This window comes from Sarcophilus harrisii, chromosome 2 (genome assembly GCF_902635505.1).
Source record: "Sarcophilus harrisii chromosome 2, mSarHar1.11, whole genome shotgun sequence".
Taxonomy (NCBI): Eukaryota; Metazoa; Chordata; class Mammalia; order Dasyuromorphia; family Dasyuridae; genus Sarcophilus; species Sarcophilus harrisii.
Window position 1 is genome coordinate 485,583,711 of NC_045427.1, and position 1,153,433 is coordinate 486,737,143.

At 38.0% G+C, this 1,153,433-nt stretch overlaps 10 protein-coding genes, 1 non-coding gene and 1 pseudogene across 38 annotated transcripts in view; 7 read left to right on the forward strand and 5 right to left on the reverse strand.

Annotated features, from left to right (window-relative positions):
• The window catches only part of ADAMTSL2 (ADAMTS like 2), an 89,861-nt gene extending 88,538 nt beyond the window's left edge, over positions 1–1,323 (forward strand). For all 6 annotated transcript variants that reach the window (XM_031949427.1, XM_023494331.2, XM_023494334.2 and 3 more), the window contains one exon: positions 352–1,323. In XM_031949427.1, coding sequence (XP_031805287.1) covers positions 352–470 — 119 coding nt within the window. In that variant the 3' untranslated portion in view covers positions 471–1,323. The remainder of the gene's footprint in view (positions 1–351) is intronic.
• Positions 1,324–5,933: 4,610 nt separating this feature from the next.
• On the forward strand, positions 5,934–150,329 carry DBH (dopamine beta-hydroxylase). Its single transcript, XM_003757471.3, has 13 exons — positions 5,934–6,183; positions 115,584–115,980; positions 122,415–122,561; positions 126,806–127,063; positions 128,673–128,849; positions 130,532–130,634; positions 137,178–137,344; positions 141,050–141,193; positions 143,015–143,053; positions 143,902–143,961; positions 144,561–144,688; positions 145,879–146,038; positions 149,585–150,329. The coding sequence occupies exons 2-13, from the start codon at positions 115,597–115,599 to the stop codon at positions 149,714–149,716; spliced, it is 1,899 nt and encodes a 632-aa protein (XP_003757519.1). The 5' UTR covers positions 5,934–6,183; positions 115,584–115,596; the 3' UTR covers positions 149,717–150,329.
• On the reverse strand, positions 7,008–66,554 carry FAM163B (family with sequence similarity 163 member B). The gene is made up of 3 exons (XM_003757456.4): positions 65,585–66,554; positions 9,050–9,165; positions 7,008–8,586 (listed from the first exon to the last, which is right to left on the reverse strand). The coding sequence occupies exons 2-3, from the start codon at positions 9,140–9,142 to the stop codon at positions 8,194–8,196; spliced, it is 486 nt and encodes a 161-aa protein (XP_003757504.1). The 5' UTR covers positions 9,143–9,165; positions 65,585–66,554; the 3' UTR covers positions 7,008–8,193.
• Positions 150,330–164,456: 14,127 nt separating the features above from the next.
• Positions 164,457–304,103, reverse strand: SARDH (sarcosine dehydrogenase). Of its 4 annotated transcripts, none has more exons than XM_031949431.1 (21): positions 303,992–304,103; positions 294,767–295,135; positions 285,732–285,910; positions 284,528–284,707; positions 282,912–283,035; positions 279,540–279,640; positions 271,990–272,094; positions 271,225–271,354; positions 267,210–267,296; positions 266,499–266,589; positions 251,222–251,363; positions 245,233–245,316; positions 241,135–241,248; positions 237,275–237,413; positions 234,891–235,004; positions 225,455–225,602; positions 215,717–215,810; positions 183,032–183,194; positions 181,549–181,717; positions 176,068–176,203; positions 164,457–165,870 (listed from the first exon to the last, which is right to left on the reverse strand). In XM_031949431.1, the coding sequence occupies exons 2-21, from the start codon at positions 295,080–295,082 to the stop codon at positions 165,745–165,747; spliced, it is 2,742 nt and encodes a 913-aa protein (XP_031805291.1). In that variant the 5' UTR covers positions 295,083–295,135; positions 303,992–304,103; the 3' UTR covers positions 164,457–165,744. The 4 variants fall into 4 exon arrangements, with proteins under 4 accessions (XP_031805291.1, XP_031805289.1, XP_031805290.1 ...); XM_031949429.1 differs by lacking the exon at positions 303,992–304,103 and adding an exon at positions 302,058–302,193; XM_031949430.1 differs by lacking the exon at positions 303,992–304,103 and adding an exon at positions 298,280–298,314.
• A 4,969-nt stretch (positions 304,104–309,072) lies between these two features.
• VAV2 (vav guanine nucleotide exchange factor 2) lies at positions 309,073–742,148 on the reverse strand. 8 transcript variants are annotated; one of them, XM_031949433.1, is made up of 31 exons: positions 741,926–742,148; positions 653,575–653,691; positions 496,321–496,379; positions 438,446–438,514; positions 396,689–396,791; positions 394,131–394,145; positions 391,278–391,376; positions 384,793–384,861; positions 381,919–382,019; positions 352,391–352,490; positions 351,967–352,062; positions 351,501–351,569; positions 346,508–346,594; positions 345,613–345,698; positions 342,780–342,912; positions 341,589–341,603; positions 340,641–340,750; positions 339,579–339,680; positions 338,072–338,160; positions 329,873–329,914; positions 329,256–329,272; positions 327,490–327,511; positions 324,084–324,211; positions 323,545–323,619; positions 321,505–321,557; positions 320,448–320,564; positions 319,287–319,374; positions 317,971–318,094; positions 316,211–316,297; positions 314,861–315,015; positions 309,073–311,956 (listed from the first exon to the last, which is right to left on the reverse strand). In XM_031949433.1, exons 1-31 carry the CDS (start codon positions 742,127–742,129, stop codon positions 311,909–311,911), a joined length of 2,679 nt encoding a protein of 892 aa, XP_031805293.1. In that variant the 5' UTR covers positions 742,130–742,148; the 3' UTR covers positions 309,073–311,908. The 8 variants fall into 8 exon arrangements, with proteins under 8 accessions (XP_031805293.1, XP_031805295.1, XP_031805294.1 ...); XM_031949435.1 differs by lacking the exon at positions 394,131–394,145; XM_031949434.1 differs by lacking the exon at positions 341,589–341,603.
• Positions 742,149–817,072: 74,924 nt separating this feature from the next.
• On the forward strand, positions 817,073–821,634 carry BRD3OS (BRD3 opposite strand). Its single transcript, XM_031949454.1, has 2 exons — positions 817,073–817,609; positions 820,151–821,634. Exon 2 carries the CDS (start codon positions 820,370–820,372, stop codon positions 820,622–820,624), a length of 255 nt encoding a protein of 84 aa, XP_031805314.1. The 5' UTR covers positions 817,073–817,609; positions 820,151–820,369; the 3' UTR covers positions 820,625–821,634.
• Positions 821,635–824,765: 3,131 nt separating this feature from the next.
• Positions 824,766–912,040, reverse strand: BRD3 (bromodomain containing 3). 8 transcript variants are annotated; one of them, XM_031949443.1, is made up of 14 exons: positions 911,908–912,040; positions 894,100–894,252; positions 873,962–874,084; positions 857,738–858,052; positions 856,437–856,574; positions 855,710–855,857; positions 853,962–854,176; positions 848,632–849,003; positions 842,296–842,424; positions 839,481–839,672; positions 836,184–836,425; positions 831,217–831,509; positions 829,504–829,632; positions 824,766–828,441 (listed from the first exon to the last, which is right to left on the reverse strand). In XM_031949443.1, exons 4-14 carry the CDS (start codon positions 857,936–857,938, stop codon positions 828,326–828,328), a joined length of 2,175 nt encoding a protein of 724 aa, XP_031805303.1. In that variant the 5' UTR covers positions 857,939–858,052; positions 873,962–874,084; positions 894,100–894,252; positions 911,908–912,040; the 3' UTR covers positions 824,766–828,325. The 8 variants fall into 8 exon arrangements, with proteins under 8 accessions (XP_031805303.1, XP_012409460.1, XP_031805301.1 ...); XM_012554006.3 differs by lacking the exons at positions 894,100–894,252; positions 911,908–912,040 and adding an exon at positions 879,635–879,721; XM_031949441.1 differs by lacking the exons at positions 894,100–894,252; positions 911,908–912,040 and adding an exon at positions 878,674–878,779.
• On the forward strand, positions 876,332–879,695 carry LOC116421011 (annotated as a pseudogene).
• Positions 879,741–969,860, forward strand: WDR5 (WD repeat domain 5). 6 transcript variants are annotated; one of them, XM_031949448.1, is made up of 17 exons: positions 879,741–879,863; positions 898,264–898,401; positions 900,427–900,567; positions 915,888–915,946; positions 922,317–922,501; positions 922,958–923,066; positions 924,887–924,960; positions 925,431–925,520; positions 926,387–926,476; positions 926,686–926,769; positions 930,449–930,504; positions 932,391–932,437; positions 937,246–937,321; positions 938,359–938,392; positions 939,806–939,880; positions 940,388–940,475; positions 969,734–969,860. In XM_031949448.1, the coding sequence occupies exons 5-17, from the start codon at positions 922,421–922,423 to the stop codon at positions 969,841–969,843; spliced, it is 1,014 nt and encodes a 337-aa protein (XP_031805308.1). In that variant the 5' UTR covers positions 879,741–879,863; positions 898,264–898,401; positions 900,427–900,567; positions 915,888–915,946; positions 922,317–922,420; the 3' UTR covers positions 969,844–969,860. The 6 variants fall into 6 exon arrangements, with proteins under 6 accessions (XP_031805308.1, XP_031805312.1, XP_031805313.1 ...); XM_031949452.1 differs by lacking the exon at positions 969,734–969,860 and adding an exon at positions 941,821–942,762; XM_031949453.1 differs by lacking the exon at positions 969,734–969,860 and adding an exon at positions 941,593–941,802.
• Positions 954,935–955,062, reverse strand: LOC111718559. Its single transcript, XR_002769085.1, has one exon. It is a non-coding gene; the product is annotated as a U6atac minor spliceosomal RNA (small nuclear RNA).
• A 68-nt stretch (positions 969,861–969,928) lies between the features above and the next one.
• Positions 969,929–976,972, forward strand: LOC105751170 (CD59B glycoprotein-like). The gene is made up of 3 exons (XM_012554010.3): positions 969,929–970,019; positions 974,793–974,933; positions 976,360–976,972. Exons 1-3 carry the CDS (start codon positions 969,944–969,946, stop codon positions 976,554–976,556), a joined length of 414 nt encoding a protein of 137 aa, XP_012409464.1. The 5' UTR covers positions 969,929–969,943; the 3' UTR covers positions 976,557–976,972.
• A 136,001-nt stretch (positions 976,973–1,112,973) lies between these two features.
• RXRA (retinoid X receptor alpha) overlaps positions 1,112,974–1,153,433 on the forward strand; it is a 426,208-nt gene continuing 385,748 nt past the window's right edge. The window contains exon 1 of the mRNA XM_031954924.1: positions 1,112,974–1,113,076. Within this exon, the coding sequence (XP_031810784.1) occupies positions 1,112,998–1,113,076 (79 nt within the window). The 5' untranslated portion in view covers positions 1,112,974–1,112,997. The remainder of the gene's footprint in view (positions 1,113,077–1,153,433) is intronic.

The window sequence follows — 1,153,433 nt, forward strand, 5'->3', positions numbered from 1 at the left end:
GTTGATGGATAGGGAGAGGAAAAGAAAGGCACTAAATGGGAATATCCCTATTTCATGGATGGAGAAAGTAGGGCTCAGAAGAGGCCTAAGTGCCTGTGACTGACCTAGGGACCACTCATCTCAGAAGGGAAGTCAAGGAAATGGGCGGCCTATTCCCTGCCTGTCTGTGGCTTTCCTCCTAGGGATCAGTGCTTTATAAACAAGCTCACAAAGAGTTGGAGAGGGATCAAGGGAGGTCAGCTAATCCTGGGAAGGTGAGATGAGGGCTAGCCTAGGCATTGCCCTGGGATTCCCCTGGCTTTCTCTCTGGCGTCATTCACCATTTTACCTGCTTTTTCCCCCTTTCTGTAGATGACAGCTGCCAGGATCAGCCAGGGACCAACTGTGCTCTGGCCATCAAGGTCAACCTTTGTAGCCACTGGTACTACAGCAAAGCCTGCTGTCGTTCTTGTAGACCCACCCACTCCTAGGCTCCGTGGAGGAGAGACCTCCCCTTTCGCCCTGGCCAGGACTGCCACACTGAGAGAGTGAAGGACCGGGGGAGTCCCATGGAAGGGGAACTCCCCACCCCTTCTTTTAATCGAAGTTCTTCCCAGTAGCTGGGAGCACAAGCCTGTGAAAAATGGACATTGGCCCTCTGCTTGTAGAGAAGGGACTTTGACCACGCTCTACCGAACCTCCTCTCCCTCTCCTGTCCCGTGGGAGAGATCCACTGGTCACCTGCATTGGGTTTGGAGGTTGGGAACCCATCCACGACTCCTCACTACTGTATGTTGGTAGTGCCGGATAGATGGAAGGATGTACATAGAATCTTGTATATTTGTTTCTGTTTTAGATCAAAACCTTTGTGGGGGTTTCTCCTCCAACCCAGGCCTGCTTGGTCTCCTGCCTCCATGCCCAGCTTCTTGCTCGCTCTTACAAAGTTCCAAAGGGAGGGGAGAATGTTTGGGGAGAATGTTTGGCAACCAAAACATATTGGAAGGTGGATCCTGTTGGTTTTACGAGTTGCCTTGGAGTGAAATCTCTTGTCCCCAGGTTCTTTGGGGCCTTAGGGGGAAGGGCACTACAGGAGAAGAGAACAGAAGACTGCAAAAGTAGGTGTATACTTTTCAGAGAATTTTATCTCATAACCAAATGTCAGTTTCATAGTCCTTATAAAAGATCATCAATGCTGACAGAAGTGTATATAATGAAACGTACCTGCACTTTATATCACAAAAGACGCATTTGTTTCTTAATATATTTGTTTACAAACAGTGGATTTTATCCCTATAATCATTAATCAGTATTCATCTGTGTATGTCAATAAAGTTGTCATATTTATGACTGGCGTCTGGTTTCATTCACTTGAGATGCTTTGGGTGGGATGAGGGAGCCTGGGAGGAGGTTGGGAAAGAGGTAAGCTAGGTGGCTCAGTGGATAGAGTGCAGGCTGGCTGTGTGACTTTGGGCAAGTCAGCTAGTGCTCTTTGCCTCGGTTCTCTCATCTGTAAAACAGGAACCATAATAGCATGTACCTCCCAGGATTTTTGTGACGATCAAATGAGATAATACTTGTGAAGGGCTTGCACAGTGTCTGGCACATGGCAAGTGCCAGATAAATGTTAGCGATTAGTAAGAAGCACAGGGAGCTTTGAGGGAGAGCTCTGGACTTTTGCCTTCATTGGAGCAGCAGTGACACACAAACCTCATGGTGAAAAGGCCAGAAAAGTCTGTCCCTGGCCAAAGCCTGTGACATTGTGAATATACCCATCAGTCTGCTTTGTACCAGCCAAATTAAAAAAAAACCCACAAAGCATTATGAAATGTCAGAGCTGTGAGGGATCTTCGAATCTAAAATGTTAGAGCTTAGAACATGGAATGTCAGGGAGAGGGGATCTCTGAACAGGAAGAGCCTCAGAAAATTCAACATCAGAGCTGGAAGAGGTCTTAAGACATGCCCTGTCAGAACATTTATGTCAGAGCTGGAAGAGACTTACAGACTGTATGCCCCACCCTGCATCGTACAGATGTGAAAGCTGAGGCTGAGGGATTGTTGTTGTTCAGTCATTTTTAGTCATGTCTGACTCTCTATGACCCAATTTTGGGGTTTTCTTGGCAATGCTACTGGACTGGTCTCCCATTTTCTTCTCTGGTTCTCATCTTTATAGAGGACGGAAACTGAGGTAAATAGGATAAGCGACTCGTTTTGAGTCCCATAGCTAGTTTCTGAGGCTGGACTTGAATTCATGAAGATGATTCCAAGCCCCGGCGCTCTATCCCCTGCATCACTCAGCCAGCTGGACTCCATCAATCAATAAGCAATAGAGGCAGCTGGATCATGCAGCGGATAGAGGATCGGGCCTAGACTCAAGAAGACCTCCGTGCAAATCCAGCTTCAGACATTGACAACTGTGTGAACCTGGGCAAGTCACTTAATCTCACTCTCTGCCTTAACCCGCTGAAGAAGGCAATGGCAAAGCATTCTAGTCTTTTTGCCAAGAAAACCCCATACAAGGTCACAAAGAGCCAGATGCAACTGAACACCACAGCCAGGAGCTGGGCTAAGAATCAGGTCTCTAGATTCCCGATTCTGTGCTTCATTCACCATTCTGCCTCTCTGGTTGTTGCTCAAAGCTAGATTGGCATATGGTGAACTGAGGAGGGAAAACCTGAGCAGTCAGAGCGGTAGGGAGAGCTGGCTCTGTGGCTTCTGGTGACTAAAATGTCAATATGAGCATTTACACTTCAGAAATGGGGACCAAGAGCTTGATTTGTTTTGTTGATTGTCTAGACTTGTTAATAATGCAGATTAAATTTAAAAGTCTCTCCCCACCCACCCCAAGATCACAGTTGGTTAAACATTTACCAGCAGCCCCCTGGATTGCTCTATAAATATTGCTTGAGCTCAGCAGCAGTGTAATAGAAAGCTCGAGGAAAACAGTCATCTCTAGGTGGAGTTTAATAGTCATACTGATTACTGGCATTTATCTAGATTTTAAGATTGCAAACAGCAGCGAGGTGGCACAGTGGATAGAGTGCCACGTCTGCAGTCATCATCCCGAGTTCAAATCTGTCCTCAGATACTTCCTAGCTGTGTGACCCTGAGCAAGTCCCTTAACCTTGTTTGCCTCTGTTTCCTCATCTGTAAAATGATCTGGAGAAGGAAATGGCAAACCGCTCCAGTGTGTTTAACAAGAGAACCCAAATGGGGTCACAAAGAGTTAGACATGATTGAAGAACCAGATCAAGGTTTGCAAAGTATTTACATCCAAGCACCTGAGCTTCACAACACCATTGAGCCAAAGGGGACCAGCAATTTCCCTATTAGTCAGCTGTTCTCTGGAGGGTAGAGTGAGGGAATAAAGAGTTATATAAAATATACTATGGGCCAGGCTGAGCACTTTTTACAAATATTATCTCCTGTGATCCTCCTAACAATCCTGGGAGGTAGATGCTCCTTTATCCCCATTTTGCAGCAGAGGAAACTGAAGCAAACAGAAGTTATATGAGTTGCTTGGTGTCGTGTGTCTGGACTTAGGTCTTCATGATACCAAGCTCATCACTCCATCTATTAAGCCATCAGCTGCCTGTATTGGGAATGGGATGGGAAAATGAAGAGGAGATGGTAAGGAGGGGAGAGAGAGAGAGAGAGAGAGAGAGAGAGACAGAGACAGACAGAGACAGAGAGAGAAACAGAGACAGAGAAGCGAGAGAGACAGAGAGAGAGATAGAATCAGACACAGAGAGAGACATACAGAGAAGTAGAGACAGAGAGACACAGAAACATACAGAGACAGAGACACAGAGACAGAGAGACATAGAGAGAAAGCGACATAGAGAGACACAGAGAGAGAGAGAGGGAAAGAGAGACACAGACAGATGGACAGAAAAAGAGACAAAGACAGAGACAGTGACAGAAAAAGAGAGACACACAGAGAGAGACAGAGGGACAGAGAGAGACAGACAAAGAGAGAAGACAGACACAGAGATAGACATACACAGAGAGAGGGAGAGACAGAGAGAGAAAGAGACACAGAGACATATACACAGAGAGACACACAGAGAAAGACAAAATAGGAGGGAGGGAGAGGGCGGGGGGGGAAAGGTGAAAGAGGGAAAGGGAGATAAAGAATGAGGGAAAAGGAAGGAGGGAGAGAGGGAGAGGGAGAAGAGGGGAAGGAGGGATGGGGGAGGAGGAGGAGAAAGATGACAGTTCTTCTGTAAGCTTGACAAGAAGTACACCCCAGTAAAATCTTAGTGGCTTAGGCCCCCGTTCTCCTCTTTTTGGAAGGCAGTGATCCTCCTAGCAGCCATGACAAAATCTTAGAGAAATCCACCTTAGCTGAAAATTCTTTAATCCCTTCGGGGGGGGGGGGGATGGGGAGAATTCCCTGCCTGACCTCTGACTGAATCCATAGGAACTTCACCCTTTGTGGGGCTGCTTGGGTCTCACAGCTGTCCATCACCTGGTTGTGGCTTCCCAGGACTAGGGGCTGGAGCTGGGGTGACTGGACATTCAGCAAGTGTTTCTGGCTTCCAGGGAGGCTGGGCCTTTCCCAAACCAGGAGTGGGGGCAGGTGGTAGGGCTGGGTGTAGAACTGTTCCAGACTTACTTTCCTGGGACCACCAAATTTCTGCCCATGATGTACAGATGAGGAGAGGAGAGCTTTCTCCAAGTCACGCAGCATGTCACTGGTGACACACCCCGACACTCCTACTGAGCACATGGCTCTTTGTACCAATTTGCTTCATGGACTTAGGCTGGGAGAGATTTCAAAGGTCATTTCGTCCAACTCCCTTGTTTTAGACATGGGATCTATGGAGATTAAGGGACTTGTTCAAAGTCTTATAGATACTAAATTGCAAGGGTGGGATTTGAATCCAAAGTAGGAAGGTATTGACTTACTTTATGAGCACTGGGTAAAAAATGACAAATCCACAGGGCTACTCTGAGGATCACAGAGCTGGAAGAGACTTTAGAGGCCTTAGAGATGAGGAAACAGATCCAGAAAGCTCAAAAGACTTGCCTAGGATCAGAGGCCATGTGGCTGAGTAGATGTCCCCCTCATTTAGTTCCCCTGAGCTTTTTGCTTTGACTCATGCATTCGTGTAGTCAGGACCAGTTTTCAGCAAACAGGGGTCAGACAAATCTGTCTTTGGGGTCTTCCTTTCTCCATCTCTCACCCCGTGTTTCATTTTTATTCTTGTTTAGCTAATCAGAGAGACTTGTCAATAATTAAGGTGTCATCTAATAATGAAGAATGTTCTTTCCAGGAGTATTTGCATTTAAAGGGGGATTCTTTAAGACCCAAAGGAATAAAGGCAATAGGTCTGTCTTTAATTTAGTATCATCCTAGATTATTCTGTGGGCACCGTTCTACCTGTGAAGTCTGCTCTGCTTCTACTTATCCCCTCATTGCACTGTTCTAAGGCTCATTCTGGGGCGGGGGTGGAATCCCTCCTGTTTTCAGATGAGCTTCATGGCAGTCACTTCCTTCCCCAGAGTCAGATGACTATAATAGTTGTAATTCTTAGCCTTTCATTTTCAAAACCATACCATACACCAATTATATGTCTGGGTTATGGCCTTGACCTCACTCACCAGAGACTTTTTTTTTTTTTTGCTAAAGCCAGTCTTCTGTACAATGTCATTGCTGGCTGGCGGGATCTCTGTTCCCTAAACCACTATAAAGAGTGGTCTGGAAATGGGGCCAGATGAAAAAGCCTCTTCTCCATAGTAATGTCAAAGGTAAAGTTTATTTCTTTTTTTTTTCCAGCAGGGCCTGGGAGTCAGTACCATTCAGCAGTCCACCTCTGCCAAGGTAATCTGCCTTTCTCTTATTTCATTTCAAAGTTATATATGTATATATATTTTATAGTTATGTATAGATCGGAAAAGGAAACAGGAAAATAGAAAGACAGCACAGGAAATTCCCCCCACTCCCTCCCCCCCCCCCAAGTCAAATGCAACAGAACCAACCTCAGATAAGAATTTGTACAAAGAGTTTGGTTCAAGCTTCTGTTATAACATCAGACCATTGAGAATACCAAGCCTGGAAAAGATACTCACACCAAAGCTTCACTGACTATTTGCCCCACTCAAGGATGAATTAACTGGGCAAATCTAATATGCTACAGACCAAGGCAGGAGGAGGAGGAGAAGAAAGAAAATCAAGAATACCCAAAGTGGTGAATCTTTCAGGTACTTTGAAACTTCTTCTGTGGAATTAAAAACTTTCTGGGAATGAGAGGAAATTATCTTGTCATGGTGCACACAATATTTATAAACCAACCACAACTTTTAAAATGATAGTTTGCCCTTTGCCAAGAGCATGTCTTCTATGTAGAAGTTTTAATCGAGAGTTCAGTGAGGAGTACCTTCTTCTCTGCTTGTGAGTAGACTGGTCATAAGGGGACTATCCATCCATATCCCATATCCTATGCAGTGTAGTCTTGGAGGAGAAATCCCCAGAGATAGAACTGAGGGTGTCCAGAGAGAAGCTCAGGAACATGGATTTTTCCAGGTAGCCTCATTTTCTGTACACTTTAAAAAATATATATAGTTCAACAATCTGCCACCAAAAAGTAAGTATCGCCTTTTACTAAACAGAAAATGATCAGAGACCCACACAAATGGCTGCCTTCATTGGGGGCTAAGTGATTTGTCCATCAGAATTAGGGGTTTCTCTAATCAGTTAAAACAGATTTATTTCTTCTCCTGGACCTCGTGGATATGTACCAGTGATGGTGGGTTGTGTGTTCAGGTTAAAATACTTGGGAGGAAATTGTAATTGGTGGAGGGGAGGTCTGTTGAAACAATTGGGTGGATCCTGCTGTTTATGCCTGCAGATCAATGTTCAACGTGGGTGGGAGACAGGAGAAGAGGCAAACTGGTTTCTGGCTTCTAGGACAAAGACTTAAACTCCAAGGACTGTTCTAGCAGAGAAGTTCCTATGTCAACCAGCAAGAGCTCATCTCGCTTTGCCCAAGGAGGCTTAGGCATGTGTGTGTGTGTGTGTGTGTGTGTGTGTGTGTGTGTGGTGCACCTGCATGCCTAACTAAGGAAGTCTCCAGGCAAATTTGGGTCACTTTTTTCCCTCAGCACTCTCTAGTTTTTTGTGTGTTGGTCTATGCTGAGGGCAGGACAAGAGCCATACTCCATTATTACACACATTAGGTGATATATTAATATCTTTATCTTCATCCTCTCCTTCCTCATGCATCCTGCTCCCTTTCTATCAATAGGGTCACCCAAAGTCAGAAGCCACTTTGGATTTAGAGGGATCTAGGGTCTGCAGAAGTGGAGATCCTGATAAGAGGAATACCTTCATGTCCGGTGGAGACTGGAGGAGGCTGTGTGATTCTCCCTGCCAACATCAGGCAGCCATTTGATATGTGAGACAAGATACCGGCCGTGGTGACCCTCAGAACAGTTCTGGGAATCAGAGATAGACTGGTACCAAAATTTCTTCCCTACAATGGCAGCAATGGCTTAAATACCTCAATTCCTGGGTTCCTCCTTCCCCCACTCCTACGCTCTATATCCACTTTCCCTCTCTGATTATCATCCCTTAGCCGGAATTTAGCCAATTTTGCTTCTGAGGCTCTTCCTTAAACAATGACCTTCCTGATTGTCCCATATCATGGGGACCTTTCCCTCTTATCTTCCTACAGCTTGTACTCCTCATTGGGTATTAAACTTAGACTAAACCGCCTGCTACTATTAAATATGTTGTTGTATGCCCTGCTTCCCCAACTAGACTTTCACCTCTTTGAGGGCAGGGGATGTGTTTTCTACTGTTTTGTGCCCCTTATAGTGCCTAATGCAGAGCTGGGCACACAGTGGGGGCTCAGGAAACAATCTGCCGATTGACAGAATGACTTGCTCTGTTGCTGATCATTGGACTACCAAAATACATTCATCATCTTATAAGCTCTCTCAGTCAGATCCGCTGGTGGGTTACTCAGGGGTGAAACTAATGTTCAGAGTCTGGAGGAAGGACCGAAAGCTCCCAAATCAAAGAATGATGAAGCTGCAAGGACCTTAAAGACCATCTAGTCAAAATCCCATTTTTACAGGTAGGGAAACTGAGACCGCGCCATGCCTGTGGTCACACAGTGAGTCAGTGGCAAAGCTACGCCTAGAAGCCGGGTCTCAATCCCCAGTCCAGTGTTCCTCTCCCATCACCAGATCTGGGGGTCAGGACAGGGCTCAGACATCTGTGCTGATGCTCCGGCTTCGGGAGAAGGCTTCCCGCATGGCAGAGAGGCGATTGGGGTTGAGGGCCTGAAGACCACCAAAGGTTACCGGCAGCTCTATGTCTTCCTGACTGATGTTCTTATAGTTGATGCGCTCACCCCCATTTCTAACTTCCTCTGGTTCCTGAAGGAAGAAGGTTGGCGGTTCGTAGTGGGAGCAGCTAGGGCAGATGGTACGGCACTGGGGGGATTTCTGATTGAAAGATGAGGAAGAAGATGGGTAGAGTGAGGGTCCATTAGTCAGCACAATGTTTCGGTTGGAGTGGAGTGGTGGGACGTGGGAGTGGACAGCAAAGTCGGGCTCTTCCTCATCCTCTTCTGACTCATCTTTCTTGCAACAGTAGTACTGGATGCAGAAGAAGAAATAACACTTAGTGTTTTTAACATTGCAAAGATACTTTCACATTCATCATCATACCTGACTCTTATAACATCCTAGGGAGCTAGGCAGGTGTTTTATTTTTATTTATTGTATCTTTTATTTTTATTATATTAAAAATAAAATAGGACTTCTATTTTTTATTTTTATTGTATTTAAAATAGGACTTCTATGTTAAAGTCCAATGTCTTCCTTCTTTTATTACTAACTTTATAGAGGGAGAAACTCTCAGGATGAGACAATGGCAGAGCCAGGCATCAGGCTGGAACTGCCTGTCCTGTGTGTCTCTGATGTCTGACTTTCCCTTTCCCAGCTTCCTTTTCAGACCTCAATAGGTGATCCTTCTCTAGAAGCTAGGAGTAAACTAAGCTGGAGAACATAGCTTCAGCCAATCCAACCCAATTCGATAAAGCACATATCATTACTGTACCTGAAGCCTACAGTAACATAGGACTGCGATGATGCAGAGCAAAATAACTGTTGCTAATATTCCACCTGTGATGACCACAGTCCCGGCTGTCATTCGCCCGCTTCTCCATTAACTGCCTGAAAGACACAAGCAAGCTTTGAAAAATGTGCAGAAAGAAGATGCTGAGTTAAGGAAGCCCGGGGTAATGGGAGCCGACAAGCCAGAAGGGAAATGCCCAGAGCTCACTCAGGACTTACGGAGCCCTAAACAGCCAGGCTTCCAGGAAGGCAGTCAGTGAAGGGGAAAAGGGCTAACTTTGTAGGGCCAGAGGATGGAGAGTTGAAAAAGGCCCAAAGGTTCCATTCCCTCATTTTTCAGAAGAGGAAATTAAGGTGAAGTCCTATGACAAAGGTAAAGAGCTGATTGGAACCCAAATTGGAACCCTAATTGGAGGCTGCTTAAAAAAAAGACTTGAAGTTCTCATAGTCTGAGTCATTAAAAAGTAAAGTGGATCCCACCCCTTTCCTGTTTGGCCATACCTTCTCTCCTCAGGCTCTTCTTAACAAGGAAGGAAATAAGCATTTATTAAGCCCCTACTTTGTGGCAGATTTTGTGTTAGCTGTGTTACAAATATCATCTCATTTAATTCTTGCAACAAACCTGGAAGTAGGGCCTATTATTATCCCTATTTTACAGTTGAGGAAACTGAGGCATAAAGCGCTTAACTGATTTGCTCAGGGAAACTCTGAGGCTAGATTTGAATTCAGTTTCCTCCAAGTCTTAGGCATTCTTCTTTTAAGAGTGCTCTTATTCATTTTAACCTGGAAAAATTTGGGGGGAACTGGGGAAAAGGATTGGAAGCCTTCAGGGATTCAGTTTTTACATATCTCTGATTAATCAATATCTTGATACATTTAGAGGAGGGTGGTGGTGAACTAATGGTTGATTGGGGGCCAAAGGCTTATTTTATTAAAGTGTTTGTATGCTTATTTTTTAAAGGGGAGTGGTGATGGATGTTTGGATCCAGGAAAATTACTTGGTGCATTCATTTCCAAATCTGGGAAACTGGGATAATAAATCAGTGTGTTTCCCTACCTAACAGGGAATGATGAAGACAAGTGAGGGAATTCATGTGAAAGGCTATTCAGAATCAAGCTACTAAGGCAGTATACTGTTATCTGTGGTAGAAAATGGGTAAAAATGAGGAATCTAGTTAATCTCACCTATGATTCATATAGTTCTTTACCCTCTTAAAAGCATTTCCATATCCATTATCTTATTCAATCTTAACTACAACTTGGTGAGGGAGGCAGGACAGGGATTATTAATTGCACTTTAAATAGATTCAAAGAAATTAGATTACTTTGTTTCAAATCATTCAACTAGTAAATGACAGAATTGAGACCAGAATTTGAGTATCATAATAGAACCCTCTCTCTAACTCCTAAACACTCCTATTTGCAGCCTTTTTCCTGGCTGTCATCTTTTTCTCTATCATACCTCCTTCCCTTAATTTATAAACTCTTTGAAGGCTGGGACTGGTGTTGAAATCAACTGGATTTGAAAGGAGCCCTGAATTCTAGTCCTGGATCCCACATCTATCACTTTTTTTGTAAGCCTTGGCTTCCTGGTCTCTAAAACAGCTATAATACATTTATGTACTATTAACCTGAAGAGGTTGTAGGGAAAGCTCTTTTTGTAAACCTTAAAAAATGATATAGAAATGTGAAGTTATTAGCACTGATGTTTTTTATTTCTAGATTCCCAGAAGCCAGCACCAGATTTAACACCTTGTAAGTGCCTAATAAATATTCCTGAATTCCTTGCTGAATATGAGCGTCCAGGCTTCAGGACTTTGCCAGCCAGCAGGAAATGGCAGTCCCTGACAGAGAAATCTTAAATAGCCCCAAATATCTTTAGACAGTTCTTTTTGTAGTAATAAGGAACTGGGAAAAATAGATTTCCCCTTTGTTTTGTGAAGGGCTAAAGAATGTGATATATAAATGTGACGGAGTATTATTGTGCTGTGAGAAATGGTGAATATGAGGAAATCAGAGAATCATGGGAAGATATATATAAGTTGATGAGACTGACCTGGGCACCCTTAGGAGAAAAGCGTATACAATGACTACAAGGTAAATGGAAAGCATGAAGACAGTAAAGAAAAAAAAAAAACTCATTGCTTTTAAATTATTATAACTATGCTTGACTCCAGTGAAGCAATATATGAATATATCTCCCTTCCTTCTTTGTTGAGGTAGGGACCCAGAGTATGGGACACTGTATCCATCCATCCATCTATCTATCTATCCTCTATCTGTTTATCTATCCATCTATCTACCTACCTACCCACTTACCTAGCTCTGTATCTGACTTGGTTTACATATTGGTTAGTTTTTCTAAACTATTTCTACCTCCCTCTTCCTTTTCATTCTTTGTTACAGTTCCTATAATATAAGAGATAATGCTCTGAGAAGGGGAAGGGAAGGAATATATTAAGAAACAAAGGTGATATAAAAATAAAAGAGATCAATAAAATTTTTTATAAAAACCAAGCTTCCAGATTGGTTCTCCTAAACCAGTAGCTCTCCTCTACCTACTGAGGCCTTTAGAGTTAGAATCTAACACCCCCCCCTCCCCCAGCCACTGAATTCTCTTTGATGGGTCAATGTGTCTGATGTAGAAAATGATCTTCTCAAATCCTATCCTCTGCTCTGGTATCAGATCAGGATGTCAATTCTGGAGGCCCCACAGGTCACAAATACAGTTTCCCTCCATCTACATAACTTCTCTGGATTTTTACCAAGGAATTTGTACTATACCAAGTAATTACTTGAGTCATTTCAGTTGATACTTACAACAACCCTCAATGAGGGGACTGGACTAGATTAGAAATTCTTTTTTTTTAAAAAATTATTTATTTAATATTTTACCCAGTTACATTTAAAACAATTTTTTACATTTATTTTTTTTAAACTTTTGAATTCCAGCTTCTCTCCCTTATCCCCACCCCAGCCACCATTAAAAAAGCATGTCAAGTTCCATAAAAGTCATGTTGTGAAAAAAAAATATAGATCAGAGATTCTTTACCAGTCATATGTAAACTTTTTTTTAAAAGTCTGATAATAATACTTCAATATATTTGGTTTCCTTTGTAATCCTATGTATTTAAAAATATTACTCTAAGAAGGGATCCATAGATTTCATCAGACAGTGAAAGGACTCCATGGCACAAAAAGGGTTAAGAACTTCTGATCATCAGGATTCCTTCTAGGGGGATTCCTGGGAACCTTGTTTTGGAAATAAGTCCACTAGCCTGGGGTGGTAAAGGAGTTTCTAGATGACTATGGACTCTCACTTTAATCATTCACTATTAGAACTAGTATTCTCTTATTTTATAGATGAGGAAACTGAAGCTTACAGAGGTTGTAACTTGTCCAAGTTTATAGTCAGAAATGGAGTCAGGATTTGAACTCTAGATCCTTTAACTCAACATAATATTCTTTCCATGATTCTATAGAGATAAGGAATAGAGTCCCTGGGCAATTACTGCAGAAGTAATTTGCTGAAGGTCACACAGCTATTTAATGTCATAATTGGGAACAGAACTCAGCTTTCCTGATGCCCAGGTTTGGGAATAAACGAATTTTTTGCTGCCCTTCCTGGAGGATATGCCCTTGGCAAGGGAAAGGGGGGCGTTTTCAAAAGTCCTTTGGGACAATTAGGGTTTTGCAGTTCCGAGCCCCAACCTGGGGCTGAGGAAGGGCCTAGCAAGTGGGGCACACACACACACACACACACACACACACACACACACACACTCATACCAGCTCTTGCAAAGCCCAACAGACAGTCTTGGCCTGGCCGGATGCCAGTCGGGTTTGAGCCAGCTGGCCCTGCCTGGGCCCTGCTGACTACAAGAGTAAGACAAGCACAGAATCCAAGTACATGGTGTGTAGGGAGGGAGGACTGAAGGCTGGCAGGACAGGTGGAGGTGGGGGTCTCGATGGCTGAGACGGGGGTCCCTCCAGAGTCTTGTGTCCTGGAAAATTTCACATTCCTTCCAATGTCCAGTTTGGTGAGCAGAAACAAACGGGGCAGTGGATCTCAGAGAGGGAGGAAGAGTTTTTAAGTTGCATGCTTCCACGGCCCTCCCTCCCTCTTGGTAAATGTGGAGACACAGCTCTGAGCAAAGCCAGCTGTGTTTTGGTTTAGCATTTCCCAGACTCACCAGGTAAAGCAAGTGCCACAAGAATCCCTTATACTCATACATAGCCTTGTGCTTTCCAAAGTGCTTTTCCATCCATTGTCTGCTCTGATCCTCACACCAACCTTGTGAGGAAATCAGGGCTCAGATTATCACCCCCATTTTATAGCTGAAGAAACTGAGGAGTTAGAGAGATTGTTCAGTTAGTCACAAGAGTGAAAGGCAGAGTAGAACTGGAATGCAAAACCCTTTGATTTCCAAGTTCAATGTCTTTGTATAAAAGCAAGATCTTTACTTTGGGAATTCATAGGAAATTATAGATTATCATAGCTGGAAGGATTTTAGGGTTCATCTTATCTAACTTTGTCATTTTAGAGGCAGCAAGGTGGTGCAGTAGAGACAGCACTGGGGTTGGAGTCAGGAAGATCTAAATTCAAATCCAGCCTTATACATTTATTAGCTGTGTGATCCTGGGCAAGCCACTTAGACTCAACTTGCCTCAGTTTCCTCAACTGTAAAATGGGAATAATAATAGGACCTATCTCCCCAGGGTTATTGTGAAGATTAAATGTGTCTAGTGCTTAGCACAGTGTCTGATATAAATTAGATACTATATAAATGCTGTTATATTATTATAGGGAGGAGAATCTGGACTCTAGAGAAGTAAAAGTCTGGGTCAACACCTTGTAGCCAGAACCTGGATTAGAATATAAGCTTCTTGAGGACAGGGAATGTCTTTTTGCTTCCATTTTTATTCCCAGCACTTAGCACAGTGCCTGCCATATACAGTAAGCATTTAATAAATGCATGCTGACTTGATTTGAAGTAGAGCTTTAAAAGTGCAAATGATATAGCACATTAAACCCAGCCATGAGGCAGCCAGTGGCACAGAGGTTGGAGAACTGGACTTGGAGGCCTAAAATCAGAGACTATTTAGCTCTGTGACTTTGTGCAAGTTATTTAACACCTCTTGGCCTCAGTTTCCCCCTCTGTAAAATGAAGTTAATAATATCACTGACCTTTGAAGAGCTGCTGTTGAGGATCAAATTAAATAAAACAGATAAAGCACTCCACAAACCTCAAAGTGTTATATATAGATTTTATTGTTATTCAGTTGTTTCAATTATTCTTAACTCTTTGGTTTGTTACTATTATTTTTGTGAGACAATTTAGGGTTAAGTGACTTGCCCAGGATCATGCAGCTAGGAAGTTTTAAATGTCTGAGGCTGGATTTGAACTCAAGTCCTCTTGCCTTCAGGGCCAGTAGTCTATGTACTGGACCATCTAGCTGACCCTTGCCTAATTCTTTGTGATCTCATTTGTAGTTTTTTGGGAACCAGTTTACTGGAGTGGTTTGCCATTACCTTTTCCAACTTATTTTACAGACGAGGAAACTGAGGCGAATAGAGTTAAATGACTTGTCCAGGCCAATAAGAACAGATTGGAACTTGGGGAGAGGAGTCTGTATGACCCCAGGCTCAGAACTCTATCCATTGTATCATGTAGCTGCCATATTATTAATTATAAAGTTTCAGATCAAGACAAAACAAACAAACAAACAAACAACAATACAACAATAAACAACACAAACCCATTTATTGGGAAGGTTCTATTTTCTATCTTATGCAGAACAGAAGTAGAAAATACCATTTCTTAAGCACAATAGCTTAAATCTAGCTTAGGAAATAATAGTTTCATGTAACAGTATGGAAAAAAGAACTAAATTAAATGCAAGGATGATTTAGAGAAACACTAAATGATATATGGTTTTTAGATAAAGAAGTATTTGGTTTATCAGCCTCTAAAACAAGGCATCTTTAGAGAAATTTCCAGTAGTAATAACTTCACCCTTATTTTTGACCCAACAAATATTTATTGAATTCCTGCTCTAAGCAAGACTATGTGCTAGGTTGGATGATTTAAGGAATAACACCATCCCTGACCTCAAGAAGTTTGTAATCTAGTGGAGGCTGGATTAAGGCATATAATATGTCAAAAATAGCACACACAGGTAGTGTGCTAAGTACTACGAATACAAAGTAAGGTGAAATCAGTCACTCCCCTCAAGGAGCTCACATTCAAATAGGAGGAATACAATCTATAAACATTATACATGCAGGATAAAATGGACAGCATATGAGAGGGACGGCTCTGGCACTCAGGAGGAATAGGAAAGTCTTCTGGAAGAAGATGGGATTTTAGCTGAGATGGGAAGGATTAGATGGTAAACTCCTCTTGTATCTCTGTATCTCCACTGCTTAGCACAAAGCCTACTACATAGTTATTGTTGTTCTTCAATTGTTTTCAGTCATGTTCAACACTTCATGACTCTCTTTGGGTTTTCTTGTCAAAGATACTGGAGTCATTTGACATTTCCTTTTTCAGTTCATTTTACAGATGAGGAAACTGAGACAGACAGAATTAAATGACCTAGGATTCTCGCCTTCTTCATTGCTGCCTCCTGGCTACTTTGCTTCTACTAGGCACTTAATAAAAGTTTAGTGGTTGATTGATTGAAGGAAGCCTGGAGACGGTGATAGGGAAGGGAGAGAATCTTATGTATGGAGGAAACCATTGAAAATACAAGGAGTCAAGAGATGGAGTGTCCAGGAAGTCAGTGTCATTCTACTGTAGAGTAAATGGAAGAAAGGAAGGTGTAGGGAGCTTGGAAAAGTAAGAGGGAATCAAGTTATGAATGGCTTTGAATGCCAAATAGAGGATAGTATATGCTAACCTAGAGATAATAGGGAGCCATGGGAGTTGATTGAGTGAGGGGTGGTGGTAGTGGTGACCTGGTCGAACTTTGACTTTAGGAAGCTCACTTTGGTGCCAGAGTGAAGTATGACCCTGGGTTGGGGAGAGACTTGAGGCAAGGGGACACATCAGCAGGCTATTGCAAGAGTCCAGATGGAAGGAGCTGAGGGTCTGCACTAAGGTGGAGATAAGGGAACATATTTGAGGAATCTTATTAAGGTAAAATCAACAGAATTTGATAACTGATTAGATATGAGGAATGAGAAAGTCAAGGATGACAGCTAGTTTGTGAACCTGAGTGCCTGGAAATGTCATGGTTCACTCAATCCATAACAGCCTCTCACTAGACTCATAATGGGAAGACAGTGAAGATTTTCAAACAAGGCTGGGTCATGAGGAAATGTATGTTTTTGGAAGACTGAATCTGGCAGTGGGCTACGGGATGGACTGGGAGGGGGAGTAACTGGAAAGAAACAAAGATGATTGTGCCTTAATTACACATCTGTCCAAAAGAGAGTTTATTGCAGATGTTCTTTGCCACATCATCTTTTTCCTTTTTGGTTCATTTAAAACTATCTGTTTGGGGTAGGGGTGGAGGTAGGATTTCCGTAAGCAGTCCTTTTGGGAAATGTTGGTATCAGTTTTGGAAATGCAAGGGCCTCTGCCTACAAAATGAAGAGTTTGAACTACGCTCTAATATCCCATCTAGGTTTGTGTCCATGTCCTAAGGATGTTTCCAGCTCTGACATTCTATGTTCTGACCTAATACAATGCTCTGATGCTAAGACCCCGTGGTTATTGTTAAGTGTTAAGGAGTCAAATGATTGTCATGATCACTGCTAAGGCCAACTGGAGGCTTATGAGCCATTCCCAGAACAGGCTGGCTTCTTTTCTGTCTCTCCTGCTACCTTCCCAAATAGCTTTTGGAAGTTCATCTGAGCCCACTGTCATCTGAGCCTTTATACCCATGAGAACAGAATTGGAGGGGTCCTGATCTCTGCTGCCGCTGCCCGACTGCACAGCTTGGAAGGAGAGAGCAACCTGGTGCCGTGATGGGGAACTCTGTCCAGCCCTCTGTACTTGGCCCACAGGAGGCTCCCAGCCCGATCCCAATGGCTGTCAGCAGCTATCTCCATGACACCTGTTTTTGTGCCAGCTGGAGCACGCTGTCAGGGATCCGATCCCAGGCTTTATAGATATGCTGAGGAGCAGAAATGCCTCAGAGGAATGCCAGGGCCAGAGAGGCCGAGTCTCCAGTCCATGCACACACAATGGCAGCTCAGTCCCTTGTGGGAGGTCAGCCTCCTTCCTCCTTCCACACTTTTGCTCGTTCTCCTATCCAAACCCCAATCATCTTTATTATCTACTGCAACACGGGGTGTATGTTCTATCATGTTGCTTCTCCCCTAGAACGGGGCGCTAGATCTGCTTCTTTCACTAAGTCACTGAGTGACTACAGGCAAGCTACTTCTTTTTTGAGCCTGTTTAATTCCTCATCTAAAAGAGAGATTTGGAATAGACAATCTCTGTAGTTCCCTCTAGCAAAGGATGTGCCAGAGCTAGCTCTGACCAGTTTTTGAGGGTTAACCTTTCAACATGTTTACATCTCTTAACTCTCATCACAAATCATGGCTCAATTTATTGTTTTGTTGATTGTCTAGACTTATTAAAGTGACAGAGAAAATGTTAACAATGCTGATTAAACATATGTGTGTTGTGTGTACATTTTTCCCTCCAGAGAGTCATATACCTGCCTCTAGGTCTAATAAAAACACATTTATTGAGTGCTTTAAGGTTTGCAAAGCACTCTCCTCATGTAATCCTATCAGGCAGGTAGTTCTAGTGTTATTATCTCTATTTTTTTCAGAGAAGTAAACCGAGGCATGAGAGGTTAAGTAACTTGCTCACTACCTGCCCAAAGCAGGATTTGAGTTTCATTCTCCAACCTTCAACTCCAATGTTCTATTCATCACATGACTATGATTTAAATTTCTGTTTAAGTCAAGCCATTTTTACTTACTCCAATAAGCAATTTCTAGATGAGAAGTGAAGACCTTTCACTTTAACTGCAAAGGCTAACTACAACAATAATTAGTAAGACGCTATGATAATGAGAACAACATTAACAATGCTTGCCATTTTAAGCACTTTAAGGTTTGTAAAATTATGTACAGACATGCACCTGCACATCTGATCTCTTCAACAAGCCAGTGTATTGTTAAAATCCTTCAGGGTTCCCTGTTGTCTCTCAGGTAGAACTCAGACCCTTCTGCCTGATGTTCAAGGTCCTATAGAATATGATTCCTATTTCTCAAGTTTTTTCCATGTGGTTCTCCTCTGTTACTTGCCCTCCAAAAATCTCACATTTCATTTCATTTTCCTGCTCCCTGTCCCTGAAATGTCTACAATGTTTCTATTCATCTACTGAATTGTTACCAGTTCTTTGAAGCCCATGTCAAATATTTTCAAGGAAGCCTTCCCTGATTCCCCAGAGATTTCACTTATTATCTTGTTTCCAACGTACTTATCATGTGATACTGTGTATTGTAGTTACCTGTATTTGTGTCTTAATCCCTACAAGACTTTGTAAATTTCATGAGTATAAATTCCTATCTTTTTACTTAGCTGTTTTTAATTGAAGTCTTTTGTTCTTTATGTCACCAAAATTTTCCGTTTCCCTCCCTCCTTTCCCAGAAAGCCATCCTCTATAAAAACATAATATTCTTAAGAGCAAAAAGAAAAAAGATTAAGAAATCACTGAAAAAGTGAAAACATGGGCAATGTGCCGCATATTGTAAGCCTCCCATCTTTTTAAAGAGGCAGAATGGGCTTGCTTCTTAATTTAATTATTAATCTCTCTTGGTGTTAGCACAGAGCTACATTAGATGCCTATTAAATATTTGTTGAATGGATAAATGAAGGAATATGGTGAAAAATTTCAGTATTCTTATAGAGAGTTAGATGTCAGGAAACTTGGTAAAAAATAGTAGGCCAGTTTGGAGAAACAAAGACGATCTTAACTCTTATAGAAAGGCTACCCTGGTTCCTGTTTGGAGTAAAGGAACAATCTGTCAGTTTTGAAAATTCTTTCTCTTCTGTGATGGTTTATTGAATTATCAGAACCACTAGCCAAGACAATTTGGCAAACATCTCACTGAAGTGTTAATCTGTCCCTCTGGATCATAAACTGTTTAAAAGCTTTATAAACTTCTCCCCACTTTTGCAAGAACAGAATGGGAGATGGGAATTGCACCCCCTTAATCCTGATCCTGGTTTCCCAACTAGTGTGTAGGACCCTTTCTTATATCCTCTCATGACTGCTCTTAGAAACCAGGAGAATGGAACACTTTGACAAACTCTTGTTAAGAGTCTCCTACTTTACTACAAGCCAGGGGGAATCCCTCCCAGAAGGGGATACAAGTAGCTTTGTTCTCTGAGGAGCTATATTTTCCATGAAGCTCTTCCTTACTGACCCAATCACACTTCTACAATCATCTTTCCATTCCATTTTCTGAATCCCTAGATCTAACAAAGTCTTGAATTGGAAGAGGCTTCAAAGGTAATTTTGTGCCTTGGTTTAGAGGTGGAAGGGACCCTTATTGTTTTTTCATAATTTCAGTCATGTCTGATTCTTTAGGATCCCAGTTGAGATTTTCATGGCAAAGTATAGGAGTGGTTCACCATCATCTTCTCCAGCTCCTTAAACAGAGGAGGAAACTGAGAGAGTGAAGGGATTTTCCCAAGGTCACATAATAAGTGTCTGAGGCTGGAGTTGAACTCATAAGATTCCAAGCCCGGTGCTCTATCCACTGCATCACCCAACTGTCCTTGGAAGATCATTTAGTCTAATTCCCTTATTTTATATATAAGCCAACTCAGGCCCATTGAAATTAGATGAGTTACTCAAGGTAACAAGGTAAGTGACAAGATCCACAAGGTAATTCAGGTCCTCTGATACCAAATGCCATGGTCTTTATCCTATACCATTCCATATCTCAAACTCCATCACATCCTTGAATAAGAACCCACTGGACTATAAATGGGACAAGTGGTCAGCCAGTATTTGTTTGTAAGGGGACCACTAACTTCTGAGTCAGTCTATTCCATTTAAATGTAGAAAATAGAAATATCACAGACCTCAAAGTTGTTTGATGTAAGCTAAATGTGAAAAGAAATCATTAATTCTACTTGAAGATATCTTAGTGATACAAATCTTCTGAGCACCTACTCCCCTATCTGACACTTTTGATTTCGATATTTCCCCTTATATTAACTTTAAATCTTCTTCCTTGCAAAATCTACTTATTGCTAGGAATTGGGTAAAGAGGTGGTGCAGTACCTAGAGTACTGAATCTATAATCAGGAAGACTTCAATTCATATTTGGATTCACATACTTACCAATTGTGTGATCCTGAGAAAATCCCTTAAATTCTATTTTGCTTCAGTTTCCTCAATTGTAAAATGGAAATATTAATAGCACCAACTTCACAGAGTTGTTTTGAGAATCAAATGAGATCATATTTGTAAAATGCCTGGCACAAAGTAGGGATTTGATAAATGTTTATTGGTTGACTTCTAGGGGAATATAAAGACCCCCCCAAACTCCAAATCCAAAACAAGATGTCTATCTTTTTATTGGGGGATATAACATGTAAAGATAATAGTAAATACAAGGAAATTTTACAAGGGAGTGGGCACTAATAACTAGGGAGATGGGGAAAGGCTGAAGATGAAAGACAGAGGCTGAACTGAACCCTAAAGGAAGCTAAGGGGGAGGTGCATTCCATTCAGGACAGGGCAGCCTATTCAATGAGACAGAGAGTTAAGGAAATGGTAAAGAGGCCAATTTGGGATATAGAGTTATCTCTTTTATTGTACTGTGCTATGGAAATGCTTCTTATTTCATAAATTAAGAATAAAATTTAAAAGAGCTATGTCTTAGGAAAACTATTTAGTAGACAGATTAGAAAGAGGAGGCTAGAAGGAGAGGAAATAATATTGCCATAATTTAACCAAGAGGTGATAAGGGCCTTAGGATATTAAGAATGGAAAGAGAATGGAAAAGAATGGAAAGCTATGAGTTTTTTTTTTTTCTTTAATGGATAAAACCTGGGTATCAATTAGGGTCTAGGGAGGAGGAAGGAAATAGAGGGGAGAGGCCAGGATGATTCTACAATTTCTGAACCTGGGTAACTGGAAGGACAGTGGCATTTTCAACAGAAATAGGGAAGTTTAGAAGATTTAGGAGGAAGCTGTTCTGGACATATTGAGTTTGAGATGTCTGTGAGATATCCAGGTGAAAAATTCATGCAGGCAGTTGTAGATCTGGGACTGCAACATGATTAAGATTTTATGTGCAGATTTAGGGACAATGTAGGTCCAGATAATTTAATCCAAAAGGAGTTCAATGAAATGGAGAAAAGGGCTTGGGGCAGAGTCTTGGGCCAAGAGAGGGAGACTGATTCAGCAGAGGTGGTCACCTAAAATGTGCTCTTTCATCTTCAAAAAACTCTCAACCTCATCCCATCATCTCTGCCAGCTGTATTATTTTATACCCTTTTCCTTTTTTGACTAATCTCCGCAGTCTCCAATCAATGCTTCCAGTTCCCTCCCTTTCATTTCTTATCGCTGCAATCTGGCTTCTGATGTCATCATCCAACCAAAACTTCTCTCTCCAAAATTTCCACCATTTCACTGATTGCCAACTCTAATGGTCTTTTCTCAATCCTCGTTTTTTTTTTTTTTTTTTTTTTGGATACTGTTAATTATCCTCTTCTCTTTGATAATTGCCTTTTTTCTGAGTTTGTGAAGATACTTTGTCTCTCTCCTGGTTCCCATCCCACCTGTTTGACTGTTGGGGTTTTATTTGACTGTTCCTTCTCAATCTCTTTTGCTATATCTTCATCCACATCATGTCTGTTAACAGTGGGCCACACTTACATTTTACAGATGAGGAAGTAAGCCCAGAAGTTAAGTAATTTGTCTGACAGCACCTAGCTATTAAGTGGCATAGCTGGGGTTTGAGCTTGATTTCTTACTCCAGATCCAATACTTTCTGCTGGATTGAATCATAGACTCCTTGTATTGTTCTCCAGGTGTTTGAGAAATAAACATGAGATCATAGAACAAAATCTGAAAGGAAATTCTTAGCTTTCTAGATATACTATAAGTCCTTTAAAAATAGTCTTTTCCTTTACAGCATGTGTGTCCCCCAGACCCATAGCCCCAATCCCTGCCTTGCAATTAGCATTCATATTACCACAACCCCATGAACTAAATTTTAAGGACATTTTTTCATAGAATGTCAGAGCTGAAAGGAATCTTGAAAACCACTTAGAGCAGAGGTGGTTAACGTGGAGTTTGCTGATCACCAAATATTCATGGAGAAATTTCAAGGGGATTTGTGAACTTGGGAGAGAAAAAAAATTACATATTTATTTTCATTGATCTTTTGTTTCATTTGTAATCATATATGATTAATTTTATGCAGTTAAAAATATTCTGAGAAGGGTCCATAGGCTTTGCCAGACTGTTAAAGAGGATCATATCATATGAAAAAAGTTTAGGGATCCCCCTCTCACTTTACAAATAGGGAAACTGAGCCCAGATGAGGGGGAAGTGTTACCTGCCCAAAGTCACAATACTAGTATTAAGTTGGAGAGCAGGGATTTTTCCTCTTCTCCAAGTTGTCTCATATGTAGAAACAATGGAGACTTCAGGCTTTTCCTGACAAAAACATTTGTCTTGTTAAAAAGTTCTTTCTACCTAGAAGCTTTAAAGTCTCCAGTGAGTACAAAAGTATATAGCATATGAAGGAGGCCCATAAGCTGAACAGTTCCTGTCTAGACCTCCTTTACATTTGTTCCTAATTTCATGCTCCACAGACCCCTGGATTCTTTATATTTAGCAATAAATATATGGGGAAGTGTTTTGCAGTGCTGCTGTGGTCTCTGAGAAATTATCCAGAACCTTGTTATAGGGAGAGGAGGACCCAGATGCAGAGAGAAGATACTATTCATAATGGGGATTTATTATCTTGATAACAATATGTGAATCCTCATTTTTATTCTTTAATTCTTTAAAAGATATCCACTTTTTTTGGGGGGAGGGGAGCAAGGGATCCTGAAACTACTCCATTAGAGGTAAGTTCCTTGCTTTCTTTGTATCCCCAGCATTTTAGAATCCAGCCTAACACATAGTAGGAGCTTAAGGAATGCATAGTGACTGACTACTTTAATTGAAACAGCATGGTAAAGAGGAAAAAGTGTTTTGTGTGGAATCAGAGGTTCTGTGTTTGAATCCAACAACTATTTGAGTGACGGATAAATTACTTAAATTTTTCCTTATGTGTAAAGCTGAGGGAGTGTTTTCATGCTCCATTATTGATGATCCTATATTATGCTTCCTGAGCTAGTATTCTAGGATATGAGGAAAATAGGCCATTTTTCTTTCTCAATTCCTCTGACTCATCCCTCCCACTTCTAATTTTTTTCTGATGAGAGTCTTTATTTTTAAGCTCTGGTCAAGCTTTTCACCATAGCTCAGTGACCCTTGTTGGAAATGCTTAAGGGTCATCAAAACGACTCCCTGTTCTCTGCTCTCCCATACTTACAAGAAGCCAAGGTGATAAATACCTCAGCACACAATCAGCTCACAGGATTGTGCTAATGGGAGGGACACCAAATTGATCTCTGTAGTTTGTCCTTGTTTTTGAAGAGGACCAAAAGCATCATGGGGTAATATTTTGACGTGTGCTTAAATTGGATCTAAGTGAGGCACTGTTACACTAAGTTGTTAACTTCATTCTCTCTGCTAGAGCTATCAAGGTCCAGTGACAACCAAAAAGTCAAGCCACTTGGTGATGGCCTGGGATGCAGTGGATGACTTTGGAATCTCCAGTGGCTGACCAAGCTCTGAGTGCTCCACAGTGCCTATTTCATCCCCTTTCATGACTATTGGAACAAGGTGCTCTCATTATTCCATCCTTCCAGAGAAAGTATTCACATTCTTGGAGTAGATACCTCCTTAATTCACCAAGGGATTTGAGATCTGCCAGCTACTCCCCACCCCCTTGGTTTAGCCCATCTACCAAGATGGTTTGGGGTGTGGCTGCAATGCAGGCTATTTTGGAGTCACAGGTGACAGCCCTGAAAAGGGTTCTAGACCTCTCTGATCAACCCACACATCCTTAGATGATGTTTAAGGTCTTTTAAGATCTGACATTCTATATTCTAATATCCTATACACCAAGTTCACATGTAGATTTCATATTCTAGGATTCTAATGAAGAATTCTAATAAATTTTAAATTCTAGAATTCTAGAATCTAAAGAAGATTCTAATGAAGAAACAGAGAGCTATATTTCCACCTGCCTCCAATACTGTAGCTTCTGTTAAGGTGGCTGCAACAAGTTGTTATTCAAGGTGTAGAGATTCTTGCTTACAAATTCTAGAAAACAAACATATTTGTCAGATTTGGCTTGCTCAAATCCAGGTGGGGAAAAAGGAAGCTGGGACTTCTAATTAGGTCTGTCAGTATAAACCTGAAGTATAAACCATGACTGATACCACTCAATCCTGAGCCAAGTTGGGAGTCATTATATCTTGCAATGAAAAGCATAGAAGCAGCCTAGACCCAGAAAAAAGGAGACAGGAGCCGAAGAGAATCTCAAGCTAGACTCAGAACTTGGAGGTTTAAAATCATGACATATCAGGTCTGAATTGAACCTGTGAACAAACCATTAGAGAAGGAAACAATCTCAAAACTTAAAATATGAGAACAAGTGACATAGAGATATGGGGAAAACACCACCAGATTTGGAGGCAGACAGTGTGGATTGTAATTCCAGTGCTACTGACAACTACATGTTCAGCCTAGGGTGATCCACTTAACTTTGGGGCTCTTGGTTTCTTCCTCTGTAAAATAAGAAAGTTGGATTAATTGTTCTCCAAGGTCCCTTCCAAGTCCAAATACTTAGAATAGTGTGTCTCAAAGTGTTGTCCCCAGACCCATAGAATTGCCCAAAATTCTTCTTAGGAGGAGGGACTGAGAGGTCAAAATAATTTTCATAATAATATGAAGATATTATTTGCCTATTAAAATTCTATTCCCTTTTCCAACTACATAACTGATAGGTCAAATTGTTTTCATATATTTAAACCAAAACAATTTATCATAACATATTACAGAAGCAGATATGAGAATGTAGCTGTCTTCTATTGTCAGACATTAAAGAAATCTGCAAAAATATCTGACATACTGATATTTTAATAAAAATTTTTTTTCTAAGTATAATGATTTTTCATAAAATGTTATTTATGTTAGCTATAATAGGTCTGTTATTTTTAAATGAATAAATATTTTAAAATTTTATTAATTTTAATTTTTAATGTGGTAAATATTTACAGATATAGTCTACTTAAACAAAACCATTTTGAGCTCTTCATAATTTCTAAGAGAGTAAGGGGACACCGAGACTAAAAAGTTTGGGAACTACTGTGTTGGAACATATAATGTTTGAGTGAAAGATATTTCTTTGATGCCCAAACCCTTACTTTTATAGAGAAAAAATCTTACAGCTTGACCATTTAGTTCACTTCCATCCCTGCCAGACAACTCATTCTTTCAGATTGGTGCTTTTTCCACAATTTTCAACAGCATGCCCTGTTATTTACCATGAATTCTTTGTGGATGAACTGTCACTAGAACTAGTTTCAGCTGTGGTCAGAGCTAGGCTTAGTGAAGCTGAGAAGGCTTAAGGCCTCCCCTTCCTGGCTGTCTCTGCCTCCCTCTAACGGTTCAGAAGGTGCTCTCCCATGGTCTGTACTTTATTTGCTGCTTTTCTGGAGAAACGGTTGAAGGCTGATGTTTCTAGTTATTTGTAACAGTCATCCTAAAACCACTTATCAATAAACACCCCAAACCACTCATTTAATAGCTCCAGGGAGGCTTAGGAATGAGGAAGTCCCTGAATATTAATGGATGTTAATTACAGTGACCTAATTTTAATGCCGGAAGGGGAGGCTCTAATTTCATAATGGCAAAAAGCTCAGAATGAAAGCCAAAATGGTCAAGAATGGGGCACCACCCCTGCCTCACTCACTGAGCTAATTATAGGGGTCTCAAAATGCCTGACTTCCTTTAAAACTTGACACAAGGACCACCTCCTACGGGAAACCTTTTCTGGTTTCCTTAATTGCTAATTTTCAATGGTATCAGGTCTAAATTTATCATCATCATATAAATGTAAGTATATATGTATTTGTTTTTTATATGCATATATACATGTATGTTTTCACATATATATAAACATACATATGCATACACACATATATACAGACACATTCTGTATCCTCCTCTCCATGAGTGAGGATTTATTTTTAATTCATCTCTGTCTACTTGTCATGACACTTAATATAATGCCTTGAGTTATCTCTGACTCCACAGGAATATTCCCAACACGCTCAATCCCTCTTAATTATTTCCTACTTATTCCTTATATAGCATGTTTGTATATATTTGTTTGCTTGTCTCTCCCCCTAGATTGTAAAGTTCTTGAGGGTGGGTCTTTTGCCTTTTTTGTATTCTTAGCGCTTAACACAGTGCCTAGTACATAATAGTTATTTAATAAATGTTAATTGAATTGAACTGAATCAAGTGGACTTTACTTAGTGAAAGTATCAGGTAGGCTCTGAATTCAAAGCCTGCCTCTGACATATACATGTTGAATGAATTCAAGGATGATTCTCAATGTCTTGGGCAAATTTCTAAGATCATAAATTACAATTTTTATGTCTAATCTGCATCGGGGAAGGAAGGGAGTTACATCAGTGACATCAGACATCTGGATAATGAACAAAAATGACCAATATAATTTTTTCTACTTATCCCTTTTCAGCCCTGCTGGGATCATTTTCCCTGCCTGGAAAGCCCACTCTCCTCATCTTTATTCCTTTCTTCTGTCTTTTAAAATTTATTTATTTATTTTTAATACACATTGCTTTATGAGTCATATTGGGAGAGAAAAACTATGAAAGAGAAAAAAAAACAGAAGAAAGAAGTGAACATAGCATGTGTTGATTAATATTCAATCTCCATAGTTCCTTTTCTGGGTACAGATGGCATTTTCTATGCAAAAATCTTCTATGCAAAGTCTACTGGGATTTCCCTGGATCATTGAACAACTTAGAAGAACCAAATATTTCATAGTTAATCATTGCAGATTCTTGCTATTATTGTGACCAATGCATTCCTGGTTCTGCTCTGCATCATTTCATATAGATCTTTCCAGGCTTTTCTAAAACAAGTTTTTTCATCATTTTTTTATAGAATAATAATATTCAATTACCTCTATATACCACAACTTGTTCAGTCATTCTCCAACTGACAAACATCTACACATTTTCCAATTCTTGCTACCATAAAAAGAGCTGCTATAAACATTTTTGCATATATGAGTGTTTTTCCCTCCTTTATGATTTCCTTGGGATATAGACTCAGTGGACATAGTTCCAAATTGCTCTCCAGAATGGTTAGATCATTCCACAACTCCACCAACAATGCATCAGTGCATCAGTGGTTCCATATCCCCTGAAACATTTATCATTTCTTCCTATCATCTTAGCCAGTCTGAGAGTTGTGAGGTGATACCTTAGAATTGTTTTAATTTGTATTTCTCTAATCAATAGTGATTTAGAACATTTTTCATATGACTATAGATAGCTTTAATTTTGTTATCTGAAAATTGATCATATCCTTTGACCATTTATCAGTTGGGGAATGACTTGAATTCTTATAAATTTGATATAGCTCCTTATATATTTTAGAAATGAGATCTTTATCAGAAACACTAGCTATGAATTTTTCCCCCAGCTTTGTACTTCCTTTTTAATCTTGCTTCTGTTGGTTTTGTTTGTGCAAAACTTTTAAAATTTAATGTAATCAAAATTGTCCATTTTGCCTTTCATAATGTTTTCCAGTTCTTCTTTGGTCATAAATTCCTCCCTTCTCTCAAGATTTGATAGGTAAATTATTCCTGGCTCTCCTAATCTGCTTATGATATCATCCTTTCTGCCCAAATTATGTACACATTTTGATCTTCTTTTAGTATGGGATGTGAGATCTTTTTTTTTTAATCTTATTTTGGTATGCGGTCTATGCTGAATATCTGACATATTATTTTTCACTTTTTCCAGCAATTTTTGTCAAATAGGGAGTTCTTATCCCAGGAGATGGAGTTTGGGAGCTTATCAAATATTAGATTACTTACTATACATCTTGGTTATTGTGTCATATGTATCTAATCTATTCCACTATCTATCATTTCATTTTTTAGCCTATCAAATGGTTTTGATGCTGTATAATATAGTTTTTGATCTAGTACTTCTAGGCCACCATCCTTTGTTGCTGTTTTTCCATTAATTCCCTTGATATTCTTGACCTTTTGTTCTTCCAGATGAATTTTGTTATTATTTTTTCTAGTTCTATAAAATAATTTTTTTGACAGTTTGATTTGTTTGGCACTGAACAAATAGGCCCAGTTAGGCAGAGTTGTCATTTTCATTATATTGCTTGACCTACTCATGAGCAATTGATATTTTTCCAGTTGTTTAGATCTGACTTTATTTGTGTTAGAAGTCTTTTGTAATTGTGTTCATATAGTTCCTGGATTTGTCTTACCAAATAGATACCCAAATATTTTATTTGGTTTGCAGTTATTTTAAATGTAATTTCTCTTTCTATATCTTGCTGCTGGAGTTTTCCAGTAATATCTAGAAATGCTGATGATTTTGTGCATTTATTTTATATCCTGCAACTTTGCTAAAACAGTTAATTGTTTCGAGTAAATTTCTGAATGATTTTCCAGAATTATCTAAGTATATCATCATATCAGTTCCTATTCTAATTCCTTTAATTCCTTTTTCTTTTTTTAATTGCTAGAGCCAACATTTCTAGTACATTTCTACTAGCTGAATAATAGTGGTATTGATAATGGGCATCCTTGTTTCACCCCTGATCTTATTGGGAATGCAATCAGCTTTTCTCCATTACAAATAATGCTTGCTGTTGGTTTTAGATAGATACTGCTTATTATTTTCAGGAAAGCTCCCTTTATCCTTATGGTGTCTATCAGGAATGGGTGCCATATTTTGTCACAAGCTTTTTCTGCATCTATTGAGATTATCATATTATTTTTATTGGTTTTGTTATTGATATGGTCAATTATGATAATAGTTTGCCTGATGTTTGAACCAGCCTGGCATTCCTAGTATAAATCCCACTTGGTCATAGTTTATTATCCTGCTGATAACATGCTGTAATCCCTTTGCTAATATTTTATTTAAAATTTTTGCATCAATATACATTAGGGAGATAGGTCTGTAATTTTCTTTCTCTGTTTTGGCTCTTCCTGGTTGAGTTTGCAGTACCATATTTATGTCATACAAGGAATTTTGCAGAACTCCTTCTTTACCAATTTTTCCATAGTTTTCTGGAGTTCCACAATTTACATAGTATTGCAATTAATTTTCTTTAAATGTTTGGTAGAATTCACATGTAAATCCATCTGGCTCTGCAGATTTTTTCCTTAGGGAGTTGATTAATAGCTTGTTCTATTTCTTTTTCTAAAATGGGACTATTTCAATAACTATAGCAATCTAGTGTTTGACAAACTCAAAGACCCCAACTTTTGGGATAAGAATGCACTATTTGACAAAAACTTCTGGGAAAATTGGAAATTAGTATGGCAGAAACTAGGCATTGACCCACACTTAATAGCGTACACCAAGATAAGATAAAAATGATTTCATAATCTAGGGATAAAAAATGAGATTATAAATGAATTAGAAGAACATAGGATAGTTTATCTCTCAGACCTGTGGAGGAGGAAGGAATTTGTGACCAAAGAAGAACTAGAGATAATTATTGATCACAAAATAGAAAATTTTGATTATATCAAGTTAAAAAGATTTTGTACAAACAAAACTAATGCAGACAAGATTAGAAGGGAAACAATAAACTGGGAAAACATCTTTACAGTTATAGGTTCTGATAAAGGCCTCATTTCCAAAATATATAGAGAACTGACTCAAATTTATAAGAAATCAAGCCATTCTCCAATTGATAAATGGTCAAAGAATATGAATAGACAATTTTCAGATGATGAAATTGAAACTATTTCTACCCATTTGAAAAGGTGCTCCAAATCATTATTGATCAGAGAAATGCAAAGTAAGACAACTCTGAGATACCTCTACACACCTCTCAGATTGACTAAGATGACAGGAAAAGATAATGATGAATGTTGGAGGGGATGTAGGAAAACTGAGATGCATTGTTGGTGGAGTTATGAATGGATCCAACCATTCTGGAAAGCAATTTGGAACTATGCTCAAAAATTTGTCAAACTGTGCATATTCTTTGATCCAGTAGTGTTACTACTGGGCTTATATCCCAAAGAGATACTAAAGAAGGGAAAGGTACCTGTATGTGCAAAAATATTTGTGGCAAGTCTTTTTGTAATGGCTAGAAGCTGGAAATTGAATGGATGCCCATCAATTGGAGAATGGCTGAGTAAATTGTGTTATATGAATGTTATGGAATATTATTGTTTTGTAAGAAATGACCAGCAGAATGAATACAGAGAGGCTTGGAGAGACTTACATGAACTGATGCTAAGTAAAATGAGCAGAACCAGATTATTATACACTTGAACAACAATACTATATAAGGATCAATTCTGATGGAACTGGCCCTCTTCAACAATGAGAGGATCCAATCAGTTCCAAATGCTCAGTAATGAACAGAACCAGCAACACCCAGTGAAAGAAAACTAGAAAATGAGTGTGGATCACAACATAGCATTTACACCCTTTCTGTTATTGTTTGCTTGCATTTTTGTTTTTCTTCTCAGGTTATTTTTACCTTCTTTCTAAATCTGTTTTTTCTTGTGTAGCAAGACAACTGTATAAATATGTATACATATATTGTATTTAACATACATTTTAACATATTTAGCATGTATGGGACTACCTGCCATCTAGGGGAGGAGGGAGGGGGAAAGGGGAAAAGTTAGAAGAGAAGTTTTTGCAAGGGTCAATGTTGAAAAATTACCCATGTATATATGTTTTATCGATAAAAAGCTAAAATAAAAAATAAAATAAAATGGGACTATTTAAGTAATTTTCTCTTCTGTTAATCTGGGCAATTTATATTCTTGTAAATATTCACCCATTTCAGTTAGACTGTCAGATTTGCTGCCATATAGTTGGGCAAAATAGCTCCTAATTATTGCTTTAATTTCTTTTTCCTTGGTGGCAAGTTCATTTTTGATATGTGATTTGGTTTTTTCTTTCCTTTTTCTCTTAATAGCTATATGAATAAAATAGAGAAAGAAGAGATCAATGAATTGGACATACAATTTAAAAAACTAGAAAAAGAACAAGTAAAAAAAAATTAAATACCAAATTAGAAATTGTGAAATTCAAAGGAAAGATTAATAAAATTGAAACTAAGAAAACTAATGAACTAATTAATAAAACTAAGAACTGGTTTTATGAAAAAACCAACAAAATAGATAAACCTTTGGTTAATTTGATTAGAAAAAGGAACACCATAATTTCTACAAGAGAATGACAATAATGAGATAACATACCCAAACCTATAAAATGAAGCCAAAGCAGTTCTCTTGTATGAAATTATGGATTGTTTCTGTAATTTGTTGTTTGACCCATTCATTCTTTAGAATTAGATTATTTAATCAAATCCCCCACTAGTATAGTTTTGCCATCTATTTCTTCTTGTAACTAGCTTAATATCTTCTCTAGGAATTTGTATTCTCTATCACTTGGTGCATATACATTTAATATCTTTACTACTTCATTGTTCATGGTACCCCTTATCAAGATGTAGTTCCTTCCTTATCTCTTTTAATTAGATCTATTTTACTATTTAATTTAATTAATTAATAATTAATAAAAAATTAATAATTTACTATTTAGATCTATTTTAGACATCTTGTTGAAGCTTCACATCTTTGAAGTTTTTCTCTATCAGTTGTCCAGGCTCTCCATTATCTCTGTCCCTAAACTCCCTATGGGTGGAGAGGTTGAAAGAAAATGGAGATAAGGAGATCAATTAAGTTGAGCTAAGGCAGCTAGCATGAAAATGGAAAAGAAAAAGCAGAAAACTCCAAAAGAAGATAGTGTAGTCTAATGGCTAGGGCATTGCATTGGAAGTTAGGAAAATCTGCATTCTAATCCAACCTCAGATACTTATTAGCTATGTGACTCATGCTAAGTCACTTAGTTTCCTTATTTGTGAAACGAGGTAACTGGATGTCAAAGTCCTCTTTCAGCTTCAAATTTATGACTAGAATATTATGGCTAATTGAATTTTGTGAATCAACATTTCCTTTAAAGTATGTGAGATAAAATACCTTTTTGCGTAATTTATATTTGTCCACATGTGTAGAAGGGACTCAAAAGAGATTTCCCAAGTTTGAAGAAGGGATAAATAGTAATGGTATCTGTGCAAAAAACACATAGGTTTAAATATAGAAAGAAATATTGTTGAGTCATGACTGACTTTTTGTGACTCCATTTTTGGTTTTCTTAGCAAAGATGGAGTGTTTTACCTTTTCCTTTTCTAGTTCTTTACAGATGAGGAACTGAGGCAAATAGGATTAAGTGACTTGCCCAGGTTCACACACAGTAATATCAGATTTAAACTCATGAAGATAAGTTTTCCTGATTTTAAGCCCAGGGCTCTATTCAATGAGCCACCTAGCGGCCCAACATATGTAATACAATCTTCTTTTAGGGTAAGGGTGTATATGGGGGAGCCACACCACAATGTGCTCTCCTACTACAGAGACTGTTCTCAGTTGTGAGTGTGTTTGTTTTTGTGCTTGGTGATTTGCACCTGTGAATAAAATGCTGTTGCTCCTTCCTAAACCTGATAATATTCCCAGTATTCTGTTACCATAAGACGATCCACTCCCTTCCCCCTACCTTTGACATTCTCGGGCCAGGTTGTATAGGTAGATGCTAAACAGGAAGAGTGGAGAGTACTGTCAGTACTTCCTACCATCCTGAATTTTCACTTGCTAAATGTTTACTGTTCTTGCCTGGGTGGCTCCTCTGGGAGCCATCTGGGTCTCAGTTGGGCAATGTCAGTAAGTGATTCCCCAGCGTCCTGATTTTTTATAATTAAAGCCTTTCCCCAGGACTATATGCATCTGTCATTCTGTTTATATTTTAATCACAGTGTTTTCCCTAAAGCCTTCTTCTGGGTTAGGCATTTTTGTTGTTCATTATTTTGGGGCCCGGTCTTCCCTGTGAAAGTTTGGGGGTGGGGCTAAGGAAGTGTCCAGTAGAGAGGGGAAGGCTAGAGCAACCCTTGTTTGGGCAGGGACCAGTCCAAAGAAGCTTTGCCTAGAAAAGGAGAAAAGGGAATAGAATGGGGGGGAGGGAAGCAGAGAAAATAGGAATGGAAAGAGGGAAAAAAACAAACTCAACCAGATGCCACCAAAAAGGTTTTCTCATTGTTGCTATTCACAAAGATAATAGATTCAGCTCACCATGGGGGTGGGACTGTGATTCACAGGCTGGTTATTTTGATTTGAATTGCTTATTCAAGGAAAATTCTGAGTTTAATGCTTCCACTAGTTAGTTGGAACGATGCTCACCACCTTATTTTTGAGATCTGTCCAAATCCTCGCCTGAACTAACTGAATTAGCTGACCGTTCTCTCAGGCTAGGGCAATCACAAGAATCGAAGGTCTTCTATAACAGAAAGACAAAGAAAGAGAAGAAGAGGAGGAAGGGGAGGGATAGAGGGGAGAGAAGAAAAAAAGATGAGGAAAGAGAGGAAAGAGAATATAATGAATGCAGGAAGAAGGGGAAAGAATAGGTAAAAGGAGGAAATAGAAGAAAAAAGGGCATAAAGAAAAGGAGACAGAAGAGGGAGAAAAGAAATAAATATATCTGGGGCCATAAGGAAAATTAAAGAGAAAAAAAGCAGGAAAATGGAAATTAATTTAGTTCAATTTAATTAAATATTTATTGATCGAACTCCATTACATTTCCCATAGGGATAGAGCTAGTTATGCATAGGCACAGTGAGGCTCCAAAATCCCTTACTCCTGGTAAATTTGAAATTCCAAGACCAAATACCTAGTACTACAGGGGAGAAAGGAAGAGAACAAGCAATTCTGTACCACCTATGTGTTAAGTACTTTTTTTTACAAGTATTACCTTATGTGAAGGAAGTGCTATTATTATCTCCATGTGGCAGTTGAGGAAACAGATTAAATTACTTGCCCAGAATCACTTAATTAGCAAGTATGTGAGGCTGAATTTGAACTGAGAGTTTCATGACCAGGTCCAGTGCTTTAACCACTGTGCCACCAGACTTAGATTTAGAAAGCTCTGGATTCACGGTTTGCTCTGATACTTAAACCACTGTCAGCTCAAGATCCATTCTTCCTGGTGAGATTGGAGGGCAGGGTTCATTTTACCATTTGCAATAGATAGCTAAAAATAGCTAACATTTATAGAATATCTTAGGGCTTGCAAAGTGCTTTACAAATATTATTTTATGATAGGAAAAGATAGTGATAAATGTTGGAGGGAGATTGGGAAAACTGGCATACTAATACATTGTTGGTAGAGTGGATCCAACCAGTCTGGAGAATAATTTGGAACTATGCCTAAAGGGCTTTATAACTACATACTCTTTGATCCAACCATATCTCTACTGAGTCTGTGTCCCAAAGAGATAATTTAAAAAGGGAAAGAACCCACATGTGCAAAAATGTTTGTAGCAGCTATTTTTGTAATGGCAAGGAACTGGAAATTGAGTGGATGCCCATCAGTTGGAGAATGGCTGAATAAATTGTGGTATATGAATGTTATAGAATATTATTGTTCTGTAAGAAACGACCAACAGGATGATTTCAAAGAGGCCTGGAAAGACTCACATGAACTGATGCTGAGTGAAGTGATTAGAGGCAAGAAAACATTGTACACAGTGTCAACAAAATTATGTAATGATCAACTCTGATGGATTTGGCTCTCTTTAACAATGAAGTGATTCAAACTAATTCCAATGGACTTGTGATGGAGAATGGCAGCTCCATCCAGAAAGAGGACTGTGGGGATTGAATATGGATCATAGCATTGTATTTTCATCTTTTTTGTTGCTTGCTTCTCTCTTTTCTTTCTTTTTTTTTTTTGATCTGAATTTTCTTGTCCTGCATGATAATTTTGAAAATATGTAGAGAAGAATTGTATATGTTTAACATATATTGGATTGTTTGCTGTCTAGTCAGAGGAAGGGAAGGAGAAAAACTTGGAACACAGGGTTTTGCAAGGGTGAATTTTGAAAACTATCTTTGCATGTATTTTGAAAATTAAACGCTATTATTAAAAATAATTTTAAAACTGCAAATATTATTTTATTTGATCCTTACAAAAACCTAGGAAAATAGGTATTATTATCTCCATTTTACTATAAAGCTCTACTCACTATAGGATGTAGTTGTCTAGAATATAGAGTATTGTTATCTACAACACTCACAGACCAGAGAAACTAGATAGGTCTAATGACCTTTCAAATTCATGTAAGATACCTGAAGGAATGAATGAACTTCAGAGAAGCTAATATAAATTCTTGCCACTTTTTCTTCTAGTCAGATTAGGCCCAACATTTAAAAAAAAAAAGATAATATATGTATGTATACATATCTATTTATAGCTAAAGAAAGACCCCAGCTTCTTAAACTGTGGTTCATGACCCCATATTGGGTCTTGTAACTAACTATGGTGGCCGTGAAATTATGATTAATTATCAATAAATGTTTAATTTATATACCTATGTACTCGGGGTCATATAAAAATTTCTCAGGGGAAAAGGGGTCGAAAGTAGAACCATGCAACTCCTTTTCTTTTTTCCCATTTCTCCTTGCTTTGGCAGATAGGCCACTGGAAAGAATACTGGATCTGGGCTCAGTGGCCTCAGGTTAAAATCTCACCTCTGATGAATCAACTGGGTAACCTTAAGCAAGTCAAAATTTCCCTGGGCCTCAGTTCTGTCACCAATAAAATGAGAGGATTGATGAAATACTTATCTCCAGAGTTATGATCTTATCATCACAGTTCTGGAGAAATTCAGAACCTAACAGGTCTAGGAAACCTCTTCATATGTTAATCTCAAATGTCAAGTCAAATTTCTTCTATTCCCTGAAGATTTTCCATGACTATTCTAAGCTAAATTGATCTATGCTTTCTGTGAATGTATTTAATGTCCATATCAGTGCTCTGGTACTGTTCTTGTTCACTGTTTCATAACAATGAACTTTGACCAAAAGGATTAAAGTTGAACTGTGTTCCATAATCATCTTGTCTACCCCAAGTGAATGTAAACTCCAAGAGAGAAGAGGCTGTAACCTTTGTTGGCTTTGGATCCATTATTGTAATGGTAACTATCTTAAAAGTTGTAGATACAAGAACAAAAATAAAACTACCCCTCTCCTCCAGAGTGTGTTAGACACATAATGGGCAATCAATAGACACTCACTGATCCACTGGTTACGTTGGTCTTCCTGGAGGAAGAAACTGAGTTTTCCCTGACAGGCCTTGGGTGTCTTTCACCAATGATACAGATTCCAGGCTTGCTGGCAGTTTTCTGAAGTAATTGAAAAGTTAATGAAATTTGTAAATTCAAGGAGAGAATAATATTCTGCCTCTATCAGACTGATAATGTTTCTCTTTCCCTTTTTTCTTTTTAATCTGGGATCTCACTCTGACTGAGCTACTGAATTTCCAGCATGATTCCCTATGCTGTCTTCAAAGGGAGACACTGCATTATGGAGAGTTTGGACAGGCATATTTTAGGAGAGACCACACATTTCTTGACATTGAGGAAGCTATGACACTTAATAGGACTTAGTGGCTTTTAGGAGGGAATCCCCTTTCCCCTGAACAAAATGCATATATATCTATATACATTGTTGTTGTTATTTGTCCTTTGTTCTCAAAGAGCACCATAATAACATCAGGGAGGTGATGCATTGACATGTGAGTGGATTGGATTTAAATGAGGGAAAGCTGTGCAAGGTCACCTGCCTCACTTTCCCCTCCAGATCCATTTGGGTTCAGTGGCCAGATATAGATCAAGACGACTAAAGATGGCTCTGGATGAAATGGGAGACTTTGGCCTTTTTAAGCTATACACATACACATGCTATACATATACATATATACATACATACAAAGATACAAGGTTATTTAATGATGCCAGATCCTGATGGGACAGTTTAATGACCTAGGGTTCATTATCAGGTGTGGGATTCCGGGATAAAGTGATTCAACTGCTGTGAGGTTCCACAAAAATGAAGAGGTAGAACTTTTCCAGAACCTGAGTGAGACCAGATTTTCCCTCATACTAGATGATTAGATAACCCAAGACATCTGGAAACTAATTCAAGCTTATTCAGACAGTCACTATTGTCTCTGTACCTTTAAGGATGTTGATTAGGTAGTGACAATCAGCCAGAGTTTCTAAGGATTTCAATTATCTAGAGAAGGGAATACTGTGTGGCTGTGTGAGCTTGTTAACCTATTATGACTTTTTTTGGGGAGATGGGGGGAACAGCCCTTTCCTCAATCTACTGCAGGGAATGAACAGTGGAAAAGGTTGTAGGTTTCCAAAATCCCATCTCTGTTTCCTAAAATTAGATGCCAATCTGTTCTTGGAGAGTACAGCACCCACTCAGTAGGCTGCTCAGTGGGCATTTCTTGATTCTGAATGAGGACAATAAATTAGCTCTCTTAGTCATGGAAGTGATGGTAGGATCATAAACATTACAGTATACCCAAGGTCCAGCAAAAACGAAAATGCTGGCACTGTCCATGGGACTTTAACGATCTCTCTTCCACTCAAGGGAATCAAACAAGATAAATTAAATCCCTCAATAAAGGCAACAGCTTGAATTATGAGGCACAATATAAGTACTGAAGCATCGGAAACACTATGTAATTAACAGTATAATCACCCAGAAAACAAGTTTGTTCATTAGCACGAAATCCTCACAGGAGGGAGTTGGTCAAATGAATTAGTTAATGACAGTATAGAGCTTTGAGAACAGGAAGCATAGAATATCAGGGACCAATGCCCCCATTATATTTCACTTGCCTATAAGATCTTCTGTTATGCTAATCGATTCTTTTGCTGCTCCCTCCTTCCTTTTCTCCCTCTCTTCCTCCTTTGCTTCAATCTCTCCCTCTCTTTCTTTCTTTCCTATTTCCTTCCCTCCTTTCCATCTCTACTTCTTTTCTTCCTTCCTTCTTCATTTTTCTTCTCCTACTTTCCTTCCTACCTTCCTCCCTTCTTTCTTTCCTTGACAACATATAAATAAGTATAATGTGGTATGTAGATGTGCTGGAAGAATTCAATGTCAGGAAAAGATCAGCATGGGAGAGAGTTAATAAGATGGGACTTCTGCTGGACCTTGATGGGCAGGCAGCACTGGGGTCAACCAAGAGGCAAGGGAAGAATGAAAAGGCCTTGTTATTTGCCAGCATGTCTCTGATACCATCATGAATCCAGCCTTTCTATCAGTGTCCCTTCCTCTTGCTTCTCAGATCTAATTATTTACCAAAGAAAGTCCTGTTGATTCCATCTCTGCAACATCTCTCAAATCTGCTCCCTCCAACCTCTTCTTATTTTTATTCCCACAGCTACTACCTGAAACAGGCTCTTAGTGCCACCTGCCTGATGATTGTAACCTTCCTGCCCTCACTCTACACTCTCCTTCAACACAACCTTCCCCCTGCAAGGAGAATGATCTTTCTTAAACAAAGATCTGGTCATGTCATTCTCTTGTTCAAAAAAATATCCAGTAGTTTTCTAAAATCTACTGGAGAAAGTCAATGACACACTCAGTGGTGATTCCTGGCTTTAAGACTTTTTAAAGCAAAGATTCCTTTTAACTAAAAGTTCAATTTCCTTTCATCTGTCCTTTATAGCCATTTATAACATGCTGGAACTCTCTTGTTCTTCTTCCTATTCTCCAGGTGTCAACTTGAATGTATACTTGTTGTTTGACCAGATAGAATATAAGTTCTATGAGGGCAGTGAATGTAAAATATTTTTGTCATTGTATTTCCTAGAGTATAACATGATGTTTGGGATACGGCAGGCACTTAATAAATGCTTGTTGATTGACTGAATCTCTTTTGAACATGTCCTATACAATCTTGACTCCTTATTATTGTTTATGCTATTCCCTACATCTTGAATGTTCTCTCTCTTCCTTAACTACTGAATTCCTACCCATTTTCTATAGACCACCTCAAATGCATTTCTACTAGGAAGCTTTTCTTGATCCATCCCTGAATGGTAATGGCTTTCTCCTCAAACCTTACATAACATTTTGTTTGCATCTCTCTAGTAACTTATTGTATAATGTTAGATTATTAGAAATATCTAAATATGACATTTATTTTGTCAATTGACAGTAAATTCCATTAGGTAAAAAATTTTCCCCAGTACCTAGAAGAGTGTTTTGTTCAGTAAATGTTGTTATTTGATGAATGTTGTTACTTTAAGGAATAAAAAGAGGCATATCTAGCAAAAAGAATTTTGTATCAAAAGAACTTAAGACTACAGTTTGCCATTGAGCATACTGGGAGTGTTGTATCAAGAATCACTTGCCCAATCATCAAATGAAATCATTAGCAATATACTTACTAATAAAATAATTAAGACGTCTTTTCCCCCAGCACATTCCCTTTTACCTACCCCAGTTCAGCACATTCTAGAACTCTTCCCACATTCCTTGAGTTCTGCTCCATTTGTCCCATTGCTAAATGGTGCTTCCCCAAGGACTTATGGGCATGTGTCTGTTGAGTCATTTGGAGCCATGTTCAGAGGAAGTAATGAAAGAGAATTCACAGAATTTCCAAGTAGAGGCAAACCTCAGAAGCCATATAATTCTCTCTACCTGAATAAAAACCAATCTCTAAAATGTCCCTTTTAAAGGACTCACTCAGTATGAATACCTCCTATAATGGGGAAACCATTACTTTCTAAGGAAGCTTGTCCCACCTTTGGATAATTCTAATTGTTAATGAGTTATCATAATTAGGCCAAAATCTGATTTCTCAGCTTTCATCCACAGATTCTAGTTTTATTTTCTGGACTCACAGAACAATTTTTTTATCACACTTTGATTTGGTTACCCTAAAACACTCTTATTCCTTGACACTTATAATTCTTTCCTTTCTTTTCCCTAGACTTAACGGCAAAATCTCCTGCTCCCTTATCTTCTTGTTTACTTTCATTTCACACAAACACACACCAGCTTGTCGATATCCTTCTCAAAATGTGCCACACTACCTCCATATAATACTCCAAATGTGGGTGTGAGTATAGGAGAGCTCTTACTGGACATTGTGCTCTCTTGATGAAGCCTAAGACTATTTTTCTGATTCTCATCTCACACACAGTCATGCTTTCAGTCCAAAAACTACTCTATGTTTTTTACACAAACTGCTATTTAGTCACATCTACTCTATCTTGTACTTGAGAAGCTGATTTTTTTTAATCCAAGTGCAGGGTTTTATACTTCTCCTTATTAAATTCCAGTTTATTAGAGTCATCCCAATGTCCTACTCTGCCAACATTTTTTAGATGCTGACTCTATACTTCCAGATAGTATCTGGTCAGGATACTATCCAATTCTTTATTAAGTCATTGATTAAAAGTGTTAACTAGCATAGGGACAAGCACAAATCCCTGGGGGACTCCATCCAAGATGACTTTGAACAACTCATTATAACTAGCCATTCAAGTAGATACTCCAAATCTACCCTATAAATATACTACCATGTAGCACACATTTTTCCACCATCCACAAGTTTGTTATGTGAGATTTTCAAGTACTTGGTTAAGATCCCAGTATGCTATTTCTATATACTATTTCTGTGATCAACCCCTGTCAAAAAAGAAATAAATGTAGTCTGGCATGGCCAGGTCTTGTTGAAGCCATGCTAGTTCTTAGTGATCCCTTGCCTCCATTTCTAGATATTAACAAACCATCCCCTTAATTATCCATTCTATAGTATTGCCAGGAATTAAAGTCAAGTTCACTAGCCTGTAATTTTTAGACTTTACTTCCAATGAAAGTTTTGGATGTTTTTGCAGTAAAGTAAGTAAAAAGATTTACTGGTGCTTTACAAGTCTCAATCAATCAATCTCAACAATTGATTTAGTTTCAATAAATCAATAAATGCTAGATTTTAAATCAAATTATTGGAAAAGATTTGGAGAATGACAATGAACAGTTATTGTTTTGGGATTGGCTGAAAAAACTTAAGTCATTCCCTAACAGTCATTTCTAAAAGAACACACTTTTCAGACTGGGAAGAAATGTGCTGTTCCAATGAACCTCTAAGGTAGAAGAACTACTTTGGCCTCAGCTTAGGTCTCTTTCTCTGCTATAATTTGAAAAAAAAGCCAGGCTTGGAGTCAGGAAAAATCTGGATTTGAATCCTGGCTATTATACTTACTAGCTAAGTTATCATGGGCAAGTCATTTAACTTAGCCTCAATTTCTTATCTATAAAAAGGAGAAAATGATAAATACAGCACTTACCTCACAGGGCTGTTATGAAGGTCAAATGAGATAATATATGTAAAATGCTCTGTAAATCTTAAAAAAAAAAATCAATGAGTGCCATAACTATTTTTAGATAGCTAGGTCGTACAATGAAGAGAGGGCTGGACTTTGAATCTGGAAGTTGTCTTTTTTCAGTCATAGCTGGTTCTCCATGACCTCCATTCCTGGTTTTCTTGGCAAAGATACATGTTTTACCATTTTATTCTCCAGTTCATTTTACAGATGAGGAAACTGAGGCAAGCAAAGTTAAGTGACTTGCCCAGATCATACAGATAGTGAGTGTATGAGTTCAGATTTGAATTCAGGTTTTCCTGACTTACTATCCATTGCACCAATAGAGACAGACATTTAATCTCTTTCAACCTCAGTTTCCATTTCTGAAAAATGGAGAAAATAATAACTATAGCACCTATCTCACAGGATTAAATGTGATAACATGAAAAGGGCTTTGCAAATTTTAAATTTATCTTAAGTCTCCCAGTATTATATAAAAGTGATGGTGATGATAAAGATGTAGATGAAGATGATGACATCCTGAAGTATAGGACTAGTCTTGAAAGTAGAAAGTATGAGTCCGAGTCTTGATCTTGATATTTGGAGATGGGCTTACTTTGGACAAGCTACAACCTCTTTGAATTTTGGATTCTTCATTTGTAAAATAAGAAAAATAAGAGATTACTTCCTACCTCACAGGGTTAATAAACAAGAAAACACTGTAAATTTTGAAATACTATAAAAAGGGAGTTATTATTATAACTAAACCTGCTATTCCCTTGTCACAAGCTCTTTTCTTCTGCCAAAGAAGCATTACCATTATATTTGAAATATCCATGGCTCATTCCCACAAGCCTCTGTAGAACCACTTAGAGAAGGGAAGAAAAGACAAGGGTCAGGACACTTCTCCAGACCCTTGGAGAACGAAGGAGACTCTAATTCAGTCAGTCCTAAGGGACTTGGAATGTTCTCAGGGGGGAAAAAAGTTGAATTCCCAAACCCACAAAAGCTTGAAGCTATTTATTTAAATTGCCCTGTTTCATCATAATAACACATTACTTCTCTTCTCAACTTTCTTTATTCCTGTGTTTCTTAGGTTTAATATTTTCAGGCAAGGCATAAAACTGCTCACACACTCACTCTGTGTCTTAAATGGTTATTGAACAGGCAGCTACTATGACTCTCATTGTGCAAAGCCCTTGGATGAACTGACCAATCAGCAAGTAAATACATTAATAAGCACTGTGCTAGGTGCTGGGGATATAAATCCCCAAATTTAACTATCCCTGCCCACAGGGAGGTTACATTCTATCAGGGGAAACTACTTGTACATAAAAGAATATACAAATTACAAACAAAGTAATTATGGAGTAATTTTTTAGAGGAGGAGGTAGACAATGGGAGACAGATGGGATAGGGAAGGCTACACATAGGTAGACCAGGTTTTTAAGGAAACAATATTCTAACTGGAATCCACTGGAGATGGAAATGGCAAACCACTATTTTTGCCAAGAAAACACACAGACTGAAATGCTAAAAGATATAATGTTGGAAGATGAGCCTCTCAGGTCAGAAGATGAATGGGAACAAGATCAAAGATTCCAAAGGACAAAGAAGTGCATTCCAGGCACAGGGGATAGTTTGTCCAAAGTGCTGAGGAGGAAGGCAGAAGTCATGTGTGAGGAACAGCAAGGTTAATGTCACTATATCAAAATTCCATGAATGGAACAAATGTGTGATAAATTTGTGTAGAGCTGGGTCACAGAGGGATTTAAATGACAAACTAGAAAAGTTTGTATTGGATTCTAGAGGCACTAGAAAGTCAGTGGAGTTTACTAAATAGGGAAGTGATGTGTTTCATCACTTTAAGTTAATTTTAAGTCAAGTGTGTCCCTTTGGTAGCTGTGTAAAGGAGGTGTTGGGGGGTCAATAGACTGATGAAAACATTATTCCAAAGATCCAGGTATGAAGTGATGAAAGCTTGAATGAGAGTAAAGGCCGTATGAGTGGAAATAAAGGGATAGATGTTGGAAATGCTGAGGGAGTAAAATAAAAAAGACATTGCAACTGATCAAATGATGTGGTATGAGGGAGACCCAAATCCAGGATGGTCCCTAGCATGTAAAAAATGGGGTACTAGAAGGATGATAGTACTCTGGACAAAAATTTGGAATGTAATGAAAGAATGTTCTCTTCCCTCAGAGAACCTATAATCTGGGATAGAGAGACCTTTAACATGTTTGAGACAGCTAAAGAGCATTAGAAAGCAAAGCACTGTATTATATGATACAGATTTAAAGTCCTATGGGAGATCAGAGGCAGAGATCTTGGGTTAAAACGTCAGAAAAAAATTCCCTGCAGGAAGATGGGCCTCAAAGGATGAGTAGATTTTAAATGGGTGTGCTCCTTGCAAAGCTTTTAAGTTAAAATATTTGTTGAATTGTTAAAATTGTACTTTGTAGATTTCCTGTAAGTTCTCTTATTTTGAGGCTATTTAATTAGTGAATAAAATGAGCTACAACTCCACTGGTGCCCTTGAACATAGTTGTACCATTGCACAAGGCTATGGCTAGAAGGTACCTCCTGTCACATCTGATGGCTCAGTTGAAATGCATACTTCCTCCCTCTTTGGCTTTTGCTCATCTGTTCTGCTGACCCAGCGGCCCAGTCAATGACATCTGTGAATTCATCAGAGACAGAGATAGACAAGTGCTGGGACTTAGAGAGGAAGCTGTAGCCTCTTGAGCATTTACAAGGAAATAACAATAATAATATCTTAAAAACTACATGGGAAAACATAACTGAGATTGCGGGAATATGAACCAATTTTCAAAACTGGAAAGTAGAGCTGGTTAACTCTGAATTCTTCATCTTGACTCTAAAATGAATCAAGATTCAATCTTACTGTCTATCTTTTCCTCCTATTATACCCCTGAATAGCTCTCTAATCAAACTGAATCATGCTCTGTGCCCTGAAACATTCCTTATGTTTTCTTGCCTCTGTAGTTCTGTCATTGTCTTTGCTGGTAAATTCTGCACCTTTCTCTCTCCCTTCATCCATTCTCTACCTATCGAAATCCTACTCTTTCCTTCAAAGCCCAAATCTTTCCTAATCATGCTACATAAAATTGTATTCTTTCTCTGAACTCTTATTGTGTGGAGTATTTATGTGATATTTATTCCATGCTTCCTATCATTGCAGGTATTTATGCTATGTCTAATCCCCACTTAAATATTGTAAACTCTTGAAAGGGGAAATGATTTTGTGTAAATCTGTATTTCTCACATTGCTCTTGCACATAGTAGGTGCTCAATAAAGACCTGTTGAATAATGAATAAATCTGCCACAGAGGAAATTCCTATGGGTTTCTGCCTTACAACAGTGTTTAACCCATGACAACAATAAATAGCCAGGGTCTAAGTGGCATGACTCAAGAACACTACAGATGAAATGATAGACAGTAAAGATCCCCTAAGGGACAGCTGGGTGATGCAGTAAATAGAGTGCCAGCCTTGGAGCCAGGAGGACTCATCTTCCTGAGTTCAAATCTACCTTCAGACACTTATTAGTTAATCCTGGCCAAGTCACTTCACCCTGTTTGCCTCAGTTTCCTCCTCTGTAAAATGAGCTGGAGAAGAAAATGGCAAACCACTCTAATATCTTTGCCAAGAAAACTCCAAATGGGCTCATGGAGAGTTGGACCAGATTGAACAACAAGATGTCTGAACTAGGAGGCAGGAAACCTAAGTTTTATTCCTTGTCCACTGGCAGCCAGGGGATACAGTAGATAGAGCACTAGACTTGGAACCAGGAAGACTTATCTTCCTTAGTTTAAATCTAGCCTCATTCACTCCGTAGCTCTGTGATCCTGGGCAAGTCATTTTGTCCTGTTTGCCTCAATTTCCTCATCTGTAAAATATCCGGAGAAGGAAATGGCAAACTACGCCAGTATTCTTGCAACGAAAACCCTAAAATGGAGTCACATATAGTTGGAAACAACTCAATAACAAGAAAAAAATTGGTTCAGTTTTGGCTCTTGAATTAAACTTGACAGACTTGGGAAGGAAGCAAAAGTCAAACAAAGGACTTTGCTCTTTCAAAGGTAAGCCTGAAGTTCATTTAGAATGTATATGTAATACTATCCCTACCCCTCCTAAATAAAAGGCACATGAAATGAGTGATGAGGGATTATCATGTATGCAATTTGTATCTTGAAGACTTAATATTATTGTGTGTGAGAGAAATTCCAGCGACTTCTTTTTAACAATCAAAAAACCCAAAACAAAACCAAAACCAAAACCAAAAACCGAATCTCCAACCTACTTTGTAAGACTGCAGGGAGTTTCCATAGCTACAGCTTTATATTGCACTTATGAGCACACAGATCAGCTTTCACTGATGCAAATGGATCTGAGTTCCTTATTTATTCCACTCTTGAAGCACATCTGGCTGCTTATCACATGGCATAAGAGAAGGAGGGGCTTGTCTCAGGGCAAGGCTACCCCATGATTCCTTTCCTCACTTTCCTTGAGCATTTAAGTGCTCAGTCCAGCACTTCACCATTTTCAAAACATTTTCATGATCACTGGACCCTCAAAGTAAACACTGGGGTTTAGGGAAGGCAAAATGTATGACCATTTTTCAGAGAAAAAAGGCTGAGACAGTTAGAGATGGAGAAATGTGTCCAGGACCACAGTGAATTCCCAGCAGAACTGGACTAGAATCTTGGTTTCCTACTCCTTGTCTAAAATTCTTTTCTGTCATTCTTGCCTCCTACTTGTTCAGGAATTGACCTATTTATGGTGGTTGTAGCAAGTAAGACCATAATTGTCTTCATCTTGGAGAAATGGAGAATCCAGCAAGCAGGAGTACTTCAGTATTTTAAACAGTGAGGAAGCTGGCCAAATGATTCAGAATATTTTAGTCTCCTCTTTAGGACTTTTTCTGTTCTTCCTTACCAGCACTATTTCCCTTTTCCTGAAACCTGCTGTTCAGCCCAGTTTGTTTGAACAGTCTAAGAGCAGCATAGAATTTAGAACTGGAAGGGTCAGTAAGATAACCTAGTTCAATATCCTCCTTTTACCAAGTGGGATAGTGACTTCTATCTGTGATGTAAAAAAAGAGGTAAAGATATCATCATCCTGTCTTCTTGTGATTCAGTGCATTTGATCCACAAGGTTTCCCACATCCAAAATTATTTGGTGAAATCTCTCTCTTCCCTAAGGCCCAACTCATGTGTTACCTCTTCTATGAATCTTTCTTGGAAAGGAAATGGACCCTATCATTGAGGAGTTTATGGTCTAATAGGAAAATTAATGCCCTAAAAACTGCTGATGTACAATAGACTTATTTTCATAGTCAATTAGAAGCAGTGGCTATGGTGTCCAGTAACAAATATTTGTTCTTATAGAGCTACGGTACTTTGTTTCACTCTCCTTTGTTCTTTCTTAATCTCTTTTAGCAATGCTGACTTCCACAAATATGGTAGACAGTAGATAATTTTTGCCATTTGAATAATGCTATGGTTGAAAAGAGATAATCCAAGGGTAAAAAGGCTGAAAAAGCAATGCTATGTATGTTCTTAGTGATTCTTAAAATCATCAAAGCTAGAAAGCATAATAGAACATAGAATATTCAAATGCTAGACTTGAAAGGGATATTAGAACATGGAATGTAAATATCAGAGCTAGAAGAACCCTTATAGAGACCAGCTAATCTAACCCCTTCATTTTACAAATAAAGGAACTGAATTTTTCAATACTCCCCATAAAAGAAGCATGGATTAATCACCCTAATGTAGTAAAATGGATCTTCAGGAGAGGAAGAGAAAATCAGACATATTTTGGTTGTTTCAGGGAACTGCTCTTTCTTTAGATGGTTATAAACATAAAAATAAATTTGATGTCTTAAGACTAAGGCTGGGAATTTAAGACTAACAATGGGAATGACAAGTGCCCATAGCCATAGGCATGTGTCTCTGATCACAAGTATTTGTCTGTCATTCTTTTGAAGGTATCTTCTTTTTCACCCCAAAGCTCTCTTGATTGATAAATAACCAAAGTATAAGAGCCCCAAAGGAAATAAATGTGGCCTCATTCCAATATTCATTCCATTGAACTCAATAGAGGTTCATTAATTGCATATTCTGTGAAAAGTATTGTGTTAGATACAGTGGAGATATGTTTTGGATAAGAAACTATTCCCTCCTTCGTGGAGTTCACAATTTATAGGGCTCACAATCTAATGTGACCATATTGAAGTAAGTTGAATTTGGGCTTTTGATTATTTTTCTAATTATGGATCTGGGTTGAATATATCTCTCCACACTTTCTCATTCAGCTCCTCCAGTGACCAATTGCACTCATTCACTCGTTCACTTGTAGAATCATACACAGATATGAAGCTGGAAGAGACAGACCCTAAAGATCATCTAGTTCAACCTTGCTCACTTGACAGAAGGGGAAAATTGAGACTGAGAAAGATTAAATAGTTTGCCCAAGGTTGCACAGATAGTAAATGGTAAATCCTTGATTCAAACTCAAGTCCTTTGACTTGAAAAACAATCATCCAATGTACCCAGTGTGCAATGCAATTTGCAGCATGTATTTATGAGAAACTGACCAGGATTAGGAAGGCAAGTCAGCAGCTAGGAGATTGATTTTCAATTTATCAAGATAAGTTATCCCAAATAAAGACTGCCACCCCCAACTGGGGGTGATAGGGAACTATCTCATGAGCACCATTAGTCAACCAATATTGGCATCATGTCAGCACAGATTAATGGGGGTCTACCTACTATCTCCTATCAAAGACATATTTCTTAAAATGTAGACTCAGTGACCAACTTTTCCAAGTGGGCTAATATCTTCACAGTTCATTGTGCCTCCTGGAATGCTTGGCATCTCTGTGCTGTATTAACAAATTATTTCATCAGGAAAATCTCAGCTAAAATAGTGAAATTTATAGATTTTCCAGGCACAAGTGGGTGGGAAGGAGAGAAGAGCTTATTTTGATGCTCAGTCTGCAACAGAAGAGTTGCTAAAACTTATTTTCATTTTATCACTACAACAAGAACTACACAAAAACCTGTGTATGAAGAAGGAGTAAGAAGATCTTGGTCAGAATTGAGGAAACTAAAGGATCAGGTCTTTGTCTACCTTTGAAGATACCTCCTTATTGAAAGTGTGGGTTACCCCATTAACAACAAGCTGAGATCACTGATGAAATTTCCTTGATGATCCCAGGCTCTTTAGTCTGAGTTATTGACCTATTAATACATTGATGAGATCGATTAATTGAGTTTGGACCAAGGCTAGTATAGATCTGAGTCATCTCATATTGATCAGATTTATTAAAAAAAACTTATTTGAGAAGAAGATCTATCAAGAACATAGTTTAGAAAGAAATCAGAGAATGGATTTTGATCTCTGAGAGAAAGCCACTTGCTACTATGATAGCAATTGCAAAAGGCAAGAAAGTATCCAAGAGAACTGCTGACTCAGACTTCTGTATAGAAGAGAAGTCCTACCAGGCTCATGGTGAAAAGAGAAAGATTTGTTCTACATGGTTCCTGGACTCACTCTTTTCAAGAGAAAGAAGTGTGTACACACCTCTCAGATTGGCTAAGATGGCAGGAAAAGATAATGATTAATGTTGGAGGGGATGTGGGGAAACTGGGACACACTGATACATAGTTGGTGGAATTGTGAATACATCCAACCATTATGGAGAGCAGTTTGGAATTATGCTCAAAGAGTTATCAAACTGTTCCTATTCTTTGATCCAGCAGTATTACTACTGGGCTTATATACCAAAGAGATCTTAAAGAAGGGAAAAGGACCCACATGTGCAAAAATGTTTGTGGTAGTCTTTTTTTGCAGCGACTAGAAACTGGAAATTGAATGGATGCCCATCAATTGGAGAATGGCTGAATAAATAGTGGTATGTGAATGTTATGAAATATTATTATTCTGTAAGAAATGACCAGCAGGATGATTTGAGAAGCCTGGAGAAACTTAAATGAATTGATGCTAAGTGAAATGAGCAGAACCAGGAGATCATTATGCACGGCAACAACAAAATTATATGATGATCAATTCTGATGGATGTGGCTCTTTTCAACAATTAGATGATTCAAACTAGTTTAACTGTTCAGTAATGAAGAGAATCAGCTACACCCAGAAAGAGAACTATGGGAAATGAGTGTGGACTACAACATAGTATTTCCACTCTTTCTGTTATTGTTTGCTTGCATTTTTGGTTTCCTTCTCAGGTTTTTTTCTTTCTTTCTAGATCCGATTTTTCTTGTGCAGCAAGATAACTGTATAAATATGTCTACATATATTGTATTTAACATATACTTTAACATATTTAACATGTATTGGACTACCTGCCATCTAGGGGAGGGGGGTGGGGGGAATGAGGGGAAAAGTTGGAACAGAAGGTTTTGCAAAGGTCAATGTTGAAAATTTACCTATGCATATGTTTTGTAAATAAAAAGCTATAATAATAATAAAAATAAAAAATAAAAAAGATAACAAAGTGTCATTCATGTTCTGGAACTAAGTCTTCTAGAGAGAAGAGGAACAACCAGAATTGGAGAAGCAAACTTATATGGACTGTGCTGGATCTGTGAATTGATCTAGGAACTCAAGTATAAACTTTTTATTTAGGGTTGTTTTAATCTTTGGGCAGGACTATAATAAGCCTGGAGAACTAAATGGTTTCTTAAGAGAAGGCAAGCATTAGAAGATGGGTTGGGTTTTTTTTTTTTAATAGCTCTATGTACCTTATCCTTCCATTTGAATCTCAACTACAGGATGGTGTTAAGAGTTCAATAGGCAGGAGATCATTATATACTTCAGCAATGATGCTGTATGAGGATGTATTCTGATGGAAGTGGATTTTTTCGACAAAGAGAAGATCTAACTTAGTTTCAATTGATCAAGGATGGACAGAAGCAGCTACACCCAAAGAAAGAACACTGAGAAATAAATGTAAACTGTTTGCATTTTTGTTTTTCTTCCAGAGTTATTTATACCTTCTGAATCCAATTCTCCCTGTGCAACAAGAGAACTGTTCGGTTCTGCACACATATATTGTAGCTAGGATATACTGTAACCTATTTAACATGTATAGAACTGCTTGCCATCTGGGGGATGAAGGGGAAAAATAGGAATAGAAGTGAGTGCAAGGAATAATGTTGTAAAAAATTACCCTGGCATGGGTTCTGTCAATAAAAAGCTATTAAAAAAAAAGAGTTCAATAGGAAGGTGGGATTACCAGAAAGGGAGGAAGTCTTCCTGTCTTGACTGTTTGTGGGGTTTCTTGCATTCTATTGATACTTAAGGGTGCTTGTTTGGGAACTGAGTCCCCTTTTAGCCTGCATCTGAGGTGATCAAGAAATAAAATATATTCTTATATTTTCAGAGTAGATGCTGGATGGTGACAAAATGAGGCTCTCAGAGGAAAAGCTGGGTAGAGACATGAACCAAAGAATGATATGTAAGAAGCATCTCTCAAAATTCAACTCAGTCCATGTAAACCTAGACCTAATAATGTGGTCCACAGGTTTCAACGGGGCATCATCAGAGTACATCTTCTCAAAGAGTTAGGTTCAAGATTTGGCTGTTTCTGTGACATCAAAGCCATAATGTTTGGAACCTATTGATTCTGTCAATTGTTAAAGATAAATTCTATAACTGGGCACCTTTGCCAACAGAGCAAAAAGAAAGATCTGCAACACATTGCAAGGAGAATGCCAGCAAGTTGTCTAGAAAAAGGCAATCATAATATTAAATAAATCTAAAAACCCTCATATTAGGAATGGTTAAAAGTATAGAGGACATTTTTCTGGGAGAAGGGGAAATATCAATAGAATATGAAAATGTTTGGTAAACTATGTATTATTTAAGTGAATCTACCAAAGATCTTAGAATCTTAGAACCTACGGGGATTTTTAAGCCTTAGAGGTCATATAGTTCAACTTTTCACCCAATACAGGATAATGAAATTGAATCTCCTTTGTTCTAGAAATGAGCACCTAGACAAGGTACTTACAAATATAATCTAGATTCTGATTCTGCTCATTTTTCATTTGAGAAAGAATAAAGTGATACCAAAGGCTCCTGATCTTTTATTTCTTCCAAAGAAAATCCCCAGTCCTTAGCTGAATACAAATAAGGACCAGTTACAACAATATTACACTCAATGACAAAATCTATAGTTCTCATTCACAGTGATTAGACCTGGCATGTTGTATTGAGGTTTGGAACTTTCATGGGTGAACAGTAGAGGTCTTGTTTGGCCTGGTGTTCCAGAGACCCTTTCCTTTATCCTAGGTAGGTTTTTATTGTGGGTGACTGACTCAGCGGTTCTATTATAAACTTCTGTGTGCAACTTTTCTGCCTGAAGCAGTCTTTTGTGGCGGAGGTTGAAGCAAAGTTCTTGCCTGGAGCAATTTTTATTTTATCAATTTTCCCTTAAAAAAAAAAAAAAAAAGTGAGCTCAGCCATTTTTAAATGTGCGTGGGTGTGTTGTTAAAAGGGTCCATCCAGCAGATGAAATGATTAAAAAAAGGAAGAAGAAGTAACAGTCATTGAATATTCAGAGGCGCTTTCCTCAAGAATGGCGGCATTAACCCCTGAGACCTGGCTAAATTAGAATCTAGCAATGGAATTACAATCTGATTATTTAAATTCCTCTTCACTGCTGGTCTTAGAGCTGTGCCATGCAGCACTGCCAAAGAACAATACACAATTCTACTGTAATAGTTCACATAATAGCTCACATTTCTATAGCACTCTGAGGTTTACAAAAGGCTTTCTTTACTGTCTTGCAAATTAAGCATTGCAACGATGATCTACCTAATTTTTCAGATGAAGAAATTTAGGCTCTGAGAATTGAAGTGACTTAATTATGGCCACCTAGACAGTAAAGGTCAGCTAGGCTTTGGACATAATCTCTTTAGAAGTGGAGAATGATGCCTTTCCCAGGGGTATAAGACATGGTACAAGGGTTTATAAAAGCATGAAATGCACGTTCACAAGCACTGTTTATTCTAGCAGTACCTATATCCAATAAATATCCTTCATCCCAAAACCAGATCTTACCATATATATATATATACACACATCAATTGTCCACTAAAGTACTTTATGGCACAACCATAACACACATTCCCAAACCATAGTCCTTTCTCCTTATTCTATTATGTGGATGAAATGCCTTAAACCTTTTGGAGGAAGGATGCTGTGGTAACACAAGCAATAATTCATTTCTGGGAAAAAGTAACAACAGATAATTCAAAGGGACACATTATTGCACTTGCATATTAACTGAATTGAAAACCTGTTCAGCAATTAGTGGATAAATTTATGAGTGGGGAGTTCCATGAGGATAAAATTAAAGCTGACTATTTTTAATTTTGTAAATGGTGTCTCACCGAGACACCATGCTTTTTGCATAATGAATGTTTTTTTTTTTAAACTAAACAAATTTTAAACACAGGTAAATAACAGAAGCTTTCAAAACTGTATTCTACATAAAACTGTTATTTTTCTTACAAAATATTGTATTTTTCTTTTCCTTCAAAGACTCCTTTCCACTTCAAATTGAGTCTCTTATATTTTCTTGTATTTTAAATTTTGCAAATGTTGTATAATCAAGACAAAAGCTTTTTACATGAGGATTTTTTTTAACTAGGCTAACTCTAAGAACAGGTAAATAGGAGAAGCTTTTACATCTATACAATTTTAGAACACCCTATATTATAATCATGAAGCTATTGTTTTTTTCCTTGCAGAATACTAGTTAATTCCCACTTCTTCTCCCCTACTCTGAGTCCTCCTCTGCAGTCCAAATACAAGCACAGTGCAGATACCACCCTTAAACCAAGATAAATTTTTGACTTGAAATATATGAAGGCAAGAACCCAAAGAGGAAATAAACATAGGTATTCATTCAAAATCTGATATTTTTTTTGAGAAGCATCAGTTTGCCTTTTCTTGGTTCTCCTAGTGTAGAAGTCTATAGGAAAAAGTTGCCTGACTGCTTTGTATAAAGAGAGTAGAATGTATGAAGTGAATATCTGCTTTGAACTTGAGGGAGGAGGGAAATATATGTTTATTCTGTCTTTTAAAAAGCTCCTTAACGTCACTTTAAAACCTCTTGTTGTAGTTGGTGAAATTGAATTCGTAAACTTTTAACTTCAAATACCATGCAAAGAAAATTGGAAAACATGTTGTAAATATGACATTTCAAACAACTGTTAGGTGAGGCCCTTGACAAATGTTAAAAAACTACTAATAACACTTTCCAAGGGTTGTTACTTGTATTCGCTGTCTCTTACTGGTATTTAGTTAAACATTCTCCCTTGATACTCTCCCTTTCCCCTCTTACCCCCAACTGCCAATTTTACTATAATGTCATGTTTGGCAAAATAATAAGATAGACACTAGGGGTGTGTATTGACTTTAGCTGTGTTCTTGATGCTAGTGAGATAAGGGAGATGCCTAAGTATGTTAATAATTGTATCCCTCAATAGGTGCTTTTTAACATCTGTAACTCCTCCATATCAAAATTTCCTAGTTCTTAGGAAGAAAAAAAAAATCGCCCTGCATATCCTGAGTATAGCTCTTGTGAAGTCATTATAGCAATACATGAGAAATATTTTATGATACAGAAGTTAAAAAAAATCTGCCTTAAAGAAGAACATATACTAGATGTCTATTCACATCAATATGCAAATATGGCTATCTGAACATTTATCAATTTCCTAAATAGCCTTTCCTCTCATCTCCCAGGGGCAGCTAGATGTCACAAAGGATCAATTGCCAAGAGTCAGGAACACTCATTTCCCTAAGTCCAAACCCAGGCTTCAACATTTACTACCTATATCACTTTTGATAAGTCACTCAAACCTGTTTACCTCAATTTCCTCATCTGTGAAATGAGCTGGAGAAGGAAATAGCAAATTACTGAAGTATCTTTGCTTAAAAAAAAATCCAAAGGGGTTCATGACTGAAAAACGACTCAATGACAACCCATTTCCAAATTTGGGTCTGTCTTCTCAGTCCTAAGATTTAAACAAATGAAAGAATTCACTATCTAAATTCTCATCATGTAACAATGCAGATGAAATGATGGAGGCAATAGCCCTTTGGCCAAGTTTGGTGCATTCTGGTTATCAGATAGCTACTGACCACCTCCCAAATACAACAGTCACAGTTTTGCTTCCACATCTTTGTCTTTGCTCATATTCATGTCATGTCTCTTCCTTGGTCTGGTATCCTGTCCTTCACCTACTAAAAACCCAAGGCTGCTCTCCTTCAAAGTCTAGCTTCTGTTCCCTTCCATAAAGACCTTCCTAGCCATCTCAGGACATAGGACTTCTACACTCATATAATACTGTTTCTATGACTACATATTTTGTGAAATCCCTCATGATTCTATTCATATACTCATATACTCCTTTCCCTAAGTAAATTATAAGCATTTCAAGGGTAAGAACCATGTCCTATGTTTCTTTATATCCTTCCTATGTCTATTATACTTGCTGAGCACATAACAAGTATCTGATAATTGGCTCTTAAATGAATGAATGCATTTACAAGGTTTTAGGATAAGGAAGTTTCACTCAGAGATATGGCTCTCCCTTTCCCTACTGAATCATTTGTTTAGCATTTGAAATATACCTGATACAATCTTTTTTTAAGTTGGAGATTTTTAAAAAATCATATTAATCTGAGTTGAATTCCATAGTATTCATTTTCACAAAAATTGCTTCTAGGAGGAATTCTTTTGATCATTCCCAGCTTTTCTCAAAGATTATTTTTGGGCAGGGGTGGGGGTAGAGGGTGGGAGAGATTGTGTATATCTTGGTAGGACTTCCTTTTCTACCTTTGATAGCTCTTTCAATATTCTGGTATCTGGTAATCTCAGGCTTATGCAAAAGCATGCATATGGTGGAGGAAAAAATTAATCTGAGCTTAAACACAGAGCAAAGGCAAGGAAAGCAAGCTCTGAACCACATTATTACTTCTGGGACATTTGCTACTATCCTTAAAGGTAATATGAACCACAGGGCACTAGGTCTAGAGTAAGAAAGAGATGAGTTCAAATCCAGCCTCAGATACTAACTAGCTGTGTGATCCTGGGCAAGTCACTTAACCCTCTTTGCCTTAGTTCCTCATCTGCCAAAAATTAACTGGAGAAAGAAATGACAAACTATTCCAATATCTTTGTCGAGAAAACCCCTAGCAGGGTCACAAAGAGTCAGATATGGCTGAAACAACTGAATGACAACAATAAATGGCACCTCTCTTCCAGAGTTACTGTGAGGATCAAATGAGATAATAATCATAAAGCTCTTAGCATAGTGTCTGGCACATAGTAGGCATTATGCCCTTGATATTATAGTTATTCTTCTTGAATGCCTTTAGTTCTTTGAAAAGCAGTGATTTTCACATCCCCTATTCCTAGCACCAACAACATCCAACCAACCAATGTGCATTAAGCATCTACTATATACTAGCCTAGTCTCAGCCACAGAATGCCAGTCTAACTGGAAATCTGGTGTTTGCATTGAAAAGTTAAATAAAAATACGAGGCAAAGTCTGTTTGATTTAACAATACTAAAGAAATGTTTGGGACAACTCCTGATTTGGTGTCAAAGCATGATACTGGAGAAAGAACACTGGACTGAGAGGAATGATCCTTGGTCTGAATTCTGGTTTTATTACTAGGTAGCTGTGTAACCTGCAACAAGCCACTTCCCTTCTCTATGCTTCAGTTTCCTCATCTGTACTATGACTCCATATTAACTCTGATATTCCACAATTCCACTAAAGGTGCGGTTATTATGTGCTATGAGAGGGTGCTACATAAATAAAAGTTATTATAAAATAGATAAGGGAATCATGTGGCAAAAACAAGAGATAAGGTAAACAGCTTATATAATTAGTTCCTAAAAGGTGAGACCTAGAGGAAGCATGTTTGGAGCCCTTTTTGTAGAGCATTTATGAGAAGATATAGGCAAAAGCCACACAGGATGTAGCTACAAACTGCACCACTGGGGGCAATACCTTCAGGGATAAGGGATCACAAACCTTCAGAAGTATTTTGGGGGGGGAGGGTCCAGCTCTGTAATTTCATTGGTGAAGACAACTCCAGGGGACATTCCCTCTACTACTGAAGATTAGCACTTGCTCTATAATTTAAAAGTCTAAGAGATTTGCCTGGGGTATTTTTATAGGATTTATTTAAAACATTTTAAAATGAATACATATTTGTTTTAGGCATATATAGATAAAGTTTAGCTCATAAAGTATGTATATATAATGTGTATGTGTATGTGTGTGTATATATATATATATATACACACATATATATACATATAATTTTCAGGGTACCTAATTGGGCATAGGACTGGTCTTTTGGGTTCAGGTTTGTACTCTATCATATGATATATGAAAAATTCAAGAGGCATAATTTTAGGTAATTAATTACTTTATTAATTATAGCTAGCACTTAATTAATAAAAGGCTCATTTGGTCTTCTCTCATACACCAAAGTCCTTGCCTGGGGTACTGAAAGATTGTCAGTCAGTCAGTCAAGTGTCTGAGAAGCATTTATTAAGAGATTTGTTCAGGATCACAAAGCCATACGAATCAAAGGAAGGAACAGTATCTAAGTCTTCCTAATTTTGAATCAGGCTCTCTTTTTACTAAGCCATATTGTACCTCTTAAAGGATCATTGCCATCATCATGACACCATCCTATCAAAATCTCATGAACAATTAAAACTGTAAAATTTTTAAAAAGTGGAATGGGTAACCATTGACAAGCAGTGAGTCCCCCAGCAGTGGAGGTCTCCTGAGATTGAATAACCAGTTGATGAGGATGTTATAGAGGAATTTCTTTCTCAATTACAATCTCTGATGAACTGTTCAGGTTTCACATTCTATAAGGATTCAAGTAACAATCTTAGGTAGGAAAGTCCCATGTTTCAGGCCTAGACTAAATGCTATGGAATTGATAACCAGAGAAGAATTCATGATTCCTGCTAGTTAGAAAGCCAAGAAGTATACCCACTAAAAGGTGAATAGAGTAGAATATACAAGTTGTGCAGATAATTAGGGAAAAAAGTATTTTACTTGTTCTATTAGTTAATTACTAACATGTGTTTATTATTTTTAAGTTGGTCCAAGAAAGATGTTAGAAAAATTCAAGAGAACATGCCTATAAGTAAGATCAAAAAAGAGAAGTTTAAGATGTCTGAAGAAGTCTCCAATCTACAAAGTTAAGACATCTAACACCTTGGGCTTGAACAAAATGTCCTTGAGAGCCCGCTAATATCCTTCAATTTCCCCCTATCTTTGTTCCCTTCCTATCTTTCCAGTCTTCTTAAACCTTACTCGCTAACATGTGCTCTTCTATTCAATAGCACTAGCCTCCTGGCTGTTCCAGGAACAAAACACTCCATCTCTCAGCTCTGGGCATTGTCCCTGGCTGTCTCCCTTGCATCAGAAGCAGGAATCCAACCCAAGTCTTCCTGACTTTGAAATCAGTTCTCTCTGGAATGCCCTTTCTCCTCCCCTACTGATTTCTCTGGCTTTCTTTTAGTGGCAGTTAAAATCCCACCTTCTACAGTTTTTTTCTAATTCTCTTAATTCCAGTGTTTCTCTTTTCTAATTATTTTCTATTTAACTTGGATATAGTTTGTTTTATGTGTATTTGTTTGCATATTGTTTTCCCTATTAGATTGTAAGCCTGGGAGGCAGATACTGTTTTTTCCTCTTTTTGTATCTATCTTCACTGCTTAGCACAGTGTCTGGCACATAGAACTAAAGGCACGTTTATTGAATTAAATCCTTCTAACCAGCAGAATACTACTGAAGAGGTAACACGTCTTCAGAATTTCTATTTCCTATTCAGCTGGTGAAGCAAAATAACTTTACCCATCCCTTATTAGATTCCTGCAGATTGTTGTTATTGCTGCTCACTCATTTCAGTCATGCCCAACTCTTCATTATTCCTTTTGGGTTTTCTTAGCAAAGATACCAGAGTGAGTTGCCATTTTCTTCTCCAGCTCATTTTACTGCTGAGGAAACTTGGGCAAACACCATTAAAAGAGTTGCCCAGAATCACACAGAGAGTGAGTGTCTAAGGGCAGACTGACTCCAGGGGTAGCACTCTCTCTCTCTCTCTCTATGATGCCATCCAGATTCCCCTAGCTGTAGTGGTTTGGGCCTTCCTGTTTAGGAAGCATCTCTGATTCTAATAATGATAAAACCAGATACTTGTAAGTAACATTGTTGGTTTTGGGGAATACACCAAGGACAAGTTAATTGGCTGGGAATCCTGTATTGTCACAGTGAAAATGTAACAAGATTTGGTCTCTTTGATAACAACCCTGGAGCAAGGGACAAGTCACTTCTTATTGTACTAGGGGATTTATGTTGAATTAGGAAATGGATGGAGTACCTTTTCTGAGAGATATTCCAGCATTCTAATTTAGGAGAAGGCACTGAAAGGTCAAATCTGGTGTGAACTTCACTGGGGAGATGAAACAGAAACAATCCTCAGGACTGTCTGAGAGGCAAGTAAGCTGCCTACCAAGAAGTCCTGTGAGCTCAGTCTCCTCTGAGATTTGCTCTGTTCTGGGACCATAGGGCCAACTTTCCACCAGAAGAGGGAGAAAGCCCTTTGATTATCAAGGATGTCCTAATGGAAGAGATGACACTTCATCTAGATCTTGAAGGATGTGCAGTATTTCAATAATGGAAAATAGAAAGTATTTAGAAGGAAAATAGGAGTAAAGATGTAGAGGGAGGAAAGTACTAAGTATGTCTGAGAGAGTGAATAGTCTAATGTGGTTGGAGATAAGTTTTTTTTTAAATAAAGGAATGTTGATTGTGGATGAAGATCAGGACCAGGCTGATGAATTGTTAGACCTGGAAAGGATCCTAGAGATTATCTAATCAAAGCCTTCTTAAATGTGAAGTCTGGGAATTTTTTTTTTTTAAAGAAAATGGTATTTCAATGCTATTAGTTTTCTTTGTAATCCAATGTGATTTGTTTTGTACATTTAAAAACATTATTCTGAGAAGGGGTCCATTGTTTGTAGTTGGAACTTTGTTCTCTAAGAGGAGCAATGATATCAGGAATGTGTTGTGAGTGCACTGGCATCAGCCTCACGTTTTCCTCCAGTTATTTGAGTCTAATGGCTATGAGTGTCACCACACAGCCAGAGGAGTCCATGACACAAAAAAGGTGAAGAGCCCCCTAGTCTGGTCCAATTTCTTCATTTTATTTCATTCATTCATTCTTTTTTTGGCTGCATAAACTAAGATCCAGTGAGGGTAAGTGTAAAATGATGAGTATTACACTTGGGACTCAAAACTGGATAAAAATTCAGTATGCCCTTTTTTTTGAAACCTCATGCTTTTTAAAAATAACAAATCCTTCTTCTGCTTTATTGAATATTTTTGATGACAAATTAATGCCAAAAGATCAGGGAAAGTCATTTGAGTTAAGTCTTATTCTTTCTAAGACACTTAGGTCACTCTTATGAAGGAAACAGAAAAATGAGAGAAGGAAATGAAGGAAAATGATAAGGGATGGAAAAAATGGTAACTCAAAGTTGGCTGATGCTCTCTAGTTTAAAAAGTTCTTTCATAATATTATGGAATATTATTGCTCTGTAAGAAATGACCAGCAGGATGATTTCAGAAAGGCCTGGAGAGACTTACATGAACTGATGCTGAGTGAAATGAGCAGGACCAAGAGATCATTATATACCTCAACAACGATACTGTATGATGATCAATTCTGATGGATGTGGCCATCCTCAGCAATGAGATGAACCAAATAAGCTCCAATAGAGCAGTAATGAATTGAACCAGCTTCACCCAGAGAAAGAACTCTGGGAGATGACTATGAACCACTACATAGAATTCCCAATCCCTCTGGTTTTGTCCACCTGCATTTTTAATTTCCTTCGCAGGCTAATTGCCCACTGTTTCAAAGTCCAATTCTTTTTGTACAGCAAAAGAACTGTTTGGACATGTATACATATATTGTATTTGACTTATATTTTAACATATTTAACATGTATTTTTTTACATTTAACATATTTAACATGCCATCGGGGGAGGGGGTGGGGAGAAGGAGGGGAAAAGTTGGAACAAAAAGTTTTGCAACTGTCAATGCTGAAAAATTACCCATGCATATATCTTGTAAATTAAAAGCTATATAATAATAAAAAAAAGTTCTTTCATGGAAAAGCTCAGATGAACGAGATCATACATTTTATCTTATTGGCAATTATACTGTGGAATCTCTATAAGCTAATCAGGAATGAATGTCATGAAAGCATTTTATTGAGAAAACTGTTATAAAAGATTTTTTTGTTTTGTTTTTGTGGTGAACCTGCTAAATTAAAGGTGCTTGAGCATGTTCAAAGCAGGACTGCTTTACCAGGTATTCCACACAATAGGAGGCAGTACTATGGCATGGCTATGCCAGATTTTCAATTATTCTAAAATTTTCCAATAATTCCTAAATTTTCATTAATTCCTAAAGCCCAAAAAAGTTTGCAAACTACGATAGCTATATGGATGTATTCAGGAACCTCCCCATCAATCAATTAAATGCCACTACATTGAGAGAGAAATGTCACATCCGCTGACATTGTCCTAAGATTTGTCCTAAGTCCCACTAGAACAAACTCTATAGAATTATTATCTTGGAAGAAAAATAGAGGAAAAGAGATAAATTAGCTCCTACAGCAAACAAGCTATGATATCTGTCTTCTGTTTCTCCCCACCAAGGTCTTGTTTCACATAACTAGAGGAATCAGAATCTTCAGTTCAATTCAATCCAACAAGCAGTCATGGAATGCCTACTATGTGGAAGGCACTATGACTGGTTGAAATACAGAAGCAGAAAGGATTCCTACTCCAACGAGCTTAAAGTCTAATAGGAGAGACAATATGTTGCAAATAAATATGATACAAGGCAGAATGTGATCAGTAAAAAGAGATCCCAACAAAGTACTTGAAAAAATTGGGAGCCCTCAAGATATTTGTGACATTCTAAGGGTAGCTTAAACATAGTTCAACTTCAACTCTCTGCAATTGTCCTTCCTCTTACATGATCCTACTTTGTGGGATACATACTGTGTGATTTGATCCATACTTTGACTGCTTTTGCACAAACACTGGGAAAATACCCAATTATTGAAGGGTTAAGAAAGCTGTAAAACTAACTGCAAATTTCCTCCCAGACTAAACCAAACTGACCAACCTCACATCCATTTCATCCTGCCCAATTGGCACCCAAGCAATGTTCAATAGAAAGTTTTATGGCAGAAGATATCTTCTCCTTCAAATATAGGGAACATTCTGTCCTCCTAGACCAGTCAGAAAAACTGTTTGTGATATGCGTTCAGTCACTAAGTGTGTGATTTAGAACAAATTTATATGTAGTGAGAGGCAATGTGTAGATACAGAACAGGTCTCAAAATCAGAAAGTCCTACTTCTGGTTCATTTGGCTGTCTGATCCTTATGTAAGTCAATTAACTTTTCAGGGTTGTCTAAGACATTCATTTGGGAAAAAAAGGTGTCAGTCTATATGGATAGAGTTAGTTTCCTCAGTCAGAAAGGTTTCTTTTCTGATTTCTTATATCAAAGAAATCACAGGTCCAGTCCCTATCCCTATGCAGTACTTCATGATTTTCAAAATACCTCTTTTTTTTGGGCCTCATCTTTTTCATCTAAAAAACTGAAAGGAATGGACTTAATGACTTTTAGGGTCTTCTAGTTCCACATTCTTTATTCTAATGCCCCTTGAAGTTCTGATACTCTATATTAGATCAAAGATCCCATCTAGCCCTGATATCACAAGTTCTGTGACCTCTTCTCTCTGGCCTGTTTTTGGCAGTAAAATATAAGAGTTAAGGCTATAGGACTTGGGGATTGCTGCTGTTCAAATCAGTCTCCCCAACCACATGGGAGATAGGTCTCCTAGAATAGACAATGATGATTTTAATGTCAACAAGTCCAACACAAAGAAATAAGCCAAATGCCTTGGTTTTTCATATTTTTCAGAACTGTTGCCTTCTTTCTGTATATAACCAATCCCCCCATCCCAGTTCCTCTACCTCAAATCTCCCTTTCCTTTGCTGGTACAAGGAACAGATTTTTTGGAAATAGCCAAATCTTTGTAAACTGCATTCCTAGACAGGGAAATAACAGGAGATGAAGGCATAGTTGCTGTTCCCATTTCCCCCCTGCTCCCAGAGTTTTAAAGTCAGATGTAATTTACTGAGATGTAATAAATCACTCTCAGTAATTCTGCTCCCCCTTTTACCCTCCTGAGCACAGTAATTATCGCTCACTGCGCTCTCCAATGCCATTGTTCTACTGTTGAAGCCCAGCATGCCTAAGCCCAGAGCTCTAATTATAGGAGCTGATCCCGTTGCCTTCACAATCAGTAGCACCAGAAAACAAGCTGGTGGCATTTTTCTAAGGGTTTTGAAGGCCTCACTGGGGGGTCTGAGGCTGAGCTGTCTGAGGCTAGTTGTCTTAGTACTATGGTTCTAGGATATGGGAAAGAGGCCCACAGACAGTCACTGAAAGAGGGTGATAAATGGGGGGGGGGGAGAAAGTAGTTTGCCAACTGGTATGAAAATAGCCCTGATGCCCATAAATAGATCTGCCCCCAACCTTTGTTCACTCCTTAACCCTTCCCTACAACAAAGGAATAAGACTACCCTCTCTGTCCAATTCCGTGATTCTATTTTTCCTTAAAAGCTGCCCTTGATAGCATATTCTGGTATGTTCATTGAAGGTGAGGGGCATCCTTTAGGAAAGGTCCTGCTGGAAAGCTGTAGTTGATTCCCAGCCCTCCAAGTACCATTTTTCCTTCTTGACTCCTAGGTATACTCCTCTAGACCCAGCACAATGAATGCCTCCCCTTCAGAAGTCAAGGAATAAACCCTAGTTGATTTGAAGAAACTACTATTGTCAATACAATATCAAACACCTGGCTCAAAGAGAGGTCCTTAACCTTATTCTGTGGACTCCTCGGGTAGTATGGAGAAGCTTATCAACATCTTTTTAGAATAATGTTTTTAAACACAAAAATTAAACTTAAAGAGTTACAAAGAAAACCAATTACATTGGGATGGGAGGGAATGGGGTGATTGGTTAGCTCTACATTATATTAAAATGTAATAAATTCCAAGTTCACATACTTTTTCAAGAAATCCAACTCCCAAGATCTGTGGACCCCAATTAATGATCCCTTACTTAAGAGGCTGGGTTCTCTTGGGCTTGGTTAATGCAGGAGGAAGAGCTCATCCTAAAAGTCACCCACTTTCCAGCTCTATAGGTACCCATCACTCAGCAGACCCAAGAAAATAGCTTTTTTTTTTTTTTTTTTTTTTTTTCAAATATTGGTTTTCCAATCTCATTCTCAGTTCAGGTTGGAAAGCACTTGAATCCACCTTTAAAGGCATTTTCCTGTCAGCTAATTAATTTTTCTGCCACAGCATCTGCTTGGTCAGTAAAATAGCTTTTGGTAAGAGACTGAATCTACATCCCCAATCACAATTCAATTGGGTAGGTGAGCACAGTTTCTTTAAGGTGCTTGGGCCCAATTATAAAATGGTTAAAAAGTGCCATACTCTGGTCATAAGGGAGGAATATTTGCCCACCTCTGAAGGTGTATCCTCCACCATCATTCTGCAGTTTTCATGCACTCCACCTCAAATGCTTTAAGGATCTTATTTTTAATTATAAAAAGCAAGAAAGTGGAAAATAGTCAACTCCTTTCTCTGCAGCCAAAACTTTTCTCCAGCTTGAATCCCTCCCACTGCTTGGAGCTTCTTCATCTGCCCCTAGGATACTGGGGACTGGGATAGTGTGATTGGGATAGTTCGCCCCTAGAGAAAGATGCCCAATAGACCCAATAGGAATCTGATGTTATTGGTGCTACTTTTCTTTGGGAAGGGAAGAGAAGGAAGAGGGCACTTCCAATGAAGCTTCAGGTAAAATAGTTGACATGACCTTTGGAAATGCCTCCTTCTCTCCTTGAAATTGGATCTAATGACCTTGTATACTTAATTATCTTGTCTAATGTCAGCAGCATAGAGATCTGATCCCGTTGTGGAAGTATACAAAGATCACCTTTAAGAGATGTGTTTTCTCTGTAAGGGAAGGGAGGGGGCTCCTGGGGAAATTGGAGGGATAATCAAGACCTATAAACTCTCTTCTGGTTTCTGCCAGTTTGAGGGTCAGTTCTTCCCAGATAGGAAAAAATGCAAAATGCTTTTTCATGGCCTTGATGCTTCCCAAGGAGGGTTGGACCACAAAACTGAGATATCAGGAAAAGCTCCTGGCTCTAAATAAAGAGCAGTCTTCCACTGTCACTACCTTGGGAAACTTTTCCTGCCTCCCAATCAGTCTGCAGTTTGGGGGAATGTGGGGTATGAGGTGGTGTGGCCCGCATGCAAACCCTTTCACCCTCAAGTGCCTCCTCTCCTCCCGTCCCCTCCCCTCTCCTCCCTGGGGCTGCCAGCCTCTGCAGCGTCTGCTCTAGATCTCCTAGCGCGCGCCGGCCAGGGCTGCGAGGTCACCTCGGACTGTCTGTCACCTCGGCCTCAGGCCCAGGTGGGCCGGGGATCGGGCGCAGCCAGGACCCTACTGCAGACTGGCTAGCAAAGGGGGAATGCAGGACATGCTAAGCGTGGAGGGGGGCTCAAGCCCAAAAGAGCTTCCCGGGCGTTCCAATCTCCTACGTCCGCCAGCCCCATCTCCTCCGGCCCCAGGGCATGCACTCTTTCCGGCTCCAAGTCCGCTGGCCCAGGCACACGGGCCCCTCAAAATCCCAGCCCATGCGCCCTAAGCGCCTACCTTTCACCATGGGAACGGCCGCTGCCCTCAGGGGAGGACCCGGGTTTTCCACGTCCCCGGCGAGCAGCGCCTCGGCGCGTCCGAGGCGGCTGCACGTGATGGGCCCGGCTGGTCTGGGGCCGCTTCGCGCCGTCCCGCCGGTCGCTAGGAGCGGCTGCTCCCGCCAAGACCAGTCTGATTGCAGCTAAGGGGCATTGCGGGGGCAGGAAGGGTTAGTTGGGGCGCCTTCTCCAAGAAAGCGGGCTGCATCCAAAGACAGTCAACCCCTAGTCCTACGTCTCACTCCCCGCCGCCCCAGGGACCCACAAGCCACTGCCGACGCAGCTTCTCGGATTCTCTCCCGCCTCCTGCCCCCTCCTTTGCAGCTCCCTGCAGCGACCGCTGCTTCTGCTCTTTCCAAGGCTTGCCAGGTTCCAGGCGAGCGAACGAGCGGCACGCGCGCGGCGCGAGCCCAGTCCTAGTCCCGGGCGAGGAGCGCGCGCAGCAGCCGCAGCCGCCTCCTCCAGCTGAGAGTTTGTGGGGAGGGGCGCGTGCCCAGTATTGGGAGAAGGGGGGTAGAGGGGGAAGAGAGGCGCGCGCGGGTGCTCGGAACCTGGGCGCGCTCCCTAAGGGAACAATCCGCCGCTTGGGGAAGTTGCTCTATACCCAGGGGCTTTTTGTGCCGCAGGTGTTGCTGGCTTGTGAAGAATCGGGACTGAAGGATGTGGTAAAGCGGCCAGACTAGAAGCCACCTCGGCCTAAGATACCTGCCGGGCAGATGAGTCCAGAGGATCCTTGAGTTTTGCTCTGCTGCCCCTGCCTGTACAAATCTTCCTGTGTGCGTGTGGATCCACTTTCTAGTGGCTCCAGGCTCTGTCCATGAAGCTTGTAGCTACATTGCTCTGTCCCCCAGACCCAGGTTGCCATTTGCTCTGCAGGGCTCTCTCCCTTAAGACCACAAAACCCATCCCAGCCCTGCGACTAACCCTGCGTCAGCTCTAAAGACTAGGGGGGTGGGGGTGGCGGCTGGTTAGAATCTTGGTCTGTCTCCTCCAAGTGTTAATTTTCTGAGCACTCACTGTTCCAGAGCACTGGCCCTTCACGTTGCTTTGCAACCGGAGGAACCGTAGCTTTGGGATGACTAGCCCAGAGAAGAATCTGGGTTGTCATGTGGAAGAAGAATTTTTCTTTTTTTCTGAGATAGTCTAGAGGACATAACTAAGAACACTGGGTAGAAGTTTTAGGGAAGCAGATTTTTGGCTCCCTATACCGAAAAACTTTGTAGCAATTAAATGTGCAACAGTAGAATTGTGTTGCTTGGATAGAGAGGGCCTATGCTATCCCTGGACTTGTTTAAGCAAATGTTAATGATTCTATAGAGGAATATTTGTGCTTTAAATAGGAGCTAGATCATACGGTTTTCTAAAATCTCTTCCAGTTCTGAGATTCCAAATCACTATAATGTAGAAACCAGGGCCGTTAGAATCAATCCTCCCATTCAATATATGGGGAAATTGATTGTCAGAAAGGGGAAGTAATTTGCCCAATATACAGCAGAAATATAGTTAAAATATACAGCAGAAAAAGTTAAAAATTAAGCTTGCCTCTCTTCTCCATTCAAATATTTAACCAAGTACTTCACTTTTGTGAACTCATGACAGGCACCTTAAAATGTTTGGAAAAGGAAGAAATTATTTTAAAGAGTAAGCATGCTTTCATCAATTACAGGCTAAATCAGAAAAAGCTTGTTTTTCTTCTTCCTTTCTTCCTTCCCTATACTTTCATTACTTTCATTCCCTCCCTCTCTCCTCTTCTTCCCTTTTTCTTTCTTTCACTTGCATTCTTTTTCTTTCACTTGCACTTTTCTTTCTTTCTTTCTTTCTTTCTTTCTTTCTTTCTTTCTTTCTTTCTTTCTTTCTTTCTTTCTTTCTTTCTTCCTTTCTTTCTTCCTTTCTTCCTTCCTTCCTTCCTTCCTTCCTTCCTTCCTTCCTTCCTTCCTTCCTTCCTTCCTTCCTTCCTTCCTTCCTTCCTTCCTTCTGTCTTTCCTTCCTTCCTAGACTGGCAAGTCTTAAGAATTTTTTCAAAGTTAACCCAGCTTTTTAGCAAAATATTTAAAAAGTATATATGTTCAAGAAGCAAAGATATGCCCTAAACAGTAATACATTTAGATAAATTAGAGAGCTAGTTAATTGGACTCAGAGAGTAATCAAAGTGTTTCAGTGTCAAATTGGCGTGTGTTCTCCAATGAAGTGCCTCAAAGAATCTGTTTTTGGAACTGTGGTATTTACATTTTTTTATCAATGCTTTGTGGAGGACATGTGCAGCAGCAGACTGAAAGCTGGCCTCTTAAGGAAGAAAAACTGGGTTCAAGTCTTGCCTCTGACAAGACCTTTGACATAGCAGACAAGGATCTGCTATGACCCTGGGCAATCACTTGATCTCACAGTTGTAGGAAACTAATAAAAAGAGCTGATCTGCATTGAATTGGAGAGCTTTCTCAATCAAAAAAATAAAACATTTTTATGTTATGTTTATCAACTTTGTGGATGACACCCAAAGTGGGTGGGTAAAGCTAAAACACTGAATGTCAGAGTCAGGATTTTTAAAAAATCTCAACTAGAACAGATGAAAACATTGGACTGAGTCTAATAAGATGAAATTTAGTAGGAATAAAATGAACAGGTTTATTTTATTTTAAAATTTTTTTATTTTTAAAATATATACATGGATAATTTTCAGCATTCATCCCTACAAAACCCTGTGTTCCAATTTTTATCCGTCCCTTCCCTCTACCGTTCCTCCAGATGGCAAGTGATTGAATATATATTAAACATGTGTGATTCTTCTATACATATTTCCACAAATATCATGCTGCACAAGAAAAATCAGATCAAAAAGGATAAAAATGAGAAAGAAAACAAAATGCAAGCAAACAAAAAAAAGAGTAAAAATTATATGTTGTGGTCCATATTCAGTTCCCATTGTCCTCTCTCTGGGTGTGGATGGCTCTCCTCTTCACAGGGACATTGGAACTGGCCTGAATCATCTCATTGCTGATGAGAGCCATTTCCATCAAAATTGATCATCATATAATTTTGCTATTGCCATGTATAATGAGCTCTTGGTTCTGCTCATTTTACTTCGCATCAGTTCATGTAATTCTCTCCAGGCCTTTCTGAAATCATCCTGCTGATCATTTTTTATAGAACAATAATATTACATAACATTCATACTTATTCAGCTATTCTCCAACTGATGGGCATCCACTGAGTTTCCAGTTTCTTGCCACTACCAAAAGGGCTGCCATAAACATTTCTGCACCTCTGGGTCTCTTTCCCTCCCTTATGGATACAAGCCTAGTAGAAACATTACTGGATCAAAGGATATGCACAATTTGATAGTACTTTGGACATAATGGTTAGAAATTATTTAAGTGTAATTTTTGCCATCATATCACTAGTGATTAGATGATCCTGTAAAATGATTTATATTTAATGACATAAATTAGATGATCTCTCTTATAAGAGTTCTGATCTTGGAGTCAGAAAAACCTGAATTCAGACCAAAAATACTTAATTGTCCAAAGGGATGTTGAGAGGTCATTTGACCTCTTTCAGTCTCAGTTTCCACATCTGTAAAATGGGGATAATAATAGCATCTGCCTAATAGGATTCTTATGAGACTCAAATGAAATAATATGTAAAATGTTTTAAAGTACTCTATAAAACTGTTAGAGTTGCTTGTATCACTATTACTATGATAAACAATTGTGATGTATTACTATTATTGTTTCAAAAGGGGCAGGCTTTTTTTTTAAGCTCAAAGGCTTTAGAATGTTTTTATTTTTAATTGGCTAGTCTGGAAAAAAGGATAGTGAAACAGGGTTATCATGAGGCTCAAATAAGATTATGAAGAAATGTCCTCTATGCTCTTGGAAAGGCAGTATATCCCAATGGATAGTGTGCTAGACTTCTGGAGCCAGAAAGACCTGAATTCAGAACCCCACTTCTAATAATTATTAGCTGAATAACTATGAGAAAATTGCTTAATTTCTCTGAGAAGTTTTATTTTCCTTATCTGCAAACGATCACATCCATATATGTGATATGATTATAGAGAGTGAGTGAGATGATTCACTGATAAAAGATTATACTGATAGTTTGTACTTAGAATCATAAATTATTAGAGAGAAGGAACATTAGATCCAAAAGGACTCTTAGAACATGGGCTAGAAGGGACCTTAAAACCTTGCATGTTAGAACATAGAATCTTATAATGTAAGATAAAACTATCTTGTTTTAGTCAAAATCTCCTTGAACTAATATTTACCTGTAGGAGCTGAATTATGGGATTGTTGTAAGGAATGATATGTTGTTGATGTTATCATTTTTTCAGTTATGTCCAACTCTTCATGACTATATTTAGGATTTTCTTGGTAGAAATATTGGAGTTGTTTGCTAATTTTTTCTCTAGCTCCTTTTACATCTGAGGAAACTGAGGCAAACAGGGTTTAATAACTTGCCCAGGTCACACAGCTAGGAAGTGTCTAAGGCCAGATTTGAACTCAGAAAGATGAGTCTTCCTTACTCTAGCTCAGAATTCTATCCACTGTATCACCTAGGTGAACCCAAGGAATGGTATCAATCATTGTCAAATCCTTTCTACTGCGTGTCAGTTGTTTTATTTTTATTTTTTTTTTGAGGTTTACAAATTTTCCTAGGCAGGTGCTGTATTCCTGAGAATCTGTATACATCTGCAGGCCTGATGGTAGTTTGGGTGCTTGGTCTATTAAATCACTAGTTTCTCTTGTGTACATTGATAAATAATGAGTATGCAGCTAGATGGTACAGTGGATAGAGTACCACTCCTGATGTCAGGAGGACTTGAGTTCAACTCTGGCTTCAGACACTTAATACTTCCTATCTTTGTGACTTTGTGACTTGTCACTTAACTCCAGTTGTCTCTCTCACACACACAAAATAACAATGAATATTTTCTGTGATTTGCTTCCATATCTAACAAGCCTGAATTTTGATCTCCAATTTAAGCTAGCACCATTAAACATCTACAATGAAGAAAGTATTGTGCTAGATACCAGAGATACAAATACAGAATAAAACACTTACTCACAAGAGTAGGGAACTTGGGAGGAAGAGTGGAATTCTATTGGGGAAAGAATCATGGTCTAAAAAATAAGTATATATGTAATCATTTAAAGAGGGAGAGAGCATCTTTAACTAGGAAGATGGACTAAAGCTTCTTTGAAGAGGTAACATGCAGAGCAAGTTTTGGAGAACATCCCAAAAGGAATCTCTAACTCCACTTGTCCAAAACAAAACTGATCATTTTCTCCCTTCCCAAATCCATCCATTTTTTTGTGACTTATTTTTCATTGAAGTCACCATCATCCTTCTAGTCACTCAGGTTCATAACCTAGGGTCATCCTCAACTCTTCACAATACTCTTCCCCCACATCCAGTTGTTTTGACCATGTTAAATTGATTCTACTTCCATAAAATCTTTCAGTATATATTGCATCCACCTTTACCCTTTTCTCTCCAGTCATTATCACTATTCTAATTTAGACTCATCACCTCTCACCTGAACTACTGTAATAGCTCCCTAACTGATCTTTCTGACTATATCTTCTACTTTCTCCAATCCATCTTTCACATAGCTGCCAAGTTAGTATTATATCACTCCCTTGTTCAAGAAGATTCAGTGGCTACCCAGTACTTCTAGGATAATAGAAAATCTTGTGTTTGGAATTTAAGGCTCTTGACAATTTAGCTTCAGATTATTTTTCCAGTCTTATTGTAAATTACTCCCCAACATATATTCTGTGTATCAGTCAAACTGGTCTACTTGTTGATCCTTAAAGATGAGATTTCTCCTCCCATTTTTGTACCTTTGTATAGGCTGTTACCCATTACTAGAATGTTCTCACCTCCTTTAACAGTAACAATACCTAGCTTTTAAAAAATAGTGTTTTAAAGTTTGCAAAGCATTTTTCCAAGTATTATCTCATGTGATTCTTACAACAACCTTGAGAGGTAGATGCTGCTATTACCCCCCTTTTTATAGGTGAAGAAACTGAAGTTAAGAGAGGTTAAATGATTTGCTTAGGTTTACACAGCTAGTAAATGTCTGAGGCAGGATTTGAATCCAAAGCTTCCTAATTCCATCTTCTATATTACCTAAGTACTTCTAGAAGTCCTTCCTTTCCTCAAGGAATAATTCAGGACTACCCAAAGCCTTTTCTGAGAAGCCAAGTTGTACGTGTCTCTCCCCCAAAACACTCTATTTATTTTGTATGTATGTTCTATATATTTGTTATTTATATTTCTATATAGAATTCTCTTCTACCCCTCTATTCCATGTATGCATCTTAATGACTGGGATTGTTCTGTTTTTTCCCTCATATCATTTAACCTATCACAGAATTTCTTAAACTTTTTCCACTCATGACCCCTTTTCACCAGAGAAGTTTTTATACAAATCTGAGCCAAGGTGTTTCTGGCAGTATTTATGTATGCATAGTGTAAGTTGTGTACACAGTTGTGTACAGTTCAGAACTAAGGCTAGCTACCATGAAGTCAAGTGATGCAACATGATCAGGTGCTTCCAGAAACAGCTTAGATTCATTACATGTTTGATTTTGAATTCATTTTTGGTTATTGTATTCAGGAACCTTTTACTGTTGCCAAATTTTTCATGATGCCCACATTCAGTTATCCACCCCATTTGGGTTTGCGACCCACAGTGTAAGAAGCTTTGGTCTAGCAAATAGTTGATTCCTCCTCCCCCATATCCCCAACCAATACTTGTTGTATTAGATAAGCTAGGAATGCTAGGAAATGGAGACAAGGGAATTCCAAGCTGTGTAGACAATGGATTCAAGAAGGTAGAGATTAGAAACCATAAATCCAGTTAGGAAACCACTGTAATAGTCTAGGAAAGAAGTGAAGTAGGATGGAGCTGTGAAAATAAATAGAACTGGATAGATAAGAGAGATGTTATAAAAGATGTTATGAGACATAAGTTAGTACCCCCTTTTTAATAAAAGCTCTCAGTGAGAAATTAATGAAATTGTTTAGAATAATAATCTCCCTTCCCATTCTCAGCTTTCTTTTTATTTATTGTCTTCCCCTATTGAAATGTGCAAGCTCTTTGAAGGCAGGGACTATCTTCTTGTATTTGGATTCTCAATACTTAGTCTATAGTAAGGACTTAATAAATGCTTGCTTACTTGGCATCAGCCATTTCTGAACTGGACCAGATCTTAGCCACTGAATGATACCAATTTATTTCACTTGGGAGTGTACCTCACATAAAGTAAACATAATATGTGAAAAACCTATATTGGTACAAATATATGTATAGGGAAGGGACCATTATTCTTCATATTATAAAACATTAACTTTTTCATTCCTTTAAATAGCAAGTGAACTTAATACATGTGAAAGAGGATTTGCTTTATAAATAACTCTCTCAGGATAGGCTTAAGGCTAGACCATGCTGGGGAAGTAGACCTGCATCTATGTAGCCAGTCTGTTCCTTCCTCTATAATACACTTCAGTTGCATGGCAACTTCATGGGATGACAGCCACTTTGTCCCCACTGCCAACATCTTTCCATAGCACGAATCTTCACTGGACATGTCCCAAAATCAAACAGATGGCCAAGCTGGTTGAAAAAATCCCAAATAACATTGAAACATGTGAGACAATAAAGTGATGATATTTTTTCAGGGCAAATGGAATCTCTAAGGTGTTACCTCATCTATTATTATCTAGATGTTAAACTGATGAAAATTTCATTTACAAAAATATTAATTCAGATAACAACCTAAATCTTAGCTTCCTAGCTATATATTTCTCCTTAAGGTTAGAGAATCTTTTTTTACTTTCTCTTAGCAATGTAGTATCTAGCATAATACACAGTAGGTACACAAGAAATGTTTACTAACTTGCTGAAGAAAAATAAAACTGATGTTTTGTTGGGGAGCCATTAATTTCTCATACATATGTCTTTAGATATCTAAGTGTGATATGACTGTAGAGAGTGAACAAGATGATTCTGGAAAAGATTGTGCTAATAGTTTGTATTTAGAATCATAGATTATTGGACCCATGGAATGTTGGAACTAAAAAGATCCTAGAACATAGCATTCAGAATTGGAAGAAATCTTAAAAGCTAGAATATAGAATTGTTTGTTAGAGCCCTGCCTAATTTTAGTCAAAATCTCCTCATTTGAGAAATGTAAAAACTGTTAGCCATAGAATGTCATTGGTAGAAGACACCTCAGAACAGAGTGTGGTGTAATATAAACATAGATGGTAAGAGTTGGAAGGGACCTTAGTACATAGAATGACTATGGGATATCAGTGCTGAAAGCACCTTAGAACAGTGACTAGTAGATAGGGTCTGTCCTATCTAAATCATTATTACAGAGTCAATGTCAAAAGATCTTCATGAAGACCCCATATGGTAGATATCTAAATACAGATCATCCCTTTTCTCTTAAATATGGCTTATGTAAATCCCAAGTATTGTCTATAATTGCTATTATTTTTCAGTGTAAGCCTTTATGGTTTGTTTTCCTTTCAATCTTATTTTAGGGTTTTGATCTCATCTTAAAGGGACCAGCCTATAGTCAGACAAATAATTTCAATTACAGGTTTCTATTCTAAGCCCTATGAGGATAAGATCATGTCATTTCATGTTTGTATCTCTAATATTTAACATGGAACTTTGCACATAGTGTTTACTAAATGTTTGCAGAATTAAAACTTAGATCACAGATTGTTAAAAACTACAGGGAAGGGAGAGATAAGTATATATCATCTACTATGTTCCAGGCACTGTACTAAGTGCTTATATATCACCCATTATATCCAGGTGCTGTATTAAATGCTTTACAAATATTATCTCACTCGATCCTCAAAACATCCCTGAAAGGTAGGTGCTGTTATTATTCCCATTTTACAATGAGGAAACTAAAACACAAAGAGATTAAATGATTTGCCTCTTGGGAGGGACTTTAAATAACATTTAGCCTAACTATTCTAATCTTGACTCTGATCATGCAGGATAGCAAGGGGAATAAAATACTCTCGAAGGGGGGAAAAAGTGTTTTGACTTATAAGAAGAAATGATCTCTTTGGGGTCACCTCTTCCTGAGAAGATTTTTGATGTTAGATAATTAAGGTTAGTGATTTCTTCCATGCCTCAGTGACTTTATAGACAAAGGGACTAACTAAGACTTCATTCTAGTTCAGTTCAGTATATTTGGAGAAAGAATCAATCTAACTAGGTTAAAGAAAATGACATCTGGTTGATATCTCACTGTTGGTGGTACAGCACAGATTTAGACTAACTGAGCTCTAGTTCATGAATAGCCTATTTTTTTGGAGTTACTATTTTTCTTGTTACAGACAACACGAGAAAAATGAGAGAGAAACACAGAAAGACAGACAGACAGAGAGACAAAGACAACGAGATAAAGACAGAGACAGACACACACACAGAAAGAGACCGAGAGACTGATAGAGAGAAAGGCAGAGGGATACAGAGAGAGTCAAAGACAGAGATAGAGATAGAAAGAAACAGAGACAGAGATAGAAAGACAAACAGAGAGAAAAAAGAGAGGAAGGAAGGGTTGCACATGTGAACAACAGTGAGCAAGCAAACAGCCTGTGAGCATGTGTTGAGTATCCATGTGGCAGGCAGTGTGTTTCCATACCCTCTGTTAAACAGACAGCCTTGTCTGTTTGAAAAGAAATTATTGGTAGTTTATAATTATTTCGACATTTTTAAACATTATGACAAACACATGTGATATGTTCATTCTTTTTAAGATGTAGCTGATGATAGATATGGAAACTCTTCTGTATCATATCCTAATCAATGAAAGGTCTTTCAGGACTTTTAGGGATCATCTTAACAAATCCTGCTAGTAGAAAGAGAAAAAGAAAAAAAATTAGAAGTAAAATAGAGACATTCTGAGAGATTTATTGTTTCAGGATCTTTTTTCCATCCAGGAATTTCATCCTTCAAACAAATATTAGTAGAAAGTTACTTTCATTTTTTGGCCCCTTCCTCCTTTTTTTTTTCTTTTTGAAACCGGTCTAAGCTAGAAATGTAAAAGTCACTTGTGGCTGATGACTGATTGGGAAACTCATATAAAAATGAGCTAGTACTATTGCTGAGGTCATAGATTTGAGTATATTTGTCTGCAAAATGGATTAAAAATAATAATAGATAATGTTTAAATGACCATCCTGCTGTTGAGAAATGTTAAGGAGTCTCCTATACTTGTCTTTTTGAGTTGTAATATTTTCCAGAAACACTGGACTTGGAATATGCTAGAGGCCCTGAATGTGTTAAAGATGAAGTCCTCCTAAGCTGATATAATTTGTTATTAGCACTACAACCTGAACTCTCTGTGTGTCCTATAGAGCCAAGACAGGAACCAATTAGTCTAGAGTAGAATGAGAAACTGTTTATGCAACTGGGACCCTTGTACATAACCAGACCTCGCTAACTTCATGATCTAGGAGTTTCCAAGGGAAAAGAAGTCTACTTCTGCCATCATCTAGCCCCTCCCCTTTGGGAAGATTTTTTCCTTTTCCCTCCTTTACTGTACCTTTCCCCACCTTTACTGTATCTTTCTCCTTCAACATGCCACTCCCTTTTAGAAGAATTCTGTTTTTCTACTCTTCACTTTGTTGTATGTTACAAATATGCAAACTTCTGTATGGATTGTGAACTAATTTTTCTGGCTTTGGTTTCCATATGCATGCTCATTTCTCTTGTAATAAATCTAGTTGCAATGCAATGTCTCATGGACCTGTGATTTTGTTTTGATTAATACTGGTCACAGCCTTTAAAGAACTTTCAATTTAAATGGGAGAACCTAAGGTATGTACAAATAAGTAAATATAAAAAATGTATAACTAAACTTTGACAAAGTGATTTCAAGAGAGAGAAAATGCTATTAAGTTGGAGAGCTTGTTCTGTTAATCTGAACTATTTATATTTTTGTATTTGTTTTCCATTTCATTTAAATTGCCAATTTTATTTACATATAACCTAAAATAGAAGTTCTCTTCTCAAGATCATAGAAATCTAGGTTCTTTATTGGGAAGAAGTAGAATGCAAGATCCGAAGAGAGAGGGGAAGATTTTGGAATATCTGCTTTACATAATGGGATAGAAAGTTATTCAGATAAAAAAATAAAAGAATTGATATGTATTAATGAGAACTGAGTTGAAATAGATCCTATAATAATGAACTTAATCTGAGAATTGTGTGACTTTCTTTGGAATCATCATCTTTCACCTCAAACCCTTTATTCTTCCCAACTTTCCTATTATTATGGGAAGCATAATCTTCCTCTCTATTACTTAGATTCTCAGTGTCATCTTTTGATGCCTTACTCACTACATATATTAAGTTTGTTAAACTTTGTCATTTCCAAATGCAGAACTAAGAGAATACTGTACACAGTAATAGCAGTATTGTACAAGGATCTAGAGTGAATAACTTATCTATTCTTCTCAATACAATGATCAAAGACAATTTGAAAGGAATTAACATGAACAGTACTGTACACCTCCAGAGAAAGAACTGGTGGAGCCTGCATACCAATTGGAAATGCTTTCTTCTATTTTCCTTGTCTTTTTTGGTCTGCATTTTCTTTCATATTATGACATATGCAAATATATTTTGAATATGTATTCAAATTACTTGCCTTTTCAGTGGAGGAATGGTAAAGAGGGAGGGAGAAAATTTGGAATTCAAAATTTGAAAAAAAAAACATTAGAATTGTTTTTGCATGTAATTAGGGGAAAATAAAATATTAAATTAAATAAAATATTAAATAAAGTTCTGGAAAAAATTTTGGTTATGTCTACCTTTGAAACTTTTCTTGATTTTACCTTATTTTCTTTATTCATATAGACATCATCCTAACATAGGCCTTCATCATCTTTTGCCTCAATTATTGCAATGGTCTTTTAATTGGACCCCCTATTTCAGCTCACCCCCCATTCCAATTCATTCACCACTGAGCTGCTAAACTGAGTTTCCTAAAGTGCAGGTCTGTCTATCAAAAAACTCAACTGGTTCCTCTTTATCTCCAGGATCAAGTGTAAAAATCCTCAGTTTGATATTTAAAGTCCTTCATAGCTTGGACCCTTCCTACCTTTCCAGTCTTTTTTTATATTTTATTTCTTTGTTTTCACACTTAAAAAAAAAAAAAAAACTGGCTCACTTGCTGCTATTCAGGCAACATTCAGTCTCCTGACTGTACTTTGCACTATCTGTCATCCTTGTTTGGAATTCTGTTCCACTTTATTTCTGCCTCCTAACTTCTCTGACTTGCTTCAAGACAAATTATGACTTTGCAAGAGGCCTTTCCTGCATTACTAGTGCCTTTTCTTTGATGTTGACTCATTTAAATTTGGTAGAATTCTATTCTAGGCTCTCTTCTCCCATTATATTTTCAGTGATCTCATCAACTCCATGGGTTAAGTTATCATCTTCATGCAGATGACTCAAAACTGTACATCTAGTTCTTATATTTATCTATATGCCCTGCACTGCCATGTGACCAACTGTCTCTTGGACATCTCCAATTAAATAATTTAATTCAAGGGTTGCATCTTTTCTTCAGGTCATTGTAGAATTCTCCATGCTCTTTATATTTATTGAAAGGGATGTTCTCTCAGTCATTTGATGTTCCTACTAGTACTTCCTTGAGAACTTCGATGGTAACCTGCTGATAGGGATTTTCAGTTTGAGTTGTCAGTCTCTTTCTAATATTGTTAGTACTCTGATTGCTCGCCTATTTTAATTTCCTTTGTTTTACTGACCTCTTATCATGTCTTCCTCCTTCTTCAGCTGAAACTTTCTCTTTTGGTTCTTGTCTGTCACCTACATGCATATTATCTAACTCCATTAGAATGTAAGCTTCTTGAGGATTGGGGCTGTTTTTGGTTTTACTCTGCATTCCTAGCATTTAGCAGTGTCTGACAAATAGCAATGATAAGAGTAGCTAGCATTTATATAGCACTTTAAGATTTGCAAAGTACTTTATATATATATTATCTCATTTGATCTTCACAATAATCTTGGGAGATGGATGCTATGATTATTAATTAGTATTATTACTGAAGCTAAAGGTTAAGTGACTTGTCTGGGATCATCTAATTACATAGATAAGTAAAGTAGGATTTGAAATCACTTCTGTCCAGTGGGTCACTTATATGGCTACTCAGAACTAATAAATGCTTGTTGATTCTATTTCCTTCTTTTTATTCCTAACAGTTTCTTTTCTTCTTTCAGCTCAAGCCCTTCTTCACTTTTTCTCAAAGAAGCTGAAAGTAGAATAATATTTCTCAGATTAAAAAAAATGCTGGACCATAGAGAGATCAAAATAATCATCTTTCTATTAGCTCAGAATTATCAGAAAAAATACCAATTGTTATGAATTTTAATAAATGTACACAATAAAGTACATATGTAAACACCCTATCACTTTATCATATTAAGAAAAAAAGCTAAAGGCTTTGGGCCTTTTCACAGAACAAGAGGACAGTTTATAGCATGACCTGGAAATCCAAATACAAGCAGAGACATGTCCTCCTCCAGGGAGAAAAACAAGAAAGAACTTTTGTTTAGAGTCTCCATTTCCTCCTTGGTAAGAAATTCTGAACTATTTCATGGTTTTTCTTTCCTTTCTGTGAAATGATCATTCTGGATATGAATAAGTGGGGACAGGAAAGGTGGAGAGGCTATTCTCTTGGAGCCAAAGTATACAGGAGAGAAATGGGTTTTAGGATCTTATCTTTGAATCTGGAAGGGATTTTGAAGATTATCTAGTCCAACTTCAGCATTTTATAAAGGAGAATACTGAGATCTGAAGAGGTAACTTGGGTCTTCTAAGAGAAAAGTAAAAAATTCAAACCCTGAATTATGGCCAGGGAGCTATGATTAGGCAGAGGGAACCTCATAATGCTACTCAAATTTTACCATCAGTGACCACATGCCATAAGGTCATCTATCCTTGGGATACAAGAAAAAAAGTTAAAAATGAAGGAAAGATTTCAGGCAAGGACAAGAGATGGCTCTTTATTTCTTAACTTTTTTTTCTCTCATTGCCATGACCCTGAGTAAGCATGGAGACAACCTAAAAGCTCTAAGATTTTAGGGATGGGGTGGTAGAAGGAAACTTTTTCAGCTCCACGTTAAGTAATCAAGGCAGTGAAGAGATCTCTTGGCAAGGCTTAGGATGAGGCAGAGATAGGGTTGGGACTAGAGAAGACTTTGTTCCTAGTCTGTGATCAAGTTGCTTGCTTTTCAGTCAAGTTTCTCAATTCTCAATTTGGTTAAATCAGGTTTATGTCCCACTCTCTCAAGTCTAAAAATGAATAGAGGAGCCCTTAATTTCAGACTAGTTAACTATTTCCTGCCCTTCCCCATCATACCTTTCCGTTTATGTCAAAGCACTGATGTTAGGTGTCAAAAATAGTTTTGGGTATAGATATCATAAGTGTCTGTGTGAGTGGAGAACAATAATTCTTCCATTTGTCTTGAGGTGACTTCAAATGGCTCTTCAATCCTACTCCTATCTTAAAGCTGCAAGGTTTGGAGAAGGGGTAAAATACTAGTGGCTTTAGGTTCCCAAAATTGCTTTTTCTTGGAGAAGAAGGTTCCCAGCTCAGGAACTAAAGCCTGGTTAATAAATTGTCTACCCTAGGATTTTGTCCATGGTGCTGAAATGACTAGTTGGATCCTTCTCTATCTTTAAAGTGGAGAGGGTATAGAGCATTTATTTTTGCTGTGGTTGTTCTTTACCTTTACATTGTTATAGTTTTTGTGTATATTATTTTCCTGGTTTTACTCCAAACTGAATCATTTACAATCTTCTCATAATTTTCTTTATTCTTCATATTCATTATTTCTCATGGCACAGTAATTTTCATTATGTTTATATACCACAGTTTATTTATCACTTTCCCGATAGATGGGCGTTCATTTTGTTTCCAGTTCTTTTGTTCAAACCTTTACATAGAAATTCCTAGCTCAGGGGATGTCACAATTATTTTATAGCAAGCAAGTTGTATGATCAACTTCCTCTTTCTGGAGTCAGGAGGGTGCTTGGTTAGCACTGTTTCCCAGCACAGAGAGGATGTGGAACCCAGAGCTGCAAGCTCTTTGTGAAGAGTTTATAAGTAATGAAATTAATTCTATAGTAAGCAAGGTATGGGTTCAACTCTTGAGGAATTTCTCTATTATAGGAAGCAAACAATAATCTATTTAGCTTTGCCTTCTTATATTAAAGGAGTTATAAGACCTAGAGCCTTAAAATCCCAAACCCAGAGCTAGTGCCTTAGGAATTCTATTCTAAAAATTGGAGCTTGTGGATTAAAATCCATATTGTATCCTTGTCTGATTATATCATCTTCCTCCCACCCATTCATCCCATCCTAATCAATAAATTTTAGTGGTTATACATAACTTCTAGAATTAGGTTTTTTTTTTAAACCAAAACCTTTTTCAGCTTCAGGATAAGTAATCAAGGCAGTGAAGAGATCTCTTGGCAAGGTTTAGGATGAAGCAGGGATAGGGTTGGGACTAGAGAAGACTTTTTTCCTAGTCTGTGATCAAGTTGCTCTCTTTTCAGTCAAGTTTCTCAATTCTCAAATTGGTTAAATCAGGTTTATATCCCACTCTCTCTAGTTTAGAATGAACATATGCAAGGATAATTTTTCAACATTGATCCTTGCAAAACCCTTGTTCCAAATTTTCTCCCCCTTCCTCCCATTCCTTTCCCTAGATAGCAAATAATCTAATTTATGTTAAACATGTTAAAATATATGTTAAATCCAATATATGCATACACCTTGATGCAATTATCTTACTATATGATTCAACCACACTGACTTACTTACTACTTCCCTCTCTAATGCTCTAATGCTTCACCTCCCATCTCAATTCCTTCGTATTAGTTGTTCCCTATTCCTGAAATGCTCTCTCTCATCACCTCCTTGTTTTATAGTGCCTGGTTCCCTCAAGACTCAGGTAGAATATTAAGTTTTGTAGGAAACTTTTCCTAGTTTCCCAAATTGATAGCGTCTTCCTCCATAAGCTTACCTTCCATTTATTTTGTATGTAATTATTTATACAGATATATTCTTTACTATTAGAATGTATGATCCTTGAGGGCAAGGACTTTTTTTTGGTGTTTCCCAGTATTTAAAACTGTGCCTGAGACACAGTAAGCACTTAATATGTGCTTATTGATTGAAAATGATATGAAAGGAGCAAGTTCTTTTCTGTTATGTGTATGAAGAGGCTATGTGATCCTCTCTCAGATATGGCCCGGGGATTGGTTTGCTGCCCCAAGATTTTTTCACTATATTGTTTTAAATTCTTGAGCAACTGGAAAGGGTACAATTGCTGAATATATAAGAGATTGGCTGTATAGGTTTAGGAAATGGAAGTTTCTGCCAAGGAGATAAAGGAGTAGAAAAGATAGTTGGATATTTTTTCCCTCTCTGCTATATAGTTATTTTTGTCTTAGAATAAGAAGGAAAAAACCCATCAAGCTAACTGACCCCTTTTCATTTCTTCCCAATTCTAACTTTTTTTTCTCATTCTTCTCTCTTTCCTAGTAGAGAAGAATGTCTAACCAATGATCACCCAACTCACCTTTTACTTCCCAATCCAATTTAACACATATTCAACATACTCTACAAATGCTGACTTTTCAGGAATTTGAACTTTTAGGAATACAGCCAGTAAACATAGGGCAGCAGTCAAACCAATATGCTACCATCCTTCTTTGCGACCTTACCCATCTCTGGACACCATTGCTTCTCTCTCCATATAGAACAAAGAGGAAAACCTGCCTCTGTTTTAGAAAGGGTCTGCTGCCTGGGGGGAGAGGAGGCACAAAGTTCTGTTATGTAGAGTCCTATCTTCCCTATAAAGAATTAATTTTCATAGCTTCCATAAAGCAGATACACCCAAGAGCTTTGAATCCACAGATCTGCCCTGGCACAGTACTAGGTTCTGGGGAAAAGAAATAAATTCCACCTTCTAAGAATCTATGTAACAGGAAATGGCACATGTGCAGGAAGCAGCTGATTCTGTTCTCCCACAGACAGGCTGAGGCACCAGCTTCCAGGATAGTAATGATGACATGCAAAGTAAGAGATACAGCTAGAGAAACCAGGGCTAACAGTTCAGATGATATCTTCATGCTCTGAATTCTGATCAGAAGTAGAGACAAGAGAAAGAGTAGGGTACAAAAGTAATAATATGCTAATATTTTAATTGATCTACAATCTTTATCAATGTTACTACTCATTTCAATAATGGAAATAGATCCTGATCATTTATTACCACATGGGACTGCCCCAGGAACTCAGAAAACTCTTCATTTATTTGCTGTGAGACTTGAGATTCTTTTACCTCCCTAGGCCTCAGTTTTCTCATCTGTAAAACGGGGATAATGATACTTGTGCTTTCTTCTTCACAGGATTGTCATGAGTAAAATGCTTTGTCCATTTTAGAGTGGTGTAGAAATGAAAATTATTATTCGTTCAGTTGTTTTCAGCCATGTATAACCCTTTATGAATCCATTTGGGGTCTTCTTGGCAAAGATACTGGAAGTTTGCCATTCCTTTTTCCAGCTTATTTTATAGTTGAGGAAATTGAGTCAAACACAATTAAGTGATTTGCCCAGAGTCACAAAGTTAGTAAGTATTTGAGGTCAGATTTAAATTCAGGAAGATGAGTCTTTCTGACTTCAGGCTCTACAGTATCCACTATACCAAGCTATCCCAAGCTACTATTACCATCATTATTATGGAGCATCTAGTGAAAGGAAGAAGGGGACACAATTGTACAGCTGTTCTTTATTTGGCGAAAGTGAAGAGAAGAAAAGCTGTAACCCTGATACTCAAATTCATTCCATCAGGTCAAATGCACTCATCATATTTTGCCTCCTTGTGATCATAATTAGACTTTAAAAGCCTCCCCTTTTCCGTCCCCCACTCCCAATTCCCTTTGATAGAAGGGTTACAGGCGACTGATCAGGTGCTGTTGTCATTTAGACAGGGAAAGGAATGCAGTAGCTCTAAATTCTGTCCCTGCCATCAACAGTAGGTTCTCAGTTACTCGATCTAGAGGCCTGCTAGTGTCTGCAGACCAGGAGCCCTGTACGCTCCTGGCCAGGCAAAGAGAGAGCTGGGGAGTGGAGAAGCTTGAGCTTGTGCTGCTTTTAATCCTTTACTCTGCTGGAATGGCCTAGAAGAAGGCAACAGCTTCATCTTCTAAGTTCTACACAGAGAGCTAGCTATACTATTCTCATTTAGTGAGAAGTTGTCTTGTTCTTGAAACCTATGGAGCAAGAATAAGAAGGTGGGGAAAGTAACAAGCAAATTTAATAAGTAAAATACCTACCATGTATCAGGCACTATGATAAGCTTTTTAAAAATATTACTTCATTTTATTTTCACAACTCTGAAGTGCTATTTTTATCCCCATTTTACAGGTGAGGAAACTGAGGCATAGAGGTTAAGTGATTTGCCCAGGATCAATCAGCTAGTAAATATCTGAGGTGAGATTTGAATTCGGGTTCTCCTGACTCTAGGGACAGCTCTTTATTCACTGATACACAAATTCATTCCATCAGGTAATGCACTCACCACATTTTGCTTCCTTGTGACTATTCACTATATTAGTTAATTGCAAGAACCTTCTGTTCTCTCATCTAACAGCCTCTCTTTCAGAAATTTCTTTTCATATTAAATCAGATCCTCATGTGATTTCTCAATCTCAAGTCTTTTTCACCTTATTTGGTTTTCAGACAGACTTTCTTCCCCTGACTCTCAATAATCCTCCCCCATCTCCAAGTTGTCATTCCCTTCTTTGTCCTCAAATTCACCTGGATAAAAATGAGCTTTTTAAAAATTATTATTAAAGCTTTTTATTTTCAAAACATCTGCATAGATAATTTTCAACATTCACCCTTGCAGAATCTTGTGTTCCAATTTTTTTTCCTTCCTTCACCTCATCCTCTCTTCTAGACAGAACATTTGTTAACATGTGCAATTCTTCTATGCATATTTTCACAATTATCATTCTGCACAAGAAAAGTCAGATCAAAAAGGAAAAAATGAGAAAGAAAAAAGTGAGCAAACAACAACAAAAAAGTGAAAATCCTATGTTGTGATTCACCCTCCATCCCCACAATTTTCTCTCTGGATACAGATGACTCCATCACAAGTTTATGGAAACTGTCCTGAATCATCTCATTGTTGAAAAGAGCCACATCCATTAGAGTTGATCATCATATAATCTTGTTGTTGCTGTACAATATTCTCTTAGTTCTACTTACTTCACTTGGTGACAGTTCATGTAAGTCTCTCGAAAGTTTTATGAAATCACTCTGTTGATCATTTCTTATAGAACAATAATATTCCATAACATTCACATACCATTATTAAGCCATTCCTCAAATGATGGGCATCCACTCAGTTTTCAGTTTCTTGCCACTACAAAAAGGGCTGCCACAAACCAAAAAATGGGTTTTTCTTGAGAATAAATATCACCTACACCTTGAATACCCACATTACCTTTCACCCTACTCCTCTTCCATCCTCTTTGGGCAGTCTCCAATGGTAAGGGTCCTCATCTAGATGGGAATTTACCAGTAGTGGAAAATGAACAGCAGCCCTTGCTATTCCATTCTCTTGTCCCAGAATGTATTAAACTATTTTCATTCTTGGTGCACCTAGGTGGTGCAGTGGATAGAAACTATGGCCTGGAGTCAAGACACACCTGACTTCAAATCTAGTCTCAAATACTTCCTAGCTATGTGACCCTGGGCAATTCATTTAACCCTGTTTGCCTCAATTTCTTTCCTGGATAAGGAAATGGCAAACTACTCTAGCATCTCTGCCAAGAAAATCAGAAATAGGGTCATAGAGTTTGACATGACTGAAATGATTGAACAACAACAATTTCCATCCTTAGACAGGAAGTATAACATAGTGGATAAAGTCTTGGACCTAAAATCATGAAGATTCAGTGTCCAAATCAGACCTCTTACACTTAAAAGCTGTGCGACTGTGGGCAAAACAATTTAAATCTCTTAGTTTCTTGCACTACAAAATGGAGAGGAAAATGCCTATAGTCCTGACCCCATCAGGTAGTTGTGAAGCTCTCATGAGGTAATGTGTGTCAAGTGCTTCAAAACTCTTGAATCATAATATAAATGTAATTTATTATTTGTCTCATTTCCTTCTCCTTTTACCTATGCTTGTCTTTGTCTCCATCTCTGTATCCTTGCCCATCTCTATCCTCATCCTTCTTCTTGGCTTTGTTCTTGCAGCACATGGAAAGGTAAGGAATTAGGGAAGCATATGATGTATTCAGGAGTCAGAGAGTAATCCAGTTTGATTGTAGCATAATGTGCATGAAAGTGAGTATTGTGAGAAATCTAGAGTAACTGTACATAGTGGAGGGTCTTGAGTGCCAGGAAAAAAAAACACCTTGAACTTCACTTCATCGGCATTAGAGAGTCATGGAACAATTGTGAGCAAGGAGTGATATGACCGGATCATCACAGAGGCTTCTTCAGAAAGAAAAGGCTCAGCCAGTGTGATGTTGGGTGAAGTAGCCACTGGCCTAATTATCAGGTGGGGGTACAGTTGTGCTGAAAAACATGTTTAAAGTTATTGATCCTGGCTTCTAGAAGGAGCCTCATGTTTTGACAAACTGAATCACTTAGCAACATTTATTTTTAGAGATTATATTGGTTCTTTGCCAATGTTGGAAAAGGGGGTGGGAGTTGGTCTGTTTTATTCTCCAAGACATGGGAAAACTGACAGGACACTCAGGTTCTAGTTCTCGTTCTGAAACTTCTTTGGGACTTGGGCAGCTCACTTGCCTTGGATAAACCTTAGTTTTTGTATGAGAAAATGAATATGTCAAATTGGATGGTTCCTAAGGTTTTTCCAGCTGATATTCTGTTCTAATATGGTGTTCATTTCAGGCAGCTGGGTGGCACAGGGGGAGAGTGCTAAACCTGTAGTCAAGAAGACCTGAATTAAAATCCAACCTAAGACCCTCACTGGCTGTGTGACCCTGGTCAAGTCACTTAATCCCATTTGCCTCAGTTTCTTAATTTGTAAAATGAGCTGGAGAGGAAATGGCAAATCTTTCCAGTGTTTCTCCTCAGAAAACCCCAAATGGGGTCATGAAGAATCTGATATGACTGAAACGACTGAATTAACAACAGAAAAAAGCCCATTTTGTGTTAGAAAGCCAGTGTGGCTAGGTAAATGGTTTTGATGTCAGTGATTTTAGAGGAAGTTTGCCGTAGTAAATAGAAAACTGAACCTAGACTCACATCCTACCTGTGACATTTACTAGTTGTGTGATCCTGGAAAAATCATTTGATCCCTGTTAGCCTCAGGGCTATTCTCTAATATTGTTTTATTTTTTCTGATTATATATGTATGTTAACTTTTAAAATACACATTTCTTTATGAATCCATGTGGGGAGAGAAAAGTCAGAACAAAAGTAAAAAACCACAACAAAGAAAAAAAGCAGGAAAAAAAGTGAACATAACATGTGTTGATTTACATTCAATCTCCATACTTCTTTTTCTGGATGCAGATGGTGTTTTCTATCCAAAGTTTATTGGGATTGTTTGGGTTCAGTGGATCTCTGAACCACTGAGAAGAACCAAGTCTTTCACAGGAGCCTCAGTTTTGTCTGAAGCAGACAGATTAAGTACCTTGCTCAGGGTCACTCTTTGCTTTCTTTCCTCCCTTCCTTCTTTCTCTTCCTCCTCTCCTCCCTCCCTTCCCTCCTTTCTTTCCTTCCTTCCTTCTTTCTCCCCTCCCTCCCTCCCTCCCTTCCTTCCTTCCTTCTTTCCTTCCTTCCTTCCTTCCTTCCTTCTTTCCTTTCTTTCTTCCTTCCTTCCTTCCTTCCTTCCTTCCTTCCTTCCTTCCTTCCTTCCTTCCTTCCTTCCTTCCTTCCTTCCTTCCTTTCTCCCTTTCTTTCTCCCTCTCTTCCTTCATTCCCTCCCTCCCTCAATCTCCTTTTCTTTTCCATCCATTATCCCAAGTTTCCCCGTCATGCTACAGTTTCTCACATGTGAAGGCCTGGTCTCCTTGGGTGAAACTACTCCTAGAGTAGACCCATACTAGTACATTCTAACAGAAGTGGAAGGTCCATAAGTGTGGCACTATGCATATATTTTCATACATTTTTGACATATTGATCAGTTTTGTGATTTTTTTCTTTTTTTTTTTAAAGTATTTGTTTTATGGGATGGCTTTCTGAAATGGGAAGAGATAGTGGGGAAAATTTTGATGTTAAAAATACATAAATAAAAATTTATTTTAAAAAACCCTAGGATTTTGTTGATAAGGTTCTGTCTACTACCAAAGCTTGGAAAGATCTAGATCTTTCTGGCTCTAGAGCAGAATTCTTTCTCCTTTGCCATCACTTCACTTTCTTCCCAAGCTCCTAATTCATCCTGGCAGTGAGGAAAGACCTCTTCAATTCTGAGGTATTCAATTAAATGTCAGTGAAAATGCAGCTCGTTCTCCTCCTTCAGCCTCAGATAGCTTTTCTCCAGCCTTGTGGATTCTGAAATTACAAGAGCCATTGTAGGAGGGTGGAAACTCAGGAGTTCAGCTGAGATCTTACCCCTGCTGAGGCATTGAAGCTCTTCTGGAGACAAAGGAAGGCCACTCTAAGGCATCTTGGAGGCTCAAAAATGAAAAAGATAAATGTAGAACTGCCACTTCCTATATCACTCGGATCAATGCCTAGAAATAGCTCTGTCCCTTGGCATTTAGATCAGTGCCAATGAAAAGAATGCTGGTGTTTCCCCCAAAGAGATAAAGAGACCTTATTCATAGGCAGACATGCATCTTTATTCTTCCATGGGAAGGAAAATATTACTGTGAAGCTTGAGCTGACTCTTAAAATTCTGTCCCCATGCACATCCCCTCCTACCCCTATTCAATGTATGGGTATCCTACAAGGATCAATTCTCCACTATCTGCAAGTGGTTTATCTGTTTTGTTTGTTAACTAGCTCTCTTTCCTATTAGCCCCACATAGTTCCCAGAACTGAGTGAAGTTGGAGCTAGCTACAGAATGGATCAATGTATATATGTGTATGTGTATGTACATGTGCTTGTGTGTGATGTGCATGCTTAAACACTCAATTGCTCTTGTGTGTCTGTGCTTTTGTTTTCTTGTTTGAGTGTGTATGTAAGAGTGAAAAGGAGAAACACACAGAGAAAGGCAGACACAAAGAGAGACAGAGAGACAAAGACATAGAGACAGAGAGAGAGATACAGAGAGACAGGGATAGAGAGACACAGAGAGACAGAGACAGAGAGACACACAGAGAGACAGAGAAACAGAGACAGAGAGAGGGGATAGGAAAAGTGGAGCAAGAGGAAAAGAGAGTTCTATTGTATTTGATGATTTTTAAAAGCTAAGCATGACTGACTTTTGGATTACATTTTGGTTTTCAGAAAACTATGATTTCTGCTCTGGATTTATTAGTTTGGAAAGTTGAGAGCTGCCATATCTATCTATCTATCTATCTATCTGTCTGTCTGTCTATCTGTCCATCTATCTATCTATTTACATAGATATATGTATATATACATATACATAGATAGATAGAAATAGATATATTTACAGTTAAATATCCCTTGTTGAGTTATTGCACATTGATCCCAATTTTTCTTTCTACACAGAGGAGGCTTGGCTGGTCTTTCTGAAGGAAAATTAAAAATAAATCATTAACCTCATGAAATTTAGGGTTATTACTGTCACCATAATCAAGGAATCAGGAACAGTGAAGCTATGTAATAGGCAAGAAGACTATTTTACTCATTAAGACATTTCAATCATCTCTGACTCTTTGTAACAAATGAGATTTCTTGGCAAAGATACTTCTTCAGGATTTTTTTTACAGATGGGGAAACTGAGAAAAATGGGGTTAAGTGACTTGCTCAGGGTCACAAAATTAGTAAGTGTCTGAGGCCAAATTTGAACTCTGGAAGATGTTTTCCTGACTCTAGGCTAGGCTCTCTATTGTGCCACCTAACCACCCACATGCAGACATACCAGCTGACAGTTGGTCCACTGAAGGCACCAGCCTTCCCCACCATTCTGGAAAGTTGACTAAAATGAACAGGTTCCAACAGAGATAGTGGGGAGGGTCTTCTTGGGTGGTAACTTATGTTACTGCTTAAATCAGTGGTTGTCCTTGAAAGAAAGAAGTCAAGGGTCCAGTGAAATTTCTCTGTGGCAGAGTAGTATTGCTGTGGAAGTGTGAGTGTCTTCCCCTTCATGCTTACTAATGTCTGAAGAAATCTTGTGTTGTAGATCATGCTTATAGTTACTTGCAATATTGATACAGAGAACAAGAAAAGGTTTGGTGATCACAAATGTTACAAGGTCATTTGTGTCATTGGATGTGCTTGGGTTAAAGACCATAGAATCCTAGCAGCTCCTAATTACTGGGCTGGTCAGACACAGACTGGACGGACAACTGTGATAATGTGCCAGGCTTGGAGTCAAGAAGACTCATCTTCCTGAGTTTAAATCCAACTTCATACACTTATTAACTGGGTGATCTTGGTCAAGTCATTTAATTCTGTGTGTCTCAATTTCCTCATCTGCAAAATGAGAGGGAGAAGGAAACAGCAAACAGTATCTTTGCCAAGAAAATCCCTTATCAGGTAATGAAGAATCAGATGTGACTAAAACAATTCAGTGAAAGCAACATGGACCAGATGTAAGTGAAGAATTCTGCTAGAAAAACATAGACTGAGGAAAGGACTCCGTTCAGAATCAGAAACCATGGATTCTACTCAAAACTCAATCACTAACTTTCTGTATAATACTTCCCTTCTCTGAGCTTCTATTTGCTTTATATGTAAAATGAAGGAACTAGTAAGGTCATTTATAATGCTAATGTTCTATGGTTAGCACAGAACCTGACACATAGTAGACATTTAATAAATGCTTATTGACTGGATGACCTACTCTTGCTCAGAAGAGCTCCCAGGAAAGTTTCTTTCCATCCTTCCTCAAAGCAGGATCTTTGTTCAGAATATTGATCTCATTGCAGCAAACTGCTCTGAACAATGGAGATGTTACAGAACAATAATACAGTGTAACAGCATCTATCCCTTTGCAGTCTTGACTTCTTCACCATAACTCTATCCTCTTCACCAAGATTATACCTTAACAAAGGTTTGTTTAGAATACTATTGTAACAATGGGGGAATTTGTTTTGTTTTCCTATATAGGTTTGTTACAAGAGTATTATTTTTCTTTTTTTTAAACAATATAAGAAATAGAAGGGAAAGAAAGAAAGTTTTGTTAAATAATAATATAAAATTCTCTGCTTGGTGTTCAAAGCCTTTCATAGCTTGCCTCTCCCCTATCTTTCCAATCTTACACTTTATATCCTCCCACATACTCTGTGATCTAGTAACATTAGCTTCCTTGTTGTTCCTTCAACAAGACACTCTATTTCCCAATGCAGGTCATTTATTCCTTCATGGCTGTAATGCTCTCCTTTCTCATCTCTGCCCCCTGGTTTCCTTGACTTTCTTAAAGTCCCAGCTAAAATCAAGCCTTCTCTGGGAAGACTTTTTTGATCCCCCTTACTCCTACTGACTTTCCTCTGTTGGCAATTTCTAATTTTTCCTATATCTAGCTTTTTTGTACATAGTTGTTTACTTGTAGCCTTTCACATTAAGGGATTGTCTTTTATTTTTATTTGTATCCACAGTGCTTAGCTTGATGCCTGACATATAGTAGACACCTAAGAAACGTTGATTGACTGGTGAGAAGGCTAATAGAATTTTAAAGGAAAAAAAAGAAATTATTTTACTAGGGAAAAAATGAATGCTATTATAAGAACTAGAAATGATGGCTTCCATTATAATCTGGGGTTTAAGCTAGGTGAACTTTAATGTTCAAATAACCAAATTAACTATAAAAGACATATAAAAAAGATGTTATCTGCATCCAGAAAAAGAACTGCTAAATAGAAGCATATATAGAATAATTTTCCCTTTTTATCTATTTGTGTCTAATAGTAGCCATATCTAGGATGGGGGAGCAAAGGGAAAAAAATAGAAATTTGCATGATAACTTTATTATATATTTAAAAGGAATAATAAGTTGTACATAGTAGTTTATAGTTTCCAGTACAATCATCTTTTAAAATTATATTATGCTATGGAAATGCTTGTTTTATTCCATAAATTTAAAAAATTAAATAAAAAGCCAAAAAACTTTCCAAAATTCTAACAGCCTATCCTCTACTATACCAACGCACATGAACATTTTATGATTTTATAGCAGAATCATCCAACAAATATTGAAGAATACTAGGTATTCTAAGAGGCAAAAGTGAGAAAGGAGTTCATTTCAGGCATGAGGGACAACAACCTGTACAGTCTCAAAGGTGGGAGATAGGTGATTATGTGTGAAGGATGGCAAATAGGTTGGTTTGACTATGGTGTATGTGAAGAAACATTAAATAAATCTAAAAAGGTGAATTGGTGCCAGAGCTAAACAGAGGAGTTTGTATTCTATAATATTGATGATCCATTGAAGGTCTTTGAGAAGGAAAGGGACCTGTGCTTTAGGAATATTAATTTGTGAGCTGGATGAAGTATAGTTAGGAAAGGCTTGGAAGCAGGGGGAGAACTACTTCATTATTCCAGGTAAAATGATCAAGGTCTGAATTAGGGTTGTGTCTATGTGAATGGAAAGAAGGAAATAGATATGGGAGATGTGGGGAAAGGATCAACAAGGCCCAGCAACTGACTGGAAATGGAATGGAGTAGAGTAGGGGAAGGAGGGAAATTGAAGAGGCCAGGATGACTCTTAGATTTTGAACCTGGACGACTAGAAGGATAGTCAGAAATAGGAAAATGAACTAAAGGGATGCTTTATATAACTAGGCAAAATAATAGACTCATTCAGAGGAACAATAAAGCTTAACTATCCTAGGAGGAAAAAGGGGGTGGGGTGGGGTATTGAGGAAGAATAGCACTTCCAGAACTCAAATTATATTAAAAGGAGTAATTAAAAACTATTTTCTATGGTAAAAATAATAAGAAAACAGATCAATGGAACAGACTACACAAAAAGAATCAAAAGTAATTAAATTCAATAGCCTACATAAACCCCAACAAGAACTTAGGAGAGAATTCTCTATGTTAGAAGAATTGCTTGGAAAACTGGAATACAGCTTTGTAGGAATTATGTTTAGATCAACTTCGCATGGTAAATCTTAATATGCATAAGATTGAAGTGTGACCTGAATATTAAAAGTTATACTACAAATAAATTAAAAGGAAAACAGATCAAATACTTTCACAGTTATAGTGAGGGGGCAAATTCGTAAATAAACAAGGGACAGAGGCAGTTACAAAAGATAAAATAGATAATTCTGGTAGCATGAAATTGAAATCTCTTGTGCAAATGAAATTAATGCAACTAGGATAGAAGGGAAGTAGTTAGAGGAAAAAGAAACAAACTTTGGATCAAACATCTCTGAGAAATGTCAGATATCCAATATGTGTAGGAAGCATACCAAAAATATATGTGGTCAAATGAGATGAACAAATAATTTTCAAAAGAAGAGTTTCAAGCTATTAGAAAACTTGTAAAATATTACTCCAAATCAGTAATAGTAAGAGAAATGCAAAATAAAAAACTCTGAGATTTTGTCTATATTCAGAAATGTGGCAAATCTGACAAAAGTGAACAATGGTCAAAGTTGGAAGGACTGTGGACAGATATATTAATAATCTATTCAGTGCATGATTAGTTATGTACTTGTGAATTGTTCCAACTATTTTGTAAAGAAATCTGAAATTATGTGAAGGAAATAATTAAAATATCTATTCTCTTTGATCCAGAGAATCTAATGCTAGGTCTATCATTAACCAAGAAGATCAACTAAAAAAAAATGTCCATATATATAAACATTACAGTAACTCTCTGTAATAGTTAAGAAATGGAAAATAGATGCCAATCTATTAGAAAAAGTCTAAATAAATTGTATATCTAAATGTAATGAAATATTATTGTACCACTAAAAACTTAGAATGTAATGAATATAGAGAAGCAATAGGAAGGTGTTTATGAAATGATATAGAGAAGTAAAATCAAGAAAACAATGTACAGAATAACTACAACAATATGAATGGAAATAACAATAACAAAACAATTTAAACTGAATATTGTGACAGATAACTAAGCTTGGTGTCAAAGAAAAGAAAATAGAATGTACCTATCTCTCTTCTTAGCGGGGGGGGGGGTGCTATGAGTATGAAAAATTACAGATAATGTCAAATATCTTCAATGTGTTGATTAGTTTTGCTAAATTTAAAAAAAAATATCATTTTATTCCTTATTCTAAGAGTTGGCTTTTTGGGTGGGGAAAAGAGGAAAGTAGAAGCTGTGGAATAATATAAAACAAAAAGAAATCAATTAAAATTTATTTTCTGAAAACAGAAAGTTGTGAAGGAGGTAGGTTTGGAGAATGATGATGTGTTCAGTTTGGGATGTATAAAGTTTAAGATGCCTATAGAAAATCCATGTGGACATAGATGCTATATTGGTGATATAGGACCAGAGCTTAGAAGAAATAAGGGCTAGATATATATGTCTGGTAATCATATATATGACTTCCAAATTAAATCTTTGGGAGTAGATGAGGTCTGTAAGAGAGAGTATTGAGAGAAAAGAGAAGAAAGTTCAGGAAGGAATGAGCTTCTGCATCTTTTGTATTTCATTCTGTATTGTTGGCTTTAATGTTGTCAGTGTCTTTCAGCAAGTCACTTCTCTTGTATGGGCCTCAGTTTTTATCTATGTAAAAAAAAAAGGAAGGGCTATTGAATTAGCAAATCTTGAAGATTTTGTCTAGGAATTTAAGACAATGTAATCACAACAATGTAGTAATTGGAGAAGGCCAGTAGTCCACCCATAGGTAATATTTATTTATTTATTTATTTTTTGCTGAGGCAATTGGGGTTAAGTGACTTGTCTAGGGTCACACAGCCAGGAAGTGTTAAGTGTCTGAGATCAAATTTGAACTCAGATCCTCTTGACTTCAGGGCTTGTGCTCTATCCACTGAGGCATCTAGCTGCCCCCATAGGTAATATTTTAACCAGTGCATGTAGCTGCTTACTAGATGCTTCTTGATTGATTGGAGACAATGCTCCCATTCTTATATAACCTATTAATGATTCCAATAATAATTATTTCTGGCAAGAAGGGAGGGTGAGGTAATATAATAAAAATTACAATTCTACTAAATTAACCTACTTATTTAGTGCCATATCAATAAACTGTCAAGAAATTACTTTATAGAGCTAGAAAAAAGTAAGAACAAAGTTCATCTGGAAGAACTAAAGGTCAAGCATTTCAAGGGAATTAATGAAAAAATGTGAATTAAGGTGGCCTAGCTATAAGCAGCGGTCATCAAAACCATTTGGTATTGGCTAAGAAATAGAGTAGTTGATCAGTGAAATAGGTTAAGTTCCCAAGACACAATAGTCAATGACTATAGTAATCTAGTGCTTGGATAAAACCAAAGACCGCAGCTTCTGGGATAAGAACTCACTATTTTACAAAAATTTCTGGGAAAATTGGAAATTAGTATGGCAGAAACTAGGCACTGACCAACACTTAATATTCTATACCAAGATAAGGTCGAAATGGCTTCATCATTTGGACATAAAGAAGGATACTATAAGCAAATCAGGAGAACAAGGGAGAGTTTACCTCAGATCTGTGGGGAAGGAAGGAATTTATGGCCAAAGAAAAACTAGAGTACATTATGAAATGCAAAATGGATAATTTTGATTATATTAAGTTAAAAAATTTTTGTACAAACAAAACTAATGCAGGCAAGATTAGAAGGGAAGCAGAAAACTGAAAAAAAAATTTTACATACAAGAGTTCTAATAAAGACCTCATTTCTAAAATATATAGAGAATTGACTCAAATTTATAAGAATATAAGCCATTCTTCAATTGATAGTCAAAGTATACAAACAGATAATTTTCAGATGAAATTAAAATCATTTCTGTTCATATGAAAACATGCTTTCAATCACTATTTATCAGAGAAATTCAAATTAAGACAACTCTGAGGTATCACTACATACCTCTCATATTGGCTAACATAACAGGAACAGATAGTGATAAATGTTGGAAGGGATGTGGGAAAACTGGGACATAATAATACATTGTTGGTGGAATCGTGAACTTACCAATTATTCTGGAAAGCCATTTGTAACTATTCCCAAAGGACAATAAAACTGTGCATACTCTTTGATCCTGCAGTGTCCTCTACTAGAATGGTATCTCAGAGATCATAAAAAAAAAAGGAAAAGGATTTACATATAATAAAATACTATAACAAAATACATATAAAATGCTTATAGCAGCCCTTTTGTAGTGGCAAGGAATTGGAAACTGAGTGAATGTTCATCAGTTAGAGAATGACTGAATAAGTGGTGATATATTACTATTATGGAATATTATTATAATGTTAATTTTCTATTAATTAATATCTATTAATTATTATAGCATATATATTTCTATAAGAAACAATCAGTAGGATGATTTTAGAAAGAGACTTGCATGAACTGATGCTAAATGAATTGAGTAGAACCAAGAGAACATTGTACACAGTGACAAAATTATGTGATGATCAATTTTGATGGACATGGCTCTTTTCAATAATGAGATGATTTGGGTCAATTCCAAAAGACTTGGGATGGAGAGAGCCATCTGCATCCTGAGAAATGACTATGGGGGTCACAACAACATAGTATTTTCACCTGTTTTGTTGTTGTTTGCCTGCCTTTTTTTCTCATTTTTTTTCCTTTTTAATCTGATTTTTTTCTTATGCAGCATGATAATTGTGGACATATAAACAGAAAAACTGCATATGTTTAACATATATTGGATTACCTGCTATCTAGGGGAAGAGGTGGGAGAAAAAAAATTGGAACATAAGTTTTTGCAAGGGAGAATATTGAAAACTATCTTTGCATATATTTTGAAAATAAAAAGCTATTATTTTAAAAAAAGAGAGGGTGGCATTGAGTGTAGATAAGTACACTGTCCCCCAGATTTTGAATACCTAAATGACTATCTCCTTTCCAGGCAGGAGACCAACTGTACTCAGCCTATAATGAATGGAAATGTTTTCTGGTTCATTTTATGGTCAATTAGAGAGATCCCTCAAATCTGTTTTTGGGATAAAATCCATGCTTTATGAAGATCTGCCAGTTTGAAATCATTCCTAATATGTGAAGGGCCTTGGGAAATGAGGGATTTCAGTCATTTTGTCTACCAACCAATAGCAAAACTCCCCATATGGAACAAACACTTTCTTACAGGTAGGAAGGTTTAAACCCTGTTGATGCACTAAATTAAGTATTGGAGCAGGCAGTACCCCTTCCAGCTACAATCAGATGTATCCCACACATAAAAGCAAATCCAATAATCCTCAAAGCTCCCCATCTGCTTCCTTAAAGATGAGGCCTTGGAAATGAGCAGATCTTGGCGCCTGAGGGCCTCTGACATTTATCCAGTCAGTTCAGTGCAAGGTGGTGGCCTGTGCTTTGCACATCCTGATCCAATTTGGTCCACTGCTGATTGAGTTATGTAGAGACTAAGTCAGATAAGGCATCACAAAAAGGTGAATTAAAGCTGTAAAAGAGACATGGGCAGCACGTACAAAAAGGGAAGGGGGACTGAATCTGGTGGGGAATGAAGCAAAGGGACTAATGGGAAAGTCTTTCTGGTACATGTGAGGTCAGAACTCAGATGCCAGGACCTAAATGATGATGGGATGTTTTGAAAGTGCAGTCTCTCTGTTGAAAGAAAAACAGTAATCTTCAATAAGTTATAAGATGTACTCCAATACTGACCCTGGAAGGGTCAAAGAACAATTCCTAGTAGAGCATGATAGTGGATACCCTTGTATTGAAATATGTTTTAAAAAAGCAAGTATTCCATTCCAGATCATTCCTGTTCATTTTAATATGCATTTTATCAATGCTTTTTGTTTTTGTTTCAAGGATGAATATTTCTAGTTTGGTGGGGGGTAGGTCCATCTTTGACAATTTTTAGGATGTGGATGAAATATAAAAGTTTTTTAAATTTGTATTTTACTTTTAATTAGTTAGAGAGTTTTCATATGATCATTGGTGGCTAGCCATTCTTTTGAAACTTCTTTTTATCCTTTGACCCTTTATAGAGTTTAGGTATTAGACTTCTGTAACATGAAATTTTTTTCCCCACTAGATTTTTTTTCTATCTTCATTGATCTTGTTCATGCAAAAGACTTGAAAATTTTATGTATTTGACATTGTTTATTTTGTTTTTATGATTGTATCAATGTGTTGTTTGATTAAGATTTCTCCCCCTAAGCATAGTTGTGAAAGGTAGCTCTTTCCATTATTCTCTATTTTTTGTTATGATGTGACCACTGGCATTCAGGTCATATATTCATTTGGAGCTTATTATGGTATACATTGTAAGATACTGATTCAACCTAGTTGAATAAAGACTTCTTCAATCCTTCCATCCACCTATCCATCCACCAACAAACATTTATTAAGTACTATCTATTCCCAGAATTGTTATATTGTATTTGGGAATACAAAGAAAAAAAACCTAGAAACAGCACTTAGTCTCTTTTAAAAATAATTTAATATTTTATTTTACCCAATTACATGTAAAACAATTTTTATATCGGTTTTTAAACTTTGAGTTCCAGATTCTTTCCTTCCTCCCCTCCCATTCAGAAGGCACATGTAAAGTTAGGCAAAATCTTTCCATAAGTCATGTTGCCAAAAAACCCATAAATCTCACTCACAAAAAATCCTCAAAAAATATACTTCAAGCTGCATTCAAACACAATCAGTTCTTTTTCTGGAAATGGATAATAATTTTTCATCACAAGTCCTTCAGAATAGACCTGGAACATTTTATTGAACAGCCCCTACTCCTAAAGAGCTGTAACATTGTGTGTATATATAGCTATATGCAAAATATATAACAATTATTTGAAGAGAAAAATACTAATGGCTGGGGATCATGTAAAAAGTGATGATTGAGCTAGATCTTAAAAGAAACTAGAAATTCTGAGAGATGTAGATGAATAAGAAATGTATTCTAGGCTTGTGAGACAATTAGCACAAAGGTACTGAAGGAGGGTGATGGAAAGCTGTATATGAAAAACAGATGTTATTCATGGGAAGTTCTCATAGGGAGAGAGGTATATTGAGACTAGAAAGGTAGTTTGGGGCCAGGTTGGGAAGGATTTTAGATGCCAGATAGAATATTTTATTTTTGATTCTAGAGGTAACGAAGAACCACTAGAGTTTATTAAGTAGGGAAACAATATGGTTAGATTTATGCTTCAGTAATATCACTTTCAGAGTTGTGTGCAGATTAGATTTGAGTGGGGAGAAAACTGAAGCAGGAATCTGCTTAGAAAGCTCTTATAATAAATAGTCTGGGGGAAAGATGATAAAGATTTGATCTATGGAAGTGGTTGTATGAGAGGAGAGGATGGAACGGATATGAAAGATGTTGCAGAGGTAGAAATGACTATGTTGGTAACTGTGAATCAAATCAACTCACCTATATTTTGAGTGAGTCAAGGATAACATCAATATTGTTGATTTCTTTCTCTAGTAATTTAAATTTTTTGATTTTATCAAACTTGACATGCTTAAAAAAATAAAAACTACTGTTTTAAAAGAAGGAAGGGCAGAAAAGAAGGCCTAGCTTCGAGCATTAGGAGATATCCATAGGTAGGGGTCAATTCTGGATAATAATCCAGAAAAGGAGATTAAAAAGTGGTCAGATAGGCAGGAGAAGAATCCAAAAAGAAACATGACATAAAAACCAAGGGAGGTGAGATTATAGAGAAGAAAGGGGGTTTTCACTTACCTTCCAGCTTTACTTTTGATTCTTCAGAGTTCCAGTGGGTACCAATAGCCTTCTTATTCTGGGAAATCCCTCTATCCTTGTGGTCCCTTTCTCTGACTTGTTAGTTACTCCTGGAATCTCCACTTTAAATAAATACTCAAGCCAACTATGTTCATTCTTTCACTACTCTTGTGGCTCCCCCTCTGAGTTTTCTGAATTTCTTTCTCCCTCATGCCCCAATATGGGTACTTTATTCTACAGTGACTAGAATAATAGAGAAGAAAATGGAGAGGATAACATAGAAGGCTGTTGTCCTAAGACTTTGTTCACAAATATTGTGACATCCATGACCATAACATCCTTCTCTAGCTACCACTCTCTTATTTGAATTGTCTTCTCCTATTTTGTAAACAGAGATTGCCTTGCTTTTTGTATTTATATCCCTAGTGCTTAGGATAGTGTCTGGCATATAGGAAATGTTTAATAAGTACTTTTTCATTAGTTCCTCCATTTATCCATTTATAAAGTGGCTGAAATAACATAACAGATGATTTTTTTTCTTAGGAAAGTAGGAAACAAATTCTTCTGTTAGGAGAGAATGGGGAGGGGATGGTGTAGGAAGTTTGATAGTGAAAATGTTAAGAACAAACTCGGAGGGGAATGGGAATAATTCTCTATCATGTAGGATTGCCTTACAAAAGTAAGGGCCAGTTGAATTTAATTAACAAATTCATAATGAAGCCAATCTTTCTTGAGTGTAGTTCAGTACTTCATAAGTAGGAGAAAAGGAATACCACAGGAGTAACCCTGTTATTCTGCTAAATATTTAACAACTAGCTCTCTGATGCTGTAGGTGGCAGAATTGTATGAATGACACACTTTTATATTTTATCTGAATTATTAACATTTCCCCCTGCCACTTTCTTAAGTCTAGATGATAAATAAAACAGTCAATCAAGTCTGGTTTGTAGCTTTTGCTCATTTCTGAGATGTAAATGCTGAGACTGAAAATTTAAAAGAGAGTCAGTGCTAGCTGACGTTAGCATGCATTGGAAGTAACCTGATGTTAGGGTTTAGAAAGGCATGATCAAAGAGAATAAGAGCCCATGGCAATTAAAGGTTAGCAGAGTGTTTTATAAACATTATTTCCTTTGAGCCTTTGCCATTTAGAGGTAATTATTATCATCTCCTTTTTCATATTAGGAAATAGTGTGAGAGACTGAGCCCTTGCCTGTAGTCACAAAGCTAGTAGATGTTGGAAGAGGGTCAGAGCCCATGTCCTCCTGAATCTGAGATCAGCTTCTCCTCACTATACCTTTGCTGAGGAGATGACAGTTTCTACTTGACTTGACATCTCCATCTCAATGTCCAATAAGCATCTAAAATTCAATATATCTAAAACAGAATTCATTATCTCTCACTCAACACAATACAATCCACAAGGAAAACCCCAACCAAAGTTCTTCCAAACTTTCTTGTTTCTATTAAAGGTACAACCATCCATCTAATAACTCAGGTTTTCAATCACTCTTGAATTGCCACTTTCTCTCATTTTCTTCACATCCTTTCCACAGTCAATTGTGCTGATTCTAGCCCCTCAACATCTTTTGCATCTGTTCTCTTCTCCCTTCCCACATAGTGCCTTATAAACCCTCATCACCTCTTATCTGGTTTATTGTAACAGCTTCCTAATTATTTCTAAACAATCCTAAGTATTCCTAATACTTCCATTCTCACTTCTTTAATTCATGTCCTTAAAACTGACAAAAAAAACTTCCTTCCTTATGAACAACTCTAACATGGCACTCCCCAGTTCAAGAATATTCAGTGGCTCCCTATTTTTTCTAGGAAAAAAGTAAAAATCTCTTTGAGCCTGCTTTTCCAGACTTATTTTATATTACTTTCTTTTACCCTTTTCCTTTTAATAAAAATTTGAGAACTGACTAGGATTCTGGGATTTGTTGTACATAGCAGCAAGCATTCATCTCAACCCTCAGGCTGAGTTAGGACAACTGTCATATTTGAGCCAGAAGGCCAACTTGAGTCACACTCAGGAATCCTTAAAGGGACACACAATTTGTGAGAGATCAGATTGAGATAATGGAACAGGAACTACAAGAACTGAGAAGTAGCAGCAATTATGAAAAGCTTTTCCCAGAACCACCCTGGATTTAATGAGATGAGACATAAAGAATCAGAGATACAGGGACCACCAGGAGGAAAAGAGAAGCTGAAGACTGAGGCAGAGAAGTGAAAGACTGAGATTGCCAGCAAGCCCTTAAAAAAATCTGACAATACAGGGCTGGAATTGAAATTATTGGTTATCATTACGCATACAAGGACTGATGGATGCACTCTATAAAGTTCTGCTCCTTATCTGCCTTCCCTCCTAGTGGTCCACTTGCTTTTTTTTTTTTTTTAACCTAAACATTTCTTGTATCTTCATATTGATTTTGTCCGTAGAGATCAAAGTTTATCTAAAGACAGACAAAAATTTTAATTGATAAAGAAAGCTAAGTCACTATCAAAGTGTTAGGAATTTTCCTAATGTGGCCTCCATGAATTAAAATTTTCCATTTAATATAAACTCCATATAGTAAAAACAGAGATGATGGACCAAATAAATATCTACCAAATAATTTTGTTGCCTTTAGGATAGAAAGAAAATGTATTGTTGGCAGCTAGGTGGCCTAATGGATAAAGTACTGGGCTTGTAATCAAAATTTATCTTCCTGAATTCAAATCTAGCCTCAGATACTTGCTAGTTGTATGACCCTGAGCAAGGTTCTTCACCCCATTTACTTCATTCTCCACATTTGTAAAATGATCTGAAGAAGGAAATGGTAAACCACTCTAGTATATTTACTAAAAACAATAACAACAACAACAACAAAAACCAAATAGGGTCATGAAAAGTTGGACATGACTAAATAACAAAATTTCCTTCTCAGGTGATCACAAAGCATAGCTTTTTAGTCTAAGATAGGAAGTTTTTTGAGCAGCAGAAAACTTGTCTTGTAACCCCTTCCAATAATACTTTAACCTTCTCTAATCATTTCTCCTCTTAAAGAAATGCTTCTTTGCAGCTTCTCATTGCTCTTGCTTTTGCCTTTTGGGCCCAAATAGAATAAAGCTAATCTCTCTTCCACATGACAGCTCTTCCAATAGTTGAACACCAATATCCTTTGAGTTTTCTCTTCCCAATAAAGATTCCCAGTTCTTTCCATTGATCTTCATGTGACTGGGACTCATGGCTCTTCACCAACCTGGTTGCTTTCCTCTGCACTATCTGTAGCTTGTTAATGTCCTCCTTAGACTGTAGTGCTCAGAACTGAAACTAAGACTCCAGATTTTGTCTGATCAGGGCAGAGAACAGAGAGATAAACATCTTTTCTTGAATACTTTGTCTCTTTTAATGTAGTCAATGATTGCATTAGCTTTTGGGGCTGTCACGTCATCCCAGTGACTCATGTTAAGCCTGAAGTGAAATAAAATCTCAAAATGTTCTTTGCAGACAAATTGTCAAACCATACCTCTCCTATTCTGTACTTGTGAGGCAAATTTTTAGAGTTCATTTTTACGTTTATTTTTATAGAATTTCATCTTATTAGATATTGTCCAGGGTAGGCTCTAGCCTGCCAAGATACTAGAGTCTGCCTCTATCATTCAGTGCATTCATTAGCGCTCTGCAAATTTGAAATGTATGTCATCTATGCCTTTATCCAAATCACTGATGGAACTGTGAATCAGATAAGACCAAACAAAGAACCATGAGATGCATCACCTGAAACCTCCTGCCAAACTATCATTGAGCCATTCACAACTACTCTTTGAGCTAGATCCTTCAATCAGTTCTGAATCCAACTGGGTGCATTATCATCTAATCTTCATGTAACTGTCTTTCATATGAGAATAGTATGAGATAATTTATCAAATATGGTAAAAATTTTCCAAGATCTATATAAATTTGATTTGTAGCATTTCACCTATCCACTAATTTAATAACCCTATCAAAAGACTAAAATAAAGTTAGTTCTGCATGAATTGTCTCTGATGAACTCATATTGGCTCTGTGTGATCATTACCTTCTTTGTTAGGTATTCACTGACCATATCTATAATGATCTAGGATTTTCTCTGGAATTCTGTATAATAGATTTGAAATCAGGAAAACTTGGATTCAAATTCTTCTTCAGACATTTATTAACTGTGTGATCATGGTAAATGACTTAAACTCTTTGGGACTTGGTTTCCTCATTTGTCAAATGAAGGGACTGGATTTGGGAGCTTCAAAAGTCTCTGCTAGCTCCAAATTATGCTATAGCCTCACTACCTGTAGCTCAAAACCTGATGTTCCTATTGGGAAAGTTTCCATAAGGAAAGTTTGGTAAGGTAGAAAGAATATCAGAAAAAAGATTAGGAGACATGGGTTCTTCTACACTGGATTTTGACCAAGTCATGCTGTCTAATCTCTGTATTTCTGTGCCTTCCTTCTACCTTCCCTTGCCTTCCTTTGCCTTTCCTTCCCTTGCCTTCCCTTCTCTTGCCTTCTTTCTCTAATGTTATAATATTCAGGCTCCAGTGAAGCTCTCATGTTCCGTAATTTTAACTTGTAGAGTTTTCTTCTTCTTGTCCCAATTCTAAGAACCTGTAACAATCTGCTTCTGTGGACCACAACCCAGTCATTTCTTAACTAGCTCATACTAACTCTGGACTGATGATAACTCAGCAGAGAAAGACATAGATAAAAAGAAAATAATATAGAGCAGTCTGGATATTAAAGTTCTTTTCCTTTTTTCCCTGACTCTGAATTTTTTTTCTTCCTTCAAAATTTGTTGCCTTTTTTATGAAACTGCTTAGGAGAGCAGAGACACCATGCAGGAAGCAGAGAATATCAATTGGACATGGGTTGAAAGCTTCCTTGCTAGATATTGGACCTTATATGGAGGCATCTCTCAGGAAGCCTGTTCTGCATATCAATGTGGCCTCCAGATGTCCCCAAAACTTGTCTAATCCATCTCCGTGTGGATCTCCCTGTTCTTGACTGAAACATTAACTTTACTAAGAAAATGATTCCTCGAGGAGTCTGATTTGGGCCTCAGTTATGTAAAAATGAGATGTCCTCCCCAAGAACTAAAAAGAAAACAAGTTCAGAAGCAGTGATGATAGAGAGACGTTGCAAACTAGATCACTGAATTAAAGTGCATTTTACAGTGAGATCATGGAATAAAAATAGAATTCAGAGCAAAAGATTTCTAACCTGTGGAATTCACACTTGTAGGAAGGCAGGGTATTTATTGATTTTCTATAGATAGAAAGCAACGATTTCCATACCTAACTGGAGGGTTGCAATATACTCTCCACTTCTGAGCTTCTGAACTGAGATATGAGTTCTGAGTTATGGTTTCTTCAAATGAGTGGCATGTAAGATCATACTTGGATCCTATAAATAAAACGCTCAAATTTTTCCTTTGAAGAAGTAAAAATACTACACTGAATGATGTTGGGTCAGTTCTTTTTTCCTTTCTAGGCTTCAGTCTCTATCCTTGTAAAACAATGAAGCTGGACTGTACATTCTTAAGGTCTTATTATTATGATACAATTGCCAATGGTAACATAGAGGAATGAAGGAAACAAATGAAAACAGTATTAAATATGCCTAGAGAGGCAAGATGTGATGAACTACTGATATAGAATGAACCATCTATTTTCAGACATGACCTTTCTGTCCAGCACTTAACATGGTACCTAGTACACAGTAGACACTTAACAAATGCTTGTTGATTGGTATATTGGTTTATTTTGTCTGACTTCATTTATTTTTGTGAAGTACCCAACTAGTGAACAGTCTATTGGACTTGAAGTCAGAAAGAGTTCAAACCCCATGTCAGACGTTTGACCAATGATTCTGGTTATCACTTTATTTTTCTGAGCCTCAGGTTCCTTATCAATAAAATGGACTCAATAGTCTTTAAATCTTTAATCCCAGCTCACTGTATGATTTTATGGATATTTGTTATAAGGGAGAGCTCTGCTGCATGGTGAATATGAAATGGAGTATCTTTGGGAAATGAAAATAATGATTTTTTAAAACATCAATTAAACATTCAAAAATACGAAACCAAAGGGACAGATAATTCAAAACACACAATAAAAATAAGCTCTGCTTTCCCTTTTAAAAAAACCATCTATTTGGCTTTATATTGTACAATTTTGTTTCTAGTTTAATGTTTTTAAAAAATCAAATCTTCCTTCTAATTATGTTTTATTCAGCCTGAGCTCAAAATTAGCTTGTATTCCCTAAGCACATACAAACTGTCAGCAGGTGTTGGTGACAGGGGATTAATAATTTCATAAAAACAACAACAGCCCCTTCCCACAATTTCATCATCATCATCATCATCAGCCAGAGACTATTGTGTTAAGGATTGCCAGATACATTGAATTAAATAGAACAAGGCAGTTATATTTTGCAATGGATAGAGCATGGACCCTGGAGTCAATGTTTTCTAGCTATGTGACTCTGGGCAAGTCACCTAATCCCAAATGCCTCAGAAAAAAGGATGGAATATACAACATGTGGAATATTGTCCAAAGCTGGAGACCTCCTTAAGGAAGAAGGATGTTGATAATACATAATGAAGGTGACCAGGAAGGTGAGGAGACCCAAAACATTGTTTATATGGGGAGTATTGAAATACTGGGTTTGTTTAGTCAATGAAGACTTGGGGTAGGGGTACGGGTACCTGGGTCACCTTCTTAAAATATCTGGGGGAATGGCATGTAGAAAAAGAGACTTATTTTGCTTAATCCAAGGGGGCAGAAGTATGTAGGCAGAAGTTATCAGGGGTAGATTTTGGTTGAATAAAAGGAAAACTTTCCTATTGATTAGCTATATCTAAAAATGGAATGGGATGTTTTAGGGAAATTCATTCCTTTCCATTGCTAGAGGTCCTTAGTAGAGGCAGGGCAATCTGTCTGGCATGCTTTAAGTAGGGGCTGAAAAAAGATGAACTCTGCCATTCTTTTCAACTCTACTATGATTTTAGAACTTCCTTTTAGCCTTCTAGAGCTATTTCCTCCTGCAGACTTCCTAACATTTTCTGAATTAGAGAGTGACCTTTTTACTATACCTCATCATGGTTTGGAAGAAACACAAGTCCTCAAAGTATATGCCAGTGGAACTCAAACTCTGGGAGGTCCTAGAAAATTAAGGAAGCTGTGTACAAACGTGGACCCAACAATAATTTTTGACTTTGGGCCACCCTAGAAACAATTCATGGAAAAATGACCAGAAGATTGGTCAGCAGATGATGGATTTAAATTAATTTATTTGTTCGTTTGTTCATTCATTTTTTTTTTTATTTAAAGCAATAGAAACTCAAGAAATGCTCCACTAAGTCATGGAGGAAATGTAGTCTATACTTGCAGAGAGAAAATACATACTAGAATCAATAAATCTAAATCTGTTAGAACTGGAAAAGATTTGAGAGGTCATTTAGTTCCACCTTCTACTCGTCTTTGCCCAACCCTGTCACTGATTCCCATTTTATAAATGAGAAAACTGAGACCCAGAGAATAAATGAAAGGCTGGGAGTGAAAAAAATTAATTTTTATAAGTGTTCAAGAAACTTTGTCCTATTTCTGGCTACTGTTTGCAAATAGGTATGGATAAGAACTCATCCCAAACAAGTTCCCAAGTGGATAACATATGAAGATAAATGAGAATTCACTACAGTTGGTACTTAGAACAGGACACAGATTTAATTCCATAAAACATTTATTAAATGTCCACTATATATAAGATATTGTTCTAGATGCTAGGGATAGAAGGACAAAATAATATTTATTCATTCAATAGTTATTTATTAAATACCTACTGTGTGCTACTGTATGCAAGACATTGTTTTTAGATGCTGTAGATACAAGGATAAAATGACATAAATTTAATAGACATCACTATTTATTATATGTGATACATTGTGGTAGGCCCTCGGGGATAGAAAGACAAAAACTTAAAAAATCAAATTTTAACCCAGACAGTTCTGGCCTTTAGGGAACTTACGTCCTACTGAGGGTCAGAGGGTATATGTTATATATATAGATAATTATAAATCAAAGTTGAAAATAATGGGGATAAAAGGGAAAAATCTGGATAAGAGTGCTCTGGAAAAATCTGAGAAGGGAGAGGCGACTTTCAGCTAGAGAGATTGGTTAAAGTGGACCAGATAGTAGCATCTGAACTGACTTTTGTCAAAGAGAAGGATTTTGCAAGACAAAAATGAAAAAGGAAAACATTTCAGTGATGGGGAATGTCCTGAGTCCAGGGCAGGAAGGAGGAGATAGTATGTTTAGTCCAAGGAACTGCTGTAATATCCTAATCCACAATACACCAGAGCTTAACTCAGCACTTAGTTGCTTTCACCCTTGGGATGGTTTTGCAACTTTCCAATAAGTAAGTATTGTAGACATAGTCTGGTTTTTGCACTCAGATGGTTATGGGATCAAAATTAAATATGTAAAGAGACTGAAATCAAAGAAGGGATTAAAAAGAGAGAGAGAAACTAGAAAAGCAAAAGGGCTTTGAGATAGCCTATTAAAATATTAAAATTGATTTTAAATGAGGTCTCCCCTTCCCCCCACCAAAGTCTCTTGGTTAGTTGAATTGAAAACAGTGTTTGCTTTTAGATATTGCAGCTGCCAGACAGGCCTAGCTCTGCAGCCTTTGAAAGTAATATTCACTGAAATATGGACTGAAGTAGGAGAACTGGGCTTTGAGGGTAGGAGAAGGGGAGCTGGGGGATTTGGGGGCTGCTGGTTTTCCACGGCCGTGCTTCTACGTCAGAAAAATGGATATGACTTTGAGCTTGAAAGGTCAGGGGGAGGTTGGTATCAAGAACACAGCTTGGTGAGAATGGTACTTTGGCGTGTACTGATGGGTGCTTTGGAAAGACCAGGGGTCGGAATTGGAACCAGCAAGGTCAGTAACAGCTACTTAATACTATTATTTAGACCCAGAGGTTCAGACTTTGCTCCTTTAAAAAACATAGATATCAAAATCCAGCAAGGAAGTCTGATTAGCTCACTTTTCTGAACTCCTTTATCTTTGGGGCCACTAGGGTGTTCTCCTCCCCTCCTCCACTCTATACATTTTAGGATTGGATGTATTCCATTTTAAAAATGCATTCCTTAGATCATTTGTTCAATAAATATTTATTAAGCACCTGGTTTCAAATCCTGGGCAAACTTTATCCTTTTCTTGGCTGCTGGTTGCAAATAGGTCTGGATGAGAATGAGTCTCAATCAATCAAGTGGGTGACGTATATGAAGAAACTGAGTCCTACATTTGGTAAACCTCTCTCAGTCTCAGTATCTCCCTTTGTAAAATGAGAATATTGGACTAGCTAGCCTCTAAGCTCTCTTTCAGATTTAAATCTATAATCCTATGAACTTTTACATGCAATGCACAGACTTAGGCACTGGGAATGTTATCAAATTGAACAAACCACTTTTTCCATCCCAGTCCCAAATCTGGGTTGGGGGGAGGGTGCTTCCTTCTATTAATTTTTCTATAGAACTTGGAAATCAGCTGAATCATTCTTCTCAACCTCCAGCCTCTATCTGCCTAATGCTTGCAGAGAGGGAAGGCTGTGATCCTTTGCCCAGCAGGAAACTGAAAGAAAGGCAAGCAGGGATGGGGTATCTGTGGAAGCTGATTATGGCTGGAGTGGGATGAGGGATTTACTGCCTTCTCTCCTAGCTCCTCACTTCTCTTTTTGCTGAAGAGTCAGACAAAGAAACTGAAGGGCTTAACCGAAGGCTCACAATTGCTGCTGCTAGGCAATAATGTGTCTCTTGTTTTCTAGTTGGAGTGAAGTGGGAAGGTTTCAGACCTGATTGGGTAACTAACAAGTGCTTGTGTGTTGTGGTACAAAGCAAATATTATGATTATGATTGTGATTGTTAACCACGAGTAACCATGCTACCATTTTCTCTGTTGGGGGAATAATTTAACAGTGTATATAGTTCCCAACGCAGCAGGCAGGCAGTATTCCATATATATATATATATTAAAGAACACTGGATAAAAGGAAATAAAATATTGAACAAAAGGCAGCAGCTTTCTCTTATGTATAGTATAGTCTTATTTAGAATTTTTCCCCTTCACTTAGTACCTGTTCCAGTCAAATTGGCCTGCTAGTACTTAATATTCCATTGCTTTTGCACAGGCAGGCCCATCTCTCCCTCACTACATCTGGTACTAGTATAGTCCTTCCTCATTTCTTCTTCCCTAGCTTCCTTTAAAACATCAATTGGGTACCATGTTCCTCATTCTTTTCCTCTTTATTAGCATGGTCTTTCCCTCTTTAAAAAAAAATATTTTATTTTTCCTCAGTTACATGTAAAAATAATTTTAAATATTCATTAAATTTTTTTGTCCTGTATTTTTAAAAGTACTGATGTCTTTTGTTTTACATCTGAAGTCTTTTCAACATATAATCCTCTCTTTCCTCCTGAAATACTCTTGCATTTACTTGTCTATGGATAAATTCTCCCCTATCAGTGAAATGTAATCTCGGTGAGATCACAGGCTCTTTTTATTTGTCTTTGTATCCCCAGCACCTAGAACAGTGTCCAGAACATAGGAAATACTTATTAAATGTTTATTGACTTGAATTGGAATGAATTGAGTCCCATCGGTGTATGCTGGAACGCAGCTCATGAGCCAACAGTTAACTTTTCAATGTGAGCCTTTACAATTCAGAAATTGCAAATCTTACAAATTAGGGTTTAATTTATTGTTTTGTTGATTTTTAGACTTAAGAAAGTCATGGAGAAAATGCAGATTAAATTCATAAGTGTATTGTACCTTTTTTTTCCCCCCGGAGAGTTGGTTGATTAAATATTTACTTGCCCAGTACTGGCAAGGCACAGACCAACCAATCAATCAATTACCTATTTTACATAGATATATACCCAGAGTCATGTAAAAATTTTTTGGGTGAAAAGGGGTCACAAGTAAAAAGCTTAAGAAGCACTGTTCTACTGCATGATTACCACATGCAATGTACTGGGGGAACAGGATGATGAAGTCCCTATATTCAAAGAGATTCAAAGATGATAACCAGATAAATAAATGGATTTGGGGCATGGAAAGTACAAATAAGAAAGTACAAAGAAGTTCTGGGATATGGTCATTAACCTACCCCAAAGGCCTATTTAGTTTTAGGGAAAAGTTCAGTTGGGGAAATTTGCCTCTGTTCTCACAAAGGATTCAGTGACTCACTAACACAGTAGGGAGAGAACTGCAAAATTAGATGTTGTCTAATTTTGAGACTAGTAATTTTGTCACAACATAAAGTAATTTTAAAAAGAGGATTTTCTATCCAGAAATGACTTTTAATGTTAAAAAAAAACTCACAAAAGACATTAATAAAACCTATTTTTAAACAAGAAAGAGTATGTTGACAAAAAGGAAAATCAGAAAAGACCTCACATAGGAGGTGACACCAAAACTTTCCTTTGAAGGAAGTTAAGGGACCTAGGAGGCAGTAGTGAAGAGAGAACGAATTCTGGATATGGGGGACCCATTTGCGTTAAAAGACACTAGATAACTTTTGTAGCTCTCTCCCATCCTTCTCCCTTCTACAACCATGAGCTATGGAATCCAGAATAAAAACAGAGGCAAATCATAGAACTAAAATGGGAAGGGACCCTAGAAGCCATTTAGAAACTGAAGCCCTGGAAATTTAGGCGATTTATTTGTTCAGGGTTTTGTAAGTAGTAAATATCAGACATGATATTTGAACCCTGTTTTTCAGACTCCAGCATCTGTACTCTTTCCATTATACCACAGATTCTCCTACATGTTCTTTTGCCTAAAGTTGAAAAGGTCTTTGGGCCCTCAGAAATGCCTAAGTTTCTCCAAGCTTCATGATCACACAGAAGATACATTTGTTTTATTTTCTTAGAAGTAAACATCAAGACAAAACCAGTTCCCAGCACCATTTGCTCAAAGCCAATTCTCTTCCTTAGGGGCTTGTCAAGTCAATCTATGACTGTGCACCAGTCCGTGAAATTAACATTTTTTTTTTTTTATTTCTTTAAAGACAAACTTCATGAGTCTAGACTAGCTTTGCTTTCTGTAATCGCTGACTTTGATGTCATCTCAGGAGAGGTGACAGGGAAGCAGATTTGCAGAAGGCATGAATCTTCATGCCAGAGATCAGTTCTTAAATGACCATGACTCAGCTTTCTCATAGTCAGAGTTTCTTAACTATTTTTTGGATCCCTTTGACAGTCTCATGAAACCCAGTATCTTTAAGTACATAAAACAAAATATAACAGAAATCAATTATATTGAAAAACAATGATCAAAATATTAAAAAAAATAAAACAAGTTCATGAATCCCAAGTTAAGAATTCTTGTGAACCAAAGAATGAGGAGATGAGATCCAATGAAAAATTAATCTATAAGTACTTGCTCAGTCATGTCCAACTCTTTGTAATCCCATCTGGGGTTTTCTTGGAAAAGATTCTGGAAGGGTTTGCCATTTTCTTCTCCAGTTCATTTTAGAGATGAGAAAACTGAGGCAAATGGACTTGAGCAACTTGTTCAGGGTCATGTAGCTAGGAAGGGTCTAAAGACAGATTTGAATTCAAGAAAATAAGTCTTATTGATCCTAGCACTCTACTGAACTATCATCTACCTGCTCCCCTATAAATGCTCATTGTGTTCAATTATCCTTCCTTACAAGTCCATATTTTCCCACCTTTGTATTGCTGCTCCCACTATTCCCTAGTTTACAATGCTGTCCTTGCCAGTTTTTAGTGCCTTGACCAAGCCTGCTCCATCATTGTATACCTTCTCCCCTATGTATAATTATCTTTACTACCTTAACTCAAACAACACTTTAAATTTTTTTAATTTAATCATATTTTATTCTTCCAATTATATGTAAAAATAGTTTTCAACAATTATTTTTGTAAAATTTTGAGTTCCAAATTTTTTCTCCCTCCCTAAGTTACCTCCCTCCTTCCCAAGAGAGTGAGCAATCTAATATACATGATGCATAATCATTAAATAATAATTTAGTTCTATTGCTTCTTCGTGTACTTTTTATTAGATATGTATTACAGCTATCCCTGGTTAAGTCTCATGCTTTCTCAGGCTGTGAACTTCCTACAAGCAGGGACTATGTCTTCCTTGGGGCCTAACACAGTATACTCTGTACACAGTAGGTGTTTAACAAATAGTGATTCTATTGTTGGTATCTGTGGTCTTGGTGTCTCGTTGGGTATTGAGGAGTTAAAGTATCATCAACCTAACTGGAAGTGGTCCTAAAGATGACTTGGCTCAGTCTACATTTTGCATGTGAACCTTGCCCTTGAGATGTTTATATTTGAAGTGAGGAGACAAGACTAATCCATACAACAATGGCTTAAAGTGCAAATCAGTGTAAACTTATCAGTGTGATGTGATCACATGAATTCAAAGCATCTTAGGAGGAGCAAAACACTCCAGATTCAGCAATATTTTCATTTCACAGGCATGCATTAATTAATAGCATTAGCGAGTATGTTGAAGTTTACAAGGTTCTCTCTTTATCAGCTAATCATCATATTCTTGGGAGGCAGGTGTTATCATTAATTCTCATTTTGCAGATGAGAAAACTGAGGCTTGCTCAGGAGTCACAAAGCTGAGCATGTATGGCAGGCTTTGAACTCAAGTCTTCCTGATTAAATGTTTAGTCCTCTACCACTATTTCCCCACTAGGTCCCTCAATAAATACTTGTCTGGTTTAGAACACTATTTTCAATGATAGAAATACAAAAATAGAATATAAAACAGTTTCTGTCTTCAAGGAACTTACATTTTATTGAGAGAAACAACATATGAACTGGTGAATTGATACAAAATCCACATTGGGCAAATAGAGTGGTTGGGGGGTGGGAAGCACTAGTAACAGGAAATATAAGGGAAGGTTTCTTTTTTTAAAAAAAAAATCTTTGTTTAATTCTAAATTTAACAAACACCAAAGCTCCAACACTTCCATATAAAACCTAGACTAAAAAAAGCAGATTATATGTGAGACCCTGAGTCTATATTACACATAGATGCTTTTTTTCCCCAAAAAGATTATGGAATATATTCAAAATATTACTTTGCAAAGCTGTCTTACTTGTCTGTATTTCCTTTTGAACTTCTCTTGTTTTGGGCATTTAAAAAAATACTTCAAAGACTCTTTTCTTTGTCACTAGCTCTTCTCTCCTAGCTCTTAAACAATAATGACAAAAAACACAATTGTTTTTTTACCAAATACACATACTCAGGTAGAACAAATTCCCACATTGAATCATGTTCAAAAGTGTCTCATTCTACACTGAGAGGTCCATCACCTGTTGATGGGGAAGTAGATAGGGGGCTTCCTTATCAGTCTGCTGGAGTCATGGTGAACTACTGCTTCAAGCAAAGAAAGGGCCCTTGGAATCTGACCAGATCACTAAGAGAAAATATAAAGAACAAATCCTATAGTAAAGATACTCAACATGTCTCCTAAGGATTCTAACAAGCAGAGGATGAGAGAGGATTCTAGGTGGGAAGGGACAGGAGGGAGCAGGTCAATGCTGTTAGGATTTCAGAAAGGATAGAGATTTGGAAGGATTTGGAAGGTGTAAACAAAGAACACTCTCTGAAGGAAGCAGGACTCTATCTAGTTATATTTGGGGCAGGCAGAGGAAACAATTATTGACATTTCAGAGGTAAGGTGTATATGTATTGACATGATACAATGACATAGACCGACTAGATTATCCCATTAATAAATTGTAGGAACCACCAATTTCTGACATCAGTTACTCAGGTAGGTGCATAAATTTAGAGCTGGAAAAAGTGTTAAAGGCCAGATGTAGCCCTTGACATTTTTTTCTTTGTTGCTTATAGCATCCCTACAGTTTGGTGCTACTATTATCCCCATTTTAAAGGTGAGGAAACAGAAAAATTATATAACTAGTGTCTGGGGCAAGATTTAAACCCAAGCCTTCCCTCTTTTGAGTCCAATCCTTTGTCTACCACATCATGCTGCCTCCCATCTAATTTAACCCCTAGTTTTACAAGTGAGGAAACTGAGGCCCAAAGAAGTAATTTTTCCTAAGATCCCAAGTAATAAGTAGAAGAGCTTTGGATTTAAAACTCATCTTTTGATTCCATTTTCAATATGCTTTCCACTGTACTATAATTGTCTTAACAAGGTATACAGTTGTACTCAAAAGATCAGATCTCAGAAAGCCCTACCTCAAGAAACTAGGAATAAATAGTCAGACCGCTACTAAGACTGGCTAACCCAGAATAGGGGGACCAGACAGAACGTGCACTGATGAGTACCTAATAAGGTACTTTAAAATTCATGTGTCCACATCTGGGATATAATAGAACCTTAAAGAAAATAAGAAAGGTAATAATCAGAAATAGTTATCAGTCAACTATGAACCAATGAGCATGGCCCTACCTGAGTCTTTACTAGGTCCTGAGTTATGGAGATACTAGCTTAAAGATCAAAGTAGGGAGTGAAGAAGAATGGATTGGAGACAGAGAAGACATATGCAGGGAAATGAACAGAGAGACAGAGACAGAGAGATAGAAATGGACAAAGATTATCCAAAATCAGGATGTCAGGGGTAAAGTCAAATATAACTCATAACTTGTAGACATCAAAAGAAGCCAAGGTTGAGGGTAAGGAAGCACTTTACTGGTCTAGCCATTCAAGGATATTTAAGAGAGAATGAAATCAATTCAGTCTAGTTTAATTCCCTCTGATGATGTCCATGCGCCATTATAGTCAATTAAAGAGGGGTAGAGAATGAAAAGAGTTTAGCCTGGGGCAGGGTAATGGGGGGAGGTCACCACGACAATTAAATTTCCCAGCAGGGAAATGTAATTACAAGACCTGTCTCCCCTTTCCCCTTCACAGGACTAAGGCATAAATGACCACTGAGAGTCAGAGTTTGTGCACCAGAAGCATGCAAGCCCCCAGCAGCCACCACAGAAGAGCGTGGTGTCCCAGCTTCAAACTGCGAGAGGTGGCATCCATGTACTGCACCATGGTAGCCATCTTCTTCATCATCCTGGTAGCAGCTTTGCAGGGTACAGCTCCCTCAGAAAACCATTTCCCTTACAAGGTCCCCCTGGACCCTGAGGGCATCCTGGAGTTGTCCTGGAACATCAGCTATACAGAGGAGGTGATTTGCTTCCAACTTCTAATCAAGGAGCTAAAATATGGGGTGATTTTTGGGATGTCTGACCGGGGTGAATTTGACAATGCTGATCTAGTTGTGCTCTGGAGTGATGGAAAAAATTCCTATTTTGGGGTAAGTCTTATCTTTCTATATTTTTCCCCTTTCAGATGTCCAATGATCCATACCTTCCTCCTTTAATTCTCCCCTTCATTGTAATATAATTGCATTAAAGGTAATAAAGTGATTTGCTCACAACTTTTCTTTTAGCTTTCTCAAGTGAGTCTGGTAAGAGAGTTTATCTTCTTTTTGCTTTGATGGTAGCTATTTTTATAAACTGGTTCCTCATCAGAATGGTGATGGAGAATCAAATGAGAAGCACAAACCTAACAACATATTCCTGTTAATTCCTGTTAACAACGTAATCCTGTATGGGCAAGACATACATATTTTATCTACTACATACACCCAAATAGGTGGTGTAGGAATTATGATTCTCATATTCAAGGTGAGGAAACTAAGTCTCTAGGGGTCAAAGTGATTTGTTCCACTGGTGATCCAACAGTTGTATAGGAGAATGAGCAGGAGATATTTAGCTTGGAAAATAGGTAATGTGGGTTTGAGGTTCAACTATGAAAATTGTCTTCAACTATGTCAAGGGCTACTGTGTAGAAAGGATTAGACTTGTCTGCTTGGCCCCAGAGAGCAAAAATAAGTGAAAGCTGCAAAGGCAGTTTCATTTAGATTGAAAGAAAAGCTTTTTAAGCAACAGAGCGGTCCAAAAGTGAAATGAACTGCCTTGGAAGGTAATGGTTCTCCTTTGCTAAAGGTCTTCAAGTGTAGGTTGAATGACCTCTTGTCTGATATGTTGGTGTGGGATTCCTTTGTCAGGTATGAGTTATAGGAGAGAACCAGATTTTCCTTCTGTTGCTGAAATTCTTTCAATACACACAACATAAAGCATCCCAAACTCAACAAATGTATACATACAGACACACAATTAACAATGCAATCTAAACCCAATACAGATAAATGGTTTGTAATACCCCAGATGAGCATATGTACACCCAATATATAGCATATCCCAACCCCAATACACACACAAATACAAACAGTTTCGGCACATCTAACCCATATGTGTGTGTATACACACACATACATACATTTACATATGTGTATTTTGTGTACATATATGCACACACATGCACATGTATATTTTTGTATATATATACATATACATACACACACACATATATATATATATTAAAAATACAAACAGAGTCAGAAAGACAAATCCAAATCCTACTTCAGAAAGTAGCTGTAGGATCCTTACCCATTCTCAGCCTCAGTTTCCTCACCTGTAGCACCAACCTCACTGATTTGTTATGAAAATCAAATGATAAAACATATGTAAAGTACTTTATTAATCTTCAAGTCCCATGTAGGAGCTCTCTATTATCATTGTTGCTGTTCCGTCAGATATAATTCTTCATGATCCTGTGGATCAAATGTCCATGGGGTTTTCTTAGCAAAGATACTAGAGTATTTTGTCATTTCCTTTAGTTTTATGGAGGCAAAGGTTAAATGATTTGCCCAGAGTAAATGTTGGGGGTTGTATTTGAACACTGGTCTTTCTGACTCCAGGACGAGTGTTCTATCTACGGTACCATGTAGATGACCAGCTATCACACACACACACACACACACACACACACATACACACACATACAGAGCACATTCCAAACTCAGCAGAGTGTATATTGTGCAGAGTGTGTCTTGAGATATACAATGTGTGCATTAAGATATACAATGTATGCATTAAGATATACAATGTATGCATTGAGATATACAATGTATGCATTGAGATATACAATGTGTGCATTGAGATATACATCTCAAAGACAAATGAGGCCTTTTAAAGATCACGGTACTCTTGCCACTTATTTACCAATGAAGGGCATGGTCAGTCCTAGATAGGAATATTTGAAAGTCCTCAACTTAAGCCAAAGAGCAGAGAAATGTTCTCTTCCAGGAGAGCCATCCCATCAACAAGTCTGACCAGAGTCCCAGGAAGCTTCCACAAATCACCTGCCCTATTTAGTCAGTCTTTGTGGCTTCATTTAAATGTTTCTTGCCACCTACCAGGCAAATGAATAAGCAAAAGCAGTGGCTTTCAATAGTTCTATAGTCATCTCTTTCCATGAAAACAGACACCAAGGGAATTTTAAAAACAAACCAAAGACGACTTTCATCTCTTTCCATGAAAACAGACACCAAGGGAATTTTAAAAACAAACCAAAGACGACTTTCCTTAGCAGTGAGCTGAGGATAATCATGGCATTGGCCACTTTTCCAATGACTCCTTGGAAGGGTAGGTTTGAAACCATGGATCAGAACAGGATAGGGCACGGCGGGGCTGGGAAGCTGTGGAAAGGGGCCACATGGCTGGTGCTGGTGGAAGCTGATCTCCCCCTCCCAAAGCAGCAGGAATCCTGACTGCTCCTCAGCCTGATGCTCTTTCAAATGGCTCTGTGGGGATGTGACAGAAATATGACAAGATTACTGTTTCCTTCCTGGCAGCTTTCCCTCTCTGCTTGTCTCTTTTTGCTACTGTAAAAAGAGCCAAATCCACTTAACCTTTCTACACACTCCAAGATTAATTTGCACAACAATTTCCTATTAAAACAAATGTCAGGCCTTTTATTTTCTCCTTTAACAATAAATTCAGCAGAGGCATTCTAGAGTTTTTAAACTGAAACCTTTAAAGATTTTTTCCCTTTATTTAAAGTTAATCCTTTTATATCTCAGCAACATGTCCTTGTGAAATTTTGAAGAAAAAAATTTTGTTTCCCTCTTTAAAAACAATAAAATATATTTTGATTCCTAGATTGTGATTTAAAAGCAAAACTGAACACCTGTGCCTGAGATATTCCTAGTGAGATTCCTCTGAATGTGAAGGACTGATTTCTGACATGGGATCTTTATGCTACACTTTCCCTGAACTCTGGGGCAGATGATAGCAATTGCCAACACACTAATATGGGCCTCGACTCAATATTCATACTCAAACTAAGGATGCAAGGAAAGTGATCCCTGGCATTACTCTAAAGTGATATTAGAAATCATTGGGAAAAAAATGAAATTGCTACCAAGCACATCACTTAGGCATGAATTAAGAGCAGAAACATTATTTTAACTTCAAAAGTGAATAAACCAGGAAGCTCCTGAGGAAAGCTTCCTGATATAGGTCTTTAGAATTCTCTTCCTATAACCATAACTAGACCTCAGTAGGAAGAGGAATCTCTCCTATTTGCCCGATACTTTATATATAAGCCATCTCTTCCCCATCTTCTCTCATTCTAACTTCTGCACTATCCTATATTCCATTTCTCCTCTGGCCTTCTCTCATCTCTGGTGTTCATCCCCTTGTGTTGAAGTCCCACCTCCGATACTGTAAGCTGAAGTGTCTATCTTCCTTCAAGGCCTGAAAAGCTGAATTGCCATTTTCACTATGGAGACTTTCCTTCTGAATTCCTCCTGCCCTTGCCTTCCTACCCTAGACAGTGATGGTTTGCCCCTCCATTCTCAAATTTCTCATTGTTCTTTGCCTAGATTTTTCTCTTTCCCCACCACCCCACATCACTCCAAATAGATTGTGAGCGTCTCAGAAGCTTTGTGTCATTCCTAGTCTTGTATTTCTACATAGGGGCATCTAGATGGAACAGGGGATAGAGCATTGAATCTGGAGTCAGGGATATTTGAGTTTAAAATTTGACCTTAGACACTTAATCATCATTAGATGAGTTTGCCTCAGTTTCCTCATCTGTTAAAAAAAAAAGCTAAAGAAGAAAATGGCAAACTACTCCATTATCTTTGCCAAGGAAACCCCAAATAAGGTCATGAAGAATCAGACACGACTGAGTAACAACAACAATTTCCTGCACGCTTCTTTGCACATGGTAATCTGAACCTGGAAGGACCCTCAAAGGACACCAAGTCAGAAGCCCCATTCTGGGGATTTCTTTTGTATCTGGGTTCAACTAGATGATACCCGAGATCCCTTCCCACTCTCACATTCTGTTCATCTCCAGTCCTGCTACATTTAGCCCAGTCATTTTGTTTTAGAGATAAGGAAGATTAAGTGTTGAGGTTGCACAGGTAGGATGTGGGCTTCGAACCCAGGTCCCCTGACTTCAGAGCCGTCAGACCATCCTTGCAATGGTCAATATATTTGCATTGAGATGAAACACAGCTGGCAAAGAAAGCCTCTTTACTGATAAAGTGCCAAACATCATAACTGAAGTTAGGAGATAGTTTCAGGCCAGGAGAGGTTTCAGGGCTTCCTCAACAGGCAACCCTCTAATAATAATATGAATGAGGACTTGCAATTTCACTGTTATAGAGAATTCCCAAAGGCGGAAGCACTTTCTCTGATTGCAGGTCAGCTGCATCTCTGCATCTTATAATCATAAGAAAGCTATACCAAAGGCTTCAATGGTGCTGCCCTCCCCAGTGTAGCTTGAGTCAGATTAAGATATAACTGGAAAATATTGAACAAAATAAATAGGAATATAATGAGACATAGATAATAGTAATATACAGTTTTTAAATACATGCAGTCTTTAGGAGTTCTTATTTACTGTTTAGTCACCTCCATTTCTATTTGAATTTGATACCCCTGGCCTAGAGCACTAAGAGATCATATGACTTGACTAGGGTCACACAGCCAGTGTAATTCACAGGAAGGACTTGAATCTAGGTCTTTCTGCCTCCAAGTACAGTTTTTTATCTACTGTGTCAAGTCTTTCAATAATAATAACATATAATATATTAAATACAATATAATAGCCATATATAATATAATAATAATACATGTGTGTTATATGTACAAATCATAATAATAGTAATAACATCACATAATATACATTTATTTTATTGTCATACAGTTGTCTTTAGTCTGGTTTCCTTATGACTCCATTTGAGGTTTTCTTGGCAATGATACTGGAGTAATTTTCCATTTCCTTTTCCAGCTTATTTTGCAGATGGGGAAAGTGAGATAAATAGAGTTAAGTGACTTGCCCGGGGTCACAGTGTCTGGGGCTGGATTTGCACTCAGGAAACTGAATCTTTTTGACTCCAGGCCTGTAGCTTTATCTACTGTATCACCAAGCTGCCACAAAATGTCTATATCACATGGTATAGTAGATGGAGAACTGGCCTTGAGATAGGAAAACCCAAGTTCAAGTTCTGCCTGTGTAACCCTGGACAAGTCATATGATTTTTCAGTACTCTGGGTCAATGGCATTGTTATAAATAAATATGTATGTGTGTATGTAAATACATATATATATACACATTTAAAGGATTAACTTTAAATAAAGGAGGGTAAAGAATCTTTAGAGATTTTAACTGAAAAAATCTAGAATGCCTTTGCTAAATTTTTTTTTAGAGGAGGGGAAAAAAACCAATGTTCTGGATCTGATATGTTTTAATAAGAAATTTTTGTGTAAATTAATGATATAGTATATACAAACTTATACATATGTCTATGTGTATAAATATAGAAACATATCTATATACACACATATGTATATACATGTGTGTGTATGTTTGTGTATTCCTCCAAATGTTTGTGTAGTTTTAGGCTTTAATAAGCTTACAACTGCACTAAGAGCTTTGGTATACCTTGTAACCTTTGTGAAGAGCTTTACATGCATCATCTCTTTTGAGATCCATCACAATAATCCTTTGAGGTAGACATTACAATCCCATTTTATAAATGAGAAAAGCCCGATACTCAGCATAGTTCATTGACTATTAAGTACTAGAGCTGAGAAGGAAATTGAGGGGTTTTTGGCTTCACACCCCATCTTATGTCCGCTACAACATACTGCTCCAGTGAGGATGCTGCAGTGAGAAAAGTGTGAAACTGGAATCAGGACACTTGGGTGCGAGGTGCTGTGTCTGTCATAAATTCCCTTCATGAGATCTTAAACAGATAAATAATTACTTCTCTTTGCGTCTCAGTTTCTTCATCTGTAAAACAGAAGAATTGAATCTGATGACATTTAAGGTGTTAACAAACAGACACTTCCTGCTGTGATCCCAGGCAAGTCACTTTATCCTATTTTGTCTCAGTTTCCTCATCTGTAAAATGAACTAGAGAAGGAAATGGCAAATTGCTCTAGTATCCCTGACAAGAAAGCTCTAAATGAGGTTACTCTGAGTTGGACATAGCTAAAAGCCTGAACAATAACAACAAAAAGACTCATTTAAACATTAACATGCTCTGATTCTATAGTTGTGAAATCTGCTAGAATAATAATAACAAAAGTCCTTGAAAGTTTGCATTTTCACAAACACTGTCTCATTTGATCCTTAAAATAGCCCTAGGTGCTGCTATTATCCACATTTTCTTGGCTCAGGAAATGGAGATAGATGAGAGATTTGCTCAGGCTCACACAACAAGCCAATGTCTGAGACTGGTCCAGCACTCTAATCACTGTATCACTTAGCTGCCTCTGATTTTCAAGGTGGTCCCTGCTTTCTGACTATGTTTCTTTTGGCAGGATGCATGGACTGATGCAAAGGGGCAGATCCATCTTGATTCCCAACAGGATTACCAGCTTTTGAAAGCTCAGAAGACTTTTGGAGGACTCTTGCTTCTTTTTAAGAGGCCCATCAGCACCCATGACCCTAAAGATTATCTCATTGAGGTGAGCTAAAAGGAAAGATGTGGCTGGGGATGAAAATCTGAGGCTCAGACTGTAGTCTTACCCCTCCCTCTGAAGGATGATTAGGCCTGAATGCCTGTTGAAGGTATTGCTGCCAGTGGAATTTTCATTAGCCTTCTTCTTGGGTAGGTGAGAAGCGAACTGAAGATTTGAAAAAACCTCCTGGTCAACCCCAAGAGGTGGCCCAGGTAAAGTTCATCAATATGTAGGATTTAATAGGATTGGAAAGCATCTTCTTTAAAAAAAAAAACAAAAAAAAAAAACAAGCAACTCTTAACATTGACTCATAACATTGGTCATTGTGGTCTTGTACAGAAGTAGTTTAAATAGAGGTCTTTAAAACCATATCCGTATAATCCCAACTGCTTCCAGAGCAGTTCTAGTGCCTTTGTTTGGCCTTCAGGTCCTTCCCCAATCAGCTGTATTTCATTCTCCTATCCTTCATACAGTTTGTTCTCCAGTCAAACTGGTCTACACTCTGTTCTCCTGAACACTACACCTCCAAGCAGGCTGGGCCTGAAATGCTTTCCTTCCTCCTTTATAACTGTTGAATACCCATCCTTTAAAGCTCAATTCCAATAATGCCTCCTTCACAAAGCCTTTCCTCATTTCCCAGGTTGATAATGACCTTCTCCTGAACCTCACATAATACTTTATACTTTCCTCCTACACTTATCAGGTAATATTGGCTATTTGATCATCTGAATTCTGTCTTAGCTCCATACCAGACTATAAGTTTCACAAGGTCAGGGGTCTTATCTAAATTTTATATTCCACCCAGTTCAGTCTAGTTCCTTGCACACAGTGTGGGTCTAACAAATGTTCATTGAATGAATGCATGAGATCACCAAAGGAGGCTGTCTTCTCTGTCTCTATCCTTCCTCTCTAAATACTCTCAGCTATAGGGGAGGTAGAGGTTGTACTTTCTTTTCATAGAATATTAGGATAATAGATTTAGAGCTGGAAGTTCTCTTCAGAGGTCATCCCATACAACCTCCTCATTTTGCAGGTGGGGAAACTGAGGCCCTGAAAGGTGAAGTGACTTGACCAAAAAGATCCAATAAATGTCAGGGACAGAATTTGAACTCAGGACCTTTGGCTTCAAATCTAATGTGTTTTTTTCCCATTATACTGTAATTTAACTCAACATTATTGAGTTCCCTTCCTGATATACATACTAGAAAATAATCTTTCCTTTTTCCGTTCTTTTTCCTTTCCTTTTTCTCTCCTGTCCTCTCCTGTCTTTTTATTTCCTCTCCTCTCCTGTCTTGTCCTGTCCAGTCTTGTCCTCTCTTCTTCAGTCCTGTTCTGTCCTGTCCTCTCTTGTCCTTTCCTGTTCTCTCCTCTCTCTCTTCTCCTTTCCTTTTATTTCTTCTCTTCTCTCTTTGCTTTTCTCCTCCTCTCTTCTCTCCTTTCTTTTCTTCTCTTCTCCTTTTCTTTCTTTTCTTCGCCTCTCCTTGAAATCACATGGTATCTCTTTAAGCTCTCTTCTATCCTATCCCATTCTAACTTGTGTATTATTACATTCTATACTGTAATGTAATGGATAGAGTTTTATAGACTTGGAATCAGGAATTCAATTCAATTCATTTCAAGAAGCCCTTATTAAGAGCCTGTAATATGTCAAAGCTAGAGACATAAAGACAAAAACAAAGTTTTACCTGCCTTTAAGGATTCTATTGTGGAGAACAATATAAACACAGATAGTAAAATGCAATGTATACAAGAAGTAAATACAAAGGAATGAGGGGGGAGAGGAAGAGCTAGATTCAAGTTCTACCCCTGACATTTATTGGCTATGTGACATCTATGTGACTCAAGCAACTTCCTAGGACTTAGCCTCTAACTGACAAGCTGCATTCTATATTGCTGAAAGACAATGATAAATTAATTAATAAATCTTTAGTAAGCATCTACTGTGTGCCAGACAGTGTGTGATGTGCTAGTGATATGAGGACAAAGAATGAACAATCTTCCAGTGCTCAGAAAAAAAATCTGTACATCACAGGTATTGAGTAGGTAGTTGTTGAGTAAATGAATGAACGAGCATCTACTATGTAGTCCTCTATTACAGGGACACAGAGAGGAATAAGACATGGTCTCTGAATATAGTAGAGGGATAAGAAACATAACCCAAATGATTGGGATATGAAGCAGTATATAATAAGTATATAGGAGAAATGGGAATAAAATGCCATGGAAACTCAAAGGAAGGATATATCATTTCCAGTGAGTGAAGGATCATGAAGAGGAGCATGGAAACTTGATGAAAAAAGGAAACTTGAACCACTGTTTGAAAGGTAGGCAATATGTGAACAGGGAGAGACTGCCTGGGTGGGGAGGTAGGGCATTCTCATTACAGGAAATAGTGTTAGCTAAACTACTTGTAATCTTTGTGACCCCATTTGGGCTTTTCTTGGCAGAGATGTTGGAGGGTTTTTCAATTCATTTGAGGAAATTGAGGCAAACAGGGTTAAATGACTTGCCTGGGGTCACACAGCTAGTAAGTATTGGAGGCCAGATTTGAATTCAGAAAGATGAGTCTTCCTGACTCCAGGCGCAGTGCTCTATCTACTGCACCACCTAGCTTCCCAAAGCTTAGTCATGGTGACAGACAAAAGGTAGCATCAGTTCAAGGAACTGTAAGTAATTCATTTTTCTTGGAAACTATGGTACTTGAAAGGGAATAATGGCAGATAAAGTAGGCATATACAGAGAATTTACTAAAATAAATTGATGTAATTTCTAAGCAAGGCCTTAAGTATAATAGCTCTGCTTTTGAAATACTCAGCAAAATGATAAAAATTGATCTTCAATTCATACTCTAGCTGAGGGATCAATGTCTGTCTCTCTTCACCTTTCCATTTTTGCTGCTCTCCTTCCCCCCCCCCCCCTTCCCATCAGCTCAGACAATTGCTCAAAGGCTGCAAAAGCAAGAAATTGAAGATTTAAATTAAGTCCATAGCTCGTCAGGCTTTGTTCTTGAGGAAGTTACAATATAATGGAGAAAGACAATACACACAAGAATACACACCATTGAAAGAGACCTCAGAATTAATTTAATTTAACTTTCTCATCTTAGAAATGAGGAAGATTTAATGACTTGCCCAAGATCATCCTAGCAGTGAGCATCAAAGGTGCAATTTGAACTCAGACCTTCTGAATCCAGAGCCAATTCTCTTTCCAATGTGCTTTCAGCTTAATTAAATATTTACTGCATTTTTATTACATGCTGTAATTCCCAAACACAAGAGCAAATAAAAAGACCCAGTCACTGCCCCTTAGAGATGACCAGCCAATAACCCACTCTATTACCTATTCCCATGGTTCTTTGACTCCTATAATATAAAATGAAAAGGGTCTGATTAAGTGATCTGTAAGGTCTCATTTCATTCAATGAGATAAAATAGTTGAGAAGATAAGATTTACTCAGACAAAACAATTGGAGGCCAGGACAAAGACAGACTATACTATATATTTGGCATAGACAGTAAGTGTTAGAGGAAGCAATTGTACCCAGGCCTTGCTCATGCCAGATCTCTTCAGATCAAAGATACGGAGATACAAAGAAGGCAAAAAAACTGGCATCTACTTCTTTAGAAAGCCAGAAACCATGAATGTTTCAAGTAGGTCATGTTCAGGGTTGTGAGATAGTTGTGGGGTAGAAGAGGATAGTGAACATGATCCAGTCAGACAGATAGAAAAGCCAACAAAGGGTCAGATGGCTCCATCAGTCAACACTTATTAAGTGCCTACTATGTACCAGGTTCTGTGTTAAGTGAAAGGGAATAGAAATACAAAACAGAAAGTCTTTGTTCTCAAGGAACTTACAATATAGTAGGGAAAGACAATACACACATTACATGCCTGCTGTGTACCAGGTCTGTGTTAAGTGAAAGGAAGGAAATATAAATACAAAAAAGAAAGTCTTTATTCTCAAGGAGCTTACAATATAACAGGGAAAGATAATATACACAAGAAATTGAAAAAGGAGTGGAGTTGGGGAAAGAAGAAAAAAGGGGAAATGGACACGATGGAGACTTTTGGAGGAGTGCAATAGGATGAAAAAATGAAGGCTGGCTGGCTGGAGGTTCTAGGAGAAGCTCTCTGTTCTCCTCAAATCGGAGGGAAGGATTTCAAAGGCAAGGTTTGAATGAGGTATGAGAGGTAAGGCTGAAAATGATGAGTGTATCTGTGACACTTGGCCTTCTGTGTTTCTGTGGCAGGATGACACCGTACACTTGGTGTATGGGTTTCTTGATGAGCCATTCCCCTCGCTGGAAGCCATCAACACATCTGCCATTCAGAAGGGGCTTCAACGAGTACAGCTTCTGAAGCCTAACATCTCTAAACCTACATTGCCTCCTGATCTGGAAGATATGGAAATAACAGCCCCAGATATCATTATTCCCAACCAAGAAACAACATACTGGTGCTACATAAAGGAGCTCCCGGATCACTTTTCTCGGCATCATATTGTCATGGTAAGGAAGGGAAGCAGGACAGATCACTATCCATTGGTCTCCAGGATAAATATCTTTGATCTTTATCCTGGATCCATGCATCCCCACCACCAGACCCAATCCATGATCTACTAAAGGAAGAAAGACAAATTATCTTGTCTCCCTAGACCTCATCTATAAAATGGAAAGAATAACTTATCCTTTGTTTTCTTATTTCTCTTGCTGCATGTCAAGAGAATATGGTTATAGGCATTCAAAGTCCATCCACAAAAGAAAAACAGTTACTTTAAAGAAAAAACAACAAAGAACAGCTTAAAATGGATTGGTTTTTGAATGGTATAGTCAGTCAATAAGCATTTATTAAATACCTACTATGTGCCAGGCACATTCAAAGATATGGGGGTACAAAGAAGGCAAAAGACAGATCCTTCTCTCAAGGAGCTCTCAGTCTAATGGAGGAGACAACATGCAAATAATTTAATTCAAACAAGTTATGCACAGGATAAATTATACAGAATATATGCAAATAACTTTATACAAACAAACCATTACAGGATAAATATACAGATTAATCAAGATGAGGGAAGGTATTAGAATCAAAAGAAATTAGGAAAGACTTCTCTTAGAAGATGGGATTCTAGCCATGGGGTGTGATAACCTAAAGTTGAATAATAAACAAGATAAAATTTCCAGGGCAGTCCATCCTGGGACTTGATCCTTAAGGCTAAAGGATGTTCTGGTCAGGCTGGATGACATAGTTATGATCATCCCCTGAGTAGAATATTCCCTACCTACCCTCTCACCCTACAATATCATTTTGTCTCATATCCATATTCTAACCATACAAGAGAGCTAGAGTTTACCTTTGCCATGGAAGATCTCTTGAACTCTAGGGATAGAGGGTCAACCAGGCTAGTCCCAGAAAAAAAAAGAATTCAGCTGTCCAGCTTTAATACCCCTTTTTTGAAGCTTTTTATAATCCTGAAGCAAGGAGAGTTGTTTAAAGTCCATTTTCTGATCATAGGGATCATTTCATCTTCTTTACCTGTGTCTCACTTTTTGTCTTGAACCCAAGCTGACCTGACCTCAAAAGGCTCAACTCCTTCAGTCCAACCACTGGTGTATTATGGGTACCTGATCCACATTAATCCATCTATTCTCTTGTAGAATCACAGAGCTAGTAGTGACTTTAGAGATGGTTTAGTCTATTACTTTCATTCTACTTATAAGAATTTCTGCTCAGGGGAGGCAAGGGCCAAAGTGCAATGACTTGTTCAAAGTCCTTTGGGGAATCAGTGGCAGAGCACAGACTAGAACCCAAGCTGGTGTTCTCTCAGCTTGTTGCTGTTGGACTTTTCCTCTCAAAAAGGATCAATGACCTCTTGACTTGAGCAGGAATTGAAGTGAGGCAGAATTGCACAAAGTTATTACCCTTATGTCACAGTGTTTCTCTTAATGATTTTTTCCAGGTGAGAGTCAGGGTTTTCACTTGTCTGAGAGATCTTTAGTTTCTGAGGAAAGCAAAATCTTTGAGGAAAAAAAAGGGGTTCAGGTCAAGGGTGGAGGGAGGTCAGAAATAGTGAGGTTACTCTGTGACTCATCATGTCTGTTCTTTGAGTGATCTCTGCAGTATGAGCCCATCATTACCAAGGGCAATGAAGCCCTGGTCCACCACATGGAAGTCTTCCAGTGTGCTGCGGAAATTGAGAAGGTTCCACACTTCAATGGGACCTGTGATTCAAAGATGAAACCTGAAAAGCTGAACCACTGCAGACATGTTTTGGCTGCCTGGGCCTTAGGAGCCAAGGTGTGTAAAGAGATTAGTTAAAATAATGACTCATTCTCATTTCACTCTAAACTTTTTCCTCCACCCCTTGCCCCGCTTTTCTCACCAATAATTATAACAACAATAATATGGCAATTTACATTTATATGTAAAAGTAACTTTTTATATAATTTATATATAAACACTTCAAGGTTTGCAAAACTCTGCACATATATTACCTGATTTAGTCTTTATAGTGTTGTTGTAAGGGATTGTTATTATTTTTGTTGTTGCTGCTATTGTTATTGTTATACCCACAAATGAATTTATTCCCATGAATGAATAAATGAAAGTCTTCCTTAGGCATTTGCCATATGCAAAGCACCAGGTAAAATGCTTAGTAAGCTTAATTTTTTTTAAAACTCCTTTATTTATTTTGCAGATGAACAATCTAAGACACAGGTACCTGTGTACCCTTTTAGTTTTCCTCAGGTACCTAGGGTACTTAGGGTACCTGAGGAAAACTAAAAGGAACTTTGGAAGTCATTTAGTTCAACACCCTCATTTTATTGGGGAGAAAATAAAATCCAGAGATCTTAAATAATTTCCTAAGAGAACATAGGTAGTAAATGAAAGTCATGAGATTCAAATGCAAATCTCCTGACTTCAAATCCCATAACTCATTCATGACCACTCAGTTACTAAGAGGCAGACGCAAAATTTGAACTTGGGTCTTTTTTGTAACTTCAAATAAGGGAAAAGGTAGGTCCTACAAGCAAGGGAGAGGGTAGGTCCAAAATGGTAGAGGGAGAACAAGTGATAATGGGTGATTTCAATCAACTAGTCAACAAGCATTTTACTCTTTCTGGGAGCACTATGCTAGGTTCTGGGAATAATAAAATACAAAGAATGAAACAGTTTCTGCACTTAAAGAGACTACATTTTAGGGGGAGGGGAGAAGAGAATGAAAATTAGAAGTTTGAAAGTATCAGAAGGTTCTCTTGTGCTTAGAAATCCATTTCACTCATTTGAGAGCCTCTACTTTCACCATTCCCCTTTGGTTCATGGAATCCTTTGGTCTTATAAATGCAGTTTTTCTTGCTTCCTTTTTTGTTTACTGTTTCATATGTATTAGTCTTGTCTACTCAACATGTGACAGGGACCCTATTTTGTGTGTTTATATCCCACTTTAGGACCTAGTATAGTGCTAAGCATGTAGTTGGTACTTGTTAATTAAATGACTGAGAAAATCAAATAGGCTCTGGGGTACCTAAGGATAGAGACTATGCCTTCTGCATCTGTTTATTCTCTATAATCCTGTGGATCATAGTACCTTACTTGGGTAAGGCCCAGTCACACATCTGAGACTAAATGGAAGAAGTTAGTTGTTACTAACAACTAACTGCTTTGCAATTTAACTGAAGGCTAAATTGCCCTCCATGGAGATGTGGGAGAGTAGACTTGGGGAAGGAAGACTCATTATGGTTTCTGTGTTCCTGAGTCTAAGTTTCTGTCTATGCATGGGATGGGTAACAGTACTGTTATTCAATGTGGCTAGAAATTACCTTATTTTCAGATGACTCCTTCAATTCTCACCTCCTCCTGTACTTTTGGACTCTGTAGACTGCAGAAGATAAAAAGAGGTTCTTTGTAATTACATGTGAGTCAATTTTGTTATCATTTGCTGTTGTATTCATCCTCCCTTTGTTCTCTCAATCTTACAGCCATTTTATTACCCAGAGGAAGCTGGTCTTCCTTTTGGAGGTCCAGGATCTTCAAAATATCTTCGCCTAGAGGTTCACTATCACAACCCTCTTGAGTTAAAAGGTCAGTGTTTGAATCTATGCTATTTATAGAATTTGTGCCTTTCTAGGACCCAGTTTCCTTGTTCTCAAATGTCATCCTTTAACCTTCTCTAAGTTAAGTAGGTTGAAACAGTACATTTTCTCCCTCACTTTCTCTTGTAGATGGATGATGGGGTTGGGTGCAGAACTGGCCATTTCAACTTAACTCAATCTCAGGACTTTTTCCCATAAAAAACTGTCAGCCCCCAACATTTCTCCCCCTTTTTCACTTTATGGTGTCAGTCAGAACTCTATCTTTAGGTTGTTATTTGTAAAGAAGTTCAAAAATGCTCAAAAAGGCACCAAACATCTGTGATACAACAGGATTACAATATAAACTGTCAACACTAGAAGGCTAGTTTTGAAGTGGGATGTTAGTCCTAACAGAACAGTGGACTTCAGTAGCACCAACTGTGTTTTTCCTAAAAACGCCCACTTGCTAGCTCAAGTGTACCCATATATAGTTGGTGGAGAAATGTGGTGCTTTCAAAGATGATGTAATAATAGGGCCAGACAACGGTCACAGGCAACAGCAGAATATATGCAATCCCTGCTAAGTATCTTGCTCTAACCATGGGAAACAATAGCTCCAAAAATGGCATCCATGGCTTTGGAAAAAAGAGTTAACAAGTTCTTTCTATTCCCCAAATGCCTATGTATACTGCCTCTTCTCTCCTCATCCATTGACCCAAAGTTCCCTGGACCTTTAATCCAAAACCCTGATTTTACAGAAGTGGAAACTCAGCTCCAATCTCTCTTGCACAGAGATCATGTTACTCTCTTGCTCAAAGACCTTCAATGACTTCCTATTGCTGACAGGATAAAATTCAAATTGTCAAGATGACATTTTAGTTCCTCTACAATCTGACTTATTTGTTTTATCTGCTACTTTGAATTACTAAGTTATTTCTTGATGCTTCCCTGTTTGGATTTATTTGTTGTTTTTCAATCATGTTTAATTTTTTATGTCCCCATTGGGATATAACCCCCATTGTGGTTTTCTTGGCAAAGAAACTAGAGTCACTTGCCACACTAGGGGCAGATGATGGGAATGAGGAAACTAAGGCAAATAGGGTTAAGTGACTTGATCAGGGTCACATAACTAATAAATATCTGAGGCCAGATATAAATTCAGGAGAATTGTCTTTCTGACTCCAGGACTGGGACTGTATCCACTGCACCATCTCATTGCTTCTAGTTAAACCAAAGTTGATTGTTCCCCAAACATGCTCCATGCTTTCTCACTTCCTCATCTTTACTCGTAATATCTCTTCTGCTTAGAATGCTTTCTCTCTGCCTCTGGACCTGATGAAATTTTACCTGTTACTTCAAGGACTGGCTTAAATGACAATTTCTCCACAAAACCTAAATTTATCTTCCATGCCTCCCTCTATAACCCATAAGGATCTCCCTTTTCATCACACTTCTTTTCTCTCTTATGACATCCATCACAATCTGTCTTGCTTTGTCATTTTATTTGTGTACCTGTCATTCCTCTACTGAACTCTAAGCTCCTTCAAGGATATATAGTAGCTGATCTAATTTTTTTCTGTATCCCTCTCCAATTTTTGTCCTTCATTTGAATTAAACAAATTCTCATTAAATACTTATTATGTGGGTAGGCACTGTGCTTAGCTTTGAGAATAAAAGATTTCTTTTTTTAAAAAAAAGTCTCTGCTTTCAAAGAGACCGCAATTTAATAAAAGGACATGGCAAATACACATATGAAGAGGATACAAAGAAGAATATGAATGTGCAAAGATGCAAAAAGGTGACTTTACTAAAAAAAAAAAAAAAACCTCCCTAAGGAGTTTGCTTGATACCATCAAATAACCCTAACCCTTAGGCTCTTTCCTAGAGGTATCTGTACTGTAATAGTGGATGATGGTAAACCAAAAGCCTTCACATCCAAAGCAATCAGTTGCAAATAGTGGGAATTTTATGCAGTTAAGCAGTAGAAGAGATAACAAAATTGGGAAAGGACCTTTGACTAGAGGCCATCAGGTCTACAATGTGCATAAAATGTCAGAGCTAGAAGGGGAACTGGAACAAAAAGCTAGAAAGGGTCAAGGGAGGCAAATGACTTATCTAATTCACACAGGAATTAAATGGCATAACTATGATTTAAGGAATAGTTTTATGCTGATTCAGTGTTTCTCCAACTTTCTATCCACACCCCAGGTCTCTCATTGTTTGCATTGTCTTTCTCAGGTTGGGCACCTTGTTTGGTAAGGAGGTATGACATGGACAGTTAGTTACAGGGACTTCATACCCCCTCCTATTCAAGCCATTATCTAAGATACACAATTCTAAGTAATGGAGGAGATACCTAAAGGAAATGGTCCCTAACCACCCAGAGCCCAAGAGAAGGAGGAAAATCAGATTATTAATCACTGATGCAAGGTTGGATAAATTCAATGAACCTCTATATCCTTTTCTATCTGTATTTCCTTGACATTAACTATGAGCCAACTTGGCTAATAAAATGATACTGTGCATCTTGCTCAATTAAAATCAAAAGGGAAAAAAAATTCCCAGCTCTTTGGGAAGAAGCAGGGAAGCCTGCTTCTTCATGCTATCTGGGTGTATTTATGGATTCATCCCCACGTATAGGGAAGATCATGTCATTTCGCGAATCTCAAAATGTGCTACTTTGCTATAAATATCGAGATCTAGCAATTATTTCATTATTTAATTCTCTTTTGAATTTTAACCAATTACATCTTTTTTATTATTATCCATCTGATGTAATCAGCATGGAGATACGGGAGATGATTGAATTTAGGCTTTTTTTTTTTTTATTAAGGGGTTTGATAAAGGGAGGGAGGAAAGTGTGAGTTTCTTTTTCTTTCTGAGATACACCTAAAGTTTGCCCTAGGAATATCTTGGTGTGGGGTGGAGGATGGGGAAGGGTGATTTGGTGGAGAGTACCAAATGAGGACACACCTCCTCCATCATAACTAATGCTTTCCCATTTTAGCAAGCCAGTAGCAAGCTGGCCAAATGAGCCAGCTATCAACCTTGATCCGTAAAGGGGATAATCTACAAGGCAGGGCTCAGTCAGAAACCCCGAGTTCTGGTCTTTGATTTGCTTTCAGCCAGCTATTAAACCTTTGAATTCAGTTTACTCCCTTGTAAAATGAGCAGATTGGATGATAAAATCTCTATAGTCCCCTTTACCTTTAAAATGTTCTGCTTTTACTTTATTTGCTGGTGGGAAGATGACTTAGGGACAGGTTATCAGCAGCAACTGTACACATGCCTTCATCACCATCAGCTACCACCTTTCCAATCCCCAACTTTCCTTTTATTTTAATGCAGATTAATTTTTTAAAAATTAATGGCAGCTTTTGACTTAGCATTCCTTTCATTTCTGAACATAGCCCCTCTGTTCCTCAAAGAATCATCCTTGTAACAAAGAATGAAAAAGAAAGAGAATAAAAAAGCGGTCCAAGTAAAACTAAGCAATGTATCAATTGCAATTGATGTATATGAAATGTTCTACACCATCATCCCCTACCTCTGCAAAGAACGAAAGTGATGCATTTTCTCATCTCTCATCTGGGTCCTGGTTTGGCAAAAAAAGGTAGTCTGTATCCATGATTATTACTGTCATGCAGTGCTATGGAAAGAACTCTGAGCTTGGAGTAAGAAAAGACTTGAGTTTGAAGGGACCTGATTCTGACACTCATTAATTGTATAATCTTGGCCTAGTCACTTAGCCTCATTGAATCTTAAGTTCCACATCTGTGAAAAGGAGATGATCATACCTCTAAGTCTTGTTTTATAGAGTTGTTTCAATGTTTGAAAAGAAATAAAATATTCAAATAGCTTGGAATTCTTAAGGTCCTCTAAAATATTATACACATGTTAATTAATATTATCTTTCAGGTGCCCAGCTCAAATCTCATATACTCTATGCATTTGCCTCAAGGAAGATCCAAAATCATCATTTTATTTTAGCCAAAAAAAGATCAAATTTTCTCTATATACCATATTCAGCTGTCCTTGTTCCAGACCAAGAAATATTGTGAGATTAATGAATTTTGTTTTTGGAAAGTTCATGTCCCATGATGGGACCTTTTTTTTTTCCCAGGGAGAGAAGGAGGGAATAAGCATTTGTTAAGCACCTACTATAATCAAGGTAAATGTCTCATCAGAGTTCCAAGCACACTATGTGACCAAATTGTCCCTGTGGCAGGACTGGAACTAGGAATTTTTGCTCCTAGGTATGAAATAGGAAAAGCACCTTTAATTGAGTAGGGGTTGGAGGTGAGGAAATAGAAACACCAGGACAGTGGTGAATGGCAGCCTGAGGAACTGGGAGAGGGAGGGGCATAGTCTAGTAAACCATCTGATCATCTGTTAGTTTCCTAATTTGACTAATTATTTTGTTTATGGGTTGCCAGAACTGTGAGAAATATTCTTGGAAGAATCTCCTAAATTGATGAGATCACAGATCCATTTGAGAACTTGGATTTTCTTGCTAACTAGGTATCAGATGGGCATCCTGGGGTCACTCCAAGAATTCTGAGACTGATAAGGAAGATTTGACATCCTTCTCTATCCATCCTTCTCTCTCCTCTACTACTAACAGCCTGGTCTCTGGACACATATTTTCTTCTCTCAAGCTGATAGCTAATGAAGTTTTGCTCCAGATAGGAGATCCAGGACCCTCAACAAACCTTGGCAATAGGAGCTTACTGAAATGTCCCTGATCCTCCAGGATGGACATGCTCCTGCACAGCCTCAAACAGTTAATGTGAATGGCGAAGGAGCAAGTTGTTACTGGGTTGTTGGTGGTAGAGGAAGGAAGGGGAATGAATCTACAGGACCCTCTCTGATTGCATGGTGAACCCCCTGGTTCTTATTTCCTTCTGTTCTTTAGGGAGGCTCAGTCACAGAGGGAAAGGACTGAGATCCTCCTGGCCTGGGGGTGGTGAGAGTCTACAGTAATAATGCACCCTCATGGACAGCTACATATCCCTTCTTCCCAGGGACCTGTCTCCTATGCATAGGTTTAAATATTTGAAGACCAGATGCTGTTCTTGGTTCAGTGACTTTTCCCTGGCCAGGGAACATATGTGGGGGTAGACCCATAAAGAAAGAATACCTGGTTCTGACTCTCCCAGTCCTGGCTCGAAGTCAAGTGAACTACCCTTGCCAAAGGACTTCCCCCTTGTTGAGGATGTTGGCATAGTGTTTGGAAATGACATTGCAGCTTTAATCTCTTGTCCTTCCTGTGATCAGGTATGGACCCCTAGCCACTCAGTACTCAATAAGAACTGGCTTCTCAATTTTATACTTTTTAAAAACCAGTGTCTTGGAGAAAAGCACAGCTGCTCACAATACTCCAAACCAGGTCTGCTCAGTAGAACTCTGGCTCAGTGCCTCTTTAAATCTTTTATTTCTGGTTCTCTGATAAATGCACCCATTTCAGCATAACCTCTGCCCGGCTCATTCCATTCTTGATAATACTTTTATATTTCCACAGAGCCCTTTGGGAGATCATGCCTTAAATCCCCTTGAACTATCATTTAAAGTTCTTCACAACCTAACCCCAAACTACCTTTCCAGCTTTATCTCTTGAATCCTCTTCTTCAGCCAAGTTGGATTTTTCATGATCCTTTAATCACACTTTACATATTCTGGCTTTTGTTCTCTCTATTTCTCATTTCTTAGTATCCCCCATAAAACTTAGAATGCCTTTTCTCATTCCTACAAACATTACAATCCTACCCAGTTGTCATGGCTTTAAAGCCTCTATAAAACCCATCCTGACTGCTGGGATCTCAGAGCACTGACTATTTGTACTACTTGCTTAGCCCTTGGCCCTAGCCCTTTGAGATCCTTTCCACTCTAAAATCTCTATGATCCTAATATCTACAGATCCTTGACAATAAGACTGCTGCTCGCAGCCATTTGCTTCTGATTGTTATAGCTAGGGAACATAAGAGGATTTAGAAGTAATAAAATGTGTCTACAAAAGAAAAAAGAAAAATTCACTCAAATAAAAAAAAAAAAAATGAGCTATTTCCTTGACATGAAGAGCTGGGGAGTTTATTCATTTATTCATTCATTCCTTTCTTCCTCCTTCCCTTCTTCTCCTTCCCTGCCTTTCTTTCTTTCTTCCTTTCTTTCCCTTACTTCATTTCCTTTCTCTTTCTTTCTTTCCTTCCTTCCTTTCCTTCCTTCCTTTCCTTCCTTCCTTTCCTTTCCTTCTTTCCTTCCTTTCCTTTCCTTCTTTCCTTCCTTCCTTCCTTCCTTCCTTCCTTCCTTCCTTCCTTCTTTCTTTCTTTCTTTCTTTCTTTCTTTCTTTCTTTCTTTCTTTCTTTCTTTCTTTCTTTCTTTCTTTCTTTTCTTTCTTTCTTTCTTTCTTTCCTCCTTTCTTCTTTTTCTTCCTTCCTTCCTTTCTTTTTCTCTTTCTTTCTTTGTTTATTATGTCTTTATACCTTTTTTATACCTATTATACCTTTCCTGAGTAGTGGTTGCTCCTGCTAAAAAGTAAAGTTCCTCCCTGTCTTAGGTGTCCATGACTCCTCAGGCCTCCGCTTGTATTATACATCTATGCTAAGGCCATTTGATGCTGGCATCATGGAGCTGGGCCTTGTGTACACTCCTGTGATGGCTATCCCACCCAAAGAGACTGACTTCATCTTGACTGGCTATTGCACTGATAAATGCACCAAATTGGTGAGTATTTCTGGATTCTTGACTTTTGACCCTGGCTCCCAACAGGTTGGTCTGGGCATGGGTAAAGTATGATTTAAAAAATAACTAAGCTTGGGTTTGAGTCTGGTAAGATTTCTATGCTGAGTTGGTAACATTTACTTAACACTACTAAGTGGGAGACAGAATGTAGTCAGTTCATCTAGAGTATAGAGTATATAATGGGGAATAATGTATAATGAGCTTAAATAAATCAGGTTGGAGCTAGAATATGAAGGGTTCTAAATGCCAAATGAAGGAGTTTGCATTTTATTCATTAGGCAGTAGGAAGCCACTGAAGCTTGTTAAATTGGGGAGTAATATCATCAAACATTAAGGAGACCAATTTGGCTTCTGTGTGTTGTTAGATTGCAGAGGGCAGAAGCTGGATTCAGAGAGTATAATTAGAAGATTATTGCAATAGTTCAGACAAGAGGTGATGGAGGCCTGAACTAGGGACTTGTTGTGATATGAGTGGAGCAAAATAGAAAAGGGATGAGATAGATGTTAAAGACATAAAGTAGACAAAGTTTAGCAATCGATTGAATATGGGGCAGGAATGAATAAAAACAAATAGTTGAGAATGACTCAAAGGTTGAAAATCTAGAGGATTAGAAGATGGTGGTGCACTCAACATAAATAGGAAAGTTAGAAGGAAAAATGGGTTTAGGGAGAAAAACAACAAATTTGATTGTGAACAGGTTGAGTTTGAGATATCTACAGAACATCCAGATGGAGATGTCTAAAAGGTAATTAGGGTACGATATAGGCATAAAGCTCAGGAGAGAAAGGAGAAATGTATGTATAAGTCTAAGAATCATCTGCCTAAGAGCTGATAAGGTCAAAGAGAAAGGGAGGAGAGAAAGACAGAGATAGAGACACACAGAGAGATAGAGAGACAGAGCTACAGAAACAGAGACAGAGAGACACAGAGAAAGAACTACAGAGACAAGAGAGAGAAAGAGACACACACACACGGAGACAGATATAGAGAGACAGAAACAGAGAGAGAAGAAGAGAGGATCCAGGGTGGAGGCCTATGTTTTAGTCACACACACACACACACACACACACAGAGAGAGAGAGAGAGAGAGAGAGAGAGAGAGAGAGAGAGAGAGAGACTGAGAGATAGTGGTGTCATGAAAACTCAGGGAGGACAGAGTATCCAGAAGGACTTGATTAGCATTGTTAAAATCTACAGAAGATCAACGAGGCATTTCAGAAAACCCATTTAGGGGCAAAAGAACAAACTGAATAAGTAGAAGGCAGGAACTGTTTAGAGTAGGGATACATCATTTTAAAAAATCTTTATACCCTTTGCCTTTTATTAGACCTTACCATAGCCTTTTTTTTTCAATATGAAAGGAAATAAATTCTATTGTTTAATATAATGTAGGGTTTAATATTGTTACCAAATATTCTCCACACCTCCTTGAGAAACGTCTAGCATCCCCAAGTTGGAAATCCCTAATTTAGGGAAAATGACCTGGGAGTTATAGTTCTTCCTCTTCCTTGGGATAATAGACGAAATAACATTATTAAGCATTTATATAGTGCTTTAGGAATTGCAGAGTGCTTTCCTCGTAACAACCCTGAGAGGTATATAGTATAGGTATTTTTGTCTCTAGTTTGCAGATGAGAGCAGTAAGGAACAAAGAAGGGGATTAGCCCAAGATCAAACACAGTTCTTCTGACTTCAGAACTCTGCTTTTCACATTCAATCACCATTACCTGGGGAAGCCTGGCTTTCTAGAGAAGCAGGCTGGTGAATCCAATTTAGGTATCCTCAGGATGATGAAGACCTAAAGGCTTATTACCTGCATTTCCCAGCAAAATATAACAGTTGATACAAATTCACATGTGCTGTACTGAATCTCTTTATTCCTCCCTAACCAATCCTCTTCCTTGAAAGATTATTCCAGGGACAAACAAACATTTATTTTGCTTTTTTAAGTCCTTGATGGAAAGAATCTATAGCTACTGACACTACTAGAAAGTCTTTCCTCAGATCCAACCTAGATCTTCCCTGTGCATATTAACCTCCTTTCCTCTTGTCTTGCCTTTCGTGGACAAGGTAATTACTAACCTTCCCCTTTTCACATTTGAAGCTGGCTATAAATCCATGCAGTGGGGTTGCTAACTGAGACTATTTCATTAACAAAGTCATTTGGACTTTTAGGAACAAACTTTCTTCTGATGGAACAAAGAGTTATAAGGAATTCAGATCTAAAGTGAATGTAGCAGTCCCTGATTGTGGTCTCCCAAGGTTTCTCTTCTCTACCTGGTAGGTAGGCAAGTCAGTGGAAAGTTGCCATATGTAAAAGAGAAGGGTTTTAGAACAAAGGTGTCAAACATGCAACCCTCAGGCAGCATTGCTACCTGCAACACTTCCTATGTGGTTGAATCAGATTAAAGTATCACTGGGAAATATGTGGTTTTCTAAGTCATTATTGGCCCATAGGGATCCTTATGTACTTAGAATTTAGTAGTCACTGTTTCTTTTTGAGTTTGACAACACTATTTTAGAGTACTCCGATCAAAGTCTCCTTCAATAAGTCAGATCCTATTGACTGAGACCAGTATGATATTGTTGAAGTCATAGAATTACAGATTACAGCTGGAAGAGATTTTATTAACATAAAACACAATGTCAATCAGAAGGGATTTTGAAACATACAATACACAGTTTGTCAGTGCTGGAAAGGACCATGGATATAGAAAAAAGAATGTAAAAGCTGGAAGGTCCCTTAGAAACCATGGAGTCCTACACTGTCATTTTAAAGGTGGAGAAATTGAGGCACAGATTGTTCAAAGTCACACAGCAGGTTGGCATGAGAGGCAGGACTAGAATTCAAGTATTCTATTCTTCATCTAATTTTTTCCCCTGTAAAGGTAAGTTTCAGTTATATGGAACATTCACTTGTGAGGCACAGTTCCTCCCCGGGGATGCTGGATAAATGGGATATGATCATATTCTCCCAGAACAAGTCTCTTGCTGATTTCTATAGAGTACCCCATTATTATCATCAATGGTCTCTGTGTGAGCTGTGTGACAGAAGGACTTTTAGGTTAGCTGCCAGAGGTACTATTGAAATAACCCCCTCCCCTCCCACAACTGAATCATCCAGTCTGGGATAGAAAGAGAAAACAAATTCTATTTCCTGGATGTTTTGGAAAATGCTGTAGCCATTGGGGAGCCAATTCTCTTTGCTCCTCATCTGCCGGATCTACTGCCTTGAAATGCCTTTCACCATCCGCCTGTATGAAACTGCTGCCATCATTCTCATGCCAAATTCTCAAAATAGATGTGAGCTGTCTTTTAGCAGCATAGTAACAACGAGGATTGAATTTACTCTTATTTCCTATTCGAATGGGGAGTTCTTGTTAACAACGGTAATGGTATAGCCTGTATGTTCTTTGGGTCCTCCACACAGTCTGGTCACTCCCATTTAAAAGCCCACTAAGTACTATGAAAATTGTGCTAACAAAATTTGCTTGATCTAAATGTTCCCGGTAAAACAAAAAAGAAGAAAGCCCACCATTCTGAAACCAAGATCAGCAGTACCCCACTTAGCTAGATGCCAGAGTTCTGGAAATCTTCTAGAACACAATTTTGAACCAATAACAACTTATTAAAAAGTGCATTTCCTCAGCTGAACCCTTTTCTCTTTCAACTATGATTTTTTGCAGGCTCTGCCACAGTCAGGGATCCACATCTTTGCTTCCCAACTCCATACTCACCTCACGGGGAGGAAGGTGATCACGGTGCTAGCGCGAGAAGGGAGAGTGACAGAGATCGTGAATAGGGATAATCACTACAGTCCCCATTTCCAGGTATGAATGCTTGGTCCTAACTGCCCTTCTCAGGGTCGGCAAAGTCATAAAAAAAGAACAGGCTATCGTTGATTGCTTTCTCTATTTTCTAACAAGGCACCCATAACTGGTACTCTGCCATTTTAGGCTTCCCCTATCCTTGATGGAATATTTTCCTATGTTTACACCTACTATTCGGGATTTTGTTTTGCTCATCATCCTTCTTTCCTACTTTAGAGACCTTTCTGTTCTATAGTGCATCATAAATACCCAATATATCAAATAGATAAACTGACTAAATCATTTAGAAAACATTTGTTAAATGCTTGCCAAAGATAAGGAACTCTACTGGGTACTGGTGATCCAAACACAAAATCCAAAGTGGTCCCTGACTTCAAAGGTCTTACATCCTATTAGGTGTGGTAATAGCAAGTTCCAATAGATTTCTAGAAGTGATGTCCCAGTCCTTTCCACCTAAATCCAAGAAATGCTGAGAATACAGCTCGTGTTAGGCTGGTGAGGTACAAGGTAGGAATGGAGAGTAGACGTAGGAAAAGGAGAGAAGTACTTATCAAAATTTACTTTCTATTTTGGGTCTTAGTTTTTTCTATAGATCTCCTTCCTTAGAATAGTTTAAAGACTATATTTGTTGCCATTCCTTCCTGATGTAGGAACATTGCCAGGTTTCTGGAACTCAGCTCTTAAGTCTTGAGTCAGTTACTCAATCAGTCCAATAAGTATTTATTAAACATCTATCATTATGAACCATACTCTGTGCTAAGCATTGGGAATGCAAAGAAAGGCAAAACATAGTTTCTGCTCTCCAGGAGCTAACAATCTAATGGGGGAAACACAGTAAAAACAACTATGTACAAACAAGATAAAGAAAGGATAAATTGGGAACAATTGGAAAGAGGGAAAGTACTTTTAGAGGAATTTAAAAAATAAAACAAGACCAAGGAGAAAAGGAGACATTAGGTCGTGTTGTATGTGTCCATCTCACCTATCCTTCCTCTGATCCCCAAATGTCCCCAGAATGAAATTTGAGAGCCTTTATAATCTGACTCAAGGTTTTCTTTCTTTTTGAAAAACAGTATGCTTTATTTTAAAATTTATCTTAAAAATATTTGACTTCCAAATTTTTTCCCTCCAGTCCCTCCCCACCTTGTTTGAAGGCAAACAGTATGATATCAATTATACAGGTGAGGTGATACAAAGCATATTTCCATATTTGTCATCTTGCTAAAAAACCAACAATAACAACTATGATTTGATCTTCACTAGAGTTTATCAGTTCTCTTTCTGGAGATTGATAGCATTTTTCATCTCAAGGCTTTTGGAATTATCTTAGATCATTGTATTGGTTAGAAGAGCAAATTCTTTCATAGTCGATCATTGTTACAATATTGCTGTAACTGTGTACAATGTTCTTCTGGTTCTGCTCAATTCACTTTGCATAAATTCATGTAAGTCTTTCTAGGTTTTTCAAAAACTATCCCCCAAGTCATATCTTATAGCACAATATCCATCACAATTCCATCACAATTATATATCGTAACTTGTTCATCCATTTCCCAATTGATGAGTATCCCCCCCAATTTTCAATTTTTATGCCCCCACAAAAAGAACTGCTATATTTTTGTAAATAAAGGTTCTTTTTTTTTCTTTGATCTTTTTGAAATACAGACTTAATAGTGATATTTTCTGGGTCAAAAGATAGTACAGTTTTACAATCCTTTGGGCATAGTTCCAAATTGTTATCCAAAATGGTGACCCAAGGCTTTCTTGATCAGCTTCTTTCATCATTTCCTCTTCCTTTTTCTTCTTTTTCTTTTCTTCCAGGAGATCCGAAAGTTAAAGAAAATTGTGACTGTTCTCCCAGTGAGTATCAAGTGAGAAAGCTAGCAAATTGCAGTGTTGCCTAGCTAAGTCAAATAAGACCTTGCTTTCCCTACAATATCATTTTGCCTCATACCCATATCCTAACCATGCAGGTGGGCATGATGGATAAATCTCTCTATGGAAGGAGATGAGGAGAAGTGACAGAGAGTAACTGGAGTTGAAAGTCTCATCAGATACCTTAGAGTACTGCAGTTTAACCCATATCCTATTTCCAGATTTTCTGAGTTACATTTGTTAATGAGTGAGGTACTGTAGCTTGTTTCTAGAAATCTTTCACTTCCTACCCCATATATCAACAGGTAGTATATACAATAATAGAATCATCGATTTTTATAGCTATAAAGGACTTTAGAAAATATAATTTTAGATTATAGAATATTGGAGCTGAAAGGAACCTCAGCAAATAAAATGTTAAATCAAAGACAGAGTATTCCAGTTGGTCATGATTCTAGAACGAAAGAATGTGAGATCATCAGACATAGAGGATTAGAATTGAAAGCGGCTGTAGAGCATAGAATGTCACAGCTGGAAAAGCACCTTAAATATTGCACATTAAAATGTGGTTTTGTCCTCTATAGAATGCAAGAGTTGGACTCTGAAGCTCCCTTCAGCTAGTTTGAGACCCAGGTTGGGGGAACAACTTGTCCAAAGTTATACAAGTCAGTGGTAGAACTGTGTGATGTAGATCTCCTGACTCAGCCCAGGGCGCTGCTCACCTCACCATTTGTTGGGGGGTGCTGAGAGAACTGTGTGTTCATCACATCCTGCCCTTATACCTTAGCCCCAGGATATTGTTAATGAGAGTGACTGTTTGCTTGGTTACACAGGGTGATGTGCTCATTACTTCTTGTACATACAACACAGAAGACAGAAAACTGGCGACTGTGGTGAGTCAACGTGGATTGGATCTCTCTTCTCTCCCTTTCTCTGTCTCTTTCTTTCTCTCTTCATCTCTCTATCTCTGTCTCTGTCTCTGTACCTGTCTCGCTCTCCCTCTCTGTGTGTGTCTGCCTATTTGCCTTTCTCTGTCTTTATCTCTCTTCCCAACTCTGGACACTTCTCCACATTCAATAAAATGCTTGTTGACAAAATCTTGATTGCTTCATATGTCTGAACATAGTCCCCCCAACTCATGTATGAGTTTTTTGAGGGAAGATTTCTTTCTCTTCCTAATCATGTTGTCCTCCAAAATGTCGGCAAAAGACAGGGAGTCTTGTTGTCCTGAAGTCCTTGAAGCTAGTCTGGGCCACAAAACCACCCACCCTCAGGACCACCAGTGACCTTTGTCACCATTTCACCCAATACCTTCCTGTAAATGAGATTTCTAACTTGAAAAAGTTGAAAGAAAACATCTGCTCTGTGTCACAGAATTGTTTTTGAAGACCAAATGAATAACATTTGTGAAACTTTTGAAAATCTAAGATTACCACGTATACATATGGGGTTTTAATTATTAGTCTTTTTTTTTTTTTTTTTAACCTTCTAGGGTGGGTTTAGCATCACAGAAGAAATGTGTGTGAATTACATACACTACTACCCACAGACACAGTTGGAATTATGTAAGAGTGCTGTGGACCCTGGCTACTTACAAAAATATTTTCACCTTATTAACAGGTAAGTCTTCCTCTTCTACCCCTTGCCCCAATGAGAATATTCATAATTGAATTTATCTGAATTTTACTCTAATATGATAGCTAGCAACTCTTCATTGTCTTCAGCGGTGGAGGTGGAAATATTTCAACAAGCATGAATATTCACTGCCTGCTCATTTTACAGAAGCAGAAAATTGAGAAAGGCAGGGCAAGTGACTGGCTGAGAGAGAAAGCACAGTAGATTGTCCTAACTCTTATCCCCACCCACAACCCAAATCTTTACTCAAGGGGGGAATTTGTGGTGGTGGTGGTGGCAGGGGGTGAGGCACATGTATCTCCCCTCTGGGATATCATCTCTTAAATTAACACTACATAAGTGAACTTACAATTCTTTTCAGATTCCAAATGGTCATTTAAAGGAGCATTCAGCTAAGGACTTTAGCATAGAGAGGAGCTGGGTGGATCAGATAGAAACATTTATGTCTCAAGAAATTTGTGGATTTACTATTCTAATTAGAACTTATCTTGCACTGTCACATGCATCATCTTGTTTGATCCTCCTAATACCCCTATAAGGAAATCAGGACACATATTCCCACCTCCACCTCTCCCCACCCCAGATGAGGGAAATAGGCTCAGAAAAGTTTTGTAACTTGCTTCAAATCATGCAACTAGTTAAGTAGCAGCATCAGGACTAAAAATCAGTTCTTCTGACTTACTCTGGTGTTCCTCCCAAAATACCATTTGCTCTAAGAATTAAAAAAATTTTAATTTATTAAGCATCTGTCATTATAGATGAGCCACTTCATGAAAAAGAATTCCGTGTTGTTATTCAATTATTTCAGCATGTCTGATTCTTTATCTTGGAGTGGTTTGTCATTTATTTCTCCAGTTCATTTTTATTGCTTAAATTTTAAGTGACTTGCTCAGGGTCATATAGTAAATGACTAAGACTGGATTTGAACTCAGGTCTTCCTGATTCCAAGCCTAGTGTAGGATCTAGCTGTCCCAGGATTCCAGTGTAGCTATTTCTAAGTCATTCCTGACTTTGATCAAAGACATGGCAAAGCCCTACCACCACTCTCAAAGACCCTGGTCTGTGAGACAGGGTTAGGTAGCTATTTCCCTTTCTCCCTGTAATGAGAAGGAATCCAAATGTTGTAATATGTTCTTCCATTTGACAATGATTTCTCCCCTCCTCTATTCCTTCAGCTTCAACAATGAAGATAATGGTAACTACTCCAACTCCTCTGTCAAAGAGCAATTTGCTTCCGTCTCTTGGAACTCATTCAGCCGTGATGTGCTCAAGTCTCTGTATGACTTTGCCCCAATCTCCATGCACTGCAACAAATCCTCAGCAATCCGGTTTCCTGTAAGTCTCAGGAAGGGTGGGATTCAAATGAACAAGGTAGGGAAACTTCAGAAAAGTCTATCCTTTAGCTTAGTCCCTTATCTAGAAGCAAGAAAGGTTATTGATCTGTCTGATCTTCTGGGAAATTATACTCAAAAGAAACAAATTCTTAAAAGGAAGGATCTGGGAGAAGATGAAAGAGTAGGTTGAAAAGCCTATGAATTCTCATTTTTCCAATACTAGGGAATAGCAATTGTTGTAGCCAGGTTTTGGTCAGGAATCATACACAATTTGAGGAGCATAGTATGTTAGGGACAATAGCCATAGTGAGACTACAAAATGTAAGTAGGGTAAATGAATACGCTGTTAACTGGTAAACAAGTGTTCCCTCTTAGTCTCTCTTCCACAAAGCTAAGAACTCCTTAAAGATTTGTCTTGGGAACATAGGATGGGTCTCTTAGGTCACAATTGATATTCACTAATCAATGTATGTCTTGTCCTGGTATTTCATAGATAATCCAATGTTACCTTATGAATACTTAAATGTCCACTTTTATAAAAAGCACTTGAGGTAGGGTTGTAAGAGTAGATGAAGAAACAGTCTGAGTCAAGAAGACCTGAGTTGGAAGCTCGCTTTTGTGATACCCTGGCTAGGAGACCTTTACCAAATCATTTACCTTCTCAGTGTTGTTGGGCAACTTACTGGAATTATAGAGGTGAGGCTGTTCTTTATTAATAGAGGGAATTATTTTATTGGAAGTTCCTTATGCCAGTAAAGATACAGGTCTGGTCTAAAATTACAGACTCAAGTGGAGGGAATACTAGAGCTGACCAAGTCCAACTCTTTCATTTGACAAACTGAGGCCCAAGGAAACCCCCAAACAAGATTCCCTTTGCCTAGGTTGTCCTCCCATATGTGGGATTTACTCTCTTTCCCCCCCTGCTTCTAAGAATCCACTACTTACTTAGGAAACTGGCTTGAATGTCACCTTCCCAGTGAAGTTCATCCTAGTCTTCTCTGGTTGCTAGTGCCCCTCAGTCAGAAATTATTCTGTATGTCTTTTGCATTGATTTATCTGTGTCTGTATCTTTTGTTTTCCTAGTAGAACGTAAGACCCTTGAAAGCAAGGACTATTTTGTCTTTGTCCTCATAACCCTAGAGTACTAGAGTACAATGACTGGAACACAGTAACCGCTTACTTAATACTTGTTGAATTGGGCAGATAATTTAATCCAAGGTCACACAGGAAGGGAATGGCCTGGGGAAATCTAGAACCTTCTTCTGTGAAGATCAAACTTAAACTAGTATAATGTAGTTCAGTTTTTCCAGCATTTAGTTGATGGCCCTTAATTCATTTCATCTTGTAGAGTTCTAAGGATCTGGTGATTCTGAGCCATTAAACAATGGCTTTCTCAAGATAAAAACATGAATTAGAAGTACAGGGGCTATAATTTGGTGGTATTCATGAAGGGAAAGAAGTTCTGATCCCATATTATTTGGTAAATCTAAGCCACAAAATTTCGATCCTTAAAGGGCTGTGTGGAAACTATTTCACTCCTCTTGAATCATGGTGCATCCTCCAGCTACAATTCATGCAAACAATCATTTATCAGATGCCTCCTCCATTTTGTACCTATCCAGTGCTGGTCACCAAGGAGTGCTCAGCAAAAGTATGACTTGAGTGTCCTGTCCTAAGTTCGCATCGATAACCCAGATAAAACAATAAGAAAGTTGTACCCAGATGGATTTAATTAAGTACAAAAGAATGTTCTGTAGAAGAATGGAAGTGAGCTTAACACTATCCTTAGGGAAGAAGATGCTACAACCTCCTCTGTTCACATTTTCCCATTTCTCACAACCCACAACTCAAAATCATCACCAATTCCTAAGAAACTCATATGGTATGGGCTGAGCTCCTAAACACTTCCCTCAGAGACTAAAAATAAGAATGAGGAGTGGGGGGAGGGGGGAAGGAGGAGGGAGAAAGAAGGAAAAACTTCTGAAAGTGTATGCTTTGCTTCTCTCCCCACCCCCACATCCTACCTCCCCAACCATTGGAGACCAAATGAGATTTAGAGACATTTAATGTGTTCACCAGCCAAATCCCAATCCAGCCTGTCAAGAAAACAGAGCTTAGTTCTTATTAGTCACATAGATTTTTATAGCCTGGTGATTCTAAAGCCTGCTACTTTCCCTGAAGCATTCTGTGAGCTCAGCTATTTAATGCTAAATCCAAAGTTTCCAGCTTGGAGGGATTGCTTTTGTGCTGGACAGCCTCAGGTGACCTGTGCTGATGTCAGATGTTGGGGAGGATGAGGAACTTAATGTCAGGATGGGGGAGGCTGCTAAAAAAGGGACATGTTTACTGTGGGTGAGCTTGTTCCAAACATTGTGGCTGATTTTGTGTTTTGTAGTACACTTCAAGACAGGAGTCCAGGCTCAGTCATTTAGGGGCTGTTTCAGCTGGGACATCTCCTTCATTTGTCCTGCCATAAAAGATATGATCAATTTGGTTCAATTCAACACATATGTTTAAAGTTCATAAGCGAGAAGGAGGTTCATGCTACAAAGACTATGAGCTTGTTTGAAGAGAGCCTAGGGAAGTTTGCAAAAATTAATCAATAGAATGAGAAAATATCAAAGTTGGAAGTGGTAGGGTTCTAGTGGCAGTCAGAGAGTTGTGGAAATCCTCTTTTGAACAGAGGCACCAGTCTTTCATAAAAGAATTCACGAACCCAAAGAGATTTAAGTGGCAAAAATTGGAGTTTATTGTTGGATGAGAAGCCAGCTTTGCTAGAAAAACTGACTTCTTCAGTGGCAAAGTCCTATTAGGGAAATGGAGGCTGGCACTGAGAAGAGAATGACTTCACAATGGGCAGGGTCCTGGAAGCTTGCCAAAGAGGCAAAGAATGCTACTTTGGACATTCTGCAAAGAAATGAGTCTAGAAATATCCTTTATGGAAAATCTGAGGCTCTGGTTTCAGGTTGAAAAGAAAGCCAAAGTCCCCAGGCCTAGATCTGCAATTGAATGGAAATCATTTTTTGAAGGCTTCTGAAATTTGGAATTTCCTAAAAAGGATCTGCATCAATGCAATGATTTGCCTTAGAAAAGGCCCAGCCAGGAGGATATGCTCTCATAGACTCTGGAGTATGGGAGGGGTCAGGAATCAAAGGAAACAGAATTTCAGGGTGTTAATTTTACAGATCACAAGGGAACACAGTTTCATACCCCTGTCAGAAGAGACCTTTGAACACAAAATGGCAGAAATAGAAGGGGTCATAGAGTACAGAAATTTAGACATGGAAGAGACCTTAGAAATCACCTAATTTAATACACCTGTTTTGCAGAGAAGAAAAGGGAGACCCATAAAGATGAAGTGAATTAATGATAGAGCTCTTTGGTCCCTATTCTTTTCACTATATACTCTTTCTCAACATTACTCTCAAGATTTGTAGAGGAATTCCTTAAGACCATCCCAGTAAATTAACTGGATTAAATGAACTAGTGAGAGAATGTTTTATCAATTTATTTCCATGAGTTTCAATTTTTTCTTCTTTCTCTTCAGGGTGAATGGGAAAGGCAGCCTTTACCAAAGATCAAGATGGGATTAAAAGAGGTTACTCCACAATGCCAGACCATTCCAGGACTGTCACCTGCTTCCCCTGCCCTGGTCAACATTGATGGGAAAAAAGGCTAGAGGAGAATCCTTCTCCTCTTGGCCCAATTCTCAACAGAACTTCTTATCTCTGAGCCAGAGAAAATGCAGACCCTGCCCTCTTTGGTCACCCTTGCCCCACCCTTGCTGTATGGCCTCATGTTGATTTGATGACTAGTTTCTTCCCCTAGCTTAGGACGGTACTGAGAACCTACCAGAGACATATTCCATCTAGTAAGTTGCTCCTTAAGCTTTGGAAGACAGCTGCCTTATGCATGTAAAATGAGCCCTTTGGGAAGCCTTCCTTATGGAATTACTTCCAAGCAATGTTGAATGTATAAAGAGCATCTATAAGCCAGTACTCCATGGTTCTCTGCTTTCTAGACCTTCTCTTGGTGAGACATATCACCACCCAAGTCCTTTGTATTTTTACCCTGATCCCCACATATGCAAGACTCTATGTCTTAGCTTCCTTGGGTTTATTCATCAGAGTGTCCCAGTGGGTGAGTTCCAATACTAACTTATCTTTTAAGAAACCAACCTTCCCTATCCTCCCACTGACTGTGATCTGCGCTGGTTCTCATTAGGACTTGTCCTAATGTCAAGAGATGGATACAAGCACTACTTAAATATTTTCTCTGTGAATGGCTGATTTATGGTAGTAGGTTTTTTCTTTCCCAACAAAGGCAGGACAAGGCATTTAACCAGTTAGAGATTTTCCGTGCCAAATTGCTCTGATGCAAAGATAAATCCACAAGAACTCCAACACTACCACCCACCAGAAACCCAAATGAAAAGACCCAAGATCAAAACTAAAAACAAACTGTTAGGGGAAAATGATGAATGTTGGCTTCTTTCCCTCCTTCCACATTCTAGAGTCAGCTTCCAAATAGTGAGAAAAGAAGGCTTTGATTAAAAAGGAGGTTATTGGTCCCCTATGTGGTAATAATCGTACGTATAACATCAGGGAGAGCCTTCCCCCTTCTCCACTGGGAGGCTAACCAATCTTCAGATACTGAAGCGACTATTGCAAATTGAGAAGGAAAAACAAAAACAAACAAAACACTGATATTCCAGTGAATATCAAGCGTCCTTATCTCATGAACTGCTAGCCTCCTTTCACCCCCAATTAAGCTAATAGGAATAGAAATAAATCAGTGATTTTACTGCAGTAGGGAGCCCCTAGAAGAGGAAACTCAATTTACCAATGCAAGTAAATACCTTCTCTGAAACATATATGTCCCTAGAAAGCTGCCTGTGGCATTGGGATGTAAGCGAGCTGCCCCGAGTCACAAAGAAGACTTCAGAGACAGGATCTGAATTCGGGTGTTGCTCATAATTCTCTATCTATGCTGTTTCTTGAATGTAATTACTAACTAGTCCCTAAATTCCATTAGGAAGAGGGAGTCACATTCAGGCAATGATTCCCCAGATCTCTGGAAGCAAAGATGTCCAACATGGACATGGAGCCCTGAAAACACAGAGATGAAAGCAGTCCATCCGTGGTGGGCTTGTGTGGACAGTTCCTCACAGGAGCAGGAACTGTCCCAGAGATTCATAACATCTCCCTGCCTGCCTCCCTGCACTGAGCATGGATTAATCTCACTCAATTAAGTTCAACACTTACTGAGCAGATGATGGGCTCAGTTCAAGGGGCTGTCCTTGTTTTCTCTGGATTCCCCCCATTTTCACCAGACAAACCTTCATTTATTTGGTGATACCAGCCCTGGCAGGGCTGAGGCTGTGTGCTGGGAGTGAGATTTTGGCGTGGGCTGGGGCTCCTTGAGAGACAGACTCTGGCATCTTTGCTCAGCCTTCCTTTGCACTCAGCACACAGGACTTCCAAGGGAGCCGAACGTCCGGCTCTGTCAGGCCAGGGCCAGAAAGTCCTGTCCCTGCAGAGGGAGTGAATCCATGATGGATGGCGCCTCAACAAACCCTCTCAAGCCTGCCAGACTTCTCTGCCTTGGTGCCACACTTCATTACGGACTGTAATGAACGGGTGGGAGACAATCTGCGCTGCCGCTTTATAAATCAGGGCTTCGCACAGCTCGTAGATCACGGGAATCATTGCTGGAAAATGCCAAGCCCGGCGCGGAGACAGAAGGCAGGCTTAGCTCTTAGATCATCTTTACGGCAGTGGGATGACACACGGATCTGCAGTGTGCAGAGGGGGAGCAGGCAGAGTCCAGCCACTGACCAGGCGAAAGCAGAGTCCCTTGGAAGCCAAGCCCTGGGAGTCTTTCTTAATGCCTTAATACCCATTTGATCCCTCAGTCCCCCATCCACCCTTACCATAAGGGTCCCCTAATCATGAGCCAACCAGTTGTTGAGTCTCAAAGAGAAAAATTCTATTTAGTCAGGCAGGAAAATCAACGTCTGAAAATACTCTCCAGAAAGATTCCAACATGAGCAAATGAAGGTTTGCTTATTGCATGTTTCTCAAGGAGGCTGGGAAGGGGAAGAGCACTGACTTCAGGGAGAGTTAGACTAAGTTAGACTCTGAGACTTCTTCCAACCTGGAGTTTCTATAAAAATTCACCAGCAAGAATTCAATTCATATACATTGCTAAGATTGCCCCAGGACTAGTCCCTGGACTTAGAGAGCACACTTTTACATCCCTGTCTAATCTTCTCCAAAACACATTATTGATCTCTGACCTCAAACTCCCTTCCCCTCAAAAGTCAGACCTCTGCTGAGCCAGCTTCAAAACCAATATCCTGGATAAACTCCTAATAACTCTTCAGACCTTCTTTCCCATGTTCTTCCCCAATATGCCTATTTAAGACCCCCAAGAAATCATTCCCTAGGCTCCCCGTAAAGCATGGCAAATATGGATCTGGCCAAGATTGATAGCACTAGCAAGTGCCCAAGTGTTCCTGGCTTGTGTCGTGTATAGAGCTGAAATAGTTAGAAGAAATATCATTCTCCCCCAGATTCAGGGAGTTTGAAACCCATCATTGCTCAGAGTCCTGTCAATTCCCAGGAGTCACAAAGAGCTACTTTTGCCTCATTTAGAATTCACCTGAGGTACCCTGTACATCAGGTCTATTTTCTGCCTTACCTTTCAGGTATAAAAACCTCTGTTGAGGTTTTAAATATCCCTGTTGGTATATTATTTGTCTTTTATCCTTTCAAAATTAACTTTATCCTGGATGAGAAGCCTATGCTAAATCAAAGTTGTGTCATCTTTAACTTATCATTTTTAACACGCCACATAACAGTCACTGCCTGTGAAATAGGCTGCCATCTTGGTTTAACAAATATTTTAACATGTTTAAAAAATAGAAAAAAAATGTTAGAAACGTTAAAGCTCAGAATGAGCCAAGGTTGTCAGAGAAAGATGAGGACAGAGGACGAGCAAAGGAAGTTTAGGTCCTTTGCCCATGGATTCCAATTCCCATATAAACCAACTCTTTGTGCATTGCTCTTGCTATAGTGTGATAGAGAGATCCAGGGGTCAGGAGGAGGTAGATTCTAATCCCAGCCGTCACTAACTTCCCCTGCTCAACATTTCCCTTTTGCTTGTCCCACTTCAGAGGGAAGGAAAATTAAGCATTAAGGGTTGATGCTGCAGATGGTACTGAGTCGGGATGAGTCTGCATGAAGAAGGCAGTCACTTCTCAGCACTTTACGCTATAAGCTGCTGATTCCTCTTTGAAAGCAGAGATGACATTATCTTAGCAGGCACACGGCTAATCTTTGGCTCTGGACTTAAACTGTACAGACAAAGGCATACACATCAATCAGTCTTCCTATTTATAACAGCAGAGGAGAAGTCTTGTTGCTAAACAGAGGGTAGACCTGAGATGTAAATGATGAAAAGGGCAAATTCGCCTGGAGTCATAGATTTCAGAGGTGAATAAGGTCTTAGCAATTGAGTCCAACCCCCCTATTTTACAGAGGAGGTAACAGAGCCGTAAGAAGATAAGGATTTGTCCAGCACTCACAGAGTTCCTCTTGCCTCACTGCTAAGTGCCTGAGATCAGATTCAAATTGACTTCAAGTCTTCCTGACTCTGTGTCTAGGATCCTAGCCACTGGACTATACTGTCTCTCCAGTAATCAGACAAACACTGGTAGGGAGTGAGAAGAAAGGAGGAAACGTAGAAACAGAGGGCAGAGAAATCTCATTCCTTTGTGCCCTCTCTAAACACCTTGATCAGAGCTGTTCCCCTAGACATCCCCTACATCAGGCACCTCCAAGTACTGTCTTAGAGGTTCAACTTTTTGCTGCTCCATTAGACTTATGGAATAATCATTTTAGAGTTGGATTTGACCGTGGTGGTGGTGGTTGTTGAATTATTCCAATCATTTTTGACTATTTGTGACACTATTTGAGATTTCTTGGCCAAGATACTAGAGTTTGCCTTTTCCTTCTTCAGCTCCTCTTAGATGAGGAAACTGAGGCAAACGGTTGAGCGACTTGCCCAGAGTCATACAGCTAATAAATGTCTGAGGCTGGGTTTGAACTCAGGAAGATGACACACTATCCACTGAGACACCTAGCTGTCCCTAAATGTCCCACATTTAGGGGGGACATAAGCTGTCCCACAACACTTTTAGGATCTGAGGGAAAATTCCAGACCAGACTTCCTGAATTCAAAGTCACGATTCTAATCTATGATTCCAAAAGAAGAATCACAGAATTTAGACTGGCTAACATTTAGTCCAATCTCTTCTTTATCCAGCTGAGGAAATTTTCATTGAAAGTGACTTGCCTAAGTGATACATATAGAACTGGTTTTCAGGGCTTCTCAAACTTTTCCCATTTACAACCCCTTTTCACTAGAGACATTTTTACGTGACTCTGGGTAGATAGGCATATAAAATAGGTATACAAATCAAACATTGAATGATAATAAATCATAATTTCTTCATCACCCATTCAGTTATAAGACCCCATAAGGGGTTATGAACCATAGTTTAAGAAACTGGGTTCTACCACCACATTCACAGCTGTTGCCATCACACTAATACTACTCAAAGGGGAAGTTATAGAGACATGGGGACTTTTGTTCTGAGGGAGGCTATGGACTTTTGTTACAAGCTTAATTGCATCAGAGACTTGCCTGGGGGGGGGGGGGTCTCTTCTAAATCTAAGATTCAATCACTAGTCATTTAGATAATCTAATTTCTGAAGCTCTGGTTTTGATTCTCATTCTCTGTCTTACTTTCCTTTAAATTACATTATTCTACTTTAGTTTGGGGTATATCAATGAATCAATCAGAAAACATTTAAGTGCTTACTATGTGCCAGCGACTTTGCTAAGCAGTGAGGACATAAAAAAGAGGCAAAAGACAAGTTTCAGGGAACTTTCTTACAAGTAAGGATGGGAAGATGCAAACAAAGGTGTATAACTAAGCTATATGGAGGCTAAAATAGGAAATAATTGACAGGGAGAAGGCACTAGAATTAAGAGGAGTGAGGGCAACCTTCCTATAGAAAGTATCCAGGGAGGTCAGTAGTTGGAATCGAAGAGGGAAGGTATTTCAGACATGAAGGACATCAGAAAAAAAATGCTCACAGCCAAGAGATGGAAGATTTGTGGAACAGAGGTCACTGTCACTAGATCAAAGACTATGCTGGGGATGAAAATATAAGAAGATGGGAAAGGTGTGAGGGGACTAGTTTATGAAGGGTTTTAAATGCCAAACACAGCATTTTTGGAGACATAAGAAAGCCAGTGGAGTTTATTGAGTAAGGGGAAATGGTGACATGATTGAAACTGCACTTTAGGAAAATCACTTTAATGACTAAATGGAGGATGAATTGGAATGGGAGAAACTTGAGACTTGAGGAGAGATTTTAGAGGCCCATCAGCAGCCTATTATAATAATCTAGGTGTTAGGTGATGAGAGGCTGTATCAGGGGGTGCAGGAGAGAAGAAGATGTATTGAAGAGATTTTACAAAGGTGAAACTGATAGACTTTGGCAACAGATTAGATATAGGAATAAGGGAGTATGAGAGAGAGTGAGAAATTCAGCTTGAATTGTGAGTCTATATTGTAAGAAGTTATTTTATGACTCTTAAAATGAAGGTGTTTAAAATTTCTTTCTCTCTTTTCCTTCATCTTTGAAACAAATAATCTTGAAAGGCACCAGCTTCTGTCAAAGAAGGAGTTACTTAGGTCTAAACAGTTGCTAGGAAATCTATTCCAGGCAATTACCACTGGAGGAAAGGAGCCCCTAACTTTATTGCAGAAAGAACTAGGTTTTCAAAATGCGTGAAGAGAGGCAATTATCATCATAAACACTAGGCATCCCGAATTTAAATCTGCTAGTTGGTCTGGGGGAGGGGGAGAGGAGGTGCTTCAATTCATTCAAAGAAGAAAACGACTAGGGAGTCAGTATTTTAAAGGATTAGTATGATGATGAATGGAAGATCGTTTTAAAACCTTAATTTTGGGGGGAAATTTAAAAACAAAGCTGAATAAAGAAGACTTGGCCATAAAACACCGAGTGACTTCCAGTGGCAGCTAAGCAGTGTGATAGGAGCAACTCCTGAGAGGACAATTAGGCCAGAAGCAGAAATCAGCAGGGCCTGCAGGGAATCAGGCCGAGTCCAAAAAAATTAGGCATTGAGCCAAGTGAGACTTTCACTGGTCCATTAATAAAACTAACCCAGAACTGATGCTATCTCTTTCTCAGCTGCTGTATAAACACCTGTCATCTGGACCTCCCCTGGGAGCAGGTGGCTGCCACATGATTTGGGGAACCTGGGATTTTGATGTAGAAAGGATTTTAGAATTCACCTTCATTTTCCCAATGAGAAACTGAAATATCTTGCCCAAAGTCATGAAGTTAGTAAGTAACTATAGTGATTCAAGCATGGGTTAGGAGGTAGTTTGTTACTCTGCAAAGATCACAGATTTTAGAGGCAGAGGAGATGGATTCAAATCCTGAGTCTGATGACTACTATCTGTGTGATCTTTTATAAAGTGGGGATTGGATTAGATAGCCTCTGAGCTCACTTCTAGCTCTAAATCTATGATCCCAGTAATCCAGCCCTTTCAAAGACCATGTTCTATCTACTATATGACATTTGAATTGGGAACGGGAAAGCACCTTAAAATTCATCCAACTCCTGATCTTATATATGAGGAACCTGGAGCCCTAAGAAGTGATGTGATTTGTTTAAAGTCACACAGCCAGTAAATGGCAAAACTAAGAATTAAACAAGGGTGAGTCCTTGTAGGATGTCTTTTTTACTCTACCGCACTATCCCTGACCAACCTCCTCCAAATATTCACCCAGTGACTCATTCTGCCATAGCCTGGTCATTTTAAAATGTTTAGTCACTCTGTGTTAAGGGAGTATCTTCAAGAACTCACTATTAAAATATAAACCTGTTTGCGGAGAAAGGCAACATACTAATATACCCATATATTAGAGTGGCAGGGACTTTAGAAATGCCCTCCTTGCATTACAGAGCAAGTCTTGGAACCAGCAAGTGACTTGCCTGAAGTTTTACATCACTGGGAAGGATGGGAATAAGAAGCCTTCTCTAAGTCTTGGGGCATATCAGTCCAATTTTCTCATTGTTACATTCTACTCAGAGCCTTCTTTTTGCCAAGTGTTTCTTTCTCTCTGCTCTTACAAGCTACTTCAAAGGCATCCGACTTGAAGGGAAAGAACTAGAATCTCAGTGTTTGAGAGAGTGGATGCTGGATCAATGGGCTTTATATCTGGCCTCTCTGTTGATTATCGAATAGCCTGGCACTTCTTCATTCTGGCTGGGCTCTTATTCATCTATCAAGGGAAGACCACAGTGATGCCATTTGTTTAATTAGATCCATGGCAGCTGGGATATTACAAATTCCTCGGCCTAGAAATGTCAGGCAACTGCAGTCAACATTATTTATAACAAACAGGAGGTACAGAAGGCTGAGGTGGGGTTTAGTTGGAGGCTGTCACGATTAAGAAGGGGAGAAGCTTTTGGATGAGGTGGGTGGTGTCTTCCAGAAGAGGGGCAGCTCCTTCCCCCATCACATATGCCTCCCCCCAGGCTTCAGTCTAGCTTCTAGGAGGCTCTGTGTTTGGAGATGGCAGCTGTGATTTCCTCTGCCCAATGCACTGGAGTAGATTAGGAGACACCTGTTGAATTGGCTTGGCTCAAATTAATTTGGTGAAGAGGCATCCTAAAGTGTTCTGTGGGAATCCATGGAAGAACTAAAAAGGGATGTCTTTGGTCCAGCATTTAATAAAGCTCCAGGGCAGTACTCCCATCAGACACTTGAGCACATCAAAGGAGAATAAACTTAAGGAAATTGTTGTCTGATTAAACTAGAAACAAATTGAACTGATTGATTACCAGCTCCCTAGAGGCATCTAGGTAGTATGGGTGATAGAACACTGGGTCTGGAGCAGAAAGACCTGAGTTCCAATTTAAACCCAAACACTTCTTAGCTATGTGATCTTAGGCCAATCATATGGCTTCTCTCAGCCTTGGCTTCCTCAACTGTAAAATAAGGGTAATATTAGCATCTACTCCCAAGATTGTTGTGAAAATTAAATGAGGTAATATTTGTAAAGCCCTTAGCCCAAAGCACTTGATGAATATATATTTCCTTCTTGTTTTTACTGAGCAGTGAACCCAAGAAAATAACCAAAAATTTCTACCAAAGGGAGCTGGTAAGCACTGAATCCCAGGACATTTCTTTTCCTGGAAATAAAAAATGGATGGAACTGGATCTATTGTTGACAGAGAGAACAACACATCAACTCAAGGTCCTTCATTATCCTGGTTACTTTCCTTTGTATTGTTGTTGCTGTTCAGTCGCTCAGCCATCTCCAACTCATTGTGATTCCATGGATCATAGCATGCTGTCCATGGGGTATTCTTGGCAAAAACACTAGATGGGTTTGCCATTTTGTTCTCTATTAGATTAAGGCAGACAGAAATTAGTGACTTTGCTTAGGTCACACAGTTAATAAGCGTTTGAGGTTGGATTTGAACTCAGGTCTTCTGGGTTCCGGGCCCAATTCTCTTCCAGCTGCCTCTCTTCTTTGGATACTCCCAACCTATCACGATCCTTTAAAAGAGATTAGTGAGATTAAGTGAGATTAAATCTCATTTTCTGAAAGAAGTATTTTCTGGGCTCTCCTGTACCACACTGTTCATGTCTCACTTTGGGATTACCTTCCATTCATTCTGTATATACCTAGTTTGGACATAGTTATTTGCATGTCCTTTCTTCCATTAGAATGTGAGTTTTTTGAAGACAGGAACTTTGCTTTTGCCTTTCTCTGTATTCCCAGTCCTTAGCACAGAGCCTAACACATAGTCAGTTCTTAATAAATGTTGATTGATTTCTTAGTTATTTCTCTCAGTTTTGTGTCATCTACAAATGTGATGATTAAAATATTAAGCAGCAGGGATAAAGCACAGTCCTTTGGACTATTCCACTGGAATTTGACATTTGAGCCATTAACAACTACTCTTTGAATCTAGCCATACAATCCTGTCTGTTTTCATTTTTAACCCACATTTCTCCATTTCCATATAAGAATAGTATGAACACAATGGAATATTACTATGCTACAAGAAACAGTGAATATGAATATGAAAAACATGGGAAACCGTGAACTGATGCAAAGTGAAGTAATCAGAACCAAGAAAACAATATACACAACAATGGCTACAATATAAATGGAAAGAACGACTTCTACAAAACATTGCAAAAATACAAAGAACAAACAAAGAATAGAAGTGGGATGTCCTTGGGTATTGTATACAGTTTCAATTTGGGGGGTGTATTGTTGGGTTTTATTACTTGTTTTTTCCCCTATTCTTTTTTTCTTTGAAATAAATTCTTTGTTATATGGAATGATTTCCTGGGAAGGGCAAAGGGAAAGATACTGAGAAAAATTTAGGTGATGTAAAAATAGAATATATTAACGAAAAATTATTTTAGAAAAGAATAGCATGATATTTTATCAAAAGCTTTGCTAAAATTTGGGTAAACTATATTCATATTTTCAACTTCTACTTTTTTATAATTCTGTCAAAAATGAAAAGAGCTTAGTCTGACATGATTGGTTCTTTTTTTTTTTTTTTTTTTTTTTACCAGTAGATGTTAAATATATTAAAATATAACTTAGATACACAATAAGTATACATGACCAAAACATTATTTTGCTGTACAAAAAGAATCAGACTCTGAATTATTGTACAATTAGCTTGTGAAGGAAATCAAAAATGCAGGTGTGCATAAATATAGGGATTGGGAATTCAATGTAATGGTTTTTAGTCATCTCCCAGAGTTCTTTTTCTGGGTGTAGCTAGTTCAGTTCATTACTGCTCCATTAGAAATGATTTGGTTGATCTCGTTGCTGAGGATGGCCTGATCCATCAGAACTGGTCATCATCTAGTATTGTTGTTGAAGTATATAATGATCTCCTGGTCCTGCTCATTTCACTCAGCATCAGTTCGTGTAAGTCTCTCCAGGCCTTTCTGAAATCATCCTGTTGGTCATTTCTTACAGAACAGTAATATTCCATAATTTTCATATACCACAATTTATTCAGCCATTCTCCAACTGATGGACATCCATTCAGTTTCCAGTTTCTAGCCACTACAAAAAGGGCTGCCACAAACATTCGTGCACATACAGGTCCCTTTCCCTTCTTTATAATCTCTTTGGGATATAATCCCAGTAGTAACACTGCTGGATCAAAGGGTATGCACAGTTTGATAACTTTTTGAGCATAGTTCCAAACTACTCTCCAAAATGGTTGGATTCGTTCACAACTCCACCAACAATGCATCAATGTCCCAGTTTTCCCGCATCCCCTCCAACAATCATCATTATTTTTTCCTGTCATCTTAGCCAATCTGACAGGTGTGTAGTGGTATCTTAGAGTTGTCTTAATTTGCATTTCTCTGATTAATAATGACTTGGAGCATCTTTTCATATGACTAGAAATAGTTTCAATTTCTTCATCTGAGAATTGTCTGTTCATATCCTTTGCATTTTTCAATTGGAGAATGGCTTGATTTTTTATAAATTAGAGTTAATTCTCTATATATTTTGGAAATGAGGCCTTTATCAGAACCTTTGACTGTAAAAATATTTTCCCAGTTTATTGCTTCCCTTCTAATCTTGTCTGCATTAGTTTTGTTTGTACAAAAACTTTTCAGTTTGGATCGAAATTTTCTATTTTGTGATCAGTAATGATCTCTAGTTCTGCTTTGGTCATAAAGACCTTCCCCTTCCACAGGTCTGAGAGGTAAACTATCCTATGTTCCTGACATGATTGGTTCTTCATGAAATCATGTTGACTCTTTATAATCACTGCTTCCTTATCTAAAAATTTATGAACCATCTTTTTAATGATTCATCCTGGAATCCTCTCCCTTCCTCCCCCACCCTCTGTACTTCCTCCCCCTCTCCCCCCAGGGCTGAAGTAAGATTGACTGGCATCTAGTTTACCTACTGTAGTCACTTCCCTTTTTTGAAAAGTAAGACATCATTTTCCTTTCTCTGATCTCGTGGTACCAGTCTAGTTTTTTCTGATCTTTTCAAATGTCATTGGCAGATACTCATTTATCACATGTTTCATTTCTTTCAATCTTTAAGGACTTTGTCGGTTCCCTTGGGCCAGAGGGCTTGAATTTATCTAGGGAAACTACATAAACTCTCATTCTCTACCTCCATGTCTCAGATAATATTCTCATTTATTAGTCATTTTTGTTTGATCCTCTCTGACACAAGGATCATTCTCCTTTACAGAAAAGATAGAAAAAGACTTTGGATCCAAAATCTTTGTTTTATCTCTTTGGTCAGTTATCTTTATCTCATTTACTCCAAGTAGAAGTTTTATCTCTTCTCTATTCTTCCTTCCCCTCCCCCTCCTTCCATCCAAATAAAAGACCATCAAAAAATTCCCCACCCTTTTTGTTGTTCTTAACATCCTTCAGCAATTTCAGTGTATTATTATGTATTTTTTGTTGAGGCAATTGGGGTTAAGTGACTTGCCCAGGGTCACACAGCTAGGAAGTATTAAGCTGAGGTCAAATTTGAACTCAGGTCCTACTGACTTCAGGGCTGCTGCTCTAACTATTACATCAACTAGCTGCCCCAAATTCAGCTTATTTTAAACTTCAGCATTTTAGGAAAGAATGGGGCAGCTAGGTGGCTCAGTGGAAAGAGCACATGGTCTGGAGTCAGAAGACTCATCTTTTTGAATTCACTGCCCAGCTGGGTGACTCTGGGCAAGTCACTTAACTTTTCCTCAATTTTCTCATCTGTAAAATGACTTAGAGAGCAAAATGGCAATTCATTCCAGTGTCTTTGCCAAGAAAACCCCACCTTGTTCACAGAGTCAAATTTAACTGAAAAGCAACTGAAAAAAGAAACTTTAGTAGACAAATATTGCTACCTCAGCAGTCTTAAGGCTTCTTTGAGAAATTGGCCCTTTGTTCCCGGAGGCCCATGACATCAGGGAGGGGATGCCATGACATGCAAGTGAATTGGATTTAAGTGAGGAAGGGCTGTGCCAGGTCACCTGCCTCACTTTTTCCTCCAGAGCCCTCTGGTTCAATCGTCCAGATATCGATCAGACAACTGGAGATGGTCTTTTAAAGCTTTAAGATCTCGGTTTGATTGAAATAATTGCCCATTCAGTGATGAAGGCTGGGCAAGAAAGAAATGATACAAGGAAAATCAGGGCAGTCAATTGCAAAAAATTCCCTTTTGTGACCCTGACCAATCTCCCCATGTTGTGAGATCACTCAAAGCCTACTAAGCCAGAGCAGCTCCAAGGAAACCACAGATAGCACTTTTTACCTAAAATCTGTTGAATCCCCTCAAAGTAAAGGCCCCTCAATGTCCTGCCCGTGCCCGTGCCTGCCTGTGTTCCTCATCTCTATCCCGGGCATCACAATAACATCTGCTTAGTAGGGTTGTTATCAGGATTAAATAGCTATTTGTAAGCATTTAGCACAATGCCTGGGGTGTAGTTAAGGTTAAAGTTATTGTCCTTTGTTCTTAAAGAGAATCAAAATGACATCATTGATAGAGTCAAATTACAGTGCGTCAGACTATGGCTTATCAGACAATAGGAGCTTGGAATGCTCCGCCTCAGGTCCGGCCCAAGTAGTTCATAGGAACATTGGGGGTGAGTTTTCTAACTTGGTGCATTGAATTTATTCTGATTTACCTCAATTCTGTTTTGTTCAATCGCAGGGCACCTTCTCTGATGAGGGCACGCCTTGCTGGGCGGCCCTGGGCCGTGTCTCCCATGTTGTGTAATCGGTTCTAAAATTATTAAGAGAGACCTTGAGAGTGTCCTCCTTGTATTGCTTTTTCGGGCCATCAAGTAGTCCTTCGCACACAGTAAGACCTAGATAAAGGCTTATTTTCTCCTTTTCTCTCCTTTTGTGTAAAACTCCTTGAGAAAGTAATCTACAATAGATCTACTTTCTCTCCTCTCACTTATTTCTTAACTCCTTACAATTCCATTTTTGGCTTCTTCATTTTTCTTTCTCCATCAAACTTCTCTGTCCAAAGTTACCAATAATCTCTTAATTCCCAAACTGAATAACCTTTCCACAAGGCTTATTCTTCCTGACCATTCAGCACATTTTAATAAAATTAATCACCCTCTTGTTCTTGATGCTCTCTTAACTGTAGGTTTTTCAAGCACTACTCTTTCCTAATTTTCTTCCTACTTGTCATATCCCTCCTTCTGTCCTGACTCCTCTCTTCTCCTACTAAAATACTTCACTTGGTGATCTTATCAGCATACATGCATTTAATTATCACCTCTGTGCTGATGATTCTCAAATCTATTTTGTCCTAATCTCTCTACTGACCTCCAATCTTGCATCTCTCACTGTCTTTCAGACATATCAAATTGGATGTTCAGTAGACATCTTAAACTCAACAAATCCCAAACAGAATTGATTATCTTTCCCTTAAATTCTGTCCTTCTAACTTCCTTGACAGTAGTCAAGGACAACACTATCCTTCCAATCCCTCAGGCTCAAAATCTAGGTGTCATCCTTGTCTCCTCATTATTTCTCACATCTCCCCATCATTTCCAATATGTTGTCAAGATATGTCATTTCACCTTTGCAAAATCTCTTGAAAATGCCCCCTTCCCTTTTTTTTTAATCCTATCACCCTCATCACCTCATCCTTAGACATACTCCAATAGCCTAATGGTGAGTCTGCCTCCTTCCCCTCTCTACTCCAGTCTCCTTAACCTCCATGATGATTTTTCTAAAGTTCAGGTCTAACTATGTCACCCCCAGGTGACATGTCACTTCCTAATCAACAAACTTCATTGACTCCCTATTGCCTCCAATATGGAATAAAAAGTCTTCTGTTTGGCATTCAAATTTTCTCATAACTAACATCTCTCTACCCTTAGCCCCACACCACTTTCCAGTTTTTTAATACCTCATTCTCTGCCATGTACCTTTCAATCTAGTGACACCGGTCTCCTTGCTATTCCATGAACAAGATGCTCTATCTCTCAATCTCAGGCATTTTCATTGGCTTTCCCCACATCTGATGCTCCTCCTCAGCTCTGCCTCCTGCCTTCCCTGGCTTCCTTGAAGTCTCAATTAAAATCTGCCTTTCCCAACCCCTCCTAATTCCAGTGCCTTCTTTCTCCTAATTATTTCCTATTAAGCCTGCATAGAACTTGTTTGTTCAGATGTGTTTGCTTATCTCCTGTATTAACTACACACTCCTTTTGGGCAGGGACTGTCTTTTGCTTCTTTTTGTTTCCCTAATGTTTAGCACAGTACCTGACACATAAAAGGTACTTAATAAATGTTTATTGATTGACTCAAACTGTAGCTTTAATGCACTATGTGAATCAAGAAAAAGCAGAAATATCCAAGAAATCAAACCTCACATCATTTCTTTGTGTGTATTTGATAGAACCAATTCATCATATATTCATGAATGATAACCAGTTTCCTGTGTCTCTGGCATTGAAGTCTGTCCCCCAGAGAAGAGATAATCACCTAATTGAAGACAGGTTTATTTCTAACTATGTGAATTATTCCAATTCTATCTCTATACCTTACCAAAAAATGACTAACTGAAATGAATTAAATGAAAAGGTTAAAGAATGAAATACATAGATATTATTGTCACATCTTGACAAATATTTATTGAGCATGTATTATGTTATCTGTACTGAGCTACCTTCTGAGAGTGACTGATACAAAAATACAGTCTGAGCTTTCCCTCAAGATCTTCAGATCAAATTTGCAGACAAGACATGGACATAAAAAGAATTTTGTTGAAATGATAAAAAAAAAATATATAAAATATAAAGGAAAGTGCCATTAAGTGAAAACCTTCTAGAAGGCTGGCAATGAATAGATCTTATGATAAATGAAAATCTTTTGTAGATGCACAGCCCTATAACTGAAAGCTTGTCTTCTGGGATTATTCAATTGTCAAACAGAATCATGCTTAGAAGAGCTGTGGGCTTTCTATGAGCCTGGCCTTTGGACTTAGGAACAAAATCTTGCTTTAATCTCCCCTAGGTTTCCCCTGGTAGCATGGGTCAGCGGTCCTTGAACCCTGACTTTGTCACAGATTAATGTCAATTCAATTTTTGAAAGTATTTACTAAATGTCTTCCATGGGATCTACACTGTCTTAAGTTTCTTTGGAAGATTCAAGGCATAATCCATTCACTAAAGAAAGTTACAGTCTGATTGGTAGAACAAACTTTTTGAATGGGGATCAATTGGAAAGCATCATCTGTTTTGATACATTTTTGGTGATTTTTGATATTTGAGGAAGTAGCACTTCTAATCATCCCAATTCTGAGTCTAAAAGTTTTCTCCAAAACAGCAACAGAAAACAGTTTCTTCAATAGACTGGGCTTATTCAGGTTGTTAAGCAGAGAAAAGCAGGCAGACTCAGAGGCAATTCCCGGGCTCAGTTAAGAAGAGGCACAGAATGTGTGGAAGCTAGCTGTTGAGGAAGCGTGGTCATTGGCTGGCTGGAAATGATTAAGTAGACTTGTTCCCATCATCCTTTTTTCAGGCCAGTACTTCCACTTCCCAGCCAGCCAACATCAGAGACTTCTGGACTCAATATATGCCCTTTACTCTCTTGTTATCTGGATCAAATGGAGACTTCACATGAGCTTGAGCAGGGTAGATGACTCCCATCCTCTCAAGGGCATAATCACCGCTCTTCACAAACTCCAGGGACACCTGCCAAGGAGAAAAGGAAGAAGGTATATATAGGACATACGTCTTCCCCATTTCTAAACCTAAATAGTAATAAAAATTCATAACTCCATGATGTTTTAAGGTTTATAAAGAACTTTCTTTATAACAACTCTGTGAGTTAGATTAACAAAGTATGATTGCCCCCATTTTATAGTTGAAGGAATAGAGATTCAGAGGTTAAAGGTCTTGTCCAAAGTCCCACAACTGGGAGGAACCTTAGAACACATCTAGTCCAACCTCCTCACAATTTGAAGGTAGAGGAAACTGAAGATGATTTTGGATCATAGGATTTAAGGCCAGGAGACATTAGGGGTTTGCTAGTCCAACCTCCACATTTTACTAATGAGAACTGATGGGATTTGCCCAAAATGACCCAAAGAGTAAGCAACAAGACAAAACATTCAAACCCTGCTCCCTTGAACCTAAATATAATTGTCGTTTCCCCTCAGGCCTTTTAAGCCATGTGTAAGAAGGTAAGTCCAAAAATTTCTCCATCATTCTATTATTCTGCTCCTGGGGAAAACTTGAGTTTTATATCATTAAAGCCAACTCCCTTCGCTTCTTTGGGATCTAGAAGTACTAAGACTATACAAAGGTCAAACAAGCAATCCGTTTCCCTTTTCTCCTTTCCTACTCCCCAATAAATCCGGGCTCCTGAGAAAACAGCAGGAAGAATTGTTTTAAAAGGATGGTTTCAAGTGAACATAGGCAGGCTCTTCAGTTTCTCTGAGAGCAGCTGTGGCTGCAGACAAGCTGAGAACCCAAAGTCAAATTGAGTTCACATCCTAGAGGGGTGGAACAATTGCAGCCAGAGCTAACTCAAATCACTTCCCAGACACCCTGGCCTTTTGCTCTTTCCTTACTAACCAAACTCTACCTGGCTCTGTTATGGGAGAGTTGGAGAACCCAACCTGTCCCAGAAATAGTCACTTCCTATAGAGAAGTAAAAAATGTCATGTCCAGCCCAGTATGACTGATGAGATCTGACAGCTGGGCTGGCTACATTTGCTGTATCAGCGAGCCGAACTGTTTGGGCCGATTAGAAATGTGTGTTCTCTCTGTACAGCAATTAAACCCAGGGCTAGACCTACTGGAAGAACGTCTTTACCTCTGCAACATAAAGAAACGGCTATGATTTCTGGCAGCTCTAGAATTGGTTGGAAAAACAGATCTTCCCATAATACAAACTTTATAAGTAAGTGGGGCCGGGATGCCGTGAATTCATGGAGGGTTGTGTGATGTGTAAAGATAGATACACAGAGATACTGGGCATGCAGTCCCAAACCAACAAACTGTAATTGACTTCTGGGGATCCTAACTGTGGAGGGTTTTGTGCTAGAAAGGGGGCTGTCCTTTTAACAGGATTTGGCATTTCATTGAATATCTGGTAATCTCTGGTCCTGGGGAAGTACATCACCTGACAAAGACTCTGCTTTGGTTTCTGGCCCAAGTGAACTCATGATTGACCTTTTAAAAAATATATGTGTTTTATTAATGAATTTTGCCTTTACAGCATGGGGATCTTTAGGAAGAAAATCATCTCCATCCTCTAGATCAGTGGTTCTCAAACTTTTGTTTTTAGTATCTTTATCCTATTAAAAATTATTGAGGATTTCTCCAAAGTGTTTTTGTTTATCTGGGTTATATTTATAGACATTTACCATATTGGAAATAAAAACTATTTTTGAATTTGTAGACCCTCTAAAAGGGTTTCAGAGATCCTCCAGGATTCTCTAGACCATACTTTGAGAACCATTGCCTAGATAAACTAACCCTTATGACAAAGATCAATAAAAACAAAAACATCTGATACATTGACCACATCTCATGAGATTTATCACCCTCTGTCATTATAGTTCCCAACCACTCAGCTATGAAGGGGCAAATTAGTAATTCATCTTCAAGATTGACTAAAAACTTGACATCACTTCATTAGAATCTTTTTAATTCAGTTGAATTTTTTTTTTTGTGCTTTTGGTTTTACCCATAAGGGAAGAAGGTGACATGGTAGATAGACCACAAGACCAAAGAATGATAAGACTGAAGGACTATTCCTGAAAGCTCTGACCTCAGCCCACTTTTCTTCTCTCTTTTTATATTTTTCCCAATTTGCAATCTCATTTACTTCCATCATTCCTTCTACTACCTTTATACTGATGACTTCTTCCTGAGTTCCAGACTCATCTTCACTTCCCTTATAGAATGTCTTTCCATATGTTTCCCAGCCTCTTCCCTCTTAACCATACATACTCCTCTTTTTTTCATTTCACTATATCTGTCTGTGGTATCAGTTTGCCAGGTCTCCCAAGTTCATCATCTGATATCCCAACTCTGATCTTTCTCATCTCTCATACAGAACTGACCACCATGTTCTGTGGATTATGTCTCTGTCTTGGTATATATCCTTTCTTCCCTTCTTCTCTCCCTTGGCCACCATCCTAAGATGGACCTTCATGACCTCCTTGGCTATCATCCTACCCTTTGGATAGACTTTTCAGCCTTTTGGCTCTTCTTACTTCAAACCATTCTTCACATGCTACAGAATCTACCTTCTTTACATAAATCTGATCATAGTGCTTCTCTGCTTAAAACCTTTAAATGACTCCTAGTGCTTACCAAATAAACCAAATAAATGCCTTAGCTTGTCATTCAAGGTTCTCTACCATCTGAAGTCAGCTCACTTTCGGGATTTTATTACATATCACAGCCCTGCACATACCACAACAAAACTGAACTACTCACCAGTTCTTGCATGCATACATACATATACACACACATATATGTACATATATGTATGTGTAATGTATGTATTTGTATATATATAGAGATAGATTTCCTGATCTATTTCTATTCCTTTGTCATGCTGTTCCCTTTCTATTGAGTTGAATTGAATAATTGACTCTATTGAATTCTTACCTACTCATCCCCTTCAAATAAATATTTAAACCTGCTCCATAAATATATTCCTGATCCCTTAGTTATGATCCTTCTTCTCTTTGTATCCCTTAAATACAATCATTTTGTTATATACTTATTTTTAGATATAATATGCCAGTTCTAGATGATAAGCTCCATGAAAGCAGGGAAAATGTTTTATCTAAATTTAACATCTCACCCAATGCACTCCTCAAGCATTGTAGGCACTTGAGAAACATTGGGTGGATTAAAACTAATGTGAACACAGAATACTATGTTGGAACAACAGAACCCTGTTTTAAACCCTTCATTTGGTAGATAAAGTAACTGAGGGGAGAGATGAGAAACTGCTTGCTAAAGGTAACACCATTAGTCTGTGACAGGGTTGAATCCATGTCTAATGCCTTTTATGACACACCACACTGTCTGCTATGGCCCTGAAGAGGAGATCCACACTGATTAAATACGGGATCCTTCTCCTGTTTCTACATCCCCTTAAATCCTCCAAATAGGGACATACTACTCAGAACTCACAGATCTCCTGGTTCCGAAAGTCTTTCCAAGCTGTTGAAATAAATTTCTCCAAACATGATTTTCTTCTAACATTGACTTTATTATCTATGGGAAGAGCAGGCATTTGATTGCATGGAAAGAATTGTGGGGGCAACAACAAGTTATCAAGCTAATCCCCACCAAAAAAAAAAACAAAACCCAAATCAAAACCCAAAAAATTTCCTTCTTTGTGTTTGAAATTCCCCACTTAACGATTTATTCTAGTAGGTAAGGTGGCATAGGGGATAGAAAACTGGGTTTTTGTTTTTGTTTCTTAGTCATGCAAAACCAATTTCTGCATTAGCCGTGTCCATTAAAAAAAAAAAAAAAAAAGCTCAGCAATTTTTACATTTGCCTAAACATATCAGGCATGGCATAAAAGGATAAACAGTTGCAACTAAGACCTTTAAAAAAAGATTTATAAACTGGTATCCAAAGGAAAATGAAAAAGGCCAACAATAAGAGTTGATTTTAAAATTCAGGAAGACCTGACTTCAAGTCTATAAGATCCCAGATGAGTCCCAAGCTCCCACTATTTCCAGATATCACTCTCGTGAGTTTAAATCATAATTCAGTTGCTATCAGTATTGGTAGAGAGAGGTTCAAGTTCCCCTAACCCATGAAATCACAGATCTGGATAAGGAAAAAATTAGTCCTTTGGGCTAATATTATGTAACAACAATTTGCATTGACAAAGCACTTTAAAATTTACAAAGCATTTTTCTGACAACAATAACCCTGTGAAATAGGTAGGGATCATTCCAATTTAATAGATTAGGAAACAGGCTCAGGTAAAGTAATTTATCCAGAGTCCTGTAGCTAGTAAATGTTAGAGCTGAATATATTCCTGATGTTCCTCTTTTTCCAAAACCATTTTGTTGTTTTCTCTCCTTGGGGTCCGCTTATAAAGATAAATCTCCCTAGAAGGGATAGTATGATTAGTTCATTAAAACCTCAGTGCGAATTAATCTGATTATTTTTCTAGTACACCTGAGAGCACCAGGGGCATATGGGTGGAAACAAAACTAAGAGGCAAATTAGAGAAAAAAGAGGCAAGGAATTTAAGACAAAATGCCTTTAACTTTACACAGCGCTCAGGGGGCAGATTCTATGCCCCCTACCAAATCCTGGGGGTGGGAGTTGGGAACTTCCATATGGGTTCTGTCTGAAAAATCTGGATTGCTGGCCATTCCCAGTCTCCTCACCCCCTCATCCTCACTCCCTTTCTCTCATTTCTTCCCTTATGCCGACTTCAATTAGCATGTAAATCAGGTTGGGAGTTATCACACCCAACTGAGAGATTAATGTCTCCCATTAATGTCTGCTTAATGAACACTGCCTTTCCTGCAGGAGACATTCTGGGTCTGGGGCTGAGAAGCCAATGGAAAGGGAGGATTGGTAAAGGGAGAGTTTAAGAGGAAGGCCACCCACGCGATTGCTTCTCTTCACTATCAATTTGCATAGTTTTCAATTTGGCCTTAAGCAGCTTTGGATGGAAGGCGAATGACAGAGAAAGAAATCTCACATCCTTTTTCTGAAGGACTTGTGGGTTAGCAGCCATTCGAGCTGTTATCCACACTTTGGCGAGAAAGCCCAGGAAGACAGGAATGGATATGTTTCTGGATGAGCTGGATGGTCCTCCTTGCCTTTGTTCTCACCGTCTTTCCCTTCCTCTCCCTTCTCTGAGTTCTCATCCTTCAAAGCCTGGTTCAAGGCCCTTCAAGTCTTCCCTGATTATTCCAGCTCTCTTTTCTTTTCTTTTTTTTTTTATTATAATAACTTTTTATTGACAGAACCCATGCCAGGGTAATTTTTTACAACATTATCCCTTGCTCTCACTTCTGTTCCGATTTTTCCCCTCTCCCTCCACCCCCTCCCCCAAATGGCAAGCAGTCCTATATATGTTAAATATGTGGCAGTATATCCTAGATACAATATATGTGTGCAGAACCAAATAGTTCTCTTGTTGCACAGGGAGAATTGGATTCAGAAGGTAGAGATAACCCATGAAGAAAAACAAAAATGCAAACAGTTTACATTCATCCAGCTCTCTTTTCTAAGCTCCAACAGCACTTAGATTCTACACAGTACAATTTAAGTTTTAGTTATATACTGTAATCCGTGGTTGGATTTAGAGTTGGGATAGACTACTTAAGCATGATTAAGTGTGACCTTAAGCAAGTTCCAATATCTTTGGGTCACAGCCTCTTCTGTAAAATGTGAATGGTGAACTAGATCAAGAGTGCCAGATTCAAATAGAAACAGATATCTGTGGGCTGCATAAAGACCTAGAAAATCACAAAGATTATCTATGTTGTATTTTATTTGTATTTATTTTGGTAAACACTTCCCAATTCTATTTAAATCTGGCAACATTCAAGTTTGTTGCTTCTGGACTGGTTGACTTCTAAGGACCTTTAGAGCTCTTTATCTGTGGTAAAGAATATGGTAGTCCAAATTATTTTACAGATGAGGAAACTGAGACTCAAAGAAGTGAATGACTTGCCCAAGGTCACATGGATAGTAAGTCACAGAGCTGAGATTTAAACTCTAACTCCAAACCTTGTGTTCTTCCCATAAAACCTTGTCCCAGGCCTTGGGGGAAATCCATTCATTGATCTTTGAAATTTCTGTCCAGGAACTCAGTTGTTTTGACTGGGTGGCAGTCACCATGTCATTTCAGAGGGGCACCTAGATGAACTTGGTGGACAGATTACTGGACTTGGAATCAGGGAGACTCATCTTCCCAAGTTTAAATCTAGTCTTAGACACTTACTAGCTGTGTGACCCTGGATACTTCCCTTAATCCTGTTTGCCTCAATTTCCTTACCTGTAAAATGAGCTGGAAAAAGAAATGGCAAACTCTTCAGTAATTCTGCCAAGAAAATTCCCCAAGTGAGGTCATGAAGAGTTGAACATGACTGAAAATGGCTGAACAATATATCATCTCATGCACCCCAAACCTCAGCCTGTACTTCAGCCACCCATCTAAGTCACCTTGTCATCATCCTGCCTACTCCCTGCAACTCTTTTGATTTTAGAAAAGTCATGTCAGTTGGCCATCCAATGCATAAACCCATTTTCTGTATTACTATTGTCAAGAGCATCATCATCCTGCCAATCCTTAGGCTAGCAAGGACTCTTCTTTTAAACTCCCTCCACAAATGCAACTTGTTGGTCAGTCCTGTCATTTTACCTTCACAGCATCTCTCTTGTACATCTTCTCTCCAGACTCATAACCACTACCCTAGTGTGGGCTCTCATCATAGAATGCTTAGACAAGCAAAGCCTAACTTTGGGTCTCGGGCCCCTTTTAGATTGTTAAAAAGTATTGGAGATTCCAAATAGCTTTTTCTTATAAGAAATTAAAACAGGATTTAATTTATACTTTAACATATTTAACATGTATTAGTCAACCTGCCATCTGGGGGAGGGGGTAGGGGTAAGGAGGGGAAAAGTTGGAACAAAAGGTTTTGCAATTGTCAATGCTGAAAAATTACCCATGCATGTATCTTGTAAATAAAAAGCTATAATAATGTCTCAACTACAAAAAAAAGAAAGAAATTAAAACAGGCAAAATTTAAAAACATTGATTCACTAAATTAATGATAATTTTAAACTCATTGAAAGTAATTATAACATTTTAATAAAAATAACTATATTTTTTTAAAATAGAAAAATGTGACAAGAGTAGCATTGTTTTATATATTTTATAAATCTCTTTAATCTTAGCATGACAGAAGACTTTTGAACTTTCGTATTTGCTTTTGCATTTAATTTATTGAATACGTTTTGGTTGAAGTATATAAAGAAAATCTGGCCTCATGTAGAGAAGGATATTTTAATAGGCAGGGAATGTCTCAGTATTATTAGAAAAAACAACTTTGACCTGTAGACCCTGAAAAACTCCAGAACTCCCAGGAATTGGGGAACTTTGAGAATCACTGTTTTAGATTATTGCAGTAACTTTCTCAATAGGCTTCCCTGTCTCTATTCTATCTTCCCTTCAAACCAGCCTCCTCTGAGCAGCCAAATCAATTCTCCTGAAGCACACATTGGCCACGGCACTGTTGTTCCCTCCCTCTCTCTCTTAATCAGCTCCATTGGCTCCCTATTACTCCCACTATCTAAGGCTCTGCTTAGAATGTAAAGGCCTTCCTGTGTCTTCATTCTTCTTTATTTTGCTCTACTCCATGTATATACCTTTACTTCAGCAACACTGGCCTTTGTACACCTCCCAAGTCCCTGCCCTTTCACTGGCAACTTGTGCTCAGTGTTCTCCCTCTTTGTCTCTGCCCATTGTTTTCCCTGGCTTACTTCCAATCTCAACTCAAAATCTCCCTTCTGCATAAGGCCTTTTCTAGTTCCTCTCAAGCCTCCCTACTCTCACCAGCTAATGCCTTTCCTCTGAGATTATTCCTCACCTATTCTCTATAAAACGGTAGAAAAGTTGTTTTTTCATGCTGTCTCCCCATTACAATGTGAGTTCTTTGAGGAGAGGGCTTGTCTTTCTTTGCCTTTGTATCCCCAGCAGTTAATTCAGTTCCTGGAACATAGTAGGCACATAATAAATGCTTGCGGACTGAATGATTGATATTTCGGTGATAATAGACTTCTTTCCCTGGCCACCAATCCCTTTTATGTGTTTTTCCCTATTGTAATTAAACTACTTGAGGTATTATTGTATCCCTTATTCCTAAAACAGTGTCTAGCTCCCAGTAATATTTAATATATTCTTTTTTATCCATTCATTCACATTATAATTTGGCTTGAAACAACTATGAACATAGCTTAGTCACTAAATGAGACTGCAAATTGTAAACCTCTGAGTTTTATGGCTCATAGGTTTAGAACCGGAAGGAACCTTAGGAAATCATCTAATTCAACCTTCATATTTTAAAGGGTTTCCTCTTCTCTTATTTTTTCAGTTGTGTTTGACTCTTCATGACCCCATTTGGGGTTTTCGTAATAGAGATACTCAAGTGGTTCACCATTTCCTTCTGCAGCTCATTTTACAGAGGAGGAAACTGAGGCAAACAGGGTTAAGTGACTTGCCTAGGGTCCCACAACTAGTGAGTATCTGAGGTCAGATCTGAACTCAGGAAGATGAATCTCTGTCCACTCTGTCTCCTGTGCCATCTGTACCTGCCCATGCCTTGCGTGGGTATAAATGGAGCTTTCCCCAGGGTGCTGACATCTAAAAGGGCACACTTGGAACAGAAATTGTAGAGCTGGAAGAGACTTCAGAAAGTCATCTGTTCCAACTTTCTCCTTTTTAAGGACTTTCCCCTTCTCTTTTTCTAGAACTGTAACTAGCAAGAAGATGAATAGGGCTTTTCCCAGGGTGCTGACATCTAGTCGGACATATTTTCTCTCAGGTGAGGCTTGCTTTTCCCCAGCAGTTACTGCCTACCCTATAAGTCACCTTGCAGGGAATAGAGTTCATTCGCCCAGCTGTTGCCTCCAGTCCTCCAGCACACTACTCCTGCCCCCTGGCCCTCTTCATTCCCTAGTGCTCAAAGGAGCAAGAACCAGGACTCTCCCGGAAACTGTTTCCTCCGGACACAATTGCACCTGTCCCTGCCGGCCTTTCCTGCCCATGCTCTCAGCCAGACCCAAAGCGGAACTAACTGCACTGTCCTAATTCTTCTCGCTTGGTTGACTGGGCCGTAGTGTGTCTGGTTGCTCTCCCTGACAACACTCAGCACAGAGCTGGACACACAGTCACACATTTAATGAATATGTGTTGATTAAATAATTAATTCCCACAAAGTTTTTTCCTTTGGCTTTCAGACTTCTATCCCACCAAACAGAGCAGAAGGCTTGAAATCATGCCTTAAACTCTAGATTTAAGGAAAGGAATATGGAGTATCTTAAATAAATGTTCTATGAGCAGAGCACAGCACAGTGCAATTTCACTTAGCTTTATATTTTTTAGAAGCTTTATTTCTTCATCTGTAAAATGGGAATAATAATAATTGAAGAACTTCCCTCAGAAGGTAAGGACTAAGGAAAGCTCATTTTTAGAACAGAAGGTAAGAACAGTGGTTGAGATTTGCAGGAACAGAGTTTGGGTCACTGGTTGCCCTGGTCTTATCCTCTGAGTAAAAAGAATGGGGATGGCATTTCCAAATCTCCCTCTTTCTGGGTTAGTAAAGAATAGTTGTTATCCTCTGGCTCTGTCCTCAATTCTGACTAACAAATGCCGTGCTTCAAAATCAGAGTCTCTTAAAAGAAAAATACAAAAAAACAACAGCCAACTCAGCCTGGAGATACAGTTTATATGAGTCATTCACGTCCCTGCACCAGCTTTCCATCTTGATCTATCTGTCTCTCCTCTTCTCTCCCTTCCTCCCTCCAGAGGTCTCTGCTCAAGGCTTTATCCATCATCACGCCCTGTCAGAAATGTCTCTCCCTCCCAGCTTTTCCATAGCTGGAGCCCAGGCCCTCCAGGGAGCTGGTGGTATGGAATAGAGTGCCAAGGACTGAGTGGGTATGGGAGGACGTCCAGCTCTTTTCTTCTGTGCCTTCCCTGGAGGTCTCACAGACCTCTCTGGCTTAGAAGAAGGCTTGGAGGAAAAACAACTCGTCCTTTTGTTATACTTCTCAGACAGAATGCTGTTTTTAACACGATTCCATTTGTCTCTTTAGAAAAGAATTTGGATTCTCAGTTTCCTAAGCTGAGCCATCCGCCCCTTCATCAGTACTCACCGGACCTCCCTCTGGGTTCTGGATGTACCCATAGGCGATGGTTTTGTTGATAGTGAAGCCAAAGTCTGCCCTTCGAATATGGCCAACTACTTTTTCATTTCTCCAGATGGCTTCCAGGCCAAACATGGGCACCTTTCTGTTAAAAACAAAACAAAACAAAACAAAAAACCCAACAACTATATATATATATATATATATATATATATATATATATCACACATTCAACAAAAATGTATTAGACAGTATGTACAATGGACTGAGGTAGATTAAAAAAAGTAAATAAGACCCGTTCTCTTCCTTCAGGGACTCTAATTCTAAAGAACTTAGTGAAGTAGGGGGGATAAATGAGACACACAACCATAACCCAGGCAGAGCACGTGGCAAAGAACCGTAAGTTCAGAAAAGGACAAGAATGGCTAATCAGGGGATTTCTGGAATCAGGGTCAAGGAGGAGGTGGCCTTCGAGCTGGGTCTTGAGGGATGACTGGGGTTTCAACAGATAGAGATGAAGAGGAGAGAAAGCACATTGGAAGCATGGGATGTCATCAATCAAGCAATAAACAAGCATGCATTAAGTGCCAATAGAGTGGCAAGAACTGTGCTAGGCGATAGAGAGACAAAGAAAAAAGCAAAATAGTTCCTGTCCTCCAGGAACTTCCATTCTTTGGGGGAGACAATGTGTACCTAAATAAATGTGGTGAAATGTACACCAAAGGAATACAAAGCCAATTTTTCAGGGAGACATTGGCCCCTGGGAAGGTCAAAACAGGCTTTGCATGGAAAGTATTGCTTAGGGAGAGTTTTGAAGACAAAAAGGAATTTTAAGGGGAATAAGTGAGCTGGGAGTCCATTCCAGGCATGGCAGATGGCCAAGGCAAAGGTGTGGAGAAGAAGTTTGATGTGTGAGGAACACCAAGAAGGCTGTTTGGACTGTACCAGAGAGCAAGGGAATCCAGTAATATATGCTGTGCATATGTATGTATAAAAATGGACTTTTTCATAAAAATAAAAATTTCTGTCTATATGTATCTATCTGAACATATACATATATGGGTATATTTATACACATAGAGTATAAATATAAATCTGTCATTTTATACTTGTGTGTGTGTGTGTGTGTGTGTGTGTGTGTGTAGATTCAAAAATAATTTGGAGCCGGGTCATCAAGGGTTTTAAAAATTAAACAAAGTGGGGCAGCAAAGGTGGTGCAGTGATAGAGCTCCAGTCCTGAAGTCAGGAGGACCCGATTTTAAATCTGCCCTCAGACACTTAACACTTCCTGGCTGTGTGACTCTGGGCAAGTCACTTAACCCCAATTGTCTCAGTAAAAAAAATAAAATAAAATAAACAAAGGAACTTTCATTTAATCTTCAAGGCAGTAGGAAATCTTCAGAGTTTATCCAGTAGAGGTGTGACATGGTCTGCCTTGCATTATAAGCAAATCACAGAGGTACATAGACTCAGACATTTAAATGATTCAGGGGGATTATTGGGTAGAATATATTGTCAGAGCTTTGGTTAAATAAAGGGGAAAAGATTGAAATAGGTAGCAATAGGTAGCAAAATAGGTAATAAAAAATTAGAGAGGTAGGAAAGGAGCAGTTTGTAGAGGGCCTTTTGGCAATAGGGAGCCACTGAAGTTTTTTGAGCAGTGAAGGAACATATTCAGAGAATTAATCTTATAGAATCAGTAAAATGAATTAGAGGTGGGAAATAATAGAGGTAGAAAGAAGGGTCAGGAAATTCTTGTCTTGAATAGGGACATTCTACAAAGGAAAAGCTTGAGCATTCTGGGATGTGAAAGTATAGATGGAAAGCTGGGTTCCAAAAGTAAATTCACATTACTCTACTTGAACATCCAAACTTCAGAGAAGAGAACAATGGAATGAGGCTGTAATTCTGATAATGGAGGGGAAACAAAAACAAAGCAACTACAAGTCAGAAAAACTGCATTCTCTAGCTTATTATTTCCAAATTCGGAAACCTGGGCACTCATCTATAATTTCTAAGTTCCTTTCTCTGTTTATAGTATCTTGAGAGCCATCCCCTGGATACAGTGAATTTAGCTAGTGGCCAGTGGCCTTGTCTGGCTCTAGCCCTTGTAAACCACTAATGACAACACAACCTTGAGGGCTTCATACCACCTGGGTCTGGCTTTTTCCATTTTAAGATTAGAGACAAGAGGCCCTGGTCTCACTAACTCACAAATAGATAAAGAACATGGAAAGGTATTTAAACTTTTGGAGAAAATGAAGGCTTTCTTTTCTCTTTGGTAGCCCCGGAAAGTGAAGTGAAAACAAGGGGTACTTGTCTCATCTTTTTAAAATTAAGCACCTCGGAAAAATACCCATGGGGCAGAAAGCTGCTTTTCTCTATTGTTTCAAAGTGGATTTCTGGATGTTGAGGAGGCAGATCCAAGGGCGTTCTCAAGGTCAGCATGGCATTTGTTTAAGAAGTTGTCCCTGCTTATTGGAGGACTCTGGCATCTCAATTCCAACCCTTAAGCAAAAGCTGTGTGAGAAGGAGAAGGAAGAAGGAGGAGGAGAAAGAAGAGGAGGAGGAGGAGGAAGAAGAGGAAGAGGAGAAGGAAGAAAAGGAGGAAGAAAGAAGGAAGAGGAGGAGGAAGAGGAAGAGAAGGAGGAGGAGGAGGAAAGAAGGAAGAGGAGGAAGAATCAAGCTGACATACAAACAGGAGACAAACCATGCATTTCTTTCTTTCTTTCTCCCTTTCCTCCACTCCCACCCTAATTCATCACACTTGACACATCTTTTGAAGGGCTTCATAAAATATAGCCAGGAATCTGGCCACATATAACAAAGCTCTCTCTGACTGTCAGTGATACCAGGCGCACATCAGTGAAGCCCCATAATTGCAGTAATGGTGTTTTGCCTTTCTGCCTTTTATTAGTATTAAAAGTCTTAGAAGGATCATCAGCTGGATTATTTATACTATTTGTAAAAATGTTAATACTGTTAATAGTCTTTTATCTAACTTTTTATACTTTTCCCCTCAAATAGCCATGGAAATCTTTTTCCTAAAGCACAGCTCAGACTATTTCTTTCTCTAGTCATAAACCTTCATTGATTTCTCCATTAACTAGGGGATAAAATACCAAATTCTTAATCTTTGGCAGTCCTCTGCATTTTAGGGCCTTCCACAATTTGACTCCCAAATTCTGCTTGCTTCTTTCTTTCTTTCTTTTCTTCTTTCCTTTTTTCATTCTTTTTTCTTCTCTTCCTCCCTCTTTCTCTCTCTTTCCCTCCCTTCCTCCCTTCTTCCTTCCTTCCATTCTTTGCTTATATTTTCTTTTCCCCAATTAATAAAAATTTAACATTTGTCTTTTAAATTTTTGAGTTCCCAATCCTCTCCCTTCTTCCCTTCTTACTCTCTCCTCTTGGAAATGGACTAGCCTTACAGAATCACAAAATATAAGATCCATAAAGGACCTTGGAAATTAGTCAGTCTAACCTGCTGATGACAGGCCATACTTCTATCACATTATTTGGACAAAGGGATATCCAGCCCCTGCCTGAAGACTTCCAAAGAGGAAGCAATTGCTAACTCCTGAACTAGGCAATTCCATTTTTGATGGTTCAGATTGTTAGATTTTTTTTTTCTTAAATCTGACTGAAATTTGCATTCTGTGAAAATAAAAAGCCCATCGCTTTTAGTTCTGTTCTCTGGGACCAAGACAAGTAAGAATAGCTAATAATAATTAGTATTGATATGGCCCTTTAAGGTTTGTGATGCATTGTGTATATCATCCTTGTATTTGATCCTTTCGATCTTCCTGAGAAGTAGATGCTATTTTTAGATTCATTTTGAAGATGAACAAATGGAGGCTGAAAGGTTAGATGACTTGTCCAGTTGTTAAGGATCTCAGACAAGGGAACTTGGGCCTTCCTGACTCCAAGTCACTGCACCATCTAGCTATCTTAACAAATCCCCATTCTTTCATGTTAACATCCCTTCTAGTGCTTAAAGGCAGCTGTCATATCTTTTCTAAATATTCTCTCCTCCCAGGTAAACAATCCCAGTTCTTTAAATGATTCCCCAGTGGCATATTCTCCAAAGCTTTCCTTATCCTTTTTTTTTTCTTCTGGGTTTATTTTCTTCTGGGTACAAAACAGCTTGTTTCTGTCCTTATTAAAATGTGTGGCCCCAAATTGAACACAATATCCCAGATGTTGCATTGCCAGAATTGAGCACAATAGTGCTTTTGCCTTCCTTATGCTGAGAGACAGAATACAGAAAACTTAAGTTTAAATCTTGCTTCAGACTCTCTTTAGATTAATCAATCTAGTTATGATTAGATAATTTCAAATCATTTCAACTTTTATGGGTCTTAGTTTCCTCAGGTATAAAATGAAGGAGCTAGACTGAAAGATCCTGATCCTGAAGTTTCTCTTCTAGTTCCAATGATCCTATACCTCACAAAGCGCAGGCTTTCATTTGGGGGCTGCAGTGTGAGACTATTGATTCTTGTTAGAATCCACTGGCCCCCTGCCCATCCATCTTGCTCATAGGAGCTGCTGTCTCACCATCAATAGCTCTCTGAGGGACCAGACAGAAAGAAGGCTATATGAATTAAGGAACATCTAAAGTCAAGGAGAAACACTTTCCCCTTCTTCTTATTCTTGGCTGTGACCTTTGCTTGGAGAAGAGTGATAGTTATGTAAGGGGTAAATGGAGCATCTTTGTTTTCCAAATGAAGACAGTCTGGAAATTATTCTAGTTTTGAAAACATTGATTAAAATTATTCTCATCCATCGCCACCCACAAAGGTGGAGAGAAAAACAAACAGAATCAAAATATATTTTATTCTCTTGGTAAAAATCATTATTTGCCCAGTGTAGGTTGTCATTACACGGCAAATAAATTCAATTCAACACATAATTATAAAATATTTTGGGTGTGTGAAATTCAGAATTTTGGTAAAACACAACTCTACCTTTCCACACACAGTGGTTTCATATATTTACTATGCAAATAACTGTAATATAAAATAGTATATTATAGGTATATTAAAAATGGAAAACAAAGTTCTTTGTTTTGTTCAAGAATTAGAAGGCAATAGCCCATTGGCTGTATTCACGGAAGATTTCATAAAGGAATGGCATTTGATTTAGGTTGTAAAGCAATGATTTCAACAGATCTAGAGAAAGTTAATTCACATACAAAACCCCCCAGCTGGAGCAAAGGTGTGGAAGTAGAAAAGTGCTGCAGGCTGTGAGTAGTTCTGTTTGGCTGTATAGGGATTTCTGTAAAGGGAAATTGCCTGAAAAAACTAGAATGCAACATGAAATGTAGAAAAGTAAGAAGGTACCAAATTGAAGAGGATCTAAAATGCTCCCATTATTGCTTTAAAAAAGTCTTATCCCAGCTGCAGAGTTGATTGGGTGAAGGTTTAGGCAAGGAATGTTTTGCACCCAGCCAGAGTTGTGAGCAGTATGGTGGGAAGGAGCCTCAGAAGGACTTACTTGTCAATGGTAAAACAGACAAGGCGTCTGAAGAGACCAGAAGCCTTCTGTTTTTCTAGGACTTCTCGTCCCAGAAAGGGAATACTGGACTTCAGTTTGCAGGTGAAAGCCAGCCCTGCTTCCAGAGGTGTATCATCCGAGCGAAGGTCCGCGTGCCAGTGTCGGTAGCCTGCAGGGGATGCCCAGTGTTATCACAGAGTCAAGGATGGCAGGACTTAACCAGAACAAAGACAGCCAGTTACTTCCTGCAGGGTGTTGTTTCAAGCCATCAAGCCATAAGCAGACATTCATTAAGTGTCTGTGCTAAGTTCTGGGGGCGCAAAAAGATGCAAAAAACAGTTTCTGGCCTCAAAGAACTTACAATCAATTGGGAAGACCTCATGCAAACAAATATATACAAAGCAAGTTATATGTTGAATAAATAGGAACTAACTAAAAGAGGGAAGGCACTGGAATTAAGAGAGCTTAGGGAAGACTTTCCAGAGAAGACAACATTTTGGATGGGATTTAAAGGAAGTGCAGAAATTCAGCAGCAAGAGTGGAAGAGGGTGACTGTTCCAGGTATGGGGGACACACGGAGAAAAGGCTAGAACCCAAGAAATGGAGTGAAGCATCTCAAGTCCAGGATGACTACATCAGGATACATGTTAGGGAGGTTTTTTTCCACCCACAAAGACAAGCACTCATATGGAGGTCAGAAGAAGTGACACAAGAACATTATCAAGGTCTCGCTGAAGAACTTTAGAATTGATTGTGACACATGGAACACACTGGCACAGGATCTCACTTCTTGATTCAACAATGAGATGATTCAGACCAATCTTGTGATGAAGAGAGCCATCTACACCCAGAAAAGGACTATGGGGACTGAGTGTGGACCACAACATAGCACTCTCACTCTTTCTGTTACTGTTTGCTTGCATTTTTGTTTTCCTTCTCAGGTTTTTTTTCTTTCTAGATCCGATTTTTCTTGTGCAGCAAGATAACTACACAAATAGGTATACATATATTGGATTTAACATCTATTTTAACATATTTAATATATATTGGACTACCTGCCATCTAAGGGAGGGAGTGGGGGGAAGGAGAGTAAAATTTGGTACAGATGGTGTTGCAAGAGTCAATGTTGGAAGATTGCCCATGCATATGTTTTATAAATAAAAAGATGTAATAAAATAAAATAAAAATTAGCTAGTGATACCTTTGAAAGGCAGAGGCAATCTGAAATTAGGGAAAATGAAATTTAGGATCTGAAAGTTCTCTTGAGAAGGAAAGGTAATATGGTCATGGCAAATACTACGCATTGATTTGTGTCAAGGCACAGTATAGAATAGGGAGCAAGCCAAGAAATCCAAAAAGATGTCCTGACCAATAAGAAATAAGAAATCTAGGTGAAGACAGATTTGTTAGATCACAGTAATGCGTTGGAGGAGATCCAGACTGAGGGAGGGTTCTGGGGCGTGGTGGGTCAACAAGAACCTACCTTTCTCGATGCTCAGGGAGTCTATTGCCCGGTAGCCCGCATTGACAATGCCATGCTTGGCACCTGCTTTCATCACAGCTTTGTAAACAGGTACACAGGATGCCTTGGGGATGTGCAGCTCCCATCCCATCTCCCCAACAAAAGACAGTCTCATGGCTCGAACCTGTGGAGAGAACAAGAGGCCAGTTCTCAACCTTGTTTTCAGTTCTACTCCTTTTATAATCCTCTCCAAATACCTGTTTGTAATAGATTCACGGGGCAGCCAGGGGGAACAAAGGAGGACCAGGCCTGGGGTCAGGAAGACTTCAGACACTTCCTAGCTGTGTGACCCCAAGTCACTTAACCCTGTTTGCCTCAGTCTCATCTGTAAAATGAGCTGGAAAAGTGGCAAACCATTCCAGTAACTTTGTCCAGAAAACTTCAAATGGAGTCATGAAGAGGTGGACACAAGTGAAAATGACTCAACAGCAACAAATAGAATCACAGAATGTCTGAGCAGAAAGGGCTCCGAATGTCACATCTAACCTCTCATTGTATACCTGAGAAAACTCGACAATGGAGCTGACTTAGTTGAGCTCATATTGGGAGTTAGTGAAGGAATCTGGCATCAGAAGTCAGGCATCCTAATTCCCAGTTCTAAGTACTTTTTCCTTCTTTGCCCAATAGATTGTTGAGGACATGGAAGTTAAGTTCAAGGCACTTCTACCACTCCCCCCTGTGATAATATGTCTTCTGTTCTCAGTATTAAAAAATTACTCCAAAATCTATAGTCATATGAAAATTCTCTACATCACTATCAATTAGAGAAATGCAAATGAAAACAACTCTGAAGTACCTCTCCAGCTAAGATGACAGGAAAAGATAATGATAAATGTTGAAGGGGATGTGGGAAAACTGGGACACTAACACACTGCTGGTGGAATTGTGAAATGATCCAACAATTCTGGAGAGCAATTTGGAATTGTGCCCAAAGGGCTGTAAAACTCTATAAATCCCTTGATCTAGCAGCATCACCACTGGGTCTATATCACCAAGAAATAATAAAAAAGGGAAAGGGACCTACATATGCAAAAAAAGTTTGTTAGCCCTTTTGTGGTGGGAAGAAATTGGAAAAAAAGCAGATGTCCATCAAGTGAGGAATGACTGAATAAGTTACAGTATATGAGTGTGATGGCATATTATTGTTTTATTAAAAAATGAACAGGCTGATTTTAGAAAGGCCTGGAAAGATTTTCCTGAACCAGTGATGACTGAAGCAAGTAGAACCAGGAAAACATTGTACACAGCAACAGCAGGACAGTGTGACAATCAACTACGATAGACTTGGTTCTTCTTAGTGATTCAGTGATCCAAGACGATTCCAGTGAACTTTGGATGGAAAACACCATTCTCATCCAGAAAGAGAAAACTATGGAGACTGAATGTAGATCAACACATACTATTTTCACTTTTTTTCCTCATGGTTTTTTCCCTTTTGTTCTGATTTTTCTCTCCCAACATGATACATATGGAAATATGTTTAAAAAAATGAACATACATGTATTTAAAATGTTTTTACATTTAAGTGGGGAAAAAGTTGCTCCCTGGAATGGATCAAATATTTTCACCTTAAGGTACAAATGAGCAATAAAGAATCCTTTCTTACCTCTTCTAGGGGAATTTGTGTTTTTTAAAAGGTTTTTTTAAAATTTTAATAGCTTTTTATTTACAAGTTATATGCATGGTTGATTTTACAACATTGACAACTGCCAAACCTTTTGTTCCAATTTTTCCCCTCCTTCCCCCCACCCCCTCCTCTAGATGGCAGGATGACCAGTAGATGTTAAATATGTTAAAGTATAAATTAAATACAATATAAGTATACATGTCCAAACCGTTATTTTGCTGTACAAAAAGAATCAGACTCTGAAATATTGTACAATTAGCCTGTGAAGGAAATCAAAAATACAGGTGCCAAAAATATAGGGATTGGGAATTCAATGTAATGGTTCATAGTCATCTCCCAGAGTTCTTTCGCTGGGTGTAGCTGGCTCAGTTCATTACTGCTCTATTGGAACTGATTTGATTCATGTCATCGCCGAAAATGGTCAGATCCTTCAGAATTGATCATCATATAGTATGTTATTGAAGTATATAATGATCTCCTGGTTCTACTCATTTCACTCAGCATCAGTTTGTGTAAGTCTCTCCAGGCTTCCCTGAAATCATCCTGTTGGTCATTTCTTACCGAACAATAATATTCCATAATATTCATATACCACAATTTACCCAACCATTCTCCAATTGATGGGCATCCATTCATTTCCCAGTTTCTGGCCACTACAAAGAGGGCTGCCACAAACATTCTTGCACATACAGGTCCCTTTCCCTTCTTTATAATCTCTTTGGGATATAAGCCCAGTAGTAACACTGCTGGGTCAAAGGGTATGCACAGTTTGATAACTTTTTGAGCATAGTTCCAAATCGTTCTCCAGAATGGCTGGATGTAGGGAATTTGTATTTCAAATAAGGTCAAAATCACAAATCAAAGGAATGATTCTCCAAGGGTAGAATTTCATATACTGACAAGTGTGGTATGAGCAGGTGGACAGGAAATATATTTGGCAGAAAGAAAGCCTTCTCTATGTCCTTAAAATGAGATAACATATGTAGAACACTTTGAAAAGTTAATACCATAAGATCATAAAACTTAGCTAATATGGGGGTGTGGGTCTGTAGTGGGAGTGGCAGACTTAACTAAATTCCCTTTTCAAGAATGGTAAGGATAGAACCTTGAGGACAGGCCCTTGAGGGCCATGCCTACGATAGAAGTCAATTTTCATTTTAGGTGTAGTTAATAAAAGACTAATTTTACTAACTAAAAAAGAAACTTATTGAGAACCTACATGTTAGATGCTCTAGGTAGGGTTCTAGGTAGGAAGATTATTTTAATATTATATTATTTTTCTAATTTCAAGCAAAGGTGGTTTTCAACATTAATTTTTATGAGATTTTGAATTCCAAATTTTTTCCTTCCCTCCCTTACTTTCCCCTCCCCAAGACAGTAATCAAGCCAATATAGGTTATAGATGTATAGTCAGTTTTTAACATATTTCCATATTTGTCATGATGGGAAAGAAAAATCAGAACAAAACATAAAAACCATAAAAAACAATGAAAAACCATGAAAAAAGGTGAAAATAATGTTTTGATTCATATTCAGTCTCCATAGCTCTTTTCCTGGCTGCGGATGGCATTTTCTATTCCAAGTCTACTGGAATTACTTTCTGTCATAGTTGATCATCACACAATCTTGCTGTTACTGGGTACAACGTTTTCCTGGTTCTGTTCACTTCGCTCAGCATCAATTAATGTAAGTCTTTTCAGGCTTTTCTAAGATCAGTCTATTATTTTTTATAGAACAAAGTATTCCATTTTATTCATATACCATAACTTATTCAGTCATTCCCCAATTTATGGGGGATTCCAATTCCTTGCTACTACAAAAAGAGCTGCTATAAACATTTTTTATACTCATGGGTCTTTTTTCCTCCTTTATGATCCCTTTGGGATACAGACCCAGCAGGGATTAAAGCAGCTGGATTAAAAGGTATGCACAGTTTTATAGTCCTTTGGGTGTAGTTCCAAATTTCTCTCCAGAATGGTTGGCTCAGTTCACGACTTCATATTGGTATATTTTTGATCAGTATGGAGAGGATTGAGTAGATAATACAAACTTAAAAACAACCATTTCCCTCATGGGACTTGCAATCCAGATGCCAGGATCAACCAGACAACAGATAATTCAATAAATGTCTCCATCTCTTCACCATCATCATAAGTCATTGTTTCCCCTTTTGGCTTGAAGATATGGGAGCTGAGACCTCCCTGGTGGGTACAGCCCGTAAGAATGGGAATGACTAATGGTTAAGTCTCTATCTAGTAGATTTCAGAGTAGGGGTATCTCAGAATCTGTAAATGTAGAAGGATTTCAGTTTTTGTTAGGGGGAGTGTTCTGGGGCAGAACTAAACAACATTAATACATAGGTCCTTGGGGAGGTGACTTCCTGGACTCAGCACATGTTTAGACTGGGATAACCTAAAAACTGAGCTGTCAGTTGGTGCTTCAGAGCCCTCAGGAGGATCCACAAGCTAACAGTGTTCAGGCAGCTAAAGGGCAAGAGGACTTGTACCTTGTGATCTCTGCTGTTCGTAGCTGGAATGATAAATGAATAGCAATGAGTAGGATCTCCTAGACTACCAGGGACGTTAATTCCATTGTAAACCTGACACTCTAATCGAATGGTACCTGAGGAATTGGAGTCTAAAAGCTTTTGAAACAGCACAAATTTACTCTGTGCTTGCATTTGCTGAAGTCTTTTGAACCTAAAAATTGAAACAGAAACTGTACTTTTGACATTTCCCTGCATGCATTGAGCAGGCTTTGGTGGTACATAAGGATTGCCTTGTCAACTGGATTCTAATTTTAAACAGCCTATGAGGGAGAGTCAGGCTGCCAAGCCAATCTCATTTCCTAGCAGAAAAAATAAAAATTAAAAACAAAACAAAACCATATATTAAAGGGTCCAATAGTTCTTAATTCACATTCAGTTGGACTCTTCCCACAGTGTTAACTAGAGAGGTTGTTAAACTTTGGTCTGTATTTGGAAGAGAAAATCAGGCTATTTGTTATTGCTCCCCATTATAATATAAAAAGAGACCAAGATAGTATGTACATTACTCAAATCCCATTTGCAGACTGGGTGATCAAGACAAGCTGATTGACATTAGTGAACCTGGTGAAATGAAGTGGGGAGCTACAATGCCCAGGTGGCTGTCAGGAGGAGAAACCATGCAGGATTTTCTCAAATTCCAAGAGCAGAGGAAACTAAAGAAATAACAGATGTGAAAAGTGCTTTGCAAAGTGTAAAAGATGTAAGCTAACGTAAGGTATTCTTGTAAGATGAAGCCAAGGTGCAAGTGATTGAAGCTGAGAATGTCATATTCACACCTTCATTGAACAGGGGATTAAAATACTAGAATGTAACAACACCTTTATGAAGAATGGAGAATCTGGAAGCACTGAGAAGAGAAAGCTAAGAGAACAGATTGAATAAGGAGACAGATCAAATAATGTGTGAGAAAAGACAGAAACATACAGTTGTGCCTTCATTTTGTTATAAAAGGAATAGAGAGGGCAATGGGGACATGGAGACCTTGTACCTGCTATCTGTGTGACACAGAGCAGCTCCCACTTTCTGGGTTTTTCCTCCATGTGTGCTACTAGAACTCATCCCTTTCCAGACCCACATGTGATCATATGGGAGATGATCTGATCTCCCAGAAGAAAAGTGCCATAGGTCAAATCCACAAACACTGTCTAAACCCATGATGTCCTATATATTCCCAAGGAGATAAGGTATGAAAAAATTCCAATTGGTCTAATTGAATTTGCTCTCAACATCGATCCAAGTAATTATCACCATAGAGTCTTTATTAGTTCCTGATGATTAACACCTGGAAACTGCTTACATCTGGTTTTTTTTAGTGACCTCTTTCTTACTCCAGAAGAGGGACTTGTGCCTGAACATGGCATTTCTAAATAGGATAAAACTGAGGGAAGGAAAGTTTAAAAAATCAAGGTCTAGAGGATTTCTTTGACTGGAATTGCTGATAGTCATGAGTCAGAATGAAAATGAAAGATGAGAAGGTTGATATAAAGGTGTCTAGAGCCAGGGGATAGGGTCAGATTCTATTTAGAGTGTTGTGTTCAGTCCTGGGTGCCATGTTTTTTCAAGTTGATCTAACTTAAACATATATTAGGTACATGGGTCAGTACATACAAAGACAAAAAAGGCCAGACCCTGTATTCAGAGTTTACATTCTCCTGGGGTACATTAGAAAGCACTGGAAGATGGCAACATGGTCCAGGAGAAAAAAAAGTGTCAAATGTGGAGTCAGAAGTTTGAATGTTGCTTCTTTCACTAAAGTAACCTATATGACCTCTTATCTCTTGAAGTCTCAGTCTCTTCATTTACAAAATGAAATAGCTAAATTAGATGGCCTATATAGAATTAAATCTATGATTCTATTGATCTTATGTTTCCATATTTCAAGAGAAAAGAGTTAATAATTGTGAGGTGATAAAAGTCTTATGTGGGAATTGGTTGTTTGAAGGTTTCTCTGACACATTTTCATGATTTCAAATCAGGACTCAGATACTTACTTGCTTCAGTTCCCTCATCTATAAAATCATGTGGAGAAGGAAATGGCAAACCACTTCGTATCTTTGCAAAAAAAAAATGCCCCCCAAACAAAACATCAAAAACCCAAATGAGGTCACAAAGAGTTGGACATGACTAAAATGACTGAACGACAACCACAATCTATGAGACAAAGGTAAGGAAGGTAAATTCTGGTCATGGAGGACAATTCATTCTAATGCACCAAGGCAGGAGAATAGAATGTCATGGAAAGCAGCCAACAGAGCAGTCTGAGTAGGAGAGAGAATGCATGAATGAAATTAATACAGAAGGCTAGGAAAGATCATCAGGAATATTGATAAGTATGGTCAGAGGAGGACAGCCAGGATGCTAAAGGAGCTTGAAATCAGTCCAACCAAGGAACCATTGAAGAACTGAGGACTGTTGAACCTGGAGGAAAGATGACTTACATGGAAAAATAATTACTGCCTTTAAATATTTGAAGGGTTATACAGAAAGGAGAGTAGGCTTACTAAATATAAGTAGACTTAAAGAGTTTGATCGAAACTAGACTAGAAACAAAGGGTAGAATCTGGGAAAGATCGATTTTTTGACTCAAGACAAAACCAAAACAAGCCTCAAAAAATCCCTTCCTTACATATAGAGCTGTTAAATTAAAGGGATTATCTTGTAAGGTATTTGAGTTCCTTACAGAAATAACAAATTTCACCTAAGTATAGTGATTTAAGGTTTACCAAGTGTATCCTTCATAACAACCCTGAGAGATGGGTAGCACAAACCACACCCCCATTTTATAGATGAGAAAACCAAGGTTCAGAAAGGCAACTTGTTCTAAGTGACCTATCTGGGAAGCTACAAAGCTGAGATCTGAAGGTAAGTTCTGATTCCAAAATTAATAATCTTGCCCCTAAGACATCATGTCTCCCAATGGGGATTTGATGAAAAAAATGCTTATATTGGGTAGGCTTTTAGATTAGATAACATCTAAAGTCCTTTTCAATGTAAGGAATCTCTGATTCCAAGACTACATTACTGAAGTAAGCCCACAATGACTGTGGAGAAGAATGCTTGGCAAGGCAGGTTATTCATAGCACTAACAACTCCGTATTTACAATTAGCCCCACAATGACTCTTCTCAGTAACACTGGGAGGATGACAGCATCTCCCTTTGTTTTGAGGAAAGTAGTTGCCGCTGTTGCAGAGGCTAATGCTTCTTTTTGTAAGAGTGATTAAATGTGAACAGCTTGACAGCAAATGGAAGTATTTCTGCTGGAATACCTAGGAGGATCTTAAGTTTAGAAGGCTTTTCCATCTAGATCGAGTTTCTAGGGTTAGAACTTTTATTAAGCAAGTTGGACAAATTTCCTTGGTGTCTCCTCCTAGTTCTTCTGATGCCCAACTACTAATAAAATCATAACTAGGTAGAGATGAACAGAGCTTTGCCCCAGAGGACCAAAATTTAGGGTTCCATTCCTTCAGCAGTATAGAGTTAACTGAGCTTGACATCTAAAAGGAAACAACCAGCTGGGACACTTTCTTCCCTGGCAACCATGCCCCAGGTGATTCCTTCTCTGGCCCATTCCTGACCTACATCTCCTCTCCATATGCCCTGTGCATGTAAAGTTGATTTGAGGAGATGTTTTATGTTGCTTTCCTTAGGAAGTGAATATGCCATCAGAATATTAGCTGTGGCTCTGATTGCTATGAACAACTTTCAGGCATTTAGGCCACTGACAAGGCAAAAGATGAGCATCCTGTTTGGGGAGAGCTGTACCTAGCGTGAGGCAACAGGGTTTTGGCCCCAGGATGCTGGCAAGATGCATTTCTTCCCTAACTGGCTGTTGGGGTGAGAGGCTCCTTCCCAGATGGAAGGAAAATTTTCCTAGGCTTTGCTTTACAGAGCTCTCAACAGCTACTGTGTTTCCCCAGTAGTTGTTAATCTTTATTATGTCATAAACTCAGGGGTATGCTAATAAATATTTAAGGACTTGCTCTGAAAAAACAACATACCTGATGCATTAAAAATATATACACAACACACTTTTAAGATTAATCGATATTATTAACAATTTATCACATTCTTAAGTTTGGACAATCAACAAAATTTATAGCATTTCCTGGATTTCAGAGGTGTCACTCTTTAAGAATTTAACAATCAGCTCTCCTGAGATAGGAGGTATCAGAAGTCAAATGATCTATAACAAAATCTCAGTTCTGCCATTTACTGCTGCCTTTGTGATCTTTAGCAAATCATGTAATCATAAAGATAAATCTTCTTTTCTTTACATATTTAGAAAGCAAGACTAAGAGCGGAGGATTGGACTAAAAGCTCACCCTGAAAATTTAATAATTGGCTCTCTCAAAGCAGTAGGAGCCAGTTCTAACACATCCCTGCATAGACCCCTTTTCAATATGATGAAGCCTATTGGATGCCTTTTCAAAATAATATTTTTTTAAAAAATAGAATGAAATGCTAAATTTCAATTGGAGGCCAGTGAAAATAAAGATGAATTTTTTTTCCCATCCAAGTTCACTCATCATTTGAAATCTATCTGCAAACCTTTTGGGAATCCATAGGTTGAGAACCCTTGCCCTAAATTGTCACCAGGATCCAATTACTATGGCATCCTCTCTCGGGGCTGCCTTCTCCCTTTGTGCCCCCCAGAATGTAACAGACTCTGATAAGATCGCATCACCACCATCACTCCTCCCCCAGCTGAATTTTATTCTGGATAAAATGAATCTTAGTTAAAAGCTCTTCTGAGATCATCTGACACGATTTGTTTCTCCACTTGAGCTGGGAAGGAATTACTGCATGTGGGTCCAGAAAAAGATGAGCCTTCCATCAAGAGCAATAACATGAAAGCAGGTGAGATGTTTAAATGCAATCCAGCAACCAAATGGGGGAGGAATGTCTTTGTGGTTCTCCAAGCATCTAAAACACCTGCTACTTTGAACTGAAAATGCCTTAGAGCTGTGCATCCTGTTATCAGCAGCCAAATTTAGCTACAAAATTAAATGGTTGGAGCAGAGACCTTTTGTGATACAAACTGTGCTCTGAGCTGCTAAGGTGTCAAGTGTATCCGCCATTGGGTGCTTCCAGCTTGGCTTCCAACACTCTGTCCCCAGCCTCATGAAGGTTTAATGAGAGAGTATCTATGAAAGTTCCTTGAAAATGGTAAATGGTGGGACAGATGTTAGGTGTTATTTATGATGATGATGATAATGCTGTTTCTATTCTGAATTCAATTCAATTCAATTCAACAAAAATGGTCTAAGGGAAAGAGCACTAGTCTGGAAGGCAGACAACCTGTAATTAAATCTCAGTTCTACCACTGTGATCTTTGCAAGTCATTTAACCTTTTTTATGAATCTCTTTTCCTTTACATCTAGATGATGTAGGGTTGAGGGAGAAAGGAACATTGTGCTAGATAATCCCTAAGATTCTTTCCAACTCTGATACTCTGTGATTCTAGGGAATTTAGAGTTTCTACTATATTCAGGGCATGAAGGAAGAATTTGAAAAATATTCACGTCATGTTCTTGTCAGCACAGAATTTACTATGTAGCAGAGAACATGAAATGTGTAAAAATAACTACAATGTAATTCAGAGTATATTAAACGATATTGGAAAGTTTACTGTTCTATCTCATACTAATATTTTGCTTCAGTTAGGATTTTGGTAATCTAATGAAGCTCATTCAGGTTTTAAAATTTCATCTTATTTCTATAGATGTTAGAGGTCAAAGGAACCTTAGAAAACAGGATTGTTCTGAAGGGAACCTCGGTGGTCATGTTGGTTCAACCTCCTCATTTTACAGATAAAGAAACTGAGGCAGTAGCTCACATGAGTTGTGTTAGTGTGCGCAGTTAGTATGCACACTGAAATCAACTTAAGTCACATTTGGCACTCAAGACCTTTTAGTATATGAGTCAGAAGGAGCCCAGAGAGGAATCACACTGGTAGTACCCATGTCACTGACCTTTCCAAACCTTCCCATAGCACCTCAGCTCATGGTTTAAGATACATTTAGAACATTGTACTAGAGACTCTGGGGCCAGCCCTTACAAATATGACTGGCTTTTAAATACCTAAGGTTTTTAAGAGCCACAGAGTGAGAATGGTATTCTCTGGGGCTGAATTAAAAACCTGAGCATCAAAGAGAGGGAAGTAAGAGCAGTAAAGGAAGACTTGTCTTTGATTCAATTTCAGTAAATTCCCATATTTCAAATATCTAAAGACTCCAAAATACTTCAGACATTACACCCCCTCCTTTTCCCCAAACTGACATTATCTAAATGCTTATTTTTTGACTCACCAAGATACTGATAACCTTTAGATCTATGCTACCAAAAATATTCTATTTAACATGATGAAAGCCTTATTCTAGGGCTCTTTAAAAAATAATTTTAATATTTTTCTCTAGTTACATGTAGAACAATTTTAACATTTTTTCTTTTCAAATTCTGAGTTCCAAATTTCCTCTCTCTCTCCCCACCCTCAATTCCCATTGAGAAAGCAAGCAATAAGGGGCAGCTAGATGGTGCAGTAAATAAAGAATCATCCCTCCAATCAGAAGGACCTGAGTTTAAATGTGACCACAAACATTTAACACTTTCTAGATGGGTGACCTTGGCCACGTCAACCCCAATTTCCTCTCCCCCCCAAAAAAAGGAGAAAAAAAAGAAGGCAAGCAATTTAAAGTAGGTTATACTTGCATAGTCATGCAAAACATATTTTCATGTAAATTATGCCATGAAAGAAAACACAGACAAATCTCTCACCTCTCTTCCCCCCCCCCAAAAAAAAAAAGTAAAGAAAAAGTATCTTCAATCTGCATTCATGCTCCACCAATTCTTTCTCTGGAGTCACTTTCATCATAAGTCCTTCAGAACTGTATTGGATCATTGTATTGCTGAGAATAGCTAAGTTGTTGACAGTAGATCATTATATAATATTACTGTTCCTATGTACAATGTACTCCTGGTTCTGCTCATTTCACTTTGCAGAAGTTCATATAACTCTTCCCAGGTTTTTCTGAAATCATCCTGTTTGAAATTTCTCATATCACACTAGTATTCCATCACAATCATATATAACAACTTGTTTGACAATTCCACAATTAACGGACATTTCTAGAGCTCTTTTCTATTTTTGTGGGTACTGTTGCATCAATGAGACTGTGATCCTTCCCTTAAAGGCTTCAGAAGAATTGTAACTCATATACCAGAAAGACCTCAATGTCTTTTTTTTATTTAATAGCCTTTTATTTACAGGTTATATGTATGGGTAACTTTACAGCATTAACAATTGCCAAACCTCTTGTTCCAATTTTTCACCTCTTACCCCCAACCCCCTCCCCTAGATGGCAGGATGACCAGTAGATGTTAAATATATTAAAATATAAATTAGATACACAATAAGTATACATGACCAAACCATTATTTTGCTGTACAAAAAGAATCAGACTCTGAAATATTGTACAATTAGCTTATGAAGGAAATCAAAAATGCAGGTGGGCATAAATATAGGGATTGGGAATTCAATGTAATGGTTTTTAGTCATCACCCAGAGTTCTTTCTCTGGGCGTAGCTGGTTCAGTTCATTACTGCTCCATTGGAAATGATTTGGTTGATCTTATTGCTGAGGATGGCCAGGTCCATCAGAACTGGTCATCATATAGTATTGTTGTTGAAGTATATAATGATCTCCTGAAGACCTCAATGTCTTATCACACTTGGATATATTTGTCCTTTTGTACACAACTGGTGTTGGAAATTAGTTACATCATTATCAATCCACTGTGCAATAAGGCCATTGTAGGATGACAAAGTTCTTCTAAACAAAACACCAAAGAGGAGATTCAATTCACCTTTTTCCTGGTTCCTTTAAGAGGTATGACTACAACCCTCTAGAATCGTGATTCTTAATCTGGGGTCTGTGAGCCTGATTGAAAGTTTTTTTTTAATAACTGTATTTCAATATCATTGATTTCCTTTGTAAATATTTTGAGTATCTAAAAACATTTTTTCTGAGTTGGGGCCCATTGGGTTGTAACCAGATTGCCAAAGGAGTTCCATGACACTAAAAAGGTGAATATTTCTAACTGTAAAACAAATGTCTTTAATTGTAAATGTCAATTTACATATTATGCTGGATGGGCAAATGCCAAAAAATAATTTAAGCCATTGTTGTTATTGCTTTGGTCTGCCCAATGGATGAATTCATCTCACAATATCTCTGAAAAAGATCATTCAGAATCTTATTTAACACTTCCAATGACAGAGAAGTCATTACCTTACAGTTCTTGGAAAGCAGCTCAAAGACAACTGATAAATACACATTGTATGAACTTGTCTGCCCTTCACACTTTCACACAGAAGACCATGAATGGTGTGTAATTGTTTATATAACATGTGCAAGATGGGGGAAAGTTCTTCTCTCCAAACTAATCAAATCATAACTGCTAGGATAACCCCTTTCCTGTGGCTAGGGCGTCACACACCTACGGGAAAAGAAATTAAATTTCCTTTAACCTTAAATTAATTTTCAGAAGAAAAACACTTTATCAGCCAGACTTGTCATGAGTTTTCCTCCTGGTGATGGCAGGCGCTTGCATGCTGCTCTCCAAAGGAGGCCTCTACTGTTTGGAGGAGCTAAGAAAACTGTATTTACTGAAGTAATTGCCAGAGATTCATATCTTGATCCTTCGTACTGGAAAAGGGGGTTCTGGGGAAGAAGCAGCCAATACAGGAGGCATGTTGCAAGAGCATTTAATGAGCCAAATGTCCTCCTTTTGGCATAGACACAAATATTTTGCCGGAGAGGACAGCTGGCTGCTCGGCTGCCTCTAGGGGAGGCTAAACTTCGCCCCATCCCCTTCCTCTTGGAATTCGAGGATTATGTGAGTCTATGACTAATCCAAATACCTTAGGGAGGAATTTTTAAAAATAATACCACATAGTCAGAAAAATTTCCTGACAAGAAGCGTTACAGAATCTCAGTTGCAAAGAAACTCAGAGGTCATATGGCTTAATCCATATTTGACCAAGAATTTACTTTTTGACACCCTCCTTTAATAAATGGACATCTCATGCTCCATTTGAAGACCTCCAATGAGCATATCACTACTTCTCAGAGCAATCCATTTAATTTTGGACATCTCTGATGGCTAGGAAACTTCTCCCGACCATCCAGTTTAGAATGGTCTCCTGAATTTCTATTTACTACCCATAATCCTGCCTTCTAGGACCATGCAGAACAATCTAATCCCTCTGCCTTAGAACAACTATTCAAATACTTGATGACATAAGTCTGTCCCCCTAAATCTTCTCTTCTCCAGGCTAATCATCTCCAGTTCCTACAATTTAGGTTAGGGTTTCTAATCCCCTCACCATCTTGGTAGCCTTCCACCTTCCTTTGGACATATTTCAGTTCTCTAAATATCCTTTCAAAATTATCACTTAGAACTAAATATAATATCCCTGATAAGGCCTTATTAGTGCAGAGGGTGCTCAACCACCTTACTCTAGACACTATTTGTTATTTGAGGAGGCAACCACCGCACACAGATTGCTAGACATATGGGTGTCTCTTTGTTCTTTGAGCATACTACAAGACTTATGTAATGATGGCCTCTTCACAGGAATATGTTGGAACCAGCTCATGTGGGCCATGAAAGCCAATTGTTAAATAAGCAGTGTGAACATTTATACCTTGGAAATAGTCAAATGCTATAAAAACAACACTTGAATTATTGTTTTGTTGATTGTCTAGACTTTAAAAAGAGCTGGATAAAATGTTAACAACACAGATTAAGCATAAAAGTGTGTTGTGCATACAGTTTTAAAAAGAAAGTCAGTTGTTAAACATTTACAAGTATGTCCCTACCTCTTCACCTATTGAGTAAGAAAGTCTTTCTCATTTCTAATGCTCTCTTTTTGAGCCACAAACTTTTCAGGATATATGATGAGAGTATACACATATACATTTGTAAATGTCTATTTGTATACATGCATTTATTTACTTCACTACTGCCATGTATACATCTCACTATGTCATGGAAATTCTCCATATCATCATGGCTTCTCCAGTGCCATCAGAGGACAAGCTCTACAAAGTTGCAAAGATTTTGGGGGTATGAGTTTGGAAATGAACTGCACAGCTCTTATCTGAACACCAGCCCAGCTCAGTTCAAAGAAGTCCATTACCATGTTGAGTGGCGCATTTTTAACCATAACAACTGTCCAGAATTGTCTACCAACTCAAGGTAGAGTCATGATCTGCATAGGTGGAGAGGAGATTCATGCTGACCAAATTGCAAATGCTTGACACGAAGTCAATATACAAAACACACACATATCTATCTATCTTGCACATCTGGTTGGTAAAAATCCAATTGATCTCCTGCAAATTCTTGGCACAATGCTCCCACTTCTGCACTGAGTTTCTTGTGTTGAGGGATGTACTGTCAACACATTTTTTAGACAGCACAGAATTTTATCTGCGAGCCACTGGTCTAGTTAATTATCTTGGGATTCAGGGTGTCTGGTTTGGAGAAGGTCAACAAAGAATTATAATATTTTAAAGTTAAACAGGATTTCAGAAATCATCCATTTTGACCCCCTTATTGTACAATGTATAGAAAGATTGGGTAACTCATCTAGAGTCACTTAACTAGTAACATATATATATATATATATATATATATATATATATATAAAACATTTTGTAAGCCTAGAGTTATCTATCTGTCTTTCTGTCTGTCTGTCTGCCAGCTAGAGTAGCAGTGCAATTGCATAGCCATGGGGATACCCTGATCTTCTTTTAATTAATTGATTGATTTTTTAATTTCCTATTTTTATTTTCCCCTAGTTACATTTAGAACAGTTTTTTTTAACTTGTTTTTTAAAACTTTGAGTTCTAAATTCTCTTCCTTATCCTCATCCCCAGGCTTGATTAAGAAAGTACATGTGAAGTTAAGCAAAATATTTCCATATAAGTCGTGTTGTGAAAGAAAACATAGATCTCTGCCCCTGAAAAAACCCCAACAAAACGAAAACCCATACTCTGATCTTCTGACATCTTTCATTATACTCCATCGCCTCCTCAGAAGGCTCAAAAGAGAGGTGGCAACCCTTCCCCAGAAGCAGTGAACATGGAAATAGGAAGCCAACTGCCAAAGTTAGAAGGTTCCTCTGGAAACCATCTGGCCCATTTCTCTGCCTTTATAATAATAAAGGAAGGAGATGGTATCTTATTTTGACAATGAGTAATCCTGAGAATTCTATTCTAAGCCGAGTATGGAAACAGAAGGTTTCTGGACTGGATGTAGTTATACCATTTTTCTTTTTCCATTAATTCAACAAATACTTATTGACCACCTACTATGGGCTATGCTTAGCATATATAGCACTATATGGTGCTATGCTTAGAGAAACAGGGAATCAACTAAGAATTTATCACTGGAATACCAGCATCTAGAACTCAGAATCATGATTGCACCTACCTAATATGTTTCTTTTTAAGGAGGGCATAGTCTGGGCTTCAGCTGGAATCACAGAAGAGCACTAGAAGGGGCTTAGAAGAAAGAGACCCCAGAATTTGGAGGCTGGAAGGAAACAAAAGGCATCTTGTACAGTCCCTTATTTAATAGATGGGGAAGCAGAACCTCGAGCATTCCACAAAATTGGCAGCATACATTAAGCTTCCTAAAGCTCATCTCTAATCATGTTTCTCCTTTCCTGAAAATTCTTCAGTGGCTCCTCATTCTCTAATGAATAAAATCCAAACTTCTCCTAGCCTTTTTGTTATTGGTGAATCATTTTTCAGTTGTGTGCAACTCTTCATGACTTCATTAGAGTATATCTTGGTAAAGATATTGGAGTAATTTACCACTCTAGCTCATTTTACAGATGAGGAAACCGAGGCAAACAGAATTAAGTGGCTTGCCCAGAGTCACACAGCTAGTAAATGTCTGAGGCTGGATTGGAATTTAGGAAGACGAGTCTTCCTGACTCCAGTTCTAGCAATCTATGCACTCCCCATTTTCCTAGTCTATCCTGCTTCAAAACAAACTAAAGCCACTCACTGTTTTCTAAAGATAGATTGTGATTTCTCACATCAATTCAAGAGAACAAGCATTTATGAAGTGCTAATATAAGTAAGGCACTTTGTCAGGATTCAGAGATGCAAAGACAAAAGGTTCTTCCTTCAAGGACCTTACAATCTACTAGAGAACTGTGCCTTTTTCCTGGGTCAAAATCCCACATTCTTCAAGATGTGGATCAAAAACCATCTCCTACCCAAACACTCCAGATAGATCAAAGGATTGTTTTACTGGAAAGGGCTCCTATTCCAAGGTTATCTTGCTTTCCAGATGAGGAAACCGAGACCCACAAAGGGAAAGTGACTTGGCAAAAGTCACAAAAATAATGACTATCAAATTAAAATGTATATCCTCTGACTCCAAATTCTTACTACTCTATGCTGAGTGAAACACACACACAAATACACACACCACTACCACTACCACTTCTTTCTGAGATCATAGATTTAAAACTGAAAGGACTACTAGAGGTCCTCTAGTCCTAACTACTTCATTTACTTTTTATCTGTAATTTCCTATCCTCAAAACTCTCTATCTTTAAAACCGTTACAAAATTTCATTTTTACTTCTTTTGTGACATTTGTCCCATCCTGCCTTCTTTATTCATTTTAAAGCAGCACAGTATAGTAAAAGAAGGTTAGCTTTGGTGTCAGAGAATCTGGGTCCTGCCTGTTACTTAACTTTTGGGGCCCTCGGTTTCCTCATCTGAAGGGGTTGGATTAAATGGCCTCTAATTTAGAGACAGAAGTCTTTGGGCTCTAGATCTATATATTATGAATTGTAATAATCGAATTTGTTCAATCTAATCTAGTAGATTGAAAGCTCTTTGAGGAAAGAGGCTGTGTCCTATCCTTGTTTGTTGAGGCTCCATGGAACCGGTCAGGAGGCTTCTCACAAAATAATTGATCTGTGACAACCCCTGAGTGTTTAATAAACAAACTTTTAAAAAGTACTCATGGACTTAAGTTTTCATTTTATTCATCCTGCTGCTTGCTAAAGCAACAGAGAGGAAGAGGAGACAAGAAAATAGTCCATCTCTCAGCTTTTCAGCTCTCCCTGGACAGTAGCCATCCAGCTGGGCTTAGGTGGTTGAGCAATGCCCAGATAACAGGGAGGGTCTGCCTGGGGAGAAGATGGGCAGATAGAACAGGAATACGCATCCAATGGGCTCCCCTCCAGGACTCTGTACTCACCAAGAATGTGAGAGCGTCAGTGACAGCTGGAGGATTGGCCACTTAGCTCTTAATTACATTAAACACACGTCTTCTGAAAGCTTTTTGGCTTTTTAATCAGATGGCAAAGGCATCTGTCTTGCTCACAGGCTGCTTTCAGACTATAACTTTCTCGTCAGACAGGTTTAATTATCAACTCTTGCTGGCAGTTGGAGAGAGGTCCCTCATTCTCCTCCTTGCCAGCTCTATCAGAGAGTGTCCATGACAGAATGAGGGCTAGGTAAATTTTAATAAGAGGAGGCAGGAGATGAAGAAAGGAGAGACAGAGACTATGCCAGCCTGTCTGGGAAACCCGGCATGTTAAACATACACACCCAGCATATTTTTAAGACATATAATCTGAGTCTTTGACACTGGGACTGTTTCCATTTTATAATCTAGGTAACTGAAAAGTGAATTCAACTTGCTATTTGTAAACCTAATCTGTCTGTCTCTGGTGTTTTGTTTTTTTTTCCTAAGAGCATCCTTTCTGCCTAGGATGTTCACATAAACGATCAGCATTGTTTTCCACCACACTCCATTATTATAATCTTATATTATATGGTTATATTCCAGAGCCACTGTTCATTTCCCTTTCCTCTCCCTTTCCAAAAAAATCATTGAAGTCTTTTATTTTTACATTATGGGCATTTCATCAATTGTCCCTTGGGTTTTAACTCTTCTTCATGAGAAGTCAACAAGCTTTTTAAAGCTGTCTCCTTTGGGACCAAATAAAAAACAATTATACATTTGATGACAGACATATAATAGTTTCCCACCTTTTGGTCATGAAGCAGAGGTAATGCTGTTCTGGAATCCTCATTGTTTTTCTGTTTTGTTTTGTTTTGACCCCGTTATTCAGAGTTCTGCTCCCAAGGCACATTTTTTTAAAAGCACTTTTAGGTCTGGGAGAAACACTTCCAACTTAGAATAAAATGTTAGAACTCAAGTGAAAACCCAAACTGACTTCACATTACGCAAGAGAAACATCCAGGTGTTTTATTAAGATATCATCTTATGATGCATTTTACTATATACTTTTTACATATAAAAGTATTTTTACTTTTATATTTTACATATACTTTTTTATCGTATAAAACTTTTTTTTACTATATGAAAACTATACTATAAATTTTACTATATAAAACACTTTCTTATAAGTGATTTCTCTCTTGTAATGTAGGTAGAGCAGAGGTTATTGTTCTTTATTTGACAGATAAGAAAATGGGGTCAAATGATTCACTCAGTGATCCATACTTTTTTCTTGCATGCCTATGTGAAAGTCACTGAGGCCAAAAATGAAACAGCTCCTTCTCTCAAGCAGTTTATATTCTAGGAGTGTGTGTATTGGGAAGGGGTGGAATATAACAAACCTAGAGAAGAGTTTATACTCTCAGAGCTGTCACGGGACAATGTAAAAAGTGTTCGATTTGATTATCCAAAGATTGGGGTTTAAATTTTGATTATGTTATTTACTCCTTTTATGACCTCAAGCAAGTCATCTCAAGTTTCCTCATCTGAAAATAGGAAGCTACACTAGAAGGCTTCTGACTTTCCTCCTACTTCTAAATCTACTGGATTAACAGTTTAGGAGAATCAAGGAAGTCATTCATAGAAAGGGAGCAGGGAGAGCACTGCTCAGTAGTGAGAAAGGCTGCTTAGGGAGGTGTTAGATTTCCAATAACTAAATCTTCAGTCAGGGGCTAGATTATCAGGAATATTGTATAATAGGGATTCTTGATGAGGAACAGATTGACCTTGAAGGTTGCTTCCAACAAAATCTGTGATCCCAAAGATAAACAATCTGAAAGGCAAAGATAATGAGCGAGTCCATTCCAGATTTGGAGGTGTGTGGGGGGAGAGAGGGATGTACTGTGCCAGTACACAGAGGTGGGAAATGGTTAGTCAATTTGAGGAATAACTAACAGTCTAGTTTGGTTTGAATATAAAAGGCAGAGAAAAGAGTAAGCTGAAATAAAGTTAGAAAAGTAGATACACACGAACTGATGCAGCATGAAGTGAACAGGGCCAAGAACAAATATACATAATGATAATGATGTAAATAAAAAGAAAGATAGCTACAGAACAATTACCAATAAATGTTGAAGGAACAGCATGGTTCCAAAGAAACAAGAGAAGAAGCAGCGGGAAGCCCTCAGGTGTGGAACATTGCAGCTATTTCCAGACTTTTTTGATAAGTTGATCAATTTTACTTATTTTTAAACTCCGCTTTCTCTTTTCTTTAAAAATATTCTTGTTATATGAAATGACTCTTTAGGAAGGGGAAGGGGAAGGGACATTGGGAAAAATTTCGGGGATATACAAACAAAAGATATCAGTAAAAATTTCTAGGAAGAAGGAAGGAAGGAAGGAAGGAAGGAAGGAAGGAAGGAAGGAAGGAAGGAAGGAAGGAAGAAAGGAAGAAAGAAAGGAAGGAAGAAAGGAAGGAAGGAAGGAAGGAAGGAAGGAAGGAAGGAAGGAAGGAAGGAAGGAAGGAAGGAAGGAAGGAAGGAAGGAAAGAAAGAAAGAAAGAAAGAAAGAAAGAAAGAAAGAAAGAAAGAAAGAAAGAAAGAAAGGAAGGAAGAAAGAAAGAATGAGAAAAAGGAAGGAAGGAAGGTAGGAAGGAAAGAAGGATGGATGGGGTGATGGGAGGGAGGGAGAGAAGGAGGAAGGAAGGATGGATGGAAGGAAGGGAGGGAGGGAGGGAGGAAAGGAAAGAAGGAAAAGAAAAGGTAGAAATATATTATAGAGGGTCAGGCTTAAGGGAACAGTATTTTATCTATGCACATACACTGTCTCTCTCTCTGTTTCTATTTCTCTCTCTTGCTCCTTGAGAACTGGGGCTTTACATTTTTTATATTTATATATACATGAACATGCACAGACTTACAGACATATATATATATATATATATATATATATATATATTCAAAAAATCTCAGACTACATAGCAGCAGTATCTAGATCTAGAGATAGATCTAGATACTTATAAACACAAGCATATATATGTATATCTTTGTACATCCAGCACCTAGTACAGAATACAGCTTTAAAATAGACTTAAAGAAAACATATCACTTAGAGTCAGAGAGAGCTAAGTTCAAATCTGAAGTTAGACACACTAGCATTCATCCCCAAGCAAGTCACTTAAGTGCTGTCTGCCTTAGTTTCTTCATCTGTAAAATGAGGTTAAGAATAGCACTTACCTCCTAGAGTTGAATCTCTATCAACTGAGATAACATTTGTGAAGTGCTTTATAAATATCAAAGTGAAATACAAATGTGAATTATCATCAGTTCTTTTGAAGACCCAATTTACCTCTATTAATACTTATGGTTGTTATTACATATTATTATATTATATTATGATACTTATGGTTATGTTATCTCATATTATATTATTTATTATAGTACTTATGGTTATGTTATTACATGGTTGGTACTTATATTATGGCTCATATATTCTCCATATATTATAATACTTATGGTTACATCATTACATATGGTATTATTTATGGCTCATATATTCTTCTACACTAAACTTTTAGGTTTTTAAAAGTTTTTTCATATGGTAAAGTTTTATTATCTCTATTTTAAAGATAAAGAAACTGACTTATCAAAACTCACAGTGAGTGAGTCTAAAAGCTAGAAATCAGATGCGAGTCCTTGGATTCCCAAATTCCATACCACCATGCTTTTTGCTCTCTCAATAACTTCTTGAGATTTTCCATCGGCCTCCTTACCAGCTACAGAGATGCTTGTCTTTCTTCATCCTCCCTCTCCTGCCATGGCTTCCTTCTCTTTAGATAGGATAGAGCTAAAATTATGGGTAACATAGTCTAAAGTGACAAGCTCCCTCCTGTAGTCTGCCAGAAATCCCCAATAATTTGCCAAACACTATTTGACCAAAGACTTACACACTCGTTGTCCAGAGGCTAGAAGACCACTGAGTTCTCTCTGCATGGAGAAAAGCAATAGTGGCAGTAGAGATCTACCGTCAACAGAAAAACCAAATCCCATGCACCTGCTGCCTGCTACCTTTTTCTAATTACCCTGGAAAAGATCTCCCATTAGCTATTTAATATCACCACACTAATGAAAAATTCTAAATCAAGGAGGAAATTCACTCACATCTGTTGCACACTTTGAAAATTTTTTCTTTTGTCTGTCTCCCAAATCACTGTTCATTCATCATGAATGTTACAGTATTTACATTCACTGCCTCGGGTTCATCAAATTATGCCCTTCTCTCCACCTAAGTAAACCATCATTCTAGAGACATGTGCAAATGCAGGGAATGAAAGAAGCAAAACAGCAACTCACAACCCTCCAAGTAATGGCTTGAGAGAATGTCTAGACTAGCAAGGGTTCTGTCAGTGAATTCACTTTAAAAAATACGTTTTAATATAATTGATTTCCTTAGGGATTTTATTTTATTCATTTAAAATGAAATAACATATTGAGCCTTTGCAAATTTCAAAGCATAACAAATGCTTGTCATTATTATTATTCAAAAATCATTCTGAGAAGGAACCCATAGGCTTTACCAGATTGCCAAAGGGATCTATGACACACAAAAAAGTTAAAAAGGATAGAGTGAGGGACAAATAGAGACAGAGACCCATGCCTTTATACATAAAAACCTTTGCTTGTAAGAAACGAATGCCAGATTTGGGGGGGGGGGGAATCAATTCTTAGACCTGCTACTGCACAACATGGGGCAAGTCACTCAATTAACTACCAAAGATAGCCGATTTTTGAATGTCATCATTAATTTCTAATTAAAATCTCAAAGAATAGTTTCCAAGTCAAGGTACTTGGAAAAACTTCAGTGGTTCTCTTTTGCTTATAGGATAAAATAAAAACTCTTTGGTATGATTTTTTAATTTCTAGCCAAACTAGATTGCTCTCTGCTTCTGCCCTGCCCTTTCCTGCCTGATTGTACCTGATACAATCCCTCTTCATTTCTTCTTATTGTAGCCCAAGAGTATTGTCTTCTCTATGTAGTTTTCTCTTACTCTGCGTGGGCAAAAAATAACAACCTCATCCTCCTCCATTTTTAAAGACCTCTTTACCTCAATCTCACCTTTGTACCTTCTACTTGATACCCTGCACATTAGAGAACCTGGGGCAACCTGTCACTATACCATACCACCAGACAGGGCAATTGTGAACCAGGACACTGTAAAACAGATGGGAGCAGTTTAAGTTTGTATCCAAATCGACCAGAATCCAGATCGACCAGAAATTTAACTATTGGCCCTTTGATCAAGGAGTATATAAGTACTGTCCCATGGATTGAATAAAGAGCTTCTGAACTCCATACTAGGAAACTACTTGATGGCTACTTTTACCTGAACCCCCAGGGTCTGCATGAATGACAGAACTGGAAGGGGAGTTATACTTGGAACATCTTTTGTTTTATTTTGTTTATTTGTTTATTTATCATATCACCCTTTTGAATTATAAGCTTCTGAAGGGAAGGAACTGAATCATTTTTATACTTCTCTCTTTTGGGCTTAGCATAGTAGCTTGCACATAATGACGCACTTTGTGAAATCTGGTCCATTAACTCCAAATATCGGATGCCAGGCTTCGGCTAGTGCCTTCTCTGGTTTTACTGTCAAATACATGAATGACTCGGCATATTCCCTCTGTAAGCTTCCTGCTTCCCTTCATCCAAGACAGTAGATTTCCATTTGTTCTACTACAGGAAGATCAAGACTTTATTGATCACAGACTTTAGGGAGAGTGGGTAGGGAAAAAAAGATGATAATGATGATAATAATAGAGGCAGAACCTGTGATTATTATTATTTGGCATAGGGAATTTCCAGGCAAGAAAACTCCCCCTACAAACACAGGTCAGAACCTTTTCTGTCATTTCTAGTTTTAGATAACTGAGATGTTAAATGACTCATCCAGGTCCCAAAGCCTGTATAGCCAAGTTTTGCTGATTCCAAGTCTAGCTCTCTCTCTGTTACACCACACTACCATTCATGAAGTAAATAGTATTAGGGGGTTTGAGAACTGACTCTCATGTTGAACTTTACAATTCCGAGGGCAGGAGCTACAAGATCTAGGATGCCAGTCAGTTTTCAACCCTGCCCTGCTCTCCCCTCTAATTACACTATAATAATAGTAATTTGCAAAGTACCTTACATACATTATTTCAATTGATTTTTATGACAACCCTATGAATTATTATCCCCAAGATGAAGTGGTTCACAGAACCAGTGTCTGAGGCAGAAATCAAACGTAGGACTACCTAAGTCCAAGGCTAACACTCTATGTATTGCACCATCGAAATGCCAGCTAGCGTTGCCCTTTATTTTACAAAAAAAGAAGTTGAGATTCAGTTGAGAGTAATTGACTTACCCAGGGTTTTACAATCAATATGTGTCAAAGGTAGTACTTGAATGTCGGCCTTCCTGGCTTTGAGGATAGCTCTATGCACCACTTCTCAGAATATATTAATAATGGTAATATTATTAAATTCATATTGTGCTCTATGAATTGCAGAATGATTTATTGTATTATGTATAATTATAATATTATATTATTATATGTCAACATATAATTGTGAGATCATTGGTCCAGAATTCAGGAAAGTGGGATCTTGTTCAATTTTCCTGCTACAATGAGCTAGCATTCATATAACATTTTAATATTTTCAAAATGCTTTACGTATGTTAGCTACTAACCCTGTATATCCTTGGCACGAATCCTACCCTCCCTACCTTCATCTATAATGAGGGAATTGGATGGGATCCTTCTCTTTCCAGCTCTAACTTTGCAAGAATCGATGACTGACATTTGGAGCTCTCTCTGTGGTATTCTCCACAAGAAAGGCAAATAGGTACTGGCTGGGAGTCCCTAAAGCCAGAGTGGGCTGTGTCTCAGTGGCTCCACACAGGCTCAGTCGGCTCCACAAATTGAGCCTTCAAAGCACAGCATGTTCCCCTCCTGGACCTCACCAGCCTCCCCGCAATCTGCTGCCAGACAGACGGGCCTGTGATTGTCAAGCTCACTTGGTGATCAAAAACACCACCTGCTTTTTCCCAACCCAAACAAGTCCATCTTCAAGAGAACATGACAGTCTGTATTTAACACTTAATCGCTCTCATACCAGAAAGACCGTCCGTGTCAAGGTGGTGAGTTATCGCCAGTGGCCTGGTTTTAATCTGCCTAGTTCCGCTGTAGAGGCAAGGGAAGAACAACCGCTCTCTCTCTGCCTTCCAGAGGCAGATCTCTGTTATTTTATGTTTGCCAGGCTTGCTTGAGCACAGTAGGGTAATTCAATTTGATAGTTGAGGAAACCGAGGCTCAGGGAAGTCTTAAGATTTTAGCATCATAGATTTAGAGACTCAAATCAAATCAAACCCAGACAGAAGTGATGGGGAGGATAGAGTCCTGGGTTCAGAGTTAGGAAGCTCTGAGTTCAAATCTGCCCTCAGACACTTAATACCGTGAGATCCAGGACAAGTCATTTGATGACTGTCTGCTTCAACTTTGTCAACTGTAAAATGGGGATACCAGTAGCACCTGCCTCCCAGAGTTGTGAAGAGCAAATGAGGTTATATTTGTAAAGTGCTCAGCATAGTGCCTCACACACAGCAGGTGCTTACTTAATGTCCTTATTTTACAGATAAGGAAACCAAGGCCCAGCATGTCAAAATAATTCACTTGGATCATACAGAAAATCAGAGCCAGAATCAGAACTCTAGTCTCCTAATTCCCAGTCCCAGAGGTCTTTGGTAAAAATCCTTTTGCCAAATAAATAATTCTTGTTGTTTTTTAATTTTGAAATCTTGGTTTTAGGGTACCAGGTTTCTTTAAAAGGGATCACTTCTCCACATACTGCATATGTTCAATTATAAACCCCCTGATGCAAATTGATTAGGTAACTGTAAAAAAAGCTATTGAATTAAAAGCAAAAGCTTGTCCACTGAAGAGAAATCTTTTTGTGATGAGAGCAAGATGCACGTGTGCTCGCAGAGTCTGCCGCTTTCAGACAGGCAGCTTGCTAACGAGACAGATTCATCTTGGTCCCACTCCCAAGGTCCCACTCAGCCTTGAGAACTGGCCGGGGTCCCCAGCTCCCACTGTGGCCTCACTGCAGGTGAAGAGGCTGGGCCACAGACCTAGGCCACGCACACAGTTCTGTCTGCCAGGCCCAGGGAGTCAGCCAGCAGGCGTTGATGGTGTGGGCTGAAATGAGGGGGCAGAAAGAGTTCTTAGGAGGGTGGGGAGGCAGCTGTATCAGGGGCGTCTGGGAGCAACACAGGCAGCTGCCATCTATGAAAGCAAAACTACTCTTTATGGGATTTTTTTGTTGTTGGGGAGAGAGGATAAGTAGTTAAGGAGCACTCCTGACTCCCTTCACAAATGACCCTGTATGTCTATCTGTCCAGTTCTCTGTCTTGGGCTTTGTCTCTCTGTACTTGTCTGTGTCTCTCTGCATCTGTCTCTACATGTCTCTTTTTGTGTTTCTTTGTGTTTGGAATAAAATCAAGTGAGACAGAGGGAAAACACACACACACACACACACACACACACACACACACACACACACATACACACACACACACAGAGTCATGGAAGTCCTTCCAAAAGGTTTAGGAAAACAGGAACATCCACCATCCCAGACAGAGCTGAGTCTGTCCCTTACCTGGGGGCCAGAAAGTTGACCTGCCCCCAATAGAAGGCTGGAATGTATCTTTGGTCCAGGGAAGGGGTTGTAGTTTTAGGGTGATCACCCCCAGGGAAAATGCTGAGTTTATCTGCTCTCTGAGGTGCCCTTGAATGCACCAAGGAGGCAGGAAATAAGTAAGACTCAGACAACAACACCCTCTAGCCCCCAAACCCTGCCTCCAGGGAACAAAGGGGAGAGTGGAATTCTGGAGGAATTCTTGGACTCAAAGGAAAAGAAAGCAGCTATTCTCTCTCTGCTTCTCTCCACATTGTTTATTTGTTACACTGATACAGTCCCCTTCCTCCAAAAACCTCAGGGCCTAAACTTTAGGCCAAGTCTTCCCACACTGGGCTCTGGGCTCTGGGCTCCAAACCAACGTTCCCCGATTTGTAACACACCTGAGAACACACCGGGGAGCATCAGAGGCTGTTCACCTTGCCTTCTGCTGCTCATCCCGTTAGCCATTTATACCTACACACCCCCTACCTCCAAATATATAACTTATTTTTAACTATAAATGCATATTGAAATCATAATTAATAATTTTGCCTCCAGGGCAAGAGGCAGAAAACATACCTTCAAATTGTATTTGTAATTAGGGGGAAAGGGGAAGAGACCCAGGGATGAGGGGTAAAGATAAAGCCAGCCAGAGCTGGACAAGGGAGGAGTTCATGGGGTATATTTCCAAGTATGTTTGTGTGTGTGTGCAAGAGTGGGAGCTAGAGTGAATGATGGGGGTGTATGGAAGTATACCCACTGGGAATTTTATATTTGAACTAATTATACTTGTTATCTAAGTGCTGAAGAACTCTAATACACTATCAATACATTATCAGTTCCGGCCCTCTGGGTTTTAGCCCTGGTTGTCCTGCCCTAGTTACTGTTCTGACATGTACATTATCTAATAATGCTTCATTGTGGTGTAACTGGAGAAAATTAGTCCTCAAGGGCTTGGCCAGCTGAGCATGGCCATAGGTCTGGAAGTTCAAGCCAAGCTGGAAAATCTGTGAGGATAGATACCTAGGGACAGATTGTAGGTCTGCTATCAAAGGGCCAGGCAGCTAAATATGGAGAGACTCGTGATCAGAAGAATAACAGAAAGAAAAGGAATGAAACTTTTAGTCATAGCAATCCACAAAGATTGTCTGATAAGGGAGAGAGGGGTTGTGGTCTACTTCAGTGGGAGAAAGTCCACACTGATGCAATAATAGATACTTGGCCAGTTCCAATGGTCTTGTGATGGAGAGAACCTGTGGGGACTGTGTGGATCACAACATAGTATTCTCACTCTTTTTATTGTTGTATGTTTACATTTTGTTTTTTTCTCATTTTTTCCCTTTTTTATCTGATTTTTTTTGTGCAGCATGATAATTGTGGAAATATATATATATATATATATATATATATATATATATATATATATATAGAAGAATTGCACATGTTTAACATATTGATTACTTGCCATCTGGAGAGGGTGGGGAAAAGGGAGGGATAAACATTTGGAACACAAAATTTTGCAAGAGTGAATGTTGAAAATTATCTGTGCATGTGTTTTGCAAATAAAAAGCTTTAATTAAAAAAAACTTTTAAAAATAAATTTTAATTTAAAAAATAAATAATAGATGCTTAAAGATTAAAGCATACATGTGTAATGGAGGTAAGCCAACAACCTTTCCTGCTCCATCTTCCCCACCCCCTAATCTGCTCTAGAGGACACCTCAACAGCTGGTCCTGGTTCTGAGCTGAGCTCCCTGGGCCTCTTCTTGGGACATATGCTCAGTGCTGAAGGACTTGGAAATGGCTAAACATTTTCTTGGTGCCCAGGACAGCAGAGGGAGAGGGAGCACCAGAGCATTGTCCACCAAGCCACCTTTAAAAAGTGCTTCTGTCCTCCCCAGTGTTCTTTCTTCTGCCCGTCCCTAACTCTGGTTAGGCTTCCTGCGTGACTTTTCTAGGGGTTGGGGCTGGAGACAATCCCCTCACCCATGTATATATGCAGATAAAGTAATGAATGTTTTTATTTTCCTATGACCTTAGTTGAGCCATTTTGTACACATGTGAGCTAGGTAAAACAAGTATTACAATTCTCTTTAAGTAGATGAAAAAACTGAAACAGAAATGTGAAATGATTGGCTATAAGTCACACAGCGTTTTGGGGGTAAATCCAGGACTAGAACCCAATTCCCGATTCTCAAGCCTAGAATGCAACGTAAATAATTCTGCTGGGCGTTTTGGCCACTGTGAGATAGCCACCAAGAGTCTGAGTTTGTTCTAGCTTCTACAGACATCTTCTTCCTTGACAAGGAGAGAGACTCCTTTACCCAGAGGACAGTGTGTTCTTTGAATCTTTTCCCGAAAAATGAGAGAAGCAGCAGGAATACAGGCCACACACAGCAGCATAGTTCCTGATGGCTTTAGTTGACCCTCTGGTCAAGAGACCATTCAAAGAGAGTCTAACTTTGCTCTTGCCTGAGGAGAAGCACATTATTTCATACTGGTTCAGCATGCTCATGCTCTCATCCTCAAAGAAACAACTCTTTGAGCTTCTCAGACTATTCTCACACCGTTCTTTATAATCCCCAGGCTCTTTTCTGTACATACGCTTTCATTTGGTGATCCACTGACCTCTCTATGCAGAGGTTCCCAGATCCAGATAGTCCTCAGCTCTACAGAGTCAGTCCCATGTCACCAACTGTCCACTGGCTCAGACTGGGCTCCCTGATTGGTCCAAAAGAGAATTCATGATCTTTCCTTCAAAGCCTCCTTTCTTCAGGACTTTCTGATTCCTGTCAAAAGGGTACGAGCATCTTCCCGGGGAACTCAGGCTCACATCCTCGATTCCTCACTCTCACTCTTGCCAAACATTGTCGTTTTTACTTTCACACTATCTTCTACATGTATCTTCTTTTCTTTTCTCCAGTTACACAGCTACCACTCTTGTTCAGGTCTTACCTCTCCCCCACATTATCAGCAGAGCTTTTTCAATGTCTCTAGCCTTTCAACCTTCCAATGTGACCTCTACTTGGCTGCAAGAAGTTGTTCTAAAGTATGGATCCTCCCACGTACCTCTCCTCAAACAATTTCAATGGCTTCCCAATGTCCAAGATCAAATATGAAGTCCTTTCTTTGGAATTGAAAGTCCCTTTTCGCCTCATTACTTCCTATCTTTCCAGCCTTATACTTTCTTTTCCCTCATGCATTCTATTGTACCTTCATTGCTACTTACAAGGCCAATATTTTGGTTAAATTACTTGGACTCTTCACTTAGGTTTTAGTATATAGTTTTCAAATAAGCCTGTGTCACACACAGCACTTGCAGTTCCTCAAAATTGGTACTCCCACCTCTGTTCCTTTGTACTGATCCAAACGCAGCTTTTCTCTTCTCACCTCCATGACTTAGCATCCCTGGCTTTCTTCACAACTTTTGTCAAATCCCATTTTCTGTAGGAGATCTTTCCTGAGGCAATTGGTTGCTAGTTCCTTCTTTTCTGAGATGCCTTCCATCTGTCTACTCTGTATAGATCTTACATGTTAGTTATTTATATATTGTCTCCTTCATTAGAATGGGAGCTCTTTGAAGGTAGGAGTTGTTTTTCCTTTCTTTATATCACCAGCACTTAAGACAATGCCTGGCCCAGAGTTAGTGCTTATTACCTTGACTTGGATAAATATGTTATCTCCCTTATTAGGCATGTAGGTGGTATATGAGAAAGCTTTGAGGACCTGGGTTCAAATCCTTGCTCTGACCCTTGACTGGAACCTTGGGCAGTATAATTAGCCTCTTAGAACCTCAGCCATTTCATCTCTAAAATAGGGTAGTATCCATCTGACAGGGGTGTCACAGCCATTTCATCTCTAAAATAGGGTAGTATCCATCTGACAGGGGTGTCAATAAGAAAATATTTCATAAAATTTAAATTTCTATTTCTTAATTTCTATTATAATCTACTTGAGGTAACTACTATCTTATCTATTTCTGTCTCTCCTTTAGTGCTTAGCATATTACTCTACATACAAATGCATAATATATGTTTGTATAAGGAATGGGATGGAAAGGGAAAGTGCTCTGAAAGTAAATATAAGAAAAACCTGGAATGGAAACAGGACTGTGATATTAGCTTTGTAATTATGGACCAATAAATTAAGCTTGTCTGAATGTCAGTTTCCTTATCTATAAAATGCACATTATAATAATAATAATAATAACACTTAGGGTACCTACTTCACAGATTTGTTGCAAGAATCAAAGAAATAATTTATATTTAGTACTTTGCAAACCTTACACTACTATATAAATGTCAACTATTATTTTTATTCAGGGATTATTATTTTTAAGAAAAAAAAGAAAACTCTTATTGGGATTTTCATTATAAACCCATGAAGTATGCATGCCAGGAATTAATAGTCCCATTGTGTGGATAAGAACACAGAGGCTGAGAGAGTGGATGAAACTTATGGATGACTCAAAAGGAATGAAAAGTGCCCAAATCAAAGCAAGAATCTAGCTTTCTGGATACCAAGCCTGGTACATGAAAGCTCATCCCTGTAATCTGGATAGTGCATAGCCTCAGGCATCCTGTCCTGGTACCATCTGTGTATCCCTGGAGGAAAAGGAGTGGGGAGCAGACTGGGAGTCACTGGCTCTGCTAGGATCCTAATGGGGATCCCCAAAGGAGTGAATTTACATTCTCTTATTCTTTCTCACTCCATTTCCTTGAAGGGAAAAGCTGGGGGGGAAATCTCCACAAAAATTGAGCTGTTTCCCCAAAGGGCAGAGAGACCAGCTTGAGAGAAAACCATTACCCACCTGCCTACAGGCCTGTTATTAGGCCCAGCACAGACAAAGTCAGTCTGACCCAGGAGGGAATTTCCAGCCCTTTTTAAAATAGAAAAGTCATTTGGAGTAAAACGTGATGTGGTTTCTGGTGTGAGGTCACATCCAACTTTAGAAATTTCCTACTCTTTCCCACTTCTAGAGTGTTTTCTCTCTTGAAAAAAGTATTTGCAGCCACTAATCTCCTTGATCCTTGCAACACTTCTATGGGATAGTTAGGCAGTCAATCAGCAAGCATTTATTAAGTGCTTACTATGTTCCAGGCATTGTGCCAAATGCTAGGAATACAAAGAAAGGCAAAACCAAACAAATCCCAAACAAACAAAAGCCCAGTTCCTGCTCTCAGCAAGATCATGTTCTAATATGCAAACTGTATACATATATGACATATACAGATAATCTCATAAGGGAAAGCATTAGCATTGTAGGGGACCAGAAAAAGCAGCTGGGAAGGGGAGATTTTAGCCACATCTTAAAGAAAGTCAGGAAAATCAGACTATTTGAGATTTGAGCAGGTACAACCTCAATAGGTTAAGTACTAATGTTATCTGAATACAGACTAAAGCATACTATTTCTTACATTTTTATTTCTTCCTTCTTTCTTTTTCTTCCTTCTTTCCTTCATTTCTTTTTTTCTCCATTTCTCCCTTCCTTTCTTTATTTTGCTTGAGTCTTCTTGTACAAAATGACTAATAATGAAAATATTTTACATGATTGTATAAGTATAACCTATATCAGATTGCTTACTATTTCAGAGAGGGGAAATAGGAAGAAGGAATAAAATTGGGAACTTAAAACTTAAAAACAAAACAAAATTATTTGAATATGTAATTGGTGAAAAATAAAATATTATTAAATAAAAAAAGAAATTAAGTACTTTGTCCAAGATCAGTCACTAAGAGGGTATCACAGGATCATAGATGTAAAACTGAAAGGGACTTAGAGGCCATCTCCTCATTTCACAGATGACAGAAGACTAAGACCCAGAGAGGTATAATACTTTTCTAAAGGTTATATAGCTAGCTAATGATAGACACAGAATTTGAACTAAGATCTTCTGATTCAAAATGCAATTCCTTTCCACTTTACCACAACCTGGTGTCTCCTGACTCATTTACTTATTAGTAATGCCCTTTCCTCCAAAAGCCTCCTTTCTTCGGGACTTTTTGATTCCTGTCAAAAGGGCAGCCCAGCCTGAACTTTAGGGTGAAATCTCCCTTCCTACAGGGTTGATGGTAATAAGGAGATTCCTGACATTTCCTCTTCCCCCTCCATTCTCTCTCAATCACTAAGGGCTCCCAAGCTTCCAGGATAGAGGGTCAGAGATAGGGGCGTTTTCCAGACAAAATTGCAATGTTTGCCCTATTTTCTCCATTCTGTGCCATCATGTCAGGTCTTAGCCACATAGTTTGTTGCTGCCGTGACAACTGGCAAAGTACCTCTCACTGCCCACTGAAACCAACCTTTATCCATCTCATCGCATGGGACCAGGCTCTTAATGTTTTCTATAGAAAGTCAGAGAAAGTAATGCACCAGATAAGCAAAAAATACCTATTGAATGCCAGCTATGTACATGATGTGTGCAAGGGGTAAAGCATATAGCAAAAGAAGGATGGAGAACATTTCATACATACCAAGTGTCCAGCAGCTTTTACCAGTTTGTGAGTGGAAAAGGGAAAGGCTTCATTGCTCAAATCTGTCTCAAGTACCTCCTGAAGGACTGCCCGACTGTAAAGAAGAAAATTCCAGTTTTAGTGTGTGAAGTAATAATGTTAGGATTGGAAGGGTCCTTAGGATACAGGATATTAGAATCTAATGGGATTTTGGCATATAAATCAGTCAATCAATAAATATTTAACAAAGACCTACTATGTGTCAGGCATTGTACTAAGTGCTGCACTAATATAAAGTATTAGAGCTAAACAGGACCATCTGATATGGAAGGGACCTTACAATTTAGAATGTTAAACCTAGAAAAATATTAAAGATCAAATTAGTTTAACTTTTTTTGTCTTATAGAAGAGATAACTAAGGCCAAAGGTCAAATTAGCAAATTAAGGTAAGAACCAGGACTAGAACCCAAACTTAGTTTTCCTGATTTCTAGCCCAATTTTTCTTCCACTAAGCCAACAGTAGTCCTCAAATTTCATGTTCTTGAGTTTCTAGAACTGATTTATTCTTACTGCCACCTAAATATTTGTTCCTCTTCAAAGACTTTCATCTGATTACAAATTTTTATAGCAAAGAATTGTATAATTCATCTGGATCTGGATCCAGCTCCTTGGAGTTTTCAAATCCATGTATTACCTCACAGAGAACAGATTTTGAGATGGAAGGGACTTTAAATGCTAGCTAGCCTAATTTCCCTCATTTTTTGAAGGATAAAACTGAAATTCAGGGAGTTTAAATGACTTGCCAAGGTTAGGCAGGTAGTAAGTGACAGATTCAGAAGTTAAAGATTTAAACTCTTTCCCAAACATCCACATCTCTGTGATTCCCATCCTATCCTCAAGATCCTTTAGCTTTGCCAGTGACTGAATTGTACCTTCTTCCTGTCATTAATCAGCATTCCTTATCCAACTTCACATGAGTCTTCCTAAGAGAATTAAACTCTTATTATTCTGGGCTCTCTGATTTATATTCATTTTTTGTGGTTGTTGTTGTCCAATCATTTCAGTTGTGTCCAACTGTTTTGTGACCGCATTTGGAGTTTACTTGGCAAAGATATGGTTTGCCACAGATGTGGAACTAAGTAAGATAAACAGAGTTAAGCAACTGCCTAAGTTCACACAGATAGTAAGTATCTGAGGCTGAATTTGAACTCAGGAAGATGAGTCTTTCTGACTCCAGTCCTAGTAACTCTATCCACTGCACCACCTAGTTATCCATTCAATTTCCTAGGGCTTCTCTTCTATTGTCCAATTCAACCACAGAGATTGTAAAAAGTAAAGACAAGAACGTCCTAGTGGGGCAAAAGTCATTGGCTGCAAAACTCCAACTATCTAAACCCTTCCTTTTGTGAACAGATATTCATTTATTTGTTTATAAATATTTACAGATATGTATATGTATATGTACGTATGTATTTATTCTATGCTCAGATATTCTGAAAAAGAAGTCAGTTATGTGAAAACAAGCTGACTAATAGGGACTTGGTCCAAAAACTAACTCTTAAAGGAGGCTGCTACAATTTTGTCCCATCCCCATTTCCACGGCTATATAATAAAAATCTATAAAATGATAATCCTGAGGTCCTGCATTAGCAAAGGCAGCCCAATTGTATTCTCCAGACTAGACTGCCTCAGAGTAGGAAAATGAATGAAGGCACTTCAAAGACTAGAGTTAAAATGATTTTTTTGAGTTAACTTCAGTTGGTCAGAAAATGAAATGAAATAGAATATTGGAGCCATTTTGGCTGATCAATATTTGGATTTCACTTAGAATAAGCATCAGGGTCAGACTTAAACCATAAATGACAGGAACTCACTGGATTTACCACTAATTTAGAGCATGGTCCCTGGAAAAACAACCTGCTGGAAGTTATGCCCTACTCATAGTAGACACTTTTTATTTGACCAGAGTGGTAGTAGTGGTGGTGGTGGCAGTGGTGATGGTTGTATTGGTGGTGGTGATGATGATGATGAAGATGATGATAATGATGATGATGATGATAACATCTAGCTGGCTTCAAACTTCTGACTATGAATCAACCTGGCCAAGGCTACCATCATTTTTAGAAACTGTATATTTGTTAACTTGCCTTATGTCTCCACTCACCGTCCCTGACTTCCTAGATCAAACGCTTCCCTAAACACTAAACACTTCCATATATGTTGTCTTCCTCCATTAACATGAAAATTCTTTCTAATAAGTTTTTTCCTTTTTCTTTTTTGTATTTTTGTCCCTATTCTATAGCAAAGCATCTAATTCACCTTTTCATCCATTCATTAGAATACTCATTCACTCAATAACAAGGATAATAATAATTGACATTAATATAATCATTTAAAATTTGCAAAACTCTTTCCATATATAGAGTATCAACTTAAAACTGCACTAAAACTCTTGGGGGACCCCCACATTATCTAATTCAAACCTTAACATTACCCTGTGGGATAGATATTAAAGTATGATTATCCCCTTTTTGCATATGAGGAAGTGAAGATTCCTAGAAGTGACATGACTTCTTCATAATTTTGTAGTTGGTAAGTATCAGAGAAAGGATTCAGATATTGGCCTTCCCAGAAGGGGAAGACAAATGAGTAGAATTTGGGAAGAAGAAAATTTGGGCTTGATGTCAGGATAAACTTGCTACCAATGAGAACTACCCAAAAAGAATATGGGCTGCCTTGAGATGTAGAGTACTTACTCAGTGGAGCTCTTCAAGCAGAGGCTTGAATAATTCTCAGAGAATTGTAGTAGGCATTACTTTCAGGTATGAGATGACGGAGATAATTGCTGGGATATCTTCTATTTCTGAGAGGAAGATCTTTAGAATCATAACATCCATGATTCTGTTTGTGTGGTACATTGGGAAGAATCCTGGATTGGAGTTTGAAAATCCCTGTTCCAATCCTAGTTCTTCTATTTATTTCCTGCATAACTAAGGGCAGGTTATTAAACGTATCTGGGACTTTCCTCAACTATAACACAAAGAAGTTGCACTAAATGGTCTCTGAGTTCCCTTCTATCTCTTTAGCTGTGTCAAGAATTCCTATGTTCAAATCCTACCTGAGATGCTTCCTATGTGACTCTTGGACACTTTAACCTCCCTTTGCTCCAGTTTCCTCAACTATAAAATGAGGATGATAATAATATAATTTACCTCATGGGATGTTTTGTGGATCAGATGAGATATTTCATATAATGAAATGGCACACAGTAAGTGCTTAATAAATGCTTGTTCCCTTCCCTTTCCTCTTATGAGTCCTGATGCTATTCCAATATTCTAGCTACCAAGCTATGCTTCCTCTTTCTAGACTCTCTTTCAGAGTGATTGGAAACACCTCACAACCATTCAACTAGAGGTGTGCTGGAAGGCAAGAGGACAAAAACTGGCTGTTTATTATGAGGCTTTAGAGTGACTGGGCCTTCCTTTGTAGTTTGACTTTATAATGGGAGGCTGATGCTGTTGAAGCTAGCTTTCTAGACCATCCCTGAGCATGAGCTTCATGACTGGGGTGTGGCTGCGGAATAGCAGCCACTATGAAAATCTAGTTCCAGCAACACTGGAAACTGATAAAGGGTTGCTCTCCTGGGTGCTGAGATAGCTGACTGCCCTCCCAGGTCTGCTGCTGCTCAAGCCTTATATAACAATGTACTCCAAGGTAGGCTTTGAGATACACATAGTGCACAGTTCCACATACATGTCACACATGTGCAAGCACATACATGTGAAAGGGATATATTTAGCTCTGTACTAAACTTAGGGCAGGAACTAAGACTGCCAAGAGGCCAAAGGAGTTTGATCCTTGATGTAGAAGAAGTTAATGTAACTAATGGATCTCCCTACTGATCCTTCCCTGGCAAAGAAATGAGGGAGTTGGAGCAAGGTGGGAGGCAGACTGGCAAAGACTCTGAAGTAAAAGGAAAGGGTGGCCTCTTACTTCTTTCCTTTTCTCCTATGAGTCACCCACTCTTGCCTTTAGCAAGGGTCGGAAAGCTGCTGCCTAATGTCAAGTGTTTAAAAAGGAGATTTACTTTAGTGGGGACAGCTATTCAAAAGATTAGTAATTAACATTTTCTAGGGGCCATTTTAGGAGCTGATACCAGCAGTCATATCCTAACAATGAGACAGCTTCATGTGAAACATTCTCACTAGGGAAATAGAAATGTGACCAATTAGATCTAGAAGAAATCAGGAAGACCATCTGGAACACCCTAATTTATAGAGGGGGAAATGGAGGTTCAGAATAAAGGAAGCGAGGAGGTAGCTAGGTGTTTCAGTGGGTAGAGTGCCAGCCCTGGAGTCAGGAAGACCCAAATTTGGCTTCAAACACTTACTAGCCACTTTATTTACTCTCAGTTGTGAAAGAAGGAAAAAAGAAAGGAGGAGGGAGGGAAAAAGGGAGGGAAAGAGGGAGGGAGGGAAGGAGGAAAGAAGGAAGGAAGAAAGGAAGGAAAGAAGGAAGGAAGGAAGGAAGGAAGGAAGGAAGGAAGGAAGGAAGGAAGGAAGGAAGGAAGGAAGGAAGGAAGGAAGGGAAGGGAAAGAAAGAGAAAGAAAGGAAGAGAAAGGAAGGGGAAGGAAGGAAGAGGAAGGGAGAGAAAGGAAGGAAAGGAGAGAAAGGAAGAAAGAAAGAAAGGAAAGAAGGAAAGGAAGGGAGGAAAGAAAGAAGGAAGGAAGGAAGGAAGAAAAAAAGAAAGAAAGAAAGAAAGAAAAAAAGAGAGAAATGATTTGCTGGGGTCATCAGGACTAAGACCCAGCTCTCTGAATTACTAATGAAGAGGTATAATCTCTTAAGGAAATTAGAAAAATATCCCTGTGACAGTGGCAAGAGAGACAGAATATGATTCAAATTTAGATTCAATTGAAACCTACAAATTTACTAGATATTTCCTATTTGTATAACCCTGTGCTAGATACCACTGGAGGGCTGTGAATATCTGTTAAAAAAAATAATAAGACAATTCCTTGTTCTCAGAAAGTTTATAATTTTAGAGTGTTTTTTTTCTCTCTGTCCCTCCCCCACCTCCATTTGTATGTGTGTGTTTTTGTAACATTGAAATTGCCCCAAAACCTTATTAGAATTGAGAGAAAAGAAGAATCAACAGAGCACCTTAAATTGTTCATCCCTAAGGAATCTCCCATCATTCTGATGGGAGTATTTCATGAGAAGGAAGTAGCTGGGAGAGAAAAGCCTGTCATGAAAATTGGGGAATTAAAAGACGAAAATGCTAAGAGCTGAAGGTCAATCAATCATCCAGCACTTAGTGAGTGCCTACTGTTTATAGTATCTATTCTAAGTACATAGATGGATGCAAAGAGCCACTGACTACTTATGTGACTGTGAATAGTCATTTTACTTCTTTTGATCTCAGTTTGTTCACATGTAAAGTGAAAGGGTTGAACTAGATGATCTCTAAAGTCCTTTCCATTTTATGAACCTTTGGGAAATTTCTAACTTAACTGGTTTGGTATAAAGGAGAAACTCTAGAGAAGGTTATTTTTTTTGGGGGGGGGAACTAAAATCGAGTGGATTTATAACAGAAAAAGTTAAGGAATCATTACTGAAAAAGAACTTTTCTTCTTTTTTCTAGCTTATAAAGTATGCCTGGTTGCCTCCAATCTGCCTCCTGCCTGAAGCTGGTTATAAACGAAGTCCAGCATATCCCATACATAAGGCATTGACTGCAACTTGGTTAGTCTAATGCTTCCTACATGTTCACCTTTCTCTCCCCTTCCTACCCCAATTCAAAGCAGAGCAACAGAGCCCTGCAGTTTCCTCCTCCTGCCACCCCAATTCTACTCTTACCTCCCTGGTGCTAAAAATAACACTCTTAGGATGAGCTGACACTCCTTGTCAAAAAACTCCATTTGAATGCTGCCTCAAGTCCCAGGAAGCTGGCAGATTCTTCCCTGTAGGGCTGAGCAAATTACAGATGCTCTCTCTGCTGTAAATCCCAGAGCCATAGAATTGCAGAATCTGAGATTGATAAGCAACTTCTGAAGTCATTGAGTCCAATCCCCTGCATGGTACGGGAAACCCTTCTAAAATATTCTTTGTTCATTCAGATTTCAAAGATCTCTAAAAATCACTCACTCCTGAAGCAGTCCACAGAATTCTTAGACAACTCTCATTATTAGGAGAGTTCTTCTTATAATTTGCAACAATCTACTTTCTTCTGCTTCCTCCTAGAGCTCTAGGTCATATTAAGCCTATCCCCACAGTACCTGTTTACAGACTTGGTGTAGGATACCCACATACAAGCAAGATTGCAAAGATACTTTCTGTGAACCTCTTCCACCAAATCTCAAAACATAGGAATCATGTACCAGAGAGAGTGGTTATAGCTGATTCCATAAAATAAAAAGGTAAAATAAAGACACCATGAATTAGCAATAGAGAATTTTAATACTTAATGCCTATCTCCCACCAGTCTTCATTACAACTGCCTTGATACAAACCCAGTTGTAACTTGGAGTTTCTGCATTATAGCATCTCTTGTGGCTTAAGTTACCTCTTTCCTAACCCTCCCTCCCACCCTTTCTCTCCCATCCCCCCAATTCCCAGCTCTGGAAGTCATAACAAACACTAATTCTTTGTATGTCTATGTAAAGGAAAGGAAGAGAGAGGAGGGAAGATTGGGTGGATTGAAAATTTGCCAGTAGAAGCATCTCTACTCAGAGCCACAGGCTGCAGAAAAAAAAGCACTGGGTCTGAAAAAAGGGGAACTGAAAAAAAATTAAATCTGGCCCTCTATCCTCTAGGAATTTGCTCAGATCAAGGACCCAGGTTGGCTAATCCCAATAAATTCTAAATGTAAAGAGACTTGGGTTATGAACTGTCCAGCCTGAGAGGGTCAGTATACCAATGAGGAAGGAGAAGAACCAAAGAATGGATATCAGGGATGGAGAATACAAGAAAAAAAGCTGAAACATTAAAGATATCAAGAGAAAAGGCTTAAAGAAAAGTCCAGCCTACCAAGGTAGATACAGCAACACAGAGAATCCTAAAAACAAGGAAGAATGAGTAAAACCTGAAAAAGAAACCAAAATACTTCAATAAGATATAATATGGGAAAGGGAACCAATAATTTCTTATGAAAGGCAGAATCCAGGGATTGGCCAAAGATTATGAAACAACAATTATGAAACTTTTTTAAAGTTCAAAAGAAAAATAAAATTCACAGAATAAGGAAATAAGAATGAATTTAAGGTCAGCAACTAAGAGCTTTCAATGAAGAATTTAAAAACAACTAGCCAAAAAAGAAAAAGAAAGTTCGTGGTGATAAATATTTTCAAACAAAACAAGCTGTGAGAGAAAACAACACATATGTACCTCAAAAATACTAAAGTAGAGGAAAGTTTGACAAAAGCAAAATAAAACATTAAAAAAAAACCATGAATTCTATGCAAGTCAAAGCAACTGACATTCTAGGGAGAGCACAAACATAACTTAAGAAAGACTATGACAGATCAAAAAGCTTCAATTTCACAGTGCAGGAAATAATATAAAACAACAACAGACAACCTTTCCAGAAAATAAAACACTGATTGAGAAGAATCCATCAACTGACCCAGAAGCTTCCCCCACTGCACTTCAAAGATTTAAGAGGGCCTTTGTACCTTGCCATATTCAACTAGCCAACCCCCAATAAGGTCAGAAAGTCTTTATACCCTCAATGGGAGTTCTTCAAATAGTGTTTGGTGGAAAATCATTTCTTAGCTTGGCACAAATTTGGAGGCAAGAGAAAAAAAATTACCTCCTTAGACTATTTCTTAGCCTCTTTCTACCTAAGGATCTCCCAGATCTTTTAAATATCCTTTAAATACTCTTAAAATATTTACTCTATGTGCTATTCATGTTGACAGTTAACTATACATACTCCTCGTGGGACTACTTTGTTCTTTTATCCTATTATTTAACTATTCTTTTTTTTTTTTAATCATTCTTTCTTAAACTTTTTTATGTGTTTTTTCTCTTCCCCTCTCCCTTCCAGGGGCAGTATGATACAGTGGAAATAAGCATTGGACCAGACTCTCAAGACTAGGTTCAAATCTCACGTTGGTCACTTAATACTTGTGACTCAGTAAGACTTTTAACTTCTCTGGAACTCAGTTTCCTTCTCTGTAAAATAAGGGGGGGTTAAAGCTAAGTGAACGCTAAAGTTTCTTCTAACATTAAATCAATGATCCTAGAAACCTATGAACCAGATTATAAATTCCCTGAGGGTCAAACAACATTTTATATTTCTCTGTCTAATCTTATAATCACATATATATGTATCTATATATGTATGTGCATACATATATACTTATATGTATGTTCATATACACCCAAAAACATATAAATATATAAGTATATAAATGTGCATATATGTGTAAGTGTGTTTGGTGGTGGTGGGATTTCATCAGTATATGAAGATACCTTCTAAGAAAATTGCCCAAACCATTATAGATATAGAATTTCCTGGAGGCAGTAAGATGGGCAGCTAAGTTGCACAGTCAATCAGGAAGCCCCAAGTTCAAATCCAACCTCAGATACTAGTTGTGTGACCCTGGGCAAGTCATTTAATCCTGTTTGTCTCAGTTCCTTCATCTGTAAAATGAACTGGAAAAAGAAATGGCAAATCACTCCAATATCTTTGCCAAGAAAACTCCTAATGGGTCACAAAGTATTAGACATGACTGAAAAATGATTGTGACTTGCTATTTTGAGTCATATGGACAAAATATATTAGAGATAAGATTTGAACATTGGTCATTTTGACTTCCAGTACTATCTATTGTGGTCTTTCCTATAGAAGCATTTAAATAACCATTTTTGCTGGAATAGTAAACTTTTTGGCATTTAAGACAGGAAAACTATCAAAGAAAGGAGCATGACTCTTAAAAACCCAGCTTGACTAAGATGACAGGACAATCACCTTTCTCTCTTTCATCTCCTCAAGCAATCCCAGTTTAAACAACCAGAATCTGAATACTGCAGCAGCATTCATCCTCTGTCTAGGTGAAAAGCCTGTAGGGTAGATTTTATGGAGCAGATTCATTAGTTACAAAGCCCAGAACAGAAGAGGAACAGGAAAAGATTAGACTTTGGGATGGAGCAGAATGATTTTCTCTGAAAGTAGGATTTTGGTGCATTAAAATCTACGTGTATCCCAAATGTAGAAAGGGGATGAAGGGTGAGTGGATAGCTAAAGGCTCTAAGTGAGTTCTGTCCCAGTGCATGGAGATGAAGTGGGCGTAAATATTTGATGCTTTCAGTAGAAGCAGAAAAAAAAAAATAGTAGCTAAACAAGGTTGCTGGGGCAGGGGGGCTCTAGAGAGCATTCAGGGACCTTCCACCCTCTTCACCTTTTGGCACAATTAAAAAAACTCCTTTCTAACTGAGGGAAACCTTTTGTCTTCTTTATTTCTTACTTTGCTGCTCATCTTCCTGCCACCTCAAGTCAGTTTCCATCAATCTTCCCTCTCCTTTCTGCCATGACTTCAGTTAGTTACAGGGAAAAAATACCTTTGCGTCTACCTCTTTTTCTCTTTCCTTCCTGCATCCAAAGATTCCTGTAATGGCCCTTTAGCTTTTTAAGGGGAAGAAGAATAACAAAAAATAGAGGGATGAGTTTCTGAAAAGCATGAGGTATATGATTATTTCTGATTGTCAGGGTTAAAAGCCCCACATGTGGCTTGAATATCTAGGGATAAATCTTACCTTTTCGGTCCCTGGATGCTAATCATCCCCATGTCCTCTGAAGAGTCAATGAGTTGGCAATTGAACTTCTTGTCCTGAAGCACAGTAGTGATGTGGGACCAGTTGTACTGGGCTGCTGCTCCCCCCACAGCTAGGTAATAGCCATCCCCTGGGAGAGAGAGCAGTTTGAGCTTAGGAAGTAAGACAGCAATGGTAAAAGCAGAAATAACACGAAAGCCATCCTTGGAATCACCATTAACTCTTCCCCGTCTGTTGCTGCTCTGCTGTCCCCAGCCAATCTTCTATAACTAATAAGTTGCGAAGTCAGATCAATTCTGCCTACAAAAGTATTCTCATGTCATTCACTCTCTTTTTTACACTGCCACCATTCTAATTTACTCCTTCTTCACCTATTACAGTAGACTAAAATTAGCCTTTCCTCCAATTTTTCTGAGTCCATCCTTTACCCAAGTACTAAAGTAATCTTCCTAAGGCATGATGTTATCCCCCTGCTCAAAAACCTTTAATGGCTCCCTAGTATCTCTAGGATTAAATATAAAGCTCTAGGTCTAATATTTCAGGCTTTCCACAATCTGACTCCAATTTACTTTTTAAAGCTTATTTCATCCTTCATAAATCCTGCAATCCAGTCAAATCTGACTATTAACTGTTTCTGAAATTCAACATACTATCTATCCTGTCATCAAAATATATTCACACATATCTAAAATGTTCTTCTTCCTCTCTTCTGACTCTGCTGAATTCACCCTAACATCCTCTTCTTTCTCAGATTACCCTGATTTGACTCTTAATGCTCTAGTTTAGTGGTGTCAGACTCAAATAAAAATAGATCTCTGCCCGTGACATTTTGACCTAGCAAACCCCAAATTAACAGTATCGATATTGTATTGAATTATTATTATTATTATTATCATTATTATTTTAATCTGGTTCTTGTGCTTGCAGTCTCTGGGCATTCCCCTCTCTCTACCACCTAAGACTTACCTAGGTTGTAGAGAAGATATCAATCTGCATTGTTAAAGGGATTTCCTAAACTGAATGAACCAATGAAATTAAAGAAATGATATGTTCAGTTCTTAATCATTCAATAAAATCAAAGTTCCAACTCCTCTCCCTATCTCCAGATAACCCAAAGTTCGTTCTAGCTCTAAGTCTGTGATGCTGTCATGGGGCCTCTAGGATTATAATGCGTGGAATCTTAGAATAATAGAATTAGAAGGGACTTTATGGAATAAATATATTACGACTCCCTCATTTTAAATACCACCCGATCAATTCAGAATAGGGCTACAGCAAGGACCCAGACAGATTGATCTGGTGGGCTTTTTGCTGTATCCCACTTCCCTGCCAAGGTGAAGACTGTCAGTATCCAGCGACCAGAAGGGGTTACAGCAGGAATTCACTTTTAATTTCCTGTCTTTGCTAGAACCTGCCACCAGCCTCACTGTTTATTTAGGTGTGGGTGTATATTAGCAGAGGTCACTCAGCTTTACCTTCTGCACTAAATGTGCTTGTCCAGCATAGATGGCGAGGGCTCCCTGGAGATGCTAAGGAAACAAGACGATAGCCTCGGGCTGAGAACATGTTCTATTTAGTGAAGAAATAGCTTCATTAAAGCTAGTGCCCTCTCCTTCCCTGAACCCAACTGTAAAGAATCCTCTCTGCCTTCTCAGGGAAGCATAACAAAGATGTGGACATGAACGGCACCTCTGGGCATACAGTCAGATCAGACCTTGCCCACATTTGTACCCAATCTTATGGTTTGAAAATATTTCCCAAGGATGCTGGTTTGGGACGGGGGGAGGTAAGCATTTACTAACCTGTCCTCTTAGCCACAGGCCATCATAGTATCCCATGATGTCTTAGTTAGAAGGGATCTTAGACCCTAAAATATGAGAGCTGGATGGCATATCAGAACATAGAAAAGATGGAGAATAAAAAGGGAGCAAGCATTTATTAAGTATCCACTACATGCCAGGCACTATGCTGAGTGTTTTACAAATATCTCATTTGATCTTCACAAAATCCTTGAGGTAGATACTATTAGATCTATTTTACAGGTAAGAAAACCGAGGCAGAGAGACATTAAAATGACTTGCCTGGGATCACATAGCTAGGAAGTATCTGAAGCCAGATTTGAACCCCAGATCCAGCACTCTGTGCCACTGAGTTGCCTAAACATATAGCATAGAAAACCAGAACTGGAAAGGCCTTTAGAACACATCACCATTCAAGCTGGGCTTTTAGAACATTTAGAACTTTAGGAGTAGGCTGTAGAGATCTCAAAATTCCAAGGTACTTTTCCTTGGTCATCTCATTCAACCGGTACAAGAACCTGCTCTGCAGCATCCTGACAGGTGGCTCTCCTCCAACCTTGGCCTGAACATTGCCAGGGTCCATCTGAGTGCTAGTGCTAATGGCCATCCATTCACTTCCTTTGGTCCTTTTCAGTCCCTCAGTCCTGTTCTGCTAACACAAACAGAGAGAGAGGTAGATCATATCATTAAGGGAATCAGGATTTCTGGGGTCCAGTCTGAGATTCTTGACTTGTCAGGGAATCTCATTCCTTTCAATGCTTCTCATTTTCCTCCTCCTTTCGGCTTCCTCTATGAAGGGGAAAAATAGAAAGCATATTTAGCTTTGGGAAGCAGCATGGCATAGATGGAATAGAAGCCTTAGAATCAAGAAATGGGTTTGGAGCCTACTCAGGCAAGTAACACTTCACTTTCCTGGCCTCAGTTTCCTTATCTGTAAGATGAGGATGATAAAATCTGTAGAGCCAAGGTCATCAAGAATTAAATCAGTTACCATTTAAAAAAAACTGCTTTGCAAACCTTGAAATGCTATAGTTTATAAATGTTAACCATTAGTTTTTTGTTTTTTTTTAAGGAGAAACAATCAGATTTGCCTAGGAATATTTATCTGGTTAAAGTAGCTCTCAGGGCAGCTTGGTTCTATTGCTTCATCAGTCACCACAAAGAGCCCAGGAAGGCATGGAGGTTGGAGGTGGGGGGAGGGCTGCTGATTAATCCTGCCTTAGCGCTCCTTCCCCCGCCTTCTCCACAGCTCCTAAACTGCATTTGAACAATATGTCATCATGATAATAGGTGCAACCACCTACTGTAATTGAAAAATAGATGTGCTTTTACTATACTATATTCTATCGCCGAGCCAGGAAAGCGTCCCCAAGAGCGGCTCACTCGCCCCTATGCTATCTTTTTAATTAGCTCAGAGGGCGGCTTCTGAGCTGGGGAGCTGAGAGCGAGGGAATGGGTGCTGAGCACATTAACAAAGAAGGACAGGCAGCCTTATCTGGGACCTTCAGTTACCTCATCCACCCTCCTCTCTACCCGCATTTTCACAAAAATCCTCAAGGCCAACAGCAAGAAAATATCACACTTTCTTCGCTTCTGCTGCTACTGGGCTCAAGGGCCCTCTCAACTTTGCTAATAGAATCAGGGTCAAGTTAATAGAGTGTAAATGTGAACAACGGCATGAAATAACCTATGCGAACATGCTTTAGGAATTGTAAAGGGCTAGACAAATATAAGGTGTCGTTACCATCATAACAATTAATTTCTTCCACTAAAGCCCTATCTAATGCATCTTGATGGTGTGGAAGAGATCCTGGGGGTCTCAAAAGGTCAGCAACACGTCTAATAGGTCAAGCTATTAGAAAGCTTTCAGGTATGAGGTGGGCCCAGAATGTACATCTGTCATCCCAAGACCATTCTGGTAGTTATTTGGGTCATCAGGTAATGATTTCTTCCTTCCTTTCTTTCTTTTTTTGAAGTAGAAATTCATGAAACTATCTATTAAGCTATAATATTACTCGCCTGCATTTATTTATATAATACTTGAAAGTTTGCAAAGGAAATGCTGTAAGGGAAGAGCTATTATGATTCCTGTTCAATAGGTGAAAAAACTGAGATTGACTAAGTTGAGTGGATTGTCTAAGGTAATTCAACTAATGAGTTCCAAAGACAGGATTTGAAGAGGGGCCTTCTTCACTACAAATCTAGTGTTCTATTAGTTATATATTACATGACTGCTTCAAAACATAAAAGAGTTACAGTGAGTGTGATTGGAAGGAATGAGTTCCCTGATGAAATTATTGATCTTTTCAACCTAAAATAGTATTGTGGCCTTTTGTTGAAATGGTCTTTTCCCTTTTTAAAAAAAACATAGATGGTTTGTTTTCCATCCCCCGTTTCCCTACTCCTATTTAAATATTGATCATCCTTCAAGATTCAGATCAAGGAGTATCTCCTCCATGAACTTGACCCCTATATTTTTCCCTTCTTAGAATTTTCAAAGGATGTACCATTTACAAATGATTAATTACATTGTACTTAATAGTTGCTGGATTCTCTTCTGTGTGTGCACATGTGTCTGCATGAGTATATGCATCTAGTTGTCCCCATTCAGATTGTAAGCTTCCCAAGGACAGGCACAATATCTTATTTAGTCCCATAGTACCTAGCACAGAGCCTTGAACAAAGCAGGTACTCAATAAATGTTACTAACTGAAGGATATCATGGCATCTCTAAAAGTTGTTAGAGGAAGGAAATTAATTTTCACCAAGCCCTAGAACTTAGCTCTGACCCAGCTCTGGCCCTTAAAGGGGATAGTTTTAGGGAAAACCAAAGGCCATCTTTACAAAAGAGAGCTTAAGTATATAGAAGTCATCATGTCCAAGAAGAGATTAGGCTGAAAAATGTAACTATTCTTACAAAAGGTTTCAGAAAAATAGTACAAGAGAAATAAATCCACATTGGGTAATAATGGGATTGCTGAGCAATTTGGAATTCATAATTCATTTAAATTAGATTTAGATCTAGAAGATAACTCAGATCTAGGCCAATAGTCCAACTTCCTCATTTTAGAAATGAGGAAACTGAAAACCAGAAAAATTAAGTTGGCCAAGGTCATACAGGGAGAAAGGGAAGAGTTAGAATTTGAATCCAGGTCTCTGACTCCAATGCTTGTTTCTAGTACAATATGCTTCACCTTAATCTTTGAGGTTTCATCAAGAATAAAAACTCTGGCCTCCACCAAATCATTCCTTAAATCCTCCTGTCAAAGACAACATCCTGACCTGAAGGGGATGGGAAGGTGGGTCTCTGGAGCTTGGCCCAGAAAATCTTCTTTCTATATTGAACCAAGGACAGAAAAAGCTTGGGAAGCTTTGAGAGACAGACATTCTAACAATAATTAGAAGAACTCACGTTACTAGGCTCAGATCCCAAAGAAGCTAGTGATAAAGTCTCCAAACACATCAAAATATTTATATAGCACTTTTTTGTGATAGTCAATAATTGGAAACAAAATAGATGCCTATTGATTGGGCAATGGCTAAACAAATTATCATACTATTTGAGGCAGCTAGTTGATGTAATAGGGAGAGCAGTAGGCCTAGAATCAAAAAGACCAGAGTTCCAATCTGGCTTTAGCGGCTTGTCAGCTGTGTAATCAAAGCAAAGATCTTTGTCTGCTTCAGATTCCTCAAATATAAAATAGAGATAGGAAAAGCACCTACTTCATCAGGTTATTGTGAGAATCAAATGGGACAATATCTATAAAGTACTTAATATAGTGCCTGACACATAATAGATGCTTAAATAAAAATATTTGGTTTTTTTCCTTCCTTTCCACTGAATATAATGGATTACTGTTCTATGTGTAAAAAATGACAGATCTGACAAATAGAAAGAAGTATTGAGAGATCTACCTGAACTCATGAAATAAGCAGTATAAAGAGCCAAAAATCCAATATACATGAAGATTACAACAATGCTAAATGAAAGAATAACCACTAAAAAAAATAAGAAGTGAATGATGCAAAATTTTAAATAATAGGCATAACATATAAGAAAAAGAGGTCCACAAGTGTTAGATTATACACATTTGTGTATAACTCTTTTGATATATTGATGAGTTTTGCTTTTTTCCCTCCTTTTCCTCTTTGGTCTTTAAAAATACTTGTTATGTGGCAGGCATCTCTGGGAACAGAGAAGATTTGGGTGATATAAAAACTCAAAAGACTTCAATAAAAATTTCATATAAAAAGAGAACTGATGTTCTACATGGTATTTGTAGTTGACAAAGGCTTTTCTTCTAATAATCCCATAATGTAGGCAGTCTAAATTTGTTTTCTCTCATTTTTCAGAGATACCGAGGACAATGTAACTTGACCAAAGTAAAATAGCAAGTGAAGTGAATGGTAGAATTAGAATTCAGAACTGGGTCTTTGGATTCTTTGCCCAGTGTTTTCTCTACTATAACCATTTAATGAGGCCTTCTGCCTGAGAGATCCCAGAGACGGAAGATGAAAGATGAAATCAAATGATTTCAAATAATGATTAAGCATCTTAAAAATCTCACAAGTTAAATGCACCTCAAAGGTTAAGTTGCCCAATTGGCTAGCCCAACCTTCATATGAAAGGACACATCTCTAACCAGTGGCAACTCTTTGAAAACTTTCAGCTCACTATGCCTTGTGACTGCTCCAATTCTTGGGAAATTTCTCCTTATATTGAGCCAAAATCTGACTTTCTACAACATCTGCCCACTGGTGCTTCTATTCCTTCTGGCCAGTCAACATAATTCCCTTTCCAACAACAACAACAACAACAACAAAAAAGCATTTAGACTCCTTCATTTAGAAGGCCCTTCAAATCTTTGAAGGTTGGATTTTGACCTCCATTAAGTTTTCTTTTCTCCAGGCTCAACATTAGTTTAAACAAATTCTGAAATAATATAATTTCTAGTTCTAGCCACTTTGTTGTCTTTCTATTGACATGACCCCTTTTGATAATATTCTTTCTAAAATACTATATCCAAGACTACATACAATGTTGCAGAGGACTCTAATTTAGAGGTCCTTCCCAGCTTCTTGACTCCCTAGGAAAGAATAGTATCCTTTGGATGCTAGAGCAAAATTTTTTAAAAGATTGAACCCAGTTCTTGGAGTGAGGAACACAAAGCTCCTTAGGTGCTATCTAAAATCTTGCCATCATCCCTGCAATCACTGAAACTTGTATTCCACTGGGAAAAGAAGTCTCAATGACAAGAATGAAACAGCACTACACTGCTAAGCACCTATAAGCTCATACTAGCAGGGTCAGAAAACAGAAATATGTGCAAACTTCCTCACCACATAACAGTTTAATTTTATTCTGAGGTGACAAGCTTCAGCACAAAACACTGAAAATCAATTAGCACATTTCCTCATCACCTAGTCTAGTAATTATGCTCTTTCCTCCTTGGAAGCAAATAGACACTAAGAAAGCCACTTTTCAGCTCAAGCCTCAGTTTCTTTTTCTGTAGAATGAAAGGGATGATGACCTGAATGACCTCTATGCTTCCTTCTAGCCTTGGCATTCCATGACTCTATAAGCCTAGTCAGTCGCACTGCTAACTCCCAATGTAGAAGGAGATAAGCCTAGGGGTTTCCCCAAACCCAAGCACTGAGACCATCTTTTTTGTATTTCAATGGTAGAGAAGCAATTTCTCTTGATTGCTTACTTCTACCACCCTCAAACCTCTAATCATTAATCTATACTGTGCCATACAACCTTGAGAACCAAGAGATATGAAAAGATTTTCCTCCTGATTCTGCCGCAAAATTAGAGTGTAACCCTGAGCAAGTGACCTTCCCTGTCTCCTCACTATCTGTGAGATGAAGACTTTGGACTAGGCAACTGCTGGCACCCTTACCTTTAGGATTTTTCTAAGATCCCGTATTGTTCTGACCTTCCATGTTTTAAAGCAGGGACAACCATATTTATATCATGGACTTCTTTGGCTGTAGGTGAAGCCTATGAATCTTGTCCACCTCTGACTCTCTATATTTCAAGGTCACTTTTTGCTCTGATATATTATGTTCTAGCATTCTGGCATCTAAGGTCTCTTCCAGTTCTGTTGTTTTATATTACAAAGTCAATTTTTGCTTTGATACTCTATGTTCTAACATTCTATTATCTAGGGTCTCTTCTTGCTCAAACTTTCTGTGATCCAAGGTCACTTTTTGCTTTGGGGCATTTTATGTTTCTTCCAGTTCTGAAATTTTATGTTTCAGGGTCACTTTTTGTTTTGATAATCTATGTTCTAACATCCAATGTACTAGGATCCCCTCCGGTTCTGACATTTTACATTCTAAGGCAACTTCTTGCTTTGACATTATACATTCTAACATTCCATTCCAAGGTCACTTCATGCTCTGACATTCTTTATTGTAAGGTTCTTTTCAGCTTGAACATTCTTTTAAACTATTCAATATCTCTTTGAATTGAATGTATTCTATCTCTTCAGATGGACTGCAGACTGCTCCTAGAAAGACTATTTCTTACTCTTTTTGTCCAGGATTCAGTACCAATATCCCCCTGGAGAGGGGAGAGGTAATGTGCTCTGTCTATACTGTGTGAAAGACATTTCATAATGGCAGTATGACCTATGTTAGTTAAAAGGGGAAAATCTACTGGTAAAGAACAGAATTGGGTCTAGAATCTTGCAGATTTCAGACCAGCAGGAGATCTGGATACCTGCCTACACAAGGGAGTAAACTCATACTATCTTCTGGAGGCTGTGAGTCCTCATGTGTTCATCACAGTCTAAGTGAGAGTAGTACAATTAGTGCAACTTCCTTCTTCAAACATACCATCACTCGCTAATGTTGGCCTTCCTGTTAAAAAGGCAAAAATCCTGTCCATTTAGACTATTTTCCAGGAGGCCATGGGGGTGGTTTAATTCTGAATCATCCTCCAGTTCCCTTGAAAGGCCAATTATTTATATAACAGCATCCAGGATGGAGGCTGCCATTTGGAGGCCAGGGAGCAAAGTGAATAAAATTTGTTGACCCCTGCAGTTGGGAATGAAGGGAATGGGAGAGAAGTAGCGGGGTGAGCTGGGGATAAAGATGAATAGAGCCCACAGAATCATAGATTTAAAGCATAGAGAGCATAAAAAGTGAGACCCAGAGAAGAGGTTAATTTGTCCAATTAGTGTGGCAGACCTGGGATGGAAGATTGTGAATTCATTAACATTGTATTCTGCCAGCTAAACCAATCAACCACAGGCTCTCAACAGGCTTCTTTTATAAAAATGAGCCCACAGTCAAGACCTCCTGTAAGCCAAAGGCACATACATAGTTATAATCACTAAGTACTCATTGCCCCTGTTGGGGAATCTGATCAAACCCTACTTTTACCCCACAATAAGGCCTTCAATTATGTCACACCTGGTCACCCACCCACAGGTTAAACTGTATAATCACAGAGGGAAGAATTAGGCAAAGCCAGCTCTGTGGGTGACTCCAGTTTAGACCTTATTGTCTCCAATTTAAAAACTCGGGTTTTGAAATTAAACATTTGGGGCTGCTTTGTGACTTCATTTCAGGATACATCACTGATGCAATGTAATTTGGGAATATCTTACCTTCAAATGCAGGAGTGAGTGGAAAGGCCTCTGGGTCCCGAGCTAGGCGACTTACTGTCAGGTCACTCTCAGCGCCTCCCCGATGATTCAGCATGCACGTGTACACCGTGGAGCCTGGGAAAGGAAAGAAATAGTGTTTGGGGGGATAACTGTATGTGAGACTGGCCCAGAGAGAGTTGGCGGTTAGGCCAAGAGTCTCATATCATGTTCATGAGCTAGAATTGAAGAGGATGGAGATTAATAGGGATGAGCGTAACAAAGAAGACATCCCTTTGGAGAGATAAGGATCCAGAAAAAGCCAATGGAGAGAAAGGAATAGGCTCTGTGCCACCAGATTCCTGTGATGGGTACACAGTAAATAATGCTAGTGCTTTCATCTGATGTGGCCCATATAAGGGCCACATACCCAATAATCCTTCCAGAGGAAGCTAGGACCCTTTTTCTTTCCCAAGCATCTTGCTCAATTTCCATTTTTTGAAAGTGTTCTGCATTCACTTAGGGACTAGTTCCTTCTTTCACTTTCTTTAATGCTGATATCAAGCTAGCTTCACATTTCATAGAAGTTATTTTTCCATCTACATTGAGTTTAGAACTAGCACAAGAGATTTAGGGTAGACATAGTGAATAAATTTCCAATACTGAGAAAATGTTGAATGTTAGGAAGATTACCTGAGAGACATCAAGGAATATCTTACTTTGGGGGACAGATTCTGAGTTAGATGGACCAGCTTAGAGATGCATCTAATATGAGAGCTAAAGGTAACTTGCTACTTGTATGATTTTGTGGGGGAAGGGACAGGCAAGGTTGGTACATGGCTTCTTACCTTTCTTTACTTTCTTAATTCTTAATTACTTAATTCTTTACTTTCTCATATTTAAAATGAGGGAATGGGAATCTTAAGGTCTTCTAGTTCTGCTTCCATAATGCCATACCTGGATAATCTTTTGAGGTCTCTTGTAGCTTTAAATCTATGACCATAGTGATTATATTATCCAAACTCATCACTAAAGGGATAAGAAAATTGAGGGGGGGGTGTGTGAAGGGATGAGCTGAGGAGAGGGTGGAACTGATGTTCTCAAGAGCATAGTGTGTTAGGGACACAAAATTTCCTCTACAAGGTCCTTCCCTTTGTAATCTAGTCCTAGACCACTTTCTCTTTGTTTCTTCTGTCTCAATTTTATCTCTCCTGCTAGTTGAAAACAGGATTAAAACTACAAACAAAGCCCACCTTCTTTCTACTTTATTCAACCTGAAAACTTAATCCACATTTGAATACAATAAATAGGAAAAATGTTCTTTAAGTAAACTGAACAGGAAAAAAGTATTGATAAATATTGGGGAGGCATGTGGGAAAACTGGGACACTGATGCATTGTTGGTGGAGTTGTGAAATTATCCAACCATTCTAAAGAGCAATCTGGAACTATGCTCAAAGGGTTATAAAATTGTGCACACAGAATGGGTCTGTATCCTAAGAAAATCATAAAGGAGGACAAAGGGCCCACATGTGCAAAAATATTTGCAGTAGCTTTTTTGTGGTAACAAAGAATTGGAAAATGAGTAGGGGGCCATCACTTGGGGAATGGCTGAATAAGCTTTGGTATATGAAGGTAATTCAATATCTATAAAAAATAATGAATAAGGTGATTTTAGAAAGCCCCAAAAAGATTTATATGAACTGATGTTGAGTGAAACAAGCAGAACCAGGAATATATTGTACACAATAACAATAAGGATATGCAATTATCAACTGTGAAAAACTTGGTTTTTCAGTGATTCAGTGATCCAAAATAAATCCCAATAGATTTTGGACAGAAAATGCCATCTTCATCCAGAAAAAGAACTATGGAGATTGAATGTAAATCAATACATTCTTTGTTCACTTCTTCTTTCTGTTTTTTTTTTCTTTCCCATGGTTTCTCCCTTTTGTTCTGATTTTTCTCTCCCAATATGACTCATAAAGCAATGTATAATAAAATTAAGTAATTTTTAAAAAAGAAATTAGACATTACATTCAATGCTTTGTCTCCTCTATAAGCTCTTACTAAGGTTGGATAATCATTGACCATAATCACTTAAGGTCTGTATTCATGCATCTGGCCTCTCTAGGACAGGATCTATAGGCATGGAGCTTCTTAAAGCTTTTCTGAAACTGCTAAAAGTCCCCTTTGCAAAAAAAAAAAAAAATTAGCTCAAAGTCCTAGAACTGAAATATTTGGTGCTACTGAGACTTGGAAGCAGGTAGAAGTCCGGGGATCTAAGAAGAGAATTTATTCTAATAGCTAAAAAAGGGTCACCTAATTAGCTTGGTTATCCTTGGTTCCCATGAAAAAAATAATCATGGGGGCGGTATGAATGGTCCAGTTATCTTCCTCCTTCCCTACCTGGGTCTTTGTGGACATCAGCTGAGAAAAGCCAATCTGCAGCCTTCCTGGCTTCAGGACCCACCAGATAGAATTTCCCAAAATAGGACATGTCAAACACAGCCACCGCATCTCTGCAGGATAAACATTCCTTCTGAATCTAAAAAGAACACAGGGGGAGGAGAGAATGCTTAATTCCTCTTCTTTAACAGAAACACTTGCAAGGGAAAAATGAAAAGAGTCTTGAAAAGGAGCAGAAACAAAAGAGAATTAATAATAACTCACATTTCTATAGCACTTGAAGGTTTAAAGCCTTTTCCTGATGATAGCGTTGTCAAGTGCATAGTGGAAGTAATCTTACGCCCATTTTACAGAAAGAAATAGATTTACAGAAGCTGAAGATGTTGTGATCTAGACTTCAAATAAGCTTACACTAGGTTGTCACTACATCTCTTCTCATCACGTTATGCTTTCGATTAGTTACCCTGCTGTTGAGGAACATACAATGCATCTCTACAGCTGATAGCATCCATCTGAACTCCTCTGCTTGATACTCATAACCTGGGCCCACTTGACCAGTCACTACTCCCAAACATGCACCACTGCCCCCATCCATGGCCAACAAATCTTCTCTGTGCCATAGACACGTCAGGCTTATTCTCCATTTCTCATCTTGTGGCCAAACTAGAATGTCTTCCCCCCAACTCCGTTCCCAACAAAATTTTGCCCACCTTTCAGAGGCATCCTCAGGATGCTTTCCTTAACAAAATCTCCTAATAAAATCACAAGATCTTTCCCTTTGAAATCTAGTTCCAGACTACAAGTTCTTGTTTCTTCTGCATGAATCTTACCTCTCCTACTAGTTGAAGACACCCTGAGAGAAGAAATCATTCCCTCTTTTGCTTTTATATCCTTCATGACACTTAGCATAGGACTGGGTACAAGTAGGTGCTTTAAAAATACTGTGTGAATTTTATCTGTATATATTTTGACTCAGTTTTTTTTTAAATTTTCAGTTCTAAATTCTCTCCCTCTCTTCACCCTTTACCTGCCCATCAAGATAGCAAGAAAAACAGAAGCCCAGCATATATTTTCTACACATGTTGTCAGCATCTCCTCTCATTGGAATATGATCTCCCCAAGTAGCTAGATGGCACAATGGATAGAGCACCAGCAGAAGTCACTAGAACCTGAGTTCAAATGTAACCTCAGACACTTAATACTCATTAGCTGTGTGACACTGGGCAAGTCACTTAATCACAAGTGCCTCAGATGGGGAAGAGAGAAAGTGATCTCCTTGAGGGCAGTATATTTTTTGTGCTTAGCATAATGTCTTGCACATAGAAAGTGCCGAATAAATGTTTTATTGACTGATTGAAGGGTGTTAAAGCTTTATTCTTTGGTCTTAAACTCTTTTGATTTGAGATATAGAATCTTACCACCAAAAAAAAACTGTTCATTAAGGCTGATGTTTTCACTTGTGCTTCTCAGCCCCAGCATGATGGATTCTGGTAAATTTCTAGAGCATGAGCAATAGCATTTTTCACACTAAGAAATTTTTCAGACCCCTTAATGGAGATTGGATGAATCAAAGCAAACTTGCATTGGCACTAAACTCCAATCTCAGCAGGGACCAGTGTCTCTACCATGTTTGATCAGCCTGTGCTCTGTTATTCTTGGAAGAGAATCAGTTATCTCCAGTCAATGGCTCATGGCTCCCTCTACCCACAGTCACAAAGATTGTCCCAAGAAAGTAATCCAAAGAATCATACAGCTATGAAAGGTTAGAGCTTAAAAGCTACTTAGAATGTAAGATGTTGGAGCAGGTAGGTGGTGCGGCCCTGGACTCAGGAGGAACTGAGACCTTACTGTGTGATCCTGGACAAGTCATTTAACCCCGATTGCCTCAAAAAAAAAAAAGCATGTAAGATGTTAAATTGAAAGCGACTTTGGAATTTCCTATCTCCAGAGATGGTGAACCCAAGGTCTAAGACCCAGACAGAGGAGATGACTTAGCCACATTGTCATACAGCTAGTTTGTGGCAGAGATGCACTGACCTTCAAAGCTCTGACACAGCTTGGTGACCTCACCTTTCTGTGGTCTCAGTCATACTGCTTGATGCTGTTAGCACTAATTCCCTTCCCACCCTTCTGCTCCCAGATGAACCCTTCCCATCCTATGATTTCCTCTAGCCCTCTCTTCAATGGTGGAATATAAATGCCTACCATATCCAGCTAATTCCTTACCCCTCAAAAAAGAAATCTTAGATCAGCAGAATGATTTCAGAAAGGCCTGGAGAGACTTACATGAACTGATGCTAAGTGAAGTGAATAGAACCAAGAGAACATTGTGCACAGCAACAAGACCATATGATGATCAACTGTGAGGGACATGGCTCTTTTCAACAATGAGATGATTCAGGCCAGTTCAAATGGTCTTGTGAGAGAGAGAGGCATCTGTACCCAGAGAGAGGACTGGGTTCTGAGTATGGATCACAACATAGTATTTTCACTTTTTTGTTGTTGTTTGCATTGTTTTCTTTCTCATTTTTTTTTCCTTTTTGATCTAATTTTTCTTGGGCAGCATGATAATTGTGGAAATGTGTATAGAAGAATTGCATATGTTTAACATATTCAATTGCTTGCCATCTAAAGAAAGGGGTAAGGGAAAGAGTAGGAGAAAAAAAATTTGAAACACAAGATTTTGCAAGGGTGAATGTTGAAAACTATTTATGTATATGTTTTGAAAATAAAAGGCTTTATAAAAAGGAATAAAAAAGAAATCTTATTACAAAAATAAGAGCTTAGGAGAATGTTGGGACTAAATTAGTCTTTTGTTGTTATTATTGTTATTCAGTCATTTCAGTTGTGTCCAACTCTTCATGACCCCATTTGGCATTTTCTTGGTTAAGATACCTAAATAGTTTGTCATTTTCTTCTGCAGCTCTTTTTACAGATGAGGAAACTGAGGCAAGCAGGATTAAGGGAACAGTGAGTAGTGTCTAAGGTTAGATTTGAACTCAGAATGATGAGTGATTCCATTCCCAGCACATTATCTACTGTACCACCTAGCTGCCTAGGTGTCTTAGACATGTCCAAGACACCTGCTAGAGCAGGATTCTCCCTTCTACCCTGAATTTAACCAGAGATACCCATAAGAATGATAGGGAGTTAAGAATAATTCCATTCCTCTTTCAAAAAGTATGTCTTGGGTTCATCCTGGTGATATTAACAACCATTGCCTATGAACTAGAGAAAATAAAAGTGGAATATTTCTTCTTAAAAGGGAAAAAGAACTATGCAACTGTAATATTCTTCTCTAGAATGTAATATTCTCTTTTGGGGGTTTTTTGGGGGTCTCCTTCATTTCAGTTCAGTGTAATCACCCCAATTGCAGCCAGGGGTTAAAGTCCAAATCCTTTATTGTATCTTTCCAGGTCTTGTCTCCTTTCCTGGAGCCTGGTTAGCTTTCTTAGAGACCTATCTCTCTCCTTGGTTCCAAGAGCTTGAGCTCTGGCTTCTGAATCTCCTTGACTGAATCCTGGTTGAGGCTCCTCACTTATACATGCTCTCTTAAAGGTATGAATCTTGTAGAACTATAGTAAGTACTAAGTACATTTGTGAAGTAGAGAACTGTTAAATACCATGCTAAATAATCATTGCCTCTATCAATTCCACTGACTTCGCATCTTGTTTCAAGTTCTGGCCCATAACATACAAACACTACTGGGGACTTGGGGGAATACTTGTGTGAATGTGATTGCTAGCAGGAACCAAGTCTTGAGTGTTTGTTGCACCAGACATGCCAACTGGTCAACAAATATTTCTTGACAAAGGACTGAGAAAGCCCAGGTTCTGCCTGGACCAACTTTTTTACTTACAATTTCATGGTGAGGAGGAAAATCGAAGGTATATTCATCGCCAAGCAGTCTGTTATACTGGTAGTCCTTGTGGGGCTGGTGCTCATATGCACCGTAATAGTCGTAAGAAAGGATCTGAAAAGAGAAATGAAGTGAGGATCTGGACAAACAGTAAAGGTAGAGCCTGGTGAATGGGATGACCAGAGGGAGTCTTTATTTCTCTCGCCACCCATACACCCAGACAATCCTTGGCCTTCTTGAAATCTCTCTGTCTGTACTCTGCTCAGGCTTTGACATCTCCATCTCATTTCAGATTGTTAACAAAGCTCTTTGTCTCTTGTTGGTGCTTCCCTAATTCCCCCTGCTCATTTTACCAGTCCTGTTTGAGCAAAGCTAATTCTCACACTCGAGAAGCTGCCAAACTTTTCAGCAGTCTCACCCCCAATTTCAGCTGCAGTGCCACAGGTGCAAGCTGAAGAATAAGCTGCAGCTCAATGAAGGCTCTGCTGCTTCTACAAAATATCCCCCCAAACTCCAGGGGTTCAGCACAAATACCTCTGCTGACTGACATGGGGCTTTACATAGGGTTCCTTCTCTTTGAATGAATAGCCAGCCTCGATTACTCTGCTGGCAGCATGCAATTGCACACTAGGCAGAAAGAATGGGGTTTGGGGCAATGGTCAGCAAGCAAGAGAAGTATTGTGGAGATCAATGACCTTCTGTAACAACACTGTATCACAAAGGCATGGGCCCTCAAGGAGGCATGTGTTGGCAAAATCCCTCTCATGGCACAGCTAAGGATGTTCTAGAAGGGGAGCCTGCTATAATGCAAAGAATAGGGACCTGGGAGCTGCATCTGTACTTTTCCCCCCAACTCTGCCCCCAGCTGACTTAGACCTCTCAGAGTCTAGATTTTCTCCACTGCACAATGAGGTTGAAATAGATGTTCTCTCAGATTTCTTACTCTAAAAATTCCATTTTTCAACTGGGCTCTTTTAAAAAATGTGATGATTCAAGGCAATTTTAATAGGCTTGTAATGTAAAGGATCATTCACATCCAGAGAGAGAACTATGGAGACTGAAGGTACATCAAAGCATAGTATTTTCAACTTTTTTAAAAAATTGTTGTTATTGTTTGTTTGCTTAGGGTTTTTTTTTTTGTCATTTTTCTTTTGATCTGATTTTTTTGCAGAGCTTGTCAAATGTGGAAATATGTTTAGAAGAATTGTATGTTTAAATTATATATATATATATTATATCTAATTGCTTACTGTCTAGGAGATGAGGATGGGGAAGAGAGAAGGAGAAAAATTTATAACACAAAGTTTTGCAAAGGTGAATGTTGAAAAACATCTTTGCATATATTTGGAAAGATAAAATACTATTAAAGATTAAAATTAAAATTAAAAATTAAAAAAGATTAAAATTTTTCAAATTCTGCATTATTCAAAGGCTTATGATAGTGATCCTAGGCTCTCAGGAGTTAGATCTCAGGATGCTCCTCTCTCTCCTGTAAAAACAGGGCATGATATACCACAATGAGCAGTAAGTAGACTTGGAGTCAGAATACCCGTATCTGATCTGCCATTTGCTAGTTATTTGATTTTTGGTAAGCCACTTCATTTCTCTATCTTCATCTATAAAAGGAAAGGTTTTTGCCCTGGTGTCAGTAAGCTTGTTTTTAAAACATAGGTAGATAACTATTTCAATATAACTGGCTTACTATGCAATCCTATTGAGAGAAATTATTATTAATAAGCAATGATTTAGAGAGATCCAGAGTTCTCCCTTTTTCTATAATCCTCATTTCAAAATTCAGTCTCTCTTACTGATAATGAGATTGAATGAACTCTCCTTAAAATCCACCCAATCTTACAAGGAATTTAATCTAGGGTGGGGATGCCCATTTGTATTCTGCTCAGGTTTAGGTGAGGATAATTTTTTTGATTAGATTGTCCAAAGCTGAGGAGTGGTCTGGGGGATGGGGAGAGCCAGTGTCTTTGTCCAAAATAGGTATGATGTCATTCTCTCAGCCCCTTATTGGAGTGAGCCCACTTCTTATTGTAATATTCATTTTCTCATTAATTATTAACCAATCATAATTGATTGTCATCCTCAGGAAGATCCACTTTTCCAAGAGCATATAAATTGTGAGTCTCACCTCCCATGAGGAGTCTTTGACATTTGAGAATGCCACTGATATTTCTTATTAATAAAATGATAAATTATCCAGAAATTATTCTCTTGAACTTTTTAAACATCCTTCTATACATTTTATTTTATTTTATTTCATATATTTTATTTTGTACACTTTAAAACATAATCCTAAGAAAGGGTTCATAGGCTATCAGACTGCCAAAAGGGTCTCTGCCACACAAAAAAGGGAAAAAAAACCACAAGCATTTATTAAGTATCTACTATGTGCTGGGTACTGTGCTACGTGCTTTACAAACATGACCTCATCTGATCCTCACAACAATCCTGTGAGATAGGTGTCATCATTACCCCCAATTCATGGTTAAGAGAAATGAAGAGATGAAGAATAGTGATCTATTTGTTCAGGATCACCTAACTGGTAAATTTCTGAGGCTACACATGAACTTAATTCTTACTAACCCCAAACCCAGCACTTAATCTTAACAAAGGGTTAAGAATTCCTAGCTGGTATGCTTTTTTAAGGCCCTTAAGAGTTTCATGATTAATTATTAACAAACTAACAATTAACAACACACTTAAAAGTATAAATAAAGACCTGTATCAGTGCTGTTGTTCAATCATTTCAATTACGGCCAATTCTTTGTGACTCTATTTGGTGTTTTCTTGGCAAAGATACTGAAATGGTTCACCATTTCCTTCCATTTTACAGATGATGAAATGGAGGCAAATAGGTTAAAGTAACTTACCCAGAGCTACATGGCTAGTAATTGTATGTGGCTGGATTTGAACTCAGGTCCTCCTGACTCTAGACCTGGCACTCTATCCACTGTGCCAGTGTTGGGAAGCACCAAAAGAGATTAACAGCCCATTTATGATTTACCTGGCCCTTAACACAATGCATGGCACAAAGAAGGCACTTAATAAATGTTTATTGCTTGACTGAAACTCTGAGACCCAAAGTTCAGCTAGAATTCAGGGGTCCTCAAACTTTTTAAATAGGGGGCCAGTTCACTGTCCCTCAGACTGTTGGAGGGCCAGACTATAGTAAAAACAAAAACTTTGTTTTATGGGCCTTTAAATAAAGAAACTTCATAGCCCTGGGTGAGGGGGATAATCGTCCTCAGCTGCCGCATCTGGCCCTTGGGGCCGTAGTTTGAGGACCCTTGACTGCTAAATGGTAAGTGATTTCTTCAGAACCACACAATATCAGAGGTAACTATGGTTTTCCTTATTCCAAGTCCAGCACTCTACCCATTATGCCATGTTACCTTAGCTTTTAATTAGGCTAAATTAAAATTTCATTTTGGATATTATATTCTGACAGTACCCTTTCAATTCCTGGAGAATGATAGTTTTCAAAACACTTTCTACAATGTTGACTCAATTCAGTATAATAGCACTTGTGTGAGATAAGGTAGAGGGAAAGTAGAATCATTTTAAAAGTCATAGGAGGGGCAGCTTGGTGGCCCAGTGGATAGAGCACCGGCCCTGAAGTCAGGAGGACCTGAGTTCAAATTTGGCCTTAAACACTTAATATGTCCTAGTTGTGACACTGGGCAAGTCACTTAACCCCAATTACCCCGGCCAAAAAAAAAAAAAAATTGACACATTGAATGACCTTCACCAAAAAACTTGATTGCCTCATCAAAAAAAAAAAAAAAATTCACAGGACCATAAATTTAAAATCAGAAGGGCTCTTACAAATCATCTGATCTTAATTCCTCTGTTTTAAAGATAAGGAATTCAAATGATTTGTTCAAGATCATACAGATAGTAAGTGGCAAAGTTGAGCTTTGAATCTCATAGATGTGATAAGGTTTGCAAATGAGACATATAATGGGGGAGGGAGAAAGAAAGGCTCTTATCACACTGCACTGAGATAGTGGGGATCCCTGCAGTCAGCAGGTTGTGGACCATCTTTGTTAGTCTGCATTAATTGCCAGACTCCATAGATATACTTACTGGAGCTGGTCCCTGTGGATTAAACCATCCAGGTCTTTCCCAGCCGTGTCTTTCCTGGAATACACACCCCTGCTGGAGGAGTTCCTGAATGGAAAGATGAAAAGGAACATGGAATAAAGCATCTTTCACCTCTGAACATTTATAGTTAATCAGGTATGGGTTCACAAAATGTCAGCATTAGAAAAGGACCTGGAGGCCATATAAGCTCTATCTTATCTCATTGCTTTACAGTTAAGGAAGCAAGACACAGAGAAATAAAATGATTGGATCAGTTTACAATTCCACCAACAATGAACAGTGTCCTGATTTAAAAAGGAAAAAAAGAAATCTACATGATAACTTTAAAAAATTTAAATAAAAAAAAAAATAGAAGAAATGAAATTTCTGACCAGGGTCACACAGTAAGCTTGGGACAAGTGCTAAGAATAGAACCTAGGATTCTTGACTTCCAGTTTAATGTTTTTTCTGACTGGAGCTGCTGAAGACAAACTTGAACTTGTTCTGCTGTATTCTGAAGAACCTCTAGAATAGATGGTAAGAGTGGGGGTTTATATTATATTGGGAAATATGTCAGGTAAGTGGATTTTAAATGGATTTTATTCCATCAATACTTCAGGACAGTCCTCTGGAATGAACTGATATTTCTGGGTTCTCTTGGGGAGCACTGCCCATGCTTTCATGTTCCTATATGGGTCTATTGCTAATGACAGTCTAAATCTTGGGAACGTGTGTGTTCAGAGTAGTTTTGTAGGGGAAATTTTAGTTTCCTTAAGGGATAAAACTTCATCATTGTACAACACCAAAGACTCTTCCCACACTTTGAGATTTATGTTCGGAAATCGATCCACATGTTCACAATCACTGAAAAGGACCTTAGAAAAAAGAATATCAAGGCCTTGGAATTTAGAATGTCAGTTGGAAGAAATAAAACAAAACCATCAGAACTAGAAGGGGTCTTAAAACACATAATGTTAGAAGTAGAAGGGGCCTTAAAACATAAGAATATCAGAGCTAGCAAAGGCCTTAGAACACAGAATGTCAGAACTGGAAGGACCTTAGAACAGAGAATTTCAGACCTTACAACATAGAATGTCAGAGCTAGGAAGGGCCTTGGAACACAGAACATCAGAACTATGTTCTATGTTAGAACATAGAATGTTACAGCCAAAAGGGACCTTAAAGATGATCTAATGGAGGAACAGATTTAAGGTAAACCATGGACTTGGATGGTAGGAAAATTGCATCTTTATTTTTGTTAACTTCTAACTGAAATTTAGTATTTCTTTTAAAATGGAATATTTAAAATATATTATTTAAATAATAGATCCATGTAAAAAAAAAAAAAAAGTTAAGAAACCCTGATCTAGTTCAACTCTCTTATTTTACAGATGAAAAAACCAAAGTCAAACACATAGAGAGAAACGGATTTAAGATTCAAACCCAGAATTCCAAATGTTCTACTTTACTATGATTGAACTTTTGAGAACAAGAGAAAGGGCTGTGGAGTCCATAAAATGGGGGTGAGTAATGACGTGAGGGGGTAAAAGGATGGTTGTATATAAAAAAACAAAAATCACCTTGCAAGAATCCTAATCCATAATGCTTATTCAAATAAGAAGTGTAAGTTAAAGGGATATAATGATACAGATCACAAACCTAGGGGTCAGAGACCTTATTTTGCATTTTGACTGATTCTTATAATTTGTATCATCTTGGGCAAATCATTTCACCTCTTATGGCCTCAGTTTCCCCACCTGGAACATGAAGGAGTTGAACCTAAGGTCCAGAGTCACAGAAAGTCTGTGCCCATTATGAACTATGAGTCTCTACTTGCAGACCTCCAGTGAAAGCAGACTTATTACTTCTTAAGGCAGTTCACTCTGCTTTTGAATGGCTCTAATTTTTAGGAGGGCAGCTAAGTGGCTCTCATCTTGCAGTCAGGAAGATCTAAGTTCGAATTCAGCCTCAGACACTTACTAGTTGTGCAAACCTGGGCAAGTTATTTAATCCTATTGGTCTCTATTTCTTCTTCTATAAAAAGATCTGGAGAAGGAATGGCAAAAACCAATATCTTTGCCAAGGAAACTCCAACTGGGGTCATAAAGAGTTAGAAGTGATAAAAAAAATTGACTAAATAACAAAACAACAATTTTTAGGAAGTATTTCCTCACACTGAACCTGCATCAACCTCCCTATACTTAGTTCTGTTTTCTAAGACTAAGAACAACAAATTCCTCTTCCATTTGATAGTCTGAGTTTGCCAGAGAGAAAGCTCCAGTAGCTGACATTGTCATCTCTCCATCATTACTACACCCATGCCCCTGAGCCAGATTTTAGCTCATTTCCCATATTCCTCCTCATTTTTCTCTTTCAACCTAGGTAGTCTGTAATACACTAATAGGGCATGGTTTTATTTATTCTTCCATCGATCCTCACCTAGGGCCCTCTGCCATACTGTCCTATTCTGGTTCCTGGATTTCTGCACAGGAGTCTAACTTTCTAATGTATGATGCTACTCCATTCCTCCTATGATCTGTTCTATTCTTTTTAAATAAGTTATTTTCATACAGAATCATATTCTGGTCATGGATTTCATCCTACTGAGTTTCAGAGATGTCTATGAAGTTAAACTTATTTCCTTGCATTGGGACCTTTATATTCATTTTTTTTACTGTACTTTGGGTTTTTACATATTAATGTATGTACATCTATAGTTATGTCTATATAGACAGATCTATCTATATCTATATTCAGAGAGAAAGAGAGAGAGGGAGAGAAAGAGAGAGAAACTGACACATAGAGAAGAAACAAAGAGATAGAGACAAAGAGAGAGATGGATATAGAGACAGAGAGAAAAAGAGACATACAGATAGAGGCAGAAACAGAGAGAGACAGAGACAGAGAAGAGATAAAGAGAGAGCAAGGATTAGATTTTATTATTTCCTCTCTTCTTGGAAATTGTCACTGTGAATTTTGTTCCTCTTTGATATTCATCTTCATCTACCCTTAATATCTCCTCTTCTCTGAGATGCCTGATACAATAGATAGATGCTGGCAGTCCTCCCCACCCCCAGCTCCAGTTCTTAATGTTATGAAATCCACGCTGCTCTGAATTAATAATTCTCCAAGGTGGGAGGGAGAATCCAGCCCTTTCCATGTCACATTTAAGTAAAATAGTGACATTTATTGTGGAACATGCTCGAAACAATTCATTGCTATTTCTAGCCCAGAGAACAGGTTCTATTCCTCTAAATCTCAAAAGCAAGCTGTCACTCTCCTAATGAAGCTGCTTTCATTAGGCATCCCAAGAGGTAACAATCCCTAGTGATTTTGGACGACAGAGGTATAGACTGGTACAGGTGACAGGCCCACTCAGGCAGGTCTGTGCTCCTTGTATGTGGAGTAGGTGAGATCTGGTTAATTTCCAGAAATGATCTGTTCTGAGCAGACTTGACACCTCCACAGTCAAAACCTTGATGTTAAACTGGAAAATTCTTGTAATTCCTCCTGTTGTCTTTTTTGGGAATCTTAACCTGGGGGTACATTCATTCATTTTTCATTTAACAAACATTTATTTATTAAGTTTCTACTTTCCCACAGCAACATTTCTTGTGCTGAGAGAGATGCAAAGTTTAGCTAATATATTAGGTAGTCTCGGGCCTTGGGGACTCACAGCTAACAACAAGATAAGAAACAAAGGCTGCTCATTACAACACACACTATTAGGAGATTTTAGAAGCTCAGATTCATAGCAGGAGGGAACCTAAAGACCATCTAGTTTACTTCCCTTCTCCAAATGAGACCAAAGTCTAGAGAGCTGAATGATTTGTACATTGTCACACAGGTAGTGTCAGGGGTGGGATTTGAAATCAGATGTTAGATCTAGAGTCAGCATTCCTTCCCCTGTATTAAGCTGATATCCTAAGCACATGAGGGAATTCAAAGAGAAGACTATTGTCCAATGAATAGGGATTCAAAAGTGACAATGAAGAAGAAAAATATTCCAGACTTGTATATGGAGCCATAAGAGCATGTTTGGGGGATTATTAGTAGATTCTAACTACAGCAAGTTTTGTCAAAGGGAGTTTTGAGAGCTAAGGCTAAAAAAGGAGGATGATTCAAATTGTACAGAACATTAATAATTAGGAAAAATTTACCCAGTAGGCAATAGGGAGCCAGTGAAAATATGTGAGCAGAACAGTGACATAGCTAGATAGATAAATGTGTTATAGATATATGGTGATGACAAAGTTAAACAATTTTTGTGCCCTAAATAAACACTAATGGTGATTAGAAATTACATCCTCTGGAAAATGCCATCTGCATGCAGAGAGAGAACTATGGAGACTGAAGGTGGATTGAAACATAGTATTTTTCAACTTGTGTTTGTTTTCTTTCTTGTTTTTTTTCCCCCTTGGAGTCTGATGCTTAACAAAATAACTGTTTGGACATGTATGCTTATGTTGTATTTAACTTATACTTTAATATATTTAACATGTAGTGGTCAACCTGCCATCTGGGGAAAGGGGTGGGGGGAAGTAGGGGAAAAGTTGGAACAAAAGGTTTTGCAATTGTCGATGCTGAAAAATTACTCATGCATATATCTTGCAAATAAATAAATAAAATAAAAAGCTATAATAATAATAAAAAAAAGAAAAAAATATGCTTAAAAGAATTGCTCATATTTAACCTAAATCAGATTTCTTGCTGTCTAGAGGAAGGCAGGAAAGGAGAAAGACTTGGAACACAAAGTCTTACAAAAATGAATGTTGAAAACTATCTTGACATATATTTGGAAAAATAAAATACTATTTAAAAAAATAAAAAAGCCCCAAAGAGATACTAAAAAAGGGAAAGGGACCTGTATGTGCCAAAATGTTTGTGGCAGCCCTGTTTGTAGTGGCCAGAAGCTAGAAAATGAATGGATGCCCATCAATTGGAGAATGGTTGAGTAAACTGTGGTATATGAATGTTATGGAATATTATTGTTCTGTAAGAAATGACCAGCAGGACGAATACAGAGAGGCTTGAAGAGACTTACATGAACTGATTGATGCGAAGTGAAATGAGCAGAACCAGGAAATCATTATATACCTCAACAGCGATACTGTATGAGGATGTATTCTGATGGAAGTGGATTTCTTCAACAAAGACAAGATCTAACTTAGTTTCAATTGATCAAGGATGGACAGAAGCAGCTACACCCAAAGAAAGAACACTAGGAAATGAATGTAAACTGCTTGCATTTTTGTTCTTCTTCCCAGGTTATTTATACCTTCTAAATCCAATTCTCCCTGAGCAACAAGAAAACTGTTCGGTTCTGCACACATATATTATATCCAAGATCTACTGCAATCTATTTAACATGTATAGGACTGCTTGCCATCTTTGGGGAGAGGGGGGAGGGAAGGAGGGGAAAAATCGGAACAGAAGTGAGTGCAAGGGATAATGTTGTAAAAAATTACCCTGGCATGGGTTCTGTCAATAAAAAGTTATTTAATTAAAAAAATAAAATAAAATAAAAAAATAAAAAAGGAAATCGCATACCCAAAAGATAAAGGAGTAAAAATCAATGATTTAGCATGAGAAGAGATCTCAGAAACCACCTAGTTCTCCCCTATAGTTTTACAAATAAGGAAACTAAGGCCTAGAAAGGACAAATGGTTTTCCCAAGATCACAAAAGAATTGACAGATAGGATTTGAATTCTGACTCTTAATCTAATTGTTTTTCCACTGTTCCTCTCTATTCAATACTCAGAAGATTCTAGTCAGTCACAAAATCATAGTTATAACATGTTAGAGCTAGAAGGGGCTTTAGTTCGACCTTATCATGTTTTGGATGAGAAAAAAAAAAAAAAAGAAAGCCCCTCTGAAGCCCAAGCAAATAAAGGACTTGTCCAAGCTTACAAAATCTAATCTTCGATTAGAACCCTGGTGTATTGATCCCAAACCTACAGTCTCATGCTACACTATATGGCAGCCCCATACCTCATGCAGAGGGTCTCTCCTCATATTTCGGCCAGCCAGTGGCTCATCGTGGGGGAAGACGACGGAATAATTCTTGGCATATGATTCATGACTCCGCTCCCGGATCCAAAGGCGGTTGTCAGTGAGTGAGTGGTGAAAGCGCCTGAGTCATGGGAAGAAGAGGTGATTGTTAGCTCCTAAGTGGATGGTGAATGCTCCTGCAAAGACTGGGCAAAACTAGAAGCTTCATTGGGGGCTAATAATATTCTAATCCCTGGGGGAAAATGGGAAGGAATAATAAGTTATATTTATATAACATTTTTGAGTACCCAAAGTGCTTTTCTCATTATCCTGAGAGAATTGTTTTTATAGATGAGGAAACTCAAATTCAAGTTATGTCCAAGGGTCACTCTGCTAATAAATGGTGGAACTGAATCCAGGTTTTCTGACCCTACCTAGTTCTCTTTCCATTATGCCATATCAGCTCTCTAGGAGAAAGGAAAAAAAAATAGCAGGAAATAGTAGTATCCAGCTATTTTCTCATCATTTATCACTCTTAAGAGGCCAGATTTAAAAGAATAGATATGAAACCCTTTGCAGAGGTGGAAGGTCCACACGTGTTGCACAAAGCATAAAGTTCCATACTTTTTTGATGTATTGCTTATCTATGCTAGGTTTTTTTTAACTTATCTTTTTCTTTGTTTTTGAGTTTGAAATATATTACTTATTATATAGGATAGCTTGAGGCAGGGAAGATACCAGGTGAAACTATGATGTAAAAAACAAGAAAAAAAAAAGCAAAAAAAAATTTTTTAAATGTTAAGAAAGCCAGAGAACCTGGGATGATGGCATAGGTATAAGGGATGGTAGGCTGGCCTTAAAAGTCAGGAAGTTTTTGTTGTTCAGTGATTTTGCTTATGTCCAATTCTTTGTGACCCCATTTGGAGTTTTCTTGGCAAACATACTGGAGTGGTTTGCCATTTCCTTCTCTGGCCCATTTTACTGATGAGGAAACTCAGACAAACAGAATAAAGTGACTTGCCCAGGGTCACAAAGTTAATGTCTGAGGCCAGATTCAAGCTCAGAAAGATCCTGACTTCAGGCCTGGCACTCTATGCATTGTACCACCTAGTTGCCCAAAGTTAGGAACAAGTCCTATATCTTCTATATATTAGACCATGAATCAGTTACTTACTTTAGATGAACTTGTGATCTGCCTTGGGGGAAGGAAGTTTCCACACCACCACAAGAAAATCACAAGGCAGTCCAAAAATAAAACAAAACAAAGCTAACATCAAAACAAAAACAAAAACACCCCTCTCTCAACAGATAAAATAAAAAAATAAAAAACTATACCCTCCAAAATAGGAAGACATCATGAAAAAGGGTATAGAAAAAGGAACATTATTATTAGACAAATTAATTGACTAACCTAAGATCACTCAAGTAGGAAGTGGAAGCTCAGGAAATTTTAAAAAAGCAAAAATAGCAACAAAAACAACAACAACAAAAACCCCAAACAGCTTTCTCAATTCCCTGAGCAGGATTTGGATTCTAGGAACACAGTACAATACTTCCTTAAAACAGGCTTCCAGATCTACTTGTTATCTTCCAAACTTCTTCCCATTATCTCCCATGGCCTCATTTGAGCCTGGTCTTCCTCCTCCACAAACCTAGCATCTTAATTCCCAGTCTATCTCTCAGCAGAGATCAGAAGTTTCCCTCAGACTCAGCATCTCCTCCCTCACCACTTCCTCCTGGCCTTGAACACACTGACAGAATCTGGGAGGTGGCTTTGATGTAGAATGGCTAATTGGAACAGACACAAATGTTAATGAAAGGATCTCTCAGAAAACCCTTTGCAAGGAAAAAATGTTCATTTTTGAAGCCTAAGAGAGACTAGTGAGGGGGAAAGTAGGGAAGGAGAAAATGATCTATGCTTTCAACCAAAGAATTGCAGCCTTCTGGGACTGCAAAAAGTGAATAAGGGAGATACATGGACCTTTATTTCTTTCTTAGAAGTAGAAGCAGTTGCTATAGTATGGAATGTTAGGACACCTTGGAACAATGTAGAGAATTCTCTATTTGGAATCGGTGAACCTGGATTCAAATCTTGTCTATACCTCTAATCTAGCTGGGTGCCTTTTTTCTATTCATCTTTAACCTGTCTGCTTTTATTTATTGATTTAGTTGTTTATTTGTTTGTTTATTCATTTATTATCTTTTATTTGTTTATTTTTACATACATTACTTTATGAATCATGTTGGGAGAGAAAAATCAGAGCAAAAGGGAAAAACCATAGGGAAGATAAAAAACCAGGAAAAAAAAGTGAACGTAGCATATATTGATTTATATTAAGTCTCCTTAGTTCTTTTTCTGGAAACAGATGGCATTTTCTGTCCAAAGTCTATTGGGACTGCTTTGAATTGAAGAACCAAGTCCTTCATAGTTGATCATCACACAATCTTGCTGTTATTGTGTACAATGTATTCCTGATTCTGCTTGTTTCTCTCAGCATCAGTTCATGTAAATTTTTCCTCGCCTTTCTAAAATCAGCTTGTTCATCATTTTTTATAGGACAATAATATTCCATTACCTTAACAAACCACAACTTATTCAGCCATTACCCAAATGAGAGCCATCTACTCATTTTGCAATTCTTTGTTACCACAAGAAAAGCTGCTACAAACAATTTTTGCACCTGTGGGTCCTTTGCCCTCCTTTATGATTTCCTTGGGATATAGACCCAGTGGCACTTCTGTATCAAAGGGTATGCACAGTTTTATAGCTCTTTGGGCATAGTTCCAGATTGCTCTCCAGAATGGTTGGATCAGTTCACTTCTCCACCAACAATGCATTAGTGTAGCTGGGTATCTTTTTAAGCACATCACTTAATCTCTCTGGGTTTCAGTTTCCTCATCTGTAAAATTTGGAAGGAGTTGTACTGGCCAATCTATTAGGTACCTTCCTTTGTCTAAATCCAAGACACTATGAAAATTTCAAACAAGGAGTTGGAGAACTGAAGATAAAGACTTGGAATATTAACTCAAATATTAACATGAAATGTCAGATTAAAGAATATAGAACATCTGAGCTGAAAGAGAAGTTGGGAGCAATCTTCTCTTGTTGTTCTCTCATTTCAGTTGTGTCCAACTTTTCATGACCCCATTTGGGGTTTTCTTGGCAAAGACACTGGAATGATTTGCCATTTCCTTCTCCAGCTCATTTTATAGATGGAGAAACTGAGACCAATAAGATCATGTAGCTTGCTTAAGGTCACACAACCAAGTAAGTGTCTGAGGTAGGAATTGAACTCAGGTTTTTCTGATTCTCTCCACTGCACCCTCTAGTTGTACTAGTTTCTCTAATCCTCCCATTTTACTAAAATAAAACTAAGGCAAGGAACTGGAAATGGAGTAGATGCTCATCAGTTAAGGAATGGCTAAATAAATTATGGTATATGAATGTTACGGAATATTATTTTATAAGAAACAATCAACAGGATGATATCAGAGAGGTCTGGAGAGACTTATATGAACTGATGCTAAGTGAAATGAGAAGAACCAAGAGAAATTAGTACACAGTAACAAGATTATGTGATGATCAACTGTGATGGACCTGGCTCTTCTCAACAATGCGGTGATTCAAAGCAATTCCAACAGACTTGTGATGGAAAGAGCCATCCGTATCCAGACAGAGAACTATGGAGACTGAATGTGGTTCAAAACATGGCATTTTCATTTTGTTGTTGTTGTTTGTTTTTTTACCTTTTGATCAAATTTTTCTTGTATAACATGACAAATATGGAAATATGTTTAGAGGAATTACACATCCTTAACCTATGTTGGTTGTCTTAGGGAGGAGAGAGAGAATGAAAAAAAATTAGAACACAAGGTTTTGCAAAGGTGAATGTTGAAAATTCTTTGCATTTATTGGAAAAATAAAATACTATTTAAAAAAAAAAAAGAAAGAAAACTAAAATCCAAAGAGGGCAACTACTTTGTTGAAAGCTGGACAGCAATTCAGAATTCAAGTTTCATGCTTCCCACTTGATGGTTTTTCCCATTATCTAAGCCTCCTGCAGAGAATCATTAAGTGTCTTGAGGGTCACCTATGGGCTCAGATCTTTGTGAGGTATGAAGGGGATAATACATTCAAGCGCAAGCTGAAGGAGTTTCTAATTTACCTGAGCAGCAAGGAAGAAATTGGAAAATGAGACTTGAACAGGCAGAGCTGTCTATTTCTATGTCAGACATCACTGAGAAGACAATCCTTGGTCATGTGAAAGTTTTGTTTGGGATTTCCTGGATGTTAGACTTTGTAATGTAAGGCATTGAGTTTTCAAAGGGACCCTAGAGGCCATTCAACCAAACTTCTGAAGAAGAGTCTTTTCTACAAATATCTCTCACAAGTGGTCATTGAGCTTTTACTTTGAGCTTTTTATTGTCAGGACATTAGAAAGGACACACAGAGCACAGAAAGTCCTGGGGATGCAGGCGCTTACTAGCTGTGTGACCCTGGGCATTTACCTTTTTGGCCTTCATTTCCTCATCTGAAAATGAGCGGCATTGGACATGATGACTTCTGTGATTCAATCTAATTCCAACCCTCTGATCTCTTGATGGAGAATTCATTTCCTTCTGCAATAACTCACTCTATTTTGAATTTTTTAGGGAGCTTTTTTTCCTACTGGGATAAAATCTGCTTCCCTGAAATTTCTACCTATTGTTCCAAATACTGCCCTCTGGGACTAACAGAATAAATATATTCATTCTTCTATATCGTGACATTCAAACAGTTGAAGATAACTATCATTAGTTAATCCCTGAGGTCCCTGACAGTTTGAAATACCAGGATCCCATGTTTCCTTTTGCTATATCCTCAGTTCTTTCTTTTATGGGATAAGGAGCTTTCTGTCTCCCTCACAGTAATGATGAACAGAATATGGATGACTTTTGGGGTGCACCAGGAATCCCCAAGGCGCCTTTCTCATCTGACTGAGAAATGGTTCCCTAGATAATCATAGATGGTGAGCTCTTGAGGTCCCTTTCAGGTTCCATAATTCTTAAAACCACTATGGGTACAGAATATGGTCTGTTTAGAGTGTTTCATTCTGCACAGAGAGCAATAAAAAATTATTATTATTCCAAAGTAACAATCTATAATCTCAGGAAAAGGTTGCAAAATTCCAGCTCCTTATGCTTGCCTGCAGGGCTTGGGTTAGCATCGCCTGGGTAACCGATGGTTTCCATGGCTCTCAGGCTCAGATGCTGTTTTCTTGCAATCATATGGAGGCATCATTGCTACCAGGAGATTTTGAGGGGCTTCAGCTGTGACTGACTCTAATTGGTGACTAATCCCACGTTATTACACAGGAAGCTAACAGGGCCCTGGGTAGTGCCATCATCCTTATTGTGGCCAGTTAAGTGTTACCATAAGGCTGTTCGGTCCCCTCCTGTGGCCCTCCAGTCTTTACTGGGAGTGGGAACAGTTCCCGAGGGCTCATTTAGAACAGGACTGGTACCTGCCAAGCTGTTCATATCATCTAACAGCTTGCCTGTCTGGTTTTCTCAATAGGCCAATCTGCCTGGAGCCAGATGTGCATGTTGTTGCTAGGGCTAAAATCAAATCACTCGGTACAAGCCATGTGAGGGAAAGGCTCTCAGTAAGCCTTCTGCTGTAATGCTCTTTCATAGGACATCTCTGAACCGAGCAAAGTCAACTTTTCACTGTCATCTGAACTGGACTTTTGATCGAGTTGGACTCCCTAAATTCAATCCCAGAAGGGCCATTTCTTTAATATACATGTGACCTTGACCTCCCAGGACCTTGTCAAATAACCTCTAAGAGACAGATTTATTCCAGATCAAAATCCTGTCTTCTTCTCTGGGCTTGCTTCCTTCTATATTTACCTTGTTTCAAGGTCTAGCTCAAATCTACCTCTTCCATGAAATCTTCTGTGGTCTCCTAACCCGCAATGATCTCTTTTTCCTTTGACTTTCAAATCAAAAGGCTCCATCCAAAGTGGAGAGTCTCCTTAGTGATGACCTCAAGAGAGTATGTATTTAACTAATGGAAAGATGCATATATCAATCATTCCTAATCTTTCCCCCCCAACTCTCCTCCAGTCTGTCTTTGCCTCCTGCTATGTAAATTCCAAATGTAATCCTTCTGAACCTGAGTGTTAGGCCCTCAAAGGCAGTCATAACCTAAGCATTAGGGGGTACCCACAGTAACACATGGAGGAAAATTCCCCATTGCCCCTGTCTCCTAGATCAGGGCTTCTTAAACTTTTTCCATTTTTCGTCTGAGAATTTTTATATCATCCCAATTATATAGATGCATAAATAAGCATACAAATAAAACATTTACTGAAAATAAATTATACTTTTGTGACACCCCCCACATTCAGTTACAAGACCCCATGTGGGGTCACAAACCACAGTTTAAGAAGTTGGGTCCTAGATCACCTTGTGGCTGCAGTAGGGGCCCCTAGGAGGGTGGGCGCCACTGAATAAAAGTCCTATGTTTCCCTTTGCTCATTTCTGATAATACAGACTGAATCCTACAGGATGAGCAACTATGGATTTGTTTGATATGCACTGAAAATCTCATTATATTATCTTCCAGAAATCTATCCTTTCTCTAAATTTCCCTGTTATTTTATAGATTAACAACTGCAGCACCATCTTCAATCCCTCATACCCTTCACCCCTAAACAAATGCACTCAGTTGCTTGATCTTGTCATTTTTGCCACCACAAAATCTCTGAATCCATTCGCTTCTCCCTGCTCACACAGCTACCACCTTAGTTCAGGCCCTCAGTCGCAGCAGCGGCCTTCTAATTCACCTCTCTGCCTTCCACGCACTCATTCTCTGCATTCATCCTTCACACAACTGATACAATGATCTTCTGTTCCTATCATCCTCCCTGCCCCAGACAACAACAAACTCCAGTGGCTCCCTATAACCTCCAGGATTAAGTGGTATTTCATCTTTTATCTCATCCTTTTAAAATGTCTCTTTTTGTATCTATTAGTATGAAATATAAATGTATTTGGACATGTACATAATTTATAAGTAAATATATATGTGAGAAGTACATGCTCAAAATTCTTTTTACTCATAGAGATATGTAATCAAAAAAGTTCAGACAATACTGTCCCAAAACTAAGTCTGAACCACCCACTGACAAATATTATTTCACATGTGTGTCCTCACAAACAGGATTATAAACCCAGTCTGGGTAGGAGCTATGCCTTTGACTCCTACAGAAAGCCGAGCACAAAAGCTTTCTGCGCTTAGGAAATGACTTCTGAATAATTAAATCAAGTATTTTAGTAGTCAGGAAATTTCATGTCTTTCTGGTAGAGTGAAGAGTAAATGGATTCTCTGAATTTTAGTTCAAAGGACAGAAAAGGGGAAGGTAGGGTTAGATCCCAGTTTGAGTTTGAAAAATATCTGGGGCTTTTAGTGAATACCAACCTCTAAATGAAATAATAGCATGATCTAAGAGAGGTAATAATATTTATACAATGCTTACTATGATGTGCTAGGTTGTATGCTAAGTACTTTACAATTATCTCATTTCATCTTCACAATACCCCTGAGAGAGACATTGTTTTTTTATCCCCATTTTACAGATGAGGAAACTGAGACAAATAGAAGCAAATTGACTTATCCCACAGGTCTTCATGATTCTAGACTGAATTCTCTAGCCACCATGCCCCATCTAGCTGCCCATGTAAGCAACATCACATAGGGACAGAATGCAGAGATTACCTGGCTTTGAATCCTGTTTACTGGCCGTGTGACTCCAAGAAAGTTACTTAACTTTTCTTGGTCTCAGTTTCCTTACCTGTAAAATGGGGACACAGGACTTGATGACCTTTTAGCTCTAAATCTTTAATGCTAGTAATCTGGTCATTTTAAAAAAGCTAACACATTTTTATGCTGCATCAAGATAGGAAGCGTCCAGAACAAAGGATGTGATCGTTCCAATGTGGTATCTCTAGTCAGATCATTTGAGCCACATATTTAAGGACAGCAATCGAGAAGCTGGAATATTTCCAGAGAAGGGCAACTGAACCAGTGAGAGAACAAGACATCATGTCACACATATTTAACATGTATAGGACTGCTTGCCATCTGGGGGAGGGGGTGGAGGGAGGGAGGGGAAAAGTCCGAACAGAAATGAGTACAAGGGATAATGTTGTAAAAAAAATTACCCAGGCATGGGTTTTGTCAATAAAAAGTTATAATTATGAAAAAATACATTACAAAAAAAAGACATCATGTCACAGAAAGAGTCATTGATGGGACTGGAGATGTTACATTTTGAGAAAAGAAGATGAGTAGATTCCATTAGTTGAGAGAATTGCTATTTAAAATATATATATATATATATATATATATATATATATAAACAAAACTGGTATTTGAATGTAATGTGCTATATGTAATAATGCACAAAAAGTACACAGATAAGCATGGAATTACATGTAATGATGCAAAGTAAATTAAGAAAACAATAGGAAAAAAGAGAAAAGAAGACTTAAAGAAGAAAGTCCAGATGCTACTAACAAAGAAATCAACACAGGAGTCCTGGGGTAGCAATGTCCCCCAGACCACCAGTCCTTCTTGCAACCCAACCCTTATAGCAGTAATCATCCAAGAAGGCTCCCTGCCAACCAGTTGCTCTTCTCACAGGGAAGGCAAGCCAGCCTAGCTGAAGCAGCAGGGCATCCTGAGAGAGACATAGGAAGTAGTGTATGCCAAGCAAGTCAAACTACCAGCTCCTGACCATCACATCCCTTCAGACCCTGACGAAAACAGCCCAGAACTCTGAACACAAGAGCCCTGGGGATAGCACTGCTCCCAGCCAGGTGTTCTCTGTCATCATCCCGGGAAGCCATCCCCACTGGGAGGCAGTTCCTGCAGCCAATATAGCCATAGCTACCGAGGACCCCGAAAGTAAAATTCTTGCCACTGAAGTTTCTGTGAAATGTTCAAGAATAAAAAACTGATGTGATGTTTATCAATGGAAATGACATTACAGAAACAGCATTAATATCTACTTTGCTGTTGCATCCCAAGGACTATGAGACCTTTCCATCTGACTTGTAGGTGTTGTTATTGTTGCTCATTAGAATGCTTAAACATTGGGACTGTTTTGCTCTTCTATTTGTATGCTTATGCTTTGCACATAATAAACACTTAATAAATGCTTTATTTATTCAGTCAATCATTCATTCAGATGTCTTGAGGTAGTTCAAAAATGAACAAGGTCCCTCAGGTCAAATTTTCAAATACAGAGCACCTGCTGGATTCTCAGCTTTATCTTCTTGGCTGGGAAGTAATAAGTCACAGAATCTCAGAATCCTAACAGCATAAAATATCCCTGACAAATGACTATCTAACCTCCCTTTGAAGCCCTTCAGTAGCAGGAAACTCACCAGCTCACAAAGCAGACTATTCTGCTTCGGAATATTTTTAATTATTGAGAATATTTTCCATACAAATGGAGAAAAAAACCTGTCTATAATCTCTAGTATTGCTCTAAGATTTGTCATCCTCTAGGCCCAAGCAAATTAAGTCTAGTACCTCTTCTTAGCCATTTATAGATAACTCTTAAACCTCTTCTCAATGCTAAATGTTCCCTGTTGAATTTTTTTTCAACTAATATGTCATGGTCCCCCATCTTCTTAATCATCCTAGTACTGGCTGCTCGGTCTTGTCAATAAGTGTCCTAAAATGGGAAGCCTAGAAATGAACACTAACCAGAAACTACATGAGGAGAAAGGAGAAGGCATGGTTCCTGCCCTCAGGGAACTTGCAGAATAACTTGGGGAGTACAGAAGTCACACTTATGTAATAGCTAGAACAACAAAATGTGCAAAAAAGAGGGAGAATTCTGAGCATACTTGGCAAGTTTTGTATTTACTTATTGAGTACCTAATTCTCCCACAGACTGAGACAGAAATAAAGAAGCAAAGAATTCTAAATTGGTTAGCCAGGCTTTCATCCCTGATACACAGAGCCCCTGGAAGGAATGTGTCTATTCAGCACAAAAAGCTGAGGGAAGCAACTCTAGCCACTGTGGGCTCAGCCACCTCCCTTATCAGCCTCCCCCACAGGAAAGCCACAACCCTCATGATCTCCATAAGCTAAGTCAGCCTGTGTCCTAGTGGGCTAAAGGGAATGGGGGGAGGGGGAGTGAAGAAGGATGGCAGAGGAAGAAGGAGGATAGATCTCCTAATGTCCCATAAGGGGCTGGATTGTTGCTATTTTTAGTTTTCATAAAAAAAGTGGGTGAGGCAGCACGATATAGTTGATAGAGAGCTCAGGGTCAAGTCTTGCTTCTAATATGTAATGACTGGGTGACCCAAGACAAGGAATTTACTCTTTCAGAGTTCTAGGCAGACCTCTCAGACCATAAGCAGCAGAAGGTGTATTGTCCTGTACTAGTAGAGGGAATTCTTTCCATATACAAATGAAATCTTAAGTCCTATATTTTAAAAATAATATGAATTTCCTTCATCCTGATTTTTCTTTGCTCATGATAGATGAGGAGGAGAAAAGAGGAAAGATTAGAGAGGAAGGGAACATGTCCAAACAAGCATTTATTGAGTGCTTACTGTATACCAATGTCGACTCAAGGTACCAGAGGATCTGATATTTCCTTAATGAAAACAGGTTGTTTTTCCCCAAAAGCATGCCCACTGTTTCAGCTGATTATCACAAAAGCTCTTGTAAGGCAGGCAAGTGTTCATCAATCATAGGACCTAGAGCTGGAAAGGACCCAATAGATCATGGGGTCCAAATCCCTTATCTTACAGATGCACAACCACAGAACCACAGAGAAATGATGCAACTGATCCAGAGTCAGACACTGGTAGGAAGGAGCAGAACTGAACTTTGATCCCATTTTTTTCCAAAGCCACAAATGTAGTCCTCTTTCTAAGGTCCCACAATGCTTTTGTATCATAATGCTGATTTTATAGAGGAGAAAACTGAGGGTCATGGAGAGGAAAGGACTTTGCTTGGCTCCCGGCCTTATTACTTGGAAAAGCTGACACTAAAACTCCATCTCCTGATGCTCATCCTGATGGCCAATACTCCACTCAGTAGACCAAAGGGTCAGCCTAAAGTGTGGGTATAGGTCACTGAATCTTCTCCAGGGTACTTGGGAAGGTACACAGAGGACCTCAGTTACTGAGGGAGAGAAGAATGAGGACTTTTATCACAGAACCCTAAGAAATCAGTCAGGAAGCAACAGATTCTAGGGCTAAAGAGGAGAGGGTGACAGACACTTATTTCTAAAAGCAAGGAAGCTTCTCCCCTCTTACTGATGAGTTTTGAGAGTTGGTATTAGTCTTAGTAGAGATTAGGTCTTAGTATTAGTCAGAGATCTATTGGTAAATGTTTAACAACAGGCTGCTTGCCCTCCCCAAAAAAGTATATGCAATATATTTTTAAGTTTAATCAGCATTATTACATATTCTCTAATACTTTCTTAAGTCTAGAAATCACCAAACAATAAATCAACTCTTGATTTATAATATTTATGATTTCCAATGTGAAAATGTTCATATTGAAAATTGAACAATCTTTCTGGAGCCAGTATGACTGGCTCTAGCACACTACTCCCCCTATCCCACAAGAACCTTTTTCTCATTTTTAACAACTACAAAGAAAAATAGCCCTTCCTGTCATTTGACTAATTGCTTTAGCATTTCATTTTCCAGGATTTTTATAAGGACTTTCTATTTCCCAGCCAGTCCACTGCATTCTAGGCCCATTTTCTCTTGGGCTGCTCTCCCCTGACCAGATTTCCCCCTCAGGGTTACTAAAACTAGAAGGAAAGCTAGGAAATATGGAATAGTAGCTTTTAAAAGGCTTGATTTCCAGTCAGAGGAATTGGATTTGAATGGTGTATCTTTTGTTTATTCCCTATGTGACCTAGGCAAGTTAGCTAACTTTTACTGTCCTTATTCCTCATCTGTAAAATCAGGGTAGGCTAAACTAAATGGCCTCTATGATCCCTTCCGATTCAAATTCTCCCCTTCTGAATAAAGACATCCAATGTCACTCACTGCAACAGATAGCTTTGCTTGAGAGCTGGCTACTAACTGGCTGAATGACCTTGTCCCTCTCTAATAGATCTAGCCAAGAAACTAGCAACTAGATGACTCTGACCTCTGAACTACAATTGCAGAGATGGTGAGATCTGTTTTTTGAGAGAGGCACTCTCTATTTGCTAAGAAAAAAACATTCTGTGAAAAGAGCTGCATTTTCCTTTAAAAAGAAAAAAAATTTTTTTAAAGACAATAAGCACCAGGAGATAAAAGATATAATTAGCTGATGAAAGCTCCCAAGCGCAGGCAGCTGGTATTAATGTTTGCAGGGCTTCCCATGTATGGGATGAAAGGTGCTACAGACATAAGTATAATCAGCTTGGGCTTAGTGGGATAAGCGTAGAGGTTGTGAGCAGATTGTGAGAAGGGAGACCGAGGCAGAAGTCAAGCTGAGAAACAAAGGCAGCTAGATTAGTGTGTAAACTGCTGAACATAACTGTGCCCTGGTGCTTTGGAGGCCACTGAGGTCACAGGATTGTATGAAAGGCTGTCTGAGGTCTGGGTCCTAATCCATATTGTTGCCAGCTCTCCTGAGATTCAATAATATCAGACCAGGACACCCAATTTCGAGCAGTAGCAGCTGCTTCCCCCGCAGCTACAAGACAGGTTTAAATATTTTATTCTCCTAAAATGTTGGCATGTAAATATTTCAGTGTGGGGAAGAAAGGGAGCTGTTTGAGGATAGAGAACTCCTGATGTGGGGGTGTTCTGGAAGAGGCTGGGTGGAGCTGCTGGGCCCAATATTGGTCCTGGCACTGAGGATGTATGTTTTGGAGGGGGTGTAGGGTGGGAGTTTAGGGTGACCCAGCCAGGCCGTGTCTAGTCACAGTTTTACCACTGTCTGACCTGGGGCGAGCCATGCTCTTCCCCACCCCCACCAGGGCCTCTGCACTGATTTCCTCATCTGGTAAATGACAAGTTACATTAAATAATCTCTAAAGTCTTCTTCCCAGCTCCAGATTCTATGTACCTCACAGATTTGTTGAGAGAAAAGAGATTTGTAAACCTTAAAGCATCACAGAAATGGAATTCACATTGTTACTATGCCCTAAGTTCAGGAATTCTATGTTCTGTGTTTCAAGGACTATTCCAGCCCTGAGAGGCTGTATTCTTTATTCTAAGAGCTTTTACAGCTCTGGCATTGCATGTTCCAATGGCCAATATAGCACCGATATTCCCTGTTTTATGTTTCGAGGGCTATTCCACCCCCGAGATGCTGTATTCTTTGTTCTAAGGGATTTTACAGCTCTGGCATTGCATGTTCCAATGGCAATATAGCTCTGATATTCTCTGTTCTGTGTTTTAAGTTCTCTTCTAAATCTGATGATCTAAGTTGGATGTTCCAAGAATATCTGTGATATTCTGTATTCTGTGGTCTAAAAAAATCCTTCTCACTCTTCCTGACATTCTATGCTTTAGGTTCGACAGCTTGGTGGCTCAAATAAATAGAGCAGTAGACCTGGGTTCAGGAAAACTCATTCAGATTCAGCATCTATCATTAAGTGGATGTATGACCCTGGGCACATGTCTCCCAGAAGTATTGTGAGGATAAATGAGGTAGTATTTACAAGGTACTCTGGAAACGTAAAGAGCTATATACAAATGCTGCTTTTTGTTCTTCTTCTTCTGATAATGATGATGATAATAATGATGATGAATTCTCATAGTTCTAATGTTCTATGTTCTGAGGGTCATTTCAGCTTCTTCAATTTAAATTTTTGTATTCTAAGAATCTTCCCACCTCTGACATTCTATGACCTACCTCAGCAGGCTAGGATGACCCTGCAGTATCTTAACTATATAACTGTTTCTTGTATTCCCAAAAAACTGGTTTCTCCTTAACAGTTCAGAAAGGCGCTGTCCTCAGATAGCCCTCTGCTGGCAAATAGCTGTTTGTGCCATCGATTGCCCTTACTCTGTGATTCCGCGGGGATGGAGTGGGGTGGAGGGGAGCAGAAAGGCACCATGTTTGCCATACTTTTATCTGTCTATATCAGCTAAGGAGAGATGAGGAGCAAAACTCTCTTCCAAAGCTAATATATATTATACAGATAATCACATCAGCAATAGAAAGGTTGAAGGGTAGGAGGTAGTAGAGTGGGGACTGGCTGCTTGAGAGATGCTGCTTCAATTGGAACAGTCATCTCTGCTATCAATTTAGAGGATTAGGCAGAGTTCTGATTGAACACCATGAGCCAATCTAATTACCCTGGCCTGGCCGTCACTTCAATACCTCTTGTCCAACAGAGGCTGTTTGCAATAATGAAGGCAATGAGATAAACCAAATGCGTAAATTCATTAAAACTATTAAGTATAATTGATTTAGTTTTTTTTTTTTTCAGAGAGGCAAGACGGCCAGCTAGCATATCATCCAGAATTCAGCACCCATGTCCCCAGGTCTCAGACACCTGGGTTCTGACAGGCTTCCAATATGCTCACCAACCTTGTTAGCACCCTGAAGTAGTAAGTGGGGAATACAAATCCCCATCAGGGCCTAATTAAAATCCATTATCCAAAGAAAATACTTCTTTCCCTCTTTAACTAGAGGGGAAAAAAGGAAGAGTAATATTGATCTGCAAAAAAAAATTTTCCCTACACTCCTTCACCATTATATCTTTTCTTGATCTAGCACATTAGTTGAAAAAAACATATTTTTTGAAACTTATGATTCATATTGTCTTGTTTCCTGATAGTTATGTGTGTGTTAATTCTCAAAATGTGTCTGCATCTTTGGCTTGCTTTCTGACTCCTTGAAGACCAAGCCTTTCTGTCCTTCCCGATGCCTAAGACAGAATCATACAATGCAAAAGGAGTAGAATGAGACTAAGCTGGTTTCTGGTTTTAGAACTGGGGTTTCTGCAGTAAATATTCCCAGACATCTTATTTTACCTCTCAACCTCATTTTCCTTATCTGAAAAGAATTCTATCTGCTCTGTCAGTGTGTTAGATAATGATTATCATCATCATTGCTATCATTATCATTATCATCACATCATCATTGAGGTCATGGTCCCCAGCTGAGCACTAGGTACATAGTAAATGTTTGTTAAAGTGAATTGGTTAAATTCTGGTGGAATACAATTCAAACTCCCTGTAGAATGGCCCACAATATGTAGAACAAAAATGTATAAGGCAGAAAGGAGGAAAGGAAGATACTTGCCTGATATCATAACCATACATATCTTTTTCTGGGCGACCATGGATGATCCAGTGAGCCAGCTCCTTTCCACAGCCACCTCCCAGCATCATTCCTGAACAAAGGGAAAAACACTGTGCTTAAATTGTCTCTCTCATTTTTCCCAATATCCTTCACTCCGTCCCAACTACTTCATTTCTAGGATATCCTTCTTGACTTTCCCTGCTCATATCTCCAGGTAAGTTTATAGTGTCCTGCTCCCAAGTTATGAAGCTTCCCAATCTCAAATCCTATCTTCTCTGGGGCACCTTCCTTGATCAGGTTTGCCTTGCACAAGGATACAGAAAAGGGGATGAGCTAAGGGAAATGAGGGAGATCAGTGAGGTAGATCTATGCATCTACATTTCTAGGATCATAGATTTAGAGTTGTAAAGGACCTGGATTTATCCTATTGTATAACTTACTCCACTTCCTTACTTTACAGATGAGGAAATGGAGGCAGGGAGAGATTAAGGAACATACCCACCTAGCTAGCTGCCTCAGAAGGCTTTTGAGCTTGGTAGGACCTACGATAGTCTATGAATTCTTTGAAAGAATTAGCCATCAAAAAGGATTTTGGTAACTTGGAAAGAGAAGATGAAAAATGGGGACAATTATATCTGCTTCCCAGAGTTGTTTGAAGGGGAGCACTGCTATTATTTATGTATTATTATGACAAGGATCTAATGCCCTTACCTGCACTGTTGAAGCCACAGCCAAGAAAGAATCCCCGAAGCTCAGGTGCCTCCCCCATCAGGGGCTTGTGATCAGCTGTAAAGGATTCTGTAAGAGAGGAAAAAAGTAAGTCTTCCCTAAGGTAAACCAATATAAGCCCAGAAGAAGTGGCAGCACTATAACCCAACAGAATTAAAATCCCTGGATTCCTCATCCTAATCTGCTTTCTAGCTGAGGATATTGAAGTTACTTTTCCAAGGAGGAACCTTGATTCTATAGAATAAGATTAGATTAAAAGATCCCCAAGGTCCTATTTCACACTGATATTCATGGGATCATTGAGGCTCACACTTGGAAGGGACTTCAGAGATCCAACCTCCACCTAGAAAAAGAAATTTCTAATACAACATCCTTTTTACAACAATCCCCATTTACAACATTGCAACAATAGCTTGATGAGTCATCTTTCAACCTCTCCTTGGAGATCTACTTTCAGGGGAATGTGCCTGTCCCCCCAAGGCAGCCCATCCCATTTCTTTGTTGTAGGGGTTCAGTATTTTATGATTACTTGGGGTTTTCTTGGTAAAGATACTGGAATGCTTTGCCATTTCTTTCTTCAGCTCATTTTACAGATTAGGAAACTGAGGCAAACAGAGTTAATTGACTTTCCAAGGGTCACACAACTAGTAAGTGTCTAAGGCCAGAATAGAATTGATGAAAATGAAACTCCAGGTCCAGCACTCTGTGTGCTATGGTACCACTTCAATGCCTTTTCCCATTTCTCTGAGCAGCTCTAATTGTTAGGAAGTTTGTCCTTATGTCAAGCCTAAATTTTCTCTTCAAAATCTCTCTTCAAAATTTCCTCTTTAGAATTTCTATCTATTGCTCCTGGTTCTGTCTGCCCTTTATGACCAAGCAGAACAATAATAATAACAATAATAATGAAATTAGCATTTATACTTTGTTTTGCTTTACAAGTATTCTCATTTGATCTTCACAACAGCCCTTTAGTATTATTATCCCCATTTTATAGATGAGGACTTTGAAGTTAAGTAACTCCTGTAGGATCACACACATTACACACAATCTTTGATCCAGTGATACAGGCCTCTTGGCCATTCCATGAACAAAACCCTCCTTCTCTCAGCTCTGTTGTTGTTTTTTTTTTTTTTCCCTGAATGTTTCCCATGCCTGGAATACTCATTCTCCTCCATTCTGATTACTGATCTCCCTGGCTTCCTTTAAGTCCCAATTACATTTTTATCTTCTACAGGAAGCCTTTCCTAATCCCTCTTAATTCCAGTACTTTTTTCTCTTTTAATTATTTCTTATTTGTTTTGCACATAACTTGCTTTGTATAAATTTGCTTGTATGTTGTCTCCTCATTAGACTGTAAACTCTGACGGAAGAGGCATCTTTTTGCTTCTCTTTATTTCCACGGTGTTTTAGCACAGTGTTAAGTAAATGAGTGAAAGCTAGGATTTGAACTCAGATCTTCCTGATTTGGGAGTATAGCCCTCTATTTCACTTTGATGCCAAACCCATCATAGCAGCCCTTCAAATATTTTATAACAACTAACATTTCCCTTTAAGCCTTCTTTTCAGGCCCAGTTCTCTTATTTGATTCTCAAATAGCCAGAACTTGAGTTCTTTCACCACCCAAATTTCCTCCCTTTCAGTGTTCACCAATTCATCTTCCTACATGTCTTCTTAGATTGTGATCTGCACAATTGAAAAGAGGTGGCCTGAGCAGGGCAGGGCAAGCACCCTCCTTATTTCTGGAGGCCATACCTTTCTTAATTCAGCCTCAGATTGTATTAGCATTTTTTGGCTGCCATATTAAACCACTGACTCATAATAAACTTGCTGTCCACTAAAAACCACAAGTCTTTTTTCAGACAGACTGCCCCTTCAAATTCCGTGCTCTGTATTTCACTGTTTTCTGTTCCTTGTTTTCTTCCAGCTCTTGAGTTCTAGAGCTGAATGCTTTATGTTCATTGGTTCCTGCCAGATGTGTTCTATAATCCTAGACTCATGACTAAAATATTTGTGCCTCCCATGAATGTATTCCTCTGAAGGAATCCAGCTTCCCTATTATCTCCTGGGGGGCCAAAGGATACTTGGCAATGTTTGTCTTTCCTGGCATGGGAAGACGATTATTTCCAAAAAGGGGCCACAAAATGCAGTTAAAAAATCAGAAAAAGAAATTTCCTTTCCCCCTTCCTCATATGCTGCTCCTCACCCTCATAACAACAGGATTCTAAGATGCAAGGTGAAACTCCCACCTAATTAAAATTATGTTTTAAGTTATGGGTTATTCATTCCATCTAAAGTATTATTTTAAACACTTTTTTTTTTCACCCCCAATCCCACACAAGCTTGGGAAGGTTACAGGGCTAAATTAGTCATTTTTTTCCCCGACATACCACAAATTCAAGCTGGTATTTCACGTGTGTGTTTCTCTTAATCTGTCTGCTGGGGAAGTGTGTCCTGAATTTCAGATAAATACTGCTTTATTAGCCTAATGGATTAAAGCTGAAAAATAGCCTGGAGCTTTGGTATCTATTTATTCTCCAGTCTTATAGCCAGGGCTGCCAATCTAGTCTGTCCAGTCCCTGGCAAAGGAAGGGGAATTGGGAAAATATACTCCATTCTGAAGCAAGAGATCTGGGGGGGGGGGGGGAGTCCTAGCCTTGACCCTGGCACTACTAAGCTGGCAAATCTCTAGGACATTTCTCTATGAGCCTTTGTTTACCCTTTTATCAAATGGGGAAAATAACACCTTCCCTCAGAGTTACTGGCATTCACAAATGAAATCATAGAAGTGGGAAGGGAAGGAAAGACTAAGGTGTTGGAAGAAGACCCAACATATCCAATAAAAACTCTTTCAGCTTACAGAATGCTGCATGTGAAAGATATGGAAGGCTTCTGAAAAGGGGGAGAGAAGAACCACAGGCAGAGCTGATTAGGTGATATGATGGAAAGGGTTCAAGAAACCCTGGGTTCAAATCCAGCCTCAGACCCTTACTAACTGTGTGACTCTAAGCAAATCACTTTACCTCTGCTTGCCTCAGTTTTCCTGTCTGAAAAAACAGAGATTGAAAAGAATACGTTTCCCAGGATTGTTGTGAGGATCCAGTTGCTTATTATAATGTAGCAAAACACATTATTAAAAGTTTGGGATTTCGAGTGGGTCAGTCTCAACTTTTACCACTATCTATGTGAACTCAGGTAAGACATTTGTTTCCATGAGTCTCAGTTTCCTCATGTAAAATGCAGGGGTGCAGACTAAATGATCATGCAATTCCTTTGCTATAAATTCCATGTTGTAGATCCAGCTACCCTCTGTTTGAATAATTGCTATCCTAGTTAACATAGAGCTGGGTCAAAGTTATCACTCACTTTGGAGAAATCATTGCACTTAACCTCAGTTTCTCCCCTTGTAAAATGGAAGTAGCCCCCATGCTCTCCCCTACCTCAGAGACATGATCCACCTGAATGCTGAGGGGTGGAGATATGGAGGGAGGGGCAAGGGAGGAGAGAAAGAGGTGCTATATATATAAATTTAAGGTGGGAGTATTTTAGGAGCTGAGCTCATTCTGTTTACATCCCACGTCTGTTTCCAGCTCCTTTGGTTCCCGAGAGGCCAAAGAAAGGAGGTGAATCAGGGCGCAGGAACACTTGGGGAAAAAATACCTTCTTTTAGAACTGTTCTTGCTGCTCTCTTAGGTTTTTGTTGCTAACTCCACATGGGTGCAGACCCCAAACAGAAGCAGCTTCTGTCACTGCCAGGAGAAGAATAATCTTAATCCTCTCACATGTATATTCAGTTTTATTTAAAAAAAAAAAATTAGCCCTATTATTTCATTTCACTTTGATAATGATCCTGGGTCTTAGGCAAGGGAGGGATTATTATTAATTATTATTATCATTCACTTTATAGATGAGGAAACTGAGGCATAGAGTAGCCACAAGATTTGACCAAGGTCACTCAGGACCCTATTTTCTTCCAACCTTAAAAGATACCTCCACTTACCAGGGCCACATACAGTAGATTTAATCCCTGTTTTCTCCAGTATTGGGACTCGGTTAATGGCACCTTCAATGTGCTGGGTAAACACATCCCAGTCCAGGTCAAAAAGTCCAAAGGCAAATTTATCAGATACCTGCAGAAACAAAATGGGTCTTAGAAAAAATACATTTCAATCACTGGAAAGGGGAGAGTTGAGGCTAAAGGACAAGTCACTATCACAATTAATTAACCAAAAGCTGTCTTTGAAAGGAGGAATCCCTGGTTTCAAGTCCCACTTCTGATACTTATCAGCTGTGTAATCACACGAGTCACTTAACCTAGTTGATCTAGGTAACACTCTAATAAATTGCAGAGAAGGTACCTGGCTGCATCAGTAGAAGGAATTTCCTCACCTGAGACCAAAGAGATCACAAATCCAGTCCCCATTCTACTAATTAGGTTTAGGTAATGGGTTTGAGCATCTCATTCAGCCTTTTCTATTCCCTATACAGAAATTATGATCCTTAATTCTGACCACCTTACAAGGGGTTTTTTCTTACTTTTCTTACAAAAGGAATTAATTAGTCAAGAAAATGTGTAGGGCTCACTTTAATCAGCCCCCAAACTGGAGAGCCAGTTTCAAATCTGCAGTTTGCTGGTATTGTATTAGGAGTTTAAAGCAAATTGATAATTAAGCCTCAGTAATTCTCAATCTTTCCAAGAAGGGGATCAGGATAGTTTCTTTCTCTTTTTCCTCAGGCCTTTGTCACCAGGGTACCTACCACTCACCTCTTCCCAGAAGATTGGGTTGGACTCGTAACCTCCTACAGAGAGAGCATCCCCTTGGAGACGGAGATAGACAGAAGCATCATGATCCCGAACATTGGGCATGTTCTACAAAAACAAAAAAGAAAAAAAGACATGGGAAGAGGCTTATTAGTCTGGAAGGAAAGAGGGAAAAGGGGAAAGAAATGATTTATACAGATGTATTCTCTCATTCTCTCTCTCTCTCTCTCTCTCTCTCTCTCTCTCTCTCTCTCTCTCTCTCTCTCTCCCCCTCTCTCTCCCTCTCTCTCCCTCTCTCTTTTCCTTTACCTCCCTTTTTCCCTGTCTCTCTGTCTGTCTGTCTCTCTTTGTCCCTGCCTCTCTCAGCCATTCAATACATCTCTAAGTTTCTTCATAGCATTGAGATCTTTATCGATCCTGATCTCAATTCTGTCCCTTTATACTGGCTGCTCTTCCCTTCTCTTAAAATAAGTCATTGGCTACCCAATCAAGCAATTTCAAGTATAGGCTTTAGTCCTTGAAAAGGACTTTATAGTCCTTGAAAACTGGAGTGGAAACTTGATCAAGATCAAGAAGTGATCTGTAAATTATCAAGTATGTTGAGAAAGGAGGCATTGAAATGACTGGAGCAAACTTGTTGTTTTATTAAGATCCTGAGGGAAGAATTGCCTGGGTGGGAAAGAGAAATTTGAGTTAGCTTTGACCTCCTTCTTCCCCCCAATCTTATGAGCTATATCAGTCCAGAAGATTCTGGGCTTCACATCTTCCCCTTAAGTGTCTCAGCATTGTCTACTTGCCTTTCAATTGGCAGGAGTGTGTACACTGGGATAGAGAGACAAGGAGCCCAATAAAGAAAGCCCTGCCTAATGGGAATCTTATTAATGGGGGGAAAGGGCTTCTTTCTATGAAGAGTGGAAATTACCCCGGGGATTTTTCTTCCCCCCCCCCAAGCAGTTCTTCCTCAAGGATTTTACTGAATCACCAAGTTTGCCCAATCACTGAAATGATTCTCTGCTCCACTTGTTTCATAATTGCAGCGTGACCAAGTTTCCTAGGCCCAAACATAACATCTGGACTATGTCATTCCAGTTCCAAGATTTTTCCTATTTGGTCTAAAACCTGTAACTGAGATTGATTCAGTAGTCACTTAATCATTTACTTTGAGTGGAAGTGCTTTGAGTGGAAGTGGGGTGATTTGATTGAGGAGTTCAATTAACCCCTACACTGGCATATATATTTTATCCATGTCTATATGTGTTATATGTTGTTTCCCTGACAGAATCCTCTGAGGGAAAGGAATTGTTTTATTTTTGTCTTTGTATCCCCAGAAACTGCTACAGTATCTTAAGTATATAGTAAGTGCTTAATACATATTTTTTGGTTCATCGATTACTTGATTGGTTCCCTTATTAATATTCTATCCCTCTGAAAATTACTTTGTATATATTTAAAATATGCTTCTGTACATGTTGTATTCCCTTCCCCTGGCCAAGTGAGTTTTTGAGGGCAGGGACTTTTATTTTTATACTTTTGTGCCCTGTACCTAACACAACCAATCATACATAATTGGTAGTTAATAAATGTTTATCTAATTAAACTCACCCAACCAGAACTTGGCTCTATTACCACGAGGACTACATCATTGAGCCTTCCTGCTTCCATCAACCCAACCCCCAGTTTGTCATCCAAAACAAATGAAGCTGTTTTCTCATAGACATTAATAATTTTCTGCTGTCTCAATCAGCCATCAAGTTCAGTGTCAGCTACAGGCAAGGCACTGTGCCAACACTGCTTCTGGGTCTCTCTAGTATCTCCCCACTCTGGGAGGTTTTTCCTTGTCATGAGTCTCCTCATTTTCTCCATTTTTAACACCTAACCCAAAGCATGGAATGATATACCCCTTCCTCTCTTGCCCATCCAAACGCTACTCATTCTTCAAATCCCACCTCCTCCATAAAGCCTTTGCAGTCTCTAACTATCTGACCGTGGATAATTTCATCTCTTCATACCCATTGCCTTGAATCATATACACAGGGCAGGTAAGCCAGCCCAGGTGAAGCAGCAAGGCAGCCAGAGAGAGAAATAGAAGGCAGTGTGCTCCAGGCAAGTCGAACCACTAGCACTATCCTTTGACCACCATCTCCCTTCAGACCCTGATGGAATCAGCCTAGGACACCATACCCAAGAGCTTGAGAGTTGCAATGGCTATAATAAAGTGCCCTCAGTGATCATCCTGGGAAGCAGCCCCTGTAAAGATGTAGCCTGGTGACTGCTCCTGTAGGTATTAAAGTCACATTTATAGAAGACTCAGAAAGAAAAGTTCTTGCCCCCAAAATCCTTGGCATTGTCACAGAAATGATTTTGTCAGTGGAAATGACATGAAAGAAGACGCTTCAATATCTGTTTTGCTGCTGCACCTAAGGATTCTAGGATTTTTCCAACTGACTTTCAGCTGAAGTCTTCTATATATGTTGCCTCCTTTAGAATGTGAACTCCTTGAGAAGGGAGATTGTTTTACTTTTCTATTTGTATGTCCTGTCCTTAGCACAGTGCTTTGCATATAGTGGGCTCATTAATTCATTTTTATGCATACATGTCCACAGCTCCCAATTAAACAGTGAGTTCCTTGAGGGCAGAAACACTATTTTATTTTTCTTTTTATTGCCAGTACCTGGAATCATAAAATGTTAAAGCTGAAAGGAACTTCAGTGATCATATATTTCCCCTTCCTCTATACTGTGTGTGTGTAAGCTCCCTGAGGGTAAGTGACAAAGAATAACTCTTCCTGTCTTGCCACCCACCAGTGTTTAGTATAATATTAGGCCTAATAGCACATGCTAAAAAATAATAACACCCTCCTACTGATCTCCTAGCAAAGGGAGCCCCTAGGACATGGACAGATTCAAAGGCTAGCCCTTGATCCCAAAGAAATGTTACCAATTGCAGCGTGCTTTGTCTAGCTTGCTCAGGAGGAATATCTATATTCCAAAGCCATTTGCTGGAACATTTGAAAAAAATTCCTCACTGCCTTTGCTCTCTAGAGCCTCCGGATCATTGTTGCTACTCAACCCTAACCCAGTATTCTAGACAAGGTTTTCGATTGTTTAGATCTACCATGGATGATCTTTTACTTTTCAAAAATAAATGAGAAATTGGATGACTGATAGAGCTGATTAGCCCTTGTATTCCTTGTATCTTTCTTGTGTGTTTCATCAATGGTTTGTTTCCAAAAAGACCCATAGAGTTAACTTTAGGAAGTGGGTGGGCTGGATTTCTTGAGATGTAGAATTGGCCTTTAAACCTCAACACTATTCGGCCCACCCAGATGGAGAAAAAGTGAGAGATAAACAAGAGGTGGCTGGCTGAATGCTAATTGCCTTTCTCACCAGCCCTATTGCCCCCAGGTTCTCCTGGATTCTGGGAGGTCCGAATGGAGAGCAGACAGGATGTGTGATGGGTTGTACCTACCACCTGCCAGGGCAACCTGCCAATAAACAGTCCCAGATGAGGCCTAGAGGGCTTTTCCCATTAGACAGCCTGGAATGGGTGGTTGGGCAATTACATCCCTGAATAGTCATAAGCAAGCACCATATACTATAATAAAATAGTTGGGTTTCTGTTTGTTTTGGTGAATGGAACCTCAGGAAAGTCCTTGGCTACTTTCCACTACTGTGGTCATACTAATACTAAAGGGTCAATTGAGGATGGGAACTCAATAGCAACTCCCAATAATAATTCCTACATATATAGTGCTTTAAGGTTTACAAAGCACTTTACAAATAGTATGGCATTTGATTCTCACAACAACCCTGGGAGATAAGTGCTATTACTATCCCCAGTTTTATAAAGGAGAAAATAGGAATTAAGTGACTTATTCAGAGTCACACAGCTAATAACAACCTTCTAAGACTGGATTTGAACTCAGGTTTTTTTGATTTCTAGTGCAGTCTCCAGTCTAGCTGCTTCTTAATTATTCCCCTAGCTCCAAGCTAAGTCCTGGGGCTGTGGCCTTAGAGAAAGGATACCAGGAAATTCCAGCCCAGGAGTTTCAATTTTAGCCCTAAACATACCCTAAATCCCCATGTTATTTATATATTGTCTTCCCCCAATTAGAATGTAAGCACCACCTGTAAAGGTCAGGTGGTTTTTGCTTTTTCTTTCTATCTCCAGTACTTATTGTAGTTCCCAACATGTAATAAGTATGTATTGGTAAATAAATAAAATTTTAAAATAAGTGTATGATAAATGCTTGTTGACTGACTGTTCCTGGGTTATTCCCTTACAGCTTCAACAATTGTTATGCATCTGCAGATGTTCTGTTGAATAAATTGGGAATTTGCAGAATCCTACAAAAAAGGAGAGGGAAGAGGATAGACCCGGGGTAGAACTGGACCCACCTGTAACATCTTCTGGAACAAGAAATAGATCACAAAATTTGTTAGAAGGGATCATAGAAATCATCTAGTCCAAGCACTACCTCTACCAGAATCCCTTCTATAATATCTTGGAGAAGAGGTCATCCAGCCTCTGCTCCAACACCTCAAAATGATGACAACACAACCAGGAAGATCTTTTCCCTGCTCTGATATAAAGAAGTTTTTGTTCTCCCACCTCTTGAAGTTTCCACCAATAGCTCCATAAAGTGATATAATTGATCTAGATGGTCTTTCAGCCAGTCAAGAAACATTTAAGTGTCTACTATTATAATAAGCATTGGGGATACAAAAAGAGGCAAAAGATAGTCCCTGTCTTAAAAGAGCTAAAGATAGTCCCTGTCTTAAAAGAGCTATGTCCTTTGAGGTAGACGGGCCTCTTCTTTCAACACTAATCATCCTAATACTATCCTCCTTGAACTAAGAACAAATCTGACTTCTCTCACATGACAGCAATCCAAATACTTGCTAATTAATACTCTTCCCCCACCCTCAACCTTAATTAATGCTATTCTTGAGGCTAAATGTCCTTGATTTCTTCAACTGAGTTTTACCTTTATATAGTAGGCACTTAATAATGCTTGTTTCCTTCCTCCCTCTTTTCCTTCTTTCCTTTCTTTCCATCCTTCTTTCCCTCCTTCCTTTCTTTCTTCCTTCCCCTTTCTTCCTTCCTTCCCCTTTCCTTCTTCTCTCTTCTTTCTTCCTTCCCTCCCTCCTTCCCATCCTTCTTTCTTTCCTTCCTTTCTTCCTTTCCCTTCCTTTCCTCCTTTCCTTCCTTCTCCTTTATTCCTTCCTTTCCATCTTTTCTTTCCTTCCTTCTTCCTTTCCTCTCTTCCTTCCTTCTTCCCTCCCTCCTTCCTTTCTTTTCATTCATCCTTCCTTCCTTTCTTTCTTCTTTCCTTTCCCTTCCTTTTCTCCTCTCTTTCCTTCCCCTTTCTTCCTTCCTTTCCTTTCTTCCTTCCTTTTCTCCTTTCTTTCCTTCTTCTTTCCTTCTTTCCTTCTTTCTTTCCTCTCTTCCTTCCTCCTTTCCTCTCTCTCTTTCTCCCTCCTTTCTTTTCATTCTTATTTCCTTCTTTTCTTTCTACTTCCCTTCCCCTTCCTTTTCTCCTCTTCTTCCTTCCTCTTTCTTCCTTTCTTTCCTTTCTTCCTTCCTTCTCCTTCCTTTTCTCCTTTTCTTCCTTCTTCCTTCCTTCTTTTCTTTCCATCTTTCCTCTCTTCTTCTCCTTCCCCCCCCCCTTCCTTTCTTCTTTCATATGAGCTGGCCTATAGTATTCTCAGCAACCTTGTCACCTTTTCTAGACATGCTCCAAGTTGTAAACATTCTTCCTAAAATGTGGCATCCAGAACTGGACACAGTTCTCCACACCTAGTCTGACCTATTCAGAGAACAGCAAAACTTTCTCACTTAAATTAGAATGTCTGGTCAGCTTATCCTTACACCTCCTTGGATAGGAAAACTGGCCTAGCCTTAATTACTGGCTTAATCTCTTCTACATAATTTATTCCTTTACTCCTTTTGGCCAAGAAAAGATTAAGCAGGTCCTACAATAATAATTATTCACAGGTCAAAGAAGCTCTGTTTCAGACTCAAGGGCAAACTCAACAATGTAGTAGTGTAAGAGAGAAGCTAGAAATCCTCTTTCTACATTTGGAATTCCAGCAGTCCCTTTATTGTACCCCAGAACCCCATGATAAAAAAACCCCACAGAGCCTCAGAGTTGAAAGGAACCTCAAAGATTACTTGTATGACCTGTACCTGTAACATGAATATGTTTCATGTTACAGCACTCCTAACCAATGACCACCCCATCACTAGAGTCACCACTGTTTAACAAGACAGTCCAATTTATTTCTGAATAGAGCAGCATTGAGACCGAATGATACCAATTCTAAGTGTCAAACAACAAATATAGGTCATCCATTTCCTAAAGCTAACTCTCTGGGACTTACAGGAAATAAATTGTTAATAGATAACACAAAAAAAGATACAAGGAAAACTGTCCTTGTATTGACTTGATAACTGCGCTCCTTTTAACGTCCTTCCACCAAGTTCTAGCTGTCTCCTCATGATATGTCTTAAAGTTACATCCTTGCCTGTTGAAGTATGTCTTGCAGAAGCCAGTCCAAGTGTGGCCTAAGAGAGACCTCTAGTGGCTAACTGGAAGAAGAGAACGTGCTCCCCAGCATGCTCCCTCAAGTTGAATTCAGAACAAAATGCCAAATTCAGCAGTTGCTAGGTGTCTGGAAGACCCAGGAACAGACATCAGAGGATGATTTAAGATAATGGGATCCCTAAAATGATTTCAGAAACATAGGCAATTTGCTTCTACTAGGCTGGGCTTACCTTTCAATTATTTATTCCCTCTGTGAATGAATGGAAATAAAGCCATGCTTGGTCCCCAAAATTGTAAGCACTCTTCTCTGTTCCCCCTAATATTTTTTTAAATATCATGATTTCTCTTGTCTTGTTTACTTCCTTAGTCTTCACTGCCCATCAGGAAAAAGTAAACACTTTGTGGATAGAGAAAGTTTCATTTTTCTCAGAAAAATGAAGCACAGAAATGAGCACAGGGCCCTTATACATAGTAGAGACTTAATAAATATCACTTGGCTTAGATTCATTTTCTGGCTTATATCTTTTGTAGAAAAAAGTGGTCTTGGAGGGTGGGGAGCAAATCTTGAAACTCAAGTTGGCTTGTCATAGTGTCCTAGTCCATGTCAGTTTAGCTTTCATTAGCTCCACAAATAAGTCAGATATCAGAATTTCCTCCATGAATAAAATGCTCATTTCCAAAAAAGAGATGATGCATTTTCCAAAGGTAAATAGAAAAAGACATTTCAGATCATCTTCTTTTTGTTATGATGTGTATCTCTAACTTCATTTGTATGGTACTTTGAGATTTTCAAAGCACTTTGAATGTATTACCAGATTAAATCCTCACAACCCGGAAAAGTAGGTGCTAATATTATTCCCATTTTACAGATGAAGAAGCTGAGGTGGAGAGTGGTTGTCACTTCGACTGGTCATACAACTAGTAAGTCTCTGAAAGGGATCTGAATGTGCATGTTCATGACTTTAGCTCTATGTGCTATGTCAAACTACAATGTTTCCCCACTTACCTGGATTCCTTCAATGCGCTCAGTGACCACATAGGCATGATGCATGGCCACCAGTGGCACCTTCACTCTGGCCATCTTCCCCAAGGTACTGGCCCACACACCTGGGAGTAGAACACAGACCCATTAGAAACCACTGAGAACCCGGCTTCAGGCAGAGAGCAGGAGATCAGAGAACCATAGAATTCGATCTAGAAGGAACTCAATATCCTCTAATCCTTGATCATTAGAAAGGGTCATCCATTTATTATCTATCTTTATGACCTTAAACACACCTTGCTTCAGCTTCCTCTATTATCAAATAAGAGGTCTCTGAGGGTGCTAAAATCTATAAAATAATCTCTCATTTTATAAATGAGGAAGTTGAGGTTCAACTCAGAAGAGTAACTTTTAGAGTAACTCAAAAGATTTGTTTGAACTTAATTGATGCAGAGGGAATTATACAGAATCAAGAAGCCAATCTACATAATGGCCACAATAATATAATAGAAAATAATCCTAAAAGACTTGAGAACTCAGATCAACACATTGACCAATCTTAACTTCAGAAATCTAATTGATGAAGTGTACCTCCCTCCTCTCCAAGGAGAAGCTTCTGTGGCTAAGCTTCTTTTTTTTTTCTTCAATTTTCCAAATACAGGTAAAGATAATTTTCAATATTCATTTTTGTTTGTGTTCCAATTTTTTTTTCTCCTTCCTTTCCTTACTTCTCCCCTCCCCAAGACAGTAAGCAAAGTGATATAGTATATAATCCTTTTAAACACATTTCTATATTTGTCATGTTGTACAAGAAAAATCAGATCAAAATGGGTTAAAAAAAAAACATAAAAAGAAAAAGTAAACAAAAAAGTAAAAATAGTATACTTCAATTCATATTTGGTCTTCATAGTTCTCTCTCTGGATACAGATGATATTTTCCATCCCAAGTTTATTGGAATTGTCTTAGATTGCTGTATTGCTAGAAGAGCTAAGTCTATCATAGTTGATCATCACATAATCTTTTGTTAACTGTGTTCAATATTCTCTTGATTCTGCTCACTTCACTCAGCATCAGTTCATTTAAATCTTTCCAGGCTTTTTTTTTTCTGAAATCATCCGCTCATCATTTCTTATAGAACAATAATATTCCATTACATTCATAGACCATAACTTTTCCAGCTATTGCTCAATTGATGGGTATCCACCTAATTTATAATTCCTTGTCACTACAAAAAGAGCTGCTACAAACATTTTTGCAAATTTTACAAAAATGCAAATTTTCCCTCTTTTATTTTATTTTATTTAATAGCCTTTTATTTACAGGTTATATGTATGGGTAACTTTACAGCATTAACAATTGCCAAACCTCTTGTTCCAATTTTTCACCTCTTACCCCCCACCCCCTCCCCCAGATGGCAGGATGACCAGTAGATGTTAAATATATTAAAATATAAATTAGATACACAATAAGTATACATGATCAAATCGTTATTTTGCTGTACAAAAAGAATCAGACTCTGAAATATTGTACAATTAGCTTGTGAAGGAAATCCAAAATGCAGGTGGGCATAAATATAGGGATTGTTTCCCTCTTTTATGATCTCTTTAGGATACAGACCCAGTAGTGACACTGCTGGATCAAAAAGTATGCAGTTTTATTGCCCTTTGGGCATAATTCCAAACTGCTCTCCAGAATGGTTGGATCATTTCACAGTTTCACCAACAATGTATTAGAGTCCCACTTTTCCCACATCCCCTCCAACATTTATCTTATCATCTTGTCTTCTTAGCCTATCTAAGAGGTATGAAGTAGTACTTCAAAACTGTCTTAATTTTACAGCAGAACTTCTTAAACTGTGGATCTTGATCCCACATAGGGTTATGTAACTAAGTGTGTGGGGGTTACAAAATGATTTATGCAACTCTAAGATACCACTACACACCTGTCAGATTGGCTAAGATGACAGGAAAAATAATGATGATTGTTGGAGGGGATGCGGGAAAACTGGGACATTGATGCATTGTTGGTGGAGTTGTGAACGAATCCAACCATTTTGGAGAGTAGTTTGGAACTATGCTCAAAAAGTTATCAAACTGTGCATACCCTTTGATCCAGCAGTGTTACTACTGGGATTATATCCCAAAGGGATTATAAAGAAGGGAAAGGGACCTGTATGTGCACGAATGTTTGTGGCAGCCCTTTTCGTAGTGGCTAAAAACTGGAAACTGAATGGATGTCCATCAGTTAGAGAATGGCTGAAAAAATTGTGGTATATGAATATTATGGAATATTACTGTTCTGTAAGAAATGACCAACAGGATAATTTCAGAAAGGCCTGGAGAGACTTACACGAACTGATGCTGAGTGAAATGAGCAGGACCAAGAGATCATTATATACTTCAACAACAATACTATATGATGACCAGTTCTGATGGACCAGGCCATCCTCAGCAACGAGATCAACCAAATCAGTTCCAATGGAGCAGTAATGAACTGAACTAGTTATGCCCAGAAAAAGAACTCTGGGAGATGACTAAAAACCATTACATTGAATTCCCAATCCCTATATTTATGCCCACCTGCATTTTTGATTTCCTTCACAAGCTAATTGTACAATATTTCAGAGTCTGATTCTTTTTGTACAGCAAAATAACGTTTTGGTCAGGTATACTTATTATGTATCTAATTTATATTTTAATATATTTAACATCTACTGGTCATCCTGCCATCTAGGGGAGGGGGTGGTGGGGGGGTAAGAGGTGAAAAATTGGAACAAGAGGTTTGGCAATTGTTAATGCTATAAAGTTACCCATGTATATATCCTGTAAATAAAAGGCTATTAAATAAAAAAAATGATTTATGATTTTTATCAGTAAATGTTTGATTTCTATACCTATTTTATATACCTTTACACCTGGCATAGCATAAAAATTTCTTCAAGTGGAAATGGTTTAAGAATCCCTGAACTATGGAAGCTATATGAGGACTATGCTATCGGATGTGATAAATGCATCTCTTTGTTTTACTTAATTGTATTTCTTTACTAAATAAGAAAAGGGTGGTGTGGTATGGGAAATGATAGCAGTAGGTTTGGTTTTTTTTTAAGAACTGATAATTTTTTTAAAAGATGAAATTCAGATGATTTCTCTAAGGTCTCACAAGTAATAAACTGTAAATGGGCTCCTGAATTTAAAGCAATTACTCTTTCATTTGTACTAGATTCAGACATGTAGGTAAAAGGATTTAAAGAAAAGATCTGGGGGCTGCCTAAAGACCAAGCATTATGGAATAGAGAGAGGAGGACTTCTCTTTTCTCTCTGCCTCCTCACTCTACTCCAAGAAGAGATCCCACAGAAAGGCTAGTACAAGCTGTGTGGATGTCTAGGCCTTCTTACCTGCACAGTTGACCACACAGGGAGTCTGGATGGAGCCATAGTCAGTATCTACTGCTGACACCCGCCGTACACCAAAGTCATCTGTTCGCACCTGAATGCCAGTCACTGGGCAGTTCTCAATGACCTAGTGTTCAAGTTCAAGTTCAAGGTTTTTTTTTTAAGTGACTGAAACAAGACAAATTTCCATTCCTAGGTTCAGAATACTTGGGTCAATAGCAGTTTGCAGGTATATTGTACTTTATATAATCTCTATGGCCCTTACCTGTTTTGTATAAATAACAGATTTTATGGATGAAATTTTTTTAATGTATATATTCAGGAAAATATGTAAAAATGAACCTTCCATTTCATAAAGAGAAAAATCCATATTTTATTTTATTTATTATGTAAATATCTAGATGTTCATTTACAGAGCTTGCTTAAAGAGAAATTCATTTATCTGGGGGCAGGAGGTAGATCTTGGCTCTATGTGAGATGGTCAAAAGAATGTCAAACCTGCAACTCAACTCCTTACTTCTAACAATAATTAATAACAAAAATAAGAATAAAAATGTTATCTTTTTAAAAATAGCATTTTAAACTTTTTAAAGCAATTTATAAACAAAATCTTCTTGGATCTACAGAACAACCTGGAAGTAGGTGCTATTATCATCACATTTTATAGATAGAATAAGTGACTTGCCATAGCTAGTAAGTTTCTGAGGATTTGAACTTAGGTCTTCCTGACTCCTTGTTGTTGGTCCTTTGTTTTCAAAGAGGAGTTATAACGTCAAGAAGGTGATATCTTGACTTGCAAATAAATTGGTTTTAAGTGAGACAGAGCTAAGCAAAGTCATCAGTCCACCCTTTCCCCCAGAGTCATCTGTCCAGTGTCAGGCCATAGGTCAGGATGACTGGCCTGGGATGCAATGGGCGATCTTGGCCTTTTTAAGCTCAGGTTTTTCCAGGTTTCAGTTTGTTAGAAGTAACACCCATTCAGAAGTTCACCCAACTTCCCTACTTATTCTATTATTGTGTTTTTAGTTGTTGTTATTGGTTTTTGTCTGTTTGAGGTTTCTTTGCAAGGCAATGGAAGTGATTTCTGCAGGATCATAAAATTAGTAAGTGTCAAGTGTCTGAGCCCAAATTTGAATTCGGATCCTCTCTCTCCACTGCACTACACCAACTAGCTATCCTCATTGTTGTGGATTTTTTTTTTAAACTGGAACAAAATTTTATGCAGTTTTCATTTATAATTTCTTGAATATAGTTCTGAAAAAAAAAACAGTCTTCAATAAAGCCCATTGGGATTCAAAGGGAACTCCTTGAGTATGTCTTCAAACCCAAACCATTCTGGCTCCTGACTTCCAAGCCAACACTCTAACCATGGTGCTATCCAGCTGCCTCTGAAGTCAACAAGGTCCTATTGCCAATGCTACCACTCCCTCTGATTGTCTCAGAAGGAAAACATAATCGCCCATTTTATTGAGAAAGGAAATGAGGCACAGAGAAATCAAATGACTGCCCAAAATCATAAAATAAAGTACAAATGCAACCCAGCTCTCTTGCCTCAGAATATAGTGCCCTTTTCTGAGTGGTGAGGAGTGTCTAAGGTCCTGCATGAGTGTCTTCCATACCTGGGCTCCCCGGGCAGTGGCTGCTCTAGTGAGAGTGGTACAAGTGCCTGCAGGGTCCATAGTGCCATCATGGGGGACATAGAGAGTGCCATAGAGGTCATCCACATTCATCAGAGGGTATAGTTTCTTGGTCTCTTCTGGAGTCAAGACATGGGACTCTATCCCATAGGCTTTGCCAAGCTAGGGGTAAGAAAGACAAATCAGACCACTGGTCCCTTTTCTGAGTCCAAACAATGAATTCTAATCTAGCCATACAGCTCTTACCACCCAATGATGTGCCCAATTTATACACTGATTCTTCCCTATGTGCATGCTTATTTTGAAACATGGAAAGCACTCCCACCTTTGTCACATACCTCCAAATAGTACTTTCCTTTAAGAACTGGCCTAAATCTCATTCTCTTCAGAACTCTCCCTAATTGCTCCCACCCACAATAGTCTCTTCATTCTCTGACTACCTTACAGTGTATATCTAATGCTTTATTACATTTGGTCTTATAGGGTTCTTTAATTCTGTGTGTGTGTGTATGTGTATGTGTGTGTGTGTGTGTGTGTGTGTGTTTTCAAAAAGAGCGAGAAGAAGGGTAAGGAGGGAAGGGAGGAGGAGGGGAGAGAGGAGGAGGAAAAAGAAGAGGATAAAAAGGAGAGAGAGAAGGGAGAAAGAGGGAAAAGGAGGGGGGAAGAGAGACAGAGACAGACAAATAGAGACACACAGAGAAAGAGAGGCAGAGGGAGAGAGAAAGGGGGAGGGAGGAGGAGAAGGGAGAAAGAGAAAAAGACAGGGGGGAAGAGAGACAAAGACAAAGAGAGAGAAACAGAGACACACTAGAGAGAGATACAGAGGAAGAGAGAGGAGAGAAGAGAGTAGATGAAGGGAGAAAGAGGGAAAGAGAGAGAGGAGAGAAAGACAGAGACATGGGGAGAGAGGGACAGAAAAAAAGAGTGAAGAATAGAGAGGGAGGGAAGGAGAGAGAAAAAAAGGAAAAAGATAAAAAGAGAATGAATGAGAGATAAAGAGAAATTAGGGAGAGAGTAAGGAGAAAGGGAAGGAGGGAAGGAAAGAGAAAGAGGGAAAGAGAGGGGGGAAAGGGAAGGGAGAAGGGAGAAGAGAAGAGATGAGAAGAGGGAAAGGGAATGAAGTTGATAAATGTGAAGAACAGCAAGCCTGCACCCCTAACTCAGCCCTGCCCCCAACCATGCCTACCGACATGAGGCGTTTGTATTCATCCAGTCGTTGGCGGTTGGAGGCAATGAAGAGCCCCCCGTTTTGGATCCAGCCAGTGTGCAGTCCTGTCTCCTCCTGCAGGTCATGGCTTACCACCTGACGAGTATGAGCCAGGAGCTCCACTTCCACATCACTGGGTCGAAGCTGCCACAGCAGACCTGGAGAGGAAGAGATACAATAAGTATAGGCTAAGACTCAGGTCCTTATTAGCTCCTACTGAAGGATATAGTCTATGGTGACTCTACAACTCATATACTCCACATAACTTGAAGCTCAAGTTATGATAATCTGGTTTTTTTTCCAGTTGCTGGATTAAGGGACAAAGTGCAAATACCCTGATTTTTAGTCCCATAGGGCAATTCTTTTCACCTTTCTCAGTCTCAGTTATCCCCATCTATAAAATGGAAATCTCAAACAAATCCTGTATAGTGAACATAGTTTAAATATTTGCTGAAAGGGGAAAAAAAAGTTCTCTCTGAGAGCAACTACAAAGCGTTTTGAGCCCTTCGGAGATAGGCTTTAGTGCTCCTTGCTTTCTCAGAGAAAGTTGAGAATAACATCAGCCAAGAAACCAAGAATCACTCGTGTCAAGAATGTGTGACCTTAGAGAAAAAATTTCCCATCTCAAGGCCTTAGTTTCCTTATCTTTAAAAATGAAACAGTTGGCAAGGAAGGCCGAGTGGGCTGAGGACACAAGGCCTTGGGATCCCAGCTATAACTTCAACCAGTAGATTCTCAGGCTATGTCCTCCACATGGTCCTGCCTATAATGGCCCTGAATTCATGGGGTTATGAGCAAAAGAGAAAGGGAAAGAGTCTGAAGAAGCGGGCTATTGACCTTTCCAGAAAAAGGTTGAAAAACAAGAAACTTAAGACAGAAAGACTGGGTATAATCCAAACTCCCATGTAATTATACCAACTCTGACATTTAAAAAAACTGAAGGAAAAATGTGTAAATTTTTTGAAAAACCATGATTCATTAAACAAATAATAAAATATGCAAGAAAATTAGCCCCCAAATCCCAATGAAATAGGATTCTGAGGACTCCTCAGAGATCATGAAATAAGAGCAAGAAACTCCAGAATGCTTCAAAAGTGAAATAAAACTTTTAAAAGAAAATATTAGGATAGAAATTAGGGCAGAAATGTGAACACTCAAAGCAGAAATAATGATGAGAGCAGAATAGATATCTTAGATACAGAACAGGAGATTCTCTCCAAAGAAGCAAAAAGTCAGGGATTTTTTTTTCTTTTCTTTTTTTTTTCTTTCTTTTCAACCTGATTTGTGATCATATCAATTTAGGGACATCTGGGTAAAAAACTTCACCAATGCAGACTTCCTTTTGCAATTTATTGTCTCAGAAAGGTAGTTGGGGTGCTTGAGAAGTTAAATGATTTATGTGCAGTCAGTTATGTGTGTCAGTAGTGGAACTGGAACCCATCTCTTCTTGAGTCTGAAGACAGCTGAAGAGAGCTTTCTGCCCACTACACCATACTCTTTCTTTGTGGTAGATTTGGGATTAAAAATAGAAAATTTGGCGGAAGAAAGACAAAATATTAGCAATTTTGAAAGAACACATGAATTTTGTGCTAGCCAAAGTGATTGATCCTAAAGACAGGATGTGTAGAGATATAAATTAAATTGCAATCCCAAATAACGTATCCTGCAAAAGATAAGCCTAATCATTAAGGCAAAAAGATGGACCTTGAACAAGGCAGAGCTATTTAGGCCAGTATGGCTCCAACCCCACCTCCCAACCAAAAAACAAAGGTAAGTGCTGCATTTGGGCTGCAAACATTCCAAATAAGAAAAACAGAGGGAGGGAAAAGGATCCACATGTGCAAAAATGTTTGTAGCTGCTCTTTTTGTGGTAGCAAAGAATTGGAATATTAGTCGATTCCCATTAATTGGGTAATGGCTAAACAAGTTGTGGTATATGAAGATAATGGAATATTATTGTTTTATAAAACTTATGACCATGATGACTTTAGATGGGCCTGGAAAGATTCAATGAACTGATGCTGAGTGAAACAAACAGAACCAGGAATACATTGTACACAGTAACTGCAAGATTGTAGGCTGATTAATTATGAAAGACTTTGTTCTTCTCAGTGGTCCAGTGATTTAAGACAATCCCAACAAACTTTAGGTAGAAAATACAATCTGCATTCAGAAAAAGAACTATGGAGACCGACTGTAAATAGATACTTGCTGTATTTGCCTTTTTTTTTTTTCTGTTTTTTTCCCTCTCATGGTTTTTCCTTTTAGTTCTGATTTTTCTCTCCCAACATGATTTATAAAGAAATGTGTTTTTTTACAAAGTAATCTGCATGTATAACCAGAAAAAAAGCAATTGATTTAAAAAAAAGAGAGAGAAACAGAGGAAAGGCAGATTAGATAAATCCTATAGTTGAGAAAACACTAAATAATTTAACCAGTACTCTAATATTGGTATTAACAAATAAAGACATTAAATTTAGAGTAGTTAACCCAGTTAGCATAGTTTCCTGACTTCTTCCAACTTTGTTTAGCAGCTTATGAATAACAATGAAAGAGGCAGATTGTGGGAGTAATCCAAAGTTGGATATGTCATTACATCTACAGGATCAAGGGGCATAGGATTTGGGTTTAGAGGATACTGTAGAGTTGTTTCACCAAATTTCATCAAAACACCAAAACTCAACTCAAATAGGAAAGGGAGGAGAGTGCGAAACAGTACAAGAATGATGGCTTCAAAAAGAACTGAGGGATAGAGGGAATGGAAGTCAAGATAAGGATGAAGAAGGTTTATAAGGTATGAAATAAAAGATGTGATCAGATAAAGGAATCAATTAGGAAGAAAGATAATATTTGTATTGCTGCTGTGAGGGCCAAGTTGTGATTAAATAACTTGTAGTGGACACTAGTCAAGATAGAGTAGGGAAAGAGAAGACTTTTCCTAGAAAAGGCCCTCTGGGGCAAAAGATACAAAAGGTCTTGTCTTCAGTTTGTTGCTTTACACTTGATGTGGCCCTAAGGTAGGTGGGTCTCTGTTATCCTCCAAACAAAAGATATAGATACATTTATTTTCTCTCCTTAAGCCTCCCACAACATTTGCTCTTTCTTTACTCTCAGATGAGGAACTGTCCTTTTATTTCAATGAAAAACTTGAAAATATTTGCTAAAGGGTACCCTTTCTACTCTCCTCTCCTTCTCTTCTCACTTTATTCAGTGAAAGCATCTGAAATACCCTACTATCTTCTTCATTCTTACATAAAGAGGAAGCTAGCCCTTCTTTATGTCAAAGTAAACCTCTTCACATATAACTTTGATTCCATTTCCTACTAATTTTTCTTTCAAGTCATTCCCACTACCTTACTCTTCCTCCTCTTCCTTCTCCTCCTCTTTATCTTTTTCTTCTCTTCCTCTTCTCCTCCTCCTGTCCTCCTCCTCTTCTTTCTCTATCTTTTCCAATCTCTCCCTATCTATTAGTTCTTTCTTTTGTTTACTCCACATTCTCAAGTCTCACACATTTTTAAGGGGGAAAAAAGTCTCTCACTCAATCCCATCCTGATATCATCTTATTTTACCTCCTTTCCATGGCCAAACTCTTTGAAATTTGTCTGTGTCAGAGCTTCTACTTCTTTTGTCAATTTTTTCTAAGCTTCTGGTATTTCCTATCTTATCATTCAGCTGAAACTACCCTCTTCAATGTTACCAAAATGATCTCTTAACTGCCAAACCTCATGGATTTGTCTCAGACCTCATCCTTTTTGATCTCTGCAGCATTTGATACTGTGGATCACTTTTTCCTCCTGGATACTCTCTTTTCTCCACTTTATCTTGACCCTAATCTCTCCTGGTTTTTGTCTAATTCATCCATGTAGATATACATTAACTGGGTGTACTTTAAAGCTCTGTCTTGGACTTTCTTCTCTTTTCTTCTCTTTCACTTGATGATCTCATCAGTTCCCCTGGGTTCAGTTATCATCTCTCTGCAGATGACCCCTAGACCTGCTCAATTAATTCTAAACTCCCTATCCCTTCAGACATCACCAACTGCCTTTTAGTTATCACAAACTGATTTCTCCCATAAGCACCTCAAACTTAATATATCCCAAACTGAATTCATTATCTTTCCCTTTTGTCTATTAATTTCCTATTCTATTTTCCTATTCCTATTCCCTTGCCTATTACTACCATCCTCTCAGTTATCTATATTCAAAATCTCAGGGCTGTTCTTGACCCCTCTCACTAATCACACATGTCCAGTCTGTTGCAAAACTTTGTCATTTCTACCTTCATAACATCATTTTTATATGTTCTCTTTATGTCACTGACACAACTACAACTCTTTTTCAGGCCCTCATTACTCTCACTTGGACCATTGCAATAATTTATTAATTGTTCTACTTCAACTTCTTAACCAATCCCCACCCCCCAAAAAAAGCAAACAAAAAACCCAGAAGACTTCATAAAATTAAAAAAGATAAATAAAATTACTTGAAGTTAAAAAGCTTTTGCATGAACAAAATCAGTAGGAGACAAAAAGGGGGGGGTTGAAATAGTTGTTTAAGTAAAAAATCTTTGCAAAATATTTCTGATTAAAGTTTGACATCCATGATATTTAGAAAATTAACACAAATATATAATGCTTGAGCATTCCTCAATAGACAAGTAGTTAAAGTATATGAACAAAGTCCTCAGCAGTATTACAAACTATTAACAACTAAATGAATTACTACTATAATCCACCACAAAAAAAAATGCACATTAAAATGACCATGAAAATTAGCATACCCATGGTATATGAATGTTATGGAATATTATTGTTCTGTAAGAAATGATCAGCAGGATGAATACAGAGAGGCTTGGAGAGACTTACATGAACTGATGCTAAGTGAAATGAGCAGAACCAAGAGATCATTATATACGTCAACAACGATACTGTATGAAGATGTATTCTGATGGAAGTGGATTTCTTTGACAAAGAGACCTAATTCAATTTCAATTGATCAATGATGGACAGAAGCAGCTACACCCAAAGGAAAAAAAAACACTAGGAAATGAATGCAAACTGCTTGCATTTTTGTTTTTCTTCCCGGGTTATTTTTACCTTCTGAATCCAATTCTCCCTGTGCAACAAGAAAACTGTTTGGTTATGCACACATATATTGTATCTAGGATACACTGCGACATATTTAACATGTATAGGACTTCTTGCCATCTAGGGGAGGGGATGGAGAGTGGGAGGGAAAAATCGGAACAGAAGTGAGTGCAAGGGATAATGTTGTAAAAAAAAAATTACCCTGGCATGGGTTCTGTCAATAAAAAGTTATTATAATAAATAAATAAATAAAAGAAAATTAGCATACCCAGAAAATTGGTACAAGTGACAAAAGATAGTGGTAGTGAATGTTGGAAGGGAAGTGGAAAAATAAATATGCCAATATAATGTTGGTAGGGTTATGAATTGAAATAACCATTCTGGGAAATAATTTAGAATTATGTGAAAAATGCAACTAGAATTTCCTTATCTTTTGATTCAGAGATCCTACTGCTAGGCATATGCCCCAAGGAGGTTAAAGATAGAAAGATTCTATGTATACCAAAATAGTCTTAGCAGCACAGTTTATGATTGCAAAAAAAAAAAAAAAAAAAAAAGAAACAAAAGTAAGTATCCACTAATCAGAAAATACCTAAACAAAATATGCCACATGAACTTATTGGAATATTATTGTACTATGAGATTTGATGAATATGAGGATTTCAAAGAAACACAAGGAGACAGATATATGGACCTGAGCAGTCAACGATCATTGGGTAAGTGATTACTATGTGCCAGACACTGTGCTAAGCCCTAGGGATACAAAGAAAGGCAAAAGACAAACTTGTTTTCAACATATTGGGCAAAACAATATGAAAACAATTATGTACAAATAAGATATATACAGAAAATAAATTGGAGAGAGTCAACAGAGAGAAGGCACTAGTTAAAGGGGATTAGGAAAAGCTTCTTTTAATGGAGGTTTGAAGGAAGCCAGGGAAACCAGTGAGCAGAGATGAAAAAGGAAAGATTTATAGGCAGGGAGATAGCTGATGAAAATATTGTCAAGATTATGTGCAAGGACCAGGAAGGCCAGGATAACTGGATAACAGATTATGTGGGGAAAGTAAGAAGTAATAATAAAGCAAACATTAATATGTTCCAGTCAGTATGTTCAGCATGTCACAATTATTATCTCATTTGATCCTCACAATAACTATGGGGGGTAGGTGATATTGTTATTCCTATTTTACAAATTAGGAAATTGAGGCAGAGATTAAATGATGTGCTCAGAATCACAAATCTACTAAGTATCTAAGATCAGATTTTAACTCTGGCTTTCCTGACTCCTAGACTGGGACTTTTTCCACTGTCCACTCTGTGGAAAGGTAGAAAAGGACCAAGTTGTGAAGGGCTTTAAAAGCCAGAGGATTTCACATTTGATTCTGGAAGTAATAGGGAGCCACTAGACTTAATTGATTTGGAGGGAAGTGATGTGACATGACCAGACATGCATTTTAAAGAAAATCACTTTGGCAGGTAAGTAGAAGTTGGATTGAAGTGGGGAGAAAGCTTTTGAGGCAAGGAAACCAACCTGCATGTTATTATAGTAGTCCAGGCATGAAGTAGAGAGGGTCTGTACCAGCATGTAGGCCACATCAGAAGTGAGAAGAGGGTGCATAGGTAAAATGCTCCCAAAGTAGAATTGACAAGACTTGGGAACTTGGCTGGGGAGGAGGTGTGAGAGAAAGTGAGCAGTTGATGACTTCTAAATGTCAAGCCTTGGGTGACTGAAAGGATGGTGATGCCCTTGATAAGAATAGGGAAGTCTAGAAAAGGGAGGGTTTGGGAGGAAAGGCTAATGAGTTTAGTTTTGGATGCGCTTGAGTTTAATTTGTCTATGGGACAGCCAATAGGCATCTGGAGAAGGGAGATTGGAGACCATCTAAGAAGTTAGGTCTAGACAAGTGGATCTGAGAATGATTAGCCTAGAAATGAAAATTGAATACATGGGAACTGATAAAATCACCAAGAGAAATAGTAAGGAATAATATGATATGACATATCATTAATATAATATAATGCTTTATGTAACATGATTAAATAAAACATATAGTAATAATAGGAAGAAGAGAGAAGAGAAGAGGAAAGAAGAGGAGAGAAAAAAAAGGAGAGGTCAGAGCTTAGAGGAGCACCCATGATTAGTGAGGATTTTCAAGATGGAATAATAGGATTAGGAAGATTAATCTATCAAACTATGGATTTAGGAGTACTATAACTAGGGAGGAAAGCTAGAAAGATGTTGAAATTGTATAGACTAGAGACTATGGAACTGAAAGAAAGGGTACATCAGAAAAATGTTACAAAAAAGATTCAACAAAATAGACATCGGCATAAATTCATCAGTAAATGTTGGCTGACTGAGGCTTACACAGGTTCTCAGAAGTAATCTGGTCCAACCTCCTACTTCTTTCTATAGCATCCTTGAAAGGAGAGGTATGGAAAAGAGAAAGGGAAGGAAAAAATATGGGATAGATGTGGGATACTTATCTAGTATCTGCTTGGATAGACTTGGATAGACTTCCCTATTTAACTTTTTTTGGACCTCAATTTTTCTTCCTGTAAAATAAGAATGACTTTCCTTCTCTAATTTACTCTAATGACACAACTGATGTGAATTTTTTTGAGGAAGGGGTGAGTAAAAGGGTTACATGTAAATCCAGGATGGGGTATTTTAGGAGCTCACTTTCTATTTTGGATAGCACTTAGAAAGTTCTTCTTAATATTGAGCTAGGATAATGATCCCTGAAATTTCCTACTGCTGAAGTAATCTAGCCTTATTTAGATCTTAGTCATATATGTCAAACAACCCTTCATTTCCATACCTAGGGCATTCCCAAAGTGTCATAAAAAGGAAAAAAAAACTTATCTATCCAAAGATATATATAACCACTTTATTTATATCAACAGACTAAAAACTATATATCCAGAAAATGGAGAATGGCTGACTAAATTATGACGTAATCATATAACAGAATATTTATTGTGCTATGAAAATGATGGCAGCTGGATGGCACCATGGATGGTGTGCAAGGCCTGGAGTCAGGAAGACTTGTCTTCCACAATTCAAATCCAGCCTCACATTTACTAGCTGTGTGCCCCTAGGCAAGCTATATAACCCTATTTGCCTCAGTTTCTCATCTGTAAAATGAGCTGGAGAAAGAAATGACAAAGCACTTCATTATCTCTGCCAAGAAAACCCCAAATAGGGTCACAAAGAGTCAGAAGTAACTGAAGACTCAACTGCAAATGAAAATAAGAAGCATATATTTTATTGTAAAATATGAAGCCTGTAAGAAAATATAGAAAGTGTAAAGAACTTTAAAGATCTTCCCTCTCAAATTTATATCCATGATCTTATGATCAATGAAGTCACCCCCTTCCTCAAAAAAAATATTCATATCAGTTGTGTCATTAGATTAAATTAGAAAAGGAAAAGTATTCTCATCTTACAAAAAGAGAAATTGAAGTTCAAAAAATTTTAAGTAGGGTAAGTCTATCCAAGCAGATACTAGATAAATATCCCACATCCCACATCTATCCCATATTTTTTCCTTCCCTTTCTCTTTTCTCCACCTCTCCTTTCAAGGATGCTATAGAAAAAAGTAGGAGGTTTGACCAGATTACATCTGAGAACCTGTGTAAGCCTCAACCAGTCACTCATCTGCAATCCTCAAACCTTCTCCAGGACAAATATCCCCAGTTCCTTCTACTGATCCCTGCATAACATGAATCCAGGCCTTACATAACCTGGCAACTCTTTAGCTTGTGAATGCTGTCCCTAAAATTTGATATGCAAGATATTACAATATGGTCCTGGTCACACTAGCTAGAATATTTTGTATTCTAATCAGCACTAAGATATCCCTCGGGGAGAAAATTCTCCCTGTGCCCAGCATTTCTTTGCTAAACCCCAAATTATACTTACCTGCAGTGTGCCAGGTGGTTCCTGAAGTGAGCTTATCTCTTTCCAACAGCACTATGTTGGTCAGGCCCAGCTTGGCCAGATGGTACAGCGTCTGACAGCCCAGGCTGCCCCCTCCCACGACCACCACATCAGCTGAGTTGGGCAGAGGCCGAGTGGGTCCTGAGCCCACAGAATCCTTTTCCTCCTTCAAAGTCCGCTGGTAAGGCACATTCTTTTCAGTTGTAGGACCTTTGGGAGTACTCAGGGGCCGGAGTTGAGGTCTCCATGGGAGAGGGTGGAAAGCTGCTGCCCTCAGTGCTTGCCTCAGAGAAGCCATGGGAAACTGAAAATCTAAAATCTAATTGAAGGGAGTAGGAATCCTCTTCAAACCTGGTAGACAGAGGCAGAAAGAGAGACTCAGACTCACTGTATATATAGGAACAAGGACTGGTTAACTACTACCATGCTTCAGACTAAGGAAAAATTAGATCAGATCTTAATAGGACTTTTATTTAAAATTTTTTGGCTTTTTCCCATAATCAAGTGATCAACAAACATTTATTGAGAACTTACCATATATCAGGCACTATGCTAAACACTGGGAATATAAAGAAATTGGAGAAGGGGGAACTAACTTAAGGAAGACACACACTTACATACAAACAAGAGAAATACAAGATCTACCTGGGATGCCCTCCTTCCTCCCAACTGGGAGGAATTTCAGTTCCACCTTGCCCTCCTGGAGCCTTCCTGACTGTTCAAACCAGTGCAGTGCTGGTAAATATTTAACAACTGATCGACTCTTATGAAAGGAAAACAAACACATACCCACCACATATTTTAAGCTTATGTGCATTATTAACATTTTCTCCATCACTTTCTTGTTAGCTAGGTAGATATCTAGTGGATAGAGTGTAGAGCCTGGAATCAAGAAGACTCATCTTCCAGAGTTCAAATCTAGTCTCAGACACTTTACTAGCTGTGTGACCTCGGGCAAGTAACTTAACTCTGTTTGCTTCTGTTTCCTCATTTGTAAAATGAGGTGGAGAAGGAAATGACAAACCACTATAGTATCTTTGCCAAGAAAACCCAAAAATGAATTATGAAGAGTTGAACCTAATTAAAATGACAATAGCAACAACCATCACTTTCTTAAATCAGGACAATTAACAAAGGAATAAATCAAGCCCCAATTTGTAATGTTTTATGATTTCTAAAGGGTAAATACAATCATGAAAAATTTAATAGTTGCAGAGCTGGTTTGTCCTCCAGCACACCCTGATCCAAACCCATGGGGGTCATCAGATCATAGGACCTAGAGCTAGAAGGCAACTCCTCTAATCTCTAAAAGCATGTTTAAAAACCTCCTTTTTAGTTCAACTAAAAATAATTAAAATTTCTTTAACCTAAAATTCTTTCTAGACTTTTCCCTTTAGGAGAGTTTGTGGAATGGCGAGAAAAAAAGGCAAAGGTCCCAAGGGTAGGAATGAAGAGTGGCAAACAATTTTGAACAAAGAGAATCTCTAATTGAGATAAGATTGTTATTTTCCCCACTCCCTAAAGGGACTGGACATTTAGCTGAGGGCTGTCATTCAACAAGAATTCTGGCTCTTCTTTTTTTCTTTCCAGAAGGAATATTAATCAAAGGGAGAAGGTTCTTTGAAGTACATCAGGTATCTTGGGAGCAGCTGGGGGTAAGGAAAACATTTAAGGGTAGTGGTCAGAGAGAAAGGAGTCCTTTTAGAAGGATAGTTTTCCAGAGTCTTTCTAAAAGATTAGTAGTTATTAGTCTTAGAAAGACTAGAAAGTTTCAAAGCAATCCCAATAGACCTTGGACAGAAAATGCCATCTGGATCTAGGAAAAGAACTAAGGAGACTGAATACAAATCAACACTTGCTGTTAAAAAAAAAAAAAGAGTAGAAAGTTAATACAAAATCATTTTATCATTTTTTGACATTTTCCTTATTCAAGATTCCTATTAAAGGTATCACAATTTGTCTTGTAAGAGAGGTTGGAGAGAAGGTTTGATTTTGGGGTAAGGGAGGACTATCAGTTTGGACATTTTTTCCTCTAAAATATATTTGCTTGGATTTAGAATAAATAGTGTAAGTAGAAAAATAGCAATAAAAATATTTCTGGAAGACCTGCACCTAAAGTGCAGCATACAGTATTAACATGTCTTTTCTTCAATAAGTCTAAATCCCTCATTTTACACATTTACACAAAAAAGGGAGAGTAATTTGAAAGGCTGTGTGACTTAGTGTTCCAGAGAGGAAGATCTTGCCTCTAATTCTTACTAGTTTTGTGACCATGACCTTTCATTTCTTGAAGATTCCTGTTCTATAAAATGAGGGGATTGAACTGGATCATCAATAAGGTCCTCTCTCTCAACTCTTAATCTATGATCTTGTGACATACCCATGGTCACATAGGTAAATTAGCAAGTGTTAGTGGGAAATGGCTGAATAAATTGTAGTTTATGAATGTGATGGAATATTGCTATTCTATAAGAAAGGACAAGCAGCTAAATTACTATTGATCAGAGAAATGCAAATTAAGACAACTCTGAGATACCACTACACACCTCTAAAAGTGGCTAAGATGACGGCAAAGGATAATGATGAATATTGGAGGGGATGTGGGAAAACTGGGACATTATTAATATATTGTTGGTGGAATTGTGAATAGATCCAACCATTCTGGAGAGCAATTTGGAACTATGCCCAAAGAGTTATCAAACTGTGCATACCCTTTGACCCAACAGTGTTTCTACTGGGCTTATCCCGAAGAGATCTTAAAGGAGGGAAAAGGACCCACATGTGCAATAATGTTTGTGGCAGCCCTTTTTGTAGTGGCAAGAACCCAGAAATTGAGTGGATGCCCATCATGGAGAATGGCTGAGCAAGTTATGACATATGACTGTTATAGAATATTATTGTTCTGTAAGAAATGATCAGCAGGATGATTTCAGAGAGGCCTAGAGAGATTTACATGAACTGATGCTAAGTGAAATAAGCAGAACCAGGAGATCATTATACATAGCAAAAAAATTAGATGATGATCAATTCTGATGGACATGGCTCTCTTCAACAATGAGATGATTCAGACCAGTTCCAATGGTCTTGTGATAAAGAGAGCCATCTAAACCCAGAGAGAGGACTATGGGAACTAAGTGTGGTTCACAACATAGCATTTTCATTCTTTTTGTTGTTGTTGTTGTTGTTGTTATTGTTTGCTTGCATTTTATTTTCTTTCTCATTTTTTTCCTGTTTGATTTGATTTTTCTTGTGCAGCAAGATAATTGTATAAACATATATACATATGTTGGATTTAACATATTTCTACCATGTTTAACATATACTAGATTACTTGTCATCTAGGGGAGGACGTAGGGAAAGAAAATTGGAACATAAGGTTTTGCAAGGGTTAACGTTGAAAAATTATCTATGCATATGTTTTGAAAATAAAATGCTTTAATTAAAAATAAAGAAATGATGAACAGGATGATTTCAGAAAAGTTTGGAAAGACTTACATGAACTGATGCTGGATGAAGTAAGCAGAACCAGGAAAACATTGTTCACCACAGCAAGATTATGTGATGAACTTGCTAGATGGCAAAGTGGATAGAGCACCAACCCTCAAATCAGGAGGTCCTGAGTTCAAATCTTTTTTTAAACACAGCATTAAAAAACTAAAAAACACTAAAAAAAAAAAAAAAAAAGAAAGAAAAAAAGATTGTGTGATGATCAATTATGATATACTTAGCTCTTCTCAGCAATTCAGTGATTCAAGACAATTCTAATACACCTTGGATGGAAAATGTCATCCACTTCCAGAGAAAGAATATAGACTGAATGTAGATCGAAGAACATACTATTTTCACCATTTTTTCTTTTGTTGTTATGGGCCAGAACTCTGAACTTGAAACAAAGAATGCTTACAAGGTACTAAGTGGAACTGATAGAGACAATGGTTATCTGGTTTAGCATGGTTCAGTATGATCGATTTAATCTTACAACAAATAATGGTTTCCTAGTGATATAATGATTGGTGTATACTCAGTGTGGAGCATATAAGCTAGGAGCCTTAATTAAGATTGACATTTGGAGAGAAGGCAAAGAAAGGACTGGTGGAAGGAGCTCAAGCTCTCGGAACCAAGGAGAGAGATAGGCCTCTAAGAGAGGCCTCTAACTGGGCCCCAGGAAAGGAGACAAGACTTTGAAAGAGATATTAAAGGATTTGGACTTTAATTCCTGGCTACTCATGTGGTGATTATTGAACTGACATGAAGGCTGCTCCTAGAGACCCCAAGGAAACCAAACCAAAGAGAACATTACATTTTGTTTTGTTTTTTCATTTCTTGTATTTTCCCCTTTTTCCTGATTTTTCTTTTCCACCATAATTCATATGGAAATATGTTAAAAAATAAATTTACACATGTAACCTACATCAGATTGATAGCTAGCATCAGGAGAGGGAAAGTCAAGGAAGGAGGGAGAAAACAAAATTTGGAACCTAAAAATCTTACAAAAATGAAAATTGAAAACCATCTTTACATGTAATTTAAAAAATAACATACTACTAATATAATTTTTTTCAAAAGAGAGAAAGTAGAAGCCTGGATTTGAATCCTAGGCAACTTGACTTCTGGTCAACAAAGCCAGATAAAAAAGAATATGGAACCAGGATAAAAAGATGACAGGTGCAGCCTTTTCTAAATCCAAAAGACAGGAGATGGTAGAAGAGAAGGAAGGGAAGAAAGGAAATATATAATGTTAACACTTTTTATTCTGAAAGCTGAATTTTCTCTCCTTTTTCTTCCTATTAAAAAGAGAGAAGGAGGAAATAGATCCAGAGTATTCACTTGTTTCCTGAGGATGAGAAAGTTCTCCCAGAAGAAAAGAGGGAACTACTTTTTGTCTTTATAAGGTGTCCCAGGACAGTGTGTTTGTGTTACTTGAGATGCTTCTAGCCCAAGGAAATCAAAATATTTTTATTTTCCTTCTCTTTTTTCCATTCCTTTACCCGGTTTTATTAAAGAATACTAAAGCATTTTTAAAGTATATTAGGACTTCTATCCCTTCTGTTACGTATTTTAGTCCTTATTTTTTGGTTATTTCAGCCACATCTGACTTCATAAACTCATTTGGAGTTTTCTTGGCAAAGATACTGTACTGGTTTGCCATTTCCTTTTCTAGCTCATTTTATAGATGAGGAAACTGAGGCAAATAGGGTTAAGTGACTTGCCAAGGGTCATGCAGCTAATAATAATCCAGGTGAATCTGGATTTGACCTCAAGAAGTTAATTCTTCCTGATTCCAAGCCCAGTGCTCTATTGTGATTCACTGCTGAAGTAGGAAAAAAATAAGGTAGGGGAAAGAGTAGGAAAAATAATTCAAATTCATTATAGGCCCATAAAATGCAAATGAGAAAATTGAAAAATTGAAAAATTTGTCTGTAATATTTGTCAGATTCCCTCAATTTAGCTCTGAAGGGCAAAATAGACCAAGCTGATTCTCTGCAATCCACTTATAATTTTTAGAGAGGTTTGGGAAATAGGAAAGTGGCTACAAAATGCTACATCTTTACCTGTAGTTTCCCAGGGTGCTTTCTTTCTGTAACTCTCCTAGGACACTTAATCATGTTACCTTGTAACAGTATGGTTAGAGATTGTAGCTTTACTTTCCAACAGAGTAAATCAACTTCTTTATGAAATTATGGCCTTCCTGAGAAAAGCAACTGATTGCTTTTATTCATTCTCCCTATCTAATACAAAGCAATTGGAATGCAGGCAGAATGCAGTAGAAAAGATTATGAAATTTGGAGAGATGAGGACCTAGGTTCAAATCCTGGCCAAATTTCATGCTTTTGTTTCTTTACTTGGAAAATGAGAGGGAAGGGGTTGAACTTTCTGAAAATCCTTGTATCTTTAAATGCTATGATTCCTGACTGAATTCTGTAAGTTTATTGATTACAAAATTGTACCCTCTAAGTTCTACTAAGGGAAAAATACATTTGGATAGGGAGAGGAAGGCTGGAATAAAGAATTTAGTTCACTTGTCGAAACCCTTCTCTACTTTTTATATCTCAGTTTTCAGTATTGTGATGATAGTGATGGGGACAGCAAAAATGTTTCTTGCCCACTGAAGAGTCTCCACCCATGATGCAGAATTAGGTCACCATCTGTCTATGTCGCCTGCTCTAAAGCCTGGCTCATCGGTTCCTATAGATCAATTCTTGCCAAGGAGGCAGCTAAGACTTCTAAGCGAACTCAAGGCAGCATGACAGAGTGGGAAGATTACTGGTTCTGGCATTCAAAGACTTGGGTTCCTATTCTATCCCTTGATCTCCCTGGCTTCAGTTTCTCCATTTGTTAAAAAAAAAAAAAAAAAAAAAAAGGGTAGTGGTGGACCAGAGGAATTCTGAGGTCTCTTCTAGCTTGGATCTAGGCTGCCTCCCAGACATCTCTTCATCTTGTTGTGGGACTCAATCCCTGAGAAGCCTTCAACATTTAAAGGAATTTAATGGAAAAATTTAATTTAATGGAAAGTGGAATTTCAAACACCAGGATTTTCACACCAGGAGCTCTTTAGAGCACTGGTAGCTTAGCAATACCTTTGCCTGTAGCAGCTTACATGAGAACTGGACATATGCTTCCCCACTACTTGGTCTGCCTTGAGCTACCCCACTCCCAACAAGGCTGTCACAAATCCTAGGGCCAAGTCAATGGCCTTCTCTGTGACAATAGAGGTTTGGCCCTAAAAGCTCTCTGCAAGCCTTGGAGATTACTTACTCTGAGACAGCTTGTTTCATCATTAACTCAGCTTTTTCTCTCACACACACATACCTAGCTTCTTTTGCCTGGACTTTGTTAAGTCAGAACCTAAAGGTTTTTTCCCCTCCTTCCTGGAGTGTTAAATCTTAACCCCTTGACAATACTGAAGGAGGGAAACCTGGGAAAGAGGGAAGAAACAGGGGACTTAAATTCCTTCCTCAGACTAGGATTAGACATAGATTTGCTAAAAACTTCAGAGCTAGGGGGAGCGGTTTGGCTCATGGCATATAAACACTGTATCCCTTCTTCCCCAAGCAGTGCCCCTCACCTTTGGCAGACCCTGGATGGTGTCCCTGTCCCTATAGACATAGTGGGAAGGGGAGGAGCAGAGCCCTATAGCCTGAGTACTTTCTGTCCTCAGCCATGTGGTTTTCTGCCTCCCCAGCCCAGACCGATGTCTCCCTTGTCCCCTCCCCTCCACCCCCACCCCTGCAACAATCAATGTTTTTCAAAGATTCTCCTGCTGGCCACCCACCTGAGGACAGGGTTCCCAATCCCAAAGCAGAGAGTTACGTGTCAGAGAGCCTGCTTCCTCTCACTCCATGCTTCCTGCTGGCTGTGTTGCTGCTGCTGCCATTGCTGCTGCTGCTGCTGCTGCCTCTCCCATGAGACCTGGCTCTGCTCCCAGGCTGGTTCTGATGCCAGGGAGCTAGCTCACTTTGAGAGCAACAAAAGGCTGCCCTGCTGGCTAGCTACACGATTTCCTGGAGTGTGGGTGAAGGCCTGAGGCCTAGCTTGCTTACTCTCACAGGAAGCCCTGGAAAGATAGGCCCTCACTCCCAGCAGCAATTGCAAGAATTTAGAGTAGAGTAGACACATTATTAACTGCCTCAAATACCTCATTCTGATTGTGATAGTGTGGGGAAAACACTGGGGAGGAGGGCAGAAACACCCCAGGTGCCTCTGGGCACTTGGAGGAGATTAAATTGATAGCCACCCCTTTTCCCTTCTTTTCTTGAGTTTTTAACTTCTTCAAGGTGTGCTTATTTATTTACATTCAGTCTCAGAGCTGGAAGGAAATTTCTGAGGTTAGGATAATTTCTCTCCCAGGGCCGGAATTGTCTCTATCGTATACATGATGAATGGATCCAGACTCTGTTTGAGCACTTCCATGATAAGGAGCTTATTACCCAAAGAAACTATGTTTCCCTACTTTTTCAGCTCATAATACAAATATAAATTTATGGGGAAACAATATTTTTCAGTTGTCTTTCCTCTTGTCCCACAATACTCTCTACTGCATATAGAACCTTAGTCCTTGAGACTACATCAGTTATATACAATCCCAGACTCTCGAGTTCTCATGTCCCCACTTATCCAAAAGGTAATTTGTATTGATATAATTGGAATAAGGGGAAGGAATGGGGTATAGGGACCTTTAAAAAACAAAATTTTTCCTCAGTAGTACATAAGGTCATCACCTGAATGGGAGAACCTAAAAAGAGGGCATGGACTGGAAAGAAGTAAAAAGATTATAAGCAAAGTTTCTGAGTGAAGATGAAAATTGGTTAAAATGTAATTGGGGGATGGCTTAAAAATAAATTACACTTACTTTTATTGAGTCATATCAGTCCTTTTCAGGAACCCATTTTAGTCTTCCCTAGATCATTTGACAGATGAAGAAACTGAGGCAAACAGAGTTAAGTGACTTGTTCAGAATCACACAGCTAGTGTCAGATTTGACCTGAGGAAGATGGATCTGCTTGACTGGGTTTAACACACTATTCACTGGGCCATCTGGGTGCAGATGGAAAAATAAAAATAAGGCCCAAAATGATTTGTTCAGGGGGTGATAAGAATAAATTGCAAAGTCCAGACTCAAATCCATTTTCTGGCTCCAACCCTATGTCCCCTCCCCCTTTGTATTCTTGAAACTTAACATGGACTCTTACATATAGCTTCTACTTAATGTTTATTACTTTAATAAAGGCAGTTGGACTCGAGGAGTCTAGCTGGACAAGAACCTGTCTGCCTGATATTAGAATTGTATTCAGCTTGGTCCTTTATGGGGTTAATCTCTATGGGTGTAGGGGATGTGGCAACAAGGCTTAATCTTTTGTGAGGCCAGACCCCTACTATTTCACAAACCAAACAGATAATCAATTTTTTGTTGTATCCTTTCTTTGGACTTTGGACCGTTGGAGGATGAAGTCTGAGTCATTGGCTCTTTGATTCTGAAGTTTTCATATCAGTCTGCATCAATGGTGGAATGTAATATTTCTAATTCTTGCAACCTTGCTCTGTTCTCATCATCCCCAGTTCTGTCTGGGAGAGCATCCATTTCTCCTGCTCTTTGCCCTCTCTTTGGACTTGCACTGACAAACCAGATACATTCGCCCTTGGCTCCAAGCCCTGTGGACACCCACCCACCCCTCACCCACACACATACTGCCACATAGAATGTCTTACCAGGACAGATCTAGGGGCCTGTTCCAACTGAATATGAAGATTCTGAAGATTCCCTCAGCATTCTCTTTCTTGCTCATAGATGGTCCATTCTGAAGGTACAGAAATTCTGCCAATTGACCTCTCACCTGCCAAGTTTCTACAAGCTGGGGGAGTTGTTGGCCTCTCGGGCCCTGACTGGATCAGATTCCTAGGGGAGGAGTGGCTAGGGCAGGGGAGAGAAGAGATCCTGCAGTGAACAAGTCGTCAGCACTAACATTGTCAAAACACAGGGCTTTTCCCTGTGGCCTCCACAAGGACTTCTCTGGGTAAGCCTAGCTGAAGTTCAGACAACTCAACTATAAAGTAGGTTTGATCATACCTGCCCATTTCACAGGGTGGTTGTGAGGATAACATGGGATAAGAGGCAAAAAGGAGCCCTAGAGACCCATGGAAAATGACTCAGTTTAGATAATCAGGGATTTCCCCTCTCAGTCCTGTTATATTCCATACAAACATTATGTAGAAGTGTTATTGCTATGGCTATACCATTGGTTCCCTCCATTAATGTCTTCTTCCAATGCCTCATTTTGGGAAACAAGGTTCCCCTGGTATCCCAGAGCCCTGTTTCAATGGTGTATGCTCTAGTTAGCCCTGCTGAGCTAGAACAGTTTATAAGTTTAATTAATGAACTATTCTAAGTGCAAGGATGGCCATCGCCATGGGTTTGGTCACCCTTTTTGGTCCCAGAAATTCATGAAATGGACAGAATGTCCAGCTGGTACTCAGTCATCTTCCTCTTGAAAAGTGATAATGGAGAAATGGCACCAGAAGGGGAAAGAGCAATGACAAGATGAAAAGCTGTGCACAAAAGGCTGTGCAGATTTCCTTAGATTAAGTCACAGCTCCCCCAAATAACCAAAGTTAGAACTAGAAGGCAAGAGAAGCAAGTACATTAGGGCCAATTAGAGGCCAGGGCTACTGTGGGGGTTTAGTAGGGTTATCCAGAAGTATACTATGAGAGAAAAGGACCCAAACTCCTTGACTCAGAGGGAGAATGGCCTGCACCTGAAATGACCTTGAACCTGGCTTTGGATCCTCAGATCTGTCACTTAACAGCTGTGGGACCAGTCATTTATCTTTTCCGGTTCTTAGTTCTCATCTTGAAATCGAAAGGGACAAGTTGGATGATCTCTAAGATCTCTAAGATCTCTTCCTAATCTAACAGCCTAGGAATCTTTTAGTTTATAAAACTAAGAGTTCCTATAAATCCAATTAAACTTTGAAATGAAATTATAATTTAATCATAGCAACATTTATATATATTTGAAAAATAGTACATATATGTGCAATCATACTCTTCTATCCCTAGAAGGCATATTTACTTCCCCCCAAGCATCTGTAGAGCTTTGTAGAGTTTTTGCAAGAATAACACAATCCTACATGGTATCCCAAATGCAATGGTGTAAGGGACAGAGCATTGGATTGGGAATTTGAAGCTACCCTGGGTTTGAATCCTAGATCCATTGGTAACCAGCTATGGGACTTTGAACAAGACATTTCCTCTTTATGAATTTCAATTTCTTCATCTGTACATTGTATTATCTCTAGAGAGAAATCCAAACTAGGTATGAGATTCTTGTACTGACCATGCTGTTAACTTATGTATGACTTTGGGGAAAAAGGTTATTTCATTTCTCTAGACATTACAATTAATAAGTATTTATTAAGCACCTTTTATGTGCTAAGCTTTAGGCTGTTAGAGATAAAAACATAGTAAATAATCCCTACTGGGAACAGAAGAACTGGGAAAAAAAGATCAGTATTCATGGGAGAGTCAGCCTTACTTTTGGAAAGAAAAACAAGAGAAATGGGCCTGTTGGATTTTTTCCAGAAGAACCTGAAAGTCAGTGATATAGCATTGATATAATTTTATTTTTATTTTTAAAGATATGGCTGTCTACCTCCACAAACAAATTTGTAAATATGTAATGGAAAATAGGCACACAAGACTTCAAATGACCTTTTAAAGTTCTGAAAAATATATTTGGGGCTTTAGAAAATACCTTAGATCCACTGCAGTAACAGTTATATGGTAAATATTTAGGAACCAGCTCTCTGGGGGGAAAATGTACCTATAACTTTTAAACTTAATCTGTATTATTTTTCCCCATCACTTTCTTAAGCCCAGTCTATACAATCAAAAAAATAAACAACAACAACAACAACAACCAACAAACAAACAAAAAACAAGAAATCAAGTCCTGATGTGTAGTTTCCCAATTTTAAATGTGTTAATGATCACACTAAAAACTTAATAATTGGTTGGGAGCACAAGAGAGTCCCAGCATACCTTCTCATTAGAATGTACATTAGAATGAAAGTGCCTACTGAATAGAAATTGTGTGTGTGTGTGTGTTTGTATCTCTAGCACTTAGTAGATGATCTAGAATAAAAAAGGTGCTTATCCAAATAAATGAAATGACTTTTTCCAAGATCATGACCATAAGTATTAGAACCTTGCCCCCAATCTCTACTCCTCTCATAGCATGAATGAGGGGAGAGACAGGGAGGGAGAAAAATTTAGAACACAAAGTTTTGCAAGGGTGTATGTTGAAAACTATCTTTGCATGTATTTTGAAAATAAAAAGCTATTATTAAAAATTAAAAAGAATAAAATAAAGAATAAAAAAAAACAGGCAGAAAGTATAAGATCTTATATTCCAACCCAGGTTTTTTGGTTTAAGTATTGCTTTACTAACCAAGCTCTAGGGCTGAAAGAAGGATAAGAGTCTGAACTCTAATCATTCTACAGACAGAATAGTAGCTAGTTCAGAGAATTGGGATGTTGAGCTTTTACCCTTTTGAAATTTCTTGCCTGGGTATTTACACACAGTACACGAGACACATTCTATTGGCTATAGGTGTGCAACAGGTCTATTTTTTTTTCTTCTGGAAAACTAATACTGGTCTGATTAGGGAATGGAGTGGATCACTGATACTTTAACATAATTACCATAGGCAACATGTTAATGGCTAGTTTTCAAAGAATTAAAAAACATTGAAATTTGCCTTCACTGAAAGCCATGTTGACCACCAGCTCCCAGAGATCTCCATGCTTCCTGTAGAAGGACTTGGTGGAGAGTTTCTGGATCAATCTGGTGGATTCATTTATTTGTCCACCTCAATGGAGAAATGACCATTTTTGGACCACCCTACTTAACACTTGAAGGCAGTTACTTTGAGACAGGATGGATTTCCATAGAACATCACAAAGTAATGTTATTCTGGTTCAGTCATTTCAGTCTTGTCCCACTTTTTGATCCCTTTTGAGATTTTCTTGGCAAAGATACTGGAATGGTCTGTCCTTTCCTTCTTTAGCTTATTTCACAAATGAGTAAACTGGACAGAGCTAAGTGACAGCTAGTACCTGAGGCTGGATTTGAACTCATAAATATGAATCTTCCTGGCTCCAGTCCCACTGCTCTATTGTATCACTAATCAGTGTGATAAAAGAGAAAAGAGTAGTGTATTTAAAGGGTCTTAGTTTGAATATCAGTCTTGCTAATTGTACCAAATTAGGGATATGGAGATGTCAACTTTAGATAAGATAAAGCCCTCCTCATGGAATTTATAATCTAACAAGAACAGAATTAATACTCTTCATTGGTACTCACAATGATGATTTGTAATGAGAATAACATTTGGCATAAGCAACTCTATTTTGTGACTTTGACATAATTGACTATTTTACAACTGGAGTCCTCAAATACTCATAAGCACCTGTTGTTTTGATGTATTTACGTACCTAAATAAATTGTTTTGCTATTTAGTGATAAACACATTTTGTTTAATTGTAGCCATATGGATAATCTGATAAACACTTGTTAATGAAGATAGACCACCACTAATAAGGAATGCTTAGAAACAACTTTCCATTGGTAGTTTCCTTTCATCATAAGCTTTCTGAATTATGAAAGATGGACACTTGTTAATTTCATGATGAACTATCAATCAGAATTAAAGGGTAATCTGTTAATTCCTTAGCTAGAGACTTAAAAAACAAAACCCACTGGAAACTGCATTCAACAGCCTGATCCTGGGTGGTCGGTGGTCATTTGAACAGACTTGACTTTAGCATTGACTCGACTCAATACAATTCAGAATGATGAAGGAGGCTCAACAGACCACGACCTCAAGGAAAGAGGAGACATATGGCTTCTGGCAGGGAATCGAGGAACCTTGTCTTATATACTGATGCTATGAGACCCTCACTTGGAAGCCCTAGGAATCAGGTTGTAGGTTTATTCCTGGAGTGGTTGAAATTTGGATTATTTGTATTAAATAAAGAGTGATTACTTCCCTTGATGAATAAAAGTTTGTTTTGGTTTTCCATCAGCATATATAACATCCAGTGGATTACACAGAATGAATGTGTTATGAGCATGCTAATGTTCAGAAGAGATTCAGGATTGGTGGCTGGTCCTTGAGTGGGCAAGAAACTAGGCACACATGACAGGGTTAAAGATGCTGTGCCCTTTCAAAGCAATCCCAATAGACCTTGGACAGAAAGTGCCATCTGCATCCAGAAAAAGAACTAAGGAAACTCAATGGAAATAAACACATAGTATGTTCACTTTTTGGTTTTTTTATGTCTCCCATGGTTTTTCCCTTTTAGTCTGATTTTTCTCTCCCGGCATGATTCATAAAGCAATGTGTGTTAAAAACAAACAAACAAAAAAAAGACATTGTGCCCCCACCATGATCTGGGAAATTTGTGAAAAAATTTTCTCCTCCTTTTGTACAAAGAAATTGGAATTGTTTTCTTTTTCTTATGAGCCATTCATAATACCTTTTTGTAAAATTTAACTTGATATTACACATTATATATTGTGCATTTTTGAGTTTCTAAACTTTTTCTATGTCATCTGCTGGCCTTTATGTGTTATCTTGAGCTTCCACAAAACTCCACCAAAATTCCCATTTAATTTCTTTTGCCTCATTCACAAGGTCAAAATTCTCTGATGAGGAAAGTCTGGATGTGGAAGGGATAACTGTAATTGTTCAATACTTGACTCATTTGAAGGAACAAGACAAAGCAACTCTGCAGAAAAGAATGTATGTTTATTTGCAGTAAAAATCATGATTTGAAAAAAATCTATTGGCAAAATTACATTTCTGTTTGGTTGCAGGCGTTAATGGGGTGTGCTATGACTGAGAAATCCCCCACCTGCATGCAAAGGGCTTCTCAGTCACAGCGACTTTCCTAACCCAGGATTATAAACTACCCCTAGAGGACTTCCCAATTGCCAGCTATGAACTATTCCACAGTTCCCCCTTGCCCCCTAATTCTCCCTCCCTGATTAGTGCAATGCAAAGAAACAAAAAATCCCAAGGCATTTACATTATTATTTCCTATTTCTGAACATCCTCACTTACAACTTTGACTTGTTTCATGATCAACTAAAATATATATACATTTTCTTGCCAGCATAAAAACTTTTTTCCTTATTCACAGATATATATCATGGCATTTGGAGAAATAATTACAAACTTTTTTCTTTAAAAACAAACAAAAACAGAACGAGTTTCTTACAACAGTAAACACAAAAGAAGATCCTTTCTTACCTTTTTCCCTTCTCCCCCAAGCCCTTCCCTCCCAGGAATGACCAATTCCATTCAGCCAAATTCCTGACTGGGAGTTGTCAATCCCGGCAAAGTGCACTCAAAAGGCTCAGGGAATGGGGAAAGGAAAGTCTTGACTCTGGGATGCTCATTTTGAGGGCTAGAAGCCTACTTGACACATTCATTTTTAAAAATGTTTTTCTAAATATCTCACAATTCACAGGTCTTGGATTTCCATCATCTTCTTGATAATCTCCCTTTTCCCCTCACCTCCTGAATATAAGGAATGTGTGATTGGTCCAGAAATAGTCACAGTTAGTGGAGAAATGAACCAACCAGACTAATTGCCAGTCAGTTAGCACCAAACAGCAGCAAGAGCTAAAAACCAAGTAGTTTCCTTCCCAAACCCCACCTATCTTCTCTGGGTTTTTTCCTCCTAGGAGGAATATTAGCTTTTAGATCACTTCCCTTCACCACCTTTTCCTCCCCCCCTCAACCTCCCTCCTTCCCCAGTCACTAAGGGGTCACACCTTGGGACCACCGTGGGATGATTTTCTGCCAGCAGGTTTGGCACACACACAAAACAATTTAGCAAAGTAATCCTTCCCAATCTCAGACAAGGTCAAGAAGAAGAAACGGACAGAGGCAAGATCATGGTGCTTCCTGCTCAGACAGATCTGCCCCTGTCCCTAAGCATTGTAGTTGTGATACCATGGAAAGAACCTGGATTCTAATCCCAGTTCTGCTCCTTATTATCTGTGTGACTTTTGGCAAATTGATTCTTGTAGGCCTCAATTTCCTTAAATTAAAAATGATGATCTGGACTAAATTGATCTCTAAGGTCCCTTTCCCGCTCTAAATATCTGACTTTAGTGTACTTTAGGGCAAATGATTGACCAGGACTTCAGGAACAGAGATGGGAGCGGGAGGGAGACAAGAAGCATTAAAAGTTGTGATGGGGGTAGCCACTTACAAGAGCACTTACTTGACATGAGCTAAAAACAGACCTCAATTTGGAAGACTGAGAGAAGCTCCAGAAGAAAAGAACTTTGTTGAGATGAGAAGGGACAGCCAAGTGCTGTGATATGAAAAATGGAGCAGACTCAGAAATCACTTTGAATTATACTGAAAATACCCAGGATTTCTATCTTTGAGGAGGTCCCCAGAAGGCCACATGGGGGATCCCATGTCCAAGACGTCCATGAGACGCATAGTCCCTAACAAGAAAACCACCCTTTTCTCCCTGATCCCATTTAGGGACTCAGTTTCTATTTGCCAGTTTGTAGGAAATAGTATGTAAAGACATTCTAGGTACTTCAGCAGAACAGGGCAGGAGGGGAAGGGAATGTGTTGGGTTTTGTTTTTTTTTTTGTTTGTTTGTTTTTTGAAGGGGGAAACAATATTTGATGAAAATACCATTGAGAGAAGTTTCAGCATCTTGAAGCTCCTGTCATTTCCCCAATTTCCTGGAGGGAAAGGGGGCTTCCTGTGACAGTTGAGTTTTCCATTCCCTTTCCCACCCTCCCTAGCCCAGAGGAAATCCAAGGCAGACCATTTTGAAAATCGGGACTACATGGTCTCTCAGGTTTCTCCAGTTTTAAATCTATGATCCAATGATAAATTACACAGACAACACTTTGGACTGGTCGCCTTCCTTCTATGCACAGTGGCCCCTAGGCCAGCCCCTTCCCTCAGCAGCTGCAGCCCAGGACTTGGTTGATGATCTTGATGGAGGCATTGGCCCCAAAGACACATGCACTGAGCCCTTCATCCTGAAGCACTAGTTGTCAGAGCCAGCAGCAAATGAGGACACCAGGGAGAAGCTAAGGAGAGGAGCTGATGGGAATCTTCAGCCAGTCCTCATTTCAGGTAATTTCCCTCAATGCCCTTCGACCCAAACACCATCACCAAAAAAGCAGCGGGTCTTCTTCCTTGATCCTAGGTGACCCTCCAGAACAGCAAGCCTGATAATGGCCAATAATCAACTTCCAACAGTCTCGTCTCTGGGCTCAGTAAGGTTCTGTGTTTTACCTCTCTGGGATGGTGGGTAATACTGTAGCAATGTAATCTGAGATACACTGTTAAATTTTATATACAAGTCCTGTACCCTGGGATGGGTCACCAAGGGCAGATGACTGATTTGCAAATGGTTTGCATTTAGTATCTTGTCCCCCTCCCCCCAACCCTTCCCACTCCTTCAGGCTGTTTAATACTGGAAGCTTGGAGGACATTTCCTTCTGAATTAACTAGAGGGTTGCATCCACTATAGAGAGACTCTTCTGGGAGAATCCATGGGCTCAGCCTGAAATCCAACCGTCACTGCACACCCTCTTCTTCCACATAAGTTGATGGGAACCAGCCGATCTGCAAAAGATATTGTCACCATGGCATGAGAGAGTAGTAAAGAATCCAAGGTACACTATCAAAAGACTGATAACTTTTTATTCTCCACAGGAGTCTTTAAATCTCAGAAAGGATCTCATATGGAAAAGGGAAACTCATGCTATGTAGCTCCAAAGGATGGAACTAGGCTCAATGGGTAGTGGAAATTAGAGATTCAGATTTCAGCTCATTAAAAGGAAGTATTTTCTAGCAGAAGTGGCTACAATGCAAAGTAGTGAACTTCTTGACACCAGAGGTATTAAAAAAGTCACCTACATTGGGGCTAGAAAGAACCTCAGTGGTCAGCTAGTCCAACCTCTCCCCATTTTACAGATTAAAATAACTGGAGGAGTCAGCTAGTTGGTGTAGTAGATAGAGCTGAAGTCAGGAGGACCTGAGTTCAAATCTGGTCCCAGACCCTTAACACGTCCTGGCTGTGTGACCCTGGGCAAGTCATTTAACCCCAAATGCCTCAGGGAAAAAAAAACAAAAACCAAATAAACAAACAACAAAAAACCCAAAGCTCAGCAAGTGCAAGGTATGTCAGAAGTCATCTGATATAAGCCATATCTCAAGAGGAATAACATTCCCTATACAACATTCCTAATGAGGGAATTCAGTCTACATTTGGGTACTTCCAAATGAGGAAGTCCATTCTGGGTTTTTTTGTTTTGTTTTGTTTTGTTTGTTGATAGCTCTAATTGTTAAGGGATTTTTCCTTACATGGAGTCCAAGTCTGCTGCTAGCTAATCATGCCCATAATCTTCGTATAGATCTTCAAGTGCTGGAAGACTAGTAGTTACTCTTGAGCTATCTCTGTTCTAAGTGAGAGCATGTTCCAGAAGCTTATCCTGTGCCTTAGCCACAAATATTCACAGTCCTTACTCTATGGATGCTTCAAAGGCCAGGCAAAGGATCCTGATGCTAGGGCCATTTTGTGTATGGCCATCCAATTACAGATAATTTAATAATGTGAGGCTGCTTTCTTTAAAGGCACCAAGATAAGATTCTCCTTCATATCAACTGCCAATGCACCCCAAAGGTTTCTCTTCTCCAGGGCCCCAGCTCCTTCAGCCAACCCTCAAGGGAAGCACCTGACAGTAGCTCACCAGATAGGGGAATTGGAACTCAAGGTCCAGAACTTTGGGTCCTAGCTCTGCCACTAATTTAGCTGGACAACACAGGACAAGGTGCTCAGGCTTATGGCATCCTAGGTTTAGAGCTAGAGAAGATCTTGGAGGTCATCAAGTCCAATGGAATTCCAGAGAATGTATTGAGTTGCCCAGGGTCCAAGAAACAGACCCTGGATTTGAAATCAGATCCTTTAGCTGCAGACCCAGCACTCCTGCTTTTATCTCCTAGGCTTCTATGACTTCCTTGAGCCTCATTTATACAATGGGATAATGCTTATCCTACCTGATGCATCAAAGAATTTTGGGGATTAAATGAGATTACATCAAGCTCTATGAAAAGCATAAAAAACTTGGGACAGCTAGGCAATGTAATGGAGAGAGTGCTGGCCCTAGAGTCAGGAGAACCCGAGTTCAAATTCAGCTTCAGATATTTACTGACTTTGTGACTCTGAGCAAATCACTTAACCCTGATTGTTTTTAAAAAGAGAGAGAAAGAAGAAAAATATAAAGAAATGCACAAGTAGTATAAGTAAAGAGATAGGTATGATCACAATCATAGCAAATTTTTATAGAGTACTTTAAGGAACTTTCCAAAAACTATCTCATTTGATCTTCAAAACAACCCTGAGAGGTTGGTGCTATTATTAGCTGCATTTTACAGAAAATGAAACTGAGGCAAAGAGAATTTAAGAAACTTGCCCTTAGCTTGTAAGTCTCTAAACCTGGACTTGAATTCAGGTCTTGACTTCAAGTCAATATTCTATCCATTATCCTGCCCTCACCTTTCTTTTCCACTCATCTCCAAATGGTAACTGATGCTAGGATATGCTTTCAGGCCAGGTCTGTTTATGCAGGGAAATCCATGACTTTACTCTATATAAAGTCTCTTACACATAATGAGCACTTAGAAAGGGAAGGAAGGAGGGAAGGAAGGGAAGGAAGGGAAGGAAGGGAAGGAAGGGAAGGAAGGGAAGGAAGGAAAGGAAGGAAGGAAAGGAAGGGAAGGAAGGAAGGGAAGGAAGGAAGGGAAGGAAGGGAAGGAAGGGAAGGAAGGAAAGGAAGGAAGGAAAGGAAGGAAAGGAAGGAAGGAAAGGAAGGAAAGGAAGGAAGGAAAGGAAGGGAAGGAAGGAAGGGAGGGAGGAAGGGAAGGAAGGAAGGGAAGGAAGGGAAGGAAGGGAAGGGAGGGAAGGGAAGGAAGGGAAGGGAAGGGAAGGGAAGGAAGGAAGGAAGGAAGGGAGGAAGGAAGGAAGGGGAAGGGAGGAAGGGAGGAAGGGAGGAAGAAAGGAAGGAAGGAAGGGAGGGAGGGAGGGAGGGAGGGAAGGAGGGAAGGAAGGAAGGAAGGAGAGAAGGAAGGAGAGAAGGAAGGAGAGAAGGAAGGAGAGAAGGAAGGAGAAAAGGAAGGAGAGAAGGAAGGAGGGGAGGAAGGGAGGGCTTATTAAGTGCCTTTTATATGCCAAACACTGTGCTAAGCATTCTACAAATATCATCTCATTTGATTCTCAAAACAACTCTGCAAGGTAGGTGTTATTATGATCCCCATCTTACAGTTAAGAAAACTGAGGCAGGCAAAAATTAAGTGATCTGCCCAGGGTCACATAGTTAAGAAGCATCTGAAGACAGATTAAACTTGGATTTTCCTAACTCTAGGCCCAGGGCTTTATCCTTGCACCACCTGACTGCCTCTTAGGACGCAGAATCATCTCATTCAATAAACTTCCAAGCTCTGCCCGGTGAACCTGAAAGATGGCCTTACCCTTCCATTGGTCTCTCCCTTCCACCAGCCCTGGTCGCCACCAATCCTGCTGTAGATCTTCACCACGTCTCCTTCTCGAAGTGAGAGCTCCCGCATGTCCCTGGCTGCAAAGTTGTACCTGGCCACAGCCGTGCCAATGACACGGGGAGTAAACACTGGACAGAGGAAGGATAGGAACACGTTAGGCAGTCAGCCTGTCTGAGGTTAGCCTCCACCCTGAGCAAGAGTGGTAGGATATCCAAGCTTTCTCTTTCTCTCTCCCCCCTCCCCACCCCTTTGCTCTCTGGGCAAGGATGCCATGAGCTGGGGCTATCAGCCCCTCTTAGTCAGCTTACTCTTCTGATGCCAGAATTTACAACCAAAATGGGCTATGGCAAGGGAAACCCACCTGGTACTAGCTCTTCCCTCAGACCCAAGTAGCATGACGTGAAGCAAAATGGACTAATTCCATGTAAAAGCAATGGCAAGGAATAGAGCGTGACATATTTTAGGGGAAAGACAAACAGTTTTTGGTTATTTCACTCTAGTCTCAGATAGATCAAGGGTGGATGTTAAGGACGGTTGTGAGCTCTGGTGACAGAGGCATCTCAGGACCAGCAAAGCTCCCCAAACCTTAACTTTCCTTGCTGGCTATGCTTTGGGCCCCTCCCCTCAACCTCATTCCTTCAGATGTATTAAAAGGGTTCTGGTATAGTGCCATAGAAAAAACTCAGGGCAAGAAATCAGGATAGTTGGATTCTAATTTCTGCTCTGAACATAAACTGTCCATGCCATGGCACATCACCTTGGACTTCAGGTTCAGGCCTTAGAAGGCCTTTAAAGTTCTTTCTGTTTCAGGCTTTCTAAAATGGTACAACTCATGCTATTCCTTTTCTCCTTTCTGGATGACCCCTTGGTTCTTTTCTCAACTACTCGAGTCAAAATTTGCCAGGGAGGATGACCGTGTCATTGACATAGCTGGGGGAAAATGATCATCTAAGCGATGGTGACAACAAATAGATGGGTGTGGAGTGAGGTTGGTGATGATGGTAGTTGTGATTAGGCTGGTCACAGGCCAAGCTTGAAACCCATCCTGAAATCTAATCCATCAATGGCCACATCTTTCTCTCAACCCTCCCAACCATGTGCTACATTTTCACACTCCCATCCCCTCTGATCATCTACACGCTAGAATGGAAAATATCTCTTGCCCTGGACAAGGGAGGACTCCCAGCATGATATTTTTGGGGCTTTGGTGGCTTTCAAGCTCAGGCCAATGGCCCGATAACCCACTGGCAGGCACTCTGCTGGCCAGCAGTGACTGATTGATGGAGGTGAAGATTTTCTCCCACACACCCTAGGCAGCTATACCTGACCAGAAGGGTGTGGAGGAGCTCTGAGAGGCAAAGCCGAGGCCCTGAGGACTGAGAAAAGAAAAGTTGTAGGAAGCACAGGAAGCTGCAAAAAGGTTAAGAGAACACATAAAAAGGGAGGAAGAAGGAAAATCAATACCAAAAAATATATAATTTTAAAATTAAAGTTATCAAGGCAAAAGAAATGATTCAAAGGTTTCCCAGGGATCCCTTGTGGAACAGGAACAGCTACCTGGAATGGCCAGTCTAAAGTGTGGCAATTCTTTAAGACAAACTCTTCTGGCCCCTCATCCAAATTGCTGCAAGTACAGATATTATCTTATAGATATTATCTCTATCTTTATACCTGGGGGAAGGCTTTATAAAATCTTAAAGCACTAGAGAAGTGTGAACTATTATTTTTATAACACTAAAGGTGCTATGATATAGTAAAGAGAGCTCCAGACTTCAAAATCAGATCTAAAATTTGAATCACAGAACTGACATTTGGTAAATTTGTGCGACTTTTGGTTGAATCACTTAACTGAGGCTCAGTTTTCTTATATACAAAATGGGGATAGTAAAACTTGGGCAACCTACCTCATAGGAATGTTACAAAGAAGTAACTTTTTAAACCTTAAAATGCTACAAATTCTAAGTTACCATTATTATTTACTCCATCCATACTCCTAGACCTACTGTAGCCATGTATTTAGGCATAGAGATGTTATTCCTTTGAATTCTGATTCTAAATTCTTGGGCTTGGTAACCTTAGCTGGAAGTAATCTTTAAAGCCAACGAACCCAACCTTTTCATTTTACAAATGAAGAAGTTGAGGCAATGAAAAGTTATGTGATTATCCCAAGGGGTGCAGCTAGTATCTAAAGGTAGATTTGAACCTTTCTGCCCTTTGCTTTGGTATCTCCTTAATGAACCTCTCAAGATGCTAACTCCTTCTTTTTGCCTGTCTCATGTCCTTCTTCCCCTCCTTTCTAGAATCCTTTATGTACTGTCTTCCTTACTGTCTTTAGAATATTCTTTCCTTAAAAGTGGGGACTCCATATTGTTTTGTTTTGTTTGAGGCTAAATGAGATAAGTGCTTGCCCAGGGTCACAAAGCTAACAAGTGTCAAGTGTTTGAGACTAGATTTGAACTCAGGTCTCCACCACCTAGCTGCTTGTAGAATTATTTTACCTTGCATTTGTCTTCTCAGCTCTTAATACTGTGCTTATCACAGAGTAAGCACTTAATATTTTATCTGTCTTTCTCTCTGGAACAACATTTCATAATTCAGTTATTATGAACTCTGTTGCTTTAGCTGGGGGCTCAGCTCACTTGTACATGCTTGTTGATCTCACTAAAGGAGAATTATGTAAAAGAATGAGCACCTGGCGCACAGTATACCTTGAATCAGCCATATCCAGGGGTTCTGACCACATCAAAAAGGGAACCAACACTGGGTACTAAAGCGTACGTCTTTAGGGAAAAGCTTAGCTAAGTCACAGTTAAAACTCAAGACAGATCATTATGACCTCCCATTGCTCTCCTGGTAATAATGTTCCTTGTTCTCCTTTCTTTTGTGGTCAGTGCATGGGAAATCCTAATTCTATGAGAGGCAATATATGCCCTGAAACTTTAAAGGGGAAATTCCTGCTATGGGTTTTAGGGTAAATAGCTATGGGGCCCAAAGGGATGGTGATCAGGAGCACTCAGAGAAGCAGAGGGAAATGCTCTTCTCAGCATATTGTGGGGGGCGAGGGATACTCAGCATACTCTTACCTGGTGAGCGGGTAGAAGCCCTTGAGGCTGAGCGTTCTCGAGATTTGTAAGGGTACTTGAGGGTGGTGTCCAGTTGTTTAAAACTCTCCTTGAGTGAGTGGCATTGGTAATATTCTACCAACTCCTGCCAAAAATAAACATCGTGTCAATGCTTATTGCCAGAATGGGTCCTTTCTTCTAAGCATATTCCAAGACACGCTCCTAGAGGAAGCCCTCCCTGAATACTGTGGGCTGCACTGATTATTCCTTTCTCTGAGTTCCCTTTGCACATAGAGTCTGTATCACAGCTCTGAACACACACCTGATAATCTGGGGATAAGCAGGCTGCAAGGTAGGGAGAAATAGCTTTGTATATTCCTTAGGGCTCTCTTCTTGCTCCCTCCACCCCAACTTATCTAGCATAGGACTGTACCCATAGCAAGTGCTTAATAGAAATCATTTCATGGAAGGCCCATGATGTTCTGGGGGTGCCTTTAAGGGCATTTTGACCATGGATCTCAACCACTGAGTAAACAGTCTCCATGTTAGATCAGTGGCAGAGTCATATGCGGCAGAAACACGTCCATCCATCCTCCACTTCAGGAGTAAATCTAATAAGATTTTTAAAGGAAGATCATTGCCAGAATTTTCTGACTTCCTAAGAAAGGTCCCAGAGTCTGCTTGGAGATTCGAGATTTTTTTGAGCCTCAAGACACATTCTGAAAATTGAGTATGGCGTAACACAACCTTGTGAGGAGATCCTGGGGATGGGGGAGAACACACATGTCAAGAACACATAGTAAGAAAATATTCTACATCTGTAGGGCCATGAAATGATTTATAGGATTTTCTAAGTAGAATTAGACATTGCTTCTCTCTCTTTTTTAAACAAACAAACAAAAAAAAGGGAACTTTTTCATCGAGAAATAAAAGTTTAATATTATTTTAACCTTTTTGTTTGCTTTTTCTTTCTTAAGGTTTTAACCTTTTGCTCTGATTTTTTTTCACAATATGACTAATACAGAAATGTTTAAAATGATTGTATATACATAATCTATATCAGATTGTTTGCTGTCATGGGAAGAGGAGAGAAAAAGAAGAGAGAAAAAATTTGGAACTCAAAATGTTACAAAAATGAATGCTGAAAACTACTTTCCATATATTTGGGGAAAAAAACATTAAGAAAAAAAAGAGTTAAACAAAAACAAATATTACATAGCTATTTAGCTGATCTGAGACAAAATGGAGCAGAGAAAGCTTATTATTATTCATGTTATTGTTTCTCTATGAATCCTTAAATGAGCCCAGGTAGGTAAAAGTTGCAGAGATTCACATACCAATAGACTTTCAAACTTCTTTGCTTCTGTGATATGAATCCAGTTGTCTTTCTCCACCACCTTAATGTGTTTCACTTCATCATTGAACCTTAGGAACAATGACAAAATTACTATTTCTGACCAAAGCGAAGCATTACTTCAAAATTGCTACAACTGCTTCTCCATTCCACTGGTTTGCTAGGATCAACTCCAAATGTCCTTTCTGTCTTCATCAGCAAATCAAAGAGCAGCCTTTTCCCATTAGCTACATGACTAGTAGATAAGTGGAGTCAGTTACTCACAGTGTCTGGCTCTGTTTCTCATCCCAGGCTAGCTGGGTTGGTGGATTGATGCTTTATCTAAGATGAAGTATATAAACGCTTCCTGGGCAAGGCAGAGGATTGCTAAAGTTGTTAAGGTCTCTACTGCTGCCTGTGATTCACATCGGCTTGCCCATCTTTTCCTGCCCAGTTGGACTTCTTGGTCTGGGATAACTTGTCTGAACCTTGGACCTCTCACTTCATATGGCACTTCAGAATTTCAGTTTTGCTTCCCATGATACTTCTAATCTCTTATCTCCTGCCTGCACTGGCCCCAGTGTCCCTGAGAGCCTTCCATCTAGTTTATTTGCCTCGTTTCTGAAAAGCTGCTCTGATCTGCCCTATCGCCACTGCCCATACTCAGAGTGCAGGCTGTTCAGATAGTCAGTACTGTCTGACTACAGGGATCAAGGGCCCATTCCTTCACTTGGGCTCTCTCCTTTACTCCTGGCCTTGCTTTGAATATCCTGGTCCTGGTTACATGTCCTGTATGCTCTCTCATATCCTTCACAGCTTTGATGCTGACACTGTGCTCTCTTTTCAAGCCTCTGAACATCTTTACAAAGCACAGAGAAAAGTGATCCTGGATGAAAGGCCTTTTCTTCCTCATTTTTTTTTTTGGAGGGTGGTGATGGGGAGGTACAGGGAGGAAAACAACAAATTCTGCTTTGTTAGTGGACATTGCAGCTATTAAATGCCTTGCCACAGATATTGACTTTACAATTGGTAAGTTAAATACTGAGTTTTTCATCAGGCCATCATATGAATTGTTCAAACTTTAATTTGGGGAGAGGTCTCATTGCTGCTGACAACTAAACAAACAATTGTTTTTTTTTGTTTTGGTTTTTGGTCCGGCACATACTTTATGCTTATTGCAAATCGCTCCGCCTCCGCAGGTCTTTCTCGGATCAAGTATGTCCCACTTGCATGGGATTTTAACAAGTTGTCAGTCTGTTGTCGTTCCATATTGCCTGCAAACCTGAAGATGAACAGATTCTTTAGGTAATAAAACATTAAAAAAAATTAATATGCAGCAAAACCCTTACAAGAGACCTGATTTTTATTTGGGAAGGGAAAGGAGTTGGAGTTCCAGTGTGGAAATTCCCTCCACCTATTCAGGACAGCAATTCCTGTATAACTTTAATTTTTAGATTGTTTGAGCAGTTCCAATTGTTCAGTAAAGAAGAGAATCAGCTCCACCCAGAGAGAGAACTATGGGAAATGATGTGGATCAGAACATAGCATTTCCATTCTTTCTGTTATTGTTTGCTTGCATTTTTGTTTTCCTTCTCAGGTTTTTTCCTTTCTTTCTAGATCTGATTTTCCTTTTGCAGCAAAATAACTGTATAAATGTTTATACATATATTGTATTTAACATATACTTTAACATATTTAACATGTACTGGACTACCTGCTATCTAGGGGGGGAATGGGAGAGAAGGAGAGGAAAAGTTGAAAAAGAGGGTTTTGTAAGGGTCAATGTTGAAAAATTACCCATGCATATGTTTTGTAAATAAAAAGCTATAATAATAATAAAAAATTTTAGATTGTTTTAACTGTTGAATGAACTACCCATGGTCACATAGCTATAATAGATTAAAGGCATGAATTAAATCCAAATTGATCTTCCTGACTCTAAGACCATCTATAACACACTCTCTCTTTCTTGGTGGATGTGATGCTAAGATAAAGGTGAGTGAATCATCACATCAAAATGCCAAAGAGATCATTTACAACAGTCCTCTCATTCGACAGAATAGAAGGGACTGGTTAGAGGTCACATGGTAATGGGTTGCAGAATTAAGTTTAAATCCAAGTATCCTGACATTTGTTACCTTGCTGTCCTGCTCCAACATCCACCCAAGAATTAAGAAATCTAGTAAAAAAAATAAATAATCTCATTTTAACATTTGACTCACCAAGGATATGTGGTATAGTCTATTTCTCTGGATAGGGGCCTACTGCTTGGAGGCTGTAGAAAGAGAATATGATTGATTATTAAGGCACGAAGAGTCTGGAATTACAAGAGCTGGAAGGGGCCTAGTCTACCCAGTTAAACTTTCCCATTTTACAGTTGAAGCTACTGAGGCCTAGAAAAGTGAAGTGCACAAAACAGCAGAGCTAGGATTTTTGATCCTGGGTTCTTGGTTCCAGACTTCATGTGCCTTCCATTTCACAATGGGAAAGACTGCTCTCTTCTCCCAACATTTTTTCCAGGGCTATTTTTTTTTTCAGTGCCAGAAATTTCTAAGTTTTTGTCCACAAAAGAATAATATTCGTTTTCTAAGACCCAAGCCTGATTTATTTATATGCTACATGGAGAGAGAGTGTGTGTAAATCATGATTTTACCTTCTAATCCACAGACCCCAGGTTTTTGTATTTCTTAATCATTCTAATCATGTCATCCTCTTTGTGACCCCATTTGGGGTTTTCTTCGCAAAAATACTGGAGTGGTTTGCCTTTTCCTTTTCCAGATCATTTGACAGATGAGGAAACCAAGACAAACAGGGTTAAGTGACTTGCCCAGGGTCACACAGCTAGGAAGTGTCTGAGGTTGAATTTGAACTTGGGTCTTTTTGACTCCAGTTCTAGTGCTTTATCCACCTAACTTCATCCAGGCTACATTTAGGTAATGACCTCATGCTGTCCCCTTGCTCTCCAGTGTTCCAAACCACAGCCTGCTCTTTCCCCAGCAAGACACGTGCCTTGTTCTGTGCTAGGTCAGAACTGAGTTAATCTCATCCGCCAACCTGTTCTACGATTCCTTCAAGCAGGGACCTCCAACCCATGCCTGAAAAAGAACAACTTTCCATGTGACTGGTGATCTCCACAGGCCAGAGGATGAGAGCACCAGAGACCTGGAGCTGGAAGGGAATGGTCCAAGACCCTCATTCTACAGGTAAAGATGCCCAGGCCTGGTGGGGTGAAGTTAGCTGCTCATGGTCACCCAGGTATTAATCATCAGAAGCAGGATTTCAACTCAGGCCCTTTAAGTCTGAGATTAGGACACCGGCCATCTCCTCACTGATTCAATAAAACGTAACCACACCAAATGCTGAATTTAGTATTTGATAATGGGGGGGCAGCCAAAGTTTCATTAATCTATGACTCCTGACTTCCTGAAGCTCACATTCTACTAGGGTGATAAATAGAAACAATACAGCTAACACTGTGCCAAATTCTATGCTAAGTGACTCAGAGAGGTACAAGACTGAGAGGGATGTCAGGGCTGGGAGCAGATGGCTGCTCACCAGGAGAAACAGAGAATAGCTTGAAGATGAAAGGTGCTTTAGAAAAGCTTTGGATTTTTTTTTTTTTTTTTTTTGAAGCAATCGGGTTGAGTGACTTGTCCAGGGTCACACAGCTAGTAAATGTCTGAGGCTGCATTTGACTCAGGTCCTCCTGATTTCAGGGCTGTGCTGTTTGCACTGCATCAGCTGCTGTCCCTAGTTCAGTTTCTGAAAAGTTATGTTTGAATTCAATAGCTGAAGAGGGAAAGGTGGGCATGGGAGACAGAGGTGAACAGTGTGAGCAGAGGCACCAAGGTGGGATGGGGGCAAAGAACTATTCAATTTGGCTGAAACATAATGCGGGGAAGGAGGTGATGTGAGATAAGGCTAAAAAGCCTTAAAGCAGCCTGGGGATGGTCTTGAATGCTTGGGGATGGAGTTTCAACTTTAACCATTAAATAGTGGGGAGCCTTGCAGATTTTTCAAGTGGAGGAGTATCACAATAAATACAGCAGGAACCTTATTCTGGCTGTGGTATGCAGGACAAATGGGGGTGGGTAAGGGGAGGTTGTGCAACTCAAGTTTCTCTATGGAGCCAGGAGCTCTTCTCCAACGACTTTCTGCAAAGCTATGATGCTAACAATGACCTCTGTGCTCCAAACCCCTTGCACCTGACTTCCCAGGTCCGCTGGAGACCTGAAGATGGCAACATTTAGGAAAGTGCTTACCCGTCCATCCACAGGGCAAGGCTTCACAGATGAACTAGGGAAATACCCCGACTTCTTGGTCTGTATTAACCTTCCCTGGAAAGAGCAAGAGGCATTTTAGGGTTCTGTCTAGAAATTTGCAAGTCTAGGCAAAGTTCCCTTTGGGGTGGGGAGAAGGCAGAGGGGGTTTCCATCCTGATCCTTAGCTATTCCTAAAACTCTAGCACTAAGTTCCGCAAGACTGACATGTACTTATATGTTGCTATTCAATCTAATTTGACTCTATGTGAACCCATGGATGTCCATGGATTACTGGAAACTGGAGTGGTCTGCCATTTCCTTTTCTACTGTGCTTCCATTTTACAGATGAGGAACTGAAGCAAGTAGGAGTTAAATCACAGGGTCACACAGCTTGTGTCTGAGGCTGGATTTGAACTTGGGAAGATGAGTCTTCTGACTTTAGATCCTGCCTTCTATCTACTGTGCTGCCTAGCTGTCCTAATGGAGATATGGGTCAATTAACTTGAAACTTTCCCCAAGCTTCTCAAAACACCACTTACTTCCCACCACTGAGACTCAGGGTCGCCTCTCAGCAGTTCGATCACATCGCCCGTTTGGAATGTCAGCACCGGCTTCCCAGGAGGAGCTGGAATACCATGGTAATTCTGCACTGCCACCATTTTAGGACCTGGGTCAGAAAGGGAAAGGAAGCAGTTCATTCTTTGCAATTCAGATTCAGGGAATCGTCCCATTCTCTGTGACCCAACTTGTCAAAGAACTCCAAAGGAGATATGCAGCGCACCTAGACTCACACTTTCAAAATGTTTTCATAGACGGCAAAGTACCCCCGATTAACTACCATGCCCCAGGTAGGCTCCATAAAAAACAATCATTGGATTTACTGGGGCCCTGCCCTACTGATGATGAGACTTCACATGCATCAGTTTTTCAGTCTGCAAAATGGAGGTAAGAATACTTGCTAAATCCCCTTCTTGACAAACCACCAGGTGCATACTCCTCTCCAACTCTTTCTCCAATCAAATCAGTCCTGGGAAGTAAGTGTTAAATCAATGACCCTGTGTCTACACTCTGTGGAACTTCCCAAACCAAAACACCTTTCCCTTATGAGTAATCTTCTGTCATTAGAATGTAGGTTCCTTGAGGGGAGGGCCCATTTTGCTTTTTGAATTTGTATTGCCAGCACCGAGCACAGTGTCTGGCATATAAGTGTTTAATAAATGCTTTTTCATTCATTCATTCATTCATTCATTCATTCTTCATTCTCATAAGAAGAATGTTGGTTAATCCTGATAAGATACCGTCTTTTTTTTTTTTTAATTAACTATCCTAAGTAACTTTGTTTAATTCAAGCCAACAATTTAATTATGCTCAAAAGCTCCATTAACAACAACAACTTCTTTCTGCAGGGTACTTTATGGAGAGGATTTCATAGATATCATCTTATTAAAGCTTTGCAAGTCTTCCATTTTACATATTGGAAGACTGAAGTATCCAGGGAAAGGAAGTAATCTGGCCAAAAGTATATTAAAAAGTCTGTTTTCTCTATTCATAGTCCTACAATCTAAGTTCTGTGAAGGCAGAGACATTATCTTAGTTAAATCCACATCTCTCTCAGGGTACAATATGATGCTCTATGCATAGCAGGTATTTGTTTTATAAGTGTATGGGTGGGACAGCTGGGGGGTGCAATGGATAGAGCACCAGTCCTGAAGTCAGGAGGATCTGAGTTCAAATCTGACCTCAGACACTTAACACCTCCTGGCTGTGTGACCCTGGGCAAGTCACTTAACCCCAATTACTTTAGCCAAAAAAAATTTTTTTTGAGTTTCATTATGCCCAAAGAATTATAAAACTGTGCATATCCTTTGATCCAGCAATGCCACTAGTAGATCTGTATCCCAAAGAGATCAAAGAGGGAAAAGGATCCACTTGTGCAAAAATATTTGTAGCCGCCCTTTTTGTAGTGTCAAGGAATTGAAAATTGAGTGGATGTTCACCAACTGGGGAATGGTTGTGGCATATGAATGTGATGGAATACTATTTTTCTATAAGAAATGGTGAGCAGGCTGATTTCAGAAAAGCCTAGAAAGACTTAAATGAACTGATGCTGAATGAAATGAGCAGAACCAAGACCACATCGCACACAATAAAAGCAAGATTGTGTGCTAATCAACTATGACAGACTTAGCTCTCTCCAGCAATTTAGTGATCCAAGACAATTCCAATAGATTTGGGATAGAAAATGCCATCAACATCCAGAAAGAGAACTATGGAGAAGCATTTGTTTGTTTCTTTCTCATAGTCCTTTCCTTTTGTTCTGATTTTTCTTTTACAAAATGACAAATGTGGAAATGTGTTTAAAATGATGATACATATATAAACCTATATTAGATTGTTTCTGTCTTGGAGAGAAGGGAAGGAAGAAAAGGAGAAAGAAAAAAAATTTGGAACTCAAAATCTTACAAAAATGAATATTAAGAGTCTTGAGAAGGCTGTCTATTAATAAAAAAGGAAAAAAATCTTTGAGTTCAAATTTTTCTTTCTCCTTCCTCTCTTTCTTTCCTAAAAAAGTAAGCAATTTGATATAGGTTATAAATGTACAATCATGCAAAACATATTTCCGTACTGATCTACATTTAAATAGAACATATTTATAAAATAAAGCATGTATATGTGTGTGTATAAAAATAAATAGCATTTATTATCTTCTAGCCATTGTGCTAAATGCCTTAAAATTATTAACTCATTTCATCCTCACAACAACACTACAGGTTTTATCTTTTCTGGCTTTTACAGATAAGGAAACCAAGGAAAACAGGGTTAAATGACTAGTCCAGGGTCACACAACTAGTAAATATCTGTGTCTAAATCTGAACTCAGATCTTCCTGACTTCAGGCCTAATACTCTATCCACTAAGCTATCTAACTGTCCTTATCATATTCATTATTCCCATTCATTCACTCTGCAGTTCATTCAGACTGACCATCTTGATGGCACTCCATCCACTCTCTCCATGCCTTTGCCTGGGTTGTGGTCCATGCCTAGAACGTTCTCCCTTCTTCTTTCCATCTCTCACACTCTCTTATGTCCTTTAAAACTATTCTTAAGAAGATGATGTGATGATCAATTATGATAGGCTTAGCTCTTCTCAGCAATAGTGATCCAAGACAATTTCAATAGACTTGCAAGAGAAAATGCCATTCACATCCAGAGGGAGAACTATGGACACTGAATGCTGATTGAAGCATACTATTTTCACTATTTTTGTTTGCTTTTTCCTTCTCATATTTTTTCCCTTTTGTTTTGGTTTTTCTTTCACAACATAACAAATAATGGAAATATGTTTAATAAAATAAGAAAATCCCAAAAAACTATGCTTTAGTGCCACCTTTACATGACGCCTTTATCATCCCTTACCTTCTTCCTGGTACCCTGCTAAAAATCCTGTATTTATTTTTTGTATATATGTGAGTATACCCACATACATATATTTATACACACATATCTAAAAGACACATCTACATTGTCTCAACCAATAGAACGTAAGCTTCTTGAAGGCTGAGAGACCCTTTGTACTTTTGTCTTTGAATCCCCAGCACCCAGGACAGTACCAGGCACACAGTAGGCCCTTGATGAATGCTTATGGATTAATTGAGTCAATATTTCTGAGTAACAATGACCAGGAAAGAATATGACCACAAGGGAGGAAAAAGAAGAAAAACTGAGATCCTCCCCTTTCCCAAAATGACAAAATTTCAAACAAGCCCCTGTCTTTTCGACCCACCCTTCTCCTGGGGGAATTATCGTGGCATTTCAATAGAAGGAGGAGGGATTCAAGGTTCTCGCCAATGTCAATGTCTTTTTCCCACGACAGAACTATTCATTAACCCTCCCAAATGGAACCTTAAATAATGAGTGTTTTGTATTATACCAGACATACTTACCAGCTCCTGTATTTAGTGCGTCCTGTAAAGGAAAGAAAAACAACAGACTGCAATTAGAGAAGATGCTTTTCATTGACTCTGGCTTAAAATATTAGATTTATTTTTCTTAAGCCACCCTTTACTGCTAGTGCATGACAAGCTCCCATTCTAGAAGCCAAAACAATGGACAAAGAGGGGATATTGCAGATGGGATTTTTAATGTCTCTTATGTCAAGAGTGTTTCATTTTAGGCATTCATTTTCTTTTACCCTATACCCCCTCCCCACTTTTCCTCCTTCCCCCCATGACCTCCCCCCAGCTTCTTCATGCAGCCCAGTAGTTACTATAAAGTATTCCTATGATGCTAAGTGCATGTCTTATCTCTTCAATACAATGATAATCTCTTTGGGATCAAAACCTACTAAAGTAGTGCCCTGCACATAGTAGACACTTAATAAAAATTTGCACAATTGATTTTGATCTTATTGATCTTTTATGTCCTCCACAATATATTGCTGGGCACACAGATAATTTTTAAGAGCTGAGGCAGTTAGGTGACACGGTGGATAGAGTGCTAGGCCTGAAGTCAAGAAGATTCATCTTCCTAAGTTCAAATTTAGCCATAGACACTTAGTAGCTGTGTGATCCTGGGCAAGTTACTTAACCCTGTTTGCCTCAGTTTCCTCATATGTAAAATAAGCTGGAAAAGGAAATAGCAAACTACTCCACTGTCTTTGCCAATCCCAAATGAGTCATAAAAAGTCAGACATAACAGAAATGACTAAACAACAACTTCAAGAAGATTTAGATCTGGAAGGGATTTTGGAGACCATTATGCTCTTTTACTTTATAGATAAGAAAATGAAGCACAGAGAAATAACTTGCCCAAGATCACATAGCTAATACATGTCTGAAGGAGGATTTTAACTGAGACCGTCCCAATTCTTTCCACTGCATGAGTCTTGAAGTACTCTGTCCTTCTTACTGTATTATAACCATACTCTCTCCACCAGGGCAGTCGTGTCAAATTCAAAAAGAAATGATTCACCAAAAATTGGATAGAAAGATCCCTATGGTCACACACAGAAAGTCATAAATTAACATTTATTTATATTCTGTGTTATTTCTTTTGACAGATATTTCTCAATTCCATTTTAATCTAATTTCAAGCTAGAATGGGGTGAGGGGCGCTTCTGTTTGATAATACTGCTCTACCCCACAATGATGGCCTGATTTGTTGACAGAGACAAGCTATCTTCTGGGCAGATGGGAGAAATGCAGGGAGGAGGAAAGGATCCACGGATCAATAAGCATTTATTAAGTGCTCTTGAAGTGCCAGGTATGAGATACAAATTGCTTGAATGTTTTCTGGTGTCTTCAAACGATGATAGAAAAAGCACAGGAGAGCAACAGGTTGGCTCCTCTCTGAAAGGGACATTCCAAGTCCAGTAAGTAAAAACCACACACTTTGAGAGAGAGGGAAGGAGACTTGTCTATCTAAGCTGTATGTGAAAGGAATCTCCATTACAACATATCCAATCTTCTACCTCTGGCTTGGAGACTTCCAAGGACTCCCTGACAAAGAATAGTGGGTCTGTCACCCTGATGTAATTCTAATGCTCTTAGAGAAGAAAAGATACAGAGGAACCTTCTCCCTACCATCACCCTCAGTGGATGGCTCGTGGCTCAGGGAAGCAATGGGAATTTGGATAATTGCCAGCAGGCATGGATCAGATTTTGTAAGAAACAGAGGTGAGAGGGAAGAGAATGGGTTTGGATGTTCTTACCGGGTCTACAGGAGAACCTGAAAAAAAAAAAAGAAAACCAAGCAGAGTTAGAGGCCAGACTGCCCATAATGAGTGAGACCGTGGATCAAGCTGTTCATTCTCTTATTTATTCAATGCATCTCCCTGGGCCTGTTTTAGGTTTGCGAGTGAGGCAAGACATCATGAAGGTTAGTCACCAGTATGGATTACAGCAAGGACGGGAATGGAGTCAGGGGGTTTCCCCGCTCTGTTCCCACCATGTGTTCCTGCCATTCCTCTGAATACTCTCTATCAGCTTTGGAGAGTTCATTTTTAAGCTTTGGTTTTGAGGAGGGGGAGAGATGGGAATCTGAGCAGAGCTTTGGGACTGAGCCCTACAAACAGATTTGCTTATGTCAGTGGGATCACATGCTGCAGGAGAGAGGCAGGCTTCAGCTTGTCAGATAGCAAGGACATATTCCAGCCCCCACCCCATGCTCTCAAGGATTTCCCTCATTTTCCCCTGCCCCCCAAGAGCAGCCTGCTGAGTCCCAAGGATCTGACCAGCTGGGCAGCCCACCCTTCTGTGGAGCAGGGCAATGGTTACGGTAAAAAGCACATGGGAGACTCTGGCAATTCAAAAGCATTCTAACACTCACAGTTGCAGATATATTTAGGTAGACATATGTATCCAATGGGCCCTAAAGAACACAGATGGACATACTAAGCTGGGGTCCGACAAAGACCGAAGCCAGGAAATACAGACACATAAAGAAAGAAATCATTGCATACACTCACATAGGGCTGCCTGAGGTCAGCCTTAGACTCCCTCCAGCCCAGGATTCTGTCTCCGTAATGGAACCCTAGGAAGGGTTAAGAGGAGGACCAGGTTCTCTACATAGTGCTAGCCTATCCTAGTACAATTTCTGACTCATCCTGAGGAGAACTAAATTCAAATTCTGGCCTCTTACTCACACCTGTTTGTCAATGGGCAATATCTTTTACCTTTCTGAGCCTCAATTTTCTCACCCATAAAATGGGGATAACAAATATTGATCCTAAGAATAACCTACAAGGAACCAAAGAAAAGATAGAGAATAATAATTATAATCTCTTCTATTATCATGTATGCTTTCTTGAAATAGAAATTTATTCTAACATATTTGAATCCTCTCTCCCTGATATTCTGCTGGACACATGACAATGTTTTATTTTGTTTCTTATTTTCCTTTTCTTTTTTTTTTTTTCTATTTTGTATTTATTTCTAAATAAATAAACAAATATTGGTCTTACCTACTTCATCAGCACTATATAAAGGGAAGTTATTACTTTCTTTAATTTGACTTAATAATTTTTTACACACAACAAAAGTAAATGGAAAGAACAATAGCAACAAAACAATGATTATTGTAACTGATTGTTGTAAACTTGACCCCAAAGAGGAAATAATGAAAAAACTCTTCCCCAACTTCTTTACAGAGATAGGGGACTATGCAGATGGTATATTATATATAGGTCAGACCTTTTCAATATGCTGTCCACTTTTGCTGAGATGTTTTGCTATAAGGGGATGACTGTCTGAGAGAGGGAAGGAGAAAACTATATTGGAAAAAAGAAATCATAAAAAAAAAACAAATTTTTGAACAATAATTTGTGTTTTAGCTTATACTCTCCCACAATAACTTCTATAAGTTTATTTTCTATTGTGAGAAGTTTTATGGGAAGGGAATTCTCAAAATTATATCATATAATACTCTAAAGTATGCATGGTTTTAGTACCTGGAATTTGGTTAACAAACCCACATTCCACTTTCTTCATGTCCTCTATGAGTTTAAAGGCTTCTATCTTGTTCCTTCTCAGCCTTTTGTCTCTCCATATTTCAGTTTTCTAATCTTCCTGATCATACTCTTCCACCTCCACACCTTTGCTCATGCTGTTCCCTCCACTTGGAAATCTTCCCCATTTCTGCATCCCACCAATTCCTATCCACATTTGAAGGACAAGTTCCAGCTTTTCTGTGTAATCTTTACTGATTCCTCTGGTTCTCAGTTTCTCTCCCCAGCCTTTCTTTTCTCTACTCTTACAAATATGAAGAACAGAATTAATTACTTCTTATACTCCATGCTAAATTCCCTGACTGTGAATGCTTTAGAGAGCAAGGTCTATGTTCTCAGTTTTTCTGTATCCCTCAGTGCGCCTCACAAGCAGACCCAGGAAGAGCGCAATACAGTTGTGTTGGTTGATTGAGTTTTAACTCAATCAATTTAACAACTGCCCAAACTCGCATTTCTAACTTCGAAGGCTTATGAGGAGCTTTACTCACTTAACCTTGTTAAGTACTTCAAATGTTATGACCCTAATTTTAAAGCTAGTTGGCCCAGGAGATGAGAGCACAGTCCTTGGAGTCAGGAGGACCTGAGTCCAAATCTATGCCTCAGAAGCTAGCTTCTGAGCAAGTTATTGAACTCTGCCTCCAAAAAAGCAAATAAAAATGACAATGAGGAAAATGAAGCTCAGAAAAATGGAGTCACTGGCGCATGGTTTCATATTTCATAAATGTCGGAGCCTGAATTTGAACTTGGCACTGGTTCTATTTGTGGGGATCTTCCTACTACATGACATCATATCTTCAGTCCTCAGATCATATCACCGAATGCGTGTGGGCTCAATCAAACTGAGACTGGGAGAGACCTCACATTAAAAAGACCAAAGTCCCCCACTGCCTCTGCGGCCATCTCCAGCCATTCTGATCTATGTCTGGTCACCGGACCCAGAGGGCTCTGGAGGGGACAGTGAGACCAGTGAGCTTGCCTAGCCTCCCTCACTGAAATCCAATTCACCTGCATGTTGCAGCATCACCTCCCTGATGTCAGGGAACTCTTCGAGAACAGAGGACACACAACGGCTGCCTCTGGCCAGGGGTGCCAGAAATGCTTACAAGAGCAGAGACTGTTTCATATGTCTTCATATCTCCAGTTCCTAAGACAGGGTCTGGCACACAGTAGGCACTTAATAAATGATCATTGATGGACTGATTTAGGTCCTACCTCCAGGCACTTATTACCTGAGGGATTCGGGTACTTAGCCCTCTTTCAGCATCAATTTCCTCATCAGTAATCTGGGAATACTAACGGGCTCCTGTGAGCATCCAGTGAGGCAGCTTTGGAATCTAAAGCATTATGTGAATGCCAGCTTTTACCATCATTGTCACCCTTTCTTGCCCTTCCCTGACTCTGGCCCGTCCTGTGTCAGAATCCAAGGCCAGTATTTACCTAGAGAATCTAGCTGTGGCTCAGTAACCACATCATGCAGATGTCATCAACTATCTCTAAGAATTAATGGCAGGCTGCCCTGGCAGGAGACATATCGGTCAGCCAGTCACAAAGTATTTACTAAGCACTTACTATGAGACCAGCACCGGGCTAAGCTCTGGGTATATGAAGAAAGGTAAAAGGCAGTCTCAAACTGGAGGAGTTTGACCCATGTGCACCATTATGAAAAGATACAGACTAGAAAAACTGAGGGTGGTCTCTGCTGCTAAGGAGACTGGGAAACCATTCTTGTGGAAAGTGGGGCTTTAATTGAACCTTGAAGGACGCTGGCAAAGTCAGGAATTACAGGTGATGTGGGAGAGCATCCCAGATGTGGGGACAAGCTGTGAAAATGCTCAGAGATGGAGGATCACGGGCAAGGGACAGCAAGAAGATATATGGACATAAGGGGCTTGCTGTGTTTGCCCTACAGTGGGGCCAAGCAAGACTGGCATGAGCAGGGATGTGGTAGAAGTGGATTGGTAAACTTTCACCAAGCATACTCGCACTCTGAAAATCAGAAAATGCTACAAAGTTATTGGCTTGTTATTTTGTTGATTGTCTTGATCTAAGAAACATATGGGGAAAATGTTAAGTATGTAAATTAATCTTAGAAGTTGCCATACTTTTCAGAAAGCTGGTTGTAAACATTTACTGATCCTACCTCAAGGCCATAACCCTGACTCTGGTGATACCGGCTAACCTAGCTAAAGCCCTAAATATAGAACATATTACCATATCACCTATTCTAGTTCAAAATATTTATGGAAGCCACTTGGTCCTCTAGCAATAGAACTTCCTGGTCCCTGTGTATACATCAGGTGCTTAATAAATGCTTATTCTTTCCATCCCCCATAACCCTTCTTTCATTTCTTCTGCATCCCTTTATGCTGTTCTCAGTTATCTGTCAAGGAATACATCATTCAGTGGTGAATTAATAACAGGTGTTGCCATTTCCAAGCTAGGGCTATTTTAACAGGATAATATCAATTGCTCCAAACTAGAGTGTGCTATATAACAAAACAGGGCACCTGTGATCTCATTAATAGGGGTATTCCCACCATGTGTGCGCACTGCGACCCACCCATACCTTCCTCACTACTGAATGAGGATTCTCCCTTCCCATGTCTTTCTGTCCATCTTCTACAGCATATTCTGGAACTATGAACTGCTGTTATTAATTACTGTCTTTAGCACAATGCAGTGTTATTATCTCTATTGTACATGTGGAAAGATTCCAAAGATTTAGGATTAAATCCTGGCCACTCATTAACTTTGTGACCTTAGGAAAGTCACATAATCTGCGTACTCTTTTAATTAAAAAAAATAAAATAAATTAATATATAAAATAACATATATATGTAATATATAAAATATAAAATAAATTAAATTTAAAAAAATTTTAGAGTAATGTTTACTCTTTTAATTAAAAAAAAAAAAAAGGAAGGGATAAAGGGAATGTTGAATTAGTTCTTGTCTTAGCTTTCTTCCAGCTCTAAATTTTAGGAAAAAATTATTCGGCCTCAAAAGAATGAATCTTTAATGTGAAATTTCAGGCACCACCAGGTAGCAAAGAGAGCAAGAAATGCTTTTTCCTAGTTTATCTTACATAATGTCTGCTCTACATTAAGGCTTCTGTCTCAGCTACCTTGTGACTAGAAATACCTTTTTACCCTCTTCCAGGTCACCCATCTATCTCCTGAAGGGAAATAGAGCACAGAATGATGAATCCCCACAATCCCCTAGAACCGGGACAGTCCAACTTTGCATTATCTTTTATTTTTTACCTCTATGCCCCTCTTAACTTTCCCTACCAAAGACCAGGCTTGGATTACTCTCACCATTCAATCTCCACTCCAATTCACACAATTCTGAGCAAAAGCGGGAGAAAGCTGATGGAGACTACTAAAAATTTATGTTACATAATCCTAATTGGTTCCTCAGTGCACTAAAACAGTCCGTTTATACTCCCTTAATTGATTCACTAACTCACTTAGCACAGCAGCTTTTCATTCCTCCTCAAATCTCCCTAACCATCCCCTGCTCCTCAGTTAAGAATGTTGCTTAATATTTCACTAAAAAAATAGAGGTTGTGAACCTGCCTTCTGCCATAATCTCCTCCTTCACTCTGTCTTACATAAAGAGGTGGCCCTATTCCTTACAAAGACAAATATAATCTCATTCCATCTTCTCCAAAAAATTGTTCCTTCTTCACTAATCTCCACTGGCTTCTCATCTACTGGCCACTTCCCTGTTTCTACAAACATGTTCATATCTCCCCTATTCTTTTTTTAAAAAAAATCATCATCTGACCTCTCCATTTCTCACAAGCTAGCAAAGTCCAATAAACTTTGGATGGAAAATGCCATCCTGCATCTGGAGAGAGAAGAATAGAGACCGTGTATTGAAGCATATTCTTTTCACTTTTTTTTTCCTTTCTCATAGTTTTCTCCTTTTGTTCTGATTTTTCTTTCCCAACATGACTCATATGGAAATATGGGGGGAGGGGGAGGGAGAATGTGTGTGTGTGTATATATATATATATATTTTTTTTTAAATTTTTCTTTTTTTTTTTTTTTTTGGCTGAGGCAATTGGGGTTAAATGACTTGCCCAGGAAGTGTTACATGTCTTAGGTCGGATTGCAATTCAGATCTTCCTAACTTCAGGGCTGGTGCTCTTTCTATTGCAATACCTAGCTGCCCAATATAACCTAAAAATTTTAATAAAAAAAACCTTCAAATATTCAAAATGGAACTCTTTATCTTTTCCATCAAACCCTCCCTTCTTCCAAATTTTTCTATTAATACTGAGGGCACTACCACCTTACCAATCACTCAAGCTCCTAATCCACATGTCATTTTTAAATCTTCATTCTTTCCCCAAATCCAATCAGTTGCCAACTTTTGCTGATTTTACCTTGGAACTCCTCTGGCATATGCCCATTTCTTAAATACAGCAACCATGCTATTACATACCCTCATCATCTTATCCCTGGACTACTACAATAACTTTCTGGTTGGTCCCTGTCTCAAGTCTCTCCCTACTTCAGGTTGTGTTATACTCAGCCAGTGCTACACTCAGCTATTAAAGTGAATTTCCTAAAGCAAAGGTTTGACCATGTCATATACTCCCTCTACCTCAACATCTACAGTGGCTCCCTATTACCTCCAGAATCATATATACAATTCTTTGTTTGGCTTTTAAAACCTTTGTAACCTGGCTCTTTCCTACCTTACCAATCTTCTTATACTTCACTTTCATCCACATACTCTACAAGTCAATGACTCTGTCTTCTTTACTTTTCCTTTAACAAGACATCCTATCTCCTGGTTCCATGCATTCCATGGCTATCCCCTACACTTATGAATTCTCTTCTGACTTACCTTTGCTTCTTGGCTTTTGGAAAGTCTCAGCTAAAATCCTGCCTTCTGCAAGAAGTTCTCACTTAATGCCAGTACTTTCTGTCCAAGATTATTTCTGATGCATCTTGTATGTATTATACTTGTACATAGTCTCCCCCACTTGACTATGAGCTATTTGAGACTAGGGGCTGGATCTGCCTTTCTTTGCATAACTAACATAGTATGTAGCATAAAGGAGGCACTTTAACAAATGCTTGTTGACTGATTTTGCATAGGCTGTTCTCTGTGCTTGGTATATAATTCCCTTCCACATTCAATTGTTAAAATCTCTGTCTCTCTTCAAGATCACCTTCTTTCTTTTTTTAAAAATTTATTTACTTAATTATTTTCCCCCAGTTATATTTAAACACTTTTTTTACATTTGCTTTAAAATTTTTGAGTTCTAGTTTCTCTCCCGTATCCCCACCCACAATTAAAAAACCACATGTGAAATTAGGTAAAACATTTCCATAAAAGTCAAGTTGTGAAAGAAAACATAGATCTCCCACCCTAATGAAAATAAAATCCCTCAAGAACAATAAAAGTAAAAATAAAGAGAGAGATAGAGTAACAGCAATCTATATTCAGACTTGATCAGTTTCTTCTCTGGATAGAGAGAGGATTTTTCACCATAAGTCCTTCAGAGTAGTTGTGCATGATTGTACTACTGAGAATAAGGAAGTCATTTACAGCTGGTCATCCCAGAATATTGCTATTATTTTGTATATAGTATATTTCCCTCTGTTAATGGAGACTTTCCAGGTTTTTTTTTTTTTTCCTTAGAGCATCCTGCTCATCATTTTCCAGAGAACAATAATATTCCATCAGATAAACTTGCTCCAAATTTTTTTTTACAATTACTATTGCTAATTGTATCTCCCCTCATTTATTCTCTTTCTCCTATTACCCTGCCCCTCCTCAAAAGTATTCTGTGGCTGAACACTCCCTCCCCACAAATGCCCTCTCTTTTATCACTCTCCCCCCTTAAGGGCACCTCCTATAGGCAGCCTTTCCTAATCTTTGGAGTTATTTGTCTCTCCCTCCTAATGATCGTGTATCTGTTCACATTGTGTATCCGTCCAATAGCATGCAGGGGCTGGGGGGACGGTTGTTGTTGCCTTCATGAATGTTCATTAGATTAGGGCTGGGGCAGGGGGAAGAAGGAATCCTTAGACAAGCCGCAGCAGCTTCTAAATCACAGGTGGGCTGCACTCTGCCTAAGTAGATGGAGGCCCAGTGGCGGGTGAAAGTCAGAGCTCTGAAGTACTAAGACACTAGGGTCCCAGACTACAGCTGTGAGGGAACCCTCTCTGATCATTAATGTGGTAATTGAATGTGGCCAGCAGGGGCCGCTACAAAACAAGGCTAAAAGCTTGCCTTCCTTCAAGGTACATCCAAGTAACCTGGGTCTCTCTCCTAAAACACAGGCTGTTCCTAAACGTGGCGGCCTGCTCTCCTCTTCGTCCTGGGGAACAGGCCGGGAAGGAGCTGATGACTAAACTTGGGGTTTCTGGGGGTGGGTAAGACTGCAGAGCCGTCTGAGAGGGGGGCTTTGGCCTGAAGTAACTGACTTTTAAGTTCTGCACCAGGGGCATCTGAAGGCTGGAGGCACTCAACAAATATGAATAATATGAATAAAGATGGGAAGATCAGTCCAAAGTAACAGAGAGGGAATAAAAGCAAACCCTGGACAACATAGACATTGACCACAACAATGTAAATTACAACAATGATAACAAAAGAAATCTTTTAAAATCTGAAAACAAAACATATAGAATATAAGGAATATAAGAGGTCTGAAGGAGCCAACGAAGCAGAGTGGCTTCATAATTATTTCAAGGTGATAAACTTGAAAAATACATAAATTGGGAAGGGAGGAAGGGAGGAAGGGAGGGAAAAAGGAAGGGAGGGAAAAAGGAAGGGAGGGAGGAAGGGAAGAAGGAAGGGAGAAAGGAAGGGAAGAAGGGAGGGAGGGAGGGAGGGAGGGGAAAAGGGAAAAAAGAGAAGGAAGGAGAGGGAAAGAGAAAAGAGAGAAGAGGAGAAGGGAAAAAGAGGAAAAGGAAGGGAGAAGAGAGCACAGACAAGAGCACAAGTGGGAGCTCACAGGATAAGACAAAGGGAGTGGGGAATCCCAGATTACTTACTTATTTTGCAGGGTGGAATAACTTCTAAGCATTCCTTATGTGCTCCAACCCCACATTTAGTGCAAAGGTAGCCTTGATAGAAAGTCCCTCTGAATAAGCAAATGGGGGGAAAAAAAAGGGAAAAATGAGATTTTGCCTTTGCCTCTGAATTTTGCTTAGAAACCTTCAAAGGTCCCCCCTTGCCTATAGGGATTAAGCCTAAACTCCTCAGTTTGGCATTCTATAAGACTCTCTACAACTTGACCACAATCTAATTCTTCAATGATTATCTTCCATTGCTTCCTTAACTAGTTGAGCAAGTCAGGTTCTCTGACCCTCAGTTTCCTCAATCTGTTAAATAAGGGGAGGTTGAGCAAGTTGGCCTCTAAGTTCCCTTCCTGCACGCTCTAAACCAATGATCCTAAAAAACAAATAAATAAAAATAAACAAAAACCCCTTATACTATCCATAAAGGATCCCTCCATAAACCTTGACTCTAGCCAAGCAGGACTACTTACTGGCCCCAACTCCACCCTCTCCACTCCCAGATGCCATTTCCATCCCCACCCTTGTATCCTGGCTTCTATGTAAATACAGCCCTTCTTCTTTCTCTCTGCCTAATTCCTACCCAGAGCCCAGCTTTGGATCCTTGAGGTCAGAGCTGGCAGAATTATGAGCACACAGTGGATTCTCAATAAATCTCTCTCAAATGAATGGATGCATTTATTTTTAAACTAGCCCTATAGCAGTCCAGACAGCATTTTAGCTCAAGGATACACCCTCAGGGTGGAGAATTTAAAATTTGGCAACACTGCCATAAAGAAATGTTTCCTCCCCCTAGAGGGGACTACCACCAAAAAATTAAAAAAGAAATCTACAGAAAGTGAACAAGGAACAATTTTGCATGAAAATGACTAAGTATGGCTTCTCCTCCACTTTGCAGTTTTCCACTGGATTTGGATGACAGAAAAGAAGCACTGGATTTAGATTCAGTTTAGATTGTTGTTCAGTCAAATCCAACTCTTCATAACCCGACTTGAGGTTTTCTTGGTGGAGATATTGGAGTGATTTACCATTTCTTTCTCCAACTCATGTTATGGATGAGGACACTGAGGCAAAGTTAAGTGACATTCATAGAGTCAAACAGCTAATGAATGTCTGAAGTCAGATCTGATCGCATGAAGATGAGCCTTCCTGATTTTAAGCCCAGTGCTCTTTCTACTATACCTCCTAGATTCAGGAGACCTGAGTTCAAATCCTAACTCTATTATTTATCTTTTTTGGCAAATCTCTTAACCTATCTGGATAGAAAATTCTTCATTTGTAAAAAGGAAGGAGTTAGGCTAAATGAGCTCTAGGCTCCCTTCTAGCTCTAAATCTGAGTTTTCATTCCTTCCAATGTCCTGGCGAGTTATTGGCTCCCCTCAGATGACCCAGAGCAAAAAGGCTATAGCAATAAGGAGGCTCTGCTCCTTCAAGCACATGGTGCACTGTGGCAGGGATGTGGCAAATGTGGGGCTCCTCTCACCTTAAGAACATCTTGCATGCTTTGCAGTTGGTTGTTTTGTCGAATGTGTACATCTGGAAGTTGTGATGGTTTGCATTGGCCTTCTCTGGTTTAATATTTGACCTGAAAAAAAAGGGAGAGAACAGAGGCCACACTGAGTGGTTCATTGCCCCCACCTTCCAGTTTGGGGTCATTTCTGCCTTTGGGGCCTTCTGGGCTCCTGGTCTTTGAGACCCAGAGAATGAACCAATCATAGACTTAGAACTGAAAAACATCCTAAAGACTATCCTACTACTATCCCTTTACTTTTTTTAATTAGATAAAACCACTGAGACTCTAAGGAGTTATGTTGCTTATCCAAGGTCACACAGGTAGAAAGTAGTAGAGTCCAGATCCAGAGATGCTCCTCTGACTCCAAATCCCCCATACTTTCCCTGCACCCCATAGCCTCCAACTGGGACAAGACATGTTTCTAGGCAGTGAAAAAGCTTGAGGCTGGTTGTAAGATGACTGGGGTTCTTATCCCAGATCGACTACTGACTTTATGTGTGGCTTTGGGCTAGTTACTCCTGCCATTTGGGTCTTACTTTCTCCATTTGAAAAATTGAAAAAATTTTTCCACTGAAAAAAGGTGGACTAGTTCTACCTTTAAGATCCTGAAAGTTCAACAGCCATGACAGCATTTCCCCTCCTTGTTTATCAAATATGCAAAGACTTGCTGAAGTTACAGAAAAAGGGATTTTGGCTAGACAATAATGGTTGCCAAAATAAATATCTTTGTTTGAAATCCACTCCTCAAACCTGTGGTAGACAGAAATACTGGGAGAATGTCTCATCCCATATGGAGTTTATTTTAGAAGCATCTCACTTCTCAGAGATAGTCTCTCCAGGTCCCTTACACAGACATTTTGCTATCAAAATAATTTAAAGCCACTTTCAGAGTTCTGTCTCCACCTATTCTCCCATGGCTCTGTACGTTCTCCACCCTAGATAGCACTCTACTTGTTGAAATAGGAGGGACATTTCTGACAAGAACACTGGCTGAACCCCTGGTTAGGGACAGCTGATCCTCATAATGCTCACATTGCCATTTCAAATTGCTCCATCCATTTTCTTTTCATGTCTTCGGTCTTGCAGAAAAACTGGAAGCCCTGCTTTCCTTGTAGGTGAATTAAGTAGAATCCATAAGACCACTGCAATGAGAAACATAAAATGGTATCTCCATTGAGTTGGGGATGAGGGATAGGTCTTTTTTTCCCCTTATGTTCCTTTCTCTAACATATCCTCGTATGTTTTGGTAGCTTGGAAGCTTTGGTAGTCTCTGCCTTCCCCCTAGCCATCCCCCCAGCCCTCACTGTGGAGGAAATTCCTTGGTACCACTAAGAGCTTCAACTCAAAAGACTATCAGATACAGGTTGGTTTTAGAACCCTCTCACTCATCCTCACTGGGCTGAACCTTCAGGCAAGAATAAGCTGTGATCAAAAAGAAAAGGACACCTGATTTTTTTTTTTCATCCCACCTACTTTCACTTCCTAGATGTGGAACCCAAAATATTCTCTGAGGTTAGAAAAAAAAAAGCAATAAAAAAGATTGCTTGAGGTCAGTACTACCCCACTACAAGTAGGGGAATTTAAGATCTAGCTCTGCTCCTATCCATTCACATACCACTCCCCCAAACCTCAGGCTCAGCAAGAAATACAGCCTGAACCCCCTGCTTTTTCCCAGAATGCCTGTGGAAAAGAGGATTTTTAAGCATAACCCAATGGGGAAGTCTCTGTCTCTCTGTCTGTTTGTGTGTCTGTCTGTCTGTCTCACACACACACTCACACACACACACAGACACAGACACACACACACACACACACACACACAGACACACACACACACACACACATACACACTCCTCCTCTCTGCCCCCACTATAAAGTCATGATATTCTAATGCTGGCATCATACAAACATCCAAAGAACACTAACCAGGATCCCTGACAGTCAGGGGTAGGGGGAAGGGGTGTAGGGTTGGTTGCTTACCATTTTCCCATGTGACTAGAAAGCATTAAGAGGAGGAAAAGTGGGGGGAAGAAGGTTATTACGAGGTAAAGCCCAGATTCCCCTTATTTTCTGCAAAGCCCCAGGTTATTGCGCGTTATTTTTGTGTTTAAGGGCGGTGGCTCTGTAGAGATGGGATGGAGGATCTGGGAGAAGCCAGAGCCAGGGCCTGCCCCCTGGGGCATATATGGCACAGACAGCATAAAGGGTTCGCCAAAGGTTTTTTCCAATTCTAAAATTAAAAAGCCAGTTATGTACCTGCTCTAGCACTTAAGTTAGAGATAGCAGGGCAGAGAAGAAAGATCTCTGGACCTAGAATCTTAAGAAATCTGACTTCAGCTTCAGTACTTAGTAGCCAGGTAAACTCTCTAGGCCTGTTTCCTCATCTGTAAGGAGGGGATAATGATAAAGGGGGTAGCTCCCATAAAGAACCAATGTAAAAAGTACTCTGAACACCTGGAAGGGGTATGAAAATATCAATGACTGTTACCGCTCAGTAAGCAGTAGTACCATGCCAAGGGTGTGGAGACAGTAACTAAAGGAAAGCAAGAAAAAAAGGAAACAGAATGTGCATGTTCTCTTTCCATTAGGGAAAAAAGGAGAAGGAAAAAGCTGAATGGTTTTCCCCCCTCCTTCTGCATCCCCATCTCAGCCTCATTCCATCCCACAGTCAGTAACAAATTTTACAAAACAAAAAAAGAGAAAGGGCTGATTTCAGCTCTGTCCTACTGAGTGCCTAAAGCACACTCAACGAAAATTCCCTCTGTCCTGCTATCTTCTCTCAAAGTAGTCCTTTCTGTTTCTTCATGAATGGATTGGGTAAAAGTGAGCTACTGATTCTAATCACTTACTAGACCGTTCAGGAGAATTAGAAAACATTCCAAAAGTCCTTGACTTAAGGTGCCCCAAGAAGACTGAGACTCAGAACATCTGGGGTCTAATCTCAATTCTGCTACTAATGGTCTATGGAGATCTTCCTCTCCTTGGACCCTAGTTTTTCTATTTGCAAAATGACAAGTTTGGGTTTGATGTCCTTTAAGCAACTTCTGAGCTTCAAAATACTGAAGTTTATGAGACTAGGGCCTGGCTTGCTGAATGGTCCTGAGGGGGAAGAAGGGAGGGTCCAAAAGACAAAATAAAGGATGCCGGTGTGGATAAAGGGCACTTGCCTACCTTCTTGATGTCTTTATTGTTCATTGGATCATCTGTCATTTTGTGAAAGAGCAACTCGATGATCTCCTTCAGCTCGTAATTGTAGCCTTTCCTTTTACAGACAATCACCACTTTATCAAATAAAAATAAATACCTGCCTCAATAAGATTTAAAAAAGAAAAAATCTGTGAGGTTTCCATTCCAAAGATTCAATTCAATTCATAACATTAAGTGTCCACTATTAACCAAGCAAGTATCACTTAACTACTAAGTGCTTATTATAGGCCAGGTACTGGAGATACAAAGACAAAAAGTGAAACAGCTTCTGTCTTCAATGAGCTTACATTTCTTTGAGGAGAAAACATGTGTACATATAAGTATATAGGTGCACATGTAGATAGACAAAATAAATACCAGATAATTGGAGGGGGATAAAGATTGCATTTGTAACTGGGGAGGGCAAAAAGACTTCATACAGAAAGTGATATGGACTAAGATTTGAAGAAAACTAGCCATCCTAGGAGGTAGAGGTGATGAGAGAGTGTGTTCCAAGCAGAAGGGACAGCCAATGCAAGGTCTAGATGAAAGATGGAGTGTCACATGTGAAAAGCAGCAAAGAGACCAGTGTACCTGGACCACAGAGTCCAGGATGGAAACTAATTTATAATAAAACTGAAAAGGGAGTTCAGGGTCAAGTTGTAGAGAACTTGAAATGCCAAACAGAAGAATTTCTATTTGATCCTGGAGGTAAAAAGAAGGCTCTGGAGTTTATTGAGTAGGAAAGTAATAGAATGAGACCTGCAATTTAAGAAAAGTTTATGTGGAAATGGATGGAGAAGGGCAGGAGTCAGGGAGATCAGAGAGGAAGCAATAGCCTAGATAAAAACTGATATGTAGGGCTCTGTGTTAAGGGCAAGAGATATAGTCCTTATGCTCTAGGAACTTAAAATTTAGTAGGGAGATGTCATGTTTACAGAGAAGTGAATACAAGGTGGTTTGAGGAACAAGAGAGAACTAACAACCAGAGTAACATCCATGGGGATGGAAAGTGGGGAGAAGTCCTGGAAGGTTTCTTGGAGACTTCTCAGCCATAATGGAAGTTAAGATTTCTTAAGAAGCAGAGATGAGAAAAAAATTTTTTTTAAAAAGAAGCAAAGATGAAAAAAAAGATTCTTTTAGGCATGGAAGACAGCTGATATGCAAGGACAGAAGAGAGAATTCCAAGTTTATGGAACAAGGCAAGCCAGTTTGTCTGGAACATTTGAAATTAATGGTGTGAAGCAAATGTAAAAATAAAGACTAGAATCTATTTAAAAGAGAGAAGAAAATGTCAAAATGTTTACAAAAGCTCTTTTTGTAGTAACCAAAAACTAGGAGGCACAACCATCAACTGGGGAATGGATGAACAAGTAACAGAATGTGAAGGTAATGAAACATTATTGTGTTGCAGGAAGGATGAAGAGATAGGTTCAGAGAAATCTAAAAAGACTTGTATGAACTGATACAGAGTGAAGTGAGAAGAACCAGGAGAACAATTTACCCAGTAAAACAACATTGAAAAGACAAATAGTTCGAAAGACTTAAGAACTCTGATCAATGCAATGATTTTGATGAAATATCCTATTCATTTTCTGACAGAAATGATGGACCCAGGTACAGGTTGAAACACACATATTTTTGTACGTGACCAATGTAGAAATTTGAAAAAAGTGGAAATGCCTTAAAAAAACAATAATAACAACATTGTATAAGAGAGAAAAAAATACTTGAGAAATCTGGCTAATGCAATGACCAATTGATTCTTAAGGACCAATGAGGAAGCATGTTACTCACTTCTTTATTAAAAGATCAGAAGATGTACTCAAGATGCAGAATAAAACATACATTTTTGTACTTAGTCAATGTGGGAATTCATTTGGTTTGACTATGCTTTTCTGTTATGAGGATTTTGTTTTTCTTTTCTTTTTTTCCCCCAATAGAAGGCAGGAGAGGGGAGGAATAAATTGGAAAAAGAATTAATAATAGGATCTATCTGAAGATAACCCGAACAACATTTAAAGGTTTATAAACTGGGAGTTCCAGCAGCCCTGATTCAGATAAACAACTAAGTCACTTCCTATCACTACCAATCATTTAACTTTTAGCACAGACTACACTGTAAGCTCATTTCATATGTAAGATAGTAGAAAGACTATTAGTTTTGGAGTCAGCAAAAGCATGAGTTCAAATCCTATGTCCAGCATTTATCATCTGTGGGGTCCTGTGTGACAACTTATGTAAAGCACTTTTCTAACCTTCAAGTACTATATATCCTGCCTGTTGTTACCATTGTCTCCCCCAAAGCAGCTTAAGTTCTTCCCTGAGAGGAGAACTATAAGACTTACACATCTTACTAATCTTAAAGTCCTCTACAAAGAATAGTAGGGGTATAGACAATATGTGTTGATTGGATGACTGATTGAACTTGAACAACAGAAGCTCTTTTTTGGGATTAGAGAGCTTTTTTCCTTTATTTTATTTTCTTTTCCTTTATTTTCACACTACAAGAGCTTGAAAGGCAGACTAATTTGGGGGCAAATGGCTTAAATTCTCAGATTCACTTTTGTAAAGTGGAGACAATAGTATTTATACTCTTTATTCACAGTGATACATGTGTGAATAAAATTATTCATTTGACAACTGTTTATTAGATGCCTATGTGCTACACACTGTGTTAGGTGCTACCTAGCGGAATTAAGAGATATAAGCCTTTAATGGAGATTATAACATAACAGTGCCTGGCTCTCAGGGATCTTATTAGCTCCCTCCAGCCCCTGCCCCTTATGCCTGTTCCTTGTCCCATTGGTAAACTCACCTATCTTGTTTGGTATGGTTTACAATGGATCGGACTTTTAATTCTCCATCAATCTTTGGCCTCCCAAATTCTTCCAGTTTAACTTGCTGAGAAAGAAGAGAACATAACATGAAGCATTATTGTGGTACTTACTCATCATTTCTGTTTCTTAGAATCCCATCTCAGAAACAATGAGAGCTTGAGAATTTTCTAAGTAGAAAAGGTTCCTGGGGGAAATTAGCCGATAGAGAAGATTCTACGAAGGGATATTTGAGCCAAAATCAGTAGACCCTTTCTCTTAGCTTTTGAGGATGTGGCTCCTATTCCCCAATGTTTCACGTAGCTCTAAAAGCTCATCCAAACTTGGAGAGATCCTAGGCAGGCAGAACTGTGGGTGGGGCTTGAATAACCCACGTGGGCTTACAACCCTAAGACACAGCACAGAGCAGATTACCCATCAGCCTACGGTGTGGCAGTGTGCCTCCATAATGTGAAATATTTCCACCTCTGCCTGAGTCTTCTACCAACGTGTGTTTGCTAAAGGCACTTGTCAGCACTGAGCAAAACAACAAACAGCACTGTATATCATTTGACAGCTCACTGCTGTGGGGAACACTGGATGTATACGCAGTATAAAATTGCTGTGCTTCCAATGTAGCAAAACAAAATCAAATCAAAAACAGATACTGTGCGTCAGATGGATTTGGGATGGGAAGCAGGCTGAAAGGAAAAGGAGGTGGGGGACATGAGAACTCTCCTGGCATCAAACCTTCCACAGATTGTCTTCTTCAGTCCAAAAGAAAAACATCCTCTCTGATCTGAAGCCGCCATTTACATTTTCACTGAAGTCATAACTGTCCCTGTGCTTTGGTTCCAAGGAAGCTTTGTGGGCGACTGAAAAGTCATCCAGACTTACCAAATTTTCTATAGAACTCTGAAATTCACTGATTTTCTTTAAGGTTTCTTTGTCCCGTTTGACTTCATTTATGTACATCGCCAAGTCCTTCAAAATGGCAAATAAGGGTGTTAGAATGCTCTGGGTACATTGGGAAAAAACAACACTAAATCAAACTTTTGACAATCTGTCATAATAATGATGTCTTTCAGCTCTGCAAAGCATGTTCATCTACATTGTGTGGATAACCACAGCAACCCTGTGAAGCAGGTAGAACAGGGATCATCATCCCCAAATTATTATGGAAGAAACTGAAGAAGAGAAGTGAAACAATTTGTCTAAGTTCACCTTGCCAGTTCACAGCATCACAGATTCAAAGGAAGATGGGACCATGGAGGTCATTTAGTCTAGTATCCAATTCAAACAGAAATAGAGCCCTGAATCTTTGTGGACCGGACCACATATTAACTTAGAAACCACAAATTAACAATGTTGTATTATGTTTTAAAATTTATTTTGTTAAGTATTTCCAATGATTTTGAAATCTGGTTTAGCAGATTTATCACCTCTTAATCCAACCTGCTTTTTGTTGTCTTCCTCTTTTTCCACATCATTATCATCACCACCACCACCACCTTACCCAGCTCTGTGATTTCTGAAGTGGAGGGAACTTCTAGTTAGAAACTCTCTTTACAAGCAGAGATTTATACCTTTTCTACCAACATATAATCCTAAGAGTGTTATTTAGAAAAAATAATAACAGCTACCATTAACATATTTGCATATAGAGCAAAATCTTTTTATAGGTCAAGATTATGTGATCCTTAAACAATCCTTTGGAGTAGATGCTATTATTATCTTCCCCATTTTGCAAGTGAGGGAATGGAGGCCAAAAGCAATTAAGTTATTTGCCCAGGGTCACACGCTTAGGAAGCGTTTGATGTAATACTTAAACCCAAGTCTTCTTAACTCTAAGAGGTTAAGAAGTAATTTACTGAAGGTTACATAGGCAGCAAGGGGCAGATTCAAGATCTGAATTCTCATCTTTTGACTCCAAACCTAGCATCCTTTCCCTGAACCTGTTTCCTTGCATCTTGTTACTATATACGCTAGAACTGGAATACAAAGTCCCCTGACCTCTTCCCACTGTACCAACTCTCAGAAAACTTTAAATTAATTCAATTTAACAGACTTATTAACTCTCTGCTTTATGCGTGCAAAGCAAAATGGGGGAGGGGGAAGACCTTTTGCTTATAAAACAGAATATTGTACAGTTAACACTGTAACGGGTCTAAAAGGGTTTGTGTGTGTGCCGAGGGAAGTAGAGGGAAGCATTTATAAGTAGGCCTTTTGCACGAACTTTTCTAACCCTGGGCAAGACATGAGTCTTGGGGCAGCCAGATGGCACAGTGCACTGGAGACCCAAGTTGCAATCGGACCTAAGACGTGTAACACTCCCCAGCTGTGTGAGCCTGGGCAAGTCACTTCACCCCAAATGCCTCCCAGAAATCACAATCATCATCCTAAAATAATGAATCTTAATGGGCTTGAATTTTCCCAAGTCACACCCCTGGCACTTGCTAACTTGACAACCTGCAGATCTTATCAAAATATCTAATAAACTGTGATTTCCATGAGAGCAGAATCTGTGCTGCTTCTCTATGTGGGTTCTCAGCACAAGCAGCTAGGAACCAGATAGGGAACTCAACAAGCTTCTGAGTTAAACCACAACTGAAAGCACGGTACGGATGCAGAGCTTCTGCTGACACTAGGGGGCATTGTGTCCAACCAATAATCTAAACTACATTTCTTTCCTGGAAAGTTTGCCGAGAGGACCCAAAGGATTTTCCTTCAGCTACAGACAAGCTGGGCACACAACCAATTCCATCTAATTTCAGTCTCTGGAGAAGACAGCAAGCGCTTGAGTGTAAAATCCGCAAGGCAACGCTGCTCATCCTGGTAGGCGATTGTCAGAACTCCCAGAAAAGTAACCAAAAGGAAAAATCGCCCAGCAAGTATCCTGAGGGTGGGAGCCAGCTAATCCCGTCCCTTACGGCTCCAGGGGGCTGCCCGGCCTGGCCAGGTTTCTGAGCAGAACTTCCAGTGTGCCAAGGTGGCTTATTAAACCTCACAGGAAAAATTACATAAAACAGCTCCGAATTTTGGTGCAGCAGAAAGAATGCTAACTCCGGAATCACAGGACCTGGATTCAAATCCCTGCTCTAACTCTTACTGCCTCCATTACTTAACCTTTCTGGGCCTTTCCCCTCATTTATAAAATGAAGTAGTTGGACTTTATACCCTCTAAGATACCTCTCTATTCTAAACATGTGATCCTACAGATCGTATTTTCTCCTGGTTTTCATTTTAAAGTCAGAGAAGATGCTCTAATGATGGCCTGAAGTTCAGCAAGGAAAGAGACTTCTAGAAACTAGGTTATTTACAAAGTATGGGAGAGTCTAATTTGCAGTTCAAATAAGGAAGCTATGGAAATATTGGATAAATCAACAAAGTGAAAAGAGATGCTAAAAAAAGCTGGTGCTATCTTAGATTGAAAAACCAAGAAATCATTAGACTAATTAATAGAAGTCTCACGTTCAGATTGGGACAGCCAGATGTCACAGTGGATAGAGCACTAGCTCTGTAGTCAGGAAGACCTGAGTTCTCAGACACTTACTAGCTGTGTGATCCTGAATAAGCCACTTAACCCCAATTGTCTCAATTTCCTCATCTATAAAATGAGTTGGAGAAGGAAATGACAAACCATCCCAGTGTCTCTGCCCAGGAAACCTCAAATGGGGTCATGGAGAGTTGGGTAGATTTAATAACAATCTAAACTGAATCTAAATCTAGTGTTCCTTCTGCTCTACCATCCAAATTGCCCAATGGAAGGAAAGCTTTACAAAGTGGAGTTGGACTCCTACTTAAAGTCATCTTCATGTCAAATTTTTCCTTGTTCATTTTCTGTAGGTTTAAAAAAGTTTTTGTTTTTGTTTTTGGTGGGGACTAGAAGAAGGAAACATTTCTTTAAAGCAGTGATGCCAAATTTTAAATTCTTTTCCACAGAAGCTTCCTGCACAAGTCGGGCTGCACTAGATGACTTATATTGTCATCATCTCTTCCTTTGCCATGACTACGTGAGACTGCCTCACAGGGCAAACAAGGATAAAGGAACAAAAGTCAGAAGGAAGCAGCTTGTCACTCAAAATAAGGAAGAGAGAGGCCATCAACTCCATAAAGTGACTTCTGGTACACTGGAGAGTGATGAATTTGGAACTGTGGGAAATAACTAAGTGTTGTAGTGGAGATAACATTGGCTGTGGGGCCAAGGACATGGGTTCAAATCCTCCCTCTTACCTGTACTAGCTATGAGGCCTTGACCAAATTCTAGTTTACAATTTCCTCATGTGTAAAATGGATTATAATAACATCTGGCATTTATATAGATAGACTTTAAGGCTTTCAAAGAACTTTATATAATCTCACTTGATAATTCTTATTATAAGTTACATAAAACACCCATATATGGTCCAGATCTATTATTTTACCTATTACTGATGAGGAAGCATTTTCCCCTGATTCAGATTAGTGACTTATCAGTAATGTTCTGTCTTAAAGTTGCCTACAAATGGGGGTAGGGATTCTATCCCAAGAGATGGGTCATGTGGCCAAGATGCTTCAGATGACAGATTTAGACCTGAGCCTGGGTTAACCTGAATCAAGGCCCATTCTCTGTCCGCTAGGCCACACTACCTCTCCTGTATCATAGAAAGTGCTCACCCATTCACATCAGAGAGAACCAGACACTGGACTTCTGATTTCCTGGGATATAGGGAATTCCTTTACTAATGCAAGTCCATACTTTCTGAGCAACTTCGAGATTTAGAGGTTTATCTAGAGCAATGACAAGTTAAGTGATTTGTCCAGGATTACACAGCCAGAGTATGAATGTGTGTGTGTGTGTGTGTGTGTGTGTAATAGAGACAGACAGACAGTCAGAGACAGATGGAGAAAGAGACAGAGAGACAGACAGAAAGACAGAGAGACAGAGAGAGAAGATGGAAACTAGACTCAGATTTTCACAGCTCTAAAGTCACTTTTCCACCCACTACTTCATGTTGCCTGAACACACACATACACACACACACACACACACTCACTCTCACACACACTCACTCTCTCTCTCTCTTTCTCTCTCTCACACACACACACACACCCCTCTATCAGATTAGTTCCACGAATACAGGAATTACAGTACCTTATCACCCCCACATCCCCAGCTCAGCACATTACTGCAGGTATTTAATAAATAAATGATGATAGCGGTGGATGTTTTCATGTAGGGGCAGGGGTATATCTGTATGCTATGTGTTTATGTGTCTGTCAGGGGGAGAGTGAAGTAAGTTAGAGGATTTCTCCTGCAGGTGGACTCTCTTTCCACCCCCTGCTTCTCATGAGGCACTTAGCTTGTTACACTACATTGAGCTCCAGATAATATGAGACCCTAGGCTTTCGAGAGCCACTTTGCAGTAAGAGGGAGCTGACTTCACCACAAGGTCACTATAATGCACTATACTACAGGTCCTGCTTTCTCTGTGAGAAGGTCTTACAAGACCTGTTTGTCTTGCTGATTAACTGCAACCCCTGGTTGGAATCTCTCACAGTTTCATCTGATTCATAATTCCACCAAGTAGAGAGAGAATGGTTCTAAAGCAGAAGTAAGGGGCCAGTTGATAGATTTTAGAGAGTCCCTTGGACATGGATGGGAAAAAAATTTCACCTCTATTTTCACAAACCTTTGCTTTCCTTTTTAAATTGCCCAGGAAAGCATTTAAACAATTATTATGAGAAGGAATTCATAGGCTGTATAAAACTTCAAAAAGTTGTAAGCCCACCACCAAAACAAACAACAAAAGGTTAAGAAGCTCTGTTCTAAAAGTAGTACTACTGTGTTGGTGTTCCTTATGATTTCTCAATAGAGAGTTGGCTCCCCCATCCCAATAAACCCAGCTACCTGCATGGCCTCCAGTGCTTCTTTGAGCTGCTGTCTTTCTGGACGATCCGCAGAGTGACTGAGGAGTTCCTGAAAGGGTTAAGGGAACATTAATAATTCCCAGTTTCACACACCGCTGTCCATATCACAATTCTGGTATGATGCACTTCATGGCTCTAGTGACAGGACTTCCCACCCACCTAGAAGTATATTTCAGTTTGACAGATTAGCTCTAGCAGGAAAATCAGAAGCATTTGAGTATAAACCAGAACTTTATGCATATTTCCCAGATCTTGTGGCAAGCTGATCCAGAGCAAAACCCTTAAAGAAGCAATATGTTCCATGCTGAACTAACAAATGCATGATTGCTTTGTCATAAATCACTCGCACTGTGTGACGGCATGTCACCACAGACCATGAAGTCTCCATTCTCAGAATCCTTTGGGGCCCAGTCTCAATAGAAGGTCTGTGGTTGATGGGGACTTACCTTCAGGAGAAGGTGATATTTCAGAACCCGTTGCATTGGCACTACTAGCAGATCTTGCAGTTTAAACTTCCCATCTTGGACTTTCAAAGTACATTCCTAAGAGTGATCACAGAGGAACAAATCCGAATTAAATTTTGTTCAGAGAAACATTATCCCATGTCCCTCTAGTCCTCTGTAGACCCAGTGTAAAAATAACAAATCTTGGATTCAAGTCCAAATGTCTTGTATACTTTTCATACTTAGATCTCTCCATTAAAGGATGAACCTACTGATTAACTCTTAAATCACAGAATCTTCAAGCAGGGCTGGACTTTAGAATGTAAGAGCTTCATCACAGAATGTCAGAAAGACATTTAATGACCCATTTTACAGTTAGCAAAATTGAATAAAAAGTACCTCCCCCTATTACCCTCAATTGTATTACCTCTACTTTTTGTCTAAAATCTTCTCTATTGGCAATAAGATGGTTTAGAGTGTTCTGGGCATACTCCATGTGGCTGCAGTATTCCCCATAAATCAGTAGCCTAAAAGGAGCAAAACACCAAAATCAGTACCACACAGACACACACATTCACACATACAAGAAATTCACAAATTAGATAAGAAATCTCCACCTTCCAGTTTCCTTACCTTAGGCCTAACACAACCTTTCTCAGAAACTATAAGAGGATCCTGCCACCCTGGACTCAAATACTCCTACCCTAGAGAAAATGGGAGAGTCTAATCCCACTCCTCAATTCTGTTCACACAAAATTCCCCAGTGATTCCTGTAAGCTATATATCTTCACCTATACACCTATATACCTTCACCTATATACTCATATTTATAACAATATGTAATGACTATATAGCAAAATTCTTTGTTTCTAGATGTGAATGGACAAGAAAACAAGTGCTCTTTTGTAGGGATTAAAATAGTTCCAATGAGTCCTATATCACTGCATCTCCTATTCTGGATTAGTGGCTTTTGGATAGTAGACTATTCTGTAATTAAAATGTAGCTTATTCCTATTTTTTATCCAGCTTTGTTTTAATTAAACTTTTTTTTAAAAAATTGTGTTAATTTAGTATTGTACCTATTAGAGAACAATATGTGCAACTGGAAAAGAAAAGACTCATGTCAAGTCCCATCTTTGGTTGGAAGCCTTTTCTAGCCTCACTATATCCCCACATAACATATAGGGACTTTGAAATTGCCTTCCACTTACAGTGGATATGCATCTTGTACATATATAGTTGTTTACATGTTGTTTCCCTCATTATAACATGAAAATCTTAAGAGCAGGAACTATGTTTTTGTCTTTTTTTTTTTGTATCCTCAGCAATTAGTGTCTAGGACAATTAAATTTATGTTTATGTACGTGGGCATTTATGTGTATAATATGTACATATTTACAATATAATGATTGAACAATATTATTTATAGTTCTTTTTAAAAAATATTCTTAAGACTTTCCTTTATAAGAATAATTGGGTCAGGTCAGAGAAAACCTTCAATATTTATCCCTCCTGGGCTGAATAGGAATATAGATGCCTTGACGCTTTCTGGCCCAGGTTTCTGAGGATCTATCCAATCTTAAGAATAATTTGATCTGACTCTTAGGAATTTTGTGCTGAACAAGTCTTCTTTCCTAAATATCCTGATCATTGAGCCTCTTCCAAACCCACTCCCATTCATCCATATTCATTTCTTTAAGACCAGTGTCCCAAAGATTATAGCATGGAACTTTTAAAAATATATAACTTTTCTTGAAAATATATAACTTTTCTTGGTTCAGGTATGAAAGAATAAGACACATGAATCCCTGTGTCAGGAAAAACTAAGTCTAGGGGATATAAGATCATTTGGCTTAGGTATTTTCATTGGCCTAATGTTTGCTGTCTCTCAGGCCCACCTTCCTAGGAAAGTGTTTAATCAGCTGAACTATGTGACCCATTCTGGAATAAATCAGCAGCTGTTGTGGATTTCATAATGCCTTTCAGGGCTGGATGACCTGGGATCACCTTTTACTTTGTTCTTCTCCCCAATCTCTGAACCTCCTCCCAAGGCCAGATTTCTCTACTCAGCTTTTAGAGCCTTCCACAAAATGGCTTGATTCTACTTAACCAATTTCTTCTTTCCCTTTTTCCCACCTGGAACCCCCACTCTTCTTCCTTCTAAACAGGTTAACCAAAAAGATAAACAGACAATGGATCCAATTTAAAAGGATGAATTTCAATAGGAATAATCATAATTTCCTGAATTTGATTTCTAGATGCTCATATAACTTCAACCTCTATAAGTACAGACTCAGTTAGGAATGGAGACCTAGTTCATGTAAAGAAAAAGTAAAAGACCTGGGGCCTTTGGAAATTTTGAGATTGATATCAACTAATAAAATAACATGGTAAAACCATAAAAATCAACACTAATCAAACTGCATTAAGGCTTCTATAGTGGCCAGAATGAGGGGGGATGACATTCTCACCATCCTCTGTCCTGGTCAGATTCTCTCTAAAACATGTTATTTAGTTTGGGGCCATATATTTTAGGCAGGACATCAAAGAAATTGAAAACATACAAAGGATAGTGCTAAGGATGGGTGACAGTTCTGGGATCTTGTCCTATATTAGTCACTTGAAGGAATTGTGAATGCTTAATCTGAAGAGAAGAATGTAGAGAGAACTTGTAGGTTGTATGCAAACTCCAAAAAGTATGGAGGTTTTTAATTTCTTTTTGGAAGTCAGATCTAGGAGCAATTGAAAGAAGTACAAAAAAAAAAAAAAAAAAAGGTAAAGGTTTGATGGGAAAGAAAACTTCCTACTGATGGGAGCTGTCCAGCAGCCGACAAAGCTCTGCTTTAGGTGGTGGCAAGTTCCCAGTCACTGGAGGTCTTCTACCAGAGGTCAAGGGACTCCTTGTCAAAGACGCTACATGGGGATTTGCAACATAAATTCAGGTTGTACTCTTCTTCTTCGATCACAGGATACAAGTTAGGGAAGCTCTAAGCATCAGATTAGGAAACACAAAAGAATTTGCCTTTGAAGGGTCCAGCTCCTCATGTATCATATATCTGTGCATCATGGTATGATCCAACACACTGGAATCAGAAGTACTTCTGAGGTTCCTTCCAATCTGAGATGCTGGGACTCCCACCATCTTTGCTCATTATCTTTCTTCTTGTTGTGTGGAATGTTTTCTCTTTATTCACTCCCATCTCTCTCTCTTGTAGAAAACCTTCCTAAAAATTCCAGCTCCCTGGACTTTTTCCTTCCTCTGAACTTTTTCAGTAACTAGAGTCTAGACCACACAATCAGCATTTGAGTCTACATTGTCTCTTTTTATTCTTTTGGCTGTTCATATTTTTCCCTAACTAGACTGTGAGCTCTTTATGAGTAGGGAAACCTTCCTTTTCTTCTCTTCCCTTCTAATGCACCTTGCACACAGGGGCTTAATAAGTGCATAAGTACTGAATGTTTCCCACTCCAGTACTACAACTATTCTACAGAACTGTAGTCCTAAAATGTGCTTTCAAAAGTGTATCTTCTTCCTTCTCCCTTTTTGGTCAAGAGATCCAGATCAGGGAAACTGTGAACATCAGATTGCGAAGTACAGATGAATTTACATTGCAAGTATCCTTTGAAGGCTCCAAGCCCTTAGCACCATGTATTTGTACATCATAGCATGATCCAAGGCCCTAGAGTCAGGAGGCATTTGATAAAATGGTTAGACTCCATGGACAAAGGCCTGGAGGCTTTCCATCTATGTCTGTGTCCTGAGAAAGTTAGGAGCAAAGCCTGGGAACCCAAATAGGATGATCTCACCATTCTTTCTCCATTTCTAATTGTGACTGTGTGGCTTACACTAAAATTGGCTTATAAAACATACTCTAAAGGCTGCAGCTGGTATGACTTTTTGTTGAGGCCTATATTTGAGGGGGGAGGGAGGACTGGGTCTGAGTAAGTGCTTAAGGGCGTAAAAAGTTCAATCTGAGGGTTGAATGAGCTCCAAATCCCTGTGTTGTATCAAAGCTGAAAACTTGCTTCCTAAACCCAAAGGCAGACAACCCCAAAACAGGAACATCAATAGATCTGGAAAACCTTTGGGATCAAAAGACTTCCATTTGAAAGGGAACTTCTGTGCCAAAATGTTTGTGGCAGCCCTGTTTGTAGTGGCTAGAAGCTGGAAAATGAATGGATGCCCATCAGTTGGAGAATGGTTGGGTAAATTGTGATATATGAATGTTATGGAATATTATTGTTCTGTAAGAAATGACCAGCAGGATGAATAGAGAGAGGATTGGAGAGACTTAAATAAACTGATGCTGAGCGAAATGAACAGAACCAGGAGATCATTATATATGTCAACAACGATACTGTATGAAGATGTATTCTGATGGAAGTGGATTTCTTTGACAAAGAGACCTAATTCAGTTTCAATTGATCAATGATGGACAGAAGCAGCTACAGCCAAAAAAGAACACTGGGAAATGAATGCAAACTGTTTGCATTTTTGTTTTTCTTCCCGAGTTATTTTTACCTTCTGAATCCAATTGTCCCTGTGCAACAAGAAAACTGTTTGGTTCTGCACACATATATTGTATCTAGGATATACTGCGACATATTCCACATATATAAGACTGCTTGCCATCTAGGGGAAGGGGTGGAGGGAGAGAGGGGAAAAAATCGGAACAGAAGTGAGTGCAAAGGATAATGTTGTAAAAAATTATCCTGGCATGGATTCTGTCAATAAAAAACAAAACAAAACAAAAAAAACCCTTTTATTATAGTTGAGGAAACATATCTAAAATGATCGACTTTCCCAGGGTCACACTTGTCATAGGATCATAGATTTAAAGCTGAAAGAGACTTTAAAAAGTCAAACTAATCCAGCTTCCTCACCTTACAACTTTCATCTGGTTTTCCAAGTGCCTGGTACATGGAAGTTGCCCGTTAATTAAGGTCATACAGATAAAGAACACATTCAGTGTGGTTAAGTGATTTCCCCAATGTTATCAGGTAATATTAGAAGTAGGATTTGAACCCAGGATCTGGGGAGTACAAAGTCAGTGCCCTTTCCACGGTACCAAGTTGCCTCTTCCTAGGAGTTAGAAATAGTAGGGCCAAGCTTCAAAACTGGCTCTCTGATTTCAAATCCGGTATTCATTCCCCCACTTACTATTTCATCCTTTCACACACACAGTCTGAGGTTGCTTCAGAATACAGTCCCAGCTCTCTCTAAATGCACAGCATACACTGTGCATGCACCGAAGAAGCTGCTCCTTCTGCCCAGCTCTTCTCACTTGCTGTCACATCTGGCTAGGCTTGATTTTGAAGAAGCCACTGTGTGGCAGGAGAATGCAAAAAGTCAACAGGAAAAGACTCGGCAAGAAAAAAATCCTGTCTTGTCTAAAACTATTCAGTGAAACATAAACTGCCTCACAATACGGTGGCAATGTCAGCGTCACTGCTCAAATCTGCTTTTCCCAGCTGTGCAGAAAGCTCTGCCCAGGAGCTGCTTAGGACAGGAATCTGACTCTTGGCTTTAGCTCAGGCAAATATGCTATTAAACTGGGAATTTTGGTGCAAGGGTTGATTAAAAATGTAAGTATATAGATATATATTCAAAATTCTTCAAATTGGTTAGAAGGATTTTTCAGAGCATAAGTAAAAGTTTTAGTGGTTTCCCATGTGGCTAATTGGGAGGGGATTTGTGCAGAAAGGATGGTAAAGGGGATTTAAACATCTACCAGTCCAGGAAAAGTCCTTTACTCCAGATTCCCCATCCTCTGCCACTGGCACTCCAAACAATATTCAGTTTGCACTCTCTCCAGTGCCCAGACAGCTGTTTCTGGGCAGACCAAAACTTTGTGTAATAAGGTATTAAATGTCATTAAGTTGCTCATTCTTGTCCTTCTGTTACTAAGGAAATCTGGAACCCTTCAAGGCAAGAGTGGAGAGCAAGGAGATTTGCAGAATTCTCCCAAGTCTTAGGAAAGCTGCCATAATACATATTAATCCTTAGGGTTTCCTTCCCCATCTCTCTTCAGGTACAATAACTCCCTAACCTGCCAGCTTCCCCAGTTAATAAGGCGCTGTCAGTCCTGTTGAGATGGGGAATTCCTAAAATACAACATATGAAATCTCCAACCTCTATCCTAAGGAAAGCCAGATTTTGCAGAAAAGCAATGAAAGAAACCACTAACAGAAGGACTTTTCAAATCATTTTCATATCTATGATCTCATTTTGTACCTACTGTATTGAGTTAGGCAGACTCCCACTACTCTAACGTTATAATCCTACCTAGTAAAAGGTAAATCCTTCACAATGACAAAGCACAACATATCCAGGACTTATCATCCACTCTAGAGATTCTTCTCTATAGACTTTTCCTTAATACTCCAGGGATATGGTGCTGTCTGACTTCTGCTCCATAGTCAGCCCACCTCTTTTTCTATTTATTTACAGTTGAGTAGAAGAAGGCTGGAGCACTCAAGCTCCCAACCTGCATTTTAGTTATTCTCAAGTTGATCAGGCATATCACTAAACTGAAGTTTAAAAAAAAAAGGCGAAGATGGCTTATCCAAATATCAAAGAACAACACAAGGATTAATCAGGAGATCAATGCCATGAAGGTCTAAAAGGTCATGTTTTTGTTGGCCTGGTTGGTGATGACCTCAGGTGTTTCTCAGTTAACCTGGGTTGGCCCCAGTCATGTTCTACTTTACTCTCCAATTATGTTCTCATCAGCCATTGGTGCTGACATGGGGTACTTACTGTTTTTCTATCCCACTTCCCCACTTTCCAGTTTGAAACCATAATTAAATTAATACTATCATTACTATTGGAAAGAGGTATCTAAGTGGCAATCTACTCCCCTCTGTATTCACCATCTGCATAACTTACTAAACTAAAATACCCTTTGGTGGTCACAACTCCCCAATATATGCTGTTTCCCCGACCAGAATGGAAGGGAGCTTCTTCAGGGCAGGTGACCATTTTTTATTTTTATGTCTTTATCTCTAGAACTGAGTAAAGTGCTTGGCACAAAGGAAGAGCTTATAAGTAGTTTTTTCACTCATTCAACAGTAAAATAATATATTAATAGTCAGCATTTGCAGACTGTTTTACAAATATTATCTCACTTTGTTTTGACAACAACCTTGGTGGGTAGGTACTATTCTTACATCCATTTTACAGATGAAGAAACTGAGGCTGACAGAGATTGCATAAGTTATTCAGAGTCATAGCATTAACCGAGGTAGAATTTCAACTTGGGTCTTCCCGACTTCAGGTCCAGCTCTCAAGCCACTGTGCTACCAAGATACTTTGAAAACAAATAATGGCATAAAAAAAAAAAAAAAAGACTCCTTTCCACAAAAGTAAAGACTCTTCCAACTAATGAGGAAAATGAAGCTCAGAGAAGAGATTTTTATATTCACTGAGCAGGTAGTGGCACATTTGGACAATGCAAGTCTTCTGATTCCCAGATCACATCTTCTATTACTCTGCAATGCCAAAGTCTGCATTATAACCACAATGTTTCTCTTTCTTTATCCCCAATTATATTGATGAAATAATTCTTTTTTAACAGTTGAGAGGATTTAAATATTCCAAGTCTTTCTTTATCTCTTCAGGAAAAATTTGTTTACTTCCTCTCTGGATTACTTGATAAATAGACACTTAAACTCCGGAAAGGCTCAGAAGATGCACAATTCAGCCCTTGAAGCTGGATCCTTCTCTCAGTGAGATAGGTTCTGCTATTCACTAAGCAGAGCAATCACAGCTGGTATTCTATGCCCCTTGACTACATCAGCTCTTGAGTGAGTGTCTGAAACTTGGAAAAGTTAGCCCTCGGACAATAAGATCTTCATTTTATCCAGCCACCAAGAAAGAGAAAGTGGGCTCAGAAGGCTCTACCATAGGTCAAGCACAAATGGTCTAGGTGAACATTTGGGGTGGACGCAGCTCTAAATTTGCACATTTCAGATTTCTTTGGAGCAACCATAATTCTGCTTTACTCACAGAGCACAGTGCTTTATTTGATGTGGGGATGCCATGCTGGGCAGTCCTGTGCTAATCGTCTCCCATGTCCTACAACTGATACCAAATTCTTTCAGAGAGACCTTGAAAATATCTTTGTATCAATTATTCTGAACTCCATGTGAGCACTTCCCTTGTGTCTCCTCTCTATAAAGAGGAGTAATATTTTAGGTGAACATACATTTGGCATTTGAACAATGTGGCCAGACCATCAGGAGTTGTGTTTTCTACCGTGGAGTTTAAATGCTTGGCAGTTCAGCTTAATAAAGGACCTCAACGTCCAGGTGATCTTCAAAATCTTCCTAAGACAATCCAAATGTTTTCTCGGTTTTAATTGCCAGCCCAAATTAGCATAAGAATAGAGCTCTGCTCTGTTGCATCTAAGTCACAGAGACTGCATGGAGTACCTAACCATCTGCAAACAAAAAATTGTGCACCAGCTCTCCTTCCACTTTAGTCTTGGCTTGTAACTTTTTAAAGTTAAATAATTTACTATCAGTGTGGCAGCTGACGTTGATACTGTTTTCATCTATCTTGAAGGTCCTGACAACATGCTGAAAACATACTAAGAAGTGTGGAAGCAAGCACATAGACTTGCTTTGTGCTTTCCCCAACACCTGCATAGCATGAATTCACATCATCCCCTTGTCATGTGGGTCACTTCTCTCTAGCACTAGTCTAAATGCTCCAAGAAGCAACTGTTCTCTTGAATAATGATACCTGGGTACCAAGCAATCCTTTGGGGTTTTTTGACCCTTCACAATGACAAAGCACAACATATCCAGTTGACCCAACTCCATCCTACTGCTATTGTTTATTTACTCTCCTAAATTACCTGATAGAAGACCCTCTAAAATTCTGGAAGGGCCAGCTCAAACAGAATTCAGTCAATTAAATTGTCTAATTCTCTTCCCAGCGAAGCGGGTGCTGCCATCTGCTCAGCACAGCAATCACAATATGTGCTCTTTAAACTCACAGCACATCGCATCTATATGAATTCCCAGTGAAGTACAGTCTGAAATGTATGACTCTGTGACCAGGATCTAAAGTAACCATAAAGCATAAAAGTATCACCTTTTTCCTTCCCCTGGCATTGGTGGGCATTTGGAATGCTCACTAAGTTATTAAGTGGAATAAGAACTTTCCAATCCACCTTTAGAAAAATACCCCTCTCTTTTGGACTCTGCAATGTGGCTGAGGTTCTGTCCAGGGATGCCTGATGAACTACGAAGGATAAATTCCCTTAGGTCAGTGCTCCTATAGTATCTGTTGGACAATTTTCCACTTCTCTCTCAATATGATGATCCCTGACCTTTCCTTTTGGTTAGGTCAGGCTTTGGCAGAAAGTTCTACAGATTGGGCAAGGAACCATTCACCCATAAGGAACAGCTGCCTCAGGCTTGAAGAATCTCTCCATTGTTATTCAGTTTGGGAATATTTTGCAACTCTATGAATTTCACACTCTTTCTAGGGGAGGCTGTAAATTATAGCATATTACAACAGGAATGGATTTTTAAATTCAGAGTGTTAGAAGTGGCCTTAAGATGTAGAATATGAGAACTGGAAAGGACCTCAGAACACAGACTGTTAAAAGCCTAAAAGGACCTTAGACAGTCTAGTATAGGGATTAATCTGGGACCCACAGATTTGTGGATAGATTTCAAAGGGTCTGTGAACTTGCATGGGAAAAAAAATTGTATCTATGCTTCAATATAATTGGTTTTCTTTGTAATCCTGTATTTTTAATTTTTTGCCTCTAAAAATATTTTGAGAAGGCAACCATAGGCTTTATCAGATTGCCACAGGATTTAAGACACACAAAAAATTCCTAATCTATCTCTCTTATTTTATTCATCCTGTAAGGGATATAGCTAGGAATAGACAAAGAAGGAATAACAATGATAACATTATCAGCTAACATTTATATAGCACTTACTATGGATCAGGCATTCCTAAGTGTTTTATAATTATTTGATTCTTATACCAATTGTGGGTGGGAGGTAGGTCCCATTATTATCCCCATTTACAGATGAGGAAAATGAGGCAGACCAAGGTTAAGTGACTTGTTCAGGTTCATTCAGCTAGTAACAGAAGAGGCCAAATTTGAATTCAGGTCTTCCTGCCTCCAGGTTCAGTTCTCTATCCACTACACCACCTGACTGAACAACAATCTTCAGTATGGATATACAAATGGGTGCATAGGTTGGCCTTTCAATATTGAGTTTATATAGATGAAACACTCTTAGAGAACCAGAAATGACCATGAATGACATCATAAAGGTGAAATCACAACACTCTGTGCAAATCTGTTAATATGAATTTCCCCAAATTAAAGATAACTTCTTGGCTACACCACTATAAGATCATTAGTACCTTGCCATGTCATCACTTATAATTAGATCCTTAGAGTACCAGGATATTCATTGTGGGTATAAGAAATTAAGAAAAAAAACAGGCTCAATCTCTTCCATAAGATAGCCTATCATTCTGAAGAGAATGATTGCATCCATCCCGAGTTGGACCACTGCCCCAGAATCAGAAGTTAGGGAAGAGAACATGAATTCTAGAAGTTGACATATGAGAAATGACATATGGGCATATAAAAAGATTGATCTGGGAGGACCTTGGAGATCATCCAGTCATAAGATCCCAGATCTAAAATTGAAAGGAACTTTAGATATCATCTAATCTAAACCTCTCACTTTAAAAGATGAGGAAACTTAAGTCTAGAGAGAAAAATCACACAGGAAATAAGTAATAGACCTAAGATTTGAATCCAGGTTCTTCAACTTCAAAACCAATTCTTTTCAGTACCTCAGAGTGACAATAAGAAGCAGTACTGGGCAGCAGTTACTAAATACAAAACAAGTGAGGCAAAATGCACGCACCCTAGAAATTCAAAGGAAGAAGAGATCACCATGGCCTGGACGAAAAAAAAAAAGGATGTCAGTGGAGAGGTAAAATTTTTGACTTTGTCCTTGGAGGATGACTGGGATTTGGAGAGATGAAAAGGCATGGGGAAGAATTAGCAGTGGAAGAAAACAGAACACAAGGTGAATCGCTCTCTCTTAGTTCCAACTAAGAACAGTATGAGATTGAAGAAATCGGGTAGGAAAGAGACAGACAGAATCAATCTAAGTTAACATTGTCTAATGCTTTATTGTCAGCTGACACTAGAATTCAAATTTTTGTTTGATTTAGGGACAGATATACTAAGTTGTGTCCAGATTTCCAGGGTGACAGAGGCCTGGGATTACCTAGGATGCAAAGGGAAATTCATTAAATGTAGATTTTTCTAAGTTGGAATGAGTTGATTTCTGAGTTAGCTAGCTAGCTAATAGTTTCACCTTAATGAATTAGGTGAACATACAATTGGCATTTGAACAATGTGGCCAGGCCATCAGGAGTTGTATTTTCTACCGAAGAGTTTAAATGCTTGGCAGTTCAGCTTAATAAAGGACCTCAACATCCAGATGATCTTCAAAATCTTCCTAAGACAATCCAAATGTTTTCTTGGTTTTAATTGCCAGTCCAAATTAGCATAAGAATAGAGCTCTGCTCTGTTGCATCTAAGTCACAGAGACTGCATGGAGTACCTAACCATCTGCCCTCCCCATTTAACCCTCACTAGCCCTTCTAGTGACTAGGAATGGGGCCAATGGGACAAAATTTCCCCATTCTTCCAAGGTCACAAGATAAATCCCTTCCTGACCCCATGAAAAGTCAGTCATTTATGTCAGGAAGTAGCCAGTGCCTCAGTTACAGAGAGAGGTCCCCCTTGAGGGAGATAATCTTACAAAGAACATTCCTAGAAAATCCTATGTTTAAGAGCAGTCATCTGAGTAAGATATAACAGTGAATGTTCTCCTCAATGTGGCTTAAAACAGCTGGATGAACTGCAAGCCTATCACGCAATTTCTTCATGGCTTGGCCAAAGCCAGATTCAGCATCTGGGGCTTTGCTATCCATCCTTTTGTTGGACAGGTTTCAGGATGACTTAGTTGCCTCTAGATTGGAGGTTTCTTCAAAACAATTGTTGGTAATGTGAGTTCCAGGTGTGGAGTGACAGATACTTCCCCTTATAAAATCAATTGAAACTACTAATTGCCACATGAAAAATATGCTCTAAATTACCAATGGTAAGAAAAGTGAATTAAAACAAAGATGAGGCTTTACCTCATTCTATGCAAAGATAAGAAAACTCTACTATGGGGGAGGCTGTGGGAAGATGAGCACACTGATTCACCATTGATGGAACTTTAAAATGATCCTATACATCAGTGATCCAAGTGTTCTGATTTCAATTTTGAATACGCAAGAAAAGTGACTGAATTCTATTTATAGTTTGATACAAAAATCCCACAGTTGGAATAGAAAGTTAAAGGGGTGGGGAGTGCAACAGATACTAGGGAGAGAAGGGGGGAGTGATCGAGAGAGAAAATGAGAACAAGAACAGCATCACTCATATGTAAAGAACAAAATTAGTGCCCATCAAATAGGAAAAAGACTAAAAAATGAAGGTGTATGAATTTAATGCATTCCTGTTCCTACCTTTTCAACTCTTTGGCACAAAATTGCCTAAGTGGTTTTCCTAACATATAGGGTGACCATGTCACCTCACCCTCGTTCAATAAGCTCCAGTGGCCCTCTATTAGCTTCCTGAATTAAATATAAAAACTTTACCTCAGGAGGCATAGAAGAAAAATGAGGCCAGTCCCCTGGAGCTCTTTCCTTTTCCCCTCATATCCCTCTGAGATCATCCATCACTACTTCTTCTAGTATTTAAAGAAGGAACCCCTGCCTTTCTCAAGGCCAACCTCTCTATACTGATCTTTGGTTATTTCTCTTTTCCAACTTCTTCAACGATTGATTCCACCATCATCTCCACTGTCTCTCTCATCTTCAATCTCTTATCTACCATTTCCTTCCCTCATCATCCCATACATCATTTTGCATGTATTTGAAGCATTCTGTTACAGTCCTGCTGACCTAGTTGTCCACCGTTCCTTCCTTCTGGTAACTGGGAGTTAAGTGACTTGCCCAGAGTCACATAGCTATTAAATTTCTGAGGACAAATTTAAACTCACTGTCCCAATATGAAAAACATGGGGGTTGAATTGGATGACCTCTACAACTCTTTTTAGCTTTAAATCATCCTATAATCATGACTTTCTTCAAGACTGAGCACAAATGCCACTTGCTACAAGAGATATTTCCCACTTTCCACTTTCTTGTTTCGAATTACTTTCCATTCTACTATTTCTGTGTCTTGTATCATCCTTTTAAACATAAATGCTTTCTCCCCCCATGAAATGTAAGCTCCTTAAGAGCAAGAACTGTTTTTGCTTTTTTATTTGCATCAGAAGAGTTTATCCCAGTGCCTGCACCTAAATGCTGCTGACTGACATAATTAAATATTTATGTACAATAAGAAATTCTAAATATGAGGAATTCAGAGAAACATGGGAATATAGAACAAAAAGCAACAATTTGCACAATGTCAACAACAAAGGAAATTAAAAGATTACTAAAGGAGGTTGATCTCTAAATAAAAGAAAGATTCCAATAGAAATGTTGGAAAAGAGATTTTTTAAAAAGCATTCTCCCTCCCTCATAACAGAGAAGTAGAAGTTTTATCAGTACATAACTGTATTATCATATACTATCATACTATCAGTCAAGCTTTCAATATTAGATTTTCTGCTTAACTTCATTTCTTTGTCACAAAAAAAGGTTTCAGAAGGAGGAAGGGCTATAGGATATGCCTGGGATATAAAATACAATTTAAAAAAAGCAGTCTGAATAATCTAAGTTAAAAACATGCAGTGCTGCACTAATCTACAAAGAGCATGCAAATTCCCTATTTTTTAGGATCAACAATTCAATTTAATAAGTTTTCATTAAGCACCTACTATGTACAAGTTATACATAAAACTTAATATCACACCTCCACCACATTTTTACAGTAAAGACCACTGTGAATATAGCATGCCTACTTGGAGACTATTCTTTCAGCTGTTTACAACAAACTGACTTTGGGAAGATGGGCTATTTATAGAGACTGTAAGAAGCCATTTTTTTTCACTTAAATCTCATTCCATAGTATCATCCTGTGGTAACAATGAGAAGAATTATATTAGCAGACACTTAACTAGCTGTATGATTCTGAGCCAGTCACTTAACCCTGTTTGCCTCAGTTTCCTCATCTGTAAATATACTAGAGAATGAAATGGCAAATCACTCCAATATCGTTGCCAAAAAAAAAAAAAAACAACAACAACAAAAAACCAAAACTAAATATTCTTAGGAAGAGTCAGATGTGACTGAAAACAACAGAACTATATCTCAAGCTGCCAAAGAGCTACTTTGTGAAAGACTCTGTTAAACTTGCCTTGCTTAGATTATAAACTGTGAAAGGAAAAGAGTATATCTGCCAAATTTGATCAAACAAGCATTTATTAAGTATTTACAGTGAGACAGCCACTATAAGCAGCAATAGGGGTACAAAGGCAATGAAAATAATCCCTGCCCTCAAGGAGTTTACAGCTAAAGAAGTAGTGAAGGAACACTAGCTTGGGATTCTGGGGCATCTACATAAGATGAACTTACACTGGGGAAGTAGCAGTGATGTAGCAGAAAGAACACTGGATTTGGGATCTGGTGTCCTGAAGGTGAATTTGACCTCTGCTAGCTCACTGCTTGCATTAACTCAGACCTTCCTAACAGGTTTGTAATGAGGAGCTAAAGAGGTAGCACACCTAAGGCACCTGTAAAATTTAAACTGGTACCTAGATGTTGCTGTTGCTCGTTTCAGTGAACAAGTCTGGAGGTTTGTTGTAAAACAACTCTTATGTGACATAAATCAATACTTCTTAAGGTTGAGGGGGTTCACAATAGCTTCAGCTCCGAGTCCCCTCCAAAAAAGGAAAAAAGATTTTCCAACTTAATCATTCAGGAGCTTTCCTAATCTCTCATCCCCTCTCTCTTTGTTTTTGTTATCAGAAGACATTTAAATGCCCATAAATGCAGAGCACTTAGGATGTAAAGTGCAGAGCACTGTCTCTTGCTCTCAAGGAGGCAGTTAAGTGGCACAGTAGACAGAGCATCAGGCCTGAAGTCAGGAAAACTCATCTTCCTGAATTCAAATCCAGCCTCAGACACTCAGTACCTGTGTGATTCTTGACCAGTTACTTCACCATGTTTGCCTCAGTTTTCTCATCTGTAAAATGAGCTACAGAAGGAAATGGCAAACAACTCCAGTATCTTTGCCAAGAAAATCCCAAATGGGTTGTGAAGCATTAATCAAACATGCCTTAAAAATGACTGAAAAACAACAGGAGAAAGCACTCAGGATACAAAGGCATTTGAAATTGGCCCCTGCTCTCAGGGAGCTCATGCTCTAGTAGAAGGAGGTTATACTGCTATACAAACACATATATAGATATGTGTATGTGTGTGTGTGTATTTACACGTGTTTCTATTTCTTAGTTTCTTAAGTTTTTGGTTTTTTGGGTTGTTTTGCTGAGCAATTGGGGTTAAATGACTTGCCCAGGGTAACACAGCTAGAAAGTATTAAGTGTCTGAGACTGGATTTGAACTCAGGTCCTCCTGACTTCAGGGCTGGTGCTCTATCTCTTGTGTCATCTAGGTGCCCCTTTCTTAAGATTTTTTATAAGCCATGTCAATTCCTGGGAATCTTTGGTCAAATCCCAGATATGCCTGAGATAGTTATCTGAGTAATTGTGATAGATGCATATGCTTTTGGTACCTGGATTGTTAATTAAAGATATAGTCTAAATAAAAAAAATAAATAAAAACTATGAAAAGAAAAAAAAAAGATATAGTCTAAGAATTAATGCTAAGGCTTTTCTACTTTTCTTTCTTCACTTTTTATCTTTCAAGTCACAACTAACAATCAATCAATCAAAATCAATCAATCCATCAAGTCCTTCCGTCTCCCTCACTAAGGATGTTTGCTCTTCTTACAAATAGAAAACTCTTTAAAGAATACTTAGGATGTGTATGTATGTAGAGGGGTGGTATTGGAAGGAGATAGGTAATCTGTTCCTGTCTGTCCTGCAGAAGGAAATCAACTCAACCGAAATGAGCTCCTTCAAGACTCAGTTCAAGTGTCATGTCCTGTAACACTACTTTATTGATTTTCCAATTGTTAATGACACTCTCTAACCCAGTTACTTCATATTTGTCCCATATTTACTTATCTGTGAAATGTTTCCCTGCCCTACCTCAGCCACTTCCACAGGGACAATGGTGGGTATCTGGATCTTCCCCTCCCTTTCCCCAACTTGCCAGTGGGAGGCAGGAAGATAAATAAGCAACACCTTTTACCACTGGAAATGCTAGAGACTAATCATTTATCCAACCAATGTTTGATGCCCACTATCCAGCTCCTATAGGGGCAGGATATCTACAATTAGCTGGCTCCTGACCTTAAATCCAGATTTAGATATATAGACATAGATATGTCCAGATTTAGATATCCATAGATAGAGATATCACAGAGCTGCCTTTCAGCTTAACTCTTAAATTCACTATCGCCTTGGAAGAAGGGCCATCTGTCCTGCCATTACTGTACCAAGTCCTCTGGCTTTGCTATCTGCATTGCTCTTTTCCTTGACTGACCTTTCTATCCACTATGAACTAAACATAAACATGAACTTCTTTATAGGTTGTATTCTTCAATTAGAACTCAAGCTCTTCAAAAGCAGAAAAGCTCATTTTCTCTTTGTAGTCCTATCTCTTAACACAGTATTTGGCACACTGTAAGCACTTAAATGTTTTTCCATTCCATTCTGTGCTGTATCATTCTCTAGCCAGAATTTATTACCTGTGGCCTATGAACTTGTTCAAATATTGTGACAACTGTACTTCAATATAATTGGTTTCCTTTGCTATCTTATGTACTTTATTTTCTGCATTTAAAAACATTTTTTTTTCTTGAGAAGGGGTCCACAGACATCACTAGACTACTAATAGCTTCCAGGACACAAAAAGGATAAGAAGTTATGCCCTTGAAGTAGATAAGCTTGAGGCCCTTGCTTGGCATTTAGCAGACATTTAATAAATTCTTGCTGACTCAATGAATGTAATTCAACAAACATTTAGGTACTTAACTCCGATAGGTTAGGCCAGACTGTTGGATAAATCACAGTCACTTGGCTCTTTTGGATCCCAGTTTCTTAAACTCTTAAATGTTGGGGCTAGAACACTCTACGTAAAAATCAGATTGGATTGATGTGTTGTTATTTTAGTTGAACTGCTCCTCTCTGCCTTCTCCTTTTCATTTTTAAGCTTTATTCTTTTGATGGATGGAAGGGAGATTACACTGGGAAACCAAGTAAGGAAAATACAAAAGCTATCACTTTTTTATGTTTCACAAGGTGTTTGGCAGTTGACTCTGATACTACTTCTAGGATCCCTCTTAGCGCTAAGGTTCTTTGATCTAGTTCAGCCCTTACAAGATAAGTTATAGACATAGACTGGGTGGGTCATGATGAAAGTAAGGGTTAACCAAAAGTTTGCCTGTGTGTGCCACTGTTGTCCTTGAGATGGAAGAAGAAAGGGAGTGATGTCCCCAGGCCACTGAGTTGATTGCCTGTAACAAACTTATGGGAGCACCTAGACAAGAGTAAGAGGCAGAGGAGGATGGGTGATGTGCATTGTGGAGTCATATCCCCTGTTCACAGATTCCAGAGCCAAGTATATTAAATGTATGAGATGAGTAATAATGCTGTGTTAAGGAACACGAGCCCAACAAATTCAGGCTTGGCTTTCTAGACTAGAGCTTTGCTATGAAGTGGTCCTAATAAAGTGCTGGGGAAGTCAGGAAAACCTGAGTTCAAATTTGACTAAGATACCTCACAATTCTGTCTGCCTCAATTTTCTCAGCTCTAAAAGGGGATGATAATAAAACCTACCTTGTCTTAAGGCTCTAATGAGATATTTGTAAAACACTTAGCACAGTGTCTGACACATTGTAGTTGCTTAACAAAGGTCTGTATCTTTCTTTCTTTCGTCCATAGGGTCCATCAGATGGTATCCTTTCATTCCAAATACTATTCTGTAACAACCATCTTTAGCCTAGGAGCCAAATCAATCCCTCTGCTGACAAGGCACTTGCAAAACCTAGTAAATCCCTGTGCAGACATTCTAAGATAGAAACCAGGCACATAGCTTTCCAGGCAGAGTCTGGGATGTAACTGGAGGAAATCCAGAATTGGGGGAGGAGGGTGAGAGGTGAGCTCTAACTAAGGTATTTCGACTTTTTGGAAGCCATTCATCTTGAGCTTCTGTTTGATGTTTCTGGGCGTATCACATGGGGAAAAAAATCATCAAATTATGTTAGTCACCTCTGACTTCTCATCCTTAACATTCCTTGCACAATGACAGCGACTCCCAGAGTTTGCTTGCAAATGTGTTCTAAATGAGAGTTTGAAGAAATATTACTGTGGAGGATCTCAATAATTGTCACCGCCAAGGGAAGTCACTCACACAGGGTAATAAAAATGTCTTACCCTAGTTGAATGGAAAACTCCAAAGTGCTGTAGACTGTGGGGAGGTAATTTTAGACTTCATTCTACCTTGAGTAAAATCCACAGCACCATGAAAGTCTATCTCAATTCTCATTAGTCCCTTTGCTTGGAGCTCTGAAAGCTTATAGTAAATGGTGGGGGGACCCTGGCCTGAGACTGATCCCGGAGATGGGACTAACCCACTTTATTGACTAGTGATGAAGTTACAGGTTCTTTCAGGATGGACTTACTGGGAAGAATATGATCTGACATTACAAGCAGGATAAGTAATATGGGTCTGTGGACTAAGACAAATTGTAAAGTGCTTTCTGTCTTTAAAGCCAAATCCAGAAACACAGATTAGGGCCAGATTCTTAAGAGTCCACTGAAAGAAAGATTCTGACCACAGGAATGATGTCTTCTGAGAGCCCTCTGGTAGGGGTTTAGAAGGATGATTTAGAGGATGGAAGATTGAAGGTAAGCAGGTTGGTAAGTAGGCTCTTTGGACAGTCCAAGGAGAGATGCTAGGGATTTGAGCCAGAGCAGGAGTGGTGGGAATAGAAAAGAGGTAGAACTCTGTAGAGGCAGAACACACAGGATGTTGAGGTATATTAATGACTAGGGAACAGGGAGAAGAGGGAAAAGATGATGATTTCATTTGAATTTGAGAAGCAGGAATTATGTTCAATAAATAAGCAGGTAAAACAATAAGACTGGTCTTTGAAAAGAGTTTAGGACCAGAGATCAGTTAATCAACAGGCATTTATTAAGTATCTATTGTATGACAGGCATTGAGTTATAAAATATGAAAAGCAGTCTCTATTCTCAAGGAGCTCAGATCCTAATAGAGAAGAAAACATATTTTAAAAGGTATATATGCAAGATATATATATGGCATAAATAGAAACTAATTTCTTCCTTTCTTTTTTTTGGCTGAGGCAATTGGGGTAAAGTGACTTGCCCAGGATCACATAGCTAGGAAGTATTAAGTGTCTGAGGCCAGATTTGAACTCAGATCCCCCCAACTCCAGGAATGGTACTCTATCCACTGTGCCAAGTAGCTGCCCCAGAAAGTAATCTCAAAGGAGTGGATAGCTGGGTGGTACAGTACATAGAGTGCTGGGTCTGGAGTCAAAAAGACCTCAGTTCAAATATGGCCTCAGACACTAGTTATGTGACTCTAGGCAAGTCACTTTAACCTGATTTGCCTCAGTTTCCCTATCATTCATCTCATTTTACAAAAGGAGATGAAGAAAGAAATGGCAGATCACTTCATATCTTTGGCAAAAAAAAAAACCCCAAACGGGATTACAGAGAAGCATATACAATTTAATAGGATTACAGAGAGGCTTATACTCAATTTAATGACTCAACAACAAAAAGCTTAGAGGAAAAGTAGAAAAGCTTGGAGGGTGGGGGGAAGAAAGGCTCCTGCAGAAGGTATTTGAGCTGAGTCTTAAAGGAAGTTAGGGGACAGAAGTGAAGAAGAAATGCATTCTAAGCATGGCAAGGGTATGTGGAGGAACAGTCAGTGAAAAGGCATGGAGTCAAGGCATGGAATGTCATGCATTTGAAATAGTGCAAAAAAGACCCAAACTTCACACAGAGTGTGAGGAGGAGAGTAAAGTGTAAAGAAGACTGGAAAGGTATGAAGGAGTCAAATTATGAAGGTCTTATGTGATCTTGGAGAAAACAGGAAGCCATTGTAGTTAACAAAGGGATAGTGGTCATGGTGGTAGTAACATAGTTAGATTGGTGCTCCAGGAAAATCATTAAGGAAGCTGAGTGAAGGATGTATTGGAGTAAAGAGAGACTTGAGAATTGCCGAGATCAAATAAGGTTAAAGCAATTGAACCCACATGAGATGATGAGGGCCTGTCCCAGAGTAGCAGCTGTGTGAGTGGAGACGAGACATGTAAGAAAGATATGTGAGGTAGCAGGAATTGATTAGGGAATAATCTACAGAGAGATGAACATAATATGGCGGAAAGAGGACTGCATTCCAAAGTGGAGAACCTGGGTTTAAATTCCCAATTTTGTATTTAACACCTGTGCAACCTTAAACAAAGCACCTAATCTCTCTGAGCCTACGGGTCTTAATCTTTAAAATTAGGTGATTGCATTCATTCATAGTCTTAGAACTATTCAAGGGCCTTAGAACTGTTAAGGGACTCAAACACAGAATGGATAAATGGCTTGTCCAGGGTCACAAAGGCAGCATGTGATTGAATTTGAACTCGGGCTCTCCTGACTCCAACAATACTCCTATATATTACATGAGTCCTATTTTCAATGTTTTCTGAGGTCTCTTCTAGATTTAAATCCCTCAAACAAGCTGAGAATGTAAAAAGAAGAACATAAATGAAAAGGCTCTTAACACACTATTATTTGTCTTCATTTTTTTATACTTGGAATAAAATTTGTCAGGCTAGGCTCCCAGTGCTCTACTTTCCAAAGACATCTTTGTAAGTTTTTAACTCCCACCTGCTAAGTGCAAAGACAACAGGGGACCCAGAGCCAGGTTTGAGCTTTCCTCCCAAAGAAGGCACCCTGGGGCCTTCCATTAGAAGTTGCTATCTAAGCCCTACCCTCAGGCATGTCTAGCTGGGATTCAAACTTGTCCTCTGATCTTTAAGAAAATGAGAATGGAGCGAGAGCAGGTCTCTTTTTTGGATTAGGTCCCCAAACAGGACCAAAACACAGAGCTTTCAAGATAAAAGATCCTTCTTCTTCAAGCCTCAGCCCCACTATCCCAGTCTTCAAATCAATGTTAATCACCTTCTAATTGCTTCTTATCGTCTAGTTTCAAATTCCAAAATGTGAAGTCACTATTCACCTGCCTCAGAATCCTTATCAGTGAAAACTCATAAAAGCCACAGATGGTAAAAACGTCCCTTTAATCTTACTCTGACAGGCTTTACACATGAAAGCTCCCTGCAAATCTTCACTTTAATAATGTGCAAAGGGTTCAACTTACTCTCCTGCTTCTTCCCATAGGGCAGCTAAAAATCTACAGATAATTATGGGAAACTGGGTTCCTTTGTATTCCTTCTATTTTAGAAGGGGCCAAAAAAAAAAAAAACCCTCAAAAATCCAAGCCATCTCTTGACCCTCCCACATACTTCCTTTTTCCTCGTTTCATTTATTTGTTTGTTTATTTTTATTAAAACTTTTTATTTTCAAAACATATACGAATAATTTTTCAACACTTTCAACCTTGTGTTCCAAAATTTCCCCCTTCCCCCCCTCGCTATCCCTAGATGGCAAGTAATCCAATATATGTTAAACATGGTAAAAATATATGTTAAATCAACAACAAAAAAAGTGAAAATACTAGGTTGTGATCTACATTCAGTTCCCACAGTCCTATCTCTGGGTGTAGATGGCTCTCTTAATGACAAGATGATTGGAACTGGACTCAATCATCTCAATGTTGGAGAGAGTCATGTCCATCAGAATTGATCTTCATATAATCTTGTTGATGCCATGTATAATGATCTCCTAGTTCTGCTCATTTCACTCAGCATTAGTTCATATAAGTCTCTCCAGGTCTCTCTAAAATCATTCTCTTGATCATTTCTTATAGAACGATAATATTCCATAACATTCATATACCATAACTCATTCAGCCATTCTCCAACTGATGGGCATCCACTCAGTTTCCAGTTTCTTGACATTACACAAAGGGCTGCCACAAACATTTTTGCACATGTGGGTCCCTTTGCTTCCTTTATGATCTCTTTGGGGTAAAAGCCCAGTAGAAACACTGCTGGATCAAAGGGTTTGCACAGTTTGACAGCCCTTTGGGCATAGTTCCAAATTGCTCTCCAGAATGATTGGATCAGTTCACACCTTCACTAACAATTTGTTAGTGTCCCAGTTTCCCTACATACCTTCCAATAGTTCTCATCATCTTTTCCTGCCTTTTAGCCAATCTGAGAGGTGTGTAGTGGTACCTCAGAATTGTCATAATTTGCATTTCTCTGATCAGTAGTGATTTGGAGCACCTTTTCATATGGCTAGAAATGGTTTCAATTTCTTCATCTGAAAATTGTCTGTTCATATCCTTAGACCCTCATTTATCAATTCCTTCCACGTACTTCTTTCAAAATTTAGTGAGCCAATGGCTTCCATGCCCCAAGTGAATGGAGTGATTGAGACTAGTGGTGTTAAGAACAATAATAATAACTAACATTTCTATATCCTTTTATGGCTTGCAAAACTCTTTCCCTATATAAACTCACTCAAGCCTCACAAGAATCCAGTGAGGCAAGTGCTAGTGTTATTCTCATTGAATACACATTCAATTCAATTCAAGAAAACCAAAGGGATAAAGAATTTCACTCTCTTCAAGTTTTTCTATAGGGCTCTATATGCTCTGTAGCAGAAGATAAATAAGCTCTTTGAGGTCAAGGGAGTGTGATTTCTCATTTTTGTATCTCTGTCACCTAACACAGAGACTTGAATATAATAGTCAACATTCGTTGAATTGGGGAAAAAAAAAAAAAAAAAAAAAGATCTGCATAGTTAACATTAAAATTGTAAGGAACAGCCAGGTGGCCCAGGGGATACAGTACCAATCCTGGAGACCAGAGCACCTGAGTTCAAATGTGACTATCAGCTGTGTGACTCTGGATAAGTCATTTAACCCCAATTACCTGAAAAAAAAAAAAAGCAAACCAAGTTCAGGACTTATCTTTGCACTGTCAATCTTAGGCCTAACAGAATTATGTATGCCTGGACTCTAGGGGACCAAAAGAGATAAATGGACATCAGGCCATAATAGGTCTGGTCTCTTCATCCCCATTTTCCCATTCACCCTAAGTCTCTCCCAGAAAATTCTGCTAAAAAAATTCTACTTGCACAGTCACAGTGGACTCAGAGTAGGAAATTATTTGATCTCTAAGCTTTTGATTCTATGACTGTTTAATTTACTTAAAGGATTTAGGGGAAGAGGAAAGGAAGGGAGTTGGGAAATTACAGGTCTTTGTCTTTGAAAGGTAGGAGAAAGTACCCCTATAGACCATTAGAACTATAGGGGTTTATTATATCCCAAAGAGATACTTAAGAAGGGAAAGGGACCTGTATGTGCCAAAATGTTTGTGGCAGCCCTCTTTGTAGTAGCTAGAAACTGGAAACTGAATGGATGCCCATCAATTGGAGAATGGTTGGTTAAATTGTGGTATATGAATGTTATGGAATATTATTGTTCTGTAAGAAATGACCAGCAGGATGAATACAGAGAGGATTGGAGAGACTTACAGGAACTGATGCTAAGTGAAATGAGCAGAACCAGGAGATCATTATATGCCTCAACAACAATACTGTATGAGGATGTATTCTGATGGGAGTGGAATTCTTAGACAAAGAGAACTTTTAATTCAGTTCCAATTGATCAATGATGGACAGAATCAGCTACACCCAGAGAAGGAACACTGGGAAATAAATGTGGATTATTTGCATTTTTGTTTTTCTTCCCAGGTTATTTTTATCTTCTGAATCCAATTCTTCCTGTGCAACAAGAGAACTGTTCGGTTCTGCACACATATTTTGTATTGTAGAATACACTGTGACATATTTAACATATATAGGATTGCTTGTCATCTGGGGGAGAGGGTGGAGGGAGGGAGGGGAAAAGTCGGAACAGAAGTGAGTGCAAGGGATAATGTTGTAAAAAAAAATTACCCATTATTCTGTCAATAAAAAGTTAAAATAATAAAATAACCCATACAAATAAACTTATCCTTTTTCAGTACATTGGAAAAAAAAAAAAGATTAAATTGTCAAGCAACTACAGATCTGAACCAGTAGACTAAGTTTTCTACATGAATGAAATCACAGGTCTGGATAAAAATGACAACAATCTTGAACTACCTCCTTCATGGGGCTGTTAGGAGTAACCACAAATATCTCACAGGACTATGTCCCAGGCCTTTTTTGCTTTTCTCTCTATACTTCTTCATTTAGTAGTCATCAGCTTCCATAGATTCAATTGTTATCTCTATGTTGAGGATTTTCAGATTTATTTATCTAGCTCAAACCTCTCAACTGCCCTTCAGACTCACATCTCCAAACTGCCTATTAGACATTTGAACTGGATATCCTATAGACATCAGCATGTCTTTCCCCCAAACACTCCTTTCTCAATTTCCCTTTTACTGGTCCACTTTGAAGGCATCAACATTCTCCTAATCAATCTACATGGCATCCTTGACTTTCTATTCTTTCTTACTTCTCCCATCTAATATGTTGCCAAGGCCTATTGATGTTACCTTCAAAACACTTCTTAATATATCCCCTTCTCTTCTCTTACAGAGTTGCCAGCCTGGTGCAGGCCCTCATCACCCCAGGCCTGGATTGTTGCAATAACTTGCTGGTTTGTCTCCTTGCCCCAAGCTCCTCTCTACTTTAGTTATTCTGAAGAAACAAAATGATCTTCCTAAAATGTATATTTGACCATATGATCTCACTATTAAGTAAGCTCCAATAGCTTCCTCCTACCACAAGATCATATATAAAATCATCTGGCATTCAAAGTTCTTCATAAATTGTCTCCCCCCTCCCTTTCCGATTTACTTTTATTTTAAACTAACCTCCCACCCACCCCTTTCAACACTAAGTGTAGGGCAACAAAACACCACCAAATGCTGAGCCTTACATCAAGGTGCCACTCTGGTGCCATCAGACCCCAAAAGTTTCTCCATAGTTTCTTAGAGAACACCTATCTGTTTCTCTTACAGAGAGTGAATAAAACCACTACCCACTCTGTAGTCAGAAATGAAAGGCAGCAGGGGACCTTATACCAGAATCCTTCTCAATCACCCAACTTCTTTTCAGAAGCTGGAGAGTATTCATGAGCATCAAAAGGAGGACAAACCAGGATGATGAAGGACTTAGTTCACGACCATATGAAGATCAATGGAAGAAACTGGAGATCTTTGAAATGGAGAAAAAATACTTTTTTTGGGGGGGAGGGGGGGATGGCGGTGGCAATTGGAGTTAAGTGACTTGCCCAAACTTGCCCAAAATTTGTCTGAGGACAAATTTGAACTCAGTTCCCTCTGCCTACAAGGTCAGGGCTCTACCTACTGCCCCTGAGAAAAAGATGACTTGAGGAAGTGGATGGACAGGAAAGCTGCCTTCAAGTATTAGGAAGATTTCCATATAGAAGCATCAGATTAATTCTGCTTGACCCCAAAGGGCAAAGCTAGAAGAAATGGGCCAACTGGTTCAATGTAAAAAGAAGCATCCACATTTGAATCCCCCTAAAGTCAGATAGGTTCCTCCCAGAGACAGTGGACTTCCGCTCCCCAGAGGCTTTTAATCAAATACTAGATGACTTCATATCAGGGATGCTATAGAAGCAATTTCTGATAAGATGCTTATTGAACTAGGTGACCAGTGATGGCTCTTTAAAGTCTGGGATGTGAACAATTCAATTCAATAAATAAATGTTAAATACTAACTCCATATTGGCTATACTGCTAGCACAAAAAATATAAACAAAAAGTAAAAAGTCTCTGAGTGGGAATCAACAGACTTCTTTCATCATCTCAACTTTCACTACTTAACTTCTGGACTTCCTTCACCTATAAAATGAGGTTTATACCATAGGCCACTTGTTAGGAAAGTCAGAAAATAATAACTTGAATTTATAGATCAAATCAATTTAAGAAGTTTTTTTTATCAACTGCCTACTGTGTGAAAGGCACAGAGCTGGGTGCTGAGGGCACAGGGAAAGAAAACAGTTTTTGCCTTAAGGAGATTCCATTTTGCTGAAAAGGGTAAACTGTACAAAGATAATAGAAGATAATTTGAAAAGGGACACTAACACCTGGAGGGGAGATGGCAAAGAGGGAATCAGGAAAGCTTGTGTATTGAAAGTAACATCTGACCTAAACTTTGAAGGCAGCTTGATACTGCAATGCATAGCGGCATTGGGCCTAGAGTCAGGAAAAGTCAAGTTCAAATTTATTCTCAGACACTGACTACCTGCATGACATTGGTCTGCTTCACTTTTCTCAAACTGTACAATGAAAATAATATTAGCACCTACTTCCCAGGCTTGCTGAGAGGATAAAATGAGATACTATTTGTAAAGTACTTAGCAAAGTGGCACATAGTAGTGCGTAATAAATGCTTGTTCTCTTTTTGTTCCCTAGAAGAAAGGTAGACTTGAGGTAAGTGTGAGATTTGGAGGGTTGGAGGTGGGATAGAAGGAGAGCTTCAAGTGCCAGGTAAAGGAGTTTTAATTTTATCCTAAAGAAAGTAGAAAGCCACCCAATTCTTCTGAGAAGCCCCTCAAATAAACTTTTTGAAAGCTCAGTAAGACAGGTCCCCAGTCAGTCAAAGCAGAAGGCTCTTTTTTCCCTCTCATATCTATCCATCAGGCCAGTGACAAGCAGTATTAGGCAGCCAAGACCATGAGAGTCTAATAAACCAGACAGCAGGTTAAGTGGGGCTGAGATCTCTGTGCACTGGGAAATTAGAGGCTCACTCACAAAGGTCATCAGTTAGCAGAGGCATAGAGCCAGACCTGTTACACTGCAGTCATCATAATGAAATGCAGAAAGAAGCACGGTCCCCAGCACTTCCACCCATCACCAACCCTCCCCACACCCCCAGATTTGTGGAGCAGAACTGCACATCCAGCCTAATAAAGATTCCAAGAAATGTCTTCCTATCCTGAGAGCCGAGACTCTGCCACCTGGGTGAGGATTTGTAGCTGTCAATCAGGCATGTCTAGGACACAGCTGTGGGGTTGATTAATTCAGCTGTGAATCTGGCTGATTTCTAAGCAAGTGGAAGAACTTATTTGTGGATTTGTATGAAAAGTGGGTCAGAGAACTGACCTAAAATTGACTGCCCCGACGCTCCACATGCCAGGCCTGCCACCCCAGCTCTGTGTCCCAAAAACCAGGATAAAATTGCATTTGAGGATGGCTGCCTAAGGGCATTGGGAGGTGGGGCAGGGGCAACAAGGTACACAGTTGATTTATTCCTTACAAGATAGGAATATGGGAAAACAGGTTTTAGCTGCTTGACCTTCAAATCCCACCCTCTCTCCCCTCAAAGAACCACTAACTTTTCCTTCTTTCACAACAAAACAACAAAGCCTATAGCTTCTTCTTTAGTATGCAAAGTGAATAGGAAAAATGGGGGACAAAGAGAAGATGGAGAGAATTCCTTAGGAGATTAAAAAGGCACTCCTCAGAAGCATGGAGTGTATATGTGCACTCCTATACATATAGGAGGTCCAGATTGTCTCAGTCATCCACAAAAGAGGTTTTTGCCTTTTAAGACAGTTCCAGGACAAAAGAGGTCAAGACAGATGGTTCCAGAGACTCCCCCCCCTCCACTTCCACCACTTCCATCTGCCTTAACTGACCTATCAAGAGGAACACTTAAAAATACTTTCTCTGCAGGAACATAAACTCCAGAAGTCAAACCACAGTGATCACTTTGTAATGATCCTTCAAGACACAGATCACATTGTACCTTGCCCTTGAAATCTTTGATAAGAGCATGTAAAAGGGGCCTGGAGAGAAAAAATGAGCACTGGCTCTAGGGTTGGAGGACCTGGATTCAAATCTTGTCTTTGATATTTACTATCTGGTGTGACCTTAAAAAGGCAGCAGACAATAGCAGACATAGGATTGGCCTTGGAGTCAGAAGGACCTGGATTCCACCACAGGTTGTACTAGTTGTAGGACTCTGGACACACTTAACCTCTCTAGGATTCAGTCTTCTCATCTGCAAAATGGGGGACAAGAAAGGACTTGGGAAGTTGAACTCACTGGCCTCTTAGGACCTTTCCGACTTTGAATTTAAAATCCTTTGATCTTGTGCAAGTTAATTAGCCTCCTTGGGCTTCAATTTTTTTCATTTGTAAAATGAGGGAGTTGGGCTAAATGACCTCTGAGATTCCTCTCATCTCTAGTTCTAATTCTACTTAAAAGTACTTTGAAAATTGTAAAGTACTTCCTAATTTCTGCTTGTCCTGGCTGCTATGACCTGTTGATTGTGACTTACCTTTTTTGAAGGCTTTTGATCTTCCCTAATCATTAAGAGCTACAAACTCTCTGCCCTCCAATACAATCTGGATTTTAGACTCAGGAACTGGCCTTACTATAGAGTCCTTAACCCTATTGCTCAAAGACCCAGCAAAACAAAGCAGGAAGAGCAAACAACTTGGTTTCTATAACTATTGTAATACAGAGTTATTTATTGAGAAGGGAGGAGCATAAGGGAGAAAAATAAGTAAATAAATGTCCCATAAGAGGTCAACCTGTCTTTTACATTTTTTCATAAATTAGTTTTGCTCTCTTCTCATCATAAATATTTACTTTCTAAAAAGGAGCATCATGCATAATGGAATATCTAACCTAATGGTCGGTTATTAATGCAGAAAATATTTCTGGAGTTATTGACTGCTGAATAATATTTCTATGTCTAGACACCAGTTTAATTCCCCCTGGCATCATTCCACAACTGAAGCTTTAACCTCTGATTGGTTTACGAATATTAAAGGATTTTTATTCATATCTGACTATTTCAACTTTTCTCAGGCTTCCTGGGTATTCATACTGGGCAGCTGCAAAGAAGAAAGGGAAAGATTTGAGAGCTCTTGAGCCCTGGAGTCAGGAAGCTGTATAATATAGCAGAAAACAAGCCTGAGAAGCAAATTATTGGTGTTCAAAGTACTGACTTTCCTGTATAAATAACTGTGTGATCTTGGTCAGGTCACTTCCTCCAAACTGTTAAAATGAGGAAATTGGATTAGAGGACCTCTAAGGTCCCTTCTTGCCCTAACATTCTAAGCAATGGAAATCCTCTTTGTCCTGGTCATTCCTTGAATAATTCAGACAGAGACCATGATTTAACTCTTTTATGGGAGAAAGTGAAGGTAATAAGTATTTATATAGCACCTATTATATGCTGGATAATGGACTAAGTGCTTTACAAATATCTGATGGACATTTGCTGAACACAATCTGCTCCTCAAGAAAACTTTCTTAATCAGGAAATGCCTAGATAACTAATGGGTTGCAGAGCAGTTGCCAATTTATCTATTCAGAATTTCTATATGAAATTAAATTTATTCAAAGTTACCAAGGCCCCTTATCTTGAGAAAGGAAAGGAGAAGCCAAAAATGAATGTCCTAATTGCAATCACATATATCCACGTATCACTTTATAATTTTCAAAATGCTTTCATATACATAATCTTATTTGATATAATAATAAGGCAGGAAAAACAATATTCCCATTTAATGGATGAAAAAACTGAGGTCCAGTGAATCATTGTGACAGAAGACAGATGAGAGCAAAGAATAACTTTCAATATTTCAAAAAGTTGAAAATATTATGAGGACAGAAAAATACCAAAGCAACTCACCTTTCTTTGAATTCTAGAAAGACTTTGGCCAGGCTGCTTCCACCAGCCATCATCGATACATCAATGGCCCTTAGGAAGCTGTTATGCACTTTAATTAAGTCCTGGAATGAAGGAACAGGCAGCACATTACCATACAGATACCATGAGGGAAGGGTTCACAATTCTTATAAACAATCTTCTGGTCCTTTTTTGTTCCTATTAAATGTTGTAACATAAGAGACTCCAGTGAGATGTATCCCTGAATCACCATAAATACTTGTGTGTAATTAAGTTAGAAGGTTATACAATGATAAATGTACATAGGAGTTTTGAGCATATTAAAGTCCCTTTACTAAACCTAATGGGAGCCATCCCAATAGCATACATTAGCCTGTCATAACACACTACTGTGTGAGCCCTGAGCAGCCCTGGGCACAGAAAATGAACGAGGATGGAATAGTACAAGCTGTTGTTGGCCAGTCTCTTGGGTCACTTCTTCCCTAAGCCATCACTGAAACAAAGAAAAACTCTGAAAGCTAATTCAAGTTCTGTTCTCCACTAGGAATTTTTTAAACCTCATCATGGGGAAGGCCGTGTTGGGATAGAAGTGGAAGATCAGGAGAGATTTGCTTTAGAAAGATTATCTCACTTTACAAAATGGATATATTAATCAACTTGGTTGTCAAATTGAATCTGATATCTTGTCTCAGAGCTTGACATCTATCTGTCCTTGATAAACTTTCTCCAAGAAGCCTTCCCGCACACCTCTTGTACACTTGCCCCCATCAAAAAGTACAATTCAATTGAACAAGCATTTTTAAAATGCCTATTCTGTGTAATGCACTAAGTTAGGCACTGGGGATATAAAGACACAAGGTCTCATCCTTCATCAAATTCCTCATAGGACTCTTGGGATTTTTCCTTTGTATTCATCTTACTTTCCTTGTATCATAGTCACTTGTAATGTTGTTTCTCACCCCACCACTTATAAAGCAAACTCTTTGAGAATAGGAACCGAGTCGAATTTTCCTTTCTATCCCCCAGCATTTAGCATTGTGCCTTGCCCATGGGATCTGGATAAAACCTATGATATCATCCAGGAATTCCAGGATAAGGAAACTTTCTACCAATGCAAGCTGGCACTTTCTCTGTAATTTATAATCTCAGAGAGTTGCTTAAAGTTATTCAAGGCTCTGAGAGGTTAAATAACTGGGGCAGAGGGGAGACTTAAATCCAGGTCTTATTGACTCCTAGACCAGTTCTCTATCATGCTGTAATTAGTTAACGAGTGTTAACCACTGTGTGCCAGGCTCTGTGTTGTGCTATGTGCTGAGGATATCCAAAAAAGGGCAAAAGATAGTTCCTATCTTCTGAAGAGATAAGAGCTCACAGTCTAATGGGGAGACAGTAATTATGCAAATATTTATGTACAACCAAGATACAGATAGAATAAACTGGAAATAATCAACAAGGAGGTTGGAAAAGGTATTTTTCTGCAGGTAGGACTTTACTTGAGACTTAAAGGAAGTCAGGAGGTTCAAAAACAAAGGAAAACAGCTAGTGAAAACATTCGTAGTTAAATCCAACAAATTATTGGCTTGAGTCTAAAGGAGTTCGCAGATAGAATGTCATGTTCAAGGAATGACAGCGCAGGATTCAAAAGCATGAACAGTGGAGGGAACACTAGACTGGAAGTGTATTGCTTACTATGTTTCAATGAAGACCAGAGCAGTAGACTGATGCAAGGGTCCTGTGTAAGTATAAGCTCAACTGCAGACAGTTGTTTATAAAGCCCACCCCTGTTTCCTATAAGAGTCCCCTTACCTGTTTTGGTCATCTGTTCCCTGGCAGAACTCAAGGCAGGCACAATTTCCCACTCCTTAATGAGTGGTCAAGTGGTCAAGATGGAGAGCAAGAGCTGAAGACCCTGGTGACCAGGCTCTCCCTTGGTGTTTCCTGGGTTTGGGCTTCGCTCTTCCCTGTCTCCATGGTAGCTCTCTATGCTTTTTTCTCATTTTTAAAGATTGAGATCTCCTCCTAGGGCACAGGGGAGATTGTCCCAAGCTTCTTCACAGGGTGACAGTGATTTCTCACCGGCTGCTCTAGGGCCGCTGCTGCGGCAGGCTACCCCATTGCACTGGGTGTGTCTGGTCAAATGCTGCCTCTTCCACTGGGGTTTGAGGAGTCACTATTTGCTTTCTGTAATTTCCCTGGAGATCTCACAGCTAGTCTGTGATCCACTGACCTTCTGAATCAGGATGACATAGCCAACACTGCTGTATTTTGGCTAAGAGCCTCCTGCTAGACTACCGGCCCTGGGCCACATCTGCACTGAGCTATGATTTCCCTCTGAGACAGACCTTGTCTGAAGTCATTCCAAGGTATCCCATGCTGGAAAATAGTTATCCTCCAAATAATTATGGGTGCTGTCACTCCAAAATCCATTCAGAGACTTGATCTAGGGTTGATTCTGAGAGAAACCAGGAAGAGCTCAGGCAAAGTTCTGCCTACTCTCCATCACCTTGGCTACAATCCTCCTCCCCATACTACTTTTCCTAAAGCAAAACCTGTGATCTCTTCTAGTGTCAGGAGCTAATTTTTTATAACTTAAAAGTTGCTGCTTTTCACCATCTCTTTGTACTTCCTCAAATAAGTCCTGAGAAAGATAGGAAGGATTAGGTCTACTTGGCAGACCTGGGCTGACTATGTTGTTTAGAGAGACAGAAGCAACAAAATTATCTTTGGGACTATAGTACCAAGTATATGACCTTGACATCACTGTGCCAGGAGCACTGGGCACCAGTAATGCTCCAGTTCAGCTTCATATGGTGAGGGCCAATGGGTCAATAGCGTCAAAGACTCAGAAAGAAAGTACATCCCTTCTGAGGATCTTACCTCCAAGTTGATAAAGATGGCCGTCATGTCCAGAGGGCTCAGCACCAGCTTCAGAGGATTCATGTAGTTCTGAAAGAGAGAAGACCGCAGGGCAAAGGGAAGTGAATGCCAACTCAAAGGAGGCTGTTTCCTTTACCTCTCCTTCTATCAGGAGGAAGGAGAATAAGGAGAATTAGAGCTCAAGGTCAGTTTGAATGTGAGATTCAATTTAATTCAGTTCAATGAACTTTTATTTAGTTCAGTGAACAATGTTAAAGGTCCTTGGTCAAATACCCCTCTACTGTTAAATTCCTTGAAAGCAGGGATTGTGTTTTTCTGCAACACATGCCATCAATCTCCAAATAAACAAGTACTTATGAAGTACCTACTCTGTGCCAAGTACTGTGGATACAAACACAAAGAATGGGAAAAGCCCAAATAACTTTGCTCCACACATAAGTATGGGAATATAATACTATAAGATACCAATGCTTTTTAAAAATTATATATATATATATATATATATATATAACTATATATCACGTATGTAATATCTTAGAAAAACCTGAAGAGTTACACAAAATAATTAAGAGTGAAATGAGCAAAACCAAGAGAATGTGGTATAAAGTAACAGCAATATTGTTTTAAGAACAAGTTTGAGTTTTGACTATTATAAATACCTAAATTAACTACAAAGCATATGTGAAGGAAGACACTAACTGCATCCAGAGAAAGAAATGATAGAAATATATATATATATATATATATAGAACAATTTTTACATATGTGTATCTGCAATACATACAAACACACACATATTTGTGTCTAATAGTAGCCATCTCTAGGGGAGGGTAAAAAAGCAAATAAGATTTATGTGATAACTTTATTATACATTTTGGAAGGAATAGCAATTTGTAAATAATAGATCTGCAATTTCATGTGCAATCATATTTTTATTATACTAAGTTATGGAAATGCTTGTTTTATTCAATAAATTTAAAAAATTTGCCTATTTAATTTTTAAAGTATGTGATAGGAACAAAGTACAAATCCAAAGTGCTCTAAGGCAATCTGAAAAAGAAGAGCTGTTTTTTAGGTTATGAGAGAAGATAATACTTGAACTAAAGCTCCACAGACAACTTTCTAAAGGCCAAGATGACAAAATTGGATATTCTAGGAATACCTCTCCCTCCTCTGGCTTCCTGTGGCACTTCCTATTTATTTCTTTGGGGAGTATGGAATTTAGGGCTAGAAAGAACTTTGGAGATCATCTAATAAATGCTCTTTTCTGATCTGTAGTTTCCTATTTCTAACTGTCTCTAACACTTTGAATTGGATATTCCATAGAAATTTTAAACTCAATATGTCCAAACTGAACCCATTACTTCCCTCCCCATCCCACCCCCAAATTTCCTTTCTTCTTAATGTCCTTATATACTGAAGACACTACTATCTTCTCAATCATCCAAGATCACAATACTAATATTGCCCTCCAATCCTCATTTTCTCCTAAACCCTGTATCTAATATATCTTGTATCTCTAGCATTTAGCACAGTATCTAGCACACAGTAGGTATTTAATAAATACCTGCTGAGTTGACATTGTCCTATTTGAACCCTCAGCATCTCTGAGACCTATGATGGGAGTAAAGGTTGACACTCATAAATTATCAATTTACTAAGGGTTTCATTATTATCTCATATTATCTTCACAGCAGACCTGGAAGGTAGATAGCCATAAGGAAATGCATTGTCTGGATCTCTCTCTTTACCTTATATTATATGTAATAAGAGGCAGAATAGTATAGTGGATGGAGAATTGACCTGGGAATTCAAGAATAGGCTTCAGTTCCAGCCTCTAGTTGTGTGATCCTATGGAACTAACAACCTCTCAGTATTGTGGGCCTTTTGATATTATAAACAGATGTCCAATGGCTACATAATCATGTAGAAAATCACAAATTAACATCATGTATGTCTTGTTGAATTTTTATTATTTTGTTAAACATTTCCCAATTATATTTTAATCTGATTCAGGCTACATTAAAGAGTTTTGTGGGCCTTTGCAGCACCCCCCTGCCCAGGATCAGCTCCAGACAATTCTTTAAGATTATGAATGGCAAAAAAGGGATTCATTTGCATTGATGAAAAGCAACTAAGAGGAATTCCTTCTATCAATGAAATCACAAATCTAGTACTTAACACTATTTGAATAATAATAATGATTATATATAAAGAGAGAAAGAGAAAGAGAGAGAGAGAGAGAGAGAGAGAGAGAAAGCACTTTTAGTTTTACAAAGCATGTTATAAATATCTCATTTGATATTCACAACTCAGTGAGGAAAGTATAATTACTATACCCATTACAGATGAAGAAACTGAGGTAAGCAGAGGTTAAGTGACTTCTACAGAGTTATGAAGCTATTAAGTGTCTGAGATTGGATTTGAAAACTCTCTTTGGTCTTTCTGATTCCAGTCTAGAGTTTTAACCACTGCACCATCTAGCTTTTGTACCCCGGCCCCCATTGAAAAATCAGTACCTATTCTAATAGACTTGGGATGGAAAGTGCCATCTGCATCTAGAGATAGAACTATGGAGATTGAATGTGGATCTTTTTCATCTTTGTTTTGTTGGTGTTTGTTTCCTTGTTTTGTTTTGTTTTTTTTTCCTTCTAGTGGTTTATTCCCTTTTAATCTGATTTTTCTTGTGCAGCATGATGAATATGTTTAGAAGGACTGCACATATTTAACCTATATTGGATTGCTTGGGGAGGGGGCAGGAGTGGAGAAGAGAGAAATTTGCCACATGAGGTTTTGCAGAGATAAATGTTGAAATGTATCTTTGCATGTATTTGGAAAAATAAAATACTACCGAAAAATAAAAGAAACATCAGTGCCTAAAAGATTGACTCTACTTTCTTTTTAAAAAAATTTTAATATATTTATTTTCATGTTTTTGTAAAATTAGTGAACATATGCATGGATAATTTTTCAACATTAACCCTTGTAAAACCTTGAACATATATTTCTTGAAATATTCTTGGAAAGAGAGAGAACCAAATATACACATAGAGTAACATTTCCTAGGTAAATGTAACTGAAAAAATCATTTGAATTTTGTACCATGTAGTATAATCTTTAAAAAAAAATTCAATAGTATTTTATTTTTCCAATCACATGTAAAGATAATTTTCAACATTTATTCCTGTAAAATTTTGAATTCCATTTTTTTCTCCCTTCCACCCTTATCTTCCCCCTCCTCACAAGAGCAAGCAATCTGATATAGGATATATATGTACAATTATTTTAAACATATTTCTATATTAATCATGCTGTGAAAAAAAAATCAGAACAAAAGGTAAAAGCCACAAGAAAGAAAAAGCAAATTGCATTCAATCTCCATAGTTCTCTCTCTTGATGCAGATAGCATTTTCCATTCCAAGTCTATTAAAATTATCTTGAATCATTGTATCGTTGAGAAGAGTTAATTAAGTCTATAATAGTGGATCATCATATAATCTTGTTGTTACTATGTACATATTCTTTTGGTTCTGCTCAATTCACTGAGCAGTGATTTTTCTTTGTATCTCCATCATTTACCTGTGCTTTGCATACAGTAGGAGCTTAATAAGCAGCACATAGAAGAATCACTGTTCTCATTTAACAAACAAGAAAAGTGAGGCTCAGAGAGTGAAAGTAATTAATTCAAGCTGGCTGGTAATGTGAAAGTCAGAACCAAATCCCAAGTTCCCAACTTCAAATGTAGTCTTCTATCCCACTCTTTTTTTTTTTTTTCTTCTTTTCTAGCTCAAAAGGTTTTCTTGCCTCCATGTCATTTTTCTCCTGATTTATCTTTTTTTTTTTTAATGAAGCAATTGGGGTTAAGTGACTTGCCCAGGATCACGAAGCTAGGATGCATAAGTGTCTGAGACTAGATTTGAACTCAGGTTCTCCTGACTTCAGGACTGGTGTTCCTTTTTTTTTTTTTTTTTTTTTTTTAAACAATATCAGTTTGTAAGCTACAGTACTGACTATGGCACTTCTCTGCTCTAAGGGGAAAAAAATCCAAACTCTCTGGATTCAATGTGACATTTAACATTGTAAATAAATGAGAGCCTGCCAGTACGTGAATGGAGAAGTATTGTTGGGGATCAGTTCCTAGCCAGAACCAGCCCAAGACTGAACCAAGGCAAAGTCTAAAAACTTCTCATAATCTATCCTAAAGCAGTTGTTATATTCCTGCTCTGATCTAAACCTCAGGTTATATAATTGACTTCCAAAAATAAACAGAGATCAGGCAATGAAGTATCCTAAATCAAATAGACCAAGCATGGATGTTTTCTTCTCTCCCCCCCCCCCCCCCCCCAGATGAGCAAGGTAAATGTTTAGAAAAGGAAGCATCAAGTGACCAATCAATGGAGTCACTGTGGGATTTGAATGTGGGGGCAGAACTGCAGGAAAGCAAAGATGGGGAGGGAGGCAGGGAAATAGTGCCTGAATGACATCACTGGCTGCTGAAAGAAAGGCTTCCCTTTACAAGCCAGGACAATCAGCATTCATTGACCCCAATTTCCAAGCCAGGAATGCAGGCAGTGAAATATTACTTTAATCCAATTAGTTTCCATGACAAACTTGCCTACTCTACCACATTAAAAAAAATCCCCACAAACCCAAAAACTATCCAGTAACTAGAAGGTAGTCTTGATAGAGGGGCAAGGAAGATGCCACCTGGTTTTCTAGTGTGTGTGTGTGTGTGTGTGTGTGTGTGTGTGTGTGTTTTAACACATGGCTCTTTAGATGCAGCAAATTCATATGCCTTCTCGGAATAGAGGATGCTCATTTATTCTGACAAGACTTCCAATATCTTCTCTGCCTAGAATCCAGCTTAAGTCCCATCTCGTCCAGTATGCCCTCCTCTGCTGTGATCTTCTCTGGCATATAAAATCAATTTGATCCATGCCATCTGGTACTCAACCATACCACAATAGTATAGGCTGCTGTTTAATGTATATAAAGCTTACTTCCCTAACCAAGTTGTAAGGCCCTTGGATCCAGAGTCTACATCTTCTCTTTTGGGAATGACACAGGGATAGTCATTTCAGTAACAAATCAACTGACAAGCATTTATTAATGCCTACTCTTTGCCTGACATTGTGCTAAGTGACCTGCTGGGATACAAAGACAAAAAAAAGAAATAATCCCTACCCTCAAGGAGTTTACATACTATCTGAGAAAAAAGAAACAAAGATGTATATAATTAATTAGATACAAAGTATATGTTAAGTAGTGTTGGGGGAAGGAGGGCATATACATAAGTAAGTGGATAATAAAGGATATATACAATAGGGGCCCTCAGGAATAAACACATACACAAATAAGTAGATATAAATGAGCTACAAAGTATATCTTAGAAAGCATTTGCTGATAAAACTACCAAGATTTTCTGGAAATACACCTTTTAATCAGAGGAACTGCTTAGCCCTTTAGGGTAGCAGTCCAGGTTTTATACATCCAGGGATATTGGGTGTTGGGGGAATTGGATTTAATTCTCAATTGTGGCACTGTAGGATTATGGCTCTGAGAACCTGACTGCTAAAATGGAAACAGTGGTGGAGGATCAGGAGAGATGGGTTTGAATCATCTCTGAAATAGTTTTTAACTGTTTAATCCTGGACAAGTGTCTCAGTTTCCTCATCTATTAAATGGGAATGAGGATGTTTGCACTTCTTTTATAGTGTGAGAAGAAAAGATCTTCAGAAATCTCAAACTCAATATGTCCAAAACAGAACTCATCTTACGCTCACTCTCAACCCATCACGCCACTGAACTTTCCCATCTGACATTTTTCCAAGACCTCAGGTTCATAACTTTAGTAGTATCTTTAATCAGATATCTCCCTCCCCCCACGTAAATCTTCTTTCTATCCCCAAATATCTCAAATCCAACACCTCCCCACTCAAGCACCTCCTCACTTCAGTCCCTTTTCGTTCTTCACCTCCACTACTACAACTGCTTCTTAGTTGTTCTCTCTGCCTCTCTATTCCAATACATCTCCATACAATTGCCAATGTAATTCCCTTTGTCCCAGGTACAGATCAGACTATATCACTGCTTATCTCTGTAAACTCCAGTGATTCCCTGCTGATCCAATAATAAAATATAAACTTGTTTGGCTTTAACTCTATATAACATGGTCCTTGCTAACTTTAAATATTCTTTGTTATAATACCATGAGTATTACCTTATTTTTTATAGATGGCAAGATTTAGACTCAGTCAGATTAAAGTCATTTGTCCAAAGTAACACACAGTTACTGTTGGAAATGGGACTTGACCATTGACTTTCAGAACAACACTCTGCTTCGAACCCTATACTCCATCTCATTCTAACAAGGATATCAACTTGCCTAAATTTGAAATATAGGGTTACAGCCTCTGGGGAACCTTTTGGTTTCTTCTAACATCTCAATGGCCCTTTAAAAACATGGCCAGAAAAATGATTCTCACCTTTTCAATGTCTTCAAGAGTCCTGTAGTATTTGGCTTCTGTTTCCTGAATTTCTAGCAAGCAGCAATTTCTTTTGTCATCTTCTGTCATTCCCATTTTCTAGAAAGAAAACATGCATTTAGTCAGTGAGACTTTCAATCCCTCCTGGCTCACAGGCTGGGTCTCCCACACCTATTTCACTGGAGCAGTCTGGACTAAGGCCATGTCCTTTTAAATTAACACTGATAGAACAAGTGGAATAGTGACACACTCACATTCATTTAGAGGATAGACTGATTCTGTTGTGTTTTTTTTTCTTCCCAATTTCCATTCATGCCAACTGCCAGGATTCAGAAATCAAATTATCTCTACTTATTATTTTTAGCCCTTGGAAACTATTCAACTCTATTATACCTAGTGCAATAATAATGATGATGATGTTAGCTGACATTTATATAGCTCTTTGAGTCTTGCAAAAATCCTTTACATACATGATCACATCTGAGTTGTAATCTGCTGGGTGCTGTTAATTACACAGACTGTTAGTTCTTTGAGAGCTGGGACAGAGCCTCTTAATTGAGAGACAATTCACAGACCATGGCTTATGTACCATGGAGTCATAGAACTTAACACTGGAAGGGACTTGTAGATCATTTAATACAACAAACTAATTTTACCAAGTAGGGATTCAGAAATATTAAGTGATTTATTTTTAGCCATGGTTATAAAAGGAGCAAGACCCAGGATTTGGACACAGGTCCTGACTCCAATCTAAGATTCTTCTACTATACCATACCATCAGCTAACTTCTGGCTATAGGATAAGAACAAGGCTTTTTTCTGAAGAGCTTCTAGCTACCTTAAAAGAGAGCTTAACAATCAAATTCATTGGTGAAATGTTGACTATACTTTGAACATTTTTCTTTTTACCGCATTTTTATTTAGCATCACCCTACTCCATCAGCTTTCTCTTTAAAGGGAGGGAAGGAGGAAAGAAACAGTTCAGCAAAAGTAATCTACACATCAACTGAGTCTAACAGCATTCCACACCTGTTAATTCTTCAACTCCTTAAAGCAGGGGAGAGGTGCATATTTCTCATCTTTTCCAATCTAGGCATTAGTCAATATATGGAATGCTTAATTTGGTATGAAAGAGATACTAATAATGGGATCTTTTAGACCAGCAATATCAAGCATGCAGATTGCAAGTGAACCAGACTAAAAAAGTAATTTTAAAAACAATAAAACTTAGGTAATAGTAATATGTTGGCTTATGAAGTCAATATGTGACTCAATTTAGAGGCCCTTGTTGCTATCTGAATTTGACAACAGAATTCCAACGGTTTTCTAGAGTATTTTCCTCCTAAAAACTTTGTAAGGTAGGCAGTGTAAGTATCCTTAGCACCATTTTAAAGAAAAGTAAGTTGAGGCTCTAAAAAACTAAGGGATTTACCTATGATCTCTAAGCTAGTAAATATACAACGTGAAATTTGAATCCAGATGTCCGAACTCTAAATCCACTATACCAAATAGTGCCAGGCCAAATGGCACAATAAATTTGATAGATGTTCTGAGAGGAGCTGGAAGTCCTAAAGGGCTGAAGTTTAAGCCCAAGTAAGGAAAGGATTTCCAAGTCACACTCTACTTCCTAGAAAGTGGCCTGGCCATGGATTTTTATGTTAGATGGAATCAGAGCAGAGTATCCAATCATACTTTCCTTGGGATCTTTAGAATAGCTTCATATTCAAATGATACAACACAGAGAAAAGCATTCAGAAGCCAATGAAGCCCAAATTCTCTGCCTGCCTCTATGGTCCAAAATAAATTTTGAAACATCTATTACCCCATTCTCCAGCATTGGCCCACTCAGTAAAGAAAGTTAGGTAAATCCCTGCCACAAATCTTTTCTTTCCAAGACTAAGAAGGCCTTGTGTCAAAGAGGCCTTCATGAGGAAAGAGACTTAGGACTAAAATTTCTTCTGTCAAATTCAAAATTGTCAGCAGGGAGATCTTTGTATTTTATGTGTGCTTCTTATCCTTGAGGAAAATGCTTCAGCCGTATCCCCCACTTCTGCCATCTATGAGCCATCACTGGGCTTCGAAAAGAGACAAGAGCTTCCATAACATTATCAACACAGGGTAGCTCTTGCAGATGCCAATACATGAAAGAGATGGGGTGAAGGCAGGAAATCACCGTAGACTCTGCTATCTTCTCATTTTAATTATTCTTGTTAAAAAGATGCTATATCATTAACTAGGTGCTACTTAGTCCTACACTGCTAAAGGCCCACAAATGGTATTAACTTTGGAGCAAAACTTCAGTTGTCCTAGACTCAATCATGGCCTTGAAAGCCAAACAGAACCCAGAGGCAATCCTCATATTGGGAAGTTCCTGATGCTGAAAAAGTGGAATCCACAAGGCAAGCATTTCCTGGTTTTAGTCTGTAGTATGACTTTTTCTGAGGTCTCAGAGGTTATGTAGTAAATTCAATGTAATAATTTCTTCTATTGCATACTTGAGGTGGGCCAAGAATTTGCCAGAAATCCACTGGTGCTGAAATTATAATATTAATGCTCTCTTAAGTCACAAGAGGGGCATTTATCCTTGTCAGAATGGCAGGAATGAAGCACTGATAGCAGAATTTGAGTGGATTGATGGTAGACTTGGCACAAGTGTGTTGTGCAGGTAACATACTCATCCTGGCAACTCTGAGCTATCACTTGCCACTGGCTGGCTGAATTCACTTCAATTCAAAAAAACTTTTGTAATGATGTGTTTGTGGATGGCCTGTATTTGTCCATGTTTGCTTTTACGCCTCATTCCAAAAAGATGTAAAGATATGGGAAGATATCTCTTCTGGAATCTGTCACTTACCTGCATATATCTAATCTGAAAGCATGAAGGGAGAAGAAGCACAAACAGTTAGCTAGGCCCACAATCTGGCACTTCAAAATGGGTCTGGGAGAGAGCCAAGCTCCAGTTCTAACAGTCCATCAATGACATAAGAAAGCCCATTCCATCAGCCATACATGCACACACATCATGGCTCCAATTCTGGAACCGAGTGTGGCCACAGAAGACTTCCTCATACCCTGACTTCAAAGAAAAGGGATGATTTGTTATTCCCTAAGCTTTTACCTTGGGCTGGAGATCTCCTGATTGTACTAGTCTTCACAAGCCTCACAATTCAACGAACACTTGCAGGACACTGGGAATGTGAAGACAATAATTACATTCCTTACCCTCAAGAAGTTTACCTTTCTACTTGAAGAGTAAGAGGAGGACAGAATAGATTTCCATTGCTTTCCATTGAGAGCATTGGGCTAATTCCAGGCATAACAGGGTAAACAAAACCACCTGCTTTATCACCGAGAGGATGTAGGCATGAAGCGCTATTTCCATCCTATCAGGGATCAACAGGGCCACTCTGTAAACATTTCAGTCCTCTGGCTGGGAGATTAAGGGCTGCACAAAGCACTACTTGTAATATATACATCTCTTCCCTAGAACACAGATAAGCAATCTTCCCTTATTCTCCCTGGCAGGCTTTGAAAATAAATCTTAGGACTTTTCATGCGCATTTCAGGATCAAATAAACACCCTAAATGGGGACATCATCAGGAGCAAGGGAAAAAAGGACATATCCTCTCTAAGGGAGAATAGCTAAGGAGATAGCAATATGGATTCTGAGACATTTCAGCAGGCAGAGATTTTCATTCAATATTGAATTCCTTAATTTTCTATGATTTCGATTTTTATTATCATTACATTTTACCCGCAAAAATGTTTTTTTTTTTTTAAAGGCGTTAAAAGGAGTTAATTGACTTGTCCAAGGTCCCAGAGTCACAGAGCTAGTAATCATCTAAGGTTTGATTTGAACTCAGCCTCCTGATCTAGGACCAGTGCTCTCAAGACATGTCTTAGACATACAGCCTGGTGTCAAAAAGGCCTTCATGAGGAAAAATACCGAGAGTTAGGACTAAAATTTCTTCTGTCAAATTCAAAATTATCAGCAGAGAGATTTTTGCATTTCATGTATGAACATTCTATGGTTGGGAGAAGGAAAACACTGAATCAATCCATATAGTGATTAATTTGGATTATCTATTCAAACAGGCTTGGGTTGAGAACCATTCTCTGTCATGAGGGTAGACCAGAGTTGGGAGTCACACTAATGTGGGCAAACTGAACTCTTCTAAAAATATAGAAAAAAAAAGAAACATACCCCTCTCCTTGCCTTGGAAATGGCCTTCCTGACTTTGACAGGGAAATTCAGTCTTAGGAATCCTCCCCAGACCCATTCCTGGGTCAAGGGAGGCGGGTGAACATGTACCATCTGTAAGTATTCTACAGAGAGGAGCTGTGGGTCTTAACCATACTTGTTCTTTATATTCTCTTCCTGCTCTTGGCTTCTGTATTGCATATGTGGGAAGAGGAGAAACCCACAAAATAGAAAATTAGAACCACCTTTCTCTTAAGAGCAGGTTTGTTTGGTGTGGGAAGTAAACACTGGTCTCTGAAAGGCATTGATTCACGTTTGCCTCTAATGTGGCACCAGTTATACCAATAGACACTCCCTCAGAATGAGAAATGTCTCTTTGAAAGGCACTTTTGGGGTTGTTTTCCCGGCTCTGTTGTCTTTTTTTCTACCACCAGCAGCTGGTTAGTGCAACACTAAGTTTAAAAAAAACACTTAAATTTGGTGTCTGGGTAATATCCAATTTTGTTCAGTGGCAGCACAGGGTTTCACAAAAACAAATCCACATAGAAAGGACTTGTTGATGGTTTAGTAAAGAAGCAAAGGCTTTGGATCACAGAGGCGTAATAAGCTCTAACAGCATGTTTCAACCTCACCACTACATGTACCATCCTTAAACAGGGAAGGCTGATGGCCTTAGGGAAGAAGAGTTACACTTGATAAAAAAAAAAAAAAAAAGATATATATATATATATATATATATATATATATATATATATACACATGCAGTGGGAAGCTGGCTTCAGACAGATTATTAGTCAAGTCTCTTGGAAGTAAATATTCTTGCCACATAAAAGATGCACAGCTGGCTAATTGAGCCAATATCAGCCTCATCGTTCTGTGTACAAAAGGATGAAATGATACCCGCTGTGTGCAATGGGGACTGAGCAACTATTTGTAATGCTGTTTTTTGCATTGAGAACTTAGAACTTTGCAAATCCTTCAGAGAATTCCATAGCAACACATTAAAAAAAATCTTACAAATGGTACTAGTGGCTCTAATCTAGTTTCTTTCTGCCTTTTAACAAAGGCCCAAACAATCAGAAGAGATGCGTCAGCAGATTTTGAGGGTTGCTGCTTCTAAATATAAGGAAAGGAGGATGAGGGATGGGGGTGGGGACATACACACACACACACACACACACACACACACACACACACACAATCACATTACCATAGGCTGTTGGACTTCCACTTTAATAATATCCTCATAGATATCATCACCTTCATCTTCACATGGGACACAATCATAGATATCCTCACCCAGATCATGTTCGCTGAAACAAGATGAATACAATATTAGAAGTGAACAGACATGCTCCTATAACCTTGTAAATGAACAAGGCAAACCAAGTCAATAAATAGCAAGGAATTGGTAGCTCTAAATTAGTTTTAGGATCATGTCCAACAAATGAACAGCAATGAGGTTGCATCTGCATGGGCAGTGTGAAGTAGTGAGGGCAGGCAATAAGCCAAGATCTGTCGGCAGCTTACCATGAGTGCCTTAGTGCCAGGAGACACAGAATATGAAAATTGGAAGGGACCTCAGAACACAGAATGCCAGAACGCAGAGTTTAGAATGTGAGAATTGGGACGGGGAAAACAGAATATTAAGCTATAGAATAACACAATGATAAGAGCTAGAAGGGACGTCATATTTCATTTAATCAAATTCTCTTTTTATAGAAAAGAAAACATATAGGAAAAAGAGGTGACCATTCTGACTTAAAAATTGCCAAGTAGCCATTATCAATGGAGTGGTCAAAATTAGAGTAATGCTAGTCTAGCCCCTCTAAGCATTAAGGAAAAGGCAAAGGAGAAAAAGCATTTATTAACTGACTACTATGTTACAAATACTTTATATCATATGTATGTATGTGTGCATATATCTATATGGGCACATATAATATATGTATATAAATAATATATATTTATCACAAATACATATTGTGTGTGTGTATATCACAAATACATATGCTATATACATATATGGTATATATATATACATATATGTGTGTATACATGTGTATATGTGCACTTTACAAATATTATCTCATATGATCCTTACAAAAACCCTGGGAAGTAGATGTTATTATCCTCCCTTTTCTAGTTGAGTAAACTAAAGCAAGCTAAAGTGAAAGGCCTTGTTCAAGATCACACTGCCAGTTACATATCTGGGAGTCATACTGAATTTAAGATTTCTTAATTGGGGCCCAGCGCTCCAGCTATTGTGCCATTTAGCCTCCATTAAATACCCTGCTTTGAGTGCTCTGATGTGCCTTTCATGCTAGCATCCCAATGTATCTTACATTCAGTTATTTCAATATAGTCCTTAATAGCTGTCTCTAAAAGTAAAGACAAAGAATCCCCGCTCTCCAATTTCACAATTAGAGGAATCAGAGTGCTAAAGAGTACCCCCATCCCAAAGCCAAAAGTTAGGTACCACAGAGATCAAGTTTGGAGTTTCCAAGATCCTACTGCTCCTTGAAATTACTGCCCTTTATCTCCATTTGCAAGAAATAAAATTTTAAAGAAACACAACTATTACCTTCAATACCTGCCTTTCTCAGACATATCTATAACATTATGTAACCTAGTCTTTCTTCTGCCTTTACAAATCCCTGCAGACATTTTCAGTTAGAACATAAAAGGGAAATCTGTTGGTATGTCATTTCTAATATGAATATAAATATATATATATATATATATATATATATATATATATATATATATATATTCCTGGGGAACCTGCCTGGGAAGAGGCCCTGAGAGTTTCAAATGTAGGTTATCTAATTTCAATATTTAAAGTACAAAATGATTTTTTATCAATTGATGCCCAGGGATGGATCCCCAGGGTTTGGATAATAGATCTTATAAACAACCAATCCAAAAGGTATGTGTGGGGAGAGGGGAGTGTATGCATGCATGCACATGCATATGTTTGTATGGGAGGTGGGAGGCAGAGATACAGAAAGCCGTGACAAAAAGGGAAATGGGAATAAATGATTAAAGAACTATTTTTAAAAAAAAACCCTCTAAGATACCACCTCAATTTATCAATCTACCAAACTGGCTAATATGAAAGAAAAAGCATTTGATAAATGCTGGGGGGAAGGGGGAGAGATGGGAAGTTAGTACAACAGTGCACTATTGGTGAAACTATGAACTGGTCAAACAATTCCGGAGAACATTTTGGAATTACATACAAAAGGTTGTAAAACTGTATATACACTTTGACCCAGTAAGACCACTATTAGAGATCAAAGAAAAGGTGAAAGGACCTACTTGTACAAAAATATTTATAGCAGCTTATTTTGTGCTAGCAAAGAATTGGAAATTGAGAGGATATCTAGCAATTCAGGAATGGATGAACAAATTGTGGCATATAATTATGATGAAATACTATTTTGTTTAAGAAATAATGACCAGGATGCTTTCAGAAAAACCTGGAAAGACTTACACAAACCAATGCAAAGTGAAATGAACAGAGCCAGATGACCATTGTACATAGTAACAACAATATTGTAAAGATGATTAACTGTGAAAAACTAATCAAACTATGACACAAGACAGTTCCAAAGGACCCAGATGAAAAATGAAAAAAAGATTTAGAGAGAAAACTGATGAACTGAGTTCCCACTGAAGCATACTTTGAAAAACTTTTCTTGTCTTTTTGATGAGTATGTTTTCTTTTGTAACATGACTAATATGGAAATATGTTTTATATATCTTCACATTTATAATCAGTATTAAATTACTTGTTCTCCCAGTGGGTAGGGAAGGGCAGGAAAGAAGAAGAAAATGTAAAACCCAAAATTTTTAAAAATGAATGTTAAAAATATTTTACATGTAATTGGGAAGTATTTAACGAAATAAATAAACATTTTTAAAAATTAAAAAAGGATTATCAATAAGAATTTTGTCATCAAATAACTGATATCATAAAACAAAAATCTACCATCAACCAATCAAAAAAAAAAAAAAATCAGTGAATGGAGACTGAATGTGGATCAAAGCCAGCATTTTCACCTTTGTTTGTTTGCTTTTTCTTTCTTGTGTTTTTTTCCCTTTTGGCCTAATTTTTCTTGCACAACATAACAAACATGGAAATATGTTTAAAAGGACTGCACAGGTTTAACCTATATCAGATTGCTTGCTGTCTTAGAGAGGAGGGAAAGAGAAAAATTTGGAACACAAAGTCTTACAAAAAAAGACTGCCGAGAAAAAAATCAGTGAAATTTCCTTTTAATCTGTGTGAGATCATTTCAATATTATACAGTCAGAAGGAGGAAAGAAAAAGGTCATAGAACAAGATTTTCCATTCCATCTAACTATTGGACAAACCATCTATCCAAAAGGCAAGCAATCTCGTTTGTTTTATAAGTTGACAAAATTGATTTCTATTCAAGATTCCCTCACAGTTCTGATACAGGAATTTACCAAACCTATCCAGAACAGACATGCAATCCACATCCTGAGGTTGGCCTAAACCAGATTAAAATGTAGTTCCTATTGGATTCTAATCTGTTGATGTATTAATTCTTTTTAAAAAGAGAAATACATAAACATATATGGTGTTCTAAGTCCATATGAAGCCCACAAGGACCCTTATGTATGGGTTAGTAACCCTTGCTTCTGTTTGTGCCAGACACTACTGACCCAGAGTGTGTGCTCCACTATCCCTAAGCTACAAATCAGAGGACTGTTCTCTAAGGTGTGCATGACGGGCGCACAGGAGCACAAAACCCTTTTGAATCCAAGCTAAGAAGGCCTTATAAAGGTTAGCTGGCTTTTGGAGTCCCTGTCCTCCTTAGTCTTTCCCCTCAAGTCAAAAAGTATTAGTAGACTTTTATGCTGCCCAAGCACAAAGCTCCATTTCTTGCTGCGAAGGGAAGCCCAGCACATTTGTGCCAGCTCTTTTCTTTGTGCCAGGGTTTCCTTTCAACCCAGCAGGCGATAGGATCTCACATCCTGTGTTCAAAGGTCGGCTCCGCCAAAGCTCACTTCCAGAAGTCATTGAAATGCTGCAGAACGTTCCCTGGGACAGCCGGGGCCAGAGGAAACATTCAGGTGGATGGGGGTGGGAAGGAGGCGTGTGCGGAAATGAAAATATAGGATGGCTGCCAGCGGCACACAAAACCCTGGTGGAACTGTAATCCAATAAACTTGAATCAAAAATAAACAAGTCCCAGAAGCCCTAATCTATTGCATCAACTATAGTTTGGGGCTGTGCTTTCCCTCCTTCAGTTTGCAAGGGCAGAAGGAGAAAGCTCTTTTAAGGAGTCATGCCATAGTGTGAAAAGCAGCATGACTTACTAGAGAGTTAGTCTTGGTGTAAAGACCAGAGCAGCTGCCTCTGATATACACTGGCTGACATTTAACTTCTCAGCATCCCAAGAAACTCTTTTAAGACTATGTGTTGCACATATAATCTAGATCAGATGACTTGCTATCTTGGAAAGGAGAAGAGAAAAGAGAGAGAGAAAATTTTGTGAATCCCAAATCTTTCAAAAATTTAATGTTGAAAATTGTCTTTATATGTAATTGGAAAAAATAAAAAAAACAAATAATTTTTTAAAAGATTATGTTGCATAGCAACTGAATGTAAACCAACACATGCTATATTAACATTTTTTTCCCTCTCATGGCTTTTCCCTTTTGTTATGATTTTTCTCTGCCAACAGGATTCATAAAGGAAAGTATATATAAGGGCAGCTAGGTGATTAAGTGGATAGAGCACCAGCCCTGAAGTCAGGAGGACCCGAGAGTTCAAATCTGACCTCAAACACCTAACACTTCCTAGCTGTGTGACCCTGGGCAAGTCACTTAACCCCAACTGCCTCAGGGGAAAGAAAGAAAGAAAGGGAAGGAGGGAGGGAAAGAGAAATAAATGTATATTTAAAAAATTAATGTACATGTACAACCAGGAGGAAAAAAAAACAATAAAAAGGGAGGGAAAACCAGCAAAGTAAGTACTGGTCTGTATCAATGGGGGGATTTTCTCCCTGGTATTGTCATTTGATGTATATGGAAAGACCACAAAACTAGAAAGCAGGAAACTTAGATTCCAGTCTCAAAAATTGGCAGGAATGTTTTTGAGAAGATTTTTCTGTATTAATCAATTTTTAAAAGCCCATTTCATTCACCAAGTCTCTGGTGATCAGTGAAAAAGTCAATAAACAGGGTAACTTAAGATTTCCCCACCTTGGGAAAACTTAAATCTACATACTACCAGGCAAACAGGACTTGGGGATAAATAGCAGGGGCACCAGTCATCTCTTCAAATTTCTATCAATCTTGGATGATCCCACACTGGTAGGTCAACAAGGCAGCTCATAAAGAAAGATCATTGTCAAGTATACCAAATAGAGGGAAGTTTTCAGAGAAACTAAAATTAGTCGATGTAAAAGGCAAATCAAGTCTTTCACTTTTACTTCCTCCAAAGTGAAGATCACCTTTGAGAGAATCAATTGGCAAGGGCAGGGCAACGAGAGGGGGGAAGGCCCAAGGGATTATAAGGGTTTTTTTTTTTTTTCTTAGAATGTTAAAACCAGCAAGAGCCCTTGGAGAGACAGATTGTTATTGCAAAAAGTGACCTTAGAACATAGTATGGTGAAATTAGAAGGAAGTTTTAGAGAGAAGAGTTTTAGAGACCACTTCATTTTACATAAAGGGAAACTGAGGCTCAGAGAGGAGTTACTTATCCTCTACTTCCTTTACTGGATTGGTGTAAGAAAAAAATTAAAGAACCTGTGACTATCCTGTGTAAATTTTAAGAAGCTATACAAATTTAAGGCATAACTGAAGGATCACTCTCTCTACTGTTCCTCAAAGGTCTTGGAAATCATCATACTAGAACCAATGTGAGTATAGACCAATGACTATGACACATCAGTGAAGAAGGATTTGGTGTTATTCCACTATTCCCTGCTCCTTGCCATCTCTGTTACTTTTTACTGAGATTGCTATGTGTACATCCAACTTACTCAAAACACACGGGGCTGGGGCAGCTAGTTGGTATAGTGATAGAGCACCAGCCCTGAAGTCAGAGGAACCTGAGTTCAAATCTGATCTCAGACACTAACACTTTCTGACTGTGTGATCCCGGGCAAGTCACTTAACCCCAATTGCCTCAGCTAAAAAAACAAAACAAAATATCCAGGGCTATCTGACATGTTTATACCTACTTTTATTTTGTTGATTCACATAGAGATCTGCAGGCACAAACAGCCAAGAATTTTGCGTTCTTCATGCTTAGAAATTAAGATATGGGGTCGCTCTTCTCTGTTCCACCAACTGTTTTTGATTTATAGTCTAGGGTGGTAAAAGGTTTAGAAGGTAGGGCTAAGTGGCACAGTGGATAGCATGCTGGGTCTGAAGGTGAGAAGATTTAAGTTCAAGTGGAGCCTCAGATACTTATTAGCTTTGTAACTTTGAGTTAGTCACTTACCCTGCTTGCCTCAGTTTCCTCATCTGTAAAATGAGGTGGAGGAGGACATGACAAACCACTCTAATTTCTTTGTCAAGAAAACCCCGAAAAGAAGTCACAATTCCTTATTTATATATATTTATATAGCACTACTCATTTGCCAGGTACTATGCTAAGTATTTTACAAATATGATCCTCACAACAAACCTGCAAAGTAGATGCTATTATTATCTCCATTTTATAGTTGAAGAAACTGAGGCAAACATTAAATGACTTGCCCAGAGTCACATACCTGGTAAGAATCTAAAGACATATCTGATCTCACATCTTCTTGATTCCAGATCTAGCTAGATTCTATGCACTATAATCAGTTTTAGCATTTACTGTAGTCTGGTAAAGTCAAGGGATGAAGTGGAAAAAACAAACAAATTAAAAAACAAACAAACAAACAAACAGATGCCCATGGATTGGTCCTTGAATTTAGAGGAATCCCATCTCTGTTCCCAGATATATTCTCCTGGTGGCTGCACCAGAGTTCATGAAATAATCTGCATCTCTCCTCTGAATTTCAGAGGCAAAACTGAATGTGGAGTCCAAAGATCTAAGTTCTAATATAGGTTCTACCACTGGCTGCTTTTTGAGTATTTAAGCTCTCTAGGTCTCAAGTTCTTCACCTATAAGACAAGGGGTCTGGACTAGAAAGATTTTGAACTTCTATCTAGCTCTAGGATCCCTTACATAAAGTACCACAATAAAAATCAAGAAATTTTTAAAAGTTTTAAAAAGAAATTTTAAAAGTTAGTGTTTATACTCAACTTATTTGTGCAGTGGTTTTCATGTTCCTTTTACAAATGAGGAAACTGTGGTCCAAGATAAGCCATGTGGTTTGCTCACGGAATTATATAGCATAGGAAGGGGTCAGAACAGGATTTAGAAACCAGAGTCTGGCTTCTGATTTCTGGTCTAGAGTGCTTCCCACAATACTAAATGGCTGGCCTCTTATACAGGTTAACTCACTGATAAAAAAAAATGCCCAGCTACTTCTCAGAAGAACTAGGTGGTTTGTTAAGCCTCTCTATCACTCATTAGAACAGATTGATTAGCTAGTTATCACTTGGAGGAATCCTTCCTGATGGAAGGGATAGATAAATATGAATTAGAGAAGTACCAGGGAAGTTATAGATCATCCTATTCTGTATTTTGCCACTGAACCCAGATGGCTCTGGAGAAGAAAATGAGGCAGCTAACTTTGCACAGCCCTCCTTCACTTAAATTCACTTCACTTCCACGTCATGGCATCACCTCCCTGATGTCATGGTCATCTTTGAGAACGAAGAACAAACCACAACAAGAAGAAATCCAGGACCACCTATTCACTCCCTCTGCAATAGCTCAAGAGAGTCCCTATCCTAGAAGAAGGGAAAGAGATGGTCCATGGGAACTATTTCCTCATCACTCTCTAAAAACACTTTAAATCATCTCCAGGGAATGTGGAGGGGGGCTGCCGGCCGAAATATTCTTCTACCTTTTTAATCATCCATCCTTTCCTTTTTTCCAATGCATTTCCTTGATGGAAGGGTTGGGTCTATGGGACTGGCTACTACTTTCATCTTCCCACTATCCTCACCTTGCTTGCATTTGTATGTAATAAGAGCAGCAAGTAGCCTCCTTCACCATTCCCTGTCCTCAATCTCAATACTGTGACTTTGGAAACCCCGTTTGTTAATAAAGACAGAATTCAACCAAAAAAAAAAAAATTAGCAGCTCTTTCTCTGTCAAAAGCCAAGGACCAGCGATGTCCTGAACTAGAAGTAAGCTGACCTATTAATTGAATTAAACATGGCCAGAAACAAAGCAAATTCTTGGTTAACCAGTATTCTACAGAGAGGAAGCTATTAACCAACACTTTTCCATCTGTACATTCTCAGCCCAACTTGTAGTTGAAAAAAGCAAATGGGGGAGAAATTTCCCTTCTGAGTCATAAAAGCAGTTTCTAGGGAATGTCCAGAGTTCATTTTATGCTTGGCCCATTCATCTGCCCATACCCATGACTTCTTCAGTCTCAGACAGTGATAGCTCATGTTCCCAATGATGATGATGTCTGGCAAGATTAGAAAAAGCCTTTTGAGTCAGCACAGCAAGGTCTGATCATGTTTAGTCTAGCTTTGGGTCTAAGTGGTATTTTACTACATTCTAATTCTTTCATAGTTGGTCATCCTCAAAGGGTGTGCCTTTGTTTCTGTGGGTGTGTTGAGTCTCATTTAAAAGAATATTTGATTCTCCATCTCATTCTTCAGTCACAGCAGGCTTATACACACAGTAGGTGCTTGATAAATATTTTCTAAATGAGTTCTTTTTTCCAGCATGATCCCACATATGGGAGTTAATTAAGATTTTTCAACCAAGTCTCATGGAAAAATATCAGTTCCTCAGTTTAGCTTTTTTTTTTTTTTTTTTTTTTAAATAGCCTTTTATTTACAGGATATATACATGGTAACTTTACAGCATTAACAATTGCCAAACCTCTTTTTCCAATTTTTCACCTCTTACCCCCACCCCTCCCTAGATGGCAGGATGACCAGTAGATGTTAAATATATTAAAATATAAATTAGATACACAATAAGTATACATGACCAAAACGTTATTTTGCTGTACAAAAAGAATCAGACTCTGAAATATTGTACAATTAGCTTGTGAAGGAAATCAAAAATGCAGGTGTGCATAAATATAGGGATTGGGAATTCAATGTAATGGTTTTTAGTCATCTCCCAGAGTTCTTTTTCTGGGCATAGCTAGTTCAGTTCATTACTGCTCCATTAGAAATGATTTGGTTGATCTCGTTGCTGAGGATGGCCTGGTCCATCAGAACTGGTCATCATATAGTATTGTTGTTGAAGTATATAATGATCTCCTGGTCCTGCTCATTTCACTCAGCATCAGTTCGTGTAAGTCTCTCCAGGCCTTTCTGAAATTATTCTCTTGGTCATTTCTTACAGAACAGTAATATTCCATAATATTCATATACCACAATTTATTCAGCCATTCTCCAACTGATGGACATCCATTCAGTTTCCAGTTTTTAGCCACTACGAAAAGGGCTGCCACAAACATTCGTGCACAAACAGGTCCCTTTCCCTTCTTTATAATCTCTTTGGGATATAATCCCAGTAGTAACACTGCTGGATCAAAGGGTATGCACAGTTTGATAACTTTTTGAGCATAGCTCCAAACTACTCTCCAAAATGGTTGGATTCGTTCACAACTCCACCAACAATGCATCAATGTCCCAGTTTTCCGCATCCCTCCAACAATCATCATTATTTTTCCTGTCATCTTAGCCAATCTGACAGGTGTGTAGTGGTATCTTAGAGTTGTCTTAATTTGCATTTCTCTGATTAATAATGACTTGGAGCATCTTTTCATATGACTAGAAATAGTTTCAATTTCTTCATCTGAGAATTGTCTGTTCATATCCTTTGACCATTTTTCAATTGGAGAATGGCTTGATTTTTTATAAATTAGAGTTAATTCTCTATATATTTTGGAAATGAGGCCTTTATCAGAACCTTTGACTGTAAAAATTTTTTCCTAGTTTATTGCTTCCCTTCTAATCTTGTCTGCATTAGTTTTGTTTGTACAAAAACTTTTCAGTTTGGTATAATCGAAATTTTCTATTTTGTGATCAGTAATGATCTCTAGTTCTCTTTTGGTCATAAAGACCTTCCCCTTCCACAGGTCTGAGAGGTAAACTATCCTGTGTTCCTCTAATTTATTAATAATTTCATTCTTTATGCCTAGGTCATGAACCCATTTTGACCTTATCTTGGTGTACGGCATTAAGTATGGATCAATGCCTAGTTTCTGCCATATTAGTTTCAATTTTCTCAGCAATTTTTATCAAACAGTAAGTTCTTATCCCAAAAGCTGGGATCTTTGGGTTTGTCAAAGACTAGGTTGCTATATTTGTTGACTGTTTTATCCCTTGAACCTAATCTATTCCACTGATCAACTAATCTATTCCTTAGCCAATACAAATAGTTTTGGTAACTGCTGCTCTATAATATAATTTTAGATCTGGTACAGCTAAGCCACCTTCATTTGATTTTTTTTTTCATTAATTCCCTTGAAATTTTGACCTTTTGTTTTTCCATATGAACTTTGTTGTTATTTTTCTAGGTCATTAAAATAGTTTTTTGGGAGTCTGATTGGTATAGCACTAAATAAATAGATTAGTTTAGGTAATATTGTCATCTTTATTATATTTGCTCTCCTATCCAAGAGCATTTAATATTTTTCAATTGGTTAGATCAGACTTAATTTGTGTGAAAAGTGGTCTGTAATTTTGCTCATAAAGTTTCTGATTTTCCCTTGGCAGATAGATTCCTAAATATTTTATATTATCAGTAGTTACTTTAAATGGAATTTCTCTTTGTAACTCTGACTGTTGGATTTTGTTAGTGATATATAAGAATGCTGATGACTTATGTGGGTTTCTCAGTTTAGCTTTTAAAAACCTTCACAACCTGGCCCCAATATATCTTTCCAGCCTCGCTTTTACATTCTTCAATCCAGCCAAAAGTTTTTAGGCGACTTGAAAGATATTCTTCTAGGGAGGATACCATCCTGCATACCATCCAGCACTAAAGGGATGTAGTATGAGGGCCAGCAGTTCTGAACCATGCAACCTCTGAAATAATTGCAGCCCTTGCATCTGCCTCAGAAGGCCTTGGCTGCCAGCATCTCTGATAAAAGTCTTATTTCTAAAATATTTAGAGAACCGAATCAAATTTATAAGAATATAAGCCATTCCCCAATGATAAGTGGTCAAAGGATATGAACAGGCAGTTTTCAGATAAAGAAATTTTTCTTTTTTTAATTTAAAATTTTTTTCTTTTTCTTCCCCCCTCCTTTTTTTTATTAAAGCTTTTTATTTATAAAACATATGCATGGATAATTTTTCAACATTGACCCTTGCAAAACCTTCTGTTCCAAATTTTCCCCTCCCCCCCACCCCTTCCCCTAGATGGCAGGTTGACCAATACATTAAATATGTTAAAATACATGTTAGATCCAATATACGTATACATATTTATACAGTTGTCTTGCTGCACAAGAAAAATCAGATGAAGAAGGAAGAAAAAAACTGCAAAAGAAAACAAAATTCAAGCAAACAACAACACAGAGAATGAGAATGCTATGTTGTAGTCCACACTCAGTTCCTATTGTTCTCTCTCTGGGTGTAGATGGCTCTTTTCATCACTTGCTCAGTGATGTACCACTCAGTGGAACTGGTTTGAATCATCTCATTGTTGAAGATAGTCATGTCCATCAAAATTGATCATTGTATAGTCTTTTTGTTACCATGTATAAGGGTCTCCTGACTCTGCTCATTTCACTTAGCATCAATTCATGTAGGTCTCTCCAGCTCTCTCTGAAATCATCCTGCTGGTCGTTTCTTACAGAACAATAATATTCTTTAACATTCATATACCATAATTTATTCAGCCATTCTCCAATTGATGGGCATCCACTCAATTTCCAGTTCCTTGCTACTACAAACATTTTTGCACATGTGGGTCCCTTTCCCTCCTTTAAGATCTCTTTGGGATATAAGCCCAGTAGAAACACTGCTGGATGAAAGGGTATGCACAATTTGATAACTTTTTGAGCATAGTTCCAAACTGCTCTCCAGAATGGTTGGATCCGTTCACAGTTCTACCAACAATGTATCAGATAAAGAATTAAAGCTATCTATATTTTTGTGCAAAAAAATGCTCTAAATCATTACTGATTAGAGAAATGTAAGTGAAAATAATTTAGATACCATACATCATACCCATCGGACTGGTGAATATGATAGAAAAAGAAAATATTAAATGTTTGAGAAGATGTGGGGAAATGAGAACATTAATGCATTATTAATGGATTTGTAAACTGATCCAACCATTCAAGAGAACAATTTGGAACTATGGCCAAGGGACTATAAAATTGGGCAATCCCCTTTAATCCACCAATATCACTACTAGGTCTATAATAGAACTCACAAGTACAAAAGAACCCACATTTTGGAAATTGAAGGGATGCCTATCAATTGGTGAAAGGTTGAAAAAGTTGTGGTACATCAATGTCTTGGAATACTACTGTTCTATTAAAAAATGATGAGCAGCTTTTCAACGATGTGGTGGTCCAAGGTAATAGACTTAAGATGGAAAATGCTATCCACATTTAGAGAGAGAACTATTCAGACTGAATATGGATCCAAGCATAATGGGGAGGGTTTGTTTGTTTTTTGTTTTTGTGTGTTTGCTTGTTTTTTTGTTACTATGTTTTTTCCCTTTTTATCTGATTTTTCTTGCACAACATGATAAATATGGAAATGTGTTTAAAAGAATTGCACATATTTAACTTAGATTGCTTATGTCTTGGAGAGGGGATAGATAAGGGAGAAAGGAAAAAATCGAAAATAGAGTTTTGCAAAAATGAATGTTGAAAATTATCTTTACATGTATTTGGAAAGATAAATACTATTAGAAAAAATAAAAGTAAAATAACATAAGAAAAGAAATGATGAGCAGGTGGATTTTGGAAAAACCTGAAAAAACTTACATGAACTGATACTAAATGAAGTGAGAAAACATTGTACACAGTAATAACAAGATTATATGATGACCAACTATAATAGGCTTAGCTCTTCTCAGCAATACTATGATCCAAGACTGCTCCAAAACACTCAAAATGGAAAATCCTCATCCAGGGAAAGAACTTTGGAATTTTAATGCAGATTAAAGAATACTGTTTTCACTTTGTTGTTGTTGTTTTTTGTTTTTTCTTTCTCATGACATCCTTTTTGTTCTGATTCTTCTTTCACAACATGACTAATGTGGAAATATGTTTAACATGATCATTAATCGTTAACCTATGTATAACTGATATCAGACTGTTTGCTGTCTTGTGGGAGAGATGGAAAAGCAGAAGAAAAATTTGGAGCTCTAAATCTTCCAAAGATGAATGAGTATCTTTACATGTAATTAGAAGAAATAAAATAATATTAAGTGAAAAAAAAATACATAGAAAAGAAAGCCTTGGCTGCAATTGTTATGGAGTGTGTGTGTGTGTGGGTGTGTGGTGGGGGGAGTATGTCCATTTTTGCTATAGTAAGATAGTAACACAGAGACCCTAACCATTTTCTTTTACTTGTTTGCAAAAAAGAAACTGCAATTTCCCTTTTAAGGCCTCACTCCCACCCCCTACCTCCTTACCCCTCACCTTATATACACCTAGAACATGGTAGAAAAGGGCACTCAGGCTTTCTGTTTTCTTGCCTCAGGCCAATGTGTGCGTTTTAAGGCTGACAGTAAAACATCACTCCTGACAGGCTGGAATGTGCTATTTTGGCCACCGGCCTTTTGATGCTGGTGGAGGGATATAAAGCAATCATTAAGTTGTTACTAGGAAACCAAACCTGACATCCTTGCTCTGGGTCATCCCTGAAAGGTGTTTAGTCTGGCATGCTGGGATGAGAGAGAAAGGAAAGGGCAAGAGATGCAGTGAGAATGATAGCAAGATGAGGGGGGTGGGGTCGGGGATATAGTTAAACAAAAAGAACTCAATAAATATTTATCAAGAACCTACTATGTGCAAAGTATCATGCTAAGTCCTGAAGATACAAAGATAAAGTGATACATTAAAAAAAAAAAAAAAAAAAAAAAAAAAAAAAAACAGGAATTCTCAGGAGACTTAGAATTCAATTGGGGGAGATAAAAACCTAACGGATTATGATATAGGGGGCAGTAAGATAAGTGCTATAAGAAATATGAATAGAAAAAGCATTTTCACTTGGGTGTAGAAGGAAGAGAATAAGGCTTCATGAAGAAGATGGTTGGACAAGAAAGTCTCAAAGGACCCTTTACCCTTTAGTTTTATGATCTGTGATTCTCTATATTTCTTGTTAGGTGGCACAATCTGGAGTTACCAGTATCATTACCAAGAAAATCCCAAATGGGGTCAGAAAGAATTTGACACAATTGAAACGACTGACTGACAACAACAAAATATCTTCTGCCCCCATACTCTACCCTAGGGAACCAAATAAGTCTATCTAACTCCCCTAAAATCTAGGATAAATAAAAAATTCATAGGCCAGGCACCAAAAGTATCATGAGGTTGTTTAAATGTTGTTTCTTCTTTTTCTTTCTTTTTTAAAAATTAAACTTTGATTTAATTTAAGTGACTTTTCAGTGTCTGGTATGACTACCACAGTTATTTAACATGAATTCTAAATGGTAACTCCTGATTGTAAGAATGGACAGGGTTTAAAAAAACAAAAAACAAAAAAAGATCTTAAGATCTGGACCCAAATTTTTCAGCCAGCTCAGCCAAGGAAATAGCCTGAATTCTAGAATGAGTCATAAAAACTTCTAAGTTTATTTGTTTATTTGTGCAACACCTCTGGAGAGAGGAATAAGGATAACATCAGAGACTGAGATTTTAATACTACTTCTCCCCATTCCTTACTATGTGGTCTGGAAAGGTAAACCAAATATCTTTTTCATGACTGTTTTCCTGGTAAAAGAAATGGATTATAGGGTTTATAAGGAGAAGTGATCTTAGAAGGTAAGCAGTTCAACCCCCTCATTTCACAGATTGAAATAAATCCACCAGTAGGATTAAATAGAGTAAGAAGTAGAGTTGGGATTCAAATTCAGGTCTTCTGACTCCAAATTTAGTGCATATTACAAATTAAAAAAAAAATCTAGTCTAGTTTACAAAGCTGTTATAAAAATGAGGAAATGTCTGTGAAGATAGCATAAAAAACAAGGGAATGTGATTACTAGGGTGATTTGGGAAACTGATTTGCTCAGATGTGACTATGGAGCTTTGGTGACAACATGATGGCTAGAACTATAGAGTTCCTGCTGATTTCTGAAAAAATGAAAATAAGACTGATGCATACATGACCTTTAAAAACCAGGTTCCCCTTTGAAGTCCCTGAACTAAATTGGACCACAGAGATTCATTGTAACTGCCTCTGTACTTAAAGTATCCAGGTTTAACTAGGTATTAAAAATAAAAATTCATGTAAATTCTACACTGTATCTGCTAGCCTGCATACATTTGAATATTTAGCCCCATGCAGAATGGTAATGGTGCTCCCATTGGCCCTCTAGGGAGGGGATGGACCTGCAAAGGAAGCCATGGGATGAGGATCTGTTTGTCAATTAGTCATTGACCTGGAGAAATGCTGGGGGTTGGGTGATGGACCAGAAGGTTTTAAGGTCAGGTCCTTAGATCGTGGAGTGGGACAGTGGTGATAAAGAATCCTTGTCTAGTCTAGTGTTAAAGTAAAAAAAGCAGGAACAAAGTACCCACTAAGGACAAAGCAAGGGAAGTCCCAGTACATCTGTTCAAATACAAACCAAGGCAGGGTCATTAATCCTGCCTGCCTAAACTAGCCCAGTCAAGTATCTATAAATACCTACAGAAGGGGATTGAAGTGCTGATGAGTCAAAATTCAAAATACTGGAACTCCTTCCAGGGTAGAGTGGGAGAGGACTAGAGACTACCTATCTAGCCACTTTCAGGCTAAAAAAATGCATAAAAATAAGAAGATAGATGGTATATAGGAAATGAAGCCAGAAAAATCCAAGTTCAAATCTTGTCTCAGATACTTATTATATGACCCTGGACAAGTCATTTAATCTCAGTTAAGTCAAAAAGTTTAATTAAAAAGAAGTATTAAAATACAGCAGGTAGGTCTCAAGATACCAGAAACATACACCAAAGGCTATTAAGAGAACAGAATCATATACTGAAGTAAGATGTAAATTCTCTGTCTATTGGTATATGTAATCAATCTGTTTGCTGTTTAGTCTCCAAGGAACCCCTGTCAAGGATTTGTGGGATAGCAGAGAACAAATAGAAAGCCATGAGTTAGTATTGAAGGAGTTTATACTGTAAAGAAGGAAAAGAGGACACACAGAGACTAATATAAACTAATCAGAATTTTTAGACATCAGTATAGGGAGCCTGTGGAATGGATGGCAGTAATTGCAACATATATTTCCTTAGTAATTTATGGCTAATTTAATGATTTTCTAAAAGAACAAAACAAAATAAATAGTATTTGTGTCTCCATTTTAAAAATCAGCTCCTATGGATTCACTTATTTCTACCATTCAAACCATTCTTTCTACTGATCTTCAATCTCCCATTTCCAACTGTTTTCTAGACATCTTGAAGTGAATGTCTAGCTCTTAAACTCAATATGTTCTAAACAAAATCAGATAACTGATTGAATGGTGAGCTCATCAATTACCTCGAATTTAATTACCCTTTCTAAACTAATGATTCTCAGAGCTACCTAAACTAACCCAAACTCTCTGCTGCCTCCAATATCTCAATCTCCAAATGCCTTTTAGATATGGATGTTCTGTAGGCATCTTAAACTCGGTGTATCTGGAACAGAAGTCATTATTTTTCCCCTAAATTCTTCCCCTCCTCCTATTACTACTACTATACTTATAGAAGGCAAATCCATCCTCTCAGTCTTTCAAGCTCACAATATAGGAATCTTTCCGGATTTTATATTTCACCCTTCATATCTAATCTGTTCCCAAGGCCTGTAAATTTCACCTATGCAACATCTCTTGAGTATGCCCCCTTGTCTCTTTAGATGCTGTCCCCTCCCTATTTAATAAACTCTAGTGGCTTCCTATTGCCTCCAGGAATTAATATAAAAAACTCTATTTGGTGTTCAAAGTCCTTCCTAATCAAGCCTCCTTCTACCTTTGCAGTCTTATTATACCTTACTTCCCACTACCTACTCTTTGATCCAGCAACATTGACTTCTAAGCTGTTCCAGGAACAAAATACTCCATCTCTCAACTCCAAGCATTATTTTTGACTTCCCCGTGACTGAAATATTCTCTCTCCTCTGCTGTGCCTACTGACCTCCCCTTTAAGTCCTAATTAGAATTCCATGTTTTGCTGTGTCTTTTCCAATCCTCCTTAATTCTGCTAATTGTTTTCTATTCATCCTATATATAACTTGTTGTTGTTTTTTTTTTAATTTTTTTTTTATTTGTTTCATTCATTAGATTACAAGATCCCTGAGGACAGGAACTAAGTTTTGCCTCCATTTGTATCCCCATTGCTTAGCTCAATGCCTGGTATTTACTAGGTGCTTAATAAATGTTTGTTGTTTGAATGAATGATTAGAGAGGGGAAAATGTTCTCAAGCCCACAACACAAGTGATAGAACCAAGATTCAATCATGTATCTCTTGGCTCCAAATCTACTGCTCATTCAACCATACTTCCAGGCAGAGGATAAACAAATCAGGGAGGGCTTCCCAGAGGGGATTCTTTTCAAAAAGTGGGCTTTAGAGAAGGAGAGGAAAGGGCATGATTTGGCAGAGAGAATGAGAAAGGATCTTCCACACAGGAAAAGCAACATGATAAGAGCAAGCAAAATGAATAAGGACAATGAGTCATATGGGCATAGTTGCTGAGCTAAGTAGAATGAGAAGGAAGGTAGTTAGATGAGGGAAAAGGACTAATTGAAGAATTTGGATCAGAAGATTGATCTGGGGGCTTTTATAGGTTTCAGAGCAATGGAGTAACATGATAAAAATAACAACTGTATCAGAAAAATGAGCTATGTGATTTTGGGCAAATCATTTTCCCTTTTTGGACCTCTAAACTTCCCCATCTGCAAAGTGAAGGGATTGGACTAGTTGATCTCTCAGGCCCCTTCCAGTTCCAACTTTTTATGAATCTGTGCTACACCAAAGCAGAAGTGAAATCTCTAAGCACTTCATTCATGACCCAATTCTTTCAAAACACACCCTCTAGTCCCTGCCCCACCCAGCTCTGGGACCTGGGGAATGAAAGGAGTCTAAATGCAATACTTATTTTCTTGGCATACAATAATAGCCCTCATAAGAAAATGTCTCCTTTTATTCCAGGCTGCCCTCCATTCCTTAATTCCTTCTGCATCAGACCATGCTGGCCTGGTACAAAGAGTCAACAAGATTCTTTCTGCCTTCTCTATGGGAGAGCATGAAGAAAGACTCAACCTAAGAACAACTTCCTGGTGGGCAGGAGGACACATTATATAGAGTGAAGGATAATTTCTTTCCCTTTTCTTGGGTAACAGATTAGTTTTCCTGAGATACTCCTGCCTTAAAAGCTTGGGGGAATGGAATGATAAGAACCCTGGGCTTGGATATTGAAGACCTAACTACCAGTTTTAGTACTAGCACTTATTAGCTGTGTGACCCTGGAAAAGTTACACAGGGTTCCAGGGCCCCAGTTTTCATTTCAGAGGCATCATGGGGTACAAGATGAGGCACTAATTTGGAGTCAGGAAGACTTGACTTTAGACTGCACTTCAGACACTGAGTAGCTGTGGGATCCTAAGCAAGGCATTTAACTTTTTTGTGCCTCAACGGTAAAATGAAGAGGTTGTACTCAAGGCTTTTAAGGTTCCTTCTGACTATAAAAGATGCTCCTCTGATCAGTAAAAGAGAGTTAAAGAAAGACCAATCACACACAGATACTATATAGAAATCACTTTGCTGATCAACTGGGATGGACTTGGCTCTTTTCAATAATGAGGTGATTCAAGGCAATTACAATAGACTTATAATGGAAAGAGGGAACTATGGAGACTGTATCATCACAGCATAGTATTTTCACCTTTTTTGGGTTGCTATTGTTTGTTTTTTTCCTTTTGATCTGATTTTTCTTGCACAGCATGATGAATACAGAAATTTGTTTAGAGGAATTGAACATATTTAGCCTATATCAGATTGCTTGCTGTCTAGAGGAGGGGGGAGAAAAAGTGAGAGGGAGAAAAAATTTGGAACCCAAGGTTTTGCAAATGTGCATGTATTTGGAAAAATAGTATTTAAAAAATAAATACCAGATTTGCAAAAAAAAAAAAAAAAAGAAGGAAGAAAGGAGAGAAGAAAACGGGAGAGGAAGAGGGAAAAGGAGGAGAGGGAAAGGGAGAGGTAGAGAAGAGGAAAAATAAATCACTTTATAAGAGACATTATGGAAAGGTACTTATTTTTATTCATTTATTTTATCATTAAAAGTCCTATCCTCTTCCCCAACTCTGCCATTCTCTCTTTTTTAAATTTTCACCCAGTATTACTACTTCAAAAAGGTTGTCAATTCTATTACTAACCACTCTAGATTTGGATGTAGGACATCCATCAGTCAGAGTACAGAAGGCTGCAGCTTTTCCCAGGACCCATCTATTGAATGAGTAATCTCTCCCAGGCTGGGCTGCTATAAGTACTTGTTTGACAGATAAATTGGAGAAGCTGAAGACTGTAGACATTGCAATCTGTTTTCAGCAGATTTGGGGGAACAAGTGTTTTGATTCAACAACTCAACAACAATTTATTAAGTCTTTATCACATACAAAACTATGTACATTTAATGTTCTCCTTCCTCTCCTGAAAACAAGTATTGGAGGGAGTTAGAAGATCTAGGCTCTTCTACTTATTAGCTATATGATCTGGGGTAAAAATGTTCACCATTCTAAGTTTCAGTTTTTCTAGATGTAAAAAAGGAGGAATTAGACTAGATGGCATGTAAAGATGAGTTTTAGCTCTGATATTGGGACTTTCACTCCTCAATCCTTTGCAATCTGACTCAGGCACTCAATCACTCAAAACTGAAATTATTTTCTCAAAAGTTATCAAAAATATCTTAATTGTCTAATCTGAAAGTGTTTTCTGTCTTTATCCTTGTCTATCACTTCTTCTCTTATGTGTCCTTTTCGCAGACTAAAAAATGTAATTATTGGTTCAGGTTTAAGCAAGCTCCTTTTTGTATCCATCTCTTCTATTTTTCCTTCCAGTGAACTCTGATCTAATACTTGTGTTTATCATTTATTTTTTCAGGCAGCCAGACATCATAGAATGTTGGACTGGGAAGCAAGAAAATCTGAAGACAAGAAATTGAACCCAGGCTCAACTACTTAGTACATATATGACCCTTGTAATATAAGCTCTCAACCTCAGATTCCTCAGATTTAAAACAGGAATAGTACTCACACCTACCTCATGGGGTTGTAAAGATCAAATAAGATAATATACGTAAAAACACTTTTCAAAACTTTAAAGTACCATGTAAATATTAGCTGAAAGCTTTGAGGGCAGGAACCAAATCTTATTGTCTACAGCAAAGGGCCTTGAACACAGTAGGTGTCTGACAAATATTTGTAGAATTGTTAAAATGACTTGCCCTAGGAAGGTAGAAAAAGGAAATGAATCACAGCTATCTTTATATCTCTTTTGACTATTGGCCAATATTTAAGTTGTGTCCAAAAGTGAAGTTTTTCTTTTTTCTTTTGGATTTTAACTGCAATATTTCAGAATAGAAAAGTGACTTAGAATAAGAAAAGTAATTGTAAAATAGAGATGATAATAGCAACTACCTTGCAGTATTGTTGTGAAGATCAACTGAAATGAGATATTTGTAAAAGCACTTAGCATAATTCCTACTATGTAGTAGGTGCTTAATAAATGTTTATTGGTTTCCTTTTCTCCAATCTTCTCCCTCATCATTACTTACCTGCATAACTTTAGGATCAGAACCACTTTTAGGTAATTAAAAATATCTCTGCTTACCAGGATCCTATACCCCCACTAACTGCATTTTTAGACCCAAGAACTGATTTTCTTCATACACATACTTCTTGAAATCTTCAGTTTCCTCTACAATCACTTCCTCAAAAAAAAAAAAAAACAAAAAAAAAACAAAAAACAAAAAACAAAAAACTTCCCTGGTGGATTCCCCATATCTACAAGAGATCTCTTCAACCTCAAATCTCTCATGCTATCCTTTTATATCCTCTTTTGTGCTATATGTTTGTGTAACTATCTCATGTCCCACCTCTAAAATATGCATAATTTTTCAGTATTTCAGACTACTCCAAAGACTATAAAATTACAGAGAAAGCATTGATCTTCATTGGTAAGAACTTCCACACTATTTCTTCTGCTCCCAACAAACAAGAACAAAAAAGTCTCAGGTCTTTATTAGATTATAAGCTTTTCCAAGGCAATGCCTAATTCTCCCTCTTCCCAGTATGTTGGCTTTCAGTACCAAGGACAGAACCCTGTGTACAGTAGGCACTTAAAGAATGCTTGTTGAACGGAATTTAAGGATCCTCTTCCCTTCAAATTTTATTAAAAGCTACCTTGGTAAAGAAAGCATAGTTTTCACCTCTTTTCAACAAATCTCATCATCTTCATGCTAACATTTATAAAGCAGTAATTACTAACAACAGTCAACATAGAGAAGAAAACTAACCTGACTATAGGGAGAAATGGAATATTATCCAATACTTCTAAAGGCTGCTCCTTCCTTACTGAAAGTTCAGTTCTACTTTCCAAACATTTATAAGGGCAGAGCCTACACTCCTCAGTGGAAGAGATGAAAGTTAGGGTAAAATAAGTCTTCTGTTTTTTTAATTCTATATTGCCCCATTTGGATTTTCATCTATTTTTAAGGAAGCCCAAAGAGGAAGTTGCCAATTAGTCTACTTTGGTTCAGTCCTGCCACCAAAACACACGATGGCCTAGAAAGATCCCTTTTTTTCCCCCAAGGTCCTTAAGGAAAGCTTCTTGAAAAGAAGGGTATGTCCTGAAAATATTTTCTCTCATCTATCCTCGAACAGTAGAAAAGTCTCTGTTATCTATATATTTGCTGATCATAAATTCCTATACCCAGGAACAATGACCTCTGCTGCACCAAGCAAGGCATTGCTTCTGACCAGGTGTACATTTCACTAATGATTTACTTCATTTCAAGTCTCCTTCAAACAATGGGTAAAAGCTCTTTGGAGAAAACTTCTATTTCTCAAGGGTAAAAGTAGTTAACTCAGACAGTGAATCTGGAGTCAGAGGTCTTGTGTTTAAATCCTAGCTCTTTTTACTAATACTGCCTATATGATCATGACAGCATCAGTTCTCTCTTCTGTGCTCCAGTTTTTTTCTTTAAAAGATGAGAGGGTTGGATTATTTTAGAGAGTCACTTAGAAGACCACTGAGATTTCTTCTAACTCTGAAATTTTGTGATTCTATGGAGTTGTTCCTAGGAGGAACTGCCACTAGATGATGAAGTTGGTAGAATATATAGCCTGGCCCTATTTCCTGGGCAGCTGCAGTCATTAGAGAATTCACTGCTGTGGATTCAGAAACACTGGATTTAAATCCAACTTCTGTAACTTACAACCTGTGTAATCTTTGGTAAATCACTTAACCCCCTTAACTTTAGGCTCTTCATCTGTAAAAAGAGGCAGTTGGATATGCTAGTCTCCGAGGTTCTTCTCACTCAAGGCTGTTGATCCTATGATCTTCTTGGATTTTTCTGGGAGCTGCCGAGATATCTTCATCAATGATTAAAAAAAACTAAAAGATAAAGGACCCCTCAGGTCAGGGTATTATCTGCCTACACAAAGAGCTGAGGAAGAGGTGGCATTGGTTCAGTATAATGTTCTCAGTTAGAAATTGCAGAGTAAAGTGAAATGACTCTTGTTTCACAGCTCCAAGCTTGAACTGCTGCAAAACTCACTGGACCCCGCCATCTGTCCACCCTCCAGAATGACTTCTCTCTACTCATTGCCTTTAGTCTGCCATCTGCTTAATGAACAGAACCACTGAGGGTGGGGACTGTGAATCCATCAACTTAATAGCTTTTTGGAAGGGGATTCTGACTTTTTCTTCTCATTCATTCTTTGGTTGATTGTTTTTATTTTTATTTTCAAATTATTACTTGCAGTGGTTGTTAGGTAGCTGTTGTTTCCTATATACCCTTTTGTTTTGGGGGAAAAAAAATCAATCTATTTAGATACAAATGGCACATCTACAAGCCCAGCCCAAAACAAGCTTCAGGCATGGGAAGTCTCCACATATGCAAATCTAAATCTCCTTGCATGAAATTGAACTTTCATATAAGCGAGCTTGAGCATATGTGTGTATGTGAATACAATTTCAAAGCAAACTTTCTTGGTGTTTAGTTAAGGCTGAGGGAGTGCTGGGTGGGTGACAGGAGGGAGTGTGTTTCAAGCTGGAGTTTGGGTTACCTGCTCTTCTCAGTGATCTTGATCATGTATGAGTAAGAGTCATATCTAAAATGATCAATACCCCTAACTTAGACCAAGGTGAAACAGAAAAACAAGACTTGATGCCCTGCCCAATCATGGCTGAGGTCAAGAAAACCTTTATTTTTACAGAATTTTCCAGTAAAAAGGGACCTTACTGGCTGCTTAATTCAATCCTTCTCATGCCAGATATAAAGACAGAAAACAAAACCTTCCCTCTTTTCAAAGGAAAGGAAATAAATCTAGTGACAGACAAGTAAAACAAATCATCTGAGTAGGTAGATTGCTTTCTTAACTAAGGCGGGAAAAGATGATAAAGGACTTGGTTGGTAGTAAAAGCTGAAAAAAACCCTTTGATTTGGAGTACTGGAGAGTTCCTGGATTTGAATCCCAAATCTTTCTCTTATTACCTGTGAAACATAGGACAAGTCATTTGGGCCTCAGTTTCCTTATCTGTAAAATGAGAGGGTTGGACTAAATGGTCTAAATAGAAATTCCCTCCAGCTCTAAATCTATGTTTCTATGATTCATATTTAAAAAGAAGTCACTTCTATGACCCACTATCTCCCAAGGCTATCTGTTCCACTTTTGGAAAGTTTTAATCACTACAGTCATTCACCCTGCATCAAATCTAACTAGACTTCCTCTCCCAGGGTGCCAGGGGCAGCTGGAGCCCCTTTGCCTATCTTTTTCTACTTACATTTGTATTCTCAATGCCAGCATGGAGCAAATATGACCAAGTGCTGTTGGACTGACTGACTGACATTCTTAGGTCTGTCCTCTAAGGATACACAAGTCTCATCTCAACTTCCCATAACAAATACTTGGGAGAAAGATTTTACATTCCTTAGTCTTCTCTAGTCCATCAAAAGAGCTTTAATTAATAGTCTTAATTCCTTCTATCAGTCCCTATTTGGCCCAAACTGATATGGCATAAAGGACAATGGCTCTGGCATGAGAGGACCAATGCTCAAATCCTTCCCTGAGTGACCCTGGGCAAGCCATTTGACTTGGATCCTAGATTTCTTCACTTATAAAATTAATTGATTGAACTTTGTTGTTCAGTCATTTTTCATCTGTGTCTGATTCTTCAAGACTCCATTGGGATTTTCTTGGCAAAGATAACGGAATAGTTTGCCATTTCCTTCTCCAGTTCAATTTTGAGACAGAGTTAAATGACCCGCCAACATCACAGAACTGCATGAAGCTGGTTTTGAATTCAGATCTTTCACCAGACTCCAGGGCTTCTATCCACTGTGCTCCCTACCTACAGTTGGACTAGATCTGAAATATCAAACTCAAATAGAAACAGGATCCTTAGGGATTACAGGTTGAGTTAGAAAACCATAAATTCACATTATCTATATTGTATAGCATTTTTGTGTATTAAACATTTACCAATTACATTTTAATTTGGTGAAAGCCCTACGCTATTTAGGTCTGAGGCCTCTTCCCTCTCTAGATTCCATGATCCCTTCACTAGGGTCTCTGGATCCTATTCAGCTGATGCTGAATTAAATCAGTGCTGTTCCTAAAATGTGACACTAAGAATGCAATGAATTCATGCTCCTGTGAGAAGGAATCAAAAAACAAAATTATCTAAAAGTCTTCCCAGACTAATTGGGGGCTGCTGTAAACACAGGCAATGTTGTAAGCCAGCATGTGTGTTTCTCTTTTTAATACTCTAATAGCTGCTACCCTGACACTCATCTAGAACGTCACAAAGTCATTTTACGATGCAATAAACTATAAAGTTATACATTTATTTATAAATTAGCTTCCCCAACAGTATCACGGTTACATGTGTTTAAGCCAAGAAATCACTTCAATTCCAAGTACGATAAGTAAAATTAAAGCAGCCAAATGCTGAGCCATGAAATATGGGCTTTTAGAACTATGTCCTTAGAACATAAAATGTCTGTGCCAAAAGGGGCCTTAGAGATTGTCCAAATCAACCCCCTTCTGTTACAAATGGAAGCAAGGACTCAAAGGAGGAAAGCTGGCTGCCTGTGACCGTACGAATCATAAAAATGAAAGCTCAATAAATGCAAACAAACGCTGTAGGTTGTTATTAAGAGGGGTGTATACAGGGCTGGGGAGACCGGAGGGCTGGTCACATGATTTTCTCAGCTTGGTACTCCTTGAACTACCAAACTCCAACACAGATAGTGAAAGAGGCGCTTGAGGGAATCAGAGAGGGTGAGGACGTGGACATGGGCAAACAGCTAGTGTGTATCAGAGGGAAAAACTAAACCTAATGTTTCCTGACTCCCTGTTCTCCCAGATTCCAAGTCTGGCCCATTTTGCCACACTTCATCTTTATTAAAAGAGTGGAGCCTCATCTTCTCAAATAGACCTTGTGAAGCACTAAGGGAAAAAATTGCCTAGCTCCAAGCCTGACAATCATTCCCTATGCAATAAATGTCAGTGGTTCCCTATTCCTACCAGAATCTACTATTTTGTCTTCTGTATATCATTTAAATCTCTTTGAAACCAGGGCCTATTTCTACCTTTATAGTCTTCTTACACATCACTATTCCCCACATTCTCTACCATCCAGACACACTGGTCTAGTTGCTGTCATTGCTCACATACAAGTCCCCATTTCCTATCTTTGTGATGTTGTGTTAGCTGTCACCCACATGTAGAAAATATCCTCCATTTCTTTCAGTATGTCTACAAATACTAATTAAGCACTTATCATGTGCCAAGCACTGTGCAAAGTAAGCTCTGACAAAGCAAAAAAACAATCTCTGTCCTCAGGGAGGACAGTTGTTCCCTGGAGAACAACAGTGAAGAACCAGACCCATGGAAGGCATGTGCCGAGTAAGCCACAGGTAATCTGGAAGGGGAAAGAGGCATTAGCAGTTGGGGGAAACTAGAACATCAAATTTGAACCTTGAAGAAAAACAGAGAAAGGAACAAGTGAAGGTGAGAAGGAAAGCATTCCAGAGAATTCCTAGAATCCTGGCTTCCTTCAAAATTTAAGTCAAGTGCTACCTTCTACATGGAGTTCTCTTCTCTTTAGCTGCTAGTGTTCTATATCCCAAAATGTCATTGTATTAATTTTGTACATATTCTATATATATATATTGACTACTGCATAATACTGTAGACAGAGCATTGGACCTGGAGTCACAAGACCCGAGTTTAAATTCAATCTCATACATCTTACTAGCTCTCTTAGTCTCAGTTTCCCCATCTGTAAAATGGGAATAAAATAGCACTCACCTCCTAGGATTGTTGTAAAGATGGAAAAATAGCTACATACATACTGGCTTATTGCATAAATATGCATATGTGCATGCACATATAATCCCTGGAAGGCTACACTGGTTTCCCTTTTATCTTTGCATCTCCAGTCTTTAGCATATTGGCCAGTATGCTGGTGTACTGGCACAGTCGGCACTTAATAAATGCTTGTTGATTGACTGATATGTACAGAACAGCCCCAAAGGCACAATAAATTAGAGGAATCCTCCCCAATTCTGTATTATGATGAAGACATATCCGTCAAAGAAGGAAGAGAGAACAAAAATGTTTTAAAAAGAGGGAGAAAAAAAATCTAATATTGTTCAATAAATATAAGCAGCATTCACCTCCACTAAGAAATTGGGGTCAGATAAGTGGCAATAACAAGCTCTCACTCACTAAACCCATAAAACTGCCCTCTCTGACAATCCCTTCTTCATGCACTTGAGTATTCATGATTTTGGAGAATAACCAATCCCCAGTTGCTGGGTGGGAGAAACAAGACATATGGAAAATCTGATAAGCTGTATTTTTATTTTGTAACAGACAAGTGAACAGCTGAGGGGTTCTAGAGAAAATGACACTCAGTTATAATTGATATATTATGATTTTTTTCCAAGTCAGATTTTTAATTTGCTCAGCAAACCTGCAAGTTTTAACAATATAATAAAGAAGTTTGATCCAATATCCATCCATGCACCCTCGAAGGAGGAATGAAGATGAAGGAGAGAGGGCTAGTAGCCTATGGGAGAACATGGGGCAGGTTATATCCTATCTGGCAGGACTTAAGGTTCATCTTCAACTCTTCATTCTCTCCTCTCTCCTATGTCCCATCAGTTACCAAGTTTTGGTGATTCTTCCTGTCCTTAGATACCACCCCGATGCATCCTCTCAAGTCTGATTATCCCAACATCCTAATGGTCACTCTCTCTGCTTCAAGTCTCTCCCCACTCCAGGTTTACCCTCCACTCAGCTGTTCATGTCATCCTCCTAAAGTACAGATCTGACCATGTCAACCCCCTTCCTCAATAAATTCTAATGGCTTCTTGTTACTGCTAGAATCAAATACAAAACCTGTGTACAGCTTGGATCCTTCCCAACTTTCCAGTCTTACACTTTACTCTTCTCCACTTAATTCCGAATTACATGACTAGCCTCCTTGCACATCCTCATACAAGACATTCCACTTTCCATCTTAGCATTTTCATTGCCTGCCCCTCATGCCAGAAATTCTCTCACTCTTTACTTCAAAACTTTTCTCCAAGTCTCAACTTATATTTACCTTTGGCAAAGGAATCTTTCCTTTAAAATTGTCTCCAGTTCATCCTGGGTGTCTTATTTGTACAGAGTTTTTTCATGGAGACTTTCTACTTAGATTGTGAGCTCCTTGAGGCCCAGGACTGATCCTCCTATCTATAGTACTCAAGAAAGAAGCACTTCATAAATTGTTACTTTGGCAGGAACCACTTGGGAAAAGTGGGAATTTGGAGATGATTATCTCAGTCAGTTAGAATACCATAATAAGGAAGAATGTCAGGTCAGGAGGGCCCTTGAAAACTATCTCATCTAACCCCCTCATTTTATAGAGGATCTCGGGTTTGCTTCTGTGTCTCCCTTTTCCCCCACATCCACAGATGGCCTGTGTTTTTCACACCAAACCAGTTCCCAAATCCACCCCTTTGGGCATCAAACAGACAAGAGAGATTACATGGGGGTTAATGTGAGACAAACTTGGCACGGTGACAATGAACTGAATTCGGGTTCGGGATTTAAAGGGTGCCTCAAACAGTTGTTCTCTGTGTAACAACCTTCCTTAAATTTTCTGTGCCTCAACTCTATCATCCAAAGCATGTGCCCTTACATCAGTGGTTCAGTCATGTTACAGAATCCTAGGACTTAAGAGTCTCAATTCCATTAGTTTTCATTCCTCTTCACTAGAAGGCGACTAAGTGGTGTAGTGGATAGAGTGCTAAGCCTGGAGCCAGGAAGACTTGAGTATTGTCCTAAGGGAACAGTAACTGAGGATCAGGACTATGTTACCAAACACTAGCTGGGTGACCCTGGGCAAGAGTCACTTAACCCTGTTTGCCTCAGTTTCCTTCACTACAAAATAAGCTGAAAAAGGAAATGCAAAACTATTCTAGTATCTTTGCCAAGAAAATCTGAAATGAAGTCAAGAAGAGTCAAACGACTGAAAAATGACTGAACAACAAATATCAAATTCTTTTCATAGATCTCAGTTTCCCCATTTTTAAGACAGGGGGATAACTAGATGGTGTCTACGGTCTTTTTAGCTATAAATCACAATCCTAAATAAAATTTTCATGTCAATGCATTCTAAAATAGGTCACATTTGCACCTCAATTTCCTTGACAAAGCATTTTTAAATGGCAAATGCTTTTGTTTTCATTTTTTAAAGTAAGATGTTTTTATTCCTTGATCCCATATTATTCAATGACCTCAAATAAATGCTTAGAGCTTTCAAGAAATTAGTTTTATAGGATTTAGACTTGGAAGGGACTTTAGAAATCATCTGGCACACTCTTCCTTTGAGGGATGAGGGGAAAGGCAAAACAAGGTCAAACTTCTTGCCCACGGTCACACAGAGAACAAGCAGCAGAATCGGAATCCCAACTGCAGATCCTCTGACTCCAGGCCAACAAGCATTCATTAAGATCTTAACTTGTGCAAGGTGAGAAAGAGCCAACAAGCATTTATTAAGAACCTAACACATACAAGGTGAAAAGCAACAGAGAGCTGGAGTTAGTCAAGAAGGTTTTTGCCCAAGCCTGCTTCTGATTCATAATGGCTGTGTAATCTTAACCTCACTATTAAGTAGTGAAGTGAATAAAACCATTGGGCCTGGATTTCAGGAAGACCACCGCGGACATTTACCATTTGTGTGAACCTGGACAAGTCATTTAACCCCTCTCTGCCTCAGTTTCCTCAATTGTGAAATGAGGTTCCTAATAGTACTTACCTCCCCAGAGTTTTTGTTAAATGAAATATTATTTGTTATTTGGCACAAAATCAATCAAACCATCCTTTCCTGTCTGCAGTTCTTTTGAATAGTTCTGACCTGCACTGGTAAAATAATTTCCTCACTTAGAGCTCCCTGTACTGATGACATCACAAATCTAGTCAAAAAATATCACATCAGTGCAGTAGAAAACCAGTTCTCTTCATTTCAACTAAATTCATATATTTCCATGTTGAAGCAGCTCAACCAAAGGCAACTGTCCATCTGTTTTTGCTTGTCTTGTTATTGTTGTTTTAATTTTTAAAAGAAGATCTTGAGAGAGATCCTGAATTATTTGGAAACTGAAGACAGAAATTTCTGGGCATTGGTTTCAGTTCACTTTGGTGTAGGGGCAATGGCATGGTCTTGGGAAATCAAGAGCTGGGCCACAGTCCTGAAAAAGGTTTGTGATGCAGACTTACAGTCCCTTGGGCTTTTGCCTCCTGGGCTTCCTGAGTGACTGAGAAGGCTGGAAGAATCTTTCTGTCCTCAGAGCAGGGATCCAGGACAGTCATGGCTGCTGAACCCTAACTATCAATGCAAGATCCTGGCAAAGCTGAATCACTCTCTTCCCATGAATGCTCCTCTTGTGCAGCTGCTGGGGATTTAGAAAAGGACTGAGAACAAGGCCCTCTCATGCTGGCTTGCCCAGTGCCAGCTTCTAACATCTGCCTACAGTGCAAGGCATTGTTCCTTGCAGGAGAAGAAAGGACTTTCTTTTCTCAATGCCCAGACCACCATAACGCGCCTAATCGTGGTTATTTTTAGGAATCTTCACAGGCTACCAAGCCTCTTCTGACACACACTGCACCAAGTTCTAATTCCTAGTCTAATGTAAGATTCCTTACATGTTTCTCACACACGTCTGAGATTATGTGTGTATATGAATACACATGTTTATGTAGGTATGTATATGTATACTGTCTTCTCCAGTCCTGCAGCTGCTTCGCCTGTCTCCCTGGCTAGATTATAAAGGTAGAAGTAGTGAGTTCCACCTTGTGGCCAGCACAACACTGAGCATAAACAGAAAGTGCCTAATAATTTTTAGGGGAGTTAATTAATGTATTTCTTGCTGAGCAATGACTATGGGACCATCTCTAACCTTGTAGGCATTATGAGATCCTCTCTGTACAGCATGGAGCTGTTTGCACTATGTTTTGAGGAATAACAATGATGATTTACTGACAGACTCCAAAGTCAGGAATCCTGAGCCTAAGGCATTATTACATCAAAAGTGCAAAAGGCATTTTTTATTTTCTCAGATATTTTATTCAAAATTCTTCAAAAGCATATTATAAAACACATTTGTGTAAGCATATAATAGGTATTTAATGCTTGTTGAATGTGTTAATGAGGTTTTTGGCCTTACAAGATATTAATAAAAATTGCACAATAGTCAACAAAAAGATTTTGTTTTTACCTGCAAAAGAATATTTGCAGATAAAAAATTTTTTTCTGCAAAAAAAAAAAAAAGAACTTTAGATTTTACTTTCAAAAGAATATTTGCAGATAAAAATGTTTTTTCTGCTAAAGAATGTTTGTAGATGAAAATATTTTGTCTTCAGTCTCTCTCTTCTCTCAATGTCTTTCACACAACTACCAAAATAATCTTCCTAAAGTACACCTTTGATCATGTTACTTTGCAGCTCAAGAAGTTCTAATAGCTCCCCAGTGCCCACTAAATAAAAATAATAACAACAATTATAATAACTGACATCTATAAAGGGCCTTAAGGTTTGCGAACTGCTTTAAGCTTCACAGTACTGGTGAGGTTGCAAACTTATTAATCTGACATTTAATGCCCTCTACAATGTGATCCTAATATATCTTTTGACTCTCCTTTGATGGGTACCATATTGCAAACTGGAATACTAGCTATTCCTTGGTCAAATGCTTCTACTCCCACCGTACCCACATGTTCACTCAGGGTACCAGCCCTCCAAATCTCTGTTGAGATCCTCCTCATCCTTAGATACAACCTTATCTGGAGCTCCCCTAGACCTTCCCAAATGAAAGTGATTTCTCCTTATTCTCATACCTTACAGCACTTTGTATGAAACACTCTAGATATGATTCCCTTCCCCCCTTCAAAGTAGAAATCTGCCTTCTTTTAGTGTTTTCTCATCAAGGCATGAGGCAATGGCATGAAGTGAGATAAAGGTTTGAACTTGGAGTTAAGGAGACCTGGACTGAAATCCTACTTCAGACACTGACTAGTCGTGTGATCCTGAACAAATTACTTAACCATTGTCTTATCTGATTAAATTACCTTCAAGGTCTCATTCAATTCTGAGTCTATGCTCTTGTGTTTTCTAAGGTTCCTTCCATTTCTAAGTCCATAATGTGAGTTATCATGTGTCACAGTAGGTGAATATGTGCTAAACTCCCCATTGCAATATAAACTTTCTGAGGACAGCAGCTGTTGTTTCCACCTTCACATCTCCAAATATAAAGAGAACCATCATTTTAGAGAACTCTTGACCATCTCACCTTCCTGTATCCATGCAGAAGAAAGGAGAGGCAATTATCATAAAGCTATCTGTAACTTGTGTCTAATGAAAAGAATAAAGAAATTATACAAGGGGTTTGGGTGCATTCTGGGAAGATGGTGGAATAAGTCAGAAATTGCCCGATTCTCCAGATTTCTTCCATAAACAGATAGAACATGAAAAAAAAATGCAGAGCAGCAAAAATAAAGAAATATAGCAGTTGTCCTCCGAGAGGATCTCAGGAAAGGCAGGACTTCAGGCCTGAGGTTTGGCCTGAGAGGACCCCTTCAGGCTGCCTCCACTGAATCAGCACTGTTGGCCCTGGATGAGTCCCCTTAGGAAGCAGACTAGGCCTAAAGAAATTACACCTCATGAACTTTAGCCTCATGGCTGGCTCCATCCCTTTTTCACTCTCCCCCAAATGTGAGACTTAATGATACCTATTCCCTTGCCAGTGACTCAATGTTCCAGAAGAGTTGACACTCCCTGTTTCTGGCCTAGAGTAGCAGGGAGCTACTGGTCCAAATACCTTGATGAGAAAACACTAAAAAGAAGGCAGATTTCTACTTTGAAAGGGGGGAGGGGAATCAAATCTAGAGGCCCCATTTCTCCCTTTGGTTCATCTGACTTCTTTACTGGTTCTTGTTTGTCAGTGTCAGGGTACTAGCGTCATGCTTACAACATGAGTCAGGATGAAGACCATCAGGTTTAACCCTCTTCTCGTACAAAGAAACTAGGCCCAGAGAGTTGAATTATTTTCCCAAGATCACACAAACATTCAGCACCAGAAGTGATATTGAAGCCAGATCCTATGATTTTGAGGTTATTATTCTTTCCATCTTTCCCCCCCATTCCTTCAGAATGGTGCTCACAACGGCTTTGGACCAAGGACCTTAGTCCCTCTAGCACCTAAAACCTGAATGGCAGAGAAGGGTAAGCTTGGAGGAAACATGGGACTTCCTCAGTGATGTGAAGGACAAACAAGTCACTCCTCTCCCTTCCCCTGAGGAATTGGGTTCCAACCAAGTTCCAAAACAAAGGATGGTCTGATCATCTCTTTCCTGAATGTTTCCTCTCTACGGCAAAGCCTCTCTACTTGAAATAATGTTTTAATTGACAATATCTTATCAAGAGCACTTACAGAACAGGTAAGATCCCAGAGTATAAAGGGAAAAAGGGAGCTTTTATCCTAGAGGGTGGGGAGAGCCAGCCATTTCCAATAAGCCAGGGAGCAGACATTTCAAAATGAAGCTATAGTTTGTTTCATTTTGGAATATACAATCAATCCACTAGAACATCTTTAATATTAATTTCACCAACCAGGGAAGCTGCAAAGTTTCTCAAAGCTTTTTCCTGAGGGCTCTAAAAATAGTTATAGTTTACATAGCCTATATATAGCATTTCAAAGTTTAATTACAAAACATTTTGCTATTCAATTAGGGTTAGTAACCTCAATATCCCAGCCCTTCCTTTCTTCAGGCTTTTTTGTTTGTTTGTTTGTTTAGATTAACTCAAGGGAAATCCGGGGAGATTAGAATTGCTGAGTTCTTTGGTGGTTGCAGATCCTGATAAATGAACTCTAGGTTCTTTGTGGGAAATAGAGAAAAATAGAAAAAAGAAAGTCAGCCCTGGGCTGAACTGCTTTTATAGCTGAGTAAATGAGTACAAACACACTTAGCCAACTCCAAACCAAGAATGTTTACCATTTATTTATATACCATTTCATTTTTCCTTTCTATGGTTTTAGGTTCATATCGCCTGAACCTATTGCTTTGGCTTGTTCTGTGAATAATTGTCAAATCAAGACTGTAATAACTGGTAGGAAGGGTGTGACCACTTGTGACAAATGACTAACGTCCTCATTAGTGTGATTCCCGAGACCAAAATTTCCTCCTCTATATCTATGGAATTTTCTTTCCCTATTAGAATATTAGCTCTGTGAAGGCAGGGACTGCCTCATTTTTGTATTTCAATCCCCACCCATATCATAGGTGCTTAAATCCATTTTCATTTATCCATGGGCTATGGGATTAAAAAGTTTTGAAACAATTTCCAGGGAGAATTTAGGTTCTAGACTCTGAAGGACAGGAATCTACAACCTCAGATAGAGTTTGGGGACTTTTTCCAAACAAGATACACACATACTCCTAATCTATACAAACTACTGCTGACCCTCAAATGACTCGAGTAAGAAGCCTCTAGGTCTTCTTGCATGTGCTCTGGCAGACAAAAATTATTTTAGTGCACACTCTTTGCAAGCATGGGGCCACATATCATAGTCTCCTCCCCCAGGCTGTGAGAATATCAAAGAAACCACAATTCCTAACAAACAGCCTCAGAAAAGAGCAAAGAGGAAAGCAGCCTATCAGTATGTCCAATTTCATATGCCAAGTAAAGACTGAGCAAGTCTGGGCTTGGTGGGAAGATATACTCCTTGAGTGTGTGTACCTTTGGGACACCTGAAGCCACACATGCAGAAAGTAAAATCCATGATAAAGGACAAAGAAACCAGAGGGGAAGACTGTAAGCAACAAGCTAGCCCTGATTAACTCTCAAACTCCAGCTCCACCAAATACCAGATTTGTAGTAAGGAAGGATTTGATTTTTTTTTTTTTTTTTTTTGCCACTTCTCCATTAAAGATGAAAGCACCTTGCATCCTGAAATTTGCCCATTTTTGCACGCTAATTCATATAAGATCTTAAATCTTGTACAGCTTCCTTTCCAATGGAAGTGAAAACAGGACCAAGATTCATAAATCTATTCAGCATCCTTTCCTGCCTAGAATCCTTGCCCTTTTTATAGTGACAAGAACTGGAAATTGAGTGGATGCCCATCAGTTGGGGAATGGCTAAATAAGTTATGGTATATAAATGTAATGGAAATTATTTTTCTATAAGAAATAATGAGGAGGCAGCTAGAGGTGCAGTGGAGAGAGCACCAGCCCTGAAGTCAGGAGGACCTGAGTTCAAATTTGACCTCAGACACTTAACACTTTCTAGCTGTGTGACCCTGGGCAAGTTACTTAAGGGAGGAAAGAAGGGAAGGAGAGAAGGAAGTAAAGGAGAAAGGGAAGGAAGTAAAGGAGAAAGGGGAGGAAGGAAGGGAGGGAGGGAGGAAGGAAGAGCAGGCTGGTTTCAGAAATATCTGGGAAGACTTACATAAACTGATTGATGCTCAGCAAAGTGAGTAGAACCAAAAGAACACTTTACATAGTAATAATAAGATTATATGATGATCAGATGTAATGGACTTGGCTCTGTAGAGCAATGAAGTGATTCAAGGCAATTCCAATAGACTTGTGATGGAAAGTGCCATCTGCATCCAGAAAACTATGGAGACCCAGTGTGGATCAAAGCACACTATTTTCACCTTTTCTTGGTGGTAATGCTGTTTGGTTGGGGTTTTTTATTTCTCTCATGTTTTTTCTTCCCCTTTTGATTTGATTTTTCTTGCACAGCATGACAAATATGGAGATATGTTTAGAAGAATTACACAAATCTAACCTATTATGGATTGCTTACTATCTCAGGAAGAGGGAAAAGGTGAAGGGAGGGAGAAAATTTTGAAACACAAGGTTTGGCAAAGGTGAATGTTGAAAACTATCTTTGCATGTATTTAGAAAAATAAAAAAGTTATAAAAAATAAAATAAAATATTAACAAGATCAAAAAAAAAAAAAAAAAGATTACATGTATATAAGAAGACATTATCCTTCACAGTCAAATACTGAGTGCCCCATACCAGTCCTTAACCTGATAATATTCTCTTTTGCTTTTGAATTTATATACTATTCAGATGTTACAAAGTGGGCCCCTTTTGACATCATACCCGTGACTTCAACTGGTTTGCTAGGAAAAAAAAAGAGGTGGCTCTACTTAAGGAGGGAGTATTTGACTATCATCAAAGTATCTGTAGGGTGCCTAAGGATCCATCTGAGTAAGAGATGTTTTTTAAATGGAAGATAATGACGGTTCAGGCCCATCATCTGAGCCTAAGCACAATGGACAGAGACAGCATGCTTTGTTGGAAGTAACAGTCGCCAATAGTTTGCCTGGCTTGAGACCAAAGTCATTAGTCCATTGTTAGTGCAGGATCTGTAAATTTACAACTAGCCCAAATGCCCTCTTGGCAAAAACCACTTTGGATAAGAAGGAGTGATTAAGAAAGTAATTTTTACAAAAACTGTTATGATATTGAATTATTAAATTGAGGTTCACAGAGACAGGTTGATATGCAATGTTTCCTCCCAGAAAAGGGGAAAAAATGAAAATCTATTCAATTTCAGCCGCTGGGCCCAAACCACAAGTTTGTGATCCTAATTCATTTATCTGCCCTATAATTTATGATTTACTTTTGCAGTAACTGCAGTCATAAGGAACTCATTGAATTAAGGAGCTTTACTATTTATGTTGTGGAATAATATTATTTAACTGCTCAAAAGCCACACATCTCCCAGAATAGTTTTTCCATATGAAATGGATTTACATTTTATGTTTTTGTTCAGGATCATTTACCCACTTGAGTGTACACACATTCTCTCTCTCTCTCTCTCTCTCTCACACACACACACACACACATACACACACACACACACACACACACACACACACACACACATTCTTTCTCTCTCTCTCTCTCTCTCTCTCTCTCTCTCTCTCTCTCTCTTTCTCTCTCAACATTGTCACAACAAACCAAGATGGATTTGAAGTACACAGACCCAGACACAGCCTGTGGGGTTTGCTCAAATCACACAACATGAGCAGTATTCCTCGTGGTTAATAATTTATTATTTTAAGACATCAGAGTCAAGAGTCTGGTACATCCCTGGGCTCAGACATCACTAAGGAGAGTTTCACTATCAACCTAGACATTTATACCACATTCAGATCACTAAGACCTTGCTCCTTCTGTAGAGATGGAAAAAAGGGAAGTATAGAAAATAAAGAAAGGGATGGCTCTCTCGTCTTGGATCAGCCTCAGTTTTATTCATTCAACAGGCATTTATTGAGCACCTACTTAAACACTGGAGTTGCAAAGAATAAAATAGCAGTGGTCCTGCCTTCAAAGATGAAATGTCAAGTAATTTTTTGGAGAGAGAAGGTATTGGTAACTGAGGAGGGGATCCAGATAGACTTCCAGTAGCGAACTGTTTGAATTATTAGGGAACTTGGGATTATACAAAATGGGCATTAGAAGAGATTGCACTCCAGACAGAGAACATAAACTGTGTAAAAACAGAGATGATATGGGATATCATTTATGAAGAAAAGGAAGGAGCCCAATTTGACTGCAATGTAGAAATGTATGAGGGAGGGATATGTGTCATAAGACTAGAAAAATAGCTTTTAGCCAAATTGTGTTAAGTTTTTATTTTCAAAGAGCTAGAGGAAGAGGAAAGGAGAATAGGAATAAGAAGAGGAAGGAAAGAAGAACCAGGATATTGGCCTTGAGTAACACCCTTACATAGAGGGTAAGACAAAAGATAAGGAATCACAAATAAAAGACTGAGAAGCAACATCCAAAAGAAGGAGGAGAGCCAGAAAAGTGCAGTGACATAAAACACAGACAGAAGAGATGAGCTAGGAGATGATAGTTATTAATAGTGTCAAATGGTTCAAAAAAGGAGAGAAGAATGAGGAATGAGACATGACTTTTGAATTATCACCCTATCTTTGGAAAGAACAATTTCATTTGAATGATAAGATTAGAAGCCAAATCTCAAGAGACTGAAAAAGAAATGAAAAGGTAGGAAGGCAGAAGCAATAAATATTAACAAGTTTTTGGGAGAAGTCTGCTTATGAAAGGGAGGACCAGATGGTCTCTCAGGTTTCTTCCTATCCCTGATATTCCTTACTGCAAAGTCTCTTCCTAATTTTGATAATCTATGTTTATATTAAAAACAAAGGATTCAATACCAGAAAAGGAGCTTAGAGATCATTTATTCCTATTGTCCATTCTCTTATAGACCTGTGAACAGTCCTGGCCCAAGATGGTACAGATTATTTACTAATTAATAGAGTCAGAATTTGAACCTAGGTTTTATTTCAAATCTTGAGCTCCTTCTATGACAATTTAGTGGGCTCTTATTGTAAGACCCCTTTTGGGTTCTGAAAGTCTATGATTCTATCTCTATCAAGCTAGAACAGAAGCTGTCAGTAACCTTTCTAAGGTAATACAAAAAACCCCTTGGTTCTAGTCTTTGTTTAAATATTGTCTCAATTTCTTCCTCTGTAAAATGGGCTGGGGGAAGGAAATGGAAAACCAAGAAAACTTCAGATGGGGTCACCAAGAATTGGACATGACTGAAATGACTGAATAACAAGAACAATTCCTACAGGATTTAAGACAAGTCACTTTATCTAGTCCAAAGCTTCTTAAACGACATGTCATATGGAGGTTGTGAAAAATTTGGCAAAAGTAAAAAGCATTAAACATTCTACCAAGATTTTAAATTCTTTACATAAATATTTTTTTAAAACCCAATCCATCTCATTAGTATGCAAATTTTCTTTCATCTTTAATAAATAGCAAAATTACATGTATATCAAAGAATTGTTTTAAAATAAATTTCTTCATGATTTATTTTCAATAAATGTTTAATTTCTTTGCCTATTTTATATACCTATATCCCCAAGGGTATATAAAAATTTCTTAGGCAAAAAGGGGTCATGTGTGGAAAAAGTTTAAGAAGCCTTGGTGTAGGTGTTAGTCTAATGATCTGTACAATGAAGGATTTGGACTCTGATATTTTGGGGTCTAGAGTTCAAGAAACCATTAAAAGAAACCTATATACATACATAAAACACAAATTTATTCCCAACTAGGAACTCTCAGGCAGAATGAGAAAACATAAAACCTGGGATTGTGAGCAATTAGTTCTGCCTAGTAGGGGAAGAGAAGATGCAGTTCAGAGAGCATACAAAGAGTTTAAGTGTGGGTTAGAGCCACCAAACTTGGTGAGTCCTTCTAGGGCCATGAGGGATAAGAAGAGAGACCAAGGTCCTTGACATCACATGTATAATTATTCATCATGGGGAATAGGAAAAAGGCATTTATACTTGATCTTCATGGGTGGAGAACTGACTCCACATTTAGATATTGATATGTCCAAGGGAGACGGACCAAAAGGCTAAGTAAGCAAATATCCTAAATGGCAACAGGAAAAAAATTCTTTTCCTTTCTCATTTTGGACAAAGTCTCCAAGATCCATGGCTTGAATTCTTCCCATTAAGGGCTTGAAATTCTTCAAAAGCTAGAGATCTCAAAAAGAAGTCAATGGAATATATTGGGTATTGGCCAAGAAGTTCTACCCAATATCCAGTCCAAAGTTATGGATGATCAATGCCACTTTCCTGGCAATAAATCACATATTTACTGGAGTCCCTGATGGGAGATGTTACAAGCTAGAACTCACAAAGGCCACCAGCATAATTGATAAGCATAAACCAGGTTCTGATAACGTTCTCAAAGCTTCTGTAACAATGACGCTGCCTGAATTTCCCATTATTGACTGAGAAGGTAAGGAGGCTGATCCAAAGCTTCCTGGGTTTGTAGTCACTGTTCAGTATGAGTAAGGAGGCATCCAACCAATGGTCAGGTTAAGATCCCAGCAGCTGGCTACTGAGAAGAGCCCAGCAATAAATCTTTAAAACCAGGTGTGAAGAATAAGATACAATCACTCTTTCCCCAGGACTCCATAGCCTCTTTTATGATGCATTACAGTCTCTTCTAGTCTCTCCCCAGTGCTTTCTGTCTAAGCATTTTTTACCAAATATTCTCAGACCTTACAGGATCATAGTTACTCAGACCTTACAGGATCATAGTTATAGAGATGAAAGAAACTTTCAAGACCAATGAGTGCAATCTCCTCATTTTTACAGATGAGGAAATGGATGCTCAGACTGAGGAAGTGACTTTACCAAGGTCACAAAGAGTAAAAGGCCAAGTCAAAATGTAAATTCAGATCTTCCTGATTTCAAGCTCTTTATTTTACCCAATGTAACAAACTGCCTCTTGCACAGTGTTAGGCATGAAAAAAAGATCTCTTGAGGAATCAGTGGATGCATAAACCAGAACAGGCTTTGCCATTAACCTTCATATCCTACCCAAAGCAGCGTCAATACAGGTAAGAGAATAGGCAAACTCCCAAGTCAGAGAGCAGTCATCTCCACCTGAGGCAGAGGACAAGGACCAAAGTTGGGAAGAAAATATATAAGCCAAAAATCAAGGTGAGGCTAGGACCAGGGTTTTTGTGGAGCAACAAAATCCAAGAGATTGAGACTTAAAATATAATTGCCAGATTACACATTCGGGCCAGCGAATTTATTTGGGATCAGAAAGCAAACTTCAAGACAGGGAGGCGAGCTGGCCATTGTCCATCTTACTCCTATCACCACGGTTTCAGAGCCTCTGTGGCAGCTCCTTGGGTGCAGCTAACACAATCAAGGTGAGGGAGAACTGCATCCCATTCTGATGCTTAGATCATGGGAAGCATAAATCAATTTTGCTATGAAAATTATCTTGCATCACTAGGCCTGAGCTTTTGCTTTCAGGAAAAGGGAATGATTTTCATCATCTCTGTCTCATAGAATTTATGTAACAAAAGCATTTTGCAATTGTAAAGAAGAGAATAAATATAAATAATCACTATCAAGTAAAAACACAGAGCCAAAAATTCTAAGACCTGAAAAAGAACTCAAGGACCTTTCAAATTAATTCTTCCCATTTTACAGAAGGGGAAACTGAGGCTCAGAGACATGTACTCTATGATCCTTGAAAGGCATCATGATACAATGGAAAGAAGACTTTAGACTAAGCAGAGCTCTAATTTTTTTTAAACCATTGTGACTTTGGGCAGCTCACTTCACATTTCAGAACCTCGATTTCCTCAATGGTAAGATGGTGGGGAAGGGATTGAACTAGATGACCTTTGAGGTCCTTTCGAGTTCTAAATCTCCAACCATCAATTCATAATGGAAGGCAATGAAAGCCAGGGATTTTATCTTATTCATCTATGTATTTCCCCAGAAAAGCTTGATGTGACCTGTCACAGTAACTTTGTATACAAGAGAGCAGCTATCATGGAAGTAAAAGAAGTCATAAGATGGAATGGATCTGGATGATACTACTGATATGTTCTTGCAGGCTATGAGATATCAGAAAACTCCTGACTTTGCTTAAACCTGTATTAATATTCCAGAACTCTCTGAAGCAGAATAAGTTCTATAAGAAGTTCCAGACTTCTGACCTACAAGAAGCTCAATCCCCATCTGCACCATCACTTCTAGCTATTGCATAGCCTGCAAAGGTGAGGGACTTGGGCCAATTCCTATTTCAATTACTAAAGAGGTTCTATGTAACCTGTGGTATTTAGAGGGGAATTTAATGTTAAGAAAGTTATCCCTAAGGCCTTGGCTCCCAATTACCCTCCACTGAAAAACCCATAAATTGAGATCTATTAGAATTTATATCTCCCAAGGGCTCTTCAATGGAAAATCGGGGGCGATTACAATAGTACAAAAATCTCCACAACTTCTGCATTGAGTCTGACAGCAATATTTCAATGTGATGAGGAGGACACAAAAAAGTGAAACTTTGCTCCTCCTCTTCCAGTTACTTACTCAGCCAACTCCTCCAAACTCCGATATACATCATCATCATTCTCTGTGGTCTCTTCTGAGGGGAAGGGCCTGCATGAGAAAAGATAAGCCCATGGTTAGCAGTGTCTCTGTGCTGGTACTGGTGCTTACAAATTAAATTGCCCTTTGGAAGAAGGCTTTTTAAAAAAGACCTTGAGTTTCCTCTTTCAGGAAAAAAATATTTTTGTCATTTCTATCTCATAGGGTTTATGTAAAGAAGGCATTTTTTAACTATAAAGAATTGAATAAACATAGTTACTATTGAGTAGAAGCAGAATCATAAAATATTTTAAAAGAACTCGGGGATCTTTTAAGTCACTTCTTTCCATTTTACAAATAGGGAAATGGAGTCTCAGAGACATTTGTTCTCAAATAGAAGCCAGCCTACTGAGCCAAATTAGGATAGTTTCAAATTCATTTTTTATACCACCCTTCTCCCCAATTCCCCCAACCTGAGGAAAAGGGGTCAGGTCTGTACTATGCACTAGCAAATGAAGAAGCAACTTTTTTTTTTTTTTTTGGTCATACTCCTTTTTTTTTTTTCTTTATTAAAGCTTTTTATTTTTCAAAATATATACATGGACTAAAAAAGCTAGAAAAAGAACAAATTAAAAACTCCCAATCAAATACCAAACTTGAAATTCTAAAAATAAAAGGGAAGATTAATAAAATTGAAAGTAAAAAAAAATTATTGAATTAATAAATAAAACTAAGAGTTGGTTTTATGAAAAAACAACAAAACAGATAAATCTATTAGTTAACTTGATTAGAAAAAAGGAAATAAGAAAATCTCAAAAATGAAAAGGGAGAACTTTCCACCAATGAAGAGAAAATTAGAACAATAATTAGGAGTTATTTTGCCCAACTTTATGCCAATAAATTGTTAACCTAAGTGAAATGGAGGAATACCAAGAAAAATATAGATTGCCCAGATTAACAGAAGAGGAAATAAATTACTTAAATAGTCCCATTTTAGAAAAAGAAATAGAACAAGCTATTAATCGGTTCCCTAAGAAAAAATCTCCAGGGCCAGATGGATTTACATGTGAATTCTATCAAACATTTAAAGAACAATTAACTCAATACTATATAAACTATTTGAAAAAATAGGGAAAGACTCCTACCAAATTCCTTTTATGACACAGACATGGTACTGATACCTAAACCAGGTAGGATGAAAACAGAGAAAGAAAATTATAGACCAATTTCCCTAATGAATATTAATGCAAAAATCTTAAATAAAATATTAACAAAGAGATTACAGAAAGTCATCCCCAGGATAATACATCATGACCAAGTAGGATTTATACCAGGAATGCAGGGCTGGTTCAATATTAGGAAAACTATTAGCATAAATGACTATATCAATAATCAAACTAACAAAAACCATATGATTATCTCAGTAGATGCAGAAAAAGCATTTGATAAAATCCAAAATATATGCATGGATAATTCTTCAACATTAACCCTTGCAAAACATTGTGTTCTAATTTTTCCCCCCTCCCCTAGATGGCAAGTAGTCCAATATATATTAAACATGGGAAGAAGCAACTTCTAAAAACACATGTTCCAGACTCCCAAATGTTTTCAGACTTAGAAGTCTACAGGCATCCATATTCAAAATGGCAGCCAAAGACTTAGGTTGCTTATGTGCCCTAAGGAATCTGGACCAGGAAGGACAAAAGACATGACTACTTCTCAAATCTCTAGAATTACTGACTTCTCTTACCCTATCTATGGAAAGGGCTGAGGGTGGGGATGGTGGTAAGGTAGTAACAGTATCATATCCTCTCTAGTGCGTATCTTCAGCGACCACTAGAGCTGCTCATCTCAGTTAGTTGCTTTGTAAAAAGGGGGGTGATTATTCATCTCTGTCTCAAAGGGTTTATGTACAAAAGCATTTTGCAAATGTAAAGAAGAAAATGAATGTAAATAGTTATTATCAAGTAAAAACACAGAGGCATAAAATGTTAGAGCTGAAAAGGAACTCAGGAACCTTTCCAATTGATTCTTCCCATTTTACAGATAGGGAAACTGAGACTTTTGCTCTATGATCCTTGAAAGGCATCATGGCGCATTACAATTTTGTCCAATGCACAAAGGACATGGGACTGAGAAGAATGGGTGTCTCATGAAAGGATGCTTTCCTGAGATATCATACAGAGGAGTGGAGGAGCAAAAAGGGCTGGGGGTGGACGTGGAGGTAAGGCAGGGGTAGTACCATAGTCTCTATAGTTCTGCATCTTCAACTACCATTAGAACTGTTTATCTCAGTCTGTTGAAGAAGTAGGGCTAAACGATGATAGGGTAGAATGTGCTGTAACAGAAAGACTGCCCAGGATGAACGCCTCCAAACTATATGCTGCCCATGCCTATGTGAGCATTGGCAAAGCCAACTGCTTTGTCCACAAACCTAAAGTGATACCATGTGGTATTTATTGCCTATTGTTGTATGCTACAACTCCATGTACTTGGTCTCTTCCACTAGGCTACAAGTTCCCACGTGGCAATGACTAATGTCTGATGAATCTTTGTTTTATTGATCTTACCCTAGCACATGGTCTTATATATAGTAGCTGATGAGTGAAAGTTTGTTCAAAGAATGAGTCAATGAATTCATAGCAATTCTGAGTCTGAAGGTTTTTACTTGAATGGAGACGGTTTAAGTACAGATCCCAAGAAAGAAGAGTAGCTTGTGGCACAAGATCCCGGCTTTTACAAATTTCCATTTGATGAAAAGAATGTTTTGCACCCTTATTGATTTCAGAAATATAAAGTAGTGAGTGATAATTTTGTTAATTAATTGAACATCACAAGTTTTCAGCAAATACAGAATCTTTGTATAGGAAAAGATGAAGAAAGCATCTCTGCTTTCAGCATCAAGTCAATCAATCAGATAATAGATTCTCAGAGACAACAATGAACCAGGAATATAACAGCATGTTTACCAAACCAATATAGTAATGATCTTTTCAAAAATTCTTTGCTTCTTTTTGTTGTTTGCTTGCATTTTATTTTGCTTCTCTTTTCTTCTTGTGCAACATAATTATGTAAATATGTATACATATATTGGATTTAACATATTTCTACCATGTTTAACATTTATTGGACTACTTGTCATCTAGGGGATGGGATGAGGGAAGGGGGGAGGGCAAATTGGAACATAGGGTTTTGCAAGAGCTAATGTTGAAGAACTGTCCATGCATATATTTTGAAAAATAAAAAATTTTTATTAAACAAAAAAAAGAATTCTTTGAAGAAACTTTTATGGAACTTTTTAAACAAAAAGATGTGTCATATCCTTTCTGAGAGGACAAGGTACAAGTTACAGGATTCCTATTGTACAAGTCCATAGGGAAGGACCCTAACTAACCAGCTTAATATTCCACACTAGTAAATATCAAAGAGTCAGAGGACCTCAGTACCGTCTGTATACAGATAAAAGAACAGTAGAGTGAGAAAGAACTCACAGCACAGAATATCAGAGAAAGAACATAGGTCTTCTAGACTAATCTGCTCATTTCACAAATAGAAGACTGAGGTCCTAAAAGAAGCACTGTTGTCTAAGGTCACCAAAGGGCAAAGCAGAAGGAACTGGGTTTTTGTCTTTGTTCTGCTATTTTTTCCTTTGCACACTAACATATGTGACCTTCAATAAAGCCCGGCTAAAATCATGCTCAACATAGATTGAAAGGCTGGGGACTGGCTGCTCAGAAAAAGCTGCTCGAGGATGAGAAACCAGGGGGGAGAAAAAGAGAAAGCCCACATCAAACATTGGAATAAAGAGCGGTACTTTCCTGGATGAATCAAAAGCAATAAGCCTAAGATCAAATAATACCTAGAAGAGATGAAAAAATGTTCCTTTAATTAAACCAAATATTTCCTAGCAGCCCCAGGGGAGCAATACTGATGTAAGAAGCCTTTGGCTGCTCAGTTGCCCAGAAGAGGAGATACAACAGTCATGAAGGTTTGCACTTTACTCCAGATGTCAGTTGGGATTTCTCATAGTCTCACTGGACTGACATTTCCCAGTGGCTGAAAAGAAATCCAAGGGAGGCAACTTGGCCTTAGCCTGCATCCTCCAGCCCTATAGGAGCTGCCCCTGACCCGAGTGACCCAGAAGTCACAAGGATTCCATGGACAGAGCCTTCCAGACCCTTTTTCTGACCTGGATACTACTAAAAATCCTTCCAGTTTCTAGGTCAGGTGTCTCTCCATTCATCCCATTCCCAAATAAACACATGCTCCTTCCCTCCAGGAATCTTTTTATTTATTTATTTATTTTAATTTTTTTTATTAAGGTTTTTTATTTTCAAAACACATGCATGGATAATCCTCAACATTCACCCCTGCACAACTCTGTGTTCCAAATTTCTTCCCTCCCTTCCCCCCATCCCCTACCCTACATGGTCAATAATCCCATATATGTTGTGTGCAATTCCTCCATATATATTTCCACAATTATCATGCTGCACAAGAACTATCAGATCAAAAAGAGAAAAAAATGAGAAAGAAAACAAAATACAAGCAAACAACAACAAAAAAGTGAAAATACTATGTTGTGGTCCACATTGAAGAGGTCCACAGTCCTCTCTCTGGGAGCAGATGGCTCTCTTCGTCACAAGATTATTTAAATTGATCTGAATCATCTCATTGTTGAAAAGAGCCACATCCATCAGAACCGATAATCATATAAGCTTGTTGTTGCCATGTACAATGATCTCCTGGTTCTGCTCATTTCACTTAGCATCAGTTCATGTAAGTCTCTCGAAGTATCTCTGAAATCATCCTGCTGATTGTTTCTTATAGAACAATAATATTTCATAACATTCATATACCATAACTTATTCAGCCCTTCTCCAAATGATGGGCATCCATTCCTTTTCCGGTTTCTTGCCCCTACAAAAAGAGCTGCCACAAACATTTTTGCACATGTGGGTTCCTTTCCCTCCTTTATGATTTCTTTGGGATAAAAGCCCAGTAGAAACATTGCTGGATGAAAGAGTATTATGCACAGTTTGAAGCCCTTTGGGCATGGAATTTTTTTTTTTAATGTAATTAATTTTATTTTTACTTTTCAATTAATTAGTATTTTTTTTTCTTTCCCATTTCTTTCCCTTTACTTCAAATCTGGTCTCAGACACTTATTAGCTGGATGACTCTGGGCAAGTCACTTAATCCTATTGGCCCAATTTCCTTATCTGTAAAATGAGCTAGAGAAAGAAACAGCAAATCACTAGTATCTCTGCCAAGAAAACTCCAAATGGGATCACAGAGTGACATAACTCAATAACATCATCATCATCATCATCACCAACAACAACAACAACAACATGTAGCAGGCAACATATTTCAGAATTAAAGGGACCAAAAAGCTTATCTAATATCATCTTCACATTACATATGAGCAAACAGGATCCCCAAAAGGAAGCGATATGCCCAAAATCACACAAATAAGGAGCATGATGGCCAAGTTCTGAATTGAATTCTCTAACAACAAATGAGTGAATGAAAAAAGACAATATTTATTAAGAGATTACTATGTGCCCATTACTGTGTTAAGTGCTAGGATATATTTTAAAAAGAAATAGTGCCCGTTTTCAAGGAGCTTATATTCAAATAGAGGAAGATAACACGTAAGAAAATGGCGATAAATTAGGGGTATTTTGTTCTCGGAAGGCAGAAAGGTATAAGATAGAGAGGGATAACAGGCACATTCTGAGATAGACTGGGATCTACATCCAGCCAACAGATATAGTGAACCAATATGCACATTATCTTCGTTATCACTCAATGGTCGAGTCCAAGGGCTATCTCTGAAAAGATGAGAGAATTCACAGGTAGATGGAGGTCATGTTGCAGAATACTGGTCCAGGAAGTCAAGTGCTCTTTTACTATATCCCATCCCTGGGAATGATCCTCTAAGCATTCTTCCAGCTGTACTAATTGAATAATATATTCATTTATGACCCTAAAATGAAACACTATAGTAACATAAGAAAAATTTAAATCAGCCAATCTTTTCTAAAAGCCTTTTTATTGAAAAGTGTATCTTTTCCTTTGATTTTTCAGTTCCTTAACTTACATACACGTTTGCTGACTAATTCAACTTTGCTGCCCCAACAAACATAAATTAAGACTACTAAAGTCAAAAGAACTATATTGTCTTCCATAAAAATCTTTAGTACTTCTACTCTAATATTCATATTTGAAACAACAAATCCCAGAGAGGAAGAAGGGGGAAAGGAATCATAATCCAACCCAATTTGTACTGCAGCTACAATCACCATTAAATTCTGTTGTAAGCAGGGAAAGTAAGGAGAAGTGCTATTTTTTCCCCTTAGAGTTGAAAACTCTCATTTCCCCAAAAACTGAGGGAAAGAGGAAAGTCAGAGAAGCAACTGTCCATGAACAGTATGTGTCCTTCTGGAGGAACAATGACAAACAAAACATGGACGGGTGATAGAGGAAACATTCCCTGGGAGGAATTACAAAAATCCATCTTGAGAAAGCATATGGAGACGATCAAAAGCCACTCCTTTGTTATGTCTTCTCCTACTGAGAGACTTTACAACATATTGTCTCTGATTTAATAGGAGGGGAAAAAAAGAAAACATTCACACATAGAATATTTGGACAGGCTTGCTACATCACATCCATGTCATAATTAAAGTCACAACAGGATTGCTTTGAAGGACCCAATTTGGTCTATCACTAACAAAGAGATTTAGAATCCTGTTGTCCTTGCTCCAAAGTTTATGCTGCCCTTTCTAAGCGTCTTCATTCTCTCCATTTTCTTTGGCTCCCTGCCCTTTTGTCTTTAAAAGCACAAACACACCTTGTCTTTTGGTTAGGGCCCAATGGCTTTCCTCCCTTTTCCTAACAAACTTCACCAAATAATTAATCTGTCTAATGATTCTGACAAGGGAGCCCCCAAATTCTTTCTTATTCTCTCGGACTTTGGGAGGAAATTTTGGGAAACTCCTTTAGAAAAGCTCTCCCCTGAGAGAGCCACCCCAGGGAATCAAGATAAAGTAATTCTGTTAGCTGGGTGGGACTAATTGAGCCCAGGACCACTCCTACTTAGTCCCAACTGGAGATGGAGATTTCTATCCAACTCTATTGAGTTGGAGATTAGTCCATAGACACTCATTCAGTTCCAAGATTTTCTATTCTGATTCCAGCTCAAGCTGCTCCCACCCCCCACCCCCCATCAAGAGCTGCCCATAAAACAAGCTTCCTTCAGCTCAATTCCTTGAAGAGGACCTAATCATGCCAAGGAACCTCTCTCTCCCCTTGGCATAGCTTCAACTCTCTGCCAGCTGAAAAGATATTCTCTTTTCAGCGTTACTCTTTCTCTTTCTCTCTCTCTCTCCTCTCTCTCTCTCTCTGTCTCTGTCTCTCTGTCTCTCTCTGTCCTATTTCCCTAACAGGACCTTATTCACCTGTCAGGATTTCTGTGCTAGAAACTTCCTCTTTCTCTGCTAGATCTTTACTTCTCTGTCGAGACCCCGCCACTAAGAAAGTTAGCCTGCAAAAGCTGACGTCTCAGTTCTAATAATAAACTTCTTTTCTCAGTTTAACTTTTTGGGTTCGTAAATTCATTTATGAAGGACCTGCGCCAACCAGAAGGGGATTTCCACTACTCCCTGCCCTGCAATGAACCTCATCATTTTTGGCTTCCTGACCAGGAATCAAGGGGAGTGGAACCATCAATTCCATTAACTACTCACCCACTGTCTTCATCCACTCAGTCATTCAATAAACTTTTCTTTAAAACCTACCTATGTGCCTATACAGTTCTAGGCCCTGGGGAGAGAAAATATAAGGCACAGAGGTTTTTCTTATCCCACTTAACACATAATATAGTACATCTGCAACAAAAGAATAATAATAATATCATCCTGAATTTATGCAAACTCCCTCTCTAAGCAGATGCTTAGCAACTTGATGCTTTATTGATTTAAAGAAGTATTCCAAGTATTAGCTGACAGAGTTAACACCCTTTGGAAAGGGAATATTATTTGAAGGAAAGTATTGTTGCCAACTAAACACACAGTAAATTATCATGGGAATTAAATACTTGGAAATGTTGTCATCTCATTTGAATAGCTGAATTCTAAGAGAATTTGGTATTTTCCTACCATTCTATCAGGACCCTTTCTTGGGCCATGTCTCTAGGAAACCAACCTTTTCACTTGAGCTCTATCAATCAATCAATAAGCCTTTATCTTACTCAGTACTTCCTTTCCCAGAGCAAAGGACAGCACAGGACATATAAAGAAAAACTGAAAATGCTCTCTGTCCTTGAGGGCCTTAGGGATTCTAATGCAGGAGGACAAAAGGTACTTAAATAGGAGATGCTTACAGAATAAAAACAGGGAAACCTTAGGCTGCCTTTGCAGCAAAAGGAGAATTAAAATGATTCTCCCACTACCCATGTCTACTCCCAAAGGAAAAAAAAAAAACTGTCTTTCTCACTCAAAATCCCTTCTTGGAAACTGAAATGAAAAATTTCATCCTGACCTTTTCATTAAATCCTACCTCCATGTTAAGAGCTTTCCTCTTTACATTAGCATCAGACTTTTCCATTGCCCTCTGAAATACACGCATTTATTTTTCCGGCACCCTGAGGAACTAACAAATTTGGGCATACTGGCAATACCACATAAGGGCTGGATAATTTCCCACCAGAAAGTCTGCAACTTTCTATCAAGACAGCACCCTACTCAACTCAAGAAATCTCTCACACCCAAGAATTAAGGCCCCCAAATGAAAACAACTTGAAACAAAGAACAATTGGATTAAGAATTTATTCAAATGATCTTCAAATATTCTCTCAGATCCAATAAAAACCTCTTGAAGATAAGAGTTTGTTGTCATTTTTATTTTTGTATATTCAATACCTTGGACACTGCTTTGCACATAACAGTTATTTGATAAATGCTTGTAGAAAGTAGATGATGAAAATGACAGAAAAGGAAAATAACTTGCTTGGGGAAAACAAGTAGGTTAATGTACTATTGGTGGAACTGTGAACTAATCCTGGCATTCTGGAAAGCCATTTGAAAACGGACTTTAAAAGCTATTAAACTGTGGATAACCTATGATCCAATGACGCCTCTACTAGGTCCATATCCCAAAGAGACCAAAGAATGAGGAAAAGGATTCATATGTCCTTTACTGATAGCAGTTCTTTTCCTGATAGCAAAGACCTGGAAACTGAGGGAATCCCATCAACAGGAGAATGACTAAACAAGTTATGTTATATAAATGTGATAGAATATTATTATGCTGTTAAAAATAATGAAAGAGATCGTTTCAGAGAAAAACAGGAATTCCATGCAAAATTAAATGAGCAGGAAAACAATTTATCTAATAAGAACAGTATCATAAAAACAAAAAGTTTTAGGAATACAATAAGGTGCCATTACTATTAACGACTCATGATGAATCTACATCTCCAGATAGAAAGTTGACCTACTCAAGAATACAGACTGAAGCATTTGGGAGGTAGGGAGGAGACATGTTTATGTGCTAATTATTTATAAAGATTTTTGTTTTTCTTGTTTTCTCACTGGAAAGTTGAGGGTATGGCGATTATGAGATAATTTGGAACTAAAAAGAAAATTTAATTTTTCTTCTTTTCCTATCTCCTCTCGTCTTCTCTCCTTTCCTTTTCTGAGTTTAAGAAGGGGAAAAAAAATAGACACTCATCATGGACTGCAATGATAATTAAGGAATGCCTAAACAAATTTGTGGCAACTAGGTAGCTCAATGGATAGAATATTGGATCTGGAGTCAGAAAGATTGAGTTACTGTCTATGTGCCCCTGGACAAGTCACTTAAGCATGTTTGCCTCAGTTTCCTCACCTGTAAAATGAGCTGGAAAAGGAATGACGAATCACTCAAGTATATTTGTGAAAAAAGCCCCAAAGGAGGTCACAATCTAAACGACTGAAAAATAACAAAAAACGAGTTGTGGTACATGAATACGTTCTAAGAAACAGTGAATATGATGAATACAGAAAAACTTAGGGAGACTTTATTAGAACTGATTAATTAACAAGCATTTATTAAGCTCTTACCATGTGCCAGGCATTGTGTTGAAGATAAAAAGGCAAATGAATTTGTTCCCCTTTCTCAAAGAAGCTTACCTTCTAAGGGGGAGATGGAGAATGAAGCAAGCAGAACCAAAAGAACAATACACAAAATGCAATAAAGAAAACAAAAACAAAGAAACTGAACACAATGAAATTATAATGTGTAAGCTGGACCCTAAAAAAGAGAAATGAGAATGTACCAATGGGTGTGGAATATCACACATAATATCAGACTTGTGTGGTCATTAATTTTGCTGAGCTTTTTTTATTTTTCCATTTTTTTATTCATTGTTCTATGGGATGATTGTGGTAGAGGAAGGGGTGGAGAAGGATATGCAGGGAAATGGAAAACAAGAAAAAAAACAAGATATCAATATAAATTTAAATAAATGTTTTGGTTATTTTAAAGACAATAAATATTGAAGAATATCACAAGCATAATGGAATACGAATACATTGTAAGAAATGATGAATATGAATACTATAGAGAATCTGGGGATAGATTTGCTACAAAGGAAAAAAAATCAGCATCAGAAAAATAATATACACAATTACAACAGTGTAAATGAAAAAATAACAAATGAACCTAAATAGTATTATCTACTTATAAGAGCCAAATTTAGTCCCAAAGATGAAAAAAAATGCACCTTCATTCCTTCAAGAGACAAGGGACTAATTGTATAAAACATTGCATACACAAACTCAGTCCTTTTTTTTTTTTCCCCCTCCCTTTCTTTTTTAATTCTCTATTACAAGGGATGGCTCTCTAGGTAGGGGAAGTGGGATATATTTGGAAAGGAGAGTAGTATGAAAACAAAAGATATCAATTTTTAAGATTAAAAAACGCTCGATGAAATGTCTTGAATTCTAACTGCAAAATTTAAGGGCTGGCAGATATTATTTTTTTAAAGACAAATAGAAGGGGCTTCTGAGTTGACAAGAGATATGAAATGGGATTTCATTTTAAGGACAAGAACTAAAATAGCAAACAAGAATTTATTATGGAGCTCAAAATTCAGGGAGGCCCTCTCTAGAGGGACAGTGCTATCATGGTCCTCTGGAGAAGGGGTAGTGGAAGAAAACAGAGTCAGATACATTTGTTGCAGGGCTTTAGTGCAGATCCCATGACCTCAAACATTAAAATAAAAAGAAGGAGCAATTCAATAGAAAATACGATCCACCAGCGGGCCCTAAATTAATATTTCACAAGGCAGCCACTAATATGGGGGGGAAAAAACATTTGGGTTACGCAGTGCTATGTGATTTGATTAATCTCCTGACTGGCTCTTTATATGCACTTCAATACCAACTCCTTAGGTATAGAGCTCAATTCAATAATACGTGCCTGGCTGTGGACACTTCTGCATTATTAAATATAAGCCAGACGCTTAATCATTTTAGGATACCTGCAGAGAAGACAGATTATTCAAAAGGAGCTTGGAAATCCTGCTTGGCACCAGCTTTTATGACCCGTTTCTCTTAGCAAAGAGCTAGGATCTTGACTTTAGAAAAAGGAGACAGATCTGTAACTGTCCCTTGATTTGGATGGCATCTGAGGTCTCATTTTAACTCTGCAGAATATTCTGCTATTGAGTTTTCAGTATCTTCTCTCAGAATGTGTTTTTTCCCAGAGACAAAGGGGAAACACCACCAGAGAAAAGGGATTCCCATTCCCTCACCCCAGCTTAAAGAAAGAATGTACTAAGAATGTTATTGATTTGCATAGCTCTTTCAGGTCCATTTCTATCTTTGGTGGTAGCATAAATTAATATTTTCATTATTAAAACATGGGGCAATAGGAAGGTGGTTTTTCTGCTGATAGAAAAACTGAACTTTCACATGAAAAAATGCTCTAAATCACTATTGACCAGGGAAAAGCAAATCAAAACAACTCTGAGATACCACCACACACCTGTCAGATTGGCTAACATGATGGAAAAGATAATGGTGAATGTTGGAGGGGATGTGGGAAAAATGGGACACTGATGCATTGTTGTTGGAGCTGTGAACTATTCTGGAGAGCAATTTGGAACTATGCCCAAAGGGCTATCAAAATGTGCTTACCCTTTGACCCAGCAGTGCTATTACTGGATTTATAATCCAAAGAGATCTTAAAGGAGGGAAAGGGACCCACATGTTTAAGAATGTTTGTGGCAGCCATTTTTGTAGTGGCAAAGAACTGGAAACTGAGTGGATGCCCATCATGGAGAATGGCTGAATAAGTTGTGGTATATAATGTTATGGAATATGGTTGTTTTATAAGAAACAATCAAACAGGATGATTTCAGAGAGGCCTAGAGAGACCTACATGAACTGTTGTTGAGTGAAATGAGCAAAACCAGGAGATCATTATACATGGCAACAACAAAATTATACGATGATTAATTCTGAGGAACATGGCTCTTTTCAACAGTGAGATGATTCAGACCAGTTCCAATGATTGTGTGATGAAGAGAGAAGACTGTGGAAACTGATTATAGATCACAGCATAGCATTTTCACTTTTTGTTGTTGTTTGTTGGCATATTATTTTTTCTCTTTTTTTCCTTTTTTGATTTTTCTTGTGCAGGAAGATAATTGTATAAATATGTATGTGTATATTGGATTTAACATATATTTTTACCATATTTAACATACATTGGATTATCAGTCATCTAGGAGAAGGGGTGGGAGGAAGGGAGGGAAAATTGGAACACAAGGTTTTGCAAGGGTTAATGTCAAAAAATTATCCATGCATATATTTTGAAAATAAAAAGCTTTCATTTTTTAAAAAAGAAAGAAGTGAAGAGAGCCATCTACACCCAGAGAGAGAACTGTGAAAACAGTGTGGAATATAACATAGCATTCTCACTCTCTCTGTTGTTATTTGCTCGCATTTTGTTTTCTTTCTCAGTTTTTCTTTTCCTTCCTTCTTGATCTGATTTTTCTTGTGCAGCAAGATAACTGCATAAATATGTTTACATATATTGGATTTAACATATATTTCAATATATTTAACATGTATTAGACTACCTGCCAGGTAGGGGATGGAGTGCGTGGAAGGTGGGGAAAATTTCGAAACAAAAGGTTATGCAAGGATCAATGTTGAAAAAATTACCTATGCATATGCTTTGTAAGTAAATTTTTTAGAAAGACAGGACAGGACAGGAAAGGACAGGACAGGAAAGGACAGGAAAGGACAGGACAGGACAGGACAGGACAGGACAGGACAGGACAGGACAGGAAAGGACAAGAAAGGACAGGAAAGGACAGGAAAGGACAGGAAAGGAAAGGAAAGGAAAGGAAAGGAAAGGAAAGGAAAGGAAAGGAAAGGAAAGGAAAGGAAAGGAAAGGAAAGGAAAGGAAAGGAAAGGACAGGACAGGACAGGACAGGACAGGAAAGGAAAGGAAAAAAGAAAGACTAGACTTTGCAAAGTTGAATAGAACATGGCATGTGATAGCTCCTCCTGCTAGGACCACAGTTTGCTTCTGCCAACATTAAACATAATATTTCCCAAGATCCATCCCTCTATAACACATCTGAGTACTTGTTGGAATGTTCCACAAATCCTAGAGTTGGAGGGACCCCAGAAAATATTTAATTCAATACACACAAGTAGGAATCCCCTGTAATTCCTCCAATAAATGAACACACAACTTTGATGGAGGAACTTCTAATGATAGGCTCCCAAAGAACTCACAATTTGGGGGCACTCCTTTTTACTCTTTTATAATTGTGTGTTGTAAGAAGTTTTCCTAGAATCCAGATTGATATAGTGGATAGAACTGCTTTTAAGTCAGAGAACTTGAATTTAAACCTCTCTGATTCTCATTATTTCTGTGACTTTGGTCACCTAACTTCCCTGGAGCCATTCTTCATTTGTAAAGAGAAAATTAGACTACCTGAGCTCTAAAGACTCTTCCAACCTTATGTGTATGATCTTATGATTATATAAAGTCTAAAAGGGCATCTTAAACTTCTACCCATTTTTCTTCATTATGCATTTTTGAGCTAAGCCAAACCAACTCTAATCCCTTTTCACTATATACCGAGCTATCAATCCTTTCCAGACTTTTCTGAAATCATCCTGCTGATCATTTCTTATAGAACAATAATATTCCATTACATTCATATATCATAACTTATTCTGCCATTTCGCAATTGAAGGGCATCCACTCAATTTCCACTTTCTTGCCACTACAAATAGAGCTGCTACAAACATTTTCCTACATATAGGTCCTTTTCCCTTTTTTTTGATCTCCTTGGAATACAGACCCAGTAGTGAGACTGCTGGATCAAAGGGTAGATTTGCAACTTTTTCAAGTTAAATAATTTGCCATCAGTGCAATAACAAGGTAAAAGAAGACTACAAAAGTAGAAGGAGGCCAGGTGATGAAGAATTTTGAATGCCAAACAGAGGATTTTATATTTGATCCTGGAATTAATAGGGGACCACTAGAAATTATTGAATCAAAGGAGGTAACATGGTCAGAACTGCGAGCAAAGAGTAGACTAGAAGAGATCTGAGACAGGAAGACTAACCAAAAGGCTATTCCTGCAAAAGTCTAGACTTCAGGTAATAATAGTCTGCATCAGGTAAGGGCAATGCCAGAGGAGAAAAGAGGATATATATGAGACACATTATGAAGGTAGAATTGACAGGCCTTGACAACTAATTGGATATGGTGAGTGAGAAAGAGTGAGGAATCCAGGGTGACACATACATTTCCAGCCTGGGTGATTTAGAGCGAAGCTCCTTAAAATGTGTTTCATAACTGGATGTGGGGGCTGTGAAATTATGATTTACTATCAGTAAATGTTTGATTTGTATGCCTATTTTACATACCTGTATAGTCAGGGTCGTGTAAAAATTTTTCAGGTGAAAGGGAGTCAGGAATGGAAAATGTTTAAGACGCCCTGATTTAGGGGATGGTAAGTACCCTTGTCAATAATAGTAAAATTAAGTAGAAAATTAATTCAATTTTGTACATCTTAAGATGTAATGTGGGACACTTAGTTCAAGATGTGTAATAGGCAGTTAGAGAAACAAAACTGGAGGTCAGATGAGAAGACAGATGAAAAGATCTGAGAATCATCAGCACAGAAATGATAGTTGAATCCGTGGGAGCTGATGAGATTATCAATTGAAATAATAGAGATGGAGAAGATGAGAGTGTCTAGAACAGATTTTAGGGGACACCCACAGATATCAATGATGATCTGGATAAAGATCTGGTAAAGCAGACTTAAGAAGGAGCATTAAGAAGATAGAATCAGGAGGGAACAGTATCATCAAAATCACCCCCACACTGTTGTCTGTCTGTTGCACTTGTTCAATAAATCCCAAGTTTTTTCTTCCTTTCTTTTTTCTCTCTTTCCCCTCCCCTTCTTCTCTCTTTCTCCCTCTCTCCCCCCATAATTTCCCAAAATAAAACAGTATTTAAGCCAAATCATAAAGTATTTATTAAATATCTACTATACGCCAGGCACTGTCCTAAGCTGAATAGAAAGAGAGATCAGAACAGAAGAAACCAGGTATGTCTTTATGAAGTACATACCAGATAGGATACCACTATCCAATAGAAATTCCCGTAAGGCCACCCTCAGACTCCCAGAAGAACAGATAAATCTGAAGCAAAGCAAGGAAACTCCAAAGCTTCAGTGTAAGAACAGAAAAATTTTACCTGATGGCCAGAGCAAACACCTAAGGGGAAACCAGATCCTAAATCTAGAGGCAGATGTGTTTTGACAATCTAAAAAGTGCTGGACCCAGAATCAGGATAAATCAGAACTAATCATGTGATCCTGATTATGTCATTTGAATCCTGCCTGCCTCCGTTTTTTCATCTGGAAAAGAGGAATAATAACAAGATCTGTATCCTGGGATTGTTGCAAGGATAAAACGAAATAGTATTTATGTTTACAAGTATAGATATGCTGTATATGCTAGCTTTGATGCTGAGGATTAATGAAGTGGAAAAGAATTCTGAAGCCATTTAATTCAGCTCCCTCAGGGGAAACTGAAGCTCAAAGAAATTAAATGACTTTCCCAAGTGCACACAGAATTTGAACCCAAGAACTCTATGTCCAGATTCGGGCTCTTTGCATTTTGTAATAAATATAAAATCTGTTTACATAAACTCCAAAGGTATATTTATAGTTTCCAAATATAAAAGATCAAAGTAATTATATGTGGATAATCTTTTGTCAAAAATAATTGCTCTTGAAATATCCAAATGAAAGGGGGAAATGGATTCTGAATTTCCCATGTAATTGCTTTGATTTTTTATTCCACTTGTCACATGTAGACCTGGCCTAAAAAACCACTGAGGTCGCTCTTCATCACAGCTGGGAATTAAGCAGCCCACCCCCACCCAGAAGATTTCTTCAAGGAATGAGGTGAGGTCATATATGATCTCAAATGAGATAATGTATGTAAGTCTGCAAACTTTAAAATATTAGATTAGCATCATCCATTAGTCACAGAATCATACAGATGGAAAGGATGTCAGTAGCTATCCAAGTACAACCCATCAATGAACTAGAATCATCTTCCTCTGTGACAAGTGGTCACTCAGTCTTTACTTAAAACCAACCCTTAAATATTCCCAGGTAACCATTAACATTCAAGAAAAGATTTCATTATTTGCAAGTTTTTCCTGTTGCATCTAGTTCTTCCAGGGGCCAAGTACAGAATATTTAATTTAATCTTACAGATGACTCTTCGAAGAGAGCTGTTATTTTATCACTATTGTCACCCCCCCCCCCCATTTCCACAAGTTGCTGTAGCGCAAAATCTTCATCTGACCAAGTCTTTATCTGACCTCCTTGAGGATAAATACTTTCATATTTGTCTCTGAATTCCCAGAGCTCCACACCAGGCCTGGCACATGTCCCACAGAGTTTGCTACAAAAAGGGACTAACTGTTGCACCCCTCTCCTCTCCCCTCCTCCCCACTCCAGCTCCTAGATACCTGGATGAAGCTGCCTGAAGTTACCCTCTGTCACTCAGCCCCAGCAATCCTTATATAGCTATGAATACTATGGGTGTTTCTTTCTCATCCCCACAGAATGTTCAGTTATCACAGGACTATGATCAACCAAATGTTTCTTTCTCCTCATGAGTATGGGCAGAATCCCTTATCCTTTTGAATTGGTTAACCTCTTCTCTAAGGAAAAAAAAAATCCCTTTTCTATGCTGCCTTTTCCCATTTTCTTATCCATATCCCCCTCAATCATGCATTCTTCTATCTTTCCATTCCAAGATGCCTCCTGGAATGCTTGATCTATTGTTAAGCTTTCCTCCGTCCTTATCTCATTTCCTTTCCATCTTATGGTACTAATGGAGACCTATCTCCTTTGGGAAGACACTGCTTCAATGGACATCATCATCAGTATTTTACTGTACTTCAGTACTGTTGAAAATATAAGTATCATATAACAAATTCCTACACAGTGACCAAGTTAGAAGTTTAAATCCTTCAAAATTATTCATTTTTTATAATACTGATATTATAGTATAAAATTATTCTTCTGGTTCTGTTCACTTCACTATCTTTCTAGGTCTCTCTGAAACTGTCTTTTCAATTCTTATAATACAACAACTTTCCATTCCATTCACATACCATGATATATTCAGCTATTCCCCAATTGATGATCACTACCCTTTGTTTCAAATCCTTTGTCATCAAAATACTTCAATAAATACTTCCATATATATAGAACCATTTCCTTTTTCTGTGACTTCTTCAGGGATAGCAGTATTGCTAAATTAAAAGCCATGTACTATTTAATAACATTTAGGTTATAGTTCCAAATTGCTTTACAATATGGTTGAACAAAATCACCCACAATGCATCAACAAACCTATTTTCCTCTAACAATATTTGTCACTTTCCTCCCTCCTCTTTTTTTTAAATTTTTGGTCAGCTTTACTAAGCTGATGTGACTAGAATCTCAGAGTTATTTTAATTTACATTTTTGTAACGAACAGTGGGATTTGGAGCATTTTTTTTCATATGACCATAGACAGAATGGGTTTCTTCCCTTGAGAATTATGTGTTCACATTCTTACATCATTTAGCAAGTAGGGAAAGGTTCTTATTTTTATAAATTTGAATGACTTATTGATGGAAATGAAACCTTAACAAAGAAATTTGCTGCTAATAAAAATGTACACATTTTTTCTCTCTTTATGTGTTTCTATGAGTTCAATTATCATCTCTTCAACTGCTAGTATTCTTCCTTCCAAATTACCTTTTACTGAACTATCTATATGTATGCATATACATTTATATTTATATAATTTATATTTTTTTAAACATGCTCATAAACACATTTACTTATGTAATTGTGATTTCACTATTTCTACTGAGGATACTATCATCCTTCCAGTCAACCGGGTTCACAATCTGAGTAACATGTGAGTTCTTTTGCTTTCATCCCCCATATCTAATCAGGAGTCAAATCTTTCTTCACAATACCATTCTCTTCTCTTTACTCACATAGTTGACTTCAGGTCATTGTCACCTTTTATCTAGACTACTGCAATAGCCTCCTAATTGGTCTCCTTGCTTCCAATTTGTTCTTTCTCCATCTAATCCTCCACATTGTTACTATTTCAATATGCCCAAGACAGAAGTCTGGCCAGGCTATTCAAATGCTCAACAGTGTCTAATGGCTCCCCACTGCTTCTATGATAAAATACAAATTTCTCAGTCTGACATTTAAAACCATATATAATCTGGTTGCCTCATATCTTTCAATATATACTTCATTATTATTTCCTTTTATGTACTTTCTATTCGGTTCATACTGATCTACTAGCTCTCACCTCCATGCTCCACTAGCATGTTTCTCATGCCAGTGATATTCTTTCTCTACCTTCCAATCTTTCTTCAAGGCTCAGTCCCAGTACCATCTCTTTTGTGAATCCTTTTTTAAATCTCCCTTTGTGCTCTCTCCTCTCTCAAATTACCTCATATTTACTTAACTGTGCATGTATTATTATATATGTCCAGTAGAAGCTAAGTTTCCTAGAGATAAAAATTGAATTATATTTGTCTTTATATACCCAGAACTTAGCACAATTTAAATGTTCTTTTAAAAAATTCTTTTTTAAAAACTGTCTTCTGATATTCTTTTGTCTTTATGTTACCTACATTTTCCAATGCATACTTCTGTACTACCCCTCCTAGAGAGCCATTCATTATAAAAAGAATAAAAAAGAGGAAGGAAAAAAAATAGTTCAGAAAAACTAACATTGAAAAAGCCTGACATTATATGTAGTATTCCATACCCATGTCCCCCATCTCTGTAAAGCAGTGAGAAGAAATTCTTATACAGAAGTGTATTCTGAATAAATGTTAGTTGGGTTCAATTGAATTGGAAGGCTTTTGGTGATAAACATCTCCTAATTTATTGAAGCTGGTAATCAGATGATTGGACATAAAGCCTGGACATCATCATACCTAAGTCTTTCCGGCTTTCTAAGACCTGTCAGACTTTGGACTTTATTGGAATAGATTCTGAGAACACATTCCCTCATCTATGTGGAATCTAGACACCAGAACTCTAGAGCACCTCCGCTTACCCCCCCATCCTTCTCCTTGGAGTAAGGAAAGCCTCAATCACCAGTGACATGTGAAGCACCAACAAGGCTAGTATTGCCCTGGGTGCTAAGGGGGCTGTCAAGTCTGCAGAAAGGGGTTCAAAATCTACCAGGAATTGTGGTATATGTGCTACGAGAGATTAGGGATAATAAAAGACAGAGTGACAACTAAGGTTCTTAATTATACACTAAGTGTACGATAAGACAGAAATCATATCAAAGCAAGGAGACCTCAGTTCCCACACTTCCCTCTTATTTTACAATAGAGGAAACTATGGGGAAGTAGCAAAACCTAAATTAGAAAGAACTCTCAGTCCAGGGTCCTCTGGACCGCACCACATTGCCTGCATAATCAGTATTTCCTTATCCTCGTTCTCTCAGCCAACTCAGTGGTATGTACCATGAGAATTCAGCACATCCCCATTTCTCAGGAGCCAGGGAGCTGGTCTGCCAGGGAAAATAAAGCCAAACTTTAAAGACAAATCAAAAGCTTCAGCCTGAAGGACTCAGCAGAATCCACTTAATTATTTAAAGCATCACCTGGGGTCCCCGTCTCCTAATTGGCTGGGAGGCATTGGCACATTAGAGTACCCAGCTAAACAGATCCAACTGTCAAAACAAGATGGAAGGACTGTATTTCTTTTCTCAATATAGCAGCACACCCATCCTAGATGGGAAGGTTCATCAGGCAATAAAAGGAAGCAAAGTAGGAACTAGGGAGGGGCAATCAGGGCTATGTTCCAGGGTGCTGATGGCACATGCAGGCCTTCAAGCAATATAGATATTATACAGACTTAGCATCTAGTTAACAAGAGAAATTAGTTAAAACAGAAAGCTAGCAGATGGTAAAACAAGATGAGCTTCTCTACCTTCCTTCCCTGGTCTGGTAACCAATATTCTAGGATTTATATCTACACACACCTGCCCCTCTCCTGCCTAGTGTAGTCTATGATCTTTGCCCTAAGCACAAAAATTCCTCATTATAACCATGATTACAGTCCAACTTCCAGACAGTGTCCAAATGCCTCCAATCCTCCAATAAACCCCACAATGTATGAGCATAACACTTCAACTGTGCAACTCCAGCTTAATCATTGGATGCTGTTATCAATGATAACAAAAACAAGGCATTTTCACCATTCTGGCTTCTTTAAGAATAAAAAGGAAGAGATGCATCTTGGAACAATTCCTTTACACAGAGTGTTGTCCACAACTTCCTCTATCTTTTTGGTCGTTCCCATTAGAATCTGAAACTTGAAAGGCAAGGTCTGTCAATGAGTCGATCAACAGGCATTTATTAAACACTTACTATATTCTGGGCTTTGTGCTACACAGAGGAGAGGCAAAGACAATAGTGAATCAGTTTCCCATTTGTCCTTGAGTCGCTGCAGGAGTTAGCTCAATGAGTGAGCACTTCATTCATTCAGATAGATGGATCCCTTTAAGTAAGAGGAGGATGCTGGTATGGCATCAGTGAAAACTCAATGAATTTTTCACTTTCCAATATATTTCTGGCAATGGAGACTCTGACAGCAACCAGTGGCAGCTGTGGAAGCAGTTTGGGGTTCTTTTTTCTATAAAGAGAAAGTTCTTCTCCTGGCAGAATTTTTTCTTTTTTATATCTTGGCATCCAATTGCCAGGAGACATAAATGAGGCTGCTGAGGCCATGCCCATACTTAAGTGTTTCATGTGTATCCAAAGAGTCATTCAAATAGGAAAGGAAATCCTGGGATATTCTTGCTATGGAACACTTCTCTTTAGACTCGAAACACAGCTGTGTTCCAGCCCCCAGAGACTGGGTATTAAAAACAGTGCTACTACATAAACATTCAGGACCTCTTTCCATGGAGGTGCTTACAATTTCTAACTCTCTTAACAGGAACTACACATCCATAAGGAATTCCATTTTTATGAAAGCTTCTGCATTTAGAGAACACAGAAAGGTGCAAGCTAGAAGAAAGCTGGGGGCTGAGAACATTAGAATCAAGAATATCAGCTTTCCAAGGATCCTTAAAAAACATATAAATAACTCTTGTTTAATCTATCTATGGAACTAAGGCCTGGAAAGGAGAAAAGACCTCCACCAAGTCACACAGCATGCTAGGGAGTTAAAATCAAGGCCCACTGTCTCCTAATTCGATAATTCTTCTATATCATATAGTTTTCTAAAATTATTGGCCTTTATCAGTTGGAAGAGAGCTTCAAGTGCAGGACTATCAAACTCAACAAGAAACAGAGGCTCTTAGTCCATTCATAAAGAACCCTGCCAGTGGCACAGTGACTTAGTTTTAAAATATAATATATCTGTTTTATTGCATTTTTATTTATTTTGTAACATTTCCCAATTACATTTTAATTTCATTCAGGCGCCATGTAGCTGCTGCTGTAGCTACATGACTGACATCTTTGATTTTACATTTTCTTGTTAAAGAAACTGAGACCCCAAAAGGTGTTAAGTGACTTGCCCATGATCACACAGGGTAATTAATTGACCAATGTCTTTTGCTATTGTTGTGTAGTTGCGTCAGTCACGTCTGACTTTGTGATCTGATTTGGGGTTTTTCTGGCAAAGATACTGGATGATTTGCCATTTCCTTCTCCAGCTCATTTTACAGATGAGGAAAATGAGGGAAACAGGATTAAGTGATTTGCCCAGAATCATATAGCTAGAGTATGTTGAAGGCTAGATTTGAATTCAGAAAGATAATTCTTCCTGATTCCAGACCCAGAATTCTATCTACTACCACACCTAGCTTCCCATAGATATCTTTACTTAAAACTATTCTTGGTAATCAGTATATATTTTATGTTTAAATGACTATGAATCATCACGAGGTAAAGGAGAAATGTGGCCATAAACCTTCACCCACTCCCAAATCATCTCTGCATAGGCAACACACAATTCTGAAACTCCCATTAGAGCTGTTCTTGGGTCACAGCACTGAGTTTCCAAAAGGCCAATATATTACCTGATAGGGGTGATCACAGGGGAAATGGTTAGTTTATCAAGAGAAGGGAGGATCATGACAGAAAAGGACATGGAACAGGTTGGTTTTGTAAAGGGCTATATCTAAAGTCAGCGACACTCTTAGCCAAAGTAGGACTGAGTGGGTTATTGTTTGTCCTGTTTCTTTTCAAAAAGGACCAATGACATCCCAGGGTTCTATCCATTATAGCACTAGCTGCTCTTCAAAAAGATGCACTTAATGCACAGTAGTCTGAGGGAACTACTTTTCTGGGCTGACTTTTCTCATCTGCAAAAGGAGAAGAGGAAGGTGTTCAACTAGGACATGGGATCATTAAGCCTTAGGATCAAAGACTAGAGTTGACAGGAACCTCAAAGGCCATTTAGTCAATGACTTCATTTTACAGATGAGGCACCTAAGGGCAAGAGGCGCTATCAGTGTTGCTCAAATCCCATGGGTAGTTAGCATCAGCCTTAGGAGCTGAACCCACCATCTTTAAGTTAACTTGATGAGGAGGAGCTAAGTGGTACAATCTACTGGCTCCAGAGTCAAAAAGATCTGAGGTCAAATTTAGCCTTAGACTAATTAGCTACAGACCCAGACAAGTCACCTAACCCTGTGTGCCTGTTAAAAACAAAAAGAATTAAGCCAATGAAGAACAACAAAAATAACAAAACTAAGAAAAAATAACTAACTTCACTTGATGGTCTTTGAGGTCAGGTTTTTTTGATTCTTTGAGTCAACTGAGTCACGGCCACTCCCCACAGTTAAACAGCGTCCTAATCTCCACTTTGCTCATCTGTTCCTGTTTCAGTTAGTTTTATGAAGAATTCTGCATGATTCACCCCAGAAGAGTCAATAGTCAAGAGTCTGGGTTCAAGCCCTGACTCTGCTGTTAACTTCCTATGTCACAGATCGCCCATCTGCAAAAAGCAGCGCTGGGACTACGGAACAGACCACTGGCACTTTTCCAGCTGCCACTCTCCGTCCAAAGTTCCCATGTCTCCCACTTTAAGCTTACACAACAAAAACGAGGTTGAGTGTCTCCTGAGAGCCACTGGCTTCTTGCTCCAGCCTTCAAGTGAGGTTACTGGCAACACCAGAAAAGACCAGTCTCAGAAGGTCACACCAGGCTTCTTCCTCTGACTTGGAAGGGGGTTCAACACACAGCTGCAGGGCTGTTTTAAATATAGCCTGAAATGCTTATACCCCAGAATATTAAAACAGCTATAAAAAATGAAACTTCTTGTCCCAATTTTATAACTGTTTTACTCATGAAACAGCCCCAAAAGGTGCTGTTAACAGCTTACTTCAAGATTTCCAATGCTAAGTTAAGTCAGCATCCAGGCCTTATTCTCAAAGCAGCTCCCCTGCCATTCTCTCACCTGTAAGGACTCTCTATAGGCCGACAGTGATCAATTAGTGTCTAGGCAGAGTGAAGTCTGCTCTGTGTATTTTTAGGCACTCTGACAAAAGAGAATAGCAGCTTGTATAATTTTATGTTTTAGCACATTACCGTGGGTTAGGAGGAAAAAAATGTTTATTTGACATCTAGCAATGTTTAACTCAAGATGCTGGCACAGGTTCCATGTTCCAGCACTTCTTTAGGAGTACCGGAAGAAAGAGACCATATGGTAAACCTAAATTTAATGTAAAAAAAAAAAAAATCTTGTTAAAAATCTAAAACTTGGAGACTTAAGCTGGATCTTATTTCAAGGATGACAAGTCTGGAAGCCATTCCAGGAAACCAGTATGTTGTGGAGGGAAGAGATTAGGATTCAAAAGCTTGCATGTGTTTTTTTTTCCTGTTAGTCCCAGGTCTGTCACTAACAAAGATATGTGTCTCTGGGTAAGTCACTATCTGTGCCCCAGTTACCTTATCTGTAAAATGGGAATAATTAAAACAACTTGTCCTATCTATCTGACAGTGTGTGAGAATAAAATGAGACATAGCAATGAAGGTGAGAAGTCTTTGAGAAGTTTGATAATCATTCATTAGAGAACTGAATCAAAGACCATATCAGTTCTGGTTCCAAGCAAGTAATTTCTCTTTAATAATCTGGACCTTCTGGCAGTTAAACAAGAAAAGACAATGGAATGTTGTGCTAATCTGGTATCATTGACAGCATAGATGCTATCTTACTATCATAAAGCTAATTCCACTAAAAGAAGCCTGATATAGAAAAGTAACCTGAGTCATGGTCAAGGATGCTACAAGTTAGAAGGGACAGTGGGGCACTGTTAGAACATGCAACAAGGGAGACATAATGGGCATCATCTAAAGCCAGCCAATCAACAAGCATTTATTAGATGTCTACAGCAGGCCAACTGGGGAGTAAAATATAAGAAGACCAAAAAGATCCTGAAGAGTCAAAGACAATGACAAAACAGTCCCTGTTTTTGAGAAGCTTATATTCAATTAAAGCAAGAAACATAACTAGATATAGACAACATACTCACAAAATAAACTCAAGGAAATCTTGAAAGAGAATAGTAACAGCTGGAGGCATCAGAAAATAAATTATATAGACGATGCTTAAGTGGGGGCAAGCTAGTCAGTCTAACTGAAGCAGCAAAACACCCTAAGGCACACATAGATGTTGACTTGGCCAGGCAAGTCTGGTTAACATCAATACCAATACCACTTTGTCCACCATCTTGCTTGAGACCCAAAGGGAAATATTTTAAAATCCCAAACTCAAGATCCACAGTTGAGATCCACAGTTCTTCCCAAACTGAGTACAGTCAACTCCCACTGCCATTATTCAAGTAAGCAACTCCAGGAGAGAACAGGTCTGCCATTCTCACTACCTGCAAAATACGGGGGGAAAGCAAGCTAGCCTAGCTGAACTAGCAAGGTCACTAACTCAAGGTACCTTGAGAGAGAGAAATAGGAAGTAGTTCATACAGGCAGGTCAAGTAGTAATCAACTATCACTCTTTCTTAAGACTCTAATGGAAATAACTCAAGACCCTACACCCAAGTCCTACTCCAGAAATAGGACTACCTGCAGACCATTATCCTGCTTCTTACCTGGACCCCTGAGCTATTGAGGAGAGAAGTTACTGTGAAGAAGTACTCAATAAATACTTTTTCATTCATTCATTCACTGAAAGAAATAAAGATTCTAAGAAATATAAATGAGAAGTATGTACATTACAAGCATAGGGAGACACACCATGCAAAAGGGTATCCTGGGTATTAGGAACAGTAATTAGGCCAGTCTGGCCAGATTAAAAATACATGACCATATAGGAGGCCAGCTAATCCTACTCTTCATTTTACAGAAAAGGAATAAAGTATAGAGTGGTAAAATCCAAAGAAAATGGAATGGGAATAGATTTGGTTTCCAGTCTAGAATTAAGTAAATAAACATCAGTTATGCACTTACCAAGTGCCTGCCCCTCTACTAAGTGCTGAGGAATGCAAAGAAAATGCAAAAAATAGTTCCTGCTCTCAAGAAGCTCACTAGGAAAGAGAACATGCAAACAACTGTGTACAAATAAGATATATAAAGGATAAATTGAAAATAATCTTAGAATAAAAGAATTATATCAATAAAGAGGAATCAAAAGAGACTTCTGATAAAATTGAGACTCAAAGGAAGACAAGAGATAGAAATGATGAGAAACAGAATTCTGGATTTGGAAAATAACCAATGAAAATGCCCAGATGGAGTGTTTTGTACAAGGTACAGCAAGGAGGTCATACTGAAACATAGAATACAAGTTGGGGAGGAAAGTGTAAGAATATCAAAAAGGTAGAAGGTTTCATATTATAATGAGCTTTAAAAAATTAAAAAATGCATATTTTTAAAAATTAGATTCTGACATTAATAGGAAACTACTGGAGTTTGCTGAATCAGGAGTGACATTGTCAGACTTGAGCTTTAGAAAGATCAGTTCAACAGACGAATGGAGGATGGATTGGAGTGAGGAGTAATTTTAGTTGGGTAAACCAACAAATAATTCCAGCTTTAAGGTTATACAATATCTGCACCATTAACTTCTGTATTGTTTCCCTCTCTGAGCTCCATTTGAGAGAAGACTGACTGCCTTACTTACCTCAAAAAAGAGGATCAAGAAATGGTAATAAAGTATGTACAAGCATTACTGCAACAATAGAAATCACTATCCATCCCTTCTTTGAGGAATTATCAATTGGGCATGTATGTGCCTGAGAAAACTGCATGTAAAGGGGGAAAAATACTTTGTTCTCCTAGGCTAAAGAAAACACCCACCTTAGAAGGGTGGAGTCATTGAAAATGAAAGGGATTGATGGCTTTCCTGACAAGGGAGCAGGATTATGACATTCTGTGTGGTAGTGCTAGTTCTTCTTTGGAAGGCTGACTTTGGGGTGGGGCAGATTTTAGCTCAGACTACAAGTCCAAAGCAGTGCCAGATTACTCACCTCCTAATTGTTAAGGCTAAAGTACACCACGAAAAACTCATGGGGCTATAAGGATTTTGATTTTAATCAAAAACATTTATGCATCCCTCCCAAAGAGAGAATGTGGGCTAAATACAACATTCCATTGAAAATCAGCCCTGCTTCCAGGATGGCCAGCAGGAAACCTTGAAGCAAAGAAATATTTGGAGGGGTGGTAGTGGGAGATGAAATCCACCCAGAAGATAGCAAAAAAAAAAAAAAAAAAAAAAAAAGTTCCAGGGACCTAATTAGCCAAAATAATTCACTTAAAACCCAAAACAGCTGCTTTATGGGGAGCAACAGGCATCATTATATAATTAAAGTAGCTAATGTCCTGGGAAGGAAAATGACACCTGTATTTCCTCATAAGCAATACTGCAGGAGGAAGATGAAATTCATTAATGCTAAACTAAGAGTTACTCAGAAAGCAGCTACTCTGCCAAAAGTTATAAGCTGCAGAATATCAAGGGTTTTTTTTTTTTGCCCTGGGTTTTGCCCTGGGCTCTCTTATCTTCTTGGTCTACATTCTTTCTTGGTAACCTCACCAATGAACACTTGTGAGTTCAATTACCAAAATTATACAAAGACTCTCGACTCTAATCCAACTTTTCTCTCCTGAGCTATAATTCAGTATCACCAACTGACTTATGGACACATGACCTTTCTTTCAAAGCACAAATGCATTCCTCTTCTGAATTTCCCTATTTATATTAAGGATTATTTTCCCCAATCATTCAGTAATTCCTAATATTTCCTCTCTCACCCCTTATTCAATATGTCTGAGTAGGTTATAGAATCAAAAGCTGAACTTCCTTCTCCCTAATAAAGTCAGGAGATATAAGGGAAAGGTGGACTACACTGCCACAAAATGCTAAGTGCTAAGCTTCTGATCCATAACAAGAAATGGATCCCTGTACATAATAGGAACTCAACAAATAATCTGGGGCAGACGCAAAAGAAGGGAGTTTCTAGAGAGCCCAGAAAGGTACTGGATTTTAGTGAGTCGTGAGCCATTGACAATATTGGCACTGGAGGCTCTTGATTTTAAACTTCTTCCACCAGCCAAAATAAAAATAATAAAAAGAACTACTCAGCTTTAGAATACTTTACGAATTTAAAAGTGCTTTTCCTCTTAGTAATCCTGAAATATAGGGAGCAAGCATTATCCTCATTTTACAACAGGGAAAACCAAGGCTCAGTCAGATAAAGGAACTTGCCCAGAATCACACAACTAGTAAGCAAAGGAGCACAGAAATGTTAACACACCTTTCTCAACTACAGATTTAGAATTCTTTTCATTGTAGATTCTTAAAAATGTAACTGCTACTATGCAAGAATGGAAACCAATTATGCCTGAGACAGCAGAAGTAGGATCAAGATAGAAGTTGAGTTGTTCAAAACTGGAAATGGGCTGCTTTGAGATGTAGTAGATTTCTGCTCACTGAGGGGGAAAGGGGCCTTCAAACAAAGGCTGGATGACCATGTGCCTCATATATCATAGATGGCATTCTTATCCAAGTGTGAGTTGGAACTACATAGTCCCCCAAGGTCTCCTCCAGTTCTGAGATTTGTGATACTAACTGAACAAAAGTTTGCTGAGCACTTGCTGCATGCAAGGTTCTATGCGCTAAGTGAACAGGACAAGAAAGATGGAGAACACTCCAGGCTTGAAAGTAAGTAACTTATAGTCTATCAGGTTTACTGGGTAAAAATTTGTGTATTGGTATGGAGACACAGTGAGAAAATTAAACAAATGACTGTGGGATGCTCTGAAACTTTGAGGCAGTAATATTAAGTGTTGGACATACAAAGAAAAAGTAAAAACTGTCACTGACCTAAAGGAACTTACAGACTAATGGAGGAGACACCAAGTATAGAAATAGGTACCTTCAAAATGCATATTCAGCAAATATAAGACAACCTTAGAAAAGAAGGTACTAGCAAAGAACTGGAAACTGAATGGATGTCCATCAGTTATAGAATGACTGAATAAGTTATGGTATATGAATGTTATGGAATATTATTGTTCTATAAGAAATGGCCAGCAGGAGGATTCAGAGGGGCCTGTAGAGACTTAAATGAACTGATACTAAGTGAAGTGCCTAGAACCAAGAGAACATTGTACACAGCTACAAGATTATATGATGATCAATTCTGATGGATGTGATTCTTTTCAATACTGAGATGATGCAGGTCAGTTCCAACAGTCTTGTGATGGAGAGAGCCATCTACACCCAGAGAGAGGACTGTGGGGACTGAATATGGATCACAACATAGTATTTTCACTTTTTTTGTTGTTGTTTGCTTGCATTTTGCTTTCTTCCTCAATTTTTTTCCTTTTTGATCCAATAGTTTTTTTGGTGCAACAAGATAATGGTGGAAATATGTATAGAAGTATTGTACATGTTTAACATATATTGAATTATTAGCAATTTAGATGAGGGGATAGAGAGAAGAGAGGGAGAAAAAAATTAGGAACACAAGATTTTGCAAGGGTAAATGTTGAAAACTATATGTATGTGTTTTGAAAATTAAAAAAAACTTTATAAAAATAATTTTAAAAGAAAATAAAAAGCTTTAAAAAACTTTCAAAAAAACACTTTTTAAAAAATAAAGCCAAATCTAAATAATTAGAAAATTATTAATTGTTCATAGGCAGGCTGACCTAATAAATGAGAATTATACTTTTAAAAAAGAAGAAAAGAAGGCACTAAAAGCTGAAAGGACTAAGAACAGTACATGCAGAAGATGCCGTTTAGTTTGAGGCTTGAAGAAGGAGCCATTCAATAAACCCAAAGATTCCAACTTCTGGAATAAGAATTCACTATTTTAAAAATGCTAGGAAAACTAGAAAACAGTATGGCAGAAAATTAAGCATTGATCAACATTTCACAATGGTCAAAGGAGATGAACAGTTTTTAGATGAAGAAATTAAAGTCATCCATAGTCATATTTTTTAAAAATGCTCTAAATAACTACTGATCATAGAAATGCAAATTAAACAGCTCTGAGATACTACCTTACATCTATCAGATTAACTAATAGGACAGAAAAGAAAATGATAAATGTAGGAAAGGATATAAAAAAGTTGGAACACTTATGCATTGTTGGTGGAGTTGAATGGATCCAAGCATTATGTAGAGCAATTTGGAATTATGCCCAAGGGCTATAAAACTGTGCATACCATTTGATTTAGGAACACTACTACAAGATTTCTATCCCAAAGAGACCATAAAAAAATGGAAAAGGATTCACATGTACAAAAATGTTTAAGGCAGTTCTCATTGTGGTAGCAAACAACTAGAAATTGCCCACCAATTGAGATACGACTAAACAAAGTTTGGTATAAGAATATAATAGAATATTTCTATTATATAAGAAATGATGAGCAGGTGGATTTTAGAAAAATCTGAAAAGACTTGTATGAACTGATGCTGAGTGAAGTGAGAAGAACCAGGAGAACACTGTACCCAATAACAGCAACATTGTTCAGATGATCAACTTTGATGATCAAAACAATTCCCAAAGAATTATGATGGAAAATACTACTATACCCATCCAGAGAAAGAACTATGAAGTATGAATGCAGGTCAAAAAATGATTTTTGTTGGTGGTGGTGATGGGTTTTTCTAATGTTTTTTTCCCTTTTGTTCCGATTCTTCTTTCACAACATGACTAATAAGGAAATGTTTAATATAATTGTACAAGTATAACCTATGTCAGATTGATTGTCATCTTGGGGAGGAAGAAGGGAAGAAAGGGAGGAAAAAAAATTGGAACTCAAAATATTACAAAAATAAATGGTAAAAATAAAATTTAAAAAAATAAAAGGAGCCACAAACAAACAAATAAAAGAAAGGATATTGGATAAGAGCATGTATTAAATTGATAACTATGTGACTCCATTAAGAAGTGGAGTGAAGAAAAAGTCTTCTTGATGTGGAGAACAGTCAGTGCAAAGGCAAAGAGACGAGAATGGAGTATCCTGTGTGAGGGCCAGCAAACAGGCCTAGATGGGTGAATTCTTTAATATGCAGAAGGCAATAATGTATAAGGAAGAGGTCAAATTGTGAATAGTTTTGATTTCCAAATCAAGGGATTATATCTTGTACTTAAGATATAAGTACAAGATTAAAACTTGGTGGGAACTGGACAAGTCATCAGATGTTCTCTCAAAAGAAGGAATGCATTTGCAATGTAATTTGTAATGAGAAATGGAGCCCTAGAATGATTTCTTATTTTGTCATTGTTATATATCTTTGTGAACTCTCAATATTAGGCAATGAAAAGGAATGACAATGTCAGTCAACTGCAAAGATATAAATGCATTAATTAGTAAGTCTATGGATGGAGGTCAGCATTTGGACAGCTCAAGACTTGACATGTCTTGGTAAGATTGTTTTGCCAGGTCCCTCATACGAAATCTAACCATATGGACTAGGATAAAGAGAAGTGTGCCCTAGTGGCGAGTATGAATTACTGAATTATTTTACATAAAAGTCATTTTTAACCCTTTGTACAAACAAAACTAATGCAAACAAGATTAGAAGGGAAGCAACAAACTTGGAAAATATTTTCACAGTTAAAGGTTCTGATAAAGGCCTCATTTCCAAAATATATAGAGAATTGACTCTAATTTATAAGAAATTAAGCCATTCTCCAATTGATAAATGGTCAAAGGATATGAACAGACAATTTTCAGATGATGAAATTGAAACTATTTCCACTCATATGAAAGAATGTTCCAAATCATTATTGATCAGAGAAATGCAAACAACTCTGAGATACCATTACATACCTGTCAGATTGGCTAAGATGACAGGAAAAAATAATGATGAATGTTGGAGGGGATGCAGGAAAACCGGGACACTGATGCATTGTTGGTGGAGTTATGAATGAATCCAACCATTCTCGAGAGCAGTCTGGAACTATGCCCAAAAAGTTATCAACCCTTTGATCCAGCAGTGCTACTACTGGGCTTATACCCCAAAGAGATACTAAAGAAGGGAAAGGGACCCGTATGTGCCAAAATGTTTGTGGCAGCCCTGTTTGTAGTGGCTAAAAACTGGAAAATGGATGGATGCCCATCAATTGGAGAATGGTTGGGTAAATCGTGGTATATGAATGTTATGGAACATTATTGTTCTGTAAGAAATGACCAGCAGGACGAATACTGAGAGGATTGGCAAGAGCGAAATGAGCAGAACCAGGAAATCATTATATATTGTATATCATTATACAGGTTCTACACATATATATTGTATCTAGGATACACTGTGACATATTTAGCATGTATAAAGACTGCTTGCCATCTTGGGGAGGGGGTGAAGGAAGGGAGGGGAAAAGTCGGAACAGAAGTGAGTGCAAGGGATAATGTTGTAAAGAAATTTTTTTCAAAATAAAAATAAATAAATAAATAAATAAGACATTTTTTATCACAATAAAAGGGAGTTTCTAGAAATAAATCAGTCAAAAAGAATTTATCAGGCATTTTGCTGAAAAGCTGAATTTATAAAGAAAAGTAAAAACAAGTCACTGCTCTCATGGATCTCACATTTAACAACATACAAATAATTTTGTATCAACAAGTTATATCCTCTCTAAATGGAATGTAAGAGGGCAGAGATTGGAAAATAAGAAGACTGGGAAAGGCTTCCTATAGAAAACTGATTTAAACTGAATTTGAAGGAAGTCAGGGAAGCCATTTGGAGTAAGCAGGAAGACAGGCAATATTCCAGGTATGATTCAATCAGGGAATCAGGAAATAGAGGGTTTGTATTCAAGGAACCAGCCAGGGGCCAGTATAGTTAAATTACAAAATGTATAGAAGCAAATAATATGTAATAAGACTGAAAAGAGACAGGCTGTGAAAATCTTCAAGTATTGAAGTCAAGTATTGACTTTATATGACATACTGTAGGTAATAGGGAGCAATAGGAGTTTATTAAATGAGGAAAGGGGAAAGAGACATGGATATGTGCATTTTAGGAAAAATCACTGGGAGCTGGAATAAAAGATGAATCAGAATGGAGACAGATTTCATGCAGGGAGTCCAATCAAAAGACTATGGGAGTCATTCAGACAGGAGGTGATAGATCAGAGCCTGTACTAAGCTGATGACTTTGAATGGATAAAGGAAGATAGATATTAAAGATTTTGTGGAGGTAAAAACAAGCAAGATTTGACAACTGCTTTTCTACAGAATAAGTGACAGTGAGGAATGCAAGAGGAAACTACATTCATGAAAGTTTGGGTGTCATTGTTCAAGAGTAATAGAAAAGAGTAATAGCAAAGTTGAGAAGAGTGCAGATTCTGGAGAAAAAAATGAGTTCTTTTTGGATGTGATGAATTTAAGATCTCTATGGAACACCCATTTCAAGATGTCTAAAAGACAACGGTGATACAGAACTGGAGCTTAGAAGAGAGAGACAAAAACTGGATATATAAATACAAGAATCATCTGCAGAGAGTTGGTTGAACCCACAGGAGCTAAGGAGATAATATAAAGAGAATAATATCATTATAAATGCTACATAACAATATGTAATATTATATAATAATAGAAAGAAAACAAATATAATGAGATAATGGAATAATATAAAGAGAAAAGAGTATGGATGAAGACAGAGCCTTAAGGGTCACCTATGCTATTCAGATAAAGATCCAGAAAAGGGGATTAAGAAGAAGTCAGAACCGTAGAAGCAGAACCAGAAAGACAATGTTATGGAAACCTAAAGAGAATAGAATAATCATGAAAAGAGGGTGCTCAATAGTGTAAAAGATTGCACAGAGGTCAAGAAGAATGAGATTGAGGAAGACCCACTATATTTGGCAATTAAAGGAAAATTAGTTACTTTAGAAAGAAGTTTCAGTTCAATTAAGTTGGAAATTGGAGTTTAGAGGAGAGAGCAGAGGAAGTGAAGATACCTAGTATAGATGGGATTATCAAGGAGTTTAGCTAAAAATTGAAGATATAAAGACTGATAAGTCTTTATGGATCAAGTAAGGGTTTTTTAAGGATAGGAGAGGTAAATAGTAGGCTAAAAGCAAAAAAAAAAAAAAAAAATAGGAAGAGATTGGCATTTAAAAAGAGAATGGGGAAGATCTGAGGGGAAATTTTGGATGGGATAGGTCTCAGGGAGAGACAGAGACACAGACAAAGAGAGGAGAGAGGTGTATGACCATAATTTTTTTTCAGGGAAATACAAGTGAGATACTCAGCTGAGAGATTGGGAGAAAGTTGCCACAAGAGACTTAAGGATGAAAATGTTCAGAATAGCCACTGTAGTGAATAGAATAGTGTCTCCATAGGGAGATATAAAAATGATTGTCTTGCTGTAGTAAGAACCCAATTGAGATTATATAACATAAATTCATAGTGAAAACATTTGTTTTATGATTTTCTCTATCTCCAAATAGCAGCAAAGGAGACAAATGGTCGAAGTAATCCAGGGTTGGGGTTTGGCAAGGTACAGTCTTCTGCTGAACAAAGGGAAAGAATATTTAAGGATAGAGGTTAATATAAAGTTTACCTGGTTCACACCAAGAAGAAAAGATAGGGAAGAGAGAAAAATACAATCAGTGTAGGGATGATGACCTAATAAAGAACTAAGAGATAGAGAGATTAGAGATCATGGTGAAGACAAAAAACAGGATTGGGGTCATAGGGCATATATGAAGATGGAATGTTAAAAGGCTATAATAGAATTAAGAAATTCTATAGTTTACGAATATGAATTAAAACTCCCTTGGGTGATAATTATAACAAGGGTATAACCATCTCTATATGTAGCTAAGGTAGAAAAAAGAAGTAGTTCATCAATATTGAGTAGATTGAGGGAAGTGAGATATTAGGATATTTGAGGGAGCATGGCTATGTATTTTGAATTGTGAGGGTAGGAATTGTGGCACAGATAAAGACTGTGATCCAGGAATTTAATTGAAAGAAAAAAAGAGAATGCTCTGGGGAAAGGGGAAAGGGTAGAGGGAATCTAGCTAATAGCTACCAAGATCATGACTGGATGATAAACTAGGATAATATTTATATTAAAGAAGAAATTGCTCAGTGATGGTGGTAGAGAGGAGCCCAGAAATGGCAATGGGGAAAAAAGTTATTTTAGTTATTTTATCTACTATACCCAGTGAGTCAAAGAAAAATATGAAAATGCAACCAGAACTAGAAAAGGATAGCCAGGAGTGCAATGTGCTCAGGAGTGAGGCTAGAATAATCTAAGGCCAAAAGATGGAAATAATAAGAAGGAAAAGACTAAAGATGAAAGAACAAGTTTATTCAGAGAATACAATGGTAATTTAGTTCTAGAAAGTCAGAGCTAACATTTCTAAAGGTCCTGTTTTAATGAATAAGGTAAGAATAGTTAATCAGTCAAAAGCAGAACCCTCAGTTTACAATTTAATCATAGTTTGCAGGTCAATAAATATTTTTGTATGAAGTTTATTCTCTTAAATAAGAAAAGGCTTATAAATTATGTTTTTGGTTTTTTTTTTTTTTTTTTACACCCCAAATAAAATGGGATAAGCTTTAAGCCAGGTCTTCCCATAAAAATCATAGGACTCAGGATAACCTCCTCATTTTACAAATGCTTTAGGAAATCTAGATGGCACACAATAGGCAGGGCCTGGAGTCAAAATCTGAGTTCAAATACAGTCTCGGATACTTACTAAATTGTGTGAACATAGGGAAATCCCAAAACCCTGTTTGTCTCCATTTCCTCATCTGTAAAATTAGTTGGAGAAGGAAATGGAAAACCACTATTGTATCTTTGTCAAGAAAACCCCAATATGGGATCATATGACTGGGATCAATATTTAGGACAGAAATGATTCAACAACAGAGAGAACTAGGGCTTTACCCAAAGTCATTTTCAGAGAAGGATTTAAATCCAGTTCCTCTGGCTTCAAATTATTTTCTTTTCTCTGTATTATACTCCTTTCTTGATTATATTAAAAGTCAAATGCTTACAGATATAGAATTAATGAGATTTCATTGGATGGTCAGAAAATCTCAAACAGTTCAGTTAGATTGCAAAGAGCAGGGCTGATCATTCCTTACAAGGTCACAAATTGCTGGGGGTTGGGAGGGAAAGAAAATGTGAATGATCACTTTAAAAAACCTACTCTTATGCGAATAAATAGATGATGTTTTCATTTATTTATGAACAAGAAGTCTCCAGTTTCAATTCTGGGTGTATATTTAATGATCTCAACATAGTCACTACATATCTATAAATCCCACTGAAAACATGTCAATGCTGTAGGGGTTTTTCCCCCTTCTATCTCTGAAAACAAGTCTATAATATCATACAGCTACCCAAATAAAATTTTAAGAATGACATTGACCAAAGACACACTTCTGTTTTTCTCCTGGCTGATATAACTTTCTTAAATCCCAAGGAGGAAAAGGCTTCAAATCTATAATGCCCCCCCCCCCAAAAAAAAAAAAAAAGTTTCCCTGCACAGTGTGGATGATTTGGAACCTCCAAACCCCAACTATATTAGCTAGCTTTGAGTTCATTTGACCAACACTATCAACATTATCTAGGTATATGGTACAGAAAAAAGCATAAACTCCTAGTTCTGACACTCGCAGCCTTCACTGACCTGCCTTTAGCTTAGTAGTGATTGCTTGGATTCAAGAAGCTAATAGGTTCAAATTTTACCTCAGAAACTTACTAGTGTGTGTGACCCCACAGAACTCACTTAAGCTCCCTCAGCCTCAATTTCATCATTTGTAAAATGGGCATAATAAAACCACCTTCCTTATAGGGCTGTCATGAGGCTCAGGTGGGAGAAGGTACTTTGTAATGAACTTTGCAAACCTTAAAGTGTTATATAATGCCAGCCGACATAAAAACAATAATTCATTTACTGTCCAACCAAACTGTTCCTCTTTATAACCTCTTTTCATTCCACTACCTACCATCTTGACATCTTTGTTTATGACATCCACCTTGCTCATTCATTCCTAAAGCCCTTTAATCTCTCTTTTGTCCTATTCATTTTTATTTTTTTATTTTTTGGTAACACAAAGACTTGGTCACAGTATTCAAAGCAAGGGAAAAAAATGAGAGCTGGATTAGATGAACTCTAAGACTTTTTCAAGCTTTAATATTCTATGTTCTAAATTTATTCCAACTCTATTTTCTATGATTTCTTCAACCTTTAACATTTCTGTTTTAAAATTCCCACCAGGATAAAATTCTACCACTCCCCCCTTTAAATCAAGGACCATTCAGTATTCCTGAAGACGATTGATGGTTACAACCCTGAGAGAGATCCCTCCCCTCCCTTTCTTGTGTCCTGGAGCCAGTTTATTTCTCTTCTCCTTGGTTGAACTTTCTGGAGGTGTTCTCACTCATAAATTCCAGGCCATTAGATCAGTTGACTAGAAAGCTGGCTAGAGCAGTCCTTTACATTGGGGAGCTAGTACGTGAAAATCTCTCTGTGTGTTTTATGGGCCTTTGAGGCTAAGCAGTAGGGAGCTTTCTTCAAGTTAATTTTAGTAACATTAAGTCTTTATAAGTGTCATGGGGGTCTCTCCGTCCTAGTAGTGGTGCCATTACACACTGGATGATAGCTTGGAACCAGTCAGGCAACATATATTACTAAAAAGCTTATGAAACAGAAGAGGAAGAACCTAAAGCCCTCAAGGGGGAAGTTAGAACCCCGTGGTAGCATGCCGATGTCAACTTGCTGGGGTCACAAGAGAAATGGTACAATTCTTCCATTCTGCAAGAAGTTGCTGAGGCACTTATCTATGACTGTCAGCCTTCCCTAAGGGACACATGGCCTGCTTTGCTAACATCTGAGAGGCAGCATGGCACAATCGGAAAAGCCCTGGATTTGAAGTCAAAGGATTTAGATTCAAAACTCAGTCCTGCCATTTACTAACTATATGATCTCTGACATCAATTAACTTCTTTAAACCTCAGTTTCCTCATCTGTAAAAAGAAGGGATACCACTAAGGTTCATTCCAATACAAATCTCTAATGTCACCTCATAATTATTCTGCAACGTAAGTGAAGAATTAGGGAACATAGATTTAGCCACTCAGAGAAAAATAGTACTGATAATAGCAGTTTTAATTTTGTTTTTAACTTCCGATTCATTTTAAAGAGACCCTTTGCCACCTTTTTCCTCTGATCTTATTTCTTTATCTTCCCAACCCTTTCTCCTAACACTGGATTTTAAATATTGGGATTAGAATAGGCCTTAGACAATATCTACTCTGAATCCCTTCATCTTAAAGCTGGTGGAACAAGTCCAAATGGAAGAATTTAAGGTCTTGTTCAAAGTAACACAACACATTTCAGAGAATGGACTAGAAACAAGGCTGGGTTTTTCTTTGTTTGTTTTGTCTCCAATCCTAGGTTTCATTTTGCTATTTTAGGTATTTGGAATTAGTTGTTGACTTTGCATTAACAAAAAGGAAACCAAGACTCAGAGATATCATGTGAAGTTCACAAGAGGAGGAATACAACCCAAATCTTTGTACTCCAAAGCTAATGATCTTATCTACAGAAGTGGCAGTCTCTCTAATAAGTATTTGTTATGTTTTGTTTTGTTTTTAATAGAATGTGATGTTTTAGTGATTTTTTTGTCTAAAGTTTAATGATTCCAAGGTCATTGCTCAGAGTCAATTTTTAGGGGTACAGACATTAGAGCACCTTAATAATGATATGGTTCAAGTCTTTCATTTGGAAGATGAGGAAAATAAAGACCAGAATTCATTGTATTACCCAAAGATTTACAATGCAAAGTGAGAAGAGCACTGGTCTTGAACTTAGAAAATTTATTTGTATTTATTTTTGCTTACTACCTGGATCAAGGCATCTTAAACTTTTTCTACTTGCAACTCCTTTTTGCCCAAGAAATTTTTATGTAACCCCAGGTACATCAGTATACAAAACATGTATTCATACCAAACATTTATTTATGTATTTATTTATTTATTTTGCTGAGGCAATTGGGGTTAAGTAACTTGCCCAAGGTCATACAGCTAGGAAGTATTAAGTGTCTGAGACCAGATTTGAACTCAGGTCCTCCTGACTTCAGGGCTGGTGCTCTAAACACTGTGCCACCTAATACTAAACATTTATTGATAATAATTCATAATATCATGACTCCCATATTCAGTTACAAGATCCCATATTGGGTCATGGACCAGTTTAAGAAGCTGAAACCCAGATACTTTGAGGAAGTCCCTCTCTATGTGGCAACTATGTATGAATGCATATATATATATATATATATATACACATATATATGTATATATATGCGCATTCATACACACATAGACACACATACACACATTCACAGTCATCTAGTATCAAGATTTAAACCAGATTTTTTGAATTTTGACCCAGTTCTCTTTAATCCAGACTTGGTCACAGCCAGTGAGGGAGGTAATATTTCCATCAATTATAAACAAAACAAAACAGGAAATAATCATTTTCTTGACATTCTTGACAATTTCTGGCAAGGAGGTACAAGGGTGGAAGTCCTGGCAGATCCCAACTGAAAATCAGTCCCACCCTAATGAACCCAATGAAATGAAATTGGAGCAGCTACATTAAACCAAAGACAGCCAGCACTCAGTAGGAGAGAGAATCCTGAACAAAGCAGTCAGGAAACCTGGGTCATGGTTCTGACAATTACTGGTTGTATAAACTTGAGCAAATTGCCTCCCCTCCCTGAGGTTCCATTTATTTCTCTATAAAATGGGGATCACAATCCATATTTTGTGTACCTCTGCAGATTAGAGTAAGGTACAAATTCGATTATCACTGGGAGAATGTTTGATCAACTATAGAGAAATGTAAAACTATAAAGTAAAAGGGGAGAGTTGCCTTCTAAATTTTCAACTCTCTCACAAATTTGGAGACTGCCTACAAACATCCCAGAAATTTGAATTATTTCAATGTTTGCTAAGGATTGAACAGTTTTCTTATGCTATCAACTGCCTACACAGAGATTAGGATCCCAAACCACAGCCAACTGAGCTTTCCACAAGCTTTCTTGATCTCTCAGGATAACCTCCCTGTAAAAGTAGGAAGCGGTACAATATTGGTAACTAACATGAATTACCTGTGGGACCTTGGGAATTTCACTAAACTGAAAAATGAGGGAGACTAAACTAGATGATGTCCAAGGTCAAATGCCTATTCAACTTTCAATTCCATAATCCTATGATGTCTTCTTGTCTGACACCTGGTAAGAGTTGTTCGACTTTTTGGTTGTCAGTACTCTGCCCTACTTCCATCATTATTTGCTATTTTTTGTATCGCAAAATAGCCCTTCCAAGCTAGCCAAATGCTTTCCTCCATCAAAAAGACTTCCTAATTAATTCGTGTTGCATATATCAGTTGATATCAATATGGTGACATGCTCAGGAGAGCAGAACCTGATCAAAAAATCAATGAGCTGGACAACATAAGCTGTGGTGATGAAGGAAATGACCAGAGATTGACAAGCAATCATGAGCTGATGTCAGCAGCTCACTTTCTCTGTTTCCCAGCTTCCATCCCTCAGGAATAGGAAAAAGTTATGTGGATATCTACACTCTCCTCCCTTTTCATTCAGTTATTTACTTATTCAAACATTCCTAAGTGCCTATTTTATATGAGGTCCTATGCTAGACAATCAAAGTTATACAAAATCAATTAACAAGCTTCTATTAAGTACATAATTATATGCCAAGTCCCCATGTTAGGCTCTGCTGATACAAACAGAAAAAGGAGATAATCCTTGCCTTTGAAGAGCTATATTCAACTTAGTGGACAGAGGTAGGTGAAGTGGGAAGGGGATAGATAGCATTTATGTGTGTGTGTGTGTGTATATACAATCATGTATGTATGCAATACACTTACATATAAAATATCATACACAAAATACAATGTAATTTTAGGAGTGGGGAAAGGATCTAGATCTGAGGGATCAGTCCTATAGGCTCTAAGAAAAACAGGAATTCTGGGACGGATCTGGAAAGAAAGAATATAATCTAGGCATGGTGGAGAATCTGTGCAAAGACAAGAAATTGGAGATAAAGTGTCATGTGTGAAAAAGAAGGCAAGAGTGACTGGACCATATATTTTGTGAAGGAGAATAATGTATAAGACTGGAAAGGCAGACTGCAGCCAGGTTGTAAAGGACTTTAAATGCCAAACACAGCAATTTATATTTGGTCCTCAAAGTAATAAGAAGTCACTAGAGTTTATTGAGCAGGGGAATGACAGCATCAGATGCTTTAGGAATATCAATTTGGCAGGTGAATGAAAGATAAAATGGGAAAGGGAGAAAGGCAAAGAGAACAAATAAAAAGTCATTGCAATGATCCAAGTGAAAGGTGGTGGAAATCTGCACCTGGGTGGTAAGGAAAGAGCAGAATGGATAGAATGACAAAATTTGGCCATAGTTTGGATATATGGGGTGAGGTGAGTCAGAATGATTCCAAGGGTGCAAACCTAGTTGATTTAATGTATTTAAGGTATTTGCTATGACCTCAGTTCAAATGAGGGAGGGATTTTGAAGGAAAGATAAGGAATTCTGTATTGATCTGTCAAGTTCGAGAAGCATGTAGAATACCCAGTTTGAAATGTCCAGTAGGCATCCATACAAGAAAGGCAGTTGCCAACATGAAATTGGAGCTGAATAAGATACTATAAATGAGTGATGTATATAATTCTTGGTAGTGAGACATTTATAGCCACTGTTTTAGAAGTAGGATAGCATTCTCCTATGGAAAGAATAGGGTGCTCTTCTAACCTTCTCACTAGCATACTGTCTCTAGTATCATGTTCACTCTGGTTTTTGGTTTTTACTATCTACTGATTCCTTCCCTACTACATAGAAACATACCCAGGTCTCTTCAGTCCTTAAATCCTTAAAGTCTTCACAACATGATCTTTCCACAGTCTTTTTATATATCATTTATTACCCCTCCATGTATTCTAAATTTTAGGGAAACTTGCCTACTCACTGCTTTTCAAAAACAAGCTCCATTTCCCAACTCTATGCTTTGCACTGGCTGTGCCTCATGTTTGGAATGCCATTTCTACTTCCTGGAATAGCTGATTTTTGCCAAGATTCAGAACAAATGCCAAATTTCGCATGAGACTTTTTCTGGTCCTCTCAATTAATAGTGCCTTCCTCTCAAAGGTTTGCTTTTATTTGATTTTTATAATCCATACATACCTATATAAGTATATGGAGTTTCCCCTAATAGAATAGGTTCCTGAGGACAGGGAAGATTTCACTTTGTATTTTTTGTCTCCAGTGTCCAGCACAAAGCAGGTACAGAATAAATGCATAGCAAATGGAAAAAGTCCTAGTTTGGTTGGAATCCCGAGCTCAACTGCCAACCAGGGGTATAACCATAGGAAAGTCATTTTACTTCTGCTGTTTCTCGATTTCCTCATCACTAATATGATAGTGATTGGAAAAATTCAAGTAAATGAATGATGTCAGACCTATTTGCAACTCTATGTCCTTTTAGTTCCAAAAAGACTAGCCATGTGGATAACTCACTTTGTTCTGTCAGAGGCCATCAAGATGAAAACTGTGAAAAAAAATAGCCGATTTAACTTTCAAGGTTTCAGGAAAGAAGGATTCCAACTCACCAGAAATTATCTTTTTTTCTTATTTTGAATTTAAGGGACACAAAAAAACCTAGGAGGGAGTGGGAAGAATTATTATATGCCTTTTAAAAATATATAATGAATTCAATGTTTTATTTTGAAAACTGCTTATCTATGTTTCCTTCTGAACTTTGTTCTATTCCTTTTTTCTTCCAGGACCATTACTAGTTGTCCTGATCTATATCTTACCACTAGCTCCAGATGGCTCTGGAGGGGAAAATAAGGCAGATGACCTTGCTCAGCCTCCCCTCACTTAAATCCAATTCACTTGCATGTCATGGCATCACCTCACTGATATTATGGTTCTCTTCAAAAATGAAGGAGTGGGAAGCTAGTTGGTGCAGTGGATAGAGCATCAGCCCTGAAATCAGGAGGACCCGAGGTCAAATCTGGCCTCGGATACTTAACATTTTCTAGCTGTGTGACCCTGGGCAAGTCACTTAACCCCAACTGTCTCAGAAAAAAAAAAGAATGAAAGACAAATAACAATCTCCTTTTGTGCATTTGAAAAATGCTTCAATGACCATCTTTTCTTTCTGGCAACACTGTAATTAGCACCCTTCTCCACCTCCCACAATCAGTGTTCAAAAGTTAAAAAAGAAAAGCACAACCTTTTCAACAAATATGGTCAAGTAAAATAAATCCATACATTTGTTATGTCCAAAAATGAATGTTTCATTCTGCACCTTGAATCTATTGTCCCTCTGCTATGCTTCATCATCAGTCATGGTTAGTCATTATTTTGGTCACTGCCTTGATGAGAATTCTTAAATCTTTCAAAATTTTACAATCTATTATTATTATATAAATTGTTCTAGTTCTGGCTCATATCACTCTGAATCAGTTCATACAAATCTTCCCGGATTTTTCACTTTACTTTTTCTCATTTCTTATAGTAACTAATACTCTATTAAATTCATATGCCACAATTTGTTCAGCCATTCTCCAACTGGTGGGAAAACCCTTAGTGTTTAGGACTTTGCTACATCAAAAAGAGATGTCATATTTTGATACTTAAGGGATTTTTTTCCCCGTGTCTTTCTCTGATCTATTTGCAGAGATAAGAGTTATGCATAAGCGACTTCGGGGGGCACATTCTGCTTTTCAAAATAGCTAAATTACAACTCTAACTAAAGTACACTAGTGTGCCTGTCTTCCCACAGCCCCTCCAACTATTGCTATTTCCATTTTTGATATATTTATCAATCTAACAGATGTGAGGAATAACTTTATAGTTGTTTTAATTTCCTTTTCTCGAATTATTAGTGAACTTTTTTTTCATATATCTGTTGATAGCCTAGATTTGTCTATTCATATCAATTGATTGTTTATCTAATTAAAAGAGTTGGACCACAGGAATAAAAGGAGGGAAGCATAGCCTTTATTTGACATTTCATGGAGGAAAAAATTCTTTAAACATTAAGTAGCTATGTGCAAAACACTATGCTAGGCACAAGGGGAGGGTGAACAAAGAAAAATCAATCCCTAGACTATGTATGAGTGTAAGCAGTAAGGGCAGGCTTTGGCAGAATAATTCTCAGTACAAAAACTCAGGCATACTATTCATACCATCTCCAGTCCTCCAAAAATATCCATCCCTTCTCTAGAAGGTCTCAAAGCAGAATTAGTCCCTTCATCATCACAGCTTGGAATGCCCAGCTAAGATATTCTTGATCAATGGCCTCTCTCCCCTGGGGCTATCCTGCTAACCACTACCTTGGCATGAAAGAATGGATGAAAAATTCACTAATTAGAAATTCTGCAAATGAAGGGCAGCATGTGGACAGTTCTATGCCAGCCTGTCTCTACACAAAGCTTCTTTGTTCTGCATATGGGTGGAATTAATATGCTAGAGAAGTTGATAGAATGACATATATTGTGCTTTATGCATGTGGCTTAAAATTCTATCCTTTCAAATGTGCTAACTGCTATGTAAATACAAAATAAGATGCCTACAACACAACATTGGGGAGAAAGAAGGCTGACCAAGCCAGGAAGACTTGAATTCAAGCTTTGAGGTGTGTATAACAACAGAAAGAATGCAGATTTTTGAGTCATACAGAGTTTTGGCTCAAATTCTATTTCTGATCCACAACCTGTGGGATATTAGACAAATCACTTAATTCCTTTGGACCTCAGTTTCCTTTTTTGTAAAACAAAGGAATCGATGGCCTCTGAGATTCTTTGCCAGCTCTAGATCTATGAGCTTATGATCTATTTATGATCTAATATAAACATAGGAGCAGAGTGACACAGGCAAATAATCTTTTTCCCTAGGCCTCAGGTAACCTTCTTTCACTATAATTTATTGATGAGTTGCCAAGCTGCCAGTTTACTCAATGGGCAAGAGTTGTTCACACAAGAGATTCTCCATAATGATAAAATCTTTCTCTTCCTCCTACTCTTTCTCTCTCCTCTTTCTTCCCTCCCTTTATTCACATACATTCTCTCTCTTCTTCCCTTCCTTTTTCCCTCTCCCTCTCTCTCTCCTTTCCTTCCTCCTTCCCTTCTTCTCTCCCTCCCTCTCCCTCTCTCTACTCTCTCTCCTCTTTCCTCTTCTCTCTTCCTCTCATACACACCCATACCCACACATACACTGTTAGATAATAGATGCTAGTACATGAAAGGCAACATGTAAAAAGAACATTGGACTTGGAGGAGTCAAGAAAGGTCAGAGTTCAAAACTCCTTCCTCCAAATTTCACTATGTAATTATAGGCAAGCCACTTAATCTTTGAACCTCAATTACTTCTCTTATAAAAGGAGAATACCAATTATCTACCTTACAGTATCATTATATCATTAAACCTTTATAATGCACTTAGCTACCTTTAAAGTTCTCCATTAGAACATACAATCCTTGAAGCAGGGACTGGTTGACCTGGGGGGGGGGGGGGAGGAGGAGAATGGGAGTAAGGAATCTTTCTTTGAACCCCAGCACTGACTCATAGTGGGTTTTTAACCAATGCTTGCTGACTGCTACAATGCCCGCCATTCTGCTTTTAAAATAAATCCAGGCTAAAACAAAGTTAAAGTACAATCTAAGGGGTTGTGGGCTAAATTCCAAATAATTACAGCTTATATTTATGCAGAACTTTACGTTTATAATGTCACCAGCATTTGGAATACTAAATAGAATGCTGGACTTGGACTTAAAAAAACGGAATTCAAATCCTGCCTCAGATATTTGCTAGCCAGAGACTCTGGACAAGTCATTTAATCTTTCTGCCTCAGTTTCTTCATCAATAAAGAGAGCGAATTCAATAGCTTTTAAGCTTTCTTCTAGTTCTTAATCCAGCCCAAAAGATACATAGAACAAAAATTATCTCCATTTTACAAATAAGGAAACAGGGAGTTCCAAGAAGTTAGAATTTTTGCCCTCAGTTCCACAACAATGACAGCAGAACCAGACCTCAAAGCTAAGCCTTCTCATTCTACCACACAACACCTGCCTCTTGGTTACATTCAGCCTTTTTTATGCCCAAAGACTGAGGCTCAGAGAGGTACAGCTGAGGAGCAGCATGGCCCAGTGAGTAGAAGGCTGGCCTCAGATTCAGTAAAACTTAGATTCAAGTCCCAAGCTTCCAGTTCCAATGCTGCATCTCCACTGGAGATCTAACTCATCAATCTACTGCTGGTACAAAGGAATCAACTGACATGGTCCTTCCAGAATTAGGGGTGATACTAATTTGATTCTGGTTCCCAGCACAAGTGATCCAACGGATTGGGAGTGAAGAGAAGGAAACAAGGGGAGGGACATGAAACCAGAGGTAGGGCAGATGGCAAGGGTGGATAACTTGATAGGTTATAAAGCATGCAGTCTCGTCACGCTGGTTAGATACAGGCAAGTGTATGAGTAAGCATTTACTCACAAATCAGTACAATTCAGCCTCGGAGTGACGCTACCAAGATTGAGTGGTTTAAGCACCCCAGTGTCCCCATTTCCAAATATCAGGTGACCCAGTTAAGTCAGTGGGAGGGCTGGTGGCAAAAATATAGCCAAGGATGGATCAATGAGATATGGCGCAAGATCCTCCAAACCTCTTTTTCCCCCACTTACAAAACAGAGAAAATACTTGCTACTTTGTCTAACTCGCTGCAATGTTGTAATGATCAAATGAGAGTATGGTCACAAAAAGCTTTTATCCACATTAAATGCTATATAACTATAAATTATGGTTACTAATTGTCACTAGGAGCAGCAACAATCTGAGCTCAAGGTCAGTGTGCCATCACATCCCAATTGAAAGTGACTAGCAAAGCCTCCCATGGCATCAGGAAGACATGTTGGTAGAGTGTGAAGGGTCAGAACCACAGACCAATTTTTGTGTTCCAAAAGGAAGTCAGGACAGAGTATCCCAGCATTCACAGGTGACCTCTCATGACCCCACCCAGCTAGGATTTTAATTTGCTCCAATTATTCCTCTCCTATTGCCAATATAAATCATGCCAATTCCATTATCATAATGAAAGAGAAAAAAAAAAGTTAGCCCCCTGGTGCTACTCCTCCATCAAGCCTTCCCCCAAAACAAAAACAAAACACACACAAAAAGACAAGGGAAGGAAACTTCACGTCACCTGGTAGGGAGAATGAAATAATGTTCCTTTTATGATGGGCTCCTTAGCATCTTAATATTGCCATTGTTCATCTGAATCTGCTTTCTCTGCTGGACACTTCAATTATCTGAAATTAACTAATGTACTTAGAAGATAATATTGTATGTTATTATGTAGCTATGTCAAATTACTTCCCTACTAAACTGTGAGCTCTATTAGGGACCATCATGTCTAAATTTGGTATGCAAGTTCTCCCTTTGCCCAACTGCCTCTCTAGGATAGTGTTCTATACATAGCAAGTAATTAGACTGCTTATAATAATAGTTAGCATTTATATAATCCTTTAAAGTTAGTACTTTATAAATACGCTCATTTTATCCTCACAATCACTCTGAAAGGTAAATTCTATTATTACATTTTACTGATGTGGAAACTAAGGCAGACACTTAAGTTAAATGACTTTCCTACGGTTGCAAAGCTATTAAGTGTCTGAGGATGACTTAGAACCTGGGTCTTTCTGGCTACTGATCCAAGGCTTTCTCTATGAAGCCACCTAGCAGCTTCAGTTGAATGAATATGTAATGAATGAAAAGTAAAGTTGCCACTGTCCAGCATACCTGGAGATAAGCCTAGCTCAGTTATTAATGTTATTAATGTCATTAAAAGGACATGGGTCAATTGAAAATACTAAGAATAAAAATGCATTTATTTTTAGCTTCTTCCCCATATCCTTTTGAATACGCATTTGAATATGGGTGTGCCTGATATTCTGGGAATTAACTTCATTTCTGACTCACTAGAATCTGGGAAGCAATTCAGTTTTCCTATCCTGACCCCTGCTCAGCTACTTCCTTATTTCTACTCTAGTCTGGGAAGAGAGAACCTGCCTTGCAGACCTATCTGATCTAAGAGGAGCTATCCACTTAAATCTTCCAGACAACAGCAGCATTGTAAGGACTCTTGGGACATCAAATATCAACATTAGAACAGCCTTTTAGAACACAGGCTTGTTCTTTGGATTGAAGATAGGTTCAGTCTAGAGGAATCCTGGTACACAATATCAAAGAGGAAAAGCAGAGATCATTCAGTATAAATTTTACAAATAGAGAAACTGAGGTACAGAAAAATCAATTCATTTACCCAATGGCACAGAGCAAGGTAATATAGAGCCAACATTAAAACTTGGTGGTTTTTTAAAATAACATTTTAATTTGTTGCTCCAATTGTAAGTTAAAACAGTTTTTAACATTTTAGAATCAGCTTTTTGACTCCCAAATAACATTAATAGGGGATATAGCTGAGGAGGAGAAAGAGCTTTGCATGTTGAACCAGAATATTACAATGGTTCAGTGATTTATTTTCTGTGTGACCTTAGGCAAATTCCTTAGTTTTTCTGAACTTCAGTCTTCCCAATTGGAAAATGAGATTAATTCTACTTAAATCATTTACTTCTTAGGATTATTGCTGGGATCCATTGAGATAATATCTGCAAAGTTTTTAATCTAAACCTGAAGTCTTTTTGCTGTTTTCAAGGGTTCTCTCCTGTTTTTTTTTTTTTTCTTTAAGTCTTCACCCTCTATTAAGCACAAGTTCCCTGAGAAATTAGATATTCTGCTCGTTTGTATAGAGAGATAGAATAATATGTATTCCCAAAGAGGCCTATACTAAAAAGAGAGGCTCATCTACATAGCAAAACATTTAGAAAAGTACTTTTGGTGGTCACTACATGCCAGGTCCTGGCACCTATTATTCCATTTGATTCTCACAACTCTGGAAAGGTAGTGCTATTATTATTAACTTCATTTTACAGATGAGGAAACTAAGGCAAACAAAGGTTAAGTAATTTGACCGAAGTCCAAGGTCACATTTGAACTCAGGTCTCCATAATTTCAGGCCCCGGGTCTACAGACTGCACTATATAGTTTCCTCCTAATGAAATTCTGTGAAGTTATAATAAGCCAGTTAGGCCCCAAAGAAAAGATAAGAAAGGACAATAACCCCTTACCTTTTGGAAAGGAGGATCAATTGATTGGAAACACTGCATACTAAATCAGAATTTTTTGTTATGTTCATTGGTCTTATTAAACTTTTTTCTTTCTTTAAAAAAAATTTCTTTGATATATAAGAGACAGGTGGGAGTTGGGGAGGGAAAGTGATATGTGAAAATGAGGAAGAATGGTATAATGGACAGTGCACTGAACTTGGAGTCAGAAGACCTCAACTTGAATCAGGATCCAACACTTAGTAGCTTTTTTTTGGTGGATGGGAAAGTAATTTGTTCTGAATCTGAATTTCCCCTGTTGTAAGATAGAAATAATCTTTATAGCATTGTTATAATCAGAGTGCTCTGAAAATGTTAGTAAATATGAGGTAGCTTTTGTTATTTGTAATCCCTAAAGCATCTGATATAAGACCAGGCACATATTAGCAATGATAAATACTTTTTAAACTGACATTTTTTTGGGAAAAAAAAAAAAGACCTATCATTTGGACTTTTCCATTTTACTCTCCTTTATTCTCATGACATTTTCATCTATAGCTCTTATTTGAAAAATTCCAAGTAGTATTCACCTCAAATTGTTTTTTTGCCCATATCTTAGCTGAAAGGTAAAGAAAAAGCTTCCTGTCTTATTCCTTACCACTAATACACATTCCTCCTTCCCCTCCCACAACTACTCCTCTTGCTCCCTTACCTTCATAGGATGAGAGCTAAGAGGCACAGTGAGAGATTCATCACTGGAAATATGAAGAAATTAAAGCCCAAATGGTCAAAAATGACTCAGTATATGAGGTACTGAAAACATCACCCTCAACTTTAAAGCATTTGAGTAGGAATATCGAATTTCTATTTTATCCTTCCGTTGTAGGAAAGCTTTGGCATGCATAGCACCTGAAAACTTGCAAAAATGAATGCTGCTTCTGGTAAGGCATCCTCAAGCTCATGAGATGGCCACTGGAAATAACTAAATGATATTTAATAAGTTCTTTGGGTGTGTGGAGCACTATGCTAGGAGATACAAAGTCACTCTTCCTGCCCCTTAAGAAGCTTAAAATCTAGTAGGTAGATAAAGCACAAAATACAAGCAATAAACTTAAGAATAGCTGTTTCATTCTTTGTCTTTGAATTCCTAGTCTTTTTGTTCTGTTTTTTTCAAAGAGGACCAGTGACGTAATGGGGTGAAGTCTGACTTCTCCATGAATTGGATTTCAAATGGGATAGAGTTGTACAAAACATTAGTCTCATTAGCTCTTTCAGAATCTTAAAAGTCCAGTGGCAGGATAAAAGTCAAGATGACTGGTAATGACCTAGGGTGCAGTAAAGTACAAAACAATGCCATAGAAGGATTCCTAGGAGGAAGGTTGTTTACTGACTGCTGATTCAAGCGGGGAAGGTGTCTTGGAAGAAATGACATTCTATGCACACGTTTAACCTACGTTAGATTACTTGCTGTCTAAGTGGGGGGGGGGGGGGGGGGGGGGGGAAGAAAGGGAGGGAGAAAGATTTGGAACATGAGGTTTTGTAAGGATGGATGCTGAAAATTATCTTTGCATGTATTTTTAAAATAAAGAGCTATTATTAAAAAAAAGAAGTGATATTCAAGTTGGCATTTAAAGGAGAAGATAGTTTAATAATAAGGATAATGCAAGGATACAAGGGCAGAGCAGAAGAACACAAGGCACATATCTGAAAGATGGAGGAACCCAGTTTATTTAGAGCAAAGCATTAGGAATAAGGAAATAAGACTGAAAAAGTGGTTGCAGATGGAATCTAACACCAGACAAAAGATGATAAAATCCCTGTCTCTTTTCTTCTAATTGTGTCAGGTGTTGTTCATTCATTTCTGATGTGACTGATTCTTCATGATCTCATTTCAGGTTTGGGGAAACTGAGGCAAAGTTAAGTGATTTGGCAGCTAATTGAGTAGACACTGAGGCTGGATTTGAATGCAGATGTATAAATTCCTCAAGGGACACTTATCATGTTCAGCACTAATCTACATGCTCCTAAAAATCCTACATAAGATGTCTACAGAATATTTTAAGTCGCCTTCCTCTTTTGTTATTTATATTACTGGGTATCAATGGAACATTTCAACTGCCAACTGATTATCAAATGAGATAATATTTGCAAAATGCTATATAGTGCCCTCCTTTTGTTCCCCCCTCACACATCCCATCAGTATTTTCCCTGCTTTTACTACCTAATTGACCCACCTTCTTTTCTTATCTCTCTCTCTAATGATATTGAATGGGACTGACTGGATGAAGTTTTCTCAGTTTGAGACTAGACCTATGTCCCATGATCCCTATTCCCAGAACTGGGAGATCAGGCCTTGGACTCTGGGTCCAAGAAGGACTCTGGGAAACCACATGATCCCTAAAAGATCAGATCAGAAGTGCCAGGAAGTGACGTGACCTGTGGAAAGAAGACAATATTGGTGACCATTGGTCAAGGATGGTTACATCCTTTTAGTCTATCCAATGAAAAGGCTTGGGTCTTTTCCTATTTAGCCAGGTGTTCCACTTCCTGCTGATCAGGTTCCACCAGCACATGGCAGGAGTTGGGATGCCTCCCAGGTGTATCTGGGCCTCTCCCAGAGGGGACTAAATAAATGCTTTCTCTTTGTACCTGGAAATGTCTCTGATTAGTTAATTTGGGAAAGGGGGTCTAGCACCTGTTCCACACAATATCCTTTATCTGGCCTCCCTTCTGCAAATCTTAGTTGTAAGGTGCTATTGCCTACACCCACCCACCATCTGCCTCTCTCTATTGCCCGTGGAATTCTCCAAGCACTATGGGTGCTATGCCATAATTCACATCCACATCCCATCATGTGGAATACCTAGATATATAAAAAGAAGACTTCCTTGGAGCTATAACAAAGAGGCAATTCAAGTTACCTTCTCTATAGAATTTAAGATCCTTCAAGGTAGAAATTTTAATTTTATTTTTGCATTTCCAGAATCCAGTATAGTGCCTCGCCATTAAGAGATGTTTAATAAGTGCTTGTTGTTTGATTCCCAAAGCTGAACTGACCTAAAAGTATCCTGGCCAACCTGACAGATTTTAGTGTGCTCTCCCCTTGTCCTTCAAAAGGACTTTTAGCACTTTAAATAGGCGCGATTGACTTAGGGAGAAGAGTCACTTCCCAGGGTCCAGAAAACAGACTATGGTCAGAGACAAGCCTTGTGCTAGCAATATAGGCATGTGTCTATTAGAAAAAAATGTATAGACCACACTTGCCTTCCTTCACAACAGAAAATCCAGTGCTGAAATCTTAACCCTACAACACCTCCCCTCCTCCCAAGGAATGTACCAGATGTAGCTGGAGACAAGTGCAAGGCAAATTTGAGCCCCAGGACAGGCAAAACAATCCATTATCTGAGCTCTTTTCTTCATCCCTTTTGGAAAATTGTTCTTGGAAATAACCCTGTCACTTCTGCATAACTGTTTTGATAGATAACTGAATTACCCTGCGAAAGGGGCCAAAGTTGACATGTCTAGAAAGAAGCTACCAGACAATTCAGGAATCCTGCAGGCAGAAATAAAGCATGAACATCATTTGCTCTTTCATTCTTATTTCTGAGTGGGATATGCCCACAAACCAATGCCCTCCTCCTTGATTCACACCTAAGCTTTTATACTTGGACACTTAACTTGGGTTCCGGAATTATGAACCCCGAAGGGCCTGGCTAGTTCCTGAAATAAAAAGCTAATACTTGGCCACCTTGGACATGGGTATTTCTAGTTTGTAAAAGACCACAGAACTCAAAAGAGGGTTTTTCCCAAACAAAGGTCTATCCATATGTAGAGGAGGTAAGCCAGACTCTAAAGCCTTTCCTTCCAACCCCACTGGACCCCAGGCAGTATTTTTAGATTAAGCTGCCAATTCATCAGCCATTGGGATGCATAATGAGGCTCTTATGGTAAATCATCTCATTATGCAAAGTGCAGGGGTTGTTAAAATGATCATTTTTAAAGTGGGGCGGGGGAGGGAGGGGCAGTGCATCAGAAGTAGAGTTGGGGTCTCTGGAGGTTTCCAAGCTGTAAGTCAGAAAAGCAGGCTGGGGAGTCAGAGGCTCAGTTCGGATGCCAGCCATGCCTCTTGCTGCCCTGAGCAAGTGACACCTTTTCCTGATACACATAGTCCAGAAGTTAGACTGTGGGGGTAGGGCTTTAAAGTATCTCCCAGTCCTAAATCTAATGGTCTTATGAAAAGGAAGATGGCAAAGATTCCAAGATTTCCGGCTCAGTTTGAAAGAGGGGCCAAGCTAAAAATGTCTCCTAATTAATACCATTAGGATCTGGTCTCAGACAAAGAGTTTAGTTAGTGGTTTTTGAATATATTCTTGACAGACACCAGATTGTTTAAATTACCTAGAAAAATTCTCACACTCTGTTGTGGAAGTATGAGAAGATTATCCAACCCTACTTAAGTGAGGCTGAGGACTGGCTTGTATATACTACTTGTCTCTGTGCTTCATGAAGGTTACCACACAGATGCTAAAGAGGACCCTCAAGGCAGTGAGACTGAGCATTGGCCCCATAACAATTGACAAGTCATGTAAGCTCATCTGTAAAATAATAATAATAATGATGATAATAATAATAGCAGCTGCCTCACAGGATCATGGTGAGATTCAAATGAAAGATAAGGACCTGGGCAAAACGAAAGCACAGTGCTGTTTGCCCGGGTCCATGTGATGCAAATATTCTCCCAGAGGAGAGCTGCTCAGAGTTTCCCTCCCACCGCCCCAAAAGTTCAAGGGCAATACTATTTGCATCACATGGTTAGGGTGCTATGGGCAGTAGTTGTATTGTGAACTAGCTGTAAGATCATGAGACAAGTCACCTATGCAGCAAAGGCTAGAAAACAGAGTTTGATTTATTATTTTGTTGATTGTCTAGACTTAAGAAAGTGTTAATAATGCATTTTAGACTTTAAAGTATGTGTATATTTCTTTTAAGGAAAGCCAAGTTGTTAAACATTTACCAGCAAACCCCTATAATGCTTTATATAAACATTGCTTTAGCTCAAGAGGGTGGTAAAAGGCTCAGAGAATGAAGTCATCACTGGACTAGAGGCCTGGAGATTACAGGTTAACAACAACACTAATATTCACAATTCCATTTGAGCTTCACATCACTGTTTACGCTACATACTCAAGCCCAGGTACACATATACACATTATATATTATTCTATTCTCACAAGAATTCTACGATGAAGACAGGGTAACTATTTTGCAAAGAAGAGCACTGAGTCCCAAACAAATCCCAAGACAATAATGAACAGTGACAAAGCCAAGTCTACAACCCATGTCACAGAACCTCAGCTTTGGACTGGTCATCTGTCCTTTACTTGTAAGCCTGCATTTACTGGGAACACCCATCAATACCTCTGGAGGCATTCTATTTTGGAATAATTCTAATTATTAGCAACTTTTCTCTTCAATGGAGCCTAAATTAGCCTCTCTGGGATTTCTACTCAGTCCTCTTAGTTTTCTCATCTGGGACCAAGAAAACCAATCTAATCCAAATGACAGTCTATCAAATACTCAAAGAAAGCAATTCTTGCCTTCCCTAAATCTTCTCTTCTTCAATCTACATACTTTTTCAACATATCCTTATGTGACACAATCCCCAGGTTCCTCATGAACCTAGTTGTCTTCCTTTGAACACTTTCCATCTTGTCAGTGTTCTGCCAAAACAATCACAATAAAGAATAACTGGAAATTATATAACACTTCAGTGTTTAAAAAACACTTCATATATACTGTCTCATTAGAGGCTCAATATAATTCAAAGAGATGTCTAACTCATTTTATGTGGTTCAGTTACTTCTGTCATTTCAGACTCTTCTTGACCCCATTTGGGGTTTTCTTGGCAAAGATACGTATCGTTCCGCATTATAGCTCATTTGACAGATAAGGAAACTGAGACAAACGGGGTTAAAGGACTTGCTCAGGGTTACACAGCTAGTAAGGGTCTGAGGTCCTATATCCGCTTAGATCTTCCTATTTCCTGGGCCAGTATTCTATTCACTTTGCCACCTAGCTGCCCCATGCCCATTTTGTAAATAAAGAAACCAAGACACAGGAAGCCATGTGCCATACTCACACAGCTCTTAATGACGGATTTGCAACCAAGTCTTCCTAATTCCACATTCATCTTTCTGTGAACCTAACACTCTCCAAAATAAATCAACATCTGAGAAGTGAGATGTTAGAGAGTACTATCCTCTTCCTGAATCAGTCACTACACCTTTCTTAAAATAGCTCAAGATTGTATTAGCTTTCTTGGCTTCCATGTCCCATTCCCATGACTATTTCACATTTGAACCTTAGTTCTTTTTGAGACTAATATCTAATCATAACCTTCTAAAGTTACATATTTTAACCCAAGACTTTATATTTATTCCTATTGTAGTTCCTGTTACATTTCATTTTATTAGATTCTTTCCATTTTTCTCTGCTCAGACCCTTTTAGCTCCTAGCTCAGCCATCCAATATCACAGCTATCAACTGAATTCTTGTACAATCTACAAATTTTATCAATACTACCTATATCTTTATCCAAGTCGTTGATTTAAAATGCTGAACTAGTTCACTGGGGCACTTTACTGATATTTCTCTATAGTGACTATAGAGACTATAGAGAACTATGACTACTCTTTGAGTCTGTGCCGTTCAACCAGGGCAGAACCTATCTAACTGGACTGTTGTCTGAGTCATTTCTCTCTGTTCCTCTACAAGAGCAAGTGAGCCTTTCTCAAATGCTCTCTACCAAGTCCTAGCCAAACTATAGCTCATACAGCATCTCCAGATGAAACACTCTAGCAGTCCTGTCAAAAAAACAAAAAAAGAAAAAAAAAGCAATTACACTAGTCTGACATAACCTGTTCTTGATGAGGACATAGCAGTGAGTTGTGAGCCTTTCTTTCTTTTTTAGGTGTTCATTAATCACAACTTTAATTACATGTTCTAGAATTTTTCCACAAATCAAAGTCAAACTCACTTACAAAAGGACTTATAAAGTCCTTACTTCTAATTTTAAAGCCAACTTACTATGTATACTATACACGTGCATATGTAGAATCTAGTAAGTCTTTCAATGCATGACATGAATAGAAGCACAGTTTAGTAACTCTCTCAACACACCCTGCACAGATACAGTCCAAACTAGTTCTTTTTTATACTGTCTGGCTCAAAGGCTCCTTTTGAGCTTTGTTTAAAAGCATTTGCATCATTCTGAGCAGTGGACACAAAACCACTTTCCTGTTCTGTATTCCAAGTAAGCACTGAAGTCTGCCACTCAGGACACTCTCCTCCTTGATCAGCATCTGATGCAAATACCTCATTACCCACGCACATTTTGGTTCTATTCTTGTTTAATTTCACAATTAGCTCATTCGGTTTCCAAAATGGATCTGTGTCAGTGTGTCTCTCAATCTCCAAGTTCCCAGAAGGCAAATTCTGGACTATATCCAATAGTATGCTGGTAAATGTTTAACAATTGGCTAACCGGGAAGGGGAGAAAGAAGATGAGGAAGTTTAAGCTGCATTTCTCCTATTTTCTTCATTCCTTTCTGACAATCAGTTAAGAAAAAAAAAAAAAAGTCCTGACCTATAGTGTTTGCCCATTTCTGAGGTACAAATGCTCTTACTAAAACTTTCTCACAGTCCAGAGTTGGCTCTAACATACCCCTGACTACATCCTTCTGAAAATTCAGATGCTTCTCTCCCTCTTTTCTCCCCCCCTTTTTTCCTTACCTTTTCCTTCCTTCCTACCCTTTCTCTTTCATACACACACACACACAAGATATATATGTATATGAATATAAAATAAACATAAATGTATGTGTAAACACACACACACACACACACACACACACACACAAATCTTTAATTTAGAATAGAAAGGGATCAAGGAATTTTACAGGCCATACAACCCAACTATCTCATTTTTACAGATGAGGAAACCAAGACTCAGAGAGATTACATGACTTGGCCAGCACCACACAACCACTAAATATTAAATGTGAGGTTGGAACCCAGGTCTTCTTGGCTCCAACTCCAGCATTTTGTTCACAATATTAAACTGTTTCTGTTCCAACCTACCCTTTGGAGCCCCAGTTAGAAGGCCATTAAAATTTAATATAATCAAATTCCAATAGCTACAAATATGAAGGCTACTTGATTCACACCAAAACCTTCCTGATCCTTCCACTGCATTTCTGTAGGCAATGATCTGTGAAAGGATTAATCTGCTGATCTTATTACCTAAATCGAAAGAGATTTTGCAGTCATGAGAAACATGCTTGCAAGATTTCCCTGGTGTGAATTGAAAGTTATTGGTCATTTTCCCCCCCTCTTCCCCACTCTTTGAACTGAAGTCAAAAGGCAATTCTAAGATACATTGAAAATGTATGATAAAAGAATAGGTTGTAAGATGTTTGCTTAAAATTCCAATGTTTATGACAAGTTGGGCTAGTAATAGACAGTGATAAACACACACATATACACATCTTTATCAATTATTAAGCAAAGCAAAAACTTACCTAATTCCTTTGTTCTGTGCAATACTGTGCAGAGAGAGTCTAGACACTGCAGAGATGACCTGAGGGGAAGGCAAAGGAAATGCTTTTGTAATTTTCCGAGAAATAGAAAAATAATAATAAAATGTTTTAGGGATATACAAAACTGCAGATTTTATCTGGATTTTTTTTTTTTTTAATATAAGAAACGCAACATTGACCAAACTAGCAAATTAATTTACATGTCTGATCTTCAGGTTAAGACATAAGCTTTGACATTTCAAACCAATACCTTGTAGAGAACCACAAATAGTGGGGGAACTCCAGAAAAAATTTCAATTATATAGAAGATAGCATGTCAAGACAGTGATCCGATACACCAGGGTCATTACATTCATATTATCATACCATTCAAGAGACATTGATCCAATTACAAAAGGGACTTTCTAAAACAAGAGAGGCTGACAACCAGACTATTCCCCTATCCCTTACCTTTGCTCAACCCCAGTCACTACTAATTAGATATAAGTATTATTTTCCTCCCCAATATTCTAAGTACCCCCTCACATTTCTTTAAGAGTATTAGAGGAGGAGAAGATACCAAAAATCATGGGGAGAATGAATCATAGGGAGAATAAGTGATTTACCTACAGCCTCACATATACTTGTTTGCCTTCTACAGTTAAATAACATATGCTATTGTGTTTGTAACCTGGAGTTAGGTAGTATATTGGATGAGATCAAATATACATTCATGGCTTTAAAACCAAATGGTTTTTAGTGGATAAATGAACAAAGGATAGGAGTAAATTGTTTCCCCCAGATTGCAAACTTTAAATGATCACTTGAAAGATAGCTCAAAATCATTAACAATAAAACATTCTAAAAGGTTTTTTTTCCATACCCAGAAAACTAGAAAAGATGACAAAAAATGGAAATAATTTATGTTAGAGGGGCTTCAATAAAATAGGCACACTATTACATTTTTGGTATATATGGTTAAATTGGTCCAACCATTCTGAAAATAATTTGAAATTATGTAAAAAAAAAAAGTGAGCCTACCTCTGATGTATACTGCAAAAAAGTCAAAGACAGAACAAAAGATCCACTGTATTAAACTATCAAATGAGATATTTGTAAAAAATGCTTAGCAAAAATGTCTGGATTTGAGAGGCACTATGTAAATGCTTATTTTCTTTCTCCCTCAAATGAGATAATGTACAGAAAGCACTTTGTAAATTTTGAAGTACTATATAAATGTCAGTTATAAAAGGGATCACTAGGTGGTACAATGGACAGGGTGCCGAGACTGGAGTCAGAAAGACCAAAATTCAAATCTTGCCTCAGATATTTATTAGATGTGTGACCCTGGCAAGTTACTTCATCCTGTTTGCCTCAATTTCCTTACCTGTAAAATGGGGATAATAATAACACCAACCTATCAGCATTGTTATGAGGATCAAATGAGATAATATGTACTTATCATAGTGCCTGGTACATAATATAAAATGCTGTATATAAAATGTTAGTTATTACTAATTGTATTAATATTCACAGCATCTCTTTTTGAAGTAGCAAAGTATGGAAACAAAGTCACGGCCCATTGACTAGACAATGGCTAAACAAATGGGATATGAATATAAAGTTAGATTTCTGTGTCATGAAAACTAGAATTCAAAGAAACATGGGAAGACATAAACAGATAGATAGAAGCAGAATCAGAAAAAAAAAATACACATTGACTATGAAATAAAAACCGAAAGAGCTTAAAAAAAAAAAAGGGAAGGGGGAGAGAAAATGAAATTGAATATTGTATTATTAATACTGATCACACTTGGCTTCCTTTGTGATAGATGTGAAAGAATATGAATGTTGAGAGACATGATTATTAAATAAGGAAGATCCAGGATTTTTTTCCTTCTTCCTTTGAAGATTAGGTCAAAGTACAGTAGATGATGAGATGAAATTTTGGAGTTATTGCTCCACTAGAGAGCCTTACAAAAATTTTAATCTAAGGTGAATTCTGGCCTACTTCCACTTAGCCAAATCTGAATAGAGGTGGATTTCCTTTTGTCTAGATTGGGGTTCCTTGAACTTTTTCCACTCATGACTCAAGAAATTTTTACATGATCCTGGGTATATAGGTATATAAAATAAATATGCAAATTAAACATTTCCTGATAATAAATTATAATTTATGATCCCCACATTCAGTTACACAAGCTTAAAAAAGCTTTGGTCTAGGATAAGTCTGGATAAAAGATGAGTTTCTATGTCCAAACTGAATGATCAGTCAAGTTCTCTAATCTCTCATTATAATAAGCTCACCTCTTCTTATAAATAACCAATCAGAATTGTTTGACATTCTCAGGAACATCCCCTCCTCCAAGGGCATATAAATGCTGAGTGAGTTCCATGAAGGAGTTTTGATATTCAAGAATGCCACTGAACTTTTTTTTATTAATTATTTTGAACATGATTAATAAAATGATTAATTACCCAGAAAACTACACTTTTATATATATCATAATGTACATTATATACATATATATGTATATATATATATATAGAGAGAGAGAGAGAGAGAGAGAGAGAGAGAGAGAGAGAGAGAGAGAGAGAGAAAGTGTGTGTGTGCCCAGCTCATCAGGCTAAATATCAAGCATCAAATATCAAGAAGAAACAGAAGAAAACAACCCTTTTATAAAAGAATTTTGACTAGATCACTAAAATCTCTCCCCCAATTCTATATCTTAAGGTTCTCTCATAACTGCTAGAAGAAGAAGATTAAATCTAATCCCTACCATGAATGGTAAGAAAGATATAGCCTAGAGTTAATTTATTTCCAAGGTGCCATAACATATTCACTAAAAGAATATCAGAGCAGAAGAAGAACTTAAAGCACAGACACAAAAGGGTGGTGACTTGGGAAGTGTGTGTGTGTGTGTGTGGGGGGGGGGGGGAGAGAGTGTATATTTCTTTGAATCAGTCTTACAACAGGATTCTATTGTTGGAATCTTCCCTATTTCCTTAGAGATGAGCCAATAATTTTTACCATGGAGATGGCCTAACCTTAGCTCCTAATACTTAATGTACTTCTGAGCAATTAAGTATAGCATTTATTTATAACTGTTCTTGGCTTTGACTATCTCTGCATATTTCATAGATATTTTGGACAATGGAACACTCTACTAATACCCCCTGAATCTAGTTTCATGTCAGTCTTAAAGATGTCATATGGGAGGCACAAAGATTGAGCTCTTAAAAAAAAAAAAAAAAAAAGGCACCATTTTCTGCCTTCTCTTCTGCCCAGAAGGAAAATTCTCCATCAATCCATTGGGATGCTCAGCTGTCATGGCTTGCTCTAACATATAAGCCTGATCCTAGAGCACCTATCTGCTGGGCTAAGTTTCCACTTGGCTATGTGAACTGTCACTTACAGTTTATAAAGAGATCAGTGGTGAATATGTGTTATTAAGCAAAGACTGCTGCTTAAATGGAGTTAAATTTGCCAAACTGGAAGAAAAACCATCCTCTGACCTCAGGCAGCCAAGGCCAGAGGCTTGCCAGCTGCTTCTGCTCAGTGTCATCCTGATTTTGAGATGTGACAAGCAAAGAAATATGTGTTCCCCAAGGGTGACCCCATCCTCATCTGCCTCATTCTGCTAACTCATATCATTGGGCTGAGAGAAAAGGTCCCCAAAGAGAAGCAGAGATCTCCATACAGCACCCACAATTTATCCCAGTTCCAGAAAAGAGAGCCCAAGTGTGTGAAACACTGTCCAAAAAGATTAACACTTGTAAAGGAAATAAAATTTTGCAGTCAAAGGCTATCATATCAGCTCAATTCAAGCCACTGGAATGAAAAACTCATGACACTCCATCCCAAGTACAGCCCGAGGACTCATCTGTTGCTCTGCTAAATAAGGACTGAGATTCTCCTCAGTGCTACTAGAAAGATAAAATTCAGACATGTAAAACCTTCCCTTGTTTAACACATTCCCTCAGATAAAGAAATGCACACTATGGAAGAAAAAACTCAATCCTTTGGATTCAAAAATTCTAAGGAGGGAAGAAGAGAAAATATGAAGAAGGAAAAAAAAGAGAGGGAAAGGGGAGGAGAAGGGGAGGAGAAAGGGAGGGGGAGGAGAAGGGAAAGGGGAGGGGGAGGAGAAGGGAAAGGGGAGGGAGAGGAGGAGGGGGAGGGGAAGGAATCTATTAGGTGCCTACTATGTGCCAAGAACTATGCCAAATACTTTACAAATATTATCTCATTTGACCTTCACAATACTTTTATGAGGTAGCTGCTTTTCTTATCATTTCAGAGATGAGGAAAATACAAACAGATGTGATGTGACTTGCCTTGGATCATACAACTAGGATAGGGGATTTGAACTCAAATCTTTCTAGCTCTAAGCACAAAGCTCCATCTACCATACCACCTAGATGAGGAGGGATTAAAAAGAAAAAAGGACACTCTTCAACTGATGTGATTACAATGACTACAACAACTCCCCTGTACATATTTAGCATTTGATAAAATGTTTATGAACTGACAAATGCTTAAGAATTTGTGAATCATTTTACATGTTACTTTATCTGGTCCCTACAAAAGTAATGATGAGGATTAGATGTCCTTATTGTCCCCATCATACAAATTAGGAAATTGAGGCTGGAAAAGTCATAAAGCTAGTGCCTGAAACAAAATTTAAACTCACATCTTTCCTATTCTAATTCCAGTGTTCTATCCACTATGAGTCCTGACTGCCTGGGCTCAGAGGCAAGACAAGATTTAGATCCAATAAACAGAAAAATAAAGAGCAACAGGCAATAAAGTGTCAAGAAGAGTGATCACAAACACTTAAAATTCAACAAATATTAAGTGCCCACCATTTAATGCCAAGCACAATCCAAAGTGTAAGGGATGCCAAGTGCCTGTTTTCATGTAGTTATAAATTATAGTCTACTGGAAATATCACACACACACACACACACACACACACACACACTGATGTTTCTTGAAAATAACACTCATTTTCTGTTTTGGTGCCTTTCCGATGACTGCCCCAGCCCTATGTCCATCCCATGCCTGGAATGCTCTCCCCCTTCACCTCCACCTTTTAGTTTCCCTGTCATCCTCTAAAACTTAGCCCATATCCTACCTTCAACAAGGTGCCTCTCATTCTCCTTAATCCTGACAATGGTTAGCACCTTCTCCTCCTTCCATCTACTCTGCATCTTATCTGTACCTATTTATTTATATGTTGTCTTCTCAATTCAGATGTAAAATCACTGAAGCAAGGGACTATATATATATATATATATATATATACACACACACACACACACACACACACACATATATACACATAAACATACATACATATACATATATACTGGGGGGAAGGGCATAGATTTCTCCTCAGCACTTAGTGCCTGGCATAGAGTAAACACTTAATAAATGCCTATTGATTGATCGATTAAACTATTATACAACAGTTCACAATAGATATCTTAAAAAGGAAGTGAGAGGGAGGGCCATTACCAAACAGAAGAATTAAGGAAATTTTCATGTAGCAATTTGAGTTGTTAGCTAAAGGATGACTAGATAAATTAACAGGTAAAGGCGAGAATTAAACATGCTGGGCACAGAGAATAAGAATGGGAACAAAGGCACAAAGATATGAAAGTTCATCATGTATTTGGCAGAGCTAGCAGACAAACTCTTTGGGGAAAAGAATGTATGGAGGTTATATATGTGAGATAAAGCTATGAACATATAGAGAGGACTTTGAGTGCCAGGAAAAAGAGTAAACATCTCATTTAGGAGGCAGTACAAGATTTTTTATTAGAGTAATGACATGACTAGATCTGTGTGTCAAAAATTTACAATCGCAGTGCTATGATGGACATATTGGAGGGCAGAGAGGATAGATGGAAGATCTGTTAGAAGAATATGATAAAGGACCAGGTGGGTAATAATGTTACTTTGCAGTAAATACAGAATTGAGGAAATGAATGTGGGAGAAGTGGGAGAAATGATTAGATAGGACAAATGCTGGAGAAGGAAAAGGCTTCAGGGTTACAAACAGATAAATATGGATGTTAACAAGAGATAGGGTGAAATCAGAAAGAAGGACAAGTTTAGGGAGAAAATTATAAGCTCAATGTTGAAAATGTCAAATTTGAAGAGGTAATGGGTCAGGCTAAGTGGTATAGAACAGGGATGTCAAATTCAAATAGAAACAGATCCTTGCAGGCAGCATATTCGCTTAGAAAACTACAAATTAACATTATCTATGTTATACTATATTTTTATTTATTTTATAAAACATTTCCCAACTGCACTGCGTTGACACCTCTGGTGTAGGAGATAGAGCAGGAGATCTAAAACTAAGAAGTGTGTTCCAATCTAGCCTTAGGCACTTACCAGGTGAGTGATCTTATAATAAGTGGTTCAATCTTGGTCTGCCTAGGTTTTTATAGGACAGAGATAATAGTAGCCCCTAGCTCCCAGAGTAGTGGTCAAAAGAAAATGTGGCTTACTGCAAACCACTGTTATCTTTATTATCCAGTAACCTAAGGACAAAGTGGGTTGAAGTGACTGAAGGCTTCCCAGAAGAGGTGGAGATTCAGATATGTCCAGAAGTAAGGGTAGGATTTAGGTTTAAAAAGAGAGACATTTCAAGAAAGAAGAGCATGGGCAAGGACAGGAGTCCAAGTTCAGTCTCCCACTAAATCACTTCACAGATTAGACAGATTTGCAAATAATTTTCTTATCAAGTACCTCATTACTATATCTTATATCTTCTTATTTATAGGAAGAGTTTCTCCAAAACCCTCTCCAGGATGGACAAGATATTTTTGATTTCTAAAACTAGATTTGGATTCAGATTGTTGTTCAGTCATTTTCCCCCCAGTTGCATCAAATTTTCATGACCCCATTTGAGGTTTTTTTTGGCAATGATACTAGAGTGATTTGTCATTTCTCTCTCCAGCTCATTTTACTAATGAGGAAATTGAGGTAAACGGGAATAAGGACAGATCTGAAGTTAAGATGACTCTTCCTGACTCCAAACCCAGCATTTTGTCCATTGTACCACCTATAAATATCTTTACCCGAAGCTGTTCTTGCTAGTCAATATGTAATTTATGGTAAAGTAGAAATGTTGCCATAAGCCTCCATCAACCTCCAAATCATCTCCTACTCTATCCACCATGTCACCTAACTGCCCTTGGATTCAGAAGACTAAATCTCATCTCTGTGACCTCATCTATAAAATGAGGATCTTTAAAGTCCCTTTAAACTCCAATTCTGTGATCCTATGATGCCACACTCATCCAAATACTTCCACCTTGCTGACTAGTGGGGAGAAGATTCAGCATAACTCCTCAAAGCAGAATTTGTTATACTTGGCAAGTTCTGTACTGTACAAAGGCAGCAAAATCATGGCAAGTACATAAAGGTCCTTGTTGAGACCATCCGCAGCCACTGGCTTGTGTTGCTAGGCTGCTTTCTCTCAGTCAGAAAGATGGAGACACTTGACTGCCCTATTTATTGCCCCTTCCCCAACTTGACTTGAATTGTCTCTGACAGAAACAGGATACTGCCAGAAAATTATTCATTGGTCAAGCCCAACCTGAACCGACAAGAAGGGAAAGGGAGAAATTGAAGCATAAAATTTTCCATCCTGGTACACATTGTCAAAAGCCTGTGCATTCATGGCTTCTGCTAAGACTTTAGGATTCCTAGGATGACAAGTTTTCTGAGGGCTGTCACAAGGAAGAAGAATTATACTTGTTATGCTTTGCCCCAGAGGGAGGAACAAGAAGCAATAGGTGGAAATAAAACGGAGGCAGGTTTGGGGTCAATATGAAGAATTTTCTAGAAATTAAAATTGCCCAAGGTCAAATGGACTGCCTCTTAGAAGAAAATGTTCCCCTTCCATTGGAAGTTGGGTAGCTACTTATTACTAGTATCAGGTACAGATACAGCTAGATGACATGTGAGGTCCTTCCAAATCTTAGAGTCTATGAATCCCTGTGGTTGCTCCTTAGAGTGTCCGAAACCTCCCTCCTTTTTTTAGAAGCCCCAAACCTCCAACCATAGGGTTATGTGAGGTCTGAGGAAAGAATGATCCAAATATTAAAACCATGGGTATATCTCACTGAAGCAAACCCAACACACAATGAGTCAACTGGAACAGGAAAAGTGCATGATGATTATGAATTTTATGAAGGGTTCACCTTAGGATTCCTTTAATAAGCAAGTTCCTCTAAATTAATATTTATCATTTGATTTATACAAATTTGACATCCTAAATTGGCAGCATACCACTCAAGACATATCTTATATAGGGAGAAAAGAATTATTCATAGAAATGTTTTGTTCCTGAAAATAATAATCTTGTGAAGGAAGAACTCTGAAAGAAATTAGGGATGCTCAAAGGCAGAGGTGAGAAGGGGAGCCTTTTCAGGACAAGGAGGACAGCCTGTACTAAGGCAATGAGGTAAGAGATAGAATGTTGTGTGTAGAGAAAGCCAGTCTCGGATAAGCAGCATATTGAATGAAAGAGTGAATCTGGTAAAGTAATACAAACCAAATGGTAAGGGACTTTAAAGGCCAATCAAAAACATTTGTATTTTATCCTAGAGGCAATAGGGATCCTCTGAAGCTTCTAGAGCTGGGGAATAATGTGATCCAATCTGTACTTGGAAAATACCATTTTGGCAGCTGCATGGAGGTTGGATTAGACAAAAGGTGACTAAGACAGCTCTCACAGGTTATAAAGAACCATAATATTATTTCATGGTTTTATAACCCAATGGCAACCCAAATCAGGGATATTGAGAACAAAGTCTACAGACCTTGAGAAACTTACAGAATTCATTGTAGTACAGACATTTATAAGATAATATCTCTTCCCTGCTTCTGGCTACAATATTTAGCTTGTGCCCGCTAATAAAAACCAAACTTCATTAATGTCTCATCAAAAACGATGTTCTTTTCCCCACTAATTCTAGTTAGTATTCTTTGTTTAAAATCTCAGCAAGTAAGAAGGTTGAAGGGGGTTAGGAGGGAGGATGATGAACTGTTTAGCCCACTTCAATGGTTCACATATGGGGAGAAAAAGAAACAGCCTCATAGATTAAGTTCCAGTTTTTTCAACTTGTGGATTCTGTAGACATCATTCCTAGGAAACTAATCCAATCCATCTCTTGTGTGATCCTATCACATACAACACTATGATGGCCAGGGTCTCCTACCTAGGAGACCTAGCTTTCAGTGTGGAGAAATATTTGAATAGTAATGAATCAGAAATGACTCCTAAGCACCTCTTGGCATATTGTTACCAAAACTGAACCTTTCCATATTCATCAATTAGGGAAAATAATGTTTCATGGAAGTAATTATGTGACTCAAAGAGAATAAATGCATGTGGAATTCCTTTAAAATGCTTAATTGCTCCACAAATATAAGGATATTTTATGACATTTGAAGAATCTCAACAAGTTGGCTAGAATATAACATTAAAAAGGTCAAGATCAGAGGTTGAATCCTCATTCAGGCCAGTAACTTTGACTCTGTCACTGCCCTTAAGATATTAATGGAGAATTAAACACAAAGAAGGGAGTGGTGGCAAGAAAAGGGACCTATGCTTTGAGAAGTCAAAGAAATGATTATTAGAGCAGTCCTTTAAGACTCTTTTTCCAGAAGCTGGAGTATAGATTTGAGGCATCCAGGAAAGATGGTCAAGATGAAAATGGCACCAGGGAGTGATGAGCAAAGTGCCTTAGCTTCTCCTAGGCATATTCTATGGGAATTTGGTTTGGAGAAAAAAGGAACAGTAGATGGAAGGATTGAAAAATGGTTGGGACATGTGGGCAGACTGCAAAGACTCCTATCAGCTGAGGGGACCCTCTTTTTTTCCCCCTCAATTCAATTCAATTAAATAAGAATCTATAAAGTATCTACTACATTCTGAGAACTGGGTGGAGATTATTAGCATTCTTCCAAGACTCTCTAGCATCAATCAGTATTTGGCACAAAGAGCTAAATTTTGATCAGTAAGACTAACAAATTCTCTGCCTGGTTTCATTATTTGAATTTGCACTGCATATTTCCATTGGATTGGAACCAATTATCATATTTTACATAATTACAACTTTGAATAGTGAGTGAAAATTCAAATATATAAGACCACCTCAGGAGATTCATTATTCATACTAATCTGGACTTAGTTGCAGTGAATATTTAAGATTAAAAAAAAAAACAAACCAAATAGTTAACCACCATCTATATAATACCTTAAGATCTACAAAGTACTTTACATATATTATTTGATCTTCAAAACACATCCAAGAAGGTAGGTGCTATTGTTGACATCATTTTACAAATGAGGAAATTGAGTCAGAGATTGCTGACATTCCCAGGTAAAATGCTGGTAAATATTAGATGTTGGATTTGAACTCAGGTTGAAAATCCAAATTCAGACAATTACTAATTGTGTGAACCCAGGTAAGTCACTTAACTGTGACTCAGTTTCCTCATCTCTCAAGTGATCTGGAGAAGATTTGACACAAAAAATCCTAAACAGGGTCACAAAGAGTCACAACTGAAACAAATGAACAACTTTCTGACTATGTGCAGTAGTCTCTCCACTGCTGTTGTTCCTAACAAAATTCAAGTCTCTCTTCTCAAGGAGCTTATATCCTTCAACACCATATAAGATGATTATTGCTATCTTATGAAACAATAATTTTGATGTAGTGTCAGAAGCAGCTAGCTACAGTGATTAGCATTCTTGAGTTCAAATCTGATCTCAGATATTTCTTAATCATTTACCCTCTCAATCTCAGTTTCCTCATCTGTAAAATAGAAATAATAACACCTTCCTCCCCAGTGTTATTGCTAACCTTAAAGCACTATACATATGGTAGTGATAATGATGATTTACTCTGTTTATAATGCTCCTTTAATATTTTCATGAATCCATGCTCTCATCAACATCAGTACTCCTTCCAGGACAGATCAAACCATTCATCCACTCTTTATTCTCAGCAATTTCCTTCAATACATCCTCTATGGGGAAACCTAAACAATGTATCAAACAAAGGCTTAACTCTTGATCTTTGAACAGTCCATGGATAACAAAGCTATCAAGATAGGCACTTCTAGTTCAAAACTACATATTTTCTTGATAATAACTTGGATGGATAATGCTTATGAATAATGGGTAATCTGGGCCCAGAGATAAAAATAAGAAGAGAATAAATTGTAATGTATTCAAGAAAATGCCCAACTCCTTTTGCTGATCCCAAAAATATATTCTCTTAATATCAATATTCTCCCAGTGAATTAATGAAAAAAATGCAAATGAAGGTGGCCTAGCTATACCAGACCTAAAACTATATTATAAAGTAGTAGTCATCAAAACCATTTGGTATTAGCTAAGAAACAGAGTAGTCCATCAGTGGAACAGGGTAGGTTCATAGGACAAAATAGTAAATGACTGTAGTAATCTAGTGTTTGACAAACCCAAAGACCTCAGCTTTTGGGATAAGAAATGACTATTTGATAAAAACTGCTGGGGAAAATTGGAAATTAGTATGGCAGAACCTAGGCATTTACCCACACCTAACACCCTATACCAATATAAGGTCGAAATGGATTCATGATTTAGACATGAAGAATGATATTATAAGCAAATTAGAAGAACAAAGGATAGTTTACCTCTCAGATCTGTGGAAAAGGAAGGAATTTATGACCAAAGAAGAACTGGAGTACATTATTGAACACAAAATAGATAATTTTGATTATATTAAGTTAAAAAGATTCTATATATACAAAACCAATGCAGACAAGATTAGAAGAGAAGCAATAAACTGGGGGGAAATTTTTACATTCAAGGGTTCTGATAAAGGCCTCATTTCAAATTTATAAGAATTCAAGTCATTCTCCAATGGAGAAATGGTCAAAGGAAAGAAACAAACAATGTTTAGATGAAGAAATTGAAACTATTTGTTCATATGAAAAGGTGTTCCAAATCATTATTGATCAGAGACATGCAAATTAAAACAATTCTAAAGTACTACTACACACCTTTCAGATTAAGATGACAGGAAAAGAGAATGATGAATGTTGGAGGGGATATGGGAAAACTGAGACACTAATACATTGTTGGTGGAGTTGTGACCTGATCCAACCATTCTGGAAAGCAATTTGAACTATGCCCGAAAGGGCATAGCCAAACACCATTAAACTGTCCATACCCTTTTTGATCCAGTAATATTTGTCCTGGGCTTATATCCCAAAGAGATCATAAAGGAGGGAATGGGACCTATATGTGCAAAAATGCTTGTGGCAGCCCTTTCTGTAGTGGCAAAAAACTGGAAACTGAGTAGATGCCCATCAATTGGAAAAGTGACTGAATAAGTCATGGTATATGAATGTTATGGAATATTATTGCTCTATAAGAAACGATCAGCAGAATGATATCAGAGAGAACTGAAGAGACTTATGTGAACTGATGCTGAGTGAAATGAGCAGAACCAGGAGATCATTGTACATGGCAACAACAAAATTATAAATGATCAATTCTGATGGGCGTGACTCTTTTCAACAATGAGTTGATTCAGGTCAGTTCCAATGAGCTTGTGTTAAAGAGATACATCTACACCCAGAGAGAGAACTGTGGGAACTGAGTATTGATCACAACATAGCATTTTCACTCTCTTAATTGTTGTTTACTTGCATTTTGTTTTCTTTCTCATTTTTTTTCCTTTTTGATATGATTTTTCTTGTGCAGCAAGATAATTGTATAAATATATATACATATATTGGATTTAACACTTTTTTTTTTAGCATGTTTAACATATATTGGATATTTTGCCATCTAGGGGAGGGAGTAGGGGGAAAGAGAAGAAAATTTGAAACACATGGTTTTGCAAGAGTCATTGTTAAAAAATTATCCATGTATATATTTTGACAATAAAAGGCTTTAATAAATAAATAAATGAAATTGGTGTACAATGAAAAAGAAAAAGAAAAAAATATTTTCCCAGTGATGCTATGGTACTACAAACTTGTTCCCATCAGACAAAGCCAGGAGCAGCAGTACCTATAAGATGAAATGACAAAAATCTCAAAGATACTCTATAGAATTCATTCTCTATATTTTTATTTTCTGAAGGAAGAGAGCAAGCGGAGAAATGACCAAATTAGCATGACAAAGACCGATCATCCAGCAATAGTGTTTGCTACCTCTTTTCTAGTTCAGTGCCAGTGCAATGTTCCTGGCTATTTCTCTTTCCAAAGACTTTGACAAATAGCAAGGGGGAAAAAATATGATTTCTGGTTATGTCATACTTCAATGAGTAGAAACATTCAAGCCCAAGAAAATGAGAGAGAAAACTTAGTTGAAAAAACAAGCTGATACTTGTTTGGCTACAAAAAACTTTGGGATGTGAATTAAGATAGCAACATTGTATGAAGAAAAAGAGCAATGGATTTGAAGTCAGAGAACTTAATTCAAATCCCCTTCCTGCTATTTACTATCTGTTATCCAGTCTCTTTCAGCTCTAAATCTTTGATCCAAAGACCACATATTGATGGAAACAATAAATCCTATCCCCAGGATCTCAGACTATAGATTCAAATCACAGGATAAAGGGATAAAAATCAAAGGAATTAAGCAGAAAAAAAGGTTGGTGGTAGAATAAAAGGAGTGCTGAGCCTGGACTTGGGGAAGATCAGAGTTCAAAAGTGGCCTCAGACACAATTATCTCAATCTTCTTATCTGTAAAATGAAGAGGAAATGACAAACTAGTCTACTTATCTTTGCCTAGAAAATCCCAAATAGAGTCACAAAGAGCAAGACTAAAATGATGGAACATATGCATATTGATGAAAGACAGGCTGATAGAGTTAGCTAGCACAGTAGAGATAATGTAAACAACAACATCTAAGATGTCACAATAGGTAAATACCACTTATGACACTTAAAATCCCAGTGAGTAGATTAGTCAATCAATAAGCATTTAGTAAGAGTTTATTATGTTACCAAGTGCTGTATAGAACCTAGAGCTTACACAGAAATATAAAAACATAGTCCACTCCTTCAAATAGACCATATTCTAGTGGAGGAAATAATCTGTACATTATTATGTACAGATAATCTGTACAAATATTATGTACATACAAGAAGGTAATCTCAGAGAAAAGGGACTAGCTTGGAGCTCTTGTTTATTCTGTCATATCCAATATTTCACGGGTCCATTTGGGATTTTCTTGACAAAAATACTGGAGTAGTTTTCCATTTCCTTCTCCAGGTCATTTTACAGATGAGGAAAAGTAGGTGAATAGAGTTTAAGTGACATACCCAGTATCACACAGCTATTAAGTGTCTAAGGGTAGATTTAAACTCATAAAGATGAGTCTGACTATGGGTCTAGTTCTCTGTCTACTGCATTCCTAGTTGCCTAACATCTGGAGACATCAGAAAGACATCTCATAACCCCTTCTCCTTTTATTCTATGATCTGAATTCTGAGGATTAGAATTTATGGTTTCTATCAATATGTGATCTTCGGATCAAAGATTTAGAGCTGAAAGTAACTGGGTAATGGGTAGTAAATAGCAGAGTGGGAATTTGAACCAGAGTTCTCTGATTTCAAATCCATTGTTCTTTTTCTTTATACACTGTTGCTATCCTAGTTCAAGTCCCAAAATTTTTTGTAGCCAAACTAGTATCAGTTTGTTTTTTCAATTAAGTCTTCTCTCTTTCTTGGGTTTGACTTTCTACTCAGTGAAGTGTGACATAACCAGAAGTCATATTTTTTTCCCTTGATATTTGCCCTCTTATAGAAGGTAGTAGTCTTGAAGAAAGTCAAGGAAGCTCATCACAAATAAGGAAGGAGAGCATTCACATGGGAATCAATCACTGTCCAAAGATGAAATGTTGTGAGCCCAAGATCAGCACTTAGGCCATTTGTAGTTATATACTTTCAATAGGGTATGTTGTGAAGAGTAAAGTGCAAAAAGACAAAAAATACAAAGGGTCCAGATTGTGGCTGGCTTTAAATGCTCAAGAGAGACCTTTTACATTTGATTCAAGGAGTCACTACATGGAAGATTGACTGGAATGGGGAACGATTTGAGATGGACTTTTTAAAACCTATCTCAGTAGTCCAAATGAGACTGAATTGGGGCTGAGTCTTTTACACATGCAAAGAAAGGGACTTTCATAAGAAAAGTGAAGGCAAAAATAAAAGACTTGACAAAAACTTGAATATGTGAGATAAATGTGAGTAAGAAGGTGAAAATGGCAATAAGATTGTGAATCTGAGTGACCGATGGGAAAAAGCTGGTACCCTGAATGTAACAGGAAAATTGGGAAGAAGAATGATTAGAGAAGGGGAAAGATAACAACAGAAAGGCAGCTAACAGGTACAGTAGATAGAGTGCTAAGCTTAGAATCAGGAAGACTCATCTTCCTAAGTTCAAATCTGCCTCAGATGTTTACTAGCTGTTTGATCCTAGGCAAATCACTTAACTCTGTTTTTCTCAGTTTCTTCAACTATAAAATGAACTGAAGTAGGAAATGGTAAACCACCATAGTATCTTTGACAAGAAAACCCCAAATAGGGTCACAGAAAGTCAGACAAGGCTTTAACACAAGAACAATAATGACAAGTTTCCAAATCAATAGGGGACATATCCAAAGTTATTGAATAATACCTTAATAAAGATCTAGCAAAGAAGAATGTGAAAAAACAGTTAGACAATAGAGGAGATCCAGGAGATAGAATTATGACAAAAAAAACTAGAGGAAAAAATAGCCATATTCAGGAGAAAAGGGCTTCACTAACCTCTCAGTGCATCTATTCCTTTTCAATAAATAGGGATTAATATTGCTTGTCATGCCAAGCCTGAGGAGTGTTTTGAGACTCAAATAAGATCATAACTGTAAAGTGCTTGGCAAATTTTAATATCACATATCAATTATACTAAAAAAAATTCCTAGATAGAACATTTTGATTTATCCACAATTAACTAATTTAGAGGAAAAAACTTCATTAGAATTAAAATTTTCTTACAGAATCCCTCCCAATATTGTACAACAGCCCAGTGTTCCAAAGAACACAATTTTGAGAAATTTTGTTTTGCTTGGGTCTTGATATCCATTGGCCTTTCTGGGTAATGGTTTCCTCATCTGTAAAATGAAAGCATTGCACTAGATGATTTCTAAATGCTTATATGTTAACTCTGTGATGGGGACATTCTTAAATATATGAGGGGAAAAAAAACAAGCCAAGTTTCTCTTAAATGAAACAATTAAAAGTACCTAATATTCTACAATATTTATCATTATCATTATCCCAGAAACATTTTTGGAGCATCACTCCACTGAAAATAAAAAAGCCAGATCCAGACAGATAAAAATAATAAAAACATAGATCATTTCACCTCTGAAGACAGAATTCTGTTATTATTGGATTATATCAAGGAATGTTTGTTTTTAAAGTCTTTCATCCTAGGACTTTAGAAACCCATTCAATCCAATAAACATTTATTAAGATACAAATAACAAAAGACAAAATAGAAAAATAGGCCTTGCCCTCAAGAAGTTTATGTTCTACTAGAGGCAAGGCAGGAAGAGAGGACCCAAAGTTCATAAAGTATCAGTGCGCTAACAGGGAAACAGCATCGTTGTTTTGTCTATAACTCAAATTGCTCAAGTGATTTGGGGCCTCTAGTTTCCTGGAATGAAAAACATCACTGAATATATTTTTACTGTCACCTACTATATACATGTATATGAAATACAAAGTTGAGTAAAACATGAATTCTCTCTAACCTTACAAGTTGTTATTATTTGTTTTCATTCTCAAGAGAACCATGACATCAGAGGGATGATATGTGAGATGCAAGTGAGTAGGATTTAAATAAGGGAGAGCTGAAAGGTTATCTACCTCACTCTCTCTTCCAGAGTCATCAGGTACAAATGACCAGAAATGGATCAGGACAACTGGAGATGGCCTTGGATGCAGGCCTTTCAGAGAACCCCAGGATTCATCCTTCTCCAGACAGCACATTTATATGCCCCTGGCTCCTTATGCTGAACCTTCAATCTAGCCCTAGAACTCATATTTTGAAAGCAGTCTCCATCCTATGGCCTCTCCTGATTGGACAGATCCTTTCAGAATCTCCATTTGAAGAGGATCCCCCCCCCACACACACACACACATACTATATAGGATGCCCAGCAATATTTAGAATTTCCTCTACTTTTGTCACCCCACCTACCCGACGTTTTTAGCCCCCTCCTAAAAGCAATCTTCCCCCATTAGAACATAAATTCCTTGAAGGAAGGGATTATCTGTCTTTCTAATTATATTTATATTTCAGCATTTAGTAAAGTGGCTTGCCACATGGTAATCATTTAATAAATGCTTTACTGACCAACTGGGGATGAAAGACAGAAACACAAAAATGCAAAGGAAGGAAAGAAAGAAAAAAGAGAGGGAAAAGGACAGGGAAATGTGAGAAATGATGAGGAAAGGAGAAGAAAAAAAAAAGAGGAGAAAAGAGAGAAATGATTTTCTAATGGACTCATTCAAATAATTGGATCTCAGTCCTATAGATTATAACAAAGGAATACTTTTAAGAGAGAGAAGTGAAGAATTCTCCATTACATTCAGCCAGACCCCAGAATCAGCTGACCTATTCTATTTGGTATATTTGGGGATCTTAGATATTTGCCAGATCCATTGAGTGTAGTGACATCTTCCCAAATTCACTCAACCCTGATTTAGAGGACTAACCAACAATGTCCACTGTAAACATAATCCCACTATCCTCAAGTACTTGATTCATGGCAGGCTCCTTTGCTTTGATCCTACTACCTAATTACATTTATCTCATGTTCTGTATTTTTACAGGAGGGATATGTGTGTGTGTGCGTGCATGCATGCACATGTATTTCCTAACAAGGAGTAATATGGTATGGTAGAAATATTGGACTTGTAATCCTCAGTCTGACCCAACTATGTGACCAATGGCACTCTTCAGAGCTTCAAATCAATGCCTCTTTAGATAAGGTTTTCTGAGTAGAAAAGTACTTTGTAAACCTTAAAACGGTACCTAATATGTTGTATACTCCCATGGTTATATCCTATATCCAAATTCCTTAAGCACAAATTCTGCAAGACTGAAACACAGGATTTTTCGACTTGCAATCCTTCATAGGAGACATTACTTTAATTTTGGGAACAAAAACTTCCTCCATCAACAAAACCATATGGAAATAAAGAGAAATGAAACATTGCATTTTGGTGACTATGTTATTTAAAAGGTTAAAGTGTCCCCCACTTCATCAAGTTGGCCTAGATTCTATCATCTTAAAAGAAGACTACTCCATGCCCAAGAAATCACAAGCAATGACTTAAAAACTTGCTGGAACTTTGAACTATACTCAAAAAATCACAATTGTTTTACAGTCTTGGCTGTTGCAATTCCATTTAGAATCAATCAGGGAGAGGCAGACTGAACTCTCTCCCCCAGAATACTGCAGGATCACTAATCACAGTGATGGGAATGAAGCTGGTCTAGGAGAAAGCAAAGGAAAGGATTTTGAAATTCATTTGAATATGCTACTTGGGATACTTATTTAAGTGGGCAAGCCAAACTGCATATTCAGAAGCAAATCTTTAGAAAGCCCTTCCCTATCCTTTTCACAGTGGGCAGTTAGCCCTTGTATGGCCACATACACACACAAACACACAGAATCAGATGAGTGAAAACTTCATGTCTCCACTTGGGAATAAAAGGCAGTAGCCACTAGAGGGATGAAATGCAAGGTCACGTTCAAACTTCACAGAGAATTAAAGAACCCCACAGAAATACAGTTTCCTCTTAGCAATTGCATTGTGCTTGTGATACTGAGATTTGCATTAAACTAGAAGGGGAATGAGAGAGATGGGAGGGAGATGACTGAAGAATCAAGAAAGAATGGCCATCCAAAGACCTAAGACAACCAATCACTGAAAGAGGAAATGGCACACAACTAGAGCTTAATGATTGATAGCTATTTAATAGGGGCATGAATTAATAGGTGGTTCTATTTCCTTCTGGGAAAGGTTCTATTTTGGGACAAATAATTTCAGAAGAATTGTTTTTATGAGAGATGAGTTGACCATACCACCAAAATCTATCATCTTGTTATGATCTAGCCTTTTCTGGTTCTGTATTTTTTTTTTTTGTATTTGCATTATGTTCATATGTTATTTGCTTCCTACTATAGAATATAAATCTTGACTCTCTCATCTTTGTACACCTTTAAAAAAAAATAGCAAAGTGCCTAGCACATAGTGAGCACTTAATAAATGCTTCTTGATTGACTGACTGATCTAGAATTAATAAAATAGCCTCCATTAGCTTCTGAAGGAGCTCCTGAAGGATATACAATGCCAATATTTTCCATAGAAGATATTGGGATTCAGAGAGGTTAATCTACTTGGCTCAGGGCCACATAGCTAGTAAGACTCATGAGCAGTCTTCTGATTCTTTAAGACTGTATTATTCTATTTTTATTTTGCTAGCAGACTTGAAGAATAAACTTGTCATTGATGTAGTATTAAATTCAACCAACAACTTTTATCTAAACTATTCCTTATGAACCTAGATTAATTTGCTCCCCCACCCTATCCCATCCCAAATGGATAGACATTTATTAATACAGGGAAGCAACCCCTCTCATAAATTTTCCTCCACATTTTCTAGTGGGGGCACAAATAGAGACAGCAGGTAAAGGCAGACAATAGGCAAATTTCTCATGTACATTGTATACAGACAATCTAGCATTCTCAGCTAGGAACAATAGAATACAAAGACTCCCATGAAACCCACCTACCCAGAGTTAATACTCAAGGCAGGGTGGCCACAAAGATTAGAGATCAAAAGTCCATGCTTGCTCCTAGATTCTGCTTATTCTTTCATACAGCAAATTGCACAGAGTGATGGGGAAAGGGAGAGATTAATTTCTCCCCTGAGAACCAGATGTCTCCTGAACATAGACAGCAAATAATGGTGATATGGAGGGGATGAAGAATGGGAAGTTGTCTTCTCCCCCCCCCCCCCAATTCATATTCCCATCTCACTGTAATTATTTTTGGATGAGGGTTTGTGTGCTGAAGACAGATGTCCTTTCTTGCCAAAGGATCATATTTGGCACTGCAATAATGCTTCTCATCCAATCTTCTTGGAATAGAAAGTAGAGGGTTAAGACCCATACTTCCACAAGATACAAACTCCCTCCTCCTCATCCCTTATATCTGGGATTAAACTGACCAGACTCCATCCCCACCTGTCCAATTTGAGTAATAGAGGTTCTTCTGGGAGTATGAAGGATAGAAAGATAAAATAAGACATGCATGTTCCTCATTGAGTTATGAGAGAAGGGAGCCAATGGGTTGTAAGATAAAAAGGGAATAGAGGTAATGGATATGAATGTCAAGTCACACAACTTTTCTCACACAAAATGAAAAGATTGGACAGCAACACTCAGATCCTATTGATGAAGCTATGAATTGGTCCAATTATTCCATATAACTAGCAAAGTCATTCAACAGTTGAATAACTGATGTGACTACCAGATACACATCACAAGGAAGTCAAAGACAGATAGAAAGCATGTGTACAAAAAATACTTAGTGCAGGTACTTTAAGCAGTAAAAAGTGGAAGCAAAGTGGGATCTGCTAATTAGAGAATAGTTGAACAAATTGTTGTATATAAATGTAATGGAATATCATTGTACAATAAAAAGTGATGAATATGAAAAATTTAAAGAAACATAGGAAAAACTGATATAAAACAAGTTAAGCAGAATCTAGAAAATAATTCCATAAGAGACAAACTCCCTCCTCCTCATCCCCTATACCTGGGATTAAACCCCTCCACAAATAACTTTCATTGAAAGAAATAAAAATTTTGATCAATGCCAGACCATCCCTAAGGTCCCTTCTTTGTTCTTTATTCTAACACATAAACCCTTCCAGTTCTGAAATTCTAGAAAGTCACACATTAAATTGGGTTCCAAGTGGGAACTAAAACCCATTCCCTCCGTTGCCACATTCTCAACTAAGTTGTGAAAAAAAGGCATTTTTTCCCATCATTTTAGGCATTCTAAGATCTATTAAGCAAATATTGACCTCCCAGGTTGCTTTAGATTAATTGGCCCTAATTTTGATTAAAGATCTCTATGGTTCTGCAATGGAACCACAAATAGAGACTTGAAAAGTCAAAATTATGGTCAAAATTGAGTGGGTATAGAGAGAGCAGCCCCATAGTCAAGAAGATCTGGGTCTAAGTATTCCCATTTACTTATCATAAACAATTTACTTAACCTTTCTTTCACCATCTGCAAGCAAATCTTTAAAATCTCTAAGATGTAGAGCATATGCCAATTCCTCCCTGAGAATTCCCAAAACAAATCTGAAACTCCAGTTCAGTATGATATTCAGGATGCTGCTTAGAGTAGATGAGTTCATCATTAGAGAGGATAGGTCTCATCTAATTCTGATATTCTCTAATCTTAACTACTCATTATGGATTCTCAACATCACTAGACAGAATTAGTCATTTGTACTTGTGAATAATTCTTCATTCTACTGAATTAATTCTAAAAGTTAGAAGCTGTTATTAATTGCTATGTAGAGAAGAAGCACAGCACAGGAGTTCAAGAACCAGTCTTGAAGGTAAAATGATCTGGGTTCAAATCCTACCTCTGATACATAATACTATAGGCAAGAAATGTAACTCTAAGATAATGTGCTAATCTGCCTCACTGTTGAGAGTTTCCACAATGGAATTTTCCTCACATGACTGAAAACATTTCCAGACCACTCTTCATTCTCCATCTCCTCTGACCCAGCTCTCCCACCCAAAAATGTTCTCTGGCAAAAAGAATGATACCTTACAGATTTATTATCCATCAATCTGTATAGGTGATGGGTACCAAAATCTATTCACTGTGACTTCCTGAAATGGAAATCCGGATCAGGCAGCCATAGAACTACATTGTTCTTCAGCTCACTCATTCCAATTTGAAGAAAGATGCCATTTCATTGGAGAGAATGTGGGAAAATTGGAACACTAATGCATTGTTTGTGGAATTGTGAAATGACTTAACCATGCTGGAGATCAATTTGGAACTATTCCCCAAAATTGTGCATACTATTTGATCCAGCAATAGCATTAGTAGGTCTGTATCCCAAAAAGATCATTTAAAAAAGGAGAAGGGCCCATATGTACAAAAATGTTTATACCAGCTCTTTTTGTGGTAGCAAAGAGTTGGAAATTGAGGGAATGCCCATCAGTTGATGAATGACTGAACAAACTGTAATACATGAATATAATGGAATGGCATTGTTCTATAAGAAATGATGAGTGGGGTGATTTTGGAGAGATTTATGTTGAGGGAAGTGAGCAGAACCAGGAGAACATTGTCCACAATAACAGCAATATTGTGCAATGATCAATTTTGATAGACTTAATTTTCAGCCAGACAATGATCTAAGACAACTTCAAAAGACTTATGATGGAAGATGCTATTCACATCCAGAGTATGAATGCAGATTGAAGCACACTGTTTTCACTTTTTTTTCTCTCTTCTTTTTTGTGATCTTTTCTTTTTTTTTCTGATTTTTCTTTCATAACATGACTAATGTGGAAACATTTAATATGATTGTACATATATAACTTATATCAGATTGCTTGCCTTCTTGGTGAGGGGAGGAATGAGAGAGGGAAGGAGGAAAAAAACCTCAAAATCTTACAAGAGTGAAATTATCTTTACATGTAATTGGGGAAAAACTAAATACTATTAAGTGGAGGGAACAAAAAAGAAAAGGTACAGTTTCAAGATGGATGCAAATGTATTTCTTTCTTAAGGCCTCCCCTTGATGCTTAAAATCCAATGACCTCCTTTTCCTATCATTGCTTATATTACATTACTAAGTGCTTATTGATTATGCCCTTCTTATTACATATTGCCTGAAGTTGTTCCCTAATCATTATGTGTGTTAATCTTAACTCCTTGGACTTTAAAGATCTTGAAGGAAAAGATCGTTTCTTATTACAACTGTTCCCCTTAATGTCTAGTATAGGATTAAGCTATTACTCAGTAATAATTGCTCAGTAATTGCTTAATTAATCTCATATGGTCAATAATCAATAGTTCAATGAATATTTAGTATGTACTTGGCTTTATCCTAAGTTGGGAAGAGAAAGAGTGGAGAAAGGGAAGGAAAATAATATAAAATGCAGTTCCTGTCCTCAAGAAGCATACATTTTAGTAGGCATCAAATAGATACATGCAGAAATCAATGTGGGATGTGCCAAAAATCTTTGTTCAGTTCTAAGCTTTTAAGTAAAAAGTTAAAAAAAAAAAAAAAAAGATACTATGTGGCATGAAGACATTTGGGGCACCCTGTATAATACAAAGTAAATGATGTATTAAAAAAACTACATGAGAGTACTTTGATAGTTCAGAGAAAGAAGAAATCAATTCCATTCTTAGAAAATGGGAAAAGGGCTGCATGGAAAAGGAGAGGGAGGCATTTAATATCTATCTTGAAGAATGGGTAAAATTTTAACCTAAATAGGTGTGTGTGTGTGTGTGTGTGTGTGTGTGCGTGGTGGATGGGTAGTGATGGTAAAATTCCAAATAATAAAAGAGGATGTGTTCCTGAAATGGAGAATTTGGCAAAGACTTTGAATGCATGCAAAAAAGACAGAAAGCCAGGTTGAGGATGGTCTCGAACACCAAAATAAGGAATATGACATTTATTCAACAGAGAACAGGAAGAAAGTGAAAATTTAAAATGGACAAGACTGAAAAAAAAAATGACTATAAGCAATCAGCCCCTCCCATTCTTCTCTAGAGGGAATTAAGCCAGTCTACATTACAATTCTATATTGGAGTTGATTCTCGATTGATGAATGAGTACAAATTTACCCAACCTTTGATATCTAGTACCAACCCTGTATATCTAATGGGTCAGTTCAAGTTTTATTTCTATTCCAGCTATCTAGCCATGGCCTACTGCCCCAGGAAAACCACCACCCAGATAGCTTCTATTGCTCATTTTAGGAACAATAAATAAATATTACAGCCGATTCTGGAAGCGCAAGACAATGAACTGCCCTTCAGTTTATCAGACCAAAATTCCCATTCCTGTGAACCACTCACCCATCCCTCATATGCTACTCTTTGTGATTCCCCTACCTCCCATTTGGGGTTTTCTTGGTAGAGATGTTAGAGTGGTTTGCCATTTCCTCTAGCTCATTTTACAGATGAAAAACTGAGCTAAACAGAGCTAAGTGACTTATCACACAGCTAGTAAGTAGCTAAGGCCAGATTTAAACTCATGAAAATGAATCTTCCTGATTCCAAGCCTATCCATCACCCCATTCACTATGCCATGTACCCCCATCCAAATGTAAGTTAGTTGAAGATTTATATTCTAACTTTTTTTACTTGTACCTCCATACACACATACCCCTCAGTGTCTATTATATACTGGTGTTTTTTCATTAACTTTGTTCAAGTTGACTGTTTATGATAACAAGAGTTGGCATTTACAGAGAGCTTCTAAATTTTACAAAGTTCTTTACATAATAATATATTGGGAACAGTAATATAAGTAATAGTAAAATAAGTCTTATTATTACTAATAATAGCATATAGAACTTAAAAATGTTTGCAAAGTGCTTTGCAAATCTTAATTTGATTCTTATAATAACAAAGATAGGTATTATGGGCTTTTAATTATTAGTCCATTTTACAGATTTGGAAATTAGCTTCAGAGAAAGTAAGTGACTTGTCTGTGTTAAGCTTGACCTCAGATCTCTTCAGGCTCCAACAATCGTGATCTTTTCACTATTTTATAGTGACACTGAAAATTTTAAGATTTTAAGTGGTCCGTCATATCCCTTCCATTTCTGCCTTTCTATTGCTATTGCTAATAGCAATTTTTACTCACATTTGTATAGCACCTTACAGTTTACACAACATTTAACATACACTGTGTCATTTGAGCCTCCCAGCAAAGTTCTGTGAGATAGGTACCATAATAACATCATTTTAGAGATGAGGAAACTTCAAATGAAGATAGCACTTACTTCCCAGGTTGGTGGTGAGGATAAAATGAGATAATATCTATGAAAAGCTTTGTATACTTTAAAACACTATATAAGTATAATTTTTTTATTATAAAGTGCTCTGTAAATCTAAATGCTATTTAAGCACTAATCATTATCATTATATGCATTATATAAATGTCCTTAAAGTAGTATAAAATGTTAATTATTATTTCTATTATTAACGAACTTATCAATGAATATCCACAAGGGATTTATACAGGCCAAAGAGAAAAACCAAAAATAATTCCAAAACATACAAACAAATCAAAAAGACCGTGGCACAGACTGCAGAAAGAGGAAGAAAACATAAAAGGAGGGAAGTAAAAAAATTACTTCAGAGTAGGATTCTTGGAAGAAGTAAATATTGAAATCTCAAAATCAGTTTCAGGGACTACTGGCCTTCCTCCTGGGAAAAGGGAAAAGGATTCCAATAAAAAGTATTGTACCTTGGGGCAATATTCACCCCAAAAAAGGGATGAATATCTCACAAGCAGCAGGATGTTTCTTTTGTCTCTAACCAACTCCGTGCTGGTAACACAGCTCCCAGCTCTGCAGGCCTTCTTTAGAGATCCAGAAGTCCCACCCACTAGTGCAGTTGCCAATGTCCAATTACACTAGCAAAGAGCTGGACGAAACTTTATAGAACAAGAGGGAGGAATTCTGGAACTAAACACAGGGGAGGCCCTACTTTATTTCATTACCACTCAGAATACAAAATTTAAAAAAAAAATTGCCTCGGTCTTAAGACTCTGCAATCTTATTCATTTGTCCTCCTAAGCTTCTCACAAGGCAAGGGATGAGTCAGTAAAAACAATGGGCTCCCTAAAGCAATAATTTACAATAACTGCTTCTCTTATAAATTGTACCACATTCTGCCTTAGCCCACAGCCAGTGGAGGCTCCATAAGACAAGGCCAGTAATTCCTCATCCCTTCAGCTCTCCCCGGAATTTTTTTTTTCAGCTTTATGAAAATATCAGCCAGTTTTCTTAACATCTCTTAACCATCTCAGCATAGTGCCCACTTGCCATTTGATTGTCCTTATTAGACTGAAGGCTGAACAAAGGCAAGGACCATGTCACATCCCAGCATCTTAATACAAGTTGTATACAGAGAAAATACGAGAAGCTGGAAATAAAGGAGATGGGCACAACACTGTAGAAGCCAAATGAATGAGTGAATTGAAGAACGAATGCAGGAGAATTTTAATGCATCATTCATCACAACAGGCAGTGCTGAGGGAAAACATTAGTAGAGAGTGAATGGGGGAAAGTAGGGGTGGTAGGGGAATTAATACAATATGATTTCTCCAAGGCTAAAAAAAAGGGTCATTTGGAAATCCTGTTCAGGGGTTCTTTACTCAGTTTTGTATCACAGAATTCTAGGGAGGGTATGGATTCTTTCTTAGAATAATCTTTTTAAATTAATAAAATAAAATGCATAGTGTTAAAAAGGAAACTAATTACACTGAAATATAGTTATAAATTTTTTTTAATTAAACAGACATTCAGGTTAGGGACCAAAACTATAAATAACACCAAATCCCAAGGGCAAGAAAAGGACATGGCAGAAACTTTGCTGTCTAAAGCTAGACACTCAGATGGCACACTGTAGGAGTGGTGATGGTGATGATTATAATGATGATATTTCATCATGATGATGTATTTCAAAGTTTGCAAAATACACATATTATTTTACTGGATGGTCATGATACCCAGTGAGGTACTTGCTATTATTACCCCCATTTTACTGATAAGTAAACTAATAACAAGAGAGATCCAGTCACTTATTTACCCAGGGTCACACAATTAGTAAATATCTGAGGCAAAATTTTAACTCAGGTCTTCCTGACTTCAAGTCCAGTATTCTAACCACTATATTATTATTCTATGATTGAAAATGATAGGATACAGGGATACATAAGTGAAGAACCCCAAAATATATTGGGGTTTCAGGACTGTTCCTGTCAAAATGACTAGGTTCAAGGTCTTATAATCAAGCAAGCAATCAATCAATCAAAAAAACATTTATTAAGCACCAGCTAGGTATGAGATACAGTGTTAGGAGTAAAGGTAGGATGATATTACGTTAAGTCAAAGTGAAAGCAAGGAGTTTGGAACTTACATCTAAGAGCTATATAAAAATGTATACATATATAAAGATAATTAGAAAAGACAAACATCTAATAAGTTTAAGCCACATATTAAGTAATAATAGTGGTTAGAAGCCCCGAGTTAAGGTTTACCTCAGATATTTACTACTTGTGTGACTGAGAAAGTAAACAATTTAATCCAAGCTTACTAGAAGGGAAGTAGGTATAGAGGATAAGGGAATCAAGAAAACCTGAATTCAAATCCTACCTCTGACATTTACTAGTGAATAACCCTGGAGAATTACTTACTACATCTTAGCCTTAGTTTTCCCATTTGTAAAATAGGGATAACAATATAATAATAATAATAAATATAATAAAATAAGTACTTTGTAAGCCACAAGCCACTATGTAAATGCTGTATTTGTAAATATAAATTAATATAGCTATTTTTTTCAAATAGCTGATATCAAATTCCTTTCTGATAGCATGCATTGATTAAAGTAGAAAAGAAGGAGTGAAGAAGTGCCTGGAAACACAGAGAGAAGAGACAGAATCGAGGTACCAAAGACTAACTGCTGAGTATACAAATTTACCTGCACTGTTACACCTTGGGAAAATTGACTCCTTCCCAAAGGAGGCAGAGGACCTGAAGGAAACAATACTTCTCTCCAGCAATTAATCAAAAAAAGGGCAACCCTCCATCCTAATGAGTAGGAGGCCACCTGGCATATCCTAATGATTCCCACCTCAAGCAGGTGGCCTGGGCCCCAGCATTGCTGATTCTGGCCAGTTTGTAACAGAGAATATGCACCTGGAAGAGAGCGAGCCCTATTTCCAAAAGCACACAAACTTCAGATCTTTGGGGGCTGTTAGGGAGACCAACCACCCCATCTGGTCCACACCCTTTGTTTTACTGATGGGGAAACAGAAGTACTTCACCCATGGTACTTGCAATGTCAGAGCCATAATTAAAATCCAGCTCCTTTTAATTTGATTCAATAAACATTTATTAAAAACCTAATATATGTGCAAAGCATCAGGACCTCAAAATTAAAAAATAAAAAAATCTTTGTCCCAAGTAGCTGGAAAAGTATATTTTATTGGGGAGATGCATGCACACAGAAAAATCAAGGTGATGTAATTTGAGCAGGAAAGAGCACTAATCACAGGGAGACCAGAGCTAAGCCTTGGCTAATCTGGGTCTGAAGAGGCTACAATGACTACCATGGCCAACTCTCCTTCTTCACCCCAGCAGCCTTCTTCTCAGTCCAGCAATGCCTCCATCCTCATCCTTTCTCTCACTGTGATCTTTTCCTTGAATCTCCATTTGAAAAAGAACCCAAGACATACTCATTCTCTCTTCAAATGCAGATCAGCTCAAAATTCCTAGGACTATTTTGCCTCTCTCCTGTCTCACTAGCTTTTTAGTTCCCTTTTATGTATTGTTTTCCCCTCCCAGAATGAAAGTTTTTTAGCAGAAGAAACTATCTTTCTTTTGGTTTGAATTTGTATTTACAACTGTGTTGGCACATAGTAAGTGCTTAATAAATGTCCTATCTAGATATGTAAACATCTATCTGCTTAGGAAGAGAAATATTCAAAAACCCTGAGCTTAGCTAAGCAGGAGTGTACTCCAGATAAGAGTGAACAGCTGGTACAAATGAATTGATGCAAGAGATGTAATTCTGAGTTTGGGAAACAGCTGGTAGTCCAGTATGGCTGGAATGCATTGTGTGAGGGAGGGAGTAATGAAGGATGATTATTTTTATTTTCCAGCAGGGGTGTGACATAGTTGTTGTTCATCAGACATTTTCAGTTATGAACGACTCTTCACGACTCCATTTAGGATTTCTTGGCAAAAAACTGGAGAAGGTGGCCATTTCCTTCTCCAGGTCATTTGACATATAAAGAAACTGAGGCAAAAGGTGTTAAATAATTTGCCCAGGATTACACAGCTATAAAGTGTGTGAGACAGATTTGAACTTAGAAAGATGAGTCTTCCTGACTTCAGGTCCAATGCTTTATCCACTGTGCATCCTAGCTGCCCTCATGGTTAGACTAGACCTAAGAAAGTTTATTATTCTCACAGGTATGGGGAGGATTAATTACAGATGGGAGAGACTGGAGAACTAGGAGGCAAGAAGTGGTTAGGGTCTCCCTTGGTGAGGGCATGAATTTGGGTGGCCGCCAAGAGAGTGAGAGAGGTAAAATATGTTGTAAAAGTAGCATGTATAGAACTTGGCAGATCTCCTGATTCACAGGCCAGTGCTTCTGTTACCCTCCACTTAAAGTAAATCTCCAAGACCTCCACTCTCACCCCCAGACAAATCCTGGGAAAGAAGCTGTTTGGCTCAGAAACAGAGCAAAGCTTTCTTGGAGGCAAGACACTGTACCAGATGTCAGAGATCCCCCTAATCCCAGACTCTATATCCTAGTTGCACTAAAGACTTCACTAGCTTCTGGGTTGGGGGCAGAGCAGGGAGCAGAGCCCTTAAAAACAAAGGAGAGGGATAGAAGGGAAGCTCTTTGTAGATCTGCCATTTTCATTAAAAGAAATAAGAAAGGCCCCGATTTAACAAGGAGCAAAATAGTGAAATGGTTTTTAGAAGTTCTGTAAATTCACCCGCCATTGAAAAAAAAAGCCTCATATTTTGCTCTGTTCAATTCCATCCTCAAACACTGGTGGGAATTGGATCCATCCCTTGTTACACTTAAAACATGATCTCCATCCATGGACAGGCTGAAGTTCACAGATGAAAACTAGCAGCCAATATTTAAACATTCATAAAGTCAAAGACAGAGATGAAAAAACTTAGAGGGAATTTATTCTATACATTCATTGACAAACCAGGAAACTGAGGATTTCTTAGGGTCACATGGAATTTTCCTGGACAAGACTGGAAATCCTCTGGCTTTAAGCCTGGGAACGCTTTCTAGTATATCACAATAGGCCTCCTTGGACTATTAGCTGGATGTCTTAGTTCACATTTATATATTGCTTTAAAATATTTGCAGAAAACAAGAAAACTGTTCGGTTCTGCACACATATATTGTATCCAAGACCTACTGTAATCTATTTAACATGTATAGGACTGCTTGCCAAATGGGGGAGAGGGTGGAGGGAGGGAGAGGAAAAATCGGAACAGAAGTGAGTGCAAGGGATAATGTTGTTTTTTTTTTTCTTTTTTTTAAAATTTTTATTTATTTGTTTATTTATTTTTATTTAATAGCCTTTTATTTACAGGATATATACATGGGTAACTTTACAGCATTAACAACTGCCAAACCTCTTGTTCCAATTTTTCACCTCTTACTCCCCCCCCACCCCCTCCCCTAGATGGCAGGATGACCAGTAGATGTTAAATATATTAAAATATAAATTAGATACACAATAAGTATACCTGACCAAAACGTTATTTTGCTGTAGAAAAAGAATCAGACTCTGAAATATTGTACAATTAGCTTGTGAAGGAAATCAAAAATGCAGGTGTGCATAAATATAGGGATTGGGAATTCAATGTAATGGTTTTTAGTCATCTCCCAGAGTTCTTTTTCTGGGCATAGCTAGTTCAGTTCATTACTGCTCCATTAGAAATGATTTGGTTGATCTCGTTGCTGAGGATGGCCTGATCCATCAGAACTGGTCATCATATAGTATTGTTGTTGAAGTATATAATGATCTCCTGGTCCTGCTCATTTCACTCAGCATCAGTTCATGTAAGTCTCTCCAGGCCTTTCTGAAATTATCCTGTTGGTCATTTCTTACAGAACAGTAATATTCCATAATTTTCATATACCACAATTTATTCAGCCATTCTCCAACTGATGGACATCCATTCAGTTTCCAGTTTTTAGCCACTACAAAAAGGGCTGCCACAAACATTCGTGCACATACAGGTAAGGGATAATGTTGTAAAAAATTACCCCGGCATGGGTTCTGTCAATAAAAAGTTATTTAAAAAAAATAAATAAAATAAAATAAAATTATATTATTAATAATAATAATAAATAAAATAAAATATTTGCAGAAGCATTACTGTTCTTTGTCCTTTGCTCTCAAAGAGGACCATGACTCAGGGAGGTGATAAAGAAACATTATACGTGTTTGTGCATACATTCATATAAGCAAATATAGATAATTTCATTTGATCCTCACAATGATTTGATCCTCACCTTCATTTTATAGATGAGGAAGCTGAGGATCAGAAAAGATCACATAATTATTAATAAGTGTCAGAGCTGGGATATAAACTTTCATCCCAAATACACCTTTCCATCATTAGGTGTTTCTGCTTTTCAATATTTATTCCCTGGGCCTCCATTTCCTCATGTGCCAAATGGAATATTACTACTACTGACAATAACTTTTCTTTATATAGTGTTTACTATGTGCTAGGCATTATGCTAAATATAGTAATAACAATAATGATTATTATTATAATAGCTAACATTTATATGGCACTTACCACATGCCAGATACTATGCTAACAATCATCACATATGATCCTAACAACAATCTTGGGACATAGATATTTTTATCAACATTTGTCAAATGAGAAAACTGAGTTAAACAGAGGTTAAGTGACTTGCTTGAAGTCACAGTTACAAGTGTCTGAAGTCAAATTTGTCTTTTTAAATTGTACTTTTTCCCCAATTACATAAAAAAAAAACAAGACAGCATTCATTTTTTAAAATTTTGAGTTCCAAATTCTCTACATTTCCCATTTCCTCCCTCCTTCTCAGAAGGCAAGCAATGTGATATAAGTATACATGTGCATTAATCATGTTGTGAAAGAAAACACATAAAGAGAGAGAGAGGAAAGGAGGGAGAGAGGGAGGAAGAGGGAAAAAAGTATGCTTTGATTTGCATTCAAACTCAAATCAGTTCTTTCTCTGGAGATGGGTAGCATTTTTCATTATAAGTCTTTCAGAATTGTCTTAGATCATTGTATTGCTGAGAATAGCTAAGTTATTCACAATTGATCATCACACAACATTGCTGTTACTGCATATGCTGTTCTCCTGGTTTTATTCTTTTCACTTTGCATCACTTCATGTGTTCCCATGTTTTTCTGAAATTCTCCTGCTCATCATTTCTAATAGCACAATAGTATTCCATTACATTCATATACAACTTGTCACTCCCCAATTGATGGGCATCCCCTCAATTTCTACTAAAAAATATTTTTGTACATATAGATCCTTCCCCCGCCCCTTTATAAAATCTCTTTGGGATACAGACCTAGTACTGGTATTATCAAATTTGAACTCAGATTTCCTGGACTACAGACCCAGCCATCTAGCTGCCTTCTAATCCTAACAACTCATTAATAAAGAGCATTTTTTGATGAACAGGATGCTCTCGGGGGAAAAAAAAAAAAAAGGAAATTCCTCCATGAACAAAGTGAAATATGCTGTATACAAAGTATATAGCAATGTATACAAAGTATATACAAATGTACTGTATACAAAGTAATAGCAATATTCTGGGATGACCAGCTGTAAGTGACTTTACAATTCTCAGTAGTACAATCATCTACACCTACTCTGAAGGACGTAAGATAAAAAATCCTATCTATACCCAAAAAAGAAACTGATAGAGTTTGAATATAGATTGAAGCATTCTCTATTATTTTCTCTTTCTGTTTTTAACTTAAATTTTCTTGAGAGTTTTTATTTTCTTTAGGGTGGGAGATCTGTTTTCTTTCACAACTTGACTTTAATGGAAATGTTTTGCTTAAATTCACATGTATTTCCTTAATTGTGAGTGGAGAAAAGAGAGGGAACCTAGAACTCAATAATCTTAAAAGCAAATGTTAAAAAAAATTGTTGTGAATGTAACTGGGGAAAAATATTAAATAAATCTATAAATAAATAGTGTTTTCAAATGTCCCTCTCTCAGGTGGGCATCATTACCTCTATTGTGGAGAATATATGCCATATGAGGTAGGGTAGTTTTTCCTCAGAATAGTGAGATCATTCTCAAAAGTTGACAGCCTCAAAGGACTAAGGCTTAGAGTTCCTGAAATAGCTTCCTAGAGGTCTACTTACAAAAGACAGTGCAGGAGGAGGCTGACTTGCCTGGCATGTGCTGTAAATGAATGCAGTATTCTTCCTTTGCTATGGCCAAGTAAACCTCCTTTTGATAATTTTCCAATTCTGAGTCTGAAGCACCAGCCAAGCCTAAAACAGGACTGGCCTACACCTCCCTTTTTTATGGATGACAGAATTGAGATTCAAAGTGCTCTAATGACTTATATCACAAGGTGTATGGACATATACAAAATGTGATAATAGATGTCTCTTTAGAGATAGATGATCTTTTTGTCTTGCCCAGTGCCTGGGTAAGTGCACTGTGCTATAAAATCTATTCACCAGGTAATCCTACACAGACTCATGTGAGCCCCCCATCCATGGATGCAGGTTGTTTGCCTTCATCTCCTGTACCATTCTCATTCATGTCCTTCCATGAATCCCCTATAAAGATGCCACAAAGTACTGAAGGGATTTTCTTCTTTTAGACTTTCACAGCTGCCAGGGTAATTTTGGGGCTGTCCACCATCTATTATCCCTTGCTCTGCTTAATAAACATCTGTTAAATTGAATTGAAAGAGCTTTGAAGATCCAGTTAGACACTATATAAATTTAAGTGGAATTGCTGTTAGCCTGATAATCAGTTGAGCTATTTTTTTTTTTAACTTCCTTCTGAAAACCAACATCATCATCCTTTAAAAACGCAACTTTGGCCAGAGGTAACCCAGACTGGGCTGTTCCTTCCACCTGCCCCCGTGTAGCTCTTCATAGCAATTTCCTCCTAGAGATGATAATTAGCTTGTTCTGCAACTAAAAACATAAAGAAATGGTGCCAAAATACCTCCAGAAACAAGGGATTTACAAACTTTTCTATTACTTAGAGGTAATTTATTGGATGGTCTGACAAATCAGTTAAATAAATCTTGTTCTCAGAAATGCTGCCAATATGCAGCACCTGAAGAACTCCTAGCTGCCGCAGGTACCAGCTCCACCAGCTATACATTTGCCTAGTACTTACATGATGCCTCCATTCCTAAACAAGAACTCTTTGTGTTATTTGTGTACAGATCCCACTCAACAATAATTAAGAGTTTATGGTATATTCGTGGTATGAGAGAATCCAGTCTATCCACAGATAGTTTTTCCTTCTACTGCTCTTGTCTTCTAGTCAGAAAGATGGGAAAGGAAAGGAATAAGCATTTATAGAGCACCTACTATATGCTAGTCACTGTTAAGAATTTTACAAATGTTGGGGATGGCTAGGTGATGCGGTGGATAGAGCACCAGCCCTGAAGTCAGGAGGATCCGAGTTCAGATCTGGTCTCAGACACTTAACACTTCCTAGCAATGTGACCTTGGGCAAATCACTTAACCCCAATTGCTTCAGGGGGAAAAAAGAATTTTACAAATATTAAGTCATTTCAGACACTCAATACCCCACCACCATCCCCAATTTACTGATTAGCTTGAGACCCTCAACCAGGTTTAGCCCATCTGCTAAGGCAGTTTTACTAGGAGTATGGCCATTGTGTGTGCTGCAATATCTTGAAGTCACAGGTGAGAGGTAGGTAAAGAGGTACACCAAAGGTGGATGAGCAGCCCTGAAAAGGACTTGGCAAGTCCTCACACCAGAGGCTTGTCCCTCCTTGAACACTCCATACACCTAAGTTTACATAGAGACTATTTCAAAGTGACATTGTGTAGAATAAGAAATAAAAAATTTAAAAAATAAACCCATTTTCATTATCCCAGTATATATAGCAAACAAGAATTAGAATTAAATTAGAATTTAAAATCTCACAGAATAAAGAATCTTAGAGGACTTGCTTTCATAAATAGATTGAATAATTTTATTATCATTGTTGGATCCTATTTTTCCTTCCTATTGATGAAGTACTTTCATTTATTTATTTCTACTTTAAAGTGCCTCTAACTTCTGGGTGGATCCTAAATGGACAGCAACTGTCAATGATGTTTTCCCTGTATCACTTGCCTTAGGGAAGTGCCCAGCACAACAGTAAGTGTTTAATAAATGCTTTTATATAAACAAAGGTAAAGGGCTTCTGAACCATACCAAATTCCAAATTATACTAGGCTAAATTGATGGGAATTCTCATATAAAATAAATAAATAAAAGTTTAGTGTAAATCAGTAAAGCAAATCTAATCCATCTGTGTACTAGTAGCTTCCTAACTAGTTAATAGAAAGGAACAATTTCCCCTTTGGCCCATTTGTTCTCCCTTTCATTCTCCTGGCCATGGTGGAAGAGACAAAAGCAAACAGGGGTCCACATATGGCGATGCTGACTCTCCTTCTCCGCCCACAATTAACAATCTGTGATGAATGGAGCAGCCGCCCAAGCCTTAGCAACTTTGTGCACAGTTTTGACATACTTGTGATAGTTTTGGCAAAGACACTAAGATGAATGCAAGAATGAGATGAATGGCTCTGATTTCCAATTTACAGATATAATGAAAACATTTCAAAGTACAGAGAGCTTTTTGTAATTATTATCTTGGGGGATGAAACAATAGCTTAGCACAACAAAAAATACCTGAAAGTCTTAGTGGACCTGACCAGGGCAACACAGAAACTCATCTGTTTGTTGAATAGGTTTGATTTGGTTTTAAAGATCCAACAAAATTAAGAATTTTGAAAAAACATTAGTTATAACAATGTCCTAAAAATAGTCTTGGCTCTAAGCAATTTCAATATTAGGGAATTTACCTCAGACAATAATATAACAGTCTAAAATGCTACAGTGGAAAGAAGGGCAGCTTTGGAATCCAGTGTGATGTGGGTTTATATGAAACTGCTGATATTGACTGTGTGGGTCACTTAAATGAAGTCCCTCACAGTTGAGTCACTTAACCTCTTAACCTCAGCTTTCTCATTTGCAAGATTGGGTGAATACCTATATTATCTTCCTCCCAGGGTTATACTGAAGATCAGATGAAATAATGAGGATAAAAGAGTTGGCAAAGTCTAAAATATTATACAAATGCTTATTATTATTGCTAATCCATGCACACAACCTTCAAAAAAGAAGCTACCCCTTTAGGGACACAGTTTAACCTTGGAAAGGGCAATCAATCTAAGGCCCCACTGCCTCTGTAATAATTCTCAAAATACAACAAAACTGTGAGATAAAGCCCAAGATCAGCAATATCAGAAGTAAAGATTACAAAATACTTATAAGAAATATATAAAAATGTGGATTTTTTTGGAGCTGGAAAAAGCCCAGATCGCGTAAGGCAAACCCTTTTAAAAAGGAAAAAGAAGTCCAGAGAAATTAGAGAGCCCTGGAATTTGGAGTCAGAAGACCCACGTTCAAATTCTGTATCTGCTATTTACTATTTACATGGTTTAGGGCAAAGGACTTTCCTTCTCTGAGGTCTCAGTTTCCCTGCCTCTAAAAATGAAAGGTTTGGCTTACAAGAGCTAAATCAGTGGTCCTCAAAGTGTAGTCCAAAGAATTGTTGGGGTCTCTGAAATCCTTTCAGAGGGTCTACAAATTCAAAATTATTTTTTATTTCTAATGTAGTAAATAGCTATAAATATAACCCATGTGAACAAAAGCTCTTTGAACAGATCCTTGATAGTTTTTTTTAACAACAAGAAGATACTGAGAATAAAAGTTTGAGAACCACTGGGCTAAATTATCTTGAATTTCCAAACCCTACATTACGAATGTATAAAAAATTTATATAAAATTTAGTGACATTAAAAATGAAAACCTGGGATTTGATTTACCATCTAATAAATTTATCTAACTACCTGTGAGGAATATTTAGCGAAAACACTTTAGTAAAACTAAACAATTCATATCATTTATATTCATACCTAAATATGCAGGGGCATAACATATTCACTTGTTGACTGGGGGAGAAGAGTAGTGGTAAGAGAAGGAGAAAATTTTGGAATACAAGGTTTTGCAGGGATGAATGTTAAAAGCTATTTTGGCATGTATTTTAAAAATGGAGAACTATTATTAAAACTTTTAAAAATACAATTAAAAATGAAAATCTGAAAAAAAAAAAAAAAAAAAAAAAAAACAGGTTCATAGCCAAATAGCTCAATTTAGCTAGATAGTTTAACACCATCATTATTAGGTATGTCCACTTACTATGCGCTCCATTTTAAAAATCAGTTCCCAAGGATTCACTTACCATCTCTATACCAGTGATTCTCAAATCATTCTCTCTACTGACTACCAAACTCCCATCTCCAGCTGTCTTTTAGACATCTTGAACTGGACAATAGACATCTTAAATTCAACATGTTCAAATTAGAAACTAGATTGTAAGCCCCTTGGAGGCAAGGATTGTCATTTGGCTCTTTTTATATCCCCATGGTTTAGCACAGTGCCAGGCAGGGATTTAATTACCATCTCTATATTAACAATTCACAAACCTACCTATCCTGCGTTAATCTCTCTGCTGACCTTTAATCTCACATTTCTAACTGCCTTGCGGAAATCTCAAATTGGATATCTAGTAGACATGTTAAACTAAACATGCATAAAACCTTATTTTTCATTATTTTATTTATTCATTATTGTTCTCTCTCTTCTTAATATACCTTTTACCATTGAGGGCAAACACCATCCTGCTAATCCCTCACTTTTAAAAATTAGGAGTCACCCTGTATTCCTCACTATCTCCCACCTCCCATATTCAATCTGTAGCCAAGGCTGAAGGGTCTGCCTGCCTCAAGTCTTCTCTCACTCCAATCTATCCTCCATTCCACCACCAAAATGATTTCCCTAAATCTCAGATCCCACAATGGCATCTTCCAGTCAATAAACTCCAGTGGCTCCCTATCACCTCCAGGAACAAATAAAAAGCCTTCTGACCTTCAGAGTCCTTCATAACTTAGCTCCCTCTTACCCTTCCAGCCTTATTGCAATTTGTTTCCCACCGATACTTTCTATATAGTGACAATGGCCTCCCAGAAATTCCAGGAATAAGAATCTCCAACCATCCTCTCTGGCTGTCCTCCTTGCTTGAAATGTTCTCCTTTCTCATCCCCACCTACTGCCTTCCCTGTCTTCCTTTTAAGTCCCAATTAAAATCCCACCATTCTACAGGAAACTTTTCTAAATGCTTCTTGATTCTATCTAGTATCTTCCCTCAGTCAATGGTTTCCTATTTTTCCTGAATAAAGTTTTGTTCCTCCAATTAAAGAGGAATAGTGGCCAAGAACTGGTATTTTGCCAAAAATAAACAGACACACCTTCTAGTGCTATGGTACTAGTGATTTAATTTAATTTAAGAAAGGTAGGGGAAGGAGAGAAGAGGATTGTAGAAGGGTGTCTAATGGGAGTAAAGCATGACTGAAGCCTGTTTAGGTATAGCAGCCCACAAAAAACTCTCACCAATCAGGATAACACAGCCCAGGGAAAAAAGTTACGTCTTCTAGATGACAGTCTCTGGTAGCAAATGTAGACCACTCTATTAGAGCAGATATAACTTATATTGCATGATGTATGTGGGAAGGCTCATGTAAACCAAATCATATTTTTAAAATACTAAAAGAACTCACTCTAAATAGTGCCTAGAATTAAATGAATAATTTTGATCATTTTAAATTAAAATTTTATTGTATAAGTAGAACCCGTGAAGCCAAGAATAGAGGGAATGAAGAAAACGGGGGGAAAAACTGTCATAGATAATCTCTCAGATAGGCTGTGATTGGGTTAGATTATTTGCTATGGATTGCTATGGTAGAAGAAATGTTGTGTTGGTTAATTTAGAAAAACATGGAAAGAATTGACATCCATCTTCAGAGAAACAAATGACAAGTGGAAATAATCATATGTTTATACATGTATGCTTATAGAGATCTAAATATGGCTACGTACACACACATATATGTATCTCTATATAAATAAATAAATCATATATATAGTATACAACATACACACTTGTAGCCTTCTTTGGAGATAGGGTAGGGGTAGATAGGGAAAGGGGGGAAAAATAAGCATACAGCAGAGAACAAAAGAAAACAAAGTTGGGCAGCTTTGAAAGCTAAATGTATTATTTATTATATAGGCTTTCTTGAAATGGAAATGTATTGTTTTATACTGAAATGACTTTTGAACTCAGGCCTTCTTAATTCCAATCTAGTACTCTTATCACTCTCAAAGCTGCCTAGAAATTCCGCTGCAAATTCTTTTGTAAAGTATAGATTTATCCCCCATATTTATCTTCTAAATGAATTCAGATTTTCATTATGGTGGGTCATATATTCAGATATACATGCATACCAGGCTCTATCTTTGGCTTAAACCCATTAAACTGGCCATCTCACCTTCTGCAAGAAGTCCTTTCTAGGCCTCCCTAATCTTAATAATCTTCCCTCTAAGACTGTTTCTGCTGTCTGCCTCCTTTGTACTTGGTTGTTTGCATACTGTCTCTACCATTAGATTCAGCTCTTTGGGATCAGGAACTAATTTTGTTTTATTTTTACCTTTCATGCAGCACCTGGCACATAGAAGGTACTTAATAAATATTAGTTGTTGGATGATGTAACTATAAGTCCTCGGCCAGGAAAATTCAAAAAGTGGCTTTTTTCTTCCCTTTGTTGCTTACTTTGACACTTCAAAAGATCTGTGATTTTGCTGATGTCTTTCACGAGTCCTTGTGGCCCTATTTTACCAGGCAATCAGCCTTCTGGTGATGTCCCTTTACACACTGAGCTAAGCTAGTCCACAGGCAAGAGATACAGATGCCATATTTTAAAAAATAGAAACTGTGGTCTGATGCCCAGCATCAGCAAACAACACTACTTTTCACACCCAAGCTTAATGACATTTCACAAAAGCCTGCAACTTCAGGACTGGAAGGGCTCTCAGAGAGCTAATCTAACCGCCAGCAAAAGCATAAATCCATCATCAAGCATTTATTAAGTGTCTACAATGTAATGGGTAGCTAGATGGCACAGTGGGTAAATAGAGTACAAGGCTAGAGTCAGGAAGACTCATTTTCACAAGTTCAAATCTAGTCTCAGACACTTATTAGCTTGGGCCAGTCACTTAACCCTGTGTACATCAGTTCCTCATCATCGGAGCAGGAATTGGTAAACTATTTCCTTATCTTTACCAAGAAAACTCCACATAGGGTCACAAAGAGTTGGATCCAACTAAAATAAGTAAACAAGACATTACAGGCACTATGCTAGGCAATGGAGGAGAAAGGGATAAAACTCAAATCATCCTTGCATTCCAGGAATTTACATATCCCAGTGATGGCAAACTTATTACTTTGTGAGGCAGCCCATTTCATTTTTGAACAGTTTTAACTGTGAAAAAATTTTTTCCTTATATAGAGCTGAAATATAACTTATTTTAGTAAAGGCTTGATCACCTCTTTTTCTTACACAGCATGATAAATATGGAAATGTTTAGAAGAATTGTACATATTTAACCTATATCAGATTGCTTTCTGTCTTGGGGAGGAGAAAGGTGGGAAAAGGGAGAAAAAATTGAAACATAAGGTTTTGAAAAGATGAATGCTGAAAATTATCTATTTATTTGGAAAAATAAATTACTATTAAAATTACATTTTTAAAAATTAAAAAAAAGTCTGAATTATTATTAAGGTCTGAACTGAACTAAAATGATAATTTCTGAGAGTCTGTTCTAACTCTGAAGCCATGAAACTCACCTCCCTATAGGTTGGTTGTTGTCCTTCATTCTCAAAAAGAATGCTATCACTATGTTAGTGTCAAGTTTCAATATGTCCAACTATAGTTGATCAGACTAAGCTCAGAATGCTCCACCACAGATTAGGTACAAATAATCCATGTGAACATTTGGAGTAGATTCTCTAAATTTACACATCTCACATTTCTTTTGAACTACTTTGATTCTGCTTTACTCATAGATCACAACGGCACTCTTTCTGATGAGAGCACGCTGTACTGGGGGCATCTTTCTACCCATGGCACAGCACATGAAATCATCTTATGCATAAACAAAATTAGGATTCTCTCAGAACTTTGAGAAGAAAGTACAAAAATGCTTTTTCCCCATAAAGGTGTTCTGAGTGACCACAGAAGATAAAATCTAAAAATAAGGATATTATAAAATGACAGAATTAGAACCAAATGTGAACTTGGAGGTAATCTAGTCTAACTTCCCTTTTTAACAAAATGAGAAAACTGAGGTGACTTGTTCAGGTGACATAGTCAGCAGCAGAACCAGGATTCCCAAGTCAGATTCTGATTCCAAATCCAATACTATTTCTGTAGACCAGAGAAAAATGGCAGGTCCATCAAATCATATTTATGGTTTATGTGATGTATGTGATAAAAGTTTATGTAAGTTATCTAGTGTAACAGCTAAAAACAGCTCAATATGATGAAGAGCTTCATTATCACACATTGTTAGAATGGAATTCAGCCTACGATAGTTCTGCTTTTAGAAAGAATATAAATGAGACTTAGACAAGTTTTCACAGAACAAGCAATAAAGGTTCCTTACCTATAAGGCAATTACAGAATCACAGTCTATTAGAGCCGGAAAGAACTTTAAAGAGCTATCTAATTCAAACCTCTCATTTGTCAGATAGATAAACTGAGGGAGAGAGAAAGAAGCTGATTTGCCCATACCACACCTCTAGAAAGGCTTCTATTTCTTTCTGGTGTGTCTGAATCAAGTTCCTATTCAAACTTGCTAGAATTTTTTATTTCTGATTTCTTTATATGCAAAATTATCATTTCTAACTATCGTAGTCACAAAATTTCAACAGACTATGAAAGACCAACACTGGAAACTTTCCTAATTTAATACAATATCCAGTAATTGGGATGGGTACTTTAAAGGTCTATGTGCAAGCTGAAAGTGAAGAAAAAAATCCAAGTAATCAAATTGGATGAAAGGTAGTAAACTGGCAAAATTCTGTCCACATGGTCAATTACCAAAAAGAAAACAAGATGGTAATGTAATTCCAGTTCTGCCAGTTCTAAAGGACCTTGTGTAATTCAATTATTCTCTGTGGATCTTAGCATCCCCCAGCTACAAAATGAAAGCACTGGAAGCCACTCCCAGATACGATGTAATATGATATCCATATCTTTATATGTGTAAATATATACATAGATCTATCTATCAAAGTCAGCCAGGATTAAGCAACTTGCCCAGGATCACACTGCTACTAAGTGTCAAGCGTCTGAGGTCAGGTTTGAATTCAAGTCCTCCTAACTAGCAAATAAGATATTTTAAGTCCATAGAGCAACCATTAACTTTTGATACTCCTTATGAAAATACCAAGTAATATTCAAGTATTTTCCATAAGACTATTTATACATTTCTTCATGAAACAGGTGCTGAACCTATTCTCTAGATAATACAAGATCCTGTGAGAGGTGCTGAGGAAAAAGCTTCAATGGATTTCAACAATATAAGTATTCACTTTATTATTGCAACTCATTCACACCCCTTTATTCTATGTGACTCTGTCAAGTTCTACAAATCCTCCACAGGACAGAATCGACATGTGAGGGGTCTTCCTCCAATCAGGCAGTTCCATGATGGTAACCCTTAATATCATTTCTCCTGTATCATTCATTCAATGTAACATGTTGTTGTCTACTCATGTCCACTTTTTGTCCTCCCTATTACCTCCTGGGCAAGCCCCAATTCTAATTTTTCGGAGACTGTGATATTCTATGATTTTCACTATAGAGTATCACCATTGGAACACTGATGTTGAAAAGGTGAGCCTTTGTTTTCTATGAAAGGTTGGAGTGGGGATCTTAAAAGACTAGATACATTCCTAAAAAACGACACAATCAGCTCTCTTCCTGCTATTAAATTCTAGGCCCAATTCATCATCTAGTCACATGCCAGTTAAAGATATATGTATTGATGGCTCAGTTCTACTAGATATCACAATATTGATAATAGGCACTCTTCATCTGTTTTTGTGAATAGTGAGAATTAAAACCAAAATCTTTTGAGTAATTTTAGATCTTCTTCAGGAGACTCTACAATGATTGATAAAGTCAACATAATTCATCTGCAATCCCGAACAGCTAAAGACTTTCATCACCCACATCTCTTCCACCTGGACTTTGTGTGGGACACTTTCATGACCATGACCAAAAAAACCTTTAGTGGACATTCATATTTCCCTCTTTTTTCCCTTCCTTGCCATTAATAATCAGAGAGTTGAAAAAAGTTAAATTTCATTTTTCAATGAATCTTATTCATGGCACATGCATTGAAGACACTACATTGGAAGAGAACTTTTAGGGTGGTATTTTGCTCTACCACATCAAGTACTTTTAAAAATAGTACAGTCAGTAAACAATATAATAGAATCTTTTCTTCCTTTTGCCACTGTCAAATGCATGTTCATGAATAAGTAATCTACCACATACAAGTGAATCTTTGATTCACTTCTTATTTCTTTATCAAGTATGATCTAGAAATATAGGTAGATTATTCTCAAAAAGTTTTTTTTAGAGATGGGAAAAGAGGTTCATCAGTTGGTATTTCCTAAATTTTTTTTGTAGCATTTTTTTCCAATAAAAATATTTATTTTTCCCAAGTGTTAAGAACCCATTGTTGTCCTTCAGATATATTGAAAATCTCAATATCATTTAAATTGCCATTGCATTTATTTGGTCTGGTCTCATCTTTGTTCTTGGTGCCTTTTTGCCACATAAAGCCCACTGAAGACTGTGATATTAGAGTCCAAATGTAGTGGCTACTTTCTTATTAATATATTAGTTTTTTTTGTTACCTTCACAGATCTCTTACATTTTCCATGTTTGTTGCCCATCTCCTGGTTTTATCCTTAGATGGTGTCATGCTTTAAGTCTTTTGTAAATTTCTTTCCCTCTCTACTTTTTATTTCTTGCTGTTTCATGGGACTGATACTGTCATAATTTTCTTTTTTTTCTTTTTTGCTGAGACAATTGGGGTTAAGTGACTTGTCCAGGGTCACACAGCTAGGAAGTGTTAAGTGTCTGAGGCCAGATTTGAACTCAGGTCCTCCAGATTTCAGAGTTGGTACTCTATCCACTGCACCACCTAGCTGTCCCTACTGTCATAATTTTCTATCATTCTCTATAAGATTTTACAAACAGTTCACATTCTATATTAGTGCTGCCCTTGGCTATTGCATCTCTGCTTGACAAAGACATCAAATGTTATCTAAGGTGGTTTCTGAGCTCTTTCGTTTTTCTCATTATGGTGTTTGATTTACATTGGCTTAAACTTTCATAAGAAATGGCAGTAGTTCATCATTATGAGCTTCTTTATCCATTTTCCTTTTTTTTTTTTTTTTAGCATTAACAGCTTGTTTAATTAGTTTAATTTGAATCTGCCTTAACTATATGTCATACCTAATTTTTCTTCTATTTTGGCATTGATTTTTACCTTTGTTCTAACAAGTCAATGTTTTGTCTCTACATAGATAGCTGATTCATAGTGACTCACTTTCATATCAGTAGTAAATGAAATCTTCCTGTCCATTACAGCAAAATCAATTTCTTTTCTTTTCTTTTTTTTTTTTTTTTGCAATGAAGTTCACTGTTCCAAAGTCTACAGATTTGCTTTTTGAAGAAAGCTTTTCATTATCTATACACAAGAGGTTTCTGTAGAGTTTAGAAATCTCTATTCTCTGAGAGCCATGTTTTTCCAATGTATACTTTTGCAATCTTCTCTTTAGATCCCAATTTGCATTAAAGTCACCACATATTAAAATGCATGTTTGGAATTTGGAAGGCTTTATTGAGTTCTTCAAAGGGCATCTTTTACAACAGACATTGATACAACATCTGTAATTACATTCACAGTAATGTTGTTTTACAAATGCTTATTCTAAGTATGTCACTAGAAGCTGACCAAGTATCTTATGAAATTATGTTTCGTATTGCTTTTGGCTATTCCATAAAACTAACTCTTTGTGGCCTGTCCAAGGAAAATCTATAAGGCTTTTTCTCATTTTAGCTGTGACTTTCTTTTGTCTTCTAAGTTCATTTATACTGAAAATGTCAAGATTGATATGAATGAGTTGCTCTAGTAGTATGTCTACTAGATAATCGTTTCACACATAGAGTGCCAAAAGATAAGTGAAAAAGATGCAGAAACAAAATAAGACATGGTTCCTGCCTTCAAAAAAGTTATTCTACCAAGAGGACATCATAAGATCATCTAATCAAAGAAATTAAGATTCAGAAGTATAGGATTCATTACCTGGTAAAATGTACTAAATATGGTCTATTAATAACCTGTAGGTGTTTGAAGTCTAATTGGGGAATATAACATGCAAACAACTCTGCACAATTAATCTATCTACAGGATAAATTGAAGATAAACAAAAGAAGGAAAGTGAGATTTGGGAAATTTGACCTGGAACCTAAAGGAAGCCAAGAGAGAAATAAGGAAGGAAAGGGAAAGAAGGGATGGTGATGGAGAGAAAAAGGATCTTCACAAAAGACATTGATCTATTTTTCATTTATGTTAGGAATCTAAAATTAGTACCTTTCATGGCTCTATTATAAAAACAACATCTCTATCTGTATCCTTAAATGGCCCAATATTCTGAATTCAAGGTAAGATTTACCTGTCTTGGCACTAGGGTAGACAATGTACCTTCTTAAGCAAAAAGAGAAATTTGTATATAGAGATCTTTGCCAAAGAAAGCCAACATGAACAAGCATACACACATGCATAAGACCAAAGTCAATTCCCTCATCCCACATCCCAGATATACTCGCAGACATACACACACCTTCAAGTCAACAAGTCCTCTCAGGAAGTTCACATGTTAATATTTATGGTATGTATTAAACTTCAATCTTCCCCCAAGCCAGTAAGAGCATGCTTATCTTTTTATTCTTTTTTTTTTTAAGGTGACAAATACACATTTTTTTTAACACATATTTCCATATGACTCATGTTGGGAGAAATCAGAACAATAGGAAAAAACCATGAGAAAAAAAACTGCAGAAAAAAAAGGTAAAAATAATCTTTATTCTGTTTCTATTTCTCCCTCTGGAAGTAAATGGTATTTTCCATCCAAAGTTTATTGGGATTGCCTTGGATGACTAATTTTTTTTTTTTTTTTGGCTGTATGTCAAACATGTTTCTTTCTTTTTCTTTTTTTTAAATAATTGTAACTGTTTATTGACAGAACCCATGCTAGGGTAATTTTTTACAACATTAGCTCTTGCACTCACTTCTGGTCCGATTTTTCCTTTCCCTCCCTCCACCCCCTCTCCTGGATGGCAAGCAATCCTATACATGTGAAATAGGTTACAGTATATCCTAGATACAATATATATGTGCAGAACTGAACAGTTCCCTTGTTGTCCAGGAAGAATTGGATTCAGAAGGTAAAAATAACCCGGGAAGAAAAACAAAAATGCAAACAGTTTACATTCATTTCCCAGTGTTCCTTCTCTGGGTGTAGCCGCTTCTGTCCATTCTTGATCAATTAAAACTGAGTTAGATCTTCTCTTTGTCGAAGAAATCCATTTCCATCAGAATACATCCTCATACAGTATCGTTGTTGAAGTGTATAATGATCTCCAGGTTCTGCTCATTTCACTTAGCATCAGTTCATGTAAGGCTCTCCAGGCCTCTCTGTATTCATTCTGCTGGTCATTTCTTACAGAACAATAATATTCCATAACATTCATAAACCACAATTTACCCAACCATTCTCCAATTGATGGGCATCCATTCATTTTCCAGCTTCTAGTCACTACAAATAGGGCTGCCACAAACATTTTTGCACATGTGGGTCTCTTTCCCTTCTTTAGTATCTCCTTGGGGTATAAGCCCAATAGTAGCACTGCTGGGTCAAAGGGTATGCACAGTTTGATAACTTTTTAGGCATAATCTTGGATCACTAAATTGCTAAAAACCAATTCTGTCATAGTTGTTCATCACACAATTTTGTTGCTATGTACATTGTTTTCCTGGTTTTGCTTGTTTCATTCAGCATCAGTTCATATAAATCTTCCCAGTCTTTTCTAAAATCAGCCTGTTCATCATTTTTTATGTTACTTTCATATGCCATAATTTATTCAGTCATTCCCCAACTGATGGACATCCACTCATTTTCCAATTCTTTGCCACCACAAAAAGAGCAAGGAAGCTTATCTTTAAATAGGACCCACAGCTTCACCACTAAAAGATTTGTTGGTTTTGTTTTTTTCCCCCAAAATCTATTAAACTAGTACAAGATTCAAAGATAAATCCTCTTCAAGAGCCCTTCCTCTAAGTATGCCATGACAAGCTATGTTAGGTAGGGTGGCAAATCTTAAAAAGCTTCAGATTTCAGTTTCAAAACCCCTAAATTCAAATTCACCCTCCATATGACTGGGCAGGCCTCTAAAGTTCTCTAGGTGTTTATTTGTTAGTCTATAAAATGAAAGGGTTGATAACTTTAAAATCTAATTTTAGCTCAATGAGAATGAATTCCAGGAGCCTCTAGGACTAGTAGCCAAGGATTAGGGTCCTTGCAATCAAAGGACATAGATTTTCCCTTATATTTTCTTATTTTGCACAATCAGCTCCCAGGGACCCTCACATCAAGCGAGATCTTTATCTGACCTAAAACCACATACCAGATAGCTCAGATCAAGTAGATATGATACTCATTCTACTTAATTCACAAAGACAGTATGAGGAAAATACTTTGCAAAATTTGACATGATATAAAAATATAAATATTGATTATCACTATAATAAAAGTCAACCCAGTTTCAACATTTTTCTTTCTGCTCTGAAAAATAAAATATGGTGACTGTCTCAAGTGGTGGGAATGAATTACACTCAACTTCCACCAAGTATCCCTTGTGATACATCTGCAAGACTGTGGGTGAAGTTTCCATGACTATGGAACCAAGAGAAGCTCACTGGCCCACATATAGTTAATTCTATGACCTGGGCCCATTAATACAAAATGCTAAACCAGAGTTCTAAACTCCATGGTGAGAGGGGGAGTCCATGGCACTGTAAGTAATCTCTGGGTAAATTTTAGGGGGTCTGTAAAGTTAAATTGGAGGGAAAAGTTTAATTTTATTTTTACTATTCTCAAACTGAAATTTAGCATTATGCTGATGTTTGTAGGCCTCACCAAACTGCCAAAGAAGTCTATAACCCTCCTCCCCCCAATTAAGAAGCCCTTTTCTAAACCAATGGATCTCAACAGCAGTGGTTTCTGCCTGGAAAAGTGCAAACAAATTGGCATCCTGCTAATGCTCTTCAAAGGATCATATATTTAGAGCTAAAAAAGAAAGTAGAAAAATCTTTTTTTTTTAAATTTCAGAAAAACCTGAAAAGACTTACATAAACTAATGCTGAGTAAAGTGAGGAGAACCAAGAGAATATTGTACACAGTAACAAAAAAGATTATGTGATGAACTTGGCCCTTTTCAACAATGAGGTAATTCAAGGCAATTCCAATAGATTTGGGATGGAAAATGCCATCTGCATCCAGAGAACTATGGAGACTGAATGTGGACAGAAACATGGTATTTTCACCTTTTGTTGTTGTTGTTGCTTGTTTTTTTTTTAATCTCAAGGGTTTTTCTTTTTTTGATTTGATTTTTCTTGCAAAACACAACAAATATGGAAATATGTTTAAAAGAACTGCACACATTTAACCTACATCAGATTGCTTAATGTCTTGGGCAGGGAGGAGGGAGGGAGACGAGAGAGAGAAAAATTTGGAACACAAAGTATTACACAAAATTACAAAAATAAATGCTAAAAAATAAAAAATAACAGTTTGGTCATATATACTTATTGTGTATCTAATTTATATTTTAATATATTTAACATCTACTGGTCATCCTGCCATCTGGGGGAGGGGGTGGGGGGAAGGAGGGGAAAAATTGGAACAAGAGGTTTGGCAATTGTCAAAGCTGTAAAGTTACCCATACATATAACCTGTAAATAAAAGGCTATTAAATTTTTAAAAAAATGCTGAAAACTATCTTTATATGCATGTGGAAAAATTAAATACTATTAAAAAAAAGAAAGAAAGAAAATCATTTAGTCCTGCCCACTTCCTTCATCTAAAGAGAGTGAAGAACATGACTTGTCTGATGTCATACAGTGATTAAGTAATAGGATCAGAATTTCAAACCCAAGTCCTCTAAGTCTTCAAAACTTCTTGCCACTATTCCAATCTTCCCTCTTGTTCTGAGCAGTAAGTCTCTTTTTTCACTTTCCTCTAATCTTGATCCTGCAGTAAGCCCTATTCCAACCCACCAGTAAAAAGGGAAAATAGGAGCAGTTGACCATTAATACCAAAGTAAAAAACAAACAAACAAACAAAAAAAAACATCTGGACAGGAGGATAATGAAGAACAAAAATCCAGCCCCTAGGAAGTACTATGTTCATGCAGCTATCTCAGGCATTGCCAAGAAAAATTAAAAGAAAAAAAGATGTCATGATGATAGAATCAACTTTGCCATGGAGTTGGAATTAAAAGATGTCTATATCCCACTTTTTCTGCACTATTTGGTAGGTGATAACTTTGATACCACACACATATTTACATATATATATATATATATATATATATATATATAAGCACACATAGATCTGTAGCATACAAATTCCTGGAAAGAAACACAATCTAAACATGTACTGATTTATTCCTGGGGAAAAAAAAAATAGAGTATGCTTTAGGAAAAAAAAAAAAAATCCAGGAAGTTCAATTCTTCAAGGGGAAATTCCAGAAATATGAGGAAACTGGAGCAACAGAGTTTTTTAGGTCATGTTTTTAAAATAATGTAAACATTAAAGTCATATTTTGTAAGCTGATGGCAATAGTTTCTTGCAATCACAAGCCTTTATTAAATGCTTAAGCCATTATGCTAAAGCAGAAAAGACACAAAGGTACAAACACTGTCCCTTCCCTCAAACTACATTTTGTCTATTTAAGAATGTCTATAAGGAAACAAATATTGAGGTATGCTTCTTTTACAAGCCTTCACAAATAACAGGGTTTATGTTTCAGAGGCCAGACTAGACAGCCTGAAAGGTTCTTTCCAGGTCTAAAATCTATGATCTAAAGATCTGATATTTAATAGGTCTTTGATTAGATTTTTGATTTCACCTTCAATATTTATGTGAGGTTCTACAATTGAGAAAATGCTTATAAGGCACCAAACCTTTCCAGGACAGCCCTTGATAAACTGAACTGAAATGCAGCACAAATTTAGCTATTCTTCATTTTTTTTAAGGCCCATCCCTCTATCTGAAATGCCCTTCCCTGGTCTTTTCAGGCACCTGAAATCTTTTAAGGTCCAGCTCAAGGTCCATTTCTTTCATGGAGCCTTTCTCACTAAGGCTCTCTCTCTCTTTTGAGACATCCTACTCAAGTACTGACCACTTACTCATGCACTGCTCCATAGAGTTCTGCAGCCTAGGATCACAGATTGAAAACTGGAAGGAACATGCAAGTTTCTCCATTCTCACTTTCTTCATATGATCAATAAGGAAACTGAGGCCCAGGGAGCTTAAACAACTCAAACTTACACAGGGAATAATCATCAGAGGCAATATTTAAATCTCACATCCTCTGACTTAAATATCAATGAAAATTTCACTGGATAAATGATGCATTTTTTCCTATTTAACTTTTTATGTGCACATCTCACACCCCCAATTAGACTGGGAAATCCTTAAGAACATGGGATTCTTTCATATTTCTTCATATTGCTCACCTCCCACAAAAAAACAGCATACTGGAAGGGGTGGGGGACAGTTAGGTGGTGCAGTGGATAGAGCACCAGCCCTGAAGTCAGGAGGGGGACCTGAGTTCAAATGTGACTTCAAACACTCAACACTTCCTGGCTGTGTGACCCTGGACAAAGTCACTTAACCTCAATTGTCTCAGCAAAAAAAGAAAAAAGAAGAAAATAAAAACAGCATACTGCATTGAGCATGTAAACGCACTAAATTCAGCTGAAGCTGAATTTGAACTCAAGATGAGTCTTCTTGACTTTGGGCTGTTCATTTTATCCACTATGCTACCTAGCTGCCCACCATTCATCCATTATGGGCAATCAAGGCTACACCCAGGCCCAGCTCACTCTACTCTGCTTTACCTCACTGCAGAAGGACCTCAGAGGCAATCTTGTTCAGGCTAAATCTCGATCTCATCAGTATCCTAAACAAGAACGCCTCCTGAAACTTACTGTCAAGTGATGTCATGCAATCTGTGCTTGAAGACCTCAATTTTGAGATAGATATATGTTTGGAAAGCAAAATCTCTATTGTCTCATGCTTCCAGGTTGGCATTTCAAATTCTACTGACAGAACATCGGAGTTGGAAATGGCTCAGCTCAGATCCAAAAGTGAGTGCCCTGGACAGCATTCTTACCCACTAGGCACCCAGCCTTTAAGTGAAGATCTCCATTGTTGGATTGCTTCTTTTTCCCTCAGTTTTCTCAACCATGAAATAGGAGGAGAGCCCCTCCCTTACAGGGTTTTTGTGATAATGAAATGAGTTAATATTTAGGACAGTACTTCACACAAAGGCAGTACTCAATCCTTTCCGTCTCCTCCCTCCAATGGAAGATTGGTAAAGTCCGGCTCTTCAGACAACCATCTTTCCATGATGGGCTCCATTTCTCCAGCTAGAGAGGCCACATCTTTCTTTATGCTTTATGCTTATATAAGCATCTTTCTTTAAGAAGTCTGTTGTTACAAGATTGTGTGATATTCAACTGTGATGGACTTGGCTCTTTCAGCAATCAGGTGATTCAAGGCAATTCCAATAGACTTGTGATGCAAAGAACCATCCACATTCAGAGAGAGAACTATGGAGACTAAATGTGTATCAAAATATAGTATTTTCACTTTTTGTTGGTTTTGTTTGTTATCTTGTTTTTTTTTTTCTTTCACCTTTTGATCTAATTTTTCTTGTGCAGTGTGACAAATATAGAATATATATTTAGAAGAATGGCACATCTTTAACCTATATCAAATTGTTCGATGTCTTCCAAACATATATTCCATAGTCGTCATGTTTAATGTGTTAATCCACTCCACTCTGGATGACTGAAGAGGAGAGAAAAAAACATCACTTTTGCAGATACAGGGAATGGGACTGTTTCCCATATAAGAGTCTACCTGGACTATGAATAAGAAATCATCCTGGAAGTTGCTCCAGTAAATGGGAATCAGTCTAAGAAGTTGACATAGCAAGGTAACGGGACACAAACTTACCTCTATGGGAAGTGAGAGCCCTTAGGATAAAGGACTGTGTTCTATAATCATAACAAGCTGATCAGGGAAGTTTTCAGATTGACTAGGGGTTTCCTCCCACCTTGGGCATGTAGAAAACAAGGCTCAACTTGATTCTCATTCTGAGAAAGAAATGACAAATGGGATGTACATACATAACAGAAAAAGCATCAATTACTTGGCTGGGTTCTAGTCAGATAGAAAACAGTTAATTTTTCAAAAACCAAAGAGGAAAGATTCCTAAATTTGAAACTGGAATATATCAACTCATTTCGTGTACTCTAATGCTTAATAGATGGGTAACCCCACCCAAGGTGCCTTAATTTCTCAATGCTTCCATTTCCCCAGTTACATTATGGGAATGATGATATGTGCATTTTCTACTTCAGAGGATTATTGTAAAATAAAGCCTTTTAAAAGTCTTAAACAGAATAGAAAGCTACATTATTAATACTGCTTTATGATTTGGCTTGTGGCCAAAAATGAGGTTCCCCAAAAGCCAGCTCTCTTAGGGAGAGCCTCAGTATGAGCCAGTTTCTCTGGAAATAGCCAGCCATGAGACCTTTTCTTTTCCTCTTCCCCCTTCACATTCACTCTTCCATACTAGATCCTGGAGCTGCAGATTGAAGTTACTTCCCTTTCTTTGGTCCCTTTGTGCCATTTCACATACACACAAGAGCAGACAGATTCTTCGTTAGTTGCTCATTTTGTTAGTCTTTAATGAATCACAAACAGGCATGGTAATTGGTAATTAAGCCTCATGAAAGCTAGATGACTGGCATATGAACAATACATTCAGGGGACAAAGAAAGGGCCCAGTGGAAAAACAGCATCACTTAAAGGAGTCAGCAAAAGGAAGGTTCTTCTGGTTCCATTTCTATCACTAATTCACTGTGTGGTCTTGACCTAATCATTTTCCCCTGTGGGTCCTTTAACTTCTCCACCTTTAGGATAAAGAGAATATATTAGATGGAGTCTTAAGTTCTGTTCCAGCTCCCATAATGCTCTGACTATAAAATATCATGAAGCCTTTAGTCTTTGCCCTGAGCAGGCCAAATGCATAGACAACTAAAGCCAGAGACCATGCCATCATCAGAAAAACATAATCCAACAAGACTGAAAGTCAATCTTCTGCCTTTCCCTGCTCTCCCATTCAGGTACAATGGGCCAGGAGGCCTAATGGAAATGGGCAGCTTGACAATAGTTTGGGTATCTCTCAAAGACATTACCAGCTGTTGGTTGTTCTGCCACTGAACTAGAGACACTTAAAAATTAACGAGTACATATTAAGAGCCACACCAGCTAATGAATTTCATCCCATCCCAACAGAATAAAGGCAAAGGAAGAAAGACAGATTCCTGATTTGCCATATGGAAGAACTCACACGCCCAGCATGATACAGTGGGAAAAGCACCAGCCCTGGAACCCATGTTTAAATCCTGCCTCAGACTCTAACTATCTGCATGATGCTGAACACATCACTTCGCTACCTTGGGTCTCAATATCCTCATCTCTAAAATGAGGGACTTGGGTCTGCATGGTCTCTGAGGTCCTAACCAGCATGAGAGATATGATCTGTGGAGTAAGGGTTAACCAATCAGTCAATACACATTTACTAACCTTCTATTATGGGCCAGGCACTATATTAAGCTTTAAGGATACACCCCCCCAAAAAAAGGGGGGGGGAAGTTGCTTCCTTTAAGAAACTCAGAATCTAATGAGAGAGATAACAAGCTAATAAATAAGGCACATATATAGGAAATATATATATAGGAAAGGAACAGGAAATAATGAACAGAGAGAAGGCATTAGAATTAAGAGGAATTGGGAAAGGCTTTCTCTAGATGCTATGATTTTAGCTGAGACTAAAAGGAAGCTAGGGAAGTCAGGAGGCAAAGATGAAGAAGAAGACCATTGCAGGAATGGGGGACAGTCAGAGAAAATGAAGCTCAAAGATGGAGGGTCTTGCTCAAGGAACAGCCAGGGGGCACACGGAAGTAAAGTGTAAGAAGGCTGGAAAGGCAGGAGGGGACTCCAGGTTTTGAATGCCAAACGGAGCATTTGATCCTGTATTTGATCCTGGAGGTGATAGGAAGCCACAAGAATTAACTGAGTAGGGAGTTGATATGGTCAACTCTATGCTTTAGGGAAATGACTTTGGTGACTGAGTGAGGAATGGACTTGAGGGTCAGAATATGGATAATGAAACAGCCTGATTTGGGAATGAGTGATTCTGCAGTCTGCATTTTCATAGCATCAGAAAATGTAGAGATGAAGAGCCCTTATGTATCCTAGATTCAAACTTCTCAATTTACAATTGAGGAAATTGAGACCCAAAGAAGAGAAATAACTTGTCTTGCCGCATCAGCCTTAAGCAGCAGAGAGCTAGGATCTCAGCCTAGGTCTGCAGGGAAGGCTCATTCCATCACAGTATGTTTTAGGCAGAGGCTAAAGAATGGTTTGTTAGGGTTTCAGACTTGTGTAATTGTAACCACTGCATAGGGTCCACTTGAGACCTCAAAAGGAATGATTTTTAGCTTAACCATGGCCAGTGATTACCTTTGATATTCTCCAAATTAGACTTTGTTTTGGATATAAGGCTTATATAAAAAGTCATACGGGAACTAAGTAAGCCCACCATTTTTTAATTGATGAGTCAATGAGCAAAAACTTCCAGAGACTGCTAAAATTTTTCTGATCCCAAACCATCAGAATATGCCTCCAATCCCCCATTATGACCATCTTCTTGTGATTCACCCTGACACAGGAAATGTTCCCATTTCCACCTCTTACTCCAGGAACTGTACTCAAGGCAATGTTGTTATTGTTTCTAAGAAGGACATGGTAAGCCACTGTCCACTGGCTCTCCTCAGCATCTTTATGACCAAAACACTCTCCCCAGGCCACTGTTTTTCTATAAATGTTGTTTCCTTCTGTTAAACTTTTTCAGGGAAGAAATTGCTTCATTTCCATTTGTATTCACTGCCCTTAGCATTTAATGCTTTTAAAATGCTTTTAATTTATTCACTCTGAGGGAGGGAGGAAAATCATTCGGGGATCATCAAGCAACTAGACAAGAATATCCAAATTTCACCAAGCTGCAAAATTTCATGCATCATATGTACCTGACAGACATGAGTGATAGAACATACTTTGGGGCATTTGTTATTGACCACAAACAGGACAGAGGATTCCTTGGGGAGCATCTCCCGTAAAATTGGATGACTAGGTGAGATGAGCACTGGGGAGAAAGGTTCACATACTTGATAGTGTCCCAGAATAAAACAGTGGGGAGTGAAGGGCTGGTTTTGAGTTTTGGAATAAAGGTGGGACTGGCATAAAATCAGAGGATTTTATCTCAAGGAATCATTGCCAGCATAAACAGGGGTCATTTGTTTTTTGCTCAGGGACAATGTACCAATCCTACGGCATTTCATGATGATATAGACGCCATCCTTAAAGACTATAGCCAAAAAAAAAATAAAAATAAACACATTCCAACAAAAAGCAGCTGCCAGGAAACAATTCACACTCAGACAGATCTACCAGGTACATCTTCCTGAAAGACTGTCCCATTTACCCACAGACCTATACAGTTTTTCTGTTCCATGTTCTAGATCCTGTTTCTATCCAACAAATCATATTCTAAACCTGAGTAATTATGTTCAGATTACTACACAGTGGCACCCATTACTTTTTGTAAAAGTATAAAATTGTAGATTAACATTGACACCTACTCTTTCTTTCCAGCTCTCCCTACCAAGACTCACCCCTTTCTTCCCTTCCAAATCTAAGTTTTTGGTTATCAGCTCTCAACCTCCTCAATGAATTCTCCTGATTTCCTTATATACATGTACATATGCATGCACACATAAACATATGTGTACAACATGGGACTAAAGGAAGTAGATAGTGGAAATAATTAAAACTTGGGTTTTGCAAAACATAATCAGTTATAGGAAAAAGGGTCAAGCGATTTGAGGATGCAGGATAGTGTAGAGTTTAGTTCACTAAAAGATCAAAATGATGATGATGATGATGATGATGGTGATGGTGCTAGCAGCAACTAACATTTTATATAGCACTTACTATGTGCCAGGTATTTTGTGTTTTTTTTTTTAACCCACTTCAGCCACTCTTTATCTTCTATCACCTCTTCCCCCTTCTCTTACCTTTTTCCCTAATGTTTCTGTCCTCCCTTTTTCCTGTCCCTCCTTTTTCTTTCCTCTTTCTCCTCCTACTTCTTTATAGGTTTAGATAAATTTCTACATCCAACTGGATGATTAAATTTTTCCTTCTTAGAAACAAAATTAATAAGATCAAGCTTTAGACAATGCTCATCCCCCTTCCTTCTTTCCCTTAATTGTAATAGATCTTTTGCACCTCTTCATGTAAATTAATTGTCCCATTATACCTCCCCTTTCTTCTTTTTCAAGTATAGACCTTTTTCTACCCCTTAATGTCTTTTTCTTTGATGTCCTCATATCAGAGTCCATTCCCAACCATTTCCTCAATCCATGTGATGATTCCTGTGTCTTTTCCAGTGATAGATACAATTCTCAAGAGTTATGGATATCATTTTTCCATCTAGACATATAAGTAGTTTAACTTTTAAATTTTATATATATATATATATATATATATATATATATATATATATATATATTTCCCCTTGTTTACCTTTCTATGTTTCTCTTGAGTCCTGTGCTTGTAGATTACATTTTCTGTTTAGTTCTGTTTTTTTTCAATAGAAATGACTGAAAGTCTCTTCCTTCATTGAGGCTCCATTGCTTCCCCTGAAAGATGATACTGAATTTCACTGGGTATTTTATTCTTAGTTGCAACCATAGATCCTTTGCCTTCTGGAATATGGCATTCCAGGGCCTCTGAGCCTTTATTGTAGAATTTGTCAGATCCTCGGTAATACTGACTGTTGTTCCTTGATATGTGAATTATTTTTATCTGGTAGCTTAGAGTATTTTTAACTTGAGATTGTAGTTCTGGAGCTTCACAACAATGTTTCTTGGGTTTTCCTTGTGGGATCTCTTCCCGAAGGTGATCAATGGATTCTTTCAACGAGTATTTCGCCCTCTGTTTCTAGAATATCAGGGCAGTTTTCCTTAATGATCTCTTGAAGAATATTATCCAGACTCTTTTTCAGTCATGACCTTCAGGTAGGCCAATAATTTTTAAATTGTCTCTTCTGGATTTATTTCCCACGTTGGCTGGTTTTCCAATGAGGGATTTCACATTTTCTTCCATTTTTTCATTCTTTTTATAATTTGCTTGACTAATTCTTGCAGTCTCACAGTCATTAGCTTCCATTTGCCCTGTTCTAGTTTTTAATGCAGTTAGTTTTTGTATCTCTTTTTCCATTTGGTTAATTCTACTTTTTAACAAGTTGTTTTCTTCAGATATTTTTCCCTTCTTTTTCCAAGCTGTTGTCTCTCTCATGTATACTTCTCATTTCCTTTCTCATTTTTTTCTTCTATCTCTTATTTGCTTTTTAAAGTCTTTTAGGAGCACTTCCAAGAAGCCTCTTTGGGTTCAAGACTAATTCATATCGCTTAGATTTCTTCTGTGCACATTTTGTCTTCATCCAAGTTTGTGTTTTGGTCTGCCCTTCACCATAGTAGCTTTCTATGGTTGTGCCAGGCATTTTGCTAAGCACTTTTATAATGATTATTTTATTTGATTTAATCCTGGATGGATTACAGATAAGGAAACTAAGACAAACAGGTTAAATGACTTGCCCAGTCACATTGCTAGTTAAATGACTAAGACTGGGTTTAAACTTAGGTTTTTTTTTATTATAAACTCAGTGTTCTACCCACTGTGTCAAAGATAGGAAAGAGAATAGTATGAACCATGCAGGAGTGATGGAGAGAATGGGGGTCACAGTAAAGATAAAAAAATAGAGTTAGGGATCCTAAGGCATGAGAAAGATAGAATGATAAAAGATTATGACAAGATAAAGGAATTTGAGAGTTCATTAATGAGAAAGTGGAACCCTTGTTCATGATGACAAAAACAAACATATGACCTTCTGTGGGCAGAACTGAAGTGGAATGGAGGAGTGGAAACTGAGTATATTGAGACTGTGGGCCAGGTATTAACCTCATTGAGGAAGGAAATAGAATGTTTTGTGAGAAGACTGAAAGATAATAGCCACCGGTAATTGGATTGGAGGATGTATTTAGATAACAAGAACCTCAAAGTATGAGAGCTTTACTGGGCGAGAGTGATAAGAGGGGAGGATCTGGAAGTGGCAGTGGAGCGCGAATGAGATAAAGAGTAAACATCACCAAAGTGCTTTACAAACATCTCATTTTATACTCCAAAAAAAAACAGGGTGGCAGGTGTTATAATAACAGCATTTTTATAGATGAGTAAACTGAAGGAAAGAGAAGGTAAATGACTTACCCAGTGTCACATTGTTAAGTAAATATCTGAGGCCAAATTTAAACTCAGTCTTTTGGACTCTTGGAGGAGGGAGAGATAGAGAAAGAAAAGGAGAGAGGGAAAAAAAGAAGAGGAAGAAGAGAGGAACAGGGGGAAGGAGAGAGAAGGGAAAAGGAAACACATAGAGGAAGAGAGAGAGAGGGAGGGAAGGAGAAAAGAAGGAGAGGAGGATAGAAGGAGCTAGGAAGAAGGTCCAGGGAGAGAGATGGAGGGAGGGGAACAGTGACAAAGAGAGAGACAGGGAGTAACAGAGAAGGAGAAATGAAGAAAGGAGAAAGGAAAGAAAGAAAAAGAGAGAGAGAAGTAGTAATAGTAGCCAGTGCTGGAAACAGTAAAAAGAATGAGAAAGAAAGCAGTTGAAAAATAATCAATTAAAAAGTATTTATTGAAAATTTACCACATCATACCAGGCACAGTATTAGAGAAATAAAAAGGCAAAAACAATCCGCGCCCTCAAAAAGGTCAGATTCTAATGGAGGACACAACAAGCTTCAACTATATAACAAACAAGATATAGGCAATACAAAATTTATACAGGATAAATTGGAGGTTATCTCAAAGGGAAGGCACTAAACATTAAGGGGAACCGGAAACTAATTTACTTACTTTCTTTCTCTCTCTCTCTCTCTCTCTCTCTCTCTCTCTCTCTCTCTCTCTCTCTCTCACACACACACACACACACACACACACAGAATTTCTCTGTGTGTATGTGAATGCAAGTGTGTAAACGATCAAAATATCTGCAGATGGCAAGCATGGAGGTCCAGAAGTATTCTTGCTTTTGTTTTGTTTGCTGAATGAATAGAATAATGGAACTCTGAAACTCCATGAACTGGGCCCAGAACTCACCTGGCCAAGGAAGGGGTAGAACTTCCCCAATTCCCCTTGACTTAGTTATCAGATGAGCACTGGCAGCAGCTCCTGGTCTCTGTTCCCAAGAGGAGCTGACCCGACCACTTTTATGAATAAGCCAAAGGATAACAAAGACAGTCCCACCTCCTTGCCCGGATAAGCCTGTCTGTGGAAGAGAAGCAGTGATCTCGCCGAGGGACCTGTTTCCCTCACTCTACTCCCCCTGAGCTCACTCCACTGGAACAGAAACTCTTTCCCAAGGCCAGACTTAGGGTTGGTGGCCAAATCATGGGCCTTGTTGCAGCTGCCTTGCCAATCCAGGCCAAATCTAACTCCAGTCTCATGGGAGGAATAAAGGAGTTTGGCTTGGAAGCTCAAGGCTGAATTTCCTGGAATGTAGTGATGGATGCAGTTCCAATTGCCCCCAAATCCAGAGTATGGGAGGAGTTTGGGATGAGGAATGCTTTATAGATATAAACAACAATTAGTAAAACGCTTATTAAAGTCCCTACAATAGGACAGGCACTCTACTGGGCGTTAATTAGAGGGACCAAGATAAAAAAAAAAATGACACAAGTCTTTGCCCTCAACAAGTTTCCAATCTTCTAAGGGAAAGATAACACAAAGTAGAATGTGAAAAGGGAGAAGATGAGATCCATACAAGGAGTCATGTCCCTGTCTGGGAGCAGAGAGACAAAAGTGGGAGGAGGTGAGACTGAACTGGACTCTGAAGAAATGGATTTTAATATAGTAAAGAAGTGTACTACAGGCCTACATGAATTCATAAAGGCACAAGACAGCAGGACCAAGGAGATCAAGGAGAAGTTAGTAATCCAATTTTGTTGGAATAAAGTGCATGTGACAGGATTCGTGTGGAATAAGACTGGAAAGGTAAGTTGGTGCAAGCAAGTCTGTGAAGAGATATAAATGCCGGGCTAAGAAATCTGTATTTTATCCTAGATACAAGAAGAAACCATTAAGGTTTTTGAGTAGAAGAGTAACAAGATTGTTGGAAAATAATACCAGGAACAACACTGATAAAATATATAATAATTCTACATATTTGTATTGGACTTCTCATTTAGCAAAGATTTTTTCATTTCCATTATCTAATCTGATTCTCATGGCAATCTAATGATTGGCATGGCAGGGTAGGAACTATTATTCCCACTTTGCAGATTAAAAAAAAATAAAGTCAAAGAGATTGAGTAAATTGTTCGAATCATAAATGTCTTGCCTAAGGTTAGCTGCAAAGGAGGACTAGAATGTATGTCTCAATGTCCAGATCTCAACTGCCTCTCCATATGACCTTTTAAACCCTCACAATTGTTGCTTTTCATTGAGACATTGCAATCAATCCTACTCTACAAAATGCTTTCCTGTTCAATTCATCCATCAAGTATACCAGCTTTAACAGACCACTTTTATTCTGAGAAATCTGAAGCAATTTCCCTCTGTGGCTCTCTACCAAAATATCTTATTGTCTACAGCTTACAGAATAAGAGAAGCCTAATAATTCACTCAAGCTCACACAGCAAAAATAGAAGTAGAATTCAAGCCTCCAAACTTCTAGTTTCTCTCATTAAGAACAGCTTCTTCTGCATATTCTCAGAAAAGAGATAATGGGAAATGGCTGATGAGACTACAGACATCACAAAAGCCTGGATGTTTCTTTGTAAATCTGCCCATGGAGGAATTATAAACCTCCTCAGGTTAGGCTTTTAATATTTTAACATGCATTAGAAAGGACACATCTGGCAGCTTGACAATGGTTCTTCACCCTCCCCTCCCTCAGAGGGAGATCCCAGGTTCACAATTTACACCAAGACAATGCCCCTGGGTCTTCTCACTCAGCAAGGCTGGAGTTCCAGAAAACATTCGACATCTCTCTCTCTGAATGGCTCCTTGGTAGGACCAATTCTCTTGTCCGGGTCTTGGTTGCAAAGAATAGGACTCAATAAATGTAGAGCTTCAGGATGGAAAGGGCATATCCCAAGTCTCCCAGCAACCCTAAAACAAGCCATAGAAAGAGTTCCCCAAAAGAGTGAAGTTTCAAAGGTCGCCACTTTCCACTTTGTTTTTCTCTGAGGGTCTCCCACCCATTAGTCGCTTCCAATTTCACATCCTAGTTAATGCCCTCAAGTGTTTCATTGAAAGTTCCAGGGAACTTCCAAGAGAAACACAAAGAGGCCATATTTCCCTGCACTCCCCGCACACCATTGAAGGTCTGAGCTCTGCCTTTCCTTTACATACATACTCCCTTTCAGCTGAGCTCCCAAGCAGAGGCCCCTGGCACACAGAGAACCCCCAAGTTACCTCTTTTTGGCCCTGGGCTCAAGCTTTCTGACAGGACCCTTTGTCAGGGATGAGAATGTTGAGTTTTCCTCTGGAAGCATCGAGGGACTATTTTCCTGGAAAGGGCTCTCTGTAAGCTGATCTCCGGATGGCTTTGTGTTAGGAGGCATAATGAGCCTGTAATTCACACAACTCTGGGACAGTTTTTATAAGCACCAAAACACACAGAGAAATGAATAAAAAACGCCAACCTGCTCAAGGCACAGCCTGCACCATGATGAACATTCATTACTGAATTTTAATTTCATTCCATATTCACCAACCATAGAACACAGACAGCCCATTTCTCAGGATAAAATTTACATTTATATGGTGTCCTGTGCCACATACCCTGGTCCTCTCTAATAAAGCAGGTGACTAGGGTGGCTGAAAGCAACGGACTGATGAAAAAGTTATAGCTGAGATCTCTTATAATAATTAAAAAAGGGTAGGGGGGGAAGAATAGCATTTTTAATGCCCCCTGAGAGAGGCTCACTTTTTTTTTTTCCTTTTCAAAGGCATGCTTTTCTTCCAAAGACACTAAGGAGATGCTACGTACTGTGGATATATAATTCAATCCAAGGGGGATCTCTTTTTCCATTAAGGAGCATAACTCTACAGGAAACTCATTTATTCTACAAACTGGAAATACTGAATAAAGGGTATTTCCTTCCTCGGCTTCCCCCATAGTTGTTAATCATACACTTGCAGACATGATGGGGGCGATTCCTGACCATCCTCCAAGACCCACATGAAGGGTCAACACTTCCTCCTTAATTTCTCCTCTGCCTGTTCCATCAAGTGAGCTAATGTTTGCAAAGCACCCTGCAAATCTCAGAGCTATATAAACTTCAGCTATTATAGTTATAATTGATCTATCATAAAATATTATTATGACCAACAATAACTATTACTCCAACCCACTGAGATCTCCTCCTCTTCCTTCTCCTCCTCTGGGCTCCTACAGTACTTCCTAGCTCAGTGGTCCAGTGCCCACAGTGACAGATTTGTACACAGGAACAACTGGATTCAAATCCAGATACCTACTAGCTATGTGACCCTAGGTATGTGATAACTTCTATTGGCTTCAGTTTTCTCATCTACATAATTAGGATAATAGCAACTACCTCTCAGGTGACTGTGAGGATCAAATGAGATGTGTGTAATGTGCTTGGCAAACTTTAAAGCATCATACAAATGGCTCTGAGCTCATGATCATTGACTATGGCCCTGAGGAGGGAACATGGCATGATAGAAAATGAACAGAATTTTCAGGCAGAAGACCTGAGCTTAAATCATAAATCTGTGCTTAATTACCTATGTGCCTTTAGGCAAGTCACTGAACTTCTCCAGAGATCAGTTCCACATCTGTAACATGAGAAGGTTAAACTAGATTGCTTCTAAATTACTCTGGAGTGCTTTCAGAAAAACCTGGGAAGTCTTCCACGAACTGATGCAAAGTGAAATAAGCAGAACCAGGAGAACTTTGTACACAGCAACAGCAACACTGCATGATGATCAATTGTAAATGACTTAACTCTTCTCAGAAATACAACAATCTAAGACAATTCCAAAGAACTCATGGTGAAAAATGTGATCCACCTCTAGAAACAAAATCAATGCAGTCTGAAAGTACAGACTGATGCATACTTTAAAAAAAAAATTATTGTTCTTGAAGATTTTTAAAATATATATATATATATTATTGTGGGGTTAGAAAACTACATACCCTTTGATCTAACAGTCTCATTACTGGGTCTATATCTCAAAGAGATCATAAAAGAGGGGAAAGGACACATATGGGCAAAAATGTTTGTAGCAGCTCCTTTTGTAATAGAAAGGAACTTGAAACTGAGTGGGTGTCTAGCAGTTGGGGAATGGTTAAATAAATTGTAGTATATAAATGTAACAGAATATTATTGTTCTTTAAGGAATAATGAGCAAGTTGATTTCAGAAAAGCATGGAACTGATACTAAGTGAAAAGAGCAGAACCAAGAGAACATTGTACACAGTAACAACAAGATTATGTGATGATCAACTGTGATAGACTTGGCTGTTCTTAACAATGCCGTGATTCAAGACAATTCCAATGGACATGGGAGAGAAAGTGGCATCTACAGAGAGAATTATGGAGATTAAATGTGGGTTGAAGCATAGTATTTTCACCTCTTAGTGTTGTTGTTATAGTTTGTTTGCTTTCTTTTCTTTCCTGTGTTTTTTCTCTTTTGATCTGATTTTTCATGTACATGTACAACATGACAAATATGGAAATAATTAAATATTTAAAAGAATTACACATATTTAATGTATATCAGACTGTTTGCTCTGTTGGAGAGGAGGGAGGTAAGGGAAGACGGGAGAAAAATTTGGAACACAAATGAAAGTTGAAAACTATTTTTACAGGTATTTGGAAAAATAAAATACTACTGAGAGTGTAGTGGGGAAGAGAGAATTTGAGGATTCAAGTTGAGAATTCAAAATGAGAATTTTTGATTCTCAATTAGCAAGACTTAGAGAAAATAGAATCTTCTATAAGAGCATAAGAATTTTCATTCAAAAATCCAAATTGTGACCCTGGACAAGTCACTTAACCCCAATTGCTTCAGAAAAAAAAAAAAAGAAACGAAAAGACTGAATCAGATTTGGGGACCATCATTGTCAAAACCAGGCCCCAATAGGTTTGGTAGCTCATAGATTCTGATCCAGACATTATTTCTGAACTTAAAGCAGGTTCCTACTTGTCCAAGCCAGAAAGTACTTATGGGTAGATCAAAACAAGAACCTGGGGAAGCATCTGTCTCTACCTGTCCAGCTGGATTCTAATCTTCTAATATTTTAACCCAAATTCCCAGTTACTCCAGGCCTTAATTGCCAGTACAAATAACCCTACTGTGTAACGTAGAGAGCCTTGAATCTCTTCTTAAAATTTTCCTAAATAAATAACAAAATACAAATTGCATCTTCAACAGATTCTGTTTTAAATAAATTTAAACACACTCACCATTGACATCCAGAGGGGTAAAATATCCTCCAGCTAGTAAATAATTAGAGGCTTTAAAGTTATCTGGGTCAAAGGGAGACACACAGTTCCATGTCCAATAAACTCATCTGTTTAAAAATAATAAATGGAAACACCTGGTTCACTAAAAGCTAGCCTAAATCTTCATTTACGACTCTGCTGGCCCTCATTGCCACCCAAATAATAGAGTCAGAATGTCATGGCAAAAGCAACCAGAATTTTTTCACCCTTCCCTTGCACTACTGATAACACCTTCAGATACCTGTAACCTTAAGTCAGCTGAAAGATGGGAGTCAGTTAAAGCAAGATGATGGTAATGATAACAAGACAACAATAATATACACTGTCAATCTCTATCAGCATAGCATTTTAATGCATTTCAAACAATCTTCACAAGCACGAACTTATTAGAACTTTACAACCATATATGGAAAAAGGAAAGACAGGTGGAAAATTTTCCCATTTGATACATAAAGCAATCAAGCCCAAAATGGTTAAGTGTCTGTGTCAAGAGGCCAAAGCAAATGAGTGAACAGAACTGAGTTCATTGACTTTTAATCCAATGCTTTTTTCACAATAATACTGAGACCAGTCTACCCAGCATCACTCCCAGAAACCCCTTCAAGCTCTGAAGAGAAACAGAAGGTCCCAATACTAAGAGACATCCATGGAACATTATGCCTATTCTTATACATCAACCACTTGACAAAGGGTTGACAAAGGCATACCCTAAAAAGTAAGCTTCCTAAACTCACCTAAAGGGAAATCTTTTAAGTGATGCAGTGGATGGAGCACAGGACCTGAAAAAGTCAGGAAAACCTAAATTCAGATCCAAATCTCAGCTACTTCCTAGCTTTGTGGCCCTGAGCAAGTCATTTGATTTCTACCTACCTCAGTTTCAACTGTAAAATGGGAATAATAACACTTATTTCCCTGGGTTATTATGAGGAGCAAATGAGATGATATTTGTAAAAATACTTTGCAAGCTTTAAACCTCTAATAAATGCTAGCTTCTAAATATTATTATTGCTATTATTATTATCTTCTCAGCATTCTACAAAGAAACATAAAAGTCCACTTTTCTGATTAATCCATTCCCTTCTAAACAGTGACTACAGCCCTCAATCAAGTTAGTCAAAGGGATTTCAAGGTACTGTTAAATAGAAACAGGACAGTTGGACAGTGCAATAGATTGAGAATTGGGCCTAGAATCAGAAAAACCCGAGTTCAAATTCAACCTTAGACACTCAGGAGCCGTGTGACTCTGGGCTAATCACTTAACCCTATTTGTCTCAGTTTCCTCATCTGTAAAATGAGTTGGAGAGAAGGAAATGGCAAATCACTACATTTATCTTTGCCAAGAAAACCGCACGAAGAATCATGAAGAATTGTACATGACTGACAACAACTGAACAACAACAAGCTAGAAATAACAGAGTTGGCTGGAGAAGAAAGGAGCTTGGGGGACATGTTAAGTGTCTTCACATATCTGAAAAACTTTTAGACATGGTATTAAGACCACTTCTATTTGTCCCAGCAGAGCAGAACTCCAGCCACAAACTATAGGGGTATTTTAGGATTTTAGACAACAAAAAGAAGAATCTCACAACAATTTGTGCCATTCAAAAGTAGAATGATCCACTTACCAGCAAGGAGGGTTTCCTCTGGACAAATCAATAGAAATAGTACAATTTTTCTTTTTTATAGATGAGGAAACTGAGATATTAGATATTAGACAATCTGTTAGGAAATCTGTAAGGAGGGATCTCCTTCAATCAAAGAGAATAATAGGATTGGACTGTTAATGTCAAGAAACATTTTTATTAACTACCTATTGCTTCTGCTACACTGGAAAACTCAGTAAGACAAGAGTCCTTGTCTTCATGGATCTTATGTAGCTGAAAAAGTGAATCAGAATCTATAGTACACAATAAAACATGACACTGGGACAAAGCAAATATATTGTGAAATACCATTAGAAAATCCTTGATGAAGGAGGTGGCTATTTGAGTTGGGCTTTGAAAGGAGGATGAGGACTCAGTAGGATGAAATGGTTTTTACATTTAGATCTCAGAGCCAGAGTAAGAAAGGACCACTGAAGTAATCTTGTTTAACACCTTTATTTTATAGATGAGGGAAAGTGAGACTTGAGGAAGTTACACAACTTGCCCAGATTCACATAAACCTTTAATGTCAAGCACGATTTGAACCCATCATCTCTGACTCCAGAGCTGGTGCTTCTTTATACTGGCCCACTCTGGAACTCCATCCACTCCTCAATGAAATTTCTGTTTCCATCACAGAGTAATTTAGATGGACGTGTATCAGGGCATAAGCCCCACCTTGAAACTAGCTCAGAGGTTCTATAATCATTGGACAGTTTGGGAGAGAAAGCCAGCACCTCACCTGCTGGCTCTCAGCTCAGCGTATACCACCTCTGCTTTTCCAACAGGATAAATCTCAGTCCTAGAAACCCACCCCTCTCTCTCTCTCAACTTGTGGCGCTCTTCCCATCTGTAAGAAATATACTTTGTTTTTTCCACTCCCCCTCCCCTGATCAGGGCACCGATGGGCCATGGCTTGGCGGCATTGGCTACGATTCTTTATCCAAGAGGCCACTAGTTACAAAAAACAGTTTCCATAGAAACAGCTAGCTAGAGCACACAAGCTAAATCTCATTTAGTCACTTAAAGAAACGGCCTTCTGCGTTCTCTCTGGATCTTGGAGGCAGGACCAGGTTGCTGGGAGATTCCACCCCACCAAAGCCCGCATTAAACAAACGTCGGTTTTTTACCCCAATTAGTATAATAAGCCTTACTTAATTAACTTGTTCCAAAAGACCTCATCCCATAGGCTGGTTTCAAGGTACTAAACATTTAATTTCCAGATCAAGCGGGGTTGCCATTAGGAAGATTAATTGTTCGCACACACAATTTAATTTTTTTCCTCCACTGAAACAAAAATGACACTTCTACCAATTAGAGGATTCTGTGCTTGTGCTAGGTAGTTAATTATTCAGCGCTGAGACAACATAAACAGCATTTGAAATGAAGTGCCCCATCAAAGGCACCATCCCAGCTCATCAGCTCTCACTGCGCATTCTGAAAAGCCGCTTAGTTCTGGCAGGGCCATGAGGAGGGTTGGGGGCCAGGACTAATTGCAATGGGCCTCCTCCCCACTCCCAACATGTTTATCCTGGCAAACCCTGGTTAAAATGAACATCAAAGGCAGGCTTACAGGAGAAAAGAAGGGGAGGAGATGGAGTTTTACATCATCAGAACTGGGAGGGGACTTTAGAGAATATCTAGTCCTGCCCCTTGGCTTCACAGATGGAAAATGAAAACCTGGAGAGAAATAACCAAGGGTCACAGAGCAATGCAGAGACAGAGGCAGGGCTAGAACCCCAGACTTCCAATTCGGTGCTCTTTCCACTGCATCATCCATCCAAATGCCCCAGGAGAGTAGTACCTAACTTGATGGTGTGTGTGTGAGAGAGAGAGAGAGAGAAAAGGGAGGGAAGGAAAGAAGAAAGGGGAGGGAGGGAGGGAGAGAGGGAGATTGAGAGAGAGAGAGAGAGAGAGAGAGAGAGAAAAGAAAGGAGGGAGGGAAGGAGGGAGAGGGGGAGAAAGGGGATGAAGTTTAGGGAAAAGAGTGAGAAACAGACAGAGAGAGGAAGAGGAGAGGGGGGAGGAGGAAGAAGAGGAAGAATACCTAATACAGTTTCCATGTTAGGCATTTAATAAATGCAGTTGAATGAATGGACCAATGGGAGGGGAGTTGCATTGCCAAGGCTTTAAGTACTAATTACATAAACATGAGCACTGATATATTTTACTGTGTTTCTTCCTCCTCCTCTTCTTTTTCCTCTTCCTCTCCTACCTATTATATCTTGAGTCAGTTCTTACCATCCAATGTACACAGCAGTAACATGCCCCCAACACCACCACCAAAAAGTAGGGTACCAGAACAATCGCTCCAATTTATAAAACCTTAGGAACAGCTCTGTCCTGCTTGGTAGGGAGATGGGACTTTCTAAAGGCAGAAAGGATCAAGCTCAAAAGCTTGGCTAGTCTAACCTCCCTCAATTTTATAGATGTGGAAACTGAGGCCTAAAGATATTGAATGAATTGCTCAACATCTAGCAATTAGTAAGTCACTGAGCCAGTAATGTAACTCCACACACATTTTTTTGCCTCTTAATCCAACATTCCTTTGGTTATACCCTTCGTGCTGCCTTTCACTATGTTTCAATGAATTATCTCCCCAACGTAAGCATTCCCTATAAGGTACGATGCAGCGTTTGCCCAAGTCCTCCCATAAGTTCAACAAAGGTCCTCCTTGAGTCCCCCTCCACCCCAGTGTTGTCTTCAAACCGGGAAGAGTCAATGGCAAAGCTGAGCTCCAAGGGAGAAGGCTGTAATCGCACTGAAGGTCCCTTCCAACTCTCAATCCCTGATCAACGAAGAACTTAATGTCTTCTAAACTCGGTTGTCCCAGGTTCCCACCCCTCTCTACCCCACTTGCTTCTCTAGTTCCACCTGGAGTGACTGCACTGGGGGACACTTCCGAAGCTTCTGGGTTTAAATAAAATAAAAAATGCTTCCCATTCAGCCTGTGGTCACATCCATAAAGGGAGTAATAGTTTTCCAGGCAGTATAAAAGTTACTCCTCAGTGTACTCTAAGCTATTTGTTTGTAAAGCATTTCATTTAGAGAAATTTATTTTACTCTACTCTCTCTTTTTCTACCCCTTTTAAATCTAATCTGGCTTTCAGAGAAAGTGACATGATCTTATTAATGTTCAGAATGTTAATATTGATACAAGGGGGACTTTTCCCAGCCCTGGCTGCAGTGCCTGGCAACAATTCTAGTTTGAGAATATGCATTCTTTTCTATGAATAATACATGGAGATGCTAAGTCCCAGCTGGGAAGCCACTCCCACAAAGGCCCAGGGAGGTTTCTAGATGTCGGCTGTGCGGGTTGGAGGTATCATTATCTCTTAAATGAGTGCTCAGCTCAGAAAGGGGAGGGGAGGGTGTAAGGAAGATGGAATTCCAGCTAATTAAGGAACCGAAGGCCCACACCCATTCTTCCAGTGTCAGGGCTGCCTCATCCACCAGAGAGTCTCCAACCCACTCCAGCTTCTGCCATCCCGAGCTAAGGTCAACTTCAAGATGAAATGAAAACTCGGCGAGGGGGGCCCAGAGCAATTCCCATGCAGAGCCTCCCCGGACTGCTTAGGAAGAGACACCAAGATGATTAAGAAACGGCTCCTGCTGAGACGGATGCCATGATACAGAATATATCCCCCTTTTCATATCAAAGGCCTTGCACTGGTTACAGAACAACATTAACTCAGAAGGCAAAGCCCTAATGCCCACAGCCAAAGTCACCGGCACCTTCTTACTGGTCTTGCTTCTGCTGTAGAAAGTCCACCAGTGCATACTAACTAGCTCTCCATGGTTAGAAGTGACTTTCATAAACATGAGATGCATCCCCCACCCTGCCCACAGATGAGTCCACAGAGAGTCTGAATGCCCTGCTTCTCCAGCCAACGTGGACACATATGCTTTAGTGCAGGGGGTCTCGTGCTAACGGCTTTACTCTCTCAGAAAGCGGAGCAAACACTTGGAAGAGGAAGAAAAGACAGAGCTACAGATTTAAGTTCTGAAACAAGGTTATGCAGGTTACAATAAAAAAACAGAGAACAACTCCCATTTCTATCGGACCTGTAAGCTTTACAAAGCATTTTCTTCCCAATTCCCCGGTTTCATAGGTCGTACAAGGGATTATTTTCATTTTGCAAATGGAAGGCTATGTCCCAGACACAAGATTCACATTTTTAATAAGTGGTAAAACTGAGCATGAACCTAGATTTTCTTGATTATGTGTCCAGAACTTTTTCCACTATATAATGGCTTATGCAAATCAAAGAATCCCCCAAAGCTGGCCTCAATAATCTTTTTTTTTTTTATAAATTTTTTTTAATAGCCTTTTATTTACAGGATATATACATGGGTAACTTTACAGCATTAACAATTGCCAAACCTCTTATTCCACATTTTCACCTCTTACTCCCCCCCACCCCCTCCCCTAGATGGCAGGATGACCAGTAGATGTTAAATATATTAAAATATAACTTAGATACACAATAAGTATACATGACCAAAACGTTATTTTGCTGTACAAAAAGAATCAGACTCTGAAATATTGTACAATTAGCTTGTGAAGGAAATCAAAAATGCAGGTGTGCATAAATATAGGGATTGGGAATTCAATGTAATGGTTTTTAGTCATCTCCCAAAGTTCTTTTTCTGGGCATAGCTAGTTCAGTTCATTACTGCTCCATTAGAAATGATTTGGTTGATCTCGTTGCTGAGGATGGCCTGGTCCATCAGAACTGGTCATCATATAGTATTGTTGTTGAAGTATATAATGATCTCCTGGTCCTGCTCATTTCACTCAGCATCAGTTCGTGTAAGTCTCTCCAGGCCTTTCTGAAATCATCCTGTTGGTCATTTCTTACAGAACAGTAATATTCCATAATTTTCATATACCACAATTTATTCAGCCATTCTCCAACTGATGGACATCCATTCAGTTTCCAGTTTTTAGCCACTACAAAAAGGGCTGCCACAAACATTCGTGCACATACAGGTCCCTTTCCCTTCTTTATAATCTCTTTGGGATATAATCCCAGTAGTAACACTGCTGGATCAAAGGGTATGCACAGTTTGATAACTTTTTGAGCATAGTTCCAAACTACTCTCCAAAATGGTTGGATTCGTTCACAACTCCACCAACAATGCATCAATGTCCCAGTTTTCCCGCATCCCCTCCAACAATCATCATTATTTTTTCCTGTCATCTTAGCCAATCTGACAGGTGTGTAGTGGTATCTTAGAGTTGTCTTAATTTGCATTTCTCTGATTAATAATGACTTGGAGCATCTTTTCATATGACTAGAAATAGTTTCAATTTCTTCATCTGAGAATTGTCTGTTCATATCCTTTGACCATTTTTCAATTGGAGAATGGCTTGATTTTTTATAAATTAGAGTTAATTCTCTATATATTTTGGAAATGAGGGCTGGCCTCAATAATAATGTACTTTACAAAGATAGTGCTTTTTCTAGTTATATAGCACCAAATTAAGGAGAGCTTCCAAAATGGAAAGAACTTGGGGTCCAGAGTCAGAGGAGCTTGTGTAAAATCCAGCTCTTCCACCCAGCTGACTACATGACTCATTGCATCTCTTGGGGCCTCAGCATCTTCATCTTTAAAATCAGAAGAGTTGAACTAGATTGATTTCTAGGATTTCTTTCAAACTTAAATCTGTAGAATTCCATGATCATAGAGTCAAAGGTAAAAAGCACAAATGGTATTGCCCAAATGGTTCAGTTTGGGTAACTGAAGCCCATAGGAAAGATAGTAAGAATGGTTAGCATTTCTAGATAGCAACTCCTCTATGCAAGGCATTTTCCCAAGTGCTTTACAAATATTATCTCGTTTGATTCTAAAGCTACTCTAAAAGGCAGGTACTATCATTATCCCCATTTTATAGCTGAGGAAACTGAGACAAACTAAGCGACTTGTCCAAGGCTTTTGCTGTTGTCATTCAATCAGTTTCAGTTGTGTCCAACTCTTTCTGACCCCATTTGAGGTTTCTTTGGCAAAGATACTGGTTTGCCATTTCCTTCTCTGGCTCATTTTACAGATGGGAAACTGAGGCAAAGTTAATCCTGACTTGCCTAGGATCATGGAGCTACAAAGTGTATGAGGCCAGGTTTGAACTCAGATGAATCTTCCTGACTCCAGGCCTGGCGTTCTATCTACCCCACAAGATAAACTGATTTACCCAAAGTCACACAGTTATTAAGTGACAGAATCAAGACCATGATATGTCCTCTGATTTGCCATCTAGTGCTTTTTCTATCTTATTACATGATAGTCTCATGCTATCCTCATTTTCCATCCACAAAATATAGAATTTCTGACATCCAAATCTAAAACTTAACCTACCCCCAAATTTAAAAAGAAAAATTTAGTTTACTGTCCTAGTTCAAGGAATTCAGCTACTATGAAATGAAGAGGGGCTGGTACTGACTTTATTCCAAAAATTAAGAGATTGGAGCTCAGGGATCTCACTACAAAGAAAGGATTCCACCTCAGGACAAACAAGGTCACTGTAGATCAATCAAAGAAAGCAGTCACTTTGGAAGCAAAGCTGCCTAGAACAGATGGTTCATCAAGCGGACTATAATTTTTGGAAAGCTGAGAACTTGAGGGCAGCTTGATGATGTAAACTCATTTCTTCACTCAGGAATCTGAAACCTTCTTCCCCTCTCTCCCAGCCCTGATTCTGAGGGTCTCAGAGGAACCAAATTCTCCTCATGCTCTGCTGCTTCCTTCCAATCTATGAAAATGACTAATTATGTGGGGAGCACAAGGTATCTTAGAAAAGTGACTTTAAAGGGAGGAGGCAGGGGAGAAGGGACCTCCAGAGCGCTGCCTGAGACAGTCAACAAATCCCAGCTCCTAACAGGCCAGTGTGTAAGGCATGGTGAAGAATACAGAAGTGTAAGACATGGCATATTTATATATTTCATCTTAAATGATGCACCTTTTTTCAATTTCCCCAATGAGGAAGATGGACCAGATGGTGTCATAGGATTATAGAATCATATTTACAGCTAGAAAGGACCTCAAAAATCCTCTAGTTCAGTGATGTCAAACTCAAATAGAAATGGATCCTGCCAACAGTATATTGACTTAGACAACCACAATTTATCATTATCTACATATGGCTCAGTAGATAAAGTACTGGACTTAGAACAGGAGATTCAGCTTCCTGAGTTCAAATCTGGCTTCAGATATTCCTAGATGTGTGACCCTGGCCAAGACACTTAACTCTGTTTGCCTCCAGTTTCCTCTTCTGTGAAATAAGCTGGAGAAAGAAATGGAAGACACTCCAGTACCTTTGCCAAGAAAACCCCATATGGGATCACAAAGAGTTGACTCTGATTGAAAAACAACAAAAATTTTTATTTTTATTTTTTGTTAAACATTTCCTAACTACATTTTAATCTGACTCTGGCCTTCCTAGGGAATTCTGAGTCTGGCCCTTTACTCTTGTTCAATTCTCACATTTTCTACTTGAGAACATTAAGACCCTGATGAGGTCAGCTGACTTGAGCAAGGTGACACAGGTAATAAATTAAAGGAACATGTCTTGAACCCAAAGGGTTCAAGGGACATGTCTCAATGCAAATCAGAACTATATGGCTGACCTGGCCAGATTCCATTTGGAACAGCTTTTTTATTTATTTGTTTGTTTATTTTTGGATTATATATATATATATATATATATATATATATATACATATATATATATATATATATATATATATATATATATATATATAACATAAAGCTGTTCATTTTCAAAACATAAGCATAGATAGTTTTCAAGAGTCACCCTTGCAAAACCTGTTCCAAACTTTTTCCCTTCCTTTCCCCAACCTCCTTCCCCAGATGGCAAGCAATCCAATATATGTTAAACACGTACAATTCTTCCCTATATAGTTCCATAATTATCATGTTGCACAAGAAAAATCAGATCTAAAAGGAAAAAAAATGAGAAAGAAAACAAAATGCAAGCAAACAACAAAAAAAGTGAGAATGCTATGTTGTTATCCATACTCAGTCCCCACAGTCCTCTCTCTGGGTGTAGATGGCTCCTCTCCATTACAAGACCATTGCAACTGGCCTGAATCACCTCACTGTGAAAAGAGCCATGTGCTCTGATTATTATATAATCTTGTTGCTGTGTACCATGTTCTCTTGCTTCTACTCACTTCATTTAGCATCAGTTCATGTAAGTCTCTCCAGGACTTTCTGAAATTATCCTGCTGGTCAATTTTTGCATAATCTTTCATAACTTCACATAGCCATTCTCCAAATGATGGACATTCACTCAGTTTCCAATTTCTTTCTACTACAAAAAGGGCTGCCGCAAACACTTTTTGCACATATGTGTTCTTTTCCCTTTTTTATGATCTCTCTGGGATACAAGCCCAGTAGAGATACTGCTGGATCAAAGGGTTTGCACAGTTTGATAACCCTTTGGGCATAGTTCCAAATTGCTCTCCAGAATGGTTGGATCAGTTCACAACTCCACCAAAAATGTCATCACTGATCCAGTTTTCCCACATCCCCCCAGCATTCATCATTATCTTTTCCTGTCATCTTAGCCAATTTGAGAGGTACTTCAGAATTACCTTATTTTGCATTTCTCTAATCAACAGTGATGTAGAACATTTTTTCATGACAATAAATGGTTTTAATTTCTTCATCTGAAAATTGTCTAGAACAGCCCTTTTTAGAAGAAAGCATGAGAGAGGAAGAACAAAAGACTGGATTCTTGAGCAAGCTCTGCTACCTTCTCTTGAGTGGCCCTAGACTAATCATTGACCACCACTCCCAGGCTTCAGTTTTTCCTAGTATAAAATAGTGCTGCTGCCTGCTTCAGACCAGGAAAACACTTTGTTGAAGGATAAAAAGCCTCTAAAAAAGGCAACATTATCATTATCTGCACCTAAAGCAAGTTATAGCTGATAAATATCCAGCAAAATAACAACTACGTTCATAATTCCTTATAATCCCTGCTTAAGGAAATGTTCCTTTCCCTTTCAAGGATGACAACCCAAGTCTTGAGACTGGCCTAGGAAAAGTCAGTGATATCACTTGAATAACACAAGAGCTGTCTCTTTAGAGACAGAGATTTCTTTGGGAAATATCTATAGGTGATCACATCACATTAGAAAGTATCCTCCTTTAAACAAATCTATACACTGTTGGAAGGAGGAAAGTAGGACAAAAGGGGATCACAGACCTTAGAGGTAGAAGGGACTCAGTGGCCTCTAGGCCTGCAACACTGCTAAGTATGGCCTGTGTCTTTTGCATCTATCCTTTGAAGAGTTAATGGGTCAGAGATTTAGAGCTGAGTAAGGAAACTCAGTGATCAGAGAATCCAACCCTCTCATTTTTAAAATAAAGAAACTAAAATCCAAGGTGGCCAAGTGGCTTCTACCCTGGGTTACACAGACAATTAGTGCCAGAAGTAGGAGTTCTCTCCCTTCTCAAAGCCCTAAGCCTAGGGCAAACCTTCCCCGAATATCACCTTGAGTATTGTAACAGCTTCCTGATGGGTCTCAGCCTCACAAGCTTTCTCTATAGTCCCTCCTCCACTCCCACGCCCAGTGCTCTTCCTAAAGCACTGACCTGACCACATCACTCCCCTGCCAAAAAATAAACGAGCAAAGCACCCTAGTGTAGCACACAAATGCTGCAGTTTCCCCATCCAAAGCCTTTCATAGGGGATAGAGTGCTGGGTCTGCAGTCAGGAAGACTCATCTTCCTGAGTTCAAATCCAGCCTTGCGCACTTGCTACCTATATGACCCTGGGCCCTTAAATAGGGTTGCCTCAGTTTTCCCATCTGTAAAATGAACTAGAGAAGAAAATGGCAAACTATTCCAGTATCTTTATCAAGAAAATCCTAAATGGGGTCACTAAGAGTCAGACACAAGTGCAAACAACTAAACAATAAGAAATGAAAATGATAAAATATGAAGTATATCAGATACTGTGGGAAGCTCCTTAATGATACCACCAATACCTTAGCTGGTACAATGCTCCGGTACCCTCTAGCCAACTGGTCTACCAGATGGTCGTCACCTGTATCTCTCTTCCATGCTTGGAATGCATTCTTTCTTCACCTTTACCTAGTAGAGCCTTTAGCTCACTTGAAAACTCAGCTCAACCTTCCCACAAGAAGTCTTTCCTAACATGAGTCATGTTCTTCTGAAATTTCTGTTTCCTGTGTATACATTCTGTATTAATCTTGGTGTGTGTGTTATTTCTCCTAGTTGAACATAAGCTCCTTGAGCCAGGAACTGATTTCTCTTCCAATCTGTGTACTTAATATCAAGGGCTCCCTGGCACATAGCAGATTTAACTATAAGTGTGTTTTAACTAACACACTTATTTTTTTCTTCTATTCAGGAAATTTATTTTTAATACACATTGCTTTATAAATCACACTGGGAGAGAAAAATCAGAGCAAAAAGGAAAAATCATGGGAAAGATTAAAAAAAAACAGAAAAAAGAAGTGAGCATAGCATGTGTTGATTTACATTCAGTCTTAGTTCTTTTTCTCCATGCAAATGGCATTTTCTGTTAAAGTCTATTAGAACTGCTTTGGATCACTGAACCACTGAGAAGAACCAAGTCTTTCATAGTTCATCATCGCACAGTCTTGCTGTTATTGTGTACAATGTATTCCTGATTCTGCTTGTTTTGCTCAGCAACAGTTCATGTAAATCTTTCCAGGCCTTTCTAAAATCAGCTTACAACACACTTATTGACTGATTCACATTCTGCAGCCAAAGCAAACTGGCTCTTGCTCCTGCTCCCCTGTGACATTTCATGGTCCTGTGTAGGCTGTGTTCCATGTCTACACTGAATTCCTCCCCTACCTCTGCCTCTTAGAATCTCTACCTTCCAAAGCTCAGCTCGAATCAGCTTCCATCTCCATGAGGCTTTTCATGATCCTTTTTTTTTTTTTTTTTTTTTTTTTTTTTACATTTATATGTATGTAATGGAGACACCGGCCAGTGAGAGCTTACTCCTTACAGGGTGTGTAGTTAATTTCTGGGGCAGCCAGGTGGTAGAATGGATAGGTGATAGGAGTCGGGAAGGTGATAGATGACCTCAAAGTTTTTCACATTCTCAATTTATGACTTTAGGAGACAGATCAAACTCTTGAGTTTACAATCTGGGCAAGGAAAGATAACACTATTGAACTGAAGTTAATTTCTGCCTGCTGTCAATTCAATGATGTGGGAACTCTGTTTAGCTTATAAGGTAGGTTCATGATTGGCTGAGGGCTAGCACTGAGTGAGGATGAAAATTCTAACTGGATATGAAACTGAAAGAACTGTAAACCCAGGACTTACTGAGCCACAATGGAGCATTCATATACAAGATATGAGTGTCTATCTCTAGGTCTCTCTCCTTGGAAACGTCAAATGAGGCAAGTGACAGGAGTGAAAGAAATCAGAGAAATTCAGAGAAACAGAGATTAGAAGAGAAGCCTTTCACATAGTGAGGGCTAGAAATAACAGGTGAACACTCCAAGTCCTTCTTGAGACTCTCCTTGATAACAGAAGAAAGCAGTATAACCCCCCCACCCCACCCATAGTGGGCTGCCAGGAGGACATGGACAGACCCAGAGGGATTACATTCTGTATTATTGGAGGAAACATTCAGATTGCTGATCTGATCTCAGATCTCTGAGAACTGGTATAAGAGGAAGCAGATTACAAGGAGTACAAAGGTAACAACTAACAATGAGAAATGTGAGATGCCCTCATCTCAGTTCTTCGAAAGAAATGATAATTTCTGAACTCCTAAAAGAATCATAAGATTCTTTTCTGACCAGTTTAAAGACAAGGGGCTTCATCAGACTCAGCACTTTATACTGTTAACGCAGCAGTCTTGGAGTATTTGCTATTTAGATATCTAAGTCCGATATCCACTGAAAAATAAAATCACCATGCATTATGTAGCAGCACAGCTTCAAGAAAACAAGACAAAAGAGACAAACTACGAGCAGATTCAAAATTACTGTGCTGCAGAGGAACAATCAGAGAGATGTGCTTTGGTGCCTTGGCGATGATTTGTTCTTAGGCATAGGCTGTGGAATTCAATTTAATCTAGGAAGCTAAAGCCCGAAAAAATAAGGTGGTATGGCTGGCTCTGAAGAAAGAGGGCCTGGATTCGAATATTGCCTAAGACAACACCTGTATGAAGTGAGAATGAGGGAGGGAGACGGGGATATGGAAAGTGTTCCTTAAATTCCCTGGAACTCAATTTTCTTAATTGAAAAAAAAAAAAAAAATGAGGGAGCCTGGTTTAAATGTCTGCTGAAGTCACCTGCAAGCTCTACATTCTGATCCAACCGAGGAAGACACATAAGGGCACCACCTGCAATTGCATTGGGGAAGGGAACTCCCAGAATTATGACGTTCTTCCCCATAGTGTTCACCTGCACAGCCTTTGTTTCCTACAGTCCTAGAGACTTTTCCTAAAGCACCTTTGGGGGTACTTGACTTGCCCAAAGTCACACAGCCAACGTGTTTCAGAGGTGGAGTCCTCCTGGCTTTGAGATCAGCAGGGAAGCTCGGAAACTTGGGGATCTTTATTAAACAAAAGTAAGACACAAACTGAAAGTATTATAAGCAACCATGAAGGATTTGGCAATTTGAGATTAAAAGGTAAAACTGTGACTCAATAATACAGTGACATATAATGCCTCATTAAGCCAATGCCCTCATCTTTTTCGGGGTTAAATTACTTGCCCCAGATAAATTTGAACTTGGGTCCACCTGACTCCAGAGCTAGTACTCTATCCACTGCCCCAAATATTAGCTGCCCCTAGCAATGCCCCTTCTCTATGACTTTTAGGATTGTAAATCTGATCAGTCCAGTTGTACTTTTTATGTCACAAGGCAGATATAAGTGTTTGTATTTGTTCTTGTTAAAAATAATAAAGCCTTTTATTTTAAAGCATTAGAATGACATGCAGAGGGATATCATAAAATCCCTGATTATCCATGATAACCTAAATTTCCAGGATAAGGAAAAAGCTAGTGTACAATACAATAATGTAGTTATCCACCACAGGCAGCAGGGCACAGAGCTGTCCTAAATCAGGAAGGCCCAAGTTTCAGTTCAATTTCTAACACACACACACTTTCCCAGAAATCTCCAACCTATGTCACCTGCTCTCTGGCCATCATCCCCATGGGAACTCTTGGACTTCATCTTATGAGCCCACCTTGTATCATGCTTGCAGCCAGGTCTCCATCTCACTTTCTGGCTATTAAAATAATGTTATTGTGTGTTTTGTCCCATGCTACCTGCTGCAGCTCCCTTTATGTGGAACCTTCTCCAAATAGAATGTCAGCCCCTTGAAAGCAGGGACCATCTTGCTTGCCTGTATTTCCATCCCCAAAGCTTAGCACAATGTTTAACACACAGTAGATAGACTGATCTTTCTTCTTCTCTCCCTTTTCCCCCATCTTTTTCCCTCCTTTTCTTTACTCCTTTTCCCCCTTTCTTTTTCTTCGCTCCCTTCTTCCCCTCCCTCCTCAGTCCCTTTTTTCCTTTGTCTTGTCTTTCACCTCCCCTGTATCCCTCACAAAACACACACAAACACACACACACACACACACACACAAACACACTCATGTCTGAGTGGGTATAGAACAGGTCATCAATATGTTGAAATCCCAGGCCTTTGTTCATGGTGTCAATCAATTCCTTTGTCTGTCAGTGTCTGTCTGTCTCTTCTGGCTATGACCCGGGGCAAATCATTGAAGCTAGCAATATCCCCCAAAACCCACTAAGACTAAATAAGCTGTATACTCAAGCTATCTTCTCTGAACTCCTAAAGCCCATCTTACCTGAGCCAGACCATCTAGCAAACATGATTACAATTCATCTTTTGAGAATCTCTGTTTTCTGGGTGAATTTTTTTATCCCAGTTCTCCAGAAAAGGAGCTAGAACCATAATTCAAGGGATGAAAGGGACCCTTTCCCTTTCACCCTCACCCTACAGTGAGGTCACCGTAGTCCAAATGTTTTTTAAATTATATTATTATATAATTACATATAAATAATTAATTTATAGATAAGAAAACTGAGGTCAAGAGAGCTTATGGGACTTGAGTCCAAGATCACACAGGAGATAACTGATGGGTCAGCAATTCAAACTGGGTTCCCCGACTCCAAATTCAGTAATCTTTTCTGATTTTTGTTCAATTTCCTTCCCCCACTTCCTGCATAATTATGAGCACAGAACAAGGCACATAGTAGGCATTTCTTTAAAATGTGTTGCTTTGACCTTGGGAGAGGAGGGGAAACATTTTTGACACTTACATTTAACAGCAATGACTCCAGCAAACACTAAGCATAACATCCTACCACAGGATGCATAAAGTCGGTACTTTGCTTTGGATAATTTCACTTAGAGCAGCATTTTCAGATTGTCTTGGGGTTAGTTGTTTTTTGATGATTTCCTGATGTTTGTGATCATGTCTACCCACAGGACAACATGATGTCAAAAATCGATGCCCTGTCCCAACCCACCTCTGAAACATTATTGATCTCATTCCCAATGGTTGCAGAAAGTAATCCTCTGGTAGGGGTTAGCACTGTCTACCACCAGGCCTGTCTTTAAATTCAGGAGACCCCCAAAAGACTCAGACATTAAGAGAAGTTTGTCGCATTATGATAAGCAAACCTGGTAGTTGAAACTGACTGCCCCTCACCTCCCCTGGATCCCCCACAAAACACACTCACTCACATTCTCTCTTTCTCTCTCTCTCTCTCTCTCTCTCTCTCTCTCTCTCTCTCTCTCTGTCTCTCTCTTTCTCTCTCTCTCTCTCTCATTCACTCATGTCTGAGTGGGTATAGAACAGGTCATCAATAGATTGAAATCCCAGGCCTTTGTTCATGGTGTCAATCAATTCCTTTGGGAAACAGCCACATGGTAGAAATTACTTAAAAGCCTATATTGATTTTTTTTCTCCCTACAAAAGTAGGATATTTAAATGCCCTCGAAAACATACTTCTTCAGATCACTACAGCTGCAAACACAAGGCCCAGGAGGGTCTTCAATTCAGCTAACAATAATTAGGTGCCTTCTCTATGAAAGAATAGATACTGGGTGTTGGGGTTCTTAGGAGTTACCAATGCACTAAGGGGGAAAGGGAGGAGAGATGAGTTTTGATATGTTATACAAGGTAGAATGCTAGAGATTAGGTGACATGAAGTGGGGGTGATCGTTTTCATTTGCTGGGGATCAAGAAAAAGTTTGTGAGAGTGGATATCTGTGAGATGGGCCTTAAGGAAATGACCCAACTTGGGACCGTTGATTTAAAGCTGGATTTCACAAGAATGGATGGAGAAGAGGACCAGAAAAGGACTTGTGGAGTAGGTGGTGTTTGAGCCATGCCTGAAAGAAAGGCAAGGATTTGTCAGAGTTTGGCGGGGGAGCATCCTAGGAGGGGAAACAACTAATACAAAGGCAAGAAGAGAGGAGATGGGTTGTGAAGAACAACAAATAGATCAAGAAAATTGGAAAGATAACAATAAGGTAGTTGGTGAACAACTTAAATGCCAAAGCAAAAAAAAAAAATCTTGGGTTGTACTAGATGACCTTTAAGATCACTTGCTACTCTATGATCTCTGACTCACCACCTCCTATATTTATCTTGTATTTTCTGATTTAAATTGGTTGGCTCCCTCATTAGAATGGAAGCTTCTTGAGGGATCTTCACATGTATTTGACTTATAAGTATTCACTGTTTCTGCTTATATAAAACTAGCATTTAACATAGAGCTTGGCACATAGTCAGTTGTTTAATAAATGCTTGTTGATTTTACAGATAAGAAATCTCTGGCCCTTACTCTCCCCACCCCTACCATTCCATGTTTCAGAGTATAGAACTGTGAGATTAGAACTCAACTGAAATAACCTTCACTTCCAGTGCGGCCCATCACCATCTCATAGTTTAGATGTAAGCAAAGTGTTTTGTTACTAAACAACTTCTGTTTAAAACATCTGAATCACAAATCATTTCAATCACTAAAATTCCTTAACCACAATAACCTGAAAACCAATGTTAGCCATTTATTAAGCATCTACCATGTGCCACACCCTGTAACAAGCACTGATTCTTTATTTTTGACCATTGTTATTTTTTTCTCAATAGTATTTCATTTTTCCAAACTCCAAAGATAGTTTTCAATATTCATTTTTGTAAGACTTTGCATTCCAACTTTTTCTCTCTCCTGCCCCCCTTCCCAAGACAGCAAACAATCTGATATTGGTTAAATATGTGCAATCTTTTTAAATATATTTCCAAATTTGTCATGCTATGCAAGAAAAATCAAATCAAAAGAAAAAAACACAAGAAAGAAAAAAACAAACACTTTTTAAAAGGTGAAAACATTATACTTTGATCACATTCAGTCTCTACAATTCTCTCTCTCTCTCTCTCTCTCTCTGTAGGATGACATTTTCCAACCCAAGTCTATTAGAATGTCTTGAATCTGTGCATTCAAGCACTGATTCTTAACTGTGTTTCTATCATGAATCCCTTTTCAATAATGTTGTTCAACGCATAAAATACAATACATGAAATTGCAAGGAAATCATTTATATTGGAAAACTAGTTATCACATAGTTAACAACTAGTTAACAAATTTTTAAAAAACAAATTCAGACTCTAAACTACGAATCCCTGCCTTTGATATGAAAACAGCCCTGGATATGAAGTTATAGAACCTATAGCCATAGATTCACTTTGGGCAAGTTCCCTTCACCACCACTGGGGCCTCAGTTTCCCCATCTGTGAAATGGAAACATTTATGAGGACTTTGTAAACCTTACAAAATCACCCAAATTTGTGATATTAGCATTCTCTTCAGATTGTGGAACTAGCCTGGATTGTCCAGGGGGAGGTTCTTTCATTCATCAGTTCTGTCAATCTGGAGTTTTCTGGCCAAAAAGGCACAGTAAGGCACCACAGAAGGCAAACACAGCTGCCCTAAGGCATACATTCCTCATGTTCTCCCCATCCACTCTCCTCCTCCCCTCAATCCAATTAGGTCTAAGAGGTAAAGTGTATTGGAAAGAAACGGTGGGTGGATTGCATAAAAAACTTCTGGCAGGGGCAAGATGCTGGACCAGAGCATCCCCTTTCTTGTTTTGTTTTGGGTTTTTTTCCCTTTAATGGACCTTTTGTAGATGGGATGGACTCAGCTGATGGCACTGGGCTTTCTAGAGGCCTCCTTCCAGCCCATTTCCATAACCACATCTGCTCCCAAAACAGAAGGGGGAGGATAGGAGCAGAACCAATCCTCCCCTGGATGACCAAGAGCAGCAAGTCAGGGCCCTGGAAAATCAGGCTTTGTTGGAAAGGAAATCACCACTTAAAAGCAAGAGGGAGGGGAGAAGGAAAGAGACATGACCAGCTAAGTTTTTAAGAGGCTGCCCAAAAAGAGGGGGGCAAATTAGAGACAACCTAGGGACTCATGGGAAAAGGGTCCAGAGTGGGGAGGGAATGAAGTGGTTTGAAGACTTTGACCTGGTTTCATGCCGAGGCTGGTGATTAAGTCGATAAAACAGGGAGTAGAGGTGAGGGTGGGGGAGGGAGAGAGAACCTCTGGGAGGATTCTGTTCCCTGGTCTGTTTATTTTGGAAACAGGGGATGGGAGGTAGAGAGGGTAGGGAAGAAAAGACCGACTTGATTCCCTTCATCGCCCCATCTGTACCTATCCATATGTTGTGATTTATAAACACGAACACTTGGCACAGATGGGGAAGAGCAGGAAATTAAGGTCTTCACCCAAAGTCACCAAATAAATCAGCATCATGGGTCAGGAAGGAAAATCAAACCGCTAAAACAGCGTCAAAATCCTTCATTTGGTCAAAAAGTCAAAAAGAGAGCTTTGCTCTCTTTTGCACTCTTTTCTCCCTCCCTCTCTCTTTTGTCAAATACATATAAAGACCCATACATATACTTGAACATATTTTTGAAATTATAAGTCAACATTAATAACAATCCATCACAAGTTCCTGAACTTCAGATGAGTAGAAAGAGTTGATCAGTCAAGAAAGAGTATGGTTAGAAAGGAAATATCTGTTTTGGGAATAGCGTGTTATGAAATGACTTATGCAAATAGCTATTTTTTTTAAGGGAATGAACTAAATATGCCCTGGAAGGGCAGAGTCCATAGTAAAATCATTGGATTCTACAAAGAGGATGGCGTTGGGAGGTTGAAACAATGTGACTGTCCCTGTTACAGAGGAGTACTGGGCTGGACTTAACATTTTTGTAGTTTTTGATTAACTAACTGTCATTAAGTCACAGGAACCTGGGTTCAAATCCTGCCTACTTATCATCTATGAGACTTTGAATAAATTACTTAACTTGGTCTGGGTCTTAGTTTCATCATGAATAAAATGAACTGGCTAGGCTAAATGACTGCTAGCGTCCTTTCCAGCTCTATGGTCTTATAATTATTTTTAGAGGGTGGGGATGAATAGCTGTGGCCAATTAAGAATACTCTAAAGCCAGTCATTAATGGTCTTGATTAAGGGGCAAGATGAAAAACCATCTCTGCAATATGATTTGGAGCAGAAAAAAATGGATAACAAGATAAACCACAGAGATACCTTAACTCTAAGGAATGAAAGCCCTTCCCAAAATATCATCCTTTGCTGGTTAGTACATTGTACTTATCCACTAAACCACAGACTACTGCAGTCCCTGCTTCCATGGAGTGGTGCACAGTAAGTTCAAAGATTCGCCCTGATTTAGGCTTTTTATGGGACACAATGCTTTGCTGCCAGCCCCCATCTTGTTTTAGGAAGTAACCACTAAATCTGTGACCAACTGCTACCCACCGCTAGGCCAGGGCCTCAGACATGAGTAACATTACAAGGCAAGGAAACAGAGTTTGTTTTCTAAAGGCCCTTTGTCATTTTAAGCCTTTACTTTTCCTGGGAGGTCAATGGTCCCTTGGGTTTGGATCTCAGAAGCAGCCATGCCATTCCTTTGAACACTTAGTTCTACGTTAATTTTATTTTTTTTTTTATATAATCCTAAGTTGTGGGCTATTTTTAAAAATAATAGCCTTTTATTTTTTTCAAAATACACTGCATTACTTTTATATCCATAGGCTTTCACATTTGATGTAAAAATTTCTATCACAACAATAAAGGATGTCTTGGCAAGAGCCAAATTAATAGTACAGAAATAAAGAATGAGTTGGAGAGGTGATGAGGGAGAGGTCCAATAAAGAATACACTATAATTATGGGAGAAAACAAGGATGCATTAATCAGCTACTCTGTGCCACATACTGTACTAAGTACTTTACAAATATGTCCTCATGTGATCTTCAGGATAACCCTGGCAGGTAGATATTATTTATTATCCCCATTTTATATATGAGAAAAGAGAATTAAACAGAGGGTGAATGACCTATCCATGGTCACATAGCTAATAAGAGTCTGAGGCTGGATTTGAATTCAGGGTCTTAATTCAGTCCATTGTGCCAGCTACCAGGCTCCTCTATTCAAATTTGAGTACTAAGGGCATCAGATCTGTGGTGAGAAGATTTGGGTTCCTGATGCTATTTACTCAAAGTAATTTATCCAAAGATTTGGACAAATCACTCATCAATAGAATGATGAATCTCGACTAGGTGACCTCTATGCCCTTCCAACTTAAATCCTAGATTCTTATTTTCTCTACAGGAACATACAAAGAATTCTAATTCATAAAGTTATTTTGGCCCAACATGAAAAAGTAAGAGCAACCAGAACTGGAAGAGTTTGTACCATGGGAGCCTTTAAGGCAGGGCAGATGGGGTAGCTAGGTGGTACAGTCAGGGGGATCTGAGTTTAAATTCTGCCTCAGTCACTTACTAGCTGTGGGATTCTGGGCAATTCACTTAACCCCACTGCCTCCCAAAAAAACAAAATGATCAATTAAACAAAAATAAATGTCACATGAACAGAGAATCCTAGCTAGAAGAACTAGAAGAAGCACTGAACTAAGGAACACACAGACCTGGGTTTCAGTCCTAACTCTGCCTCTTACTACCTGGAACTACCTGTTTAAGCTCAGATAAGGTACTTCACCTTTATGAAGCTGGGAGAACAAACTTATCAATCATTGCTACAGCCTGGCAAACCCAGTGATTATTAGCAGCATTTGGGGGAACTAAGTCAAATTATTTTGTGTGTTCCAAGTCTTCCAAAAGGAAATGTGGTTTCTTTGAATTCATCAATAGTTGAATTAAATCAAAAGGATTCTGGGGAAAGTATTGTTCATCTCATTTGAACCTGAGGGCAACCCTGGGTAGCAGACAGATGATCTGTCTGCAGGCAGATCATGATGATCATCTCCATTTTACAGAGGAGGAGACTGAGATTCAGAGAGATAATATCATAGTTGTTAAACTTGAAGCCATTACGATTTCTGTGCAACACCAAACTAGATTAAAACGTGAGGGGGAGATGTTTAACAAAATAAATAAAAATACAATACAACATAGATAATGTTGATTTGTGATTTTTAAAGTCAACTTGTAACCTGAAGGGATCTGTTTCTAATTGAGTTTGTTTCCATCAGGTGACTTGACCTCTTCAGGGTCCAAGGTCCAAGAGACTACCAAGAATCCAAGGCAGATTTTGAACCTATAACTTCTCGACTCCTAGGCCTTGACTTGATGCAACACCATATGATGCTTCTCACATTTGTCATAGTGCACTGGAAATCAAAACAAGATTATGTTTGGATCTAGGCTTCAAATCCTTAAAGGTAAGAGAGAGAAAATTCTAAAAAAAACTAAGCAATAGAGAATTTGTTTCCTACTATTTTTTGAGGTGAGATTTAGAGAAACATCAAAGAATATTCAATCCCTCACAAGGTAGTAGGCCTATTGTCTCTCCTAAGAGAGGAAAAACAAATCCTAAAACAAAAAGAATATTATTCAGTTACTGGAATAATTAAAAATATAATGCCATTCATGAAAAGTGTAAGTGTTGGAAAACCCAAAATGCATTAAAAACAAATAAAAAAAGACAAGAGGAAAAGAGAGGAAGTGATTTTTCACTCCCTTTGCTTTAAATCTTATCCCAGCTTCAACCTGAGACCTTTCCCTGACTCATCTCGTATTTACCCAGCAGCTTTCCACTCTAGAGTATGGTATGTGCTATCATATAAATATAGGAGCTAAATGCTAATTCAATCATTCATTTTACAAATAAAGAAACTGAGGCTGCCCAAGGTAACAGAACTAGAGACCAATCAAAACCAGACCTACCGAAACCAAATTCATCATTCTTCCCACTTTATCACATATTCCTCAATGGTGTCATTTTGCCTCCCCAATGAGACACAGCATGAACACCATGTTATTTACAGAATATTTGCTGAACTACACAGCTTCCCATTCGGTCACACTCAAAGATGATTAGAATGATAGATTAAATAGCTAAAAAGGATCTTAAACAGTTGGAGAAACTGAGACACAAACAGATTAGACAATCAATGTGTCCAGGATCACACTGATAAAAGCATAAGGTATGATTTGAACTCACTAAAGTTCTACTTGTGTCCCTAGTGTGCTTAAGCAGAGTGCATGGCTCATTATGGTGAGCAAATGCTTATTCATTTATTCATTCTTTCCTGTGTTGTTGTTTTTGCTGTTGGTGTTTTCAGTCTTAGTCTTTGGGAGCCTATTTAAGGTTTTCTTGGCAAAAACAGTGGAGTAGTGAATGCTGCTCTCTGGGCTACTTCAGGGTATACCAGGAAGAAACCTCAGCTATTTTCTAACAAAAGGAACATTTTGGGGTTAGGAACTCTTCCCCCACCTTCTCCCCACATCATTAGAGACTGCTTTTACTCCATACCTCCCTACAATAAGTACTCTGAATTATCAGTGAGGAGTAATATTATCTGATTTAATAAGAATAAGAAGTAGGTAAAATGCCACTTTTTCCAGTATCTGGGAGAGTGCCACACCACAAGTTAGAGCAGAGACCTAAAATCTTCACGGATCATTAACACTGGGAGCAAAGAATGCATGAACTGAGTAAAGACCTGATAGATATGTCAACAGCCCACAGGCTACCCCCACCCCATTACCAAGCTCCAATGCCCCAGCTCCCACTCCACCTAATCCTAGGAATGCCCCAACACTGGGTCAATTCCAGTCCCTCCCTGGAAATTCCCATTCAAACAATCTCCGATTGCCCGGAGGGCTGAGGCAGCAGCCCAGGGTACACAGAAAGAAAGCAGATCTAATAATCTGAAGAGAGAGGTCAACCAGAGCAGAGGAGTAGGGAAAGGGCAAGACTGGTTTGCTTGTTTTCCAAGCAATTAAAATGCTAATCGAACTGAGGGCTTTCCACCTGGAAGAATCCATTTCCTCATTTATAATTAAAAACCTCACTTACAGATCAGGCTCTTCAAGTGAAAATCAGGGCTACACCAGAATGGTGGATTTTTTTTTTCATTTCTGTCTGTTGAACCTACTGAAATTTAAAAGCTTTTCATCCACAAAGCCAATTGTATGTGTTCTATCGTGAAGAAGGTGGGGATGCCCCACGTGAAAGAAGCCTAGAGGGAGGACAGAGAACTCATCCCACAGTTCCTTCCTCTCATTCTACTACTAGGTAGTGAATGTTAAAGCTAAGAAATTCAGAGTTCATTCTCTGAGGAAAGGCTTTCTACTTGGCAGAGAGAAACACTTTGCAATCTAAATACCAGATCTGCAAGGACCAGACACTCCCATAACTGCTCCCCATTCCACACTCAATGCATTTATTAAAAAAATCAAGCTCCGCGGCATGCTGCTGTGGACAGAATAGTGAGCTAACAGTCAGCAGACCTTGGGCCTAGTCCCACTTCTGCCAAATAACCTTGGAGGAATCTACCTCTCTGAGCTGCCATTTTCTCATCTGTAAAACTGGGATAACGATACCCATGACTGGAATTGGCATGGAGGAGGAAAGAAAGCTAAATTGGGAACTCAGAAGGCCTTGATTCAAATCCCAACTCGCCTATTTCCTACTTGTATGACCTCATGTGACATGCCATTATGGTTCTCTGGATCTGTTTTTTCATTGGTGAAATGAGTAGATTGGTCTAGATGCTTCTCTATCATATGACTGTCTAGTGCTAATGAACTATAATGCAGTTAAGTGTTTGAAAATCAGTCTTCCCTTTCAAATATACTACATGTCTCCAAACTGCATAATTTTGCAGTTTTGGAATGGAAGGGAAAGAAAATGCAATTCATTTCTAAGTTCTACTGGGTTTTTCCTCTTCCAATATATCTCATACGCTTCTTTATTTCTAAAGTTGCTCTCTTCTTCCAGGCCTTAATCATCTCATGTGTAGATTAATAAAACAACTCACTTATTAAGCTAAACAGCAGCTACCATTTCTAAGTCTGAATTTCGACAATTTATTAATACAGACTACCTGACTCATCTTCCCAAACCAATAGCAATGGGCTTCCATGGCTCCTAACTGCCTTTCACACAAGTTTAAACTTTTTTGTCTGACAATCAAGGTTTTGTATTATGATTCAACCCCCACACTATCCATCCAACTTTCTCTTCCAAAACATATGCTCCATTTAACCAGAATGGACTCCCATTAACCCATACTTCTTTGGAAATGTAAAATGTGTTCTGTGATGACTCTGAATTGCATTTTTAAATGCTACCACTTCTAAAAATCTCTTTCTCCCTGATCCTCCCACAACTCCAATGGTATTATTCATTTTCTGGACTTAAATCTGTCCGCCCCAAAGATCTTTGATATAACAAAGCAACATTAATGTAGTAGAATGGTTCATATACAAAAAGCCTAAAAGCCAACTACTCCACCTCTTCATAGCTAGAAGAGATTTAAGGATTCTTTTATTTTTTTTTTTATCAAAGCTTTTTATTTTCAAAATATATACATGGATAATTTTCTACATTCACCCTTACAAAACCTTGTGTTCTAATTTTTTCCCTTTCCTTCCCCTCACCCCTTCTCCTAGATGGCAAGTAATTCAATATATGTTAAACATGTCCAATTCTTCTATACATATTTCCACAAACATCATGCTGCACAAGAAAAATCAGATCAAAAGAAGGGAAAAAATGGGGAAAAACAAAATGCAAACAAACAACAATAAAAAGAGTCAGTTCCCACTGTCCTCTGTCCGGGTGCAAATGGCTTTCTTCATCTCAAGACTATTGGAACTGGCCTGAAATCATCTCATTGTTGACAAGAGCCATGTCCAGGGAATTAATGAATTTTTAATAGGAAGGGCTGGCAGATTGTTATACTGGCAAAAACAATAACTTGGAAGTTAAAGAATCAGGGTGTGAATTTCAGCTCTTCTACTTATTACCAACATGAACTTGGGAAAGATCATTTAAACTCTCTGAGTCTTGGTTTCCTCATCTGTAAAATAAGTATGAGCTAGATCATCTCCATTTTCCCTTCCAGATCTGAATCTCATGATGGATCTCTTTGACTACTGTGATGCTCTTTACTATAAAGTCTCAACGCTATCTGGAAAAAAACAGTTGCATCTAAGCCATACTTACTCCCCTGAGCAAAAATGTCACAGGTCTTCTGAGCTACCAACAAAATGAAGAAAGAATAAGAATCTTCATGTTTGTTCTTAAATTTACAGGACATTTTAAAAAAGGCATTTCTGTTGAAGAAAGAAATGAGGATCCCATCACATTCAATCATCATTCTGGGTTTGTTTGAATGCATTATATTATTTTACTTTTTAAAAATCACCAGTCTTTAGTAAACACCAGACTGCCAAAACAACACTTCTCACTTTGTAAGGAAAATCACTTGATAACTGCCTACACCTGTACCCCAGGACAAGATGAGCAGATGAGAATTTTTAGGAGGCACCATTCTGACAAAGCAAAGCATTGTGGTTGACAGAAATACTAAAAAGGAGAGGACAGTTATGATGAGATTATTAACATACCCCCTATTAAAAGCGCATGAGGAAGATACTATAATTTCTTCCTGCTACCATTTCACTTCATTCTACTAAAGGTTAGACAGAAAATTCAGTAATATTTTCTTCTAACTTCACGTAAGCCAAGATTTTAATTAGAGCCTGGACTTCAGAGACTTCTGTACACATTTTCCAAATTTCAATGGTAAAGTTGATCATGTCTGTCATAGTGAATGGGCCATCAAGCTTATGTTCTGTAACCCAAATACTATGTGGCACATGCCAGAGTCTTCAGTCACAGTTCAGATCATACAATTTTCATGATTAAGAAAAAGAAGTGCAAGAAAGAGAACTACTACTGACAAGCAGCTGAAAACATAGGAGTTACTTTGTTGGAAAACTTATCTCAAAGTCAGCAATGGGAACTTATTGCAGCTGTCATATGACCAAGCCTCAGATATTCACCACCATTACACATGCTCCCTAACTCTATAATCTAGACAATTTGGGCAAAATGTTCCATGTCTTTCAGGATAAAATACAGTTACACATAAGAGAGCCTCATCTGAAAACTTCAAGAACTCAAGGACAGAGATAGGAAAGAATAAGATTTGTCTAGTGAAAAAGTCAAAAGATCACAGAGAATCATAACTGAAAGAATATGGACCAATACATACCAAAGAAGCAGAGACAAAACTGTTACTGCAGCTAGAGAAAAACTTTAAATTTCACGAACAATTTTAACAATCTACTGGATCCAACACACTGTTTTAAGTTTCTGAGGAAGCAAAGATAAAAAAATGATGCAATTCCTAAACTCAAGGAGCTTTGGGCTCCAGGTTGAATAAGTGAATTTATGAGATGTACACTTGCAAGGTAGATCATGTAAAAACAAAGAAGAATTTTCCAAAGTGTTATGAGAAATTTGAGTAGAGAGACAAATCAACATGGAAGAAGTGATCTATCAGTTGGACCCTTTAAAAAAAAAAAAAAAAAAAAAAAAAAAAAAAGGCAGGGCTGAGCATACAAATATGCCCATCTGTATCCTCAATTTTCAGGAAAGCTAAGACTAGCATAACTCTTAGACTAAACTGAGTTACCATACTAAAATCACTAATATGCTGAGTCTTTGGGTATGGGAAGGAGAGGAGAGAAGAGAGAAGAGAAGAGAAAGAAGAAAAAAGGAGAGGAAAAAAATGGCAAAAGACAGTAGGGTGAAGAGAGAGGAAGAGGGGAGGAGAATAATATCACATAAGGCTTGACAGATGGGTTAGAGACTAATTATGAAGGGCCTTGAGTGGCAGACTCAAAAGTTAATATTTTATTCAGTAGTCAATGGGGAGCCACTGAAGGTTTTTGATTAAAGAAGTGACATTCGGAAGATGGATGTTTAAATGAAAAATAAATTTATTAAACACTTTGTGCCAGGATATGCCAGGGATAAAAATACAAATATAAGACAGTTTTTTTTTCTCTCTCAAAGAGTTTACATTGAAATAGAGAAACAATACAAACAGGAGAGTGATGATCAGAACAGGAATTTTAATCTAGGGAGTCCCAGAGACTGTAAACAGAGGCACAGGGCAATGGATTGCCACAGCCTCTCCAAGACTAATGGTAATATTAGTGGTTGAATGGCTCCCAGAGTGGGTGGGAATGGGGGAGGAGAACACACCAAGAATCACCACAACTATGGGCAGGTTAGATGGCAAGATATTTAGGTAGGCTTTCATTTCCTGCGCATGATACATGAAGGGCTGGGACTAATTAAATACAATGTGTCACCAAGATCGTGTGAGCATGAAGAATGAATTGGAGTCAACCTTGAAAAGTGGCCCTACCTGTGTTCAGCCAGGAAGACTATAGAATCATAAATATGGAACTGTAATGGACCACAGAGGCTGTCTAATCTAACTCCTTAGTTTTTACAAGTGAGGAAACTGAGGTCCAGAGAAGTGAAATGACTTATTTATGCATTAGTGAACATCAAAGGTGAGATTTGAACCTATCTCCTCTGACTCTATATCCTAAGCCTGCTCTACCGGAGCAAGCTATCCAAATCAGAAAGTTATTTGCCATCAGCAATAGATCAAGTCTGGAAGTCTGGTCTGCCTTGGTTGGCACTCACCTGAGTAGAATAGACACTCAAAAGTAACAACAGTTAAAAGTGAAAATCATGTTCAGTGTTAGTGAAGCTTCTCTCTGGAAATAGCTTTAATCCGAGATCTATCCAAACTACCGCAAAACTGTAATGTATTCCCCTTCCCATATCAATTTGGACTTTGCCTGGAGGAAAATATTTAGCTATTTATATCAGCTATCAAAGTGTAAGATATTACAATAAGTGCCAGAGATACCAAATTTTTTTTAAAAGAGCCAATTCCTACCTTGAAGGGGCTTGTATTCATTCTACTAAAGAGACTATAAGATATATACAAACATAATCCAAGATGGGCAGTGATGAAATTTTTTTGAAAAAGCCATCATATTCCAATGCGGAGAACCAAAAGAACAATAACAATTAACTTTACCCAGAGTCACACAAATCATATAGTTCAAATAACTTTGAAATCCATAAGAATTATATCAGTACAAGTTTTTTTTATTACAAAGAAGAGATGGATCTAGGATTCAGAAACACACAGAGAGTTATTGAGAGAATTTGTTTTGTTTTACTATGTATATTTGGTATAAGAAACTTGCCTTTCTTTTCTCTATCCTATGGAGCAAGGAGGTGGGAGAGGGAGAAAATAAATTTCAGTTAATTTTGTTTTTAATAAAAAGGTAGAGGGGTGTTTGTGCTTTTAGATAAGGTCACTATAATTATTAATTTTCCTTGTTTTGTTACATGAGACCTCCTCACAAAGTGGGGATGATCTACAAATATCTGAAATGTAAAAACAAAACACATTAATAAAACCTAAAAAATAATAGAGCTAAACAAAGTATTTCAAGAAAACTCAAGAAGAGAATATTGAAGGAGCATCTGACAGCTCTCAGGGATCTCTAATAACATCAATAGCATAAAGACAGCAGACATCTAGAATAATAATCCTTAATTCTCTAACAATTTAAGGTTTACCAGGCCCTTCCCTCACAACCCTGTGAGACAGGAGTCCCAGTATCATTGGTCCCATTTGGCAGATGAAGAAACCAAAGCTAAGAGAAGTGATGTCCTCATTTGCTCCATCAAGATCACATAGCTGGTAAGTATCACATATTTAGGATTCTTTGTAGAAGAGTGTACTTGCTTCTTTTAGGGAGCCTCTTCATTTTTCTTTATTGTTCAGTCATCTCAATCATGTTAAATTCCTCGTAACCCCATTTTGGAGTTTTCTTGTCAAAGATACTGGGGTGATTTGCCATTTCCTTCTCCAGCTCATTTTACAGATGAGAAAATGGAGACAAGTGGGATTAAATGATTTACCTGGGTCACACAGCCAGATCTGGACTCAGGTTTTCCAGACTTCAGGCCTGGCACTCCATCCACTGCGCTACCAAGTTGCCCTTAACCTCTTCAAGGTTAGATTTAAACTCTCATTCATTTACTCAAGTTAACAAAATACCTTTGTCACAAGAACCTTAAAAGGTAAGTAATGAAATAGCATCAACTCCATTTTATAAATCAGTATATAGAACTGTACACATTTTCAGAAAGGTCTATGGTGTGCTATGTTCCATATGGCACATCCAGAAAGGGACCCCCAGAATGGTAAGCAGTTAAAACAGACCATTTGAGATCCAGTTTATGGCAATACCCCAGAAGAAGAACAGAAAAAAAGTACTTGGAGGGCTGCCATAGGGAAAAGGGAAGCTACATGGCACCAGGCCTGGAGTCAGGAAACTTGAGTTCAAATCCAACTGCAGACACTTACTAGCTAAGTGACCCTGGGCAATTCACTTCACCCTATTTATCTCAGTTTCTTCATCTGTGAAAATGAGCTGAAGAAGGAAATGGCAAATGACTCCACTAGCTTTGCCAAGAAAACCTTAAATTGGCTCCCAAAGACTGAGACTGAAAACACCAATAGCAAAACAACAGTGAAGAATAAGTAAATGAATAAACATTTGCTTACCACAAAGAGCCTGGCACTCTGCTTAAGCACACCAGGGACACAAACCTAAGCAAGGGACATGTCAGTCTGCTCTATAGACTAAAAGCACTATGATTTGGAAAAGACTCGGAAACATCATGGAGACCTGTTTCCAAGAAAAGATAAAGGTCGATTGGCTATATTCTACTTGGCTCTAGTGGGCAGAACTAGTGCAATAGGTAGAAATGGCACTGAGGCAAAGTTAAGATTTTAGGATGCAGGTAAGAAAAACTTCCTAACAAATGGAGCTGTCCAAGTATTGAATGAACACCTTTGATGCTAGCAAGACAGTGCAGAGTTCTAGCTTTGGGATGAGTAGCTTGGCACCTACCACCTGTATGACTCCCTAGGCCTGAGTTTCCTTAATTATAAGATAAAGGAATTGGACCAGATACCCTTAAAGATGCCTTCCCTCCCTAAATCGATCCTGTGATCCTCAGTGGTGCTCTTCAAATTAAATCTGTGGGACCACTTGTTGAGATAGCAAGGTGACAAATACTAGATTTCAAGTCAGGAAGCTGTGAGTTCTAATCTTGCCTCAGCTGTGTGGCCCTGAGCAAGCCATTTAAATTCTCAGATTCCATTTCTTCATCTGTAAAATGAGGCTAATAATAGCACCTATCTCCCTTAATAGAGAACTGTAATAAAAAAATGAGATAATTGCGAAGTATCAAAAGTGCTAATTATTATTGTTGCTGTTGTTATATTGCAGAAGGGTTTTCTCTTTAGTGTGAGTTGAACTCTCTGGTCTCTGACACATCTTTCCAGATGGAGAGAATGTGAAGGGCAAAGTTGTTCAGCTATTTCAATCGAGTCCAACTCTTCGTGACTCCATTTGGAGTTTTCTTGGAAGAGTGCTTTGCTATTCCTTCTCTAGCTCATTCTACAGATGAGAAAACTGAAGCAAACAGGGTGATGTGACCCAGAGTCACATAGCTATTAAGTGTCTAAATCCAGATTGGAACTCTAAGAAGATGAATCTTCCTGACTTAAAGCCCAGTTCTCTCTACCCACTGTATCACCCAGTTGTCTCAAAATTATGGCCCACTAACATCAAGTCCTAAGTTTTAAGGTGTTTTTCTCAAAATGGGATTTTGTACTGAGCCATTTATACTTCCTCTCTCCCCTGCTTTGTAATACGTCTTGTGCAGTTACAAGAAAACCTTTCAGGGTTGATTTGAGGTAGACCTCTTGCCATGTGACAGAGAAGTGTTAACTAGCTTGAAAAAGGATAAAACAACACCACCACACACACAAAAAACCCCACCTTAACCCTAGCCTCATTATCACCATGTTCTAATCATGATCTAACGAGCTGTAAACAATTGCAACATTTAATACTCTTGATATCACCACATTTTATTGCAGGGTTCTTGTCAAGTAATTGCTTTCCTGGAGACATTACATGTGGTTTTTTCAGGAGGTAAGGTAAAAAACTGCTCATCAATTGATTCCCCCATGGAATTAAGTGGACATGGTTTATTGGAACCTTGTTTTATCTTTATTGAAGATGCAGGGTTGTAATTAGAGATTAGCAGTCCAGGTGAAAGGGAAAGATGGATGCCCTTTTACAGATACAAGGGTAGAATCGGCTGAGTTGGCAAAAAAAAAAAAAAAAAAAGTGTAAGAATTTAGACCAGTGGGACAGCAGCTGTGACCTATATTTAAAGATAACCTACCCATTATCATGGTTAAAAGATTATAAAGCAGGCCCCAAGTAAGCACTGATTCTACCCAACCACCAAGAAGAAAAGCATGCAATTCACTGCTTCAATGTTTTTTCCCACACCTCTCAGCATAGTTTTTCCCCTAACCCGAAGGGCAAGAACATAAACCTCTCACTCTACCTGACAGACAGCACCAAAATGGTTCTCAGACATTTCTGCAGAATAACTGAGCCGAATTTCCCATGGGATAGATTCATATTAGGCAGAATTCAGAGCTAGAAGAGATCTAGAGAGGGAAAACCGAGTTCCGGAAAGCAAAAGTGATCTGTAAGCACCATTAATCTCTGCCAACCTGCTCCTCAGACTATCTGGCTCATTTTTGTCTTTTTTTTCCTCCTTAGGATATGAAACTCAAAGTCTCCTGACTCTCTATATCTTCTGGTTTAATTTTGCAAGACTGTGCCTAAAGAAGGCAATCCAAGGAAGTGATATGTCTGCCAGACCAGAAACACAGATTCATCAGTGATCAGGGTAATACACAGCCTAAAACACCCTCTAAGTGAAATGAAGAATTTACTTCCAGAGTGTTCTCCCACCATGGGAAATTTTTTATTTTTTATTTTTGGACATGCCAGGGACTTAAAAAGCAAAACAATAGCATCAATCTTTCAACCAAGGATGCAATTCATAGCATCTCATAGTATAATGCACCTATTATAGACTATACATGTAATAATCAATTATATAGGGCAGCTAAGGACCCCCTGGATAAAGCACTAGGCTGAGAGCCATGAGTTCAAATCTGGCCTCAGATACTTCCTAGCCACTTAATTTCCTTTGTCTTGGGTTTCTCACCTATTATGCTAGTGGCAAAACACTCCAGTGTCTTTGCCAAGAAAACTCCAAATGGGGTCACTATGTACCAGGCACTATGCTAAACCCTAAGGATACACAGACAAAAGTGGAAAAAACCCTGCCTTTCAGAAGTTTCCAGAGGGACCCCTCCTCTCCCCCCACCCTACCCCCCCACATGCAGAGCAGAGCATTAGTCTTTGGGAAGATCTGGAAAGATTTTCTATGTAGTATGGCACCTCAGCTGAGTTTTGAAAGAAGCTAGAAATAATAGAGGCAGGGGTGAGGAGGCACTACATTCTAGGCGCAGGACACCAACCAGTGCAGACACAACGGATGTTGTGTCCACATATGAGTAAGAAGGGGTTTCAGCTGCTTGGACTGCAAAATGATGTATATGATGTATATAAGACTAGATGGGCTTGCCTTTGAAGCATTTTAAATATATCAGGGGAACTGATATTTGATCCTCATAGTAATAGGAAGTTTACTAAATAAATGGCATGTTAAGAATTGAGCTTTACCATGTTGGCAGGGGATGACCATTTGTGTCTTGTTAGAAATGAATTCAATTGCTACCAATACTGAAAGCAACAAATCCATGTGTCCCCAGGAATCACCTCCACTCAACAGTAAAACAGAGGGTCCCCCAGTCATATACAGAGAAAAATCTTCTGTGCGTTTGCTCCTCCATCAGCTTCAGGGACCCCAAGACTACAAGGTGGCCTAGGACATTACTGTTAAGGCTGCTTTGAGAACTCTTTCATTCTCTCTGCAATGGTTAGTTTAGTCAACTAGCCAGAAAAACTTCATGGAGCACCTATATGTGTTCAGGTCCATGCAGCATAGTGTGGAAGGTGAAACAATACATGCTGATATCTAGGGAAGAATCAAAATGATGGGAAAAGTCTTTTTTTGGAGGGTGATAGGACCCAGGTTGGAGACTCTCATCATTTAATGCTTGACCTTGGGGAAAATCCCTCCTGTGTTAAGGAAGATAATTTTCTCCTTATCCTAAGGGAGTGTACTTCCTGACATAGGGATAAGAGATTCAAGATATAAAATGAGACATAAATTTTTGTTTTGTTTTGTTGTTATTTTTATGATGCAATTGGGGTTAAGTCACCTGTCCAGGGTCATTCAACTATTAAATGACATATTTTTAGAAGAAATAAGTGGATTTATTTTGTTTTGCTAAGTTTATTTTCCAGAAGAATTCTGTTTTGTTTTTGATTTGGAAGGGAGCTTTAGGGAGATGGGACAGCTAGTAATATGGTCAACTTAAGAAAAAGAAAAGATAGTTGTAGAATCAATTTTTTTTAAATGCACACACACACACACAAAACCTTAAGAAGGTTCAGGAGGTGATACAGACAAGCAGCATAGTTTTAAAAATAACATTAAATTTTAAAATCTATACATTACAGAGATCCCAGCTTTTTTCCTATGATCCTTTTTTTCTGTTCTACTTTGTATATGGAAATGTTGGGTTTTAATATTCATTAAATCAAAATAAAATAATAAAATGGGCAGTGGTGGCTGAATTTGAAGTTTTGGCAATGACTAATCTTGGTCTTGAAAGATATGAAATGGAACATACTTTTTCCTATAGAAAAGTTGGAGACTCCTGAATACGAATATAGTCTATGTGACAGACATTTTCATTTTGATGATTTTACTTAATTATTTTTCTTTGTTGCAAGAGAGGGTTGGGTTTTGTTTTTGTTTTGTGTTTTTTTTTTTGGGGGGGGGGTCATAAATACCTGTGGTGTACCATACAAAAGATAATACTAAAATTTAAACTAAATGAAGGGAGGATAGTAGGATTAGATGATTTCTTAGGGCCCAAACAACCCTTAAATCCACGATCCTATAAATGCCAACAACAAGAAGCCTTCTAGTAGCTCCAAGCACACCCAAATCCTTGCAGTCTGATGTGATCAACTGGACTCCAGGGAACTTTCCCTGACTGTACCAGCCTAAGCTTTTTTCTCCCTGTCTCCAGAGCTTCTGCCCCAATTACTGTCTGTTCCGCCTAGTCTGGCATTTAATTATACACTGTCTTGTATTGTTTGCTAATTGTTTCCTGTGTGTGAGTCTGGACTCCCAAAGAGACTGAAATAGGGGTGGGAGGGACCCAGAATGCTTCATCTCAGTTTTGGGTATACAGAAGGTGCTCAGGAAGGGGAGCAGGTTGATTTTGAAGTACTGAAACAGTTCAACAGGAAGTGGACTTCCTTTGACTCACTCTTTCAGGAATAGATTTTTCAAATGGAAAGATTAAGAGAAGTTAGAACAGAACCAAGTTCCCTACCCTAGTTTCATGAATTTTATTGCCCTTTGGCCTTCCATTCCAGTGTTAAAGAGTGAAAGGAAATCCCAGAGGGACCTTCTGGTACACCCTGCTACTTTTATATAGGAGATCGTGGCAGTCAAGTAGTCCAGTCACTTCACTTTACAGAGGGAAACAAAGGGGGAGGGAGTGACTTGTTCAATAGGCCAAAGCTAGTAACAGAATTCTAACCCTGGTCCTTTTTGGTTGAACTCCCCTATCTGAAGTCTCTCTCCACTCCAGTGCATCTTCCATTTAGCTGTTAATTTAATCTTCCAAAAGTGCAGATCTGATCATGTCGTCTCTCGTTTCAAAAACCTTTGTGGCTTCCTCTTACCTCAAGGATCAAATATAAAATCCTGTTTGACTTTTAAAGTCCATCCTAATTAAAAGGCCCCCTTCCTACCTTTCTAGTCTTCTTATGCCTTCCTCTTCCATGTACTCCATGACACAATCCTCCATGTTTCTCACACAAGACATCTTATTTTCTGTGTATTTTTTGATAGTGATATTTCATGCTTGGAATTCTCTCTCTCTTCATCTCCATCTCCTAGATTTCTTCAGTTATCTGCTCAAATTTCATCTTCTAGACAAATGCATTTTCCCAATTACTGTTAACACTAGTGATAACACTAGTGATTTTCCTCTATTGATCATCTTCAATTTATCCAGTATATATATCTTGTTTATGCATGGTTAATTTCATGCTGTCTCCCTCCTTTACACCATGAGTTTCTTGAGATCATGGGTTGTTTTTTGTTGGGGTTTTTTTTCTCCCTTTCTCTGCACTTAGCACTTAGCACAGTGCCTGGCATATAGCAGGTGCTTAATAAATGCTTAATGATTAGCCTGGACTTCAAAAATCAACACATCATAATTCACTATTCAAATGAACATGTATTTTTTAAAATTCTCTTGGGACCTGTGATTCCAGTGGTGTAGGCCCTTCAACAAGTACAAACCAATACCACCTCTACAACTGAAGATCTTAAAGAGCTTCCTGAGTATTCACAGAGACTATTAAGTATGTCAAAGGAAAGATCTGAGTATTACTGACCCCCAAATCTATCCTATCACCTAATCACAAACCAAACCTAATCACAAAACTACCTGTTGCCATTCTTATTACTGTCAATTATTTTTGATAGGGATAACATTATTAATACCAAAATATGTGGAATAAATGCCTTCCAGGCTACAAAGTGCTTTCCTGCTCATTATTTCATTTAATCCTCACAACAACTTTGTGAGATAGATAATATCTTACTTATCTCTTACTCTTATCTCTTACTTATGACCCCTCAGCAAATCCATTCTCCTCTGTGGGTCTCCATTAGTTGCCTCTCCTACATAAACAAGGGGTTTAGACTTGATGATCTGTGTAGTTCATTTCAGATCTTTTACAACCCTCATTTTTATATATGAGGAGACAGAAGTTTAGGGGGTAGCCAGATGGATGTCTTAAACCCAAATCATACAGCTTCTCAAAGGTCATTTTTTGGGCCTGACTGATATAAAGAGTAATTGTTTCTGTTTAGGCCAGAAACCCAGAGGGTTTTCCCATCCCAGATTGGATTTTTTTTTTTTTTTTGAGAAGGTAAAAGAGTTAATTATAAGGCAAATTCTTATCTAGCCTTAATCACTGAAAGGGTATTTGCTCAGTCAAACTAAGACCTGTTAAAGACCTTAGGTCAGGGTCTCCCACTGCATCCAGAACCACCTCCCAGTTGTCCTGATGTAATCTTGCCACTGAACCTCCATGAACCTGGATGGCTCTGGAGGGAAAAGTAAGGCAGGTGACCTGGCACAGCCCTCCCTCACTTACATCCAGCTTACTTGCATGTAATGGCATCACCTCCCTGATGTCATTCATGGTATGCTTGAAGAATGAAGGACAAACAAGATGAATAGAAGGCTAGACTCTGAGCCAGAAGAGCTGAGTTCAAATCCAGCCTCAGACATTTCCTAGCTGTATGATCCCAGGCAAGTCACTTAACTTCTGGTTGTCTTAATCTACTGGAGGAGGAAATAACAAAGTACTCCACTATCTTTGCCAAGAAAACTCCATAGACAGGGTCATGAAGAGTCAGAAACTACTGAACAATAACATCAACAATTGATGATTAGCCTGGACCTCAGAGATCATCGCTTCGTAATTCACTATTCAAATAAGCATATATTTTTAAATAAAATTAACTGTGTGTGCTCACACAGCCAATAAATGATGACATTAGGTCTAGAACTCCTTTTTTCCTTCATTCTCTACTCTCTAGACTGACTTTTGAATATGATAACCTCTCTTTAAAAAGAAAAATATTTCATGATTCCCCATGTAATAATGATTGCATTTACACTGCATATTTTGTTAGAGAAAAGATCAAAATAACAAGCTTGATGGGCAGATGAATTCCTAAGCATATTGCCGAAATGCCAGAATCTGCAGGCCACCATTTCAGCTGAGATTAAGTAGCCATGGGTATTCTCACTTCTGGCACAGGAGCTGTAGCACTCACAGGGGTCATACCTAGTAAAGCCATTTTGGTCTGACTTAGTTGTCTTGATTTTTGAATTGATTTTTGAATTTCCAGGGGCTTTGATGACTTGGGAACAGAGGGTGGGGCTGAGGATTTTGCACAACTCTACCAATTTACACAGAAATCAAGATATCACTTCATGATGTTACTGATCCTTTTCAAAAATGAAGGATAAACAACCATCACTGAAACACGTGGACTTTGGTGAATGTCGCTCCATCAGACAAGCTGGTAAATACAAAAGGCAATGCAAATAGATTGCCATTCTTTCCTCATGCACAAACATTGTGCTGTCCTGAAAAAGCTGCCTCTGATAAAGGCAAACTCAGTTTGAATACCACCAGGATTTAATTCACAGTGTCATTCATCCCAACACAAATACATAACAACATAGAGGGAACATTAAGGTATGGCTGATTCAGCTACCATCAATATATACAGGCTAGTTTATTATTTGCCTAACTTTAATCCCTTAGACTTCGCAAAGTTCCTCCAGAGCTGATTTATAAAGCTAGAAGAAAACCTCATTGGAATCAAAACCAATTTATAGACTCAAGAGGGGAAAATTGACATTTTTTAGATCACACAGCATCCCTGTAAATCAATTTCCATTCCCCTTCTCCAGCTCCGGCTGCCCCAGCCTTTGTAAATAAATGCCAAGCATAATGAGCTTTGAAGCAACCAGCCTGAAAGTAACAAAGAAAATGACAGTCATTGAAAAATCATAGTACTTTGGGGTGAGCCCAAGTGTAGTTAAAATGATTATGGGGACCCAGATGACATGGTGCAGAAGTCCAGAGGGCTCTAAAAAGAAGCTCTGTCCATTTCTGCCTTCTCCCTCTGCTATCCATTCCTGCCAAGAGAGGGAGAAAAAAGAGAGAAGTATGGATTGCTAGAAAATGCCAACTGATAACCCTGATATTCCTTAGATCCAAAAGACGGCTGCTTATCTCGGGCCTCAGTTTCTTTATCTATAAATTGAAAATTTGGATTAGATGATCTGTAAGGTCTTTTTTGGGGCTTTATCTACAATCCTTTGATCAGATAACCTGTAAGGTTCCTTCAAATTCAAATGATTCTGTTGGTTTTTAGGGGTAAAAAATGCAAATAATGTCACTGGTCTTGAATTAATGGCCTTGGGCAGTAGAATATATATATATATAATTTCCTTCCTCATTTCTGGCTGAGTTCTTGTTTAAGGCCCAGCTCAGATGTCACCTCCTAAACAAAATCAAAGTATTTCTTGATCCTTCTAATTGACAGTGCTTCCTTCTCCTGAAACTATTTTTGACATTCATCAGTATGTGTGTCACATCTGTCCAGTAGAAGGTAAAACTCCTTGAGGGAAGAATCTCCTCTAGTTGTTGTTTATACCCAATGCTTATCAGTTATGTTGTTGAACTGAATTCAACAGAGAGAAACAAATAAGGAGGGTTACTTTACTAGGGGAGAAATGTGAGACTTATCCTTTAGCCACACCAACAGATAAACTTTCCCCTCCCCAACCACATTCCCTCTATTGGCCAGAAACATTTCATGGAGCTACTTTTCCATGTTGACTATTAGTCTTCTGCAGAAACGGCATGCTAAGCAAATTTCTTTTTCAAGCACTTTCTACCCAGCTGGAGAAAAAGACTCAGAATAGCATGTAGAGCCATCAGATAACTATGTTTTCCCAAAAAAAAGAATGTTGCAGGAAATTAGTTTGGGGTTAATTGCTCTGTCCCCACTAATTGTGTCTATACTGCAATGCACCTTATGCTTGGATACCAGTGATGAAGGAAAGAACTAGCATCATCATTGTGCACAGGGAGGGAGGCAGAGAGAAAACAAGAATTCTCCTGGGAATCTCACTTTTGGTGGAAAAAAAAAAAAAAAACTTAGCTTTTTAATAGGAAAAGATTTATTTCCCAGAAGCCAAAGGTTCAGGGGAGGGTCTGAATGGTTAAGATTTTCACCCTAATTGCTATTTCAAGTAGACCTCAGAATACTAAAGGGATAACTGCAGTGGGCAATTCATAGGGAAAATAAAAGCAAAGTCACATATTTTCTTTAAATTTCTTTAAATTAAAGAGATAGCTGAGTTATGGTCAGGAGGAAAACATCACCATTGGGGAAAATCTAGGAGGAAAACATCACCATTGGGGAAAATCTAGTGGGCTTTTCTTGGGATGGGGAGCTTTTTCTTTGAGGTTCAGATCTGGGTCTAAATAATCTCTCTTTCCTTAATCCACATGTTTGAATTTTCTCTCAGATGCTGGATGAGACATGGTGGAGTGAGGAGGGGGGCACCTTGATATTTCAACTTCAGAGACCCTTAAAGGAATCAAAAAAGTGAAACAATAGGACTTTACAGTTCTAACTTCACAAAGAGCACCTTTCACTCTAAACAAAAGAGATTTCATCACAAAAGAAGTTATAAAAATGTAATGTATGGCTATAATCCAAACTTTTTTTTTTCAATTGCAGCAAAAGAGATGAATTTTATCATCCCCCAGTGCTTTGAAAAGAAAGCTGCTCATGAAAGCTGGCACTGAGAGATGCCTCTATTACCACTCCCTACAGGCACCAGTTCCTGCACCAGTATGAAACTTGTGTTTCACCCCTCCTCTCTTTCCCCTTTTATATCTCTCCTCACCCCCCACCCCACACAGAAATCTAAGGAGCTTTAAAGGAAATTCTCATTTTAAAATTTCCTAACCTTAAACTCTGATCCAATGAACAATCAATTGAAAAGCATTCAGTAAGCCCTTACTATGTGCCAAGCATTTGATCTGGCAATTAAAAAATCATTAGTAATTTTGAAGAAAGCAGGTTCAGTCTAGTGGGGAGTCAAGAAGAATGTAAAGGTTGAGAAAGTGAGTGCCTGAAAGAATAGTGGTGCCTAAGAGAGAAACAGGAGAGAAAAGTGGGAAATTCAGCAGAGGGATGGGTTTTGGGGGAAAAGATAATAAAATAAAATCTGCAATGTTGGTCCCTTCTCAGTGGCTCACTGTGTAACACAAGAAACAAAAAAAAAGGTGAAGGGGCAAGCTGTTATCCCCAAACCACCATCCAAGAATACAGGGTCTGTCTGAAAGAAGGGTGTCTACCATAGCCACAGAGTAAAAATAGTGAGGCAAGAATTTTCCCAGCACCTGAAGAACTACTTCAAGTCCCTTGATCACAAATGATCCTGAGGGAGTCATGGCAGAAAAGGAGAGGTTCTGAATTTATACAGCTATCAAAGAAAAAGCTTTGAGATAGTGAGGAAGGTGGTATAGAACAAGCCCTTTGATTGAGAACTAGGCAGGGAATGAAACGACACTTATCTTCCCAACCCTTTTGTCATCCAACCACTATCCAATATCTAGGGATGAAGGGATCTCATTTTCAGGACCATGAATATAGGAGACTTGGAATTGGGGGACCTGAGTGTGAATCACTGTCCTGACACTTATTAGGTGTGACCTGAGCAAACAATCTCTCTTTACCTGTTTTCTCATCTATAAAATGAGAGTATGATGCTTCCAATAGCTATCTCCCTAGTTTGTTGTGAACAAAGTCCTTGGAAAACCTTAACACAGCTATTTATTATTATTGTCATTATTTTACTCCTATTACTATCTAAGTTTGTGTGTCATGCCTTATATATCCAGATATACAATAATAGCATAACCACAAAAATCTCTGTCCTAAGAATCTTGACTTTTCTCTTCTTTGTGATTGTGGACTCTGTATGACCTATTTTGCCCAGTACAAAGACAGACAGTAAATGTTGAATGAATAGTGAGGAAGGATTTGAAAAACAGGGCACTCTGTAGCAGGCACAAATTGGGGGGAAGGATATTAAATCTATTTTTATATTCTTAAAGCAAGAGAGCTCTGGACCTAGGGTCTTTCCTGCTCCGTTTTATTTGTAGATACTGTACTATGGCATTTACTCTGTACATACACACCCATAAGTTCTACCCCATAAATTGTGACTGATAGCCCCATACCTTCTGCTCCATTCCCAGACAATTCACTCATAGTCTGCTCCCAGGACTGGCTGTTCTGGCATGTAACTACATGGTATGATTTCATTGGCACACACTAGGGGGGAACAACCCTGCCCCCCAATTCCTTCCTCTTTAGCTTTCTGGTTTCTAAATAAGCTTAAAGTGCAGTCAGGCTTTCTTTTCCCATGGGGAGATCAGGCTTCAAATGCAAATCTCCAGGTAAAGGAAACACTGAAATTCATAGTAAGTTCTAAATGACTCATTCATTCAATAAGCATTTATGAAGTCTTTTAATATTTTTCAAGAACACAGTGTTCAAAATTCTTGGAACACATTGAGATATGGCCTTACCTTCAAGGAGCTTTCCATTGAGAATTCGGCTCTCAGCTACTTTTTGTGCTTTGAAGAAATCAGACAAGGGCCATTTCATGACTATCTTCATCTCCTCCGAACTCAGTCTACTACCTGGCAAATACCAGGTTGTTACTTTATTGGGCACTTCCAAGAGAAGAGAAGAAAATAAAGGCTTTGGAGCAGAGAAAGCAAAGAGGGGAGCAGGAGAGAGTTAGGTCATAGCTTACCTAAATCTAATTTTTCAAGACCCTAAATTCTCATTCAAACAAAAAGCAGAGGAATTTCTCAGAATTAGGGTTATCATCCTAATAACCTAAGGGTAATAATCCTTGCTGTGACAAAGATACAAGACAGCATGCACTGTTACTTGACCACATATTTCTTCATAGGGACATTTAACAAATGCTTATTAAGCATTTAATGTATTTTTGGAGCCATGTGATCTGAGTTGAAATCTAGCCTTTAAGATAAATAAATAGTCAAAATCATAGTCACAACTTCTCTAAGCTTCAGTTTCTTTAAATATAAAATGAAAGTGTTAAATATTTCATTAACTGAAAAAAATGTTATCAGCATCCAGATAGAGAACTATGGAGATTGCGAATCAACACATAGTATTTTCACCTTTTTCTGTTTGTTTACTTCTTCTTTCTCATGGTTTTCTCTTTTTGCTCTGATTTTCTTTCAAAACACGGCAAATGTGGAAATATGTTTAAAATGATTGTACTTGTTAGATTGCTTGCAGTCTTGAGGATTAGGGAGGGAGGGAGGAAAAAAATCTGGAACTCAAAATATTACAAAAATGAATGCTGAAACCTGTTTTTACATGTAATTGAAAAAATAAAATACTACTAAAATTTTAAAAACCCACTTCAAAAGAAAAATATTTCACTATCTGCCTCACATGCTGCTTGTGAGGAAGATGCTTTGTAAAGTTGTATATGTGAGAAAGAGAGAGAAGAAGAGGAGGAAAAGGGGGAACAGAAAGATGAAGGAGAGAAGGAAGAAGAGGATGAAAGAATAGAGGAAGAAGGAAGATGAGGAAGGAAAGATGTAAGATGAAAGAAAGAAGGAAGAAAAAAAATGTGAAAGGATAATGGATGAATAAAGAACGAAGAATAGAAGGAAAGAAAGGAAAAGGATGAAAGACAGAAGAAAGAAAAAGGAAAGAGGATGAAGGAAAAGAAGAAGAAAAAAGGAGGAGAAAGAAGATACAAGACGATGAAGACAAAGAAGAGATCTTATCTCTACCTTTACTGAACTTAGACCTTAATAGTCATCAGACAAGTTTACAAACGACAATATACTAAAGATATGAGTAAGTGGCAAAGTGCTATGAGATTTACAGAAGGAAAGAACACAATAGCTGAAGGGCCCTTCAGCCCTCCTTGATCTATCTTAGGACACAAAAGTGATGGAAAGTGATATGATGTGAAGCCAGTACCTTCCATCTAGTTTGCATATGTTTTGTATGTATCTAGCTATTTAAATGCTATCTCTCCTATGAGAATGAGAGTTCTTTGAGGGCAAGAACGCTTTTGCCTTTCTTTGTACCCCTTTCATTACCATGTGACTTCTTGATTGACTAATTGGCTGACTAGCCACTCTACCTCATAGGCTCTTGGTCAGCTGGCACAAAGCTATACTGTGATCTTTTTTTTTTTTTTTAAAATTAAATAACGTTTTATTGACAGAACCCATGCCAGGGTAATTTTTTACAACATTACCCCTTGCACTCACTTCTGTTCCGATTTTTCCCCTCCCTCCCTCCACCCTCTCCCCAAGATGGCAAGCAGTCCTATACATGTTAAATAGATTACAGTAGATCTTGGATACAATATATGTGTGCAGAACCGAACAGTTTTCTTGTTGCTCAGGGAGAATTGGATTTAGAAGGTGTAAATAACCTGGGAAGAAGAACAAAAATGCAAGCAGTTTACATTCATTTCCCAGTGTTCTTTCTTTGGGTGTAGCTGCTTCTGTCCATCCTTGATCAATTGAAACTAAGTTAGATCTTGTCTTTGTTGAAGAAATCCACTTCCACCAGAATACATCCTCATACAGTATCGTTGTTGAGGTATATAATGATCTCCTGGTTCTGCTCATTTCGCTCAGCATCAGTTCATGTAAGTCTCGCCAATCCTCTCTGTATTCGTCCTGCTGGTCATTTCTTACAGAACAATAATATTCCATAACATTCATGTACCACAATTTACTCAACAATTCTCCAATTGATGGGCATCCATTCATTTTCCAGCTTCTGGCCACTACAAAGAGGGCTGCCACAAACATTTTGGCACATACAGGTTCCTTTCCCTTCTTTAGTATCTCTTTGGGGTATAAGCCCAGTAGAGACACTGCTGGATCAAAGGGTATGCACAGTTTGATAACTTTTTGAGCATAGTTCCAAATTGCTCTCCAGAATGGCTGGATGTATTCACAATTCCACCAACAATGTATCAGTGTCCCTGTTTTCCCACATCCCCTCCAACATTCTGCATTATCTTTCCCTGTCATTCTGGCCAATCTGACAGGTGTATAGTGGTATCTCAGAGTTGTCTTAATTTGCATTTCTCTGATCAATAGTGATTTGGAACACTCTTTCATATGAGTAGTAATAGTTTTAATTTCATCATCTGAAAATTGTGTTCATATCCTTTGACCATTTATCAATTGGAGAATGGCTTGATTTCTTATAAATTAGAGTCAATTCTCTATATATTTTGGAAATGAGACCTTTATCAGAACCTTTGACTGTAAGAATGTTTTCACAGTTTATTGTTTCCCTTCTAATCTTGCCTGCATTAGTTTTGTTTGTACAAAAACTTTTCAATTTGATATAATCAAAATTTTCAATTTTGTAGTCAATAATGATCTCTAGTTCTTCTTTGGTCATAAATTCCTTCCTCTTCCACAGGTCTGAGAGGTAAACTATCCTATGCTCTTCCAATTTATTTATGCTCTCATTCTTTATACCTAGATCATGAACCCATTTTGACCTTATCTTGGTGTACGGTGTTAAGTGTGGGTAAATGCCTAGTTTCTGCCATACTAATTTCCAATTTTCCCAGCAATTTTTGTCAAATAATACATTCTTATCCCAAAAACTGGGGTCTTTGGGTTTGTCAAACACTAGATAATTAAAGTTATTGGCTTTTTGTCCTTTGAACCTAACCTATTCCATTGATCAACTAGTCTATTTCTTAGCCAATACCAGATAGTTTTAGTAACCGCTGCCTTATAATATAATTTTAGATCTGGTACAGCTAGGCCACCTTCATTTGATTTTTTTTTCATTAATTCCCTTGAAATTCTTGACCTTTTGTTTTTCCATATGAACTTTGTTGTTATTTTTTCTAGGTCATCAAAATAGTTTTTGGGAAGTCTTATTGGTATAGCGCTAAATAAATAGATTAGTTTAGGTAGTATTGCCATCTTTATTACATTTGCTCGCCCAATCCAAGAGCATTTAATATTTTTCCAGTTAGTTAGATCAGACTTAATTTGTGTGGAAAGTGTTTTGTAGTTTTTGGTAGCTATCTCCTGGTAAATCCAACCTCATTGATCCAGGAACCAGTATAGATTATGATTAAGGATCTTCAATCATTCTTTATGCCAGTTCACTGCTCTAGAACACCTCTAGCAGACAATGGAGTATTAGGAGATGAAATTAGAAACAAGTAGGTTGCCCATGCTTTGGGAAGCAGTTCCTGGAGAAGGCTCTAGAGCTTGGAATAGTCTAATATTCTGATAACAACTGATAACCACCTGAGATATCTAACACTGTAGAAGGCAGTCCTGATAATGACTATCTTAAGGAAGGTGGGGATAGGGAAAGCCGGCATCTTCACAGCATCAAGAGCCATACAATATTTACTGAAGTTTCCTATAAAGAGAGTCTAAATATATATCTCCTGCCCTGCTCTGTCCTGCCCAGATCCACTACATTCAGCCATTTCTCTGTATATACCTAACACTTAAAGCAGTTGAGCTGAACTAATAACTCTGCACACCTATAATTTGAAAGATGACAGCACTCACTAGAAAACAAAATAGATGATGTGTGCTATTTCTGGAGTCAAGCAAGAATGGAACCCTACACTTAAGGGGAAAGGTGTGATATCTTAAATATATCTACCCCTCTTTACCTTCTCTTTTTTTTCTGATGTGACAAAATCCCAGTCTAGAATTCCTCCCCCCCCCCCCCACCTTCTTCCCTTCTCTCAGAGAGGACTCTTTCCAATGATCTAGCAAGCACTTGGAAGGTCAGAGACCATGTTGCCCATTCCCTTAATACATCAAGTGTGGAAGCAAAGATAATGGACTGTGGGAGGTTATAAGGTTAGAGCTACAAATCTTTCTCAGGCAGAGGAAAATGTGCTGACATAGCTGGTAACTTCTCCTTCCTTGGCCAAGAGCATTTTCTGGATTGGAAAAGATTTAGAACTAGAAAGGACTTTAGAGATCTATCCACCATAACAGAAACACCCTAGTCACCTTCTCTCTCTGGGTCTCAGTTTCCCCACCTGTAAAATGACATGGAACTGGTCCCTATGATCTCATTTTATACTTGTAGAAAGTGTAACTGAAAGAGAGGAATTGATTCTCCTCTTCCCCCCAAGGTCACATTGCTAAGAAGTAGCAGAGATAAGCATCAAATCCAAATTTTCTGACTCCAAAGTCATAACTCCTTGTACTATAACACATTGTTTCTAGCCAATGCTGTTTGCCAGAGCTGGCATAACAATTAAGTGGAAATTATTTATGCAGGGGGAAAAAAAGAGCTTCTAGTTTATTCTCAAAGGATTTTTTTGAAGGGGTAGGAAAGAGCAGGAAGAGATGGTCTAGATCTGGAATTTCATTGATGAAAGGAATTAATAACAGAAAATGCTCTCTACCAAGTCAGATCAATCACAATCAATTAGCACTTCTCTCCTCCCTCCTAAATCACCTTATGTGCAAAGCACTATACTAGGCCTGGAGATACAAAAAATAATGAAGCAATCTTACTCTGCCTCAGACTCTTAGCTTTGTGACCTTGAGCAAGTCACAACTTCTGTTTGCAGTGTCCTCATCTATAAAATGGGCACAATAATAGCATTTATTTCCAGAGGTATTGTAAGGATCAAATGAGATAAAAATATTCAAGTGCTTAGCACAGTCATCTGATGAGTGCTACATAAATGTTAGCTATTATTATTGTTTTTGTGGTTATTGTCACAGGGCCATCCCAGTTGTCCTTATCTATATTTTTGCCATTGATAGCTCTGAAGGGATAGCTCTCCTTCCTTAAATCTGACTCATATGCCTGTAGGTATCACCTCCCTGATGTCATGATCCTCTTTGAGAATAAAGGACAAACAATATCAATAGGGTAGTTTATAGTTTTGGTTCTTAGTATTCCATTCAATTCTCTGAATGATGTGCCCTGAGACATGCAGAAACGAGCTTCAGAGACAGAACTTGAACCAGGTTTTCCTTATCCCCCATGGTCCAGTTCTTTTTCTGAAATTTTGGCTTTGGTATTGCTTCTTCCTCTGCCTTGGTCTTAGGCTAAATTACAGGACTTCAATACTGATTTTACATCTGACCCACTGCAGGTCCCAAAGAAAGGGCCTTAGACTCTCCATTGGGCCTGACTTAGGGGTGGATATATGAGTGGAGTCAGCATGCCCAAAATGTCAGCCTTGCTAGGACCTGGCTTCTCTGCCTCTAACATGTCCCTTGTTCAGGAGATACTTCACATAACTGCCAAAATAATCTTCCAGATACACAGTTCTCAACAAGTCACCTCCAAATCACTCTTCAGGAGTTTCCAACTGCCTCTTGGGGAGAAAAATTATCTCTTTGGCCTATCATTTAATAAGACCCTCTACAATCTGTCCAACCAAACTTTCTGCCTTTATTTCACACAACTCTCCTTCCTATACATTAATTGGCTCTAGTCACAATGGACATGTTAGCCATTTCCCAAACTTAATATGCCATTTTCTGCCTTTATCCATTTGCACAGACTATCTGTTCCCTTGCCTAAACTACACTCTTCTTCGGTGCCTAATGATACCCCTTCCCTTCAAACCTTCAAGAATCACCTCTTCCAAGAAGTCTTCTTCCCTGCTTTCAATTCTCACCGTTGGAGGCAGGGACAATTTATCACTTTCTATTTTTGTATCCTCGGTTTCTTACAATGGATGTCACAGATCTAGATCTGAAAGAGACTTCAGAGGCTCAAGTAGTCTAACCTAACTTATTTTCCAGAGAAGGCAGGTCCAAGAGCTAAGTGAAGTGATTTAGCCAAGATCTTAAAGAAGCATGCCTTAAGAGTAGAAGTTGAATCCAAAGTCAATGAAGGATACTAGTTTGTTAAGCAAGCAAATAAAACCTAAAACATAGAATATTATAACTGGAATAGGAAGGGACCATTAATCACAACCTCCTCATCTGATAGAAGAAGGTAACCAAGAAGAAAGAGATATGAATGCAGAAGCAAAAACACACATTGTGACCTTTAAGAACATCCCTCACCCCAACAACGAAAACTTCATTTTTGTTAAGATTTCTTTCAAGTGCTTTTCTTTTTCCATCTCTATTACCAGCATTCTTGGCAGTGTTATCAATATTTAACTTGTCCTGAATATCAACTACATCAGCAAGGCTCAGGTGAGACTCACCAACACCAAGTCCCTTATATGGATCAGCAAAACACTGGCCCTTGGGGCACTTTAAGGATGACATTTATGCCTTGCTTGTTGTTGACATTTAAAAATTTTTTTAACCTTTATCCACTTCAATCAGAGAATGCAAGTTAAAGCTTTTTGATGCTTAATGGTCTCAATATGAGACCAAGAAGAAAAATGGAAACCAGTGTGCTACCTTTTACTTCTAACCCTACCAATAAACACATGCTTAGAATTTCAACAACAACAACAAAAAAAATCAACCAATAATTCACCCAGATACATATAAATCTCATTTCTTCAACCTTGCTTCCTAAAACCCAAACTCAGAGCTGCTTTCTGACACAACACAGACCAGCAGCAGAGGAGCAGAAAGATATTATGATGCATTAAATGTTTAACTTTCTGATTCAAAATAATACCTATAGCAAGAAAGATTTTGCACACTGAGCATTAAGAAGATGGACTATCTGTACTCCAGGAATACAAGTGAGGAGAGTGATAAATAGAGGTGAAAGAAACAGAGATGAAGTTGGTAGAGGAAGAAAGAGAGAAGGAAAAAGGGAAGAAGGAAGGAATAGGAGGAAAAGAGAAAAACACAGAGAGGCAGGAAGGCAGGAAGGAAGGCAAGGAAGAATGCAAGGAGGAAGATAGGAAGGAAGGAGAGAAAATCAAAAAGGGGAAATGAGGGAGAGAGAGAAACTGAAACTCAGAGAACAGAACTTGTTCCCTTTTGCTCTAAAATTAAAACCTCTACACTTTTAATGCTGCATAAATCCAGCTAATTTCTCAGTAGAATCTCCATCCTCTACTTTGCCTGGATCTACTACATCTATCTTTAATCACACAAACATAATTAATATGCTCATTGAATTGAACCAAAATAATTCAACTAGATGAGAATTTTCAATAGCATGGAATAGAACTGAAGACAAGAAGACACAAATTCAAATCTCACCACTCCCTCCCAACTCCCCAGGGCTCAGTTTTCTCGTATGTAGAATAGTTACTAATATTTGTAGTACCTACTTTACAAGGCTGGTGTGCTTATTCATACATAAAATATTCTATAAATTTTAAAGCACTGAGTCAGCCACTCAACAAATATGATTAAGTGTCTACTCTGTACTGGACAGTGTTCTAGAGCTACAAAGGCAACAAGGAAAGATGCTATAACCTCAATGAGCTTACATTCTATGCAGGGAAACACTAGCAGCGGAGTGTTAAGGAGCAGCACAGAGAGAGATAAGCAAAAATATATTGTAGAAGGTCGTGCTTAAATTGATCTCTGAAAGGGCCAGGGAATCTACATGGTATGAATGAGGAGAGGGTACATTCCAGGCACAGAGACATAGAAAGAGCAGAGTGAATCTTGTGTGTGAGGGACAGGGCACAAGGAGAAGTAATGTCTATTAAATCTAGAAAGGTAGGTTAGTACCAGTTAACGATGGGTTTTAAATGCCAGATGAGTTTGCATCTTTTCTTAGAAGCAACAGAGAAACACTGTGATGTTCAAAAAGAGGAGCAACATAGTAGGATCTGTGTCTTAGAAATAATTCTTTAAGGTAAAAGAGGAAAAGTATCCATATGTAAATAAATATATATATATATATATATATATATATATATATATATATATATATATATATAGCAGTTCTTTTCTGGGGACAAAGAATTGGACACTGAGGGGATGCCGATGAATTGGGGATTGCTGAATAAATTGTGATATGTAATGATGATGGAATGCTATTGTACTATAAGAAATAATAAGCAGGATGCTCTCAGAAAAGCCTGGAAAGGCTTCTATGAACTGATGCAAAGTGAAATATACTTGTGTACAAAGTAACCCAATATTGTAAGATGATCAGTTGTGAGTGACAGAATTATTCTTAGCAATACAATAATCCAAGACAACTTTGATGGACTTAAGGTGAAAAATGCTATCCATACCCAGAGAAAGAATTGATTGTTCCTGAATACAGCTTGAAGCATTCTTTTTTTTTTTTTTTTAACTTTGTTTTTCTTCAGGTTTGTTTGTTTGTTTGTTTTAGAGGGAGGGGGCAAATCTATGTTTTCTTTCACAACACAACTTTATGGAAATGTTTTGCATGACTTCATATGTCTTCTCCATGTGGAGAAGGGAGGGAGAGAACATGGAACTCAAAGTTTTAAAAACAAATGTTTAAAAATTGTTTTACATATAACTGGGGGAAAATAAAAAATATATATTAAATAAAAAAGAAATAACTCAAACAATTATGCAGAGTATAACTTGGAGAGAAGAGAATCTGGGGACAGGGAGACTAATCACAAGAGTAATAAGAAGTCTAGAACATTCTTGGGTTGTGTTCAGAGGGGTTTCTCTTCCAGGAATAGGAAAGTGATGTGCTCTGCCTTCATTAAATCTCATTTGGAGTATTATATTCAGTTCCAGATACCAGAAGTTAGATGTTCAGACATTGTTAAACTGAAAGGACATCTGCTATGCTACAAAATGCCCACAGAAGGGCAACCAGAATAGGGAAGAATCTTAAGTCCATAGCTCACAGAATCATTCACTTTTAAAAAGAGAGATTTTTTAAATTGCTAATATTTCATTCAATAAACTTTTAGCATCTATTGTATATTGGGCACTGTGCTGTGATACTCAGAAATTTCATAATAGGAATGTTGCTTTAGTTCCTTTATAACTTCATTTCCAAGAAAATAGGAAATAAGTTCTAAAGCTATAAAACAACAGGGATGTGATTCCTGTGTCATTAGCTTATGCAGTGCCAAATTTGCCATCAAAAAACTGCATATATTTTTCCCCCAAAGGCAAAGGCAAGTAAAAAAAAAAAAAAAAAGAAAGAAAGAAAGAAAACTACAGAAGGCAAAAAGATATATAGACTATTAGGGCTGGATTAGAATTCACAACACAGTGTGAGCCTAACATGGTTCAAGGATAGGGAATATATCTGTGATTTCATTGGCATAAAAAAATGCCTGGGTGAGATAAGGCTCACTGCCCTCTCTATTAAGGCCGGCTAGTTTCTTCTTTGCTGCTGCTGCTTCTTTTAGTAATAGTATTATATTTTTTCAAATACATGGATAGATAGTTTTCAACATTTATTTTTAAAGATTTTGTGTTCTGAATTTCTTGTCCCTTCCTTACTTCCCCTCTCCCCAAGACAGCAACCAATACAATATAGGTTTTCATGCACAATACTTTTAAACATATTTTCATATTTGTCATGTTGTACAAGAAAAATGAGACCAAAAGGGAGAAAACTATGAGGGAAAAAAAGCAAACAATTTTTTTTTTTTTAAGGTGAAAATACTATACTTCAATCCGCATTCAGTTCTCTCTCTGGATACGGATGACAGTTCACATCGCAATTGGAAATGTCTTGGATCACTGCATTGCTGAGAAGATCTAAGTCTATCATAGTTGATCATCACATAATTTTGCTGTTACTGCATGCAATGTTCTCCTGGTTTTTAAGCCCCAACTTCTTAAACTGTGATTCATGATCCCATCTGACACCTTATAACTGAATGTGGGGTCACAAAATTATGATTTATTATTATCAGTAAATATTTCATTTGTATATCTATTTTATATACCTATATACCCAAGGTCACATAAAAATTTCTCAGATGAAAAGGGGTTGCAAGTGGAAAAGGCTTAAGAAGTCCTGTTCTAAACTACGTCTCAATAAATGGTTATTGATTAATTAGTCAGCATAGTATAAATAAATGACAGTGGCTTTAGAGTCAGAGTTCCTAAAATTCAATTTTACAGCTATTTATTACAATTTATTACTAATGAGACCCTTCACTTTTCTAGGCTTTACTCCAGTCAAGAACTCTTAATATTTTCTGTGTCATGGACCCTTTTGTCAGTTTGGTGATGCCTATGGACTCCTTCTCAAAATAATGCTTATAAATCCACACAATAAAACATACAAGATTACAAAGGAAAATTAATTATATTGACACAATTCTCAAAATGTTTGGGGAAAAAAAAAAAAAGCTCATGATCTCTGAATTAAGACTCCCTAATAAACTATCTTTAAAGCTGATCTCACCTCTACCTCTAAAATTCTACAAAGGGCAAATTGTCCAAAATTTTAGAAGAAATCCCTCTAGTTGAATTATTCCATCCTTCCTTCTCCCTTCTCATTTCACCGATGAAAAACCTGACGTACAATTTGTATACAACTCAGTAAAACACCAGAGGGAATGTTTATCAATAACATTAACAAAAAAAAAAAATTCACAAATCTGTTATCTCTTACTCCCCTTTCATTTTTCTTGTTTGGTGAGGGATTCATACATATTTAAAGGGCCCACAGCTCTATTACTCATCATTTCTTATAACATTATGAGATTATACCCAGTGGGGGTAGGCACAAAGGGGTGGTAACAAGAGAGAACAGGCACATCTGGAATGAAACAACCAATATATATATATATATATCACTTTTTCTTGATGCTCTCTCATCAAATATTCTTCATTACTAAACCCCCTTTGTATCCATTCAACCTCCTTTGTATCCTCTCCTCCTCCGCCACCAATATAATATTTTCATGAGGATTCAACAACAGAAGCACATCTGGGATTTCTCTAGGTTTTGATTTACATCATTCCACAGAATTACTCCCTGAAGGTGAAACATCTACAATGAAACTCCTCCCAGCCTTGACTGCACTCACTTTTCTCCAAAGGAGAAAGCCATTGGAAAAATTATTAATTCTAACCCCAAAGTAACTCACCTTTCCCAAAACAGGAAGGGATAAATTCATTCCAAGACCCTCTTTTATACACACACACACACACACACACACACACACACACACACTCTTGCTCCTTTTAAAAAAATAAATCTAACTACTATTAACAGCCAGATTTATTGGACCTCCTCCCCCACCACATCCAGTTGCCAAGGTAGGGAAAGAATAGACCTGCAAAGTTTGGCCCTGCACAGATAACAAGGAATGAAAGAGCAAGATGAATAGTAAGTGTGGAGTCCATTACTTTTGTTGAATGCTAGCTGACAGTGATAGATTTGGAAAGTTTTGCTCCTGGAAGATAAACCAATTTTTTTCTCAATATGTAAAAGGAAGGGAGGGTGGAGAGAGAGAAGGCGGCAGTAACAAAGAGGTGGAGGTGGGGAGGGGGGCATTCCAAACAAACATTTTTAGCTGCCTGACTTCAGAGTGGGGTTTTCCAGCCCACCACAAAGCAAAGTTTGAAAAGATACTGTGAATATGAATGAGACTTTGTATTGAAATTTGTTCACTGAGCTTGGAGCTCTGCCTGTTATCTTGTCCTGAAATTTGCCATGACTAGGGGGTGGGAAAGGAAGAATTTATTATTTCCAGAAACTCCCCTTTGAGAAAGACTTCCAATGTGATCAGTTATAAACCATTCCCTAAGGCTGAGAGACAATGAAGCAGGTAGAATGTTGAATAAAATTAGCCCCAGAATCAATCATTGTAAGAGCAGCTGTTTTATTTGTCTTTATCTACCAAAGACTTGTCCATTATCCTGTGTGGAGGGAAGAGAGGGAGAAGAGGAAGAGTTACTGGAATACCTTCCCACTATATTCTATTTTCACCGTATCTTGCTAAGGGTACAGAGTAACCTCCATCCCTTTCTTGTTGGGGAGCATCTGATGAATACTTCTGAAGCAAAAACAGGCACATCAGACTATAGCGGCCTGAGAGAGATTAATATAATCTGAAACAGCAAGGCTGATATTAGAACAGCTTTACTCAGGAGCTACTAAGTGGTGCAGTGGATAGAGCACCAGCCCTGACGTCAGGAGGATCAGAGTTCAAATCCATCCTCCCACATTTAACATTTCCTAGCTATGTAACAATGGACAAGTCATTGGATTGCCTCTCTAAAAAAAATAAACTCCAATTGCTTTACAAAAAAAAAAAAAATCAGATTTGGCCTTTGGCAAAGCTTTCAAGCAAATTTGGTACTTATTGTACCTAGACTTGATATTTTCTATTTCCTATAATATCCTTTATCCCATCCCCCAATTTTTCTATCCTACATCTAACAGAACCCAATGTACTAGAAAGGAGCTACCCAAATCATTCAGACTGGGATAACACTTATAACTATATACTTATATTGTATAAATACTATATGTATAACTATATATATATATATATATATACACATACACATACACACACACTTATGAGTATTTTAACTATATACTTATAACTATTATGGCTATAGCCATGCCATTTAGAACACACCAATCCCACCTGATTGTATTTTAGAGGCAGTGTAGCATAAAAGATAGAGTCCTAGACTTGGAATCATCTATATGACAGTGGGCAAATGATTTAACCTCCCTCAGTCTTAATTTCCCCACTGAAAAATGAGAGGGTTAGATAAGATGATGTTTGGGGATTACTAGCTCTAAATCTCTGATCTCTTCCACATCATGGGGGTTGCACATTCAATGAGCAAGAAAATCTATGTAAAAATGTTGGTCCTCCTTTCATACCAGAGAAGTCTGAATTAATGTGGTATTAAAAGATAAAATGTTGATATTATATAATACTATACATATACACACTATATTACATACTAAATATGTGTATATATACTATGCATATATATACACACTATATACATTTATACTATACTGTATACTATATAATATATATATATATACACATATTATACACAGTATTATACATATATACTAAACTATATTATACATGTTTTATGTATTTATGAGTTTGTAAACTTCTGTGTCATCTGTTGTTTGCAGCTTCTACAAAACTCCCTCAAAAATTCCACTTAATTTCTTATACCAACACATGATATATCAAAATTATAACAGGGAAAGTTACAAAATGGAAAGGATAACTATCTCTATATAGCAGAGGTCTTAAACTTGGGAGTTGAAAATTAGTTTTTAAAAAATATCTTAATAAATTAATTTTGATATAATTGGTTTCCTTTGTAATCCTATGCATTTTATTTTATTAATTTTAAAAACATTATTCTAAAATGGGAGTCATAGGGTTCATCAGAGTGCCAATGAGGTCAAGGGAGTAGGGGGTAGAAGAGAAGAAAATAAATATTTCTATAGCACCTACCATGTGCCAGGAACTGTGCTAAGTGCTTTACAAATATTTCTTCATTTGCTCTTTACAATAATCTAGTAGACTAGGTGCTGTTCTTATTCCCATTTTACATTTGAGGAAAATCAGACAAACAGAGGTTACATGACTTGCCCAGTCCACACAGTTAGTGTCATAAGGCCAAATTTGAACCCAATTCATGCTAATTCCATGTGTAGCGCTCTATCCTTAATGCTGCACTATCTCCAGGCCTGGGGCTCTATCCTTTCCCTTTTTCTGAAACAAAAAATATTAAGATGTCCAGGTCTGAGATATTTGCAGAAAGTAAATAAATCTTAAGGCACTGGTATGAGTCATTAACAGTAGAACTTCAGGCTTGATGAACCAAGTAAGGAAGCTAGGAGTTTGCTTGGGGTGAGAAAATACTTTTTCAGATACCCCATTCATTCAGCCATTGAATATGCATATATGAAGTGCTTAATGTGTGCCAGGAATTGTGCTAAGCGTTAGGTATACAAAGAATGGTGAACAACAATCAGGGAAGTTCACATTCTAATAGAAGAGACAGTGTACAAATATATACATAATAAATTGGAAGTAGTCTCAAAGGAGAAGACACTAGCATTAAAGGGAATCTTACTCATGCTTAAGGATGCTGCTACTATGTTGTAGAGTAAAGGGGGAGTAAAGTTTAAAACTGGAAAGGTAGGAAGGGCCATTGGATTTTAGGTTTGTTCCTGAAGGGAAAAACCACTGGAGTCTATCTATTTGGGTTCTGGGAAGGGAAGGAGAAGGGAGAGGAAGGCGACATGATCAGACCTGCATTTTAGGACAATAACTTTAGTACCTGAGGTGAGGATGGGGAGGGACTTGAGACAGGCATACCAATGACAAGCCAGGCACAGAAGGTTCACACCAGGGTGGTGGCAGTTTGACAGACAGAAGGGGATGTATAAGAGATGTTTTGAAATTTTTAAGATAAATTGCCAGGACTTGGCAATACATTGGATCTGGGAGAGAGAGGGTGAGTGTGTGTTAGGAGTGGAACATGACACCTAGTTTGACTGCCTGAGTGACTAGGAGAATGTAGGTCCCCCTTGACTATAACAGACAAGTAAGGAAGACAGGAGGGTTTGGGGGAAAAAATAATGAGCTCAATTTGGATATATTACCTTTAAGATATCTATAGGAAATCCGGTTTGGGAGCTATAGGCAAGATTGGAGGTCAAAAAAAAAAAAAAAAGATTAAGGCAGGATAAATAGATCTAAGGATCATCAAATTAGAAATGATTAAAAATAGGTAGGAGAACTTAAAACAAACAGAGTTGTGAAAACCTCAAGAGAGAAAAAAACAGTTATCAAGAAGATAATAATAACAATGTTAAAGGTTGCGTTATATAATATAAGCTTGAATTTTATTCTATTTACCCCTTAGTTAGGAGTATCTAGTGCTTGTAGTCACATCAAAACAAGAAGCAGCACCCAAGTATTTTAAGAGACAGTAGACAAGAATACAGCATATGCTTCTTTCTTCAAAAGTAACCTGGGGGAAACTCTCATTTTCTAAAGCAACTATTTATCATTTCAACCAAATTTCAACCAAAAATATTACTCCAAAGCTCTGTGATATTCCTTTAGTTTGAGTACAGAATGTGATGTCTGCCAATAATCACCCCCTCTCCATGCTGGGTTCCGCAATCGATCTATAATGCAGCCAGGTATTTAAAAACTTCTTTCCCTGCCTTTCCCAAACTAGTCTCCATAGAAAATATAAAATTCTCAAATGACCTCATCTAATTCTGACCTGCTTTCATAGAATCAGAGAATTTTAGAGTTGCCAAGTACCACTAAGATCATCTCAACATCAGATTTTACAAAAAGCCCTCAGAAATTATCTGGTTCAGGGATTCTTAACCTGTAGTCTGAAGGTAGATTTGAGAAGGGAGGATATCCACATACTTGCATGGAGAAAAAATATATCTTTTTTGATATAATTGATTTCCTTCATAATTATATGTATTTTAGTTTATACATTTAAAAACTTTATTCTGAGAAGGGATCCACATATTTTACCTAACCACCAAAGAACATAACACAAAAAGTCAACAATCTCTGTTCTGCTCTATCCTCTTCATTTTTAAGATAATCTAAGGAGATAAGGGGAGAAATGAACAGTGACAGTGAGTCAAAAACAGAATCAGGCCTAGAGGCAGGTTCAATGCCCAATTATCTCAAAGGAGGCATTTCATATAAGCATCCAAAAGTACCCCTAACTTTCTGCCCTCACAAGGAAATTCCAATGGACTTTATTCGACATCCCCATTAGGATAATTCAGGTCAAAAACTCTATCACTTAAAGAGTTCCAGCTGTAATCATTTCTAGCATATCCCCTTCCCAATGCCTTTCAGGACAACACATAGTTCTTGCAGAGGACTTGAGCAATTTCTCATTTCTCTGCTTCACCAATTTCATTTTCCTTAGTGATTGAGATTCTAACACCATTAAGCATGATTTAATTTGCTATCCTAAATGCTTAGCCCACGGTATTAGGACAATCTTTCTGCTTCCACTTGAAAGACATCTTTGCCTTTTTCTCTGCTGTTAAATTAATAGCAAGACGATTAGAAACTTTAGCGCTGAATCCATGTGCCCCAAGCTCTGCTGAAAATTCTTTTCAAACAGGGAAGGAAGCAACTGCTAGTTATGACAGAACAACAGAAAGAAGGAAATCAAAAGATTTTTCAGAAACACTCTGTTGTTTATGTTCTTCTAATCAAGTCCATGGCCAAAAATTCTCATGGCCACCACCAAGACACACACACACACACACACACACACACACACACACACACACACACAGAATCATCATGTTTCCGAGCTTAACTGGTCCTTAGAGACCATCTACATCAAGCTCCTCATTTTACAGATGAGAAAGGGAAGTGACTCAGCCAACGTCCAGTAGCAAGTTAGTGGCAGAACCAGATATTGGCGTAGAGGCCAAGCTAAAATTCTAAGCATTAAAAATGTGTTTTTATTACCCATCCCTTTTTTAACCCTTTCAGTGCTGGACCTTCAAAGGCCTTGAGAGGTGAGTGTCTCACAAGACTCTCTCACCTCAGCCATCTTTTTGCTTGTTAAAGCCCATCAAGCAAAGAACATGTCCTGGAGTATTTAACCCTTTCAGCTCTGGAAATCCTACCCTGGGGATCCTGTCCATTTTGATCTAGCCGGCCCATCCGTATTTCCTCGTATATCAATTTCTCACCATCTACCCTACTACTGGGCATATATCTTTCTCTCCCCGCCCCCCCCCCCAACTTCTATCAATACTGTCATAGCTACTATAAAAAGTATAACAATTCTCCTCCAGCTCCCCTCCGTTGACATTCCAAAACAAAATACCCCTATCTGGCCACCACTCCCCTATAAATTTGGTCAACCCAATTAGACTGAAAGTTCTTTGAAACCAGGGATTATTTATTTCCCTTTTGGATTTGTATGCAAAGTGCTTGGCTAACAGTAAGCACTTAATAAATGGCTTTTTCTTCATTCATTTGTGGGTATTGGTTTTACAAATGTTCACCTTAGTGGATACTACTAATTTATACCTATTATTAATATACTGATTATTTTTTTCCATTTCAGCAAAATTCCCCATTGTGGGTCCTGTCACACTAGGTTAAGTGGCAGAGCGGATAGAGTACTGTGTCTGGAGTCTGGCATCTTCCAAATTCAAATCAAACATTTACTAGCTGTGTGAGCCAGGGAAAATCAATTAATGCTGTTTCCCTCAGTTTCCTCATCTGTATGAGCTGGAGAAAGGAAACTGCAAACCACTCCAATACCTTTGCCAAGAAAAGCCCAAATGGGGTCAGAAAGAGTTGAATATGAATGAAAAACAACTCAACAAAAATCTCTTCCAGCTCTAAGATTCAGTATTCTAAATTCCCTTCCATTTCTGATATTTCTTGTTCTATGTAATACAACTGAACAACAACAAAAAATACTTACGTAATTGGGAGTAAGTCTCTGCTGATGATTGGGGCAATAAGATGACTATCAATCAATAAGCATCTATTAAGTGCCCGGTATGTTTCAGGCACTATACAAGACACAGGCAATACCGAAATCAAAATGATCTATTTCCTGCCCTGATAGAAATTGTATTCTATTAGAGAAGATAAGATCTCCACATGAAAGTATATACAAATATAAGATAATTGTGTGAGGTTAGTAGCACCAGCAGGGATGATCAGGAAAATACCTTATGTAGGAGTTTATACTTCAGCAGGAAATTATGGTTTCTAAAAAGCAGAGATGAGGAAAGGGAATATTCCAGGCATGGATCGAAGGCCAGAAGATGAGATGGAATGTCATGTGCAAAGAAGAGCATGACCAGTTTGATTGGATCACAGAATGGGTGATAATAAACATGGAACCTAAAGAAGGGTGGGCTGAGGCAAATCCCCAGTCTGTCCCAGTGGGTTCCTAGGAATGATGAACTGAATTATAATGGCAACTCCTGCCCTGGATGACTTTCCTTGATTTTTCTAGAGGAAACCATAGTAACATGAAACCAGATTATATTACAGCTTTGCATACATAGAACATTTCTGCACCAGAGAAGGGGACTCTGGAGAAAACTACCTTGCAGCATTCATTCGGAGGGCACATGATGCTTGTTCATTTGTTTGTAATCTGTGTACAATTATGTTCTTGAAAATGAGCCCAGAGGCCTCTGTGTAATGGGTGTATTTTTAATAATGCCAAGCAACAATAATCATGCTCTAACGGTAATGTTCCAGAGGGATGAGAACTGAAGGCAGACGCTGGGAAACATTTGACACCACACACAGAAGAGAATTCCTTGCAAATCTGGATGCTCTCTGCTTCTCCAAGCTTCCCCCAGCTCACTCTGACCAGTGGTTCCAGCTGTTCAGATGTAATGCGCTGGGGGTCCACATGGCATGAAAGGATACAGAACAATAAAGGGCTTTCGGGATCATCTAGTCCAACGCTTTCATTTTACAGAAGAAGCTGAGACCCACAAGGCTGACATGCAGAACCCAGCTACAAATTCCAAGAGCCACGTCTTCTGACTTCACATTCATTGGTCTTTACACCAAGAAAGGAAGGAGAATAGATAACGACAATAACTAGCATTTACATGGTGCTTTCAGATCCATAAAGGACTCAAATATCATTTCCTTTGGTCCTTACAACCCTGAGATGTAGGTGCTATGATTGTCTCTATTTATTAGATGAGGAAATTGAGACAGCAGCTAATTGAAAATCCAACAGTCCCGAGGTAGCTTCTGATTGTTGAGATTAACAATAGTGCAGCGGACAAAAATGTTGTCAGTTATTTCAGTCATGTCCAACTTTTTGTGACCTCATCCTGGCAAAGATACTGAAGTGGTTTGCGATTTCCTTCTCCAGCTCATTTTACATATGAGAAAACTGAGGCAGACAGCATTAAGTGATTTGTCCAGGGTCACATAGCTACTAAGTGTCTGAGGTCAAATCTGAATCCAGTCTTCCTAAGTGCTGGCTCAGTGCTCTACTACTGCACCACGCAGCTGCCCCAAAATACTGGACTAACAGTTAAGAAATTTGCCTTCCAGTCCCAGTTCTGTCAGTGACTCTGATGTGGGACTTTGGCAAGTTACCTTGCCCATGGGTCTATTTTCCCAGCCATAAAATGAGGGGTTTGAAATCGTTAATTTCATGTTAAAACTACCTTCCCCTTCCAATCTTACATAGCATTTTAATGGCACCTCTCAGATCCATTTACTGTGTCTATAATAATTATTATTTGTGATACTTCCCTCCCCAGATTACAAACCCCATGATATTAGGGACTTTGTTTTCCTAAACTGTCATTCCCTCTAACACACAGTAGGTACTTAAATGATTCCCTCTAACACACAGTAGGCACCTAAATGTTTACTGTCTGAAAGGAGCTTCCCATGGGCTCCTATGGCTGAGGAAGACTTCCTGGAAACAATGGAAACAGGTCTGATGCTCTCTTCATGCCAATTCCTGAACAAGTCTAATTCTTCCTCTTACCCTGAATCTCCTGCCTTTCCAAATCTTAGGCTACAAAAGAACATGTTTTATAAGACAAGGGTTGGGATGCCGGATGTGGTATCATGCATTCCTGTCAAATTCTTGGGGAGGGGGAAGAAGAGGCCCTCATCCATTTTTGCCACCAGCTAAAATATTTTGGTCTCAGCTCTGTGTGGAATGCTGGCAGGAAATAACAAATAACTTTTAAGATGGATGGATATTGGCCATCTCCATGAAACAAAACAAATAGCACAATCTTGGCATCCCTGATATCAATTAGAGACTAACACCCCTTCCTTTTTCTCCATAAATAAAGGCATGTCAGCTGCCCAAAGCAGAAAATGGAGGCAGAACAACCAGCATTGGGTTCCTTTGTTTCAAGATGTCTGGCAACCAACCAAGTACCTTCCGATACTGACTGTGGGTCTAGTTCCCTGTCTGGAGTGTATAGTCTAGTTAGGAAAGCAAGATACATGCATATAGGATCATCAATTTCAAGTTTGAAAAGATTTTTAAGAATAACAGGATATTAGAGCTAGACTAAAAGGAAACCAGGGGCTATCTATAATTGTTCCTCCAAAGTGATTTATCCAAGGTCTCACAGGTAGGCAAACAGCATCAAAAGGATTCGAACCTATATTCTCTGACTCCAGAGACAGCGTCTTGCCACCAATTCTTGTTATTTTGTATATGGAAAAAACTTAGGCCCAGAAGTCAAATGACAAGGTTACACAGATGACAAAACCAATCTTCTGATCCAATGTCTTTTTCACTGTGCCATACTATCTTTATTCAAGGGCTAAGTTTTTTGAGTATAGACTAAGTGCTATAAAATTTTCAAGTGAAAGTAAATGAGGGATGAAACCACTGGGGGAGACTCCATGAAGGTAGCATGAGCTAGTAGGGAAATACTTCCCCCCTGCATGAATGGGAAGACTGGTGGGAAGAAGAGAAAAAACGGTTAGCAAAGGGCTGATCTTTGAGGACTGGAATATGGAGCAAGAATTCCTTCCCATGCTCCTATGCTCACTACCCTAGGCACCCTGAGTCCTGCTTATTCTACCATAAGAGCATGTGGAGCTATTCATTCGTATAAGAAAATCCAATGCATACCCTGTGAGAGACTCTTCTTTAAGCATATACTATTTGTCATACACTATGTTAAGGGCTAAGAGTTCAAATATAAGCAAACAAGATAGTCCCTACCCTTAAGGAGCTTACATTTTAATAAGAAAAAGAAATACATTCGAGTTGCTCAAAAGTGGAGAAGGACAAGTTACTGATTTAAGACATTAATGGGGCACTCAGAAAAATTAGAATATGCAAGGAGTAGAAGCAAGAAAAGGAAGCAGTCAGTCAATAAATATTTACTATGTGCCAGAGATACAAATGAAATAAAAATAATCCCTGCCCTCAAGGAACTTAAAATCTAATCAGGAAGACAATGCACAAAAGGAAGCTGAAAAACCAGGAGAGAAAAATAAAAGGGAGAAAGTTCTTAGTGGAGGGGCATGATGAATTAGTTCAAAAAATTCCAAAAGCAGGTCAGCCAATGGGCAATGGTGAGAAGATTCAGTTGGGTTTCCTCCTTAAAGGAAAGCTTTGGAGCTCCTGGTTCTGTTCTCTAGAGGGTACAATCAGAGGAACAGAGTCCCAGTGAGATTTAAGTCCCATTGTTGATTCAATCTTGCAAGATAATGAGATTTCCCAATTCTGAGCTTCCCCAAGGCATAAAGGAAAAATGGAGAAATCCAAAAAGCAGTGAAGCTAGGGGGAAATGGTTGGGATCCTTCCCAAAATGGTGGTCCCATTCAAGGAGAGTTCCATTGAGAAAAAGGCATCTCTAAGGAGATTTCTAAGAATGGCAATGGTTTTACATGATCCAGCATAAAAGCCAGAGTTTGATGGGGTTTTTGTTATTTTTTCCTCTCTTCTTGATCATACATATGTTCTATTTTCTTCCATGTATATGTATGTGTGTATGCATATTTATACATACATGGAAGGAAGTAGAGGACAATGACCTGGCTGTTTTTCTCTTTTCAGCTCGTTTAGATTTATCGTACGCCAAGCCATAGAAGATTTCAGTGTTCTGCAATACACTAGTCTCCACAAAACTCTTGTGAGGCTTTTTTGACAGAATCCTCTTAAGCTGACTGAGGCACAAGATGCCCAAAAAGAAAGGAAATGGTTGTTATGAGATATTTCTAACCCTAAATCAGAAAGCTGACTTGAGCTAAGAAAATTTCATATAGAAGCAGACATAGAAAGCCCAAAGAAGAGGATAATTTTAGCTTGGGTAGCAAGTTCTTTGTCTGACTTTTGTTAGACTGCCCTTAATTGTGTATAGAAGATCAAACCTCCTCTACCCTTAAAAGGTTTTCTAGTCAGTGCCTCTTAGCGAATCAGAACCAAGGTATCAGTGGGTAGTTATAAAGACACAGAACCCACAAAGTGAGAACAGAAAGAAACCCTAGCAGAAAGTACACTCAGAAATGAAAAAAGCATGTGAAATATGGTTATGAAACAATACTAATCCAAAGGATACTTTAAATCTAAGGAATAGCTTTTCTAGGGTTAATCTAGAGCCAAACATATGCTTTCCAGTGATAAAAATGAATGAGACAATCACTGTCTTCAAGTAGCAAAGAATTCGGTAGGGCAAAGAACATAATATGCAAATAAAGTTAGTATAATAAGTATAAGAAAAATGTACTTATAATATGCCCTTATCTTTTTGGCTTTTCTTTCTGTGTTCTCTTTCCCCAGTAGAATGTAAGCTTCTTAAGGGCAGAGATTTGTTTGCTCCCATTTATATTCCTAGAATTTGGCATTTTTCCTGGTTTAATAAATGATTTAATGAGAGAGTTTAAAGAAAGGAGAAAATCACTTATTCTAAGTGAGGAGAAACAGAGAGAAATGCATAGAAAAATCAAGAAGAGTCTTTGTGGGTAGGGTCACATTTGAGCTGGGCAACATTTCAAAACACTTTTTATAACATTCCAGGCTTACAAAATGATATGCACAAGACGGTGTAATGGTTATTGTACCAGTATAGAGACAGTCAATAGTCAATCAATAAACATTTATTAAGCACCTACTTGGTCTAGTGGAGAGGACTTGTCTAACTTTTAAATCATGCCAGCTCAACTCAATTCTATTCTTTACCTGTTCTTAGTTAAGTAAGACGTATCAGCTAAGAAGACAGGACAATTTTCTGTTACCTACCAGGCAGGGCTGAAGAATTCTTTGACACCAATTTGGGAAATTTCTCTCAAGGGGTTGCCAAAATGCACAGAGTGCTTCTGACAGACTCTTCTAGGTCTGTATACATTAAATCTGAGAGCAGAAATGATACATTCATAATTCGCTAGCTCTACCTCTTGGTGCATGAATTGGGTTGTTAAGTATCACACTCCTCCTCTATTCTTTGTGTTAGCATGGACAAAGTCAGCAAAAAACATATCTTCCCATCTGCCAACCTACCTGAGCTCAGCAACATATAAGAAAAGGCATTTGTCTCCTTTTAGCCAGCTAGGTGGGACACAGATTCTTCCAGGTACGGCCACCCTCACAAGTAAGGGCACAAGTAAGTATGAAAAATCAAAATCCAAAAAGAAAATAAGAAATTAGGGGGTCCTCTCTTGCCCTACCCCACCCTCCTAGGCTTTTACCTTCTTTTCATACTCAGGCCCACAGTAAATCTCTCTTTATTTTATTTTATTGCTGAGGCAGCACTTGGGGTTAAAGTGACTTACCCAGGGTCACACAACTAGGAAGTGTTAAGTATCTGAGGCAGATTTGAACTCAGGTACTCCTGACTTCAGGGCTGATGCTCTATCCACTGCACCACATAGCTCCTCCCAACCCCCCAAGATCTTTTAATAGTTTTTTCCTTAAGAGTTGAGGACAAAGTCTCATTTCTTAAAAAAAAAAAAAATTTTAAAAGTCCCCTTAAGACTTTTGGTGGAGGGAAAGTCATTGCCTTCCAAAGTATCCCATTCTACTTTCAGATAGTCCTGATGGATAGTTTTTCCTTACAGTAAGTCAAAACTTACTCCTCTACAGTTCCCATTCATTTCTCCTTACTTCTGCCTCCTGCTCCAGGAGTCATGAGGGTCTGATCCCTTCTCCATATAAAATCCTTTCCAAACAATGAAAGTAGCTATTGTGTCTCCACTTCTCTTCTCACCCCCAGCAACTCCCATTAATAAGTCTTTTCTGCTATAGACTTAACATCCCTTGTTCTTTTACCAAGCCATCATACGATATGAACCCAAGACCTTTCAGCATCCTCGCTGACCTTGACTGAATGATCTTCAGTCTGTTCTTGTTCTCCCCAAGACTGAAAGCAGTATTACAGATGTGGTTTTATCAGGACAGAATATGATGGCATTTTCTCTAACCCTACACTATATCTATGCCTTTCTTAATTAAGGTCAAGATCACATTAGCCTGTCTAGCTGCTCTAAAACACTAAATATGCATGCAGAACATCCTTAATCCTTTGTTTTTACACAGGTGCACATACATACTCACACACTCTCACACATTAATTTTTATAAACATTTCCCTCTTCTTCCCACTGCACCCCCCTGAAAATAAAATTTAATGAAAAATAAAATCCACATAACAAATATACATAGTCCAGCAAAACATAGTCTACATAGTCATGTCCAAAAGTCTATGTCCCATTCTGAATTTTAAATTTTGAATCATTAGCTCGCTAGCAGGAGATGGATGGCATGTTTCATCTTCAGACTCGTAGTTTATCATTCAACTCCTATAGTTGATTTTGAACTCAAGTTTAAGATGTAACATTTATCTCTATTAAATTCCATCTTATTAAATTCAGCCAAATGTTCCAACCTGTCAAGATATTTTTGAATCCTGGCACTGTCATCCAATGTGTTAGTTGTCCCCTCTTTCCCCACCCCCTGTTTTTTGTCATCTGCCAATTTCATAATTATGCCCTTTTTATCTTTCTCCAAATCTTTAATGAAAATGTGAAGCAACACAGGGTCAAGCACAGATCCCAGAAACTCCCTTCCAAATTATGACTGAACCACTTAAGATGACTTTTCAGGTCCTGCCAGGCAATCAGTTCCAATGACTGCACGATCACTTAGCCCACATCTCTCGGCTTTCAGTGCTGGAAGAGACTTCAGCAGTCAGTCCAACTGGTACATGAAAGGAATCCAGGAATTGTGGAGGGGGTGGGAAAGGGGGATGGGAGAATTACATGAGAGACCTTGTCTAATGCTTTACTAAAATTTAATTAAGTTATAGCTACAGTATTGCTCTGATCAATCAAACTACCAACCCTTTCAAACAAATAAGCAAATGAAGTTAGTCTCATAAGCCCCGCTCCTCCTCTGTGATCACAGCTACCTTTTATTTGTTCATTAACTTTCTTTTTAATAAAAGATGGTCAAGGAATGCTTTAGACTTGAAAGATTTATTAGAGCTCTAAGCAAAAGAACTCAAATGATGTTTCACCTTGATGCTGCAATATTTAGAAGCAAGTCTAGAAGAGAGAGCACCCTGAAAATTTAGCCTATAATCCCCAAAAGAGACTTGTAGGTCTCTGAGGGAAAATCTTTATTTCTCAAGGCCTGAGCTATCCCTCTCCTCTGTGACTACCCTCCACCAGACTGCCTCTCATCATCTCCAATGTCAGCAGCCTGAAAGCCACATGCAAATTTCTACACCTGGCCCACTTTGCATCCCTGGCTACAATCCCATCATCACTCCATTGGGGTTGGTCCCCTTCCATGCTGTCCAGTCTCTGCTTCCCTGTCATGTCAGTTCAGACCAGAAAAGAACATGGAGACAGATATCTCAAAGAAATCAGTTGAAAATTAAATTATGGCTTCAAAAAAGTCAAAGCCTCCAAGCAGTTAATTCTTCATACAAATGAGGCCACAAAGCATTGGAACATGAATATTGTTCTAATTATGTTTTGCAGGTAACCGTTAACCTAAGTGCTCCTGCACCAGAAGTTTTATTAGTGCTGGGTAATCGCATGCAGGTGTGTTTTATTAATATGGAAGGCACAGAACACCCATTCTAATCTGCTCCAAATGCCATTAAAATCAAGTTACCGGCATTTCACAGCTCCAATCAGAGTACGGGAACTATTTAGTGAGGTGTTTGTTTGTTTTTGTTTATTCTCTAGAGCCTCCAATTATTCTCAGCACTTTTCCTAAGTAAGGAAACCAATATGTGTTCTGAGGTTAGAAAAAGTGAGAGTCGTTGATTTGGGCTTGGAAGAAATACTCTTGGAAGAAATACACTTTCTAGAGCACTGGCTTCTAGTCCAATTCTTCTGACCCCATTTCTGGAGCCAGGCTCCACAGTGGACAGAGTGCGGAGAGCCGACTTGGGTTTGAATGGCACCTCTGGCACTTCCTCAGTGAATGATCTTTCAAAAGTGACTCCTCCTCTTTCAGTGCTTTATTTTCTTTGTCTACAAAATGGGAAAGAGATCGCACTAGTCCATACCTCCTAGGGTTGTGAGGGTCAAAGAGCAGTGGGTCTGGTATCAGGAAGACCTGACACAAATCTAGCCTCAGACACCTACTAACTAGCTTGGGCAAGTCACTTAACCTCTGTTTACCTCAGTTTCCTCTACTGTAAAATGGAGGGGATAGCATTTACAAACCAGAGGATGGCTGTGAGGATCAAAGGTGATAACATAAACAAATTGTTTAACATAGTAAGTGCCTCATAAATGCTTTTATATATTTTAATATATAAATGTCAATAATAAGAAAGATAAGAAAGAGTGAATGAGTGAGAAAGTTAAAATCTTGTCTCTGATACCCACTGGCTATGTGTCTTGAGCTAGTCACTTAAACTCTTAATGTTCCAAGTAACTAAGACTTTAGGTTTCAAAGAAGATGCAAATCTGCATGTGTACATCAAATTTCTCACAAGGATCTGCTTCCACAGTCAGGCCCAGGCAAAAAAACAACAACAAAAATCATTAGTATTATTGCACTTGTCAGTGTCTTCCATGATGAATTTGGATAGATTGACCCTAGATTTTTGAACTAGGAGACCTTGAAAATAAAAGTCCAAGTCTATCATTTTACAGATAAGGAAGTTAAGGTCCAAAGAGTTAACTGAATTATCCACCCAATATCGTACAGTTAGCAAATGCCAGTCAAATAGTCATTATTTAGTACCTACTATGTGTCAGGAACTATACTAGGTTTGAACCTAAGCCTTCTGGCTCCAAATTTTGTGCCCTTTCTACTGTATCAGAAAAGGAAAATGAAATTTTTATGGGTAAAAAAAAACAAAACAGAAATGTATTCAACCTAAAGGACTTGTCATGCTTCCTCCCCTCTTCTCCCCATTAACAAACATTTATGTCACACTCTTCCCTCTCCCCCAAAAAAACTGAAAAGAAAGTTTTTATAAAAAATACAAATAACCAAACAAAAACAAATTCTTACATCAAGCATATTCAAAACCATATGCCTTATTCTCTAAAGTCTAACACTGGTCTTTGGCAGTGGGTGAGGCAGTGGGCTTCCTCTACAGTCTTTTGGAGGTAGATTTGTCATTGCCTGAGTTTTAAATTCACAGGTTCCTCACTTTCATAAGCAGTTTAGACTCTAAGTATGGGCCCAGCAATTAGCAAAATTATAGGTGTAATCCAAAGACCAGCTTGGCTAAATACAGAGAATCTCATCCCAAGAAAGTTGGTCACTGAATGTTGGGTTAGTTTTGTTTGTTTTGTTTGTTTGTTTGTTTGTTTGTTTTGAGGGGTGGAGTGGGGAATAGCAGCAGCAACTTTTAGAACCATAAGGAAGAAAAATGTTGGCAATCTCCACAGGCATGAGGAACACATACACTGGCAAAATCACATATTCTTGACATTTGAAGCATCAAATGACTTTACTGTTTCTTTCCTAAATGGCTGGATGGTGGGGGAGGGAATATATTTCTGTATTATATCGTGAATTTGGTTGCTTTGGACTCTCTAGCTCAGATAGGAATGAAGCTAACCTAGTTGTTAACTTGACTTCTTTCCACAGTGGAGAAGGGGAATCTTTTGGTCACTGACCTTAAGGGAATTTAGTCTCAGGAGATAAATGTTCAGAATCCTCAGTGAAAAATGAAGCTCAGGACCCCATTGCAAGAAGACACCTGCTCCCTGCCTAAGCTTTGGCAAGGAACTTGTCATTTACAGGATCCATGACCAGATGGGTTATTTATGGGGTGAGAGGGGATGGTTTAAGCCCAGATTTCTCACTCTCCCTGATGTGAGCGAAAGACCTGACAGGAAGAGAAAGCCTACTTTCACCTGACCCCTGCACTCAATCACTCATGTGCTCTGCTTTGTGAGTTAAAATGATAAAAGCAACAAACATAAAGATGGCCTAGGGACAAATGTCTGAAGTGCTACAACTTTGCTTAATTTTCTTTTTCTTTCTTTGCTGCAAACTACCAAGCTTTAATAGATGCAAATAATATTTTAAGGCACTGAGAGAAGATAATTAACTAATTAAAATATGATTAACTTCCTGAAAGGGCTGAAAAATAAATAGGGGGAGGTCGAGAAGAGGATTGGAGGCTTGGACTGGATGATTTCTAAGAACCATTTCAGCTCTAGATCCAATGACTTTATGAGCTGCTTTAATTCCTACATGTTCATATGAAAAGAGGAAATTGGGGATAAGTATCCACCTAGGTGAAGAGTTCCCAAACCCCAAAACTTCTTCCCACCTTTTAGGAGCAGCTTTAGAGCTAGAAGGAAACTTCAAGATTATCTAGTCCAAGCTTCTCTTTTTATAAAAGAGGAAACTGAGTGTCAGAGAAGTGAGGTGATCATATACATCCCAATGTCATCACTTATGAGATATGATGTGGCTTTCTAAACAGTCATTCGGACATCCCCTTTCCACTTCACCCAGGTCTAATATTATCCTGGACTCAAAAATGTGCCGCCTTTTCCCCAAAGCCCACGCTATATGAGGGCAACTTGCTGCTACCAATAAAGAGTACATATAGAGGATCCCCCAAAGAGGGTACAGAGAGCATCATGAGAAGCAGCATCAATGAGAACATAGAGCTGGAGTTAGAAGGAACCTTAAAGACATTCAGTTCAATCTCCTTGTTGAGAGATGAGGAAACTGAGACCCAAAGAAGTTCTTGCCCAAGCTCTCACAAGTGATTTGACCTAAAGTGGTTGGGAACCCAAATACTGACTTGAGGGTCTCTAAGCAAGTTTTTCTCCGAAATGAATGGCAAAATTCTTTCAGTCACAGCACTGTTTAATTTAGCTCTCACTGGAACCATCTAAATACCGTGTACCTCTGCTAAAGCCAAGCTTCCCTCTCAGAAACTTTCTGGAGGTAGGAACCATACAGGAGAAGAGATGGCTTCCAAGATGTGGATTTTCTTTTCCACAGGGCCCCATAGGGAGGGGGAATTCAGTCCCTGGACCCTTTCTGTGGCCCACAGGTAAATCAGGGACTTCCTTGGTAAGCCCCAGACACTTACTAGCTGTGTGACCTTAGGCAAGTCACTTAACTGCCATTTGCTTCAGTTTCCCAACCATACAATGGGAACACCACCACCCACCTGCCAGGGTTTTTGTGAGAATCAAATAATATTTATAAAGCACTTAGTACAGTATCTGGCATATAGTAGGCACTAAATAAATGCTTATTCCCTTCCCTTACTCCCTTATAAAATTCCTAAGTCTAAAGTCAACATAGATGAACTAGTTAAGAAGGGTCTCTACCACAGCAAAATATCCTCTTGGGAAGTAAGTTCTTTGAGTCTAAGGATAATATTCTATGTGTCTGGTCTTTCCCCAAAAGCCCCGAGTACACCAAGTAATGCTGATGGTGGGAAACTTGTCAAAGAGACTTCATCTGCATGGACAAAAGCCTGCTTAAATATTCCCTTCACATGGGACATGAACAGGATTTGAAAAGCAGCATGATCTATAGAAAGGACATCACTTGAAGATTTACAAAGTACTATCTTCACCTGAAACTTGTAACATAGGAAGCACAAGTTATTGTTACTGTCTATTTATGGATAAGAAAATCAGGGTGAAGTAGCTTGCCCTGAGTCACACGATAAGTTTTGGAGCCTCCATTCATAGATTCCCTGCTTTTCCCCAAAAATCACATTGCCTCCTACTTAGTGGGGAAAACATTGGGCTTGGAATGAGAACAAGTGGATATAAATCTTGGCTAGTATTGAGCAGAGGAGTACAAAGAGGATGAACCAAAAGCCCAGAAAAACCAAGAGGGTGTATTCCCATTAGCCCTGGAGGATGTGGCCATGGGAATGTGCCTCCAGAGGATTCTGCATGTCTGTGACAATATCTCTCTGAGCTTGAATCTTTTTTTCTCTATAAAATAAGATGGCTACTATCTCCAAGTTTTTGTAAAGAAGGTATCATGTAGGAGAGAGCTATTGTTTTTCTCATGGATGTGCTAAGTCTCAGTTTTTCAATAATAATAAACAAGGAAAGATGGAAAAGGAGGTCAAGAGATTTTTCAAAAGTCAGGCCACTTAATTACAATAGAAACCAGATGCCAAATGAATTCCTTCCCCAAGGTTAGGCTACTTAAGTTTTTTGGCCTGTTTGGGGACATGAAGTTTGATGCTGGATCAGAGGGCTGATGACAGTCCTGGTTAACAGAACTTCATTTCATACCAAACCCCAAGATTAACACAGCACCCACATACTTCTCTAAAGGGAAAAAGAAAAGAAAGATTTTTCACTCTTCAAGACATTTCCCCAACCTCTATACCCACTCTTGCCAATTCCTTCCTACTTACAGCCTTTCAGATTCTGAGAAATAAACAGCATTGACATCAAAAAGCAAAAAAAGGCAAACTCCTATCTCCAACCATTGGCAGGGGATCATTTGTTTCCACCAAGAAGTTGCCTAAATTTCAGCCCTAAACTCAATGACTGGTGTAGAGGAGGTACTTAAGAAATGGTTTTTGACTGAAATTCAGAGCTTTATCATTGATCTCCAGCAGATTGTTAAAGCCCCAATTTAAAAAGGTCATACCCAGCACCATTTGAAACAGATGCCACTTAGGAAACAGCAGTTGTTAATTGACCTCAAAAGCTCTGGCAATGCAGTCTGACTCCCATATAGTATAAAACACTTTCCACGACTCTATGCGAGGCAGAATTAGGCTGCCACGGACAATTCGTGCCCTGCTGGTGGCCCACAATTGTAAACAAAAATTCAAAATCCTATTTTATTAGGATTGTGTCATTGGGAGCTGTAGACCAAAACTATCTTCTTTCTTTTCCATTCCTTTCCTGGTACACTTGCCGTATTTTGGCTATAGATTAAACACCAAGCAATAAATATTAGGAGAGAATGAGAGAGAGAGAGAATGAGAGAGAGAGAGAGAGAGAGAGAGAGAGAGAGAGAGAGAGAGAGAGAGAGAGAGAAGAAAGGAAGGAAGAAAGGAAAAAAAAATAAGCACTGGCATTCAACAATTCAATAATTTCAAATTCTCTTCCTTTAAGGGGTGAGATCTCAGTTTTGAAGGTGAGATTTCCTCCTTTGAAAATATCCCAATTGTGTGAACACAAACACCATTTCCCAGTAAGCAAGAGGATGAATCTCTTCATGGGGATAAGTGATGACCAGTGATTGAGATTGAATAACACATGCTTAACACACATACACACACACACACGGCAGGTCATGATATTGCCTAGGAAACCTGTCTCAAGTAGAGGTGGCTAGAGTCCTAATGAAACCAGGAATTCCTAAGATTATAAACAAACTCAAAGCGCTGAAATGACTTACCTAAAGTCATTTCAACTGAAGTGAACAGAAAAAGTGATGGGTCCCTGAGTTCTTCAGCATGGCCACATATTCACATAGATTATAATCAAGCACAATTTCTTATCTGATCTAACACCTATTCATATTTATCCATAAATCTTCTGAAAAGGATCCAGCCACTGTCCTGAATGCCTTCCTCTGGTCTTTTTTGTAACCTAGGGGTGGGAGTGTAGCAATCCTGTCCAAAGCACTTGTTAAATGACCATCTCATTGTTCCACTCACCATTGTTCCCCTTCTTGGATCATAGCTATGTCTGTTGTCTTTCAATCAGAATGTAATCTCCTTGAGAGCAGGGACTTGTTTCACTAGCACTTAGTACAATGTTTGACACATAGCAAGTGCTTAACACATTCTTTTTACTCATTCATTATTATTCCATCTACTACCATTCTCCATCTCTTGACTCTGGGTATTTTTGCCGACTCTCCTGGGATGATTTTACCCCTCTACCTCCTGGTATGTCTGGCTTCCTTCAAATCCCAAATAAAATCCCACTGTTTACAGGAAGACTTTCCCTATCTCTCAGTTCTAGTGAGGAAGGCCCTCTCTTGATTATTTCCTACTTATCCTAAATGTAACTTGTTTACATAGTCATCTATTTATTGCCTCCCCAATTAGATTGTGAGCTCCTCCAAGGAAGGGACTATCTTTTGCCTTTTTTGTGTGTCTTTAGAAAAGAACCTGGCACATAGTAGGTATTTAATAAACAATTTAATAGGCATTTCCTCCTCCCAAGACCCACCAAACTCCAACAATCAATACTGACTATCGTCCCTCATTCTTGCTATGTGATTGATCTACCTAGATTTCCAAGCACGCCTGCCCTTGGCAATGTCTTTCTGCTACTTCCTCATAGATGTCATCATTGGTAATGTGTTTACTTGCCTATACACACATCTTTCCTTTGGGTAATTTGTAATTTTAATTCCTACCATGATGTGTCATGATTTACAATGGAATGGTGCCATGGAGGTATACTGATAGTAAAGAAATGGACTTTTGCAGAAGTTAGCAGGCTGCGATTAAGTTGTTCTCTCAGAAGTGGGGAATGCTTGGTATAAATGAATTCAAATTCTTACCCAACTCCCCAACACACCCCATGGACCACATAGTCGACATCTCTAAAATATGTCTCAAATAGGGACACAATCTATAGTCACAGCACCTAAAAGTGGTAACTGGCCTTCACAGTGATCATCAGTGCTCTCTTCCAAAGACCTGAGCTCATCTGTCACCATCACTGCAAACATATTGAAACTCAGAGCACAGGGACCCTACGGCCCTTTAGGGTAATTTTAATACTAGCAAAGAACAGACCCAAAGCATCCAAGCATCCAAGCATCACAGATTAAATCTAGATGTGATCTAGTCCAGCAGTTCTTAACCTTTATTGGGCCATGGACCCTTCTGGAAATCTGGTAAAGTCTATGTACCTTTTCTCAGAATCATGTTTTTAGCTGCATAAAATAAAGTTCATAGAATTACAAAGTAAATCAACTACGTTGAAATATAATTAGAATTTTTTTTTAATTTCTGATCTAGTCTAGTCCCCTAACTTTTCAAATAGGTTATATAAAAGCCCAAAGAAATAACTTGCTCATAAGTCACACAGTTAAGTGGGACTTAAAATAAGGCTTTCTGAATTTTCTGACTCTGAAGCTTGTACTCCTAGTTTACATCAGAGGTATAAGGACAAAGTGGAAAGAATACTAGACTTGGCATCAGGAAAGACCTGGATTTCAATCTTGTTTCCCACTTTTATTAGTTAGGTGACCCTGAAAGGACAAATCTCTTAAACTACTCTAAGTAAAATAGGAAGGTAATAGTTCTTATCTCCCAAAGCCACTGTGAGGAAAACATGAAATGTTTACCAAGCAATATGTATTTTATGTCAAGGCTTTAATTATTATTATAGTTGTGTCAAAGAACTTTTGTTTGTTGCAGGGGTTTGTTTTTTTGTTTTGTTTTGTTTTTTGGCAAGGTAACTGGGATTAAGTGACTTGCCCAGGGTCACACAGCTAGGAAGTGTTAAGTGTCTGATGCTGAATTTAAATATCCTCTTGATTCTAGGACTGGTGCTCTATCCATTGTACCATCTAGCTGCCCAGACCTTTTAAGTTTTAAAGTGTGACACACATGTGAGCAGCAATTACTGTCCTTATTATTACACACTATGGGACTTTTAAGATTTAAAAACACAAACATAGTATGTGTTTTTTTTTTACATGAATGGCAGGGCTGATATACATGTCATACTGGCATATACAACCAGTTGTAACAACTCCCGCACTGCTACTGAAATCTGAAACGTTATCCACCTTTCACAAACATAAAGTCACAGACCGTGAAATCCGCTCATCTGGCAAGGAAGGCTGAGATAAAACCACTTCCACCACCAGTTCTAAAAATTATAATTCAACATCTGATTTGCATATTTGACTTATGTGAGTGAGAAGGGGGAGGGTGTGTGTGTAAGAAAGACTGTTCCAAATGCTGTGCGACTACAACCCCAAGGGCTACTGATTTCCTAAAATGACAAAGAACAGGTAAGGGAGGGAATATTTTATGACAAGGAAACTTAAAGCATTTCTGGTCGCACCTTTGCCATCAGTCTTTCCAGGATGCATTAATGTCTTCTTCTCACTACCATGATTGCATTTTAATAAGTCATTAGAGCAGAGTGGATGCCGTTAAAAGACCTAGAATGTCTCACTTAACGCCATTAAGCCTGAAAGTGCAAATGAACTAACTGCAGTGATCAGCATCTGAGGCTCATTAGATCAATCAGCAGTGAGCCCCAACTATTCTTCATTAAGCAAATTAATGAACAAATATTCAGAGAAAAATCAGTAAACAACTAGCTAATGGAATTGTGAGCAATACATAAAAAGGGTGCAACATATAATAAGAGAACTTAATATCAATTTACCCAACCAAATTATAGCTCAGAAAACACATTAAACAAGTATGGATGCAGTGCTTAGAAATCAATAGTATAGCAGCCTGATGTTTATATAATGTTTCTGAACTATCACGTGCTTCATATACATTATCTCACAGGTCTTAGAGGTGGACAGTACCAATATTTTTTAACCCACTTTGCAGATTAGTGAATCAAGGTTCAGAGGTAACATGACAGAGTAATAAAAAGATGACACTTTTAGGTGACCCTATGATATCACCTTAGTATTTTAGAATCTGGTACTTAAAGATAAGAGTAAATAAAACTAGGAAGGCTATAGTTTCACTGTACTCTTCCTCATTAGACCTGATCTGTAATACTGTATTCAGCTTTGAGCAAGATAGTTTGAGAAGAACAATGAGAAGAGGCATGCCCAGAATGGGGCAAACAGGATGGTGAATGGTGTATGTCATGGGAGGATCGGTTCTAAGATCTGGGCATGTATAGCCTGGAAGACTCAAGACATGAAAGCTACTTTCAAGCGTTTGAAGGGCTATCATGTGGAAAAATGGATTAGGTATGTTTTGTTTGGATTCGTTGGCTACAGAGTCAAAAAGAACAAGTAGATATAAAAAGGCAAATTTAAATGCTTGATAACAGAAAAACCTTCCTAATTATTAGAGCTGTCCCAAAGTGGAATGGTCTCCCTCAAGAGGCAGAGAGGGGCTTTCTCATCCCTTTGAAGTCTTCCAGCAGGGGCTGTATAACCACTTGTCAGGTATGTTTTACTGGTTCGTGTATAGATTGGACTAGATGGCCACTGAGGTCCTTTCCAACACTCAGATTTGCTGATCATGTAGTCCTGAAAGCAGAATAACCTTGAGAATGGAGTTTACAGATGACTCAAGAAAACCAATGGTTATAAATTCTGGAGAACAAGAAAACACAAATTTTTCAACCTGTATCCACCCACCTGGAAGGACTTACAGGCCCATTACAGCAGGCCTGGCCTTTGTGAACTTTGTGGGGCCAAGATACATGCTCTCATCTCATTTGCTTATAAATGCAAATTTCCTGTGCCCCAGGTAGATAGTTGTAACTCTAACTCTGGACAAAACTAATAGCTAGATTTAATAGCTTAAAAGATTCCTGCATTTAAGATAAATATTCTTTTTTTTATTTAATAACCTTTTATTTACAGGATATATGCATGGGTAACTTTACAGCATTAACAATTGCCAAACCTCTTGTTCCAATTTTTCACCTCTTACCCCCCCACCCCCTCCCCTAGATGGCAGGATGACCAGTAGATGTTAAATATATTAAAATATAAATTAGATACACAATAAGTATACATGACCAAAAAGTTATTTTGCTGTACAAAAAGAATCAGACTCTGAAATATTGTACAATTAGCTTGTGAAGGAAATCAAAAATGCAGGTGTGCATAAATATAGGGATTGGGAATTCAATGTAATGGTTTTTAGTCATCTCCCAGAGTTCTTTTTCTGGGCATAGCTGGTTCAGTTCATTACTGCTCCATTGGAAATGATTTGGTTGATAAGATAAATATTCTAATGAATAATAAATAGGAGAATTCAATCTCTTTATTAGGGTGTGTTCTACTACTAACAGTAATGACAGAAATGCTCTGAAAAGGCCTTCCTCTTTAGAACAGATTCTACTCAAATGAAACCCTAGGCAACTGACCATTAATGACTAAAGTACTTGCTTTGGATGTTACACTTACCATTAAACTTGTCACCCACTTAAGAAAATAAAGCACAAGGACTTCATAAGATACAAAGCATATTGTCTTGGAAATCTAATTTCAATTTTAAAATACATTGAAATTAAAAATCTGACAGGAAAGTTGGTTCTCAATTAACACCACATTTTCACATAGTTAGTTCCTTATAGTTTTAGTCAAATAAATAAGTTTTTTAAGTAAGTAAGTAACCATGCCTTCACCAAAGCTTGGGACTCTTTTCATGAGGGATGACTTATGACCTGCAAATGTAAGAGGATGTGACTTCTGACTGGCTGAAAAAATATGATGTTACACACCTGAGTAAGGTAGTGTGTTGGGATACAACACAAGAGGGCAAGTCAAGGCAGAAGCAAAGCAAGGCAAGGCCTTTTGAATGTTGAAATAGAGCCGCAGGGCTGTAGACATATAGGAGAACCACCCTACCATGCTGTTCCTTGATTTCCAGTGCTAAGAGTCCTAGAGACAACTGAGAGGAGATTAATTACCTTCAGGGAAATCACTTTCTCCTCGTTTGAACCAAGGTATTATCTACTTGTGTGTTCTTTGGTACATTCAGACAAATCAGAAAGAGTGGCTCTTAACTCTGTACTCAGACTCAGATTCCTATACAAGAGCTATTGAAGGATGGCTGATAGATAAGACTAGATTGATGCCTTTTTTGAAAATAGATAAAATCATTCAGTCCTGGATTCTGCCTGCCCCTCCTTCCAGCGAGGCTATAAATGGTACCAGATTTACCCTATCACTAACTCCTATTCTCTGCTCAATGATGAGTCAAATCCCAGCTTAAATTTTTAAAAAAATTATTTATATATATACACGCAGCTAGATAGTGCAATGGATAGTGGAGTAAGGAAGACATCCTCCTGAGCTTAAATCTGGCCTCAGACACTAGATGTGTGTGACCCTGGATAAGTCACTTAATGTTATTTACCCCAGTGTCCTCATCTGCAAAATGAGCTGGAGAAGGAAATGACAAATGACAAGCCACTCTAGTATCTCTGCCAAAAAAAAACCTAAAAGGGACCACAAAGAGCTGGACATGACTGAAAAAAATGATTAAAATACAAACACATACACATATCCTATACATGCCAATGCCATGTCTTCAATATTTTCAAAGATAACATGCATCACTATTTACCTTTTTATAATTATTTGAAGTTTACAAAATATTTTCCTCATGGCAAACCTGAGATAAGCAGTATACCACTTTTATAGAGCAAACTGGGCTTCAAAAAGTTGGACGAACTTCCCTAAGTTCACACTATTAACAGGTATCAGAACAAGATTGATCTCACACCATTTTGAAAGAGAAGAAGCATTTATCTACTTCAATACCTCCATTTTATAGATGAAGCAGACCAAAGAAGTTTCTTTATCTCTATTTGACTAAGGCAATAAGCAGCAGTTAGGAACTGGACCCAGATCCTTTGCCAGAAATCTAATGCTCTTTTCATAGCACCAAGAACTTGGGTTCATAAGACAGAGAAAAGAGAACTGTTATATATAGCTACTTGACTTACTGAATCAATCAATTTCAATCTCTCTCTCATTCATATTCTCTCTCATTCATAGTCTCTCTCTCTCTCCCCCCCCCCCCCCCCCCCCCCCCCCCCAACCAGGGTTAAGTGACTTGCCCAGGGTCACAGGAAGTGTTAAATATCTGAGGCCAAATTTGAACTCAGGTCCTCCTGATTGCAGGGCTGATGCTTTCTCCACTTTCCACCTAACTGCCCCAGGACTGTATACTGATTGTTTAGGGGCTCTTAAAACATCAAAATATTGATAATTTTACTGTTTTAAATAATCAAAGAGAAACAAGATGGTATAATGGATAGAAAGTTTGCCTCAGAATCAGGAAGATCTGGGTTCAAATTCTACCTTTGATGTATTTTGGCTACGTGACTCTAGAAGAAGTCATCCAATTGCTCAGTGTCCAAGGAAATACTATGCTATAACCATGTTATACTATGTATTTCTTTATGTCCTAATACATGGTCAATTTTTGTGTAGGTTCCATGAACTGCTGAGAAGAAAGTATACTCCTTTCTGCCACCATTCAGTATCTCCAAAGATCTATCATACCTAATTTTCTAATATTCTATTTACCTCCTTAATTTCTTATTTGTTTTGTGATTTGATTTATCTAATTCTGAGAGTTCAAGGTTGAGATCTCCCACTATTATAGTATTGCTGTCTATTTCTTCTTGCAACTCTCTTAACTTCTCCTGTAGGAAGTTAGATGCTACACCACTTGGTGCATATATGTTTAGTATTGATATTGCTTCATTGTCTATGCTACCCTTTAGCAAGATATAGTTTCCTTCCTTATCTCTTTTAATTAGATCAATTTTTGCTTTTGCTTGATCTGAGATAAGGATGGCTACCCCTGCTTTTTTGACTTTACCTGAAGCATAATTGATTCTGCTCCAGCCTTTTACCTTTACTCTGTATGTATCTCCCTGCTTTAAACGAGTTTCCTGTAAACGACATATTGTAGGGTTCTGACTTTTGATCCAATCTGCTATCCCCCTCCGCTTTATAGGAGAGTTCATCCTATTCACATTTATGGTTAAAATTACTAATTCTGTATTTCCTGCCATCTCATTATCCCCAGATTACACTTTTTTTTCTTGCCCTCCCCCACTTACTCCCTTTTCCAGTATTAAACTTATGGGCACCACTTGTAGCTCTCCCTCTTTAGGATCCCTTCCCCTTATTACTTTTCCTTTTCCCTTTTCCTCTCCCATTTTTTATTGGGGTGAGAGAAGTTTCTCTGTAAAACAAATATGTCAATTATTTTCTCTTTGAGCCAACTCTGATGAGAGTAAGATTCACACAATGTTCCTCCCCCTCTCTAAGTTTCCTCAGATATAATAGGTTTCCTTTGCCTCTTCATGGGATGTAGTTTCCCTCTTTTTATCTCCCCTTTTCTGACACTATCCCCTTTCCATTTCTACTTCCCTTTTTTTAATGTTATATCAGTAAAATCAAATTATACATGCACTCTTTATGTATATCCTCAACAGAAATACAGTTCTCAAGATATACTATATATTTCAAAGCAGGTACCTACCTATGTTAGTAAAAGAAGTTTCTTCATTTCCTAGGTTCCTTATTATATCAGTGACAAGGCAGACCTAGTCTCACAAAATCCTCCAATAATAATCACAAGATTTGGAGCTTGAAGAGACCTTAGAGATCCCTTGATCCAAGCCCTTCATTTCCTACATGCCTAGAAGTGGAGTAATTAGCATAAAGTCACACAGTAAGGGCAGAGGCATAATTCAAATCCATTCCAGTCTCATCCGACTCAATCTACCTTCCAGATGCCCAAGTACAGATCTGACCAGAAAATGTCCTCAAACTCCAATCACTCCTTATAATCTCTAGGATTCCACATAAAATTCTCTCTTTGGATTTTAGAGCCCTTCACATTCTATCCCCTTCTTACCTTTCTAGTTTTCTTACACTTTACTCCTTTTCAGGGATTTTACTATCTAGCAACACTGGCTTTCTTATTGTTTCTCTCATGCAACATTCCATCTCCTGACTCTGCTTGGCACATAGTAAACACTTAATAAATGCTTGTTAACTGACTTACTAATAAAAGCAGCAAACTTGAGTTAGATGAATATCTGCTATATGGAGAGCAACTTTTACCAAAGACACAGTCTACCGCTTTGCTAGTAATGGATAGATATAAGTCATCTCTTTTCCACTGCAACATATATCATGCCAGTTTTCCTAAACATCTAAAAAACTCACAGAAAAAAACTGAAAGAAGCTATAGCCTACAGCCAGTAAATGCACTCGGCATTTTACCTTAATCCCTAACTTCTGACCAGGATTAAAAATTAATTCCAGCTCTCCCAGGGCATGGGGAAAGTGTCACCAGAGGATTTCTCAAAAGACATTGGTATTGAAATTAACTATTCCATTCCTACTAACTGGTAAAAAAAAAAAAAAAAAGAAAAGAAAAAAGAAATAAAATAATGACCCTGAACTAGACCTACAGCACAGAATGACCTTTCCCCGTCAGCCAGACCAAAAACAAACATGTTAACCCTTCCTACTCATCCTTCTCTCACCAAACCCCTTGAATTTGAGAAATGAGTCCAGAAACAGGCCAATAAGGCAAGTGAAAAATGATTTATGAATCATCAGGGAAGGGGGGGAAAAACTTCAATCAATATTTTATTACAAAGCCCTGATTACTTGCACACTAAACATTCAGATGATAATTCAAACTCTTGACAGCTCAGGTTTCTTTACCAGAGAGACTGTGGGAGCTCAGGAAGTATCCTGGGCATGCCTTACTAGATGTGAAATATAATACCCTTAATGTGACCCCTCAGAAAAATACAAGGAAGACAGCCAAGGAAGAAAAACTTTCAGAACTGGCTCTTTCCACCCTAGGCATAGTCTGTACTAAGTTTCTGGAGGTGAATTACTGATAGAAGATTCAACAGTACCACGTGCAGTTTGCTTAAAAACTCTTTATCAGGCATCCAAGAGTTATTTGTAGTACATGATAGGTGCTTCCAATATATTCAGAATTTTCTTAAAATTTTTTTTTTGTTGTTGTTTAACTTGAACAAGCTAGAATGCTCTCTAGAAAGAACAGTGGATCTAAAAATCAGGAAGCTTAGGTTCAAGCCCTGCTTCTGATATTTATTTGTTTGATGTTGGGCAATTCACTTAACCTCCCCAGGTCTCAGTTTCCTCATCTGTCATATGAGGAAGAAGTTGGACTAGATATGAGAAGTTGGACTGAGACTCTTGCAATTTGCTGATATGTAAACCTAGTTTAAGAGATACAAAGTTTAAATACCTCACTGTCTGGTTAAGAGATGAATGGGATAGAAACAAATGTTACTCTGAAACACAAGACAGTATAAAACTGTGGAGAGTTTTATGAGTTCTCTGAACTACCTCTGTGCCTGGGCCATGCTAATCTTGTCAACACATTCTAACTTTAGAATATAAAGGCAGGCTAAGTGAAATGAACAGAACCAGGAGATCATTATATACTTCAACAATGATGATACTGTATGAGGATGTATTCTGATGGAAGTAGATTTCTTCAACAAAGAGAAGATCTAACTCAGTTTCAATTGATCAAGGATGGACAGAAGCAGCTACACCCAAAGAAAGAACACTGGGAAATGAATGTAAAGTGTTTGCATTTTTGTTTTTGTTCCCAGGTTAATTTTACCTTCTGAATCCAATTCTCCCTGTGCAACAAGAGAACTGTTCAGTTCTGCACACAAATATTGTATCTAGGATATACTGTGACATATTTAACATGTATAGGACTGCTTGCCATCTTGGGGAGAGGGTGGAGGGAGGGAGGGGAAAAGTCGGAACAGAAGTGAGTGCAAGGGATAATGTTGTAAAAAATTACCCAGGATGGGTTTTGTTAATAAAAAGTTATAATTATTAAATATATATATATATAAAGGTATACTGTATATAACAAGTGACATTCCCTATTTCTGTTTCAATCAACAGGTTCCATCAACTAATCAAAAAGCATTCATTACAAACTTTCTTTTATTATACTAGTCACTGGAAACAAAAATAAATATCATAGCCCCTGTCCTCAAGAAGCCTACATTCTAGTGGGGAAGACAACATATATGCAAAAATAAAAATAATCCAGCATTTAAGCATCCTATGAGGCAATCCTACCCTATCTGGACTGATACACTGCATGGTCCTAATGAATCAAATAGATGGGGGAAAGGAGGGAGGAGAAGGATTGGAACCCAATCAATTAAAAGCTGCTCCCAAAGAATTAATCATGAGTCAGCAAAGTCTAGCACTGTCCCTGTCCAGTGCCTCTTGGAAAGCACTGAGCCTTGCATCTGTAATCCAGTAATAATTTTCAGTCCGTAACTCTGCATTATCCATCTCCACCTCCTCCAGCCTTAGGGAGTGAAGGGGAGGAGGGAAGAGTCTGCCATAATGAAGTGAAATAAGAACAGAGAGCACTAACAAGCTCAGCAGAGATCCACTATCTCTACAATCTGGACAATGAATCAATACCTCACTGCCCTGCCAGTATAAAAGAGCTGGATATAACATTTCCAGAGAGTACATGCGAGCAAGGCCAATCTTCTTCATAGGGAAGGAACTATTGACATCCAGAAATGGAAAGCACACAAGTTTTAGTCACAGTCATCTTTCCAACATCTAACGTTGGAAGCAAAGGAAAGAAGAATACAAATAATCCAAAATCAGAGATAATCCCCAAAATGTAATTTGGGGGAGTGCAGTTTTCATACTTATACTCAAAACAGGGATCATGGAATTTGAGAAGTTACCTTAGATCAATCTATCAGTCCATAAGCATTTATTAAGTACATTCTATATGTATAAGGCACTAGGCTAAATGCTGAGGATACAAAAAGAAAAAAAAGTCCTGGCTTTCAGAGAGATTACAATCCAATTTCAAATGAATTAATACAGTTACACAGGAGAGAAATAACTGGGAGCAAAGCCCATATCTTTTGAATTAACTTTTTTTAAGGGTCTTCCTTGCAAAGAGCTTACATGATTCTATTACCTTAATGCACATAGTAGGTATTCAATAATTATTGAAATGAAAAGAAACTGGAAAAAATCCTCACACACAGACACACACCCAAAATTCAGAATAATGCAAAACATCACCCTAAGAGCAACCAACTCTTTTTCCCAACTTTGTATCACCACTGCCTTCTTGACTAAAATCTACCTTAAGTAGGAAGAGAATTAAGCACTTTGATTAAAGAAGCAAGACACATGAGAATTCCAAGAGATTTTTAGGAGCTGTCTGCTTACAAAAAGTAGAAGTGGAGAGGTGAAGAATCTGAAGAACCACAAGGGACAATTAATACTTCGTTGCTTTAATGACACTTTTTAATGATCAAGTATGTTAATATTCAAGTTAATAGTTTGGAAGGTGTTCCTCCTTTTCCCTTCTACTCTTGACTACTATTTTTAGCTTTCAAATATCTCAAAGAACTTTCCCTATGTATCAATGAGCAATTAATAATCCATGTTCCCACAAGGAAGGGGATCTTGACCCTCACTTACCCTAGCAACCCAGAGAAGTGGGCAACTGTCACAGACATCAAGAATGGAGCTGCCTATTTAATTATGATAGGAGACTGAGAGCAGATTCTGTTCTCCAGCCAATCAGGTTTCCAATGGAGACTGGCTCTCTGTCTTAGCTACCTAAGCAACAGAGGCTTCACAATGGAACCAATCTGTTATTTTCACTGTCCACCTGTCTCTCAATCCCCAGGCAAAACCATTCCTGGATGTTGTTTCCATTTACTACATTGGTTCCAGATCTCAAAAAACTTAAAAGGACAAAAAAAAAAGGGAGGGGGAAAGGGGCCCTAGCCATTCAATAGGCAGTCTCTCTGGTACATATAAATGATCTACAGAGACTTCTCTGACTGCTGGGACTTCTGCTTTCAGGAAGGCCAGTAACAGAGTTTCCTGTGCGGATAAATGCCTTAGCTGAAACATCTGTTTGTAACTTCTGCACCTGTTCTAACATACTTACAGAGCCACCCAAATGAAAAGGGAGGAGTGGGAGGAAGGGGTGGAGGAGGAGAATATTCCCAGGTACTTAAATCTTTCTCCCCTCCCTTTTAAAGAGATAATTTAAAAATCTGTGTGAAATTATAATTATATTTTCTTTTCAGTTTTTTCTAGATCTGATTTTGTTCTGATTTGGTTCCTTTAGAATTTTAGATTATCAGATCATAGAGGTCAATTAGTCCAACGAAGGTCCAGAAAACAACCGACTAACCAGAGATCTTGCAGTGAATTAGGAACAAAATTACAGTTGGGGACAAAACTAGAAGATAAGCTTGGTTTGGTGGATGGCATGGTGAATTTCCACTCAGCCACAAAGCACCCTTGTTACCTTTCCAAACCACTATAACCAAGATTTATCTGCTTTGTGAAATGCGAAGGAGAAAGTGGGATTGGATTGGATAATGTCCAAATCAGTAATATGAGAATCCTCTCCCAGAACTCACATATCTTGAATTTTATAATAATTTTCTTCTTTTATTCATAAGAAAAGCACTCATCTCAAAAGTGTAACCTATCTAGAGGTAGATGAAGAGTCAATAGAGTTTTAAAAGATCGAGTCAACTTGCTGGTTTCTTATTCTTAACCAGACAGGAATCTAGGGAGGTAAAGAACTGACATGAATCTTTTCTTTATGGAGGAGGAAGGACGTGAAGAGGAAGCTTGCAGACTGACCTGGAACCTCAATACCTACCCTGTTCTGTGGTCTTTAATTCATATATTACAAGGGAGCCATTAAGGCCAGAAGAACATAATTTTATTTTTCCTGGGATTTTTTGGTTTTCAAAAAGGGTCTTCTTTCAAAGAAACCAAAAGGTACCAACAACATCATTACCTAAGAACTCAACGACAACTTCTTCATTGAAAAGGGGTCACAGCAATTCTCTCCATTTCCCACCACACACACACACACACACACACACACACACACACACACACACACACTTAAGCCTCACAATTGGCATCCTTGCAGCTTCTCATTGGAAGTGCTAACCACAGATTGAAAAACACACAGAAACCTGACCAAACAAACATCAAGAAGACAGAAAGTCGGATTTGGGAGCTGCTTATTGCCAGAAGGTTAGTGGTGGGTGGTGAAATATTTCAGATTTTATTTCTTTCAATGGTAACGGAACTGGGCCTCACATTTACTGCCATGTTATTGTTCATTAACTCTTAGGATCATAGGATCTAGAGCTGGAAGAGCCCTTCAAGATCATCTAGTACAATCTCTTCATTTTATAAGTGAGGAAGGAAATAACAGACAATTGAGAGTACATGATTTCTCCAAGATTAATAAGTAAGAATTAGTTAATTAAGAGTGAAATCTGGTTTTCACACCCAGGTTCTCTGACTTCAAATCCAGTGAGGCCATTTTCCCCCTATTATGCTAAGTTAACTCTTAGATTTGCAGCCCAGATTTCACATGTCTGCATTCATGCAAGAAGAGAGATTACAACAGGAGATATTTGGGCTAAAAATAAGAGATCTTCCTTGTGCAATGACACAATAGAATAGTATTACCAAGTCAGATTGTAAAGCTGGGTTTTTAAGGGGCACAAGGAAATGTTGTCATCATCATCATTACTACTAATATTTATATAGTATTTACTCTGGTCCAGGCCCTGTATCAAGCTCTTTACAAATATCTCATCTGATCTTTACAACAGTCCTGGGAAGTAGGTGCTATTATTATCCCATTTTACAGATGGGGAAACTGAGACAAATGGCAGCTAAGTGGTTGCCCAGGGTCATACAGCTAATAAGCGTCCAAGATTGAAAAATATCATGACTCTAGACCACTTGCTGCCTCAATAACAAAGAGTGCTGGATTCAGCACTGGAGGACCTGGGTTCAAATCTCAGTTCTGTTACTTATATTGTCTCAGTTCTTTCCTCTGGGCCTCAGTTTCCTTGCCTGTAAAAAGGAAAGAAGTAGGGTTCACAATGAATCATCTCTAATGTCCGCTCCAATTCTGAATCCTGTGGAAAAAGGGCTGGGAAATCAGAAGACTTGGATTAAAATTCTGTCTCTGTTACTTACTATCCTTAAACAAGGTATTTAGCCTCATTGACCCTCATTTATAAAAACAAGGGGAATGAGCTAGAAATGTCCTCCAAGGTCCTTTCAGTTCTGAATGTATGATCCCATGCACTTTTTGGGACAGTTTTGCTAGAGTTCATGTAGAGATGAGGAGAATGGATGGATGACATAGCTAATTAAGCCCTTTCTAGCCTTGGAATCTTGTCAAAACCCATTGATCAGTTCTATCCCTGGGATAAACAGAAGTCTGCCGTCACTTGTAGCAGTGCTCCTTCCCATTAGGACATCTTGGGAACAAGAGTACATGAGATACGCATGCAGCCATCAACCACAGAGGGTGGAGCTCGCTCAGGCTGCACTGAAATCCTCACCAATGCCTGGACCAAATCATTGCAAATTATTGAAAATGAGTAACTAACATTTGCAAACCTCTTAGCCACACAGTTGGCTGGTCATAGGATGAGACTTTAATCCATATTTATGTACATCTTACATCATTACATTTGGCTGCAACAAATTCAAAACAAAATTAAATTATATACTGTACACTCTGAATGTTAACTGTAGGCCAAAAAATGTACTTGGCAGAGGTTTTCTGCCTTCTCAGTATAGTTATTCTAAATAATAAGGATTTTTTTTTCAGGCCTTTTCTCCAAAGCAGACATAACCTCCTGCTGGTGACATTGCATGACAGAACCGCCATTTGCTACCACAAAGAGGAAAGTTGAGTGGGGAGGTCCAAATCTGTTTTAAATCAAGACTATTTGTGATGATGAGAACCGGTTGTGGAAAATAGGGGAAGCATGATTCTGTTCAACTTGCAGTCTGGTGCAGCTCCCAACAGATGTGCAGATGAGGACCCAGCACATTCACACCTCCCTCCTAAGGTCAGCCAGTGAGGTAAGGGGCTTCCACCTACACAGCAATTCCATTCCACCAACATGGGCTGTGGTTCTTGCTCTTGCTGTTGTTAGTTGTGTCCAGCTCTTCATGACCCCATTTGGGGTTTCTTGGCAAAGATACTGGAGTGGTTTGCCATTTCCTTTTGCAGCTCATTTTTTGGATGAGGTAACAGAGGTAAATGGGTTAAGCAACATGTCCAGAGTCACACAGCTAGGAAGTGACCAAAGGCAGATTTGAACTCAGTAAAAAGTTTTTTTTTTACTCCAGGCTCAACGCTCACTTTGTCACTTAGCATTTACTGATGAAACACCAGCTCTAAGCAGGGACCTAAGCTCAGCACTGAGGGCACAGGGATAAAATAAGCCCAGTGCCTTCTCTCAAATAGCTCACAAGCTGTTAGGGTAATAAAACAGACACATAAATATAATACAAGAGCTTAGGAAATGGTTCAAAGTAATGGGAAAAATTTAAGGAGGGGGGCATTATAAGATTGTAGATTGAGAGCTGGAAGGGGCAGAGGTATAGAAAGATTAATTGGCTTGCTCATAGCCATAGCGCTAATAAGTATCAGAATCAGATTTAAACCCAGATCCTTCACTTAAACTTATGCACTACACCAAGCTATCTCATCACGTAAAGACTAGGGCAGAGGCATCAAGGAAAATTTTATGGCAAAGGTGAGCCCCTGAATTGGGGCTCAAAGAAAAAGGAGGGTTTCAATAACTGGAAAAGTAGAGGCCCGTTCCCTCAGGCATGGAGGCCAAAATGCATCAAAGAAGAAAGGTCAGAGAAGATGAGATGAGATAGGGAAGTGGTGTATAGCCCATTGGCTAATATATACAATTTGTGAAAGGAAGCCATAGCAGATAGGCTTAAAAAGGTAAGTTGAGACCAAATCAGAGAGGGCTTTGAATAACAAAGTGAAGAATTTTTATTCAGTAAGTAATCCTAAACTATTGAAAGAAGAGAGAGCTAAATTCCACCTAAGAAATAATTTTCAAGAGTTAGGGGTTTAAACACTGAATTGGGGTCCCATGAAGTGGTTGATGCATCAGTGCTAGGGTCCTTGCAGACTATAACAGATTTGCACAGGATGGTTTGAACTAATATCTATGCTGCTAAGATGCTGAGAAGCACTCTAATAGGAATTCTCTCTTCATATTGGTCTTGCGACATTCATACTTGCAAATAACAAAAATCCTCTTGCATTTCATAAATCACATATTCATAAAGCATATTCCCTCAAACAGGCTAGTCCCTGATAATGGTCTAAAAGTAAATTAGGCAATAAATATCTTATAATATTTCCATCAGCCAGTGGAAATTCACTCTTCAGGTAATGAGAAAAGTGGGTGCTTTCTTACAGTGGGTGGCTCAGAGCTTGAGAAAATGTAAAGTAAATGCATAGATTCTTAAGAGTGCCAAGTGACTTACAAACACCTGAATTACAAGCAGCATAAAAACTTGTTCTATGCTTGAAGATTCCAGACCTAGGATCCATCAAGGAGCTATTACAATCCTGATACCATCAATTTAAAATGAGAAATATCAACCATGCCATGTTTTCCAATGATGCCTAAGCTTTTCTATAACTTCACTCTCACTATGAACTTCCAAATCAGCTTCCTGTCTCCTAATCATTTTCCTTCTGCTAATGACAAAAACATCTGAAGAACAGCTCTGGAAATCAGTGTTTCAAGAAAACTACTTGTGCACCTTGTGCAAAATACTGTGCACCAAGTTCTACTTAATCCTCAAGCCATCTCAGTAATGTTGACCCTCACAAGAAGCTTACAGTCTAATTGAGAAGACATCATGTGGACATGCATATGTACAAACATATATAGAGAGTAGATGGAAAGTAATCTTAAAAGTGGAAGGCCGTAACAAATGGAAGGATCAAGAAAGGCTTGTTGCAGAAGTAGGACTTGATCTGAGTCTTGAAGGAAGTCAGATTTGAGATTGGAATAAATGTCCTTCCCTTTTTTTCTTACATATCACCAGCTGTCAATAAAACCCTAAATTTCAACTCTAAGCCACCAGGATCAAATTTACAAAACCCTATCATTGCATATGCATAGCCTCATTCTAAATTATTATATTAAATGATGCTTTCTTTTAAAAAATAAATTGTTAGTGTTGTTTTGATACTACAGATACTTTACAACAAACGCATAACCACTTTACGGAGTATATCACCTGAAAAAAAATTAGACTGCCAATTAACAGGAAAGAGGGATGCAGTGCAACTTTAATAGTAAAGGGTTAACATTAACCAATGTAATTAATCAGAGTTTTGTTGTCTCTCCATGATGAATTTGTTGACATCATCACAGTCAACAAATTTTGACTGTATATATTGTTTTGGGGGCTCTTTCTTCCCTCTTTATGTCTCCATAAAAGTCTTCTTATATACTCTGATTTAAAACATCCTTTCTTATTTTCACTAGTATTTCAACAATTTGACCTCTGAATCGTTCTGTAACATAACCTAATCTACACCTGTCAAACACCTGAGGCATAGGGAAAACAAGCTGTGCTTTTGTTTTAGAGTTTCCCAAACCATGTCTTTGTTTTAGAGTTGTCCAAACTTGCTATGTTTATTCAGTTCACCTTCTGTGATTCTCTGACAGCCATCAGTTTGGCATGAGCCAGCAGAGATGTTAACCATGGATAAAACAAAGCTTACCTTCCCAAAATCTCGGACATCAAACAGGTCAAAAGGATCGAACAGCTCACTGTTCCGCAACCCAAACTTATCATGGCAGACTTTCAAGAAGGTCCGAATGTTCTTCAAACACAAAAACTAAGAGAAAAAAAAAAGAACTGAAATTTAGTTCCTACAAGTATTATTAAAATAGTATTGGATTCACAATGAATAGATACATTCTTTCAAATACTAATCCACACTGAATGAAAATAGTGTATTATTTATACATTTTCCTTCTCAAAATTAAGCTCAGTGCTATGCCACAGATGAAATTGTTCTCATTCAAAGAAAGCTTTCCACAGGTTTAATACAATAGGTTGTAACCATAAAACCACCATTAACAACAAAATTATATTGTCAGCAAGGTCACTCACATTCCTTCCAAATAAATATGTGGATATAAAATTCCTAAACTGTTTAAATATGCTGAAAAACCAACAGCCAAGACCTATCGTTCATTACAATAAAATGGAAAGGAAGTTGGTGAACCCCAATTGTAGGTAGGATCTTTGGGGAAGATCCTAGGCCATCAAAGGAAGGCTACCAGGGTGGGAGTTCTGAAGGCTATTTGCCTAGGAGAATGAGTCATGGAGAATTTTTCTTTACCCAAATTTACTCCTAAGTTGGTGGGCAAGGTAGGATGAATGGGAATAGTAGAAAAGACCAAGCATTTTATAAGAACATGAAATAAGAAGTTACCTTTAAAAAAAGATTGTGAAAAGTTCAATGGTTATACCAAATGATATTTGATTTGAGAATAAATATAATAGAAAATGTAAAGAAAAAAAATAATAGCTCACAGAGATGAGATTCAAGCAATATGGTCCATGAGAGCTCTAGGAGTTGCTTGGAGAAGGTTCTAGAAATATAGTTCCCTCTTTGCTTATTCTTCCTAGTTTTAGGAGGAACTAGGCTCTCCAAACACTCACATCAGGGACTGACTCCAAGGCACAATTCCATAGTTACATATTCATGTGGATGTAGCCTCTGTCCTCTCACTCATGTCAACTGTTCATGAAGGCCCAATATGTCTCTTTTGCTTTTTATCCCTTCCTTTAAAGCTGCAATCTAGCAACAGAGCTTCAGAGTAAAATTTTCTGGCTTAACTCTTAATTGCTGGTTTGAAGTAAATATCTGAGCTATAGAAGTGAAAGCTGTCACTACCATCCCTGAACCTTCAGTACCACAATCCATTGAAAGGAGTAAACAATAGCAAACCCACTATCACCAAGAGTGAAGAGTACTTCCTTGTTCTTGGCACAATATTTGTTTTTTATTTTATTTTATTATAATAACTTTTTACTGACAGAACCTATGTCAGGGTAATTTTTTACAACATTATCCCTTGCACTCACTTCTGTTCCAATTTTTCTCCTCTCTTCTTCCACCCCCTCCCCCAGATGGCAAGCAGTCCTATACATGTTAAATATGTCGCAGTATATCCTAGACACAATATATATGTGCAGAACCGAACAGTTCTCTTGTTGTTCAGGGAGAATTGAATTCAGAAGGTATAAATAACCCAGGAAGAAAAACAAAAATGCAAGCAGTTTACATTCATTTCCCAGTGTTCCTTCTCTGGGTGTAGCTGCTTCTGTACATCATTGATCAATTGAAACTGAGTTATATCTTCTCTTTGTTGAAGAAATCCACTTCCATCAGAATACATCCTCATACACTATCGTTGTTGAAGTGTATAATGATTTCTAGTTCTGCTCATTTCACTCAGCATCAGTTCGTGTAAGTCTCTCCAAGCCTCTCTGAAATCCTCCTGCTGGTCGTTTCTTACAGAACAATAATATTCCATAACATTCATATACCACAATTTACCCAACCATTCTCCAATTGATGGGCATCCATTCATTTTCCAGCTTCTAGCCACTATAAACAGGGCTTGGCACAATATTTAGCCCAGTGCCCGGCACACATTTAATATTTAATTTAATAAGGGTTTGTTGATTTGACTTTATATTTCCCATTCTCAGTAGTATAAGGGATAGAAATGCTCAAAATCAGAGTCTTCATGTGCTTGGGGTAGACACCCCCCTAATAACTGACCGACTGGTATGAGACTGTGTGGTTTAGCCCATTTGCCAAGATGGTTTTATCAGAGTGTGGTCACTGTGCACGCTGCAGTTTCTTTGGAACCACAGGTGAAAGTTGGATGTCAGGACTTGGCAAGCCCTGCCACCAAAGGTGTGAACGGAGAATTCAGGGAGGGCTGATACCTCTTCTAAATAGTGGAGGCAATGCTTTGTAGTGGCCAGAAACTGGAAACTGAGTGGATGCCCCTCAACTGGAAATAGATGAATAAATTGTGGTACATGAATGTTATGGAATATTATTGTTCAGTAAGAAATGACCAACAGGATGATTTCAGAAAGGCCTGGAGAGACTTACATGAACTGATGCTCAGTGAAACGAGCAGGACCAGGAGATCATTTGATCAATTCTAATGGACATGGCCATCTTCAACAATGAGATGAACCAAATCAGTTCTAATGGAGCAGGAATGAACTGAACCAGCTATGCCCAGCAAAAGAACTCTGGGAGATGACTATGAACCACTACATAGAATTCCCAATCCCTCTGTTTTTGTCCACCTGCATTTTTTATTTCCTTCACAGGTAATAGGTACACTATTTCAGAGTCCGATTCTTCTTGTGCAGCAAAATAATTGTATGTACATGTATACATATATTGTATTTCACATATACTTTAACATATTTAACATGTATTGGTCTACCTGCCATGGTGGGGGGGAGGGAGAGGGAGGAGAGGAAAAATTAGAACAAAAGGTTTGGCAATTGTCAATGCTGAAAAATTATCCATGCATATAACTTGTAAATAAAAAGCTATAATAAAATTTAAAAAAAGTTTTTGCCCACTAATAAATACATAATGGAGGTTAAAATAATGCTTATGGAATTTATTGAATATATAATCTCCCTATAAAGCTCCTTAAAGGCAGGGACCTTGTCTTATATTTGTATCCTGCAATATACACCATAGTGCCTCAGTATACAGTAGGAATATAATAAATATGTATTAAATTAATGAGTGAATTTCAGAGCGGTGGCCATGAATAAATGTAAATTTGGTAGGAATCTGAGAGGAAGGAAGAGCCATAGGAATGTGTTATATATAGCAAGGTTTTGATTCTGAATCTAGAAAACCTGTATTCAAATCCCACTTCTGAGGCTCATTATCTATGTGATCTTGGATAAGTTATAATTACTTGGACTTCAAGTTTCTTCATCTATAAAATGAGTGAATTGAACAAAGGGACCCTTCTTACATTGAATCTATGATCCTATGAGAATTCTAACTCTGGACAGAATGAGGCTCAGCTAGACTCAACTCAGCTTTAGTCAAGACACAAAAACTTTTCAGAGGCCCCAAGGAATCAATTGTCTGGATAAAGAGAGAGAAGAAACAGCTTGATAAAAAGAAAGGGAAAGATTTAGGGATAAAGAAATGATGATTACTTAAGATTGAGCAAGAGTCGGCAAAGGAAGGAAGAGGACCAAAGCACAGAGCTTTGCAATAGAAGAGGATGACCTTGAATCTGATCTACAATACAAGGAAAGCCACTATATGTCTTGAAGGATGAATATTAATCAATACAATAACATCTAACTTATCCCTCCTCCTGTTTACTTGGAAGCTCCATTGGCCTTCTGCAGAGTAATACGCCACTGCTTTGAGCCCATCCCTCGTCTCAAATTTCCACTAAGCATTTATTTTAATTCTTCCTCAACCTCCAATTTTCAGAGTTAATTATACAGGTTTTAACCATAATTACACCCAGAAAGTTCCAGGTTTCTTTTCATAGCCCGAAATGAGGGAAGCCTTTCTTTTAGTTGCCTACAAAGCATCTGTCTTGCCTTGTTCTCTCAACTCAACAAAGGTGTTTCTAACCTTAAGTTCTCGACTCACCCAGAAAGTCTTTTCCCTGAAATCCAAGCTCAACTCACCCAGATGAGTCTCTATAAAATTTCACTGAGCTCTCCAAAAGTACTCACTCCTGAAAAGTTACTTTAATGAAATAGGAGCGAGACTTGGGAGGGGGAAGGATGGGGCAGGCAGGAAAGTAAATGATGCAGCATTAGCAGCACAGCACAGTGGACAGAGTTGTAGACATAAAGCCTGAAGACTAATTAATGGTCTAACCTTACTTCTGATGCTTATTAGCCATGTGACCAAGAGCAAATTACTCAACTTCTCTGAGCCTCAGTTTCTTGAACTGTAAAATTAGTTTGTACTACATGATCCCTAAAACCCCTTTCAACCCTTAATCCCATGATTCTGAATGTGGGCCCTCACTTACACCAGGCTTCACTTTTGTGAACAAGTAGGAATGCTAAATGTCAAAACACAGAGCTGGAAGGAATGTTAGAGCACAGAGGAATGGTACCGCTCAAAATATTGCAACACAGAATGTTAGAGATGGAAGGGACATCAGCAGTTATGTCTTTCAACCTAATCATTTTGTCAATGAGAAAACTGAGGCCCCAAATGAAAAAAGTAATTTGTCCGTATTATATGGATATAAGCAGAGGAGCAGGATTTGAGACAAGGTCATTCAGTAATTCAGCAAATATTTATAACAACCTTCAGTGTGCAGAACACCGTGCAATATACATAGCAAAGAAACCAATAGGACACACTGCCTGCCCTCCAATATACTAATGCAATAACCAATAATTGAGCACTTATAAGAGCCAGGAACTATGCAAAGTATTGAAAATACAAAGAAAAGCAAAATGCAAGTTCCTCAAGGAACTTACATTCTAAAGAGGAAGGCTACAGGTGAACAATTAATAGAGTACAAGAAGATTCTTTGAGAGGAGAAGGTATTTGTTGCTAGAGGACCTAGAAAGGTCTCCTGGAGGAGATGAGACAAGAACTGAGTGTCACGGGAGAAATTAAAAGGCAGAGGTGAAGGGGGTAAGGCACCCCAAGTATGAAAAGCCACAAATGCAAAGGCTCACTGGTGGAAGATGAAGTGTCCTATTCTAGGACATATTCTTAGAATAAAAGAGGATAAAACAAAAACAATAATAGCTAGAATATAAAATGTCACATGATAAGTATGCACATATGAAAAGACAGGCCAAGTGCTTGAGGTTCAAAGAAGAGATCTAGAAAGACTTTCTGGAAGTGGTATTTGAATTGAAATTTAAAAGGTGGGTAGAAGATTAACCAATGACAAAAGTAAAGGACATTCTGGGCAAAGACACAGAAATGACCCATTACAAGATGAATGTTTCTAGAATATGGCTGGAACATAGAACACAGAGAATAAATAAATAATATGATATAAAGTTGGACAGGTAAGATGACTTTAGACAGTGGATGTAGGGCCTTAAAAGCTAAGAAAAGTCAGAAATTCATTGTTTCTCAGTTCCCAATTCTGAATTCTGGCTATACTACATCATATTTATTCTCGTTTTAAAGAGTGGGAAATCCTTCATCACAGTGGTCTACCTTATCATAGAACATTTTGGAGATAAAAGAGATTTTAGGAGATGTTTAGTTCAACCCTTATATTTTAAAGAAGAGGAAACAGAAACACAGAGAAATGAAATGACTTAAACATAATCACACTAAAATTGCTGGCAAGTAAAACAAAGGTCTTTCCCTATTCTGGTACTATTTTTTGCTACCAATGCCCTTAGCTGTAATAACAGATTTCTACAATGCCAAAAAGGAGCTAAGGCAGAATAGAGACTAAATTCAATGTCTCTTCTTCTTACTTGCTATTCCTCTTTACCACTGTGCCTGAAAAAACAGAATCATTGTGACTTGAAATCAATTCTAGATTATTTATCTAGTGCTTGGGGAAATATAAATTAATTAAATTTATGAATATTTCAAGCAACCCAACCTTTCATGGCATCATTATAGTTTAAGCCTAATTTCCTTCTTTATTCCCTACTTGCCCAACATCAAAAACTAGGTGCTATAAGAGAAAAAGGAAGGTGTATATATAGAATACATAAGCTAGCTATTCTGTTCTTGAATAATTCCTGAAAAAGAAATCTGAATTTGGAGTCAGGTAAAATGGTTTCCAATCATGGCTTTACTATTTATTAACCATATGAACTTGATGTTATCAGTTCCCTCAGTTTCCTTTAGGACCTTAATTTTCCCCACCCAAAGAATGGGAACAACAATATTTAGATCATGTACCTCAACAGGTTATGAAGCGGGTGTTTGTGAGTGGCTAAACAAACGTGAACTATTATTAGCACATCTGCTTCGATCTAGGATTTATGTTGATGAATGCATCAGTAACCATATGAATCTTCCGTTTCAATAGTGGAGCAGTTAAGAGGTGGCTGCAGTTAAGGCAGAGCTCCCTGAAGGCAACATAAATCAAAAGAGTTTCCTGACCTGCTCTTACCCTCACTTGGGACCCTGATAGGGATGCAGGCTATCCTGGCTCTTGGCTTCCACTCCAGGGTAGTTAAATAAGGTTTGACACCTCCCCAGAACAATTCCACCATTCATCCCCTCCTTCAATGACGTGGGTGTTGAGCATTCTGGGTCCTGAAAATGTCAAGCTCTTCTCTCCTGCCCATTAATCAGACACTTTAGATCGAATCAGCTTGAAATAAGATTAGTAAAGGGGCACAAACTGGATCCACAGACTCTCCCATCTATTTTCCCAATCCTGGCTGAACAAAACAGACATCTCTCTCCCTCCCTTTTCAGAGTCTTTTATCACTCGGCTTTCAGAAAGCCCTGGGGTGGATAGGATCTATGAGAGAAAGATGCCGAAGCCAAAACAATGGCATAGAAACCAGTCCACATCATCTCAAAATAAAACCACCAGCAAAGGTTTCATTTCTAGAACTAAAGTTGTTTCCATTTCAGCCCCTCCTCTCCAGAGGAAAATAGACCTGTTTAGTCTTTTCTTTGGAAAACAAATGGTAGTCATTAGCTTTCCTTAAACAGCTGCTCTCCGGTATGGACATTGCACTCTGGTGTTTCTGGGTTATATCATAGGACTGGAAAAGACCTCGAGGTCACCCAGTCCAAACCCTTCATTTTAGAAATTTGGAAACTAAAGCTCAAGGAGATTATATGGACTTCATAGAATCATAGGAGCATTGATTCAGAACTAAATAGAACTTCAGAGGTCATTGATCCTAAACCTCTCATTTTATAGATTAGGAAACCGAGGCATAGAAGAGTAAGTTGCTCAGGGTTACACAGTAAGTCTCCGAGATATAATTTGAATCCAGGTTTTCCTTATTCCAAGTCTAGCGCTCTGTCTGCTACATTATGCTGCCTCACAGAGTTTTCTAGCTCTTCCCACTGCACCATATTGGCTCATCCTCCTAAGTATAGGGACCTTAAATACCACTTTGCAAGTTTATTCTAAGACAGAGAAACTCCTGGAAATGAAGATGGCTTTGCAAAAAGTCACCACCCTGCTTGGCACCCAGGCTCCACGAAAAGATAGCTTCATGCAGGAAGCCAAAACTGCAGGAGGTAGAACTGGACAAGCTGTGGAAAGGACCCCTTCCCTCAAAGATCCCTCTTGGATCAGAGGAGCAGATCAAAGAATCACAGATCAGGGAATCTCAATCAGGAATCAGCTGGTCCAAGCTCTTCAAAGTAAAGGGGATGAAGCTGAGAATTTAAAAGGCTCTGCCATTCGGCCACACCTGCACACAAGTTGTCAGAAGCCAGATCTAAACCAGGGCTTCCAACTCTGAATATCAAGGACTCTTTCTATTCTATAAAGAATTATGTCTAAAAGACATAATTCTCAAACACTGTTCTGGGTCACAGCACAGGATGCTTTGCCAAGAGGAATCCCAGCCCACTGTACATTTATGTTGGCAACCTAAGGAAGATTCACGCAGTTTCCTGTCAATGAGAGGGATCTGTTTTGTTTGTTTTTGCTTTTGTTTTTTTGGTCCAATGCTGTGTGAGCTCAAGGTCTGCCTATAGTTTTGCCTATAAGTCCATATTGTGTATTTCATGACTATTATGCTTGTCATATACTGAGTAAGGCAGATGGCACAGTAGATAGAAGGTTGGACTTGAAGTGAGGAAGATCTGAATTTAAAAGTACCTACAGACATTTGCTATCCATGTGACTCTGGGCAAGTCATTTAACTGTTTGCCTTGGTTTCCTCATTTATAAAACAGAGATAATAATAGTATCTACTTCCTGAGGTTGTTGTCAGGGCTGTAATTGTAAATTACTTAGCATAGTGACCATTCTATAAATGTTACCTATCATCATTATTATTAACATTTTTATATTAAATTTATATCTACAATAACGTAACCTCAAAATTTTTGCAGCATACCTAGCAAAACTTACAATCGCCTTACCCAGCAAACACTCATCAAGCTAATGTGCCATGGTGTATTCCTTTGAGAACGACTGCTCTAAAATCAGAAAATCATGAAGTATGTTGAGGTGACCAAATATAGCAATAATGTTTATAGTCTGGCTTTGGTACATAAAATAGATGCTTTTTTTGAATGGAAGACAAGGCCCAAGGAGTGGGAAAAGGGAGAGGAAATCAGGTTGCTACCAGACAGAGTCAAGTTTTCTTTGGGACTGGAGCTCTGCTCATTCCAGGAGCACCACTCCAGGACACCAGAGATGATGAACTGCCTCATAAGAGACCACACTTCTATAAGGCTTTTAAGGTTTATAAAGTGCTTTCCTTATAGTAACCCTGGGATGGGAGAGTCACCATTCATATAACACTTCAGCACTTTACATAAATTAGGCAGAAAGAGGAAGTATTATAATAGCAGATAGAGTGTTGGGCTTGGAATAGGAAAACCCAAAGTTTAAAATCCCCTATTATTATATTTACTAGCAGCAAGACATGAGTAAATCTCTAAAAAGGCTATAAGGCTCAGTTTCTGCATCTATAGAATGGGAATAAGCATTTTTGCCATTGGCTTCATAGGGGTTTTGTGAAACTCAGATAAGTATATGAAGCATCATACGAGGTGTCACATAAGCATATATACACATACATATACTATATATATATATATATATACACACATTATATATACATATATAACACATATACACATAATAATAGATAGCCATTATGTAATGTACATCTCTTAATGTATTGTGCACATCTGATTATGTTTTTATGGTACTTATGCATTATGTCTATATAAATGTATACATACATCCATATACAGTGTTTATTTATCTGTGAATATGCTATAGCTCTCTAATAGACTATATAAAGTCTTTAAGGGAAAAGACTACCTCTCCTTTGCACATGTATCCCCAAGCACAGTCCTCAAACATTGTAGATAGTCAATAAGTGCTTGTTGATTGACTGGTATCTATGAGGAAAACAAAACTCATATTAAATAACTAAAAAGAACAAAAAACAATTTGTATGACACTTTAGGGTTGACAAAGCACTTTATAAATATTACTTCAGTTTGTCCTCACAACTGCCCTGAAAGTTATGTTATTATTATCTCTACAGGTGAGGAAACTGAGGCAGGAAGTGTCTGAGGCTGGATTTAAACCTGAAACCAGATCCCAAACTGTAACCATTGCACCACCTCCTCAAGCAGTGAGATAGTCTGATCAGATTGTGTGCCATGGCCAAAAGGAACAGAAAGAAACCTTATGACTAAGGAATTCCTAACTGAGGAATCACCAGCTGAATCCCAAGACCTGCCTTTGCATTCTTTTTCTAGTTCACTAAAGATTAGGGATATCTTAGATATGTGATTTCAATTAAAAGAGGTAATTCCTAGTGACTCCAGTGTCATACAGGCAATACAGGCAAGACTGAACTTGAACCCTGTTCTTTCTGACTCTGAGGCCATCTCTATCCACCAAATCAAGGTTGTCCCTCAAGATTATTATACTAAAAAGTGTCTGGGACTTGTTCAATCTAGTTTTGTTTTGTTTTTTTTTTAAAGGACGTCAAATTCCTTTTGTTTATTGCTAACTCCAAAACAGCTTAAGGCTCAATGTTCAATCAATTAATCAGTCAACACATGTTTACTAGACTTCAACCACTGTGGCAGACACTGAGGTGATCAATACGTGAGTGAGATAGTCCCTCCCCTGAAAGAGCTTAAGTTAACTTCCACTGGGCACGACTTGGGTGGGAATATAAAGTACAGCCGTTGATCAGCTCTTGGATGGAATGTCTGCTATTCACATCAACTGCTGCATGTTCCAAATCAAATCAAAGGGTAGCTATGTCCTAGGGTGATATATATCCTGGCTATATCCTTTGTTGAAATCAATAAATTCCATTCTCTGTGAACATGACTTATCTCTCTCTCCCCTAACTCTTAATTTAACCAATTTAACCAAACTACTACATGCAGATCATGTCCTTGGCAGGATTCAAACATAGGACTCTTCATTTGAACACCTTTTTTACTCTAACCAGTCTCTAACCCTAATAGACATGCACCCTAATTTCAAGGCAGTCACTGTCTAAAGAGAAAGGTCAATCACATGTGAAATAAGCAACTCTGAGCCATAAGCAATGGGTCCAAATGTGTGATATGAAAATAAAGTTCAGAAGGAAAGAGCCCAGGAGAGGCTCAGTACAGTTGATAGCTCACTAAAAAGAAGAGTGTGGATACCTTTTCGGGCCTCTTGTTAACCAACCGATAAAACACAAAATATGAAAGGTCTGCCGTTCAGTCAGGGAGCAGAGGGATGCAAAAATGTCCCAGTGACAGTGTGAGAGTAGACCTTTTACAGGTGTAGCCTGAAGCATATCAGCACACAGTACAACTACCGTGTACAGGGAAAGGTAAAAGTGACTTTCCTATGGTCACATCATTTATAAATGACAAGTATAGAATTGAGCCCAAGTCCCTTACTCTTTCCACTTTAGCAGAATTCCCTCTTAAACAGATGAACCAGAAAACCCAGCAGGAATATAAGATAAAAAGGAGTGTTTCAGGCTAGAAAGGGAAAGGCCAGACTAGGAACGTGGAAAAAAAAGAGGAAGAGAGAGAGAGAATAAATATGAGAAGGGAATGGATGAGTTCTGTTGGGGATGTAGGCTTAATGCCAATGGATGCCCCTAGCCCACTGCAGCTTCACTGGCACAAAGCCCAAGCAGCTCAGAGATTTGAGGCTGCATTCAGCAAACAACTGGATGCATCTGGCAAGCCTCCTTAACCTCAATCAATCCCAAACCAATGAGAGGCCCTGTTAAACATAAAAAAGAGGGAGAGAGAAACTAGATGGGGAGGGAAGGAGGGAGGGAAACTGACAAGAGTGTCTGGTGAAACAAAAAAGAATTGTATCCAAGATTTCCCAAGGAAGAGAGACGGGGAAGCCAGGCCAAGAAAAGGAGTGTTTCATTTCTTTAAACTACAGACCAGAGGCAAGGAACTTAACTACTTGACTTTGTTTATTGATGATCACTTTCTATGCCTGTTTTAAAAAAACCCATTCTCTTTCCCTGAAAAGTCTAGTTTCCATCCTAATATCTAGCGAACTGAAATCACAGGAACAGAGTTCAAATCTCAGCTCTGCCATTTGCTTCCTGTGTGACCTCCTATAAACCACTTAGCTTATCTGGGCCTTATCTGCAGAATGCCCTCTCAGGTCCTTTATAGATCTAAATCTATGATCCTACAACCTAATTAAAGGAATGCCCATAAATTTAGGAATGGATAAATAAAATGGGGTACAGGAATGTATGCAACACTAACAGCAACACTGAAAAATCACTTACAAAGCTATAAAAAATAAATTATCTAATATCCATCCATGATTATAAAGATAAAACAATACTGGAAACAGGAAGGGGACAGACTGGGAAAGGCTTACACAAAGTCAAAAACCCACAAAAAACAACAAAAGGCCAAACACAAGATTCTCTTTTTGCTCCTGGAGGTGATAAGGATCCACTAGAGTTTATTGAATGAAAGAGGGGGAAGAGGGTAGACTTGCACTTTAGGAAGACCATTTTGATAACTGAGGGACTGGGAAGAAACCTGAAGCTGGGAGAACCACCAGGAGGTTACTGTACTAGTCCAAGGCTGAAGTGACAAGATCCTTCACCAAGGTGGTGGCTGTTATGAGCAAAGAGAGACACACATGAGAGATGTTGTGAAGGTAAAAAATGATCAGATTTGTCAACTTATCGATTATGTGGGGTGAGACCAAGAAAGGAGTCAAGGATGACACTTTAATATCAAGTCTATGTGATTGGGAGAATGGGAGTATTCACAACAATAACAGTGATAAAGAAGGGAGGATATGGAAGAAAAGATGAATTGTTTTGGACACATTAAATTTGAGGTGGCTATTGAGACGTTCCAATATCTAACAGATAATAAGAGATGTGAGAATGGAGGTCATGAGAAAAGTTAGGGTGAGATAAATAGATTAAAGAATCTGTAGAGATGATAATTGAGCTGATAATTGAATCCATAGAAGCTAATGAAATCATCAAAATAAATCCTATGGGAAACCTAGTAAATAAAGTGACCTAAATGAACATCAGGACAGTTAGGTGGTGAAGTAGAAAGAGTGACAAGCCAAGCACAAAGTCAGGGAGACCTGATTGAGCTGTGTCACAAAGCGTGGGACAGAATAGAAATGACTGAACCACAACGAATCCAGCAAAGGGATGGAAGAATGTCAGGCAGGTAGGAGGAGAACCAGGGAAAGAAGAATCATGAAAACCTAAGAAGATAGTATCCAAAAAAGAGTGACTGACAATATCAAAATGTGAAGAAGATGAGGCTTGAGAAAAGGATATCAAAACTGGCAATTATGAGGTCACTAGCAACTTTCAAGAGAGCAATTTCAGCTATTGCTCCAAAAGGGGGCTGAGGACAAGAAAACTTGGAGGAGATGACTAGTCTATGTTCAGGGGAATCCCAAATGCCTTACTGTTAAGCATTTGCATTATTTATAGTGAAGACTGTGGGGAAGAGAGGGGAAATTGAGAACACAGAAATGGATTTCCCCTCTGGTTCTTTATCACTACCTATCTCACACACATAAGTTATACAATACATGGATCAACTCCCTTAACAGATAAGAAAAGAATACCAATTTCCTCTCAGGAATAAGTACCTGCACTGAAATTAGTTATGTGCCTGAGACAGTCACTGGAAACAACCAGAGGTTCAATCAATCAAAAAATATTTACCTAGGTGGCTTAGTGGATATAGTACTGGACATGGAGTCAGGAAGCCTCATCTTCATGAATTCAAATCAAGTTTCAGACACTGATTAGCTGTAAGACCTTAACCCTGTTTGCCTCAGTTTCTTCAACTGTAAAAAGAGCTAGAAAAGTAAATTGCAAACCACGTCAGTGTCTTTGTCAAGAAAACCCCAAAACTGGATCAGAATCGGAAAGGACTCAGACAACTGAAATAAAAAACAAAAATGCCAGACTTTGTACTAAGCTCTGTGGGTATGTAGGGACAACTGAAACTTCCATTCTGTTAGAAAAGATAACATATATACATAAAAACACATACAAAATAATAGTATGTGAAATAAACAGGATAATTTGGGTGGGGGGAAGACACTAGCACCTGAGCAGATCAGGAAAAGTCTCACTTCAAGTGGTATTTGAGTTGACTACAAAGATACTAGAGATTTTAAAAGGGGGTGTAGAGGGAGTGTATTCCAGGCAGGGAAAGGCTCTGGGGAGCATGGAAAAAGGAGACAGAGGATTATAAATGGTACTGCCAAGATGGCCAATATGGTCTTTACATGTGAAAAGACTGAAGAGCTAAGTCAGAATCAGGTTGTAAAGGGCTTTAAATGCCAAAACATCAGAGTTTGCATTCAGTTTCAGAGTCAACATTAAGCAAGTCACTAAAAGTACCCTAAGTCTTAGTTTCTTATCTGTGAAATCAGGTGGTTAGACTCAATGGTCTCTGGTGGCCCCTCTAACTCTAGAGCTACAATCCTAACTAGGGAGCTCCTGGAGTTTATAGAGCAAGAAAGAGACCTGGTGAGACCCACACTTTAGCAGCTGTAAGGAAGATGGTAAAGGAAGAGCCTGGAGTCAAGGAGATCAATTAGAAGGCTAGTTCAAGGAAGTGTTGATGAAGGTCTAAACTAACATAGTGGCTGTGGAAGGGGAGAGAACAGAAGAAATCTCAGTGCTATGAAGGTGACATAAAGGAGTTTATTTAGTGGACAGAGTTGGCCTGAGCATCAGGAAAATGAGTTCAAGTGCTGGCCCTAATAATCAGTTGCTATATAACTCTTAAACTCTTAATGTTCCCAGGGGTCCTCAAACTACGACCCGCGTGCCAGATGCGGCAGCTGAGGACGTTTATCCCCCTCACCCAGGGCTATGAAGTTTCTTTATTTAAAGGCCCACAAAACAAATTTTTGTTTTTACTATAGTCCAGCCCTCCAACAGTCTCAGGGAAAATGAACTGGCCCCCTATTTTAAAAGTTTGAGGACCCCTGTAAACTAAAAACTATTAATTGCAGAGAAGGCATGACTTGCATTGGTAAAAGGAGTTCTTCACTCAGAACTGCATGAAGCAGAATAGCAAGAATAGCAATACTGAACTTGGGAGTCAGGAAGACCTGGTGCAAATCTTGCTACTTGGCCCTTACTATTTGATGCTTAGCAAATCATTCAATTGCATTGAGGCTCATCTATAAAGTCTCTCAACTGCATTGAGCTTTCTCATCTATAAAGTAAGGTAATTGAACTCAAAGACCTCTAAGGTCTCTGCCAGCTGTAAATCAATGATCCTATGAAATCACAGATCCTAAACAAAAACAAAAAAACAAGATTACATTAGGGGTTTCCAGATCCATAATGGGAGACAAGGAAGAGGAGTTGCCTGAAGATTTGAACTCCAAAGCCTAAAACATTCCTTTTTCCAAAGTACAATCTGAATACAGAATCTTTAAGTGTGGTGTAGTGTACCATCTGACCCTGGGAAGACCAGGCTGAACATAAATAAGTTTTAGAGAGGAGCCTGTTCCCATGGGAGGATATGTAAAAGGAAGAAACTTGGTACAATGACCCCACACCATCTGGAAAATTAGGCACTCTTGGAAAATCAGTCTGCTAAGTGCTTGGATATCAAGGGCAGTAAGGATCAGGAAATCATTTTTTTTAATGCTTATCTCTTAATAAATAAAATGAAACAAATTTTATTTGGGAGAAGAGTAGGGCATTGGAGGTTGCTAAAGAAAAATAGACATCACTCCGTATATACATATTATTGCTAAGACAGTAGATTAACAGTATCATCTCCAGAGACCAGTCAGAAGCAATTTAATGAAACATCATTCTGAGTTAATAAAGTCACAGAAACTCAGGCTATTAGGCCTTCCTGTGATCTCAGAGATGATCTAATTTGACCTCCTCATTTTAGAGACAAGGAACCTGAGGTCTAGAGTGGTGAAGTCATATATCTAGGATCACACAGCAAATCAACGACAGAGCTACATCAGAAAGTCTTCTAATTCCCAGTCCAGTGTTCCCTCTAATGCACCATGGTGGCTCCCTCAGCTTGGGTGGGAGTAGGAGTAGCCACCAATACAGTATAATTTAAGAGATTGTAGGAAAAGGGCCCCTGACTCAAAACCTCTCTTCCAGTTGCTTGGATCTAAAGCACTGATAGCTTAGTGAAAATATGGATCTTCCCTGGGATACCATCAAAATGAGCCTTTATTATCCATGAACAACCTAGGGCCTACTTTAGCAGCTTGAGGGGACAAAGGAGTTCCAGAATATAGGGTGTTGCTAAAGAAAAGGGATGAAAGTTGGATAATAAAGCGCAGGGAGGAGCAAGGGGGGAGGGGAAAGGTAACTGAGGTAACTGGATACCTGGAAAGGAGAGAGGGGAAAACACGTTCACCACTCATCCACCCTTTAAGGAGCAAAAGATGGAGGGAAGAGGCAGTAGAATCAAATGTATCTAAGGTGATGAGTTAAAGACACACAGCAGAACCAACCCCATGGGCATCTAGCTGCCTACTTAATGGACTGTATCCAGGTTTTATCTTCAGGCTCTCCATCAACAATCCAGCAGCAAGAATGAACCCAGCAGCCTCACTGCCACTCACCACACAGAGACAATGAGAAAGGATATTTGGTTTCACTTAGTGACTATGATGTAAGAGAGTTCCCTTTATCTCTCTAGTCATACACTCCAAGGCAGTTCTAAAGGATGAGGAAGGGGGGAGTTGCAACAGAGGAGAAAAGGGAGAGAAAGAGAAGGAGAGAAAGGAGCAAAAGGAGCAAATGGTCAGCAGATAATTGTCTTAAGAAAACAGGTGAAAGAAAAGAGGAGATGGGCAGTGGAGAAAAGAGGAGAGATTTAGGAAAACAGGAGAGGCAAGATTTCATGCACATGCACAAAGCCACATGCCTTGCATGGTCCACACACTTTTTAACAGCCAGCTATTCTCTTTAATTACATACACATATACATATGATCCTGCCTGTAAAGGGCCAAGAAGTGATTCACCATGCACCTTTCAGAGCTGACCCACTTGTCTGCACTCCATTCTGGCCTTCCTTATTTTCTCCTCTATGTACTTTTTAAAAAATGCTTCAATGATACTTCTTCCTCTTGTTTGTTGGTGGTTGTGATGACACCGTTATCCTCCTCCTCCTTCTCTTTCTCCTCTTCTTCTATTTCTTCCTCTCCTTTTCCTTCATGTTCTTGTTCTTCTTCCAACATGATCACTACCTCCTCTTTCTCCCCCCTCTTCCCTTACCATTGAAAGAGAAAAAAAAAAAGAATGGTCCACACTATTATTCTAAAACATTGTTGCTCATTTATTATTATAGCTGACCCCTTGTGATTTGGGATTTTTTTGGCAAAGATACTGAAATGATTTGCCATTTCCTTGCCCAGCTCATTTTATGGATGAGGAAACTGAGGTTCAGTGACTTGCCCAGGATCACACAGCTAGTCTCTGAGCCCAGATTTCATCTTTCTGTCTCAGGTGCTCTATCCACTATGCTACACTAATTGCCCTTATCCTAAAGCATGCAGGGAACCAAACAGTAGACACATCTTGCTCCAAAGCCCTCAAAAAACGAATAATAGAAAATAAATGAATGTGGGGGTGGGGAGGGTTGTTTTTTTGGTTTTCTCCTACTAGTCTACAAAGCAGGTGTGGTATACAGGACAGAAAGCTGGTTCAAGAACCAGTTTCAAATCTCACCTCACATATATACAGACCTTGACTCTTGGCAATCTTTCAGCATTCTAGGCAATTCACTAAGACTCTGAATCACAAAGAAAGTACATTAGGAAAAATTCTCTATATCAAAGAAATCACAAGCTCAGCCCCTATTCCTTCTCTCCACTATAAACAAAGCAGACCACAAAGTAGTAACTCAGTTCTACTTTTTGTCTTCAAATGAGTGCACTGCTTGAGAAGCTGGGAAAAAGGACAGCAATCCCCAATTCTTTTACTTTGTTTTCCTTTAAGAAAACCTCTGAGTCTGAGTCATAAAGTACAGAGCCCCAAGATAATCTAGCCCAGAGTTTCTCACTGAAGAAAAGTGACTGGGGCTTTAGGCTCAATTCTCAACTCCTAGATTATACTGGATAGAGAAATCTTGGGTTAAGACAGCAGATTTATCTATACTGTGTCAGAGATTGTATTATTCCAGGGCAATTTAATGTGAAAATATCTTCCATTTGTGAACATTTTCTTCTAGGAGCATGCACAGGGAAAGACAATCTTGCTCAGTCAAGCTGATGAATGAACTTCAACTATCTTTGTGCATGGACCTAAATAAAGTTTCTCTGTACTCCCCTAAATGTGCATTTAACATTAAAATATTCTGCCTCCAGTGGACTCTCTCCTCCCCTCCCCTACTTTTCTGTGTGTAAGGGGAGGCAGAGACAAAACATGGAGGACAGCAATTTATTCCTTTGGCAAACACTGAAGGTCATTTAAAGGATAACATCCAAGGCCACCTGCTTTTAGTTGGAAGGCCAAAGCTTAGATGATGAACTCAAAGAAATTGCTTTATGGCGGTCAGAATATTCTGACATTCAAGTGAAAAGATTATACATGTATTTTATAAAACATTCCTAGATTTTATTCCCATTAGCCATAGCAAGGAACAAGTCATGGAATAAGTTGTTGGCATCCACGAGGCAGTGCAGTAGAGTTTAAAGAATACTAGATTTGGAATCAGAGGTTATGGTAACCTCTACTACCTTAGATGTGACCTAAAGTGACGTAAGTCACTATAAATAGCAAAGCTAAAACTCATAGGATCAGGTCTTTCGAAGAAGATGGAAGGAAACAAGCATTTATTAAGTACTTAGAGTGTTCCAGGGATCTGTGCTACCTAGCTGTCACTACAGTAGGATGTAAAGTGAATTTCCCATGGTCATTCAGGCAGTAAATTACAGGATTAGGGTTTGAACCCTTTTGATTCCAAATTCAGGTCTGGATTCTTCTTTTTATTACACTATGTTGTTGAATGATGATTCCCCAAGTATAATGAAGGCATTTTGTTTCTTTCTCTCATCTACTTTCCTATCCAGTCAAAAACAGCTAGCCTTTATACCCCCAAATCCTTTAACTTTGCTCACTCATTATTTACATGAAAAAACTTTTATTACCAAAAAGTCCTTCTTTCTTAAAAACCTATAAAAATCCTCCTTCTTCCTTTAATACTGCTCTTCCCTTCCTTCCTCCTTATCTTTCCTTTGTGTCCCAGAACTTCCTAGTACTAAGTTCCATTGGGTAGGACCCTGCTTAGGAGCCAGGAGCACAGAATTGTGCCAGTCGGCAATGATATGACTAAGGAAACAAAATAAGAAAGGTAGTCTGGGGGGATCATTTCCTAAGGTTATAAAAACATTCCCAACTGTAGTTGAACATCCCCATCATCTTATAGACATAACACCTCAAATAACATCTTTAAAGCCATCGACTAAAGGCAATTAGCCCTGGTGCTGACCACTGTGATGGTTACAAAGTGTTAAGATACATCTCTTGGCCTTAAGAAACTTAGATTTTACTTTAGGAGATCATTAGCTATTCTCTCTGTTAGTGCTGTTTATTATGTTACAGCAAATTGTTTGTTGCCTACTCACCAACAAGCCTGCTATCCTATTGCTACCCCATGATGAACACTCACGCTTGTTATTATTATTGTTAAGTTGTTTTTCAGTCATGTCCAACTCTTCATGACCCTACTTAGGGTTTTCTTGGAAAAGATATTAGAGTGGTTTGCCATTTCCTCCTCCAGCTCTTTTGACAGATAAGGAAACTAAGCAAACAGATTTAAGTGATTTACCCAGGGCCACATAGGTAGTACGTGTGAAATCAATTTGAATTCAGATCCTCCTGACTCCAGGCCCAATATTCTATTCATTGCACCACCGATCTACCTCAAACTTAAGCTATGGCAATTCAAAAAACAACATACTTTTAGAATGCTTCAAAATTCATTAAACAAGTTCCTCACAACAACAGGAAGACCTAGGTTCAAGTTCTGATTCTAAACAATGACTGTTGGGACATCAGACAATTTTTAAAACATCCTTCATATGGCAGAACTGAGTGTCTAGAATCAGACCCAAGACTCAGAATATCCAATGATCAATATCCAAAGGTGCCACCATAACATAATACAAAGGGAGGAGACTAGATGATCTTTAAAGCACAACCCAGCCCTAACACTTTTTGATCAAAAAGAATAAGGAATCTAAAGTACTTTGTGAACTTTAAAATGAAAAACAAATAAAATTATTAATATTATCTCAACATTTTTGATAGAGTTCAGATAAAGCAACCTTAAGACTTTCTACTATTCTTTTTATAGTTTATGTTCTCTAGACTATTCATAAGTGGATAAAATAATTTCTTGCAACTGAATAAAAATACAAGGAGGTAAACCAATCCTCTGCAGGCCTGCTAAGAATGCACTGGTATGCCAACTACAGGATCAAGCAGAACAATGCACTTCCCATGTGATATTTTTCCCCCTTTTTAACCTATTTAATAGCATTTTATTTTTTCCAATTACAGGTAAAAATGGTTTTCAACATTCACTTATTATGAGATTTCTAGTTCCAAATTTTTTTCTTTCCTTCTACTCTTCCTTTCCCAAAATGGTAATCTATCTCATATAGATTAAACATGTGCCATAATTCCATATGTGTCATATTGCAGAAGAAGAATCACAACAAAAGAGAGAAACCATGAAAAGGAGGGGAAAAGAGAAAATAATATGCATAAATCTGTATTCAGATTCTCTGGATATGGATAGCATTTTCTATCATGAGTCTTTTGGAATTAAAGTAGATCACTGCACAATGTGGCTGTTACTGGATACAATGTTTTCTTGGTTCTGCCCATATCATTCAATATTAGTTCATGTCTTTCCAATTTTTCTGAAATCTGCCTGTTCATCATTTCTTATAGACAAAAAAAAAAATCTGCTATTAATATTTTTGTACATATGAGTCCTTTTCTATTTTTTTCTGATTTCTTTAAGATACAGACCTAGTAGTGATACTATTGGTTCATACACAGTTTATAGCCTTTTGAGTACAGTTCCAAGTTATTCTCCAAAATGGTTGAATCAATTCACAACTCCACTAACAATGCATTAGTGTTCCACTTTTCCCCACATCCTCCTCAACATCTCATGTAATTTCAATCACTTCTGCCAGATGTCTCTATTTTGAAAGGTTTTTGTTCCATTTATCTTGGAGATTAGGAATATTTCGGTGACACTAATTAAAGATGTTACATTTTTAATAGATCATGGTTGCATTATTCTAAGACTGTTTTCAACTCTCATACTCTTGGTTTCTATACAGCCTTCACAAAGAAAGCCTCTGTACAAGGATCTTCCCTCTCCCAAATCTCTCACCATTGGATGCACAGTGGCTTGGCAGAGGATGCTTCAGTGGATCCATCCTTGCAAGAAGAGAGAAATAGTGATCCAAACTTCTACAAATATGATTGTATGACCTAACATATCAGGGATTATTCGTAGAGGCTAAGGTACAAGCTAAACCTACTCTCCTCTAAAGTAGGGATTCTTAAACTTTTTCCACTTGCAACTCCCTTTTGGCCAAGGAATTTTTATGTGACTCCAGCTATGTAGGTATGTAAATCAAATATTTACTGATAATAAATCATAATTTTGCAACCCCCACATTCTGCTACATGATACCATATGGAATCTCAACCCAGTTTAAGAAACTTTGTTCTAAAGCACCAAAGCCATGAATCAGGAGTAACCTGCCTAGAAATTGCAGGTGGCACTGGTTTTTACCAAAGTAAACATCTTATATTGTTTCCCTTGGGATGGATCTACTGTGCATCATACTAAGGACATGGGGATTTATACAGCCCAAGAAATTGAGTTTTCAATTGAAAAAATAGAAATATTGGTACTAAATTGAACTGAATTTTTTTTACAAGGTTCCACTAGTCTATTCAAGAGTGCAGAATTTCAAAATAATTTACTTTCATCCTCATTCTAAAATACTTCGCTATCTAAATCAACAAAGTACTTTAAAGTGAAGTCAAGAAAAAAACAAAAATGATATTTTTCTTTTAAAAAAAAGTCAAAGGCAGACAGACTCCAAATATCTTGGAAAAGAACACAGAGCACACGTGTTTGTTAGCTGTTGCTTAATTTATTTGATTTTACTTTGTTAAGGGGTTTATGTAAAATTTTACTCAATATATTTGTTAGTGGTAATTGTGTATATAATTTTTTAAATGTTTCCATATCAACGCTCAAGGAAAAAAAAAATCAGCTGTCTTGGTACACCTTTCTTTGAAAAGATAAGGGATTTAGGAAAATGCATCATCATAGATTCTGTCAGATGTTACATATTCTGACAAGTCAATTGGTTTGCTGAATTTGTTTCTCTCTTTTTTTTTAATTCTTAGTTACAATAAATGGTTCACTAGTTAGGGAAGGGCAATGGATATATTCCAAAATGAAGGTAATATAAACACAACTCCAAACGTGGGAGTATACATATTTGATTGGGTTGGGGAGCATCTGGGAAAGCAGGTACTGGGGCTGATTAGAAGAGGCTGGTTGATGCCTTATTCCCTTTTCTCTTCACTAAATCATCTTCCCTCATCCCCTGCTCCTAACCCTTCACCAAGATGGAATGAATTCCACCCAAGGCTACCTTTGAGGGCAAAAACTTAGCTAGTAGCTAAAAGGAGGAAGTCTGTGAGTGCATCGTAACACTTAAGATGAAAACACATCATCTTGCTGCTCCTTTTGGAGCATAATACATCTGCTAAGTGACTATTTGATCCAAGGGAGTACAAAGAAGAACAAAATTATTAAGACATAGAGGTCAGGGGTCAAATTAGAGATTTACTACAAACCTGGGAGGAAAACTGTTTTTTGGTTGTTTTTTTTTTTTAACTCTCTCCCTATGTTTCCTGTACATATTGCTGAGAGTAGAATTCAAATCCTACTAGCCTAAATTTGAAATCCTATAGACAGTTATAGTTATGAGTTAGTACTTTAGATTTTGTCATGTAATGTGGTGAAGGGGATAGCTTTGAGATTCTTTAAGGTCCCTTCTAGCTCTGACATTCTGTGATATAAATCCCTTCTGGAACTCACACTCTACTTCTAGCATAGACCACAATGACATTTTGTCCCAGTTACAGTCTCCTCCTTCCCTCACATCTTCCACAATTAAACAGCTCAATAATTCCCATTTGTTCACAATCCTTGATGCAATCACCCAAAGAACCTTATCTAAATTATAAAAACAACCCATTCAGTCTTCTCCATTTCCCTCATATCCTAAAAGTAAATGCTGGTGACATTCACCACTGTGCCCACATGCTGGGTAATTCTCCGCCTAGTGCCTGGGCTCATCATCCCCATTACAGTTTGGACTGCCCTACTGTTCAATCCAATCCCAGCATAATCCTCACAGCTATTTTAGTTTCTAAAACACTACACAAATTAAAGCCAAATGCTTCTCTTAATTGCCAGAACACACCAAATTATCAGCCTCCGGTCTGAGTAAACAAGTTTCTCTATTGTTTCTTCCTGCTGAGTTAAAATTATGGAAAATATTACTGTGGCACTAGAAAGCATCCCTAAAAGGAAAGAGAAAAAAAAAAAAAAAAAACACCTATATACTCCAATTCCTGCTTTTAAAAAAAAAACAATAATAACAAAAAGCAACAAAATGACTTTTTAAAAAAATTTTGTTTGGTTGAAGGGGTTGAGAGAGAATACATTTCCCTTCCCAAGGCAATCCTACAGAATCTATTTTAAAACTCAAAGAAGGAAACCTTTAGAGGTCCTAGGAACTGTTCTAATAGAAAGAAGAATTCCTACAAAAAGTCCCAAGACCTGAACATTTAACAAACAATTTTTTGTTGTTGTTCGGTTTTTTGTTTTTTTGGATGAAGCAATTAGGCTTAAGTGAGCCCAGGGTCACACAGGCAGGAAGTATCTGAGGCAAGATTTGAACTCAGGCTCTCCTGACTTCAGGGCTGGTACTCTATCCACTACACCAACTAGGTGCCCCCACAAAGAGCTTTCTTAGAAAAATGATAGAAAAATGTAGCTAAGGATTTTATGTGCTTTCAGAATAATTGCCTAATACAAAGCTCTTTAAGTCAACCAAGATGCCTGACTTTGTGTCACAGAGGGCATAAGTGATTCCCTTCTAGCAACCAAGGGGCTAGCTACATAGCAGCATTTTGAGTCTTGTCTGACAATGTCTCCAGTTTAATCTGGGATTCTGCTTCACCCATGCTAGTCTTTCTAAGAGCAAATTTAGAGCAGGAAATTGGGTTGACCAACCATGCTCTCTCATTCTCTGCCCCCCCCCCCAAAAAAAAAACACCAAGATCTGCCATTCAGTCCATTAGAATGTCTTCTCCTTGCTTTTGACTATTACAAACCCCCATCGAGTTCCTTCCTGCCTTCTTTCTTTCTCTACTGCTCAGGTGCATGTCACAAAACTGATTTGCTTGTCATTCCTTGGGCATCTAAAGATACCACTTTCATAGGCTCTAGATCTGCAAAGAACCTTAGAGATCATCTAGTTCAGTTGTCAAACTTGCAGCCAGTGGGCAGGCAAAACTCCTGAGTGCAGCCGGAACCAAATTAAATGTCACTGGGAAATGTTTAACGAAATAAATAAAATATAATACAACATAGACGATATGAATTTTGTGGTTTTCTAAACCAATATGTGGCTTGCAGGAATCCATTTCCATTTGAGTCTGGCACCACTGGTCTAATTTAAACCTCTCATTTTGCAGAAGAAGGAAACAGGTCTGAGAGATGAATGGAGATGGTGACGATCACACAAGTAGTAATCAACAGAGCTAGAGCCCAAACTCTGATCAAAGGAAAGATCACATAGCATCATTAGAGCAATAAGGCACTTTAGAGATTGTGAAGCTCAAACTGATCCATTTCTGGGATGAGGAAAATTCACTTGAACCATGTGGATGTTTGTTTTAAGTGCTTTATGTTCTAGGCACTATGATAAGTGCTAAAGATACAAGTAAGAAAAGACAATCCCTGCCCTCAAGGAATTTACAATTTAATGGGAGAAGATAATACACAAAAGAAACCTGTAGAGCAAGAGATTGAGGGAGACATGGAGGAAGTGTTCAATGGTAGGAAGGGGATGTTAAAGAGACAAAGAGAAAGAGAGAGTGGAGAGAGAAGAGGTTTGAGGTGTGCTTTAATTAAGATCTTGATTTATTCTACACTTCCATCATTCTAACAGAATAATCTATGTTGTGGCACTAAGAAAATTGGAGTGGTCCTCAGCCATCCCAGGTGACAGTTATGTGTAAATAACAGTATTTTTGGAAAATAGTATTTAGGTTTTTTTTTCCAATTCTGAACAATTTTTTCAATTCTGAACCTAATCAACACCAAATAAAATGAGCAATTCCATATTTAAGTAGAGCAGGGAAAGAGGATTATACAAGAGACTGCAAATCTCTTCACAACAAATGCACTTGCATTTTTTGAACCTTACCTGGGAACTCCACTACTCACCAGCTAAATAACAAAAGAAAACCTTTTGCTTTGAAAACGACATCACTCATTGAGCTCAGAAGTAAGGCATACATAATGAGAGGAGACAAGCTTGATTGAAAGCTACAAAGGGGCATGTTAAGCTCAATGACTGAAAAGTAAATGACCCTTTTGTACATAACAACAGTGAGCACATTAAAAGTGAAATTTTTAGCATTACCTCTTCACAAATACCAAGGGAAATAAAACATCTTTCTCCAGTATTGCAAATGCCATTAATCAAACTATTCAGTTAGCACTGATCATTGCAAGAAGAAAAAAAAATAAAATTTTATGTTATCATCACCAATCACTTCTGTTTATATCTGAGCAATGACTTGAGACCACTGGTAAAAGACACCAGTGAGCCAAATACTCCTTCCTTGAGACTCCTATCTGTTTAGTATATAATAACTGATGAGGGCCTCACATCTGTCTATATGGAAGTCATTTCAGATTTGCTGAGGCTATTGGATCAACCTCAGAACTTTGGTTTGGTGTGCAAAAATGAGGGGTTAAATAATAGACTAAAACATAAAACAGGAACACTAATTGTACAACTTGTATATAGTCAGGAAGAGACATTTGTCCAGACTCTTGCCATCTACCAGTAACAAATTTATATTAGGTATCTAGTATGTACCAGGTTTTGCCCTCATAAATCTTTCATTCTATCAGAGAAGAACATATATGTTTGTGGAAATATATTAAAAAATAATACAAAATAATAGGAGGGTAAAGACATGTGCTAGCATTTTGAGAGAATCAGGAAAGGTTTTTGAAGGAGAGGTTCAAGCTAAGCTTTGAAAGAAAGAAACTCTTAAGAGGTAGAAAAGTTAATTTCTAGCCAGATTTGGAAAATCACTATGTGGGTAGTTTCTAGTTGTCAAAATATATATCCTTTTGGGATATGGCTAAGTACATAGTATTATAGGGATCACATGCATTACTGAGTCTTCTTTTGACTGAGGCCAGACCCTCTTCTCATCTTCCTCTCCAGTGGACATCTGACCCAGGTCAAAGGAACTGAATCTCTCAAATCTGAACTAGAAAGGTAGTCCTTCTCCTTGCCAAGGCCTACCCCTCAACATGCATTCTTGATCCCAACCTTTCCTATCTTCTCCAGCTGACTGTCCCCTCTATCATCCTTTCTTTCTTCCTACTCTTCAGTTTCTCCCTATCTGTTCTTTTCTTCCCTGCCTCCTACAATCATGTCTTCTCCATCCTTAAAAAGCCCTCACTGAAGCCGACTATTCTCCAATAATTATCATCATAAATCTCTCCTCTCTTCTTCAGCTGAACTCCTTAAGAAAACAAGTCTACAATAGATATCTCTTCCTCAACTCATCCTCTTCAGTCTAGTTTTCCACCTTATCCCTCAACTGGAACTTCTCTCTTCAAAGCTACCAATAATCTCTCACTAGACAAATCCAATGATTTCTTCTCAGTCCTCATTCTTGTTTATTTCTCTGCAGTCTGACATTTGGTCAAATGTTGGTTCTTTTTCTGGGTACTCTCTTTTCTCTCTGGGTACTCATCTCATTAGTCCCAAAGGGTTCAATCACCATGAGTTTGCTGATTTACAATTCTGTGTATCAAGCCTTTCCTCTCTTTTTATAATCACCAGCTGTCTATTGAATATTTCAAAATGGATGCCTTTATGCATCTCAAACTCAACTCATTAACAACAGATCCCAATACCCTCCCCTCCTTGGCTACCATTCCTCTCCCATATTCCCTCTTTCTATTATGATGCTTCACTTTTGTATTTGCATCTCCAGGTTTACAATAAACTTCACACATAATAAGTGTTTTGTAAATAAATGCTCTTTTTCACCAGTGCAATTCATTCATTCAGAATCATTTAGCTTTTGTCTTTCATTATTAGCAACATGGCTTTAGAATCTAAATGAGAAGCAGGAGCCAACCTGCACTCAAAATCTGTCCCTTCCACACCTAGGCAGCTAGAAGTACAGAAGTTTCCGCATTATAGGAAATATGATATATTCATTCGGTATTAGAACCAAATGATATATTAACACAGGCCAACTCATGGAATAATGGGTTCCAGTTTTCAAAGCTATCAAATTTAGCTCTGATTTAAAAGAACACTGGACTTGAGTCAGAAGAGTGAGGTCTGAATCCCATTCTCATCCCCTGGAAGTGAAGTGACTAGGCAAGTCATTAATGTTTTATATAAGACAAAGGTGCAGATGAGATCAGAGATGCACAGCACATCATCAAATGTCATATTTCTTATAAAAAAAAAAACTAGTCTTGTGATTTTATTGGTATAAGATAGTAGTTCCCACTTTGTGGTTCTCAAACCTTTTGGAAGCTCATCATTTTGGTTCAAAAGGTTCACAATGAACATTCTTCAGTGATACTTTCAACATTAAATAACTGCAGAATAATATGAATTGCAAAGCAAATCACACTAGTAACTCATGATGCCTTTTTTCCCTTTAAATTAAAAGACTTCCCAGAAGAACAAAAAAAATTGGGAGCCACTGATAGGGAGAATTTTAGCCAAAGATGGAAATCAGCAAATTTTTTCCAACTTAAAGCCAAAGAGATTTGACTGAGGCACAAGTGACTGATCTAAGGACTTTTAGCCAGTATGACTCAAGAGATTTCTAGACTCTAAAGCTCTATTTCTATCCATTATACTACAGTTGTTCCACTTAATGTGGCACAAAAATATAAATTATCATCAACATTAAAATGTCAAATAAAAAAAAATAAACTTTGGTTACTTTGGTGTGTGTGCGCACACCAGAGACAATTGGGGTTGTTAGAATTCTTACAAGGTGCTAAGCCGATTGTCTAATTTTAGCATCGTGCTCAGCAGTTCTCTGCTTCACTAATATATTTAGTACTCATTGGAGTTCTACAAGATTCACAAGTCACAGCTCCCACAATCCTACTCTCAGAAGAGGAGTCAACCTTTGAGTTCACACCTTTAAGAGATCATACATAAGGAGCTCCCACAAGCCAACTAGAGACTTCTGGGAGATTAAGAAGCCAGGATTCAGTTGGGCAGAACGAAGGTTTCAGAGAGAGCTGAAGCTGGCAGAGGCAAAAGGACTGGCAACAAGAGCTCTTGGAACCAAGGAGAGAGATAGGCCTCTAAGAAAACTAACCCGGCCATTTTGGAAGAGACAATAAAGGACTGGACTTTAACAGCTGGCTGCATTTGAGGTGATTATTACTCTGAATTGAAAGGAAGGCTGCCTCCAGAAGCTCACAAGAAATCTGCTCCCAGAGAACATTATATCCTAGAGAAGAAGAGAATATTGCATTAAGTGACTTGCCTAGGATCACACAGCTGGTGAGTGTTTGAGGTCACATTTGAACTTAGGTCCTCCTGACTCCAAAACTGGTACTCGACATGCTACGCCATCAAGCTGCCCCTTTGGTTACATTTGATTTGATTTTGTTTAACTTTTCTGTCCTAATTCCCAATAATGATATAATAATCGATAATATTCATGTTACCATTATTAAAAATAATTTCTGCCAGGATACATTAATATGTATGGTTGATACAATTCTAAAATAGCCCAATCACTTTGGTAGCAATTTGTAACTATGCTAACAAAGAGACTAAAAGATCCATATCCCTTAACTCAGAGATTGCACTAATAAATGCATCTACTCCCAAGGAGGTCAGTAATCAACAGAAAAATCTCACATATATTAAAATATTTATAGGATCACCTTCTGTAGTAACAAAGAACTAGAAGCAAAATAAATGAATCATTTGGGACTAATTAAACATTGCCCAGTGTATTTGATTATAATTGTGTCATGAAAAGCAATAGATATATAAAATAGAGAAAATCACAGGAAAATTTATATAAACTACAAAGTAAAGTAAGCAAAATCAGAAAACAATATACATAATTACTTTGTTGTTGTTTAGTCATTTTCACTTATGTCCAACTCTTCATGATCCTATTTGGGGTTTTCTTGGCAAAGACACTGGAGTGATTTGACATTTCCTTCTCCAATTCATTTGACAGATGAAGAAACTCAGGTAAATAGGGTTAAGTGACTTGTTCAGGGTCACACAAATAGCACAGATCTGAAACCAGATTTGAACTCAAGAGGAGGGACTCATCTGGAAGAAAGACTCCAAGTCTGTTGCTCTAGCCACATGTCACCCACCTCCCCCAATATAATTACTACAATAAAGTAATTAGGAAAAACAACAACAACAAATAAACTTTTGAAACCAAATGGCACATAGAAGATGCATTGATAAAATTATAATAATCAATATTGGCCTCAAATTAGATATAGGAGAAAATATTTGCTTCCTTTCTTTTTAACAGTGAGGGGCATGGGTACTCAGCACTATATGTAATATTGGAAGTGGAAGATTTGTTAGTTTTGCTAGTTTCTCCTCCTTTCCTCCCCTCCCCCCACATATTTTTTATTCTTTCTTTATTTAATTCTTAATATTTTAATTTCTTCTAGAAAGGGAAGGGATCAAAAATATCAGTAAAAAAAAAAATAAATAAATAATCCTAACAATATTGTCTGTATTTCACTGGCAATTTCTGTAAGATAAAGAGTCACCAGAATATCTACCACAGGGAGTTAGGAAATCAGTAGACATCCAGCAACCTTTCAATTTCCAAAATATTATTTCACTAAGACAAGACTAAGTCAAAGAGTTATCCTCCCAAGACAAGAAGGAATTCCCCTTGATTCAACCCAGAGATTATTGTTCAACCACTGAAAAAACTTCCTCTGTCTCCTCCTCCCCCTTCCCTAGTATCAAATGTTTCTCCTTCCTTTTTCTTCTGTTGGGTGGATCCTGCATCTTTTCCTTTGCCAAAAGGACAGTTAGGGAGGAACCCACCGTACTCAGCCACTGTTACTCATTTTGTCTGACAGAAAACTGGAAACACTGGTATCCAGGATAGCTGGGGGCTACAAGTTTCCGCACTTGCCATCTTCCCACATAAGATCATGGATTTAATAGATCATGGAAGGAATTCTAGCCATACTACTATTTATAGATGAGGAATTATATGAATTGAATTGCCTAAAGTCCCACAGCTAATAAGTGATTTTTAAAAAGCCAAGTCTGAAAACCTTAACTCTACCCCAATAATTCTAAAACTGCAAGATCCAAACAAAGTTCTAGACTCCATCAGAAGCTATGGTTCCTCAGATACCATGAAGGACAAAACAGCAACTCAGCATGCCCTTTAAAATCTGTGTACAATCTACCTTTCTAGCAAATCAGAATTTGGACCAACATTTCCTTTTCAGCTAGGGCATTACTCCCCCAAGCAGGCAACCAGAAAAGACAAGAACTGGGAAGAGAAGAAAGAAAACCTACCGTTCAGAACTAAAGAACTGAATGCAGAAGCTAAAGTAGAAAATCAAACTAGGAAAAAGCCTTCATCATGTTCATCTGGAAGAAAGCTCTAGGCTTACTTACTCTCCACAAAGCCTCTGCATACACATGATATCCTTTAAGGCACCCAAATGTGGGGTATGATAGCTGAAAAAACTCAAGGTCAAGATTTGGAATTTTGGCACTTAAATGGGACCTTAGAAATCACAATTTAAACAATTTAAACAACAATTTAAAAACAAACAAAACACAGAGATGAGGCCTTAAAATGCAGTGAATTGTATTTCAGAGATGGGATATTTCTCAAACTAAATTGAAACTAAGATCCAAAGAAAGGAAATGCTATCTACAAAATGATAAGCTCTCAAAGGGACTTTTTTCTTTTAGTAATGAATTCCAAGTTCCTAGTACATTACCTTGAACTTAATGTATATTGAATTGAATTGGGAAAGTCATATAGTGTGTTAGCAAGAGAACTAGGATTAGAATTAAATTCAATAAATTTTATTAAGCACTTAAAATATGCCAGGTATGTGATAGGTTGTGGGAATGCAGACAAGAAGCTTGCTTTCTATAGGAACCTTAGTATCTAGATACCTCTCTACAATCTTTGTTCCCACAATCTCCCCTCTTGTTGTTGAGTTGTTTCAGTTGTGTGACCCCATTTGGAGTGTCCTTGGCAAAGATGCTAGAGTGGTTTGCAGTTCCTTCCCCAGCTCATTTTACAGAGGAGGATACTGAGGCAAACTGAGAGTTAAGTGACTTGCCCAGGATCACACAGCTAGTATCAGAGGCTGGATTGAACTAGAGGAAATGTATCCTCCTGACTCCAGGCCCAGCATACTGTAAATAGCTACCCTGAACCAATTGGAATAATTGTGATAGGAAGGTCCTACAAAACAGCAGAAAAATACCTTCCAAGTAGAAAGAGTTGGTGATCTCAAATTAATACGGAAAAGCAGATGGAAAGGGGGAGAAAAAAATATCCCAAATTATTCTCAGTGGCCTATAGAAAAAGTTCAGGCCTGAGCACCAAACAGAAGCATTACTCAGCAACTTCTGGGATTTGGCCCAGCAGGAAGATTCCGTACCTAATGCCCTTTATCAGCTAGAGGAAGATCATGAAATTGGTAGGAGTATTCAATACAGAAGCAAACTCTTCCCTACTTTTATTCACTAGGAAAGGCCTTGGAAATTACCATGAAGTCAATCACTAGCCACAGGTTCCAGGGAGCTTTAAGAATTAGTTCTCCTAACAAGGAATATTTGTGCCGAAAGTAGTAAATGGGAACATCACCTTTCTTCATTCGAAGCTTGCTTTTGGGGGGCGGGGGGAGGGGGGGAGGATGGGGAAATAAAGGAGAAATCTACTTGTATTTTTTTGGCCTGATCCCAAAAGGGAAGCCTGAAATAGGTTGACATCATCTTATTGGCACTCCTTCAGAGTCATAAATCCAGCATCATAAATGTCCCAGCATATCAGGGAGTAAAAGAGATGAGTTGCATGAGAGACTCCAAATGAAACACCAGTCTTCTGGTTTACTCATTAATGGACACAATAAAAAAACAACAACAACAACAACCTCCACAAACAATGTCAGCTGAGCCCTCCCTACCTCCCACCAGGATAAAGACTAGTTCTTTCAACAAACAAACAAACAAGCAGAAACCTTAAGGCTCAGCTCTTGAATACTGGCCTTCCTTTTCCAATACCCCCGTTTTCCCAACTCAACTTTTTATTTACCAGAAAAGTTATGACCAATTTAACAGGAGAGACAGTTTAATAAAATCAAAAGAACATTGATCTCAAAAGTCAGAAAATCTAGATTCCAGTCTTCCCAAAATCCTTCCTTTACTTGAATCTCTGACAGTGGAACAAGTCGATTAAACTCTCAGCCTCAGTTTCCTTGTCTATAAAAATGGGGTGAGGAAGTTGTATTCAATAACCTCAAAGGTCTACCATCTTCAAAGTTATGATCTAATTGTCCCTTTTAAGAGGATCTGGGATTCTACTGGCAAATTCTATTCCTTCCACCCTAAGGACAACAATCTTTCTATGCCTTCATATCATGTGCCAGTTTTGTCTTTAGTAGTTCTCATGGAATTTCCCCATGTAAATTCCCTATGAAAGATCACTTCCCAGCAATCATACCATTTTGCCTGTACTCTGACCTTCACTACAATCCAACCAATTCCACTCCATTAACTTAGATCCTGCCCAAAGATACAGAGGCTCTGATTGGTGAGTTTTTACTTTCCTTATCTTACATAAAATCAGGCCTCCACATCATGGCAAGGGTACACCCCTTCCCCCCACTTCCTCTTTATGTGTTGTTTTCTCCCATTAGAATACTCATTAAGAGTATTGCCTTACTAGCTTTCATCTAGATCCTCCCAGTGGTTGCCAGAACTTAATAAATCTCTCTATCTATAAAACTTTAAGGAGATTCTGAGGTTTTGTTTGTTTGTTTTTTGTGGATGCCAGTGTAATACTTGGATGGATTTATCCAGGTATAAAGTTTATTAAGCATCTACTGTGAGGGTGATAGAAAATTCAGACAAGACTAATTCTCCTATCCAGGAGGAGCTAAGAGTAAAGAATGTGTAGCCATGTCCAGATAATCATAACATACAAAGCAGTTTTGTATCATGACAGCAAGAGATAAGGGAGAAAGAAGACTTCATCATGGAGATTAGGTTTGAGTTGGTCCCACTACAATTCTACAGGTGAAGGGGGGAAAAGAGCAGTCCAGGCATAGCAGTAGTATAAGAAAACATCAGAAGCCAGGAAAATGCAGGAATAATTGGGCATCAGAAAATTATTTGATCTAGCTGAAGCATTTTTTAAAAATTCTTTTAGGGGCAACTAGGTGGTGCAGTGGATAGAGCACCAGTCCTAAAGTCAGGAGGACCTGAGTTCGAATTTGGCCTCAGACATTTAACACTTCCTAGCTTATGACCCTGGGCAAGTCACTTAACCCCAACTGCCTCTGCAGAAAAATTTAAAAATAAATAAAAAATTCTCTTAACATGTAATTGGGAAAAATATTATATTAAAATTTTTTTTAAATATATGGAGGAAAGTAGTATGACAAAGCAAGAATGATAGGGTAAATATCAGATGATGAGAGCCTTTAATTCCAGGCAAAGGAATTTAAACTTTATTAAGTAGGCAATAAAAAGCCCTGAAGATTTTTGAGCTGAGGAATAGCATAGAATTTGCTAGACCCCAATTAGTGGATTCCATATTCTGGCTGCTCAGTCTATCACTGTATGTAAAATGCACTCCTTTCTTATTTTTTCTTATTTAAATATTTAGCTTCTTTAGCTCACCTCCAATGGGGAGTAGCTGTGTAGGACTCTTACTCAATTTATAATGGAAAAGTCATATGTGATTTCCTCATTTGAGGAATTCAAGTATATCTTTAAAAAAAAAAAACAATATAAGAAATGAGGAGCAGGATGATTTCAGAAAAATCTAGGAAGATTCACATGTACTAATGCAAAGTAAAGTGAGCAGAAACAAAGAACATAAAATAAATTGTAATGGTAATATTGTAGGTAAAATGTGAATGACTTAACTATTCTCAGCAATACAAAGATCTAAGATCATTTGGAAGGTCCTATGATTAAAAAAAAAAAAAATGCTAGCCATCTTTCTCCAAAAAAAGAACTGATTGAGTCTGAGTACAGACTGAAACACTTTTGGGGGGCTTTTTTTTTTTTCTTGAAGGTTTAGAAGCTGGTTTATTTGGTCTGTATTTTCTTTTGTAATGTGGCTAACATAGAAATGTTTTGCATGACTTTACATGTCTAATCTATATAAAAGTGTTTGCCTTTTCAAGAAAGAGATAAGGGTTTTCCTTTTTTATCTCTTCTTAGACAGGGAATTTAGTACTAAAATTTTTTTTAATGTTAAATTGTTTTTACAGGTAGTTGAGAATTTTTTTTTTTTAGAAGAAACATTCTTTAAAACAACAAAAACAATAACACAGGACCCAGAGGAACCAAGAATTGGATCTCTTCCCATTCCTCTCTCTTCACTTTGCTGCTCCACCAACCAATGTTGACAAGAGGGAAACTTACTGCATTACTTTAAGTTGACTAACAGCAGTTTATAAAAAATATTCTGTAAGAGAATGAACATTTTTTTAAATGACATCAAGAAGCTATATAACCAGAAACTGTAGGTTGATCATATAGCAAGTATGGGAAAAGCCATAAAGGCAGTCACATGTCCCAGTGATATCTACACCTTGTCAAGAGCTGGAGAAGGCCCCAAATGGCTGACTGGAGCGTGGTTGGAGTCTGCTCTTTACCACTAAATGTGAAAGAGCACTGAAATCAGATATTGCAGGTGCAAGCCTATTATGAGATCACTGATCCCTGGAAGTATGAAAAGCAGACATCACCGGCTCCTATGGTACTTCCCTTCTGGGCCAGTAAAAAGGAAAGAAGCATATGGGTCAGGTAGAAGTCATTTATCTCCCTAAGCCTCCATTTCTTCGAGGTGGGCTAGGTCCTTTCCAGGGTACTCTAGGCCTCTGATCCTATGATTTTCTTCAGAGAATAACTAAAATTTCCACTTCTGGAAATGGCTCCAATTTCTTGGTCTGAGGAAAACCTCCCAGGTGTTCTGAAATGGATGTTTAGGAATTTTAACAGCAACTGAGCAGCAAAAAATTCTGGGGCAGAAACAGTAGGATAGGTGTGGCCCCTGAAGTTAAGGAAGTTTAAGTGAGGAAACCAGAATATTCCCAGCCCTTAAGGAGAACAGCATATACTAAGCAGATATTTTCCAGAGAAGCTAGAGAGCTTTAACAAATCTGCAAACCTCACCTGCTCCCTCACTGAGGTTCTCAGAAAGGCCAGGAAGGATAGGGAAAGGAAGAAAGGGTGGAAAGAGAGCTTGGGGAAGGGAGAGAGGGTGTGTGTGATACTTGAAACTTCCACTATGGCCACTTCCAGCAAGAATTCCTGGGTACTGCAGTAAATATAATCCCACCACCTAATCCTTTTTTTATAGATCTTTTTTGCCCTTTTCCCAAGGCTTTCATATATTATTATGGTCCACAAAAACTCCTGCTAGTTGAACAAAGTATGGATTACTGTTTTCATTTCATAAGAGAGTAGGCTCAGAGAAATTAAGCTATCCTCCCAAAGATCACCTAGTCAGTGGCAAAACTGAGACTAGAAATCAGTCTTCAGGCACCTGGTCCAATATGTTTTCCTTTATAAACCCCATGTTTGTTGTGTTTGGTAAGAGGCTTCTAACTGGAGCAGAAAAGCAAGAGTTTCACCTGACAATCTGGGCTAAAAGTGAAAAGTCTGATTTAAAATCCTGGGCTGCAGAGTGATGAGAGTAGGATTGAGGCAGGCAGACCACAGTTGGGAAGATCAGAAAAGATTTCCTCTAGCAGGCGGGATCTGACTGATTCTTGAATGAAACAAGAATTGTAAGAGGCAGAGGTTTGACAGGAGGAGTACATTCCAAGTATAGGGTGCAGCCAAAGCAAAGGTTTGGAGAAAGAAAATGGACTAGATACAATGTCTCAGTAACAACAGCTAGATCCCATCAAGTAAGAATAAAACTACCACAAGACCTCCTCTATCCCGCAAAAAAGAATAATAATAATAATAAATAATAAAATAAATAAAATCCTATGCTGACACAGATTTCCTTCATTTTCCCTAGATCACTTCATGTCCGAGACTGCTCACCTTCCAAAACAAACTGGTGATTGCAAAGACTAAAGCTAGACAAGGACAGAAAGGAAAGATAATCACTTACTTACTACAAACTCTCTACCCTCATCCTTTCACCTCCCTTCCCACCCTGCTCCCCACTTCTTTCTCCTAGCAAGGTCTTATTCTTCCTCAGTGACCTCAGTCTCTGGGTGGAATCATGGGATTAGGGCCGCCTCAGATGTCATGTACTCCAAATTCTGTCTCTCCCCTCCCCAACTCTGTTTACCAATGAGGTAAATGAAACCAAGAGAGAAGTCAAGTGGCCTGCACAGCTCAACTCAGTGGGTGCTCATTTCAACCTTCTAGGATTAATGAGCCTGAGAAATCTGAGATTCTCTTTGAAACAAAACATTACAATTGCAGTGTTATTTAAACAAATGGGTTTAGTTTCTCTCTGCTGGATACAACAGGAAGAAAACAGTTACTTCTGGCTACACTCACTGACTCTTTATCCCAATCTGACTAATGCTGAGAAAATTCCAAAATCCTATAACCTTCCTTTAGGACACAGAGCTTGGATTAATGACTGAATAAAAACTTCAGTCTTCTCATCAGAGATGCTCAGTCCCTATCAGCTGTTGCAGGACATAGTAAACTATATTCTTCTTGACTCTTCCCATAAATATTACCATTGATACAGATCCTTTAAGGACATCCTTGTCATGTTAGACTACAGCTATTGATGGAGCAGACCTGAGGACTGCACTGGGAGTCTGGAGACTGCCATGTGTAACATGATTGAGCTAAACAAATCACCTCTAAGGTCCCTTTAGCCATAGCTTCCTAGTGATTTTATAATACTTCCTGCCCCAGATGTAAGAAGACAAGTGGCTATCTGCAAAACTAATGACTGTGTATTCACATTAACACAACATAGGGCATTTACCCAGCAAATAAGAAACAAGAAGAAAAAATTCTTGATTTCTGAAAATCCACATTTAGAGATTTATTCCTTTCCTTTAAGAGCACAAGTGCCTGGAAAAAGACTGAAACAATAGAGCATCAGCCCTAAAGTCAGGAGAACCTGAGTTTAAATTCAGCCTCAGACACTAGACACTAGCTGTGTGACCCTAAGCAAAGTACTAACCCCTGATTACCTCACACACATACACCCTCCCTGCTTTAACTGATGCTTCTATATCTTCCTCTGTGTTGTCCCCTACACTCTTCTTGGAGCTTCTGGGGCAATATCCAATGGCCCTTTCTCAATTCTCATTCTCCTTAACCTCTCTTCAGAATCTGACAGGCTTGATTACCTCTTCTTCCTTAATACGCTCTTCTCGAAATTTTCATTTTCACCTGGTTTTATAACTACCTATTTACTTCTCTGTCTCTTTTACTGGATCTTCCTCCAGATTATGTCTTCTAACTATAGGTGTGGTTTAGGGTTCTATTCTAGGCCCTCTTCTCTTCCTTTCTATATACTTAGCTTTCAAGGTTTTAGTTACCATCTCTATGCTAATGATTCTGAAACTAATCTAATGACCTCCAGTCTTGCATCTCCAACTGACTTTTCAGACTTGCAGAAATGAATATATAGTAGACATAAACTCAACATGTTCAATACAGAATTGATTATTTTCCCTTTAAAAAACCTCTCCTTACTAAACTTCCCTACTACTATAGAGCACAACATCATCCTCCCAAGTCCCCTGTCTCAAAACTCAAGAGTCTCCCTGGATTCCTCACTCTCTCTTATCTCCTATACCTTAGCTTTTGGCAAGGCCTGTTGATTTCCTCTGCAACATCTCTCTCTCTCTCTCTCTCTCTCTCTCTCTCTCTCTCTCTCTCTCTCTCTCTCTCTCTCTCTCTCTCTCTCTCTCTCTCTCTCTCTCTCTCTCTCTCACACACACACACACACACACACACCCTTTTCTCCCCAGCCACTGTCACTAGTGTAGGTTTTCATTACCTCAAGCTTAGATTATAGCAATATCCTGCTGGTGGATCTGTCTGCCTCAAGTCTCTCCCCACTCCATTCCATCCTCCAATCACTCAAATGACTTTCCTAAAATGCAGATTCAATTACATCATCCATCTACTTAATAAGCTTCAGTGGCTTTCTTCAGAAGCAAATATTAAATGCTCTCCTTGGGATTCAAAGTCCCTAATAATCTTACCCTCTCCAACCTCGCCAGTCCAGTAATATCTGCCTCCCGGTTATTCCAGACTCTGGCCATTCTCTCTGCTCCCATGCCTGGAATATTCTTCCTTCTCTGCTCAGTCTAGTATCCTCCCTGTTTTCCTTTAAGTCTCAACTGAAATCCCACCTTCTGCAAAAAGCCTTCCCTAATCACTCTTAATTCCTTTTGTTAATCATTTCCTATTTATCCTGTATATAGTGTGCTTTTTATATTTTTGTTTACATGTAGTCTTCCCCATTAGACTATAGGGCAGGGACATTTTATCTCTTTATGTATACCCAGTGCTTAACACTGTACCTAGCCCATAGTAGGACTTAATAAATGTTGACTGATTGATGGGCTGGTGTAATAGAAGTTAGGGATCAATCAAGAGCTTGGCTCTATGGCTCACCATCTGTGTGGTGCCTTTGAAGATGGATTTAGAGTCAGAAAGGCTGATTTGTAGAATGGAGTCTTTTTTTTTTTTTTTTTAACCTTTTAAGATCCACCCCTGGGGAGAGGTGACTTCATTCATTATCCATAGCTTAGTAAAAATGAATTTGTCAGATAAATCTAAGAAGGTTTGTGATTTGGGAATGTAGAGAGAATAGGAAACTGAGATAGAACAGGAAAGAGAGACAGAATTGGGAGGAGAAGAAACATTGGAGCAGGAAGGTATGAGAAGCAGCAAATATATTTTAAAATCCAAAAGTAAAACTCATTTACTTTATAGTTTTGCCAGAAGCACAGCTAAAGGGGGATTTTTTACAACTCAACAAGCATTACTCAAGCATTTAGGGCAAAATATTTGATTCACCCATTGAGTACTTATTAAGAAGCTATCACATGCCCTAAATAAGTCCTATTATGTGGGGCAGAGATAGTATAATGAATAAAGGATCAGACCTGGAGTCGAGAGGATTTGAATTCAAACTTGACCTCAAACCAGATACTTACTAGCTGTGTGACCCTGGGCAAGTAATAAGTCAAAAACTCTATTTGCCTTAGTTCTTTATCTGTTAAATGAGGACATGCTAGAAAAGGAAATGGCAAATCACTCCAGTTTCTTAGCCAAGAAAACCCCATGGATAAAGTCCATGGGATCACGTACAGTCAGATATGGCTAAACAAGATATACCTTGTGCTTAGCACTGAAGATGCAGAGTGGTTAAAAACAAAACAGAACAGAACAAGAACAAAAACAAAACACCAGTCCAAACTCTCCAGGAGCACACAGCTTAATGTGGGGCAGGGAGAGGAGAAGATGCAAACAACAAAGGGAAGAAGGATCAGGAAAGGTTTGGTGCAAGGTAGGGTGGGGGAAGAGGATGGAGGAAGTAGGAAAGGAAGCCATTTCCTAGTAGATAAGAATTGCAAATAATTAACAGCTACTTGGGGTAGGTAGGAGGATAGAGGGCCAGGCCTGAAGTCAGGAAGACTTGTCTTCAGAAGTTCAGATCTAACCTCAGACACTTACTAGCTCTATGATCCTGAGCAAGTTACTTTACCCTGTTTGCCTCAGTTTGCTCATCTTTAAATTGAGCTGGAAAAGAAATTGGCAAATCATTCCAGTATCTTTACCAAGAAAACTCCAAACTCGCGAAGAGTCATGAAGACATGACAATAGCAACACAAACAAAAGTCATTTAGTGCTCCAAAGATCATGAGTTTAAAGTGCTATCATTTCATCATATGATCCAAATAAAAAGACTTCCAAAAAATTACTAGTTCCATGCTACCTACCCTCACCCCCATTCAGAAAAATTATGATCTCAGGGTACATACACACACATTTTGGTCCTGACAAGTTCAGGAATTAGTAATGCTTGATTGTGTAAATCTTAACGAGAGTTTTGTAGTGAGATTTTGTTTTTAAAAGGAAAACAGATTTTGATAATTTAAAAAAAAATTTAAATTACTTCTTGGGGTTTTTTTGTTGTTGGTTTTTCCCCAAAAAATTAAGACTCCCAAACCAAATATTTTAGAGGAAGAGACTAGAAAAGACATAGTAACTGAGAAGGCAGCCCAATGAGTCAAATTATATAACAAGAATGATACTAATTTCTATAAGTTTTAGAAAACTATTATTGTTCCCATGACAAATCAGATGTAAGGGTGAAATGATTGCCTATGGTAATAGGCTCATGGAGTTAGATCTAGAAAGGATTGTAGAGACCATCTAATTCAATACCTTTGGAATTTTCTAGGTGAGAAAACAGAAATATATAGAGCTGGAATTTGAATCCAGGTCAAATGCAACACTCTTTCTATAATGCCACACAGCTGGTAAGCCTTGGTGGCAACACTAGAATGCAGAACCCTGATTCCAAGTCTCTTACAGCAAGCCACTTTCCCAGAAGCTCCAAGAAGTAGAGGCTCCGAGCTGCAGAAGACCCACTAGTGAGTCAATCCTAATGAAATTAGGAGCTCTTATAAAGGGCAGTCAGACAATCTGATCAAGTTCTTAAAAGCTAGCTAAAGGAGCCCTAGAGGAAAGGAAAATTCAGAGGTGGAAATCTTTTTAGTCTAATGGACCATAAGCAAGTTAAACCAAAGAGAAGCGCAAAGAACAGTTTAGCTGCTGTCTCCCCTACATTGTGGCTGGACTTAGAAATAGCACAGGCATATCCGGGCTTTATAGGGAGGGGACCAACTGCTTCCCTGAACCTCTGGCTGAAATCCAGAGGCAACAGGGTGTCTGAAGTCCAGGACTGATGACAGCTGTCTTTAAAGACCTTTCTGCACAGAGAACGTGCTTCTCTGAGTCTCTCCTAGCATTATTCAAAGCCTAGTTCAAATCCCACCTTTCTGGAGAAAGCATTCGGTGACCACCACCTACAGCCCACAAAGATTTCATCTTTTTCTAAAATCATCCAGTTTCCCTCCTCCCAGGGATACACGCCCATCACATCCAATCCACTGATCATGTGTGACCTTATGAATTTTCCTAAATCACTGCTCTTAGTGTCCTCCTCAAAGATTCTCATCAGGTTTTCCTAGCTTGCAGGATAGAATTTGACCTGGCATTCATGAAATGGAATAATGAGAGAAAGCCTCACACTCTAAAGAGTTCTATTCAATTCAATAAATATTCATTAAGTACTTAATATGTGCCAAATACTAAACTGAGGAAACAAATAAGAAAGACTATCCCTGCCTTCAAGCAACTTACAATTGAAAAGAGAAAGAAAAAAAAAGGAAAAAACACAAAAAAGGAAAAACACAAAAGGAAGCTGGAAGGGAGGGAAATGACAGAGACACTCAACAAGGAGCATCTTGTCCTAGGAGTTGTAACCAAACAATTATAAATGGGAAATGGAATAAACTGAATGTACAAATTTTGCTCTCTATAAAAGGAAAGCTTTGCAGTGTTACTACTGGGATTATATCCCAAAGAGATTATAAAGAAGGGAAAGGGACCTATATGTGCACGAATGTTTGTGGCAGCCCTTTTTGTAGTGGCTAAAAACTGGAAACTGAATGGATGTCCATCAGTTGGAGAATGGCTGAATAAATTGTGGTATATGAATATTATGGAATATTACTCTTCTGTAAGAAATGACCAACAGGATAATTTCAGAAAGGCCTGGAGAGACTTACACGAACTGATGCTGAGTGAAATGAGCAGGACCAGGAGATCATTATATACTTCAACAACAATACTATATGATGACCAGTTCTGATGGACCAGGCCATCCTCAGCAACGAGATCAACCAAATCATTTCTAATGGAGCAGTAATGAACTGAACTAGCTATGCCCAGAAAAAGAACTCTGGGAGATGACTAAAAACCATTACATTGAATTCCCAATCCCTATATTTATGCACACCTGCATTTTTGATTTCCTTCACAAGCTAATTGTACAATATTTCAGAGTCTGATTCTTTTTGTACAGCAAAATAACGTTTTGGTCATGTATACTTATTGTGTATCTAATTTATATTTTAATATATTTAACATCTACTGGTCATCCTGCCATCTAGGGGAGGGGGTGGGGGGGAGTAAGAGGTGAAAAATTGGAACAAGAGGTTTGGCAATTGTTAATGCTGTAAAGTTACCCATGTATATATCCTGTAAATAAAAGGCTATTAAATTAAAAAAAAATTAAAAAAAAAAGGAAAGCTTTGGGAGTTTAGTGTTCTCCCCTCCAGTCCTCCAACCAGAAGGAGAAAGAAACTGGAGGATTTGATGAGGGTTTTTTTTTTTAATAGTATATCTTCAAAGCTTTATTTTTTTTAATCTTTAAACAATTTTCATTTTCAGTTCCAAATTCTCTCCCTCCCTTTAGACCACTCTTCCATCCACTGAAAAGGCAGACAATAAGATACCCATTATACACAAGAAATCATGCAAAATACATTTTCACATTGGGGGACAAGAAAATAAAGCAGGGTCAATCTGAACTCTTTAGAGAGAGAGCTGATTCTTCATTCTGAGTTCTTTGGAATTGTCATGGATCCTTGTTTTGAACTTAGTAGTATTGACCACAGTTATATTGTGTGTATGTATGTGTATGTATATATATATTCCACTGGTTCTGCTCAATTCACTTTGTATCAATTCATATAGGTCTTCCTGGGATTTTCTGAAATCATTCTTGTCATCATTTCCTATAGCACAACAGTATTTCATCACATATACCATAACTTGTTCAGCCATTCCCCAACAGATAGGCATCCCTTCAACTTCCAATTCTGTACCACCACAAAGAGTTGCTATAAATATTTTTGTACATATGTATCCTTTTTCTTTTTTACTCTCTTTGGGATATAGGCCTAGGTCAAATGTAATTTTATAGCCCCTTGAAACAACAGTGTCAAATTGTATTCCAAAATGGTGGACTCATTTGACAATTTCACCAACAATTAATTAATTGATTTCTTTTTCCTGCATCCCTTCCAGGATCTATCATTTTTCTTTTCTGCCATGTTAGCCAATCTGAGAGACAGATTTAATATCCAAAACTGAGCCAATTAGCATGATGATGAAAATCGAAATGATTGGTTTATCCTGGGAAAGACATCTCATTCCATGGAGTTGTAACCAAGCAGAGTTACAGACAGAAAGTGGTCATCTTGGTTTGAATGGCTACAAATTACTACATGATTTTGGAAAAATCACTTTACCTCTCACTAGTAAAAAAGACAGCTAGTCTGTATGCTCCAGACCAAAATCCTACGTTCCTACTCACAGATTCTTAAATTTTAGTTTAGGGGGACCTTAAAAATCTACTTAAATCAAGAAGGATCTTAAAAATCTTCTTAAATCAAGGTCTTCTAACTCTACATGCCACCTCATTTTTACTGCACCAGGAGGAATCTCCATTGTAACTTCTCAGTTTAAGTCAATAAGCATTTATTTAGCCTTAACTATATGCCAGACATTTTGCTAAGTACAGAGGATGGCAAATACATTCAATGAGAAAAGTCAGTCCCTGTCTTCTTGAAGTTTACATTCTAAAGGGAAAGATAATACATAAGAAAAGAAAGACTTTTAAAAAGTGAAGGTAACTGGTGGGAAAAAGAAATGTTGCAAGATGAGAAAGACACAGGCACCAGGGAATTTCCAGGATTGGAAGGAAGCTGACACATGGTGAAGTCCAGAAGTAGAGCTGCAGAAAAAACAAACCTATGTTTTCTAAAGGCCTGGGCCCTTTGGGAAAGTCAAACCTATGAGAAGGGAAGCCCAGGGACAGAGGGTTGTTCCAGGATGAGAAGGCCACTCTCTTTGCCAAAGTGTGGGGAGTCAGAATCAGAGCTGATGTCCTTTGCTCCATTCTTCAAACTCCCATAAAATACTTTCTCTCTAAGTCTCTAATGGCACTTAGCCCCTGCTTAGCCCATTTTATTTTACCTATCTTATTTCCCAAGCCATATTGCAAATTCAAAAGAGTAGAAACCTTGTTTCATGCTCCCCACCCTACATCACCAGCCCTGTACAAGACAGACATCAGAAGGGAGAACGGAGAATCTGAAGGAGTTACAAAATCCTGCTTCTCCCCAGGCTTTTAGTGGGCTACAGCTGTCACTGCTCTGTTGTAGTAGTTGTTTTTACCCACTCACTCCCCGAGGTCATGATCAGCAGTTATCAGATAAAATGAGGAGATCAGGAGGTGATTTTAAAGGTATATCACAGTTCTAATGTTCTATTCTTCTACTATATAAACTCTCCACTGATAAACAGCTAGGGAAAAAAAAAATCAATACCATTTGTCTAAAATGAGGTTATAGCTCTCTTCCTTATCCCCACCCCCTTCTCACAGTCCCCAGTTGATTTAAATGTGCAATAAAGATCAGCTGGGTTTGTTTCTTTATCTATGAAGAACCAGGATTTCACACCACACAAATTCTGACAATGGACTTACCTCAGTCAAGTCTCCCACCCCACCCCCAACTGGATAGCCTCCAAGGAAAGAAAGAACAAACTCCTCCTTCTTCTTGTTATCAAGATATTCCCAGAGCCAACAAATCCAATAGCCTCCCTTTCTCCTAGGATCCTCCCTTCCTAATGTAGTCCTTAGAAAGCCTGGAAAGGAAAACTCAAAATACATTTTCTTCCCCAAATTACTTCTCTATTTAATTGTTCCTCCAATTATTTCCTCAAGCCAGAAAATAAAGGACTAATCTCAATAAGAAAATGGGAAGTTAAGCACATTATTTTTCCTTTTAAGTAGAAGTTAAGTTCTCTCCTTCCCTCCAACTAGTAGCAGAAAAAGGATTTTCCCTATAATTAGCTATGTGTCTTAAGTAGACAGCTCCTCCTCCCCCCTTCCCCCCCCCCCCCCCAACAATTTAAATAAGTACAGCTTTTCACAAATCTATGAGTAAAGGGACTTTGTTTAGACTACACCACACCAACCACTAGATCCCAGGCAAAGGTTCTCAGTATTATTCCTGCAGTGTGCATTTATTGAGTGCTTTCTAGGTACAAGGTCCTGGACTAAATGCTGGGGGGAAGAAAAGAGGAGGGTGGAAGCAGAAGGCAGAGTGTCCATCAGTCCCTACAAAACTTAATAGAATGTTAGCAGAGATTACATCTATCTGGGAAGAATGAATGGTAGAATTTTTATTAAGCTGAATTTTTTGCAGTTAGGGATCACTTAAATAATGATTATTGTTGACTAGTTATTGAATTTAATTTGTACATCTCTCTAGGACTTAAATCTATTATTCTATGATCTGTTACAGAACTCTACACAAGCTTCAAATGTGATCTCAATTATTTGGAAACTTCCCTTCACTGCTCTGATTGCAGTCCAATACTGTGTAATTATTGTCTTTGTTTCTCTAATAAAAGTCCCATGTCAAGTATCTACCTAATACAATAATAATCAAAGCTAATATTCAAATTTTGCTTTAAGGTTTGCAAAACAGTTTGCATATGTTAACATTTGATTCTCAAAACCCTATAAGGTTTTATTTATTAGCACTCCCATTTTACAGATAAGAAAACTGAAGTTGACATTATTTATGGCTTGCCCTGGTTTACATAAAAGTGTCCCAATCAAAATTTGAATTCAGTTCTTTCTAATTCCGAGACTAGCATTCCATCCACTGTGACATTGTGACTAAACTTGTATATAGCAGGAAGGTAACATAGACTTTGCTGAATTATTGAGTCTAGGGTAGGTAGGTATGAGCTTTATTTCAGGTGTGACCACTGTGCTTCATGGAGCAGGTTCATGAAATAATGTGCACCTATGAAAGGATTCTACACTTCTCTCCAACTTAGAACATACTCAGTTTTCTTGGATGGAGGCTGAAAGTGAGGCAGCCAACTTTATAGGGCATTTGGATCTAGAATTCTGACAAAGACTCTGATGATGTGTGTGAAGAGTGCATACAGACTGTTCTGAATTCTGACATTCCAAATTCTTTCCCATTGCAATATTAAAACAAACAGGGCGGGGGAAAGGCACAAAATCTAAGCAACATAGATTTTAAGGTCCTTCAGAGCACAGTGACTGTCTTTTGACTTTTTTCATCTCTCCAGTAATTGGCACACTGCCTGGAACCTAGTGTGAGTGCTTAACACATATTTATTGACTATTAACTGAAGTTGAAATTGCTAGATAGTAATACAGTCAACAGAAGTGAAATTAGCTAAATAAAAGCTCTTTGAGACAAGGATGGCCTCATTTTTTAATCTGTATTCATAACACCTAGAAAACATAGTTGTACTTATTTATCAATCAATTGAAAAAGACCTTAAAGATCATCATAGCTTGTCTAACCTCCTTTTTTCACAGTGGAAAACTAAGGAAAGGGAGGGGACAGCCTACCACTGGGCCAGCTCTCTTGGATAATCAGTCAACAAACTTATTATATACTAACCACTATGCTAAGCACTGGAGATACAGAGAAAGGCCACCAAAAAGTTATATATCACTTTTCAAGAATGAAAAATGCTCAATTGTCTCATTTAGCATTAGACAAACTTAATTTTAAACTGGTAATAATAAAGGGGAGCAAATCGGTTGAGGAAGTCAAAGGTAGGAAAAGGGTGGTCTTCCTTCTAAATTATTCTAGAACACAAAATTAGAAGACAAACAACAACAACAACAACAACAACAAAAAGCAGGACTTGGAAAGAACTGTAAGAACTGTTGAGCTACACCTGCAGGTGTTTGCCTCAATTCTTCAATCCAAACTAGAAGCCCAGCCATTCCATACATAAATGGATGCCAAACTTCAATCTTGATCAATGAATCATGTTAATAGCTTATGTTTTTATGTTTCAAAGTTTACTAAGGACTCTTCTTACAACCACCTTTAAAGATGCAAGGTTCATCATCATTATGTTCCAGATGAGAAAACAGACTCCAGGAGGTTCACTTGTTCAATGTCACCAACTAGTAGGAAGTGGTATGAATGCTTAGATGGAGGTCTCCTAAAACTTCCTGATCACTAACCCTTTTCCACTGTAACCTAATACATATGAGGGTACAGGACTCAGAGGAAAAGTTTATTTGGCTTCTTGTAAAGTCTATCCCAGTGTCTCTCCCTTCATATAGTTCTACTCCCCTTTTCTCTTACTTCTGCCCTCCCCAGTAATCTCCATCCCACTCTCATCCCCACAGGTGCTCATTACAATTCTGCATGCAAAGAGAAAGACAGCAGATGTGACCACCACAAACAAGGGTGGTCCATGGAAAAGCAGACCCCAAAAGATAAAAGGTAAAAAAATGGAGGAAAAAAATGACGATAAACATTAGGGTCTCAACAAAAAGATAGTACTGTGAATTCAAATTCCAGCTCTGCCCCCTTCTTAAATGGAGGAGCTTGAATAAATCATTCCATTTTTCTCTCAGTGTCCTCATTTGTAAAATTATACTACCATCACTACCTATCTCATAAGATTATTATGAAACAAGTACTTTGTAAATCTTAAAATAATGCAGAAATGTGTTTTTATTAGATGAAACATAAAAACAGAAGAAAAGCCAACCCTTTGTAATCTTACCCAAACAATCCAATTCTTTTACTTTTTGTTGTAAATATTAACTTTTCCCCCAAAAAATAACATGGAAAGATAGTCATCCTTGCAAAGCCTTGTGTTCTAAATTTTTCTTCCTCCCTTTTCCCCACCTCCCTCCCCTAGATAACAAATAATCCAATATAGGTTAAACATGTGTAGTTCTTCTAAAGATATTTCTACATTTATCATGCTGCACAAGAAAAATCAGATCAAAAGGAGAAAAAGGGAAAAAATAAAAACAAGCAAATAACAACCAAGAAGGGGAAAATACTATGTTGTGCTCCACATTCAGTACCCATAGTCCTCTCTCTGGTTTCAAATGGCTTTCTCCATCACAAATCTATTGGAATTGGGCTGAATCACCTCATTGAACAACCCAATTTTTTAATACCAGCTTGGCTTCTTGCTTCTTGTGTATCCTGGGAAAAGTCAACTGAGCCTTTGGGTCTTAGAGTTTGTTCTATAAACTGAGGAGATTACACTAGATCACCTCAAAGTTCCCACCCAGCTCTAAATACTATGATTCTATGACTGATTCTTGCATTCTTACTAATTCCAAGATCAGAGAAAAATAATGCTTCACTAGCCCTGTACTTTCCCCACTTATGGCTACCTTGGGGAAAACCCTATAGACAAAATTAGAAATTTGGGGGACAGATTGAGATACCTATAACAAGTTAGTAAAAAGATATCCCCCAAAAATATATTTCCTGACTAAATTGGAGAGAATAAAGGTTTCACAATGACTTTGATTCAGCCCCTCCAGATGATTTGTTGCTACAGCAATGGGAAATATCCAGATATTTGTTGTTGTTGTTCAATCAAGTCCAACTCCTTGTGACCCTATTTAGGGTTTTCTTGACAAAGATCCTGGAGTGGTTTACCATTTCCTTCTCCAGATCATTTTACAGATGAGGAAACTGAAGTAATCAGAGTGAAACAACCTGCCCAGGATTACATAGTCAATAAGTGTCCAAGGCTGGATTTAATCTTGGTTCTTTTAATTCCCAGCCTGGCACTTTATCTACTATGTCTCTTAGTTTCCCCCTCCACATGAAGAGGCTAGATATTTATAGTCCGGAAGCAAGCACCCCATATCTTGGATAAAAAGTACTCTTGGATATATACTATGCTTTCAACTTCTGGCCTGAGAATATAGAGCTTGGAGCTTATAGTAGAGCTTTTCAAAGAATGGCCACCAAATACAGTCCTCTCAGAGTTCCATACCCAAATGACAAGAAACAGAGAAGAAAAAGCCTTTGCCTTTTGAATTATTTTCAGAAAGATTTCTTGAAATAAAATGCAAATTCAGGAGTTACCCTCTCTCAACATCCCAAACTACTAAACATTCTTAATTCCTCCTTGGTTTCCTTGATTCTTTTTAGAATATCTGAGCCTTCAACACAGGAAGCATTCCACAAAATGCCACCCAGTATTTTCAGGCATTCAATAAATCCCAAGGAAAGAGAGAGAGAAAAACAAAACAAAACAGCATTTCAGGATAAGAACCATCTGCTAGTGAAAAGCACTGTGCTTGAGGATTGAGGGTAGACAAGAATAATCATGAAACGTGGATTTTCCAGTTTCAGGCTCTGTCACTTGCCTTGGCCAGAGAAGAACAATCTCCCTGGATGTCAGTATCCTTCAAAATGAAAAAGTTTGGTTTAGATAATTTCTAAAGTCCCTTCAATTCTATATTTTTAGACCCTATTACTTCTTGATCCTCAATTTCCTCATCTATAAAAGTAGGGTTCTAATCCTTACCCTGACTGCTTCAAAGTGATGTTAAGGATCAGATGAGATGATGGACACAGATAATTAAGTGTTTTATAAACATAATGTGAGTAATAAAGCACATAGCTGCTATTTACCACTAAGGAAAATGAGGCAAATGCCTGCTTCTATCTACACAGAGATAATAGGTACTTTTCTCTCTTTTTCAAATAAATATCCTAATTTACCACCCAAACCTTTCTTGTGAGAAAAACCCTAAATCTCAGGCAGCATTGGAATAGTGAAAATAGTCACTGAGGAAAGCAAAATAAGCAGTTAGGAAACCAGGTTTTAGCTCTGGGGCTTTAGGCAAGTGACTTAACTTTAGTGGACTTCACTTCCCTCATCTGTCAAAATGAGGGTGGATCTCTGTGATGGGTTAGATCTCTCTGATCTTTTCCAGCTCCACATTTCTATACTAATTGCAGAATCAAAGAACTGATGGAAATAATACATTAACTCTTTGAGGTCCCTGAGAGCCATCTAGGAAATTACAAATAAATTCAAAGCTGGAAAGGAAACCCAGAGAGGTCAAATGATTTGTCTAGAATCATACAGTACCTTAGCAACAGAGCTATAACTTGAAGGTAAGTGGCCTGTATTGTCACCTGGTTGCCCTTCCTTCATGTCACATGTATGACAACCCAAGAATATTTTGTGTGTGCCTGTGTATGTTTGTGTTTTGAGGAGGAAAATAACTAAAACTAAATTAAATGCAGATCCTTCACATACTTATTTTTATAATACCCTTCTCAAAAAACAATAACAAATTAATGCTTAGAGGATAAAAAAAATCTTCTCCAAATCTCCTCTTTAGCAGCATTCCAGAAGGCAAGATTACATTCAATCTTCCTACATGACTAGTTTCATGCCTCAATCTTCTGGTATTCTCTAGAACCTTACTTAGCCTTCAGTTCACCTTTTTGCTCCAACACAGCCAAAATATCAGGGAAAGAAAGGCAGTGAAGCCACAGACTCTCTGGATACCAGAATTGGATTTTTGTTTTGTTTTCTATTTCAATAGCCAATTCATTGATTTATGAAATGTTTGCCTAGTGCTAGGCTACAAAGACAAGCAAAAGACAGTACCTGTACTCGTGGAGCTTATGTTTTATTGGAGGGGACAACATGCAAATAGCTATGGAGAAACAAATAAAGGATAAATAAAAGAGAAGCACAGAGGAAAGGCTCTACCATTAAGAAAAATTCAAAAAGGTTTGCCATAAAAAGCGAGGTGTATTTTAGCTGGGATTAGAAGAAAGCCAAGAAATGAAGATGAGAAAAAATTAAAAAGGACCCACATGTACAAAAATGTTTACAGCACTTTTCTTTGTAGTAGCAAAGAATTGGAAATTGAGTAGATGCCCACCAATTGAGGAATGGCTGGACAAATTGTGTTGTATAAATATAATGGAATATTATTCTTTGAGAAATGATAGGTAAGCTGATTAAAGAAAAGTCTGGAAAAGATCTACATGAACTGATATTGAGTGAAGTGAGCAGAACCAGAATATTGTACACAGTAATAGCAATGTTGTGCAGATGATCAACTTTGATAGACTTTGCTCTTCTCAGCAATACAATGCAAGACAATTCCAAAAGACTCAGGATGGACTCTAATTGCAGATAAAGGCATACTATTCTCATTTTTGGTTGTTTTTTCTTTCTTTTCCCCTTTTATTCTGATTCTACTTTCACATATGTTTAATATAGCTGTACATATATAACCTATATCAGATTGCTTACCGTCTTGAAGAGGGAAGGAAGTAAAGGGCAGAGAAAGAAATGGAAATAAAAATCTTATAAAAATACAGCTTACATTATATACTACATTCATTCTAACTGTATTAAACACATTTCATATGTAAATAATTGTGCCACATTTTGCCAAAAAAAGAATAAGCCTCATAAAAATAAAAGTAATTTTTTAAGAGAGGGAGATAGAAATAAAGAAGAAGATAAAGAACAGCCAAAGAAAATCTCTGGAAGTCTAGAGATAGATTGACTTATTGAAAGAACAAGAAGAAGGGCAATGTCATACTGTATCAGAGTATGCGCTGGATATTAGAACATTGGGAAGCTAGATAGTTCAGTGGATAGTAAGGCTCAGAGTGGATTTGAGGTTCAGAGGAAAGAAGACTCATCTTTGTGTGTTCAAATCTGGCTTCAGACACTTACTATGTGATGTTGGGCAATCACTTTACCTGGTTTGCCTCAGTTTCCTCATCTGTAAAATGAGCTGAAGAAGGGAAAGGCAAATCACTTTTGTATCTTTGCCAAGAAAACCCCAAATTCAGTCACAAATTATTGAACAGGACTGAACAAAAAGAATAAGAAAAACAATGAAAAAGTAGGAGGGAGCCAGACTGTGAATGGTTTTGAATGCCAGAAGATTTACATTTGATCCTGAAATAATAATAGGATCCACTGGAGTTTGTTGATGGGAGGAGGAGGGAGCATATGACATGGTCAGATCTATATTTTATTAAAAAGATTAACGTGACAGCTGAGTGAAAGATGGACTAGAGTGGGAAGAGGTCAGATAGATAATTAATAATGATGCTGCAGATAGGTTTCCTTATCTACTATACACAGGGAACCATGCCAAAGTGCAAAGGATAGAAAATTTCAGAAGAAATAATCACTGCTTTTCAGGAGAATACATTCTATTGTGAAAACAGGGATAAGCACTGAATCTGTGATTTCATTTGTATATGGAACTCAAGAACAAAAAAACCTCCCTCTACAAATTCAAGTTGGCATGTTCTAACAGCTGAAAGTCTTAGAGCACAGAGAAGTCAAGGGACTTTCCCAGAATTACACAGCCAATATATATATGAGAATGGTCTTGGCCCCACTTCTTACAGGCCTTGAGACAAGTTTTCTACCCACACTGTGCCTCTGCTGGAGAGATACAAGGTATAGAAACAGATTGTATTTTAAAATCAAATGATGGGAATAGAGCATTTCTAAAGTCCCTTCCAGTTCTTAATATTCCAGTGAAGTATTTATTCTCTTATTGTTATTGTTCAGTCATTTCAATTGTGTGTGATTCTGTGAGCCAATCTGAGATTTTCTTGGCAAAGACACTGGAATGGTATGTCATTTCCTTCTCTAGTCCATTTTACAGAGATGGAAACTGAGGCAAACAGAGTGAAATGACTTACCTAGGATCACCCAGAGACACACAAGTGTCTCTGGCTAAATTTGAAACCAAGAACATGGGTCTTCTGAACTCTAGACCTGGCACTCTATCTACTGATCCACCCAGCTGCCCTATTCTCTCAGCTTCTTTCAATGTGTACTTTCACTTGTTGAAACTCAAAATGCACAATGATCTTAAACTTGCAGAATATTTAACTTTAATTAGACAATTTCATTCATTTATTCAGTTGTTCATTCATTAATTCAGGCTGAGCACATCTAAATTTCATTCTTTGATTCAAAAATTATTGATTTAACAAATAGTAAAGGGATAACATTGCATAGAACCCTATAAGGAATATAGAACCCTTCAGATCTGACTTCAAATAACCTAGGTCTGAATCCCAGTTTTGTCACTTAATCCCATTTGGTCATGGGCAAGTCATTTAGCCTCTCCTGGCCACAGTTTCCCCATCTGTAAAATAAGGGGATTAGACTCTCAAGTTCTTTGCAGCATTAGAACTTTGATCACATAATCATTCCATCCAGTTAGTCAGGGATTGGGGAGAAAAGACAAGGTGCACTCATTGTAAGAGGTATTTATCCATACATTGTAACCAACAAAGCTACAATGCTTCTTCTTTGTATTTCTTCAGTAGCTGAAGTGTATCCAAAAGGCGACACTTTTTTATCTAGAGATGAATTTCACTTGCAAGAGATTTAAACTTCCCCAAAGATTTAGCTTCTAACAAAGCAGTCCCAGCTCCTCAGAGTAATTAATGGCAGCATCTGTTTATGACCTTTTGAATAAGTTGTGCTATTCTGAAGGCAAAGCTGTTAACACGTTAGAGAATATAATTAACAGGAAAGAAAAAAATCTGAAATTAGATCTCTGACTAATTAAAATGAGGTGTGTGTGTATGTGTGTGTGTTTTTTTCCTTCAGCAAACTTCTCAAGACAACCATATTTGATCACACTTCTGTTCCTGTTCTTCACACTAGCGTGGGTAGTTGAGATTTTTTTCCCCCTTATTACCAACCCTTAAACTTTAAGCTTTAAGATCATAAGAGCTTGTGAAAGCAAATCTATTGTAAGAAAGTACAATTACAATCTGGCACTGGCTAAGAAACAAGAGTGGTGAATCAGTGAAACAGATTAAGTATATAATACATTGTAGTAAATGACCATAAAAATCTGATAACACAATAAGCCCAAAGATCTAAGCTTTTGGGAGAAAAATTCATTATTTGACAAAAATTGCTTGGGAAAACTGGAAAACTGTATGGAAAAAAACCAGATCTAGACAACATCTAATACTGTATACCAAGATAGTCAAAATGGGTAAGCAAATTAGGAGAACCTATAATAGTTTACATGTTAGACCTCTGGATGAGAAAAGAATTTAGAACCAAACAAGATACAGAAAGCATTATAAAATGTAAAATAGATAATTTTGATCATATCAAATTAAAAGGTTTTTGCACAAACAAAACCAATGCAACCAAAATTAGAAAGAAAGCAGAAAAGTGGAGGGGAGGTATTTGCAGCAAGTATCTCTGATAAAGGCCTCATTTCTTAAATACATAGAGAACTGAGTCAAATTTATAAGAATACAAGTCATTCCCCAACTGATAAATGGTCAAATAATATGAACAGGCAGTTTTCAGACAAATAAATCAAAGCTGTCTATAGTCACATCATACAAAATAAAATAGCTCATCTATCAGATTGGCTAATATGACAAAAACGGAAAATGACAAATTTTGGAGGTGATGTTGGAAAACTGGGACATTCATGTACTATTGGTGGAGTTATAAACTGATCTAACCACCCTAAAGAGCAATCTGAAACTATGTTGAAAGGGCTATAAAACTCTGTTATGCCCTTTGATCAAATAATAGCATTGTTAGGTCTATATTCCAAAGAGATTTTTTTAAAAAGGAGATGAGGAGGGAATTACCTATTTGTACAAAAATATTTACTTATAGTAGCTCTTTTTGTGGCAGCAAAAAATTAGAATTTAGGGGAAGCCCATCAATTGGAGGATGACTGAACAACTTGTGGTATATGATTGCAATAGAATATTATTAAGCTATAAGAAATGACAAACATGATGATTTCAGAAAAACTTGGGCTTACATGAACTAATGAAAAGTAAAGTGAGCAGAAGCAAGAAAACGTCCACAGTATGTCCATCAGTTGGAGAATGGCTGAATAAATTGTGGTATATGAAAATTATGGAATATTACTGTTCTGTAAGAAATGACCAACAGGATGATTTCAGAAAGGCCTGGGAGAGACTTACACGAACTGATGCTGAGTGAAATGAGCAGGACCAGGAGATCATTATATACTTCAACAACAATACTAGATGATGACCAGTTCTGATGGATCAGGCCATCCTCAGCAACAAGATCAACCAAATCATTTCTAATGGAGCAGTAATGAACTGAACCAGCTATACCCAGAAAAAGAACTCTGGGAGATGACTAAAAACCATTACATTGAATTCCCAATCCTTATATTTTTGCCCACCTGCATTTTTGATTTCCTTCACAAGCTAATTGTACAATATTTCAGAGTCTGATTCTTTTTCTACAGCAAAATAACGTTTTGGTCAGGTATACTTATTGTGTATCTAATTTATATTTTAATATATTTAACATCTACTGGTCATCCTGCCATTTAGGGGAGGGGGTGGGGGGGTAAGAGGTGAAAAATTGGAACAAGAGGTTTGGCAATTGTTAATGCTGTAAAGTTACCCATGTATATATCCTGTAAATAAAAGGCTATTAAATTTAAAAAAAAAAAAAAAAGAAAACGTCCACAGTAATCAAAACATTATATAAGGCAGAAATGTGAATGACTTAGCAATACAATGATGTAAGACAATCCCAATGTGCTGGATTCCTGTATTAGAATGTAAGCTCCTTTGAGGACAGGAGACCATTTTTCTTGCTTTTATTTATATCTTCTGCACTTAGTACGATATCTGAAATACCATTTAATTAAACAGTAGTAACAGTAGTAATAGCAGTAGCAGTAATAGTAGTAGAAATAGCTAGCATTTATGTTGAGCTTTAAGGTTTAGAAAGAGCTTTACAAATATCTCATTTCGTCTTCATAAAAATCACAGGAAATAGATGATATTATCACATCTACTTTACATATAAGAAAATTGAGACAGACAAAGATCACACAGCTAGTATTTCAAGATGAACTTGAATTCAGTTCTTCCCAACTACAGATTCAGAACTGTATCCACCAAACCACCTATCTACCTTTGTTTTTCCATATCATATACATCATACATATATGCACACATCCCTCAATGAAGTTTTAATTGGAAGTCATATTTTCTAAGCATTAAATTAAAAAATAATTTTTTTACTATAACACTTGCTATCATATTGTTGAAAAAAAGTTTCTAATCCTGTTCTTTAGTGAAAGGATCCTGAAAAGCAGAATAGTGCTAGAGGAAAATATCTTAAATAATCCTGTAATTGTTGCAGTTCTTATATTATTACTCCCATTTTTATTGATGAGTAAACTAAAAATGGACAAAGTTAAGGGAACTACAACTAGTAAATATCAAAGGTGATTGCAAACTTAAGTCTAAGTTCAATATTCCTTCTACTATCCCCCATGCTGCCTCTCATATGTAAAGGCATCTTGTCAATGACAAAGCATAGCTTATAAAAAAGAAAAACAGTTTAAATATAGTAGATCATAAGCTCCCAGATGGCAGGAAGGTCTTTGTTATTCATTTCTCTCTTCCCCTTCCCACCCACTACCTACTCCCTTCTAGGTCCCCATGCTCTGTATATGATGAGTGATGCTTTACAGTAAGTGAGCTAAATTTGCAGCTTGAATTCAGGCAATATTTTTTGGGCTTTCATTTCCCTATTTTTAGAATATAATTAGAGTTCTAGATTATTTTATAAATATACTTAGAGTTCTAGAGGGAAACTTGAGGTGGTCTAGTAAACAGACTCCTGAGCTTGGAATCAGGAAAATGAGTTCAAATCTAGCATTAGATACTTTCTAGCCTCAGTTTCCTCATCTGTAAAATGAGCTAGAGAAGGAAGTGGCAAACCACTCCAATATCTTTTCCAAGAAAACTTCAAATAGGGTCATAAAGAGTTGGATAAGCTTGAAACAAATGAATAACAAAGAGCTCTAGAACTGGAATGGGCTCCAGCAGCCATCTCACTCAACTCTCTCATTTGACAAATGAAGAAAATAAAGCCTGATAAGTTTAGATGACTTGTCCAAGATCACATTAGAAGTGTTAGAAATAGCTTTGACTCTGGGTCAAATTTCAGAAACATTACTTCAGTGACTTCCTTCCTCTGTATACGTCATCACAGGTAGTAACTACTTTATGACTGTGAGCTAGGTGGTGAGTTCCTTGAAAGAAGGAGCTATCTTTACCTCTTTTTGTGTCTCCAGCACTTAGCACAGGGCCTCAAACATAACAAGTACTTAACATATTGACTGGCTGACTATGGCTTATAAATGGCTCAGCCCATACAATTCCTCACTAACACCTGGTGATGCTTGTCCCTAAACTTAGCTCAACTGATAAATACAGATGAGCATAGGATTCATCCTCAAAGCCTTTTCTGCTTGACAGGACCTGTTTGAAATCATTCTTTGTTTACCAAATGTTGAGAACCCACAGTCAATGTTACCAGACTTCATGGCACTTGTAAAATAAGGACAGTAATATTCATACTACCTGGAACAAATAGTTATGGGAAGGTTTTGACTATAGAAGTAAAGTTCAAAATGCTACAGAAATAAGAATATTAGAATGTAAATTTTTTGAGAACAAGGATTATTTTATTTTATAATCTTGATATTCTTAACACCTGGACAGTGCCTTATGCACCTGTTATTCAGTTGTGCCCCATCTTTCATGACCCCATTTGAAGTTTTCTTGCAAAGATGCTGAAGTGATTTGCTATTTCCTTCTCCAGCTCATTGACAGGTGAGGAAACTGAGGCAAACAAGGTTAAGTAACTTATCCAGATCACTGCTAGTAAGTTTCTGAGGCTATATTTCAACTCAAGGCTTTCTGATTCCAGGCCAGCACTCTATCAACTGCACCATCTTGCTGCTTTGTCCTACATGAAGCAAATGCTTAATAAATGCTTGTTGACTGATTATTATCAAGACTTTGGGTTTGACATGCTGAGTATCAAACTTTATTGGAAGCAAAAGTAAGTCATAGTGTGGCTCTCTTCAACAAAGAGATGATTCAAAGCAGTTCTAATTGTTCAATGATGAAGAAAGCCATCTACACCCAGAAAGAGGACTGTGGGAACTGAGTATGGTTCACAACATAAAATTTTTACTCTTTTTATTGTTGTTCACTTGCATTTTATTTTGCTTCTCTCTCTCTCTTTTTTTTAACTGATTTGATTTTTCTTGTGCAGCAAGATGATAGTATAAATCTGTATGCATATATTGGATTTAACATATTTCTACCATGTTTAACATATACTGGACTATTTGCCATCTAGGGAAAGGTGTGAGGGAGGGAGGGGAAGGGGAGAAATTAAAACGCAAGGTTTTGCAAGAGCTAATGTTGAAGAATTGTTGACACATATGTTTTGAAAAATAAAAAGCTTTAATTTAAAAAAAAAAAGTAAGTCAGAGAAGAAAGAAAACTAGAACACCTTTGTCACTAAGTCATACAACTCTGGGCAAATCACTCAACTAACTCATCATCTACATCATCATCAACTATAGCATCAGTTTCCCCAACTTTAAAATAAGGATAATAATTTCTGCTCTAGCTATACGTCATGGGTATGAATGAGGACCCAAAGACATGAATGTAAGAAATCTTTGTAATCTGAAAAGACTAGAATAATGGTAGGGCTTCAGCCTAAGAACACAGATGAAGAAAGCATTGGAAAATGGGATAAATGAAAACTGAGCCAATGATACTGTCCAGAAGATTTCAGATACCATCTTTCTGTGTGTCTGTATTTCTGCTTGTGTTATGCACAGCATGCATATATTTACATCCTTATGATGATGATGGTTTCTTCTCACTGTCTCTGTGTATATGTGTGACTATATCTGTGTGTCTTCTCTGTCTCTGTTTCCCTATCCCTCAAAAAATAAGATTCAGCAAAAAGTTTCTGTTGTGTGAGAGTTCTGGTTAATAGATGTTTCACTGTCTTATCATAGTGTTACTTCCAAAGGGACTTCAAATGGAACATCTGTCTGTTGATTAGCTCCAGCAAGGATACTTCAAGTGACTCCCCAGGTTGTTGTTCATTCTTCATTTTCTAAGAGAACCAATGACTGCATGGAGTGATATCTTGATTTTCATTTGAATCAGATATAAATGAGGCAGTTGCACAAAGTCATCAGCCTCACTCTCTTCTCCAGAGTTACTGAAGTCCAATAGCAGGACAAAAGTCAAGATGACCTGGATGCAGTGGATATGACTACCCCGATAATCACCAACATGGGGCCATCAGAGCCAGAGCAAGAGGATCCTCCAATAGGACACCTATCAGATCTAATTCTATACTACTTCTTACATCTCTCCCCTTTTCTTTATTCATATAGTCACTACCCTATTTGGACCCTCATTGCCTCTTACCTGGATTATAATAGCCTTCTAAATTCCAAAAAACAAGTCTGACTTTGTCATTCCATTGCTCAATAAATCCAGTGGTTCCTCTTGCCTCAGGATCAAACACAATCTCTTCTACCATCTAAAAATGTTTACATGCTGGCTCCCAATTATCTTTCTAGGCTTATTACACATTATTCCTATCCCCAATTTTCTAGTACTGTCACCAACCTTCTAATTATTCTTCACATACTCCAGATTTTTGCATAGATTGTCCCCTACAAAAGACACTGCTGAGTACTCACCATCATCTTTGCGAAATCACTATTTTCCATAGCTCAGTTCAAATATTTCTTCTTAGATGAGGTCTTTCCTGATTCTTCCAGTTAGCCAGTATATTCCCCTACCTCAGGAAATTACCTTGTATTATATTTATTATATATATACAATACTGATTAAGCATTGTACATATTTATGTACTGTATATATTGCATATACTCATGTATACAGAAAGCATATTAGTAACTCTCATGGCATATATGCTGTTTTCACCATACAGTAAAAGCTCCTTGAGGGTTTTCATTTTTAACTTTGTGTCCCTAGAGTTTAGCTCGGCACTTAGTATTTATTAATTTATGGCAATGATCAGGCTGCTGACTGAGAATTCCAACCCAAAGAGAAATTAATTTTTCAGTAGTTTTTGGTCATCTTCAATCAACATGCCCCAGTAACTTAAGTATCTGTTAATTGTTGTTTAGTTATTTCATTTATGTCTATCCCACCCTTCATGCCCCTATTTGAGTTTTTCTTGGCAAAGATACTGGAATAGTTTGCCATTTGCTTCTCCAGCTCATTTTATACATAAAGAAACTGAAGTAAGCAGGGTCATACAGCTAGTAAGTATCTAAGGCTGGATTTGAACTCATGAAAATGAGTTTTCCTGACTCCAGGCCTGGTACTCTATCCACTGTACCACCTAGATTCCTCTAAATAAAAATTAACTACCCCTTTATTGAGTAATACAGATAGTCAAGAGTTGATTACAATGGTTTCTCTTTGATCACAAAGAGTTTTTGAAGCCTCTAGAATTTTGTTTGCTTGGGCAAGAAGTATAGGACCCTACAGTTTGGCCCCATTCTACCTTATCTCTTATTACTCATAGTCTAGTCAAACTTGCATGTTCACTGTTTTACACACAGAGCTTGAACATTAATATTTTCATGCCTTCCCTCACGTAGATCCCCTGTACTCCACCTCACCCTATCCCTAATCTAAATACTATCTGCATTTCAAGGTTTAGTACAATACCCATCCATTCCATGAAACCTTTCCTAACCATTCTATCTCATGGGGATCTATTTGTCCTTTGTGTGAGCTCCTTTATCAACTCTAAAGCAGCATAAAAATGCAGAGCATATATTTTGTCTATACCACTTGGTACCAAGTACACATAGTTTTCTTTTGGTAAGGATTTCTGTGTATATGTGTGTCTGGTCATTTTGAGGTCAGGATCAGGACTTAAATACTTTGTTGACATGATACCTAGTCCAAGTAAAGGCAAAAGGAATGTATTCAATAAATATCTGTGGAAATAGGAAGGTAGAAAGAACAAATTCCAGCCTTGGAATAATTTGAGGTTGAAGCATTTAGAGGATCCTAGAGCCTTAAAACAACAAAAGGTCTTACAATTCCAATTCTTTACCTTGCAACCACCATGTGTGAGAATCCTCTGCAATATCCCTGATATATGGTCATCCAGCTTTGTTGGAATACACGGGAGCCACTTGACAGTGGCTGCTGGAGATCCAACCCAGAATGGATCTCCTCTTGTGAGAGGATGATACAAGGAGACTCTCTGACTGAGAGGCCATTGCATTGTCTGACCTCTCTCCTCTTCCCTCTGCCTCCAATTTGTCTCATTCCCAGTCCACAATACCTGGATCAGCAAAGGCTGCCCCTTCAGAGGCTATGATCCACAGCTGTGGAGGCTCTCAGAGAATTGACCTGTCCCTTAACACAACTTCTGCCTAAGTAAGCTGGAAACTCACTACTTCAACACTGTCCATTCCATTTCACAGAGGCCTGATCATTAAGATTTTCCTTTTATTGAACTGAACGATGCTGCCTTCCTTGTAACTTCTACCCATTAATCCAGGGTCACACAGGACAAGTCCATTCCCTATTTTATATGAAACAAAGACATTTAACCTAGCTGCCACACTTACATTCTTCAACCAGAAACCTCAAGCTTCCCAGTTCAGTATGTACTGATCACATCCTGTTTGCCCAAGCTAGAAACTTGAGGCAAAAAGAAAAGGCTGCCCTTGGTCCCTAGGAGCCTATGGTCCAAGCTGGGCTGGGAGACAAAATATGCATGAACCCATGTAATACCAAGAGAAAAATTACAAGCACATAGAACTAAATCAAATTTTACTGTAGTGACATTAAATACGATCAAATGAGATGATATTTCTAAAGAATTTAGCATAGGGTCTGGCACATAGCTCATGCTCTAAAATGTTTATTCCTTCCCACATTTCCTATGGGATTCCAGAGCAAGGGAGATTTATGAAAGTCGGTATAGACAAGGAAAGCTTTCTGGAGGAGACAGGTTGAATAAGATCCTAAGCAGGGGTCCTCAAACTACGGCCCGCGGCCAGATGCCGCAGCTGAGGATGATTATCCCCCTCACCCAGGGCTATGAAGTTTCTTTATTTAAAGGCCCACAAAACAAGTTTTTGTTTTTACTATAGTCTGGCCCTCCAACAGTCTGAGGGTCAGTGAACTGGCCCCCTATTTAAAAAGTTTGAGGACCCTTGCCCTAAAGGATGGATAGGTGTTGGAATGGCTGAGGTGCAAAAGAAAGACATCTTAGCTGAAGTGGACCACAAAAATTCAAGTTTGTTTTATTCTCACTATGTTCCTGAGAGATTGGTAGATAGGAACAGAAAGCAGAGGCCCAGAGAGGACAACTGGCCCCAGAGCCAGTAATAGCAGAGAAGGGATGGACAAGATATTCCAGTTTGGTTTTCCATCTGCCAAAGAATGACTTATTCAGGTTTATTTGAAACCCACATCTCACCTATTTTATTTTAAATAACAAATATTCTACCAAAAATCTTCCATCTTACCTGTGAATGAAAAGCCCATCAACCTGGCTAATTTTCTAGGACCATGCCACTAACCCATGGATTCCAAGGCCACTGGGTGGGCAGTATCTCTGACTTTCGGATTGTGGCTTGTCTCAGCATCCAATACATTTCCCACACTGACTGGAGAGAGACTGGTTTCTTCACTCGCTCAAAATGCATTTCCTGACCAGGGTCTCAACAATAAACAAGGAAGCCCTCTCTGTCATCAAAACCTCCTCCAGAATCTGGGATCTAATTAAGGACCTGCTAGAGTGACAGAGGGCCAAGACTACACCCCCTGAACCTACAGAACAACCCCCACATTTCCAAATATTTTCTACATGTGTGGGAGTTGGCAGATCATTCCACATTAGCCATAAACAAATTACTTCTCTGTGTTTCCTTGTTTTAATCTATAACTAGGCTCCCTCTATGCTTCTCCACATAACAGATGTTTCATTTAAGCTGCTAAATTACCACAAAATACACCCAAAGAGATGACAGGCCTATTTTTCTCAAGGTTTATTTGCATGAAGGGGGAGGAGTGTGTGAAAAAATTTTATTTTCCCCCTTTTTAAATTTTCTGTGGCACACATGAGTTAAGGGGAGGGGAGTAAAGGCAACTTCACTGCTAGCACATAAATTATTGACGAGCATTTAAGTCAATAGAAATCCTTGAATGAATTTCAAAAATTCTACTTGAGGCCTCAGGGAAGTTGACACCGTGACACTCCAACATACTCAGCAAACAACAGGCAATCTTGCAGAGGGACTGGTTTGGCAAAAGCAAGGCCTCCTGGAGACCCCAGCCTTAGAACTGTTGCCTCTGACAGCACAAATGAAGCTACAGGCAATGGGGAAGAGGGGAGGGAAAAGGGGAATAAGGGCCAGATCCATCCACCTGGCGGGGTTTTAGAGAGTCGCAGGTGCAGTTGTCTGTCAGCACATTCTACCCATGAATACACAAAACCTGTCAGATAATGGAGGGGGATAATTGCTGAATACCCCATCACCTAGGTTATGTTAGAAGGTACGGTGGACTTGATGGTCTTGGCCCTTTGCCCAGGCTGATAATTTCCCACAGTGCAAAATAAAACAAGCAGCTTTGGCACAGGCTCATCTTCCACCTTGAGGAGAGGAGACCCCAAATTTGAAGTCTAAGGGGCTTCCAGAGAGAGAGAGAGTCAGTTGAGTGGCTGGGGAAAGAACCCAGTCAATCTCTTGGCAAGGCTGGGAGTGGGAGGTCCAAATGAGACAGGTCTAGATTATGCTTAGCTCTACCCAATGGTAATAATCTTTTCTTACTGTAAACAAAACCTTCTGCTCACCAAATGCCAGGAACCATATGCTATTGGGGCATATAGTTAAGGGAGTGCTTTGGATAACCCAAGGGAGAAACAGAAGCATAAAGGGTAACCTCTCTTCTCCCTCCTCTGGGAACCCTACTTATTACTGGAATTTCAAACTGACTTAATAGATGTGGGACAGTGAGATCTGAGGAAATGGATTCAAATCCTACTTTGAATGATAACTGGATGGGTAACCTAACTTCCTCATAGGCAAAATGGGGGAGCTGAATTGGAATAGCCTCTGAGGTCCCTTCAGTTACACATCCTTGATCCTGTGATCAAGGGGCCTCAGTTTTCTTAATTGCAAAATGAAGGGACTGGATTCCTGGGGCTATTCCTGTGTTAAATCTGTGATTATAATGCCAAAAAATATATGACTGACTTGGTTGATAATTCAATTAAAGCATTTTTTAAACATCTATGAGGCAACTTGTGGCACAGTTGAAAGAGCCTGGAGTCAGGAGTTCAGGTCTGGTATCAGATCCTTATTAGTTGTGTGAGCCATGGCCACATTATTTAGCCTCCTTTTGCCCTGGAGGCCATTAAGTAACTCAGTGAATAAAGCACTGGGCCTGCACTTAGGAAGGCCCGAGTCTTTTGCAGAGCAGTGTACTAAGAGCTATGGAGATACAAAATATAATAGTAAAGATAATCATTCAATTTAAGGAGGCTGCAAACTATACCTCAATAGAAAATTATAATACTCACTTGATCCCTGATCCTCAAAACCTGTAAGGTTGGCAGGGATGTTTTTTCTCCACCATTTAGACCCAGAGAGAAACTTAAAGATCTTTTAGTCAGCCCCAAGCTTAATTTCCCAAATGAAGAAACTGAGGTCCAGAGAGTGACTTGCCCAACTTACTGTATGTATGTAGAATAACCTCAATCTCTGCACCTAAAAAACACTGCTCCTCTCTCCACTCCAGTCTGTAGAAACCACCTTCTCTAGACACAGAATATCAAAAATGATATAACATTATGTTGTTGGGAAGCTGCTGCAGCAAAATCAGCCATAAAGATAAGCCAGGCTATAAAGATCTGGAGAACTGCTGTGAATGGCAGTGTTTTATAACCTAGATTTATTAACTAGCTTATTCACTCAGTTATTGGACGAAGCTTCCCCTCCTGCAGCCCCACCCTTCTTCAGCCTTTGCTAATTCAACAAAGAATGGGGCACACATCCATGTAAGATTCCACTGTTACTTGACCCTCCAATAAAAACATTCACAATTCCAAGTCCTCCTGTTATGTGGAGAAGGAGGTAGAGGGAGGGGGTGGTTGTGCTCACACTGCAATACGAGCTATAACATGAAACACTGAACTTCAGTCCAAGAGAACCACAGACAAAGAGCATCATCCCACAAAGGGCATAAATTCTTAGCTTTCACGTTCTTCTAAGTGGAGTAACTTTGGGGAAATTTCATCGGTGGTCTGTTAGCAACAATGGTGGAAAAAACCCTTGTATTGGATTTATATAACTCCACTGAGGCAGAAGAAAAATCAAATTCAGAAAGCAAGGAGAGGCTCTACAGTGACTCATGACAAGCCAGCTTCTAACAAGAGATTAGTCAGAGCTTTGGGTTCTGAGGGATCCACAATGTGGCTGTCATCATCCCTCTTTGCCCTCTATCTAGCCCCTTGTCCTTTCCAAAGAGCTTCCACGCACTTTCTTTAATTTGAGCCTCACAAGAATTCTGGAAGGCAATGAGGTCATGGGCTCAGACATGTAGAGCTGCAAGGGACCCACAGCTGTGCCATTGTGGCCAATTCTTCCCCTTTATAGATAAGGAAATGGAGAGCAGTTTAATCGATTGAAGGAGATGTATCTTGTCTAAGATCAAACAGGTAGTGTCAAAATTTGATCTTAGCTTTCATGACTGCAGAGCCAGTGCTTTTTCCAGTGTTCTCCATATGGCAGGTATTCTGTTTTATGGATGTTAAAAAAATGAGGAGCAGTAGTATTTTCACCTTTTGTTGTTGTTGTTGTTTGACTGTTTTTTCTTTCTCATGATTTTTTTCCCTTTTGATCTGATTTTTCTTGTGCAGCATGATGAATATAGAAATATATTTAAAAGAATTGCACATGTTGGGGCAGCTAGATGGAGAAGTGGATAGAGTACCAGCCCTGAAGTCAGAAGGACCTGAGTTCAAATCTGGTCTCAGACACTTAACACTTTCTAGCTGTGTGACAGGGGCAAGTCCCTTAACTCCAATTGCCTCAGGGGGGGAAAAAAAGAATTGCACATGTTTTAATCTGTATCAGACTGCTTGGGAAAGGGAAAGAGGGAGGGAGAAAAATTTAGAACACAAGGTTTTATACAGTGAATACTGAAAACTATCTTTGCATGTATTTGGAAAAATAAAATACTATTAAAAGCTTTTTAAAACATGAGGTGCAGATAATTAAAATACATTTTCAAAGGTTGCCATGAAAATACCCATCCATGTTAATATAATACTACAGAGTCTGAGGGGAAGGAATGGAATTCTGCTTCCAGACAACTTATTCATTACATCAATCAATATTTCTGACCACCTGCTATTAGAAGCATTGAACTAGGCCCATCACTAATCCCAGTATCTCCCACAGAGGATCTTAAGACTTGAAGATCCATTGTCTACTCTAAATCCTGAGCTTCTTGAGTAAGAATGAGAATGATAGACAAAATGAAAGGTAATTTAGAGAGGGGTCATCTAATCCCATAACCCTGCCTCTTACAGAAGGAAATAGAAAGGAGAAGCAACTAGCAGCCACACTATCTCCCTTTCCCCATTTCCATTCAAGTTAATCGGCTACCCTATCCATATCAGGCTATTTCCAACCTCTATGCTTTTGACAAAGTAGTCCCTCATGACTAGAAAGTATCCTTTCATCACCTCTACCTCCCAGAATCTCTGAGATCCTTCAAAGCATGCTCAGATGCCACCTTTTACAGAAGGTCTTGCATAATCCTCCTAATCATTAGCATTTTCATCTTTGAAATCAATCTGTATTAGTTATTTGTATATAGTTGTAATCTCTTATCAAAATGTGAATTCCTTGAGGGCAAGGACAGTTTCATTTTTGGTTTTGTATGTCTAAGGCACATAATTTGCTGTTAAATATTTGAAAGGGCGAGCATCCTTCATCGCAAACCTTTATCCAGACATCACAGGCTGCCCCAGAATTCAGCAATACTGATTGATAGAGGAGAGAGACCCACAAAGAAAAAGGAAGAGGAGAGCATGTTTGTACATAGAATAATTCAGATGAAAAAACTGAAAAGGCTCTCTTTTACTGTTGTGCAAGACATGATCTAAAATTTATTATTTACAATTTTGTTTTTAAGGTACAGGCTATAACCGACATTAAATATCTTTCCTTGTGGGGTAGAAGTGACCGTGAATCCTAAGAGACTTCATCATCAGAAGACAAGCTCTGGCCAATCCTATCAAGATGTAAAGCTCTGCATATAATTAGGTTGGCTGTCTTCTGAAAACCTACATAGACTAAATTAACAGAGGCTCATGGAGAGTATGGCCACCAGATGACAAAATTTTCAGCTACTGTAACTCATAGCAAGGTACAAAGAGACTTGTACAGACTCTCACAGCAATTCCTTCCAGAGACAGGGTAAAAGCATTCTCAAGCCACTTTGGTGGGAAATGATCACTTAATTACAAGGAGGATTAACATTTAACAGAACAGCTTCCCTATCAAATTCAAGTTCCCAGACTTAACACAATAAATTTTCAGCAGCATGGACAGGTACATTCTTTCTAATCCTTTTTAACAGATAAGGAAGCAGCCCCAAAGAGTTTAACCAACTTGTCTACACAGTAAAAGTCCATGTTCTATTATGAATGTATTAATACCTTCTTGTTGAATTCTTGGGCAAAAATCCCTTAAATCTTTCTGGACCTCAGTTTCCTCATCTGTAAAATGAGGGGATGAGCCCAGAAAGCTTCTCAGATCCCTTCCAGTCCTACATCTATGATACTATAACATTGACCTATTTTTAAAAAGTGACTCCATTCGCCATCTCTAATAACCTATGCAGGTGCAGCAGCCAGAAAGAATTATAGATACTGCTCTTAGGTGCTTTTGAAAGTTTCCAGGGCAAGTCAGTGAAAAATTCATCAATTTATTACGACAATCAGATACTCAAGTCTTGACCCTCTCCAAATTGAAGTCTGGTCAGTTATACCCAAGGGAGGCACATCAAATTCTATGACAAAATATAACAGCTCCTATTTATATTGTAACTGAATGTTTACAAAATATTTCCCTCTCAAGGAGCTTATGAAGGAGGGAGGGACAAGTATTAGCATCTTCATCTCTCCCAGGTGAGAAAACTGATGTTAGAAAGGTCAGATGAGTTGTCCAGAGACACACAACTCACAATATTGGTCTCCAGGTCTAGAATTCTCCCCAACTAATAAAGTTGGGCTCCAGGTCTAGTATTTTCCTGAACAAGAAATATCAGGCTCCAGATCTAGCATATTCCCCCGCTACAGGAGGCTGCCTCTCTTAATGGATTGCGGAGCAAGATGATGAAGGTATCTTCCAATCCCACAGCAATAGCAGCAAAGCCTCATATGCATATTCATGAACTTGGGGTGACCATAAAATTCACATCCCATTCTTGTTGTTCAAAGAACATTACTGGACAGTGGTAGCAGGGAGCTGTCCCTCCAAGAGAAATGACAGCTTAGGTAGAGAGGGACAATTAAGCCATTACAACTAATTGGCTGCTCACTTAGTGAGGAATACAGGAAGGCAGGAAATTGGCAATGGCAGGGAGGCCCCAGGTTCCTGGGAGTCAGGCTGCTAGCGACGCTGGAGTTCGGGAAGCATAGTCTGGGAGGTGATGGGGCCCGAAAGCCTCATGCTTTGTTATTGCCAGACAGAGACGACTGACCCTGGGCACTGCAATAATCTCCCCCCATCTCCCATCCTGACCCTTCCTTCCTCAATCAAGGAAGGCAACAAGCTGGGCAGTTCTGAAATCAACTCCCTATTTAATTTAGGGGGAAAGAGAAGGATTTCCCATAATACTCAGTCTTCTAATTAATATTCATTCATTCTGCATTTAGTGAGCACCTTCCAAATGAAAAGTCAGGCACCACTAGAGATACAAAGTCTAAATAAATAAGTGTTGATCCTTGCTCTCAAAGATTTACACATTAACCAACTGCTATGGCTAGCAAATTTGTACCTAACTGCTCCCATAATTCCTTATTCTGATTCAATGACTTTTGTGAAAGCCTCCATTTCTTACTACTTCTCTAACACTCTCATATGTTTCCAGCTCAATCCTTCATTCAGCCCAGTCCCAGGATTCCTTCCATCCCTCCTTTCCTACTACTCTTTTCATGCCTTTTGCAACTCCAATTCAATCTCATGCTGGAGGAAACCTGGCTCTTAAAAGATACCTCTTTGCTGGGCTACCCTCTCCATTGTGGCTTGCTCCTAGTTTCTTATTCCCTAACAAAAGCATCAAAGGAGGTGTTGACATAATCCTTGCTCCCAGACCCAGCCTCTACTACTTTCACTTGGCAATCTCAGAGAAAGTACCAGAATTAGAGAGTTTGAATCATGACTCTAGTGAAAACTTCCTCTTTAAACTTGGAACAACTCATTAAAATTAAGGTGTTGGATTAAGTGATATCTAAGGTTATCTCCAATTATCATCTGATCCTCTCTGATTCATACTACTCCACACTCCCATAGTATCTGGTCCAGGTCCTTTGCCATGATCTACCAGCTTCCAGGTCATTCTCTCCTTTCTTAAATTCAGGACCTCACTCATTTTCTGTCACCAAACCAGTTCCTACCCTAATACTTGAGAATTTTATCACATATATGATATCCCCTCAAACATCCTGACCTTCCAGTTTATCAACCTAATCAAGTCCGAAGGCATCCAGCTTCATTCTATCTAAAGTACCCACAGGGGATATTCTTACTTTAGATTTCATCATCACACATAATTTCCTGCATTCTTATGATTTTGAGTTCCAATCTACCTTTCTGATCAAAATATCTTGCTATTCAAACCTCCTTCATGCCTTCTAAACATATTCTTTATCTTTTCCAAAATGTCTAGTCCCACTTCATCTTGCCCTCCCTGTCCTTTGTCTCTGTCCATTTTCCCCTCCATGCTTTGACTTTATTTTCTTTTCCTCACCATCATGACTGTTTAAGGTAACCATTTCAACTCTATTTCAATGCTATCCTCCACCTTGACTCCCTTACCTACTGCTATTCGTACCTGCCAATCTCATCCCTGGATTACCCCTATCATCTATTTTGTCCAGTCACATCCCCAAATTGCTGGTTGACACTGTGAGAAATCACATCACCTGCTGGACTGGTCTATTACAAAATCATGGCAGTTAATCTCAACTAAGTCTTCACCTCAACAGAAAAACTGTTCTTGATTGATTCTATTCCACTGCCCTCAAACCTTCTAATTCCTTCCCTACCTTCATTCATAGATAACCTCTCTGTAACCTTATAGGAAAAGATTACCTTCACCCTGAGCTGCCTCTTTCCCCTAATCTATATCTCCAAATTTCCTATATCTTTCACCCATCCTTTCCACTTTTACTTCTTTCTCTGAAGACGTCACTTTCACTTTGCCCAAACAAACCGGCTTCTCATTATGCTCCAAATGCATTCCTTCCCATCTCCTCTGGGGACTTACCTTCCCTCTCTCTTTCAGCTGTAAATTCTCTTTATCCGCTGGTTGATTTACTTCTCTCTGAGAACACAACTAGGATCATAGCTCAGAACCTTCTCACCTTTCACCTGCACTATTGCAATAGCCTCCTCATTAGTTTGCCTGCTTCCTCTCTCCCTTTCCCCTTTATCTTCCACATAGCAGCTAATGTAATTTCCATGCACTTGTCTGACCTTGTCACTTCCATATTCAACAACTTTCTTTCTTTCCTGCCTACAATGTAAAATATTAACGGATAGGAAAAGCTCTCCAAAATATGGTTCTCATTTATATTCCCATCCTTATTTCATACTTGTCACTAACATGGAGGCAGCTAGTTGAGACAAGTGAATAGAGTGTTTAGTTTGGAGTCAGAAAGATCCGGGTTCGATTCCTGTCTTGAGTCCTTTAATAGTTGTATGAAGCTGGCCAAGTAATTTGCCCTCTCAAGACTCAGTTTCCCCATCTGCAAAAAGGAGAAAATAATAATAGCACTGACTCACGGGGGCTATAGGGAAGATAAAATGAAATAATAGATTTACATAGTAAAATGCATTGCAAACTTTAAAATGCTGTATAAATGATAACTATTGTTATATTGTTATTAACCCTGGTCTCTTGTAAAATTGGACAATTAGCTGTTCCCCAAATTTAAAATTACAAGTCTGGCTTCTGTATCTTCCCACAGGCCCCCTCTTTGCCTAAAATGTGCTCCTCACCCACGATTTCTATGTCCTCAAATCCTTGTCTGTCCTTAAGCTCAATGAAGAATTTCCTCCATAAAGCCTTCCTTCATTTCTCCAATCCCCTTAATATTTTGTTCCTTCTCAATTTTCTTTGTACTCTATTTATGTATATATCTTATGCCTCTAGTAGATAGCATGCTCTTTGAGTCAAAAGTATGTTTTAATGTGACTTTGTACCTCCAGAGCAACACAGTACATCTCACAGATTAAGTACTTAATAAAGGTTGTAGAATTGAATATGAAATTGGCAGTAGCTCAGGAGAGACAAAACAGAGATCCCAGATCTAAATGATGATTCTGGGGTCCATTTTCAGATAGACACCTAACATTCATTTATTCTTGACTTAAGAGAGCTGGAGTATTCTGTTACACTCTAAATGGGCACTTATACAGAAGCCACAGGGACAAGGAAAATACTCAGATCCTTCCCCTTCTGAATTTCAATCTTAAATTCTTAATCAAGAGGCCATTTTCTAATAATACTCAATGTTATTAAACAACCCCCACAACATATGAAAGTCTTTCCCACTGTTGGGGCCATAAAGCTTTCAAGCAACATTTTAAACTATTTGAATAATGACCAGGGTTGAGTGCTCTGTGATGCCTTTATCTTCCATTTACATATTGGGGGGGGTTGTTTTGTATGTGAGTATCCGGGTGTTTTGTTCTATATTGGGAGATTTTTTTTTTTAATGGTCTCTTTGAGTTGTCATAGCAAACAAACTTCTGGCTTGTCCATAAATACAACTTGGATATCCACTTTTGGCACATCTATGTATGTCTAAGAAGGTCTGATTCTTCATCTCTGTCTCACTCATTCTCTCCTGTTCCACAGCCATAATGACTAGTCAAGTCTTTCAGGTATCTTGTACATGCTAAAGGGAAACAAGTCAGCATTTGTTTCCTTATCAAGATGAAAAAAATGAAAGTTTAGAAATTTAATGCACCATAAGGATCACTCAACTCTTGCAACAAGTTTGGGGTTTTTGCCAGCACTCTCGTTTATCCTTAACACCAATGCAAATTCAAAGGCTAGAACAAGTAGAATTCTCTCTACTTTATAACTTGGAAAAATTTGATTTAGGAGAGAAGTGATTCACTTAAAGTTAACTGGAGTATGAAATTTAGATCTAGAAGAGACCTCAATTTACAAGTAAAGAAACTGAGGCTGAATGATGAATATAGAAATATATTTAAAAGAATTGCACATGTTTAACCTGTGTCATATTGCATGCTGTCTTAGGGAGGTGAGAGAAAGGAGGAGAGGGAGAAAAATTTGGAACACAAGATTTTGCAAAGGTGAATGTTGAAAATTATTTCTGCATGTATTTGGAAAAATAAAGTACTATTAAGAAAAAAAAAAAAGAAACAGGCCGAGAGATCAAATATCTTGCCAGTCAGTCACCTTATATTTATTAAGTGCCTATGTGCCAAGGGATTAAAAAAAAAAATTCTTCCTCAAACCGCTCATAGTTCAAGGACACATGCCTGGTAAGTACCAATACTGCGATTCAAACTCAGGATTCTGACTCTAAATCCAGAGGTCTTTCTATCACACTAACCGGCCTCACAGCTATCTGAAGCAAGAGCTAAATAAAAAATCCAGGATCACCCTGTTTACCAATTCAGGGGGCTCTCTCTAGTCTCTTATCTAGCCTCTGTACATTCTTAGGCTAAGCCAAGTGAAACTGTGAGCCATGTCAGACAGAGATGAATTACTCTTAGCATCTGGATGAGTTCTACATGGTAAATTTTTATGGAGTAACTCATTATTTGTGTCTCAAAGTACAACATGAATAATTATTCTTCACCTATTAAGAGTTTCCAAATTGACAGCATCAGAATATACCCATCTGAAATGAAAGCCAGCATGATCCAGGAAGCTGTGAGAGGAAAAAGAGCTAACACTGAGTCAGCAAGATAATACCAAGTACTTCTACTTGGACCTTGTGCTGTATCACAAACTTCTATGGCTCTTCTCCCCACCAGGGAAGTTCCTTCCCTCATCCCCAGGCTCAAGTGTCTGGTGGCCTCCAATGTACACATTCTTCTCCAATTTGATAACAAACTTGAGAAACTGTTCTAAAGATACCACATCTGGGTGCAGCACTCAATCCCAGTGCTGCTCAATACCCAGACAATATGGATTGTTATAATACTGTTCTCCAGTATTATATTAGGCAATATTGATTACTTAAGGGATTTTGGCCAAAGGACCAGAGAACATTGGACAGCTTGAATCTACATTCCAAGAGAAAGACAAGATACAACCAAGAACATGATATATTCTTCCATCTGGCCTCTGAAGGCTCAGTTTGAGCAATTCTGGGGAGGGGGGGGGGGTGAGTGTCAAGGAGGGAGGGGACGGGGCATAGGGGGAGGGAAAGATTGTTCAGCTTTGACCAATCCTTCAGAGGGACTTCTGCTGACAACCATAGCAAGCCCCAGGAGAACAACTATACAAATGTTTTTTTTTTTAAATCTATTTCCTCAAAATCTAGGGGAGGTGAAAATATCTAAGGAAGGAAAATACCCAAGGAAATACAATAGTTACTCTGAGGGAGTTGAAAATTGAAAATAAGCCACCTAGAAAGAACACTCTAGCCAAACAGTGTTTAGTATCCAGAAGAAAGGCAGGCTATGTTGGAACACAGAACCACATCAGATTTTGTTTTGGTGCTGACCCAAGCCAGATTCTGTTGCAGCCCATAAGAACTGAGCCCAGTGTTCTCTTAGAGTAATTGGGTACTAATAGACTGCTTACTACCGCTTTTGTGATGTCTCTCGTTGAAATAGATCAGTGAAGAAAGCAATTCTAAAATACTTATGACTGCTTAGAGTGCTTTAGCAGAAATTAACCAGAGACCAAGCAAGAGGGTAATGATGTTGGCCAACTTTGTAAAGAGTCTTCTGATAATAGGAAGGAACCCAAAGTTCTTCAAATGGCAAGAAGAACCCACATCCAAGGCTCTTTCAGGCAGTTGGCAATAAAATCACAAGACAAAATTTCAATCATAGCATTGTAATAAGTCCAAAGGAAAGGTGTAGTTATTAAGAGTGAACAATTGCCGTTTTAGCTTAGTTAAAAGTTGCCTCTTAAAGAGCACAGAAAACTTCAGAGAAATCTGGTAATAATTGTGTGAATTAAATCAGAGTGAAGAAGAACCAAGCTAATAGCTTATACAATAACAACTTTTGTTAAGACAAATAGCTTTGAAAGACTTGGGAACTCTGATCAATTCCAGAGGACTAATAATAAAGAATGTAGGTGATGGACTAATCTGCAGAATGAGACTCACATGCAATTTTGGACATGGCCAATGTGGGAATTTGTTTCAACTGACTACATATTTGTCATGAGTTTTGTTTTTCTTATTTTTTCCCCCAATATGTATGTTGTACATACATACATAGAAGAGGAGGAGTAAGAAGAGAAGAGGAGGAGTAAGGTAAGGGGGGAGGAGAGAAGGGAGCATAAGGTAGCTGAAAAAAAATGAAAAGAAAGGAAAGGAAAATAAAGGAAGGGAAAGAGTCATTGAAGCATTTTATAAATGTACAGAAAGAACACAATGCCAGGGAGGCAAAAATCACAGACAGGTAGGATAGCTTTGAAAGTTACATGTTGAATTTCTTATTTATTTAAAAGAAAAGGAAACTGTATATAACAGAGATTTGCAGTTTCATATACAATCCTTTTCTCCTTTTCTAAGTATTTGGAAATGTCTGCTTTATTTGTGTTTAAGTTCAGAATTTTTAAAAAATTAAATACAAAAACAAAACAAAAAACCTCATACCATAACTAAAGGTAATGATTGAGCGTGACTTTAGATAATATGATTTCCCTAGCCCATTTTTCCCATCTCCCCCCAAAAAAGAAAACAAAAACACTTCATACTTAAGGTAGGAAAAACAGTTTTTTCAACATTTAAAAAATACTTCTGAATTTTGCTCTTAGAAAATACACTTATTTCAAGGCCACAAATGCTCAAAGTATATTGGTAATTCCTATTTTGGAATGGATTCCAAAGTCTGTAAAAGATCCTTCTGAATATTCTCAATGTTGGCAAATCTCCACACTTTAAGGGCAAATTTGATTTTTAGAAACAGCTGAGAGCTATTCAGGGTCAACCCTAGTTTAAGGTGGGTAAGTCACAAACATAATGTAATAGGTTTAAAAAAGAGGTGTAACTATAAGAAAGGTTTTCTGGTGTGGCATAAAAATCTTTCCAAATTCAGTTTACCTATGAAACATTCTTTATATTTTTCTTTGTTCTCCTCAATCCATAAGGATTCCCCTAATCTATAAACTTCTGTAGCATTTAGTTTATAACTTTCATAGCATTTACTACTGTACTGCCCTCTCTGAGGGCAAAGATCATGTCTTAATCACCTTTGTATTTCATCACCTAGAAAAAGGTCTCAAACAGGTCTTAATAAAGATTTGTTGAATTTGTTTAACATGTGTGTCTAGATTTCCTATGGTATAATGCAAAGACATTCTGACATTTATTACATGCTCAACCTTTGACAAATCACTTGAGTTGTACCTCAGTTTCCTCATCTCTAAAATGAGGGACTTGATCTAGGAGGTCTCTAAGTTTCTTTCCAGTTCTCAAATTATGATCCTATAAATAAAAACTTATCTAAAGAAAGGACTACATTAAAAAATAATAATAATAATCTCCTATTCATAGATACAGAGGGGCAACTAAGTGCTGCAGAGAGCCAAACCTAGAGTCAAGAAGACCCATCATCCCGAGTTGAAATCTGTCCTCATACATTGAGCTGTGTGACTCTGGGCAACTCACTTAATCCTGTTTGCCTCAGTTTCCTCATTTGTAAAATGAGTTAGAGAAGGAAATGACAAACCACTGCAGTATCTTTGCCAAGGAAATATCAAATGAGATCATGAAATGTAGAACATGATTGAAAGAACTGAATGACAACAACAAATTCATAGGTACTTCAGTAAGTGCTGGATTTGAAGTCAGAAAGACAAGTTCAAAAGCTACTTCAGATATTAGCAGTGTGGTCCTGGGCAAGTCATGTCACTTTTGCTTCAGTTTCCTCATTTGTAAAATGGTAATAATAGCACTTCCCAAGGTTTTTACAAAGGACAAATGAAATAATATAAAGTACTTTACAAAACTTAAAACAATATTATAGATGGCTGCTATGATGATGATAACAGATGATCTTATTAGTACGAAATTTTCTCCCTCCAATATTGATCTCAACCCCTCCTCTTCTTGATAACTTTCTTATTTGTGCAACTTCTGTCCATATTGTTGTCTATATCCTTCATAAAGGATCTACCCAAGATGCTAGAAACCCTTTTCTAGCTCCTTTTTGTATTTGATGGATACCTGTGGGACTCTCAAGCAATATCCACCCAGTCTCCATATGGGGCTGGAAATGCCCCCGTATTGCCCCTCCCATTACAAATTTGTTCAACTACTATTTATTAAGTAATGACCCATGTACATAGCTATTGCTTCATAAATACCAGTTGAATATTCTTTTTGTAGAATTCAAAAAAATTGAATTTTGCCCAGAAGGCCACAAAATTCAGCTCTGAAGAAGTTGACAGCTCAGGAAAAGTCTTCTGGGGCAAGAAGGGATGGAGGGGGGTGGGGAACAGTGGATACGATTTAGTAACTAAGAACCAGAACAGAGGATGTTGGGGGAGGAAGACATAGACAAGAGACTTCCTTACTGGAAAGATGCAAGTTCAAGAACTGCAGCCAAAAATCAAACAAAAACTAAAATACAAACAAGTTCCTGGCAAAGCTCTCAATTCTGTCCATTTCTTGGGCCGTGTCTACACCAGCAAATCTTTGCCAAATAGCTGGACTATTGAGGCAAGAAAGGGGCTTTATTTGAGTTAATTCCAACAGCCTAAACTTTTGTTTCTGCTAAATATGTTTTTGTTGCTGGCCAAAATGGGAACACTGGGGTCTATATACAGAAATGAGATGCATATTTGAAGGGATGAGGAGCTATGGACATAGAAAGTGGGTGCAAAAACAGTGAGAATTTTCCCAAGAGCTGTTCAAGCTGTTACCTTTTTACAGCTTAACACTTTGCAAAAGACAGGACCTACCCAAGTCAATGTTTTTACAGTTATCCCTTCCACATCTCAACTTTCCCTAAGAAATACACAAGGTATATTTAGGGGCATGAAACACCATAAAGGTGGTGAATATCTCTTTCACCTGCAGGAGATTAGGGGCAATGTACAAAAATATGAGCATTTGTTAATTTAGTAAACACATTAAGCACTTTTTAAATGCAATACAGTAAGTATTGGGATAAATAGAAGGATAAAGAGGACAGTGTCTGATCTCAAGTAACCTATAATATAATTGGGGGAGGAAGGAATAAAACACATACACAGATAAACATAACCTAAATTTTAAAAATTAGAATATAATCCACTTAATCCATTAATATTTCCCATGTCTCCCTGTATTTCAAGACTCATACTGAGCTTGTGTTCAACTAAGATATTTAGGTATTTTTCACATCATATGCTATTCAAGCCATATTTTTTTTTCCATATTTCTCTTCATGGCTTCTACCATGGAAGAAATATCAGTCTGGCTCATAAAAATATGGTCATATCCTACTTCTGTGGTCCTCAAGTTCTTCCTCAATCACTGGTAACAAAAACAGCCATATACCACAGGTATAAGCTTTTTAAAGATTTCTTTCTTAACTACTATTCCACCAAAAATTCCCTAATTCTTCCTATAGTGAGATCAGTATATTGAACCATATATTCCTTAACTTTGTTTTATTAGAAAAATTTCTAAGCCAAAAATGTGGAACAATGAATGTGGGACACAGGATATACAGGATTTGATGGTTGCCATTGGTTATTTTTGCTTCTTCTCCTACCCCCACTCCTTGGTCAAGCCATCCCTCTAAGACTATAAGTTGCAGAGAAAGTGCTGAGTTGCATTTTCTCACTTGGGAATTCCCTACACCAATGCAGACACAGATTCTATCTCTATCCTTGTAATAGAGGATGGGTGAAGAGAGGATATTGGGAAATGTAGGTGATTTTAAAATATATGGTAATAAAGAATTGGTTTTTAAACAAGAGAGCATTAGAGCTGGAAGGTACTTTACAGGATATGGAATGTTAAAACCTAGAGTATTAGGGCTAGAAAGGACCTTAGAAATTAGTCAATATTCTCATTTTGCAAGTGAAGAAACTGAGGTCCTCAAAGAAATTATTGGCACAAGCACACAATGAGTTAGTGACAAATCTCCTTATGTGCAGTTTTGTGTTGAACTTAACCTCTTGCCACCATCATTTCCTTTAGATTCAGCTTAATCTTTCTGGGACCCAGAGCAGGCACTTTTCTATACCTACAGCACTGAAAAGTTTAAAAATTTCTAAAGATCTTAAATAGCACTGCTTCAAATCAAATAGACCACCAGCCCAGATCCTGCTTTCTCTTTTTGCTTATCTGTCTCTGTTTCTCTCCCCCTTCCTTTTTCTCTTTCCCTCTCCTCTTTTCTCCCCTTTTTTATTTTTCTCTCTTCTCTTTCTTTTTTCTTTTCATCTCTCTTATTTCTCCTCCTCTCTTCTTTATTTTCCTTTTTTCCTTTCTTCTCTTTCTTTTCCTCTTTCTCCTCTCTTTTCTTTTTTTTTCTTTCTCCCTTTCTCTTCCCCCTCCCTCTCCCTTTCTCTTCTACTCCCTTCTCCTTGTCTTCCTCTGTTTCTATCTCCTTCTCTTCCCCCCTCTTCTTCTCTATAGGTGTTGCCACTGAACTATTTTCATACTTCCTCAGTGAGGGTCATGTTACAGTGTCTCCACCTATGTCTCCAGCAATAGAGACCAACTTGTTTGTTCCTCTGAAATAGATCAATTCCCTTAAACCACACCCCATAAGGTCCCTGGTTCTCTCACTTCCATAACAAAAACATATCTCTCCAAAATAAAAATAAAATGAAATCAATTTTGAAGAGAAAGAAAATACTTGCACTGAAACCAAACATAATAAAGATAATGAATAAATGATTTCCTTTTCCATTCACCGTCCAATGGGGTACTCAAAAACTCCATCCCTTACCAGACCTAATACTAGGCCTAAGGGAGGCACAAAAATGGTGATGGCACAGTCCCCAGCCTTCCATGACGTTCCAAAAAGGGATATAAGATATCTGCAAATAAGTAGATTACTAAGTAGAACATAGCGGGTGCGTGGGGTAATGGATAGAGTACAAAGCTAGGAGTCAGGAACACTCATCTTCTTGAGTTCAAACCTGGCCTTAGACACTTAATAGACCAGTTATTTAATGCAAGTTACCTCTAGAGCTGAAGTAAAATGAGCAGAAGAAGGAAATGCCAATACAGTATCTTTATTAAAAAAAAGAACTCCAAATCTAGACACAAAAAGTCAGACATGATTAAAACAAATGAACAACAAAAAGACATGATCACTTTCTACTTTGGGACAGAGGGAGATCAGAGCAGACTCCATGGAAGAGATGGCAAATTAATTGTATCTTAAAAGAAAAGTAGATAGGATTTAGATAGGTAGAGAATTAAGGCTGTTTATGAGATAGGCAGATGGTTTCAGAGAAAATAAGTGACTAAGGAAATCATGGAGATATACTTGAAGTATATTTGCAAAGCATTAAATAATATAATTTAACTACACCCTTAAAGCTTAGGTAAGGAAGCACTTTGAAATAGAACAGGTTGAATCCGGTGCATAAAAGGTGTTTGGCTCCAGGGCAAGGGGCTTAACACTTAGAGGAGGCAATAGGGACTCACTGACTGTTAAGCAGGAGAGAAAAAAGTGGCTTCATCTGTACTGACAGCCCTTCCCATCCACCAAAAATGATAGGACAAGTTTGAAAGATCTTTAAGAGCCAAGTATGATATGCTAAGCATTCTATCTTGGGATATTAGTTGAAAGTTACCAATTTGCTAATCAGTTCCAATTAGAATACAAATCAAAAAGCTCAACCCACTAGTGATGAATACATGGTTCCAGACACATCATCCTAGGTGTATGTTGTAATTCTAAAGGACAAATCTCAAAGAACTAAGGAAGATGAAAAAAGGAAGGAAGGAAGTACAATGGGCTAGCAAATCTTTCAACTCATTAAAGCTTCATAAAAACCTCATTTCTAATCAAAGCACTAAGGTGTGCTAATGCCCATCTCCAATGACCCCAGTTTGATCTCAGACATCCTTCTCGGAACACACCAGGCAAGAGTGAGAAATGTACTCTCAGGAATGGTGGGAAAATCCCTTCATTGATGGTGATTCATAGCAAGCAGAGCTCACAAATCCGGGAACTGACCACAGAAGGTCATTTTCCACTAATAATCATTTGGTGGTGACCTCTCATGTACTCCTTCTACCAGTCAATACTGCTACCCCACTGCCTACTCCAACAAAATCCTAATAAAACTCTTCAAAGCTGAAAGTCATATGCTTTTGTAGGTGGCTAGTTCTCTCCTTGACCTAGCTTAAATCTGATTTTTTGTTATTCATTTTTTTCAGTTGCATCTGATTCTTCCTGACCCCGTTTGGAGTTTTCTTGGCAACAATACTAGTATGGCTAACACCTTACTTGAACTCAGGACTTCCTGACTCTAGACCCAGCACTCTATCCACTGCCATTTCCTTCTCTAGTTCATTTTATAGATGAGGAAACTGAGGCAAACTGCGTTAAGCGACTTGTCCAGGGACACACAACTAATAAATATCTAAGGCTGCAGGAAGATGTCTTCCTAGTTCCAGGCCCAGCACTCTATCTACTGTACCTCTTTGTAAATGTCTTGTAAATACATTTGGAAGGTGAAAAAATAAAAATAAATATCTCACATAAAGTCCAAGCAAAAACACTATTGTTGCCTGGTAGATTAGGCAAAACATCTTAGAGGACATAGTATTTTAATTAGGATTTTAGGTATGGATAAGAATTCAAGAAGCAAACAAGGGAAAAGAGTGCATTCCAAGCATCAGTACCCCAAAGAGATGCACAAGAATTAAATATTTCAAAGTAGTGGTTTTAGTGTTGAATCCTGTCCTCTGGACTACAATGCTACTATCATTTTCATCTCCCTCCCACCAGAATCTTGGACTTTCTCCCAGGAAGTCAGGTCCTGATAGACAAACTTACTTTTACAAGACCTCCATGACAATTCTAGAACACTGCAGCATACTCTCCTCCTCTTGCTAGCCTTGCTTTTTATATTGTCTTTCTCTATTAGAATGCAAGTTCCTGAAGAGCGATTACTAGCTTACTTCATTATATTTGTGTGCCCCAAATTTATCACAGGGTTGGTATATTGTACTCAATAAATACTTTACCAACTTTTCAGGAGACCTGAAAGACTGCCAGCAACTTCTAGCTGACAGCAGCTTTGCTCATTCAGCCCCATAGATAAAACTTTCAGAATCATGAGAAAACTGATTTTTAAAGACCTAGTCATTTGGGGCTTCCCAGCAAAGCAATTCAGTTGTTCATCTGTTAACTCAAAGGCCTTGAAATAGAAGTCAAGAAACTTACACACTAATTCCAGTTCTACTACTGGGTTAAAAATGAGCAAGTCATTTCACATCCTTGGGACTCAAATCTTCCCATTTTTCAGGGGAGATGGCTTCCCTAACCTCACAAGGGGCACTGTGAAGATTGAGGGAGATCATCTATGTAAAAATGCACAGAAAAAATATAAAGCATATACAAATAGAGGGATAAGTGTTGTGAGAACCAATTGTCAATTGACCCTCAACCTAAGGCTGTTTATGGCAGGTCTCATTCTTTCCCTTTCCATCAGTTTCCCAGGCACAGCCAGGTGGTGCAGTGGATAAAGCACCAGCCCTGAAGTCAGGAGGACCAGAGTTCAAATCTGACCTCAGACACTTAACTCTTCCTAGCTGTGTGACCCTGGGCAAGTCACTTTACCTCAATTGCCTCAGAAAAAAAAAAAAAAAAAAAAAAGGAATCAGTTTTCTACCAGTTACTTCAAATCCCTTCATAGGAAGTGTAGTGGTAGAAGCAGCTGTGTAACACAACAGATAGAGAATCTGGCATATAATCAAGAACCCTTGCATTCAAATTAAACTTCAGATACTTATTAGCTGTGTGTCCCTGGGCAAGTCACTTAACCTGTTTGCTTCAGTTTCCTCATCTATAAAATAGAAATAATACTCACACCCTCCTTCCTAGGGTTATGAGAATCAATTGAGAGAATAATTGAAAAGCACATAGCACAGTGCCTAGAACCTATTAAGTTCTATATAAATGTTAACTATTAGTACTATTTAGGGGGAATTGTAAAGGGATAAATGAAACCATTAGCAAATTCTATAAGTTGTTTTTTGGTTTTTGTTTTTTCCTGAGGCAACTGGGGTTAAGTGACTTGCCCAGGGTCACACAGCTGGGAAGTGTTAAGTGTCTGAGATTCAGATTTGAACTCAGGTCCTCCTGACTTCAGGGCTGGTGCGCTACCCATTTAGCCACCTACTTGCCTCCAAATTCTATAAATTCTTAAAGGAGAGGTACTGGCTCTGATTTCTCTTATATCTCTGTTTCTTAGATCAAGTGCAGCACTCAGGAAATGTTAAATACTCTGCATATATGTTGTATTCTCTCAACAAATATCAAGCTTCATGACATGAGGACTGAGTTAAGGCTTCACTTATTTTTATATCTGTCCAAGGATATGACACAGAACCTGTCCCTTAGTGAGTATTTAATAAATGTGTTGAGTTTAATGGGATAAATACATGTTTATTATTATATTAAGCTACTTCAGGCTCATCAGGTAAGACACTGAAATATTAGCCTGAATTCATTCAAGATAACAATGTGAATTTAAGCTTGAAGGGGAAAAAAAAAAAGAATGAGTGACATAGATGAAGGCTTCCCATTCACTACAAATGCTGGTTTTGAATGTGATAAACTGGTGGAAAAATGTTTAAGGGAGCAATTATGAGAGGAAAATCACTGAGAACAAAATGAAGTTGAGGCATAAAATCTCAATACTGTCAGGAAAGCACACCTGGAAAACTACTGAGAAATCTAAGCAGTGATGGAGGTGGGAAACTTTCCTCTTTAATTATGAGGAAATTGGTGAATAAGAGAGCTTTCTGTGTGCACAGGCTAGCACTCGAATTTGGCAATCAGTTTACCAACAGTTGCAGATTCACCTGTGAGGCATCTAAAGACTTCAAGGAATAAGTAATATGTACAGGATTAGGTGAGAGATACCACAGGAACTGAAGAAACACCCATTTTTCCCTCCCAATTTGCAGCCCAAGAGGTTTTCTAACTATTCTGTTGTTTTTAAAAAGAAAAAAAGAATTACAGAACTATATTTTGCATACTTTCCTAAATCTTAAGCTAGCATCTAAGTTCCACTATTATTCTCTCATTTGTAAATGCATATAATAATAAACTCTCTGAGAAAATACCTGCAGAAGCAGACTATCAGAGTTGGAAGAGCCCTTGTTCTACAAAAATATCTGAAATAGAAGAGATCATCTACTCTTACCTCACACTCCTCTCACCATTTTACAAATGGGAAAACAGAGGTCCAGGAAAGAAAAGGGTTTTGTATAACGTCAAAAAGGGTAGCTAAGTGGTGCAGTGGATACACTCATCTTCCAGAGTTCAAATTTAGCCTCGGACACTTACTAGCTATGTGACCCTGGACTACTCACCTAATCAGGTTTTGCCTCAATTTCCCTCATCTGTAAAATGAGCTGGAGAAGAATCACTCCAGTATCTTTACCAAGAAAACCTTAAATGGGATCATGAACAGTCAGAAACAACGAAAAAACAAGAAAAAGTCACAAGGAATTAAAAGGAAGGGCTAGAGTTGGAACCCAGATTTCTCCTAAATCCTTCCCACCTGAACACTGTCCAAAGCACCTAAGGCATTGCTCATGAAACTGAACACATGGTAAGAACTCAGTAAATGTTTGTTGAACAAATATAGTGAGCACATAAATCTCCTGCTTTTCAATGCTGTCCTCTGCCATGGTGGTGGACAGTTATTTATTTCTCTTCCAGTGCCCTCCTCTAGATACTGATATAAAAATCACTTGAGTGTAGTATAGAGCAGGAAAGGGCTCTTCTTGGCCTGCCACAGCTCAGGTCTCAGAAGTTGATTATAGAATTGTTGTTGCAGCTCCTAGCACGACTGATTACTGAGTTTCAGAAAAGGAATTAAAGTTCACAAACCAGACTGGGCTGCCTTAGGGGGTTATAGGGTAGAAGGAAAGAGAGCAGGGAGGGCTTAGTCAATAAGCCAGAATGACCATTAAATGCTGCTACCACTCCCATCCCCCAACAATACCCAAGCTCTTTCAAGTCAGAATCTTCAAGGAGCAAAGTCAAGGAGAAAGCTATGGTGTAACCTCTAAATAATAGGGCACAGAGAGGGCTTCTTTCTGCTGGCTGGCTGGTCATCTCAGCCAGCACAGCAAGGGGAGCTGACAGCCCAATCTTAATTGGGTTCCACCAGGTTTTTCCTGGCTTTGAATAAAAGGTGCCTCCAGGGGAAAATCCTGTCTTTATACTAAGATAAGAGAATGCCTTTCAGTCCAGCATTTGAAACATTCTTTCTCTCCTCTCTCCCCCCTACCTCCACCCCAGATGGAGATAATCCCTAACCTTATTTTTACTTTAGATTGTATGACTTTGGGCAAGTCCCCTTTAATTCTCGGATCTTATCTAGTGACAATTCCTTATTTATCCTGTATATAGCTTGTTTGTACATAGTTCTTTGCATGTTGTCTCCCCCACATTCAACTGTGAGCAGCGACTGTCTTTTATCTTTCTTTGTAACTCCAACATTTAGCACAGTGCCTGGCACAAAGAAATAGGTTTTTAATAAATGTTCACTGATTAACTACCCTGAATTTTAGAACCTTCCTAAGAGGACATGACTTCTTTCGCTCTTGTGACTTAATGAGAAGGCTGGGAAAGCTGAGCTTCTTTTAAGATATGCTGTGGCAGTATAAGGCAGTATTATTTGCTCAGGCTTCTTCAACTGAAAAGGTCAAAGTAGCAAAGGGCATTTGGAAAGATTTGGTAAAGGCAGCTGCTTATGCCCATCATAAAAGACAGCATCAGATATTCATTCAGCACACACTACTTGGGATGGGGGTGGAAAGGAGAGCGGATAGAGACAGCAGGAATCAATGATTCATCTCAATTCTGAGCTTTGCATTTTCAAATGCAATCATGAATATTTTTTTCAGCTACTATGTAATTTGGAGGGAGAGACATCCCTCCCCTCATAGCACTGCAATTAGAAAATTAGTGGAACAAGATTTGGGTACACAAAATACTGAAGGCCTCTTTGTATCCCTACCCCTTTTTTACAAGGAAAGTTAATTGGTTAGTTGTTAATCATAATAGAAGGAAGATTTTATTGAAAGATTCAGAAGGCAATCTCCAGAAGGTTAGGAAGATCCCATATGAAGGACTTTTACAGGAACAACAACCACTCATGAAAGATGAGAGGAAATCTCCATACTGAGTTAGAAATAGATGAAGTTAACCACATAGGGGGCTCTGAATCCTAGAGGTAGCAAGCACCAAAGCCAAAGAGTGTGTACATTCAACTTGTTCCACCTGTTCAAGGCAGATACCCTTTTCCCTCACCCTAAAAGGTTTAGAGTTGGTTTACTGTCTTCTTAAGAAAGGTAGCACATACACAATTAAGATTTTAAAAGGCAGCATGACATAGTGAATGGGGAACTGGCATCAGAATCAGGAAGACTGGGTTCAAGATATCTCAAACATTCTGGGTGTGTAACACTGAGCTACTCAGTTAATCTCTTGGTGCTCCAGATCACAGATGTCAAGCTTGTGTTGGACGTTAGTCTATGACATTTATATTTAACTAAACAAACAAAACCACAATAAAATATATACTTTTTAATGTGTTTTTCTAAGTCAATGTACTGACTTTTAAGCTAGTGGACACAATTTCTATTTGAATGTGATATCACTGCAATAGACAACTCTCTCTGAAACAAGAGTTGTAGAAAAAATGCCATCCTGTATTGGTAGAGGAGAGTTCCACAAAATAAATAAAAATGCAATAGAACACAGACACTATTAATGTGTTTTTCTAAGTCAATGTGCTTACTGCTAGGTTAGTAAACACAATTTCTATTTGAATGTGACATAACCACTGTAAGCTACTCTCCTGAAACAAGGGTTGCAGAGAAGGTGCCATCTTGTGTGGTAGATATTTCCTCACCAGGACCTCCTTTTTACCAAGAAAATCACAGATCCAACTCCTGATCAATCCAGAAAATCTGTTTAATAATGTTAAAATCTAGTGAAAATCAGTTGTCAATAAGAAGTGAGAAGTGTCATCTTCTAAGAGTAGTATAAAATTTTCAAGAAATAAAAACACAATTTATATCAGAAAAAAAATATTTACTCTAAGATACTTAAGGTATTGTCATTATTCATGTTCAGCTGTTAAGACTTCAGGACCTCATTCGGAATTTTTTGTTTGTTTGTTTTTAAAGCAAAGACACTAGAGTAGTTTGCCATTTCCTTCTCCAGCTCATTTTACAAATGAGAAAATTGAGGCTAATAGGATTATGCAATTTGCCCAGTGATACATCAAGTGTCTGAGATCCAGTTTGAATTCAGGAAAACGAATCTTCCTGATTCCAGGAGCAGCACTCTATTCATTGTGCCATCTACCCTGCCCCATACTTAAGACAACTGTACTGTATACTGACGAAGCTGAGTTCAAATCTAGCTGTGTAATCCTAGGCAAGTCATTTAATCCTTATTTTTCCTCGATCCTCATATATAAAACGGGGACATACTACAGAAGAAAATGGCATAAAACTCCAGTATCTTTGCCAAGAAACCCACGGATATGACTGAAGCACCCACTACTGTATATTGGACAGTTATACTTTATTATCTTGTAAAGAAAAAAAAAAAAAAAGACAGGAGAGCAGACCAACATTTTTGAACAAATCTGACTTCTTTTGTCTCTAGAGCAAAAGTCTTTCTTTGCATGGGCAAGGCTACAAATAAAAAATTGATGCCCTAATTGGCATGTAAAAAAGTGGGCCCTTGCCCACCACCTCTAGCATTTTAAACCATAATAAGGTTATGTATCAAAACTGTTACTTCTCACTAAACACAACACCCTAGCCCTAATTTCTATGCTTCTCTAAACTCTGCCCCTTAAAAAAACAAACTTTTTTTGCCACAGAATGACTTCAAACAGTTTGCCCAGTAAAGCTACAAAATTGTCTGTTTATACAACCACCAAGTTACCAGGTAAGAACGACAATGTTTTTAAACACTGCTACCAGAAAACTATTACAAGGTACTCCAGTGGAATGGGGTGGGGTAGGAAGGGGGTATAGTCCAGATATTTGGAGCTAAAAGGATAATTGTAAAAGGCCTCCGCTTTTCTAGATCAATTATAAGCAGGCAGAAGAGCAGTTCTTAGAACACTGGAGCCAACTTTTCCCGTCACTATCCCGAAATGACTCTTCCTTAATAAAGTTCATTTGTTTAAAAAAGGGAAACCAATCCAATTCTTGACGGCAGAGTCCATTCAGGAAGAAGGAGGGGAGGAGTTAGAGCCGAGATCCGCAAACTAGGGGAGGTGTTAAGGGAGGGCCCAGACAACTGTCAGAGACATTAAAATTCCCTATTCTTCTATTCTTTTTTTTCTTTCGTAGTTCTCATTTCTCCCCAGTTTGACCGTGCATGGTTCAGCCCAGCCGGGGGGAGACTTGAGGGTAATGATAGCCTGACCTCCAGTTAGGGAAACTAGCAGGACATTTTGAGTTTTAGAATCCTTATCTTCTATTCTTCATATCTATTTTATGCTCACCTACAAGTTTCGATGAAATGAGATAAAGAAGAAAGCGATGGAATTCAGGAAGGTGGAGGGAGAGAAGAAGAAATAAGAATTATGGATTATCTAAAAGTCACTGAGCTGAATGATCACAAGCAAGTCACTTTCTTAATCTCTTGGATGCTCCATTTCCTGATTGATTGTAAAATGAGGGAGTGGGTCGACAAAATTCCTTCCAGCTCTATCTAAATCTCACTCTCCAATCCCACCTCCCCAAGTGCAAAGACACTTACCTGGGACATTTGTGGCCTGAAGTTGATGTCTTTGAGGTCTATAGATCCAGGTGAGAGGTTGTGTAGCAGCTGACACAAGAGTACCCCATCCCTCAGAGCTTGGGCCAAGTCGAAGACCACCGCCGAGGGCCACACCACCCTGTGGTTGGGGGGCAGGACTTTGCAGTCAATGAGCCAGCGGCCGCACTGCCGCCACTCCTCCATGGTGGCGGCGCCCGACGCGCCCGCCGAAGCCAGCCGGCTTCCCCTGCCTCTGACCCAGAGCCCGGCGTTGAGGGAACGCAACAGTCAGTGCCCGCTCCCACGGGTACAACGCCTCAGAGTCCGGCTCGACTCAGCTTAGGGCTCAAGATGAATCTCTCGGGCCCGGAGAAAGGAAAGTGTACATGACCCCGGCCATATCTCCCGAACTCTGGGTTGTCTCCCAAGAAAATAAAGAGGAGGGACAGGGAGCAGGAGGTGACCGTCTGATTCTCTTCTCCTTCTTTTTCAGGAGACTTACTCCTCCCGCAAAGTGGTTCGGCTCTTCCCCACCAGCATCCGCCCCCAGTCGATCTCCTCCGGGGCGCAGAGGCTTCAAGTCCAGGCGCTGCCTGTGGGCGGGGGGCGAGGCGATCCAGGGGAGTTCCCTGGAGGCAGCAGACTTGGCAGAAGCGACCACTCTCCCTCCGCACCACGGCAGGATCGCGTCCCCCGAGATTTCCACGTGTGTCGAATCCCTCTGGCGCGAGAAGCTCGAGTCTCGCACTCCCAAGCTGGGGTTTGGAAAGCCAAGAGAAAGTCCCCAGACTCTTCGGCCCAAGCCGGGTCCTCCCTTCACACACACAAGTCTGGGGCTTGGGGAGAGGTTCAGCTGCCCGCGCCCGCTGCTGTCCGGGACGCGCTGAGCTCCGGAACCGGCCAAGAGCGCCGCATTCTCCGCCCGCCCGACCCTCCGAGCCGCACACAGATGCGGCTCCTTCTTGCAGCTCTCTCTCTAGGAAGTGTCCCCTTCAGAAGACAAAGAGTCCCGTCCTCCCTCTCCCAGTGCCCGCCCGGCAGCCCCCCGCCGCCGCCGGCTGCTGCTCCTTTGTTTGCCCGGCTGGCTCGCTCCCCCCGCGCTCCAGCGCTGGCTCTGGGGAGAAGGAGGCTCGACTTTCTTCTCCGGCTGCCCCAGACTCTGCTCCGCGCCGCTCCTCTCCGGTCCTGTCTGTTCTCCCGTCCGCGGCGCTCGGCTCAGCTCCCCTCCTCTCCGGCGCCGAGGTGCAGACTAACTACAGCTGGAGCGAAGGCAGGCTACGCGTTCCCGCAGAACCGGCGCGGAAGGGAACGCGCGCCCGGCGGACTGTAGAGAGCGCGCTCCCTTCCTCTCACTCACACTCAACCGGGCGCGCGCTCGGAGCTCCTCCCTCTCTTTTCTTCACCTCTTTCCTTCTCTCCCTCCTTCCAGTCTCCGGTTTCCGTAGCAAAGAGAGAAAGTTACGAGAGGTTTGAGCCTGTGGGTGGCCAGTTTAAAGATGCTCCTGCAAAGAAGGGAGTAGGAAGGTTGCAGTGTCATAAGATCTTCCTGGTCCTGCCCCTCGTCTTTTCTGGCACCCCTTAAGGCCCCGTTGCTCCTAAAGACCGGGGACCCTCACAAGAATGCCTCCCTTGGCACTTATTTGGGACGCAGAGAAGAAAGAGGTAAGGAATTCGGACAGCATCCATCAACTCCTCCGAATTGGCCTGCTCATTGTACAAAGGTTACTCTTCCTCCTTTTCTCCTCTTCCACCTTGTACCAAAGGTTGGGAATCCCCCTCCCAGATGCCCGCTAGCTCTGGCGCTCCCTGCCCGTCCTTCCTCCCGTTTGCGAACGTTGGCATCTTGGATGGAATAAATGTGAAATGTGGAAACACGAAAGAGGAAATGCAACTGCGGCAGTTCCCCTTCAGCTGGTCCCCAGCCCAGGGACACAGCTTCACCTCCACCCACGCTGCAATTTAGCCTAAGCAGGATACTAGGTTTCAGCCCCCTTAGTTCTGTGTTAACTCATTGCTCACATCTTCAGTTTCTCCATGTCGGTATGTGCCAGTGCTGGACCCGAGGAGAGGGACTGAGGGAAATTGTTTCTCAGCACGGATTTATTGATAGGGAAACTGAGGCAGCAAGTTTCTTCACACAGATGGGAATTTACAAAGGGGCATTAAATAATAACACCTAAAATATCTAATTATAATCACTCCAACTCACAAATATGTGACATTGTAAGATTTACAAAGCACTTTTCTCACAACTCCACGAAGTAAGCAAATTTATGATTAGATTACCCCATTATACAGACCAGAAAAAGGAACTCGGAGAGGAGAAGTGATTTGCTCAAATCACACAAATAGTGTCAAAGAATCTAAATGTTTTCCCATTATATGGGACCATTTATTAGAACCTGGGATCTCTAATCTGGGCTTTACTTTTATGGGGTTAGAAATATCCAACTACTCTTCAATAATAACATGACTCAAACCAGTGCCACTTATTCAGTGATGAAGAGAGCCATCTGTATACATCCAGAGAGAGAACTGTGGGAACTGAGTGTGGACCATAACATGACATTCTCACTCTCTCTGTTGTTGTTTGCTTACATTTTGTTTTCTTTCTCAGTTTTTTTTTTCCTTCTTTCTTGATCTGATTTTTCTTGTGCAGCAAGATAACTGTATAAATATGTATACCTATATTGGATTTAACATATATTTTAACATATCTAACGTGTATTGGACTACCTGCCAGCTAGGGGAGGAGGTAGGGGGAGGAGGGGAAAATTTTGAACAAAAGGTTTTGCAAGAGTCAATGTTAAAAAATTACCCATGCATATGTTTTGTAAATAAAAAGCTTTAATTTAAAAAAAAAAGTTTAAAAAAATCCAGCTAGTATATTCCCTTTTCTGTACATTTTAACTTAGCCTTGAACAAAGGTATTATACTCAAAATAAAAGCTTCCTAATAAATAGTCAAAAAAATGAAATGAGTTACCTTGTTAGGTAGTGAGCTTTTTATCACTGGAAATATTCAAGCATAAACTAGATAACTGACCATTAAGGGGATGTTATAAGTGGAAACTCATGATTCCTTATATAGGATGAGACTCCTTTCAACAAATATTTTTGAATACCTACTAAGTATATGTAAAGTAATATACTTCACATATATATATATACATATGTCATATATATATATATATATATATATATATATATATTTGTTTTAGTTGATTAGAATTCTCCTTGAACCATAGAAAGAATGACTAAACTTTGTGTAGTGATCTACACATTTAAAGGTTTAATGAAAAGTGACCTCACTCATTTTAGCAATTAATCCTGGAATATGGCAGCTTCCTTCCCCCCAAAACATGTTCTTTGCCCCTATGTAACCATGTTAGCGATTACACTTTAAATCCTACCTAGCAAAACAGTTTACTTAGGAGATCAGTTCTAGACATCATCCACAAAAATGCATTTAAAGAAAAGGGCTGTGGATATACAAGGCATGGTCTTTGAGACGCTCTCCTTCCTTTCCTTAACAAACACACACAGTAGTCCTAGATAATTGATTGAATTAGAATCTATGAACTCAGAGCTGGAAGCACTTCCAAAAAAACATAGAGTATCAGTACTGGAAGGAACCTTAGGATAAAGAACATATAAAGTCAGAAATGGGAAGAACTTTATAATATGTTGGTTGGCGCTGAAAGAGACATTGAATCCTTTAATAGAATCCCTTCTTTATACAAATTAGAAAACTGCGGCCTACTTACCCAAATTCACACAGTTAAATAATGTGAGAACTAAGTCAGCATTTTCTCCCTGTACCATTCAAATTGTCTATCCAATTTGTTTGATAATTATCTTAATGTATATTAGTTTCATCACCTCAATGAGATTACAAATGCCTAGAGGGCAAGGACTGGTTTCTCTCTCTCTCAAAGTATAAACCAAGTGCAGGGATAAGCATTTATGTTTGATAAATATTTGTTAGTTGAATGAATAAAGAAAGGGGAAAGAAATCTCTCTGCCCATATTTCTGCTTTACCCTTTTTTTCCCCCCCTTTCAACAGCCTGACCTGGTGTGTGTCCATGGTAACAAGTAGCCTCTTATTAAGCTGCAAGCTTTGGGGAGATTTCAGACTGTTTATTCCTTATGCTTCCTCCCTGGGCCCCTAACTCCCTCCATGCTGCCGTGAATACAGAGGCTGGGAATGTGAGTAGAGAAAAAACGATAAACTTTCCACCAATAAAGCAAGCATTGATTTGGTGCCCCCTATTGGACCCTAAAGGCAGATAATGAATCTGTTTTCCCTCCCACTCCCTAAAAGCTTTCTGTTGGAATTGGGATATTGCTCAGCTGTTCACTCTTGAGAAGACTCCAGGAAAAAAACAAAAACAAAGAAACATAATATATCTTTTTTTTTAAGATTGAACAATCGTTTTCAGCCATGGGAAACACAGTGCCCAGGAAGTCAGCAAGAGCAAACATTGTAGGTTTATATTCTAAGGAGGGGATGGAGTGATTTTATAGGTTGGAATCTGAAAATGAGATTTGAAAATGATTCTTGGGAGAAGGTAGGTGTCTAAGTGGATAAAGCACCAGCCCTGGAGGCAAGAAGACCTGAGTTTAAATCCAGCCTTAGACACCTCCTGGTTGAAAGATTCCCAGACCCCAACCTGGAAAGTTACTTAACTCTGATTGCCTAAAAAGGGGGGGGGGGGAGGAGAGAGGTGGGAGGAAGAAAGGAGGGAGAGATAGAGACAGAAATAGATAGAGACTAAGATTGGCTAAGATGACAGGAAAAGATGATGATACATGTTTGAGAGGATGTGGGGAAACTGGAACACTAATGAATTGTTGGTGAAGTTGTGAACTGACCCAATCCTTCTGGAGAGCAATTTGGAACTATGCCCAAAGGGCTGTCAAACTGTGCATACCCTTTGATCTAGTAGTGTCTGTATCCCAAAGAAATCATGAACAAGGGGAAAGGGCCTACATGTGCCAAAATGTTTGCAGCAGCCTTTTTTGAGTAGATGCTCATTAGTTGGGGAATAGCTGAATAAATTATAGTATGTGAATGTAATAGAATATTACTATTCCATAAAAAATGATCAGCAGGCTGATTTCACAAAGGCCTGGAGAGACTTGCATGAATTAATGCTGAGTGATGTGAGTTGAACTAGGAGAACATTGTACATAGCAGCAAGATTATGTGATGATCAACTATGATGTACTTGACTCTTTTCAACAATGAAGTGATTCAAGTCAATTCTAGTAGATTTGTGATGGAGAAAGCCATCTGCACCAAGAGAGAGGACTATGGGGACTGAATGTGGTGCACAACATAGTATTTTCACTTTTGTTGTTGTTGTTTTTCCTTTCTCATTTTTTTTTCTTTTTGATCTGATTTTCTTGTATGCATGACAAATGTGGAAATATATTTAGAAAAATTCACATGTTAAACCTATATTGGATTACTTGCTGTCTAGGGAAAAGAGGAAGGAGAAAAATTTGCAACACAAGGTTTTGCAAGGGTGAATGTTGAAAATTATCTTTCCATGTATTTTGAAAAGTAAAAAGCTATTATTATTATTATTAAATGAAAGAGAAAGAAAGAAAAAAAAGAAAAATGCCAGTTGTTTTACTTTCACTATCCTGGTTTCCTCCTGCACCTTATCAATGTCCTTCTTAATCTGTGAAGCCCAAAACTGAACCAAATACTCAAGATATGGTGTGACAAGGACAAAAAACAGAGGGCTATAGCTTCCTTATTCCTGAAAGCTAGGCTTTCTTTAATGCACCAAGATTCCATTACCTTTTTCAACTGCTGAATCACTCAGCTGACTCATGTTGAGTTTGCACTACCCTAAAACTTGCACAATCTTTGCAAACTATCTCATAACTATGCCTCTTCCATCCTCTCCTTTGTATGCCTGTGAAACCTGGACAGTATAGCATCATCATGTCAGGAAACTGAATGACTTCCATTTGAATTGTCTTAGAAAGATTCTGAAAATCACCTGGCAGGATAAGGCACCAGACATTGAGGTACTTTCTCCAACTAACCTGCCAAGCAATCAAACTTTACTTTAGAGAACACAACTCCGTTGCGTTTGCTACAGTGCCCGAATGTCAAATGTACACTTACCAAAAAGGCCAATTATGGAGAATTCCCATAGGGCAAGGGCTCACAAGGTGATCAGAAAAATATACAAGACATAATTCCTGGACACTCTCAAAACTTCTCATAAGAACTTTGTGATTGACTGTGTAACATGGGAGCTGCCCAACATAACATGATCTCATCAGAAAAGTTGCTATGCTCTATGAGTAACATAGAATTGAAGTAGCTCAAAAGAAACTCTAGATACCCCAAATTTAGAGAATCTTCCCCAAAAGTACACATGAACTATTTGTGCCTGACTTATGGTAAGAGTATTCCAAACTCATATTGGTGTGATCAGCCACAGTCAGACACACTGTAACTTGATTCCAACACAGTGATGTCATTTTGGTCCTCTTCAAGAATGAAAGATAACAATCAACCAACCAGCTTTGTGAAATCAATGTTTTGAACCCCCAAATAAGACTTTATAGATATATATATATATCCCTATTACTTTCTTGATTACAGTTCAATACTTTAGCCTAGGGAAGTTTAAACTGAAGTCCTTTTCTAGATTCCAAGGATCCTTGAACTTGGATAAGAAAAAAAAAACTAAATCTTTATTTTTTTTTCTTACTAACAATTAACTGAAATTTATTTAGCATTGCCTTCTATTATGAATTAAAAAAAAAAACTATCATTCTGAAAAGGCTCATACACTTTTATCAGATTTCCAAAAGAGTCCATGATGTAGAAAAGGTTAAGAATCCCTATTTTATACTTTTTATATTCCATCATGCAGTGTATATAGATATCCCTCCTAGTTTTTGCATTAACTACAAATTAGATGAGTACACTATTTTTAAAAAAATTTTTTTTAACTTTATGTCCTCAATAAATATTTGAAACAGGAGAGGGCCAGCCACAAATCTAGACAGATAGGTAGTACCAATAAAGTTGTTGTGAGTATAATATTTGTAAAGTACTTAACATAGTGGCTGGTACAGAGTGGACATTTAATAAATGTTTATTCTCTTTCTTCCTAGGGGTCCTTCACTAGGAACTTCCTGACATGTGAACATTGAACAATATTTCCCTTTAAATCCAGCCACTGAATCCATTTGGAATTCATCTAAGTGGATTATCCTCTAGTCTATATTTCTTCAGCTTTTCCATTACAGTAATATGAGATATTTTATCAAATGTTTTGATAAAATCTAGGTAAATTCTATCTGCAACTTTTTCCTGATCTACTCATTTAGTAATTCTGTCTTAAAAAGAAATCAAACTAGCCTAGAATGACCTGTCCTTTCTTGATGGAGTCATGATGGCTCTTTGTAATCATTCCTACCTTTTCTAAAGATTGAGTAAGCATTTCTTTGATCATCTGTTTTAGAATTTCTACAGGAATTAAAGCTAAACTCACAGGCATATATGAGAGTGTTTAGACTCTCTTCTATTCCACTTTTTGAAAATTCAAACATTTGTCCTTCTCCAGTCCAAAATAGCTAGACCTTACAGTAGATACAGTATTGGGTCAACAGTCAGGAAAACCTAAGGTCAAACACATCCTCAGAAAGCTAATAGCTGTGTAATCCTGGAAAAATTACTAAATCTTTACTTCAACTGAAAAGTAAGGAAAATAGCACCTGCCTCCCAGTATTATTGTTGTAAGGTTCAAATGAGAGAATATTTGTAAAATGTCTGGCACCCAGTAAGTACTTTATGCATGCTTGACATTTATTCCCAACAACTTTTCAGTTGTTTTGATATGTCTGTACAATTTTCCATATCTTGAAATCTTCCAATTTTTCTAGCACACAAGGATTTACATCAATTGGTCCAGGTGACTTGAATTTATCAAGCACAAATAGTGTCAGCCAATTAACATTTATTAAGTATCACTTGCTAGAGATACAGAACAAGGCAAAAGAGAATACTTGTTGATGGGGAGACAATATACCAACAACCACGCAAGGATTGGTTTGAAATATTGACACAGGAAATGTAGTAGAATCAAGAGAGAACAGGAAAGGCTTTCTGTAGAAGGTAGGATTTTAGCTGGCACTTGAAAGAACCCAGGAAGAAGCCAGAGAAGAGTGGGTAGAGGGATAGCTTTGGAATAGAAAAATATAGGTATGTTCATCTACTTCCTCTGACACAAGTTAGCCCTGTGACTAGAGTCATTTAATCTTTCAGTGCTGGCAGCTTTCTGAGGCTCTATGCTTCATGTGAGTTGCTAATCTGAACTAGTGGAGTGAGTTTAGATTTCTCCATGCTAATGAAGCTGTTAGTGCAGACCAAAAATATAAATACTCATCTTGTATAAGATGAGTCATAACTTTTATTCAGTGGACCCAATTTTCAAGAATCCCAGTTTACAGCATTACAATATAATGCTCTTGTACTATCTCACTTAGATTGGATATCATCTTCCTATACTTTATTTTTGTTCCGTTGTTTTCAATGCAGGAATCACTGTTCTTGGTAGAGAGAACAACAAAGTAAGAGTTAAACAATCCTCTTTTTCTCTCTCTAGTCAGTTATCATGCTCGCCTATTAAATTCTACTGGGGAAAAATAATGAGCATAAGCAAATAGAGAATATATTTTTTAAAAAGTAAATCCAAACTACTTTTTTTTTTGGGGGGGGGGGAAACACTGATTACTAGGAGAAACCAGGAAAGGGGAAGGTCTTTGGTAGAGGTAGCATGCAAGCTGACCCTATAATGGAATCCTAAAGGGAGAGAGGGGAGAGAATATCTCAGGCCTGAGGGATGGAATATCCTATATGGGGCTAGATGTGTATAGAATTTCTACTTAAAATATGAAAACAAACAAGCCTCTTTCATATCCACGTTTACATCTGTCATCTTAAATCTGGACTATCATCACTGATAAAAGTAAAAACTTACTAAACACATGATAGTAGAGGCAGGGCTAGAACTCAGAACTTTGGTCTTCTAGATTTGCTATTTTATTATTTGCTATTATATGAGACATCATCATTTTGGGAAAGGGTGAATGATCATGTTTCATGAACTTATGTTCCATAAGTATATATATATAGCATTTACTCCACTGCTTCAAGTAGCTAGGAGTGGATCTAGGTGAATAATCCATTTACCAGTGTAGATTATTCTCTCCATGCCTCAGTGGAGAATCATGAATTGCTGTAGTTTAAAAAAAAAAAAAAATCAACCTTTGGTAATCAGTCCTCTGGCGGCAAGAGTCTCTAACTGGAACTTTGGTGAACACCATCCATCCTTGAGCTTGTATTGAAAACTTTTTCATCTTGAAAAAAAAGTTCCCAAGCCTGAAAGGCAGCATGGAGGAGTGGAGAAAGGGACAGCTTTGGAGTCAGAAAGATATACTTCCTCCGACACAAGTTAGCCCTATGACTAGAGTCATTCAGTCTCTCAATTCTCTTAGCATTGAGGCCCTATGTGTCATATGAGCTGCTAATCTGTACCAGCAGAATGAATTTAGATTTCTCCACACTAATGAAGCTATTAGTGCAGAACAAAAATATAAATAAAGGGTACTAAATGAGTCATAATTTATATTCAGTGGGCACAATTTTCAAGAACTTTAGGTTACATCAGAACTCTGATCAAAGCAACAGCCAATTTTGACACAGGAGAATTCAGAGGAAAACATACTTCCTTTCCATAGAGAGATGGGGTACTATAGATGTGGAATGGGGCAACTACTGCCTTGTTCAATTGTTTCTGACTCTTTGTGACCCCATTTGGAGTATTCTTGGCAAGGGTCTTGAAGTGGTTTGTATTTTCTTCTTCAACCCATTTTACATTTGAGGAATTGAGGCAAATAGGACCATGTGACTTTCCTAAATTCACACAGCTAGGAAGTGTTTCTGAGGCTGCATTTGAACTCAGATCCTCCTAAATTCAGGGGCTGAGCTCTAATCTAATTCTCTTATTTTAAAGAGAACAAATGGAGGCCTTACAGAGAGATACATCAATTGCCCCTAATCACAGGCGGTATGGCATTGGAAAGTGATATAACGTAAAAAAAAAAAAATATATATATATATATATATATATATTTTAAATGAAGGGATTGGACTGGTCTTTTAAAATACATTTTATTAATGCCTTTTGTCTTTATATCACTACCGGGAAAATAAAAAAAAATTCTGAAGACTTCCTCTGACACCGCCCCACCCCCCCAAATCGATCCCTCCTGTAGAACCAAGAAAAACAATTAAGCAAAACTATCTAATACAATGGTCTCATCTGACATGGTACAGCATAATAATTGTTAATATTCACCAGTTTTCTGAAGGTTTGATCTATCGTTGTATTAGTCAGGAGATTTTCACAAATTTTTCTTGTATAATATTATAGTATAAAATTGTTCTCTTGGTTCTACTCATTCCATTCTGTATCAACTCACACAAATCTTCCAGATTTTTCTGATTATATGACATTTGATATTTATTATATATATATATTCATTCACTAAAATTTTTCTCCAATTAATGGAAGCCACTTTTTTTCCAGTTCTTTATTACAACAAAAAATACTACAATAAATATTTTTTTATTGGTATGGGCCCTTTCCCTATGTCTTTGACCTCTTTGGGGTATCTGCCTAATTGTGGTACATTGGATCAAAGGATAGGATCTCTTTAATGACTTTTGGGATATAGCTCCAAATTACTTCCTGTCCTGGTTAGATCATTCATAGCTCCATCAGCTGTACAGTGTTGTACTTATTTTCCATAATCCCTCCAAGAATTGTTAATTTTCTTTTTCATCATCTTTGACAATATGAAAGATACAATATGGAACTTTAGATTTGTTTCAATTTCAATTTCCCTTGCTATCAGTGATTTAAATAATTTTTCATATGTTGTTAATAGTTTGCATTTCTTCATTTGAAAACTAAACTTTCATATCCTTTATCTACTTATCTGTTGGGGAATTGCTCTTATTATTATACAGTGGCATAATTCCCAGTTTGTCTTGAATATTAAGCTTTTTCAGGAAAAAAATGCAAAAAAAAATCCCAGTAAACTATTTCCCTTTTCATTTTAACTGCATTGACTTTGTTTATGCAAAAAGTTTTCAATTTCATGTAACTGAAATTATCTCTTTTGATCATATTCATTCCTTGTTTCATTAAGAATTTTATTCCCTCCCAAAATTGTAATAAGTGGCTTCTTCCCCCTTTTCTAATTTATCTTGTATCCATAGGGGACTTATAGTGATATATGAGGTGAGGTTTTGGTCTAACTATTTCAGGCATGCTTCTTTCCATTTTCCTCAAAAATTTTTGTCCAATAAGGAATCCTTAGCCCTGAAGTTGGTATCCTTGGATTTACTGAGCACTATATTGCAATGTATGATTGCTTTCACATTTCATTTACCTAATTGCTTTAATTATTAACATTCACATGCTTTAAACCAATAATAGTTTTAATGACTACTATTTTTAGTATAGTTTAAGATATAGCCATGCCAGCTTTATTCTCATTTCCCCCCATTATATTACTTAAGAGTCTTAATATTTTATATCTCTATTTAGTTTCATTGGTACATAATTAGGCATGGTAATTAGCTTACGAAGTATCATCACTTTTGTTATATTAGTATAATTCAATTAAGAAAAATTAGTATCTTTATTATTTCTTTCTTTATTTGTGACAAAAGAGATTTTTAGATTAATTTATATGTCCTGAGTAGGTTAACTCTCAGATATTTCCTATATTCTAATTAATTTGAAAAAAATTACCTTTTCTATCTCTTATAATTGTTTACAATTTTCAAAATGAATACACAGAAAGACTGATAACTTCTGTGAGTTTAGGACTTGGCAGAGTGAATATAAAGCTGTGCTTGAAGCCAGGAAGTCTCAGGTTCAAGTCTAATCACTGACTTCACTGTGTGATTCTTGGAAAAGTCATTTAATTTGTACTCTAGAAAACATGCTAAGACTTTAAGTTGCAGAGAACATGAAAAATCTATATTGGCAGAAGACATTTCCTATACTAATAAAAAAATACAGATCTAGTGCCTATTCCTATTTTTATTTTATATTCTATACTGCACTGAAGTTGTAAATTGTTTCACTTAAATTTTTCAGTTAAATCTCTAGGGTTCACTAAGTAAAACTCATAACATTACGTGCAAATACTGAAATTTTTCTTTTTTTTCTACCTATACCTATTCTCACAATTTCCCTATTGTATGTGTTGAGGCAGCAATTCAGTAATTCAATAATTCAAACAATAGTGACATGAAATTCATATTCTGAAATTCTGTGACTTTTAATGGACTTTGAGGTCAAAATGAGGCAATAGTGTAACATGTCAATAAAATGTTATCTAAAGCTGCAAAAAATAAAAAAAATAAAACAACCATGACAGTAGCAACTTTTGCCTTACCTCTGATCTTATTGGAAAGGTCTCTAATCTCTCTCCATTAAATATAATGTTAGCTCATGATTTCAGATAGATAGTTCACTATATTAATCAAAGATCTATTAATTCCTTTGCTTGTTATTTCTCTTAATGCAAATAAGTATATTTTATTAAAGTGTTTCTCTATACCTATTGATATAGCCTTGTAATGTTTGTTTTTGTTAATAACATGGCCAAATATGTTTATAATATGTCCATTTTGAACCTGCTATAAATCCAATCTGCTCAATTTGAATAATCTTTTGAATACATGGTGGTAGCCTCTTTGCTAATATTTTATTTAATATTTTTGCAGCAATGTTAGTTATAAGTATTGATCTAAAATTTCCTTTCCCTGATTTACCTTTTCCTGGTTTGGATATCAGAAGCATATTTGTCTAATAGAAGGATTTTGGTAGCTTGCTTTCTTTCTTTATTTCTGCAAGCGATTTATATGCCATTGGAGTCATTTTTTTAAATATTATTTGGCAGAACTCATTTGTAAATATTCTGGACTAGAAATTTTTTCTGTTGGGAGTTTAAGAATTGTTCAATTCTTTTTTATGATTGGGCTATTTAGATTCTTGATTTCTTGTCCTATTGTTTTAATGTTTTATACTTTTGTATTTTTATAAGTTTTTGTTGATTTCCTTTGTTGATTTCCTTGGAACATAACTAGACAAAATCATTTCTAACAATTTTCTTAATTTCTTTTTTTTTTCTGGTTTGTTTTATGTGAATTTGGATGTTTTTGTTTTGGTAATTTCTCTGGTTTTCTCTGGTTTCTTGTTTTCTCTATTTTTAAAAATCAAGTTGCTTGTTTGTATTAATCGTTTAAAAATAGTTACCATGTTTATTCATGAATTGAATGGTTTTTGTTTTCATTTGTTTTTATTTTTCTTCAATTTTCAAATTTTCTATTTTGTGCTTAGGAGTTTTTGCTTTGTTGTTTTTCTACATAGTTTAAAAATATCACATACTCAACTTATTAATCTTTTCTTTTTCTTTTTTATTGTCAAGATCTTTAGAGTTATAAATTTTCCTCTGTTGTTCTGACTGTATCTCAAAATTTAATATGCTTATATTGACGATCCTCTACCTCTAAAGTTGTATGATTCTCAAAAAAAATTTTTTTTCAAAAGAATAAGACTCATCTTTATGTCTTGAAGAACATTGGAAGAAAGCATTAGTGGGAGGCATTCATATTTTGAAGTAAGCAAGGGTGTTATTGCATTCATGAAATTCAGTGGGATTATGTACCTTGAAGTTAAGAATGGAAAATAGCAAATTAAGAAGGAAGAAAGAACGACTAAGTATGTTTCCAACTGAAAGGTATGATAAGTAGCTTTGGAAATTGAAAAACATTTTGCAATTTCTGGCACCTGTTCAATTTGCGTCTGATTTGTACTGCTATTCTAAATAGTTGTCTTTCTAGGACAATAGTTGGCAGACAATTTAGAAACAAAGTCTTCAAAAGGGTCAAGTGTATAGCCAGGAAGAACAGATGGCTTTGGAAGGTAACAGGTTGTTTTTTCAATTTGGTAATTGGGATCATTAGCTCACTTCAGTTTGTTTTTCCTTTGTTGTGTCTAATGATAAAAATGGTTTCTGGGAAGAAAAAAGTACTTAGTTGGGCCAGAAAACAAATCTGGATGCACTAACAATCTAAAATTGATATCCCAAATTCCCCAAAACATTCATCTTTGGACAGTCATCTCATTCATTTCCACAACAGAGCCAAGAGTTTGACAATGAGAATTCATTCTTCACTCAGGTTTATTTTTGAATTTGATTAAAGCTGCATCAGGAGACTGGAAAATCTTTTTCTTCAATGCTACAAGTATCTATAAGCACTGAGAACAACTTGACAAAGAAGTGAAAAAAGAAAATTAGCACCATACTTCCAAGAAGTTCCTTAATAGGAGGTTATTTTAGGATCTTTCCAACTGAAAAGTGAGCTATTGCCTTTGTTTCAGAAGGGATGAGTCAAGATCAAGGATACATCACCAAACTTTCAATAGCCAAGGCCTCCTAAATTCCTCACTGGGTTTTAATTTTACAATGAAATTAACCTGAAGATTTTCCAACGGAACATGTTAGTTAAATCATAGAAGGCTAAGATTGGGGAAAAAAAACCTTAAAATAGTTTATTAGTCTAATATACAGGAACTATTTAAATTTTGGGAGGTAACTTTAAGTTAATATACTGGGGAAAGCTATGAGGATATGAACATTAATAAAACATTATAAAAATAAAATAAAAACATTATTCTGAGAAAGATTCTAGAACACAAAAATGATTAAAAACTCTTGCCTTAGGACATAGAAAGTTAGAATCTAAAGTTTTCTTTGAGAGCACCAACATCACTCCCTCATTTAGTCAAGTAGGAATTTGAGGCTTAGAAACGAGAAGACACTTAACCAAAATCATACTATAAATTAGTAGTAAAACTAAAACTGGTGAAGGGAAGAGTTGGGGAGAGATAAATTAAGGCCTTTATTATTGTCTGAAATGTGGCACAAATGGCAGCATGCTCTCTCTAGAGTCAGAGAATCTAGGTTTAATTCACTTTTCCCTATTCCCATCACGCCTCCCATATTTAATAAAAGTTTTGATTGAGCAAACTTTTGATTTCCCTTATCTATAAAATGAGGAAGTTGGGCTTTCCAGAGGACCAATGATGAAGCATGCTAATCACTACCTCTCGATAGAAAGGGGATGGAATGAAAATACAGAATAAGTCTTATATTTTCACACTTGGCCAATGAGGAATTTTTCTCGATTATGAATGTTTTAAAAGTTTTCCTTTTGAGATTTGTTTGGTTTTTTTCCCTCAATGGGTGAGGGCTGGAATGGAGGGGAGAAATAGGGTTTTCCTTCCAGTTTTTTGCTTCTCACACACATGACACAGTGAATAGAGTGCCAGTAAGGAAAACCTGAGTTCAGATCTGGGCACAGACACTTATTAGCTGTGTGACTGAGAACAAATCACTTAGACTCATTTATGTCTATCTCCTCCTCGTAAAATGATATAGAAAAGAAAATGATAAACACTCCAGGATCTTTACCAAGAAAACCCCATATGGGGTATAAATGGATTCATGAAGAGTCAGACATGACTGAAATGTCTGAAGAACAACAATGGAATGGAGAAACAAAGCTCAATCCATGATTCTTTGTTCTTTTTATTTTATGATCATTCTTGTGAGAGATCCCCTTGATTGTTTTTTATTTTATGCCAGACTGGAAAAAAAAATCAACTAATTAATATTGATGCCAATCAATATCTGAATTCTATAATCAAACATGTAAAATATCTGGATGGATTACTTTCCTTTTTTTAGTTATCAACCAGATATTTTGTCAGACTGTAAGCCCAGCTGTAGCTTCAGCTTTAAATTACCCTAATTTAATGGACTAATAATTAATAAGACTATAAAATACACTATGTCAGGTAGGGAATAATAAAAACATTAATAAGACATAGTTCTTGATCTTGAGGAGCTTTCTGCTACTAGAAGTGAATAGATCTATGTAATGTTCTTAGACGCTAGTTAACAATATTTGCATTGTTATGCCCATAGGGTTATAAGACAGTGCATACCTTCTGATCTAGTAGTGTCACTATTGGAACTGTATCACAAAAAGATAATAAAAAAGGAAAAGGACCCATATGTGAAAACATATTGTAGCAGCTCTTTTTGTAGTGGTAAGGAACTGGAAGTTGAGGAAATGCCCCTCAGTTGGGGAATGGCTGAATAAGTTATGGTATGTGAATGTAATATAATATTGTTCTATAAGAAATGATGAGCGGACAGATTTCAGAAAAGCCCGGAAAGACTTATATGAACTGATGTTGAATGAAGTGAGGAAGACCAGGAGTATATTGTTCATAGTTACAGCAAGATTATGTGATGATCAATTGTGATGGACTTCTCAAAATGCCATCTACATCTGGAGAGAGAACTATGGAGACTGAATATGGATCAAAGTATAATATTTTTATTTCTTTGTTTTTACCTTTCTTATGATTCTTTCCCTTTTGGTCTGACTTTTCTTGAACAGCATGACAAATATAGAAATATGTTTTTAAGACAATATTTGAGGTATAAATTAGAGTTGTAGATAGGTAGATAAGAAAAGGAGCTTTAGTTCAATCTGGCTTTTATGAACTATTATTACCAAAACAAGAAAGTATGGTTCAATGGAAAGAATATTGGACAAGGAGTCAGCGGGTCTGGCCTCCAGTTCTGAGTCTTTCACTAACACCCTGGGTCACATCATGTAAATCACTGTTCATCTCTGAGTCTTATTCTCTCCATATGAAATGAAGAGTGTGGATGAAATGATCTTGAAACTGTCTTCTAGCAGTAAGATTGTACCATTTTCCCCTAGTGATATGATTTTGGAGGTGGATGAAACACCTCTAAGGTCACACCATACCAGACTTCTCAAATGTTGTGATGAAGATTAGCAGGATCAATAGTGTCAAGAAGAAGTAGCTAATACAACAGAGAGAAAAGAGAATCCTGCACTTAGAGAAAGGAAAGATTTGGGGCTGAATCTAAATTTTATTGATTCAAAGCCATGTAACAATAAGAAAGTCACTTAATCTCTCTGATCTTCAGTTCTTCATCTATTAAGTAGGTATAATACTTGTTCTATTGACCTTCTAGAGTTGTTGTGAGCAGTTTGCAAAGCTTAAAATAATGGTCAAATTGCATTGATCAAGAGCCATATTATTATGTGCCAGAGACAGAATTAAGTGCTGGGGATATGAAGAAAAACAAAAGGCAGTCATTATCCTCATAGAACTTGTTACAGTCTACTGTGGAAGAGAACATGAAGACAACATATATAAATTAGCTATATACAGAATAAATTGGAGACAATACTCAGAAGAAAGTCACTAGCATTAGGGAAGCACTAGAAGAGGCTTCTCATAAAAAGTGGATTTTACCTGGCACTAGAAGGAATCCAAGAAAACCCAGAGGTTGAGATGAAGAGGGAGAGTATTCCAAGCATGGGAGGAAATCAGTAAAATATTCAGGGCTTAAAGATGGAATGTTTTATTCTAGGAATAGCCAGGAGACCTGTATTAAGAATACATGGATAGGTAGAAACTATGTGAAGACTAAAAAAATAGAAGAGGACCAGATCTGGAGGGCTTTGAATGCCAAATAGAGGATTTTATATTTGATCCTGGAGGTGATAGGGAGACACTGGAGTTTTTGAGTAGGAAGATGAAATGGTCAGTTTTATGCTGCTGTTGTTATTGGTCATTTGTTTCAGTCATAGGGTGATTTTGTGATTCCATTTGGAATTTTCTCGGCAAATATACTGGAGTAGTTTGGCATTCCCTTCTCCATCTCATTTTATAGATGAGGAAACTGAGGCAAGCAGAGTAAAGTGACTTACTTATCAGGATTACTGATAAGTCTGAGGTCAGATTTGAACTCAGAAAGATGAGTCTTCCTGATTCTAGACCAGCACTCTATTGTGCCACTTAGTTGTCCACCTGCTTTAGGAAGATTAATTTAACAATTGAATAGAGGATCAACTGGAATAGGGAGAGCTTTGAAGCAGAGAAACCAACCAACAGATTATGGTAAAAGTCTAGGTATATGAGAATGAAGGCCTGCACCTAGGTGGTATCAATGTCAAAGGAGAAAAGAGTATGTACAAGAGATGTCCCAAAAGTAAAATCAATGGGTCTTGGCAATAGATTGGATATGGAGGTGATAGAGTGGTGAGAAGATGTGAGAAGTAGAGGATGACATCTGGGAAGTTGGAGTGGTGATGCCCTGGATGGTCATGGGGAAATCTGAAAGGAAGGAAGATTTGGGAGGGAAGACAATTCTGTTCATGTGTTCAATTTTGAACATGTAGGCAATTGAAGACATGAGTCTGGAGGTTAGGAGAGAGGTTAGGGCTGGATAAATAGATCTGACAGTTATCAACCTAGAAATCAAAATTGAAAATATGGGAGCTAAAAAAAGAAAAGACAAGAAAAAAAAGAAAAAAATTTTAAAAATTAAAAATATTTTAAAAAACAAAAAGAAAAGAAAATATGGAAGCTGATGAGATCCTTGATGATAAAAAAAAGATCTAAATTATCATTAGCTTAAGTGATAGTAATGAAGAGAAAATTAGATACTACAGAAAGGCAGATAAAGCATTTATCAACTACTTGCTATTTCCTAGGTGCCATGCTAAATGTTGGAGTTACAAATACAAATGGATAAGAAAGTCCCTGTTGTTGAGGAGCTTACATTCTAACGGGGGGGGGGGGGGGAGAAAAACATAAAAAGGAGCTGGAAATGGGGTGTGTATGTGTACACATGTGCATGTGTTGGCCAGATAGTTGTATGAAGTCCTGGGTCCTAGTAAAATAAGTTAAGAACTCCTCTATCAGAGCCAGGAACCTAGAAATATAAAGAACCTATCCTAGGGGAAAGACAGAGAGGCTGGGCCTCAAAGATCTGGGTTCAAACCCAACTTTAAGCAGTTTTAGCTAAATGACCATGAACAAGTCATTTAATCCTGTTTACCTTAGTGTCCTCATCTGCAATAATAGCTGGAGAAGGAAATAGCAAAGCACTCTAGTAACTCTCCCAAGAAAACTCCCAATGGGGCATGAAAAGTCAGACATAACTGAAAAATGACTTAACATATTAGATACCACTTCCCCACACAACCCACACACATACTTCAGTTTTAATTTTATATTAACTAGAAATAGAAAGGATCTTAGCAAGTATTGAGTCCGGTTCTCCCATTTTATTAGGTGGCTTCTAATGTTACTTTCATTTCTAAATTTAGAAATCTATGGTCCTAAATTTGGTGTTCTTCACACTTAAGTGTATCATGTTGCCTCTACCTATAAACCAGGGCAGGTTTTCAGTATTAATAAATCTAACTTTATAGTTGAATAGCCAAGAAGCAAAACTTTATTTTTTTTCCTGGTACTTAATTGCTTTCTATTTTCAAAATACATGCAAAAATAGCTTTCAACATTTCAACATTTACTCTTTCAAAACTTTGTGTTCCAAATTTTTCTCCCTCCCTTCCCCCCAACTCTCTCCCCTAGACAGCAAGTAATCTAATGTATGTTAAACATGTACAATTCTTCTATACATATTTCCACATTTATCATGCTGCACAAGAAAAATGAGATCAAAAAGGAAAAAAATGAAAAAAAACAAAAGCAATCAAACAACAACCAAAAAAGGTGAAAATACTATGTTGCGATCCACCTTCAGTCCCCCTAGTGGTCTCCATCACAAAGCTATTGGAATTGGCCTGAATCCCTCATTGCATAACCTGGGATAGTCCAAAGTAAGACTGAAAAATTTGAGTCCCATCTATCTAGACTCTATCTCCCTGTCGTTCCCCCTCTGCTGATCCAGAATCTTTACAAAGCCCAGGGATTTTATTCCTACTTAGGAACTAAGAACTTGATACATGATTCCTTCCATGGAGATTTGTATTTTATGAGGAGGCTAGACACGGTAATTTCTTACCCAAGGTAATGATACACTAATAATAGGGTTTCTGGAGCCATAACATCTGAATGATAAAGTTATTTGGGGAAGGGGGAAACATTCCCTGTACCTCTCAAATCATATGTACTTCACATTCAAAGGCTGGTCACAAAGACGGGAGAAATGAAAACAAGCAGAATCGCCTAAGGTTAGGAAGAATGCGTTCTAAAGTCTACAGCTCTCAAACATCTCCATCTTGCAAATCCCATTTTCAGTCACATAATGCAAACTCAGCTGTCACCATTTCCCAGGAAACTCTAGGTGTAGAAAAGACCATCTGGCCCCCCAGTCTGTGTGCATTGGACTAGATTGTTGGTTTCTCTCCCTCTCTCTTTTAGCCTTAATTAAAAATGCAAAAGATAGAATTTTCATCTTTTGCTATTTTGACATTCAGAATGAAACTTTACAAATCCTCTTTTGGGTTGCCCCTTGCAACCTAGCCTCTTTAAACCTCTTCAGTTTTCTTACTCTGTCCTCCCCTCCACAGCCTTATTGTTGGTGACCTTCTGACTGTTCCTCCCACAGAATACACCTCCAGGCCTCATGCCTTTTCACTGGCTATATTCCAAGCCAGAAATGCTCTCACTACTCACCTTCACTTCCTGGTTTTCCCAATTCATCTCGAATATCATCTTCTGTAGAAGAATTTTTCTGGTCTCTTCCCTACCCTATTGCAAGTGCTTTCTCTTTAAAATTACCTTTTATGGATAGAGCACTGGCCCTGAAGTCAGGAGGACCTGATTAATACTTACTAGCTGTGTGATCTTGGGTAAGTCACTTAACCCCTATTGCCTTGAAAAAACAAACAAAAACATGAAATTACTTTCTATTGATACCCTAATTATATTTATTGTTCATTGCCTTCCCCAGTAGAATGTGAACCTTTTAAAAAGAAAAATTGTGGTTTTGGCCTTTTTTTGTGTCTGGCCAATACTTAGCTCAGTACCTGGCATACAGCAAGGGCTTAATAAATGCTTGTTGACTGTCAATGGCATAATGCATGTATGTATTTATGTGTGCATATAATTTAGAATAAAAAGGCAAGTGTACCCACATTATACCAAAAATGTACATATTTTGCCCAGGGTCACATAGCTAGTAAATATCTAAGGTCAGATTTGAACTAATAAAGAATCCTGACTTCAGACCTGCCACTCTAACCACTGCCCTATGAAGCCCATTCCTTTCATAGGGCTAGGGTCAAAACTACCCAATCCATTTTACACTGAAATCTTACCTGGGTAAGAACACACCTTAATCAATAAAAAATTCCCTTACATATTAATTGAAAGCCCTTTGATAACATGAAATGACTCTAGATATGTGGTATGGGATTTAGCTCTAAGATTTTATTAAGGCTTCTGAGTCCTCTATAAAATTATTGATTTAGCTAGAAAAGGTAATTCTAAAATCAGAGTGAACCCTAAATTCTAATAAAATCAGAGATATTATATAGTTTTTATATAACAAGAGAGAAAATGAATTTTCATAAATTCCTTTTGTCCAGATTTAAAACATAATAATAATTGAATGCAACTTTTAATAATAAAAGAATATATTTGGAATAAAAGTGCAAATGCACATATATTATACCAAATATATACATATTTTGTCCAGGGTCACATAGCCAGTATTTGAAACCAGATTTGAACTGAACAAAAATTCCTGACTCCAGACGTGGTTCTCTATCCATTACCCCATGTAGCTGTCCACTAATAAAAAGAATATATATATATATATATATATATATATATATATATATATATGAGAGAGAGAATAACATTTCACTAAAAGGGATTCAAAGTTGCTGTTCCCTAACATCAAAATAGATTACAAAGGTTTATCTGTTAAAACTCACTTGCTGTAAGATTTTATTGTTCATCTTGGAAAATGTCTTTTCACACAGATAGATTCTTTCAAATATTGATATCAGTCTATGATCATATGATTTTAATTGAGTATATTCATCATTTCAAAAGCATTTATAGATTTGTGTTGGATTCTTTTTTCAATATTTGTCCTTTAGCATGGTATTACTTTGTATTAATCATTTCTGGTTGAAAGTTAGGAAGAAGCTCTTCAATTGTATAGTTAAATGTATTTTAAAATATGGAAATTTCTTTTGAACATGTATCAAGTTCTAAAAAATACTTTTGGAACTGTAGTTTGAACTCAGAAAATATCTATCACAAATATGTGTGAGAATGGACATCTCATTTGTTTTAACTTTTGGTAGCACAAGAAGTGTATAAAGAGTTTGACAATGCTTGTGATTCAGATATTGTTAGTTGTCATCAAATTGACATCATCACATATAAACACTGTTTTGCCTTGTAATTTTAGTTGGAATTGATTAAGAAACATCACGCCTGCAGCAAAAGCTACTTTCTAAAGCTATTTGGTACTCAATAATGGCAGCTGAGTTTCAGAAAAATGTCAAATTTGGCCCTGAGATCAAAAGAAACTTTATTTTGGTCTTCTTTTCTTGTTTTGATGTGATGGATATGTACTGATAATAGAAAAAAAAGTCATAATTTGGCAATATGTGTGCCACTTAAAATGCTATTGAGTTATAACTGCCTCATTGCGATTTATAGTATACCTAACAGCCACATGAAGAAATGAGGGCATCACATAGTCCTTCAGTTATTCAACTCTGCCAGTGAAATACAAAAGCATCCATAGACAATCAGAAAACAAATGAGCATGGCTATGTTCCAACAGAATTTTACTGAAAACTGCTTACCACATGTACGATATAAAAACAGGTAGTAGACTGGGTTTAATCTACAGACACTCACTGGAATAGAACATGATGAATGAAAACTTCTTGAGTACCTTAAAATTGGATAAAAGGACTTCCAGCAGCCAAAAGTATGTTATTCCTACACCACACATGTTTTCTAAGCTCAAGGCATTTTCCCCTGAACTTTGTATGTACTTGTTCATTGAGAAGTATGTTAATATAGATTGAACAGCTCCATTTTGCTTTAAACCTCCATTTTGCAACTGAATAGTTGTTATGCAAGTTGTTTTTCTGTACTAAGATTAGGAACTGAGTAGAATGGTTTGGCAATGTTAAATATGCCCTCATATTTGTAAAACAGCTACCCTATGACGTGCGTCCCCCAAGTTTTATAAATAACACTAATGTTAAGTGTTTGTACTGTTAAATAACTAACAAACATTCTAACACTAAAGTTTTAACTGATAATTTCCTTTTATCATAAGCTCAGGTAATCAATCACTATGGAGAACTTTGATGTAATTTATAAACATCCCAAGTCAAACCCATGAAAACTCACCAGAAGCCACAGCCATTAATTTGCTTCTGGGTTCAGTATTTCCTGTGTTCCCTGCACTTGGAAATGTGAGCATCCTGAGTTTGCTTGAGAGCAGTGCTGATTGATAGAAACTTGCTACAATGCCACTTGAGAGGGAGCCACATAACTTCCAGTGGGGCAGAGAGAGAACCTTGTCATAAGCACCTGTATAAAACATTCTTAATGGGACCTGTAGGAGTCAGGTTGGTGATTTGCTCCTAGAAGATTCAATAAATTTTCCCTGCATTGATGCATATCTTACTGTATCATCAATCCCCAAAAGCATATGTAAAGAGATAAATCAGTTTTACACATGCACTGTACAAATTATGGCTTGTTGCAAAGTTGGTCACAGGCCTTTGAGGGGATGTTTTGTACCAGCTGTTTCTATTATACCACTTAAGAAATGTCCTTTTCTACAAGCTACTTAAGGGCTGGACATGGTGGTGAATGCCTATAATCCCTTCTACACAGAGCTTGAGGTTGGTGCATTGCTTGAGTTTGGGGGCTCCAAGCTACAAAGGTCTAAAGCTAATTGGGTATCTAAACTAAGTCTGGCCTAAGTTATGTCCTGCTTTCTAGAGCCCCCAAGTTGGGGTGACAAAACGTACTGTGCTTTTAGAGCCCCCATGCTGGGATGATTAAAATATACCCTTTTAGTGGAGAAGTAATGAGGCGGGACTCCTGGGGATGGTGGAAATATGGAGTCCATTTATTCCCAATTCTTTCCCCTTTTTATAACCTCATACCCTTATGTAACCAAAACAACAATGGGCATACATTAAGTATATACTGCACACTTGGGACCACATAAAAAACTTGCTATTGTATGTAGTTTGCCACCTGGTATCACTCTGCTTCAATCTCAACACAGGTTGTCACCATCCTCTGACTTCTCAGGAAGATCGAGAGCCCTTAGGGGAGATGAGAGCTGAACCAGACATTGTCAGCAGGTTCCCTCTGGGCCGAAGGGTCTTATACCTCACCAGAGATTCCCCACTGATTGTAACCCTCTACATGGCACCACTATGTTGAGGCTCTGGGAGCATCAAGCTGCCTAAGGAGGATAGTCCAAAGCTTCTGTGCTCACCAGTAGTGAAATGTATATCCTTGTTAAACCCCTGCACTTCCAGATCCAGTCTCAAACAAAGAAACCAACCTACTTAAACCTGGCTAACTAAAGTTGTTCTTGTTCAGTCATTTAAGTCATATCTGACTTTTTGTGACCTCATTTGGAGTTTTCTTAACACAGACACTGGAGTAGTTTGCCACTTCCTTCTCAAGCTCATTTTACAAATAAAAAAACTGAGGCAAACAGGGTTAAATGACTTGCCCAGGATTACAAAGCTGAGTCCAAGGCTAGATTTGAACTCAAGAAGATGAGTCTTCTTGGTTCCAGACATGCATTTGTCTAATACACACCACCAAGCTGCCCAGATAATCATGGTAAGAAACTTATTAGTGGGGGATTTGAGCCAACAGCATTAGAGAATCAGTCCTGATTCCTCAGGGATGACCCCTAGAACCACTGAAATATAGCCAATCTGTCTCTAGCAATCTGACTCATCCACAAGAGTGGGAATACGATGAGGATCCTCAGATTTTACAAGGATTACACTTGTTTCTCTAGCACTTTAGTACTGTGGTTATTATATAATAAGCACTATTAAAAGTACTATTAAAGTACTATTTTGTACAAAATGTTTTTCCTCTGATTCTTCATTATGGTGTGCAAGTAAACTTGAGGCATTGAAATAACTGTTCTTAGCCTGGGGTCCATGTCTAGATTTTAAAGATATAAGTGGCAAGGGTTTTGAGCAGAAAAGTAAGATAGTCAAACTTGTGCTTGAACACACACACACACACACACACACACACACACACATATATATATATATATATATATGTATGTATGTATGTATGTATTCTTTCTATGTATAATTTCTAGTGTCAAGATGGAGGAGTAAGGGATGAACCCTCGGAGGCCCTCCCAAATCCTCTGTAAACAATTAAAAACCAGCTCAGAATTTACCTAGGAGCAGGGAAGCAGCTTACCAGCCCATCTCCCTCACTCAGATGGGAAGGAGGGAGGATCCAAGAGCAACAGCAGCAGCCAACCTCATAGCAGGAGGCCTGCAGCAAGGCTCCAAGCCTGGAGCATTCCACCAATGAGGCCATACTCTTCTGCAAGTCAGCAGGCTTCTAGGCAAGTGAACAATCTGTACAACACTGCAAGATACCACCCCAACAGACATCATCAGCAAAGCCTTGACCCATTGTTGACCAGTAGTGAGTCCCTGGAGCTGGTACCCAGCAAGACCCCATTCCTTTGGTCTACCAGCAAAGAGATCCTGTTTTTGTAGCAACCCAGCAGTATGGCCCCAGTCCTAAAGCTGGCCAGCAAGTAAATCCTACACCCAGGAGAGGTCTCACCTAACCTCCAGAGAAAGTAAGCAACTAATCCCTGAGCCCAGTAAAAAAAAGCTTGAGACAATGCAGGATCAGAGCCAATCTTACATAAAAACACCAAATCACTGAAAAAGAAAAAAATGAGCAAAAAAAAAAAAAAAAGGTTTTATTATAAAAAGTTATTCTAGTGAGAGGGAAGATAAAAGCATAAACGTGTACAAGGATAATAATGTCAGAATAGCTAATTGTGAAACCTCAAAGAAAAATGTAATTTGGTCTTAGGCCCAAAAAAGAATTTCTGGAAGAGCTTACAAAGGATTTTAAAGAACAAATTAGAGAAGTAGAAGAAAAATTATAAAAAAGAAATAAGAGAATCATAAAAAAAGGAGTCAATAATACAGGGAAAGATATACAAAAATTTACTGAGAAAAGTAACTCCCTAAAAAATAGAATTGGCGAGATTGAAAAGGAGGTGCTAAAGTTCACTGGAGAAAATATATTTTTTTAAAATTAGAATTGAAAAAGTGGAAATTAATGACCCTTTGAGACATAAATATATGATAAAAAATAAAAATAAATAAAAGAAAATGTGAAGTTTCTCATCGGAAAAAACAACTTATATAAAAAATAAATCCAGGAGAAATGATATAAGAATTATTAAACTACTTAAAAATCATGATAATTTTTTTAAAGCCTAGACCTTTCAAGAAATTAACAAAGAAATTGTGTTAGAATGATATATTAGAACCAGAAAACAAAATAGATATTTAAAGAATCTACCACTACCTGAAAGAGATCCCAAAATGAAAACTCCTAGGAATAATGTAGCCAAATTCCAGAGCTCACAGATTTAAAAAAAAAAAAAAAAAGTATTGCAAGCAGTCAAAAAGAAATAATTCAAATATCAATGGAACTACAGTCAGGATTACATTGGATTTGGCAGCTTCCACATTAAAGAATTGGAGAGCTTGGAATATGATATACCAGAAGGCAAAGGAGTTAGGATTGCAACTACAAATCACCTATCCAGAAAAACTGAATATAATCTTTCAGAGATAAAATGAGGTATAATGAAGTAGAGGAATTTCAAGTTTTTTTTTTTAAATTAAAAGATCAAAGCTAAATAAAAAAGTTGAACTTCAAATACAAGGCTGAAGAAAAAAATAAAAAGATAAAAAAGAAACAAGAAAGAGAAAACATAATTCAATAAGGTTAAATGATTTGTATTTCTATATGGCAAGATAATACAAGTAACAACATCTTCATATTGGTATCAAAGCAGATAGAAAGAGTATAGAAAGAGAATGTGGATATAAGGTGACTTTGATGGAATGATATCTCCCCCCCCCCAAAAAAAAAGGGGGTTGAGAAAGAAAATTGTATTGGAGGAAAGAACAGGAAGATTAAATGGGGGAGATTTAGGGTTACCATGGAGGGAAATAAGCTGTTGTTATCATAACTATTAATGTCAATGGAATGAACTCACTCATAAAATGGAAGCAGATAACATAATGGATTAAAAACCAGAAACCTACAATATGATGTAAAAAAATACATTTGAAGAAGAAAGACACACACAGAATAAAAGCAAGAGGCTGGGGCAGAATATATTATGCTTCAGCTAAAGGAAAGTAAGAGAGAAAGCAATCATGATCTCAGATAAAATAAAAGTAAAAATAGATCTAATCAAAAGAAGTAAACTATATCTTGCTGAAAGGTAACATAGACAATGAAGTCATATCAATACTAAATATATATGCACCAAATGGTAAGTTTTTGAAGAAGCTGAATATGTTAGAGGAAGAAATAGATAATAAAACTATACTAATAGGGGAATTTCAACTTTCCCTTTTCAGAACTATATAAATCTAACCAAAAAATAAATAGGAAATAAGTGAAGGAGATAAATAAAATTCCAGAAAAGTTGGCTATGATAGATCTCAGGAGAAAATTAAATGGGAATAGAGGGAAATATACCTTTTTCTTATGTAAGTACATGGAATCTATACAAAAATTGACCATGTATATGAACATTAAAAACCTCACAAACAAATGTAGAAAAGCCTAAATAGTAAATTCATCCCTTTCAGATAATAAGGCAGTAAAAATTACATTCAATAATGGACAATGACTAGATTTAAAATAATTGAAAATTAAATATTTAACCCTAAAGAATAAGTGGATCAAGAACAAATCACAGAAACAATAATTTCATTAAAGAAAAGGATAACAATGAGACAATATACCAGAATTTATGGGATGCCAATTATGGGACTACCAATGAAGAGGGAAATTAAGATAATTGCTCAGAGCTACTTTGCCCAATTACATGCCAATAAATTTGACAATCTAAATGAAATTCATGAATATCTAAAACAAAAATGCCTAGATTAACAGAAGAAGAAAATACTCAAATAATCCAGTCTTAGAAAAATAAATTGAACAATCCCTCAATGAAAATCCCTAACCAAAAATCCCTAGGACCAGATGGATTTGTGAGAAAATTTTACCAAACATTTAAAGAATGATTAATCTCAATACTATACAAATTATTTGGAAAAATAAGCAAAGGAGTCATACCAAATTCTTTTTATGACACAAATGTGGTGCTGATGCACAAACCAAGAAGAGTCAAAATAGAGAAAGAAAATTATAGACCAATTTCCCAAATGTATATTGATGCAAAATTTTTAAATAAAATACTGCAAAGAGATGATAGCAATATATCACAAGGATCACATACTGTTACCAAATGGGATTCATACCAAAAATGGAGGGCTGGTGTAATATTAAGAAAACTATCAGGCTAAGTGAAATGAGCAGAACCAAGAGATCATTATATACGTCAACAACGATACTGTATGAAGATGTACTCTGATGGAAGTGGATTTCTTTGACAGAGACCTAATTCAGTTTCAATTGATCAATGATGGACAGAAACAGCTACACCCAAAGAAAAAAACACTGGGAAATTAATATAAACTGTTTGCATTTTTTGTTTTTCTTCCCAGGTTATTTTTACCTTCTGAATACAATTCTTCCTGTGCAACAAGAAAACTATTTGGTTCTGCACACATATATTGTATCTAGGATATACTACAACATATTCAACATATAGACGACTGCTTGCCATCTAGGGGAAGGGGTGGAGGGTGGGAGGGAAAAATCTGAACAGAAGTAAGTGCAAGGGATAATGTTGTAAAAAAATTACCCTGGCATGGGTTCTGTCAATAAAAAAGTTATTAAAAAAAAAAAAAGTAATTGACTTTCAAAAAAAAAGAAAAAAGAAAACTATCAGCATAATTGACCATATCAATGGTAAAACCAACAGAATTCATGTTATTATTTCAATATTGCAGAAAAAGCCTTTGAAAAAATGCAGCACCCATTCTCATTAAAAAACATTAGCAAGCATAGGAATAAATGGAGCTTATCTTAAAATGATAAGTACTATTTACCTAAAACCATCAGTAAGCATTAGTTGTAATGAGAATAAGCTAGAAGCCTTCCCAATGCAATCAGGGGTGAAGCAAGGATATCCATTATCATCTCTATTATTTAATATTGCACTAGAAATAGTAGCTATAACAATAAGAAGTAAAAAAGAAATTAAAGACATTAGAACAGTTAATAATGAAACAAAACTATTTTCTTTGAAAATGATGTGGTTATACTTAGAAAATCCTAGAGAATTCAAAAAATTGGTTGAAATTATTAATAACTTTAGCAAATTTGCAGGATTCAAAATAAACTCACAGAAATCATCAGTATTTCTATATATTACAACAAAGTCCAACATCAAGAGAGAGAAAGAGAAATTCTATTTAAAATAACCAGACAATATAATATAATTGGGAGTCTCCCTGCCAAGAGAAATCCAGAAACTATATGAACACAACTAAAACTATACAATATTTTTCACACAAATAAAGTCAGATATCAACAATTGGGGAAATATTAATTGCTCATGAGTAGGCTGAGACAATATAATAAAAATGACAATTCTACCTAAATCATTCTATTTTATTCAGCGCTATGCCAATCAAACGATCAAAAATTTATTTTATAGAATTATAAAAATAATAATAAAATTCAACAGGAAGAACAATTCAAAGGAATCAATGGGGGAAAAAACCTGTGAAAAAGGTAGTCTAGTCATATCAGATCTTAAATTATATTATGAAGCAGTAATAATCAAAACAATATGATACAGGCTAAGAAATAGAGTAGTGAATCAATGGAATATATTTCATATAAATTATATTATAGTAAATGACCATAGTAATCTAGCATATGATAAACCCAAAGACCCAAGCCTTTGAGGGAAAAACTCATTATTTGACAAAACTGTATGGAAAACTGGAATAGAAACTAAGTTTAAATCAACATCTCATATTGTACACCAAGATTATCTCAGAATGGGAACATGATTTATACATAAAGAGTGATTCTAATTGAGTGGATGCCCATCAGTTGGAAAATGGCTGAATAAGCTATGGTATGTGAATGTTATGGAATATTATTGTTCTATAAAAAACAATCAGCAAGATGATTTCAGAGAGTCCTGGAGAGACTTACATGAACTGATGCTAAATGAAGTGAATAGAACTAGGAAAACATTGTACATAGCAGCAGCAAGATTATGCAAATAAATTCTGATGCATTTGGCTGTTTTCAACAATGAGGTGATTCAGCCCAGTTCTAATGGTCTTGTGATGAAGAGAGCCATCTGCATGGAGAGAGAGGACTGTGGGGACTGAGTACGGATTACAAAATAATATTTTCACTTTTTTTGTTGTTTGCTTGCATTTTGTTTTCTTTCTCATTTTTTTCCTTGTTTTTCTTGTGCAGCATGATAATTATGGAAATATGTATAGAAGAATTGCACATGTTTAACATATTAGATTACTTGTGGTCTAAGGGAAGGGGTGAGAAAAAAATTTGGAACACAAGGTTTTGCAAGGGTGAATGTTGAAAATTATCTATGCATATGTTTTGAAAATAAAAAGCTTTAAATTTTTTTTTAAAATAACCACATATATCATAAAAGTTAATAAATGCCATAAAAGTTCAAAAAAAAGGATGATTCTATAAGCAAATTAAGAAAGCATGGAATAGTTTATTTATCAGATCTATGGATAAGGAAAGAATTCAAGACCAAAGATGATATAGAGAAGATTTCAAAAGTAAAATAAATCATTTTGATTATATAAAATTTTAAAAGTTTTTGCATAAACAAAACCAATGCAATCCAAATTACAAAGAAAATAGAAAACTGGGATAGGGGAGAGAATGTTGCAAAAAGTATCTCTGATAAAGACCTCATTTCTCAAATATGTAGAAAACTGAGTCAAATTTACAAAAATACAAGTCATTCTCCAATTGATCAATCAATCAAAGTTTATGATCAGAGTTTTAAAACAAAAAAATCAAAGCTATCTATAGTCATATGAAAAAATGCTCTAAATCACTACTGATCAGAGAAATGCAAATTAAAAAACCCTTAGGTGCCATCTCACATCTATTAGAGTGGCTAATATAACAAAAAAGGAAAATAGTGGATGTTCAAGGAGATACAGGAAAATTGGAATACATATACTATTGGTGGAACTGTGAACTGATTCAGCCATTCTGGAAAGCAATTTGTAAATATGCCCAATGGGCTATAAAATCATGCATAGCCTTTTATCTTGCAGCACTCCTGCTAGGTTCATATTCTAAAAACATTCCAAAAATGGAGGGAAAGGACTTATTTGTACAAAAATATTGTTTTTAGGAATAATTTATAGGAACTTTTTTGTGGTGGCTAAGAACAGGAAATTGAAGGGATGCCTATCAATTGGGAAATGGCTAAACAAGCTGTGATATGTTATTGCATTGGAGCACAATTGGGCTATAAAGAATGGTAAGCAGGATGATTTCAGAATCTTAAAAGCTTTACATGAACTGATGCATGTGAACAGAACCAGGAGAACATTGTACACAGTAACCAAAATATTATTTGATGAAGAACTGTGAATGACTTAGCGATTTTTAGCAATAGTGTGATCTAAGACAATCCTGTGTGGAAAGGTGAAGAACTTACAGATTAAGCACATATTGATCAGAGACTGTTAACTCAAGTAGCTCAGGCCTATGGGCCCCAGGCATGTGATTTTAGATGAAACCTGGACTGCATTCCATTGTCCAAAGAAGGAATTAAGTGGCTGAAGCGGTATATCACCTTTTTCACTGCATTCCACTGTCCAAATAGGGAGATAAAGGTTTATGTAACCAATCACAACCTATAGAGGATGGGATTTGGGGGGTTCTTTGTCTGAAATGTATAAAAGTTGTAAGCATCTTCAAGTGAATGACTCTCCTCCTGTGGGTATCTTTGCTGTCCTTTTGGGCCCACAGGCCAGGACTATCCACTTCTCGAGATTCTAATAAATTCTTTCTGTACATGATTTGGAGTGACTCCTGAGTAGTCAGTTTGGGTAGGTGCAATTGCCCCAAACAATCCCAAAGAACTAATGATGAAGCATACTATCTGCCTCCAGAGAAAGAACTGATATTGATTTAATACCAAAGTGTGCTATTTTTCTACTTTCTTTCTCCTTTTCCCATTTAAGTCTCCCATTATAAAAATGATTAATGTAGAAATGTTTTATGTAATTACACATGTATAACCTATATCTGTTTACTGTTTTAGAGAAGGGAAAAAGGAAGGAGACAAGGATATAATTTGGAACTCAAAACTTTAAATTAAAATATTTAAAAATTGGAAAATAAACAAACAAACAGAAATACACAAAAGTAACAACTATGTGAAGGATTGCTTGGAGAAAAGAGGCATTGGATAAAAACAGATTAATAGGAAGACTGGTTCAGCAGAAAGGTGATAAGAGACCCATGGTGGCCGTTATGCAAGTGAAAATTTAAAAAGATCCAATGTGAAATATACTGTCAAATAATGGTGAAAGATGAGTTCAGAAACTGCACATATGACTCAAGAAGTCATCTTCAGAGATTTGGAATCACATGAGACTTGAAAACGTCATTGAGTAGGACAACAATATTGATCTAACAAAAGAAACTAAGAAAGAACAGTTAGAATGTTATGCCACAGTTCTCTTTTATTGTCCTGACTCAATTTCCCTAATTACCCTGACAGTCCTGTTTCAGTTTCCCTAATTGTTTTACCTCAGTTTATAATTGCTCTGCTCAATCCTGCAAAACCACCTTTCCCTCTTAATCAGAATATGTGATTAGGATAAAAGATCTTATGTTTTAGTATATCAGAATACCTTTCCCCATACCAAGATATCAGAATGTCAGATACCGTCTTATCAAGATGTCTCTCCCCATCTCTGGGGTTCCTCCCCCCCATTATGGCATCCCATCTCCGGTGGCTTGCCCCACCCTGTCAGAGTCCTGTTTCTGCTCTCAGCACCCTGACTCTGCCCCTGCCTCGATTTACCCCCTGAGTCTGAGCCACAGCACTCACATTGTTTGCTGGATTCTGGGAGAGGATAGAATCATTCAGCCTTGGGAACCAAACTACAGATCCAGTTGGTCCCAATAAATCTCTCCCTTTTTAAATAAATTATTAAATACTCTCTAATCTCTATCCTGCCTCAGTTTCTCTGGCATTACAAGAACAGAGTCAGGAAAGAGCAGTGTCACAAAAACTCAGGGTAAAAAGAAAGTCTAAGTGGGTGACATCTTATTTATTATCAATGCTTCACAGAAGTCAAAAACAAAAGAATAAAGGAAGATGAAGAATGAACAAAAGCCATCAGATTTTGCCATTAAGACATCATTTTCAAGGAAACCAATGACAATGCTATTTATAATCAGTATTTTTGGTAGTAGAAAAAAATAAAAACAAAGTAGATGCCTATTGATCAAAGAATGACCACTTGTGGTACATGGATATAGTAGAATAGTGTGCTGTAAGAAATAACAAATATGATGAATACAGAGAAAAATAGGAAGATTTATGTGAATAGATACAAAGTAAAATAAGCAGAAAAAAAGAAAACAATATACACAATTACTACAACAATGTAAATGGAAACAGCAACAAAATATAAACTTAATTCTGTGGAAGTACTCAAAAGAAGAAAGATGGGAAAGCATTCCTCCCTCTCTTTTTGGAAAGGTGTAAAACTATGGGTATGAAACTATACATAATGACATTTTCTGATATATTGGTTAGTTTTGCTAAACTGCTTTTTAAAAAATTCTTTATCATAAGGGATGACTTCCAAAGAGAAATGTAAATGATATAAAAATAAAAGTTGTCAATAACATACATTTGATAAAATAGATCATTTTTAGCCTTGGATAGTCATTTAATTTTGAGTGATTGTTAGGGCTTGGGAAGTGAGAAACTAGAGGCAATAAGGTTTTTTAAAGGAGTTTGGCAATGGAAGGAAAAAGAGGTATGAAATTATAATTTAAGGGGATAGTAGGGTCAATGGAAGAATTTTTACACAGTGAAATAAAAAAATTGAACCCCCCCCAAAAAACCCAAAACATTTGTACATATATCTACAATCAGTAAAAAACGAGGTAGTGTGATGGATAGATAGCTGGCCCTGGAATCAGGAAGAAGTATATATAAGGCCTACTTCTGACACATATCAGTTTTGTGAACATGGACAAGACCCTTAATTCTCAATATTCCCAAGGAAATGTCTAAGATTATAAAAATAATAATTTGCATTTATATAGCTTTAAGGCTTACAAAAAGCTTTAAAAATATATCTCATTTTAATCCTCACAACAATCCAGGGAAATGATTGTTGTTATTATTACCCCTATTGTCATCCCCATTTACAGATAGTAAAACTGAGGCAGAAAAAGGGTAAATGACTTGTCAGTGGTCATTTGGCTAGTTTGGTGGCTAGGTGGAACAGTGGATAGAGTTCCTGTTCTTCTAAAGTTAGGAAGAATTGAATACAAGTCCAGCTCAGACATTTACTGCATGATTCTTTGCCTCAATTCCCTCATTCATAATCCCTCATCCATAAGAGAATACAATAACACTTACTTCACAGGATTATGAGGATCAAATAAGTTATTTAATCATAGGAGATAACATTTTATTTGAACTAATAAATTTTTTATTTGAGATAATATTTTAAATTACTTGGCACAGCATTTGGAACATAGTAGGTGCTATATAAATGTTAGCTATTATTATTAGGAATTTTTTAGTGTCCAGGATAACATTTGAACTCAGGTCTTTCTGATTCCAAGCTCAATAATCTATCCACAATGCAGCCTAGATGCTTAAATTATGTATTAATCATCCATCTATACCAGTGGGAGTAATAACTAACTACAACAATACATCCTCTCACCAAGTTGCATGACTTTAGATTTATTTTGACTTCACTATTCCCAGCATCTTTGTTTTGTATGTTGTCTTCCTCTCATTAAATTGTAAGCTCCTTGAGGGCAGGAATTGTCTTTTTTTTTTTCATTTCCTTTCCTTTCCTTTCCTTTTCTTTCTTTTTTTTTTTTTTTTTTTGTATTTGGTCTCATAGTAAAGTGCTTAGCACATAGTAATTGTTTAAACATATTAATTAACTATTGATTTCTCAAAATACTTTAAAAAATAATTGAAGAAGACACTAATTTCCACTAGACATATGTAAAAATACAGATATGATTTTTCCCCATCTGAGTTCACAGACCTCCTAAACTCTGCAGATTAAGAAACCCTAAACAAAATTATGAAACTTTTTTGCACAGCAATTAGGTATGCCCAGCCAATTAGTATTAAATGTCTGAGGTAGAACTTGAATGCAGGTCCTCCTTGACTTCAGGGTTACTACTTTCTCCACTGTGCCACTGAGTTTCTCCTCAAATATATTATTTTTAAGGTTACTTTAAGATCTAAGTTCTAAAAATAGATGTTCTCTTTTTGCTTCAGAACAGCAATCTTATAATTTAATACAAAGCATCTCCACCTTTAACCTAAACCCTAACTCCCCAAATCCAGCTTTAAAACTTCAGCTATTAACCCAATCAAATGGGAAGACCCCCATTCACCCCTATACTTGTAGAACAGTTCAATCTCCATACAGAAGCCTTTGTTTAGGAAAGGTCTGTTCCTGCTTGTGAACCTTAGACAATGAGGTCTTAACTTAACCAGGGTCAAGTGAATGAAGATGGGAAATATATGTTGATAATTATATTTCAGTGTAATTGGCTTCTCATTTTAATCCTATGTATCTTAATTTATTCATTTACAAATTTTTTCTGATAAGGGTTTCCTAAGCTTTATCAGTCTGCCAAAAGGATCCATGACACACACAAAAGGTTAAGAGTCCTTGCCCAAGACCTCTTTGGAGCCAGAGTACCAGTTTCTTAGCCCCACCTAGTGGAGTAAATTAAATTTCTATATACTGCTACTTTAATTTCTAACATTGCTGAATCAATAGAGAATATGTGATCCACTAACCTCCACACATCTTTCAGACAAATTTTCTCTTTAACCATACCTCATCTATCCTGTGTATTTGGAAAGTTGAATTTTGGATCCCAAATATAGAACTTTACATTTATTCCTGACGAATTAAATAGCATGGTACAATATAAAGAACACAGGTTCAAATTTTATGCCTGATACTTACCATCTATGAAACCTTGACAAGTTATTTAACTTTTTTGGACTTCAATGTTTTCATCCTCAAAATGAGAGGTTTAGATCATATGTCCTTTAAGGTTTCTTTTAGTTCTTAATCTGTGATGTAAAACTTCTATTTCTCCTCTAAATCTTTGAGCCTATGTATTTCATCTTACCAAATTCTGCCCAATCTTTTAACCTGTCCAGATTTTTCTGCATGCTAATTTTCATCTAGCATCTTAGTTCCAATTTTGTGTCATTTGAAAACTAGATAAGTATGTCACCTATACTTTTATCCAATCATTGGTATAAAATGTGAAATAGTTCAGGGTCAACCCAAAATCCCTGAGGCAATCCTCTGTAGTTAAAAAAACAAACCAAAAAACTCCCTCAAAACAGCATAGGTTTCTTTAAAAAAGATACCAAAAAAACTCTCATATGCTCAGATATGTCTGCAAACACATTGATTTTATAGGTCCCTTCATTGATTTAGCATTGATCTAAATCAATGCTCAATGCTTAAATGCTTGACCACTTGTACAACTCTTATCCATTTCCTCCAAAAAATTGTGATGGGCATACACCCAACCTGCTACAGACTAAATTTCTTCTGACATCACTAGAATACCAGTGGAGTATGACAATTATCTACTCATCATCTTTTGATATTGCCATACTACCAACCTGGTTTCTCTTCTTATCATACAATTCTTCCTAATATCTTTTATTACTGTTCTGGTTTAGAACTCTTTGGTGGTTATATGTTATTGTCCCTTCAAACCACTAAGCATATCCTCCATTGCCCCCTCTGTGACACTGACATTTAGGTCTTTGAAGGCTAGAATATTTCACATCTTGTAACAATTTGACACCAGTAAAATATTGGCATTTAAAAAAGGTGTAGTTTTGTTTTTATAGGAAACTTAGAGTCAATTTTTTAAAAGTTTTGCAATTTTTGTAAGCCAAAAGCAATCCATTTTGTTTTCCTCTTGCTGTTCAACTCTAAATCCAGTTCACTGTCCATCTGATTTGTCAGTGTCCAGACAAACATACTGTTGGACTGCTGTGGTAGAGTTTTCATCCAAATACTGTTGAAATCTGGGCAATAAATATTCTTCATCTACTTGACCTTTCTTGTGTAGAGTATCAGGCCAAACTCTTATGAATGATTACACATCCCTTTCAGGAAGCTCAGCAGTGTCAGGGGCTTAATGCAGCTTGCACAATTTTTTTGCACAAACAGGATCATTTGGAAGATCGAATCATCTGTAAGAAATCTGCTTCTTCTGGACTCTATATTAGCTATCCTCCATCATAGTGGTAAACATCTTTGGTGTTTTATGCCTCACCTGATGTTTATTATCAGAAGATCATTGAACCCTATTTCTATTTTTACATCTTCTAAGGAATCTTCATCTTAATACATGAGTGAGAGAGTAACAATAAGCAAAATGACATCTTATATTCTTTACATCTTTTATTTAATTTCTAGATTAGTAAATATGTCATCCATTACTGAAAAGCCTATTTGCTCCCTACTAATGTCCTTATCAATAATATCTTCAATTTATGTAGTGATGACTTTTAAAACAATTTTGTATAGATAGGCGAATAGGAATATTGGTTAGTAGTTACTTATATTCTCATAATCACTTTGGGGATATTAATAAGGTCTGAGATTTTTTCCCCCAATACTTTTATATCTCCCTCTCCCTCAGATACCTTGAATATTGATTCTTCAATTTTCTCCCAATTCTATCTCATCAGATGTCTTCCACATTTACATGGCTTAATCTGACGGCTTTCCTTGTTTTTTCTTGTCTTTTGTGCTATTTCTACTTTCTCACCAAGCTCCTCACAGACTGAAATGGTCTAGATGTGGTCCACTATCCTTGATGATGAAATGCATTTTGTAAATCTTTTCTGTTTTTCTTCATTTTGTAGTCATCCTTCCATGGTCATGATGAATATCTTTGAAATTATTTTCTTTTTTTTTAATAACTTTTTATTGCCAGAACCCATGCCAGGGTAATTTTTTACAACATTATCCCTTGCACTCACTTCTGTTCCGATTTTTCCCCTCCTTCCCTCCACCCCCTCCCCCAGATGGCAAGCAGTCCTATACATGTTAAATAGGTTACAGTAGATCTTAGATACAATATATGTGTGCAGAACCGAACAGTTCTCTTGTTGCTCAGGGAGAATTGGATTCAGAAGGTATAAATAACCCAGGAAGAAAAACAAAAATGGAAGCAGTTTACATTCATTTCCTAGTGTTCTTTCTTTGGGTGTAGCTGCTTCTGTCCATTCTCGATCAATTGAAACTGAGTTAGATCTTCTCTTTGTCGAAGAAATCCACTTCCATCAGAATACATCCTCATACAGTATTATTGTTGAGGTATATAATGATCTCCTGGTTCTGCTCATTTCACTCAGCATCAGTTCATGTAAGTCTCACCAATCCTTTCTGTATTCATTCTGCTGGTCATTTCTTACAGAACGATAATATGGAATTATTTTCTTTAGTTTTATATCTTGCCAGGATTTCTGTAAACTAACTTTACCCTCCATTATTTTGCTTTGCTTTATGAAATAATACTGCTGGTAATTATCCATTATCCTTCCTTATGAGATGTTACTGATGAACTTATATGCTAAGCTGCTATTTACTTTGATAACCATCTCTTTCCATATGAAAATAGAGCCATATTTTTGCTGATTTAGCTGTTTTCTGGGTTCTTTTGGTCTTCCTGTATCCATTAATTTATATTAGTATATCATCTGGATGAGATTGTTATACTGTGTTGATGTAGATGTCACTTCTCTTAACTATTTCCATTTTTTAAGTCTTAATAACTATTTTACATAATTCAGCCAATTACATTTAATAATTTAGAATTAAATTATTTTAATAATTTTGCCATATTTTTTCTCATTACCGTTCCTTCTTGTTTCATTTTGGTTTGTTTTTACAAATTCAAACCCTAGCCCTGAATTCCTGAATTATTTTCTCTGTCTCTTTTAAAAGTACCTGGGAGCTATTTTTCTGGTTTCATTTATAGAAAGACTGTCAGGACTAATATGATTCAATTTCTCCAGCAGTAGATGAGGCTTTCTGACTGCAAGTCCTATATTCTATCCACTGTACCACCTAGCTGCCCATTTAGAGCAACAACAGTTAAATTTAAGTTTGTGGCTGTCCTAAAAACCGAGATTCTTAGCATCCTCTGGCCCCTTTCACACCATTCTATCCCTACACTTCAGAAACAGAAGGAAGCCAGAAAAGACTAAGAATTGTCATTTTTAAAAAATGTTCTTTGTTTCATAGATTGTCACAGTGAAAAAAAACTAGCACTAGGTGACTAGCCAATGTATGGTGTGTGTCTCCATGAGTTGGTCCAAAATGGTCCTCAGAAAATAGAATTTGTGATTGAGGCCATACTCAAGTCTTTCTTGAGTGATATTACCTGACAGAATTTGTGCTGTGCTGGCATGGTCTGTGAAATATCACAGTAGGAATTTGTGGATGATACAAAGTAAACCAACAAAAATCAAAAGCTTTTCTACATTGTATAACAAGGGCCCAGTCTTGAGAATATTAAATGGAATCCATGTTTAACGAACCTTTTTCTGGAAGTGGAATGGGGATTCATATGCTCTTGTTTCAGAAAATTATTCTGAACACATGTTTGGTGGCTATTTTTTGTTGGAATGTCTTTGGTTAGTTGTTGAATCAGAACTGAGAATGCACATAAAAAATCCCAATGAAGAATATCATTCATTTTCCTTCCTGATAGTTACAAGTGTAAAGACAACATTTTGATCCCTGGAGTGTTAGTGGAAGAGTATCCTTCCCTTGTCTTTATCTTGGCTGACTTCAGTTAGCCCTTGTCTAAGTGGTAGCCACTTCTTTTTTGCGTGTTCTTTTCTTTGGGAGAGGGCATTGGGTATAGGCATTCTTAAGATGAAGACACAGATGTCCAGCTACAGAAGTCCATATCAGAGTTTGTCAGTAATCAGTAGCCATGCCTAATGAGTAAGCACAGCCCTAAAAAACAATCTGCTTGATTCAACTTAGAAGTAGATCAACTCAGTAGCCAAGATGCCACATTTTTTTATCAAGGGACTGATTCATTTGTGTTTATGCCACATTAAAAAATGAACTTGGTGGGGACAAATGCCTTAAAACTGAGCCTACTCTTTCCAAGTAACAAGGTGGTAGAACAGAGAAAGTGTGGCTTGGTGCTTTTAAAAGCTTTTTTTTTTTTTACTTTGTTGTTAGCAAATAATTCTTTATAAAATCTAATTGATGTTAATTGTGTAAATTGATATTAAGACTTTAATCAATGGAAGAAATTATATAGAAGATAATGTGATCGATATTAGAGAGGACACACCAGAAAAGGGACTCAAGCTAAATACATTAGAAGAACCTCACTGGCTCTCAGAAGTGGCCCTCGAATTATGAGGTGGAGATATAATTACCTTTGCTCTGAGAACCCAAAACATCTGTGGGAGTGGGAGTGGGAACCAGAATTGGGATAAGTCTATATCACTATAATAGAAATTATAAAATTCAAGAGGAAATAATAGAGAGAATAAAATATATTAAAGTCAATCTACCCTGAACTCTCAAGACTTGTATTGCTGCAATTACAAAACATTTCTTAAAGAAATGAAGTGAGAGCCTTGGTGAGCTAAGTCTATATAATAAAAATGACACTATTACCTAAATAATTTTATAGAGCTAATACTATACCAATCAAACTATTAAAGGGATATTTTCCACCATTAGGAAAAAAATAAAATATATTCAGAAGAACAACAGATACAAAATCTCAAAGGAAATTTTTTTTTAAAAGTAGGAATAGTCAATAGTACTTCAGAGTTCAAATGTTACCATAAAGCAATTAGTAGGTACTGACTGAAAAATAGAAAAGAAGCTCAATGCAACAAGCTAAATCAGAAGAATCCAAAACAATTAAATTCAATAAGACTGTTTAATAAAGCTGAAAACATAAATTACTTGAGATAGAACTTCCTATTTGACTTAAACTCCTGAGAAAACCAGAAGGTAGTCATGTAGAAATTTTATTTAGAACAACATCATATACTACATATCACCATAAACACAAAATAAATGTGTTGCCTAAATATTGGGATGTATCATGAATAGAGTGATCAAACTACTTTTAAGAATTAAAAGAGAACCAGATCATCTTTCACAACTCTGGCTAAGGGGAGAATTCTAATCCAAATGAGGGAAAGAGACAATTACAAGAGATAAAATAGATCATTGCAATTTCATAAAATTGAAAAGTTTTATACTAACATAAAAATGAAATAAAAGACAAGAATAACCAGTGTAGAAGTAGAAAGACAAATACATCAATATACTTTTTTTAAACTTCAATTTTATAAAATTCAATTTTATTTTATTTTCAGTTCCAAATTCTCTTCCTCCCTCTTGCTTCCCCTCCCATTGAGAAAGCTAGAAAAACGAAATTCTTTACAAATATATAGAATTAGTGAAACAAATTTCTTCACTAGTCATGTTGCTCTCCCCTCCCTCCCAAAAAAGGAGAAAAAAGAAGATATGTTTCAATTTCCACTCTAGAATACATCATTTCCCTATTTGGAGAGGATTAGAATGTCTCATCACGAATCCTTTGGAATTTTAGTTGATTATTGTACTGATCAGAGTTACAAGTCTTTTAAAGTTATCCATCTTTGCAATATTATTACCGCAGTAAAAAAAAATTTTTTCAATTCAATTTAAATTTTTTCTGGAACCAAATCCTTCATCATTTCTTATAGCACAATAATATTGCATCACATTCATATACTATGATTTGTTCAACCATTCCTCAATTGATGGACATCTCCTCAATTTTCAATTCTTTGCCTCCACAGAATAACATATATATTTTTTTTACATATGAGTCTCTTTTCTCTTTCTTTAATCTCTTTGGGGTATAGACCTAGTAGAAGCACTGCATTATCAAATTATATGCAAAATTAATAACTTTTTGGTTGTTGCTATTGTTCAGTCATTTCTATTATGACTGACCCTTTGTGATCTAATCTGAGGTTTTCTCGACAAAAATACTGGGGTGCTCTGCCATTTCATTCTCTGGTGGATCCACTTTGTCAGTCAATCAGAAGTTAAATAACTTGCCCAGGATCACATAGCTAGGAAGTGTCTGAGACCTGGATTTGAATTAAGGTCTTTCTGAGTGTAAGCCCACTGCTCTATCCATCCAGCTATAGAGACAATCATCACTGTTACAAATTGCTTTCCAAAATAGTTAGACTAGTTCACAGTGCCTTAGTGTACCTACTTTTAAACATTCTCTCCAACATTTGTTATTTTCCTTTTTTTGTCACTTTAATCAATCTGATAGCTATGAGGGAATACCTAAATTATATTATTTGTGTCTCTCTAATTATTAGTGATTTGGGACATTTTTTTTTTATATGGCTAATGATAACTTTGATTTCTTCCTTTGAGAACTGCCTATGCATATATTTTGACTATCAGTTGGGGAATGGCTCTCATGCCTATAAATTTGAATATAGTTCCCTATATATTTAAAAAATCAGACCTTATTAGAAAAAATTGCTACAAATATTTTCCCATTTCCTGCTTTTCTTCTAATTGTAGCTGCACTGATTTTGTTTCTCAAAACTTTTTAAATTTAATGTAATCAGAATTATCCATTTTGCCATTTGTCAACATGTCTAACTTTTATTGGGTTATTCTTCCAAAGATCTGACAATTTCTTCCATGTTCCACTAGTTAGCTGATGATATCATCCATTTGTATGTCATGTACCTATTTTGAGCCAAACTTGGTATATGATATAAGATATACTCTGTATATAGCTTCTGTCAAATTACTTTTCCAATAGTTTTTGTTGAATGGTGAGTTATCATTATAATAGCTGGGATCTTTGGGTTTATCAGATATTAAATTCTTATGTTAATTAATTTCTGTATACTCTTCCACTTATCAGCCTCTCTATTTTTTTACCTACTACCAAATTGTTTTGATGATTTGAGCTTTATGGAATGGTTTGAGATCTAGTATTGCTAGAACTTCCCATTTATTTTTTCCATTTATTTTTCATTTTTTAAAATATCTTTGACCTTTTGTTCCTTCAGATAAAATTTCGTCATTAATTTTATAAATATATATTTAGGTTTTATAAAAATAATTCTTTGGGAGTTTGTTATGACAGTGAACAAGTAAGTTAATTTAAATGTCCCATTATTGACATTTTTATTATGTTGGTTTGATGTGCCCATGAAAAATTATTTCTCCAGTTTTTTAGATCATTCTTTATTTGTATAAAGAATATTCCTATGTCTTGGCAGATGTACTTCTAAATACTTTATATTAAAGTTATTTTAAATGAGAATTTCTCTTTCTATCTCTTTCTACTGGAATTTTTGGGTAATATATAGAAATGCTGGTTATTTATGTGGGTTTTTTCTTACATTTTGCAACTTTACTGATTATTAATTGTTTTAATTAGCTTTTAAGTTGATACTCTAGATTTCTGTGGGTAAATTACCATATTATTTGCAAAAAAACAATAGTTTTATTTTCTCTTTGCCTTTGTTAATTCTTTTGATCTCTTTTTTCTTGTCCTATTGCTACAGCTAACATTTCTAGTACAATATTGAATAATAGTAATGATAATGGATACACTTTACTTTGATCTTATTGGAAAGGTTTTTAGTTTATTTTGATTGCAGATAATAATTGTACTTGATTTTATATAGATACTACTTATCAGTTTAAGGAAAGTTACATTTATTTCTACACTTTTTGGTATTCAGTCATTCCCTAATTGAAGACCATTCCCTCAGTTTCCCATTCTTTGTCATCACAAAAAGGCTGCTATATTTTTGTATATATAGGTTCTTTTTTCCTGTTTGTTTTTTTTTTTGTTTGTTTGTTTTTTGGGTTTTTTTTTTGTTTTTTGTTTGTTTGTTTGTTTTTTGCTTATTCTTAAATCTCTTTGGGATACAGACTGAGTCAAAGGGTACACACAGTTTTATAACCCTTTAGGCACAGTACCAAATTGTTCTTCAGAATGATTGGAAAAGTTTGCAATTCCATCAACAATGCATTAATATACCTATTTTCCCTCATCCCCTCTAGAATTTGTCATTTCTGATAGGTATGAAGTGGCATTTTGTTTTAATTTGCATTTATTTAATCAACAGTGATTTAGAGCATTGTTTGAAATGACCACAGATAGTTTTGAGTTCTTCTTCTGGAAATAGCCTATTCATATCCTGTAATCATTTATCATCTGGGAATGGCTGTCATCTTTATAAATGTGACTCAGTTCCCTATATATTTGAGAAATGAAGCTTTATCAAAGACCTTTGACCTTAATTTTTTTATATTACTTTGTTGTTTATTGTATCTTTTAGCAAAATGTAGTTTTCCTGTTTATCTCTTTTAATTAGGTCTGCTTTTGCTTTTACTTTGCCTAAAATTCTCTTTACTATCTTATTACTTCAGCTGAAGCCCAATGGAATCTTCTCCAGTACCTTATTTCAATTCTGTGTGTCCATATTGCTGGATTCTGATTTCTAATTCATTCTGCTATACATTTATGTTTTATGGATGAGATTATCCACTTCACATATAAAGTTATGATTCCTAGCTCTGAATTTTCCCATTAGAATCATTAGACAACTTTCATTTTTCTGTTTATTGGAACATGTTCCCTTTGTGCATAGTTACAATATAGTAATAGCTAGTATTTTAAATGGGGCAACTAGATGGTGCAGTAGATAGAATGCCAGACTTGGAGTCACATATGAGCTCTTCCATTTGGCATTAAAAGCTCTTTACAACTTAGACCTCCTTATCTTTTCAGTCTTCTTACATATTACTCCCTTAATGCACTATACAGTCTAAGCAAACTGACTAACTTACAGCTCCATTTCCTTTTTCTATGCCTTTGTCATGGTTATTCCCTCATTCTCCCTTCTCATCTCCATCTATTAGTATCCCAGGCTTCTGTCAAAACTCAACTTGAATGCTACTTTCCTTTTTCTTATTTTTAAGTTTTATATGTTTTGTTTTTGTATTATAAGTATTTACAGACCACTCCTATTCCATAAAAGTTTCTTGTGACAAACTAAAACTAATAATGCAATGCAAGGAATTTTTCACATCTGTAACACTGCCACCTGCCTTCTATGAAAAACAAACAAACTCCAAAGTTTTTCTTTTCTCTTACCTCTTTTCTCTACCTCTAATTCTCCATTACCTTGGGTGGGGTGGGGAGACATCACATTTCTTTTTTTTTCTTTCTTTTTAACATAGCTTTTTATTTTTCTAAATACATGCAAAGATAATTTTGGGGGGCAAGTAGGTAGTTCAGTAGATAGAGCACCAGCCCTGAAGTCAGGAGAACCTGAGTTCAAATCTGACCTCACACACTTAACATCTCCTAGGTGTGTGACCCTGGGCAAGTCACTTAATCCCAATTGCCTCAGCAAAAATAATAATAATAATAATAATTTCAACATTCATCTTTGTAAAATCTCATGTTCCAAATTTTTTTCCTTTTCTACCTTCCTCCTTCCCCCCTCACCTAGATAGCAAGAAATCCACTATAAGTTATACTTGTATAATTCTTCTAAACATATTTCCATATTTGTCATGTTGCACAAGAAAAATCAGATCAAAAGAGAAGGAAAAAACCATGAGAAAGAGAAAAAAAAAAAAAACACAAACAGCACTACCAAAAAAAGATGAAAATACTATGCTTTAATCCACCTTCAGTCTCCATAGTTCTTTCTCTGAATGCTGATGGCTCTTTCCATCACAAGTCTATTGGAATTCCCTTGAATAACCTCATTGTAGAAAAGGACCAAGTCCATCACAGTTGATCATCACTTAATCTTGTTGTTATTATAGTACAATGTTCTATTGGTTCTACTCACTTCACTTAGCTCATGTCATGTAAATCTTTCCAGGCTTTCCTGAAATCAGCCTGTTCAGGATAACACATTTCTTATAATAAATATGCATAATAAAGAAATTAAATTGCCTCAATGAGTATATACAGAAATATATAGGTCGCATTCAGCATCCACTCTGTCCTGTTTCTGTTATGGATACCATGTTTTATCTCCAGTTTTCTGGCATCTTGAATAATCATTACATTGTTTCTAGTTGTTACAGTTTTCAAAGTTATTTATTCTTGCAATGTTATTATTTTATAAATTGTTCTGGTTCCGCTTACTTTACTCTTATCAATTCAGTTACATTTTTATACATTTTAAAAAGTTATTTCTTTATCTGTTACACCACAATCATATGCCATCACATTTAAAAATATCCTATTATTCTTCGTCAATAGTTGGCCATCTACTCACAAAAAAGAACTGCTGTAAATATTTTAGCATATAAAAGACCATTCTTTCTTTATCCTCTTTTAGCAATAGGTTTAAAAGTAGTATAGCTAGTTCCAAAGGCATGCATAGTTTAGTAACTCACAAAATAATTCCAAACTGCTTTTCGGAATGGCTATCTGTGGTGTTCTTTTTCCAAAACACAGTCAGGTGATAAAGGTTCAGATCTTTTATTGTGTCCTTCAATACAGCCCAGTTAGCTCAGAGGCCTAGCTCTCTGCTTGGTTACAAGAGCTCTTGCAGCTTTGTCCTTGGCTTCTGCCTCTGCTTTCTTCAGCCTCTAGCCAGCACCAAGGTGAAAGTTGTAATGAAATCTCTCTTGTGTCGAAGATAGGGCTTGTGGGCTTCCTCCCAGAGTGCTCCTCTCTGACCCCTGGGAATGTTCCCAAGTAACTCTCTTGAGTGGCTCACTGGAGCTGTATTTATGCTACTTCTCCAAGAGTGGGATTGTGGGATATCTCCCAGCATGCTCTCTGATCCTAAGAACTTCAAGGGAGGTGTGAATTCTTATATCTCATACTAAGCCATGAAATCTCCCAAATATGTGAACTCTATTGAGTACTTAGATACTTATGAGCTCTCTAAAGGTGTGAACACAAGCATCGTTTCTATCAGTTGTACTTAGTACCTTGTTTCAAGTTCTGGCCCAAAATATCTCCTTCTAAGATCAAATCAATCATATTGAACCATGCCAAACTAGATAATTATTGTCTCTATCAACTCCAATGGCTTACCAGTTTGTAAAGATTCCAACAGCTATCTACATTCACAGGTTTATCAATAGTACATCAATACTTATATAGATAAATTAAGGTAAAGAATCTTAAGATAAATAATTTTTTAAAAATGGAAATGGAGCCTAGACTTGCCAGATCACAAAGTATACCATAAAGCAGCAATTATTTAAAAAACAATTTGATACTTCTCTAAAAGAGAGAGAGAAAGAGAGAGAGAGAGAGAGTGAAAGAGAGAGAGAGAGAGAGAAAGAGTTCAATTAATGGAACAGACTTGATACACAATATTCAGAAACAAATGTTTATAATAGCCTAATAAATGATAAACACTAAGACCCCAGATATTGAGGTAGGAATTTACTACAATAAAAATCTGAAAAAATGGATAGCAGCATAGAAGAAATTAGAGTTAGAATAATACCTCATGTCTTACACAAAGATAAAACCCAAATAGGTTTCTGACCTACATATATGATATAGCATCATAAGCACATGGGAGAAACAGAAAAAAAAATACAACATATACTAATGGGAGAAAAATTCATAGACAAACAAGAATAGAGTGTCATAAAGGATAAAATGAATAATTGGGATTATATAAAATTTAAAAGTTTTTGCACAAATATAATAAATGTTTTTGGATTATAGCAAAATGTCAAAGAGTTTAGCAGAATCAACTTTTTTCTTTTTTTTAAACTGAAGCTTTCTATTTTCAAAACATATAGATGCATAATTTTCAACATTTATCCTTACAAAACCTTGTGCTCCAATTTTTCCCTCCCTTTTCTCACCCCTTCCCCTAGACTGCAAGTGATCTAGCAAATGTTAAACATGTACAATTATTTTATACATATTTACACAAATATCATGCTGCACAAGAAAAATCAGACTAAAAAGGGAAAAAATGAAAAAGAAAACAAAATGCAAGCAAACAACAAAAAGAGTGAAAATACTATGCAATGGTCCACATTCAGTTCCCACTGTCCTCTCTCTGAGTGAAGATGGCTCTCTTCATCACAAGACCATTGGAACTGGCCTGAAATATTTTCTTGTTAATGAGAACCAAGTCCATCAGAACTGATCATTGTATAATCCTGCTGTTACCGTTCATAATGATCCCCCAGTTCTGCTCATTTTACTTAGCATCAGTTCATGTAAGTCTCTCCATACCTGTCTAAAATCATCCTACTGATCATTTTCTATAGAATAATAATATTCTATAACATTCCAAAAATAATGAAATTAAGATTTAAAAGGATGCAATTAATAGGGGAGAAAATCTTTGCAGCATTTTTTGGGGGTAGAAACTTCATTTCTAAGATATATAAGGTACAAATTCAAATTTATTTTTTTAAACAAAGACACATTCCCCAGTTGTGAATGATTTAAGGATATGAACAAATAATTCTCAAGGGAAGAAATATAGGTTATCTGTAGCTCCATGTGAGGGAAGCATTTTAAATTATTATTAGAGAAATGCAAATTTAAGCATGTCTGAAATTCAACTTCATATCCTTCAGAGTGGCAAAGATGACAAAAAAGAAAAATGATAAATGTTCAGGGCCTGGTCAAAGACTAATTTTTTTTTTTTTTGGTCAAACACTATTTTCTATATTACTTTATACAGCTCTTTCCCAGAATCCCCAGCTGCTGGTGTCTTCCCAACTAAGGTTACTTTCTCTCTACCTATCTTGAGTGTACCTATATATGTATATGTTGTCTCCATCATTGCATATATAAACTCCTGGAAAATGGGATCCTTTTTTTTTTTTTTTTCTTTTCTTTCTTCTTTTTTTGGTATCCCGAGAGATTAGCAAACACAATGCCTGAAACATATTAAATGCTTAAAAATGCTGTGATTAATTGATCATCTCACCAAATTTCAGTGATACCTCTGAGGGCAAATTTTCCTTTTTGTGCTAGAATATCTGGTTTCTCTTGCTTTTTGCTTAAGCTTTGGGGATTTATATAATAGACATTGGAGGCCATGGATTTTTCTACTGATTCCTTTTTTGTACTTTCTCTCCTATGCACTTCTGAGTTTCTCAATTATCATTCTTCTTTTGTGATAGCTACTCTTTATGGTATCTAGTTTGCTGAGTGTACATAGTAGGGAATTTTCTCCCTTCCCTAATTTTTGTTGTTGTTGTAAAGCTCTATTGATTACAAAGCTAGTCTTTCTTAGGTGTACTTCCCCTCTGGTAAGGCTATCATCCTTATATTTTAAGTTGTAATCCCAAGAAATCCAAATCTCATTAAGATACACCCCTTTTAGTCAGATATTTACTTTCCAAAACAAATTTTCTATTTCTTGTCGTCAGTGAGCAACTATGAGGAAAACACAATATACGTCCCAATGTTCTTCAGTTCTGTATTTTATAATTTTTGTCAGTGTTTTTTAAGTTTCATCTAACAGAATTATTTCTGTCTATATGAATCACAAGAATTGGTAGTAGTCATATGTTTTAATGAGTGAAGTAGAGAGGGGCAACAGAGTGTGTGTGTGTGTGTGTGTGTGTGTGTGTGTCTATGTGTGTGTGTCTGTGCGTGTGAGGAGGAGTGGGGATTGATTTTCCTTTATGTCTTAGGTATATTATCTAGGAAAACAACAAACTTCTCTATGGTTGTGGCAAATTCAACAAAGAGCTTCTTCATTCTTCTCAAAGTCCTGGAACCTTAGCACTTATTACTGCTATTCATTTTTTTTTACCTCTGATCTTACTGGATTATCTCCTACCCAGTAGTTTCTATATCTTTCCTATATCCTTCCTTGGGAGACTAGCAGTTACTTTATCTTCCCCAGAGAACCCAACCCCATCTTCTTCAGGACAAGCCTCAACTTTGTTTTTATTTTCTTTTGGTTTTTGGCTATAATTCCCTGATTCTAAAGTTCTACCTCCTTGTGTCTAAAGCTGCCCCTCTCAAATGAAGGATCCAAATTCATTGTGAGGACATTCATACTTTCGTGACTCCTTATACCCAAAATTATCTCACAACTTCTATTGTCTCTCTCCCTTCCTGCACAAATGTAATCACCAATTCAACATGGTGTTAACATGTACTTTTAAATTTTAAAATTTATTTAATTTTCAATTTATGGAATGAAATGATCATATCACAATAAAAATTATTTAAAAGATAATTACACATGAAACTGCAAATTTATTGTGCACAGCTTGCTATTCCTTTTAAATATATAATAGTTATTAATGAGGTCCAACAAGTTATCATGAGGTACAAGTTATCATGAGGCAAAAACAAGTCACAAAGATAGGGAGACATCCAGAATGAATTCACAGGCTCAAACCATTTCCAGTTCAAGGGACAAAGTTTCATTTTAATGCCATAAGGCATGCAAAGTTCCTAAAGAACTCACAATTAACAAGGGAAAAGATGGGACCTTTTGGAGAAAGGACCCAGAGCAAGGTGTGCTAACTATGCTAATTGTGTGCTTCAGTAAATCAACGGATAGTTATGACCATCCTATTCATACAAAATAGCCTTGGGATTTGATATCTATAGCTTAACCTCTAAACTATATAAGGTAATTGTAGACATCAATACAGAATAGCTCTGTCTGTACATGATAATTCTGTAAGTACAAGATAACTCCACAAGGTCAGCTTGCTCCTCATAGGGGCCTACTTAAGATACTGGGTTGCTACAAGGGACATGATCTTTTGTTTTACTCTATCATTCCCCCTCAAACACTAACCATATGTGAAACCATTAGTTACAGCAAATAGAGAAGTTCTGAGTGCTGTGGATAAGTTTACTTGGCAGTATACTTTATATTGATGTCCACATTGATAAGTTTGACATATGCATTATCAGGACTAGCTTAGTGTTTGGGAGGCTCTGAGAGAAAGAGTAGGAGAGGAGAGATATTAGGCTGACTACCAAACTGAAAGTCTACAGAATTGTGCTGATCTCATTGTTGCATGAAGCTAAATTGCTTCCATTTGAATTGTCTTAGGAAGATTTTAAAGATCACCTGGCAGAAGAAAGTACCAGACACCGATGTCCTTTCTCAAATTAAACTGTCAAGCATTCAGACTCTTGCAGAAAGTGCGACTGTGCTTGGCTGGCCACATTGCTTGAATACCAAATGTACACTTGCCAAAAAGACTATTTTATGGAGAAATCTTCAGAGAAAGCAATACAGGGACACTAATTTTTTTTTTTTTTTTTTTTTTTTGGAGCAATTGGGATTAAGTGACTTGCTAACTAGGTAATATCTAAGAAGCATTAAGTGTCTGAGGCAAGATTTGAACTCAGGTCCTCCTGACTAAGGAGCTGGTGCTCTATCCACTGCACCACCTAACTGTCCCAAGGACACTCTCAAAGTCTCTCTTAAGAACTTAGACATGGTATGTGCACGAATGTTTGTGGCAGCCCTCTTTGTAGTGGCCAGAAACTGGAAACTGAGTGGATGCCCATCAATTGGGGAATGGCTGAATAAATTGTGGTATATGAATATTATCAAATATTATTGTTCTGTAAGAAATGACCAGCAGGATGATTTCAGATCATTATATACTTCAACAACAATACTACATGAGGATCAATTCTGATGGACATGGATCTTTTCAACAATGAGATGAACCAAATCAGTTCCAATAGAGCAGTAATGAACTGAACCAGCTACACCCAGTGAAAGAACTCTGGGAGATGACTAAAAACCATTACATTGAATTCCCAATCCCTCTATTTTTGTCCACCTGCATTTCTGATTTCCTTCACAGGCTAATAGTACACTATTTCAAAGCTGATTCTTTTTGAACAGCAAAATAACTGTTTGGACATGTATACATATATTGTATTTAATTTATAGTTTAACAAATTTAACATGTATTGGTCAACCTGCCATCTAGGAGAGGGGGTGGGGGGAAGGAGGGGAAAAGTTGGAACAAAAGGTTTGGCAATTGTCAATGCTGTAAAATTTTGCATGCATATAACTTGTAAATAAAAAGCTATAAAAAAAAAAAAAAAAAAAGAACTTAGACATGGGAAACATTGGCACAGTGACCTGCAGTCTATGAACAAAGCAGAATTGAATCAGTTCAGAAAAAGACATGAGATGCACAAAGTTAAAGAATTTGTCTTAAATGTTCATAAGGACAATTTGTGCCCAACCTATGGCAGAGCATTCTGAGCTAATATTGATCTGATCAGCCACATTAAGATACACTTAATTTGACTCTAACATAATGATGTCATTTGGAGCCTCTTGGAGAAGAAAGAACAGCTAATTCCCCTCAAACAAAGGGGGCCCAAAATCTTTTGGAGTGTGGAGTGATGGTCTCATTTTCTGAAGCTACTTTGCTGCTGAGAATGGAAGCAGAGCTGTCTCTGCCTCACAGGTCCCACTCAAAGGGATGATGAGCTTGAGCTCCTGGACGCTGGTCCAGTAGGTGCTGAGTCTCAGGGAAGTATCCAGTGGGGCCATCATTTGAAGGTGAATCAGCTGTAGCCTGGAGAAAACAAATCTAACCAGATGTAGAGTAGAGGCAGTAATGTTACAAACAATAAAGGAGGAAAACAAGAATAACAATACTTTTGCAGGTGAGTTTACTTATAAAAAAACTGACTTTATTCCACTTATTCTAAGTGGATTGGGAGGATACTTAAGCACTTAATTTTAGAACAGTGCATATCAAATAAGTTGTCCATAAGAAAACAGGTCTATATCATGGGACACACAGTACAGATATCCTTTCCACATTAGTAATAAAACATGAATAGAATTGTCTTTTCATTGATGTAAAACAAAATGTTCCATAAGTTACATTCTCTAAGAAAATAGATTGCACTAAAATTTTCTTCTTCCAAACATACTGAAGAGGCTTCCAATTTAGTTTCAATAATCAATAGAATAACATCTAGGACTCACAAACAATTGTATCAATTCCCAATTGTTCTTACATAATTTTGAATTATTTAAGGACCTTATTTTATACAGAAATATACATCTAGTAACAGGCAGATAACTAGGCCATACATTGATTTCTAAATAACTACAATGTTTCCAGATTGAAAGTGAGATCTTACATATTTGCATTGTGTTCATGTCTTCTGCTGATCATTTGTTCTAATTATAGAAATTTGCTATAAAAGAAAAAAAGACATTATTATAAACCACATCATACTGGGCCTTCAGGCTTAACTCTAAAGGCACATATATAGCAGGATAAAGCATCCTTAGCTTTGATTGACTTTAGGTAAGAGTCACAGTTGACAAACAAGCATGCAATAGTAATTCCACCTCATAGTGAGATTCAGAAATAATCTGGTGAGAAACACAGGAACACAATTGGGAAACTGACCCAAAAGCAGCCCACTTGAAGCTTAAGCCAAAGGTTGTACTCCCAGCTTTTGCCCAGAGAAAGACCTTCATTTTTAACATCTCTCTGACTAGCTTATGGCATTTCTCTTGAATAACTGACTTAATCATCCATCAAATAATCATACCCAAATACTCAAAACAGTTTCAGTTATAGTCCAAAAAGACAGTCCATTCAATGAAATGTCTTTTACAAGGAACAGATTGTAGAATAAGCATAGAGGAAGGAGAACATATAAATAGGAATAAGGTTTATGCCACTGGACATGTGGGAATATGGCAGACTGTGAAGATCTTGAAAAGTCAAACAGGATATTTTTATTTGATTCTGCAGGCAACTACTGGAGTTTATTAGGTGAAAGGGATGGGAAGGAGTTGACATGAGCAAACTTTCCCTTTGGGAAATTCATTCTGAAAGATGAGTGGAGGATGGACTAGAATTGAGGGAGGCTTGAAACAGAGAGATCAATCAGAAGACTATTACAAAGACAATACCCCAGATATGAATAGATTTATTAAAGTTCTAAAGGAAGGGGCAGCTAGATGATACATTGGATAGTCTACCAGTCTAGGAGTCAGGAAGACCCGAGTTCAAATCTGACCTCAGACACCTTATATTTACTAGGTCTGTGACCTGGAAAAAGTCACAACCCCAATTCCTCTTCAATTTTTTAAAAATCAATTGTTTAAAGCAGAGTTTAAGGGAAACCAGAAGGTCAGTATTTATAAAGTAATAGTACCACAATTGAGTAACTCTCTTCCCCAATCTTGAGACTAAAAAGTCTCATTCCTTAACTATACTGTCTGGTAGAGAACCAGCAAGGGGCAACCATGGGCTGTTATTTAAATTTAGTGTTCCCTTCTGTAAATCCTTACAGAGTTGCTTTTCCCCACAACTCTCACCTCAGTCACTCTCAGCAAATATCATTGGTTGCTTTCTAAATTACAAATCTGTTTGGTCACCCTGCTTTTTTTTTTCCTCAGCTCCCAGAAGATGGTGGGCATTTATTTTTATTACAGGATCCCCTTTTATGATCTTTTGATTGCTGCACTTATATTCCCTCAAAGATGACAAGATATATTCTTCTGCATCTTACAGACAGAATGTAAATTTGAAACTCCCAGTAAATGGTTATTATTTCCTTTACCAGGGAACTAACTCTCTGTCATGGTCCACGAGGGAAAGGGCTTCCCAGAGACTATTTCTACAGAATAGATTTAGAGCTCCAAAAATACTTTTTCAATAGACTATCTCCATTTCTAGTATCTTCTTTTGCTTTTTTTTTTTTTTTTTTTTTTTTTTTTTTTTTTTTTTTTTTTTTTTTACTTTAATAGCCTTTTATTTACAAGTTATATGTATGGGTAACTTTATAGCACTGTCAATTGCCAAACTTCTTGTTCCAATTTTTCCCCTCCTTCCTCCCACCCCCTCCCCCAGATGGCTGGATAACTAGTAGATGTTAAATATATTAAAATATAAATTAGTAGTATCTTCTTTTGTTCTCATGGCTCAGAATTCAAAGAAAATTTTCCTGGAAGGTGGAAGGGGTGGGTGGGGAGGTTGGATAAGGATCTCTCTTGATGTATCTTCCTTTCCAGTTCCATATTGGCTCATAGTAACTGAAAGGTAGAGAAAACACATTATATTATGTTTGCTGCAATATTTTTATGCAGGTATTTGACTTTTTAGGCTAAAATGCCATCTACACCAAGCTCTCATCTATTCATATGAATATATACATATGTGTGTGTTAAGATTTTTTTATTAGATGCTACCACAGAGCCAATTTTGTTCAATAGTTTTATGATTATAAAATGAAGCATAAAACAGGGAAAATGTGTTTTCAACATATTCACAGAGAAGGTCCACCATGGAGTTCAAGTTGGAGAGTGTTCTCTAGGGATTCTCCTTCTTATGGGATATATAGCATTAGGAATACCCAGAAGGCATTTACATTCTAATAGAAAAGACAACATGCAAACAACTATGAATGAACAAGATGTGGACAGGATAAAATAGAAATAATTTCAGAAGGAAGCCATTGACATTAAGGGAGATAGTGTATGATTGCATCACACACAATCACAACATAATTTCCTCCGTGAGTTCCACGATTATGAAAGGTTCCAACACACAGGAAAAAACAAGTGAATAAAGAATATCTATTGTTTAGATTATGACATGCCATTGAATCCAATATGTTCCTCCATCACTACTTATAACTTGGACAGACGTTGCAAATGGATAATGATGAACTCCAATTTGAGGGAAGAAGGGGGGGGAAATCAATATTTATGTAGGACCTACTATGTGCTAGAAATTGTGTTAAGCTCTTTTTATAAATTTGTTCCTTACACTAACTTTGGGAAGTAGATGCTACTTTTCCAATTTTATACTTGAGTGAAGTGAGATAAAAAGCAGTTAAGTGAGTTGTCTGGGATAATACAGTTAGTGTTTGAGGCCAGCTTTGAACTCAGTTCTTTTTGATTCCAGCTAACAAGTTGATTTTTTGAAGCTGTGCAATGCTTTTGATGTTCCCAAGACGCTTCCTGAAACAAAAATTCATATTTTAAAGATGGACAGTTTCCTAATGACACTAGATGACTGTGAATTATGGAATATCAGCACAACCTGTGACAAATCAATTTGCAGGTAACCCAAAAGCAATTGCATGGCTTTGGAAATGTGTAATTGGAAAAGAAGGATCATGCAGCAAAAATCAAAATAATAAGCAGCCAGGATATTGTAATGGTACCTAAATTTGAGAAAACTAGAAGGATGCTTGCAACATTGAGGGGACCTTTCATAAAGAATTTACAGCAAAATACAGAAAAAAGTTCCACAAGATGAAATAAAGATGGGTTGTTATGTGCATCAGTTCTCACATTAATGAAGTTATAAATCCTTTGACATTCTGAAATATGATGACTTTAATGATTAAGTCATGGGATTTTGGGCAAATCTTTCACTCAATCTTAATACCTCAGTTTCTCTATCTGTAAAGAAAGCCAAAACAACTTCATAAAAATTTTGTGAGCAAAGTACTTTGTAAAACCTTAAAGTGAAAGAAAAGAACATTAATTAACCTTTTGAAAATACACAGAATAAAGCAAAATAAAATTCAAAAGGGACCACAAATTGTGCTTTTATAGAACTTCATGGTTCATATATAATCCTTTTTTTCTTGGTCTATTAAAATATTAGTGTTTCTTAATAATTGTCAAGTTCTTAAGAAATTTTTAAAAAAATAAAATAAAATCTTAAAGTGTTATGTAAACAAATGATATTGACAATGTGGTATGAATACATTGTGATTTAGGATAAAGATCATAGTTAAACATTTCTTTTTTTATTAAAGTAACAGAAACCGCAAGTGATTTTCTTGTGGTTGGTTGGTTGTTTCAGTCATGTCTGACATTTTTAGACCTTACTTGAGGTTTTTTTTATTATTTTAATATTTTATTCATCCCAAAATTACATCTAAAAACAATTTCAATATTCATTTTAAAACTTTTTTTAGTTCCAAATTCTCTCCTTTCCTTCTCCTTTCCTGAGGGAAGATATATATAGGGTATATATGTGTGGTCATACAAAACATTTCCTTATCAAACAAGACAAATAAAATTTTTAAAAGTATGCTTTGATTTAACTTTAGACTCTATTGGTTCTTTCTCTGGAGGTGGATAGCATTTTTCATTTTATGTCCTTTGGAATAGTCTTGTTTGAGAATAGCTAAGCCATTTATAGTCGATTGTCATATAATATTACTGTTACTGTGTACAATATTCTCCTAGTTCTGTTCATTTTACTTTGCGTCAATTCATGTAAATCTTTCCAAATTTTTCTGAGGGCATCCTGCTAATCATTTTTTAATAGCATAATAGCATTCCATTACAATTATATATTACAATTTGTCCAGCCATTCCCCAGTTGATGGGCATCTCCTCAGTTTCCAATTCTTAGCACCACATAAAGAGCTACTATATTTTTGTGAAAATATGTTCTTTTCGATGCTCCAAGTTATTATTAATCAAAGAAATGCAAATTAAGACAACCCTGAGATACCACTAAACACCTGTCAGATTGGCTAGAATGACAGGAAAAGATAATGCAGAATGTTGGAGGGGATGTGGGAAAACAGGGACACTGATACATTGTTGGTGGAGTTGTGAATACATCTAGCCATTCTGGAGAGCAATTTGGAACTATGCTCAAAAAGTTATCAAACTGTGCATACCCTTTGATCCAGCAGTGGTACTACTGGGCTTATATTCCAAAGAGAACTTAAAGAAGGAAAAGGGACCTGTATGTGCATGAATGTTTGTGACAGCCCTCTTTGTAGTGGCAAGAAACTGGAAACCGAGTGGATGTTCATCAATTGTGGCATATGAATCTTATGGAATATTATTGTTCTGTAAGAAATGACCAACAGGATGATTTCAGAAAGGCCTGGAGAGACTTACATGAACTGATGCTGAGTGAAATGAGCAGGACCAGGAGATCATTATATATTTCAATAATTCTATATAATTATCAATTCTGATGGATGGGGCCCTCTTCAACAGTGCGATGAACCAAATCAGTTCCAATAGAGCAGTAATGAATTGAATCAGCTACATCCAGCAAAAGAACTCTGGGAGATGACTAAGAACCACTATAGAGAATTCCCAAGCCCTCTATTTTTGTCTGCCTGCATTTTTTATTTCCTTCACAGGCTAATTGTACAATATTTTGAGAAATGAGATCATTATCAGAGGAACTTACTGTATTTTTTTTCATAGTTATGACTATTTCCCCTTTTTGACTAATTCTCTCTCTCTCTCTCTCTCTGTCTCTCTCTCTCTCTCTCCCCCTTACTTTTTCACTCTCTCAGTCTCTCTCATTTCACCTCATCCTCAAAAGTATTTTGCTTCTGACTACCACCTCCCCCCAAATTTCCCTCACTTCTATCAGCACTCTCCCTTATTCCCTTCTCCTTCAACTTTCTTTCCGGGTAAGATAGATTTTGATACCTAACTGAGCATGTATGTTATTTCCTCTCTGAGCCAATTCTGATGAGAGTAATATTTAAGCATTGCCTGCCATCCCTCCCATCTTCCCCTCTACTGTAAAAGCTTTTTTGCACTTCTTTTATTCAACATAATTTACCTCATTCTACTCTCTTTCCCTTTCTCCCAGTACATTCTTCTTTCTCAGCCCTTAATTTTAATTTTTTTAGATATCATCCCATCATAGTTGACTCAAACCATTTGTCTTTGCCTTTTATATACATATGTATACTCCTAACTTTCTGATAATTATAAAATTCTCAGGAGTTATAAGTATTTTATGAATAGGAATATAAACAGCATAACTTTATTGAATTCCTTATGATTTCGCTTTCCTTTTTGCCTTTTTATGCTTCCTCTTGAATCTTGTATTTGAAAGTCAAATTTTCTATTCAGCTCTAGTCTTTTCACCATTGAAAGTTCTCTGTTTCATTGAATATCCATTTTTTCCTCTGAAGGATTATGCTCAATTTTGCCAATAGTTTGTTCTTAGTTGTAATCTTAGCTCTTTTACCCTCCAGAATATAAAATTCCAAGTCTTCTGACTTTTTAATGTAGAAACTGCTAGATCTTGTATTATCCTCATTGTGACACCACCATATTTGAATTGTTTCTCTGTGGCAACTTACATTTTCTCCCTGATTTGGAATTTGGCTATAATATTTCCCCTACCCTAGGGGACGGGGGAGATGGGGGAGGAGGGAGAAAATTTGGAACACAAGGTTTTGCAGAGTGAATGCTGAAAACTATCTTTGCATGTATTTTGAAAAATAAATTATTTTTAAAGTGTTTTGTAGTTTTATTCATATATTTCTCTGTAGTATCTTAGTAGCTGAACTCCAACATTTTGTAGCTATTTTGAATGAGATTTCTTTTTTCATATCTTCCTTCAGGGTTTTTGCTGGTAATATACAAAAGAGCCAATGATTATTCTGTGTATTTTTCTGCTACTTTGTTGAAGTTATTTCAATTAATTTTTATCTTACTCTAGGAGCTTTTTAAATCATCACAAAATGATAATTTTTTTGTTTCTTATTATTATGCTTATTTTTTTCAACTTATGTTTCTATTGTATTATAACTAGAATTTCTAGAACTACATAAAACAATAGTGGTAACAATAAGCATCTTTGTTTTATTCATGATCTCTAGATGATTTCTAATGATCTGTAATATTTCTCCATTATAAAAAAATACTAGTTTGTGGTTTTAAGATATTAAGAAACAGTCCATTTACCTTTTGGTTTTTAATTTTCAACATAAAAGGATGTCATATCTTGCCAAAATCCTTTTCAAAATTTATTGATAGAATCATGCTATTTTTATTGCTTTTGTCATTAATATCTATTATTAGAATAGAAGTAAGTTGTAATGAATAGAGACCTGATCTCTGTACCAGAAAAAAACCCTAGTTCAAATTTCAATTTGGACAAATATTAGGAAGCCCTAGGCCAGTCACTGAACATCTCAATGTTCTAGACAATTTCTAACCTGCAAATTATGGAGGGGAGGGATGAAAGGGGGAAGGGGCAAAAGTGTGTGAGTAGGGAAAGTGCTACTCTGAATTGATAGTGGAAGTTTCTTGTCTCAGGAGTTCCTCATTCCTTCTGTTCTATTATGCTTATAATTTTTAAAATATTAAACCAAATTTGAATTCTTAAATTCAATATGGTAAAAGTATATAATCTTTTAAATAGTTGCTATAATTAGCAACTATGACTAACTGCTCTAGAGAGGCAATATGATGTATTAAAGAATTTTTATCTTATAATCAGATCTGTGCTACAATTTGAGCTCTCATCTAACTTTGTTCAAGTCACTTAACTATAATATTTGATTTTCATCATCTATTATGATGAGGAGCTTGAAATAGATGACCTTTAAGGTCACTTCCAGCATTTTAGCTATGATCCTATGATTCTCTCTGTATGGTCTTTGTCTGTCTTTCTCATTCACTTTCACTGTTGTGGTGGTGGTATCAGTTGTTTCAGTCATGTCCAACTCTTCATGACTCAACTTTAGGTTTTCTTTGCAAAAACAGTGCAGTGGTTTGCTTTTTCCTTCTCCAGCTCATTTTACAGATGAGGAAACTGGAGTATACAGGGCTAAGTGACTTGCCCAGGGTCACATAGTATTTAAAGCTAGATTTGAACTCAGAAAGAGGAATCTTTCTTCCTACAGGCGTGGTGATCTATCCATTGTGTCAACTAAGTTACTAAGACTATTTTAATTTTTTTTTTCATCAGTATTCATTAGGGATGCTGATCTACATATTTTTTCCAGCATTTTCTCTCCCTGGTTTAGTTGTCAAAATCTCATAAAAGTGGTGTGGTAGTACCTTTTCTGTTTCTATTTTTGCAAGCAATTTTCAAATTATTGGGGTTGAGTTTTATATAGAATTCATTTCTAAGTCAGTTTGGTACTGAGCCTTTCTTCTTTTAGAAATTTGTTTCTAGCTTGTACACTGTCTTTTCCTGAGATTACAATGTTTAACCCTCAATATATTATTCTATAAATGTAGATAATTTATAATTTTAGTAAACTTTCATTTCATTTAAGTTACAATTTTATTGGCATATAATTGGAGAAAAGTTTATAATAATTTCTTTCATTTACTCTTCATTTATTGTGAATTCTGAAAACATTTTAGTTATTGATTTTTTCTTTTTTGATCAAATTAATCTATTTTATTAGCTCCCCCTCAAAAAAAAACCCCAGCTCCTAATTTTATTCACCAAATATTTTTTATTTTTTATTTTTATTTTTAGAATGCTTTTGTTCGAATGTTTTTAAAAATTTGTTGCTTTTCATATTTTTTGCATGCAAATGCAATTTTCTGACTTTTTTTCTTTTGAGGAAAGTGTTTGAGAGATTTAAATCTTCCCCTAAAGACTACTTAAGCTGCTTCACAAAAGTTTTGATATAGTGTTTTATTATTATTTTTTTAATTATCTAGTGTTTCTTTTGATTTTTTTTCTTAGCCTTCCTGGCTATTTAAGAAAACAAACAAACCTGTCCATTGTTAAAAAATTAAATTATTTAGCTTTCACTTAAATCTGATTCCTTTCTTCTGAAGATTTCATAGATTATAATCTATTGTGTCATGGTTAATAAAGGATTTATTTAACATTTTTGTTTTTCTGAATTTGAGAGGTTTCTCTGTTCTTGCATATAGTCAATTTTTGCAGAGATGTCATGTACAACTAACAAATGTACACTTTTTTTAAAAATCAGTATTTCATAGTACCAGAAATCTAATTAGCTAAAAACTATTTTAGTTAGTTAGACTAACTAACCTTTCTAAAATTCTATTCAAATCTTCAAATTCAGGTCTTATTTGAGTAGATCTTTAAAACCTATTTAGGTCTTTAAATATAATTTTTTTGAATTTATATTTTTGTTAGATTTACTTAAGTCTGAAATGATCACATTGCAACTCCTAACTTCTATGGTTTTGCTATCTATTACTGTCTATAATTTGATTAACTTTTATATCAAATATTTAGATATTTTGCTATTTGAGATTGATATTTTCCATTATTTAGGATGCTTTTAATTCAGTTTTTTAAAGTTTTATCTATTTTAATCATGTGCTTTTTTTTTTTATTATTGCCTTATCTAAAATAATTATCCCTCTTACTTTTTAAAAATATTTATCTGAAGCATAATAAATTCTCTTCCAGCCCCTCATTTTAACTCTATATGAATTTGTTTCAAGTATATATCTTGTAAATAATGAGTTAAACTCAGATTTCTAGTTCATTCTGTTACTCTACTATTTTATGGAAAAGTTTAAACTGTGTTCACTGTTAACAATTATTTATATATTTATCTCCATCATAGTTTCTTAGAATTTTTCTTATTTTTTTACCTCTTTTTTTTCCCCAAGAACAGAGGGGGGAAATGTGATAGATACTAGTAATCTATAATTTCTGTTCCTGTCACTTATTTCCCAATGTTATTGTGAAGATTAAATGAGATAATATTTATAAAGCACTTAATACAATATTTGGCATCTACTGGGTACTATATAAGTGCTGTTATAATTAATATCATCATCATCATCATCATCACATCATTACTATTTCTTTGCTCTTCCTCATATGCACCAAACCAAATAATCTCTGCTTCTTAAACTTTTTTTCTTTCTCATTTAACACCCTTTTAAATTAGTCCACTCAAGCTGAAGTCTGCTGTGCTTGTGATGATTCCCTCTCTGAATCTACTCTACATCTTATGCCCCGCTCCTTTCTTTCTCCCTGTTTAGTTTTTACACAAAATTCTGTGTATTTGTGTGTATCTTTTACCCTTTCCTCCTTCCCTGGACTAGATAATACTGAGATTCATGAAACACTGACTACCCTAAACATTTCCTCTGTGTCTGTAGAATTTTCATGTATCCCATTTAGGAGAGAGAAATTCTTTTCTTCTACTCCCTTTCCCCTTCTCTAGAGTGCTATTTTCCCCTCTCTTCTTTTCTTTCCTAAAACCAGCAAAATGGAACAAAACTGTGTTTTGGCCTTGTGGTTATCTTTTTAAACTTCTTCTTTGACCCTTGAAGCTATTAGAATTCTTAAGAGACTCTTCATTCTTCCTCACCCAAGAGAATATAATCATTTCATCATTTTAAATTTCTTCCACTTTGTCAAAAGTACTTTTTAGATTTCTCTTTATTTCAGTTTTCATTTCAAGTTTCTACTCAACTCTGGTCTTTTCATCAGAAATGATTAAAAATTCTCTTATCTATTAAATATCCATTTTTTCCTTTGTTGGATTTACTTGGTTTTGCAGGATAAGTTGTTCTTGGTTGAAAGTCTTCAACTTTTGTTTTGTAAAACATTGTATTTCAAGATTTTCTCTTCTTTAGAGTAGTTGCTGCCAAATTTTATGTGATTCTGACTATAGTTGGTACTTGAGCTCTTTCTTACTAGCTTCCTGTAGTATTTTTTTAATTCATCATGGAGGTTATGGATTTTGGCCATGATATTTGTGGTTGTTTTCAGTTAGGAACTCTTTTGTGATGATCAGTGGATTCTTTCTGCTTTTACTTTGCCTTCCTGTTCTAATAAATCTAGGCAACTTATTCGTTAAAATATAAAATCTAGGATTTTTATTTGGTCATTGTGTTGAGATTTGGATGATTCCTAAATCATTTCTTCTCAATCTGCTTTTCAGGTTAGTTGTTTTTTGATATTATATACCTTGGCTTTTTTTATTTTATTAATTTTGTGGTTTCATTCTAACACTTCTTATCTCATTGAGTCATTTAGTTTTGTTTGCTTCATTCTAATTTTTAGGAAGTCCATCACTTGTAATACTTTCCATTATCTGTCATCATTCTTCAGAGCTCTTATTTCAATTATAATGTCATTTTAATCTTTTTTATTTCTTGTAGCCATTTGTGTAGTTCTTGTGGCCAAGACAATTTTTTTCCCCCTGAAACTCTAATTATACTTATTGACTTGCTCTCTTCTATGTTTATCTCTTGGATATCTTTTAATCCATAATATTGCTTAATTATTGAAGTCCTTCTTTGTGCAGTCAATAAGGAACTTTAATAAAGGGTTAAAAACAAGTCTGAGATTATTGGTTTTAGGTTTCAGTTTTACCTTTTCTCCCTTTCATTGTCCTTTATAGTAAGCACTTGTTCAGATTACAACAAAAACTAGCGTATCTTTATCCAAGAGGGGGAACAAACACTTATTAAAAAAATATAGGCAGCAAATAAGATTTCAAAAGAACAGAAAACTCTTAAGGGTAGCAATGTTAATTGGCCATGTAGCAATGAGGTAGAAAAGAGGAAGTGAAGAAGGGATAATTTTATCAGCGTGGTAATCAGATTATCCAGGTAAACAGTAAATTCTGTGTAGGCAGACCATTGTCTAAGTAAGGTGGCTAAATCAGATAAGATTCCAACTGTTGAAGATTATATTGTGTTCCTGGTTTCAGGGATTATCCTTAACAGCAAATCACTGCTAGGTAATATCTGCTTTGTCCCTTTTTCCTTTGTCTGGAAAGCAAAAGTTTTCAGACTTCTCTTGTTGACTCACAAGGTTTCCATCTACTACCATCATCCTTTAGTCCAACTTCTCAATGGTTAAACACTTCCTATCATCTCCCTTGGTGATAAGGAATTACATTCTGTTCGGAACATTCTTTTGTTTACTCATTATCAACCTCAGTTCCTGGCTTGAGATTTTAGGTTCGCTACACGCTCTGCTGCTTTTATACTCTTGGGTGGCCTGGGTAGGTCATTTTTTTTCCTCTCTTTTTCTTTTTGGACCCCTCCCATTAGCCTTCACTACCCCTAGTGTGTCTGGACTCAAAAAAAAGGGGTAATATTTAATGTTCTCAGTCAGAGACCTGTACTCTTCCATTCTGCTTCTCCCTGGAACATGCCTGTTTAGAGTGCCTCAGGTTTCTGCCTCTCCTGGAACATTTCAGATCAAGGCTCTTCCAAGGCCCTCTCCACTTCCTACCCCTCACCTCCTGACCTTGGGCAACACTGGTCAGAGCATTATTACCAGTTTCAAGACTATTTGCCTGAACTCATACTGGATTCTCTACTGGGACCTCCCCTTCTAGAAATGATTTCTGGATATCTTTGAGCTGCAAGGAGGAAATTGTTTCTCTTTGGATTTCTTGATCATTATTCAATCTGGTACCACTTTTTTTTGAGTTTCTACTAAAATATAATACTATATTATATAGTATGTATATACATATATTACATATACTACATATATATGTACTAGAATATATTTAGGAGAACTGTAACTTTTCACAATACTATCTTTTTATTATTATCTTTTTTTTTTTTTTGCTGAGGCAATTGGGGTTAAGTGGCTTGCCCAAGGTCACACAGCTAGGAAGTGTTAACATGTTTGAAGTCACATTTGAACTGAAGTCCTCCTGGTTTAAAGCTTGATGCTCTATTCACTGCACCATCTAGCTGCCCCCATAATACTAACTTAATGATTAGTCAGTGTTAAAGACGATTAATATAAACTTCTTGAGGGACAGGCAATGTTGTTTTTCACCTTTGTGTTATTAGTTCCTAGAAGAGTGACTAACACAGAGTGGATGTTTTTTGTTGAAATGAATTTGGATTATATACTTGAAAGATATGCAAGAAGAACGAGTAGAAGAGGGAGAGCATTCCTTCAAGGGTGGGGTAGGGGACCCCAGGAGGCAGTCATGTGCTTTGTGTTGGGGTAGTATTATTGTTTGTGTTTTATTAATTCATCTCTGGGAAGTCATACAATTATAGAACATCAGAATTGGAACAGCTTGAAAGGACACGTTATCTATGTGTATCCGAACAAGAATTCTGTATTGTAGCCATGTAGCCTTTTGAAGATCTCCAATGAGAAGGAACACACTGATTTTATATTTCTTGACTAGGGTATATAGCTACAGAGTCTTGTTTTTATTTCTGTGTTTCAATTTGAGAAGTAGGTGAAAGGGAAAGGAAATATAGTGGCAAAGTTGCAAAAAAGAGGATCACTGAAACTTTTTTTTATTATTAGGAGAGAAATGAAAAAAGGCCAGAAGGAAATACAGACAAGCAGGATAACTTTGAAAATAGCATAATAAATTTATCATCTACTTAACAAAAAAAAATTAAGTTACATAGCAGATTCACAGTTTTATGTACAATCCCATGTTTACTTTATTTTATATAGAGAAAAGCTCATTTATTTGATATTTTCTCAGATTAAAAATAAGATAAAATGCAAAAAAAAGAGAGAAGGAACTCATTGCCTCCCTTCATTTAAAATTAACTGTAATTGTTCAGAGGTTTTTATTTTCACAAATACTAATTTTGCTTTTTTACTTCTGAAAATACTATTATTCCAAGTTCTGTCCTTTCTGACCAAGTACTACAAGTCCAATCTCTCTTATATGATTATTCCAAACAATCTATGATTTCCATTACTGTGGGTTCTCCCCCAACTAATTACAATTTTTCTATGTACAAGTTCCTCTGTTTAAAGTCTTTGTGGCCCTTTCTAGTATGTTTATTCTAGTGGAGACATCTTCATCAGAGATGCTGGAGCCTCAGGCTTTTTGAAGCAAGAGAGTGCCTCCTCTGATAGATATTCATCTGTCAGAAATCCTGAGCCTCAAGATGCCAAAGGTACTATATATAGAGCCAGTGGTTTAGGTGACTCCACGATTGGAGTTGGGAGCTCGGCACTCACTCCATATATGGAGTATTTTCTGGGTGTGATCATCCCATCATCCTAAGATACAGATACAGAGCTGACATCAAACATGAGTTCAGTCCAGCTCCCAGAAACATAATTACCATGGAAGTTATTTATAGCTGTTGGGGTCTCACAATTAAAATATTGTAAGCCCCAGGATATTAGATGCATTAGAGATGCTGCTTAGATAAGGATTCACACCCATCAAAGATCTAGATCCCTAAGGACCCAAAGAGAGCTTAGTAATTCTTTCATGTGCAGGACGATTCTGAATATGCTTCATGCCCTACCACCTGGAGGCAAGGCACCTGACATGGCAGAGATCATGAGTTTATTTAGGCCTCAGAAACTGAAACATATTGCTGGTCCATATGCCTGAGTAGAATTTTCTAATGTCTTCAACCATTTATAGGTTCTGCTCGCCTGTTTTTGAAATGAATACCATTGGTGCCATTTCTCCAAACAGTTATAATGAGAAGACCCTGATTATGAGTCCTTTTTCCATGCTCTGGTAGGCAAACTTTCAGCTTCTGCTCCATTTATCCCACTTTTTCAGAGATTTTCAGAAATCACTTCTTCCTTTTACCACTATTTGGTGTATTCTTTATAGGCAGTAGATAGTACAAGGGATAGATTGATAGACTTATAGTCAGGAAAATTCTAAGTTCAAATCTGACCTCAGATACTTACTAGCTATGTGATCTTAGGCAAGTCACTTAATTTGTTTGCTTCAGGTTTTTTATCTCTGAAAAGAAGATAATAGCATCTATCTTTCAATGTTATTGTGAGAACTGAATAATATTGTATTTCGTAAAGCACTTTGCAAAACCATAAAATGCTATATAAATGCTAGTTATTGTCACTCTTAACCATAAACACTTCAGTCTTATTACATGCATACTCTATATCCTCCTCTAGTCCTCTGAAAGCTCTTTTCTGCTTTTAAAAAAAAAATAAGTTTTTATTTTTATTTGCTATTTCTTATATCATTATAGTATCCTATGAATCCCTTCTCTTCCCAGAAAGTCATCCTATATGATGAACAGAAAATTTTTAGGGAGGAAAAAAAAAGTTAACACAATTGATGCCCTGCTCTAATTTTTTTTAATGTAAACTTTTTCCCCCAATTACATGTAAAGGTAGTTTTCAACATTCATTTTTGTAAGATTTTAAGTTCTACAATTTTCTCCCTCCCTTTCTTTCCTTCTCCCTTTCCAAATTAGTAAACAATCTAAAACAGATTATACATGTGCAATCATGTTAAAAATATTTCCACATTAGTCATGTTGTGAAAGAAACAGAACAAAAGGAAAAAAACACAAACACATACTCGTGGATGTATTCAAGCACACATATACACACATACACCTCCCACCCCAAGAAAGTGAAAATAGCATGCTTCAATCTGCATTAGACTCCATTAGTTCTTTATCTGGAAATGGATCATATTTTTCCACAAGTTTTTTGGAAATGTTTTAGATGACTATTGCTGAGAAAAGCTAAGTCTATCATAGTCAATCATTGCACAATGTTATTTGTACAGCATTCTGGTTCTGCTCATTTCACTTACACTGCTCTAATGTTAATAAACTTCTCTTTATCTTCAATCTCTTTATTTCACACTTTTTCTAACTTAACACATTACTTGAAATATGGTACATTCCTAAAAGATACCTCATTTAGTACTGAGTTCTCTTCTCATCTTCTAAAACATAAGTACGCTAACACCCCTAAATCTTTTTCAGACAACATAATGTCTAGCCAGGGTTTCCCCTCCTTGTAACTGGGATTTGAATGCCCTTGTTTACATTTATCCCTATTACAATTCATTAGATTCAGCTCCTATGTTCTAGCTCATTTTGTATCTTGCCTCTGCAACCAATATATTAGCTGATCCTTTTGACTTTGTCCTTTGCAAATTGAATGAGCATGACATACATATCTTTTAATCCAAATCATTGATAAAAAATGGTTTGTTTTATATTTTAACATATTTAACATGTATTGGACTACCTCCAGCTAGGGGAGGAATGGGGGAAAGAGGGAAAATTTGGAACAAAAGGTTTTGTAAGAGTCAATGTTGAAAAATTACCCATGCACATGTTTTGTAAATAGAAAGCTTTACTTTTAAAAAAAGTGACAAAGGTAAAAAAAAAAATTAGTTTATAAGATGCAGGGCTATACATATCTCTGAGACACTCCCATAGACACTGTATTCTCAGTTAACATTAATGATTATCTTTGGGTCCAGTCATTCAATTAATTTCAAATCTATTCAACTGTATTATCATCTCATCAGTACCTCTCTGAAGGGATCTCTCTGGAATTCAGTTTTCACTCCTGTAAATACAGTGAATTGTACCAAATCAACTATTCTCTCTCTCTTTTTTTTAATTTTTATTTTAATTTTTTTTATTATAACTTTTTATTGACAGAACCCATGCCAGGGTAATTTTTTTTTTTACAACATTATCCCTTGTACTCACTTCTGTTCCTATTTTTCCTTCCCACCCTCCACCCCCTCCCCTAGATGGCAAGCAGTCCTATATATGTTGAATATGTTGTAGTATATCCTAGATACAATATATGTGTGCAGAACCAAACAGTTTTCTTGTTGCACAGGGAGAATTGGATTCAGAAGGTAAAAATAACCCGGGAAGAAAAACAAAAATGCAAACAGTTTACATTCATTTCCCAGTGTTTTTTCTTTGGGTGTAGCTGTTTCTGTCCATCATTGATCAACTGAAACTGAATTAGGTCTCTTTGTCAAAGAAATCCACTTCCATCAGAATACATCCTCATAGAGTATCTTTGTTGAAGTATATAATGATCTCTTGGTTCTGCTCATTTCACTCAGCATCAGTTCATGTAAGTCTCTCCAAATCTCTCTGTATTCATCCTGCTGGTCATTTCTTACAGAACAATAATATTCCATAACATTCATATACCACAATTTACCCAACCATTCTCCAATTGATGGGCATCCATTCATTTTCCAGTTTCTAGCCCCTACAAACAGGGCTGCCACAAACATTTTGGCACATACAGGTCCCTTTCCCTTCTTTAGTATCTCCTTGGGGTATAAGCCCAGTAGTAGCACTGCTGGGTCAAAGGGTATGCACAGATTGATAACTTTTTGGGCATAATTCCAGATTGCTCTCCAGAATGGTTGGATTCGTTCACAGCTCCACCAACAATGCATCAGTGTTCCAGCCAAATCAACTATTCTCAAAGAACCTCTGAAGATCCCTGAGACCTTTTCAAGGGTCCGAGAGATCAAAGCTATTTTCATAACAATACTATGACATTATTTGCCTATTAAAATATTTGTTCCTTTATTGGCTAAACAAATTTGTGAGGTTGGATTTTCTTCATATAGTTCAACCCAAACAAAATAACAGACAATGCAGAAGTAGATATTAGAAATCCAGCTATCTGCAACACAGATATTAAAGAGATTTGGAAAAATATGTAAAACAATGTCACCTTTCTCACTAAATTTTTTTTATTTTGTAAAATACTTATTTTTCATAAAAGCACTCTAATTAACATGTAATTGATTTATTATTTTTAAACTTTATGTTTTTATATCTGACGCAGTAAGGATCAATATAATCCACAAAAACCAAAAGCCTTTAGGGTCTTGAGTAATTTTTAAAAGGGTCTCTCTTAGTGATGCCCAGTCCTGAGATCAGAAAGTTTTTGAACTCTTGCCCTAAGGGAGAGTGCATAAAGGCACTTTAGCTCTGAATCCTGTGACTCAGGAGGGTCTCCACCACAATAAACAATCTCTGACCTTTGTAGATTGCCTTAGACCTCCCCTAATTATTCTCGTACAGAGCCTCTCAGGGATGATACAAACTTCTCTTTCTCCTTTAAGGCTCAGTCTGGGTGACCACGAGCCTCTTGGAGGTATGGGTGTAATGCCAAAGGTCACTTTTAATGGGGTGACCAGTTCCTCCATTTGTCCTATTTCATAATTCTGCCTTAAGGTTATGACCGTCCCCTCTTAATGATTGAGATAAAGGTGTTATAGACTTTCCTTAATGTCATTAGAATATCAGTAACCTCCACTGGTTATCCCCACCTAGGGGGGCTATCCCCACCTAGGTCTCTGCATTATATCATTGTTCTTGTTATACCATAAAAGGCTTACTGTCCCAATATTCGGAGCTAGACTGTTTGAGATGATAGTTTCTTCTAGCCCTGGGATCCATTGGTCCCTGTATTTCTCTTCATTTAATAAATTATAGAATTGGTCTCTAATCTCTGTCTTGCTCAGTTTCTTTTGACATTACATTTGGAGGCCCCAGCGAGATGATTAGAAAATGAGCAGGATAAGAGATGAGACTTTGGGGTCTCTGGGGCTGGGATGACTGCGAATCTGAACTCTTGGCCTGGAGAAGTCGGGCCCTCCTGGATTTCTTTCCAGTGCTTCCGGGAAAGAGAGCAGTTTCCAGCCACAATAGCCTGATGGTAGACAACCCCATTTCGGCCACAGGAGAGTAAGTTTGTCTGGGTACCTTTTGGGGTACCATGTGGTTTTGTTTGTTTGGTTTGGTTGATGAATAACCGGATTCACCGGGTTGCACGGTTGTCACTTTTGGGGTGTCCTTTTCTTGGGGTACCGGTTGGTTTGGTTGATTAGTGAATAACTGGATGCGGGGTCACTTGGGGTGCCCTTTTTGGGGGTGCCATTTGCTTGGTTGATGAGTGGCCTACTGGACGCAGGAGGTCGCTACTGGAGTGTGATGGAATTTTGGACAAGGTAAAAGACTTTTTCTTTCCTTATCTTGTGGTGGACACTGCAGTCATCAAGACTGCAGTCGTTGTTTGGAGCTTTGGAGCTCTGGCACAATTCTTTAGAAATTGCTGCGGCTCTCTCTCTAAAAAGAGATATGAGGGAGGCTGAAAAAGTTGGGAAAACTAAGTTTTTACTTGCTTGCAATCTAGACACTCTGCCGCCTCAAAACCATTTTCCTGGAGCAGATGCTTTGCTTGAGGAAACTCTTTCTGTCCAACTCTTTTCCAGAGATAAAAGCCCGTCCTTTGCATTTCTAAGAGAGGTCCTCCCACTTCTTCCATCGAGTGGGAAGTATATACATTTGAAAATGGGACTCAGTTTCCCTGTTTGGGTCATCCTGTGTTAGTTAGAGTAATGCTGGCTCCTTCGGCTTTTGCATGCTCAGGGGGCTATCTACAAAGTTTTTAAAAACGCCATTTGGTTTGGCTTTAATGTTAGTGTCCTACTGAATGTTGTAATTGTGCAGTCTAAGTGTGATCAGTGTTCTGTATGTCTTGTATATTATTGGACAGTCTAGTTGTGCTCTGTGTTCTATGTGATTTTTGTGAAATTGTTTGTAATTTGTCTGTTTTGGTAACTTAAGAGCTCTGTTAAATTTAAGAACAATGATCAAATTTAGGAATTGGTTATTTCAATACTGAACTCCAGATGGTGAAAACATTTGATTAGGAATTTAAAGATGATTCTAAATTTGGGAAATGGTTATCCTTAAATATAAGATCTTAAAGGAACAATAACTTGTTAAAGAAGTTCTGTTAACTTGCCTGAAAGAGATCATGTGCCTCTAATTTTACCTTAAGTATGTAACGACTTTTCTGAAAGCTTCATCCCTGGCCAAGCTGGGCTTAGGAGAAATCCATTGGGAATAATGGCCACATGGGGCCAGAAGGAGAGAAAGAAACTATGTTTTATTATTTGAAATGAGATAGAAATGGATTATATGCTTTAAATCCAGCTCTGCTGGACATGTAGGTTTTATGGGATTCCCCCACCCACCCACTGATTTCTGCTACTTTAAATGTTGGGTGGGGTAGGGATCTTTTGTAAAAGATTTAAACTCGCCCTCCTCCCCACTGCTGCTACTTCAGCTATGGGAGCCATTTAGTTAGCCTGGAGTGATTTCGCTCCCCACCCTTGTGGAATTGGGGGAAGGGTAGTCACATGGAATTCTATTCTCCCCCCTTCCTCTAAACTGTTCCAGACATTTTAAAAGCAGCAAACTGATAAGGTTATGGTAAATATCTGTTACTAGAGGTAAAATATCTTGGGTTTGTAGTTAATATGCACTGCATTTTTCCCTCCTGCAACTGATTTCTATAATAGTCAATAAGAAATTGTTAATTCAATTATGTCATACCTTGCTGTTTCCAATCTGGTTATGTGTAATACTTAAGCAAATAAGTATTTAGTCTGGTCATCTATTGGTTACCAGATATTGTGTCTGGGTATTCAAGTTTTTTTTTAAGGTTTTTAACTAATGAGAGGCCACATCTTGTAGCAGTCCTTGTGGACTGGTCTTTCTATCTCAGACTGTTCTAACTTTTCTTTGTTAGATTTGTTTTTATTTCTAGATTTGGTCAAATTGCAGATATATTGACTTGCTTCTGGGACCCAGATCAAACCTTTGTTTGTCAGCTCGCCACACTACAGATCCATCCCCCTAGTGGACTGAGCATCGTCCCTGTTCAGCTTGGAAGAAGCAAATGACAGCCATCGCCCACACCCACTTTTCCTGATGTAATTTGGATTGATAGGGGGAGTGGGAAAGTGGTTGACTTGTTAAAATTTTCACTGTATTACTGTGTGTTTAAGATTTGGAATGGAAATTGTTAAACTTGTGTAACTATTGCTATTATGTTTGAGGGACTTTTAGTCTGTTATGTATATGCATATGTGTATGATTTGTATGTGGGATGGTCATTTGATAATTCCTTTCAAAAAAAAAAAGGGGAGGAGAAGAAATAGGAAACTGGGAAAACTGGTACCTTGCTAGTTCAGATTTAATTGGAAGTTGGGAAAACTGGTACCTTGCTAGTTTAGATTTAATTGGAAGCCCTTTACTCCTTGCTTAAATTTACTAGACTACAATTTGCTGGTTGTGCTTTAACTTGGAAATCCTTATTCTGTTGGAATTGCCCTGGCAGACTCAGTTTTGGGGATTATGTTTTTAGAAACAACCAGAAATTGGATACCTGTCTTGGAACTGGCAGTCTCTCTGATCTGTTTCTCCACTCCTGTTACCCCAGGTCCTTAATGAGTATTTCAGCGTACTTAAAAGGACCTTGTTGATATGGAGGCCTCGAAAAAGTTTGGGGTTTTCTGCCTTGGTCTAACTGTGCATAATCTGCTCAGAAATCTGTATTCTAGTGGCAGCCCTGTTTGTTCCTCTGGGCGGGACAGGTGGGGCTACTCCAAGCCTCTCCCTTCTCTTCTGGAGACGGCTGCCCCTCTGAATGGGCAACACAACCGCCTTGAGCCTGCTGCTCTCCAGAAGCAGAGGCCGAGTCATGCACAAATGACCACAGCTGTCCACATGCTCCCCAACTGCAGAGGATCTGACAATTGATTGTCAGAAGTAATTGAAATAAGGAACTTTGTGTATAGCTGATTAATTCTGGGGTTATCAGGGAGAGACTTGTCCTTGCATTGGTCTAGCTTTATTTTGATTTACTTCACATAGGGTTGTTCAAATTATAGTGCTAAGGCCTTCTAGAGGAAGGTAATTGAAAGATTTGAATAGTTCCAAGAGAAAAAGGAGGGAATGTAATGACAAAGGTCACTTTTAATGGGGTGACCAGTTCCTCCATTTGTCCTATTTCCTATTCTGCCTTAAGGTTATGACCGCCCCCTCTTAATGGTTGAGATAAAGGTGTTATAGACATTCCTTAATGTCATTAGAATTATCAGTAACCTCCATCTGTGAGGCTATCCCCACCTAGGTTTCTGCATCATGTCAATGTCTCTCTGCATTATGTCAATGTCTCTCTGCATTATGTCAATGTTCTTGTTATTAAGGCTTGCTGTCCCAATACTCGGGGCTAGACTCATATTCTCGTCTAGCCCTGGGATCCATTGGTCCCAGTATTTCTCTCCATTTAATAAACTATTGAATTGGTCTCTAATCTCTGTCCTGCTCAGTTTCTTTTGGCATTACCTGGGAACAAGCCGGATCGAGGCTCCTCGGGGCCCTCGCGGACAGCGAGGCGGCCGGCCGGGGCCTGGGAGAAGAGCTCCGTGCAGCCCGAGCGACCCTGAGCGCGGCGCTTACCTCGGAAGGAGGCGGCAAAGCGCCCCGGGACGGGGGTCCTCTGCCAAGGAAACCCCAGATGCGGCGCCGGAGAGCCGCAGGCGCCGGGACAACCGCGCGGTCCCTCCTGCCGTGGATACCTGGCGCCACTCGCGTCATCCCGCCGCCGCCCCAGCATCCTAGCGCCCCTCCTCCCGGAGAGGCCGCCCAGCCTGCTGCCCCAGGGGGCAAGGAACGGCCGATCGATAGCTCTGGTCTCCTCAATCTTTAGACGCCGCAGAGTTCGGCCATCAGCTCCAAATGCCTACGCCCGCCGATGCTGCCGCGTTACTATGGAGACGGAGCTGCGAGTGACGGCGGCCTGATCCTCGCCCGGGCCGGGCCCTGGGAGGGCCCCGCGGGGCGCAGCCCGGAGCCGCGTGGGTGAGTGAGGGGCTTTCGGAGGCCGACCCGAGGATCAAACCGGAGAGAGGAAAGTTCCTGGGGTGGGGAGCCCTAGGTGGGAGATGGGGATTTTATGGGTAGTCTCCGCCCCTGGCCTGGACCCGAGCTTCCCACCTCCCGCTCTTACTTACCCCTCTCGTATTCCTTTCCTTACTTTTCCCTTTTTTAGCCCCCTCTCTTCTTAGCCCTCCTTTCCTTTCCATCTCCTTCTCTCCCCTCCCCTCCCCTCTCCTCTCAGCCCCCTCCTTTCCAGCTCCTCCTCTTCCCTCCCCATCTCCCCTCACTTCCTCCTCCTCTTCCTTCCTTGCCTTTATTCTTTTCCTTTATTTCACCTCTCCTCTCTTCCCCACCTCCTCGTTTCACCTCCCTTCCTCTCCTTTCCCTCTTCCTCTCCCCTCTCCTTTCCCAGCCCATCCACTCTTCTTACCTCTCCCCTCATTTCTTCTCTCTTCCCTTATCTTCTCCCCTCCACTCTTCTCTTTCCCTTTCCTTTCCTTCCCCCCTCCTCTCTTCTCTTTAGCTTTCTTTTCTCATCTCCTTAACTCCCATGAGTTCCGTTAAATCACGCCTTCGTTAAAGGCAGACGACTCCCACATCTACAGACGCAGCCCCGATTTCTCCAGTCCTGCATCACCGGCTGGCTGCTGGATTTCCCCAGCTGATAATCCTATGGGCCTCTTCCCATCAACATGTTCTAAACAGGACTAATTATATTTTGACCAAACTTGATTCTCTTTTTAACATTCCCACCATCCAGATTTACAACCTTGGAGTTACCCTTTAATGGCCACCTCGGTCTCATTATCCTCCATCCAATCAATTACCAAGCCTTGTCCATTCCACCTCCTCCCCAGCACCTCTCCCATTCCTTTTTGTCCTTCCCTAGTTAGGCCCCTTAACACCTCTCCCTTGGAGTGATGCTACAACCTCCTAATTGGCCCCAGTACTTCCAGGTTCTTCCTCTCAATCTGTCCTCTGCCTTTTAGCCAAAACCTAAAATCCTAAACACAGCTCTGACCTTGCAACTTCCTTATGCAGAAATCCACAAAAGCTTCTTACTGGCTCAGGATAAAACACAAAATCTCCAGGCCTGATGTTTTGAAGTCCTTTTCTCCCCTCTCCCCACCCTCCATATAACTCTTACCTACTTTTATTTTGTATTACTCATCAGTTCTTCTACTGGTATCTGTTCTCTATACAGGACATTTTCCACTTCCTTTACATAGGGGGTCCTCTATATCTTCCTCCTTGTCAAATCCCCTAGCTCCTTCACAGCATGGGTCAGCCCTCTTTCCTTATCCCTCTTGTTATTAACACACTCTTGAAAGTTCTTTGCATTTACTTACATATTTTGGCCTCAGTAGAATGTCAGCTCTTTGAGAGAAGACATTTTGGTTTTTGCTATTATGTTCCTAGTGCCTTCATAAAGTACATTCCACATAATAAGAATTTAACATTTGTTGGATTAGGAGGATAGTGACTTTGGGGCAATGGATGTACAAGATAATGGAAACAATGAGAAAGTGTATGATAGAATTAGAAAGAGCATAGTCTCTGGAGTTAAAGGACAGCATTTCAAATCTCACTTCTGAACCATCTTGTTTGACCATGGGTACATGTCCCTCCGCCTCCCTCTCAGAGCCTACAGTGTCTCCTCTGAAAAACAAGGGAGTTGAACTAAATGTCCTTTAATAGGTCTGTGATTCTTTGTAAGGAAGAAGTAGAGAATTGAGATTGGTGGGAATATAGGAAAGAGACAGGGGATCAGGAGATGGTCATGGAGGTGATAAGCTGAAAATTCTGAGATGAAGGAATTGGGGAGTGAGAAAATGGGATCTAAAGGAGAGACACAATGAGTTATATGCATATAAGAAGTGTAGGAATTCAAGGAATTTAAGAAGGTGAGGAATAGAAAAATGGGGGAAATAAAGAGAGGAGGTGCTAGATAGGGAGGAACTACTGTAAATGATTTCATGTAAACATGATTGCAAATAGGTATCAATTTCTTTCATCTGCATGATAGGAATTTTTTATTTCCTTTTAGGTAAAAAATTATCTTGACAAAAAGTCATAAGTCTCTCAAGGTGTTTTTGCCATAAAGGAAAGCCAGTTCCAAATCCACTATATGTAATGAAACATTGATGTGTAACAGTAACAGCAGATCTTTGGATAAACTTGGGTTGAGCTGTTTTAGGAGCTTATTTTCAGGTTGTAAAATGTACTTTTTTTAGTGAGACAAGATACATCCTGGAAATAATATAATTTAGGATGTTTCAACATTACGTAAGGTACTGATCAATTTGGGGATAAAACTCATTGCTTGATGTATGCTTGATGTATATTTAACAATGTGTATAAATGCACTGGATGCCATTATAGCAAAGACTGGCCACAGCCCAGTTATTTTGATACATAGTATTTCTTGCATGTAGTTAATTCAGTAATGTTAGCAGTAATATGTAGCTGCTTTTTCTTTCAAAGAACAAATTCTGTCCTATTTTTCACTCTCTCATGATGCAGCTCTTGTCATGGAAATATTTGTCTACAAGAAAGATGTACCGTACTTGCAACTGGCTTTTAATCACAGATAAACAAGGAAGTTTCAAACCCAAGAATCCAGGATCCTGATTACCTGGTTTCATAAAATAAGTGAGCGGGTACTTGTGATCTGCTGTGAAGTAACCGAGGTACGGAAAAACCCAGCGATAGTAAACAAATTCTCTTACACAGAGAGGAGGAATGAATGGGCGAGTACCTCTAGCTGAGAAAGCTTTGTCTGAGGGCTATGCCCGGCTTCGGTACAGAGACACCTCCTTGCTTATCTGGCAGCAACAGCAGCAAAAGTTGGAATCTGGACCCCCTGGGACTTACTTGAGTAGGAGCCGGAGCATGTGGTACTCACAGTATGGAAATGAGGCCATATTAGTAAGAGACAAAAACAAACTCGAAGTCTCTCGAGACACTGGACAATCAAAATTTTGCACAATTATGTAATTTTGATGTGAACACAATTCTTGAATCCAAACATCGAATAGCCAAGACTGGACTTGGCTAGGTTATTTATTTCTCATCATTCCTGAGATTTTTTTTTTGAACATTAAGCCCCTCAAGGGACAACTTTTCAAACATCGGAAGTGTTATATAGAAGAGAGGAAGCATGAAGTGGATTTCTGTATTCGAAAGACAATTTAGTTCTAATTGTAAATAAAACGATTACTGCTGCCCATTGGCTACATTTAGACTATCCCATGTAATGAAAAACTTGAGAGGTACTGTTGCTTGACAAGGATTTGGTCACCTCATGATCTTGTTAACTGTGTACAATAATTTGTTCTGCTTCTAAATGGATCAATGTAAAATGCCCATTTACAGCCAAAAAAACAAAACAAAACAAAAACCTTGGAGGGGCATGTTTGTGGGATTTTGTATTTTTTTTTAAAGTGCAAACTTCTGCCTACTAAATAAGAGTACTGATGTCAAAAACAACAGACTTCATTTCACATGCAGTACTACCAATAGCTAGATAATAGTTGTTTGTAGTTGAATTTCAACGTATATCACCATAATTCCATTAGGAATTTGGTTACCCTGGATATTTCTAACTTGTGGTTGAGATTATTCACGTTTTATTTAACAAAGTGATGATTATAAGTATTATGTTGTGGCATGTCATGCATTTAATTAAGGCTTGTCCACAAGTACATTCATAGTAGCACTAAGGAAACAGATCATTTTCAAACATTATGATAGACTCTAAAGAGTTAAATTTAATCATTTGAATGGCTAAACAAGGTAGGTTTGCAACTTTTTTTGATAGTGTTTCAATATATATCCTCTTGCATACTCTGTTGCATTCCGCCATCATTTACAATATTTAATGTATTTTTGGTTCTGTGTTTTGCATACATACTGATATGGATATCCTAAATTGGTGGTTTCTGTAATCAGTCATTTTATATGGATTTGCTGTCTGCTGTAATTAAAGTCTTCTTGGCTACATAAATGTGGAAATGTTTTCTGTCACAGCTGATATCTCTTTTCTAAATAATCCCCCTTTTTAAATGTCTGGCAAAGAACTCAAGGAGCTAACAATGATCCTGTCAGGCCTTGATAAGATTGGCTATAAGTGATGGTTATTTTATTGTCCACACACAGGAATAAATTTGTAGTTTTCTTAAGATACATTTAGGTTACTTTACAAGAGAAAAACTGCATTCATTTAAAACATCCACAAGGTTGACAGATGCTACCCTTAAGGTGTATCCTGATTTACAAACCCTACCTTTCTCCACGCTGTGGGGCAAAGCCAATTTATAGATTTTGTCATTGGCTTAGTCCACAGCTGTGCAGCTCAGTCATGCTACTCTGTGGTAGTACAGTACCGCTTAGTTCACTGAAATCTTTTTGCCTGCAGAACAGTATATGTCCCTTAGGATATTGATGGGCAGTAACAGGGACTTATTTGCTGTTCAGTCATGTCCTACTCTTTGTTAACTAGGAAAGATAGGAGTTTGCCATTTTCTTCCCTAGCTCATTTTACAGATGAGAATTGAGTAGCCTAGAGTCAGGTAGATGGAGTCTGGGGACGGAGTTGAACTCAGGAAGATGAGTCTTCCTGACTCCAGGCCCAGCACTTTAATCCACTGTGCCACCAGCTGCCCAAGTAATTTCTAGAGCACTGAGCCTCCCACACTTCAAGATGATCAGTCAACCAGAGTATTGCAACTTTGCTTCCTTTTGGTGCCTGGCAAAAAGAGAAAGTTCTTAGGTGCTTTGTCAATTTTGACACCATAGTCTTACTCCCAACTATCTACTCCCTTATTTTCAGGTTAGGTTTAATTCATAACATATCTAAAAACCTAACAAAATTTTTAATAAAATTGTTTTCTTCCCCACCATCTGAGAAAAAAAATCAAAATAAACTCTGTACCAAATATAATCAAGTAAAACAAATTCCTGCATCAGCCTTATCTAAAAATATGAGACAGCTAGGTGGCTCAGTGGGTAGTGCAATGGGCCTGGAGTCAGAGAAAAAATCTGAGTTCAAATCCAACCTTGGACACTTAACCTTATTTGCCTTAATTCACTGGAGAAAGAAATGGCAAACCACATAATCCCATGGACAGTTAGTAGTGTAGTAGAGTTCATAGGGTCATACATCAAACATGATTGACCAACATCTCAGAATATCTTGTTAGGGGGAGCTAGATGTTGCAGTGGATAGAGCACTGAGCTTAGAATCAGTAAGCCTCATCTTCATGAGTTCAAATCTGGCCTCAGACACTTACTAGCTGAGTGATCCTGGGCAAGTCACTGAACTCTGTTCATCAATAAAATGAGCTGGAGAAGGAAATGGTAGACAGCTGCATTATCTTTGCCAAGAAAACCCTCAAAATGGGATCATAGAGAGTCAAACACAACTGAAATGATTAAATGAAAAAATATATATCTCCTTCTGCAGCATGCTTCCTCATCCTCTGGAATCCCGGTCGGTCATTTCACTGATCAAAGTTCTTAATTAGATACCCGACTTTAAAAACAAATGCCACTAGGCACGATTTTGCTAAGTTGAAAGGGCCTTATGGATTGTTTGGTAAAAAAGAAAAAACCCTTACATAAAAGGAAAAAAAAAAAAAAAAAGGCTCTGAGGGTCAAATAACCTTCCCATAATCACACAGCTAGTTTATGTCTGTCAGAGCTTGAATTTGAATTATGCGTCAAAGACATTTTTCAAGTCTGATTCTTACATTCATATATTTTTATTGCCCATCCCATAATATAAAAACTTTTCCAAGAAAGTAATTCAATTCTGATGATAAATGGGAATTTTTTTCTTCTTTTAAGTAAAAGTGTTTACACAATTTTATTACTTCACTCACTGTGACTGATAAGTATATGCACACACATATTTCCTTTTAATAGCAAAAAGTAAGCATTCTGCTCAAAAAGGGGAGAAAAGTTTGTTTTTAAAATCCTCCACTGCAAAAAAGCTACACATTGGAGCAGAAATGTAATTGTTTTAAGGAATAAGAGAAAAATAAAAAAAAAACAGAGAAAATGATATGAAGTGATACAGAGTAAATACAGCAGAGCCTAAGGAATATTATACAAAATTGCACTAAGGTAAATAAAGTCCACATTCAAAGAAATCTGAGAAGACAGATGATGCAGTAAAATTAACAAAACCAAAACAATTTTTATAGTAACATTTTAACATTGTTTTAATGTAATGACCAGCAGTGATTTCAGAGGACCTACCTCCCGACAGGTTCAGGATACAGAATTCAACATTTTGGGCCAGTATGTTTTGCTTTGCTATGCATTTTTTTTTTAACTAGGGCATTTTTTTTTCCAATGGAAGGAGGAATCAGAGGAAAAAAAATGCATGTTAATTGAAACTTTTTTTAAAGTCAACATTGAGAAGCAAAAACATTTTTATCAAATGCAGTTTCTATTCCATACTATAAAACACAAAAGACATTTCTTCTCCTTTTTTAACATTTAAAAACTCCATTCTAAGGAAATATACTCTTTGTATATACTTTATTTTTTAAAAAGTTTTTATTTTTGTCTTTTGTACAAAACAAAATTATGATTTTTTTAAGTTGAGAAAAAAAATCTTCCATTAATTCCATATGGAATAGTAGAATTTAGCTTTAAGTGGAAATCTAAAGGATACATTAATGAAGTATCCACTGTATGCATTCATAATCACCTCAACCATGTTTTTTAACATTGAGTGAAATGTGTAAAATGTGCTGCTAAATGTCCATTTTCTTTTGATATCTCATTTTGGTAGGGAAATGATCCTGGACGCTCAGTATTTATGCTGTCAGAACGCTAACTCTGACAGGGATAGATAAAAGTTTAAAAAAACAAAAACAAAAACCTTAGGGACCTGGCAAACAGACTAGACTGTCTCTTGTCCAAGGATCATCTTATTGAAGTTCAAAGAGGCTAAATTTCTCAACTACAGCAATTCACTATGACAGAGAACACAGAGTAGTGGTGACCTGCATTAATGAATGGAATATCCACACTTCACTGTGTTAACAGTTCCTGGAAGTATTGAAATCAAAAGATGTGAAACTGAAGAAGAGAGATGATATGTGAAGAAGCATACATACGAGAACACTTTTTTTGTTGCTGTTTATTATGAAAACAAAACAAATGCCCCAGGAGAAGGGTCCATGATTACCAGTAACATCAAAGAGTACTTGCTACCTTTTTTTTTTTTTTATTCAGTTGTGTTGAGGCCAGCATTGCAATAAACAAGCTAAAACTACTTTACATTGACTCATTTTCAGTAACTGACATTTACAGGAATATACTAGAAACGGCACTAAAAAGTTTAAGAAAAGAGTTACGGTAAACTTGCATGCACATCATACAGAAAAGTAACATTTTAAATATAAAAAAGAAAAACTTTCTGGAAGTGTTATGCCAGTATCACAGAATAGCGCTAAAACTGTTTGTGTCAAATCCTACATTGTTGGTTTTGTGTCTTATCTCCAAACAATTGTAAAAGATGTAAATGCTGTAAAAATGTACATTTTAAAAGCAAGATAATGCTGCCCAGTGTGAGAAATTTTTTCTAAGTAAATTATGAATTCTATATAAGGCCTGCCCCACAGCCTCTATGGTTTTATTTATATTTTAGAATAGTTTATATCCTTTTTTGACCCCTTATTAAAAAGCTTTTTTGTAGTGCCTCCCTGACCCCATCCTGCTTTTAAAAATAGTCTTTCCCCAAAAGTGAAAATTTAATATTGGTCTACAGTTTTCAGTACTAGAATGATTCTAATTAGATAACTGCAGTCTTCCTTACCACAGAGGAAATGGTAAATAACCCACAACCTGATACTGGGTATATTGGGAGATTTTCTCCTCTCCTCACCAAGGGGAAAAAAAAAAGCTTTGCAGTTTCAAACAGCGAAAACATAGTTTTAAAACTATAGCACCATGAAATTACAGTTTCTTTTTGTTGACTTTGCCATGAGTCAATACAAAGTCAACAGATTCTTTCTGGATAAAGGAGTAAATTTCATTAGCTTAGGAGATATATCCCTGCCCTCTTAAAATAAACTGATAATGAAATGCTTTGAAATTTCTCACCTCTACAAATATTTAGAATTATGTAGATTTCCCCCCTTTCATTTTTTCCCACACAAGTGAAACTTTTTTTTTCCCATTCTTTGTTCATTAATATAGCCAAAGAAGGAGGGCTCTTAAGAAGCCACTACTCTCAGCATCTTTTGGTATTTTTATGGTATATATTTCATACTAGAATGTGTGATTTGTTCTGTATTTAATAGATGTTACAAATCATACCACGTGAAACTTATTTGTCTATTCATTCCCTTAAAATAAGAGTTGTAAAATACATATTTAAATTTTTCTATAAAATGTCTTTGAAAATCAGGGCAAAATTATAAAATGGTAAACTAAAAATTATCTCTGATAGAACAAAGGTGAATAAAAGTTTTAGTAAACTGGCTCAGTACTCCCTTTTGCATGTTAATTTTAAAAAAAAGTCAAAACAAACCCAAAACCCAGTAGTTAGCAAACTGATATTCCTTCATCCATTTCCTCATCACAGTATGACAAAACTTAAGGATAGGTGGTGGAGTCAGAAGAGATTTTTTAAAAAGTTTTCCCTATTAAATTATCATATCATATGAAGATTCCACTGAAATGCTGGTAGATATCACTTAGAGATCCATGAAAAAAATAGTTCAACTACTGAATGAGATATATCTGTTCCCATCTAGTACTCAATTCATTGATTTTATTACATGAAAATAAGTGAAAATTAGGCTTTGATACATAACTTTTGCGCTAAAGCATAAACACTGGAGCAGGGAGCCAAAGTGGGGCCAAAAAAGGCATGTGAAGGGGCCCATAACCTCCTCCAAACACAGAAGAAGCACTTGAATGGGCCTAGGTCTCCAGAGGGCAGAATTTTCCTGCCTCCACTGCTAGAAGCCAGAGCCTCGTAGCCTCTGGGCCACACCATCATGCCAAAGGCCAGGATAGGGCAGGGCAAGGACTACAACTTTTATACAAGCTGGGCATAACCCTTTCATTCTTAGTCCATTGGCAACACCTGACCCTCATACTGGGCAAATTGGACATCCCTGTGCTAATGGCTGTGTGGCAGCCTGCTGGAAAGACGAAAACAAAACATAACCTTCTGTTAAACTCTGTATATTATTATTATTATTATTTTACAATAAAAAGTTAAAAAATCAAGACTTCGATTTACTATACATTTTTTTCTCAGATTACAAAGTTTATATTATATAACTGGGGGTTCCCTAAATTGATTTATTTTAAAACTGCCCTAAAGAGACCTGTGGCAAATACCAAAAAAAGGAAAAAAGGAAAAACAAAATAACCAAAAAAAAATTTTTTTAAATGTGCTGCAGCTGGAAGTTACCTATACCTGTAAGTCTCTAAACTCTGTACAAAAAGAACCCAACAAAAGAAGTTGTAGTAATAGTAGGAAGAGGAGGAAAAGGAAGAACAAGAAGAAGATGAAGAATGAGAGTACATAAACATGATTGAGCACCAACACAGGCAACAGGAAACTGTAGCACCTGTAGGTTAAAAGTCCAACATATTTAAATAGGGTCTCAGAGTCTTTTATCTTTTGTTTAAATCATTTAAAAAGGTCTGCATTTCTGCTGTTATTTTTATGCAGTTTCTTTGTTGTTATTTTTTTTTCAAAAATGACCAATGATGTTAATAAATAAAGTATTTATATATACATGAAATCAGGGAGAATGGTTATGGAGTGCGCTGCAGCAGTGCAGGTTATGCATTAAGCTGGACTGTCATAGAAAATTGCTGAGCCTTACAAAAAAAAAAGTCTCCTTTTTTTCTTTTTTTTTTTTTTTTTTTTTTTTTTCTGTGTTGAGGTAAAAGTTTCAGTGTTTGGAAACCTGCACTCTGCATAACACAGCAGTGGCGTTCCCTCCTAGGAGCTCCCATAGTCACAAGAATTGAAAAATTCAATATCCACACCCCTTTTCCCCATCCTCCCACTCCCACACCCGCTCAATTCTCAGGTTAGGAGCTGTAGCTCTCTTCCCTTTGCTTAAACCCAGCCCTGGTTCTCACAAAACAGGTACATTGTCATCATCCACCACATGAGCGTACATATGGGGGGAAAAGATGATAGCATTGGATATTTTCATTACACTGTAGACTTGAGGTTAAGAATACTAGTGCTAATAACAAATACAACAACTATTTCCAAAACTAACATCTTTTGGATACAGTACCGTTTTATAGAAGTTTCCTTAAAAAGTCTTTCTAGGGCTGAAGACCAGGTTTGGGTGTAAGAAAAGGGATTTTTGCAAGAACTTTTTTAGACCACATCTTAAAAGATTTTTCTAAGGATATATATCATTAGTATTTGAAGTTCTTGCTATCTCCAAGCATTCAGCTTCAGACAAGATTAAAAAGACTTTATGCAAGAGTCAACTCCTTTTTTCATAAAGTCTAATACACACACACACAAAAAGATCTTTGACCTATTAAAGCAAAAATTGGAAGATATCATTTATAACACTGAATTAAAAAAGAAAACCTGCACACCATGGAACAAAAGTAGTATATTAACCATAGAAGGGAACACTGCAGAGTTATTATTGTGAGCGATGTCCATTTTTTTTTTTAAAAGTCCAGAGTTTATTCTGAGTCACTGCTGTCAGAGCTGGATCCACTTGAACTGCTGCTTCCAGATTCTGAGGAGCTGCTGCTGCTAAGACGGGATGGACCTCCAGAGGGGGCAGAACCAGATTTTTCTGATGGGAATATATAGTGGGTTAGAATTCATTCATTTCATTCAGCCATTTATTCATTCAGTCATCCATTCATTCATTCAAGTGCCTTTTGAATTCAGAGCACCATTATTTTAAGTTAGGGTTCTCAAAGTTACTGACCTTATGATTAACATGAGTTAAAAAAAAAAAAAAAAACAAACCCACACACAAAACTGCCCACGGGATGCAAAATGGGAGAACCATTGGGACACAGTAGAAAACAAACCACATTCTGGCAAGAAGCATAGAACTTAAAAAAATAAAAGACTGCACAAGAATAGAATTGATTGGAATGGTTAATAGTGCTTGTCAGGCTCTTTCTAGGGCACTGTCCAAAGCTATTCTCCATAATCGGAAGAATATAAAAACCTGAATTGAGAGAGGGTTTATTTCGTGAGCCTAAATCACTTTTTTTTTTTTTAAAGGGACTAAGAATTTAAAAAAAGAAAATAAGGAAAGGTTGAGGAGCTCATTTACTTACCTTGAAGATGAAGGTTAAGAAAAGTGTGGGGAAAACCATACCTTTCAGGAATTAGATAAAAAGAACCCACTCCCTGGCACTAACTGAGGAGTTATCCACAGGGAATTGGTGGAGTCTCCTCTGGGGATTTAAAAATAAAAGCATTTTTTATGTGTCTTTATCACAAAAAGTTTTATAGTCTCTTACAGATCCCATTATCTGACAAGCAGAAGCACCACAATGATTCTTAATCTTATACCTTCCCAGTGGTTCTATGACTTCCACCAAATCATAACTGAAAACAATTTAATTTTACTGGTAATCACAAATGGGTATCTAATATAAACAAGCTCACAAGAAGAAATCCAGGCTTATAAAGCCCTTATCTCTTGGTAATTCATCCCAAACCCCCTTTTTCTGCTTTGCTTCATCACCAGTTTAAATTCTGAAAAGTAACAGAGAAAAGGTTTGAGCCATGAAAATTACCTATGGTCTAACAATCACTTCTTTCACCCTGCTGTTTCCCAGAAGAACCGTCTGAAGTAAAGACAAAATTCTCCACTGAAGAAAAAATGCCAAAATACCTTTCTTAGCAGGTTTCTTGTTGTTATTTAGCTGCCCACTCACGTCCTGTAGTCTCTTTTCTAACTCTTTCTTCTTTTCCTGAGCTAACTCTTCTTTAGATTTTGCTGCTTGCTTTTTCCCCGTTGCAGCTGTGAAGGAATATATAATATCTGAGACTGTACATTGGAAGGAGTGATACAGAAAAGGAGCCTGTCAAGGATAATATTCATTTTACAAGACCGAGGACTGTACAACTCCATTTTAGTTATTTGATCATTGCCGTCTTGTTGCATAGTCATTAGGGGGCTCTCTGGATGATTGAGTAACCAAAGAGTCCCTTTAAATTGATTCCCAGGAATAGTTTGGGCTTTGGAATGAACTCACTTTCCTCTGTAGCTTTTATTCTAAAGTCAGGGTTCAGAGTCTTAAAAAATAAAAATGTTCATGTAATAAACCATATAGTTTAAAGGTAACTTACCACACAATTAAATGGTCAATAGTTGTATTGTGGTTTCAGAAAGTGGATTCGTCTTTTCTGCTCTGGTAAAAATAAGCTATCCCACTAACAAGTTTGGAAACTTCCATTTGTCCCCAAACTTTAAGTTGCTTCATACATTTTGTAAATCTGATTTGTGAAAACATACAGCTATGCATACACACATGAGAGCACAGCCTGCTGCTTTTTCTCCCCTCCTCTGAAATGAAACTATAACCCACGATTTTCTATGAGTTCACCTTTGTCTTAGAAGACAGACACAGTATGGGTTGAATATGTACTCACACTCCCCAGGACCACTAAGGCTCCATCAGTCCTTGTGATCCAGACCGTTCATTCACTGATCATCAGCCAAGATCAAGAAGCAATGACTCCCATGAGAGGAAGGGAAAAAGGGAGCAGGGGAGAAGACCGACATGGAGCAGCATGGGGGACCTTCCTTTGAAACATCTGGTTGGGGCCCCAGTCAAAAGCAGGATCTCGAACTAGACGGAAAACTGGTCTGGCCTCCACGAGGAAGTAGTTATGAAATATTCAATACAAGAAAAAGCCAAAACCCAGATTGTGTGCCACTGCTTCTGCAAGTCCAGCATGGTCAACAGTCATGGAGCTGGGAAGGGAGGTACAGTGTAAGGATTCTTCAAGGTGCCCAGATGTAGGCAGACAAACTTTAAGTCCTAAATGAGGGGAAAGGGAGGGAATCTTCACCTGCTAAGGTCATAGAGGAGCTACTCACCTAAATAGCAGCCCTACTTCTTGCCACATACCAAGAAAGGTCTGAGCTCTGGCACCCAGAAATATGGCTAAGTTCCTCATTTTTATTCAAAAGCTGGCTCATCAGCAGATAGTAGCTAAGTCGCCTGGTAGGGGCTGAAACTCCTCTCAGCTCCAATAAGCTAGACAGGTTTTCATGGGTAGTATGGGGATCAGGGTGAATAAAAACCATTCAATAAGATTCTACATTAACCCTATGGCCAGCCAAGAATAGTTCTTGCCAGCACCCTGAGAAGGCATTAAGAAGGCAAAGAGAAGGAAAAAAAAGTGAAAGAGATGGGATTTCTTGTGAGGGCTGGGGGTATGTTGAGGAAGAATAGGGCACACAACCATTTGGTCATTTTCTCTTGAAACAAAGCAAGGTAAAGGTTTGTCACCCCAGGGTCATGAGGGCTATCTGGGGAGATGGGTGAGAGAGTGAGAGAGGGAGAGAGGGAGAATTAGTAGGGAATCAATAACTTACAAAATGGTTTTCTTTGTTTTTTCTGTAAACATGACTTGACATATCTCTCCAGTTCTCGCAAAGTGGTGGGTTTCAGAGTTTCAAAATCAATTTCTATCTCATCAGGATTGGAGTCCCTGAGGGAAGGCTCCCGGGACTGAATGATATGGACCACCCGGCCCAGTTTCTCCCCGGGCAGCCGGTTGATGTCCAGGCTGAGCTGCCGCTTTTCATCATAGGTCATTGGCAAACCCTCTTCCTCCTCATCTGAGTCATAAGAGGCAGATGTCTGTTTTCCACCTTTCTTAGGTTGCCTGGAAGTGGAAAAAACACAACGCACATTCCACAGAATGACCTGGCTAGAATCCAATGCTCCCAGAGTTCCTTGTTTTATTATGTTATCTTGAGATGTTCACAGTCCAATCAATAGGGTGACACCTTCCAGTCAGATAACAAAGCCCAGGTACTATTTCTATCCTCACACAAAATATGTAAGAATACATAAACCTCTGGTTGGGACTAAGCCTTGTCAAGAGTATCAAGCTCACCTTCACAATGTTCTGATTGTTGGTCTCTTTGAAAGACTTCTCTAGTCTTTCCATCTCTACTGTTAACTAGATGTGCCTTAATCTTTGCCATGTCTTTTTGACGCCTCATGATGTAGAATATCTCTGACCTGTGTATACTCTTCTACTAATGGTTGACAGTGTGGTACAGTGGGAAGTTTCCTTTACTTTCCAATTTCTCATCATGCTTGATAGGAAAAAGAAAACTTCTCTTCCTTCACCCATATTCCCCCTTTCCTGGTTCCTCTTTCTAGTTCACCTCATGGAAGTGAAGGCTCTGCTTACTCTGAAATTATGTCAGTGGATAGAAGGGAACATGCATGATCAATCACAGATCAAAGGATTTAAGCTGAAAATATTTCTAGAAGATCCTCAATGCCAATCCCTTTATTTTAATGATGAGGATCAGAGAGGAGAAAGAAGTAGTGAAAGTCCAAGTTAGAAGCAATCCAGTGACTATGAAATCCAATTTTTTCTTTTTTTAAATTGAAGTTTTTTATTTTCAAAACATATACAAAGATAATTTTTTCAAATTGACCCTTGAAAAACCTTGTGTTCCAATTTTCCCTACTTCCTCCTACCCCCCAAAATAGATGGCATATAATCCAATATATGTTAAATATAACAAAAATATGTTAAATCCAAAAGAAATACATATTTGTATAATTATCCTACTGCACAAGAAAAAATCAAATGAAAAAGTAAAAAAAATAAGTGATAAAGAAAATAAAATTCAAGCAAACCACAACAAAAAAAGTAAAATGCTACATTCCACCCTCAGTTCCCACAATCCTCTCTTTGGGTGTAAATGGCTCTCATCATCACAAGATTATTGGAACAGGCCTGAATCATCTCATCCAATTCTCTTTCTGCTAAATTCCACTGACTATAAGCTCCTGTATCTGAGGGCAGAGTCCTCTGTATGGCTACAGGGAGATCTTCAGCATTGTAGGAAGATGGAAACCAAGAAAACTAAAAGTTTGAGTTGGAAGAACAGCTGAAACCAGTAGGGTCATTACCTTCTGAGGCAAATAGGCTAGAAATAGAATAGGTTTCTTTACATGGGGATATACATATGATATATATCATATATGTAAGTATATACACATATATACTTCTTGTCTACAAATATGTATAAACATACATACACATATACCTGTCTATATAGGCATTTATAACTATTTTCACAGGAAGGACTACACTTGTGATTTCTCTAGGATATGAAAATTCCCAGGTGAGGAAACTCTTTCTGATATCCCAGCTAGCACCTTCTCTGTGATTTATTGCTTTAAGAGAGCAGTTTAAGAATGCTGAGAAGTAACTCACCCAGAATACAGAGGTTTTGAAGCCAGGGCTTTCTAGCTTCAAGCACAGCTTTTTTATCCATCACACACATCCTTTTGCTCTACAAAGGTATTTCTATGACCTAGCCACTTAGATGAAAATGAACCATGATGTAATATTAATTGAATCAAAAGAAAAGAACTATTGCCCTTTCTTCTTTATTCTAATCCTTGATCTAAAAAGGGGCCAAGACAACAAAGCAAACAAAATCACATTTCATCTGTACATGAAACTTCTAAATTCTCTAGGTATCTATGAATTCCTATAGGTTGGTAGTTGCCATATCAGAATTGTGTCAATAAACAATTTACACAAGAAGCATCTGTTTTACAATGGAAAAAGCACTGAATTTGGAAACGATCAAGCTCCCATTTTCAATCCTGGCTCTACCACTTGTGTGATAGAATTATTTTCTGTATCTTTCATTGCCAGTCCCTCAGGCCGTCTCTGTTCTTCTAGTCCATTATGCCTCATCTCTTTGTCCTCCCTTCACTGTCTTGGCCAGGTATTCAGTTCAACTGTGTACTTTCCTCCATACTTGAATGCTCTGACCCCTTTTATTACCAATATTCAAGCCCTATTAATTTTCAACCCTTAGTATCATCCACTACACACCTTCTCTGCAACTATTCTTTGAGTTGCTGAATGTTGCTTGAGAAAGAAAAGTATGCAACTGTGCTACATAGGTCCAATACAAATTCATGATATTTCTCTGGTCAAATTACTCTATTGTTCTCACTTCTTCTCAACTACCCATTCATTCTTTTCTAACTTATTTCTACAACATTCTCCAGAATGAATGTTCGAAAACTTCTACTCTTTATTCAAGTCCCTAAACTCCCTCACTGCCAGCTCCCTAATTAAGATGAACTTTATTTCCTACAAGGCCAGAATCATGAGTTCCCTTGCCTCATCTATTCTACATCTCAAAACCCAGCTTGATCAGCTCTTCTCTCCTCCTCTGCTTCAGTCTCAGAAGAGGAAGTAAGCTCTCTCTTGGCAAAGAGCTCCTTCCACTTGTGTCATTGAACTCATTCTTTTCTCCTATGCCCCCATATTTCAATATCTCAGTCTTCTCTGCTATTTATAAATCTGTTCATTAGCTCCATAATTAAAAAAAAAAACTCACCCTGTTATTCCCTCAACCTATCATTCTGTATCTTTCAAATATGAAAATATTATATATATACATACATATATATATATATATTATATTTTCATTATTATTCATTCATTATTCCTAGAAAAATCATCTACATTTGCTGCCTCTACTTCCTTACCACCCACTAATTTCTCTACTCTTTGTAATCTACCATTCAACTGAATCTATTGTGTCAAATAGCTGATAGGTTTATTCATTTTCCTTCTCCTTCACTATTTTTCAGCTTCTAATACTATAAACTACTAATCCCTCTCCTCCTGGACTTTCTCTCCTCCCTTGGCCTCCTTGACACTGAGATCTCAGTTCATTTTCTTGCCCATTTCCCAGTTTTCTTTGATGGATCATCATTCCGTCATGCTCTGTAAGTAGCTTTTTCTCCCAAGCATCTATCCCAGACTTGCTTCTATTCTTTATATTCTCTTCTTTGAGAATAAAAGTTCTCTTCTGCCCTTATGTTCATTTATCATTTCCATTTAGCTAACTTTCAAATCTTTTTATCCAGATGTAACCTCACATCTCAACTTCAGGCCTGGTTCTCACTCCATTTCAGCTTAACCCAATGGTACTTTAATTTCAATTATATCCAAAGAGGGAGCCTCTCATCTTCCTCCCTAAATGTTCTTTTCTTCCAAACTTTCCCTCTATCTCTGTCAAGATCACATTCTCATTCTGATCATCTCCATTTGAAATAGTAAGAGTTTTCTTTGATTCCTCTCTCTCTCACTCTCCATATCCAATTGGGTAGTGAGTCCTGCCAATTCTTCCTCCACAAACTCACATTCATTCACTTTTCTCCACCCACATGACAACTACTCTAGTTCAGAGCCTCAACTAGACTTCTTAACCTCTCTCTTTTCTTATTCTCTCCTTATGACTCTCTACTCTTTATAGAGCTTCCAAAATAATCCTCTGAAAGCACAGATCTGGCCTTGTCATATACCTGCTTAACAATACGATTGTCCTTCACACACATGTGTTAGACTTAAACTGGACTACGCTGGTCATTAAATTCAACCTGCAGCCTCCTCCCCTGAAACTGTAACTCTTTTCTCTAGAATGTACTACCTCCTTTTCACCTCTACCTCTCAGAATCCTCTTGCCTCCTTCCAGGTTCAACTAAGATGCCAACTTATATGGGAAGCCTTTCCTGACTCCCTATAGTTGTTCTCTCCATCCTCAAATTATCAAGTATTTACTTATCTATTTAAAAATCAGATGACATTTTCTTCACTAGAAGATAAGCTCCTTTTCAAAATTGCAGTGTTTCAAGGCAATTCCAACAGACTTGTGATGGAGAGTGCTATCCACATACAGAGAAAGAACTATAGAGACTGAATTGGATCAAAGCATACTATTTTCACCTTTTTTGTTGTTTGCTTGTTTTTACCCCTTTTCTCATCTTTTTTTCCTCTTTGACCTCATATTTTTTGCACAGCATGATGAGTATGGAAATATTTTTTAGAAGAACTGCAAATGTTTAAACTATACTAGGTTGTTTGCTGTCTTGGGGGGAGGGAGAGAAGAGGAGGTTGAAAAATTTGGAACACAAGATTTTGCAGGAGTGAATGTTGAAGATATCTTTGCATGTATTTGGAAAAATAAAATATTATTAAATTAAAATTAAGGTTGGGAAAATAAAGATAAGCTCAAGAATATTAGCTATTTTGTCTTTCCACCCCCAGTTCTTCACATGATTTTTTGGTACACAACAGGCATTTAATAAGGGCTTATTCAGCTGAACTAAACTTCTAAAGAAAATTGTCTATGGACAAGCAATCACAAGGAAATTCACCAGCTTCTTCAAGCTCCAAAGAATGATGATCCCCTCAAGATTGCCTGGGCAAAGATAAATGCCTCTGGTCTTGATGCCCAGACTCCAGATCTATATTGGAGAACACAATTCTATTGGAACATACCTGCTTGCTGTTGTTGTACTGTTGGCCTTTTTAGCTGGTGCTTTCTTCTGCTGGGTTTGTTTGGTCGGCTGAGCCACCTTTGCTTTTTTTTCCTCCTCGGCCTTCACCTTGTGCTTCTCTTTCTCTTTCTCTTTCTCCTTGTCCTTCTTTTTCTTCTCTTTCTCTTTTTTCTCTTTTTTTTTCTTTGGTTTATTCACAGGCGCCTGTGACAGAGCAGCTAGCTGCTCATGCACTGCCTTCAGCTGAAAGACAATACCCAGGAGAAGATGAGAGAGCAGGGAACAGAGAGCATTTATTCAAGAGCTACCAGCAAAAGTCTATGGGGAAAAGGAAGTCAAGTGGAAAATTGCATTGTAAATTTTGAGAATTCTCAGGCTAAATACCCCTTTCAAAGGCCCCCTACATCAAGAACGAGGTAGTGGAAAGGACTTAAGACTCAGGAGCCAGGAGATCTAAGTTTAAATACTGGCTCCCATCTTGTTATTTGTGTCACCCACAGAATAACTAGTTGCCTTTTGGAATTTTCAGTTTCCTCCTCTGTAAAAACAGGATAAAACAGTTCTAGTTACCTAACAAAGAGTTATTCAGAGGAAAATGTTTTGTAAATCTTAAAGTAATAAATAAATAAGTTTCTTTTATTATTGAGGTTTCTCTGCCTTAGGCAGAAATGCATCTAACCTATCCTAAATAGATAAGACTCTCTGAGCCTTACACATCTGCAGGTAAAGCAGGTTCAACCACTGGTTTTAGGACTGGAACAATCTAATACTCTCCACATCAAGAAGGTCTGTCATCCCCCCTCTCTTCAGGTCACAACTGAAAGCAATGATCTCTCTACAATTTGCTTTGAATGTATGTGTTCAGTCATTTTCTTCAGTTATATCTGACTGTTCCCCATTTAGGGCTTTCTTGGCAAAGATAGTGGAGTAGCTTGCCAATTTTTTTTCTTCAGATCACTTTACAAATGAAAAAACTAAGGCAATAAGGTGACTTGCCCAGAGTCACACAGCTAGTAAGTGTCTGAGGCCAGATTTGAACTCAGAAAAATAAGTGTTTCTGCCTTCAGGCCTGGCACCCTATCCTTGGAATCACCTAAGCTACTCTTTGCTTTAAAAAAAATCTTTATGATAGGAGACAACATGGTCAGTAATTGCTCAGGGTAATCGGTCTGGTCTAAGAGCTCACATTAATTGACACTGAATAGTTTACAAATACATAGCAGGAAAAGCACAGTGAGGAAAGTTATCCTGCAAAGGTCACCTTTCCAGGTTATAAGCAAAGAACTGCAAATCATCCATTATCGGTCAAAAATATAAATGAGTAAATATAACCAAGGCCTTGAGTCAGCTTCCCATGACCTTTCTGAATGTAGTTTGTAGAAGACTGGGCAGGCATCCCTCTGTAGCTGCAGATTAAGCACCCTTTAGGCCCATCCCCTATTATGGTAACCCATGTAATGATTGCTACTGATAACAATTACCAGGTTTTCTCCATCTCCCCAACATATTTCAAAGATGTAAGTTGTGGTTATTGATTCATACCCTGCCAATGGAGAAACCACATTGGGCTAATTAGCACAGCCTAAATAGTAGTCCCTGATCAACAATGAGAGGCTTTTTAGGCTGTAATAATGGTGGAGAATATATTAGTTTCACTGATTCAATTGGGGAGGTGGGGGAGTAACACAAAGTGTCTTCCAAGCCCAGAATATTCCCCTCTTCGCTTTCATCTATTGGAGTCTCTAAATTCCACTTCCTCTACAAGGCCTTTTCTGATTCCTCCAAGTTAGCACTGTCTCCCCTACCTCCCCCCACAACCACTTTTCATTTATCTATCTCTGCATTATATTCCCTCCCTAAATTTTAAGTTCTATGATAGTAGAGACTTTCATTTATGTCTTTGCAAATACAGGATCTAGGTACAATATCTTGCATAGATAGTTGGTGTTTACTAAATGATTATTTAATTGAATCAAAATGGGAAATGGCTGAGGACCATGGGTAGAGCTGACTGAACTGGGAGTGGGTAATTAAGTCTTTTTTTTTTCCTGAGGCAATTGGGGTTAAGTGACTTGCCCAGAGTCACACAGCTAGGAAGTGTTAAGTATCTGAGGCCCCATTTGAACTGAGGTCCTCCTGACTTCAGGGCTGGTGCTTTAACCAGCTGCCCTGGTAATTAAGTCATAATACTGTTAACTAGCAGAGAAAAAATTGCTGGTGGAAAACGAATGCCAGTAAATTATTTACTACTTAATCACTTTTTTTGGTAAGTTATTTTATAATAATAATTTTTAAAACCCATAATAACAGATGTTGTTTAGTGATTTTATTTGTGTCCAGTTTTTTGTGATCTCCCATTCAGTGTTTTCTTAGCAAAGATACTAGAATGGTTTGCCATTTCCTTCTTCAGTTCATTTGACAGATGACAAAACTTAGGTAAACAGGGGGCTCACACAGTTAGGCATGTGAGGCCAGATTTGAACTCAGGAAGATGGTCTTCCTGACTCCACATCAGGCACTTGATCCACTGCGCCACCTAGCACCCCACAATTAATACTTAAGATTTGCAAAGCATTTTGCTACATTGTTTCATAAACATCACAACAATTCTGTGAAGTAGGTTACCATGGCTATTATTATTCCCTTTTTACAGATGAAGAAAGTAATGCTCCGAGAGATTAAGTAATTTGTTGATAATGTCATACAGCTAGTAAGTGTTGGAGGTGGAATTTGAATCCAGGTCTTCCTGATTCCAAGTCCATTCTATTTACTATACCATGCTTTCAACTAGGTAAAATATATAGAAAACATGTCTCTAAATAATCTCTGAAAATATTCCTCTCTGGATATTTCCCTGAGGAAGATAAAGAATGGGATCCAATGAATGGTAGTCCCATGGATTCCAAGATTTGTACATTAGTATGTTCATGTAAAAGTGTAGATTATTCAATAAACTACTCTCTAATCAGATCATCTTAGTGTGATGCTGCTCTGTTTTCCTAGGTTTCATACCTAATAAGGAAGGGATTCAGATATTCCACAAGTTATCAATGCACAAGTATTTATTAAGTCTGTGCCAGAAATGGTGCTAGTTACTAGGGACAAGCAGCCAAAAAATAAAAGCATCTTTTCTCTTAAAGGACTCAAATTTTATCAAGTTTCCAAATCAGTTTGGTTTTAAGAAAAAATATAACTCATTTCCAATTGTAGACTGAATACCTATCTCTCTCACACACACATTCACACATCTCCTCTATCTTTCTGGGAAGTTTCTAAGAAGCAATGACATGCGTCCCACCTGTTCCTGGAGTTCTGCCAGTCTGGTTGCTCGCTCTTCTTCCGAATCTGAACTATCCGAGTCAGAGGAACTCTCCTCACTGCTATGGCTGCTCTCCGTGCTTTTACTGACAACAGGTGCAGCTGGGGGTGCCGGAGGGGGGGCCTCCACAGGTTCATCAGGCATTTTTGCAAACCTCATCTCAAACACATCCTGCAGAATTATTAGCAAAAGGATTGTTTCAAAAGGTAGCAGAGCCTTACCATAACCCCACTTCGGACTTGGAGTTCTTGTTAATCTGGTTCAGTTTTCTCTGAACCATCTCTCTAACACACTGAACAGCTCAACCTGATGGCCTCCTCTCTGTGCTTAGCTAAATAATTGATCTCTCTTCTCTCGCTCTTTTTTTTTTTTTTTTTTTTTTTTTTTTTTTTTGCTGAGGCAATTGGGGTTAAGTGACTTTCCCAGGGTCACACAGCTAGGATGTATTAAGTGTCTGAGACTAGATTTGAACTCAGGTCCTCCTGACTTCAGGGCTGGTGCTCTATCCACTGCGCCACCTAGCTGCCCCCCTAACTGACTCTTAAAATCAACAGGTGTCCTCTGTGTCAGAACCAAGGTCCCTCCAGCTCAGGATCCTGTCTCTGAGAGGGACACCCAAGGATGGTTATAAGGAGGCTAAGAGTTGCCTTAAAAGATGTCAGGTTAAGGGCTAGGAGATGCTAAAACCATTTATTCATGACTTCAATGAATACTTAAGATCTATTATGAGCAGAGCTCTGTGAAATTAGATATGCTGCCCAGCCTTAGTGAGCTTACCTTCCATCTGCTCTTAATAACCTGTTACAAAAACTGGTCACTCACAAAAGCAACTGAAGCCTTCTCAAACTAATTTACTTTTTTTTTTTTTTTTTGCTTGAACATTCTATCTGGGTAAAGAGTTATAGAGTTTCTCACCATCCTGATGTATCAGAGAAGACATACTTCTGCCTGTCCTACAGCTCTGTCCTTTTACTTTAAATGGATCCCATAATACAAGGCTTGGTGAACAAGTGTGTGTTCTTCCCCTCTCTATGTCCTTCATGGTTTCAGATATTTTAATCACATTCCAATTTCAGCTTTCCTCCTTCCAAGTGGAAGAAGTGTTTTTAGTCTATGCCATTGGGGCAGCACTGAGATCCCTTGGGGCTATTTGAGAAGAAAATGATGAAAGTTCAGTGAGAGAGTTATAGGATAAGAAAACCTATGCTTGCAATACAAACATCTATCACTACAAGCCCTCATTCCCTAACTTAGGTACTGACTTTGGGACTTCTGCAGAATCCAGTCATTTATAAATTTAAAAAATGCTATTTCTACTCCTTAAACCAAACTGAAAACATTTCCTTTGCAAAAGCTTTAGAATCTGATTTCTACCATTCAGTTTTTTATAACTAGCCATTGGAACAACTAATTATGTTCATTAGTAATTACAATTAATTTGCTTCTTTGGACCTATTACTAATGAGCACTTTCCACAGAATTAAAAACCTCCCCTGATTATTTCAACTACCTTTTCAACTCCTCAAAATGTCGTTTGGTCTATATTAGTCACACAACCAAGTTAGTATCTCTCTTCCCTCAGGATCAATCAACTGACCTACAATTATTGGCTGAAATCTTCCATGTACCCAGCATATCAGTCCCCTTCCTGCCCCTACCTAGTATATAATGACAAATTATTTAAATTGTCTTTTCTTTCCTTAAAGCCAAACATTATTTCATTAACAAAGTGCTTAAAAGAGAAAATCCACCAACAGTAGAATATAATTATGAAAAAAGGGTAGTTTGGGCTATGTTTTTCTGGACAGTGCCAGGTTTTAAGTAATATTGTTATCTGTGCTGTGCTGTCAATTTTCCCACCGATTTAAAGAGATAAAAGGTTGTGTAATCTAATGTAAGAAAGCTATGGCCAAATTTAGATAAAAGGCTGTTATCTAATATAAGAAAGCTATGGTCAAATTTAGAGACAACATGGAAAGTATTCCAGCCATCACACTATCCCAGCTTAACAATGTTTTTAATTTCATCTGTCCATAAAGAGATGGTACCTGAAATATAGGGGCTTAGCAGAAGATCCTAAAGAGTAGATAAGCTAATACTGCAAAGACTATTTAATTTAAGAGAGCAAGGAAGGACAACCTGAGAATGTTTCCCTCGCTCTCACACCTCAAAATTCAAATTCCTTTAAAACTTAAGGTATTTTTAAATAAGGAGTTGCCCTTTTGGTTTTGAATGCCACCTCCTTGGCAATGATAAAATTTTCTATAGATCAAAGTAACAATACATTTATATGGCACTTTGAAGTTTACAAAGCAATTTCCCCACAACAACCCGATGAGATGGATAGGACCAAATACTATTAGTCTTTTATGGACAAACAAAATGATGAATCAGAGGTGTGTATTTATCATTATAGTGAGCAAAGGCTTTTTCTCTTTTGCTTACATCATACATTGTACAGTCTCTTCTGATTCTTTACAACTAGACTGATAGCTTCCTGAGGCCAACAGTCCTACTTTAAATAGCAATTTCTTTAGTATCAACCTTAATACCAACTAATATATTTAACAACTTAAAACTTCTGGCATTTTTCAGCCTTTCAAAAGCACCAGAGTTTTGCTTAGCTATTCAGTCTACAATCCAAGCATAGGCAGATTAAATGTTTCCCAAAGCTTAGATCTATGGATGCATAATACACATATTCTTCCTCAGTCTAGAGGAAAGGGAGGGTGAGAAGAAGGCTGCTTTTGTTTTGATTCTTCAGGGAAAGAGATGCCTTTATAGATGGATTTACCTGAAGTTTCCTGGCCATGGCCACCACCTCATGGTCTGGAGGATTGTACTTGTAGCAATTGGAGAACATTAACCGTATATCAGCTGCAAAGCCTTGTGCATCCTGGTACTCACGGCTGTCCATTTTCTTCTGTAAACATACAATCAAAACAGGGTAAATGTGTGCAATTAATTGTCTGTCTTGATCTTATAATCTCTTTTCTGAGGTGCTCCAAGAGTGCAGTGTTTAGACGTATGCATGTGTTTCTGTGTTGTTATAGCTACATATCTGTATCCAAGTATAATGTATCCAAGTTAACATAGAAATAAAATGGTTACTTATCAGTTCATATTTGTCACATTCTAGTAGCATAAGGAAGGACTAAATATTATCTTCAGTTTGCAATGGGGAAATCAAGACTCAGAGATGTCAAAGATCTTGTTCTAAGTCAATCAAATAAAACAGTTATTCAAAAGCATAGAATTGGGACTAGGATCCCATTTCTTCTGACTCCCTACCTAGGACAAAGATCAATCTATTAAATGACTTCTCAAAGAAAAAAAAAGGGAAAGATTTTATGTTAATCTGGCTCCCTGACAATTGTATTTCAGTATTTCAAAAGAAAGACTGGTAGACTATCCTTTCTGGTCTCTCACAAAATAAAAAAAAAAAAGGTTTAATTCTAAGTAAAATAGCAAGAAATTAATTCTTCCTAAATTTTGTTACGATTATAGATTTACAAATATAAAACACGACAGAAATCCTACCCTGACAAGGTTTACTGTGATACTGAGAACTCATAAAATCATTTTTATACTTTCACAGTAAGATTTATCACAAGATTTTTTTTTCCAATTGACAGTGATAAATTTGTTTTTGCTTATTAGCTAACACATTAAGAAATATATCTTCTTTGAATCAACTAGTTTTGTAGAATTATATACAAAATTACAGAATTAATAAAGTCATACACTAGTTCATTTTACAGAATTGGAATCTTCAGACCTAGGAAAATTTCATTATCATGTGTTAGATGACAGCACCTATTACACAAAAGGAAAAGTAGTATAGCCCAGCTCTATTAGATATTGTAAATATACTTCCCTAAACCTCCTTCCAAAAGGGGAGAATAAATAAAAGTCTAAATCCTGGGAAATTAAGAGCAGGGTTGGGAATCTCAGGTTTAGAAAAACATTCCTGAATCTGAAGGGGAGATGAAGGAAATGGTCAGGACCAAGTACTGCAAAGAGCTATAGAAGCACTCCTAGCATGCCATTAGCGTGGCCTTTATTGGATTCCCTTACCCAAGCATTTGCCTCTCTAAATTGTGATTTTGCCCGCAGAGCAAACCTCTGGTTGTTATAAAATTAACAGGCAAACAGTTTGTTTTTTGGAAATCCATCTTATTGTCTACCTTTAAGTAGGCTATTAAGAGCCACTGAGGGATACTAATAGGAACAGATACTGAATCCAAATGACATAGATTTCTATAGTACTTTTAGAAAAACTAAACTTTCTGATTGGCTAAAAGATTTCAAAAACCATCTGTGAATTAAGAGTCATAAACTCTTGATTTGCTGTACTATTAGAGGCATCAGAGATATGGTAGTTAGCATAGATTACTTCTCCCCTCCCCCCTTCCCAAAAGACTCATGCTTATTTTGTTGGAATGATCAATCTTTAGCAAAAAAATATCTTTACATTTGGTTTACATGACCATTAAAGTGAGTCTGCACTGAGTACTAATGATTGGTGGGGAGAATAGTAGTACCAGGAATATAATAGTAAGGGCATAAACGGGCCTGGGATTAAAAATATGCAGATAGAATAAAAAAATTTATGAATAACAAAAGTTGTAGAGTGCTAGATAAAGTTATGTAGAACATGACAGCTATCTTTACATGACTAAATAAGTGTCATGTGGAAAAGAGATAAGGTTTATTTTTGTGGTTTCTAAGGGCAGAACTAGAACCTGCCAGAAATTATAGGCAGGCATATCTTGGATCAATATAAAGGAGAACTTCCTGACAAGGAAAGAGCTATTGAACAATGAAACAGACTGCCTAGGGAGTCTTCATGCTCGTAGTCACTAAAAGTATTTAAGAAAAGGTCAGATAACCACTCATAATGGACACTAGAGTACAGAATTTGCTAAATGATCTCTAAGATTTTTTCCAAATCTAGGATTATATGATTTAAAAGGCAAATGAAGCAGATATAATTGAATTATGTGTCAAGTTGAACATTTCCATACTGTTTCAATATAGGCAAAAATTCTGGACTTGTGCCATAGTCTGGTTATGAAAATTGCACCTATGATTTCTGGTGCCATATGCATATATCCCCCTCAGAGTTGATGCTTGCAAAAATCTCAGATAGAATTTTACTACATATAACTTTCGTGGATTTCACACACCAGACAAAAATTCCTTTAGAATTTAAACTCAAATCCAGACCATAACCACAGACTGAGTTTCCCCGCCTTAGATTATAAATTTATGTTTTGCAACTGAGATTATCCCAATTTTTAAAAAATTATATCACAAAGCAAAGATTAAATTTTCTCTTTGAGCCTTCTGGTTTTGAGGCCATAGTTAATAAATATGGCTTATGCATTGTTTTCATTTGGTTTCATTGGTTGGGGGGGAGGGATAGCAGAGAATATGTGAAGTCCATTTTCTTACATCATAACTAAAGATCTAAAGCTCTGTAAAACCAATTAGAATAGAAAAGTTTACTTTCCAAAATTTTCTTATCCTTGCTTCTAAGGCAAATCAAATCCCTAGAATAAGTTATGGTAAAAGACATTTTACTTTGGTCTAAACTCAAAACCCACTCATTATCCCCACTGATAATCAGTGCAATAACAAATGCCCCAAAAAATTCATACAGCAAAGAAGTATAAAGGAGGGATAGGGGGACTGGAGTGGGGAAGAGAAATCAATTATAGCCTTTTAAGTTGCCTTTGGCTGGAAAATGTTCTACTCCGTCTTTTTGGGTGTTCTCATGCTCTAAAATTTGTTCAGATCATCACTTAAAGGAATTTGGAGCGGTTTGGGGGAGAGGTTGGGCAAGTTCCTGCCTTTACTCTGACATCAAAATTAATTACTTCCTAAAACTAATTTTGTGATGTTTCTAATACCCAACTGTGACTGTCCACCTGGGCTTGTAAGGAAGGTAACTCTGATCCTTCTAACAGCATTTGAAAATGTCCATGGCATCCTTGGAATTCATAGGTTCTTGTCATAACCTGACCATCCTCCACATTTTTGTGGCTTAGGAACAAACCCTTAAACATTAAATATATGTGTTGAGTGATGGAGAATTATTAGGATTAGCTGACATGTCAATCTTTTTGGTCTAAATAATGGAAAATGGAATTGTAAAATTAAAGTATCTCAACTCCTCCAAAGCAGGACCACCTCAAAAGCCACAGAAACAAAAGGACTACATACAAGCATGCATGTCTAAAGGCAAAAGAGTTTCAAGGGCAAAGCAGGAGAGATGCTAACTCATTTAGTAATATTGCTCTCTATCCCAGGCATTAAAGTCAACAGAAATGGGACAGAGATCAGAGAATCATGGTTTTATAGCAAAAGTGACCTGAAAGGCCATCTAGTCTAACTTTTCTCATTTTGCAGAAAGTGACTTGCCTAATGTCATTTAATAGCTGATAAATCCAGGATTCTAACCTAGGACCTCTGATTCCAAGTCCAGAATCCTTTTCCCACCTCTACAATTGGATGCAAGCTAAGGGTTTTTAAGAGTAACCACCCTATGACAGAGTGGTTTGATAGTCACTACTTTTAAAGGGCTCTAGTAACAAAGACAAGACTGCAAAGCAGTATGAGCTGCTTTTTGCATTTACAAGAACAGAAACCCCTAAGAACGCTTGACTTTGGTGAATTAGCACTGACTTCACAGGCATCGTGCCTGCACTTGTTTTGGAAGATATTTTTTCACCCATTTGATATCCAAATCCATAGAAGCTGCACAGTGCCTGAAACATATGGTAGGTACTTTATAAATGCTGTTGACTGAGCCATTCCATTCTTCTAATAAACCCCAAATACCTGGCTCTTCTTAAGGCTGACATACTTACATAGTAAGTCTCTTCTGATGGCATCAAAATTGTAGCATGAGCTGAAAATTGAGTGTGAGTTTTGGTTTCTGATCCTCACTCAAACATTAACCAGCTATATTGGGGCCAGTTATTTCTCAAATTTAGACCATGGTCTCACCATTTGTCAAGTAATGGGTACAGACTATATGAACTCTCTAAATCCCTCTGATTCAGTGATCATTTCATTCACCCTTTTCACATCTCTGATGTATGGAGAGAAGACAGGAAATGTCTTTATCTTACAGATGCAAAAAATCAGGGCCCAGATAATCAAATAGCTTACACAAAGTCAGTAGCAGAGTAGAGATTTGGGAATAAAATTTTTAAAAAGGCGATTTGGGAATGTTCAAATTCTAATATTAACCTATTTGTTGACCATCCTAAGTCACGAGGCAGAAGGAACCTAGGGCTTCATCTATGGAACAAAACAATACCTGAAGACAATGAATAAGTATCACATAATTGCAACATAATTTGGAACCAAGACCAACCTTATAAGAGAGCCTGAAAATGTTGACTCCATTACATAGAAGTTCAGTATAATGTGGAATCTGATATGCCACAAGTGAACCCATTCCCCTATTACATTAAAACCCCACTCCAAAGCAACCTAGATAGTAATTGGATACTCCATGTCCCACTCTCCCCAATGGCATAATAAACCATTAGATATGGTTTGCCTCTATTTTGGAGAAGCCATAGTTTGAACTTACAGGAGTTAAGGTACATGCTGAGGAACTGAGAAGCAACATAAGGAAGATAAAATACTGTTCAAGGTGCAATTACTGTCAAATAAGTCTGACCTACAGAGGCTTAAAATTAAGATTTAGGCCTTATAGTCAGCAAGACAGACGATGACTCTCCCTCTGTAAAGAGCAGAGCTCAAGCAACCACACCAGAGCTGCTCACAAAAGGTCACATGAAATGGGCCACTGAGTACCCCAACTGCCAATAGCATTCTTCAGAATGTAAGCAACAAAAACAGAGTTGGATTTAGACTAAAGCTTAGAAAGAGATCTGTTAGAATTGAAATGCTGCAGGGGACAAAAGTTCTCAATGAGAAACTCATGTGTTGTTCTAGCCAAAGCTCAGAATGAAGGGGAGAAAAAAAATAAAGATTTATGTCAATGAGCAAGGTCACAGATGGCTCAAACTCTGTGAAGAACAACCAAGAGTAAAGTAAGAAATTCAAAATCCAAGTTTGAGCCAAGAGGCCTTAACCTCTGTATTCATCCAGTTTTTTCTTTATTCTTTCTTCCTATTTCAAAAATACAGACTCATTCCTGTTCTCTGATTAGACAACTCTGTTGAACCCTAAAAAATTTATAGCCCTTAATGTCATTTCAAGGGGTTAAAAAAAAAAAAAAAAGATCAAACAAAAAAGGACCCCCGTTTCACCAGGAAAAATGGAAGATGGACGCCACCAGGGGCCTGAGCCACACCTCCCTACCCTGTCCCCACTTGACCACCACTGGTTTGTTCAGGACACCAACAGTGACCAGAAAGGCAGGTCTGTGAATCTATAAGGCAGGAGATCTGTGAGGTTAAGTATAGTAGGTGTACTTAGAACAAAGAAACTCTTGATTCCTTACCCTTTTTGAACAAGGACCCCACCCAAAAGCCTGAAGACAGCTGGCCCTTTGACAAGAAGAGGTAAGTCACTAAGTTAGGCAGAAGGTGGCAACTATATATGGTTAATACATGTTAATAACAATTCACATTAACTTAGCACCTGTGGGCTCAGGATGTCAAAGGGCTTTTTGTTCTCAATTATCCCCAGTTACAAGGGGGGAGACTGAGACAATGTTCTGTGTCACACAGCCAACCAGTGACACTAGCGCCCTGCATCCTTGAACCCTCGGTCTTGTATTGTAATTCTTAGGCCATATTCTTTCCTGCCGGCATAAAGTATAACAACAGCCGACGATCAGGGCAAGAAGCTGTCAAAGCAGCTAATTCAGCTGAGGTCTCAAGAAGGAAATGGGGTTCAACAGTTTCAAAGAATGGGGTTGTTGGGGAACAATATCACCAACCAACCACCCAGTATGGTTTGGGTCAGGGGAATGGACTGTCAGTGGTCCCTTCCAGCCCGAGAAGGCCTAAGGCAATCTTTTGTGCAGAGATCTCTGGGAGGTTCAAGATCCCCTTTCCTAAAACTGACCCACCCCATGGAGCTGCCTAAAAGGTCAGAGAAAGCTCCAATGGGCTAGACACACGTTAGACGTGGCACATACTTTAACAGTACTGAGATCCATAGGGTGTTTGATAATATCGTGATAATCATGGAGTTCCAAAGCCTCTGCATCCACAGGCTTGTAAAACGGCCAGGCGTAGGCAGCATGTTTCTTAGAAAGCATCTCTTTGAGGATGCTGTCACAGTACTTGAGGTGCTCAGAGAGTTTGCCCTTCTTCCCCGCATGTTGGGGGACCTCCCCATCTTCCAGATCTTTCTTTGGTGGTTTAATGGGTCTGCCTCCACTCTCTCGTCGGGCAACCACCTTGGCCTGCTTAGGGTCTGACAGCGGGGTGGGCGACTCACTCCGGCTGGCGGTGATTGCTGAGGTTGTCGGCGTGGTCGTATCTGCTTTTCTCTTCACTCCCTTTTTCTGAAACAAGGAGGAGAAGGGAAGGATTTGTGAATAACAATTAACAACTATTACCTATATAACAACAGTCACAGGATCACAGACGGAAAGGATCTTCAAGATTATCTAAAATATATTGCTAATAACAATTCACATTAATTTAGAACCTATGGGTTCAGGATGTCAAAGGGTTTTTTGTTCTCCATTATCCCCATGTTATGAGGGGGGAAACAATGTCCAGCATCAAGGTTCTCTGAAATGATCAGACCCCATTTCCTTCCTAGACCTCCACTGAATTAGCTGCTTCAACAGCTGCCTACCCTGATCATCAGAAGTTGTTAAATTTCATTCTAGCAGAAAAGAATCTGACCTAAGAATTATAATACAAACTTGAGGGTTAAAGGAGGCAGGGCTCCAGTGTTACTAGTTATCTAATTTAAACCCCTTATTTTGCAGATGTTAAAATGTAAGCACACTCTCCTCCCCGCAATGCTAGTGGACTAAGTCACTGAGGCCCCTGGTCCAGGGCAGATATGCTTGCTTAAACCACTTGGATGAGTAGGCAGTCACCTACCAACAGTGCTTCCTGTGAGATCTGCCATTGTGCTATTAAGATTCTAAACAAGCCAATATGGTCACTTGAAGAGAGGGCAAGGCTGACCTATTAAGCCACCAGCACATGGAGAAGAGTGGCAAGCTTCTCAAATACTATGAGAATCCTCAAAGAGATGCTTCCTTTTTTTTTTTTTTTTTAATTTTCTTTTTTTTTTTTTTTTAATTTAATAGCCTTTTATTTACAGGATATATGCATGGGTAACTTTACAGCATTAACAATTGCCAAACCTCTTGTTCCAATTTTTCACCTCTTACCCCCTCACCCCCTCCCCTAGATGGCAGGATGACCAGTAGATGTTAAATATATTAAAATATAAATTAGATACACAATAAGTATACATGACCAAAACGTTATTTTGCTGTACAAAAAGAATCAGACTCTGAAATATTGTACAATTAGCTTGTGAAGGAAATCAAAAATGCAGGTGTGCATAAATATAGGGATTGGGAATTCAATGTAATGGATTTTAGTCATCTCCCAGAGTTCTTTTTCTGGGCATAGCTAGTTCAGTTCATTACTGCTCCATTAGAAATGATTTGGTTGATCTCGTTGCTGAGGATGGCCTGGTCCATCAGAACTGGTCATCATATAGTATTGTTGTTGAAGTATATAATGATCTCCTGGTCCTGCTCATTTCACTCAGCATCAGTTCGTGTAAGTCTCTCCAGGCCTTTCTGAAATCATCCTGTTGGTCATTTCTTACAGAACAGTAATATTCCATAATATTCATATACCACAATTTATTCAGCCATTCTCCAACTGATGGACATCCATTCAGTTTCCAGTTTTTAGCCACTACAAACAGGGCTGCCACAAACATTCGTGCACATACAGGTCCCTTTCCCTTCTTTATAATCTCTTTGGGATATAAGCCCAGTAGTAACACTGCTGGATCAAAGGGTATGCACAGTTTGATAACTTTTTGAGCATAGTTCCAAACTACAAAGAGATGCTTCCTAAGATAGCTTTTCCATCTGTCTTAAATCTATACCCTTTCTCTCAATTACAATACGAACTCCTCAAAATCAGGGACTGCCCTGCTTAGCACGGTGATCAATACACATTAAGTGTTTGATAAATGCTTTTTCATTCATTAATAGATTTATCTAAACATCCCATAGGTACTAAAGGCAAAGCTGAGACTGAAATGCAGGTCCCCAACTCCAAAGCCACTCTCTTTCCACTACACCTTTTTTTTTTTTTTTTTGTCAACTAATTCAGCAGAAACAAGAATGATCACTTGCTGGGTAAAAAGCAATGCAAGATGCAGTATCACAAAGAATACAAGAAAACAGCTCACTTTGTAAAAGCAACATTGGAATACCTGGATCTCTCCCAGAAAACAGAGCCCATGATTACACAGTTATTCGGGGCTCAGAGTTCTCAGCTTCCACTATGTACTCCATAAGGGCAGAGTCCACATTGATTGTGGACTCTCTCATGGATGTAAAGTATTGTATAAAGCTTAATGCTGTATCTTACTCTGAGACCCCATATGAAGTTTTCTTGGCAAAGATACTTGAGTGGTTTGCCATTTCTTTGCCAGCTCATTTTAAAGATTAGGAACTAAGACAACCAGGATTTAGTGATTTGCCCAGGGACATACAAGTATCTGAGCTGCATTTTGAACTCAAAGATTCATCTTTCTGATTTTAAGTAGAGTGCACTATACACCTCATCACCTAGCAGTCATTACTATTTAGCTCAAGGTCCTGATGCATAAAGAAATGCTTATTGCATATTTATTGAGTGAATAGTCACCTCTCATATGCAGAATACTGTGTTAGGAACTTTTTGCCCTCAAGAAATTTTAGAAATTGAGACATCTATGTAAAATGAGAAGTTGTGTGTTGAGGAGAAGGCTGGGGTCCAATGTGCCTGACTGAAACTTATCTGTGATCTTGAATAAGTCATTTAACTTCTCTAGGCCTGTAACTCTAAATCTATGATAGTGTGGGTACTGGACTTGGGGGCCAGAGAGAATCTCAATAAGCATATCTCTCTATCATTTCAGGAAGCTCTCAAAAGCCAAAGATTTCTTTCTAAGATTTCTAAGATTTCTTTCTTTCAAAGATTTCTTTCAAAGATTTTCTTTCCCCCAACCCTTTGGCACCATGTCAGCACATTCATTTTGACCTGAACCAAATATTTATTAAACTGTAAGCCAAGTACAACTAGGTGTTAGTAAATGAATGTTGAATTGAGTTGCATTATTACTAGAAGCAATTGTTAACACTGATAATGAAGAAGAGGAGGATATTTGTTTACCCTTTTATAGTGCCTTACAGTATCATCATGTCATGGCAACAACACAAGGGAGGTAGTGCATATGTTATTATTATCAACAAATGATATAGGAGAAAAAGACTTGAATTTGGAGTTAGCAGTCATGGGGTTGGGTCCTGGGGCTCACACTTAAGTAATAGGTAGCTTTTGGACAAGCCATTTCATTTAAGATTGAATCTTCTCATGTGTAAAAAGGGATATAATAATGCTTGCAGCTATGTAATATGATTGGAGACCTGAACAAGAAGTAAAAAAGACCTAGTTTCAGAGCCAACTCTAACCTATACTGGTTCTGTAACTCTGGAGAAAGCATTTAACCAACCTCTCAGTACCTGGCCAGTTCTATAAGAATTCTATATGTTGCAAAGAAGTTATTAATATACATCAGTGGAAGGATGAACACCCTTACCAGGAGTTCCCTAGATAGATGAAATCACAGGTCTAGTCTAAAATAATAATGAAAATAAGTAATAATATTGTTTATAAAACAAGATTTTTATGGGGCAAGCATTCTGAAAGCATGTATGTTAATAATATCCCTGTTTTATAGATGAGGAAAATGTGTTCAGGAAGACGAAGGAATGTGATGACCGTGTTAGCACCCTGAATACCTTAGAATCAGCCGGAGTCAGGATAAGCAAAAGTCCTTGGTCTTTATTCTTGGTTTTTAGAGGTAGATGGACTTTAGAATTGGATGGACACAGAATCTCCATGACCTCCTTCTTCCTCATCTACCATCAAAGTGACCCTGGCTAATCTTACTCTACCTTCCTAGTCCCTCCTACAATTCTCTGTATACACCAATTATCGAGCCAGCACAGGATAGTGGGAAGGGCCATTTTCCAAGTATATGCTTATAGAGTATTGTCCAATCAGTAATTAGCCTTAAGTGCTCAGTTGTCCGGACCTCAGTGCATAAACTCAAGAGTTTCAGCTCTCTACAAAGGAACCTCCCCCCAAGATATCCCAAGCTAATAAGCAGCACAAACAGAACCTTCAGTTCAGGTTTTAGGTGTCCAAGTTCAGTACTCTTTTCTCTGTATCCCTTTTCCCTCCCCACTACTCCCACCCCAAATAGTACCTTCTTCTCTGCCCATCTCTGCCCAAATCCTGTATGAGACTATTTATTTACATGCTGTCTCCCACATTAGGCTAAACATTTCTTGAGAGCAAGGGCTGGTCTTTGCCTTTTTTTGTATCTCTTAGTATTTAATAAATACTTGTCAATTAACTGATACTGTTAAATTTAAAATGGTCCTTTTGTAATACAAGTGAAGACAGCACTGGATTGATCATCTCCCCTGTTCCCTTAAATGAATCCTCCCTTTTACAAAGGCTACATACTGCACTTGACAACCTGTTCATATCGCCATCTACTTTACATAAGGTGGTGTTAAAGCCTTCACTGGGTCAAATCAACAATCCATGAAGTTGTTCATCTCTCAATACAAATTTAAGACAACTGATGAGCCCAAATCAAAAGACAAAATTCTAGTTTTCATCCAAAGCACACCAACAAGTAGTTTTCCCATCAGGCAAATTAAGAGAGACTATGTGCTAGAGTAGAATAGAATATAACAGAATCAGACCAACCCTGAAAAACATCAGGCTGCAATAAAAAAAAATTTTTTTAAATTAAAATGGAACAAGTATTCAAGGCTCAAATCTTCATGCTGCTACTCCTTATCCCCATTGATAAGACATAGTATAACTCTGATTAAGTGTGGGAAGGGCTGGCAAACATGTCCGTGCCAAAAGAAATTTTAGTGAGTTGATTTTATCTGAGAGTCTGAAATAATCAATCCTCCTACTCTGGCAGATTCTAATATCAATGGCACATTTTTTTCAGGCAGAGAGGAAAAAAAAAAAAAAGACAGACAATATTACCAATTCATGTGAGATTATCTAAGGCTTCTAAGTCTGCAGCGAGAGACAAAGTTTGGTAATTCTTCCCTGCCAAGCTTGGCCACCTCCAAATGCCTATAGGGTACATAGGGTACTGCACCATGGAATCTACTCAAAATCTCTTCACAACTTACAGCCTGGAGACTTGAGAAGGGAGACTTTTTTTGCTTACCTTTACAACAGGTGGTGTAGGTGGAACCACGGGCATGATAGGAGTGGCAGGAGGAGGTGGGGCCACAGTGGAAGGGACCGTGACAGATGGGACATTTGCAGTGATGGTTGGCACTGGAGTTGCTGCAATCACTGGTGTTTGGGAGACAGCAGGAGGTACATTCTGAAAGGGAGTCGGTGGGGAAACAGAGGACACGGCTGCCGCTTGCTGTGCTCCTTGAAAATAAGATGAGGAAAGATAAATCCATCTGATATCTGCTCTCCTCCCACAACCAAATCAAATTAGGAACCAAACTGACCTCCTCCATAAGCTTTGTGGATCACCCTAGTCAGAAGTGAACTGTCCCCTCCTCTGCATTTTTAAAACATTCTTGTCTGTACTACTCACATGGCCTTTTTATGCACTGAGAATTGTGCATTTTTTTTTGTAATTACTGTGCTCTTTTATTTCCTCAAAGTCTGTACAGCTCATAGAGAAAAGGAAAAAGTCATACTCCAAACAACACAGTGCTTTTCTTTGCATGCAGAAGGTGCTCAATAATGACGTGCCAAGCAAATGAATGAGCATGGTTATAAACTTCACAATAGATTAGAAGGAATGAATTATCTCTGCATCTTTTCAATGAAATCACTAGTTTATGCAAATCCTAAGCTGGTGAACCCTGCCATGACCTGGATGACAGCAGCACAATCAAACTCTTACCAAGCAGAGATCTCTTCTCGGTGTCAATTCACTTGGTGTCTTGGTTCATAAATTACCCAGGACCACCAAGGCTCAGACCACTGCCCAAGGCTCATCTATTAACAAAGCTTCTGCACTTCCTCCCTCCTCCCTTCAACACTGTTGGCCAATGTAAGATGACTAAGAAGAGACAGTACCTTTCACTTCTAACACCAAATTTGGGATATAGGTTTGGGGATTTTTTTAAGTGCTTCACACAGTTAGCAAAACCATTGCCTAAAATATAATCCTCTTATTATTCTTCTTTTCAGATGAAGAAACTGAGGCTTAAGAGAATCTGACTGATCCACAAGAGGATTCAGAACCAGGTCTTCCTAACTTCAGATACAGTATTCTTTCAACCACACCAGTGGTTCCTTCAAGCCTGGTCCTGGGGCTCCTAGGATCTCTGAGACCCTTTTATAGGTTCTTTAAGGTCAAGACCATTTAATAGTAAGATACTATAATTTCTAGTACAATAAAATATTGATATAACCCATAAAACAAAAATTCTTGCTATGGGGGGGGGGCGGTGTTCCTTAGTTTTAAAATGTAAAGGAGTTCCAACACTAAAAAGTTTTAGCACCCACTGCACTGTGCCATGCTACTGCTCACAATCCCTCTCTTCCTTCCCCAGGACCCTGGAAGATGGTGTATTCCATTCATCAAAACACCTGTATTAAAAAAAAAACAAACATATCCCTATATGAGAGGGAAGCCAAATCACTAAGATATGTTAACTGAACAAACTGATTCATACATTCATTCCTTTTCATTCACTATTAGCCAAGAATGGACAGGGTACTGTGCTGATGGTATGTATATAGGGTGTCTTGCTTGTTTTGTAGCAGCCATGATCTATTCCACAAATAGGCAGCATGAGGCCAAAGAGAACACATTTAAAAAAAGGATCACTGTCATTGTGAGGCTACTTCAGGAACAGTAGGATATGTTCATTTCTTTGTCTCAACCTTAAAAAAAAAAAAAAAGAAAAGCCAGGTGTTATCAACTCCACATCCCACAGTTACCTGCACTCTGTGCTCCCGCTGCTGGTTTTCGACCTTTGCCCTTAGGAGCTGGTGGTAATAATTCCACTTCCTCTTGGGGCATCTGGGCTACCTTCTGCAGAAAAATTTTCTCTAGGGCTTGGGCCATGAGGACTATATCATCTGTGGGCTGGAGAAACAGAACAAGGCCTGGTCATCAGTGACTGGAAAGAAGACCAGTGCTGAAACAACTATTATTGAAAACTAAAATTTGGTAGGTTCAGACGAGAGGAAAAATTGGATAATGGTGCTAGAGCTGCACTAGAAAAACAAAACAGCAGTACCCCCAAGAAGTCTAAGGGAGAGCATGCTCTGCTTATAGCAAATAGAGCCAAGATAGATTCAGGGCAACCCTGAGAGGTTGACTCTAAGGAGGTAATGACATTGGGTAATACCAAATCAAATCCTGAAGAGCTAGAATTAAAGGGGTTAGTCTCTGATCTAGGCTCTGACTCACTATCAACACTGGGATATATCACTTTACCCAAACACTTGCTCTTTCAACACCAAAAAAAGCTTCAGACCAAGAAATTGGAGCAGAATAAAGCAATGTGGTTACTCCTAAGTGGGTATTTCATGTCATTTCAAGAGGACACTTTGGAAGGGTAAATTATCCCTCATCAAAAGATAAAAGCCAAAGGCTTGGTATTCCTCATACAGTAATGCCACGTTAAAAAGAAAAAAAAAAAAAAAAAAGCCAGTCTTTTACCTTGTTATAAATATAACAATTTGTAAACATTGTGTTGAAATCCTGCATACATTCACTTGCACTCCAATAATAATTGTTTTCCAGTCTCTTCTTAATAGTCCCCATGTCCATTGGATTTTTAATTATTTTATGATAATCCTGTGGGAGAGATTTTAAATGTATAAGTCCTTTAAAACAAGCCCATTGTGCTCTCTTGCCAATTTTTTGGTCTCCCAAAAAGCCAGAATCCAAGAATTTTTGTAACTCTTATCACTAGTTTAAAACAAGGCAGAGATTTTAAGTAAACTAAGGAAGACAGAAACATCTGTCCACTTCTCCTATCTCTAGCTATTATGCTAAAGAGGTTTAAAAACTTGATGTCAGAAAAAAGGTCTCATCCTCTTTTTAATCTTATAAAGAAAAAAGATGCTTTCTCTGGTAACAGGTGATGGAAACACAGAGAGCCTAATTTAAAAAAGCAAACAAACATCAAGATTGGAGAGATGAACTGTACCTTTTCATAAAAGAACCCTAATTTATATAAGTACCAGAAGGAGACAATTCTCATGGTACATAATAAGATCAGAAACAGTATGTAGATTTGCAAATGCCATGTACTGGGGATGCCCTTATCTAAGAGCTCAGCTTTTTATGGATGTAAGAGTTAAAGGCTCTTAATTAATTGTTAATTAAAATGAAATATCAAACAAAGCACCCTCTACAGGAAAATGAAGTCATATTACTTCAGTAGTTCTATGATGTGAGTATTCCCTCCACTGATACAGACTGCAATCCCTCTAATAAACTTAGTACATAGGCTTGGAAGGTGTTTCTAGGCCCACAAAATTCTCCAGGACAGTTCTCAAGGCTACCAACAAACTCAAGACCAGGACTTTCCAACTGCTAGAATCCTTTTTAACTCTGTAGCATCTTCCAGAGCCTAGAGGCCACAATCATGACCCTTGGAAACCCAAGGTTACCTCCAAACCATAGTAGGGCATCAGTAATGGAGGGGAGATATTAGCTGGCCTATAAATTCAGGGTTTTACATAATTTCCTTATCTCATCTTATCCTCACAATAATCCTGTGAAACAGCTAAAGCAGGGATTATCATCATCCCCATTTTACAGGTGAGAAAACAGATAAATGAAGTAACTTTACCCTAGGATCACACAAAGCTATAAAGCTGAACCTTGAACCCACTCCTACTCATTCCAGGTTTAGTGACCCCTAAATAGGCTGGCAACAGGAGTTTTCTGGAAGGATGTAGGTGGCTAGATATGTATTATCAAACTCAAAGCATAAAGAAGAACATACTCACAGGTAAATTCAATTTAATTGCATCTACTGGTTGATAGAAGGGCCAAGCAAACTGGTGCTTCCACAAAGTTTTCACCACAACATTCTGCATGTATTGCAGCTGATTGGTCTTCCTCCCAGGCTTGTTGGGGTTGGTAACTTCTGGGGGGGGTGGATTCACAGGGCCCTGAGGAGCCGGAATCGCTGATGTTACTGTCGACATTTTCTGAAGTCTCGATCTCACTTACTGTCACAGCAGCAGCTAGGAGATTCTCTTTCTTTCTTTATGCTCCCCGAATAGGATTGACATCCCATTTCCAGGGCCCAACCATGCAACCTGTATCAATGGGAAGAATGACAAAGAAACAAACTGAAGACACCAAGTACTAACATCTCTAAAGACTTTGGGAGGCTCTGCCACTATTCTTCATGTGACCTGGGAGCAGACAGTAAGCATATCCATTCAAGGGCCTGACTGTCAATTCACCCATGTGACAGGCTAGAGCAAAATAAAATAAAATAAAATAAACAAAAACAAAAAAAGAAAGAAAGAAAAGAAGCCCCCAGCCTCCTAGCAACTTTGTTACCTTAGAGCACATTCCAGTCACCATTTGTCTGTAAAGTTTGTTTTTTTCAACCCTCATCTGTCATGTGGCGACCTCTCTCAAAAGATGGCTTAAAAAGAAAATTAGGAGTGCAAAGAAATACAAGTGTTTATGAAAGATAAAATATTCCCAGGTCACATGTCTCACTGATATTGAGAGAGAGTGAAAATGCAACAGCATTAAGGTGATTAGGCAGCAGGTGGTAGAGAAGCATTCTGGGAGATATTGTTACCTGGTGCATTCTAACTAATGCTCACTTAGACACCAAGTTAAAACTGCCCCTGCTACCTACTTGTTGGAAGATGATTGGTTTCCACTGATATCTAAACCTTTCTTGATTGTAGCAATTTAAAAAAATGTTTACAGGTAGAAAATTAAAAAATCGATCTACATAGTCAATGAAATACAGGCAGAGCTATAGTAGAAATATAGACATTCACAGTACTACACAGGCAACTGACTAACTGAGCTTCACCTCCCTTATATACTAGGATTCTAATGTAACCACGAGAACCAAGGAGAAGGGGTTTGTGATGGTTAAGAGATTGTGACATGAGTGATCACTCAGCCAATCAGATTTTAGGAAGGGAATCCACTCTGAGAGAGGCCCAGAGAAGGCAGATAGACGTCTGATCCCCATTCATCCTGTCCATCTCAGTTCCACATCTTTTATGCAGATAATTATTCATTTCTTAAATAGAAATCTGAACATTAAGAAACTTAAAAGTCCAGGGACCTACAAGGCCCTTGAATGTCTATATTTCTGTCAACAATGCCATCATATCCTGAAAATGTAGGGGGCCTGATAAAGGCCAGGGTGCTCTTCCACAGGACAATACCAATTAACTAATTCAAGCAGGATCTAAGGGAAAAACAAAACTAGCTGGCCAGTACCCCAATTGTTAGTTGAAGGGTTGGGAAACTGGCTCCCTGGAGGGCAAGGAATCTCAGAGCTTGCTTCTGGCGGGGAGCCTGGAGCCATCTCTGTGGGGGGCTGGGAAAGAAATCAGGGCAGCTATTCCAAGGAATCCCTCTGGACTGTCTTCACTCATCTGGCCAATGGACATGACTAAACTTAGATTTGTCTGTCCATTGGTTCCATGCAGATTTTACCTACCCCAAGTCTCAACTTGAACGTCTGTCATCTCTTTTTTGAATAAACAAACATTTTAAAAGGGAACCATATGTCACTGCCCTATTTGCAGGTTTACTTTCTTCTATCTATATCATCCAAAGAACTTATGGGGAAAATACTCTTATCAGGCACATTTCTTCCATTTCCAGAAGATTCTATAAAGTTAAACCTGTTTCACCATCAACTTCCAAGCCAAAGGGCAGATTCATTAGTAATCTGCTCTATTACATGGACAGTCACTAAACCTGGTTAAAATCTACACAAAATAACCTTTTTACCTCTTTTAGCTTTTTCAAAGGACGCTCAATTCTAACCACTCCAAGAAAGCTTAGTAGAATTAGAGTTAAAATTTTCTCTAAAGCACACTTCTCATTTTCCCAAATCTTGACTTCTTTCATTCAAATAAGTCATCCTCCTCCTTCCTGCCTCCAAAAGCACACATATGGGAAAATTATACATATCTATGTAAATATGTTAAGATAAGCAAGGACTAAGCTTTGGTTTGCTATGTATAGAATTTAGATAAATATTAAGCAACAGAAATGTTTTGTTGGTTCAACGTCCAGTGTGTCTGTGTTGGTTCCAGTAGTCATTAGACTGCTTTCATGACTGTGTGGACCCTTCATTTCAAATAAAAGACAACTAAAAAGTTCTCCTAGTTTCCAATTGAACTGAACCCAGTGAGGCTACCTGGTTCATTCATCCCCTAGTGGATTCCTGTTTTTGGATTGATGTGACTAACTGTCCTCTGCCTGTTTTACTTCTTTAAAATTAAGGAAATGTAAATCTTCATTCATCATTTTTATCATCTTCTGCATAGGCAGTGACTTTACAAGCTTTGTATGTGGCTACAAATCTCTGACTGGAAGATGGACAGAAGGGAATTAAATTTTCTGCCAGGTTACAAAGTCACCAGTCGGAAGAAGAAAAAGACTTGACTATTCATCATAATAATATCAACTCCTCAAGTTTTTAAACTCCTCAAATAAACTCCAGGTTCTAGGTCCTGGGATCTAGAACCAAAAGAGTTTTTTAAAGGTCATCTAGTGGTAGCCTAACCCCCTCCCTCCCAATCTCACAGATGAGGAAACAGAACCAGAAAAATTTCCATCTTGTTGTCCAAAGTCACCTGTAGCTGAGTAAAGACTAAAAGGCTAACTACAAATCCAAGGTTCTTCATTATGCCACATTTCCAAAGGATTTCCTTCACAGCAAACATATTGGGGATAAGTATTCTTATCCCTGAATGAGAAAAGTGAGGCTCTGAGAGGTTTTTTGTTTGTTTTTGTTTTGCTCTATGTCACTCAATTTGTTAACAACAGCAAGGCTTGGGTCCAAAAGCCAGATCTCCTGACTCCAAGACCAACATTTCTCCCCCATCCATCTCCCACACACACACACACACACACACACACACACACACACGACCCCTGCTTTGGCTCCTGTAAGCCATCTCCTTTTTTTCCTGCCAGTGTCTCCTCCATTTAACAAAAATAAAAAATAAAAAGGGTCTACGGCTACCAATAGCTAAGTATTTCTACAGATGTTTGGGACAACAGTTGGATGCTGAATCTCTTCCAGTGACCTTGGCTATTCCAGGGAATCTGTTTCCCTGGACTACTTACTTGCTGGTCAAAGAACAATAGTGTGAATACTCATGGTCTCTTCCCCTGGCTTCATGCTAAAAGGTTTGGAAAGTACAAACACCAGGTAGATTGGATAAGTCAAGAGAAAAAGGAAAAGCATAGAGATCTGCAGTATGACTAAATGCCAGCCAAGGGTAGGAGAAGAGATGGACTGTGTGAGATATCCAGGTGTAATCACCCTTAAGGAAAACAACCCACTTACTCTGGTGCCGGGAGGTTAAAACAAGAGTGTGAAGCTGAAAGAAGAAAGGAACAAAAGAGTAAGGGAAGAGAAAGTAAAAGTCCTCTGAGGCATACTTATCCAACAATAAGCAAAGGACATTTAAATAAGAACTGGGATCTTGTTATAAAACCTATAGAGTCAGAAAAGCCAAAGGTCTTCCTCAAACAACAACTGCAGCTCTTCTCTCTTTCTCATTTCCTCCCCTTGCTCTAACTCTTTCCACCTCCCAAATTAACAACGCTGATTTAACTCATCAAAGCAAGATCAGACCTTCATTCTTCCCAGTCTACCAAGAGGCAAGTGCATCCTAGAAAGAAAAGCCAGTTGACTGGAAGCAATATGATTTGGCTTCCTAGTCCTAACTCTCCTATTTACAATGCTGCCTTGGGTCTATCACATCAACTTCTTCCACACAATACTTCTCACCTTTTTAACAAACTGCAAAAGAGGAAAGCCTGGGATGTTTGGAACAACTTCAGGAAACAAGTTAAAAAGAATATCTTACAGATTCCAAAGGGAAGTGCTGGCTCTCGCAGGATGCAGGCAAATCATAGAATGCTTGGGTTAAGACTGGATCTTAAGCCATTCAACTCATCTCCCATTCTCTAGGGCAGTAGTTCACAAATTTTTGTTTTCAGTATCCCTTCGTACAACTAAAAATTATTGGGGATCTGTCCAAAGAGTTCATTATGTGGGTTGTTTTGGGATATTTACCATTATTAGAAATAAAAACTAATTTTAAGTTTGTAGACCCTCTGTAAGGATTTCAGAGATCTCTAGGATTCTCTGGACCAAATTTTGGGAACCAATGCTTTAGAGAGCCTTTCAACATATTTGTCATTTTGGGAGGGTGATGGGGGAAGGGATGGAGGGAGGCAACTATACAGTCTACAAGCAGTCTCAATTACTTAAACTAGTATTCAGGGCTCATTGATGAGGGTTGAGGAGAAAACCCTGGCCCCTAAAATTAAGAGGCATCCTTGACTCCCACCAAAGAGTAGAAATTAAAGAGTAGCTGCTTCCCTTCATATGGGTTTGATTAAAAATATGTTGCAAATAGGACAAAGGGAAGAAAAAAGCCCTCTTTGACCTTTGCCAAACACAAACAAACAAAAACTACAACATACTTTCTATCAATGACACAAAAGAACAGATGTGTGCAAAGTAATTGAAGTCTGACTTCCTGTTAATCCAAGAAATTCAGGCCCCAGAGCAGAGCTGTAGGCTCAATGGGAGGCCCAAGGAGGGGGAAGGGCAGGAATGGAGTGCAAGTCTCCAAACACAGGAGGATTCAACGACAGACACACTCCATGCTGCTCTGCTGATTTTGCTGCTGTTGTTCAATCCGCCTTTGAAGCCTGGGAGATCAGTACTAGTGGAAGAAAAAGAATTGCCAAAGACAGACAGAATGCACTGAAGCATTTCAGTTTTGTGTTGCACATTTGCCAAAAATGGACGCAATGCTAGCTAATACAAGTTAGTGTGTATTTCAAAAATAATGTTTATCATGGAATTAACCCAACATCAACTCCTCTGGGATTCTGTGAGGGTCTTATTACATGCTCAGGACGTGCTACGTTCAGGATGTGCGTGTGAGGAGAGAGTTGTAACAAAATCCACAAGTCTGACACAAAAGCTATCTTTGTCACTGGCACACACCTGCACTGCCAGGGACAGATGCCCAGGTGCCCAGATCCCCTAACCACCGCCTCCCAGCCCCTTTCTGGTAAGACCTAATGGAAGAAGGCACCTCTCATAAGGATCCAAACACTCAATAACCAATTTTTTTTAAATCCTTTTGGTTTCTCCCATATTACTAAAATGACCAAAGGAAACACTCGACAGTCCCATCAAGCCAAGAGGTGGGATATATCTTGGGAAAGGGAGGAAATGAAAGGAGGCTTTTGGGAGCAAGGGAAAAAAAATGCCCAGGAACAAGGAATAGGAGTTTTGAGTTGAAAGGAACCTTAAAAGATATAGAACTTAAACCCCTCATTCTGCTTAGACCCAGAAAGGGACAATGACTTGCACAATCAAGTGACACAGGTAGTTATGTGGCACACTTGGGATTCCAACCCAGGCCTTTTGACTCCAAATTCACTGTTTTTGTAACAAAGTCCAGAAGGTTTCCTAGGGCTTGTGAATCTTTTATATTTTCATAAGACTTCATATCAATGAATCATAAAAGTATTAACATGGGGCATATCCAGAGGAGAGGAGTTAAAAACACTAAGCCTCTCCAGAGAAGTAAAAATCAGTTCCAATCCTTACTTGCTGAGTAAAGGGTTATGATAAACATAATATAAATTGGAACATAATTGGTTATCTGTGTACATGCCTTAAACTCCCCCACTAGATTATAAGCCCTTCAAAGGCAGATCATTTATTTTAGCTGTGTTATCTCTTCTAATCACTAGTACAGTACATATAGTAGACACATCACAAAAGTTAGCTGAAAAAAATGAATGAACAGCTAGCTTAATCTATGGACTCATATTCCTAATCTAATTCATCAGAAGGTTAATTATGGCAACAGTCTTGGCAACTGAACATTTCTAAACTAGGCTGAGGAATGAAAGTGGGGTCAATTTAAAAGCCAGGAAAGCAAGGGCCATGGACAATGATGCTACCATTGTCTCAATACACAACAGAACCAACTTTTCAAAAGTCATCTATCTATCTAGGCTGAGAAGGTCTTACCAATCAATGGGCAGACTCACTCTTTCCCCTTCCCTTAGTTTGATGCTTCCAAGCACTGACCCAGCAAATGGCATTACCAGATCAGGGACTGGCTATTTAAATTAAAAAAAAAAAATCTAAGTCTTACCCAATCTACATCAGGGGTTGATTATTTTGCTGGTAATCCCTTTGAAATTGGAGTCTGAGAAAGTAAAATAGATAATAATAGATTTTGTGTGTGTGTGTATTTATGTGTGTATCGAGACACACACACACACACATACACACTGTGTGCACGTGCACTGTTGAGTTAAACTGACACAGGGGAAGTTATTGCCTCCAAATATAGTGGCTGGGCAGGCCAGGAGAGAAAAACTGAATGAGTCACCCATTGTAGATTCCTGTAGCCTAACAAAAGCCATCTACCACAGAACAGAACCCCCAATTGGATAACACCAATCATTTGTCATCTGGGTTTTCCATTGGGCGAAGGGGGAGGGGAATGGATTCCTGAGGGGGCAGGAAAGAGGCAAAGTGAAAGGAATCTGAAAACAATCCTACTGTTTCCAAACAAAATTGAGATCTTAGTGACTTCAAATCATTTCACATCTTCCTCTCTCAAAGACCATGGCACATTAACCAAGCACCTGCTAGGTGAATGCTCATTTTTTTACATGCAGAGATGCTTTTTAGCAATACAAATTATAAGTTGGAAAAAAACCTCACTTAGAGTTGATTTGCAACAAGACCACAAAGGCAATGAACACATATGAAATTCAAGTCGTGGCTACTTGTGGTCATTAAGATTATGCTGTGTTTTCTCATAAACTCAGTGCTACTTTGCCAGAATGCTACTCAGTCTTACTTTGATTCCCATCTGTTTCTATGGGCTAGCCAAGCTGTGCTGGGTGCTATACTCCTTTCCAGAAGTAACTCTGGTGGGCAACACAAAAGTTTCTCACCTATGTATGGAACAAAGCTGGTCAAAACCATCAATTATTAATATGGAATACCTCTCTCTATTATACTATAGGTTTAGACTCTTGCAATGGCCTCCTAATTGGTTTCCGTGTTCTCATTCTTTCCTCCCTCTAATCCATACCTCAAACAGCTTCCAAAGTGATTTTGCTAAAGCACATGTCTGACCATGTCACTAGCCTACTCGATAAACTTCAGTGACTCTCTATAATATCCAGCATCAATTAAAATATACTTTGTTTTGCACTTAAAGTCTTTCAGAACTTGGCCACTTTCTACCTTTCTAACTTTCTACATTCCTTCCCTTCAAGCCCTCTAACACACAAACTGGCCTACTGACTGTTCCTTATATATAAAATTCTATTTTTCCGTGGCCATCCCTTTGTGCAAGCATACCTCTTCACCTCCACCCTTTAAAATCCTTAGGTTCCTTCCAAGTACAGATCAAATACCACTTCCTATTTGAGGCCTTTTCTGACCTCCTCTTTTTCTCAGCTACCAGCTGTTGGTGACTCCCTACCTCATCCATCCACCCAAAAATCTTGTGTATATTATTTTTATACTTCTATGTCTAGATGTTGTTCTCCCTGATAAGCTCTTTAAAGACTGTTTCTTTTTTCTCTTTCATCCCTGTCTAGTGCCTACATAGTAGGTGCTTAATAAGTGCTTGATGACTGGTTATACTATTGGCCAAATTTCCATCCTCCAATTATTTAGAAAGCTCACAGTGTAGATAGATGTGACTCCAATACTGACATGATGGCATCCTAATATGCAGGACAATTTCCTAAATTGCAAGGAGGTATGACAATAATCACCCACATTTCTGAAGTACTTCAAAGTTTATAGTGAGCTTTCCTCACAGGACCATAGATTGAGAGATGGAAAATTTTCTAGTTCAACTTATTTTATAGCTGAGGAAAATGAAGCCCAGAGAAATAGTTTTTAGTCCACAGTGACAGTGTAAGTATAGTGCTGTTTGAATTCACTGCTGTTAACTACAAATCCAACATTCCTCTTATACCACTCTGCACTTTCCCTGGGGCAAGAATATAAAACAAGCACTATTTATTTCCATTTTACAGATGAGGGAACTGAGGATCTAGGAAGTTATGTGACTTGCCCAGAGGCACAAGAATTGTACAGCTAAGTATCAGAATTGGGACTTGAGACTAACTCTCCTGACTCCAAATTCAATACTTTTTCCAACAAATGGGTAAAGACAAGACTTTATGCAAGACTGTACATTCATCCTCAAGTAGAACTAAGAGCCAGAAACATAAATTTCAGAGATGTGGTATGCTTCCAAAATTCCTGGAGAACACTCAGAATAGTCTTCAGGGCTAGTTGCTCAGTTGGCTTGATTTTTTTGGGGAAAAAAACAAAAAACAAAAAACCACTAGATTTAAAGCCTGAATAACTAGGCTCTATTCCCAGCCATGCAGTAATCTACATATATGATAATGGGCAAATTTCTAATTCTCAAGTATAAATGTCTGAAATGAGGGATTTGGAGATGACATCTAAGGTCCTTTCAGCTCTAAATACTGGAATCTCTAGATCTTTTCCCAATGAAGGATCTTCTCTTTGCTTATCTTTCCAAAAAGGAGGGAAAGGGGATTTCATAATAGCAAGATTCTCCTCCTCCCCTTTCGTTTCCTTAAGCTGGCTTAGTTTGGCGGCAGAAGGAGGCCCTCTCCTGTATCCAGTCATAGCTATAGGAAGCTTGGTCTCCTGGAGACGATCCCCATTAAGAGGCAGTGGGGGGAGGGGAAGGGATGAGAGCCAGACTGAGAGTCAGTATCTAGAGAAATCTGGTGGGGTGGGGAGCCAGCACTGTCCCTAAAGCTGCCAGGAAAAAATCCTCCACAGTACAACTAGGGAAAAAAAAATGCAATCTCCCAAATCAAGAGCTTGTCCTCTAATTCACAAACATCCTTAAGTAGCCTTTCCCCTTTCCCCTCAAAGGAATGAGCCACATTTGGTACCCCTGATCTTCCTTTCAGGCTTCACTATTTAGAAAAAGTCTAGGTATATAAAAAGAGGTTTTGAACTGGTTGCTCGGCATTTCCCATCCATTATAGTCAACACAACAGTTTTAAGCCCATCAGGACTGGAAACCATTTTCTATAATGGGAGCCTAAAGGTTTTTTTGATACATATAATGTAGCACCAATTAATTTTCCTACTTAAACCTCTCATAGTAAAGGAGCATTTAAAAATCTGTTCCCCAAGCTGTCAGCTGTATGGCATTCACCACACAACACACCCCAGCAACCACTTTATTCCAAAAGCTATTTATTGCAGACACAAAAATCTTATTGAAATAAAATAGGACAAGCCTCCCATTCACTCATGAGGCTTTGTGTTCTGAATGTTTGTACAACAGCAGAGTAGTCTTACTCAGCAGATACTGCACTTTCTAGTTCTGTTTGTAAAACTATTTAAATTAAGCCCCAAAGCACGTTTTAAAGTATCTCCCTTCAGAGTAATTCAGACATCACTGAAAATTTACCATGTCCCTTAAACATGGTATATTTTAAAATATGTGTATATAAATTTAATTACCATTAACAAAAACAAATACACAAAATTAAGAATAGAAATAGAATCTTACAGAAAATCCATAGAATGTAACAAAGTAGAAGCAAACGAATTAATAAAAAATAAACAACTGAGGAAGATGTTTACTCTGTGTTCCTTTCCAAATATGTCTCAGGTTCCACTTCCTTAGGTTTTGCTTTCCCTGTTTTAAAGTACAGTAGTGGTCAACAAAACACCAAATATGAAGCTGAACAAAAGAGGTAATGTGAACAGGCAATGCTTATCTGGGTCAAGACAATCTGAAGATTGCTGAGAAATGAAACATTGAAACAAGTCACAAAGCACTATAGCGTGAAAGAAAACCCAGAAAGTAGATGACTTGTAGCAAGACCTTGAAAACTGGCAAATTACAAAGTTGGGTTATAGGAACCAAATCATCTAAGACAAACATACATTGAAATGCCAAAAAGTTCATTGGACTAAAAACTACATAGAGAAGATGCATCTGTGCCATAAATGGAGCAAATTCTGACAACCTAAAATCCTCTCCGTGTTGTTGTAATAATCTTGATTTTATTAGTTTGAACTCTGGAGTTTGGAGATAGATTTTCTCAAACAGCCAAGAAGTTCCTTTCCTTAGATGGAACCTCATCATAGTACCTATAAAACAGAACAATGTGGAGTAATAGAAAGAGCACTGGGCTAACTATCAGGATTCCTATGTATTTCTGGCCCCAAATCTGTTTCCTCATCTGTCAAATGAGAGCTGACATGGTCCTTTTCAACTATATATTTTTTAATAAGTTCTACATTTTTTGACCGTCCTAGTTTAAGCTACATTCTATGCTATTATAACATATATTCTAAGATCCCTTCTTGCTTTAACATTCTATGATTCAAAGAGCAATTTTTCTTGACCACTCAATAACTCTTTGGGAGCATGATAGGCACCCAGCACAAGGGACTGGGGATGGAGAAAATGGATTTCATTAAAGTGTCTTTCAACCTGCAAACTTAGATATTTAACTACATGACACACTCAAACATCATAAATGAAGTATAACAACCAAAAAAGCAGAAAAACAATTTAAAGATTGATCAACTAGGGGGAAATGAGAAATGGAAATTTTAGGACTTGTGCATTTTTGCTAGCATTATTTACTAAATTAATTTAGCTAATTTACTAAAATGCATTTACTAGCATTACTAGCAAAAGCATATCCTTTGGCTCATTTGGTTGCAAGGGAATACACTAAAAATCAGTTTCATTTTTAAAGAAAGAATCTGCCATTTGTAAAATTAGTACCATGCCACATCTCTACAAGCCTTCATGTAATAAATTCTCTCTGGTATTAAAGAGCATCCTCTCTTGCTTACATTTTATGAGCAGTTTTTTACTACTAACTACCAGCATCAAGACCAAACCCATGAGTAGTGCTTTAGAGTTTATAAAAGCATTTTAAAACCTATTACCTCATTCATCTCTACCACTAACCACTCTGTGAAGGAAATGGAGCTGATATTATCATGCTCAGTTTTTCAGATAAGGACACTGAGGCTCAGAGAAGAATGATTTATTGATTCAGGGTCAACAAGGTTTGTAAATGGGGAGCCAGATTTTCTGGCTCCAAAACCAGGGCTTTCCCCACTTTGATACCCTACGGCTGGACATTACCACCACTATCAAAGGTCTACAGAGCTTTTTGTACTGTTTCTAAGCTGTTCTTAGGAATTAAGGTTATTATTTCCCATTTAAAAGGTGGGGAAATTAGGAGCAGGCATTGAAATTATCTGCAAGGGGGCAAATACTACTACAATCTCTAATCATTACTGAAAGCTCACAGTGTGCTAGGTGCGGCCCAGACCATAAACAAAATACATAGACTCTTGATTGCTAAGGAGCTGCCATTCCAAGTCACGTGAAACTGGATCTAAAGAAGGCAAATCCTTGCTCCTGAGAGTCTTGGTGCCTGGCCCCTGTGACGGACTGAGACAACTGTTTCCTGAATGAAATAAACCAGTGCATTCCAATGGAATGCAGGCAATCATCATGCAATGAGATGCATCTGGGAATAAAAGCCACTAGAGCCCACTGCAGGCCCCAAGCACAAGCTCCCCCCCCTCCAACGCACACCGCTGTCTTCCCTTGGGGGACTTCTTACCAGAGTCCAGGCCTCCTAAAATCTTGACTCTTGCTTTGCAGTCCCCATTCCCTGCAGCTCCAGCATATACTCAGTTAGCTAAGCAGAGTAAAGAAACTAATTTACCACAACACAAAGAAGTCTTGGGGCATATAAAGTCTGAACAAAGGGAATTAGAAATGTAGTTTAAAAAATTTTTTTTCAAAGAAATCGCTTTTCTTTATTGCAACTTGGGGCAGGTTAACATATAAATTGAGTCCTTGTAGTAAATCTAGAGATTTCCAAATTCCCCTATCCTTTTTAAAGCCCAGCCTTAGCAAAGAACTTCTTGCAGCTCTTCAGTTCATGCAACAGGAACATCATCATGGCAGATAATTTCTGATGTGCGCACATCATTTCATTTGATCCTTATAATAATCCTTTGAAATAAGCAGTACAGGATTATTACCCTCATTTTACAAATGAGGAAAGTGAGGTTCGGAAAGAGCCTAAGTATCTTACTTGGCCCTGGTCATACGGCTGAAACAAGATTTGAACCCAAGTAAAAATCCAACCATCTTTGTACTACTTTGCATACTACCTCTCTAAGAACTGAGATCTTTTTTTTTTTTTTTTTCCTTTTTCTTTGTTGAACCTAAAGTTTATTACTGAGTCCCAGGTTAAAATCACCCTCCTTGAAGTTTCCTCATCCCACACTATCTATCCCACCTTTTCCACCCCCATTCCGGAATTTTCTTCAGTTCTGAGTACAGAACTTCACCAAAGTATCCTGGGCACCCAGATTGTGAGATGATGCTGGTTTTAGCCCTTAATGGCCAAATGTTAACACTTACTCATTGACTCTTGCTTTGAAGTCTTGTCATACTTTCTCAATCCATTTTTTTAAACTTCATATTTCTTCAGAAACCCTTCTGTTCCTTGTTTTGTTTTTTTTTTTCAAAACAGCATCACAGGAGTTTTATCACAGGATTTCATGTCCAGATCTACTTACTGGTCACATTTCTGGCTTTTCTCTCTTCTTTTAAATAGATCCATGATTTTATTTACTACCATTTTTATTTCTTCCCTTTGTAGGTAAGGAAAGGGGTGGGGGAATAGTCTATTCCAGAACAACAATCTACATAAAGATAAAACAGGTGAGAGGTATGCTAACCATAGGTGTTCCTCTTCAAGCATTTAATTTTTTTTAATTAAGTACTTCCATTTTTCCCTCCAAGTATTTATCAGGTCACAGGATAAAGAAATTTCATAACTGGAAAGGATCTCTGAACACAGAATGATAGAACTAGGGGGATTTTAGAGGAAAAAAACATAAATTAAAACAATATTTGAGCTGGAAGGGCTTTAGAGATTATCAAAGTGATCATGTACACATACAAAAATTAATTGGCAAACAAGTTACCTGTATGTAGCCTTTGCCACCTCCACCCACAATCATCCACCTTATAAAGAGGAAGAGACCCAACTATTTGGAGTTAGAGACTTTCACAGGGGCAGCAAGTCTCTTCTGAACAATTACTTTGGTTAAGTACAAGTACTTCTAAAACTGCCAAAGTCTACCATTCACCAGGACAGTGGCAAAAGTCAAGAGATCTAATTCAATTAATTTATTTAGGGGGCTGAGGATGAATTATAGGGTCAAAGAAGATAAAAATCATCTTTTTGGAATACCCGGGAGAGCTGCTGGAAAACACAGGAGCCACCTGGCAGTGGCTGCTGGAGATCCAACACAGAATGGATCTCCTCTTGTTGAGAGGATGATACAAGGAGACTGAAAGGCAGTTGCTGTTCTCTGACCTCTCTCACTGAGAGGCCATTTCATTGTCTGACCTCTCTCCTCTTCCCTCTGCCTCCAATTTATCTCATTCCCAGTCTGAAACACCTGTGTCAGCAAAGGCTGCCTTGCAACCCCTTCAGATGCTATGATCCACAGATGTGGAGGCTCTGGGAGAATTGACCTGTCCCTTAACAATTGAAAATGTCCCTTCACTGATGAATGCAGTGATAATTTAGGGGAAAAAATGTGGCTTTTTTTTTTACAAACAAAACCTCCCTATAATGTGATTTGCTTGTTTCACATTATCAAAAGTTCCTTGACAATTATTTAGTCTAACCCTTTCTTTGTATAGTCAATGATCTAAGACTCGTAAGAATGGGGAGTAATTAATTTTTTGTCTTCTGTATCCCCAACACCTAGCATAGTACCTGGTACCTAGGAGGTGTTTAATAAATGCTTGATGACTGACTGATTATAAACAGGGGATGTGTGACTCAGATCAGGAAAATGATTTGCTTATATAAATTTCATCTGCATTAACTTTCATCAATGAAAGAATCTTAGCTTATAGCTCTCTCACTACTTTGATAACAAGTTAAGTATAACAAGAAGACTCCTGTGTAAGTATCTGACAGAGGCCACATATCCTTGTGGGGCTATGCACATGCCAGGGGAGTGGGTAAAGAGCCCTGATTTTGGAGTGAAAGGAAGGAAATTTGAATTCCTGCTCTGCTATTTATTACCTGTGTGACCCAGGCAAGTCACTTAAGTTCTCTAGGTCTCAGTTTCCTCATCTGTGAAATGAGTCAGTTGGACCTCAAAGTTTCTTTCCAAATTTAGATCCTACAAAAATAGATGTTATAATAAGATCCAACAATATAAGAAACAGAGAGAAAAGCAACTTACAGAGAGTGATAAAAGTGATTTTCAAAGTGCTAACTAATCCAGCTCAATGAGGGGTTGGAAAATTAGTTCCAATCCTGGGGAAAAAAAGGAAAAATTTCCTTATGGAATTATACAGACAACCCATTCTATTTTGAATGAAGTTGTCAACTCAAAAGTCACAGAGAACTAGCATGAGCCACACAAACATCTGCAACTGCTAATTGTGAAATGGGAACATCTCCATGTTTGGGGTGGGGGTAAAGTAAATGGCAAAGCATTTCCAATCTAGGGCTCCCCAAAAAGACTACCTACACTTGAATCTCTCCTCCAGAATATCACCCAGCTTTGTTTTATCTTATAGTTTCTCTGAAACACTCTCCCATTCCAAATGACAAGTTTTAATTCATGTCCTCCTCAGACTCTGGTAACAACCAAAAAAGGATAAAGTAACAACACAATGCAACAGCAGAATATGTTGCATTTTAATCCAAGCCAGCCCCAGGAAATAGCCCCACACATTTCAGTCTGGAAAAACATATTTGCATTTTTTTTTTTAAATGGCCATGGAAAGAGTCCAAATCCCAATAGAAACACACAGAATAGAAACATTTGTGTATGTCAAGTACAGCTGAAGACAACAGCTCCAGCAAATATTTCCCTAACTCCTAATGGGATGCCTGCATGAAATTTACATTAGAGCTGCTCTTTAAAGTAATAACTTGGGAGTGCTCATCAAATTGCAAAAAGTTTGGAAGCAGACAATTTGGATGGTTCAATTTCGCTCTCAATTGAAACCTTTATTAAGTTCCACCATATTTCCCTCCCTAAACCACATACTCTTTCCATGGGGAGAATTAAATGTGTACACTTTCCATATAGTTATATGACGTCCTTTCCTTTTCTTTACCTGAAGAGCTTAGGTTTCTAGATAGAAACTGGGTTTTGATGCAAAAATAATTCAGAATCATTAAATCTGAGGAGCAAACTGGTCATAGTGGTCTAAAAGACAGAGTCTTGTGATTTCCAGGGGACAGTGTCCTTTGGAAGCTATGGAATATTGTATGGAATACAAAATCACACAGGTGATTGTGTAATCACCTGATTATCCAAGATATTCACATACCAGGCTAAATGTCTCACATAGTTATTTATATTTTGTATTATTATTTCAAAAATTATAATGCTTCCATTTCTATGACCATTTTGCCCTGGACAGTGGATTCCTAGAAGAAAGTATTTGTGTTTTATACTTCGATGGTACTCCCATCATTCTGAGTTCAGAGCTGAACAGCCAATAGGAACTCAATTTTTTTTTCAGTTGATTTGTTGTTAGTTTTCTTTAATTGCTGATGAATTACAAAATAGTAAAAATTTAAAGCATTTTTGTGCTCTCTTAAAAGAATTACAATTTGCATATAGTTGTGCCTATAACATTATCAGATTATACTTTCTAAATATCCTATAAATGTTTCACCCCCCATTAACATTTAAAAGACAACACCAAAACCCCAAATAAACTTTGCTATGAAAAAAACCAAACCAAACCAAATCAGTTTGTTTCCCCCACCCTCTACCATCCAATTTCATTCCAAGTTTTATATTTTACCCAGTACTCAGAGAATCTGCCACTTACTGGATCTCCAACACACTTCATCAACTTCTGTCCACCAATATTTTCAGTGGCCTTCAAGGGGGCAAAAGGCATTCTCTGAGGTGCACCTTTTTCCTGGGTCTGACCCCATGTTATTGTTGAGCACTAAAAACAAAGTAAAGCAGAAAACCAAATCTAGAGGGCTGGTTGCTAATAAAATAAAAATTGTTTTTTTAAAAAAAGATACAATAGACTAATATCACAAGTTGAAGCAAAAGATAATATGATTTCCACCCATTTACTCTATTCCCCATCAAAAATTTTCTTGCCTCTGCTGGGTTATGACTCCAAGGGACTGGCAGAATTTTTAGACTACAAGATTTTAAAAGTTTATAGCATGTAAGGAAGATTTCCCACCCTCCCCATCCCATCTCATCCTTTATTCTTTCTGAAAGATGATTTTCAACTATCTGGTAGGAGACAACAGGAATATACATTCTGTAGAATGGTATACCAGTGTGTACTAGCACACAGGGATGGATTTTTAAAAAATCAAATGGAAAGAGATGTTTAAGTTACTGTGTTTATTTTAGACCAACTGTGGGTATGAAGGAGATACAAGATCACATTGCAGAATAGGGCATGATACCAAATCAATTCTTCTTAGTAAAAACTTGACCCAAAAACGTGAGACACATGAATGTTGCTAGGACTCCTGTTTTATCTTTCTGTACCCAGCTCTGCCTTGGCTGTGGAGGGGAGGAGAGACAGTCAAGAAACAATACAAGTGCTCTTTAGGCTGTCATATCAAGCCTCCCAAAGGAGCATGGGTAGAGAAAAGCATCCATGAACATAATTCACATGTTCCTAAAGCATTCATCCTCCTAAGGTCCAGGGAAAAAAAAGTTTATCATTCATCCATGCCACTCATTTTTAATCAATCAACAAGTATTTATTAAATGCCTACCAGGCGATGTGTTAGATTCTGGGTGAGAATATAAATACAAAGACAGAAACCATTCCTACTCACAAGGAGTTCACAATCTAATTTGAGAGACAAGCACATATATAAGTATGCAACATAAAATATAAAGTGAACACAAATAAATACAAGATAGTTGAGGAGGGAGGTTATTAGCAGTAGTTTTAAATTAAATATTTTTTAAAATAATGATTTTCGAGAGAATAGTTTAAGGAACTTTTTTGTGATTCCTAAGTCACATATCCATACAGAACACATTCCTCATTCTTTTTCCTGCCCTCTCCTTAAAAAAAAAAATCATCCAATGTACCATGATTTTTCATGCTCTGGAATCTATATCAGGGTCACAAGAACCACAAGGCTTCTAATTTAATCATGATATATTCTTCAGAATGAATAAAATTGCAAGCTTATAAATAAAAGGGGCAGAAAGGACTTGTGCCTACTAATTGATCAAATATTCAGTCATTTCATATACTCTGAAAAACAGCAAATAGTAACTGTAACTTAGTTCATTGATTATAGTAGCTACATCTGTGAGGTTAGAGTTTATATTCATATATATGTACATCTACGTATATACACATGCATACATATATGTATGTATATGTTACATATAGTTAGTTATACAGATTTCTCTCTATATATTTTACATTTATTTAAATACACATAAATCTTGCTAAGAATGGATCTTAGAGGTAGCACAAATCTTTCCAATATGAACCTTCGAATACAAATGATCTGACAAAAAGCCAAATGTTTTCATTAGAATTAATTACATCATTAAGTTATCTTAATTTTAAGAGATGCGCTTAATCAATAATTATACTTTATACAGTCTTAGCTTGGCTTCCATAAACAAAGTAAATGAAATGTCCAAGATCCCAAACTGAAAATGTTATGCGTTTCATTACAGGTTATTTATTTTCACTGGACGCCTCAACTAACTGGCATTTTAAGTAGGCACCCAGTGTCTTGGAGTTGCTGCAGAATGTTCCTCACTACTGAAAGCTGGACCTATTTACTGAAAAGTTAGAGGGCATTCTAAGCGTCTAGGATGGTCAGTTTCACTTTTTTCTTTTCCTCTGGGAGTTTCACTTTCTGTTTTGGGGGCTTTAGTGGGTTTCAGAAAAAGAAAAGAATGTTTACTAATACTGAAACTTATTTACAAGTTTGCTTCTAAAACATGTGCAAGCTGATTTCAAAGGAACAATATAGTAGTATTCACATTTCAAAGGTTACTTTTTAATACTTGAAAACCTTGAAATCTATATTCCATCTAAAATTGAGTCTGTCAATTTCAGCAACATTTATTTTTAAAGTTATTCAGAATCTAGAAAGAACTTAAAAAAAAAAACCCTATGCAAATGAAATTTGGTTTCAGCATTACCAATAAGGTCAGAAAATGATCCCAATGTCCTGATGACACTATGTACCCTATTATTTCACCATCTGGAATCACTGGGCCACTTCAGATTCTGAAGGAAGCCCTACTAATCAGTCACTTTATTTGCAAATATGATGCTTCCCTGCTTCAGTATCAACCAGGGCCAACAGGCCATACTTCTGAGCTCAAGATGTAATGCTGTTAAGCACTAGGTAGATATTGAATAAATAATTGTTGATTGATAACATGGTACCTCCATTAAAAGGAAAAATGAAGGGAGTGGGGGAGTATTCAAAGAGAACAGAACCAGACAGAAATTTTTTAAGAGGATAGGGGAGATTGCTCAAAGATCTTTGTTGAAACTTACCCCATTGAAATCTCACTTGTTTTGGATACCTCATCTGGCTTATTCACAGGTGGGGAGAAGAGTCACTCCCCACCTCCACACACATACACACACACACACACACACACACACACACACACACACACCCCTTCTAACTTCACCAGCATGCTAGGGGGACTTGCATTTAAAATGCAAGTGGTGGTGATGACAGGTTAGGGCACTGTGAAACAGAAGGCTGTTAGCCAAAAATTTAGCGTCCCATTGAAATGATAAACTACAATAGAAGCCTTTGTGACCCATTATTTAAAGGTCCCTAAAAGTGTGAGTTAACAAGATGGACTATTATAAATGCTCTAGAGTAGCTATGGCCCATCAAATCAATGATCCACAGATTATGAGCATCCCATTCACTTTCAATGCCTTCATCTTTCCAAATCAATCCCATCTAGGAGAAAGGGGCAAATCCCAGGCTGGGAGTTACCATCATCCCTTCTCCTTGAAAACTTTGCAAAGAAAAAAAGAATCCTTGCCTTCTGCTGGAGTTTCATTTCAGTTCCTCATGAACACAAATGAGGGGGAAAAAACAGTCTCCTTCGCCAAGTGGGAGCAAGAAGGGATTTTGAAATGATATTCAATCCCATGTGAGTGGAGAGTCACTTTGGCACAATCCTGGAAGATGCACCGTAAGCCAAATTGGGGTGGGAAAGAAAAAGAAAATCCATAATATATCCCACAAGACCCAAGTGGCCTCGACAAATTTCCCCAAATACACTATTTGCTCTGGGTTCGAATTTTTAACTCCAACCCTTTTGTGGGGCCAAATTCTCTTCCCTGTGTCCCTTCTACCGCCGCCCCGGACCACTAAACTTTGGGCAAAAAAGCCAAAGAAACCGATCGGAAGGAAGCCCACCTGGAGCCCGCCTCGGGAACGCCTCAAAGAGCGGGTAACCTAGGCCAGGACGAGCCACCCAGCGCCCGCCTTGCTTGCCCCCGCCCCGAGGCCCCCTCTCCGGGCCTTCGTTCCCGGGCGCTCACCAGACTTCCCTAGGGCCCCGAGTCCAGCCCCCCTCTTTCCCTCCCCCCCCCCCACCCGCCCTTACCCCAGCCACAACTCAAACTGGACGGAGCCGGGAGGGACGACCGAGGAGAGGAGGAGGGAGAGAAGGAGGGAGGAAGGAGGCGAAGGAGGGAAAGGCGGAGGGTGGGGGCGGCTTTCTCCAGCCGGGAAACTCGCCGCGGATCGAAACTGAACAAGAGCCATTTGCTCGCAGGAGCCTCGGGAGAGCCGCCAAGGCCGTGTCCGGCTGGGGCGACCTCGCCTCTGGGGCAGCTGGGGAGGGAGCCTTGGCTCACCTTTCCCTTCTCCCCCTTATTTTCCCCCTTCAAAAGATGGCGGGCACAGGGAGGGAAAAAAATTCCCTTCCGTGAGCGAGCGATGGACGAGGCTGGCTCTGTGCGACCGGCCGGGGCTCTCCTCGCTCCAGTCCCGCCATCTCCCAGATCGGGAGCGAGGGGTGCCCAGATTGCAAGGAGGGTGGCTAAGGAGTTGGGGGGAGGGTCACACCGAGAATGGGGCAAGAAGGCGCCCCGGGAGGCGACGGGGGAAGGGGAGGGGGCGACTAAGGAGACGAGCGATCGCAATGCAACCGTCCGCCGGGCTCCTCCTAGGGCGCCCCGATCCGGAGCAGAGGAGAGGAGGGGAGGTGGAAAAAACACACACACACACACACACACACACACAAAACACATACAAAGACAGACAGACAGACACACACACACACAACACCCCAGCCAGCTACAGTGTCTCGGTTCCCCCAAGCTGGCTTTGTTACATTGTTGCAATGCACAAAGGCTGCAGAACCCAGGGAGCGTTTTACTCTTTCCACCAGGCACTGGCCTTTCTGAACAGGCTTCTCCTTCGCCCCCACCTCGCCCCCCCCAATCTCCCCCAACACCCCCCCCCGCTAGAAAAGACGGATCGGAGATAGCAATGCAACCGCAGCACCAAACGAATATAAGGGTAAGATTAAATAGATTACTTTGCCCCGGCAGCTTCAGCAACGTTTGCCTTATAGTCCCTCCGGTTGCTCTTCTTTTTATCCTCGGCAAGGCAGCATAATAGATGCGCTAGAGCTATGTAGAGCTCATGCGCTACGACGCATGGCCTGGCGGGAGTCGTAGTTTGGAGTCAGAACCCACACCCGGGCAGCCAAAGGGAGGCCGAGACCCGTCAGACTACATGTCCCAGCCGAGCCGGCGCCGCCTTTTTCTCTCCCCCGCCCTCCCCTCCTTTCCCCCACCCCGCCCCCCCTCTAGTCTAAGGAGGGGGGAAATAGGGGAACGGTAGGGGGGTTACCCCCAGGTCAGCGCGCGAATCGGGCATTTAAGCTGGCATCTGGTCCCCGGTCTTTGGTTAGTGTGATACGGCTGGGAGGGTGAGATGCTGGAGGCAGCGGCGTAGGTGGGCCCCAGGGGAACCCACTAAAAGAGAGAATCGCGCCTAGAGAAAATCCCGGCTTCCCCTTGGTGTTCTCCCTTCCCTCGTTCTCCCAAGGTAAAACGAGTCTGGGACCCTTTCAAAGTGTTAGAAGAAATCTCGAGCTGAAGAATTACCCCCATCCAGCCCCCGCCCCCAGTCCCCAACGCTAAGCTCCATTCTGGTTCCCAGACTTTGCTGGAAAGGGCAAGGGTGAAAGAGAGGCGCCCAGCGGCCCTTTTTTGTTGAGAGTGAGAGAGAAAGGAAGAAAGACACACACAAGAGGCAAAAAGGGGGGGGGGGGGGGGGAGGTGGGAGGGGGGGGGGGGGCGGGTGGGGGGGGGGGGGGGGGGGGGGGGGGGGGGGAGGGAGAGGGGGGGGAGAGAGAGAGAGAGAGAGAGAGAGTGAGTGTTGGACAAGGCGCTTCCATTCTTACACCCTACCCCCACCCCCACCCCCTAGACCCTCTCTTTTGGATTCGGAGTCGAATCTACAAACTGGAAACCACATAACCAGAGACTCACATTTTTTTTTCCCTAAGTCGCCGAGACAACACGCCCCCTGAGCTGTGGGCAGCTGCGGTGAGCTGGCTGGGAAAGTTGGCGTTGTTTATGAATTTCCTGCCACCACGGTGAAGACTGAGAGGAAGCGCGGGAGGAGAAGGGAGAGAACAGGTCGACTGGGGCGGCTAGAGTAAGCTCCAGAAAACATGCGGATCCCCCAGGAAAGGAGCCAGCAACAATTGCCCTGCAGGTGAAGCCGAAATAACCCTTGAACTTCAGCATAAAACAGCTGGGTGAATCATTTGGGGATGCACATACCTGTAGAGGCCGCCAGTGTTTATAAACAAACATGTGTTAATTAACATATTAATTTAGTAGCCACGTAGTAGAGTAGAGGCTTTCCATAACTAAGAATCTACCACTCACCTTCTGATAAACTGAAATGTATCCGGCTCCATCCTCCATCCTTGGCAGTGGGGGATGGGGAATTTACATTAGATAATGTTTAACTAAAGATGCACTTTATCTGGCTAATGAGGAGGTTGGACTGGATGGTCTCAACTTCCCTTCCAGCTCTGACAGTGTATATTCTAACATTCCATATTCCAGATCTGATATTCTGTGTTCTAACTTTCCATATTCTAAAATCCCTTTCAGTTCTAATAGTCTAGAATTCTACATTATCTCTGATTTTAAGAGGTAGACTTAACTAAAATGAATCTTTTCACAGAAACTTGTATCAGTTAAGATTCAGTGTCCTAGATGTACACTGTTTTGATTAATGAGGTTTGCCCACCTTTCTAAGAATAAGGAAATTACATACTCGAAAGACAATTGGGAATCAAATGTCCCTGCTCAGCCACAAAGTAGCAGTGTCATCGGCAAACATCCTTGGACCTCAGTTTCTTCTTTTAGAGAATGAGCGGGTTGGATTAGAAAGTCTCTAAGGTACTTTCCAGTTATAATATTCTGTATTCTTTCTGACCATTTTTAACTATCTTATCAGTGACCCTGGTCTTCAAAAGTTTCTTCAAAATGAAAATTCTCTCATGTGATTAATCCATAAAGGTGTTTCTGCACATATGTATAAAGTTGTATTTTAAAACCATAGAATTTATATGGGATGTTAAGAGATCCATCTCATCCCAACACCTTGATTTTATGGATAGGGAAATTTGATTTTCAATGAAATGAAATAAGACATATTTTTAAGGTGGGAAGATGACCCTAGAGCCAGGATTTAAACCCAAGTGTCCACTAAATTACATATCCAACCCTCTGTCCACCTCATGAGTCCTTTCCTAACTACTTTTGTCTAGCTTGTCTGCAGCAAAATAATTTGGAGCCAATCAATTACTAGAAATATAACTAGTTTACACTGCTGACAAGTCATTTGCCATTGTAAAACTCATTCTTTCCTTGAAATCTGGGTGGTGCTACAAAGTCAGTAGACCCCAAACTCAAGCAGTATTTCCCACAGATGTTCCTGCCATTTAATATACACAAAACAAAGCACTTTTTAATAAATTATCTGAGGATGACTGTGGCTTCCAGAGCCAAAACCTGTAACAGTCAAAGTAGGCACCTAATAAAAATACAGTGTACAAAGGAGCAAAATGAATGATGGTCTTAAATTTGGTTTCTAATGCACATTAAAAATATATATATATATCCTGCTCTCCCTAACATATAGGCATTTGAAAAAAAATCATTTTGTGTGATAAAATGAAAATTAAATCCTCCCACAGAGAAATGAATCTCTCAAATCTAGCATGTACAAGTACCTTGTCTCAGCTCTGGTGACCTCTTTCCCATATAGAAACTAAACCAACACATAAGAAGAGGGAGTTTTGAACTAAAGAATATGAATCTTCTCTTGCAATTATCCTGTCCTTTTCACACCAAAAGTGACCATCATTCTTAGATATAAACCTCAGGTCTAATCTTTCCACTTCATGCCCAGAGGAATCTCTGGGGAACCATACCTATATAATTAATTCAATGGGACTTTTTTTTTTCCCCAAGTAAATTTGATTTTTCATTGAAAAGTCCCAGAAGATAAAAAAGAAAGCTGTCCTAAACTTGCCCAAATCATTATCCACAAAGATCATTTAGGATGCACTGGGAAAGTGGAAAGAACCTAGAAGTTAAGAGTTATATATAGGTTCAGATGCCAGGCATAATCACTTATTTCCTCAATGAACTTGAGAAGGTGATGTGGTAACAGTGTAAATAGAAGTGACTTTGGAGTAAGAGCCCCTGAATTCACCACAGATTATTAACCTTTGCAGGCCTCAGTTTCTTCATTTGCAAAATATGGGTATCAGATTAGAAGGTCTTTCAGGTCCCTTTCATCTATGACTTCACTTTTCTGATTTTTTTCTCAAATAAAAGGAGGTAACTGGGTTGGATGATCTTTCAGATTCCTTCCAGTTCACATAGGCAACATTCTATCACTTATGTGATTTGCCATTGCTTCTCAGCAGCTTAAATCATATGAAGGGTCTATGTTCCTTTGTTTTCTTCATATCCTCAAATACAGTGCTCTACACATAGCAACCACTCTGTATATGCTTATTAAGTCAACCTAATATATCTCCAACCAATATATCTCTGAATTCAAGCTGGTAATCATGGCCATCTAAACTTTTTACTCTTAGTTGATTGCCTTCTTTTGTCTTTTCCAATCTTACTAGCATATTCTGCTATCAAGAAAATCTACTTATCATCACATTCATAACTACTGCTATAATCCATACTTCCGTGCTTCATCTAGACTCTAGACAGTCCTCCCATTTCTCTATGATATTGTGTTCAATCTCTATCTTGAAAATTCAGTTTAAGACTCACCTCCATGAAACTTTCCTTGATTAAGTGCACCTGGCTCTAATCATCCCTCAGTCATTACTGTGTATTTCCCTGTATACTAGCTAACCTGCAAAGGTTTGGGAGATAATGATCTGGCCAAGTAAATTCAGAGAGGAAGAGGGAAGAATGGAAGGAAAGAAGGTAAGAAACTGTGAGATAAAATACTTGTCTTATTTTAATAATTTTTCCATTGCCTAAATATTCTTTACTCAATTACAAGTGGCCCATGGCACTTTTGGAGCTTAGATGGTTTTAAAAGATAAAGCTATCAGATCTTTCTTTCCCATGCCTTTTAATTTTTCTATTTTATTTTCCTAAACTATAGCCTCTATCTTCCTTTTACTCCCTCTGTTTCCCAAAGAAACACAAAAAAATTAGGTGCTGGAGAATTTTAACATTCCTCCTAATTCTGAATCACAAAAAAACCTAAAACCCCTATTTTGGACATACACAGCTGTCCAGCTCCCTCCTAAACAATTGGCTTCTTCCACTCTCTTACCCACAAGCCTGGACTTCCTGAAAGTGATCAACTCCATAAAGCAGAGGGCAGCTTTATTCCACTTTAGCAGGAAGTCACTTCTAAAAAGCGAAAGTATGAAGTTGTGTGTGAAGGGAACTTGGATTTTTATAAAGGTATTTTCTGTTCAATAATTATTTAGTAATTAGAGGCAGTATTTTTGAATTTGTTGTTCCAACTTGGGCAAGGGATGACATTTGCCTAGCAATTAAAAAAAAGGCCCTCTTAGCTAATTAATAATAATAATAAAGTGCTAGGGAACATATCTGACCTATTTAAATGATTAAATTGTTGAAATCCTTTTAGGTGGAAGTATATACAATCTAACTCATGCTGGATATTGTAACTTATATATTATATCTGCATAATATACTTAATGGAAATAACTAAGGAAAATGATCTGAGCTGGAGTGTTAACAAACAGTCTTCTGGGGAAATGTATACCCACTCCCTTCCTAGCAGGATTGTAAGGAGCACCAGGAGGAATGAATTACTGGACCCCATATCCTTCAGTGTCATGGAATAAAAATCACACTGGAGAAGAGAGATAAAACCCCAAAGAAAGTGGGTATGTCATTTTGTTAAGTAATAAAAAAGACCCAACAAGTGATCATAGAGGCACTTAAGCTAAGACTGGATGGCCATTTGTGAGGAATATTATAGTGGTCTTTCTTTTTCAAATCAGATGGGAGTAGACGGCCCCTGAAGTCCTTTCTGACTCAGAAATTCTAGAATTTTGTGTCATTCCCCCAAGAGGAATGCAGAGTTCTTTAAGACAGGTATAGCACCCCATCAAATTGGTAAAGCTGACAAAAAAGGATAATGAAAAATGTTGGAAGCACTGCAGGAAAACAGGCACATTAATGCACTATTGGTAGAGCTATGAATTAGTCCAGCCATTGTGAAAACTTGGAACTATAGCCAAAAAGTTAATAAACTGTGTATACCCTTTTATGTATCAATAGAACTATTAGACCTGTACCCCAAAGAGACCAAAGAAAGAGGAAAAAGATTTGTACAGAAATATTTAGAACTCTTTGTATTTGGAGACAAAGAATTGGAAATTAGAGGAATGCCTATCAGTTGAGAAATGGCTTACCAAATTATGGCATTTGAATCCTAGTGGAATGGAATACCATTATGCTATAATAAATGATGAAAAGTACAGTTTCAAAGAAACCTGAGAAGACATATAAAAGGAATGTAGAATTAGGAAAGAAATCTACTTAAGAACAACATTATTAAAACAAATAATTTTGAAAGACTTAAGAACTCTGATCAGTATAATTAAGGTAACCATCACTCCAAGATGAAGCATACTACTCAATTCCTAACAGAAATGTCAGGTGATGGATTCAAGATGCTAAATGAAACATTCATTTTAGACATAGCTGGTATGAGAATTTGTTTTGCTTAACTATGCATATATGTTTCAATGATTTTTTCTTTTTTTTTTTTCATTGTGGGGAGAAGGTAGGAGAGAGAGAAAAATGTTAATTTAAAATTTTTTAAATTTAATTTTTTAAAAATAAAATACCACTCTTATTCTCTGTGATATTTTCTATGAGATCAGAAAATCTGTTGAGATAGATATCTAGAGGTCATTGGAGAAACAGTGCCATTTGAGCTGCCACTGAGGACAATATGAGATCAATAGAAAATATCAGTAGAAATTGGCACAAAAAAATTTACTATATGAGGTACTGTAATCGGCCTTGAAGAAAAATACCATCCTAAGCCCTTTTGAATATTTCAGGGTAATGATAGAAATGAGTGTCTATAAATTATGTGTGCATTTTTTTCCCTTTCTTCTTTTGAGAAAGTGGAATCATCATGCTTCCAGATGGGAAACTAATGCCAGTCTCCTCAGTTGTCCAATGGAGAGATTTCTCTAGGTGGAAGCTGTTGTCAAATGAAATAGGAAATTTCTCCCCCACTCCCCAACATAATTTAGATTGGTCTTGCTATGGATGGCCCTTATGCAAAGAAGCAATAACTATTGTAATAATTACAAATCATCTTTGTGTACTAGAAAGTCCATTAAGATGCTTATTAAATAAAACTTTGATTTCAGACCTACTTAAATTCATAATTTGTTGTAATTAGAAAGAATCTTAGTGATCATTTAGAGATAATCAACTCTCATTTACACCTGAGGAAAATGAATCCCATACTGGTAGCTTGACTTGCCTAAGGACACACAATAAGTAGCAAATATGAAAAACTTCCTAACAATTAGAGTTGTCCAAAACTGGAATAGACTGAACAATTGGCAATGAATTCTCCATCCTTGACTATCTATGCAAAAGTTGGGTGATCATTTGTTATGGATGTCCTGTCCAGTGATAGATAGGATTAGATGAACCCTGTGGGCCTTCATAATGCTGAGATTTTCTGATTCTATGTCAATTGGTGTATACAACTCGAGTAAGGTCAAAGATGTATGCAGTTAGAACCAAATAAAATTAATCTTGAAAGTGATAAAATGATTTTTTTTTAATTCTTTAAGTCATTTGCTATACATTTAAACTCTACTTTGTTCACATAGGTTAAGGTTTGATTATAGTCCCAAAAGAAGTATTTCTTAAATAGTATTCAACCAATATTTAGAATTTCATTTGAAGAAGCCATTTTTATAAGGTAACCATACAAAACTCACCTTTGCAAATAAGTATTTATCAAGTGACTGGCCAATCGACTGAATGAGATTCAGTCATTGGAGATTCTTGGAGAACAAGAATTTTTGTCATTTTACAGATGGAAAGTCATTTTACATATGGACCAACGATAAATGAATTCGCTGAGAATAGGCAAGGATTCTGGTAGTTCCAATACTAAACCTTAGCTTCAACTATTACAGTTAATTGCATGGAATTAGTGTTATGACTAAGAATTATCTGCTACAAAAAGAGTTTATGATAGGGAGATATAGATGGTAGAAATACAAAGGACAAACTGACAAGGATGAAGAGGGTTTCAGGAGGTTCCATAGTAGCAGGAGATGGGACTATTTCCCCAAAAGTCTTCTCTATGCCCCCAAAGGAATTGGAGAAAAAGGAAATTTCTGGGAGATGGGCAACATGGCAGTGAGTCTTCAGTAGGAGTGATTCCAGGGTCATGCCATTTGGCACAGTTGGGAAGACAACTACGAGGCAGTACTCTTCAGATCACTACAAGGAGAAACTATTCCAATCTCTAGGCAGGAAACACCTTCCACAGATGTCTAAACTCTGGGGGAAAGCCTATTTTACTTACTGCTATATGGGGAGTCATGGCTCAATGAGCTAAAACTTAAAAGAGGAATGTGTATATATGTATAAAATTTGTTTAAGTATAAAAAGGCTAAATCAATTACAATGAATTTTTCATGACTCCCCTGTATCTTTACCTTTAAATGAACTCATATGGGGATACATTGAGCATCCTTACACATCCATGCTATTTTCTATAATGTGGCAAACATGGTCTAACTGAAGAGCAATGAATCCAGTGTCAGAAAATTTTGGCTCTGAATTCTGGCCCTCCCAAATCCTAGCTATGTGAGTTTGGTAAGTCACTGTCTCAGGATTTTAATGTGTAAAAATAAGGGGGTAGGGATGTGCAATTTAGATTCCCTGAGGTCCATTCCATCTCTGAGATTCTATAATTCCAAGATATTTTTTCAAGTTCTTTTGTTAAATTAGAATTTTGCTACATCGATTATCATTTGAAATAAGGGAATCATTGGGTTGAACTTGGAAATTCTCTATTCTACAATGATTTTCTTTTTAATGGAATTTGACTTGGAATTAAAAGTGTGTGGGCATATTGGGTATAGTAGCAAGCAGAATGCTCCTTTTCCTAATTGGCATAATGAGAAGGAATCAATGCAAATGAGTTTTTGCAAATCAAATCACATTTTAAATGCTTTAAGGGAGCTCAAAGACGAAAGGGAATCTGTGATGAATCTTTTGTAATGAGAATAGCTGTGTGATCTTAGGGAAGTCACTAAACTTTTCTGTGCTTAAAATTCTTCATCTATAAAATGAAGGATGTGATTGATGATTTCTGAGGTTTGTTCTAGCTCTACCCACTTATACATTCTATTACTAATCACCCTGTGAGATGTCTCTTCTGTGTATTTCCCATTTTTCTGCATCCTATGATTCTATGAGAGGCACCATGGTAGAGCAGAGCGTGCAAACTGGGCCCATTTCTGACATACTGGCTATGTGACTCTGGGCAAGTCACTTCTCAGTGCTCTTAAAAACTCTCCAGTACTACTTAAATTGAACACAAGGTGCTGACCTATATTGGTAAGGAAAATTTTCTCATCTGAAAATTCTCTATATCAATGAAATTATAGGTCTAGTATTTATCCTTATAAATTATAACATACACATACACACATGTATACACACTTGTGGGTAGAGCTATATTTATCTTTCTATGTCTCTTTTAAATCTTTCCTTCCCAATGCCTCCAGGAGTATTGTGGTTTTCAAAATATACTACAATTAACTTATAGGATTCATTACCTTCTAATTCTGTTAAGTTTTTAGAAAGGAACTTCTTAATGAAAAGTTTATATAAATTGCTGAAACTCTAATCCATATTAGGCTCTAGTCTGAATAATTAAAGGCAGAAAGACAATGACATGTAAGTAAGTACTAGGGCCACAGTTACAATATCTGCCCACTGCCTCCATTTTCTGCCCTCAAGAATATCTCATGTATTATAGGGGGCTTGCTAGCCATTTATTTTCTAGTTAGGAAAGTAGGAGGGGCATTTTCCTGATAATTATTACATAGGGCTTCAGAATTTCTCACTCTCACTGTACTACAGCTCTCTGTAATTTTGATTAGAAAAAAAGATAATTCTCCATGTTGCCTTAAATCATTACAGAGTGCTGATATATCAGTGGACTAAAGGGGAAAAAAAGTGAGAATAGATCATTTACAAATGCACAATGAACACTTGGTTCTAAGTTTGGTCTTTATGTGTCTCTTGTTTTCCTTCTATATTTTTATTCCTCAGCTTTGAGTGTATGTGTATCCCCATATATAAATTATATATATATATATGTGTGTGTATATATGTAGTACATTTGCTATATATATATACATATATTGTTTACTTTTTACATGCATGTTCATTCCAGAGAGTCTAATTTATGACAATATGCTATTTCTAGAATAGAAAAAATCAGGGGAGTGATTAATTGTAGAATTGTTTATTTTAGACCTAGACAGTACCTTAGAAATCTTGTATATCTACCTTTTGATGCAGAAATACTTCTATATCTCCCTGACAGGTAGCAATCCAGCCATTGCTGGAACATTTCTGGTGAGTGATAGAAGAATAATCCTGAAGCAGCTTATTTCATTGTCCAACAGCTCTGTTAGGAATTTCCTCATGTTAAGCTAGAATGTGCTTCTCTAGAAATTCTACCCCAGTCGTCCTTGTGATGCCCTCTTGATCAACAGAAGTCTATCCTTTCTTCCTAAGGAACTTTAGATGCTCCAACCAAATCAGATTCCTTGCTTTTACCTGAATATCTTACATTTTTTTCCTTTTCCCTACCTTGTCTAGAGTAGGAATAGCCTTCCCTTACATTTCTGAATGATGCTATCCTTCCCATTCTTCAAAGCCCAGTTCCAATACCATTTTTTTAATGAAATCTTTCCTGACAATTTCTGCTTTCCACTCATCATGTTTTCATTTCCCCCTTCTCTAAACTGTCATAGGATTTTGTGTGTCTCTAATGACCTCATTTTTTTTTTCTATCTTGTTTATCTATACTCATCCCCTTTCTTCCCTATTAAACTGTAAGCTCTTTGAGGGCAGGGACCACATTTTATTTATCTTTGAACCTACTACAGTACATTATATACGTTTAATTGCAGATATTACAGATTTATCTAATTAACAAATTTTCTACATGACAATAGTCATTTTGTGTTCCCTTATTTTCTTTCTCCCTCCCCCAAAGCTCCTTTTTTCCAGATGAAATATCCCCAGTTGTTGCTTTAGCCATTTCAAATAGAATACCTTTCTCTCTTCTTAGGTGCCTTAGTTTGTCCCTTGTTGAGTTTACATTGCTGATATTAAATTAGGAGTAATAATTTCCTAATATAATTTCCCTGTTAAGCCATTCTGGATCCTTTCCTCCTTCATATCACCAAAATCTCAAGGGGTAATTTCAGTGGGAGCTCCCTTAGTGGCATCCACCTCAGCAGCATCCACTAGAGATATAAAATAATTTCCTCTTTTGGTATTTTTTCATGATGCCTGGGTTGATGTAAGATATTCAGAGATCTTTAAGTGACAGAAAGCATCTAGATTATGTCTTTGTTTTTTCTACTCTTAATACTATGTAGAGTCAGAAAGAGGACCTGATGATCTTATAATCATAGGTGTAGGTCTAGGAAAGATCTGAGGCCATTAATTTTACCCTCTTCATTTCAAGAGGAAAACATTGAAGGTCCAGGAGCTTTGATAACCTGCCCAAGACCTCATAGGTAATAGAGGTGTTAGACTCGGGATTTGAACCCAGATTCTCTAAGCTCAGAACCATTATACTCAGAACCACACTGCCTCCTTTTAACTAAAAACAGGACGTTTATTATGCTTATGTTTGTTATTACCCTAAATAAGCAGATCTCAATTGTTGTCATGAGTGAACCCATCCCTATAAGAATCTTTAAGAACACCTGGGATAAATGGAGTTTCAGACATCATGGAAAGCTAGAAGTATGAGGGGATGTCTAGTTGAAGATTGAGGGAAGTAGGCCAGAAAATAGATTCGAGTGAAATTAATTAGGAAATTAATTAATCCTTTCCTGCTGTGGAAAAGAAGACTGAGTATTTATGACAAAAGAAGAGGGAGAGTTTTTTGCCAAGTATAGAAACTATGCCAAAAGTGTAAGTTCAGAGTTTCAAATCAAATGTGAGCCTTTTGGCATTTTTGACATTCCTTATGCCAAGGAAATGAAATTTCTCATTTCCAATGGGGAAGAAAGTGATGGGATGCTAGATTCATCAAATACCAGGCGTGGATTTGATCATTTTCACATTGTGTGAAACTTTGGTAGGGATAGGAACAGGAGGCAGGAAGAAAAATAGAAATGGTTAAATGTGTTGTTTTTTAAACCTAATGACCCTTACACTTGATTTCAAAATGTGATTCACAAGTAAAAGATAGGGTAGGCATGGTTATATAGTAGTTTGAGTTCTGTGGGTTGCAGGTTTAATAATGAATTAATAGTGTGATATAGAAAGTTTAAAAAGACCCACTCTAATGGGGTCTTGGCTACATTAAAAGAAGGCCCAGCTTCCAAAAATAAAAGGGAACAAGGTCTACCCTGCTCAGACCACATTCAGAATAGCAGGTTCACTTTTGAGTACATATTTTAATAAGGATGTTGAAAAATAAGAGATTTCTGGAAAAACCCAACCAAGATGGTGAAAAGCCTCAAGTTTTTGCATATGAAGAGCATGTGGAAGAATTATAAATGTTTAGCCTGGAGAAGAGAAAACTAAGAGGAACATGATGATTACCTTCCAAAATATGCGAAGGGCTGTTTTGTAGAAGAAAAAATAATTTGTTTTGCTTGGTTCCAAAGGACAAACCTTGCAACACTGCATGGACATTGCAAAGAGGCAAGTTGAGGTGAAATCAAGAGCTCTAAAAGTGAAAAAGACTACTCTTGAAATGAGGTATATTCCCCCACATGGGAAGACTTCAAACAAAGGTTGGATTGCTGCTTCTTAGGTAGTAGTAGAAAGGATTTTCTAAAAGTGTCATTTGGATTGAAATTCTGAGAAAGATATTTGAAAGTGCCACATTAGGTAAGAACAACGTGGTTCACTTGATTTCTTTCAAAAAGATGGATGTTACATCCCAATCACTTCAACATATACATACTCTGCTTCCCCATATAGTGGAGCAAAAACAGCTGCTAAAATGACCACGTTTGACAGTATATATGATGCTTTGTTTTGATAATGTATTCTCTTAACCTCTCTAAAGAAGAAGTAAAGGTGCCTTTTTTCATCTCTAGATGATTTTTTTTTATTCTGCTTACTTTAATGCACCAATTTATACATATTTTCCCTTATTTTTCTGTATTCCCCAAATTCATCATTTCCTACAGGACAATTTGTACTTGATTCTTTCCTTTGCCAACTCATTTTTTACAGATGAGGAAACTGAGGCAAACAAGGTTAAGTGATTGTCTTGCTAGGGTCACACAGTTAAGAAGTGCCTGAGGCTGTATTTAAACCTAGGTTTTCCTGACTTTAGGCCTAGCATTCTGCCTAGTACACTACCTTGTTGTCCCTTTCACTTATAGTCATTTACCACAATATGTTCAACAATTCCCCAATTGATGGGCCTTCCCTTGTTTGTAGCCTACCAGGTCCCTCTCTCACTTTGGATCATGGAATAAACCAAAACTATCATCTACATCCTGAGAAAGTATCTTGGCAGCAAGATCACAGCTAATGAATGAATAATTCCATTCATTATATACATCAATAGGACTGCTTTCCTAAACATTAAACAAAACTGTTAGTCTTAAAATGTGCAGAAATCCCAATCAAGCAGATTCTGTGAATTCTGAAATAAGGAAACTAGGGTCTTAGCATATGCTAGGGAAAAAGGACATATGCCAAGGACCTTTGGCCAAGGATTCTGAACCATTTGTGGAAGAAATAGGCTCAACAACTGGCTAGAAGCCACTCAGTATAACTAGACTTCAAAGTGGAACACGTCAAAAACCTACAGCAGGAACTTAGATCATACAACCACATGGAAATGAGAGGGAGTCTTAAAAGTAAAAGCATTATTGAATTTTATAGTTATAAAGAGCCTCAAATATAAATAACAAGTCACATGACTAGGTGTTCAATGAAGAGTGCTGGATTTAGAATCTGGAAGACCTAAGGTTCTAATCCTGCCTTGGGACACTTATTAGCTGTGTGACCTTAAGCAAATCATTTCATGTTTTCAGCTTTGATTTTCTCATCTGTCAAAGAGGGATAATAAAAGCATCAACTTCCTGAAGATCATATGAAATAGCATATGCAAAGTACTTTTTGAATCTTAAAGCACTGATTAAATGCTAACTCACATTCCAGAGCATTTTAACATTTCCCAAGTACCTTCCTCACAACAAACCTATGAGGTTGTGGTCCGGCAACTAAATAGCACAATGGTTAGAGATCTGGGTTTGGAGTCAGAAAGACCTGAATTCAAGTCCAGCCTTGGACACTTACTAGCGTGTCTACTGGGCTGTTTGCCTCAATTTCTTCAACTGAAAAGGGAGAATAAGAGTGATATACACTTCCCAAGATTGTGGTGAAAATCAAATGAGATAAGGTTTCTAAGATGATTAGTATAATCCCTAGCATCTAGTAGGCATTTATAAATACTTATTTCTTTCCCTTCCTACTTGTAGTAAGTCTTTCAGGATTATTTGTCAAGCTCATTGGGAGCCACTGAATTCAAAAATTGTTTATGAAAATCAGATGAAATACTATTTGTAAAGTGCTTAGCACAATGCCTGGCACATAATAGGTGCTATATAAATGGCAGTGATGGTGATGATGGTGGTGGCAATGGGCAGGAGTTATTATCCCCAATTTACTATGGAAACTGAGTCTCAGAGAGGTTAAAGGGATTTCCTATGATCCCATGGCTAATGAGTGCAGCTATGAACTCAGGTCTCCCTTAACCCCATGTTCTAATTTCTTTCCATAATACCATCATTATTCTCCAAACAGAATTGGACTACAGATCATCATCCAGTCTAATATACATGAGGAAAGTGGAAGGATAAGGACTTTTTCATGTTATCCAACTAGTTAGTACAGAGCCCATCCTAGGGATCCCCTTTCCCCCATCCAGTAACCTTGAAAATTCATTTGCAAAGGTGAATTCTCCTCATCTAATGCTATTCCAAACAAAGGAAAAGACAGGCACCGAGGCAATTGGTATCAAATTGCATCTTCTGAAGCAAAATAAAGAATACTTGGCTGCTCAGAAGTGGAGGATCAAAGCATAAATATGTTTTGGTTTGTTTTTAGCAATCTCTGATTTTGAGGCCAAAAATAAGGATATGCCATTTTCCATAAATCATTTGATCAGCCAGTCACCAGAGACCTTGAGTGATGGTGCCAGGTCTAAAAAACATTTGACAAGGTCCCAAATGCTCTGACTTTGTCCTTCATTGTTCAACAGGCTGTGCTTTAAAGGCCTAATTTTTTCCAGGAGACTTAAAGCCTAAGTTTATCTAAGAAGAAATTCCAGTATCAATTCCCTTCATGACTGATGAATCTGCCTTATTCCCCAGAGAAGGAATAACATAAACAGGTATTCCCAGAATAAGAGGTAAGAAGTAATAAGTAAAAAGAAGTAAGAACATAACCTTTCAGTGTAATTGAAAATCTCATGTGCTCTTTACTCAAATGTTCTAGTACCCCTCTATTCTCCCTGTTAAATTTCACATTATACCCATTTTTCTTGTATTCAAAAAATTCCTTTTAACCAGGCACCCAGTTATCCAAATGATATTTTATTAATTTGACATAAGCAATTATCATGACAGCCTCATATGGGAGACAGAGAGGTTGCCTCCAGGTCAGTATTATTTGGATCCTCATACCACTTCTAACACATACTGGCTCTTTGACCTTAGGTAATAAGTCATGTAGCCTTGCAATGTTCTTCTTTATGTCAGTGAAAATGAAGGTCTAGTCAAAAACATTTTTTAAGAAAATAAACAAACCATTAACTTTAACAATTAAAAAAATTAACAAACCATCACTTATTTGCTGCCTGACTCTCTATTCAGTTTAGGAAACTAGGTAGCGCAGTGAATAGATCCCTGTGCCTGGAATCAGGAAGACCCGAATTCAAATCCTGTCTCAGATATTTACTAGTAGTGTGACCCTGGATAGTAATTCATTTCACCGCTATTGGCCTCAGTTTCTTCTATTGTAAAGTTGGGATAATAAGAGCACCTACCTTCTGAGTTTGCTGTGAAATCTTTGTAAAGTGATTAGTAGTACAATGCCTGGCCTATAGCAAGCACTTAATAAATCAATGCTTCTTCCCTTACCATTCTTTTCCTTTCTTTTCCTTTTCCTTCTTGCCTGTAGTTGACTCTCCTGGATTATTTGTGGAAGTGAATTGGAAGCCATTGAATTCAGAAGACTGTTACTCAATTCTATACCTCTGTGGGATTGCCATCCTAGGAAATATTTAGGAGTACCTAAAGGAAAGTGGGAGGAAGACAGGTCATTATGGATTCTCCTACTGCAGACAAATTTGCATATCTCAGATTTATTTCATGACCTGAGAAGATCTGATTGACCATGGGTGGGGGATGGGGTAGAGACTCTTAATACTGAGATGCAATTATGTTGTTTTCTGCCTTTATTTTTGAACTGCATTCTTGTTTCTAAGTGCCAAAGGTAATGAATAAGTACTCACCTTTGTAGAGTGCCTTTGGTAGTCCTTAAACTCCTTTCTTCACAACTCTTGTGAGGTCAGTAATCCAAGTATTGTTATTGTTTTTGTTATTTCCATTTTACGGAGAATTAAGTGACTTCTCCATAGTCACTTAGAGGATCTCCTGGCTCCATCCCAGCTCTCTGTGCACCATAACACGCTGCCTTTTTATTTAAATGTATGCATCTATAATTATGAATTCTTCTCCCTCTTTCTCACTTCTATATCCAATCTATTGCCAAGGCCAGTCAATTTTACCTTCAAAACATTTTGTGTTTATGTTATCTTCTCTTCTTTTGATACTCCCTCTACCTACTGGTATAAGCCCTCTTCACCACAGGTCTTTACTATTGCCATAGAATGTTTTTTGATTTCCCTTTTTACATCTCTTCTTCTCCTGACCATTTTCCACTAAGTTATCAAAGTAATCTTCCTAAAACATGTATCTGATCATGTTACCCCACCTTATTCAATAAGCTTTAGTGGCTCCCTATTTGACCCCAGTGGCTCAAAAATAAAATTCTCTGGCATTCAAGCTCTTTGCAAGCTGTCCCCTTCTTACTTCCACTGACTCTGGCCTCCAGGCTTTTCCTGGAAGAAGCCACTCTATCCTATAAATATTTTTACTAGGCTGACCTTCATACCTAAAACATTTTCCCTCACCATGCTGGATCCTCTGGCTTCTTTCTATAAGAAACCCTTCCTGATTCCCCCTTAAACTAGTTGTCTTCCTACTGTTGATTTCAAATTTATCCTATATGTCTAGTTTGTAAATAGTAGTAAGAGACCTGTTATGCTAAGTATCTTGAGAGCAAAAACCACTTTTTTAAAAATAGCATTTTTTTTCTAATTATGTACAGAGATAATTTTTTAACATTCATTTGAAAATTTTGAGTTCCAATTTTTTTCCTCCTTCTGTCACTTCCCCACTGTCTAAGAGAGTGAGCAATTTGATATAGGTTTTACATATATATATATATATATATATATATATAGTATATAGTAGTACAATGCCTGGCCTATAGCAAACACTTATAGTCTCATAAATGTGATGCAGTTATCTATATGTTTTAGAAATGATGCTTTCATCAGAAACATTTACTGTAAAAATTGTTTCCTAGCTTCCTTCCTTCTAATCTTGTTTGCATTGGTTTTTGTAAAAACTTTTAATTTTATATAATCAAAATTATCCACTTTCCATTTTGTAATGCTTTCTATCTCTTATTTGGTCATAAGTGAATATGTGAAAAATATTTTATATTTGTATTCATATAATTCCTGGGTTTGTCTTGGCAGGTAGACATCCAAGTATTTTATATTGTCTATAGTTACTTTAAGTGGAATTTTTCTCTTGCTGCTGGGATTTGTTAGTTATATGTAGAAATGCTGATAATTTATGTGGGTTTATTTAACATCTTACAATTTTACTAAAGTTGTTCATTATTTCCACTAACTTTCTTAGTTGGCTGTCTAGATTCTCTAAGCATACCATCATCATCATCTGCTAAGAGTGATAGTTTTGTTTCTTTATTGCTTATTATAACTCCTTCAATTTCCTTTACTTCTTTTATCCCCATAACCAACATTTCTAATACAATATTGAATAATTTTGTAATGGGCATCCTTGCTTCACCCTTGATCTTATTGGGAAGACTTCTAGCTTATACCCATAACAGAAAATGCTTGCTGATAGATGCTATTTATCATTATAAGGAAAACACCATTTATTTCTTTGCTGTCTAGTGTTGTATTTTTTTTCGTCCTTTTTTTGGGGGGGTTGGGGAGGAAGAGGCAGAGTTAGGTTAGATTATCTGCTCATGTCACACAGCTAGCATTAAGTGTCTCAAACCAGATTCTATCCACTGTGCCATTTAACTGCCCCAAAATATCATCCAGACTATGAATTGTGATTGGCCAGTTTTTTTTTTGTTTGTTTGTTTGTTTGTTTTGTTTTGTTTTTGGTGAAGCAGTTGGGACTTGCCCATGATCACACAGATAGATAAGTGTCTGAGACCAAATTTGAACTCAGATTCTCCTGCCTTCAGGGCCAATACTCTATCCACTGCACCATTTCTAATGTTTTTAGTAGGAATGGTGCTGTTATTTTGTCAAGGGTCTTTTCTGCATCTATTGATTTCTCTTGGTTTTATTATTGATATGGTCAGTCATGCTGATGGTTTTCCTAATACTGAACAAACCTGAGCAGGGATTGTCTTTTGCCTTTTTTTGTATCCTCAGAGCTGAGTGCAGTGCCTAACACAAAGAAGGCACTTAATAAATGCTTATAGACTGGCTGACTCTGGTCCTAGTTCTATAGAACCCAGTTCAACTCAACAAACGTTTATTAATGGCTTACTGTGTACAAGTAGAGTGTTAACTTTGTAATCACAAAATCAAGGTTCAGATCATAGCTCTGCCAATATTAATTTGTGATCTTGGGCAATCATTTCACCTGTCTTGTCTTCAGTTTATATGTAAGATGAGGAAATTGAATTAGATAACTGTTAAAGTGAAAAATTTTAGATTAAAGTCTAAATCTCTACTATGCCAGAGATACCTTCATCCACAGACCTAGGTGTGCACTTCCCAACCATGTTCTTCTTTATCTTTATTTAACATCCCCAGGAGAGTGAGAGGAAAAGAAAATCCACTGATATTTTATTTACTGATGCTGGGAAAACTTAGACTGGAAAAGTTATATCCAATAGTTAAGGATTCTGAGTGAACCTGAACCTTTTGACATGCAGTCTAATGCTTTTTCATCTGATTGTGCTATTGTAGTGTGTGTAGGATTGTACAGCAGGCTTAAAGTCACAGGATCCCAGAGTTGGAAGAATCTAGTGAAATGACTTGTTGGAAGTCACATGATAATAAGTGGGTGAAGCTGAATTTTGAACCCAGATCCCATGATTCCAAATCTGTAATCCTTTACACTATATCATGATTTTGCTGCTTCCCATTTCCTAATAACTAAACCCTGTCCAGAATCTATTCCAAAGGACTCTGGCTCTCTCTGCCACTTTGGATTTGAAAAAAAATCAAATGCAAGGTTCATCAGTATAGGGAACTCTGTAACTCACTGTCAGTATAGATCACTACTATCTCTAACCTTAGAAGGTTACTGGGGACACTGAAAAGTTAGATAACTTGCCTAAGATCACATAGGCAGGATGTGTCAGAGGTGAGATTTAACCCAGGTCTTCCTCAGAGACCAGCTTTCTACTAACTATGCTATGATGCTCTTGTTACTCACACACAGTGGATAATCAGGTCAGATCCATGTGCTCTGCCCAGAGCTGAACTTATTTCCTACCTCAAGTCTTTCCCCACTCCATTCCTCATATCTGGGAACATGTGCTTAATACAAAAAAGATTCTGGGATGATGCAGCAAGAGCAATCTTTTGGTCCCCAAGATAGCAGTAGGGGGAAGTTAATGGGTACCAAAGAAAATTGGCACAATTACCTGAAAAAGCAGTCTACTTGATAGAGCTTAAAAGGATGGATTTCACCTTCTGGTATTCTTTTTCTATTGTTTTTCTGTGTGTGACAACTTTGCAAAGGTTCTCTTTTGAACTTCTCATAGGAAGGAAGAGAATCTCTTCCTCTAGCAGTTATGGTAACTTCTTATACTACTACTTGAGCATTGTCCTTGGCCTTGGACCCCTGACTACCTCTTCTCCTTTAAATTTCTTTCTCTAAACATAGGTGGTCCTGAGGTAGTTGTTTCCAGTCTTGACAGCAACCTAGTTTTTTTTTTTTTTTTCTCCCCAGGAAGTTGTGAGCTCCTGAGTTCCTCAAGCAGAGTTGACTGACAGTAGCAAGACTTTCTCCATCTCAGAGAAGGTGACCAATGACAGGAATATGAAGCTAAGCCATAACCTGGCTTAGCAGAAGGCATAGACCCTGAAGGTATTATTCAAATAGTGAAGAGTTGAAGTTAAGGAAAAATGGGTGTTCATTAGTCTCATAAAATGTTTCATTCCAGGAAAAGATAATGACAAATGTTGGAGGGGATGTAGGAAAACTGGGACACTAATACAATGTTGGTAGAACTGTGAACAGATCCAACCATTCTGGAGAGCAATTTGGAACTGTGCTCAAAAAGTTATTATACTGTACATATCCTTTGACCCAGCAGTGTTTCTACTAGGCTCATATCCCAAAGAGATCTTAAAGGAGGGAAAGGGACCCACATGTGCAAAAATATTTGTGGCAGCCCTCTTTGTAGTGGCTAGAGACTGGAAACTAAGTGGATGCTCATCAATTGGAGAATGGTTGAATAAGTTATGGTTTATTAATGTTAGAGAATATTATTGTTCTGTAAGAAATAACCAACAGGATGATTTCAGAGAGGCCTAGAGAGACTTACATGAACTGATGCTGAGTGAAATGAGCAGAACCAGGAGATCATTATACACTTCAGCAACAATACTATATTATGATCAATTCTGATGGCCGTGGCTCCCTTCAACAATGAGATGATTCGAACCAATTCCAATTGTTCAGTGATGAAGAGAGCCATCTATACCCTGAGAGGACTGTGGAAACTAAGTGTGGACCACAACATAGCATCTTCACTTTTTCTGTTGATGTTTCCTTGCATTTTGTTTTCTTTCTCAGGTGTTTTTATTTATTTATTTTTTTTTTGCTTTCTTTAACCAATTTTTCTTGTGCAGCAAGATAACTGTATGTATATATAGATACTGGCTTTAACACTTATTTTAACATATTTAACATATATTAGACTACCTGCCATCTAGGGGAGAGGGTGGAGGGAAGGAGGGAAAAATTTGGAACAGAAAGTTTTGCAAGGGTCATGCTAAAAAATTACCCATGCATATTTTTGTAAATAAAAAGCTTTAATGAAATAAAAAAAAGTTTCATGCTTAAATATTTTAAGTATTGACCTTCTAGGAGAATAAAATAAGAATTATGGGTTAGTATTTCCTGTTTTGAGTAGTTTTCAATAGATGCTTATCAGTCTTTTTGCATTTTTAAGCATTTCTTTTCTGTGGAGCAAACAGCTATTCTATACTTGATTAGCATTGTATTTTGCCATGTTTTCCTTCTTTGAAAGATTCCAGAATTGAGCCAAATCTAATAATTAAGTGGTTCCCCCCCAAAAATAAAGTCACATAATGCTCCCTCCCCCTCAAAAAAAAGGTTTATATCATGATCCCATTCAATGAGAATTTTGTTTCTAGAAACTGGAATAGCCTAATATTCTAAAACACAATTGACCATGCTCTCCAATTCCCAACTGGGGAACCATATCCTTTTATGTTTTGGCTGGTCCCTTTTTCCTTCCTGTTAGCTAGAGCTTAAGCTGGCAACTAAGGACTCCCTTGAATATCTGGGGTCATATTTTTTCCTGTTTATATAAAGCTCATGTATAAGTTCACAGTATTATTATGTATTATTACAAAGTATAAAAACCTTTAGTACTATTGCACCATGACTTAGGACAAAAGATATATACTCATTTGCCCTGAAATATGTCATATGGGCAATTCTATACAAGTGTAAATCTGAGTTCATACAATTCTGTAAGCTTGGGACCTAGATGGGCCTGAAGACAGGTGACAAGACCCTCTGCCATTCTGCTACCCACTAGCAGCCTAAGCCTGCCGAGACTCATGCTTCCCCTGTGGCATGGCAGATCCTATTACCTGCAGCTGTGAGGGCAAGTCTGTGCTTCATTATATCAGTAAGAGGAAAGACAACTCATGTAGAAAAGAAAATTAGAATGACTAATGTGTAAAATAGTTAGCAGGAAGTAAGGAGTGATTGGGAATAGACAAGGTCCAGGAGGGCTCTGGGATGATGCTTTCCAGGATAAGAATGTTTGTAAAGGCTCCAAGCCAGTCTCCAGATGCAGTCTTTTGTGTGTGCTAATATTTGTCAATACTTGCATAGCCTTTGTTCTGACACCAGGTTCTTGCCAGTTGCTGGTTCTCCAGATGGAAAAGGGAAATCAAAAGTCCACCAAGGGACCAGCGATGCTAAGCTATCCACAGACTTCAGTCAAAGAAAATAAATCTACACTCAGGCTCACATAATTGCTACATTCTGCAGGTAATTTCTGTGATGTGTTCTATTTATTACCCATGAGTTTCTGTTTTCAATGTTTTATTTTATTTCCAAAAAGGAAATAAAGAAGAAAAAGAGTAAAGCAAAGCAAAGGGTAGCAAACAAATATTCACAACCAACAGAGATTTTTCAATTCATCGTGGTAATTTGAAATAATAAACTTATTAAAAGATACCCTGTACTTCTTACACAATTCCCATGTAGTATCCAGAGGCCTTCTAAGGCAACAAGCATATTCTTTTGACATTCTTGTTTATTGTGATTGTATTTATTTCTTAGTGTCTTCCTTATACAATTAAAATTTTATTCCAATATGGGGAAACAGGGTAGGAAACTATGAATGTAAGTGACAAACATGTTGAAAGAAAATTTAAACATGTTGTATATTTAGCTTGTGTGTGAGAGAGAGAAAGACAGAGACAGAGATATAGAGACATAGAGAGAACTGGTCTAGAGAAAGGTATTAAATCTTTTTCAAATCATTCCAGTAACTGGCAAATACTGGCATCAGGCCCATTTTTGAAAGCCTGATTTTAGCTGCTGCTGTTACCTGTTAATTAAAGGCTTTCCCCTTCCCTGAAATCTCATATTCCCACTGGTGCTATGGTAACACTGACACCAGAACCCTAAGATCAATAGGAAAATCAGTGTCTGAGATCATAAATATATTATAGTCAGAATCAAATGCCATCCTTTGTATCATGCACTAAGTGTATTACAGAGGAATAACCCCACCCAGTCCTTCACAATCCCCTCCATGATATGTTTGAGGAAGGGACATTTTCATTTTTCATCATTGGTTTCTCTACAACGTATACCTTGCTATATATGGATCCCTTTTCTTATGTTTGCATGAACCTTTCAATGTTTGAGTGGTAGAATATGGTCAGCATCTTTGCTTTGCGTTTCTGAATAGAGTATTTTGAAGATTAGCTTTTGTTAACATTTGTTACTCCCTTTCATAAGCAATAAGCTACTACTGCATAACCAGAATTGTGATTATGCACAACTTACAATTGTGTTTTTTCTCATTCCAATTTTGTCCTTTCAGAGTTTGACATGTCACAAGGAAGACAGCTGTGGAATGAGCCTACTGTAATCCTTAAGATTTTAGAAAACCTTTTCCACCTCTATTTCAGTTGGTTCTCGAACCATGAGGATGATGAAAGAGACACAAAATACACACTGCATGGAAAAGATGAGATGAGGAAAATAAGAAGGAACCTAGGTGTTTCTTAGGGAAAAAGAAAGAAAACCCATTAGAGCTAGCCATGAAACTCTCCCTGGACTTTTTGCCTTTGTACTAGAAGTCCAAAGTAAAATCCATAAGAACGAACTTTTTTGTTTTAAATCTTATGGTTCTTGTACAGGAAACATTCAGTGATCTGTGGGGGCCCAGGTCTAGTCAGTTTTTCTTTTATGTTTGGAGAAAACATTGTCCTCTTCAGCTCATCCTCAATCAGGAGCAGGGAGAACCACCACAACTCATATCCCTGATGTTAAAATAGCAGGCCCACTCCAAGTTTCTTTCTAATCCATCTCTCCCTATTCTGAGCTCTCTGGATGTTAGTCTATTGCAGAACCAGGTTGAGATTTTCTCCAGCTCATTGGTGCTGTTGATTTTTTGTGGGTATTTAAGAGAGTTTTGACCAGTACTCATGATTTTTATTTTTTTTATTTTGCTAAAGATAGATAGTCCTATCTAGTAAGTCTAGTAAGTCCCTAGTAAGTAACCAGGATATGAGTTAGCTAGTGAACCAGTGTCTAAAAAATTATGTAAGTGGTTGGCAATGGAAGACAAAGATATCAGAGATGCATAAGGCCTTGGAGAACACCTGGGTCAAGTGCTTTATTTTATAGGTATGAAAACTGAGAGGCAACAAGGTGACTCAGTGGATAGAGTGCCAGATATAGATTCAGGAAGACCTATCTTTGTCAGTTCAGATCCAGCCTCAAATATATGCTAGCTGTACGACCATGGGCAAGTCACTTAACCCTATTTGCTTTAGTTTCCTCATCTATCAAACAGGCTGGAGAAGGAAATGGCAAACCATTCCAATTTCTTTGTCAGGGAAAATTCAAATGGGGTCACAAAGAACTGGACATGATTGAAAATGACTGAACAACAACAATAATAATAATGGAAACCAAGGAATTGACCTAAATAAGTTTACATGGCTACTCTTGGTGATAGGGCTGAATCTAAAACTTGCCTAATCTCTCTACTAAAATCAAGTTCTTCATTATAAGCTTTAATATTTTGTAGACATTTTTAATTTAGTGAAATTTTTATAAACGAAAATTATTTTCCTCACCTAAACCCATTTTCCCCTTCAAACTTCTCTGTTATACTGTCAACTAGGTACATAGCTTCATAATCTCAGAATCATCCTGGACTCTTCCTTCTTTATAAACCTCCAATTCACAAATCTTGCATCCTGGAACTTCATAACAATTCTAATATCCATCACCTTCCCTCCTTTCACATTTCCACTACCCAATTTCAGGTCCTTATTACTTCTAGTAAGGAGAACTCCTTATATTACATATTAGGATAGTCTCCTAATTGTTCTCTCTGCTTCTACTCATCCAAATAAGCCAAAATAATCTTTCTATAAGCCACATGTCTAATTTTCTCACTTTTCTGCTCAAAAATTTCAGTGGCTCCCTCTTGTTCAGACTAAGTGTGTAGCTGGGCCTGGAGTTAGAAAGACCTGAGTTCAAATTTAACTTCAAATGCTAGCTGTGTGACCCCAGGCAAGTCACTTAACTTCTTTTTTTACCTCAGTTTCCTCAACTATAAAATGAACATAATAATAGCAACTATCTTATAAGATTATTGTAAGGATCAAATAAAATAATATTTTTAAAGTCCCTGGTACGGAGTAGGTACTATATAAACACTTATTTTCTCTTTCCTTCCTCTTCCCTTTTCCTGACTGAGTTCAGTGTCTATCCACTATAACATGGCATTTTCTCTCTTCTCATAAGCTTTATCTTTTTTCAAGGCACAGTCTATGTACCATTCCCCCTCCCCTCAAAACCTTCTCTAATCCCCACAGCTATTAGGGTTCTCTCTGCCTCTTCAAAATATCATCTATGTAATTATCTGGAAAGATAAGTTCCTTGAGGGCAGGAACTGGTGTCTTTGCATTTCCAGCACACTTAGCACTTTGCTTTGTAGGTATTAGGCCTTTCCTAAAAGTTTGTTGAATTGAAGTTACTAATGAATTAGTCAATTAGCAATTCTATACTTGGTATTGTCCCAAGCATTTCCTTCCTTTTGACTTCACTTTGAGGAATATTGTGGAATCAGATGGCTTCTGAGGACTCTTCCACAGTGTGAGTCACTGAAGTATTATTTGACACTCAATCTAAACTACTAGCTCTATTCATTTCTTTTATGTGTAGGTCCTGAATCCTCTACCAGATTGTAAACTCAGTCTATATGTTTTAACCATTCAATACGCATTTAATAAACACCATTTGCAAGACATTATTAGATTTTGGGAATACAAAGAATAAAGTAGCATGAAAGGAAAAGAAAATTTGTACCATTTGTACCAATGGGGTGGGGGTGGGGATTTTAATGCAACATAATTTGAGGAGAGAGCAATTGCAAGGAAGTGGATCAGAAAGGGCTTCTCAAAAGACACTAAGGACTCTGAGGAAGGAATGCTTTTGATGTCTGGGGAAAGACAAGAGAAGTAGAAGATGACATGACAAGTCCATGGGATCAGCAAGTGGATTCATTCCCCTGGAATATAGTATGTATAAAGGATAATAACATGAAAAAAATCTGGAAAGGTAGCTGGAGTAAGACAGGAAAAAAGTATTCTTTTTATTTCATTAAAAAAAAAAAACTTATATTGGAATTTTTGTTTTTATATCATCTAAAATAATCACTTTTTCCTTCCCCCAACCCTGTTTCAGAGAGTTATCCTTATAATAAGGTGGGGAGAGGGGGAAAATACAGTAAAACTTGACAACTTATCAAAAAAGTTTGGTGTTAGATAAAATATTCTATATCCAAAATCTCCTACTTTTGTAAGGATGAGAGCAAAGGAGGAGATGTCTTCTTACATATTCTTTGGGTGAAATCTTAATTATTATAAATATCCTGAATTTACTTTTAATGTAATGTTGTTGATCCTTCCATTCGCTCACTAAAATCATTGTGAATATTGTTTTCCTCTTTTGTTTACTTCACTTTGCATCAATTCATCCATGATTCTCTGTGTTCATTATTTCTTGTAGTATAACTACATTTACATATCATAGTATGTTTAACCATTACCCAATTGATGGGTATCTATTTTGTTTCCAGTTACAGCTGAAAAATACCAGCACAAATATTTTAGTATAGATGGAACCTTTCTTTTTTTTGTCATTGATCTCCTTAGAATGAAATCTGTCAAAAGGTGTGGACATTTTAGTAACTTGGCATAATTCCAAATTCCTTTCCAAGAATGGTTGAACTAATCCATAGAACTACCCAAAATGCAATAGTTGTGCCTTTCTTGCAATAACCCTTCCAAAATTGGCTATTCTCATCTTTTGTCATCTTGGTCAATTTGCTGGTTGTAAGCTAAGTCATTGTTTTGATTTTCAATTTTTTTATTATCTATAATTTAGAACACTTTCACATTTTGGTTAATAGTTTGCAATTTGAAGGGTTTTTCTGAGCAACATTGTGGCATAGGGCAAGAACTAAGGTGAAGATCACATGAGTGGAGAAAATGAGACAGGTACAAGAAATGTGGAGATAGAACTGATGTATCTTAGCAACTAACGAAATATCAGGAGTGAAAGTGAAGAGATAAAAATTGTGAATCTAGGAAACTGAATAGGAAACTCAATAAAAACTGAGAATTTGAGGGAGTAGGTGGGGAAACAATTACTATTTATATTTAAATATCTTCCAATTTAACGAATATTTACTAAATATCTGGCAGATCTATGCCACAGCACTCATCTCACAGGATTGTTATGAAAATCAAATGAAATGATGTATATAAAGTGCTTTTCAAACCTCAACTATCCTATAAATGTCAATTTTTATTATCATTATTATGTATCAGGTAAATCAATCAATAAGCATTTATTAAATACATACTATATCCCAGGTTATGTAGCTACAAAGACAAAACTGAAATAATCCTTACCTTCACACTATGTAAATATATAAATGTATTCAAAATGTTTACAAGATAATATTTGAGGGAGGGGGACAGAAGAAACTTGCACCTGGAGGTTTTAGGAAAAGCCTCTTGTAGAAGGCTGTGCTTAATTCAAGCTTTGAAAGAAACTAGGGATTCTTAAGAGGCACAGGAGAAAAGTGAATTCAGGAATGTGTGGAAGCCCAGAGATGAGACGTGGAATGTTGTGTGTGAGGAACAAAAAGTAGGTCAGTTTGACAGGCCCATAGTGTTTGTAGGAGAATAGTATATAATAAAACTGGAAAGGTAGGTTGGAGTCAGATTGTAAGGGACTTTAAATGGCAAGCAGAGGAATTTAAATTTGATTTGACAGAAAATAGGAATTACTGGAGTTTACTGAGCATGAGTGAGGGTAGCATGGTTAGATGTTTGGTTTAGAAAAATAATATTGGCAGCTTTATGGAAAATGATTGGAGAGAGAAGAAATTTGAAGTAGGGAAACCACTTAGGAGACTATCACAATAGTTCAAAACAAGGGTGATAATAGTCTGTCTTTGTGGTAGAAGGATGAATAACAAGAGGGGATGGATACAAGAAGTATTGTGAAGGTAGAACTAACAAGAGTTGACAACAGATTAGCTATGTGTGGCAATGGTAATGCAGAATGGAAATGACCTTGCGAAAGTAAACCTGGGGTGGCTAAAAGATAATACTTAAACAGTATTAGGTAAGTTAGGAAGAAGAGTGGGTGTTTTGGGAAAATATGTTTGAAATGTCTTGGGAATGCGAAGTTCAAAATATTTAAGAGACAACATGATGTGGGACCAGAGTTCAGCTGAACTCTAAATACAGCTGAATATCTGAAAGTTATATAGAGATGATAATTGAACACATGGAAATTGAGGTAGTAACTGTGACAGTATTTTTCTCCCAGAAAGGTAAGAGTATCTAGGAAGTCAATAGATAAAATGCTTCTGAAAAACCAGAAAGAAGGAAAATTGAGAAAAGGCCATTTTGAAATTAAGACATACTGATAATTTTGACAAGAGTAATTTCAATTGTATTAATGCAGTAAGAAGCTACATTGCAAAGGGTTGAAAAAGTGAGAAGAAAGGAAATGAAAATAGAGGGTTCTTTTTTTGGTGTGTGGGGGGGAATTTGATTGTGGAAAGGAAGAAAGATGTAGGATAACCACTTGAAGAGATAGGAGGATATTGTTAGTGAAGTACTTCACCCCTTTTCAGGAGCTGTCTCCTCACCTTAGCACTCATAGCTTTGAAGGTGGCTTCCTGTAAAGGTGATTATTCTTAAAGATTCAAAATTATTCTGTGGGTCTTTAATCATAAAACTATGGTTCTCAAGCTCCCACTAGTAAGCTTATCTTTAGCAGTCAGTCAATAGATAAAATTAGCTCACAGCAAGAATGTTTACTAAGATGGTATAGTAAAAAGAGTAGCTACAAAACATTTTCCTTCACCATTAAACCAGGAGTGCCTTGTCCCACAAATTCATAATAGTGTTCATGGCAAGACCACTCTTAATTATGTAATTATCTGCATATGCACATAAAGTTAAGAATAAAATAATACAAAATTACATATGTAGGGAACACATGTGGCTAAAGGAACTCAAGTTTCTTCTCATTGTATCCTGATACTGCTACCCCTTAAGTGTAGCTTCCTTTCTGTGTGGATCACTTATCTGGTTCCCCTGGGTCTACTATTCTCCACAGCTCAACTCTTGACTTCAAGTTTCCTGAATCCATAGTTGACTCTCTTCTCTGCTACCAGAAGTCAGCTTCTTTGAAGGTGCTTCCAGTCCCCAATTCCCTGTGTCTGTCTCTCTGCGTACCCTTCTGGATTTGGTGGAGCTAGTGGATTTTGGTGTACTAGGCAAGAAGCTCTTCTGTGAGATAGCAAGGCCAGTATGGGGAGGGGGGAAAGAAAATCCTGCCCTCTCCCTCTTTCTGGTAGAGACTCAGTGGTCATACTCTACAAAAGTGCTCCCAGCTTCTGTTCTTTGACCAATATGAAGTACAGAAGACTTAGCATTTAAAAGCCAACTGAAAGTGTATCCAATTTTTATTCAGCAAATGGCCAAATGCTATTCCAACTTCATTAGGGTAATTTCTTCAAATTCTGTAAAAAGTAATGTGTTATAAGCACATTTCTCACTGATTTTTAAAACAAATTAACACCTTATTAGCTCTGTTTTCTGCCCCTCACTTTCTGTGATTATAACAAGTAGGTTGGAAGAGAAAGGGAGAAAACCAAATTCTCCCTGCTATATAAGGATGGGGGAGATCTTTGTGTCCTGTAATATTTCAAACTCATTATATTTCTCCTCAAATCATCCCTCTTCCAAACTTCCCTTTTATTATCAAGACATCATTATCTTTACTATCAAGATACTGAAGTTTGTATGTTCAAGGTCATCCATATTTAACATATATAGGACTGCTTGCCATCTAGGATGGAGGGAGAGAGGGGAAAAATCGGAACAGAAGTGAGTGCAAGGGATAATGTAAAAAAAATTACCCTGCCATGGGTTCTGTCAATAAAAAGTTATTATAATAAAAAAAAAAATAGAGTTCAAGGTCATCTTCAACTCTGCACTCTGTGGACAGTCAACAAAGAAAGGAGAGAGAGAGAGAGAGAGAGAAGGAAAAAACAATAAATATCTGTAGGGATAATCTGCTAAAGGAAGTAGGAGGGAATAGGATCAAGAGTTACACATAGGGGCAGGTAGGGGGCACAATGGATAGTACACTGGCCCTCAAGTCAAGAGGATCCGAGTTCAGATATAACTTCAGATACTTGCTAGGTAGTTGTATGACTTTGGGCAAATCACTTAACCCTGATTGCTAACACATCCACCCACCTAAGCCCTTCCCCTCAAAAAAAAGTTACACTTAGAAGAGTTGATTTTGGTAAAAAGAAATACCACTTCTTCATTAGAAACTAAAGACAGAAAGAATGGGGGCTGAGGTCAAAGAGTTTTGAAATGTTGAAGAAAAAGGGAGCATATTGTGAATAACCTTTATTTTTCAGTGAAGTACAAAACAATGTCCTCAACCAAGAGAGGGTAGATGGAAGGGATGATGTGGGAGGCCGGAAGAGAGAAGAGAAAGTTTGTAACATTTGCACTGGGGAGTTTGATTGGTAGAATGAATGAAAAAGGCATCTATTACGTTCTTACTATGTTCTAGGACTGTGCTAAGCAATGAGATATAAATAAAAAGAGAGAATTTCTGCTCTCAAGAAGCATTCTATAGGAAGAGATAACACATATGGGAAATCCTGGATGGGACAAGGGTGAAGTCCAGGGTATAGTTAGAGGTCAGGTTGAAGCACTGAGAGATAAAGAGTAATAGCATTGAGCCAAATATCAAGACAACCTTGATAGAGAATCAGAAAAGTAAAATAATAGCTAAATGTGGTATCTCTAGTTGAAATTAAACATATAAACTTGTAGCAGACCCAGACAACCAGCTTATATGACTTCTTCCAATGCCATTTAGCAATTTATAAGTACAAGGAGAAAAGATATTTACTGTTCAAGATAGACTATGAATGTACTTAAGAAATATCTTCTTCCCGAGTTCAAATCCAGTCTCAGATATGTAATAGTTGTGTGACCCTGAACAAGTCACTTAACCATGTATGCCTTAGTTTCCTCATCTGACAAATAAACTAGAAAAGGAAATGGCAAGCCATTATCAGTATCTTTGCCAAGAAAACCCTAAATAAGGTCACAAAGAGTCAGACTCTACTGAAAAACTAGTAAACAACAACAGAAAGAAATATAAAGTCCTGTGAATTCTCCAAAGAGTAGGGAAGTGTTTCTAATTGGAGGCATAGGGGTAAGATATGGGAAGGCTCAATGTTTTACCTGTATTAATATGCCCAACACAGAGAGCAGTCATCTGTTCATAATGGTGGTGTTAACGATTTTATATTGCTCTCAAAAACATGATAAAACAGTTTTGAAGACAGGACTACAGCACTTGGAATAATGAATAATATAAGACTATGAAGAATATGAATGTTAAATTGCAAATAAGAGAAATGATTATTAAATAACCAATTACTAAGAAGATCAAGGGGTTTTGTTCTCTTTCTAGATCCTCTTCTCTACTAGGTCAAATCAGCATCTGCAAGACAATGCTGATAATGAGATTGGATTAACTTTCTCCTCAATCTAGTTTAAACTTCTCTTTAACACTGAGTTTATCCCAATTGGAGAGGCCCATTCTGTTCTTCTCTGGCTTGGGTAGAAGGGTAAATCCTTTGGTCTGGATTGCCTGGAATTCCAAGTAGTCTGATAGTAAAAGTGACATAATCAAAGTCATGTGCACAAAACAAATGTGTACAGCCTTCATTTGAGCAGATTTACTTCATTATAATATTCATTTATATTTATTGTTAACTAAAAAGAGTTGATTGAGGCCTGTTGTGAATTCCCACTCTTTCAAGGGCATGTGAGCATCAAAAAGTCACCATGATCAGTCTTTTGAGAGTGCCACTGACCCCTTTTATTGATTATCTATTAGCAATAATTAATAAAATTATTAATTACCCAGAAGCTATGTCTCTCAATTTTTTTTTTTTTTTTTACATCATGCTTAGTGTCATAAAGATTCAGAAAAAAAATAAAGGATTGGACTGACCAAAGAAGGCTTCATGGAAGAGATGAGCCTTGAAGGATGAGTGGAGTTTAAATACGTAGAAAGAAGGTATTTCAGGGAGGTATGATGACGGGAAGGAAAGGCAGGAACTAGAAAAGGGAATAATTCTATCTTGATTAGGACAAATGTTTGATGTTAAAATAAGAAGCTGAATACAAAGGGCTGGGTCAGGATTACTTAAAAAAAAAAAGACATTGACAAATTCAGGACCACTTGCATACTAGCCCATGTTATGGGAAAATCACTGGTATGAAGTTAAAGAATTCAAGTCTTGTCACTAATACTTAATATGTATGTGACTTTAGACAAGTGACTTATTGTCCCTGGGACTCAGTTTATCTGTAAAATGAAAGGACTCTACTAGGTGACCTCTAAAATCTATTCTACCTCTAGAAAGTTCCTTCAATTAAAAAGAAGAGGGATGGCTTTTTTTTTTTCCTCCCTGAAAAGATGCTCCTTTTGCAGCACCTCTGTGTAGCATTGAAACTGCAAAATCTATTCAATATCTCCTTAGTTTTTTTTCAGGTCATCATTTGCCAGTCAGACCTGATGAAACCAAGACGATGTAACAGGAGTAAAAAATTATTATGGATGTCAGAACTTTCTATTTTAAATGGAGATAAGAAGTTGGTCACCCCCAAAGGACTGAACTGCCATCTACAGAACATATTGACAGTGCAAGAATCCAATTTATCACTAAGAGTGAATAAACATATCTGAGATTTTTGGCTCAGAAATTCTACCCAATGTTCGGTACTTCAAGCTGCAGCTTTCTTTGTTGCTAGTGGCTGTATTTCAGAAAATTACTTCTTGCCCAACTACTGTACCTTATGAATTTTTAAGTAATCGTGCACTCACAGCACCACCTAGGAGTAAAACTGTAAAAATACAACAAGATTAGGAATTTAACTGGCCCTCTTAATAAGACCAAGACTTAGGGACCCATGGGAAAAAACAGGAAGAAGGAAGACCAAAAGAAAAATGTTTTTCCATAAAGAGACCACAGGGTAGAGGAGTTCAAACTATAGGAGACAGGAATAGTAAAGAAATGTATGTCTGAGATGAAAAAAAAAAAATAGAAAGTAGGAATGAAGGGGATCAAAAAGAAAAAAAAAAAAACATTTTAAGAGATGTTAAAGGGGAGTTAATGGAATTCAATTTGGCTTAAGTAATGTAGAAACCTGTGGTTTTAGAGAAAAAAGCAGTAATCCAAATACTAAAGAGTAGATACCCTATTCAGTGAGTGTCCACATATTGCAAGCATGCAATGAAAGTGAGCTTACTATTACAATGATTTCAGCAGACGTTGCCCACTATGGGTCACTGCTGGTTAGGGGAAATCTGTTGTTTTGGCACAATCAGTGACTGGCTTCCGGGAAGGAAAACAGAGGAGGTATTGAACTGAAGGATAGGGTAGAAATTTTATCTGATAAGGGCCTAGTTCCTAATTATGGAGGCTTGACACAAAAGCGGACTGACCTGGAACTCTGTGGGTCTCTGGTTGTCTTTAACAGCTATCCGAGAACCAATGCCCATGGAGTACAGATCCAATTCCCTAAACTGTGAGGAGAGAGCTGGGAGCAAATCCTCTGTCCCTTAAGCAGCCCTAGATACACAATCCTCCCTAACTGCCATTAGAATCTGCTATCCTCCAAAGCTCTGGTCCTAGCTGTTAAAGGGACAGTGCTCCTAGGAGGGTACCTTTGAGGTGACTGACCTATAGCCATCATTGGAATAAATGCTTGATACTTCAAAGGAATAGCATGTGACTCCCTTCACCAATGTAAATTGCAATTTTCTTCACAATGTACTAAAAGGTCTTGAAGCAGGAACATTGTTATGCTGCAGCCAGGTTGGTTATATAATTTAGATTTAGAAGTAGGAGTTTCCTCAGATTTCATCTAGTCCAACTCTCTAATTTAATTAGGAATGAGGATGAGGAAATGGAGGTATGGGCAATGTATATTACTTTCTAATCAGAAAGGTAGTCAGGGATGGGATTTAATCTTCCATGTAACTAGAGACAGGGAGACATTCTCTTTGCCCTTGGCTGAGCAAGTCCTCAGAAAGCAAATCCAAACCATCTCTAACTTGGTTGGATCTACTAGAATTCCTGAGTCTTTGAGAACCCAGTGTCACCTCTATGCATACTATGAAGGATCAGAGAAAAATTTTAATGAGGCAACTAAGTGACTCAGTGGATAGAGTGCTGAGCCTAGAGTCAGGAAGACCTAGGTTCAATTCTGGCCCCCTGATATTTAGTAGCTGTATGATGTTGGGCATGTCAATTAATCTCTGCCTTTTTCCACTAGAGAAGAAAATAGCACAACATTCCAGGATCTGCCAAGAAAATGGGCAGAATGGTTCACAGGGTCACAAAGAATCAGATATGACTGAAAAACAAATCATCACAATAATATGATATCTAAACTATATTCTAGTACTTCCCCCCCCCCCTCCAATCTCCTCACCTCCACTACCACCCCCCACAAAAGAATTCAAAGTATTTAGTGAGTTTGATATTTTACCTTTTGGTAGAATATTTACTTCCGAAGCACAACATATGAAATGTACTTTTTAAAAAAAGGTCAAAGTGTTATGGAAGTATAAGACATTATTGTTGTTTTTCAAGTCTACTTCTGTGAAACTGTTCTTGACTAGTTCAGGCTACCCCATCTCTGAATTCATGTAACAATTAATTTATAATATGTAACACATGTCAGAAGAGACCATTTGACACAAAGAGTCATGGCATACTTGAAGAACCACTGCCTTTGCAGTTGTTGATCCTGCTTAGGTAGAAACAGGGATTAGCAGTATCTGACACTCCCCTGAGACAGGTACCATTTCCCCCTTAACAGATAATCATTTTTAAGGCTCAAAACCAAGGAAAGAAACAAGCATTTATTAAACTCTTACATTGTGCTAAGCACTTTTATCTCATTTGATCCTCATAACAAGTCTGGAATTTATATGCTCTTATTATTAATTGTGCTTTCATTATCCCAATTTTACAGTTGGGGAAATTAAGGAAGGCAACAGTTAAGTGACTTTCCAAGGTCAATAGCTAGTAAATATGTGAGGCTGCATTCAGGTTTTCCTGCCTCCAGGCCCAGCACTTTATCCATTGCATTACTTAATTACAACACAGAAGATTATTTTGTTTATAAATTATGGAAGGTCCCAGAAAATAGATATTGAAATAGTTATGACTTCTCACTGTAGGGAGAGGAAAGGTGCTTCCAGGATAGAATATTGTATATCCTGTGACAAGTGGTTACTATGACAGATATTTTTGTTTAGTAGTTTTTTCTTTGTCACATTTGATCAATTAACAAGCATTACCAAGCACTGACATATATTAGGCTCTGCTATGAGTTCTGGGGACCCTGTTCTCAAGGAACCTGCATGCTAACGAGAGAAGATAATATTTACACATGCAGGCATATACAGAACATGTACAAAATAAATACAAGGTAGCTTTTGGAGGGGGTGCACCAGCTACTGGAGGATCAGGAAAGGTCTCATAAAGAAAATAGCCCTGTTTTGAACCCTGAAGAAAGGTACAAGGCATCAGTAAGGGGGAAGGTCACTCCAGAGAGGGTGGAGGTAGGGATTACTATTGCAAAGGCTCAGGACAGGAGATGGAGAGTTATGTGTATGAAATAGTCAATAGGGAAGGGAGGGGGAGTGAAGTATTGTTTACATATACCTTGAGCTCCCTGCCTTTCAAATCATATACACAAATAAATGTGTGTGTGTGTATGTGTGTGTGCGTGCTTACCATGTGCAGGGTATTATGCTAAGTATTAACATTACTTGTTAATACATCATTTGGTATTCACAAGCTATTATGATTCCTATTTTACAATTGAAGAAATTGAGACAGAGGGTTAAGTGATTTCCAGGATCACATTGCTTGCTAGTGTCTGAGGTCACATTTGAAATCAGGTCTTCCTGGCTCCAAGTCCAGTGCTTTCTGAACGCCACCAGCTGCCCAGTAGGCTAGCACAAAGTAGATTTTATCATGCAAGAAGAGGAAGGGGAGGTAGGAAGGAGCTAGGTTTTGAAGCACCTTAAAAGTCAGAGAGTTTAAATTTGTTCCTGAAGGTAAAAGGGGGGTCTAAAGACTAAGGGACTATGGAAGTGGGCCAGGTGAGAGGTGATGGGGCTTAGTCTGGGCTTAAACTAAATGTGAATGTAGGAGACAAGACATATGTGAGATATGTGCTGGAGACAGAATTGACAGAATTGGGCAATTGATTGGGTTTTTAGGGTGAGTGACAGTAAGGAAGGGGAAGACAGTAAGAGGGAGAAGATTGTGAACCTGGAAAACTTGAAGGTTAGTGGTATCCTTGAGAGTAATTGGGAAGTATGAAAGAGGTTTGAGTTGGGGGGAGGGGAGGAAGATAATTTAATGAAATCTGCAAGCTGTCAAACCCATCCAATTCTGTGCATCCTGCACAACTCACTCTGCCCCACCCAAAATAAAAATGGGGAAGCCAGCCTCTTATTCAGCAGTCACTGCCCCACTCATGAATCACTACTCTGGTGCACAGAGCCCATTTTCTCAGGACACTTGCCAAAGATACTTGGTGTGATCTGGGAGGCAGGGGGTCAATACAATTGGGGGAAGGGCTAGAATTTTCCCACTGGCATCTGCACAGTTTAAGCTGTGGGTGGCTGGTAGCAATAAAGCTAAAATTGGCCTTGGGGGGTTAACACTCACCTCTAAGGGCTGAGTTTGGGAGCTCATGCAGGAGGGTATTAAGGAAAAGGGTAAGCATGGTTGTGTTGGGGACAGTTCATGAAGATGGGATGCAATCCATTTTTCAGTTTGGTTGATCACACCCAAAGATTGGATCCTGCTGCAATCTGTAGCTGGACTCCCAGTGACGAATCATGCTGGATTTAACTAGCTTAGGCCTCAAAGAGGAGAAGCCGTCTTTTGCCACTTAAGTATCTGATGCCTTTCTGGTTTGGTAAGATTCTCCACTGGGATAGCCCTTTACACCTCAAGGTCATTTTAGCCTATAATGAGGCACCACAGATGGTGAGTGGTAGCCTAATAAATGTCGGGTATCATCATTATCACCATCCTTTTCTAGCTTTTAAGGCAAGCTCTTTTGCCACTCACTGGTCCAACCCTAATTTTATTTATTTCAGGGCAAACACTCATATTCTTGAGTTATCATGCATTCTGATATACAGTCAGAAAAAGTTTCAGATCTGAGTTCTAATTCTGTCTCTGTTGCTTACTATGTGACTTTTAATTTCTTCATCAGTAAAATGAAGTTAATAATACTTGCCTCCCAAGTCAACTCAATTGATACCTAGTTGTTAGCTGCTTGAAGCCAAAGACTAATTTACCTTTCTTTGTATCTGCAGTGCTTAGCACAGCATACTGGTCATTTAGTGTTTGTTGATTGACTGGCTGTTCTGCTCTTGTTTCTTTACAGAGAACACATCAAAGCCTTAAACTTTCCACTCCTGGCCTGGAACCCCATTTTTCTGAATGGTGAGTATCTCACGTGGAACACTATTTCTGGTCAGGCTAACCCCAGAAATGCTTTCCCTTACACCAGGCCATGTTCTCACCACTTTTCTTGTGTCTGACAACTTATCCTCTCATATCTCTCCTCCCCTACTTCCCCTTAAAATCCATAGTGTAGTTGCTACTAGAAAGGGTAGGTAAATCTACCTCACAATAGTTCCACTTCTCCAGAACTTTCCAGACCACCAAAATCCCTTCCTAGCCACCACTCCCTTTTATTTATAATCTCCGATTAGAATGTAAATTCCTTGAGGGCAGGAATTTGTGTTCTTAGTGTTTAGCATAGCAAAGGGAAATAGTAAACATTTAGTAAATGCTTGTTAACTCTCTCTGGGTAATACTTTACTGAGTTGTAAAAGAATGTGAAAGTACTTTGAAATGATGGAGCATTATTTAAATACAAGACTTACTATTAATCAGGTCTCCAGCTTGACTAATTTCAAATGCTTAAACTGAATGGGATTGTTCATGTTATATATTCTTATGCTGTTCTTACCTATCAAGATTGCACCCCATATCTCAGTTACATAGAAAGGACAGAGATAAAGTGTCATAAACTTTCCCCATATACTGGTTAAAAATAAATGTGGAGGGTTGAGGCTGTGTAACTAAGGGGGAATCCCAAAGGAGTCTAAAATTGCAAGTAATATACCCCAAGTTGGGAAAGGGTATTTCCCAACCATTGATGTTCCAACTAACTAGCCTAAGGATGTTGTGAGATGGTTATAATCTGTAGAAATATTACAGAGGAAGTAAGAACTGGGAGGGACCTTGGATTTCATAGTCCAATCCCCTTGTTTTACAAATTAAATATATAAACTGGGGAATACATAGAAAAAGTATACTTGCTACAGATGATATGACATTCAGAACCAAAACCCACAATTGTAGCTGTTTTTTCCACTGCACCAAACTGCAAGACTGCCCAGCATGGCATGCTCTCATCAGAAAAAATGCTATACACTATGAGCAAAGCAGGATTGAATTAGCCCAAAAGAAACATAAGATGTGCAAAATTAGAGAAGCTACCCCAAATGTTCATAGAAACTATTTGTGTCTGACCTTTGGCAGAGCATTCTGAGATCATATTGGTCTGATCAACCACAGTCAGATACACTGTAACTGGACTCTAACATAGTGATATCATTTTGGTCCTCTACAGGTATGAAGGACAACCATCACCATTACTGCCTTCCATAATTTAGATTTCAAATAAATTCTGAGAAATACTAAAGAATTCTCTCCTGATGCTGTGAACAGAAAAGAACCCTTAATTCTGTGACCCCCTAAGTTAGATTCAATATATATGCAAAATAAAACTTTCCCCCTGTACTTAAATCTTGCTCCTCCAAATTTCCTTCTTCAGAGGGTTCCACTATCCTCCTGGTCACCCAGATTTGTAATTTGAATTAATAACTGACTTTTCTTTTTCTTTACCTCCCAATCCCTTAATATTCAACCAGTTCCTAAGACTTGTAGATTCCATATCTCATATGCATTCTGTTAATTTGGCAACCTCACCTTAATTCAGGCCTTTTGATTGCAGTATTATAATAATTTCCTAATTGATCACACACTGGAGATTATCCAGTCTCTTCCATGCAGTCTGGTACAGTAGAAAAAATGTTGGCTTTGGAGTGAAACATATATTAATTGGTTCCATTTTAGTCAAATCATTTCACTTCTCTGGGCCTCAGTTGCCTTATCTGAAAAATGGACAGGTAAAATTAGATAATTTCCGAGGTTCCTTCTAGCTATAAATCTATGTTACTTCTCTAATTTATTCTCCACATACCTACCAATCTAATCTTGTTAAGGCACAGGTGTGACCATGTCACTTCTCCACTCCAAAATTTTCAATGGCTCTCCATTGTCCCTAGGATAAGATTTGAACCGGCAGTCGATGTCTTCTATAATCTGGTTCCTATTTATTTGTTTTAGTTCCTATTCCTAGCTTAACAAACCTTATTGTTCTAGTCAAACTACCTAATCTCTGAATTTGGCGTTTTATTTCTGACCTCAGTATTTTCTGACAGACCACTTCCTCTCCTTTTCCTTCCAATAATAGTAATGATAGCTTTTAGATATGTATGTACATATAATTCATTTTCAAGTTTTCCCAAGTAATTTTTCCACGTTAACCCTATAAAACAGAGAGTGAAGTATTATTACCCTAATTTTACAGATAAGGAAATTGAGGCGCAGGAGTATGAAATGTCTTGCCCAGGGTCAAAACTGGGGACTTAAATTATCACCTTATTCCCAGTGCAATATGAAGTTCACCCCTTCCCTTTTCTATTTCTCAGAATATATATATATATATGCATAGGTACTTATGTACACGTATGTATACATTTATACATGTTCCAATTTTTTCATAATTAAAATTTAAAACCATATTAGGATGTTCTATAATGATCACACACATAAGACACATTTATTTATGTATCTAATGTATAGGAAGTCATGTGCATGTATGGAAATTTATCGGAAATATGCATAGAAAATTAAGCAAATATGCAAATGTATGTATAATTACTTCCTAGATATACACATATGCATATATACAATTTCTTACGTCTCTATATACACCTACGGGTGTGTTTAACGAGCATCCCCAAAGCCTAAGTAACGTTTTAAGCTTTGGGGGTTTGAATGAGGGGACGTTTCTTTCCCATTGCGCCCTTGAGACGCAGGGAAAGCACGCTAGGAAACCCTTTAGGGAGTGGAGCTATCCGAGAAGTTGGGCCTCTGCGGCTTTCCGTAGCCCACCTCGGAAACAGCCTGGTATTGTGTTCTGGCTCTCCCTTCCTCCTCCTCGTCCTCCTCGTCCTCCTCCTCCTCCTCCTCCCTCTCCTCCTCCCTCTCTCCCGGTCCTTCGCTCCGCCCCTGGCTCGCCCCCGCCCGGCCGCCACGCATGCGCCCGGGGAAGTCGCCTGTCCACATTACCCGCCTGGCGCCGGGAGGAGGAGCTTGCGCCGCCGCTGCCAGCTCCACTTCGTCCCGGCGGGCGCTCGGTCGCAGGTCCTCGCCCGGGCCCAGCCGCGCTGCGCTCCTCATGAGCGGCGGCGGCTGAGGAGGCTTCGCCCCGAGCGGAGGTGAGGTAAGCCCGCGGCGGCCGGCGGCCGGCGGCCGTCTGCGAGTCCGATCCCGGCCTGGGCCTGGGAGCCCGGGGGGGCGGCCGCGCCCGGACCCCGGACCCGGCCGCCTGCCAGACCGCAGGGAGCGGGCCTGCGCCGCCAGGGCCGCCTGCTCGCCAGCCGGGGTGCGGCCCGCAAAAGCTTCCCCCGCCGCCCCTTTCCCGCAGAGAATCTGGTTCCCTCCGGGTCCCTGTGTCCGCACCCCCGCGTAGCCTGCGGGGGAGCCCGGGAGTGGGGTGCAGCCCTTCCTGCGGGCCCCCGCCCCGGGTGTCTCCGTGCTCCTCCTCTCACCTCCTCCCTGGTCTCACCTTGGTCTCTTTCCTCCCACTCCCTAGTCCCCGAGTAAAGACTTCGCTCGTGTCCCATTCTTCCCCAGGAAGACAGGCCCAGTTCGTTCTTCCTTCACTCTCTCCCCCAATCCTCGATGTAAGTCTTGGCAAAAACCAAGGCGGTGCCCCCATTTCTCCAGGCTGCTCTGCCTCCAGGTAACCCGACCCCAAAGCTTCCTTTTCCCTCTTCACCGCCTGCTCCTCCGGCACCCTTAGAAATAGCTGTCGGGGAACGGGGAGGGTACTTCCTTCATCCTCTCCCTAGCTGCACTACCTGCCCCTACCTCAAACCTCTGCCGTGGACTGGGAAAGCATCTTTGCCACCTCTGTTGCCAGTTCGAAAGGGGACAGACCACTTAAACTTAATCACACAGTCCAAGCTATCCCCTGCTCCTGCTCCAAAAAAAATTCCACTTTGAAACATCTGAGTTTGGATCCAGAATGCTTCGTTCCACAGTTGAATCCCCATTTTTATCTTTTCCTTTATTCCTTCTAGAAACACCTGGGCTTGGATTTAGAAGGAATGCACTAGATGTATTACCTTTTTTTTTTTTTTTTTTTTTAGCTGTAGCTGTGAACCCCAAGTGTTTTTCCCTCATTGCTTCTTATCCCAGAAGTAGTATTAATCCTGAAACAACCAGATTGAAGACTGAGCGTGTAGCATTCATTCCTAATTTCTTCAATAACTGCCCTTTCAATTGTTCTTTTCCCCCTCCATTCCACTCAGTTACACAGACATTCTGGGCTTATTCTGCTTCCTCTTCTCTACACTCTAAACCAGTGATCCTCAAAGTGTAGTCCAAAGAATTGTTGGGGTCTCTGAAACCCATTCAGAGGGTCTACGAATTCAAAATTATTTTTTGTTATTAAGATAGTAAATAGCTATAAATATAACCCATGTGAATAAAAACTCTTTGAACAGATCCTCAATAGTTTTTTTTTTTTTTTTTTTTATAACATGAAGATACTGAGAACAAAGGTTTGAGAATCACTGCTCTAAACCATTAGATGTGAATAGAGAGCAGGTTTCTCCTTTCTTTGATTATCCCTTCATGGTGTCTTCGTCCCAGTCATCCACATCCCAATTCACTTCACCTGATTTCCTTACTCAAAAAATACTTACTTTTGGGTCAAACTGTTAATGGGCTTCTTCATCTTTGTAATTGCATGTTTTTCTTTTCTCCATTCAGTCATACTTTTCTCTCTTAGCCACAACCTAGGAATGACCATTTCTCTCTTTAGGGGTGGGTTGGGAGGTATAGGGCTCTTTCTATCTTTCATTGAGGGAGTTATGTTTCTGGGCTTACCAGAGCCTTTTGCCTAAGATTTGCTCATGCATTTGAGAGCAGAGGTAATGCTTTTTTCATATCTTCAGCCAGTAGACCCCAGGTGTGTTCCTGGCCTGAGTTCATACTGGTATGCTCAAATATTTTGATATTTTTTGAAGTGGTTAGGCTAGCTATTAAATGTTATTTTTTGCTCTTCATCTTTCTGATGCCATCTTTTCTTCCTTTCCTCTGAATCTCAGACGATTTAAACTTTCAGGTCCTGACCACCAAGTCTCCTGAACCCTTCCTAGATATATTCATGGTTAGGGTCACTGATTAAAATCTCTGGATTTTGTATGGGAAGAAAAATAACTTTATTGTGGGCCTAATGTGTTTTTTGGACTTCCAGAAGACTTATAAAGTGGGTGATTATGATGTAATCACTCTCTCCCACTTCCACCCTTCTTTCAATGATACTTTGGCCAATGTTAGTATTATTTTTAATGGCTTTTTCCCCTTTAGTGCAGCCAGAAGTTCTGGTAAGACATTTAAAGTCAAGTTGGAATTTATTCTATCTAAATTAAATAGAGAAATTACAGTTTCTAATCTGGTGATGTTTTAAGGTTTTCTAATGGAAAAATTCAAGGCTTTTAAAATAGATATTTACCTCTTCTCATTAACCTGGTATGTGCTTGATATGTAGCCAAGTATTGGAAGTTAGTGTTGAGGTACATCTGAGCTACTGATCCAATAAGCAGGTGAAATAATTACTTACAGTACAGATTTTCAATACTTTCCATTGTCAAGCTGAAATCTAATTGAGCTGCAGTAGAGATATTTTTTTTTCTCATCTGCAGTATGAGTCTTGATTGCAGAGTATCAGTGCAGCATTTTAAGCTTTGCTACAGAAGGCAAAGCAGTTGAAATTCCAACACAAAGCTGACTTTGGCTTGCACTTTTCAGCTGTGTTTCCTGGTTGTCTCATAAGCCAATGAGCTCTGCTCACTAAGGAAACATTCTAAAAAGCATCCTTATGCCTATAGTCTGGAAGCTGTAGTTGCAGATAACAACCATAAGGCTTTGATATAGTACACTGGGCTTGGATTTTAGTGTATCTATTTCATATAGTATGTGTCTTGGAATCGGGGTGACTTCTGAAACACTGGGATTTATTTTTTCTTGTCACTTAGTTTACCATCTTATGAATTTAAAAACAAAGGGGGGAAAAACCTTTAAAAATAATCTTTAAAGAAATAATTGGATTTCAGCTATTCCCAAACAGCATTCTTAGACTTTTGAATAACAGTGAAAAATGCCTACATAATTTGGGATATTACCATATATGGAATACATAATTCAAGGATAGCTTGACATGAATAATATACTGAAAAGTAGGAACAGGAAATTTAAGATTACTATATGATTTCTCTAAATGAATTTATTTCAATTATAAATTTATCATTAACCTGACAAGTTTTTGTATGATAGGGTTCTGTATTATGGCTAAATATTTATTAACTTTTTCTAGATAATGCTATTTTAAATAAAATTTTCTTTTAACAATGGTTGTCCCTGCTTCTTCCTATTCCTTTTACAGGTTCAAATTATCAAACGCAGATTTTCTTTTCATTATTGAAGCATTCTGGTTGATCATCCCTTCATCCCTAAGCACCCTCAGTCTAACTTGCTAGTTTCAGAACCATGGCAACAGAAGAAAAGAAACCAGAAGCAGAAGCCACAAAAACACAGTCTGCACCTTCCTCATCAACCAATCAGAGCAAGGTGTGTTTTTAATCGATCTCATATACTATTAGGTGAGATTAAACATGTAAAGACTTATTTTGAAGTAAGACTAATCCAAAGGTGGGTATGTTAGCTAACCTCAATTGATTGCTAGATTTTCAGTGTATTTTTTACACTCAAAAATCTGGTTAATCCTATGAATCAGGGTTTGCTTTATGGTTTTGTTGATTCTGTAGGCAGTGATGAGAAAAAAGTTAAACTTAAAAATATGTCATGTATACATTTTTTTTTTCCTCTCAGAGAACAGGTTATTAAATAAACATTTACCAGCACACTGAGTTGATCTTTTGGTCACTTAGTATATTGTAGAAAATTATTGTTTATTTTTTTCACTTAAGTAAAATGCTGTTGATGATACTTTTGTACCCATTCTGACTTTGTAAGGATCATGGTTGACCATGATCACTTTCTGATGTTTAATTTTGTTCTTTCTAGCCTGCACCTGTAAAGCCAAATTACGCATTAAAGTTCACACTAGCAGGACACACTAAAGCTGTATCTTCGGTAAAGTTTAGTCCAAATGGAGAATGGTTAGCAAGTTCTTGTAAGTATAATCCCAGTATCTAATTTGGTTATTGAGAAAATTGAGGCTGGGGTTTCAGTCTTTGAGATACTGCTGATTTAGCAACTCTCATATTAAATTATGTTGTTCTTGTCAGATTGTTGACAATCCGAGTTGAAGAGATTTCAGGTTTCAGGTTACTTTAGTCTATATCTAAATAGGAACTCTGGAGAATCCACTTTGTTCTGAGAAAACTCACTCCCCTTTTGGCTAGCTCCAGTTATATATAAAATATAAATTGAGCTCTTATCTCCACTTCTGTCCTATGGAACCAACAAGACGTTTAATTTCTATTTTATATGATAATCTGTAAACTATCTTAGCATGTTGTGTTTGGAGCTTTTCGGGGATCTTACAGTCAATATAGTCCAAGCCCCTCATTTTACAGATGAGGAACCTTAGCTCCACAAGAGTAAGTGACTTATACAGGTTTATAGCTAATGGCACAATTGTGCATCATTCCCCAAGACTTAAGTTGAACGTTTTTCATTGCTCCATTCCAACATTTCAGTTGCTCCAGTGACATAATTTTAAGGTGCCTTTTAAAAAATGTGTCCAAATTTGGATAGAGAGCTTCAGATAGTCATGTTATGTTTTACTGTGGTCTTTTCCTTTGTTCTAATAGAAGCATAATGTCCAGGCTAAGGTGACATTCTTCTGCTAAAGTTAGACCCAGGTAATGCTTCAGTGTATGGAGATGACTGGGTTCTTGAAAATCATTAGTAGAGCACTCACTGCAGCAGAACTGATCCAGTTAGTTGGGAAGACTTTAAATATAGATCTTAAGGCCCTAAATGAGAATCAATATAGCTAAGGTCAGAAGGCTGACTACCATTTAGACCATAGCAAATCGTGAGTACCATCTGCTAAAGCAAAAAATGATTTCTATTTGTATCGATTAGGATGCCCAGATCAATGAAATTTTTGATCCCCAAAGTAAGATGAAATTAATCTTTTTCAGCTGCTGTATTATACTGCCTCATATAAATCTGAGTCTCCTAAAAACTCTGAGATCTTTTATGTGAACTATTATATAGCCATATTTTCATCCTTTACTTTTGTAGTTTTATTTTTTTTTCACCCAAGTATACAACTAATTCCAAATAAACTTAAACTTAATAGATTTGGCTAATTGTTCTGCCTTGTCAGATTTTTTTGTATCCTGTGTCTTTGCCCTTGTCAGGCTTTTGTCATCTTCGTTCATTGATGAAAATTGATTAAAATTTTGAACAGTGCACTGGGGAATTCCATTTAGACATCTCCCTTCAGATTAGTTTAACTTAGTAGTAACACACTTTCAAATCTAGTTAACATGGATCCTGTTTTTAGAGTACCCCTAAAAAAAATTAGTCACCACATTAGATCTTAGTTATATAAGATTGGAGACAGACATTTAAATCTTATTTATTTCATACTTTGAGTGTGAAATGAAGAATTACTGTTCATACCCAATCTGTAGTCTGAAAACTATCAGGGACAGTTCTACCTTAAGAGGTATGTATTGTGAACTTACACTGAGAAATGTTATAGTTTTCCTTTTAATCTTGGTACTTCAGGTGCAATTAGAAAAAGTCTCCTCACTGTTTGCCATTAATATAATAAAGGGATAAATATAGTGACAAAGCAAATTCTTTGCTGTAGTCAGGACACCTTTTATCCTACTTCAATGTAGACTCTTCACCAGAAGCTGGAGGTATGGAGATTACCTCACAAGGTAGCTCTTAGCATCAAGTGAAACCATATGAAAGCCAAAGTTATTATCTATCTCTAATAGACTAACAATAAATATTTTTGTCTTTTAGCTGCAGATAAGCTCATTAAAATTTGGGGAGCATATGATGGAAAATTTGAGAAAACAATATCTGGGCACAAACTGGTAGGCTTTTTTTTTTTTCCCAAAAAAAATAGCTTTTTCGAATTTATAAAATATAAGTTGATGTATTATAGTAGAATTTGTAGTATAGTATAGTACTTGTAGCATAGTATAGTATAGTAGATTTGAGGAGATAAGAGCATTTTAAAGCTTAAAAGGGTGGTCTGTTGGCTTCAGATTTAGGAGTGAACTAAATTTAAAGCTTTGCTATATTTTTGTCTGTCATTTTTTGCAGCTGTTAGGTCATTTCATGAATATTTCACCAGCATTTGCTAACTTTCAACAAAGCAGCTAAATTTGATGTCTTAGTACTTCATATTTCTAAGAATATAACACTTCTTATGTATTAATACATTAGCTAATCCTTTTCTGGCAATTAAGTGACTAGTGATTATTTATGTATTTACCTAATTGATATCTCTTGCCTTTCTTACTTGGATATTAATCTGCTTTTTCCTTTCCTTTTTTTAAAGGGAATTTCAGATGTTGCCTGGTCATCAGATTCTAATCTTCTTGTGTCTGCTTCGGATGATAAAACTCTTAAGATATGGGATGTTAGTTCTGTAAGTAGCGAGTTAGATTCTACATAAACCCTTTCCCTTTCCCCTCAGGTATTTGTTGAGTTTCTATAATTGAAAGGTAGACAAGAGATTTAATATTTTTAAGCATTATATTTTAGGGCAGATCTCTTTCCCCTTTCTGGGTAAATAAAAAATGAAGTACTTCCTTTTTTTATTGTAGTAAGTTTATTTTTAATACACATTGCTTTATGAATCATGTTGGGAGAGAAAAATCAGCAAGAGGGAAAAACCATGGGAGAGATATAAAAAAAAAAAAAAAACAACCCAGAAAAAAAAAGTGAACATAGCATGTGTTGACTTACATTTGGTGTGATTTACATTTAGATCTTTTTCTGGATACAGATGACATTTTCTGTCCAAAGTCTTTGGATCACTGAACTGCTGAGAAGAACCAAGTCTTTCATAATTGATCACCACACATTCTTGCTGTTATTGTGTACAGTTTTTTTCTGGTTCTGCTTGTTTAGCTCATCATCATTCATGTAAATCTTTCCAGGCCTTTTTATAATCAACTTGTTCATCATTTTTTATAGAACAATACTATTCCATTACTTTCATGTTCCACGGCTTGTTCAGCCATTCCCCAGTTGATGGTCATCCAATCCTTTTCCAATTCTTTACTACCACAGAAAGAGTTGTTACAGACATAAAATGAAGTGTACACAAAGGGACCTTAGGTCCACTGGCTCAGCTCTGTGATGCTGTATAATCTGTAGGATGAAGTATGAAGTTGAAAGAGATTCTAGATTCTAAGTTTAATTTGAATAATGTTTTTTTTTTTTTTTTTTAGGTAAATGCTAATATTTTAGGAAAAAATAACTTGAATTAATTAATGCTTTTATTTTTAGGGAAAGTGTCTAAAAACGCTGAAGGGTCACAGTAATTATGTCTTTTGCTGCAACTTCAATCCCCAATCCAACCTCATCGTTTCAGGATCTGTAAGTTTTTAATTGTGGCATATAGATTGTATATGAACATGTATAATCAAGGGAATAGGCCGTTTTCTGTCATAAAACTTAGTTTTTAATCATTTTGGGGGAATAAAATGGGCATCATTATTGTCTTTTGCTGTCCAAAGCATAAAAGAAGTTGCCATTATTGTAGAAATTTCTATCTTGACTGTTTAAAGTTTGCTTTTCTTCTTTAGTTTGATGAAAGCGTAAGGATATGGGATGTAAAAACAGGAAAGTGCCTCAAGACATTACCTGCTCATTCTGACCCCGTTTCAGCTGTAAGTCCTCTTATATACACTTCAACTTTCATTTATGACAGTACATCATGGCACAAAAAGCAGGAAGACCTGGATTCAAGTCTTATGTCTTCTATATCATATTGCCTATGTAACCCTAGACAGAATAATTTACCTACCACTCAATGTCCTAATGTTCTTAAGACTACAAGTTACAGGTTACTAGTTTACATTGGCAAGAAGGAGTTTCTTCATTGAGAATTCCCTATGTGAATGAAATTATAAGTTTGATTTTTAAAAATGAGAAAAATCCATAATTTATGGACTTAATTAAGTCTTTTTTATTTACTTGAAGATAAAGCCAGAGTCAGCTAGATAGTCCAGTGGATAGAGCACAAGAAGATTCATTCTCATAATTTCAAATCTAGCCTCAGACACTTATCAACAGTGTGATTCTGGGCAGGTCACTTATTCCTGTTTGTCTCAATTTCCTCATCTGTAAAATGAGCTGGAGAAAAGAAATGGTAGGTCACAGTAGTATATTTGACAGCAAAACTCCAAATACAGCCATAAAGAGCCAGATACAACTGAAAAATAGCTATACAACTACATCAACAATAAAAACCCACGAAACTAAGAACTAAGCATTAAATCACATAATTAAAATTTATTTATATGAATATTGATCAGTTTTTTTATGCCTTGATTTGCCCATCTATAAAATAAGAACAAGGGGAAACCCATTCATAGCATTTGGAGAAAGTGAAATAATGATAAAGGTAGGAAAGCATCTAGACTACAAGGGATTCCTATCCTTGCTTGTGTCACAGATCCTTTTGACAATCTGATGAGAAACCTACAGATCTATTTTTCAAAAATTCCTAAATATGTAAAGCAAATAAGATCACAAGGAAATTATTATATTCAGTTATCAAAAATTTTTTTTAGAAAAGTTCACAGATTAGATTAAGAACCTCTTCCTCTAAGTAGTAAATTTTTAAAGTGCTTGACAAATAGAATAGAGTGGAGCCAGTGTTGCTAGGGTGATGTGGAAAGGACTTCAGAGAACATATGTAGAATTTCATCTAAGCTTGTAAATTTCATAGACATAATAGGAAAAGGATATGATTAGAGCATGGTATTGGGAATAATGGCCACTTTGGGTGGGATGCATAGACCAACCAGAGGTTAAGTAACTTGCCCACACTCACATATCTACTAAAGAGTTTTAGCATTGCTCTTTGAACAAAGAGATATGCGATATTGATATCTTACATGAGGCCTACTTATCTTTGACAAAGGACAAGGTTTTAATTTTCAAATTTCCAATTTTAATTTCCAAAGAGAAGTGCAGATTAATTTCAGTGCTTTAAATGGAGAGACTGAAACTAAAATAAGCATTCTATTCATATTCCAAGTTGAGAGGGTAATTCAGACCCAATCTGGTGGTCCTTTGGACATACTTATTCTAATGTAAATAGCACTCCCCTAGGAAAATATGGAATGGGAGGGTGATGTAATAGAGTTATTTGCATACATATCTGTCTTCCCTGGCAGATGATAAAAGTTAGGACTACCTTTAGATTTTCTCAATAAATATTTACTGAATCCTAGACTAAATTAGGTGTGCCAATAAATGAATACCAATAAATTAAGTATACCAAATACATTTGTCTATGTATACTATCTTCCTGAAACATAATGGGCATACTATCTCTGAGGAAAAAACTTAAATTCTACTAGAAGCAGCATGTTTCTTTTTCTTTTTTAAAAATTTTTTTATTAAAGCTTTTTATTTACAAAGCATATGCATGGGTAATTTTTCCAACACTGACCCTAGTATAACTTTTTGTTGCAAATTTTCCCCTTCTTCCCTCCATCCCGTCCCCTAGATGGCAGGTAGTCCAATAACATGTTAAATATGTTGAAATACATGTTAGATCCAATATATGTATACATATTTATACAGTTACCCTTGTTGTGCAAGAAAAATCAGATCAAGAAGGCAGAAAAAGGAAAACTGAGAAAGAAAACAAAACGCAAGCAAATAACATAAGCATCATATTTCAAAGTTATACAAAAACTTTTAGGAGGACAAGAGTGTGTGTGTGTATATATATATATATATATATATATATATATATATATATATATAACTGCAGTAGCTAGGTGATGCAGTGGATAGAGTACTGGGCATGAAGTCTTGAATTCAAGTTCAGCCTTAGACATTTACTAGTTATGTGAGTATAGATAAGTCACTTAATCTGTGCTTGTTTCAGTTTCCTGAACCGCAAAATGGGTATCATAAAAGCATCAACCTAAGATTATTAAGGATCAAATAAAATAAAATAATATTTCATATTTCAAGAGTGCTTAACTAATATCTAGCACATGGGTACTATATAAAATGCTAGCAGCTGCTGCTTTTATTACTACCACTGCAGTTATTATTAGAAAAAGCTTCATGTAAGAGATGGCACCTGAATTATATTTTGAGGGAATTTGTAGATTTTTCAACTTAAAGAGGGAAAGAATACATTTTCATGCATGGGGAACCTATTTATGCAAAGGCACAGAGAAGGGAGATGATGGTCTAAGTGGGAGTGAGAGTAATATGAAATAAGTTTTGAAAGGCAGCTGAAAGCTAAATTATAGAGAGCTTTAAAATACTAAGCTGAGGATTTTGTATTTTATTTTAGAGGAAATAGAGGGCCATTGGAGGCTTGGAATGAGGAAGATAGGGCCAGTTTTCTTATCAATATTAGCTTGTAACTTTTTGGAAGATAAATAAAGAGAGTAGAAAGAGAAAGATGATTTAGGCTTTTAAGTTGTTCAAGTGATGCCATGAACTAGAGTTTTGAGTCTAGAAGATGGGATGATGGATATAGCATTTAGAGTTAGGGTCAAAGGACTTGGCAGTTGAATAAATATAAGGACTGAGAAAGAGTAGAGATTTGAAAATGACTAAGACTCTAAATCTTAGTAACTAGAAAGATGGTAATGTTAAGACAAAAAAGTAAGCTTGGAAGAAGTTGGATTTGGGGGGTGAATGGGTATTGGGTTCGGGTTGGGGCTAACAGGTTAGGTTTTGGCCATGATTTTGTCTTTTATGGGATTTCTAGCTGAAAATGTCTTTTAGGGAGTTGGTTATGTGATAGAGTTCAGAAGATGAAAACTAGATATATAAATGTGGAAATAATCTATCTAAAGGTGATGGTTGATTTCATGGTAGGTGATAAGATTTAACAAGTGAGTGAAGGGAAAGAACATTGTGGGATATCCTTAGAGGACATGAAGAGAAGCATGATTTATTTGAGAAGACTGGAAAAGAACAGCTTAGAAGGAGAACCAAAAATTGAGAGAGAAAAATGTCTTGAAAGCTCACAGAGGAAAAAACATCTGAGGATTCCGGAGTGGTTGTTTTGACAGCATTATTCAACAGTGTCTGGAACTGTAGAAAAATTGGGAAGGTTGGGTAATTAGTAATAGTTATTGGATTCAGCAGTTCATGTAAGTTCATGGAGAATCATATAGTAAACTAAGTCATAAATCCAGGATTTCTATTTTTAAAATTATTACCTGAATTGTAGTTCTAATGTCAATTTGTACAGCAGCTGAGATATCTGAAAGTTAAAACTTTTAAGAATATTTTGTTATAGACTATAAATGGATGGATTTAAAAAAAAAAAAAGTGTTTGCTTTATCTCTTGTTCATTTTTAGGTTCATTTTAATCGTGATGGATCCTTGATAGTATCAAGTAGTTATGATGGTCTCTGGTAAGTATAAACTTTGTTTTAGTCTCTGACTTAATACGATTTCTTTGCATATATCAGAGTGATAATTATAATGTCATTGAAAAACACAGGTCTGACAAAAGGTAGCATGATTCAACAGAAAGAATATTGGATTTGGAATTATTAGATGTTGGTGTTTGAGTCTTGATCTCTGCTGCTACTATTTATGTGACCCTGAGCTAGTTATTTACTTCCTTGACTCTCAGCTTTCTCCTCCATAAGAGAAAAATTGCATTATACCTCTAAGGGCTCTTTAAAGTCTAAATCCATGATCTAAAATTGTAAGACTGATAAATGAGATTTAAAATATTCCCCCAGTAACCAAACATTAGAGGATAAAAGTATTTAAAGGTGAAAATGTAAGCTATTAACAAAAAAATTATTCACATTCTTTAGTAAACAGTGAAAAGCAAATCAAGACAATTTTAAGATCTCCTAACATCTACTAGATTCACAAAAAATAACAAAAGTGAAATTCATTTTATGACAACAGGTGTTCACATTAGTAGGGCTTTTGAATAATGCAAACATTAAATACAAATTACAATGAATATTCCAACATATCAATTCTGTTGTCTAAGACTTCATCCTTAAACTCTTATAAATTAAAATTGGCTAAGACAATAAACAGAACAACAGTTAATGTGGAGTCACACTAATCTTGGATTTGTGAATTGGTCCAAACAGGAAAATAATTTGCAATCATATGAGAAAGAGACTTAATGGGTCCTATCTTTTGTCCCAAAGGACCTAGTATTGAGCAGGTACTCTATGAAGGCACATAATAGAAACTTTTTAATAAAATATTTGTGGTATTGTTTTTGTTAGCAAGAAACTGGAAAGAAAATAAACTAGGGTTGGCTGCACAAATTGTGATATGTGAAAATAATACCATAAACAATGAAAAATGAGTTCAGGGAAACAAGAACACTAGTACAATGTGATGCAAAGTAAAGAAAAAAGAAACAAGAAAATATTTTATAAAATGGCTACAATATTGAAACAATATTAAACAAGTCAAGCAGAGTGTTGATGAATAGGCTTGAGGAACATTCCTTCCAGCTGGGGGGCTATAGATGATAATGCAGAATTCATTGCCAGACAGGATTTTGGCATTAGTTAACTTGGACTTAAATGTTTTTCCTTTTGCTGGGGGGAATTAGGTTGGTGTATTGATTAGTGCTGGACTTGTAGTCAGATAAATCTAAGTTCAAATTCACCTTCAGACACAAGCAATGTGAATGTGATCGGAGCAACTTAATGAAAGTTAGTCTCATTGTTAAATGGTAATAAATAATAACAAAAAGAATAAAATGGGGATAATAGCACTTACCACCAAAGTTGGTTGTGAGAATAAAATGAAATCTTTGTAAAGCTCTTTGAAAATCTTAAATTGCTTTCAAAATGCTAGCTATTATTGTTTTAATAAGGTTCAATTGCAGGAAGGTAGAGAGTTAAGAGAAATTGACAAGTGTATAAAGAAAAGGCAACATTTTTTTGTAAAAATATTCACAGTTGCACTTTGTATAAAGGCAGAAAAATAAAATCATTCTGTTCAGTCATCAAGAATGTCTTGACTACATTAGATTGGGTTATAAAAAAATTTAAGAGCAATTTTAAAAATAAAGCATTTGAAGAACTAAGAACGATTTTTGGGAGATCAGTCAGGACATATATTTATTAAGTAATTGTCAAAGCCAAATGTGGTATTTGATTACTTGTTTTTTAAAATAGTTATTTAATGCATCAAAAACTAAAATAATTTAGGGATGGATTTTTATTATTTTGGCTTATAATTTAATCCTTAAAATATAAAGACTTAATTTTTTTAATATTGTATTAACTTACTTTTTTTTCCCCCTCAAAAGTCGAATCTGGGATACAGCATCAGGTCAATGTTTAAAAACACTTATTGGTAAGTAAACAGTTTACTTTTTTTTGTATGTAATGATTCATGATTCCCTGAGAAATTTTTTCTTCTACTCCTTTATATTTCTCTTCTAAAGAATGAGGTTAGTTAAAAGAAATCTTATGATAATAACCATTCTTGATTTGGTGGCTTGAAATGCAAATAAAGAGCTTGGTTTTGACTTCTTTTAGCCCTTTCTAACTTCTTTCATTTACATTTCTTGGGGCTGGTTTTGATGTATCTCTCTCCTACATCACATCAGATTTGAGATTGGTGTATTTTTGGTGTTTTCCCATTATTTTTCCCATTCTTTTCCCCAGGAGTTAGTTGGATCTTTAAGTTACACAAAAGAAAATTCATTTTTATTTCAAATTACCTCGGTTTCTTGCTGTATCACCTGAGAAAATTCTCGTTAATTTCTCCCCCCAACAATCATCGTTCTGAACACTGTATCTTTAACATAGCTTATAGTTGATCAAATGATATTGATATGTACATGCTCTGCTAGACTCAGGGAATATAAAGGGGAAGAAGTCTTGGTTCTAGCTCTCTAGGACTCAACATGAGTATAGAATTTCTCCCTCAGAATTTTCCCCTTTCTCTGATCTTGAAGTGATATTTTAATAATTCTGTTTATGAAAATGGCATCCCATTTCTCTTTTGAGAGGCAATTTTTATTCTTCACTTTTTTTTCCCTAATAGATTAGTGTATTTTCTGAGATCACTAGCAATAATCTCCAGTTCAAACATAATGGTCTCTTCTCACATTTCTCCTCTGTTATTTCTTATTGCTGCTTACCTATCATTGTTGTCTTTGTTCTTCTCTTTTCCTCTTCCCATACCATTAATTTTTACTAGTTCCTGGGGTTATTGTAACATTGTTTATTTTCTGATATATATAACTTTCTATGTCTCAGGCCTGACTTCCCTTTCCCTTTCTTTATGGAAGACCTTTATATTTGTGTAAAAATTTCTTTTGAAAAACAGAAATACACATTTGAAATTGAGCAAAATATCCTTTTGAAGTCTCCTCTTTTTTCTCTTCCCAGTTAACAAATCTTGTTTATTTTTTTCCATATTGGACTCTTTATTAAATATTTTAGTCTATTCTTGGCTGTATATCCACTTAGAGTGCTCTGTGTCACTCCCTTAATTTATATTTTCCAATTCTTCTTTGTCCCTATACATATATTAATGTTAATTAATACTTTCTTGTAGTTTCTGTATGGAGAAAAAAACATGCATTGCTGCACCATATTACCTACTGCATACCTACTGCATCCAGGCTTTTGTAGGACTCATTCTGTATTTTTTTCCTCTCCCTATCCCAACTCTATTAAAGTCTTTTGTCAGCTAATATCTTTGATAGTTTGTTAAAAGTTGGGATAAGGGAGAGCCAAAAGAAACTGCCTACTATATAATTTTGTATAGACTTGGCTTCAGGGGATTACTGAAATAAAAGGATTCTGAAAAGCCCTTCTGAACTAGGGTTCAAAGGTCTGGAATGCAGTCTTTCTGTGAATAAACTTGATGATAGAATAAATATAGTCATTCTGAGCCCTATTTCTCTTATGTAGGTAGAAAACAGGGGTGAGGTTCTACCTAACTTTGCTCCAGCTGAAATTCTAAATTCTAGTCCTTGTTTTTTTGATAAATTAATTCATCTTTCTTTTTGTTAATTTTTAACTGTTAACTTTTAGAAAGTTAATTAACCTGCCTTGAAAATTCAAGTGCTGTGCCTTTTGGAAACCTCATGCATCTTGATTTTGAGGATATGGACCAGGGTGTGATGTAGGGAAGTAGAACAGTTTGTATTCTTGTTTTGTAAACCATTGTTATAATGCGAATACGTCTCCAAAGATGTTTTGGAACATACTTTCTTCTGTGGATCTCAGATAATATTGACATACACTTAAAATGTTTCTTAACATCTTAGACTCTTTGGTGAATCTGGTTTCTGTAGCTTAATCCTAGATTTGCTTAGGTTTTAGCAAAGACCTGTTTTAACATTTTTATAATCAAAATTTTGTCTGTCAAAGATTTGCTTTAAATTAAATTTCATTCCTCAAAAACCATTTATTTATTTGCTGTGGCAGTTGGGGTTAAGTGACTTGCTCAGGGTCACGGTTAGGAAGTGTTAAGTGTCTGGAGCCAGATTTGAACTCGGGTCCTCCTGACTTCAGGGCTGGTGCTCTATCCACTGTGCTGCCTAGCTGCCCCTTACATTTCCTTTTTTAAAAAATTATCAAGTGCTTTTTTTTCTCCCTTTTTATCTTTTCCCCTTCCCTTGAAAAACAAAATCTTGGAATAAATAATTATATTTAAACAAACAAATCCCCATGCTGATCATATCTCAGGAAAAAAGATCTTTTTATACATATTAAGCTATCACTTCTTTATCAGGAGGTAGATAGCATTTCTCATCATTCTTCTGAAATTATAATTTATTGTGTTGGTGGTTTGTAAGTCTTTTTAAATTGTTTTTACAGTGTTGATGTTCTACATCTCATTTCATTCTGCATCAGTTCATATAAGTCTTCTTAAATTTCTCTAAAACCTCTTTCATTTCTTACAGCACAATAATATTACACTATACTGACCTACCATATGTTTAGCCATTCAGTTTTTGATGAGTACTCCCTTAATTTCTGTTTCTTTGTCATTAAAAAAGAATTGTTATAAATATTTTTTAATACATAAGACCTTTCCCCATTCTTTGGTTTCTTTGAGGTATAAGCCTTGTAGAAATATTGCTGGATTATTTAGTAACTTTTGAGGTTTAGATCCACATTGCTTTCTGTGATGGTTGTGCTAATTTGCCCTCCACCAATGAGCTGGTTTTGCTACAGTCCCTCCAATATTTATCATTTTAGGCAGTAAGGCACCTACTTGTGAATAGAATGTTGACTTGGTGTCAGGAAGATTTGGGTTTAGATCCAGCCTTTACTTAAATAGCTATATGATTTTGAGCAATTCACCTAACTTTTTTCTTCCATCTATTAAAAATGAGAATGACATCACCTCCCTCATAGGATTGTTATGAGGTTCAAATTAGTCAGTTTAAAATAAAATGCTTTGTAAACCTTTGAGTACTGTATAAGTATTAACTCCTATTATGTTTTTGGTTTTTTGTTAACTTTGCAAATGTGGGTGTGAGATAGAACCTTAGAGTTGCTTTAATTTGCGTTTCTCTAATTTTTTGTGATTTGGAACATTTTTTCACATGACTAAAGATAGCTTGGATTTCTTCACTTGAGAACATTTTTATTATATTGTTTTTATGGAACTATCTCTCATAGGTGAAATAGGCCCTCTTGACAATTGAGTATGGGTTTTAATATGTCATTAAAACCAAGACTAGCTTTTAATCTAAGCTATTTTGTTATTAGATTTGAAAGCTTCTTAAGAATTAGATATCTTATATTTAGTTTTAGTTATAGAAGTTTTACTATAATTGGTATTCGTGCTAAGCAGTATGGGGTGGGGGGGAGCTGCCAAAGAAATGCTTGTGTTTTTTCATTTTAAGTAGAATAATATAGAATAGATTAAATGAACATTTAACAGGGATTATATTTGAATTCTTTACACCTTTTACAATTTATCCCTAATTTTTTGAAGATTGATTGGTCATTTTAACCTACTGGAAAATGAGTTTCAATATTACTTGAGGCTGAGTATATATGGTACACAAATACTCTGGGTATACTTTTTCACTTTTAAAATAGATTGTAAGTAAAAGGGTAAAATTAGTCTTAAATCGTGAGAGTTTGGTTAGGAATCCAGTTTTTGTGAGAAAAAAAACTTAAATGTTTCTGTCCACAGAATTAAAGAATTAATGATATTATGACCTTTGGATCATACAGGAAATTAGGATAATAAATAGCAAGAAAGTCTTGAAGTCAGAAACATTTTTCAAATCTTTTTAAACTGGCGCTGTTTTTCAAGTATTTTGAGTTTATAAGTCAGTGCTTGTATGCTTTTCTCAGGATCATTCCTAGTATCCTAGATTTAGAGGTGGACCTTAAAGAATATTGAGTTTAATAATCTCTATTCCCATTTTACAGTTTTGGAAACTGGTGCTAAGGGTTTCAGTGACTTGCTAGGGTCACATAATAAGGGTCAGAAATGGAATTTGTACTGAGGTCTTCCTTCCTTATCTGTCTATTATCCCCGTACTGCTTTAATCATTCAGTGGTAAAGTGTTCAGTAGACCCAGAATATTTGAGACAAAGATGGAGTAATTCATATGTAATGCCCAATAGGAAAATGATCCACAGAACTTGAGTGAATAGTCATTGACTGTTTTTCCCCAAGCATCAGTTCTTTCCTACCAAGATATAAAAGAGCTTGATCTCTTAATCATAGAGGTTAGGACAGAGCAGAATGCAGGGAGGAGGAAATGAATATTTGAGATAAGCTTCTTATTGGCATTTTAAACTATGGACTTTTGAAGTTAAAAATATTTTTTTAAAAAAAATCTATAAATAGTAATTTGCTCCAAATTTTCAAAAGAATATATAAATAGAAAACTTTAAGACTATTCTTTTTTTTTTTTTTGAACAGAAAAACAGAGTAAGTGGCTTATCTCAGGATTGAAGAAATAACAATTAAATCTAATTTTTTCCCGTTTAAAAAAATTTTTTTTCAGCAAAGTAAATTCAAATTCTCTTTTAAAAAGAGAGCCACAAAGCCATAGTGTTCAATACTGGTAATGGTGTCTTACACAGAATTTCTTGTTGTAATTAGTGGCATAGTTTAATAGAAATTGACTCAAACATTTAAAATGTATTTTAAGATTCTAATTTTTAATACAGATGACGATAATCCTCCTGTGTCTTTTGTGAAATTCTCTCCAAATGGTAAATACATTCTTGCTGCAACTTTGGACAAGTAAGTATTTTATATATTTTTTTCATTTGTAAGAAAATAAATTTACAAAAAGAACTTCATACTGATATTTAGATTTTTACAGGAGTTATAGTAATCAAACATATAAAGGAGAATAAATTATTGTAAAATTGATTATAAGTACTTAAAATCTAGGGTATTAGAGTTAGAACAAACTGTAATTCTAGTATATCTCATTCATTTACATTAGGAAGCCTAATTGGAATAAGGTTTAGTAGACACTACTTTATTCTTTTTTTTTTTTTTTTTTTTTTTTTTTTTTTTTTTTTCTGAGGCAATTGGGATTAAGTGACTTGTCTGGGATCACACAGCCAGGAAAGCATTAAGTGTCTGAGACCAGATTTGAACTCGGGTCATCCTGACTTCAGGGCTGGTGCTCTGTCTATTGTACCATCTAGCTGCCCCACTACTTTAGTCTTTGAAATAGCTTTTAATATTTGTAATTTCTTGATTATATTTGATTGGTAGGATAAGGTAGATTTATAGCAAAATTACATGGATTAAGAGTTAAAAGTTAGCCTACTTCTAAGATAGGAATTTCACCTTGTCCTGCTGCAGGATAGACTTGATTAGGAACTGTGATGTTTGCTATGAAATGTATTCTGGCAACTGGAATTTTTGTCTTCACATTTCTGGAATGATCGAGATTGTGTACTGAATGGTAGTCATGATTGTGGGAAATTATTCCTCATCATATTAGGAGGCTCCTCAGTGCTGAGATTTTTATAAATGTTAAAAGCTAACTAGCTGTGTAAGCCCCCCATAAGCTCAAATATTTTTAATTTGGGGAGCAGGTTTGGAGTACACATTTTGACAGAATGAGTTACATGATTAAAACAGGTTTATAATCTTGATTTGTAATCCTAGATTTCTGTTTATAAAACAAAATGTAAAACTCAAATATAAGTACTCATTTTAGTAGAAAGTCTTCTTTTGAATAGACCAGCACAAAAAGCAAATTAAATTGAACACACTGCCCTGAAATCAAAATTGATTCATTACTTTCTCTTAATCTCTAGCACTCTTAAGCTATGGGACTACAGCAAAGGGAAGGTAAGCATTTGTTTAAATTAGATGAATCATAGAGGCATAATAAAAGTTTCATTCCATCAGATTTCCTACTTTGGGTATTATGTGATAGTACTACCTCAAGATTAAAAGGAAAAATCTTAGTGAGAACTAGGTACTTCATAGAGTTGTCCACATCGTCTAAAAATTTAATTTCACAGATTGAGACTTAAATATAAAAGTTGTGAGAGATAATAAATATCTATATAATAAAATATTTCAAGGATCTATAGTTTCATTTATGTGAGTATCCTTCACCATTATGCATTGGAACCCTTCTGATTTAGATGGTCTTTGATGGTCTGGCTAAGAAATTTGGCATCTTATGGCTAATCAGGTAATGAGCTTGTCCAATTTTAGAATAGCCAATGTGATCCTTAGGTCAGATTATCTATCATCATTCTAATAACCAAAGCCTTGATAACTCGGTATGGCATAATTTTTGAGAACTAAAGGTCCTTTTTTATTTCTGAGGATTTTAGTGGATAATACATCTATTGGTAGTTAAATATATAGTCTCAGGTTTAGGAGTAAATAATAAAAAAGTAGATGCATATCTGTATGCTTGGAAAAGGCATAGATGTTGAAATTTTAGTAGGACTAAGTTACTTGAGTAGCCAATTTGAGCAGGATAAAAGTTTTCATGAAAAATGCTTTAGAAAATGCAGAATTATTTGAATCTGTTCCAGTCATATCAACGTGATGCTGACCAAAGTTTAAATTCTCACAAAGGTAAAGAATTATTCAGCTTTGATTTTTCTGCCTATAGATTCTGTGTGTATCTCTCTTTGTCTCTATCTTTCTCTCTGTCTATTTCTGTCCCCCTCTCCCTCTTTCTCTCCCTCACACACACGTGCAAAACCCCCTATCTGGTCCCTAATAATGAATTCCTTCAATGTAATGCTGTGCAGAAATATAATGGCATATTTAGAGGGCTTTGTGAAACTTAAAGCATTCTTCAAATTCCTGCTGCTCTTATTTTTAAGAAGCCCTTTTGAAGGTGAAGGGTAGGAGATTTATTGGCGTCTCTTTGTTGTATGAAGAGAGATCAGGTATTTGTATCTCCAGCGTTTAGCACAATACCTGCCATGTAGTAGATAAATGTTCATTGACTTTACTAGGTAGTTAATATACTAAAGAAAAAGAGTCCATTAACATGGATGAGACTGCCTGACTTGGAAGGTCAAAGAATCATTAGAGTAAATCAAATGGCCAGATTCTTTTAGACAGATGGAACTACATTGATGAATGATCATTTGCCTTTGTGTTCTGTGTACAGGATTGACTGATTGAAATGAAATTGAGGATAAAATGGTGGATTTATGGAGATTCTGGGATAAATTGCTATTTTTCCCATAAGTCTAAGATAAACCTGAAAATAACTTTCTTTTCTTTCAGTGCCTGAAGACATACACTGGTCACAAAAATGAGAAATACTGCATTTTTGCTAATTTTTCAGTCACTGGTGGAAAGGTATGTTTCATGTGTCTGTTTTTATAGTGTTGGATCTTTGAAGGGTGGTTGAGAGATTAAAACAAGTGATGGTGTTTAAGTTTAGATGACAATTGATACCTTTCTTTCTAAGACATATAACTCAATTTATGTAAAATACCCATTCTATAATAAAGTTACTCATCTAGGAACTGCTGTGTATTTGGTCCCAGGAGACAAAAACAAATGCATAAAAATCTGTGCTTTCAAGGAGCTTACTTTTTAGTGGAGATATGTACACAAATAAGTATATAAAAATGAAAGGGGAACTATTTTCTTCTATGTAAGAATTGAATAATCCAAAAAAAAGCAAATGTATCTAAAGTCTGCCTTGATTATACTCCATAAGCCTGCCACAAGATTGATATTTTCAGACTTGATACACTGCAAAATATATAAATGACTCTTCAACAATGGGCATAATAGACAACTTAAATTTGGAGAAACAACTTCTCTCCTTGATGTTTCTAACCCTACCTCTTATCCCAGTGGATTGTGTCTGGATCAGAAGATAACCTGGTTTACATTTGGAATCTTCAGACAAAAGAGATCGTACAGAAATTACAAGGCCATACAGGTGAGATGAAGGTTTTCTAAATTATCAAATTTGTATTTATTTTGTTTTGAACTATGTGACATCTGTGCACCCACTTTGTAAACACAGTGCTGGTGCTTCTTGTCCATGGATTGTTTCCCTTTTGATCTTTCTGCATCATTGAAGGCATAAAACGAGCAGTGTTTTCTCTCTGGCTTTGACCAGGCCATGTACAGTGTTCTCAGTTTGTGTGTGTGTGTATATAAACTCTTAATGAAAATTGTCTCTTCATCTCTTGAATCTCTTAATATATTACTCCCTTCACATACAGGTCTAGTTCTTAGATGTCTTGCTTAATTCCTGATTTGTCTGAGTACAATACTTCCTTCTCCATCAAATGTTTTTCTCTGTCATCTTTCTATAAAGTCTGGTTCTGCTTCCACAAATAACATTTTCTGACCACTGTAGTCCATGTCAATTTCTTCTTTTAATTCCTATATACTTTGTTATTATCTCACAGTTATGTACCCAGTTCTTTTCAGTATATCCCTATTAAAACTGTTTGCTCTATGACTTACCATGTCTAATTTGTATTTTACTGCTCATAGTACAAGATTGGCCATAAAAGTACCTACCTGCTTACTCAGTTAATTGACAGGCAAGTCCACAAAACAAGTTTAGGATTCAGGTTCAGGACTTGGAAAGCTTGCAACTTTTATCTTTGATATTCTCTTAGTCCTTAGTCATCTGACTGTTATATTTAAGTTTTTGATACTTTGTTCCTTTAGGCCATCATACTTCATGCTCTTTATATACAGAAGCCTTGTAGCTGATTGCTTTTCTCATGTCTCGAGTACTCACTCATATGATTTGTTCATTTCTTATATTTATGGAGAGATTGGAACAAAAGGGTTTACATTACTTGAAATAGATCTTGACATATTATAAGCACAGAAAAATAAAAAGCTAAACTCCTAAAATTTTTTGTTTTTAAGCTCTTTGATTTGGCTGAAAAAATTGCTAGTTTCTAAGATCAAAATGAATATATGTCATTTTGTCTACTTTTAATTCTACTTAAAACATAAGGCTAGGATAGTATTAGGTTCAACTGACTGCTTATGTCTTTTCCTTTCTCTTCTCCTCTCTCCTCCCCCTCCAGTCTTCTTTCAAAAATCAGTTAATTTCATTAGAGCCAAAAGTACCAGAAATGTGAGCATCAACTTTTAAAGTGTATCCTTTGGTTATAAGGGAGAATGGAACAAGAGTATAGAACAAAGAATGCAGGATCCACTTCAATCTCTAGGAGACAACTTAAGAGTCAAGTCTGTTGATTGAGGACCATACATGAATAGCTTGCACACAATGGAGTTGTCTTTTTTTTTTCCAGATGTTGTGATTTCAACAGCTTGTCACCCTACAGAAAACATCATTGCATCAGCTGCATTAGAAAATGACAAAACAATTAAACTCTGGAAGAGTGACTGTTAAGCCCTTTCGATATCATGTTAGAGACTGTATCAAGAAGAAGTAGATCCTATGAGGCAAGAAACTAAGATATTTGAGAATGGTTTCTTGGCCTAAAGGGAAATCCCCCTTTTTCTTCCCTGGAATGGGTAGCCTGGTGAGAAGAGGCAGCATCTGCCTTATTTGACATGTGGATCCTTTTCTTATTTTTTTGTTTTAAGGGGAAAAAAATTTGCTTGTATACTAGAAGGTCCCAAAAGACTTTGGTGATGCTTCTTGCCAACTCTCCTGATGCTGTCAAAGGAGGAGTTTCAATCTATAGTGTGTATAAATCGAGTCAGCAAAAAACCTGAATTTTTAATTTTTTATTACAGAAGGATAAATTTCATTTCATCATGAATTTTTCCTCAACTAAATGTTCTGTAATTTTTTAAAAGATATCACCCACTTCTAACTCTGTGACCAAATACAACCATGTAAGTTTTTGGCTTTCCGTCCCCCAGTTTCACTGACCTTATAGTGAAATATCTTTTAATCTTCTGTATAGTTTTACCTCTTGCTATGTATGTTTAATAGATGCTATTATATCACAAGTTGTCTACTTTCCCCCCAAAAAAACCCATTAACTCATGCTTGTAGAAGTTCGCAGCACATTTTGAAGTCTTTCTGGGGAAAAACAAAACAACACTCAAAACATTGTAAAATTTTTCAATGTAAAGATGATTTTGTATCTTTAAAGTTCATAGTATGGAACTGTTAATGGCATGACTGTATACTTCAGCCTCAATATTTTCCCATTTGTCACACTCTTGTTTACACATCTGACAGTACCATGTGCTGTAATAAAAAGGTGGGATTTTGTGTACATGTGTGGCAGCTGTGTTCTAATATGCAGTGTTTGTGTCTGTTTAGTTTCTTACATTCACAAATGTCAAAAAAAATTTTTTGACAAGAGATAATTGCCCTGGAGGTTTATTCAGTCTTCATTATCATCCTACATTTAAATGACACGTAGCCATAAACTTGTCTTTTAAGGGTATGTTTCAAGCTATATTTTGTACTTGTGAAATAATAAACAGGATATTACATCTCATTGGGATAGGAAAAGAAGCCGCACCTCCTATGTGAAAAGCAGTAGTATGTTATTGTTGAAATGGCTTCCACCGAAGGCCAAATTAGTGGTCATATGGAATAGAACACGACAGGCACAGCTACAATTAAATGCATGGTCTGTCTTGTCTTACTCAACCTGTCAGTGTTATTAGCCTGCTGACACTTTTCCTAAAACAGAAGTTTATTTAGATCTATTTGTTTTTCCCAATTAAAAAAAAAAGTTTAAAATAAGCTCCATTAAATATATCTTGAAGAGAAAATATGCTTATCAGTATGAAGTACCTAGGTTTCCTTGTTTGGGCACTTCTCTTGTATCAATACATTTAAGAGTGTGATAATTTTCAGGAAGGCTCAAAATAAGTCTAGACCTCTTATTTCTATGATAGAAACATATTTGGTACTCTGAATATTATAGCTTTTTTAATAAGTTTTTGTAGCCCAAGTTGGATTTTAACTTCCTTTACCTTTGTGAGACTGGAAATCTTAGTCATTCATATCAGAATGTCTGTATCAGAACTGGTTAATGATTTCCCCTATGAAGAGAATCTGAATTGGATGCTTATTTGAGTTTTAAAACTAAAGTAGAGAGAACAAGTTTTAAGAATTCGATTTTGTAGTGCTTATAGCAAACCATGACAATCTCCTGGTGGTCACTGAAATCTCTTTTGAACCCTAAGCGGGGGTGGGTGGGAAGGGCAGGTAGTGAGAGCCTTTTCAAACTGGATGAGTAGTTCAGGTTTTTGTTATTCAATGTCCTGCTTTCCACCTTATGTGAAACCTTAATGAGATGTATTATTCCATGGAATGCCACAAGCCATTTTATTGATATGCACCTCTATAGACAGTGTTAGTGTAATTGCATGCTGCTGAAAACTGGTCTTCATTTCCTGTAGGAAAAGTCAATGATCTGTTTCTGTTAAAAACTGCCAGAATGAAGCCATGAGCTCATTTGGAATTGGTGCTAAGACTACAAACTGTGACTTGATTGGATGAAATAGTTGTAGCCTCTCCTGTGGACCAGGCTCTCTGAATGTAGTGCTCGCTAATAACTGGGCGATGGAATTGACTGTAAAATACAACATTTTTCTAAAATATCTTCCAATAGTTGGCTGCATTTATTGAGTAGAACAATCATGAAAGGCACTTGGAAAAAGCTTCTGACAGTTTTCATTTTTGACTTGTATGTCTACATTCTACGCATACTGATATCAGCACACTTGTATTAGGTTGATTTATTCATTCATATAGACTTTTCCAGCCTAAGGGTTGGGAAAAAAATTGTATATAAGCCTAATACAAATGATTGAAATGCAAAAAAGAAAAAAAGTCTCAATTGTTTGTGAGTCAACTTTAACTCGAACCAAAACCATGTCAGTTTTGGTTCTCTTAGGTTTTATCTGAATTTTTTTCCCCCAAGTTTGCTCTCCTGCCATAAGTCACTCCTTGCAGGAACGAGGTGAGCTGTATGAATAGCTCCTATCATTGCATATAGTTTATTTTTTCTACATTTGACTTCTTGTAGATTTATGTAAAAGCACATGCTTTTTTTTTTTTTTTTAAATAAAGATTTCCATGTCTACAATGTGTCATAAATTGATCAGTTTCTTAACATACGAAACTCCCAATTGTATTTGGTCTGTTTCCATATTTGTAACAATGTGTTTCTTCTATTTTTTATTTGTGTCCTGGTTGAAATGTGCAATTCAAAATTTACAGGAGGTAATAGGAACTGTTGAGTAGGATTAAGTGGAAGTCAAATCAGTAACCATTTAAGTGTCTACTATGTATCAGGCACTGTGCTAAATAGTGGGAATACAAAAAAGAGTAAGCAATAATACCTGTTTTTAAGGAATACTTAGCACCCTCAGGACAATTTGGCTTTATAGCTTGTTGGAGGTAGGAATTAAGTCAGGCCTGAGTTTGATTCCTGGTGCTATTATTAATCAGGACTTCTGAACTTCTGTTTCCCTCTCCACTATGAAAAGACTGCCCATTTCACAAGTCACTAGGTTCAAGATGGGCGGTAAATTATTGTACCTAGTTTATTTTATCTAGTTTTCAACTACAATGTGAACTTTTTAAAAAATGAAAATTACTGTTTTTATAGTTTTTATTCTTGAGAAAGAGTAGGAGGAAAATCTATCTTTTTTTTTTTTTTTTTTTTTTTGCAGGGGACAATCAAATAGCATATCTTAGAGCTACTTCAATAGGAAAATCCATTTGGGTTTAGAAAAATTTGACTGGTTTCATAGAATGTCTCTTCAAATTGAAGTGCATTTACAAGTAATATTGGTAATTTTTTCTTAGATTACCTTTATGTCCTAACCCCAATTTTAAATTGGGTCAAATGCCCATGTCCAAGAACCATTTCCTTATTTTCTTCTACTCTATATTCTCACCTCCTCCAGTTGAAAGTAATAATTCCTTCCTCTGAATTGATCTCATATTTCGTTTTGCATTAATTTGTGTCTGTGGCTCAGTTCCCTTCTTAGAGCTTTTTGCATTGTGCCCAATACATAGGCAATTTAATTTGAATTTAACAAAGATTTAAGTCAGGAAGTTCTTCCAGAGTTCAAATCTGATTTCAAACACTATATGACTCGGGGCAAGTTATTTAACTGATAGTTCCTCTTCTGTAAAATGAGTTGGAGAAGAAAATGGCAAACCATTTTTGTGAAGAAAACCCCAAATGGGATCACACACAAGTGAAATGACAGAACAACAGGCTCTGCTTACCTTTTGGTAGGCTGTGAGAAATTACAAAGCTAGAAAATGATAATGCTTATTCTTAAGGAACTGTCAATACTTGAAGTGGACATTGGGGAATAATGCCCATGGTTAGAATTTAAGTGAATGTGAACATTCAAACAGTGGCTTTAAATTTCATCAGGTGGTGATAATTTTTATTTTGGGAGAATTGAGAAAGACCTCAGAAGATGTTTAATTTTATTAAGTGTTAAGCTTTGGAGCAGCCTGGATGTTTATTTAGGTGAAAGATTCAGAGATTTCTGTGCAGAACCTGGCACAGGGGTCAGGAAATAAATAGTTCAGTTTGACTAGAACTTAGTATCTTCAAAGGCAGTGGCTTAGTAGAGTAACAACTAGCCAAGGAGCCTAATGTATTAACCTTAGGCTTTCATTAATAGTCATTGGGGAAGTGAACATCAAAAGAAAGCAGAATAGAGTTTAATGTAGAAGTATGTTCAATTCATCAAGAAAACAGATAGGAACAGAAAGAGGAGAAAAGGGAATGTAAAAGAGACTGCAGTTATAAGCAAAACAGTATCTAAACTTGGAAAGGACATAGTGAAGAAAAAGTTGAAGGGGGAAGAAAAAGGACAGTAATAACTTGAAGTAAAGAGAGTATAGAGATAGAATGGGAAGCAATAGTTAATTGCCCTAACTAAATTGGGATTGACTTACTCATAAAAGGGAAAGAGGATACTAGTAGAATTGATTAAAAAGCAAAATGCATAATAATATGTTTACAACAAACACTTCAATGTAAAGCTGAAAACATTCAGCTGAGTAGGAGCTAACTGTATTATGCCTCAGTTGAATGTTAAAAAAAAAAAGGGGGAGAGGTAGCCATTATGATTTCAGATAAGGGGACTGCAAAAATTGACATAGTTATAAGGCAGAAATTACATTTTTGCTGAGAGGTAACAATGAATTTATTAAAATACTTATTAACTCAGTGACATAGTTTTCACATGTTTAAAGGAAAAACTAAATTAGTTATGATGTTGAATAAACTATTAAGGGGGAGACCTCAATTTATCCCTATCAACTAAAAATAAATAAGGAAGATAAGGAGCTGAAGAGACATTTAGAAAAATTAGATATGATAGACTTCTAGCAATTACTGAATGGAAACAAAAAAGTTTATATATTTGAAAACATCTTACTAAGACTGTGTCTTTGAACACAAAATCTTCACAAATCCAGAAAAGGTGAAGTAGCATACAAATCTCTTATTGATCACATATGATAGAAATTATATTAAATTAATGCTTACTGAAAAAAGAACTAAAAATCAAGTGAAGACTGAGTCCCAAAGAAATCGTGGGTTAAAGAGCACTTAATAGAAATGATAAATGATTTCATTAAAGATATTGACTTTAAAAAAAAATAGCTAAAGCAGTTCTTAGAGGAAGTTTTGTTGATAGGAAAATGTATTAAATGCTTATTAATAATTAAAAAAAAAAAACCAGGTAGCAAATTGGGAATGTAACTAAAATACCAGAAAACAAATAAAATTTCTAAACCCCAATTAAGCACTAAAATAGAAATCCTGAAAATTAAAGAAATTAACAAAATTGAAAACAGAAAAACTTCATTGAATTAATAAAATTAGAATTCTTCGATGGGAACACAACAATAAAATTTATAAACCATTAATTAATTTGATTAAAAAGCAGAAAGAAAAAAAACCAAGTTACCAGTTTCAAAAAAATTCATAACAAATGAAAAAATTAAGTGTGTTATTAGAATCTACTTTGCCCAATTACATACCAATGAAATCAACAGATTAAATGTTTACAAAAATATAAAATACCCTAATTAATAAGAAAAAGAAAGTTTATACAATCTAATCTTCAGAGGAAGAAACTTCAAAAGAAAAAGACAGCAGGAAAAACGAAGTACAAAATCCACCTCTGTTTTTGGTTTTTAATTAGGAAATAGGAATAAATATATCTTTCCCTTAAAATGATAAATAGACTTTATTTAAAATCAAGAACTATCAGTTTATATAATGGAGATGAAATAGAATTTTTTTCCAATACAAAGGAGAAACAAAGGTATTTTTTGTTAGTACTTCTACTTGGAAGTACTTAGAATACAGAGAATAGAAAAAGAAATTTAGAGAGAAATTTAGGGAAACGAAACTTTTTTTTTTTTTTTTTTTTTTTGCAGATATGGTGTACTTATCCCTAAAGAGTCAATTAAAAAATTAATTGAAACAGTAACATCAGTATACATGTGATACATAAAGTAAATCCACATGACATTATTAGCATGTATTTCTTTATGTTAAAAAATTAGAGTTTGATCAGTGGAACAGATTAGTTATACAATTTATGGAAAGCAATGTAGTTAGTATCCTAGTAGTTGATGAACAAAACTGTCCAACTACTGGAATAAAATCAGTTGACCAAATTTGAAAAAAATTGCTGAGAATATTGGATAGTAGTATAGAAGAATTTGAACTTGGATCAATACTTTACACTTTATATACCATGATAAATTCCAACTGAGTACATGCTCTAGGTATAATATGTCACATCATAAATAAATTAAGAAATGTCTGAGAGGAGATGGACGGGCAGGGAAACCTGTAGATAAGGGAAAAATTCATGACCAAATAATAGAGGGGATAACATAAGAAAAATAGATAATTTCAATTACATAAACTTCAGAAGTTTTTGCATAAACAATTCAATAATGCCAAGAATAAAATAGAAACAATCAGCGGGAAAATCTTTGCCACAATTTTTTCTGTTGAAAGTTTCATTTCCAAGATAAATAAAGGACTGATTGAAAAGTCTGAGGGAGGTGGCAAGCAATTTTCCAATTGATGAATGGTCTATGGAGTTCTCAAGGGAAGAAATTCAGGTTATCTAAATCTATAAGAAAAAAAATACTTCAAATCATTACTGGTTAATAGGTGCGAGGTGGTGCAGTGGATAGAATACTGGGCCTGGTGTCATAAATTCAGACCATGAAGTTATAACTTCAGATCCAGCCTTGGACATTGACTCTATACAAACCCACTTGACCTCTTTGTCTTATCTGTCAAATAAGGACAATAATGACATCTCCTTCCTAAGGCTGTTGTGAGTGTCAAATGAAATATTTAGAACTTTGCAAACCTTAAAGCATTATATAAAGCTGGCTATGATTATTATTAGAGTAATGCAAATTAAGATAATTCTGAAATTCTAGCTCATGTCCATCAGAGTGGCAAAGATGACAAAAAAGAAAAATAATAAATATTCGAGGGATTGTGAGAAAAACGGGCACATTGATATATTGTTGATGAATTTTTAAATGGGTTACAACTGTTCTGGAAAGCAATTTGGAACGATACACAAAATTTAATAAAAACTTGTGTTCTTTTCTCAGCTATACTATTGCTAGGCTTGTACACAAAAGAGAAAAAATGGGAAAAGGTCCTACATGCACAAAAATATTTATAAGCAACTTTTTGTGGGAGCAAAAACTGGATATTAAGGGGATGGCTTTGTATTTGAGGAATACCTGAATAAACTGGAATATGTGAATGTGATAGATACTATTGTGCTATAAGAAATAAAAAAGATGATTTCAGAAGGACATGGAAAGAATTATATAAACTGATTTGACAAAAAATAAGCAGATCTAGAAGAACAATTTAATAAAACCATAAAAGCATAAAATTTTGAAGACATAAAATGAAGAATGAAATGAGCAGAACTTGGAGAGCTATGTATCCAATGACAACACTGTAAATCAAACAGCTTTGAAAGTTGTAAGAACTGTGGTCAATAGAATGATCATTTATGATTCCAGAAGATTGACCATGAAACGTACTATCCATGACAGGTGGTTGATAGAGGGTATAGAATGAAGCATTTGTATTTTTTTTGCATGTGACCATTGATGGAATTTGTTTTGCTTTACCATGCATAAGGAATTTGTTTTTCTTTTTCCCCTTAAACCCCACTTTGGGATGGGCAGTAGTATAGGAGAGCAAGTAAAAAAAAGAGAGTCCTCTTAATTTTGTTTTTGTTGCTTAATGGGGCAGGAGGTGAGTAAATGTTAGGTATGGAATGTTTTATGTACTTTCAGATGAAGTCCCTATCATTAATTTTATTTAATGGTTTTAATTTGTTGTAAGAGATCTCCAGGAATAGAGGTAATCTGTAAGTATTTGCTACATAAAAACGAGACTCTTCAATAATAATAATAAAATAGGATCATGATGCCTAGGCTAAGATCAGTAATAAACAGTTTAATTCTTTGCTAGAATTAAAGTATGACTGAAGTATTCATTTCAGTTCAGAGTATCATATTTTACAAGAACCTGAACCAATTTAGGTGTTTCTAGAAAAGGGTAGAGGCACTGAAGGTCGTCAGTTCGTTCGTTTGTTAAGTATTAAGTAGTAATCAATTCATAAGCATTTATTAAGCATGGACAACATGCTAGGCCCCATGCTTGATGCTAGGAATACAAAGGCAAAAAAAAATTGTTTCTTCTTTCAAGGAAATGATATATATAATAATATTCAAACTAGTTAACAAATATTGGGATATTTGGTGGGAGTAGGCACAAACAATAAGGCAAGCAGGTTTCATATAATAAGTAGTCTTTGAGCTAAGCTTTAAAAGAACCTGTGAATTCCAAGAGGCAGAGATGAAAAGGGATTGCATTGTAGGCATGAAGGGCAACTTGTGCAGAGCAGGGATGGAAGATGAAATATTGTATGGGAGTCACAACAAAGCTAGTTTGACTGGACCCTAGAGTTTTTAAACAAACTTGGGCAAGAAGATTGGGATATGCTTGTAAAAGTCTTTAAATGCCAAACAGAGGAACTTGTATTTAATTCTAGAGATAATAGATGAATGAAAAGTCTGAAAGACACTTTCTGTGTAATTAATAATCAACTTATTAATAAGCTTAGTAAATAAGTTTATGGTCCTATGGTCTCTTAGTAATCAAAGACAAACTTTTGCGATCATTGGATGCTTAAGTTCCTTTGGAAAAGTGGATGTTTCTGACTGGTGGAGATCATCTCTGATTGGTGAACAGTCTGGCTGAGAATGTGGCCAGCTTAGCTGCCTCTTGCTATCTGGACAAAAGATTCCGTCTCTACCCAGACCACTTAAGTTGAATTGTTGGGGGAAGGGAGAGAAGTCTTGGATGTAAGCCTACTGCTTTTTATCTCTGTACGTTTTAACCAGAAGTAAACTCACCCATTTGGATGGGATCAGTGCAAGACTTAAGAGAATGTTCCAGGAGAGTTGGACCAATTTTATCTCTAGCTCTGTTCTTTAGAGACTGTCTGACCTTCAAGAACTGGTCCTTGTATAAGGAAGTAAAAAGAGAAAAAATTCTGCTAATAACATCTACTAATAATTGCTGATTAATAATAGAAAAAAAAATCACTTCTCTCAATAGGGAGCCACTGGAGTTTATTGAGCAGTGATGTGACATAGGCAGATCTATGCTTTGGGAATAACCAAAAGCCAAAGCTTTAGGAGTTTTGGCAAAGGAGTCATCTTTTATTTTAGGGATAAGGTCATGATGAGAATCTTGCTTGTGGTCTTTAAACAGATTGCAAAAGCAAAGACACTCATTACAGATAGAGAGGAGTATGAAGATGTCTTAATGAAGCAATCAGGTTCTTCAGTATTTATGAAGACTGAAGTCCCTGTAATAAGTGGAGTAATTGGAACTTGGTAGTAACAAGTATGGGACAGCGGTGGTGAGAAAAGCATTTTACATTTGGCTTATCTCCCCCATGTCATCTTGGTCCATATGTACCCCAAATCCACTATGAATAGTTTCAGTCATATAGAAAAACTCTTAAAAGTGTTTTTACCATAAAATAAAAATTTTAAAAAGTAAATACAAAAATAATATACATAAGTAAACACAAAAACTATAAAAAAATACTTCCAGCACGTATGGAGTGAGATGGGATGGATACTAACAACTGGAAGAAAGGGTAGCAGGATAGGATAGGATCCAGGAATGGCTAACCAAGTGAAGAAAAATTGGGAGGCTTATTCTAGCTGTCATCGAATATTTTCAAAGGTTGTCATGTGAACAGAGGTGGATCATTAGACACAGGTCTACTTGGTTCCAGAGAGTATAATTAGGGAGCTACAGAAAGCTAGAATTTTGGCTGGCTGTAAGTAGAGTTGTCCCTGGAAGCATGTTTTGCCTCAAAAGGTGACAGGTTGTCAGTTATTCAGGGTCTTCCTGTTTGTCCTTTGTCCTTAAAGAGGACTATGACATCAGGGAGGGGATGCCATGACAGGCAGGTGAGTTGGATTGAAGTGAGGGAGGCTGACCAAGAGTACCTGCCTCACTTCCCCCCCAGAGCCCTCTGAGTCCAAGGGCCAGATAAAGATCAGGAGGACTGGAGGTGACCCTGGATGCAGAGGGAGACTTTGGCCTTTTTAAGCTAAGGTCTTTAACAGGTCTGTTTGAGGCAGTGCCCAATCAGAACCTTTCAGTTTTCCAAGAAAGCCTGATGACTGCTTGTCAAGCAGGCTATAGGATAAGCTCTGAGGTCCTTTGGACTCCTGAGATTCTGTGCTTCTCTATGTGTATAAAGTAGTTAGAGAGATAAAACTAACTAGAGTTAAAGCCAGGTTGTGGAGAGATTTGAATGCCAAGGTAAAGAATTTGCTAAACCACTACCCTGCTGGAGCTAGGAAATGATGTTGCCATCTTGAAAAGAAATTTAGAATCATGTCTAAAAAGTTCCTTGATTGCATTTGGACTCATATATGTTACTAATTAGTATTACACCTCAAAAAAATTAAAGAAAAAGAAAAGGGACCTGGATGACTAAGCATTGTAACAGCTTTTTGTGGTAGCCCAAAATTGGGAAATGAAGTATCTTCCTAAGGAGAGAAGATGACTAAACAAATTGTGGCATACAGATGCAGTAGCATATTTTTTTATTTTTTGGGAGGGGTCAAGATAATAAGGGTTAAATAGGTTGCTCAGGAGCCCCAGGGTTACACAGCCAGTAAGTATCAAGTGTCTGAGGCCCTTATGACTCTAGGCCAGTGTTCTATCTACTGGGCCACCTAGCTACCCCAACTGACCTTAAAAAAAAACAATGAAATGAAGAGTTTCAGAGGATACTGAGAAGACTGCTGTGAATTAATACAGAGTAAAGTGAGCAAAACTAGGAGAACCATTTATAGAATGATCATGTGATAGAAAAATAAACAATTTTGAAAGACTTTTGAACTCTGGTCAACATGAGTTTTTAAAAAATGAAACTAAAACTCTCCACTCACTTCTTATCATGAAAAAAAAAAATGATGAATTTTAATGTATTTCTTTTTGTTTGTATTTTTATTCTCATTGCTTCATACAATACCTGACACGTACTAAGTACTTAATAAATTCTACCTCTTTATCTATGTAAAGTATTCTAAGAAGAATATGGCCAATGTGTGTTTTTGGATATGGTCAATGTGTGAATTTGGTTTTCTAGAATAAGTATTGAAGATTTTATTTTCTGTTTCTTTATGTATATGTGCATGCACGTTCATTAAAGTAATGAAAAAATAATGATTGCAGCAAAAAAAGAAAATAAAATTGAGTGAAACATATTTAATAAATAAAACAAAGGTAGACTTGGGAAAATACACTATTTGTTAAAAATCCACTTGATATCATTGTGATATTTTGATGTTTGTTAAGTTCAGAATAAAAATTAAATAATATTAAAAAAAAAAAAAAAGAATTTGCCAAATGTTCAGTTAATATTTAGTAGATGCTTTGCCTCAGCTTACTCAGGGGGGTAGGGGAAAGTGCCAGAGGTAAAATCCATGACATCAGACTACTGATATAGATTTCACTGTCCCACTGTCCTTTCTGCTTCTGTTGTGTGAGTACTTAAAAGGTCAAATTGTCTTGAGCTGGCAAAGCCCCTAGAATCTGGATCCCAACATAACAATATACTAATATTTATATAACACTTTAAGATTTGTAAAGAGCTTTCTTTTTTCCTAATAAATTTATTTTTAATATTACTTTATGAATCTTGCTGGGAGAGAAAAATTGGAGCAAAAGGAAAAAACCACGGGAGAGATAAAAAACCAAAAAAGAAGTGAATATAGCATGTGTTAATTTGCATTCAGTCTCCTTAGATCTTTTTCTGGATGCAGATGGCATTTTCTGTCCAAAGTCTATTGGGATTGTTTTGGATCGCTGAACCACTGAGAAGAACCAGGTCTTTCTATATATTCCTGCTTCTGTTTGTTTCAGTTCATGTAAATCATGTTTAGCATCAATTCATGTAAATCTTTCCAGGCCTTTCTAAAATCAGCCTGTTCATCATTTTTTGTAGAATAATAATATTCCATTATCTTAATATATCAATCACAACTTATTCAACCATTCCCCAACTGATGGGCATCTACTCATTTTCCAATTCTTTGCCACCACAGAAAGGGCTGCTACAAACATTTCTGCTCATGAGGGCTTTAAGATTTCCTTTGGATACAGACCAAGTAATGGCACTGTTGGGTCAAAGGGTATGCACCGTTTGATAGCCCTTTGGGCATAGCTCCAGATTGCTCTCCAGAACGGTTGGATTATTTCACAACTCCTCCAACAAAGCATCAGTGTTCGTTTCCCCCCATCCCCTCCAATACTTGTCATTATCTTTTCCTGTCATTTTAGCCAATCTGAAAGGTGTGAGGTGGAACCTCAGAATTGTTTTAATTTACATTTCTCTAAACATTTTTTCATAAAGCAATAGATGACTTTAATTTCTTCATCTGAAAATAGTTCATGTCCACAAAGAGCTTTCTTTATCTCTGCTTTCTCATTTGTTCCCCGCAACAGTCCCTTAAACTAAGTCCTGTCTCCATTTCACAGAGGAATAAACTGAGGGTAGGTGAAATGACTTTCCCCTACAGTGTCTAAGGCAGGATTCGAACTATCTCCTTGACTCCAGCTGTAGGTAGCCCTCAGCACACCATCATTTAAAGGGAGGGGAGGATTTTTTGGTTTTTGCTTAACAACCGAAAAAATTTCCTAACGATTGGAATTACCCCTGAAAAGGAACTTGGATTGCCTTGGGCACTAGATTCCTCATTTACAGGCGGAGGATACTGAATAGGAGACTTCCGTTCAGATGCAAATTTCATTGATACAAATTGAAATAGACAAAACATCCAAGGGCGGGAAAAAAACATGGTTAGATGCCACAGAGTAGGTGGCAATGCCTTAACCGTATATGTGTTGTAAAGGCCACTAGGACCTCTTCCATCCTTATCAAGGGGAGTGCTAACCTTCTCTCCTTTCATACAACACGAACACAGGGCCACGCACTGTGTTATATAAAGTACCAAAATGGAGGTTACTTTTAGATTATGGCGAACAAATTTTTTCCACTTTAAAAATGTTATTATGGAAAATTTTTAATACATAATTCGCATTATTCCATAAATAAAATTAAAACTGGTTTCTTTGAACGGTCTTATAGAAAAATAAAACTTAATTTGAGTCTATAATTTATGTAAATAACTGTCCAATCACAGGCAAGTTTAAAAAAAACGGAGTCAACGAAAATGCTGAAACTACAACAAGAATCACAATGAATATAAATATATACTATTAATCGTTAAAAAACAAGAATGGCTTTAAAAAGGACCTATGTTACGAATATATTGTATATAATTGTTAAAATATTAGATTTATACTGAAATGGAAAATGAGTTGGGACGAATCTGCGAATACGAATTATTAGCAAGTTAACTTCCTCTGATACGCGTTCTGTGCTTAGTGCCGGTTACTAGCACAGAATAAATGCTTGTGTTCCCGAGGGTGGACGCCCGGGGGCGCTTGAGGTCACTAGTTAGAGTCCCGTAGTACTTCAAGGCTCGCCCAAAGCTTTTGCATGTATTATCTCTTTTGCGCAACCGCGCTGTGTGATAGAGAGTAAAAACGTTATCCTCTTTTACAGACAAGGAAACTGAGGCTCCCCTTGTCCCTTCACCACCTGACCTAGTCACTTTCCAGGGGCTGCAACAATTGCAAAAGTTAACAGATCCTAAAAGGAAAACTGTAACTCAGTTAAACGCAATGATTTTATTTGAGATGCGCCTAAGAGAAGGCTGCTCAGGGGCCATGTGTTCTGGCTAGACTTGGAAGCTAGTTAGATGCCCTTTATAATTAATTGCACATCATTATTCTCCGGGGGCTTTGATCCTTCATTATAATAATTATTTACTTGTGTTAATTTATTATTAAAGAAATAGTTCCATGGTCTCTAGAGAAGAATTTTCTGGCTTTAAAAATGTATGTGCTTATAAAAAGTCAGAGTGACATGAGAAAACACATTAACTGATGATACGAGATACTAGAATGATTTGCCATTTCCTTGTCCAGCGCATTTTACAGATAAGGAAACCGAGGCAAACAGGATTAATTAACAAAAGCCAGAATTCCAGTAATGTGATGGAAAGAACCATGCACATCTAGAGAGAAAATTATGGATTGTGGATCAAAGAATGATATTTTTACCTTTTGTTGTTGTTTGTTTTCTTTCCTGTGCTTTTTTTCCCCTTTTGATCTGATTTTTCTTGCATAGCAAGACGAATATGGAAATATGTTTAGAAGAATTGCGTACATTTAACCAATATTGAATTGCTTACCACTGTCTTGCACAGGATTTTGGGAGGGAAAGAGAAAATTTTGGAGCGCAAGGTTTTGCAGAGGTGAATGATAAAAACTACCTTTGCATTTATTCAGAAAAAATAAACTGTTATTTTAAAAAAGATACCACTCCCCCCCTCCAAATCCCAAGAGGCAGGAAAGCAATATACACAATACCACAACAAATGGAAAGTATCACAACAAAACAAGTTGCTAAATTAAAATGACCAAGCTTAGTCCCAAAGAAAAGGTATAAGAAGGTACTTCCCTTCCTTCTTTACAGAGGTGGAGGAGTATGGATGTGGAAAACTCCATAAAATGTGGGACTTATATAGTGTGTTAATGAATTTTACTGAATTTTTTTTCCTTTTTTTAAAATTTTTTTGTTATGGGGAGTGAAGAGGAGGAATATGTAAAAACAACTTTATTTTTGTTCAATAATTTTCAACTCTTTGTGATCCCATTTGAAATTTTCTTGGCAAAGATACTGGAATGATTCACCAGTTCCTTGTCCAGCTCATTTTACAGATAAGGAAACTGAGGCAAACAGGATTAAGTGATTTGTCCAGGGTCATATAATTTGTCAGTGTTTGAAGTTGATTTTGAACTCAGATTTTTTTCGATTCAAACCCAGTACTCTATCCACTATGCTACGTTGCTGCCATGATGTAAAAATAAAAGATATCAACCAATTTTCAAGTTAAAAAGTCAGATTGAAAATATGCAACTTTTATTTCAGTGGATTGATCCCTTAAATATGGATGTCCTCAGAGATTCAGTCTCAGGCCCTATTGTTTTTTCTCCCTTTTCTCTCTTCTTTGGTCATTTCATCATCTTCCATGGGTTCAATTGTTTCTATGAGAATGACCCACAAATCTATCTAGTCTTAATATCTTTCCAATACTGTGTCTCTAACTCTCTTTGAACTATCTCCATCTGGATTTCTTATTGTCATCCCAGACTCAGCATGCTTCAAATGGAACAAATTCATCATATTCCTCTTAAACGTGTCTCTCCTCTGTATTTCCCTATTTCTATCAAGGGGGCCTTCAACCTTTAAGCCCATGCCCTCAGTCCCATTTTTTATTTTCCTTTCCCTTATCTCCCATGTATAATTGGTCTTTAAAATTTGTCAATTCTGTTTCTAGAATGCCTTGTATTTATTTGTTTTCATGCTTCCATCCACTTCTGTGATTATTTTGGTACTTCAGTCTCTCTTCACCTGCTACACCACTGGAATAGCTTAATTGGTTTCTCTGCATCTGGCGTCTCTTCTACAATCTATGCTCCACATTGCTGCATAATATCCCTCAAACATAGGTCAGACTGTGTTATTGTCTTCCTCTTTCCAAAATGTAAACTCCTCAGCTTCAACTTAATTGAAGACCTTCAACCTACAAATGAGGAAACTAAGAGCCAGAAAGATTAACCGGTTTGTCCATGGTCACACAGGTGACAGACCTTGGGAATCTAGGCTTTGGATTCTTCTGAGTTCCAGAGAATCCAGGATCCAACCTCCAGATCCTATGTCCTCAAGTATAGCATTTACTCATTGTCCCATGTAACTTTCATTGTAGCTACATAGAATTTACTATGTGCGCTCTACTGGCACATACTTTGAGAGTTCAGCAGTGAAAGGGATGAGATAGAGGGACAATAGTTTGGATTAATGATATAATCAAGTGAAAGGTATGTGTTTTTAGAATGGAAGAGCTCTGGGAAGCCTGTAGATAAAGAATTATAATCAAGATGAGAAAAAGTGAATGATTAATGGGGCAAGATGGCATAAGGATACAAGTAGAGAGCAAGGAAAAGAGCCATCTCTTGACTGGAGGGAAGGAAAAGAAAATGGAAAATTATTTAGAGAAATTTTGAGGAATTTTAAGGGAGAAAAGGAAAATTCACCATATATGGCCTCATTTTTTTTTTTTTTTTTTTTTTTTTTTAGTAAAACAGGAGTCAAGTATGGTCCATCCATGTCTTTCTGTATACACTGTCTATCCCACCAGCTCTTTCTTCTATTCCTTTTAAGTTCTCTAACCATAACTCAATAAATACTGCCATTGCTATTAGAAAAGGGTATGTCAATTTCCCCCCCTCTAATTTCATGCACCAATCCTGTGCATTATAAACATTATAACTCACATTATAACATTATAAATCACAATAACTTTCCTTGGCTATCATTCCCCTTTATGTATTACCTTGCTCTCTTAGAGCTTCTTGGATGAAGGGGGACTATCTTCACTTTTATATGTATATATTTAGTTTTTAGCATAGTGCCTGCCACACAGTAATTGGTTAATAAATACATTTTTAAACATTAATTCATTTTGTGAAGAAGTGAGCATTTTATGTATGTGTGTATGTAGTAGGGGTATTGGGAATTGAGAAGATAAGAGCTATTTTACAATAGTTACTATAGAGAGTATGATTTTTAAAAAAAATCAGTCAAGGAAAAATAATAAAAGGATGTTGAATTTCCAGACTAGACTGATAATCATCAGTAAGGACATTGTTTAACTTTCTCCAGCAGCCTACTTTTTGTCTTTACTTTTATTGGGTTGCCATTATTTTAATTGTTTATGTTTCAATGGCATACTAAGAATCTGTTATGTACAATTCCATTTTATCAAAAGTGTATGATAAATTAAACATAGTACTTCAAATTGTCTTGTTTGTCTGTGTTTTCTCTTGTTCTCTCCTGGGGATTTTAAAAAATATTCCAATGGCCTTTCTCTTTCTTCTTGGGAACACGATTTCCAACTTCCTTCCCTTCTCTCAAGTCCTTGATGTCTTTATTTAAAAAAAGAAAAAAGAATACTTGAAATTAATAGGCATAGTAAAGCAAAATAAGCCCACAATTTCCCCTAAAATGTAATTATCACTTGTATCTCTACTTTTGGAAATAAGCAGACTCTGGAGTTGTGACCAGTCATTGCCCTGGTCAGAATTTTAAAGTCTTTTCTAGGAGCATTTTAGTAGAAAAAGTAGACTATAGGCAGGGATGGGAAGAAGGTGGGTAGTTTATTGTTGGGGTGGAAGATAACATGAAGGTTATGAACCTGACTGAATGGGAAGATGATGGTACCTTAAAAATAGCAAGAAAGAAGAGAAAATCTAGGAATAAAGATAATGAATTCTATTTTAGATATGTTGAATTAGGAATATCCCTGGGACAGTTGGTGATGCAGAATTGTAGTTCAGGAAAGAGACTGAGGTTGGATATTTACATTTGCATGCACCCATAGGAACTGATGAGATCACCAAAAGAAAAAATATAGAGGGAGAAGAGAATTGGGCACATGGCAGAGCCTTGGTGGATAGCTACAATTAGTAAATATGAATTGGATGAAGAACCAGCAAAGAAGACTAAGAAGGAATTACCTGACAGTAAGGAAGAAAGTCAAAAGACAACCAAGTCACAAACTTCTAGAAAGGAGAGAGTATTTATGAGGAGCTATTGATCAGTCTGGAATCAGAAAGACTCATATTCCTGAGTCCAAATCCAGCCTGACACTTATTAGCTGTGTGACTCTGGGCATGTTACTTTATTCTGTCTGCCTCAACTTCCTCATCTGAAAAATGAACTAGGGAAGGAAATAGCAAACGAGTCCAATAGCTTTGCTAAGAAAACTCCAAATGGGGTCACAGAAAATTGTACACGATCGAAACAATTCAACAAATTAATTAGCAACATCAAAGTCTGTAGAGAAATCAAAAGAATGAAGATTGAGAAAGGGCCATAAAGATTGAGAGAAGGCTAGTGTTCAATTGAACTTATGATCCTCGGGTTCAAGACAATAAAGGGGAAAAAGTGAGGGTAGAGTCAAGGTCATAGATTGTCTGGGAAGGGATATATTCAGGAAGTGGTCAAAATTCTTTGCAGAGAGTGAAGAGTAGATTTAGGAAACTGAAGCCAAAGGAAGATTAGGAGTTTTGGCATTCTGTTGTTAGGACTTTTCAAGCTTTGATTTTAGGTGATTTTATGATTGGAGATGAGCTCAAAAAGAGATTTAGCTTCAAGCCTGTTCTAATCTGAGATCCTCTCTAACCCTGGATATCTGAATGGTTTAAGGGAGAGGCTGAGTATTTAATAATAGAATGAATTGTTAATTATCCAGAAATCAATTCACCAGCAGCATCCCAGCCTTTTTGCTTTAGGGACGTTACTTAGAGGGGCATGGTAAATTCAATTTTGCAGCTGACTTAAAAAAAAATTCTCTTGGGCTTGGTGTTTCTAATTATACACACTGCTCATGTATCCTTGCCACATTTTGTGTGAACGGCTGTTGGCCAAATATGCAGCAGTCAGCCTCCTTTCTGGTCCAAAACAGACCCATTAAGTTAAGGAGAGGAAACCTTTCATCTCTTAATAATCACATTCTATGTAGGAATTCATTTGATCTAATTTCCTGCCTTTCCTCCTCCAACTTGTGGCTTGCTAGTTTGGCGGCTAGTTGTGCAGTTAGATGATTATTTTAAAAGCCGGTTGTGACATTGTATATCCCTGCGGGTGGCTCAATGATTTAAAGAAATTGTTTATACTATTAGGCACTTATTTTTCAGCTCTGAATTGAATGCAGACAATGATCAATTAGAAGGAACACTAGACTGGGCATTGGGAGGACTAAGCTTTTCTTTTGACTGGTGTTGACTCATGGTGTGACCTTACGCAAATCCCTTTATGTGGGTTTACAATTAAAGGACTCGGCCTGGATCCTGGCTCTGCCACTGAGCTTTTGAGTGCCAAGGATTCTGGGCAAATCACTTAAGTTCTTTGAGCCTCAGTTGTTCATCTGTAAGGGGGGAGGGGCAGGGAACACTAGCCACTAATCTGATGTCATTTTTACCTCCCTATTCACTTCAGCATCAAATATAAAATCCTTCATCTGACTTTAAAAGTTCTTTATAACCTGACTGCCTTTTATCTTTCTTGTCTTCTTACACCTTTCTTACTCCCACAAAGTGTGCAATGATTTGACCTCCTGGCTATTCTTCTCACCAGACCCTCCATCTACCGACTTAAAACTTTGAAGAAACAGAGACAGAGACAGAGACATAGAGAGAGACAGAGAGACAGAGACAGAGAATGGAAGGGGGTGGATGGGGGGATGGAGGGGAGAGAGAGAGAGAGAGAGAGACAGAGACAGGGACAGAGAGAGACAAAGAGAGAGACAGAGACAGAGAGAGACAGAGAGAGACAGACAGAGAGACAGACAGAGAGACAGAGAAGGAGGAGGAGAAGGAAAAGGAAGAGGAGGAGGAGAAGGAGAAGGAGAAGGGGAGGGAGATGGAGATGGAGATGGAGGGGGAAGAAGAGGAGGAGGAGGAGGAGGAGAAGGAGGAGGAGGAGGAGGGGGAGGGGGAGGGGAGGGAGTGGGAGAAACAGAGACAAAGAGATTTTCATTGGCTATTCCCTTTCCCTGAATACTCTCTCTCCTCATCTTCCTCTAACTTCCCTGGCTTCCTTCAAGTCTCAGCAGACATTCAACTTTCTACAAAAAATCTTTCCCAGTCCTTAAACTTAATGCCTTCCCTCTGAGACTAATGCCTCTTTATTCTGCGTATACTATTCTTTTTGTATGTTGCATATTGTCTTCTCCATTAGACTGTGAGATCCTTAAAATCAGGACCCACTTTCTGTCTTTCTTTGTATTTCAGAGCATGGTATGGTAACTGACACATAGTAGTTGCTTAATAAATGCTAGTAAACTAACTGACAGCTAATTCCAAGATCTCTCTAGATGTTTCAGAGTCCCTTTATTCCTTCAAGACCTATCTCAATCACTACTTTTTTACATGGAAACTTTTCTTTTCCGTCAAATGTTACTGCCCTTTCTCCTTAAACTACATATCTATATATATTCATATATCATGCTGTCTTATGAGATTGAATGCAAACAGCTTCAGAGTAGGGACTGTGTTTGTCTTTGTATGCCCAGGTTCTAGCAAAATGCCTGATATATAGCAGGTATTTTAAAAATGCTTGTTGACTGGAAAGACTTACAGGAACTGATACAAAGTAAAGTGAGAAGAACCAGATGTGTCCACAGTAATAGCAATATTGTAATGCCGAAGAAACTGAGCAAGACAGAGATTAGAGACCAATTCAATAATTTATTAAATGGAGAGAAATACTGGGACCAATGGATCCCAGGGCTAGATGAGACTGTCATCTCAAAAAGTCTAGCCCCAAGTATCGGGACAGCAAGCCTTTTATGGAATAACAAGAACAATGACAGAATGGAGGGACCTAGATGGGGATAACCTGATAGAGAGAGGTTACTGATATTCTAATGACATTAAGGAATGCCTATAAAACCTTTATCTCAACCATTAAGAGGAGACGGTCATAACCTAAGGCAGAATTACGAAATAGGACAATTGGAGGAACTGGTCACCCCATTAAAAAGGAACTTTGGCATAACAACATTATAGATGATGAATTGTGAATGACTTAGCTATTCTCAACAATGCAATGATCTAAGACAATCCTGAGGGACTTATGATGAAAAATGCTATCCTCCTTCAAAAGAAAGAATTGGTGGAGTCTGAATGCAAGTCAAAGCATCTTTTTAAAACTTTATTTTTCTTGGGGGGTTTTTTTGGTCACTGTTTTCTTTCATAACATGACTAATGTGGAAATATATTTTGCATGACTACACACGTTTAACCTTTATCAAATTGCTTGCTGTGTCAGAGAGAGAATTTGGAGCTCAAAATTTTAAAAAATGAATGTTAAAAATTGTTTTTACATGTAATTGGAAAAAATAAAATATTCAAAAGAGGGAATTACTGCTTAATCGAATGATTAGACCTTGTTTTTCTCTGTTATACAAGAAGTTATGGTGATTATGGGAATCGAATCTATGATAACTATCTCCAGTTTTGCAAGCTATGTAACATGTTATAAAGAGCATGGTTCTGGAGTCAGAGGACTTTATTGGCTTAGGCAAGTCATTTAACTTTCCTCGGCCTCAGTTTTCTTTTTTGATTTGGCCAGATTGCTTCTTTGGTCCCTTCCAGCTTTAGATATGTGCTTCTCCAACTTTTTATTAAATATAACCACATGTATTCTCTATTTCACAAATATAATCTTTCCTCTTCCTTTGTAATCTATCCTCCCTATGAGTTTTGCTATCAACTTTTTGCCAAGGACAACCAATTTTATTAGTCATGTTTTTAGACTTACCTAATGTTGCTCTCCTTTCTATATTCCATTTCAAAGAAAATTGGGCTACTCTTAATTTTCCAGTCTTATCTTATTGCCTCTTTCTTCCATGCCTTGGATTTCTCCATGCTAGAAATGAACATCTTCCACTGGTGTCAACTTATCTCATCTTCATTTGTTAAAGCCTTTCTCTTTCTTTAAGACCCAACTCAAGGATCACCTCCTTCAAGAAATCTTCCCTGATATTCTTAACTTCCTACCTTTGCTTCCATGATATCCATTTCTCTCTTACTGGAGTTCTAATAGTACTTTGTCTGAACCTATCTTTCAAGGTTGTATTATGTATAAGAAGACAAGATCTTGTCCAAGCTTGAGAGTCAAAGACTTTGTTGTCTGCTAATATGCATAATGAAGGCAGGAATGTGGACCAGAAGGATGGAGGCCAAGAAGTGTGTCTTCATGGCTTAATTTTGGATCTTGCTCAATTACGTTTGCATGGCAATCTGATAAGCTCTAGAGAACAAAGTCTACTTGGCCCCAGATTGCTCGTGTGTTTTTTAGGAGAAAGAATCTCTTAATTGGATTTTGGGAGACACATAAATCCCACAAGAAGTAAAAGGGAAATAACAAGGAACTTTTTTCCTGTCTTTTTATTTTTAATTTTATTATTATTAATTTAAACATGAACACTCTGCTATACAAAAAAGAATACAGAGGTTGTATACTATATGTAATACTATTACAAGGAATTTCTATTCTTATATCATAAAGCTGTCTGATATGTGAGACTTTAAATCATTCCTAACCATATTCCTGACCATATCATTCACTTACTCAAGGAGTTTCAATAGCTCCCTATTTCTTTTAAGATAAAATGAAAACTTTTTTCAAAACCCGATTCCATCCTCTCTTTAGGGAGACAAAGAACTTGTTTTGTTTTGTTTTTCTTGCTAAAATACAGCAGCGAGACTTATTTAACCAACAAAAACTGGCTAAAATCAAAATTACTTAAATCCTCACTACTTCATAACAAAATTTTCCAAACACAAAATATTTTACTCTCTTACAAGAGCTCTCCATTCTGATCAAATTAGCTTTTCTGATGTTATCAGTGCATGACATTTTGCCTCTGTATCTTTGTGAGGGCTCTCCTCCATCCTTGGGATACTCTCCCTTCTTACTTCTGCCTTGAAGAATCCCTAGCTGCATTCAAAACACAGGGTAGGTCCTACAGCCTTTTCTGATTGTTGTAATAATTAATATTTTCCCTTTATCCCAGAATCCCATCATATATTTTTATATGCATTTGTATAGACTGATGTGTTGCTTTTGCTTTCTCAGTTTAGTTATGTGGTAGTCAATTGACATGCCCTTTCCTAAACCAATAGTATATTTGATTATAAACTACTGTACCCACAGTAAAAAGAAAAAGAAGTCTGTGTGTATGAGTGTGTGTGTGTGTGTGTGTTTAGAGAGACTATATGGATAGGGCACCTGAATTATAGGCAAATGGAAAAATGGCCTGCCTTTTTATCAAAGAAAATAATAAAAATTATTATTATATAGCTAAAAAAAAAAGGAATTCAAATGTCTGGCTGGCTCTGGAGAGTCATAACACAAGTTATAGACTAAATGACTGTTGGCCCCTTGTTAGAGAGAGACTTTCTAGTCACTGTATCTTAGCAGATGGTAACCAAGAGCCTATCAAATGATCCTAAAGAGCAAAAAGTTCAGTAACCTTAAGACTAGGAGATACTCAGCAGAGATGTCACACTAAGCAAAGATATTAGAGATCAGCCTGATGACTTAGGATCACTGGTCTTGATCTAGAAGGATTCTCAGAGGAGAAGGGGGGAAATAAGCTTTTATTAAGTACCTACTGTATTCCAAGTACTTTGTTAAGCACTTAGGTTACAACAATCCTGTGTGGTAGATATTATTATATCTCAAAGATCATTCAGTCCAATCCTTCATTTTATAAATGAGAAAAGAAAAAGAGTTAAGTGACTTTCCAAAAGTCACACCAATGGTAAGCATCGACATGTTAGTAAGAAGTGGAATTTGATTGCAGATTATCTGACTCCAAGACCTGAACTTTTTACAATGTTAAAAATGTGGATTGTCTGGGTCACATATCTGTCAGTGTGTGTTCATTTGTCCTTTGAGTATGTTCTCTGTTCACAAGGATTCTTTTCTGTGTGCCCTTCTTCACTGGTGCTATAGAAACCGATAGAATCCTTGCACATCTAACTATGTGACCCTGGGTTAATCACTTAATCCTATTGCCTCAGTTTCCTTATCTATAAAATGAGTCGGAGTAGGAGGGAGTCACAGTCAGATACAACTGAACAATGACAACTAAATGTGTACTAAGCATTTTACAACTATTTAGGAGATTTGAAAATGGTTACTTTATTTGCTATGCTATTCAATTAAAGGTCTTTTGATTTGAACTAGTGTGTCCTTTGTCTGACTAGTAAAAGCCAACATGTCCAAGGAAGATTTGTGAGCTATGGTGTTGAGTGGGTACTGATTCACAGAGTGTCTTGTCTCTGTGGTAGATTTTTCTGGGGTCTCAAGGGTAAGGGGATGCACCAGAGGAGTATCATAGTAATTTTTTTGGTCTTGCATAGTGCCAAAACTTCAAACTTTTGGTACCACATTCTTATTTTTTTCCTTTTAAAGTATTTTATTTTTCAAATACATTCAAAGAGCTCTCAGCACTCATTTTTTTCTAAAACTTTGTGTTCTAAATTTTTCTCCCTCTCTCACTTGCCTTCTTCTTCCCCCAAATCAGCAAGCAATCCAATATAGATTAAATACCTACCACGTAATTTATATCCAGCTCTTTCCTGATGAAATTCATATGCTGACCTTGCACACTTCCTTTTAAACACTCTGTGTTCTAAATTCTCTGACCTTCATGATATTCTTCACACATACTGTTCTGTTCCCTATCTTTGTGCTTTTGCATTGGTTGTCTCCCATGCTGTCTTCCAATTTAGAATGCACTCTTTCCTCACCTGTGCCCTTTAGACTCCCTAATTCCTTCAAAGTTTAACTTACACCCAATCCCAGGAATCTTTTTCTCTTTTCATGCAGTTATCACCATGTTCACTTCTGGATGTGACATAGAGGATGAATAAATTGTTCTTGTGATGGACTAATTCATCTCTGGGTTTGATCAAGCAAGAGATGCTCTTCTAGGCTTCTGGAGACTCTTCTCATCAGACTAGGTTGCTGCCATCACCAGTTCTGGGATGCCAGTTGTCAGTAGAATTTATGAAAGCTTGGAAGGGTCCAAGATCTTACTGGTTACTTGGAAACTCCCCTTGATGAATATCTCGGTCTCACCAATAGGCCAGGAGATTCCATGTCAGAATATTCATTCAGGCAAGTAGGTAGTGCAATGGATTGAGAGCTAAATCAAGAAGATCTGAGTTCAAATCCAGCCTTAGACATCTAGATTACCTTGGGCAAGTTACTTAACTGCTGTCTGCTTCAGTTTACCCAACTGTAATTGGAAGATAGTAATAGCATCTATCCCATAGAGGTGTGAGGATCAAATAAGATAATAATTATAAAATGCTTAATACACATTTTGTTATTATTGTTCATTTGTGTCTGATTCTGACTCCCTTCTTCTTCAACTCATTTTTAGATAAGGAAACTGAGGCAATAGGATTAAGTGATTAACCCAGGATAACACAGCTAATAAGTGTCTGAGGCCAGACATAGCACTCTCTCCACTGTACCACCTAGCTGCCCCTTTTTGTGTAAGTAATCAGTCATTATTTCAGAAGAGCTCGGGTGAAATCCAAAACGTTGGTTGTGGTGGTTATTTCTTATATGACTCTGTGTGACCCTGTGGACCATACTGTCAATGGTCTTGATAAAGATACTGAAGTGGTTTGCCATTTTCTTCTCCAGTGGATTAGGGAAAACAGAGATTAAGTGACTTGCCCAGTGTCTTATAGTGTCTGCTCAGTGTCTGAAGTCAGACTTGAGCTGAGGTTTTCCTGACTCCTAGCATAGGGCTCTATCCATTGTGCCCTCTGTGTCCTTATATGTTACTAAGAAACAATTTTTTCAAGTAACACATGCAGTTGAAAATCACTTTTCTTTCAATATATGCATCATATTTAAGCTTATTGAGACACCTTCAGTGGTCACGTAAAGCAGATGCTAAGTAGAAACCCTGTTGTTTTAGAAATGAGACAATGAAAAAAAAAATAATAAAAAATAAAAAAAAAAGAAATGAGACATTGTTCACAAGGTAAGGATACTTTACTTGCACTTGTAGCAACATGTAACATTCATTCATATTCACATTAGTTTGTCTCAATGAATATTGGTGAAAAAATGCTGAAATGGAGGAAAAAACCCTCTAGGTTCTAAACATCCTTGTGACTTTTAAAGTACCTTGTGCTTGATAACTTTCTGTGATAGAAAAGAATGATTTTTGACAAACCTCTGAGGCAATTTTTTTTCTGTTGTGGGTCCTATTTGTTTAGGAGGATTGACTGAAAAGCTTCTTTTAAGCCTTCTAAGTTGTTTCCTCCACACACATTTTCCCCTCAAACCTTTTTATAATCTCTTATTGATTAAATGTGGATATACTGAATATCTTCAATGCTAAAGTCATCTGTCAAGTCAATTTCAGGTTGTGTCCGAAAATATGGACAATAAATTATGGACAAGATATTTGAAAGGCAGTTCATCTCCAATTCTTGTATTGCTTTGGCCAATTCAATAGCGGAGCTACAAATTACAGAGGTGATGATTAACATTACTTGAAGGAAAAAGTTTTATGGTGCCTTCTGTCCAGATATCTTGGTCAGGCCCAAAAGAGGGCTGGGATCTGGCCTTTACACAGAAAGAGGCAGCTCTCTGACAACTCTTGCATTGCAGCTTTGCTCTGGAAAATGGCTGGCTAGCAAGGAATAGCACTGGGGCAGTGGCAACTGCAACCCAGGAGCTCGAGGGATGGTTATGGGCAGGATGCACACCAGCAGAAGATCCAAGCATTGTCTGGACTGCAACCTGTTCCTGAGAGCTCCTCTTCATACACATAGTAGGAGTTATATAAATACTAGCTCTTATTATTGTCTAAGATCAGAAAAGAAGTCTGCACACTCAGTTTCCTATGCACACTCAGTTCCCTCTCAACAGCTATGTAAAAAGATTTTTCTTTACCCCACAATAAGTCAACAAGAAACAATCAGAAAACTCTCAAGTTGGAGTGAAGGGCTCCTTTAGTATACATGCCCAGAAACAGGCTCAACAAGTCTTCAAGTAGATTAGAAATAGGAAAAGCATAATGTATAGTATTCTAAAAGCTAGACCTTAATTGACTAGTCCTCATCATCCTTATATACATCATGTTTTCTCTCAGGTAAATATAAACTCACTGAAGGTAGGGACTATTTCATTTGTATTTCCAAGCACAATAGTAGGCCTTTAGTAAATGACTGTTCATTGATTAGATTTTAATCAAGAATTATGTCACATTTATCATTTCATTCTCAATGCCAAATTCAAAGCTTTATACATAATAGATACTTTAAACTTTTAAAAACCAAACAACTATTTATTGAATTGAATTAAATGTATATTATTGGCCTTGACCTCTTCTTGATATACAAGCATGATCTTGGGTCAAACTTCAGGTATGAAGGTCAAGGTTTGATATATATGGTTTTCCTTTCTATGAAAATCAGCTTGATTGAAAATCATAGCTTCATCATGGTTCAGTTCTCCAAGATGAAAGATTAAGCTCAAAGAAGAGAGGGGGAGAATACAATCCAACCACCCCACTTAATCCTCCAGAATCAGAGGATTTTGAAGTGGATTTAGAGCTAAAACTTGATCGTATTAATGACTAGTAATTTGAAGAACAACAGAGCTGAGGCTGGGGAAGCACCTCCTCTTCCCCAACAAGCTGCCCCAAAGAAGGCTCCACCTGTGCAAAGGGGACACAAGACTACTCACACTCCTTTTCTGTTTGCCACAAGAACCAGCCAGCCACTTCTTGGGATCGTGGACTCAGGGGATGTCATGGTGATATCCAGCTTACTCAGAAACATTCTTTGGAAGGGAAATAGAAGAACTTAACAACGACATTAATTTATTTCAAAATTACTTCTTTTCCAGATGGACACCAACAAACTCAGACCATTGCTTCTTCTTGTTTTGAAGAGGAGGTCTTGGTGACTAAGGTGGCTCAGGAAGACGATCATTTGCTGCATGATCAACTCCATTAGAAGTGGAAAAAAGAGGTTGCCTGTTAAAGCTGGGGCATTTCAGCCTCTCTACGTCCACAGCTGCTTTTGAAAAGAAAAGGAATCTTTCAATTCTGCCCCCATGCTGTCCAAGTCTGGAGCTGGCTCCCCCTGTGGGCTCTTCCTTCCACTGATGGTGGTTTCTTTCTTTCCATCTGGTAAGTCACTTTCCTTAGCTTTGGCAAGCATCAGAGGAGTGAAGTCTATATGGAGCATAGGAAAAATGACTTTTGGTTTTTCCTCTCTATGAGAAAGAATACAGAGGAGAAGGAAGTCTTAGTGCCAGAAACTGTGTGGATTTTATAGTTAGAACCAGAGCTGGGTCTTTGATGGATGCCAGTTAGTTCACTATATGGAGGAGAAACCAGTGATGTCACTCATTTAAATTCAAATGAACAAACATTTTACTAAATACTTACTGCTAATAGACAAGGGTTTTGAGAAAGATAAAGCTTAGAAAGGATATAAACTTTGCTCTGATGGAGCTTTCATTCTACTAGGGAAAAAAGGAGGAAGATGATATATACATAAAAAGGATAAAGCAATAAAGGAATAACTACTTATTAAGAACCTACTGTGTGCTAGGCAGTGGGCTTAACACTTTACAAGAATATCTCATTTGATAATAACATAATAAACAATTTATTGTTGCTTTTAGTCATTTTAGTTATGTCTAACTCTTTATTACTCTGTTTTGAGTTATCTTGTCAAAGATGCTGGAGTGGTTTGCCATTTCCCTCTTTAGCTCATTTTACAAATAAGAAAACTGAGGCAAATAGGGTCAAGTGACTTGCCCAGGTTCCCACAGCTAAGATAGCTTAGTTAGTCCCATAGCTAAGTCTGAGGGCAGATTTGAACTCAGGAAAATGAGTTTTTCTGAATCCAGATCTGGCACTCTATTCACTGAGTCATTAAGCTTTTCTTTAAAACAGAGAAGTAAAGAATGAAAACTTTAGCCTGTTGTCTCACTCCAGTATCTGAATTCCCACCATGAGACATTGATTCCTTTGGATGAAGGTAAACTTCAGAACTTCAGAATTTTCAAAATGCTTTTAAAAATTCAAATGCTTCTGAAGAGATAACACATTATACTATGACCTAAGGTAGTGGGGCACAGTGGATAGAACTAATAAGGCCTGAATTTAAATCCTACCTCACCTACTCTGCCCAGTTGTGTGACACTCAATAAATCACTTAACTTCAGGTCTTCTTCACTTGTAAAACCTAAATGATAATAGCACTTAACTTTATACAATTGTTTTATATTTCAGAGTCTGATTCTTTTTGTACAGCAAAATAACGTTTTGGTCATGTATACTTATTGTGTATCTAATTTATATTTTAATGTACTTAACATCTACTGGTCATCCTACCATCTTGGGGAGGGGGTGGGGGGTAAGAGGAGAAAAATTGGAACAAGAGGTTTGGCAATTGTTAATGCTGTAAAGTTACCCATGCATATATCCTGTAAATAAAAGGCTATTAAATTAAAAAAAAAACTTTATACAATTGTTTTAAGGCTCAAGTGAAATTATGTATGCAATGCCTTTGTAAGTGTTAAAATATTACATAAATATAAGCTGTTCTTATTATCTTTTATGAGTACTTTGGTTAGTATAAGAAAGATTGATTGTATATATTTTGTTTTCTCAACTAGATTGTAAGTAAAAACTTTGAGGTTAGAGCCTACTATAGGACAATAGGTGGTGGGGTGGACAGAGCAATGGTCTTGAAATGAGGAACATTGATGTCTAGGAGTTCAAATCCAGCCTCAGACACTTACTAGCTCTGTAACCCTGGGCAAGAGAAAGAAATAGCAAACTATGCCAATATATTTGTCACCTGGTTTTTAGTTTCTCGAGAGCACCTAAAGCATGTGTGTCCAATAGATAGTTCCCGAATGAAGATTAACTGAAGAAAAGAAACACAACCCAATTTTGATGGGGTTTGGGAAGCTAGAGGGAAAACTCAGGAGGGGGACCCCGAAGATGTGACTTCCATTCTTTTTTTTTTTTTTTTAAATAATTATAACTTTTTATTGACAAAACCCATGCCTGATTTTTTTGCAACATTTTCCCTTGCACTCACTTCTGTTCTGATTTTTCCTCTTCCTTCCTCCATCCCCTCCCCCAGATGGCAAGCAGTCCTATACATGTTAAATAGGTCACAGTATATCCTAGACACAATATATGTGTGCAGAACCGAACAGTTCTCTTGTTGCATAGGGAGAATTGGATTCAGAAGGTAAAAATAACCCGGGAAGAAAAACAAAAATGCAAGCAGTTTACATTCATTTCCCAGTGTTCTTTCTTTGGGTGTGGCTGCTTCTGTCCATCATTGATCAATTGAAACTGAGTTAGATCTTCTCTTTGTGACTTCCATTCTGATTTTAGGTTCTTGGGCAGTCAGAAGATACTGGATTATGAACAGTCTGGAACTAGAATTCCCCTTAGAAAGTGGCCTGAGAGTGAATATAGCTATGTAATATGGTACAAACATGTTCCCTCATCACTTTGTAGGTGCTTTTCATTCAGTCTTCCAAAAACTCTCCCTCACTTCCTGCCAACTTGTTCAAATCCTTTCATCCTCCCATCCTTTCAGACCCAGGACATTCTCTTCCCAAAGGTCAAGTGAGCTGTTCCCTCTGTATCCTTAAAGATTTACTTAAATTCCCTTCCACTACTCATTATTAGCTATTAATCAAATGTTTTATTAAAGCACTTAAAGATTTAATGATAATGCAATCACTTCAAATGAATTCCAACAGATAAGGTATCAGACTTTTCAGCCTCTTTCTCTAAGTCCCTATTGAGATTCCTCAGCCATTCATTCATTTTCATTCAGTTTTTCTCTTAGTCAATTCATTCATTCATTTTTTATGGATAGTGATTAGAAAGGATTTCATTCTTCTACTTCTGCTTTAAAATTTTTTTTCACTTTGCATTATTTTAAAAATAAAAAAGGATTGTTGGTTTCATGACATTCCTCATGTTTGTCACCCTAATTATATTATATTCAATTCTTTTACTGTACTACATTGATTTAATTGTTACTCTTTTGTTAGGGAGTTAAGTTACTTTAAACTTAACTTTTTTATAATTTGTTTTTTTAATAATTGCATTTAAAGTTTCTAGGGAAATTTTTAAAGGCAGATTTTTTGCTTATTTATTATTTTTATTTTTGTTACTAATCAATATTTTTCAAACTTTTAATGTATTTCTAATAGGTCAAAGGATATGATTGTTTCTGTAATTTTTATTGAGTACTGCCAGCCTGATTTCCAGAAAAACCTTATAGCCTTGTAATCCTATTAATTAAATTTCATATATGTTATCTTTTTCCCAACCTAGGCTTGAGGAGAGAGTTCATGTTTATTCAGGCAATGTACGGCACAGTAGATTCAATTGTATTTGGAATCTGGAAAATCTGAGTTCAAATCCTGTCTTAGATACTTCGTAGCTATATGAATCTGGGCAAGTCATTTCACCTTTTTCAGCTTCAGTTTTCTCAACTGTAAAACAGGAATAATAATAGCATCTATCTGACTGGAGTGGTTGTGAAGATCAAATGAGTTACCATGAATAAGGAACTATATAAATAATAGCTATTATTATTATTATTATCATTTTGCTGTCTCTGGAATTGATCAAGGACACATGATAAGTGTTTAATAACAATTTATTTACAAAAAGATTTAAAGTTTTTTGGAGAGTAATGTTTTAATAAAGCATTCAGTTAAAAAGAATTAACTAACAGTAGAAAATAGGTTGTCCTAAGAACAGATATCTGGAAGGGGATTGCCAGCCAGTTATTAGCTTACCAACATATTGTTTTTATTTTTATTTTTTAATTTTAAAAAATTCTTTACTTAAACACCACAGAAAAGCATTCACATATGCACAGCAGAATACATACAAAATGGATTCTATGTGAAACTGTGAATCTTTGTATCACTCTGCTTACCTTTTGATTTGTACTTTTTGAGATATTTTTATTGACTGAGTGACCTTGTCTTGCTCAGGAAAATAATACAATGGACATTCACAACCCTTATCGCTCCATTTACTAGTACCCAAACTTTGACTGACTCCATTTCTTACTGGACTGATTTGGTCTTTCTCTTACAGCTTGGTGTCTACCTTCCTTTCTTGGAAGTCCACCATATTGGTACTAGATCTAATGCAAAATCCCAATTGGTTTAGCTCCTTAACACATAGCAATCTACTTATTTTAACCTCCCTACTAACAAGAAAATATAGACATGTACCACCTCTTTAGTCATATTGGTTGCTTTTTTTTAAAAAAAGGGATTAACAATTCTAATTGTTGCCTTTAAAACTCTCCTGCATGTTTATGTTTTCTTTTGAATTTTTGTTCTCTTCTGTTAATTTGAATAAATGTTACAATGACATGCTTTTGAGGGAGGAAGAGAAATCACTCTTGTTAATCATACCCTATATACTTTCATTTAACCAAGAAAAAGAAAGAAAAATCTTGTAAATAAACATAGCCAAAATAAATTCACAGTAGCCATGAGCAAAAATATACAATTTTGTGCCTTGTGTCGATCACTTCTCTGTCAGGCAATAACTTCTAGCAAGAGAAGGAAAATGATCTATCTAATGTCATACAGGAGGCAAGTAATAAAGCTAGAATTCCAATATAAGTCCTATAATTCCAAATTCAGTGTTCTTGGAGAGTTTACAATTGATTAGTTGGGAGTCTCCTACAGTAGACAATTCCAGATCCATGAGATCATGGAAAGTTTCTTTGTAGAAAGAATTGGCTGGAAAATGAGGTGGTAGTGGTGGGGAAAGACTAAGATTGTGCTGGACTGAACAACAGACAAAGAGGAAGAGGGTTGGTAACTGGGACCCCACCTCAATGACTCAGAAGCCCCAAACCTGACCTTGGTTGCCATTTTCCCCTAGCTCACGGACTGCAGTGTTATGCCTGCAATATCATGGTTGGCACCCAGTACATTAACCCAGGCTGTTCCAAGCCAGAGATTGTCACCTGCTCTGAATCACACCAAGGATTCAAGCACAAATTCTGCCTAAAAACAACAAGTGGTGAGTCCTTCTGTTCAAGACCTCTGTCATACTAGAGATGATTAATGAGCAAAGGAAAGGCTAAGGCATATCATATCCCTTTTCCCTCAGATAGCTCTTTTTGGGGTATATGAAGAAGAGAATGGAAGTACTTTGAGAGCAGGAATTGTTGGGGTTTTGACTTTGTATCCCTGGGGTGTTGCTCAGTGAAAGCACACACAAAGGTGTTCATATAACAGATACTTCTTGTATTTTGTACTTACTGTATTTTGGCTGAATTAAATTGTTGAAGCCTAAAGTATTTTCATGTTTATTCATTAAGAACACATTTAGATTTTTATGAAACCATAGAAGACAGAACCCTTCATTTTACAGAGCAGGAAATGTGTTTAAAGAAATTAAATGACATGGTCACACAGTTAATAAAGGTCAGAAATGAGATTGAGCCCAGTTCTCAGATTCCATATTTAATGCTATCCACTATGTCTGGCTATCCTTACAACTCTGGTGAGAGAGAAAGGACATGTCTTATTATACCCATTTTATAGAAGAGGAAACAGAGACCAGAGATATCAATTGGTCAATAAACATTTATTAAGTGCTTACTAGATGCTGGGCATTTGTGCTAAGTGCTGGGGATACAAAAAAAAAGAAAAAAAAAAAAAAGAAAAAAGGAAACAGGTAGTCGATGCCCTCAATGAGTTTATAATCTCATTGGAATACAAAGTGAAGGGATGGGGGAAAGTCCTGGATTAGGGGCAACATGAAAAGGTCCAGAGGCATGCAGCTATATGGGAAATGATGAAAAAACTGGTCTGGCACCCTCTTTAAAGGGAGATTATGGGAGGACCTCTCTGTTCTCTACTCTCTTCAGAGAGAAGAGAGTGATTAGCCCAAAGGGATAGACAGCAAGCCACTCCCAGACTCTGGACTTCGTTCATTCATTTAATAAACATTAAGACCCAGATTATTCAAGATTTATGCTGGGCACTGAAGGGGAAACAAAGATGAGTAAAATATAGTTCCTCCTATCAAGATGCTGATGATCTAACAGGAAAGACTCCAAGTAAACAACAATGACACAAGTAAGGTATCATGTGAAAGCACTATGACAGAAATTCAGAGAGCTAAGGAACTTGGAAAGGGGAGATGTATGGATTTAGAAGTTTCTTGGCATTTGAGTGGGACTGAAAATATAAGCACAAACTGAATGGATCAAGCTAGTGAAGGGTATTCTAGATGATCAGAGGATTGCCGAAGGTCTTTCTCAGCTCTAGGATTCTACTGATCTCTCAATTTGTGACTTTACAATTTTACAATTCCACGATTGTAGATTCTGAGATTAAAGGGGCACTCTAACATTCTTCTGGGTAGTTTAGGAGTAAGTCTCCTTTTCTGTCTTTCTCTTTTCCTAATGGAGTACTTTTTTTCTTTTGTATCCTCACAGTGGTCCTGGGGATCCTACTCACCAGTGGCTGTGCCACATCTCGCCACTGTCAGCAGCAGGAACTACCTGGGGTGCACATCCACTGCTGCCAGACTGACCTCTGCAACAGCTCCCTGCAGGCTGCCCAAACTTTTGGCATGTTCTCAGGAGGCACCATCCTCATACCCTGTCTCCTTATGGCTTTCTTCCTTCTCTAATACCACTGAAGGCAGCCTTAAGGATTTTAGACTCCAGGAAAATATTCTGTTGGGTGGATATTGCCCGCCAAGTCTGCCATGTTCTCATATGTCTTTATGGAAAAAAACCCTGCTTCTTCTTTTCCTTCTAGCATCACTATACTTAACCAAAATGGTGGGTGACTCCCAACTAGTCTCCAAAGTATTTCCAAAGAACACAAGAGGCTGGGGTGTGTCTCCTTCATGCAGCCTAGTGTAATGTGCGGGTTTCTTTTATGTCCAGTGGCTGCTTTTGCATTTCCATCCATATTCAATGCCCCATCCTTTAGAAACTTCCTGGAACTCTTCAACTCAACATAGTTTAGTGGAAGAATTATTTTTGAATCTAGAACTGAGTTTGTCCTTAACTATCTGTGTGATCATGAATAAATCATATAATCTCTCTGGGTCTCAGTTGTATCATATGAAACATGAGAGGGGTAGATCAAATCAGTAGTATCAAACTCACCAAAGACCTCATGATGATTTAGAAAACCACAAATTAACATTATCTATGTAGTATTTTTATTTACTTTAAAAAAATTTTCCCCAATTGTATTCTCATCTGGTTGGGCTTTACTCCTAAAGTTTTAGGGGCCACATGGGGTTTAACACTGAGTTTGGTACCTCTGGATCTGATGATCTCTATAGTTTCTTCTAGTTTAAATTATTTTCCCATAATAGGTGATAGAGAAATTAGCAGACATATAGAATACGAAATGCCATTTATGCCTGAATACTTAGCATCTATCTTTTTTTTCTTTTGCCATGTGTAGTCATGCACAACAAATTTCCATATTAGTCATGTTATGAAAGAAAACATACACCAAAAGAAATCCCTCAAGAAAAATAAAGTTAAAACGATATTCTTCAATCTGTATTCAGACACCCTCAGTTCTTTTTCTGGGTATCTATGGCATATTTTATTGTGAGTCCTTTGGAATTGCCTTGGATCATTATATTGTTGAGAAAAGCTAAGTCATTCACAGCTGATCATCTTACAATATTACTGTTACTTTGCATACAGTGCATTTCACTTTGTATCAACTTACATGAGTTGATATAAACTTTCCAGGTTTTTCTGAGAGCATCCTGCTCATCCTTTCTTAAAGCACTGTAGTATTCCATCACAACCACACAACATAATTTGTTCAGCCATTATATAGTTGATGGGTATCCAATTTCCAACTCCCTGACCTCAGAAAAGAACTGCTATAAATATTTCTGTACATATAGATCCTTTCCCCTTTTTAAAAAGATCTCTTTTTGGATACAGATCTAGTACTGGCACTGCTAGGTCAAATAGAGGGCATGGTTTATAGCCCTTTTGAGCATAGTTCCAAATTGCTTTAAAGAATGTTGAATCAGTTCACAACTCCACCAACAATGCATTAATGTCTTGTTTTTTCCCATATCCCCTCTGACGTTTGTCATTCTCTTTTTTTATTAGCTAGTCTAATTATCCTCAGAATTGTTTCAATTTGCATTCCTCTAATCAGTAGTAATTTGGAGCACCTCATATAGCTATAGATAACTCTGATTCCTTCATCTGAAAATTGTTCACATCTCTTGATCATTTATCATTTGGGGGAATGGCTCTTTATTTTTATAAAATTGACTCAGTTCGCTATATATTTGAGAAATGAGGCTTTTACCAGAGAAACTTGCTCCAAATTTTTTTTTCAGTTACTATTGCTTACTATATTTACTTTTATCCTATTCCCTTCTGCCCCATTTATTCTATTCTTTCTCTCTTTCCCCCCGTCCCTCCTGAAAAGTGTTTGCTTCTGACTACTACCTTCCTCAATCTGTCCTCCATCCCCATCCCCATTTTTCTTATCTCTTTTCCCTCTTACTTATCCTGTTGGATAAAATAGATTTCTATACCCAATTGATTGTGTATGTTATTCCCTCTTTGAGCCAATTCTGATGAGAGTAAGGTTCATTCATTTCCCCCCTCCTAGCCTATCTTCTCTTCCATTATAAACACTTTTTCTTTCCTCTTTTATGTGAGATAATTCACTCCATTCTATTACTACCTTTTTCTTTCTCCCAGTGCATTTCTCTCACCCTTTAATTTTATTTTTTAAGATATTCCTTTATATTCAATTCACACCTATGCACGGTTCTGTATACACTTTCCTAACTGCCCTAATAATAAGAAAGTTTTTATGAAGTATCATCTTTCCAAGGAGGAATATAAACCATTTAACCCTATTAACTCCTTTATAATTTTTCTTTCCTGTTTATCCTGCTTTTCCTGAGTCTTATATTTGAAAGTCAAGTTTTTTAGCTCTGGTCTTTTGATCAAAAAATGCTTGAAAGTTTTCTATTTTACTGAATTTTCATTTTACCCTTTGAAGGATCATACTCAGTTTTGCTGAGTAAGTGATTCTTTGCTGTAATCCTACCGTCTTTGCTCTCCAGAATATCATATTCCAAGCTCTCCAATCTTTTAATGTGGAAACTGCTAAATCTTGTGTTATCCTGACTGCGGCTCCACAATATTTGAATTATTTCTTTCTGGCTGCTTGCAATATTTTCTGGGAGTTCTGGAATGCCTGGGAGTTTTTATTTTGGGATATCTTTAAGGAGGTGATTAATGGGCTCTTTCTTTCTTGCTTTTTTTTTTTTCCTTTTAAATCCAGTTTTTATTTTATTTTTTAAAATTTTATTTAATAGCCTTTTATTTACAGGTTATATGTATGGGTAACTTTACAGCATTGACAATTGCCAAACCTCTTGTTCCAATTTTTCCCCTCTTTCCCTCACCCCCTCCCCCAGATGGCAAGATGACCAGTAGATGTTAAATATATTAAAATATAAATTAGATACACAATAAGTATACATGACCAAACTGTCATTTTGCTGCACAAAAAGAATTGGACTCTGAAATATTGTACAATTAGCCTGTGAAGGAAATAAAAAATGCAGGTAGGCAAAAATATGGGGATTGGGAATTCAATGTAATGGTTCTTAGTCATCTCCCAGAGTTCTTTCGCTGGGCGTAGCTGGTTCAGTTCATTACTGCTCCATTGGAAATGATTTGGTTGATCTCATTGCTGAGGATGGCCAAGTCCATCAGAATTGGTCATCATATAGTATTGTTGTTGAAGTATATAATGATCTCTTGGCCCTGCTTGTTTCACTCAGCATCAGTTCGTGTAAGTCTTTCCAGGCCTTTTTGAAATCTTCCTGTTGGTCATTTCTTACAGAACAATAATATTCCATAATATTCATATATCACAATTTATTCAGCCATTCTCCAACTGATGGGCATTCACTCAGTTTCCGGCCACTACAAAGAGGGCTGCCACAAACATTCGTGCACATACAGGTCCCTTTCCCTTCTTTAAGATCTCTTTGGGATATAAGCCCAGTAGTAACACTGCTGGATCAAAGGGTATGCACAGTTTGATAATTTTTTGAGCATAGTTTAATGGACTCTTTCAATGTCTATTTTACCTTCTGGTTTTAGAATATCAGGACAGTTTTTCTTGATAATTTCTTGAAAGATGATGTCTAGATTCTTATTTTGATCATGGCTTTTAGGTAATCCATTGATTTTTTTTTTCTCCTTTAGATCTATTTTTCTAGGCCAGATGTTTTTCCAATGAAATATTTCATGCTTTTTTTATTCTTTTGGTTTTGTTTTTATTGTTTCTTGATTTCACATCAATATATTGGTTTACATTTGTTCCGATTCCAATTTAAAGAATTATTTTTTTCAGTGAGTTTTGTACCAATTTGGTCAATTCTACTTTTTGTTTTCCAATTAGTAATTATTGTACCTCTGATAAAACTTATTGGCTATGATACTGCCACTGCACAAAGGTACCATTTCTACTTTTTAAGAAGTTTTTTTCTTCAGTAAAGTTTTGTATCTTTTTTTTTTTTTTTTTTTTTTTTTTTTTTTTTTTAACCATTTGGCCTATTCTGTTTCTTAAAGTCTTATTTTCTTTAGTATTTTGTTTATATCTCTTTTACCAAGCAGTTAACTCTCTTTTTTTCATGATTTTCTTGCATTACTCTCATTTGTTTTCCCAATTTTTAATCTACCTCTCTTATTTGATTTTCAAATTATTTTTAGCTCTTGCATGGCTTAAGACCAATTCATATTTTTCTTGGAGGGTTTGTTGGAGATTTGACTTTTTTATTTTCTTCTCAGCGTATCTTTTGATCTTCCTTGTCACCAAAGCAGCTTTCTATGGTCAGTTTTTTTTTCCTGTTGTTTGCTCATTTTTTTAGGCTACTACTTGAATTTTAACTCTTTCTTAAAGTGGGGCTTTGCTTCCAGGGTGAAGAGCACACTTTTGCAAGCTTTAGGGATTTTGTACAGCTATATATGCAAAGATAATTTCCAACATTCACCCTTGCAAAACCCTGCCCTCCAAATTTCCTTCCCTTTTCTCTCCCTTTCCCTTCCCCAAGACAATAAGCAATCCGATACAGGCAAAACATGTAAATTCCTCCAAACATATCTCCATACCCATGCTGAGTAAAACAAAACAAAAAACAAATAGATCAAAAGGGAAAGAAACAAGAAAGGAAAAACAAACAAACCAACAAACACTATTCTTTGATCCACATTCAGTCCTCAAAGCTCTCCTGGATATGGATGGCACCGTCCACCACAAGCCCACTGGAACTGCCCTGAATCATCTCATTGCCAAAATGTCCATCACAGTTGACCATCACATAATCTTGTCAACATGGTATGATCTAAGGAAAAGTGTATTCACTACTCTCCTGACCTGTGTTCTTGTCTGCGAGTGGCCATAAACACTTTTCTGACCTGGGACTGTGATGGAGTACTGCTCTGCTCCAGTGTAGCCCACAAGTTCTGGTAAGCTGATGCTCTTCCTTGCCCTAGGAATGACGCCCAGATCTGAGTCTTCCAGAGCTTGACCTGCTCTTGTGCTGCCCGCAATGGACTGTGCTCCACTCTCACCTGCTGACCTTCTAAGTTGTCTTTGGTTAGAAAATTATGTCACACATCATTTTGTGGGTTATATCATTTCAGGGATTGTCTGGTGGCATTATTTAAAGAATTTGGAGAGGTTTGGGGAAGAGCTCAAGCAAGTCAAGGTCTTTTCTCCACCATCTTGGCTGTGCCTCCCTCTCAGCTTTTTATTTTGAAAAAGATAATAGAAACCTGGAAGGAGAGGAAACAAATCAATTTGTCCTGTAATCATATAAACCCAGAAAAACCAAGACCAGATCTGAGGAAGCCAATGATCCTTATGTTGAGCTAAGAACTACTTGTGAATTGAATGGACATGTTGAGTCAGCATGTGCTCTGGGATCAATCCTTATCCTCTTGACTTCTCCCCAGCCTTTGACACTGTTGATCACCATCTTCTCCTCAATTCTCTCCAAGTTTTAGGGGTTTGTTTGTTTTTTGGTTGTATTTAAGTCTAACAAAAAGTTGTTGATAGGATAGGAAGATAAATAGGAAGAACAGACCTGCAAACATTTTCTCCAATAGTTCCAGGGTCTAATCTTACTGATGCCATCTTGGCTACCTCAGTTCTCTGGAGCAGTGAATTCAAAATTTAGCTAAGTTTCCAAATAGTTTTGGTCTAGTCAAGTTCAGAGCAGGTGGTGAATGACTTTGAGGTCAATCTTTTCAATGGATTGGAAGTCTGAATCTTATTCTAAAAGATTGCTTTGTTCCTTGGAGTGTCGATGCTTCAAGCTCTACAAAACTTGGCCTAGATTACAGTCCTTAGATTTTCTTGGCTCTCCTAAGATCTGAAACTCCACTGACTTTCCAAAGAATGGAAAGTAACTCACTAAAAGATCAAGGAGGAAGGCCCATTTTTCAAGGAGCATAAGGCCTCAGAGGGGAGAAAAGCCTTAGACTTTCTTTCCTGTATGGTCAATCATCTGATAAAATAAAACAATTGCCAACATCCTCCAGAGTTAAATAAAGTAAAAAGAAAGGTTCTTCTAGGTTTTTATGATGCTATTTGCTTTTAGTCCTCTCCCTATCTCTTTGACCAGTCTTGTTCAGTTTCCTTTGCTAAATCTTCTTCAAGTTCATACCCACCAATCCTCTTTTGGTTGGTCTTCTTCATTTCTCCTTATATCATTATCTTGCTTGGTGATCTCACCAACTCAGCTATCATCTCCATATAAAATCCCAGAATGAGATATTGAACCCCAGTCTTGTATCTAAAGATACTAAAGTCTTGTATCTCCTGCCATCCTTTAGATACTCTAAACTGAATGTTCTGAAGACATTTCAAATTCATCATGCCCAATCAATCAAAACTCACTATCTTACCGCCCAGATATTCCCCTCTTTCTGTTTTCCTTATTATTAATGAGGATGCCATTTGGCACATTAAATAGAGTGGTAGGCCTGAAGTTAGGAAAATCTGAGTTCTAATTCTACCTTAACCGCTACCTCGGCAAATCAATTAATCCTGTTTGCCTCGGTTTCCTCATTTGTAAGATGAGGTGGAAAAGGAAATGACAAACCCTCCAGAATCCCTACCAAGAAAACTCTCAGTGAGATCATGAAGAATTGGATATTGAACAGCAACAACATTGGGGCATCACCATCCGTGTCAGTTAGTCTCATTCACAATTGCAGTGTCATCCTCAACTTATTCCCACCCCACAAATCTAAATTGTTGGTAAATCTTTGAATTTCTATCTTCATAACATTTCTTGTATGTGTCCCTTTTCCTCTACTTACCCAGTTGTCCCTCTAGGGTAGCACACCACATCCCCCTCATCTCTTGTCTGCATTATTGAAGTAACTATTTAGTTGGTCTCCTTACCTCAGATTTCCTGTTTCTAATTCATCCTCCACTCAGCTTCCAGTGATTTTCCTAAAGCATAGCTCTATGTTACCTTTCTATTCAATAGACTTCACTGACTCCCTATGAAATTTTGTATTCCAAATTTTTTTCCTCCCTCTCTTATCTCCCTCCTCCCCAAGACAGCAAGCAATCTAATATAGGCTAAATATGTGCAATTCTTTTAAACATATTTCTATATTTGTCATATTGTGCAAGAAAAATCAGACCAAAAGGGGGAAAAAACCATGAGAAAGAAAAAGCAAGCAAACAAAAAAAGATGAAAATACAATGATTTGATACACATTTAGTCTCCATAGTTCTCTCTCTGGATTTGGATTGCACTTTCCATCCAAAATCTATTGGAATTGTCTTGGATCACCTCATTATTGAGAAGAACTTACTCTATCCTAGTTGATCATCACATAATCTTGTTACTGTATGCAATGTTCTCCTGATTCTGTTCATTTTACTCAGCATCAGTAAGTCTTTTTAGGCTTTTCTGAAAACAGCCTGCTCATCATTTTCTCTTTTAAATTTTATTTTTTTCCTAGTTATACATGTAGATTCATTTTAAAAAATATTTTCTTACAAATCATGTTGGGAGAAAAAAATCAGAACAAATGGAAAAATGCATTAGAGGAAAAAAAAAGATAAAGAGGAAAAAATGAACATATCACGTATTGATTTACATTCAGTCTCCACATTTCTCCTCTCTGAATGCAGATGCTATTTTCTGTCCAAACTTTATTGGAGTTGCCTTGGATCACTGAACCATTGAGAAGAACCAATTTTTTCATAATTGATCATCACACATTCTTATTGTTACTGTGTACAATGTATTCCTGGGTTTTGCTTGTTTTGCTCAGCATCAGTTCACATAAACCCTTCCAGGTATTTTTAAAATCAGCTTGTTCATATTTTTTGATAGAGCAATAATATTCCATTACTTTTATATACCACAACTTATTCAGTCATTCCCCAAGTAATGGCCATCCATTGAGTTTCCCATTCCTTTCCACTACAAAAAGGGCTGCTACAAACATTTTAGCACATGTGGGTCCTTTTCCAAAAACTCCTTTATGATTTCCTTGGGATACAGACCCAGTACTGGCACTGCTGGATCAAAGGGTATAGACAGTTTTATAGCCCTTTGGACATAGTTTCAAATTGCTCTTCAGAATGATTGGGTCATTTCACAACTCCATTTGTAATGCATTAGTGAGAAACGGTGTTTTTTACTTCCTTTGTATAAAGCTTAGCACAGTGCCTGGTACATTGAACATGCTTAAGAAGTGCTTACTGACCGACAGTCTGACCATGGGCAAATTATTGAATTTTGATCTTCCTTCACTTTAAAGCATAAAAATGAACTCATTATCTTTTCCCTCAAATCCTACCCCCTTCCAGAATTCCTGCCTATTATCAAGGGCAGTACTATCCTCCCATTCTTCCAGGTTTGCAACCTCAATATCATCTCTGATACCCCACTCTTTCTCACCCACCATTTCCAGTCTGTTGCCAAGGCTTATTGAATTTGTAGTAGCCTGTTGGTCGGCTTATTTACCAATAGTTTTTCTCCGTTTTAGGCCATTCTCCACTTAGCTGTCAAAGTGATCTTTCTAAAGTGAAGCTCTGGTCAGGTTAAACCCTTCCCCCAATTCTACCCTTATCCCCCACTTAGTAAACTTCACAGTCTCCCTTTCACCTTCAGGATAGGTGAGGATAGAAGATAGACAGACATATAGACCGACAGACAGACCAAATTTAAAATCCTCTGTTCCTGGCTCACGCCTACCTTTCTAATCTTCTTAGGCTTTACACTCCACTCCCACCCGCTGCAAGCCCAACCAGAGATCCACTTCCCAGGCTGCCAGCTTGTTCCTCAAACAAGAGACTCTCTCCCCTGCCTACAAACATTCTCACTGACTGTTCCGCGGGCCTGAAATACTTTCTCTTCATCTCTGCCTCCCACAAGAAGCCTTTCCCAAACTCTCTTAATTCTAGGGCCTTTCCATTATTGATTATCCCTCTTCCCTATTTATCTCATTTAGCTTGTTTGAACCTAGTTGTTTACATGTTGTCTCCTCCATGAGACTGTGAGCCAATTAACTTTCTTTGAATCAGGGTATTCGCTGTGCTTAGCACAGCATCTGGCATTAATAAGTATTTAGTGGTTGTGCGATAAGAGGGGCCCTACCTATTTTATAAGTCTATTGTAAGATTTAAATGAGATGTATGTTTCAATGCTTCAGAAACTATAAAGAACTATATATATGCAAGGCAGTTTTATTATGAAAATAATCCGTCTGAGCCTCAGTTTCCCCAACTGTAAAATTCATATAACCTCGGAGCTCTCTTCTGGCTCTGATATTTTACCATTATGAGCCTTCCCTTGCTTCATGTTTTGGTGTTATCAGCCAAGTAACCTCCAGAAGTAAGGGACATAAGGGAAGGGACCCCAGAGAAGGGAAGGTGAGGGTGGGTCCCCAGAGCTCCTCGGTGCCCTTTCAGCATCCTTTCTTTTAGAGTGTAAGAAGCTGAGACCCAGGTTTGTTAAATCGCTTGGCTGGAGTCACACAGGTAGCATAAGTCAGAGACAATCCAGCCCCAAATTTAGCATTCTTTCCACTGCAAAACTGCACAGAAGAATCGTGCGCCTCTGGGAGAGGGGTTACTGGGCCCTTCCTCAGCGCTGGGAGCAGGTGTGGACCACCCCAGCCAAGCAGCGCCCCTTCTCCCCCCGCCCGCTCCCGTGAAGCCCCAAGCAGGTGAGACACGACTTTGGGCCAAGATTCCCAATCTTTTCAAATGGGGGTGTGAAATGATTAAGCACGCCAGCAGAGGGCATCCTTGGACCTTCCAGCCGCAGGTACCTCTGCGCTTGCGATCTCTGAGCAGAGGTTTAAACACTCAAGGGGAGGTTGGAGTCTTCCAGAAGACTAGGCATGGTGTCAACTGTTCCTTAGAGCCCATCAGCCTAGCATAGCCTCCGTCCTTCACCTGCCCCCCCCCCCCCCCCCCCCCCCCCCCCCCCCCTGCAGTTCCTAGGATAGTCTCCAGAAGAACACTGAATCCTCCCGAGATATTGCACAGGCTTATACAGGGGTCTCAGTGGCGGGCTCTTAAGACACGTTTATTGACTGACTAGTGGTCCTCCAGCCTATGGTTTCACAGATGGGGAAACAGAAATCCAGAGAGAAGGAGTAGTAAGTGGCAGGGTGAGAACTGGAACTCAGGCCCCCTGACTCAAAACCTGGTGGTCTTTTTCCCCAAGGTGAATTTCAATGATTGACAATAACAGAGACTGCACCTATGATTTCATTGTAATGGGTATTCCTGCCTGAGGAATTCTCCTACAAATTCAGGTCACCACCTTCACAACAATCGATAATCTTAGAGATATCCAACTCGATAAAGACTGAGTGTAGTGAGCTGAGCATTAAGATCCCTATAGGCCACACCTTAACTCAGAAAACCATATATTAACATAATCTATATTCTCTTCTATTTTAATTTGTTTTGTAAAATTTTTTTCCAATTACGTTTAAATCCATTTTGGGCAGCACTCAGGAGTGGTTTTTTTTTTTCCCCCAGGGACACCTGTGACCTATAGTAAGGAAAGGCCAAGTGATTTGTCCAGACTCAGACAGTTAATATGTTTTGTAGGCAGAATTTGAATCCAAATCTCTCTGGCTTCGAGATGAACTCTTTAGATATAATAAATAGATATAATATAACAATAAATAAATAAATATAAAAATATAATTGATATTATATATCACATCATCTTCATGACTGATAAATAAGTTACAATATTATTATTACATATCCTTACGTTTTATAGCATTTTAATAAAATCATGAATTTCAAGTCGGGAAGGACCTTAAAGATCATCAGGTATAACTGTCTTATTTTACAAATGGGGAAACTGAGGCTTGAAGAAATGAAGTGATTCACACAAGATTTCACAGGTAGTAAATGATAGAACTGGAAGTTCAAAATATAAATATATATTGATTTATTTTGTCCTTACACCACCCAAGTTTCCCTATGTATCTGTCCAGCAAGGTGGGTGTGGCAGACAGAATATGGGACTTGAAGTCAAAAAATTCTAGTTTTGGCATCAAATGAGATAATATTCGTAAAGCCCTTAGCACAGTGCCTGGAACATGGCGATACTTAATACAATTTTGTTCCCTTCCTCTTCTTTCAACAAAGAATAAAAAAGATAAAGAATCTATTACACAAAACTAACCAATATATCGACCAAGGTTGACATCTTACATATGTCTGAGGTTTCATACCCATAGTCCTCTGCCTCTGCAAAGAAAGGAGGGAGAAGCCTTTCTTTTTTTTAAGAGGATGGGTAAGGTTTCCTTTATAATTTCTAATAATTCAATTTTCATTGTTTTGTGACTTGTTGATAGTGATAAGCTTTCCTTTTCTTTTCCTTCCTTCCTTTTTTGGCCAAGCAATCAGGATTAAGTTGCCATGGTCACACAGTTAGCAAGTGTCAAGTGTCTCAGGTTGGATTTGAACTCAAGTCTTTCTGGCTGGTGCCCTATTCACCATACCACTTAGCTGGCTCAACAAAGCTTTTCTTTATGACAAAGAATTCACTTTCCAATGTTTTGTGGTGGTTGTTCTTTCCACTTACATTGTTGGAGTCATTGCGCATGTGATTTTCTTGGTGCTGTTCACTTCACTTAGTAGCAGTTCATATGTCTTTGTTTTTTTCTTTTCATCATGCTCACTGTTTTACAGCACAGTAATATTCTATTACATTCATGTTCTTATCCCGTTGTTTTGTCATATCTGACTCTTCAGACCACATTTTGGATTTTTTTTGGCAAAGACAATGCAGTGATTTGCCATTTCTTTCTCTAGCTCATTTTACAATTGAGGAAACTGAGGCAAACAGGGTTAAGGGATTTGCCCAGTGACACAGCTAGTCTTAGGCTAGATTTGAACTCAGGAAGATGAGTCTTCCAGATTCCAAGCCAAGTTCTATCTGTTGTAGCTGTAACTGCCCTTACATGCATATACCACAACTCAATTAGGTATTACCCAGCTGATAGGCATCTATTTGGTTTCCAGTTATTCTCTACTACAAAAAGTACTGTTATAAAGATTTTTTTAATGTATATGGGATTTCCTTTTTATTTTTGACCTTCTTAGTGTATATGTCTAACAATAAAATCTTTGGGTCAAAGGGTGTGGATATTTTAATCACTCTTCTCAAAATTCCATGACTTTTCTAAATGGTTGGACCAGTTCACAGCCCCAAAGTATATTAGTGTGCCTACCCTTTTACAACCTCTTGAACATCTTCCCATTTTTTGTCTTCTTTGCCAATTTGCTGGATGTGAGATGAATCCAAATTGTTTTGATTTTAATTTTTCTTGTCATTAGTGACTTAAAACATTCCTTCATATGACTTTTAATAGTTTGTAATTCTTTGGAAACCATTTATTCATATTCTTTGACCACTTATCTACTTGGAATCAGATATGAAATGTGAACAAAGTTTCTCTGGATTTAGAATTCAATGTTCTTTCTATTGTATTCCCCCCATAAACATTCATTGAAATATCAAGTTATTGCAACTGCTGAATATATTTGATCATTGTAGCTTCCTTTTCTTGACTTATCTAGTATACTGAACTATAGTCCCATCATCTTTCTCCACTAAACTTCTTGAAGAATTTGCTCACCCTTCCCACAACCCTTCCATTTCCTCAGATACACTTTCTCCTCCATACATCATGATCAAATTTTTTTTTTTGCTGACATTCTCCTGAAGATGCTCTCTCCAAGATTACTTACTAGTGACATCCAAATCATCAAATCCAACTTAGTTTCTTTATCTGTAAGATGAAGGTGTTGAGCTAGATAACTTAATAACCTCTAACCTTATAATCCAACATCTAGCACCATTCCTGGCACATAGTAGATGTTTAATAAATGTTTGATTCTTTCCTTGTTTGACTGGACAGTGGTGATTCAAACAAAGCAAATAATTCTATCTTCCTTTTAGGATAGAAGGAAATCAAGACCCAGAAATTAAATATTTTCCCTGGCACTCTAGGAATCTGGGATCTCCTGATCCCCATTGCAGTGGGTTTTTTTTCATTGTAACAATTCTATCTTGGTCTCTTCTGGGCTTCCCAGGAAGATGGTAAATGGCTAGATTGGAAGGCTTAAGAGATGCCTTCATGACAAGGTTTCAGCTTGGATCTCTTGTGAATCAACTGCAACTCAAGGATTATGAAAGCTTTCCCAGCATCCTCATGCTATAGATATTTCTCTCCAAGAGCCTGACTTTTATGCCACTGGCCTTCCTCACATCAACTATCTATTAATAAGAATGAATGAACTTTACTGAGCTAAGAGGGACTCAGAATTACAAGTTTTCTCGGCCTTTTCCTTTCTTCCCTCCTGAGCACCAGGCTCCAGGGAGCAAACCCACTGACCTACATCCTCAATTCAGAAGAGTGGCCCATCGACCTTGGATGTTCCTTCATCAAAGCATCCTCTCTACAAGTGAACCCCTGGGATTTGTTCTCCTCAATTTCACTTCCTCTGTGATATAAATATCACTATGACTAAGGCAGTGAGAGCAGAGGGTGAGCCTCTAGGGTCTCATACTTGTCAGGGACTGAGATGAAATTTGAACACAGAACATTCTAGGGAAAGGTAAGAAGTAACTTGATGACTCAGGAAGACTTAGGATTTGGAAGGAAATATCTCTCTATATTCTATACTAGCACATGGTTCCATTTGAAGATACCATAAAGAAGCTAATAGTCATATTTTATTTGATCTCCAAATCAATCCAGTTCAAGAATTTATTAATTTCTGACTATGTCTAGTACTATGTTAGGTATGAGGGAGGGCACATCAGTTTTTTTTTTGGTTTTTAACATAAATGCATCATTGATTTAAAAAAAAAAAACTATCATTTCCAGTTTTGTACAGTGGAAAGAATATTGGCTTTAGAGTCAGAGGCATTCAATTTATATCTCATTACCTACCATCTGTATGACTTTGTGCAACATTATTTACTTCCTCTGGGTCTTGGTTTTTCCATAAATGAAATGGGAGGGAGGGAGTTGGACTAGTTGGCCTCTAAGGTCTCTTCCAATTTTAAAACCAACTTTGCCTCATCATACACCAATAAAATTCTCCTTTTAACAATAAAGTGTAGTTAAGGGAAATAAACCAAAACATTTGCCATGTCTGACAAGGACTAAATCCCCTATTCTGTACCTATCTTCTGAGAAGAGGGAAATATGTTTCACTATCAGTCTTCTGAAACTAAGATTGGCTACAGCATTGAGCTGAAATCTTATATTTTTCATTGCTTTTCTTTGCTAATGCAAATGATGTTGTTCATTTTAATGATTAATATAAAATCTTACCTTGATCCTTCTTATTATGCTTTATATTAGTTCGTATATGTTTTCCCAAGTTCCTCTAGATTCATCATATTTGTTATTTCTTGTGATGCCCTGATATTCCAGCTAAGTAATGAGTGAATAAATTCTGGCCTTGGAGTCAGGAAGACCTGAATTCAAATTCTGTCTAAGACATGACTTGACTGTGTGGCTCTAATCAACTTATTTAGTCTTTTTCAGCCTCAGTTTGATCATCTGTAAAATGAGAATAATAATAATAATAATACCTATCTTCCAGGATTGTTGTGAGGATAAAATGAGATGATATATGTACAGTGTTTTGAAAATCTTAATGTGCAATATAAATGCTAGTAATTAATTAGTTAGTGATTAAGCATTTATTATGTGCCTATCCTATGTGCCAGTCACTGGCTAAGCACTGAGGAAATGAAGAAAGGCAAAAGATAGTTCTTGTTTTTCAAAGAGGTCACAGTCTAATTATTATCCTTCTTCATAATACCATGATTTGTCCTACAATTCCCTAACTGATGATGTAAAAAGTAAATATGTCTGAGGGACTTACAGTCCAGTTGAAGAGATGAAACATACTTATGTGAAAGAGATAGAGAGTAATAGGAAATGACCAATTCCATATAATGGAATGTGTATTGACTTGACCTTGGATTTTTGAAGGCCATGCAAGTGGAACAGAAATTCTAAAGGCCCTAAAAATCTGAAAAGATCTGGGAAAGGATGACCTACTAAGTACCAGCCAATATAAAGTTAAAGAAATTCATTTCTAGAGGCTCATCTGCTGGTTAGTTTTTTTTTTTTTTTTCAGACCCAGAAACTCCTTAAAACTTGGAATAGGTCGTGAGTTACATGGATGGTGGAAATGAACACATCAACTAAATTATGCATCTCTGAAATATTGCAATATAAGAAGTGTTTTCTAAACACTTCATATGATACCCAGCAAACAGAAGGCATTTAATAAATGTTCTTTTCCTCCTCCCTTCTTTTCCTTTGTCAATATGGCATGATGTGCTGGAGCAATTCAAAGGTGTGAAAAATCAATGAGGATCAATGTTATAAGAGTAGGTTTCATAAAGTGGGACATAATGATGGTAATAAAAATAATTACTGGTTCATTCAACGAACATGTATTAAATAATTATTATGTACCAGGTCTTTTGCTAGGATTAGGAAATATTAAAAATAAAAACAAATAGTACCTACCCTCAAGGAGCTTACATTTTATTGGGAGGGGATGAAGTGGAGAAGCAACATGAATACAGATAAATAAATTGAAATCATATACAAAATAATTACTGAGATTAGGTGTTTGGGAGGACAATAGCCATTGTGGGAATCAGGATGGGCTTCATGTAAGAGATAGCATTTGAGTCTGAAGAAGACTGAGGATTCTACAAGATGGGGGTGAGGAGGAAATACATTCCAAGCACGAGACAGTCTGTTCTAAGAAACAGAGATAAGAGGTGGAATGTCATATATGGGGCCAGTTTGGATGGAACGTCAAATATGTACAAAAAGCCGTAAGGTGGCCTGGAGTCATATTGTGAAGAACTTTAAATGCCAAATCACAGAGTTTTGACTTTTATATATTGTTTTAAAATTTATAGGGCACTTGTAATGCATTATCTCACTTGGACCTCACAACAACTCAGCAAAGCAGGTATTACAAGAAATTTTATCCTGAGGGCAGGGATCATTTCTTGTGCTTCATTGTATCGTGGGATAATAGATTATATTGTGTATCTGATAGAGATCATTTTTTATATCTGGCATGCCCCATTCCAGACCCATGGTTCTCCACCTTTCTAGTGAAAAAAGAGAGTCACATTGCCTTATGTCCCCTGGGACTCATGTTCCCAATCTGGACCCAAGTTTCCTTCTTTATAAAATGAGACAGTTGGACTAGGAGACCTCTGCGTTTCCTCTGAGATTTAAATTTTTGCTTCTATCTTTCTGTGATTTAGGATTCTAATGAAGGATGAGACATGGTCCCTTCCCTCCTTGGGATATAGTGTAGTTGGAGAAGCAAACTTATACATGTGAAGCAGTCAGTGGTATAAAATCTAATGCTGTATTCTGTGGTCAGTTCAGAAGAGGTGGAAATCAGCATCAGCTTAGGTGGTCAGGAAGCCAAAGAAGACACGGTGAAACTTGAGCTGGGCCTTGGGTAGGCCTGGAGGAGAAGGGGGAGCACATTCCAGGGCAGGCAACAGCATGAGCAGGGGCAGGTGCTGAAGTGAGCACAACTTATATTTGTTTTTTGTTTTTTTAAATCGCTGTCATCTCCAAATAGAACAAATAGGAAGCATAAAGTACTACTTGGGTCCTAGGCCTTCTGACTCCAAATGTAGCTTCTGCTGCATTAATCTGTCCTGCCTCTGCTCCCCTTCTCTTTTAAATCTCCTCCCCATCTATAATTCTTAGCACAATGCTGTGCTAACAAAATGTGTATTGGATACATTGAATAAATGAGGTTTTTAAATCATGATATAGATCAAAGCTTCTTAAATTGTGGGTCACAACCACATATAGGATCATATAACTGAATGCAGGGGTAATGAAAACATGATTTGTTACCAGTAAATTTTTTATTTATATACTTATTATGTATGTAATATACATTTGTGTATTATATATTTGTATATTTTTTATATATATCCAGTGTTGTATAAAAATTTCTCATGTGAAAAGGCATCTCTCATGGAAAAAGTTTAAGAAACCCTGATATAGATGAACTATGCCCTCAGGTTCTGAAAAGACTGAAAGTTCAGGGCTCAGACCTTATCAGTGATGTTTGAAAAATCATGAAAAACAGGAGAGGCACAATAAATTTGAAGAAAGGCAAATGTCTTGATCCTCAAAGAAGAGAAGAGAACAGAGTCTGCAAACTATAAGCCAATAAGCTTCACTTGGATTCCTGGGAAAATCCTAGAACAGGTCATTAAAAAGATCATTGTCAAGCAGTGATGATTACAAAGAGCCAGCATGGCTCCATCAGCTTAGTCATGATTTTTTGGACAGAATGTCTAAATTAGTAGATGAGGGGAATGCTGTGGATATCATTTAGCTTGAAGTAAAGCTTTTGATAAAATTTCCCATACTATTTAAACAGAGAAGATAGGGAGGTATGAATTAGATGATAACACAATCAGATGGATTCAGAGCTGGTTGGATGGCCCGACTCAAAGTTATTATTAATGGTTCAATGTCAACATGGCAGGAGGTCTCCAGTGAAGTTTGATGTGTAATTGTCCCTGTGCTATTTAACAATTTTATCAATGATTAAAGCCAATAGGGGCTGCTCAGGATAGAGTTCTGGGGTTGGAATCAGGAAAACTCATCTTCATTTGTTCAAAACTAACTTCAGGCACTTGCCAGCTATATAACCCCGCACAAGTCCCTTATTCCTGTTTGTCTCAGTTTCCTCATCTATAAATGAGCTGGAGAAGGAAATGGGAGATGACTCTGGTATCCTAGGATCATGAAGAATTGGACATGACTGAACTGATTGAACAACTGCCTGCCTAACTAAAAGCACAGATGTTCATTAATGTGGGAGGGACAACTGTCACAAGATGATAGGATCCAAAAAGATCTTGACAAGTGAGAGTATTAGATTGAATCAAATAAGATAAAATTCAACAGGGATAAATGTAAAGTCTTACAAAAACATTCAGCTTCATAAATATAAAATGGGGGAGGAATGGATAGATAAGTGTTATTCTGGAATAAATCTAAGGGCTACCTCTCCATTATGATGTGGCAGCCAAAAAAAAGCTGGCATGTTCTCAGGCTGCATTGAAAGGGGCAGAGCTTCCAGGAATGGAGAGGTGATCGTCCCCTCCCCCCATCTGCCCTTGTCAGACTTCATCTGGGATATTGTATATCTGTGGCATTGGGTCCAATTATAGGCCCCAAAGTTTAAGAAGGAAGTTGAGAAGCTAGAAAATGTCCACAGAGAAAACAGAATGGTGAAGTGTTTTGAATCCATGGCACATGAACATCAATTGAAGGAAATTGTTATGTTTAGCCTATAGGAAAGAACATTCAGGGGAAGACCTGATAGCTGTCTTGAAATAGTTAAAGACTATCATGTAGAAGAGGGACTGGATTTGTTCTCTATGGGCCCAAAAGGAAGAACCAGAAGGAGTGGGGACAGAGGAGAGTGGAGGTTGCAGAGTTAAATTTCAGCTTGATGTCAGGGAAAACTTTTTAAGAATTTAAACTGCCCCAAAGTGGAAAGACTAGACTTCTAGGTCTTTAAGCAGAAGCTAAATGACCACTAGTGGGGTATGTATGTTATGGTAGCAATTCCTTTGGTGTTTGAGTTGGACCAGATGACCACCAAGATTTCTTCCAACTCTCAAATTCTATAATTCAATGAGTTGATTAACCAATGGCTGATTGAATCAATCAATGAATGGATGGACAGATGATTGAATGAACAATTTAATAAATTAATAGTTGGATGGGAGAATAAACAAATGAATTCATCAAATGACTAATGGCTAGATGCCATCAATGAATGATAGCTGCTAGGCTGCATGGTAGTGAGAATGCTGGACGAGGAGTCAAGAAGATATAAATTCAAATCCTGCCTCAGGTGCTTATAAATTATATGACCAATAACAGCACCTATCCCATAGGTTGTTGTGAGGATTAAAACAGATTATACATATATGTATATTCATACATGTGTATATCTATGCATACATTCATGCATTAGATATACATATGTAAATATACATTGAGAAGGAGAGAGAGAGGAAGAGAGAAAAAGAAAGAGAGAGACAAAAAGAGATATAGGGACAGAGAGACAGAGAGAAAACCAGAGAGACAGAGACAGAAAGAAAGAGAGAGGAAGTGAGAGAAAGCCAAAAAGAGAATGAGAGACAGAAAGATATATATATATATATATATACACATACACACATACACACACACACACACACACACACATATATATATATATACACAGAGAGAGAGAGAGAGAGACGTGGGAGGAGTGAGGGAGGGAAAGAGCACTATACAAATCTCAAAGCAGGGTATACATTTTTGCTATAATTAGGAATGAATTATTATGAATGAATGAATCACTAGCTAGATGAATGAATGAATTACCAGGCAAATGAAGTGTCTCCCACATTTCTTTGGGGATGGGCTTTGTTTTCAGGAATTATGGGCCTTATCTTCCTGAGTGACGTCTCTTTTGTGAATAACATCTTCATTTCTCAAGATGATCCCCAGATGTGTCCAAAGGCTGAGTGGAAAAATATTAGCTTTTTCGGGTGTGGTAAATGAATCCATAATCTTCTAGGACGTCCACTCCATCACATTTGTCTCAAAGTACTGGTCATTTTTCCCATTTGTTTCCAGAGAGGGTAGAATTAAGAAACATGCTGTGGGGGAAGGGTTTGGAGCAGAGAGAATAATGCCCGGTGTTGCTTAAAAATGCAAAGCCAGTGCCATGAAAATCACCAAAATAGATTGTTTTGAAAAAAAAAATAATAATAACAGCTCCCATTTGCATTGCTTTTTTTTCAAAGAACTCCACACATGTTCTCATTTATCCTCACGACGTGCTTGGGCAGAAGGAACGGAGTTGGCATTATGAAGCCAAATGTTCCATATGAGGAAACACAGAAGTTCTCAATTATCTGCCTCAATGGAGGCAGGCCATGGTGCGGATAATCTAAAAATATGGATAATCAAAAAACTGTATTCATGGAGCTTGGAAAGTGGTTTATTAAAAATGTTTTAGTCCCCGCTTTTCTCTTCTTTCCCCCCTTTTTAGACTCCCTTGTTACAAAAAAACCCCCAAACAATTAAGCAAACTGTTCAATACAATGATCTCATCAGACAATATATGAACAATAATTGACAGCTAACATGTTGTATGCAGTTTACTACGGGTCAGGCATTATGCTAAGCTCTTTATACAATTAATATCTCATTTGATCATCACAACAATCTTGGAAGGTGGATGTTTTATTATCCTGCTTTTGCAGATGGGAAAACTGAAGCAAACAGAAGTTAAATAACCGATGTCGTGCAGCTAACACCTATCAGAAGTCAGATTTGGAGCCAGGCTCTATGCTCTCTCTACCAGATCCCCTGGCCGGCAGCTCTCTGGCTGACCCTACACCTTTCTGCCACACCGATTTTCCAATTACTCACTTTGCTTTAGTGACCTCTTCATGAACATTTTTGTGGTCCTTGGACATATTATTATTGAGATTTTGTAGCATATCAATTTGTACAAATCCCCCCACATTTCCTCTGAATTCTGGAGTATTTACATTTGCGTTTACATTTGAAGGTGGTGTTTTTAAAAAGTGAACCAAAATCTCCTCATTCAGTCTGGTATTTGGGAATTCATTTTTTAAAAAATTGGAGCTGGGTTGTAAAGCCCCGACTCGGGAAGAGTTGGGCAGCTTCGGCATCCCTCAGCCTCTGGATGGAGAGACCTTCCCTCATTTCTGACTCTGTCCTGGCCACCACCAAGGCCGTTTCTCAGCCTGGTGGAAGTCGCGGCCTTAGCAAAGCCGCCCAGACTCTTACCCCAGGTTTGTGTTAATTAAAGGTTCTGGCCTATAAGGTTCTGGTCCTGAGTCATAGGGTGAAGGGAAAATAAACCAGAAAAGCAACATTTCTCTTTTGCTTCAGTGGGAATTTTTATATTCGATGCCTTGAACACGAAGCCACAATTCTATTGTTCCAGAAACGCTGACGGTCACGCGGGAGGCCAGAGAGAGGTGACTGAGCAGAGGGAGCGCGTGGCCTGAGCCCACCGGACAGAGGGAACCAGCCGGCCGGCCCGGTCACGTTTGTGGCCTTGGGTCTCTTCGCCAAGGCTGCCACCGGCCAGATGGGACAAGGCCCACCGAGGCGGGGCGTAGCCTTGCTCACAGGACTGCCTCCTCGCTGGAGAGTCATCCATCTTGTAAATGTGCAAGGGGCCCGCGTGGTTAAGTAGGCTGGAGTGTGTCTGAACTTCCCGACCTTTGCCCTGAGATCACTTCTCTGGCCCCAGGGTAGTGGATCAGCACCATTGCACTCTCCAAACAGCTCCGGCTCCTTCAATGGACGTTTCTTTCTCCTGCTGGATTCTATTAGCACCCGGAGCTCGGACATGCTCCTTGGGCATGCTGTAAGAAATCTGATTTATATTGGAACTTGTGGCTGCATCCATCTTTACGCTCACGTGGCCTGGCTGGAGCAAGGGACTTGAAAGGAAAGAGTCAAACAGATCAATCTTGAAAGCATGACTGAGGGAGACTCTGAAAGGAAGATGGAGAGAGCTCAGTATTTGGAAAACACAGAGGAGCAAGAATCGATGGGAGGACCGACATAATGGGGAGAACTTCAGCCAAGTATTAGGAGAAGTTTCCCAACAGGGGATCCAGTAGAGGGTGTCCCTCAGGGGAGGTGGTTGAAACAGTTAGAATGAGAGCTCACTACAGACTTCACAAGTCTAGTTTTATCTGAATTACAGTGGCTCCCTTTTTTCTTCCTTCCTTTTTCAAATGGGGAAAACCCTCATTTTTCACTGTGCTCTTGTCCTCTGCTAGTGTGAGGATACCTGGTAAACACCTCTGCTTTCCTTCCTGTCACTTTGATGCCTTGATCAATAAAAAGACCCCTGAACCTATCCCTCTGCTGCTATCAGGCATAAAACTTATGCAGTAGCATATAAGTAGCTTGGTGCTAATTATCAGGAGCACATATCTACAAGTCTAATATTGGCTCTGCCAAGAACTAGTTTTGGAATCTTGACCTTTCCCTTCTGGACCTCAGCTTTTATACCTATAAAATCAAGAGGTTACTTTAGATGGTTCATAGGGTCCCTTCTAGCTTAATTACCGTATGTTCTGAAGTTCCTTCTTAGCTCTGATATTCTTCTCCTTCTAGCTCTGACATTCTGTGTTCTAAGGTCCCTTTTTGTTCTAACATTCTATGTTCTAAGGTCCGTTCCAGCTCTGACATTCTGTACTCTAAGGTCCCTTTTTGTTCTAACATTCTATGTTCTAAGGTCCGTTCCAGCTCTGACATTCTGTATTCTAAGGTCCCTTTTTGTTCTAACATTCTGTGTTCTAAGGTCCCTCCTAGCTCTGACATTCTGTACTCTAAGATCCCTTGTAGCTCTGATATTCTTTCTCTAAAATCCCTTTTTGTTCTACCATTCTGTATTCTAAGATCCCTTGTAGCTCTGACATTCTGTGTTCTAAGGTCTCTTCCAACTCTGACTTCCCAGGGTTGTTGTAAGGATCAATACAGATAATGTTTGTAAAGCACTTAGTATCACAGTGCCTGGCACATGGTGAGTATTTAATAAATAAAACTGCGTATTCCTTCCCTCCTTCTTTTCTGTCTCTACACTGAGAACTAAAATTCCTTCCAGTTTTGTTTTTTTAAATTAAGGTAGTTTTAACTTTGACAGCATTCCAACATCCCATCTAAATCTGACATTTCATACTCGAAGACAAAGGTTCTTAACTTTTTATGTATCATGGGTTCTTTTGGTGGTCTGCTGAAGCCTATGGACTCCTTCTCAGAAGAATAATGTCTTTAATTAATTGAAGAAAATCCAAATATATTTTAATTAGAGGATAGTGAAAATTGTTTTGCTATTTTATCCTATCCAAGTACCTAGTTCTCCTAAAATTAGGGTTCTGTGAACACCAGATTAAGAAGTCCCATTCTGGGGTTTCTTACAGTTCTGACATTCTGTGCTTTAATATTCTCTGTTCTAAATTTCCTTACGGCTCAAATTTTCTATGATTCTTTGTTTCTAAAAGCCAGGACTACTTTTATGTAAGCAAACCAGAGTGTTTACTGAGACGCTACTTGGGCATAAAGACTAAAGTTGATTCTTTTAGAGGATTTTGGAGATGAAAACACAATGAATCCTAAGTATGATTTTATTGGGAGCCACCATGCTCCACTATACAGCCAAATGCTCCAACATACAGCCAAAGAAGCTGGTTGTCTCTCTTCCTGCCCACAGTTGGCTTTGGAAACTCTTGCTTGAGTGTTGCAAGACTGATTCCTCATCACACATTGGCTTGACAAAAGTGTGTGGGAAAACAACACAAAAAACACACAACTGAGAAAGCAAAATGAAGCCAGGAGAGAAGAAAAGAATAGGGACCACCTGAAGAATAGATGCTCTCTCTAGTCCCTCCTTCATGATGATGATTGAAAAAGCTTCTTACACTTTTCTCTGGTCACTGTCATAGATTGGTTAGCTCAATTTGGTTTGAATTATAAACAGTTCTAATGAGAACCCACATCACAGGTTCTAGTCTCATTGGGAGCCTTTCTATGACTTATCTCTTATTGTTCCCTTTCTAGCTATTATCTCCTCTTGTTTCCTTTTAATAACTGTGAACTCCCACCAAATGCAACTACTTGTTCTATTCAATGACATTCAATTCAACAAATTTCTATTGACTGTTTTCTATGTTTAAGGGCACTTGTTAGGGTTTAAATATTCAAAGAAAAATAACAACAAATAGTCCTTGTCCTTAAGCTTAGGAGACTGAGAAAAGAGATGATAGATAAAAAGATTAAGTATAATACAAAGTTATTTGAAGAGGGAGAGAACCTTGGCAAGATTAGGGAAGGTTTTACTGAAAAGGTGGCACTTGAGCAAAATCCCTGATAAGCTGTTGGTGTATGGTGGATGTCCCCATTCTCTAATCGCTTATGTATCTTCTCTGAAGACCTCTGACTGATGTATGAAGGCTTCATTGTGCCGGTGCCGAAGTCTTTGTTTTACTACTGACTCACATTTGTAGCTAGTTCACATGTCTAAGTTGTGTCCTTAAGATCAATCTTTAAAAGGACCCCAGAGCATTGTCGAGAAATGAAGTCGAGGAAGGATTACATATTGATATGGATTTCCCACCCTGGATACAGGCTTATACAACCAGGTTGCTCTTCTGGGAAACCACATGGCTCCCAGAATACAGTAGTAGCAGAGTGACAAGGAGTTTCTGGACCATGGTAGAAAGTCTGTGAGCCAACGATAGAATGGCAGTGATATGGTGACATAAGAATTCTTAGACCCAGTTAAAGACTTCAGTTAATCCAGGAGCTGTAAGAGCCAGAACTGAGTAACAACAAAAAGAAGTCCAAAACCCCATCAAAATGAGGAGGAGTGAACTAAAATCTTACCCTCTGCTGATGAGGCATGTGTACTCTTCAAGACTGGGAAAAGAATATCAACACTATAGTGACCTTGATTTCTTGACCTTTTCAGAGAGCCTTCAAATTGAAAATGATATCATAAGTAGTAAGGGAACGTGTAAGACACTGGGGAAAGAGAGGCTTCCTATGGGAAGTTCTCTCTTTTTGAAAGGGAAGGGGGAGAGGTTCAGCTAGGTTAATAGTACAAGGTAAAGATTTATTTAAGTTTCTGGCAGGTGAAGGTCCACCATATATGCGAAAGGGGCAGGGAGAAATGTTGACTTTCTTAACAACTCCTGGTTCTCTCCTTGGGGAGGGGCTGCTCACCTAGGGCAATTCCATATATCTAGAAAAATATATGAGTCCTTGGGGAAGACGGAGGCTCACTAGAGAGTGATGGGGATTTGATTTGACTGCTTATGGACTTAGATATGAACCCTTTGCATTATTTAATTTAGTGAAATAAAATATCCTATTTTGATGTTTTCTTAGCCTGAATGTTTCCATGGGAGCCAAGGGACCTTTTCCCTTTGCTGTGGAGACCTAGACACAAACCAAATTATAATGTCTCCAGGGGATACACCGAGTGGGTGCACAAATCAAAGTGATGATTATTGAGAAATCCTCAGTACTGAACCTGTTCAATGTGAATGCAGAGCTTTGGTAATTGGCCATGAGTTGAAGTTGTTAGTATGGTGTATGCAAAAACCCCTGGATTTAGAATCTTATAATTCCATGATCCCTATAATCTTTGTTTTTGTGATTTACCATTACTTAGAATTCTCTTCCACCTCCATCTGTAGCCATCAGAATCCTACCCACCCTGCAAGCATCAATTCAAATGCCAACATCTCCACTAAGCTTTCCCTTTTTCCTCCTCAGCCAAAAATATCTTTTCACTCCCTGGAATTCTCATGGCATTAGGTCTGTATCTCCCTTGGAATATTCATCATATCCTGCTTTGTACTGTAAAGCATTTTATTTTTCTTTGTAGATTATAAACTTTCTTCCTAGTCTACAAACTCTCAGCCACAGGAAGCCGGTGGTGGAAGGGGGCAGACAGGGAGTGCTGATTGATAATAGGGTTAAGGAGTGGGGTAAGTGGGAGAACAGCCTACTCTTGTTTTCTCTGCTATGTATAGGTTTGAGCACACAGTAGGTGTTCCATGAGAGTTCACTTGATTGGATTGAACAGCCTCCAGTTGAGGAGAGGAAGCTCTCCTTGTTTTTGTCAGAGAGGGGAGGAAGGTGAGTGTTATTCTCCACCACTCTGGGTCGACCAAACAGTAGGAAGGGAGGGTGAAAGACAGTCCTGTCTAAGGTGGTTCATTGTGGAGTCATGAAATCACTCATTTCAGCGGCTGCTTCTGTTTATAGACATGACAGCTCTCTCCTTCCCCTAGCATACACACAGACAGCTTAGAAAACAACTCCCTGCTTTTTCTTTAAAAATCTTAGCATCCCCTCCCTCAAAAGCCCCTTTCTAAAGGCTTCTATGGCTGAAGGGTTGCCACTATTTCCATTGCCAGTGAATCAGTTCTAGGCCTTAAAATATCTTTAGCTCAAAGCGGTCTTGATGTTCCACCCAGACCAGGAAAAGAATAAACTCGAGGCTGAAACTGCTTGCGCTGAGCCCAGACTCTCTCATTTATTAAGGCCCAGTCAGTCCACTCACTGGTCCCCTTTTCCCAGATCAGGGGAATCCCAGGGGTGAGGGTCCGACAGTTCCTCAGAGCTTTTGTAGTCCAATGAAGCCATTCTCAGAAGTCAAGGAGCAAAGCTGCCTTTGCCCCCAAGAGCCATCCGGAAGACTGAACTCTTCCTCTTCATGGTCCTAGTAGATACCGTGTGCATGAGGGCAATACCAAAATATAAGGCCCAATGCCTCTTCCTTAGTTATTTCTCTGCCATGTGGTGACTGGGGATAAAGAGGGCAAGAACTGTTAATGTCATATATATTCAGGAGCAAATAGGAAGAGATTCTCCTTTAGGTCTGTATTATTATTATATGGCTGATCCATCCAATTGAAACCACTTAGGACTTTTGTTATTGTCATGTAGCCATGACTAATGGAGAACAAGCAGAGCAAGGGATGGAAGGCATCTTCAAAATAGAGAATGTGAAAGCTGGAAAGGAAGGTAGAATATAGAATATGAATGCTAGGAGAGACTTCCATGTTACAGCTTAAAATACAAAAGTTAGGGCGGAAAAGGACCTTAGGGAAGAGCTAGCACTGACTCCTCTGTTTTACAAAGGAGATGGGAGGGCTAGAGTTCAGAGTAACAACAATGGCTAACACTTACCTAAGGCTTCAAGGTTTGTAAAGCATCTTCCTCCCCATTCTGTGCACACAAACTATGGGTATAACATGGGGAGGCAGGTTGTTCAGGCTCTTCCTCAGACCCCTGTTTGGGTAGGATTGCAGAGCACTGGTCCCTCATTCTCTGGACTTGGCCACCAGGACCTTTTCTTCCTTTAGAATGCAATTAGAATGTAGGTTCTGTGAGGGCAGGGACTGTCTTACTGTTTGCTTGTGTTTACATTCCTTAGTACACATAATAATGCTCAATTTTTGCTGATAATAATACTGACCATAAAAGTTCTGATTTACAGATGAGGGAACTAAGGCTGAAAGAAATGATGTTGGCTTGCTCAGGGTTACACATGAGCCCAGGTTATATGATGAAGCAGTGGCAGAGAGGAGGCCATAGCCCAAGTCTAATAAATCCCAGTCCTCTTCTCTATTTCCTGCTTCCTCCTTTTATGGACCAGGGGAGAAGGTGGGGGCAGGGAGGTGCTGGTAAATGTTTAACAACCAGTTCTCTGAAAGGGGGCGGGGAGGACTGCACTCAGGACACATTTTTAAGTTTAATCAACATTATTAACATTTTCTCCATGCCTTTCCTAAGTCTAGGCAATCAACAAAACCATAAATCAAGCCTTGATTTGTAGTATTTGCTGATTTCCTGAGTATAAATCTTCAAACTGTAAATTTAATAATCAGCCCTCTCTACTTAGAACACATCCCTGGGTGGGGAGCAACAGTTCCTTGAGGTGGGCTTGGAAGGACAGGCAAAGAAAACGAACAAAGGCAGTGAATGAGGAATGGGTATAGTATATCATGGGAGAAGCCAAAGAGCCAACTTTGGGGGTCATCTGTCCTTTTTAGGAATTTTGGCAAATTGGCTTGATGCTACATTTCAATTATATTTAGTTTGTATTCTTTTCTCTTCACTGCAGCTCTAAATCAATGATTCTGATGGTTCCTTGTGTTCAGTGCTGTGAGGAGAAGACATAACCCTGTGGGCTGGGATCCCAGTCTACTTGGGGAGCCAAGAATCATTTGGGAAACAATTTAAGGACAACTTCTATGGAACCTTCCAAACTCTGAGCTTCTGCCAGTTAGTAAATATTAAATCATGTTAGAACAGGTACCAGGACCAGGCAGCTTGATGGAGCTGAGTTGACAGGTAGAACCCAAGTAGAGAAGAATTAGGTAGGGATCCATTTTCTGAGTTTTCCAAATGGTCCTATATACTGTTGTACTAATGGTAGTCTTGCTCAGCTCCCAAGGACAGCTATTAATAATGCATTCATTGGTTTGTTGCTAATAAGTCCAAGGGGGCATTATTCTATGCACACAAGCTAGGATCATACAGTACTGTCTTGTGGAACTTGCTAATGGATCATCAGTGTATTATAATGTTCTTCCTGCCCAATTATCTTATTTATTTAGCCTGGAGTAACCTTTTATGTTTCTTCTAACTCTGATTTAACATCTTGAGCACTTGGCCCTTCAAATCCTGGATTTCAATATAGCCAAGATCCCCCTTGAGTTTAGATTTCTCTCCAGGGTCAACCCTGAGGGAAGTGAGGGAACTGGCCAAACTCGTCTTCACAGGCCCCTTTCTAGGTCATTGCTGTGATAGTACAAACCTTGCTGACCTTCTGCCCAGGCATCCCCTCTGAGATCTTCCTCTCTCCGTGGGTCTGTCTTCCCAGGCTGGACCGCATGCTTTGGGATGAATTCTTCCTTCCTCCCACCCACTTAGGCTTTCCAAAGCAATACTTTTATAACAATGTAACATGGTTAGTGTAAGTATTATTATTCCCATTTTATAAATGAGGAAACAGAGATCCAGAGAGCGTCACAAAGGTATTGGGTATCAGAACCAAGGGGAACCCAGAAATCCCTACTTTCTGTATCTGTCAGATGAGGATTCTAAGGCAAAAAGTTTTCAAAATGGGACTGTGGCACAGTCCCCAGGAATCAGTGATCAACAACAAGATGGAACATATATTGCACTCGACTCTTTCTTCATTAGCCTGTTCTTTCCAAAATAACTGTACAAATCCACTGTACCTACAGTGAATTAATCCTATCCCCTCACTGGCCTGCTGTAGCTGAGGTTCTGCAGTTAGCTCCCAAGGACAACTGTCCTTGTCCTTGTAATCTGGCCCACCTGGCACAGCAGACTCACCTCATTGGTCAGACCTGGTACTCCAGGGTAGTGACTGAGGAGTAAGCGCCCCCCCCCCCACCCTTTTCATAAGGGGGGTGGAGCGAAGGGTCATGGCCAAACAGAATTAAGTAGATTGCAGTCAGCATCATAGTTCTCATTTTATTCTCTTCCCCAAATCTACTTCTTTTCTACATTCCCTTATTGCTGCTGAGGGCACCATAATTCTCCTACTTGCCCAGGTTCAAAACTTTGATATGTTCCTTGGATCCTTACTCCACATCTCCAATCAGCTGCATATCTTGTCATTGACATCTCCACAACAGCTTTCTCTTCCACTCCTTTCTCTTTCCTCACACCATCCAAGTTCAGGCCCTTTTCACTTCTTCCTTGACCTATTGCAATAGCCTTTTAATTCATCCCTCTGCCTCAATCAATCCATTAACAAATATTAATTAATTAAACATTTACCATGTACCAGGCATCATGCTAGGTGCTAGGAATACAAATACAAGGAATGAAACAACCCTCACTCTTTTTATTTTTTATTTTTAGTTTTTAACATTTACTTTTTAAAAGATTTTGAGTTTCATTTTTTTTTCTCCCTGCCTCTCTCCCTCCCATCCCCAAGCAAGATGATATAGGTTATACATGTGCAAACATTTTAAACATGTTTTCACATTAGTCGTGTTGCAAAAGAAGAAATGAACAAAAGGAAAAAATCGTGAAAAAGAAAACAAAGAAGGTGAAAATAACATACTTGGATATGTTTTTTGACTCCATGAATTCTTTCTCTGACTGTGGAAAACAGTTCCATCATGAGTCTTGGAATTGTCTTGTGTCATTGTGTTGCTGAGGAGAGCTAAGTCTATCATAGTTGATCATCACACAATGTTGCTGTTATTGTGCACAATGTTCTTCTAGTTTTGCTTCCTTCAGGATCAGTTCAAGTAAGTCTTTGCAGGTTTTTCTGAAACTCACCTGCTCATCATTCTTATAGCAGAATGGTATTCCCTGATATTCATATATCACAAATAACAACCCATACATATGGTCAAAGAGCTTACATTCTATAGGGAGACAGACAACAAGAGCATGTGAACATAAACACAAAATAAAGACTAATTCCTAGGGAGAAGGGAAGGTGGGGCTTTGTGTTGAAATAGAAGCTGGGCTTAAAGGAAGAAAGGATTTCTATGAAGCAGAGGTGGGAAGGGAGTTAATTCTAGGCATAGGTATCACCAGTACAAAGGGATAGAGATTAGAGATGAAACTAGTTTCTATTCTAGTACAGGTCTTTATCACCTCTCATCTGAATTAATGCAATAGTATTAAATTTTTAAAAATTCTAAATAATAGCTTTTTATTTTCAAAATACACACAAAAATAGTTTTCAACATTTACTCTTGCAAAACCTTGTGTTCCACATTTTTCTTCTTCCACTCCTCTCCCCTAGACAACAAGTAATCCAATATATATTAAACGTGCAATTCTTTTGTACCTATTTCCATAACTATCATGCTGCTCAAGAAAAATCAGATCAAAAAGGAAAAAAAGAGAAAGAAAACAAAATGTAAGCAAACAACAACTAAAACTGTGAAAAAACTATGTTGTGATCCACATTCAGTTCCCATGGTCCTCTCTCCGGATGCAGATGGCTCTCTCCATCACTAGTCTATTGGAATTGACCTGAATCACCTCACTATTGAAAAGAGCCAAGTCCATGAGCACTGATCATCACATAATCTTCTGCTCATTTCATTCAGCATCAGTTCATGTAAGTTTCTCCAGGCCTCTCTGAAATCATCCTGCTGGTCGTTTATTACAGAACAATAATATTCTATAACATTCATATACCATAACTTATTCAGCCATTCTCCAACTAATGGGCATTCATTCAGTTTCCAGTTCCTTGCCACTACAAAAAGGGCTGCCACAAACATTTTTGCATACATAGGTCCTTTTCCCTTTATATGATCTCTTTGGGATACAAACCTAGTAATGGCACCGCTGGATCGAAGGGCATGTGCAGTTTGATAGCCTTTTGGGCATAGTTCCAAATTGCTCTCCAAAATGGTTAGATTAGTTCACAGCTCCATCAACAATGCATTAGTGTCCCAGTTTTCCCACATCTCCCCCAACATTTATCATTATCTTTTTTTGTCATTTTAGCCAATCTGAGAGGTATGTAAGAGTACTTTAGAGTTGTCTTAATTTGCATTTCTCTGATCAATAGTGATTTACAGTATTTTTTCATGACTAGAAATGGTTTTAATTTCTTCATCTGAGAATTATTTATATTCTTTGACCATTTATCAATTGGAGAATGGCTTGTATTCCTATAAATTTGAGTCAATTCTCTATATATTTTAGAAATGAAGCCTTTATCAGAATCTTTGGATGTAAAAATTTCCCCCCAGTTTTCTGCTTTCCTTTTAATCTGTCTGCATTCGTTTTGTTTGTACAAAATCTTTTTAATATAATATAATCAAAATTATCCATCTTGCATTTCATAACATCCTTAGTTCTTCTTTGGCCATAAATTTCTTCCTTCTTCACAGATCTGAGAGGAGAATATTCTTTGTTCTTCTAATTTGCTTATAGTATTACTCTTTATGTCGACCTTGTCTTAGTATAGGGTATTAGATGTTGGTCAATGTTTAGTTTCTGCCAAACTATGTTAATTCAATAGTCTTCTAAACTCTCAGATACTTCCTAGCTGTGTGACCCTGGGCAAGTGCTTTAACTGTGTTTGCCTCAGAAACTTATCTGTAAAATGATCTGGAAAAGGAAATGGCAAACTACTCTAACATCTCTGCCAGGAAAACCCCAAAAAAGGTCATGAGAAATTGGACATGACTGAATTGACTCAGCAAGTTCTAATTGGTCTTCTTTCCTCAAGTCTCCCCTATCCAATCTATCTTCACAGATCTGCCAATGATTTTTGTAACTTCTATGTTTGATCACATCACTCGCTTACTCAGTAAATAATAATGACTTCCTATTCATTCTAGCATCAAATATTCATCTTTATCTCATCTCTTTAAAATATATTTATCAATATATTTGTTATTTATTCTTACAAATATTTTTACATGTGTTATAATGTATACAATTATTAGCATTGTATAAAGTTTATAAATAAATTAATATGCCCATATTGGAGAGTGTATTACAAAATTATTTACTGATCAGGATGCTCAGTCAAAAAGTTTAGAGATTAATGCTTTAAGGGCCTACTCTTTAGAGATTCTAGGAGTTCATAATTCCCCTCAAACAGAGACATTGGAGTGTCTTCTCTACTTTTTGGTGGCTGTATGACATTGGGCAATTCATTTAACTTATTTGGCCTCTATATGAGGTATAAGTACCTCATACTTAACTGGATCTCAATTTTTAATCTAAAAAAAAAAAAAGGTTGGATCTTATAATCTCTGAGGTCCTTTTCTATCAGTCCACAAATATTTTTTACATGTTTATTATCTTCCAGTCAGCAGGCCCTGGGAAGGCAAAGAAAGACAAAAAACAAAAACAAAAACAAAAATAAAAAAAAAAAAAAACTTGATCCAGTCCTCAAGGAGATCATATTCCAATCTGGTAGTTCTAAAAGTCTAAATTTTAAAAATTCCTTTCTCCCATTCTCTGAATCTAAATTAGTTTGAGAAGCTAAGTTTAAAATTAGGATAGGATTTAATGTACCTATCTCACAATGTTGTTGTGAGCATCAAATGAGATAATATTTATAAAAGCATTTAACACAGTGCCTGGCACAGAATAGATACCATATAAATCCTTATTTTTCATCCTTGTTTGTATTAAAACATCCCATATAATACTTGATTTTTTAAAAAAAGAGTCTTAAATTTAAATATCCAAGAAGTGATTTTTTTAAAAAAAAATTTATTTAATAGCCTTTTATTTACAGGTTATATGCATGGATAACTTTACAGCGTTAACAATTGCCAAACCTCTTGTTCCAATTTTTCACCTCTTACCCACCTCCCTAGATGGCAGGATGACCAGTAGATGTTAAATACATTAAAATATAAATTAGATAAAATAAGTATACATGACCAAAACATTATTTTTGCTGTATAAAAGAATCAGACTTGAAATATTGTACAATTAGCTTGTGAAGGAAATCAAAATGGGTTAATAAATATAGGGATTGGGAATTCAATGTAATGGTTTTAGTTATCTCCCAAAGTTCTTTTCTCTGGGCATAGTTGGTTCAGTTCATTACTCTCCATTGGAAATGGATTTGGTTGATCTCATTGTTGAGGATACCAGGTCCATCAGAACTGGTCATCATATAGTATTGTTGTTGGAAGATATAATGATCTCCTGGTCCTGCTCATTTCACTCAGCATCAGTTCGTGTAAGTCTCTCCAGGCCTTTCTGAAATCATCCTGTTGGTCATTTACAGAACAGTAATATTCCATAATATTCATATACCACAATTTATTCAGCCATTCTCCAATTGATGGGCATCCACTCAGTTTCCAGTTTCTAGCCACTACAAAAGGGCTGCCACAAACATTCGGCACATATAGGTCCCTTTCCTTCTTTATAATCTCTTTGGGCCCAGTAGTAACACTGTGGATCAAAGGGTATGCACAGTTTGATAACTTTTGACATGTTCCAAACTACTTCCAAAATGGTTGGATTGCTTCACAACTCCACCAACAATGCATCAATGTCCCAGTTTTCCCGCATCCCTCCAACAATCATCATTATTTTTTCCTGTCATCTTAGCCAATCTGACAGGTGTGTAATGGTATCTTAGAGTTGTCTTAATTTGCATTTCTCTGATTAATAATGACTTGGAGCATCTTTTTCATATGACTAGAAATAGTTTCAATTTCTTCATCTGAGAATTGTCTGTTCATATCCTTTGACCATTTTTCAATTGAGAATGGCTTGATTTTTTATAAATTAGAGTTAATTTCATATTTTGAAATGAGGCCTTTATCAGAACCTTTTGACTGTAAAAATATTTTCCCAGTTTATTGCTTCCCTTCTAATCTTGTCTGATTAGTTTTGTTTTACCAAAACTTTTCAGTTTGGTATAATCAAATTTTATTTTGTATCGTAATGATCTCTAGTTCTGCTTTGGTCATAAAGTCCTTCCCTTTCACAGGTCTGAGAGGTAAACTATCCTGTGTTCCTCTAATTTATTAATAATTTTATTCTTTATGCCTAGGTCATGAACCCATTTTGACCTTTATCTTGGTGTACAGTGTTAAGTGGATCAATGCCTAGTTTCTGCCATATTAGTTTCCAATTTTCCCAGCAATTTTTATCAAAAGTAAGTTCTTATCCCAAAAGCTGGGGTCTTTGGGTTTGTCAAAGACTAGGTTGCTATATTTGTTGATTGTTTTATCCCTTGAACCTAATCTATTCCACTGATCAACTAATCTATTCCTTAGCCAATACCAAATGGTTTTGGTAACTGCTGCTCTATAATATAGCTTTAGATCTGGTACAGCTTGCCACCTTCATTTGATTTTTTTTTCATTAATTCCTGAAATTTTGACCTTTTGTTTTTCCATATGAATTTTGTTGTTATTTTTTCTAGGTCATTAAAATAGTTTTTGGGAGTCTGATTGGTATAGCTAAATAAATAGATTAGTTTAGGTAATATTGTTCTTTATTATATTTGCTCACCCAATCCAAGAGCATTTAATATTTTTCCAATTGGTTAGATCAGACTTAATTTTGGTGAAAAGGGTTCTGTAATTTGTCATAAAGTTTTGATTTTCCTTGGCAGATAGATTCCTAAATATTTTATATTATCAGTAGTTACTTTAAATGGAATTTCTTGTAACTCTGACGTTGGATTTTGTTAGGTGATATAAGAATGCTGATGACTTATGTGGGTTTATTTTATAACCAGCAACTTTGCTAAAGTTGTGGATTATTTCTAATAACTTTTTAGTAGAATCTCTGGGGTTCTCTAAATATACCATCATGTCGTCGGCAAAGAGTGATAATTTGGTTTCCTCATTGCCTATTCTTATTCCTTTAATCTCTTTTTCAGCCAAGAAGTGATTTTAATGATAGGAACTGCAGGTCCTGGGATTATAGGAAAGATTTTTTTGGTCAAGAGGAAGGTTATTTCTTAAAAGTTGTTGGTCCTTTGTTTTTGAAGAGGACTCATGACATCATAGGTGCTATCTTGACTTCTGCTTGAATTGAATTTCAGTAAGGCAGTTGCACAAGAGTGATTAACCTCACTCTATCTTCCAGAGTCACTGTATTCCAGTGGCAGGACAAAAGTCAAGATGACTGGGATGGCCCAAGTTGCAGTGGATGACCTTGGTGTCCTCAATTTCTAACCAAGCTCTAAATGCTCCACAACATCTGCTTCAACTGCCTTTGTGGCCATTGGAACAAATTGTTCTCATCTGCCCTCAAAAGTAAAATCCAAGCAAAAAACCTCCTATTTTGTCCATTTCTGTAATTTGCCATCTCGTTCCTCACAGACCATCTTTTGTCCCATATTTCCCATCACTCCTATTCACCACCATTGCCTTTTACTAACCACCTCCCAGTGCTGGTTTTTTGACCCTTTCTTCTCTGACTCATTTCCTCTTTAGTCAATTAGTTAGTTAATCAATCCGCATTTGTTGGACACCTCTCATTCATTCACTCATTTATTCAGCAAACATTTACTGAGTAGCTCTTCTGTGGCCAGGTATGTTGAAGGGAGGGAGAAGACATGACCAGACAAGGAAGAAATTACTACTCAAAAGGAATTCACAGTCTAGATGGAGAGACAAGATACATGCAAGGAAAAAAAATTCAAGAACAGTACAAAACAGAATTTCTGACAATAATATCAGTAGAGATTCTTCCCAGGCTCCTGGAAGCTCTCTCTCTCTTTCCTTCATGCCTTCAACTGGTGATTTCCTTCTCCTATTTTTTAGCTGCGCAATTTTACACTTTAAAAAAATCTCTCCAATAAGTGAGTTTCTCTTGACATAAATTTTGTTTATCTTTCACATTTTAAAAATGTTATCTAGGGAAAGGGGTCTGCAATATTTACAATGTTTAGTGACTTCAGGTTACTGGGTAGGCGAATTATAGATTCATCAAATGCTGAAACTTGAAAAGCTCTTAGAACACAAGATCTGGAGAAAATCATGGGATACGGAGCTGGAAGGGAACTGGGAAAAGAAAATGTTAGTGCTGGAAAGGACCTTACAGCACAAAGTGTCAGAGTGGGAAAGAAAAGGAAAGGAAGAAAAAAGAAAATAATAAGTATTTATATAGTGCCTACTATGTGCCAGGTATTGTGCTAAGTGACTTATTAAAAAAAACATAACCCCTCTCCCAAATACCTCATTGAGTTATAGTTGAGGAAACAGAGTCAAACAGTCATTATTAAATGACTTCCCCAGGGTGGTATAACTAGTAAGTGTCTGAGGCCAGATTTGGACTTAGGTTTTCCTGACTCTAGGCCCGACACTAAATGCCTCAAAAGGTCTTGGGACCCAGAACGTTAGTGCTGGAGAGGACCTTAAAAGAGAATGGCAGAATCCAAAGGAGCATTAGAGGTCATCTGGTCCAACCCCCTTGCTTTCCAAAGGAGGGATTTGAGATTGAAGGAGAGGGAATTGCTTTGTCCAAGGTCTCCTGGATCCTAAGCAGCAGAAATGGGATTGAAACCCCAAATTACTGTTGGTCAGGTTTCCCAGATCTCCTCCTAGGCCATGCTAGAAGGTTTTTTAAAGCAAATCTTGAGACAGCCTAGACTAGAAATGAGGAATGACTCCTCTGCAAGCCGGGGAATTAGGACACAGCTGGGCCTGGGCAGAGCTGCAATTATTTAAGATGCTAATTTGAGTTATCAATTGTTTTCCTGTTGAGATTTATACAACTAGGCCATTGAACTCTTCTTAGAAATGCCTTTCTGGGTGGACATAGTTCTGGGTCATCCTCTTTGCCCCTTGCCAACCTAAACAGGACATGCTGTCACACTAGGAGAGATTATACTTGGTTTGTTTATTTCTAAATCAAAGATTAAGACTGGGGGGAGGTGAAAAGTATCCAAATCTGCAACTTAAAGCAAGAGAACTGCCTCCAAGTTTCCTTCTAGAATTCTTTTCCATTGAAATTCAGTCATGACCTGCCCCATGGCACCTTTGGGCCCTGAATTAGAGATCTGTTATTTTCTTCCTCCAGTTCTTCCATAATCTTTAAATCTTTTTTACAAAGTTTTCTGAAATAGAGTCCTGAGAAGGAAGAATAGGGGAGGGGGACATATTGTATTTTGTTACTCCACCATGGACATCATATTATTCTTCCTTTATCTGTTATGTATCAGTGCCCAGTACTGGGGCAGTAGTTGGTGATCAGAGTGGGCAAAAGCCTGGGCTGAGAGCCAGAAGACCTAGGTTCATAAAACCATGGAATTTTGTACTTGGAGAGGATGTCTGTTTGAATCCCTTCCATCAAGTGGCACTCTCTACCCCTGCAGACAATCTATTCAAATCCTGGACAACTTTATGGAGTTCTTCCTTATCGTGAATTGAAATTGTAGTTATGTAGTAATTGTATAGTGAGCTGTAACTTCCTGGGATTTTCAGATATTTTTATCTGTAATGTCAACAACGAAAAGAAAAATAAAGAAGGTCTCTATAATTGGCTGATGTGTTCTTTGGAAATTTCAGTTCCAGAAATGAGATACAGGAGACTTAAACTTATACTAAGTGGAATCTTGGTCCTTTTTTGAGAAACTTTTAATACTAAAATTCCAAATTAGCTAAGTGGAACTGATAATGATACTAAATTATATAATGTAACTAATCCTTAATCTGCTTAAAACTTTATTTAATTTTAAAGAATATTGACAAATTTAATTAATAAAGCAGGGATCAAATCCTAGTTATTTTTCATGTCTTAGCTTCTTAGAATATATCTAGTACACAATAGTTGCTTAATAAATGTTTGGTAAATGAATGGTGAGAGAATAAATCAATAAGTGATTAAATCAGCCAAAGTTATTTTGTCCACTGGAACTTAGAAGATTAAGTCTCTCTTTGAGGAGCCTAACAATTGGGGAATGGCTAAACAAATCACAATATATGGATGTAATAAGAAACAAGGAAAAGGGTGGCTTCTAAGAAACCTGAGAAGACTTGTGTGAACTGATGCACAGTAAAGTGAGCAGGACTAGGAGAACAATATTTACAACAACAAATATTGGAAAGATTAAAAACTCTGATCAGAACAATGACCACAAGTCCAGAGGATCAATCATAAACCATTCTACCCACCTCTTGATAGAGAAGTGATGAATTCAAAATGCAATATGAAACATACATTTGTGGAGATTATCAGTGGACATGTTTTGCTTGATTTGCATATTTGTTAACAAAAGTTTTTTGTTGATTTTTTCATGGGGATGGAGAATAAGAAGGAGAGAAAATGTTTATTAGTTGAAAAAGGCTAAATAAAGTAAAAGTTAAATAAAAAACTTCTCTTACACATGATAATCCTTTAGATTTTTGAAGATGGCAGTAGTATCAACTTTAATCTTTTTAACATCTTCATTTTTAATTCTGTTTTTGCCACTAGCTATTTCAAATTACTTTAATTTTCTGAGTCTGTTTCCTCTATAAAATAAAAAAGGACTGAATTATATATTCTCTAAAGTTCAGCCCAGTTCTAATATTTTATGTTCTAAGGAATTTTCCAATTTTGACATTCCATATTCTAGAATCTCTCTCAGATTGAACATTCTATGTTCTGAGATCCTTTCCAGATTTGAAAATGTATTCTATGATTCATTTATGTTTAGTAGATCTAAGTTTTTTAAAAATAAGCTCAGAAATTTTAGAAGAATTTTACTTTTTTTTTCAAATTTTATTTAAAGTCTTGTGTTCCAAATTCTCTCTCTCCTCCCTCCCTCATCTCTGCCCTTCCTGAGATGGTAAGCAATAAAATATAGGTTATACATGAGCAATTATATAAAAAATAGCCCATGTTAGTCATTTTTGTTCAAGAAGACTTGAATAAAAGAAAAAAAAGAAAGTGAAAAATAGCATACTTCAATCTGTATTCAACCACAATCAGTTTTTTTTTCCCCTCTGGAGGAAGATAGTATGCTTCATCATTAATCCTTTGGGATTTTCTTGGATCATTGTATTTCTGAGAATAGCTGAGTCATAAGTAGTTCTTCATCAAATAATATTTTGGTTAATGTGTACAATGTTCTTTTGATTCTGTTCACATCACTATGCATTAATTCATGTAAGCTTTTCCTTGTTTTTCTGAAATCATCCAACTTACCATTTCTTAAAGCCCAGTAATATTCTGTTATACAACTTCTTTGGCCATTCCCTACTTGATGGGCATTCCTTCAATTTTCAATTTTTAGTCACCATAAAAAGGGTTGCTATAAATATTTTTACACAAATCAGTACTTTTTTGGGGATGTCTTTTGGATATAGTCCTAGCAATGGTATTGCTGGGTCAAAGCATATGCACAGTTTTATAGCCCTTTAGACACAGTTCCAACTTGCTACCCAGAATGGTTAGACCAGTTCGCAACTTCACCAGCAATGCATTAATGCCCCAATTTTCCCACATTCTCTTCAACATCTAACATTTTCTTTTTTTGTCATATAAGCTATTCTGAGTAGGTATGAAGTGGAACCTCAAGGGTTTTTATATTTACATTTCTCAGATCAATAGTGATTTAGAGGATTTTTTTTTTCTTATAACTATAGATAGCTTTGATTTCTTTGCCTGAAAACTGCCTTTGCTCATTTATCAATTGGGGAATGACTTGTATTTTCATAAATTTGACAGTCCTCTATATATTTGAAAAATGAGGCCTTTGTCAGAGATTCTTGTTGAACCCTTTTCTCTCCCCCTTCCAATTTTCTGCTTTCATTACAATTTTGGTTGCATTGATTTTGTTTGTGCAAAACCTTTTTAATTTTATATAATCAAAGCTATCTATTTTGCATTTTGTAATGTTCTTTATATTTTCTTTGGTCTTAAATTCTTTCCTTATCCATAAAACTGATAAACTCTCTTAATTTGCTTATTGTAGCATTCTTTATTTGTAAATCATGTAACCATTTTGACCTTATCTTGGTAAGCAGTGTGAGATATTGTTTTATACCTAGTTTTTGGCATTTTCCAATTTTCCCAGCAGTTTTTGTCAAATAATAAATTTTTGTTCCAAAAGCTTGAATCTTTGTATTTATCACATACCAGATTACTATGGTCATTTATAATAATGTAATTTATACTTAATTTATTTTACTGATCCACCACTCTGTTTCTTAGTCAATATCAGATTGTTTTATACTTTTTAATATAGTTTGAAATCTCATATGACTAGATCACCTTCTTTTGCATTTATTTGTATTGATTCCTTTGATATCTTTGAGCCTTTGTTCTTCCAGATGAATTTTGTTACTATTTTTTCTAGCTCTATACAATAATTTTTTGATAGTTTGATATGGCACTGAATAAATAGATTAATTTAGATAGTATTGTCATTTTTATTATATTAACTCATCCAAGCCATGAGCAGAATATTTTTTCCAATTGTTATTGTTTTGATCTGATTTTGTGTGGAAAATGTTTTATAATTATGTTCATATAGTTCCAGGGTTTGGCTTAGCAGGCAGATTCCTAAGTATTTTATATTGTCTAAAATTATTTTAAATGGAATTTCTCTTTCTATCTCTTGTTGCTGGACATTGTTGGTAACATATAGAAATACTGATGATTTGTGAGAATTCATTTTGAATTCTGTAACTTCACTAAAGCTGTAAATAATTACAAGTAATTTTTAAAGTTAATTTCCTAGGAATATAATATATCATTTGCAAAAATGATAGTTTTGCTTCTTTATTGTCTACTCTAATTCCTTTCTTTTTCTTTTCTTATTGCTATAGCTAACATTTCTAGTACAATATTAAATAATAGAGGTGATACTAAGCAACTTTGTTTCACTTCTAGTTGTATTGAGAAGGCCTCTAGTTTTTATTTCTTTATTTTTAAAATTTATTTATTTTTGCTGAGGCAATTGAGATTAAATGACTTGCCTAGGCTCACATAGCTAGAAACTATTAAGTGTCTGAGATCAGATTTGAACTCAGGTCCTCCTAACTTCAGGGCTGGTGCTCTATCCATGGCACCAACTAGCTGCCCCCTAGCTTTTATTTCTATTACAGATAATGCATGCTGATGGTTTTAGGTAAATAGTACTTATCATTTTAAGGTAAGCTCCATTTGGTTATATGCCCTCTAGAGCTTTTTGTGTGTGTATGTGTGTGTATCTGTCTGTCTGTGTGCGTGTGTGTGTGTGTGTGTGTGTTTTGTGAGACAATCGGGGTTAAGACTTTTAGTAGATGTCTAGTTTCTGAGGTGGGATGTGAATTCAAGTTATCCTTACTCCAAGGCCAGTGTTCTATCCATTGTGTCACCTCAAGTGTTTTCAATAGGAATGAATGCTTTATTTTGTCAAAGACTTTTTCTGCATCTGTTGAGATAATCATAAAATTTATGTTGTTTTTGTCTTTGATATGTTCAATCATGCTGATAATTTTCCTAATATTAAACCAGACTGATTCTTGTTACGAATCCCACCTGATCATAATGCATGATCCTTCTAATATATTGCTGTAATCTCCTTGCTAGTTATTTAACCCCTTTTTGCTTCAATATTCATTAGAGAAATTGGTTTATAATTTTCTTTCTCTGTTTTGGCTCTTCCTGGTTTGTGTATCAGCATCATATTTGTGCCATCAAAGGAATTTGATATGATTCCTTCTTCGTCAATTTTTCCAAAGAGTTTATATAGTTTTGGGATTAATTGTTCTTTAGATGTTTGGTACATATTTATCTGGTTTATCTGATCCTGGGAAACTTTCTTAGGAAATTCATTGATGGATTGTTCAATATCTTTTTCTAAGATTGGATTGTTGAAGATTTTATTTTTTCTTCTGTTAATCTTGGTGATATTTATTTTTGTAGATATTTATCCATTTCATTTAAATCATCAAATTTATGGGTATATAATTAGGTAAAATATTTCCTAACAATTGTCTTGATTACTCTTCATTGGTGGTGAATTCGCCTCTTTCATTTTGGATTCTAGTCATTCAATTTCCTTTTTTCCTTTTTTAACTCAAATTAACCATAAGTTTATCTATTTTATTGTGTTGTTCTCTCCCAAAATAAACCTAGCTTCTAGTTTTCTTTGTTAAATGGTTTTCTTATTTTCCAATTTTATTAATCTATCCTTTGATTTTTCAGGATTTCCAATTTGGTGTTTAATTGGGAATTTTTTCTTTGTTTTTTTGGCTGAGATAGTTGAGGTTAAGTGACTTGCCCAGAATTATAAAGCTAGGAAGTGTTAAGTGTCTGAGGCCAGATTTGAACTCGGGTCCTCCTGACTTAAGGGCTGATACTCTATCCACTGTGCCACCTAACTGCCCCAGAATTGAGAATTTTTAATTTGTCCTTTTTCTAGTTTTTTTTTTTTAGTTACATGCCTAATTCGTTGATCTGTTTTTTCTTAATTTTATTGTACAAGCAATTAGAGACATAAATTTCTTCCTAAGTAATTCTTTGACTGCATTCCATAAATTTTGGTATGTTGTCTCATTGCTGTTATTTTCTTTCATGAAATTATTATTTCTATGATTTGTTCTTTGACCCACTTTTTAGGATTAGATTATTTAATTTCCAATTAATTTTAATGTTTCTTTCCATTGCCCATTATTGAATGTAATTTTTATTTCATTATTATCTGAATAGGATGTATTTACTATTTCTGCTTTTCTGCATTTGCTTGTGAGGTTTACTATCATATCTAACTTTTCCAGAATTGTATTCACCTCCTTAACTTCTTTCTTGTTTATTTTTTATTCTTTTACATTTACCTAGTTCTGTGAAAGGAAAGTTAAAATGTCCCACCAACTATATTATCTATTTCTTTGTGTAACATTCAAATTCATCAAAAATTTAGATGTTATACCATTTAGTGCTTATATGTTTAGTACTGATATGACTTCATATGTCTATAACAGTTATAATTTTCTTCTTTATCTTTTTTAATTAGATCTATTTTTGCTTTCATTTTTTCTGAGATCATGATTACTACTCCTGTTTTCTTTTCTTTAGGTGAAATAATAGATTCTACTCAAGCCCCTTACTTTTATTTCTGTATATATCTCTAGTTTAGGTGTATTTCTTGTAAACAACATATTGTAGGATTCTGACTTTTAATACATTTTGTTACTTCCATTTTATGGTTAAATTCATCCCATTCATATCTATGTTTATGATTACTGTGTATTTCTTTCCATGCTATTTTTTGCTTGTTTATCCCCCTCTCTCTTCTCCTTCCAATTTTTTTTGCTAAGCAATTGGGATTTAAATAATTTGCCCAGAGTCACACAGCTAGGAATTATTATGTGTCTGAGGATGGATTTGAACTCAGATTCTCCTAACTTCAGGACCAGTGCTCTATTCACTGCTGTAGCTGCCTCTCTCCTCTTCCACACCCTTTTCTTCCTCACAAGTGTGTTGTTTCTGTTAAATGTCTTCACCAATATCTGTTCTCCCTTTGCCTTCTATTATCCTGTTCCTAATAAACTTTCTTAGAGGATAAGACAGATTTCCATATCCAGCTAAGTGTGTATGTATATTCCCTCTTTTGATGAGAGTATGGTTTAAACTTTTCTATCATCCTCCCATCTTCCTCTTTTTTATAATAGTTCTTTCATGCTTCTTTTCTGTCAGATAATTTACCCCATTCAATTTCCCTCCTCCTTTTTCTTCCAATGTAATTTTATTTTTTACTCCTTTCTTTAATTTTTGGGGGCATCATCTTATCAAAATCACCTTATATACACATCCTCTATCTGCACATAATCTTTCTAATTCCTCTTATAGTTGTTAAGTTATTAAGAGTTACAAATATCATTTTGCCATATAGAAGTATAAATAGTTTAATATTAGTGAATGTTTTGTTTTCTCTTTCTTGTTTCTTTCTTTCTTTTTTTTTTTTACTTTTTATATTTCCCTTGAATCTTGTATTTGAAGATCAATTATTTTTGTTCAAATCTGGTGTTTTAAGTAGAAATGCTTAAAAGTCCTCTATTTCATGATATAGGCACTTTTTCACCTTGAAAGATGAGATTAAATTTTGTTGGATAAGTGGTTCTTGCCTATAATCTCAATTCCTTTGTGTTCCAGTATATCATATTCCAAGTCCTCTGTTTTCTTAATGTGGAAACTGCCAAATCCCTTTTAATCCTGACTGTAGCGCCATAATATTTGAATTGTTTCCTTTTGATTGCTTGCAATCCTTTCTCTTTGATCTGTGAGCTTTGGAATTTGTTTACGATATTCCTGGGAGTTTTCATTTTGGAATCTCTTTCAGGTGGTGAAAAGTGGAATTTTTTAATTCCTATTTTGCCCTCTGGTTCTAATATGTCATTCTAATATGATTTCTTTGATAATTTCTTGAAAGGTGTTGTCTGGTCTTTTTTTTCCCTCATGACTTTCAAGTAGTCCAATACATCTCTCCTGGATCTATTTTATAGTTTTTGTTTTTCCAGTGAGAAAGTCCACATTTTCTTCTTTTTACTTTTTTGATATCATTTTATTATATCTTGATGTCTCTTAGAGTCATTAGTTCCCATGTGTTTAATTCTAATTCTTAAGGAATTGTTTTCTTCAGTAAGTCTTTGTATTTCTTTTTCCATTGGTCAATATTTATTTTCCTCAGTAAATTTTTGCATATCTTTTCCCTTGCTATTGACTCTTTTTTCATGATTCTCATGCATTACTCTCATTTCTTTTCCCAATTTTTCTTCTACTTTTCTAATTTGCTCTTTAAAATCTTTTGTAAGCTTTTCCAGAATTTCTTTTTAGGCCTGAGACTAAATTACATTTTTGTTTGAGGCTTTACATGTAGCCATTTTGACACTATTGTCCTCTTCTAAGTTCATGCCTTTATCCTCCTTATTACCATTGTAACTTTCTGTAGTAAAGCTCTCTCATTCTCTCTTGTTTTAATTTATTTATTTTTCTGCTTTTTGGTGACTTGGTGTTTTTATTTGAGAATTGGACTCTGGTCCTGCACCACCTACTGACTTTCACTGGGCTTTAGGGATTAGCTGTTTGCTCTCTCCAGAAAGTAGTCTTCTCTTCTGGCTTGTACTGGAGGTGGGGTCTCCCCGGTGGTCTCCCCTGGGTGTGGGGCTCAGCAGCTGGTCTGATCCAGAGTGGGATCTTGTTGTTGCCCACTCCCGGGGTAGGGCTTTACTTCTGGTCAGCAATGGGGTCAGGGCCTCACTGATGACGTATGTTGGGGGTAGGATCACTAGGGAGGGGCTTTGCTGTTCTGCTCTTGCCTAAGGGTCTGCTGGCTTGTAGGAAGGCATGACTCACTGGTAGATTGCCTAGGCTTGGAGCCTTGCTGCAGACTCCCTGCTGTAAGGCTACCTGTATTTGTTGTTGTTGTTTCTGCTGCTGCTGCTCTAGGATCTCATTCCTCACCCACTTCAGTGAGACAGACCTTTTTTTCTGGGCTGGTAAGCTGCTTCTCTGCTTCTAGATCACCTCTGAGGAAGCTTTTCTGTTGTCTGGAGGCCTTCAGAATATTTCTTTCTTACTCTATTATCTTGGTACCTGAAGATCAGGATTTTTACTTCAAAATAGATTTTTATTGAAATTTTTTATTTTCATATTACCTATATTTCCCCTCATGTATCTCCCCCTGCCTCTCCCCAAAATCCATTCCTTATAACAAATAATTACAAAAGAAAAAGAACGCAAAGCTCAGGTAATCCATCAAACATCAGAAACCTCTAATGCCATAAGTAATGCTCCATACCCATGGATCCTCATCTCTACAAAGAAGTGAGGGAAAGTAACTTCTCATATCATTTAGGGGCAAGCTTGGTCATTATACTTTTGAAATATTTAATTTTGATGATTTTGTTGTTATTTCCCTATTCATTGATTATAGTCATCATATATTTTGTTTATTTAATTTTGCATCAATTCTTATGTTTTTTTTCCTTCTCTGTATCATCATGTTTGTTATTCTTCCCTCCCTCCTAAATAGAGCCCCTTTCTCTCTTTCTCTTTTTCTCCCTTTCTCCCTCCCTTTCTCCTTTTCTCCCTTTCTCTCTCTCTCTCTCTCTCTCTCTCTCTCTCTCTCTCTCTCTCTCTCTCTCTTTCTCTCTCTCTTTCTCTCTCTCTCTCTCTTTCTTTCTTTCTTTTTCAGGATTAAGTAGCTTACCAAGGGTCACACATCTATTACCTGTCTAGGCTGGATTTGAACTCAGAGTGATATGTTTGTGATTTCTTAAAGCAAAGCAGTATCCCATTACATCCCATTACATCATCAATTGGTTAGCCATGCCATAAGCAATGGGCATCAACTTTGATGATGATCCTTTCCATTAAAAATGTTATCAATGTTTTGATATACATTTTTGTTGTTGACTTTCTTGAGATATATTCTTCAATAGAATTCTGGATAAAAAAAGTATGGATATTTTGAGTACTTTAGATAATTCCAAACTGTTTTCCAAAATGATCATTTCAATCCACAGCCCTAACAATGTCAGTATACCTATCTTCCCACAAAAAAGATTCTACCATCAACTATTCCTATCTTTTGCTGACTTATCCAATTTGCTAGATATGAGATATTTTTACTTGCATTTCTCTTATAACTCATGACTTAGATCAGGGATCAGCAGGAGGCCCTATACTCCCAGATTGAAATGTAATTGGAAAATATTTTACAGAATAAATAAAAACACAATAGAAAACAGATAATGTCAATCTGTGGTTTTCTAAGTCAATACACAGCCAACAGGGAGTCTTGTGTGTAGTTTATTGGCCCCCTTTTCTATGAGTTTGACATTACTGATTCAGAGTATTCTTTCATAGGGTTGTTAATAGTTCACAATTCTTTTGAGAATTGTTTGTCCACAGCCTATGATTACTTCTCTACTGGGAAATAATTTTTGGTTTTATATTTTTCTGTAGGTTATTTATATATCTAAGATATCAAACTCATCAGAGATATTTGATATAAAGATTCCTCCCTCCCCCAGTTGACAGTATTTTAGAAGGATTTTTCAACAAGGGTTGAAAGTAAAAAGGCATTTAGATTAATCTTCAGGGTTGTTCATCCTTCGTTTTTGAAAAGGACCAATGATATCACAGGGTGATGTCTTGACTTGTATGTGAATTAGATTTAAGTGAGGCAAAGAAATACTAAATCATCCGCTTCACTCTCTCATCTTCAGTGAGAACAAAAACCAGCACCCCATTTTCTCATCCAATCCTTCTCTTCTCCAAGCATTCCACTCATTCAGAGTTTTATTATATATGGGATATGCATATTATACTTCTTTCCATATCTTAAAAGTGATTAGGAATAGGGGATGAGTTATTCCAGAAAATTATAATGACTCATAAAATCCACCCATTTCAGAATCTTAGGGATACCTTTTTTTCTACTAAAGGCCTAACATTTTGTTTATCCAATGACCCCTATATCCATAGCTCCTGTACCAAGACCTAGCATATTGTCTCTGGAAACTTCCTTCAACAATTTCAGAAAAAACACCTCCCTGGAAATGGGAAATGCTGGCATTAGCTCTGAAGAGTAGTTATAGGTTCTTTGCCTACCCAGGTTTATACAATTCAAATTAAATGCTACCATTGCCAGCCACCTCCAGAGACCTATCTTGAGGCTCTGGAAAAGGCATTTGTATGAAATGGAAAATTATATTTTGTCTGGCTCTTTCCCCTCCTGGTTGCCCACTCCCTTCAAACTCTGGGGCTCTCTTTCGGGGGTATTTAACCAGCTCAACAGCATATCCTAGATCCTAAAGCATGGTTGAAGTTTTGGAACTTTGGAAGATACAATCTTGGACAACAGTGAACTGAATAGTGAAGGAGGTGAAGATTGGATTCAGTATTTTCTCCTCAATCTAGTATTTTCACTATTTCCTACTATCTTCTAAATTCCTTTTGTCTTTCTGGAACCTTTGTAAAGACCTCACAACCCCATTCCATCTTATCTTTCCAGTCTCTCTATATGTTCCCCCTGCTCTTGTATAAGGACTTTGAACTTTGGAATTAATTGCATGACATGAGAGACTGGCATAGGTACCCCAGCATGGCTAGGCTCATCATCCCCTTTTTCATCGAAGAAGGTGCTATGTTCTATGAGCAAAGCTCAAAAGAAATGTGAAAATGTGCAAATTTAGAGAATTCACCCCACATGTTTTCACAGACCGTTTGTACCTTCCCTGTGGTAGAACATTGTAAGCTCATGTTGGTCTGATCAGCTAGTCACACACAGTAATTTGACTCTCATAGTAATGTCATTTTGGTCCTTTTCAAGAGGGAGGAATAACCACCAACCAACCAACCAAATAGTGGGATCAAACTGGTTATCTCTCTGCTCCTCACATATGGTACTTGATCACTCATCTCTGTGACTTTTCAATGACCATCTCCTATACCTGGAATTCACTCCCTCTTCACTTCAAGCCAATAGAATCCCTTTCTTCCTTCGGAGTGCAGCTCAATCACTACCTATGCTTGAAGCATTTTCTGATCTCTCCCCCTACCACACACATACCATTTACTAGTGCTTTCTCTCCTAAACTGTCTTGTATTGAACTACTTTGATTTTATTTTGAATTTTATTGTATGTACTTAAATGTATATATGTTGTTTCTTCTAACTGAATGTAAACTTCTTGAGAGTAGAAATTTCTTTCTCTCTCTCTCTTTTTTTTTTCCTATTTTTATCCCCAGAACCTGGTACAGTAGCTGGTATATAATAGGTGCTTATTAAATGTTGATTGATTCCCCAGAGGTTTCTGCTTTAGTTCTTCTAAAATTCACTGTAACTTTCTCTCCATCCTCTTGTTTCTCAATCAAAACTTATCTATTTAACATCCTGTGCTATTACAATTCTTTTCTCTGAGTATGACTAAACCAGTAAATTGATTTGCTTAACCCACTCATAGGAAAGGGCTTCTTTTTAATTCTAGGATTTTATGAACCTGATTTGATGGCAGTTTGATAGGGGTCTTTAACCAGTACATGGTGCTTAACCTAAAGCTGAAAATCTAGCAGTGGAAAAATCCAAGTTCTAGAATAGGCTACTGGAGAAGATATTTAGGGTAGGAGGGGGGAGGAAGAGCAGGATTTTTAAAAAGCCTTCTACTCACATCATTTAAAAATTTCAGTCTTCTCACATAAAATAGGGAGGAAAGAGACTGTGACTTCCTATACATATACTACATACATGGTATATTATGGGGCAAATTAAGTCATATTCTTTGAATCATAGGATTTAGAATTGGAAAGGACTTGTCAGGTCATCTAGTTCAATCCCTTCAAGGGGAAACCAAGACCCAAGCAGATGAAATGCTTTACCGAGGTCATATAGAATGTAAATTATCATAGGCCCCTAGTCCAAATCTCTCACTTTATAGATAAAGAAACTGAAGTCTAAGAAGCATCGAGGTGGTGCAGTGGATAGAGCACTGGCCCTGAAGGCAGGAGGACCTGAGATCAAATCTGATCTCAGACATTTAACACTTTCTAGCTATGGGACCCCCCACCTTTCACTCCCCACCCTGAGTTCAAATTTGACCTTAGGCACTTACAAGTTGTGTGACTCTGGGCAGATCACTTAATCCTTTTTGCTTCAGTTTCCTTATCTATAAAATGTATCAGTATCTTTGCTCCCCCTTAAAAAACTCAAAGGGGATCAAGAAGAGTCAGGCACAATCGAAAAAAATTACTGAACAGCAAAGCACATTGAAGATGAAAAAATACCTGAATATAGTAACCACCAAGCTTGTCTTAGAGCAAAAGAACTAAGCAAGACTTATGGAAGAGTTTAGGGTTAAAGGAGGCTCCAAATTTATGACTACACTTTAGATCCAACTTGTCCTTTTTCTCCTTGATCATGGGGCCCAGCATTAATTTTCCATACTCCCCCTTGTCTTTATGGGGTACTGTAAGGACAGATTAATTCATGATTTTAAAATCTTTTTACGAACACAAGCCTTGTATTCTAGAAGTAGAAGAAAAGAGAATTCTCCAGGATTACAGTCAGCTCTGTTTTAAAATAACTCCGGCTGGCTCAAGGGCCCCTCTGAACAAATACCTGTTTGCCGGATTCATTTTCCACCAGCTCAAGCCAGACAGTCAGACAGCAAGCGTGTTCAGCCCACGGAGCCAGTGTTTGCAAGTGAATTTCCACTGACCAAGTCATTATAACACACAGACATATACCCCCCTAAGCAACTCTCTTATATGTCCATTTGCTGAAAGAATAACCAGTGGACCCCGCCCTCAGAGAGATGATATATTGTCTCTGCGGAGGGGAGAAGTCCTAGCTGATATTTCTCTGTATTCCCCAAAGAGGCAGGGTCTAGGATAGGCTGTAATAGAAACACAGACTCAGAAAATCTCAGACACTTAAAATCACTTGCTCCAACCTCCCTCATTTTACAGATGGGGAAACTGAGGCTGAAGCAGGGGAAAGGGACTTCAGATTATTCCATGAATTAGTGACAGATATGAGAATTCCAATATCTTGATGTCTAGATTTGTGCTTTCTGAGAAATCTTATTGTGTTGGATTAGAAGGAAGGGGGTGGGTTGGGGAATCTGTCACTAGGAAGGGGAATCTAAGTGAAAAATTGAAAGGGGTGGGCTAGGAGGCGGCTTCAGAGTTCTTTGGCTTCTAAATAGCCCCTGCTGGGGAGGATAGGGAGGGGTGGTGGGAGGAAGGGAGGCAAGGGAAAGAAACCCTATCTGACTGAAGCTTTTACCCACTTGGAGTGTTTGATTTTCTTCCCATCCCTCCCTCCTCGGTATTCAATTAATCAATAGAAGAAATCTCTCGTGTCACACCTCTCCAAGCCCCACAGGCTCCTACAAGATTGATTAACACAAACATCAATTTCCTGGGCTGCACGCCTCCGAAAACACGGCACTTTTTTCAGATTGAATTGCTACTGTGCACCCGGTATAAATAAAGGAGAGGGAATAATATGGAAGATTTGTTACCATGTACAGCAACTGTTCTGCCTCTCTTTTCCTAGTGCTATTAGCGGAGGGGGGGGGGGGGAAGAGGAAAAAGGCAAAAGGAGAGAAGAACAGAGAAAGAAAGGAGGCAAGGAGGGAAAGAATTTGATAGAATGAGAATAAATGAGGAAATGAATGAGGAATGAGATACAGAGAAAAGAAGAATGAGAGACATAAAGAATGAAAGAAGGGGAAAGAGAGAAGAGACAAATAGAGGAAAAGAATGAGGAAAAAAGATAAAAAGGAGAGAAAAGGAGAGGAGAAAATGAGAGAGGAGAGAATAAGAGAAGCAGAAAATGAAAAAAGGAGAAAGGAGAGGAGCTATAGAGAGGAGGAGAATAAGAAAAGGATAATATGAGAGAGAAAAGGAGAGGGGAGAATGAGAGAGGGAGGTGGAGAAGGACAGAATGACAAAAAGGAGAAAATGAGAGGAGGAATAAGACAGAAAAGGAGAGAAGAAAATGAGGGAGGGACACTTTAAAAAGTGGAGAGAGGAAAGTTGAAGAAAGGAAGAAAATGAGAAAAAGGATAATATAAGAGACAGAATAACAGAGAAAAGGAAAAGAGAATGAGAGATGAGAGAATGAAAACAGTTAGAAAGAGAGAGACAGAAACAGAGACAGAAAGACAGACAGAGAGACAGTCAGAGACAGACATAAACAGAGACACAGAGACAGAGACAGAGAGAGACAGAAAGACACACAGACAGAAAACCACAGAGAGATAGAAGGAGGGGGGGTTTCCAACCAACCAACCTCCCCCATTAAATCTGTGGAATAATCCTGGGGGGCCTCTCAGCCTTAGGATTTCTAGGAGGGACATTATAATTGATTATTTATTTTCTTTAACAGTCACTGGGGAAAGGTGACAGACTGACAGCTGGGAGCACTGAAATGGTCTATTTATTGCCTGGGTAGGTTCAGCGGCCTCGGTAGACTGGCTTTTCTGCTGGGCTCGGCCCACAGGAGCTATTTTACCAACCAGGAGGAAAAAGAAGCTGGCTTCTTGCTTTTCTCTTTTTCCTTTCAATCAACTACTGCATACTACTATCAGGAGTTAGGACATGAACCACATGTGCACGCATGCATGTGCATAGGGGATGTTGTATGTCTTTGGGGGCACGTTGGGTGGGGGGAGGAAGGGTACCCCTAAGGAAGTACGAGACATGGGCCTTCCTCGGGGAAGTGGGGAAGAAAGACGGGCCCAGAAGAGAAAAGGAGTCAGTAACTCCATGACGACAATAAAGTACTAACCAGGACATGGGTAAGCAATTGGAGAAAAGTTGGTTGTTTGGACCTTGGAAGACATTTCCCATTAGGCTGTGTGATGGTGCTTTAAAGCTCACATCAATGCTGGTTCCTCCCTGGAGGAAGCCTTTCCTTTTTGCTGTTCCTTTTCAGTAACAACTTTTCAGACCTCATAGCATTTTGTTTCTTATGTCTCTAACATACTTAAGGTGGGATGTTGTATTATCGTTATTTATGTGGACATCCCTCCCCAAACTGAAGCCCTACTCAAATGTCTCTTCCTGGATTATCCAAAGCTGTGACAGTGGAACACAAGCTCTGACTGGTCGTGATCCATCAATTAACAAACATTTATTTAGACCACTGTAAGCAAGCCGGCAAAGTTTCGAGTCTTGATATTCCAGGATCTACCTGTTTAAATTCAGAGATTTATCTAGTGCCAGAGCATAACTAGGATAGGGTGACTAGGGTTTTGTCCTAGAGGATTCTGACAGCACCTTTATTCCTTTGGTAGGTGGAAAAATTGAATCCAGCACCTAGTTATTGAGAATAGTAAGTTAAAATATTTTGCTCCTACTAGATGGCCTGTTCTCTCTAACCTTACAACTAGCTGGCCAGTGAGCTCTCTCTTGTGCTGGCCTTTTACTCTCCTCCTAAGGGAACCTTCCCTGTCTTGCAGCATCCCAGGATCTCTCATCCCCTGTGTTGGTTCTCTAAGGTATGAGGTTTTCCCCTGTTTTAAATGAATTTGTCTAAAATGATGGTTCTCAAGTTTTTTTCTCTACTCTCTAAAATGATTGAAGATCCCTCAAAGAGCTTTGATTTATGTGAGTTACAGCTGTAGATATTTACTATATTAGAATTTAAAACATATTATTAGGGAAATAGTTTTGATCTCATGGACTTTGCTACATCCCCTTTCCTCTCAAAAGAGGTCTGAAGTATCTCCAGAGATCCCTGAACTATAGTTTGAGAACTACTTACTTAAAAGTTGATTCAGGGATATTTTTTGAAGTGATTTCCTGAAAAATGCTGAGAAAGCAAGATCCCTAGAATTCCTTTTCTTGGTTGCCTGGAAGGCAATGAATTTTTTTTTTTTTTTTTTTGCAGTTATGGAAACTCCCAAAGATCATCTGCCAGTCTTATTGTTAGAGGGAATAAACACCAGAGAAAATTATAGATTCTTGAAGTTTTTGTCTCTCTTCCTTAATAGACTATAAACTCTATGAAGACAGAGATTATTTTTCATCTAAACTTTGTATCTCTCTCCCAGGGTTCAATAGTGCTATGTATACAATGAATACTAAAAAAAACAATTAGTTCTTCTATAATGCTAGTTTTGAAAATGGGAATTTGTTCCAGCCCAACTGATGTATCAGAGAACATTTTGAGCAAAAGCAAATTTTGAGTTTGCTTCTGGGCAATTTCTTTCCCAGAAACATTGAGAATGCAGAAAATTCCCCCACTACACAATAGCTCACAAGTGACAACCCTTCCGGTATCTACTTCCTCAAGTAAACTTTAGATCTTTTTCAAGGTAAAGTGCCATATACTATTTATCTTTGGGGGCAGTCAGAACTGTGAATGGAGAAAGGTTGAGCCATACCAACCACATCTCCAGCCCCTCCTCCTTCATTTTCTGCTATGACCTCCTGTCTAAACCTCCGAGTTGTGGGTGTTGGGGCCTGCCCAACTTGCTCATACAGCCCCAGTACAGGCCATGCAGCAGCCCCAGGCTACAGGTGCAGCCACTACATTATAGTATTTATGTGTTTCTTAACCACTTAACATGTATGAAACTGTGCCGACCAATTTTTATTAGGTTCCTATCTTTTTTGTATGTGTCACTGAAGAAGTTTTAGGCCATTGTGCCCTTAGCACCATTTTTCCTATGAGCTCAATGGTTTTTATTACTGATTTTGCACAGTAAAGTGCTTTTTTTTTTTAGGGGGGGGGAGGAAAAGCATATATCTTATTATAGCAGAAATGGTTGTATTTATTGAATTAAATTATTAAACAGGATTTTCAGGTCCTGTTTCCAATCCAGCTTTCCAACCTCATAATTTTTTCCTACCTTTCCCATACTTCTATAGTCTAGTCCAATACGTCTACTTGATATTCCCCATGGCATCCCATCTCCCATCTCCTTTCCTTTTCACTGACTACTCCACGTTCAGAATGTACTTTCACTGCTGCTTATAATCCTTTGTCTCCTTCAAAACTCTGACCAAGTCCCACTTTGGACCTTCCTTTCCGATTCCTTCCAGTTGTTAGTGCTCTCTCCACCCAAAAATTTGTGTTTTCTGTTTATACTTTTGAATAAATTTATTTACATAAATTATTTTCCTGATAAAATGTAAGCTCCTTGAGGGTAGGAACGCTTTCACTTTTGCCTTTTTATAACACAATCTACCATAGTGCCTGGCAGATAGTAGGTAGTCCACAAACATTTGTTAATTAACTGACAGTGATTGACTCAACTCACCAGGTAGCTTAAGTGTGGCACATTTATCATAGGGAAATAGTAAAACAGGTTTGGATTCAATGCTCTGAAGGCTCTTATGGTCCTTGACATCTTATGACCCCATCACTGCCCAGATAAGGAGAGAGAGAAAATCTGTCGTTAGTAATTGAGGGAGGTAGCTACCGCGATGCTGCAGAAGCAAATGGAAAGGAATTTGCCAGTGTGGATCATCCCTGAGTCTAATGAGCCAACATTTATGATTTTCATCCCATAACCCACAAGATGCTACCTCATATTTCTTCTAGGTAGCTTGCTTTGTAAATAATTTGTTTGCATGTTGTCTCCCCCCACTGTATTGGGAGCTTCTGCAGTGCAGGGGCTGTCTTTGCCTCTTTTTGTATTCCCAGAGCTTAGCACAGTGCCCGGCACATAGGAGGGACTTTATAAATGTTGATTGAATTGAGTTTGAAATTCCAGAATTCTAGGAAAGACATTATTAGCAAGCAATGGGCTGAAGGAGGGAGGAAGGAGGAATGTGTATGTTGATTCTCAGTCTGTAAAATCAGAACATGATGAATTTGGAAAGCTAGAAAACGACCCGCCAAATGTTCTGCCTGTTCCTGATTCTCTATAAAGAGGAGGCCTCACACCTACAAGAAGCCTATATTTAAAAGAGGAGGAAAAAAACCATATGGTTAATACCCAAACTTAACAGACACAGGCTTAGAGCTGGAACAGTGTGACCTTCTTTTGGGTTTCCAACTTCCAATGATTGGAGGAAACACAGGAAAGAGAAAGTGTCCTCCATTTTCAGGTTCTAGCACAAGATTTTAATAAAAATTCTGCCTGGTGCCCCTTAATAACAGATTTGAGATTTCAATGATGATTTTAGCCACCAGGTTGGGAGGGGAAAGGAAAGGTGGACTTGGGTGGAAGAAGTGGAAGATGACAGGAGGGAATCACTATAGTACCTAAACCGGAATATATAAAATTGAGAATTACTCCCCAGAGAAAATCTTTTAGACTTTAGAGAATAATCTCCTTTGGAGTCAGTGAACATGGAGAAATGTACGTAGAGAACTCCACATTATGGCTCCTCCCTATCATTCTAGAATACTTCTTCATGCTTTCTTTCATAGCCCCTGTTCCTACAAATTGGCCTAGTCATTATTGCCCAAATTAGACATTCCATCCCCAATGGGGACATGCCTTTGCAGAAGCATAATTAAGGTTTTATTCTATACCTGGCATGAGCTCTCTGCTCCCTTCTGCCCATTAAAAGCTCTAACTTCTTTCAAGGCTTAGTTCAAAGGTAAACCTCCATCACGAATCCTTCCCTGGCCATCCTAGTTGTAATCTCCTTAAATTATCTTGCATTTACTTATTTTTGCACACATTAAATTCCCCAGAAAAAGTAAGATTCTCAAGGGAAAGGCCTATCTTATTTTTGTCTTTCTATCACCAGTACCTTGCACATGCTAAGTGAATGAATCAGCAAAAAACATTTATTAAATACTTGCTATTGTGAAAAGCACCATGATAAGTGTTGAGGCTATAAATAGAAAGTTGAGGGAGTCTCTGCTCTCAAGGAGTTCACACTGTAATTGGGGAAGTCAAGACTTATAAGAAAGGTTTATCAGCAGGGCAGATGGCAAGGTCCAGAGACCTGATGATTTAGTGGTCAGGTGGGTAACCAGGCCCAGGGAACCTTAGGCTATGTGGCCAGGTCAGAGAGCAGCATCCCAAGGGTCTAGAAGGAGAGTCAGCAATATAGATAGTAAAGCCTGGGAATAATTAGAATGAAATGGAAGAGCTAATTAATGATAAAGCCTGGTGGTCCTGTGTCTTGTAGTTGGTGACTTCTAGATCATTGGAGTAGTGTGAGCAGCCAAGTCTGGTATATAATTTGGAGAGTTTGGAAAGACCCAGTTCACCTCAGGAAAATGGGGACATAGGTATAAAAGTCCATAGGACCTGGGATTCTGGATTCCCTCTTTCAGGGGAGTTAGTGGCTGATTCCACCATTTCCCCAGAAAGAGAAAGAGAATGAAGGTTTGCTAGAAGATTGGGGAGTAAGACTGATTCAACTATAGGCTGTTCTAACTAGCTACTCTATGATAAATAAATATTTATAAAATTGAATTGAATTGGTGAAAAGAGAAAAAGACAAGCATAACATTTCCTCAATGGAATTGGGAGGAGAGGCAATGGGGAAAATTATAAGCTTTTTAAGAATTGTACTTATGCTTGGGTTTTAAGTCAGTGAGGAAAAGAAATCAATTCCTCAAATCCATACCAAAGCCTCCCTCCTCTACTCCTGCTCAGGGTTACAAACATAGGAATATAGTTTAAACACCTTCATTCAAAAGTTGCACAACTTTTTAAATACCATTAATTGATTAATTGACTCCAGTATTTCAAGGATCAGAATTTCATTACTGGGGTGTCCTCTCTACCTGGCCCTTCACATGCTAGTAGATCATCTCTAACCATCACTGAGGTCCAAATGCCATCATTCTTGGTCAGGCCTCTGATGATGGATTTCTTGGAATTTATCTAGGCAGGTCTTGAGTTGATGGGCATTATCAGCTATTCTGGCCCATAAGTAAACTTAACCCAATTTGCTGATTCTGTTGTCTGAGATATTTTCTCCTAGTGGAGAAGGTATTGGCTAGGGGAAATGAGTCATCAGGGGCAATGAATAATGGGTAGTATTTTAGGAATGTGGGGAAGGGCCCGCCAAGTGGAGGAGATAACATGGATACCCTCCTTCAGATGGTCTCCAAAAGGTACAACCATGTACCCCATTTGGCTGTACAACAAGCTGTGGTGGCTTAAGGTTCTGGGGACAAAAGAGAATGTTTGGTGGGGATCTCAGATATGATCTAGTATGATCTTTTATAGAGGAGAAAACTGAGGCTCAGGGAGACAGTATGGGAGTGGATAGAAAGAATCCTAGACCAGAAGTAAGAAATATGGTCCAACTTGGCTATAAACTTGGTACATACAGTATGACATGGTAACATAGACAAATTGTTTAATATCTCTATCCTGCTCTCTCTAATGTGATCATTAGAGATCTGCTCTGAGATGTTATAAGGATCAAATGAGAAAATAGATTATAATTGTTTTTGTTTCCTTTTCTAGATTATAAAATCTCTAAGGACAAGGATTTAATCTTACCTAATCTTCTTTAGGTAATCTTACCTAAAGTCTATATTTCCTTTAGTGGAAAGCACAGTTGACTTTAATGAATACTTTTCATTTTTTAAGTAAATAGGAAGAATAGAAGGAGGAATGAAGGAAAGAAGAAAGAAAATTAGGAAAGGAAGAAGGGAATGTGGGAGGAAGGAAAGAAAGAAGAAAAGAGAAAGGAAAGAAGAAAGGAAATAATGAAAGGTAGAAGGCAGGAAGAGTAGGAGGAAAGAAAGAAGAAAAGGAGAAGAAAAAGGGGGAAGAAAAGGAGAAGGGGAAGGAAGGAAAGAGGGGGAAAGAAGGAAAGAAGAAAATTAGGAAAGGAGAAAGGGAGGGTGAGAGGAGAGAAAGAAAGAAGAATAGAAGTAAAAGAAAGGAAGGAAAGAAATAAGGAAAGAAGGAAGGCAGGAAGGATGGGGAGGAGAAAAAGAAAGAGAAGAAAAGGAGAAGAGAAAAAAGAAGAAAAGGAAGAGATGAAGGAAGGAAGAAAACAACAGAGAGAGAACAATAATCGTGAGAACATTTTGCCAAATGAAAATGCTAATCTAATACAAGTTATTATTATTATTGAAGGTCACAAAATGTTTCATTATAAAGGCAGCAGAAGGAATGATCCTTGCTTTCCAGTGATCTTCTATTTAAACAACCTTTGCTCCTCAGGGTGTTTGCTGAACAAGGCCTGAGACAATTGCCCTGTTTTGAAACACAAAAATGTGCTGACGATGGTAATGATTTCCTTCATGTGGATCCACCTTGTTCAGTGCTCAGAGTTGGGGAGACAAAAAAAGGGATTTTTCTTTATGTTAATATATTATATTAACATAATATATGTTATATAATATATTATATAGTATATTAATTATAATATATAATAATATAGTTATATTACTATAACAATTATATTAATATTATTGCCAGCCTCCTGCAAGTTCCAGGAAATAGCCGGCTGGTCCCCTCTGCCAGGTGCTGCACCATACATCCCTAATAAGGGAGCTTTCAGCAGCCTTGCTAGCAAGTCTGCTTGTATCCTTATTTAGAAAGATTGAGTGCCTATTGTGCACAGGTTCTGTGCTAGGAGTCATAGGGAGACACAAAGAAGATCAAATGGACCTTTCCCACAAGTTGGGGAGATGAGATAGGAACACAACTATATTATCAGACGACCCTTCCTCCCTAACTAGATTATAAGTGCTTTGAAGGCAGTGCCCACAGCCAGCACATTGAAGATGTAGTAGGTGTCTTTGTTTGAAGTGAATGTTACCCACCCAAACCTTCCTGCCATGTTTTGGGAGTGGGAAGAGCATATATTTAGAAAGATACTGGTACCATCATTTGAAAAGCTAAAAACTTTTTTTTTCAGTTAGCAAGCATTATTTTCTTTCTCCCACTCTCAGATGAGGTGGCGGATGGGGTGGGGTGGGGTGGGATAGAAAAACCAAGCCCTTATAACAAATATGTATAATTAAACAAAAAAATTTGCCATATTGGACATGCCCAAGATGCATTTCTCATTCCTCAGTCCATCATCTCTCTGGCAGGAAGGTGGATAGCATGGTGGCAGGTGCTGGTAAATATATAACAATTGGCTCTCTGGAGAGGACATGGAAACAAGACACATTTTAAAGTTTAATTTGCATTGTTAACATTTTCTCCATCACTTTCTTCTCCTTTGCAATTGGGGTTAAGTGACTTGCCTAAGGTCACACAGCTAAGAAGTATTGTGGCTGGGGCTGAGGCTGGATTTGAACTCAGATCCTCCTGACTTTAGGGCCAATGCTCTATCAACTGTACTATCTAGCTGCCTTTCCATCACTTTTTTTTTTGGCTGAAGCAATGGGATTAAGTGACTTGCCCAAGGTCACACAGCCAGGAAGTGTTAAGTGTCTGAGGGCAAATTTGAACTCAAGTCCTTCTGACTTCAGGGCTGGTGCTCTATCCACTGCACCACCTAGCTGCCCCCTCTCCATCACTTTCTTAAGATTAGATAATCAACAGTATGATAAATCCAATCCTGATTTGTCTCATTTGATGATTTTTGAGATGTAAACATTCACACTGGAAATTTAACAATTGGCTCCAACTGGTGAAGTCAGCTGGCAGCATAGTAACACGGGAGTTGATAGTAAGTCCCTGATAACATTTTCATTGTCAAGTGACTAAGTGATTGTGAGAAGAGAAAACAAAACAACTAGATGTACTAGAGAGAATATGAGAATAAGTAAGGCAGCCACCTGGCACAATGGATAAAAACACCAGGCCTGGAGCCGGAAAGACCTGAGTTCAGATGAATTTACTGTGTGATCCTGGACAAGTCACTTAACTCTGCCTCAGTTTCCTCATCTGTAAAATAAGCTGGAAAAGGAAAAGGCAAACTACTCCACTATCTCTGCCAAGAAAACTCCAAATGGAGTCATAATGAGGAGGACACAACTGGAACAACTGAACAGCATCTATAATAATTTGGACAAGATCATCTCTAAGAAGCTGTGAGAAGCAATGGGATATGGTGGGAAAAGCACTTCTTTGTGTCTCCCTATGACTCCTAGCACAGAACCTGTGCATACTGGGCACTCAGTCTTTCTAAACAAGGATACAAGCAGACTTGCTAGCAAGGCTGCTGAAAGCTCCCTTAATAGGGATGTATGGTGCAGCACCTGGCAGAGGGGACCAGCCGGCTATTTCCTGGGACTTGCAGGAGGCTGTCAATAATATTAATATATTGTTATATTAATATAACTATATTATTATATATTATAATTAATATAATATATAATATAACATACATATATTATATTAATATAATATATTAACATAAAGAAAAATCCCCTTTTTTGTCTCTCCAACTCTGAGCACTAAACAAGGTGGATCCATGTGAAAGGTGATGGTCGTACCACTGTGGGCTGCCTTGATTGGGCTATTTGGGGAGGCTGTGGTCAGTTCTGGGTACCACATTTTAGTAGGGACTTTGGCAAAGCAGAGCCTATCCAAAGAGGAGCAGCCAGGAGAGTGAAGGTGATGGAAGCCACATCGTATAAGAACTGGATGAAGAAGTCGGAAGTGTTGTTTGCCTGGAAAGAGAAGACTGAGTAGGGGAGAAACATGGTTGCTGGCTTCATGTATTTGAAGGGTTGTCTTCTGGAAGCAAGATTAGATTTGTTCTAACTGATCTTAGAGGGCAAGGCACAATAAGGAAAAGTCATTAAGAGGAAGATTTTAACTGATGTAAGGAAAAACTAATGGAGCCAACAAAACTTGGAGTGGAGATAATAAGTAAGTGTCCCTTCAAATGAAGCTTGTTGAGAATAAGTATTACAGAGGGGATTACTATTCAGGTGCAGTGGTTCCAATTCCATCTAAAGTCCCATCTAATTCTCAAAATCTTTAAATCTATGATTTAAAAATATTCTATTTTTATGTAATAGAGTTGAATCCGGAACAGGATTGTTACATTCCTTGCTTCCTCCATTCTCCCCCTATTTTCAGATCCTAAGAAGTTTGAGGTTGTCTCTTTCTCTTACATTGCTTTCCCCTTCCCCACCCCCATCATGCTTACTTCTATTTTTAATTGCCCAATAAGAAGCACCCTGGTTCTGTTTAGACACTTAATACTGGATTAACTTTTAAAGGTTATTTATTTCAAAGACATAGTTAAAACATACAGATTTCCCTCAACACCATCTCAAGGGGCCACAATCTCCCCTTCAGTCACGAGTCACTTCAATCTGCAGAAGAGGGATTAGGCTAACAGTTTAGCATATTTCCTATATAACACTGGTCCCACCAAGTTCGACCTTCCTGCTGGTTTCACTGATCTAAGGTTCCAGCACTCTTACTCCTCAAAGCATTGCTGCTGTGTCGGCTATACCACATAACATTTTTGGACTCTTGAATCCCTATGTTCTAATTTTTAGACAAGATTGAAGACTCTACTCCCTGCACCTAGAATGGAAAAGAATGAAGAAAAAGACCAAAGACCCAAATCCATGGCCTGTAGGGAAAGAGAAGGAACCCCTAGGGTCCTAGTCCCTGGCTATGTGATCTCACTGACAGAAATTATGTAGATTAAACTATATTAAACAATATAACAATGTGAACGAGCTCTCCAAGTGGATGGGATAACTCACCTCAACTGAGAAAAGTTATCTCACTCAAAAGTGAATTCAATAAAGTCTGTAGGAAGGCAAGCTGGAAATCAGGGACATGTTGAGCATTCAGGTTTTGTGTGTGTCACTGCCTTCCAAAGTCAAACAGTCTCTTCTCTCTCTTCAAGAGAATGTTTGGAACTCTGTGTTTGTGTGTGTGTGTGTGTGTGTCCTCTTCCAAACTGGAAGGAAGAAGTCTCCCTTGGAAGTGGGTAATATTCCCAAAATACCTGTCAAAGCCTCCCTAAAGTCTCATTTAGACAACTCATGCAGATATTCACATAATCAACAGAAAAAACAAACACCTTAAAAATAAAGGGAAAATAAACATACAGTAGTTCAAATCTGGATTTAGATATGTACTAGCTGTGTGAACCTGGGCAAGCACTTAACTTGTTTGCCTCAAGCCACTGGAGAAGGAAATGGCAAACCATTCCAGTATCTTAGCCAAGAAAACCTCATGGATGGTGTGGTCCATAGGGTCTCAAAGAGTTTGACATGACTGAATGACTGAACAATACATAAAAAGTATGTGTGTATACATATATGCGTGACAACAAAGTAGCAAAATGTATACATACATATGTAATAGCTGGAGAAGGAAGATTCTGTAATACTATGATTTCATATGTAGCCAAGAGGGCCAAGTTTTCAAAAACAGATGTAAAATGATCAGGTACATTGGCCATGGGATTCAGGCATCTCAGTGCTCTGATTTGACTATACTGTTTCTATACATATCAAACAATATTGATGTCACACTTAACCCATTCTATCATCTTTCTACTCTGTATTCACTTACTCACATAGTTACGACTTAAAAATGTTTACTGAATTGAGCTCATATTCAAAATAAACCACAAATAAGTTCAAATCCAGAAATAATCATAGAATGTTAGGACTTGAAAGAATCCTAGAATCATGAATACTGTGTCAGATGCCAGAAGGTCAGAGCTGAGAAAACTTTAGAACATAGAATGTCAAAGCTGGAAGGAACCTTAGAATATAAAATGCCAGATGACCTAAATGTAAAAGACCACATCATAAAGAAATTGAGGGAAATGGAAAGTATTTTGCACAATGATATCCAAGGATAGAATTCTTTTTTTTTTTTTTAATACTTTTTAAAAATTTAATAGCCTTTTATTTACAGGTTATATGTATGAGTAACTTTACAGCATTAACAATTGCCAAACCTCTTGTTCCAATTTTTCACCTCTTACCCCCCACTCCCTCCCCCAGATGGCAGGATGACCAGTCGATGTTAAATATATTAAAATATAAATTAGATACACAATAAGTATACATGATCAAACTGTTATTTTGCTGTACAAAAAGAATCAGACTCTGAAATATTGTACAATTAGCTTGTGAAGGAAATAAAAAATGCAGGTGGGCATAAATATAGGGATTGGGAATTCAATGTAATGGTTTTTAGTCATCTCCCAGAGTTCTTTTTCTGGGCATAGCTAGTTCAGTTCATTACTGCTCCATTGGAACTGATTTGGTTGATCTCGTTGCTGAGGATGGCCAGGTCCATCAGAACTGGTCATCATATAATATTGTTGTTGAAGTATATAATGATTTCCTGGTCCTGCTCATTTCACTCAGCCTCAGTCCGTGTAAGTCTCTCCAGGCCTTTCTGAAATCATCCTGTTGGTCATTTCTTACCGAACAATAATATTCCATAATATTCATATACCACAATTTATTCAGCCATTCTCCAACCGATGGGCATCCACTCAGTTTCAAGGATAGAATTCTTTTTTTTTTTTACCTTAATTTTTTTATTTTATTTTATTTTATTTTTTATTTAATAGCCTTTTATTTACAGGATATATACATGGGTAACTTTACAGCATTAACAATTGCCAAACCTCTTGTTCCAATTTTTCACCTCTTACCCCCCACTCCCTCCCCCAGATGGCAGGATGACCAGTCGATGTTAAATATATTAAAATATAAATTAGATACACAATAAGTATACATGATCAAACTGTTATTTTGCTGTACAAAAAGAATCAGACTCTGAAATATTGTACAATTAGCTTGTGAAGGAAATAAAAAATGCAGGTGGGCATAAATATAGGGATTGGGAATTCAATGTAATGGTTTTTAGTCATCTCCCAGAGTTCTTTTTCTGGGCATAGCTGGTTCAGTTCATTACTGCTCCATTGGAACTGATTTGGTTGATCTCGTTGCTGAGGATGGCCAGGTCCATCAGAACTGGTCATCATATAATATTGTTGTTGAAGTATATAATGATTTCCTGGTCCTGCTCATTTCACTCAGCCTCAGTCCGTGTAAGTCTCTCCAGGCCTTTCTGAAATCATCCTGTTGGTCATTTCTTACAGAACAGTAATATTCCATAATTTTCATATACCACAATTTATTCAGCCATTCTCCAACTGATGGACATCCATTCAGTTTCCAGTTTCTAGCCACTACAAAAAGGGCTGCCACAAACATTCGTGCACATACAGGTCCCTTTCCCTTCTTTATAATCTCTTTGGGATATAATCCCAGCAGTAACACTGCTGGATCAAAGGGTATGCACAGTTTGATAACTTTTTGAGCATAGTTCCAAACTACTCTCCAAAATGGTTGGATTCGTTCACAACTCCACCAACAATGCAAGGGATAGAATTCTTAACTAAAAAAAAGATCGAGATGATTGTAAAAGATAAAATAGGCAATTTTGATTACATAAAAGAAAAAAAAAACCTTTTCAAGAATAAAATCACCTCATTTATAGTTGAAAGAGAAACAGTTAATTTCAGTATCTGAGAGAATTTAATACCTAAGCTGTATAAGAATAAGAAAAATAAGTCACACTGAAACTTGACTCTAATAAATACTCATCAATAAATAAGTGGTTAAAGGATATGAATAGGCAATTTTCAAAAGAAAAATGAAATCTCTCAATTTCTATGTAAAAAAATGGTTCAAATTGGCGATGAAACAAATGGAAGTTGAAACAATTCTGAGGTTTCATCTCATATTCATCAGATTGACAAAGATGACAAAAGATGTAAATAACCAATGTTGGAGATTCTATGGAAAACTAGGTTCACTAATACAGTGTTGATAGAGCTATGAATTGATCTACTTTCTGAAAAGCAATTTGGAATTATGAAAAGAAAGTAACTAAAATATCTTTATTCTTTAACCCGGAGATTACATTGATGGGCATTTACTCCAAGGAGTCTAAAAACAGAGAGAAAGGTCTCAGTTATCCAAAAATATTTATAGCAGAATTATCTGCAGCAACAAAAAATTGGGGAAAAAAAGCAGGTGCACATTGTAGAATAGTGGAATAAACTATGATATTTAAGTACAATGGAATATTATTATATCCAAAGAAATGATGATTAAGAAGAATTCAGAGAAATATGGGGAAACTTTTATGAACTGTAAAATGAAGGGATTAGAATAGGTGGTCTCTAAGTTCCCTTCCAACTTTAAATCTATGATCAGTCCTAAAAATTGATGCAAAACCATCATGTACATGATGATCAAAATAACAAAAAAGCAAACATCATCAGAAGACTTCAGAACTGTGATCAGTAGAGTGGACAATTATAACATCAGATGATTGAGGGTGAAACATGACAGAGAGATAAAATGAAATATACATTCATGTATGTCCAATGTACTGACTGGTTTTTCTTGACTATATTTATTTGTTACAAAGGAGGATTTTTTTTGAGGGGTGTTATAGAGATGTTAAAAATAGAAAAGAAGATTTAAAAAATTAAAAAATCCAGTCCTTAAGAGCTAGAAGTAATCTTAGGACACAAAATATCAGATCTAAAATGAATCTAGAATTTTTATCTGGTCTAATTCTATTATTTTACAGATAAGGAAACTGAGGCTCAGAGAGGTCAAATGATTCACCAATGATTGTATAGTTAGTGGCAAAATTGAGGCTCAGATCCAATGTCTATTGATTCTGTATTTCATTGTACTTGTTTATAATCTCTCTTCTTGAAACAAAGTACTTCTAGTTCTTGTTTTGAGGTCCTCAAGGTTATAGACTTTTGGAATATGGTGCCAGCTGAGCCTATGTCTAATCTGTATTTGACCTCCCCACCGATGTTTGTTATTCTCTTTAGTCTATTCTATTTTGAAATTACTTCATCCTACTCACAATTAAAGAAAAGGTCCAAGAGTCAAGAAAAAACAGAATCTATTCATCTGTATTACACCGTCATTGAAAGCCATAATGCATGATTTTGTTGCTCTGTTTTCAATTATGCTCCAAGGTTAATTTGCTTTCAAGCATCCCTCGCTATGTCGGGAAGCTCTTGAGATAGATGCATATTTGGACTCAGCTGCTGTGGTTTAAATAGACCCTGTGGCCTTCCCGAGATTGAAAAAAAATGACCATACTTGAGAAAACAGCAAAGATGAATCTGAAAGATCTTGGTTTCTGTTGGCATAGAATAGTTAAATTCACTAGTTTACCAATCTCCTTAGCAGATGTTTGAATATCTGACTCTTTGTTCTAAATCATAACATAAGGAATCAATGAATTTGTACCCTTCTCCCCCTTCACCTTAACCTGAGCTCTTTGATTTGCATTATACAATGTAGTTTTGTTTATTCCTCTCCCACTATATCTCCCTTCCATTCCTTCCTGTTCACTTCTGTTACCTATCTACTTGACCCATAAGCTACCTCTTTTCTAGATTATTGCAACAGTTTTCTAGTGAGTCCTCAGTCTTTGCTCTCTCTACTCCTAATGCAAAGACCCACACTGTATCACCCTAAAAAACTTTTAGTGATTTTTTATTGTTTATAGAAAGGAGTCCAAGCTCCTCAACCAGGTATGTTTCCTCACTGTAATTGGGAATACGCCATCCTTATTACTGACTCTATCCAACCTTACGCTTTTATGCTTTTCTTCTGCCTGAAATTCTCTAAATTCTCTCTTCTATCCAAATTCTACCTCTCTTTCAAGACCCATCTCAACTCCCATCTCCTTCAAGAAGCCTTCCCTAATTACCTCCATCCTATAACGAGTTCTTAGGGTACTTACTGTCTATGTTATTCATTTTGGAAACTCATTCTTTAACCTTATGCATTATTCTATAATTGTTTCCAATTTCAGTATTAGTATTGCTTTTCTAACCAGACCTTAAGCTTCCTGAGAGCAAGGAACACTCTTCTTTTATATCCCCTCTACAAGAGATATAGATTGAGAATAGAATTAATATTGGAGTTGGCTTTGTAGTTTGCTTTTGATTGATAACCATCACTGGTAAGACATAGCTTCAGTCTTGAGGCATCAGTCATATCACTCCATGAATCATAGATATTCCCTGATTTTACCTCCAGATCAGTCATTTGAGGTAAGGGAACAGTAGGTAAAGAAGGTAAAACATAACTCTTTCTTTGCAGTTTCCCAAATACTAAAATGACCATTATTAAAATATTACATTTTAGAGGGAATTGAAAAAATCTTAGAGTTGGCAGAAAAAAAAAGTTGAAATGATTTTATTCCTAATATATAGTTGAGGCAGGACATAAATGGTGCAGAACAATAGCTAACATTTATAGAGTACTTTAAAAATTTGTAAAGTGCAGTGACATATTCAACATGTATAGGACTGCTTGCCATCTGGGGGAGGGGGTGAAGGGAGGGAGGGGAAAAGTCAGAACAGAAGTGAGTGCAAGGGATAATGTTTGAAAAAAATTACCCAGGCATGGGTTCTGTCAATAAAAAGTTATAATAAAAAAATTTGTAGTGTTTTATATATGTTATCTCACTTGATATACAAATTTGTGAGATTTTTTTTTATTTTTTAAATTTCCAATTATATGTAAAATAGTTTTCAACATTCATTTTTCTAAGATTTTGAGTTCCAATTTTTTCTCCCTACCTTCTTCCCCCAACCCAGGACAACAAGCTAGATAGATGGTATTATCATTTCTATTTTTACAAATAAGGAAATTGAGGCATAAGGAGGTTAATGATATATCCAGAATTACACAGCTAGTAAATGTCTGAGGCAGAATTTGAGTCCAGTCTTCCTGACTACCTATCTGCTGGATTGAAATTTTACCTCTGATATTTGCTAGTTCAATTACCTTCTTTCTCTCAGTTTGCCTCAGTAAAATGAGGCAAAGTATACTTGCATTTCCCTTACAGGATTGCTATGAGGATGAAGTGAGGTCTTTTATCTGAAGTTTCATTGATAATTATAGTACATGAGCTAGAAAGGACCCTAAATATCAGCTATCTCAATTCCATCATTTACAGATGATGAAGCAGACTCATGGAAGAGAAGGTACTTATCCAATGTCACACAACCACCCCTGGTTCCTATTCTAAAACATTTTTCCATTAGACTCTACTTTTTCACCAGTAATAATGTTTCCCTACTGTCTGTGGTATATAAAGCTATGCTAGGTTCTGAAGTGTTATATAAGGAAGGCACATTCATTCTCTTCCCCTCCCTGTACAACTTAGCTAGGGAAATAAGACAAATATGCAATAATTAGCAATAGGAAGCTGCATATGTTGTCTTTAGCAAGTGATTCCGGCCATAAGGAGAATACCTCATTTGTTTTTAGAAGAGAGTGCTTGGGATGGGGGAGACCTCAGAGCAGAGGAAGGGCTGATTCAAAGTTCTTCAGCTCTTCAGTCCTCTTACACCTTACACCCTCCACATCCAGCGACAAAAGCTTTCTTGCTTCTATTCCATTTCCTAACCTTCCATTTCCCAACTCCCAGTAATACAGATGCCTTCTCTCTGTTAATTAACTCCAACCTATCTTGTACATAACTTGTTAGTGTGTCATTGTTTTCAAGTTGTCCACCACCTTGCATTACAGTGTGAATCCCTTGAGAGAAGAGATTGTCTTTTCCCTGTAAACCCTATACTTACACAGTGCCTGGAGCCAGTAGTCAATTAATGAATGCCACTTGACTTCAACATGTAGCATCATCAAATTATGATGCTAGAATTCCATTTGGCCAGGCCTTGGTTTGGGTTGAATAAAGTCTATCCCTTCTACTTTCATTTCCCCAGTTTGCTGTGGGGACAGAGTTAGGCTGGGGAGGGAGGTTAGGGCCAGCCTTTAAGAAAGGGACAGGAAATGGTCAGGTCCACCTGGATCCATAAAGATCTACCTGTCTTTCTGTCTTTACTGAGGATCTGTTGCTTATGTTTGTCTTTGTCTCTCCTATTCCATTGTTAAGTTAAAAAAAAAATTCTGCATTTAACAAATACCAAATTGAGTTGATATTTACATATACATAACAAAACAGAAAAAATTTCCATAAAACTATAGGCCTCTTTTATGGGCAGTTTGCTTTTCTTACTCCTGGTTTTTGTGTTTTTAGTATTGAATCTTTTTACTAACCTTGATAGCTGCTTATTTCTTCTGCATTTAGTATCTGGTCTTTGAATCCTGTGTCCCTGATTGAGGATGAAAATAAGCTCTTGAATATAGGGACCCTTTTCTTTTTGTCTCTATATTTCCAGGACTGAGCAAAGTCCCTGGCACACAGTAGGTGCTTTATAAATGGTTGTTGCATCAAATTGAATAGAGCATAGGCCCTTTTAGCTGCTTTGTGGGAAGGATCTTCCCTTCCTCTCCCTGTGCAAATTTAGTGATTCACGGAGGCTTCCATGGCTACCAGAAAGTTTAGACAGGATTTTGAATGCTGGATAAGGCTGTCTGACTGTGGGCAAATATCTTTCCTTGTCAGAGCCTCAGTTTCTCCTACAAAATGTGGCTTGAACTCGATCATTTCCACTCTGATTCTATGATTCTCTCCTGTCCTACCAGCTTCTCCCTGGGCCTTCTGACTGACACTCCTTGGTTCTGGTCCCCGGAGTGATAATAAAGCCATATGTGTGTCCTGGCCTGTGGAGTAACTTAGAAACGCCTGTTAGAGAGATGCTGGCACAGCAGCCAAGCAGGCCCCAGCGGCACCCTTTGTGGCAATAAAGGCATGAGGAAATGACCCCCCAAAGTCCCATCACTGTCTTCTCGAATAGAAACAAACAGAAAAACAAGGTCCCTGAGGAGAGTTGCGGAGCTTTCGAACCCGAGCCCGGGGCAATGAGGCAGTGCAGCTGCGTGGAGGAGGATGCTGGCAAAAATACTCCCTAATGCTTGTTAATTTCGAGTGGCATCCGCAAAGTGTGTTACCAGGCCTGCCTGGCAGCGGGAGCTGAGCCAGGGAAACGCAGCCTGCACTTCAAATAAGTGCTAGCAGGGGTGGGCTCTGCTGCGGGGAATGGGGCTTGGGTGCAATTTTTGCCTTTCACAGCAAATGTGAAACAACACAAGGTTTGAGATGCCCAGAGGATGGTGATGGGAAGTGCCGTGTTAAGCAGAGAGAGTGTCCCATTACAGAAGCCTAATTGGGCGGGGAGGAAGATACTTCAAGGTTCCATTTCAGCACAGTGACACTTAGAGAATTGCGAGCAGGTAAGATAAGGGACAAATAAATGAGAGGATGCGTTCCTACCCAGGTGTGAAGCTGGACAGAGCAAAGGCTTCCCATTTTAAAAGGACAAAATCATTACAATATTTTTGTTAGTTTAGTTTAGTTTAAGGGTTGGTTTGGTTGGTGGTGGGGAGGATTTTGGTGTGCAGGTATTAAGTTTGGTTTTTCATCAGGATAAGTTTCCAAAAAAGGCAGTTAAGGAAGATGGAAAACATAAGAAGGACTATGTCTGACACCAAAGGGAACAAGCTAACAATGGAAAAATATACTTTTCAGTGCCAAACTGTATCACCATCTCCACAATTCAGCATGTCTGTGATTGCCAAGGAAAGACCTGATGAGACTGGGAGAAAAGTGTAAAGGTGGGCAGTCATAAAAAGCTCTCCCAAACATGAGAATGGAGTAACTCAAGCAGAATTTTCCTCTACCCCTTTCTCTCTCTCTTTTTCTCTCCTTCTCCTCTCTCCTTCTCTCTCTCTCTACTCTCCCCTCTTCCTCTCTCTCCCTCCTCTTCCTCTCTCTCCTCCTTCTCTCTCTCTCTGCTTCTCCTGCTCCTCCTCCTTTCTCTCTCTCTCCTCCTCCTCCTTCTTGTTCTTCGTGTTCTTGTTCTTCTCTCTCTCTCTCTCTGTCTCTTTTTCTCTCTTCCCCCTTTCTCTCATATGCCTTTTCCCCTCTTTTTTCTCTTTTCTCTCTCTTATCTCATCTCATCTTTTTTCCCCCTTTTTCTGTTTCACTCCTACCCTCTTTGCCCATCTTCCCTTCAATTTCCCCTCCTACCTTTCTTGTTCTTCCTTTCCTTTACTGTCTTATTCACAGCAAGAGGTACATTTCTAGATGAAATTGAGAGAATATTAAGTTGTTTCAGGAGAACATTCCTGACCTTTAGAAATTATTTTGGGGAAGGTAATGGTTATCCTTACTGCCCTATTTCTAGAAGATCTTTTGAGAGACAGGTTTCCTAGGCCTAAGTAGCCATGAGGTAGACTTTCCGGTGCATGGCAAATAAGGACTCCTAAGATTTCTTCAGGGATATAACACCATTTTACTCCTGCATAATAAAGGAATACTACAAGAACTATCCAACCATGAACTTAAGATTTCTCTTATACTTTATGGGAACAGCTTTAATTGTTGTTGGTTCAAATGTTGGCTCAAAAACTCTCAAATGATACATGATATAGTAATGCAGCTATTTGGGAATAAGAGAAACCCACTGACCTCATTCAGTCAGTGAAGGAGATAATGTGCTTTTTAAAAATTAGCGCCCTATTGTAGGCTAAGAATACAACTACTGAGGCTTCATAGCACCTTGTGTCTTGCCTATGTACCTCCATGTTTATATTCTACTGTATAGTTATTGTATAAGACTATATCTCATTCATCTCTCTCTCTCTCTCTCTCTCTCGGTATCTATCTCTTTCTCTATGTCTCTGTTTCTAATTTTTTGTGTCTCTGTGTGTCTCTGTCTCTCTCTCTCTGTCTCTCTCTCTCTGTCTTAGCTAAATGTGGCTGTGCTCAATAGGTATTTGTTGGATGGAATAAAAGAAGGAGATATTACTGAGAGCTGAGACTTCCATCAAAAAGCCAAACTTGGGGTGACTTTGTGGGAAGGGGAAGGAATGGGAGGGGAAAGGAAAGGAAGAAAATAAGCCTTTATTAGGTTCTTGATGCCATGGGAGCCATGGAATCATTGATCTCCAGATATAAAAGGCTTCAGAGGTTACTTATTCCAACTCCCTTAGTTACTCAGTTACAGTCATCTAACCCCCTCATCCACAGATGAGGAAACTGAGGTGCACAGAGGATGAATAATTTTTGCAAGGTTATATAAATAGCAAGCATCATATGGACAAGATTTGAAGCCAGCTCCTCTGAAACCAATATCCAATTTCCTCCATGATGCTTTCTCTGACCCCTATAGCTCATGGAGATCTCACCTTTCCTAAATTTCTCCATCATGGATTATTCAGCTTCCTCCCTGCTCATGAAGTTGTCTGATTATTATTTGCCTGATAGTGAGGATTTGATCTGCCCAGCTAGATGGTAAACACTATGAAGATAGGAATATGTCTTCTATTTTTATATCTCCCCAAAATTAACCTAGAACCTCTAACAGTCATAACAAGTTGAATGAATGTATAACTTTTCAGAAAACCAAAAAAAAGGAAAGAAAAAAGAAAACCTGGAGCCAAAGAGAGAAATCTGATTTTCTGGATCAGTTTTCAGAGCAGAAGGTGGAATAGAGGGTCATCCCCAATTGCCTCTCCCTCACATTTTATCATAGGGACCAGGTTCCTACTTTTTTCTTTTCAGTTTCTTCTCTCTTCCCTTTCCTCTTTCTTTCTTGACTCTTCTCCTTCCCCCTCTGATTAGGAAAGGCATCTTCAAGAGAAGTGTCAATAGAACTCTTCAGAAATATGCCCAGGGTGGAGGGAGGATAAGGCTTTGTTGGGATGGGGGAATTTCATTATTAATGACCTTCCTCAGAATACTTTACAGCAATTTAAAAATAATGCCTCAGATACACTTACTTTATAATATTGTTGTAATAGTTACCTATGTTTGTACCATCCCCTTGTACGTTGTCTTCCCCATAATGACAAGGATTGGGTCTTACCTAAACTTTATGTGACCTCAAGCCTAACACACTACTCTGCATACAGAGTATTTATTAGGCAGGCAGTTTTCAAGGAAAGAAATCCAAGGTATTGATAGTCATATAAAAAAAATGCTCTGAATCACTATTAGGGAAATGCAAATTAAAGCAAATGAGAGGTTCCATCTCATAGCTATCATATTGTCAAAGTTGACTAAAAAGGGAAGATAGTGAATATTGGAGTGTCAGTGGGAAAATGGTGCACTGGTGCACTGTTGATGGCAATAAAATACTATAGGCATTCTCTAAAATAATTTGGAACTACACCTCCAAGTCACCATTTGACCTAGCAATGCTAGATCTATATCCCAAAGTCAAAAAAAGAGGAAAAGGTCCTTTATATATAAACACAATTAGTGGCTCTTTTTTATGATGACAAAGAACTAGAAAGGGTTAGGTGGAGGGGTGTCCATCAATTGAAGAATAACTAAACAAATTAAGATCTATGAATATAATAGAATATTATTATGCTATTTTTAGGCGATCTCATTTGGGATTTTCTTGGTAGTACAACTGGAGTGGTTTGCCATTTCTTTCTCTAGCTTATCTGATAGGTGAGGAAACTGAGGCAAGCAGAGTTAAGTGACTTGCCACCTCGTAAGGGTCTGAGTCTGAATTTGAACTCATGACCATGACTCTTCTTCATTCCATGACTGCTGCTTTATCCACTGCACCACCTAGCCGCCCATAGTGTTACAAGAAATGATAAGGGGGGCAATTTATAGCTGGCATTTGTATAGTGCTTTAAAATTTGCCAGCACAAATATCTCATTTTATCCTCATGACAACACTGCAAGTAGATGCTATTATTATCTCCATTTAATAGATAAGGAAATTGAAGCAGGTAGAGTTAAAACATTTGCTCCAAAATCATACAACTGATAGATGTCTGAAACTGTATGTGAGCTCAAGTCCTTTTGATTTCAAATCTAGGGTTCTATTTGTAGCTACTTGTATCAACTGATGCAGAACCAGGAGAACAATGTGTACAATAACAGTATCATTATGAAGACAATTTTGAAAGACTTAAAAACTCTGAGTAATGAATGTATGGATCTGTCTTGAATCCAAAGAATGATGAGGAATGCTTCTGTCGAAAAGGAGATGGACTAATGTAAAATGAGACACATTTTTGGACATGGTCAATGTGGAAATTAGTTTTTCTTGACCAAGATTGTTTGTTCTAATTTTTTTTTCTTAAGATGAGATAGGAAAGAATGTAAGTCTAATCAGCAAGCTTTTAATAAGCAATAATTATGTTCCAGGAAACAGAGAAGGAAAAAAGAAGACTATCCTGGCTTTTGAGCTTACATTCTAACGGGGGAAGATAGCACATAAAAAAAAGCTGAAAAGGAGAGGGAGATGAAGGAATATGAGAAAGTCAGGAGCAGGGCCCAGTGAGGAATGAAGGTGTGAACATGGCTGCTGTGGGCCCTTCCTTAAATGAAATTTCCTGGGAAAAATAACCAGTCAGAGAGCAAATCACAGGGGCAGGGAGATCTTCCCAAGTGACAGGGTTTCAGGGATGAAAGGATTATTTGGGATGAGATGGATGCTGAGGTATGGTGAAAAAAAAGTCCAGAGAATTAGAACTATGGCCCAACAAGGAACAAAAGAATGAACAAAGAGGGAGGAAGAAAAAAATGCTGAATAATTGAAAAATAATATTTGTTGGGGTTAGAGAACATCATCAAGATGGAATTAGGAACCATAGTTGGATTCAGAATCAGAATCAATAGTTTGATATGAGTTTAAGGTTAAGAATCCTAATCAAGCTTCTTTTTAAATAAAAAATGTTTTTATCTTTTGTTTTTGAATCTACATTTCTTACTATATCCCTCATCCCAGCTGTTCCCAGAGAGCCATGCTTCATAATAAAGAATTTTTAAAAATTTTTTTAAAGTTCAGCAGCAAAATCAATAAATACACAGAAAACTGATGTTATAGCAATGTTTTGAATCCATGGTTTTCCACGTCTGCAAAGAAGTGAAGAAAGTATCTTCTCAAAGTTCTTCTTTAAATCTTGGCTTGATCATTATACTTTTCCAGTATTCAATACTTTGTTTTTTCTTAGTTATTCTTTAAATTTATATTTTGTAGTCATCATGCATATTGTTTTCCTGGTTCTTCTTGTCTCACTTTCCAGGCTTCTTTGTATTTATCATATTCATCATTTCTTACAGTACAAGAATATTCTATTACATTAATATGCCACAATTTGTTTGGATATTTTCCAACTGACGGGCATTTACTTTGTTTCTAATACTTAGTTACTACAAAATGTGCTATTATTAATATTTTAGTGTATGAAGGCCTTTTCTTTTTAACACTGACCTCTGTAAGATATATGCCTAAAAGTGAGATCTCTGAGTCAAAAGGTATAGCCATCTTAGTATTTTCTTCATATAGTTCTATATTGTGATAGCTCAGTAGTACCAGGCTTGAAACCAGGAAAACCTAAATTGAAATCCAGCCTTAGACACTGAGTAGCTGTGTGAGCCAAAGTCACTTAATCTTCTCTATCTTACTTTTCTCATCCATAAAATGAACTAGAGAAGGAAATGGCCAATCACTTCAGCATTTTTGCCAAGAAAACCCCAACTGGGGTCATGAAGAGTCAGACAAGGCTAAAAAATAACTGAACAGTAAGCTCAAATTGCTTTTCAGAATGGCTGGACTATTTTACAGCTCCATCAACAATGCATCAATGTGCTCATCTTCCCACAATTCCTCCAACATCATAGTCAAAATGTGAGGAGTGGTCAGCATTAAGAGTAAAAAAAACTATGTCACATACTTGTAGCAGAATGGATGAATTAAAGACAATAGCATCCATGCTACGCTTTCTGAAGAAGGAACCTCCCCCCAGCTCCCTGACATACAACACTCAGCCTCCTGATCTGCTTCTTGCTTGAGCTGTGGCTTTACTTATATTCTTTCAAAGTGCCCACATCCCTGGGGATAATTGGTCTCTAATAATAAGTTAACACTAGAGAAATGAACTTCCCTCATCTGTTGAGAGCTCCGTCTGCCAGAAGGGGGAATCTGGGAAGACCACCCAGGCTATGGCATCTTACTTGTTGAAGACTGGAAGAATATAGCAAATGGACAGTCACCCTCCTTGTTCCTTCCCATGGGCTATGTTTAGATCTGGGTCCCCAGTTTGCAGAGATGTTGTCATTAGCAATGCAGATGGTTCCTTTAATTCATAACTCCCTGAATGGAACATCTGAAATACAGACACAATTTCAGGAAAGATTTTCTGTTGTCAGTTTTCACCTTTGAAGAGAGATCTTCAGAATAATTGGAATCACAGGATTTTAGAGCTGAAAGAGAGAATTTGGAATTCCTTTGTCTCCACTCCCTCATTAGCAGACAGCAAGACATAATAGGGAGATTTTTAAAGGTGATATTCTGATCATCCCTTTAGCAAGTTGTAGAAGAAAGAACACTGGATTGATAGTCAGAGGTTTGATTGTTCACTCATGTCCCACTCTGTGGCCCCATTTGGGGTTTTCATGGCAAAGATATTGGAGTGGTCTGCCATTTTCTTCTCCAGCTCATCTGACAGATGAGGAAACTGAGATGACCAGGGTTAAATGAATTGCCTAGGGTCATACAGCTAGTGCTTGAGGCTCAGATTTCCCTGATTCTAAGCCTGGCACTCCATTTACTAGGCCACCTCACTGCCCTGGCTTCAAATTCCAGTTCTGTCTCTGTCCCTGTGTGATGTTGAGTGAATCATTTGATATCATCTTTAAAATTGAATTATGTACCCTCTGAGGTTCCCATTCAATCTATGATTCTTATGAGCAAACTGAGAAGTAGGAAGATATGGATTTGGCCAAGATCTTATACCCAGCAGTGACAGAAAACAAATTTTCTGATTTCCAACTGAGTGTTCTTTGCCCCATACTACACTGCCTCCTATCATTATCAATCAGATCAAAAGTGATATCATCAAGATAGACAGTACAACTCCCAATAACTAACAAAGAAAACCCTTTCATTATTGAGATGCCTCTCTGGCTTGGAGCAAAAAGGACACACTTTAGCCTATGGGATTTATTTTTCCCATTTATATTCTGTTTGTGTTTTGCCCTCAGTTCAGTAAGCAATGAGTGAACATTGGTTTCTCTTAGTCTCTCTCTTGTGGGCTGGCAAAATTCCTTCTTCGGTTTTCTAAGGCAGAGAAGTTTTCCATTCCCCAATAAATCCTGGTCCTACAGATTTTGACCATATGCAATCATTTGCATTGTAAACTTTTATACTTTCCCAACCCCCACCTTAAAGGGAAAGAAAAGCAAATTCAAAATTCAGAGTTGAAGTTGCCGTGAGGGTCCTTTTAAGAGGTTCAGATTGATTTATTGTTTGAAGACCTTTTACATTTATAGAATTTTGGAAACATCTCTGTTGATAAAGGCAAAGAGAACATTTGATTTTCAATGTCCAGAAAGTATGGGGAACAGAACATTCTTAAGCTTTCTTCATTAGACAGATAAGAAAACACCAATTTCAGGACACTGGACATCTAGTCATTGGGCTCTGTCTTTAAAACTTTATTTCTACTCAGTTTAGTCTGACTAACATTTATTGATTATCCACTATGTGTAAGACCCTGCTTGCAAAGAGTTAGACAATTAACTGACTTGCAAGGCCTTTTGGTCTTTCAAAAGAATCAGGTTCCACGGAGGTAGCGCCTCATGATTTAGTATCCCAGGCTCTGGGAACTCTGCCTCATGTAATAGGTACTTGCCTATATAGAGATAGAAAAACTGGGGGCCAGAATGGCAGGATGATTGATAGCAGGACTGTAGGGATACCTGTGCTGTCGTCTGTCCACAGACACAGAAAAAGTTCATTTCTTCACTGGGTGGGGAGTGGGGAAGATGGGAGACTGGAGGAAAGAAAGTCATATGTTTAAAGCCATTCTCTTTACCTTGAACCGCTGAGCCCAGCAGACACATTATTTAGGGACTGGAATAAAAAGCCATTCACTTTACTTCAATTGACCATTTAGTTCAATTTGTGTGTTACTGCAGGTAATTACTACGGTAATAACGCCCTGTAATCTGTGTTGATTGGGAACTGGCCCTGTTTCTGTATTAATAACAAATGCCGTCTATACTAATTACCAGTTTGTTACCATGGTTATTTGCATGGACGCCATGTTAATGATACCCTGGAAACAGAAAGCAATAGCGGGTTTTTGAATTAAATCTTTGTGTTCTCTCAGTGCTAAAAGCACATTTCACATAAAATAATCATGAATAAAATGAGATCATCTTAACTGAGTTGCCAGGAAGCTGATTAACTGAACTGCATAAATGCGATTTTGCCACACTCAAAAATTAGAACCTCCAAAACATTTTCCATGGTTGCTAGGCAACGCCCCGAAGATTACATCACTTACACAAATATGCTCTGCCAACGATGTCATATATACATATTTATAGTGCAGACGTGGAACGTATATGCATTATAGAAACGACATGATTTTTCTCTAGAATGATGGGGATAAATTGCTGGCTGCCATCCAAGGGATACAGAAAAGAAAACTAGGGAACACCTGTATGGCACTTTCTCAGGTGCTGATCTATGATTTATTTCCATCAGAAATACTCTAAGGAGTCCAAATAAAAGTTGTGTGCCATGACTTATATATTTTATTAGATCTTGTCTGGTGGAGGCTGTCAAACTCATACTCACAAGTGGGTGGCTGGAGTGTGCTTGAGTCTAATAGCAATGCTGTGAAGGAAGGATGAAATCAGAAGAGCCTTGAAGGTAGGGAATGATCTCTATTTCTTAACCCCTAAAAAGGCCCCCATCTCTCTACTCCAGCACAGAACAAGGACCACTGGATTGAACCAGACCCAGGGAGGCACTTCAGTGCAGGGAAGTAGAAAAAATTTCTTTCTAAAGATGAGAGTGGACCAACCATGGAATAATCTAGCTTGAAATGGAGCAAGTTCTTTGTTACTAATGAGTTCAACATAATGAACGGCCCCATTTGTCATGGCTGCCAAAAAAAGAGCAGGGAGTTGTACTAGATAGCTTTTGATTTCTCAAATTATGGGATTCTGGCTGATTTTACCACAATCTAGGATACTTAGACCGGTTTGAATATTCTCACTGCTGCAGTGGCAGTTGCCACATACAGGGCCAACAAGCCGACATAGTTGCAGAGGCAAGGGACCTTGAGAGAGAGAAAGGAGCAGGCAAGTTCCAGGCAAGTCAGATCACTCCCATCCCTTGACCACCATTTTCCTCTGATATAGAGGAGATGACTCAGGATGCTGAGCCTTAGAGGCTTGGGAATTGCAATGCCCTACAACTACCCAGCCTCGACAGCTCCTGAGTGGAGGAATTATCCTGGAGATAAGGTTCACCTTCTTTGTTGCCACTGGCAGCAACTGTGGATCAACTTCTACCAAAGACAGGCACAGGAGTCCTGAAAGTGCAGCATCTCCCCATTCTGGGCCGCAGATCCCACTTCCATTCCAGCCTTCAAACCCATCAGGCAGTAGTAACTCCTATGCCTCATTCAGGAGAGTCAAACCAGTCTAGCCAAGGCAGCCGGTTACTGTGAGGGAAGAGACCGGAGGCAGGTGTCTCAGGTGAGTCAGATCACCACTATCACCATGATTACCAGAGACTTGATAGAGACAGTCTAGGACCATGAGCTCAAGAGGCTTGGGAATGGACTTGCCCACAGCCATTTTCTGGGAAGTGAACAGACATGCAGCCTGGTAACTGTCCCATAAGTGCTTTGCTCCCAGATGTTGAAAGCAGAACCACATGGAACGCTGGGAAAGGCAAGATCACCAGAAGAGAGGGTAGCTTGACTCTTAGCAGTTCTGAGGATTTTCTTTTTCTGAGACATCTCACTTGGTTTGGAGCTACAAGTCCAGAAGACTACATAGATCCCTTGAAAGTAGGGCTCACAAGAAAAGGAAGAATTTTCTTCTGTTTATGGACTTAGGTGAAATACCTTTTGTTCTACATTTTTCTATCTGATGAAATAAAGTCCATCTTTTAATATTAGCCTGCATACTTACCTGGAAGAGAGGGTAGCTTTTCTGTAGATTTTGGACTAAGCCAAATGATTATGTTCCCAAGAAAAGTCTGGGTGTATTGGGAGGCAGAGGCAGCGGCAAAGTAATTTGCAAGTATTCTCTAATATTGAATCCAGTTTCTGTCAACCCAAAGCCTTTGGTTCTGGGAAATGGGCTTAATGGAAAATGCAACAGTTGGATGAGATGATTTCTAAAATCTTTTTTGACTCTATTTGTGACTCTATATATCTGAAAATAATATAAATTTAATATTAATATAATATAAATGTACTAAAATAAGTTAATATATTAACATATAATAGATATAAAGTTAACATTAATAATTCAGGCTCAGGAGTTTGAATTTTATCAAGTAAGCAATGGATGCTTAAGCAAGGAAATAACATAAAAGTCATGTTTTAGGAAGATTATTTTGATGATTGTTCAATCAATGAGTATTTATTAGGTATCTGTTATGTGGTCTCCTTCTAGCTCAAAATCTATGATCCTATAAAAGTAGTTCTTGCTTTCAAGGAGTTCATATCCACAGAGAAGACAACATGTACACATATGCTATTATTCTGTTGTTTCAGTCAAGCCCAACTCTTCATGACACTATTTGGGATTTTCTTGGCAAAGATACTGGCATGCTTTGCCATTTTCTTCTCCAACTCACTTTACAAATGAAGAAATGGAGGCAAACAAGTTTAAGTGACTTGCCCAGCATCACACAGCTAGTTCTTGAGTCCAGTTTGGAACTCAGGTTTTCCTAACTCTAGGCCCTAGCACTACCTACTTGTCCCGATACACTTTTAAGTGAATGCAAAATAGATATAAAGTTAATACAAAGTAATTTGAAGGACAGGGAGAGATACTGGGAGCTGGATCGATTGGGAAAATCCTCAGGTAGGAGATGGTGTTTCACCTTGGAAGGAACATGGGGATGCTAAGGGGTGGGAGAGAGAATGGCCCATATTCCAGGATTGGGGAAAAGCCTCTGTACCAAGGCAGCAGAATAGCAGATGAAATGTGTGTGAGGGATAGGAAGTAAGACTATTTAAGTGGAATGCAGAGTATTTGGTTTTTTTTTTTTTTTTTTTTTTTAATTTAATAGCCTTTTATTTACAGGATATATACATGGGTAACTTTACAGCATTAACAATTGCCAAACCTCTTGTTCCAATTTTTCACCTCTTACCCCCCCACCCCCCCCTAAATGGCAGGATGACCAGTAGATGTTAAATATATTAAAATATAACTTAGATACATAATAAGTATACATGACCAAAACATTATTTTGCTGTACAAAAAGAATCAGACTCGAATGCAGAGTATTTGAAAAAAAGTAACTAAGTCTGGAATGATAGGCTAGAGACAAATCGTGCAGGATTTTAATCTTCAAACAGAGGGTTTCTATTTGATCCTTGAGGCAATCAAGAAGCCAAAGGAAGTTTTAAAGGAGGTGAGTGATCTGATCAGATTTTTGTCTTAAGACCATCTCTTTGGCAGCTGTGTGAAGGCTGGATGGAAGAGGGGAGAGATCTGAAGCAGGGAGACAAATGAAGAAGCTATTTTGTTAGTCCAAGAGAGAGGTGATAAAGACCAGAATTAGGATGGGGACCACTTGAGTAAGAGAAGAGAAAGATGTGTGAAACATAATGGAAAGAGAAATGAAAGCGGAGATGGAAAAGTAGAAATGGAGAAATATCATGGAAGCAGAAAACTCAAAAAACAGATTTGTCAAATGACTGAATATGCAGGGAAAGAAGGGAAAAAGATCCAAGAAAAACTCTGTGGGTGAGAACCCAGAAAGAGGGTGATGCTCTTCTAAGAAACAGGGATGTTTGGAAAAAAGCTGAGTATCAGGGAAAAAGATAATTAATTTCATCTTGGGACATGGTAGATCTGAAGTGACCACAGAACATCAAGGAGACATCCAATTGATAGTCTGTGAAGTAGGGCTGGAGTTTCGAAGAGAGTCAAGAGTGGATTTCGAAATCTAGAATCATATGCCTAAATGATAACTGAAGTGATGCAGTCAATTGAGTCACTAAAAGAGAGGATATAAAAACAGAGTAGAGGCCAGGACAGAGTCTCTATGATTAGGGGTACAGCATGGATAATGATCTAGCAAAAAAGAATCAGAAAGAATCAGCAGATAGAAAAGAGGAAAACCAGAGGAGAGTAGTGTCACAAAAACAGAAAGAGAACATATCTAAGATAAGTCAATGGTTAACAGTGTCATTTACCACAAAGAAGTCAAGCAGGATAAAGACTAAGTAAAGTCCATCATATTTATCCATTTAGATATTATTGGCAACTTGGAAGAGGAAAATTCCAGTTGAGTGCCTAAATCAGAAGCCAGATTGGATCTGGTTGAGAATTGAGTGGGATATTTTGGAAAGGGGAGAGATTTGAGGTAGGCAAGCTAGCTAGGAATAGTACAGGACTGAAATTTCTGAGGGCCTGAAATAGGATGAGAAAAGTAGGAATGGAAAGGATGGGATGAATCTAAGATAAATTGCAGGGAATGACTTGACAGGATTTGGTAATTGATTGGATCTACAAATGTTGGAGAAGAAGAAGTCAGCATTAATTATGACATTTCAAGCCTTGGGGCTTGGGACAACCATAGTGCTTTTGATGAAATGGGGAATTCAGGAAGAAGAGATACTCTTGAGGTTGGGCAATAGTGTTTAGTGTTATATCAGTGATGTGGAATTTGAGGGGAGAATGAGAGATCCAAATGGTGTCTCTAACAGGCACTCTAAATCACGTGTTGAATGTGTATCGAGGCTCACCACAAAAAATATTCATTTGCTCTGGAGAATATTATCATTGCCTTTCAAAATGTGCTTGATCAAAAGCTGACTCTTTGGAGATAGCCTAAAAGGTTCAGGATAAGCTCAGTTGAAAACTGAAAACCATTTTGTAAGGATAAGGGATACTGTCTTGTTATGCCAAACATATCCATAATCACATTAATCAATTTCCTCACAAGTGTGTTTCTTCAGGTACAAAATCTCTATTTTTCTTTGACAAGTAGCATTAACATTTTCTTGAGGATTAGAAATTTTGCTATACTTTCCCTAATTTCATCTTATCACAACTGATATTCAATTTTCTAAACTTTCTAAACAGATCATATTAACTAGGTAATTGGCAACTCTGCAGTTCATCTTATACAGGTATACCTCAACTCAACAAACATTTCAGTGCCTCTTCTGTGTAAGGCACTGTGCTACAAATTGAGATTAAAAAAAAGACAAAAATGAAGCAATCTATGATCTCAAGTAGCTTACTTCCTAACAGAATATGTACACAAATGAATAAATATAAGATAATTTGAGACTAGGAAAGACCATTAACAAGAAGCACTTCTCAGAGAATGTACACCAAAGTTGAACCTTAGAAGAAGAAAAGGAATCAAAAAGGAGAATACATTGAAGAGAGAATACATTGCAGATATGAGGAATTATATCTGCAATGACTCAGAGATGGGGTTGGATTCTAAGTGGGATATATCAATATGGCACAAACCAATAAGGCTTTTGAAAGGGAATAATGAATAGCCATACCTGAGAATTTTGACAATTTTTAAATAGTAATTTATTTTTCTAAATACATATAAATAGTTTTCAACATTCATTTTTTCTAAGGTTTTGTATTCCAATTTTTTTTTTCTCCCTCCCTTACCTCCTTCTCCCTAAGGCAGCAAGCAATCTGATATAGGTTATAAATGTACAATCCTTTTAAATGTACTTCATATTTGTCATGTTGTGCAAGAAAAATCAGACCAAAAGGGGAAAAACCATGAGAAAGAAAAAGCAAGCCAATCAACAAATAAAAAATACTATGCTTTGATCTATATTCAGTATCTACATTTCTCTCTCTGGATGCAGATGGCATTTTCCACCCCAAGTCTATTGGAATTGTCTTGGATCTATGTAATGCTGAAAAGAGCCAAGTCTATCATAGTTGATTATCTTATAATCTTGCTGTTATTGTGTACAATGTTCTCTGCTCACTTCACTCAGATCAGTTCATATAAGTCTTTCCAGGCTTTTCTGAAATCAACCTGCTCATCTTTTCTTATAGAATGCAATATTCCATTACATTCATATACTATAACTTAGTCAGGCATTCCCCAATTTTATGGGCAGCCACACAATTTCCAATTCTTTGCCATTACAAAAAGAGCTGCTACAATCATTTTTGCACATGTTTTCTCTTTTCATGCTCTCTTCGGGATATAGGTCTAGTGGTGACATTGCTGGATTAAAAGGTACAAACATTTAATTCTAAGTCTTAACTCTGGCTACTTCTCAACTTAGGTCCTTATTAAAGCAGCCTTGCCTGGGAAATCATTAACATGCTTATAAATCTTAAGAATTCTGAAGAATCTAGGATTTGAATTTTATTTTATATTTGCTAATTACCTTGCCATCTAACGCCTGGAGATGGTATGTCTTTGAAGGGATTTCCCAGTTGAACGGAACACAGCATATTTTTTGCTCTCTGCAGAATAAGGGGAAAGACAAAGTCTTTGATGCTTGACTTTGGCATGGGATAATAAAACATTCACAGGCAATTCATTCTGGACTAAATATATGGCCCTTGTGGATACTGCCAAAGTTGTATGTCAATCTGAGTAGAGGCAAAGACATACAAGAATCACTTTATAAAATAGTCCTGTGTTCAGGATGGGGGATGGTTTAAAAATCAGCCCTGAATTTGCATGGCCAGAGTAGAATAGAAAAGAGGCTTTGCAATTCTCTCAGTGCCCCTTGGTGTCAGAAGTATGGGATGAAGCAGCCTGAGACAATGGAAAGTGTCAGGGCATCCGGGTTTCAGTGCTGACTCTGCCACTTGTCATGTGTCTGACTTCAGGTAGATGATTTAACTTCAATTTCTTTATCTGTAAAATGAGAGGTCTGGACTTTATGACCTCTAAAGCATTTTCTTGTTTTTAATCTATGAGTCTAAAGTTATTTCTCCTCATTCTCAAAAAGAGGGCCATGACATTAAGGAGGTGATGTCATGATTTGCAATTGAGTTGGACTTCAGGGAGTGTGGATTGTGCAAAGTCACTAGTCTCAATTTCTCCTCCAGAACCTTCTGGGTCCAGTGGCAAAATCTAGTTAGATCTGACTGAAGATAGTCCTGGATACAGTGGGAGATTCTTTAATAGATCTCAGTCTATTCATGGTTAAAACCATGTGAGAATTAAGTGAAAGAATAGCCTCTTTTACCTAGGCCAAAAAAAAAAAAAAAATCCAATATGGGAGAAGAACTTACATTGAATCACCAACAATAGGTCCTACTCCAAGTCTGGATCTGTCCAGGTTTGGGCCTTGATTGACTCAGAGTGAATGTAAATAGCACTTGTTTCTGTTTTGACCAGAAAACCAGAATGCAATGCAGGGAGAAGGTGACAAAGTAGAATGAGAAGAATGTGTCTTAAGGAATTTATACTCTACCTCAGGGAGATAAAATTTAGAAATTTTAAAGATTAATTATAATAAAAGAAGTTAACAAATGCCAATTGAAGATAGTATTTACCAAATGAAGTTGAAGGAAGTGTCATTAATCTAGGAAAATTTTATGAGGTGAGAGTGATTTATGCACTTCCAGCCTCCTTACTCCAATCTGAAAACTGGGTATTTTCTTCTGACACACTCTCAGGAGGTGGTAGGAAAATTTAAAAAGGAATTAAAGAGGATGTTCATCTGGCTTAGTACTTCACAGCTCTGGTTCTGGAGTTTTGCTCTTTACATGCTCAGGTGCATTTCAACTCTGAGAAGGAGTAGGGGGAGATGAAGGGGTAATGGGCTCCCGGGATTTAAATAGGGAATTCGCACTGAGCCCTTTATTGTCAGCTCAAATTCCTCCGGAGTCTGAGATACGCAGGGTGTAAATCAACTGAGAAAGGGGCCCTTTTGAGCTGTCATTCGGAGCAGGTAAAGATAATAAAAGGATTTTCATTAGGGGCAGAGAAAGGGAGCGGGAAGACAAAGGAAAGAAAAATATCACTCGTTTTGGACCCAGTCAATGTTTTTTAAAGCTAAATTTTCCACATGACTCACACCCAAAGCGCCAGGTTTGATTATTAATCACGGACAGACCATCCATCCAGCCCTCTGGGCCCGTTGGCCGGGAAGCCCGACAGACGCGCTAATTCCACATTTGTCTTGTTCAGATCAAGTCGATTCGATCTGGGAGACTTAAAGTGGTTGCGAAGAAGCGGGAGGGGCCTGGGGGGGAAAGGAAAGCGACAAGCCAGGCCTTCCACCCCCAGTCCCCCCGCCCTCCCCCTCCCCCCGCTCCGCTTTCAGAAAGGTTGCCCAGAGCTCTGCTCTCCCGCTCGGAAGCAGAGGGTGCAGTGGGGGCTTCCCTTGACCCGAAAGGCGGGCTTCGGACCTCCGGCCCGAGAAGCGGGGGGAGGGGGGAGAGGGGAGAAAAGAGCCGGCGAGGACTCGGCCCCCGGGGGAGCACTAATTATAAAGGGGAAACCAATGTCCCCCCCGGGAAGCAGTACGCGCGCCGGGAGAAAAGGAGAGGAGGGCGAGACCTCTGCTCCGGCCTCGGCCTCCCCCGGCGGCCCCAGCGCTCATCCTCTCCCGTAGGCGCTGGCGGGTTTGGAGAGGGGCTTTCTGCGGAGAGCCTCCTCTTCCCTTCCCCTTTCCCAAGCCTTGCCTGAAAAAAAGAAAAGAGAAAAAAAAACCTGCCAAGTCCGCCCGAGCCGGGGGAAAGACTGATGGGCCCGGCTGAAAAGGAGCTGGAGAGGCACAGCTGATTTCCAGCAAACCCTTATTCTTTCCTGGCATGGGGAGCCCCCGGATTCATAAATTCATCAAAGCTTCCCAGGATGTCAGTTTTGGCAAATGAGCGGGAGGCGCCTCTCGTTAATAGCTGGGTGGGGGCTGCCTGACCCCAGGAAACCGTGGGGCCAAATGCAGAATCACCAAGCTAGGTTCAAGGCGGGGGCTGTGAACCCCAGATTCGAGGGTAAGGTCAGGGAGGGGTCAAGAAAGCATTGTGTGTGTGTGAAGAGAAGCGGTGGTTTCCATTCCAGGTCTTTCATGCAGCTCAGAGACTTTGGGGGCCCTTTGAGCTCCCATTGTGTGCGTTGGGAACTGTCTTGGGAGAGGCCTGCCTGCAGGAATGGAAAAATTGGAAACAGTCACACTTAAGCGTTACCAGCCAGGGCTCAGGCGGCCCCGAGGAAGGGAAAAGCCCAAAGCCCAGGAAGACGAGCTAGGCAGCTTGCGTGGACCAAGGAGAGGGATTGTTTATTTATTTAATTCCTATCGATTGGTATTTTTAATCTATGTATTTATTCACTCGTCTATTTATTTATTCATTTATTCATCCGTTCATTCATTTGTATATTTATGGCATTTTAATACGAGATTATTCATTTGGTTGAAATGGCCAATGTGGTGCTTTTCATTAAGCCTGATTTGTTAAAGTGGGTTTTGTGTACTGGTCCATCAGGAGGCGTTGGCTCTGCCGCTTCCCGGCCATTGGTGCACTTAAATCATTTTCAAGGTTCAGAAAGCATTGAGGAACCTTAGAAGGAAAGGGTCTCTCAACTGAGAGCTTCCCCCTCTGGGTGGAGAGATGGGGGGAAACCAAACATTAATTAGTCGGGTTTCTCTGTGGGACCTCGTCCAGAAACTCTCCTGGGGGCTTTGGAGACATCTTCAGATGGCTGGTATTGGAAGGAGGGGGGACCATTAAAGTTGGAATCTGGGATCTCTATGGGACAGAAAATCTGATATTTTCTCCCTTTCCCTGACTCTGAGTGAAGAAGAGATAGAAAACTTTGAGATCATCTGGTTTAACCGCATCTTTATGAAGATGGGAAAATTAAAACTCAGAGAGGAGATGGAAGTATGTTAGGGGCAGAGGCCCCCTCCCCCCCCCCCCTTTTTTTAAAAGCCAGGCCTTTTTTATTTTATTTTTTGGAGGTCTGAATTTTGAGAAAAATTTTTATTTTGAACTTAACACACACAAAACAAAACGAACATTTCCATATGTATAGTGGAACAGAAAAAGCAAATTATACATGAAACTGTGAGTCTATTTAGATGTACAGCTTTTTTTTTTTAAGTATAAAATAAATTCCACATGTAACTTGCAAACTGGTTGTTTAAGATTCCTTCTAGAGTCTAGGATTTTTGATTCTTAGTACCAGGATGCTCTTGGGAAAATCATTTAACCTCTGTTAGGACTCAGTTTCCATAAAATGTGCTCGAAGCTTTCTGAGGTCCTTTTCAGCTCTAGATTTAGGATCCAAAGACCCCCGGTCTAGGACTCTTCAGCCTCATCTTACTTTTACTAAGGTTTGAGACTATTCCATTTGTTTGACATGGGAAGACAAGCCCCATGTGATCTGTCCTTTCTCCATCATTTCCCTGCCTTAAACACTTAACACTTGCTCTATTTACCAAATTCCCCATTTCTCACCTCAATTTTGACTTACATTTCTCATCATCTCCATTCACTTCTACTCAGCTAAATCTCCAAATGATGTGGATGTCCTAAAGTCGTGGAGAATATTTGCAAAGAGAAAATAAACAAACAAAGGGGAAACTCCAACTGATTTGGTTTTCTTTGTCTTTGGCTGCTTTTCCAATAGGCCTTGGTGGCAGGAGGTAAGATAAAGGCTGAAACAAAGTCAATATGGATAGATTAGCTGTGTAGTTATGCTGATTCTTCCCTCTTCCCCAGTTTCTGTAGAAAGGACCTGGGGAGTGTAGGGTTGATTCTCCTCAGATAGGTGGTCATTTACTTAACTCTTGATTTTTCATTAAAATGGCAAATATAGCTATCTAGTATCACAAGGTCACTGGGCTGCAAGTGTCTCGGCTTAATATGATGCTATTAAGGCCCCTCTCTAATGTCTTAGATACAGTAACTTCAGAAGGGCACAATCACACACTGGGTGAGACTGCAATTTCCTCCTGTCCTAACGCTCTGATCTTATCAAAGGCTGAGTGATCTCTGTGTAAGGAGACTAACAGGGAAACATTAAATATTGTATAAGGCTGGGCCTCCAATCAGAAGCCAACAGCTTGATCGGGCCATGCTCTCCCTGTGAGAAATCCATCAGGGTTCCTGTCTTCCTTTAAAAGAAAAAAAGAAAAAAAAAAAATTAGAGCCCATTGGCTTAATAAGTGAAGCAAGCCATAGCTTAGAAATGATCAGGACTTTTGCATTCTATCTTCTCCCCACCACTGTGCCCTCCCTTCCCTCCTCCCACCCCATCCAGTTCGATTTTAGTTCAATCCTCCCCTCCCCAGACATTTTTTATTCTATTCTTTTATGGAATTATAGAATGTTAGAGCTAGAAGGGGCCTTAGAGACCATCTAGTCCAACCCCCTAATTTTACAAAGGAGGAAACAGGCGCAGAGAGATTAGAATCATTGAATACTGAATGTTAGAATATCAGAATACAGAACATTAGAATGTTAAAGCTGAGAGGGATCCCATCAATTGTATAGTCAGATCTTCTTATTTTACAGAGGACACGGGAGCCCAAGAAGGGAAAATCACCCCAAACCCATTCAGCAAATCAATGGAAGTACCAGGAAGACCTTGATCTCTCTTCTCTTTTTTCAATAGTATTTTATTTTTTCAGATACATGTAAAGGTAGTTTTCAACATTCATTTTTGTAAAACTTTGTGTTCTAAATTTTTCTCTCTCTTTCCCTTACCTCCTCCCTTCCTAAGATTGCAAGTAGTCTGATATAGGTTAAATATATGTAATCCTTTTAAACATATTTCCATATTTGTCATGTTGTGCAAGAAAAATAAGAACAAAAGGGAAAAAAAAAACATGAGAAAGAAGAAAGCCAAACAAACAGAAAAGATGAAAATAGTATGCTTCGATCCGTATTCAGTCTCTATGTGATTGACATTTTCCACCCCAAGTCTATTGGAATTGTCTAGGATCACTACATTGTTGAGAAGAACTAAATCCATCACAGCTGATTATCACATAATCTTGCTGTTACTGTGTACAATGGTTCTGCTCACTTCACTCAGTATCAGTTCATGTAGGTCTTTCCAGGCTTTTCTGAAATCAGTCCATTCATTATTTCTTATAGATTTCTTATTTCTTTATATACCATGACTTATTGAACAAACACCCAACTAATGGGCATCCATTCAATTTTCAGTTCCCTGTCACTACAAAAAGAGTTGCTACAAACATTATAAAACCCTGCTCTCTTGACTAGTAGTACATAGTAGGTGCTTGAATGATTTATACAAAGCTCAGCTCTTTTTTAAAAAATTTAAAATTTACATTTAAAATTTTTATTTAAAATAACACAACCCTGATTCTCCGTGGAAGAAGCCAAATACTAAGAGCCAAGTTTGGGTAATCATACATTCTCTGCCTTTGGCTCACAAACAAAAAAAGTTGATTGACCAGTTGCTTATGGATTAATTTAAAGAGTCTAATGTTTACAGGGAAGCAGAAAGGGTTGGCAGGAGAGCTTTGGACTGGATCAGGAAACATAGGTTCTAATGCCAGTTCATACAATGCTATGTCTTTAGGCAAGTTACTTAGGATAGTAGTATTTACAATACAAGGAATAGCAACAGTTATAAAGAAACTAAGGACTAGATAAGTAAGTAAAATGATTTGTCCATGAGTCTACAGTTAATAAATAGCAAAAATGAGTGTAAATGCCAGGTCTGCTGCTTACTTTCTGTGTTCACCTGTCAAGTCCTCAGTATTCTCATCTATAAAATAGAGTCCCTTGGAGCTCAAAAATCCCATGATTCACAATTCCAAAATTTGCCTTCTGAAAGCTGGGCCTTATAGCAGTTCTCTATAATCACGAATCATCTCTCCTGCCAATTTCTACTCTATATAGAAAGCACAGTCCATTTAGCATGGCAAGGTTTAGCTTTTTTTCCCAACGACAAATAAGCATTTTGGAGCTGGTGGCAATTTTTCTTAAACTAGATGAGCTTAATTTCTAAAAGAGCGTGTTGTGCTCTAGGTTCATTTTGCAGGGACTTTGTTTTTCAGGATGACAGGTGTTTTGTTGAAAGATACTTCAAGGATATAGCAGATATAGTAAAAATAATTTTTGAAAATGCCACAAGGAAATATGGAAAAAGATCTTTCTCCTAGCCCTGGCAAAAACCAAGGCCCCCCCAGAGTCTTTTAGAACAAGTACAGTGGTTGAGAAACAAGATGTGTTTATTTTAATTGATTCTCTGGGTTCAAAGGGCATTCCCTGAATACCGAGATCATTCCTGCTGTTAAAAAATCCTTGAGACACTCTTGAATTAAACCTCAACATGAAAGAATTGGATGATTCAAAAGATGTTCAAACCCTTGTATTTAAACCCTAGATGGCCAAAGCGGTCTCATTTGATTTTTCCTTTTGGAGGAGGAGAAGTCAGAGAAGGAAAAAATAATTTCCTTTCCCTTCCCTGAAGCATCTTCCTTAGTATATATGATGATAATTATTTAGTCATAGAATTTAGTTAGAATTGGCCTTAGAGAGATAGTATCTATGGCACTTGAGGCCCCCAAAAGGGAAATGATTTGATCAATATTATGCACAAGTAAGGAATAGAGGTGAGATTTGAACAGGGGTTCTTTGACTCCAAATAAAGTACTCTCTAGCTTTCACCAAACCCGAACCTCCCCCTTTCCTCCTCCTCTGTAACAATGCCCTCAGTGAAGAAAGAACCTTTTAGCAAGAGAGGGAATCTGGCAGGTGGATGGCCAGTTCAGCCTGGAAGGATTTAGATGTCACGGTAAAGTTGGATGGGTAGGAATCTGGATAATCATACATTATCTGCCTTTGGCTCAGAAACCCCTTTTTGAAGGGGTTGGTTTTTCTCAGACTAAAATAGCAGAAAAGATGTTGAGACTTGGGCAGCTATAGGAGTACCCAGGGGAGTTATGCCTGAAGAAACAAACACCAAAAAGAGAGAGATGGGGGGTTGGAGAGGGGGAGGAATGTTAAGAGAGAAACAGAATTTAAAAAACAAAGCATCTTTGCTATTACTTCCCATTTGAGTCAGAATGGCTTAAAAGATAATTAGTTAATTGAGCTATGGGAGTCATCTCCCTATAGCAATGTGTCAGCTCCTATTAGCTACTCAGTAACATTAACTGAGATTACACAGAGACTCCCTGGAGATATTGAGCATTCATTTACCAGGTCCTGAGCTGTTTTTCCTTCTTCTCTCTTCACTCTCCCCCTCCCCTTCTGTCTGAGGCACTGTTTGCAAGGGCCAACTACTCCATCACTCCTGGTCTGCTCTGCCGACAGCCCTCAGCTGCGATTGTTTTCTAGTGCAAATAGATGTTGGGATTGATCTCCCTCTTTCCACTAGAGTCCTGGGGCCTTCTTAGTTACTCTAATAAAACACTACTAATTAAATTTGTGTCCTGAATTTTCAATATTGCATTATCCTAATTACTAATTAGGCTGACCACCTGTAACCGATAAGTGTTGTTTTCTCACAAAGGATTTTGCAATATCCTAAATATTGCTTTTTCGCAATAGTTCACTGGACTGTGAGCTAGGTGTGCCAGCACACCCTGGAGGAACATCCTTTCAGAGAAGAGAAAATATCTTCTCCTTAGATGCAAAGGTCCCAAGCTTAGGCTTCTCTATAACCCAGAAATATCTGAATCAATGAATTAATGATCATTAGACAAGATTGGAAAAAAGTTTCTCCCTTTTCCTCTCCAGTCCATCCTGCAAACACTGATCATCCTAACCCCTATGATTTGGTCATTCCTCTACTTTAAAAATCTATTGTGGCTCCTCCCTGCTTAGCCAATTAAATGTAAATCCCTTGTCATAGAATTAAATGTCCCACATAACTTACTTCCAACCTCTTTTTCCAGTCCCGTTGATCTTGACGTAGTTTTCCATTCCTACCAAACTGAGTTTTTCTCCTTTCTCTTGTTCTCATCCCATTCTGACCCAATTCCTCATATGATTCATATTGTCTTTGTACCTTAAATAAATTTACTCCTCTCCTTCTAACTCCCAATGTGACGTCCCTTCCTTCAAGGACCATTTCAACTGGAATTTCTTTTCTGGTCATCCAAAAAGAGAGAATAAGCTTATTCTTTTCAAATTTTTGTGGAAAATGTTTTATTGATTTTTTTTCAAAACCCCACCCTTCACTTCCAATGATTCCCTTTTCTCTCCCTTCTCTCCCCTGTAATAGACGACAATGAAACAAAATAAACAAATACAATGAACATATCTGAAAATGGATACCTCATCCGATACCTGTAGTCCACTACCTCCCTACCCACAGTTAGGAGACATGTTTCACAATCCGTCTTCTGGAATCATAATTGGATCCAACATTGATCATAGTTCTGATGTCTTTTGAGGTTGTCTTCCTTTACATTTTTGTGGTCATAGTGTAAATTGTTTTCCTTCTTCTGCTTACTTCAACCAGCATCAGTTAATGCAAGTCTTCGCAAGTATCTCTGAATCCTTCATGTTTTATTAATTCTTGTAGTACAATAATATTCCATTATACCCATATAGCACAGGTTATTCAACCATTCCCATTCTGTTGAAAACCGCCCACTTTCCTTCTATTTCTTTCCTACTATGAAAAAGCCTCCTCAAATTTCTCATAGTGCCTTGCCTAAACTTCACCTTTGCATTTCTTTTATTTTCCTTATATCAAAATTATTTTTATGCATTTCCTTCCCACAACTACTTATTCAACTGTAAACTTCTTGAAAGTGGACTGGTTCATTTCTATTATTTGTATTATCACTAAGCACATGATTCTACACATAATTGATTTAAAATGGTGAATAAAATTGTTTCATAACTAGAGACTGTCAGAACTTTGTCTTTAAAAATATGGTGTTAAAGGTGGAAAGGAACTTTAGAATGTAATTGCTTTGGGGCTACAATCTAATAAAAAATGTAGGAGCTAGAAAGGGTCTTTCTTAGAATATAGAATTTGAGAGATGGGAGGGATGTCTGAACAACAAAGTCCTAGCTGGCTAGATCACATAATCTAAAGTGAGTAATAGCATATACAAAATACAACTAGTCAGTGGCAGGGCCAGGACCTGCACCAAGTTTCCTAGTTCCCAATATTGTACTATTTCCTCCACATCCTACAGGTCTATACATGGGGAATGGTTAGGAGATAAGGAAGCATAAATCAAAGTGATGTTTAATTCATTATCCTAAGCAACTCACGCTATCAGTTGTTTTAGTCTCTGTCTATATATTGAAAATTATAGAAATGGGAACTAGAGATATATATTCACGGCTTTAATAGAATGGCATCTTATTGTTTACTCTAATGTACACGACTCCCAGTTGCTTAGATGCAGATTGTACTTGACCATCATCTTTGGCTTACTAGCCTGTATCAGTGTTTCCTGACCAGCATATCTTGGATGCTTAAAGATATTGAAAGATAAGTTTAGTTCTCCTAGATAGTATTAGAGTCGATTTGCAATAGCAGAAGTGGCAATGACAGGGGCAAGAGAAGATGACTTGGGAACTTGGGAAGACTGTAGCCTACCTTAGAGAGAGGTAGTGTGGTATATTAGAGAGTGAACTGGATTTGGTACTAGGGTAAAGTAGGTTTGAATTCCTGCTAAAATACTTAGTAATTAGACAATTCTCTCAAGCTTTCTGAGTCTCAATTTTGTCATGAGTAATTCTACTGATGGCTGGAAAGTGGATAATAATATTTCTGGTACCTTCTTCACAAAGTTTCTATAAAGAAAAACAATTTTTTGAACTTCAAGATACTGTAAAAATATGAACTATGTTTCAGCACAGTGTAGCACATAGTAAGCATTTATTAAATGCTTGCTCTATCATCCCATCCATATCTCTCTCTCTCTCTCTCTCTCTCTCTCTCTCTCTCTATTTCTCTATCTTCTCTATCTATCTTTCTATCCTGATCACATTTAAGCAGCACAACTGAGTTTACAAAGCACTTTAATATTCATTCTCTCCTCTGATCTTCAGTTTCCTCAGAAGCAGGGTAGTGCAGGAATTATAATCCTACAGATGGGTAAACTGAGGAGCAGAGTAGTGAAATGATTTCACTTTGAAAGATAGAAGTAAGGAAAAGAATGGTTCTGACTGCTGAAGGAGCACATTAGAATTGGGACAGGCAGATTTCAATGGGCTAAGAAAAAGGCTAAGTAGGATCCCTTAGTTTTAAATTCTAAATAAGTAGTAAACTCAATAGCAATGGAAAATACTGAAAAGTGGAATCCTGAGGATACAATTTTTCTGAAGAAGAAAAAGAAGAAATATAAAGAGTATACTCACTTTCAGGAAAGTTATCAATTAACCGATTTTAAATAGACATGCACAGAAGATGGAAATAAGAGAAGATTAATATGTCATAGTAATGTAAAAATGGTAATCAATCAATCAGTTTTTATTAAGTGCCTACTATGTGCCCTGTGCCCATGTGTACTATGTGCTGAGGATACAAAAAGAGGCAAAGGACAGCCCCTTCTCTTACGGAGCTTGCAATCTAATTGGGAAGACAACATGAAAACAAACATATACACAACAAGCAATATTCAGGATAAATAGGAAATAATTTGCATTGGGTAACTAGGTGGCACAGTGGATAGAGCACCAGGTCTCGATTCATGAAGGCTCATTTTCCTGAATTCAAATCAGGCCTTAGACACTTAATTAGCTGTGTGACCTTGAACAAGTCACTTAATCCTGTTTTCCTCAGCTTCTTCATCTGTAAAATAAATTGGAAAAGAAAAGGGCCAATCACTCTAGTATTTCTGTCAAGAAAACCTCAACTGTGGCCTTAAAAGAGTCAGACATAACTGAAAACAACTGAGCCAGAATTCAACAACAAAGTAAAGGGAAGCTCCTACAATTAAGAAGGTTTGAGAAAAGAGCCTTTTAAAAGATGGGATTTTAGTTGAGATTTAAAGAGATTTAAATTACCAAGGAAATTAGTAGGCAGAGTTGAGGAACAAGAGCTTTCCAGGCTTGGGGAGCAGCCAGAGAAAGTGTCTAAAGCTGAGAGATAGAGTGTTTTTTTGTTTTGTTTTTTTTTGGTAGATCAGAGTAGATAGTGGAGAGTAAGGTCTAGGAAGACAAAAAAAGACAGGGGCTAAGGTACAAGAGTTTTGAATGCCAAGGGGGTTTTATAATTGATCTTAGAAGTGATAGGGAGACCCTGGAGTTTATTAAGTGAAGGTGGATGGGAAAGTGGAGTGATCTGCATCACTTACGATTGAATGGAGGATGGATTGGAGTGGGGAAGAACTTGTTGCAGAAAGACCCACCAGTTGGCTACTGCAATAATCTAAGCATGGGGTGATGAGGGTCTGCATTAGAGTGACATTGGAGGTGTCAGAAGAAAGAAAGGGGTGTATTCAAGAGACATTGCAAAAGTTTAATCAATAGGTCTTGACCCAGATTGGATTGTGGGGGATAAGAAATAGTGAGGATTCAAGGATGGCTTCTAGTTTGGAAGCCTGAGAGATTGGGAGGACGGTGTTGCCCTCCACTACAACAAGTAAGTTAAGAGTAGCAGGATTTTGAGGGAAAGATAATGAGTTTTGTTTTTGATATATTTAGTTTGAGATGTCTGCTAGACTTCTAGGTTATGATGTCTGAAAGACAGTGAGATTGAAGGTTAACAGTGGGCTTGGGACAAGATAGAGAGATCTGAGAATCATCAGCATAGACAGCAATGAGATCCATGGTACCTCGTGAGATCACCAAATGAAGTAGTTTGGAGGGAGAAGAAGACTCAGGAGAGAACAGCTCTGAGGAACCCTACTGTTAAAGGGCATGAACTGGATGCAAGGAAGATGATACAGTCAGATAGATAGGAGGAAGACTAGGAGAGAGTGATGTCTCCAAAACCTAGAGAGGAGAGAGTATCAGGGAGGACTGCTTAACAATAGCAAAGGCTGAAGAAAAGTAAAGGAGAATTGGGATTGAGAAAAAGTAGCTAGATTTGACAAATAAGAGATCATTAGCAACCCGGGAGGATAGTTTTGGTGGAATGATAAGAATGGAAGCTGAATGGGGAAATGTTAACAAGACAGTGGGAGGAGAGAAAGTGGAGGCAACTACTGTAGATGGCCCTTTTGGAGGAGTTTAGCTACAAAGGGCAGAGAGCCTATAGGATGATAGGAGGATAGTTAGCAGTGATGTTATAGGAGTATTAGTGCTCAGAATAAACTAAAGGTAGCAACACATGTTAAGGGAAAGAAAAGAGTGTGGTTTGGCTTCTTTTAAAAAGGCAATATTGGGGAAAAGAAGAGGACCAAAAGAAGGGACAAGACATCTACTTAAAGTAGATGATATAATGGTACTACATGATGAGGAAAAGACAGAGCTAGTCAACTTATTTTACTTATTTTTTTTCTCTTTCAAGAATGAACTTTGGACCAGAAAGGACAGAACAAAAATGACTAATAAAAAAGGAAAACTAGGATGAGTAAGATCATTAGAAAGCACATAATTTCCTTTAATGAATTAAATCATGAACTACATTTAATCTTAGAGTATTAAAAGAACTGGTAAACGTGATTGGCAAGCCACTTTTAATGATCTTTTGAAAGTTTGTGGAGAGGGCAGCTAGATGGCACAGCAGATAGAGTACCAGGTAACATTTTCTAGCTGTGTGACCTTAGGCAAGTCATTTAACCCCAATTACCTCAGCAAAGAAATCAAACAAACAAAAGAATGCATGAATGAATCAATAAAAAAATAAAAGTGTGTGGAGAATGAGAGAGATACTATAAGACTGGAGAAGGGTAAAATGGGAGAAAATGGACTATCCAGGTTAAAGACCGGTTGGTTCCTGGAAATATTCTAGAAAATGTCATTAAAGGGATAGCTTGTAAACATTTTTAAAAGGAAAAATGATCATAAAGAGTCAGCATAACATCATCAAAACCAGTTTTATGATACCAGACATTTAAAGGTTATTGAAAAGAAAGAGAGGTTATACTTGATCCCAGAGAGTAGAAATAGAATGATTGGTATAAATTACAGAGAGCCAAATTTAAGAAAAATTCTAATACTGAAAACTATCCAGAAATATAATGGATGCACTGGGAAGTAGTTGCATCTCACTTGAGGTGTTAAGTGAATGAAGCTGAAGGCCATTGGTTGGGGATGTCATATAGGGGAATCTTAGGTTTAGGTTGGACTGAATGGCCACCAAAGTCCCATCCAATATAGGTGCTCTATATCACAAAGACTGCAAGTTGCTTAAGAGCATATAACTAATTCATGGCAGAACAAAGACCAGAAGTCCATTCTCCTAATGCTCAATACAGCTTTCTCTATCAAGTCACGCTGCCAAGAACATTCCAGGACTATGAACTATTGTTTGCAAATGATATCTACCCTTAGGTTTAGAATATAAAATCTCCTTAAAGCATCTCTGAAGTTAATGACTTCCTTGGTGTTGTTCTCTGAAAGAGATTTTCATATTCAAACTATTTTTATTTAATTCACGTTGTGAGAAAGGCTGCCCAAGTCTGCTCCCCCTACTTATTTCTGAGATTCCTATATTGAAAGGCCCTGGGCTGAATTATCTGAGTCATTTTTTTTTTTTTTTCATTTTGTAAACATGATAAAGGCACTTTGAAAAGAAAAGTGATTTTTTTTTTTTTTTTTGCATCAAATACCTTAGAGTAGAGAGTTGAAGTGAAAGCATTTAGGGTTTTTTCTTAGAAAAAGAAGTGAATTATATTCTTTTATAAACTCTCACATACATAATTGCTCAATATCCATTGTCTCAAATGGGAGGGATTGTGACCTCCTAGAAAATGCTACTTCTGTTAGAACAGAAAAAATCTGAAATGTCTATTGTACTCAGAAAACTTTGAATTAACTCAAATCCTCCCTTCTGCATTGAATTAATGTTTCAGGACCCACAAAACACTTGATTTAAGACAGGACAAATTCAGAGTTTGCCTTCATAAAACTTGTAAATTCACCAAAAGTAATGAACTATAAAGACATAAAGAGTAATAAGATTCTCTGGCGTGGGGAACTAAGGTGCCCCCTTCCACTAAGAGATTACAGTTCTGACCTCTCAAACTGGGGAACCTGAAGAAGAATCAGCCTCTTCTCTTATTTTCTGATTTATTCCCAGCCCAGAGACCCAAAGTCAATCACTTAAAGCTTAGGTGTGACCCTAGTCTAGATTTTCTACAAAAGGGATTAATGGGATCCCTTTCAAGAAGGTATTTAATATACAAAATAGATCAGGTATAGGGCAGCTATTTATTTCTTTCACTACAAAAGAAATACTTAAGAAGTAAAAGACTCATAAGCTTGCTTTGATAAAAGTTTACAGTATGTAACTCATATCCAGGGGATTTCTAGAGCCAGAGGAATGCTAGGAGAGTTGATTGTTACATTTTTGGTATGAGCATTTATACCCCAGAAATCAGAAAATGCAACAAACCAGGAATTAATTTATTATTTTGTTGATTGCCTAAACTTGAGAAAGTGATGGAGAAAATTTTAACAACCTATACGAAGCATAAAAGTGTACCTTGTGTACATTTCTTTTTTGGAGAGCTGGCTGTTAAACATTTACCAGCATACCTCTACCATATCCCTATTAGGCTCTCAAGGGGTTGACAGTTAAAACATCAAAACATGTAACATCTTGTAAGACTGCACGTGGAGAAGCATATACATTCTCTTTGTCAAAAGGCTAACCCCACATCTTCCTAGAAGTAAGGAGGATACAGACCTATTACTATTCACTCTCCATAGGGTTAGTTCCTGATAACCCCCTGCTATGAATTCTTTTAGGCATTGTTGATCTTGGGTTTTTTCATCTTGGGTTCAAAAGAAACTGGAGATAGGGAGAGAGGGAGGAAGGGTCTTCACTAGGATTGACCACAACCAAAGAATCTATCTAATAATCATCAAGCATTTTATTAAGTATCTTCTAACTGCCAAGCGGCTGTTCTAACAACTGGAGGATACAAAGATAAAGATGAAAGAGTTCTGCCTTCAAGAAGCTTACAGTCTATTGAGAGAGACAATAAGCATATATATAAAATCATAATAAAATATACACCAAATAAATAAAAGTAAAAATCTTTTTTCAGGGAGTACATTAAAAGATGCGGATTAGAAAAGGCTTCTTGTAAAAGCTAATATTTACTCAGAGTCAAAGGACTGAGAAGTTCACTATAGCCTACCTCAAAAAGCATTCTATAGTTGAGAACATTATGGAGAAGCTCAAGAGTGACCTCTTGATGGAATCTGATTTTTCTGTCAGCACTGAATTTGAAGTTGAAGGGCCTAAGATTAAATCCCCCTTCTGTTACTTACTATGTTGGGTCTCAAATCACTTTACTTCCTGGTCTTCAGTTTCACAGTCTTACTTGTAAAACGAGTGTATTGCTGTGGTACAGTGGAGATAGTGGTAGCTTTGGAAGCAGGCCTGGGTTCAAATACCAGCTCTGTGGCTTATTTCCTGTTTGACGTTAGGCAATTCATTTAAATTCTATGGGATTCAAGTTTTCTCATCTGTAAAATTAGGAGGTTGGACCAGATGATCTTTTCTTTTTTTTCATTAACACTCTTTAAAAATTTTTAATACACATTGCATTATGAATCATGTTGGGAGAGAAAAATCAGCAAAAGGGAAAAATCATGGGAGAGAGAAAAAAAAAACAGAAAAAAAAGAAGTGAATATAGCATGTGTTGATTTACATTCAGTCTGCTTAGTTCTTTTTCTGAATACAAATGGCATTTTCTGTCCAAAGTCTATTGAGATTTCTTTGAATTATTGAACCACTGAGAAGAGCCAAGTCTTTCATTGCACAATCTTGTTGTTACTGTATACAATGTCTTCCTGGTTCTGCTTGTTTCGCTCAGTATCAATTTGTATAAATCTTTCCAGGCCTTTCTAAAATCAGCTTGTTCATCATTTTTTACAAAACAATAATATTCCATTACCTTCATATATCTAAACTTACTCAGCCATTTCCTAGTTGATGTGCATCTATTCATTTCCCAATTCTTTGTTACCAGAAAAAGAGTTACCACAAACATTTTTTCACATATGGGTCCTTTTCCCGCCTTTATGATTTCCTTGGGATACAGAGCCAGTACTGGCACTGCTGGATCAAAGGGCACAGTATTATAACCTTTAGTCATAATTCCAAATAGTTCTCCAGAATGGTTGGATGTATTCACAATTCCACCAACAATGCATTAGTGGCCCAGTTTTCCCACATCCCCTGCAACATTCATCATTATCTTTTCCTGTTATTTTAGCCCATCTGAGAGGCGTAAGTTGGTACCTCAGAGTTGTTTTAACTTGTGTTTCTCTAATCAATAATGATTTAGAGCATCTTTTCATATGACTATAGATGGCTTTAATTTCATCCAGATAATCACGCTTCTGAAACTAGGGTCCTTTGAGCCTATGGACTTCTCTATTTCTATTCGAGTTACCACTATTCTTCTAGTCACCCTGTTTTCAAATCCTGAAAGTCAATCCTGACTTCTCACTTTCCCTCACCCCACATCTAATCAATTGTCAAGTCTTGTTAGTATCTCTCCACAAAATCCCTCACATGCATCACACAGTTAGGTCAGGTCCTTCTTATCACCACCTACGGGCACTATTGCCATCACCTCCTAATTGTTCTTCCTCTCTCCAAAAAAGCTCCCCATGTAGCTGCTAACGGACACTTCCAAAGAACAGTTCTGACCATATCCCTCCTCTGCCCAGAAAACTCCAGGGATTGCCTACGGTCTCTGAGACCAAATATAAATTCTACTGTTCTGTGTCAAAGGCCTTGGCAACCTGGTTCCAAAATACTTTTCCTGGTTTATATCCATCACTCCCTTTCACTCACTCTATGATCCAATTAATCTGGTCTTGCTTGTACCTCACACCAAACATTTCATCCGCAGTCTCCACGCCTTTGCATTGGCTGCCTTCCATGCTCCCATCCAGTTCCTTCCCACCTTCTTCTCTTAGATTCCCTCATTTCCCTCAGAGCTCTGCTCAGATTCCCACTCCTCCATGAAACCTTTCTCGATGCCCACTTGGTGGTACCTTACCCCTCCCCCTCTCTCCTAATTGCCCTGTCCCTATTTTGCTTATAATTATATGCATATATATTGTTTATCCTGATAGAATGTTTCTTGTTATTTCCGGATCCTAAAATAATGTCTGGCACATAGGAAGTGCTTAATTAGTGATTATTGATTGATTGTTTATAGTCTAGATGATTTATAAAGTCCACTGAAACTCTCAGTCCTATGATCTGTGATCCTCCATGTCTTTGTAGAGTGTAAGAACTTTCACAGACTTAGTGTCTCCTTTCTTTGAACAATTCTTTGCTAGAAGAAAGACCAGGGATCCTTCTAATGAAGTGACATCCTCATTCTGGGCAAAATGTGCTTAATTTAAATAATTACAGAGAAGCATATTTTCTTCTGTCTAATGAGTGTGGCCCTTATAAGGCCGAGTTGAGATGCTCAATTTCCATTTTGCCATTTGTGGAAGCAGGGATTGAGTAGCAGGACACATCTTGGCACCTTGTTTGCAGGCTGATCATATTAATAAGTAGTTATCTGTGCTGAAAACCCCACCCCTGGCCCCAAGATGTTTCTTCTACCAACTTGTCTGACACTCCCTTCATTGCAGTCCTTCCCTTGGGTTATGGCATTATATCTCCAGGCTGTTAAATATCCATAAAATGTCGGTGAGTGTGTTGATCCATCAGCATGGATTATTTTTCAGGGTGGTTAATAGAAAAAAGTCTCAGAGTATACAACCTTGGACACCGTGTGACTGTCACCCAGAAGAGTAGGACCCCTGAAAGGAGACTAGGGATAGGAAAACTTGTCAGGGAAGAGGGGAGAAGAACAGGTCAGCGATACAGGACAGACTCTGGGTGGCTTCTAGAAGGAGAGAGTAAGTAAGACCTGCAGGAAAGGGGGAAGGGTGTGGGACCCCTGGGCACAAACCTTAGTCTCCTTTTCGCCTTACTGGGGGCCAGGCCTCCGGGCAGTCCCCCTTAGGCTCTTCCCTGAGTTCTGACTCAGGCAGCCTCCCAGGCTTTCTAGCACCCTTCCTTCAAATAGAATATTCTTGAGGTCGGGGATATCTGCTTTCCTTCCTGTTCCCCATCACTTAGCCCAGGTTGAAGCGCTTCCCCGGGGCTCCCTCTGTGTGTTCTGGGCCTCTCCTCGCCCCTCCAGGCCGGCCACCCTCCCTCCGGCCTGTCCCCGGGCAGCCCATTCAGAGTATCTGGCCCGGCTTGTCTCTGCAAGGGGCAGGAAGGCTAACCCTCTCCATCTGTTGCCAGGAACCGAGGGATTCAGCCCACACAGCAGGATATCTCAGTTTTATGTGTGAACTAAAGATGAGTAGGCCCACATGAAACCAGAAAAAATACAGAGGAAATGTGATATTTTTTCTTCCAACTCCTCCTGGGGGAAGGGAGGAAAAAAGGGAAGAAGGCCTCAGGGTAAAAGCGAAGCTGCTCACAGGTGGGGGAGTATTTTTTCCTTGACATTTTCCATTTTCCCCAAGCCTTCATTCATCTCTCTAAAGGGAGCTCTCCAGAATGAGGCAGTTTCCTGTAGCCTGCACCTTCTGCATTCCTCCGGGTAGCAGCTGGGAAAAGCCTCCTACCTTCTCTGTGCTCAGCCAAGTTCCTCGCAGCCCATCTCCTCCTGGGAGCCTTCTCTGTCCACCCCCAGCCTGAAGCATCAGAGCATCCTGGACCCAAAGCTGGAAGGGACCGCAGAACCATCCGCTCTAACCCCTTCATGTTACAGAGGAGGAAACAGGCTACCCAGCCAGTGTCAGAGGCAAGACGTAAATAGATTTACAATTATCTTGGATCTTGGATCTGTGTTCTTCCCACTGTACCACAGAATGTCTCCCCTCTTGGACTCCTAGAATACTCATCGCTTTCACTCATTACTCTCTGGCTCTTGTCCTGTACTATCTTGGACAGTAAGATTTACATGTGATCAGGTCTTATCTCCCCACTAAACTGTAAGCCCTCTTAAAGGTAGGGACCCCACAGAACCTAATACATGGTCTTGAGGAATATTTGTGGATTTTTTATATCTAGATTCAGCCAAGTCCCGTCAGTCAGTCGACAAGCATTTTATTAAGTGTCTAGGAGAAGGAAATGACAAACCACTTCTTTGTCTTTGCCAAGAAAACCCTAAATGGCCACAAAGAGCCAGCCGCGGCTGAACAATAACAGTAGCAAAATACAAGACACTGGGCTAAGCCCTGGGATTACAAAGAAAGGTAAAAATGGTCCCTTGCTCTCAAGGAGCTCACAGTCTAACAGAGCAGATATCAAGTAAGTAACTAGATACATACAAGATGAATATGAAGGTAAAGGTCCTTTGGGAAGAAAGACACTCTTTACAGGGGTTGAACCCAATTACTTAGAGCAACTGGAGGAGGAGGCTTGGTTATTATCATTTTTCAGCTTATTTTACATAGGAGGAAACTGAGGCAAACAGGGTAAAGAGACTTGCCTCGGCTGGATTTGAACTCATGAAGATGAGTCTTTTTGTTTCCAAGCCCATGGTCTATCCACTGTGCCACCTAGTTGCCCCCAACCAGTGGGCCTAGGGAGAGCCTGATTCCCGCTGTTAATTTTTAGTGGAATTGCAGGTCAGCACTTACTTACTTAACTTTTTTTCTAATTTAAGGGAAAACTGTTCCAGTTCTGAAAAAAATAACAAGAGTAAAAAGTTGCCGTGATAAACATGTAAACATGAACACAAAAGCCTAAATCTCTTACCTCTCTGCTGTGAAAATAGATCATTTCTTTTTTCCCCCTTTGCAGAGCAGATGTTAAGTTTCCAATAAAAAGGAAAAAAATAGATGAGAGACACTTAGCAAACTATAGCTTTGCAGGCCAGAGTTATCACTCTGATTTCAACTGGAACCATAAAATTTTATGAGCTATTAAATTGTCCTAAACCTCCTTTAACATACAAACTCCAGTGTCTGCAATTACCCATTAAGAAAAAGTGGGCTACATTAGTACAACTTTTACTACTTGCACTCAATTGTGTTCAATCAATAAAACTTTTAACTAGTCACATTGCTTTTTTCTAATTCTGAATCTTAGGCAATGAAGGGTGCTGCAAAGTTATCTGTTGGAGTTTGGTGACAAGGAAGTCAAGAAGATCCTCAAAAACCAGTCCATTTAAGTGTTTTCTGCAGGGGTCAGGGTGACTGGGACTGACTGATCAGAAGAGGCCCGGGACAGGACTCCAGCTGGCTAGGTGAGCTCCAGCAGGTATTTTAAGTCCAGCTGGCAAAAGGTTCAGCCCAGAGAATTGAAAAAAGCAAGAAGGAGGCAGGCAGGTACTATAGACAGGATGCATAATTCTTACACAGTCAGAGATAATCAGATAGCATGAAGTCTTTTCTGTCAGGGTGTGGACAAGCCTTCTGTCTCTAGTCTATCTGCTCCCCAACCCATCCTGCACACTACTGTCTGAGTAATTTTTCCAGTGAGGTGCATGAAGATAACATTTCTATACCCAAAAAGCTCCAGGGGCTGCCCATTGCTCATCTCATCGAGCACCGACTCCTGATTCAATTTCTGACTCAATCTTCCTAGTCAATCCTATCCCATTCCCCTTTCATCCTTTTGTTATTGTTGTTCAGTCATTTCAGTGTCCAACCCTATGTGATCCCAGTGGGCTTTGTTGTTTTTATTTAAGCAAAGATACTGGAATAGTCTCGTCATTTCCTTTTTCATCATTTTACAGATGAGAAATCTGAAGCAGACAGGGGAAAGTGGCTTGCCCAGGGTCACGTGGCTACTAAACGTCTGAGACCGGATTCGAGCTCAGAAAGACGAGTCTTACTGACTTCAGTCCTGGCACTCTATCCATTCTGCCACCAGCCTGACCCTTTTCCCAAACATTCCAGCTAAAAAAGATTTTTCTCCATTTTCTATTCTCTCTTGTTTTCTTCCATCCTCACGTTTTTACTCATAATAGTAGCCAAATTTAGAATGAATTCCCTATCCTCACATCTCTATATAATTCCTCCCTTCATTCAGAGCCATTCTGAGACTAACTCCTTTAAGAAACCTTTCCTGGCTACACCCTAACTCCTAAGTTAAAGTGATCTCCTTCTGTCTCTCTCCAGTTTCCTTCTTTGTCTGTCTCTGTCTATCTCTCTATATCTCTGTCTCTCTGCTCTCTATGTGTCTGTCTGTCTGTCTATCCTTCTCTTCTTCTTTCTTGTTTTCCTCCTTTCTTCTCCTCCTCCTTCTCCTTCTCCTCTTCTGTCTGTCCCTCCTTTTTCTCTGTGTCTCTGTCTCTCCATGTCTGTCTGCCTCTCTGTGTGTCTGTCTCTCTTTCCTTCTCTTCTTCTTCTTCTTTCTCCTCCTTTCTCCTCCTCCTCCTTCTCCTCCTCTTCTCTCTCTTTCTCCTATTTCTCTGTGTCTCTGTCTCTCCATGTCTGTCTGCCTCTCTGTGTGTCTATCTGTCTCTCTGTCTGTCTGTCTGTTTTTGTGTCTGTGTCTGTCTGTCTTGCTCTGTCTCTCCACATTTCCAATCATACTTTGCCTAGGTCTCTCTTTATATTTCTCTTACTCCTTCATGACATACCTATTTGCATACTTATCTTCTATCTCTATTAGACTAGTTTTCTTTAGAGCAGTGCTGTGCATCTATCTTAGTATTCCCAGTGCCTTGCATATGTTATGGGATTAATAAATGTTGAATCTGAATTTACAGGTATTGACCACAAGAAAGGCAGAAGCCTAAAGATGAATACTTCCCTTAAGTAAAGGAATTATAGAATCTCTGGAAAGACTTCAGGGATGCCTCCCTATTTTGTAATATTGGAAGACTGGCCAAGGTTAATACTAATAGAAATAATTTTTTTATAGGTTCAGCAATTTTGTTTAAGCCGGTGCAATGGCTCTAAGACAAGGCTCAGTGCCCCTAACAGCTTCACCTGACTCTTTTGTTCTTATCCTGGACTTTCAGGACAACCAGTAGCATTATGGGGAGTTAGGAACTTTAATTTTCACAGCCCCACATAGCTCCCTTACAGTTTTATTGTGTACCGATCCCCCAGACTGTTTGGAGACACAAATTGATAATCTGGGACTAAGCAGGTACTAAAATGAATTTTCCAATCCCAATCTTGGACTCAATAAAACTGGGAAACTGAAGAAACAGATGCTGTAGCTGATGGTAGACCGGGTGACACAGCATAGTACCAGGCCTGGAGTCGAGAAGACTTGTATTCAAATCCAGCCTCAGATAGTGACTAGCTATGAGACCCTGGGCAAGTCATTTAACTTTATTTGCCTCAGTTTCCTCATCTGTAAAATGAGCTGGAGAAGGAAAAGACAAATTACTCCAGTATCTCTGCCAAGAAAAACCCAAACGGGGTCCCCAAGAGTCAGACACAGCTAAAAAACAACTTAACCACAACTAGAACCCATTTGAAGTATCCAACGATGATATCAGCAATATGATGCTCAGAAGACAAAGCACCACCAACAAAATAGAAGGCAGGGACGTAACAGTCAGCAAAGATCCAGCAGCTAGCAGAGAGCAGCTTTATGACATTCTAGAACAGGGGTCCTCAAACTTTTTAAATAGGGGGCCAGTTCACTGTCCCTCAGACTATTGGAGGGCCAGACTATAGTAAAAACAAAAACTTTGTTTTGTGGGCCTTTAAATAAAGAAACTTCATAGCCCTGGGTGAGGGGGATAATCGTCCTCAGCTGCCGCATCTGGCCCGCGGGCAGTAGTTTGAGGACCCCTGTTCTAGAAGATACAAGCAGTTCTAGAGCATCAGAGCTGTGAATTGCTCTGGTCACTCATGTGCCCTAACTGTGTATCCCAAGTCTGTGTTCTTCATGCATGTTTCTGGGCCATATTATGCAACCCTTTTCATATGTTTTCTGGCCATAAACAGTCCTTATATATGTGCCCTTCCACACATGCCCCTTTGTCATGAGTGTTTTTTCCATATTTGCAATTTCCCATTAGTAGTATGGTAACTTATGGGAGAATATGCTTCTGTGGGAATGGGAGGGAATCTTTTCTTTTTACTTAATTTGTGATATTGTTTAAATGCCTTTTGTTTTAAACTAATATATTTTTCTGATTAATTTAATAAAAGCTACCCATCAATGGGGGCTCATGAACTTTGATTTTTAAGTGGGTGTTGTTTCATGAAGTGTCTCCAATCGGGGTTAGTTTTTTGGGAACCCATATATGAGAGGCCCCTAGATGCTACAGTAAAATAATTGCTTTCTTTTGATTAAAGAGAACAAAGCAAAAAGATATTTGGCAACATGATTCATTAGAATGTGGGTGGGAAAGAAGGAGGAATGAGAAAGAATCAGAAAGCTACAATCCCAAAGGAATAGGATGGCTTAACCCAAAGAAAAGATAAAAGGTGATTTAATAGCAGTCTTCCTGCACATGGCACATTATTATGAGGAATCTAGTGCCTGGATAACTGGAGAACAGATCAAGAGGAAATGAGCTGATAGAACAAAACATAATAGCTTATATTCATATTGTGCTTTACAATTTACAAAGCTTTTCTCACTACAAATCTTTGAAAGCAAACTATATTATTTTTGCTTTACGGTTGAGAAAACTTGGGCTTGGAAAGAGTAAATGATTTGCCTATGGTCACATACCTAGTAAGTCAGGACTAGTATAAAGGTCTTCTATCTTTCAGTCTAGCACTATTTCCACTATAATACATTGTCTTTTAATGTGAAATATCTTATATTAGCCAGAATATGGAGGAACAATGATATATTCCTTCAAACTTCCTTCAGAAGTCAATTTATTTTGAATGGGTTTAAATGTAATTCTACTTGGAGGCAGACATTAGGCTCAGGCCACTTTTTGAGGGACCTTCCAGATCTTGGAAGTTTATAAAAAGAGAGGGAGGAGAAGTGAGGGAAGGAGAGAGGGAGAGAGAAAGGAGGAAGGGAGGGAGAAAGGAAGAGAAAAAAGAAGGAAGGAAAGAAAATGATGAGAATCATCAGTAAATAACTAGAGTAGATTGGATTTGCCCCAGAATTGAGAACAAGGATAATTTTGGTGTCTTTGATTTGAGAGCTATGTATTACTGGTTCTTAGTTATGTGTTGTGGTGTTCCTGGAAGGTTAGTCCCAATTACCTGATCTTTAGAACGGATCTGTGTCAATTTTGGAAAATCATTGAATTATTGGGGGTGGGGGGTGTCACTATAGATTAGGGATAAGAAGGAACTTAGAGGGCCATCTTATACGAACCACCCATTTTGCAGATGATAAAACTGAGGCCCAGGATTTGACTAGGGTTAAAAAGCTAGTAAGAAAGAACCACAGGTGGAAATTCAGACTATCATGCCAATGATCACACAATCTTTCCAAGGATTATTCCAATGCCCTTATCCAATGTCCGAAAAGATCAGGTTTGGTTTCCCTTTCTGGAAGTTGTCTTTTTTTTTAACATTAAAAAACAAATTTTGAGTTCCAAGTTCTCTTTCTTTCTCCAGTCCTTCTCTCACCCATTGAGAAGACAAGCAATAAAATGTCAATTATACATATGAAAAGGTGTAAAACATTTCTATACTAGCCATGTTGCCAACAAATGTCAGAAAAAAATGTGCTTCAATATACACTCAGAATCCAACAGTTCTTTCTGGAGGCGGCTAGCATTTTTTCATCAAGAGTCATTTGGAGTTGTCTTGGATCATTTTATTGATCAGAGTAGCTAAGTCTTTCACAATTGATCAACATCCAAAATTGCTGTTACTGGATACAGTGTCCTCCTGGTTCTTTTTACTTCACTTTGCATCAGTTCATATAAGTTTCCCCAGGTTTTTCTGAAAGCATCCTGCTTATCATTTCTTATAATACAATAGTATTCCATTACATTTGTGTACCACAACTTGTTCAGCCTTTCCCCAATTGATGGCCATTCCCTCAGTTTCCAACTCCTTGAAACACAAAAAGAGCTGCTGTAAATATTTTTATACATATGGGTCTTTCCCTCTTTTTATGATCTCGTTGGGATAGAGACCTAGTAGTGGTATTGCTGGGTCAAAGGATTTGCACTGATTTATAGTCTTTTGGGCACAGTTCCACATTATTCTTCAGAATGGTTGCTCTTTTAAGGGAAGTTCTCCTGCCTGCTGGCTCAACCTCCTGATGATCATTAAGAGAGCTGAGTCAAGTAAGACGGTTCAGACATAGAAACACTGCTGGGGTGAGATGTCCTCCTCAGAGCCATACAAGAATCCATCCCCTTCTTTCTGTCACTAGGCAAAGTATCCGAGCTTCAGGTAAGTAAGTATCACTGGGAACTTCTCAGAACCTACCCCCACTGTCCTTCCCCAACACACATCTGCTTTGTCTGAAATGACATTAAGGAAAGGGGAGGAAGGGAAGGGAATGAGCACTTTACATAGTACCTATTATGCATCAGGCACTGTGCTAAGTGTTTTACACATATTATCTCATTTAACCTTCACAACAGCCCAGAGAGGTAGGTGCTACTATTATTACAGTTGAGGAAACTGAGACAAACAGTGATTAAATGAGTTGCTCCAGTCACATAGCTACTAAGTGTCTGAAGTCAGTGAAATATTTGTAAATTAAAAATTATCTTTTCCTAAAAATAGCCACAGAAAGCAGAATTGGCCCAGGAGAGACTAGAACTCTAGGGCTGAGCCATCATGATTAAAAAAAACACTGGGGATCAGAAAGCCCAGAGTTTTAGTTTATTTCTGACAGTTCTCTCACTCTGACATTAAGCCAAGTCATTTTTCTTGCTTAGGTCTCACGTTGCCCATCTGTAAAATAAAAGGGCTGGAGTAAAGGCTTTTTTTTTTTTTTTTTTTCTGAGACAATTGAGGGTAAGTAACTTGCCCAGGGTCACACAGCCAGGAAATGTTAAGTGTCTGAGGCCAGATTTGAACTGAAGTCCTCCTGATTTCAGGGCCAGTGCTCTGTCCACTGCATTACCTAGCTGACCAGGATCTTTTTAAGACTTCTGTCAGACTTAACATTTTATTATTCTAATAATAATTCAGGTTTCCATAAGACTTTTGTAAACTGAAGTTTATAATTTTTTTAATCAAAATAGTACTATGAGCTTGATAGCACAAGGATTAACACCAACCCCATTTTACAGGTAAAAACTGAAGGCTCAGTGAAATGGGGTGAGTACCAAAGCCCAGATCTGGCCACTGGCCTTCTGAAGGCTAGTGCTAAGCTCTTTGCCCTGTGCCCCGCTGCTTCCCAAATTCTAATTACAGGGAGATGGAGGGTGCCTTCTTTCCAGCCGATGTTTTACATTAAATATTGACACGTTTAGAGTCCATGCAGTAATTATGAAGCTAGGAAGCCTGGTTAATTAGGCTGTAAAAAGGAACAGCTCCATGCACTGCATAAGGTACCAATTCAGAGAGTGGTCCCTGGGTGGCCAGACTGGATTGCACGTTCCCTGGCATCCCATCCCAAGAGGTGACTGTGAAAGTTGTAGCAGTTGCAAAAGAGTTGTTGGGTAATTTTGGAGGATGGAAATGGTTCTCTGTTGGAAGCTTGATTTCCATTTTCCAGTGTTTGGATTATTCAAGGCTCCGTTTTCCTATCATTGTTTATGTTTGGCTCACTAATCTCCTATTAGTGCCTCCCAGAGAATCTGTGGCTCCTTGGTTCTGGCTTCATGCAAGGCTAATTGCCTGCAGAGGTCAAGAAGAGATTTCTTCAGGCCTGCCTGTCTGTCTGAGACTCCTCTGTTCATTTCCCCCTCATTGTTTGGGGAAATGGGGGGGGGAGGTCTTATAAACTTGAAGAGGGGCTGGCTGGGGGAAGATATGACTTCAGGCCAGCCTGAAGGTGGGGGTCGGGACGTAGTAGTTCAGCTTACAGAGCTATAAAGAGAGACCTGAAGGAGTCAGTCTGTTGGAAACCCAGACCTTCCAATTTAGGCTCAGAATCATTTAGACTCTAATTAAGACATTATTTAGAGTCTTCTGGCCAGCTGTGCGTTTTAATACACCCACGCTTCTAGTGTCTACTTCCTTGACAAGCCCCTGAAACCGTTCTCAGTCCCCTCCTCAGTCTGCCAAGGCTCCTCTTCTCTCCTTGATAGCTCCAAAATCAGATCTCTTTCCTAGAGTTTCACAGGTGATCAAAGAGCTGGTGGCTTCCCTTGTCTTAGCTCAAAAAGTGTTATGTTTGACCAAGATTCGGAAGAGTTGGTCCCAAATCTGACACTGTCTTAATGTAAAATCTTGGATAAATCATATTACCTCCCTAATTCTCGGTTCCCTCAAATGGAAAATGAGGAAGTTGTTCAATCTCTGAGGTTCTTAGATCTAGAGTTGAAAGTAAGTTTAGGGGTCAAATAGTCCAATCTCCTGATAATAAGAATGAAGAAATAGGCCCCTACACAATAAGTGACAGATGTAAAATTTGATTCTGGGTCCTGTGAATCCAAATTCGTAATATCATACTGCCTTTTGCTTTCTTGATCAGTTGTTCAGTCACGTCTGACTCTTTGTGACCCGTTTTGGGGTTTTCTTGGCAAAGACACTGGAGTGGTCTGCCATTTCCTTCTCCAGCTCATTTTACAAATAAGGAAACTAAGGCAAACACGATTAGGTGACTTGCTCAGGGTCACACAAGATGAATCTTCCTGACTCCAGGCCTTGCACTTTAACCACTGAGCCACCTAGCTGTCCTATAAATTTCCTTCAGAGTTCTAAATTTCTATGGCTTTGTGTCTAAGTAAATTGCATAAGGTCATATAGTGGTGGGACTGGGACAAAAAGCCAGGTTTACTGCTTTCTTTGTCCTTATAATCCCACCACCTGGCACATTGCCTGGCACAAAGCAAGTTTTAATAAATACTTGTTAAAATTGAAGGTATTGCCATTATGAACTGCATGCTTCTTTGGATAATAATATGGTTTTTGTTAAAATGCAGATATGTTCAGTAGGAAGGATTACATAATACATTCATTATCAACCACTAAAACCTTAGTATGAATTAGTTTGTTTCATTAAGTAACTATCACATTGGAAAGCAGAAAATTGGACCCCTAAGGGACTGGAACACAGGACAATATGTTTGAAGCGAGGAAGAGCAGAGGGATAATTCTGTAGGTCCAAAGGTAGGGTGATACCCTACAGAGTCCCAGGCAGGCTGAGGTCCCTGAGTGCCAAGAAAAGGACAAAGGAAAGCAAGGAGACTCTCAGACCACAATTGACAAACTCAGTTGTTACTGAAATATGCTTGTTCCTCCATCTCCCTCTGGCCCAGAGCCATCTTCTCAAGCTCTGGGGATGTGGTCAATCACACAGACATTCTGTAAGTCCTGACTGTATGAACAGACTGATGGTGAATGGGATAAAGAGGTGAGAGGAGGCAGGAGAGTGAACTCAAAAGAATCCGGAGTTTTAAGAATTGCCTTTGGGATATGGGGAGTTCAAACGGTTTTTGTGGTAAGGCAGAGGAGAAATAGAGGCAGTGGTGAGTATCTGTAAACCACCTGAGGTAGACCTTGGAGAAGTATCTTGCTTAAAATTTTCACCCTGGGGACTTTTCTTGTGTCCTGTGGTGAAGTTTGACCTTCTGGGCCATCCAGAAAAAATGTCACAAAGGGTTCTGTGGATACTCCAGGATCCCTTTCCCTTTCCCCATTGCAAATGTACTTGCCCAGTGTTCCAATCCTTTAGGGGTCCACTTTGGGGCATTTTTATAAAATGAGATAATATTAATAATATGTTTAGTACAATGCCTGGTACATAGTAGGTGCTCAATTAAATGCTTGTTTACTACCCCTCTTCTTGTCTTCTATGAATTGAAAAATCAACAGATCTCTAAGATAGAGAAATAGGAGTATTTTTGCTTTTTCCAGAGGCTCAGGATTTCTAAAGGAGTTAATCCTAAAGAAAATGAGGTCTGGTGTGGGATTTGAATTCAGAGGACATGGATTTAAAACCTAACTTTGCCTGTTGACATCCATGTGAACTCAGGCAAATCATTTTATTTTACATTTCCAGGATTATTATACATTATTACTCTTTATGCTCCCTATAATTCAGTCAAACTAGCTTGCATGATGCTTCATTTCATGTTCTGTGCCTTTGTATTATCTGTCCCCCATGCTTGGAAAGCAGGTACACTTCCTCATTTCTAACTCTTAGAATTACTAGCATGCTTCACAACTCAGCCTGAGCATCATCTCCAGGAGACCTTTCCTAGTCTCATCAGCTACTATTACCCTCCCTATGTCTCCTGGTATCGAATATGAACCTAATTTATACGTATTTATATATTTAGATTTTGCCACTCTCAGCAGAATGTAAGCTTCTGGGGGTTAGGGGCTTTTGTCTTTGTAGCTCCAATGGTCAGGCTAGTATCTGGCACATGAAAAAATGCTTGTTGATTGAGTAATTGATCACTTTGGACCTCGATTTCCTTATCTTTAAAATGAAGAGGTTCAAAGACATGATCTCTTAGGGCCGTAGCTCTCTCTCCACCTTACCTCTGCTGCCCTGCCTGATTGCAATTTCTCAGAACAAGATGCCCCTCCTAGGAGAAGCTACGGCTTCTAAACTTGCCGCCATGCTGCCAACCCAAGCCTTCATTAGCCATCTCCTTTTCTCCTCTCTGATGGGAGGAACGGAGGGTGGAGTATCATGTTCCTCCCAATGCCTTCCTAGAAGATAGAAACTATACTGGGCTCACTCACTCTGACTCTGACCTGCCTGCTCTCAGTGCCAGGGAATAAGATGCTCCTGTGCCGGAGATCTGGTGTTCTCCACCCCTCTCCTCCACTTTCCTGCCCCCTTTTGTGAGTTGTCTCATTCTTTAGCAGGTAAGTTCCTTTCTTTTTATTAACAGTATCCTCAGCGCTTAGCACAGTGCCTGGCACAAAGTAAGCGCTTAATACCCGTTTATTGGATTGGATCAGACGGAATCCATAAAGCTACGAATGAACCTCAGCCCTAGGACGCCGTTCTCGCCTCCGGCCCCCATCTGTTTTAGGAGGTTTGACTTCAAGGAGAAGGAGCGCCCATAAAAGCCCTATTTCTGGAGCCTCCGAAGATTGAGTCCCTTAGCTCTTTCAGTAGATGGTGCTGACTCTTGTGTTCCAACCCATAAGCTTACTTTCTTGGTGAGCTTATCATTTACTCCTCCAGGAAGAATGGATCTCTATCTGTTTTTCAGGGGACAGTCTCCACTGCACAGATTTGAGCTTCTCTGCCCTGATGTAATACTTGTATTCATGAAATACATGAGCCTGGTCTTGTTTCTTTGGGGTCTGGTGATAGAAGAATAATTAACAACAACAGCAACCAGGTGGCACAATGGATAGAGAGGAAGTCCCAGTCTCAGACTTTTAGTAGCCATGTGACCCTGTTTGCCTCAGTTTCCTCATCTATAAAATGAGCCGAAGAAGGAAATGACAAACCATTCTGGTATCTTTGCCAAGAAAACCTCAAATGAGGTAAAAACAAAGTCAGACACCAACTGAAAATGACTAAAAACAACAAATGATGTATATTGTGCTTCAATAATGACAAATCGTTCTTGATTTCAATTTCTAGACCTGTCTGATGTGTCCCCCCAAAATATCTTCATTGTGGTTCCTTAGGATCATAGAGAGACCATGAGATCATAGGATTTAGAACTAGAAATCACCTAGTCCAATGTTTAACTTAATGGAGAATGAAATTGAAGTTCAGAAAAATGAAGTGACCTGCACAGTGTTATGCAGTTAGTTACTGGCAGTGCTTGAAATCTGAACTCAGATCAACTGACTCCAAATTCAGAACTTTTTTTCATGGCACCAGGGACCTCAAGTGTCTTCTGGTCTAATACACTAAACATTAACAAAGTGCCTACTAGTGCTGAAGATCCAAAGAAAGCCAAAGTTAGTCACTACCCTCATGGAGCTTATAATCTTATAGTCTAACCTCCTCATTTCATGAATAAGGAAAATGAAGCCCCTAAAAAGAGAAAAAACATGTCACTCAGCTATTGGTAATAGAGGCTACACTAGAATCAGGGTCCCTTGTCTCCCATTTTGGTGTTCTTTCTCTGATCTCAAACAGCCTCAATTCCTTCTTCTCCTCCTTCCTCTTTTCTTCTTTCAGTAAGAGTTCTATTTCCTTGACAGACCACAAGCTTTCTATTTCTTCTACTTCCTCTATCCAGAGGAATTTTTATGAATTGTCCTGCCCAACTCCTCTGATTCTCCCTTCCCAGTCATATGTATCACCTTCCAGGACCTGAATCCTGCTTTTGAACCTTAGTTTGGAGCAAAATTTCCAAGTATTCCTTATGTTGTATATTGGTATATCTGGAATTTCCTCATTTTAATTATTAAAGAAATATACAAGAACGAAAGTATAGGTCCATGGAACAACTCTGCCAATGACTACTATGTGATCATGAACAAGCTTTTTCTCCTCCTTGAGCCTTAGTTTACCTAGTTATAAAATGAGAGGAGGTCACCCACTTAATAAATGATCTCTAAGGTCCCTTTCAACTCTGGCATTCTTAAATTTCAAAGGTGTTTTGAGTTCTGAATTCTAAGGCAGCTTTGACATAATATATTCACACTATGCAGCAACACAATAGCCTTCCTTCTATGAGTTTTCAACCTTAGGCCTAAAAGTTCATCATGAAAACATTTGGGAGCTGGTTTTTTTTTTTTTTTTTTAACTTTCAAGGTCTCCCACAGAGATGATTGCATTATTTACATTAGCAGATGCGTCCCAGTAATGGTGAGTCCAAAGACTCATTTACTCTGTTCATTTAATGTGCCAGCAATATTCTGTCTTTGCACTCATGATAAATCTAGAATTAAGATGTTTGGGACTATCTATCTAAAGAATTAATCATATTGTCTCAATGCCTTCAAAAAGAAGGTGGGGAAAGGAGAGGGAAGTCTTGAAGAGTGCCACATTCTCTCTCTCTCTCTCTCTCTCTGTCTCTGTCTCTCTGTCTCTCTCTCTGTCTCTCTCATTTCTCTCTCTCTCTCTCTGTCTCTCTCTCTCATTTCTCTCTCTCTCTGTCTCTCCCTGTCTCTCTCTCCTCTCTTTCTTGTCTCTCTCTCTCACTCTGTCTGTCTCTGTCTCTCTTTCTCTTCTATCTCTCTCTGTCTCTCTGCCTTTCTCTCTCTGTATCTCTCTCTTCTCTCTGTCTCTATCTCTGTCTCTCTCCTATCTCTTTCTGTCTCTCTGCCTCTGCCTCAGTCTCTGTCTCCGTCTCTCTATCTCTCTCTGTCTCTGTCTCTCTCTTGCTCTTGCTCTCTGTCTGTCTCTCTCTGTCTCTCTGTCTCTCCTCTCTCTCTTTCTCCTTTCTCTGTCTCTGTCTCTCTCTTGCTCTCACTCTCACTTTCTGTCTCTGTCTGTCTGTCTCTCTCCTTTCTCTGTCTGTCTCTCTCTTGCTCTCTCTCTCTCTCTTTCTCTGTTTGTCTCTCTGTGTCTCTTCTCCCCTCCTCCATTCACACCCCCTCTACCACTTTGGAGAGTGAATTAATTTAGCCTTGTGGTTTTGAATGTTTTTGGCTCCTGGTTATTGAGTCATTCAGCACATCATGGTGACTTCCCCCATAGGGCGTTTAGAAGCAGACAGAGAGGGGTGGATGGCTTGGACAGCTCCCCATTGGTTGGCTGGGGAGGCTGGCTCCTCGAGACAGTGTTTCGTGTCAGATTCCCCTAAGTCGGACAGCGGCAGTCTGGCAGGACGCTTCCTGAGGGCAGACTGAAGAGGACTTTTTTTTCCTGGGTCCTGCGAGAAGGCCAAGATACAAAGGATGAGCATTTTATTTATGGCTTCCCCCTGTGCACACCCCGTTCCCCCCATCCCCACCCCACCTTTCAATTTAGGCAGGAAATTCTGGAAAGAACCATTTGCATCCTCCCAGGTTAAATAGCTGCACAGAACTCAGTGTCTATTCCAAGATCTCAGCTTCTGGCTCCTGATAGATATTTTTAACGGGGAGGGTGGAGCAAGCCTACTGAGAGTGGCCAAAGATATATGGCCACTGTTTCCCATCCTGGTCAAGAACCTGATGCTTCAGATAATACTAGGCTCATTCTCTTTGAAAAGTCATTTATATACAAAACATTTGGAGTAACTAGCAATTCTGTTGTCCCACAGCAGAATCTTAGGAGACTCCTGATTTAGAGCCGACGATCAAGCAATGTCTCTGGAAAAGGCATGAAACAATGTAATGGAAAGAGTACTAGGCTGGGAGTCAGAAAACCTGGGTTTGTGTGATGGTTATTCCACTAATTGATTAGCTATATGCTTTGATGAAGTTTTTTCTTCTTTCTGGGACTCAGTTTACCCATCTGTAAACTGACAAAATGATCTCTAAGCTTTTTTCCAAGTTTGTAGAATATGTTCTAAGGTCTCTGGGTTCCAAGTCTCCTTCCAGCTCTGACAGTCTATGTTGTATGTTTGCACCATGCAGCAACACGGAACATTTTGAAGCCACTGACATTTTTGCCCTTGATGTGGCGAAATAGATGGCGGGAATGGTTTGTAATGATTCTCTTGTCAAAGCTCAAATCAAGGCTTTCATCAGACAACAGATTCTGCAGCAGACCACCCCAACAGAGATTGCTATTTTGCCAGTCCATGGCAGCTGCTTTTGGGGATTAGAGATTTCCAAGGAAGGAAATAAGAAAGGAAATAGATATTTATTTAACACCTACTATGTGTTAGGCATTGTATTCAGAGCAGAGACAGTCTGCCACAAGAAAAGGCTGCTCAGGAAAACAAAGTATTTATTGAGTTGCCATAAATTTGTATTTGATTACAAAGAGATCGTGGGATTTGGATCTAGCAGAACTGTAGAAAAATCATCTAAGATTCCACTAATTTATAGATAAGGAAAAGAAGGTCTGATAAAGACTTGTTTAAGGTCATAAGGGACTAAGTAGCAGATTAGATTAGAACTCAAATCTTCTGACTTCTAAACCAGTACTCAAAACTGCTAAGATGACAATATGTCAAAAGTGTTCCTATTAGAATCACGATTTTGGAGCTCAAGATACAGTTATGGTTCCTGGTCCTTTGCATCCTTTCCTTCCTGAAAGTGTGCATAAATATAGTACAGTATTTCTAGACCTGGAGAGGTCAACAATAACTCCCTATACTCGTTTTTTTATTAATAGACTATGGGGGCTAATCCATTACAGCTACTGAGACATCCTGCTTTTGGGAGTATTTCTTGGGCATAGCTATAGCTCTGAATACTGGACTCCTTTTTTCAAACTTCATGAAACATTTGCTTTGCACATAAACTCCCACACTATATTTACTCACAAACCTCCTTTCAGCTCTAGACTTGAAAGAACAGATGAGACTTCTAAGGTAGAGCCTCGACATAGAAGTTACAAGTTTTCTTCTAAGTCAATAGTAGCAGCAGAAAGTTATCTGAGAATTCTGCATATGTTTATCCTTTAGGGCTGAAATTCCAAATCAAAATGGGAGTGGAAGGATACTGGTGAAGGTTCTATCAAACAATGATTTCTGTCATTAATGCAAAAAAAAAAAATACATCTCATTAGGGTAGGGATAAGAACTAGACCTATGAATGTCAGTGGTATAGGGAACTCTGGAATTAAGAAGTTCCTTCTACCACTACAGGTCAGCAGCTTCTATGCAGCTGAATAGTCCTAGAGTGCCGACCAAAGCATTGATGAGGCAAATAAATTGCGCAGGGTCATACAACCAGATTGTATCAGATGTTTTGCCTCTGGTGGTTCATTACTTTGGTGAAATTGCTATGCCCTCGGAGTCTGTGATTTTAATTTCTTAATGAGAAAGCCCAATTATAGGAAAACCTGTGGGAATTATTTTCAAAACTGATTCTATTTCAATTTAGAATCAATCAGCCAATTAAATCTTTGCTGAGTGCCCTCAGTTTGGCCACTAGGATACAGAAGGAAGTGTGGTCACTACCCCTAAAGAGCTTGCAAACTAGATGGGGAGACATGAGGGTCACCAATACAGAGGGTTGTTTTAGCAATGTTTAGTATTTGAGGGAATGGAAGATTTAGAAAAGAGGAATGAACTTCAGTCAATAAAATCTTAGTTTCAGGAAGTCTGATACTGAAGCACTATGGGGCAGGATGGCAAGAATGGTAATGAATTCAAAACCACGTCGTACAATCTCCTGAAATGGCAAAATTTGGCCTACAAAAGAGAGTTAGTTCAGGGGAATATTGTAATTATCCTCAGAGGTTAGAATGGCGGTCATTTGGAAGAAGCCTTAAATTTGTTCTGATGATCTCCAACTATAGAGAGAAAGGACAGATACTGGCTATACATAAAGGATAAATTTCCTTACAATTAAAACTATCAAAACATGCAGTGGTTCAATTGGCTGTCCTAGAAGAAGTAAGATACTTACTTGTTCAGGATGCTGAGATTTTTTCTTTAAGTGCAAGGGAAACTAGATAACAGCTCCTTTATCTCATATGAAGTCTTGTAACTGAATGTGGGGGTTGAAAAATTATGATTTATTATCAGTAAATATTTAATTTGTATACCTATTTTATATACTTATATAACTGGGGTCATGTAAAAATTTCTCAGGCAAAATGGGATTTTGAGTGGAAAAAATTCAAGAAACCCTGAACTAGATGATCCCTTCCAATTCTAAATTTTGGAGATTCTATGATCTGTGACCCCCAGTTTAGTTGAGAGACTGATCTTGGTTACAAGGCTCCCTCATTTTCCATTCAGGTATTTTTTTCCCAACTTGCCATTGTTGTTCCATCTTCCTCCTCACCTTCTCCAATCCAGTTCTTAATTAATTCATTGGTGTCGGGGTTTTTAACTCTCTCCCTGTCCCCGGCTCTCCAGTGGATAAGATTAGGGTGGAATGAAGATGGGGAGAGAAGCTGAATTTCTTGCTTTTCATTGAGACAATTATAAGTCACCCATCAAAAGGAAATTAATTTGAAGTGAATTCAAAGAGAATATGAAAGGATGAGCAAGATAAAATCCAATGTGTGCAGACACAGAGGCTATGGGAGGGAGAAAGAAGCTTTAGAAGACTAGAGTAGGGATGGGGAGAAGACTTAGATGTGCCAAATTCCATTGAAAGCTCCCAGGAAGCACAGGGCAGCGCTGGGAAAACAGCCCTTCTACAGCTGGACTCTCCTTTTGCAATTCTTACATTTTATTTCGCAGTAATTTATATCGACAGAGGCTTTCAAAATACTTTAGGGTTGTTTACAATGCTGTGCAGGAACATTTTGTCTCCTCTCCAATTTGTCTTCCCAGAAGACTCTTGCCCATCTCCTCCCAGTTGGCCACCCTGCTGTGACTACCCTTGACCTTTTTAAAGGAGATGACCTTTAACAGGTTCTTTTCTGGGAGATATTCCCAATGTGAGAAAGATTTATCTAGGGGTTGACTCCCATGTCTACTCCCCAGGGTAGGATGTCACTCTCAACTCCAGTGAAAGACATTTAAAACCTTCAAAATCTGCCTCAACTCTGCCTTTTCAGTTAAATTACTCTCCTTCACACATTCTATGCCCTAGGCAAACTGTACAGCTCTTTCGCCCAAACACACCCTACATTCTCCAACCTCTACACATTTATTTATCCAGGCTATTTCCCATGTCTAGAATTCCTTTCTTTTCCTTCTTCATCTGTTGAATTCCTAACAATTAAAATTGATGGAAAGTGAAATGGCATATATCACAAAGCCCCCTTTAAGTGCTTCTTACATAATGTTCTGTGCTGTATTTTCTTATCCTCTCATCAGATAGTAAGACCCTCAAGGGCAAAAGACTATTTTGTCTAAACTTTACACTAGTGCCTAGTTCAGTACTTTGTATACAGAAGCAGATTAATAAATGTATAATGCTTAGGTTGATTTGTGCTGCATCTTTGAGGTGCTATTTTCAACTTAAAGGTGTGAAGGGAAAAGAGGGAATTTGAGAATTGGAAGAAATATCAACAATTATTTTTCCTGACTCCAAGCCTATATTTGCTTTGTTTTAAATTGTACTCATTTTTCTTGCTTCTTTCATCATTTGAGACAAAACAGAAAAAAGCCTGATCCATCCCACATGAAAGTATTTCAAATACTTGAAGACAGCTATCACATCCCTCCCACCCTTACCCTGCCATGCATCTTTTCCCCAAACTAAACATGACCAGTTTCTTCAACCAATACCTTGAAATTAGTGCTGCATTTTCTTTGTATAAATGACCTTCCATTTAGGCAAACATTTTAACCATTTAGAGATAAAAATGGATCACCAATTACAATCCTCTTTCAATTCATGTACCCATAACATAATTTCTCTTGTCTGTAAGAATTCTAAAAGCTTGGTGTCAAGCAACTGGTGAAATATGAAGCATACATAAGTACTCTTCTTTTTCATTTTAGCAAATAATGTTATTCAAAGACTTTTCTAACCACTCTAAATCTTCAGAGGGACCCCTTTCCCTTTTGTTGATAATAGCTAGCACCATGACGGTTTTTCAAAGTGTTTTTCTCATACAAATCTTGTCATAAGCATTGATAAGCCAGACTGACTATCAAGGAAGAAAATTTGTAAGAAAGAGAGAGAGATAAAGAAAGGAAGGAAGAGAAAGGAAGAAAGAAAAAAAGAAGAAAAGAAAGAATAATCTATTGTTTCTCTAGAGATACCTCCATTCTAAATGTTCATATGGACTATTTGTGTCTGACCTGTGGAAGAGCCTTCTGAGCTGTAGTGGTCTGGCCATCCATAGTCTCTTGATCTCAAAATAATAATGCCATTTTGGTCCTTTTTGAGAACAAAAGGCAGTAATCAATCTATTTCTTCTTAAAAAGAGGGTGAGGGTAAGGGTAGGTAAATAAATAATAAGCATATAGCCTCATATTTTCTACATTTGGTACAAAGTAAGAATTGACACTTGGAGTGACATCAATCTCTTGAATCTGTTCTCTGTCTAAAGGAGAAACAACTCTAAAAATGCTGTCACTAAGACTGGCCCTGGGCAAAAAGTTTGAAGGGGGAGACAGTAGTGCAATAGAAAGTGTTTAAGAGTCAGGGGACCCGAGTTCAGATTCTACCTCTGTTACTTACTACTTGCATAACCTTAGGTAGGTCATTTCTCATCTATAAAATGAGGGAGTTATACTAGATTACTTATGAAATCCATTTCAGCTCTAAGTAGTTTAAGTAGATAATTTTGAGTCCTTCCTTCGGTTTTGTTTTTTTGTTTTGTTTTGTTTTATCTCTCACTTTCCTCTAGCTGCTTCCCTGACTCTTCTAGATTCATTACCTCACCCTTACCACAATCCTCTTCAGAGTAATGTTCCTTTCCCTCAACCATTTCTTTCCCTTTCCCCACCATCTAAAATCACTCATCCAGTGTTCCGTTTTTTCCCCCAGTTAGCTGTCCACTCAGAAAGCAATTTGTTCAATGTATCCCTGAAAAATATGGCCATAAATGATAACAGCTTAATATTAACAATGGATTCCTAATGATACCAAGCCAAAGAAATGAATTGTTAGGGTTGGGGGAAGGGATTGGGTTTCAGGCATTAGTAGCCTGATAAAAGTTTTTGGGCGTAGGCAATCCTTAAATAGTAATAATACTAATAACAGTCTAAAAAATTGAAAATTAATTTCAGAGAAGACAACAAAGAGGAAGTTGGTAGGAGTGAATAATTTGCAACATATTAGCAATGATGATTTTTGAAGAACAGGAGAAAAAAATTACCTACTAAATGTATATCATAGAGAGAAAATGGGCTGTTTATATGGTGAGGATAAGGGATGACAGAAGGACAGCTTCTCAATATCAGGAAAAATCAAGAAGGACCCCCAGTGTATTATAAGGACTCCATTTTAAAATTTTATTTCATTATTTTTATGTACTTTAAGATGTTTTTTAGGTTCTACATGTATATTTATTTTTGCATATATCCATATAATGCATGTTGGGAGGCAACAATTTTTTTTAAAGAGGCAAAACCACAAGAAAAAACAGAAGGGAAAAAAAAGTGAAAAGAAAATACTTCAATCTGCATTCAATCTCCATAGTTTTTTCTCTGAATGAGGATGTCATTTTCCATCCAAAGTTTATTGAAATTGCCCTGGATCACTGAATTGCTGAGAAGAGTCAAGTCTATCATAGTTGATCATCGCATAATCTTACTGTTATTATGTACAATGTTTTCCTGGTTCTGCTTGCTTCTCACAGCATCAGTTCATAAAAATCTTGTCAGGCTTTTTGAAAATCTGTTCATCATCTTTTCTAGAACACTAGTAATCCATTACATTCATATACCCTGATTCATCCAGCCATTCCCCAATTGATGGGCATATATTCATCTTCCAATTTTTCCACCACAAAAGAGCTTCTCTAAACATTTTTGCACATGTGGGTCCTTTCCCCCCTTTGACAATCTCCTTGGGATACAGACCCAGTAGTGACACTGCAGGATCAAAGAGTATTTATAGACCTTTGGGCATAGTTGGGCATAGTTCCAAATTATTTTCCAGAATGGTTGGATCAGTTCACAACTGAGTGGATTCTTTTATAGTAAGTTTATGGGAGTTCTTAGATAAGTCAGCCAGGATGAGCAAGCATGAATCATTGGAATAAATGTCCCTGAGATCACTGATCTCACTGACTTGATCACTGAGATCCCTGATTTGAGTATGACTTATGTAAGTGACTTAGGACTCTTGCACTTGTGCAAACCTTTTTCACATCCATTCTCTCCAATGATCTTCACAACAATCCTGTAGGTAACCACCTGGCAGCAACCAACATTCTATAAATAAAGACATCAAAATCTGACAGGTCACTTTATCTGAAGTCTCATTTCTAGTAAATGGCAGATTTGGAAATGAACCCTGGTCTCCTGACTACCTCTTCATTGAAGGTTTTTTCCTTTACTCTATGTAGTTATAATAGTGTCTTCTCCACCAATTCTCAAAAAGAATCTTTCCCTCCTTTTTATATTTTCCTAATGGCAGCCCCTGACTTCCTAAAACTTAGGCTGGAAACAAAAGCAATGAGGAAGGGATGAAGGGTTTTCGATTCCTCTGCCTTCTTTGCTCATGGCTTATTGCCTTCAGGGGGCATGGATAAGGAAATATGACCCAGCCTGGCAGATATCCTTGGGTTTGCCCTTCATCGTCAGGTTGCCTTGACCAATCCTGAAATCCATGAATAAGAGTGTTACCAGAGAGAATTTAAATTCCGCTCCCTGGCTGCTTTTAGCACCTAGTAAGAGCAGTCTGACTTCTCGGTGGATGCTTCCAAGGACTGACCTTGTAAAGCTCTTGAAAGATGAATATATGGTGTCTGCCTCCAGTCGACATGACCACTAGACTTTACAAATATGTGCAGGGATATTTCCATATGCTTTGTGTCCTACAGAAAGGTTTGAACTTTTCACAAGCAATGGCAAGACAGACTTTCTTCACAGTCAACAGAGGTATCTGTTTACATGGCTTTAGGACTTATTTCCTTGACCTCAAATTATTTTATCTTTTCACAATATCTGCAATTCTACCATCAGGGTTTCATTCATTAAAGTTTTGAAAGTGTTTTGGTATTTCAGTGTCTGCTTTTAAAATGCAGTTATTTCTGACAGAGACTCATGACTTGAGCCTTTAGTGGGACATGGGATAGTAGAAAGAAATGTTTTGAGAAAATATTTTTATAGCTATATTGCAGTATAATTAATTTTCTTTATAATCCTATGTGTATTATTTAGTGCATTTTAAAACATCATTCTGATAAAAGACCCAAAGGCTTTGCCAGACTACTAAAAGTTTTTAGGACACCAAAAATGGTTAAGAATCCATGGACCATTTGCTATTTAACATTCTGCTTTATCATTCTATGCTCTAAGGCCTCTTCCAGCTCCGACTAATTGTATAGGAATCTATTATGGCTGTCAGTTGTATATGCTGGTAGTAGCTGAGACATAGATCAGCAGGACCAGGGGAAAGGGCTTCAGAGGTGACCACGAAACATAGATCCTCTATCTAACCCTGCAACTCAGAGAGGGCCATTGACTTGCCTGAGATCCCATAGGATAAAAGCTGGGATTTGAATTCAGGTTCTGCGACACTAAACCACGGCTCTTTGGAAAGAGTACTTTTCTGCCTCCTCTACCATTTTGCCCCAAGCCCACTCCAGGGAGTGGGTTTTGTTTTGCAAATATCCGTAAGGAAAATGGAAAGTCTTGTGACATTTGCTCCCACTAATTCTCTTTCCCCACCCCACTCCACCTTTGGCAGGCCCATTGCATGATGTCGGCGTTCTCCCTCGTTCAAGGAGGTCTGTCCTAAGACAAAAGACGGGGCTTTGTCTGAGAAGCTGATGTCCGATGCCAAATGGAGCCAGTTCCTGGCTTCTCTAACAGCGGAGTTTCTTCTCTTCCCTCTGGGCACTAAGAAACCCAGAGACTTCAAGCTTTATAATAGGCTTTAAATTATTCCATTTCCCCCTCCCACACATTAACAAGTACTTTCCATTTGCTGTCCCTCTCATGGGGAAAAAGAAAAGAAAAAAACCAGAACACCAACAATCTTACCTTCCATAAAGAAATAGGAGGAAAGGCACATGTTAGGAACACATGTATCTTCCTTCTCACATAGACAAGTATAGACATCCTCCACCTTCAGCAATGTCATCATTGCCCTGCCCCGGCCTTCTCTGACCTAAGACTTAGATTTTTACAGGGGTCCTCAAACTACGGCCCGTGGTCCAGATGCAGCAGCTGAGGACGATTATCCCCCTCACCCAGGGCTATGAAGTTTCTTTATTTAAAGGCCCACAAAACAAAGTTTTTATTTTTACTACAGTCCAGCCTTCAACAGTCTGAGGGACAGTGAACTGGCCCCCTATTTAAAAAGTTTGAGGACCCCTGCTAGAACAAAGGATAAGTTAGAACTGATAGTGATAAAGATCATAACATGTTAGGCAAGAGTAGATTCCTTTTTCTTCTTTTTCCCTTCCTTTCCCTTCCCTTCCCTTCCCCTTCCTGTCTCTGCTTCCTTCCTTTCTTTCCTTCCTTCCAGAAATAGAGCATTCTTTTTCTTCCTCTTTCTCTCCCTCCTGTCATCTTTTCCTTCTTTCCATCTTTTCTCTCCTTTTTTCAGGAAAGTGATAATTCTTTTTCTTCCTTCCTTCCTTCCTTCCTTCCTTCCTTCCTTCCTTCCTTCCTTCCTTCCTTCCTTCCTTCCTTCCTTTCCTTCTGGAAATGGGTGATTTTTCCTCTCCATTTCTCTCTCCTTTCTTTCTTGTCCCTCCCTTCCTTTCTTGATTCCTTTTGCACCCCAAAGAACATACACTTTAACAGGGGAGACAGCATAAGTATAAATCAGTACCCATAGAATAAACACAGCATGGACAAAAGTTAGCTTTGGATAGGAAAGTTTATATCCCTAAGAAGCTCTTAGGGTGTTAGACTTCTTTTTCTGTTTATTATTTATTCTGTTATTATTACTTTGGATAGTACAGAACACTTGCTATTTCAGGAATATAGAAATAACAGCTCAATGCCTTGTTAACAAGAATGATGTGTTAAAATCGTAAGTTACCAGGCACTTATTAAGTGCCTACTATATGCCAGGCAAAGAATAAAACAATCTGCTCTTAAGGAGCTTACATTCTACCAGGAAAGTCAGGGTGTGTGTGTGTGTGTGTGTGTGTGTGTGTATGATCCAAACCAATCCAATAACCATCCATGCATGGAGTACCAGTGCCAAGTGAAGAGGGCAAAATTAATAAAAAGACAACCCTTGCCCTCAAGAAGCTTGCAATCTTCTTATATTTTACTTCCTTCTGCCAACTTAGAATCAAGAAGCACCTACCTTCTGGCTGTCCCTCACTCACGACTCTCCATGTCCCAAGTGCCTGAATTTCTAGTAGCCGTTCCCCATGCCAGGAATGCTCTCCTTTTCCTCCTCTGCCTGCTGACTTTCTCGGATCCCCTCATCACCACCCTGCTCACGCCTTTCCTTTGAGATGTCCTTCTGTCTCCTCTCTCTATCTTGTATGTGTGATTGTCTGCATGCTGCCTCTCCAATTAATGTGAAGCCTTGGCTGACTGAGAATCCTACTGTGTGCCAGTTAAATGTCAGTGCTGTGGAGTGTAGGATTCCTGCATCCAAATGCTGTCTCTGACCCGTATGGACTCTGGCTTGGACAAGAACTTGAGCTTTAGCGGCAGAGTGGTGGCCATAGGCGTCGGCAGAGGAAATTTCCTTCCTGGGAGCCTAGAACAAAGCACTCCACCGGTAACGATCTCATCCGTGTCCTGCACTGCCCCAAGGCCTGTCCTTGGATGGACGTCCAAGCAGGTTCCTAGGATAATGCCATGGAAAACCGCTGACATCTTAGGGGTTACTTTATCATCCCGAGAGGGTGGGACAAAGAATGAGTCTGAGTTGGTAAAAAATGTGTAAGGCTGTTCTCAGTCCCGGGGACACAAGGGAAAAGAGCTAGCTCTTGCCTCCAAGGTTCTGCCAGGGTTCTATGTCTTTTGTTCATGAAGGTGCCTGTCTGTGGCTGAAATCCTACCAGAATGGAAAATTTTTGCAAGATTTTTTTGGGGGGAGACTTACAAAACATCATTCTTCTCCAACTGTTTATCTTGTTAAAGAATCAGTGACTCAGAGTTGTCAGGTACTTTAAAAGCCACGTAATCTAAATCCATTTCTGATCAAGCATCCTTTCTCAGCTACCTGATAAGTGTTCATCCAACCTGGGCTTGAAGAACTCCGGGAAGGCAATCAGAATATTAAGTAGACCAGAGTGAATGGTACCTTGGATGGGACAGAACGCTTGCTATTTCAGGAATATAGAAATAAGAGCCCAGTGCCTTGTTAACAAGAATGATGTGTTAAAATCATAAGTTACCAGACAGTACTGGTGCATCTCTGACCTCCCCCCAGCAACAGGTCCACCCTCCAACCCCCTGACAATCTGTCATCTCTGGGACAGTGTGGGGAGTTAGGGGTCTTAGAAGATTGAAGGAAACTGCTGAAAAGGAACTTCAAGTTCAGCTGTGCTGCTGAAATGCATCTCAAGAAGGAGCCAGAGCCCCCAGTGAGGGCAGAAACAGTGAGACAAAGACATGGCTGGATGCGGGCACTTGCAAGTTGCAAGAACTTGAAACCCCAAGAGTTCTTGGTTTGGGGTTTCAGGCCAGAGAGGAGAACTAAGTCACAGGCAGCATCCCTGCCCCTCTCTCCCTCCCCAACTAGAGGTAGTTATATTAATAAGTTATTATTTTTAAAAAATGAGTAAGCAGTGTAGGGGAGGAGATAGAGGAAGGAAGGGAGAAAAAAACTGGAACACAAGGTTTTGCAAGGGTGAATGCTGAAAACTATTTTTGCATGTATTTTGAAAATGAAAAAAGCTATTATTTTAAAAAAGAGAAAGATTTCCAGCATGTTGGATAGATCTTCTATTTAAGATTTGTTCAAAGGCAGAGAAAGAAAAATATGCTTAATAAAAGTGAAAATAAAAAATAAGGTTACAATCTGTACTTTTAAAAATGAGTAAGCAGAAAAGAAAGAATCCAACCACAGAAAGTTACTACGAGAATACAAAAGACTGGATTTATCTTCAGAGGAGGATATTAAAATTTTTTAAAAGCTTCTTTTAACCAAAGAGTAATGTTAAATGGTTACCTTTGCAGAAAGAATTTATAGAAAAAAGCAAAAAAAAAAAAAAAAAGACTTTAAAAATCAAATGAGAGAGTTAAGGAAAAACAAAAAAAGAAAAAAATGATGAAAAAAAGTTAACCATCTAGAAAAGGAGATTCAAAGTTTAAAAAAAGAAAATGAGTCTTTGAAAATTAGAATTAAGCAGGGAGAAACCAGTGAAGTTATAAAAAGCCAAAAAATAACAAAACAAAATGTAAAAAAGGAAAAAAAGAAGAAAATGTGAAATATCTTATAAGAAAAACAACAGAGCTGGACAACAGATCAAGAAGAGAAAACATAAGAAGAATTGGACTATCTGAACACTATGACAAAAAAAAAAAAAAGAACCTTGACACAATAATACAGGAAATAATTAAATAAAATTTATCTTTTAAGTGATAGAACAAGAAGAGAAAGTAGAAATGAAAAAAAAAATCCACTGATCACTACCTTAAAGAAATCTTACTAGGAAAATATGTAGGAACATTATTGCTAAATTTTGAAACCCTCAGATCAAAGAGAAACATTTTACAAACAAAAGAAACAACAACAATAACAAGTACGATTCAAATATGTTGGGCCTACAATTAGAACTGTACAGGATTTATCAGTATCTAAAATAAAAGACCACAGGAATAACAAATATCAACAATCAAAAGAACTAGGGTTGTGGCTGAAAATATTATAACCAGCAAAATGAAGTATAATAATGAGCAAAAAATAAATGGATAGTTAATGAAGTCTCAGATTTTCAGTATTTTGTCTGAAACAAACCTGAATTTAGTAGAAAATTTAACATATAAGAGCCAACATCAAAGACTAATTTCAAGGGATTCAATAAGAATAAACTGTTCATGTTTTGTATGTGGAAATGCAAACCACATATCTAAGACTGACATTAGCAAGTGGGATGTCTAAAGGAAAGATTGGAGTACAGCTCAGTGCGATGTGGCTTTAAAAAGCAAAATTTTCTAGGAAAAGGTAAAAATAAATTTGTTATGCAAATGAGATGTGAGAGCAAGAACAGCCACAGGAATTAGATGGGAGTTCTAAGAACCTACTCACATTGGGAATGGATTAAAGATAGAACTATATACACATATATATACTATATATACATACATACATACATACATATATATGTATACTTACATATGCACCAAGAAGGGTATAGCATCCTCCAAAATCTGTAATGAAATAAAGAGGGAGAGAATGGGATAAGGTGGGGTACAGAAGAGCATTTAGATTATTGGGAGTAGGATAAGGTATGCAGATTAATGGAAATGGGATAAAGATTGAGGGAAAAGATAGAAGGAGAAGATAAAAAAATCCATGGGGGAAGGGGAAGGTTAAGTAATAGCAAAACAAGTTAAAGAGTACAACTAAAGTAGAAGGGTTAGCTGGGATAGGAAATAAGAGATGTACACAAACATAATAGCAATATTCAGGAGAATTTATTACGAAAAAATAGGAGTAGTAATCAGACAAAGTCAAATTTAAAAGATTCGATCAAGAGAGAAGTCTAGAAGCAAAAAATTGGAAAATGAGTAGATGTCCATCAATTGGAAAATGGTTGACTAAGTTTTGGTATCTAAAAGTAATGGAAAATTATTGTTCTATAAAAAAATGATGAACAAACTGATTTTGCAAAGATCTGGAAAGATTTACACAAACTGATGCTGAAAGAAATAAGCAGAACCAGGAATACAACTGTCAACTATGAAAGACTCTCAGTGGTTCAGTGATCCAAGACAATCCCAATAAATTTTGGATAGAAAATGCCGTCTGCATCCAGAAAGAGAACTATGAAGATTGAATGTAAATCAACACATGTTAAATGTGTATGTTCACTTTTTTCTGTTTTTTTTTTCTCATGGTTTTCCCTTTTTGTTCTGATTTTTCTCACCCAACATGATTCTTAAGGAAATGTGTATTAAACATGTTTTTTAAAAGCTAATATACATGTATAACCAGAAAATAAAACAGTTAAAAAAGAGAGAAATCTACATTAGATATCAGCCATAATAATACTGTTTTAGCTGTATGTGTATGTATGAATATACATGTGTATACTCATGTGAAGGAACCCTACCCTGAAGAAACTTTTAGTCTATTATGAGAGATAAGATTAAGACAAAGATAATTTGGGCATGAGGCAATCTCTGAGATACATACATACATATATCCATATATATATGATAAACACTAGAGAACAAACCAGAAAACCTCACAATTTTTTCTTGTAGGACTCATTGATTGGTTTGCACCCACACTCTCTAAATCTCACATCCCTCTGAAGCGCATGTTAACCTGCCGATATAAGCCTCTGCACAAAGAGCTGCACACTGCCCAGTCTTGGGAGAAAAGATCTCAAGGAGCTCCCTCCTGCAGGTGGGCTTCAGGATTTCAAATCTTTGTTGTAGAAGATCAAATTGGCCAGCGACTGGAGGGCTTATAGTGTGCCGGGGCAACGGACAAAAACAAAGAGTGCCTCCTTTCCAGGAGCTCATGCTCCATTGAAGAAACAAACTGTGCCCATGTAAATAAATACAAAATATGCCAAGTAATTTCTGTGGCTGGTAGTCAGCAGTGCTCTCCTGATGAGGGAACACCTTACTTTGTCTTTGAAGGAAGCTGGGGTTCTAAGCTAGGGAAGATGAGGAAGAAGCACAAGGGCAAGGAGGCATAAGGAGTATGCATGAGAGGATGGGCAAGTAGACCAATTGTGTCAGGTCACAGAAGGCGTTAATCCTGTGTTAATCCTGGAAAGATAAGCTGGAGCTAGATTGTGACAAGCTTTCAATGCCAAACAGAGGGGTTTGTGTTTTATCTTATGAGTTCAAATCTAACCTCTGACACTTACCAGCTGTGTGACCTTGAGCAAGTCACCTAACCCTGTTTACCTCAGTTTCCTCATCTGCAAAATGAGCTGGAGGAGGAAATAACAAACCACTCCAGGATCTTTGCTGAGAAAATGCCAAATGGGGTCATGAAGATCATACAGGACTGAACAACTTTTCCAGCATGGGAGTGACATGGTCAGAAGTAGCTAAGTGGGGTAGCTAGGGTACAGTGGATAGAGCACCAGCCCTGAAGGGAGGAAGACCTGAGTTCAAATCTGGCCTCAGACACTTAATACTTCCTAGCTGTGTAACCCTGAGCAAGTCACTTAACCCCAATTGTCTCAGCCAAAAAAAAAAAAAAAAAAAAAAAAAAAAAAGAAGAAGAAGAAGCATCTAGGTGGTTCCACGGATAGGGTATCAGAAAGACTAGTTCAAAACCAGCCTTAGACACCTATTTAGCTGTGTGATCCTGGACATGTCACTTAAATCTCTGTTTGCCTCAAATTCCTCAACTATAAAACAGCAATAATACTAACAGGCTGGTTGTAAGAATCAGATGAGAAGATATTTATAAAGCACTTAACACCATGGTGGCTCTTAATAAATGCTGATTTTCTTCTTTCCATCTGTGTTTTTGGAGATGACTCCTGATGTATGTGGGGGAGGGAGGAGGAGGAACAGTAGCCTGGAGATTAAGGAAGGCTTCATGTCCTGGTTACCATTTGAACTGACAAGTAAATGGCTCCCCTGAATGAGCCATGACTGCAGCCATTGTCCCCTTAGATCAGAAGATTTGTACCTAAAAGGGACCCATAGCTTCTTAACCTTTATATGTGATGACCTCCTCTGACATTCTGGTGAAACTTATGGGTCCCTTCTCTGAATAAATTTTTTTAAATCCATAATTCAAGGACATTTCAATTTCAGTTGGAGTTCAGTGAAAATAAAGATGTATTTCTTTTCCTCATCCAAGTTCATAGACCATGTGAAATCCGTGTACACTTTGAGGGTCCCCAAATTAAGAACCTTTGTTCTAGTCCAACTTTCTCATTTTACTGAGACCCTCCCAATATACCAAGTGACTTTAAAATGGTCTCTGAAGTCCCTTGAATAATATGAATTGTGATTCATACTATTATTTAATTATTACTAACACTTAAACTAAAGAAATGGTAATTCACATTCCTTCAGCACTCTCAGGTTTATAAAGCCCCATCCTCCCACAACCCTGAGGGGACACTGGTGTGAGCATTCTTATTATCTCCATTTTACAGATGAGGAAATAAAGGCACCACATAAAGGCAAAATATCTGGCCACAACTAGGATCAAAGCTAGGAAATGAAAGCAAGATTTTTTCATTCTGAGACTACCCCAACAGAACTTTGAAGGGGAATTAGGATCTGCAGAGGCTGCAGGAGAAGCTGCTCCCTCATTGATCTTTGCTCTGTTCCTCTTGGACATGTCTCTCCTCTCTCTTGCTACACATCCTTAGGTTGCTGAGTTTTCCACAGATTTCTATGCCAGAGGAGAAGGGTGGGGTACAAATGAGGTGGCCCTCCCTCTCCCCAAAGCGTTGCTACTTAATTGGACTAATTTGGTTCCTAGACTCATAAAATGGCTGTCTCTTTCATGCAATAGCAGTCGGTTTCCATATTGGCCACTAACAAGGTTCCCCTCGGAGCCAAATGGCAGGGAACTCCATTTCTCAAGCAGGGCCCATGAGAATTGGCTCAGTATTGGCCTGGAAGAGTTTCCACCAAGTGAAGTTCTTGGAGCTGGCAGCAGCACAATTAAAAATCTCACCCATTCCTTCCAAGACAAAGAAAATGCATTCACATAAATACATCTACATGCATAAACATACACACATGCAGCACCCACACACATATGCATGCATGCATACATGCAGCAGATGTTCCTTTCCCCCTTTAAACCCTACCAACATATACAAGATCAGCCCAAGCTAGATCGTGGCCATTGTTCAGTGTTTTTTCAATAGTGTATGACTCTCCATAACCCCATTTTTAGTTTTCTGGGCAGTGATACTGGAGTCATTTGCCATTTCCTTCTCCAGCTCATTTTACAGATGAGGAAACTGAGGCAAACAGGATTAAGTGACTTGCTCGGGGTCACACAAATTATAGGTGTCTGAGGTCAGATTTAAACTCAGAAAGATGAATCTTCCTGACTCCAGGCCTAGTATTGTATCCACTGAGCCACCTGGCTGCCCCAGGTGACAAATTTTTTTTGCTGTTCTGCTATTCCTTTGACTATATATGTGTTTTGATTTTTAGGGAACTATATCTGCCCTCTTATCCAAAATTATCCTTTCTTTCCTCTCTGGTTTCATTTTTCTTTTAAGATATTTTGTAACTAGAGTATTCTTTGTTCTAACCTTCAATATTCTAGGAATCAGATCCTAGCTTCAGTTTGGCCCCAAGTCACTTTAACTTTAGGTAAGTCACTAGGCCTCAGTTCCCCCATTTAAGAAATGGAGATGTTGAAATAGATCCCTAAGGACTCTTTCAGCTCTGACATTCAACCTTCCAAAGTCCCTCCTAGCCGTGACATTCTTTGTTCTGTGCTTAAAGTTCCCCTTGAGCTGTAACCTTGCATTATTCTATTAATATCACAAACATGGGAAGATCCATCCTGTTTCAGGCATAGAGATGTTCTGGATTAACAAAATTGGGAGATGTGGGTTTAGATTTCCATATAGCCTCTGGCTTGCTGCATGGATCACAGAACAACCATTCCTCTTGATTTTCTTCATTTTGACCCTTTGAAAAATGGAGGCATTGGATTTTTCTCTCAATGGGGTCCCCAAGGAGCTGATCTCTGAAAAAGAGGTCCTTGGAAGAAAGGTTGTTGAAGACTCTGGAGTACAAATATTAATGTAGACAAAATGGCAGCCTGTGTTCCCTTCCCCCAGCAAAATCAAGAGTCCCCATTTTCCAGAAGAGACCAAAGATGTCCTGGTTTAACTGGTACTGCTTACAGATGGTTTTCCGCTAGGTTGTGACTCCTGGTTTTAGCCCAAGTACAGAGAGGGTGTGTTCCCATCTTTCCAATGCCTGAGAATTACTCATTTAAAATTCATTTCAGTGGACTTTTTATATACCTATTTTATGTCTGTTTATTTAAGTTACTATGGTAGTGTCTCATGAATGATATTTAAGGAGAAACTTGGGCTTTCTAACTCAATTGCTGTAATTTTCCTTTAAAATTTCTCTCCTCCTACCTCCCCTGTCTCCTTTTGGAACAGGAGTCTGGTTGGACTGGACTGGGCTTCAGTTCAGGGGAGGAGAGAGTGCCCAACATGTGATCTGGGAATTGGGAATTTCGGAACAAAATCCCAGCTAAATCTCTCTGTCATGTCTTCATTTTTTCCCCCTTTTCCTCTTCTCTCTTCTTGTTAAAACAACATCTTTGAAGACTAAAACAAATCAATGGAGTGATTTTGCTCCCTTGCCTTTCTCCTGACTTTCTGAAGATCTTTTCCCCCTACCCCCATCCAAATAATCCCTCCTCTTTCCTTTCCTCCTCTCTTCCCCCCCCCCCCCCCCCCAACTCCAAGTCAAGGGACCTTCTCATGCTGTCTGTTCGTCCGTACCTGGACCAGGTGCTCCTGAAGGAAAATATGGATAGCTTCTGTCTTGGCTTTGGACTGGGTAAGTTTTTGGTTTTTCTTTTTTCAAATAGACAACTTCATCAATGTTGCAAAGCAGGATGCACATGGACTACAAACCCGAAGCTTTCCATGCATCTATCTCCTATGTATGACGCCTAGATAAGATAGCAGTGGCAAAATGGAAAGAGTCAGAACAGGGTTCAAATCCCAGACCTGTCACTTACAGCTGTGTATCTTTGGGAAAGGCATTTTTACTATCCTTGGGCCTTAACTTGCTTTTCTGTAAAATGAGAAAATTGAATTCTATGACCTCTAAGTTTCCTTCTGAATCTAAATTTAGGATCCTATGTTATTGTTAGGGGTCCTAAATGAAAATTAAGGGGAATGGGGGCAGCTAGGTTGTGCAGTGGAAAGAGCACCAGCTCTGAAGTCAGGAGGACCTGAGTTCAAATCTGGTCTCAGACACTTAATACTGCTTAGCTTTGTGACCCTGGGCAAGTTACTTAACCCCAATAACCTCAACAAAAAAAAAAAAAAAAAAAAAGAAAGAAAGAAAGAAAAAGAAAAGAAAGAAAGAAGGAAAGAAAATTAAGGGGAATGGGAACAGAAACAGGAAGGAGCAAATTCAAGGAAGAATAATAGTGGGGAAGAAGATATTCAGGGTTAGGATGCTATTTCTTAGCTGAAACTGTCATTTACAAACAATTTTTGGTAGGTCTCAGTAGCTTTGCACTTATATAATTTTCCCCTAAATTTCAGGATTATTTTGTAAATGTTCACTAAACATTAGGCAGTACCACAGTCCATTGGTGGATCCATTTTCCAAACTGGTAAAACAAGGCAAAGAGAAGGTCAGTATCCAAACAACCTCAAGGTAGTAGCAGAGCCAGGAGAGACTGCACCTGTGGTCTAGGCCACAGAAGCCAGAGTCCCTTAGGATTAAAAGCTTTCCAAGCCTCCCAAGGTATGGCTGGGTACAGAAGGACCAAAGTTGCCCTAAGAGAGCCAGCTCTTCAGGGATATCCCAAACCTGACACATCCAATTTGAGGTCTTGCTCTGCAAAGTCAGCAAGACATTGAGGTTTATGTTTTCTCTAGCTTTGTTGCTCCCTCTTGAAGACTACCAGATCCCTACATGAGGCTTGGGGCCTGGAGGGACTTGTAAGGGAAGTTTGCAGGAGAACTTGGTCCCCAGACCTAATGCATTTTGCTCCAAACACATTTCCCCTTGATTTTTAAAACTCATGTCTGGATTACAGAGCCCATCCGTCTGTTTTTAATTTATTCACACTAAACTCATCAGAATGTTCTTGGGTAACCGCTGTTTGATGTCACCAAATGCTGCTGAACCTCCTTTTGCCTTTTATCTGAGGAAGAGGAAGCCAGGATTTTGCCAAAAGAAAACAGGATGAGTCAATCCTTACGATCTGAGATGAAATCGACATCCAGGTCCAAGTGGTCTCAAGATTCAATATGAGGCATTTTCCAGGCTCATTGGAAGCTCTCTATTAGACATCTCAGGCTTAGCTTGGCTGCTGGTAAAATTGTACTTAATAAGCACGGGCTGGAACCCTGGATGGATGGATAGTACTTATGATGATGGTGATGATGGTGGCATCATTTATATAACCTTATCATGTTTCAGGCATTGGGCTTCTCTTTAGAAATATTATCTCATTTGTCCCCAAAAAGAACCCTAGGGAGTAGGTGTTATTATTATTCCCATTTTATAGCTGAGGAAATTAAGGTAGAATAAGTTTAAAGTTAAGTGACTTACCCAAGGTCACACAGCTGCTCCAGTGCTGGCATTCTGTCCCAACACAGGTATTGGTGCTACCCTCCAGCATCAGCATTTTACAGCGATTCATTGCCCTGAGAGAGAATGTTCAGGACCGGTTTCAATCAGACTTCTCTCAGATCTTATAGAATCGATATCAGTATCAGTTCCATCCTCTCGGGGTATGAGAGATGGCTGTTTTATGGGATAGCATTCATTTTTTTCCAGTGGTACTCTAGAGCACTTGGTGGATCAACCTGGAGAGCTAGAAGTTCCATATAGACGTCAGATTAAGGGGTAAATCCTAGATTGGAAGGTGATAATTTCTTTCTATTTACTTGTTATCAAGATGGCAAAAGGCTGATTATGTGAGGGAAGATGGTTGTGAGATATATGAGTAAAGTTCAAAACAATCACTCAATTGATTAATCTGTAAGGGAAATAAACAGACACTGTCAGAATTCCTGAGCAATTCCAGGTCCCGGGCCCAGATGCACCTGCCACCATCAACTGCAGGCTTTACAATCACCCCTTCCCACCATACAACAGCTGTTATAGAACATGCCCCAAATCAGTTTTCTCCCAGCCCTGAGCCTCCAGATTAGGGGCAAAGCCCCTAACAGCATTGTTTCTATGTCTACATAGAAGTAAACGAAAGCTAAAATATTCTCAATTGTTTTCAGTCCCCTGTGGCCAACCTCAATGAAAATGCATGATGACTTTGGCTCTGTCAGTGGGTAAGGGTTTCCTGGAGAACGAGGTGTAAAAAGGGTTGGAATATAGGTGCATCTACTGGGAAAGGGCATATTTCCAAGTCTCACAGCTAAGGAATGAGGGAAGAGGGAAGACTTTGTCAGATGTAACAGGGCCTGAGGCCTAGGACACCGCTCCATGGCCTGATTTCCCCGGGAGAGCCTCCTACCCAAATGGGGAAAGTCCTCAGTCAGTCCGCTTGTTATTCCTCCCTTCCATTCCTCCCACCCCCATCTTCCTTTGCTTCAACATGGGCAGCTGCCACGTCTGTTCTCCTTCTGCCCCACCCTCCTTTCTGTTCTTCTGTCAAAAGCCCTCGAGTTGGAGGGAAATGGATCCTGACAGCCCCCGTGTGAGCTTGGGCAATGAACTTGGGTCCCAGAGAAATAACTTTACCCTGTGTGTCTGGAGCCAGGAGATCATTAAGAGGAAATGTGAGATCTAGTGAGTCAGAGCTGGGACCTGCAGGGGTCGGATATATGTCGTCACTCAAGAAATCCCTTCCCATTCTTACTGTGATTTGGAAACTGATTCTTTCACTGTAACCTCCTCCCTTCAGTGCTTCCCAACCCCAATCTCACTAAACTCTGTGTTTCTTCTCAGGGAGGGCCCAAGGCAACTCTCTCTTTGCCCTCCTAAGGCTACACTTAATAGGAACTACACTAATAAGAGGGGAATGGTCTGAGGGCCCCCTACGGGATATGACCTCTGAATACCTGTGATGGTATCTTAATAACAAGGAGAATTGTCATACCTCAAATTCCCAGAGTATTTTGCCTCTGAAAAGTTTGGAACAGCTTGAGGGCATGGTTCTAGGAGTCCATAAAGATCCCCTATATTATAGATGGGAAAATAGAGATCTAGAAAGATTAAACTAAATAATCATGATCCCAAGACAAAAGAGAACTCAAATCTGGAGACCGGAGACCTATGTTCCTTCTCCCAGAAGACACTGTGTCTCAGTGTGAGATAGAGAAGAAGAAAAGACCTTCTAGCCTGACCTGGAGGACCTCAGTCAAGTTCTAAATTGCATGGTCAGAGGGAAAAAGAGATCGGTATTGGAAGGCCCATTAGAAAGGGAAGATTAAAGGGGCAGCTCCTTAGAGAAGTCCATTTGCCTTCATAGCCTAAAGTCCAGCTTTACCTCCTAAAAAAGTGAGACCCTTTTGGATTTTAAACTCTACTCTCAAAAGAAGAAGTCAGTTTAGTGCTGACCCTCCCCCTAAAGATGCATTCTTGGGCTCCCCCAGGGCAGGGGCCAGCTTGGGGGGTGTTGAAGAGGAGAACTTGAAAGAACATTAACCTATAATTTTCTGGCCAGAAAATCTCAGAATCAAAAGCTTGATAGGAACTGGGGACCAATTCAGAAGAGTCTCTGTCTCTTAATTGCCCCAGCCATTATGTCATCTGGGCTGGGTTGGCCAGATGCTAAGGTTGAGTCAATATCTTCCAATGAGGTGCCATTTGAGGGGTGCTGAAAGGTCCCTTACTTCCAAATATTTCACTAGAACTGCTGGAAAACCTAAAATTCCCATAATTTGGACTAAGGCACCGTGTCTCCAAAAGGCCTCTATTAAAATGTAAATGTTATTGGAGAGAGGTCACATTGAGGGCAGAGTGGGCTAGCTTCATTTCTCTATCCTAGCTCTTTTGTGTAACCATCAAATCAGGGACAAAGTACTGGGGTTCTGTGCTCTACAACTCAGCTTACCCACTGACCACTCAGAATTAGGCCCAGGGCATCCTGAATAAGGAGGCTGGAGAGTCACTAACATGAAGAGCTGATGGGGGTATTATTCAGGTCAGTCTGAGTCAGAAACCAAAGACGGTCACTATAGGAATAATCACGGATAATATTTATATAACACTTTACATTTATTATCTTATGTGATCCTGATAACAACCCTGCCAGGTAGGTGCAATTATCTTCCCCATTTTCCAGATGAGGAAACAGGCTGAGCGTAAGTGGCTTGTACAGTGTCACTGAGTGAGTATCTGATGAGAGATTCAAGCCCAGGCTTTCTAATTCCAAATCTACTACACTGTCTCATGGTCCACCCTGCCTCCTTAGAAAAGAAGAAGATGCAAGGGAGGCAGGATCCAAGAGGAACAGGTTGGAAAGACTGAGCCAGTTCTGGAGCAGAAGCTGAGTACTAAAAGGCAAGCAGTTATACTAAGGGGTCTTTCCTGGGAGATACAAGAACTTCTCAGAATGGTCAATTATCCTACTCCACTTCAAGTATGTTCTGAATGACCCTTAGCTTATAAAAGAGAATGTTTAGGATGTTTGCAATACTTTTGATCCTTCCTTATTCATGTTTTAACCATGGGTTTTAATCCCTAGCTGCCTTTCCAGCCATCTTTGTAGTCTTTCTTATCTGGGCATAGGACTAATACAAAAAAGAAGGAAGGAAGAAATGGAGGGAAGGAGGAAAGAGAAATGAAAGAGGCAGGAAGGAAGATATAAAGAGAGAAAAGAATGAAAGAAGAAAGAAAGCAAGAAAGGAAGGAAGGAAATGAGAAGGAAAGAAAAAAGGGAGAAATGAAGGAGGGGAGAAAAAGGAGGAAGGAAAGAGGAAAGAAGGAAAGATAAAAGGAATAGAAGGAGGGAGAAAAGGGAAGAAGGAAAGAAAAAGGAAGGGAGATATAAAAAGAAGCAAGGAATGAGAAAGAAGCAAGAAAAAAGGAAGGAATAAAAGAAGGAAGAAAGGAAGGAAGGAAAAATGGGTGGAAGGAAGGAAGGAAAAAAGGAAGGAAGGAAGAAAGAAAGAAAAAAGGAAGGAAAGAAAGGAGGAAAGAAAGAAAGAAAATGGGTCTGGTCATGAGCCTCCTCGCAGTCTCTTCCTCCTGCCTGCCCCACAGTGCCCAGAGACTCTCCATAAAAACTAGCTGAATTGATGAATTGATCCCAGTCCCCCAGCAGAAAAGCTTTCTCTACCAGCCCCACAGAACTGAAGCCAGAGAAAGAGAGAAATCAAAGCTGCGTTTGTTTGACTTTGAAAGTGTTCAGTCACACCCCCTTGAGAGTGACTCACAGAGTCTCCTGGGAGTCCCCACTAGTTGGAATCTTCCCCAGCAAAAATACTGAATATGGGGTTTCCCCAATACCTCCCAGTTCCACAACCATGCTGGCGTCCTGTCCCGTTCCCCTCCCCCCCGGAGCAGAAGGGGGCTGCGGGTTGTTCTTCCTTTGGGCTCCGTTTCTGAGCTCCAGATGACTCAGTGGAACTCAGATGCCCCTTTCACCCCCAGCAGTTAGCTGCGGGGCTTGGTGCATTGGCCCTGGTCCCGTGTGCTTCATTGTTTAGAGATGACGTCCCTAGCAGAAGACCTAGCATGGGGAGGAGTGGGGGGAGAGAATCAAGGCCTGTTGGCTCTATTTTTATACCTCTGTGTCTAGTACAACAGCCCTCATAAAAAAGGGTAGAATAATTCCTATCTCAAAGGAGTGCTGTGAGCTTTAATTAATGTTTCCAAGGGGTTTTAAAATCCTCGGATGAAGGACTCCTTATAAATGCTAAGTATTGCCATAAAAGAAAACTGCCTTGGGACCATAAGACTCATTTCAGAGAAGAGCAAATTGCTAATTGTTTGTAGTTGTTTTCTTTTTTTCCCCGTGTATTTAAATATATGTGTAATACAACGGACCATTTTACAGGTTGTTGGAAGCTGCTCTTTGGCGCCTGGGCTGATGTGGGGGAGTGGGGGCTTCAATTTAGCTCAGTTCAGGTGGGGTTTCCTAAATCATTGATGGTGTTCAAGTTATGCTAAGAGCTAGGCGGTTGGCACTAGAGGGGCTGATACAGTGAGAAACCCAGATTGGACTCGAGTCAAGAAGATCTGAATTCAATCTTGCTTCAGACGTTTGTCGGTAGTCATTTAACCTTTCTCAGCCTCAGTTTCTTTATCTGTAAAATGGGAAAAATAATAGTACCTGCTACACAGGGTTGTTTTGAGAATCGGATGAGATAACATGCAAAATACGATATAAAACTTAAAAGTGCTATGCAAATTCTAGCTATTAAAATGACTAAGGCAGCTTTGCAAATTAACTTGGGTCCACAGGAAAGCAACTGATTTTAATCTTAATCAAAATAGAAAACACGGCCTTCTGTCTTCTCTCCTCTCTGGCCCCATGCCCTGACTCCTGAAGCCTCAGAACTTTTTTTGGCCAAGCTACGGCTGGTCTCTGTATCATGATTAGAGCAGTGTTTGTCAGTTCCATTTGTTATGTGCTAAAGAGGCCAGCATGGAAGACTGAATTTCCATATCGAGGTCAGCTGAACAATGATTTCCAAATGCAAGGAGATTCCACTTTCCCACCTTCCCTGGGGAACGCCGAGTCTTTGTCCTGCCTCAGCTCCGCACTCAGAATCACAAGACCCAAATTCGAAGGCTGCCTTTACCACCTACTCATGATTTTGGACAACTTGGTGCAGGAGAAAGGGGACTGATTCTAGAGTCAGAGAACCCGAGTTCAAATCTCACCCCTGATGATATCCTTGGTGGGAATGGGACCATCGCTTAACAGTCCTGGGTCTCATTATCCTTATCTGTAAACTAAGCGGATTAGATCACAAAAGTCCCTTCTGCTTCTTAAAGCCCATGAGCTCATTTAGGCTCCCTAAGCCTCAGTTTCTTTATTTGTAAAATAGAGATAATGATCACCCCTCCTCTATTTACTTAACAGAACAGATGTGAGAACCAAATGAAAAAAACATAACAATAACAGTAGTAACAGAAATGTATGCAGGGTGTCCTCAGAATCTTGTCTAGTCATTTTTGCCAGATTCTTTGTGAGCCCTTTTTGGGCTCTTGGCAAAGATACTGCAGTGATTTGGCGTTTCTTTCTCCAGCTCATTTTACAGATGAGGAAACTGAGGCAAATAGGGTTAAGTGACTTGCCCAGGATCACACAGCTAAGAAATGACTGAGGCCTAATTGAAACTCAGGTTTTCCTGACTCCAGGTCTACACTCTATCCGCTGTTCCACTTCTTTAGCAGCTTAAAGTGTGCTATTCCTTTTTTTATTATAGCTTTTAATTGACAAAACATATGCATGGGTAGTTTTTCAACACTGATACAATTACTTACGTTCCAACTTTTCCCCTCTTTCCCTCACCCCCTCCCCTAGATTGCAGATAGTTCCATATATGTTAAATATATTAAAGTATATGTTAAATACATTATATGTATAAATATTTATATAGTTATCTTGTTGCACAAGAAAAATCGGATTTAGAAAGAAGGTAAAAATAACCTGGGAAGAAAAACAAAAATGCAAGCAAACAATAACAGAAAGGGTGAAAATGCTATGTTGTGGTCCAAGGTGTGTTATTCCTTAAGATTTACAAAGTATTTTGCATATATTATTCCGCTGAAGCCTCATTACTACTTCCATAAAGCGGCTATGACAGAAATTATTAGCACCATTTTACAGATATTATTATTGTTATTATCATCCCCCATCAAACCTATTAAAGGTTAAGTGACTTGCTGGGGTTTTAACCCAGCTAATAAGTGTTGGAGGGGAGATTTTAGCCCAGATCTTCCTAACCCTCAACCCTCCATTCAGGTGGGAGAATACTACAAAGCACTGTACCAAGGTAAGAACTGATCAGCGCTAAAATCAAATGAAGGGGGCAAGTCCAAAGACAAGAAAGAAGGTAATTATAAGTAATGACTGTGCAGCCAGTCTCTGCTCTTCTTTCTCCCTCTGCCTGTACTGGAGACATGTCATTAATACATTTCTTTCTCTTGTATTTCCCATTCTTCATGAGGAGCCTTGTTGATAACTAGAGCATTCTAATTCCATCTAGACTCAGTACAGAGGAATACTGGAGGCAAAGAGAGGAGCAGAGGCTGGCAGACAATTATGACCCATAAAGTTGGAGATAGCACTCCCATTGAAAAAAAAAAAACCCTTTGAAGTTACGAAATCTCTCTTGTCTCTTTCTGTCTCTGTCTCTGTCCCTTTCTGTCTCTCTCTCTCTCTCTCTCTCTCTCCCCCCTCTCTCTGTCTCTACCCCCTTTCTCTCCTTCCTCTTTGTCTCTGTCTCTCTCTGTCCCTCTATCTCTGTTTTTCTATATCTCTCCCTCTCTCTATCTCTTTCACTGTCTCTATTTATCTCTGCCCTTCTTTCTCTCTCTATCTCTGTATGTGTGTGTCTCTCTTCCTCACTATATACACATACACATATGTATATGTATGTGTGTATAAAACGTTTATAACCTCTATAGCTCAAGGTATACGTCCCTTGAGGGGGACAAGGTTAGGCAGACCAATTGGAGTGTGGCAGAAAAAAAGCACTAACGGGGAGTTCAGAAACGTGGCTCACTTCCGTCTCCGAGCCTCGGTTTCTCTATCTGTAACCTAAGGAATTGCACTAGAAGTTACATAAGGCCCTTTCCATCTCAGGCACTCTTGGGTTCTAGGGTCCCTTCCAGCTCTAAGGGCCTGGGACCTTTCTAAGGTCCCATCTTGATTGAGTGGCAGAGTTCAAACTAGATCCCAGCTCTCCTGGTTCTCAGGTCAGAGATTTGTGGTTTTGTTTTTTTCCACTAAACTTGTTGCCTCTCGCCCTGAAGATAGCCAATGACATGAGAGAGGAAGGGAGGGAATCAGCATTTATTAAGTGCCATTATCTGCCAGGTACTAAGTACTTTACAATTATTATTTCATTTGATCCTCACAACAACCCTGGAAGGTAGGTGCTGTTATTATCCAAATTTTACAGAAAAAGAAACTGAGACAGAAGTTAAATGTCCTGCCCAGGATCACAAAGTTAGTATCTGAGGCCAGCTTTGGACTCTTCCTGACTTCAAGCTCAGTGCTCTCTATCCACTGAGTCACTTAGCTGCTTCTATGATACTGTTCAATGCAGTTCTCTATGTCTCTCTTTTTCTCTCTCTCTCTGCCTCCCTCCTTCTCCCTCTCTTCCTTTTTAGTTTGCCTCTGTCTCTTTTCTCTCTCCTTTTCCTTTCTCTCCCCTCTTTTTCTTTTCTCTTTTCTCTTCCTCTCTTTTTTCTCTCTCCTTATTTCTCTTTTTTCTCTCCCCTATTCTATCTCATTCTCTCTCTCTCTCTCTCTCCCTTTCTCTCTGTCCCCTACACATGTACACACACACACACACACACACACACACACACAGAGAGAGAGAGAGAGAGAGAGAGTCAGGATTTCTTAGAATAGCATAAAAAAGATCAAAGTGCAAGCAGAGGGTTAAGATCCCTTCTGGAAATGTTTGGAAAATTAGGGATTATCCTTAGTACCTCACAATAGGTACATCCTGAATTGTTCATTCCCTTGGTTGTGTAGATAATAACTTGTATTTTCTTCCTAAGTCACTTTCTTTAACATTGTAGCCATCTACCCCAACACTTTCTCCTCAAGATACTACATAACTGGGAAATCATTCATGTTCTCAAAATTCCTCTCCTCAAAGCTGAATTTAGGTCATAAGACCATCAATCACAGCAACCTTTGTTCCTAACCACAGTGTTTTTATGATTTTTTTGACCTGAAATCTTATGACCCATTCAGAATCATCCTCCACAGTTATTGTTACTGTTGTTCAGGTGTTTCATTTGTCTCCAACTCTGTGATCCCATTTGGGGTTTTCCTGGCAAAGATACTAAAGTGTATCTTCTCCAACTCATATTTCATATTAGGAAACTGAGATAAATAGGGTTAAGTGATTTATCCAGGGTGACACAGCTAGAAAGTGTCTAAGACCAGATTTGAAGTAATAAAGATGAGTATTATTGACTCCAGGTCCAATGCTCTATCCACTGTACCACTTAATTGCTTTTACAGGTGCACATATATATGTATGCCTATTTAAATGTACTTTCATACATATATACATCCATACATATATGTATATACAGAAAGAGAGAGAGAGAGAGAGAGAGAGAGAGAGAGAGATACACATCTATCTGCTCTCATTTCTCCTAATTATGGTAATCCCTGCTAGGTTTCTTCACTTTGTGCTCTCTAGTGCTTCTAGCTGCCTCTGATAAGAGCTGAGAGCTGAAAAAAATTGATTGAGAGCTGAAAACAGTAATGAGATTAGACAATCCCATATTGTGGAGTCTTATGAGGAGAGGGAATATATGGAGACAACAGGCCCTTTCCTCTAATCCAGGCTGTGAATCAGAAGTGCTGAGCTCTGATTACACTGTTGATAGGAGCTTTCATGAACATAGATACCACTCACTGCTAGAAACCCCACTACTAGGACTAATCTAATTTAGCACTTAATGCTATGGTTGAAGTAAGCAGGCAACCAGGGAGTCAAGGAGTTAGGCAGGGAAATTTCATGGGAGAGACTGAGAGAGAGACATACATATATACAGATAATAGATCAATAGATAGAGTATTTATCACATGCTTACTCTATCGATGCCAAGGAATTGTGTTAAGTGCTAGAAATGCAAATATAAACTCTGTGTGTATGTGTGTACCTGATCTCAAGGATCTTACATTCTAATTGAAAATGATAATACGTAAAAGAAAGCTGGAAGTGTGGGGAGTGAAGGGGACTAGCACAGGGACAAAGTGGGAAAGTTGTAGAAACATGAACAGAACTGGGAAAGAAGTATGCTGAGGGGTCAAGAAAGACTTGGTCAAAGAGGTAAAATTTGAGTTAGATCTTGAGGAATGGGTAAGATTTGGAAGGAAAGAGAGGAAGAAAGGGGGAAATTCTAGATAAGAAAAAGGCAGGAAAAAAGGTTCTGGTGGTACTTTTCAGCATGATTTATGAATCTCACATCTTAGAACCTGAGAAACATCTTGAGACCTGAGTTCTCCAGGCATAAAGAACTGGTTTCTTCTTCTCCCTGGGCCTCAGTTTCCCCACCCATAAAATGAAGGAGTTGGAGTAGTTGATCTCCAAGCTCTCCTCCAGATTTGATATACTAAGATTCCTATCTATGAAGGTTTCAAAAACCAACCCAAACCAAAAAGAAAACCAAGGAGAGAATCATCTGAGCAACCAATCTTAGGAAAGGAGCTATCCATGGTTCTGAGGTGGCCAGGGCAACTTCTTTGATTCACCTGTCAAACTTGCCTATTACCTATTTCTCCTTTCCTCTTTGCAGCTTCAGTGATCTGGTCAGGCCATTTTTCTTATTGGTTGATAATTGTATTCTCAAAACTGAGTAGCCCTAACTTTCTTGGAATTGATTATTGCTTTATCTCTACTGCCACCTGAAAGTCTACTCTTAAGAGCTCAGATTCCCAATTCCCTAGTGATGAGATCTGGCACTCCTACAACACTGGCAAATTCATCTGTCCAGGATAGCTTAGATGTCTTTTTCCAAACTACTAAGTAATTTTCTGCAACTTGTTAGATTTTCTGAAAATATCTCAGGTCTCTTTCTGAAGAAGTGGTAGAGATGGGGAAGGAGAGATGTTTCTGGAGCTCTGATAAGCAAGTGTTAGATTCAGGAGACTATAAAACCAAAAAGATCTGCTCTAGTTGCTCCAGTGGTGTTTCATTTTGCAAAGACTCTCTAGTCTGCTTCTGTAGCCTCTTCCTACACATGCTACTTTGAGGATCTCATCTTCAGTTGGGAAAAACTGGATATTTACCAGTTTTGGTGGGAAGAAAGCAACAAAACCCAAAATTTCTCCTATGGTGATGAATGAAAAGATAGAGTGGAGCAAGGTCTCCTTTAAAAAAATTTTTTTAAAAAAGTCTAAGTAATTAAAAATGGAAAATATTCATTTTCCACAGGCATTAGAGAAATATTCTCTAGCTTTGTAGGAATGCATCTGGGATTAATAACTCTTGAACCAATAGCATTCATTATAAGAACTTTCTCCACCCAGTGTCCAATTTGCTATCCCAGAGATATAGCATAATTGGGAGAACATTAGGTTTGAAGTTGGATGATCTGGGTTCAAGACCTAGGTCTGCGACATCCTATCTGATTAATAGTAGAACTCGTTGTAGCTAAATCCTGGTAACCATGAAATCTTCCAAATCACTGCCTTTTTCTTACCTCTGATTCTAGCATATTTCTTACATTCTTAACCTGAGTCTAACCTGAAATTCCTTCACTATGTTTCAATTTGACATCCCTAAACCATCATAGAACAGAATATTTGAGCTGGATGGGATTTTAGACACAATCTAATTTAACTTCCTGCCTCCAATTGTTTTTACAGATGAGAAAATTATTTCTCAGTAAAACTGATTGATTCACCCATCATTACATGGCTAGCAAATAGCAGAGTCAGGATGTGGATTCATTTCTCCTCATTCCTTATCCAGTTCCATTCAACCCAGAAAAGCTTCTTACTCATCTTCATCCTATCATGCTGGCAAATGCTCTGAGTATTCTTTGACACATTTGCCAAGTATGCATGTGGAATTACACATATAAGGCACATTCTAATATTATCAAAGAAAATTAAGGGATGGGGTGAGAGTATTGGTCAGAGAGGGCATTGTCAGGAACTGGAAGGAACCTTCAGGTGGCAACAATTGCAACAATTGAATAGAGATATAATTTGGAGAGAGGCAAGATGAGAGAGGACCTAGGGGAGGAACACAAGCAGTTCAGCTTGTAAAGCAAAATCCCCTTTTCTGGAGAAAATGTCCTTGGGGTGTTAAACTGCCTGAGTGAACAACATTTCAGGGATTGGAGTGTCAGCTAATCGGAAACAGATTAAATGTCCTGCACATACTGATGGAATTAAATCTTAATAGTCTATGTGCCCAATCAAAGGCATCTGGATTCAAATAATGGAAACATGTTCCCAAAGTGCTTTCAGGTCTTCAACAACTTCCCCCTAAACCTAACCTGGACTGCTTCTTGCTAATTAAAACTATAGCAAGGACTGAGAGCCTCCAGCAGCTGGATTGGCATCTTCCAAAAGTAAATAAATAAAAGTATTAGATGCCCGCTGCTCATGGAGAAGTTGACACAGATTATGTTTGCTCATTGAGTGGAAGAGATTTCTGTAAATTTAATTATAATTTAAATATATAATATGTCACATCTGTAGGAGTGGTGTGTCTAGTGCATAATTACTTCAGAGTGCTATCTAAATGTGACACTTTGCAGTGCCTCAATGTGCACTGGGAGATTAATTTATGGCCCAGTAATAGGCTAAAACAGTATTTAAAGTCATTTTGCCCAATGTCCAATGAAGGAAAAATTGCAATAATAATTATTTAGCCATTCATTTTATTGCTTTTTAGCTTCTACTCTATTGTTCTGCCCCCATTCCCTCCTCTGTGTGATTCAGCAGCATGTCTGGTGGCCAGCCCCCAGCCCACTCTGCTGGCCCCTCTGCCATATGTATTCCTCTATTAACAGATGCATGACTCTCCTTTCATCCCTAATTTGGCAGCAACGTCACCCGATAAAGCATCAGTGCTGTGGTTTGGAGTCGGGAGAGCAGGGAAGATGAAAACCCCAGCTCAAACTGATCCTCATTAACTGAGTTAAAGCAGAATTTATTGGCCACTCAGGATCGTGAAGAATCCATTTCACCACCAGGCCTGGGGTTGCCAGAGAAAATCATTTTGCCCCCTCCAAGTCCCACAGTCTCCTGGAAGGTTTGTGACAGGAAAGCACAGGCAAAAACAAGGTACAGGAGGGTGGGGGAAGTATGGAGAGTGAGAGCATTAACCTCAGAGAAGGTAACTTTTTATTTTTATAGCCCTACTCTGCCCAGAATCAGCAGCAGTAGAAAGATAATAGTCACTGTCTTCTCAGGAAATCCATGTATAATTGCATAAAACCTTCACACCTCTAGCAGGAGATCATCAGTCACTGGTCTTGGATTTTTTTAAGGTCTCAATTATGAAGGGTGGAAATGGTTCCAAGTATGAAGGCTTAGAAACTTAGGAACAAAAGAGATGAGTAAAGCCTTGGAACTGAGGGGTTGCCAAGTTCTTTTCCATCATATCTTATACTGTTTGTGGGGAAGAGATTTTTAACTGGCTACTGGGATAACATGAGCATTACTCTGAGATCTTGCTAGGTCTCTAACCAGTCTGAACTAACCCTGGAAAGCTAGTATTAGAGATGGTTAAATGGCACAGCAGATAGAGCTTCGGGTCTAGAGTCAGGAAAAGCTGATTTCATATCGAGCTTCACACACTTACTAGTTGGGGGACCTTGTGCAAATCACTTCACCTCTGTTTACCTCAATTTCTTCAACTATAAAATGGGCACAATATTAGAAATTATATTGTTGTGAGGATCAAATAATATCATATTTGCAAAGTGTTTAGCACAATCCCAGGCACATAGTATGTGCATAATAAATATTTATTCCCTTTCTCCCCTTCCCCTTTAAAGGCATTGCTCCCCTTGGTTCTGATGGAGGTCTTCCTGTCAACTGAATGTGAGGGTGAAGGAGACAGCTGGGACTAGGCTTTTGAAATCGACTCCCAGAGATTTCTCGAATCTACACCTTAGTGAAGAAAAGGAACATTAATCTAGACTCACGGAGGGCTTGGTGCTGGCACACAACTGTCACCCTGACCCATCTTTTGTGGAGTTCTTGGTACAGCGTTTGGGAGAATGTAAGAGTAAACATCTAAGGCAGGTTCTGGGAACCTTGCCCCCACCAGGCTATGGTCACTTTAGCTTTGTCCTTCTCTGTGCTGCCCTGGCTGTTGAATACCTGGAAAAGATTATCAGGAAGCAGTATAAGGTGACTAACTATACTGCCCTCAGAAATCTGCATGTGGTCCATCGTTGGACTTTGTGTTGTTCAGGAATCAGGACATCACAAAGATTGTCTGTACAGGTATAATGAGTGCCAAAGATCTGACCAAAGATCCATGACAATCACTAAAAAAAAAAATGGTCCGATAGTGCTGCTTTTAATAACAGGGTAACTCCCAAAGAAAATGTAAAGATGGATAGGTCAGGTGGTTGCTTTAAAATCCTTCATCTCTTCTCAGTTGACAGCTGGGTGTCCCTGAGATTTTAGAAACAGATTCTAATATGAAACATTTAAGTATGTGAGACATCTTCATTAGAATATTGGTCATATTTTAATCAGCTACCAGGTCCTTTCAATTCTTCTTTGCTATGGTCCTAATGGTGGTAGTAATATTTATAGAATGATCTTCACAGAGTTAGTTATGAACAAGTACCTTTTTAATAGGAAAGTGCTATGAAATAGGATATCATTCCTATTACCATACTAGTTAACAATAATGATTAAAAATTATTAGTAGTAGTCATCATCATTGCATTGCAATGGTCTTTGTCATTGTCACTATTGGTGTCACTCTCCCTCTGGGGGGAGATAAACTATTAGCCATGGAGTAAGTTTTGGTGATTGAGATAGAGATTGACTCTCTCAAGCATCTTCCTTCATCTATGACCAGCCTGGCTCTAGAACACCAACCCTCGCCTTGACCAGAAGTCAGAATGAGGGCCAGTGCATCTGCTCTGCTGGTGATAGTGCCCATATCCGTCATCCTTTTTATCAAAGAGCAGCGATCAAAGCAACATTACCTTTGCTATTGGAAGGACGTGACTATATATTGCCCCATGGCTTTACCTCATATCCCCATGATTCTGAGTCTAAGGCCAGCTGGGTAATATAGCTCCTGTCCCTGACCACATCTGGGTCAGTCCCATCCCGTTACCCTGGTTCTTCTCTACTTTTCCATTGTGCATCAACTTGAGAAATTATATTGTATACATTTTATATTCACTTACATATGCATCTCTCTCTTAAAGCTTTCATTCTTTCATTCAATTCATCTTCCTTTCTTATCTTTGGATCCTAAGCATAAAACCTAGCACCGTGCTTGATGCAAAGTAGGTGCTTAATAAAGGTTTGTTGAATTGAATTGGATCTGTCACTTTTTTGCTCCTCCTGCTATTACCCTAATTCAGATATTCATTATTTCAGGCCCAGACTATTATAAATCTCTTCATGGGCCTCCCTGCCTTCAGTAGTTCTCCCAAATCATTTGTACCTACTATACATCAAATTTCTAAGACACTGCTTTCATCAGGCTTCAGGTTGATATTCAAAGCCCAACACAAATTTCTACCCAACCTGTCTTTTCAGTCTTATCTTCTCCTGCTTCCTTAGGTCAACTTGTAGGCCCAACTAGAGTGGTTTATCCCCTGTTCCCACACCCTATACACTCTCCTCTCTGAACATTTGTGTATTGTAATCCCTCCACCCTAAATGACATCTTCTTCTCCTCAGCTTAGTTGATCCTATGCATCCTTCAAGGCCCAGTGCAAAGCCATAAATGCCACCAGGAGAAAAGTTACTTGGTTAGACAAAGAAAACATGAGTCATAGTGGTAGGTCACTCCCTTCTGAGGCACAAGGGGAGAGCCTGACACAGACAGTTAGGAGGAAAGCTATCTTCCTGTAATAGCGTACAGGAAGACACAGAGAGGCTCCTGACCTAAGACCTCAGTCCACTTCTTTTTGTTCATATGGGGGCAAATAATCTTGCCAGAAGAAACCTATAACATATTTCAGAGGATGATGTCTTATATAGGAGACTGATGACCTTAGGGCATGGGTGGTGTCTTCAACACTGCTGCTGATTAAATATGGGGCCTCCCAAGCAGTAAAGTTGATTTTTAAGTGAACAGCTGGTTAAGAAGTTGGTGTCTGAGAAGGGGATTTGGATTTCTTGATGACAGCTTAAGAGAGAGGAATGATGAAATATTGACCAGGGATCAAGTGCACCTACTTCAGCAAGGTAAAAATACATTTATGTGGAACTATAGACATTCAAGGAGAGTCCAGAGAGCACATCCAACTCATACTGCATCCATATCTAGCTGTGACAGACTTGGGGATCTGATCAAGAAAGTTATAAACTAGTGGGCAGTTGGGTGGTGCAGTGGATAGAGTACCAGCCCTGAAGTCAGGAGGACCTGAGTTCAAATATGGCCTCAGACACTTTCTAGCTGTGTGACCCTGGGCAAGTCACTTAACTCCAATTGCCTCAGGGGAAAAAAAAATTAAGAAAGTTGTAAACTAAAAGTGAAGAGACAGGGAGAAATCTCATTTATATCTGTCAGGCCAGAAACCTCAGAGAGAAGCAGATTCAGCAGAAGAAGAAGGTTGTCATTGGAATGGACCAATAATCCACAGAGACGATACACAAGAACAGTAATAAACTCTATGCTGAAATAGAAATAATAGGAGCCCTGGGAAGAAGTAAACACACCATTTTATAGTTTGTCAAAGATAAAGAAAAATCTGATATTGGCCATAAAATTTAGAATGAATGAAAAAAGAACCATTTTTGAAACACTATGTTTAACTTGCTGGGGTTATAGAAAAGGAAGACAGCCCCTATTCACCTTTAATGGGAAGACAATACACATAAAGGTTCTAGGTCAGTTGAAAAACTCCCATAGTCCTTGGGGTATAGTGACAAGACAGATGGTAATGCATCTTTTAAATGTCATTTCCATTGATGAAATCATATCAGTTTATGATTTTAAACCAATTTAAAAATTCTAGAGACCTTCATAGTGAAAACTTCTCTCCCTTACCATGGATCTTCAGTAGCCATTTTCAGGCTTCATCATCCACAAAAGTAATTTCAGCCATATCTCTACAGGGTTATTTCTTCAGATGATATACAGGGAATGTTCAGGAAGTAAAATCAGTGGCCTAAGGAATCATGATCTTCTCAAAAGTCTTGAGCTTACCCACACATAAGTGACAGTTAGTCAATATTTAGTTTTGATGGTGGGAAGGAAGATGAACTCCTTCTCCATTAAGAAGATATAGTGATGGGTGCAGGCGATCCTGGGGGAGATGACAATATTAAATACTAGCAATTGCAATGAAGAAGAAAAGGGAGTGCTAAAAAAAAAAAAAAACAATGTAATTTCCCCAGGAAATCACTGGCTCCCGAAACATTTTTAATTAAATGTTATTTTTTTCTAATTATCAAGCATTTTTCTTTCGCTCACCACTTCATTCCTTTCTCCAAGGGAAAAAATAAAAACAAAACACTTAAAATAAATAAACATAGATTTTTTTGATGATAAATTCTAAAGAACATAGCTCTTTTCTTTTTTCTTCTTTTTTTTCTTTATTCTTTTTATTTACAAGATATATGCATGGGTAATTTTTCAGCACTGACAATTGCAAAACCTTTTGTTCCAATTTATCCCCTCCTTCTCCTCATCCCCTCCCCCAGATGACAGGTTGACCAATACATGTTAAAACATAAGTTAAATACAATATATGTATACATGTCCATACAGTTATTTTGCTGTACAAAAAGAATTGGACTTTGAAATAGTGTACTATTAACCTGTGAAGGAAATAAAAAATTGCAGATGGACAAAAATAGAGGGATTGGGAATTCTATGTAGTAGTTCATAGTCATTTCCCAGAGTTCTTTCACTTGAGTGTAGCTGGTTCAGTTCATTACTGCTCTATTTTGGTTCATCTCAGTTTTGAAGAGGGCCAGTAAGGGAGACAGCCAACATCCAGAAAGAGGATTGTAGGGACTGAATGTGGAGCACAACATAGTATTTTTATCTTTTTGTTGTTGTTTGCTTGTTTTTTTTGTTTGTTTTCTTTCTCATTTTTTCTCCTTTTTGATCTGATTTTTCTTGTGCAGCATGATGAATGTAGAAATAAGTACAGAAAAAAATAGACAAATAGATAGATAAATAAATAAATAAATAATCATACTCAAGCGAAACAAATTCACATGTTGGCCATGTCTAAAATTGTTTGCTTTTTCTGCATGTTAATTCATTACCTCTCTTTCAGAAGATGGTTAGCATTCTTCATTATCAGTTCTCTGAAATTAGGGTTGGCTATTTGCATTAATCAAAGTTTTTAAGTCTTCCAAAATTGTTCATTTTAAAAATATGTTTATCAATAATTGTTGTTGTAGTATAAATCATTCTCCTGGTTATGCTTACTTCACTCTGCATCAATTCATACAACTTTTCCAAGGTTTCTCTGAAATAATCTCTTTCTTCATCTCTTATAGCACAATAACACTCCATTATATTCATTTTTCATAATTTACTCTAAATAATTAGGCCTAACAATTACACAGGAAAAATCAAGTGGATGCTGATTACATACATCTCAAATTAGATGAGCAGCCCATTTAAGCTGGTCCATCTAGTGCATATATATCGTGAATAGGTATTAAAGATGGGTAATAAACTGAGACAAGAATTGACAATGGAGGATGTGAGCAGGCAGGATTGCATTTGAAAAATGGCAGTGCTTTCAATACTCCTAAATTTCTCCCTGTTGCTAAGGTGTCTTTTTGATGCCAATATTCTTATGGATTCTTGAATCACTATGTCTCAAAAAAAATCAAAATTGCAGATGACCTGAATAGTGATAAAAAGATGTATAATAGGAAGAAGCAGGCTACAGCATATTGATAAAAATAACTCATGCATAAAAACACCACAGTGTTATGAAAAAGTGTTCTACAAATCAAAAAATTTAGGCTATTCACAAAAATAAGTTGTTATTATTATCAAAACAAAAGAAATCAGGAAGGATAAGTATGACCCAAAAGTATGGACTGGGTAGACCACTCATATATCAAAACTGGGGCTTAAGACATCAAAAGTCTGAGAGTCAAAAGATTTTAAGATGTTAAAATATCTAGAGAGAGGCCTCCAGTCAGTCCATGAGTAGTTTCTTTTTGGCATATTTACAGAAGGACATGGGTATGATGAGGAAGTAGGATAGTTCCAATTTGCAATGGTGAAAAGAGAAAAGGATGCCCACATCGAAGATCAAGAATCACAGAAGCATAGAAATCCACATAGAAGCAAGGGTTTCCAACTCAGGATGAAGAAAAAAATCTAGTGTGGTGCCATAAGAATAGCAATAAGAGCAACAAATATTAAAATGTACTCAGGTTGACAATGAAAGCCTAAGGACAACAAAAAAGGACATTGTCAGTGTTAGTTTTGGAGCAAGAAGCCCATTGCTTTGGAGAGAATATAATGATAGTGACCAATGATAATGAGGAAGCCATATTATTCACTTCTTTTTATTCTTTTGTTTTCCCTTCCAAGGACAAAGACTTTCAAACTGGGAATAGAAACACAAAAATGGATAATAGGGAACTGAAAATTAAGATAAATGAATGAAATATTAAGAGATCACTAGGCATGGATGATATGTATTCAATAGTACTAAAGAAACCAGAGAATCTAAGTTCTGAGTCACAGTTAGTGTTTTGTTGTGTTTTTTTTTTTAATACCATGAGTATTAGTGGTTCTATAAGATTGTCCTTCTTTTCTTAAAAAAAAAAAAAAAAAAAAAAGGAAAAGGTGGGTTTTTTTGTTTGTTTGTTTTTTATTTTGTTTTTTTGGGGTTTTTTTGGTAATGGGACAAAGAGCTCAACTGATTCTTGGGAAGATTCTGGGATGAAGTATTATGGGAGTGGTTTGTGAGCATTTAAGGAAAGAAACAATAATCAGCTCAGCTTCATCTAGAACAGGTCATGGAAGACTAATATCAGTTCTTTTTCTTAAATGGGCTTTCTAGATTGGTAGGTTCAGAAGATTTCACAGAAATAGTCTGGCTAAATTACAGCAGGACATTTTAACCCAATCTCTTATGTTATCTTTCTGGACAAGACGTGATGATGTAAGCTAGATAAATGATAATACATTTAGATGGATAGAGAGCTGGTTGAATTACTAGCCCCCTGAAGTAATGATTAATGAATCCATTTCATCATAGAGGGATCTCTCCAGGGGAGTGACCTAGAACTCCGACCTTGGATCTATACTGTACAGTATTGTTATCAATGATGTGGATGAAGACATAGATGTCACATTTATCTAAATTGCAGATGACACAAAATTTGGACACTCAACTAACATGGTAAATGACTGTCAGAATTCACAAGGATCTTGAAAGGCTAGAATGATGAACTTAATCTATTTAAGATAAAATTTAGTAGGAATTCCCCTCACTGGTGGACTTCAAGGGGATGCTAGTCAACCAATTGTTGGGGATGCTTCTGAATCATAGACAGAAGTCTTGTGCTTTAGGCAAATTTAATTAGGGATGGGAGGGATTTACAAACCATAAATCAGTTGGGTCCAGCCTTCAGCAGAAGGTATCACAATATGACTCTAAACAGCCTGTCATTTAATTTCCCAATCAAATGCTAGGTGGGAAAATGTTACTGAAACTAACAAAGTTGTATATAAAATCTTCAGCTAATGTCCCTTTCTCTTAAGCAGGATAGAATATCAATCTGTCCTTTGTTTTCAGGCCCCATCCCTCTCCATCAATGAATGTGTCCTGGCTGTAAGACTCAGGAATGGGAAGAGTGAGAGACATGGTGGTCTGGGGGAGGGCTATCACAGCAACAGGAGCCTGGGACAACCAATGGGAAGAAGTAGCATTTTACATTTGCACCCTAGAGGCAAAACTTCAATCATACCCTGCTTAAGTAGTTAAGGCTCTGGATTCTTATTAAGATACAGCTAGGATTATAATGCCTTTGAAGTCCTTTTCACATCTTAAATATCATTCTGAAAAATCTCACCTCCACAAAAAACTTTCCTGACACTACAATCTACAATAATTCCCTAAAACCTTTCAAGGAGTCAACTAAATTAGGACCATTCACTATAGTGATCAGAATATGGGCTTTCTGAGTTTAAAACTTGATCAGTTTCTCCTTTGTTATGCTTGTTCAGTCATTTCAGCTGTGTCTGATTTTTCATGACCCTATTTGGGGTTTTCTTGGTAGACATACTAGAATACTTTGCCATTTCCTTCTCCAGCTCATTTTAAGATGATGAAACTGAGACAAACGGGATTAAATGACTTGTTCGGGATTACATAGCTAGTAAAAATTTGAAGCCACATTTGAACTCAGAAATGCAGGACTCCATGCCTGGTATTCCATCCACTGCAACTCCTAGCTGCCCCTATCAGTTTCTTTTGCTCCTTTTCAATTTCTTTCTTTGGTGGCCTCTCTAAGTGAATGATTATATATTACTCAGCAAAATGCAATTGAGAGAGGAAAGGGAAATGAACTCACAACACTTATTTGTCCAAAAGAGTGAAGAAGAAGATGAAGAGGGGAGTGAGATTGGTTGGTCCTCCTGAGTTATATCTGAATGGGGATGATGGTGCAGCACCTTCAAAAGATGGCTTTTCTGCTGTCTTTTTTTTTTTTTTTTTAAAGGAAAAATCTCATCTCTGATATGTTAGAGATCATCCTTCTTCTTCAGGGTTTCAGGATGGTGATTGTTGGAGGACAAGGTATCATCTGCTATTTGTACCTCCCACTCTGTTCTTTGGGAGCAGTCATGAGTTGAAGGACAAGAGAGTATGAGATTGAAATGTTCCTCTGCTCATTCAAAGTGAGCTAACAAGGAGAACATGAGGGGTCTGTGCTATCAGCTGGAAACATTATTATTGGGAAAAGGGAAGGAGACCTTTTTTTGGGTGAAAGGAATCAAAAATGAATACTTACAGGGTCTGGTCAATTGATCTAGACATTCTTCCCAGGAAGTTCTGTCTATTAAATTATCTAATGAGTGCTACAAAGCTGACTTAAGTTTTTGTTTTTGTTTTTATCAGAGTAAGGTTCTGAATTCTTATAGAGATTTTCCCCCTACATCTCAGTGAATGCTAATGAAGGGGAGAAAAAATAAATCACACACATGCACACACACTACAATCCTAACAGGAGATTTACTTATTAATATGGCTATATATATATATATATATATATATATATATTAATCCATCTCAATTACCTTCCATTCCTTAGAGGGAAAGAGGACAATACTTGTAATTACAGATTTCTAAGAAGCAAACACATCCTTATCCACAGCGCAGGAAAGGGTCAGAGAAACCACAAACCAGACACCATGAAATGAATAGTGGCAAGCATAGTTTAAAAGTTCCTACAACAACAACAACTCATTGGCAGCTGTGACTTTGTATTGTTGGTGAGTTTTTCATGCATGTGTGCCTTGTCACTCCAGTGGATTGTGGGGGCGGAGATTATGTCTCATAGTGCCCCATAGTGCCCATAACATAATAGGTGCTCAATAAAGGCTTGAATGAATGATTCTGTAGACTGGAATTATAGACAACAAAAAACAGTAATACAGAAAAGCATGTGATTTTGTGGGAGGTCTCTTTTGAGAGCAAACCCAAGATCTGCCCCTTTCCTCTCCCTGCACACTGGTTTGTCCCAGAATAAACACCAGCATGACCGGGCTTTGGAGGTACAGAATTGCTACAGAATCTCAGAATGCTAGACCTGGGAGGGAGCTTGGATATCATGTAGCACCATCCCATTCATTTTACAGGTGATGAAACTGGAGCTCTTAAGATGAAATGATTTCCCAGCTTTGTACAATTAGTAACTGGCAGTCAGGAATTGAACCTAGCAGCTTGGAGTCCCAGTACAATGCAATTTGGCTCCTTCCACTGGGTCACACTACCTCTTCCAAGAGATAGAGGCTGAGATGGTGAATTAGTGAAATATAGATCGTCGCATCTGACTGTTCTTGTTTATCTTGCACAAGGATGCTCGACTGGACTGTTGGCTGAGCTGCCCTTCTGAGGGCAGTGTGGCAGGATGCATACTTCCCTGCCCAAGTTTGATGAATTTCTGACCATTTTCTAGAGCTTAGGTCAAAAGTCACCTCCTCCAAGAAACTTTTTCTCATCAGCACTTATCTTTTTCCTCAGACTTCATATAACATAACATTCACAGAGCAATTAGGTGGTACAGGGGACAAAGTACAGGAAAAATCCACTTCAACACTTACTAGTTGTGCAACCTTAGTCTACGTCTACCTCAGTTTCCTTCACTGTAAAATGGGGGAAATAATAGCATTTACCTCTTAGGATTGTTATGAAGATCAAATGAGACATTTATAAAGTGCTTAACACAGTGCCTGGCACATAGAAGCACTATATGCTAGCTATTATTCTAATTACTATTAGAATAATAACTATTAGATCTGTAAATGCTAGCTATTATTCTAATTACTACTGTCATGTTTCTCTAATGATTTTTTAAATTGATGCCTTCTTTCTGTTTTTATACCATTGACATTTCCTGATTTTTCCCAACTCTCTAAAACTCTCCCTAGTAACAAAGAGCAACATTTTGGTGAAATCAACTGACAAAGCAACAATTTTTGATAGTGTAACCAAAGCTCAGCCTCTATGGCTTCATCCCTTTCTATTGAGAAGGTGGAGGTCTATTTCATTATACTTTTACTAGTTCTGTGATCCTGGCAAAGTCATTTAACCTCTTTGCGCCCCAGTTTTCCTTATATGCAAAATGAATTTGATGGCATCAAAGGTCCCAGCTCTAAAGCCATGAGCTATAATCCTTGCAAACTAATTTTGTTATAGCCTTTGAGTTCAGGAGCATATTAATTTTGTTTTTATGTGATTGGCTTATAATGTTACATTGTATATAATTACTGTGTTTATGTCTTATTCTTCAACTCTGCATAAATCCCCATGAAGGCTAGGAATGGGTCAATCTAAATTTTTAATATCTCCTTTCGCATTTCACGCTAAGCTCCAGGCATAGAATGCTATTTGTAAATGTTGGAATTCAGGGAATCTCTCTTCTTTTGTAAGTTGTGATTGGTTTGCTGTTTTACATTAGTCAAGTCCCTTTCTTTGGCTTTCTGGGCCTCAGTTTATCTAACTGAAAAATGAATGAGTTTGATAAAATAGTCCTCCAATTTCAGCATTTTTTGTTCCTGTGATTGTCCAATCCACTGCTACATTAGAACCAGCAGTATCCCAGAGGAAAGAATGAGAGCTGATTTCCCCTTTACCCTCACTCCCTTCTTTCCTGAGCCATGGTCTTCATTCTCTTTTTGGGGGTGATCTTTCTGATGCCCCCATTTAGTGAAAGGACTGAATGTCTAAAAATAGTGGTTCTCTCATATATGCATCTTCAGCAAAGAGACTCATCAGTGCAGTAAGGACTGAAAATCAATTCTTTAAAGCTGAAATCAATAACAATAACTAATATTAATACTGATTATCCTTCCTTTATTGCACTTTGCAGCTGGGAATGAATTGTTTTTAAGGATTAGAGGCAGCTGAACTCAGTAATGCAGTCTAGAGTTAAAGGGGAATGGGCACTCCATTGTGGCTGATACAATGGAGAAACAGTTCCACCAAAGATCAGAGGATTTTAGAGCAGAAAAAGATTTTAGCCCTCATCGAATCCAAACTTCAATATTTAACAGATGAGGACACTGAGACCCGGTGAGGAGAGGATTTGCCCAATGTCAAATTGGTAAGTAGGTGGCAAATCCAAGACTTGGACATGTCTTTGGACTCCAGATCTAGTGCTCTCTCTCCACCACACCACGCATAATGCTCTTGCCCATAGTAGGTGTTTAATGAATACTTATCCCATTAACTTAAATCTAATTGAATAGTTGGATGCATTGTGGCAATGAAAAGCTCAGCTCCGGCTGATGTCTGTCTGGAAGGACCTCCAAGTCAGTCATCTGGTACATTGTTTACTGTTTCTCCTCTAACAAAATAGACACATGGTGGCCAGATGTCTCCTGACTGTCAGCTCTGAATTCCCTAATAAAGTCCATTTTTAGAAGGGACCTATCCTAAACAAAGTTGCTTCTCAATTACTTCTTCTCTCCCCTATTCTGAATAGGCTTCTTTCCCTGTCCCCCAAACCTAAGCACTACCCTTGTCACCACCATGAGACCAAGTCTATGGATTGCCTGTCTATGGTGAAGCAGTTTTTCCAGTGTCCCCTGCCCCAAATTGATAGCATCGGTATTGGTAATAAGTTAATCATCTCTGTTCCATGTCCCCCATGCTCCCTTAGGATGTTGTCCAACTGGGAAAGAAGATCCATTCCCAAATTTGTGGTAGGTATGAATATTGAGAAACTCCTGCAAAGGTTAACATTCAAGGTCCTTTACCTACCATCCTCTGTTTCCCAATCCTCTGTTTTCAGTCAGTTCTCTGCCCTTCCATAAACCATTTTCATTCTTTTTTCCTCAATAGTATTTTATTTTTCAAACTATATGGAAAGATAGTTTTCTCTTTTTTTTAGTAATAACTTTTTATTTTCAAAGTATATACAAAGATAGTTTCAACATTCATTCTTGCAAAACCTTGTGTTCCCCATTTTTCTCCCTTCCTCTCCTCTCTTCCCTCCCCTAGACAGCAAGTAATCCAATATATGTTAAAGGTGTGCAATTCTTCTATACATATTTCCACATTTTCATGTAGCACAAGAAAAATCAGATCAAAAAGGAAAAAAAAATAAGGAAAAAAACCAAAAAGCAAGCAAACAACAACAAAAAGGTGAAAGTACTATTCAGTCCCCACAGTCCTCTCTTTGGGTGCAGATGGCTCACTCCATCACAAGTCTATTGTAATTGGCCTGAATCACCTCATTGTTGAAGAGAGCCACATCCATCAGAGTTGATCATCGCATAATTTTGTTGTTACTGTGTACAGTGTTTTCTTGGTTCTACTTACTACACTTAGAATCAGTTTATGTAAGTCTCTCCAGGCCTCTCTGAAATCATCCTGCCTGTCATTTCTTACAGAACAATACTTTTCCATAACATTCATATATTATAACTTATTCAGCCATTCCCCAACTGATGGCCATCCACTTAGTTTTCAGCTCCTTGTCACTACAAAAAAGGGCTGACAATAACATTTTTGCACATGTGGGTTCCTTTCCCTCCTTTATGATATCTTTGGGATATAGACCCAGTAAAGACAATATCAAAGGGTACACATAGTTTGATAGTTCTTTGGGCATTACTCCAAATTGCTCTCCACAATGACTGGATCACTTCACAACTCTACCAACAATATATTAATGTCCCAGTTTTCCCACATCCCCTCCAATATTTATCATTATCTTTCCTGTCATCTTAGTCAATCTGAGAGTTGTGTAATGGTACCTCAAAGCTGTCTTAATTTACATTTTCCTGATCAATAGTGACCTAGAACATTTTTTCATATGACTAGAAGTAGTTTTAATTTCTTCATCTGAAAGTTTTCTATTCATATCCTTTGACCATTTTATCAATTGGAAAATGGCTTGTATTCTTATGAATTTGCTTCAGTTCTTTATATATTTTAGAAATGAGACTTTTATCAGAACCTTTAGAGGTAAATTTTTTCCCAGTTTTCTATTCCCCTTCTAATCTTGTATGCATTGGTTTTGTTTGTACATAACCTTTTTATTTAATATAATCCAAATGTAATATAATATTAATCAAATTTTGCATTTTATAATGTTCTCTAGTTCTTCTTTGGCCATAAATTCCTTCCTTTTTACAGCTCGGAGAGACAGACTATCCCTTTTATCACTCTTTATATCTAAATCATGAACCCATTTAGACCGTATGTTGGTATAAGGTGTTAGGTATTGTTTCTGCCATACTATTTTCCAATTTTCCCAGCAATTTTTTTTGTCAAAATAGTGGGTTCTTATCCCAGAAGCTAGAGTCTTTGGCTTTATCAAACACTAGACTACTATAGTCATTGACTATTGTGTTTTGTGAATGTAATCGATTTCGTTAATGAACTACTCTGTCTCTTAGCCAGTACCAAATGGTTTTGATGACTGCTGCTTTGTAATACAGTATTAGTTCTGGTATAGCTAGGTCATCTTAATTTGCATTTTTTCATTAATTTCCTTGAAATTCTTGATCTTTCATTTTTTCAGATGAAGTTTGTTATTATTTTTTCTCTCTCTGCAAAATAATTTCTTTGTAATTTGATTAATATGGTACTGAATAAATAGATTAATTTAGGTAGAATTGTCATTTTTTATTATATTAGTTTGGCCTATGAGCACTTAATATTCTTCCAATTGTTTATATCTAACTTTATTTGTGTGGAAAGTGTTTTACAATTGTGTTCATATAGTTCCTGATTTTTGTCTTAACAAGAAGACTCCCAAATATTTTGTATTATCTACAGTTATTTTAAATGGAATTTCTCTTTGTATCTCTTGCTGCTGGACTTTGTTGGTAACATGTAAAAATGCTGATGACTTATGTGGATTTATTTTGTATCCTGTAACTTTGCTAAAGTTGTGAATTATTTCTAATAGTTTTTTAGTTGATTCTCTAGGATTCTCTAAGCATATCATCTGCCGAGAGTGATAATTTTGTTTCCTCATTACCTATTCTAATTCCTTTCACTTCTTTTTCTTCTCATATTGCTAATACCAACACAATGTTGAAAGATAATGGTGATAGTAGGCAACCTTGATTTACCCCTGATCTTATTGGGAATGCTTCTAATTTATTCCTCATACATTATGATGCTCACTAATGATTTTAGATAGATGATACTGATCATTTTAAGAAAAAACTCCATTTTGTACCAGATCTAAAACTATATTATAAAGCAGCAATCATCAAAACCATTTGGTACTAGCTAAGAAATAGAGAAGTTGATCAATGGAATAGGTTAGGTTTGCAGAACAAAATAGTCAAATTATAATAATCTAGTATTTGACAAACCCAAAGGCCCCATCTTTTGGGATAATAATTCACTATTTGACAAAAACCTCTGGGAAAATTGGAAACTAGTATGGCAGAAACTAGGCACTGACCCACACCTAACACCATATACCAAGATAAGGTTGAAATGGATTCATGATCTAGACATAAAGAATGATACTATAAACAAACTAGAAGAACATAGGACAGTTTATCTCTCAGATTTGTGGAGGAGGAAGGAATTTGTGACCAAAGAAGAACTAGAGAGCATTATTGATCTCTAGGTAATTTTGATTACATTAAGTTAAAAAGTTTTTATACAAACAAAGCAATGCCGACAAGATTAGAAGGGAAGCAATAAACTGGGAAAACATTTTTACATCCAGAGGATCTGATAAAGGCCTCATTTCTAAAATATATAGACAATTGACTCAAATTTATAATAGTTCAAGCCGGTCAAAGGATATGAGCAAACAATTTTCAGATAAAGAAATTGGAAGTATTTGTAGCCACATGAAAAGGTGCTCCAAATCACTATTGATCAGAGAAATGCAAATTAAGACAACTCTGAGATACCACCACTCACCTATCAGATTGGCTAAGATGACAGGAAAAGATAATGATGAATGTTTGAGGGGATGCGGGAGACCTGAGACACTGATACATTGTTGATGGAACTGTGAATGGATCCAACCATTCTGGAGAACAGTTTGAAACTATGCTCAAAAAGTTATCAAACTGTGCATACCCTTTGATGCAGCAGTGTTACTACTGGGCTTATATCCCAAAGAGATACTAAGGGAGGGAAAAGAATCCATATGTGCAAAAATGTTTGTGGCAGCCCTTTTTGTAGTGGCAAGAAACTGGAAACTGAGCGGAAACCCATCAATTGGAGAATAGCTGAATAAGTTATGGCATATGAATGTTATATAATATTATTGTTCTGAGAAACAACCAACAGGATCATTTCAGAGAGGCCTGGAGAGACTTACATGAACTGATGCTAAGTGAAATGAGCAGAACCAGGAGATCATTATACATGGCAACAACAAGATTATATAACGATCAATTCTGACAGACATGGCTCTCTTCAACATTGAGATGATTCAAACCAATTCCACTTGTTCAGTGATGAAGAGAGCCATCTATACCCAAAGAGAGAAGTATGGGAACAGACTGTGGAATACAACACAGCATTCTCACCTTCTCTGTTGTTATTTGCTTGCATTTTGTTTTCTTTCTAAATTTTTCTTTTTCTTCCTTTTTGATTCGATTTTTCTTGTGCAACAAGATAACTGTATAAATTTTCATACATATATTGGATCTAAAATGTATTTCAACATATTTAACATATATTGGACTACCTGCCAGCCAGGGGAGGAGGTGGGGGAAAGGAGGGGAAAATTGGAAACAAAAGGTTATGCAAGGGTTAATGTTGGAAAAATTACCCATGCATATGCTTTGCAAATAAAAAGCTTTAATAAAAAAAAGAAAAGAAAAAAAGAAAAACTCCATTTATTCCTATGCTCTCTAGTATTTTTAATGTGAATGGGTATTGTATTTTGTCAAGTGATTTTTCTGCATTTATTGAAATAATCATATGATTTCTGTTAGTTTGGTTTTTGAAATAGTCAATTATACCAATAGTGGAAAGATAGTTTTCAACATTGATTTCTATAGGATCTTGACTTCCTAATTTATTTTCCCTCCCTTCCATATTTCCCCCTCCCCAAGACAGCAAGCAATATGATATAAACTATACATGTACAATTATCTTAAACATTTTTCCATATTAGTCATGTTGTAAAAGAAAAATCAGAACAAAAAGGAAAAAAACACAAGAAAGAAAAAGCAATCAAAAAGAAGGGGTGAAAATAGTATGGTTTGATTCACAGTCATTCTCCATGGTTCTCTCTCTGGATGGGGATGGCATTTTCTATCTCAACTCTATTGGAATTGTGCAGAGAAGAATTACATCTATCATAGTTGATAATCACACAATTTAGCTGTTACTGTGTACAATCCCACTCATTCTTACAGTTGCTTTTGACAGTGGCTAATTCCTTCATCCAGAATTTCCCCCATCCGCTCTGTTTATTCAAATCTATCACTTATAAAGTTTCCATCACCAAGACTTCTCCTTTCCCTCAGCAACTGATTGAAGCTTAATATCACTTATTATACATGGTTTTGTATTGTTTTCTGATTGGTACCAACAGATGTTGGGGAAAAGTATAAAGCACCTGGGCCTGAGTCCCTGCTACTAACTCACTAAACAGGGTGAATGACCTTCAGAAAGTCAATTCCCCTTGTCTGCAAAATGAGTAATTTTTTCAGAGGATTTCTAAAGTTCCTTTCAGCTCTGACATTATATGATTTTCCTCAAGGGCAGAGATGATGATGTCTTCTATTTTTTCTGTATCCTCCATTTCTTTTGAAACAGGGCTGGACATGTACTCAGGAAATATTTGTTGAATTGAATTAAATTGAATCCTCCAAATTCCTTTCTTATTCCTTTTCTTTCTTACCTCCATCATGGAGCTCTATTTGGCCTTTAAAATCTTTCACAACCTTGTCCCAATCTATCTTTGCAATTTTATTATATGTTGCTTCCCTTCCTTCATTATAACCAAATTGCCCCTCTTGTTGTGCATGTGCTGTATCATATATGACACAGTATCTCTGTGCTTTTTTGCTGATCTTTCCCTATACCTGCAATACCCTGCCTTCTCCCCTCTGTATCACATAATTCCTTTACTTTAAGACCCAAAGCTACATTTTTCACTGAAATTTCTTCTGATTCCACAACTAAATTCTATTTCTTTTGTATATACTCTCATATACTTTTCTTTTTTTATTTTAATTGTATTTTATTTTTCCAACTACATGGAAAGATAATTTTTAACATTCATTTTTGTAAAATTATGAGTTCCAATTTTTTTTCTCCCTTCTTCCCTTATGTCCCTCTCCTCAAGAGAGCAAGCAATTTGATTTAGGCTTTAAATGTACAATCATTCTAAACATATTCCATATTAGTCGCATTGAAAAAGAAAAATCAGACACTATAACATATTTAACATGTATAAGACTGCTTGCCATTTAGGGGACAGGGTAGAAGGAGGAAAGGGAAAAGTCAGAACAGAAGTGAGTGCAAGGGATAATGTTGTAAAAAATTGCCCAGGCATATGTTGTGTCAATAAAAAGTTATAATAAAAAAATATTGAGAAGAAAATACAACATTTTTTCTCCTTTAAAAAAAAAGAAAGAAAAAGAAAAATCAGGACAAAGGGGGGAAACTATGAGAAAGAAAAAACAAAACAAAGCCAAAAAGTGAAAATAGTATGCTTTGGACTCAATCTCCATAGATCTTTTTTCTGGATGTGGATGGTTTTTTCCATCTTAAGTCTATTGGAATTGTCTTGGATCTCAGCAATTGACTTGCTGAGAATTGCTGAGTCTATCATAGTTGATCATCTGATATACTTTTCTAAATAAAGTCTCCATGATAAGACGTAAGCTCCTTGAGGGCAAGGATGATTTCATTTTTGTCTTTTTATTCTCAGTGACTAATATAGTGTCTAGTTGATAGTAGGTACAATAAATGCTTATTGATTGTGCTGATCCTAAGCTCAAAGGGGAACCAGTTAGAAATTTGTCTTCTTGGTGGCTTGGTGGCTCACAATGCCTACCCAAGAATTTTGTTTGCCTTGGTGTCCATCTGCCCTGACGTTGGCAAACAGACAGTTAGACTGGAAGAAGAAAAGATAAAGCACAGATTGATCAGTCCAAAGGTTAAGAAGCAGGACTTACTTAACTCTCCATTCATTTATTTATTTTCCCTCAGTTTTATCTATGGGTGCAATTAGGCCAGGGCCTCTGGACATCCTCAGGAATGTTCTGATATTGTCTAGGACAGCCCAGGACTTTAGGGAGCTTATATTTCTACATTTTCCATGAAATGTTCACACCTTATAAAAGGTGCTTAGAAAGTTCACTTTAAGAAAGTGAAGGCTGAATAGATTTAGGATGGAAAAATGCCAATCACATCCAGAGAGAGAACTATGGAGACTGAATGTGAATCCAAGAATAGCATTTTCACCTTTTTGCTTGTTTGTTTCTTTCTTTCTCATGGTTTTATTTTTCTTCTGGTTTTATTTTTCTTAAACAACATGACAAATATGAAATATGTTTAAAAGGATTGCCCATATTTAACTTATATCAGATTGCTTGTTGTCTTGGGGAGGGGGAAGGGTAAGGGAAGGAGGGAGAAAAATTTAGAACACAAAGTTTTACAAAAATGTATGTTGAAAACTAATTTTACATGTATTTGGAAAAATAAAATACTATTGTATTGAGGGAAAAAAAGAAAGTGATAGCTGGAAGAATAATTGAATTTTTTGCACTCCCTCCCCAAAGAGAAAAGCATTTACTTAGGGTATGCAAAGAATCCTCCTCATTACACTGGGGAGGAGATATATCTGTTATAGATAAATCTTGTGCCTAAGATGAGCTAGCTGAGGAAATTAAGAAAGACTTCAGGTAGAATGTCATACTTGAGTTTGAGTCTTGAAAGAAATAAAGAGATTCAATGATGGCACCATGGACTGCACACAACAGGTACTGAACAAGTACTTCTTGAATAAATAGATGCTCTCAAAAGCAGGAGTAGTGACTGAAAAATGTGTAGAGGTGAAAACTGCACACGTGCACATCCACATATACAAAACATGTATACATTAGAATCTCGCAGATGGTAAAAAGAAGACACGGGGCTGTCCCCAAAACTGAGAAGAGACGATTGGATGGATGGGACAAGAAGACTCTTTTAGTGCTTATAGTAATATAATAATGACAATAATAATAGTTAACATTATCCAACATTAAATAACTAAATGCTAGTTATTTAATCTAGTATAGGTCAAGTACCTAGTACAGGTCGTGTTAAGTTCTTTACAAATAAGATCTTATTTGATCCTCACAACAACCTTGGGAGAGAAGTGATATTATTATCCCCATTTGAGAGTTAAAGAAACTGAGGCAGTCACAGGTTAAATGATTTGCCCAGGTCACACAACTAGATAAGCATTTGAGGCTGGATTTTAATTCAGCTCCTCTTCATTCTAGGCAGGTACTCTAACCATTGCACAGCTACCTATCTAATGTCTTTATACCCCCACATTTGGTGCTATTTCATCCTCCTCCCTCCCTGCCCCACAACAAGACAGTAAGCTCTTTAAGGACAGAAATCACATTTTATTAATCTTTGTACTTAACTCAGTGTTCTGAAAGAAGAAGGTGTTTAATAAATGTTTGCTAAATTAACTAATTGAATTATTAGCTTCGGATAGCTATTGGAGTCTCTCCTGAAATTACAGGCAAAGCTTTCTTTTCCTTTTAAAGTGCCTAAAGGTCAATCTGGCTTCATAGCTTTGGGTCAGTAGAAGTGTGGAGGGCCAATTTGGGAGGAAGGTCATGAAAAAGCCACTGTTTTGGGTGATGGGTTAAGCCTGTAACTTAGATAGCTGGGGAAGCTGAGCTGTATGAAGCAAGAGGAGTCAAAATGCAAGACTCTGGATTAATTGATCCTAGAACAAATGAAGGGCTTGGAATATAGTGTTCTATAGCCAGGAATGTCCTTAGAATACAGAAAGCTGAATTTAAATTTAGCAGAACCCTAGGATCCAAAACATGAAAACAGAAGGTCCGAACTGGGAGGGGACTGAAAACCAGATACAGAAAGTCAGAGAAACTGCAGAATATCCAATTCTTGGTAGGATGGGAGCATGAATGTCATGTAATCCAACCCTCTCATTTTTCAGATGGGGAAACTGAAGGCCATAAAGAGGAAGTGGCCTCTGTTTAAGGTCATACAGAAGGTTTGGGACAGTCAGAACTAGGACCCAGTCTGGTATTCTCCCTGGCTGTGGTCGTCAACAACAAATGACCTCTAGGGTCCTTTTCTCATCATACTGAGGGAAGAGTACCAAGGTTTTGAGAGAAGGTACAGGACAGAGAATCTTTCTACTGGTGATGGTCTCATGCTGGAGAGTTTTAAAGGGTTCTCATTTCAGTATCATTTCGGTATGGGTCTTAGGTTTGTGGGGAAAAAAAGATCCATGAGTCAGAGCCTTTGCCCTCTTGAAGGTCACAGCTGAGACAAGGCCATCACAAGGCAGTTCAATAAATATTTCCTAAGCTATATACAAAGAATACAAACAAGAAAGATAAGGAAATCTCTGCCCCAAAGAGGCAAAAACCCAGGCTTAACTCCCAGACTAGTATGCTGTCCATATACTTCACATGAAAAGTCTAAAAGCAATAGTAGAGTATCCCAAGACATTTTATGCTATACTGTATCAGACCAGAAGTCAAGAGGCTGATTGCCATGAACTCATTGGATGACCCTCCCTCTAGGTCTCTGTAAACTAGAGGAGGAAACTAAATGAGGTGATCTCTAACGTCTCCTTCATCTAGATGAATCTAAAATCGGATACAGATAAGTACTCTTGGAGTTCAGATACCTTACACATAGTAGGCAATCAATAGTTATTTATTCATTGATAGAATAATTGATAGGAGGAGAGATCATTGGACTAAAGCAATCTGACTTTAGGGAGGAGAAGAGATGAGTCACTGGGAGCTAAGAAGGGCTGATTTATGTAATAGAAAATTGCAACCTTATCTTGGCTTAAAGTGAATTGCAAATACAGTTGTAATCTTCTAGGTAAAGTTTTAACCCAAGGGGAGTTGGGAGTTTCCTAACACAGAAGTGATAGGATTTTTCCTTTACGCTGCTTCCCAGCCCTGGTCCCCTGTCTGGTCAAGATTATATGTAGTCAGTGTTTTTTTGGGCTTCTGTCTTATTTTATCTTTCTACTATCAGATAGCATAGCTTATATGCAAGCAAGGATAGATTCCAGCTCCAGACTGCAGCTGATTTATCTGATTCCCTGAGTCCCTCCTGTCCCATCCTGAACCACAGAAATGTTCCCTACCTTGACCTGGGCCACTGTAAAGGGATGGGCATTAAGGGACCGTAGTAAATAGAATGGAGGCCCCTATTGGAAACAATACCATCAGGACATGCCCAAATTGCCCTGTTTGTAGAGGGAAGAGAGCATGAATTCCTCATGTTGGTGTCCATTACTGCCCACACCATGACCCACAGATGAGTATTTATGCCCTGTTAGGAAATGTATCTCAGCAATGAACTTGATTTATAGAGAAGCCATGAAAAGGACAGGTGGCTGTCTTTAAGACACACGAGCCTCCAACTAAAGAAGGAAAGCACTAAGAGGACAGAAATTATAGAAAAATGTCTCCAAAGGTGATAGGCTTGTTCCTTTTAAGGTCAGAAACATAGGAAATAGAACCGAGTTGAGCTGCAATTCAAATAATCCTGTCTGGCTAGTGAATTAGAAGAGGAAAAAATGCAAGAAAGAAAGAAAAAATTCTGCTATTGATTGGAGCCAGAGATTGGTTTTCAGAGAGAACTGTTTGGTCTCTTTCACCTGAGGACCTTCTAAATCCAGTTTCCTTCTCAGTCCTCTTCTTGCTAATGAATTTTTCTGTGGCTAGAATACAACATTTTCCCTCGTCCAAAGGAGGGATTTTGTCCAAAAGTCTGAGACAGCAGTCTCTCCTGTGGAACAGGGGTCCTGGGGGAGGCACTTCAGAGCAATTACTGTGATCAGACCCAGGTACAAAGGCCTGTGGAGCTGAGAGGCACACCGCAATGAATGTTGTAGAATGGGACCTGGGCTTAAAATCAGAAAACCTTGTTACTAATTTCATTTCTGCTTCTTGTTAGACATGTGGCTTTGGGCACCATCATTATTCCTTTCTAACTTCATAGTTTACCATATGACTGTGGGCACTGTACTTTCCTCCTCGAAATTTCATTATCCATACCCATAATACAGGAGCAAAACTACTGCCTTGTAGGATGGTTTTGAGGAAGTACCTTGTTTACAACAAAGGCCTGAGAAATATAAGATACTATCCATATAGTGAGGAAAAGGACATAGTCCTTGCCCTCCAGAAATTCTCAATCTTGTATGTTAAATGGACTTCTGGAAGCCACAATGGTTTCTCCTGCCTTCTTCATTCCCATTCCTTCAGTAGGCTCCCACCTACACTCTGACATTTGTATCTACTTGAAGCTTTTTCTTGTTTATTGGCATTTTTTACAAGCCAAAGAGCCAGGTGATGTTTCTGGTTTGAGGGGCTGGGAGATGGCATATTACTCACCAGAGATGATTCACAGAATACTAGGACCCGACCAATGAAACAGGACCATAAACATCTGGACTTTATTCTCAATTCTGCAAAGCCTTCATTACTATCATCCCATGCGAACCCAAAGACCCAATCCCAAGTCAGCCAATGCTAGGCGACTGCCCCTCCTCAGAGCTCTGATAATAGCATCCCCACAAAGACAGTGGCTATTTTAGGGAAGGGGAAAAAAAATAAAAGATCAAGATCGACTCTGTAGCCAGCTGTCTCCCTTCACAGGCTCACTGTAAATTCTCCTTTATAGTCTTTCCATCTAATTGTTAGTAGGATTTTATAGAATGAAACAAAAGGTTTGGACTTTCAGTCTAATTCATGCTCTTTGCAGCTTAGTTGGTTTGGACTGGTGCTTTCAGGTCTCCAACCCTGAGTAGGTTTTCTTGGCGAGGGCAGGGGCACAGAAAGGCAATTAGCTTGTGCTGGGGTCTCTGCTGGACTCGACTTGCAACTGTCTCTTTTCCAGGATTTTAATGTGAAAGCAGAAGGGCCAGAGAAATTCCGAAGCAGCTTTCTTTCACTTGTAGGTGTTGTCTGCAGGCACCAAACTCCTGTTACACATTTATCACAAAAATCAAGGTATCTTAATTTGTAGAAGAAATTAAGTCAAGACTAGGGAAGGGACTTAATGCCACATTTAAGGAGTTCCTGGCAGATAGAGGTCGGAGCCTGGAATCACTGAGATCTGAGTCCAAATCTGACCTCAGGTTCTTATCTGGCTGTGTGACTCTAGACAAGACACTTAACCTCTGTTTATCTCGGTTTCCTCACCTGTAAAATGGAAATAATAATAGCATCTACTTCCCAGCATTAAGAAGATCAAGTGAAATAACAGTCAAGCTCTAAGCACAGTGCCTACGACACAGGAAGTGTAATATAAATGTTAACTATTACATTTATTATTTTCATCTTTGCCGGTTTTTCTTCTTGGCAACAAGGAATTTCACTAAATGACCCTTGAAATTTCTAACAGCTCTAGAGGAGAGGGATTCTGGTTCCCAAGCCAACAAGCAAAATTGCCACTATGGAGTAAATGGAAAAAAACATTTGAGCTTAAAAAACTTGGATTTATATCCTAGCTCTGACATGTACTAGCTGAGTAACGTTGGACTAGCAATTTAAATCTAGTCCTCAGTTTATTCACAATGGAATTAGACTAGATCAGTGGTAGCAAACTCAGATAGAAAAGGGAGTTGCTAAACTGTATATAAGAGCTGCACATAGACTTAGGAAACAATATGTAAATATTGTTTCTATTATATATTTTTATTTATTTTGTTAAATATTTTTCAATTACATTTTAATCTGGCTCAGGAAGTGAATATGTTTGACATTTGAATTACATGATCTCAAAGGAACATTACAAGACTGAAATTTTATAATCCCAACCCTTGAGGTTTTTTTTAAAAGAGTACCAGCAAGATCAAATAAACCAAATGAATCTCCATATGCAGAAAAGGAAAAGCGGGACCTATTTTCCCCAAAGGCCTCTTCTGTCATTCACACTGCTATGATATATTTAGCAATATAAAATCTAGCAATTTAGCAATATAAAAGCCTGGAGGGGCCAAGGGGATAAGTTTTGTTAGTGTACTAATTGATTTCAGGTAGTTTCTTTGAACTAACTTATTTGTGTAAAGTTAATGTTATATCATTAGCAGACCTGGAAGTCACCCTGTAAGTTAAACATTAAGCAGTTTTGTGGTGGAAGCCTCTGCGTGTCTGCAAAGGATCATAGGTCAAGGATAGAGCCTTTAAGAATGCCCTTGATCTGACTATTGGGGGTTATATATTAATAAAGTTTTTATAGAGTGACTAAAATATCCCACATATTCTTGAAGTCTCCTAACATCTTCATCTGGATCCCAGAAGGGTAGGTGGGTAGCCATACTAGGGAAAACTCATGCTCTGAACAGGAAGAAAAACAAAGGCCTGATGGGGTCGGAAACATATGGGGAGTTTGAGCTGGTATACTGAGGGTTAGAAACACTGGGCTTCCAGCAGTGTTAACCACTTCAAAGTAGCTGAAACTTTCCCTCCTGCATTCTGGATAACATCTGTTGAGCTCTCTCTGTCTCTCCCTATGTCTCTCTCTGTCTCTGTCTGTCTCTCTGTCTCTGTCTATCTCTCTATCTCTCTGTCTCTGTCTCTGTCTGTCTTCTGTCTCTCTGTGTTTATCTCTCTGTCTCTGTCTCTGTTTCTGTCTCTGTCTCTGTCTCTGTCTCTGTCTCTGTCTCTCTGTCTTTCTCTGTCTCTTTCTCTCTCTCTCTGTCTCTCTCTGTCTGTCTGTCTCTCTCTCTCTCTGAAACTGTCTCTCATTCAGCGGCCCTATTCAGGTACCACTTACCACTGCTTCCTGGAAGAAGGAAGCACTTCTTCCAGGGCTTCTGACAGACCCTTCCATGTAAAAAAGATTTTATCCTCAAATCTTTCATAGCACTTTGCCTAGATTCAAATCACCCTTTAGCCACTTCCTATGTAATCTCACATAATTCACTTAGCCTTTCTTCTTCTGTAAAATGAGGAAATTGTACTAGACAATCTCCAAGGTCACTTCCATCTCTAAATATAAGAAATGACCAACAGTTATATAGGGCTTTAAAACTTAAAACCTGTTTTTTTAAAAATAAATTATCTCTTTTGATCCTCACAACAACCCTGTGAAGTAGATGTTATTATTATTCCCATTTTACAAAAGAAGAAACTGAGACCAAATAGGTTTACATGATTTGTCCAGGATCACATAGATAATAAATGTCTGAAGCAGAATTCTAATTCAGGTCTTCCTGGCTGCTAGCCCAATGTTTTATCTATTATACTGTGTTTCCTTAATGAATCTTAATCTATGATTATTTTATTTCATTCTTGTTCCTACCATGGTTATTGGTATGAGAGTATAAATTAATTGCAATTAAAGCCTATAATCATTTATGTTCTTATATTGCCAACACCTTAAAATAGTTCTTGGTATGCAATAGTTGCTTAGGCAATGTTTGTTCAGTTAAATTCTGGGACTAAATTTTTTCTCAGTTTATGGCATGCTGGAGTTTGGGGATGGACCTACAAAGTAAGGGTCACCCTCA

What these genes read in the sequence shown, in the direction of transcription:
- FAM163B (XM_003757456.4), bottom strand. Translation starts at nt 9,142, where the DNA reads ATGACAGCCGGGACTGTGGTCATCACAGGTGGAATATTAGCAACAGTT. An exon ending in TATGTTACTGTAGGCTTCAG is followed by an intron (nt 8,587 to 9,049) that starts GTACAGTAATGA and finishes TTCTGCATCCAG; the next exon opens with TACTACTGTTGCAAGAAAGA.
- DBH (XM_003757471.3), top strand. Translation starts at nt 115,597, where the DNA reads ATGACCACTGAGAGTCAGAGTTTGTGCACCAGAAGCATGCAAGCCCCC. An exon ending in CCTGGGCCTTAGGAGCCAAG is followed by an intron (nt 128,850 to 130,531) that starts GTGTGTAAAGAG and finishes TCAATCTTACAG; the next exon opens with CCATTTTATTACCCAGAGGA. An exon ending in CAACCCTCTTGAGTTAAAAG is followed by an intron (nt 130,635 to 137,177) that starts GTCAGTGTTTGA and finishes TCCCTGTCTTAG; the next exon opens with GTGTCCATGACTCCTCAGGC.
- SARDH (XM_031949431.1), bottom strand. Translation starts at nt 295,082, where the DNA reads ATGGCTTCTCTGAGGCAAGCACTGAGGGCAGCAGCTTTCCACCCTCTC. An exon ending in GGAGAGACCCTCTGCATGAG is followed by an intron (nt 245,317 to 251,221) that starts GTATGGGGCTGC and finishes CTTTCCATTCAG; the next exon opens with GAACTCCTCCAGCAGGGGTG. An exon ending in CTCCCTGAGCATCGAGAAAG is followed by an intron (nt 181,718 to 183,031) that starts GTAGGTTCTTGT and finishes CATCCCCTGCAG; the next exon opens with GCTACCGACACTGGCACGCG.
- VAV2 (XM_031949433.1), bottom strand. Translation starts at nt 742,129, where the DNA reads ATGGAGGAGTGGCGGCAGTGCGGCCGCTGGCTCATTGACTGCAAAGTC. An exon ending in AATATCACCTTCTCCTGAAG is followed by an intron (nt 351,570 to 351,966) that starts GTAAGTCCCCAT and finishes TAACCCTTTCAG; the next exon opens with GAACTCCTCAGTCACTCTGC. An exon ending in AAGCACTGGAGGCCATGCAG is followed by an intron (nt 346,595 to 351,500) that starts GTAGCTGGGTTT and finishes GCCATTTTGAAG; the next exon opens with GACTTGGCGATGTACATAAA.
- BRD3OS (XM_031949454.1), top strand. Translation starts at nt 820,370, where the DNA reads ATGAATGGGCGAGTACCTCTAGCTGAGAAAGCTTTGTCTGAGGGCTAT.
- BRD3 (XM_031949443.1), bottom strand. Translation starts at nt 857,938, where the DNA reads ATGTCGACAGTAACATCAGCGATTCCGGCTCCTCAGGGCCCTGTGAAT. An exon ending in AGCGGGAGCACAGAGTGCAG is followed by an intron (nt 854,177 to 855,709) that starts GTAACTGTGGGA and finishes CTTATTTTCAAG; the next exon opens with GAGCACAGCAAGCGGCAGCC. An exon ending in TGGATCTCAGTACTGTTAAA is followed by an intron (nt 842,425 to 848,631) that starts GTATGTGCCACG and finishes GTATGTTTACAG; the next exon opens with AAGAAAATGGACAGCCGTGA.
- WDR5 (XM_031949448.1), top strand. Translation starts at nt 922,421, where the DNA reads ATGGCAACAGAAGAAAAGAAACCAGAAGCAGAAGCCACAAAAACACAG. An exon ending in ATTCTGACCCCGTTTCAGCT is followed by an intron (nt 926,770 to 930,448) that starts GTAAGTCCTCTT and finishes GTTCATTTTTAG; the next exon opens with GTTCATTTTAATCGTGATGG. An exon ending in GAAATTACAAGGCCATACAG is followed by an intron (nt 940,476 to 969,733) that starts GTGAGATGAAGG and finishes CTTCTTTTCCAG; the next exon opens with ATGGACACCAACAAACTCAG.
- LOC105751170 (XM_012554010.3), top strand. Translation starts at nt 969,944, where the DNA reads ATGCTGTCCAAGTCTGGAGCTGGCTCCCCCTGTGGGCTCTTCCTTCCA. An exon ending in GGTTTCTTTCTTTCCATCTG is followed by an intron (nt 970,020 to 974,792) that starts GTAAGTCACTTT and finishes ATTTTCCCCTAG; the next exon opens with CTCACGGACTGCAGTGTTAT. An exon ending in CTGCCTAAAAACAACAAGTG is followed by an intron (nt 974,934 to 976,359) that starts GTGAGTCCTTCT and finishes GTATCCTCACAG; the next exon opens with TGGTCCTGGGGATCCTACTC.